At 47.0% G+C, this 1,153,433-nt stretch overlaps 7 protein-coding genes, 3 long non-coding RNA genes, 3 other non-coding genes and 2 pseudogenes across 37 annotated transcripts; 10 read left to right on the top strand and 5 right to left on the bottom strand.

Annotated features, from left to right (window-relative positions):
* Positions 1 to 93,815: 93,815 nt before the first annotated feature.
* LOC129383742 (uncharacterized) lies at positions 93,816 to 97,205 on the bottom strand. Its single transcript, XR_008611606.2, has 2 exons — positions 97,030 to 97,205; positions 93,816 to 93,982 (listed from the first exon to the last, which is right to left on the bottom strand). It is a non-coding gene; the product is annotated as an uncharacterized lncRNA (long non-coding RNA).
* Positions 97,206 to 104,847: 7,642 nt separating this feature from the next.
* On the top strand, positions 104,848 to 373,901 carry LOC126527421 (probable ATP-dependent RNA helicase DDX43). 4 transcript variants are annotated; one of them, XM_050175254.2, is made up of 18 exons: positions 104,851 to 105,017; positions 105,244 to 105,401; positions 115,943 to 116,088; positions 159,980 to 160,168; positions 160,376 to 160,486; positions 162,252 to 162,333; positions 189,422 to 189,531; positions 214,587 to 214,642; positions 234,497 to 234,615; positions 238,831 to 238,941; positions 268,926 to 269,067; positions 309,985 to 310,173; positions 330,822 to 330,881; positions 330,949 to 331,016; positions 337,885 to 337,950; positions 338,032 to 338,139; positions 352,717 to 352,791; positions 373,505 to 373,901. In XM_050175254.2, exons 2-18 carry the CDS (start codon positions 105,250 to 105,252, stop codon positions 373,722 to 373,724), a joined length of 2,004 nt encoding a protein of 667 aa, XP_050031211.1. In that variant the 5' UTR covers positions 104,851 to 105,017; positions 105,244 to 105,249; the 3' UTR covers positions 373,725 to 373,901. The 4 variants fall into 4 exon arrangements, with proteins under 4 accessions (XP_054924416.1, XP_050031211.1, XP_050031212.1 ...); XM_050175255.2 differs by having other exon boundaries at positions 105,234 to 105,401; XM_055068440.1 differs by having other exon boundaries at positions 104,851 to 105,401.
* On the bottom strand, positions 180,860 to 184,376 carry LOC140213159 (uncharacterized; annotated as a pseudogene).
* Positions 285,619 to 288,388, top strand: LOC126527423 (uncharacterized). The gene has a single exon (XM_055068443.1). The coding sequence runs from the start codon at positions 287,033 to 287,035 to the stop codon at positions 288,380 to 288,382; it is 1,350 nt and encodes a 449-aa protein (XP_054924418.1). The 5' UTR covers positions 285,619 to 287,032; the 3' UTR covers positions 288,383 to 288,388.
* Positions 373,902 to 375,233: 1,332 nt separating the features above from the next.
* On the top strand, positions 375,234 to 381,991 carry LOC140213197 (uncharacterized). The gene is made up of 2 exons (XM_072284349.1): positions 375,234 to 375,395; positions 380,750 to 381,991. The coding sequence occupies exons 1-2, from the start codon at positions 375,234 to 375,236 to the stop codon at positions 381,677 to 381,679; spliced, it is 1,092 nt and encodes a 363-aa protein (XP_072140450.1). The 3' UTR covers positions 381,680 to 381,991.
* Positions 381,992 to 384,292: 2,301 nt separating this feature from the next.
* On the top strand, positions 384,293 to 388,782 carry LOC140213141 (uncharacterized). Its single transcript, XR_011890113.1, has 2 exons — positions 384,293 to 384,472; positions 388,067 to 388,782. It is a non-coding gene; the product is annotated as an uncharacterized lncRNA (long non-coding RNA).
* Positions 388,783 to 430,050: 41,268 nt separating this feature from the next.
* On the top strand, positions 430,051 to 906,551 carry LOC126527418 (uncharacterized). 14 transcript variants are annotated; one of them, XM_055068432.2, is made up of 25 exons: positions 430,054 to 430,787; positions 471,313 to 471,955; positions 506,479 to 506,869; positions 529,972 to 530,129; positions 531,562 to 531,650; positions 580,094 to 580,439; positions 599,566 to 599,725; positions 620,712 to 620,854; positions 639,402 to 639,488; positions 659,734 to 660,369; positions 669,314 to 669,414; positions 705,553 to 705,802; positions 742,372 to 742,497; positions 742,563 to 742,700; positions 776,323 to 776,640; positions 803,681 to 803,775; positions 803,854 to 803,968; positions 835,018 to 835,371; positions 859,077 to 859,386; positions 871,864 to 872,339; positions 883,518 to 883,559; positions 886,066 to 886,728; positions 886,933 to 887,033; positions 889,584 to 889,913; positions 905,146 to 906,551. In XM_055068432.2, exons 2-25 carry the CDS (start codon positions 471,389 to 471,391, stop codon positions 905,318 to 905,320), a joined length of 6,171 nt encoding a protein of 2,056 aa, XP_054924407.1. In that variant the 5' UTR covers positions 430,054 to 430,787; positions 471,313 to 471,388; the 3' UTR covers positions 905,321 to 906,551. The 14 variants fall into 14 exon arrangements, with proteins under 14 accessions (XP_050031209.1, XP_054924407.1, XP_054924410.1 ...); XM_055068435.2 differs by having other exon boundaries at positions 639,399 to 639,488; positions 659,740 to 660,369; XM_055068434.2 differs by having other exon boundaries at positions 639,399 to 639,488; positions 803,857 to 803,968.
* LOC126527427 (uncharacterized) lies at positions 463,937 to 465,176 on the top strand (annotated as a pseudogene).
* TRNAS-UGA (transfer RNA serine (anticodon UGA)) lies at positions 510,726 to 510,798 on the top strand. The gene has a single exon. It is a non-coding gene; the product is annotated as a tRNA-Ser (tRNA).
* Positions 844,142 to 844,216, bottom strand: TRNAS-GGA (transfer RNA serine (anticodon GGA)). Its single transcript has one exon. It is a non-coding gene; the product is annotated as a tRNA-Ser (tRNA).
* Positions 906,552 to 930,595: 24,044 nt separating the features above from the next.
* On the top strand, positions 930,596 to 949,838 carry LOC126527432 (EEF1A lysine methyltransferase 2). Of its 7 annotated transcripts, none has more exons than XR_008611602.2 (8): positions 930,598 to 930,713; positions 931,820 to 931,885; positions 932,936 to 933,047; positions 935,742 to 935,846; positions 941,980 to 942,038; positions 942,742 to 942,814; positions 943,265 to 943,420; positions 946,774 to 947,437. XR_008611602.2 is itself a non-coding variant. In XM_055068428.2 (7 exons), the coding sequence occupies exons 1-7, from the start codon at positions 930,649 to 930,651 to the stop codon at positions 946,836 to 946,838; spliced, it is 717 nt and encodes a 238-aa protein (XP_054924403.1). In that variant the 5' UTR covers positions 930,596 to 930,648; the 3' UTR covers positions 946,839 to 947,437. The 7 variants fall into 7 exon arrangements, 3 of the variants coding, with proteins under 3 accessions (XP_054924403.1, XP_054924404.1, XP_050031227.1); XR_008611603.2 differs by having other exon boundaries at positions 946,699 to 946,784; XR_008611601.2 differs by lacking the exon at positions 946,774 to 947,437 and adding an exon at positions 949,682 to 949,838 and having other exon boundaries at positions 930,600 to 930,713.
* A 33,463-nt stretch (positions 949,839 to 983,301) lies between these two features.
* LOC129383740 (uncharacterized) lies at positions 983,302 to 984,125 on the top strand. Its single transcript, XR_008611605.2, has 2 exons — positions 983,302 to 983,390; positions 983,882 to 984,125. It is a non-coding gene; the product is annotated as an uncharacterized lncRNA (long non-coding RNA).
* Positions 984,126 to 988,398: 4,273 nt separating this feature from the next.
* RpL29 (ribosomal protein L29) lies at positions 988,399 to 996,558 on the bottom strand. Its single transcript, XM_050175273.3, has 4 exons — positions 996,453 to 996,558; positions 995,440 to 995,500; positions 995,097 to 995,161; positions 988,399 to 988,549 (listed from the first exon to the last, which is right to left on the bottom strand). The coding sequence occupies exons 2-4, from the start codon at positions 995,474 to 995,476 to the stop codon at positions 988,418 to 988,420; spliced, it is 234 nt and encodes a 77-aa protein (XP_050031230.1). The 5' UTR covers positions 995,477 to 995,500; positions 996,453 to 996,558; the 3' UTR covers positions 988,399 to 988,417.
* Positions 994,160 to 994,232, bottom strand: TRNAS-UGA (transfer RNA serine (anticodon UGA)). The gene has a single exon. It is a non-coding gene; the product is annotated as a tRNA-Ser (tRNA).
* Positions 996,559 to 1,010,836: 14,278 nt separating the features above from the next.
* Positions 1,010,837 to 1,152,850, top strand: LOC126527445 (protein SHQ1 homolog). 3 transcript variants are annotated; one of them, XM_055068425.2, is made up of 15 exons: positions 1,010,837 to 1,011,455; positions 1,011,597 to 1,011,664; positions 1,016,086 to 1,016,160; positions 1,030,409 to 1,030,473; positions 1,043,333 to 1,043,458; positions 1,044,975 to 1,045,135; positions 1,081,042 to 1,081,154; positions 1,092,898 to 1,093,007; positions 1,110,552 to 1,110,607; positions 1,114,945 to 1,115,043; positions 1,126,059 to 1,126,112; positions 1,131,323 to 1,131,446; positions 1,133,517 to 1,133,637; positions 1,140,417 to 1,140,456; positions 1,150,412 to 1,152,850. In XM_055068425.2, the coding sequence occupies exons 1-15, from the start codon at positions 1,011,381 to 1,011,383 to the stop codon at positions 1,150,907 to 1,150,909; spliced, it is 1,785 nt and encodes a 594-aa protein (XP_054924400.1). In that variant the 5' UTR covers positions 1,010,837 to 1,011,380; the 3' UTR covers positions 1,150,910 to 1,152,850. The 3 variants fall into 3 exon arrangements, with proteins under 3 accessions (XP_054924400.1, XP_054924401.1, XP_054924402.1); XM_055068426.2 differs by lacking the exon at positions 1,016,086 to 1,016,160 and having other exon boundaries at positions 1,010,841 to 1,011,455; XM_055068427.1 differs by lacking the exons at positions 1,010,837 to 1,011,455; positions 1,011,597 to 1,011,664; positions 1,016,086 to 1,016,160; positions 1,030,409 to 1,030,473 and adding an exon at positions 1,042,532 to 1,042,550.
* The last annotated feature ends 583 nt before the right edge of the window (positions 1,152,851 to 1,153,433 follow it).

Below are 1,153,433 nucleotides of genomic sequence, written 5' to 3'. Positions count from 1 at the left end.
AAACCACCACACCTTCTTACTTCCCTGTTTACTTCGATATGATCTTGGATTGTAGCGCGAAGAGAAAATCTGGGGGCTTTTGCTTCTTGAATATGTGACTCTACCTAGGTACTACGGAGGAGGCTTCTTAACGCGTGTTGTCGGCTTTTGTCCCTAGAAAGGCTTCGACAGCCTCGAAGCCTTTCTCTCGACTCATTTTCCATGTCGCCTCATTAGCAGCCACTGCGGCTCTTTGTACGTGACTGTCACGAATAGGCACCTCCGGCACCGTGCACACCACGATCTGCACCTGAAGGGATAGCTCGCGCAAGTCGTCCACCCCCTTCGGCAAGCGCTGGGCTAGTCCTGTCCCTTTCTTTTTTAAGACGTCATTTAGCCCACCTGCTACTATGACAAGGTTGAGCACGTGGGCGTTTTCCGCGAGCTTTGCTTTTGCTCGCTCCACGACAGAACCCAGTGTCCGCCCCGGAAATGTCCCTACCACTACTCTTTTACCGCATTTCACCCTCTCCACAATTGCTTTTTAGCCCCTATCTAGGTTTGAGTCACCAGCGATAATCACCATTTCACTCTCTCCTACCTCTCCGTGCTTCCATTTGTCCTTTACCGTGTGATTCGGACTTGACAAGGGGCATTGACCCACGCGCTCCTGCTTTTCCCGCGTGGCGGCCTCAAAGTAGGTGCCGCTCTTTCCTGCTAAACCCTCACCACGTTGCACGCATTCCGCGTACTTTGCTGACACTCCCTCTCATGTGACGTCGGCGGACTGTGTTCCATTGTCACAATTATCGTTCACGATGGCGGTCCTGTCCAGCTTTTCCTCGGCTGCTTCAAGTATTTTTTCCACTACCTTCCGTGTATCACGCCCCCTATATAGCTCATTTTTGAGCTCTTCAGCCTGTTTGACAAGCTCTTCCTGTAAAGCCTCCATTTTCTTCAGCTTAGCGTCGACATCACAGTGTGTGTCAATTGACTAGGTCCCCTCTCCATTCTCATCCGTCCCCTCATCTGCCTTGAGGATGAATGGATGTTAAGAGCGTCCCCTTTGGAACGGGGCGGTGGGTTGAGCCACGAAGCTCTTATTATACTGCCTAATGTCCTACATAGGTTAAATAATACAAAAAACAAAAAAAAACACTATGAACTCCCACAACCAAATTTTCTGATCCCCTATTGCGAACTGTGCTTCCTGAGTAAGGTTGGCAGCGAGCGCCGTCTCTCCGCGACTACCCTGAACTACAGGAACCTCCACTCCAACGGGAAAACTAGCGACGCGGCAGGCATGTACTAAAGGAAGCCTTGCTTTAATTTATTCTCGTGACGAGACGTTCATTTGAGGGATCGCCAGTCTTTTGTGCGCAGGCGCGAGTAAGAGAGGGCGCGAGAGAGAAAATTTGGGGGCTTTTGCTTCTTGAATATATGACTCTGCCAAGGTACTACGGAGGAGACTTAGCACGTGTTGTAGGTTTTTGTCCCTAGGCGCGCCGGCATTGCGGAGTGGGGTCGAGTTTGTTTACGCTCGGACGCTGGCTGCCGGCGCGGTAAAATGGCGGATCGTTGCTTTCTCGCGCCTTACGGCGCGACCTTGTAAATAACATCACAGATGTTACCTTGTAAATAACATCACAGATGTTTCTGTGGGAGCAGTAGCGACTGTAGTAGAGCCTGGGCCGCATATATTGAAAATCTATAAGGCAGAGCAGAGCACCTTAATTAGCAACCGCGGTTGAACGCAAGTGGCTGAAAGGCCGCCGGTGACAATTACTGACCCAGCACCAACGCCGCAGGCGCCAGCAAGTCTGTCCGACGTACCTTCAGAGGCAAAGTTCTGACTGGTGTTGCATAATTAGAGGGGTGCGGTGATGCTGAACTTAGAATCACAAGTTGGCGGCTGGACGAATTTATATTTATTCACTCGTGTTTTTTTACTAATTGTAACAACGTGCCATTATTTCGCATTATTGGCGGCGTCTCCGGGGACACCAAACGACGCCTCCAGGACGCCGCCGACGCCTGCAGCCTGCGCTTGCCAGTTACGGGTGTTTAAGATCGGCAGTCCGCTATCACGGACAGGCCATTTTGTATGCGAACACCCCCTGGCACGCTTCGGCCTCCGCGACCTCAACCCACGGGCCACCCTGCTTCCAGCTTTGATCTCCCCGCTACCCCTTGGGTGCCGTGGAGATCCTGCGCCGCCAGCTTTAGTATAACCTCAGGTGCGCTCCTGAGGACTCCGTTTGCCGGTTACATGTGCCCTCCTGGAGGAGTGCTTGTAAAAGTTCGAGCTATCGTCGCGACAAAAAAAGCGACCAGCGATTTACACAACACCAGTCAAAACATTGCCTCTTCAGAAATAGCGATCACCAAATGGGGCGTCCATGCCCTGCCTCACCGCGCGGGCAGCCAGCAGCGGAGCGTAAACAAACTCGACCGCACTCCGCAATGCCGGCATGTCCGAGATACAAACGCATACAACACGCGCTAAAAAGCCTCCTTCTTAAGTGCCTGGGCAGAGTCATATTCAAGTATCAAAAACACCCACGAGACGTTCATTTGAGGGATCGCCAGCCGTTTGTGCGCAGGCGCGAATAACGGCGGGCGTGAGAGAGAAAATCTGGGGGCTTTTGCTCCTTGAATATATGATTCTGCCTAGGCACTACGGAGGTTTTTAGCGCGTCTTGTATGCGTTTGTCCCTTAGACAAGCCAGCATTGTGGAGTGCGGTCGAGTTTGTTTACGCTACACCGCTGGCTGCCCGTGCGGTGAGGCAGTGGGCACGGACTCCCCATATGATGATCGCTGTGTCTGTAGGGGCAAGGTTCTGACTGGTGTTGTACAAGTAGCGGCCCAAGCAACCCTAGCCGACTGCCAATGATTGGCCGATTGTTGAGAAATAGTCGGAAGCCGGCTTCACTGGCCACCCGTCTTCCGAAAACCCGACGTCTCCCTCCAGATACTTCGGCACGCGGCCGGCTGGGCCTCCGTCCGGGCAAGAGCGCGCCGAACGCTCGTCGGTGCGGCAAGCCGGCAATGCATCGGGCCGGCTTTAGTTCCCGACTGAACTTTCGCTCCACGTATTTTTTGTTAGACAGCATAAAATATATTGCACTAAATACATAACTACGATCATAACAAGCATTTTGCATGCTACCACAGCTTATGCACACTGCAGAAGCCCCAGACTGCAACTCTGCACTTTTAAAAATATTTTTTATGAGTTTGCTCGTACTGCTGCTTGGTTTCAACTCACATTTCGCTAAAAGGCGGCATTTTTTTGTTTGTCCGCATTGGTAAAACGCTTTGCATTGCTGTTAAACTGGTTCGTTCGCAGCTGGTTCGGTTCGACTGGGTAGGAGGTGTCTTTTTCGCATGAACCATGGCAAGCAGAGGTGCTAATTAAACACTCTGTGAAAAATGCAAGACGAGAGAATGCGAACTCATTGCGAAATTTGAGCGCGAACGAGCAACTGACCTGGAGAGGCAGAGCAGAAGGGTGGGACTAAAAATTAATCTCCAGAAAACTAAAGTAATGTTTAACAGTCTCGGAAGGGAACAGCACTTTACGATAGTTAGCGAGGCACTGGAAGTGGTAAGGGAATACATCTACTTAGGACAGGTAGTGACTGCTGATCCGGATCATGAGAGCGAAATAATCAGAAGAATAAGAATGGGCTGGGGTGCGTTTGGCAGGCATTCTCAGATCATGAACAGCAGGTTGCCATTATCCCTCAAGAGAAAAGTGTATAACAGCTGCGTCTCACCAGTACTCACCTACGGGGCAGAAACCTGGAGGCTTACGAAAAGGGTTCTACTTAAATTGAGGACGACGCAACGAGCTATGGAAAGAAGAATGATGGGTGTAGCCTTAAGGGATAAGAAAAGAGCAGATTGGGTGAGGGAACAAACGCGAGTTAATGACATCTTAGTTGAAATCAAGAAAAAGAAATGGGCATGGGCAGGACATGTAATGAGGAGGGAAGATAACGGATGGTCATTAACCCGCCGTGGTTGCTCAGTGGCTATGGTGTTAGGCTGCTGAGCACGAGGTCGCGGGATCGAATCCCGGCCACGGCGGCCGCATTTCGATGGGGGCGAAATGCGAAAACACCCGTGTACTTAGATTTAGGTGCACGTTAAAGAACCCCAGGTGGTCGAAATTTCTGGAGTCCTCCACTACGGCGTGCCTCATAATCAGAAAGTGGTTTTGGCACGTAAAACCCCATAATTTTAAACGGATGGTCATTAAGGGTTACGGACTGGATTCCGAGGGAAGGGAAGCGTAGCAGGGGGCGACAGAAAGTTAGGTGGGCAGATGAGATTAGGAAGTTTGGAGGGTCAACATGGCCACAATTAGTACATGACCGGAGTAGTTGGAGAAGTATGGGAGAGGCCTTTGCCCTGCAGTGGGCGTAACCAGGCTGATGATGATGATGATGATGATGATGAACAAGCAATGTAAACGCGCATGCCCACTTCCAACGACAAGCTGACATAGCCTGATATATCGACTGGAGTTGTGCGCTGCGCTTGCGACCGAGAAGCCAGCGGCGTCTGTCGTCAGTAAATTTTGAATAAACTGTGCGGCGTATCTGAGTCCAGAATGAGAAATTCAGAAACACGCCCAAAGCAGCGCCACAAAATCACTTGCATGAGGAAAAATTAACATGGATGCATGCGCTGTAGTGCGCCGCAACAAATATGCAGACAAATTGGAATATCTTTTTTTAATCAGTATAGATTTTACCTATACAGCTTTACCTTTATAAATTTCTGACTGAAACCATGGAACAGCTTACAATAGGCAATATTATATAGGTTTCTTTTTCCTTGTCCTTCAAAGCCACTGTCAACTTTATATGTTTTACGCATATATATTTCCATATATATTTCACTTTCATATATCGCTCTTGCGCAAGACGATAAGGGCCTTCTGGACAATGACACCACTTCCCAAATGGTTGACTGCGCGCTGCATGCAGGCGCCCACGTGACCTTGCTTCCAGGTAACCTATAGCTCCTACGTAGAAGGAAGCTTCGTCCTTGGAATATCCAACTCATGCGTTTGCACGGCGCGTCGGGACGCGAAATCGTGTCCGTCGGAGTCTGGCTGTGGGCGTATCTTATGTGTGAAAAATGACCTGCACTTCTGGCACATGTATGAAAAAAAAAAGTCGTTTAATGTGATCGAACTTTCGGTTTCCACGTTAGAATATATATGTTTTTTGGTTTCTATGTGGTGCTACGATGTACTACCGCGCTCAATATGAGCTACAACGCGAATGCGCGTGGTAAAATAAGTGGTCCCGCGTTGTAGCTCCTACTGAGCGCGATGGTACGTGTCAAATCGAGACAACCGAACGTCCGAAATGACTTCTAATTCATAAAAACATATACCATAATGCATAAACGGAGATTTACGCCTAAATGAGCATTTGTAATTAATGACATAATCTAGCAATTGGGTACAACCTCACACAGAGACACACGTATATAGCTGGAGTGCCTGCATGGATGCTGGCGTAAGTTGACCATTGTTGGTGTTTACCTTATACAAAACAAAATAATGAAATAATACTATAAAAGGAGGTGTTCTTTGCTTGCTGCTACCAGTGTCACCGGCTATAGCTAGGAGAGGTTATGCAGCGTGAGAGCACGTGAGCCAGAGCAGCGGCGATACACGAGAGATATGCACTTAATATATTTGCACGAATATAGCGCGAGTTTTGTCCCCGAAATTTCCAGCCTGGGAACGCAACTCGAATTATATTCGGGTTCGTGACATGAACATAACGTGTCATATTTTTCTTTTACTTTATCTAGCGCTGACATATCACCGTGCGCGCGAGCTGGGAGTTGCCACTGTGCATTTCGCGCCGCCTTTATTCTCTCCATTTTAAAAGGCTCTTAGTGCCGCATCAATGTGGTTACGGCGTATTAATCGAAACCTTGTGCAAAACTATCGACGGTGATGTGCAGGGGCGCCAAGCGAGCGGCCTTCGTCGCACACTGCGTGATAGGCTTTGCCGTGTTCGATTCTATTCTATAGCACGGTCCGACAGCCGCTGAGCCAATCGTATATTAAAGAAACTGCGCTGATGCAGCTTTGTCTTGCAGGGGCCGACAAATTTAATGTCTTGTCATTGGTCACAAGAAAAGCGAGCATAATAATGTAACGTGGCGCGAAAAGTCTTCACCAGCGGTTCAGCCAGGAATTTTGAAATTGGTCCTTTGGGCCACGCGTTCAAACGCGCCAGTGCGTTCCGACAGGCTGCGCAGTGCTCTGAAGAAGTGAGAGGCGGAAATTATTATTTTTTCTTTTTGCGTAACAAATGTTGACGGGCGAATGATGACGCAATATAGAGCAGCTGTACAAAAGCGATGACGGCGGTTCGTCACAAGGGGGAAAACAGCAACCATCATACAGACGTCAGTGACAGTTCATCTGGCTGTTAGATTAACTTCCGGCTAAAGGATCATTCTGTGTTCTTTTCTTTTGTGGGGTAATCGAAGAGTAGTAATTAGAGTGAACTATAAACTCAGAATCAAATTTATTCTCGCTATATATGCGGGTGCGCATGCAATGACCACTGTTATGAGAATAAGAGTTAGTGGAGACCAATGTGGAATTCGGAGGAAGAAGGCATTTCCTTTACGAAAAATCACAAGATTTCAATACTTCTAAAACGGATATGTTTGTAACACTACTACATCGTTCATTATTGCAGCCTTTTTGTTTTTCTAGGTGTATACCATCGAGAACATAACTATTTAACGGGGAGCAAGAAGAACCTTTAATAAAGAATGGTCCGGCAGTTATTGTTTTGGTGGCCTCAGGTGGCGGCTCGAAGTCCTTGGACTCGGGACAAAATTTAATCAAGTGAATATCACGTTAGGCAGTTCTCGTAATAGTCATCTGAACTGCGGAAAGAGTCAAGCAAAATTGTTCGCTAACGGCGTGTTAATTGTTAACGGCCCTGTCGCATCACAGCAAAAATCGTCAAACGATTTAAGCGCAAGCGACTCGTGGACTGTACAGTTCTAGGAAACCATTTCAGTTGGATGCTTTCACTGGGGAGTGTGGAAGAAGTGATTATACGAAGCCGAATTGTGAAGACGTGTCAAAATCTGCAATTTTTGTAGCTATTGCCGATTCGTCTAAGAATAATTAAGGCTGCATGCCAATCAATGTCAATCATACAAATGGAGCATTTCTGCTGTCGACATGTATTTTATTGGGAAGAATTAGAGTTAGATCAAATTCTTGCAACTTTTGCTCAATGAACTAATGATGGATGGATGGATGGATGGATGGATGGATGGATGGATGGATGGATGGATGGATGGATGGATGGATGGATGGATGGATACAACTTTCTTGTACGTCCGGCAAGGTTTAACGCGACATTCAACACTCAAGCAGCTAAGAATTAATAAATTCATGGTATGTCATGAATGTTTTTTCAAGCGCCGTCTCCTGTGAAGCATATCTACCATTTTCGTGCAAAGCTCCCTTGAAAGCGTATTGACTGTGTATGCATGCATGCACCTATCGAACTTCGTGCACATATAGACGTGATGCTTTGACGATGACGATTTATTAAAATTCAAATGATTTATTTCTGCCTTGTAAAGGTACAGACAGCGGAGGCGCATAAAAAGCTGTCAGATATAGATTGTCAAAGCCGCAGCCCCCTTTCGCTTGGCAGCGCCTTTACAGCTACTTTTAAAACAAAGGTAATTGCACACTGTAATAACAGTTAAACAGTAATGAGCAAGTACAAAAGAAAACAATACAAGATTATACAATATTTAGACAATATTCAGAAATAAGAAAACAGAACATACATGCTAACGTACATAGCAAACAAAGTACTGTTCGACGCATTCAAGAGGTCAAAATTATTGTATACATAAGCTATATACATATTCCTATAGAGCTACCAATGCCTGCAAAATATAGAACACATATTTCCATTACACACACGCACACACGCACGTGCACAACACACACACCAAAAGGTAACAATGGTGTGCTCATAGGCAGCGCCTCAAAAAAAAAAGGAAGAAAAAAGGAAAAGTGTGGGCAACCGCGGTCGTCTTGCGCCGTCGCATCTCCCTCTCCCAGAATGAATGAAACGGTTCTTGGAAAGCAGGGACCGGCGATTCTCTCTGTCCGCATCAGCTCCCACCAGCGAGGACGGGGCGAGAAAGCGAAGCGGGGCTTTCTTTTGTTGCAAATGGGTCGCAAGCCCCATGGGTAGCGTTGGCCTGGCGGCCTGGTGCACAGCTGGAAGCATCCGAAGGTCCTGGCAAAGGATGAGTCGACTGCTAACAGAACAACTTGTTTATTCTAGCATCGCAAAAGAGCGGCCGGTCAGGTCGACCGAAGTGGAGAAACGCGAGACCACGTTACTCGACTGAATAAATCGAAGCTTCTCTCTTGGCGTCCGGGGGCAGCTGCTTTTATACTTTCGGAGTCGAGGGCAAGAAGGAACGGCCCGGAAGAGGCGCACGTGACGGCGGCGCACGGACACGTTGTGACAAGAAGTGACGTATCCGCCGGGCCGGCGCCGGTCAGACCTCCTCGCTCCACAGTTGGGGAGCTCCTCTCCCCGGCTGCCGCGCCTTGACAAGCGTGGGCACCAACATGCACACACACACACGCACACACACGAAGACACGTGGCATTGAAACATGCCTGGACGCGCTTGACAGGAGGCGCTGGGGCAGCGCTGAACTGGCAAAATGTCCGCCGCTGTGAACGAAGCCCCGGCGTCCGTTGCATCCGCGCCGGCTATACCGCACGTCGGAGGCGAAACGTAACAGACCGCCCCGCCGGGAGAAGGAGATCCCGATGGTCAGGGGACTGCATCCGCTGTCCGGAGGGATGTCGCTCGATGATGCTCGTAACCATAGTCGGTCGTCCCTCGGCGTTTCTTGAGCGCAGCACACCGAGAAGGCCTCGTTCTCACGTTCAGGCTCACACAGGATACTGCAAAGTGACTTCGGGAGAGTTGCCTTTCTTTTTGTTCTCGTTCCCAGCAAGCGTTAGCACTACGCCGAAACTCAACCGCTCAGTCAGCAAGTACGACACAATCCTCACTAAGCCATGCCAGGCTCTTTCCCCTTTTATACTACTGCCTAGTTCCTTACAGTAGTCTAGCAGCACTCAGAACGCGTCCACAAATTGGAAAATTGCACTAGAAAGCACGTCATGACTTTGAAACACTAAACAAAAGCAACATCTTAAAAATCCTGCCTCAGGAAGAAAAACATCAGTAACAAACAACTTTGAGGCTGATTCCCACGTTAGGGGCCTCGACTTAAGCCATCGGCGTTACCGTTGAGACTCCCCTTTTTGTAACGCACCTCAAAGGAATATTGTTGCAAAGCGAGGCTCCAGAGCAGGAGGCGGCCATTTTTGGAAGAGATGGTCTGCAGCCATTGGAGAGGGCAGTGATCCGTCTCAATGATAAACCTCGAGCCGGCTAGGTAGCATGACAATTTCTGAACGGCCCACACGAGACACGCACCCTCTTTCTCGGTGGCGCTGTACGCCTGCTCACGACTGGTCAGCTTACGACTAGCATACAGGACGGGGTGTTCCACTTCTCCATTTTCCCGTTGGCACAGTACAACGCCCATGCCTCGCTCACTAGCATCGCACTGAACAACGAACCCTTTTGTGTAGTCGGGCGATCGTAGCACAGGCTGGCTTGTTAGGGCGCTCTTTAGGGCGCTAAAAGCTCTTTCCCTTGTCTCGTCCCAGACGACTGTTTGGGGCTCTGTTTTTCTTAGAGCATCCGTCAGGGGAGCCGCGATATCAGAGTACCTGGGGATGTACCTCTGATAGTAGCCGGCGACACCTAAGAACGACCGAATATCGGTCTTCGTGCGCGGTTGCGGGAAGTCTCGCACAGCGGCCACCTTTATTTCAGAGGGGCGGCGACGACCCCGTCTAATCACGTGACCGAGGTAGACAACCTCGGCCTGTGCTAACTGGCACTTGGGAGCCTTGACTGCCAAGTCCGCTTCGCGCAGGCGGGTTAGCACTACCCGCAAGTGTGCCATATGCTCAGACCAGGATGCGGAGAATATCGCTACGTCGTCTAAATACGGTAAAGCGAATTCTTCCTGTCCCCTCAACACTTTGTCCATGAGGCTTGAAAAGCAGTATGGCGCGTTCTTCAAACCAAAACTCAAAACTTTAGGACGGAATGTTCCCATTGGTGAAATGAACGCCGCATACCTGCTAGCCTCTTCTGTAAGTGGAACCTGCCAATAACCCCTGACAAGATCTAGGGTGGAAATAAACTGAGCGCTACTAACTTTTTCAAGGCGCTCCTCGATGTTAGGGATCGGATAAATTTGATCCTTAGTGATGGAATTAAGCTTGCGGTAGTCGACGCAAGGACGAGGTTCCTTGCCCGGTACCTCAACTAAAATCAAAGGGGAGGTATAATCACTCTCACCCGCCTCAATAACACCGAGCTGTAGCATTTTCTTTACCTCAGCCTCCATAATATCGCGCTGGCGGGGTGGCACCCGGTACGCCTTGGATCGTACTGGCTCTGTGGAGGTAAGTTCTATTTCATGAGTAAGGACAGAAGTCCTACCAGGCCTCTCAGAGAACTGACCTTGAAACTCTTGTAAGAGCTGGTGTAGTTCGGTTTTCTGCTCAGGCGACAGCGGTGCTTTACTGATTAAGTCACTAATGACTTGATCGGTGTCTTCCCTGTTCGTCACTGAGCCTATAGTCCCGGAAGCTCGACCGGAAGCTCTTCGGGAACGTTTACCATCATACCCACCACTGCTTCCCGTTGTCTATAGGGTTTGAGCAGATTACAGTGGTAAACTTGCTGTGCTTTCCATTTTCCTGGCAGACTCGCCACGTAGTTAACGTCCGACAGTTTTTAAACAACCCGTGCTGGGCCCTCCCACTGCACGTCGAGTTTGTTTTTTAGCGATGTGCGCAATATCATTACCTCATCGCCCACCTCAAAACGACGGGCCCTGGCTGTCCGATCATAATAAACCTTGGCCTTCTGCTGGGCCTTTGCCATTGCTTCACCTGACAACTCCTGTGCCCTTCTGAAGCGTTCGAGGAGCCTAAGCACGTACTCCACCACGACTGGGCCGTCGCCCCTGCCTTCCCACAAGTCTCAAAGCATGCGAAGCGGAGACCGCAGCGACCGACCGTACACCAGCTCAGCTGGCGAAAACCCCGTAGCCGCATGCGACGCGGTCCTTAATGCAAACATCACCCCAGGCAGACACAGCTCCCAGTCAGTTTGTTGTTCAAAACACGATGCTCTCAACACGTGCTTCATGACGGAGTGGAGCTTCTCAACGGAATTCGACTGTGGGTGGTACACTGAGCTGTGTAACAGCTTTACCCCACAGCTTTCGAGAAAGGTTGTCGTCAAAGCGCTAGTAAACACTGTGCCCTGATCTGACTGGATTTCCGCAGGAAAACCAACTCGCGCAAATATGGACAGTAGTGCATTGACTATCTCAACTGAGCTGAGTTCTTTAAGCGGCACTGCTTCAGGGAACTTTGTCGCTGGGCAGATCACAGTCAAAATGTGTCTGTACCCCGTGGTTGTTACCGGCAGAGGTCCCACTGTATCAATAACGAGCCGTCTAAAAGGCTCCGTAATGATAGGTACCAACTTCAACGGCGCCCTCGATTTGTCCCCTGGTTTGCCCACCCGCTGACAGGTGTCACATGTCCTCACAAAGTGTTCTGCGTCACGAAAACACCCTGGCCAATAGTACTCTTGCAAGAGACGGTCCTTAGTCTTCTTAACTCCTAGGTGTCCGGACCACGAGCCTCCATGCGACAAGCGCAACAGATCCTGACGGTAGCACTGAGGCACGATCAGCTGATCGAACTCCACTCCCCTGCGGTCTAGATACTTCCGGTACAGGACCCCACTTCTTTCCACAAAACGAGCATTTTTCTTGGCGATACTTTCCTTGACATTGCAGCGCATGTTTTCTAGGCTGCCATCCTTTTTTTGCTCGGATATCAAAGCCGACCGGCTGACTTTTAGCAACCTATTAAGTCCCTCTGACGTAGGCGCGATGAGTAAATCTGCAGATAGGTCTTCTAACTTTCCCGTGTCGGGCATTTCCTCTCCAGTATCTGGTGCCTTCAACGCTACAGGCTCAATTTTATTCAGTTCGGATGTGCTCCGAATATCAGCTTGCTGCGCCTCCGACCCTTTCTCATTGTTCGACAACGTCGGCCCCGCAACTACCACCTTTGCAGCGAGCTCCCGAACTCTCGATCTGGTTAAGGCCTGAACGCTAGCCTCACCAAACAAAAGCCCCTTCTCGCGCAGGAGGTGCTCGGACCTGTTCGGAAATAGGTACGGGTGCTGGGGGGGGGTGGGGGGGGGCAGCATAGATGACACTGCGGCCTCCGTCTCAAGTGCTCCGAAAAGTCCTTCAATAAGCACTTTTGCTACGGGCAGACACACGCTATGAGCTTCCACGGCTTGCTTGATCCATGCGCACTCGCCCGTGAACATATCGGGTTCTACGTAAGAGGGGTGAACTACATCCATTGTAGCTGCGGAATCACGAAGCACTCGGCACTCTTTCCCGTTCACGAGGAGGTCTCGCATGTAAGGCTCGAGAAGCTTCATGTTCTCGTCAGTGCTGCATAATGACAAAAACACGACTTTTGTTTTTGTTTCTGGACACTGCGCCGAAAAGTGACCCGGCTTCTGGCACGTATAACACACGCGCGCTGCCTCGTCTCGAACCGCTTTCTGCGTTCGGCTTCGGCTGCCGCCGTCTCCTTACGTTCGGTCGGACTGCTTTCACTCGCATCCGCACTACGTGTGTCCCCCCTTGCTCTCATGGGCGTGAACTTCGGCCTCTCAAACTTGGAGCCAAATTCACCCTTTTGACCGTCCTTAGCTCCGCGAGCCCGACGCGTCACAAACTCCTCGGCTAGCTCGGCGGCTTTAGCCACCGTACTAACGTCTGGCCTATCCAAGACCCAGTACCGCACGTTCTCAGGTAACCGACTATAAAACTGTTCCAGCCCGAAACACTGCAGAACTTTCTCGTGGTCACCAAACGCTTTCTCTTCTTTGAGCCATTCCTGCATGTTTGACATAAGCCTGTAGGCAAACTCTGTATATCACTCACTTCTGCCTTTCTCATTTTCCCGAAACTTCCGACGGAACGCCTCCGCTGACAGCCTGTACTTTTTTAGCAGACTCGATTTGACTTGATCGAAATCCTCTGCCTCCTCTCTCTTCAAGCGAGCGACTACGGCGGCCGCCTCGCCGGGTAACAAAGTGAGCAAGCGCTGTGGCCACGTTTCCCGAGAGAACCCCTGCTTCTCGCACGTTCGCTCAAAGTTAACCAGGAACAAACCAATGTCCTCTCCAAGCTTAAACGGCCGCATCAGGTCAGTCATTTTGAACGATAGTCGTTCTCCTGCACCGTGTGCCTGACTTCCATTATGAGCGCGTTCCATCTCTACCTCGAGACGCTTCATTTCCAAAACGTGTTGACGGTCGCGCTCCTCTTTTTGCTCTTTACGTTCGCGCTCCTCTTTCTCTTTTTGCTCTTTACGCTCGCGCTCCGCGTTACTCGACTGAATAAATCGAAGCTTCTCGGCGTCCGGGGGCAGCTGCTTTTATACTCTCGGAGTCGAGGGCAAAAAGGAACGGCCCGGAAGAGGCGCACGTGACGGCGGCGCACGGACACGTTGTGACAAGAAGTGACGTATCCGCCGGACCGGCGCCGGTCAGACCTCCTCGCTTCACAGTTGGGGAGCTCCTCTCCCCGGCTGCCGCGCCTTGACAAGCGTGGGCACCAACATGCACACACACACACGCACACACACGAAGACACGTGGCATTGAAACATGCCTGCACGCGCTTGGCAGGAGGTACTGGGGTAGCGCTGAACTGGCCAAAATGTCCGCCGCTGTGAACGAAGCCGCGGCGTCCGTTGCATCCGCGCCAGCTATACCGCACGTCAGAGGCGAAACGTAACACCTTGCTGTCTATTTTTTCTTCGTCAGGCGCAACGCCGCCTGCTGGTAGGGGCGCAGGAGAGTTCCCGCCAAATGGCGCGGGGGCGCCGTCGCATCTCCCTCTCCCAGAATGAATGAAAAGGTTCTTGGAAAGCAGGGACCGGCGATTCTCTCTGTCCACATCAGCTCCCACCAGCGAGGACGGGGCGAGAAAGCGAAGCGGGGCTTTCTTTGCTGTCTATTTTTTCTTCGTCAGGCGCAACGCCGCCTGCTCGTAGGGGCGCAGGCGAGTTCCCGCCAAATGGCGCGGGGGGAGTTGCCGCCAAATGCTAGCTCTGGATGCCAGCTCGTTCCGCGTCTCTTGGTAGACTAGTTGTTGCATTTCTGTTATCATGGACTGCGCATATAAACGCAAACTGCACAAAAGTGGCATGAACAAGAACAGCGGAAGCACTTTCCATGCAGTGGAGCCGCCGTATCTCGCCGTTCAAAATATGCGTACTCGTAAGTGGCATTTTAATTTCACGTTGTGTAATGCATGACCGTATTTTTCAAGTTAACAAAACTCGCTTTGTATAGCGTAAATGGTTTTGCAACGTATGATAAACTCCTTGTTTCTTTTGTGTTTATTTTTTCTGACAGGAAGAAAAAAAAAGAGGCTTTATATGAGAACGGATCAAGCGTTCGAGAGTTGGGACAGGGAAATATGAGACGTACTGTCATGTACATATGTCTAATATTATTTTTTCATCTTGTAAGCGTGACGTATTTTCCTTCATTTTTCTCTTGGAAACACTGGAACGACACTGCTTAAATTGAAGCATAGTGTGCGAATGACCTGCTACGCTAGGAACTGCTTTCACCATTCGGGAAGAAATCAGGTAAGACGCTTGTCTTGTTGTCATTGTGGAAAATTCATAATTCGAAGTCGCTTTTGTTCCCACAGATAAAAAAACAAACAACTGTAAATATCCAGCGCTGTACGATACGTGTGGTGCATTGCAGGTAAGAATGGATTGCGTGGGGCACTTCTCCGCTTGTGGATTGGAGCAGATCTAGGAACATCAAACAAAAAGACACGTACGTGAAACACTGCGGACAGCCGATATGCAAGTTGTTCCTCAATTTTTCTGTAGTCGCATTTTCGTAGTTTACGTGTAATACTTTGTCACCGCAGTCTCGACGTTATGTATACCTATACATGTCTCGAGGCAGTCTGCGTGCTATTTTGTTTGTGCAACCATGTACTGTATTCATTTATCGCACTGCCTGGTTGTTGTTTTTTTTGTGCAATGATTTTCTGAGCCAAGTCAGTAAATCTATCCTTCCTGTCCTCATGTTTTCTTGGGCCGCTCTAAAGCGTGAATCACGTGGCAGAAGTTGAACGCACTAATTTTCACTGAAAGTGCACAGTATGTGTTTGTTACATGCATGTGCAAAGACAAAATAATTGTTTTGTCTGTGACTGTGTCAGCATCGGGATTTCTTGCACACGAATGTGAAAAAAAGTCCACTAAATCATCTGCATGGTTCACAAAGTTATTCATTACTATATTATTTATTTGTTTCAGTTTTTATGAGCACTGTAACTATCCAAGCTTCACTCTCGACGGTGAGAGAGAAATACCGGATGCTATACCGTTCAGAGCCAAGAACATGGGAACGGCTGAAAGAGAGCCTCCAGGGCAGTATGGGAAACTCTCACAGCGGACCAGCGCTGTCCTTTAGCTGTATCGTACAATTTCAGTGAACAAAGACTACTTGCAAACTGTTAACACCGCTGCACGAAAAAATTAATGTATTTTATGATTGCAAAATAAACACCTAAAAAGAGAAAACAATGCGTTCACGTGTTTCTTTTGTTGCGTGCTGCGTATTTTCACTAACGAGTACAGAGAATTAGAGGCGTTTAATTATGTTTCACTTGTGAATTACGCGCGTATCGCGTATATTAATTGTCAGCGCGAGTTAAACGCCTCTAATAAACTGTATATCGTTGACCTGAAAAAGCAACACCCCGCAAAAGAAAAAGAAGACCTGGCGTTTATGTAATAAAAAAAGACAGAAAAGAACGTCCGCACCCGACCGATGGCCAGCGGCAAAGCGGGGCTCGCGAAGTCACGGGAGACCGATCCTCGTTTTCATTGGTCGGTTGAAAGTATCGTCGAAACGCCATTTTCAAGAAAATTCTACGCTTCGAGGAGCAGGGAAAATAGAGCCGCCCTTGGCAATGCCTCCCTAGGGTACCTAGAGCTTCGCATGCTGTCACCCACGTGCACCGCCGTCACTCTTGCCTTGCGCACTATGTGGACAGCTGTGAAAGTGCTACGCCTAAGACCACTTTGTCTACGTCGCGCGATGTGATGCATTGTTGCAAATGTTGCGACAAGACTTTTTCTAATCGCAGTAATTTAAAACAACCCATAAGAAATCTTCACGGAGTAACAGCTTTGCAGAATTTCTTACAGGAGGAGGCAAATATACCCGGTAAGAAACGAACCCTCGCGTGTGATCTGTGTCCCAAGATTTTTGCAACCCTTCGCGACTTGCGGCAGCACCACGAGAGTGAGCATAACTTCCAAGTGGAAGTGGAGACATTGACGTTTGACGCGTATGAAGGTAAGAAACCTCGCTCGATTATACTCACCATAAGGTATAACGTTTGACATGTGGTCCTTTCGCCCCTACACTAACCTGTTTGGCACAATGTGCTATTTCTGTAATGACTCGAGCGTGCACGTACGTCCGTGTCTCTTGTCACAAATACAAAAAAAGTACGTACAGAATTTTACGTAGACGTCGCCAGACTTAAACAGTTAACCATTCCGAAAATGTGTGTGGCTGAAATAAATTGGCATTGCCTCGATGCGCACGCAGCTTTTAGGAAAGCTCACACGTGTGACAGCAATGCTTATTACTGTTTATTTTACGGCCACGTGTTCTAAAGTCTGGTACCAGCGTACGTAATAAGTCGACGTGCGCGAGATCAAATCCTGGGTACGGCGGTTGCATTTCTATGGGGGCCAATGCGAAAACGCCCTTGTACTCAGATTTAGACGCACGTTAAAGAACCCCAGGTGGTCCAAATTATTCCGGAGTCCCCCTCTATGGCGTGCCTCATAATCGGATGGTGGTTTTGGCACGTAAAACCACATAATTTTTTTAATGAGTAATGTGCCAGAGAAAAAAAATCGCTGCAACAAATGTCGGAACATTTATTTGTCTACATTTGATGCCAAACACTGTAAATGTACTAGAAAGGTACTAGCAAAAGGTTTGTATGCACAACATGCTACACTCTACATTTTATGAAGAAGTTTTTTATAGAAAACAAAAAAAAGCATGAGAGCTGTTGTGCGTACAACTTTTAGCAATGCAATGGAACCATACGTTATACCATCAAAGTTGCTGCACTTACTGCAACCTGCTTGTCTGATGCTTGGATCAGAGTCCTTGGAACGTAGGTTTCAGTTTTTATCCTCTGTAACGAATCAGTGGAAGGCAATTACAAGATACATGTGTTGATGTTTCTACTGCCTTTATTTCAGATTTCCTGTCCTAGAAAGATAATGTGGAGAGCGAGACTTGCAACCATTTTGTTGCTTCTACTGGAAGAAAAGAAAATTCGTCAGGAGTGTTCAGGCGGTATCTGAATTGTCATCGCTCCGCGACATATATAGAACTCTCTACAAAGCAGTGCAAACGTCAGAGTAAAGTGCAATGCAGCAGCAAAATAGGCATACATTTCTTTGCAATGCTTGAGGTAACAGAAAGGGATAACAAAGTAATACTTGTTGGGGGGCTAGTTGGTGCATGTTTCCAGAAGAGGGTTGTAGCGCCGAAAGAGACAACACATAGCAAGCGAGCATAGCATAGCGAGCATAGCAAGCATAGCAAGCGCCTGTCCCGTCTCGCTTGCTATGTGTTGTCTTTTTCGGCGCTACAACCTTCTTCTGGAAAGGATAACAAAGTCATTGTAGTATGTCAGAAGAACCACTATGGACACCTGGATGAGATAGCTCATCAGAGGCTCGCTGTGGCTGAGACAGAAGTAATTGCTGGTTAGACTTTATGCATGCCATTTATTTCCAGTGTCACAAGGTCAGAATATAACTGCTGCGTTCTCAATGACAGATCAATATTGTTTTTCAAATGCATTGCATTAACATGCTGCTAGCATTTAGTATATAGCTACATGTACAAGAACAGACCCTAGTAAGGGAAGCTGTTTCTGAACTGAAATAAGAAATAAAAATAAAGGCCATTTACATTCGGATGCTACTTAAAACTGGATGCCTAGTTAACTGGGGAGGCTTATAAATGCGAAACAAATGAAAGGTGATATCTGGGAGACTATTTCATTTATAGTAATGAAGCAAAAGAGCAGCATATCCCCAGAATAAGTTTGTAATATGTACTACAGCTTGGATAGTGTTTTGAACGGATGCAAACATGGTGAAATTGCCCATAGAATAAATAGACTAAATCAAGAAAATAAATTTGTAGGCTGCCTAAAGCAAGGCATCGTTATTTAATGTGTGAATTATTGCTTCATGCATTTTCTGACCAACTGATATCTCTGCGCAACAACTGTGGCTCCCTGCAGCAGAATCCTTCGAAAGAGTCACCATATTTATCTGTCTTCCTGTAGACTGCAATTACTGTTGTTAGCCATTCGATTCATTTTCAACATTCCAATTATTTGCACACCCTTACTTTAATGGCTTTACAAAAACCCTGCAACAAATAACTTTTCAGAATGTCTTGTTGCCAATCACAGAAGCACTACGCAGCGTGTTCTTTCTGGCTCTGTCTATATTGCGTTAAAAGACCATGTGCGATGCCATTTGGGCAACTAGCCAATACCTTCAACATGGTAGTAGACATACTTTCTTTTTATTACTGTTATAAAATAAACACTTATTTGTTAGTCTGTCAGATATGGAAAAACTGAATTGCACGCACTTCAGGTTGAAAACAGGGATCATTTTAATGTTAGCCAAACTGTTCAACGGACAAAAAATATTTCAGAACACTGTGAAAGATGCATTGATAATATTCACCATGTTAAGTCAGAGGTCTGATGACCAAACACCGTAGGTCTTAAAATCGTGTATTATTTTTTAAATTTTTCATTGAATGGCTTGGTTGGTGTTAGCTGGGACGCACAGTATATGCATGTTTAGATTATGACACTAATTTAACAACTCTTCTGTCTGTTCCCCTATGACACAGAATTTGTGTAAATAGCACCCTGTTTAAGGCGTGTGTTGATACTATCCTTTGGTTTTTGTAAAGACATCCCGGTTCAAGGTATATCAAATCTGCCAGCAAATGCATTTTAACAACAAAGTACATGTTCACAGCTCGTATTTGAGGGGTCAGCAGCCTGAATTACTAAGTGATTAGGCAAAAAAGTAGTATTGATGATATTCTGCTGCATAGCAACAAGCAAATACAGTAGAGAGGGAGAGAAATTGTTTTTTAATGATTGGAAGTCCCCGCTGTTAAGAGTTTAGCTGTTAAGAGTTTAGTTACACTATGCCCACCAGCAGTGGGCATAGTGTAAGGTGCAGCTCCTGCCATGAGGCAGTCCATCCCTCCCAGGTGTAGTAAAAAGAGAGTGGGATGTCTGCGTAAATTAAAAAAAAACAGATGTGCAGCCTCTTTGGTTGCTGATGAGTTGTCCTTTACAATTTTCAGGTAGACTAGCAGAAGGAGTGTCACCGAAGACCATTTTGCAAAAAATCAAGGCAGGCGCAAGTGCAGCTAGCAGTCGGATGAAACTTGTCACAAGAGAGGACCTTCCTAGCATCCGCGGTAAGTATAATATTGAAAAAGCAGAGCGGTGACATCCTGATGATCTTACGAGTGTGGAGTTGTGGGTTAAAGAAATGGAAGAAGAGGGAATTTAAACACAGGAAATGAGCTGATGAGCCCGGAAAATGAGCCAAGTAAGGCAGGCAGTGACTCGCATCTTTTGTATTACAGGAATGAGGGTGATCCGAGCAGTCCTGAAGGCAACTTTCAGCTTGCCTTGATGACCTTCCCACAGAGAGAACTACGTTGAAAAGCTAGGAATAGAGAAATTGTGTGTGGTCTCTACACATGGCACAAATGGGTACACGTTTCAGCTGACAACATTGCTAACCATCTCGGAAGATGGCTCTGGTATCCCATGTGCCTATTTGATTTCCAAAAGAGTTAACACTGAAACGATGGTGAGGTTTTTTGAGGCCATCAAGGAAAAGGTAGGCGTGATAGAGTGTAAAGCATTCATGTCCGATGATGCCCCTGTTAATGGCAACACATGGGAGCGAGTGATGTGTCCCTTGAAGAATCAGTGGTTGTGTATCTGGCATGTGATGCGCAGCTGGAACGCACACCTCAATATTGTCACGTGGTAGGGACGTATAAAAAACACAGTAGCAATACTGTGTAAGACAAAACTAACTTTTATATGGCGAACCTGCGCCCACAAAACAGGCTACAATTATAGCACAACGATAGCGGCGGACACGGTCGGCGATCGTCGAAAATCTGGTCAACGGGTCAAGCGCGTCGGCTTTTATACGTCAATTGTCGAATGTTCCAGACTAATCACTGGGACCCGCGTGTCTTCCACAAAGTTCTACATTATTTGCGTCGCGCACACATGCCATCAGTTTTCGCAAGGTTCGATCACAGACAGCGGATGGGACCATCGATAACATTCCAGAAGCTTCCGATATATGCAGGCGCGTCCTGCGCCATGCGATAACATTTGTTAGGCGGTGAAACGTGTCGACCGATAAAGACAAGTACACGTGTCAATACCCCCCTCTTAAAAAGCATCGACCCGATGCTGCAAACAAACGAAAGTAATAAAGAAAAGCACTCGTAGCAAAGAAAACAACAAAATAAGGAAGTTGGTCAGCGTGCGTAAAAGGGCTTCAGACGCACTACGTGGAACACTTCAGATCGTGCCCGGCGCCGCTGTGACTGCGAAATGCCGTCTGGCACGACCTCATAGTCCAGTTCGCCAACACGTCGGATGATCTTGTAAGGTCCGAAATAGCGTCGCAATAGTTTCTCACTGAGTCCTCGTCGACGTATTGGGGTCCAAACCCAAACACCGTCGCCGGGCTGGTACTCGACCAAGCGTCGTCGGAGGTTGTAGTGTCGGCTGTCGGTACGCTGCTGGTTCTTGATCCGTAGGCGGGCGAGCTGTCGGGCTTCTTAGGCGCGCTGGAGATAGGTAGCGACATCAAGATTCTCCTCCTCAGTGACGTGCGGCAGTATGGCGTCGAGCGTCGTCGTCGGATTCCCGCCGTAAACCAGCTTAAACGACGTGATCTGTGTTGTTTCTTGCACCGCCGTGTTGTAAGCGAAGGTTACATACGGCAGGACCACGTCCCACGTCTTGTGCTCGACGTCGACGTACACTGCTAGCATGTCGGCGAGGGTCTTGTTCAGGCGCTCAGTGAGACCATTCGTCTGCGGGTGGTAGGCAGCTGTCCTCCTGTGCCTTGTCTGGCTGTATTGCAGAATGGCTTGGGTGAGCTCTGCTATAAAAGCCGTTCCTCTGTCGGTGATGAGAACTTCTGGGGCACCATGTCGCAGCAGGATGTTCCCGACGAAAAATTTCGCCACTTCGGCTGCGCTGCCCTTTGGTAGAGCTTTAGTTGCAGCGAAGCGGGTGATATAGTCCGTCGCCACGACGATCCACTTATTTCCGGAGGCTGATGTCGGAAACGGTCCCAGCAAGTACATCCCGATCTGCTGAAAAGGTCGGTAAGGAGGCTTGATAGACTGTAGTAATCCCGCTGGTCTTGTCGGTGGTGTCTTGCGTCGCTGACAGTCTCGGCACGTCTTGACGTAACGGGCGACGTCGGCGGTCAGACGCGGCCAGTAATACCTTTTCCTGTATCCTCGACAGCCTCCGGGAGAATCCGAGGTGTCCAGCGGTCGGATCGTCATGTAGAGCGTGCAATACTTCTGGACGCAGTCCTGACGGGACAACAAGAAGGTAGTTGGCGCGCACTGGTGAGAAGTTCTTCTTCACGAGCAGGTTGTTTTGTAGTGTGAACGAAGATAATCCTCGCTTAAATGCCCTAGGGACAACGTCGGTGTGCCCTTCCAAATACTCGATGAGGTTTTTCAACTCCGGGTCTGCTCGCTGCTGTTCAGCGAAGTCTTCTGCACTTAAAATGCCAAGGAAGGCGTCGTCATCTTCGTCATCTTGTGGCAGCGAGTCACTGGGGGCGCGTGATAGGCAATCGGCATCAGAGTGTTTTCGTCCGGACTTATAGGTTAGTGATATCATCTTCTTGCAGTCTTAGGCTCCACCGTACCAGCCGTCCTGAAGGATCCTTTAAATTCGCTAGCCAACACAATGCGTGATGGTCGCTGACGACTTTGAATGGCCTGCCATATAGGTACGGGCGAAATTGCGCTGTAGCCCAAACGATGGCGAGGCATTCCTTTTCGGTTGTAGAATAATTGCCTTCCGCTTTTGACAACGACGGGCTAGCGTAAGCTATCACGTGTTCATGACCATCTTTTCTCCGGACTAGCACGGCACCGAGGCCTAGGCTACTGGCGTCAGTGTGGATTTCGGTATCGGCGTGCTCGTCGAAGTGCGCAAGTACGGGCGGCGACTGCATGCGTTGTTTGAGTTCTTGAAGTGCGTCGGCCTGTGGCGTTTCCCACTTGAACTCGACGTCACATTTAGTTAGCTGTGTCAGCGGCTCAGCGATACGTGAAAAGTCCTTGACAAATCGCCTGTAGTAGGCAGACATGCCAAGAAATCTACGCACTGCCTTTTTGTCGATGGGCTGCGGGAACTTTGCGATGGCAGCTGTCTTCTGCGGGTCGGGGCGGACTCCAGACTTGCTGATGACGTGGCCTAGGAACAGAAGCTCATCGTAAGCGAAGCGGCACTTTTCTGGCTTCAGAGTGAGCCCTGATGACTTGATGGCCTCTAGTACTGTCACAAGCCGCCTAAGGTGATCGTCGAAATTTTCGGCGAAGACGACGACGTCCTCCAAGTAAACAAGACAGGTCTGCCACTTCAATCCTGCTAACACCGTGTCCATGACGCGCTGGAACGTTGCAGGCGCCGAGCAGAGTCCGAATAGCATGACCTTGAACTCGTAGAGGCCGTCTGGCGTGATGAAGGCGGTCTTTTCACGATCTCTCTCGTCGACCTCTATTTGCCAGTAGCCAGACTTGAGATCCATCGACGAGAAGTATTTTGCGTTGCAGAGCCGATCTAATGCGTCGTCTATCCGTGGTAGGGGGTATACGACCTTCTTCGGTGATCTTGTTCAGACGACGATAATCGACGCAGAAACGTAGGGTTCCGTCCTTTTTCTTCCCAAAGACTACAGGCAATGCCCACGGGCTTTTGGGCGGCTGGATGATGTCGTCGCGCAGCATTTCGTCGACTTGGTGCCTTATATCTTCACGTTCTCCCGTCGAAACTCGGCAAGGGCTCTGGCGGAGAGGTCGAGTGCACTCTTCGTTTATTATGCGATGCTTTGCGACTGGGGTTCGTCGAATCCTTGATGACGTCGAAAAGCACTCTTTGTATCGTCGAAGCAGACTTCTGAGCTGTTGCTGCTTAATCAAGCGTAGAATTGGATTTATGTCGTAGTCGGGCTCGGGAACTACGGTCGCGGGGTAGATGCGGCAGAATCCGAGAGGACAAACGCATTGCTGGTTTCCAGAATTTCCTCGGTGTATGCGATCGTTGTGCCCTTGTTGATGTGCTTGAACTCCTGGCTGTCAGCAACACTGTCTGTTTGTCAGCAACACTTTCGTGTTTCCTCCGTGCAGTCGAGCGATCCCTCTTGCGACGCAAATTTCACGGTCGAGCAGTAGACGTTGGTCGCCTTCGATGACGCCTTCTACGTCAGCGGGTGTTTCGGTGCCGACTGAAATCCCAATGCTCGAGTGAGGCGGGATGCTCACTTGATCTTCGAGCACACTCAAGGCGCGGTGACTAGGAAGGCTCTCCGGCGGTATCGCATGATCTTCCGACAGCATTATTGACTTCGACTTCAGGTCGGTGATTGCGCCGTGTTGGTTCAGAAAGTCCATGCCGAGAATGACGTCTCGTGAACACTGTTGGAGGATAACGAAGGTGGCAGGGTAAGTCCGGTCGTGAATGGTAATTCTTGTCGTGCACATTCCAGTCGGCGTTATGAGGTGTCATCCAGCGGTCCGAATTTGAGGGCCTTCCCACGTAGTCTTAACTTTCTTCAAGTGGGCGGCGATGTGTCCTCTCATGACGGAGTAATCAGTCCCTGTGTCGACTAAGGCGGTGGTCGTCGAGAGACTGCGTGGTCGTCGAGAAGCACGTCGAGGTCGGTGGTTCTTTGTTTTGCATTACAGTTCGGTATTGGCGTCGGATCACGGCTGCGTCGCGTTGACCTGTGGCTGGTATGTGACGTCGTCAGCTCGTCTTTCGTCGTCGTATTCTTTGCTTCCGGACTTCTTCGGGACGGCGACGTGTCGTTATGTCGTCGAGGTAGATTCTTCGGCGCCTTCGTCGGCGGCGGAGGATCTTCGTCAGTTCGACGAACAGCAACCGCACCTCCATCGGTTGCTGCTTTTAGTTTTCCGGGTATGGGCTCACGGACCGGCCCCGGCTGGGCCAGTGTATGGACGGCGCTGCGGCGACAGGTAGCGGCCTGGTGACGGCGAAAGAAGGTGCAGCGGTGGCGTAGAGGTAGAACACCCGCCTCGCGTGCAAGAGGTCCGTGGTTCGAATCCCGGTGCCGGCAATTTTCCACCGGATTAAAAAAAAAAAAAATCCGCGTGTTGATAAAATTGCACAAACAGGCCTGGTGTGTGGCCTGATCCCGGTGACCAGAACCGGTAACGCACTCCCTCACCAGAGCAGGATTGGCCACCCTGGTGCAGTACTTGGCCACAACCTCCTATATGAACACAACAATAGAAATAGACTTCATACTCTGCGCTAACCCTGGCATCATACAAGATGTGGACGTGCTCGGCAAGGTGCGCTGCAGTGACCACAGGATGGTAAGAACTCGAATTAGCCTAGACCTGAGGAGGGAACGGAAGAAACTGGTACATAAGAAGCCGATCAATGAGTTAGAGGTAAGAGGGAAAATAGAGGAATTCCAGATCAAGCTACAGAACAGGTATTCGGCTTTAACTCAGGAAGAGGACCTTAGTGTTGAAGCAATGAACGACAATCTTGTGGGCATCATTAAGAAGTGTGCAATGGAAGTCGGTGGTAACTCGATTAGGCAGGATACCAGTAAACTATCGCAGGCGACGAAAGATCTGATCAAGAAACGCCAATGTATGAAAGCCTCTAACCCTACAGCTAGAATAGAACTGGCAGAACTTTCGAAGTTAATCAACAAGCGTAAGACAGCTGACATAAGGAAGTATAATATGGATAGAATTGAACATGCTCTCAGGAACGGCGGAAGCCTAAAAACAGTGAAGAAGAAACTAGGAATTGGCAAGAATCAGATGTATGCGTTAAAAGACAAAGCCGGCAATATCATTACTAATATGGATGAGATAGTTCAAGTGGCTGAGGAGTTCTATAGAGATTTATACAGCACCAGTGCCACCCACGACGATAATGGAAGAGAAAATAGTCTAGAGGAATTCGAAGTCCCAAAGGTAACGCCGGAAGAAGTAAAGAAAGCCTTGGGAGTAATGCAAAGGGGGAAGGCAGCTGGGGAGGATCAGGTAACAGCAGATTTGTTGAAGGATGGTGGGCAGATTGTTCTAGAGAAACTGGCCACCCTGTATACGCAATGCCTCATGACGTCGAGCGTACCGGAATCTTGGAAGAACGCTAACATAATCCTAATCCATAAGAAAGGGGACGCCAAAGACTTGAAAAATTATAGACCGATCAGCTTACTGTCCATTGCCTACAAAATATTTACTAAGGTAATCGCAAATAGAATCAGGAACACCTTAGACTTCTGTCAAGCAAAGGACCAGGCAGGATTCCGTAAAGGCTACTCAACAATAGATCATATTCACACTATCAATCAGGTGATAGAGAAATGTGCGGAATATAACCAACCCTTATATATAGCTTTCATTGATTATGAGAAAGCGTTTGATTCTGTCGAAACCTCAGCAGTCATGGAGGCATTAAGGAATCAGGGTGTAGACGAGCCGTATGTAAAAATACTGAAAAATATCTATAGCGGCTCCACAGCCACCGTAGTCCTCCATAAAGAAAGCAACAAAATCCCAATAAAGAAAGGCGTCAGGCAGGGAGATACGATCTCTCCAATGCTATTCACAGCGTTGGAATGCTATTCACAGCGTTCATAAAAATTAATGGAGAATACCTTAGTAACTTGCGATTCGCTGATGATATTGCCTTGCTTAGTAACTCAGGGGACCAATTGCAATGCATGCTCACTGACCTGGAGAGGCAAAGCAGAAGAGTGGGTCTAAAAATTAATCTGCAGAAAACTAAAGTAATGTTTAACAGTCTCGGAAGAGAACAGCAATTTACAATAGGCAGCGAGGCACTGGAAGTCGTAAGGGAATACATCTACTTAGGGCAGGTAGTGACGGCGGATCCGGATCATGAGACGGAAATAATCAGAAGAATAAGAATGGGCTGGGGTGCGTTTGGCAGGCATTCTCAGATCATGAACAGCAGGTTGCCATTATCCCTCAAGAGAAAAGTGTATAATAGCTGTGTCTTACCAGTACTCACCTACGGGGCAGAAACCTGGAGGCTTACGAAAAGGGTTCTACTCAAATTGAGGACGACGCAACGAGCTATGGAAAGAAGAATGATAGGTGTAACGTTAAGGGATAAGAAAAGAGCAGATTGGGTGAGGGAACAAACGCGAGTTAATGACATCTTAGTTGAAATCAAGAAAAAGAAATGGGCATGGGCAGGACATGTAATGAGGAGGGAAGATAACCGATGGTCATTAAGGGTTACGGACTGGATCCCAAGGGAAGGGAAGCGTAGCAGGGGGCGGCAGAAAGTTAGGTGGGCGGATGAGATTAAGAAGTTTGCAGGGACGGCATGGCCGCAATTAGTACATGACCGGGGTTGTTGGAGAAGTATGGGAGAGGCCTTTGCCCTGCAGTGGGCGTAACCAGGCTGATGATGATGATGATGATGACGGCGAACGGCACGGTCGTCGAGAGCTCCACTGAGTAGCGGCGAGGTAGTCGGTGATATCGCGAGGGCGTTCATCTTGCTGCGGGCGGGGAGCGTTGACGGCGAAGCCTCGCAGTCCCATCTCCCCGTATGGGCATCGTCGGTAGACGTGACCCGCTTCTCCGCAGTGGTAGCAGAGCGGGCGGTGGTCGGGGGCTCGCCAAATGTCCGTCTTCCTCGCGTAGGTGCGCTGGGCGACGGGTAGGCATGCTGGCGGCGGCGGCGGCGGCGGCGGGCGATGGAATTGCGGCGTCACAGGGCCCTGGTGCGGTCGCGGAGGGGGGCCTTGACGGCGTGCGACGGCGGCGTAGGTCATCGCTTCTGGCTGGGGCTGCGATGATTGTGGTTGCACCTCGGGGACTCCGAGCGATCGCTGAACTTCCTCTTTGACAATTTCGGCGATTGAGGTCACTTGAGATTGCGATGAAGGGAAGATCTTCTGAAGCTCCTCTCGTACGACTGCCCTGATGGTCTCGCGCAGGTCGTCGGTGGCCAGTGATTGAACTGCGGCGTAGCTTGTTGGCTTGGTGCGGCGGTCGAATTGGCGGTTCCGCATTTCCAGTGCCTTCTCGTTGCTCGCTGCCTCATGAAGAAAGTCGTCGACGGTCTTCGGTGGGCTTCTTACCATTCCGGCGAAAAGTTCATCCTTTACACCAAGCATCAGTAGGCGGACTTTCTTCTCCTCGGGCATTTCCGGGTCCGCGTGGCGGAACAGACGGCTCATTTCCTCAGTGAAGATCGCGATCGTCTCATTCGGCAGCTGCGCTCTGGTCTCCAGTTGAGCTTGGGCTCGCTCTTTTCGCACGACGCTTGTAAATGTTTGCAGGAAGCCGCTTCGGAACAGGTCCCACGTCGTCATGGTGGTTTCTCGATTCTCGAACCACGTCTTGGCGGCGTCCTCCAATGCGAAATAGACATGTCGCAGCTTGTCGTCGCTCTCCCAGCTGTTAAACGTAGCGATCCTCTCATACGTCTTCAGCCAGCTTTCCGTTGTGGTACATGCGTTGTGTTATAGTGTATTAAGGTACGGCATAACAGTTTATGGTCATTGTGCAATTCGTTGGCAAACTAGGGTCAACTCCATTCTCCGTTCTATACTAAAGAACATCAGCTATGATTTAAATCTTCATGAGAAAAGTGATGTTTTCAAAACCTTATTTATGCCAGACTTTAATCAACTACTGCTGGAAACTGTTGTGCTAAAACATTTCTAGGAAAGTAATTTCAGGGTGAAGTACGTTCCCTCACGTTGTTTGCGGCCTAAGAATCTTTACCTCGAACCCAGGCGTTGTACAAGATATGGCAGGAGAATGCGAGACTACTATGTTCCTGTATATTTTAACAAATTGTCTCAAACCGCCTTGCGCGCTCGAACAAAATACAAGTTAAAAAAGGCACTCAGGCAAATTGACTAGTTCTCTCAGGGAATCATTAGTTTTTTTTTTTTTGCTTCGTAATTTTTTTTTCTTCCTCATATACTACTTTAAATGTGAAAAGTACACGTCAATTGAATAAGTGCTTGTTCCGCTGCCTGCCAGGCACTGCCGCTCAAGCCCTGTGTGGCTTTGGCAGGCCTGTTATGTACGCTGCTTTTTTGTGACTTTGTGGAATAAAGTCTTATTATTAAATGTGGAACCGCGGAACGTCGGTAGTTCCCTGGGCTGCTGAAGAATTATTGGGGCCGCTGCGGCTGCCATTGGGGATGTCTTCTTGATCGTTTCATGACAATCTTCTTAGACTGTCTTCTTGGTCGTATCTGGTAGAAGACCGTGTTCCGGGGGCAGCTGCTGTAGCCTGCGGCTTGCTCGATGTTTCGGGACGACGTTGGTGTTGTCTTTTCGGTCCTGGCTTGGATTACGGCTTGTCGGGGGCGTCCGGTACATGAACGTAAAGCACCTCCACCAGATGTCACGTGGTAGTGACGTATAAAGAACACAGTAGCAATACTGTGAAAGACAACAGGAACTTTTATGGACGAACCTGTGCCCACAAAACAGGCTATAAATATAACGCAACGATAGCGGCGAACACGGTCGGCGATCGTCGAAAATCTGGTCAATGGGTCAAGCGCGTCGGCTTTTATACGTCAATAGTCGCATGTTCCAGACTAATCGCTGTGACCCGCGTGTCTTCCACAAAGTTCTACATTATTCGTGTCGCGCACACATGCAACCAGTTTTCACAAGGTTCGATCACAGACAGCGGACGGAACCATCGATAACATTCCAGAAACTTCCGATACATGCAGGCGCGTCCTGCGCCGTGCGGTAACATTTGTTAGGCGGTGAAACGTGTCGCCCGATAAAGACAAGTACACATGTCAATATGATTAGTAACATCAAGTACAGGAGTGTCACAAGAGAAACCTTGCACGCACTAATCAATGCACACGAAACAGAAATAGATGAGAAAGTAAAAGAATTTCTTAACCTACCTTCCAGGTTGCACACACAGAATAACCCTGCTTCCAAAGATCTAGAGGATCTGGAAAGCTTTACTAAATACTTTGAGAAAACTTATGCTAAGAGAGTACTTCAGTGGGCATATTGCTATAGAAAGCAGGTGGGCTTAACAACAAACAATCACATTGAATCAATGCACAAGACTCTGAAGTACTCCTTCTTTGGTGGCCAAGTAGATGTGCGGCTGGACAAGCTAATCTATGTACTTTTTACCTTGACAGCTGACAAACTTTTCAACATGACTTTTGCACTTATAAAAGGCAAAGTTGACCATTGCAAATCTGCTATCTTCAAAAAGCACAAAGCAGGTGTTGATATTCAGACATCCGATATTGACAGAGTGGGAGATGGTGTACGGCAGGTAAAATCTAGAGCATAGTTAAATTTCATCACATTGTGAAAAAGACTGCCAGGACTTGCACAGGTTGTGAGCTCCATTGCAAGCACTGTGAGGCTTGCCATAACATGTACACATGTACGCCTTGACGACCATGTAACATATGTGCACATGTGCAAGCACATTCATGCTGTTGCTTTGATGGAGTTGCAGTCACGCAAGTTGCCGAACCATGAAGCCAGTTACTCCGGTGTCTCTTTTAATAATAGTTGTCAGAGTTTTTGTGCCATTGATGATCCCAGCTGCTTAATGGCCAGTGCTCAAGGCATCATGCAGAGCACAAACATGACTTAACGAAGTTAGTTAAAAAGCACAAGCTTGCAGACGTGAGACAGTCTGCAGGAAAGCTTAGATTGGTGCCTGCAAACAAAAACCTTCAGAAACAGCAGAGGTATGCAGCACTCAAAAATAGCAAATCTAAAATGGCACTAGGTCATCGGCCAACTATGTTGGAGCAATAAGCAATAAAGCGGGATCTTTTAGGTGGGGAAATGAACAGCAAAACCTTATTTATTCATACTAGGAATGACTATCATTACTGCACGCCAGCAAAGTAAGCTTAGTAGTAGTGTGATAGTAGCTTAGTTGTTTTGTAGAAAGCTAGGGAAAATGCTGTTTTTGTTTAGACAGGCAGAGTATGGTTGTCATAAGCAAGGCATGCTTTGCCTGCACTATGGCATAGACAAGAACGGCACCGCGAGCGGCGCTGCTGCGCCGGCATTGAGAGCGCCGCATGCGGGGCAAAATTCAACTGGCGGGTGGTACGCCTCTCCCATCTCTTGTTCGCACCGTCTTGATTGCCTCTTGCACTGCGCGTGTTTGGGCACGTTTCGTACCGCGCGCGGTCTGTGCCTACGCGCGTGTGCGCGGACGTTTTATTCGAAGGACCACGTACACGCTTCTATTTGCCTTTAAGAAGATCGGTACGCTTGACGATTATTTTTGTGGCTGCAATGCGGCGAAAGGGCAGCGTCTGCTTAGCTATGTAAGCGATGCTGAGCAGGTAATTGGAAACGACATCGTATGTGCCGCCGGAAAAATCGTCTGCATATACGATGCGTGTTAGCTAAACTCATTTTTGCAGTTTCCCACAAAATGTTTGCTGCAAATCCTTGTTGTCTCTGATGGAGACAACGGACTTCCATCGACACTGTGCGTAAATAAACAAAATATATCGCCGCATAGCACAAGTACGACATGCGCACACAACTTTAACTAGTACGTCCCTACAATATAGAATAGAGGCAGCAATGGAAATAGCTTGGCCATTTTTTTAACAGAGCCCAAGAAACGGAAGTTTAAAGTATTAGTAATCATTTCTGCTTCAGCAATGCCAGCGCGACCAAGACGCGGGCGTGTATCATCTATTAACTCGATCGATCGGTGCAGTGGTGATGCAGGAATGAACTCCGGTCGTGTTCAATGCATCGCACACATATTCAATTTCTCGGCACGCGTGAACTTCGGCCACTGCTAGCGCATGCAACAGAAGTGGTCTCCATTCTTGGGCAGCGCACACACATACGAAACACGAGAAAGAAGACAGGACAAGCGCTGGTCGAACAATTGAAAGTTTTTATGTGAATAAAACGATTATATACCGAGTAATCATGAAATTCATGTGGGTTACATATAAAAACCATCATACACTCACGAGTGATCAATGAACGAGCTCGCTTCGTTTGTCAGTTGTTTACTTCATTCGGCGCACCGCAGTAATCCATGTCTGTCGTCTGCTTTTTTCGTACCATTTTCTTGTAAATCGGCAAAATTTCCCTGGTGGCATCAACCCTTTCGTGTTTACATGGCTGTCGAACAACACAATAATAATTTCCAGTCATCGGAAGAGGTGCCATCGCAAAGAAGAGACGTTTCGCGCGCAGCGCGAACTGAACGCGGGCGCGACCGTGAAGGGTATAGGCTGTTTCACATGCTGCGACTGCAACGACGAAAATCGGTGCTGTCGCACACGTCGCAATGCGATTTTTAGAGGGCTCATTTCACATGATTGCGATTTCAACAATGCGACTGGTGCGACGCCCAGGGTTGCTGACTGCCAGGTTTCGTGGCACACGCTGCATAATTCTTTAATTGTAGTGAATAAAACGTTGACACTATAATATTATTGACTTCTCTTGATAAGAAGCAAATAATATGTACGTTTACTAATTTAAAAACGTTAGTTAAGATTTGTTTTGGAATGCGCGACGGCGGTTTCTGTAGTTCAGTGCGACATCGCGCACGTAAACAGCTGTTCGCAGGTGGTTCAGCGCTGTGTGTTGTCTTATCTACCTTCTATGACCGTTTCGTTCTGCCTGCGCTACAACAATCTACAAGATGACCTATCGACAAGTTCATATAGCTACCCTCACCGTATATGCAGTATTCGGAATTCGGCTGCCACGAAGTTCTCTTGTCAGCCCAACAAGATCCTCGCGCTACCCGTGCTCGGCGTCAGCTCCTGGAGAAATGATGCGTGTATATTGCCCGTAATTGCGCTTATGTGGTGCCTGCTCCTAGCCATATTCTTGCGCCAAAAGCAACAAGAAGCACCAACCCGAAAGCCCGCGTGTGCCCCTGAACGAAGCCTCAAATGATCTGTGTGATTACTGGACGTGGAATGAAAATTGTGTTGTGAAATTCAACCTTAGCGCTAGCCTGGTTCATCCATCGCCGTGCTTGCGCTGCGAATATATATATGGGAGCCCTCTCTAAACATTTCTAAAGGCGCAAAAGCCGACGCATCAAATGTTTCGAGCAGTTACCGTCACTTTTGTAGAAACCTGTACGTTGTAACACAGCATTATAAAAGACACGCTTCTCGTCCACTTTGTGTCTCGCGCTGGTAGTATACTCGGAACTTCTAACAAGAAGACCATATCAATACGCGCTATTCATAATGCAGGATCCTAGGCCGACGGTAGGCGCACTTGCCGTAGAATTTTTCGGCTTTCTGCTCAGCCTCGCACGCCGCTCACGGTTAGCCTATCTTGTGGAAATAAATATTATTATTATATTATTAATGTTATAAAACATTATAGTTCCTTCGCTGTAATTTATAGCAATCATCCAGATTCCTTAAGCTAGTCATGCATTTAACATGTATTAGATCAACATTGTTACGACATGCTTATGGGAGTCATTTCAAACTAGGTTGCTCAGCCAGAGAAAGTACAAATGCAAGTCTCAATGTTTATTCCAATTTAATATTCCTAAACAGATTATAGTGGCAGAATTTTATGCCTGCTTGCACTTCCTGCTGTTCAGAGCTGGAAAAACTGATTCCTTTTCTTGCTGTCGAAAGGCTGATTCAATGTCAATAGCAAGCTATAATTATTCAGTTCGAGAGTGTTAAGCAATTACTATATCTCTAAGCTTATCAATGCGTTTTTGTTCCACGAACACATTTAAGTTTTCTCTCTCCCTCTCATTAACAGCCATGGAATGAAACCGTTCACTTTCATAAGTATCAGAATGCAAACATTCTAGAGTTTGTCCTGAGCATTTGTCGGCATCCTATAGTGTGCATGTTTGTATCAAGTTCTGGTGTTACAATCGCAGTGATCTACACATATTGCAACAACAGATTTATTTAACTTTGTTTTCAAATCTGCAATGTGGCCATGCAGTAACGACCACATTAATAAGCAAAAAAAAAAAAAACTGCAGATGCAGTGTACGTGTTGGAATCTATGCGAAGTGAAGTTTTTGTCAAGTGGTCAATTAAATGCTGTTAAAGTAACTGCAATATATACAATTTGTCTTATTTTCAACATCCAACATGTCATCTTTTGCAAGGTTTGCTTATGCACCGCATAGGTCACAACCTTAATGTCATGTAATCTTTATGCATTACACTGTTCACAAACCATACCGAAATGCAAACGGCAGTTGATGTACATGCACGCTGTGAGACATCAACACAGTGACGTTTGTTGAGCAAGGAATGGTGTGAGGTGTATGCAGATGAATGAATGACGTGCTTATGTACTTATTTATTTATTTATATACCTCGCAGGCTGCAAGGTTGGAGTATTATACAAGGGGGAATAAAAAAGTTGTTACAAAAGGAAGAAGGGCACAACATTAAGACAAAAAACAGCAATAAGAGCAGTACCAATACATTGCACCAACTAGCCCAACGTGTTTTACTGGCACAACATTATACAATACTTAACAATCAATAACAGAAAAAGTTACTGCCCATGCACCCTGTACAGACTGTAAGCCAGCGAAGCTGAAATGTGCGGCCCCGGTGTTTATCACTGGGTTAATTCCAATGGTTTATTCAGGTCTTTCTATATTATTGGTTATGTCTGTGTTTCTTAATGAGGTTATGCACATGTTTGGCTTGGGTTTATCACATTGTTTATTTGGAATGCCACACATTGCACTTTGCAAGATCACCATCATGGAAAGTGCAATGAGTGGTTCATTGTGTTAATCCAGCGGGCCCATCAAAGTCTTTCTGAATTATGTTACGCACTTGCGTTTTGTAATGCGTTAATCATAATGTTTATGACTCAGTTATGCACTGTAGTTACCAAGTGACACACCGGGGCTGCACATTTCATTTAATTAAATACAGGGACACATTTTCGAACCTATTGGGAAGTCGGAGAGAGACTGCTGCATGCGCGCTCTGCTGCTAGAGAGAAACGACGTCACTATCGGTCTAGCCAATGGCCCACCACACCTTTGCTGCGAGATAATAATGACATCATGATCTTGTCTTAACCCCATCCCCCTCTGTGTCCCTTCCCTGCAATAATACGCAGATAAATGTATGTTTGAAATGCATAAGCATTTCTATGTCTACCCAACATGAAATTTCTCTGTCCATCATGCAAGGCGAATGCAATGGCTTACACCCCCTTAAACAATGGCTCATACCCCTACAGTAGGGTTTTTGGGATCGGACCACGAGTGTTTCGCCTAGGCATATACAGCTTCACTGTAAAAAGAATGAACACCTTTCTGCTAGAGACCAAGACAATCATGAGGTGTATAAACAAATGAAAGTTTATTGAACATGCCGAGTAAATGCTGGTTGACAAGCAATAAATCGAATTTACACAAAAAGCAGAAGCAAGATCTGATGTGTGTCCATACTGATCCCAACAGGAAACTCATCCATCTCTGAAAGTGTAACAGCGGCCATGCTGACACAAGATTCTCCCAGTGTCTTTGCATCTACAGCTTCCATGATTTCTCTGGGCAGCCGATCTCCACAGAATGCTAGCTTCTTCCTCTACAATGCACTCTCCACATCTGAGCGTGCATTGTAGAGGAAGAAGCTAGCATTCTGTGCAGATCGGCTGCCTCGAGAAATTACGGAAGCTGTAGATCTAAAAATGCTGGGTTAATCTTGTCAGCACGGCCTCCGTTAGAAATGGATGCATTTCCTGTCAGGAAACGCACATGAATTTTTGCTTCTCCTTTTCGTGTATGTTCAGTCTATTGCTTGTCAGCGAGCGTTTACTCGGTGTGTACATTAAACTTTTGGTTGTTAGATCATCTCGATTTTCTTGTTCGTCCTATGTGTTCTCTGGTGCCATTTGCAGCCAGGCTATTCATATTTTTTTTAGACTGCAACAAGTCACTTTAATGGCCCTCATGATACCTTATAAAATCTTTTATTTGGCCAATGTAGCAAGACTGTACAGTGTGAAGCAGTAAGAACAGGGTACGTTAACTTCTAATTAAAAGGTTTATTGTGAAAATGCAGTGATCTATAAAGGTTACCACAAAGTAGTACAGCAATAAAACCTGATAAAGACTAGTGCTTGATGAAACCAAACATAAAAGCAGGAAAGGGAGAAAATACATATAGATATACAAGTCCAGGGAAAAAGAACATTGTGATCACCAAGTGTGCATGTGGCTACCTTCCAGGAAACTCATTTTTTTCCCAATGGCATGGAACTGGAAGAATGTGCTTGCATCAGCAAGCTGTCAGTCTGTCTATTGGAATAACAACAGTGTTTCTTGAAAGGTGCTGGCATGCAGGATTGGCAATTGTAATGATTTTTTCCTGCACTTGGAATTTTTCTCTATTTTCTTTCTGTAGCATTTTTATTTATGTTTGGCTGCATCAAGCACCAATTTTTATCTATCCTTCAAAGATGTATTTCGTTTTCTGGGGAAATCTGTTGCGCTTTAGTTAATAATGAATACACACAAACTCATCTAGTTTTCAGTTATTGTGTCGGGCTTATAAGCCCGCTTGTGTCCTGGAATATCTGCATGGCTATGTATCCTGTAATTTAATTTCTGGCCATGTGCTTGCAAGTCGCGTGTCAATCTCCTGATTTTCCTGACAATCTTGTATGATGTGCTGGCCCAGACAGTTTCTGGTGAATCCATGCAGGGTGTTGTACAGGGTGTAATCTGCACTACAAGTGCTGCTTTGAATGCTTTCATTTCAGTTTTTACAGGTGTAGGATGACCTGGAGTGGTACTCACTTATATGGGGTTTAGTTTTATGTAGTGTCATTCTACTGTTACACTGCTATTGCCAGATCAGTGTACTATATGTGCCTTATGTTTGCTTGCATCTTCATGATTAGCAACCTCCTCTGTGTGTTTGGCAGTTGCATATAGTCTCCTGGCCTAATTTTTGCCCCCATATTTCACGATATGGGCCTGTTGTGTTTCAAGTTCAGGTACTCCCAAGGTTGTGTTTCTGAAGGGAGCGGTAGTCATCTTTGCATCTCATATGCTAGTTGGCATAGTATGTTGGGACGAGGTTCTGAGCTCTTGAGACAAAGAATTTTGCTGCAGGCTGCAACTCTACTCTGTCTAGGTGCTTGTTCGTTAGCTCTTTCTCATAGAGGTCTTCAAGCATGGTAAAGTTGGAAAGACCTATTATTACTACCTGATGCCTGTATTCGATCAGTTGTCTTTTTTGTGTGCTGCTGGTAATTCATACCGTACTATACCTTGGACACAAGCACAGCATCTGTGATTTTCCATAGTATCCACTCGTACACCCCCATTATTTCGAGATTATTCTTTTCACCAGGTGTGGAAGTTGCGTCCAGGCATTGCATAATTGTTTCACCCACGTGCTGGCTCTGCCGTCATGGGCTTACACTAGCTGAGGATTTGTAGATGTTGACTTGCAGGCATATTTGTCCAGCTATGTGGATCACAATGTGTAATCTGGGGCAGTTCTTGATTCTAGTCTTTTTTTTTTCCGCCGTCGATATGAGCTGACTTATCAGAAAGCGAGAGGCCAGACTGGCCAAGAAAGTCTGCAGTGTTTTTGAGGGCTTGTTGCATCATTCTTGATTTCTGTATAAGATAGCTTTCCCACAGACTGTAATACACCATAGGCTGTAGTGTTTCTTGTAGTATGCCCGCGTTGTTGGTGTGTGTGGGCCAAATGTACCTCCAACTCTCACCTGGAATTTTCTGTCTTTCAGAAATTTACTGTTTAAGTGCTCTACCAGAAATGTTTTTGCTCATCGTTCTTATTAGAGTAGCATGAGGTACTGCTGTTAAAAGCCTCTTCACTCTCTTCATTCCTTCATAAGCGGTATTACACAATGTCCTGCAATAAAGTTTCTGCTGCTTATGGCCCACTCATATCTGCCAGAAGGGACAACTCTTGAAAAAGGTTTTCTTTGTGCTATGTGTGCGACGTAGCATGAGCATTCATGCCTTGACATTTATACATCTGTAGAACCAGCTTCCTACTTGCTATACCTGATCATGCTTATTTGTGCAGTGCTGTTGAACAATACATATTGATCCAATGAATATTTACACACTCGAATTATCACGAAAGATGGTTGTTTTACAATTCTGCCCTTTGCTTTCTATTGGTGCATAAGCATGCCCACCTATGCAATAGTATTTTGAAGTGTAAGGGTTCAGTGAAAGGTGATGAACTAAATCTAAGTGCAAGAGCTTTTTTTTTCACCTATGACTCCCATCAAAATACGACTTCCATGGCTGGCAAATCAACCCCTCGTCTTGTGTTAGCAGCAGAATGCTATAGCCACAGTGGCAGGTGAACAAATTGAAGAACGATATGTCTGTCTATAATTTTTTTTCTTGCCTGTATGTAAGTAAAGTTTGGAATAAGTTTGTCACTGCAAACAAGCCCAGTTTGTGGTCTTTTATTGAATAAACCACATGTTGTGTATAGTTGAAATGCAGAAATTTGTTCTAAAATCCTCGGGTGATATATGTTCTTGCAAGTAGCATGGTAGTTCATTACTTATAAAGATAGTAATCCCAGCGGATATCGTTACATGGGTTTACACACCAATATATGTGATCACAAACTTATTAGAAACATGTAAGGCATGAATGTTTCTGCACACTTGATCAGCTGTGAACGTGCAAGAACTGCTTCTACTGGCTGACTTCACTGCACAGTTTTGATTTACTTTTCTTCAGCGTGTCGTTTTATACTGTTTTATCCCCACAAGAACAGGCCGTTTGCCTGGTTTTCGCATTGTTGCACGAGTTCTACATGATTGTGCAGGAGGGTACGTTGTCACTGTGCCACTATAGCAAGCAATTTACTTAATCTACTAGCTGTACAGTTAATTACTTGCAGAGCAAGTGTTCATACAGATGCAGTAAGGATACAAAGTCCGCAACATAGTCAATGTTTATTGGTTTCTGTGCAAGAAAAAAAAATTCTCCAGAGAAGAGGTGCAACTTAACGCGCATGTAATATTTTATTCAAGCCACGGATTTAATGCTATCGTAGCAAATTCATTACGACAGCTTACACTTTTGCTCTGTCAAATTTAATAAGAGGCAAGATAAGCTTTCAAGATGCATCGGGAAATTCATGCTTGAAAACCGACAAGAAAATGCAGCTGAACGGTACCGCGTTCAGCGCAACGTTGAAACTTCGGGTACTTTGCTGTCTTGTCATTTGCCCTTGCCGAGGTTGAAATAATTCAAGCTGCTCCGTAAGCGCGATTTTTGCATGCTACTCAACAAAAGAAAATTGTGACGACCTCGTCGTCTGCTGGGGATCGAACACCTCCTAGCACTGACAACTCACAAAGGCGTACGAAGCAAACGTGAAAATGCACTTTATTTGCTGCGTATCGTGTCGACAAATGTACATAAATGGGAGAATCGAATATGCGGTACAAGTTTTTTATTCTCCCTTCGCGTACGTACCGAATTCGACAATCCACGTCTCCGCGCATTGCACTTGTCGTGCCAGAAGCCATTTTCCAAAACAAACCGGCGAAATAGCTCCGTTGACAGCTCTCCGCGCAATTTCGACGGAAAATCGCAGCGATCGGTGCGACGGTGCGACTGTGCGACCAACCGGTTGGTCGCAGCCGAAAATCGGGGGGTCGGCACTGCGACTGCGATTTTCATCGCAAACGACGGAAATCGCACTTCCGGTGCGACGAAAATCGCATCATGTGAAACAGGCTTATACCGGCGGCGGAAACCTACACCCTTTGGAGGTGAAATCGTTCCGCCAGGGGAGAAACGAGCGCTGGCGTCTATGATGAAACTTGGCGTGCGCACGTCTATAGTTAAGTATTATCAGTGTGGCATGAGAAGCATTTCCAGGCTAGTTGTGTGCAGTGTGGTGTTGCAAATGGATGCACAATATTATGTGCAGCAGTGCGACTGTGAATTGGATGGTGGTGTGCTAGAGCGCGAGAGGCATCTCTGAGCTGGTCACACGTGCTGCTTGTAAGTGTGTGTGTACAGTGTATATAGACATTACATGCAGACGTGATGTCCAATCGGATGGTGTGTACGTTAGAGCGCGAGAGGCACCTCTGAGCTGGTCACACGTGCTGCTTGTAAGTGTATGTGTACAGTACAAATAGCCATTATATGCAGACGTGCTGTTCAATTGGATGGGGCACGCTGCTGGTAGATGTGCAGTGGGTTTCTGCTAAGCTCAATGGATCTGGTTAGCCATATTTATTACACAGTACAAACAAGACACTTAATGCAAGCTGGCTTTGAAGGCTTACACTTGTTTTTCATTAGACCAAACTTAACCAACATGAACAAAAAGCTCTACACAGAGGGAACATGAAGTCATTACAGTTGTCCGAACGGCGCCTGTGTGTTTTTAAGAGTTTAGAAAAATGTAACATTTAAGGGCACGCAAGAGTGAACTCGTTGGAACAGTGGAGAAAGCAACTGCTGAGTTCCTTGAGGCACTACTACAAGGTGCTGCTGCTGAAGATGACAGCAAGCATGCTGATTCTGAGGCATCACCAATAACACACAATAGCAGTTTACTGTATTGTCTGTACAAGTCCTCTGAAGTATTTTGAGCAAGTTTGGAAAGTGTTTTATCCTGACCACTGAATTATGTCGCAGTGAGTGTGCACATTACAGTTATCAATAAGCAAATACAGGCTGTGTATTACCTTCTTCCTGTAAGACTAGTTTGTGTTGACTTCTACAGGTGCACACAACAAAACTGTGCAGCTTTGTTTCTCTTTTAATTTCAGCTTAACAGAGAGTACACTGTACGTGTACGTAATGTGGATGTATTGCAGACTTGTGGCCTGTCACTGCACAGCCTGTGAGTGTTTTCCTTGGGCAATTCGCCTACTGTTTGAATATCGAGATACCAGGGCGGAAGTATTTCAAGCAAATGAAATGCGATGAGATGGTTGAAAACTTGAGATGCAGTTTGCTTGCTTCGCATTCAAACTAAAATTAGCACCAAAAGATTGCACGAGGCATTTTCTTAAGCAAGATTTCTCAGTCAAGCCACAATCATGATGCTGCATTCTGCAATGATCTTACAGGTGCACATTCCGTCATTGGCTGCCCTGGACCACCTCAGCAGGTTGTCATCATGCTGCAAAAACACCAATGTCTTAATGCTAGTAACCATAATGAACATATTGTCTACTGATACTGATAGCCTACTGTTATCGCTGTCTACTGTACAAGAAGGCTGCGCTAAACAATCTGGGAACAACCAGTGAGATTGTGCTTCATAGCTACATTGCAAATATCCACAAACCTCAATTAAGGAACAATAACACAAAGTGAGCTCACTTCACAAGAAACCACACTGCATTGAACAAAGATGGCATCACTGCACATACTAAGTATCATTTGGTTTCAGAGGCCTGCAATTTTGCAAAATCTTAAAATGGTAGGTGTGAAAAAAGTAATTTTTAAAGCTACTTAAAACATCAGTGCATTTTGGTGAGAAATGCTGAAAAAAAATTTTGAAAAGAAGGAATGTTGAAAAAGTTCCATAGCTATGAAACAAGAACACTTCCTGTGGTAAGGGGTGGAAACCAGGTTTATTTTACAGACCATGATACAATACGCTGAATATTCTAGAGGCCAGTCATTGGCACGATAACGCTTTTTTTTAATTCCAAACCCATTTACTTTTGCCAATACATACCTCAATATCTGCACACAAATGCCCAGCCATGTGTTAGTACCGACTCCTTGCAGAAGGAAAGAAATGACCGGAACTGTAATTTAAATAAAGTAATAAGGTATTAAGATATGTAATAGCTTGTCCCCTTTCAAACGACACGCATTTGCGCCTGTACCATGCAAAGCTTTGCATTAGGACAAATTAAGCAATGTACGTTACTGTGATGAATACAACGGAGCAAGGTGAGTAGCTTAAAATACGCTGCACCTTTGCACTTCCAAATATTTAGACGCAACGATAGCAGCATGTTCCAGCAAACATTCGGCAAGTCCTTAAAGAAAAATGAAGCTGTCAGTGTGGAAACACAATCTTGAGATTGCTAGCAGCAATACGCAGAAGGCATCAGTATGTGTTTCTCTAATGAGTGGATAATTGTTTTTTTAAATCTGCACTGGAGTAATAACACTTTCACACAGCCTTTTATATGACTCTTTTATATGACTGTTTTCAAGAAAGCCCAGAACTGGCAAATGCAAAAACATACCACATGCCTGACCCCATGCATTGGTGTTGATGTGTCATTTATTATGGTGAGGCTGTCAAGTGACATTCCAGATTTAAAAAGCCGTCAGCAGAATTTTTAAAGGGAAGCTTTCTTAGGCTCTTCCACCCACTTTTTTGGCTTCTGATTGCCACTGTCTTGCCGATTATACAACTTTGGCCACTAGTTATGTCCCACAGAGTATGTGTCAGATGCTGCCTGCTGTCTTAGACAATTGCTGTCGCGGGTAGAGTGCAGACCAGTACCTGATATAATGCAAACCGAGGTGGCTAGGGATGCCAAATGATTTAAGCAAGCGCAGACATGAACTTCAACACAAATGCACTTTCGACCTACCCTCCCGCATTAATATAAATCAAGTAGCTTGTTGCTTTCAAGCAAGTGTGGGAGATGACGATTTCCCATTTTCTCAAACACTTTGCACAGACAGGTAATAAGCAGAACAAGCATGTAGCTAGCAGCCAAATGGATGAATCCTTTAATATATTTCCTTGAGAACAAGAACTACAATGGCTTCCTTCATGCAGAACCTTAAATGCCAGACTGTTTGTCATAAATGAAAAAAACTATTTGTGTTTCAGGCTGAAGTGTTTTAATATCTCATAAATGTTATTCAATCAGGTGCGAACTGCAGACTTATCACAAAAATTTGAGGCCTTATAAGTACAGCAATGGTAATGGCTCATCAAGGGCTTACTTAAGTTTTCATTCAGCTATTTCATATAAAAATCTTAATAATGTGCGGCTCTAAAGAAATGTTAAAAATCTGCGCCAGGTGCATTCGCCTGATCTTGAGTGTTCACTTGGTTATTGGCCAAGGACAAAGCATAAGTTTGCTTCCGTTTTAGCCTTCCAAGCCTACCAAGTCACCACTTTTTGTCTGCGAGATCGGGTCATTTTACTCTGTGAGATGCACGACAGCCTGCCAAATCTCTGGCACGTGGGCAAAGAAAGCTTCAGCTTACAATTGTGCGCAACAGAGGTAGCTACATCAGTTTCTTCGAGATCTCAGTTGAGAATGTTTGCACGACTCAGCAAGGCTGTGATGGCAACAATATGTACAGCCTTGCAGTAGACATGGTGTCAAGACTGGTCACTGGGTGCTTCGATCTCGCAAATGGCTCACAATGGCATACTTTCATATGGTCGACAGTAACTCACTCAAGGCCTGACCCTACTAATGACAGTGCGAAAATTGCAGTTACACTGATCCATTGTAGTGAATATAAGTCCATACTGCGTCATTCGGTTACTGCTCTCAACACAGCACATGGCGATGTCAACGTGGGCATGCATGCTTGCCACAATTGTCTGTAGAAGAATAGCATACAAAACCAAGCCATGGACAGAGGAGATAGACACACAAGCGCTAACATTCAAAACATTTATTTGAAGCATGATGGAACATATTTGAACACGAGTTCAAAGTAAATGTGCATGTCACACAGCTATGACTTCCATAAATGATCTAAAATTGACCCAAGGAAATGCAGTTTCTTTTCCTAATAATCCCTCAGATGGCAAGCTTAGCATTATTTTTATTAAATTCTATGGTTTTACGGGCCAAAATTAAAATTTGATTATAAGGCACACTGTAGTGGCAAACTCCGGGTTAATGTTGACCACCTGGGGTTATTTAACATGCACCCAATGCACGGCATGCGGGCGTTTTTGCATTTCACCCCATCGGAATGCGGGCGCCGCGGCTGGAAATCGATACTGCACCCTCAAGCTTAGTAGTGAAATGTCATAGGTGCTCGAAGCATTGTCAATCACCGCCTGTCAATCACCATGGCCGCAATAATTAACTAGCTTTTTTTCCTTTGATGTTACACCAGCTTCTTCAAACGGTGGATGATATGCGCACATTCTGTAATGAGTAGGAAGAAGACTGTCCTTCTGCTACGAGACGAAACATCCAAGGATGAAGAAAATTTAGTAAGGCTGACAATTGCGGCCAAAGTGATTAACAGGTTGGGCACACAATGCTTAAGCTCGCCATTTGTAGGATTGTTAGGAAAAGAACTCGAGTTTCTTCGAGCCAATTTTTGTAGTTATGGCAGTTTGACACGCGCACTTGCTTTGACTTCATGCTATATAAGTTGTGTCATGCTTCAAATAAACATTTGTTGAATGTTAGCACTTGCGTGTCTTGCCGCTTCCATCCATGTCTTCGTTTCGAGTTACTCATCTACATTTGTGCACCAAACTGAAATTGCTCTCGTCAATATTATCATCTGCTGGTGGGAGAAGATTGTGTGCGACGACGCCAGAGATGTGCATCTGTACAACATCCCTCAGGCTCCGGGATGCCGCACGGTGCACAAGATGCTGTTAAAAAATTGCTTTTTTGCTCTGCAGGCTGCCATGTAACGTAATATTTCGTACTTCTCAAATATTGAGTGCTAACAACTAATAATAGAAATGCATGGTATTAGAAACTTTTTGTGATGACGTCACTGAAGTGTTTATTGTAATTAATGTTTAAGGCAATGCTATCTTATATTTTTGTAAGGTAACTGCACTTCCTAGGAGAATTTTATATATTTCAAAAAATTTTAACTGCGCTTATTAAGGCACAGGAGATGCACGAGCTGCCACTGTGTGGATTCATCTGGGATCGTTGAGGCGAGTAGTCAAACCTATGGTCTTTTGATTCACAGCTGGGTCTCTAAACTATTTCACCATGAAACATGCGGAGTGATATTTCTTGATGACCAAACATGCACAGCTTCTACAGTGTTACATGCTAAATATGAAAGGGAGTACAGTGGGTATTGTGGTAGCTGATAATAGGCTTATGTCTACTTGGCATGACAGCAACCAGTACATGCGAAGTTTAAAAGACAAAAAATATCACTTCAAAGCAAAAACAAACAAAAAACAAGAAAACATCATGCCCATATACTTTAAATTAGAAGTTTAGGAGAAGCAGGGCACAATTTGCACACACCCAAAAAGTTTTAAATGCACAGCTTAAACATTTTTACTACTAAAGCTGGACTTGTTTCAAGTTCAATTATTTGTGATGCGCTATCCTTATCAATTGACAGTAGTGCAGATGCCCGTATACTGATATCAAATGAGCTCGCAGTTCTAAAAATTCCGTTAAAGAATTTTACAAGCTATGAAGGAAATGCTACGGACATCTTTGATAAGCTTTTCAACTACATAACAAAAATGGTGGTCTTATAAACCATCAGAGGATTTCCCAAGGGTCTGTGCACCACCAGCTAGACTGTGCTTCACCAACAATTCACAGTGGCAATGCGAGTATGCACAACGTGAACATGCTACTAGCGCTGTGCGACTTTTCCGCGTCCTGCATGGGATGTTGGGAGAGCTGGAAATGTTTACCTAAGAACCCAGTGCAGGAATTGCACACTTTGGAAACTTGCGACATTATTTCATCCCTTTCATTCTCTATGTCCTTAAATAATGATAAAAAGGGGATGTGACGTTAACCATCCCGGCACACAGCAAGAGCTCGCCCTCGTACATTAGACAAATTTCATGAGTTTAAGGAACAGAATGTCCCGTTCTTTAATGTCATCTATGCAGATTTGTGCTGTCAAGCACAGTTTTCCCAGTGTGATTACACTCTTGTAAAGGCAACATCACTTCGAAACACGTTTAGTTTGCACCAGGATTTATCGAACTACAAGCTACACGGTAATGAAATACTGAAAAATCTGAAAAACACTGAATGATCTATGACCACGATAACAGTAAACATTAAAATGGACGTGTTAAGAATAGCTCCGCAAATCGTTACAGAAAACTAACAGTCATTCATAAAAACACCCAGATTTATTGTAAAATAGAGCAAATGTATTATGTTCATTTAGAGATCCAGTGCACAAGAGTATATGTATGTTTGAGGACATGCACTAAGCCAACACACAAAGACGTCTACTCATTCGCCTCGATGAAATGACTGCATAATCAAATGCGCAAACCTTAAACACTGCCGCGCTGCGAAGCTCGAACACTTTAACTTGTATCGCAGGGCATTTGCATCAGTAAGTATGAATTTTCACGGCACGTTCGCTAAATCATTGTCAACTCTCCCGGTGTTCGCGTCTTCGAAGACAAATCGTCGTAAGGAAAGAACAGGACTGACTAAAACAGATGGCTCGATTGTTCGCGGGGCAGTTCGACCATTACACAAGCTTTTGAATACTATTTAAACCCGTGTCACACGGGTGTTTGGAAGGCTTTCCAACCGACAGTCAGTTAGTTGACTCAAAGGTCAAGTTTCAGCTTCTACACGGGCGGTTTCGAAGGCCGCCGAGTCAATAGTCTATCGAGTCAACGGAGCACCCTACAACTCTATCGAAATCTCGATAGCCTTTGAGCAACGGAAGCGGAAACAGCGTGAACATGCCCTCTCGCTCACAGTGTGCTCGTACTCACAGTTAGAAAGGACAAATCAAACCAAAATGCTCTAAAAATACTATATATGAGTGTTATTATTTATTCAATAAAGTAGTTTTGCCACTTGATATGTGCGAACTGCACATACTCTCGACAAAAGCGACATGATTGTGTTCATTCCTTCCTTCGTGTTGTCACGAGACGTTCACTTGAGGGATCGCCAGTCGATGGTGCGCAGGCGCGAGTAAGAGCGGGCGCGAGAGAGAAAATCTGGGCTTTCTTAGGAAGTGTCTTAGCGCGTGTTGTAGGCGTGTGTACCCTAGGCGTGCCGGCATTGCGGAGGGGAGTCAAGTTTGTTTACCCTCGGACGCTGGCTGCCGGCGCGATAAAGTAGGTGAAGCAACGGGCTACAATCTTAAAATTTTCACACCCTTATGGATGTAATGCGGGTGTACTTGTCTTTTCACCCTTGTAAACGCCCTTGAAACACCCTTTTTTAACTGAAAAGGTTGTTCAACAAGCAAACACCCTTGGAACACCCCAGTCTTTCTAATTTACACCCTAATTATAAGGGAGTAAGTGAACAAGCTTACAGTATATGATAAATGAACATTGGCAGTTAACGCGTTGATATTGGCTATACATGAAACGCGCGCTACCTGCGCTTGAATCAGGTAGCTGGAATGATTAGATCGGGGCATCTAGGCAGCAGCGCACTGACTCCGAACAGCGGTCAAAAATGAAGTTTCCCACGACTGTTGATATCGAACGGATGACACTAACGCGCCGACTTTGCATAGCCAGATATCTGCAAAAGGCTTCGCATGATCAATGGCAAAATATTTACAATGCTGTCACTGAATACTGTGGGAGATACGGGGTTCTCCTCCTCCGTACTCTTGGGACACAGGAACGACAACACAGTAGTGCAAACCATCACAAGGGCATTTATTGCACCTTTCATAGATCAATGGCTGCTAGCCGAGTGGCTATCCACAAAACATGCCGATGGGCGCGCGACAAATCTAGAAGTCCGACTCACCGCGAGCGAGCGAATATGTTCCTCCATGCTGGATCCCAACGCCTGGTCGTTCGCGTGTTCGGTCACGCCAACGGTCGTGCGTTCGAAGGCGGCCACGCGAGGCGGTCTCGCAGAAGCATGGTCGCAGCGCCGCGCGGGACGTCCACGCTGTCGCCCGACCCGCCGGGAAAAAGGGTCGCTCCACCCGCGGCACGGCACGTCCGTGCTGCTTCCTGTCTCCAACCCAAGAGAGCGCGCCTTGTCTCTCCCGCCGAGGGTAACCCCGCAGCCGCGCAACACTAGCGCCATCTCTCGGACTGCGCCTGTACCACTCGGACCGCCGCGTGTGCGGCGAAGCCGCACTACAGGAGACGCGCTATGCGGGAAAAACATCAGGGGAGGCGCGAGGGTCGCGCAACCCCACATCCCCCCAACCTTAAATCACTTCTTATTCCGGCGAAACATGTCACACGGTCTAACATTAACCCGTGCTTCGCGAACAAGGTGGTACATGAAACAGTGGCCGCGCCGGGGAAATGTCCACACGCTGTCCGTAACATGCGAGCCGACTGTCCTTGGGGTACACCGCTGGCGTCCGCCGGTCACAGCAGCAGCTTTGCAGACTCGACGGCATCATTCCAGGCCAGGACTCCGGAGACGACGACGCAGTAGTCGGTACGAGCAAGCGTCGCTCGCGCCGACGCGCCCTGCTGGCAAGAGCCGCCGTAGCTGTTGGTGACCGCTGGCTCCTTTGTCCGCCGCCGAGGGTTGTGAGCTGGATGCAGGAGGCCGCCGAAGTCGCTGCGCCGAACTGGCCACAGCATCACCATCGCCCGGGGTGACTCGATCGTACTCCGGGCAGCAGCGCAGACCATGTGCAGGTGACAGCAAGCCAGGGGTGACTCCAATCACGCTGCGTAAACTCAACACACTCGGCAAACACTACAGTAGTGCAAGGGAGAGGAATTCTGCATGCGCATCGCCCACGTGGTACGATGTTCAACTCGGCTAGCAAAAGATCGGGCAGCTACTCAGATGCTAAGTTCACGTGAACGAAGCTCGCTTTCTTGAGTCGAACGAGTAATTTCAATTCGTGCGAGGCTAACTAGAATGAGGGAAGCAACTTGCAACACCTCAACGCCACGGTCCACCAGGTTGTGTCCCTCCACGTGCGACAGGCAGCTTCGTAAAGCCTTAGGCCTAAAGCGTCGCTACTCTGACAACAACCGGCATCCAAAAACAACACTCAAAATGAGCGCAAAACAGGCAGCCGCGAGGAGACGTTAGCTCTGTGAGGTGGTCCTACTCCGCTCGGTGCACACAGCATCCGAGTTGACGGCGCCCACCGTCCCAGACGGTGTCGGAGCGCCCGGTGCCAGGCCGCAATACCAGTCAGCCCGTCGTGGCACCCGTGGCCCGCGGCCACCCGGCTCCCTGAGCCGCGACTTCATCCGAGTCAAAGAGATAGAAGAAGCTATTTACATAAGAAATTCGGACCACCCACGAGGCTTCCGTACTCACTCGCTTCAGGCTTGCCACTGCTCCGCGGGCACTCAGCCTCGCTCTCCCAGGATGCAGACCACGTGGCTCTCGTACCGACGAATGTCATTAAAAAAAAACACTTGCGAAAAGGCTTAGCATGCTGATAAGTTCAAACACACTACAGCCACCGTCGCCTCGCTCAAGAAAGCACGCCGCCGACGCTAGCGATCAAAATCCACGCTAGGCCTACGCTTCGGTTCAAACAAAGGTCTTGAACGAAGCAACACTTAAAATTATCGTCCGATGCCCCAAGAGGCCCCACGTTGGGCAGCCAGATTTGGGAGATACGGGGTTCTCCTCCTCCGTACTCTTGGGACACAGGAACGACAACACAGTAGTGCAAACCATCACAAGGGCATTTATTGCACCTTTCATAGATCAATGGCTGCTAGCCGAGTGGCTATCCACAAAACATGCCGATGGGCGCGCGACAAATCTAGAAGTCCGACTCACCGCGAGCGAGCGAATATGTTCCTCCATGCTGGATCCCAACGCCTGGTCGTTCGCGTGTTCGGTCACGCCAACGGTCGTGCGTTCGAAGGCGGCCACGCGAGGCGGTCTCGCAGAAGCATGGTCGCAGCGCCGCGCGGGACGTCCACGCTGTCGCCCGACCCGCCGGGAAAAAGGGTCGCTCCACCCGCGGCACGGCACGTCCGTGCTGCTTCCTGTCTCCAACCCAAGTCTGTCTCCTGTCTGCTTCCTGTCTCCAACCCTGTCTCCAACCCTTGTCTCTCCCGCCGAGGGTAACCCCGCAGCCGCGCAACACTAGCGCCATCTCTCGGACTGCGCCTGTACCACTCGGACCGCCGCGTGTGCGGCGAAGCCGCACTACAGGAGACGCGCTATGCGGGAAAAACACGGAGGAAGGAAACTAAGGAGAGGCCCTGACGTCACTCTTTGTGAAGCAAAAGTGAAGCCGGAAGTTGGCGTTGCTCATGGCGATGCTCCGCCTTTTGTGCCACCCTCTTCTCTTGTTTACATCTTTCGCGAAACCACGCCGCGCTGCGCGTGGTTTCGCACGCGGAGCGCGCGCGCTCGCGCAACATCCGGCAGAGCACGGTGCAGGTCACACAGCGCAACAAGACACGGTGACTAACGCAAACCCGCCCACACAGCGCCTTTGCCACGGCACGAAACCTACCAGAGCAACACGTGTGCGCGCTCAAAAAATCAGAACAACGCCGCCATTGTGGCCCAAAAGGCGTGGCCATGCAGCAAAAAAAATAAAAAAGCAGCAAAAGAAATGAGAACCTATACGTCATTTCCGCCACACTTTTCTCCTAGCGCGCGGAGGGGGTAGGGCCTCTCCTTAGTTTCCTTCCTCCGTGGGGAAAAACATCAGGGGAGGCGCGAGGGTCGCGCAACCCCACAATACTTAAAGGAGTGCAACCAGTTAGACTGGGAATGGTTAGGAGTGAGGGCTAACGGTAAATAGCTCACCAACTTACGGTTTGTAGATGACATTGGCATACTCAGCAACGCTGCAGACTATTTGCAACAAACGTCTGAGGACCTTAGAGCAGAAAGTGTAAAAGTCTGATTGAAAGCTAGTATGCAGAAGAGAAAAGTAATGTTCCACAGCCTGGCGAGAGAACGAAATCTCATGGTCGGCAGTCAGCCTCTAGAACCTGCGCAGAAATACGTTTATTGAGGTTAATTACTCGCAGGGGCATCTGATCAAGGAAAGTAACAAAAATAAAAAATTAGTTGGAGAGCTTACGGCAGGCATTACTAAATCATGACCATGGAGCTTACTGCTAATCATTGCTTTCTACCGTTACAAACGTATGGGGCCAAAACTGGGAAATTACCAAAGAGCTTGGGAAAATGTTGAGGACCGTGCAACGAGCGATGGAATGAAAAATATTAGGCATGACGATAATAGACTGTAAGACAAGCGATGGGGATTAGAGAGCGAACGGGGATAGCTGATATTCTGGTTGACATCAAGAGGAAGAAGTCGTGCTGGGCAGACACTGCAATGCGTAAGGGAGATAACTGCTGGTCTATTGGAGTTGCAGAATGGGTGCTACGGGAAGGGAAGCACAGTCGAGGACGGCAGAGAATAAGGTGGACGTGATGGAATTGGGAAACTTGAAGACACGTGGAACCAGTTAGCACAAGACAGGGGTATTGGAGATCGCTGGAGAAGCTTTCGTCCTGCGATGGACATCAAAATAGGCTTATGATAATGATGTCACGACATCCATGCCAGCTTCGCGGCATGTCATTCATGTTATGTCATGCATGCGCGTCATGCACGTTCTGATAGCTCGATTTGCGTCGATTGCGGAGGGGAGGGGGCGAGTAGCCGCGTAGCCAAAGGGGACACGCCGGGCACTTGTAACGCTCACTAAAAGTAAATTTTTTGTTACTATGGCAATGGCCCCGCTCCTTCTCCCTCCACGGTCAATTGGGACCTCCCCCCCTCACACGAAAAATTTTCTGGCTACGCCACTGTAGGGAGGGAGGTGTAAGATTGCTCTAGACCCCTCCCCCTAACTTGTCAACGGAAACGGGGGAGGGGAGCTGCCGCCAAGCCGCAAACCTTGGGCAGCCCAATTACCGGCTGCATTTCCATTTGGACGTTAATACTGCTCTAATGTCATTACACAGTAGGATTCATGGTGGTTCGAGCGCATGCGACAATAAAAAAAAACCACATACAGCCATCAGCAAGTCTGAGCTTGAGCAGATCTTTGGAAGCTGGGCAAGACTCCCATAAAAAGAAAAGCTTCGCACCCCTCTTACATGCATTGTCAACTGTGTGTCACCGCCGACTGCACATTTCCGGTAAAAAAAACACACAGGGGCTCCTCTGGGATTTGTCTGAGTATGCGTAAGTATTGTAACTCTTCATCATCTACACGCAGTCCATGTCGTTATCAATGTTATGAAACTTGATCCGACGAGTATAAGCGACAGCGCTGCGGCGACACGAGCTGCTAGATCACTTTCAAGATATGTGTACGCGCGTCTGTTCTCAAAGCGAAGTGAACGGTGAGAACACACGGCGTGAAGTTTTCAGCAGTGGGCACACTCTGTCCGCATTGCAGTTCACTTTCAAGATACGGTTCGCGCGGCCGTGCCACAAGCAGCCGCCGCCGGAGAACGGTTAATAATGGTTCGACGCGGATAAGAAGGGCTGAAGAGCGATAACGGCTCAACATGAACGGAATGTCACTAGCGCACCTGGCCCCGCCACCTGCAGTACTTTGCTTGCGCCATTCACTTGGCGCCGCCGACCACAGCAGCTGGTCAATACTTTCCACCGAGGAAGGATGAAGCGAAAGCGAAGCCGGAAGTTGGCGTTGCTCGTGGCGTTGCTCCGCCTATCGGGCCAGCTCTCTCTTGGCATTATGAAACATTTATTCACGGAAAACAGGGCTTTATGTACACCCCTAGGGGGAGGGGGGGCTGCTAGTGCGCAGGACCACCCAAAAATATTTGCTTGGTCTAGGCAACAGTCATCAGAAGTGTCAAACCAAAAGAAGAAAGGAATAAAAGCAAAAAGTAAAAAAAAATTGACGTGACCCGGTACATTGCTGGAACGATGTTTCATAATGCTAATCACAACCAACTAGCCCAGCTGTCCATACTTCTCCTCTCTTGTTCACATTTCTCGCGAAACCACGCCGCGCTGCGCGCAACCGTGCTGCTCGGACCCGCGCGCTCCGCAGCAATAATAAACAATCGTTAGCACGTTAGCATGATTCCGCCAAAGAGGGCAAAATTTCCCGCGGATATTCCTTCGTCCGTTGCAATTGCCGTGGCGCGGTACATTGCGTACAGCGTTGCATGCGCGTTCATTTCACGAACTTTAGTTCCTCCTGTCCCACCTGGCGACAGCAACATCCGGTAGAGCACGATCCAGATAACGCAGCGCAACAAAACACGGAGACCAACGCAAAACGGCCCGCACGGCGCCTTTGCCATGGTGCGAAACCTACGGAGCAACACGTGTGAGCGCACAGGACACGGAGGAAGGAAACAAAGCGGCCATTGTGGCCCGAAAGGCGGGGCCACTACAGCAAAAAAACAAAAAAAAAACAGCAAAACAAAGGAGAACCTTCTACGTCATTTACTCCTCACTTTTCTCCTAGCGCGCGGAGGGGGTAGGGCTTTTCCTCAGTTTCCTTCCTCCATGATACTTGCGCATGTTGCCATAGAGAGTGAGAAACCCTATGGCGGCCCCAGCTCGCGGCATCGATGGTGGCATAGAGTTTCTCACTACATTACCTAGAGAGTAATGTAGTGTACCACAGCGCTGCTGCGCTGTGGTATGCATGGGAATGCCGGTATATTGTGACTTCGGATTGGCATCATTCTCGGAGAGACAGGGGCCGAATTTTATAACGGTTCGGAATACGAACCGTTCGCCTCGCCGCTTACGTCACTAGATGTGCCACTGCCAAGCCGGTGGTGGAAGAAGGGGAGGATGCGACCAATAGATGAGAGGGTGCCACCTCTAAAGTGTACGTCATTATATGACGAGTTAATCGAGAAATTGCAGAATGTTTCTGCTTGTTAAATGAATGTAAAATATAAATTAAATATTATACGCCAAGTTCTGAAGTGTAAATTTGTGGTGCCAGGCGTTTACGCAATGCAGAAGTAATTTATTAATGTCATTCTTTTTCATTCTCAGCCCACAGGCGGTATCACAAGCGTAAATGAGATGGCAGAGCGCAGCGCTATGTCGTCTGCTACCAGGAGCTCGCACGATGCACGCAACAGGAACGCACTGCCAGCACTTCTCAAGTAGCTAGCGCGACTAAACCGTGAACTGGTTCTCAGGGACACCTTTACTAGCCGACTATATCAATTTTCCTTCTTTTTTTGCCCTTCGTCATCGGCTCCGACATGACTCGCTCGCCGACGCGCTTCCGCTATCCGTGCGATCTGCCCCCCGGCGCGTCGCGTGATAGAAGCAATGGAACTTGAAATCGAACATTACGATATACGGGCCCTGCATTGGCTGCGCGAAGTCAAATCGAAGAGTATGGTGCTGACGGTGCGCGCTGTGCCGTGAAATTGAGGAACAAAGTGCGGCACTCCCGAACTAGAGAAAAAAGGGCAGCCAAATAAGAGATCTCCACAATATCTTCCGGTCCTGACTGTATAGTTTTATCAGCCGAACGAAGGAAGCGCTGAGCCAGCCTAGGTTGAACCCTTCGGACTGCTGAACGGCGATCTGCAAGCTATTCACGCTGGCGATAGCACTGGGAATTCGATCTCACCATGCAAATATCTCCTTGGCATTGGCTTTGAAGCTGAGGTCACGGGAAAGCTGACCCAGCCCTTCAACCAGCCAACACAGTAATTGCGAGAGCAACTTTGTGGACAGTGTCGGCAGCAGAGATCTAGGCCATTCCGATGAATGCGTCTTATCCGACTGACCTCTGGGAGCTGCAGGCTGGTGGCGATGAACCGCAGCGCGCAATATTCCTTCCTCTGCGTGGAATGGCCACTCGTACGCTTGCACCCGAGTCTCCTCCATTTGATAGCGTAGCCTGCAAAAGGTCTACTTCGAAAGCCAGCAAGGGCGGTGCAACTCATTATGCGTCACTTCTTCGAACGCGTATCGCACTTCCAGCCGTGGTCGACTTAGAAAGAGCAACGCCAAGCAGACGACGAAGGCAAGTAATAGCCTCCGAAGCAACCCACACACGCGCGTGCGACGCCCGCGTGTCTCCGGGGTCGCGCGACCGGCGCTCGCGGCCAGGGTCACAAGCCAACAGCCAAGCCACAGCAACGGAACCCAAAGCGGACTACCCCTTCGCCGGTTCCTACGACCGGTTCGCTTTGAAGATGATTGACAGGTGCGTGACGTATTCAAAAATTGCGATACCGGCCCGCTGCCTCTGACGACCTGTGACGTAAGCAAAATTTTGGCCAATCAGGTGGGGCCAAAGGAACGGTTCGCCAACCGAACCGTTATAAGATTCGGCCCCTGACACTTTGAAAACGCGCTTGGCAAGCACCGTTCCGTCTGTCACAATGATTCATTTTCTTCTAAAACAGCACGTAAAACGCTGCTTTGGTTTTATTATTGCGCAAAAAACATGTTTTGTTTAACTATAAGAACTTCTTATTGCGTGTACGCATAGAGTTATTATACTGTTAAATAAAAAGTATCAGCGGGCCGCTAAAATTGGAGGACAGACGACAAGGTTCGCGCTCACTTTGAAACAGTTTGTCGTCTGTTCTTGCTTTTCTTCGCTTGGTCATGCATTGTAGGTGAGTATAAGGATGTAATGTGCGTGAATGGAAACATTTTATGAAGATTTTACTTTGAGAACGCGTTATTTGTGTAGTCATATCCACGTTTTAGACGAAGCCTCGTACAACACAAGCCCACACGAGCCTCGCAGACACATATACCGTCATTCCCATGACGGCACGGTGCCCCTTTGAGAAACTCCCATAGACGGTGGCGCCAGATTTCCCTCCAGATCATAGAGTTTCCTACAAAAATTACTGGAGGGAACTCTGGCGCTGCAGTCGTTGTCCTACCATGGGAATGCTGGGAATGATGGGAAGTACATGGATTTGTCTGATTTTCATGCTTGTGGATTCAGACGTTCGTGTGGCTTTGTATATTACGCTATATAAATCTTATTGTCGTATATTTCAGCGCAATCTATATTCTTCGAAATGCAGAAGACGCCGGGAACGCGTACAATCGATATTAATTGCAACGTTGAGCTTGTCTATGCGCCCAAATCGAAACGCGCCAAGCGTCTCAAAGCACTGGCATGCCCGCGATAAATTCATACGTGCGTTTCATTCGCTTGTCGATGCATGCATCCGTGGCTTAATGGTTTCAATATCAGGCTTCTGTACTAGAGTCCCTGTGTTCGAATCCTGCCGTCGGGCAATTTTAATGATGTTTAGTTAATTATTTATTACGCTATACACTGTTGAAAATGACGAGTTTACAAAGTCACACAGCCGTTTGAAGCCAAAAGGACAAAGTTTAGGCAAATCCATGTACTTCCCATAATTCCCATGCTGGGACAACCGCTCCGATTGCAGCTCACGTAAACACTAGCGCCAGAGTTCCCTCTAGTAATTTTGTAGGAAACTCTATGCTATGGATGGTGGAGGCGAAGCCTTGCGCGCCGCTGCTGCGGCGCAACCGAGAGAGGGCGCTCGCTGGTGTGACGTCACGCTAGAAGGATAAATGGGGCTACAGCTCGGCTACTCGCAGTGGTCGGCGCGCTGCCTTGCGCTATGTCGGATGATGTATAGCCATAAGTTCAACAAAGGGCAACCATGTCCACACCATCAGCCGAACCAAGGCGCAGCCAAGGGTATTGCTTTCGCAATCTTCCAGCCTTAACCAAGCTAAGCCTTCAGCCAATTTTATTCTACCTGGCACGCGCAGGCTTCGGCGAGCCCCAACCCACGGACGGGTTCGGGTTCGATCTAGCTTTGGAGTCCCCGTTGCCGCTTTGGTGTCCTGGAGGCGCCGCCAATAATGCGAAATAATGACACGTTGCTACAATTAGTAAAAAAAACACGATTGAATAAATATAGTTACGTCCAGCCGCCAACTTGTGACGATAAGCTCAGCACTACCGCGCTCCGCGACTTCTGTAACACCAGTCAGAACTCTGCCTCTGAATACGTCGGACAGACTTTCTCGCGCCTGCGGCGCTGGTGCTGAGTCAGTCATCGTCACCGGCGGCCTTTCACCAACTTGCGTTCAACTGCGTTTGCTAAGGCGCTCTTAGATTTTCAATATATGCGGCCCGGGCTCCACTACGGTCGCAAGCTATGGTCGCGTGCCTGCTGCTTCACCTATTTTACCGTGGCCGTAGCCAGCGTCCGAGCGTAAACAAACTCGGCCCCACTCCGCAATGCCGGCACGCCTAGGGACAAACGCCTACATAGTGCCTAGGCAATTGGCCTAGGCAGAATCGTATTCAAGGAGTAATAGCCCCAGATTTTAACGCGACAGCGTTAAGGAGCTCGTGTCGCAGAAAAGCCGGTGCCGTCGGCGTCAGCGGCGTTGGCCGTGAGCGATGAATACCAGAAGGCACGTCATAAATAAAAAAAACATTTTGCAAGATGGGCTGGTGGCAACCGAACCAGGGTCTCCGGAGTGCGAAACGGAGATGCTACCACTCAGCCACGAGTTCTTTTTTTTTTCTTTATTACATGGAAAAGAAAACTGAAGGTGTATTACAAAGTGGACATAACTACACACTTAAAACTCAGGCAAGCACACACATGCATCCAACAAGTGCATCCAGTCTGGCGGAGGTTCCTGCGCAGCGTAGACATTTCTTACATAAGCAGCACTTTCGCGAAAGAAGGACTTTGTAGATCGCGGGCTTTCGGCATGGCGGTCACACAGTCTACTTCTCCATAGGCTATGTAAACCAAGTACTATGAACATGTCATAGGGAGGACCACCCGTAACCTTAAACGGTAGAAACCTAATTGTATATGGAGTCATGTCAATGTCCTTTTTAAGCGTCCGTTGGAGAATGTCCCAAAAGAATACAGCGTCCCTACAGTCTATGAAGCAGTGATCTATGGTTTCGGCACGTGGACAGTGCCGACAGTTTGTTGACCACGGCACAAAGCAACCCCTCGAATTCAACCAAGTTTTAACAGGGAGTGTTTCGGAATGTAAATTAAAGAAAAATGTTTTTACTCCAGGAAGTTCACTCCTTCAAAACGGGACAAAATCGCCTCTAGTGAATGCGGTGTTGCCTTAGAAACGCGCCGTAGAAAGTTATACTGCGGTATATATCGGTAATTATGACCATGTAACTTACAGAAGTCGCAGTTTCACGAGTAGCGAAGTACGTTTCCGCTACATTTCTTCTGCGCTCTGCGCACACGCAGAGCCATCTTGCGGCAAATACAGAAGACCCCCTCCTCGCAATGTACGGCGCTGCCCCGACACGTGGCGCGCCACTCGCCCCATGATTAAAACCCCTCAATTTTTCAAAAGTAGCGCCATTCTTAGATCTTTCCGCCACCCCGCTCACCCTGGCGTGGCCTCTTCCTCGCCTCCTGTCGCCCCAGCCTCCTCCGCTCCCCCATTGGCCAATCTGTGTCACGTGGAAGCAGGCGCCGCGCTTTTGTATATTTTTTTCTTTCCAGCTCGCGCCGACCTCCATTGTTGGGCCTGCGCGACGAAAGTACGGCAGGCGGACTGACGGAGTGCGTTAGCGTAATATAATGTGCAGGGCCGAGAACTTAATTGCGATGCCATGCTGCTGCGCCTTCGGTTGCCGCAACAGACACAGCGAGGGCAAAAAGCTTTTTGCTTTGCCGTCCGGCGGGCGCAACGCAAAAAGAAGTGTGGATTCGCAGGATCGGGCGGGCTGACTTCGAGGAAGTGGCAAAGAACTCACGGCTTAGTGAAGTAAGGGCCACAGCTACTCACAACCTCTTATATTGAGCCTAGTTCACGCCTACCGCTTCGAAAAAGTGTGTGTTCATGCTCTGCGTGGTTTTTAGCGCGTTGTTTAACTTTTTTTTTTTCGAATGTGCTCTCTTTGTTTCATGTAGTTTCGTCTTGCGGTGAAATGCACGCATCTGCAGCTGGCTGTGACATAAAAGCGACATAATTCAGGGTGTGTTTTGAGCTCCACCAGAAGTTAGCACATTCTCGACGCTTTTGCAAGGCTCACTATGACTTACGATGCAGTCTTAGCTTCGAATGTACGCCCGCATGTATTGATTTGCTTTCTGGTGATTAACGTTTTTACCGTCCCGAAGCGACTAAAGCTAGGATGGAGGTCGTAGTGGATGGCTCCGGATAACTTTATCTAGCTCGCCTGGGGATGTTTAACGTGCACTTTGATCGTAGAGTCGTACGCGGGCCGGTAAATTCCTCGTTGGCGTTTCGTAATACTCGCGCGCTAGCGCTGCTTTAGAAGTTGGCGCCTCGGCGCGATTGTATTTCTTCAATAAATTTTATTTACTAGTTGTAACAACTTGTCATTATTTCGTATTACTGACGGTGCCTCCAGGGCACCAAAGCGGCAACGGGAACACCAAAGCTAGAACCAGGGCTGCATGGGGCTCGCCGAAGCCTGTGCATGCCAAGGGGGTATAAGATCGCGGACAGCCAATTTTGTATGCGAACACTTCCTGCGACGCCTGCATTAGTGTAATGTTACGTGCTCTTCAGAGGCCTCCGTTAGCCATTACATGTGCCCTCCTGGAGCAGAACTTGTAAAAAAAAAAAAACAATATATCGTCACGCCTACCAAAGCACTCCGCAATGAAAAAAACGGCCCTGTTGCCAGGCATTGCTGACCGCACACAGCCGGAATCTCACACGCGCCGAATGAACAAAAGTGCCCTGCAGGTACGTGAATGAACCTACGAAACCACGTACACATACTTTCACGCTGTCAACACCTGAAACTTTGGTAATTACGCGCGTCTTTGAGTACACCGCGTGCTTGCGTCGTGTTTCAGCAACACGAACTCTCAACGTCGCGCGCTTTACGCCTTAAATACGCCTTGAATAATGGTCATTTTCTCTATTTCTTCCGCAATTCCACCACGAAATTCGAAAGGCCAATTACCGACTGACGAAGAAAGATCTCGATTGAAAAAAATGGCTGTGGCTTAGCTAAGGTTAAGCCCAGGATGCGAAGCATACTAGCCTTTATTTTAGTTGTTGAACCGCTGTTTAGCCTGGTGAACTGCTGTTGCTTGGCTATATTTGGTTCGGCTAGACGAAGAAACAACTCATGCGTTACTCTGCTTCGCCTTCAAGAGTGGTACGCGACAGCGTTCCCGTCGACCCGCCAAGGGGTGTAAGACAATGGGCTACGGCGCAGCGACTACGCGCCCCGCATTGGACGCGGTGAGCGTCGAGCAACGCAGCGTTCGGCGCGGCAACGAAATGTGCGCCTGAGCAAGCGACGCACGCCTGAGCCTTGCTGTTTCTAAGGCAACACCGCATTCACTAGAGGCGCTTTTGTACCGCTTTGAAGCACGTTTCCCCCTCTTGGCCGGCGGAGAAGGGATGCTTCGTTCCGGCCGCGAAGCTCTCCACATCTCTGTAAGGTGCCTTGTGGATGTCTCGCGCTGAAGATGCCCTCTCGGTGAGCGCATATTTCACCCCTCATCTTTTAAGAGGTTCAATACATACGAGCATTTGTCTAGCAAACCAGATTTTTTTTCAAGGGAATTTTCCACGTCTCAGTAATTTCTCTCGTCGTATTCGAGTGCTGATTGCCGTGTTATAGTTTGTTAACGAAGCTTTCCCTCAAGTCTAAATATTTTAAGGCAGTTTTCCTAGCCTCTAAAGCCGCTCGAGTTCGCTCTTCTCCTTGAGCGGCCATTTTTCCTAGAAAGTATGCCTTCCAACTACTCTGCCCTTAAACTGGCTCTCTCTTAAACTGGCTCTCTCAACTACTACACGCAGAGACAAAGAAACAGCGCGCGCATTAGATCCCATAGATGAGATGAATATTTACAATTAGTATTAGGGTTATAATTATATTCGAGTGCTGATTGCCGTGCTATCGTTTGCTAACGAAGCTTTCCCTCAAGTCTAAATATTTTAAGGCAGTTTGTCGTGTGCGTATCGTGGCTACGCACGCTTATATCGCATTCCGTTTCTCTACCACGGGTGCGCTTTAAAACCACGGCGCTGCAGTTTTTGCTTTTCTCTTCTTTCTTCTTCTCCGCCCTTAAACTGGCTCTCTCAACTACTACACGCAGAGACAAAGAAACAGCGCGCGCATTAGATCCCATAGATGAGATGAATATTTACAATTAGTATTAGGGTTATAATTATATTCGAGTGCTGATTGCCGTGCTATCGTTTGCTAACGAAGCTTTCCCTCAAGTCTAAATATTTTAAGGCAGTTTGTCGTGTGCGTATCATGGCTACGCACGCTTATATCGCATTCCGTTTCTCTACCACGGGTGCGCTTTAAAACCACGGCGCTGCAGTTTTTGCTTTTCTCTTCTTTCTTCTTCTCCGCCCTTAAACTGGCTCTCTTAACTGAACTACACGCAGAGACAAAGAAACAGCGCGCGAATGCGATCCCATAGATGAGATGAATATATATATATATAGAAAACTATCAGTCATAGCTCTCGTAGTATAGCCCTCTGGGCCGTTTCCTTTTTTTTTTTTTTTTCGAAAGTAGTCCTATTAGGGTTATTATAATTACACGAAGGTACTTCGCCCTCATCAGCAGCAGTCCTTCGTATAGTTATTCTGGCGGCTAGCTTCCCACGCTATGCGTGCCGCCATCGCACCTGGTTAAGCTTTTCCTAGACGCTAGAGCTATGCGTTGTCCGCGCAACCTTGAGCGATCGGAAAGCACGTTTCCCCCTCTTGGCCGGCGGAGAAGGGATGCTTCGTTCCGGCCGCGAAGCTCTCCACATCTCTGTAAGGTGCCTTGTGGATGTCTCGCGCTGAAGATGCCCTCTCGGTGAGCGCATATTTCACCCCTCATCTTTTAAGAGGTTCAATACATACGAGCATTTGTCTAGCAAACCAGATTTTTTTTCAAGGGAATTTTCCACGTCTCAGTAATTTCTCTCGTCGTATTCGAGTGCTGATTGCCGTGTTATAGTTTGTTAACGAAGCTTTCCCTCAAGTCTAAATATTTTAAGGCAGTTTTCCTAGCCTCTAAAGCCGCTCGAGTTCGCTCTTCTCCTTGAGCGGCCATTTTTCCTAGAAAGTATGCCTTCCAACTACTCTGCCCTTAAACTGGCTCTCTCTTAAACTGGCTCTCTCAACTACTACACGCAGAGACAAAGAAACAGCGCGCGCATTAGATCCCATAGATGAGATGAATATTTACAATTAGTATTAGGGTTATAATTATATTCGAGTGCTGATTGCCGTGCTATCGTTTGCTAACGAAGCTTTCCCTCAAGTCTAAATATTTTAAGGCAGTTTGTCGTGTGCGTATCGTGGCTACGCACGCTTATATCGCATTCCGTTTCTCTACCACGGGTGCGCTTTAAAACCACGGCGCTGCAGTTTTTGCTTTTCTCTTCTTTCTTCTTCTCCGCCCTTAAACTGGCTCTCTCAACTACTACACGCAGAGACAAAGAAACAGCGCGCGCATTAGATCCCATAGATGAGATGAATATTTACAATTAGTATTAGGGTTATAATTATATTCGAGTGCTGATTGCCGTGCTATCGTTTGCTAACGAAGCTTTCCCTCAAGTCTAAATATTTTAAGGCAGTTTGTCGTGTGCGTATCATGGCTACGCACGCTTATATCGCATTCCGTTTCTCTACCACGGGTGCGCTTTAAAACCACGGCGCTGCAGTTTTTGCTTTTCTCTTCTTTCTTCTTCTCCGCCCTTAAACTGGCTCTCTTAACTGAACTACACGCAGAGACAAAGAAACAGCGCGCGAATGCGATCCCATAGATGAGATGAATATATATATATATAGAAAACTATCAGTCATAGCTCTCGTAGTATAGCCCTCTGGGCCGTTTCCTTTTTTTTTTTTTTTTCGAAAGTAGTCCTATTAGGGTTATTATAATTACACGAAGGTACTTCGCCCTCATCAGCAGCAGTCCTTCGTATAGTTATTCTGGCGGCTAGCTTCCCACGCTATGCGTGCCGCCATCGCACCTGGTTAAGCTTTTCCTAGACGCTAGAGCTATGCGTTGTCCGCGCAACCTTGAGCGATCGGAAAGCACGTTTCCCCCTCTTGGCCGGCGGAGAAGGGATGCTTCGTTCCGGCCGCGAAGCTCTCCACATCTCTGTAAGGTGCCTTGTGGATGTCTCGCGCTGAAGATGCCCTCTCGGTGAGCGCATATTTCACCCCTCATCTTTTAAGAGGTTCAATACATACGAGCATTTGTCTAGCAAACCAGATTTTTTTTCAAGGGAATTTTCCACGTCTCAGTAATTTCTCTCGTCGTATTCGAGTGCTGATTGCCGTGTTATAGTTTGTTAACGAAGCTTTCCCTCAAGTCTAAATATTTTAAGGCAGTTTTCCTAGCCTCTAAAGCCGCTCGAGTTCGCTCTTCTCCTTGAGCGGCCATTTTTCCTAGAAAGTATGCCTTCCAACTACTCTGCCCTTAAACTGGCTCTCTCTTAAACTGGCTCTCTCAACTACTACACGCAGAGACAAAGAAACAGCGCGCGCATTAGATCCCATAGATGAGATGAATATTTACAATTAGTATTAGGGTTATAATTATATTCGAGTGCTGATTGCCGTGCTATCGTTTGCTAACGAAGCTTTCCCTCAAGTCTAAATATTTTAAGGCAGTTTGTCGTGTGCGTATCGTGGCTACGCACGCTTATATCGCATTCCGTTTCTCTACCACGGGTGCGCTTTAAAACCACGGCGCTGCAGTTTTTGCTTTTCTCTTCTTTCTTCTTCTCCGCCCTTAAACTGGCTCTCTCAACTACTACACGCAGAGACAAAGAAACAGCGCGCGCATTAGATCCCATAGATGAGATGAATATTTACAATTAGTATTAGGGTTATAATTATATTCGAGTGCTGATTGCCGTGCTATCGTTTGCTAACGAAGCTTTCCCTCAAGTCTAAATATTTTAAGGCAGTTTGTCGTGTGCGTATCATGGCTACGCACGCTTATATCGCATTCCGTTTCTCTACCACGGGTGCGCTTTAAAACCACGGCGCTGCAGTTTTTGCTTTTCTCTTCTTTCTTCTTCTCCGCCCTTAAACTGGCTCTCTTAACTGAACTACACGCAGAGACAAAGAAACAGCGCGCGAATGCGATCCCATAGATGAGATGAATATATATATATATAGAAAACTATCAGTCATAGCTCTCGTAGTATAGCCCTCTGGGCCGTTTCCTTTTTTTTTTTTTTTTCGAAAGTAGTCCTATTAGGGTTATTATAATTACACGAAGGTACTTCGCCCTCATCAGCAGCAGTCCTTCGTATAGTTATTCTGGCGGCTAGCTTCCCACGCTATGCGTGCCGCCATCGCACCTGGTTAAGCTTTTCCTAGACGCTAGAGCTATGCGTTGTCCGCGCAACCTTGAGCGATAGGAAAGCACGTTTCCCCCTCTTGGCCGGCGGAGAAGGGATGCTTCGTTCCGGCCGCGAAGCTCTCCACATCTCTGTAAGGTGCCTTGTGGATGTCTCGCGCTGAAGATGCCCTCTCGGTGAGCGCATATTTCACCCCTCATCTTTTAAGAGGTTCAATACATACGAGCATTTGTCTAGCAAACCAGATTTTTTTTCAAGGGAATTTTCCACGCCTCAGTAATTTCTCTCGTCGTATTCGAATGCTGATTGCCGTGTTATAGTTTGTTAACGAAGCTTTCCCTCAAGTCTAAATATTTTAAGGCAGTTTTCCTAGCCTCTAAAGCCGCTCGAGTTCGCTCTTCTCCTTGAGCGGCCATTTTTCCTAGAAAGTATGCCTTCCAACTATCGCGGACTATCGCGGACAACATGAGTCTCTTTCCACGTAAGTGTGAGGCTCGGAGGAGGAGCTGTGGCGCTTGAAAGTAGCCTGGGGCCTGACGAACCAACCGACTGAGCTATCTTTCCGGGCAACATCGAAGGGTCACGAGTTCAAATCTCCTGTTATGTTCCGGTTTTTTTTTTTTTTTTTTCCGCCCCCTTTTTCTTTCTTTTTTTTCTTTTTTTTTTTTTTTTTTTCTTTCTTTTAATGTCTTTTCCTTTATTTTATCACTGTACGGGAACCCTCCTAAAAAAAAAATAGATATATATCTTCAAATATGTAAGGCCTCACATGTGCAGGTCATAAATACGAGGTTCTCTAGCCGAGTGCCATCCATGCGGTATAATCGAGCTCAGATTGGTCCACCTTGACTGACCAAGTAGGGCACCACTGTAGGTTAAATGAGGCGTACAACTCCTGCGGGACCCGCCGTGGTTGCTCAGTGGTTATGGTGTTAGACTGCTGAGCACGAGGTCGCGGGATCGGACCCCGACCACGGCGGCCGCATTTCGATGGGGGCGAAATGCGAAAACACCCGTGTACTTAGAATTAAGTGCACGTTAAAGAACCCCAGGTGGTCGAAATTTTCGGAGTCCTCCACTACGGCGTGCATAATCAGAAAGTGGTTTTGTCACGTAAAACCCCATAAATTAATTTTTAATTTAACTCCTACGGGGACGGTAGAGTATCCGTCTCCAGTGCAAGAGGACCGTGATTCAAATCCCGGCGCCGCGCTATTCTCCACCGGAAAATACAAAAAAAAACCGTGTGTTGAGAAAATTGCACAAACAGGCCTGGAGTGCGGCCTGATCCCGGTGACCAGAACCGGTAACGCACTCTCTCACCAGAGCAGGATTGGCCACCCTGGTGCAGTACTTGGCCACAACCTCCTATATGAATACAACAATCGAACCCCGGCCCTCAGTCCCCAGCAGCCGCGAAGCAACTGACCACGGCGGCGGTCAGATCTGTGACGCTGCAGAGGGTGCTAAGAATACCTGGCTCCGGACAGGCCGCCATTGGAATCTGAACCTGGCAACGTTTAACGTTAGAACGCTATCTAGTGAGGCGAGTCTAGCAGTGTTATTGGAGGAATTAGAGGGTAGTAAATGGGATATAATAGGACTCAGTGAGGTTAGGAGGACAAAAGAAGCATATACAGTGCTAAAAAGCGGGCATGTACTGTGTTACCGGGGCTTAGCGGAGAGACGAGAACTAGGAGTCGGATTCCTGATTAATAAGGAAATAGCTGGTAACATACAGGAATTCTATAGCATTAACGAGAGGGTGGCATGTCTTGTTGTGAAACTTAATAAGAGGTGCAAAATGAAGGTTGTACAGGTCTACGCTCCTACATCTAGTCATGATGACCAGGAAGTCGAAAGCTTTTATGAAGACGTAGAATCGGCGATGGGTAAAGTCAAAACAAAATACACTATACTGATGGGCGACTTCAATGCCAGGGTAGGCAAGAAGCAGGCTGGAGACAAGTCAGTGGGGGAATATGGCATAGGCTCTAGGAATAACAGAGGAGAATTATTAGTAGAGTTTGCAGAACAGAATAATATGCGTATAATGAATACCTTTTTCCGCAAGCGGGTTAGCCGAAAGTGGACGTGGAGGAGCCCGAATGGTGAGACTAGAAATGAAATCGACTTCATACTCTGCGCGAACCCTGGCATCATTCAAGATGTAGACGTGCTCGGCAAGGTACGCTGCAGTGACCACAGGATGGTAAGAACTCGAATTAGCCTAGACTTGAGGAGGGAACGAAAGAAACTGGTACACAAGAAGCCAATCAATGAGTTAGCGGTAAGAGGGAAACTAGAGGAATTCCGGATCAAACTACAGAACAGGTATTCGGCTTTAACTCAGGAAGAGGACCTTAGTGTTGAAGCAATGAACGACAATCTCATGGGCATCATCAAGGAGTGCGCAATAGAAGTCGGTGGTAACGCCGTTAGACAGGAAACCAGTAAGCTATCGCAGGAGACGAAAGATCTGATCAAGAAACGCCAATGTATGAAAGCCTCTAATCCTACAGCTAGAATAGAACTGGCAGAACTTTCTAAGTTAATCAACAAGCGTAAGACAGCGGACATCAGGAACTATAATATGGATAGAATTGAACAGGCTCTCAGGAAAGGAGGAAGCCTAAAAACAGTGAAGAAGAAACTAGGAATAGGCAAGAATCAGATGTGTGCGTTAAGAGACAAAGCCGGCAATATCGTTACTAATATGGACGAGATAGTTCAAGTGGCTGAGGAGTTCTATAGAGATTTATACAGTACCAGTGGCACCCACGACGATAGTGGAAGAGAGAATAGCCTAGAGGAATTCGAAATCCCACAGGTAACGCCAGAAGAAGTAAAGAAAGCCTTAGGAGCTATGCAAAGGGGGAAGGCAGCTGGGGAGGATCAGGTAACAGCAGATTTGTTGAAGGATGGTGGTCAGATTGTTCTAGAGAAACTGGCCACCCTGTATACGCAATGCCTCATAACCTCGAGCGTACCGGAATCTTGGAAGAACGCTAACATAATCCTAATCCATAAGAAAGGGGACGCCAAAGACTTGAAAAATTATAGACCGATCAGCTTACTGTCCGCTGCCTACAAAGTATTTACTAAGGTAATCGCAAATAGAATCAGGAACACCTTAGACTTCTGTCAACCAAAGGACCAGGCAGGATTCCGTAAAGGCTACTCAACAATAGACCATATTCACACTATCAATCAAGTGATAGAGAAATGTGCAGAATATAACCAACCCTTATATATAGCTTTCATTGATTACGAGAAAGCGTTTGATTCAGTCGAAACCTCAGCAGTCATGGAGGCATTACGGAATCAGGGTGTAGATGAGCCATATGTAAAAATACTGGAAGATATCTATAGCGGCTCCACAGCCACCGTAGTCCTCCACAAAGAAAGCAACAAAATCCCTATAAAGAAAGGCGTCAGACAGGGAGATACGATATCTCCAATGCTATTCACAGCATGTTTACAGGAGGTATTCAGAGGCCTGGAGTGGGAAGAATTGGGGATAAAAGTTGATGGAGAATACCTTAGCAACTTGCGATTCGCTGATGATATTGCCTTGCTTAGTAACTCAGGAGACCAATTGCAATGCATGCTCACTGACCTGGAGAGACAAAGCAGAAGGGTGGGTCTGAAAATTAATCTGCAGAAAACTAAAGTACTGTTTAACAGTCTCGGAAGAGAACAGCAGTTTACGATAGGTAGCGAAACACTGGAAGTGGTAAGGGAATACATCTACTTAGGGCAGGTAGTGACCACGGATCCGGATCATGAGACTGAAATAACCAGAAGAATAAGAATGGGTTGGGGTGCGTTTGGCAGGCATTCTCAAATCATGAACAGTAGGTTGCCACTATCCCTCAAAAGGAAAGTGTACAACAGCTGTGTGTTACCAGTACTCACATATGGGGCAGAAACCTGGAGGCTTACGAAAAGGGTTCTGCTGAAATTGAGAACGACGCAACGAGCTATGGAAAGAAGAATGATGGGAGTAACGTTAAGGGATAAGAAAAGAGCAGATTGGGTGAGGCAACAAACGCGGGTAAACGACATCTTAGTTGAAATCAAGAAAAAGAAATGGGCATGGGCCGGACATGTAATGAGGAGGGAAGATAACCGATGGTCACTAAGAGCTACGGACTGGATTCCAAGAGAAGGGAAGCGTAGCAGGGGGCGGCAGAAAGTTAGGTGGGCAGATGACATTAAGACGTTTGCAGGGACAACATGGCCACAATTAGTACATGACCGGGGCAGTTGGAGAAGTATGGGAGAGGCCTTTGCCCTGCAGTGGGCGTAACTAGGCTGATGATGATGATGATGATGATGACTCGTGGCTCAGTGGTAGCGTCTCCGTCTCACACTCCGGAGACCCTGGTTCGATTCCCACCCAGCCCATCTTGCAAGAGTTGAGCCAAAGCCACCTAGAAACAAGCGCAGCTGCTTATATACCGCCGCGACGCCGCGAGCGACGGCGCGAGTTGGAGCCCCGTTTCTCTTCTGTCGTGACGTCAGTGTGTCACGTGGTCCGCCTTGAAGTCGACGCCGCGAGTTGGAGCCCCGTTTCTCCTCTGGCGTGACGTCACGGTGTCACGTGGTATGGCATGGGGTCACTAAAGGTCATTGCAGGCGACACCGCCGCGCCTGAGGAGCTGGGTTGAGCTCTAGTGATATGCTTCGCATAAAAACTGCTCCGCAGGGCTCGAACGAACTTTTCTGCGGATTTCCTCCCATAGCGTGTCAGCCGTCGTCTGCTACGGCAGGCCCACGACCGGCGGCGCCACCATCGAGGCCGCGCCGAGCGGAGGGAAGCAAATGGCGAGATTGACCTATGATCGCGTCCGCCTGCGTGGCGCGTCGGGGGCCCGGCCACAGAACACCTATACAAATTTAGAGAAGGGAAACTGTACCTTCCACAGTGCTACGGAAATAAGCATAGCGGTGGCGTCGTGAACTAAAGTATGGGACCACAGGTGGCGCTGTGCAACAGGAAACGGACGACGAAATCATGAGTTTTTCTGCATGCTTTGAGCTTGCTTCTGTTTTTTATTTCCTGGTTTTTTGCATTTAAATAGTAATTGGGGGGTTTTCCTTTTCTTTCCCTTTTTTTGTCTCGTATTTCGGGTGCGCGGGTGTGCTTCGTGTAAATTTGTTTTGCAGGATGATTAGAGCGTCCTTTCGTGCCACGTGTTCCAACACGTGTAGCCGGGTGGGACGTTGAGTGTTTGTAGTCTTTAACTAGTAGCTTGGAAGTGGCAAGACAAATAGCTATTAGCGGTTTTACTGTGCGTGTTTGGTAGAAAAGTGAGAGCGTGGCCGCGTGGTTGAGCGCGTGCGAGAGCGTGTCATACCTTCGGTCTCCGCGACATTATTTATTTTTGAAACAGTGGTGACAGTTGCTTTGCGGCATTTTGAGGATTTGGATCCTGTGCGTATCGTTTTTTTCTAAAAGGCACGTGCTCTGCATTGATATAGTATTACAGTATTTGCAAAAAGCCGTGCAATACATGGCGAGAAAGCCGGTAAAGCAGGCAGTACGGGGGGGGGGGGTCCCTCAAGGCAGATGAGGAGACGGGTGAGAATGGAGAGGGCGTCGAAACAACCAGCACACAATGTGATGTCGATACTAGGCTGCAGAAAATGGAGGCTTTCCAGGAAGAGCTTCTCAAACAGGTGCAAGAGCTCAAAAATGAGCTAAACAGTGAGCGTGAGGCACGGAAGGTAGTTGAAAAAAGGCTTGAAGCAGCCGAGGAAAAGCTGAACAGGGCCGCCATTGTGAACGACAATGTGCGTGACAATGGCACACAGACCCCCGACGCGACACGCGAGGGAGGGTCAGAGAAATACATCGAACGCAGGCAGGGTGATGAAGGGTTAGCTGGAAAGAGCAGCACCTACCTTAAAGCCGCTACGCGGAAAAAGCAGGAGACCAGGGGACAATCCCCCTTGTCGAGTCCGAGTCACGCGGAAAATGACAAAGGGAAGCAGGGAGAGGTAGGAGAAAGTGAAATGGTCATTATCGCTGGCGATTCAAACCTGGCTGGGTGCTCAAAAGCAATGGTGGAGAGGGTGAAAGGCGACAGAAGAGTGGCGGTAGGGACATTTCCAGGGCGCACACTTGGTTCTATCATGGAGCGAGCAACAGAAAAGCTCGCGGAAAATGCCCACGTGCGCAACCTCGTCATAGTAGCAGGTGGGCTAAATGACGTCCTAAACAGGAAAGGGCCAGGACTAGCCCAGCGCTTGGCGAAGGGGGTGGACGACTTGCGTGAGCTATCCCCTCAGGTGCAGATCGTGGTGTGCACGGTACCGGAGGTGCCTGTGCGTGTCAGTCACGTACAAAGAGCCGTAGTGGCTGCTAATGAGGCAATCTGGAAAATGAGCCGAGAGAAAGGCTTCGAGGTTGTCGAAGTAAACAGGGAAGTGAGAAGTTGTGGTGGTTTTAAACGAGACGGGATCCACTTCAATTACAGGTTAGCACGAGAAGTGGGCTGGCGACTTGGTAGTCGCGCTGTTGCTTTTTTAGGGGGCCCGCAGGCGCTCAGGAGGTCAGAGTAGATAGTAATGAAGAAGGTCCCCTAGGGCAACATCAGAAGAGCATCGCCGTCGATAATAGAAAAAGGAGGAAAACAAGAAAAAGAGCTCGCCATGCAATAGGCTACATAAACATGCAGGGCGGCAGAAGAAAGGAAAAGTGGGCAGAGATTGAGGAGCAGTTACACAGAGAACAAATAGGGGTGTATGCGGTTACAGAAACGCACCTTAGAGACTCAGAAGAGCCGCCAGTTATTGAGAATTATGTTTGGGAAGGGTGCAACAGAACTAAGTCGGAAAGAAAGGGAGGGGGAGTCGGAACGCTCATCCATCAGGGAGCCAAATGGAAAAGAGTAAATTCACAATGTCAAGAGCATCTTTGGTTATCAGGTACAATGAGTGGGAAAGAAACTTGGCTGGGTGTTACGTATTTGCGGACCGGAAAAAATTGCACAGAGAAGAATAAAGAGTTAGTGGAATGCATAAGCGCTGATATTAAGGGTTTCGGGAGTGGTGCTGAAATTGTCCTATTAGGTGACATGAATGCCCACATACAGGATTTAGATGGCTATACCGACAATAACGGGAAGTCAATGCTGGACCTTTGTGAGCAACATAACCTCGTGATCGTGAATACAGGGCCTAAGTGTGAAGGACAGGTCACGTGGGCAGTGGGAAACCGGCAATCAACCATTGATTACTGTCTGATGACAGAAGGAATTCATGATAAGTTGAGAGAAATGGTCATCGATGAGGAAGGGTTTAACAGCATAGGGAGTGACCATAAACGCATCATATTGAAAATGGGATATGTAGTTGGGAAAGAGAGCAAGGAGAGCAAAATGGCCAGTCCAAATTTGAACGCTGAACAAATAGCAAATACAATCACTAGAGTTCAGGAAGAACTTGGCAAATGGCCAAGTAAAGAGTGGGAATATGGTGAGCTTCTAAGTCTAATAACGACAGAAATACGGAAAGAGAAACAACATGTTTGTTGGAAAGGAAAAAAGAAACCAAAAAGCTGGTGGAACAAGGAGATACGAGAAGCGATCGCTGAACGACAGAAAGGATCTCGAGAGCACAGGCAGGCAAAGAAGGCGCAGTTGTCACAGGATGAAGTAACTAGTAAATGGGAAATATACCGGGAGAAAAAGTCTATGGTTCAAATACTGGTGCAAGCAAAATTAAAAGGTGAAAGTGAACGTTGGTTGTCAGAAATACGTGAGAAAAAGAAGGCCGCACCTAGAATATTTTGGAACCACATAAATTATTAGGCAGGAAGTCAACAACAATACAACAACATATCCTAGACGAAGATGAAAGCAGACTGGAAGGAGAAGCGGCAATAAATTACATCCGAAAAATAACAGCCGAATCTTTCCAAGGCAATGACGAGGTTGTATTTGAGGAAAAAAAAGAGCATGAAAGAGACCCAGGAAAAGGAGCTGGTTCTGACAAATTTAAACTGGAAGAAAGCGGAAGAGAAAATTCCTAAGCGCACAGCCACAGGGCTAGACGAGGTTCCCGTTAAGCTGATAAATGAACTAGGACCAAAAAGTAAGGAAGCTCTGGTGAAAGCAGTGGAAAAAAACTTTAAAAGATAGACGGATACCAGACAGTTGGCGACAAAGTAGAATGAATTTAATTTATAAAGGTAAGGGGGAGAAAGACGGAATTCACTCGTATAGACCGTTGACCATTACATCGCTAATATACAGGCTAGCAATGCAGGCAATCAAATTAAAGCTTCAAGCATGGACAGAGAATAATGGCATTTTGGGAGAGCTTCAGAATGGCTTCAGAATAGGTAGGCGTTTGGACGATAACTTGTTTGTTCTTACTCAGTGTATTGAAATATCAAAAGCAGAAAGCAGACCGTTGTATGTGGCCTTTTTAGACATTACAGGAGCCTACGACAACGTAGACCGCAACATTTTGTGGGATATTCTGGAAGGGGAAGGCTTAGGTAACGATTGTATACAGCTTTTGAGAGAGATTTACCTAGAAAATACCGTTTGCGTTGAATGGGAAGGGATGAGGAGCGCGGAGAAAGTTCATATCAACAAGGGACTGAGGCAAGGGTGCCCTTTATCCCCGCTGCTGTTTATGATGTACATGGTGAGGATGGAGCGGGCGCTGGAAGGAAGTAATATCGGGTTTAATCTCTCATACAAACAGGCAGGTACAGTAATAGAGCAGCAACTCCCAGGTTTATTTTATGCGGACGACATTGTGTTGCTCGCTAACAAGCAAAGCGATTTGCAACGTCTGGCTAATATCTGTGGACAGGAAGGCAACAATTTAGGTTTGAAATTTAGTGTTAGAAAATCAGGTGTTATGGTATTCAATGAAAACAGTGAACAGACAGTGGAGATACAGGGCCAAGAAATACCTCGGGTAACAGAATATAAATACCTTGGTATATGGATAAACGAAGGCAATGGATATATGGAAACACAGGAAAAAACCATAACAGTCAAGGGGAAGAGAAATGCAGCCATAATGAAGCACAGAGCGCTATGGGGATACAATAGGTACGAGGTCCTCCGAGGTATGTGGAAAGGGGTAATGGTTCCAGGACTTACTTTTGGAAATGCGGTTGTTTGCTTTAAATCAGGGGCACAATCAGGACTCGACGGGAACCAAAGATCAGTGGGTCGCCTCGCATTGGGCGCTCACGGGAAGACTACAAATGAAGCTGTGCAGGGGGATATGGGCTGGACTAGTTTTGAAGTGAAAGAAGCTCGCAGTAAAATTGAGTATGAAGAACGGCTGAGGAATATGGAAGAAAGTAAATGGGCTGGGAGAGTGTTCAGGTATCTGTACAGGCAAAACATTGATTCACAGTGGAGGAAAAGAACTAGGAAGCTGACCAGCAAGTATGCGGCCTGTGGGGTGGGCAACGCAGCAACAAGGAAGGTCAAGCGGAAAGTCAGAGAGGCTGAATTAATCTCATGGGTGGCGGCAATGGAAAAGAAACCTGCCATGAGTAACTACTTAAGAGGAAAAAACGAAATCAGGAAAGAAACCATTTATGATAACTCAAAGGGAAGCTCATTACTTTTCGAAGCGAGATCGGGATGCCTTAGAACACGCACCTATAAAGCGAGATATAAGAAGGAAGAAGAAGCATGTGCTTGCTGCGGTAAAGCTAGGGAAACGACGGAGCATATTTTATTAGAATGTGAAGACGTCTACCCAGCGGTCGATTTAGGCACCACTGGCCTCCTTGAAGCCCTTGGGTTCAGCGGGAGCAGTGGTAAAGCAAACAGGTCCGCAATAGACATTAGTAAGAGGCGATTGGAGGATTGGTGGAAGAAAAGTAGGGAAACGACAAAAAAAAAAAGAAAAACGGAGACGTACTACAGCAAAGTTCGCAATAGGGTGTCAGAAAATGTGGTTGTGGGAGTTCATAGTATTTTATTCTTTCTTAACTTGGGACGGACATTAGGTTGTATAATAGCAAGAGCTTGGTGGCGCAACCCACCGCCCCGTTCCAAAGGGGACGCTCATAACATACATACATACATACATACATACATACATACAGCCCTTGGGTTCAGCGGGAGCAGTGGTAAAGCAAACAGGTCCGCAATAGACATTAGTAAGAGGCGATTGGAGGATTGGTGGAAGAAAAGTAGGGAAACGACAAAAGACGGAGACGTACAAAAGCACAATTCGCAATAGGGGATCAGAAAGTTTGGACGCGGTAGTTCATAGTGTTTTTTTTTTCTTTTTTCATTGGTTAACCTAGGTGGGATATTAGGCAGCATAGTAGCAAGAGCTTGGTGGCGCAACCCACCGCCCCGTTCCAAAGGGGACGCTCATAACATCCATCCATCCATCCGGAAACGGGGTTTTGCACAGTACGGCGGCCGCTTTACCAGGTGTTCTGTGGCTTTACTGGGTTTCTGGCAGCTGCGCCTCGATCGTGCTCCCGCCAGTTTAGTTGCTGTGTGGCAAACGTAGCGCCTACATATATGTGTAGGCGCTACGTTTGCCACACAGCAACCAAACTGGCGGGAGCACGATCGAGGCGCAGCAGAATACATGTAGCGCTGAGTAATATCGAGTTAAGGCACACTCTGAACTGACTTTTAAGGGCATCCCGAGCGGTTTTTCGTTTATTACGCCGCCGTTACCCCGAGTAGTGCCGCCGCGCTCCAGCTGTTGCATTTCGTGTAGGGCTACTGACAGAATGCGGTTTCCAGATGGCACGATGGCCTCGACTGGAATAAACGCACAGGACACCAAAGATTGAGTAAGCCTGAAAATATTTTATTTGCATTTTACAAGTACAACAAAAAGCACACGTCTACGCATCCACACAAACGCGGTTACATAGTCAAGAGATGGCTCATTAATAAGGGTAGCACAAACGCACAAGAAAGAAGACCTAAGCTACAAAACGTACGGTCGGCTGCTAAGTATAACAATGTCCCTGTCACCGCGTATCACTTTTATACAGCATCTTTACAGCACTACCAGGCCGGGTAGTTTGGCGGAAAGAACGCAACAGCTTACGGCCGTCAGCTGCCTCTTCCTTACGGGTGTCATAATTATTCTAATCTCCGCATCAACGTCGTGCAAGTCCGCATACAGGTATCTGTATCTGAACCATATGTGCCAGCTGAATACATGTGTAGTGAAATTATGATAACCACTGCGTCTTATCAAACGTATTGGTTTTGCAAATGCGCATCACAGCTGACGGAACGACATACTGTAAGTGAAGCACAAGAGAACAAGGACAAAAGGAGGATACAACACTTGAAGAAGAAATGAAGAATTAGTAGGCGTACAGCAAACAAGCGATGACGGAGAACACACAATGATGCATCGGGTGTTCTGTGACATCGGTTTGCGTACTTACGGTGTTATGGAGATCAACGACATAAAAACGTACCTTCAAGCGTACTCCTTCAACCTCCGCCGCATTCATTATGATAATCAACGCCTAAACAAAATGAGGCACTATTTTTTGCTAAGAGTAGACCTCTTTACAGCAAGTCTATGTAATGACTCGCAGACGAAACCAGCATGCTTTAGAAAATGTTTTACCGCCGTAGTATTCGAACGCCAACGGCCAGGAAACACATCGATACCAATAGGCTGTCGGTGGTTAATCAAGTACAAAAACCTTGACGCTATGACTAAAAAACAGCTTCAACAAAAAATTTTTAAAAAATCAACTGCCTATTTGCCTGAGGTAAAAAAACATGCTTAGACACCTCGATTGTTTATGTCAATGGTTTGTGCAACGTAAAAAATTCAGCATGTTCAGCGCCCCTAGCAGAAAAAGCACCAATTAAAGTATTCGACCAAATTACAGTAGCCCCACTTGCGCGCTTACGCTGAAACACGCCTCGATTGATTTTGGGCCGCCGTTCCTGCGACCCGGTCGACGGAGTGGAAAGGGGGGGGTAAGCGTTATAGTGCCCTGGTCGTTCGAACGCTTAGGGCCCAAAAGCGTTAGGTTCACCCAAATAGACGCTAAATAATGGTTTGGCTTGGCTCCGTATATTATTTTTAAATAGGTGGCGCTAAAGCGATGAACGCTACGAGAGCCCTGAATCGGTGCTTCCGTTCTGCCCGTGCGGTCTTCGCCTGTGTCCGTGGCTGTACAGAAGTGATTGTAGCTGTTTGATGTCGTTAAATGTGAGAGCTTGTGGCGAAGTGATTGAGTATGGCCGTAGTGGTTCTGCCCATGTAGTGTTTTGCGGACTTCACCTGTGCCTGTGACTGATCGTGTTGCCCAATAGCTTTGTGGAAAGCGACGTGGCTTGTGTGGATGTCATCGCAGCTTTTGCCAGCTCCTGGGTGGCCCCTGTGCCATTTATTGATGGCGTTGCCCAGTAGCTTTGTGGAAGTTGATGTACCTTGTGTGGATTTCGTTGCCGCTTATGACTGCCTTAATTATAGGTGGTCACGCTGCCTTTTGAAGCGCGTCCGAGCGCGAGAAACTTCACCGATTTTTTTGTAAACAGCGTGGACGTCTCGAAATGTTAGCTAGAAATCAACTAGCAGCAAGCCAAGTCTGTATTTTGTGGTTTTTCGAGCTTATGCTCATGCGAGCAGCAGAAGAACAAAAGGTCCGTTACATATGTCAGTTCCATAAAATCAGCTTTGCCGCAATACAGTCATGATATGCGGTGAAGCATACGTAATGTATTGCGGTAAAGTATATAAGAAGGTAGACAGGGACCACTGCGTTACCGGGGCGATTTTCTTGTATTATGGTCATGGCCGTGCACGAACAAGGAAAAATCACGGTCGATGCGCATGGCACAAACCTTGCCAAAGCTTCAATTGAAAAAAAAAAAAAGAAAACGAATTGGAGTGGGTGATGCCAAAAACAAAGCCTTGACTTTTGTATTATCAAAGCAGTTCCGAGAATAGTCAATCATATTCCAAGCTCCTGCATTATTTGATTGCTTAAAGTATATGCATATATTGTGCACCAGCCTTAGCACCAATTCTAATGTACTTTAATGATGTAAGTTTAATAACACGTGGCAAATATATAATTTGTGCTGTATGGTGTTGTGCTGTTTATAAGCTGCTGCTTTCATGTGGTAATGTGTACATTGGCTGGAAGAGTTGATGCATCCTCCTTATAGAACTCAGTGAAAGGTGAACCACCTGTCAAGCCATCATTGTTCTTGCGGTTGTACACCAGATTTCACAAACATGGGGATAGTTGTGATATAGAAAGAGTAGCTAAGGTTTAACATATCTACATGCATGCACAGGAGTGCGGGAGTCGACCATCTATCTCTCTAACTCAGGTTGAATGTGCATACTTGAGTAACGTGCAACGCTTGTTTGGTGTCAGGTTTCTTTTATTGTTAGCCTAGTTTGTGTGTTTCTCCCATTTGTAGGTTTTAGTGTGTGTTGCTGTGTATGTATATAATTGCTTCCAGAGTGGCTTTCTTGTTGCTAATAAATTTAGAGAAGGCAGCGTTCTTCATTTTGTGCATCCGACAGCAAGTGAGCATGTTTCAAAGGATGTTGGATTTTGTTGCCGTAAGCAGCAAAAAGGCATAAGCATATAGCCTGCTTGCTGGAGGTACTCTTTATAGCATTAAGGATATTATCATGCTGATAACTCTGTGCACAATAATTAGAAAGATCACATCATGTCTGATATGTCTTCTTGCCACCATGAAATCTTGTCAGATGCATAACACGGGACATACACCACAGATCTTGGCCAACCATTCTAATTTGTGGTCTCTAGCTCCTACCATTGAGCAGACTGGTCCAAGAGACAAAACATGCAACTTTTATCTGATTAAATGTAGTGCATGTTGCACAAAATTAGATGTCAGGTGTTATTGTTGACACAGATACATATCTGTGAGCCTCATAAACTAATGTCAAAAGAAAGAGAGTAATACCCATGAAATGCACTCTTGGTAGGATGGCAGGACCATTCTCTTGCAGAGTTAAATAACAACCATGCAGCAGTATCATGATATCAAGCTGAACAATAATTCACTCCAAAAATAGGTTTCTTCATGCAACATTGAACTGATAGTCTTGAAATATAATACCCATTGCTAACAGAAGGCCTTCCAAATTATGCATGACAGGAGGGCATAATTTAGGAAGCAAGAATGAAAACGGAGCCGGTTAACTATGAAAGTTGTGAATGCAACTCTGGAGAAGTTAGAAAAATGAACCAAATGGAATAGTTTAAAGTAAGTGGTTTAGAGACAAAAGGCCATTTTATTCCCTGCCAGAAAAGCAAGCAGAGGTTGAAATGCTTTCCACATACATACCTTCAAGGTGCATGTACAGGGTCTGTCCTGAGAGTAATGTCAGTAAGGCGATTAAAAATCATTTATTGAACTTGTTGTTACAAAAAGTTTAAAAATCTTCAAATACTCTCCTTTTGCATCAATACATCGGCTTCAGTGAGACTTCCAGCTCTCAAATGCGTTGCGGTAGTACTCCTCCAGAATGGCCTTTAATGCTGTGGTGCTAGCTGCTTTGATCATGTCCACTGTCCCAAAATGATTGCCTTTCAGGGGTGTTTTGAGTCATGGAAACATAAAAAAGTCAGGGGGGGGGGGGGGAGCCAAGCCTGGGCTGTACGGGGGCTGGGGGATCGTTGGCACCCCTGCTTTAACCAGGTGGTCGGTGACGATGAAGGCACTGTGGGCCAGCACATTATCGTGGTGCAACTTCCAGTTGTGTGAAATGTCCAGCCGGATATGTTGAACCCTGCGTTTCAGTCTTTTGAGGACATCCACATAAAATTTGGAGTTCACAGTGGTTCCAGGTTCTTCAAACTCATGATGGACCAGTCCGTGGATGTAAAAAAAAAAAAAACGATGAGCATGATCTCGATCTTTGATTTGCTCATCCTGGCTTTCTTCTGGGGAGGGGACGAGTGTGTGTGCCACTCAGATGATTGCCTTTTGGTCTCCAGGTCATATTCAAATACCCAAGTCTCGTCTTCTGTAATGACGTTGTCCAAAAATTTTCGCTCACGTTTGCGCACATGTTGAGATTTACTTGGCACGTTTCCACGCGGCGTGAGTTTTCGTTGTCAGTGAGCACTTTTGGAACCATTTTTGTGCACGCCTTCAGCATGCCGATATCGTTTGTAATAATTTCATGAACTTGAGTTTTCGGAACGTTTAACATGTCGGCCAGTAAACGAACACTTAATCATTGGTCTGAGTTCAACAGTTCCCTCGCTCGTGTCACATTGTCAGTCGTAGCGGTCGTGGATGGCCATCCAGCGCAGTCCTTCTCGTCGCCCTCTTCCCGGCCTTCCAAAAGGCCTTGTGCCACCGAAACACTTGCCAATCTGACAGGGCATGTTCTTTATAAGCAATGTTGAGCATAGTAACAGTTTCCGCAGCGGTATTGCCAAGTTTCACACAAAACTTGATCGCAAATCTTTGTTCTAATGAGCGCTGCATTTTCACTTGCACAAGAATAAAAAACAGCTCTCACGGACAGGCCCGTCCAACACTCTCCAATGTTCGGAGCACACTGAGTGACGAACCGCTGCTTAGCTGGATTCCGTCACTACTAGTTTCAACCAGTTAGACCGCTCTGACATACAGTCACATCACAATAAATTTACTGACATTACTTTCAGGACAGACCCTTTTTAGATATAAATGTTGGGAACCTGGATGGAGGTGAGGGACATGTACAGTAAAAACAAGATGTATAAGGTAAAAAATTAATTCTTTTAGTCAGAAATTGGTCAGTGGTGTCTGGCTTCTCTTGATCCCTGGCCCTGGATGGTGAATACAAAGTATATATATATATATATATATATATATATATATATATATATATATATATATATAATTGTGTACAATCAAGCATAGAATCATTGCCTTCTACCTGTGCTAACGTATGGGACAGAAACTTGGAGGTTTCTTGGAGACAAAAAAGGACATTGTGTTGTCATGTTGGAAAGCACTTTTCCGGAGTAGGGTGTGTCAGCCACTGACATAAATTTTAATGAAATTTATACCAATATAGCTGACATAAAATGTTGAGCTGTCACGAAGTTGAATCAGTTTGGTTTGACAACAGTCTCAAATGATGTTAAGGTGGAAAAAGGTCTTCTTTTATGCGCCTTCTTCAGTGCAAAACACACAAGCTTAGGGAATCCATTTCAGAACCATTGTGTCGGAATATAAATCATGGCTTCATGTTTCAGAATTTCTGCAGACACACCTTGACAGGCTGGAAATCAACGACCAATTCCTTGCTGCCAGCTCTCAGACTGTTGTACCCTTCCTGCAGGAGCATAATCTGGGAAAATGGGCAGGCTTTAGTATATATGCAGAAGTTCTATACAATTCTTTGCCGCAGATGCGTCTCTTGTAGTTTGTTAAGGACTGCATACACAATCAAACAGGTTTGCTGGAATTTGCTGAAAGGTGTAAAATTCTTGTTGCAAACTTTCTGGAGCTTCTTGATTTCTATTTAAGGTCAATTTTGGTCTAGTGGGAAGGTAAAATATGTGTCCAGAATGCTGGCATCTGCATAGGTTCTGGTGTTGCACCAGTGCTCAGTAATATTTTAAGTTATGTTGACCAGAAAATAATCAAAACCTGAGTGGGCTTGCTCTTAAAATTTTCAGATACGTGGATGACTATTTGTTTTTCATGAGCAAATGATAACTTTCGCAGAGCTGTCATCGAAGTACTGAAGCTATTTAGAGAACAATAGCAAGGTTTCAACTTCACTTTAGAAGTTCCAGAAAAAATATGTGCTGCAACTTCTTATATCAGGCTTACTTTTATGTGGGATCACGTATGCTGGGGATATCAGTCGAGAACTTCTAAGCCCCTTCTTGATTATAGGTCTAGCCATTCAAAACTTATTAAGTACAGTATTGCCACTCACACAATTAGAGATGCCCCAACCAAGAGCTATCCTCACCTTATCCTTGAAAGTGTAAGGAATCTGGTGACAAGGCTTAATGAGGCAGGTTATTCAGTTTCAGTGGCTTTTTTATATTGAAACACGTTAATTAAGGAACTTAAGGTGCAACCAGGGTGGAAGAAGCTTAAGGAGCAAGAGCGGAACAAAGTTGCCATTATCCCCTCTATTAATTGTCGCACAGGCAGAAAAAGGTGGCTTCTAAGTTCCAGGAGAGGATTGGGTTTTCATTTAAATATAAGCTGAAGGGAATATGTGAAGCAATAAACAAGCACATTCTTCACAACAGGTGTCTGAGCAGGGAGGACTGCAAAGTGAAATATAGCATATAATTTGTCTCTTGCACACAAAATGTTTATTTGATTCCTTTTTCTTGAAGCCTACAAAATATATATCAGTCAGACTGGAAGGTGCTTAAACATTCGACTAAGGAAGTACCATAGTTTCTTTAAGGGTTTTTCCGCATCCACACCTTTCTGTGCATTGTTGCAGCATTGGGCGTCATCCAGTTTTTGAAAGTACTATTCTGCTGTTCACACACGTGTGAAAAGCTCTCACATGAATTAATGGAGGCTTATCACATTAGAAAGAAAAGCTCACTAAGTGTTAGCCAGCCATCCATCTCGCTGCAAGATAGCGAGGTTGCCGTGTTAGATCTTAAGTAAAGCCACTGAGTTGCATTGTGCCTTAGTAATTGTTTTTTTACATTGATTAATCAGCCGTGACATGTGTGTTGCCGTCAAAACATGTGCATTCGGTGATGTGAAGGTTGTTTTGGTATGTATCTGCATATGCTAGGTGGCCGGGTGTTGGTCACGTGATGTGTGTTATATATTGGTTGTTTTCTTTCAATAAACTTCATTTGATAGTGCTGTACCCTGTCCCGTTCTATTACTTTTGTCGGCATCTGTCATGCAGTAGCTGCCATGAAGCTTCAACAACTTGCCCAATTTTCTATCGTATTTTCTATCGTATGGAGCATTAGAGTTACGGAATGGGTGCCATGGTATATGTGTGTGTGTGTGTGTGTGTGTGTGTGTGTGTGTGTGTGTGTGTGTGCGTACGTGTGTGTGTGTGTAAAGGTAGAAGGTGGTAAGGTGGGGTGGTAAAAGTAAAATGAAGAGATTTTCACATCATGACTAGTCTTTTTAACACATTTACCTACAAAATTAAACACTCTGTTCTTATTAAGCACCGTGTACTTAGGTATTCATATTACTAATAATCTTCCAATGGAAATGCATATCAACTTTTTGAGTAATGCTAATAACTGAACACATGGCTTTTTCTGCTGCAAGTTTTCTTGGACTCCTGCTTCCCTTAAGCTTATACTGTATAATATGCTTGTAAGATCAAAACTGGAGTATGCTTCATCAATCCGGGATATACCTACAAAAAACACAACTCTCATATTTAGTTGAAGCCATGCAAAACCAACCTGTACATTTTATTGTAGCTGCTTATTCCCATACCGCAAGCATATCAACAATTAAAGGTTGCCTTGATTGGCTAGGCAACAAGAAAACTTACCTGTTTATTTCACAAATTCTCAATTGAAACATGCTTTTATTACCTCCTTGTAGCTCATTGATATATATGTGTGTGCGTGTGTGTGTTCTGAGGCTGCCTTTTACAGGAATAGTAAAGATTGGTTTGGCAAGTTGGCACTTGTACCTTGAGGTTGTAGTTCATTCTCAATGAGATACAAGGAGGTAATAACATATGTTTCAATTGAGAATTTGTGAAATAAATGGGTAAGTTTTTTTGTTGACAAGCCTGGCCAATCAAGGCAAGCTTTAATTGTTGATAAGCTTACGGTTTGGGAATAAGCAGCTGCAATAAAATTTACAGGTTGGTTTTGTATGGCTTCAACTAAATATGAGAGTTGTGTTTTTTGTAGGTATATCCCGGATTGATGAAGCATACTCCAGTTTTTTGATCTTGCAAGCATATTATACAGTATAAGTTTAAGGGAAGCAGGAGTCCAAGAAAAATTGCAGCACAAAAAGCCATGTGTTCAGTTATTAGCATTAGTCAAAAAGTTGATATGCATTTACACTGAAAGATCACTAGAAAACAAATCTGATAGGGCAACCTAATAAAAATTATATCAGTTTTTTTCTATTGCATTATGAAACAATACAACTGATACACTGATAAAATTACTTTTAGTTCTATTCTGGACGTATCTGTGCTATTCTGCTTGTACAAGTCTACTAGTGTATTCTTTTTATTAGTGTAATAGTGTATTCATATTAGTTTGCCAGATCTATAGTCTATCAGTATCTGTGTGTTGTATAGGTGTAATGTGCTTCAAGGAGAAGCAAGCTTCCTCATTTGCCCAAAAAATGAGTCAGAAATAATGCATTTATATTATCACAAAAGACAATACATATAAATCAACTATTAAGCCCAGGATTCAGAAAGGAAAGATTGTTGGAACAAATATACACCATACAACAGCTTAAAAAGAATAAAAATGTGATCATGTTTAAAAGAGAAAAGATGTTTCAATTGGTTCACAACAAAGTTTAGCCTCTTTAAACAGCAGGTTATTGGCAATCAAGCCACCGAATTGGTTCACACGTACACCACAAAGATTATCAGACTTCACAATCTGGAAAGCTAGTGAATGGAAGTGGTGGGTTCTTCATTATTCATTACCATGCCTTCATAGCTTTTTGCCAGATAAGTATGTCAGACATTCCAGTTTGCTTGTGGAGGGTGTCTATATACTTCTACTAGACACCGTCACTTCAGATGACCATAATGAGATCATCTGATCTTCTCTCGGAGTTTGTTGTGAGAGCACAGTCTTTGTATGGATTGGGTGCAATGGCATAGAATGTACACGAAATCCTGCATCTTCCTAAAAGTGCGGCTAAACTAGGACCTCATTGGTGGCATTGTTCATTTATTTGTATTTGAAGGCGGAAATGAACTTCTTGTGAAATTGGTCAGTGGAGCTAATGATGTTCCTTTACAAATATTGGAATGTTATGTACTTGCTCGAAAGTTACAGGCAGCTAAAGCTAGTTTAAATCTTTCACCAGAAGCAGTGAGTTTTTTTGGTGTACAGGAGAGGAGAGCTGGTCAGCAGACAGTTTTGTTAGGCACTGGAAAGCTGTTCTTGAACATGGATGAAAGTGAAAAACAGGCTGTAGTCCACAACCGTGGCTGTGACTCAACAAGTGTCACTGAATATTACCGAATGGTCGTCAACCAACAAACATTCCACTCTCTCCAGTACACTTGAACTATAAAGACTAAAAACAGTGCATTTGTCAGCTTCTCAGGTGCATTTTCTCTCATTTGTAGAATTCTTACTGGAGCGAATTCTTGTATAATTCTGAAATGCAAGAAACTATTTCCTGTTGAAATTCTCCATGCAAAGCACCTTTCAGTCTGCGTCAGGAGAGAGGAGCCACTAGTTTACGTAACACCCAGCGAAGTTATGCGCCTTTATGTGTTTATAGAAATAGACAACAATATTTTTGAATGGACAATACGAAACCTTTAAGAAAGAGACTAATTCCCGTGCTCAAGACATGGCAACGATGAACAGTATGTCTTCAGCCATGGTACATGAATGTCTGGTAATAACAGGTTATAGCTTTAAAAAACAGCAGTTGGTAACAGTGCACCATGCTTTATGGCATTCTGTAATAATCAGCTTTTTGATGTTTGAATATATTAAACAAGCCAGAGCCATCAAAATTCTGGAGTGTTTATTTTTTCTTGCGATAGCTTCCTGTTTTCCTAATGAACCAGCTAGCCCAATTTGCCACTCTTCATTATTGTACGCTTGTTAATTAAGTGCTTGGGGAATTGCATGGTCTGCATGTTGGCAGCAGTGACGCAGCTGCTGATGAACAGTTGCAGTAGCCAAAACATGACAATATTTTACAGGACTTATGCACAGTTTCAGGTCGGTGTCCTTACATGTAGCGAAGGGCCCTACTTAACCACGTGACTGCCTTGAGTGGGTGATCACAGTGAACAAACAGTGCTTCACTAGCAGATGGTGAAGAGGTAAAGCTTCTCAGTCTGTATGCAGAGGCATGGAAAGCAGCTGAATGTTAAGTGAGCAGTTATGCTACTTGATACAACATCATCATTTTCACACTGTGCATCTGTCTTCCTCACTTTATTTTCTCCTTTGACTCAATGTAGCTGGTGCAAGTTTATCCGTTAACTGTGGCGGCATGACTAAGACACTATCTTTTTTCTGAATGAAACAAGCAAACTGTGAAATTTTATTTTAACAGTGTATTACGGCTTGAATCAAAGACTCCAAACACTATACATGAAGCCTGTTCTGATAGTCTTCTTTGCTGTCACGTGCTGAAGGCTACACAGGTTAAACTACTTTTACACATTTCGACGTGCGGTGGTTGAACTAGCACCCAGTGAAGAATTGTGTCTTCTGATTTTGCAATATGTTCACTGATGTTTAGGTGTTTTTGTTCATGAATGTGTGGTTTTAAAAATGGTAAATCCATGCTCTTACTTGAATAAGTTCTCAGATCTGTACTCACTTTTGCTTAAATAATATTGCTGTATTGTCATGTTCTGATATATTGCTGTAGATCTTGTACCAATAGCGATGCTTGTCCTGTTTCCTTGCTTCTTGTCAGTGTGCCATGCCAGTTTGTTCTTTTTGCTCAAGCTCACTTGTGTTCTGTCACATATCACAACACTTTTGGGATGAATGCAAAAGTGCATAGTCTAGAGAAAATAGCTTCATATGAAGTTGTAATATTATAAAAGCATGTGCCAATTAGACCTGGTGTTCTATACAGCATCTGTGAGCACAAATGGGCATGGTGAAGTTGGTACTTCAGTCTGTGTTGTTCCTCTTATGTGTTTGTTTAAATGTGGCTGAAGTTGCTTGCTTATTCTTTAGATAATGGATTGTAACATAAACCCTAGTCATGTTTGTAGTCATGTTGCTTGTGTCTTGTCCTTGTTCCTTTGTGGATGGATGCATTAGCGTTGTCATAATTTTCAAATCAAGTATGCACCAACTAGCCCAGAAAGTAGCTTTAATGAAATCACGTTGCTAGTGTCTAATTTATGGCATTCACAAACTCAGCCTGACATGTTAGAGCTACAGTTAGTATCCACAGTCTTGAAAGTGCTTTGTTTTGCTTTTGTAAATAAACTTTATTACAACAGTAGGAAGATACCTATGAAGAAAGGAGCCAGGCAAGTAGACACAATCTCTGCAATGCTATTCACTGCGTGCTTGGAAGAAGTATTCAAGCTATTAAACTGGGAAGGTTTAGGAGTAGGGATCGACGGCGAACACCTCAGCAACATTCGGTTTGCCGATGACATTATTCTATTCAGCAACACTGCGGACGAGTTACAACAAATGATTGAGGACCTTAACAGGGAGAGTGTAAGAGTGGGGCTGAAGATTAATATGCAGAAGACAAAGATAATGATAAATAACCGGGCAAAGGAACAAGAATTCCAGATCGCTAGTCAGCCTCTAGAGTCTGTGAAGGTGTACGTCTACCCAGGTCAACTAATCACAGGAAACACTGACCATGAGAAGGAAATTCACAGAAGAATAAAAATGGGCTGGATCGCATACGGCAGACATTGTGAGCTCCTGACTGGGAGCTTACCATTATCATTGAAAAGGAAAGTATACAATCAGTGCATTTTACAGGTGCTGACATATGGCGCAGAGATTTGGAGACTGACAAAGAAGCTTGAGAACAAGTTAAGGACCGTGCAAAGAGTGATGGAACGAAGAATGCTAAGTATAACTTTAAGAGACAGAAAGAGAGCAGTTTGGACAAGAGAGCAAACAGGTATAGATGATATTCTAATAGACATTAAGAGAAAAAAATTGCACTGGGCAGGTCATGTAATGCGCAGATTAGATAACAGTTGGACCATTAGGGTGACAGAATGGGTACCAAGAGAAGGGAAGTGCAGTAGAGGATGGCAGAAGTCTAGGTGGTGCGCCAAAATTAGGAAATTTGCGGGTGCTAGTTGGAATCGGTTGGCGCAGGACAGAGCTAATTAGAGATCGAAGGGAGAGGCTTTCGTCCTGCAGTGGACATAAATATGATGATGATGATGATGATGACAGTAATTCTGTTTTGAATATGCATTAAATGTTGCACATCTGTCTCGCAAAATTTGTAAATGTAATTTTGTATTAAAAGAACTGGAGCACGCCTGCTACAAAGATGGACTGATACTTTTCTCATGCAACTTCCCCAATGTAGTTTCACAGGCTAAGTAACGCTGCTGTGCTTTGAAAACGTGTGCTTTAATTTATGTTGAAACATGTTTAGGATAATATATCTGCATACAAGCTGTAAAAAGTTTTGATAATTGCACAGTTTACACACTTCATTTTTATTTGATACTCTAATATCCCAACTGTGTTTGTTAATCTGTTCACATGGCAGGCAATGCATTCAGGGTTGTATATTCAGTTCATTTTAAGAACGTCTCTTCAGGCATGTGGGCACCGGCTTGTGTGCTATTTCTAACATGCTTTATCAGTGCCTCAATCAGATTCCTGTATGTCATATGATGATCTCTACCTGGGTTTAAAAGACTGATACATCATGCTATTTGGTCTTGTAGGCAGCACAGTGAGATCTATCTGCTGCCTGCCAGTCTGGTAAAGAGTTCTATGGGTCAGGTAGGAATATATATCACTCTTAGAAGGACCCATACAACCTATACATATTCCTAAGAGACTTGTAGAAATTTCTATCAGTTTTTTTTGCTAGGGTACTGATATTAGGTTTTAAACTAGTGATGGCACTCCAAAGAGACATTAGTGGAGACATTGCCCCACTGGGCACGTGCAGCAGCTAAGCAAGTGGGGGGGGTGGGGGAGATATGGACTGGACACCGGCTTGCGAGAGCAAGGATGACGTGGCATTGCGGCGGCGCCCTCTCCCCTCACGCAACACCTGGCGCACTAGAGTGATGGCAGACGTACCCTTTCACCCGCTCTGCTCCCTAACGGCACGCTCGCAATGTGGTCACAACCAATGGGATTTGAGGTTCCATTTCGCTGAGACGACAGACGCCGGCTTTTTTGCTCAATGGGCCATTTGACGCTTTCGCATAAATAATCGCTACAGAATAATGACGACGTGGTTATGTTGAGCTCGCGTTCACGCTTCATCTGCACGGACCGCCCTACCTGTGTACTTTTGGTACTGGGGCCAATTCTGTACCATGCAATACACTCAGCCATGGAGCACCCGCAACGATCACACGATAGGCAAAAAACGTTGTGCTTTAAACATGCACCCATAGAGTGCCCCAATATTGCAACAAGCCGATCCGCGCATAGTGAAGCGTCCGCATGGCCGCGTTTGCCACGTGGCCGTGCTATGCGAGTGTGTGGCTGATATATTAATTGAGTAATCGAAAGACTGGTTCCGAATGCATTTACTAACCAATTTGAGTCCACAGCACTTTTATGTGCTGCTTTGAATAACTGTGTGTGGCACCGCGGTTCCCACAGTTGCCCAATGCATGTGGCGCATACTTTAGCAGCAGTGCTCAGCGTGTTTTGACTAAAGCATTTTCATTTCAATTCTGCTCGCCACTCATGGCGGCTGTAGCTGCTTATGGTTATACAGTACTTTGGTTATAAAGTACAGTAAGTCTAGTTAATAAATTCTATTGGGTTGTGAGGTCTTATTTTGTTAAATCGAGAACTTCGTCAAATTGAAACCACTTGATTAGATCACGCAACATGCCATAAAATTGATGCAAGGGCCAAAAATGTCGTTTTTGCCTACGTTCACACTTATTGTAGCAGTTGAGCATGTACTCTGCCTTAACAGAAGAAACGATTAAACATTCCAAAAAGCTATATGTCAGTGATTCTAAAATCCCCAGAACTCAATTAGACCTACTATACCCACATTTTTCTTTTTAATTATGGCAAATCAGGCAAGATATTAGTTGATTCTAGGTTTTCAGTGCTCATGAATGTGACAGTGAAAGTATTGAATGTCATGTAGTGTAATGCAACGAAAACAAGGACACAGGAAAAAGGAAAACACAGACATAATTAGGCGCTTGTGTCTGTGTTTCATTTCTTCTTGTGTTCTTGTTTTTGCTGCGCTACACTACATGCCGTTCCATGATGATCAACGAACAAGCCCACATTGCCACCCCCGTGTAGAGAACAGGAAATTTCTTTATACACTTAAACCTTGATCAGTGGCGTAGCAACAGGGGGGGCCGGGGGGCCGCGGGCCCCGGGTGCAAGGGGCCAGAGGGGGGGGGGGGGTGTCATATACGTCTGAAGACACCAGGAACTTGTTGATGTCCTCGCCTTCCTCGACTACAGCCGGGGGGGGGGGGGGGGTGACAGAAGACCTATGGGCCCCGGGTGCCAGACGACCTATAGCTACGCCACTGACCTTGATATAACAAAGAAGTAAAATCGGCAATTCGCTTCGTTATATAGAAATTTCCTTGTATTGAAATTCGATCTGTTATGCAAATGAGTACAGTCGCCGATCGTTTTTGTTGCACGGAAAGGGGCCATGCAATTTTCCGAATTATTGGGCAATAAAAAAAAGCAAGTTTGAATTAGGAAACATTTTATTTTGACGAATATAGGAGTCAGCGATGAATGATACGGTTTCATATGCCACGTTGATATCTTTACATCAGCGGTACGAATTGAGTGACGCCATGCTTTCGCGTGCACTCCGCCCCCAAAGCGTCGCCCGGTCGCACTGCGACGACGCTATCATGAAAAGCGCCGGCAGCTGGGAGCGAATGCTTCGTCTGCTTCTCGTTCCAACGGATCATCAAAACTCGAGATTGCGCAACCTTCAATACTAAACGTGCGGGAAAACAGCTTACATGGTGCCACGCCTTCATGGCATGCCCGCTCTTTCCACACGCAGCAGATTACCTCTAGAGCAGCGTGCGCGGCTGCGTATGCGCTCAGCCGCGTCTCGGCCAGTCATGGCCGAGACGCGCGCCAACTTACCCCCCCCCCACTCCGCCCCCTCGCGCGCGCTTGATCGCGTTATCGCGAGCTCGCTTTCCTTCCCCACTTTGCCATTGCTCGCGGGGAAGGCCGCACTTATGAAGCCACCATCTTTCTTGTCTCACCCTCGCACACTTTCACTCGCACCTAAAGCACAAGTGCGCGGGGCGCGATAGGATCTGATCGCACTTGGACTTAATTTATACGGAACATGATGCGGCTCCAAGCTATTGTTCTTGTCGCGCTGCACGCAGTTTGAGAGGTGCGTTTGCAAGGAGCCGCTTATAATTCAGTCATTTGACTATCTGCGTCCGCGGAAGTTACCATTGATTGTCTCAAATGGCACTCCTCTGCAGCAGAAGCGAAATTTCGTTATATTGAAATTGCACACAAACACACTTCTTTATATTGAGGCTCTAGATGCATGGTGTTCTATGGAGAAGAGGTTATGAAAAGTTAAATTCTCCGTTATGTCGAGAATTTCGTTATACTGAGGTTTAACTGTATAGAGATTTGAATTTATATACCTTGTTGTGCAGCTCCTTGGGTCATGGTTTCTATGACTATGACTCATATGACTCTGTATCTGTTGTGTAGGAAACCTCTCTCACCCCGTTTCCCTACGGTTCTCCTTTTGGAGGAGGCCCCCTTTTGATGCTATCCTTGTTCCACTCTTGGCCCACATCATTTCATAATCGAGGCATCTAAGGCCACAGTTCCTTATGCTATGCAGCTCTGACATCATGCGTACCATACAGAATTGTACATGAGCCTGAGCCCATGCATAACCATTCTTCTGATCAAATGTTAATTTTTAGACTGACGTCCTTTCCTCTTGCATGACAGTTATCTCTGCTGTATTGTTGCTGCTCTCTCATGTACGTATACCAATAAATTATCTTAGTCAATTTCTTCGTGAACATTGAGTCCAATCTTTGCCAACTTAAGTGTGTGTTGAATGTTAATTTTTTAAGACCTGCCTTCACAATCTGCCTCCACCTCATCCATTTTAGCATCCTCAATTCAGTCACTTCTCCATCCTGAATTCTAGGTGACTTTATTAAACTTGTTTAGGTTCCATACAGTATTGCTGGTCATGTATTGTCTTATAAGTTTATTAGACAGTGAAAATCTTCAACTTGACTGGAACCTGTGTAACATGAATATCATAATGCATCTTTTCAGTTTTTCCAAACTATGTCAATTCTGCTGATTCTGTGGGCTGTCCAAATTTTCCATGTTGGTGTTTTCAGTTATCATTGAACCAAGGTGTCCGTCTTCTCTATGGTTTACCCTCAAGGCTTCCCTTTCATCTACTCTGAGAAATTGGCATGCGGCTACCAGATGTGGGCAGCTTGCCTCACAACACATGCACATGCTCAGCTACTTTCGTCAACCTTTGTGCTAGATGTCAATCAGCATGAGCGAAGCAGTCAGAATGGGGAATTATGAAATTAAGGCAGAGGTTCGAGCATTAAGGGAAGTCATACTTATGAGGTGAGTACATGTGAAGAAAAGTATTCACAAATGTTGGGAATTTGCAGTTTCCTGTTTATTGGTCTATTAAACTCTCCCTAGCTATTTCAGTTATTTCATCATGTGTTGCAATTTTTAGTTGTAATATGTTTTTTTTAAGTGCTGCCACACTTACTACTAGAAGTTTGAGAACCTATATTTCTTATTCACTTGGTTCATTCATACCTACAAGCAGCAGTCTTTTCACTTTACATCAGCTATTGAATGCAATGCCCAGATATGTTCTCAGTCTACTTCAGTGGGAGTCACTAACACAGTGAATGATCATGAAGCATGTGTGTTCTTAGAAAGTGCCCTCACGTGATGCAGCTGTAAGTTAAGGTAGGGGATGCTTTGGAAAGCATGTTATGTGGCTTACATGATAATTATTTTATGCCAGAAAGCACACAAATATTCGTGTTTATTTCTGGTGTTCTTCTTCCTTAATTACCTTCTTGATTCAGCGCATATATATGAAGCAAGAGATCCTGGCTTCTTCTTTCTTTACATTAGCAAATTACATTAATCATATAATAGCACACTTTACATAATTGAGCACACTAAAAGTCACTTGGCGAGCAAAACATGTACTTGTCCTTTTGAATATCCCAGCTTAATGTTTTAGTGTGTGCAGTTTGGACGTGATTCTTCAGAAGCACTACATCTGCTTCAAGTATATGAGGTATAATTACTTTTGCTTAAAAATAATCCTAATCTTCCTTGATAGCTGTCCTTTTTTTACTAGACAATATAAGCATGGTGCTTAATTCCAAGGTAAATATGCCTGCTGTAACTGTATGCATCAGTGTTTGACTATTCGTTACCTACTATTCCTATTAGAAAAATGTATTTGCCAACCTCCAATTATTTGCATTGAAGTAGTGAAGAGTTTGATGGCAGCCTGTCTGGTTTGGTCAAAAGAGGCACGGTAAGTAGCTTAAAATTAGATGCCAGCCATAAAAATGAAAAATAAGAACTGGTTCAACTGGAGCTTTGTTCACAATCTTTGTGAACAAGGCTTTCAAGTGGGAGCTGAAACATCTATCTTGTATGCCCGATCTTCATTTGCTTATTATTATTATTTGAATTCATCTAGCCCTAAAGAGGTGGCAATTTATTTCGAATACTACTCTTTGCATTTTGTTTCCATTGCTGAGTTGTTTTTTTTTAAAGTAACTTCATGCACCACACAAGTACAACTCAAACATTTTCATTCTTTCAAGGACGTCACAACTAGTGGAAGGTATTCTGCACTAACAATTATTTTGAGATTTCCAGTAAATATGTAGTCCTCATAAAAAGTATCTAAATAATTTTGCCCTAAGCGGTTATACATTAACCATGTAGGCTTCATCAACTTCTGATATCACTTGGTCTTGGCAAACTTGTAAGCTGACAAGTTTGAGCATGCAGTCACTTCCCTCCATATTTGTTTCGATGAAGGCTTGCCCTTTGGTGCTACTCTGGATCCACCCCCGTTTCCTGTGATTACCACTACGGGCTTCAAGGCACACACCCTCAGGAAAACTTTTCATGCACAAACCTGGTTCTTTCACACTTTTACTAAGACAGACATTGAAGGCTGTTCTTTAACATGCTCATGAGCCCTTATCATGATCAGTTCCCCATATAAGTGGTTTTGCTGAAGAGAATACAGGAATATGAGCAAAATTGACATGGAACCAACATATAGATAACGTCTGCATGACTGCCTATCAAAAGTTATATTTTCTTAGAAAAAAAAAACTGGAACGTGCATCGCGTAATGTAAAACTTATTGCATACACCGCCTTCATTAGGATGATACTGGAATATTCAGCCGTTGTTTGGAGTCCCCATCAAGTGACGCTTAAGAGGAAGTTGGAAAGAGTCTGGCGGCGCGTTTTATTTGTTCGACATACCGAAGGAAGGAATTGGTCACGCTTATGTTACAGCGTTGCAACTTCGATCTTCTTGAGGTACGTAGGAAAAAATATAGGCTGAAGGTGCTTTATCAAATAATGCAGGATCAACTTAAGATTGATAAGCTCAAATATCTACATGCTCCAGGCAAAAGATACCTGCGAACTAACCACGACTACGTCATAAAGCCGGACCACACCAACAGTGATACATATTGATACTCATTTTTCCTGGATGCGATAGAAATGTGGAACCAATAGCCAAACGCTATTGTTAGCTTAAATGATGTCACCGACTTTGAAAATGCTGCTGAGGCATATTTATGGGAGTTTTCGATTTAGTTTTGAAGTGCCAAGTGATATGTGCGACTTGATACTCATTGTACGTATTTTGATAAATGTCAGAAGTGTGCTGAACAGCATTCAAGTGAACATCTTATTAACTGTGAATTGACAAGTGTTAAGCAACTTTACGTACATTGACATTGTCCATATTTGATTTATGTAATTGTATTGTCCTCTCTGTTATGACCCTCTATGAGGGTTGACAGTATTAATAAATAAATAAATAGACAACGAGGAATGTGGGTAAGAACACTTTATTTTCAGCACACATGTTTTTTTAATGAACTGCTGTTATACTGCTAAAATCTGCACATTTAATAAAAGTACACTGCTTTGCTTCATCACTCCATGCTAAGTGCAAGTATCCTGTACCAGGAAGTCAAACCAAGACGTGGGATGTTCAGTCTGTGAAAATAAAAACGAGTTTGAAACATTAACGTGCAAAAACTAAAGCACACTCAAGAAAATAAACACAGCACAGGAACATATCCAATGAATCAGAATTACCCTTGAGAGCAAACATATAGTTTCTATGGCACAGTGAAGAAACCTTATTCCTCCAGCTTTTTTTGTGCGCGCGAGAAAATATGAAAGTGCATGCGTTCTCTCCATATTGTGTATCTGTCACCTTTTCACACACAACAAAAATGATGTCTCAATGTGCCCAACTGTCTTTGCATATCCATTTCTCTGCTCTCATACCATGATACCTACAGTTAAAGGCTGTAGCAATGCTTAGCTTGAATGAACCAACACAAGCTACATGCACTGCGCTGTTGAACATGGCATTGTAAGTTAGATTCATGCACAGCACATTCATGTGCCATAAACATTTGATTGTGATTGTAGGCGAGATAAATAAAAAGAAGGTATGTAAATAAGAATATTCCCTAATAAGCTGTGCAGAAGTGCTCTCCCGTTTGGACAGAAGCCGAGCACAGCTGCAGTGAACAAGAAGCCAACTTATACAGCATTTAAAATCTAGGTTCTAAATGTGCTACAGATTTTTCTGAATTCATGGTCGAAACTCTAGGTGTTAAAGGTGACAAACATTTAAACAGGTCTCTATTCGGACTGGTAATGCTATGTGTCACCTAGTTTGATAAAATATGCCATATCACTGGTCTCCCAAGCTACGGCTGCTGTCCAGTTGCAAGTGCAAATCACTCAATTATGTCTAGGGCACGTTTGAGCAAAAGGCAGCCAAGATTACTGTGCCAATGAGATCTATTTCCTGACATCTGATTTCTTCTCAGAAAGCTACCTCTAAAAAAAACCTTCACAACAACATAACCCAAACCTTTCTTGAGTAAAGCCATCACACTGGTCCTTGAACACTAATTACACAGTGGCTCTTTGTGATGTAATGTTATGTACGTCAGCACCTAACGAAGTACAGGAAAATTTAATAATGGCAGCGTGACAGGTACACAAAAAAGTAAAGGGATAAAACATCACACAAGCTGCCAACAGTGTTCATATCTCCATTTCAATGTGGATGTTTTTAGCAGTGAATACATGTTCTCATTAAACTGAGTCATATTATTACAAAAGCGAAGGGCAAGGGTCTTTACATTCTAAACTGACAAATGTGCTTTATTACGATTCACCGCAATACAGGAGGTGTTTTGCAGTGAACCATCACATAAGGTTTTGGCTAACTACGGCGGGCGTGTCCTACAGCGGGGCCTCTTGTGTATTGCGGTAAAGCGTATTATTGTGACAAGAGCTAACCTGGCACGTATGGCTTTAGCCAACAAAAGTTCTCAAGACATCATGCATCCTGCCACGAAAATCTGCTTTGATGAGAGTAGAACATTGGGTTCGTCGCTGACAGAAGCCATACATTCCAGATTCACGTAAATCTTTCCCAATATCGGCATGCTTCACCGCAACACACAACTATGTTGCGGTGATAACGGTGGTCGAACAGGCTGGTGCAAATGTTTCGACACGGGAGCATGCCTTCATCAGGACAATTGCTTTCCTTGGCAGTTTTCATATACGTGAGTGCCCCCAACTCCCAACAGGGGAGATTTACCTGGACCTTTGCCAAGAGACGTACCGACCAGCGTTTGGTAGTGGCTGGTAGAGATGCAGGAGTCTAAAAAGCGTTGCGAAATTCGGTTCCGTAAGGTTAGCTTCACCGCAATACAAATATGTTAAGCGGTTAGACATACAAAATATTTTGCGGTGAATCATAGCAAGGGTACCCGGCCTTTGATGCAAAGCAGCTTCCCAAGAGGCACGGTAATGCCGTGGTTAGTTATGCAGTTCCCCGCATGCGAGTGAGTTCCCTGCGTTCGGCGGTTTCCCAGTGACATACAAAATTACATTGATTGACTGTGTTGTAAATGGGCGACGGCACTATATGCTGATGCAAAAGCGTCGTTTCGCTTTCGAAAACTGCGCTCGGCTAAAGAGAACAACCTTGACTCGCATATGACCAAAGCAGTTGAACAGGAAACTACGAAATGACGTAGCTGTTATGGAAGAAATCAACAGCTCAGAAAAAAATGGCCGTGTAAACATTAACTGGCTTACGAGGTCGACAAACCAACGGTTCAAAGCATCACAGCCACGTCCGAAATAGCGCTGAAGGCCGGCCAGTACACTTAGGCGCCTCGGCGCGCGTAATGTAACAGGAGACGACAGGTGCACGCGTACATCATTAAGGAACACATATTATTTATGTCGGTGAAAGCGGTCACTCTTCAGTTCTGACATGCTTCAGCGCGTAACACTAGTCTACTGCGGCGAAGCTGACTTCAGGACCCCGATTTCTTCAACTCATCTAGCGAGGCAGGTCCGTTTATCACGCTTGGCAACGTTTGACATTTTCTGCCTTAATTTCGTTTGTTCTTTTTTAATTTTCTTATCACAGTGACCCTGTATCACGCAGTAGCAGAGCTAGTGCCGCGTCTTAACTGCGTTAGGAAAGGCAAGCGTGTATGCAGCAGGCACGGCGGCATTGGCTCTTGTTTGGAAACTTCAAGAGACGCTCTTCCGCGCAGCGATGTCATTTGTATTATTAAAAGAATGCAGGTGACGATTAAATGAGCCGCAGCAAAGCTGTAAAAAAGCAGTAGTAATGCTGTTCTAAGAACCTCTCGCTCGAGCGAGATGGTCTTAGAAAAAAAGCGCGATGTAACGCGATCTGACGGAACAGCTCGTCATGCCAGTGTTTTCTTACGTCCTCGTTCTTTCGCGCATCCTCCCTGAACCAGACTACTAAATGGTTCTGTGCACGCACTGACGATCCTGACGGAGGCAATACCACTCACATGAGCAGCTCCATATAATATGCCACGGCCCATTCCACATGCCGGCTGCAATTTGACGCGGCCAGGAGGCAAAATATGCGCACAAGGTACTTAATGGTAACGCATCAAACTGCTCACAGCCCCAATCCTTTATTACACGCATATAGCGTGGAAAGATGAATTACTCACGCTCTAAGTGGGCATGGAATACGGACCGTTTCGCAGCGCAGCCGGCTCCGTAAGACGGCCGCCATGGAAATGAGCGGATGTGACATCATGGGTTATAGCGGACGTGACGTCATGGGTGAACGTAGACATTTCGGGCACCTTTCGTTTGCTGTGCCCCGGGCACAGCAGACACGGCCTTGATTCCTCTGTGGCCATACCATGTATGGCCAGGCCCCGCACACTGGCGTCCACCTAGGTAAGTTCCATGCGCTGCCGCTGCTTATTTTCGAACCACTGCGGAAGGTACAGTTTCCCTTCTCTAAAGTTGTTCTTTATTCTATGGCCATACTGTGGCCGCCACGGAGGAAGGAAACTATAGGAGAGGCCCTACCCCCTCCGCGCGCTAGGAGAAAAGTGTGGCGGAAATGACGTAGTAGGTTCCCATTTTTTTGCTGCTTTTTTATTTATTTTTGTTGTATGGCCACGCCTTTTGGGCCACAATGGCGGCGTTGTTATGGTTTTGAGCGCTCACACGTGTTGCTCTGGTAGGTTTCGGGCCGTGGCAAAGGCGCTGAGTGGGCGGGTTTGCGTTAGTCACCGTGTCTTGTTGCGCTGTGTTACCTGCACCGTGCTCTGCCAGATGTTGCGCGAGCGCGCGACACCACGCGCAGCGCGGCGTGGTTTCGCGAAAGATGTAAACAAGAGAGGAGGGTGGCCCAAAAGGCGGAGCATCGCCATGAGCAACGCCAAATTCCGGCTTCACTTTTGCTTCACAAAGAGTGACGTCAGGGCCTCTCCTTAGTTTCCTTCCTCCGTGGTGGCCGCCGTACTGTGCAAAACCCCGTGTCCAGGTGGATGGATGGATGTTATGAGCGTCCCCTTTGGAACGGGGCGGTGGGTTGCGCCACCAAGCTCTTGCTACTATGCTGCCTAATATCCTACCTAGGTTAACCAATGAAAAAAGAAAGAAAAAAAACACTATGAACTACCGCGTCCAAACTTTCTGATCCCCTATTGTGAATTGTGCTTTTGTACGTCTCCGTCTTTTGTCGTTTCCCTACTTTTCTTCCACCAATCCTCCAATCGCCTCTTACTAATGTCTATTGCGGACCTGTTTGCTTTACCACTGCTCCCGCTGAACCCAAGGGCTTCAAGGAGGCCAGTGGTGCCTAAATCGACCGCTGGGTAGACGTCTTCACATTCTAATAAAATATGCTCCGTCGTTTCCCTAGCTTTACCGCAGCAAGCACATGCTTCTTCTTCCTTCTTATATCTCGCTTTATAGGTGCGTGTTCTAAGGCATCCCGATCTCGCTTCGAAAAGTAATGAGCTTCCCTTTGAGTTATCATAAATGGTTTCTTTCCTGATTTCGTTTTTTCCTCTTAAGTAGTTACTCATGGCAGGTTTCTTTTCCATTGCCGCCACCCATGAGATTAATTCAGCCTCTCTGACTTTCCGCTTGACCTTCCTTGTTGCTGCGTTGCCCACCCCACAGGCCGCATACTTGCTGGTCAGCTTCCTAGTTCTTTTCCTCCACTGTGAATCAATGTTTTGCCTGTACAGATACCTGAACACTCTCCCAGCCCATTTACTTTCTTCCATATTCCTCAGCCGTTCTTCATACTCAATTTTACTGCGAGCTTCTTTCACTTCAAAACTAGTCCAGCCCATATCCCCCTGCACAGCTTCATTTGTAGTCTTCCCGTGAGCGCCCAATGCGAGGCGACCCACTGATCTTTGGTTCCCGTCGAGTCCTGATTGTGCCCCTGATTTAAAGCAAACAACCGCATTTCCAAAAGTAAGTCCTGGAACCATTACCCCTTTCCACATACCTCGGAGGACCTCGTACCTATTGTATCCCCATAGCGCTCTGTGCTTCATTATGGCTGCATTTCTCTTCCCCTTGACTGTTATGGTTTTTTCCTGTGTTTCCATATATCCATTGCCTTCGTTTATCCATATACCAAGGTATTTATATTCTGTTACCCGAGGTATTTCTTGGCCCTGTATCTCCACTGTCTGTTCACTGTTTTCATTGAATACCATAACACCTGATTTTCTAACACTAAATTTCAAACCTAAATTGTTGCCTTCCTGTCCACAGATATTAGCCAGACGTTGCAAATCGCTTTGCTTGTTAGCGAGCAACACAATGTCGTCCGCATAAAATAAACCTGGGAGTTGCTGCTCTATTACTGTACCTGCCTGTTTGTATGAGAGATTAAACCCGATATTACTTCCTTCCAGCGCCCGCTCCATCCTCACCATGTACATCATAAACAGCAGCGGGGATAAAGGGCACCCTTGCCTCAGTCCCTTGTTGATATGAACTTTCTCCGCGCTCCTCATCCCTTCCCATTCAACGCAAACGGTATTTTCTAGGTAAATCTCTCTCAAAAGCTGTATACAATCGTTACCTAAGCCTTCCCCTTCCAGAATATCCCACAAAATGTTGCGGTCTACGTTGTCGTAGGCTCCTGTAATGTCTAAAAAGGCCACATACAACGGTCTGCTTTCTGCTTTTGATATTTCAATACACTGAGTAAGAACAAACAAGTTATCGTCCAAACGCCTACCTATTCTGAAGCCATTCTGAAGCTCTCCCAAAATGCCATTATTCTCTGTCCATGCTTGAAGCTTTAATTTGATCGCCTGCATTGCTAGCCTGTATATTACCGATGTAATGGTCAACGGTCTATACGAGTGAATTCTGTCTTTCTCCCCCTTACCTTTATAAATTAAATTCATTCTACTTTGTCGCCAACTGTCTGGTATCCGTCTATCTTTTAAAGTTTTTTCCACTGCTTTCACCAGAGCTTCCTTACTTTTTGGTCCTAGTTCATTTATCAGCTTAACGGGAACCTCGTCTAGCCCTGTGGCTGTGCGCTTAGGAATTTTCTCTTCCGCTTTCTTCCAGTTTAAATTTGTCAGAACCAGCTCCTTTTCCTGGGTCTCTTTCATGCTCTTTTTTTTTCCTCAAATACAACCTCGTCATTGCCTTGGAAAGATTCGGCTGTTATTTTTCGGATGTAATTTATTGCCGCTTCTCCTTCCAGTCTGCTTTCATCTTCGTCTAGGATATGTTGTTGTATTGTTGTTGACTTCCTGCCTAATAATTTTATGTGGTTCCAAAATATTCTAGGTGCGGCCTTCTTTTTCTCACGTATTTCTGACAACCAACGTTCACTTTCACCTTTTAATTTTGCTTGCACCAGTATTTGAACCATAGACTTTTTCTCCCGGTATATTTCCCATTTACTAGTTACTTCATCCTGTGACAACTGCGCCTTCTTTGCCTGCCTGTGCTCTCGAGATCCTTTCTGTCGTTCGGCGATCGCTTCTCGTATCTCCTTGTTCCACCAGCTTTTTGGTTTCTTTTTTCCTTTCCAACAAACATGTTGTTTCTCTTTCCGTATTTCTGTCGTTATTAGACTTAGAAGCTCACCATATTCCCACTCTTTACTTGGCCATTTGCCAAGTTCTTCCTGAACTCTAGTGATTGTATTTGCTATTTGTTCAGCGTTCAAATTTGGACTGGCCATTTTGCTCTCCTTGCTCTCTTTCCCAACTACATATCCCATTTTCAATATGATGCGTTTATGGTCACTCCCTATGCTGTTAAACCCTTCCTCATCGATGACCATTTCTCTCAACTTATCATGAATTCCTTCTGTCATCAGACAGTAATCAATGGTTGATTGCCGGTTTCCCACTGCCCACGTGACCTGTCCTTCACACTTAGGCCCTGTATTCACGATCACGAGGTTATGTTGCTCACAAAGGTCCAGCATTGACTTCCCGTTATTGTCGGTATAGCCATCTAAATCCTGTATGTGGGCATTCATGTCACCTAATAGGACAATTTCAGCACCACTCCCGAAACCCTTAATATCAGCGCTTATGCATTCCACTAACTCTTTATTCTTCTCTGTGCAATTTTTTCCGGTCCGCAAATACGTAACACCCAGCCAAGTTTCTTTCCCACTCATTGTACCTGATAACCAAAGATGCTCTTGACATTGTGAATTTACTCTTTTCCATTTGGCTCCCTGATGGATGAGCGTTCCGACTCCCCCTCCCTTTCTTTCCGACTTAGTTCTGTTGCACCCTTCCCAAACATAATTCTCAATAACTGGCGGCTCTTCTGAGTCTCTAAGGTGCGTTTCTGTAACCGCATACACCCCTATTTGTTCTCTGTGTAACTGCTCCTCAATCTCTGCCCACTTTTCCTTTCTTCTGCCGCCCTGCATGTTTATGTAGCCTATTGCATGGCGAGCTCTTTTTCTTGTTTTCCTCCTTTTTCTATTATCGACGGCGATGCTCTTCTGATGTTGCCCTAGGGGACCTTCTTCATTACTATCTACTCTGACCTCCTGAGCGCCTGCGGGCCCCCTAAAAAAGCAACAGCGCGACTACCAAGTCGCCAGCCCACTTCTCGTGCTAACCTGTAATTGAAGTGGATCCCGTCTCGTTTAAAACCACCACAACTTCTCACTTCCCTGTTTACTTCGACAACCTCGAAGCCTTTCTCTCGGCTCATTTTCCAGATTGCCTCATTAGCAGCCACTACGGCTCTTTGTACGTGACTGACACGCACAGGCACCTCCGGTACCGTGCACACCACGATCTGCACCTGAGGGGATAGCTCACGCAAGTCGTCCACCCCCTTCGCCAAGCGCTGGGCTAGTCCTGGCCCTTTCCTGTTTAGGACGTCATTTAGCCCACCTGCTACTATGACGAGGTTGCGCACGTGGGCATTTTCCGCGAGCTTTTCTTTTGCTCGCTCCATGATAGAACCAAGTGTGCGCCCTGGAAATGTCCCTACCGCCACTCTTCTGTCGCCTTTCACCCTCTCCACCATTGCTTTTGAGCACCCAGCCAGGTTTGAATCGCCAGCGATAATGACCATTTCACTTTCTCCTACCTCTCCCTGCTTCCCTTTGTCATTTTCCGCGTGACTCGGACTCGACAAGGGGGATTGTCCCCTGGTCTCCTGCTTTTTCCGCGTAGCGGCTTTAAGGTAGGTGCTGCTCTTTCCAGCTAACCCTTCATCACCCTGCCTGCGTTCGACGTATTTCTCTGACCCTCCCTCGCGTGTCGCGTCGGGGGTCTGTGTGCCATTGTCACGCACATTGTCGTTCACAATGGCGGCCCTGTTCAGCTTTTCCTCGGCTGCTTCAAGCCTTTTTTCAACTACCTTCCGTGCCTCACGCTCACTGTTTAGCTCATTTTTGAGCTCTTGCACCTGTTTGAGAAGCTCTTCCTGGAAAGCCTCCATTTTCTGCAGCCTAGTATCGACATCACATTGTGTGCTGGTTGTTTCGACGCCCTCTCCATTCTCACCCGTCTCCTCATCTGCCTTGAGGGACCCCCCCCCCCCCCCCCGTACTGCCTGCTTTACCGGCTTTCTCGCCATGTATTGCACGGCTTTTTGCAAATACTATAATACTATATCAATGCAGAGCACGTGCCTTTTAGAAAAAAACGATACGCACAGGATCCAAATCCTCAAAATGCCGCAAAGCAACTGTCACCACTGTTTCAAAAATAAATAATGTCGCGGAGACCGAAGGTATGACACGCTCTCGCACGCGCTCAACCACGCGGCCACGCTCTCACTTTTCTACCAAACACGCACAGTAAAACCGCTAATAGCTATTTGTCTTGCCACTTCCAAGCTACTAGTTAAAGACTACAAACACTCAACGTCCCACCCGGCTACACGTGTTGGAACACGTGGCACGAAAGGACGCTCTAATCATCCTGCAAAACAAATTTACACGAAGCACACCCGCGCACCCGAAATACGAGAGACAAAAAGAAGGGAAAGAAAAGGAAAAGCCCCAATTACTATTTAAATGCAAAAAAACAGCAAATAAAAAGCAGAAGCAAGCTCAAAGCATGCACAAAAACTTATGATTTCGTTGCCGCCACGGAGCCCCGAAAAGCACGTCCATCCGCCACAAATCCAAACGCGACTCCTGCACAGCGCCATCTGTGGTCCCATACTTTAGTTCACGACGCCACCGCTATGCTTATTTCCGTAGCACTGTGGAAGTATGGTGGCTACCACCATAGCCACCATAGTGGAAGGTACAGTGTTCCTTCTCTAAGTTTGTATAGACCGTTTTTTCGTAGGCGCCGCCATATTGTGAACGCAGTGGCGCCGCCTATGAGCAGCGCCATACTGGCTTGGGTGAAAGCGGTCTTTTGCATGGCAGGTATACGCTCGGCGGTAGGTTCTGGCGTTTGTTTTCGCGGTCGTGCGGTCTGTTTAGTATGACGTGCGTCTTCTACGTGGTAAACGGTCCTGTGAGACATGCTGAAGTGGTTTAAGGCGTCATGGCCGGAATTTCTGCTGGCGTTGAGGTGGACGGAACACGCAGCGCGATGTGTGCGCGTATATTTGAGCCTACAATCAGCCTCGGAGATCACTTGTGTATTTCTGAATGTTCCAATCACTAATGTGACCTTATTGCAGTATTATCTTCTATTTCTAGGCTGCGGTTTAGGAGCCACGACACATACGCGACGATCTTAACAGCGTGGGTACCGTTCTGCTACGATAGGAACTGTGCTGTTATACTTTGACAAGCATTCAAACTGTTCGCTGCAGGTTACACTGCGTGACTACTTGGTTCAATGGATGAGGTTTCCACCTTTTCCACCTATGAATAAAAGTTTTGGCTAGTAATAGCTTCATACCTTACAGTCTGAATTAAGCTTGTCCAGCGAAGCGACCGTTTACGAACTGCGCGAGCGTCCTAAGCAGTAGTAGGTGCTGAATTACAGATATCTTTGTTCTATATAGCGCATGGTCCAAGCATAGGGCATCAGCGGTTATATATTTATAAACGTTGTGCGGCGTTAGCCCGTTTTCTCTTGCTTTTTAGAGAAACAGGATGATAACCGAATTTTTTTTTTTGCGGTTGTGTTCGTTCATTTCTCTACGACGCACTCACACGTATTAGGGAAATCTTGCGCTCAAAGATAGCCATCGCATTCTTTTTATGCGAACCCTCTCATATATTATATGGCTGTATACAGGCCAAAAGGGCAATGCCGAAGCACACAGCTTATATATATGTATCGTGCTGACTCATCAACCGCAGTGATCGCTGTGTTGAGCAGCGCCATGGGCCACATGCAGCAAGGCTAGCGTAGACATATGGTAATTTCAAGCATACTAGACTTGAAATGCGTGAGAACGATGCCAGTGTATCACAAATATTTGATAGCGCTTGCCGCTGAGATATTTCGTGGTTGCCTTAGGTTGGCCGTGCACAGCACGCGCTCTTATGTTTTACTCCCTACGCCAATCGACCAGACAGTGAGCTGATTTACCATTTAATGCTGGTAATACAGACACGCCGGTTTCCTTTGTTGATTTAAAATCGATATAATCAAAATAGTAAAGAACACATACACGCACAGCGACTGATAATGCGCGTACACCGCGGCTGATTATGCGCGTCACATTTTTGCGCCCCCAAGACATAATTCCGCCTATAGTAGTTACCGATGCACCGAAAGGCTTCCCTGACGACCTTATATGAACGAACATGGCGTAAATTTCAAAAAGTAAGATCTAAAACATCTCGAAATCGTTCCGCAGCACGCATACTTTCAAGCAGCGCCGCGCCGGATCGCCCAAGCCAGACAGGAGGAAAGGCTCTCCGTTTTTCTCTCTTGCGCCCGCTCTTATTAGCGCCTGCGCAAAAGCGGCTGGCGATCCCTCAAATGAATGTTTTGTAAAACCATTTTCTCTCTCTCGCGCCCCCTCTTAGTCGCGCCTGCGCACAAACAACTGGCGATCCCTCAAATAAACGTCTCGTCGTCTCGTGTACCCGCTCAACCCACTCTCATTTGTACTCGGAGGGTTGTTTCTCGTTTGCGCGACGTCAGCTTGCGCGAATGTTCCATGTTCTCAGCGAAAAATTGCGTTATTGTTCGGCTTGTTCGCCACTAACGGACCGATTACCTTTTCAGTGAAAGATTCCGGCCTGAAGGTAAGGGCATTGTGAGTAAATATTCGCAATTGTATTTTGAACGGCGCCGTTGCTGCAAGGCTGCAGTGTACTATAGAATAGCACGACGTTACATTTTGTTCACTTATGGCTTGCCCTCTGCGAAACAACACGATGCATAAGTATGAGTTCCACAGCATTATCTTATTAAGGTTTTGGGCCGTTACTTTCAAACTAGCATTTTCGTCGTATCTTGAGTTTACTGCAGGTTGTCATGCCTTGGACAGCCGAGAGCCCTCCATCAAAGGATGAAGATGACTTCTGGATTGAAGAAGAATATGTTCCTACGCCTCCACAGCCAACCTATGACTCCAGACACTACATCGGTGGAAAGACGTTCTCTGGTGGTGGCGACAACCGTGACAGGTAATGCAAACAGGGCGGTCCGTGGGTTAGTGCTGCCGAGGCCTGAGCGGGCCATGGGGTGTTCGCCTACAAAATTGGCTGACAGCTATTACAGCCGATCATATACACCCATTGCACGCGCAGGCCTCGGCGAGCCCCAACCCATGGCCCAGTCCGGGTTCCAGGTTTGGTGTCCCCGTTGCCGCTACGGCGTTCTGGAGGCGCCGCCAATAATGCGAAATAACGACACTTTACAACTAGCAAAAAACACGATTAAAAATTACAGCTCTCCGCGATTTCTGCAACACAATACCTTGCCTTGTGCGGCTATGGTGACTGATGGATGGACTGACTATGCTGACTATGGTACCATACGATGGAAGTCACTTCAGGTGTAAGGCCGGTAGCCCGATTGAGTTTACTGTAAGCTCACTGCACCTGCACGACCGCAGTCGTTAAGGCGTGTTCACACGTTCACCTATCGCAGAAACGTGTTCTCGAATGCTGGCATCGTTGTACAGTTGTTTGAACAATCGTAAACCATGCCACCGCAAATTCGTTCTGGCAGTGAAGAGTATGCTCGGAGATCGGTTAATATATTTAGGCCAAGTTCACACCTGCACCACTGAGCACACTATTGCATGTTTGCATAGTGCATCCAGTAAAACATTTAACACCATTTGTTTTGCAGTTGCAGAACCACATGTGAAAATCAATAAACATTGACGGCGCATCCATCATTTGGTGATTGGCGATGGTAATTGTGATTAACAATATTTCTTTTGATGGTTGTGTTACGATAGGTTTTATGCATTGTGATGATTATAATGATGCAAGTAATGGGACAGAAACAGAGTTGTTAGATGCACAAGTGCAGAGTGTTTATTAACCCTTTGCAGTCAAGCACCATTTCGTGCATTTATACATTGCACTGAAAAAGCACTCAGGTAAACAAATGCTTGTTAAGTGATATACTTCAGAAAATTTACTTATCCCTGAGGCTCTCAACAGTACTTGAGCACTGTGTGCTAGTGCTCAAAGCACTCTCCTTTGTAGAGGCGAGGATTTGCACTATAGGTCATAGTTGCTCTCTTCTGAAGTGCTGTCATTCGAGGACTTTGGTTGACCATCTGAAGGCAAAATATATTCATCCACAGCAATAAAATCATGTTCTGATTCACTGAACTTGCATGAATTTCATCCATAAAATGCATGTGCAGAAAGCACCGCCATCCTATCAGCATGTCACGCAACAAATAGTGCGAAAATCCCTTCAAACATGAAGGAAGAAAAAGGAAGTGTTGCCCTTGTCTGGTGACATTGCAAAGTGCACTTATTACTTGAAAAAGTTACCTGAAAGCTTGCGCTATCAACCCAAATGACTGTTGTAGCGCCCGTGCATGTGTTGGGCGCTACTTAACATCCGATGGAACGAATGTTTCCGTGTGTTGGAAGGTGCCTTCCACATGACCAGAAAGTGTTAACCCTTTAACTGCCGGGACAAATTCAACCCCTTAACTGCTGGGACAAATTTTAAAAAAGAAACAAAAATTGGTTGAAGTCATTGTGTATTATTTTCTTGTCAAAACTGAACAGATACGCTTGTGCATAAGTTGCCGAAAATTCAAGACAAATTAACTCGTCATCAGCAGCAGAAAACGCTCGTGATAACGAGTTATCTCGTCATTGGCAGTTAAGGAGTTCCATGGTGTGGCCAAGACCCTCTCTCATGCTTCCCCATTTTTAAATTTTTTTCACATATAGAATGGCACAGATGCATTAGTACGTACCCAGTGACTCAAGCTGGTGTGAGAGAGTGGCACATAATCAGTGGCCCAAGTTGGCTCTCTGGGGTGCCTTCCGTTCAGCCATTGTAAGGCGCAACTGAAGTGTTCTCTCTTCCACATCCAACTGCCGTTGACTTGTCTCCCCACAATTGCCTTCAGCTTATGCGACTGTGAGCCGCAACTGCAGAGCTCTCTCAAGTTCATGGTGCTCCCTTTTCATTTTGTTTGCATTCTAGGAGCCCCATTTTCGCGTCACACTCCCATTCGATCCCCTGTCTTTCCGCCCTTCATGCTGCAGCCTGGTCTTGCGCTCAGGCCTCCTGTTCCTCATACCAGGCCTTCAACTCGATTCGCTCAAGTCCCATTGGCTCTGTCAACGCCATCCACTCTCACGTGCTGGTCATTTTCCGGGCTTTCAGAACAACCGTAGTAACGAATGGTTTTATCCTGTCGCAAATGCGAATTTGCGATGCAAGTTCTTTTTCTAGGGTTTCGAATGGGTCCCTGAGGCAGAACCCCAGATTACCCAATCAAGGACAAAGCTGTTTGTCCTAGGAAACCACATAGTAGTACATTTCATGTACCCAGGATGAAAAAATAGTTACTAAAACTTAATGAAATATTAAGATCAAGATACAATTGCAACACATATCTAAAAACTAACAAACAATCAAAGCAAAGCAAGTTGTGAGAGAGACCGTGCGGTATCGTCAAAGCAAATGAGATCACCGGTGACTGAGGGCAGGCGAGGCAATGAAGTAGACGGTGGAGCTCTCGCCAAGGCAGCAGTGGTGTTGAGTGACGGGTCACGGATGACTGGCTCGAGGCAGTCTCCAGCCGGTGGAGGAGGTGCCGGTACGACATCGAACTCTGGAAGAGGATTCAGCAAGGGTTAGTGACTTCCTGGCCGAGCAGCTGTCGGGTAGCTCGAGCCTGCAGTCTTTTCTGCCCTTGGGCACTGGAGTCCACAGGCCTTGTGATTCACGGTTGGTCGTCCCGATCAGGTGAAGGCTTGATGGCTCGGGCCTTCAACGCAACAGCATGTCTTAAACGCCCGGTCTAGTGGCCGACCTCCTTCCATGGTTTCCCTGCAATTCTCCTTCCAACCCTGCGCTTTGCGTTTTCTTCTGCTCTGGCCCTTGTGTCTTTCCAGGATTGGTGACCTTCGGAGCTCCATGTTTTCCAATGATTGGCTTATTTCCCCCTTTATTTCTTGCTTACGCTTTTTGTTCTCATGCTTGACGCTCTTCTATGTCATCTGCTTTTGCTAGCATGGGATCCATGACCGCGTGCGCACTCTTTGTTGTCCTCTTTTCTCCTTGCCATCCATGGCACTTGCACTGCACTCATCACAGTGATGCAGGTGAAGACATGTTTTTAGGGGCACTCAGCGTTCCTATTGGCTAAGGAGCCCTGCAGCTACCACTGAGAGTATAGGTGGTGCACTGTGCCCAGAGGGAAGTGCTATAGAGGAGCTCGAGTGCATATAGGCCTCATACATGATGTGTTTTGGTGGTGTCAATGCAGTGTGTCACTAGATTGTTTCAGTGCTAATTGCTTCTATGTATGATCTCCTCGCTACGCTCACGGCATGCACGATATCAGAGCGTGCATGCCGGACCACTACCGCGGGTTCGAGCATTCTGAGCTGCCATGCATACAGGGCATCGCGTCTGCGCCTGCTCCCGCTCCCTCCGTGTACCTACGCGTCGCTGCGTGCGCACGCGCCGTTCCCAGCTAGCAGGCGAGACCATGCACGTAACAGGGAGACCCTAGGCGAAGCTCTCTACAAGCAACAAATAGCATTTATTAACCCTTTGAGGGTCGATTTTTTTCGCCATATGCGACCGCCCAGGGTCGATTTTTTTTATTGCAGATTCCGGTTCTTCTTAGGGACTTATTTCGAAAGAAAAAAATTACCGTAATTTTTCTAGGGTGACCGTGAAGTGAGAAAAAATATTTTGCATTGGTATATATGCACTCTTCATTCATGAATAACAACAATAAAAAAGGAAATAAAGATATCAGAATTACAAGTTTTCTGCATTTTTATGGCTTTGAAGGCTTTGAAAATGTGCAGACGAGAATATTTCGCAAGCCTCAAATGTTCCTGCTCTTATACTAATATGTACGTCCATAGCGTAATCTAACTGCGTAGGTGCGCGCACTCAAGAAAACTGGTTGTGTGCCCATCAAAAAAAGCAATATGTGTGAGAAACTTCCGCTAATCTTCATCTTATCGCCAACCAGCTAGGGCAATTAGTTTTCGCGAGTCTTAAAAAAAAAGAAAAACGAAAACGCATGCACAGCAGCATCCTTCCTATGTGCACCCCTGTGAGCACTAAACGAGCAAGAAACAAGCGGTCGCCCTTGGAGCGATTAGGAACGAGATAGCCATCAGTTTCGCAAGCGCAAAAAGCCGAAACCGCCCGTGAAACAAAATCCAAACAGCCGCCTGCTCGCGCGCTGCCAATGTGCGAGCGGTAGTATGTAGACGCGTGGGAGCAAACTAGCGCTCAAACAAACCATGCAATGAAAACCGAGAGACGGAGGTACGCTAAAAAAATCCCCTGTATCCCCACATAGTGGCAGCACACAGAGAAGAAAAAGTTAGAAAATTGGCGCGCTTTTTAAACGTACAGATGGCGCCGTATTTTTACGTCGTTGACCGTCAAAGGGTTAAGCTCTTGTGTTCGATACAAACACAAGTTTAAAGGGACACTAAAGCGAAACAATAAATCAGTTTAGACTAATGAAGCATTGTTTGAGAACCCTGCAGGCAGTCATTTCAGAAAGATAGTTTGATTATTAGATGAGAAAATGAAGGTCCAAGTATCAGTATTTGAGTTTCGTGCCGAAACCCCAGTGCCGATACGTCAGCGTGACGTCAGGGACTCCAAAGTATGTTTTCGCATTTGGGCCGCGTTGGCTGAATAAAGGTTCCCGAAACTTGACATGTTTAATATTTGGTTCCTTTAGAAACCAATGTAGTCAATCTGTACCGCTATATTTAATTAGTAGGCCCTAGAAGATGCCATCAAAATCGAAGTCGTCACAGCCCCCAGGTGCGGGAACCCGTCGCCACCCGTATTTCGTTCTTGCGCTTTTTCTGGCTTACCAAACGTCTTATCGTTGTAAGAGGGGTGTTTTTGCTGTCGTAGAACGGTAATTTACTGACGCAGAAGAAATCATTTTTCACTTTAGTGTCCCTTTAAACAACATGTCCAAATCTAATTCTAATTAAGACACAAAACCTGGCCAACTGGTCGCCGGTGGCCACTAACGGCGTACCGTGACAGAGAGAACAAAGAACAAACAAACGCAGCAGTAAGAGGCTGGCTATCCTTTGGCCAGCGCCTGCCATCATGTGCCCCCACAGCAGTGAAAAATGGAAGCAGACGGGGGCACGATCGCAAGACGCTGTCTCAGGACATTGACACGGTGGAAGAGTGTGCGCCCGTCGAGGCCAGGACCCAGATGAGCTGAAGTAACCACCCGCCGGCGGTGGCAGAGGCACACGTACACACCATCCGACGCCTTGATGTGGGCTCTCCTCGGGCCGCATCTTGCACGCACATACCTGGAGCGCACGCATGCAGGGCCCAAATCCCACCAAAATGTCGGCAAATGGGTGAAGCCCGTTGACCTTCCCGTGGGTGGGATGACAGCCGAGTGACAGTGTTTTATGGCCCATCGCCACCCCATCCAGGCAGGGAGGAGAGGGGCATGGAGCCACTGGAAACGCAATCCATCCAAACACAAACACATCCCTCCCCCCTTATATGCCCCCTACCAATGCAAGGCTGGTGGCTCCAGTGTCGGCCAAGGAAGAAATACAAAGAAAAAGAAATGGTCATTACAATGCGATACCGGAGCTATCCATTGGCACTAGAACCTAAAATCACCAGCCTAAAAAAAATAACATCAAAGAAAGCCATTAGGATAAGTTGAATAGGTAGGTCTGAGGTACACAAAATTAACAAAAAAGTCCACACGAACTCGTGCTTTAATGCTAACATGCACAATAAAAGCATCCACCAAAGAAAAAGTAACAGTAACAGTAAAAGACAAATGCGAACAAAGGAAAATAGCAAAACGTTGGCCTATTCCATCAATCAAAATAAAAGAAACTAACATAAGCTCTTCAGAAGACATACAAGGAATGTCCACACTAAAAATATCCGGGGAGTCTGAACCCCAAGACATGCCAGGCGTGACTTTACGCTACTTCAACAGCGTCCGGCAACGGCCTCTGGTGCCAGTGCTTCTGGCGGTGCCCGCTGCATGGTACGTCCACGATCCGTGCCGAGCGTCGTGACCACACAGCCTGATTCGCAGCCTCGCCTTCGCCATGCCTCCATCCAAGTCGACATCACCCGCTGGCGCAATGCGGGAGTGAAAATGCACACGAAACATTCTCGGAGCGCAAGACACATACATACAAATAAATGACTAACATAAAAGCAAGGCAGAACATACCCAAGGTAAAACACAGAGAAACAATTAGCCTAATTGAGAAATGCTGAACAACGGAAAACAAGGACAGAGAAGGACGGAGAGCAGCCTGCCTGATTTCAGCGAAGTGCATCGCTGAGAGCTTTTTCAAGAGAAATGAATGCCTGATCAAAGCTGTGAATTTACATAGGCAAGTCTTGTCTCAGTATGAATGGCTACTCCATCTGAGTTCAGCCAGACAGAGTAAACGGGGTCTTCACTAGCGTAACGACATAGGGCTTCGTCACTAGCGGAAATTCCTTCCACGGACGCACACTGTTCATCCGCGACACCAAGCAAAATTGATTTCGACGACGCGATGTCTATGTAATGAACAGACACACAAGGTTCAGCCTTAAACGAAAAGTCGCTCCATGCCGGGCCAAGTCGCAGAGCAAATCGATCTTAAAGAAAACCTTGGCACTGATGCCTGTCCAATACTTATTGGAGGGATACTAAATTGCGTTTCTCCAACGCTGGGGGTTACCACCTTAAACATAACTCTTACATTGCAGGGTTAGCGGGTGGCATGTGATCTTCATTGGCCAAGCTCGTGATCCCACAGAGCGAGCCCTTCCGGGGCAACAACAACACATGCTGCGTCCGGCCCTCGCGGCCATTACAATACCAGCAACATTATGGCGCCTGTGCTCGTGCGATACCAGCCACGTTCCGGTGCACCGTCTCCCTGAGGCTGTCGAACAACTATTAACAATTATTTACAAAATGGGTCGCTCTGCAGTCCCCTTGGTGCTGTTCGGGCCGTTTAAAAAAATAATAAGAAAGGGACGATTCCGACACCCCATTGGGGGTGGCTGGTTTCGTTACCCTGGCTGACTCCACCTGGGCTGTCCTCTCCGTCATCGCCGCGGGTTTGTGGGACGCTTGCTTCTTCATGGGGCGGGCTTGTTTTCTGGCCTTTGTCTCAGCTTGGCTATTGCACTGCCAGTTTTGCCCCTCAGTTGATGGTGCAGAAGGCAACACCACCAACCAGTCTGCCTAAATGGAGGCTTTTGGTGACACAGGGCATAGTAATAGGGTGTCAACCATTACAGCTTAAATGTTGCGAGGAAAGGCATGCATCAGCCGAAAACTGCTGGGCTGGCCACTGAACCACGCCAACAATAGGAGAACGCGCATATTTGCCGAAATAGCTGGCCCTAGAGGCACTGTTCCCAAGCAGTCCGCACAATTAGCAGCCGCCAGAATGGTAACGGTGTTAGAGGCTCAAGGAAATCCATCGGACTCACCAAATCGTTGAACACTCTGGAGGACGGAAAAGTCAGCCCTCCCGGTACGGATCAGCAAGACTCCGGCTCTCGCATGATCTCCGCAACCGAGGACAACTCCAGCATCTCGGCCGTCACTTGACGCCTTTTCTTGTCTGCGTTTCGCAGTACAGAACATTGAAGCAGGTGTCCAACATGCTTACCACGCTAGTTTTACTGAGCCAAGGCATGACAGAAAGAGTGAGAGGAAAATAGATGAATTTGGCACACAGTGGATAGACATGGCTTCGTTAACAAAGCGTGTTCATGGCAATCCCTACCATAGCAATGCAGCAGCTTGCATATTAGGCAACCAGAGGCTGATTGGGTCCCTGGCACCACGTTGGGCGCCAATTTATGGCAATTTGTGGTCTCTCACTACGCTCATGGTGCGCGCGCTCTGATGCTGTGCACGCCAGACGACCACCGCAGGTTCAAGGCTCCAAGCCGCCGTGCATGTGGGGCGCTGCATCCGCACCTGCTCGGGCCAGCTCACCGGCCCCAGCTAGGGGAAGACGAGACTGCACTCACAGCAAGGTAAACCCTAGGGGAAGCACTCTGGAAAGAAGAAATAACATTTATTAGGCTCTGGTGTTCGATACAAACATAAGTTTGAACAAAGCGTCCAAATCTAAATCTAATTGCGACACAAAGCATGGTCAAATGGTCAACAGTGGCCGCTAACTGTGCACCGCGACAAAGAGAACAAAGAACCCAGCAATAAGAGGCTGCCCATCCTTTGGCCTGTGCCTGCCATCAAGCGCCCCTACAGCAGAGGAAATGGAAACAAAAAGAAACAAGAACAGATGGGGGCACGATCGAAAGACGCTGCCTCAGGACATCAAGATGACGGGACCCCGCTGAGCCGAAGTAACCATTGGCTGGCGGCTGGCAGAGAGGAACACGTACACATCTTCAGACGCCCCAATGTGATCTCCCTTCAGGCCCCATCTTGCATGTGCGTACCTGGAGCGCAAGCAAGCAGTGCCTGAATGCCACCAAAATGTCGGCCAATGGGTGAAGCCCATTGACCTTCGCATGGGCGGGATGACAGCGAGGGATATTGTTTTTGACCCGCTGCTGCCACGTCCAGGCAGGGAGGAGAGGGACATGGAGCTCCCGGAAACGCAATGCAATGGCTCCAGACAACCACCACGATAGCCCGAAACCCCACAAATGCTGCATTCATTCTGAGATGGGTTCTGCCGGAATCGTATTATTAGGGTGCCGCACTTTTCGGGGTCGGTTTGTCTGACCATTTTTCTGACAACTTCGATTACTGGGTAGTCCATGGTCTAACGGTTGGAGTATCAGGCTGCTGTGATGATAAAGCCAGGTTCGAAAGCATTTGTCACGGCCAAGTTGAGGTACCAGTATGCTATGTGTATGTGCCGCTCATTAGTTAACCTGTTTCACACCAACTTGTGTTACTGGGTATCTGCTGCTCTTCAAGAAACAACTGAAAGCCGCACAATTTTCGGTGCAGTGGTAGCCCCTGAAGCTCAGTTTTGTGCTACGTTTTTTTACAACAGCACGCTAGAAAAGTGCTATTTTCTCAAATTCAATTTCAAGTATTTCCCCATGTGGTAAATAAACACCTGTGAATCGCAAAAAAATAAATAAATAAAAGAAGTAGGAAAACTTGGACTAATCGACCATTTTATAATTGCCACCCCTTAAGGGGTAGGTGGTAAACAGGAGCGGTGGGCAGCATTTCCACCACTGCCTACCATGGGACGAACCCTGGCATACCTGTTTTTCTGACATTTGATATAATGCTTTGTCCACAACTGTAGTTTGAATTCCTGAAGTGCTTATTCCATATAGAGAGTAGCAAAATAGAAGCAATCGCACCGCACAATGTGCCAAGTGAGACTTGCATGACCACACTACTTGTGTAGCTCTGCAGCATTAATTTCCAGGTACTAAATGGAGTGTATGAAAACAATGGTTTGATTTTGATTGAGGTAGGGTGCATCAAGTTCGTTGAGAGATACGTACAGCACCTACCGCGGTAAGCTTAGTGGCTATGGCGTTGCAGCGGGCTCGTTCCTGGCAGTGCCGGCTGCGTCTCATTGGGGTCAAAATTCAAGAATGCTCGTGCACATAGATTTAGGTGCACATTAAAGAACTCCAGGTAGTAAAAATTAATCTGCCACTACAGCGTGTCTTATAATCAGATGGTGCCTTGTGGGGACTGAGGTGCAATTCCACACCTCGTCCCCCAGCTCGCGTGTTGGGCTTAGCCAGCGCCCCCTATAATGCTTAGCTTGATCTTCTTAAACTACTGCTGTAATCTGATCTCCTGGAACTACTGCTGTAGTGCGCCGGAGCTTTAATTTCCTCTGCAAACTGTGCTTCCCCCTCACTGAGTCGAGTTGCCGCACGAGCACACGTTACCAGGGCGCGCCCTGATTGGCCTCCCGAGTGGCAGCCCTTAGGCGCCTTCTCCACCCAAGCTCTCTTCCTCTGAGTGCTTCATAGCTGCGGCAGATGCTCGGTGATCCGCAATGATGTGGTTACGTGAGACCTCTGCTCCCGCGACTTGTTCTCGCTCTTGGTGGACCACTACCCGGTTAGCCCTAACACAGCAGGCACGCATACTCGATCGGTCATGTGTTGAGCCTTTGCCCGTAAGCGCCGTGACTGTCACACTGTGGTGCACCTCCACAGCTTATAGCACATAATACTCCATAATTTAATTTTAATTTTAGAAGTGTACAGAAACTTATTCCCATATTTTTCTGCATATCTGGTCTTGCTGTGCACTGTGAATATTAAAGCAGATCCTTTTATATTCACATGCATGGTTTCTAGTGCATTGTACTCATGCAGCAGATATTAGCACCACAGCTTATATTGGTATGGTTATTTTTATCCTGTCCAACCAGGATCATACAGTCACTGAAAGAGGGCACTGTTAAAGGCATTCTTTCCTCAAAATTTATGCACAAAAGCACAAGAAGTTGACTACCATGAGGGGGAAGCATTATTCTGTCATTTTCTTTCCCAGAAAATCTGTCTGGGGCCAGAGCCGAACTAACCTGGAAGGACGCAGTCAGCGGTCAAGTGGTGTGCACAATTGGAGGCAAGGTCCTGATGGGAGCACAGATACTGAGCTGATGGTTGTGCCTGCAAAAGAAGTTGGCAGGATCATTGGTGAGTCTGTGCTTGTAGCTTATCATTCAATTTGGTTTTAAAGTTAAGCTTTCTTTCTTTGACTGTCCTGCTGCTTCTCGCTGGCTGTGATCTTGCCAAATAGCTCATACACAGGACAGCACTCCTGTCATTACACCCAACTTGTGATCATTTTCGCACTGTCATGTTTTCAGGGTCTATCTATCATCGTCTTTCTGTTGTAGTGTTTCCACTGTCGTTGTCCCATTGTCGTCATGCCCACGGCTTGTACTCTCGGAAGGTGAGCCAGCCACACAAAAATGTGCTGGGCGGTCTTCTGCATTAGCCAGGATTTACATCGTGCCATCATCATGCTGTCATGTCATGCCATTGTTGATATACAGTTGCCGTCATTCTATTGTTTTATGTTCATCATCATGTTGTTGTCGTCATACCATTGTCATCCTTGCTGACTGCTGGCTACAGTCTTGTACAATTAGTCAGTACTGGACATAGTGTAAACAAACAGTGGATATTGTGAATAGTGAGATGGCCTACAGTGGCAGGTGATACACGTAAGAGCAGATGTGAGCTCCAATGCCAACACGCCATCACTGTCATGCCGTTGTCGTCATTACTTCGCCTTCATGCCATCGTGATCGCTCATTTGTTGTGTCATCCAGATAGTTCTGTCGTGTTCACTCTGACTGTGTCATATCGTTGTCCTCATGCCACTATCTTCAAGCTATCCTCGTCATACCGTCATCATCATTCCATCATCGTCAGTCCACCGCCATGCCATTATCATATTTGCGTCATTCTCACAGAGTCGTCGTCATGCTGTCGTTGCAACACACACGAACACGCACGTGTGGCACTGAGCCTCTCTCCCTTCTTTATGATACGACCATTTGAATTGTACATTCACCAATTTAACATTTTGGGTGCATCAATGAAACTAACACAAGCTAGCAACACATTCTACCACGATCACCAAACTTTGCTGGGTCAGAGAAATGCACAACTCGCCGCTGTCAAAATGCGTGCGAAACATGTGCTGGCGATTCAGATCTGCACCAGCCAATAGGAGCGCTTTCTGTGTGTGTGTGACAGCAATAACAAATCACGCCGCTAGTTTTTCCACTTTTGGTTCGCTTCTGTTGCTCTTATTTTAGAGCAACAAAAGCACATGCCCGAGGTGCCATCGCGGTCATTCCCGCACAAAGGCTTCCCCCGCATCGACGAACCCATAACATTCACGGAAAGAAAGAAAAAGGGCCTGTAGTATATCATACTTACTCAAGCTAACTTGCACTTTTTTCCTAATAAGACAGGTCCAAAAATGGTGTGCGCCTTAGAATCGAGTATGACCCTAAATCTGCGTTATCATATCGCCATTGCTATTTCAACATGGCTGCCTCGTACGCGCTTCGAGCCTAGCTGCCGTAGCTTCCTCCATGTGCTGCAGTACGTGTGTTTAGGCCATGCTTCCTTTGGCTTAGGTTAGTGCACCGTCCATCGTCCCTTTTTTTTTGCATTTGCTCTATCAGCATGGAAGTGCCGACTGCAAAGACATGCCGAGTTCATAATGACGCCGCAATTAAAAGGAAAGTGACGATGTGTGCGGAGACGAACGAAAATTGGGCCGCATCACGGGTGTTCGGAGTTCCGGAAACTTGCGTGCGGGACTGGCGCAAACAGGAGGGGCGTTGTACCCCAGCGGCTGCTCGGCGCGGCACCTATCTTGAAAGTGATTTGCAACGGAGACAAGAGTCTACGCATCTAGTTGTACACCGAAACCGAACAAAAAACATTAAGGTCAGTGTCAGTGTTAGCATGAATAATATGATTGTGTACTTTACATATGGGCATCCAGAAGAAGGAAGGCTTCATTTTTTATATTTACGCCTGAAGTTCACGGAAAGCCATGTGTGCTGGGCATATTCCCTGCATGCACAAAAAGAGCTTCTTCCATACAAATAAGCTCACTCTAAGATAATTAAGAAAGGCATTTCAACACTCTGTTTGGAATTCGCACTTTGGAAGTCGTCTATTCACGATGTGCAAGCTAGTTTTGATCAACAATTGGGGAGGCTTTTTTCAGTTGTCTTCCCTGTGTCAGTCGTCGTGTCGGTAGCGGAAATGCTCCTCAAGAAATTGAGGCACTGTGCTGGCACGAATGCCACGGTACCCCTGGTGGGCACTCGGAGGTTGGAAATGGTTCTGTACATGCACAAGGTCACACATTGCCTGAAAAAAGTGGCTACCTGGTTTAATGTACTGATGGTTTAGTCAGCCACCAAGAAGCTTGCTCAGCTGAGCCATTGCATCACTTATGCAGACAAAAATATGGGCTGTAAAAAGAACCATGAAAAGCATCCTGTAGAGTGCGCCAACAAAGTCGTGCACGAGATCCCCCATCCTGCAGAAAAGTATACATTTGCCAGACTGGGCGATGCATCAATGATCGACTCGGGGAGCATGCAAGACATCTAGCTAAAAAAAGAGGACGCAGCTTGCTGACCACTGCAGCAGCTGTTCCACTTGTGGTGCACGTTTCCATAGCATGAAAATCCTAGGAAAGAGCAAGCAAAAAACCGGTCTTGGTACGTTACAGGCATTTCTTTTAATCAGAAAAGCAAGTCAGGAGTGTGTAAGTGAAACATCGATTTCACTGTCCAATGCAGAAATGAAATTCCTTTCACACCCGGTTTATTCACTTCCTGTTCGATGAATTTCAATTTTCCTTGTAATGGTGTGCCTGCACAACTTGTGGTTATGTAATCATTTGTAATCAATGAAATCATTTGTTAGTTTGCACCTGTGTACGTCTTCCTTTCTGTTGTGCCGTCCCATTGCACGCTACTATATTGTCACATGGTGCTGACATTGAATAACACAGTAGCAATACTGTGAACGACAAAACTAACTTTTATTGGGCGAACCTGTGCCCACAAAACCGGCTACACTTATAGCACAACGATAACAGCGAACACGCTCGGCGATCGGCGAAAATCTGATTAGCGGGTCGAGCGTGTCGGCTTTTATACAGCAGTCGTCGAATGTTCCAGACTAATCGCTTGGACCCGCGTGTCTTCCACAAAGTTCTACACCATTCGCGTCAGGCGATGAAATCAGATAGCATAAGGTTCGGCGACAACAGACAGCGAATAGAAGCATCGATAACTATCCAGAAACTTCGCATACATGCAGGCGCGTCCCGCGCTGTGCGATAACATTTGTTAGGCGGCGAAACGTGGTCGCCTGATAAAGATAAGTACACGTGTCAATACCCCCCTCTTAAAAGGTATCGACCCGATGCTGCGAACAAACGAAAGTAATAAATAAGCACTCGTAGCGAAGAAAACAACAAAATAAGGAAAGTTCGTTAGCGTCCGTACAACGGTTTAAGACTCACCACGTGGACCACTTCAGGTCGTGCGTGGCGCCGCTGTGAATGCGAAATGCTGTCTGGCACGACCTCATAGTCCAGTGGGTCAATACGTCGGATGACCTTGTAGGGTCCGAAATAGTGTCGCAATAGTTACTCACTGAGTCCTCGTCGACGTATCGGGGTCCAAACCCAAACACAGTCACCGGGCTGGTACTCGACGAAGCGTCGTCGGAGGTTGTAGTGTCGGCTGTCGGTACGCTGCTGGTTTTTGATCCGTAGGCGGGCGAGCTGTCGGGCTTCTTCGGCGCGCTGGAGATAGGTAGCGACGTCAAGATTCTCTTCGTCAGTGACGTGCGGCATCATGGCGTCTAGCATCGTCGTCGGGTTCCTGCCGTAAACCAACTTGAACGGCGTGATCTGTGTTGTTTCTTGCACTGCCGTGTTGTAAGCGAATGTTACGTACGGCAGGACGGCATCCCAGGTCTTGTGTTCGACGTCGACGTACATTGCTAGCATGTCGGCGAGGGTCTTATTCAGCCACTTCGTAAGACCATTCGTCTGTGGGTGGTAGGCAGTTGTCCTCCTGTGCCTTGTCTGACTGTATTGCAGAATGGCCTGGGTGAGCTCCGCTGTAAAGGCCGTTCCTCTGTCGGTGATGAGGACTTCTGGGGCACCATGTCACAGCAGGATGTTTTCGACAAAGAATTTCGCCACTTCGGCGGCGCTACCTTTCGGCAGTGCTTTAGTTTCAGCGAAGCGGGTGAGGTAGTCCGTCGCCACGACGATCCACTTATTTCCGGTTGTTGACGTCGGAAAGGGTCCCAACAAGTCCATCCCGATCTGCTGGAATGGTCGGTAAGGAGGCTCGATTGGCTGTAGTGATCCGGCTGGCCTTGTCGATGGTGTCTTGCGTTGTTGACAGTCTCGGCATGTTCTGACATAACGGGCGACGTCGGCGGTCAGGCGCGGCCAATAATACCTTTCCTGTATCTTCGATAGTGTCCGGGAAAATCCAAGGTGTCCAGCGGTCGGATTGTCATGTAGGGCGTGCAATACTTCTGGACGCAGTCCTGACGGGACAACAAGAAGGTAGTTGGCGCGCACTGGTGAGAAGTTCTTCTTTACGGGTAGGTTGTGTTGAAGCGAGAACGAAGATAATCCTCACTTAAATGCCCTAGGGACAACGTAGGTGTGCCCTTCCAAATACTCGATGAGGTTTTTCAACTCCGGGTCTGCTCACTGCTGTTCAGCGAAGTCTTCTGCACTTAAAATGCCGAGGAAGGCGTCGTCATCTTCGTCATCTTGTGGCAGCGAGTCACTGGGGGCGCATGATAGGCAATCGGCATCAGAGTGTTTTCGTCCGGACTTATAGGTTACAGTGATATCATATTCTTGCAGTCTTAGGCTCCACCGTGCCAACCGTCCTGAAGGATCCTTTAATTTCACTAGCCAACACAAAGCGTGATGGTCGCTGACGACTTTGAATGGCCTGCCATATAGGTACGGGCGAAATTGCGCTGTAGCCCAAACGATGGCGAGACATTCCTTTTCGGTTGTAGAACAATTGCCTTCCGCTTTTGATAACGACCGGCTAGCGTAAGCTATCACGTGTTCATGACCATCTTTTCTCTGGACTAGCACGGCACCGAGGCCTAGGCTACTGGCGTCAGTGTGGATTTCGGTATCGGTGTGCTCGTCGAAGTGCGCAAGTACGGGCGGCGACTGCATGCGTTGTTTGAGTTCTTGAAATGCGTCAGCCTGCAGCGTTTCCCCACTTGAACTCGACGTCACATTTAGTTAGCTGTGTCAGCGGCTCAGCGATACGTGAAAAGTCCTTGACAAATCGCCTGTAGTAGGCAGACATGCCAAGAAATCTACGCACTGCCTTTTTGTCAATGGGCTGCGGGAACTTTGCGATGGCAGCTGTCTTCTGCGGGTCGGGGCGGACTCCAGACTTGCTGATGACGTGGCCTAGGAACAGAAGCTCATCGTAAGCGAAGCGGCACTTTTCTGGCTTCAGAGTGAGCCCTGATGACTTGATGGCCTCTAGTACTGTCACAAGCCGCCTAAGGTGATCGTCGAAATTTTCGGCGAAGACGACGACGTCCTCCAAGTAAACAAGACAGGTCTGCCACTTCAATCCTGCTAACACCGTGTCCATGACGCGCTGGAACGTTGCAGGCGCCGAGCAGAGTCCGAATAGCATGACCTTGAACTCGTAGAGGCCGTCTGGCGTGATGAAGGCGGTCTTTTCACGATCTCTCTCGTCGACCTCTATTTGCCAGTAGCCAGACTTGAGATCCATCGACGAGAAGTATTTTGCGTTGCAGAGCCGATCTAATGCGTCGTCTATCCGTGGTAGGGGGTGTACATCCTTCTTTGTGATTTTGTTCATTCGACGATAATCGACGCAGAAACGTAAGGTGCCGTCCTTTTTCTTCACCAAGACAACAGGGGATGCCCACGGGCTTTTCGACGGCTGGATGATGTCGTCGCGCAGCATTTCGTCGACTTGTTGTCTTATAGCTTCACATTCTCGCGGCGAAACTCGGTAAGGGCTCTGGCCGAGTGGTCGAGCGCACTCCTCGGTTGTTATGCAATGCTTGGCGACTGGTGTTTGTCGAAACCTCGATGACGTTGAAAAGCAGCCTTTGTATCGTTGGAGCAAACTTCTGAGCTGCTGTTGCTTAATCACGGGGAGACTTGGATTAATGTCGTAGTCTGGTTCGGGAACCATAGTTGTCGGGGTAGATGCGGCGGAATCCGAGAGGACAAACGCATTACTGGTTTTAAGAATTTCCTCGATGTACGCGATCGTCGTGCCCTTGTTGATGTGCTTGAACTCCTGGCTGAAGTTTGTCAGCAGCACTTCAGTTTTCCCTCCATGCAGTCGAGCGATCCCTCTTGCGACGCAAATTTCACGGTCTAGCAGTAGACGTTGGTCACCCTCGATGACGCCTTCTACGTCGGCAGGCGTTTTGGTGCCTATGGAAATGACAATGCTGGAGCGAGGCGGGATGCTGACTTGACTTTCGAGCACGCTTAAGGCACAGTGACTACTAGAGCTCTCCGGCGGTATTGCTCGATCTTCCGACAGGGTTATGGACTTTGACTTCAGGTCGATGATTGCGCCATGTTGGTTCAGGAAGTCCATGCCAAGAGTGACGTCTCGCGAACACTGTTCGAGGTTAACGAAGGTGGCAGGGTAAGTCCGGTCATGAACGGTAATTCTTGCCATGCAGATTCCAGCCGGCGTAATGAGGTGTCCTCCAGCGGTCCGAATTTGGGGACCCTCCCATGCAGTCTTAACCTTCTTCAACTGGGCGGCGATGTGTCCACTCATTACGGAGTAATCGGCCCCTGTGTCGACTAAGGCAGTGACTGCGTGACCGTCGAGAAGCACGTCGAGATCGGTGGTTCTTTGTCTGGCATTGCAGTTGGGTCTTGGCGTCGGATCACGGCTGCGTCATGTTGAACTGAAGCTGGAACGTCAAGTCGTCTTTCGTCGGTGTAGTCTTGGCTTCCTGACTTCGTTGGGACGGCGGCGTGTCGTCATTAGGTCGTCGAGATGGTTTCTTCGTCGTCTTCGGCAGCGGCGGAGGATCTTCGTCAGTTCGACGAACAGCAACCGCACCTCCATCGGTTGCTGCTTTTAGTTTTCCGGATATGGGCTTGCAGAGCGGCCCCGGGCTGGGCCGGTGTATGGTCGGCGCTGCGGCAACAGGTAGCGGCCTGGTGACGGCGAACGGGACGGCCGTCGAAGGCTCCACTGAGTAGCGGTGAGGTAGTCGGCGATGTCACGAGGGTGCTCTCCAAGCTGTGGACGCGGCGCGTTAACGGCGAACCCTCTCAGTCCCAAGTCGCGGTATGGGCATTGGCGATACACATGGCTGGCTTCTCCGCAGTGATAGCAGAGCGGGTGGTGGTCGGGGGCTCGCCGAATGTCCGTCTTCCTCGCGTGGGTGCGCTGGGCGACGGGTGGGCATGCTGGCGGCGGCGGCGGCGGGCGACGGAATTGCGGCGTCACAGGGCCCTGGCGCGGTCGTGGAGGGGGGCCTTGATGGCGTGCGACGGCGGCGTAGGTCAGCGCTTCTGGCTGGGGCTGCGGTAATTGAGGTTGTACCTCAGGAACCCCAAGTGATCGCTGAACCTCATCTTTCACGATGTCGGCGATCGAGGCCACTTGAGGTTGTGACGAAGGCAGGACCTTGCGCAGTTCTTCACGCACAATGGCCCTGATGGTCTCTTGAAGGTCTTCGGAACCAAGTCCTTGGATGGCGTACTGCGGCATGAGCCCCTGGTGCTTATATTGCCGGGTGCGCATCTCCAGAGTTTTCTCGATCGTCGATGCCTCTGCAGAAAACTCAGCTACAGTCTTCGGTGGGTTACGAATAAGTCCGGCGAAAAGTCCTTGCTTGACGCCCCGCATCAGGAAGCGAACTTTTTTCTCCTCTGACATTTCCGGGTCTGCGTGCCGGAAAAGACGGGCCATCTCCTTCGTGAAGATCACGATCGTCTCGTTTGGCAGCTGCACTCTGGTTTCTAGTAGAGCTTGGGCTCGCTCTTTTCGCATGACGCTCGTAAACGTTTGCAAGAAGCCGCTTTGGAACAGGTCCCACGTCGTTAAAGTGGCTTCTCGATTCTCGAACCAGGTCCTGGCGGCGTCTTCCAATGCGAAATAGACATGCCGCAGCTTGTCGTCGCTGTCCCAACTGTTAAACGTAGCGACCCTCTCATACGTCTCCAGCCAGCTTTCCGGGTTCTCAAATGTGGAACCGCGGAACGTCGGTGGCTCCCTGGGCTGCTGCAGAAATATTGGGGCTGCTCCGGCTGCCATTGGGGCTGTCTTCTTGGTCGTCTCTGGACGAACTTCTCTGACGATCTTCTTGGTCGTCTCTGGTAGAATTCCATGTTCCGGGACGGCGCGGTCCGGGCTTGAATTACGGCTTGTCGGGGGCGTCCGGTACATGAACGTAAAGCACCTCCACCAGATGTCACGTGGTGGTGACGTTGAATAACACAGTAGCAATACTGTGAACGACAAAACTAACTTTTATTGGGCGAACCTGTGCCCACAAAACAGGCTACACTTATAGCACAACGATAGTGGCGAACACGCTCGGCGATCGTCGAAAATCTGATCAGCGGGTTGAGCGCGTTGGCTTTTATACAGCAGTCGTCGAATGTTTCAGACTAATCGCTTGGACGTGCGTGTCTTCCACAAAGTTCTACACCATTCGTGTCAGGCGATGAAATCAGATAGCATAAGGTTCGGCAACAACAGACAGCGAATAGAAGCATCGATAACTTTCCAGAAACTTCGCTTACATGCAGGCGCGTCCCGCGCTGTGCGATAACATTTGTTAGGCGGCGAAACGTGGTCGCCTGATAAAGATAAGTACACGTGTCAATATCAAGATAGTCCTCATGTCAGAATACCAACTAGCTCAACATTCAACTCTTTTGACTACGTATGAGGAACCTCAGCAAAGAAATGGCTGTCCCACTTCTTGAAAACCCTCTAATGGCTCTAGCCAAGCCAGTACCACCATGGCTGTGACAGCTGATAGACTGTGGCACGTCTTCTGCAGGAATTACAAAGAATGTTACAGAAATACACAAAAAAATGCACTTCCTAGAACTTTAGTCAAAGTACTTGTGCCCAGAATTCTACTCTGATGCATGTCACATGCCGGTGTTTCTCATGCTGCAGTTGGCAAATCCTTTTTTTTGGAATGTGGCCGTTTGCACCCGGAAACAAGCATCTTAACGGTGGAAGCCTATGCACTATTGTCGGCTGTAAGGTTTCAGTTTCAGTTTATTGATGCGATTGAAATGTTTTACAGAAAAAGTATGAAGTATAAAAAGGTGTATGAAAAAACTAAAACTGCAAAAAGGTATCGTATTTACAGATTCAGTAAGCGTTGTCAAAACCTTAATATCGCTACAAAAGAATAAAAATCCTGTTTTTACATGAACTTCATTCAATCCTATGTGCTTTGTATGCATCTCATCAACATATCATAATGTGCTGGGTACCTGGCCACAGAAGCATCGAGGGCACCATGCTTGCTTCACCAGCTTCATCAGTAACTGCCAAACCAAGAAATTCTTCCATAGTTGTCCCTGCTATAGATTTAAAGCCTTTGCTTCATAGGAAACTGAGAAGCCATGGGCAACGTACGTGAGACACTGAAACACTCCACAAACTTCACATTATTAAGCCAAACGTAGGAAACTGGCCACTGCTTACAAAATTAAGACAAACTGAGGTTATTTCAGCCGTCTAGGATAGACCACACCTATGGCACTCATTCCTACCTGTTGACTGGGGATCAGCCTCCTGTCTGCAACAAATGCAGTGAGCCGCTAACTGTTCTTCGCGTCTTGATGGAGTCTCGGGAAGCAGAAGCTCAAAGAAAAAAGTACTTTGCCCCGGCATACAGACAACACATCCCCCTCCACCCATCAATGTTTCTAAGCATTGAATCACTTTTTCATGTTAAGTTTTAAGGTTTTTACAAGATGTTGGTACATTGCAAGTTATCAGCCCAAGAGATTTGTATTACAACCTCTCACTAGAGGCTGCTGCTGCGATAGCATTTTGTGCAAGGGCTTACTGTTGAGGTACAATTTAATTGTCGATCCGTAAACGACAACTGAGTGTTCTTCAGGGACAAATTAACTGCATTAGCAGACCGTTACATCCCGATAGTCTCCATAACTAACGACAAATCCAGCCCTTGGTTCAACAAGTCTCTTCGCAAACTAAGGAATAAAAAGAAGCGTTCTTATAACAGGGCTAAACGCGTGCGCACTGCTGAGGCTTGGCAGATATACAAAGACACTTTAAACAATTACTCCTCAGCGATATCTTCCGCCAAAGATAAATACTACTCGCAAGACCTACCATCGCTGCCAACTTCCAATCCTAAAAAATTTTGGCAAACCATATCTCCGACAAGAGATACTAACACCATAACTTTGCACAGAACAGAAAACATACCTATTTCTAGTGCCGATTGCCCCACCGTATTCAACACATTTTTTTCATCTGTTTTCACTCAGGAGGACTTTTCCAATGTTCCAACTTTTCCGGAACTTGATGCCGCATACATGGAACCAATCGTTATCAGTGTTGAAGGCATTAAATTACTCATTAGTAACCTCAAAATATCTACTTCCGCCGGTATTGACAACATTAATTCTAAGATTTTAAAGAACACCATCGCTGCCTCAAGCAAGATCTTATGCCATATTTTTCAACAATCCCTAGCACCTGGAAAGTTACCCACCAATTGGTTAATAGGAAAAATAATACCAATTCACAAATCTGGAGATGTTCATACTCCTGACAACTATCGGCCTTTATCTTTAACCTGCATATGTTACAAAATGCTCGAGCACATAATCACTTTCCACATGTACAGCCACCTAGAAGCTCACAATTTCTTCTTTTCTAATCAGCATGGTTTTAGGAAGGGATTTTCTTGTGACACACAATTGTTTGAACTAACAACAGACTTGCTCTTTAACATGGACTGCAACCTTCAAGCTGACTGTATCTTTCTTGACTTTTCTAAAGCTTTTGACCGCGTGCCGCACTGTCGCCTAATTTCTATATTATCTGCCCTACGACTTGACTCTTTAACATTATCCTGGATTCATAATTTTCTTTCTTTTCGAGAACAGTTTACTGTTAACAATTTCTCTTCCCCGCCTTCTTCTGTTAGCTCTGGTGTGCCACAAGGCAGCGGCCTCGGCCCCCTACTCTTCTTAATCTACATTAACGACTTACCCACCCAGATTACTTCCTGCATGCGCCTTTTTGCCGATGACTGCATAATCTACCGTCCTATTCACACGACTGATGATCACTTGACACTTCAAGCAGATCTTAACCTTATCGTTAACTGGTGTAACAAATGGCTCATGACACTAAACTTTACAAAGTGCGAGGTAATGTGCTTCAGCCGAAAATGTGTAAATTCTAAATTTTCGTATCATCTTAATAACACTATGCTTTCCCACACTTCATCATATAAGTACCTTGGTGTTTTTACAGAGAATCTTTCATGGGCCCCACACATCACTTCTACAGGCGCCAAAGCATCATGTTCTCTTGGCTATCTACGACGCAACCTGCGAAATGCCCCGCCAAACATTCAAAAACTCGCTTTCCAAACATTCATTTTGCCACAGTTAGAATTTGCCTCCCCAATTTGGTCCCCTCATCAAACTTACCTAATAAATATGATGGAAATGATACAAAATAGAGCAGCCTGGTTCATATCCCATAACTACGGTATAAACTCCAGCATTACACAAATTAAACTAGACCTACTGTTGCCGCCATTAGATATCCGCCGCAACATCGCTCTTCTGTGCTTACTCCACAAATATATTTACACTAATAAACGAACCCGGTTACAACTGCAAGTACCCCACTCTTTTTCACACAGATTACATAATCAGTTCAGTTTCATGCACATATACGGTAAAACAAATGCATTTAATTCATCTGCACTACCACGTGCCATTCGTCTCTGGAATGACCTCCCTGATAACATAGCCTCCATATCTAATCCCGACACGTTCCGCTCTCAGTTACTCATGCTTTTCCCATTTAATACCGTTCATGAGTGGCCAATCTAGTGTATCTTATCGTGCATTTTTGCCATGATGTATATCATTTTCATAAACGGTATTCCTTTGCTCTGTTAACAGTAAACAAGTGTTCGTGTGCCTTCAGATATTGCTTTGTATTTCTTGTGCCTTCAATATTATGTAACACGGTAATCTTTTTATAGCACTGTTCCTGTTGGAAATTTGTACTTTTTATACCTTTACTGTTTAAATGCCCCCCTTACTTTATGCCCTGCCATAGGGCCTGTAAGGTTCTTCTGAATAAATAAATTCCTACTCTCACTCACATGTTTACTGCGTTATCCCTTTGTAATCGAACTTTTATCTTCATAGCATACATCACTAGTAATTATCCTTTTATTTATTCTATTATTATTATTATTTATTCTATTATTACTCAATTGATTATCCTGCAACATTCATGTTGATAGTATAAATCTTTAGTCATTACCAGAATTTTATTACATGTATAGTTATATACATGTACTTTATAGCACCTCTTACGGCCCTTTTACAGCCACATCTCATCTAGTTCTCGCAATTCATTACTACATTGCCAACTCTAACACCAGGCTGGCGCTTGGCCATGCTTGGCCCTTACGCCATAAAACCTTATATATCATCATCATCAGGAACATATCGGGAATATGAATGTATGCTAGAATCTTCTGATATTCACGTGGATTTCCTGAAGCTAGTGACGGTAATGGGACCTCCTGTACAAAGAATATGTAGAAATGCAAAGCGCAGTTGCAACAATATGAAAAAATAAAAAAGTAGGTCCCACACACATGTGAAATCATAATAAGCTGAAGTTTCTGTGATGCTTACAGAAATGTCAAAGGAGATGTAACTTAATCACAGAAACGATTGCTTAAAGTGACACATATGAAATACAATTTCTTGCAAATGTAACACTAATGATGCAAATGCCGTGCGATGTTTATGCAAATATAAAGTCACACAAATCTAACACAATGACTCAAATTTTTTTATGTGGAGATGGCATGCATGGTAGGGTGTAATGGGATCTTGGTGGCTAAGCTGGTGCGGAGTGTTAAGTCCTTTAATGCCCCTCAACAGAGGTAACACACCGCTTGGGCCACAGCTTCCTGTATGTGGCACCTCCAGACTCGCCCCTTGCGGGGAAATCAGCGGTTGCCTATCCTGTGCCCTATCCAATCATTTGCTTTCCTATCAACTTTTTTTTCTGTCCTGTAACCTCCTGTCTCAAGATTACCTGTCTCCCAGGCGACAGGTTAACCTGGTGCGATATATCCAGGCTTCAGTGTAACGCATTGGCTTATAGCAACAGTGTACTGCTGATATGTACAAGTCGTCAAAGCTTGTGGCATCCCCTTGTTAGGCTCCATGGCAGGTGACTGCAGTCGTTGCCCAAGCGACTGCAGTCGACCTGCGTGGAGAAGCATTTCCTCGATATACGGATTGTGCTGCTTCAAAGTGTTAGGACTTTCAGGCTGACTCCAATCAAATAAGTGAATTTTATTAGCGCGACATTTCGGAGCCTATTCGGCTCCTTCTTCAGGGGTGGTTGTTTGGGGATGGCGGTGTGCAGCTTTTGAAGGGTCTTTTGTGAAAAAGGCGGGGAGAGTACGGAAGGTGAGGCGACACTTCACAGACAGGAAGAAGGGAGAAGCGAAAGGGTGAGATGGCTGAAGTGGTGCTGGTCGGCTGGGATGACCAGTGTTGGGGGAGCTTGATCTGCGAGAGTGCCGTTCACGGGAGGCGGGGGGGTTACGGGGAGTGCGGACATTTTGGTGTTGGTGACCTCGAGCGGGAATCTACCTGGCTGGGCGTCCTTTTCTTTTCGTCATATCGCCAAGGCCATGGATATGAACCGAAGGAAAGTTGCCCTTGACGCGGTTTATGTTACCACCCGTATTCTGAATGTGCCATGACTCTAGTAGTAATTTTTGCGAGTTCGCCTCTGTCTGAAGGATTTGGGTTTCCTAGAAAGCAATTTCGTGGTCGGCGTCTTCAGAGTGTTCGGAGACGGCAGTGCATATACGGTTGAATGTTCAGACGTCGTTCTCGCGTTCTCCGATTCTTTCTTTTAGATTTTTGGTTTCCCTGATGTACAACGCTGGACAGTTGGCACAGCTTTTTTTGTAGACTATGCCTTGAGCTTTTTCTTTTGGTGGACAATCTTTTGGCTTAGAGAGGAAGATATTGAAAATGCTTATCGGTTAATGCACAACTTTGAGGCCTTCTTTTTTCAACATTCGGCTGAGCACTTCGCTGGTACCTCTGATGTATGGGATGGACACTCGTTTCTGGGGTGGGGGTGAAGTCAACAGCTGAAGGTCCCATAATTCGTTTCTTCTTTTTTGTTGTCAGGTTGTTTTTCGAATGAAGTCCTCTGTGTAGCCATTCCTTCTCTTTTCTTTCAATGAGGAAGGAGTTTCGGCTTTCTTGAATAAAGAATTTACAACAGACGCCTTGTGGTTTTTCCGGATGGGGGGCCCGTGTGGGTTGGTTTTTGGTAGACTGAAAATTTTATAATGCCGTCTGTTCGTGTAACTTACACATCTAAGAATGGGAGCAATCCATTCTGTTTGCGCTCATATGTGAACTCTGTATATCTGGATCTATGGAGTTTAAGTGTCTCTGCAGGTTTTCGACTTGCCCCGTCTTCAAGATGCAGAAGCAATCATTTACGTACCTGAGGAAGACTTTTGCTTTCGGGGAAAGAGTATTTGGAGCTCTTTTCTCGGTATTCTCCATTGTCAAGTTAGCCGTGGCAACGGAAATTGAAGCCCCCATAGGAGTTCTTTTAACCTGTCTGTAGTAGCTGCCTCAGAAGGTGAAACAGGTATTGGACATGCACAGCTCGAGAATGTGGCAGATCTCCTCTACACTCAACACTCTACACTCCTCTACACTCTACACTCCTCTAAACTCTTCTCGTTCCAGGGCATCCCTAGTTGCGGAAATAGCTGACTTAATGGGTACTCTGGTGAACAGAGAGATCGCACCAAAATAGACTACGCTTTCATCATCTTCGATACATACTTTTGATTCGAGTTTGATGAAATTCTCAGAGTCGTGCATGTGGGATGCTTTTCCTTCTGGTGAGTGGGGATATAATCTGGTGCAAGTAAATGGATAGTGATCGCAGTGGGGAACACGAAAAGTCTACGATTGGTCGTAAGGTGATTCTGGGTGTATGGAGTTTTGGCAAGCCGTAGAAAGCTGGGGCGGATCTTTCCTACACATTAATTTTAGGTAGAGATTTCGAGAATTTGGGTGACTGCAGAATATTTCAACCAGCGTCTTATTCAGCACTGATTGGGTTCTCGTAGTGGGGTCCTTCTTTAATTTCTCGTAGTCTTGGCTGTCAAGTAGGGCAGACGCCTTTTCGTCGTTGTCCTGTATGTTCAAAACAACGGTTGATTTCCCCTTTGTCCGCCGGTAGGATTACAATGCTTGTATCTTCTTTCAGTGGTCTCAGTGCTCTTTTTTCGTCGGAAGATAAGTTGCGATCTTTTCTGCGGTTGTTATTGGACCTTATGCCGATTGCTTTCAGTCTGATCTGTTCCCATGCTTTGGGGTCCAGTTGCTGGATGCCGCTCTCAAGGGCGGCGATCATCTTGGTGAGGGGTGGGTTATCTGTGGTAACATTGAATTAGTGACCTTTTGCCAGGATTGAAGTTCTTCGGTCATGAGCTTCCTCAATGATAAATTGGTTACTGCATGTTTGTTTAACATTCCCGATTTCTCGGTTTTGTTGATTAGAGAAGAGAGTTTCTTCTCCTGCTTTTCACGGTGTTTCATTTCCTCTGAGGATGCGACAGCCTTTGCAAACCAATCAATTGACGAAAAGAGATAGGGTACCTGGTGTTCGAGCTGCCTTCTGGTCCTAATTAATTTCCAAACCAGACAGGCAATTCTGTCGAAATGTTTAGCTTCATGCTTCAAAGTGTGTACGTACTGGACTCCTCTATATTCTTTGCTCGACATAAAGAATCATTCCTTCATTATTATGTCATCCACAGTGAAAAGCATGAGAAACCTGCAAGAGTAATCTCACCCTGTAGTGAAATGCTTGACCAACACAACTGGACCATGTTATAGGTGGTATGTGCAACCTGTGGAGACTAAAGCCCCTAAATGATTAAAAGTAACGACATCTCCTCTCTCCTCCTCCTATGCCAGCGCTCCTTCTCTCGACACCTCCCGGGCGCCAACGGTGGCAGCATCTCGGCCGGGTACAGCTAGCAGGCGCTCCCAACGTTCGCCCCTTTGGCGCGCAGTGCACTGCGTGCCTGAAGGGTTTGGCTGTTGCGTTTATGACAGGAGATGTTCATAAATTAGTTACTCCAATAATTGCCGGGATCCACGTTGCACTGCTTTATCGAAGCTCCTTCCACTGCGATCATTTCGATTGCAGTGTCAGTGGTAGAGGTGGCGTGCGCAAGCGAGCTAACGGAGTTTTTTTTTTTTTTTTTCTCGAGCAGCACCTTTTGATCAGCTTCATTTGAACTTCCAACGCTGGAACAACATGCGCTTTGTATGTGGATATTTACCTCTCACTTTTTTTTAGAGACAGACGTGTGGTCTATGCTTTATATTAACCCATGGCGGTGTACTACTTCCATAATATGTTCTGTCAAAGGCGCGTTTGCTCGTACTACAAGAAAGCTTGGTAATGCATCTAGCCTTAATTTCTTGATGCCGTAATTCCGAAGGATTTGGCTTTCAAATTGGTCTTCGGTGAAGTGATCTTAAGATGAATAAACTAAGATTTGGTATGGCACAACTTTTTGAATAATGATACAAGGCACGGAAGAAAATGTACACCGCGGAATTTCACAAATAATTTCGATAAGAACTTCTGATATGTCAGCCTGCCATGTGTTTGTCCATAACAATTTTAGCACCATAGAATGTTGAAAATCGTCTGGGTAATTGTGTGCTCCTTCGTTTGAGATTTCTTTTACCCGACCTATCCACATTAAAAATGTTTCAACCAGCTTAGATTTGCACGTAAGATGTCGTGCAATTCTGCCTTAGCACAGTAACTGCCTTGGCACAGTAACTGCCGACTTTGGTAACTACCCCGCAAATACAAATACGTGCACCAATGCGCAATGCATAAAAGCTAGATCTGCACTGCGAGTCGCATGAACAGCGGGGGCTCAAACGATGACAACCGCCGTTTTAGTCTCGAGTTCGTCAGCGGAGTCCAACTCGAAAAAAAAACAAAAAAGTACGTCTAGCAGTGCGCACCACTTCAGTATGCATGTCACAGTCTCAGGGTGGTAAACACGACACAAGGAACGTTTGAGTTAGGAAAGACCTTCATGGGGCATGAGCATCACAAAAATACATATATCCAGAAAGCACGCATTGCCAACCCAATGACAAAACTCTAACATATGACAAACTGTATACAAATCTAGTTAATTGAAAATATTAAGTCCTCGCACGCGACGTGTTATGAAGTTGAAAATATTTACATAATGTCTATCCATGTGGCCACGTCGCCTCGTCATCGCTGCTTCCGACGACACGTTGTTGGGCCCGCCGATGCATCGCAGACTTGCGTCGCTGTGTCTGTTGTGCCTGGTCAGGGGGTCAGGAGGGTGGAGTGACTTAAGTGCCTGGATCGCCCGGTCAACTCTGCAAGCTGTGGATTGTAGCCGCAGGGAGTCCAGGAAGCGGCGCTGTCAGCCTGTAGCAGCAGCTTCCGGTGGGAGGTCCACTCGGCTCGCGGGTCGTGGCCGCAGCATCTAAAGAATTGCTTACACTGGGTTGCCGCCGTTTCCGCGATCCATCCGTCCTGTTTGGCCTCCAGCCCCTTCTGCCGCCTTCGTCCCAGAGCGTAGCTGGGCCGCTCTCTTCAGCTACTTGTCCCTTCTCCCATTGGCCACGTAGCTGCGCATGCACTTTTGCGCTTCTTCTGCTTTCATATTGTATTATTTTTATTCATAGGCTCTTATTTTCTATCTTCTTTTTTCTTTATTTCTGCCATCGACTACTCGTGTCTTCTTGTTTTCTTCTTATCTTCTGCTTTTTCTTCTTTCTTTCTTTCTTCCTTCCTTTATTGGCTCATGACATATTATGCCCACCTTCAAGAGTTTTTCCATATGAAAAACTGCTTCTTTTTCCTTGTATTGGATGTTTCCGTCATCTTCATATGTCAGTCCAACATTAACACTTGATGTCTTCCACCATGTTTGTCATTTTCACCACTGGGTGCCTTCCCCACACATCACTTCACCTCACTTCACTTAACTTATTCACTGCACTGTACACATCATCGAGTTCACTATTGCACACAAAAAGGTCAATTGTCCAATACTTCTAAACCACAACACTTCTACAATAGACTGTTATAACACTTGTCACGCCATGTACTATGAAGTTCTACTCATAAAGTCTTCTCCAACATTTTCTCTTCCCTTGATGTATTCCACATAGAAGCTATATTCTTGAAGTGCAAGGCTCCATCTGATCACTTTGGAATTAGTTAACTTTGCTTTATTTAAGAACTCAAGGAAGGGGTTGGTGATCTGTCTGCACCCTAAAATGTTTTCCATACAGCTATATGTGAAACCGTTTGACTGCCCATATAAGAGCTAAACATTCTTTTTCCACAGTTGAGTAGTGCCTTTTCCTTTTGAGCAGTCGTTTGCTTGCATAGAATATTGGGTGTAATACATTGTCATTTTCTTGTAGCAGGTGTAATACATTGTCATTTTCTTGTAGCAACACCGCTCCAAGTGCTTTCTATTATGCATCTGTGTGCAAAACAAACTCTCTAAGTTGGGCGCCACCAGAACGGGAGGATTGGCCATGTACCGCTTGAGTGTTTCAAATGCGTCCTCTTGCGCTTTTGTCCATTTCACTGTATTGCTTGCACCTTTCTTTGTTAATTCCACCAAAGGATCAGCTATCTCCACATAATGTGGAATGAAGTCCCTGTAGAACCCCGTCAATCCCAGAAAAGGCTGTACTTTTTTATTGTTCTTCGGTGGGTTTGCTTCTTGAATTTTCTCTAGTGTTTCCTCCTTCGTCGAAATGCGTCCCATGCCTAACTTGTGTCCCAGAAATGTCACCGCGTGAAAACCAAATTCACACTTCGTTGACTTGATGGTCAGCTGGGCTTCCTGTAACCTATAAAATAATCCTTCTAATGCTTCCAGGTGCTCTTCCCAAGTGTCTGTTGCCACCAAAATATCGTCAATATAACGTTCCACATTTTCCAGACCGTGAAGTACTCTTCTCATGAGTTTCGTAAATACTGCAGCGCCTGTCTTTAGTCCAAATGGCATGTACTTGAATTGAAATAGCCCATTTGTACTTGAATATGCCGTCTTTTCTTTGGATGTCTTCTCCATGGGTATTTGTCAGTACCCCTTCGCTAAGTCAAGGTTTGAAAAGAAAATTTTTCTTGCCACCTTTGCAAAAACAACGTCCACTCTTGGTATTGGCTTGGAATCAGACAATAATATGCTGTTTAACCTCCTGAAGTCTACACAAAGCTTATTAGAGCCATCTGGTTTCTTTACAACGACCAGAAATGCATTGTAAGCTGATGTAGACCTCTCAATGATGCCTTGACGTAATATCTCGTCAATTTCCTTTTCAATAAACTCTTGTACCACTAGTGGCAATGGGTATTGTTTGACGTACACTGGTGTGTCCGTGGTGCATTCTAATTTGCACTCAATAACATTTCTTCTTCCTGGGAGGTCCGAGAATAATTCATCATACTTGTGTAATAATGATTTTAACTCTGCTGCTTCTTCTCCATCCAGACATGGATTAATGACTGCTTTTTCTAACCCCATGGTTTTCTTGTAGTGGTAGGTGTGGACTTCCAAGTCGTCTTTCTCTTCTGTGACTATGATGTTGACAACTTCAGATCCTTGCGAATTATGCCTCTCCTCATATTTCTTTAACATGTTGATGTGAAATACTTCTTTAGAATCGTCCACCAGGAGCTTGTAATCCATCTCGTATCTTTTCTGGGTTACCTCAAATGGCCCCTTCCACTGCATGAACAGTTTGTTTCTATCACTGCGTAGGAGGATAAGTGCTTTGTCTCCTGGATTGAGGCGTCTTGTCACTGCCTTCTTGTTATAATAGGTTTTATATCGTTCTTTGGCTTCCCCCAAACTCTGATGTGCTAACTTGCACGTTTCTTCCAGCTTCTCTCAAAGTTCCAACACATAGGTGTATGTCGTTTTGACTTCAGTGTCGAGTCCTTCATTTGCCCATACCTCCTTGAGGATAGTTAACGGACCTCTAACCATGCGTCCATATAGCATCTCGAACGGTGAAAAATTTAGGCTTGCTTGTGGCACTTCTCTGTATGCAAACAATAATGCTAGTAGGTAACAGTCCCAATCCATAGGTCTTTCTTGACACATCTTCTTTATCATGTTCTTCAATGTGCCATTAAATCTTTCTACCAGGCCGTTCGCCATAGGATGATACGGCATTGTGAGCAACTGCTTTATCGAGAGCAACCTGTTGAACTCCTTCATGAGGTCAGATGTGAAGTTGGATCCCCGGTCACTAAGAATTTCTCGGGGAAGACCATACCGAGAGAACATCTCTATTAGAGCCTCGGCAACCTGAATTGAATCTATGCCTTTTAAGGCAATGGCTTCTGGATATCTTGTCGCCATATCGACCATCGTGAGAACATAGCGGTTTCCTTTTGCTGATACCGGCTTTATTGGTCCTACGATGTCTACCACTACTCTCTGAAATGGCATGTTCAATGGTTGGCATATTCCCAACTGGAACTCGATTCACTCGTCCCTTTGGTATCGTCCGCTGGCAAATGTCACAGGATTTTATATCTCTCTTTACTTTGCTTTGTAGTCTTGGCCAGAAAAATTGTTCTGTGATCCTAGCCACCGTTCTTTTTATGCCTTGGTGCCCGGCCATGATGCTGTCATGTCCCAAATTCAAGACCGTCCGTTGTAGTGGTTTAGGAACCACCAACTGCATCACTTCTCTGCCCGAGGTAAACTTACACCTCCTGTACAACAATCCATTTTTTCCTCTGGAATTCAAAAATGGTTCTTCCTCTTTTATTTGTCGTTGACTCTCCTTGCTTCTCAAAGCAGGCTTGTAAGAAATCATCCTTCCTTTGCATTTCCACAAATTCTGTTGGTCTCACCGCAAGTACTTCGGTTGTAGGTACCTTTAGTGCCCTCAATGTTCGCTGCATACTTGATCTTGTAGTTACCGCCGACGAAATTGCTGGACTATCCTCCGTAGTCTTAATTTTTTGTGTCGCCATGTTAGGATCGTGCTCTTGTTGTTTTCCTTATGCTTTTCCCGTGTCGGTGGAGCTGCTCTTCCACTTGATATCAGGGTCATCCACGCTTCTTACCCCTGGTAGATTGCCCAATATTAAATCATATAGCGGCTTATCTATGCATTTCACTATCAGCCATCCGAAGTAGTAGGGAGTAGAAACTTGAATTCTGGCCTCAGATAAATGCTTAACCATGCTGTCGACCATGATAACTGCTGCTGTTTCTCCTGTTAGTTCTTGCTCCCGAACCAAACTCGATCTCACCAAGGCCATGTTGGTTCCACTATCTTGAAGAACCGAGACTCGTATTCCGTTGATCTCTCCGTCAAATACAGGAAGACCCAATGATAGTCTCGTCTTCTCGAACGCATCCTTGTTATCCGAGACCATGGTTTTCGACGCATCATGTGTATCCTGGGTATCCTTGGTCGATTCTTGCGATGATGCTACATTTCCACCATTTAGGGAAACCGCGCCAGCTGCCTTTCTTTCTTTCTTTATTCATTTATTCAAGACATTCCTTACAGAAATGCCTTGGGGGACGCGACAAAAGGCACTGAACGTGCCTGACTGGGCCTCGCCACCCTTGGCAACAGCAGTCACACAAGAACATAGATTAATTACCAAAAGTATTGACTTCAATAGGCTCAATTTGGAACACGGTAGAACTGAAACATCAATAAGTGTTCTCTTTTTTTTTTTTTTACATCAATAACATAAATACACATACAATCAGATACATTGTACAGGTATGTCGAAACAATCGTCCGGGTACAGAAAATATATCGGACTTTCACAATGAAAAGCCAAGACACAGATTAAGCGGAAACCAACTGGGATCAGTCCGGCCCGATTTTTAGTCTGTGTTAAGGAAAAAATTTTTGAGCATTTTTCTGAAAATGTGCACTGATGTAGCTGTAACGAGTGCTTCAGCAATTTCCGGATATTCGTTGAGAAGGTCTGGTATCATAAAGCTTAGTTTTTGATCGCCAAATTTTGTACGAGAACGTGGCCTGGGTATTAAATTCTTTCGTAGGCAGTATGGACCAAGTTTCACTTGATATTTGGTTTGGATAGGTGTTGTTTGGTGCTAATGCAATATTTCCAGGGCCAATTTATATTTATACAATTTATGAATAGGCAGTATTTTATTTGATTTAAAAAGGGTGTAGTGTCTTCAGAAAGTTCTAAATTTCCGATTGCACGCACCGCTCGCTTTTGCAAGCAAAAAAGACAGTCTAGGTTGGTCTTAGTCGTTGTTGACCATACTAAGAAACAGTAACATAACCGGGAATGAAATAGCGCGTAGTATATCTGCCTTTTCATCGCTGACGGGATATAATATCTAACTTTAAGATTCCAACCGCTCGCCCTAGCTCACTTCGGAGCTTGTCAACGTGAGGCGTCCATGAGAGGTTTTCTTGAAATGTCACCCCCAAAAATCTAACTGATACAGATTGTTCAATGGTAACGTTCTGAAATTTTAAATCCAAGTTTACAGTCGGGTGGTGTCCTCGCGGCCGGAAGAGTAAGTATTTCGTTTTGCTGATGTTTAATTGAAGTCTGTTAGATTGAAGCCACAAATCCAGATCTGATAGCCATTCGTTAGCTCGATGAAATACCTCTCTTACATGAGCACGTGTGAAGAATACATTCGTATCGTCTGCGTATAAAATTAACTTTGTATTTTTGTTAATGTTTACAATATCGTTAATGTATAATGAAAATAACGTTGGTCCTAGTAATGATCCCTGTGGTACGCCAAATTTTACAAATTTTAAGTCCGAATTTACGCCATTTATGCATGTGAATTGAGCTCTCGAAGTTAAGTAGCTTTTTATCAAAGACCAAGCTTTGCCGCGTATTCCATACGATGGCAATTTCTTTAGGAGCACATCGTGTTGGACACAGTCAAAAGCCTTTCTAAAATCTAGAAATATTCCCAGGGTAACTATTTTCCTTTCGATATTGTCTAGTATGTGCTCCTTTATTTCAAGAAGTGCACTTTCAGACGACTTGTTTTTTCTAAACCCGAATTGTTCGCTTACTAATATATTGTTTGCTGTCAGAAAGCCAGAAAGTCTTTTATGTATTATGTTCTCCGCTATCTTTGCAAAGATAGGAAGCACTGATATTGGTCTGTAATTGTTATTGTCTTTAACCGAATCACCTTTATGTATTACGACCACACGGGCTAGCTTCATTGCGTCTGGGAACACTGCAGTTGAAAGAATAAGGTTGAGAATGTGCATATGCGGGATGCTTACCATCGGCGCGACAGCTTTCAGTGGTCTAGCTTTAATATCGTCAGCTCCAGCGGCGCAATCATTTTTCAAAGCCAATATGACATCAGTTATCTCATATTGATTGGTGGGTGACATAAATATAGTATTTTGACAGTGTGTTTTCACAAAATGTTCACAAGACATTTTGGCGCGGTCATCTGCCGAAGCACCCACATTAATAAAGTGTTTGTTAAACAAGTTAGCGACCTCGATGTCACTCATGGACTCACTTTCATACAAAACACGTTTTGGCGAACTTGTCTTTCCTATAATATCCCGGATCGCTTTCCATACAAGACGAGAATTTCCCACAATTTCAGAAAATTTTCTCATGTAGAATTCTCGTTTTGCTTTTTTGATATCAGCACTTAATTTGTTCCTCATTTTCTTAAATATTTGAAGATCACCTTCACATCTTGTGTCTAAAAACTTCTGGAAAAGTCTCTGCCTTTGTTTAATTCTGGTGTATAATTCATGTGATATCCAAGGTTTTCTTGTTTTTTTGTGTTTTTTAGGAGCTTTTAGCGGAAAGGAGGCATTGTAGGCAGAAGTAAAACACTTCAGAAAGACATTATAAGCAACATTTGGATCGTTTTCTTTTATGACACTATCCCATTTCTGTTGTTCGATGAGTTCATTAAACCTGAACATGTTTTGTTCCGAGTAGTCTCTAACCAGTGTTTCTTTTGCTAATGTACGCTTTTGTTTCGATGGTATTAGACAATAAATTGGTAAATGATCGCTAAGGTCACAAGTGATTACACCTGACTTCACTTCATCAGGGCAAAAGCTTGTAATGCACAGGTCTAATATCGTTTCAGTACTTGAGGTGACACGGGTAGGCTCGTTAATTACATTTGTACAACCATATGATTCGAAAAGTTCTCTGAAATGCAAGAAGGTAGCATTATTTTCAGAAGCATCTATATTAAAGTCGCCGACAAAAACACATTCACGGTTGATTTCAATACTACACACAAATACTCCTTCTGCAAACTGCATAAATTCACTTATACACCCAGATGGCGGTTGGTACACGACAGCAAGAATTATGTTATAGCAGTGAATAAAAACACACTCAAAATTTTCGTTCACAATATTATAATTTGGTGGAATTTGGTACGGCAGATCCGAATGGACATACAGGGCAACGCCACCTGCACGCTTCAATGAACGACAGGCTGACACACATTCATATCCAGGTAGTAAAAAACAGTCATCTGGTGTGAACCATGTCTCACTAAAGCAAATGAAATCAAATTCATGGTTTAGGCTCGATAAAAATAAGGTAACCTCATCAAATTTATTTCGCAAGCTTTGGCAGTTCAAATGAAATAATGAAAGCTTTTGCTCATCCTTCAGCTGCACAGTATGATAAGCGATATTTGACATGAATGGAGTGGCGCTTTTATGCAAGTATAGCGGAGGACTATGCTATCATTTCAGGTTTGCAAGATCGTCCTTATCACGGACAACTGCACATGCGCCGTTCTTTTTTCTTACAAGTACTTTTCCATTCGCGTGCCAAACGAACGCGTAGCCAGATTCCTTCGCCCAGCATTTTGCACTTGCCAGAAGAGTACGAGAGAAACGAGTCAGATTTTCGCAGATAAACATGTTGGTATTAGCGTCTCGTAATGCCTTCCTTTTTTCCAGCCAAGCGTCGCGAATTTCTGATTTTGCGAAGCTAGCGATTACGCCCCATGTTTTACCCGGCTTAGCAGGAAGCCTGTGAATGGCTGTTATGTCGCTCGAGCACAGTGGCTTAAGCTCCAGTGTCGTACCTATATCGTTAACCTTCTTCATCAAATCTTCGTCATCAGACTCCGCGACGCCGTGAAATTCGATGTTCAGACGACGACTGCGCCGCTCTAGATTATGTATATCCAGATTGAGCTGTGCAATTTCGCTGGCCCCTTCCCCCTTCTCTAGCTGTTCAACTCGCTTCGTAACTTCCTTGGTTAACTTTTCTTGGGCAAGAAGACGTGTTTGAAAGTCGTCAAACTTATCAGAGAGTGGTTGGACGGATGATTCAAGAGGCTCAAGCTTGGCAGACAAGGCCAGGAGAGAGTCAATCTTACTTTCCATTGCAAGAAGCCGAGTGATTAGCTCTCGATCGAACGGCTGTTCTTCACATGCAATATGGGATTTGCTGCCACCCTTGCATGACTCACACTTCCAGGATTTATGTGCGTTTCCTCGTTTTGATTTGTGTGTATCCTCCGAAACACCACTACAGGGTCCAAGATGAAAGACAAAATCACACTCAGAGAAGCGTATCGAAGGACAGCCGTCAGCAATAACCTGTCGGCACGCGCAGCAGCGTAACATGATGTATGCGCAATCAACAACAGTTCCCTTGGCAGCAACAAGCATATGCAAAAAAAAAGAACAGAATAACACGGATATTACGAATGCATAGACTAACAAATGCAAGATGGCAGCGGCAGTAGCGAGAGCGCTCTTCAGATAATAGACCTCGGGTTTACGGAATAGGGTTGCGACACCAACCTGCAATCAGTTGAAGGACGAATGTGAGCGACGCTGTAAGTTAGCTGCCGCCGCTGCCAAGTGAAGGATGCCGCCTCTTGTTCCTGTTGATATAGTGATGTCCCCTGGCGGCACAGTTGCTTCTCGGAATGACGTCACAGATGACCGTTGCCGATCACCAGAAGATTGAACGATGGAAGGCGAATTTCTTCACGGGCGTATCGGCGATGTTAGCATCTGCAATCAGTTGAAGGACGAACGTGAGCGACGCTGTAAGTTAGCTGCCGCCGCTATAGTGCCTAGAATATACTGGCTAGTGTGTCGTCCGCGGCCTCCCGGGTGGCACCGGATGCAATGAATGCCGGCGGCTGCCGCTAGGAGCGCTGCAGTGCAGGTGGGTGCCGCGGCACCATCCGGTCTTCGTAGGCCGCCGTGTTTCCACCGCATCGGCAAGTGGGCTGTTGCGCTTTTTGTTTTTATTAAGCTGTAGCAGCAGCACAGTTCAAATGTGGGCAGCTGATTTATAAATCTTGGTTTGTTTTGAGAACAACATGCTTCTCTAGCGCTTGTCGCTTGTGTGAAAAGCGTGTGCTATCTCGGCTCGGCTTCGAGCGGGGAACCTGATGTGTTTCTATGCTGGTGAAGAGAAACCGTAATTTTTAAGGCAAATGCCTTAGATCTCCACGTTCCAAGGCCGTTTTGCGAGGTACAGAACACATCACACGATCCAAGGAAGGCCAGAAACGAACCAAAGCATGTCCAGCCGTGTATAAGAGATGCTAAATGATTAGCAAATTTAATTATTGATTATAGTGATTGGATTAAGGGGTATTTGGTTGAATTAGGGGGATTAAGGTGTATTAAGGAGGATTAGGGTGGATGAAGGAGGATTAGGGTGCATTGAGGTGAATTACAGTAGGCTTTACAAGGCGTTCGCCTTCGTACGTGTCTCTTCGGCGGTAGCTAAGGACACTTGTTTTTTATTCTAGCCATGATGGCAGCGTAATTTTTTTAAGGGTAAGCTTTAGGTTACATTTTTCATTCTAATAAAGTAAGGGAATTCTAAGGTTACGTTACTGTTTTATTGATGTTATGTTAATGCATAACCATTGAAAACCGCTGTAACCGATCCTCCATTGAAATGACTTGAATTTCGCTGTCCTCTCTTTTTATTTGCTGTTATTTCTGCCTATTATCGTATTGTTGTCCTCATAGGTTTGAATGTTTTTTATTGTTTGTAAACCATGTACCCATCTCCTCATAATGCCCATTGGGCCACAAGGATAGGATAATAAGTAAAAAATTTTGCCTGTAAAATGGACTGCATGCGGTGTTCTGTGTACTATACATTTTTTAATACCTGGTAAACACGTGCAGATTTCTTTTTACGTCTGATATAAGTGAACGAAAATGGGAAACAGATCTTTCATTTAAGCGTAACAAATATTTTATTCTCGCGTAACAACAGTCAAACACGGGCATATAAGACAGCCCTAGATGAGATAATGCACACATACCTGAAGTAGATAGATCTAGTGGCAGTGACGCAGTTTAAAGAACTTCTGCCGTTGCCTTTGCGCTTCCCTCTCTTTGTTGATGCCTTTTACAAAAAAACCAAAACCTCAAGAAAACGTAGAACTTCTTGTCAAAGCTGGTTTTTCATGCTCTGGGCACCCTAGTTGGGGAAAGGCCAGTGTCTGCAGCTGACCTGAAAAATCAGCTAGACTCGCTACATGTAACTTGTTTTTGCTAAAGAACACAGTAAAAGCATCTTCCACGGCCTTCACAGCGGTTGACAAGGTCTGACTAAGATAGACAAGGCCTCCATTGTCAAAATGCGTAGTGCAATAGCGAAGCAGCGTCGGCACTAGCTTCAGCTTTACTTACGCAAAGGAAGCCTGCACATTGTGGTCAAGAATTTTGGGCAGTGATCTTTCTTGCAACATAACAGTATAGTAGATCAAAGCACTACTGCTCCTTTTTTCTTGTTTTTTTCCCCCTGGTACTCGCGAAAAGTAAGGTGCATGCTTAGGATACTCGGGAAACATCGTGGGTATAGCGTAGGGTTTCAGGCGTGGTTTATCGCGGAGAATCTCGTGGACAATGCCGTTCACAGTGATATAGAACGCGCGCTCGACTAAGCTGTTTTCGAAATGTTTTTTACAAACCACAGCAGTTGGTGCCGGCCTTCTGTCCGCGCTCCTGATCATTCTTGCCCATTCTGCTGCCGCTTCGTATCAGTGGTGGAGTGAACAAGGATACACGCCCTTTGTTCGAGCGGTAACCGCTTGGACACAACGGCACAAAGCAGGTCCTCTCCTTGCACTGTCTCTTCGGCATTTTTTCATCGCTGCCGCATAGTTCTCGTAATGACAGGCACACAAACACAGCAGCGACGCACTCACTCTTTCACAACACCAAGAACAAACACGCAACGCTGTAATAACACTGAAAACGCCAACATAGAAACCGACGCAACAGCTGCGAAACTGATATGCGAAGCAGACGACACGCGCAGTCTGCACCCACCCGTGTGGCAGCGACCTCTGTCGGCCACCGTGGGCATTCATTGCAGGCGGCGCCACGCTCCTCCATTGAAAAGAGCGGGTGCACGGCACACTAGCAAGTATATTCTAGGCACTATACCGCCGCTGCCAAGTGAAGGATGCCGGCCTCTTGTTCCTGTTGATATAGTGATGTCCCCTGGTGGCACAGTCGCTTCTTGGAATGACGTCACAGATGACCGTTGCCGATCACCAGAAGATTGAACGATGGTTCCACCAAGGCGAATTTCTTCACGGGCGTATCGGCGATGTTAGCATCTGCAATCAGTTGGAGGACGAACGTGAGCGACGCTGTTAAGTTAGCTGCCGCCGCTGCCAAGTCGTTTAGGGAAACCACGCCAGCTGCCTTTTCTTGGTTCTGTAATCTGCAGTCTTCTGTGCGGTGTCCTCGTGTCTTGCAGTGCTGACAAATGATATGCGCCTGTGGTCGGTTCCCTCCTACACGACAATGACAGATGCGGTTGCGCAAGAAACATCCAAGTACCTTAGGTACCACACCTTGCCTAACTTGGATTACATCATAGTCTCTTTTATGAGTTTCTTCTTCGTTTTTGCCTAAATTTCTGAAGCCTTGCGCTTCCAGAAATTGGTCAGCAGATTAGCAAAGTCATCTAGATGTTTTAGTGAACGTTCTTTGAGAAAAACATTGAGTTTTGGGCTACAACGATCTGTCTGCGTCATCTCTTCCGATAGACACATCGGCCAAAAGCACCTTTAACAACAAGATTTCTCTTTCTGCTTCGCGTGCTTCTCAAGCTTCTTCTTGCGCTTGATCAAAAAGGCTAAGCGATTCTTCGCGGCTTAGTCCCAGAGAATTGGCTATCCCCAACAGCTTCTCACAATCCATGTTCCTGCGAAGTGTGAGACCGAACATTCAGAAAATAAATCCTGGCAAGCTCGCCAATATTTTGTCACAGTCTCAGGGTGGTAAACACGATGCAAGGAACGTTTGAGTTAGGAAAGGCCTTTATGGGGCATGAGCATAAGAAAAATATATATATCCAGAAAGCACGCGTTGCCAACCCAGTGGCAAAACCCTAACATACGACAAACTGTGTACAAATCTAGTTAATTGAAAATATTGTCTTCAGTCCTCGCACATGACGTATTATGAAGTTGAAAATATTTACGTAATTCCTATCGACGTGGCGGTCAGGAGGATGGAGTGACCTAAGTGCCTGGATCGCTCAGTCAACTCCGCAAGCTGCGGATTTTAGCCGCAGGGAATCCGGGAAGCGGCGCTGTCAGCCTGTAGCTGCGGCTTCCGGTGGGTGGACCACTCAGCTCGCGGGTCGTGGCCGCGGCAGCTGAAGAACTGCTTCCACTGGGTTGCCGCCGTCTCCGCGATCCACCCGTCCTGTTCGGCCTCCAGCCCCTTCTGCCCGCCTTCGTCCCAGAGCATAGCTGGGCCGCTCTCTTCGGCTACGTGTCCCTTCTCCCATTGGCCACGTAGCTGCGCGTGCACTTTTGCGCTTCTTCTTCTTCTTTCACACTGTATTCTTTTTATTCGTACGCTCTTATTTTCTATTTTCTTTTTTCTTTATTTCTGCCATTGACTCCTCGTGTCTTCGTGTTTTCTTCTTATCTTCTGCTTTTTCTTCTTCTTTCTTTCTTCCTTTATTGGCTCATGACAATGCAATATGCATCACTTAACGGCGGGTCGAACTGCCATATGAAGCACAACTTTCGTGTCTGAGCCCAGCAACGGTTTCAACTACAACGAAACGAGTGCGCCAAGCAATGCGCAACATCACAATGAAGCCTCCCGAACCAGAAGCTTGAACGGCGAGGCTCAGACAACCTGAAGCTTGGTTTTCGTTGCAGCAAGTGAACGTTTCCGACTACAACCATGCCTAATGTTGTTTAATGTGAAGTAAGGCTGCAGACATTCACGCTTCTCACCAAATTGTCCGAAAAAATACGAGTGTCTTCTGATCAACGGCCACTTTCCTCACAAAGGCGTGGGTCCCGCGCATTTTCAAAGTTTGCCTGGCTGATCCTGTGCAGCCAAATCTTTCGGTGAGCCACATTGCTTTTTCCGGATAAAATAACGAAAAGTCCTTTCCCCTAGTCTCCTCTGTTGTTGCATTTATAAGCACAACATACGCTAGGCAGTGCCACAATACGTAAACATTGCCAGAGCTAGCGAAACACTTCCCGCCAAAACTCGGCCACCAGAAGCCAACCGAAACGCGATTTCGATACTTGAGAATGACGCCAGCATCTGCTATGGATGAAAAAACAGGTGACCATGCCGCTTCGACCAATAGGAGGGTCGACTCTCTGGAGGCGTGGCGGGCGAGAGAGGTAGCGGCAAAGTTCAGAGGAAGTTGTTACTTTTTTATTCAGGGGCTTTAGTGGAAACACCACTGAAAGCCACCTAGCAGTGGATTTCGAAATCGCAAAAGGAAGAAGGAGCACGGCTGCCTTGCCTGTGTACCAAGGACGGTAGGGTTGCAATTTTCCAATTGTACGCTTGAAAGTAAATTACAGTCAACGTCCGATTTTTCTGGCTCTCTAGGGCCATGGAAATGTGCGCAATATCTGGTCGTCCAAAACGAATACATTCCTTTTACTGCCCCGAAGGTCTCAAATTGCCACAGGTACTTATGAAATAGCTCTAAGTGCACACCAGTACACCTATTACACCTATCAGTGCTTGTACTGTGATAGGAGATGATGGGTGCACGCATGTATAATTAAAGGAAACATACCATGTCGCGTGCAAGAGGACCGTGGTTCGAATCCTGCTGCTGTGCAATTTTCCACCGGTTAAAAAAAAAATCCGCGTGTTGATAAAATTGCATAAACAGGCCTGGAGTGTGGCCTGATCCCGGTGACGAGAACCGGTAACACACTCATTCACTAGAGCAGGATTGGCCACCCTGGTGCAGTACTTGGCCACAACCTCCTATATGAATACAACAATCAAACCCCGGCCCTCAGTCCCCAGCGGCTGCGAAGCAACTGACCACGGCGGTGGTAAGACCTGTGACACAGCAGAGAGTGCTAAGAATACGTGGGTCCGAACAGGCCGCCATTGGAATCTGAACCTGGCAACGTTTAATGCTAGAACGTTATCTAGTGAGGCGAGTCTAGCAGTGCTATTGGAGGAATTGGAGGGCAGCAAATGGGATATAATAGGGCTCAGTGAAGTTAGGAGGACAAAAGAAGCATATACAGTGCTAAAAAGCGGGCACGTCCTGTGCCACCGAGGCTTAGCGGAGAGATGAGAATAAGGAGTCGGATTCCTGATTTATGAGGACGTAGCTGGTAACATACAGTAATTCTGTAGCATTAACGAGAGGGTGGCAGGTCTTGTTGTGAAACTTAATAAGAGGTACAAATTGAAGGTCGTATAGGTCTACGCCCCTACATCCGGTCATGATGACCAGCAAGACGAAAGCTTCTATGAAGATGTGGAATCGGCGATGGGTAAAGTCAAGACAAAATACACTATACTGATGGGTGACTTCAATGCCAGGGTAGGCAAGAAGTAGGCTGGAGACAAGTCAGTAGGAGAATATGGCATAGGCACTAGGAATAGCAGGGGAGAGTTATTAGTAGACTTTGCAGAACAGAATAATATGCGGATAATGAATACCTTCTTCCGCAAGCGGGATAGCTGAAAGTAGACGTAGAGGAGCCCGAATGGCGAGACTAGAAATGAAATAAACCTTATACTCTGCGCTAACCCTGGAACCCTGGCATCATACAAGATGTGGACATGCTCGGCAAGGTGCGCTGCAGTGACCATAGGATGGTAAGAACTCGAATTAGCCTAGACTTGAGGAGGGAAAGGAAGACACTGGTACATAAAGCCGATCAATGAGTTAGTGGTAAGAGGGCAAATAGAGGAATTTCGGATCAATCTACAGAACAGGTATTCGGCTTTAACTCAGAAAGAGGAGCACAATGCGTTGGCGGGCTAGTTGGTGCGAATCCATGAATACTTTGTTTGTCTCTGTCGTTTTGCGCTAAACAAAGTATTCAGAAAGAGGACCTTAGTGTTGAAGCAATGAACAACAATCTTAAGGAGTGTGCAATGAGCATCATTAAGGAGTGTGCAATAGAAGTCGGTGGTAACTCCGTTAGACAGGATACCAGTAAATTATCGCAGGAGACGAAAGATCTGATCAAGAAACACCAATGTATGAAAGCCTCTAACCCTACAGCTAGAATAGAACTGGCAGAACTTTCAGTTAATGAACAAGCGTAAGACAGCTGACATAAGGAAGTATAATATGAATAGAACATTCTGTCAGGAACGGAGGAAGCCTAAAAGCAGTGAAGAAACTAGGAATAGGCAAGAATCAGATGTATGCGTTAAGAGACAAAGCCGGCAATATCATTACTAATATGGATGAGATAGTTCACGTAGCTGAGGAGTTCTATAGAGATGTGTACAGTACCAGTGGCACCCACGACAATATTGGAAGAGAGAATTGTCTAGAGGTAATTTGAAATCCCACAAGTAATGCCAGAAGAAGTAAAGAAAGCCTTGGGAGCTATGTAAAGGGGGAAGGCAGCCGGGGAAGATCAGGTAACAGCAGATTTGTTGAAGGATGGCGGGCAGATTGTTCTAGAAAAACTGGCCACCCTATATACGCAACGTCTCATGACTTCGAGCGTACCAGAATCTTGGAAGAATGCTAATCTAATTCTAATCCATAAGAAAGGGGACGCCAAAGACTTGAAAAATTATAGACCGATCAGCTAACTGTCCGTTGCCTACAAAGTATTTGCTAAGGTAATTGCAAATAGAACCAGGAACACCTTAGACTTCTGTCAACCAAAGGACCAGGCAGGATTCCGTAAAGGCTACTCAACAATAGACCATATTCACACTATCAGTCAGGTGATAGAAAAATGTGCGAAATATAACCAACCTTTATATATAGCTTTCATTGATTACGAGAAAGCGTTTGATTCAGTTGAAACCTCAGCAGTCATGGAGGCATTGCGTAATCAGGGTGTAGACGAGCCGTATGTAAAAATACTGAAAGATATCTATAGCGGCTCCACAGCCACCGTAGTCCTCCATAAAGAAAGCAACAAAATCCCAATAAAGAAAGTTGTCAGGCAGGGAGATACGATCTCTCCGATGCTATTCACAGCTTGTTTACAGGAGGTATTCAGAGACCTGGATTGGGAAGAATTGGGGATAAGAGTTAATGGACAATACCCTAGTAACTTGCGATTCGCTGATGATATTGCCTTGCTTAGTAACTCAACTCAGGGGACCAACTGCAATGCATGCTCACTGACCTGGAGAGGCAAAGCCGAAGGGTGTGTCTAAAAATTAATCTGCAGAAAACTAAAGTAATGTTTAACAGTCTCGGAAGAGAACAGCAGTTTACGATAGGTAGCGAGGCACTGGAAGTGGTTAAAGAATACATCTACTTAGTGCAGGTAGTGACCGCGGATCCGGATCATGAGACTGAAATAATCAGAAGAATAAGAATGGGCTGGGGTGCGTTTGGCAGGCATTCTCAGATCATGAACAGCAGGTTGCCATTATCCCTCAAGAGAAAAGTGTATAACAGCTGTGTCTTACCAGTACTCACGTACGGGGCAGAAACCTGGAGGCTTACGAAAAGGGTTCTACTTAAATTGAGGACGACGCAACAAGCTATGGAAAGATAAATGATTGGTGTAACGTTAAGGGATAAAAAAAGACGAGTTAATGACATCTTAGTTGAAATCAAGAAAAAGAAGTGGGCATGAGCAGGACATGTAATGAGGAGGGAAGATAACCGATGGTCATTAAGGGTTACGGACTGGATTCCAAGGGGGAAGGGAAGCGTAGCAGGGGGCGGCAGAAAGTTCGGTGGCCGGATGAGATTAAGAAGTTTGCAGGGACAGCATGGCCACCCATAATTAGTACATGACTGGGGTAGTTGGAGAAGTATGGGAGAGGCCCTTGCCCTGCTGTGGGCGTAACCAGGCTGATGATGATGATGATGATGTAGTAGAAGATTGAAAAGGAAATGTATTGTTATAAAATACTGCCAGAGGCTCAATAAAGGTGAATACAGTGCAGCCCACTTAGAATGGTATCAAGAAGAATGAAAAATTTGATCGTTATGACCGGTCATCGCTATATCAAACTGCAGTAAAAAAAGAAACTACCAAACATATCTTTGTAGTTCCAAAACCGAATTTTCTGCTCGCGCTAAATATAGATGTTGTAGAAAGCAGGGACCAAAAAATAATTCATTCATTTTTACCTGTAAACAGCGTGTCAAGCATTAGGCGTGCTGCAATAGTCAGAAGTCTACACTTGCTTTCGCAGGAATATCAGGTTCACAACCACGGTGTGCATCACATTCAGCTGCTGTGCAAACACTGGCGAGAATAATTTTGCTCACATGAAATCAATGAGCGACTCGATTGGAGTCAGTGTCAGACGGGCCATTGTCGATCTCAGTGTCACTGCCGCTGCTGTCGTCACTTCTGTTGCACAACGCCGTCATCTGTTGTGACAACGATCGCTCCACCGAACAGTGTTGTACGGAATGGCATCCCTTGAACTAGTTCCTTTTAGGAGGAAAGGAGGAATGCCACAGTTTCGTTAAGGGTCGGTGGAACTGTAACATTAACTTGTTAGGTTTACATAGGAATGGCAGAGGGAATGGCGTACACCCCTGTAAATGTTCCACGGCATTGAGCAGATGCACGTACGCAGCATGTCATGTACGGCGGACACCCACGTCGAGATGCAACTCTTGCCGAGTTCAAACAAGGGACTTTACTAATAGCGAATTCAGCAAATCGCACTGGCGCACACCGGGGCACTCTGGGGTGACCTTGATTGGATGAAGCGGCGCGTTGGGGAGCCCTGGTGCGCATCAGTGCTATTTGGCAAATTTGCCCTAAGTTGCGAATATGTAGTCTCAACATTTTTTTCACACTCATAGTGCAATATTGAATCAGCATTCATTAAACGCCTATGTATTATTCCGTTCGGTGTAGCTTTCTATTTGCGCATCTTAAGTGCAGTATCTGGATTGCGCATGTGAAGACTGAAGTGGAAAGTGCCACATGTGTTGCACTTGTAATAGGCGAGCACCAAAGTTGCAGTTAGACATGTCTAGGAGTGTTTCTTTAGATTCTTTTATCTCCAGAATCTGCTGCCGGTGATGTTCAAATTCATATAATATACGTAGTTTGATGTGAGTTTTAAATTTGCTCACTTTATTTCGCCTTCAGGATTATCTGAGCCTATATCTTAATTTAAAAAGTAGAATGTAACGTTAATGTAACGACACGCTCCAATGTTCCAAGTGTAACTGGAACGCATTCCTTTCATATTAGAGGAACTTGTAATGGGAACTGATTTCAAAATCGTGAAGGAACAAGGAACGACCTTTCGTTCCTGTTCTAGAGGAAAATGTACAACACTGCCATCGAAGCATCACTTGTTTCATCGTCAGTAGCGACATGCTCCCAGAGCTCAGTGATGTCAGTTGCTTCCACCATGTTGGTTTCAATATCATGGGGGGTTTCACCCTGGCACACAAAGCCAGCCTTTTCCGTTCATCGGTATGGCCCTTGGATGTGGCCGTCATGATTGCGGCGCTCCTTCGCGAGCTTGTACTTTTTCAGTCTAGCAAAATTTGCAGCGTCGTCTCAAGCGACACAGCTCTGCACTTTGTCCGCACTATCTTCTACTCTTCAGCACCATCTTCTTTGGGGCTGCTTCCACGGCGCATTTCAGCGCTCACTGAGAGAGTGTAGAAGGGGCAGGTGCTGCCTTGCTTATTTTTTTTTCTCTCTCTCTCTTCTCTGGATGCATGGAGCCAGCGCCTACCAGATAGCAGTCCTGTGCGCTCTGCTTTATAACGTCTTACTACTTGGACCAAAAACTCATTGCCAAGCCTGGCGTCACGAAAGCGGTGACGTCAAAGTTATCGTGGCTTACTTGGGAGCGTCCCCATTAGATTCTATGGCAGTCCAGCGAGGTAGCATGACGTCACTGATCGAAGTGCGCCAACCTTGTGCTATCTAGGAGGCGTTGGTGGAACACTATCGCAGGCAAAGTAGACGCGAAGCAGACGGCACCATCTAGTGGCGTGCTATGCCAACTTGCGCTGCTTTCCGTGGCTTTTGCAATGGGTGTGCAAGCGGGACGTGCTGCACTGTAATGGTGGCAGATACGGACTCGTGCAGGCAAACTTTTCACCCTGTATCAGCATCGTTCAAAGCGAACTTAGCAGCACAAATGTTACAATTATTTGGCATGGGAAATGCCATCCAGAAGGCAAAATTTTGATTGTTATATCTTATATGCAGTGAATAAAATATTGTTTTACATGCTTTTTTTCTTATAGCCCTAATGCATAAGTTGATATTCTTAAGTTTAAAACTGATAGATTGTTATATGTATTATCATTATGAGTGGACTGCACTGTACCACTAATCCAGGAAAACTCGTGGGATAAGAGAAGACGCAGAAATATGCCGTATGCATAGTTCTTTCCTTGCAAGCAGCCTATAAACAGTGTGGTCCACCCTTTGCTTGCCTTAAAATCTGTGGACACAATGCCATGCTTTCTCGTCGGGGCTCACGCATGCGTCCTGATCATTTTGTACGAAGTGGCACGAAGAGCCTGTCTTTTGCAGGTTCCTGACATATTTGAGGACTTCTTCAACATGAATAAACATTGTGACGTGTCCACTTTGCAAGCAGCTTGTCATGCTGCTTCTGCCAATAATAGTGCACATGGAATTCAACACCAAGATGCCTTCTGGATACACAATTCCCATGCTCCAACACATACTTCACAACCTTTAGCTTAAAACCAGCCATATAACTGGAATTACAGCCCATCACACACAGCAAAAGGCGGAAAAGGCTGAAAAGTGAGCAAAAGACTACTGAATTCAGTACTATGATGTAACCTAAGTAACTATGTAAACAAAGCCATGTTGACCGAGCGCCAGCTGCCCCTTCATTTGAATTTTGCCATTGTTTTGTGTCTCCAATAGTCTCCATCAAGCCACCTGGCCAATGCCGCACCCACCTGTGCATTACTCTTTCTCCTGTTATGTCAGAGTAAAGTTACTGTTGCAGAGAGCAGTTGTGCATTTTTTGCTCTCCTAGTCTGCGAGGTGCCTTCATGCCGGCACTCTTGCTCCGTGGCATGTGCATCTGGTTGATTCGGGCGTACTTATGACCACTGTCACCTGTCTGTTGATATTGCTACGGAACAGTATTTGCGATGACAAAGAGGCGAGCAGGGTAAAGACGACACCGACGATTAGAGGCTAGTGCGGGCTGTTGCCTCTTGGCCAAGTGCGGCGTATTGCCTTGTAAATATACAGTACTTGTGTGTAGCTTTTCGTCGGCATCTTCCTACGTAACATATCTGGTGGAGGTGGACGTTCCCTGTACCTCGTCACGGAGCTTCGCAGCGGACGGTACGTCGAGCCTTCCTTCATAGCTCCCGGCGACGACAACTCGACTCCGCCGGCTCCAACACCTGCTGCCACTTCGACGACCTACATCGCTCTCCCCGCTCCCCGTGATCCTGGCGTATTCTCGGAAAAGATGGGGAATACGTCGAGGACTGGATCAGCCTGTACGAACAGGTCAGCCGCAATAATCGGTGGGACCCTACTATCATGCTCGCCAACGTTGTCTTTTACCTCGGTGGCACACCTTGAGTTTGGTTTTGGACGCACGAAGATGAGCCCACCAGTTGGGATTCGCTTAAGCAAAAGCTCCGAGACTTGTTCGGCAACCCCTACGGTCACCAACTTGCCGCGCAGAAGGCGCTTTCCGGCTGTGTGCAGACGTCAACAGAGCCCTACGTCACGTACATTCAGGACGTCTTGGCTCTGTGCCGCAAAGTTGACGCACGCATGACTGAGTCCAACAAGGTCTCCCACATCCTCAAAGGCATTGCCGATGACGCCTTCAACTTGCTCGTTTTTATAAAACATACACCAATGTGGCGACGGTGGATGCAGTTATAAAAGAATGCCGCCGCCTGGAACTCGCTAAAAGCCGACGTATCGACCAGCAGTTTGCCCGTCTGCCCAACACCCCAGCGACATCTTCCTGTGCCGACGCTCCTCGTCCCAACAACACTGGCGATGTTACCAGAACCGTCTGGCGTGAGATCGAGGCCGCCTATCCGGCTGCCTTCGACTCCAGCCGCTCCAATGCAACTGCAGTCACGGTTTCCCTGATCCAGGCAGTTGTCCGCCAGGAGTTCGCAAACATGGGTCTTCACACCATCTGCTCGGCCCATCGCCCTGATACCCACCCAGCTTCTTCGATTCCGCCCCGTCCCGCATCTTCTTACCCATCACGTTTCCGCAACCCGTCTGAATGGCGCACTGCAGACGACAAGCCCATTTGTTTTCACTGCCATCGAATCGGGCACATTTCTTGGCACTGTCACAGTCACTGGAGTTCCCCAAACCGGTCTACTTATGCTGTCTACTCTCGTCCCCAGGTGGCCCTTCTCGTCCCCATGCTGCCCGCTCCGATAATGCCGCCACAGATTCTCCTGCGCCGAACCGCCCCTATTCTCATTCGCCTTTGCCCCAATGACGACAATCTCGCTCCCCCCAGCCCCGTCGCTCCTATTCGCCGACTCCCTTCGGATGCCGCTCCCAGCCGGAAAACTAGACGATGCAGCGCCTCAAGGTGACGCTGCACTGCTCCCTACACTGCCAAAGCCTCTACTGACGTTGCCCACTCATCTGAACCTTCTTGACGTGCAAGTCGACGGTGTTTCTGTATCTGCTCTCATAGACACTGGAGTGCATTTGTTGGTAATGAGCACTGACCTTCGTAACCGGCTGAGGAAAATAATCACGCCCGTCACGACACCTGTTGTCCATGTCCGCCGATGGCGGAACAGCCCCTGTAATTGGTATGTGTGCCGCTCGCGTCTCCTTCGCCGATCGCTCCACTATCGTGCTATTCACAGTCATCGCCCACTGTCCCCACATCATCCTCGGCTTAGACTTCCTCTCCGCACATTCTGCTCTCATCGATTGTTCCGCCAGTACTCTCTGCCTTGACCTGCCTGTTCTGGATCCCGCTGAACCACACCCCAGTCACCTCAGTTTCGACTTCGTTCGTTTGCCACCTTTGGCACTGACTTACGTTGACTTCGTGTCATTCCCACCAGTCCCCGACGGTCACTACATTGCGGCTCCTATGCAAAACGTCCTCCTTACACACAGGATCACAGTACCTCATAAAGTTTTATCTATTACGGCGAATTGCGTCTGCCTGCCAGTGGTCAATTGTGGCTTGACGACACAAGTGCTGCCACGCGGGATGTCTCTGGCTCAGCTTTGCTCATTCGAAAATCACTCAGTAGCATCTATTGCAGTAGACGACAATTCAGCCGATCCTCCTCTACCATCGCAGTCTGCAACTTGTACCATCGCCGACTTACAGAAAACGATTGCACCCGACATGCCTTCCGAGCACGCTCGTGCGCTCTACCGCGTTCTCATTTCCTACCGAGATATTTTTTACTTTAACGATCGTCCTTTGGCCCAAACAACAGCTGTCAAATATCGCATTAATACCGGCGATGCCCCTCCTATTCATCGCCGCCCGTATCGAGTGTCACCGGCTGAGCGTCAAGTTATTCACGCAGAAGTTCGCAAAATGCTTGCCAAGAACATCATAGAACCGTCATGTAGTCCACGGGTGTCACCTGTTGTACTGGTAAAAAAGAAGGATGGCTCATGGCACTTTTGCGTGGATTATCGGCACCTTAACAGGGTTACCAAAAAGGACGTGTGTCCCCTACTTCGGATTGATGACGCCCTTGACTGCCTCCACGGTGCTCGCTATTTCTCCTCTATTGACCTTCGCTCCGGCTACTGGCAGATTGCCATGGACGATCTCGACCGCGAGAAGACTGCCTTTGCAACACCCGACCGTCTTTATCAATTCAAAGTGATGCCATTCAGTCTATGTAATGCTCCTGCCACTTTTGAACGCATGATGGACTCCCTTTTTCACGGTTTCAAATGGTCCACGTGCCTGTGCTACTTGGACGACATTATAGTATTCTCCCCAACGTTCGCTATGCACCTCGAGCGCCTCTCGGCAGTCCTGGACATTTTTCGTCGAGCCGGTCTGCAACTCAACACATCGAAGTGCCAATTTGGCCATGGCCAGATTACTGTCCTTGGACATCTCATTCACGCGAACGGAGTGCAACCGGACCCAGGCAAGATCCATGCTGTTACGCACTTCCCTGTTCCAAAGTGTGTCAAGGATGTGCTCAGCTTCATCGGCCTTTGCTCGTACTTCCGCTGTTTTGTGAAAAATTTCGCAGCCATAGCACGACCACTAACCGAGCTTTTGAGAAAAGATGCCCCTTTCCAGTGGGGCGATAACGAGGCCTCTGCATTCTCGCTTCTAATCGACCTTCTCACAACGCCTCCCGTTCTGGCCCATTTCTATCCTTCTGCGCCTACCGAAGTCCGTACTGATGCCAGCGGTCACGGAATTGGCGCAGTACTGGCACAACGCCAGCGCGGCCACGACCGTGTTGTCGCTTACGCCAGCAGGCGCCTCTCACCCGCGGAGCGCAACTATTCCATCACTGAGCGTGAGTCTCTGGCCCTAGTTTGGGCGGTTGCGAAGTTCCGCCCATACTTATATGGCTGACCCTTTTCCATTGTCACAGACCGTCACGCGCTTTGCTGGTTATGCTCACTGAAAGATCCTACAAGAAGACTTGGTCGCTGGGCCTTACGCCTCCAAGAATATTCGTACTCTGTCACCTACAAATCTGGCCGACTACACAAGGACGCTGACTGCCTGTCTCGCTACCCGGTAGGCGAGCCTGACGATGCCGACAGTAGTACCGCCAACGGCATTTTCTCTGAGTCTGCCTTCGCTAACATCGCCGATGAGCAGTACCGAGACCTATCGCTGCGAGTGCTCATCGAGCGTCTGCGCTCTACACCTACCAACGCATCCATTTGCCGATATGTCTTCCAGGGTGGCATTCTGTACCGAAGGAACTTCCTCCCTGATGGCTCTGATCTTCTTCTTGTCGTGCCAAAACATCTACAACAGACTGTGCTCTTTGAGATGCATGACGCACCCACTGCTGGACATCTTGGGGTAACCCACACGTACGACCGTGTCCGCTGCCGTTTCTATTGGCCTGGTCTCGCTCGCTCCGTCTGCACTATGTTGCTGCCTGTGATCCCTGCCAGCGTCGGAAAACACCTCAGGTGCTACCTGCCAGTCATCTCCAGCCGGTCACCGCTCCAGCTGTGTCCCTGTGGAATCGTTCTTTCGTGTTGGATTAGACCTCCTCGGTCCCTTTCCCACGTCATCCTCTGGAAACAAATGGGTAGTCGTCGCAACTGATTGCACAACCCGATACGCTATCACGCGGGCTCTCCCTACCAGTTGCGCCACTGACGTCGCGGACTTTCTCTTGTGTGCCATTATCTTACTGTCCGTGGTCGTAACTTCCTCTCGAAAGTTATCGCCGACATTGTGTGTTTCTGCTCCATTCAACACAAGCTGACTACCTCATACCACCCTCAAACCAATGGCCTGACAGGGCGGTTAAACCGTGCTCTTACCGATATGCTGTCCAAGTACGTTTCCAATGACCACCACGACTGGGACATTGCCGACTGGGCAATTGCCGACTGTCGTGCCACGACTGGGCACGACACCGCCGGATTTTCTCTATTTTATCTATTGTACGGTCGCGAACTGACCTTGCCCCCCTAGACACGGCACTTACTCCTGCTGCGATCTCAACAAACGAGTATGCGTGCGAAGCCATCGCCCTCACGGACCATGCCCGCCAGCTTGCCTGTACTCGACTGACGGCCTCGCAAATCACTCAGCAGCGTCAGTACAACGCCCGTCTTCGTGACGTACAGTTTTCGCCTGGTGCGCTCGTGCTCCTGTGGTCGCCCTCTCATCACGTCGGACTTTCAGAGAAGCTCCTTTCGCAATATACAGGGCTCTGCCACGTGCTGTGCCAGGTGACGCCTGTGACATACGAAATTGCTCCTGTGCGTTCAACCTCGTCCTCTACTCTGGCATCTAGTGATGTTGTGCACGTCAGTAGGCTCAAGGCCTACTGCACTGCTTCCGAGTCCGGCGTTTAGTCACTCCGGGACGGCGCTTTTGTCGCCGGGGGTAGTGCTACGGAACAGTATTTGCGATGACAAAGAGGCGAGCAGGGTGAAGACGACGACGACGATTAGAGGCTAGCGCGGGCTGTTGCCTCTTTAGTCAAGTGCGGTGTATTGCCTTGTAAACATACTTGCATATAGCTTTTCATTGGCGTCTTCCTTCATAGCAATATTATAGAGTTTACTGTGTTAATGGCCTGCCTGTTCATTTTGTTTTACCACTAGAATTTTACTCTCGCACATAAGCAAGCACATTTATTTTTGATGCCCCTCAGCATGGAAGAATGAATTAAACCTCTCCTCCACTCCATCAGGCAAGTCGCTGTGTGTTGATGCAACTTATGCAGAGGCTGTGAGCTTGATCCATTCGATGACAGAGCAGCTGACGACAAAGAGATGATGAGGGAACACTGGCAGCAAGCATGCGGTAAGGAGAGCCTAATTGTTATTGCGGTCGCCCCTTTTGCCAGGTCACGCAGCCCCTGGATAACCATGTTTTGAGAGGGACTACTGTGGACCTTGGGCATCATTATGTAAATTTCCACCTAGTCGACATTCCCTTTTGCCTGCTGCTGATTGGCTGGAGCTGTAGGAGCAAAAATGAGACAGGCTTCCCAACCTGTCCCCTCTTCGCTTGTGCAGCCCCAGCTATGCTGACACATAGCGACGAGCATCGAGTAAGTAAGATTGCTCTAAACACGTGTGCGAGAGTGAAATGTTCTAGTCTCCACTAAAAACTACAGGACGGTCATTAAATCGCAGAGCTGCATAGGTCCAAAGCTGGGGGTGTGATAATTACGAGGGTGAGAAAAAAATCGTAATTTCTAAGACCAAAGCTGCATATGCATTTATTATGTGAGTGTGTTCACCACAGGAATATTTAGATATGTACTTGCACCACATTTATGCAGACATGCATTAATCCTTTTCCTTAAAAATGCATTGATATGTTAATCTCTGCCTTTGTAAACTACTGAAACCAGCTTTACATGCATGTTCCCAGGCTCTCAAAATTAGTCCGGAGCCCTCTACTGAAGCATCTTCGTGACACTATATTTTTGGGACATTAAATTGTGCCTGTTATGTTTAACTGCAGGCAAGGGTGGCTCCAAGATCCGTGAGCTTCAGGATGCCAGTGGTGCACGAATCAAAGTTTTGCGAGATGATGAAGAGGAGGCCTACAGTAGTTCTCATGAGGCCAAGATTGAGCTTGCAGGCACTCTCGAAGTACGTCGGAAGGCGCAGCAACTCATCGAGGAGCTCATCTATCCGCCAGGAACGGGAAGTATGGGGCTCTTCTCTCGTTTAAAGCCATTGGTAGCATGCCTGTTCTGAGAGTGCTATGAATCTCACTCGTGCATCTCATAATGAGTGCACAAATGCAACCCTGGTTGCTTCATTTGGCTTCTCTCTGATGGTGCTGTACGTGAAGTGAGAATGCAAGCATGGCGATGCTCATTGAGAGGGCTGATTATGTTCTCTCTTGCCCCAGCACGCTTCAGCAAGAGGGAAGGTGAGCCAAACAAAGAAGAGCCGCTGCCTTTCATTGACTGGGCCAAGTTGATAGCTGAAAGTGATGAACAGCGTGAAAAGCGTTGGGCCTGTGAGTATAATATAGTCACGTGGTGGTGACGTTGAATTGCACAGTAGCAATACTGTGAACCACAAAACTAACTTTTATTGGGCGAGCCTGTGCCCACAAAACGGGCTACACTTATAGCACAACGATAGCGGCGAACACGCTCGGCGATCGTCGAAAATCTGATCAGCGGGTCAAGCGCGTCGGCTTTTATACAGCAGTCATTGAATGTTCCAGACTAATCGTTGGGACCCGCATGCCTTCTACAAAGTTCTACACCATTCGCGTCAAGCGATGAAATCAGATAACATAAGGTTCGGCGACAACAGACAGCGGATAGAAGCATCGATAACTTTCCAGAAACTTCGGATACATGCAGGCGCGTCCCGCTCTGTGCGATAACATTTGTTAGGCGGCAAAACGTGTCGCCCGATAAAGACAAGTACACGTGTCAATATGTTATATGAGCATCCACTGACACATGAGTGGCGTAGCATCAGCATTGCCCCTCATCAATGGGAGAGCCTTGCCTGAAGGACTGTTCAGTCCTACGGTCTGAATCTGAGCCTGTTTATTCTCCGAACAGAACAGCACAGAAGACGGGACAAGGCAAGTGGGAAACATTCAGCGCTGTGTGTTTCTTTGCCACTTGTCTTGTCCTGCTTTTGCACTGTTCTGTTCGAAGATTATAACCTGAACCATCTCCTAATGGCCAACTCTTTGTTCATTTACTATGTACGTTCTTTTGAACAGCCCAATGGCAGCGCCAATTTAAAGTGCTGATGATTTTTTTTCTGCTTTCTTGTTTTAGATTGACGCTGCATCAGTAATCATGGTCTCAGACATGAATTCTTTGAATGCACAACAAATAAATTATACAATATTTTAATTTGGCTATTCAAAACTAGTGCCAGGTGAGGCGCAACTTTTGAGCACGACTATTCTGTATGTCATGGAAATCGAAGCATCAGAAACTGCTGACACATGGGTCGGTAAGCTTTGTCCAGTGGTCACAAGCCGCATCTTCCTGAAGGGAAAAAAAACATACGCATACCGTGACTGTGTTCCCTAATCTGAGGGCAAATATTAAGTCAAGCTAAAGTTATAGATTAGTACTCGAAAATGTCTTAAGGCATCAGTATTATCGCAAGCAGAGCCTTAATAATTGATAAATTGAGGTAAATACAGGACACGATTAGATACTCCCCCAGGACATTGAAGTACTTGCCCGATGACGAAGGCACTCATTTAAATTTTGTCATTAGTACTCAACCACTGATTATAAAAACATCATTGTATTGCATTATAAGACGAAAGAAAATGCTACTTGTCTAGTTCTATTTCATATTTAGAAAAAGTAAGTCTACTGACATAAGTTTTACTCACCGACGGCAGCAAAGGGCAGTGATGGCGTATGCAACATCACCACTCCCCGGTTGGGTGGCGGGAGATTTCAGTTGTGATAAAGGTGTGCTGGCCCTTCAGATGGAATTTTCTTGTAATCTGTCTTTTTTTTTTGCACAAAACAACTGTTGCAAGGTTTTATTATCCTAGAAAAAGAAAATGTGCTGATAATGAAAAGAAAAAGGGGCTATGTGTATTAGTTCCTTGTACACCTGAAAAACAAATAAGAGTACTGGAACAAACCTGGCACCAGTACTCATATAAAGCTTGTTGCAGGGTGCAGATCTTTTGCTTGCAACTCTCCACAGTTATATTGCCTTTGAGGTTGGAAGAACTCAACATTCATAAACATTTCAATGCAATTTTTTTGTCCATGTCTGTGCAGCTCTTCCACCAATTCTTAAGAACTTCTACATTGAAGATCCTGAAGTTGCGTGTATGTCTGCAGAGGATGTTGAAGCCTTCAGGCAAGTTCAGTGCAGTGCAGTTATTGGTGCCGCCGTACATGTAATATTGTAATAGTCGCATATTGTAATAGAACAAAACCCTGTTAACTTAAAGCTGAAAAAACTGAAGAAGACTTTAGGAATTCAATTCAATTATGGGGTTTTACGTGCCAAAACCACTTCTGATTATGAGGCATGCCGTAGTGGAGGACTCCGGAAATTTTGACCACCTGGGGTTCTTTAACGTGCACCTAAATCTAAGTACACGAGTGTTTTCGCATTTCGCCCCCATCGAAATGCGGCCGCCGTGGCCGGGATTCGATCCCGCGACCTCGTGCTCAGCAGCCCAACACCATAGCCACTGAGCAACCACGGCGGGTAGAAGACTTTAGCAGAATTTCAGGTTATGTGAAATCATAAATCCAGTAAAACCTCAATAATTCGTTTTACACGGGACCGAAAAATATGTCCGAATTAATTGAATGTCGAATTGTTGAGGGTATCAAGAAAACAATAAAACAAATGCTTCCTACATCGACACATGTTTATTTACTAAATGAATTGGCAAATCCTGTTCCTATATTGCTCAAAAGCAGTGCGGAAGCTGCAGTTCGCATCATCTCGTGACTGATTAGAGCTTGCAGCGGCGAAGGCCTTGCAATTTCATTCGCAGTGCGGCTACAGCATGGGGCTTCATCTGAGAGACACCTTTCTCTACCGCGCGCACATCCTGATTATTTTTTTGCCAGTGAGCTTGTTGCTGACAGATTGTCCAACGTGATTTAGTCGGTGCTTTTCATCCTCAACATCTTTGCACCGAGTAAAAGTGAAACTACTATTTATCAGGGTGTCTACCGACCGGGAAAACCGGGAAAACCGGGAATTCTCAGGGATTTTGAGTAGTCTGGAAAAACTCAGGGAAAACTCAGGGAATTCGTACCTCTATCAGGGAAAATTGGTAATTTTGTTGAAAGGGTCGAAAGTCGCGGTAATGCTGGCTCAAGTAATAGACAGGAATCGTAATGAATCCTATTTGACGCCCTGTCGAAGGCTGGAGGAGTTTCCAGTGTACAGTCAACGACCGACTTTCGCGATGCCCGATAATTTGGACAGCTCCGCGGCACCACCACGTACCCCATAGAGTCAATCTATCAGAACGTTTGAAATTTCGGACGCGAGAACCCTTTGCCGTCCGATTTTCCGGACTTTTTGCCGTGACCACAGGTCCGAAACGGCATTGATCAAAGCCATCACCACTGCCGTTTTGATTACATCGGCGCCTCGAACCGGCGCTCTCGCACGCAGATCCGCTGGCAGCCGTAGCCACCACTGCGGCAACGCTAGACCTAGCTGCTTCGACTTTCGCTGTTAGCTCCTTGCCGTTAGGTGCCGTGTTTTTCATTGAAAGAATTCGCTGCTGTTGGCAATGATACTGACTGCACCTTTGTGGTTCTCGCGATTGGCTTAGAAGCTTGGAAAGCACGTTGCATTGCATAAAGCCGGTTCCTGAAAGTCAGCTTCGCCTCTATACAGAAATGTTACTTGGTGAAGCATACGGAAATGTGTTACAGTGAAGCATAACAAGAGTGGGAAGGGGCTATTGCCACAGGACACAGTATGTATTCCTTAATTATGCACGCGTGCATCCGGTATCTTCTGTTACAGTACGAGCACCGCTATGCCTAATACGTGTACCGACAGGCCTTCAGAGTGTTTTCGAATGTGCCTGTGGCGGTTTGAGCCCCTTAAGGGCAGTAAATGACATGCATTAATTTTTTCCAGCTGGCTGATTTTTCGGACAATTTCGCGGTCCCTAAGGGGTTCGAAAAATCGAATTTGGACTGTGCAACTGACCAAGAATTAAGATGCTTCAAATGGTCCGTGGGGTGAACGAGTGGCAGAAAGAGGACAAGAACAGAAAGAACCTACATATTGAGGAATGAACAGGAAAGGAAGCGTGCTGCCGCCGTTTTGATGGAGCTTGAGCTAAAGAAAAAAGTGTTGGCTGATGCCGAGATGCAGGTGTCCCTCATCCAAACCAAAATAAACTTTTTAAAGCAGTGAAACACAACACTGAGGCGTTGTATGCGGGCTGACAGTATGTCAGTACAGTTGAGGTTGACTTACGAGCTGTTGGGAAAGAATCTCAATTGTGACAAAGTTCGGGCCTCACATCACTGAGCTTGCTATCAGTTGATAGAAATCGCTCATATTCGAAAGTATTTGATTCTGTATGCATCTCCTTTTTATTCGTATTTGAGGATGTCGGATCCGACTCGATTTGCAACTTTTTTCGAAGACATCTTATTTGCTGTGCATTTTACTAACCCCTCCTTTCTATCCTCTTTTTGAATAAAATAAACACTACTCCTTAGTATTCAAACTGAATTAAGTTTTTTTTTTTAATTTTTTCATATGCTTAGAGAGTGACGGCATCGGGCGACATGGTTTCAGCCCGTCTTGACATAAAATATAGCTCTGCGTCACTCAGGGAATTTTGCAATGGCACTCAGGGAAAACCTGGAAAACTCAGGGAATTTGGAAATGTCAACTTGGTAGACACCCTGTTTATAGGCAATTGTGAAGGTGCGCAGACAATGCAGTCTTATGTGCAGCGGTAAGCTCAAGAATAAAGGCTTTAAAGGCACAAATAGACATGAAGCATTCCCACTTTGCTGCCATTCACTTATGATTCTTCTGATGGCTATGCCAATGTGGACTCTACTACTTCGTTTTGGTTGGCTGCTAGCGCCAATTTTGCTCTTTTGCATCACACATTACGCTCACCAAGCTCTGAGAGTTTTTCTAATTAACGAGATTTTGATTGCCTGTTGGGACCAGAGGGCAAGTCCGAGTTATCTGATTTTCCGAATTAACGAGGTTTTACTGTATAGAAGCCTGCTGGCTGCCAAAATGCCTAGTGATCCTGGTGATATATACTAAAACCTTGACATAATCTCGTGTATGATTTCACAGTGCCAATGCTTGCGATCAAGAACACAAAATATGATCCTATGCAGTTTTATTTATTTTTTTATGTGTAATACATTCCTCGAAAACATGGCCTTTCAGCTACAATGTTCAGTGCATCGCCAAACTGTGATTGTATTATGCATTTCCCAGTTGCTAGGCTCCATTTGAACATGACACATTGTGGGTAATATGTAATCTAGTGGGGTAAGCGCCCGCTATGGCAGTTTCCTCCGCAGTATTCGCCCGCCTGTATCACATGAAAATGGCGGCGTGCACTAGGTTTCTTCCCCTGATAACACCAAATCTCAGGGCAAGTTGTCGTATGTCGCATTCACAGCTATGCTGTAAGCATCTTTACCTATCTGGCGCATGGCGCGTGTGGTGTAGTGCCATCGAGCATGCTTCATGACGAATAACCAAACATGCCGCTGTTCCTTGCTGAAGGCAGTGCAAAGTGAGCATCATGTTTCACTCTAGTGGCATCATACAGTCAAACTTCGTTAATATGTAGCCGGCCGGGAACGATGTTTAGGTATGCACTAAACGTTGTACGAATTAACTGTCAATGCCAGTTTAGAAGCTGCTTTCCGGCCGGAAAATAACTACCATATTTACTTGCATAATGATCGCACTCGTGTAATTATCGCACCCTTAAATTTTGTCGTCATAATTTAATTTTTTTTCTTTCCCACGTAGTGATCGCACCCCGAACTTGCCGCAGTGATATGTCATGTGTCAAGCCTAGCTAATGATGGTCGCGCTTACCATCTGTCGAATGCTGTCGAATGCTGCGCGAACGACTCTTCAAGACATATCAAGTGGTCTGCACGCACCAAATATTCTTAAGCAGATGCACCATTTCATTCCTTTAATCCCTTTCTGCACTTCCATGAAAAAAAGAAAAGAATATCTACAACCAAACTGGCTTTGGCTTTTTTATTTGCAGGCTTTATAATGGTTGTGGTCTATAACAACAACAACAAAAAAGGCGTCTTTCGATTCCTCCTGTCTGCACTCGTGGGCATGCAACAAATTGCAAGTGGCAACGATAATAGCCACATTTACACTGATACGTGAGAAATGTACCCTATTCGTACGCTGACGCTTGTAACACAGCTAAGATGTTCGCCCACCCTTAGCGGAAACGTGCCATATTAAGATAGTAGTGAAGACAAATGTACGTAGTTTTTGCAGCATGCCTGCCAGGTGTTTCTATATCACTGGCAGCTAAGCACGCCCATCTCTGTTTCTGTCCCCTCAACGTGGACATGGCTACGTTATTGCCGCAAACATGCCAGGTATAGAAGAAACTGTTTCGATGCATGTAGTGTATTCACGAGAAGAAAAAAAGTCGCATTCGGCTTGCTCCGCCGACCACCATATTTGCTTTAGTGTCCAGCACTGTTACAGCTGCAGCCGCCTGTTCTTTGACCTGTTGTCATCGCGCAGCAAATGCGGAATCAAAAAAGAAGTTTCCTTTCACGGGAAATTTCCCCCGCGTAATCATTGCACCCCTGAATTTGCGTCACTTTTTTAAAAAAAAATTGCGATCATTATGCGAGTAAATACGGTATACCAAAATGTTCTCAAACACACACACTCAGATACGCTTTACAGTCGAACCCGGCTATATTGAACTTGCAAAAAACGCCTGTCAATTCGCTATAGAGCATAATTCAATGTAAGCCTGCTAAAGAATTGGATGTCATAAAAGCACATGCCATATATAAGATCACTTTATTGATGAAGCAGCTTAGTTTCCCGTGAAATAGTCCTGTATTTTTTTCTGCTTGGGCAGTTTTTCTGCTGCAACGCATGCACTTCTCGGAGTGCGTGTCGGAGCAGGTCGGAGCAGCTCAGGCCGCAACCTTCCACATTTACGCAGAACCACCGCACTAGTGCGAGTGCACCAATCACCTCGGAGTACGTGGGCAAAGGACCGTCGTTGGTTTCCTTATTCTGCCCACTTTCACTTGTGCTCGGTACGATGTTGACAATGTAATCTTCATTTTCGGGCTCTCCCGTGGTCGCACCACAATCACCTGCACTCACAAACTCGTCAACCGTCGATTCGTCAATGGCTTCCCTAAATTCTGACAGCTCAGTCCAAACTTCGACAGCACCAGCAGCAGCTTCATCGTACTCATCAGAATTTACAGTCATCATCGGGCACGTGGGAGCCGGCATGTCTGAAGCAATTTCGGATGAACCACTTGTACACGGCCGTGGGTAAGCGTCGGGCATCACGTGCACCATGTCACGAGTTTGCCCACTTTAGCCCTAATCTCCCCCTTATTCTTCAAAATCGTGCTGAGAGTGCTGCTCGGAATCTTGCATGTTGCGTGGCATCCGACTTCTCACCGCGTTCGACCAGATTGACGAGTTCAAGCTTGTGGGGATCGCACGCGCATCCCGATATCTCCGGAGCGGCCACGCGGTTATCACGCGATAATCACGTGCTCGCTCGCGGAGGGTAGCGGGGAGAGGGCACCTTCGCCGCTCCCGCTGCTCTTCGCGCCTGGCCGCGACGCCGCAGCCCAAGGCACCCCGTTCCCTCCTTTCCCTTTCTTGGAACCGGGGAGACTCCCTCTCCGCCGCTCGGGGAGAAGCGCTATTCCCCCGATGCACCGTTGTCTTTCGGCTGAGGAGCTTGCGACTGGCCACATCTCAATTCAGCCGCTGAGACCGCCGCACGCCGCCCCCCTGTTGCGCCCGGCCTTTCTGTGCGACTGACCGCCCCAGGGCCCGAGCGCGGATCCACTCTGGGTGAGCTGAACTCTTATCAGCCTCTTTTGTGGTTCCCACATTGTGCGGTTATTTCACCCCAGACGTGCGGAATGCTCCGCCGCTGAGGTTTTGTTTTGTGTTGTATTTGTATGTGTTGTGGCTGTTGTTGCCAGTTGGTATATCTGTACTCTAAGGCGAATAAACACCTTAGGTCGAGACTCACCCTGTCCCCCCTGGCCTGAACCCGCCGTGGTCGCAACTCACTGCGAACCGCGGGTTAGGGGTCACAGCTCTGACTGTTAGGGCTGCTGCGAAAGTGCTAGGGAGCGACTGCCGCTCCGCTGGCGCTGTGCGATCCAGAGAAGGGTCAGGTGCGCACGCGCGAACTTGAGTAATACCCCTATATTTGGCGCCCAACGTGGGGCCAGAGGTGTGACAGGTTGAGTCTGTTTGTGTGAGTGATTGCCACCACACGAACGAACCATGGCAGCATACGGGGCTGCCTTACAGCCGTTGTATACGCTGTCGCAGGTTGCTACCAACAGGCAACAATTCGAAGCGGCGGTAACTGCTACCGCTCAGTCATGCCCTGCGGCGAACATTAGCCCTGGGAATTTGATAAGCTTCGAAGAGGGTAGCGCTACACACGAGGCGCTCTCTCCGGCAGGATGTACCCTTGAAGGCGTGAGGCACATTACGCCGAACCCTTCGCCAGAGTTTGCGGAGAGCATGGAGCCACAGCGGCACACTTGCTCAACGCGCCCCGCTCCTGTGCCAGGCATTACTGGCCAGAGCGAGCCTCAGCAGGCACTGTTGCACGATGCGATGCGCTTGATTGAGAGGTTGACAGGTGCCGTGCAGAACACTCTGCTGACATCTGCCGCCGCTGCTAGACCGAGAGTGAGGGTGGACTTACCCACCTACAGCGGGTATCATGATTCAGTTAGCGTCAACGAATACCTCGATCGCGTGCTGACTTACCAGCGCGCAACGGGGCTGTCCGATGGCGAGATACTGGAACGCGTCGCACCAGTGTCGTTAACTGATCACGCTGCCCGCTGGTTCCGGCTTACTGGCAACCGGTATAGCACGCTGGCCGAGTTCCGAGCGACCTTACGCGAGGAATTCCTGCCCGCAGATTACGAGCGTCGTCTGCGGCGCGAGTTAGAGCTACACACTCAGCATCCGGACGAATCCTTGCTCGAGTACGTAAGGGCGATGGACGAACTCTATCGTACCGCTGACCCTTCTGCTCCGAACTGCGATAAGGTGGAGAGAGTCACGCGACAAGCTCATCCCACCTTCGCAGCGTACCTAAGAGGCAGCAAGTTCAGGGATTTGGATGAGCTGGCCTCGGAGGCAAAGCGCATACAGGCAGACATACTCGCCTCGCGCTCATACCGACCTCCACCCCCAGCGTCGAGGGCACTTGAGCCGCGATGCGCGTGGAACGGGGACACTTTTCGCACTCGTTCCGGTGGAGATGGTGCGGTTGCCTTCAGTGACGGGCAACTGAGAAACGGTTGGGACTTATCTGACCGGGCTCTCGACCCGTACACTTATGCCATGCGTGCAGCACGCGCTGCCGATGGCCGAGGTATGCAGAATCGTGGCAGACATGCCGGCTTGAGGATGCCAGAGCAGAGCGTGCCTGCAAGGGAGCAGTCGATAGAGAGGAACAACGGTCAAACGGCGCGAGGCACTGGACGCCAAGCCCGACAAAGGCCGGCTCTCCTCTGTTATCGGTGCAACCAGCCGGGGCACTTCGCCCGGGATTGCAGGCAGCCTGCGAACCGAGAGCACGCGCTTTCGGGAAACGAGCGGGGCCGCCGGTAAGCAATGCTGCATGGCCGGCGGCGGTTACAGCGGTGCGAAGTGAGACACATGAACTCCTTGCCCCGCTGGCTTGTCGTTTTGGATTACCCAGCGACACGCCAGCGCCGCTCATAGAGGTTACAGTCGCCCGGCGCAGGTTTTTTGCGCTGTTAGACACAGGAGCAAGCGCTTCACTATTTGGCGACGAGGTGTGTGAACATCTCCGTCGGAACGCTATCCGACTGAGAGAGAGTAATGTGACCTTCCGACTTGCCAGCGGCACGGCACACACGAGCTGTGCTGCTAGGCTTGTGGTGCGGTGGGAGAAATGGGTGAGGCGACAACGCCTCGCTCACCTTCCCGGCCTGTTGGTTCCTATAATTCTTGGTAGAGACTTCCTCGCCAAGACGGGCATTGTTATTGACGTCTGCAACGGAGGATATAGGGAGCGAGCATGTGGCACCCTGAAACCTTTCGTTTCATTTCAAAAAGCGTCAGAGACAACTTCGTTCGATGATGCTTCGCGCGCAGACCGACCAAACGATTGCCCGAAAAGGTCCCTCAGAACGGTTGCGGCCGGGTCGACATGCCGTCCGGCCAACCGCACTGAGAAAAGAGGCGCGGAGGGGAACTGCTCCCCTCCCGCACAGCCCATAACCCCCGCTGCGGTGGCAGACTGTGCCGCAGTGAGGGGCGAACGATACCACCCGCTGCTGGACGACTCAAGCAGTTTGTCGGGGGAAGAAAAGGCTCTCCTCTCATCGCTTCTGACTGAATATGACGCCGTATTCACAGAGCGGCCTGGTTGCACTACGCTATACAGGCACAAAATTGAGACAGGCGACGCCTCGCCGTGGAAGTGTAATCCTAGGCCGGTGAGTTTGGCTAAGAGGAAAGCACTAGACAGCGCTCTGGACGAACTGCTCGATACAGGCGTTGTTGAAAGGTCGGACAGCCCATGGGGTTTTCCTGTGGTGTTGGTTCCTAAAAAGGATGGGACGCCCCGCCTTGGAACCCCCACATTTGCTCTGCGTGTGGCTAGGGCTGAAGGCGAGCTCCGGATCTAGCCCCACGCAGTCGCTTCGTGGTACTCCCAACCCGTAGCGCGGGAATCGCGACTACATCGGGTTCGAACGAATAAAGCAACCAGCGGCATCAACTGTAATAACGTTTATTGCTATTAGCAATAACGAACACTCGCAGAGGGATGTCCTCTCAGTAATAGTAATAAATAGGCTTGCCTCGTAGCCTGGGTGGGTCAGGCAAATGAGGTCACTCACGGGTTGCGGCAGGTGATTTCGTCCAGGCGGTCCAGGTGTCCGGCGTCCCAAGAGAGAGAGTCTCCTCCGGTGGCGCGCTTTTATACCTTTTTGCGAGGGGAAGTTCCCCTTGCCCGCCGGATATGTCTCCCTTTCCCATGAGCCGCATGGGGGAGAGGGGTACGCGCGTAACAAACAAGAGCGACGGAGAAAGGGAGGGCGCGTAGTGCCTCTCTTCCTTGTCTACGCTGGCTTAACCCGTCCGCCACGTGCAAACGGGACGATGCGAGTACGCGGGAGAGGAAATGGGAGCGGGTGCTCCCCACAATGTAACGGAAGTTTCTGGAATGTTATTGATGGTTCCATCCGCTGTCTGTGACCAAACCTTGTGCAATCTGATCGCATGTATGCGCGACGTAAATAATGTAGAACTTTGTGGAAGACACGCGGGTCCAAGCGATTACTCTGTAACATTCGACAACTGATGCATAAAAGCTGATGCGTTTGACCCGCTGATAAGATTTTCGCCGATCGCCGAGTGTGTGTGCCGATATCGTTGTTCTTTGAGTGTAGCCTGCTTTTGGGAGTCGCTGCTATGTTTGTTCGATGTAACCATAACTTTTGCTGTATATACTTATTGTAACTGTACATGTTCAGAAATTGTTCGATATCAAGAATAATTAGATGTAAGCGGGTTCGATGTAGTCGGGTTCGACTCTGTTTGTCGGTAGGCAGCAAAAAATCTACCGTCTTCACTTGCCGCCATGTCGGCCTTGACGCGACATCGAACTCGGTAAGGCCACGAGCGAGTTTGTCCATGAGGCCCCCCTCCTCTGCGAAAACTGGCCTGACGCTCAAAGCACATGCCGCATCAGGTAATGAAGGGCTGTCGTCCATTTCCACATCGTCGTTTTCGTCATCACTTTAGCTTGGAGATGGGTGAGGTGTGATGACGGGCAACAATGTTGCTCTCTGGGAACTCGGAGGATGTAACAACATCGACTTCTCGATAATAGAAACACAACACGCCGCAGCAAAGACCATTGAACACCATGACAACACCACGACTGCAAACAAACTGACGGAACGAAGAAAAAAAAAATCATGCAGGAACTTCTCTGGGAGTTGTCTAAGTATGCGTAAGCATTGTGCCACCTGCTTATCTCCACGCAGACCGGTGTCATTATCAATGTTATGAAACTTGATCCGGCCAGTAAAAACAAACGACAGCGCTGCGGCGAAACGAACTCGTGTGCACAGCGGCGCAATGTGTGTTGATAACGCAAGCAAAGTACTGCAGGTGGTGGCACCCGGTGCGCTGATGACGTTCCCATCATTATAAGCCATTATAGCTAATTACCGCCATATCCATCGGCGTCAAACCATTATAAACCGTTGTCACGATCCGCCCAGGTTCGTCAAGGGAGGGCTCGAGGCATCCTCCGTTAGACGGATGCTTCGCAGTGTGGTGGTGACAAACGATGACTGACCGCCGAGCAGCTGTGCTCGCCGGAGTTTATTGGTGTGGTGACCAATGTCGCCTACCTGAGCCTGGCAGGCCAATGAGCCTGGCGGGCCAACGAAGATTATGCCCGGGGGGGCGTCACATGCTTGCTACAACCATGATCAAATGTACACCAGCGGCGCCTGCGTGTATGGCATGGCCAACACGGAGCGCATCTTGAAAATGATCTGCGATGCGATAGCTCCACACACGCGGGCCCACATATTGAAAGCGATATGCGAAAGGGGCAGGGTGCGGCTTGTGCCGAGAGCTTCGTGAGCGCTGTGTTCTGGCTGCCTCGTTCACATTGAACCTGCAGGCAGTGTGAAGCTACAGTCACTCACTGCTGCAGCTTTATCTTGAAAGCGGCCGACTTACAGGACGGACAGACTGAGGGACAATGTGCTTCTGCGCGGTTACTATTTGAATTGGATTGGGTTTGACAGTGACAGTGCATTCGCACCCCTACCAGCAGCTTCTTCGCGTTACTGGAAGCTAATCTCGAGGGCCATGCTTTTGTGTGCTGCAATCGGCAACAGCTGTATAGGCAGAAACTACGTCTTGGTGGCCATGTTTAAACGTCACTTTCACTGGTGGCTGTCGTCCAGGTGTCATAACTGAAGAATCGAAGGTCTCCACACATGATATTTTGCCCATTTTGTGCCTGTGCGTGTAGAACAAGAAAGAAAATAGCAGAAATAGCTAACCATTTGGTGGGCACTGAGCAACTACAGCTTAAGCGGTCAGCCAATACATGGGGTTCAATGGAGGCTCGGTGGGGGAATCTTCGTGACTACGTTTAAACCACAATTACACATTAAGTAGGTACATATTAACGAGGTTTGACTGTGTTCCAATGTCACTCACTAACTCAATTTCACTCCGGTTTCTCAAAACACTACACAATAGGAAAATGACGACACGCTCGGCATCTTGTGCCACAACCCTTCTCTCTGACTGGGCACAAAAGGCACAGGAATTACAATGTGCATCTCGGGCTTCTAAGCTTTGCGTGCATCAGTGTATCGTGCTGCAACGGTTTGCATCACGAAGATGTCAACTACAGTCGAGTCTGCAAATTTTTTTTATTTACTTTGGATTGTATGTTTTTCCAGTTCGTACATTTTTTTTTTTTTCCGCAGTATTTTCCAAACCATATGAACTAGGTTCTAGTGTAATCGTTTGATCACTTTCACATGACTCAGCACTGGACATGTCAGCGTCTTGGTGGTGAGCTCCACCACAGGAAAAGCTGGCGCCACCTTTGGCGTGTTGTGGCAGGAGGGATCACATGGACACAGCAGCTGCTTCGGCAGCTTCGGAAGTGCCGAAGCAAGCTGAAAACGAAAGTTTAAAGTCCAACCTGCGCTGCGGTTCTGATTAAGTGGTGAGGCTTTCACACCTTGGGTGTCTGCTTGACAACATTTGAAAGCACGATGATAGGTAGTGTCTGCCTTTGGAGGCGTGCAGCATGGTAGGCTACTGCAGCATGGTACGATGCAGCAGTGCCGGATGTACGCAATGGAGCCCGATGTCAGCCTTATTCACACGTAGCTGCAGGACAAGAAGCTGCGTGGAGCTTGGCTCGCGAAACTTAGAACCGGCAGACAGCCGTCAGCTACAGCTAGAGTGTGCAGCAATCACAGACGTGAGGAAGATTTCTAATATCACGTCGGGGCTGCGATCTTCGCTGAGTAGCACAAAGCGCGCACTGAGACTCTCACCCGCGTGCTGCCCAGCTAATGTCATGAAGTTTTGGTCTACGAACTTCTTGATGCTAGATACTGGCAAGTTCACAGTAATAGAAAGGGTAAAAAGAGGCATGACATATGCTCATGCTTGTGTAGCACCAAACAATGAAATGTACTGGATTAAATAAACGAAGCAGCGGGTAATTGCTCGCTGAGAAGACCGATAAACATATAGTGCGAGGCAACTTGAGAAATAATGGTACTTAAACGTCCAACACCTTAGGAAAAGAAAAGATTCAATCATCGCGACGGGACATCCCAAGTCACCCTGGTAGGTGTCAAAGTTATAATGAAATTACTTTTTAACAGCTCTGATAGTTTCCACGCAACGATAGTTGCTTGTGTGGTGTCAAATGCTCATATGCTGCTGCCTGAAGCTCACAGCACGATGCGAAAACGTGCTCGCAGCAAAAGGAAAACATTGTGCACGTACATGGATGCAGGTGCGCAGTCGGTCACCGCGAATCCGTGCGATCGCTGCATTGAGGCCTCATTCTGTTATACTCTATTTAGTTATACAGACAGTCCACTATAAGAACATATTTCACATGGTTTGCTCACAGCGTTTGCTTATCTTTCACGCAAGATGCTGGTTCGGGAGACTCCATCGCGGCGACCGCACACAGTGGCGTTCACTGTATATATTCGGTAAAGAGATAGCATCTGTAAATGACTTTCCACTTTTGGTTTGCCCAAGATTATTATTTCAACAGTAAAATACTTCCTTCGTTTTGCGAGTACTTACAGAAATGTCTAGGAGGGCTGCTGCGTGGTGTTCTTATTGAGCACGTAAGTGAAACCTGTGAGGCGCGCGCTGAGGGATTCCTCATACTACGCAAGGGAGGTGCTTCCGACAGATGGCGACTCCGTAAGTCCTCGCCCCCAGTACGGGCAATGGCATTGCTGGCTCTGTATCAGAAGAGCATGCTTGGCACTGAGTCATATTCTAATGTGTGGGGATCAAGGTGCCTTCCCGCACGTTGTCCCCCAGCTCGTGCGTTGTGCTTAGCTCCATCTCCGGGAACCGCTGCCCTAATGGCAACATGGTGGACATGGCTGGTAGACTGGAGCTAATTTCCCGTGCGAATTGTGCTTCTCCCTCCCGAGGTCGAATCAACGTGCGAGCAAATGTCACCGGGACGCGCCCTGATAAGCCTCTCAAGTAGCGGTCCTTGAGCGCCCTTGGACGCCCTTTTTCCACCCGAGCTCTAATCCGCTGAGTGCTTTATTACCATAATGGATGCCGACAGGCCCGCAACGAGTTGGTTATATGAGACCTTTGCTCCTGCGACTTCTCGCTCTTGCGCTTGGTGGACCGCTTCCCGGTCAGCCCTAGTGCAGCGGGCACGCATACTCGCATAGGTCTTGCGGTGAGCCTTTGGCCGTAAGCGCCATGACTGTTGCACTGTGCTGTATCTTGGCTGAATAAACCCATGTTTGTTGGCGATCTGACTCTGGAGCCTTCTCTGCACCGTGTCGGTGAGTCGACGAACCCTGCCGTAATACCTTTATGCATTGCGGAGTGGACGAGCGTCATGCCCTTTCCTGACTGTCACCAATCTCCACGTAATTGGCACCCAACTTGGTTTCGGCATGGCGTCAGAGCAGACCCCTTTAAGGCCCTTGTTCCTGCTTGATCCGCTGGCTACGAACTTAATGTCCTTCGACACGGATGACACCGACAGTATGAAGTACATTTGCCTCAACGACCCTCTGCTCTTGGCCACCGGGAGTGATCCTTTCTTTGGACAGCCCTTTGGTGATGTCGACTGTTCGGATGTGTGCCCTAGTCCTAGCCATGTCAGTTGTGGGTTTCCTCAACTGTTTGAGACGCGCGCGGAGCAGGTGCCTACTAGCCCTTCCAACGTGCTGTTCTTGCTCCCTGGCCCTTTTCATCGCGAGTGCAGTTGAGTACCCCATGTGTCCTATCGGAGCCACCCTGCTTAGGTGCTGGCACAAGCTTCCTCACTGGTCTCTCTTTGTCCCGAGTACCTTTCTCAGACGAATTTGCCACAGAGCAGACTTCCCACTCTGTACTGGCCCTTCTTTGTCCCAAGCGCAGTTCGATGTCCGATGCGTAGCAGCGAAACCGCCTTGCCTCGCTGTTGGTGCAAAACCGCTTCCTGGCCTCTCCTTGTCCCGAGCACAGCTGGTAGGCAAGGTCGAGCACGAACCACCCCGCTCGACCGACAACCTCACCGCACTTTCCAACTACCACTTGCCTCATGCACAGTTGAGCAATATTTTGGATGCGCATGAGCCACCCCACTCCACTGTTGATCCGTTAGCCGGTCGTGTGAGGCCTCGTGCACCTGTCGGAATGGCGACCCAGGTCACTTTTATGCTGTTTACTGGCCCCTCAGGATCGGGCATGCATTTGGGAGAACAGGCGCAGGTTGGCCCTTCTAAGATCGCCGTGCCTGGCCCGAAGCAAACGCCACTGCACACCAATGCTGCACAGCCTCTCCGAGTTCTGATGGAAGCAGCGCTCTCGCAGCCTAGTCATAGAGAAAGAAATTCAACAAGAGCAAGAGCAACAAGAGTTGCTGTGCGAAGAGAAGGTCTGAGCTATCCTCGGATACCCAACACCGGCGAACATTCAGGACCTTAGGTGCTTGAGACAGTTCATCCCGAATTGTGCTGCTCTCCAAGCGCCCTTGACCGCACTGCAGAAAAAGTTGGTATGATGAAGCTGGGGTCCTCAGCAGGAGGGTGCCTTTCATGCACTATCCCGAGCTCTAATGGCCACAGCCAAACTGAAGCTGCCCAACTTCAACAGGGAGTTCGTTGTCCAAGCTGACATGAGCAACCTGGGCTTTGGGGCTGTGCTGCTTCAGGAGCACGACGGCGTTCTACAACCAGTCACCTTTGGAAGTTCGACTGCTACGTCGACAGAGTGCTTTTTGTGGTGGAGACGGACCACATGGCACTGACCTGGCTTGAGCGCTTAAGCGAGCCCTGAGGCCACCTTGCATGCTGAACATTGACACTGCAGCGGTACAACTTTGTTGTGCACTACTGGAAAGGGACTTCGAACGTGATGGCTGATGCCTCGTCACGCACCTCCGTTTCAGCATCTGACCCTTTGGTCCGTCACTCCCATGAGCATTCCCACCAAGTAGAGACTGGAGTTTCAGTCTCCCATGACTCGAACGGTGCCAATTCGCACTCAGTAGAGACCGGAGCCTGTGTCTCCAAATGGCTTGAATGATGTGACCCTTGATGTCAAAGCGATCCCTACATTGCCAGCCTTGGGAGAGGGTGTTTATTGGTGGATCCCATTACTTTCTCTGGTATTGTCTTCAGCAGGCAAGAACTACTTAAGGCACAGCAGAGCAATCCATTTTGTCTACAAATTGTTGACGAGCTCACAAAGCCGAGCTTCCAAGAGGAGCGGGGTAGCAAAGCCGTCGAGCACACACGGACAGCTGGTATTGCTGTTGGCGCCGAGTGCAATGCAGCTGGTACTGTTGCGGGTATGTTGGACACGTATCTGCTTGATGCCGATGGAGTTCTCCTTTGCTATATCCCATCTGAGGAGGCTCCCCAGGAGTCTTTCAAGGTGGTGATACCCCGCAGTGTAAGGAAAGCCACCTTGAGCTATTTATTTATTTATTTATTTATTTATTGTCATACTCTCAAGACCCGGGGGCATTACAGAGAGGAGTGGTGATTATTACAAACAAATTCGTTAACAATATTCTTGAAGTTCGTGGCGTCAAAAATGGCAGTGATGGAGGCAGGGAGGCGGTTCCAGTCATCCGTCGTTCTTGGTAAAAACGAATCAAAATAAACGTTGGTGTGACAAGTTGGAACTTCAACCTTAAAACGATGATCCGTGCGTGACGATATGTATGATGGCGGGGAGATTAGTTCATCCTTAAGTGTTTCGTTAGAGTAATAAATCTTGTGAAAAAGGCATAGGCGAAAGTATTTACGACGTAACTCTAGGTTAGGCAAGTCAAGGGTTAGTTTCATTGACGAGACACTTGCATGACGAGAATAATTGGAAAGAATAAAACGAGCAGCTCGGTTTTGAATGGATTCGATGGTGTTTTTTAACTTTAGAGTAGAAGGGTCGAAAATGGAGCATGCATATTCAAGTTTAGGCCTCACTAAGGATTTGTACAGAAATAACTTGACAGCTGCAGTTGCCAATGAAAAATTACGCTTTAAAAACCCAAGCATGCGATTAGCGTTACCGTAAATGTCATTTATATGAATGTTCCATGTAAGATTGTGTGTAATGTAGATACCAAGATATTTGTATGATGATACATTTTCTATAGGTATGTTGTTAATATTGTATGTAGGAAGGGTGGTATTTCTTACAACACGGGACACACGCATCGCCTTACATTTATTAGAATTGAGCTTCATTTGGGATCTAGCACACCATGATGTTACTATGCCAATGTCTGATTGAAGAGTATCGCAGTCGCCAGAGTTAGAAATGACACGATAGAGAACACAGTCATCGGCGAATAACTTAATTGATGATTTAATTTGGTCTGGGAGGTCATTAATATAAATTAAAAATAATAATGGTCCTAGAACCGAGCCTTGCGGTACAAGGCTCGGTTCGGTACAACAAGGCTCGGTACAACACCGGAGGTTACTCGACCAGTGGAAGAGAAGTATTCATTAGCATAAACAAATTGGGAATGGTTAGACAAAAAACGCTTGATCCAAGCAAGCACGTTAGGATCAATGTTGAGGTTACTTAAGTTAGTTAAAAGTAATTCGTGTGAAACGGTATCGAATGCTTTGGCGAAGTCTAAAAAACTGCAGTCAATAATAACGCTAGCATCCATCGCCTGGAATAAATCATTTGTGAATGACAAAAGCTGTGTTTCGCAGGAATAGTGTTTTCTAAATCCGTGTTGGTAAGGGGTGAAAAATAAGTTTGACTCGAGAAATGAAACCAGGTGTGAGTAAATTATGTGCTCCATTAATTTGCAGGGAACGCTGGTTAGGGATATAGGTCTGTAATTAAGTGGGGTGTACCGACTGCCAGACTTATGTACGGGAATCGCCATCCCTGCCTTCCAATCGTTCGGAAGGATGGTGGTTTGAAGTGACTGAGCAAGGATTTCGCTCAGAATTATAGATGAATAAGTAATAGTTCCCTTAAGAAATTTCGTGTTGATACCATCTACTCCACTGCATGCAGAAACTTTTGAGGTCTGTATCAACTTTACAACGCCATCAAGGTCAATGGTAATAGGAAGCATTGGAAAATAATGCACATCAGAAAAAACAGCGCTTGCGCACAGCACAGAATCCGAAAATACAGAGATGAATGCGTCATTCAATACTTCACAACAGACACTGCAATCGACAGGTTCATTGTTAAGATCACACAGTTCAATGGCACTACATTTTTTACCGTTGACCACACTCCAAAATTTCTGTGGGTTGTCTTTCAAGAAAGAAGGCAACGTGTGCTCACAAAATGTTGTTTTGGACTCTGCTACAGCATTCTTGTAGTCGCTCAGTGCTATTGTGTAACCATTCCAACGCTCATGATTGCCAGTTAATTTTGCTCGTCGGAAAAGCCTTTTCTTTTTGTTCAGTAAACGTTTAAGACACGAGTTGAACCAAGGTGCGCGAGAATTAGAATAAATACGTTTTTGCGGGATGTACCGGTTAATTAAGGAGTTGACTTTTTCTTTTAATATTGACCAGTTTTCTTCAACCGATCGAGTGTGGAAACTTGGAATGTAGTCAGTGATGAAAGTTTCTAGTTCGTTATTAATTGCAGCAAAATCAGCATTTCTGTAATCACGTATAACTTTCGACGAGGTAACAGATGGGATGGTTAACTGCAAGTTACACTGGATTATACAATGGTCGCTAATACCCGGTAGGTAAGTTAGGGGCGAAACAAATTCCGGGGATGTAGTAAGGATTAAATCTAGGATATTAGCCGAGTATGCAGAACATCAAGTAGGCTTCAGAACAAGCTGGTGCAGGTTAAAATCGAGGCAAAGGCTGCTGAATTCGGAATATTCAGAACAGCACTCTTGGGTTGAAGGGGGATCAGTATGTCAGTTAATGCCAGGAAAGTTAAAGTCCCCGAGGAGTATTAGTGGCGTGGAAGGGAACCGTAAAATTAGACTATTTAAGGCATCGTGAAGGTCTGAACAAAATGTGTTAGGTGAGGAAGGGGGCCTGTAAACGACGCAAATGATAAAATTTTTGCGTTCGAAGCCTATGAAGAGCACGCTAGCTCTAATGGTGACGCAAGCTCAATTGCAGCAGCGGTAATCGAATCACGAACACCGATAAGTACACCGCCACCACACCGTACATCACGGTCATGTCGATAGAAACGGTAAACACCCTTGCATTCCAAAATTTCATGGTCTTCAATTTTGCTAGAAAGCCATGTCTCTGTCAGGATAACAATATCGGCACTGCACGTGTCGACGACAGAAGATAAAGCATCCCGCTTGTTGCATACGCTGCGAATATTTGAATACAAAAGAGAAATATTTTTTGCCACCGGACCATGACTATGTTTGTGAATTGCTAGGGCCATCAGAAGGTGCATTTGGGACAGAATTTGTTGAACGAAGCTCGTCTGTGAGGATTTCGCAGACTCGATGAGTTACTGGACAGTAAACGTGAGTTTTTTTGTCGATTTGTAGACGGTTAAGCCGTAGCACATATTTCTGTCCGCTGGCCTTTCCGAATTCAATAAATTTTTGATGTGACAAGTGTGTGGCGCGGCAGAAGTCTTCGCTAACAGAAATGCCAGAACCTTTGAATTTTTTTCGCTTAGTGAAAACCTTTTCCTTAAGCTTTGATGACTAGAATTTTACGATTATGGCCCGGTGTTTATTTACTGCATAGGAACCCAGCCTGTGGGCACGGGAAATGGCTTTGTCTATTAAAGTTATCTGTAGTAAACTGGTAAGGCAGTTACGAATTTTAGTTTCAGATTCGGACCAGTTCTCAGCTAGGACATCAGAAATGCCGTAGAATATAAGGTTGTCACGGCGAGAGCGGTCTTCCAGCTCATCCAACCGAGAAGTTATTGCTGCATTTTGGTCTCGCACAGCTTCATCGACTACTCTCGGTTGTGGGAGATACGGGGTTCTCCTCCGTACTCTTGGGACAAAGGAACGACAACACAGTAGTGCAAACAATCACAAGGGCATTTATTGCACCTTTCATACCATGCCTGCTAGCCGAGTTCATATCCCCAAAACATGCCGATAGGCGCGCGACAAATCTAGAAGTCCGACTCACCGCGTCCTCGCGAGCGAATATGTTCGCTCCATGCTGGATCCCAACGCCTGGTCGTTCGCGTGTATAGTCACGCGAATCGTGGCGCGTTCCAAGGCGGCCACGCGAGGCGGTCTCGCAGATGCATCGGTTGCCGCGCGCTCGCGGGAGACGTCCTCCGCCGCGCGCCGACCCGCCGGGAAAGAGCAGCCCCTTGTCCCTCGGCGCCCGAGTAACCCCGCCGCGGCGCGACGGTCGCGACATCTCTCGCACCGCGCTTGTACCACGCCGCGGGCGCCAGGCCACGCGAGCCGTGCGGGAGAACAGCATATCAGGGGATGCGCTATGCGGGAAAACATCAGGGGACGCGCGAGAGTCGCGCATCCCCACATCCCCCCAACCTTAAATCACTACATATTCCGGCGAAACATTTCACACAGTCTAACATCAACACGTGCTTCGCGAACAATGTGGTACATGCAACAGTGGCCGCGCCGGGGAAATGTCCACACGCTGTCCATAACATGCGAGCCGACTGTCCTTGGGGTACACCGCTGGCGTCCGCCGGTCACCGCAGCAGCTTTGCGACTCGACGGCACGATCCCAGGCCAGGACTCCGGAGACGACGACGCAGTAGTCGGTACGAGCAAGCGTCGCTCGCGCCGACGCGCCCTGCTGGCAAGAGCCGCCGTAGCTGTCGGTGACCGCTGGCTCCTTTGTCCGCCGCCGAGGGTTGTGAGCTGGATACAGGAGGCCGCCGAAGTCGCCGCGCCGAACTGGCCACAGCATCACCATCACCCGGGGTGGCTCGATCGTAGTCCGGGGCAGCAGCGCAGACGATGTGCAGGTGACGGCAAAGGGTGACTCCAATCACGCTGCGTAAACTCAACACACTCGGCAAACACTACAGTAGTGCAAGGGAGAGGAATTCTGCATGCGCATCGCCCACGTGGTACGATGTTCAACTCGGCTAGCAAAAGATCGGGCAGCTACTCAGATGCTAAGTTCACGTGAACGAAGCTCGCTTCCTTGAGCCGAACGAGTAATTTCAATTCGTGCGAGGCTAAATAGAATGAGGGAAGCAAATTGCAACGCCTCAACGCCACGGTCCACCAGGTTGTGTCCCTCCACGTGCGACAGGCAGCTTCGTAAAGCCTTAGGCCTAAATCGTCGCTACTCTGACAACAACCGGCATCCAAAAACAACACCCAAAATGGGCGCAAAACAGGCAGCCGCGAGGAGACGTTAGCTCTGTGAGGTGGTCCTACTCCGCTCGGTGCACACAGCATCCGAGTTGACGGCGCCCACCGTCCCAGACGGTGTCGGAGCGCCCGGTGCCAGGCCGCAATACCAGTCAGCCCGTCGTGGCACCCGTGGCCCGCGGCCACCCGGCTCCCAGAGCCGCGACTTCATCCGAGTCAAAGAGATAGAAGAAGCTATTTACATAAGAAATTCGGACCACCCACGAGGCTTCCGTACTCACTCGCTTCAGGCTTGCCACTGCTCCGCGGGCACTCAGCCTCGCTCTCCCAGGATGCAGACCACGTGGCTCTCGTACCGACGAATGTCATTAAAAAAAAAAACACTTGCGAAAAGGCTTAGCATGCTGATAAGTTCAAACACACTACAGCCACCGTCGCCTCGCTCAAGAAAGCACGCCGCCGACGCTAGCGATCAAAATCCACGCTAGGCCTACGCTTCGGTTCAAACAAAGGTCTTGAACGAAGCAACACTTAAAATTATCGTCCGATGCCCCAAGAGCCCCACGTTGGGCGCCAGATGTGGGAGATACGGGTTTCTCCTCCGTACTCTTGGGACGAAGGAACGACAACACAGTAGTGCAAACAATCACAAGGGCATTTATTGCACCTTTCATACCATGCCTGCTAGCCGAGTTCATATCCCCAAAACATGCCGATAGGCGCGCGACAAATCTAGAAGTCCGACTCACCGCGTCCTCGCGAGCGAATATGTTCGCTCCATGCTGGATCCCAACGCCTGGTCGTTCGCGTGTATAGTCACGCGAATCGTGGCGCGTTCCAAGGCGGCCACGCGAGGCGGTCTCGCAGATGCATCGGTCGCCGCGCGCTCGCGGGAGACGTCCTCCGCCGCGCGCCGACCCGCCGGGAAAGAGCAGCCCCTTGTCCCTCGGCGCCCGAGTAACCCCGCCGCGGCGCGACGGTCGCGACATCTCTCGCACCGCGCTTGTACCACGCCGCGGGCGCCAGGCCACGCGAGCCGTGCGGGAGAACAGCATATCAGGGGATGCGCTATGCGGGAAAACATCAGGGGACGCGCGAGAGTCGCGCATCCCCACACGGTAGATCAACACCATTCTGATTTGCTTCATATGATTCCACCAGGGATTCAACTGTTGCGAGCCTACTGGCTAAGCTAGAAACTTTTTCCTCAAGTTTTGCTGATTAGCTCGGACCTCTGATAGCATCCCTATTACCTCGGTATGGCGTGCGTCACTTTTAGCCGACAAGGCGGCAATGGCGTCTGGAATCTCCCTTTGAGGACCAGGGTTCTGTTCCACATCCCCAGCTAAAATAAGCAATTTAACAACATATATACACTCAAAAAAATTGCAAAGAATCACCAGTGGGCCTGGGAAGAGCAGCAGACAGATATTACTGGATCGCTTAGGGTGCAACGACGGGTGTTTACCAACCTGTACAACAAACAAGAACGGGTGTTGAAGCGGCTGCATGGCTGCCGCTCCGTCCAGCCCACTGAAGTGGCCCGATGAAAGCATCGCTCTTAAGTACGTCCGGCTGACTGGTGTCGTAGGCGATGGGAATGCCCAGCCAAATCGGGGCACGATGTACACCGCGTCAAGGTTTGATGATGTGGTGTTTCCGCCATAGTGTTGACCTCTGACGTAACATGGTGATAAAGGCACGACGATAGCTTCGCAAAAGGAATCCAAGGGCTGCCATGTGCCGAGAAATGCCAGAATCTGTACAACAAACAAGAACGGGTTTTGAAGCAGCTGCATGGCTGCCGCTCTGTCCAGCCCACTTTTCCCGAATCGCGGTTGACCAGCCCACATTCCACGAATCGCGGTTGTCCGGACATGTGAGTGACCTTAAGACTTCCCAAAAGTTGTGCCGCTTCGCTACCTGGCCAGGCATGAAACGTGACACTCTTCACTACGCCTGCTCGTGCCGTATGTGCCATCGCGCGACGCCTAACGTGGGCAAACCGCCCAACTTCATGCAGCCAATCGACAGCCAGCTACCCTGGCAAGTCGCGACCTATGACATTATGGAACTCTTTCCCCGAACCCAGTGTGGCTACGTTTTTTTTTCATGTCTGTCAAGATCACTTCACAAAATGGGTTGAACTTTTTCCCCCTTCGGAACTTAATGGCACACGCAATCTGAGACATATTGACGGAGGTCTTTAACCGCTTCGGCTTTCCGGTGGAGCTGGTATCAGACAAGTACTACTTCACAGCCAAGGTGTTCGTGGATGCGTGTGCTGCTGCCTTTGGCATTAAGCACCACAAGACAGCCACCTATCACCCACAGGCCAGCCCAACAGAGCAGATTAAGCGGAACCTCAAGCCTTTGCTCGCGGTTGTTGCCGAGCAACACAGGGATTGGGATATCTGTCTTAATGAGGTAGGCGTCTCCTTGTGGTCCACGGTGAACCGTTCAACTGGGTACACGCCCGCGCTCCTCAACTTCAGGAGAGGGCTGCCAAACCCCATTAACCATGTTCTGCGGACCGGCAGCAGGGCATGCACCACGAAAGCCGGCCTTTCTGGCTACACGGTGGAACTGCGCTCACGGATGGACACGGCCCTTGACCTGGCCTATTCCAACCTGGCAAAAGCGCAGGCTGGACAGAAGGCCCAATGTGAATGGTAACACAGGGACATGCACTATGGCGTCAGCGATCTCGTCCTCAGACACAACCATGTCTTGAGTGATGCTGCCAAAGGCATCTCTGCCTCCCTGTTGGCGAAATAGTTGGGCCCGTACTGTGTGGAGACCAAATGTCCCCTCTGGTTATACAAGTTGACTCCCAAGGGAGAGCAGTCGGTGGTTCAGTTCATGTCTCTAACCTCAAATATTTCGTTGCCAGAAGCACAGACTGGAAAGAGGGAGAACGAACCGCAGGCAAACCGTGACACGGCCGGCACCAGGCCATGCCACCGGTAAATGCTGTGGAAACGCACCTAGGCAGCTTTTCTCCCACCAGCTCGTAGCCGGGCTTCATTCCCTGCTGAGCAGGTGAACGGAGAAATGCAGCCACAGTGCAAGGGCGCACATTGATGCAGTGACAGGCCCTTTTGACCTAATATACCTTCGAGTGCCAACCTGGCCTCGTAGTGACATGACTAAGGAATTTTCCCCTACCAGCAGGTAGGTGGATGTTATTCCCTACCCCCCTGGTAAACTGAGAAAATCAATGGTTGGTTTGCACACGTCGAAGCAGTGATGGGCTCTCGTAGCCCAATATACTTTCTTGTGCAGTCCTGGCCCTCCACTGGTGGACGCGTTTCTGTACAACCCTGAAGTAACGGGTTGTTGGCAGGCTATTCTCCTGCGTAAACACTGCTACAAGCTGGGTAGGTGGGGTATGCGCCATCTCTGCCCATGCTGAACGCCAGCCAGATGGTAGAGGACTTTTCCCCCCTTCGACCACGCTTACTCATCAGGCAGGAGGCTTACCTCTTTAGTACGCCGGAGTGGAAGGAAGCGCGCGCCTTTATTGGCCCAATGCTCATTCCCATCCAACCTCAGGGACTACTCTGAGTCACCTTGGTGGCGCATCAGATGAGGCGTTTTCCTTCGCAGACTGCCTGACCCTCATCCCGTCACTTTCTTTGTTCACTTGTCCGCGTGTGACTTCCATGATGCCCTCACAAAAGTGGCCAGATGCCATGCATTGCCGCTTGAAACTGAAGCCCTGCACGGTGTCTCCTGCTCGTGACATCGAGGCTTCACATTGCCCCTCCAAGCCGGTCCAGAAGTCACCCACGCCAGCACTTGCCCATGCACCCTCTGCTCCTGCTGGCCCCACGAAGCAGCTGTCTTGTAGGAATGTGGTGACGTGGCCCTTCCAGCAAGGTCTGGAGGCTCCCATGGCCTTTGTTTCACTCGGCTTTGGCGGGATCAACGGTAAGTGGAAATCGGAACGGGGGCATGGGACTACCCCCACCCTTTCCGGGGCCACACACTCTTAGACCAGGCCCAGGTGCCTGCTGCCGTGGCAGTGCTGGCGGATCCAGTGGCAACCTTCTGCGACCCATGTGGGGTGCTCGTCGTGCACCCGGCATGCTCGTCGTGCACCCGGCGACACATAACAGGTTGCTGGTGCACAAGGCCAACGCGGAAAACAAGGAAAAAAACGGGTCCAGCAGCCAAACTCAAATCTGGCTCCGCAGCCTGCCTTTGCTCCTGAATCGCTGCACCCGGTTGCTGCAGCCCTCGCGGCTGACCCGAACTTAATGGCGGCCATTGCAGCGGCTATTACTGCGTTGACCCTGTCCGCTCAGGAAGTGGACTCTTGGCTCAAGCGGGCAGTCAACATGGCCGCGGAGAAGGAAGATGTGCTTTCCAGTCCATTGGCTGTGGACTTCAGTGCTCTTGATTAAATGCCGGGAATAAAGGTAGCAGTTGGTCAGACAGACGTCGCAGTTTCTCAGGCTGGCTGCAGTCTTTAGGAGGGGGGGGAATGTGTGGGTTGAGGTGCCTTCCAGCGCCTCGCCCCTCAGCTCATGCATTGTGCTTAGCTTGATCTCCGGGAACTGTGGCCGAAACAGCAACATGGCGGACATGGCTGGCACGCCGCAGCTAATTTCTTGCGCAAACTGTACTTCTCCCTCCCAGGGTCGAATCGCTGCATGAGCAAGTGTCACTGGGACGCACCCTGATTGGCCTCTCGAGTGGTGGCCCCCGGGTGCCCGCTCCACCTGAGCTCTCTTCCGCTGAGAGATTTAGTGCTGCGGCAGATGCTCACAGCCCTGCAACGAGTTGGTTATATGGGACCATTGCTACCGCGACTTCTTGTTCTCGCACTTGGTGGACTACTACCTGGTTATCCCTAGCATAGCTGGCGCGCGTACTCGGTCGGTCTTGCGGTGAGCCTTTGCCCGTAAACGCTGTGACTGTCACACTGTGCTGTATCTTGGGCGAATAAACTCATGTTTGTAGGCGATCTGACTTTGGAGCCTTCTCTGCACAGTGTCGGAGAGTCGACCAACCCTGCCATCGCCTTTGTGCATTGCAGGCAGGAAAAGCGTCATGCCCTTTCCTGACCATCGCTCGTAGGGTCAGCCTTGTGCAAACCTATCTCCCCAAATGCAAGCCCATCATCTGAGGAATTCAGAACTGTTTCCAGATATGCACATACTGCTCACTTCTCCGGTGTAATAAATGCTGGACAATTTCACTCATAAGAACTGAAAATGAACTGTGAAGATGTCTTCACAGGTCACCTGAATCACGTGAGATAAGTCAATTCTTAATGACTTGTCTGCTTGCCACCTCCACTGCCCAGTGGCTCCAACAGCAACTGGAGTGTTGCTTTATCGGATCCAGTCTGTGACATCAGCCACACGTGGTCCCGAAAGTAGGCTGTGTGTCTGTTGATGTGGCAGTCAATCCAGGTGCACACAGCTTGTCATGGCGCAAGTCCTCTGTGCCTGTCTCGGTTGCCAATCTGTAGATGGCAGATGGCTTCAAGGGTCACCCAAATCGAGTGAAACCAGCCGATGCTGAATGACTACTCCCTCTGCCACCTCCTCTGCCAAGTGGCGACAAAGTACTAGGTGCCAAGTGCTTTATCGAGTGCAGCAGTGACGTCACTCACACCTGTTCCCGAAAGTAAGCTGTGCATCTGTCAATGCAGCAGTCGATACGCGTACACTGTAGGGATGCCAGACTCTCACGCGTCCCCTGATATATTGTTTTCTCGCATAGCCCTGTCTCCTGTAATCCGGCTTCGCCGCGTGGCTTTACTGCGCAGTCGGTATGCTTGCAGAGTAGTATGAGAGATGGCGTGAGTTTTACGCTGCTAACGCCACCTAATGCCAAGGTTACTTGGGTGCAAAAAGGAGAAGGCTCTTCCTCTTTGGCTCAGGGTCGGCCGGCGGCGCGCACATTCTGCGTGTGCGCCGATCCATGCTTCTCCGAGACCGTCTCGTGAGGCCTACCCCGGAATGGACGAACACGATCATCCAAACGTGCCACCGTTCGCGTGGCCGTATGCACGAATGGCCAGGTGTTGGTGTCCAGCATGAGGCAAACATATTCGCTCGCTATCCGGTCGCGTTGAGTCGGACTTCTGCGATTTGTTACGCACCCATCGGCATGTTTTGTGGATAACAACTCGGCTAGCAGGCATTAGTCTGTGAAACGTACAATAAATGCCCTTGTGATTGTTTGCACTACCATGTTGTCGTTCCTTTGCTCCAAGAGCACGGTTGAGAAACCCACAGCACTCAGCTTGTCATGGAGCAAGTTCTCAGTGGCTGCCTTGGTTGACAATCTGCAGATGGCTTCAACAACAACCCAAACCTCTGAAGCAGATTGATTTTGATTAACTGCTTTGTTTGTTGCCTCTGTAGCCAAGTCTCAAGAGAGAGCTGTGGCATCTGTGAATTGCTAGCGAGAGTAGGCAAAACTTCTTGCCATATTATCAATCGGCACAGGAACTGAAACACAACAGTGCTCGTGCATTGTCATGTTCCCACGCATGCACAATATAGTGGTGCACCAGATGCACTCGGGCACAATATGGCAGTGCACTGAATAAAAAAGGTCTATAGTGCATATTCTTAAGCTTTGGAACGTAGGGCTTATCTTTTTCTCCTTTTGTTGGGACTGCAGGTTGGCCAACAACAACATAGTTGTCAAATACTTGGGCCCTGAAGAGCAGGCACCTGTTAACATCGCAAGCAACCCCGTAACAACATTCGAACAGGCATTTTCCAACTATCGTAAGTGTGTGCTTTTTCTTCTATTTTGCTTATTAAGGCAAAAGCCATAAATGGCTCATGGGTCGAAAAATTGACCGCGCAGCTTTTTTGAAACATTGACCGTCCAGCGTTATGGCACCAAAATTCAGTGACACCGAAATTTATGGGAGTCGAACCCACAACCTTTATTAGTGTTAATTAAGGCAAAGTTAATTAAATCACAGTCAATTAAGATAGAATTAAGGCACTCGAACAGACAACCTTTGGTGCGAGAAAACAAGTAATAGAAAGTGACAATGCATTCGAGTGAGAATGCCAAGTTATTTGTTGAATGTCTCGGGAGTGTGCAGGCTTTTGCCTTCATCCTTTTTAGTGTATGCTAAAGTGACTCAGCTTGTTTACTGTCAACCACAACAGTTAGCAAAATATGGTGGCAGTGGAAAATAAAGATAAATCTGTCTGTTCCTGTCATTTGGAGAACTAGTTGTAACTTAAATGCTTGATTGCCATCACAGTTTATTCTCCGCCAGCATTTTGGCTGCAGGTGTGCAGCAAGATCTTGATGACTCCTGCTGTTGTAAAGCTTTGTTGCAGGCTAGTTCATAAATTATGATGCCAAGTACAAACTGCTATTTCAACTAAAGTTCCATCAAATCTTCACAAGAGATATGTTTGTGAACTTCTGATATTCAGTGCACTTGTTGTAAACTATTAGGACCTGTCATGTTAACAGATATCACTAACTTTAATGTAGTCAACTTGTATTTCACTGTTACAACAAATGATTGAGTACCTTAGCTGAGAAATAGTAACAATAGGCTTGAAGATTAATGTGCAGAAGACAAAAGTAATGTTCAATAACCTGGCAGAAAACGAGAATTCTTGATTGACCGTCAGCCTCTAGAGTCTGCAAGAGTATGTTTATCTAAGTCAATTACTCATAGAAGTCTCTGAACATGAGATGGAAATTTATAGAAGGATAAAAATGGGTTGGAGCGCATATAGCAGGCATTACCAAATTATGATCGACAGCTTACTGCTATCCTTGAAAAGTGTACAATGACTGCAATCTACCGGTACTAACATGTGGTTCCAAAAGTTGGAGGTTAACATAGAAGCTTGAAAAAGAATTAAGGACAATGCAACGAGTGATAGAAGGAAAAATATGAGGTCTAACATTCAAAGACAGGAAGACAGTGGTGTGGATTGGAGAGCAAACTGGTGTAGCCAGTATTCTAGTGGTTGTTGAGAGGAAAAATTGGAGCTGGGCAGGCCATGTAATGCGTATGGCAGACAACTGATAATCTGTTGGAGTTACAGAATGGATGCCAAGGGAAGGGAAGTGCAATCGAGGACAGCAGAGAATTAAGTAGTGCGACGAGGTATGACTTGGAATTGGCTAATGCAGGGCAGGGGTAATTAAAGATTGCTGGGAAAGGCCTTCGTCTAGCAGTAGACATAAATATGCGATGATGATGATGGTGGTGATGATGATAATGATTTTACAGTTGCACAGGCTGCGCAACACCGTAAATCTTGGACACCGTGGTTGACCGTTCTTAGTATCTGCAGCCATTAATTGGTACCCAGAAATTAAAAATGAAAGTGTAAAGAAATATGGATACTCATTCTCCCTTAGTTTCAGTTTCGCCTGAAAGCTGAATCATTGATAGCAATATTGCCGCAGAGAGCGCTCCACATGCCAGTTACAAGCACTCTCGTGAGGAACCGTTCCAAGCGCCTCATCGCTAAAGCCCCTAGGCATTACTCATAGCATCGCCATTAGAAGAGCGCCAGCAACGCCTCGCGCATGGCAATACAGCGCATGTCTCCCGTGCATGCGCACACGGCAGCGCCCGAGTCTCCCATCCAATGAGAAGTCACGCCGTAGCTCCTGGCCTTCATGGGCACGTGCAGATGTGTTCGGTGTGGAGACGCGGTTGACTGTTGAATAGGCTCCTGTTAACTCTTCTTGTAAATTGTGTGAATGCTTAGTATTGAGTTCCCGGGCACAAGTTCGCCCATAATAAACCAGTTTGTTCAATGTGCTTCATTGAAGAGTGCTACATTTCTGGTGGAGGTGCGGGGTATGATTGGAAGACCCCAGTTCGTAAGAGAATGGAGCCCCGACCCTCAGCGATTGGCACCTAGAGAACTGACTCCAGTACACCAGCACACAAGCCGCGCATCCGAGGAGACCTGCCCGAGTTCAGACCGCTTCCTGTTGCCGCAGCACTGCAAGCAACAGTTACCAGTGACAGTGCAACCATGACCAGTCAAGTGGCATCGTCCCAGCTCACCGTGTGCCCACCACGCATGCCTGAGTCCTTCCACGGCGATACATTTGAAGGTATGGAAGACTGGTTAGGGCACTTTGAGTGAGTAGCAGATTTCAACGGCTGGGACGAGGCACGGAAGCTTTGCAACGTGTACTTCACATTAGAAGAGTCAGCGAGGGCATGGTACGTCAGTCATGAAGCAGTGCTATCTTCATGGGAAGAATTTCGGCGACAGTTGCTTGCCACGCATGCCAGCACCGATTGGCGAGAGAAGGCAGCGCACGCTCTTCTAATGACGATGCTATGAGTAATGCTTAGGGGCTTTAGCGATGAGGCGCTTGGAAAAATACTTCATGAGAGTGCTCATAACTGGTATGTGGAGAGCTCTGTGCAGCAATATTAAAGAGACAACTACATGAAGTCAGGTTCGTAGATATATTGACCATATAAACTGCAGTAAACTAGGTGAGTGGGAAAACAGCGTGCATCAAGGCTACAGCCATCTTGGCTCGACCTTTGCACCCTTTGAAGTTTGGACCTGCCGCAGATTAGCTACAAGATATGTATGGCGCATGATTCAAGCATGCACTTCACTGCGCGAGCAGTCATATGCAGCCAGAGCCAAAGTAGAGGAGGGAACACGCATGCTTGATCACATCACCCCGCAATCATGTTACCGCGGCTACACTGTGACAGTTACTCCAGGTTTCTGTGCACCCTCCAGCCCCTGCAAGTTGTTTACCAACGTAACAGATAGCATGGTAGTGTTTTCTGCGTACCGCGCTCTTGCACATACGCACTTCGAGAACCACGATTATCCCGCTCACACGAAGGCGTTTTTGCCGTTCAAACATTTAATGCGTAAGGATGTGTGCAAATACAGTAGAACCTCATTCATACAATCCCATTACGTACAATTTTCCGGCGCCAACATTTGTGATCGAGAACACAAAATATGACCCAATAGAGCTAAGCTTATTTATACTGGTTGATATGTTCCCGGAAAACACAATTTTTCAGCACCAATGTTCAGTAAATCGCCAAACTGCAATCGTACTATCCGTTTTCCAGCCGCTAGATCCCATGTAAACAAGAAAACGCACGAGGCACGAGCGATCGAGAACAGTATAAGCCGCCCGCCGCGGCAGCTTTACCACAATACTTGCCTGCCCGTCTCACGTGAAAACGTTGGCGCGCACTCAGTTTCCTATTCTGACACCAGCAAATCTTCTGCGGGCTTGTCGCACACTGCATTCACAGCTATTGCAGCCAAACCTATTGCAATAAGCATCTTCACCTATCTGTTTTATAGCGCATGAGGCGTAGTGCCATTGCTGGCATACTGCACACTTTTCGTAGGCGATAATTCAAATACGCCGCCATTCCCTGCTGCATGCGATGCCACGTGAGCATCACATTTCGCTTCGGTGGCATCCGGTGTTGCCCACCAGCTCGATTTCATTTCGGCTTCCCTTCAATTGGTCTTCGGTTAGCGCTGTCAACTTGGACTTCAGGTCGTTGATCACGCCGCGTTAGTTCAGGAACCACCAGCTCAACGGGCATCTCATGCCTCGTGCACAACGATTCGCATCCCGTAGATGTCGACTACAGTTTAGTCTGTCTAATTTTTTAGTCACTTCGGATCATACATTTTCTTAGTTAGTTTGTTCTTTCTTGCGTTTCTTTTTTCCCCGAAATGTATGAACGAGTTTCTACTGTAATGACTTCTGCCTCGGCTGACATTTTTTACAAATCTTCCTGGATTTACTAGCCATAGAGGCTCCAAGTGCATGCCAGAAATGGCTGAAAACTTCATTAAATTGAAACCCTGTCACGAATTTACTTTGTTAAATCATGAAAAAAGATACATGATTTTCAATAGAACTTGGGTCAGGAAATTAATAGTTTATTACATCACGGATTTCGCTAAGTTGAGGTTTGTTATATCAAGGTTTGACTGTAGTTATTAACTTAACTCCCCTCAATAATGCCCCCAGGGCCATGACGGTACTTGAAATAAATAAATAAATAAACTGAGACAAAATAATTGCTTATTTCATCTTTTCAAACTACTATAACTGAACTATGAGTATCAACTGAATGAAAGCTTGCCTAGTCATTGTCCTACTAGCTACACCCCCCCCCCCCCTCCCCTATTGCTATTTCATAAAATTTTCCATCATACCATACTTCACAATGACCTCATCCTTTGGCTGCAGCGTGTTTTAAACTGCATCAGTTACTATCATTAGGTAGAAATTAATTATGCATTGAATAATCATTCACTTCCTTGTGCTCTGTACTTTTCAGGAATGGGATCATTTCTCCCAAAAAGCCATCACAAAAAAATAGCTTTTTTGTATACTGTTGGCTATCATTCTATGCTTAGGAGCATGTTAACCTATTATTGTTGCTCACTGTTGCTTTGTAACCACTCCCCTCTATAGTGCTTTATTCTCTATTACCTTGAGTGTAATATTGTTACGGAAGGATGAAAGAAGAGAGGAAGAAGGGGATCGTGATAGGCTGGCTGCTGCGTGTTGTTGGCGGTCAGCCATCTTAACTACTCTGACTCATCTTGTATATATATTGTAAATACAGTCTTTCTATACTCCCAACGTCCCTGTAACATATTGGTGGGAGGTGCGGGGTACCGCGGCTGAAAACGGAGCTCCGCAGTGGACGTTGCATCACCGTCCGCACCATGAATGACGGTGAGCACATGGGATCAACGTCGTTGCCACCTCCTACGTCACCTTTGCTAGCTACGTCGCTGTCACCTTCGGTTGTGGTTGTGCAACCCAAGGATCCTGGAACTTTCTACGGGACCGATGGTGCCAACATAGAAAAGTGGGTGGCTATATACGAACGCGGGAGTGGAATCAACAGATGGGACCCTACGCTTATGCTGGCTAACCTGTTCTTCAACCTAAGAGGCATGGCAAAGGTGTGGTGCGAAAACCATGAAGAAGAGCTAACCAGCTGGGACCAATGCAAAGAGAAGCTGAGAGAGTTGTTTGGCAAACCGGCCATAAAATTGTCACAAAGCAGGAACTGGCCTCCCTTGCCCAGTCCTCCATGGAGTCCTATGCCTCGTACATCCAGGACGTCCTGGCACTTTGTCGTAAAGCCGATCACGACATTACAGAAGCTGAGAAGGTTTGGCACATGCTCAAGGGAATTGCTGACAACGCCTTTAATCTGCTCATGCGCAAAAGCTGCTCTACAGTTGATGCTGTCATTAAAGAATGCCAACAATTCAAGCAGGCCAAAAGCCAATGCGTGTTGCAACCATTCGCCAGACTTCCCAATACTGCTGCAGCAACGATATGTGAAGATCAACCCGCACAGCAGCATGCGTCGCTATCAGAAGATGTGGTGCGAATTGTTAGACGTGAACTGGATGCTATGGCGCCCGCAGCTTTCTGTTTGCATAGCCCTGATGCTACCACATTTTCAGTTCCTCTCGTACAAGCCATCGTTTGCCAGGAACTTGAAAACATTGTTTTATATTCTGTCTGTACTGTCCCCAATCCCAGAGCTAACGAGCGCCCTTCTACAGTTTTCGCTCCACCCCGACACTTCTCTCCACGTTATCGCAACCTGACTGAGTGGAGAACTGTGGACGACCAGCCGATATGTTTCACCTGTCGCCGCATTGGTCATGTCGCCCGATACTGTCACAACTCGTGGCCCTCAACACCTCGCACGCCGACCAACCTGAGTCGTTTTGATGGAAATGCCCACAATGTTTCGCCCAGCGCCGAGTCTAACAGCGTTGACAACTTTGCTAGGAACACGTGGTACAGTCGCTCACCATTGCCGCATGGACACCAGTCTCGTTCACTGCAAGCATGTCGCCCATCTTCCCGTTCGCCGCGGCCACGTCGCCTTTCGCCCCCAGCAGCTGCCCGAGTGCTTCGTGTGGCCAACGACGGCATGTTGGTTGTTCTTGGAATGTGTACTGCGCGTTTAAGTATAGCCGGCCACCATACTTCTGTTCCCTTTGCTGTGATCGACAACTGCCCTCACGACGTTATCAGTGGATTGGACTTTTTATCCACTCATTCTGCTCTCATTGACTACGCGACTGGCTTTCTTCAGTTAGAACTGCCTCAACTCTCCGATGCTCCGAGTACCACCCCATCGCACTTGTACCATCTTTCTTCTTCACAAGTACGACAGGCGAAGCCCAAGGGCTGGCTGATGGCTCGATGACCCCTTTGCAGAACATTTTGTCCACTTCTGATTGAATGACTCGATGCTCAGCGTGCGATACACAATAGGGATGTCGACGAATAGGATTCGTGTCTTCAGTGTTTATATGGTGGTGAACAACAAATGTTTGGCCCAAGTTGCTGAAATCAAAGTTGTCACTGTACGATTGAAGCAGGAGATGTATGTCTGTGGCCTGGGCAGAGGTGAGGTCAGGTGCAATCATTTTCGCGAAGTCATCCCTTAAGGAACCAGAGCTGTGAGCTGCGATTGGCACTAATAAACCACTCTCAGCATTCAGAGTCTCAGTGTCAAGTTCGGAACCACCAGAAACACTGGCCAAGAACATGCCAGCCGGAATCACTTGAGGGCACAGGCTGAAATTCATAAGCAGTAGAACGACATCATTATCAGTAACCGTGACCAGCTTATGCAGAACAGCAACATTCTGGTTCAAAAGCATGTCTATGATAGGGCGAAGCACATATTCACTGTCGGGAACCTGTGGCTGGGCGGTCGAAGTGACGTAAGTAACTGCCTCGGGTGGCAGACACACATCGTGAAGCAAGCACAAGTGTGGTGTGGCACTGCTTCGTCAGCCTGTGTTCTTACTTTCGCCATTTCATCAAAAACGTTGCCGACGTTGCTCGGCCTTTGACAGATCTTCTAAAGAAGAATACGCCATTCTCTTGGGGCCTGGAGCAGGCTCACGTGTTCGCTGCTCTCATCGGGTTTCTGACCACCCCTCCCATACTTGCCCACTTTGATAATCTGCACCGACCGAAGTCCACACTGATGCAAGCGGCCATGGCATCAGCACTATTCTCGCCTACGAACAGAATGGTAGCGAGTGCGTGATTGCTTACGCCAGCCACCTGCTGTCACCTGCTGAGAGAAATTACTCCATCACCAAGCAGGAGTGCTTGGCTTTCCTCATTCCTTAGTCCCCCTCATTCCTTAGTCGTACAACGATGCGTGGTCACCAGTCCCGTACAACCGTGTAGCAGGACGCTGCGGTTCTAGACGTACTGCGCCCATCGCAGAAGGTTAGAAAAACACCCCCGTTAGCACAGCAGGGATGTGGCTACGTCAGGCAGCTAGATTGATAACTGTAGAAGCGTCATTCGAAACACACGGAATTATTCTCCACTTCCGGCAGCGTTTTCTCTACTTCCTTTTTAAATCAAAAGCTGTTGGTCCATAAATGTTTTGCACAAACAATTTTCGCTTTTCCTCCCTGTTTGGCTGTTGCCTTGGCTTTCTCCCTTAGCAGATCGCTTAATTTCTCATCTCCTTGCGACTCTTGTTTCCAGTTACCAATTTTGCACGAAAATTGCTGTACAATTAGGGAAAAACCAGACGAGGTAACTGGTGACAGTCATGTTGCTTATGGGTTGAACGGTTATTGCAGGGTCTGTTGATGGACGTTGTTTCGCAATATTTTATTTTCCACCTTATCTAACCCATATCGCGGATATATTGTTCCGAGGATCTGACAGCGTAGCTGCGAGCAGTCACTCGAGGAAATAATGAAGCAAACGGAAAAGTTAAATGCAACTGGCGTTTTCTCCAGCCACAACTCTTTCCACGAGCATACAGACCAGCTGACTATGAACCGAATCCCTTTCCTGGCCCCTGGATCAGTCTAAACAAAGAAGGTTGAACTAACGAAGCAACAGCAATTTGCATGATCGTTGAATAGATGGTGACATAAAAATTGTGTTGGGCATTATAAATAAAATAAAATATCATTAAAACAATAAACTACGCCCTGCCTGCTGCAATAGATGGTGACAACTGAATTAATTTTGAGGTAATCGCGTGGGCACCGAATCGATGAGAAAACTGGCCTCCACACCCCAGGAGATGCCGATAACTACATCCATCCAAAAGGAGTGAAAAAATTAACAACCATTCCACTCTGTTAAAATGGAATAGCAGCGAAAGCTGACGACGGTCAAAGCTGTCAAACGAAAAGCAGTGTTTCACCTCCGCTGCGGCTCAGCCCGAAGATATTGCAATACTGGGCCCACCTGCGGCGGAGGTGAAGCAGGCATTAAGCGCTCCCCATATGTAGGCCCATCCCGAAGATTCTGAAGGGTGCATTATAGGTTCCAGAGTCCACAGGGGTATGTGCCATTGATCTTGGACCCTTTTTGCTCTATCACCACGATCGGCCCACATGATGATTTTGTCTGTTAACGGACACTGAAAAAAACTACGGTAGTTAGTCATACACTGCTTTCGCTGGAAAAGGCAGCAAAATGTTGACCACCGAGTAGATTGATTTGGCGACGCTTTAGGAATGTGTGTGAGGAGTGGTGGGGCGTGGGCGGATAGGGGGGAGGGTATGCAGCCTAATTTTGGGGGGGGGGGAGCGCCCCCCCCCCCGGGTATGTGCCTGGGTATGTGCCTTGGATATTGAATGTATCCTCTGTAGATTGAATCTCCTCATAACATCTTTAATGGAAGTGTGGACTGCGCTTGCTACAGCGTTGGGAACTGGATCTTCGCAGCGGACGGCACGTTGCTGCCACCATGATGACCGACCAAGCGACCCAGTGTGAACAAGGCTCCTCATCACTGGTCATTCTCCTGCACCCCGTGATCCCGGGACACTCAACAGCACAAGTGGCGTAGACGTCGATAAGTGGCTGGCTATGTATGAGCGCATCAGCAAGAATAACAAGCAGGACCTGACGATAACACTTGCTATTGTTGTCTTCTATTTGCGGGACACCGGGAGACTCTGGTTCGAGACACATGTGGAAGATTTGACAAGTTGGGACGTTCGTAAGCGGAAATTATGCAATCTATTTGGCAAACCTATTGGACGACCACTAAAAGCCAAGAAAGAACTCACAATTCGTGCCCAGACGTCCTCAGAGCTCTACATCTCATATATACAGGATGTGTTGGCTCTGTGCCACAAGGTCGACAAGGACATGCCTGAAGCGAACTAAGTCGGACACCTACTGAAAGACATAGCCGATGGCACCTTCACTCTGCTACTGTGTGAGAATTGCTCTACAGTGGAGTCGGTCATCACAGAATGTCATCGTTTTGAGCGGGCAAAAAGTCGGCGTATCCCTCACCGTTTCAACTGTCTCATGTCTCTCTTTGACTGTCCATTTCTTCATGCAAAAGTTTGCCTAAGCTACGCCAATCGCCTGCTTCAGAAAACATCACCACCATCGCCTCACGCAATTGGCAGGCTGAGCGCAAGCAGATTGTGCATTTCGAACAACGATCTCCGATCGTCCCCCAGGATCGTCTGTGGCAACAATGTCGCTGTCTGAGGACTCTGCGGATGTAACAACGTCGACATCTCGATAACATAAACACGACACGCCGCAGCAAAGACTGTTGAGCACCACAACAACAGCATGACTGCAAACACTGGCGGAACGAAGCAAAAAAATTCGTGCAGGAACTTCTCTGGGAGTTGTCTAAGTATGCGTAAGCATTGTGCCACTTGTTCATCTCCACGTAGCCTGTTATCATTATCAATGTTATGAAACTTGTTCCGGCCAGTACAAACAAACGACAGCGCTGCGGCGACATGAATTGGTGCGCACGACGGCGCAAGGTGCATTGATAACGCAAGCAAAGTACTGCAGGTGGTGGCACCTGGTGCATGACATTCCAATCATCAAATGTACACTGGTAGCGCCTGTGTATATGGCACGGCCACACGTACAGAGAGTGCCGACTGCTAATAGCTGCATGCGCTGCATTTCCGTCGCTGCGCGCTGAAGAGACGCACGGGCCCACATCTTGAAAACGATCTACGAAAGGGGCAGGGTGCCGCTTGCACTGAGAGCTTCTTGAGCGCTGTGTTCTCCCCGTCTCGCTAGTGTCGAAGCGACAGGCAGCATGAAGGTACAGTCGCTCGCTGCTGCAGGCTTTATCTTGAAAGCGGTCATCTTATGGGACAGACGGGCGGAGGGACATTTTTCTTATTAGGTAACCATAGAAATACCTATGCATTTAAAAAAGATGTGCTTCTGTACAGTTACTACTTGGATTGGATTGGGTTTGACGGAGCGAATTCACACCCCTACTGGCAGCTTCTTTGCGTTACCGGAAGCAAATCTCGAAGGCCATGCTTTTGTGTGCTGCAATTGGCAATAGCTGTATGAGCAGGAACTATGTCGTGGTGGCCATGTTTAAACGTCACTATCGCTGGCAGCTGTCGTCCGGGTGTCGCAACTCGAGAGTTGTACGTTTGCACATGAGGTTTTGCCCATTTTGTGCCTGTGCATGTAGAACAAGAAAGAAAATAGTATGCACTAACCGTTTGGTGGGCACTGAGCGACTGCAGCCTAAGCGGTCAGCCAATACATGAGGTTCAATGGGGGCTGGGTGGGGGCAATCTTTGCGACTACGTTTAAACCGCAATCACACACTAAGCAGGTACGTATTAACATGGTTTGACTGTATTCCAATCTAGGCCGATAGTTCTTTTTCAAATAATCACATTCAGAACTGTAGGGTTGGCGTAGATTCAAGGATTTTAAAAGTTCGTAACTGAATAGAATGAACATGGTGCATAGCTAGCGCCATTTAAAAAATTCAGTATCGCAGCCGGGCCAGTAGTCGGGACTACCGTACTTACTCGCATAATGATCGCACACTCGTAGTGATCGAACCCCTGAATTCTGTCGCCAAAATTCCATTTTTTTTCTTTCCCGTGTAATGATCGCACCCCAAACTTGTCGCAGCGATATGTCGTGGGCCAAGTCTAGCTAATGATGATCGTGCTTACCATCGGTCGAATGCTACAACGTACCAAGCGGCCAGCACACACCCAACATTCTTAAAGGGAAGCTGAAACGGTTTTCAATTTCCATGAATTGCTGGGATTGGGAAGAACAGACCTAATAATTTACGGCTCCATAATTTTTTTCTGCGTTTTATTAATATAAGGGGTGGAAATCGCTTTCTAAATCACCCCCGCAAACACGCCCCCATCGCTTCCCGGAGTGCCAGGTGAGGTGGTTGCCAGAGGAGAGAACCGGCAAGAGTGACGTCACTGGCGGGGACTGAGCTGCCGGACCGGCGTGCTGGCATGCCTCTTTCCGTCCTGCGCTTTACTGAACGACGCTATGAGAGATCTGCCGCCGCCGCCGCTCACGTTTGTTTTCTTTTGCGATTTTCGTAAACTGTTCTTTCCTTCTGTGCTGCGTGAGTGCCTACAGCTAAGGGCGCCCAACATGCCCTCGTTCTGTGCAGCATTCGGCTGCGCGAACACAGGCCGGCGAGACGATGTGGTGTTTCACAGGTTCCCGAAGGACAAGAAGCTTGCAGCACAGTGGGTCCGTGCAGTGAGGAGAGATAAGTTCGTGCTGATGAAATGAACTGTGCTGTGCTCTTCATCTTCCATCAATACGCAGCACATGCAGGTGCACCTAGATTAATGAAAGCCTGATTAGACCCACATTGATGCACTCGAGAAATGCGAACATTCGCAGCCATTAACATCTGGTAACACAGTTTTAGCGTAGCCGGATAGCCTTACGACAAATGCGGAAACGCGTTGTTGCTAGCGTTGCTATACTCCGTTTCATACATCAGGTGCAATGCTGTGGAGGCTTGAGATACTTCTTGCAGTGGCTGCGTTCGCACTTAGAAAAAGTTCGGTGTTGCTTGACCCAATTTTTGAGAAAATTTTCCATATATAAGCTCAGTTCTGAATGAAAATTAAAAAAAGAATTTACCCATAGAAACAATCCGTGTACTTATACGGCTGCTAACACGTTCTTTTAAATAAATTTTCTTTTCGGTATTTTTTAATTGCGGCCCGTCGCGGCAGCTTCACGTGCATGCTCGCGCGAGCAAACGCCGCTGGCACGCTGCGAAGCATAGACGGAAACGCGCGCAGTAATAAATTTTGGTGACCGGACTTCGTGCGTAGCTTCCACAGCGTTGCACCTGAGGTATGAAATGGAGTACAGGCTTGCCTAGTGACATTCGACGTACGGTTGCAGCTATCGTGTTTACCACACGGCGGTGCTAAAACTGCCTAGTATCTTTATGTCAACACTAGCATGGAGCACGCAAATCGAGCCACAATCGCAAAGTCGTCGAACCATAGTATGAATATTGCACATATAATACCTCTGGCCATCTCTGGATTTGTATGATAAGCAACTTCCATGACTGTACCTCGCAGCACTGCATGTGCGCGCTTTGAAACACGGCACTTATGTTCGCGATCGTGTATCAACACTCAAAAAACCACGGGACTACTTTAGACAAGCAGCGGCAAGGTGCTTGTCATCGCGCAATTGCACCCGTGTTTACAATCTAATGAGAAGTTAGTGCTTCGGCATTCTTCCAGCAGCAAGTTCCCAGTGACACTTTAGCGCATTTTTTCTCCCGGCATTGGAACCTGCAGCTACATGAAAAAAAAAAAAACATAAGTACCAGCTAAGATTTCCAACACGCGAGAAGGTGCACACATCGCTCTCGCTATTGGCACACTCTACATCGTCGTTGCTGCCGCTGCCGCCGTTGCTGCCATCGTTTCCTGTATCGGCTGTCGGTTCGAACATGTACGGCGAAAATACAAGCTGTCCGAGGCAGCGAGAACATTCCATAATGCTTACAACTCGGCTATGAAGCCAGAACAGAACAGCGTGCTATGCTCTGAAACGGCGGCGCCGACTGGAGACTGCCGCGAAAGACGTACTGCCACCTGCAGTACTTTGCTTGCGGCCCCGACCAATCACGGGCAACAGCGGCGTTCGCGCGATGCCCTGAGGCGCTGGTGCGCGTTTTCTCAGAAAAACAGCCGCTTGCGTTTGTTTCCGCCCTGTTTGAACCAGATATTCGTGTTCAGGGGACTCAAAACAGTAGAATGCCGCAGAGAACTCATTTTTTTCGAAAAGTGTTTCAGCTTCCCTTTAAGCAGATGCCCCATTGCATTCCTTTCATCACTTTCCACACTTCCATGAAAAAAGAAGCTGCAACCAAACTTACCTCGGCTTTATTATTTGCAGGCTTCATAATGGTTTTGGTCAACAACAACAAGATAAAGGGCGCCTTTCGATTGTTCTCGTCTGCACTCGTGGGCATGCAACAAATCGCGAGTGGCAAGGATAGTGACCACGTTTACACTGATACATTAGAAGTGTACCCTATTCGTACACTGACGCTTGTAACGCAGTTAAGATATTCGCCCACCCTTAGTGGAAACGAGCCGTATTAGGATAGCAGTGAATACAAATGCCACAGTTTCCGTAGCGTGCCCGCCATGCGTTTCTATGTCACTGGTAGCTAAGCACGCCCATCTCTGTTTCTGTCCCCTCAAAGCGGACATGGCTAAGTTATTGTCGCAACATTGCTGATATTAACTATATTATTCATTACTGATACGGAAGAAGCTGTTTCAATGCGCGTAATGTACTCACGAGAAGAAAAATAATCGTGTTCGGCACATTCGGCTTACGGTCGCCATTTCTGTTTTGGTGTCCCGCACTGACAGCAACAGCCGCCTGCTTGTCATCCCACAGCAAATGCGGGATGAAAAAAGGAAGTTTCTTTTCGTGGGAAATTTAACACACATAATGATTGCACCCCTGAATTCGCGTCAATTTTTTTTCTTTACAAAAATGTGCGATCATTATGTGAATAAATACGGTACCAGCCGGGCCAGTAGCCAACTGAAGTAAACGAGTGATGTCATCGCTTTGACCTGTGTCGTATTGAAGCTGGTTCTTTATTATTCTATGGTATTGGCATGGCGTTATCATAATGGCACCAAACAGGTGATGCCACTATAGTGCCACTTTCAAACAAAAAGTTGTGCTAGCCACAGAGGCATAGTAATCTAGGCGGGGCTTCCGCATTGATAAGAAATACGCCTGTCTTTGGAAGGGGCAGTGGGAGATGCTTTTGCATGTGCCGCAACGAGGAGATGACAGCGATAAGGAAAATAAGCACGCAATAACAGAGTGGAGCGGTTCACCGAGATCACACAGCATTTCGACACGTGCGATGCCGCACTGTCTGCACCTGGATAAGTGCGCGGATGCAAGCTTGTGCGCATCTGCAAGCGTACGTATGGTTTGGGCTATAGGGACGAGGCTAGTGGATGTGGCGACGTAGAGTGAGCTTGGCATGTTCATATTAAATAAATGCTGTTATTTTGTGAATGCTCTGCTCACTTTTTTTTGTTCAGCCTACATTCGAGGTACATATTTTTATTTTTTCTGGCTTTGGACGTTCGGCGGTCGGCTTAAAATTGGGGCCGGCCTAGATTCAAGTAAATACGGTAATTGCACACACCTGATAACCGGCTCTGATTCACATGCTCTACGATTACACACATCACCTGCCATAGACCTCGTCATGCTGACCAAGCCATTACAAGCGGTGGCTCCTGGAATGTGTACCATATGCTCTGTCATTTCATTCTGAGACCTCAAGTACTGATCGTTATTCTAGGGAAAACCGGACTAACTGCTCACCATCACCCCAGTGCCGTCAATTCCGCTCACCCCAACCTCGCCGCTCTGTCTCCCTTGACCGCCTTTCGGAAAACTAGCCAGTGTGGCCCCAGAAGTGATGCTGCATTAATGACCCGGCCTGAAAATCCTCTGATTTTTCCTGATACAAGACGCAGCCTTCTTTAAGTGCTGGTTGATAATGTGGCAGTTACTGCTCTTGATGATCTCGTTTCGCAAATCTCTGTAATGAGCTCGATTTTCTGCCGCTGCCTCCAAGATATCCTGACACCTGCGCCTTCACCTCTCGTCTGAGTAGCTGACAGGAATACACCTGCCGTGCTTGGGATGTGTGCTGTAGGCATCACCACTTCTGGTCACCGCACATCTATTCTTTTTGCTGTGCTAAAAGAGTGCCCCATGACTTCATCCTTGGACCTCATCCTTGCAAGTGCTCGACTGCTTGCATGGTGCCAGATACTTCTCTTTAATCGACCTGCGCTAAGGATACTAGCAAATCACTGGGGACAACCAAGACTGAGAGAAGGCTGCCTTCGCTCCTGCTGCTTTCGAGCGCATGATGGACCCTTCTTAGAGTCTTCAAGCAGCCCATATGCCTTTGCTACCTGAATAATGTTATTGTTTTAAAGCGAAGCTTTTTTTGCCTCTTCCTTCGGCTTTCCCACCGCTGCTGCTGTCTGGCACACTGCGTCAGGGGGTGGTTCAGAGTGTGTGTATACATGACAGGAGCAAGGTACCTTTGCACCATGCCGAATGTGCACAATGCCCTCTGGAGCTCCCTGCATGTTGCCACAATAGCCTCTTGACAGCTATAATTATCCATGACCCCCCGCAAAACCATTGCAGAAATTGCAGCTCTTACCTTTCTACTAACGTGAGAGTCCAGAGGAAAGCTAGATAGAATGGTAGAGAGGGGGGGTAGAAGAGGCAGAAAATGGGCAGAACCGATGCAGTCGCAAAACAAGTGAATAATAGCTTTGCAAGTTTTCGCTCATAGTTCCCATACCAGGGGGGGAGGGGATTAGGAGAAGGTGCTGTGAAAAGGCAAGGAAATCTTACTGCTAAAGACACAACAGCGGTTGCAGACAAATGGGATAAATTTAAGTTCAAGGTACAGTACAGTACATTTCTGGTATTCATTAAAAAAAAGTAAGTAACATGCAAATTTGTCAACTGCACAACTTATGCATGGCGTGCAGAAGCAGAGCCGCATTAAAGCGCACCATAGGGTCTAGTCGACACTACAAAAGTGGTCACGCATCAAATGAACACTGCGTGCCGTGGTAGCTTTGCAGCTATGGCATTGCTCGAGGTCAGGAGTTGGATCCTGACCGTGGCAGCCACATTTCGGCGGTGGCGAAATAAAAAAAATGTTCGTGCACTTAGCTTTAGCGACATGTTAAAGAACTCCACGGTGACAAAATTAATCTGGAGTCCGCCACTGCAGCATGCCTCATACTATGTTTGTGGTTTCTGCCACAATGCAATGTGCCATCTGAGGCAATGAATATGCTCAACCCTCTCAGAGGTTACGAAGTAGGGTGCACAACAACGCCTCAAGCAAACACTTCCCCCTGTGTGTTCTGTGTACTACGCAGACAAACAGCTGTCGTGCACGCAAAGTAACGTTTAACATTGTGGGAGATGTCGCGGTTCTCCTCCGTACTCTTGGGACAAAGGAACGACAACACAGTAGTGCAAACAGTCACAAGGGCATTTATTGCACCTTTCATAGATCAATGCCTGCTAGCCGAGTCGCTATCCCCAAAACATGCCGATGGGCGCGCGACAAATCTAGAAGTCCGACTTACCGCGACCGCATTGCGAGCAAATATGTTCGCCCCATGCTGGATCCCAACGCCTGGTCGTGCGCGTGTACAGTCACGCCAACGGTGTCCAAGGCGGCCACGCGAGATGGTCTCGCAGAAGCATGGGTCGGAGCGGTACGGCACGTCCGTCCTGCTTGTTTCCCGAACCCAAAGAGACCAAGCGCCTTCCCTTTTGGCGCCCAAGTAACCCCGCAGCAGGGCGACACTCGCGCCATCTCCCGCACTGCGCTTCAACCACTCCGAGCGCCGCGGGCGAAGCCGCCCTGCAGGAGACACGCTATGCGGGAAAAACATCAGGGGACGCGCGAGAGTCGCGCATCCCCACAACATCAACTTGCCACTCTCGTGTTGGACTATACGTTGCAGAAATTAAACATTCGCCGTCAACATCACCACTAATTATCATTAATCAAAGCAAACACCACAGAAAGCTTCGCCTACATAGATTCCCAGAGTGCATGGGATCCGCATATTTTCTTCAACTAGTTTCAGAAACTACCTCATTTGCCTGTCCACAGTACTTGATGATTTTCACCGTGCTCGCCTTCAGCTTAACTCATTGAAATGTCGCTTTGGGCACCATCAAATCTGCTTACTCGGCCACCTTGTTGAGGCTGCAGGCGTGCAGCCAGACCCTGACAAAGTCCGTACTGTTACCGTAAAAACCCGCTTGTAATACGAACCCGCATGTAGTATGAGGGGAAATTTTTCGGACGCGAAATGGAAAAATAAAAAATGTTTTATCCGCATATAATACAAGTTAGAAAAACTTGAGGAAAGAATTTATTTAAATTGCGCTCTGCACTTCAATCGCTGTCTTCCTCAGCTGCGCTCTTTTCGGATAGTTCCATGTCGGACATATCTTCCCAGAGGTACTCATCCTCTGTGCCATCGAGCGCGTTCGAGGTGCCGCACTTCTTGAATGCGCGACGCACTAGGTCTTCTGGTATGCTGGCCCATGCTCCACAATCCAATTGCATAGTGTGGCTGGCGAAGCCCGCTTCAGCCACCCAGTCGGCATCACTGCAGGCGCACCTGAGCGCATCCAATCTGTGTAACACCGCTTGACCGCCTCCTTGAACAGCTTGTTCACGCCAACATCTCGAGGCTGCAGCTGAGAAGTCAGCCCACCCAGGATAATGACGAGTTCAGTGCCGAATTCGCGCAGCAGCCTCTTCATTGAGTCGGCCAAATGGCAACGAAATGCATCTAGCACGAGGATGGACGGAAAAGACAACAGTACGCCGGGCGGCCTACGCCAGACGGACTTTATGCAGTCGAGCACAAGATTCTCGTTCATCCAGCCTTTCTTATGGCATCTCACGACCACATTTTTTGGCAGTTCCTCACCTTTAGGTACTGTTTTGCGTCCATCTGCCATGCACGACAACATGACGGTAACTCGCGTTTTCTCGTTGCCAGTGGACCGGACATAAACTTGTTTAGAGCCCTTTTCAAGCACGGTGAGAGGTGATGGCATGTCCAGATAAACCGGTCAGCATTGCCGATTTGCCCTAGCTGTAAGTTCTTGGACTTGGCCAGCGAAATAACATTGCGCTGGAAAGCCACTAGCAGCTCTTCGAACGATTCAAGCAGCTTTGGTGAAATCGAAGTTCGGCGGCGTAAGGAAAATTCAGCACAGCACATGTCGCAATAAATCCAGTGCTTACTCACTTTGAAGGCAGAGCTCGGCAGCTCTTTTTCTCTTGCAAGCTCCTTAGCTTTTGCCTGCATAATCTCTGCGCTCACAGCTAGATGCGTGACTCGCTGTTGGCGTACGAATTCCATCAGGGCGAGTTCGATTTCCGGGAATGTCCCACTTTTTGGGCCGTGAAAGCTTCTTCGCGTTCCACTGCACTTGAAAAGGGCTTCCTTCTGTCGACGCCATCCGCGAATGCTTCCCTCGTTGACGCCAAACTGCCTCCCAGCCACACTGTTGCCGATGTCCTGTGCAGCTAAAATAACCTTTCTCTTGAGAGCAGCCGAGTACTGTTTTCGTGGTTCGGACAGCTTGGTCCTTCAATGCGGAATAAAAAAGGTGCACTTTGCGAAGCGTGGTTTGCACATGTGCTGCCCAAGTGTGCACTCAACAATAAAAAAATGATGCTATAGTCACACAGCAATAAAGAAACCAAGTCGTAGCTACGCAGCAATAACGAAGTCAAGCCATAGCCACGCAACAATGACGAAACCAAAACTTCTAGCCCAAATTTCTGACTGAAATTTTCGTTTGAATTCGCATGTAGTACGAGGCAAAAATTTGGGGCCCTAATAATAGAAAAAGAAAAACTCTTATTATATCTGGGTTTTTACAGTAGTCAGTTCCATACCTAGGACATGCGCAGATTTCTTCTGCCGCCTACTTCTGCCGTTTTGACCAGAACTACGTGGAAGTAGCCCATGCTCTCACTGACCTACTCAAGAAGGACGTGATTTTCACTTGGAGTTGGATACAGGCGGACATCTTTTTCATTGCTTGTTGCCATCCTAACCAACCCACCTGCTCTAGCACATACCGAACCGCCAGCCAGCACGGACGTTGAAACCGATGCCAGTGGCCACGGCATAGCTGCTGTCCTCGCACAACATAGCACAGCTTGCACCGTGTGGTTGCCTATGCAAGCCACATTCTGTTGCCATCGAAGCAAAATTGCTCCTTCACAGAATGCGAGTGCTTAGCTCTCGTCTTGGCCATTAGAAAATTCTCAGCTATTACAGACCACCATGCTCTTTGCTGGCTTTCTTTTATCAAGGACTCCAATGTTCGCCTTGGGTGTTCGGCACTACGGTGCTGCTGGTCAGTTAATGAAGGACCACGGCCTGCTGCTTCTTGTCTAAAGTAGTCAACAACATTCTTTGTTCCTGCTCAACCAATCACAACTTCACCAGAACGTACCATCCACAGACAAATAGCCTTACTGAACTCCTCACCTGTACCCTTACAGATAATACTTTCTATGTACTTGTCTGAGAACCACCGAGACTGGGACATCAACCTCCATTTATTGACAGGGTGTCTACCAACCGGGATAACTGAGAATTCTCAGGGATTTTGAATAGTCTAGAAATACTCAGAGAATTTGTACTTCTATCAAGGAAAATTAGCTGTCTCTTTATATAAAGGAAGCGAAAGTCACCCTAATGCTGGCTCGAGTAAAAGAGAGGAATTGCAACGAATTGTCTTTGACACCGTGTCGTCGGCTGGAGGAGTTGCCAGTGTGCAGTCAACGACCCATATTCTGGACACCTGATTTTTGAGACATGCTCGATACTGTGGACGGCTTCGTGGCACCACGTACCCCATAGTCAGTGTATAAAAATGTCTGAAATTTTAGATGCAAGAACTTGTCACCTTCCGATTTTCTGGACTTTTTGCCGCAACCACAGGTTCAAAATGGCATTAATCAAAGCCAACACTACCGTCTCGATTACCTCGCCGCCTCGAACCGGCGTTCTTGCACGCAGATCCACTGGTAGCCATAGCCACCATCGCGGTAACGCGAGGCTTAGCTGCTTCAACGATCGCTATTAAGGTTCTTACTGTTTGGTGCCATGTTTTCCTTGGAAGAATTCACCACTGTCAGCAGTGGCACTGACTCTGCCTCTGTAATCCTCAAGCACAATGCCGGTTCCTGAAAGGCAGCTTCGCCTCAGCAGGGCAATGTTACACAGTGGAGTATATGTGAACTATTGCAGTGAAGCTTAAGCATGGGAAGAGGCAGTTGTCACGGGACACAGTTAATGTTAAGGTGGAAGCCTTTGGTGGCTCATTGTCAAGGTCATCTGCCATTAGCAGCAACTGTCCCAGCTTTCCGGCCTCCTGATTGGGCTCCTTTGTGTCGTGACGCACTGTCGCTAGGCGCAGGTGTGCACCTTTTGATTGGCTCGCGTGCGTGATGTCACTGTCATCAAGTGCGGGTGTCGGGGTGGTTCGGCACTGCATGGTATGACTCATCACATCAGCATGCGTGGCGGCCATGTGTTCGACGGTGCGCCCTGACTTCACTGTCGTCAGGCGCTTGAGGTGGCCTCCCGATTGGGCGCTGTGTGGCCTGACGTCACTGTCACTAGGTGTGCGTGGCGACCGTCTGCTTGGGTGTGGTGTGGCGGCGGCGGTGGTGGTAGTTTACTTTGCGGTATCATGTGGGAAGGATATCTCGTCTCGCCAAACCAGTGTCTCCCAACACGCGACGTGCGGCAGCTGCTTAACGCAAGCGGTGCTCAAGAGGGGCTGAGCGTATACATCGCATGCATCAAGGCGGCGAGGCGCGTTCGACACCACAGAGTCCAGGGACACGATGGGGCAACGCAAGAGAGGCAATGCGCTTGAAGCGACTCGCTGCATCTCCGGGTACCAAGCCAAATGAAGCTCAGAAGTGCCGTGACCGCCGTCTTGCCGCGGCAAGCCGAGCAAGTACAAGTCAATCGAGCAAAGTGGATGATGAGGATGGCCAGCTACACCCCGACACCGCCATAGAAGACGCGTCTCCTCTTGATCCACAAATGGCACTGCAACAGTTCAGCGCTGCAAAGCAGCCAACCTGGATGTGGACCCTCTAACGCACAAGGAGTTCACCGGCCATGAGTTGCAAGCCGACATGCTCCCAGATGACAGCTTTGAAATGATGGGCTCAGAAGACATCGAAACGATAGAAATAGGCGTAAATGACGTTGCAGGCATTTAATAAACAAACATTCACATAACAGGGTACGAGTTGTGTGCCTCCGTGGTGTTTCCGACGCAACAAATAGCCATTGGCAATGGTGTCAGGCTTCCACCATTTCACACTTTAGTCTCGACAAAGTGTCTTTCGCTTTTTCCTAATTCAGGGTGTCTACCAACCGGGAAAACCGGGAATTCTCAGGCATTTTGAGTAGTCTGGAAAAACTCATGGAAAACTCGGGGAATTTGTGCTTCTATCAGGGAAAATTATCTGTAATTTTATTGAAAGGGAACGAAAGTCGCGGTAATACTGGCTCGAGTAACAGAGAGGAATCACAACGAATGGTCTTTGACGCCACGTCGTCGGCTGAAAGAGTTGTCAGAGTGCAGTCAACGAGCGACTTTCCGGACGCCAAATAATTTGGACGGCTTCGCGACCCCGCTACGTAGGGTCAGTGTATAAGAATGTCCACCCCATAGGGTCAATGTATAAGAACTTCTGAAATTTTGGATGCTAGAACCCTTCGCCGTCAGATTTTCCGGACTTTTTGCCGTGACTGCCGGTCAGAATCGGCATTAATAAAAGCCACAACCGCCGCCATTTTGATAACCTCGCCGCCTCGAACTGGCACACTCGCACACAGATCCGCTGGCAGCCGTATAGCCACCACCGCAGCAATGCTAGGCCTAGCTGCTTCGAGGTTCGGTATTAAGCTTCTTGCTGTACTGTGCTGTGTTTTCCATTGAAAGAATTCACCGCTGTCAGCAATGGCACCGACACCGCCTTTGTGGTGATTGCGATTGGCTTCGAAGTTAGGAAGGCACGGCGCATTGCATAATGCCGGTTCCCGAAAGTCAGTTTCGCCTCAATGCAGAAGTGTTATGCTGTGAAGCATACTAAAGTGTGGAAAGGCGCAACTTTTACGGGACACAGTATGTATTCCTTAACTATACACACGTGCACCCGCCATCTCCTGTCACAGTACGAGCACTGATATGCCTAATAAGTGTACTGGCAGGGCTTCAGAGCTTTTTCGGGCGTGTCTGTGGCGATTTGAGCCCTTAAGGGCTGTAAGAGACATGCATTCATTTTTTTTTAGATGTTTTCGCAGCCCCTAGGGAGTCCAAAAAATCATACGCTGACTGTAAAACTGTCCAAGGGGATGCTTCAAATTGTCCGTGTGGCGAACGCGCAGCTGAAGGAGAACAAGAAGACAAAGGACCTATGCATTGAGCAATGAACGGGAAAGGAATCATGCCGCCGCTTTTTTGAAGGAGCTTGTACTCTAAAGGCAAAGTGTTGGCTGACGCCAAAATGCAGGCGTCCCTCATCCAAGCAAAAAAAAACTTTCAAAACAGTGAAACGCAACACTGAGGTGTTGTGCGCGGGCTGAGAGTATGTCAGGACAGTTGAGGTTGACTTACCAGCTGTTGCGAGGGAATCTCACTTGTGATAAAGTTCGGGCCTCATACCAGTTAGCCTGCTATCAGTTGATAGAAACTGCTCATATTTGAGAATATTCTGTACGCATCTCTTTTTTATTCATATTTGAGAATGTTCGACTTGATGTGCAATGGGTTTTACTATTTCTTTCGAAGATATTTTATTTGCTGTGCATTTCACTAACCCCTCGTTTCTGTTTTCTTTTGAATAAAATAAACACACCCCTTACTATTCAAACTGGACTAGGTTTTTTATTTTTTTAACATGCTTGCTAGAGAGTGACACCATTGGGCAACATGATGTCGGGAGCCCGTCTTGACATAAAACAAAGTTCTGTGTCACTCAGGGAATATTGCAAAGGCACTCAAGGAAAACGTGGAAAACTCAGGGAATTTAGAATTGTCAACTTGGTGGACACCCTGCTATTTATACACGCATGCACTCACCATCTCCTGTCACAGTGTGAGCACCAACATGCCTAATAAGTGTACTGGCAGGCCTTCAGAGCTTTTTCGGATGTGCCTGTGGCGATTAGAGCTCTTAAGGGCAGTAAAAGACATGCATTCGTTTTTTCTGGTTGCCCGATTTTTCGGACGTCTTCGCGCCCCCCTAGGGAGTCTGAAAAATCAGGCGTTGACTGTCCAAGAGGATGCTTCATATGGTCCGTGGGGTGAACGCGCGGTGCAAGGAGGGCGAGAATAGAAAGGACCGACACATTGAGGAATGAACGGGAAAGGAAGTGTGCCGCCGCTGCTTAGAAAAAGCTTGACCTCAAAAAACAGTGTTAGCTGACGCCGAGATGCATGTGTCCCTCATCCAAACCAAAATAAACTCTTTAAAGCAGTGAAACGCAACACTAAGGCGTTGTGCACGGGCTGAGAGTATGTCAGGACACCTGAGGTTGACTTTCCAGCTGCTAAGGGAATCTCACTTGTGACAAAGTTCAGGCCTAATACCAAAGACCTTGCTGTCAGTTGATAGAAATAGCTCATAGCTCATTTTCAAAAATATTTGCTTCTGTATGCATCTCTTTTTATTCATATTTGAAAATGTTCGACTTGATTTGCAATGGGCTTTGCCTACTTTTCTTTAAGATACTTTATTCACTGCACATTTTACTAACCCCTCCCTTCTGTTTTCTGTTTTTAATAAAATAAACACTACTACTTGCTATTCAAACTGGATTAAGTCGTTTTTTATTTTTTAACATGCTTACTAGAAAGTGAAAGCCCGTCTTGACATAAAACAAAGTTCTGCGTCACCAGGGAATGTTGCACAGGCACTCGGGGGAAACCTGGAAAACTCAAAGAATTCGAAAATGTCAACTTGGTAGACAATCTGAGTGACCTGCTACAACACTTCCCGTCATGACACAGCTGGCTACTAACCTTTTTATCTACTATTGGGCTACGACCCACCATTGTCCATGGACACCATATGCCATCCTCGCATAGACTCATCCATTTACTATGCTTATTATGCTCCTCCCTCTGCTGACAGGTTGCCCGAGGTGACATATTGGCTTCACAGATTAATCAATAATGTCTCTATGACCGCCGACACGGGGATGTGCATTTCTCTTCTGGATCGCTCGTCTTGCTGTGGTTACCATCATGTTGCATTGGCTTATCCAGAAAATTTCTCGCATTATGTTATGTGTCATACGCAAGCTCACTAACGTGACCTATGAGAAGACCTCTTAGCAAAATCCTAAGTCACTGTCCGCCACAATCACGAATGACATAGCTTGTCTCTTGTGCCTTAAACCATACCACTCTTGAGCCAAGCCCTAATTGAACCAGGACGTGCTTCTGCTGCCAGCAGGTCATGTCATGGGCAGCGATCCTGTGGTCAGTGCTTGGATCATGACGACCATGGTGTGCATGCGGTAGCCCTACCATTGCTGCAGCATTGTGCACCTTGCCTTATAGACATGTCCTCTGTATATAGATTCTCCCTGTAACAGCATAAATATAGAGATTTCCTGTTTTTGGAGCTATAGCTGCAGCTGCTTTTCTTCATGTAAACATATTGTGCCACCCACCTCTCACATAAAATTCATTAGTTTTTGTTTATATTTTAATGTACTTTTTATAAATCTCCTATGCAGATCAAGTGACATTTCATGCATGCCATTATCAGCATACTGAGCACATTTGAAATTCTTATTTGCAGCGGAAATCTTGAATGAAATTTACAAGAACCAGTTTGTGAAGCCATCGCCAATTCAGGTGAGGGCAGGGCTTCTGTTGCACGTTATGAACATGTCCTTGAACTAGGAAGCCTGATGCCTGTGTTCTTAATCTTGTTGGTACTGCGTGAGATATGTACCAGATCCTTTGTGTGCATTTGTCCAGACACAGCTTGATTTTCAAACAATTGCTACAAGCTAAGGAATTAGGTCAATTAGCTGAAAATTCAAGGCATTTTCAAAACTCATTTGGCCACAAAGGATGAATGCTGTTAATAAACTTGCCATTATGCCACATGACATGAATCTTTAGATATGACAGCTGTGCTGCTACATTTACTTAGGCACAAGGTTTGTTCTGGAATGGTTTTTATTCCTTTCAAAATGTGGGGGGCTGCTTGAATGGGGTTCACAACCATGTGTAGACCCCTCAGGCCAAACAATGAAATCTTCCTTACTTCAGCAGGGAAGCCTTCATTGCAGTGAGGCTGCTTTATGTCACTCTGAAAGCTTCCTTACTGAAGGGCCCTCAGTGGAAGCTTCCTTGGTGGTTTCTCAGCATAAGGTAGCTTCGACGCTATCTTCATGCGCTTCACCTCACTGCTTGGCCACGTGGAACTGACCACAACTAAGAACCCGAGCAGCACACCTGGCACCTGTCACCCAGACGTTCTGGCCAGGTTGTAGACATGGTAGTGGTTGAGCACTGTGATGACAGTTGTAGTCTGTGGTCAGGCAGTTTCAAAGTTATATGGTCACAAACTTTTGGCATAGGGGTGCTCAGGCACCGACCCATAAAATGCTGAGCTGGATTGAAGCCTGTTGAGCTGGGAGTGTCTCTGTACTATCGGGGACAAAAGTCACTGGACCGTCCCGTATGGTCGTGGAGCGGCTGGCAGCGCTTCGCTGTGTGCTCTTGCGGTGACGTGCCTGGTCATGAGACCAGCGCAGGGCATGTGTGCGTCCCTCATCTGCAAGCATGTCAATTTTATCGCTCCGAGCCGCCGCTTATTGGTCGCCGGGGCGCGCTGACAGGCGCCTCACGCTCGCTTGCCCTGGGACTTGCACACGACCATGACAACACTCGTAGCTCGACTAGTGGCGCGCCCCGGCGACCGGTTAGCGGCAGCTCGGAGCAATAAAAATCGACATGCTTGCAGGTAAAGAGGAACGCGCACGCGCCCTGCGCCGGTCTCGTGACCAGGCACGTCACTGTGAGAGTGTGCCACGAACTGCCAGCTGCTCCGTGACCGTGTGGGATGGTCCAGTAACGTTTGTCCCCGATAGTACACCAGCAGAGCCATGTGACGTTCGATGATCTTCCTACACAAGTTCATTCACCATTCATACTGTACGTTCCACTTCCCCATTTGACTGGGGAAAAACGGGGCTACTCGTGCAGTGATTAAATCCATACGTCAATGCAAAGTCTGTAAATTCTTTTGACGAAAACTGTGGTCTGTTGTCACTCCGAAGAATTTCTGGCACACTGAATCGAGCCATAATGCTTTTTAATGCAGTAATAACAGATTTGCTTGACGTTCCACGCAGAGTCAGTACTTGTAGTCAGGAGTTCGATGAAAGTTTGTCTGGTCAGGAAACATGATGATGAAAAAATTGCGGTCACTGATTGCTGATCCGGATCATGAGAGTGAAATAATCAGAAGAATAAGAATGGGCTGGGGTGCGTTTGGCACGCATTGGCAGATCATGAACAGCAGGTTGCCATTATCCCTCAAGAGAAAAGTGTATAACAGCTGTGTCTTACCAGTACTCACGTACGGGGCAGAAACCTGGAGGCTTACGAAAAGGGTTCTACTTAAATTGAGGACGACGCAACGAGCTATGGAAAGAAGAATGATAGGTGTAACGTTAAGGGATAAGAAAAGAGTAGAATGGGTGCGGGAACAAACGCACGTTAATGACATCTTAGTTGAAATCAAGAAAAAGAAATGGGCATGGGCAGGACATGTAATGAGGAGGAAAGATAACCGATGGTCATTAAGGGTTACGGACTGGATTCCGAGGGAAGGGAAGCGTAGCAGGGGGCGACAGAAAGTTAGGTGGGCAGATGAGATTAGGAAGTTTGGAGGATCAACATGGCCACAATTAGTACATGACCGGGGTAGTTGGAGAAGTATGGGAGAGGCCTTTGCCATGCAGTGGGTGTAACCAGGCTGATGATGATGACTAAGTCATGGTGAAAATAACACAGACGTTTCGAGTACTTCCGGAAACCTTGAATAGTCGTCACCTACTAATAGGAAGTCCTGACCTTCTAAATGGAAGGTGTTAGCCTCCACATGTTTCCACAGGAGCTCTGGGGTAGCCGTCAGTACCATGGGTTCTGCCTTCAGCATTCTCACACTTGTACATTGTTCGCAGTTTTTGACCACTTCCTCGATTCTGCGGCTTATTCCAGGCCACCATACCGAATCAAGGGCTCTTGCTCTAGACCGAGCCACTCCAAGATTGCCTTCGTGAACCAGTCATAAGACCTCCGCTTGAAGGGCTGCAGGAACAACCAGTCGACCCCCTTTCAGCAGAAGTGAGTCAGCAACCAAAAGTCCAGCACAGTGTTTCCAATACAGTGTCAAGTTTACAGATTCTCTGGACTTAGACGGCAAACCATAGTTGCAGAACTTGTCCAAGGTAGAGCAGACGCAATTAGACGCTTGATGCCTTCTCATTGTTTCCAAGTCAGCTGGTGCGCTCTCACCAATGGTTTCCACAACCACTTGCATGTAGCTTTCAAGGGAAGCAATTGCAGCAATTTCAGTGTCTGAAGAGGGAAGCAGAGCCCTTGACAATGTGTTGGCAGTAGCTAGCAGCTTGCCCAGAACATACAGTTCCTTGAACTGATAGCACATTAACTTGGATTGTAGGCGTCGTATCCTGGGTGGTAACAAATCCACCTCCATGTCACCCAGGAGTGTTGTTAGTGACTGATGGTCTGTTTCAACAACAATTTGGAGGCCTTGAAGAAATTGGTCAAAGTATTATATGGCCCATGTGACAGCTAAGGCCTCCTTTTCTGTCTGGCTGTGTCTCTGCTCAATCTTTGTGAATGAACATGAAGCAAAGGCCACAGCCCCTCTTTCATCCATTGGCTGATCCTGCATCAGGACCACTCTGAGCCCAAAAGAACTTGCATCAGCAGAGACCACAGTTGGGTGAGTTGGGTGATAGCAGGCCATGCAGGTTTCTGAAGACAGCATAGCTTTTACTTTTTCGAAGGCTGCTTGCTGGGGTGGCCCCACAACCAAGCTGTCCGCTTGCACAGAAGTTCCCGAATTGGGGCCAGCGTGTCCGACAGATGTGGCAAGAATCTTGCAACATGATTTACCATTCCCATGAATATTCGAACACCTCCGACAGCCACGGGTGGTTCCATCTTCTGAACAGCTTCAATTTTAGTTGGGTCTGGCGAGATGCCGTCTGTAGAGACCACAATGCCCAGGAATTTGACGCTCAACATGCCGAACTTGCACTTTTCTTTATTTAGGGTGAGCCCTGCCCCGCTTAACCGATCCAACACCTCTGAGTCTTCTGTCGTGGTCTTCTCGATTTTGGCCAAACAACAGAATATTGTCAGTCTTGTTAACCATGCCTTGCTGCCCCTCCAAAATCTGGGCATCTGGCACTGAAAGTACTCTGGTACAGACGGTAATGTTGAAAAGTAGTCATTAAAAACAGTACCTGCCAAAAGGTGTTATCAACGTGGTAAGTTCCTGGCTGCATTCCGCCAGCCTGACCGGATGAAAACTAGATGTCGCATCCAGCTTTGAAAAGACCTTCGCCGCTCCGAGGTGCTTGTTCAGCCATCAGTAGGACATGTCACTCCCGGAGGACGTACTTGTTTGGTCAAGTCCATGCATATGTGGTAGCTACTAGTGTTTCCCCACCACCACCAGGCCAGTACACCATGTTGTCAGCTTTTGTGATCCACCTACAATTGCCTTGTATTCCCAACTTGTTGAGCTCAGATTTTACAACGGGGCACATCATATGGGTATCCTCCTTGGTGTGCTTAAGGAGAACGGAACGGCCCCTGGCTCTGTGAGGATCTTGTACAGTTCCTTCAGCAGCCTGAGACCTACGAACAGCCTTTGAGAGAGGCCTTCAGTGGTGGAACTCTCATCCTGAGTCATGCCTTCTACAAATTTGACGAATTGCAGCTTGCTGTCAAGCAAGCCGACAACAAAACAGTCACATATTAGTCTTTCCTCTACTTCCTTGGAAGGGTAGTTGCACTGTCAGGCCATGCCCCAAATTACAGTAATCCCTCGTTATAACCAAATCTCTTTATTCGAAATTTCTTCTAGTCCCGACCCAAATGCATGCATTTTAAGCCGCATTACTCGAAGTGCACGAAGAGCTTAACCCGCTTAGAGCGAAGTGGCCAGCGGAGGCATCGCCGTTGCCGGGCGACGGCGACCCTTTTGTGCACGCAGTGTCAAATTAATACCGCCGACAAATTAGTCTCATGCAGGCACGGAACAGGCCACAAAAGTACCAAACCCACGACCGTTGACCACCTGGTAACAGGTACCAAGAGATTGTCAAGTGCTCCCAGGTGTTTACGGAAGCTGTCAAATTCCATAATGCAGCGTGCCCGATCCATTGATCTCGGTCACAATTGCATAGCTGGTGTCCCCCATAATAGAATCCGCATGAAAATAGATTTTTCCTGACGCTTTGCGATTCCAGAAAACCACGGTCTCCTGGATTGCAAAAAGTGCCCAAAACACCACGGGCAGACTTGCGCCATAGCATTCCATGGGGTGCGAGCGATGAGCAAAGTTTTACCGCTCTAAAGAGCACTTCTGGCACTGAAAGGTGCCAAGAAGGACAAAAGAAGTGTCCCTCCGATTATAAGTGGCATGTTAAACGCAAGGAGCTACATTAACAAATTGGGAAGACTACTTTGGGGAAGCCGGTCTAGAAATTTGCTCGCCGCTCACCATAATCAGCCTGCATCGCAATAAAATACCACCCCTAGCGTCATAGCACTTTTGACGGTGCAAATCGACTTTTAACTTGCCAAAACACAAAAAATTCTAGCATAACCAGCAGCAAGTCAGGCTGTCAACATGGTGGGTCAATGCAAGCTAGTGTTTCTTGTGATTTTCTTGAGCCGGTCATGCTTGATTTGCGCCATCCGACTTTAGACGAACGGTCTAAATGCGTAGTAGGGTCATTGAATTTTGTTCCTAGAGATTTGTAAATGGCGTGGACGCAATGGTGCACAAACATCGACACTGGAACTGTAGAATTAGCACAATATCATCGACAATGGTGCGCCGAAAAACTCATTTTGCAAACTTCACGGCTGCACACCTCGGGAAAAAATTGCCCACTGATCATTCAAAGCCCCTGCTGCAAAACCGTTTGGTTTTCACGATCGTGCGGCGAGCCTACACTGAGCGGCTCATAGTTTTTTTTGAGCACAACAAACACAACCTCAAACTCGAGCCATGGCATTTGCGGCGCTTTCCAGCGCGATACTCTCGTAGAATTCTGTGACCTCTGCACCCTCTATAAAGCAGCCACTGCCTTCCCCTCCTCATTCTCTGTCCAGTTTACAAGCCGTTTGGATGCCAATCACTCCTCTCACTCGCCTTCATGTCAACTCCTCGCCTCCTTGCTGCTGTTTCAACGTCACTGCTCCTCCAAAGCTGCCCTCTTCCGGCCTGCCCTCTCAAGCACAATCTTTCACCAACGGGTGCCTTTCTGTGGTTCCTGCTTCTTGGTCTCCACAACTCCGATCGCTTTTCTTCCGCTGCATGTGAAGCCAATGCCAAGCCCACCCTTGCAACCGTCCCCATCACCAGAGCGCACTACCTAGAAAAGCGAGATGCCCTAACGATGTTTTGAAGCTTTTGCCTTCTGCGTTGCCCACCGTGTTCAGTCAGTTTGGCCCTTACAGCGCGTACGTTTGGATCCATGCTGCAGGCCATGTGATTGTGTGTTATTCGGAGTGCTTCGTTAGGCACGCCTCGCAAGTGCTGTTGTCATCTACAGTGATAAACGACTCTGTCAGTCTTCGGATGAAAGTGTCTGACATTGGAGCAGGAAGTTCTGCTCATCAAAGAAGGGGGAAAAGGCGGCTGGTGGAAAACTGACATCACGAAGGAATTCAGCGTACTGCTGTCTACTTAATGAACTGTATTGAAAAACAAGGAAGCTGTGCTGGATGGCTTTGGAAAGAGCTTCTTGGTGGAGAGAAAGAGCAATCGCGATTCAAGATACTCTGAAGTGGAAGGTGCACTTCTACAGTGGATGAAGGATGCCGGGAGTGCGAATCTCCCCGTGCATGGACCTGTACTTACTGCAAAAGCCGAAGCTCTCACCCTCCAAATGAGCCATAAAGATTTCAAGTGCAGCAATGACTGGCTTGAGTGGTTCAAGAAATGACACAGCGTGACCTTGAAGTCAATCATTGGCGAAATAGCAGCCATGAACCGTGACACTACAGACGTATGACGTCAACATCAGCTCCAAGCTCTTCTTGCAAAGTATGAAGACAAAGACATCTACAACCTAGACAAGGCTCCATTTTTCTTCAAGATGTTACCGAATCGCATGTTCACTACCACTGGTAGATCCTCATCTGTAGGAAAACAGAGCAAGGAGCGTGTCACGGTGCTGTTTGGTGCCAATGCAACAGGTGAGGACAAGCTTCCTTTGTTGATACTGGGGAAGGCAGAAAAGCAATGGTGCTTCTACAGAAGCAACTACATGTTGCATCTACAGAAGCAACAAGCGAGCATGGTTGACTGCTGCTATTTTTGAAGACTATGGGCGCCGTGTGGATAGACGGTTTGATGCAAAGAATCAGCAAGTGCTTTTCACAATTGACAGTTGTCTGAACCACAGGAAGATCGACAACCTCAAGGCAATCGCTGGGGAATTTTCGCCTGCGAACACAACCGCGGTACTGCAACCAATGGATCAGGGCATCATTGAGACCACTGGGACGCTTTACCGCAATGCTCTTTTGCAGCATATGCTCACAGAATATGGTGCCAGTAAGAGGTACAGCATTGGTTTGCTTGGTGTGATCCATTTGCTGAACTTCTCGTGGAAAGAACTCGCACCTTCAAAGGTTGCCAACTGCTCTGCGCACGCCGGCGTTTCCCGTGCAGTCATCAGCGACCCTGACGATGACCAGCCTGACGACGACCGGACTTGCAGCGATCTGTATGAGGCTGTTCGTAAAACTGCTGGCCAAGAGGTAGAAGGCGACTTCGAGACATTCGCGTTGGCTGACGCTGCTGCTCCCATTGCCGCCCCAGCGACGGATGTGGAGATGCTAATTGACACTGTTTGTGGCCCCGACGAGGACGAAGAGCCAGCAGACGAAAAGCCACGTGAAGTGCTACTACACTTAAATCTCATTATAGCGAAACGGCTTATAACGAAATAATGGATATAACGAAAGAACTGTAATTCCCCTTGAAAGTCCTCATAGAAACCCATGTGTTTAAGATTTTGTTTTAACGAAAAAAGATTAATTGATCAACGGATATAACGAAAAATCTTCCTTCCAAAATCGCACCTAACAAGCCACTTTGTACACAACATATAGATTTCTTAAATTGCGCGACGCGTTGTGGCCCTCCAAAACGGCAGTTCAAATCTTCCATGGTGGCCCCTCATCATCCGGCAACGCTCCAAGCCAAGCCAAGCCAAGCTAGCCAAGCAGCCAAGCCACTCCGTCCGTTGCGTGCAGTGCGCACTGCCAGCGGAGTGCCGCGCGCCTTTGATTGCGTTGTTCCGTACGCTGTCCGTCAGTGCTTTTTCCGCCGTGTCGCCTGTTTTACAACAGAGAAATGAATGGCAGCAGCAGCTTGAAGCTAAAACGGAAAGTTATCGCCTTGGATCAGAAGGCAGCCATAATTAGGGCTGTTGCGTCAGGCACGAAGAAAACTCAAGTAGCCAAGGGGTTCGGCATCGCGCCGACTACCCTTTCCACAATCCTCAGCAGCAAAGAAGTCATCGCTGGCATTGTCGCATGTGGCGCGAAAAGTAGCCAGAAGAAGCTGCGGTCTCCTGCCTTTGAAGCCGTGGAAGAGGCGCTGTACAAGTGATTTTTTAATGCAAGGGCTGCTGATTTGCCCGTGAGTGGGGCACTGCTCCAGAGAAAAGCGAGAGACTTTGCTTGCATTATGGGCTGCAACAGCTTCATTGCAAGCTATGGCTGGCTGCAACGTTTTAAGGAGCGCTGCAATATTGTTGGCAGGGTCGTCACTGGAGAGTCCCAGCTGTTGAAAATTAAACCGCAATGGTGTGGGTGAAAGCTAACGTTGGTCCTCTCCTTGAAAAGTATGAAGAGAAGGATGTGCTCAACTACGAAACAGCTCTCTTTTACCAAATGTTACCCCAGAAGACCCTATCATTAAAAGGTGAGCTCTGTATGGGCGGGAAACATAGTAAGGTCCACATCACTGTGCTCCTTTGTACGAATATGGATAGATTGGAGAAGATGCCACTTTTGGTGATAGGAAAAAGCGCATCGCCACGATGCTTTTAAGGAAAGAGGCGACTTCTACCGCAGTACTTATCAAACCGGAAAGCCTGGATGACAAGGGAAGTTTTTGCGGGATGGCTGCATGACTGGGACAAGAAGTTGAAGAGGCAGAATCGCAAGATATGCCTTTTCTTAAACAGCTGTGCTGCCCACCACACCACTGCTGTGCTGACGAACATCGAACTTTGGTTTGCCCCAGAACTGCACGTCAGTGATACAGCCCCTTGATCAAGGCGTGATAATGTCATTTAAGGCTGGATACCAGAAGCGGGTGATAGAGCAACTTGTGTTAAACATGCAGTTGAACCGCGACACGAAGGTCAATTTGTATATGGCAATAGAGATGCTTAATGCAGCATGGATGGATGTGACAGCCAGCACCATCACCAACTGCTTTCAACATGCATTATTTGCTGCAAACGAAAGCAACTCTGACACTGACGACTGAATGGACTGAATTGAATGGCCTTACCCAGTGGTGCCGCTGTATCAGACAAAGCTTTACCGTCATGGAGGGTGCTCCACAATGCTGGTGTCATGTGTGAAGGTGAAACCTTCTGCAACTATGTGAGTGTGGATGCCGACATTCTGGCAACGGAGGAGCTGACAGACGACGACTTTGTGCTTGCTACCCGGGAGCACGAAGGAAGCGACGATGAAGGTGCCGCAGGGGACAACGACACTCTGCCCTGTGCTTACGACGTACCGACATTGTACCAGGCGCTGGACGCGGTGGACCTACTGTGAAGCTACTTTGGCAGCCACGAAGACGGTGCAGATGGGCTTGAGATAGCTGCTGCTGCCAAGAAGGTCGTTCTTCGGTTAAGGAAGACACAGCAGCAAAACATACCCGATTATTTTTTACTGTCGACATGAAAGGTTTGCGCCATCAACATGGAAGGCAATAAAATTGGTTCTTATGTGTTTGATTCCAGTTTCTTCCTGTGTGCGGTATCGGTAAGAACGATTAGCACTTGCCACGACGGGAGCTGATACCTTGGCGATGGCTTACCTGTAGTAAGTGCACGCTCGTGTGCAATAAATTAGTCTCAAATTATTAGTCAGTGGCTATAATGAACTAACACTTATAACGAACAAAATTTAGCGCCCTTTCGACTTCGTTATAACAAGATTTAAGTGTATGGTGCAGTAGCTGGAGTACGTACGCCTGCTGCGAAATAAGGTTGAATGCATGGGCGGTGACCGTGGCCTCGTGCAGTGCTTGGTCAAATTAGAGCAGTGGTTGCTCGTGCCCGGTAAGAACTTGAAACAGCCAAAGCTCACTGCCTTTTTTACACCTGAATGAAGTTTTGCTTCACTGACTAGATTGTGTTTTGACATCCTCACAGTTGTGGTGCATTAAAGGTCGACTGCTTTAGCTTTACTCAAGTGGTCACTTCTATCGAATTACCACTTACAGCCAAACCTCGCTACAACGAAACTCGCAGGGCGCGCGAAAAATTTCATTGAAGCAAAAATTTCGTTGTGGCGAAATTTGCCCCAAACACTGTCAAATTTGACTACACACTCACAAACATAATTTATTTCCGGAAAAAGTCGGTTACCTTTCGTTGTGACAAAATCTGACCCAAAACACAGCAGTCAGATTTGACTACACATTCAAAAACGTAATTCATTTCCGAAAAAAGTCGGTCATCTTTGTTTGCCTCCGTCCTTTGGTCATCATCGCCGTGGTGCGACGTTTGCACTCGGTCAGCAGCTGCATTGCGACGTCGTCATCGTGGGCGCCAATGAAATTACGAATGACGTCAAAAGCGTCCATTACATCCAGTGCACGAGGCGGGGCCGATGCATCTTGTTCGCCACACAACACTTTCGCAACGATGTCGTGTCGGGCCTTGAAGCGGGTCAGCCAACCTGCGCTTGCCTTAAAATCGTCGATGCCGAGCATGCAAGCATAGTTAAGTGCCTTTTGCTGCAGCACGCTTCCGCTGATTGGCATTTTCTTGGCACGTATGTCGAGGAACCGTGTAAACAACGCCTTTTCAAGATCCTCGTGTGCAGCTTGAATCAACTTCTTCCGTTTAGCGGACGCCCCCGCAGAAAGACACTGGTGATCGCGTCCTTCGACTTCAAAATTGTCGACGGCGTGCTGTTGGAGATGCCGAACTCTGCTGCAACGTCCCCTTTCTTTCTGCCACTCGAAGCCTCACTCATGATGTGCGCCTTCACCTTGTGGGGAGCACCCACCTCCATTTCCTCCCGCGTACCCGCGGCGTCCCGTTCGCACGTGGCAGACGGGTCGGGCTGGCGTAGACAAGGGAGAGAGGCACTACGCGCCCTCACTTTCTCCGTCGCTCTTGTGACGCGCGTACCCCTCTCCCCCCACGCGGCTCACAAGAAAAGGAAACGTATCCGGCGGGCGAGGCGTACTTCCCCTCGCAAAAAGGTAAAAAGGCATAAAAGCGCGCCACCAGGGGAGACTCTCTCTTGGGACACCGACACCTGGACCGCCTGGACGACAGCACCTGCCGCATCCCGTGAGTGATCTTGTTTGTCTGACCCACCCAGACAACGAGGCAAGCCTATTTACTACTATTACTGAGAGGATGTCCCTCTGCGAGTGTTGGCTATTGCTAATAGCAGTAAACGTCATTACCGTTGACACCGCTGGTGAGACGAATTCATCAACACAGGCGTGGTGGAAAGGTCGAACAGCCCATGGGGCTTCCCCGTAGTTCTAGTCCCGAAGAAGGACGATACCTATCGGCTTTGTGTAGACTACCACAGGTTGAATAAGGTTAAGAAGAAGGATGCGTACCCTCTACCCTCCATTTCCTCTTTAGTGTCTAACCTAGGTGGGGCGAAGTACTTTACGATGCTCGATGCTAGTCGTGGATACTTTCAGGTCGAAATGGACGAGCGTGACAAAGAGAAAACGGCTTTCACTTGTCACCAGGGGCTCTTTCAATTTAAGAGAATGTCATTTGGTTTGGTCGGAGCTCCCGCTACTTATCAAAGGTTGATGGACCGAGTGCTAGGAGACGCGAAGTGGCAACATGCCCTCGCATATCTGGACGACATAGTGGTTTATTCGAAAACATTCGAGGAGCACTTGTGCCACTTGAGAGACATCCTAGACAGGCTGAGGTCCGCGGGTATCACGCTGAACCCGAACAAAGCTCAGATAGCTGCGAGCAGAATAGCGCTGTTGGGATTCACGCTGGACAACGGCCGCATCCTGCCGAGTGAGGATAAGCTCAAGGCTATACTGAGGTACCCGTCGCCGAAAGATATCTGTGAACTGAGGCGGTTTCTGGGATTGGTGAACTTTTATCGCCAATTCATTCCAGACTGCGCGGCAGTGCAAGCACCTTTGACGAAGCTCTTGAGGAAAGATGAACGGTGGACTTGGGGTCAGGAGCAGGAGGCGGCACTGCGTGGCCTCACGAAGGTGCTCGCTGACACGGCCGAATTGCAGCTGCCCGATTTGAATAGGGAGTTTGTGATTCAAACAGATGCAAGCGACCTAGGCTTAGGTGCAATTTTGCTTCAGGAGCACGGAGGCACTCTCCGACCGCTTGCGTTCGCGAGTCGTTCGTTGACGCCGGCCGAAAGGAACTACTTGGTGACAGAGAAGGAGTGCCTCGCGATAGTTTTCGCTCTGCGAAAGTTCGACTATTACATCGATGGAGTGGCATTCAAGATTGAGACTGCCCACATGGCTCTCACTTGGTTGAGGCGCTTGAGCGAGCCGAGTGGCCGCCTGGCGCGTTGGGCACTGCTGCTGCAGCGTTACGACTTCACCGTGCGCTACCGCAAAGGAAAAAGCAATGCCGTAGCTGACGCACTATCGCGAGCGCCAGTCCGAGGTGATGGAGAGGCCCAAGTAAGGGACACGGAACAACCGTCGATCCTGGACGAGAGCGTGAACCACGTAGATGTTGTCGGTTCCGCAGGAGTCGTCTTCAGCAGAAGGACCCGTTTTGTTGAAAAGTGCTCGCCGAGCTCCGGGAGCAGGGTGGCGTGGCTGCCGCACACATGGAGGCAGCTGGTATTGCTGTCAGTGCTAAGCGCTCGAGAACAGTTGGTAATGCTGTGAGCGCGCTGGATTCTTATCTGCTGAATTCCGACGGCGTCCTGCTGAGGTATATTCGCACCGAGGACGACACAAGTGAGGCGTTTAAAATGGTGATACCGCGCGCGTTGCGAGGAGCACTGCTACGCTACTTTCATGACTCGTGCATCGCTGGGCACGCGAGCGGCCCCAAGACTTACGTTAAGTTGTGTCGTCTCGCTACCTGGCCAGGCATGAAACGGGACGTGATGCGCTACGCCCGCTCATGTCATGTGTGCCAAAGCGTGAAGCCCCGAGGTGGACGACCACCCGGCCTCATGCAGCCGATCGACAGCCAGACTCCCTGGCAAATCGCGGCATGTGACGTCATGGGACCGTATCCCACCACACCGAGCAGGAACAAATTCTTGCTTGTAGTCACAGATCACTTCAGTAAATGGGTCGAACTTTTCCCCTTGCGAAAACTGACGGCACGAGTGATCATAGATAAGTTGATCGAGGTTTTCACTAGATTTGGCTTTCCGGAGCAGTTCATAACGGACAATGCATCCTACTTCACCGCGAAGGTTTTCGTCGACTCTTGCGCTGCACTTGGCATTAAGCACAAGAAAACTACAACTTACCATGCTCAGTCGAACCCCACTGAACGGGTCAATCGCAACAATAAGCACATGCTTGTCGCGTTCTCTGAAAGACATAAGGACTGGGATACCTACCTTCCAGAGATCGGGTTTGCATTACGATCGACAGTGAACCGCTCGACTGGGTATGCGCCTTCTTCTCTCAACCTGGGGAGAGAGCTGCCGAATCCGATGGATAGAGTTCTCGTGGATCACAGCGGAATATCGGTCGCGCTGGCAGCACAAGCTGAATACGTGACGCACCTATGTGCCAAGATGACAGAAGCTTTACACAAAGCACGCCGTAACCTTCGCACTGCTAGGGCGCAACAGAAGGCGCAGTACGGCCGCTCGCATCAGAACGTCCGCTACGAAGTGGGCGATCTGGTGCTTCGACGCCAGCACATTCTCAGCGATTCTAGCAAACAGTTAGCTCCCTCGCTGGCGCTGAAGTGGACTGGGCCGTATCAAGTGCGAGAGAAGGTTTCCTCGCTTGTTTACCGGCCAGGCGCATACGCTCGTTTACCCGCCAGCCGCATACGTATCCGACCGACCCTGGCACCGGCAGGAGAGGGCCTGAATCGGAACGCCTCTGGAACGGCTGTTCCAGCTCTTTCAGGGCCGGACTCTACGCGATGCCGACCGGAGGGCGGAGGGCACCTGCCTGCCCCTGCCGGCGGGTACAAGACTGTGCGGCTGTGGCGTGGTCCGCATCCACAAGAGCCACGACCGAGGGGCCCTGCACCGGCTCCGGACGAGAGGAACCAGTATGCCACCGCCGCAGCCACGACCACCAAACGGAGCGGTCCTGGCCATGCTGGCCTGATCGGCCCGCGAGACCGAGTTCGCGGAATGGCTGCTCCACGTGGCGACCGGACACCCAGGCACCGCTGCTGGGATGGCAAATCAGCCAGCAGCGGAGCCACCAGCAGCGAAGCAGCCATCGGCGAAACCACCAGCAGCGCAGCAGCCAGCCGCAAAGACGACGGCTGGCACAGCGAGCGAAGATGCTGCAGCAGTGGCCGACAGCGACAACAGGGAGGCGGCGGAGGAGCCCCAGGAGATGGAGACCGGCTTCTGGGCCATTCTTGACGAATAAAGCGGCGTCCGACTCTTTGCGTCCGAGGGCCTTCTTAAGGGGAGGAGGATGTGGGGAGCACCCGCCTCCATTTCCTCCCGCGTACCCACGGCGTCCCGTTCGCACGTGGCGGACGGGTCGGGCCGGCGTAGACAAGGGAGAGAGACACTACGCGCCCTCCCTTTCTCCGTCGCTCTTGTGACGCGCGTACCCCTCTCCCCCACGCGGCTCACAGGAAAGGGAAACATATCCGGGGGGCGAGGAGGACTTCCCCTGGCAAAAAGGTAAAAAGGCATAAAAGCGCGCCACCGGGGGAGACTCTCTCTCTTGGGACGCCGACACCTGGACCGCCTGTACGACAGCACCTGCCGCATCCCGTGAGTGATCTCGTTTGTCTGACCCACCCAGACAACGAGGCAAGCCTATTTACTACTACAGTGGAACCCCGTTCATACGTTTATCATCGGACCGAGGAAAAAAAACGTAACAGCCGGGAAAACGCAACAGTGAGGAAAGCTCCGAAAATGAATGAAAAAAGTGCAGCTTCAACTATAGACTATTTATTTCCACAAAGAAGTCTAGAATGGCGGCTTGCCATTTCTTTCGCTCGCTACAAATCACCACACGTTTCTCAATAGCCTGGAAGGCCGCATTGCTGTCAGTGTCGCTGTGAGGTGCAACGTACCTGCGGAGGAGGTCCAGAGCCGTGACGGCTTCTCCAAAGCTAGGATTTGGCAACTCCCCGGCATCATGCGGCTCGTGCTCCTCGTCGTCACCGCGCCACGGCAATGGCAACGGACGAAGGAATATCCACGGGAAATGTTGCCCTCTTTGGCGTAATCATGCTAACGTGCTAACGATTGTTTAGTATTGCTGCGGAGCGCGCGCGTCCGAGCAGCCCGGTTGCGCGCAGCGCGGCGTGGTTTCGCGAGAAATGTAAACAAGAGAGGAGAGCTGGCCTGATAGGTAGAGCAACGCCATGAGCAACGCCAACTTCCGGCTTCCCTTTAGCTATAGCTTCGCAAAGAGTGACGTCAGGGCCTCTCCCGAGTTTCCTTCCTCCGTGAGTCGACCCGTCCAACAAACCATGCGGTGACCGTAATCACAGTGATGATAGTGAGAGCATTTTTCACGAATGGCCACCTAGTGACGGCCTCTCGAACTGGCGTGCGGCTTTTCGCAGCCAGTTCCATAGCCAAGCCCGGTCAAAACTCGTCAAAAGCCAAAATGGCAGTTGGAGTGCGTTGCCAACTTTAGCCCAGGCAGGTTTGGGTTGCGACGCATCATGCGGGAACGTTTTCACAGCTACTACGTAACAGCGGGGTTCCTTATACATTGGATCCTATGGAAGCTATGCCGGGACCGGATGAAAACGACGTAGCAGCCGGGAAAACGCAGCAGTGAGGAACGTAACAGCGGGGTTCTACTGTATTACTGAGAGGGCGTCCCTCTGCGAGTGTTCGCTATTGCTAATAGCAATAAACGTTATTACCGTTGACACTGCTGGTTGCCTTATTCGTCCGAACCCGGTGTAGCCGCGATTCCCGCGCTACGGTTTGGGAGTACCACGAAGCAACTGCGTGGGGCTAGATCCGGAGCTCGCCTTCAGCCCTAGCCGCACGCAGAGTGTAACCCCCACAACCTCCAAGGCAAGAAACTTCCGCTTTGTTGCCATGCTGGCCGCGCGCACAAGCACAAATTAAAATCTGCGTCGCCAGGTTGCGCCAGCGATCGCGTGACCTAGGATGGATACAGATTAGCTGTGGCTCCTGTTTGGCAAGGTGGGCCTGCACCTTGTCGCAAGGCGGCTAACTCCATCGTCATCACCACCAAACAATGGTGCCCCTTCATGAGTTTGTTTATCGGCGACGGTGTAGTGGGCGCGCGTTTTTGGTGAACGTAAGCAGCGTGGATGTACGAAAAATTGCAGACGATTGGGGTTATGTTTATTTTATCGCAGAACAAATTTTAAAGCCCATTTCAACCGAGCGAAAATTTCGTTGAAGCGAAAACGAGCCCGAAAAATTGTTCGTTGTGGCGAGAACTTTTTTGCATTGACTTCTATGGCTAGCTGACGGGGAATTGGAAATATTTTGTTAAAGCGGCGTTCGTTGTAGCGGGGTTTGACTGTATAAATAATTTTTTTGCCATCTCGTCAACTTCATTTTAACAAGGGATTACTGTAATTACTTGTAATCAATGATTTCTTTAGTGGTTTTGTAAATGGTTGATTACTCTTGCAAATTACTTTCCTTTCCTCTTTCGCTCGTTTTGGTGGTTGGGCTTCTGATACAAAAGCCTCAAGGGAATTGGTGACAAGCTATACAGGTGACGGAGCTTTGAGCTTTTGAATTTGCCAGGATCTACAGCAGGCCTCTTCGATTTGCCACTTCTCGCTACCTGCGGCCTGCCAGAGCCAGCCAGAGTGCCCACCACGTGACACACTTGCGCAGTGCATTCATTTTTCTCATGCTGGACGGTTCTGGCTACCTGCAGTGCTGCCAGAACATGTTCGGTGTGGCAGCTCTCTGGAAGTTCTCTGGCTAGCAGACTACAAAAAGAGGCAATGAGCACTCGCTGACATCTTTTTAGAGGCTCGACGTATTGCAATGCGAGCACTTGAGAACTTTTACCTTGCTTAGCGAAATGCATCTAGCCCGCCTTCGCTACGTCAAAATTCGGTTGTGTGTGTGGTGTTGAAACCGCGGTGTGTTACGGTTGGCACTTGATGAGAATAGAAGGTGCTGATTGACTAATCGCCAACCAGTCTATATAACGGCACATATGTTTAATAATTGCTGTCAATTATGATTGATGCTGTTTTTGCCGACAGCGTGCGAGTGCATTTCCATGTGCAAGTTGCAGACCCAACTCTTTCAGCACACTAGAGGGGTGTGATGTCCCGTTTTGATATCCAGTTTCTGTTTCGAATGGTTATGACCGCTAGCGCCACTCCGCCCCCAACGCTGTAAGTGTACCCTGCCGTGTTTCCTTTCCCCTCACTGGAACAAACTCATTCTTTGTCTGGTCCCCGACTAGAGAAGTCCGACTCTTCTTTTGCAGTGCTTCATGCACCGGCCGTTAGGCCTCGCGCCGTAGGTCTCGCGTCCGGCCACCCCATCGAAGCAATACCACAAACTGGCAATGAGGATGGGATACTTAGCAAGTTTCTATCGTGGTCACGTTGCGTGAGACCCCATACAAGAACATCATCAAGGTAGCACAAGGTTCCTGGACAGTCTTTTAAAACAGATAACATTATCTGCTGAAAAGCGAAAGGCGCAGATGCTGCAGGCACAGATGTCACAAGGGGCTAGAAGAGAGGCATTATCAGCTGAAACAACTTTCCAAAGCAGGTCCAAGCAGTCCAACCAGGCCAGCATGAAAATTTATACATATAAAAGTATCCAGTGTCAGTCCTGCTTTTGCAGTCTTGTCAAGTGACAGAACGCCAGCTTGTCAATGCCGGTGGACGATGTGATAACTGCGAGCAAATAACGAGTGATATTTTGGGAAAACAACAATTTTCGCATGATTTAGAGTTGTGGCAATGGATGTGTCGGACAGCGTTTGTTGCGCTGTTCAAATATAGTGAACGAGGTGCAGCCGCTGACATGTCGCACCAGAGTGAGCTAGGCACAAACGGGTGAGGAACGAGTTGCAGACAGAGGGAACGGGGGTGGTCGCACAGCACTTGCAACTCTGGGTCTTCAATCTGCACCCAAGCTAGACGTTCCCAGTCCACAGCAGACGTAGAAGTGCTGAGGGAGATGATGCATGAAAGTGCATCAGCTGCCTCGTTGCTGATGCCTTTGATGTGCTGGATATCCATTGTGAACTCTGATATATAGGCCATTTGACGAAGTTAACGTGTGACATACTTGGAAGAGTTCGTACAGAAAATAAACACCAAAGGTTTGTGATCAGTTAGAACTTAAAATGGCTGGCCCTCCAAGAAGTGCCAGAAGTGCTGGGTGGTGGAGTAGATGACAAGCAACTCATCGCCGAAAATGCCTTAGCAAGTCTTGGCAGGTTGGAGTTTCCGAAAGAAGAAACCCAGTGGGTGCCAGACAGAGTCAATTTTCTGTTGGAGAACAGTGCCAATGGCCATTCTGGAAGCATCCGCCTTGATGCAAGTAGGCAGGTTAGTTCTTGGCGAAATGAGAAGTACGAAATTGGCGATGGCTTGTTGGCGAGCTCTAAAAGCAGCTTGAACTTCCAGAGACCAGGAAATCACAGTTGAGGAGCTCTTGGTTGTGTGAAGAAGCTCAGTCAAAGGGTGCAGAAGCTCAGTGCAGTGCAGAATAAAGCAGCATGAGGAATTCACTAGGCCCAGGAACTTACACAGCTGGCATAGGGTAATGGGTACTGGGAAGTCTTTGATGGCCTGGACCCAAGAGGGCAATGCGCGAATTCCCAGCTCCAAAATGTGGTGGATGCTGCTGACGATGCATGCTGACAGTGAGGTTCAAATAGGTCGGGAGGTCAGAGCTGCAGATGGGCTGATTGACGTCAGTTATGATGAAGACCCACCAGAATATGCGCCGCAGATCAAGGTCGAGAGTGAGGGGCCACAGATCATACATGGTGATGGAGGTAGAGTTCATCTCATGGAGTGTAGGCCCAGGTGATGTAGAAGTCTGGTCACCCTTCGAAGATGGCAGTACAGTGCCCTCTCCATCTGAGTCTACATATCCACACAATGAAAGATTATTCACTAACCCAAGTTGGTGCGATGGTTGGTTTCGAACCTTTTTACCTCAGCATGGCACCCCGATGCGCTAACCATTCGACCACAGACAACCCAGTGACCCAGGTAGGCAGGGAAACAATTACACACAAACATATATAAATAGATGCATGCATTCAGAGCTCTTGGAAAGTGCATCAAGTACCCTAAGAATTCTAATGCATTAAAAGAGAAAAATACATGTCCAGAGGTTGTTTTCAAACCTGCTTCCCTCAGCACAGCAGCTCGATGCTCTGCCCATTACACCATGGACACGCACCTAGAAACCTCGCATAACACTCTTAGCAGCTTTAATTGTGCAAGTCGGGGCTTTTAGACGCTTAGCATGCAAGTCACTTTGCATGGCAATAATTTACTGATAAAAGTGAGAACGGCCACTTTTATAGCTGACAATGAAAATGAGTTTTACTCCTGAAAAAGCTTATGCAGTCGTGTTGTGGTTAATTGTGGTGCAGTTAATTTGAGGTTGGATATGCTGAACCCCAATTCTACAGTGTCAGCTGGACAACACTGGCTAGGGTTGTTCAGCAGCATTTAGTGAAGCTTTCTTTGTGGTGCCAAAGGTATTGAGCTAGAAGAACGGACCCCTCATATTTGCAGCAGGTAACAAACTTGAAGCAATGGAAGTCGCAGAATGACCGCTACAGATTGTAATTAAAGATGTCTTCAGCAATACGGTGCGTCACTGCATTGCTTGAATGGTAATTGCATTAATGTTGACTGATCAGGAGATGACTTCTGCCAGAAGTTTTGTGTTCACAGGGAGCTCTGATGCTGAGTGAGAGTGGGTGCTTGTGCACAAGCCTCACATTTAACCTCAAATGCTTCAAATGGCCAATCTTAACTGGTCCACTTCTCTTCTACCTGTGTATAGAGTCAAGCCTGGCCCATCCTGCTCCAAGGTCAAGACCTCATTGGTATTGCACAGACAGGCACAGGCAAGACTCTGGCATTTCTCTTGCCAGCCATGATCCACATTGACAGCCAGCCTGTGTGAGTGCAAATCCTCTCATCCTTGGCCCCACTGACCTTTTATTGGGGGCCAAACTGAGTCCCTGTATGCAGTTCTGCTGCAAACAATATTGCTATGGGCCCATTGTGATAAAGATGTGCCGTAATTACTCGAATCTAACCCGCACTTTCTTCCCGATAAAATCCGTCCAAAAATTTCGTGCGTGTTAGAATTGAGTACGACCCTAAATATACGTTACTATATCGCCATTTGCATTCAAAATGGCCGCCTCATACACGCTTCAAGCCTAGCTGCCATAGCTTCCTGCATGTGCTGTAGTAGGTTTTACCATTTTCTGCGTTTGCTCTATTGGAATGGAAGTGCTGACTGCGAAGATATGCTATTGGCATGGTAGTGCTGACTGCGAAGACATGCTGAGTTCGTCACGATGCCGCAATTAAAAGGAAAGTGATCACATATGCGGAGACAGACGGAAATCGGGCTGCATCACAAACGTTTGAAGTTCCCGAAACTTGTGTGAGGGACTGGCACAAACAGGAGAGGCATTGCACTCCAGCGGCTGCTGTGTACGGTGTAGCAGCGCGGGTCCTATTTTGAAAGCGATCTACGATGGAGACGAGAGTCTACGCATCTAGGTGCACCGCGCTGTGTTCTGAGCGCTTAGTTCTGATCGCTTAGTTTACGTTGAAGCGGGCGGCTGCACAAAGGTCAATTAACTCACTCCTGCTTCCACACTCCAGCGTTTTGTTGAAGAGTTTCCCCGGTCATTGAGTGAGACATGTTCATGTTTGCTTGTGTATGCGTGATGCCATGCTTGTTAATTTAGTTAGTAATCGAACGTTTAAAAGTTTATACGGGTGATTAAGTTACTATCCTTACTTTTCGTATAGCTGTCTACAAATTTGCTCTCACAATTAATGCTCGTTCATTATATAATTGCGGCCTCGAATTCGGCAACATGGATGCCTTCAGGTAGCACGTGGGGTTTTATTGACCAGTTGCCTTCACCCAAAAGGATCACGTACTTGTGACGCCTGTGGCAGAAAGGATGTTCCACATCTGCCACCAAGGCTTATGAGTGGTGGCGCTGGCTAACACTCCCACGGTTAGTTGTAGTAGTAACACATAAATACCTCAGAAAGCGGATGGGAAGACGGCGCCACAGTAGCTCAATTGATAGAGCATCGCACACGTAACGCGTAGACGTGGGATCGTTCCCCATCTGCGGCACGTTGTTTTTTCATCCACTTTCATTTCCATTAATTTATAATTTCTTTATTTCAATTAGTAAGTACACATAATTTCCCCTGTGTTGTCCTTGGTGCGTTTGTTTGTTAGCCTCTTAGGATATGATTAATAAAAATCGGGCCGCTCGGTTAACTCCCTTTTTTCTCGTTCTTTTTTGTTATTGTCTTTTAGCAGAACCATGCCAGACTAAGTTCTGTAGTCAAGTGTGCACTTCTTGGGGGTGAGGACAATTGCTCAGCTAAAAAAAATACATTAAAAGAACACCTCCCATGCACCCCGTACAGATAGTAAACCAGTGAAGCTGAAATGTGCGGCCCCAGTGTTTCTCTTGACGTCGACATTGCTGCTCTGCCTCGTGAGCCCGAACTGCCAGATCTTTGGCCCAGCTGCGTGGGCAGCGTAACATTGCCACTTTAGCTCCGCTTCGCGAACTGGCTCAGCCGCATGAGCCGCTGGATCCACCCAACATTGCCACTAGCGCCCCGCATCGCGGTCCCGATCTTCTGCCGAGGCGTTGGCACGATACCGACGAGATCTCTCTTGCTCTTGCTCTCAGCACTGTTGCTCGTAGGCCATCTGCTCCTTTGGAGAACGAATGATGCGGGGCCATCCCATTGCGAAGTCGGTAGAGAGACTGCTACGTGCGTGCGTGTGCTCGGCTGTGAGAGAGAAACATCACTATCGGCTTAGCCAATGGCACACCACACCTTCTGCCGGAGGGTTTCTGTGGTCAGACCGCGAGCGTTTCGCCTAGGCATATGCAGCTTCACTGTAAACATTCTCGGCGCCAACCGTGCAAACGTGCTAGTCTCACTGCTTGCGTGTTTGTCATCGTCTTCCACAGCTGGCTTCATTGTGCAAAAACTATCATCATCAGCAATGGCTAAGGCATTGTCGTATTCCACAGCTCGCTACATTGCCGCTCATCATTCCACTGTAGAATTTCACTTATCTTCTATCGTCGTAATGGGGAGGCCGCGTTTATGTGGGTATGAGCTTAAGGGGGTTCCTGCGGTTGGACTGCGAGCATTTCGCCTAGGCATATACAGCTCGCTGTAAAAAATAATAGGTTGCAGGAAGAGCCTCACATTTTTTTCACATAAGTGCTTTGAAAGCACTTATAATGCGCATTGTCCCTCTGCAAAATTCATTGAACAATTCTTGTTATTCGTGATTTTCATGGAACAGTCAATATGCTGCAGTGCATGGCCAGCAGCACAGTTTGTACAGAGGCAAATGCACAGGTGCATCTGTGCAGAGCAGAGGCAAATGCACACCCGCGTAATTTTCCTGAAGTAGAAAATTATAATGCACAAGTGCATTTGCCCTGACCACTTTAAGGCATTTCATGCTTCATGTGTATATTTAGGCAGTAAGCTTTTGTCACTGGCTTGCCACGTGAAAAGTATGTGTATGTTACCAACTGCAACATACTGAGTAACGCACCGTAATTTCCACTGATGAAAAAGTTCAAGGAAGAAATCGGAGAGACAAGAAAAGCACTGTGAGCCAAACGAGAACAAAATAAAAGTGGGAGCCAATATTTTGACAAGTAGGCTTGTCTTTTTCAAGGCAACCCCCTCTCCTAAAGGGGAGAGGGGGTAAGGTGGGTGGGCAAGGCAGCAAGCGAGGGGGTGGGCAAGGCAGCAAGCGAGGGTGTGTTAGGGGCGAGGGTGTAGAATTGAAAAGAAAGGTGCTATTCAACATCGGTGAGGGAATGTACGGTAGCACCGTGTGTCACCTGACCATGTGTTTTTTCATGGAAGGGACCTGGACGATGGCGGGGAGGGGGAGGGATCATCTGCTCCGCTGGAGGTCAGTGAAAGGTCAGTGGAGGTCAGCTTGAGGGAAGAAAAAACGAAATTTGCTAAAATGGATTCAAAACGTAAAAAAAAAAAGAAACGGAGGAAAGGAAAAAAAAGCACTAAGCAACCCAATGAAAGATAACTCAGTGCTGTTGCCTATTCCTTGACATTAAGCATAGCAATAGATTCTAAAGCTCCCTTTGAAACATTTATACGTGTTGGTTGCAATGTCTTGAACTTATGGATAAGGTATGATTCTCTGTATTTTCTGTCTCATACAGAACGGGAAATTGACTGTAGGATGTAAAGTTTAAGTTCATCAAAGTAATGACCTGGTTGGTTGAAATGCTCAGCGTCGGCTTTGGGAAGCTTTTTAGCTGTGTCCGCGTGATGTCCGTTTAACCTGACGTTCATTGATTGTCCCGTTTCACCAACATATTGTTTCTTACAGAAGGAACATTCAAGCATATAGATCACATCGGAGCTAGTGCAAGTAAAGTTAGTTTTCACTTTGTGTGTATAACTGTTTACGGTGATCTTAATTTTAATGTCACTTTGAAGGTGCCTGCAGGTTTTGCACCTGGGGCGACAACATGCTTTTGTTACGAGGGAATGATGTTGGCTGACTTTTGCGTGCACTAACGTCTTTAAAGTTTCTGTTGTGGCGGTATGTCACACTCGGTACCGCTGGGAACACTTTTCTCAGACGCTCGTTACTTGATAATATTGGGTGGTATTTTCATAGGGTGTTCTTTATCTTTGGGAAGGCATTAGAATATTTTGTTATGAAGGCTGGTGGTCTCTAAGATTCTGGTGTAGGCTGCTTCTTAGCTGATTCCGACTGCGGCCACTGCCTCTCCAATCTTGATGTGGCCTTATAACCTCCGTCAGGAGGAACCTGTATATAGTTTTTTTCTGCTAGCATTGCTTCATTTAGGTGGTGGATATAACCGTTGTCTTCGCTGCAGATTCTTCTTATTCGTTTCGCTTGCCCGACAAAAATTCTTTGCTTGCAGTGTCGCAGGTGATGACTGTGGCAGTCTAAATAGCAGAAAGAATAGAAGTATATCGTGCAGCATATTGGTCTGCTCCATAGCTGTTTGCACATGTAAATATACAAGAGCACAGTGCTAGAATGACATTTTGCTGTTGACAAGATGCTTGTGGTGCTTGTTTGCGCAGCCCAAGAGAGGAGAGGACAGGCCCGTCATGTCTGGTTCTTGCTCCAACACGTGAGCTGGCTCAGCAGATTGAGCGTGAAGCCAAGAAATACAACTATAGAGGCATTAAGTGGTACGTAATTGTCATACTTTAACTTGCACATGTGGTGCATTAAAATGACTGATTTCAGTGCCTGTGTCAACGAGTGAATTGCATGCAGGTTGAGAACTGAAGGACAGTGAGATTGTGCGGTAGCATTTTATCATCACTGAGTTGACAGAAGGTGGGCAGAGCTGTACAGAATGCCTTTTGAGTTGTCACTGAGTTGTGGGGACTGTACAGCAGGCAACCTTTAATTTTTTGTGTTTTATTTTTCATCTGATGCTTGCAGAATTTTGCAGTGCTACTTTCTGATATGTTTGCTCTTGTTGTATTAATATGCGTAATCTGCAACTCTGTATACCTACAATACGACAGTAGCACACTGAGCGTTGCATATTGTCACGGTGAGCAGAGCGATGATGGCGCTCATAAATGTGATGAAAATGACGCAGGTTTCTTTGCTAGTCTGTCTGTCAACTGGGCTGCTCCTTTATACTTCCCGAATAGTCTGTAAATAGATTTTCATTTATCCCGCTATCTGTGACATTTTGTTGGAGGTAGGGGCTTCGGCGCAAGATGGAAGTCTACAACAGACTTCTCCTTGGCTGCCTTGCCATGCCAACAAACAAGGCCACTGATTCAGCTGAGATGCCAGCACCGTGATTATCTCATCCCAGGCACTTTCCCTGGCACCGATGCTGTTGACAAATGGCTTGGCACACATAGTAATCCGTCGTTTCAATGAAGTCAGCGAGATGGCGAAAAAAATTGTTATAAGCAGTAATTCGATATAAGCGACCACTCGAGAAAAGCTAAAGCAGTCGAGCTTTAATTGCACCACAACTGCGAGGAAGTCAAAATACAATCTATTCAGTGAAGCAAAACTTTATTCAGGTGCAAAAAAGGCAGTGAGCTTTGGCTGTAACAAGTTCTTACCGGGTGCGAGCAACCCCTGCTCTAATTTGACCAAGCATTGCACAAGGCCGTGGTCACCGTCCATGCATTCAACCTTAATTCGCAGCAGGCGTAGGTGTTCCCGTGTCTGCACCATAGTTGGCACTTCACGTGGCTCTTTGTCCGCCAGCTCTTCCTCCTCGTCTGGGCCACTAACAGTGTCAATTATCTCCGCATCTGTTGCTGGGGTGACCATGGGAGCAGCAGCATCAACCAACGCGAATGTCTTGAAGTCGCTTTTTACTTATTGGCCAGCAATTTTATGAACAGCCTCGTACAGATCGCTGCAAGCCCGGTGATCGTGAGCACCTTTTTCCACTTCTTTTATCAGAAGGACTTCCTGCTCCAAAGTCACACAATTACGCCTGGAGACTGATGGAGCCATTTATCACTGTAGACCACAAAAGCACATGGGAAACATGCCTAACGAAGCACTCTGAATAAAACACAATCACATGGCCTGCAGCACGGATCCAAATGCACGCGTCGTGAGTACCAAAGTGACTGACCGCGGCGGGCGACACAGAAGGCCGAAGCTTCAAAATGTCGTCAGGGCATCTCGCTTTCCTAGTCAGTGCACGCTCGTGATGGCGACGGTTGCAATGGTGGGCTTGGCATCGGCTTCACATGTAGCGGAAGAAAGGAGATTGGAGTTGTGAAGACCAAGAAGCAGGAACCGCGGAAGGGCATCCGTTGGTGAAAGATTGTGCTCGGGAGGGCAGGCCAGAAGAGGGCAGCTTTGGAAGAGCAGCGACACCGAAACTGGCAGCGAGGAGATGAGGAGTTGTCATGAAGGCGAGTGAGAGGAGTGGCTGGCGTCCAAAGGGCTTGCAGACTGGAGAGTGAATAAGATGGGGAAGGCCGCAGCTGCTTTTATAGGGGGTCTTTCAGAGGTCACAGAAGACTAAGAGGGTATCGCGCTGGAAAGCGCCGTAAATGCCGTGGCTCAAGTCTGAGGTTGTGTTCGTAGTGCTGAAAAAACAATTAGCTCCTCATTGTGGGTACGCAGCACGATCGTGAAAACCAAATTGTTTTGCAGTAGGGGCTTTGAATGATCACTGGGCAATTTTTTCTCGAGGTGTGCAGCCATGAAGTTTGCAAAATGAGAGTTTTTGGGCGCACCATTGTCGATGACACTGTGCTAATTCTACGGTTCTATTGTCGATGTTTGCGCACTATCGCATCTGCGCCATTGTCAAATGTCTAGGAACAAAATTCAGTGACCCTAGCACGCATTTAGGCTGTTCGTGTAAAGTCGGATGGCGCAAAGCATTACTGGCTCGAGAAAATCGCCGGGGAAGCACCAGGTTGCATTGACCCACCATGTTGACAGCCTGACTCGCCGCTGGTGACGCTCAAATTTTTCAGGTTTTCGCAAAGTTATCGGTTGATTTGCACTGTCAAAAGTGCAATGAAGCTAGGGGTAGTGTTTGTTGCGATGCAGGCCGATTATTATTTATTTATTTATTTTATTTATTAATACTGTCAACCCACAATGGGTCATTACAGGAGTGGAACAAGCACAGAAAGAACGTGCAAAGTGTTGATTTTCTAGGTGCAAGAATATTCTGTCAGATGAAAACATAGAGAAAACAGCAGTTACTAGGCACAAGATCAAGAAAGTGTGTTGTACACAAAGGCACTCAAAGTGGCATACAAAGGTGATGCATAGAAAGACATACCCTAGCAAAAGTAACATGCGGCATGGATCGGAACATTGCACTTCTATTACTGTCTTCATAGTTAAGCAAATATTCTAACGAACTAACACTTTCTGGAAACACACTATAGAGGTATACTCATGAACAAATTAAAGTTGCAGGGGACAAATTATGTAAAATATGTAAACAACTTTTTCCTGAAATTCACCTATTGATGATAGTTTCACTGTAGTGTAGTGTCTGGTAGCCCGTTCCATTCATTGATAGCCCTAGGGAAAAAATGAATTTAAAAGAATCAATAAAGACAGAGGGAGGGGAGGGGGAATGTACGTACTGTGTCTGTGCCTAAAATAGGTGTCTGGTTGGATGATAAAGTAATCGTTTTTATTTATGCTAACAAGATCATGAATGACAAAAAAGAGAAATTTGAGTCTTTCGAGGCAAGTTCTAGTTTCTAGAGAGGGTAGATTGGCAATATTGTTAAGTTCTGAGGGGGAGTCATGCCGCCGATACTTATTATAGCAAGGACCGAGCAAATTTCTAGATCGGCTTCCCCAAGGTCGTCTTCCCAGTTTAACATAGCTCCTCAAATCAAACATGACACTTATAATTAGAGGGACACTTTTGTGCTTTTCGACACATTTCAGCAACAGAAGTGCTCTTTAGAGCAGTAAAACACTGCTCATTGAGCACACCCCGTGGAATGCTACAGCGCAAGTCTGCCGATGGTCTTTTGGCACTTTTCAGCATCCGAGAGACCGCGGTTTCCTGGCATCACAGATCGTCAAGAAAACTTTATTTTGTTTGGATTCTATCACTAGGGACACCAGCGATGCGATTGCAATCGAGATCAACAGTTCGGGCGCCCGCTCCATGGAATTTGACAGCTTCCGTAAGCACCTGGGAGCACTTGGCACTCACTTGGTACCCGTTGCTAGGCGGTCATCAGTTGTGGGTTTGGTACTTTTGTGGCCTGTTCGGTGCCTGCATAGACTAATTCATCGGCTGTATTAATTTGACACTGCATGCACAAAAGGGTCGCTGCCGCCCGGCAACGGCGATGCCTCTGCTCGCCACTTCGCTCAAGCTCTTCGTGCGCTTCGAGTAATGCGGTTTAAAATGCATGTGTTTGGGTCGGGACCAGAAGAAATTTTGAATAAAGCAATTTCGTTATAACAAGGGATTATTGTATCAGCTTGTCACTATGCACAATTGATGGGACTCAACAAGGATGCTTGCAAATGTGGTTTTCTACCCCAAGGGGTCAGGTGTTTGGTTTGAAACTTACACAGACCAACTAACCAACTGGCACTTATGGAAGAAAATGCTATGTAACCTCTTCAGCAAGCTCACTGGTTATCATTGCTTAGCTAGAAAAGAACTATCCTGATAGGGCTTGAACAACTACCGAATAGTATGTTGCATCCTTTATGAGCTAGCTGAACTGTCCTGTTTGAGACAACTGCCGAATACAGCCTACGCTTGTTACACCGGACCCACGTAGAACAGACTTTCGGATATAACGGACCATATTGCAGCCTTAGTTTGCTCTACCTGTTTTTTAATGCAACAAAGTTCGCCTTTAATGTACCACGCTACAACGTACTATTGGATACAGCGGACGAAATTGGCACTCTGGTGGCTTGAAAGCGATCACCGATGTGGACAAAGTGCAGCCAGTGCCGGCAGCTTTGTATGTACTGTGCTTTTGACGTTCACGTTAAAGCGGGAGAGAGCACGAAGGTCAATTCGCTCACTAGTGCTGCCGAGCTTATCTTACTTAATTTGCTGTTGCAATCAATGCTTCACTTTTCGGGCAAAACTGTTGATTTTTCGTTTGTTTTTTTACTTTGGACATTCGTCACCCACTCATTGCAATAAAGTTGTTAGACATCGCGACGAAAGTTTTGGAAGTGAGGCGTTTCGGATATTACGGACTTCGTTAAAGCGGACATTTTTTTGTCGGATTATCAGGGTTCATTGTAACGAGAGTCGACTGTAGTAGGTCACATACATCCTTGATGAGCTAGCTCAACTGTCCTGTTAGGCTCGGACAACTACCGAATACTGTCACTCATATCCTTGATGATCAAGCTGAGCTGTCATGTTGTTTTCAAGGAGGTACTGAATAGTGAGTCGCTTCCATCTTTGGTGAGCTAACTGAACTGTTCTTTTGGGCTCGGACAACTACCGCATACAGTAGAACCTCGTACAATTTCCCGGCGCCAACGTTTGCGAACAAGAACACAAGAAACGGTCCAATACAGTTAAGCTTTTTCACTGTTTCATGTGTTCCCCTGGAAAACAAAATTTTTTGGCAACAACGTTCAATACATAGCTGAAATGCAATTGGATAATATTACCACATCCAGTACACGGCACGTAGAGGAAGATGAAGATCTCACGCATTGTGGAAGAGAAGAAGAGGTTCCTGCGCGATCATTGTTCAGTTGGCCTGCAATTAAAGTGTCCTGCCCTTTTTTTTATCGGTTCCTGCTGCTTGTGAATCGTGACACTGGTGGAGGCGTTGGGTAAGTGTATGGAACGCCTGTCAACGGCCCCACATCAAGCCCAGGATGTTTTCCACGTGTCGAAACTGCCGTTCACTGCGCCAGCTGTCGCCTAAGCCCAGAATTTGGTCCCCTACCAGAAAGTCTGCCTGTTACCACGAGTGCCCAGACCATGGCAGACCCAGGCCCTGCACAGGTGACTCTTTTGACTCCTCGATCTCCCGTGAGCTTCCACGGCAATTCCTATGAGGATGCAGAAGACTGGCTTGAGGAATACGAGCGCGTAGCCAAGTATAATAAGTGGCATGCTGGACAGAAGCTATCCCATGTGTATTTCTCTCTTGAAGACAGAGCCCGCACATGATTCGTAAATCGCGAGGGAATCTGGCCAAGCTGGGATGAGTTCCGCCGCCAGTTCCTCCATACGTTCGTGAGCACTGAAAGGCGTGACCGCGTGCAGCGTCTTCTCAAATCGCGGATGCGAAAGCCGAATGAAACTGTTGCCATGTTTGCTGAGGACATGGCTCGTCTTTGTCATTGTGCAGACCCCAATATGTCCGAGGCAAAAATACTTGACCACCTGATGCGCAGCGTAAAGGAGCAGCTGTTTGCCAGTCTTGTGCGGAACCCACTGATGAGTGTCGATAAATTTATTAAAGAATCGACGGCCACAGAGCACGCGTTACACCTATGCAGCTGCCAGTATGAGCACCTGACCAGCACTGGACCGGCAAGCGCCGCAGCAGTGACGGTCACAGATGAGGGTTTCTTGTGCCGGCTGATACGTGAAATTGTTCAGGAAGAAATTAAGAAGCTCACTGCCACGCCAACTGAATGCACAGCTGCATCAGTGGCTGAAGTTGTGCACCAAGAAATAAAGCAAATGTTTGCGGCTCCGAGCCAAATTCCCAGACGTGGCAGCCCAGCTACGCAGATGTTGTCCATCGACCGCCACCTCCGATGCCGACACCACAATCACATTCCCAGATGTGGCAGCCCAGCTACGCAGATGTTGTCCGTCGACCGCCACCTCCAATGCCGACGCCGCAGTATCACCAGCAGTTGGCACCGGCACCACATTCGTACCATAGGAAACAACCAACGTGACTACTGCTTCGCAGAACCGACATTTGGCGCACAGCTGACTACAGGCTCTTGTGCTTCCACTGTAGAGAAGCGGGCCAAATCTGCCATCATTGCCCTTATCGCGTCAAAGGGTACCAAGCGTTTTCATCCACTGTTTCTCGTCGTGCTTTTGACGGCAACTGAGGGAACATCGGCACGAATTCAACGAGCTGACAAGCAGATTCTCCCGGTTACTGGTCGCGCTCCCCTTTTCCAGAACATCGTTTTCCAGCTGCAAGACATAGTTTCACCGACGTGGCCCGAGGGCAATCTCCCAGCCCACGCCGGGGAAACTGAAGGCCGCAACCTCAGGGAAAAGGTTGCCACACGTCGAAGTGTCGAAAATCCCCTATTGCCGTCGAACAAGAAGCCGATACAGCCGGATGATTTGACAACAGATGAGATTGTTAGCGCCGATGTTACTGTATCAATTGACCACCATGACATGATGGCGCTAGTAGACACTGGCGCGGACTTTTCGATCGTAACTGAAAAACTGGCGGACAGACTTCGCAAAGTGAAAATGGAGTGGTCAGGGCCGCACATTAGAGGTGCTGGAAACCAGCTACTGACACCGACTGGCAAGTGTACTGCAAGGGTCAATATAGAGGATTCGTCAATATTAGAAAAGTTTGGTATTCTCCCCGACTGCTGCAAAGATGTAATCTTAGGTATGGACTTCTTATGCGAGTACGGCGTCGTCATCAACATACCAGAAGGTACACTAACCTTTTCTGGGGACGAAAGTGCAGAACTACAATGCAAGTCTTTGCGCATCATAGACGACGTGACCATACCACCGTTATCTTGCCATCTTGTTTCCATCAGGTGCGACACAGAGTACGATGGGGAAGGTACTGACGAGCAGAGAATTCCGCTTTTGCTCACTCAAGGTATTGCCACGCCCAGAAGTCTCGTCAAAGTAATGCATGGGCGAACAGAACTACTGCTGACAAACTTCAGCAAGCAATGACGACACGTTGCAAAAGGTGCAGCAGTTGCTTACCTCAATGAGATTGCGAAATTTGGCAAATGCTTTGCATTACAACAAGGAGAGCAAGACGCTTCGGCACCATTACCTGTTCTTGACGAGCGTGCGTTTATCACCAGCGGAAAGGCAGCGCCTTGTGAACCTGCTTCACCAGTTTCGCGATTGCTTCTCGTTGACGTCCAGAGTTGATCAGACGCCACTAACGAAGCACCGGATTATCACGGAGGAGACAGCGAGGCCAATCTGACAAAACTCGTACTGTGTAGCACCAAAAGAATGCGAAGCGATCTGAGAGCAAGTGAAGAAAATGCTCAATGACAACGTTATCCAACCTTCAAAAAGCCCGTAGGCATCGCCGGTAGTGATGGCCAAAAAGAAAGACGGCAGTCTACGATTTTGTGTCGACTACCATAAGCTCAACCGGGTGACAAAGAAAGACGTATACCTATTATCGTGTATAGACGATTCTCTCGACAGGCTGAGGCATGCGCACTACTTCTCGTCGATGGACCTCAAAAGTGATTATTGGCAAATCGAGGTTGACGAGAGAGACAGAGAAAAGACTGCTTTCGTAATGCCTGATGGGCTTTACAAATTCAAGGTCCTGCCTTTCAGTTTATGCTCAGCTCCAGCAACTTTTCAGTGACTCATGGATGTGATTCTGTCGGGCCTGAAGTGGCAGACATGCCTAGTATACCTCGACGACGTCGTAGTTTTTTCGGTAATGTTCGAGGAACACCTGAGACGGCTGCTGGCAGTTCTACAAACAATCCGGTCTGCCGGCTTAACACTGAAAGCAGAAATGCGTCACTTTGGTTTCGAGGAACTCCAGTTCTTAGGTCATGTTGTGAGTCATCAAGGCGTCCGCCCTGACCCCGACAAGATCACGGCTGTCGCAAAGTTTTCAACGCCAATGGATAAGACGGCAATGAGATGTTTCCTTGGTCTCTGCTCGTATTACCGAAGATATATAGCCAATTTTTCACATATAGCTTCACCGTTAACGTGCCTTCCAAGAGAAGATGTTGCCTTCGTATGGGGCGAAGAAGAACAAGCAGCGTTTAATGATTTCTGACAGCGCCTGCAAACACCTCCTGTACTGGCCCACTTTGACGAGCACGTTCCTATTGTGATTCATACAGACGCTAACAACGTAGGTCTAGGCGCTGTGCTCGTGCAGTGGCAAGACTCGGCCGAGAAAGTCATTGCATATGCAAGTAGGATGCTCTCACATGCTGAGTCTAATTACTCAACCACAGAAAAGGAATGCCTTGCGGTGGTATGGGCAGTTATGAAGTTTCGCCCGTATCTCTATGGCTGTTCCTTCAGTGTTGTCAGCGATCATCACTCACTTTGCTGGCTGACGAACTTGAAGGATCCGTCCGGCCAACTAGTGCGTTGGAGCCTAAGGCTTCAAGAATTCGATATGACAGTGGTGTACAAGCCCGGACGAAAGCACTCAGACGCCGACTGCCTTTCAAGGTCACCAATTGAGCTGGAAGTCACAGAAGATGACAAAGACATGGCTTTTATAGGTGTTCTAGGCACGGCAACGATTGCTCGTCAGCAGTGGTAAAACAGCAAACTGATTCGCTTATTGAATTTTCAAAAGACTGGATTACAAGCGCGCCCAAAACACTTGCACCCCACAGGGTACCGTGTCCGGGGAAAGGGGGATCCTGGGGGTTGAGCCGATGCCGGTTGTTCATACCTTTAAGGCCCCTCAGTGGAGGCAACACACCTCCTCGGCCTCTGCTTCACGTAGATGGCACCCCCAGACTGACCCACCTGGGGGAAATTGGTAGTCGCCTCTTCCTGTCTCTCTCCTCAAACCTTCGTCTTCATCTCTCACTTTTTGATCTTTCTTGTCTTCTCTCTTCCATTGACTCCCTTTCTCCACTGCGGCAAGGGTTAACCTTGTGTGGCTATCCTACCTTGGGTACACTATATTTGGTTATAGTGACGGCGTACGGTTGGCGTCGTGCAGGCTTGAACACAAGCTCTGCTGCGTCCCGTCGTTGGGCTCTGTGGTGGGCGATCGGCGCTGTTGCCGAACATACACATTTTCCTATGGCAGCGCAAGCCTCTGTTGTTTATGATCGGTGTCTGAAGAGATGCCGCACCGAAGTACCATTCCAACGCTCCATCTTTCCCCAAGTACTATGTATTCCACAGCGAAACCAACATGCCAGTAAGAAAGCTATCTCCATTCCTTGTAGCTAAATGCCTGAAAGATAAAATCGGACCGACATACAAAACCTCCAAAATGTCTAGCGGGTACCTCCTCCTAGAACTGAATGATAAAGATCAAGCAGAGAAGCTCTCTGAACTTGCCAGTATTGGCGACGCGACAGTGACACTGTCAAGGCACAGAACACTTAATACAAGCAGGGGAGTAATATCTGAAGAAGACTTTATTGGTTTAAGCGATGAGAAACTGCTGGAATGTTTCCAGGAACAAAATCTTACTAAAGTACAAAGAATAGTTATCTGCATAAACGACCAAGAAATCTCCACCAAACATGTTATACTCACCTTCGGAACAAGCGTAATGCCTACTTCACTCGATGCAGGTTATGTTAAAGTCAATGTGAGACCATATATACCGGACCCCAGACGATGTTTCAAGTGCCAAAGGTTTGGACATGCTTCTCATGCATGCCGAGGACAAACAACTTGTGCTAAATGCAGCTCCAATGATCACCAATCTGAGAATTGCACCTCTTCACCACATTCTGTTAACTGCAAAGGAGATCATCCCGCTTACTCGCGGTCTTGCCCTTGCTGGAAAAAAGAAAAAGAAGTAATTGCACTAACTGTGAAAGAAAAAAATCTTGTTCTTTGAAGCCAGAAAGCGACTGTCGTACCTTTCACGACGTAGTTATGCCGATGTGACGAAGGTGGGCGCATCGTTACAGAGGCCTGAGGAAACCTGCGAGCCCAGGCACAGTGGTCCCATAGTGACGCCTCCTGCCCCCGTGGTGGAAGCAGCCAGTGCTACTCCATCATACTCCAAGGCCCTGCAGACACCAGTCCCGCAGGGCCCTAAGATCTAACAAACCCCAAGGCCCAAGACACGTGTTTCGGCGCCCAACTCTCGGTCCTCCAGCGCTTCGGAGGGAGCGATGGAGATCAACACAAAAACCCCGGTGTCATTGACACCGAAGGACAAGCGCTCTCTCGAGCGCATTAAGAGGGACAAAATTCCAATAACCACTCAAAATAAGAAAGCGATAACCTAAAGGTTATCGCTTATTTGTATTAGCCTTTTTAAATCCATGTCACCCAACATCTCACCTCTTACTTTTTTCGTAGTGCCATTTCTTACCTTTCCTTTTCAAAATGGCTTTTATTATCCAGTGGAATTGTAGAGGGTTCTTACACAACCTGGGTGACATTAAAGACATGTTAAGTAACTTCTCTCCTGTGGCCCTGTGTTGACAGGAAACAAACCTAGGCGAAAAACAGAAAAATATTTAGGTTTCACTGTTGTACGGCGCTACCGTACTCAGGAGGCGAACTGCCCGTCAAGTGGTGAAGCCATTGTTCTGCCAGGCAGTATAGCAGCCAGAGAAGTTCCCATTAACACTCACATAGAAGCCGTTGCTGTCATCATTTTAGCTCACATAACCATCACCATTTGTTCAATGTACATTCCACCACATTCACATTTTAGCGTAAGAGATCTAGAGGTAATTTTAGACCAGCTACCTGAACAATTTTTAATAGGCGGTGATTTTAACGCACATAACACGTTGTGGGGTAGTAAAACAACTGACACCAGGGGTCAAACACTTGATGATTTTATCCTAACAAACGACATATGCCTTTTAAACACTGGTGCGGTGACTTACTACTGCCCAAGCACAGGAGCTATGAGTTGCCTAGACCTGTCACTGTGCTCTCCATCTCTTTATGGCGATTTTCAGTGGAATGTCATTGAGAACCCCTATGGTAGTGACCATATGCCTGCTATCATTAAAAGAACATCTCCTTTTCCTACCATACCATTAAGACCACCCCGTTGGAAACTTAACCTAGCAGACTGGCCTCTCTTTACTGAAAAGGCCACCATGGATAACATATCAGATGAGCTAACAATAGACGAAATGAATGAGAAGATTACCGCCCTGCATACTCACTGCAGCAGAACAGACAATCCCACAATCCTCTGGCTTCTTACGAAAAAACCTGAAACCCTGGTGGACAAAGGAATGTACACAAACAAAAAACTACAAAACAAAGCGTGGAGTATCTTTCAGCGATACCCAACACAAGGTAATCTACTCTCTTTCGAAAAAGCAAAAGCGAAAGCCAGGTACACACGTAGACAAGCCGAAAGACAGTCCTGGAAAGATTATGTCTCGTCTATAAATAGCTCAATAACGTCCAAACGAATGTGGGATCAGGTTCGTAAGTTTAGAGGCGACTACGCTTCTTACACTATCCCCATATTATCACCTCCAGGCACGCAAACAAATATAGAAGAACAAGCAGACATTTTAGGGCAACATTTCCGTGTTACATCAAGCTCAGAGAACTACTCTGCTGCATTTCTAAAATATAAGCAATCAGCGTAAAAACTCAAACTTCCGAGCACTGGAAGTTCAGAGAGATCGTATAATGCCCCCTTAACACTACCGGAAATCAATAGAGTACTCACCACTGACAAAAACAGCACCTGGTCCGGACAGAGTACATTACGCAATGCTCGCTCATCTATCTCCTAATGCAGTTGAAACCTTGCTTCGTTTTTTTTAAATATAATCTGGGAAATGGGGAAAAATGTTGAAAGAGTGGAAGAAAGCCATCATTATTCCTTTCTTGAAAGCTGGAAAACCTGCGACAACAGCAACCAGCTACAGGCCTATAGCACACACAAGTTGTCTGGCAAACTCTTATGAAGCCATTATGAACATGAGATTGACATCCTTCTAACGAAGAACCTGCTAGATAACCATCAGTGTGGGTACAAGAAAGGTTGCTCGACAACGGACCACCTAGTCCAGCTAGAATTTTAGATACGTGAGGCCTTTCTATGCAAGCAATCTTGTCTCACTGTTTTATTTGATTTAGAAAAGGTGTACGACACAACATGGAGGTTTGGTATCTTAAGGGACTTCGCATATTTAGGAATCCGAGGTAGAATAGCTGATTTCATGTCGGACCGAACATTCCAGGTGCATTTAGGAACGGCGCTGTCACATGTATTCATTCAGGAAAATGGCGTGCCACAAGGATGCGTATTAAGCACAACATTCATAAAGAGAAAATGAGACATCCACCCGTTCGTAGCAATTGCTACAAAGGAAATGCATATGGGTTCTTCGAAAGAAAAGCCTCAGAGTTGAAGATAAATTCGCCCTGGTCCGGGACTCAAACCTGGGACCACCTCCTTTCCGGGGCAGCCGCTCCACCATCTGAGCTAACCAGGTGGCTAGCAGATGGCAGGGCGAAGTCGAATTTGTCAACATGAAGCAAAGGCGAGTGATTGACGTAGTAGTTCTGTGGAAACCCACAGAACTACTGGGTGGATGTCTGATTTTCCCTTTATGAATTACTTCTCTCTACCTTGCGGGTTTCCGCAGACCTGCTACGTTAAGCACAACATTGTTTGTGGTGAAAATGAACTCGGTCAATAAGGTAATTTCATCCTCTGTAATGCATTCATTATATGTGGATGATCTACAAATTGCGTGTTGTGCATCGAATCTGACATCCTGCGAATGGCAAATTCAAATTACATTAAACAAACTAACACAGTGTGCGTCTGAAAACGGTTTTCGTTTCTCAAGTGAAAAAACTATTAGTGTTGTCTTTACACAAAAAAGAGGCCTACAACCAGATCCCACCCTTAAGCTACAAGAAGCCACACTACCAGTAAAACAAGAACACAAGTTTCTGGGTGTTCTATTTGATAAAAAGTTTAACTTTCTCGCTCACATAAAGAGCCTTAAAATAAAAGCGAACAATGCACTTAACGTCCTCAAAGTCCTGTCCCGGAAGCGCTGGGGCTCTGACCGTGAATGCCTGCTATGCATCTACCGTACTTTGGTGCGCAGCATATCAGATTATGGTAGCATCATATACGGTTCAGCCAGACAGTCTTACATCCGACGACTTGGTCCAGTTCATAACTTTGGACTACAACTGGCAAGTAGTGTTCACATAACATCACCTGTCCAGAGTTTGTATGTTGACTGTAATGAACCTCCTTTACAGCAGCGCAGAGTGCTACTAACTTTTTCTTACATACTCAGAATTCAGTCCTCACCACAACACATATGCTTCAACATTGTCGCACAGTGTAACTCACGCTTACACTATACAAACAAACCAAACATGATTAAGCCGCTTGTCCTACGATATGAGGAATATATTCGGGATTATGACATTCCTCGTGAAGTCCTTCAGGTTGCGAGAAAGCCACAGCGTTTGCCCTCGTGGCACGATTTCGCACCGTTATGTGATTAGACATTGACTCATTTAAAGAAGAAAGACACCCCACACGAACACATTATACAAGAATTCCGCTTTCTACAGGACAAATATCAAAATTACACGGAATTTTACACTGATGGCTCTAAAACAAAAGAACACGTGGGTGTTGGGGCCGTAACAGAACATTGGGAAAGAAGTATTCGTTTGCCACAGCACGCCTCTGTCTACACAGCTGAAGTCTATGCAATATGGACTGTGGTTAAAAAGATCATCGCTGAAAAACACGAAAACACAATCATATACACTGATTCATTAAGCACGCTGAAGGCTCTTCACATGAAATACGAATGCGAGCCCCTGATAGGGGATATCTTAAACATGATAACAATAAACAAATGCGGCAGGTCAATTAAGTTTTGCTGGGTACCAAGCCATGTTGGTATACCGGGTAACGAAGCAGCGGATAGATGCGCATCGATAACAGCATACAAAGACATAATAAACAAAACACTTCCATGTAAAGATAGTATCCGTGCCATTAGGAAGGCCTTAACGTCAAAGTCGCAACACGAATGGGACCATTGTACAGAAAACAAGCTACATCTTATTAAACCTGTAATTGGCGAGTGGAAATCATGCAGTCACCAGCAACGGTTCTACGAGGTGATCTTGTGTCGACTTCGAATTGGACACACACATCTGACGCACAATTTCCTCCTCCGAAAAGAAAACCCGCCAACCTGCAAAAAATGCCATGAACCTCTTACAGTCATGCACATCCTAATAACATGTCCACACATCGACACACTGAGACTGAGGTTTTTACACAGCCTGTATAATTTGCACACTCCATTTCACCCTGTCCTATTACTAGCAGATGACCCCCTAGTGCCGTTTGCTAACCTGTTCAGCTTTTTAGAAAAAACTGGTGATTTACACCAACTATAATGTAATACAGGTTTACCTGCTGTAACGTTGCATTTCACTTTGTCTTGTGTCTGGTGCAGCATGGCCTTAGTTGCCTTTGTGCCATTAAACCCAAACTAACCAACCAACCAACTAAAACACTTGCAAGAAGCTTGCCATCATTCTGCTTCCATAATGATGTTCTTTACAATAACTTCTCTGCATGCGGAAGCAGCCGCCTACTTGTTGTCCCAACGTGCCTCAGTCATGAGGTCTTGCAAGCCTGCCACAATAAACCGACATCTGGCCAGCTTGGCTACACGCGAACACTGGCACGAGTCAAAGATAAATATTACTGGCCAAGGATTGCCACCTTTGTGAAACACTACGTGTGTACATGCCTCGATTGTCGGCGATGCAAACCACCATATAAGAAACCAGCTGGGCTACTACAACCAGTCCAAGTGCCCACGACCCCATTTGCCCAAATCGGGGTGGACCTTCTCGGACCATTCCCGACTTCCAATACTGGCAATAAGTGGGTAATAGTTGCCACCGATTACCTGACACGCTATGCAGAAACCAAAGCTTTTCCAAGTGGCCCTGCAGTTGAAGCAGCGTGATTCTTTATTGAAAATGTGGTTCTGAGGCACGGTGCACCAGCGGTGATAATAACAAACTGAGAGACTGCTTTCTCGGCTGCACTTCTAAAGACAGTGCTTAGCCTTAGCGGCACCGCCCGCTGAAAGACCACAGCCTATCACCCGCAAACAAACAACCTAACAGAACGCTTGAACAAGACTATCGCCGACATGCTGATTATATACGTAGGCGTGGAGCACAAAAATTGGGATGACATTCTACCATACATCACATTCGCTTACAACACTGCTCAACAGGCTACAACGCCAAAGACACCACTTAGCCTTCTTCGTGGCCGTGAAGCGACTACGATGCTCGATGCGATCTTGCCACATGACTGCTGTGATACACGCATGGACACTGTAGCTTTTGCTCAACGTGCTGAAGAGGCAAGACAACTCGCCCGCGTCAGAATCGCTCTACAACAGGACTACGACGCTCGACGCTACGATCTACGGCGCCGCTACATCACATATCAGCCAGGCGACAAAGTGTGGGTTTGGAGTCCCATCCGTCAGCGAGGGCTTTCAGAAAAGCTACTCAGTTGGTACTTTGGTTCTTACAAGGTTTTACGGCACCTCAGCGACCTGAACCATGAGGTTATCTCTGACAGTCCTGCTTCCTCCAGGGCGAGGCCGCGTCCACCAGAAGTTGTGCACATTGTGCGCATGAAGCCCTACTGTTTGGAATGAAGTGCCCACCACTAGGTGAGCATCGGGACGATGCTCTCTCTGGAGGGAGGGAAATGCCACATCCAGTACGCAGCACATAGAGGAAGACGAAGATCTCGCACATTGTCGAAGAGAAGAAGAGGTCCCTGTGTGATCGTTTTTCAGTTGGCCTGCAATTAAAGTGTCCTGCCCTTTTTTATCAGTTCCTGCTGCTTGTGAATTGTGACAGTATGTTTTCGAGCTGCTAGATCCCATGTAAACAAGGTGTCAGGCACACGTGATCGAGAACGGCAGCTGCCTGGTGCAGCAGATTCCCCACAATAGTACTCCCTGACCGGTCATCACATGAAAACGCCAGCGCACACTTAGTTTCTTGTTCCGTTACCAGCAAATCTCCTCACAGATTGCCGCATGCTGCTTTCACAGCTATCGCTTCCAAGCCTATTGCGATAAGCATCTTCACCTGTCTGTTTCATGGCACATGGGGCATAGGGCTATTGGAAGCATACTGCAAGGTGATAACCCAAACATGCTGCCATTCCCTGCTGCAGGCAGCTCGAATAAGCATCCTGTTTTGCTCTTGCGGCATCATAGGCGTCGTATTCCAGCGTCCTCCACCAGCTCGATTTCATTTCGATTGTGCCGCCGCCATCTTAAAACATTACAATATAGGAAAATGACAGCGTGCATCTCGGGCCGCTCGGGCCTCACCACCTCAAGGCATATTGGCACCTCATGCCACAACCAATTTGTGCTGGGTGGTCATGTCGTAACTTTCCGCTAAAATGGCTTGCTCTAGGAAGCACCTGACCCAGGCTGAATTGGAGCAACTGCGAAAATGACAACATGCATCTTAGGCCGCACAGGTGCCCCCAGCTGAGCGTGCGTTGGCTTCTCATGCTGCAACGATTCGCGCAATGCTTCGAATTACATAGATGTCAACTACAGTTGAGTCTCTCTTTCTTTCTCTCTCTCTCTCTCTCTTGTTTGTTCTTTCTTTTTTCTAGTTTTTTTTTTTTCTAGTTCTTATTTTCCAAAACTTATGAATGAGGTCCTGCTATGTCACGAGTCGGCCGACTCTGAAGTCATCACCAAGCGCCGGGCACAAGCTGAAAAAGTCCGCCAAAAGGTGCAGGCTTGGCATGCCCAGTAGACACCAGAAGAGGAGGAAGGAGAAAATGAATAGTGTGAATAGTACATTACCAAATTGCTTGAAATAATAAAGACTGTGCATTTTCTTATGGTGCCTTAACATCTTTATTAATAGCACTTTACACTTTATAAAAATAGAAAAACAGACAAAACATACAAAATAAAAATGATCCTTGAAAAAAACGCCACATATACACACAATCGAAGCATTTTTAAAATATTCAACACAAAAAAGGGAATAGCACCCATATGCTTGCGTGTAACCCGCGCTCATTAATTTTCTTTTATTTTGAATTGTACAGTTTCCTGGTTAGTACGTTTCTTTTTTTTTTTTCTCAGGGTTTTTTCCAAAACATATGAACAAAGTTCTATTGCAGTATGTTGTTTACATCCTTGATGCGCTAGCTCTTTGCTGCTACTTCCATTTCATTACATCCAAGGCTGACAAAGCAAGCAGCATTCTGAAAGGCATTGCCAATGATGCCTTCAACTTGTTAGTTTTTAGGTCTGCTAAACTGCAAATGAAATTATCCAACATAGTCATGTGTGACACTGGCTTTTTTGGCAACGGTGAAATTATCAGAGTGCTGGCATTTCAAAGACTGGAAGTCCAACCTATCATGTGGCTTCCTGCGCCGCAACTACATTGTCATGTGAAGACTCTTTTTTTGTTCTTCAGCCATCCACTTCTGATAGCCTTGTGCGGATTTTGTGGAAGGCTTTACCTGAGCTGTGCACTGTTGTGTCCAGTACCTGGATGGTGACTATACGTGGTCACTCCCTCGGCTAGTGCATTGCTGTTACACGGCACTATTGTGACTGTCACAGCCAGAACTTCTCTTCCGCTTCTGAATTTCGTACTCATCCTTCAAGTGTGGAGAGGATAAAGGCAGCAGTTACTGCCTGACTGATTACCTCAACTGAGATGTGGACACGACACTTGTCTGGAGAACAGCTGCATCTTTTTTTGGCTTTGTCATGTACAGTGAAACCTATTTTTAACAAAACAGTATATTGCTGAAAATAGTTCATTATTTTGAAAGGTCGTTATAGCGAAAGCCCCAGAATTAACCATTCCGCCCATCAACCCATCAGTTCATAAGTTGTCACCGTTTAAGCTGTCCACAAAAATGTCGCTGTTGGCTCTCGGCACAAGCTGTTTCTATTTTCCAGTGATTCTGCCACCACGCACCATGGAAGCACTGTATAATAAGAGTGATGTGCACAAAGCAGACGCTGAGAAAACTACTGACAAAAAGGAAGCTCTATGTCGCTTCGAAAGCGGAGTGTTGCTTGTTGCTTGTTTGTTTTTCACATTCCTTGCCATGGACAGTGCAACTGTCTCACTCAAGGCGGACACCTGAACTATTCCATAGCGTAAGCGCGTGTAAACGACACCGTCTGGAAAGTGCAAAGTGCAACTGTGTGTCGTTACCACGAGGATAAAGGTTACATTTCTCTGCGCGCCTAGCTAGTGCTGTCACAGAAAGAAACACAAAAGAAGGAAGAGACATACCTCCATTGCTAGGCAACACAGAATGTTGTCTTATTTGTTTTGTAGTGCAGGAATGTGATAAACTTAAAAAGCTTGCCCCAAGTTGTTCAGGAGAATAATCCTAAGCATTCAATTGTTAGTTGCTTACATTGCTTATATTCTTCTTAGTGGAAATGTTGCCTGGGCGGAGCATGCGCTCGCAAAGCCCAATGCATTGATGCCTCCGCAATAGATAAACGATTCTCTCCTGCATATTTTTTATTGAGCGCTGTCTCTGGTTTTCCGAACCCGTGCTCCGCAACATCTGCTTTCTGCAAATTATCGTCTGCTAGCCTACTGTTTTGACTGTCGTGAAGGATACATGGAAGTCTAAGAACCCCCCATTCCAGAGTATTAGTTCGTAATACTGAGGCACTGTTAACATGACACAGAAACTGAATAACGATCATTATTTTGAAAAGCTTGGTATTCTGAAGTTTGTAATACTGAAATATTTTTGCATTGAAACCTTAAGAAGTCAGCAGGGGATTTCTGACAAGTTCGTCAATGTGGTGTTCGTAGTAACGAGGTTTCACTGTAACAAAGTAAGCGAAATTTTCCTTGAAATCCTCATAGAGATTCATATTGCAGTACATGCAATAATGGATATAACGAAGCAAGGGATATAATGGCGTAATTCTGGCTCCCTCTTCAAATTTGTGATGAGATTTTAGTGCATGCGCATAAAAGAATGTCCCTTGTGTCCTCTACATGATTATTTTACACCAAATTATTTAACAAGTTAAGTCTTTTTGTGAGGCTTGGTGTTTCTCGCTGATGGTGCTGCGTGTGAGGAACCAGTGACTATTGCTTCTGCGATTTCATGCTGGTGCGGTAATTGTGACATGTTAACCCATGCTCGGCTATTATTAAAAAGATGCTCCCTGAGTTGGTCACCCGCTGCCTGACACGCCTTTGCCGCATTGCCAGCCTCGCGCAGCTCCCATATACACTGACCAAACAAGAGTCAGAGGGGTGGAAAAAAGAGAAGTGCACAGGGCTCGACCCAATATCTACGCTGTGACATCTCCACTGGCACACAGCGACTTCATCAATATGATTGCTCTGGACCTCCTGGCCTCACAAGTAGTTGTCTGCTTGTCTCTTACTCAGTCATTTGGCTTAGCAGCCGCCTTTGAGCAAAACGTCTCTTCTGAAGCATTGCATAAGTACTGGTGATGCCACACCTATGCACAGGCAGCTCTTCCACATGCCACACGCCACCCGCCGTGGTTGCTCAGTGGCTATGGTGTTAGGCTGCTGAGCACGAGGTCGCGGGATCGAATCCCGGCCACGGCGGCCGCATTTCGATGGGGGCGAAATGCGAAAACACCCGTGTACTTAGATTTAGGTGCACGTTAAAGATCCCCAGGTGGTCGAAATATCTGGAGTCCTCCACTACGGCGTGCCTCATAATCAGAAAGTGGTTTTGGCACGTTAAACCCCATAATTTAAATTTAATGCCACACGCCAAGAGCCAAGTTATAGTACGAGAGGTTGACAAGATGCTTGCTAAAGACATTATTGAACTGTCATTGAGTCTGTGGGCTTCTCAGATTTTCTTGGTTAGAAAAGACAATACTCAGTGATTCTGTGTAATTATCATCATCTAAACAAAATCTCAAAGAAAGGTTTCTGCTCTTGATTTTCCTTTACCAATCTGTGCCATTAATGTCTAAAGGTTTCTGGGCCTGTGCTCCTACTTCCGCTGAAATGTGAAACATTTTTTGTATTAATTTCTCGAGATTCATTCTGGGCAATTGTCTGAAGGGTGCATGAATGTAAGTTGCATGTGGTATCCTATAGTGGCCATAGTAAAGTTGAGCACCTCATACTTGATGCCGGCCAAGTAAGCTTGTCACTTTGTTTTCGGCACAAATGGAGCACCTAACGTGCTGTGGATGGGCTGCATCGTCTGATGCGTTAGTGGACTTAGTCGCTTGCAGCGCTCTGAGACATCAGCCTGATGCTGGAATCGCGCACAGAGCGCCTGAACGCCACAATTTGCACAGTGGCACTGCGTCATCTGGGGTCTCCCCTTTTGATACAAGGTTTGTCGAGGTAGACTGTACCGTTCAAAATGATAATGCATGTGGGGGTCCATTCTGCGTGAGGTTAGTGCGGAAGGCAAGCTCTGGCTCCAGCCACACGCAGTCATTTCATAGTACTCCTGTCACTGATCTCGGGGCTGTGCGGATGTTGGGAGAGATTGTGGGGGTTCCACTCTGCATGCGGCTAGGGCTGAAGGCGAGCTCCGGATCTAGCCCCACGCAGTCGCTTTGTGTTACTCCCCAACCCGTAGTGCGGGAATCGCAGCTACGTCGGGTTCGAACGAATAAGGCAACCAGCGGCGTCAGCTGTAAGAACGTTTATTGCTACCAGCAATAAAGAACGCTGGCAGAGGGATGTCCTCTCTGTAATAGTAATAAATAGGCTGGCCTCGCTGCCCGGGATAGTCAGGCAAACGTGGTCACTCACGGGTTGCGGCAGGTACTCCAGTTCGGCAGGTTAAGGGTCCGGCCTCAGAGAGAGAGGGTCTCCTCCGGTCGCGCTGTTTTGTACCTTTTTATCTGGGCGAGGGGTATGTCCTCCTCGCCCGTCAGCTACCTGCCCGCAAGTCGGGGAGGAAGGGCGCGCGCGCGTCACGAGAGCGAGGGAGAATCGGGAGAGGGCATAGTGCGCCTCTCCCCTGTCTATGCCGGCTCTCGACGTGACGGCACGGGGAAGATGGGCCCGTGTGCTCCCCACAAGATGGAGTCAGGAGACGCAGGCGAGCACAGCAAACAGATTTTAATTTACCCAAACTCGAAATAGAAAAGTCAAAACTCAGTTGGCAAAAAATAAAACTCCACACTTGCATAGGCAAAACAATGACCTTATCCTCACCTACGTGCATCCTTAGCACGTTTTGCGTGAAATTCCAGCAACCCTGGCCTATGGCTGCATGCTAACAAAAAGGAACGCTCTTACAAAGTTCTGTGGTCGCACGTAACTCCAAGTGCGATGTGCGTCGGCTCTTGATCCCAGTCGGTGCTCCTGCCGACTTGCAAGCTTTGTTGCCGTGGCATCGACCGGCCAGCTCCTCCGTCTCGAATGTCGGTGCCCCGAACTATGTCGGTGACGTGGCACTTCGGCCTTCCTGGTTAGGCCTACCGCCAGGCTCCGCCGCTACCTCTCCGAGTGCCAACGAGAAGCCCCGGGGACTACTGTTAGTGCTGGTCTGCCGAAGAAGTGGGATCCAATTCCTGGAGTGCCCGGCAGCACCGTGGGAGGCTGCAGCAGGTCCAGGGAGCCTCGCTCGAACGTCGCCGAGGTCGATGGCCACACCCTGGATAGCCAGCGTCACGAACCAGTCTGAACCTCCATGGCTTCCGTCACCAGTGCGAAGCTGGCGCTCCAACCTTCTTGGCCCAGAGCCACGTCGATAATCCCAGCTTGGCGCCGCTTCTTCCCCGATCACACCTCCGGTCTTGCGCCTCGAGGGCTCTGCCGTTCAGACCGGTCGGCGCACATCGTCCACTTCTTTTGTTTTTGTGCCCCATGCCTCTTACATATGACAACTCCCCAATGCATAGCACGTGTAATTGCAGCTATGTTGGGTTCTGACGAATTTCTGTGAGCAGTAAGTAATACTTGCAGTTGGAAAGTCCACTCTGTAATAGGTAATAAATAGGCTTGCCTCGTTGCTTGTGATATTCGGTCAACGAGGTCACTCGCAAGCTGTGGCAGGTATCCCTTAGGTCATTGGTCCGGTTTAAGGTCGGGGAACCAGGGAGCGAGTGTCTCTCCAGTGATGCCCTTTATACCTTTTTGCCTTCACTGGAGGAATATCCTCCTCATGCTTCAAATACCTGGCCCTTTCCTGCGAGTCTGGCATAGAAGGGCACGCACGTCGCGAGAGCCGATGGAGAACCAGGAGAGGCTGTAGTGTGTCTATCCCATGTCTACTCTGGCTCTCAACACGTCCGCAATGTGCGAACATGAAAACTTGAATATGCAGCAGGAAACAGGCGTATGTGCTCTCCACATGTGACACAGACAGAGGGAATGGCAATATGGCATTGGATATTTCGTAAAGTGCAAAAGCATGTGCCAAGATCGGCTGACGAGCCCCCGAAAGGCGTATGGATGATGTTGAATATGCAGCAACGAAAATCGCACCACTTCAGCAGCCATCTATGTAACCTACACGCGTGATCTCTGGACGGAACACAGCTAATAAGCCACCTGTACGAAAATATTAGCGGCAAGCATTCTGCGACAGCTTGCGGCCTGTTATCACATTGGCCAGTGGTGAATTTGTGGTGAATGCGGTCTCGGCCATTATGCTTAATCGGTGCTGTTTAATCGGGTGTCCGCCACCAAAGTTAGTTTGGTGCCGAATCGACTCGGATGTATTCGTAGCAGCGGCACAACACTGAAAGCTGATAAACCACCTTGCAAACAAAAGAGACTGCACAAAAGGAGCATGGCACGAACTTGCTGTGGCCCCCTAGATTTCAGTATCTTTGACAGGTGGCTAATTGAGCACCGAACCTGGAAATGAAACTGCATCGACGGTGCCTGTTCATTACTGTCGGTGCTGCTTTGTGTGGAGCAGTGATCGAGTCAATTGTTGCATGGTCATTTTGTCTGTCTCATGGACTGGCCATAAACTGGCCACCTGCCGTAAAGTTGGGACAGCCCTTCTGTATTTTGAAGAAATACTTCAAAGAAAAACTTTCTATACAACAAATAAAAGAATGCCACTAAGTTCAGGTCCACTATTAAACTGGTAACCTAATTGATGGTCAATACTAATGTGCAGCACCGTGTTTTCTTGACCACAATTTGGAAACATTAAAATTTGTGAGAAGTTGTCTTATGTTCAATATGGATCGATATCCAGCTTCCTTTTCATGAATTGATTCAATGTTTGATTCGAAATCTACTACAATGCATTCCACTTATAACGATATCGAGAAAGACGAAAAATATGATCGTTGTAACCGATGATCGCTATATCTGGACTGCAATTAAAAAAAAAAATGCGGAACATACCTTTGCAGCTTCGAATTTGCTACTTGCTCTAAAGAATAGATGATGTAGAAAGTAGGCCATGAAAAACAAACTTTATTTCTAGCGCCAATGACCATGTTAAGGGTTAGGCGCGCCGAAATAGTCCGAAATCTGCACTTGCTTTTGCAGCAGCTTCAGCTACACAACCGCGGTGTGCATGGATTCCAGCTGCTGCGCGAACACTGGCAGCAATCCTTTAGCATGTATAAAATCAATTAAGGAGTATATCGACGACAGTGCATTTTGCGTGGACATCGTGGTCGAGGTCAAGGAGCGACTGTCAATCTCTTTGTCACTGTCGCTGCTGCCGTCGCCACCGTCGCACAACTTTGCCGTCTGTCGAGACAGCACACCTTCGGCGATCGCCTCGTCGGTGACCTCATCGCAGAACGAGGCAGCACTGTCTGCAGTCAAAAACTCCTCCTTCGATGCACCACCTGTGTCACCAGTAGGAACGAGCTCCCAGAGCTCGGTTATGTCAGCGGCTTCCACTGTGTTGGTCTCAGGTGTTGGTCTCGGTGGGTTGGGAAAGTTCGTCCTTGCGCACAAAGCCCGACTTTTTGAAGCAATTGTTGATGAACCACTGGTAAAGCGCCTCTTCAACATCGGCATACAAAGAGTCTCTAACCCTTTTCCACTGATCGGCATGGCCGCTGATAGCTCCTGCCTTCACAATCGCGGTGCTCCCTTTTTCAAGATAGTTGATATCGTTAACTGGGAGAGCTCATACTTCTTCACAAGGGCGCTCACCTTGAAACCGCATCGAGAGTCCTGCAAAATATCTATCTTCGTGTCAAGCGACACAGCTTTGCGCTTTGTCGGCACCATCTTCTAACTGGGTTGAACCGTTGGTTGCACGCTGCTTCGGTGGCGTCAGCCTGCTTTCGCGAGAGAGAGATGCGGGATGGGCGCCACCGCGCCACTTTGCTTGTCACTTCTTTTTTTTCTTTCTCTCTCTTTCGGAGCGACTGTGGCCGACGCGCATGAAGCAGCTAGCGCCATCTTGTGGCGCGCTGCGCCTACTCAGCTATTCTTCGGTGCGCGGGCGGGGCGGGACGCGCTGCACGGTAATGGCGGCAGATATGAACTTACGGAGATAAACATCGCCTCGTCTCGACATCCTTCGTTTCAGGGAACTAAGCAACGCAAATGTTACGATTATTTGGCACGGAAAACGCCGTCCAGACGGCAAAATTTTGATTGTTATATCCGATATGCGGTGAATAACCTATCGTTATAAATGTTTTTTTTTTTCCCCCATAGACCTAATGCATAACATGACACTCTCATGTCGACCCATCGTTATAACTGATATATCATTATATGTGGTATCATTATAAGTGGACTGCACTGTATTCGGTATTCGTGTACTCCTGCTAGAAACCATTCTGTGCTGAGCCAGTGACTGAATGTTGGCCCTAATACAAAGCCTTGTGATGCTAGATTGAAGTAAATATTGCTAGTACGGTAGTATGTCGTTGATATGTTTTTCAAGGGACCCTGGAAAAAAACGTAGCAGTAAGGAAAGGTGCAAATCGCCACAGCAGCGTCAGAAGCAGCTCTGAATGACTGCTAGCTGTTGTGTTCCGGTGCTTTTGTGAATGAAGAGGCAGACCATACTCGAAACATGCTTTATTGCATGGCAGGAACTTCACAGGACACAATGACAGCCAAAGGATACAAGGGAAAAATGCCCAGCCCAGCATTGCAGCCAGCACTTATATGCACATAGTGGGCTAGAGTGATGTGATCGCGATATGGGCTGCGTGACAGAAGGGGGAAAACGTTGTCATGCAAGTACACGTGTACAGATATGCGACATCCCCCCACACTTACTTCGGAACCACCGACATAGTCACAACAGTTTATCGCACATAGCAATCAGGTGGGTGGCGACACTGGTCCCATGCGGGCAAGAACTGTTGCACAGAGCCACTTTGGTCTCGGTCGAAACTTGCGCACCCGAACGTCATCACCCACACCAAACACTTTCTCGTCAGCGGTGGCACCTTGTCTGATGAAATTGGCGCTGGGACACTATGTTCTCGACCGAGGGTCGCACCAGGTCTAGTCTGGTCCATAGGCGCCATCCCAGGAGCAGTGGAAGGGGCTTTCCTTGTCATAGCATGAGGCATATTGCAATACATCAGAAGGAAGCCGCACTTGCTATCCTTGGATCGGTCTTGAAGAGCGCTGCCTTCAAGGTTTGGACAAAACGCTCCGCCAGTCTGTTGCTGCTTGGGCGATACAGTGCAGTCCATACATGCCTTATACCCCTTTGCTTGAGGTAGACTTGGAATTGTTCAGAGATGAACTGACTTGCGTTGTCGGACATCAGGGTTTTCGGAAGTCCAAATCTGCAGAAAAGTTTACGAATGCATGTGATGGTTGCTTCTGAAGTAGTAGTGGTCATGGGACATACTTTTGGCCACGTCGAATGAGCGTCAACTACCACCAAGTATGAGACACCTTTTATGGGACCTGCAAAATCCACGTGCAGGCGTTGCCATGGACGCGTCGGCCAGATTGAAGGATGGAGCGGTGCTTTTATTGGCAAACTGCGTGTTATTGGCAAACTGCATGTCTCGGCACATGTTTGGCTAGCCGCAGCACACCTCTTTATGTCATGATTAATATTTGGCCACCACACATAGCTTCTTGCCAACTCCATGCGCAACACTGCTGAATGTCCCTCATGCAATTCATCTCGGACAAATTGACGGAACTTTTGTGGTACCACAACACGAATTCCGAGCATGACACAACCTTGATATAAGGAAAGCTCTAGTTTGCCATAGCAAAATGGTTTCAAGTTTGCAGACACATTAGTCAGCCAGCCTGACTGAATGTGCTGTACCACTTGACGAAAAACTGGATCACGTGCAGTTTCTTCTGTGATTTGTTTACTGCCAACAAGCATGCTGTCCAAATGCAGGAGTAAAAAATTTTCTTTGGCCCTATCCATGCCAGGTTCCCGAAGTGGAAGTCGCGATAAGCAATGAGAGTCCACATCCCGAGCTGAAGGTCGATAACTGCAATTAAAAAGAATACGCAGAAAGTGTGACTGCCCAGCGCTGGAGTCTGGCAGCTGCTATCGTGGGAATGCCTGATTTGTGGCCAAATATTGTCTCAAGTAGCTTATGGTCTGTGATCAAGACGAGAACAAAGTGAAAGCAGGAGCCAGTGTTTTGACAAGTGGACTTGTCTTCTTCAAGGCTACATATGTTTTCCTTGCGACGGCATATGTAGTTGGGGTTCTTCTAAAGGGGAGAGGATGTAAGGCGGGTGGGTGCGGCAATGAGCGAAGTTGTGTTAGCGGCGAGGGTGTCGCTGACACACGCAGCACACGCACTTTGATTAGCAGCTTTGACAGCTATTGTGTGATCGACTGCTGTTTGAAACTTAAGCTGATTGTCTTCTGCAAATAGGTTGCATTGAATGTCAGCTCGAAGCAACCCACAAACAAATTTGTCCCTTAGGGCTTGATCAATAGAAGGTGCTGAACTCGCAAGTTTGTGTGAGCCTCCGTAGCTCTGCGGCATACTGAGTAGTAGTCTCTTACGGCAATTGCGAGCGGTGATAAAATTTGGCTCTTTCTCCAATAACGGACAGTTTTGGGACAAAGTGGCTTCGCAGTAACTCTAGAAATTCTTTAAAGGGCTTCTTAGTGGGAATCTCTGGAGACATGAATGAATTCAAATATGCATATGTCTTCGGTCCTATCATGCTTATCAACGTATCAGCCTTCTGCTCATCCGGGACTTTGTTAGCCTGCAAAATTTCTTGGAGCCATTCCTCGTAACTAGTCCAATCTGCAGAAGATACATTGAATGGTTCTACTTGCCCCAATTGCGACAACATGGCTGCGTTGACTTGCTGTCTTTTTGTGGCTGTATACCAGCATCCCATCCTCGTTGCCAAGACTATGTCATGTTCCGGGGCCTACGTGAACAAAGAGGCACACTGTACTTGAAATGTGCTTTATTGCATAGCAGCAACTTAACATGGCAGAATGACAGCCAAAGGATACAAGGTAAAAATGTACAGCCCATCCTTAATGTACAGCCCAAATAAGCCAGCGCTTATTTGGACGTAGTGGGCGAGAGTGATGTGATCGCGATATGGGCCACGTGACAGAAGGGGGAAAGCACACTCAAGTAAACGTGTACAGACATCTGACACAGTACAGTTATTAGACATCTCGGCACTCCTACTGTGACCAGGGACTGTGTGTGTGTGTGTGTGTGTGTGTGTGTGTGTGTGTGCGTGCGTGCATGTATATAATTAAGATACATGTATGATCTTTTGTGACAGTGGCCCCTTTCCACTCTTGATCTGCTTCACTGCACTATTTTGTATGTTTCACTGCACAGCATGACTCTATTGCAGCAAAGCTGACTAAAGAAAACCGGCAGTTATGCAGCGCAAATAAGGTCCTTGCAGGCCCCAAATTTAGACCTGCACTCGATAAATTTAGTCATGTGTTTGTGGTTCCCTGCAGTTTTTAACCAATGCACACTTTTTTTAATGCTTCTCCAACTGCTCTGTACACGTTTTCTCCCGAGGCTTGTGCAGCACCTGGCTTATGCAAGTTCGGTCACCTGTTACAACGAATCAGTTGCTTGTTTCCATCTGCACCACTAAATTTACATGATTGCTGTGTTCAAACACAACATAAGATGTGGGAACATTACAGAATGGCGACATATCAAATGAGAATATAATGCATGGAAGTCAACATCATTTAGGCCAGGTCCACGAAAATGCGACGTAGCAGCTGGGAAAATGGAACAGTGAGGAATGTATCACCTGGGTACTACTGTATATAAACCTCCGCGCTAAGTCTTGTATGCATTGTACAATGCTGAAATTATATCTGTATTGTAAAATAGGCCTGATGAGTTTCTTCTCAAGAAATGCAGTTTCCTTTGGCCCTAATCACAGATGGTGCAGTGAAACCCTGTTAATGCAAAGCTGTAAAAAAACTGAGAACTTTTCTAGATAAACATAGTTCTGAGATAAGTGAAATCATGAAGATGTACAGATCGTGCACAGCCTACATGGAGACTTTTTAGTATATCAGTAGCCACTGGCTTCCTCACAAAAGCTTAGTAAACCAGGAGCAGTATTTTCAGTCAATCACTTTAGGATATGACACTTTAGACACTTTCACATGACTTGGCACTGGCCAAGTCAGCACCTAAGGGCAACAGGATTCTTGGCACAATGCCAACAGTGTGCGTGACACTGGAAAAGTTGAGCAATTCATCCTAATGCAGGGCTTGAAGCTGTCATCCAAGGAGCTTATGACCAATTCCAGACGTGCAAGAATCTGACTGTGATAATTTCTGCAGTGTAATGAATTCTTGACAATTCCAGTTAGGGAACTGAAACAGAACTGTGGAAGAGTTAATTTGGCATACCTTCAGCAAATGCCCATAGGAGACATGATTGTTCACACCTGTTATTCAGCTTCACGTTAGCAGGTGCACATGTCCTCCAAAGTTACTGAGCACAAGCATCACAGCACACTCCGAAGACACGAAAGAAAGAGAAATTGAAGCTATTACCATGCGGCAGACTGGTCCAGATTTGTGCATCAGTGTGCCATTGATTTCACTCTTTGAGGAAGAGGTAACACATTCTTGGGAATAAAGACGATAGGTGACTTCGCTGACCATAGGTGAGCACTTATACTAAATGGATTCTTTCTTGACTTGGCACTTGAGTGCTCACTATTTTTTGTCTGCTCTTCGTGTTGTTCCACGTGTCTTGTATCGGCATGCTGATATCAGTGCATTATTGTACTTACAGCTGTCAGTTCTCACTTGTCCAAGTGTTGCATGACCTTGTGGCTCTGTAGCACATATCATAAACTTCAACATCTACAACTAACTAGCCTCAACTCTAGAGTGAAACAAGTGCTTGAGTTGTACCTGCACTGTGCTGCTGCATGTATATGCTGCCAATGTATAACCAATGTGATAGGCTCAGCATCATGGCTCATCATTTAATATTAACCATGAACAGCCATTTGCCTTTGCTTATCGTACGTATCCATTCAAGAGATTCAAACCATGCAACAGAGTCTGTTTTGACCGGCCGAGCATGAAAGGGCAAGGCTCACTTGGTGACATTGAGCTGCATTTTTGCTCACTAACGATGAGCAGGTATATTTATTTGTAGCAGAAAGAGTTTGTTTACAGGCATCGCTTTTCTAAGCCGTGTTGTCAGTTGCGCCACCAGTCCCATCAAACTTGGTCAAGTGGATGCCAGTAATACCCACCATCTCCCCGAGCAAGTTTTCAAGCAGATTGCATCGTGAAACATTGCTGAAGTGACAATGTTTGGTGGCATTCCTCCTTGCAGTGTGTGCATCTATGGGGGTGGTAACCGGCGAGAGCAGATCCAGACAGTCAACCTTGGTGTGGAGATAGTCATTGCAACCCCTGGCCGCCTCAATGATCTTGTCATGAACAACATCATCGACCTCAAATACGTCACATTTTTGGTCAGTTGTTTTCTTCTTGCACGTCTTATTTTGATTTAATTAAAGACTATTGTGTGTGGCACTCACTGAGAAGGCAGAACAGAACAAAAGATATGCATGACCAAAAAAATAAATAGAAGTATGTTTCAAATCCATTTATATTTTAGATTATTATTAGGCCTGTGCGAATAAATTTTGTGGTTTGAAGTGGAGTCAATGCAAATGGTAAAATTTAGAAGTGAATAGTTCAAATGGTTTCAAGGCTTGCATAAAACTGTGACACAGGAGGCAGAAGCTCACAGAAAAGAAAAGCATGGTTTACTTGCAAATGTGGCAACATATTGATCTCTGGAATCAGTTTATTGTAAAATTTGTTATTCAGATAATTTCACGCAAAAACGCAAGTTATTCAATACTTCCTGAAATGGCAACAGTATAGAAAACTTGCTGCTCAGGGTTGTTGTTCAGTTTACTGAAAGTTTTGTCATGGTTGAAGTTGTGTGGGAGGAAGGGCATTTAGAGATCATATAGTGCGTGTAACACATCGTCGAATTTTGCGAAGTGTGACCTTAAAGGGTCCCTGAAACAGTTTGAACAGTATTTGTGGATATGTAGGGTGCAGCTACGGCGAAACATTCGCCCCACAATTTAAGTGAAGCCTCTCATATTAAGAGAGCTTCAGATGATTACAAGTTACCCTCCTCCCTAGACATGCTTTTTGTCCTCAACTTGTTCGCCAAACGATTGGGGCTAAGCTCCGCTTTCAGTGGCTGTACGCCATGATGTGACATTGTGTCATCTACTTCCGGAGCCTCTCCAACCTCTTCGCTAGCCAGCTGGCCCCAGCGAAAGCTATCCAAGCAGCCTGGATTGCGAGCATTCTGTTGCAGCACTGAGCGTGTCCGGTATTCCGTTAAACGCAGACGAGCTGGGTGTTTCGACGGATGGGTGGAAATGTAAATTAAGCCCCTCCATACTACTACCACTGTGATGAAGGGTAAACGTGAGCGGCCTGAGTGACCTGCTCAGTGCAGCCACCTGGTGGTGCAAAGCTTAACCAGCCAAACACAGAGCTAATATTGCTGCAATCAAGTCTAAGACATTTTAAACATTTAACCCTTTGAAGGTTTTTGCCGTACATGTACGACGGCGGTTTTCTGTCCCGCAAGGTCTTAGCCGTACGGGTACAGTTCTGACCCTCCGTTTGAAATTTCGCGCCATAATGACGATGCATGCTCACCGGGAGGTGCTGCCACATCTTAGCTCTTACAAGATGCGTTCGAAATTGGTGCTACCTTCTTGGGGAGATAAACACAACTGATTGTTAGCTTCAGCGCATCGCTCAGACTGCGGCAACGCCCCTTTGGCGGTTTTGGTTTCGCCACTTGATCGCAAAGGAGGGGCGCGAAACGTCATTTTTTTCTTTGTCGGCACTCTCTTGCAGGTCGGTGGAAGTTGATTTCTATCTTGATTGCCGCTGCTCTTAGCTTGCTTATCAGCGCCGTTCGCGAGGTATTCTCGCTCTCAGTGGCAACGTGCTTTCGCGGTTTCGGTTCCACCGCGTGATCGCAATGGAGGCGCGCAAAATGGGGTTTTTCTCTTTGTTGGCACGCTCTCGCAGGGGCGGCGGAAGTTGATTTCTATCTTGATTGGCACTGCTCTTAGCTTGTTTATCACCACTGCTCACGAGGTATTCTCGCTCTCTGCGGCAACGCGCTTACGCGAGAGGGTGCCTCAGACCTCTGCCCAAGGCAGCCACACGCAGAGATGTCATGTGTGCGCCAACACAACTCCTCGCTCCAAGAGAACAGACACGCATTTTAGGTGTGCAGACTGCGATAAGGCGCTGTACGTAGACCCGTGTTTCAAGGAGTACCACGCTCGGAAATACTATTGAACATTTTGCAGTTCTGAGTGATGCCGACACCAAAATACTGTTCCTAATTATTTTTTACTAGTTATTCCCGACTTTATACATATTGTACATTCAAGATCCGCCATAAAGTAATTTGACCACCTGGGAAAGTTTTTTTCAAAATAATTCGACCCTCAAAGGGTTAAAAAGACAACGTGTTCACAACCACACTGCAGCCGAAAATTTACAGCAGCAGCAAAGTTGAATACACACAGATACTGCTATATTAGCTCTGTCTTTGTCTGGTTGAGCTGTGGGCCACCGGGTGACTGCACCCTACAGGCCTCTCATGTTTGCACCTCCATTCATCTGGCAAAACACGCAGTCCGCCTGCGCTTACTGGAATACCAGATAAGCTAAAACTCTCTATTATGCTAATAATCCTCCAGCGCAAAGTGACGGCCACAAACATGTAGATCCTGGTGCCGATCGGGTGGTTACAGCCCAATTTGCTGGTGCCACTTTGTTTGCCTGTCACCTTGCAGAGGGCCACTGTATTGCAGCTTGACATGTTGCCAGTCACTAGGTTTGCAGCCCACAAAGCAACAAGGGCGATTCATGGTCCTCGTGAAAAGAAACCGCAAGACCTACACTGACCATGTAGCTCATGTCAACAGGGGGCATCTTGTAACACAAGCCAACAACACTTGCTGTGTGCTGGAAGTGCTTGACTGTGTGACAGATTATTCTTAATATACATCATACACTTTTCAGGGACTGTGTGTGTGTGTGCGCGCGCGTGTGTGGAAACATTTTCCCACATTCCTGGGTCACTGGGTAATCCGTGGTTGAGTGGTTAGTGCATAGGGCTGCTGTACTGAGGTAACAGGGTTTGAAGCTAACCATCAGACCAACTAGGGCTACTCAGTATGTGGCATTGTGTACATATGTGCCACTCTTCAATGAACCCTTCCATGCCGACTCATGTCGGCATGGAAGAGGTTCGATTGTCGATGCGGCGCTGCGTAGGCACCACTGTTCGAAGAAACTGTAGTGCCCCTTGCCTCGGGCCCGGGCCATAGGCCACAACTCGCTCCGCGTGCGGCGCCCGTCAAGGAGGAGGAAGTTAGTTCCCAGCCATGCAGCGTGGGCAGCACGATATAAAGAAATAAAAGGAACAGTTCGAAACCCAACGCTGCCAGAGCTGAGTTTTCCTCGCACTACCTCCAACAGGCGACCCAGTAAAAAACACACCGTCCCAATCCTTCGGCATGAATCCTGCCGGCTCTTCCGCTCTTCCTGCTGGCGACGATGTCCAGGAGGTCGCCCAACCTGGCGGTGCTGCGGTGGCCACGTTCCAACGAAGCAACCTGCTACCATTTTGGCCCAATAGCCCCAGCATCTGGCTTCTGCAGGTCACCGTTCAACAGACCAAGTTCTTACATCTGGTGTCCTCCTTACCTCCGGACATCGCTGATGACTTAGCGAATATTATCACCTCACTGGACCCGACCCATCCCTTCGATACCCCCGCAGGGGCATCTGCGTCAGCAGGTGTTTGGTGCGTTGCGGCACCACGTGCCTGAGCACACGAGGGTTGGACCCTCCCCCGTGTAGCCGTGCGCGGCTTAGCCGTGTTCGGAGAAAGGGGGATCCTGGGGGTTGAGCCGATGCCGGTTGTTCATACCTTTAAGGCCCCTCAGTGGAGGCAACACACCTCCTCGGCCTCTGCTTCACGTAGATGGCACCCCCAGACTGACCCACCTGGGGGAAATTGGCAGTCGCCTCTTCCTGTCTCTCTCTCCTCAAACCTTCGTCTTCATCTCTCACTTTTTGATCTTTCTTGTCTTCTCTCTTCCATTGACTCCCTTTCTCCACTGCGGCAAGGGTTAACCTTGTGTGGCTATCCTACCTTGGGTACACTATATTTGGTTATAGTGACGGCGTACGGTTGGCGTCGTGCAGGCTTGAACACAAGCTTTGCCGCGTCCGCTCGTTGGGCTCCGTGGTGGGCGGTCGGCGCTGTTGCCGAACATACACATTTTCCTATGGCAGCGCAAGCCTCTGTTGTTTATGATCGGCGTCTGAAGAGATGCCGCACCGAAGTACCATTCCATTTCACCTTTCGAAGCAATGCTCCATCTTTCCCCAAGTACTATGTAATCCACAGCGAAACCAACATGCCAGTAAAAAAGTTATCTCCATTCCTTGTAGTGAAATGCCTGAAAAATAAAATCGGACCGACATACAAAGCCTCCAAAATGTCTAGCGGGGACCTCCTCCTAGAACTGAATGATAAAGATCAAGCAGAGAAGCTCTCTGAACTTACCAGTATTGGGGACGCGACAGTGACAGTTCCAGGCCACAGAACACTTAATACAAGCAGGGGAGTAATATCTGAAGAAGACTTTATTGGTTTAAGCGATGCGGAACTGCTAGAAGGTTTCCATGAATAAAATGTTACTAAAGTACAAAGAATAGTTATAGGCAAAAACGACCAAGAAATCCCCACCAAACATGTTATACTCACCTTCGGAACAAGCGTAATGCCTACTTCACTCGATGCAGGTTGTGTTAAAGTCAATGTGAGACCATATATACCAAACCCCAGACGATGTTTCAAGTGCCAAAGGTTTGGATATGCTTCACATGCATGCCGAGGACAAACAACTTGTGCTAAATGCAGCTCCAACGATCACCAATCTGAGAATTGCGCCTCTTCACCATTTTGTGTTAACTGCAAAGGAGACCATCGAGCCTACTCGCGGTCTTGCCCATTCTGGAAAAAGGAAAGGGAGATCATTGCACTAACTGTAAAAGAAAAAATTTCGTTCTTTGAAGGCAGAAAGCGGCTATCGTATCTTCCGCGAAGAAGTTATGCCGATGTGACGCAGGCGGGGGCAGCGTCACAGAGGCCTCCGGACTCCTCCCGCCCCCGTGGTGGAAGCAGTCAGTACTGCTCCACCCTCTTCGACGTCCCTGCAGTCGCGCAGTCGCCCAGTCCCGCAGGGCCCTAAAAATCAAACGACCCCCAAGGCCCGAGGCACGTGTCTCGGCGCCTAACTCTCGGTCCTCCAGCGCCTCAGAGAGAGTGATGGAGGTTGACACAAAAACCCCGGTGTCATTGACACCGAAGGACAAGCGCTCTCTCGAGCGCGGTAAGAGGGACAAAATCCCAATAACCATTCAAAATAACAAAGCGTTAACCTAAAGGTTATCGCTCATTTGTATTAGCCTATTTAAATCCATGTCACCTATACCTCACCTCTTAATTTTTCCGTAGTGCCATTTCTTATCTTTCAATATTAAGATGGCTTTTATTATCCAATGGAATTGTAGAGGGCTCTTACGAAACTTAGGTGACATTAAAGACATATTAATAAACTTCTCTCCTGTGGCCCCCCGCAGGGGCGTCTGCGCGAGCAGGCGTTTGGTGTGTTGCGACACCACGTACCCGAGCACACGAGGGTTGGACCCTCCCACGTGTAGCCGTGCACGGCTTAGCCGTGTCTGGGGAAAGGGGGATCCTGGGGGTTGAGCTGATGCTGGGTGTTTGGACCTTTAAGGCCCCCCAGCGGAGGCAACACACCTCTTCGGCCTCTGCTTCACACAGACGGCACCCCCGGACTGACCCACCAGGGGGAAATCGGTAGTCGCCTCTTCCTGTCTCTCTCTCCTCAAACCTTCGCCTTTATCTCTCACTTTTTTATCTTTCCTGTCTTATTCTCTTTTCCATTTACTTCCTTTCTCCACGGCGGCAAGGGTTAACCTTGTGTATGTTCCCTCCCTTGGGTATAATATATTAGGTTATAGTGGCAATGCACGGTTGGCGCCTGCAGCCTTACGCATTAAGTCCTGCAGCGTCCCCATGTTGGGCTCCGTGGTGGGTGGCCACCATTGCTGCCGAAAAGAAACTGAAATACTATGGGAACACCCGCATTTCCCCGCCTACTTGATCGTCACCCTCTCAAACGAGGGGACGCACCGATGACCTAACCACATGCTTAAACAGAACAAGAGAGACACATCCGAAATACCATGTTGTGCACAGCGAGAACTCCGAAAAACAGGCCAGATTCATTTCCCCTTTCATAGTTGCAAAATCTTTAACCGAAGCCATAGGGTCAGGTTATAAAGTAACGAAAATGGCTAGCGGTGACCTTCTCCTAGAGATCCCTCAGAAACATCAGTACGAAAAGCTTGGCAGTCTTGTAACATTTGGTAACATACCAATTTCTGTTACACAACACCGAACAATGAACAGCTCACGGGGAGTCGTGTCAGAGGCAGACCTCCTAGACTTGACAGAAGCTGAACTCCTGGAAGAATGGAAAGAACAAAATGTCACTGATGTAAAACGTATTATACTTAGACGAGACAACAAGGAAATCCCCACTAAGCATCTTATCCTAACATTTGCATCCAGCGTACTGCCAGAAACCATCGAAACAGGATACATCGGATTAAATGTTCGACCATACATCCCCAACCCTAGAAGGTGTTTTAAATGTCAGAGGTTCGGCCATGGCTCGCAGAGCTGCCGTGGTCAAATAACTTGTGCAAAGTGTAGAGTGCAGGGCCACCCCTCCGACAACTGCAGTGGCACACCTCACTGTGTGAACTGCAGTGGTGACCATCCAGCTTACTCACGCTCCTGTCCGAACTGGAAGAAAGAAAAAGATATAATCACCCTTAAAGTCATGGAAAATATTTCATTTAAGGAAGCCCGTAAACGGTGCCCACCTTTCCACAGCACACCTTATGCTGATGCAGCGCGTCGGGGGGCAGCGTCGCAGGTCGCAGCGGCCATTGCCAAGTGCCGAGCCCGCGTACAGCGAGCAGGTACCTTTGGCTCCTGCCCCCAGGGTGGAAGTAGGCAAGCCTACGCCATCCAACAAGCAAACAGGCCAGGCTGCCTTTGGGTTGCCGGCCCCACAAGAGTTATCTGCGGCAACCTGCGCTACGCGCAGCGATCCCGCAAGACCGATAGCGGCCACGAAGGTAGGCGCAGTCGAGGCTGCCTCAACCTCCCCGGCCCCTCCCAGCGCTGGCAACAGCCGGCGCAGCCAAATTCCACAGGGAGCCCCATCGACCTCCGGGCTGGTGGGCGCAGGGGTCTCGCCTTCCGAGGTGAGACTCTCCCGAAAAACTTCTCGCTCGCAAGAGCGCGTGTCCGGCGCCTCACAAGAGGCAATGGACACAACACCTATCCCCACGGCGCACCAAGCGCCTAAGGAGCGGCGAGGCTCCCTCAAACGCTCCAGAAAAGGCAAAACCCCGGTTACAGGGCCTCGAAAGAGCTCTGTAATCTAATGCATCACTTCCGTTTCCGTATACACGGCACCAATTTACTTTAAATATGGATACACAAATCATACAATGGAACATCAGAGGTCTCCTTAGAAACCTTGATGATTTGCAAGAACTCATCCACAAACACAATCCAAAAGTGCTGTGTTTACAGGAAACACACTTAAAACCAAAATACACAACCATTCTTCGACAGTATGTTACTTTTCGCAAAGATCGCGATGATGCAATCGCATCATCGGGCGGTGTTGCAATTGTAATTCAGAAAAGCATAGCCTGTCAACCTTTACAGCTACGAACGCCCCTTGAAGCAGTGGCGGTGCGAGTTGTTCTGCTAAATAAACTCATCACTATTTGCTCGCTTTATATACCCCCACATTACAAACTAAGCAAACATGAATTTCAGTCCTTTATAGATGAATTGCCAGAACCTTATGTTGTTCTTGGCGACTTCAATGCACACAACTACCTGTGGGGTGACCCTCGTATAGATGCACGAGGACGTCTTGTTGAACAGTTCCTTTTTTCTTCTGGTGCGTGCCTGTTGAATAAGAAGGAACCCACATATTACTCTCTCGCAAACAGAACCTTTTCTTCAATAGATCTTAGCCTAGTCTCCCCGTCACTACTGTCTGAACTTGAATGGGAAGTTACCGACAACCCTTAGGCAGCGACCACTTCCCTATACTTCTAAGATCACCTAAAGAAAACGTATATTCACCACAGGCTCCTAGGTGGAAGATTGACACTGCCGACTGGGACAAATTCCGAACTCTTTCTAGTATTTCATGGGATGACATGTCCTCGCTAGGAATTGATGCTGCTGTCGAGTATTTTACAGCCTTCATAATAGATGCCGCATCTAATTGCATATCACAAGTAAATGGCCTGTCGTGCAAACGGCGTGTCCCGTGGTGGAACGACGATTGTAGGATCGCACGTAAAAAACAGAACAAAGCGTGGGGGTTGCTACGCGCCTCTCCCACTGCGGAGAATCTTGTTAACTTTAAGAAAGTAAAGTCCCAAGGCAGGCGAACCCGCCGACAGGCGAGAAGAGAAAGCTGGCAGAAGTTTTTATCGGGCATCAACTCGTACACAGATGAGGCCAAAGTCTGGAACAGGGTTATAATGATAATAGGGCAACAAGCACAATCACTCCCTCTGGTAAACACACAAGGCGATACCCTGCAAGATCAGGCAGACTCACTTGGGGAGCACTTTGAGAGCGTGTCGAACTCAACCCATTATTCTCAGTCCTTTCTCAAATATAAACAAACAGAAGAATGTAAGCCAATAATTAGAAAATCTAGACAGAATGAACCCTATAACCGGCCTTTCAATATTGTCGAGTTGAGAGCTGCCTTGAACACATGCAAAAGCACTGCCCCGGGACCTGACAGTCATGTATGACATGATCAGAAACTTACATACTGACACACAAATTACACTACTTACACTTTTCAACACTATGTAGGCAGCGGGATACCTCCCATCTACATAGAAAGAGGTGATTGTGGTTCCTGTCCTGAAGCAGGGAAAAAGCCCCTCCTTGGCGGCAAGTTACCGTCCGATAGCTCTAACAAATTGTCTGTGTAAGCTTTATGAAAAAATGATAAATCGCAGACTTATACATTTCCTTGAGCTCATCAATATGCTCGATCCTTATCAGTGTGGCTTCCGAGAAGGGCGGTCGACAACCGATCATCTTGTGCGCATTGAAGGAATTATCCGCGATGCATTTATACATAAACAGTTTTTCCTATCGATATTCCTTGATATGGAGAAGGCATATGACACGGCATGGCGTTACGGGATCTTGCAAGACCTGTCGGAAATTGGCATCCGTGGAAATATGCTGAACACAATTGAAAGCTATTTGTCAAATCGTACTTTCTGAGTAAAAGTCGGTAATGCACTGTCATGCCCTTTTACGCAGGAAACTGGTGTACCTCAGGGAGGCGTGCTCAGCTGCACTCTCTTTATCGTTAAGATGAACACACTACGTGCTTCACTGCCACCGGCCATTTTTTATTCCGTATACGTAGACGATATACAAATAGGCTTCAAATCCTGCAACCTCACAGTATGCGAGAGACAGGTACAGCAGGGCTTGAACAAGGTTTCCAAGTGGGCAGACAAAAACGAATTTAAAATCAACCCCCACAAAAGCTCTTGTGTTCTTTTTACTAGAAAGAGAGGCCTGGTTCCAGATCCTTGTGTTCAAGTCTGTGGACATCAAATACCTATCAACAAAGAACACAAATTTCTAGGTATTATACTAGACTCCAAGCTTACTTTTATACAGCACATTAAATATCTTAAAAAAATGTCTAAGGACAATGAACTTACTTAAAATTCTATCCCACTCAACATGGGGTAGCGACAGGAAGTGTCTGATGAATGTTTATAAGAGCCTAATTCGATCACGATTGGACTATGGTGCCGTCGTGTATAACTCTGCCTCTCCGAGCGCACTAAAGATCCTAGATCCTGTCCACCATCTAGGTATCCGCTTAGCCACTGGCGCTTTCAGAACAAGCCCGATTGAAAGCTTATACGCGGAATCAAATGAATGGTCCCGCCATCTACAGAGAACTTACATCAGCTTTACATATTTTCTGAAAATACATTCCAATCATCAACATCCATGTTTTAACACTATTAACGATATGACGTGTACTACACTTCTTCATAACCGCCCCTCTCGTTAATTAATTAAGCTCATTAATTCACTACTTGTTAATTCGAAATTTCGGATAATTCGAATTAGTTGCCGCGGTCCGTCCCACAATGTATTGAAAGCAATATGTAACACATCCCGCTAATTCACACTGAAATCCACACCACCACCGATAATTCGAACTCCGCATCATCGTGGATGGGGAGAGTGCTTGTGCACGGGAGCATGCTGGCGTCGCCGCGCGGGTCGCGCAGCTTTTGCTTTTTCGATCAGCGGCAAGGACGATAACACCCTCGCCGCGTGCCATGTTCTTTGCGTACGAGCGTGCGAGGGTGAGCCGGCGAACGCAGCTCAATCTCGCGTGCGCAAGAGGGGAAGGTGGGGCGGAGTGCGCCCTCTCTTGTCGCGCGCGAGGCAGGGGGGTGAGGTGAGGGAGGGACCGGGGGACGATCTTCGGCGGCTGAGGCGGCTGCTGCTTACGGCGCGGCCATGCGGTCGCCGCATCTGAAAGCGATCTGCGACGTGGCCAAAGTGCGCGCCCGCGTGGGCCTCGTCTTCAAAGCGATCTGCGATGTTTGCAGAGTGCGCGTATTGCCGGTAGCTTCATATGCGATGTGCTTGCTACGTTTCGTTCGCGTTAAAGCGAGGGCTGTACGAACGTCAATTCGCTCGCTGCTACTGCTGCGTGCCCTCACTCCAGCGTTTTCCAGCGAGTTTCCGCGGTCATCGAGCGAGATGCGCTGAAGCTCACTTGTGCGCGCGTGACACAGTGCTTGTTAATTTAGTTAGTAAGCGAATGCTTACAAGTTTATACGGCCGATAAAACTATTATCCTTACTTTGTATAGCTATCTACGAATTTTCTATCGCAATCGATGCTTCGCTTATCGCGCGAGACGGAGTCTCTTTTTTTCTCCGCCCCAGTCAGCGCGACGAACGTGCGGATGGAGCAAGAGCCATCTCGACGTCGGGCGCGTCGGACCGCGCTGGCCGCGTCCGGTTACATTGGCTGCGCCATAGCTTCGAAGTACAGACGTTGTTCACACCAACGTGACGTAGCGTGTGCGTGCGTGCTCACGCCACGTCAGACTATATATGCGCCTTAACCGAGTGATTTTTTTCTCTGACTTTCATTAGTTCGAATTTTCATAGCATCCCCGCGGAATTCGAATTAACGAGCTTTTACTGTATATGTAACCAGCATGTCATCATATGCTGGGTGCCGGGTCATAGGGGCATCGAAGGTAACGTTCTGGCGGACCACATGGCCACATCAATTGCATCGTATTCGGTTCATCCAACCGCTGCAGTCCCTGTCACAGATCTGAGGCCCTTCTTGTGCAGGAAACTGCGAAACTACTGGCAACGCTTGTGGGGCCTGGAAACAAATAATAAGCTCCACCTGATAAAACCACAGTTAGGATTCTGGCCCTCTACTACAAAATCGCGCCGAACAGATGTTCTATTTTGTCGTCTCAGAATAGGACACACATTTGGCACCCATAATTTTCTACTCACCGGAAGTGAGCCTCCATTGTGTGGTAGACGCGGGGAGAGGATGACCGTGCTCCTCGTCCTTCTGGAGTGTCGGGAAGCCGAATCTGAGAGAATGAGACATTTTTCCTTAGCATACAAGCAGCACATTCCGCTTCATCCTGTAATGTTCCTCGGCCCAGAACCGCTTTTTAATACAGACACAGTTCTAGGTTTCCTCAGAGATGTGGTCTTACATGTTGTTAGTCCCATGCATTCGTAGCGCTTCCTCTCTTTAGAGTATGCCGCTGGGATAGTTGTACTATATAGCACTTGCCTCCAGGCCCTTGTGTTTCAAGGGCTCCAAGGAGGCAGTAGTGCTCTAGCATATCTTATAACCTGATATATTTTTACACATCTTACTATTTTTCTTAAATGCATCTTAATGTTCATAGCACACGTCATACGTCATCGCCATAATCTTATTATTCAGATTCTACGCACTTTAGCGAGACTATTTTTAAGGCCCCTTTACAGCCACGTCACACCAATTTCATAGAATTCATAATCACACTGCGAACACATCACCAAGGACATGCCGCTCTTTGGCCATAGCTGGCCCTTGCGCCATTAAACATTAAACATCAATCAAATCAATCTCCTGTGGCCCTGTGCTTACAGGAAACAAACCTAGGCGAAAAACAAAAACATTTTAAAAGGTTTCACTGTTGTATGGCGCGACCGTACTCAGGCGAACCGGCTGTCAGGTGGGGTAGCCATCGTTCTGCCAGGTGGTATAGCAGCCAGAGAAGTTCCCATTAACACTCACATAGAAGCCGTTGCTGTCACGGTTTTAACTCGCAACACCATCACCTTTTGTTCAGTATACATTCCGCCGCATTCACATTTTACCATAAGAGATCTAGAGTTAAATTTAAACCAGCTACCTGAACCATTTCTAATAGGCGGTGATTTTAATTCACATAACACGTTATGGGGTAGTAAAACTACTGACAGCAGGGGTCAAACGCTTGAAGATTTTATCCTAACAAACAATATATGCCTTTTAAACACCGGTGCGGCGACTTACTACTGCCCAAGCACAAGCGCTATGAGTTGCCTAGATCTGGCACTGTGCTCTCCATCTCTTTATGGTGATTTTCAGTGGAATGTCATTGAGAACCCCTATGGTAGTGACCATCATCATCATCATCATCATCATCAGCCTGGTTACGCCCACTGCAGGGCAAAGGCCTCTCCCATACTTCTCCAACAACCCCGGTCATGTACTAATTGCGGCCATGCCGTCCCTGCAAACTTCTTAATCTCATCCGCCCACCTAACTTTCTGCCGCCCCCTGCTGCGCTTCCCTTCCCTTGGGATCCAGTCCGTAACCCTTAATGACCATCGGTTATCTTCCCTCCTCATTACATGTCCTGCCCATGCCCATTTCTTTTTCTTGATTTCAACTAAGATGTCATTAACTCGCGTTTGTTCCCTCACCCAATCTGCTCTTTTCTTATCCCTTAACGTTACACCTATCATTCTTCTTTCCATAGCTCGTTGCGTCGTCCTCAATTTGAGTAGAACCCTTTTCGTAAGCCTCCAGGTTTCTGCCCCGTAGGTGAGTACTGGTAAGACACAGCTATTATACACTTTTCTCTTGAGGGATAATGGCAACCTGCTGTTCATGATCTGAGAATGCCTGCCAAACGCACCCCAGCCCATTCTTATTCTTCTGATTATTTCCGTCTCATGATCCGGATCCGCCGTCACTACCTGCCCTAAGTAGATGTATTCCCTTACGACTTCCAGTGCCTCGCTGCCTATTGTAAATTGCTGTTCTCTTCCGAGACTGTTAAACATTACTTTAGTTTTCTGCAGATTAATTTTTAGACCCACTCTTCTGCTTTGCCTCTCCAGGTCAGTGAGCATGCATTGCAATTGGTCCCCTGAGTTACTAAGCAAGGCAATATCATCAGCGAATCGCAAGTTACTAAGGTATTCTCCATTAATTTTTATCCCCAATTCTTCCCAATCCAGGTCTCTGAATACCTCCTGTAAACACGCTGTGAATAGCATTGGAGAGATCGTATCTCCCTGCCTGACGCCTTTCTTTATTGGGATTTTGTTGCTTTCTTTATGGAGGACTACGGTGGCTGTGGAGCCGCTATAGATATTTTTCAGTATTTTTACATACGGCTCGTCTACACCCTGATTCCTTAATGCCTCCATGACTGCTGAGGTTTCGACAGAATCAAACGCTTTCTCATAATCAATGAAAGCTATATATAAGGGTTGGTTATATTCCGCACATTTCTCTAGTGACCATATGCCTGCTATTATTAAAAGAACATCTCCTTTTCCTACCATACCATTAAGACCACCCCGTTGGAAACTTCACCTAGCAGACTGGCCTCTCTTTACTGAAAAGGCCACCATGGATAACATATCAGATGAGCTAACAATAGACGAAATGAATGAGAAGATTACCGCCCTGCATACTCGCTGCAGCAGAACAGACAATCCCACAATCCTCTGGCTTCTTACGAAAAAACCTGAAACCCTGGTGGACGAAGGAATGTACTCAAACAAAAAACTACAAAACAAAGCGTGGAGTATCTTTCAGCGATACCCAACACAAGATAATCTACTCTCTTTCAAAAAAGCAAAAGCGAAAGCCAGGTACACACGTAGGCAAGCCGAAAGACAGTCCTGGAAAGATTATGTCTCGTCTATAAATAGCTCAATAACGTCCAAACGAATGTGGGATCAGGTTCGTAAGTTTAGAGGCGACTACGCTTCTTACACTATCCCCATACTATCACCTCCAGGCACGCAAACAAATATAGAAGAACAAGCAGACATTTTAGGGCAACATTTCCGTGTTACATCAAGCTCAGAGAACTACTCTGCTGCATTTCTAAAATATAAGCAATCAGCGTAAAAACTCAAACTTCCGAGCACTGGAAGTTCAGAGAGATCGTATAATGCCCCCTTAACACTACCGGAAATCAATAGAGTACTCACCACTGACAAAAAAAACAGCACCTGGTCCGGACAGAGTACATTACGCAATGCTCACTCATATATCTCCTAATGCAGTTGAAACCTTGCTTCGTTTTTTTAAATATAATCTGGGAAACGGGAAAAATGTTGAAAGAGTGGAAGAAAGCCATCATTATCCCTTTCTTGAAAGCTGGAAAACCTCCCACAACAGCAACCAGCTACAGGCCTATAGCACACACAAGTTGTCTGGCAAACTCTTATGAAGCCATTATGAACATGAGATTGACATCCTTCAAACGGAGAACCTGCTAGATAACCATCAGTGTGGGTACAAGAAAGGTTGCTCGACAACGGACCACCTAGTCCAGCTAGAATTTGAGATACGTGAGGCCTTTCTATACTAGCAATATTGTCTCACTGTTTTATTTGATTTAGAAAAGGTGTACGACACAACATGGAGGTTTGGTGTCTTAAAGGGAAGCTGAAAGGTTTTCCAGAAAAAATGAGTGAACATCTGTACATAATGGTTTTCAACCCTCCGAATTCGAATATCGTATCGAAATTCAGCGAAAGAAAGTGCAAATATATTTTATTTCGACGAAAAGTGCAGCAGTGGACACGCCAAGCTCGCGCGTCTCGTTTCCGCCTGTGATTGGTCGGGCGCCTCGTGACGTCAACTCTAGTAACCGACCGCTGCCGCTACACATGAAGCGCGGTGCCAGGTAGTTTGGTGCTGTTTTTCTGAGACGGTAATGGAAAATTTAGAGAGACTGCGTTTTTCTGAGGAGTTCGGCGTTACTCCCTACATGTACGAGCCGATTGCGAAGAGCCGGCCTCTCGAAGAAGCAAACGATGCTGGTGCGAGCAGTGCTTTCGACGCGAACGAAAGCAAAGTCTTGGGATCTCCTCATGTTGGAAATGCTCTTTGGTGAGTATGTTTTTTGCAAAGCGATCTAGTGATCTCGCCCATCTTTCGCCGATCTAGTGAGCTCGTTTCCGGTCAAACAACTGTAGTGTTGTGTTCCTGCATGCCTCCTCGTGGAACGTAAGCGGGGATGCGATCGTCGGCATTTTTGCGCTGTCCAAAGCTGTCGGCAATCTACAAAGACGGTTTAAACGCGTGAAAAGCTTCCCGGTTCATGCAGTACGTGTAGTGACCTTCATCTGTTGACTACCACGTTGACTACCACTCACGTTGATTACCACTCACGTTGACTACCACGCACGTTGACTACCACTCTACATACATGCAGATGCACCAACAAAGGAATGCAGGGTCGATTAAAGCAGATTACGATGGCACGCACGCAGAAACAAGCGCGGTCAGGCACGGTCGCGGACGCTGCGAAGGAACGAAACACTAGAGTTGACGTCACAACACCGCGGTTTCCGGTCTCCGCTCGCATCGTCAGCGTCAGCAGCAGCGCGCGGCATTCGACGGGGGGCGGAGCTATAGCGCAATTTCAACCGACGATTACGTCGCTCCTAATTAAAAAAAAACCCAAAATTTTACCTACATAGTTTATAAGGTTCCCGCATCCATATATGAGCGTCTTATTGAAGTCGACAGACTCTTCAGCTTCCCTTTAAGGGACTCAGCAGATTTATGAATCCGAGGTAGAATGCTGAAATGTCTAGCCGATTTCATGTCGGACCGAACATTCCAGGTGCGTTTAGGAACGGTGCTGTCACGTGTATTCATTCAGGAAAATGGTGTGCCACAAGGATGCGTACTAAGCACAACACTCTTTATAGTCAAAATGAACTCTGTTACCAAAGTCATTCCCCCCTTTGTTATGCACTCCATATACGTCGATGATCTGCAAATAGCGTGCCGCGCCTCAAACTTACAAACATGTGAAAGGCAGCTCCAGATAACTATTAATAAACTAATGGAGTGGGCTGAGAAAAATGGCTTCCGCTTCTCTACTCAAAAAACCGTTACAGTGCTATTCTCGCAAAAACGAGGATTGTACTTAGACCCGGTTCTAAAATTGAATGACGTCGCACTGCCGATAAAACAAGAATGTAAATTCTTGGGAGTAATCTTTGATAAAACCTAAACTTCCTAGCCCACATTAAAACACTAAAGATTAAGGCAAACAAGCATTAAATATCCTAAAAGTTTTGTCTCATAAGCACTGGGGTTCCGACCGAACCTGTCTTTTACGTATTTACCGGTCTCTTGTGCGTAGCCTGTTAGACTATGGCTCCATGGTTTACGGCTCAGCCAGGCAGTCCTACATCCGACTACTTGATCCAGTACATAACCTTGGATTGCCACTGGCAAGTGGTGCCTACAGAACGTCACCCATTCAAAGTTTATATGTTGAGTGTAATGAACCCTCATTACAGCAGCGCAGAGCATTACTCACATTCTCTTACCTACTCAGAATTCAGTCATCACCGCAACACATATGCTACAACATCCTCACACAGTGCAACTCACGCTTACACTACAGAAATAAACCGAATATGATTAGGCCACTTGTCCTGCGGTACGAACAATACTGTCAGGATTATGACATTCCCCACGAAGTCCTCCAGGTTGCCAAGAAACCACAACGGTTGGCCCCGTGGTACGATTTCACACAGTTGTGCGATTGGACATTAACACATTTAAAGAAAAAAAGACACTCCACACGAACACATCATACAAGAATTCCGTGCTCTTCAGGACAAGTATCAAAATCACATGGAATTCTACACGGATGGCTCCAAAACAAAAGAACACGTGGGTGTAGGGGCCATAACAGAAAATTGGGAAAGAAGTATTCGTCTACCAAAACATGCTTCTGTTGTCACAGCTGAAGGTTATGCTGTATGGGTTGTAGTTAAAAAGATTATCACTGGCAAGCACAAAAACACAGTCATATACACTGATTCCTTAAGTACACTGAAGGCTCTAAATCTGAAATCTGAGTGTGAACCCCTGTTAGGGCACATAGTAAACATGGTCGCGCTTAACAAATATGGGAGGTCAATCCGCTTCTGCTGGGTACCAAGTCATGTTGGGATACCGGGTAACGAAGCAGCCGATAGATGTGCATCAATGGCAGCTTACAAAGACATAATAAACACAACACTTCCATATAAAGATAGTATCCGTGCCGTTAGGAAGGCCTTAACGTCAAAGTGGCAACACGAATGGGACCATTGTAGAGAAAACAAGATATATCTCACTAAACCCGTACTTGGTGAGTGGAAGTCGTGCAACCACCAGGAGCGCTTCTTTGAAGTAGTTCTATGCCGACTACGCGTTGGGCACACACACCTCACACACAATTATCTACTTACAAAAGACAACGTGCCAACATGTGAAAAATGCCAAGAACAACTAACAGTCATGCATATATTACTCACATGCACACACATTGAAGTACATACAAAGACGAAACTTTTTGCACAACCTATATCAAATGCACATACCTTTACATCCTGCTTTAATTTTAGGAGATGATTCGATAATCCCATTACCTGACCTGCGTAAATTCCTAGACGACACTGGCTTTTTAAACAAAATATAGATTAACACGGCCTTTCTCCTCTTAAATAGTATTATGAGACACCTCTTGTTTGGCGCAGCATTTGGCGTGTTTGGCGCAGGGTGGGCTTGGCGGCTTTGCCACTGCGCAGGCCACTAATCCTTTCGTCTTCGTAATGCAGGTGCTCGGACCATTCATCGCGTGTCTTTTCCTTCCTGGACTGGCGACTACGCCACTGACCGCACCTTCATATTTACCAACCCATCTCAGCGTGGATGTATCAGGCGCCCGTCAACGAGCCACTGCCATCGCTTCACCCGTCTTTGGAACGACACACTCGTCCTTGGATTATCTGCCCCTCGCAACAGAATGGGAAGCCCCATCGCATCCAACATCACTGCTAGGGCCAGCTATAAAACAGGAGCAGCCACCAGTGGCACTTTGTGGGCTTGGCGGCTTTGCCGCTGCGCAGGCCACTAATCCTTTCGTCTTCGTAATGCAGGTGCTCGGACCATTCATTGCGTGTCTTTTCCTTCCTGGACTGGCGACTACGCCACTGACCGCACCTTCATATTTACCAACCCATCTCAGCGTGGATGTATCAGGCGCCCGTCAACGAGCCACTGCCATCGCTTCACCCGTCTTTGGAACGACACACTCGTCCTTGGATTATCTGCCCCTCGCAACAGAATGGGAAGCCCCATCGCATCCAAGATCACTGCTAGGGCCAGCTATAAAACAGGAGCAGCCACCAGTGGCACTTTGTGGGCTTGGCGGCTTTGCCACTGCGCAGGCCACTAATCCTTTCGTCTTCGTAATGCAGGTTGGTGAACGTTTCAGCCTCTTTGCCAAAAAGTCTAACAACTACTTCTTAGTACAGCTGCCAAGCCCACAGTGCCTTAATGCTGTTCTTGTTGATTGTTTTCATGTCGTTTTTTCGCTGTTACTCCTACTTTCCGGTGATATAGAAACTAACCCCGGTCCGGATACTGCAGCTATCCTCGCAGAGCTAAAGAAGATATCTACTGGCCAGTCCAAGCTTATTTCTGAAGTTCAAGATCTAAAATCTCAGTTATTAGCGACAGACAGAAATGTATCTGACCTAGGCAAACGTATGACTGAACTTGAGAGCCATTACGAAAGCCTTGTAACACTTAAAACAGACACAGAAGTTCTCCGCACCGACGCAACTAAAGCTACTCGCTTAATTTCAAAACTAGAGGCACGTCTTGATGATGCGGAAAACAGAACGCGACGGAACAACTTGGTATTCTACGGACTCCCTGAAACTACACCTGAATCGTACGCACAATCAGAACAACTTATCATTAAACATTGCCGCAAGCATTTAGATATACACATCGACACAAAAGAGATAGAGCGCGCCCATCATCTCGGACGTCATTCGAACGACAAACCCCGTCCAATAATAACAAAATTCACATTTTTCAAAACAAAAGAAACTGTCCTGTCGAGCGCCCGGAAACTAAAAGGTACCAATTATAGTACAGTAAAAGCTCGTTAATTCGAATTCCGCGGGGATGTTATGAAAATTCGAATTATACAAAATTCGAACTAATGAAAGTCAGAGAAAAAAATCGCTCGGTTAAGGCGCATATATAGTCTGACGTGGCGTGAGCACGCGCGCACACGCTACGTCACGTTGGCGTGAACAACGTCTATACTTCGAAGCTATGGCGCAGCCAACGTAACCGGACGCGGCCAGCGCGGTCCGACGCGCCCGACGTCGAGATGGCTCTTGCTCCATCCGCACGTTCGTCGCGCTGACTGGGGCGGAGAAAAAAAGAGACTCCGTCTCGCGCGATAAGCGAAGCATCGATTGCGATAGAAAATTCGTAGATAGCTATACGAAGTAAGGATAATAGTTTTATCGGCCGTATAAACTTGTAAGCATTCGCTTACTAACTAAATTAACAAGCACTGTGTCACGCGCGCACAAGTGAGCTTCAGCGCATCTCGCTCGATGACCGCGGAAACTCGCTGGAAAACGCTGGAGTGAGGGCACGCAGCAGTAGCAGCGAGCGAATTGACGTTCGTACAGCCCTCGCTTTAACGCGAACGAAACGTAGCAAGCACATCGCATATGAAGCTACCGGCAATACGCGCACTCTGCAAACATCGCAGATCGCTTTGAAGACGAGGCCCACGCGGGCGCGCACTTTGGCCACGTCGCAGATCGCTTTCAGATGCGGCGACCGCATGGCCGCGCCGTAAGCAGCAGCCGCCTCAGCCGCCGAAGATCGTCCCCCGGTCCCTCCCTCACCTCACCCCCCTGCCTCGCGCGCGACAAGAGAGGGCGCACTCCGCCCCACCTTCCCCTCTCGCGCACGCGAGATTGAGCCGCGTTCGCCGGCTCACCCTCGCACGCTCGTACGCAAAGAACATGGCGCGCGGCGAGGGTGTTATCGTCCTTGCCGCTGATCGAAAAAGCAAAAGCTGCGCGACCCGCGCGGCGACGCCAGCGTGCTCCCGTGCACTAGCACTCTCCCCATCCACGATGATGCGGAGTTCGAATTATCGGTGGTGGTGTGGATTTCAGTGTGAATTAGCGGGATGTGTTACATATTGCTTTCAATACATTGTGGGACGGACCGCGGCAACTAATTCGAATTATCCGAAATTTCGACTTAACGAGTAGTGAATTAACGAGCTTTTACTGTATTGGCGAAGATTTTTCTCGTGTGGTTCGAATTGCTCGCAGCCAGCTCGTTGCATTTGCCAGAAAGCAATCTGCCCCATTTAATCTGCGCTACAAAACCCTGCACATCGGACCGAAGCGCTACGTGTTTGATAGCGTATCTGAAACTGTAAGAGAAGTGTTATAGCAATCGTCCACCCGGAAAAATGTGATTACCCGCCTCCAAACCATGCCAAGAAATAATATTTCATTGTCTGTCATATTCACAAATATTCGCAGTTTCCTACCTAAACGTGAACTCGTGTCTAACATCATGATTTCTTCAAACAGCAGCATATTTATACTAACCAAAACGTGGCTTACCCCTGATGTCACTGATACAGAAGTACTTGCCGACTTGGCAGGTTTCCAAGTTTTCAGAAATGACCGCAGATGCACTCGAGGGGGCGGTGTCTTGATTGCTGTGGGCCCTAATTTATCGTGCACACCATTAGACATCGTCTCTGATCTAGAAATGTTATGGTTAATTTTTCGCTCATCGGCGCAATCCGTTTTGCTTGGTGTTTGCTACAGGGCTCCGCATACTTCACCTAACTTTGCAAGTGAGCTGAACAATATTCTGATTGTTCTCGGTACTGCACATCGAAATTCACATATATTGCTATTCGGAGATTTCAATTATCCCGGTATCGACTGGCAGAAACTAGCTCCCTCAGGTGCGAACCACAGAGAATTAAAGGATTTTATAGAAGTATGTCTGAATGCCAATCTCACTCAGTTAGTAAGGGAACCAACGCGTGTTGCTAGCGTCAGTGCTAATATCTTGGATCTTATACTAACTACGAATCCAGAGAGCTTATCACATATAACTTACCTGCAAGAAATTAGTGATCACAAAGTTATCCACGCCGAGTTTTCGTTCTGCCTTGAACGGCGCGAAAAACGTAAGAAAACAATCCTTCTATATGAGAAAGGTAACTATGACGCAATTAACAACGAGCTTAGAAATTTTTTTCCCTTTATTTGAAGCCCAATTTTACAGCATGCCTCTCCAGAAGAGCTGGGAGGTATTCAAATACAAAATACAGGACTTGGCCAACAAATTCATTCCTAAAATTACTTTCCGTGAAAATCGCCAAAAGCCATGGTACACTAAGACACTTAAAACATTAGAAGGCAGAAAAAAGCGCTTCTTTCGTGCTGCTAAGGTAAGAGCCTCGTCTAATGCGTGGCAGCGGTACTTTTCTGCCGAGAATGCCTACCTGATTGCTGTGAGAAATGCTAAGTTCAAATTTTTCAACAACGATTTGACACAATTGTTAAATGATAACGCGAGAAAATTTTGGAAGGTCATCAACCCTATCGAATCTCGCGCTATCACTCTGACCAACGAATTGGGAGAAACCGTCGGGGACCTCGAATGCGCTAACACCTTCAACATTGCTTTTAGCACAGTTTTCACAAAAGAACCTAGCACACCTCTGCTTACGACACCAGCTAAAACTCTGTCTACTATGCCTGCTATCACAATAACTCGTGATGGAATTTTATCATTGTTAGATAACATTAAGCTTTCATCGACAGGCGTCGACGAAATCAATTCCAAGCTATTAAAGAACACCAGACATACCATTACTGCGTATCTGTCATTTGCGTATCTGGCGACTATCATTTTCCTCAAATCAGAGTCTGAGCACAGCAGACTCCAGCAGCTCCTCACATCTGTGGAGCTTGGTGACAGTCACCCTTCACAGCTCCTTCAATGCATGCGCCAGCTTCTTGGCAGAGTCTTCGCCTTTCAACAGGACAAGCTGCTGCGTAAGTTGTCCCTCAAGTGTTTTCCGCAGAACATGGTCCCAGTTCTTGCAGTTGCAGGTGATGCCACCACCATGTGCCATTGGACAAGCTCGCTGAACTGGCTGACCGAGTTGCGGACTACTCGCAGGCCCCTAGCCTCAGCGCCGTTACGACTCTGGCTGCACTCATGAACATAGAGGGCCATCTGGACTACCTTTTCAGACATCTCAATCATCTCGCACCCTTCTCAAGTCGATCTTCATCAAGGTTCCGGTCCCGCAGTCGCTCCCCGGCGCCCCCATCCTCTCCGGAGTTTAAACCATCCGACGTGCAATGCAACAGCTCATCTTCGGCTGTGTGCTGGTACCACTACACATTCGGCACCTCGGCTCGCAAGTGCACCTGTCCATGCTCCTGGTCGGGAAATGCGCCCACCAGCCACTGATGGCGGCAAGTGGTACTGGTCGAAGGACACGCCGCCTATTCTACGTTTCTGACAAGATCGGTGGCGCTCGCTTCCTTGTCAACACAGGAGCCCAGGTTAACATCATACTGACCTCTTGTGCAGATTGCCATCGCAACAAACAGACCTGCCCACTCCAAACGATAAACACCTTCGCCATCCACACACGTGTCCAATGGTCTCTTACCTTTAACCTTGGATTATGCCGTACATTTTGCTAGATTTTCATTCTTGCTGATGTCGTCCCCTAAGCTGTTCTCGGCACTGACTTCCTCAGTTTCTTCAACCTTGCAGTAGACGTGCATGTTGATCGCCTCATCGATTTTAGCACGCGCCCCTCCATCAACGGAGTACTCTGCACCGCTTCGCCGTACGCAAAAATTCTCGCTGATTTTCCCAATCTTACGAAGCCGCGTAACAGAGAGCCACTGGTGAAGCGCTTGATCACTCGCCACATCGTGACCACTGGACCCCCCCCTGCCTTTACTCGGCCGCGCTGACTGTCTGGAGACCGCCTCACCAGCGCCCGCTACGAGTTTGAGCACATGCTTCAACTCGGCAGTGTGCGACCTTCCTCAAGAAACTGGGCATCGCCACTCCACATGGTGCCAAAGAAAGACCCTGGCAACTGGAGACTATAAGGGGATTACCGCGCTCTGAAAGCCCACACCTTACCAGACCGCTATCCACTTCCTCGCATACAAGACTTCACATTGAATTTGGCTGGGTACACGATCTTCTCTAAAATTGACATGGTGAAAGTTTATCATCTAATTCCTGTGGAACCCGCTGAAGTTCCAGAGACAGCCATTACCACCCCTTTCAGCCTCTTCGAGTATGTAAGGATGTCTCACACTTCACAAGTTTCCATAAGACGGGGTTGTCTACTTCACTGCTTGAAGCCTTACCTAAAAACTAAATAACAACATGCAGCATGCCGAGCATGCTCTTATAGCACGCTCATAGCCCGAAAATTCTAGCAACTGGCGTCAGCGCTGAGGAGGGAGTAGGTGCCACAGTGCGCACCAAGTTGCTTCCCCCCCCCCCTGCCTCCTTCAAAGAGCTCGAACCGTCTCTCCACACACGCACTTCATTGTCAAGGTCGCCAGGAGAGGAGGGCACACTGAGACGCACTTGTGGGCGTGCAGGCCTTTGAGTTTGTTTGAGAAAATTTTTATCGTTCTATTTTTCTGATGGCCATGCAGAAAACATTCGGCGTTACCCATAGCAGCCTTAGCAACAACATTGGCATAGCTTTCAGTGAGCAGAGCAGAAGTGACATCGATCATTCACAGAATATGCAACCATCGCTTGTCGAGTCTGTAGTTTTAATGGCCACGTTCATTCCAGATGTCGATGGTGCACTAGACTTTTTGTCCAGCTGTGGTGACGATTCCGATAGTTGATGGCAGATTTCAGTTGCTCTGGTTGACATCCGAAGCGGAAGAAAAATAAGCACCGCAACTTCTGTGTAACAGGCCTTTTCCACACCACAGTGGCAAAGGAGACCCAGGCGAGAAATGACGGCTTCCTGTAGAGACCGTGGGAAAACTCACTGGAATGTATTGGTGATAAGCTGCCAGCACATTCTTCACAGAGCAGTGGGTCCCCCTTTCATAAGAGCTGTCTGTGGGTTAACTGCATGGCCCATTCGCGGATGGCACAAGACCACCTTGTAGAAGCATTCCCAGTGTCTGGCACTCCGCCATACACTCAAGATGGGTTTATGCATGCTGTGTTTTATGGAGCTCAGAGTCCCATTCATTCTGCTATAAACGTTTTATATATATTTGCAAGGATGATGTGTAGTCTCTGCCACTCTTATTTTTAAAGGTAAGTTGATGTTTTGAGTAAAGAGTTGGTTTGTGTGTTCGGGTAGGGTTGGAAGTTTTGGAAGAGAATGTGCACGAAAGAAACGTCTGCACTTATCAAGTGGCCATTCATTTGATTCCACACAGACTTGGAATAGTAGACGTTGGAGAGCTGCCGTTGTCAGACGGAATCCCTGATGGTCAACTGGATCTAAAGCTCTTGGTGTTGTCATCCTTCTCCTTTGTTGGTGCAAGGCAAATCTATATATTGTTACGGTGAAGGGAACGAAGAAGTTGGATTGGACTAGACTTAGACAAAGTCTGGCAGCGGCCTGAACGCCAGATACGTCAGTTGTAAATATACGTTATTTTACACTCGTGGGCCTGCTTTCTTCCTGCAACATTTTGGTGGAGGTGCGGGGTACAATCACGGAACTTCGCGGTGGACGTCATCTACCTGCCGCCACAATGTCAAATCAACCGACACAAGTGACAACGCCTCAGCAGCCCGTGCCAACGGTCATCCTCACTCATCCGCGGGACCCAGGGACATTTTGTGGCATGGACAACGCTGACTTCGAGGACTGGCTTACGATGTACGAACGAGTGTGCGACAACAACAGGTGGGATCCAACAATGATGCTAGCAAACCTGATATTTTACCTAAGAGGAACTGCGAGGCAATGGTACGACACACACGAAGCTGACCTAACGAGCTGGAATGTCTGCAAAGAAAAAATGCGAGACCTGTTTGGCAGACCTGTCGGTCGTCAGCTGGTAGCAAAAAAACTTGCGTGTCGCGCTCAAACGTCCACAGAATCCTATGTCGTCTACATACAGGATGTTCTGGCCCTCTGTCGCAAGGCTGATAACAACATGACCGAGGCAGACAAGATTGGTCACATATTGAAAGGTATTGCAGACGATGCCTTCAATCTCCTGATGTGCAAGGATTGTGCCACTGTGGATACAATTATAAAGGAGTGCCGGCGCTTCGAACAAGCGAAGGGCCGCCGCGTCGCTCAGACTTTCGACCGATTGCCCACTACCGCCGCGACATCTTCTTGCGAAGACCCGCCGCGCTTCGTTCAGCCCACAGGACCGGAAGAAATCACGCGCATCGTTCGCCGTGAGCTTGAGGCCATGGCTCCGGCTCCAGTCCATTCTGACTGTTGGGAAAGCGTGCCCGCTATCTCCCTTATACAAGCGGTCGTTCGGGAGGAAATAGCAAGTTTGGGCATTCCATCTCTCTGCTCGGTCCGCCATACAAACACCTACCAAATTTCTCCGGCCGCTCGCTCCCAGATGCAAAGCTTTCCGCCCCCTCGTCGCAACCCAACTGACTGGCGCACAGCGGATGATAAACCTATCTGTTTTAATTGTTCCAGTATTGGACACATCGCCCGTCATTGCCGCAACCATTGGTCGTCGCCTCCTCGGTGGTCGTCTCCGAGTCACTACCGACAAGTACCAGATAATCGTACTTTCTCGCCCTATACGCCGACTAGGAACTTCAACGCCGATAGTGCTCCACCAAGATCCAGCCGTTCCCCGTCTCCGCAAGGTCGTAGGTCTCGTTCGCCTCTCGTTCACCGCTCTTCGTCCCCTTCGGCAACCAGTCGCTTCGCTTCGGGAAACTAGGCGATGCAGCTCCCGGAGGTGAAGCTGCAACTCCGACCCGGCCCACAAATCCTCTGTTGACCCTACCTACATGTGGAAACCTACTGGACATTGAAGTTGATGGCGTTCCTGTTAGATCTCTCGTTGATACAGGAGCGCAGCTTTCAATTATGAACGCTGCTCTCCGCCGAAGGCTCAAAAAGGTTCTGACACCCGCCGTACCGCGCACTGTGCGAGTCGCCGATGGGAGTACTTCACCTGTCCTTAGAATGTGCTCAGCACGTGTGACCATTGGGGGCCATTATGCCGTTGTTCTATTTATCGTCCTTGAACACTGTCCACACGACCTAATTCTCGGCCTCGACTTCCTTTCGAAACACTCTGCCCAAATTGACTGCTCCGCAGGTGTTGTACAGTTGGATCTGCCGCTTCCTGCCGACGCAACAACTTGTGTTTCTCACCACTTATGTTCTGCTGAGTTTGCAAGGCTGTCTCCACAAGCGGCTACAAATGTCCTCCTAATGTCCTGTCCTACCATACCTGATGGCGAGTACGTCGTGTCGCCGCTTACTGACGTGGTTTTGTCGCGCAATATTGCCCTACCGAGCACCTTAATCCGGATCCGCAAAAACTGCGCTCGCGTGCCCATCCTCAATTTTTGATTTTCGTTGCATGTGCTGCCACACGGTATCGCCATAGCGCATATCACTCCTTTGGAAGAATTTGAGATTTCTTCTTTGACCTCTGAATCCTTCGTCAGTACCAACTGTTGCATCTGGGTCGCAAGCCCCAAGGGTAGCGTTGGCCTGGTGGCCTGGGGCACAACTGGAAGCATCCGAAGGTCCTGGCAAAGCATGAGTCGACTGCTAACAGAACAACTTGTTTATTCTAGCATCACAAAAGAGCGGCCGGTCAGGTCGACCGAAGTGGAGAGACGGGAGAGCACGTTACTCGACGGAAGAAATCGGAGCCTCTCTCGGCGTCCGGGGCAGCTGCTTTTATACTCTCGGAGTCGAGGGTAAGAAGGAACGGCTTGCGAGAGGTGCCCGTGACGGCGGGGCACGGACACGCTGAGAGACACTTTGAGACAAGAAGTGACGCATCCGCCGGGCCGGCGCCAGTCAGACCTCCTTGCTTCACAGTTGGGGAGCTCCTCTCCCCGGCTGCCGCGCTTTGACAAGCGTGGGCACCAACATGCACACACACTCACACACACACACACGAAGACACGTGGCATTGAAACATGCCTGGACGCGCTTGGCAGGAAGCGTTACGGCAGCGCTGAACGGGCCAAAATGTCCGCCGCTTTGAATGAAGCCCCGGCATCCGTTGCATCCGTGCCGGCTATACCGCGCGTTGTAGGCGAAACGTAACAGACCGCTCCGCCGGGAGAAGGAGATCCCGATGGTCAGGGGACTGCATCCGCTGTCCGGAGGGATGTCGCTCGATGATGCTCATAACCGAAGTCGGTCGTCCTTCGGCGTTTCTTGAGCGCAGCGCACAGAGAAGGCCTCGTTCTCACGTTCAGGTTCACACAGGACACTGCAAAGTGACTTCAGGAGAGTTGCCATTTTTGTTCTCGTTCCCAGCAAGCGTTAGAACTACGCCGAAACTCAACCGCTCAGTCAGCAAGCACGACACAACCCTCACTAAGCCCTGCCAGGCTCTTTCCCCTTTTATACTACTGCCTAGTTCCTTACAGTCAGAAAGCGTCCACAAATTGGAAAATTGCACTAGAAAGCACGTCATCACTTTGAAACACTAAACAAAAGCAATATGTTAAAAATCCTGCCTCAGGAAGAAAAACATCAGTAACAAATAACTTTGAGGCTGATTCCTACGTTAGGGGACTCGACTTTAGCCATTGGCGTTACCGTTGAGACTCCCCTTTTTGTAACGCACCTCAAAAGAATATTGTTGCAAAGCGAGGCTCCAGCGCAGGAGGCGGCCATTTTTGGGAGAGATGGTCTGCAGCCATTGGAGAGGGCAGTGATCCGTCTCAATGATAAACCTTGAGCCGGCTAGATAGCGTGACAATTTCTGAACGGCCCATGCGAGACACGCACACTCTTTCTCGGTGGCGCTGTACGCCTGCTCACGACTGGTCAGCTCACGACTAGCATACAGGACGGGGTGTTCCACTTCTCCATTTTCCCGTTGGCACAGTACAACGCCCATGCCTCGCTCACTAGCATCGCACTGAACAACGAACCCTTAGCACAGGCTGGCTTGTTAGGGCGCTCTTTAGGGCGCTAAAAGCTCTTTCCTTTGTCTCGTCCCAGACGACTGTTTGGGGCTCTGTTTTTCTTAGAGCATCCGTCAGGGGAGCTGCGATATCAGAGTACCTGGGGATGTACCTCTGATAGTAGCCGGCGACACCTAAGAACGACTGAATATCGGTCTTCGTGCGCGGTTGCGGGAAGTCTCACACAGCGGCCACCTTTATTTCAGAGGGGCGGCGACGACCCCGACCAATCACGTGACCGAGGTAGACAACCTTGGCCTGTGCTAACTGGCACTTGGGAGCCTTGACTGTCAAGCCCGCTTCGCGCAGGCGGGTTAGCACTACCCGCAAGTGTGCCATATGCTCAGACCAGGATGCGGAGAATATCGCTACGTCGTCTAAATACGGTAAAGCGAATTCTTGCTGTCCCCGCAACACTTTATCCATGAGGCTTGAAAAGCAGTATGGCGCGTTCTTCAAACCAAAACTCAAAACTTTAGGACGGAATGTTCCCATTGGTGAAATGAACGCCGCATACCTGCTAGCCTCTTCTGTAAGTGGAACCTGCCAATAACCCCTGACAAGATCTAGGGTGGAAATAAACTGAGTGCTACTAACTTTCTCAAGGCGCTCCTCGATGTTAGGGATCGGATAAATTTGATCCTTAGTGATGGAATTAAGCCTGCGATAGTCGACGCAAGGACGAGGTTCCTTGCCCGGTACCTCAACTAAATTCAAAGGGGAGGTATAATGACTCTCACCCGCCTCAATAACACCGAGCTGTAGCATTTTCTTTACCTCAGCCTCCATAATATCGCGCTGGCGGGGTGACACCCGGTACGCCTTGGATTGTACTGGCTCTGGGGAGGTAAGTTCTATTTCATGAGTAAGAAAAGTCCTACCAGGCCTCTCAGAGAACTGACCTTGAAACTCTTGTAAGAGCTGGTGTAGTTCGGTTTTCTGCTCAGGCGACAGTGGTGCTTTACTGATAAAGTCACTAATGACTTGATCGGTGTCTTCCCTGTTGGTCACTGAGCCTAGTCCCGGAAGCTCGACCGGAAGCTCTTCGGGAACGTTTACCATCATACACACCACTGCTTCCCGTTGTCTATATTGTTTGAGCAGGTTACAGTGGTACACTTGCTGTGCTTTCCGTTTTCCTGGCAGACTCACCACGTAGTTGACGTCCGGCAGTTTTTGAATAATCCGTGCTGGGCCCTCCCACTGCACGTCGAGTTTGTTCTTTAGTGATGTGCGCGATATCATTACCTCATTGCCCACCTCAAAACGACGGGCCCTGGCTGTCCGATCATAATAAACCTTGGCCCTCTGCTGGGCCTTTGCCATTGCTTCACCTGACAACTTCTGTGCCCTTCTTAAGCGTTCGAGGAGCCTAAGCACGTACTCCACCACGACTGGGTCATCGCCCCTGCCTTCCCACGATTCTCGAAGCATGCAAAGCGGAGACCGCAGCGAGCGACCGTACACCAGCTCAGCTGGCGAAAACCCCGTAGCCGCATGCGGCGCGGTCCTTAATGCAAATATCACCCCAGGCAGACACAGCTCCCAGTCAGTTTGTTGTTCAAAACACAATGCTCTCAACACGCGCTTCATGACGGAGTGGAGCTTCTCAACGGAATTCGACTGTGGGTGGTACACTGAGCTGTGTAACAGCTTTACCCCACACCTTTCGAGAAAGGCTGTCGTCAAATCGCTAGTAAACACTGTGCCCTGATCTGACTGGATTTCCGCAGGAAAACCCACTCGCGCAAATATGGACAGTAGTGCATTGACTATCTCAACTGAGCTGAGTTCTTTAAGCGGCACTGCTTCAGGGAACTTTGTCGCTGGGCAGATCACAGTCAAAATGTGTCTGTACCCCGTGGCTGTTACCGGCAGAGGTCCCACTGTATCAACAACGAGCCGTCTAAAAGGCTCCGTAATGATAGGTACCAACTTCAACGGCGCCCTCGATTTGTCCCCTGGTTTGCCCACCCGCTGACAGGTGTCACATGTCCTCACAAAGTGGTCTGCGTCCCGAAAACACCCTGGCCAATAGTACTCTTGCAAGAGACGGTCCTTAGTTTTCTTAACTCCTAGGTGTCCGGACCACGAACCCCCATGCGACAAGCGCAACAGATCCTGACGGTAGCACTGAGGCACGATCAGCTGATCGAACTCCACTCCCCTGTGGTCTAGATACTTCCAGTACAGGACCTCACCTCTTTCCACAAAACGAGCATTTTTCTTGGCGATACCTTCCTTGACATTGCAGCGTATGTTTTCTAGGCTGCCATCCTTTTTTTGCTCGGCTATCAAAGCCGACCGGCTGACTTTTAGCAACCTATTAAGTCCGTCTGACGTAGGCGCGATGAGCAAATCTGCAGATAGCTCTTCTAACTTTCCCGTGTTGGGCATTTCCTCTCCAGTATCTGGTGCCTTCAACACTACAGGCTTAATTTTATTCAGTCCGGACGTGCTCTGAATATCAGCTTGCTGTGCCTCTGACCCTTTCTCATTGTTCGACAACGTGGGCCCCGCAACTACCACCTTTGCAGCGAGCTCCCGAACTCTCGATCTGTTTAAGGCCAGAACGCTAGCCTCACCAAACAAAAGCCCCTTCTCGCGCAGGAGGTGATCGGACCTGTTCGAAAATAGGTACGGGTACTGGGGGGGCAGCATAGATGACACTGCGGCCTCTGTCTCAAGTGCTCCGAAAGGTCCTTCAATAAGCACTTTTGCTACGGGCAGACACACGCTATGAGCTTCCACGGCTTGCTTGATCCATGCGCACTCGCCCGTGAACATATCGGGTTCTACGTAAGAGGGGTGAACTACATCCATTGTAGCTGCGGAATCGCAAAGCACTCGGCACTCTTTCCCGTTCACGAGGAGGTCTCGCATGTAAGGCTCGAGAAGCTTCATGTTCTCGTCAGTGCTGCATAATGACAAAAACACGACTTATGTTTTTGTTTCTGGACACTGCACCGAAAAGTGACCCGGCTTCTGGCACGTATAACACACGCGCGCTTGCCTCGTCTCGAACCGCTTTCTGCGTTCGGCTTCGGCTGCCGCCGTCTCCTTACGTTCGGTCGGACTGCTTTCACTCGCATCTGCACTACGTGTGTCCCCCCTTGCTCTCATGGGCGTGAACTTCGGCCTCTCAAACTTGGAGGCAAATTCACCCTTTTGACCGTCCTTAGCTCCGCGAGCCCGACGCGTCACAAACTCCTCGGCTAGCTCGGCGGCTTTAGCCACCGTACTAACTTCTGGCCTATCCAAGACCCAGTACCGCACGTTCTCAGGTAACCGACTATAAAACTGTTCCAGCCCGAAACATTGCAGAACTTTCTCATGGTCACCAAACGCTTTCTCTTCTTTGAGTCACTCCTGCATATTTGACATAAGCCTGTACGCAAACTCTGTATATGACTCGCTTCTGCCTTTCTCATTTTCCCGAAACTTCCGACGGAACGCCTCCGTTGACAGCCTGTACTTTTTTAGCAGACTCGATTTCACTTTGTCGAAATCCTCTGCCTTTTCTCTATTCAAGCGAGCGACTACGTCGGCCGCCTCGCTGGGTAACAAAGTTAGCAAGCGCTGTGGCCACGTTTCCCGAGAGAACCCCTGCTTCTCGCACGTTCGCTCAAAGTTAACCAGGAACAAACCAATGTCCTCTCCAAGCTTAAACGGCCGCATCAGGTCAGTCATTTTGAACGATACTTGTTCTCCTGCACCGTGTGCCTGACTTCCATTACGAGCGCGTTCCATCTCTACCTCGAGACGCTTCATTTCCAAAGCGTGTTGACGGTCGCGCTCTTTTTCTTGTTGCTCTCGCTCTTTCTGTTCTTTACGTTCACGCTCCTGTCTTTTTGCCCTCTCCTCAATGGTCTCAAGGCATTCCGACAGCTCGTCATCCTCAGCCTCTAACTCAAGAATAGCCCTTAGCAGTTTTGGTTTTCTGAGTTTGTCTGAGACATCCAGACCCAACTCTTTTGCAAGCTCCAGCAATTACGGTTTGCGCAACGACTTCCAATCCATGGCTGCTCTGAATGCTGCTTTCTCTACTGCCTAGTATTGTCTTGCCGCAAACTAACCCGGCAGCAACGACAACGACAATTACCAGCTTTGTTTCTGACACTAACAAAAGCCTGGCAGAACTCAGAAGAAGAAAGTCCCGCACTCACTAAACCTCGCAGCCAAGAATTCAGCGCAGTCGTTCCGCTGCTGGCAACCAGTCATCACACAGGGCTCGTTGCACTGCTCCCGGATGGTCGTTGTGCTGCTCAGCATACAGTCAACCGCATATCTTTGCTGCTGGCCTCCGTTGTCGCGATCTCACCGCTGGCAAACAGTTGTTGCATCTGGGTCGCAAGCCCCAAGGGTAGCGTTGGCCTGGCGGCCTGGGGCACAACTGGAAGCATCCGAAGGTCCTGGCAAAGCATGAGTCGACTGCTAACAGAAAAACTTGTTTATTCTAGCATCGCAAAAGAGCGGTCGGTCAGGTCGACCGAAGTGGAGAGACGGGAGAGCACGTTACTCGACGGAAGAAATCTGAGCCTCTCTCGGCGTCCGGGGCAGCTTCTTTTATACTCTCGGAGTCGAGGGTAAGAAGGAACGACTTGCGAGAGGCGCCCGTGACGGCGGGGCACGGACGCACTGAGAGACACGTTAAGACAAGAAGTGACGCATCCGCCGGGCCGGCGCCGGTCAGACCTCCTCGCTTCACAGTTGGGGAGCTCCTCTCCTCGGCTGCCGCGCTTTGACAAGCATGGGCACCAACATGCACACACACTCACACACACACACGAAGACACGTGGCATTGAAACATGCCTGGATGCGCTTGGCAGGAAGCGTTACAGCAGCGCTGAACGGGCCAAAATGTCCGCCGCTTTGAATGAAGCCCCGGCGTCCGTTGCATCCGCGCCGGCTATACCGCGCGTCGTAGGCGAAACGTAACACAACGAACCTTTGTCACCCACTCCTTCGTACTCGATCATGTTTCTATGATCGCCCCTGACCTTCCTTCCGAGCAAACAACAGCTCTTCGTCACCTCCTGTCATCTTTTCAGGACATCTTTGATTTGGACGACCGTCCACTTGGCCAGACATCTGTTGTCACACATCCCATCAACACCGGTGACGCCAGCCCCATTCATAGGCGGCCATATCGTGTCTCCGCAACAGAAAGGGCCATCATACAGAAAGAAGTAGACAGGATGATGGACAAGGACATCATTGAACCTTCCAGTAGCCCGTTGGCATCACCGGTTGTCTTAGTAAAGAAAAAAGACAACTCGTGGCGATTCTGCGTTGACTACCGTCACCTCAACAGGATAACAAAGAAGGATGTTTATCTCCTGCCGCGCATTGATGATGCTCTTGACTGCCTTCATGGATCCCAATACTTTTCATGAATTGACCTCTGCTCCGGCTATTGGCAGATTAGCGTCGATGCGATGGACCGCAAGAAAACAGCCTTCGTCACACCGGATGGTCTGTACCAATTTAAAGTCATGCCGTTTGGATTATGCAATGCGCCAGCTACATTCGAGCGCATGATGGACTCTCTCGCACGGCTTGAAGTGGTCCACATGCCTCTGTTACCTCGACGATGTGATTGTGTTTTCGCCGAACTTTGAGAGCCACCTGCGGCGCCTCACTACCATACTCTCCGTGTTTCGCAGGGCTGGCCTTCAGCTAAACTCCTCCAAGTGCCATTTCGGTCGCCGTGAAATTAACATGCTTGACCATCTCGTAAACGCCGGCGGAATCCAACCTGATCCACAGAAAGTTCACGCCGTGCTAAATTTTCCTGTACCTCGTTCAACAAACAATGTCCGTAGTTTTCAGGGCTTATGCTTTTATTTCCGGCGATTTGTGAAAAATTTTGCCGACATCGCTCACCCTCTCACTGACCTTCTTAAAAAAGACGTCTCTTTCTCTTGGGGACCTCTGCAGGAGAAAGCCTTTTCTACCCTGATTGAGCGGCTTACAACTTCCCCAGTTCTGTCACACTTTGACCCTTCTGCGCCCACTGAAGTACGAACTGACGCGAGTGCTCATGGCATTGGCGCTGTCCTCGCTCAGCGTCAACAGGGCCAAGACCGTGTCATCGCTTACGCTAGCCGCCTTCTTTCCATGCCCGAGCGAAATTACTTCATTACCGAGAGAGAATGTCTCGCGCTCGTATGGGCGGTCGCGAAATTCCAGCTGTACCTTTTCAGTCGGAGCTTCTCCGTCGTAACCGATCATCACGCCCTCTGCTGGCTCTCCTCTTTGAAGGACCCAACTGGACGACTTGCACGTTGGGCATTGCGTCTACAAGAATATACATTTTCTATTATGTATAAGTCAGGGCACCTGCATAAAGACGCTGACTGCCTGTCCCGCAATCCTGTGGATCAACCGGACGATACTGATGCAGACTCTGACATCAGTGTTCTATCCATCTCAGACTTCCTCCATATTGGCGAAGAGCAGTGCAAAGATTCTGTTATTCGAACACTTATGGAACGCCTAAGCTCCTCGCCCAATGACCCGTCCCTCCGCATGTTCACCTTGCGCGATGGAACTATACCGTCGGAGCGTTCATCCTGACGGCCCGGAGCTCCTCCTAGTCGTTCCCAAGCACCTTCGACTAGCCGTGCTCCAGCAACTTCACGACGCTCCTACTGCTGGACATCTGGGCATCACTCGTACATACGACTGCCTGCGGTGCCGCTTCTTCTGGCCCGGCATTTATCGCTCTGTGCGCCGTTATGTCACTTCTTGCGACCCGTGTCAGCGCCGGAAGACGCCTGCTACGCCTCCTGCTGGTTTGCTTCACCCCACAGAACCTTTCTTTCGTGTGGGCCTAGACCTCCTTGGCCCCTTTCCAATTTCTATCAAAGGCAACAAATGGATTGCTGTAGCAACCGATTATGCAACGAGATATGCCATCGTGCAAGCGCTACCAACCAGCTGCGCTGCAGATGTCGCAGACTTCTTACTATACGACGTCATCCTGCACCACGGCGCCCCTTGCCAGTTGCTGACGGATCGCGGCCGCTACTTTTTATCGAAGGTCGTCGATGACCTGCTCCACCCTCAAACAAACGGCCTCACCGAGCGACTCAACCGCACGCTAACTGAAATGCTGGCCATGTACGTTTCCGACGATCACCGTGACTGGGACGTCGCTTTACCGTACATCACTTTCGTATACAACTCGTCCCATCACGACACTGCCGGATTTTCGCCATTTTACCTTTTGTATGGCCGCGACCCCACCTTGCCCTTTGACACGTTGCTACCTTCCGCAGTACAATCACCCAGCACTGGTTACGCTCACGATGCTATTGACTTAGCCGCCCAGGCCCCAGATGTCGCCCGTCATCGCCTCACAGTCTCACAAGCTTCTCAAAAGCGACGCTACGACCTTCGGCACCGAGACTACCATTTTTCACCTGGTTCCCTTGTCCTTCTCTGGACGCCTTCACGTCGCGTCGGCTTGTCGGAAAAACTACTTTCCCGGTATTCTGGTCCGTACCAGATCTTACGCCAACTGTCCCACGTCACATACGAGATCGCCCCAGTCAGCCTTCAGTGCATCGCAACGTCACCAGCGATGTTGTTCACATCGCCAGGCTTAACCCCTATGTCCCCCCATTAAGTGAGGCTCTATAATTTGCACCGGGACGGAGCTACTCCACCGGGAGGGTGATGTTACGGTGAAGGGAACGAAGAAGTTGGATTGGACTAGACAAAGACGAAGTGTGGCAGTTGCCTGAACACCAGATACGCCAGTTGTAAATATACGTTATTTTACACTTGTGGGCCTGCTTTTAAGGCAATTTAAGACTGTGCTGTTCTTTCAACTTTTAGGCAACTGTAGTTCTTCAGTAGATTTGTCCAAAACCATACAAAAGAAGACATGATGCCCCCTGACCCCGTCGCTAATCTTGGAGGGGGGGGTTCAAGCCCTCCAACCCCTCCATAGTCGGCGCCTATGTTGGCCGCTATAAAGGATGCCTCCGAGCACAAGTCAGGCTCCAGGGCATGCAGAGAAATGTGCTGATGGGACCCCTTGAAGTAATACGAAATGTGCCTACAAGGTGAAACAGTGAGCATGTCTAGGTTCCTTGAGCTTCAGACTGTCACCTCTGCTGAACTTTCTTAACCAGACAGTGTACAAATATCTGCAGAACCAAAGCTAATAATTGGCCTGGTCAACATACTCCGATTCAGCAAGCAACTGCAGTACTCTCTGCGACCATGCACCCAGCCCTTATTAATAATTCCCCTGCACTGGAGTCATGCTGAAAAAGTATGCTGCAGAATGAACAGACAAAGCCTTTGTGTTATGCCTTCTCCAAAGTCTGAAGACCTAGTTTGTGGATCTAAAGATGACTCCGTTATCTTTACGCTTACACTAGTTTAACCCCTCTCAGGAGTGGATAAAATGTGACCTGAAGCACCAAAAGCTGACGATACCAGTGCGGCATGCAGCACAGCTGAGACAAGCTCTGTGTGGTCTGCATTTTTCAAAGTTGCTTCCGATAAATCTAAGGCAATACTCTTTTGTCCCAAAAATAAGAAATGCAGTGAACTTGGTTCTTTATAATTAAAAAAAATATTAAATGCATAAAATCGTTTAAATCACTCAGGGTAATATTCTCAAAATATATGCAATGGAACGAGCACATAAACTATATAGCATTGAAATCTTCTAAGGCCTGTTATATGGCCCATTATAGAGGTGTTTCATCATAAAAAACAAAGTTGTACTGCATCGTGCTTTAGTCTGCTCACTTATGAATTACAGTACACTGGCCTGGGGGTCTACTAACCTTCAAAAACTGGCCATCCTTGATAAACTTGCTCTTCCCATTGTTTTTAATTCACCCTAGGGACATTTCACAAAACAAATAATTAAAGACTAAGGAATTTTAACTGTATTTAACTTGCGTACAGGGTTTGTTCTAAATGTAGTAGGACTCATCTTTCTTTTAAATTTATTCATGAGATTAGTACAAACAATTAACATTTTTCAAAGTAGCACCCTTCCGCATCTATGCACTGCTGCCAACGAGTTTTCCAGTTTTCTTGCGCCTCCAGGAATGCCTGGACTGGAATGCTGTTTAGCTCCCTCGTCACGGCCTGTTGAACCGCCTCTACTGATCCATGATGCTTCCCCTTGAACGTCGATTTTATCCTCGGGAATAGAAAAAAATCTGGCAGTGCCGAGTCGGGGCTGCAGGGGGGCTGAGGCAGCGTTGGCACCTTGTGCTGGGAAGGATACTCCACTACGTGGAATGCTGTGTGGCTCGCCGCGTTGTCATGGTGCAGCTGCCAATTGTTGGCGATGGCTGGGGGGACACGAACAATGCGTCTTCGCAGTCTTTTGAGAACTTCCACCGAAGAAACTGCAATAATTGTTTGTTCGGGTGGTACGAACTCTTTGTGGATGACTCCATGTCGGTCAATAAAGCAAATGAGCATGGACTTTTGCTTGGATTTGCTCATTCATGCTTTCTTGGGGTGTGGGGAAGAAGGGCTGTGCCATTCTGAGTCCTGCCGCTTGCTCTCCGGGTCATAATCAAACACCCACGTCTTGTAACTGGTAACTACATTGTACAAAAAGTCGGGGTTGTCATTCACATGAAGAAGAAGACCCTGGCAGATCGCTTTCCGGTTGGCCTTTTGCTCCTCTGACAACACTTACGGCACGAACTTCGCGCACACTTTGCTCATGGCTAAGTTTTCGGTCATGATCTCAAAAACTTGGGTTTGAGGAATGCTCAGGTCATCAGCAATCATTCTTATACTCATCCTATGATTACTGTTCAGTAAATTTTTCACTCGCAACACATTTTCGTTGGTCTTGCTGGTCGAAGGCCGTCCGGAGCGGTTGTCGTCTTTCATTTTTTTCCTATCTTCTCGGAACAGCTTGTGCCACTTAAAAACACCTGATCTGCCCATTGCAGCATCACCGTACGCCTGCTTAATCATGTCGTGAGTCTCTTTGCCCGTTTTACCAAACTTTACACAAAATTTGATCGCGTATCGCTGATCCAGTAAACGGTCCATGATTCTCCGTGATGAGGCATTTCGACAGGGGTTCACAGTACAAGTGACCTGCTCTCTCCAACGGCCGAGAGCCGACTGCCGATTTTTCCCAGCGTTCCCAATATCCCCCTTCACCGATCTTGCGTGCGCAGACTGCCTCTTGTCCGCCCGTTCGTCCAGAAAAAAACCAGTCCTACTACTTTCAGAACAGATCTTGTACGTATGAACTATTACGCATGTATGAAATGAACAAAAGACTCACTTGAAAAATATTTCTTGCTTAGCTCCACGGTGTACCCGCACTGCTACAGACAACACTGGTTGTTGCCAGCAATCAGCACAAACTATGGATGCCAACCATTACGATATCAGTTATTACTGGCATTAAACAAATTATATGACGCACCCATAAATATAGACACTGTCATTAAATTGGCCCTCCATGAATTTATTTTATAAGGTTAGCCACCTCAGTGCCACTTTCTTAAATGTAATCAGTCTAAAATGTGATTAATCTCTATTTTAAACAGTATACTTATCACTGCTTTGTCTGTAAACTAGAAACTAGCCATATGTCTTCCTCGTCTTCTCTTTTTCTTTTTGTCAACCGCACAAACTCTGATACGCAGTTTTTTTATTCATTATTATTGTATACTGTGTGAGTTCAACTGCATTTCCTTTGTTATTCACAGCAAGAATGTCAATTGTCTGCTGCCTGCTGTGAAGAAGGTGGGAACCTCGTCAAGTGCTTTCGCTTTCTTTCCCACCTCCTCCATCTCAATGTATTGGTGGAAATCAATTGCATCGTATTTGGAGCAGTGAAGTGGCACATCCGAGCACCAAGAACAGGTCAGCGTGCAGTGCGAACATGCAGTGTGGCATTCTCATCCGTGCTCTTGGCACAAAGGAACAACAACACAGTAGTGCAAACAATCACAAGGGCATTTATTGCACCTTTCATAGATAAATGCCTGCTAGCCGAGTTGCTATCCACAAAACATGCCGATGGGCGCGCGACAAATCTAGGAAGTCGACTCACCGCAACCGGATAGCGAGCGAATATGTTCGCCCCATGCTGGATCCCAATGCCTGGTCGTTCGCACGTACGGTCACACGAACGGTGGCGCATTCGAAGGAGGCCACGCGAGACGGTCTCACAGAAGCATGGATCGGCGCACGCGCGGAAGGTCCGCGGCACTTGCCGACCCGAGCCAAAGAGGAAGAGCCTTCTCCTTTCAGCGTCCAAGTAACCCCGCCATGAGGCGGCGTTAGCAGCGCAACACTCGTGCCATCTCTCCTACTGCGCTTCAACCACACCGACCACCGCGGGCCCCAGGCCACGCGGCGAAACCGGAATACAGGAGGTGGGAGCTATGCGGGAAAACAACGTATCAGGGGACGCGTGAGAGTCGCGCATCCCCACAGCAGAAACCCCCTTGCTTGCTCTTTCACAGCATCCCCTACAGTGGTTGCCAAGCTTTGGCATTCAACTCCACCTTGCCATACTAGGGTCTTTCTGGCTATCTAGCTGTCCCACCAAAAATATGTGCCAATCTAAATATCTGTGCCGTTTGCACGGGTATGTGTTGCTCTTTAACGAACCTCTGTGACGCCAACTTGGATCCCTCTGTATGCGTGCCACTGGGTATGCACATACTGCACGGCACCACCGCCAGGAGGCACAGTATGTCCAGAGGGAACTACGAGAGAGGCGTCTGGCTGCAGTGTACACCTCGTACATGACCTGTGTCGGCTATTCATACACTCGGGTAGTCAGCGCAGATGGGTTCAGCCCAAATATTTTTTCAACTGCTGGAAATATTGTGTCGAGCAGGTAGAACAGTTCTTCTTTATATGTGAGAACTGATTGAACTAGCCTATGTTTCGAAGTGTAGTCTTTCAGAATAAAAGCATTGGTATTTGCACTATCTTCTTTTTACATTTTCTCTAGTCATTGCAATTTTATTTTTAATTTGTGCATTGTTTTACTTATTCTTTGCGTTCCTCTCATTAACCTCCTACATGCCTAAAGGCAGTTGCAGCATGCTTTGCTATTCATAGTGAAAAGATTTTGCGCCAAAAAACAACACACACAAGAAAGACGACGACACCACGGGCGCCCGTGGTGTCGTCGTCTTTCTTGTGTGTGTTGTTTTTTGGCGCAAAATCTTTTCACTATGCAAGATCACCAACTAGCCCAGCACTTAACTCTTCTAAAGCTTTGCTATTCATTTACCTCATTGTATCTTTCACTTTTAATTAATAAGTTCTACTGCATTGAACGTTGATCTTTCTTCCACAAAACAAGTCGTTAATATAAATATGCAGTAGTTATGCAGTTTGCAGCCACTTTTTTTCACAACAGCTGTGTGCTATTTGATTTGTCTCAAATCAATATTTGCTTAAAATTCAAAATCTACTATTTGCACATGCCTTCCAATGAATGATTTATTTTTCATTTGTAACATTTCTGCCTCGTAAATCTTTTGCTTGCTGTGTCAGATCTTGGATGAAGCAGACCGCATGCTGGACATGGGCTTTGAGCCACAGATCAAGAAGGTGCTGCTGGACATTCGGCCGGACCGACAGACGGTCATGACCAGTGCCACCTGGCCTGAGGGAGTGCGCCGCCTTGGGCAGCAATACATGAACGACCCTTTCCAGGTGTTTGTTGGCTCCCTCGATCTGGCGGTGAGTATGCTGCGCTGATATTCATTGGAACCTGCAGAACAGTTCTTCTGTGGATTTTCTTTTGATATTGCAGTGATGCTATTAAGGGGAGTTAGACTGAAATTTTCATGCAACAAAAGCCGTTGATTCGTGTAGCAAAAGCGGTGGTCAGTGAAGGCCAGTATGCCATGGTGTGGTCAATAGGAAATGTTAACGAAAGAGCAGCCAGCAGTGCTACCTTTGTCTGAAGTCCCAAACTTTTGAACTTTGAAACATAATTATTAATGATTACAAAATAAAATTTACCTTGCATTTAGCTCACTCGAATACAACTTCATGAATTTTTTTTATCCGGTATTGTAACTTTTGTTTTTTGCATTCCGTTTTACCAGCTCTATGTTGGAGGTCTGCTAGAAGCTTTGTCGGCATGATCCCACAACATGTGGGAGCCCTGAAGTGGCCATATAACCAGGGTGTCAATAAGAAATTGTCACTAAGAGCAGTTAGCAAACAGTACTGCCAAAGGTGTGAGAGCTCATTTATACAGCTTGTGGTCTGCCCGCGACGCTCACTGCGCAGACGCTCCGATCCCGTGCGCGCCGCACGACCACCGCGGGTTCGAGCACTCCGAGCTGCCACACATGCAGGGCACCGCGTTTGCGCCTGCCCCGGTCCGCTCCGTGAACCGACGCGCAGCTGCGCGCGTACGCGCCCCGCTGGCCCCAGCTTAGGGGAAGGCGAGACCGTGCGCGCAGCAAGGGAGACCCTAGGCAAATCTCTCTAGAAGTCACAAAGAACATTTATTGAGCTTGTTGAGCCAACAATAGCAAAGGCGCGTATATTTGCAGAATTAGCCGGCGTTAGAGGCACTGTCCCCAAGCAGTCCGCGCAATTAGCAGCCGCCAGAATGGTAATGATGCTAGAGACCCACGGAAATCCGTCGGACTCACCGAATCGTTGAGCAGGTGGATGGAAGAACGGAAAAGTCAGCCCTCCCGGTACGGATCGACGAGACCTCCGGCCCCGCATGGTCTCCACAATAGAGGACGACTGCAGCATCTCGGCGGCCACTTGACTCCTTTCCTCGTCCACGCTTCACAGCACGGAACTTCGAAGCGGTTGTCCGATACGCTTACCACGCTACATTTACTGAGGCAAGGTATGACAGAAATAGTGAGAAGAAAATAGACAAATTCGGCACACAGATGAGAGGCATGGCTCGGTTGACAAAGCGCGTTCGCAACGCAGCCTCTGCAACGCAGCAGCCGGACACTCGGCGGCCAGAGGCTGATTAGGCCCCTAGCCCCACGTTGGGCGCCAATTTGTGGTCTCACGGCGCGCACGCTCCGATTCCGCGCGCGCCGGACGACCACCGCGGGTTCGAGCACTCCGAGCCGCCACGCGTGCAGGGCACCGCGTCCGCGCCTGCCCCGGTCCGCTCCGTGAACCGACGCGCAGCTGCTTGCGTACGCGCCCCGCCGGCCCCAGCTTAGGGGAAGGCGAGACCGTGCGCGCAGCAAGGGAGACCCTAGGCAAATCTCTCTAGAAGTCACAAAGAACATTTATTGAGCTGGGACTCAATACAAACATCAGTTTTAACGTCACGTCCGAATCTGAAGCTAGTTACACAAAACATGGCCGAATGGTCGCCGGTGGCCACTAACGGCGCACCGCGACAGAGAGAGAACAAGGAAACAAAGAACAAAGAACCCCAGCAGTAAGAAGTTGCCTATCCTTCGGTCAGCGCCTGCCATTGCGCACCCCACAGCAAAGAAAAGGGAAATAGAAAAAAACGACAGACGAACAGACGGGGGCACGATCGGCAGACGCTGCCTCAGGACATCGAGACGACGGAAGAGTGCGCGCACCCGCCAAGGCCGGGACCCCAACGAGCCGAAGTAACCATCGGCCGGCGGCGGACAAAGGGGGCCACCGCCGACAGAGAGGAACACGTACGCACCTTCAGACACCCCGATGTGGTCTCTTCGGGCCCCCGTCTTGCACGCGCTTACCCGGAGTGCACGCAAGCAGGGCCCAAATCCCGCCAAAATGTCAGCCAATGGGGAAAGCCTGTTGACCTTCACGTAGGCGGGATGACAGCAGAGCGACAGTGTTTTATGACCCGCTGCCACCCCGTCCAGGCAAGGAGGAAAGGGACACAGAGCCCCCCGGCAACACAACGCAATGGCCTCCACACAACCACCGCGAGAGCCCGAAACCCCACAAGCTTTCCTATCTTTGATGTAGCACTTGCTTAGATTGGCATAAATCTGCGAAGGTTTTTTAATAACTGCTTGAGTACTTTCACTTTCCCCTGCACATTGAAAGCAGCTCAAGTGCTTCCTGTATGCCTGTAAATCTGATGTCCCAAATTATCTTCCAGTTTCTCATCTGTGCCAAAAGTTTTCTGTGCTTGCTCTTTTTGGCTAAAGATTTTAACAAGCGTATTTTGTTGGAGCCCACAGAATGGTTGTCTGTTGATGCTCCTGTGTACCTTTGTTTTTATCAATATTTCTCTTCTTCAGACATGAAAAAGATTTGATAGTTTAAGTGAGGTGCAAAATACTGAGCTTGTAGCATAAGATTGCTGACATGCTGCATACATTTGCACAGCTGCTTCATACAAAATTCAGTACAAATGGGCCTCCCTGTTTAAATTAATTATAACTGCTTTTGCCAGCGGCTGTGTTGTATTGTCAACAAGGAACCGTCGTATGGCGCTTGCAACGGTGCATGGAGAGCGTCATGCCAACTAAATATGTTGAGGTGTGGAGTAAAGATGGGCTCGTGTGCTACACTTGCCACAAGACAACCTCACCGTATCAACACACAACAGAAACGAAAATAAACATTTGCGAAGGTTGTCTGAATCAAATGTATTCAAATAGTGAACTGTCGAACCTCCAAAAAAATTAGCATAAGCCTTTGGCCAAGCAGCTGCTAACAGAAGGTTCCACAAAGCTATACACTTGAACTAAATAAGTATAGCTTATTCAGACTTGGGGGAGTGTGTCAGTGCTAAATTCTGTGTGCACATATTCCGTATTTTACGAAATGTAGGACTATGAAGTTGCGTACGTCACGAAGAACATAGTCTGAACGTATTTATTCTAAAAACAATTTTCGTTTTCTAATAAAAGGTCATTTATGGTTATCGTTCAAATGCTAGTACAGTGGAATCGCAATAATTTGAATTGATGGATAACTTGAAGTGCCCCTTTGGTCCCAGCAAAGTCCTATGTATTTGAGTAGAGAAAAAATAATAATCACAGTTACGCCATAAGGCCGAAGCAATGAATGCGATAGCAACACGTTAGAATATTGCACGAAGGGTAAGGCTCGTAGTTGTAGTGGCAGTATGAATTGCAGTAAACCTAAGGTGACAAGTAAACGCGCATGGTGTGGTGTATGTAGACACATGAACAGAGAAAACTTGATAACCACAAGCAGTGTCATTTAGAACTACAAGGTCTTGCCACCTTGTGTTGACCTCACATTCCCGTACTGCGGCAGGGTCACGAGGGGCACAATGTGTGCATCCACTTGGCACATTTGAACTGCAGGGTTTTGTTGGCGTTGTCGCTTAGCCTCGGCCTCCTGTTCCTGCAGCACCCTGTCTGGGCACCTCTTCCATTGTGCTGCAGTGTGCACCACATGCGCAACAGAACACTGTTCCTGTATCTGACGGGGTGGTCTTTGCATGTGTGCAAGCCTGCCTTGCATTGTTGCAGTTAGCGTTTCTTGGGAGCTTCTCAGCCGACATTCTGACAACATGTGGGGGCATGTTTGCGCTCTGTGAGGGATGATCTTTGCTGCAGAAACCACTTACCAATAGGCACTATTCTAGTTACCGTATGTTGGGCACTACATGTGAGGAAACGATGTCACAAGCCGACAGGGTCTGCATAGTCTGTATAGGCTGTTTTACAATTTCCAGCAAGCAAAGTTTGCACAAGCCGACAGGGTCTGCATAGTCTGTATAGGCTGTTTTACAAGTTCCAGCAAGCAAAGTTGTCTAACCCGAGGTTTTAGAATACAGCTTCTTCTGTGCAGCAGTCTCTGTGATTAAAATATGAACACACCTAGACATCTTTCGTCACCTAGCATTAAAATTCTGATGCAAAGGGAAACTGTACAGTTAATGTGAGTAATGTTCTTCCGAAAGTATACTAAAACTAAAGGAATCACTAATTTTATGAATAATTATTGATGACGGAAAAAAATTGCATTGAGTGTTCATAAAATGTGCCAAGCATCTCATCGCGCTGGCTTCCACACTGAAAATACCTACGGATGTTGTATTCCTTTTACTGAGGCATGCGCCCGCAGCCTAATGTTTAGAGGATCGAGCTATTGTGCTAGGGGAATCCTGCTGTTGGACAATTTCATTTAAGTTTATTAATTGTAGACAATGTCTTTCTTAGTGGAAAAGGAAGTCCGTACAAAATCCCCATTTGTTCTCGCAAAATTTCTGACAGAAGCAATTGGCTCTGGTTACAAAGTAACTAAGATGGGAACCAGCGTCCTTCTTCTAGAAGTGTGCGGCAAGCTTCAGTACAACAAACTTGCGAAACTTGTTGCATTTGGTGACATTCCTGTCTGTCTCTGTGGGCCCCTACAGGTCAATGAACACTGTGTGTGGTGTCATTTCCGATGACAACCTCCTTGAACTCAGTGAAAGCAAGCTGTCGGATAAATGGCAAGACCAGAATGTGGTAAAGGTGCAACAAATTAAGTTAAGGCGTGATGACAAGGAAATTTCAACAAAGAATGTAATAATTGCATTTGGAACAAGCGAACTCCCTGATTCAATAGAGACCGGATATGGTCAACTTTGCAAGCATCCCAATCCAAGCCGATGCTTCAAGTGTCAGCGTTTTGGGCAGGGGTCTCAGAGCTGTCGAGGGCATGCTACTTGTGCAAAATGTGCATCTAAAGACCACACCTCTGACATCTGTGCTTCTGCAACCCACTGTGCTAACTGTGACGGAGACCACCCCGCCTATTCATTATCGTTCCCGTCATGGAAGAAAGAAAAAGAAATACTTGAACTCAAGGTCGAACTAAACATTACTTCCCAGATGAGCACAAGCGTTTTTCTGTTCACAATCAGTCGAATCCATCCTACAGTGATGTGACGCGGCAGTTTGTCCAGCGGCCGCCCGAGTCGCACGGAATGTGACGGCGGTTACGCCACCAGGCCGCCTGGCAGGAGCAGCCATTGCTGTTCTGCCCCCTACCACGAAGGGCCAGCAGACCTCTGGGCCTGCCGGTGCCAGGGCCACTGCTCGTGCAAAGAGGCCCAAAAAAACCCAGAGCGTGCCTGCAGAGCGGGCGTTATCCAACGTCTCTGGAACGGTGTCACTTCATTGAGTGCACCTGGAAAAAAGAAAAATCCTGTTCCACAGAGCCTGTAAGGGTCTCGTGAGCTAACCTAAGTTAATTTAATCTAAAACTAATTTCTAGTAAAGAGATTTGTACAGTACCAGTGGCACCCATGATGATAATGGAAGAGAGAATGGTCTAGACGAATTTGAAATCCCACAAGTAACGCCAGAAGAAGTAAAGAAAGCCTTGGGAGCTGTGCAAAGGGGGAAGGCAGCTGGGGAAGAATCAGGTAACAGCAGATTTGTTGAAGGATGGTGGGCAGATTGTTCTAGAAAAACTGGCCACCCCGTATACGCGTCTCATGACTTCGAGCGTACCAGAATCTTGGAAGAACGCTAACATAATCCTAATCCATAAGAAAGGGGACGCCAAAGACTTGAAAAATTATAGACCGATCAGCTTGCTGTCCGTTGCCTACAAAGTATTTACTAAGGTAATCGCAAATAGAATCAGGAACATCTTAGACTCCTGTCAACCAAAGGACCAGGCAGGATTTCGTAAAGGCTACTCAGCAATAGACCATATTCACACTATCAATCAGGTGATAAAGAAACGTGTGGAATATAACCAACCCTTATATATAGCTTTCATTGATTACGAGAAAGCGTTTGATTCAGTCGAAACCTCAGCAGTCATGGAGGCATTACGGAATCAGGGTGTAGATGAGCCGTTATGTAAAAATACTGAAAGATATCTATAGCGGCTCCACAGTCACCGTAGTCCTCCATAAAGAAAGCAACAAAATCCCAGTAAAGAAAGGCGTCAGGCAGGGAGATACGATCTCTCCAATGCTATTCACAGCGTGTTTACAGGAGGTATTCAGAGACCTGGATTGGGAAGAATTGAGGATAAGGGTTAATGGAGAATACCTTAGTAACTTGTGATTCGCTGATGATAATGCCTTGCTTAGTAACTCAGGGGACCAATTGCAATGCATGCTCACTGACCTGGAGAGGTAAAGCAGACGAGTGGGTCTAAAAATTAATCTGCAGAAAACTAAAGTAATGTTTAACAGTCTCGGATGAGAACAGCAGTTTACGATAGGTAGCGAGGCACTGGAAGTGGTTAGGGAATACATTTACTTGGGACAGGTAGTGACCGCGAATCCGGATCATGAGACGGAAATAATCAGAAGAATAAGAATGGGCTGGGATGCATTTGGTAGGCATTCTCAGATCATGAACAGCAGGTTGCCATTATCCCTCAAGAGAAAAGTGAATAACAGCTGTGTCATACCAGTACTCACGTACGGGGCAGAAACCTGGAGGCTTACGAAAAGGGTTCTACTCAAATTGAGGACGACACAACGAGCTATGGAAAGAAGAGTGATGGATGTAACATTAAGGGATAAGAAATGAGCAGATTGGAGGAGGGAACAAACGGGAGTTAACGACATCTTAGTTGAAATCAAGAAATAGAAATGGGCATGGGCAGGACATGTAATGAGGAGGGAAGATAACCAATGGTCATTAAGGGTTACGGACTGGATTCCAAGGGAAGGGAAGCGTAGCAGGGGGCGGCAGAAAGGGAGTGGAGGAGATTAAGAAGTTTGTAGCGACAACATGGCCACAATTATTACATGACCGGGGTAGTTGAAGTATGGGAGAGGCCTTTGCCCTGCAGTGGGCGTAACCAGGCGGCGGCGGCTGTGCTGCCGCCGCCGCTGCTGCTGTTGCTGCTGCACAATGAGCAGAATGGCGAGAGGATCCCATGTATGGGGTTGCCGGTATGTGACTTAACAATTGCTAGTAAGCACAGTGGGACGTGGCATTTCCGGAGGCTGCGAACATTTGTGCGCATGCACGAGTTAGAGGGGATGCGAGACAGAAAATGTGGGGGCTTCTGCTCTTTTAATATCTGACTCTGCCTAGGCACTTCTGAGGAGAAGTTTCTTTGCGCATGTAGTATGTATTTGTCTCTAGGCATGCCGGCATTCCAGAGTGGGGTCGAGTTTGGTTACGCTCGAACGCTGGCTGATGGTGTGGTGAAACAGGTGAAGCAGGGAGCACTGACGGTCCATTTGGCGATCGCTGTGTTGGACAGACTCTTTCGCATCTGCGGCACTCGTGCTAAGTCAGTTGTGCCGGATTGTACCTTTCTCGCGCCTTACTGCGAACTGCCTTCAAAATAACATCACGGATGTTGTGGGACCAGTAGAGACCATAGTAGAGGTCGGGCTTCATATATTGAAAATCTAGAAGGCAGAAGGCCTTGCCAGTCTCGGTTGAAAGGTGACTGGCTGAAAAGCTGCCGGTGATGCTCGACTGCCCTGCAGCCACTATGAGAACACGATACACCACCCAAACGCCTAGTACACTAACCTAACCTGACGTTAACCTAAAGTGCACCCGCCGTGGTGGCTCAGTGGCTATGGTGTTAGGCTGCTGAGCACAAGGTCGCGGGATCGAATCCCGGCCACGGTGGCCGCGTTTCAATGGGGGCGAAATGCAAAAACACCCGTGTACTTAGATTTAGGTGCACGTTAAAAAACCCCAGGTGGTCGAAATTTCCGGAGTCCTCCACTACGGCGTGTCTCATAATCAGAAAGTGGTTTTGGCATGTAAAACCCCATAATTTAATTTTAACCTTAAGTGACCTAAACTAATGTGGCCGAGACGCAAAGACAATAATCTTCACATCGTAGCCGCTGTTAGAATTCACCGTGCCACCCCAACACCTTTTACACTAACCTAACCTTGCCTAAACCTAAGCTAACCTAACCTAACGTGGTAAACAAGAAAAGAGGGGGTTAACAGAGGGCCCCGATTTTTATTAGTCATATCATCAGAAGCCAACAAACAACTGACACCAGGGACAACGTAGGGGAAATTACTTGTGCTTAATAAATGAAATAAAGAAGCGCTAAACTAATGGAAATACAAGTGGATGAAAAAACAACTTGCCACAGGTGGGAAACGATCCTACAACCTTCGCAACCCTGGGAGTGTACATACATTCCCAGGGTTCTACTAGGAAAAAAAGTGGATGGGGAAACAGCGCCGCAGTAGCTCAATTGGTAGAGCATCGCACGCGAAATGCGAAGGTTGTGGGATCGTTCCCCACCTGCAGTAAGTTGCTTTGCGTCTTGTGGGCGTGACACAAAGCCAATAATTCTCACGGCGTGACATAAGGCATCGCCTGCGGCGTTTCAGGCAATTGCATTCAACCGTCGTTGCTAAGGCACTGTGTGTTTATTTAACACAAAGGGGACCACTCAAAAATGCTCCTGAAAAGTTGCGAAGAGCAACATACAAAAAGCCTGCCACGCGTGAAGGTACTGCTCCAGGAGAGCAGGCTCAGCCTCTACTATGGCCCCTGCTGCTCCCCCAAGAAAATCAGTGATGTTTTTTGAAGGTAAAGCACCTGAAGAAGTTATAATCTGCCATGACTGACTCAGCACCAGTGGCACAGGTGCGAGAAAGTCTGTCCTACGTGCCTTTAGACACAGTGATCACCAAACACAGCATCCGTGCCCACTGCTTCACCTGCTTCACCATGCTAGCAGCTAGCATTGGTGCGTAAACAGTCAACCCCACTCTGCAATGGCAGCACTCCTAGGCGACAAACGCATACAACACGAGCTAAGAAACTTCTCCTCCGTAGTGCCTAGGCAAACTCAGATATTCAAGGAGAAAAAACTCCCACATTTTCTTTCTCGCACCCGCTCTTATTCACACCTTTGCAGAAACATCGGGCGCCTCGGGAAATGACATACCCTGCTGTACTTACTAGCCATTGTAAAAATGCTGCCCAAATAGGATGTGATAATCGCGATGTTAATGCGACCTATAATTCAGGCAAAGCCCCCAAGATTGTCATTTGCAGTGAAATCTCTGAGGCATAGTGCTGCAACCAAGGCAAGGCCTCGGAGATTACCATCTAACGTGTAATCCCTGAGGCCATACATGATGCCTTGTCGAGGTTGCCAGAAGAGATAATGTTGACAGAGTCAGTGTACACTACAGCCTTGCATGGAGTCTGGATAATGGAATGTAGAGCTGGTGGCTGTCCGAAATATCGGTCATCTTTACACATTAAGTCTGTGGGGCCATGGCAGTGCTGCAAAGCTGTCTGAATTACGGAGACTGTCCAGATTACCGGTGTCTGATTTATCGGTCACCGCCTGTATTTGATAGCCTGAGAAGATTTAAGATAAAAGCCATGTGTTTTGTGGCGTTCTCACTCGTGCTCTTGGAACAAAGGAATGACAACACAGTAGCGCAAACAGTCACAAGGGAATTTATTTCACCTTTCACACACTAATGTTTGCTAGCCGAATTCCTATCCACGAAACTTGCTGATGGGCGCGCAACCAATCGAAGAAGTCTCACTCACCACGACTGGATAGCGAGCGAATATGTTCGCCCCATGCTGGACACTAACGCCTGGTCGTTCGCGTGTACGGTCATGTGGATGGTGGCGCAATCGAATGATCATGTTCGTTCATTCTGGTGTAGGCCTCGCGAGACGGTCTCGCAGTAGCATGGATTGACGCATGCGCGTAACGTCCGCGCCCCTTGCCGACCCGAAGCCAAAGAGAAAGAGCCTATTCCCTGTCACGTGCAGCTAACCCTGTCGTTAGGTGGCGCTAGCAACGCCACACCCGTGCCATCTTTCATGATGCACTGCAGCCAAACTGACCGCCACTAACCCCAAGCCAAGCGGAGAAGCCGGATTACAGGAAACGTGAGACATGCGGGCAAAACAGCATATTAGGGGCCGCGTGAGAGTTGAGCATCCCCACAGTTTTCAGTGGCAGCTCACAAACGACATCTGTTTGTGTGCTGCCATTCTCAAAATTCTGAGGAATAATTTTGTTCAGGATGTAAGACCTTGTATGAGCAACTTTGCTCATCTTGCTTGTATGAGCAACTATGATAGTGGCAATATAACTCACATATACAGCATCTCATATGGGATGATATGGCATATAGTATACCATACCTAAGTACATGCAAAGCCTAAGGCAATGCCAATAAAAATTCGCTGGGAGTGTCTGTTTATTGCTTTCGCAATAAAGCTCTCGCGAATTTGAACTTCAAAAACAGCGCAATGGCTATTTCAAACAAAATTTCCCATTCCCATTAACCACTTTTTTGGACAAACCCGAGCCAAAGGTGAAGGTTTGTTGTGACTCTAGCTACCATAATGTTGCGTGCCATAAAATAAATATGCGCAAGGAGTTGAGGCCAATCTGGCTTTAACAGGAGCAGGAAGGAGCCCCATAGCGTGCACACAATCACATCATCTCCAACACTGGACACGTAGGACGACGCGCATCAAGCCACCATTCGTCTAGGCTGACCCTCGCACCCACAAAAAAAGGGCGCACGAGGCGCGATCTTATCGCCCTTGGACCTTATACGGAACTTAGACTTCCTCGGGCACGTGAGGAAAGATCAGACTGCAAGCCGAGTTACGGTTTCAGTTTTGAACGCTGTACCGTACCTTATACACCGTTTTGTTCAAATAAATTTCCAGTAACCTTGAAGTTTGATTGAGCCCCTTAAAGGGCCCCCTCACCAGGCCTCATAGCAAATTTTGGTTATACACTTGAAGTTTTTACATGTCCTCTCGGGAGTATACTGCTGCAAACATTTTTCAAATCGGTTCATTAATAGCAGAGATAGAAATATTTCAGTGCTGCGAACCCATGATTTCAGCAGGTGGGCTCCACTTTCAAGCAAGACGCTCTCTTCACTCGCCCCGTCTGGCCTACGCAAGCGAAATTCCGTCCCTGCATTCTCCCATACCAGACCTCGAGGATCGTGTGACACATACGTCAACTTAACTTTTTAACTTAACAAACGTCAGCCTTAACTTTTTTTCTCCTATTTTTTTTTTTTTTTCGGCACTGCGCATTTCCATTGACAGCGTCACGCACGAACTGTTGTCTTGTTTGTGTAGTGCACGATTTTGCGCGCTGTGCATAAGAAAACATGACTAGCAGTATAATTCATTGCTACATGAATACTGAGGCAGGGCAAGCAGATCGCAGAGCATGATCACGTGCTGGAACACGGTAGAAAATGGCGTAGTTTCGGTACCTGCGCACGTGACTGCATGACCATAGGAACAGGCAGACGAAGTGGAAGTACATCTCTCTTGCTTCAGTGCAAAGTAAAAGAAAAACACGCAGACATTCCATTTGTGTGTTTTATTATTCCTCTAAACGTCAATTCGTCAATTTAAGCTACAGATCACACAGATAACAGATGTCTTGAATAACTCTCAAAGTCACGTGTCACCATGAACGACATCACACTGGACACAACTACGTAGGTGCAGGGGCATGACTACGTCACCGTCCGGCTTGGAGTGCAGCGGCCATGAGGAGAAGGAAAAACTGCGATCAGTTTGAAATTTCAGATCTTTCCGCCGCGCGTAGCGATGTAATACTTTGCAGACACGATCGTTATTGTGCATTGTATGCTCTTCGCTTGTTATCTCAAGATGGCCTGACCTGGTGAGGGGCCCTTTAACTTTTGTGACAGACTCAGATAAAAGTTTTAGAAATGCAATAAAAATTACCTAAAGATATTTCCTTGCCAAGGTCACAAGAAACTGAACACACATGTGCAGAAATTGCCAAAAATTCACGACGAGTTTATTTATTTATAGTACACTCTGCAGCGCCGAAGCATTATAGCGGGGGAGTGGGTACAAGATGAAGTGACTAGCACGAGAATATAGTCACAAAAGGGAGGGATGACAAAGGAGCAATGCATCAAGATAAAAAAAGAAAAGTACATGAAAAAAGTACATGAAAAAAAGTACATGAAAAAAAGTACATGAATAACAGTACAAGAAAAAAAGTTCATTTAGCCTGCAGTCATTGGTTTGGAAGAAGATTGCAATTACAAATCATTGATTAGTCTTAAATATGCATCCCGAGGAGTACTCACAACTTCAACTGGCAAATTATTCCATTCAGAAATAGTGCGGGCAAAAAAATAAAACTTCATATAGTTCGTCTTGCAGGAAATTTCCCGTATGTTGAAACTGTGGTCTCTTCTGTTTGAGATATAGTGGGGTGCTTTAAGGTATTTTAGCTTGTCAATGCCTGTCGCGTCAGTCTATACTGCGTGCAGAAGTTTCAGTCGGTGCTTCTGGCGTCTTATCTGTAGCGGCTCTAGTCCGATGTGTTTCTTTATTGCTGTTATGCTTGCGTGTCTGGAGTACTGCCATGATATAAACCTGGCAGCATGGTTTTGTATGCCTTCTAGCTTATCAATCAGGTACCGCTGGTGGGGATCCCACAAGGCGGTGGCATATTCTAATTGCAGCCTTACCAGCGTCTTATTTGCTATGGTTTTAAAAATCCGAGGGGCAGTTCTAAGAGTTCGTATAAGTAGGCTAAGCATTTTCCCAGCTTTCCTGGCAGTCGTATCAATATGGCTGAAAAAGGACAGATCAGCAGTTAGAGGAACACCTAAGTACTTAATTTCGTTAACCTTCCTGAGTATGGAATCTCCCAGTTTGTAAGTAGGTTCATTAGGGATTTTACATTTAGTGAATGTTACCTGGTAACATTTATCAGTATTCAGGCTAAGTTCCCAGTTTTGACACCAGGAGGCTATGCTCTTGAGGTCCTGCTGGAGTACGTCTTTATCATGTTGATTGCGAGTTATCTTGTCTTCGGCAGTTAAGGGGTTAATATTCTGCTGTATAATAAATATCTTTTTTTTTTTCACATTCTTCTTACATTAAGTTACTACCGCACCCACTTTGACCAATTAGCTTCTCGTCCATTGTTCTGTAATGGGTGAGCACAATTATTTGAGGGAAAACCAGGCAAGCAAAAATAAGATGGTGGTCTTCACTGTGGAAGAATGCTGCTGTTGCAGTGAATGAGTTCAGAGCTGAAGGAATCACTTAGTGTGCTGTCCTTTTCCTTCTCTTTTTAATAGCAGTTGGAGCTATATGGAGGCCTGTGAATGTGCAATACACTTCAACCCCGTTATAACGAAACAAGATATACCACATTTATTTGAGCCTAATGTGCACATTTTTCCCGATAAAATGGGTCCGAAAATTGCATGCGCGTGAGGATCTAGTAAGAGCCTAAATCTGCGTTACCATATCACCATTGGCATTTCAAAATGGCCGCCTCATACGCGCTTCGAGCCTAGCTGCCATAGCTTCCTCCATGTGCTGTAGTACATGTGCTTAGGTTAGTCCACAGTCTGTCTTCCCATTTTCTGTGTGTGCTCTATCAGCATGGAAGACCCGACTGCAAAGATACTCAGAGTTCATCACAATGCTGCAATTAAAAGGAAAGTAATCGCGTGTGTCGAAACGGACAGAAATCGGGTCCTATCACGGGCGTTCAGAGTTCCCGAAACTTGCATGCGGGACTGGTGCAAACAGGAGAGGCGTTCTACTCTGGCGGCTGCTGCTACGTATGGCACGGCCATGTGGCCCTTATCTTGAAAGTGATCTGCAGTGGAGGCTGTCTACACATCTAGGCACAACGCACTGTGTTGTTGCTTAGGTCGCATTGAAGCGAGAGGCTGCAAAAAGGTCAATTCACTCATTCCTGCTACCACACTCCCTCACTCCAGCGTTTTGATAGTTTCCACGGTCATTAAGGTATACGTGTTCATGTTTTCTTGTGCACCTGTGACACCATGCTCATTAACTTAGTAAGTGAATGTTTAAAAGGTTATACAGCTGATAAAACTACTATCCTTACTTTTCATATAACTGTCTACTAATTTGCTATCGCAATCGATGCTTCGGCTTTGGGGCAAAACTGCAACTTTTTTTATTTATCGCAACTTTAGTGCATTAGGAGTAAATCTTTGTTTTTCCAAATGAGAGAAAGGTGTATTTTTGTATGAAATAATGAGGTGCACGATATTGTAAAGGACTGTTCTTCTTTTAGGTCACGCAAACGGGTGCGCGTTACAAACAAGGGTGCGTTAAAATCAAGTAAATACGGTAATGAAGTAACAGATATAACTAAATAAAATTCCCCTTGAAATCTCCATAGAGGTTCCTGTACTTAAAGCCTCATTTTAAAAAAGTGAAATTGCCCTGCCAATGGATACAATGAACTACGTTCGTCTCAGAAACCAAAAAATACCAACAGTTGCGGCATTGATTGCATTGCTTTCCACAGGGTTCGGCACTCGTTTGCTGCAGCAGTTCAAAACTCCCGCGTCGAATACGTCATCGAGCAACACTGGTCTTCTTCACCGCTGCGCATAGCTGCACACTTGTACATAAGCATCAGCTCACTATCTCACTTCTCCACTGATCTCTCTCTCCTGCTCATACCTGGCTGTGCAAGCCACGCTACGCACGGCGGTGTGAAAGATTAGTGCATTCACTTCTGCGTGCCGCACAGGCAGGTACAGAAAGGCGGGTCCTCCGAGATCTCCCCAGTGCAATCTCCGAGGTCGTGCGCAAGTCACACTATGCTGCGCAGCTACGATCAGTGTGGTGAAGAGTTAGTGCATTCACTTCTCTATTCCTACAGCACGCCGCGCATGCAGCTGCAGCAGGGCCTGGCCTCGAAGACCTCCAGGCACCATCTTGGGGGTCATGCCCAGGACGTGCATTAACTTTTCTCTCACCCTACGACGCACCACGCGGGCTGGCGGCTGGGCATGGCCTCAGAGATTGCACGGGCATCAGTGCAATCTCTGAGGCCACAAGCCGGCTGAGCCAAGCTCATACGCCGAAGTTCGCTTGCCTCCTTGATCGCACATTGAAGCGTTGTGTTGTGTGCTATGTGCTGCATGACCGTGCCAAGGCAAGTGGAAAGCAAGTGCAAAAGACCATCACAATAGAACAGAAGGCAGCTATGTAAAGGCTGTCATGTCAGGTGCTAAGTTGTGTGTTGCACATGTCGCAGATTCTTTTGTTCTTTTATTCAAGTTTCATCTTATGCATGGCTGTGTAGCAGTACCAAGGGCTGCAAAGTCTTCTTATTTCCGGGTTTGCAAATGTGCACACCATTGGGCATATATTGCAATAAAGGGTAATAATGCTGTGAGCATTATATTACCCCTTCATCTTCATCTGTATATATTCATCATCATGGCCAGCGTCATCGTCTTCAGCGCGCGACCAGCGCAATAAACTGTTGAGGCTTAATAGCTGTCTCGCAGTGGATATTATTACGATATCATTGAGCGATGCTCAAGAGACGAGCCGCCGCGAGAATGACGAAGAAGTTGGTCGGTGCCCTTGGCACGAGCGAGTGTCAGCCTGGCTGCCTGGCTTCAGTGTAAATAGCATCTTTCGTCTGTGTCTTTCCACACGTAACATTTCTGGTGGAGGTCAGCGATCCCCGTCCTCACCACGGAACTCCGAAGTGGTCGGCACACCAAGCTTGTCACCATGCCTCTCGGTTTCGGCTTGTCCGACTGCTCCAATCGTCACGGTTGCCCCACATCGTGATCCAGGTGTGTTCTCTGGCCTGGAGGGACAGGATGTCGACGACTGGATCAAGCTCTATGAACATGCCAGCGCTACTAACAGGTGGGACCCAACGATTATGCTCGCCAATGTCATCTTTTATCTCGACGGAACCCCACGCGTGTGGCACCAAGCGCATGATGACGAAATAACCATTTGGGACAGTTTCAAAGAAAAGCTACGGGAACTGTCCTCGGTGACCCCATTGGGCGCAAGGCTGCCGCGAGAAAGGCTACAGAGCCATACAGAGCCATCTACAGAGCCATACGTTTCCTACATCCTCGACGTCTTGGCTCTATGCCTTAAAGCTGACGATAATATGTCCGAAGCAGATAAAGTGGCACATGTGCTAAAAGGCATCGCCGACGACGCTTTCAATTTGCTTGTTTTCGGCAACGTCTCGACTATCGACACCATTATAAAGGAATGCCGTCGCCTTGAACAGGCTAACAGCCGCCGTATCTCGCACCACATTGCGCGGCTACCCAACACTGCTGTTACGTCGACATGTGATGGTCGACCGCATCAGACCGCCATTTGTGACGACATCACCCGTATTGTTCGCCGCGAACTTGAGGCCGCCTGTTCGCCAGCCTTCTAACCACGACGCCTCCCGATCCGGCAGCAACCACCATTGCGATGATTCAGGCCATCGTCAGACAGGAATTTGAAAACAAGGGTCTGAACACCGTGTGTTCCACGTCTCGACCCAGCGTTCCTCAGTTATCTAGCGGCCCTCCTCGTCCCCGGCAGTCCTTTTCTGCCACATCTCGCTGCAACCCGTCCGAATGGCGTACCCCTGATGACAGGCCGATCTGCTTCCACTGCTGTCGCATCAGCCACATCGCCCGTCACTGCCGCAACCGATGGCCACCACCTCCTCGGACTTACGCCGCCACTTATTCCCGCACCTTTGGATCTTCTGTACCCTATGCCACCCGCCATGAACCCACTACCGCTGATGCCCCTGCTCCGAACCTTCGCTACAGCCGCTCGCCCTCACCTCGACGCCACCAGTCTCGTTCGCTCCAACCCCTCCGTTTTTCTTCGCCGCTTATCGCTTCCCGGACCCAGCCGGAAAACTAGGCACTGCAGCTTCTGGAGGTGAAGCTGCATTGTCGACCCTGCCCTCAAATCCTCTGCTCACGTTACCTATTAACCGAAACCTTCTTGACGTTGACATTGACGGCTATCCTGTCACGGCACTCATCGATACAGGAGCACATCTTTCTATTATGTGTGCTACCTTCCGACGACGACTGAACAAGCTCCTCACCCCAGTGTCGGCACACGTCGTCCGCGTTGCGGATGGTGGTACTGTGCCTATCATCGGCATGTGTACGGCACGTGCCAGCATCGCCGGCCACCATACTCTTGTCCTCTTCACCGTAATTGCTCATTGCCCCCACGACCTTATTCTCGGCCTCGATTTTCTCTCCACCCATTCTGCTCTTATTGACTGCTCTTCCAGTACCCTTCGCCTTGAGTTGCCAATGCTCGCAGAACCTTCTGATGCACCCCACTGCAGCTTACGCTCCACCGGCTTTCTTCGCCTGCCACCAAAGTTCATAGCCTACATTGATGGTGGAAAAGACCATCAGGAACTGGTGGTCTTTCCCACCAGTTCCTGATGGCGAGTACCTCGTCGCTCCTCTGCCCGACATCCCAATACAGTATGACGTCACCGTGCCTCACAGTATAATTACTATTACCGGGAACCACACTCGCATGCCTGTCTGTAACTTTGGATTGGCAAAGCAAATTCTACCGCAAGGTATTTGCCTTGCCACCATTGATTGTCTCGGCGACCAATACGTGGCAGCGTTATTGACCGATGGTTCTCGCGAGCTTAGCGTGCCCCTCGCGCCAGCCTCGAGCGTCGATCCCAACATAAAGAAAATGGTTGCGACGGACGTGTCCTCTACACAGGCTGAAGACCTTTGCGAAGTATTATCGTCCTATTGCGATATTTTTTACTTCGACGATTGCCCTTAGGCCAGACGCTCGCGGTCAAGCATTGCATTCTTACTGGCGATGCTGCGCCTATTCACCGACGACCGTATCAAGTTTCTGTGTCGGAACACCGAGTAATTCAAGATGAAGTGAACAAAATGCTCGATAAAAACATCATTGAGCCTTCATCGAGTCCCTGGGCGTCACCTGTAGTGTTGGTTAAGAAAAAGGACGGCACTTGGCGCTTCTGTGTAGACTACCGTCACCTGAACAGCATTACAAAAAAGGACGTCTACCCACTCCCACATATAGACGACGCCCTTGACTGCCTGCACGGTTCCAGCTATTTCTCGTCTATTGATCTTCGTTCGGGATATTGGCAGATTGCTGTTGACAATATGGACAGAGAAAAAACCGTTTTCATCACACCTGATGGCCTGTACCAATTTAAAGTAATGCCGTTTAAATTATGCAATGCCCCTGCCACCTTTGAGCGTATGATGGACTCCTTGCTCCAAGGTTTCAAATGGTTCACATGCCTCTGCTACCTCGACGACGACTTGATGTATTTCGAAAGGCAAAGCTGCAACTTAACTCGTCCAAATGTCATTTTGGCCACCGACAAATTACTCTTCTGGGCCATCTCGTTGACGCTCCCGGAGTACAGCCTGATCCCAACAAAACTCGCGCTGTCCGAGAGTTTCTGGTTCCGAAGACAGCCGCAGACGTTCGAAGTTTTATAGGGCTGTGCTCGTACTTTCGTCATTTTGTTCCAGATTTTGCGACAATTGCTAGGTCCCTAACTAATCTTTTGAAGAAAGGCGTACAATTCTCGTAGGGTACTGCAGAAGCCGCCGCCTTCTCTCGTCTCGTCACTCTTCTAACCTCACCACCCATTCTTGCCCACTTCGACCCTGATGCCCCTACAAAATTACGTACAGATGCCAGCGGTCATAGTGTAGGTGCCGTCTTAGCCTAGCGTCAGCGGAGCAAGGATCGCGTTATTGCTTATGCGAGCCGTGTCCTAGCACCATCGGAGCGCAACTATTTCATTACGGAATGCGAATGCCTTGCTGTTGTGTGGGCGGTTGCGAAGTTCCGTCCTTACCTTTACGGTCGCCCTTTTTTCGTAGTCACTGACCATCATGCTCTCTGCTGGCTCTCATCGCTAAAAGATCCTACAGGCCGGCTTGGTCGATGGGCTTTGAGGCTACAGGAATTTTCATATTTCGTGGTGTACAAGTCTGGCCGCCTGCACCAAGACGCTGACAGTTTGTCGCGTTACCCTGTTGACGACTCTGACTCCTCCAATATTGCCAGTGCTTCTTGCGTATTCTCTGTATTCCAGCTGCTTCATTTCGCTGACGAGCAACGCCGTGACGCCTACATCAGAGCACTCATCGACCATTTTGAACACTCTCCGGCCGATGCTGCTCTACTCCTGTTCATCCTCCGCGACGGTACTCTGTACCATCGTAACCTTCATCCGGACGGCTCTGAGTTCCTGCTTGTAGTACCTAAACACCTCCGCTCCACCGTTCTAGAAGAGCTTCATGATGCACCAACGGCAGGACACCTCGGCGTATCTCGAACCTATGACCGTGTACGTCGCCGTTTCTTCTGGCCGGGCCTTGCCCGTTTCGTACGACGTTCCGTCGCTGCTTGTGAACTTTGCCAACGATGCAAGAAGCCTTCCCAGCTCCCCGCTGGTTACCTGCAGCCGCTCGACATCCCTGCCGAGCCCTTCCATCGTGTCGGCTTGGACCTTCTCGGCCCATTTCCGGAATCTACATCAGGAAAAAAGTGGGTTGCAGTCGTGGCGGACTACGCAACCCGCTACGCCGTAACCCGTGCTCTTCCGACCAGTTGTGCAACTGATATTGCGGACTTCCTCCTACATGATATAATTTTGATGCATGGTGCTCCGCGTCAATTGCTCACAGACCGCAGCCACACCTTTTTGGCCAAAGTCATTCACGACATCATGTGTGCCTGCTCAATACAGCATAAATTTACCACCTCTTACCACCCCCAAACGAACGGCCTCACTGAGCATTTGAACCGCACCCTTACAAACATGCTATCCAAATACGTTTCAGACGACCACTGTGACTGGAACCTGGCTTTATCTTACATTATGTTTGCATACAACTCTTCCCGTCTCAAAACTGCTGGCTTTTCCCCGTTTTACCTCTTGTATGGCCGCGAACCGACGCTACCACTGGACACTGTGCTTCCATCCGCCACAGCTTCAACTAGCGATTATGCCCACGATGCAATTGCCCATGCTGACCATGCTCGTCAACTTGCGCGCACTCGTCTACAAGTGTCTCAAGACAAGCAGAAACAATGCTACGACCTCCGTCACCGTGATGTCCATTTTGTGCCCGGCGCCCTCGTGTTGCTTTGGTCACCATCGCGTAAAGTCGGCCTTTGTGAAAAACTGCTTTCCTGTTACACAGGCCCATATCGCGTGACACGCAAAGTGACCGATGTCACCTATGAAATCGTTCTAGCCACGCCCACTACGTCCTCCCCTATGACAACCAGTGACATTGTCCACATTGCCCAACTCAAGCCCTACAACGCTCCATGCACCTTGGATATTTAACAGCACAGTGACGGTGCTTTTGCCGTCGGGGGGTAATATTACGATATCATTGAGCGATGCTCAAGAGACGAGCCGCCGCGAGAACGACGAAGAAGTTGGTCGGTGCCCTTGGCACGAGTGAGTGTCAGCCTGGCTGCCTGGCTCCAGTGTAAATAGCGTGTAAATAGCATCTTTTGTCTTTGTCTTTCCACACGTAACAATATAATGAAGTAATTTCGGCTGCCCCTTTGAACTTCGTTATAATGAAGTTCGAGTGTACCTCTCACTGAGTCTTTCTCTATCCCTACAGGCTGTGCACACAGTGACCCAGACTATCATCCTCTGTGATGAAAATGAAAAGCGGCAAGAGGTGAGCTCTCAAGCAGTATTGTTTGCCAAAGACTTGATGAGATTTTTTTTTCTTTTGACTTCCACAGCTTCTTGCTTTTCTAGAGTCCATGCAGCCCGATGACAAAGTGATTGTTTTTTTAGACAAAAAAGTCATGTAAGTATGATCTTAAAAGGTTCTTTTTTAACCATTATGCTCCACTGTGGCTCCAGATTGGTACATTTTTAATAGAATTAGCATTTTTAGGATACTCTCACGCATCTTGCAGTACCTATCTATCCATCTCTATAATGTCTCTGCATCGTCTTCCCGCCAGCTTGGGTCACTGGGTATATGACACTGTGCTTGCGCTGTGCATCAGTGAACCTCTTTGACGCCAACTTGGCTCACTGAGTATGTGCTACTTTTCAACGGATGGATGCAAAACTTTAATGAAGGTCCTGAGGTACGCGACTCAGCGCGATGCAACCCTTAATGGACCGTAAGATTTGATCAAATTAAAAAGCGACAGCGAAATAAGCAAATTCTAATCCTTTTTATTGCTTGAAACAGTCTGTAATGTCTTTGTGCTTCTTGGGAGGCATACCGTACGGAGCTTCCCTGGCCTTGCAACCTGCAGGGGCGTCTGCATCAGCTGGCGTTTGGTTTGTTGCGACACCACAGACGCGAGCACATGGGGGTTGGACCCTCCCACGCCTAGCTGTTTCTGGGTGAAAAGGGTATCATGGGGTTCTAGCCAATGCCAAGTGTTCAGATCTTTATGGCCTCTAGGTGAAGGCAACACACCTCTTTGGCCTCCGCTTCACGTTGGTGGCACCCCAGGACTGACCCACCCGGGGGAAATAAATAGTTGCCTTTTCCTGTCCTCTCCAATCTTCACCTTTCTCTTTCACTTTCAATCTTTCCTGTCCTCTGTTTATTTTCCTTTCAGTTCTGACTTCGCAGACAGCAAGGGTTAACCTTGTGCACTATATCCTGCCCTGGGTATATGTATTTGGTCATAGTGGGAATGTACCGTTGGCGTGTACAGAACTGAATAGTTTCCATCTTCTGTCATCCCCTGGTGGGGCTCCATAGTGGGCGGCAGCTATCCCTGCCAAATATAGTAATGTTATTTATCGCACCCAATTTCCCTTCACTCCCTGGTCACTCCCTCAAGAGGGGGCACACTGATCAAACGTTAAATTTCTTCATGCAGCCGAGAAAAACTGTCCTAAAGTACCGCGTACTAGGTGTCTACCAACCGGGAAAGCTGGGAAAACTGGGAATTCTCAAGGATTTTGAATAGTCTGGAAATACTCAGTGAATTTGTGCTTCTATCAGCGAAAATTAGCTGTAATTTTATTGAAAGGGAACGAAAGGCACTCTAATGCTGGCCTTGAATAACAGAGAGGGATCGTAATGCATTGCCTTTGACACCATGTCGTTGGCTGGAGGAGTTGCTAGTGTACAGTCAGCGACAGATTTTCCGGATGCCCGATTTTTGGGGACAAGTGCGATAATCCGCCTCTTTCGTGGCACGACGGTGCATGCGCCCTGCCCTAGCGGATTAGTCTCAAAACGTTTTGGAAGGGTCGCGTTAGTGGCCGCGCACCGGCAAGTCCCCCGAAAAAAAAAAAAAAAGCTCTTGGACGCACGCTGCTAGAAACACTCGTGCCGTGTACCGCGTTGAAACTCTACTGGTAGCTCGACGTGGGTGCGGTGCCGAAAACGTGCGTAGCGTAAGACCGCAACGCCACTTTAAAAGAGGAAGCGGCCAAGGCATCGTCCGAGTTGTCTGGACTGCACCATGAGCCAGGTAGTTGCCCCCTTTCTTTGATGGCTCGCTATTTAACAAAAAAAACCGTGCGTTACACTTGGGCAACACTTAAGTACATCACGTTGCTGATGAAGTCTTTTTGCAGCGTCTGTCCTCACTTGCTGGTGGCGGCAGCGCGTTCCTGACTGCACATACTCATAAGGCGCGGCAACACTGGGTCGATACGAAACCGACAAGATGCTCACTTCAATGATTGATCGACTATTGTGCGTCACTGAAACCTTTTTATCATACCAGGTCGACAACAACGCAACGAATGAGCGCGAGTTGTACTGCGACAGGCTTTCTTGTCAAAGGAACCGGCAAAATCAGCGTGCCGACCATCGTTCGACCGAACCCCACGCTATCGGCCGTCAAACAGACAACACAACAGGGACAGCGTCTTTGCTTGTATATATAATTAATCGTGCTCAAAATGAATCAAGCACGCCTACCAAGTTGAAATACACAAGCTTAACCATCTCAAGCCATGCCCACGAAGTTTGAGCCAATGTCGATCCTCTTCAGCGAAGGTTAACCTGGTGCCGTCGAGTTCGTGCACTCGCTACTGGCGGACCTGAACTGAAATGTAAGCAGTTAGGGTGAACGAAACTGCTTTTATAATTCAATTCTGGCCTTAGGGATTTGAAATCAGCTACACTTCACTTTGCACGGCGCATACTCAATACGCAGTAAGCGGCGACACAGCTCTGTGCACTGTGTCGTACGTCACCATACCTGTAGGCTGTTGGCCGCATTCGCTACGTATATGAGTGGGCGTGTACGTGTTGCTTTGCCGACACATTTGTCAATTTGTGAGATGCACTGTTTGCCTCTGCACAAAGTGGCGAACAAGAAACTGTGTATTCGGTATACAGCAGCATAAACAGCCACCTCGCTCTTTTCTACCAACGCCGTGTGAGCAATGGCATCCACGCATTTTCGTGAGAGAACCACATGGCCTACATATGAGCACTTATGCGAGTACACTTTCCTCTAATAATGCTCTATGGCACGCTAAAACTGTAAGTATAATGGAGTTAAAGAAAAGCGAGAATGAGTTAATTAACAGCCCGTAATATATGTATCTGGGTCACAGTTGCCATTGTTTAAGTGGTTCGGCCGCTCATATTGACTCGTCTCAGGATGTAACAACATGGCACAAATGCGCAGATATGCATGTTTTGTTGCATTTTGACACTATTTCATATCAGCGATGGACCATTTCTACAATATTTGATGCTAACAACAACCTGCGGCTGTAGATGTCGATGTAAACAAGTGCACTGCTTTAATAAATCCGACGCAGAAGGCTGCGCTCAGTCTTTTTGCCAAACGAAGACTTTTCCGCCAAACGGAACTCAGCGTGCCTTTATCGGCCACACTCTTTGCAGAACAGCGCACTCGGGCCTGCTCACCCAGTAGTCATTGAGTGCTACATGACTTCAGGAACGACATGCTGTCCCGAAGGAGCCAATAATAATGATTCGCGATACACTAAACGCACAACTGACGTGCATTCAACGTGGGCGCAGGTACACAAATCAACCGGCAAAAGTCCTGGGACCCTTCCAAAACGTTTTCAGCGGCGTGCGGCAGAAGGCAGTATAGGAAAATGAAAGAGGCGGATTCAGACGGCTTTGCGGCACCACCACGTAACCCATAGAGTCAACGTATAGAAACTTCTGAAATTTCGGACGTAAGAATCCTTCGCCGTCCGATTATCCGGATTTTTTTTCGTCACCGCAAGTTCAAAAAGGCATTAATTAAAGCCACCGCCGCCGCCATTATGATTATCTCGCCGCCTCGAACCGGTGCTCTCGCAAGCAGATCCGCTGCCAGCCGTAGCCACCACCGCGACAACGCTAGGCCTAGCTGCTTCAACGTTCGCTATTAAGTTTCTTGCTGTTCGGTGCTGTGGCTGTCATTGAAAGAAGTCGCCGCTGTCATCAATGTCACCGACCCCGCCTTTGTTAGCCTCACGATTGGCTTTGGAGCTCTGAAAGCACGGCATGTTGCGTAATGCCGGTTCCCGAAAGTCAGCTTCACCTCAATATAGAAATGTTACGCAAGGAAGCACACGCAAAGTATTGCGGTGAAGGTTAACAAGCGTGGGAAGGGGCAATTGTCACTGCACACAGTATGCATTCCTGAATTATAAACGTGTGCACACGCCATCTCCTGTCACATTACGAGGACCAGTATGCCTAATAAGCGCACTGGCAGGCCTTCAGAGCTTTTTTCGGACACGCATGTGGCGATTTGAGCCCCTTGGGGACAGTAAAAGGCTTGCGTTCATTTTTTCTGACTGCCCGATTTTTGGGACGTCACGGCTCCTTGGGAGTAAAAAAAACGGGCGTTGGCTGTACAACTGTCTAAGAGAATGCCACATATCGTCCGTGGGGTGAACGCACGGTGGAAGCAGGGTGAAAATAGAAAGGATTGACACATTGAGGAATGAACGAGAAAGGAAGTGTGCTGCCGCTTCTTTGAAGAAGCTTTAGCTCAAAAAGCAAAGTGTTGGCTGGCGCCGAGATGCATGTGTCCCTCATCCAAACCAAAATAAACTCAAAGTAATGAAACGCAACACTGAGGCGTTGTGCGCGAGCTGAGAGTATGTCGAGACAGTTGAAGTTGACTATCCAGCTGCTGAGAAAGAATCTCACTTGTGACAAAGTTTGGGCCCCATACCGACGAGCTTGCTATCAGTTGACAGAAATAGCTCATATTCGAAAATATTTGCTTCTGTATGCATCTCTTGTGTTAGCCAATCTTGACATAAAGAAAAATTCTGTGTTACTCAGGAAATTTTGCGAAGGCACTTAGAGAAAACTTGGGAAAACTCGGGGCATTTGAAAATGTTAGCTTGGTAGACACCCTACATGTAATTCACAGTCAGCACGATGCCAAGACAGTCCGCACACTATCTTCTTTTGTTGTGGCAAAATCTTCGACAGAATCACTCAGTCCAGGCTACAAAGTAACTAAGATGGGAACCCATGATAGAGTGTATAAGCGCGACTGAACGAGGACGTAGAAAGAAACAGATACACAGAGACAGCGCTTCACTTTCAACTATAGATTTTATTTTTGCACGCATCGATGTATGTATACCGTCGAGCAGAAACAAACGTGACAGGAAAAAAGCATTCAGTGGTGCGTATCGATGAACCTTACACGTGTCAAAGGCATGGTGAGAACACATTCTGCAATGGTTACAAGGATAAACCAAGGAACCGTATCTCCTTTTCAAATAGTGGCACTGATGGCTTGCTCACACACCTTTCCTGTAATTTTGCAGTTTCGTAGGCTTCCACAATCTCCCTTGTCATCCTGCTTTGAGCCCTACACAGAATGGAAGTACTCTCAAACATGGGTTTGATGGAACAATCTCGTCAATGAATGCTCAAATGACCCGAGATTACCCTAGTGACGTTATATCGATGCTCTTTTAGTCTCTCATTGATGCATCTACTGGTTTGACCAACATCGCAAACAATTCGTAACCTGCACTCATAATGTTGTCTATGCCATTTCACTTTCGTGCGGAAGAATGTATGTTTGTCAAACCGGTAGATGCATCAATGAGAGATTAAAAGAGCAATGATATAACGTCACTCAGGTCGTTTGGGCATTCACTGCTGAGATTGTTCCTCCAAACCCATGTTTGAAAGTACTTCCATTCTGTATAGGGCTCAAAGCAGGATGACAAGGGAGATTGTGGAAGCCTACGAAACTGCAAAATTACAGGAAACGTGTGTGAGCAAGCCATAAGTGTCGCTATCTGAAAAGGAGATACGGTTCCTTGGTTTATCCTTGTAACCATTGCAGAATGTGTTTTCACCATGCCTTGCACACGTGTATGGTTCATCGATATGCACCACTGAATGTTGTGTTTTTCCTGTCACATTTGTCTCAGCTCGTACGGTATATATACATCGATGTGTGCGAAAATAAAATTATAGTTGAAAGTGAAGTGCTTTCCCTGTGTATCTGTTTATTTCTATGTCCTCATTCAGTCGCGCTTATACACTCTCACATGGATTCTAACCGACTAGCCCGCCAATGTGCTTTAACATGTTAAGTTTTAACATGTTTAACTAAGATGGGGAACGGCGACCTCCTTCTTAAAGTTCGTGACAAGACCCAGTACATAAAATTGTCAAAAGTCATTGCTTTTGGAGAGATTGCTGTCTCAGGATCCTTGAACACTGTCTGCAGTGTCATCTCTGAAGATGACCTACTCGATCTTGGCAAAAGCGAGCTACTCGAGGGATGGCAAGGTCAGAATGTAGTAAAGTCCAAAGAATAACCGTTGGGCATGACAACAAGGAAATCTACACACATGTAATCATAACCTTTGGAACAAGTAACCCACCAGACTCAATAGAAACTGGATGCTGCAAACTCCGTGTACGGCCATCCATTCCAAATCCACACCAATGCTTCAAGTGTCAGCGGTTTGGGCATGGTTTGCAAAGCTGCCAAGGGCATACTTGTGCAAAATGTGCATCCAATGAGCACTGGTCTGACGCCTGCACTTTCGCCACCCACAGTGCTAACTGTAACAGAGATCACTCCACGTACTCCCGTTCGTGCCCATCGTGGAAAAAAGAAAAGCAAATCATTGCACTCAAAATCAAACTTAACCCATCATTCCAAGATGCACACAAACATTTCTCTATGAACAACCAGTTTAGTCCATCCTACACCGATGTGACATGCCGGAGGGCAGCGCCACATCATTCAGCACACTGAGTGTGGCGGTAGTCATGCCATCAGCCCCCCCCCCCCTCGACTGTAGCAGCCAGCGCTGTTCTACCCCCCGCCAGGCCCAGGATCACTGCCTGTGCAGATAGGCTCGAAGCCCCTGTGAGCATGCTGGGCACTGTCGACCGTTTCGGATGAAGTCGTGGATACAAGCACGACACCAGAGTCTCAGACAGCCAAAGAATGGCGCAGCCCCCTCGAGCATGCCAGGAAGAAAGGGAAATCCCACATCATGGTGCCTAGAAAGGCCTCGTGAGCCTTGAGACCTAGAGGCCTCTTTTATTTACATTGTTTTTTATTATTATTATTAACTTTATTTTACATTATTATTCTGTTTGGCCGTTCTGAAGTACGAAGACAGCCTCTATAATACTCATGCCGTAAGTTTGCTTCCTGCTGCGCATGTGCCACCTAACACTGTTGGTATAAGGCTAGCTCTGCTTTTTTTATGTGCAGGGTGGACCTCCTGTCAAGTGATTTTGTCTTGTCCGGCATCAACTGCCAATCCATTCACGGTGACAGGTGAGTCATGAACAGCATCTCTCCCCTTCTCTGATTTCATGAATTGCTGCTGCAAGAGGTTTGTGCGTTGTCACCCTAAAGGGAGCAGTGTGACCGGGAGCAAGCACTTGAAGACCTTCGAAGTGGGACAGTGCGAATTCTCATTGCCACTGATGTTGCAGCCCGAGGTTTGGACATCAAGGATGTAACGTGAGTCAAACTGTTCTAATCCATAATTGCACTTAAACAGACTCACAACTGGCCAGAATGCGTTGATTGAAATATTGATAGAATCCAGCACGCCGTTCGCAATTTAAATAGGAATTATAATTTTAAATTGGCAAAGAAAGTCTCAAAAACAGTAAGTGGAGAGGCCTGGTGGTGAAATCTTGGTTCTTCGAATGTATACTATGAGACTACTGTCAACTGTTCTGAAGTACAGCATAATTATTGCTTAATATTGCAGTTGATATGTTATTAGACAATTGCACTTTATTCTGTGCTTCGGAAATCAAAAGCGCATGCATGGCTACGGCAACACACTGAACTAGGTATCATGTGTGAAAGTGTCATTTCATTTTCGATCCGATTGGTTTCCTTATGACTGGTTAAATACCAAAGCAGTTAGACAGGAAACCACAAAAAGACGTAGCTATTATCACAGAAATACTTTTAACACTTCGGAAACTGGAATTGAAGGAACATCGACTTGATAAACAAAGTAATATTTCTCAAAGCTACGGCCACACTTTTCATCTGCCTCCCAATAACGCCAGCTAATAATCACTATCCCGCTCACCTATCACCATTTTCAGCATGCTCCCAGTGAACGACTACATCCTCACTGCAGGTCGAAAAATTCTGATAAAATATGTTCCACGGCATTTTCCACGTTTCCATTTCATGATTAGACATGCTCACCGGTAAGCTTTCCATTGTACTAAAAGAATTGAATGTTCGCAATTGAGAACAAAAAATGACCCTACAGAGTTACGCTCATTTTTATCCTGTTCATACGTTCTCGGAAAATGCAATTTTTCGGTACCAACGTTCTGTATGTTGCCAAACTGTGATTGTATGATGCGTTTTCTGGCCGCTAGTTTCAATGTAAACAAGAAAATGTGCGAGGCACGCGCGATCGGCAACAGTGCATAGCTGCCCACTGCGGCAGCTTCACTGCAAAACTCGCCCACCCATTGCGCATGAAAACGCCGGCTCACACTCAGTTTGTAATTTCGGTACCAGTAAATCCTCTCCGGTGTTGCCGCACGTGGCATTCACAGAGCATGGTGCCCTCGGAAGCGTAGCGCACGCTTTCAATAGGCGATAACTGAAATGCACCGCTATTCCCAGCTGCAGACTGCGATCGTATATGTTTTCCAGTCACTAGCTTCCATGCGAACAAGAAAAGGCACGAGGCATGTGCGATCGACAGCTATAGCCGCCTGTCTCACGTGAAAACGACAACAAGCTATTGCGATAAGCATCTTCACCTATCTGTTTTGCAGCGCATGGTGCGTAATGCCTTTAGTAGCGCACTGCATGCTTTTAGTAGGCGGTAGTCCACATGTGCCGGCATTCCCTGCTGCAGGCGTCGCCATGTGAGCATCACGTTTCGCTTCGGTGGCATCCGGCGTCGCCTTCTAGCTTGATTTCGTTTCGGCTTCCTGTCGCCCTCTTAACTCTTTCGTTACCACGCCTATTCAAATCGATCACCGCTGAGTGATGCTTTAGGTTGGCGATTTCAGCATGTTGGAGCCATTTAGTAGTTAATACAGGCACTGCACTTTCAGAATCAGTTTAAATTTTTATGCTCTGGAGATGTTGTGATTTTTGATAGACCTTTTTGCAAACTAATGTGTGTAGTATAGTGTCGCCCCCTGTCAGATCTGTGTTATCGTACATCTATGTTTTGTAGTTGTTTAGCTAGATGGCGCACCCCCTTCTGTCATGTGACGAGCTTGGACCAATGAGGAGGTGTCATCTGGCATGTGAAGTCCTTTTTAGAAATAAACGACCGCGGGTCGGCTGAGTCTTCGTTCCGGTTTTCATCGGGAGCAGTTGGCTCCGTGTCCTCCTTCACTGCGTCGGCGCTCGACGCGCGTTCGCTGGCTGGGGCCCCCACTTGCCTGCCGCTGCCGACACAACATCTTTTGGCGACGAGGGTGGGACTCCCGCAGCGGTTCCGACCGAAGCCCCGGGAAACCAACGAGCTTCGTAAGTGAAGCGACCCTTCCCGTGTCCGCACGGCAAGCAAACGCCGCCGACGCACTTGGCGTTGCGAGGCTTCCGAGCCTAGGCCTTCTCGCCCCTTTGTTCTTCCTTGCCCCGTTCCTGCTGCGAGCTTCGGCTTGTTTTCTGCACTGTCTCCTCCACGCTACCGGGCATGGCGTCTTTTACGGCGAACCTTCCCGTTTTTCTGGAATTGCCCGCGCCACCGTTAATTCCATGGTATCGTTGGAAAAAAATTTTTCAGGCCCACCTCGAAGCGGCCGGCGGTGGCGACTGGACGGACGCGCGACGAGCGTCCGCGCTCGTCAGCGCTCTCGGGCATGAGGGACAACGGAAGTACTTTGCAGACGAGGAGCAGGAAGCAGCAAGGCAGTTAACCAGCGCAGCGTCAGCTTCAAGCGAAGCAGCAAGGCAGTCGACCGGCACAGCGTCAACGTCAAGTGATGCGGTCCCGCCAGCGTCAGAGTTCCAGAAACTCTTGCAGCGGCTTGACCGGCTGTTCGCCGCGTCAACAAATGTTCTGGCAGAGAGGCACGAATTCACCAGTCGAAGGCAGTTCGAGGGAGAAGGATTCCTGGAATTCGTGACCGCATTGAAGGAGAAGGCGGTACAGTGCAACTTCGCCGCAACCTACGACGAGCGCGTCCGAGACCAAATAATACACGGGGTAGCGAACGTCAGCGTTCGCGAAAAGTTGCTGGCCCATGGCGAAACCTTGTCCCTGGACAAGGCAGAAGAAATTGGACGCGCTCTAGAAGCCCTGCATCGAGCGAACCGCGCGTTCGACTCCGCAAAAATACAAAGAATCAAGGCAGCTCAACTTGGCGCTCCGTCGACGAGCCAAGATGGCCGACTTCTTCCGGGGAGCCGCCAAGATGGCCGACGTAGTCCGGGAGGCCATGAAGATGGCCGACTCCTTCCGAGGAGCTGCCAAGATGGCCGACGTCTTCCGGGAGGCCGCCCAGATGATCGACATTTTCCGCGAGGCTCCTCCGGGACCCGCAATGAAGCACAGGATGCGAAGGACCCTAATTTCGAGCGTAGTTCATGCGACCGGTGTGGCAGCACGAAGCATATTGCAACGTACAGGAATTGTCCAGCAAGGAACCGGCGGTGCAACGCCTGCCACACGTTGGGCCATTTTGCATCAGTATGCCGAAAAACCCGTACTGTTCAGCACGTCTCTTCCGCAGAGACACGGTCTTCAACTTCCGCAGGACAGCCGTCTGCGTCTGTCTTGACGGTGAGCACTTTGGAAGCTAAAAGGGATTTACAAGTCCCGGTCGTGGTTAACGACGTCGCCATGCGGCTGCTCGTGGACACAGGAGCGTCTGTCTCATTGATGACGGCCGAGGATTTTGGAAAGCACTTTGGTCGACAGCACAGACTGTCAAAAGCAGCAGTGGACTTGAGGAATTTCTCCAAGCAACGCATCGACATTCAAGGCCTTTTCCAAGCCACTGTCCAGTTTCTTCAAAGGTCGTGCTCAGTCACGTTCCATGTAACGTCTACAGGAACATCACTGCTGGGTCTTGACGCCATCCAGCGCTTGGGGATACAAATCGACGGTACGTCGCTGACATGCTGCCTGGCTACGCTTCCTCCAGTACAGAGCCCCACAGGTGTGCCTCCGGGTTTTGATCACCTCTTCAGTGGCGAGTTGGGACTCATCAAAAACTTCGTGCACCGAATACATCGGCGGCAAGGTATGAAACCAGTATCTTCAAAGTTGCGCAGACTACCCCTGGCTCTCCGTGACCAGGTGACAAATGAACTGCGACGTCTCGAGGACTGCGACGTCATCGAGCGCGTCGAGGCTTCTGAATGGGTGTCTCCACTCGTCGTGGTGCGCAAAAAGGATGGAGCCATCCGGCTCTGTGTAGACCTACGGGAACCGAATAAGGCAATTGTCATTGATGGGTATCCTTTGCCGCACGTAGAAGAGTTATTGCAAATGTTTCATGGTGCCACATATTTTTCTAAGCTGGATCTAGCATCTGCTTACCACCAGCTGTTACTGGAAGAAGGTAGTAGAGATCTCACTACATTCATAACTCATGAAGGCTTATTCAGGTTCAAGCGTGTCTGTTGTGGCTTGGCATCCGCGCCAGCAGTGTTTCAGAAAATGATGTCACAAATCTTGCAGAGTTGTAAGAATGTTGTCTGTTACCTTGATGACATTTTGGTTGGGGTCGGACAAAACCTGAGCATGATGCTAACTTAAGAGAAGTCTTGCTTTGCATTTCAAACAGTGGTATGAAACTGAATGAAAAATGTGTCTTCTCTGTGAGAGAACTGACCTTTCTGGGCCATAGAATTTCAGCTGAAGGCATTTCACCTACAGAGAGCAAGGTAAAAGCAATCCTGAATGCGCCTGCTCCTACAGATATTAAGTCATTGCAATCCTTCTTAAGATTAGCTGGTTACTATGCCAAGTTCATTGATCATTATGCAGAACTTGTAGAACCGCTTCGCCTCATGCTCAGGCAAGGGCAAAATTTTGCTTGGTCTGATGATGCACAACGTAGCTTCAATCAGTTGAAAGCTCGTCTTACATGTTCCCCTGTCATTAAGATTTTCAACCCTGAATTGCCTGTGGTAGTCACGACTGATGCATCTGATGTTGGTGTTGGTGCTGTGTTACAGCAACCATATGGTTCCAAGCTAGAAACTGTAGCTTTTGCATCTAGAACTTTGTCTGTAGCTGAACGAAAGTATTCTGTAGGTGAGCGTGAAGCACTAGCATGTCTGTTCGCATGTGAAAAATGGCATGTTTACCTCTGGGGTAGACAGTTCACTCTTCGAACTGACCATCAAGCAGTAGTTTCATTACTGTCCGCTGGCGACTCAGGTCATCGACCTCTTCGCATTTCAAGATGGTCAGCCAGGCTCCTGTATTACAACTTTCAGATTGAATATTGCAAAGGATCAGAAAACCTAGTAGCTGATACCTTGTCTAGACTTCCAGTAAAGGATTCGCAGAAGGTAGTTCAGGAGGAAGAAATAGTATCCTTAGTCATATCGGTCGTTGACAAGGAAACAGTGCAACTTGCAGCGAGTACAGATGAGACACTTCAGAAGGTCAGTAAATGCCTAGCAGAAGGTTGGCTTTCTAAGAAAAACATAGACAATGCTTTAATAGCTTACTTTCATGTAAATGAAGAATTGTCCTTTGTAGATGGATTACTCATGCGTGGTGATCGTGTCGTAATACCCAGTGTTCTAATACCGACATTTCTCCAGCTTGCACATGAAAATCATCAGGGCATAGTACGTACTAAGCAGCTTCTTTGTGAACGCTATTGGTGGCCCCAGATGGATAGCACTGTTGAACAGTATGTAAAGCATTGTCATGTATGTAAGCTGGCAGACAAGTCTGCAAAGCCTCATGTAGCTCCATTGCAGCCAGTGGAATGGCCAAACGGGCCTTGGCAGAAATTGGGAATGGACATCATTGGCCCACTAAACACATCCTACCCTAGGTATCTAGTCACTCTAGTTGACTACTACTCAAAGTGGCCAGAAGTACTTGGTACTAATTCCATCTCCACAGATGATGTCATTAAGCTTCTTGACTGGGCTTTGAGCCGTGAAGGGTTGGCAGACTCTATAGTTACAGACAATGGTCCGCAGTTTGTCTCAAAACAATTCCAAGATTACCTAAAGGAAAAGGGAATCGCTCATTTTTTCTCCTCCAACTATTATCCTCAGGGAAATGGTCAAATAGAAAGGTTCAACAGAGTCATTAAGGAACACCTGCAGGTAGCAAGGCTTGAAGGTCGAGATGCTTCGAAAAGCATTTCAGAAATCTTGGGTTGTTATAGGATTACGCCACATGCTACAACGGGTCTCTCCCCAGCTTTCCTACTTCATGGTCGTCAACCCCGTTCAAAGATAGATATTAGTAACTTCAGGTTGCATAAGCACACAGCGGTTCAGAACAGTAAAGTTCGCGAGAGAGTCTCGCAGAAACAGCGGCAAACTAAACAGTATGTAGACAAACGGAGAGGTGCTCAGGCAACTCGTATCAAGGTGGGAGACACCGTCAAAGTAAAACTTGCCAAGAAAGGATTTTTTAAGTACAGTAAACCTCGTACAGTTAAGGCCCAGGTAGGACCATCCACTTTTGTACTCAGTGATGGGAAGACGTGGAATGCGTCTAAGTTAACCACAGTAGTAGATAATTCAAAACATAGTACATTGTCCACAACGGATAACGCTGCCGACACAACAATGTGCATATGTTGTAGTGAAAAGAGGTGTAACTGTCATACTCTGCCATGCTCGAGAAAAAAAGCATGCCGCTCATGATTACACTGCACTAGCATCAAAATTTTGTAATGAAATGACTCCAAACAAGTAAAGAAAGTATATTGTCAGCTTTGCCGTTCTACAGCGCTGAGCGGTGATAATTAACCGAAAATGACGCCAGCTGTTCACTAGTGACCTTTGGTTTGGAGTCCGTGTCGTTTTATTCCACCAAAGTATGTTTCTGAAAGCCCGCCGCATCACCAAGAGTTTCGGTTTCGCTTCTCGTAAAATCCTGACAAGGGGCGGCAAAAAGGCCTGCTGGTGTCACTGCAGTGCCACAAGGTTCACAATAGGGAGTCAGAAAATTTGGTTATGAGAATTCATCATGGGGGTTTTTCTCCTTTTTCTTTTTTCTTTTTTGGCCTAGGTAGGACATTAGGCATTATAATAGCAAGAGCTTGGCCCCGTTCCAAAGGGGACACTCATAACATCCATCCATCCATCTGCAGTTACAGTGTACTAGAAGGGGCAGTGGAGCGGGCCACACTCCCTGCGTGGCTCCGGCGGCATCGCCAGTAGTGGTGGCACTGCAGTCGACCAATCCTGAAAAAGCAGCAGAAGAAACGCTCGCATACTCTGCCACGTACCTATAGTGCAGGAGGTTTTGTATAAATTTTTGTCCGAAGCACTTCGTTTATTTGGTCTTTATTCTTTGCATACGATCAGACAATGAAATGCGTGTTGTTTTTTCCACAGATGCTAAAGCGTTTTCTGAAGTTACTACAGCGCATCTGTCCTCTGTCATCTGTCCTAGCCACGCTGTCAAGAACATGGTCACTTTCAGATCGAGTCCTGTCCAGATGAACTTTTTCAACACGATATAAAACTATCACTGCTATACGTTCAGCAACCAGGATCGAGTTTGTATAGCTTACAGAGCTTGAGGGTGCAGACGACGTCTATACGAACTCAAGTGAGCATAATCAGATAGTACATAATCAGAATTGAGTGACCGCATAATAGGGAAATTATGCGTAACTAGTCCCCACAACATAGAAAGTAAGTGTAAATTAAGCTCTTACATTGTACCTTCATTCTCTCCTTGGCACACCTTTCAACAGTACATCATAGACGACAGAATGCCTTAGATGAAAACTGTAACTGTGCTAATGAATAACGTCCAACAGCTGGACTTGTTGCTTGTTAGGCAAACAGAAATGCTGACGAATTGAAAATCGCCAGAGAAAACTTGCATGCACAGATTGAAGTCACATACGCCCACAGAAGCCACTTATTCTAAAAAGGTCAGTGAAATTCATCTGTAGAAATCATGTCACACCCGCTCAGTAAACACGAATAAACAGAAGGAGAGGACTAGCACAACAATGATGGCGGAAGCCAAGTGATAGCTTCGTGGAAACGGAAAAGCAGCTAGTTTTTGTATTTATGAAGACCATGCTTTGGCAAGCAGTTTAATGATCCTGTGAAAACACTTCGTCCATAGAACATCTTAATCATGTCCCAATGTCCATGTACCATTTCAGGTACAAATAGGGCATCTGCTGGACTCTAGTCTCAGATATTCTGTTAGGTATATCCCAAGGTTATCCCACATGGATCTTTTTTTTTTGACGTGCATGTGAATAGTTGTCATCCAATTGAAGCTATGTCTCGTGAGTTTTCTTGTAAGAGAATTATGTTTTCTCGCATGTTCAAATTACAATCCGAAGCTATCGTGTATGCAGCTTGTGTTTACGTTGTACTACCAATTTTCTGGCGCAATTTACTTTGAAAACTTCAATAAGTTTAATAAGGCGATTGCGCTTGGCACAAGGCCTAGAAGAATGAGGAGTATGCTGCACTTCCACACATGTGCGCACACGTATTGTGTGCTCACTGTCTATCTATTCTTCATGTGTGGGTGCTCTGCCCGTTGCATCTATCGCCGTGCGCTGCGACCGTAATTTGCATTCTGGCAAATAGTGTGCAAAAGGCCCTGGCATATGTCCATAAAATGTACGCAGCATATCCGCATAATGTCCCTCGCCAACATGCAACGAATGTCTTCAGGACATGGAAGGATGTTCGCAGGATGTATGCAACACATCCCTAGGATATCGAAGTCCTAGCAGTGGATGTCGATAGGATATCCATAGGACACAATTCTTGTCGCGAGGGATGTGGGTACAGCATTTCACAAATGGTGCACAATTCAATGGTCTGTGTAATCTGTAACTGAATGCTCGCTATACAGGCATCACAGAGTATGGAGAAACACACAAGAGCCAATAGGGCACTGAAGAATGATATCTGGAATAGTGTTCCACATTAGTGCAATGAGAGCATTAATTGGTATGGTAATGGGCACAAGAACATATAACCTGCGTTACAAGAGTCCTGCTGCTTCCTTTGCTTCAGTAAGTCCTAATCCCGATAACAACGAAAGCAAGTTTAAATTAAGCAGTTACATTATACAATTGTTCTCTCCTTGGCACACATTTCAACAGCACATTGAGTGAGACCCTGAAAAATAATAATGGCGAAGCGCCGTCTCGGCGCATGGCAGGCGAAGAATTGCGAGCGAAGTATGGCTTCAGCCGTGAAACATGCACGACATTGTCAGGCCTCTGACTTGAGGATGTATCAAAGTGTAGCGGCAAAATCTCTTAGTTGACGTCGTTAACTTGACGTAAGGCTTCATAAGGCCCTGTGCAGCGAGAGAGAAGCTTCTGGGAGAGGCCAACCCGACGATATGGTGACCAGAGGAGCACCCAAGCACCTGGTGCGAACTTAGCATTGCGATGGCAGCGGTCGTAACGCCTTTTCTGTATATGCTGTGAGGCTAATAAACGAGATTGGGCGGCTTGACAGGCCATGCGAGCGTGATCGATGACTTCGAGAGCTTACTCAGTTGCAACACGTGGCACAGAAGGGAGGATGGTGTCAAACGGCAGTGTGGGGTCGCAACCATACAAGAGATAAAAGGGTGAATATCCTGCGGTGTCATGTCAGGACGAGTTATACGCGAACGTCGCGTAAGCCAGCACGGCATCCTAGTCACGGTGATCATTGGAGACGTACATTGACAGCATCTCTGTGATTGTTTGATTCACACGTTCCATAAGACCGTTCGTTTGTGGGTGGTAGGCTGTGGACAGGTTGTGCTCACTATTTAGCTCCGTGCAAGCAGTGCAAGGCGTCATCGATGCGTGGTAGTGGGCAGACGTCTTTTTGCGTGATCTTGTTTAAGTGGCAATAATCAACGCAAGAACGCCAGGCACCATCTTTCTTTTTCACAAGGACAACAGGCGAAGCCCAAGGGCTCTCTGATGGCTCGTTGACCCCTTTGCGGAGCATTTTGTCCACTTCTGATTGGATGACTCGACGTTCAGCATGCGATACATGATAGGGATGCCGACGAATAGGATTCGTATCTCCAGTGTTTATACAGTGGTGAATGACAGATGTTTGGCCTAATGGCCTGTCGCCGAAGTCAAAGATGTCACTGTACGATTCAAGCAGTTGTCGTGTGTCCATGGCCTGTGCAGAGGTGAGGTCAGGTGCAATCACTTCCGCGAAGTCATCCGTTAAGGAACCAGAGCTGTCAGCAGCAATTGGCACTAATAAGCCACTCTCGGCATTCAGACTTTCAGACTCGGCATTCAGAATTTGCAACCACTAGAAACGCTGGCTAAGAACATGCCGGCCGGAAGCACTTGAGGGCACAGGCTGAAATTAAGAAACGGTAGAACGACGTCGTTGTTACTAACCGTGACCAACATATGTGGAACAGCAACATCCTGGTTCAAAAGCACGTCGATGATGGGGCAGAGCACATATTCACCGTCAGGAACCTGTGGCTGGGCGGTCAAAGTGACATAAGTAACTGCCTCGTGTGATGAGACGCACATTGTGAAGCGAGCACAAGCACAGTGGGGCGGTGCTCGGAGCATCGGCGAGTTGAGGCAGTTCCAACTGAAGAATGCCGGTCGTGCAGTTCATGAGGGCAGAATGAATGGATAAAAAGTCCAATCCGAGGATAACGTCCTGAAGGCACAGCAAAGAGAACAGAAGTAGGGTGGCCGGCTATAATTAAGCGCACAGTGCACATTCCAAGAACAACCAGCACGTCGCCACCGTCGGCCACACGAAGCACTCGGGCAGCTGCTGGTGTGAGGACCTTTTTTAAACGTCTACGTAGGCTAGCACTCATCACAGATACGTGGGCTCCAGTGTCGATGAGTGCTTAGACAGGTATGCCGTCTAATTTGATGTTAATTACACTTCTCCTTGTGGGAACAGACAGAATATTTGCTGCAGTAGTCAGCAATGCAGCACCATCTTCGAGGGCTGCATTTCCTAGTTTTCCGAAAGGGTGCGGCCAAAAGCCATAGGTGACAAAAGGCAACGTGGCTGCGGCGAACGGGAAAATGGGCCATGTGTTTGCGGTGAACGAGACTGGTGTCCGCGAGGCGTTAGTGAGCAGCTGTACCACATGTTCCGAGCAGAGTTGGTGGCGCTGTTAGTCTCGGCGGTGGGTGAAACATAGCGGGTATTTCCATCAAAAACGGCTCAGGGTGGTCAGTGTGCGAGGTGTTGAGGGCCACGAGTTGTGACAGTATCGAGCGACATGACCTATGGGGCGACAGGTGAAACATATCGGCTGGTTGTCCGCAGTTCTCCACTCAGTCGGGTTGCGATAACGCGGACAGAAGATTCGGAGTGGAGTGAAAATAGTAGAAGGCCGTTCGTTAGCTCTGGGATTCGTGACAGTACAGACAGAATATAAAACAATGTTTTCAAGTTCCTGGCAAACGATGGCTTGTATGAGAGGAACTGAAAATGTGGTAGCATCAGGGCTACGCAAACAGAAAGCTGCGGGCGCCATAGCATCCATTTCACATCTAACAATTCGCACCATGTCTTCTGATAGCGACGCATGCTGCTGTGCGGGTTGATCTTCACACGTCGACGTTGCGGCAGTATTGGGAAGTCTGGCGAATGGTTGCAAGATGCATCGGCTTTTGGCCTGCTCGAATTGTCGGCACTCTTTAATGATTGCATCAACTGTAAGCAGCTTTTGCACATGAGCAGATTAAACGCATCATCAGCAATGCCCTTAAGCACATGCCCGACCTTCTCAGCTTCTGTCATGTCGTGATCGGCTTTACGACAAAGTGCCAGCACGTCCTGGATGTACGAGACATATGACTTCACGAGGGATTGGGCACGGGAGGCCAGTTCCTGCTTTGTGGCAATTTTACGGCTGGCTGGTTTGCCAAACAACTCTGTCAATTTATCTTTGCATTGATCCCAGCTGGTTAGCTCCTCTTCCTGGTTTTCGTACCACACCTTCACCGTGCCTCTTAGGTTGAACAACAGGTTAGCTAGCATAAGCGTAGGGTCCCATCTGTTGATTCCACTCATGCGTTCGTACATGGCCACCCACTCTTCAACGTCAGCACTATTGGTCCCACAGAAAGTTCCAGGATCCTTGGGTTGCACAACGACAACCGAAGGTGACAGCGACGTAGCATGCGATGGTGACGTAGGAAGCGGCAACGACATTGATCCCGACTGCTCACCGTCCTTCATGGTGCAGACAGTGATGTGACGTCCACTGCGGAGCTCCGTTTCCAGCCGTGGTACCCCGCACCTCTCACCAATATGTTACAGGAATGTTGGGAGTATAGAAGATTATATTTACAATATATATACAAAATGAGTCTGAGTAGTTAAGATGGCTGACCACTGTAATAGTTGTAGGACGATCTCACCGCTGGCATCCAGTCGTAAGGTTTGTAGTCTGGCATGAACTATGTGGTAGTGAGCTCATGCCATCGTCCAACTCACTCACGCTTGGAACATTGTTGTAGGGAGGAACTTGCTCTCATCAAACTAGGAGTACAGGATTTATTTACCTATTTACATTAAAACAAGAGACACATTTGACAGTCTAGCGTGACTCCCCAATGGAACACGCAAGACTAAGCATACAGCACACCAGCGCACTGCTCCAAGCACGAGCACGAGCACACACTAGCAGCCGACAAACTGCTGCTTAAGAATCCTCTGTCCTCCCTAGATCCCTAGGGGAGGGAAAACTGCTGTCCAATCTTCGTCCAATCGGACCGTCCACAGTCATTGGGGCGTAGTCAAAACCCGCCTTTGAGGGGGGGGGCTCACACACACACATACGCACTTTGGATTCCCGGAATCCAAGTTGAGCGGGTCCTCGTAGCCAGGTCGTCACGCCTGACCCCAGCCAGCGCCTCTTAATTCCAGAGCTGACTTTCTCTGGTAGTCGCCACAAGTGTCAGCAGACTGTGACAAATCCTGGGGCCAGAGGAAAAACGTACCGCACAGCACCCTTTTGTTAGAGTAGCTCTTCTTGCTGAAAAAAGACCATGAAGGCCACGGCAAATTAACCAACAATACACGGTCCGCCAAATGTGGCCAGCCCTGCTGCCGTCGCCAACTCTGCGAAGAAGGCACATGGTGGATTAACGCTGCCGTGGTTTCCAATTCTCCGAAGAAAGTTCATGGTCGGTTAGCACTGTCGTCTTTGCCGGTTCTCTGAAGGGCGCCACCACTGCAAGTCGATCGAAGCACCTGCAGCGGGCTGAGATAGCTTTGCAGAGCAGTACCTCTGCAGGCTGATCGTAACACCACCAACAACCAGCAGCCGCCAGCTTCTCGCGATCTTCTTCTTCTCTTCGTTCATACTTCCGTAACAATATCATGTTTTTTATTGTTTTATCAGCTGGCAGCGGTGCGAGTGTCGTCCTACGACTAGTGGATTAGACCGGCAACAGGCTCGATGGATTCCGACAGGGTCATTCTGGACTCGCTCTTGGCTTTCGCCAAGGACGCACAGCTTCTAGGACGGCTCTTAATACGCCTCCCCCCTCTTCTTCCTATTCCCCATTATAGGTCTTCGAGCCATCCCTCAATAAATACATTTGTCCTCATCATCAACTGGCAGCAATAATGGCGCTTCCTGGAATTTTTGTTTTACCTAATAAATGTTTTTGTTTGGTAACGTATGTTTTAGAAAGAGCATTTCATTATGCATAAGATGCTATGCTGCAATGTGTGCTGGAATATTATTTGCAGTGGTGAATATTTTTTTTCCAACACCTATAAAAAATGATAATTTTCTCGCGGTAACGAAAGAGTTGAAACGCCACACAATAGGAAAACAACAAAACCAGTCTTGGGCCACTGGAGCACCACCAGCTGGGCGCACGTCGCACGTCTAGTGCCACAACGATCCACGCAATGCTTTGCATTACGTAGATGGAACCAATAGTTGAATCTGTCATTTTTTTTTAGTTCCTTCAGATGGTACGTTTTCCCAGTTAAATCGTTTTTCTCACATTCTTTTTTTTTTTTCTAAATGTATGAACGAGGTTCTACTGTATTTGCACTGTGCAGTTGAGTCTACAATCTCAAACCACTTTTGCTAGGACTAGCAGTTAAGTGCTGAAAATCAAGTTTGCCTTGTCTGGCTGTTTATTCCATTACACTGATGGCAACCTCTGTGGCCATCGATGATACACGTTGACAGTTTTTATCATCATCGTCAGGCCACCTAGTCATTCCCAGCTTCACCATTGCCTGAGCGTGAAGAAAATGATAACTTCTCCACATCCGCCTCCACTAGAATTTGAGCTCTTTGTCTATAAAGCAATGTGCATTTTGGAGTCAAACATGCTAACCACTGACGTGCAATTGCAGTGCTGGGCAATTAGTGCAAGGCATTGTGTTCCACACAGACACTGAGAGCAGTGGCATCCGTGCATTTATTTCGAAGGCCAGACTGAGCAATACTGTATTGGACGAGGATGACATTATGTGTATTGCATAGAAATTATTCTTGGCACGATAATGGTGTGAGCAATTCTTCATTGTCATGTTCATACAACAGTGTCGGCGGCACAAAGGAGGCATACGTGACAATGATGGTAAGCATTAAACATGGCACATACTCATAATAGAGAATGCACCGAAAATAAAGTGGGAAATAATGTCGAAAGCATCGCCAGTGTACATGCCAACAGTGACACCGCAATGGCAGCACCACTTAGTTTATGCAGTAGCTCGTATGATTGAAAGCGGCCAAGCGCCCTATGTAGCAGCACTGCAAATTTACAGAGGAAAAAAATTAGCTCAAATCTCGTTATACCAACACAACACTGCTTGTAGTTTTGTTCACCTGACGATGTTCAGCAAGACTGTGCATATTTATGGCTGGTTCTCTTGGTTGCAGTTGTGCTGAGACATTTTTCTTCTTTTTTTCAGGCACATCTTTAATTATGATTTCCCTAGAAATATAGAAGAGTACGTCCACCGAGTGGGCCGCACAGGTCGAGCCGGGTAAGCTCTTCTCCGAATAAGCTCCAACTGCTTCTTATTTGCTTTTTAAAGTAAAAAAATGTGTGTTAATTTTCTTGGCAAACAATCTTTTACTTTGATGTCAGTCTTTTTTCAAACAAGGGTTTTTACTTGCCCCGCACTCACGGCTGAAGTGCTCTTGGTTGGGTTTGTATGACGGTGGCATACGCACAGAATGAACACCGCTAGCAGGTTGCTGTAGGTGCCCACGGTGCGCCACAAAGAGGCTCCCCGCAAGAATGGTGCCTTCTCTTGTGGTGACCAAAGGGTGTGGTCGCGAGGCGGGCCTCCTACAAGTGTTGTGGCTTGTGTGTACTACAGTGGAGCACCAGTCTTTGGCTTAGCATTCAGAAAGAGCCAGCACAAGCACTGGTGGATCCTGCGGGACTCCTGACATGCCAAGCTTTGTTGGTCTTGGTAAATATGTCACACAGAGAAGTCATGCAGTGACAAATCCGCATCCGCGCCTTAACACAACTTGCAAGGCACCGTAGCCGAGATTAAGTCCCAGCTTGTTCTCAAACGGGCCGCTGAAAGAGAGATTTGGGTTTGGAACTTTGGATCCAGGCAGCACCAAGCTGTCTATTCTTTTCTCTTTTCATTATTATTTCTCCATTTCAATTTAAAAACCACATTTAGTTTCCCCTACGCTTTCCATGTGATCATTTTTCATTGGCTTCATATTTTGTTCCTTGTTAACAAAACACTGTGCACTATGTTTTGCCCTAGAAAAAGACCAATAAGGAATTTTTACGGCAATTGTTTTCTTTAGTGCAATGGAAAGCTTAACATTTAGAGTGCCCAGTCATATAGTGGTTATGCAGTAAATGTGGAATATTTCTATGAGAATTTTTTTAACCTCAGTCGTGATCCTGTTTATGTAACTCTATGCTGGATAAATGGGGACGATAGTGATTGTACGCTGGCATCATGCACAGACGTAGTGCAAGAAGTGTGGGAACATAGAGGGATACAGAAACTTAACAGCAAAATGTTTGTTCTGGAAATAACCAACACCTGTCATATTTATTGCAATATAAGGTGGTCATGATTATAAGGTGAAGGTGTAGTTTGGGGACCAAAGAAAAAGAAAAAATATGCAGAGTAATATAGGGCAATATACAGCAGTTGACAGATTATTCATGTTCAGCAAAATACAGATTAAGAAATCAAAAAGAAGGGGGGAGAGGGAGGGTTTACTATGGCAAAAAAGAAAGTGCTGACTCAGCACACTGATGTGATGACAGGGGATCTTCAGTTGAGAAAAGTGCCTCCCCCCACCTTTCGCTAGCAACGAGTGCTGCCTGGTGCACCATTGTTGTTTTGTTGCTGTGTGCAGCATCGATAGGAACACAATTTCATGGCCGATTCCTTCTCACTATGAAGAGTACTGCAGGTTGCCTCCACAACCCCAGCCTATTGGTGTCTGTATTGTAGTCAAAGTAGCATGAGGGAACACAGCACAAAAGAAAAGTACCTTCATCTGTCCACCCAGAGTGCCTTCATGACCATCAGACATGTCCAGAGAAGACCACTGTGTTGCTCTCGTGTGTCATTTTTCTGCTATCCCTGTGTCTGGGTCACCTTAATGACAGTCCCAACGCACCTCCAGCGAGAAAACGACAGGATTGGTAATCTGCAAAATGTCACATATGATCTGTTGGTTTGAACAGTGGTGCATCAAAGGGGCGTTGTTTCAGGTTGGGGGCACCAACGAGCAGAGCTAGGTGGAGGCTGCAAGGATTGCTACCGGAGTACAGGCTTCTACCCGAGAAGACCAGGAAGATTATGGCCAAATCAGCATCTACAGTGACAGCCCTAGTGTCGCCCGTCATACTGCAACAACTCGGGGAGCCATCGATCTTCCGCGGATCATCATTCGAAGACCCGGAAAGGGTCGGAACATGCGAAAGGGTCGCAACATTTAATAATTGGAATTGCGACAACAAGCTACGACATGTATATTTTTTGTTGGAAGAAGCCATCACCACAGCGCTCATCCTGTTGTGTTTCTTTTCTATTTCGTCTTCTTCACACTGCTTCAAGTTTTACTCAAGCCACCAGGGCTTGGTTCGAAAACTGAAAGTCCACCCTGACAGTGGGGCACCTGTTTCGCAGCACCTTCCTGGACACCTTCACAGACGTCATGTGCAGTGAAAGGGAAGAAGCTCTGCTAGATGCCCATGTGCAACTACCTAATGAGAACACAACAATCTTCACGGAGGAAATGACTCTCCTCTTTCGACACGCTGACTCCTGACATGTCGGAAGAGAAGAAAGTTCAGTTTCTGATGCGATGTGTGAAACAAGACCCCTTTGCTGGATTAATTCGCAGCCCACACCCAAAACCATCACAGAATATTTAACAGAAGTCACAGTCATTGTGAAGATGTTGGAAATACACACTAAGCGATATAACCACCAAGTGCTCAGACCAAAGTGCAAAGTCTAAGCACTAGGCCCCAATGAGCTCCAGGAAACCATCAAGGATATTGTGCGGGAATAACTGACTTTTTCCCCAAGCCATGTAACGCCCCTCGATATCAGGCCAATGAGAGCACCTAGCAATGGGTTTTGCAATGCCTAGAAGAGGCTACTATTAGTACGCACTTGTGCTGAAAAGAAAACTTTCAAGCCAACGCAATCTTATTTCCGCTAGTGTTTTCAATTTTATGAATATCGGAGGCGTTCTCATAACAATAACCTTCCTAAAGGATTCTAATCAGGTTATACATCAATAGAACTGGAAATATACATGGCAGCATATTTACAGTATCAGGAGATACAAAGGCTCCAGTAGTTCCTTCATTCATAGAAAGATATTTTGCATAATAACGAGTCGTCCAAGCATAAACGCAGTTATTAAGCAAGGTGCAAACGATAACATCTACTTCTCTTTAATTTTTAAATTGTCGGGTGCAGAAGTAATAAATTTAATATATAAATACAGGACTTTTCCAGGTACTGGGTCTTACAGAATTATTGTCAAAGGGAAACTTGCATACATACGACGTGTGCAAATAATTGAGATGTGCAGGCTTTGTCAAAACAAACGAATCTGCTAGAAGCAAGAATGTTGCTAAGGCCTGTGGGGATCGAGGTGCACCACGGAGCACTTTTGTGGGCATTCATCTGTTCTGTCGTCCCTAGGCCTCTCCCTATCCACTCACACGGTTGTTGAGGGTCACCTTTGCCACAGAGCGGTTTGCAGCCGACCGCGGCTGCTTCTGGGCAACTGAGCGCATTTGACAAAGCGAACACTGCAGAGACCTCTCCAGGATAGCACTGCGTACGTACACATTTTCCTCTCGTCCGCCGGCCCCTTTGTTAGGGTCTCAGACTAGAGCTCGCCTACGGCGACCGCATACCTGGTGTTGCTCGTTATCCGCATGCTAAGCAAAGGAGTAGTGCCATGTGCTTGCGCATGGTTATATGACACTGAGCCGCACTTATCTGAGGCCCGAGCTGACGGAGATTGCCCGAGCTCTCGTGATTGGGCCCTTTCGTTATCGCAAGAGCTAGCAGCATAGTCGTGGGGAGCCATCCTCCCACAGCAACATGCTAGCAGCACCCGCCCTTGGCGCGGGAGCCCTTTGATTCCCCCGCCGGCCCAGGGCTGGGCATTTGTGCAGTGTTGGGTGTCGCCAGAGACAAATAAACAGTTTACGCTAACTTACGGTAATACTTTCTTGCGTGCATAGTGCTTGGGGCCCCCCTCCCTTCTGCAGCTTGAGCCCACGCACAGCGGCATGCTAGACTACAAGAGGCGACAGCTGACACGGCCTGGTAACTCACTAAACTTGAACCCATGGTGGTCGGTACTCCTGTGAAATACCAGACCCCCACAGGACTGACAGCGTCATGTCGCACTCGCCTGGCACGAGTAAACTGGATCACGAGTGCAAATTTTTAATTCCAGTCTCCAGTGATCTTGAGCCCTGCGGCTACAAAAGGAGGCTGATGAGACATCTTCAGAGTCAGCTGTGGTCTTTCACATAGTAGCTCTGACTTATGAACAACAAAGATGCACATCAGAGTGATAAGTTCATGAGACGTTCTCAGCATAAAAAAAATTTACATCCCACGAGCTCTGGGAATCAGTTTATGTGAAGCTTGCATTTGTGTTTCTGAAGAACACTTGCTGCTTAGCGATCATCCACAAGTAGAGACTGTGGGGATGTGCAACTATCACGCGTCTCCTGATATGTTGTTTTTCCCGCATAGCTCCCTTCTCCTGCACTGCGGCTTCACCGCGTGGCCTGGGGCCCGCGGTGGTCGGTGTGGTTGAAGCGCAGTACGAGAGATGGCGCGAGTGTTGCACTGCTAACCCCGCCTACCGGCGGGGTTACTTGGGCGCGAAGAGGAGAAGGCTCTTCCTCTTGGGTTACGGGTCGGCGAGCACCGCGGACGTCCCGCGCGTGCGCCGATCCATGCTTCTGCAAGACTGTATCGCGTGGCCTCCTTTAAACGCGCCTCCATTTCGCGTGACGGTACATGCGAACGACCAGGCGTTGGGATCCAGCATGGGGCAAACATATTCGCTCGCTATCCGGTCGCGGTGAGTCGGACTTGCTAGCTTTGTCGCGCGCCCATTGACATGGTTTGTGGAAAGCAACTCGGCTAGCAGGCATTGATCTATGAAAGGTGCAATAAATGCCCCTGTGATTGTTTCCACTACTGTGTTGTCGTTCCTTTGTCCCAAGAGCACAGGGGATGAGAATCCCACAAGACCACACGACCCAGATGGACATTTTCACTGGGAGCTGCCTTGCTCAATTACATAATTGTGTTCTACTCGATCATGCACACATGAATGTGAAGGTATGATGACGACACAATGACAACGAAGGCATGGCGACAACGACATGATGACACTAGAATCACTACAACAACAGAACCACAATGTAACCGATGGCTGCATGACAACCATATGACGACGCTGGAGTGACAGTGGGGTAACGACGACTCGATGATGACCATGGGATGACACACTGAGGTGATGACGATGGCATGATGACAATGGGATGCCGAGGCTAAAATGATGGCGATGGTACAGCGACGATGGCATCACAATAATGAGTTGACGAGAGTCCAGTACCTTTGGCCGCCTTATTTCACACTTTTTTCGGCATTTGTTTGCACTATCTCCGCTACCAGCCAATTGGTCTGCCCTGATTCACACTATATCTGGTGCTTTCTTGCACTGTGTCCGGTACCATGGGCCACCTTAACCTGCACTATATTCGGCGTCTATTTGCACTATGTTTGCACCGGCCCACCAGGCCGCCTTTATTGACACTGTATGTGGTGTTTGTACCATGTCCAGTACCATGGACCCCTTTATTTCGCATCATAGACCCTTTTCATGGTGATCCCATGGCCAGTGCCTACATGGTGATACATTCATTGCGTGCCTCAACTTCCTCCATTGCCGCCATGTTTACAATGGTTGTGCATGACATATATTGTGGCTCAGCAAACATGTTTCTACAGTTACTGTAGGCAGTGGCTAAGTGGATGATACAAAGCTTTGGCCACAGCTTCAAAGGACGTGTAAGTGCTTTTAGAGTTCCTTATGCCTTCTCAAGATGGTGCAAGTAGCATATACTGTGCTATTACTGTAGAAGCGGGGCTAGAAATATGTTGCCAGCTGTCCAAACTTTCCACTTGTGACTTAATCAGGATTAATGTCCTTTACTCTTCGTTTTTTATTTGTCAATCACACAAAACAGTGGAGGGTCATGTTTCTGACTGAATAACATTCTTCAGTGCTATCATAAGAAGCCAACAAACACTGACACCAAGGACAACATAGGGGAAATTACTTGTGCTTAATAAATGAAATAAAGAAACGATGAATTAATGGAAATGAAAGTGGATAAAAGTTGCAAGTTTTCTTTCATTCACTTTCATTTCCATTAATTTATCGTTTCTTTACTTCATTTATTAAGCACAAGTAATTTCCCCTATGTTGTCCTTGGTGTCAGCGTTTTTTGGCTTCTTATGAAGTGACTAATAAAAACGGGCCCCTTGGTTAACCCCCTTTCTTCTCGTTTATTAGATAACGAAGGTCTCTAATCCGGCAACATTGATGTCTTCAAGTAGCATGTGTGGGTTCTGCAGGTTTGTTGACCAGTTGCCTTCACCCAAAAAGATCACATTCTCATGACGCCTGCAGCAGAAAGGATGTTCCACGTCCACCGCTAAGGTCTTTGAGTGGTGGTGCTGGCTAACACTCCCAGGGTTCTACTAGAAAACATAAATACCCAAGAAAGTGGATGGGGAAACGGCGCCGCGGTAGCTCAATTGGTAGAGCATCGCACGCGAAATGCGAAGGTTGTGGGACCGTTCCTCACCTGCAGCAAGTTGTTTTTTTCATCCACTTTCATTTCCATTAATTTATTGTTACTTTATTTCATTTATTCAGCACAAGTAATTTCTCCTATGTTGTCCTTGGTGTCAGTGTTTGTTGGCTTCTTGTGATACGACTGTAAAAACGGGCCCCTTGGTTAACCCCCTTTCTTCTCATTTATAAGATAACGAGGGTCTCGAATCCGGCAACATTGATGCCTTTAGGTAGCATGTGTGGGTTTACTGACCGGTTGCCTTCACCACCTTCTTCTCGTTTATTCTTCAGTGCAATCACTATCTGATTGTTTTTATGCCTAATCACTCATGGGGGTATAAACTTGTTCTTGCCCCGCACCAGGGACTTGGAACATAGATCTTCTGCTCTTTGTAATAACTTGTAGCAAAGACATATCGCTAGTCACTCACTTTGTGGACCATCACGAAACATTAAGCTTCAAACATTTGTGTGCTTTCAGTGTAGTCCGTCACCCGTGCTTCGGCCCATTGATTCGAGAGTGTGCCCACTCACTTATTCTTGACACATGGGCAATAGAGTGGGTGTAACCTTGAGTGTGAGTTAGGGCGCATGTGCATAGATAACATGTGAGATACTTACTCTACCAGGAAGCAGCACTTGTCTTTTTGTCACCATGTAACGAGCGCTACTCACTAGTGCTGATGTTCCAGGGTTGACATCTTTTCTTAATAGGTTAGCAATACAATGCTGAAGAATGAGTTTTTTTTTTTATCCTCGAGGAAAGCCATGCATTGCGAAGGGCCAGCCACCAAGTTCATAAACTGCTGCTGCACCAGGAGCGGCGGTCCATGAACTTAGCCACACAGATTCATTCAATTCCCTAATATGTCAGTCATTATTTTTGCAGTCAACTACTGCAAGTCCTCCCTTTACTGTTCCACATTTTGCAGCATGAATTCAGCACAGTATGTTAGCAATCACCCAGCTGCATTTCTTACAGCTGATTGCACTGGAGCAGGGTACAAGCGATAATAGTTTCACATTTGTGCGCTTTCAGCTTGGGCAACATGCAATGATGATCATGTGGTTTATTGGCATCTCCTTTGAAACATGCCGGGGACAAATAGTCACCTAGCCTGCTTGATTTGATCGGATTTTACTGCATCTACCGCTATCTAGCCTTTTGCCTATCTGATCTCGATCTTCCATATTTAAAACATCTCTCACTACCTATATTGCACAATTACTCATGCTTGCAATGACTCCAGTGCTGCTGACCAGTTAATCCTCCCACCTTCTTTGAATGCCAACGCTTCTGGAAGGTGGACACTCCCTACGGGTCTCGTTGGGAGAATGTCTCCTGGCATTTCATTGTGATGTGCAGGGCCATTTCCAGGCTTTTTTTGCAGCACACACATGCCTCAAAGCCGGCAATATCATTGCTAATATGGATGAGATCGTTCAAGTGGCTGAGGAGTTCTATAGAGATTTATATAGTACTAGTGGCACCCACGACGATAATGGAAGAGAGAATAGTCCAGAGAAATTTGAAGTCCCACAAGTAACGCTGGAAGAAGTAAAGAAAGCCTTGGAAGCTATGCAAAGGGGGAAGGCCGCTGGGGAGGATCAGGTAACAGCAGATTTGTTGAAGGATGGTGGGCAGATTGCTCTAGAAAAACTGGCCACCCTGTATATGCAATACCTCATTACTTCGAGCGTACCGGAATCTTGGAAAAACGCTAACATAATCCTAATCCATAAGAAAGGGGACACCAAAGACTTGAAAAATTAGACCGATCAGCTTACTGTCTGTTGCCTACAAAGTATTTACTAAGGTAATTGCAAATAGAATCAGGAACACCTTAAACTTCCATCAACCAAAGGACCAGGCAGGATTCCGTAAGGGCTACTCAACAATAGACCATATTCACACTATCAATCAGGTGATAGAGAAATGTGCGGAATATAACCAACCCTTATATATAGCTTTCATTGATTACGAGAAAGCGTTTGATTCTGTCGAAACCTCAGCAGTCATGGCGGCATTACGGAATCAGGGTGTAGACGAGCCGTATGTAAAAATACTGAAAGATATCTACAGCGGCTCCACAGCAACTGTAGTCCTCCATAAGGAAAGCAACAAAATCCCAATAAAGAAAGGCGTCAGGCAGGGAGATACGATCTCTCCAATGCTATTCACAGCATGTTTACAGGAAGTATTCAGAGACTTGGATTGGGAAGAATTGGGGATAAGAGTTAATGGAGAATACCTTAGTAACTTGCGTTTCGCTGATGATATTGCCTTACTTAGTAACTCAGGGGACCAACTGCAATGCATGCTCACTGACCTGGAGAGGCAAAGCCGAAGGGTGGGTCTAAAAATTAATCTGCAAAAAACTAAAGTAATGTTTAACAGTCTCGGAAGAGAACAGCAGTTTACGATAGGTAGTGAGGCACTGGAAGTGGTAAGGGAATACATCTATTTAGGACAGGTAGTGACTGCGGATCCGGATCATGAGACTGAAATAATCAGAAGAATAAGAATGGGCTGGGGTGCGTTTGGCAGGAATTCTCAGATCATGAACAGCAGATTGCCATTATCCCTCAAGAGAAAAGTATATAACAGCTGTGTCTTACCAGTACTCACGTACTGGGGAGAAACCTGGAGGCTTACGAAAAGGGTTCTACTTAAATTGAGGACAACGCAACGAGCTATGGAAAGAAGAATGATAGGTGTGACGTTAAGGGATAAGAAAAGAGCAGATTGGGTGAGGGAACATACGCGAGTTAATGATATCTTAGTTGAGATCAAGAAAAATAAATGGGCATGGGCAGGACATGTAATGAGGAGGGAAGATAACCGATGGTCATTAAGGGTTACGGACTAAATTCCAAGGGAAGGGAAGCGTAGCAGAGGGCGGCAGAAAGTTAGGTGGGCAGATGAGATTAAGAAGTTTGCAGGGACAACATGGCCACAATTAGTACATGACCGGGGTAGTTGGAGAAGTATGGAAGAGGCCTTTGCCCTGCAGTGGGCGTAACCAGGCTGATGATGATGATGATGATGACATGCCTCATCTTGTGGCGCATATTTACTCTGGTATGTTTTTGTCCTCTGGCAGCGAGCTTGGGCCTCAAAAAGCAAGGCGCTCTCCTTTGCGTTATAATACAGATTTTCCCTTCTGATGTCTATCTTGCCTTTGTTGTGATCTCTATTATCTTTTTTGTTTCCATCCTTTGTATGCAATTTGCCGGCTCTGTTTTTCTCACTTTCTTTTTATGACTCCTGGCTGCCTATTTACTTTCAGTTACCGTGTACTTGGTTGCCAACTTTCTTGAACTCTTCCTTCCTTCCGTGTCCACGCTTTTGAAGTGCCGATATTTGTGCACTTTAGCTAGTCATTTCTTTTCATCCATGTTCCTTTTTCTATCTTCAAAACTAATCTTGCTCTGCACTCCTCTGACTTCAAAAGAAGTGCAACTCATGTCATCTTACACTGCCTCATTTGTGGCTTTACAATGAGCTCCTAAAGCCAGTCGCCCACTACCCTCTGGTTAATCTTCAACCCTGACAAGTTATCCAATTTTTAGTACAAAATTGCATTTGTGAGCATTACTGCTGGCACCATTACTCCTTTCCGTATTCCTCACACTACCTCATATTTATTGTAGCCCCCAAAGTGCTCGATGTTTCATTATTGCTGCATTCTGTTTCCCAATTACTCTTAGATTATCTTGGTGGACGCTTGAGTAGGTCTTTCCTTCATTTGTGTTTACAATTAAGTATTAATATTGCTTGACTGTGAGTATGAGATGCTGTGTAATTGATACGTCATTACTCGTCTCTTCATTAAAGATCATAATTACCGATTTTTCTGTGCGAAACTTAGGGCCTAGATTCGTCACTGCATTTCCACTCATATTCGCAAGCCTCTGTAGATCTCTTGCATTGCCGCTAGTAGCACTATCTCATTGGCATATGTCAGCCCAGTGACTTTCTGTTGCACCTTTTGCTCATTACCGATGTAAGATAGATCAAAGCCTAATTCACCACTTTGCTTTCCACTCATCTTTCTATGCCCTTATCATAATGCATGAACAGCAATGGAAAGAGAGGGCATGCCAGCTGCAATCCTCGGTGAATTTCCACAACTTCATTGCATTTCTTGCATTCCCATACTCAGGGTGTCTACCCACCGGGAAAACCGGGAATTCTCAGGGATATTGAGTAGTCTCGAAAAACTCGGGGAAAACTCAGGGAATTTGTGGCTCTATCAGGGAAAATTAGCGGTAATCTTGTTGAAAGGGTCGAAAGTCGCGGTAATGCTGGCTCGAGTAATAGACAGGAATCGTAATGAATCGTCTTTGACGCCCTGTCGTCGGCTGGAGAAGTTTCCAGTGTACAGTCAACGACGGACTTTCCGGATTCTCGATAATTTGGACGGCTTCGTGACACCACCAAGTACCCCATATAGTCAATGTATCGGAACGTATGAAATTTCTGACGCAAGAACCCTTCGCCGTCCGATTTTCCGGACTTTCTACTGTGACCGCAGGTCTGAAACGTCATTTATCAAAGTCAGCACCGCTGCCGTTTTGATTACCTCGAGCCGGCTCTCTAGCACGCAGTTCCGCTGGCAGCCGTAGCCACCACTGCGGCAACGCTAGGCCTAGCTGCTTCGACGTTAGCTATTAAGCTTCTTGAAGTTGGGTGCTGTGTTTTTCATTGAAAGAATTCGCTGCTGTCAGCAATGGCCCCGAGTGCGCCTTTGTGGTCCTCGCAATTGGCTTCGAAGCTCGGAAAGCATAATGCGTTAGATAACACCGGTTTCTGAAAGTCAGCTTCGCCTCAGTACATAAATGTTTCGTGGTGAAGCATACGCAAACGTATTGCGGTGAAGCATTACAAACGTTGGAAGGGGTAATTGTCACGGGTCACATTACGAATTCCTTAAAGGGACACTAAAGCGAAACAATAAATCAGTTTAGACTAATGAAGCATTGTTTGAGAAACCTGCAGGCAGTCATTTAAAAAAATAGTTTGAGTATTAGATGAGAAAATGAAGGTACAAGTATCAGTGTTTGAATTTCGTGCCGAAACCCCAGCGCCGGTACGTCAGCGTGACGTCAGGGATTCCAAAGTATGTTTTCGCATTTGGGCAGCGTTGGATGAATAAAGGTTTTCGAAACTTGCCCTGTTTAATATTTGGTTCCTTTAGAACACAATGTAGTCCATCTGTACCGCTATATATAATTAGTAGGCCCTAGAAGATGCCATCAAAATTCAAGACGTCACAGCCCCCAGGTGCGGGAACTTGAGTAGGCGTCGCCACCCGTATTTCGTTCTTGCGCTTTTTCTGGCTTACTAAACGTCTTATCGTTGTAAGAGTGGTGTTTTTGGTGTTGTAGAACGGTAATTTACTGATGCAGAAGAAATCCTTTTTCACTTTAGTGTCCCTTTAATTATACACGCGTGCATCCGGGATCTCCTGTTGCAGTATGAGCACTGATATGCCTAATACGTGTACCGACAGGCCACTATGGACAGGCCTTCAGAGCGTTCTCGAATGTGCCTGTGGCAGTTTCAGCCCTAAGGGCAGTAAATGACATGCATTTATTTTTTCCAACTGGCCGCTTTTTCGGACGTTTTCGCGGCCCCTAGGGAGTAAGAAAAATCGTACGTGGACTGTGCAACGGATCAAGAAGATGCTTCAAATGATCCGTGGGGCGAACGAGTGACGGAAGGAGGACAAGAACAGAAAGAACCTATGCATTGAGGAATTAACAGGAAAGGAAGCGTGTTGCCACCCTTTTGAAGGAGCTTAGGCTAAAATAAAAGTGTTGGCTGATGCCAGGACGCAGGTGTCCATCATTCACACCAAAATAAACTTTTTAAAGCAGTGAAACACAACACAGGCGTCGTGCGCGGGCTGAGAGTATGTCAGGACAGCTGAGGTTGACTTCCGAGCTCTTGAGAGAATCTCAATTGTGACAAAGTTTGGGCCTCATACCACTGAGCTTGCTATCAGTTGATAAAAATAGCTCATATTCGAAAATATTTGCTTCTGTATGCATCTCCTATTTATTCGTATTTGAGGATGTCCGACTCGATTTGCAATTTTTTTGAAGGCATTCTATTTGCTGTGCATTTTACTAACCCCTCCTTTCTATTCTCTTTTTGAATAACATAAACACTACTCCTTAGTATTCAAACTGGATTAAGTCGTCTTTTTTTAAATTTTTTCATATGTTTGTTAGAGAGTGACAGCATCAAGCGACGTGGTTTCAGTCCGTCTTGACCTAAAACATAGTTCTGTGTCACTCAGAGAATTTTGCAAAGTCACTCAGGGAAAACCTGGAAAACTTGGGGAATTTAGCAATGTCAACTTGGTAGACACCCTGTGTTTAGCTCCACCCACTATGACAACTAATTTTATTGCTTGTACTGCCATTCCACATATTACCGCCATTACTGTAACTAGCCTGTATGAGCTTGTCTTATCCTTACATTTTTGTGGGGATGAAGGTGCGTCCCGGCGCCTTTGTGCGGGCATTCGCCTGTTCTGTCATCCCTATGCCTCTCTCCCTTTCCACTCGGGACGTTGTCGGGGACGGCCTTTGCCACAGACCGGTCTGTGGCGGTGGCGCTTGGTACGGCCGACAACGGCGGTGCAACTGGTATGATCGGCAGAGCAAGCATGAGAAGAACCTTACCAGGACATCACTCAGTACATACACGTTTCCCATCTCATCCTCCAGCCCCTTTGTTTGGGCATCGGACTTGAGCTCATCTGCAGTGCCTTAAGCCTACGGCAAGCGCATTCTTTTGCTGCTCCTTTTCCAAACGCTAAGCCGAAGAGCGGTGCCTAGTGTACACATGTGGTCATACTACATGGAGCCACACTTATCAGAAGCCCAAGCCAATGGAGATTGCCCTAGCTCTCGCGAGTGAGCCTATTGGTTATCGCAAGAGCAGGCAGCATAGCCGCACTTTTCCCTAGCAGCATGTCACGGGGAGCTATTCACCTGCAGTTCTGTGTTAGCAGCACCCCTTTCTGTAAAAAAAGGGGGCTCCCCTGCGCGGGAGCCCCTTTGATTCCCGTGAAATGTTTCGGCTAACTTTGGACAGTACTGTGTTTTCTTGCGTGCGCAGCACTCGATGCCCCCATTTTCGCGGCCTGAGTGCACACACAGTGGCACACTAGAGTGCGCGAGGTGGTGGCTAGCACAGACCTGTGGCTCGCAGAGCCTGAACCCATGGTCGTCAGTACTCCTGTGAGATACAAGTCCCCCACACCTTTGCCCTTATAGATAAGGTTCATCCTGCTTGCACTCCACCCAAAAGAAGTTTTCTTCATTTTAATAACTTGCTCTAGGGCATTACTCAGCAGTGCCTGGCTTTCGAACCCAGCTGTTTAATTGGCTGATTTTGAATCGCATCAGGTCCTGCAACCATATTGTTAGGGACATTTTCTTCTGCTTTAGGCAACAGCACCTATTTATTTTTCATTGTCTTGCATAGTGCTTTTTTTCATTTCTTTGTTCCCTCTCTTTTGTTCTTTTATTTATATATTTATTCCATTTTATAATTTTTTTTACATGAACACCATTTGCTGCTGCATCTTTTATACTCTAGACAGTAGTTCACTGACAACTCCAGTGGAGCAGATAATTCCTCCCCCCCCCCCCCCCCTTCGTCGTCCAGGCCCCTTCTACGAAAAAACGAACCTACCATGACAGGCCAATTGGTTGACACACGGCACTACCTCACATTCCTCCACTGACGTTGAATAGCGCACCTTTCTTTTCATTTCTATACCCTCGCCACTAACGCACCCTTGGTCGTTGCCTTGCCCACCCTCCTTACCTCCTCTTCCTTTTAGAAGAACCCTACCTATATATATTGTGCCAAGGAAAGCATATGTCGCCCTAAAAAAGACAAATTCACTTGTCGAGACGTAGGCTCCCACTTTTACTTTGTTCTCATAGTCATTTGGTCTAGTCACTTATAAACAGGTTCTAAGACAAAAACGCAGTCGATTCATGACTGCTGATTTCTGCATTGCCACAATACCTGTCCATGACATTAATTTTTCCTGTTAACTACTACAATGTTCTGTTGCTTGCACAGAATCAGCACTAAAGAACCACTGTAATCAGTAAATCCATATAGATGTTCCATGTGTGCATCCATATCTCCTACTAATATTGCTTGGCCTGTATTTCAGAACTCATTAATATTGTTTCTAGTACACTCAATCAATTATCTATGTTGATATCACTACCTGTCCATAGATAAGCTACTCCCAGCCATGTCTTTTTTCCTTCCCATGTGCAGCTAATCATTAAGTGTTCCTTACCTGTCTCTTTTACCCTTTGCCACTTCATAACTCGCCTTATTAGCATGCCTACCCCCTTTGCTTTTCCTTGACCCAGTCATTCTGGTGCACCCTTCCCATACAATATTGTTGGTAACAGGCGGCTGCTCCAAATCTTTAGATGCATTTCAGTCAAGGCGTACACCATAAGAGCTTCGTCATTCAGCTATCAGCAGTGCACCATCAATAGCGCCATCTCGTTTCTCTAGGGGAAACTACTCCGCAATAATAATATCCGGTATTTGTTTGTTTGCACTTGCTAATCAGGCCACCGTAATTCACACTATATCTGGTGTTTATTTGCAACTTTATCCGGTAATAACTAATTGTGCAAGATTGAAGCCAACAACCAGCAAGGATAACAATGGCACAATGATGACAGCGTGGTGATGACATTACTTTTAATGTTCCTCACGCATTCAGTAAGAGCTGTTCGGATAGACCGCAGCCAGCAGCAGCAGGAAAGTTGATGTAAGAGACAAAGAAAGCTTTGCCCTAAAAAAAGAACGCAAAAGAACATGCTAATTGCACTAACAATGTCCAGGTCTCTGACGTTGGTTTAGATAGAGGTATTTATCACTTTCATGGTTCTTAGCTTCTTTGCAGTTGTCTTCTTTATAAAAATGCAAACATTCAAGTCATGTAGAAGGCTATCATTTCAGCAGTAAGTGACGGCAAGTAAATGAAGTACATGACTAACCTCCTGCATTCTCCTGATGATCACAATTTAATACATAAAACTTTCACGATGAAGCTCTGCAGTACGGAAGCAGCTTGTTAACAGATTTGTAAAATCTTGAGTAAACCTGAATACTAGATGGCCTTGATGGGTCCCGCGGCAATCCTTTTTTATCCAGCAGCTGCATGCAATCAGCTGCCGTTACGCTACTGAAGGCCCTTAGCCACTGTACCATATTACCCTCCAAAGAAATTTCTCGCTGCATTGTCACAGAAGAAAAAGGATAAATGCCTGCAATTGTCAATTTTAGAAAACTGCCAAAACTAGTAAAGCTTAAACATTTCTGTACACTTACATATCTATAGAGTAGAGAAGAAATATTGAAGCTGCGTAATCAAATTACTGCTGGGTCATATAACGGGAAACAATGACGTGCTGAACAAAGAAATGTAAGTGTAAATTGCCAGCAAGTCTATTTATTTTGCACTAACCCTCTAACATACACAAATCCATTGTAAAAATTTATAACATCATTGTTAAAAAGACAAGAGGGTAAAATTCAGTGGAAGGCACTGAAAAGTGAAGCTTTGCAAGAAAGCAAGAAAATCTGAAGTATCTGTGATAAGTAACCACATCACTGTATGCATGATGGCGTGACCGTTGCTTCACGTAATAAGCAGGTGCACTGTTGTTCACACCCCCCACTATGATGTACATGTTCCTCGTTTCGTCCTGCTGTGCACACAAGCATGGGGCTGGTTGTCAAAAGCGGTAACAAGGATGAATTGTGTCAATGTCAGCGGCTATGCCAGCCATCTGGTGAATTGGAAGCTCTTGAAGTGGTGACCCCAGGTTGGATGGAGTACCGTGAGCAAATGGCGCTTTACTTTGCGGTCAACAATGTTTTTGACACTAAGAAGACAGCTGTGTTCCTGAGGTGCTGTGGAACGGAAAAGTACTCGCTGCTGCGGAACCTGGTCGCACTAAGCAAGCCAGCCGACAAGAGTTTGGACACAATGCTCAAGGTACTCGGCGAACACTATGTATCGGAAGTGCCTGAAGTTATGGCAATTTTCAGATTTTTTTTCACAACACTGGCATACTGGTGAGGCCATAAGCAATTTCATTGCAGCATTGAAGAATCTAGTCGACAACTCCAGCTTCACTACTTTTTGTGACTAAATGCTTCGTGACCAGATTAACCTGTCTCTGGTATTAGCGACATTCCTATGCAGACCCGGTTGTTGGAAAAACTGTCGATTTAAACTTTACTGCGAAGAATACAGTCGTCGTTATGGGGGCAGCAAAAAATGACGCCCACGCATTATGTATGCAAGAGTCAGCCTCAGTGGCTACATCTACCAAACTGAGCCAAGCAACTGCAAATGTTCTAATGTAAAGACAGCAAAATGGCTGTTTCTGTTGTGGAAAGATCAGACTGCCTACCGCTGCAGATTCAGCAGCAGTGTATGCTACAAATGCAGGCAAAAGGGACACCTGGCCAGAGTCTGCAAAGCAAGCAACGTACTGGAAGAAACAGTGCATCGGTATGGGACTTGTCAAGTGCACAATGTAGATGAGCTTCAAAGATGTCAAGGACAGCCGGTGGAAAAACAAGAGGTGTATGATCTGTGGCCACTTCAAGAGCCAGAATCGGTGTCACTGGCATCATGATAGAAATAGAATTGGACACAGAAGTTATGGTCTCAACGATTAGCAAAGAAAAGTTTAAAGGCAACTATTTCCTACAAAGCACTACAGCCCTCGGAAGTAAAGCTCTGGAGTTCCTTTTGTGACATAAAGCCCATCAAGGGGAAGTGTACAGCAACTGTGAGGCCAGGCAGTTGGGGGGCGGGGAGCATTCTGCCATTGTTCTTTAAGGAGCCGTGCCCAACACTTTTTGGTCAAAGCTGGATGCGAGAGCTTCAGCTGAGTATCGCCAAACCAAAGGATATCTACACGGTAGCAGCAGTGGAAGATGCGGTAAGCCAATCTAACAAATGTTTTGCCTACGACTAGGTACCTTGCGTGGTGTTGCAGCACAGATTACTGTTTAGGAAAATACAAAGCTGGGATTTCTGAAGCCCCAAGTGATCCTGTTTGCGATTTGGTATAAAGTATTTGAAAAACTACAGAAAATGGAACGTAAAGGGATCATCCAGCCGATTAAGTCATCACAATCTGCCCTATATTCCCTGTATTGAAATGGAATGGTCTAGTATGATAGTGCGGCGATATTAAAGCAACAATAAATCAAGTCACGTTACTAGAAACATAGCCGATTCCTCCTATGAAAGAGCTGTTCACCAGACTAATGGGAGGCGTCAAATTCACGAAGCTTGGTCTCTAAGATGCATACCAGCAAGTCAACCTGCACCCCAGCTCTCTCAAGTACGTCACAATCAACACCTCCAAGAGCTTGTACCAAGTTTGCAACACCACCTTTCAGAGTGTCATCAGCACCGGCAATATTTCATAGAGACATGAAAAGCCTCCTGCACGTCCGCGACCCTGTAACTGGGTGCTCTGATAACTGGTGTTGATTATGGGCGAACGTGGGCCGATTTCTTGAATGGCTCAGAGATGCAGGGCTGCGACTGAAGCTGTCTCAGTGCAGGTTTTTGGTTCCAGAAGTGGATTACCTGGGCCACAGCATCAGTGCAGAGAACCTTTGCCCAAACCCATCCAAGACAAAGACTGTACTAGCAGCCCCAGCTTCCCAGAACGTTAAGAAGCTACAGAGCTATCTAGGCTTGATCAACTACTACAGAAGGTTTATGCTTACCAGCAACTTGTTCTACATTCTTTACAGAGGTTGCTGGTAGCTGGGTCCCGCTGGGGCTGGACAATTGTAGAAGAGTTAGCATTTCGAAGAAGCAAGGAACTGCTAGCTTCAGACACAGTCTTTGCACATTTCGATCCAGCTAAGCTGTCTGTCCTGATTTGTGATGCATCGCCATATGTTCTTGGCACACTCCTGGCACAGCCGGAACACTCTGAGGAAGACTGTCTTGTTGCCTTCACATAATGTAGTTTAGTTGCTGCTGAAAGGAATTAGTCAACTGCACAAAGAGGCCCTCGGCCTAGTACTTGGCATCACCAAGTTTAGACAATATTTGTGGAGTCAGCATTTCAGAGCCGTCACAGACCATGCACCATTGTAGGGCTTAGTAGGAGAAAACATGCCTTCGTAAATGTTGCTCTTCAAGAGTGCTATGGTGGTCTCAACTCCTTTTTGGGTATCACTATACGCTCTATTATTGCACACGCTGATGGATTGAGCCGTCTACCACTGCAGACTGAAGAATTTACTGGACAATGTCCAGCTGAGGTGTTAATGCTTGAAGGGTTGTAGCCCCAAACGCTGTTGTCCAACGTCATTACTGGGACCACTGCCAGAGATCCAATGTTGTCAAACTGAAGGCTGCTATAAACCTTCTGCGACCTGACTTGCAGTCAGCAGCTTTACAGAAGCAGTTGAAACAGAAAATCAGATGTGACCATAAAGTGAAATCTCAAAACCACAATCAACCTGGCAATCAGGTGTATGCCAAATATTTCTGCCTAGGCTCTACGTGGGTACCTGCAGTAGTCACGAGGCAGCATAATTCTTCAGTAGACCTGCAGCTTGAAGATTGGCGTTAATGGAACCACCATCAGGATCACATCTGACCTGCAGATCAAGTGCCTGGCCAAGGGAGCAGCACCCAGTTATTAAACGGTAACTCGGGCTCCAGCACTGAGTCAAACTCCAAATTGACTCCGAAGCCCAGCGATGTTATTCAACAGCGGGTACCTGATGCGAGCGTTCGGGAAGAATCCCAACCACAGAGCATGCAAAGTGCACCGCAGTACCAGAAAGGGATGCAGGTGACTAAGTTGCCCTGCCAGGGTAACAGAATACATAGACCAGTGCAATGTTTTTCTCTGTAAAATTGCGTGCACATTTTTTATTGAACTGATGTTCTCTGCTCGTTTTGTTAATGGAGGGGGAGACGTGATCAGTAACCACATCACTGTATACATGTACTTAAGAGCACGCAGCTGTCACTTCCCATAATAGACAGGTGCACATGACTCGAGCCAGTCAGCACAGTTCATGCACCCCTCTACAATGTACGTGTTCCTTGTCTGGCCAGTTGTGCACACAAGTGCAGAGGCTGACTGTCATAGTATCAGAAGAGACAAGAGGCACAGCGTCATCATGATGGGTGGTCATGTACTACATGTCTGCTATATTTTCTTGCCCACCTGCCTTTTCTTGCTCTTTCTGTGGTAGAATATCTGTAACATGTAGTGCAAGGGCCCAACCATAAAGAAGAGATGCACAGAACACGTCACCGGCACATGCCATCACAAGCGCCTGTGACCTTTTCTGCATATATCTTCTATGTGGTTGGTGCCTTGCACTACATCATGCCATTAAGTAAGCACAGACTAGCCCAGCAACATGTTCTGTAGAGTATGTGTATCATTTTCTGTGCTTGTCTTGATACACCTTGCCTCTTATAACATCCCGCACATGCAGAACTGCGCAAACAAATAGCTGCTGCAACAGCCGCTTTTGTATAGACCATCGCGCTTGTCCTGTGATTCTGTGTCTTTCTGTCCTGTCTTAGAATTGTGCTTACCAGTATTCAATTGTTAAGCATGAACCAAATAGCCCAGCAACAAATTTTGTTAACATACAAAGGCTTACTTTGTGCAGCTATGTGTAGCAGAATCAGTATCATTTCCTACTGGTTAACAACTCTACATGGCATGCATTATGCGAGTAGCCCACCACTACCCGAGCAGCCCATGTGAATTAACAGAAATGTAACAGCAGCGCCAACTGCAGCTTTCCACTGCAGAGCTTCACACTCTCCCATGTCGAAGCACACCCTACCAATGTATATATTCGCTTGGAGAGTGAGCTACTCTTCCAGTATTCTAGGCCACTGTAGTACTTCTGCTAGAGTTGCCTTTACATAGAGAAAAGAACTTCGTCACAGACCTAGAATAATTCTAGGACAGTGCCTCTGCTAGTCACCCTATCTCAGCATAGCAGAGTGAAATGGAGAGCCACATAAAATTGTTCGGGGCAGCTGTGCACTTGCTTGTATTTTGAGCATTCCATATTTATTTTTGTTTCTGCCTTTGTGACATGCAGAGATACTAAAGTGAAAAAATGGTGGCCTTATAAAAGCGTTGCAGGGACCTTTGTGCCATTTTCTTTGCACGCTGATTTGCTGTCTGCTGAAACAATCATGTTTAGTAAACATGATTGTACCTCTCTTACTCAATTGAACATTCTTTATTTCCTGGCAGGCGTCGCGGTGAGTCAATCACATTAGTAACCCGTGAGAACTGGAGACAAGCTCGTGAGCTGATCAGTATCCTGGAAGAGGCTAACCAAGATGTTCCTCAAGCTCTGTACACAATGGCTGACCGTTTTGATGCCTGGAAAAAGCGACGTGACGAGGAGAACCGTGCTTTTGGAATGGACAGAGGTGGCAGACGAGGTCGATATAATCGCTCTCGGTGGTAAGAGGACACTTGGGGTCAACTCCTGAACTGCTTACAAACACATGGTGTGTTCAACATCATCCACAGCTGTTTCTTGGACTCTGTACTAACAGTTTGTTGAAGACTGCATTACAACTTGCATTGTCTACATCCCTTAAATATGTTGCCTCTGGGTGCATTAAAGACATTGTAACATTAACGACGTCATGTGGTGTGAGCTGATTTTATAGGACTCTGCCATGATCATGTATGCAGTATATGCTATTCTATATGAAGGAAGGTTAAAACTGCATGAAAAAAAACAAGGGCAAGCGCAAGGAGCACACAACACACCACGAGCGCATGCTGCAGATTGTTTATTCGTGAAAATCAAAGCGCAGGCTATTTCAAGCAAGATCCCAGGCCCGTGACCCCATCATCACTCACACTTGTGCCGATAACATAAGAGAATTCTGCAGACTGTGTAACACTGCTTGTACCGAATAAGCATAGGGAGAAAAAGATGGGAACCAGTCTATGCTACACACAAACATTGAGCGGTCAAAAGAAACGAAGACAGCACATATCTTAGTAGTCACCGAAGTGTAGGCGATAAGTGAGGTAATGAAAAAGCGCAATGGTACGTATATAACTTGGTTAAAGCAAGGTCATCATGAGTGACATAAGAAGGGACAAAAGACAATGACAATAACAGAATGAAAAAGACAATAAACTAAAGTAAAGGTTAAGGTGACACTACTGTATTTACACTATTCTAAGTCGATCTATTCTTTTTTTTAATTTGAAAATCTGAAGTGGGGCCCTCGACTTACAATCAAAACCAAAACATGGCACCACCAAAAAAGCGAGACCAACAAGATATCAGGGGAGCTAAAACATAGTTCCAATTTTATGTTTGCTCTATGGTCTTACCTGTAGCTTTTCGCTATCCGACGCGTTGTTCGCTTTTTGGAAGGATTTTTAAACATTCTTTAGAGTTTTACAGTGCACACAACATTCATGGGGGGGTGCCGGTAGTTGATGAAAGTGTCGCTCTTCCATTCACAGCGGCACCCTCAGAACGGCGGCGCTTGCAGCGAGTATTGATAGTTCATGGAAGAGCAGACGCCAGTCACATGCTTCTCTTTACCTGTAGCTCTTAGTTTGACGCGTTCAACTTGACTGCCGGCTGCGTGCTACTTCCATGCTTCCTCGGTCAGTGCTTTCACCGCTTCTTTTCAACATCGCAATGCATGATCTCGCAAACAAACTCTCGAAAGTCCCGGGGGTAGGGCACGCGATTTACGCCGACATCACCATTTGGTCCACGAGCGGCTCGCTAGGCACTCTGGAGCAGAACCTACAGCAAGCGCTGGACACCACGGAAGCTTTTCTTGCAAACACGAGACTGAAGCTCTCCCCCAGCAAATCGGAGCTGCTTCTGTGCAAACAAGGCCCCAGGCTGAGACAGCCCCTTAGCTCCCTCCCCGTTCACCTACACACCAGGGACGGAGGAAACATCCCCAGGTGTAACACAATCTATGTCCTGGGCATGGTCATTGGGGCTTACAGCAATGACAACTTGGAGGCACTAAAACGCATCACAAAGAGCACCCTCAACTTCACCAGGGTCATATCACGGGTCGCCAGCAAAAGGGACGGACTGAACGAGGACAACCTCATGAAAGCATTTCACGCCTTCCTCATCAGCCACGTAACCTATGCCGCCCCCTTCCTCAACTAGAAGAAGGCAGAGCTGAATAAAATTGATACACTAATCAGAACGCGATTAAAAAAGGTCCTAAGCCTCCCTAAAAACACTAGCACAGAACGACTCCTCCGATTGGGGCTACACAACACGGCAACCGAACTCTTTGAGGCACAGCGAAACTCCCAAATTAGTCGGCTCTCACTCACAAGGGCGGGCACCAAGATCTTACTAGAAGCAGGCATACAGCCCCTCTTCATGCCACCAGAGAAGTCGCAACTATGCACAAACGCCAAGAGATCAATAACCGTTGACGAGTGCGTGAGGTTGGGTGCATTCACCATGGGCTGCTGTTCCACAATATGTCATGGTGCAGTCATTTGCCAAGTGTGGAATTCCGCTGCACGACAACGCTTGTTGGACCTTAGCAGCGATGGCAATAACAGCACTAGTGAGGACGATGGCACAAGTGAAGATGAGTAGCCCAGTGACCGTGCCAGCTACTGATAAAGTTTCATTATATAATGTGCCCTCGGGTATGCTCTTTTTTTTTTTTCCCTGTCACACGCAATATGGGGGGTCGACTTACAATCGTGTAAATACAGTATTATAAACCTGAATATTTATGAAAATAGTGTGAGGGAAGAGTAATAAAACACGGTAAAATATGGTAAAATATGGTGAAGCTCAGCCTGAACTCATGAGCGATTACATACATGGAAAAACCAAACAAACTGTGTGCAAAGGTTCCTTTTTTTTTTACAATTGGCTTTTCAGAAAAGCAATTTCTTGATGTAAAAACGAAACAGATGGCGTGTTCAAACTTTTGTCGCCAAATTTTATGAAGTGGAATGCTTCGACAATCTCTCTTTCGGTCTGGTCTCTCGATCTACACTAAAAGGCTGTGTTTTCCATGGTCTGTTTGCAAAGAGTCTTTTGCTTACCCTCACCCTTTACCTTTGAATCCTTTGCAATATTGGGCTAATATGCCTTCTGTGTTATTCTTTACATGCCAGTTATGTTCATGTGCCCTTTCATTGAAACACCTACCCGTTTATCCGGTATAGCACCTGTCACAGGTAAGTGGAATGAGATAAACACCACAAATACACTCGGAGAAATTCTTATCGTGCTTCGTTGTGCACTGAGGCCTACTCTCATTTTCTGGTGTCACCGAAGGGCACACTCTACAGAGTTTACAAAGTGCCGAGAAGACGACCTTGGCTTCATGATGGATCACCACATTTTTAATGTTGAGCGAAAGGCAATGAATGTGGAGCATAACCTGCAGTTCATCTTTCTTGAAAGTCTCTTTCTGTTTTTTGCAACCTTTAAGTTTCTGCAAGAGACTTTCACACATGCCGGTGATTAACTTCTCCAGGTATCCAACCGAAAGGAAGTGCTGCACTTGCTGATTGAAGCTAATTTCTATTTTAACCTCGCAGGATTTTTCCAGGGCGGACTTACAGGCTAGGGTAATAGTAACACGCTTAACAAGCTTGGAATGTGCACTTTCAAGCAGCAGTGGAGTCTTCTTTGTCCTCGCATTGTAAGAACAACAGATGTGTTTAGCGGTAAAGGGAAGCTTTAGGACCGGGAACTGTAAGCAGTGACTACTGGCCAACTCATGGGTAAAGGTGAGGCCTCCAGATGTGGATTCAAATATTTTTGAAACAGAATTAGCGGCATCACCAAGGTAATCTTGTGCAGACAGATGAAGTATGACTAGGTAATTGTCTACATATCTGAAAATGCACGACACTTGTTGACCAGAAATTCGTTGTTCAACCCGCTGATCGAACGCTGATAAAGATATGTTCCAGAGAATAGGTACAACTGAAGAACCAATACAAATCCCAGCCTTCCGCACATAATATTTTCCATTAATTTCGATGGCAGTGGAGCTCAGATAGAAGTTTAACAGTTCAAGAAAGTTCTCTGTGCTCACCCCTGCCATATTCTGAAAGCCGACTTCACCCGTTTCTTGTATTTGCTGCCTTATTGCAGCAAGCAAACCTACATGAGGTATAGAGTAGAAGAGATCTTCAATGTTGATGGAAAATCCTGTGGTGGCCGTCAGAAGGCCTTCATTCAGGTACTTGATAACTTCATTGGAACTATGCAGTGTTGCACAGTCTGCAGAATTCTCTTGTGTAGTCTGCACAAGTGTGAGTGACGATGTGGTCACGGGCCTGGGATCTTGCTTGAAATTGCCTATGCTTTGATTTTGAAAAATAAGTTGGCACTCTGCACTCGTGGTGCGTTATGTGTTCCTTCCACTTGTGCTTGTTCTTTTTCTGCGCAGTTTTAACCTTCCTTCAAGTATGAACCAACTAGCCCTCAAGAATGCCCTACTAAAGTATTATTCTATTTGCATGCCATGCTTTAGGTTCATAGTGGAATGTACAGTTTCCAATATTGTTCAGGAGTTAAATCTTGCTAGGAAATACTTTGATAGTGCTGGTTTCTTCCTTTCGATAGGGTGGGGAGCATCCTGGTTTTAGCAAATAAATTCCTTACACATGCTGATTTCAGAATACCTCGTTGGTATGGCGTATGAGCATTGTGCGTTTGACGACAGTGAATTATAGTGCAACAAATTTTATTGGGATAGCGATTATATGAACACATCAGGCAAATTTTCACCATCGCCACAATGTTCCATATTAAGTTCAAGTGCAATAGGATGTGGCTTGCACACCATATGCTGTGATGTCAATATCTGGCATGTAAGGTACATACAAATGTGGGCGCTACTCATTGCTGAATGGACACATTTCAGAAGAGAAAGCCACATCAAAAGGTGATGGGCGCACATGAATGACCCCTCTGCTCCGCAGTTGTAAAGCTGCATCTTGCTTTTGTTTCACGTGGCGGCTTCCTTTGTCACTGGGCCGTGCTCCTACCAGGGATGCAGAAAATAAATCCACTCTTTCCCCCACCAAGCATCTCTTGCTCTCTTCCTCGTGAAGTGATGAACAGCAGTCGAACAAGGGACGTCTCTCGAGCCAGCGTTCTGACAGGACTTCATAAAAGGCAACAACTGTTTTCTTTCAAAGTTCTTCCCCACCCCAAGAGTGTAGGATACACTCTCAAGCAAAATTACACCATTTTGCCGCAACGGTAATCGTCATCTGTCTTGTCCGCATTTCCTTTCTTTAACGCGGCGAGCCCTATGCTTCCAAGTCACAAACGGCATGCCCGTTATCAGCATGATAGAGCATTATCGACAGGAAAGTAGCGAGCGCAACGTTTTCAAGGAAGGAAACGCAAGCAAGACAAATGACGATTATTGTTGTGTGGCAAATATGCCACACAACATTGTGTGGCCAAAGGGCGTATACATTTGCTTAAGAGTGTACTTATGGACTATCGTACGTATCGCATCAGGTTTCATGAGCAATTCATCGCGCCGAAGACCGTTGACAATGCTGTTCACGATGATTGTGAACACGCGTTCTACCAAACACCCGTAGAATAAAGACAAATGCCTCCTTTTGAAATGATTTTGAGAATAGAGTTTTATACAGTATCTATATTGTAGGAAACGCTGTGCTTTTGAGACGGTGGATAGATGGATGAATCTTATGAGCGTCTCTTTTAAAACGGGGCAGTTGGTTGCGCCACCACGCCCTTGCTATCCTAATGTCCTACCAAGGTTAAAAAAGAAAGGAAAAAGAAAACCACGATGAATTCCCATAACCAAATTTTTTTACCTACTATTGTGAACTTTGTTTTTGTACGTCTCCGTTTTTTTTGTCATTTCACTACTTTTTTTGCAAAATAGTGAGCTCTACCTGACGCACAATTTTTTTTTAGTAACTCTATGTCGCACAATTCAGGCGAAGCTGCAGCGCTCTGCGTGTGAGAGTATGTGTGGTTAGAAAGCGAGTTTCGTGGTTTCGTTTCTCGGCTTCTGCCTGGCCCCTGCCGCAGCAACCGCGTATGTTCACTGCGGCAAAAATAATTGAAGACGCTGTCACTCCATTCCAGTTTTCGTACATGACATGGACTGCAGACTTCTCGAAGCGCACCATTCAAAGTGATCGCGCGTGGCTGTATCTGCTTTCTAAAACTGCCACTATTCGCCAGGCTCATTGAGGCTTGGCACTGAAGGAAGAAGATTACGTTAAAAATATCGTATATTTGAAGGCTGCTGATACCATCATGGCACTGATGCGAGTGACGTACATGCACTCCTTCAACAAAGAGCGGAGTGCATGCCGTCGAAACACACTGCTGATGCGTCGCCGAATGTCCACACTTGGTTTCGCAGAGTGGTGGCGCGCAGCGACCACCATGGCGGCTTGCCTTATTTGCTCTTCGCTGCCGAGAGAGTATAGAGAGAACCAACTCTGTGTTCATTAAACCGCGACATAACTGTCCAGACGCTAAGATGCTCACGAAAAACGCTTTGACTCCCGGCGTTTTCATTGCAAGCGCCGTCGGCTGCTGCTTCGTCAACCGGGAGCTAGGCCTATACCGGCTTGAGCGATGGGCTGCTGCCCGCCGAGCGTGATGCTCCGCTTAGGAGATGTTACCGTACTGATATGACCCATCTGCAACAAAGCCAAGTTTCACGGAGCTGTTTGTCTTATTACGACGGTCCTTTCTCACGTACGGTAAATACGGGAAAGTCTCAAACGGCACGCCCTTCTCTCGACTGTATGCACTAACCGCCATCGATGAAGACGGTAGGTCTTGCTCGTTGGCTGTGGGTGTCGCCGGTTACGTAGAAGCTTCTGCTAACTGTAGTGGCTGCACGTCTACCGATAACCAACACGTGCACTACTGCGACACGCCCCTTAGATAAGGGCTTATATACCACAGCGCCGAGCATAGCCCGTGCACTTCTTCCCAGCTTATCACAGACGGTGGCCCAGCTGTGCTGGTGCTCGCCAGTCACCTTGGCCATGGAATAAAGAATTTCCTTTTGCGTACATTCTCTGCAACTGCTTAGTTCCTGCCTGCCTGGAAGAACACCACAGAGTGGGCACGGGATAGCGGCCACCATGCAGTCGCCGCTAAACCCTTTTTGCTTCTTCATGCAGTTCATCGTGCTCCTTGGAGTATGGCTGTATCCCTCGACCTGCGCATGTGCAGTTTCACCAGTGCTCATCTATAATGACTCACCGACACCGTTGCCAGTCCTGCTATCTGACGCAAGTCAAGATCTTTGGTGCCAGCAAGTAATCCAGGGCGCCATCTTCATACCTTTGCACACGGATTCACAGCCGCCAGGAGCGACATCTCCCTTCTGGCTCTACTTAAGCAGCTGCCTTCGTCCGGCCACTTTTAGTGGGCACGGGATAGCGGCAACCATGCAGTTGCCACTAAACCCTTTTTGCTTCTTCATGCAGGTCTGTGAAGCTCAGTCTCTTTACTCTAAACGTACGAGTAACGTCTGTCTGCTGCTTTTCCCGTGCCCAAGTGTATTTTTTGCCTCACTGTGTGAATGTGCATTTGTTGCAAGGCTACTCATCCTATCTGGTGACGTTGAACTTAATCCGGGACCCGCAACTGACGCGCAGTACAAAGAACTTCTTGCAGCCATTTCTGCCCTTTCAGCAAAAATAGATTCACGACACACAGAGGTAATGAGTGGTCTCGCCGAATTAAAGGAAAAGCAAGCTCAATTAACTAATCAAGTGTCCGATTTAACCACTAGATTAACGACAGTTGAATCGCTTGTTGAATCACTTGAGCTTAACCCATCGTCAGCTGACATACCTGCAGTTGTAGCTCACGCCGTTAAAACTGAAAATGCCTCCCTCCTGACATGTCTCGATGATCTAGAAGATCGCTCCCGCCGGGATAACTTAATATTTTATGGTATTTCTGACACTCCGTCAGAAACATGGGCGCAGTCCGAAAAATTGGTGTGCGAATTTTTATCTCATCATCTTAAGTTTGAGGTCCCCGAGAATATGGTATGTAGAGCCCACCGACTTGGCTCATATACTGCTAATAAGACTCGCCCGATTATAATGAAATTTTCTTGCTCAAAACTAAAGGATAAAATTCTGGCACTAAAATCTAATCTGAAATCCACCGGGGTATCTGTGGGCGAAGATTTCTGCCGAGCAACGCGCCAGTCTAGGAAAAAGCTGCTTGATTTTGCTAAGGCATCAGGACAGACATACTCAATACGGCTAAATAAGTTATTTTTGAACAAGAAGTGCTACATTTACTGTTCTACCACTGACAATGTATGCGAAGTCAACATGCCACGTGCAGCACGCTCTTCTGTTCGGTCGCGTCAAGCTATCGAAGGAAATGGTTCGACATAGCTAGCACATGCGCAATCTAATAACACCATATCTGTTTTTTTCACTAACGTGCGAAGTCTGCTAAATAAACGTGCTGCGGTGTCCTCACTGATTGATTCATGCGCTGCTGACATAGTATGTCTCACTGAAACATGGCTCTCTGCTCGGATAAAAAATAGCGAAATTTTTGATTGTGAAAAACTGTATTCATGTTATCGCTGCGATCGTGGTGTGCGATCAGGTGGAGGTGTCTTGATTGCAGTTACTGAAACGCTCACTTCAAGCTCAGTTTCCATAGAAACACCACTCGAACTTGTTTGTGTGCGCGTTGTACTCGACAACAGAGATGTTATATTTTGCACATGCTATCGCCCTCCTACTGCTTCGACATCATTTTGCGATGACCTTCACGACGCATTGAACAAATTAGTTGTCAGATACCCTAACGCTCCCCTTTTTCTTCTTGGTGACTTCAACTTTCCCGATATCATTTGGCGTAACGACACGGCAACGTCCCAGTCTTCTCAGAGTACCCAGTTCATAAACACTTGTTTGGATTTCCACTTAACCCATCTTGTACTGAAACCAACGCGCGTGTCTGCCTCTTCATCTAACATACTAGATCTGATTCTCACTACGAACCCTGACACAGTTTCCCCAATTATTTACATAAAAGGCTTAAGTCATCACCTTGCACTCACTTTTCATATCAACACACGGGCTCCTGTTAAGAAAACTACGAAGGTGATCCGCGATTACAGCAAAGCCGACTTGGCTTCCATTATCGCTCAAATGGAAAATTTCGCAGCTTCTTACATCGCTAATTGCGATCAGCGCTGTGTTGAAGAAAACTGGTGCATTTTCAAAAATAAACTGTTGTCATTAATCGAACGTTTCGTACCGCAAAGAACAGTCGCTTGCAAGCCACGGTCCCCTTGGTTCAACCCCTTTTTGAAGCGACTACGTAACAAAAAAAAGCGGTTGTTTCGTCGCGCAAAAGCTTCATGCAGTGACGTTGCTTGGTCCGCTTACTACCTCACTGAAAGTGACTACAACACAGCGTCCGCTAGTGCGAAACAGCATTTTTATTCTGTTACCCTTCCGTCCATCTTGCAAACTAATCCTCGTAAATTCTGGACCATAGTTAACGGTACTCCAAGCAAAATAATCCAATTAACATACCCAAATGATCAACCTGTTGCTCCTGAAGAATGCTGTAATGTATTTAATGATGTGTTCTCTTCACATGTTACCACAATGCCACGTGGATTACCGCTTGTATCCAATTCTGGTTTTTCGCCCATGGATCCAATCTCTATTGACTGGGTTGGTGTTAGCTGCCTAATTAACAATCAAAAAACGTCCTCCTCTGCCGGCCCAGACTGCCTGAACTCAAAAATTTTGAAGTGTACTAATGTATTTTCTGCTGTTATTTTGTCGCACATTTTCACTCAGTCATTACAGCAGTCTGTTCTTCCACACGACTGGTGCGTGGGAAAGGTGATTCCAGTTCATAAATCAGGTAACACACACTTACCCAGCAATTACAGGCCTATCTCACTAACAAGCATTTCATGTAAAATTCTTGAGCATATAATATATTCACATTTGGCTGAGTTTTTAGAATCAAACTCCTTTTTCAACCCCTGTCAACATGGTTTCCGTAAGTTCTTTTCCTGTGAAACATAGCTCTTAACATTTACTAACGATCTCTTTGCAATTTCTGATCTAGGTACCGACATTGACTGCATATTTCTTGATTTTGCCAAAGCCTTTGACTCTGTGACCCATGATTTACTTCTGCTTAAGCTGTCTCAACTTAACTTGGACGCTAATGTACTCGAATGGATAAAAAACTTTCTTTCTAACAGGACGCAGTTTGTAAACACTAATAACTATAATTCTCGGTTTTCTAACGTACCAGCAGGTGTTCCTCAAGGGTCAGTCCTGGGTCCACTTCTCTTTCTAATCTATATTAACGATCTTCCGAACTGCGTTCTTTACTCTTCCATAAAGCTTTTCGCGGATGACTGTGTTCTTTACCGTAAATTACTAATCCTTCAGATTCCCAAGAGCTGCAGGACGACCTTAACCGCGTAATTGAGTGGTGTTCTAATTGGTGCATGCAACTAAATTCAAATAAATGCAAGGCCATGCATATATCTCGTAACACTGCCACACACACCTACTTTATTAATGGTGCACCTGTGACGTCAGTTAGCTCTTACAAGTATCTCGGCCTTCACATATCAAATAACCTTTCTTGGCACTCGCATATTGACTATGTTACTAAAAACGCTAATAGCATGCTTGGTTACTTACGCCATAATTTTAGCTCTGCCCCTTCTTCCCTGAAGCTAACTCTTTATAAAACTTTAGTTCGCTCCAAATTGGAGTATGCTTCAGCCATTTGGGATCCGACTCAGTCTTCATTAGTTTCTACTCTTGTAAGTATTCAAAACCGCAGTGCACGCTTTGTATTATCTAATTATTCTCGCTATGCAAGTATTTCTTCAATGAAACAAACTCTTAACTTACCTGATCTTTCGTCACGCCGCAAATCTTCCCTTCTCTCCCTTTTTCACAAAGTTTTTCACTCGAACCCCCTTTTAAAAGAGACCCTTCTTGCCCCTCTGTCTTATATTTCTGCCCGCACTGACCACAGCCTTAAAATCGGGGTGCCATTGTGCCGTACTAACCGGTACAGTGACTCATTCATCCCCAGGACAAGCACGGACTGGAATCGCCTTCCCGCCTCAATCGCACTCATCACCGACCCTACTAACTTCAAGACCGCCGTTCAGAATGCCTTTTGTTAGTATTTTTTTGTTAATACTTTTTGTTTGTATTTTTTACTGCATTACTTCTTGTTTTGACTCCACTCCTTTCTGTAACGCCTTCGGGCCTTGAAAGTACGTGAAATAAATAAATAAATAAATAAATAATGGCGACGAGGATCAACGCATCGACAGCGGGACCCTGCAGCTAAGTTGGCAGTCTCTTCTTCACTTTGGAACCGACAATACTGCGAGGTGGCCTCGCAGCTGGGACAAATGGAACCTTTTGACGACTCGACCAGTGACTGGGCGTCGTACGACGAGCGACTCTCATCGTACCTGAGGGCAAACAAGGTTCCAGCCGACCTTCAAGTCGACGTTTTTGTGAGTCTCATCGGTCCGAAAACCTACCAACTGTTAAAGTCTTTAACTGCTCCCGATACGCCTACTTCGAAGTCGTTAAGCGCATTAAGGGAAGTTTTGAGCAAACACCTGTCGCCAAAGCCATCCGTTATTGCCGAGAGAGCCAAGTTTTACCGCGCTGTTCAGGGCGAAATGCAGACGATAGCTCAGTTTGTAGAAGAGATATGCAGGCTGGCTCAAACCTGCGATTTCGGTTCTTTTCTCGACGATGCGCTTTGCGACAAGTTTGTGTGTGGCATGTGGCGAATAGACATCCAGAGACAGCTGTTCGTGAGGACAAGCACTTAACTTTCCAGAAGGCAGTTGACCAGGCTCTGGCGTCCGAGGCCGCAATGAACAATGCAGTGACAGCCCATGATTTATCAGAAAGCGGTAGCCTAGTTCACCGAATGCAGAGCGGAAAGAAGAAGAATAAGTACGCAAGTAAACGTGGGAAACCCCAGTAGTGCTATCACTGTGGTTCTTTCAAGCACGATGCGCAAGCGTGTCCACACGTACGAGCTACTTGCTTCAAATGTAACCGGCAGGGGCACATATGCAGAATGTGCAGAGCAAGAGTAGAACCAAAAAACCAGAAGCAGTGCATGCCCACGCTTCAGTGCAAGACCCAGCACGACTTCACTAAGCTCAACAGTGTCGACGTGTCACGAACGGCACCCATAATGGTAGGCGTAAATGTAGAAGGAACTACCGCAAACATGGAGCTCGACACTGGAGCAGCAGTATCGGTCATGTCGCACCATCAGGCTAAAGTGTACTTTCCTGGTGTTCGTTTGCAACCAACAAAGATGGAACTGAAGACGTACACAGGGGAAGCCGTAAAGCCTGTAGGAGTAATGGATGTGCTGGTCCGCCACAATAACCAAGAGGCACGATTGCCGCTTTACATTGTTCCGCAAGGCGGCATCCCACTCTTAGGTCGCAACTGGCTAAAGCATATCAGGCTAGATTGGGGTAGTATTCGAGGTCTTTGCAAGGTGTCCGCTGCATCAGGCAGTCCACCCGCAGCACTGGAAACGCTGCTACAGATAAACGAAGACCTGTTTAAGGATGAGTTAGGGACCATACAAGGAGAGCAGGCAAGCCTCCAGTTTAAGGATGACCATGTGCCTCGTTTTCTAAAAGCACGGACTGTGCCTTTCGCTCTTGTGAAAAGGGTAGAGGCTGAATTGGAAAAGCTCGAGAAGTTGAGAATCATTTCTCGTGTCGCCAGTAGCAAGTATGCTACACCAATTGTTCCCGTAGTAAAGCGCGACGGGTCAATTAGAATCTGTGGAGATTACAAACTCACGCTGAACCCGATCCTAGATGTCGAGACGTACCCGCTTCCAAAGCTGGATGAGCTTTTGGCAGCGTTAGCGGGCGGTCAGAAATTCTCCAAAATTGATTTAAGTCGGGCTTATCAGCAAGTCGAGATGGACGAGAAATCCAAAGCCTACCTGACCTTGACCACGCCCAGGGGCTTATATGTTGTTAACCGCTTGCCTTTTGGCATCGCCTCAGCACCGGCGAGCTTTCAGAAGATCATAGATAATATCCTGAAGGGCCTTGACGGAGTTATTTGTTACAGCGATGACATCATGGTCAACGGAAAGACTGAACAGGAGCACCTGAAAAATTTGGAGGCGGTATTGAGACGGTTATTAGACAGAGGCATCAGGGTAAAGAAAGAAAAATGCGAGTTTTTCAATGAAAAGTTGCAGTACTTGGGACATGTCATTAGCGCGCACGGAATTGAACCGGCAACTGACAAGCTAGAAGCCATCGCAAAGGCTCCGCATCCCATGGACAAGCAGCAATTACATTCACTGTGGGGCTTGATAAACTACTATGGCAAGTTTGTTCCTAACCTGTCAAATGTTGTTTTACCCCTAAACAGATTGCTGCGGCTCGATGTTCCCTGGGCCTGGAGTGATGAGTGCGAAGCAGCCTTCTCGGATATCAAGCACCTGCTGTCACAGCCACTGATTCTCGCTCACTACGACTCCAGCGCGCCCCTGCAACTGTCGTGTGATGCATCGGCATACGGTATAGGAGCTGTCATCTCTCGTGGAGCCAAATGGTCATTGCCATCCGGTTACGTACGCATCAGGTACTTTATCTTCAGCGGAGGTCAATTATAGTCAGCTGGAAAAAGAGGCGCTCGCTCTAGTTTTCGGCGTCAAACGCTTCCACTACTATCTTTTTGGGCGTCCATTTGTTCTCGTTACTGACCACAAACCCTTGCAGAAAATTTTCGGTCCCAAGACGGGAATACCAACTGTTGCCGCAGCTAGACTGCAATGCTGGGCTTTAGTTCTGTCTGCTTACAATTTTACTTTGAAGTATAAGCCATCGAGTCAAAACGCCGAAGCAGATTGCTTATCTCAATTGCCTCTACCAAGTAAAAGTGAAGAATGCTCGGATGACCAGTTTTATCTCCTACGCATGCAGTCCTTGCCAATCAACCGCCGTGATGCAGCACGCGAAATGGCCCGAGATCCGATTCTAAAGATGGTCATGCAGCACGTAACGAATGGTTGGCCTGAGAATGTTGTGAGTGAAGAAATGAAGCCATTTTTTCACGGACACTGTGAACTTTCTGCACAGCTAGGATGTCTTCTTCTTGGAATGCGTGTTGTTATTCCTCCAAAACACCCGTCGCAGATGCTCGAAGAATTGCACCAGGGACATCCTGGAATTGTTCGGATGAAAGAATTAGCACGCAGTTACGTGTGGTGGCCAGGCATCGATTGCGACATTGAGACCCAAGTGCGTTCTTGCAACCCCCGTTTAACTCAATGCGCGATGCCTTGCTTGGCTCCTTTGCACCCGTGGGCATGGCCAACCAGACCATGGGAATGTCTGCATACCGATTTTGCAGGACCTTTCAAGGGTGCCATGTTCCTGGTTGTTGTCGACGCTCACTCCAAGTGGCCGGAGGTGTGCCAAATGCGAGACACGTCCACGGAAAACAAAAACCGTCTCCACGAAATCTTCTGCAGGTTTGGTTACCCAGAAGTGGTATCTGACAATGGGCCGCATTTCATCTCGGCTGTGTTTTCAAACTACCTTAAGAGCATTGGCACGTGCCATGTAAGAACGTCAGCCTACCATCCGAGCAGTAATGGACAGGCTGAACGATTTGTCCAAACTTTGAAAGCGGCGCTGCGGAAAAGTACTGCCGCGAGCTTAAGCAGAACGTTGGGAGAGTTTTTTTGTCTTACAGGAACAAGCCACATGCGACCACGGCGAGGTGCCAGCCACTCTCCTGCTACAGCGTCAACTCCGCACCTGTCTAGATGCAGTCAAGCCGTCGCTGCAGCAGAAGGCTTTGACGAGGCAGTTCGTCCAGACAGTGCGTCGCAAGCAGCGCGCACATGGATTCGTTGTGGGTGAAAGTGTTCTTGTGCGAAATTTCAGACGCGGTGCAAAGTGGTTGCCTGGGGTTGTGTTAGGGCGGACTGGACCTGTTTCATACAGTTCGTGTGGAAACCGGTCGAGGTGTGTTTGCCTGGAAGCACCACCAGAACCACATAATTCAAGCCAGGGATATCGACTTTTCTTCCATTCCTGAACAGCGAGACGACCCTGAGCAGCCACGACCCGAGATGACGCCGGTGCAGCAGGCTTCGTCTTCTCTTCCAGCCATTGCAGAGCAGCGTTATCCTGCAAGGCAGCCCTCCGAACCGCTATGTGCCATGAACTACTTTTTGTTTCGATGAATGCGCCCGAACTACAATAAGAACGGGGGAGTGTAGTGGCTGCACGTCTACCGATAACAGACACGTGCGCTACTGCGACACGCCCCTTTGATAAGGGCTTATATACCGTGGCGCCGAGCGTAGCCCGCGCACTTCTTCCCAGCTTATCACAGACGGCGGCCCAGCTGTGCTGGCGCTCGCCAGTCACCTTGGCCATGGAATAAAGAAATTCTTTTGCGTACATTCTCTGCAACTGCCTGGTTCCTGCCTGCCTGGAAGAACACCACACGAACAATTGAACGCATAGTTTTCTGCGAACTCTTTAACGCATGCATGAATATTAAGAGGCTAAATGAAAAATACATTTAGATATCTGTACACCGTCGGCAGACACGCGAACTCCGTCGCACAGTGGTCGCTCCGCGCTGCCCGTCGTCAACACGTATCACTTCGGTCGGGGCGCAGCAAATAAGGCACTAGTAGGATTCCTAGAATATTGATAGCACTAGCTCGACCGTGATGTTTTCTATTTCCTTTATTTAGTTCTGGATAACTCAGAGGAAGCCTGTTCGAGGGCGCTGCTTTATGATCCGGGTGAACTCTAGGCCGGATGGGGCTCTTGCATTGCCCAGGGGGCGCTGTGAAAATGGTGCCAAAAAACGCCCTCTGTCCTGAACTGGGTAGTACCAAGCTCGGTCATCTGCTTCGGAAAGCACGTTTACAATATGGACCCGCCACTTACGGTTTTGTTGTACCACAGCTTCCAGCGAATATCGGGCACTGAAGATTTTTACACTAGTGGCACGCTGCGTAAAGGCAATAAATTATGCAACGCCGAATACGTGTACGCCGTTTTAGCGCGGTGTCAATCACAAGTAAAGCGAGTTGCGTACGAAGTTGAACTTCAGGTAACGTTTACACGCTGCTAGATTCAGGCGCACAAACACGAGGAAATGCTTGTTGTAAATGAATTCACAGCAGCGAAAAGCAGACGTGTATGGAACTGCTCGAGCACACGACGGTATGCGCCGTGACGGCAGCGGTCTTTCAGCATGCCGCGATGTACGAACTGCTCGAGCGCACGATCGTACACGCTGCAATGGCAGCGGTCTTTCAACATGCCGCTAAACGGCAAGCCTCCTGCAATCTTTGTTGACTGCATGCCACTAGACAAGTAGTTATGCCTGCACTGTGGTAGCGGTCATCTCTCTCTTTGGTAACTGATGAATAACTGATGCAATGCATATGAGCTCGCAATAACGTACGTGCGAATCGCGCTGCAGCGCGAGCTCATGTGCTGCTCGCTTAATTTTCATTTTTCATTATTTGATACTGTCAGCCCTCATCGGGTTATTACAGGAATGGAGAATAAAAACAACAAAAAGATACATAGAATGCGACCGAGCCACAAGCTTTGGCTCACAAAGCTTGTCTTAAAATTGAAAAGTATGAACTACAACATACAAAGGAAAGTAATAAAGAACCATTCACAATTTGGCACCGCATCGTCGTGGACACAATGGGAGTCACACATGCAAAAGTAAATGCATACATATTGGTTAATTCACTATGTGTTATTACAAAAAATTGTGCTTTTAAGACTTTCCAAAAAGGTAGTTAAGGACATCGAGGTTACAAGAGAGTCTGGTAACAAATTCCAGTCTCTTATCGCCCTAGGAAAGAAACTGAACTTGAAACAATCATTGCGGGCGAGTGGAGGAGGAATGTACATACTATGACGATGCCTTGTTGACGCGTTCATAGGAAGCTCAAAATAATCATCTGGTTTAATGTCTACTTGATTGTGAATAACTTCGAAGAGGAATTCGCGAATTCAATGTAGCTGTTAATGACAGCGCTCGAACACCGATGTGCTGCAATCAATACTAACTTGCTGCGCTGCCTCAATGCGCTGGCTTGAGGTCAAGAATGAGCACATTTAACCCTCTAACCTGTGCTGCACGTAGTGGGATAGTGAATTTTCACCGAATCAGCCCGACCATTTGTGGCCATTGCACACACCTAGTCACTTCACCACTTCACACCAGTTGAATTGTTAATTGTCGCTGTGACCGGGTATCGAATCGTGAATCACCAGCCATGTCTACTGCTTTGTCGGTCTGCCGTCGGTACTGTAGGTGCAAAAGACCGAATTTTAGAACGCAGATAATCAAGCAAGCTTCAATACAGGCGAAGCAATCAGCATGGCGCGAAGTTTCCGTTACCCAGCGCGACGAACTGCAGCTATCCAGCGCGCCCAACGCTCCGCTTCGTGAGGCCTTGAAGGAAAACGGTAGAATCTGATGTTGGGATTCAGGCCTTCTTGTTCATGGCAGCCCACGATGCTGAAGTAACGACGGTGACACTTTTTCGAGGCTGAGCTAGGTCCCTCCGGATCGGCATCGCCGATTACTTATGCTTCCAGCATTACCTCTCACGGAGAGGCCGTTTTCGTTAAACTATAGGCTGCGGCTAGCTCGCAGCGTGGTCGGCGTGGTCTGTGAGAAGTGACGAGCCTTTTCGCACTCGCAAGAGGGCAGAAAAAAGTGCGAATCAATTCAAAACTCGGGCTGGAAACATGCTTCGCCACAACCAGGGTTCAATACTACCCAAGCCGGTACTACCCAGATAACGTTTCGTGCGCCGCCGCCAGGCCCCACTACTATAATTCAAACTCCAGCGCAAGATGCGCATAGGAGCGCAGTCACGTGGTATTCTCCATATTTCTCCAGTCGGATTGGATTCATAAAACATTTATTTCAGCCTGCAGTAAAACAGTTGGAAAAAAATCTAGGCTAAGATCTACGCTAAGACAACAGCTATCACAGCTTGTTTCCAACTAACACCAAACGCGATGTGTTACTTCGGCCGGGGCATGGCTGGGGCACGGCAAACAAGGCATTAGCTCGATCACAATGTTTTTCTTTATTTCCTTTATTTCGTCCTGGATAACTGAGAAGGAGCATGTCCAAGAGCGCTACTTTATGATACGGGTGAGTTACAGTATATGCTACCGCAGGTAGCAGAGTTGCGCGTAGGTCCGCCACCTTGCCTGGGCAGCAACCAAATCTATGCCGCGAAGCCGCACTTCGTTTTTGCAAGCGACATGCCTAGCGTATTGTCGATAGACCGTGGGCGCTTTTGCATCGCTTGTGGACTGCTTTCCCGCCTAATTGCAAAGCGCACCGAAACAGCTGACTGGATAAGATCGTCCAGATAAGAAAAAGGCGCTAGCCTTTCCTAGCATGTGGCGTAAGATGCAGTGCGAATATTGGTTGTTTTTTGGACTTGCATTCACCTGCGCATCTTCTCGGAACTTTCGACCTAATAACGTATGGACACTGGCGTATCTAGAATAGGGTGGTTGCTTGGGCTAGTTGGTAATTCATGATAAAAAATAACCCACAGCGCAAGGACAAGGATGCGAAAGACGACATACAGCGCTGTGTATGTCGTCTCTCGCAGTCCTTGCCCTTTGCACTGTACATTTTTTTTTTTTGTATTAGAATACATTGTGTATTCTATATACGCCGATCAGATGCAGCATTCATGAACCTCGACGGTAACAATTAGATCGCACTGAATAGTCTTAGGAAAGATGTTGATGTTATTCTATAGATTCTGAAAATTCTACAAAAAGTTTCGTGTGAAAAAGTTGCTTTACAAGGTAGTATAAGGTTCTGAATAACATATAGTGTAATAAAAACTGGACAAACGCTAGCAATTGAGGTAAACAATCAGATGCTTTAATATTTTTCCTTCGCTTAAATATTGCTTGGCACTCAGGTTTTGTTTTAACAGAGATGAATATGCTAGCTACTAAGAGCATTGCAGTGCTCTTTTAGCATGTAAACAGTAAGGAAAAGCGCCAAGCCGCAACTATAGTATACCTCTTTTTGGCAATAAAACCACAATGCGAACTTCAGGAAATAAGAAACACTAGTGAATGTGCGTGCAAATATTTTGATATATATATATATATATAGTGAGCTTTATCAAGTGGTGCTATCTTATAAAGGGAGCTGTACTAAATATATTGGGGCACATATTTGTTTATGCGCCAAAGCCCTCAACGTGTAAGCAGTCTAAAATATTACTGGTGAATCAATGACCAACCATTAGTATTTCGACTCTGGTACCCCATTAGATTTTCTGTAGAAACATATCCATCTACCAGCAGGCACTCACTGGATATTAGCCGCACCTGCAAGTGTCATTTCATTATGTGCCTTAATTTTCACTGCAGGGACTCCAAAAGAGTGTAGCGAAAGTTTTTCCCTTACAGGATTAACATAGCTACATTATAGGTAATAATGCAAGGCACAGTTAGGCCCTTACCATATGTTAAATGGCGACATTCATTCCTCTTGCCTCCTGCTGCAATGATATTGCTATGCAACAACTGTGAGATGCGCTGCGCACGTGGCGTTGTGCCCCCCAGCTAGCCCGCACGTGAACCATGGGATAAAGAGCGTGAACAGCGAACACCAAGATCGGCCGGATTCGCTCTGAATTTGACTGGCGATAACTTGTGTCAATCCAGTTCGCTGCAGCGGCGGTGTTGGGAAATACAAAAATTGGCCCGAACTTCTGCTTCTCTGCATTGCACGGTTGCTTGACTCCCACGTGATGACTTTCTGCCAGTAGAGGCACTAGCGGCGTGGTAAAACAGACGCGCAACTCTGCTACCTTTGGTGGCATATACAGTAACTCTAATAAGGCGGGAGCGCAGTCACATGGTATTCTCCACATTTCGCGGGATTTATTTGTTTATCAGTCGCAAAAAATTAGTGCGCGATTAGTACGTCGCTGAAAATACCGCAGTTAGATTTCCCTTGGCTGTGCCTCCAAATGGCTCATTGACATTTGAAAATTAGGATAGTACGTCTCGAGTTAGATAATTAGTTACAATGACCTAATTAAATATCAGCAACAAAGATACTGGCAGCTACTCCACTGTACTGGAAATAATATGCACTAGGTGTTCTTGGAGAAACACATTGCTCTTTTCTAAATCTTGGTGCATGATCATTAATTGGGACACCCTTCCTATATTTAGACCTTTGCATGCAATTGACGATGTTTCTACCTCTAATAAATGTTGTAAATTATTAGAAATTTTTTTTTTTCATGGTCAAAAAAGCGCGCAAAGCAATTTGAAGCATGGTGAACGTACAGCAACATGTTCGTTTTCTAGGCATAGGCTATCCATACCTTTACAAATAATTTTTAATTTGCTACCTCTATCTTCCAGAAATATAATAAACCTTGTCCTGTGTGCATATTTAAATATATTGTGTATGTGCATGGTGTTTACAGTCAAAATTTAAAACAATGTTGAAGGGAGAAAATACGGATTTGGCAGCCACCGTTAGTGCTTCTAATGTGCGTGTCCTTCTATTGTCAGGATTTGCAGAAATAAAGCGAAAGTATGAATTAAGAGCTGTGCACGTCCGTGCGAACAATGATGCGGTAAGCTATAGCCCCAGTAAAATTTCAAGTGAAAAGGTCCAGGCAAGTCAAAAGAACCCACAAATGGTGTGGGTGACAAAACTCTGGTAATGGTACTTTAGGTGTGTGTGGGGTAGGTGCTTCGGAATTGCCCCGGGGGCGGGCTCGGGCCCCGGAGCCCCCCCCACTCCTCGTTGTCGGCACCTATTGGTCGCGAGCATTCTGTCGCAGCGCAGAACGTGTCTGGTATTCGGTAACCACAGGCACGCTGGGTGTTTCGACGGATAGGTGGAGGCTAGTGTAGGCATAAACTCAAGCTGATGAAGAAACTTCAGCGTGAGAGGCCTGATCGGTCTGCACGGCCCATCCACCTGGGGGTGCAGAACTTAACCAGTGTTATGATCGGCCTGTGGGGGTTGGCGATCTTCGAAGAAGCGACCTCCGAAACCTTCCCAACCCGCTGAGACGACTCGCTTTGTAAGGACAACAATGCGTCGCCTTAACAGCCCCAACGGCGCCGGCATGTCTAGTGACGGTCGGCGAACCGAGTATTGTTAGTTGATTCGCCGTCGCCTTGACGGTTTGCTTGGAGCAAGAGAACTCCTGGAGCAGGGTGTTTTGCGGTGCGATCTCACGGACCCTAGAAGTCATCACAGTCAATGGACAGACGCTGCGGCCACTAACTGCGGGGTCAGCTCTGGGATCAAGAGGCGCCTGCCCGGGTCAAGACCTGTCTACAAGAATCCTTTCACCTTTGTGTGGTCAGTGAAACCAAAGTGCAGAAGTGAGTGTGTGAACCCTCCCCCTCAAAGGCGGGTCGACTACGATGACTCTCCCATTGGACGAAGGCTGAACGGCAGTTTTCCCTCCTACGAATCTAGGGAGGACAGAGTGTTCTTAAGCAGCCGTTGGCAGCTGCTCAGTGTGCATTCTCTTTCAGTCATGCTAGACTGATTTACTGTAATGTTCTCCACCCTTCATGTAGATATCGTAAATAAATCCCATATTCCTCGTTCTCGATGAGAACAAGTGCCTCCCTTCAATGTCCTCAGCGTGGATGAGTCGGACGACGGCATGGGCCAGCTACCATCTTTTACATGCCCGACCCCAACCCTCACACCAGCCAAAGAAAGAGCTAATATTGCTCTAACCAAGTGTGAAACATTTTAAACATTTTAAAAAACAATGTGTTAACGATTACGCTCCTGCGAAAAGTTTACGCCAGCAGCAAAGAAGAATACACTTCGTTACTGCTACTGTGTATCGTTGAGCTCTGTGCCACCAGGTGGCTGCACCGTGCAGACCAATCTAAAACCCCTTAAATTTCATGTTTGTTCGATTCAGAAAAAGGTGCACGGCACCACAAACGAAAAGGTGCAGGGGTGCCAGTTATGGTGCGCCGGGCTGCACCCACTCGCTGCAAGGTTCAAGGGTACACTGCACCACGGCGGCACCTTGCCTTGCACCCCGTTCAATCGTGCATGGGGGTGCAGGGTGCACCGCTGCACCTCGGTGAATCGAAGGCCTAGGTGCAGCGCACTGTGAATAGGTGCAGAGAAACTTGGCTGAATCGAATATACCTTTCGTAAAGTAGTGACACTCTCCTCCTCCGACTTCACTTTTCCTTGTTTCCCCTCTCTTTCACGCTCCCTCCTCGACCGTGGTGCCGCCTACACCGCTCGAGCGCAGCAGACGACATTTCGCAGACTGAATGCAAGCATGGCAAGGCTGTGCACTTTAAGCGTTAGCGCTGGCTTTCTAGCTGCGAGTAACTTTGTGTACAGCATAGAATTTCTATACAGATGATTATACAAATTCAGTGACGGCAGCGTTTTTTTTTCCTGCTTTGATAACTATTTTTTTAAAGTATCTGAATGAGCGCAAACGCTGTGCCATAGCGACTCCGAATGTATCACACGCGCTACAATTAGGTACGCAACATTTGTCAAGTGCGTTCTAATGCCAACATCCTGACCTCCAGCAAGTCCTCAGTAGCCTAAGTAATCCGCGTCATCCTTACCATGTGAATTCGCTACGACGTACAAAGGCCGACAGAGGGCACGAACGATGGCTGCTCTGAATTTCCTAGGTATACGTTGTGGCACAAAATAGATTTCTTGAAAACGGACAGAAGAAAGGAAGACAGTGAAGCGCTATGAACGGCAGTGAAGGTTCTAAAAAGTATTACAAGCTATAGTGCCGCCAAGATGCGTGCTTGCCAATCTTGTAAGCATGCGCAAAGGCTCGGAGGTGGGCGCTGGTGCTATTATGTTTCGTGTGCGTCAAAGTCGACAGAAATATGCGCGGCCGATCATAGAGTCATAGAGTCAGAATTCTGCGTAATAGAAATTTTTTAGTATTCGTTCACGAAGCGGGAATGCGGTAACAGAGCTTCATTCAGGCTCAAACAAGTGCATTATTTTTCAGGTTAGTGACTCGTCACGAATAACATTTCATCATGTGTTAGCTCATCCGTTTACGAAGTGACGTACTTGTCGCGATATACGAGTTGCACTAAAGTGCATGCATTGAGGACAGTTGCGCTCGCTCTGAAACAACATTTGCGAGATATGACTTTAGTGAAGTGATATCCGCGAAAAAAATTGATGCGCTATGACGCGGACGAAATTGCGGTAAGGGAAATGATGCAGTCATTCATATTGAGGCACCATTTGTTGCTTCATTACGTGCGTCTCAGAGACGTAGTGGTCGAACGGGCTAATAGTTGAACAAACGAGTAAGCGAACGACTAAACGAACAAGCGAACGACGACTAAACTAGCCAGTCAACGAGCGGACGGCTGCATGTTGCGAGCGCTCCACCGCCGCAAGTTAATGCATACCCACACTTTAAAGCTGACACGAATTAACATGTGCGTCTCAAAGACTTATGATGCTATCGTTCGGCGACGAACGCGGTTTTGGGAGAGCACGCACACTTTTCCTTTGTATTGTAAATGCACTGGGCGACGGCCAATGACGAACACGAACAAAAGAGGCAAACAAAGCCATTATTTCTAAACAAGGCTAGTTAGCAACCATAAAATGCAGAGTTGCTTTCTGAAGATGAGTTTTCACGCCCAAGCCTCAAATTTTGTGAAAAGGAATACGCTGAATCCTAAAGGTTTTGTAACGACATCTTCGCACGCAGCCTTGCGTGCCCGCGAATTCAAGCCTGTTGGCTTACAATACGATTAAGCGCACCAAATACGACCATGTACTGCTTATATAAGCAAAGTACATGTTGTGTAGGACTATATTATGATAGACTCGCAACTCCCTCGTACAGTCGTGTCAAGAGTGTTGGTCTGAAGTTCTCCCCCCTCCCCCCCCCCCCCCCAATTCAATGAATCCATGTCTTTCTTAACCCGTAGCGCTTACCGGGCGGTATCGAGACGAGCTCCTCGCCTTTGCTAAAGCTACTCTGGCATCCGAAGGCACAGCAGGTCATGGTCACAGAAAATGCCACGAAGCGGCGTCACACTTTCCACAAAACTTACTTGAAGGCGTTCGCAAATCAAAACGATACAGATAAGCAACGGCGCCAACATGTACTCCTCGCCACTCGGCAGACGCTTCTCAAGCAAGAATGGTGCTGAAGCACGACTGTAAATAAACGAAGCTGGCGCGAGGGCCCGCGTGATGCCATTATATAGGCCAATAGCGACGAGACCTCGGCCAGGGCACTCGAGGAGGAGGCGGCATTCTTCAAAGCGTGGCGCTACTTTACGAAGTTTAAGGGGTTTAATTTAGACCAATCATGTTTGCGCTTCTGCTCATCTCATGAAACGGCATGGTCAAACGGCCAGGCTCAGTCACCTTGCACTTGCGTTTACCCGAATACCGGACTTGCAAAACACTATATGATATGGTATAGTAATTGATCCTCGGGTGTAAAGTGACGGCCGTGAACGTGCAAATCCTGGCGCCGATCGGATAGTGACAGTCCGATGCTCTGCAGCCATTCCTCTCGTCTGCTGCCTTGCAGAGGGACACGATGTCACAGCTTGACATGTTGCCAGTCGCTATGTTTGCAGCCCAGAAGGCGACAAAGGCGAATCACGGTGCTGCAAAAAGACTGAGACCAACACAGACCGCGGAACTCTTGTGAAAACGGAGCATGTTGTAACACAAGCAGACACTTGCTGTGTGCCGGAAGTGCTTAAATGTATACAGTGAAAAATTGTTCTTGTGCACTCTTTTTCTGCTACATTCCTTCTATATAAACAAATTAACTAACACTCCAACTATTATGAACAACATCATTTGTTCACTATAAAGTTGCAAAAATTATTGATGACGCATCCTGGGCAGCTAAACCGACAGCTCGCCCTACTAACGTCATTAGGGCCATAGAGTTTCATATATGATTAGGGAAACGCCAAATGGCTAGGGGCGGCTAAAAATTCAGATGAGCGATGTGCTGCAATCCCCAGCGATGTACATTTTTAAAACTATAATAAATTACATGTTTTACGCGGAGTGCTTAGATGCGTCAAATAATGATCAGAACAACCTACTCTAATGACTCAGTTTGTTTAAAATCGTTTCAGGGTCCCTTTAAACAAAATAAGAACAAGGGCTTGGTGGCACTATGGTGCACTGGAATATGGTAGTGCATAGAGTTTCTCACTATAACACCTAGAAGGAAATCTGGCGCACCATCTACGGTAGTTTCCTAAGTGGTGCTGTGCTGTCATGGGAACAATTTATGATAACTCAAAGGGAAGCTCATTACTTTTCTAAGCGAGGTCGGGATGCCTTAGAACACACACCTATAAAGCGAGATATAAGAAGGAAGAAGAAGCGTGTGCTTGCTGCGGTAAAGCTAGGGAAACTACGGAGCATGTTTTATTAGAATGTGAAGACGTCTACCTGGCGGTCAATTTAGGCACCACTGGCCTCCTTGAAGCCCTTGGGTTCAGTGGGAGCAGTGGTAAGCATGTTCGCAATAGGCATTAGTAAGAGGCGATTGGAGGATTGGTGGAAGAAAAGTAGGGAAACGACAAAAGACGGAGACGTACAAAAGCACAGTTTGCAACAGGGGATCAGAAAATTTGGGTGTGGTAGTTCATAATATTTTTCTTCTTTTTTTATTGTTTAACCTAGGTAGGACATTAGGCAGTATAATAGCAAGAGCTTGGTGGCGCAACCCACTGCCCCGTTCCAAAGGGGACGCTCATAACATCCATCCATCCATCCAATGACGGTAATGAGACGAGACGTTTATTTGAGGGATCGTTAGTCGTTTGTGTGCAGGCGCGAGCGAGTAAATCTGGGGACTTTTGCTTGACTCTGCCTAGGCACATAAAGGGACACTAAAGCGAAACAATAAATCAGTTTAGACTAATGAAGCATTGTTTGAAAACCCTGCAGGCAGTCATTTCAAAAGAATACTTTGATTATTAGATGAGAAAATGAAGGTCCAAGTATCAGTATTTGAATTTCACACCGAAACCCAAATGCCAGTACGTCAGCGTGACGTCGAGGATTCCAAAGTATGTTTTCGCATTTGGGTCGCGTTGGCTGAATAAAGGTTCCCGAAACTTGCCATGTTTAATATTTAGTTCCTTTAGAACACAATGTAGTCAATCTAATTAGTAGGACCTAGAAGATGCCATCAGAATTCAAGACGTTACAGCCCCCACGTGCGGGAACTTAAGTAGGAGTCGCCACCCGTATTTCGTTCTTGCGCTTTTTCTGGCTTACCAAACGTCTTATCGTTGTAAGAGTGGTGTTTTTGGTGTTGTAGAACGGTAATTTTACTGATGCAGAAGAAATCATTTTTCCCTTTAGTGTCCCTTTAAGGAGGAGGTTTCTTAGCACGTGTTGTATGCATTTGTTCTTACTCACGGGTTGCAGAATCAAGCGTCCTTCCTTTCTTTAGATCACTATCATCCCCTAGACATGCCGGCATTGCGAAGTGCGGTTGAGTTTGTTTACGCTCCGCCGCTGGCTGCCCACGCGGTGAGGCAGGGCACGGACGCCCCATTTGGTGATCGCTGTGTGTGAAGGGGCAATGTTCTGACTGGTGTTGTATAAATCGCGGGTCGCTTTTTTCTTTTTCGTCGTGACGATAGCTTGGACTTTACAAGCACTGCTCAAGGAGGGCACATGTAATCGACAAACGGAAGTCTTAGGCACCTGAGGTTATACTAAAGCAGGTGGCGCAGGATCTTCAGGCCACCCAAGGGGTAGCGGGGGGATCAAAGCTGGAAGCAGGGCGGCCCGTGGTTTGTGGCCCCGAAGGCCGAAGCGTGCCAGGGGTGTTCGCATAAAAAATTACCTGTCCGCGATAGCAGACAACCTATACACCCCTGGCAAGCGCAAGCGTCGTCCTGGAGGCGTCGTTTGGTGTCCCGGAGGTGCCGCCAATAATGCGAAATAATGACGCGTTAAAATTCGTAAAAAACATGATTGAATAAATATAATTACGTCCAGCCGCCAAATTGTGATGCTATAGGTTCAGCACTACCACGCCCCGTGACTTCTACAACACCAGTGAGAACTTTGCCTCTGAAGGTACGTCGGACAGACTTTCTGGCGCCTGCAGCACTGGTGCTGGGTCAGTCATCGTCACCGGCGGCCCAGGCGGCCTTTCAGCCACTTGCGTTCAATCGCGGTTGCTAAGGCACTGTACTCTGCCTTCTAGATTTTCAATATATGCGGCTCATGGCTCTACTACAGTCGCTACTGCTCCCACAGAAACATCTCCACCAATCCACCATTCCACCACCAACTGCACGCCAGAGTTAGATGAATGCGCCATATTGTACAGGTATAAGAATGAAGATGCTCATCTTATGGTAGAGGCATGGCATATCTATAATGGTGGAAGTGCATGCGTGAGTCAGCCTTCGCTTTCTTTACGTAAGGAAGAGATTAAGTGCCTTAATAGTTATCTCTCACGTAGACCGGCACATGTACCCGACTGACACATGGTGATACCATTCCTGAGCTTGCGCAGATGAGTTTTGTGTCTCCTTTCTTTTTTTGCCTCAGTGCTCCCTTCAGTTGATAGTCGGCGTTCGTGTTGTCCACTTCTCTACTCTTGTGTCCTGTCTGCACGCCTCACCTCTTTTTTGCATAATGAATCCAGCCCTGACAAGCACCTGCTGCAACCTTGGGGTGAGCAAGCCAAGCTGCATACTGCATACTTAAATTGAGCCGCATGCAACAAACCCTGATCAATATTGTTCACAAGACTGAGCAGGCAAGATGTCATGCTAAGAAACTTGCCAGAGACTAGTGAATGGATCACTGTGCGTCATTTGAATGTATAGGTCTCAGTAAGATGCGACACATTCTCGACTATAACAGGATGAACCAAATACTGTAATACTATTGAAAACATGCTGCTCGATCTTCAGTGCACATCTGAGTAACTTGAGGAACAAGCTGCAGATGCTTTCCCTGACCGCCTCACGGTGACTGACCGTCACCAGAGTTGTACGCACCTTAATGACCACTTGCCAAGAAGGAATGGAAAGCCTCTTTACGATGGCAGAACCTGTTGTTGCTCTCGAGCATGTCAACACTTAATGTGCACGTGGCAAAGATGGAGTCATTTTACAGATCTTGAGGAACACGGCGGCTGCATTTCGATGGGGGCGAAATGCGAAAACACCCATGTACTTAGATTTAGGTGCACGTTAAAGAACCCCAGGTGGTCTAAATTTCCGGAGTCCTCCACTACGGCGTGCCTCATAATCAGAAAGTGGTTTTGGCACGTAAAACCCCATAATGAATGATGATGATAATCTTGAGGAATCTTGCCGAAATGAAGAGGCAAGCACTATTGCTTGTAATCAATGAAATCTGGAATATTGTAATTCCCCACAGAGTGGAAACACTTGGTCATGATGCCACTACCGAAAGCAGGCAAGAAACCTGACAACATAGACAAACTTTGATCAGTCTCACTCACATTGACAGTGTGAAAATTGACTGAAGGAATGTGCCTCGCGAGGCTGAACCACCATATGGGAAAGACAAGACTATTTCCACCTGTGCCAGATTAGCTTCTGGCCTAAGGTTGACACGTGCGACAATAGCCTCTTTCTGCATCAAAGCATCGCCAAACCAGCCACTTCGGAGGAAAGATATATGGGTTCATAGTCACAGTCGAACCAAGAAGGATGTTGAGCACAGTCTGCAATGAGGAGGAACTGGTGGCCTTTCCTGAAGCCTGCCCAGGCATTAGTGTTGCCAGTGTTACCAAAGCCTCTTATGCAACCAAATGTTTAAATATGAAGTTACAGTAAACAGCCAGACTTTTACCAACTACACAGGTGGAAATGCAGGTAAAACCCGGACCAGCACACTTGGTTGTAGGAGTGATTCGCTGATGTGGTAAGAAGGTGAATTAACAGTTGGTGATAAGGTATACTGAATGCAAGTATGTGCAGTATGTACATGTACTGTTAGGCCGAAACGGATGAATTTTATCCAAAGCAACATCAAAAGCTCATTTTTTTCAGGATGCCATTCGTGCTTTAGGCAAGTGTGGACAGGGTTATATAAAGCTGCATAGGCAAAATGATACAACTAGATACAGCTGTTAAGCGTAATATTATTTCTGGGCTAAATTCTTGCTCCTTGAACTCATTCAAGATCATTAACTGTAGCACCAAAGTAGTGGACCACTACTAGAACAAAGGCATGTAGTGTGCCTATCTCAATTCTTGTGCTTATGCCAGTCTTCTTTACAGCAATAGCTGCTATGGGCTAACTCCCCTGGTTGTTCTGATGTCTACTAGTGTTGTCACTGGAATTCCCAAATTTATTGCTAGAATATTGCAGATAAAGCTCTCATATTGTGATGTGAGGATTCAAACATATGATCAAAAGATTGGCAGTCCACAATTCTACATTTCAGCCGCTCTGCTGAAGGTACAGTCATGACGAATACTTTTCTTGGAGAGTGCGATCTAGCCAACAGGTGCCATGATTGGCTAACACCTGTTCAATGTCTGCGTACTATATGTAGAGCTGGCATCCATACCTTCAAGTTCTTTCTCATCACTTTCCCCACTTGTGAAGGCAGTCCTATGTTAATTTTTCTTCTTACATGTAATGACACTGATTGGGTGCATCTGCTTCATTAATCTTCTAGTGCTTGGCTTCTCAGATTTAGTGGCTGGGGCTGTTGGTGTCTTGTTTTCCTCAAGCATTGCGCAAGACCTAGCAATGGGTAGCCCAAATATAGATTTGAGAAAACCAAAACAAATTCAGCAGTAAGGAGCTAAAGGGTTGTTTTGGTGGAGACCAGTGGCCAAGTCCAGATATGAAAGAGGAGGGAGAAAAGTCGAGTCTTTCCACTGCAACACTGGGAGGCACAACTCCCACAAATAAATACGACTCGTACTTATTTTACTTCTTTAAAGAAGATTACTGACTTGCATTGGCAAGTGTTCACTTCAACAAACACAGCATTAAGCAAGCTTCCTATGCATATTTCACCAGCTACTGCATCATTGTTTCGCATTACGAGTGAAACTGCAATTTTCTTTGTCACAACTTGCCCAATTTTGTGTTTTGCAGTAGGATGTTAGCAGTGCTATTAAGGCACTTAAATGCTCATTAATAGTAGTAGAGAAAAAGAAAGTAAGAAAGCAGTGGCTTTTTGTGCATCGACTATGCATACACCTGGTGCTCTCATGGCCATTTTTTCCGCTATCTGCTAAACCATTCTAAACAAGAAAAGCTTCTACACAATTATAGTGCAATGTCAGACCATAACTAAACCAGAGGCATCCTTGGTAAGCAAAGTATATTTATTTGGTGACATTTTCTGCGGCCCTGCCATTGGGTTTTCTTTCCTTCCTTTTCAGCTGTGCAAGTTCATTAAGAAGTGATGAGACAGTTTGACAATTTAAATAATTTAAAGACCTAGCGAAACCTTTTCCGGGTTGTTTTTTCTTGGTTTCAGACTCTGCACATTGCATTTTAAGGCACGTTTTCCATGTTTTTTTTTTATGTGTAGGGCATGTTAACACTTTTTACACCATGTCACCATGTCAAGTATGTGGTGCAATAGAGTTCTTGGATGAAGTCTTGCCCTTTCATTCTGTACAATATCATGTCAGTTTTTTGTCCACGGCTGTTTTACATTTGAGTGTGAGTGTAGCATTTTGCTAAGTTTAGCCTCTGTCACCCAAGCTTGAAAGCTTGCTACCCACTTCTGACATTTTTTTCAATAAAAGGAAGTCTGTCACTTATCCTGTGCACTGGTTGTCTTTTTGAATTACAATTTGTTGCCTATATTTGCTCTGTTGTTGCATTTCAGATTAGGAATGGCTATCATAGTTGACATCATTTAACCATATTGCACACAATGTGGATGATATGTACTAGGAATATATGGCCACCATAAACATAATAAATAGAAGTAAATAATTCAAGAATAGTGCCTTTGCATGGTGGTGCAGCCATGAATTGTGGCTATAAGGTACCAGCGCTGCAGATAGCACTGCTTGTGCAGAATATAGTGCAGCTCTACTACTTTCAAACATCATTGTTTTTATCTGCATTTGTATAGCTCCAGTTCCTGTAAACAACACACATCTGGTGGAAGAGTGGCTTGCACCTGCAGTTTGGGCCAATGAATAGCCAATATTCTGCCCATTTTCATGTTATTAGCATATTAGTAAAGGCAGTCGTTTTTATAGTAGCCTGTCTGCCCAGTGTAGAAGTCGAGAATCTCGTACACATCTTCAGCTCTGAGGGGGACACATCATCTGACACATAGTTTGTCACAGGCCATGTCTTCAGGGATGGTGAGTTTACTCACTTGCAAAGGGAGAACCAAGCTTGTTGAAATTAAAGTAAACTGCCTGTACACTCAGTGGCCTTCTTCATTTTGTGCAACATGTGGTTTAGTGACCCTTGCTTTATGCACTTCTTGTCCGGCAGCAGTCTTTTGCTCTTGAAACACTCGGGATAGCTTTCAGCAAGCTGGACAGGAATAACAGTGGAAAACCAGCAGGTGTTAATTGAAAACCAGCAGGTGTTAATTGTCGAACTTATCATGCAAAGCTTCATACAGTATGATGAGGGCATAAATAAATGAGGGTGTTCAAGGCCTCCAGCACATGTTATGAGTTTGGAGCAACATGACGTATAGCACTTTTTTTATTGCATGCTATAGGTTCAGCAGGTGTGACTATGGTTGAAGTGCAGTGAAAGGTCAGGATATCTATGAGTAGCACCCTGGTAAAGAAGACGCTGGGAAAACTAGTGGGAAGCCTGTTGAACATCTGGTTGACCCAGCTGCTGGCTTCATCAGGCAATGTGTGATAAAGAGAAGGAAGTCATCAACAAATCAGAAGGTTTTTACATATAAACACTGTGCTAAGGTTCTCAGGCAGGTATCTGTGATAACACGCCAACAAGCCTTAGTGTGCAAGCTATGCACGACCAACTACATATGCCTTCTGCTCGGACAAAGAACTGCTCATTGTAACTAACGAGAATGGAGTGGACAAAAAAAGCAGCAGCTCCATTAATTTGGTCTCACTCGTATCAACAGTGTTTTGCAAGTGTGCATCGCCGTACTCCCCAATGCCTTCTTGGGTGCCATCAGCAAGGACCAGTTTGCGGCAAGGGGTAATAGACATCTTTACAAGCTAAACATGCATGCATGCATGGAGAGCACATTGCATCCAAAAAGTTGGCACTTCACAGGGGCACTGGAGAAGGAATAGATTATTGACAGTGGGCAAAGACAAGCTTCTCTGCTACTAAACACCCAGCACTGTTGCCATGTAACGACCTCTGAAACAATCCCCCTCAAAGAGAAATCATCTTTGTGTATCCATAAAGAGGGCAGGCAGGCAAAGCCCCTTCAGCAATGCTGCCAGCTTCAAAAGGCGCACTTCGCACATCCTGAATGCTTCCTTCTTTAACATTGCTGGGTGCAAGCATTCTAGTGTCCAAAAGTTGTCACTGAGAGCACTGTTGGTTTGGTGGCAATACAGTTCAGAAGGGATTGCAACAAACCTCCCTTCCTAGTTTGTCTGGAGGCTCGCAGTGCTCATGAACACCATGAGACAAGCAAGGTGACTGGATGCCTCCAAGCCCTTGTTCGTTTATCACACTCTTCTGTTAGTAACAACCAAGAGATCTGAAAGCAACAAGCTCAAGTTCGGAACTCATGTGGTTACTGTAGAGAACCCATAATAAAAAGCACCAAAAACAGAAAACTCAAGGGAAAAGACAAAGCACCATTCAACACTTAGTATTGCTGAAGCCCACCCCCTTCCTTTATTTTGTCTGGTCGTGCTAAATTTTTTACAATAGATGGGCATGAACTTCTCCTGTGCACAGCTTACTGCAGAGAGCATAGGTGATGTTCCCAATCAGTGTCCGATTTTTATATACACTATGTGCTGGCTTAAAGAGGCTTGAAACACTGCAATGGAAGCTTCTAGTGGAAAAGGTGCCTGAAAGAAAAAAAAAGGAATCTGTGCTGCAACCATCTTGGCAACATCTTCTCCCCTTAATAAAAATTGTGCTTCCATATCAACTACAGCCCTCCAGTTTAAAGTACCAGCACACTTATGAACAACGAATCAATTCCCAAAGAGCATGTGCAGTCCAGCCAAAAGCATAGGCATGAATCCGCATTGTGCTCCTGCATTGAAGGTGAATAATGCGTTCCATAACGCCAAATGTGCTTTAGTGGGTTTCCCTGCAATATGAATTTGTAATGTACAAAGAATCGTCAATGAAGCTTACTACGAGCACAGATGCACTTGCAAATTATATCACAATTGAATATAATGAGCACAGTGTAAACCTATGTGCTCTTTCCACTCTTAGTATGCTTTACTGCATGATGCTTATTTCCACCCATGTATAGCGGTGTAGCAAGCTACAAAAGAAACGTTGCATAATTGGGCTTTTTAAGATTACCTTTCTCGCAACACACCAATGTTTCGCGGTGATGCATAAGCAACGTACTGCGGCGAAGCACACTAAAAGTGGAATGGGACCACTGTCACTGGAGATAGGAGTTCTTTAATTATACACTCGCGCCCCGCCGCTTCTCAGGTCGCCTAAGTGGTCATACTATGTTGGGTGATAGCGGCTCCCTCCCACTTTTAGTATGCTTCACCGTGTAACTAAAATGTACTGCGGCGAAGAAGCAGGGCATTTGTATTCAGTGAATAAACAAATGATTTTTACAACAGTAAAGAAATAAACGCACACCATGCATCAGACTATCACACGGAAGAGCGTCGCAACAAACGGTAGCTGATTCACACAGGCCGTGTAGCCTACTTATTAGTCATAAAGGATATTATGTGCAACTCAAAATTTCAGACACATAGAAATATGTTTACGTTCATACTCCTTGCATAATAAGACTGCCAGAACTTCCACAATAGAAAGTAGTCTACAATACACTAACGTAAAGAGCATAGACATATGCCTCGTTTTCAACTCGGTCGTCATGCAAATGACATCTAGCACGGAAAAACGTGACCAAGCTGTGTGTTAGCATCGTAAACTTCATACTAAGCAAGGAGCACACTACAATCCCGCGACAGCCCCTAATGAGACCAAAACGGAAGCACATGTCTGTGAACGCGCAAATGGAGCCCTAAGACACTCTGCTCCACCACCACTTTCACTGCACGGCTGCACAACTCGTTACAAGCACAGCACACTAACCAAACATTCAGCACTGAACAGTGGGCGTTCGACGCAGTCGCATTTACATGACTTGTAGCTAGCAGTACATCCCTCGATGTCCGTTAAGCAAAGGCGGACTCGGCGACGCCACATCGCGGTTCGCTGAGCTGCGCTGCCGATGCGCTAGACCACTTCGACATTTCAATTGTCACCACCGCCGGGTTCTCAAGGAAGCACGGGTCACACAACGCAGATTCTGTACTGCCAGAGCTCACGGAGGCCAAAGCCGCACTGCCGCACTACCACTACTCACGGCTTTCCGCCGAGTAACACAGAACCTACAACCAACACACAAGCAACGCAAGCACAATCACATGGGGATGTTGAACAACGCGCGTTCAAGCCGAGAACGAACACGTCACGGCGTCATTCAGCGGCACCATCATTGGCACCATCGCGCCTTCTCAAAAATCCCTAAACGATCCTGTCTTTAGGTACCTAAAATCAGGTCACGTGAGGGATTTTTGTACGACATTTAGACGCACGCGCGGACGAAGCTGAAACGGTTTTCAATTTCCATGAATTGCTGGGATTGGGAAGAACAGGCCTAATAATTTACGGCTCCGTAATGTTTTTCTTCGTTTTATTAATATAAGGGGCGGAAATCGCTTTCTAAATCACCCCCGCGGACACGCCCCCATCGCTTCCCGGAGCGCCGGGTGAGATGGTTGCCAGAGGAGAGAACCGGCGAGAGTGACGTCACTGGCGGGGACCGAGCTGCCGGACCGGCGTGCTGGCATGTGCTGGCATGCCTCTTTCCGTCCTGCGCTTTACTGAACGACGCTATGAGAGATCTGCCGCCGCCGCCGCTCACGTTTGTTTTCTTTTGCGATTTTCGTAAACTGTTCTTTCCTTCTGTGCTGCGTGAGTGCCTACAGCCAAGGGCGCCCAACATGCCCTCGTTCTGTGCAGCATTCGGCTGCGCGAACACAGGCGGGCGAGACGATGTGGTGTTTCACAGGTTCCCGAAGGACAAGAAGCTTGCAGCGCAGTGGGTCCGTGCGGTGAGGAGAGATAAGTTCGTGCCGATGAAATCAACTGTGCTGTGCTCTTCATCTTCCATCAATACGCAGCACATGCAGGTGCACCTAGTTTAATGAAAACCTGATTAGACCCACATTGATGCACTCGAGAAATGCGAACATTCGCAGCCATTAACGTCTGGTAACACAGTTTTAGCGTAGCCGGATAGCCTTACGACAAATGCGGAAACGCGTTGTTGCTAGCGTTGCTATACTCCGTTTCATACATCAGGTGCAACGCTGTGGAGGCTTGAGATACTTCTTGCAGTGGCTGCGTTCGCACTTGGAAAAAGTTCGGTGTTGCTTGACCCAATTTTTGAGAAGATTTTCCATATATAAGCTCAGTTCTGAATGAAAAAAAGAAAGAATTTACCCATAGAAACAATCCGTGTACTTATACGGCTGCTAACACGTTCTTTTAAATCAATTTTGTTTTCGGTATTTTTTAATTGCGGCCCGTCGCGGCAGCTTCACGTGCATGCTCGCGCGAGCAAACGCCGCTGGCACGCTGCGAAGCATAGACGGAAACGCGCGCAGTAATAAATTTTGGTGACCGGACTTCGTGCGTAGCTTCCACAGCGTTGCACCTGAGGTATGAAATGGAGTATAGGCTTGCCTAACGACATTCGACGTACGGTTGCAGTTATCGTGTTTACCACACGGCGGTGCTAAAACTGCCTAATATCTTTATGTCAACACTAGCATGGAGCACGCATACCGATTCTTGATCGAGCCACAATCGCAAAGTCGTCGAACCATAGTATGAATATTGCACATATAATACCTCTGGCCATCTCTGGATTTGTATGATAAGCAACTTCCATGACTGTACCCTGCAGCACTGCATGTGCGCGCTTTGAAACGCGGCACTTATGTTCGCGATCGTGTATCAACACTCAAAAAACCACGGGACTACTTTAGACAAGTAGCGGCAAGGTGCTTGTCATCGCGGAATTGCACCCGTGTTTACAATCTAATGAGAAGTTAGTGCTTCGGCATTCTTCCAGCAGCAAGTTCCCAGTGACACTTCAGCGCATTTTTTCTCCCGGCATTGGAACCTGAGCTCTAGTAATATGCTTCGCATAAAAAAAAAAAAAAACATAAGTACCAGCTAAGATTTCCAACGCGCGAGAAGGTGCACACATCGCTCTCGCTGTTGGCACACTCTACATCGTCGTTGCCGCCGTTGCCGCCATCGTTTTCCGTATCGGCTGTCGGTTCGAACATGTACGGCGAAAATACAAGCTGTCCGAGACAGCGAGAACGTTCCATAATGCTTACAACTCAGCCATAACTCAGCTATGAAGCCAGAACAGAACAGCGTGCTACGCTCTGAAACGGCGGCGCCGACCGGAGACTGCCGCGAAAGACGTCACAGCGGCCCCGACCAATCACGGGCAACAGCGGCGGCGTTCGCGCGATGCCCTGAGGCGCTGGTGCGCGTTTTCTTGGAAAAACAGCCGCTTGCGTTTGTTTCCACCCTTTTTGAACCAGATATTCGTGTTCAGGGGACTCAAAACTGTAGAATGCCGCAGAGAACTCATTTTTTTCGAAAAGTGTTTCAGCTTCCCTTTAAACTTCGTAATGTAGTGACACTCTCCTCCTCCGCCTTCCCTCCTCCTCGTTTCTCCTCTCTTTCACATTACCTCATCGAACGTGGCGCCGCCTACACTGCTCGAGCGTAGCAACGGCGCCAACAAATGTGCTCCTCGCCACTCCGTATATATAGACGCATGTAGACGCTTCTCGTTAGGCCAATAGCGACGCGGCGTCTGCCTCTGCGCTGCCGTTCTGATCAAGTGTTGAGGCTTTTCTGCCTTGGGTGTCTGCTTGACAACATTTGAAATCACTATAATAGGTAGTGGCTGCCTTTGGAGGCGTGCAGCATGGTAGGCTACTGCTCGGTGCCGCAGTGCCGGACGTACGCAACGGAGCCCGGTGTCAGCCTTATTGACACGTAGCCGCAGGACAAGAAGCTGCGTGAAGCTTGGCTCGCGAAACTTAGAACCGGCAAACAGTCATTGGCTAGAACTCGGGTATGCAGCAAGCACAGACTCAAGGAAGATTTCTGCTACGGCGCCGGGACTGCGCGATGTTCGGTGAGTAGCAGAAAATGCGCACTGAGACGTTCGCCCGCACTCGCTGCCCGGCTAATGTCACGACTGTTTGGCCCATGAACTTGATGATTGTGGTATAGTGTCTCCCCCTGCCAGATCTCCGTGTTATCATACATTCATGTTTCGTAGTAGTCTAGTTAGACGCACGGAGGAAGGAAACTAAGGAGAGGCCCTACCCCCTCCGCGCGCTAGGAGAAAAGTGTGGCGGAAATGACGTAGTAGGTTCTCAGTTTTTTTGCTGCTTTTTTATTTTATTTTTTGTTGTATGGCCACGCCTTTTGGGCCACAATGGCGGCGTTGTTATGGTTTTGAGCGCTCACACGTGTTGCTCTGGTAGGTTTCGGGCCGTGGCAAAGGCGCTGAGTGGGCGGGTTTGCGTTAGTCACCGTGTCTTGTTGCGCTGTGTTACCTGCACCGTGCTCTGCCAGATGTTGCGCGAGCGCGCGACACCAAACGCAGCGCGGCGTGGTTTCGCGAAAGATGTAAACAAGAGAGGAGGGTGGCCCAAAAGGCGGAGCATCGCCATGAGCAACGCCAAATTCCGGCTTCACTTTTGCTTCACAAAGAGTGACGTCAGGGCCTCTCCTTAGTTTCCTTCCTCCGTGAGTTAGACGGCACACCCCCTTCTGTCATGTGACGAGCTTGGACCAATCAGGAGGTGTCATCTGGCGTGTGAAGTCCTTTTTAGTAATAAACGGCCGCGAGCCGGCCCAGCAGTGATGCCACGGCTGCTGATTTATCAGTAGATCTACTGATTTTTAAAATTTTCTGCTGATTCAGTGATAAAGCGCTTGAATCTACTGATTTTCTTGCTTTTCTACTGAAACAAAAGTGAAATCTGCAACTTTTTCAGTACAGAGGTTATATTATAATGTGATGCCACATAGCGAGAGAAAAAAAAAACGTGGTTGGCTCCAAGGTTAACATACATTCTTGCGTTTCCAGACTCTCAAACGTGGCGCTACCTCTGTCTTTGAGCAAAGTGGTGAAAAGGCGTAGAGTTTCTATGCTCTGTGGGAAAAGGCATAGAGTTTCTCACTATATGTAGTGAGAAACTCTATGGGAAAAGGTGAGGCGGTGAATTTGTGAAAGTGGGTGCACTACCGAAACCCACAACTATGAAACCACCATTGTCATCATGACCAACCTATTTTTACGTGCACTGCAGCACGGAGGCCTCTATGGAGGCCTCTCCCAGCGATCTCCAATTACCCCTGTATGGAAGATACTATACTCTAAAGCTTTCAGGTACTAACTACTATCTGACGCCTTTGAATAGGCCATCGGAGGGCTTCACTGTTTTTAAATTTGTGTTTGACAATGGCTCTCTGGGTTTTTCAAAAGTATCGCTAAGAATCTCGGGGTCAATTTTTGTACGATTTCCTAGAAGCTACAATACTTCAACATAGTACTAATATAAGCGCTTAATTCCTGGGCTCATAAACTGAGTGCAAAAGCTTCAATTGAAAATCTACTGATTTCTACTGATTTTTCGCGAGAAAATCTACTACTATTTTTTAATGTGTCGTGGCAACACTGCGGCTCAGTCCTTGTCCGGTTTTCATCAGGAGCAGTTGGCTCCGCGTCTCCCTCTCTGCGCCGGGCGCTCGCCGCGCGTTCGCTGGGCGCGGGCCCCCGCTTGCATTGCGCTGCCGACACAACAATGATGCTAGACACTCGCAAGTTTACTGGAATGGAAAGGGAGTGGTAAGAAGCACATTAAACAAAGGCATGGTATATGGTCATGTTGATGTTATGAAGTAAGGCACTGGATTACGAAAAAGCAGCGCGAGATCGCCCGCTGAGAGCATACAGTGCCACGCAACTTTAGAAATAATATTGAAACTGTAAGAGAGATAACGAACGTGCGCACATCGGCAGCATCAAGCGCGCAGCAGAGGCTCGAGCTCGGGAACTGCTCGGTGCATCCTAGAACCGGCGGTCGCTACGAACCCCAATAAATCTCCTTTATAAGTGGTGGAGCCGTGCGGGGTAACGTTCCATTCTACCATCCTGGAACTCCGTTCTCGGACGCTACCCTCCGCCATGCCGGACGCCGACCAGCAGACTCTTCCATCGCCACCCGTCCCTTGCGCTGTAACAGTTCGGGGAGCCTCCTATCTTCAGCGGAACCGACGACAACGACGTTGAAGAGTGGCTGTCATCCTACGAATGGGTAAGCGTTCACAACAAATGGGAGTGACTCGGACAAGCTGGCTTACATATCATTCTACCTCGCGGACGTGGCCATTCCCTGGTTCAGAAATCATGAGAGGGATATCCGGACGTTGTCGGCGTTCAAGACGTCGATTACAGAAGTATTTGACTGACGCGCCGTCAGGAAACTCTGAGCCGAGCAGCGTTTGCGTACACGTGCACGGGACACGGGTGAGGCATTCACCAACTATGTAGAAGACGTTCTTGATTTGTGCAGGCGCGTGAATGCAGCCATGACCGAAGCGGAAAAGATCAAGCACGTCATGGAGGGAATCGATGACGCGTTCCAGATGCTTCTGGCCAAGGACCCGCGCACTGTTGGCGACGTCATCAGCTTGTGCCAGAGTTATGATGAATTACGTAAGCAGCGAGCTCTGACAAGGCGACATCCCACACCGAATGCGGCATCACTCTGCAGCCTGACCACCGGCCCACAACAAGCCTCCCTGATGACCCAAATCAAGGATTTCGTCCGCGAAGAAGTCGCACGGCAGCACCGTCACTCAGGAGTCTGCCAGCACTTTGCCGTCTCATCTCCGTAACGTGATCCATGAAGAGGTCGCGGATGCGCTGCCGGTTGTTCACCAGCAGGATGTCGTGACTACACCAGTCACTTATGCTACGGTTGCTGCAATGGCCCCTCGCACTATGCCCGTGCGTCGCTTCCAGCAGCATGTGCACCGCCCTCCCCCTCCCGTCCCCTGGACCACCACTGCCGTCGCTAACCCGTGGCGTACGCCGGACAATCGCCCTATATGCTTTGCATGTAGGCATCCCGGTAATGTCGCAATTGGTTCTGCCGCCGCCGATCGCAGGCGTTCGATGACGATCGCCGAGCGCCCTATGTGCCGCCTGATTCAAATGCGCCTTACGGACCCTTCGACCCATCACCAGCTCGCTCCCAGACTGATCGCCGTCCTCGCTTCGAACGCCTCCGATCACACTCCCCACTTCGCCCATCGCTTTCCCCTATGCGCGCTGACGACCCGTCTCTAACGAAGAGGGAAACTAGACGACGCCGTTCCTGAGGCAAGAACTGCGCAAGTGTCGACATGCCGAAGTCCTCCTCCTTTACGATGTGTTTATCGAAGATGTCGCTACAGTCGCCTTCGTCGATACCGGTGCCGCTATTTCAGTTATGGATGCCAGGTTTTGCCGTTCGCTTCGTAAAGTGACGACGTCTCTGTCTGGATTGTCGCTTCGAACAGCGAGTGCTCAACCCATTTGCCCTACCGCTGCTTGTACTCCCCGTGTGACCATACAGGACGTTCTGTACACAATTGAATTCATGGTTCTTTCATCGTGCTCCCACGCCGTTATTCTGGGATGGGATTTTCTCTCACGCCACAATGCCATCATCAATTGCGCTCGGGCTGAGATTGAACTTTTCCACCTTGGTGACCTGGCCTCCGTCGATGCTCATCCTGCCGCTAAAATTGTCGTGAAAGAAGAGACCTGTATTCCCCCGTGCTCTTCAGCATTCGTACCAGTCTTCTGTAGTACCATATCCGACGGGACGGTCTTCTTCATGCTCTCTCATCACTTTGTTACCCAAAAAGCGCTTCCTTTGCCCTTTGCAGCTCTTGACCATGCCGCCGGTGTCAGCACGATGCCCATTTACAATCATCTTTCATCGCCGCTATCACTGCTCCGCCGCGAATGCCTTGGTTACGTCGAGTCGGTCTATTTAACACGAATTGTCTCCGTCCTCGACGAAGTACCTTCTACTGCCGTCCATGAACTGAGTGCCCTCTCCGTACCCGACTCAACATGGACTGGTGTGCTCAGCCCATTCATCGCCGAAGATCTGGCGCATTCGCAGCGATCTCAACTTCTCGCAGTCCTTCAGCACTTCCGCCGTTCTTTCGACGTTGCGCAAACATCTCTTGACCGTGCATAGACGGTCGAGCATTACATCGACACTGGCTCTCACTCACCGCTGCGACAAAGACCATATCACGTGTCCGATACGGAATGTCGCGTCATTGCAGACCAGGTCGATGACATGCTCCGCCGAGGCGTCATTCAACCTTCCCAAAGCCCATGAATCTCTCCCGTGGTCCTCGTCACAAAGAAAGACGGTTCCATCCGCTTCTATGTTGATTTTCGACGGTTGAACAAAATCACACTGAAGGACGTCTACCCATTACCACACATCGATGATGCCCTGGACTGTTTGCAGGGAGCCGAGTTCTTTTCTTTCGCTGGATTTGCGGTCAGGCTACTGGCAGGTTTCGATGGCAGAGGCTGATCGCCCGAAAACTGCCTTTGTTACACCAGACGGCTTGTATGAATTCACCGTCATGCCTTTCGGACTTTGCAATGCACCTGCTACGTTCGAAAGAATGATGGACAATGTTCTGCGTGGCCTCAAATGGAAAATCTGTCTTTGCTATCTTGACGACATTGCGGTGTTCGCCCCTGATTTCGCAACGCACCTGCTCTGCCTCCAGCACGTACTCACTTGCTTGACCTCCGCCGGGTTGCAACTTAACCTGAACAAGTGTCGATTTGCTGTTCGTCAGCTCGCAATTTTAGGCCATGTCGTGTCAAAGGAGGGCATTCGCCCGAATCCCGAGAAGCTACATGCTGTTACTGCGTTCCCAAAACCTACCACTATGAAAGAGCTCCGCAGTTTTATCGGCCTCTGCTCTTACTTCCGGCGATTCGTTCGAAACATTGCGTCAATTATATCGCCTCTCACGCAGCTCCTTGGTGGCGCTAGAGATCTCTCATCATGGTCTCCAGCGTGTGACGACGCCTTCACAACCTTGCGCCGTCTTCTCACCAATTACACTGCAGCGTTACAGAAAAGGAGTGTTTGGCCATTGTGTGGGCGCTTGGCAAGTTTCGCCCATATTTATACGGCCGATCGTTTGACGTAGTGACCGACCACCACGCACTATGTTGGCTGTCGACGCTGAAAGATCCGTCGGGCCGCCTTGTCCGCTGGGCATTGCGAATCCAAGAATATGACATCCGCGTGGTTTACCGTTCCGGGCGAAAGCACTCCGACGCTGACGCGCTATCCCGATCGCCGCTTCCCCCGAAGGCCAGTCACGACTCCTCCTGCGAGGGCACATTATCCTCTCTGGACGTTAACACTATCGCTGCTGCACAGCGTAATGATCCCTGGACTGCATCTCTGCTCGACCTTCCCACGGATACGTCGAAAGTTCCGGCGTCGCGTACGCTTCGGCGCCAAGTTCCTCATTTTGCGATTCGAGACCAGCTACTATATCGACGCAACTATGCCCCAGAGGGACGCACCTGGTTACTCGTCATTTCGAGAATCTTGTGATCAGAGCTCTGCTCCTCGTTCCACGTCGACCCTCAGTGTGGCCACGCGGGAGTCTTCAAAACCTACGAAAGACTTCGACACCGCTATTACTGGCGGGGAATGTACAATTTCGTACGAAAGTTCGTCCGCTCTTGTCATGAGTGCCAACGCCGCAAAGCACCACCGCACAACTCCGCCGGTGAACTCCAGCCTTTACAATGCCCATCCCGACCCTTTGATCGCGTGGGCATAGACCTCTACGGGCCACTTCCGTTTACTCCTACCGGCAACAGGTGGATAATAGTTGCGGTAGACCACTTAACCCGTTATACGGAGACTGCTGCTCTACCAAATGCTACAGCGCAGGAGGTCGCCAATTTCATACTTCACCGTTTTCTCCTTCGTCATGGAGGTCCACGTGAACTTTTAAGCGACAGAGGCCGCGCCTTCTTATCTGAAGTCATCGAACAACTGCTTGCTGAATGCGCTATTGTTCATCGTAAATGCACTGCTTATCACCTACAGACTAACGGTACCACGGAACGCTTTAATCGAACTCTTGGTGACATGCTTGCCATGTATGTCTCGCCTAGTGGGACCTAGTTCTTCCGTTTGTCACCTACGCCTACAGCACCGCGACTCAGGCCACTACCGGATTCTCACCCTTTTACCTTCTTTACGGCCGTCATCCTTCGCACACAATTGACACCATTCTGCCCTACCGGCCGGACCCATCCGAATGCCTGCCGATCTCGGAAGCTGCCAGACACGCCGAGGAATGTCGCCAGCTGGCCCGCCGATTCACCTCGGACGACCAGAACCGTCAAAAAGCCGTTCACGATGCCCAGAACTCGACTCCCACTTTTCTCCCGGGCGCTCTCGTCTGGCTATTAGTGCCACACCGCACGCCTGGACTCTCTCTAAAACTCCTTCCGAAGTACGACGGGCCATACCGCGTTCTCGAGCGAACATCACCCGTTAATTACCTGGTTGAGCGCTATAACGCCGCCGTCCGAGATGCGACGTCGTAACCGCGAAGTCGTTCACGCTCAGCGTCTCAAGCCGTACCACCATTCCACCGTCCGTCCAGAAAACTAACTCGCCAGGATGGCTCCTTTATTTCTGCGGGGCCATTGTAAGGAAGATAACGAACGTGCGCTCAGAGTCAGCAGCATCGGCAGCATCAAGCGCGCAGCAGAGGCTTGAGCTCGGGAACTGCTCGGTGCATCCTTCAACCGGCGGTCGCTACGAACCCCAATAAATATCCTTTATAAGACGTCCAGGAATTTAGAAGAAAAAAAAAATATTGAATCATCGCGACGGTACATCACAGTCGCCGTAGGCGTCGAAGTCCCTTGGTAAAACGAAATTGTTTTTGAACAGCTCTGATAACGTCCACGCAACAATGGTTGCTTGTGAACTGTCAAATGCTCATATTCTGCGGCCTAAAGCTCACGGCACAGTGCGAAAATGTTCTCAGTGAAAGCGAAACATTGTGCGCGGACATGCATGCATGCAGACGCGCAGTCGGTCACCGCGAACCCGTGCGATCGCTGCATGCATTGAGGCTTCATTCTGTTATGCGCCATTTGGTTATACAGACCACCCACTATAAGAATATATTTCACATAGTTTGGGCTCAGCGGTTGCCGACCTTGCACGCTAGCTGGTTCGGGAGACTCCATCGCGGCGATCGCGCGTAGTGGCCTTCACTGTACGTATTCAGTAAAGAGATAGCGTTTGTAAACGATTCTGTGCTTTCAGTTCGCCCAAGATTATTATATCGACAGTCACAAACATCCCTCGTTTTGAGAGTACCTACATAAATGTCCAGGAGGGCTGCCGCGTGGTGTTTTTATTGAGCACCGTAAGCGAAACCTACGGGGAGCGCGCCCCGTGATCCCTCATACTACGCAAGGGAGGCGCTTCCGACCGATGGCGACTCCGTAACTCCTCGTCGCCAATACTGCTTAATGTCCTACTTAGGCTAAAAAGAAAAAAAGAAAAAAAAAACACTATGAACTTACACAACCACATTTTCTGATCCCCTGTTGCGAACTTGCTGTGGATCGCAGCACGCCGGTCTACTGCAGCGCCATCTGTCGCTGCAGCCTGGAGTCATTGCTGGCAAGAGGAAAAATGATGGTGCAACACAGGGCCTCCGGGATTGGCAGTTATGGTTGTCGCGGAGGTCTTGCATGTACGTTTGGAGCTCGCCGATTGCTTGCTGGTTTTTCCTGCCGCGTTCGCACATCCTTTATGTGCACGGCAAGCGCTGGTTTTGCTAATGTACTTTGTGTGTTTGTGTGTGTGTGTCCGCGCGCGTACATTGAGGTTCCTGCATAACGATCACAACTCCGGGCTGCTTCAGTGTGTGTGTGTGTGTGTGTGTGTGTGTGCATGAGTGATTTTTTAGGAAGAGTGAAGAGATAATTGCAGCGCCGTAACTGACTCTCAGGCGAGGTCACCTCAACATCACTGCACGGGGAAGGGGGTGTGGGGAGAAAAAGATGAAGGAGAAAGAGACCAGAAGAAGGTGGCAAAAAAAAAAACACGAATAAAGCAGAAGAAGCGAATGCAGGGCACAGAGCCGCGCTCAAGTTATTTTTTTTTTTTTTATGGTACCCTAAGGGCCAAAGGCATAGCACAGGGGAGTGATGTTAATATACAAGCGAAACGTAAAAGAAAAATACCATATTCGCTCATAATACAATGTTAGCTATATCATTGGAAAAAATATACATAAGATATTAGATATTAGCACAATAACATGAAAAACCAACATTACAAAGAGTCAAAGACCCTGTTTATGCATTGTTAGCTAGAAAATTCCGGAAGTGTTGGTTATCACTGATAGATACAGCATCAGAAGGAAGGTGATCCCAATGGCGACTAGTCCTGGGCAAAAAAGAGTGAAAGAAATGCTTAGTGTTGCAAATGTAATTCCAACTTTGTGGCTGTGGTCGATGCCATGGGATCGCTAATGTGGCCTAGAGATAAATTGGTCGCGCAGAACAGGATGATAATACAACTTTTGAAAAAGAGTTTGTCGGGAAATTTGCGGCGCGCAGACAGGGTTGGGAGAGCAAGATTAAGACTTCGTGGCAGTAACAGTATAGCGGTTCGATTGTAGTTACACAGAATAAACCTAACGGAGTTATTTTGAACCAGTTCTAGTGCCGTTACAAAAAGTTTATCCTGACTTGGATCCCATATTGAGCATGCGTATTATAGCTTGGAACGTATTAGTGTTTTATACAGCAATAACACAGCTGCATAGGCGACGGCCTGTGTGGGACTCAAGCCGCACTTGTGTTGAAGCAGAGCTTCCTGTGCGGCGATAGCCGCGACCATTCCCACGACACACATTTGGCGCACATTGCACTCGATGTTTTGGCATTGGTCCAGCAGGGCGCGAAGAGCAGCAGCGAGTGCGGCTATGAGCGCGTCCTTTGGGTCGCTGCATGCTTGGTGCTGTTTCAGGGCCGTGAGGTGGCTCAGCTGCAGCTGGTTGGTTGCTGTGGCCACGCAGGGCGTCGCTGTAAGATCGGCTACGTTGGATGCCCGTAGCCTGAGTAGGAGCGGCTGTGTGCGGTTTGGTTGATCCGGCCAGCTCAAGCTCTTTTTTTGCGTGAAAGGGGTCGCTCTGAGGACGACAGCAGCACGGCCGCCTTTCTCTCGAGCTGCCACTCGGGACAACGCGGCCCAGTAGACAAGTGACGGCCGCCGCAATTGACGCAGCCTGGTATCTCTGCAGGGCAGCCTTTCGTTGCATGCGACTCGATCACCAAAGCGGAGGCATGCGCGCGTCACGCGAGCAGGTGGCGCCGGCGTGGCCGAACACGCCGCAGCGGTCGCATTGATGTAGCCGGGGCAGTCGAGCACGAAAGGGGCGCGGTTGCTTGAAGAGCCGCACGTTTGTAGGCACGACGCTGCCGGCGAAGGTAATGCTGACGTTCGCGCCACTTCGCGAGCAGGAAAGCACAGCGACGGGGCCGGGCTTCTATGTTCTCACTGACTTTGTGCTGGGGATCAAAGGAAGGGTCGACTCCATAGATAATGCCTATATACACGTACAGGAATTGTTGTTGAGGGCTTTCGAGCGCACTGCTACATTGCCGATGACACGTACACCCTTCAAGGAGAGGCGTCAAATAATTTCCGCGCGCCGCATCCACAGCCACTACATTTCGGCGGAAGTTGACGCGAACGCGTCTCACGCCTAGTATGCAGGACAGCTGGGTGGCGATGGCATCTCTAGAAAGAGCAAGGAAGGTGGTCATGCCACCTTCCTCCATGAAGGTGGCTTTTCGACCGATGGGTCGGTACAGCACCGTAACGGCAGGGTCGTCATCGGAGGAAGTTTGGGGGCAGTCCACCAATAGTCGGAAGCGGCGTCTCCATTTTTCAGATCGGGCACATTGATAACATTGGTTGTATTCTTGCCCTTCGGCGCCCTTTTACGGAGCGAAATATCTAAACGTTAGCGGCTGCATTCGTCACAGAGCACTGCAGTATTTTTTTTCTCTTCAGTGAAACCTGGCGACAGCTTCTCTGGCTGATACAAAATGAAACGAATCCTGTGCAACCGACCAGGCACAGTGCAGGTGCTCTTTCTGGGCTTTTCATCATCGTGTCTTTCGAAATACTAAAAACATATGCGTTCTTACCGAGCCGAACGAGCAGACGAGAAGGCTACTGGATTGAGTCAGCGTCTGTGATCCGGACTGAGTGACCGAACGATATACCCAGTAGACTTTCTCTTCTTCTTTTAATCTTTCCGTCCCCTTTTCCCTTTCCCCAGTGTAGGGTAGCCAACCGGGCTCAGTCCTGGTCAACCTCCCTACCTTTCCTTTACCATTTGCTTTCTCTCTCTCTCTCTCTTAACAGTTTGTTATTTATTGTTTGCAAATTATCAAAATATCAGTTGTGTTTTGAGAGCGTTTTAGTTTATAAATGCAGAAAGTTTTGCACAACATGTCTACATTTCGCGCGCTAGGCACGGATGAATGGATGGATGTTATGAGCGTCCCCTTTGGAACGGGGCGGTGGGTTGCGTCACCAAGCCCTTGCTATTATACAGGTGTTCTGTGATTATCATAGAGTTTCTCACTACATTATCTAGAGGGAAATCTGGCGCTGCTGCGCTGTGGTATGCATGGGAATGCCGGTATATTGTGGATTCGGATTGGCATCGTTCTCGTAGAGACAGGACACCTTGAAGACGCGCTTGGCAAGTACCGTTCCGTCTGTCACAATGATTCATCTTCTACTAGAACAGCACGTAAAAAGCTGTTTTAGCTTTATTATTACTCGAAAACATGTTTTGTTTAACTATGAGAACTTGTTATGTGTACGACTACATGTTACGTAAAAAGTATCAGCGGGCCGCTAAAGTTGGAGGACAGACGACAAGGTTCGCGCTCGCTTTGAAACAGTTGGTCGTCTGTTCTTGCTTTTCTTCGCTTGGTCATGCATCGTGGGTGAGTAAAGATGTAATATGCATGAATGGAAACATTTTATGAAGATTTTTCTTTGAGAACGCGTTATTTGCGTAGCCATATCCACGTTTTAGCCGAATCCTCTTACAACACCAGCCAACACGAGCGTCGCAGACACATATCATTCCCATGACGGCACGGTACCCCCTTAAGAAAAACTCTATGGAAACTCCCATAGACGGTGGCGCCAGATTACCCTCTAGGTGTTATAGTGCGAACTCTATGGTGATTATCATAGAGTTTCTCACTATAACACCTAGAGGGAAACCTGGCGCCACCGTCTATGGGAGTTCCTTAAGGGGGCACCGTGCCGTCATGGGAATGACGGTATATGCGGTATATGTGTCTGCGAGGCTCGTGTTGGCTGGTGTTGCAAAAGGCTTCGTCTAAACGTGGACATGGCTACACAAATAACGCGTTCTCAAACCAAAATCTTCATAAAATGTTTCCATTCACGCATAATACATCTTTACTTACCTACGATGCATGACCAAGCGAAGAAGAACAGACGACCAACTGTTTCAAAGCGAGCGCGAACCTTGTCGTCTGTTCTCCAACTTTAGCGGCTTGCTGATACTTCTTACGTAACATATAGTCGTACACGCAATAACAAGTTTTCATAGGTAAACAAAACATGTTTTTGCCTAATAATAAAGCTAAAACAGCTTTTCACATGCTGTTTTAGTAGAAAATGAATCATTGTGACAGACGGAACGGTACTTGCCAAGCGCGTCTTCAAGGTGTCCTGTCTCTACGAGAACGATGCCAATCCGAACCCACAATATACCGGCATTCCCATGCATACCACAGCGCAGCAGCGCCAGATTTCCCTCTAGGTAATGTAGTGAGAAACTCTATGGTGATTATACTGCCTAATCATAGAGTCACACAACACCTATACCACGGAGGAAAGAAACTAAGGAGAGGCCCTGACGTCACTCTTTGTGAAGCTAAAGTGAAGCCGGAAGTTCGCGTTGCTCCGCCTATCGGGCCAACTCTCCTCTCTTGTTTACATTTCTCGCGAAACCACGCCGCGCTGCGTGCTACCGTGCTGCTCGGACGCGCGCGCTCCACAGCAATACTAAGCAATCGTTAGCACGTTAGCATGATTCCGAGAAAGAGGGCTAAATTTCCCGCGGGTATTCCTTCGTCCGTAGCCATTGCCGTGGCGCGGTACATTGCGTACAGCGTTGCATGCGCGTTCATTTTACGAACTTTAGTTCCTCTTGTCCCACCTGGCCACAGCAACATGCGGGAGAGCACGGTCCAGATAACGCAGCGCAACAAAACACGGAGACCAACGCAAACCTGCCCGCACGGCGCCTTTGCCACGGTACGAAACCTACGGAGCAACACGTGTGAGCGCACAGAGCCAAAACAAAGCCGCCATTGTGGCCCGAAAGGCGTTGCCGCCACGGAGGAAGGAAACTAAGGAGAGGCCCTACCCCCTCCGCGCGCTAGGAGAAAAGTGTGGCAAAAATGACGTAGTAGGTTCTCATTTTTTTGCTGCTTTTTTATTTTTTCTGTTGTATGGCCACGCCTTTTGGGCCACAATGGCGGCGTTGTTATGGTTTTGAGCGCTCACACGTGTTGCTCTGGTAGGTTTCGGGCCGCGGCAAAGGCGCTGAGTGGGCGGGTTTGCGTTAGTCACCGTGTCTTGTTGCGCTGTGTTACCTGCACCGTGCTCTGCCAGATGTTGCGCGAGCGCGCGCGCTCCGCGCGCGACACCACGCGCAGCGCGGCGTGGTTTCGCGAAAGATGTAAACAAGCGAGGAGGGTGGCCCAAAAGGCGGAGCATCGCCATGAGCAACGCCAAATTCCGGCTTCACTTTTGCTTCACAAAGAGTGACGTCAGGGCCTCTCCTTAGTTTCCTTCCTCCGTGCGTTGCCGCTATCATGTGGCCGCTATGCCAAAGAAATAAAAGATCCGCAAAAAAGAGAACTTACTACGTCACTTCCTTCACACTTTTCTCCTAGCGCGCGAAGGGGGTAGGGCCTCTCCTCAGTTTCCTTCCTCTTCGAGAAGGGAAACTGTGCCTTCCACAGTGCAACGGAAATAAGCATAGCGGTGGCGTCATAAACTGAAATATGCGACCACAGATGACGCTGTACAACAGAACAATGCCTCCTTTACTAGATGCCTGCCGCGTTGTCCGGTAGCTCGGTTCCGGGCCCTCTCCCTTTTCTCTCCTCCGCGAAAAGGCAACGAGCGCCTCTCACGGCGAACGCCTGCAACTTGCAATCACGTGCTGCGGCCTCTGAGATTAACACGGCATCTGTCACAATCTCGGAGGCCTGCGATAACGCTCGCTAACAGACGCCCGCGCATATAACGCGCCGGCGGATGCATTCAGCCGCCGCTGCCACATCCGCCGGAAGTTGAAAAGGCAACGAGCGCCGCCTCGCGGAATTTGTGCTGAACTAACTTCAACTAAGGGAAACGCCGCTACAATGGGAAAGCGAGCAACGCGGCGGGCATCTAGTAAAGGAGGCATTGAATAGAACAACAGGAACATCCATCAGGGAGCCAAATGGAAAAGAGTAAATTCACAATGTCAAGCAACGTTCTTAGACATACTTTAGTTTCGCAGCTCCGCTCGGGAAATGGCCGAAGTGGTGATCACGCGAACTAGCGGCGCTGCGATCGCGTCTTTCGTCACTTTTTGTTTCGTTTCTGATAGAAGTTGCTTAATTTCTGGTAGATTTCCGTTTTATATTTTGAGAAGTGGTTATTTCACAGTTCTTAATTTTGAGCCTCTTTGTGAAATATTGTGATATCTGAGCTATCTATTGTAAATGCGTTTCTGGTAAGGAACTTGAAACCTTACTTCTGCTTTCACTTCTGGTTTCATGTTGGTTGCGCTGCACCGTCAGTCGCTATCCTTCTCCGTTTTGTAGGTGTTGTGTGATGTGTCGCGATTTGCTCTCTTGAAAAGCTCCCTGAAGAAGCGTTTCCGCATCTCATGACAGCAAAAGCTTCCCTATGCCGTGCTGTTTTGCCCCCGGCTGCACAAGCGGCCTTAGACACGATGCCGCTGGTCACCATTTTTTCGCACCGCCGCAAGACGCTGGAGAGTTTAAAAGTTGGGAGCGCATGCTACACCGAGAAGAAAAACGCCTCACAAACAAATCAAAAGTGTGTGAACGCCACTTTGAGGACGACGACATTTTGAAATACTACAAGCATGTTGTGGGCAACAAAGAAATATTGATTCCTCGCGGGAAACTTCCTCGGCTCTTTCCTGGGCTGCCTGAGCACATCTCAAAGCCAAAAAAATGTGAAGCGAAAGCGACGTCCACCAAAAGAACGAGCGCAAGTGCCGGCAAGTACATCGGGTGAAGACAGCGCTTCAACTTCAAACCTGCTGTTGGGCTTGGAAGAAGGAACTTCAGAAATATGCGCTACACACTTTGCGCTCAACGAGCTCACGAACGTGACACTGCCTTCTGCGCTCTGGAAGTTCGAAATTGTTGAGGACGACGCAACACAGAAGCGATGTGGAGTATTTTATATGAGGCAACGGGTAGCCGGGCATCTGCGAGTAATGAAAACTGTTGTGCTTGAAGAGGATGGTACTTGCTGCATAAACGGCTACAGCAAAATTCACAAGAGGCTATTTCGAGCTGCGACTAGCATTGCAAGTGTGGAAAGAATCCTGAGAGAAGCAGACAGCTTGAACATATGTGCGGGTGTGAAAGCAGGCCAGCGTGACTCGGCGACATCAGATAATATGCATCACAAGCAGTGCAATGTACTTACAAAGCAACTAGTCTGCGCGCGTTGTCTACGCGTCTACAGAGGAAACTTCGACTGAGCATTAAGGCTCCGAGCGCAACGCTCAAGCGATATCAGAATACGCAATGTGAAGAAGAGGCTGCTTTGGGCGGCTGCTGCGCATCAAAAGCAAAAGAAGGAAATTTTGGCTCTGAAGAAAAGGCTATCTGAAATGCCCGATAACAGAATCGAGAAAGCGTTGGCCGAACTTCCACCTTTGCAGCGACTTGCATTTATGACATCGTTTAAACAGTTGAAAGCAAAGTCTCCGTGTGGCGCGCGGTACAATGCGGACTGGCTTCTGAATTGTTTAATGCTGAGGATAGCGAGCCCTCGAGCATATAAGCTTCTGTCTGACATGAACATGCTGCCCTTGCCCTCCCTGAGCCGTCTCACACAAATACTGAAAGGAATACCATGCAAGTATGGTTTCAATCCTCTCTGTATGGAAGCTATTGGAAAACAGCTGGGCAACAGAGCAGATGGGAAGAAATTCGGCACACTGATTTTGGATAAAATTAAGTTACGCCAGGCGTACGATTTCAACAAGTCAACCTTCAAACTTGATGGTTTTGTGGACTACGGCGGTAGTTCAAATGAAGGAACTGACCAACTTGCAGATCATGCGCTCGTGCTGATGTTCGTACCACTTCTGGAGAGCTGGGTGCAACCGATTGCCACCTTTGCCACGAAAGGTGCTGCGCCTGGCAAGATTTTAGAAGAGCTGGTGTTGCAAGCAGTAATGCAATTGCATAAACATGGTGCTATGGTGATCGCCGTAGTCAGTGACGGGGCTGGGAACAATCGCTCGATGTGGCAGCAGATGGGAATCAGCGGCAGCGTAACCTCACCTTCGCACAAGATTCCACATCCATGCCTGCCTGAGAGCGCGTACCTTTATTTCCTGTGTGATGTGCCACATGCCCTGAAGTGTGTACGCAACCATTTGCTCAAGCACAAATATGGACAGGTGAGCTAGCGTAGTTTATTTCATATATAACTTGTGCTGATTGGCGTCGATAACTGTTTTTCAGGCTGGAGATTACCGCATAAACTTTGCCCACTATCAACTCCTCTATGAGTGCGAAAGAAAGCATCATCTCAAAGTCGTCCCCAAGCTCTCAGCAGCGCACGTAAACCCCACAAACTTGCAGAGAATGAACGTGCGACTCGCTGCACAGGTGAGCGATTAAAAACAGTAATATGCCAAAATATAGAAGGTGGCTCTTTGTTGCTTTGTGTAAGTTTTTTCAACTACAACTGTTACACTTTGTTTGCCTTCCACAGCTGTTCAGCCGCAGTACTGCTATTGGATTGCAGTTATACAGGGCAGAAAGCGTTGAAGGCCTCCAAGACTCGGAGGGAACAGAAGCGTTTACAATGACAATGAATGACGTCTTTGATGCACTCAACACAAAGCATCCTGCAGAAGGAATACGAAAGGGCTCACCGAAGATTGAGGTACGCTTTAAGCCAGTGTACATGACGTTTTAATGGAAGCCCTACAGTTAGTGCAAACTATAAATTCATTTATTTGCGCAGATAATCAAGAAGTTTCTCGACCTGCTCAACATCACGGAACACAACTACCAGCACCGAAACATGCGTATGTTTGCCTCGCGACAGAGAACCGAAGCTTTGCGTGTTACGCTGATGTCGGTACTCGACATAATTGATGAGCTCCACGAAGCTGGTGTCCCCTACATACTGACAGTGAAGCTCAACCAGATCCCCTAGAGGTAATGCGCAAATGCTTGTTGAAAATGTGGAGAGCTGTTGAATTTTTAATGCATGCACAAACCGCAAATGCAAAGTTTGTTTTATCGTGATTACTTTTATTACTCCACCATTAAATTAAAAAGTGCGCAGGCAAAATCACTCACAGAATGCTTTCTTTATTCATTTCAGAAATTTTTCGGAGTTGTCCGTTCATTTCATGGCGACGATGACCACCCATCCGTAGTTCAATTCAGCCAGATTTATAGATTGTTGTCTTTGTTCACACCTGTGAAAAATGCAGTGAGAGGAAATTGCTCTGGCGCTCCCGATGGTGTACTGGTGTCTCTTCACGACAGCTTGGGGCAAAAGTCGAAGGCTGCTGCTGAGCTGAAAGGTGCAGTTGAAGCAAAGCTATACAAGAAGCTCTGTGGGATGAGTCTTTCAGTAGGCCACATGGATGACTTGGGCGACCACGGGTACCAGAAAGCAGAAACACAAGAAATGGTTGTCTACTACCTGGCTAGATATACATTGAAGAAAGTTACGAAATCCATGTCTTGCGAACGGTGTGTTGAATCACTGGAAAGTGCTTCTGTGCCACCAAGTGCGGGTGACCCACGACCCTCGCATAGCCTTTTGACAGAGCTGAGGTCATTCAAGCCAGGGTGCTTACGTGAACCTTCTTTCAGAATGTTCACCGTCATCAAACACATAGAAGAAATAATTCGTCACACACTCGACAGTAACGCAGTTTTTGGTGACTTATTTTGGAGCATCCTGGACGGGCTAGACAAAGCATCTGTGCCGGCTCTAGGATGTGACAATCATTATGTGGAGGTGACTGCTAATGTCATCAAGTTCTATCTTGTCATGAGCATGCACTTCTTTTCCAAAAACAATGAACGGTGAGGCATCGCTGACAGAACAGGTGCAAGCAGCCAGAAAGAGAGCAAAATTGCTTTGAGCAAAAGTAGCTCAAAATTACCTTTTTTGCACAAAGTAAATAAAAAGTGTCACTGTGTTTGTTGTTTGTTTTGTTCGTTAAAAAGAAAATGAATTAAGCTTTGTCCTAAATAAATATATGTTGATAGTATTTAACTTCGTCCTTGTCACTGCTCACAGATCACTTTCAACTCATTTGCACGTCCCATAATATCCGCGGACAACTATAAAAAATACATGTGTCAATTAAATTTATTAGGCGAAGAAGCGTTGACGGTGTTGGATCAATTCACCACAGCGTTGTCTCAAGCGACTGCTGGGCGTGATGCGTTAATGTCCCTACGTCTGCACAGGCGCTCGCCGTCTTTAATTAATACACATCTTAAGAATAAGCAGCAAAAAACAACGCCCCCGCTGAAGGGAGCGCCGTAGCTCTTTTATAGGGAAAAAGTTGGTTGAAAAGCGGAATCGTAGTGCACGACCGCTCATTTGCGGTGTAGTTGCAGCCTCTAAAGACTAGCTAGACATGTCATTCAAAGGTACTTGGCATAAAATATTGTTCAGCAGCCAAAACACAGTCGTCAAAGAGCGAACGGCACAGGCCAGTTGGGGAAAACGACCCACCGCAGAGATGACATCGCAGGAGTAGACGATGCGCGCTGCGTGAGAGATGCGTCACTGCAGCGCCGATAGTGCATAGACACCGTGAAGTCCCCGGCAGGTTTTTCACAAAACTCAGACTGTGTATCTAAACTACATTTACCGTCGGATAAGCGCCTGCAGGCCTGTTGGTGCAAACGACGCGTCGCAGCAGGAGCAGACGACGCGCGGCGCATGACGAAAGACGCGACTGCAGCGCCGGTAGTTTCAGTGACACCCGTTGCGGCCACGTCGGCCAATGGGCTCGCATAGGGAGCTTCGAAACTGAAGTATGTCAAGAACGTTGGTCGCGCATCTTTGTGGATGCAAACCGCCATTACTCGCGAGGCGCGGCAGGCGCTAGGCGCGCGGACGCGAGCTTACGCGCGTCCGCAAGCGTACGTGTGGTCTCGGCTTTACAGTTGGTTGGTTATATTAAGTCTATGCTTCCACTGTTTTTCCGTACAGACCATAGAGTTTCATTTTTTGTAGGAAACTCTATGGTACAGACGACACACTGCCCTATTCCATACACCATAGCGGCGCTTTCCACAACCCTGTTTCAAAAGAAAACGCTCATAGCACCCATCCCTTGTGTCCTTCAGTTCTTCAGGAACGAGAAAAATTTATAAAAACCATAGAGTTTCTAAATAAATACATAGTTACATGAAACTCTATGATAAAAACTATGAGAATGTGCCTAAAGATTCCGGCCGCGGTGCCAGCCGGGGAACAGCAACTGCAATGCCGAGACCGGTCGGGACCGCAGGGAGTGCCAGGCGTCGAAATCACGACCTAGTTCCAGTAGGTCGTGGTCGAAATGACGCGTAGAGAGAAGCCTTATTTTGGGAGAAAGCGGCGCGGAAACAAAGAAACAGCACGCACGACAGAAGGTTTGGTTTCAAATCTCTGAGGCAATCACCGTTTTTTTGGGTTGCCTGGCGCGCTAGCAAACCGTTTTTTCTGTAAATGATGGAAAAGCATATCTGAGTAACTCAAGCAGCAGGATAGGGTCACCGCCCGTTTCAATGATGATGCCAATAAATTATCATCATCATCCTACTAGAGAACTGCGGAAGGTGCACGAACGATTGTAGCGCCAATTTTCACTCTCTGGCGTCAGTTTCGTTCATGGTTTCGATGGTTTCATCAGTGGTTTCATCCAAGGTGGCATGGAAGAGGCTATGTACTGTACTTGTTTCGTCGGTTCTGTGCTGTAACGTGGTCGGTAAGAGAGTTGGCACGGCCTCAGTTCCTGTCGTTCATGTGTGTGGTTCCTGGAAGTTCGGGTTACGGCCGCTTGTAGCGCTACAGCATACTGGCTCGCAGCAGTCCCGAAGCCCTCTGTTCCTTCCCTCACGTTGCGCATCCGCGGCACAACGTAGTACGTAAACTACGCAACTGTTTTGGCCGTGCCATGGCCGTGCTGTGAAACTGCGTGAAGCGCCGGCGGCCATTGGCTATGTCCGCAGTCGAGGTGCCGACGTCCTTGCCTGGGGCCGCCATCCCGACTATCTGAGAGTTGCGGGACATTGCCAATTGAGGTACCTAGCGCGTACTCAACAGCATTGGTGCACCATCAGATGAGGTGAAGAAAAAAAAAAATCCGCGCCAGTGTGTGCCTGTGTGTGTGGTGCGCCGTCCGAGTGCCTGCGGCGGCTAGGCGGCCGCAGCGCAGGATGGCTCTGAGTTCATCGCTGTCCGCAGCTCCCTGTACTAATCGGGACTCGCATCGGTGATTGTACGGCAACATCACTGACGTGTGCCTAAGCCTAAGTGTGCCTGTGTGTGGTTTCGGCTCCGGCCGCGCACGTTGCTCGGCTGTCGCGCAATCGGGAGTCCAGGCTCCCTAGCCCGAAGAAGGATGGATTCCGCGAGACATCCAGGTAAGCGACGCGTTTCGTAGTCAGTGGTGCTTCATTTTTCTTTTTTTACCCCGCCTTTTGCACGACGTTTTCGTTGTGACAGCGCCCGCCTTGACCAGGTTTGCATAGTGTCAGCATAAGCTAGCTGCTGCCTTTCTTTGGGACGACTAGTGTCACCCCTGCGCAGTCTTCCTAGCTGAGCGTACTCATATCTCATTCTTTATGCCGGCGCTCATAGCACAGTCGTTTCTGTTTTATACGCGCTTTCGCCTCTTCACAGATGACGCTCTGTGCCGTCACCGACGACAATGTCGGTTAGCTGACTGGTTTCATCTCCGACTGTCCGATATCTTGCGTAGTCTCTCGTGCAGCCAGCCAAGCAGTGCTGACATCGAAGACTGCATATCTGATGCTCGTTTGCCGAGCAGCATGAGTGATACTCCTCCGAGAATTCCAACTTCTCTCCAACCAATTCCGCAAGTCGTGCAAAAATGAGAAAACCCGCTCGATTCTGATGTCGGTGTACATGTTTGTCTCATATTTTTTTTTGTTCACGAGTGACTCATCGTATTGTAAGGTTGGGCGCGTTCAATTTTTCTGACAGCTTTGGATGTAAGTTGAATAAACGCACGCCTAGATTTAGGAGACCTCGTTTGGATTTTTGTGTTCAATTACGTAAACTGCCAGTGTTTTCGTTCCCAACTTCTGGTTGCAGCGAACCACTGGCGAATCGCACGGCTATCGTTGACTTCGGCTCAAACGCCATGTCAAAGAAGTTTCTAGGTGTTGTCGCGTTTTGTTGATGGCGTTGAATTTTGTCGCAACCACGGTGTCTGAGGTTTTGGCGTGTCGCGCGGGTTGATGCCTTACGGAGGCTATTTTTTTCTAGGGTCTTTTCTCTTTCTTTTTAAGTTATATAGACACTTAAAGTAATGTGCTGTAACAGATGTGTGGATAATTTTTATGAGAGTTTTCTTTTTCATTTTATTTCAACGTTTTTGAAAGTGCTTTCAGCAACCAGCTCTTGCGTCGCGAAGAGGCTTTTCAGTATGCCGCCTTGCAAGGCGGTTTGCTGCTTTCAGATTAAGAAAATTAACTGCGGAAGTACTCAGAGGGGGAGAATTCCTATCAAATTTGCCATTGGAGAAAACTTTATGACGCAGTCGAACGCCGCCCCTTTTCTTTCTGGTCTGTGGTGCCGGCTATGTTCGCTTTTCGTGCCGACATGCGTATATATATATATATATATATATATATATATATATATATATATATATATATATAAGAAGAGAGAGCGAGCGAAAAAAAAAAAAAGCAAGATTGTTCGCAGTCCTTCGGCGCGTTCCCTGATACTGCAAACGCAGCAGCCCCGAATTTGATGGTAATAGCCCGGGCGTCGTGTGCTGCACCAGTTTCCTGCCCAAGGCTGTGGTGCGTCACGTTTGCTGCACGGACGGCTGGTATGCGCGCGTCTGTTGACCCGTTTCGGAAGGCTACGGTGTAATAAGCGCTTCTCGCCAGCACAAGCAAAAGTAACGGGAAGTCCAGTCTAGACGGCGGTGGCAAAAAGAACAGCTTTCCCGGGCTGCACGTTCTTGACAATGACCTGGTTCGGTCCAGACGCGCCGTGTTTTCGAACACGGCACCGTACACAGTCGACCGATCCAGCCTTGACGGACCTCCCGTGGGTTCCTTCGTGGCCAAGCAGTTCACGTGAGCACTGTGTCTCTTTGCGTAGTGTTTCGATCCCCTTTCAGCAGTAGTGTTCAGTGGACAAAAGAAAGATAGTTTCTTAAGGGCTCTGCTGTTGCTGAGCTCACCATACTTTCGAAACATAGCTTTGCCAGAAAAAAAGAAGAAAGGAATAAAAAAAAACGGGCATTAACAAGATAGGCCGAAAAGCGTGCATGTTCGTAAAGTAGTTTTGAAAGTTTATTGAACATAAATAAGTTATACTAAAGTACACACTTTTGGACCCCCTAAATTTGCTAAAGGGTCCCTACCGATTGTTATTAAGGAAAAACACTGCAATGGCAGCTGTTATTTTATACTGCGTGATAACATAAAACAAAAGTAGCTGAAATAAGTAAAACAAGAAATACAGTTGTAGAGAAAATTTTACACACATTATACATTTTCTAGCAATTTTATTTTTACATCAACATCTACAGAGGAAAAGAAAAAGTGAGGATGTGTGAATGCATGATCAATGCTATGCATTGTTATTAAATGTTGCTTTAACCTTTTTAAGAAATGTCTGCAATGTTCTTAGGATGGTACGGTTACTATCAAGCCTATTTCAAAGTGAAGTAATCTGCAATGTGTTATTAAGGGAAAATAAGACATCCACCCAATTGTAGCAATTGCTACAAAGGAAACCTTATACGGATTTCCTCGAAAGAAAAGCCTCGCAGCTGAAGAAAAATTGGTCCTGGTCTGGGATTCGAACCCGGGACCACCGCCTTTCCACCAGGCGGCTAGCAGATGGCAGGATGAAGTCAAATTTGTCAACAGCTTGAAGCAGAGGCAAGTGTTTGACGTTCTTTCTAGCAAGCCGTATGGGGAGTTTCCTTTGTAGCAATTGCTGCGATTGGGTGGGCGTCTCATTTTCCCTTAATTATCTCCACCTTGCGGGTTCCCGCAGAACTGTTAGGTCAAAATCTGCAATGTAGAGTGACTTTAATTAGTATTTACCCTAGGCAATGAAAAACGACTGTGCTCAGTGAGGGGCAGAGCAAGACTGTTGTCAGGGCGAGTTTTTAATTTGATGCATGAGGGAGGTGATGTTGTACATTGTCAGATAGTAAACGTTAAGGATGTTTGGGGACCCGCCATGGTGGTTTAGCAGCTATGGTGTTGCGATGCTAAGCACGAGATTGTGGGATTGAATCCCAGCCATGGTGGCCACAGTTTGATGGGGGCAAAATGCCAAAATGCCCATGTTCCGTGCCTTGGGGGCATGTTAAAGATCCTCTGGTGATCGAAATTAATGCGGACCGCACTATGGCGAGCATCATAAACAAATTGTGGTTTTGGCACAATTAAATTCATGTTCATGGTACTAAACAAATATTTTTTCCTAATGTGCTTATTGTGGGGTGCTATGATGCGAAAAGCTCATTTTTGAAGTGTGAACACTGGTGACAAATGAGTGTTGTATGTGCAACCCCAGATCGCTATGCAGTAATTAATGTGAGAGCCAAGGAATGTGTAGTAAAGGTTGATAAGTGTGTCCGAGGGAGGAAAGGGGGGGGGGGGCTCAACCCTCACGAAGGTGCCTTCAGAGCTTGCCAAACTGGCTTAGAGAGAGTTTAGCTGAGTATGCAAGGCACAGTGTCTGGCTTGATTGTGGGCATTCACATGGAAATGCAGTGTGCTAGCCATGGTTGGATGTTGAAGCTAGCTGTCATTCACACAACACTCAAAACCGGTCTTCTCTTGTGTATCATTATCAACACTATCACAGAGGACAATAAACTTTCCTTAGTAAAGGTGTGTAAAATTTATAGTGATAATCACATTTTAATGTTTGCTCATGGGAGCAATAATATATCTTGCAGTGAATTGGGCTGGTGACACGTGAGGAATAGCTGGGCTGAATCCAAACTGACAGATATTTTAACAATATCAATTTCAAATCTGTCCCTTATGACTTAGGATTGTGCAACATTCTCTTGGACGCTGTTGTTGCCATTCTACGCACCTAAAATGCGGGCCACATTCTCTTGGACCCTGTTTTTGCCATTCTACGAACCTATAATGCGGGAAACTAATTGAATTTCGCAAGGCCATTGGAAAACACTTTTCGCTCTGCCTTAACAAACTACATGTAGATAACAAGTCCTATATCTGCCGTGCAATAACCCACCAAGTTTGTGAAGTCGGCAGTTCCATAATGCACACCACTGAGACCCCAAGCACGTCCACTGTGGGTGCCAGTAACTTGCAAACCAACTCACCATAGCAATCTAATGCGTCTAATGTACATTGTGTCTGCAGATTCCAATCGGGACATCCTCCATTTTGTCACGAACACTTATAACACTGCCACTCAGGCTACCACAGGCTTCTTGCCATTTTTTCTTCTTTAAGGACGTGAACTGTCTTCTACTCTCGACACCGTACTTCTGTATTACCCAGATGCCTCTGAATTCACCCCTCTTTCAGAAGTTGCCCGGCATGCTGAAGAGTGCCACCAGCCAGCTTGCTCATTCTGGTCCGATATCCAAGGCATCCAAAAAGATAACCACAACCACGATCAGCCTGCACCATGCTTTGCTGTTGGCTTTGGCTGCCATTCCACTGTCTAGGCCTTAGCTCAAAGCTTGCTCGAAAATATCAGGGTCCGTACCAGATCGTTGAGTGTACATTGCCTGTGTGAACTATGTGGTCGAACCGGTGATGCCATCATCAGACAGGTGCCGCTGTGGCTGCTAGACAGTTCACATCAGCTGCCTAAAGCATTACCTTGACATCCTCATTGTGTCAACACCTTAGGTGTCCAGGATGGCTCATCTTTGCCGCCGAGGCAGTTGTGGAGAATATGCATGTAGCGCTGTAGGCACTGCCATCGCATTGGTGCAAAACACGAGCTCGTGTTGTTGATGCCAAGAGCTAGGACTTTTCGTACAGAGCCTCTTTTGATCCATTGGACAAGTTTTAATAAATCCCACTTTCACTAAAAATAAATTCGATTCTGTTCATTTTATTAATGTGCACTGCATAAGTAACTAATACAATTCCCTGTCTGCAACTGTTAACACATGCTCAGCCGATATTGTGGTACTGAAACGCAGCTTTCAAGTAATGTAATCATCATCATCATCATTATTTATTGGACCCTTAAAGGACTCTTTACAGGGTATTATATAAGGGGGAGGAGCCATCATAGACATACACAAGTCAAAGATGTTACAACAAGAATGAATTGAAATAACGCAGGTTAAGTAATGTGAAAGCAACCGCTCTTTAAGTTCTTCAGGATCATGCTCCATGGCAATTGCATCTGAGAGTTCATTCCATTGCTGGATTTCTATGGGTAAAAATGATTTATTTAAGGTAGAAGTTGATCCATACAGGCACTGTAAACTGAGTGAATTGAACAGGCGTCGAGACGAATGTGCTGGTCATGAAATTCTTAAATGAGAAATGGGCTACAAGTTCATTCGATTTGTCCATGAACGCTGCATTTAAGGGGAGGTGTGCTTATTGCCGTCCGAGGTTCGATAACCTGTACTGACATACGTCTTGCCATAAATTTAGAGGTCATATGTGCTCGTTCATATCAATCATGAAGACTTCATCATTTGTGTCGGTTGTCGTCCACCATCCTTAGAACATTTTGCTCCGATCAGCATGATGTACTGAGTACACTAATCATGTGTAGTTATTTTTGTCCCTGGTTTCTTCTCGGTACTGTTATTCTTTCTTGGAAAAATTGGCATGAATATCTATCTGCATGCAACAGGTCGTCATCTGAAAAATCAGCTTTTTGCACACACTGTTTCTTCCTTAAAGGCCAGACCCACATGTATGCTTGCGGCCAAGCTCGAGGTTACGTCTGCATGCTTATGTATGCACAGACGGTGCAGGACAGCTCAAGTGCGTCAAAGCACACGCAGCGCAAGTGTGGAGATTGTTCCAGACAGATATCAGTGCTTGAGCTGCCTTGCTACTCTGCTACGGCGTAATACAATAAATTCTTGGTGAGGCTGACTTATCTCATGTGAGAAGGTTCATTTTCTTTACTCTTGGTGCTGATTTAAGCACTCTAAAAATAAAACATTTACATTAATAAATATTTATGCATCTTGAGGCGCTGTCAATAACGAAGTATGAAAATATGCCTACCAAGGGGTGTCTATGAGTGAGCCAAGCGAGCATGTGCTGGTGCACGTCTCTTGTAGACGCAAACTACCATTCCTCATGACGTGCGATTGGTGCAGGGCGGGGTGCTACAAGCTTGTGCACTGTGGCAAGCCTATGTGGGGTCTAGCCTTTACCTAACACAGGTTGTCTTAACACTTACTCGATGTACTCCTCAATCATCCAGTACATGAGACCTTATCCTCACATCGCCCACCCTAGTACCCCTTTTTTATTTATTTATTTATACTGTCCACCCCCATTGAGGGTCATAACAGAGGACAATGCAGTTACATACATGAAATATGTACAATGTATGTAAAGTTGCTTAACACTTGTTACTTCACAATGAAAGAAGATATTCGCTTAAATGCTGTTCAGCACACTTCCAAATTCACTGACATTTATAAAAATAAGTTATTGCTGGTTGCAAGGGATCGTGGTTTAATTCAGTTTAGTTTGTTGGTATCTATCCCTCATTTAAAAGTGGCAGAAGTCATTTGTGATTATAAAAAAATGCTCTATTTGATGCTGTTAACTCAGATTGTCAAGCCTTCATCACTGACTATTTCCTATTTTCTACTCCCAAAAATTTGCAGAACACCAGTTAAGTTTTAAACAAGAAGCAATGTATTTAATCAACCACTACATCTCACAAAGGTGCCTTTCTACCCATCCACATGCTCCTTGGTTAAGCTCATGCCTGAAGCACCTTCTGAACAAGGAAGAAAAAAAAAAAAAAAGGAAACCTTTTTCGAAGAAGTGCCACATACACAAATGTTAAAGGGCATTGTATCGCATATTTTACTATGGCCCAAGGTTACAAACAAGCAGCAGTGAACAGGGCGAGGCAGTATCGAAGATAGATGTATCTTAGATACTATCTTAAGGTACTCTTTGGATATCTTGTATCTGCATCAGAGTACATTTGGCAAGATGTGTATCAATGTCTGTATTTTCGATACATCATGCAAAGTATTGTGCATCTTTAGATACAATATACACTTATTGCAAAATCCACAAAGTAACTCAAAGTCACTGAGGTAAGCAATTGACAGTAGTTGAAGGTTACTTTAAGAAGGACACTTTATGCTAACAAACTTTTAAAAATTACCAATCGCAATTGATATAATTGATTGTTATGCGGCTCTATAGCATCAACAATTAATAAAATTTTACTATCTTCTTAATTATAGTCACTATGAAAAATGTTGCAATCGGAGAACCTAAGTCAAACCAGTGCTGATAGCATACCGTATCGCTAGAAACATTATGCTTAGAACCATTTTTGAGAAATCTGTTCTGAACATGTCGGGTGAAATGTGTTGCTGTTCATGCTAGCAGTCAACGTACATTTGGCACAGTGCAGAAACATATAATCTGGAACAGCAATACACATCACTTCAGATGTTGAGTGCTTTGATTGCACTTTGCAAGTGCTGACCCAGTCATTAGTAAGCACAGATGTTCCGTAATGGAATTCAAGGCCACAAAAGTGGGTGCTAAACAAGAGAGAAACCAGAAGTGCTGGTTGTTCATGACTGTAGGTAGTATAGCGTGAAGTAGACAGAAAACAGTGCTGTGTAGGTCTACTTCTTCCTGTTGGTCCTGTATACTTCGTACCGACAGTCAAGAAAGGACAGTTTTATTGTACTTATTTTGCTATCTGCGGTCACCTGGTCACTGCTGTCTCATATCAACCTTTGTGCCACCGCCCTGTTTGGATTGAGTTGACTTAAAAGGCACCATTTCCCATTCCCAAATTATTCTATGGCTGCTGCACCGAATTCAGTCCGCAGTTGACCATTAGAAATTATATGGATAACACGAGACAGAACAACATGGCTCCTATCACAATTAGCGAGCACTGGAATAAGTTGTATACAAGGGAAAGCAGAGCCCACAATATTTGGTCTTCCCTTGTCACTCCACCTAGTTTTTACTATTTCACATGCAATCCGCTGCGGTAGCCTAGTGGCTATGGCATTGGGCTGCTGAGCTCAAGGTCAGCATGTGACCCCACCGCTGGGTCAATTCCGGCCGCATTCTGACGGGGGCAGAATACGAAAACGCCTGTGCAACGTGCACGTTAAAGAACCCCACGTGGTCAAAATTATTCCAGAGCCTCACAAACTACAATGTACCTCATAATCAAATCGTGGATTTGGCATGTGACACTCCAGAATTTAATTTCACTTTATTTCAAATGCATGCTTACTTACAAATCTCCAACTATATCTATAAAGGGGCCCTCAAAGACTTTTCAAGCCACCGTCTTTCGGTCGTTGGTTGTGTAGATTGACGTTTGGAGAGGTAAATAAGTGTATGCTGTCCAAAGTTATCGAAAGATAACCAAGAAATTTCGAAACTCAAGAAAAAGAATGCATACCCTCAAGTCTACTCCTCGCTGCCGATGGTAACAGCCTGAAGCGCCTACACAAGGAAAGTTTGCACTCCATCGTTGCCTACATGTTATATGTTCATGGACTCCAATGTGCTGATGAGGCTGTTACCATGGCAAAAAAAGTGCCTATGCACATCCTAGTACATTTCATGTTTGCCACTACTGGTCGAGCAACCTAGGACTGTGCAATGTCCGTTTTCTTCAGTTCACCTATAGTTCAGTACAGCACTGCGAACAACAAAAAGGGTGCTGCAACTACAATGCACTGAGGGGAGAAACCTGTACTGCATTAACAAGGCTAGCGGCCCTAACAAGGCAGCGAGGTGACAAGGCTGCTTACGAGTGTACACAAGCAAGAAGAGAAACTTTTGGGCACAGAGGCCGGAGGTATGCTGCGATACCAGAGGCGAAAGAACAGCCAGCACTCCTGTGTTTTGTGGTAGTAGCGACCTTTTATTGCGATTGCAATTATAGGAATACTCTAGGTGCATTTTTGTAGTCGTCGCCATGATGTTCTGTATAAGGTCCAGGTGCACTAACATCGTGGCTGCATGCTGTATGCTGTGTGTGCGAGTGAAAGCGTGTGAGGGTGCACTGAGAATGGTGGCTCGATCTTGCATGCGCAAGGAAGGAAGGAAGGCAGGGAGGAAGTGCGCCATCTTCTTTTATCTTGCGCAAAGTACCAGGGGAGCATTAAGCTCTGGTGGCGGCTGCGTATGGCACAGCCGCGCGAGTCTTATGTTGAAAGTGATCTGCCATGGGGACAGAGTCAAGGTGCGCTGAGTGCTGCTAGCTTTGTGAGCGCTGTGTTCTTGACGCTTAGTTCGTGCTAAAGTGATACGCAGCATGGAGGTCAATTTGCTTGCTACTGTTGCTGCGACCCCTCACGCCAGGGTTTTGATAGCGAGTTTGCGTGGTCGTTGAGTGGGATGTGTTTATGTTTGCTTGTGCACACATAGCAACATGCTTGTTAATTTACTTAGTAAGCGAATGTTTACAAACTTGTACGGCTGATAAAACTACTATCCTTACTTCATACAACTGTAATAATTTTCTATTGCAATTGATGCATTGCTTTTTGGGTGAAAGTTCTGCCATAACTGTGACTTTTTTATAAATGCCTCTGTTTGTGTTCATATAAAAAGTACAGCAAAAAAAATAAATAAAAAAAAATAAAATAAAAGCTTAATTTATCAAGCTTTTGTTGGAGTGCAGTGGTTATCTGCAACCTTGTTTTGAGCCAATCATGGAGCAGCCAGTCTTGATGTTGATGATGCTTCTGGTGAGCACCACCGGGTGATGATGCAGTTGGAAGTGACGTAGTGATTTGTTTGCGTGATTAAAGAAACCAATATGGACGCTTTGACCTATGCTAAAGACATCTTCAACTGTCAGTCTATGCAGTCCGCAATAGAAAGATGGTGGCTTCAAAAGTGTTTGAAGGCCCCTTTTTAACTTGTGGCACTCTACAGAGTAACCACCTTCTTGTTTACCTCTATATGGATACTTTGACAGAACAAAACATGCTGAATAGTTTCTGCACTGTGGATACTTAAACATGATAACAAGACATGCTGAATAATTTCTGCACTATTTTCAGTCGTTACAGGCAAATATATTCGTCATCAGTAGATTTTCCCACATAATGCTGCGTACCCTTCTCAGGGTTTGAGCAATAGTGCTTCGATGTATCATGACTTTGACTTTGCTTTGAAAAATAGTTCCATAGCAAGTTTTCTCTCCATCATCCCTATTCACTATGCTGTTCCCCCACCTCAGCTTAACACCCTTTTCTCTACCACTGTCCATATGTACGCAAACGTAATATTTACTGGTTAGCTCCATGCACATTTGCACATTTCCTCCACTGCGAGACATTTTTGAAAAGTTGCCAACATTTTTACATGTTTTTCTAATGTACTGTGTAAGAATGTGAAAGACGAGTTTGTTGTCATATGCAGGTGATTGCCGAGATCTTCCACGCTGTTTATGAGCATATTTTTTTTCCCTGCTTTCTACCAAAGTGTTGAGCATGACCAATGACAGTTGGCATGCTTTCTTAGATAGAACATTATATGCTATGTCCCATCTCTTTTCTTGTTTCTGTGTGTGTTCGCGTCTAGTACCCAAGATGGATTATATGCTGTTACATCATGATCTGTCATTTCCTCGTCTGACAGGTGCAAACTTAAATCAAGATGCGCATTTTGCAAGACCATGATCAGCGATGCATATTGCTCCACATTGAGTCCTGACATTTACTTATATTTACGTGAACATTGAACATTAAAGGGCCCCTCACCAGGTCCAGCCATTTTGAGCTGACAAGCTCAGAGCATACAGTGCGCGCTAACTATCGTGTTTGCAAAGTATTGCATCGCTACGCAGCGTGGAAAGGTCTGAAATTTCAATCCAAATGCTGATTTTCCTTTCCCTCGTGGTGTCCCTGCTCCAAGCCGTACTGTGCCATACACGTGTCCCTGCACCTACATACTCGTGTCTGCAGTGGGACGTCAACCATCGAGGCACGTGACTTGAGAATTATTCAAGGCAACATTGGTTATTTGTGTGATCTGTTGCTCAAATTGATGAATTGAAGTCCATAGAAGTAATAAAACACGCAAACGGAATGTCTGCATGTTTTATGTTTTACTTGGTACTGAAGCAAGAGAGATGGTACATCCGCTTCATCTGCTTGTTCCCATGGTCGTGCAGTCACGTGTGCAGGTGCGGAAACTATGCCATTTTTTGCCGTGTTCCAGCGCATGATCATGCTCTGCGATCTGCTTGTGTCTTCTCAATATTTGTGTAGCACTGAATTATACCGCTAGTCAGGTGTCCTCGTGCACAGCGCTCAAAATCGTGCGCTGCATGAAACGAGACAATCACAACAGGTCGCGTGCGACGCCGTCAGCGGAAGTGCGCAGCGCCACACACACAAAAAAAAAACGAGGAGAAAAAAATTAAGGCAGGGCCTGTGACGTGTGCGTCACGCAATCCTTGAGGTCCGGTATGCGAGAATGCAGGGAAGGAATTTCGCTTGCGGAGGCTAGACAGGGCGAGTGGAGAGTGTCTCGCTTGGCAGTGGAGCTCGCCTGCTGAAATCATGGGTTTGGGCACTGAATTATTTCTATCTCGGCTATTAATGAGCCGATTTGAATAATTTTTGCAGCAGAACACTCCCTAGAGGACATGCAACAACTTCCAGCGTATAACCAAAATTTGCTATGGGGCCTGGTGAGGGGCCCTTTGAAACAGACTTATCTGGTCGTGATAAAGACAGTGAAAGTATTTGCATCTCATTTAAAATGGGATGGTGGTATGTGTATGTTACCAAGTTAGTTCTTTCAACTTTCCAGTTTTTCGATGTCTTTAAGTAGCTTGATACACTATGCTGCATTAAATATCATTTACTGATGCATAAAAACGAGTAGTGCATTGCATGATGTATGTTTTACAAACAAGCCTATGTCCAGTAAAATGCACACAACCTATTCATTTTGTAATATGCAGGTTTTGAACTGAAGCTTAGTGTGGGACAATTAAGAACATGTGCAAATGCGATTAAGCTGTAAGATAAGTTGCTGGCCTGCTTTATGATTGGACCATAAAGCAGTGCATTTTACCGAGTGTAAAGGCGGCATGGAAACGTCACTGATTGTGCAGTGTAGCTGCGCTGGTCTGATGCAAGTTCGGCCAGCCCCATTAGACCATTGCGGAATGGCAACAATACCAGATTATGTGGTCAGAAAATGAATGTTGCTTGTTGATAATGGAAATTCGAAAGGAGCTGCTGGCAGGAGAAATGTACGAGTAAACACCTGTAAAGTGGCCCTATAGCAGAGCCATAATGAGGAATTAACTGATTGACTTGAATTGAAAGCTGCCTTTATTTTTCTCATAAAGCAATATTCTGGAACCAGTCACAAACTGTATCAAAGTATATTAAGATACAGTGGCAAGTAACATATTGGAAAGAATGGATCTGCCAGTATCTTGTGTCTGTGTCTACCTTCTATCTGTATCATGCTACCTTTGGAAAGCGCCTTTGCCCAGCCGTGTATATGAAAAGTGTGCTTTATCTGTACACTTTCCATCGTTGTATGACAGTTCACGAAAATTTTGGAACATGGTCAGTAGCAACAAGTCCCTTCTCATCCAACTCTGTGATGCCATTGGTGATGCTGTGAAGGTTTCTGCAAGATTTGGAATAATGCTTTTGTGTCATTCTACTCCATGTGACCGCTTGACCTGATCAAAACATTGGTTTGAGATAGTTCGCGGGTCATAATTAAAAGGCGTTCACGGCCCAAACTAGATGGGGGACAAAGAATGCAATGACAATTGTGTTCCTCATTATTGGTGCCTGTCCTGTTGTTGCTTTCTTTGTCCTCATCTAGTTTACACCGTAAATTTCTTTGAATTATCCTGATGTTCCCAATTTAAGATTATTCCAATGTCACTTATTCCATTTTTTTTCATGGCATCACTGGTTTGATCTAAAAACTAAAATTATTTGCTTCTGCTTAGACAAAGGGCATGAATTCCAGGTTCCTAAACAGTACATCAGCACACACCACACTGCCTGCGGTGTGTTTCTTCTTCAGTGCGTCGTCGTTGTGCTGTTTTCACCCTTTTAGATACATTTCCATACTCGTCTATTTTTTATGTGAATTTTTTGCACAATGTTTGCAGTGTTGCACCATGTGGAGTGATTGGAAGGTAGTCCCCATATTTAAATTTTGTGACATACACTCTTCCTCAAATTATAGACCAATATTGTTGACTGTTCCATGAGCAGCTCAATGTACCGTGCAAGCTCTTGGAACATGTCATTTATTCACACGTCAGTTTTCTTGAGTTTAACTCGCTTTTTACGGAAAACCAACGCTGTTCTGAAAAGCTTTTTCTTGCAAAACACAAGTTTTGTCATATACTAATAACCTGTGCTGTGCTATTGATAATGCCTTAAACGGAGGTTGTTTATTTATTGACTTTGAAAAAAGCCTTTGACTCTGTATTGCATCTGCTGTTATTTAAACTTTCTAAGCTTAACATTGATCCCAATTAGGCTGGTTAAAATCCTTCCTAACAAACAGATCCCAGTATGTTTCCACTAACAGGCGTGATTCTTCTACTGTCTCAGTGACACTTAAGATTGTCTTAGGACTGCTACTTTTTCTAATACATAGTAACGACCTCCCTTTCAACACATCTTTTATCAGATGTTATTTGCTGATGACTATGTCGTGTATTAAGCTATCACTAGCCCTTCTGATCACTTTTTGTTAGTCCACCATTAACCCTATTTCTTCATGGTGTCTTCGTTGTGGCTAATGAAGCTAAAGGTTAACAAATATACATGCATGAGTTATTTGCCTTTCTCGTTGCACTGTTCCTTTCACATATAATCTTAGCAGTAACCCGCCTTCTGTCATAATAGATTATAAATACTTTGGCGCTCATATTACTCACAATCTCTCCTGGACCATGTATGTCAACTATATTACTGAGAATGTCATTCACATGCTTGGTATTCTATGCTCTAATTTCTATTCTGCCGCTGTTACCGTTAAGCTTCAACATTATAAAACATTAGTCAGGTTGAAACTTGAGTATGCCTACTCAATTTGGGACCAAAGCCTGGCAATGCTTCAATATTGTTAAGGCTACTCAAAATAGAGCAGCTTGTGTCATATTTTCTAATTACTCTCATCACTCTGGTGTATAAAGAATGAAAGAAAAGTTTGGCTTCTTAGAATTGGCTTCTCTCCGTAAACTACTAACACTGTGCCTTCTCAAGCACGAGGTATATTACACTAACCCCATCCTTGGACACCACATGTCCATCCTGCATGTCACCCTGCACCGATCACTGTTAAGTCTCATCGAGCTGCATCAGTGTCTATTTTAACTCATTTATTACAAGAAAATAAATAAAATAAATGTTGCATCCACTGTGTATGGGGCAGCACGTGGGCTGGTATAATGTAAAACTAGTACGATCTGCTTTTATTCCAAATCTGCCATAAGCCCTCCGTGGTGGCTTGGTCTCTGTCCAGATGGGCAGGGCCCAAGCCATGCTGACCTATCTCGAAGGGCTAATGGCAGATTTAGGATAAAAATAAATTGGAGTAGTTCTTTCATCCACATGAAGTGACCACTCTAAAACAAATAAGATACCATACCTTTCGCCCTTTATAATTTGGGAGAACTTCTTTTGTGGCACTTTGCACCCCTGGGAGTGCAGTGCAGTGCACCCCTGGGAGTGCCAGGTGGAATGGGTCCTACTTCTGCATATGGTTGAATTTGTCCAAAATACAAAGTGAGGAACGAAATTCCTATTATTTCTCCAAACAAAAATGTTGTTTACTGGTCCGTTGCTTCAGCAAAACTTTCTCGCCCACAGCACACCGGCACACGTACTGCAGCCACTGTCTGCTGCATTTTCTCGCTCTTCAGAGAGACAATACGTCACGTCGACAGCAGACAGCTCGGCGGCAGTCGCTACTGTGTCATAGCAAAGCTGGCACCAGTAACCATGGTAACACAAAGGAAATTCAAACTCGGTGCCTGCCTGTACAGGTGGGGACCGAGCCATTCTGACCTATCATGGATTCTAATGGTGGATGTGGAAAAAAAGCATATAATAGTTTGAGGTTATCCTCACTCAGGTCTTAATTGAGGCTGAAGGCCTTTGGGTTGTTCTCCTGCAACTATAGAGAAGTCGTTGGTGACTCTAAATTGGTTTTCAACCTCAGTGGAAAATACATAGCTGTCAAACTCAAAACAAAAATTGTGCTTTAGCTGTTCACCTATTTTCATAGCGCAGACAAGTATGCGAGCACAGAGGGGGCAGATGCAGTATGGCTTTTCTCTTGGTCTGAGCTTTTACTGAATGGTTGGGTGTTCACCTAGTATAGATCCTTCCACAATTAATGTGCTGCAATTTTTGTATACCTCTTAGCTTTTATTTATTACTTTTTTTTCACTGTAGAAATAATAATTACCAGTAGTATGACTCGCAATAATGCTTGTAACCAGTGGGATAGATTATGAGAATTTTAAGCTTCATTATCTTCTGGTTGTATGACTGGAAAAATAATGCAGATCCAACACATGCTGAAATGTATGTGGAGCTAATCTTTCATGAAGCAGTTAATGAGGTGCTGGGCAACTAAATGCATCACATACAAGCAAAATGCAATGTCATGCAATGTTATTTTCATACACTGAAAGGGTGACAACATTGATCTTGTGCAATGTTTGTTTATGCACTACACCATTCACCAGCTATGTTGAAATGCAAACATCGTGTCAGGTGGATGCACAGTGTAAGCCGTTGAGGCAGTGATGTGCAAGGACAAAGGCAACATATGGTGCTTTTCGAAAGAAGAATGGCAATGAGGAGTGCGTGCAAAGAGAAGTACGACATTTAAGCTTTCTGTACCTCTTGTGTCAGAGTGGCACGTACCCATTCATGAGGATTGGTCAAGAATGGGCAGATGGCAAGTGGCGCTAGAATGGAGTAGTCCAGGTATAACAAAAAATCAGAGAGGCTGTTGAATATCATGCACCATTCCATTATGACGTCTGTGTGCTTCAGAGATAGCTGACGTTATGTGCAGGTTTTATGTCGTGATTTATTGTTTGATTGCAGAGAACAGAGGTGCGCTCACTGGCATTGCAATGTTCACATATCATCTACTTGGCAAAAACAACTTGCACGAAAATATGCTTTAAAAGTGCATTTGCATGTAATTTAGATTTTGAAAAATTGACAAAGGGCATTGACTAAAAGAAAAAAAAAGTATGGCAGATGAAATGCGTTTGCTGATGCTTTTGTTGTGTAGAGTTGGCATGTGTAGCAACACACTGTTTGATCGAAAGAATGTCAAGGCCCTTTGTGGGTGACGTGACGCAGTTAGGGAGAGGCCAGCATTATGTGTGCTGCCACCATTGTTCTCGTTAGTGACAGACAGCCTTTGTGAGTTGTGTTTACTAGAGTGTCTGAACATCAAGTCTTTGTTGAGAGGCACTTGCTGACAGCTCAGTTTTTCTGCGACAGAACCACTGCTTATGAGCGCTGTCAGGAAAGTGGGTGAGCAAAGGTTTTTGGCTGCAGGCACATCAGAAGCCACCTGTCAGTGCAGTTTCTAACCTGAGGGACAGTTGCCTTGCAGACTCTATTACCGATTTTCTTGACTTTAGAGGAATTAAAACACTAGAACAGAACATGCAAAGTTTTTGCAACATGACTAGCAGTTGTCATGGACTCGATAGTGATTTAGCTATGTCAGATCTTATTGGCCTGCGGTAGGTTTGCACTGCTTTGTACTGCAGTAAAATTTCAGCCTTTTGCTTTTGCCTTCCAAGCAAAAATTTGAATGTAATTAGGTTCAAACATTCATCAATGCCGAAAAGCATTCCACGCACACACAAACTGGTTGCTCTTATCTTGCTGACAGACCATCTTGCATTATTTAGATTCTTTCTCATCTAGGATCCCTCTCTCCAACTGAGCCAAAAGTAATTTTGAAAATCCTTAAAAGTAATCAGCAGGTATACAAGATGCCATGCTTCATAAACAACTTACATTGATAACAATGATAGAATTGCTGCGCCAAACTGCCCTTTATCGCAGTTATTGCGCCATGCCTGCGCCCGCATGCACCTTATCTGAATATTTGAGCAGACAAACAGAAATGGAAAAATGGGGCGATAAAAATGAATGTCGTTGCTTTTGACAATGCTGATCGTATGAATAAAACGCCTTATTTTGCACTGTGTTGTGTTTCGCGAAAATAGTCTGTATTCAAAATAACGGGATGGTCGTGGCTGCAGGGGCACTCCGTGTTTTCCCGTCTCTGGCCCGTCGTGCAGCCTGGTGTGCATTGCACGTCATCGTGAAGTGCGTGATGGGCACAATTTTGTTAGTTTGCAGCTTTCTGCTTTCACCGTTTTGTTTAGTAATCGCACAATCATAGTAGAGGCGAGCTTGTGGTAGGTTCTGGCAGATTCCCAGTGGACCTGGTCTTCACTATTGCAGCTGGAAGTTGAGCATGTGCGCATGATGTCACGTCTAGTTGGCAAAGAGGTCTCTGTCATGAACATGAACAGATGAAGTGTTGTGTGACAGCTTGCCGCCCACCATTTCATTAGCTGTCTGGTGCTTATTTTTGTGACGGCCATGTGCTGCTTGACCTAACCAGTGCTGCTTTCTCAGGATCCTGAGCTGAACTTTTGGTGTTTTGTGTAATTCTTGAAAATCCCTTAGTAGTGCCTATATGGCATTCTGAAAGTCGAGAAATCGCTTAAACAAAAGTGAGGGTTAGGGTGACAGCATTAATGGCAGCAACTTTGTTCGTAACTGCCCTGTTTGTGTCATTGTGTGAGTGGATCTTGTCCATGCCATTAATATATAGCGTGTGCCAGCTAACATTAGCCAAGCTGGTCAAAGAAACAATACATTAACTAGTTGCAGTGCAAATTACGATTATGACACCTACAATGTTTGGTTGTCAGAGGTCTGATGATCATGAGGGAGACAATAAAACCAGCGTCTTTCTTTCTGTTCTATCTTGCTTTGCTCTGGTTAGTCATGCTTCTGATCAGCTACCAAGTCACTCAGCTAGTAATTTCATTTGTAATTATAATGTCGATATAACAAGATAACTTCTTCTTGGGCAAGTTGGCTTTTACTGTAAGACACGATTTTTGTAGAGCAAAGTTCAGAAAAAAAGTGTGAAAAGAAAAAGCAGACAGAAAGAGTAGCGCCTGTATTCATGTCTGCTCTTTCCTTTCATTGATTTTTTTCTTTCCTGAATTTTTGTGCTACAAAAATCATGTCTTATAGTGTTGGAGAAAGTACAGCTGCCCATTTCTTTAAGCAAATTGTGTAAGTGCCAACCAGAAAGTGCATCAATGCATAGCCGTGGGACAGACATATCATTCTGGATAGAACAGCATAGCAGATGGGAGCATAGCGCTGTGGCTACCATGCGCTTTAAGCCCATGAGCTTACTGTGATGCATTATTATGTGTGAGGATATTGCACTCAGGCTGTGTTGTTAAACAACCGTGTGTCTGTACGTGTCAGCTTTAGTTTGGCAGATGGAAACGCTTCAACAGATGAAACATTCAGCAGATGAAACAGACAACGAAGCCAAGGACAGCTTGGAGGAAAATAACGCTTTATTAAAGGGAAGAATTAACTGTAAAGTCAGGTTAAATTAGCATTTATCCTTGTTTTTTTATAATAAAAAATACAGTAAGTTGAAGAAAATAAACTTGCATCTTACTATAATACATAATAAATACAACTTTTCGGAAAGTAACAAACTTTTTCATTAAATGCACGTGGAGCTTCCTTTTTTTCACCAGTGCAATAAGTTACTGCTCCAAAGTATTTCTCTCTCACAGCAAATGTTTTTGTTCCGAAAGCTATATTCCTGCTCCAAATTGTGATTTTTCCTGTTTGTCTAAAAAGGAAAACCTGTTTGGTTGTTCAGAAGTTGGTCTTGACAGAAGTGATTCACGAAACTAAAAATTTGCTATTCTTTGTGCACCCAAATATTCACTACGCAATGAAGCAGCATTATCAATAGGCATGCATAAGAAAGGCGTTTATTTCATTTGCATAATGCAAGCTGTTGCTTTATATATTCTTACCTGGCACAAAATTTCAAACTTGAGATGTTTGTACATAGGTACCCTCGGCTGAGTATTATTGGCAAAGCTATTAGAAGAGGGGCGCACGCCAGAACTATAGACAAGATAGGCGTTTGTCTTTTCTAGACTTCTCTGTATATGCGGGTTAACTTGGGCCCCTCTTGTAAAAGCAGTGTTTCACCAACTAGCCCAAGGAGTACTCCTATCAATAGTAAATGTTGCCATGAGCATATTTTACTATGATTTTAAAGTTATTGCAAGTGGCTTGTCTGCAGCACCTTGCGACGATGCCATCTGTATGATTTCTTCTGTAGCTCCTCGGCCTCTGTGTGATGTTCAGCTGGCTCGACGAATATTCGTCACAAATAGGGATAACACGGCGAGGTAGATACTCATTCCCTGTCATACTGATTGTGTCTGAAGACTTGTTCCTCTTTGCACTAGCAGTAATCGGAATGCATAGTCATGATGGGGCATTTACTCGCTTCATATTGTGCTGCAGTGGCATTTTTGAAAATTGAGGCATCAGTGTTTCAGTGAGTGCATGGGATGCGCCTTTGCTTCTTTTGTAGGGTGGAATCACATAAACACTGGCTTTATACTCGCTGTTTCATCACTAGTAGAACATGGAAGTAAGACCATGGCGTACTGTTGCGCATGAGTCGAATGCATTTATAACGATGTACTTGGGGCCTACGAAATAATTCGTTATGCAGGTCACTTTGTTGTAAACGCTGTGCACTGCACACCTCACAATAGAACTGGGACAGAATTATTCCTTCGTTATACAGGTCATTTCATTGTAGAGCCGTTTGTTTTAGAGGCACTTGAGTGTATACTTTGGAAGAGGACATGCTTACAACTAAAAAGGATAAGAGAAATGAACAACACATGTGGCACAAAGTAGAATGATTTGCTTGCTTCTGCATTTAGCGCATGATAACAGCAGGCACTACCAAGACAGAACACAAGTTGTGAGGCTAAAGATTACATTTTGAAGAGAAGTGTTTCGAAGACTGTGGCCAACATGTATGTTTTCATGTGTGCCTTCAGTGCTTCTTCCTGTGTTGTCGATTTGCAACCCACCAGTCTGTCGAGGTCAAACTAAATATGGCTTGCTACATCCATGATGACAGCGATTTTGACTTGTGCAATATTGTCGGCCTCACTTGATAACGAGATGACCACGAGTCTGGCAGCGATGACAAAGTGCATCGTGTGTCCTAATGCCACTGGTTTGCAAGTCCTCCATGTGATCTCATTTCCGATCAGTTGCTACCGTTGTGACATGGCATTTGACTAGCTACACAGAGTAATTTTAGTAAATTTAGGAACATTAATAAATTTGTAGTAACTTGTAAATAGCTGCAGTTTTAGTAAGTTGTAAAATTAGTAAATTAGATTTTCATTTATCTTATGTTCTTAACGAGCAAATGGTACAACGAAGGGTCCTTGGGCTAATCCTTTAGAGAGACTTGTGAATATGTGTAGCAGTGAAGAGATTTATGTAGGCCTTAATATTAGCGTGGAAAAATCTGCGATTATGATCCTTAGTGAAGAGATCAGTAACAACATATTATTGATTCAAGAAGTCATACCCACATAGTCAAGCAGTATAAATACCTGGGTCTATTCATAAAAGAAGGAAAACCTTCAACATCTACCAAGGAAATCTGATAATGAAGTAAAAGTGGAACACCACTATAATGAAACATATACATAGCACTTTGTGTGTACAATAAATGTGAGTTGCCACAAGGAATTTGGAAAGGAGCAATAATACCAGTATTAATGTTTGCAAACAATGAACAACTACGATTCTGTGCATAAAGATCTGGTTGGAGTTGGAAATCAACCACTGGTCTATTGGTTGGTTAGCATCGAGGGTCCACAGTAGAACCACAAATGAGGCAGTTCAGGGTGACATGGGTTGAGCATCTCTAGAAGTCAGAACTAGTTCTGAAGAAAGATTCAGGAGTGTGGATGAAAAGAGATCGGTGGCTAAAGTGCACAAATATCTTTACGTCAGAAATGTGGACATGGAAGAGGGGAAAAAAGTTGTCAACTAAGTACAGGGTAGTTGGAGGAGGGAAATACACAATGGATATGAGTACAGCCTGCCACCGCTGCAATGCCGCTGAAGAGTCCACTTCCCACATCGTCCTGGGATGCACGAATCTCCAGCTCAAGGACACTACAGACAGGGGAAAGTACCAGGAAGGGCCGCACTTTTTCTAACAATTTTGACGAGGTGTGGCCCTTACATGGGACCGAACCATTTGGTTCGGCCCTGTCTAAGGGTAGCTAATAGATGGCTCTAGATACTATATGCTGCTACTAGATGGCTCTCGCCATATGCTAGTGGCACGTGGAATTACACAGTGCGCGAAAATTTGCTGATGCACACGCGTGCCATCAGGGCACTGAACGCGAATACTTCTCAGCTTCTCAAACTTCTCAGAATACTTCTCAAACAAAAACACAACAGAAGACTGAACTAACTGACTTGCAGCCATATAGTTTGGCACAAATAATCGGAATGCAAAAGAGAACATGTATGCAAAATTTTATTATCAGTGGACATTGAAAAATTACCAAAGTTGCCCTTTAACAAAAAAGGCACATTTGATAAAAGAAATACTAAAAATTTTTAAAATCTTGAGCTTTGTAGACAGCTCAACTCTAGCTCATACTGCATAAAGATTCAGAAAGCACAACTATGTTCATGACCTCTCTTATTGCAATTCATCCATACCATCTTTCAAAGTCTCACCCCACCCAAGGCGTCACCAGCCGCCGTCGTTGCTTAGTGGCTATGGTTTTGCGCTGCTAAGCACAAGGTCCTGGGATCAAATCCTGGCCATGGCGGCCCACATTTCGATAGGGGTGAAATGCAAAGATGCTGGTGTAAATTCATTTAGGTTGTGGGGATCGAGGTGTCTTCCCGCGCCTTGTCGCCTAGCATGTGCATTGTGCTTAGCTCAATCTCTGGTAACCGCCGCCGTAACGGCAACATGGCGGACACGGCTAGCGTGCCAGAGCTAATTTCTCACGTAAACCGTAGTTCTCCCGCCCGGGTTTGAATCACCGCACGAGCGTCACCGGGACGCGCCCTGATTGGCCTCTTGAGTGGCAGCCCCCGGGCGCCCTCTCCACCCGAGCTCTCTTCCGCTGAGCACTTTGTTGCCGCGACAGCAGGGTTGCCAGAATGGGCTGTAAATAGCCAAATTGGGCCTCTTTTTATGCTGGTTGGCATTGAAAATTCCGAGTTGGCTACATGGCTATATCTATGCTATTTCTGTCTTGAGGAGTTCCGAGTACCTGGTCAACACTGACAAAATTCGGGAACGCTGGTTTATGAACACCGAAAGTGCATTGCTGCTTGAAAGATATGTAGACAGTCTCGAAGGTTGTGTTTTGTGGGATTCTCACCCGTGCTTTTTGGACAAAGGAATGACAACACAGTAGTGCAAACAATCACAAGGGCATTTATTGCACCTTTAATAGATCATTGCCTGCTAGCCGAGTTGCTATCCACAAAACATGCCGATGGGCGCGCGACAAATCGCGAAAGTCCGACTCACCGCGACCGGACAGCGAGCGAATATGTTCGCCCCATGCTGGGCACCAACGCCTGGTCGATCACGTGTACGGTCACGAGCGGTGGCGCGTTCGAACGAGGCCTCACGAGACGGTCTCGCTGAAGCATGGATCAGCGCACGCGCGGAACGTCCGGGCCACTTTCCGACCCGCAACCAAAGAGGAAGCGCCTCCTTTCCGCGCCCAAGTAACCCCGCCGTGAGGCGGCGTTAGCAGCGCAACACTCGCGCTATCTCTCGTACTGCGCTTCAACCACACCGACCGCCGTGGGCCCCAGGCCACGCGGCGAAGCCGGAGTACAGGAGCTATACGGGGAAAACAACGTATCAGGGGACGCGTGAGAGTCGCGCATGCCCACATCCTTCCAACCTTGAACCACTACATATTCTGGCGAAACATGTCACACGGTCTAACATCAATGCGTGCTTCTCGAACAAGGTAGTACTGTACATGCAACAGTGGCCGCGCCGAGGAAATGTCCCCACGCTGTTCATAACATGCGAGCCGACATTGTCCTTGGGGTACACCGCTGGCGTCCACTGGTCACGGCAGCAGCTCTGCAGACTCGACGGCATGATTCCAGGCCAGGACTCCGGAAACGGCGACGCAGTAGTCGGCACGAGCAAGCGTCGCTCGCGCCGACTCGCCCTACTCGCGAGAGCCGCAGTAGCTGTCGGTGACCGCCAGCTCTTTTTTTCCGCTACCGAGGGTTGCGAGCTGGATACAGGCGGCCGCCGAAGTCTCTGCGCTGAACCGGCCACAGCATCACCATTGCCCGGGGTGGCTCGATCGTAGTCCGGGGCAGCAGCGCAGATGATGTGCAGGTGACAGCGAACCAGGGGTGACTCCAATCACGCTGCGTACACTCAACACACTCGGCAAACACTACAGTAGTGCAAGTGAGGGAAATTCTGCATGCGCATCGCCCACGTGGTACGATGTCCAACTCGGCTAGCCAAAGATCGGGCAGCTACTCAGATGATAAGTTCACGTGAACGAAGCTCGCTTCCTTGAGTCGAACGAGTAATTTCAATTCGTGCGAGGCTAACTAGAATGAGGGAAGCAAAGCGCAACACCTCAACGCCACGGTCCACCAAATTGTGTCCTTCCACGTGCGACAGGCAGCTTCGAAAAGCCTTAGGCCTAAAGCGTCGCTACCCTGACAACAACCGGCATCCAAAAACAACACCCAAAATGGGCGCAAGACAGGCAGCCGCGGGGAGACGTCAGCTCTGTTAGGTGGTCCTACCCCGCTCGGTGCACGCAGCATCCGCGTTGACGGCGCCCGCCGTCACAGATGGTGTCGGAGCGCCCGGTGCCAGGCCGCAATACCAGTCAGCCCGTAGCGGCACCCGTGGCCCGCGGCCACCTAGCTTCCAGAGCCGCGACTTTATTAGAGTCAAAGAGATAGAAGAAGCTATTTACATAAGAAATTCGGACCACCCACGAGGCTTCCGTACTCACTCGCTTCAGGCTTGCCACTGCTCCGCGGGCGCTAAGCCTCGCTCTCCCAGGATGTAGACCACGTGACTCTTGTACCGACAAATGTCATTAAAAAAAGAACACTTGCGAAAAGGCTTAGCATGTTGACATGTTCAAACACACTACAGCCACCGTCACCTCGCTCAAGAAAGCACGCCGCTAACGCTAGCGATCAAAATCCACGCTAGCCCTATGCTTTGGTTCAAACAAAGGTCTCGAACAAAGCAAAACTGTTAAAACTATCGTCTGATACCCCAAGAGCCCCACGTTGGTCAGGAACGACAGCAAAGTAGTGCTAACAATCACAAGGGCATTTATTGCACCTTTCATAGATCAATGCCTGCTAGCCAAATTGCTATCCACAAAACATAGTGATGGGCGCGTGACAAATCGCGAAAGTCCGACTCACCGTGACCGAATAGCGAGCGAATATGTTCGCCCCATGCTGGGCACCAACGCCTGGTCGTTTGCGTGTACGGTCACGTGAACGGTGGCTTGTTCGAACGAGGCCTCAGGAGATGGTCGCGCAGAAGCATGGATCGGCGCACGTGCGGAACGTCTGCGCCACTCTCCGACCCGCCGACAAAGAGGAAGCGCCTTCCCCTTTCCGCGCCCAAGTAATCCCGTCGTTAGGTGGCATTAGCAGCGCAACACTCGCGCTATCTCTCGTACTGCGCTTCAACCACACCGACCGCTGCGGGCCCCAGGCCAGGCGGCGAAGCCGGATTACAGGAAACGGGAGCTATGCAGGGAAAACAACGTATCAGGGGACGTGTGAAAGTCGCGCATCCCCACAGTTTTTAGGCAGTGCTGGTACTTGGAGGATGGCGTTCAGTCATGGCTGCCATGTTTATATGTTATTCAAGCACTAAGCTCTCTTGTTTTTTGTTTTGGTTTCGGTGCCATCTGCTGCCAGTTCACGCATGGTTCAGGAAGAAAAACGGTGGGGCTGACAGCTGTCGAGTACGCGTTCCATGCCAGTTGTCATATAGCAAACTATTGTGGACTTGCGCAATAGCTGAAGTATGCGCACACATGCAGTGGCGTGTCATTTCGCCCATGATCCTTTCAACGTTTATCAAGGGTTTCTCAAAGCCTATTGCCTAGTTTTTCTGCGAATCACTGCATCATTTATTTACCCAGTAACTTCATGAAAAAAAATTCGCAAGTCGCCTTAAATGAGAAATGACCCCCCCACTGTCTGAGCTTGCTTTGTCCCTACTTGTGCTACCTCTTTTGAACGCAGCTGTCAAACACTTGTCCAGCCAGGTTTCGTTGACAAAGAATGACTTGAGAAACTGCAAGATCTCCTTCACATTAAGTTTGGTCTGGCAGAGAGTGGGGACTGCTGCAAAGTTTTTGAGCCAGGTGAACAGTTTCTGTTGCGTTTCAACTCTGCAATTCTATATGTTACAAGTGGCAGTGGAAGTTAATTCAAATGGGGCTACATTATATATTTAATCCATTTGCTTAAAACCCCCGTGCAAGAAGTATCAACTGGAACTCTATGCAATGTCTTTTTTCATTCTTTGTTTTAGTCAAGCAGCTTTGTATTATGTGAAAGTTACGATTGTTTCATAGTACTTCTTGAACGTTGATTATTATTACAATGATAAGCTCTGTAAATATATGAAAAATGATGTCGTCCACAGTAACAATGGCAAGGCAGTGGTTCACCAAAGGTCGGTGAGTGGGTGCCTTGCCAACGTCAGGATGATAACTTGTCTGTTTTGATACCATACTCCTGCAACAATTTTTTTCCCTTTGAACTATGTGCATACGAGTAATTGCAATTATGGCATACTTTTCATATGCATGCACTTTATGATCATTGTGATTCCTCTTTGTTCGTCTTACTAGTCATTGCATTGCATTTCATCACGCATATTTTCCAGCTGAGAAACTATGAAAAAAGAAACGTTCTTTGATGTACATAATAGGTGTTTGTGGTACTGTTAATACGTAAATATTTTATTATTTTTGCACACATTGCAGTGGTGGTTGGGCAAAGAGTTCTTACCAATTTGTAAAAGCACATATAGTGTTCTACTAACTTCCTATTCTGGTGTATAGTGCTTGAATTCCTTAGACAAAGGGCTTCACTTTGTACTTCATGACAGCCGTACACGACCCATAAAATCCATTTTGTGTGTTCCCTAGGAAAGATGGTATGGATGATCATAGTTTGTCACAGGCCATGTCTTCAGGGCAAGTTGAGTTTACTCACTTGCAAAGGGGGAACCAAGCTTGTTGGATATGAAGTAAACTGCCTGTACACTCGGTGGCCTTCTTCATTTTGTGTGACATAGACGGTTATAGCGAGCCTTGCTTTATACACTTCTTGTCTGGCAGCGGTCTTTTGCTCCTGAAGCTCACCAGGATAGCTTTCAGCAAGCTGGACAAGAATAACTCTGAAGAACCAGCAGATGTTAATTGTTGCACTTATGATGAGAAGTTTCTTACGGTATGATGAGGGCATAAATAAATGAGGGTGTTCCTCAAGGCCTTATAGCACATGTCATTAGTTGGGAGCAACATGATGTATGGCACTTTTTTGATCTCATGCTATAGGTTCAGAAGGTGTGGCCATGGTTGAAGTGCAGCATGAGGTCAAGAAAATGTAGACATCTGTGAGCAGTGCCATGGTAAAGGAAAGGCTGGGAAAGCTAATGGGAAACCTGTTGAGCATTTGGTTGACCCTGGCGCTGGCTTCATCAGGCAAAGTGTTTCTGAAACAAGAGAAGGAAGTCATCAACGCATCAGAAAGTTTTGACATATAGATGCCATGCTAAGGTTCTTGGGCAGGTCTCTGTCATAACAGACTAACAGGTCTTAGTATGCAGGCTGCGCGCCAAGAAATACATATGCCTTCTGTTTGGACAAAGAACTGCTTATTGTAACTGACGAGGATGGAGTGTACGAAAAAGAAAACCCAGTAGCTTCATTAATTTCTTTCACTGGTGTCAACAGTGTTTCGTAAGTGTGCATGGCCATGCTCCCCGATGCCTTCTTGGGTGACATCAGCAAGGACCAGCTTGAGGCAAGGCATAATAGACGTCCTTACGAGCTAAAAATGCGTGCATGGAGAGTCCATTGCGTCCAAAAAGTGGGTACTTCACGGGGTCCTGGTGAAAGAACAGATTATTGACAGTGGGCAAAGACAAGCTTCTCTGCCACTAAACACCAAACACTATAGATAAGCATGAACTCTTGTGAACAACTTACTGCAGAAGCACAGGTGATATCCCAAGTTCAGCCAGTGTCTGTCTGCCTTTTACATACACTATGTGCTGGCCTAAAGAGGATCGAAACATTGTAGTGGAAGCTTCTAGCAGAACACGTGCCTGGAAGAAAAAAAAGCTGTGCTGCAAGAATATTGACACTCTCTTGTACCCTTGATAAAAATTGTGCTTCCATATCAACTTCAGCCCTCCAGTTTAAAGTACTGGTGCACTTATGAACATGAATCAATTCTTAAACAGCATTGCAGTCCAGCAATTAAACAGCATGTCCAGTCCAGTCAGAAGCATGGGCATCAATTGGCATTGTGCTTCTGCATTGCAGGTGAATAATGTGTCCCATAATGGCAAATTTTCGTTAGCAAGCGACGCCACGATACGAATTTGTAATGTGGTGAAACATAGTACTACTAACGGCCATGCAGTGAAGCTTACCACGAGTGCAGATACACTTGCATATTATACAATTGAAAATAATGAGCACAGTGTAACCCTATGCACCCTTTCCATTCTTAGCATGCTTTACTGCACTATGTTTAGTTCTGCCCTCCCACCTACAATCAATGCGCTTAACCGCATCACACACCTGTATTGCGGTGTAGCAAGCTACAAAAGTAAAAAAAAGAAAGGTTGCAACAGTGGGCATTCTAAAATTAGCTTTCTCGCTATACATTGATGTTATGTGGTGAAGCATACTAAAAGTGGAAAGAGGGGCCACTGTCACTGGACATAATGCGTTCTTTATACACTTGCGCACTTGCCGTCTTCTACCACATTGTGCATACTGGGACACCTAACAAGTGGGCATACTACGCCGTGTGATAGCAGCCCCCTCCCACATTTAGTGTGCTTTAGTATGCTAAATATAACAAATTGCTTTTACAACTGTACAGAAGCAAATGTGCACCATGCGTCAGTCTACCACATGGAAGAGTGTTGCAAAAAAAATTAGCCGATTCACACAGGCTGCATAGCCCACTTATCAGTCGTAAGAGGACCCATATTATGTGTAATCCAAATTTGAGATATACACAGAAATATGTTTATATATTTGCGTTTGTACTCCCTTTGTAATAACACTGCCAGAACTTCCACAATAGAAAGTAACTTAGAACACACAAACATAAAGAACACAGACATATGTATTGTTTCAAAACTCGATCGTCATGTGAATCACATCTAGCATGAAAGAACGTGAAGAAGCTGTGTGGTAACATTGGAAACTTCATACTAGGCAAGGAACACACCACAGTCCTGCAACAGCCGCTAATAGGACCAAAATGGGAGCACGTGTCTGTGAATGCGCAACTGGAGCCCCAAATCTATTCTTCCTCGACCACCCCCGTTGCACGGCTGCATCACTCGTTTCAAGCACAGTACAAACGCCACACATTCAGTGCTGAACAGTGGGCGATCGACGCAGTCACATTTACGTGACTTGTAGAGAGCAGAACTTAGATGTCCATTAAGCAAAGGAGGACACGGCGATGCCACATCACGGTTCGCTGAACTGCGCTGCTGAGGCGCTAGGCCACTTGGATATTTCATTCATCACCATAATCTGATTCTCAAGGAACACGGGTCACACAGTGCAGATGCTGTACTGCCACACCACCACTACTTGCGGATTTACGCCAAGTAACACAGAACCTACAACCACCACACAACCAACGCAAGCACAATCACACAAGCAATGTTGACCAACGCATGGTTGGGGCGAGGCACAGGCCAGAGAGCTATGTCGGAGTGGGATCACACCTAAAACGAATTCACCATGGCGTCAACGGCGTCGCTTGGTGCCATTATCACGCCTTCTCAAAAGTCCCTAAACGATCCTGTTTCTAGGCACCTAGGATAATGCCACGTAAGGGATTTTCGTACAACATAGACGCACACGATGCTCACAGGCCCATAACGAGTTGGTTTCATGGGACCTTTGCTTCTGCGACTTCTCATTCTCGCACTTGATGGACCACTTCCTGGTTAGCTCTACCGTAGTGGACACGCATACTTGATTGGTCTTGTGGTGAGCCTTTGCCCATAAGTGCCATGACTGTCGTACTGTGCTGTATCTTGGGTGAATAAACCCGTGTTTATTGGCGATCTGATGCTGGGGCCTTCTCTGCACCATGTCGGAGAGTCAACGAACCTTGCCATAGCGCCTTTGTGTGTTGTGGAGTGGAGGAACGTCGTTGCCTTTCTTGACCATCGCTCATAGGGGAGCCTTATGCAAAGCCATCTCCACATAACTGGCAGCCAATGTGGGGTACGAACCTGAGATTAATTAGTCTCATGCTCTGCCGACTGAGTTAGCCTTGCTGTGCTGCTTCTAGAGCACAGTGGCATTCTCTGACCAGTCGCCTTTGCCAGCTGGTCACTTAACGCCATCTAGCGCAACTACAGGGTGACAAAAAGGGAGTGTCTCAGCATTGTTTTTGCTCTCCTTAAGTTCAGCTGGTGTGGTAATGGAGTGCCGTTTGGGGTGGAGACGGACCACATGGCAGTCACTTGGCTTAAGTGTACAGTGCTCACGGATTGAAATAGGACACGGAGCATTTAGTACAACCCTACATATGTGCAAAGTACACGAGAGCACAATGTCATGTCGCTAGGAATTTGGTCACCAAAGGTGACGAGGGCTCCGATGTAAGTGTACGCGCCAGATATACGTCGATGTGACACGAACTGCAGCCGGTTGAAGCGAAAGTATGCGCATTACTTAGCGCTAAATTGACGTGTTTCATTCCGTGAGCACTGTACTTGCATGAGCCCTCAAGTCACCTCGCACGCTGGTTGTTGACACTGAAGCGGTACTACTTTGTTGTGCACTCCTGGAAAGGGAGTTCAAACGTGGTTGCTGACACCCTGTCGCATGTCTCCGTTTTGGCATCTGACCCTTTGGGTTGTCACTCCCATGAGCATTCCCACCAAGAGGCCGGAGCCTCAGTCTCCCATGACTCGAACGGTGCCAATTTGCACTCAGTAGAAACCAGAGCCTGTGTCTCCAATGGCTCAAACGGCGCTACCCCCGATGGAGAAGCGATCTCCACATTGCCAGCTTTGGGAGAGGAAGTTTACCTGGTTGACTCCATTACTTCCTCCTATATCATCTTCAGCAGGCAAGAACTACTAAAGGCACAGCAGAGCAATCCATTTTGTCGACAAATTCTTGATGGGCTCACAACAAACTGCAGGCAAAGTGTAACACAGCTGGCCCCTGGCCACGCCACCGGTACAACCTGCGAAAATGCACCTAGGCAGCTTTTCTGCCACCAGTTCGTAGCCAGACTTCAATCCATATCGGGCAGGTGAACAGAGAAATGCAGCTACAGTGCAAGGGTGCACATCGAAGCGGTGACTGGCCCTTTATTTATTTATTTATTTCAACATACTGCAGCCCGAGTGGGGAAATACAATACGAAAAAGCATAAAAAGAGCGCTGAACATCAATGATTAGTAATATACCGTAGAAATTCATCGATTGGTAAAGATCTTGCGTAACCAGGGAGAACATTCCACAATTCAATAGAACGTGCAAAAAAACTGTATTTAAACGCATCAGTATGATGGTGAAAAGTGGACATATTCACCTCATGGTGATGTCTGGTGGTTGTGGGTCTAGCAGCTGCAATGTATTTGCTAAGTAGGGAAAATCGTGGCGGGTTAAGAGTATAAAGAAATTTCAAAGATTCTATGTGACTATGAGGAGAGAGACTGGTAAGTTGAAGACTAAGATGGGAACTGGCTGAAAGATACCTGTAAAAGCAACGCTAAATGAAGTGTACAGCTTTCTTCTGGACAGCTTTCTTTTGACCTAATATACCCTCGAGTGCCAACCTGGCGTCGTAGTTATGCGACTAAGGACTTTTCCCCTATCAGCAGGTAGATGAAAATTATTCCCTACCAGCCTGGTAAATGGAGAAAATAAACTGTTGGTGGGTGCATGTCGAAGCAGTGATGGGCTCTCTTATCCCAAGATAACCTTTTGTGCAGTCCCGACCCTCTTCTGGCTTGTGCATTTCTTTACAACCCTGAAGTAACGGGTCGTTGGCGAGCTATTCTTCCGCGTAAACGCCGCTAAAAGCTGGTAAGTGGGGTTTGTGCCCTGTCTGCCCGTGCTGAATGCCGGCCAGAAGGGAGAGGACTTCCCCTTCTCGAACGCGCTTACTCACCAGGCTTGGGGGCTTATCTCTCCGGTAAGGTGGAGCGGAACGAAGCATGTACCCTTATTAGCCCAATCATAGCCTCCTCTATTTTTCTGTGCCTGCTCAAAGGCTGCTGAAGCGCCGTCTGAAGGCAACGCCCCTTTGCCGAATTTTTCCGTGGGGCAGCGCTGCCAGCCCTGGGGAAGGCACGTGCGGGTGTGCGGGCTGCGGCGATCAGTCGGCGCATTGTTTGCATTGTGTTTACGCAGCGTTTTGCGTGTGCCAAGAGCTATGGCATACTGCTGTGTGCCGGGATGCAAATCAGACGCGAAGCGGAAAGTGCCAGGAATTTCATTCCATGAAATTCCTAGTGACAACGACTTAAGAGTGAAGTGGCTGCAAGTGATATCCAGAAAGGACTGGGTGCCGAATACCACATCACGCTATTCGGTTGTTTGCAGCAAACATTTCCTCCCCGACGACTACAAGGAAGGATGCGAGACTAGGAAGCTTAAAAGAGGTGCGGCACCGAGCGTGTTTCCAGACTATCCAGAGTATATGCAACCACCTGCGAAGAAGTCCCGGAGCGATGCTGTTTTGAGAAAACGGGAGGCTGCCGTTTTGCATTCCACGTTCCTTGTCCGTGCTACTGCAAGTTGCCTGCCTTGCGATGTCACTGCCGACTCTCCGCTACCCACTGCATCGTCCCCCGTGCTTGACTCCTCGAACATGGATGTTGCAAGTGGCGACGATCGGCTCCACGTCGAGCCCTGCTGCAGTTCGAAAGATGAAGCGACCCAGGTAGATGTTCGCAGCTCGATGTCTGTCGTGGAACGTCAGAAGTGGCGACGAAAAGAGCGCGACATGAAAACTCAAATAGAGCGACTCAAACGAACTGTAGACAAGTATAAGGAGGAGCTCAGGCGACTGAAAGAGGACTGCAATATCGCTGCGTTTGCTGGTGTTGTCAAAGCGGCGGGCGAGAAGCACTTGGGTGCAAGCATTCTCGTCGATCAAATCAAGAATTTCAGTAAGACCAGACCTACCTGGTCTGAGCTAGTAGTGCGCCACTGCATTATTCTCGGAAATCTATCAACCCGCGCCTATGAGCATATCCGCAAAGAAGGCATCCTGAAGCTGCCAAGCCGGTCAACCCTACAGAGATACCTAGGAGTAAATTCTGGCGAGGTAGGGTTCACCTCCCTTGTGAAACAACGTCTTCAGGCAGAGGTAAGCAACCTAAAAGCTGAGCAAGCTAAAGTGGGCTCCTTAGTTGTGGACGAGATGCGGATTCAACAGAGACTGCAGTACAACAAACAAAGAGACGTGTTTGTGGGAGAAGTTGATCTGGGAAATAGAGTTCAAGAAACAACTACTGGTGAACCTGTTTTGGCCAACTCACTTCTTTGTTTTGTGCTAACAGGGTTGTCGGTGCATGTTCGAATACCTGTTGGGTATTTCCTTACAAGGAATCGCACTGGACAGGATCTCTTTCCATTGATAAAGCTTGTGATAAAGGAAGTTGAAGTAATAGGCTTTAAGATTGTGCGCATTGTGTCTGACAATCACAAGATCAATGTCCTTGCATTTCAACTTCGTGGAAGCTTGAGTCATTGCACACAGCACCATGAGGATCCAAGACGAAAATTGTTCCTCGCATTCAACCAGTGCCACATTATCAAGAATGTGCGGTCCCAATTCCTTGCCAGGGACCTTGGAAAAGATGGCGAAGTGTCTTCCTCACACCTGAAAGAACTGTACCGGATGCAGCAAGACAGCATTGTTAAACCGGTTTGCTTTTTAACAAGGAAGCATGTTTTCCCATCTAATATAGAAAAAATGAATGTGTCAAGAGCTGTGCAGGTTTTATCACCGCTGGTCACTGCTGCACTTAAGCTTCTGAAAGAACAAGCTGGACACACATGCGACATGAGTTTTGCTGCTGTGGGGCCTACAGTGGAGTTTATGGATATGATGCACAGTTGGTTCCTGCTGATGGATGTGAGCAATTGTGCACAACACATTCATCAAAAACTGCCAGATAGCAGGCAGTATGACAGTGCTGTAGATGCAAGTCTAAACTGGCTAATGACGTCGTTGTTAAGTTACCTTGAAAACATGCGACGTCATTGCCAAGCAAAACAGTTCCTTAGCAAGGAAACTTATCAAGCTCTTGTTATGACAACAACATCAAATGTGGAGTGCGTCAAGCACCTCCTTGCTGTTGAAGGCTTCAAGTTCGTTCTGACAAGAAAATTCTCATCGGACCCAATTGAATCGTTCTTTGGATGGTTAAGGCGATCTGCTGGGAGCAACGATCAGACAGATGCTCGAGCAGTCCTCTCTGGTGTGGAGAAGGTCTTGAAGACTGGCTTAGTTTCAGCTTCGCTAAACAGCAATGTTGTTGACACTTCAAACCATTCACTTGGACCACTGAGTAGCGAGCCTGCAGTGACCCAGCATGTGGATTTATTTCCACAAGAGATAAGAAGGCTTCTTGGTGATCTCCTCAAGAACCCAAAAAGCTTGCTGCCTACACCAGACACTGCGGCACTCCATGTTAGGAGGCTACTTGGCCCGTGTTGTGCAAGAGAAGTTGGACTGCAGCTCCTGCAGTGCTCTTCTCACACAAGCTGCCTCATCTGCGCCCAGCGACAGCCTGATACGACATCAGGACAGGGGAGGACTTTTTTATCCATCTGCCGAGTTCGTCTATGTGCTTTACACACTGCGAAAGTACATTGAAGTGATGCTAGACAAAAGGAGGTTTCTGGCAAAGCCCCTTCAAGCTGCAGTCTCAACTGCCGTGGATGTCCTTGCAGAACACGGGGCATTAAAATGTGCATGTGCACGCAGTGACCACCACAAAGAACTTTTGAAACTTGTTTGTGCAAAGTTCTTCAGACCAGTATTCACGAACTATGCCTTGTCTGTGACAGACAGGAGGGACATAGTCAAGCCACTTACATCCAAGCCGCTTTCTAGGAAGTTGCTGAAGCTGTGACATGTGTTTGCCCTTATGACTTTTCTTGCTTATGACAGTAAAGTTCTTGCATGTCGACTAGATGTGCCTTGCCTTTTGGTTCCGTTGCATCATTACCAGGCAAAAGTCGGTAGTAAACACACAGATAAGGAACGCTTTCAGAGTAGCCTGCAAAAAACATCTTCGGAACATGAGATGGTGTTCACAGGCAGACTCTTGTGCCATTGAGAAATACTCTCATATAATGTTTGTTTGCTCTCATATAATGTTTGTTAATGAGGAAACCTAAGGTTTCTAATGTTAGTGTGTTTTTATAGGGAACTAGCGAAGTGAATAGCATCGCCGGTGATGAAGTCGACAAACTAAATGTTCACCTTGGAATCGCTGCTCACAATTTCCTTGGTAATCCAACTCCCCATTTACGTATACAAATTCAGTCGCGATCCTTCATGTCCCAACTGCCCTGCCCTTTATGCCAACCTATTCTGCCCTGTTGCTCTGTAATGGGGTTTCTTTCCCACCTCCTCCCGTACTGGCTGGACTGGCTTGGAGCTGAAAGTGAACGGCGCCTGCTCGTGCAGAAGGCCATCGACATTCTAGGCGCCTAATGTTTCGTGCCTGAATAAGGTCTTATACTACTACTACTCATTTACGTACGCTTGCATATGTATGAAAACAATATATGGGTAGCCAACATCGTGACCATTTTCCCAAATTATGCATGTTCTGAGAAAAATGGAAGCTGCGCTGTAACAAAGCGCAACGTTCTCTACGCTACGTATTACTGCTGCGTCGTCTGCTCAACCCAGGGCTGCGGGCGCCACCTGGGAGCGGCTTCGCGTACTTTCGCGAACGGCGCTTGGCAACGGCCCCAGCTGCCATTGACCAGGCACAGAAAAATAAAGGAGGCTGTGGCCCAATGCTCCTTCTCATCCAGCCCCAGGGATTACTCTGATTGGGTCACATTGGTGGCACATCAGAGGCCACACTTTCCTACACGCACTGCCTGACCCTCATCCCGTCCCTTTCTTTGTTCGCCTGTCCGCAAGTGACTTCCGTGATGCCCTCACAAAAGTGGCCGGACGCTGCGCATTGCCGCTCGATGACGAAGGCCTGCGCGGCGGCTCCTGCTCGTGACATTGAGGCTTCACATCGCCCCTCCAAGCCAGCCCAGAAGTCACCCAGGCCAGCACCTGCCCATGCATCCGCTGCCCCTGCAGGCCCCCAAAAGCAGCTATCTTATCGGAATGTAGTGACGTGGGCTTTCCAGCAAGGTCGGGAGGCTCCCGTGGCCTTTGTCTCTATTTGGCATTGGTGGGATCAATGGCAAGTGGAAATCTGAATGGTGGCATGGGACTACCCGCACCCTTTCCGGGGCCGCACCCTCTCGGATCATGCCCAGGCGACTAGCGGTGCGGCAATGTTGACGGATCCATCAGCAACCTTCTGCGACACATGTGGGGTGCTTGTGCACCTAGTGACGTATAAACGATTGCCGGTGCACAAGGCCAAGGCAGAAAATGAGGAAAAAAAGTTATGCAAATCTCACGCACTGTGGGAATCGATGTAAGCGAGGCTTTTTGTGCTGGTTGCTTTGATTGACGATGATTAGCGGTGATGTTGATGGCGAAAGCTTAATTTCTTCGATGATTTGTCTAATTCGAGAGTAGTGAGTTGATGTTAAATGTTGCCTTGCGTACACCACTGTGATTTGTCTGTGTACACAGAACACACAGGGAGAGGTGTTTGGTTGAGGCATTGTTGTGTGCGATATTTCATAACCTCTGAGAGGGTTGAGCAATGTCATTGCCTCACATGGCACATCTCATCGTCGCAGAAGTATTAAACTTGAATTGGACTATGGGGTTGTACGAGCCAAAACCACAATCAGATTATGAGGCACGCCGTAGTCGTGAACTCCAAATTAATTTTGGCACTGTGATGTTCTTCAATGTGTCCCAAAATCTAAGTGCATCTGTGTTTTTTATTTCGCCCTCGTCGAAATGCGGCTGCCGCGGTCAGGATGAAATTCGTGGCCTCTAGCAGTGCCATAGCCACAAAGTTGCTGTGGCGTGCACAGAAGTGTTGATTTGGCGGTCGACTGCTTCCTTAGTGTCACCTGGACTCCGCGGTGTGCTTTAATTAATGCTGCTCTGCTTCTGCACTCCCTGTGTAATTTGTCCGCTTGACATTTTGCATGGTGTTTATTTTTCAGAAATAGCAGGAATGTATTGTACCATACCTTGAACTTAAGCCTATCCAGTTTCCCTGCAACCGCTGTCGTATATTAGTAGGGTTTCCTTGCCTTCTCACGTCCCCTCTGGACTCGTATGTTAGTAGAAAGGGAAGCGTTGTAGTTTCTGCAATGCTTTTGAGGGTGGTCACGGATAATTACAGCTGTCAGGCTAATGTGGCAACGCCGAGAGAGCTCCAAAGGGCATTGTGCACATTCGATGCAGCATGGTCCAAACGAGTTTCTCGGCTTGCCTTTCCTCTCCGACTAGCTCCTTTCATGTATACACATGCTCTGAACCAGCCCCCGACATGGTGTGCCAGAAAACAGCAGCCACAGCAGCAGCAGCAGTGGTGAAGTTGATGGAAGAGATACAGAAAGCTTCGCTTTAAAAGGGTCCAGCATCCAAACTCAAGTCCGGCTGCGCAGCCTGCCTTTGCCCCTGAATCGTTGCACTTGGTTGCTGCAGCCCTCGCGGCTGACCCAAACTTAACGGCCGCCATTGCGGCAGCTATTACTGCATTGACTCCATCTGCAAAGGAGGTGGATTCTTGGCGCAAGTGGGCAATCGACATTGCCGCTGAGGAGGAAGATGTGCTTTCCACTCCATTGGCTATGGACTTCACTTTTCTGGATTAAATGCAGGGAATAAAGACAGCGATTGGTCAGATGGACGTCGCGGTTTCCTAGGCTGGCTGCAGTTTTTAGGAGAGGCGAATGTGGGGATCGAGGTGCCTTCCCGCACCTTGTCCCTCAGCTCGCGCATTGTGCTTAGCTCGATCTCCGGGAACCGCCGCCCTAACAGGAACATCTCGGACACGGCTTGTGCACCGGATCTAATTTCCCACACAAACTACTTCTCCATCCCATGGTCGAATCGCCGCATGAGCAAGTGTCACCGGGACGTGCCCTGATTGGGCTCTCGAGTGGCCTCTCTGGCCACGGCAGATGATCACCACGGCAGATGCTCACAGGCCAGCAACAAGTTTGTTATGTGGGACCTTTACTCCCACGACTTCTCATTCTTGCACTTGGTGGACCACTTCCCGTTAGCCTTAGCGCAGCGGGCACGCATACCCAATTGGTCTTGTGGGGAGCCTTTGCCCGTAAGCGCCGCGACTGTCGCACTGTGCTGTAACTTGGGTGAATGAACCCATGTTCTTTGGCAATCTAACTCTGCAGCCTTCTCTGCGCTGTGTCGGAGAGTCGACAAACCCTGCCATAGCGCCTTGTGCGTTGCGGAGTGGAGGAGAGTCGTGCCCCTTCCTGACCATTGCTCGTGTGAGCCTTGTGCAAACCCACCTCCACAAGGTGCATGCACCCCAGGTAGTCATAATTTGGGAGTCCCCCTCGATGGCATGCCTCATAATCAGATTGTGGTTTTGTTGCGTAAAACCCCATAATTTAGCTTTTTAACCTAAGGCTTCACCAGATGTTGGCTGACAATCTGAACTGGCGCTGCTCTGGCTCGATAACGATTGCCACTTCAGATGTTGATGCCAGGAAATCGTGGACTATTTTTCAGCTTTTCATTGGCCCTAAACGAGATGCCAGCAAGTATAGAAATGAAGGTAAAAATACTGTCATCCACCTGAGAGCACCCTGATGCTACACAGGAAACCAATAAAGGCTTCTCATAAAGTTTTATCCTGGTTTCGGGGGATATTCTTGGGCTAACAAGTGACATTCTGCAGACTGATGTTGCCAACCATGGTGTAATTTTCTGACATGCCGAATTCTTTAAGCATTTTTGCTGCTTGGTAGAACTGTCCGAGAATTCTTAGATGAAAATTCCTAAATAAAATAAAGTGAATGCAGAATTTTTCCCCCCATCGCTGGGAATTTTTCAAAGACCTTGGGTGTAAGCTGTCGGTGCAATTAACCTGGCTACTGCTCTTGGGCCTTCCATTCTTACTTTTTATTCCTGTGAAATGTTAGTGCTACATGAAAGGCTTGTGAAGGAAAAAAAAATTGTCTGGTGTGCTGTGAATTAAACCTTTTTAATGTGGCCTAGGCCAGGAATTGAACCTGCAACCTTGTGCTTAGCAGTGCAATGCCATGGCTGCTAAGTTACTGTGGCAGATCGCAGTCACGAAAGACAAAAGCGTTGATGATCGAAAGGAGAAGTAAAAGCAAAATTGCATTTATTGCTCGATGCCAGATGCATATACATAGCCTAAGCATAAAGAGAAATGTGGGAAAGAAAATTACAAGCAAGGTCAATTTTGCGTATGTGCACTGAGAACACATGCATGGCACAGCAGGTTGACACCACATTTCCATACATTCATTTTCTTTCCTCCTGAAAATGCTGTACCGGCTTGCATGACCTCACTCCCTTCTGCGAGCTCCATCAAAATCCAAGTGCTGCGCTTCGTGTGGTGTACAAAGACATCTCCCAAAGCAAAATAACTTACTGAAGTTGTGTGAAAAGCCTTTAGATGTTTAAGCAACCACTGACTTAGCTTTAAAATTTGAATGTATGCATACCAAATGTATACACGCAAAGATGCTTTTGGTGTTTGTATTGCATATTACTGCTGCTAAATTATTGAAGTCACTGTTTACCAGTCTTGCCACTTTTTTTCTTGCGAAAGGGCTCGATATTCATTTTACGTGAGCACCATTGATTTAGAAATGTGAAGGAAACCACAATGCACACTACCACCCACAAATGAAATAATCTGAAATGGGTCTTATTTATTGCGCTATATTATCCACACTTAAAGCTTTTTAAAAACAGTATACTATTCCAATAATTGATATTGCGTATCCCATATTAGTTTTAGTGATAGTTTCACTTAGTTTCAATGGGGGCATGTTGAAAGAAATAAAAGAAAAGGGGGGGGGGGTATTTTTGTACAGTCTTTTGAAATCTCTAAACCCGCCGTGGTTGCTCAGTGGCTATGGTGTTGGGCTGCTGAGCACGAGGTCGCGGGATCGAATCCCGGCCACGGCGGCCGCATTTGGATGGGGGCGAAATTGCGAAAACACCCGTGTACTTAGATTTAGGTGCACATTAAAGAACCCCAGGTGGTCGAAATTTCCGGAGTCCGCCACTACGGCATTACGAAATCCAAGAAAAAACTGCGCAAAAAAAGGGACAAGACGAAGAAAGAACCACACGACACGGGCGCAGACTAACAACTGGTTTAATGCACCATCGCCTCTTGTCCCTTTTTTTGCGCAGTTTTTTCTTGGATTTCGTAATGCTATACCAACTAGCCCCTCACCGTACGCTTCTACACTACGGCATGCCTCATAATCAGAAAGTGGTTTTGGCATGTAAAACCCCATAATTTAATTAATTTAATTTGAAATCTCTAATTAGTGAAAAACATGGTACATGGGGTGCCTGTTTTGTACATGAAAGAGAAAGGATAGCAGGATAAACTGTCATAAATTAGGACAATGATCCATTTGATGTGTGTAAAAGATTTCAGCCTCCTGGGTATGACATTTGATGTAAACGAAAGGGTGGAAATGTGAGCCAAACTGAAGTTTGTTATCTATTTGTAATTGTTCTCTATCTGAAACTCCCGACAAGATATTTATTCTGGTCAGGAGATATTTAAGTACATGTCCTTTGAAAAATATTTTGTTTACAATGTGAAATCTATTTCTTTAATTTGGGAACGTGCCAATAGTGCACAGTTGGTGAACGGTGGCTTGAGGCATAAAGAATATTGGGATTTATCTTCAGTTGAAATGATTTTTGCGTTGAGAAACTAGGCTCCGATTCACTTTCACCACCACGAAAGCTATATTTGAAATGCTTATATGTATATTGTATTATAAAACCTGAAATGCTTGTGGTATGGTTCTTAGGAGTCACATGGAGTCATGGAAGATTATTCAGGAGTTGTAAAAGGAAGCAGAATAAAGGAAGAGGAAAGTGTGCATAACATGCTACTGTGTGTGCAGTGGGGCCCATCGACCGGCCGCGGTGAAGCCGGTGGCCCATGCCAGGGGCACGTTGTCGTCGCTGCGGCCGCCGGACATGCTGAGGGGCAGCAGGCAGCCCAAGGAGCAGCCCGACGAGTGTGGTGAGCCAAGCCGGAGGCCGTGCAAGGCCAGGCAGCAGCAGCAGCCACCGCTGCCCTTGGCGCGACAGCCGGCCGCTCGTCGCCGCACGCCGCCTGATGGCGGTCCTAGCCGGCGGCCAGCGGCCGGCGCAGCTCGTGCTCGACCTGAGCCGGCGGTGGCGGCGCGAGGCTTCCGCTACGTGACGGTGCAGCAGCAGCGCCGCGTGGCGCCCCGGCGGGCCGGCGAGCTGGAGGACTCCACAGTGGCAGATGACGAGCGGCGCGATGTTGCGCCGCTGGTGATGGTGCGCGATGGTGATGATGCACTCTTGCTTGACAGCAGGCCTGAGGATGGCGCTGCCGCGGAGAAGGCCACGTCGGCCATTGCAGTCAGCGCCGATGAGGACGTCCAGGCCAGGGACACATCGCCTGATGGTCGCTTTCTCAAGTTCGAGGAGGAAATTGGTCGCGGGTCCTTCAAAACTGTATACAAGGGGTTGGACACTGCCACGGGGGTGGCTGTCGCCTGGTGCGAGCTCCAGGTCAGTCCCTTTTGAGAATGCATTCTACTCCTAGAAAAGTGCTACATTCCAGAAAAAGGGTAGTACACTTCTTCGTATGATGTAGCTGCCAGGCTTCAGGCATAGTCTTAAAAAGATGCCAAGGACTGTTAGGCCACTGTTGCCAAAGGTATGAGATAGTTACTTTCTGTGAAACACTTCGGACAAAATGTGAATGATAACAAAGCCATGCAAGCTGCAATTAAGTACAAAAAAAAAAAGTTGGCAATGTATAATAATATCTGACTGACACCACACAGTTACTTCAAGGGTCATTATACTACCTCTCAAAGAAGACTAATTACTTAGTAAAAACCACTGAAGGTGCACTTATGTGCTTGTGTATACCAAAATGATATGGCTACTTCCAATATTTCTAGTCTTTCATTAGCACAGTGCAGTAATACATAACTCTTGTGAAAATTGTGGATTGCATGCTTTGCAATGCTTGGACATGGTCACGCGTGTTGCGGAGTTTATGGTAATAGTGTTGTTCAGACAGCGGCCTGTTTGACCAATACAACAAGGAATGACTTTTCACAACAAACCTAATGCATCAGATAACAAACAAGCGCCAGGAATGTTCACTGGCGCAAAGCTATGCAGTGAGGAAGATGCTGCCGCATGTGGAGTGACGAGACAATATAAAAAGCCAACAAATGCTGACACCAAGGACAACATAGGGAAAATTACTTCTGCTTAATAAATGAAATAAAAAGACGATAAATTAACAGAAAATGAAAGTGGATGAAAAAACAACTTGCTGCAGGTGGGGAACGATCCCTCAAGCTTTGCCAAGGTCCGCCGCCAAGGTCTGTGAGTGGTGGCGTGGCGCTGGCTAACACTCCCAGGATTCTTGACCAGTTGCCTTCACCCAAAAAAGATCACGTTCTCGTGACGCCTGTGGCAGAAAGGATATTCCACATCCGCCACCAAGGTCTGTGAGTGGTGGCGTTGGCTAACACTCCCAGGGTTCTTGACTGGTTGACTTCACTCAAAAAAGATCACGTTCTCGTGACGCCTGCGGCAGAAAGGATTTCCACATTCGCCGCCAAGGTCTGCGAGTGGTGGCGCTGGCTAACACTCCCAGGATTCTTGACCGGTTGCCTTCACCCAAAAAAGATCATGTTCTCGTGACGCCTGTGGCAGAAAGGATATTCCACATCCGCCACCAAGGTCTGTGAGTGGTGGCACTGGCTAACACTCCCAGGTTTCTTGACCGGTTGCCTTCACCCAAAAAAGATCATGTTCTCGTGACGCCTGTGGCAGAAAGGATTTCCACATCCGCCGCCAAGGTCTGTGAGTGGTGGCGCTGGCTAACACTCCCAGATCTCTACTAGGAAACATGAATACCTAAGAAAGCGGATGGGGAAATGGCACCACGGTAGCTCAATTGGTAGAGCATCGTACCTGAAATGCGAAGGTTGTGGGATAGTTCTTCATCTGCAGCAAGTTGTTTTTTCATGCACTTTCATTTTCCATTAATTTATCGTTTCTTTATTTCATTTATTAAGCACAACCAATTTACCCTATGTTGTCCTTGGTGTCAATGATTGTTGGCTTCTTGTGATAAGACTAATAAAAATCGGGCCCTTCAGTTAACCCTTTTTCTTCTCGTTTATTACATAATGAGGGTCTCGAATCCAGCAACATTGATGCCTTCAGGTAGCATGTGTGAGTTTATTGACCAGTTGTCTTCACCGAAAAAAGATCACATTCTCGTGACACCTGCGGCAGAAAGAATGTTCCATATCCGCTACCAAGGTCTGTGAGTGGTGGCACTGGCTAACACTCCCAGCGTTCTGCTAGGAAACATGAATACCCAAGAAAGTGGACGGGGAAACGGCGCCGCGGTAGCTGAATTGGTAGAGCATCACACGTGAAATGCGAAGGTTGTGCGATTGTTCCCCACCTGCGGCAAGTTATTTTTTCATCCACTTTCATTTTTCAATAATTTATTGTTTCTTTATTTCATTCGTTAAGTACAAGTAATTTCTCCTATGTTGTCCTTGGTGTCAGTGTTTGTTGGCTTCTTGTGATATGACTAATAAAAATCGGGCCCCTCGGTTAACCCCTTTCTTCTCATTTACAGACAACAGAAAAGGCATTTTAGGGGGTATGCAATGGACCAACTAGCTGTTCATCAGCAGAAGCAGAAGCATTTGGGCTGGTTGGTTCATGACATGAGAGGAAACAGCACACTATAACAGGGCGTAAGAAAGGGACAGACAACAGGTATCCAATGGACAAACTAGCTATTCATCAGTAGAAGCGTAAGCATTTGGGCTGGTTGGTTTGTGACTTGAGCAGGAACAGTGCAAAATAACAGGACGTGAGAAAGGGACAGGCAACAGGTATGCAATGGAGAAACTAGCTGTTCATTAGCAGAAGTGTAAGCATTTGTGCTGGTTGGTTCATGACTTCAGAGGAAACCGCAGAATAACAGGATGCAAGAAAGGGACGGACAACAGAGCTTTTTCTGTGCCTTTCTCACATCCTGTTATTTTGTGCTGTTTCTGCTTTAGCTCTAACTGTTCATGATATTATCTTTTGATAATGGCCAAATAATTTTGAAATGTTTGATGGATAAGATTGTCCCTGTTCTTTCCTAGGGATTTTAATGTTCAGAGTGATTTATCTACTATTACATTTACAAACCTAGAAGATACCTGGTTCGATAAATCTGACCTGCAAGCTCAGCCAAGGTCAAACTGGAACTTAGCGTGCCACTACAGTTGGCTGCTGTGTACGCCACGTGCGCGCCCATATCTTGAAAGTGATCTGCGATGCAGACAAAGTGCGCAGTTGTGTGGGCCTCATCTTCAAAGTGATCTGTGATGTGAACAAAGTGCACAGAGTGTCGGTAGCTTCGTATGCGCTGCGCTTTCGACGCTTAGTTCGCATTGAAACGAGAAGCAGCAGGAATGTCAATTCGCTCACTGGTGCTGCCACGCCGAGCAGCGTTTGTGTGTTGTCTTGTGGTGCAATTGTAGATGCGGTAGTTGCTGATGGCACTGAGCAGCATCTGTGTCCTTTCCCAAAGCAAGCAAAACCGTGCTATCACTCGACAAACTTGGTTTAACCATGTTCAACCCTGGCAATTTTTTGGTGCAAGTGGGCAGCTGAAAGAAACCAAGTGCTGCCACTGGCACATCCAGGTCGGAGCTACTACTATCTTTTAGTGCATCTACGTGAATGAAAATGATGAAATAGACTCCTTATAACGTTTTCTCAACTTTAGCATTAAAAATAAAATAAAATATTGATGACAATTGAATGTATCCTTTCTATGTGGGAGGTGGAGACTGTATATATACAATTGCAAAGGGATGGCTTCTATGGGGAGAACTTATTACTTTGTCAGACATCTTCCAACACTTCTTTGCAACACTGTGCCAGATTGTGGCTTGTTAGATGTCTTTTTGCTGTCATTTCAAGCGCACAATGTGCAAAGCTCAGCTCTCAGACGTAACTGGAACGTGCTCTTGCTGCTAAAGGCACCCTTCTCTGCTAAACTGCAGGGAATCGGGGTGTAGTTGACATAAAAATAACATCCCATAAGTGCTTGTTTCAGGACTCAGCTACAGTTAAACCTTGATATAGCTAAGTCGATAAAATCGACAATTTGCTTTGTTATATATTGAAATTTAGTTGTATTTTAAATTCAACATTTATGCAAATTACAGTTGCCAATCAATGTTTTTTTTTACACGAAAGGGTTGCAAAATATTCTGGATTATCAGGCAATTGAAAAATATGTTCTTGAATGTGAAAAAAAAATCATTGTTGGATTCAAGAGTGGTGACAAAATATGCAGTTTCATGCTGTGTCGATGATATTGCCGCTAGGTGTAACGCGCCAGCGCTGAGAAAGAAGTGACTGGAATGCGCGCTCGGCAAGTGGTGGGTGCTGGTTTGTAGAAGTAGTAGAGGCTGAGGACGCCGGTTTGAGTTTTGTTTACGCCATCTTGTACAGCTGTCTGTCTCGCCGACGCTGGGTGCATCTTCATTTGTCTTTTCGTGACAAAACTGGTGGAGGTGCTGGGTACAGTTCATCTGATGCCACAAACCCCTCCAGGGCCGGTATTTTGTAGCGATGCCTTTTTCGATTCTATGCCTTTTCAGGCTTTTCGCGCTTGGCTAGTGGTCAGAGCGACGGTCTGCCCACATTATCAACGGGATCAGGCGGCCGTGTGTGGTGGATGATAAGAATAGCATAGAATAAGGCATAAGGCATCGCTACAAAATAGCGGCCCAGGTAGCAGGAGTACCAGCCCTATACTAGTGGACAGCCCTGTTCCCCGGGCCAGCAGGAGAATCCGAGGATTGCCTCCGGAGCTTGATCATCGCTCCGCAACAACATCGACGCCCCCACGGACCAGTATGGAAGGAATATCGACATTTCTATCGACCATTACGCAAGGTACGGCCACAACAGCAACTCAGTACCTGTTGCAGAATCTCCGAGGGCCGAAAGTCTTCCACGGGGATATCTTCGAGGATGTAGAAGACTGGCTAGCCCAATTTGAGCGCGTTGCTGAGATAAGCGAATGGAGTGACACGGCGAAGCTGAGAAATGTCTACTTCAGCTTGGAGGACGGTGCTCGCACTTGGTACCAGAACGGAGAAGGGCTCCTCAAATCGTGGCTCGAGTTCCGCCGTGCCTTGCTGGAGACATACACCAATGCTGATCGCCGCGAACGAGCCGAATGGGTGCTCCAATCCCGCATTCATCTGCCGAATGAAAGCGTGACGTCGTACGTAGAGGATATGACGTGCCTCTTTCGTCGGGTGGACCCTACTATGTCAGAGGAAAAGAAGCTGCGCCATCTAATGCGGGGAGTTAAAGAAAAGCTATTTGCTGGCCTGGTTCGAAGCCCGCCGAAGACCGTGGCTGAATTCTTAACCGAAGCCACCACGATGGAAAAGATGCTACACCAGCGCTCAGCTTTCTATGAAAGGCAAATGAACGCTACTTCACCTTCGGACCAGCGCTCCACTACGTATGACAGACAGCTGTACAAGATGGCGTACACCAAACTCAAACCGGCGTCCTCAGCCTCTACTACTTCTTCTTCAGCGCCCACCTCTTGCCGAGCACGCATTCCAGTCACTTCTTTCTCAGCGCTGGCACGTTACACCGAGCGGCATTATTCCCCGCTGATAATCGCCCTTCCGAAGACCTCCAATCGACGCGAGCACGATCTATTCAGAACGATTCAACGACGACAGCAGCTGAACTCAGCGACAGACTCTCGCTAGACATAGCTGTTGTGCTCGATGGCCGCCACGTTAGTGCGTTATTGGACACGAGTGCCGACTACTCAATCTTGTGCGGAAAACTAGCGACGGAACTCAGAAAAGTTATCACGCCTTGGTCTGGAACGCAAGTTTCGTACTGCTGGTGGGCATATCGTAACACCGTTGGGCATATGCACGGTCAGAGTAGAAATTCGTGGGTATACGTTTCCAGCCAGCTGCCTTATACTTCGCGATTGTGCTCGGGACCTCATCTTGGGCGTCGACTTTCTGCGAGAGTATGGTGCCGTTATAGACCTCCGGGAGCGCACAGTTACTTTTTTGACAGAGAGAGCAGCGAACAGTTGCAACAATTGCCGACGTAACATGCTTCGGGTTTACACTGACAGTGTAACTTTACCACCACACGCGAGTGTCCTGGTAGCGGTCGTATGCGACGATCTGCGCGACGGCGAAGCGGTTGCAGAGGGCAATTCCTCCCTTATGCTGACTCATGGTGTATGTGCAGCCCGCAGTCTCATTATGCTTCGAGGTGGACATTCTGCGTTCCTCGTGACGAACTTCAGCCAGGAACATAGGCACCTGTTTCGTCGTACTACTATCGCTTTTGCTGAGCCCATAACGGACGTTGCTGAATGCTTTGCGTCTATGACAAAGGACAACCCATCTCAGACACTCAGCAATATCGACATCAATTCAGGCCTTTCGGAGGAAAAGTAAAAATCGCTGCGCGAGTTGCTACTTCGGTTCAAGGAGTGCTTCGCATCTTCTTCTAAGGTACGCCAGACGCCCATCACGAGACACCGAATAATCACGTATGACGATTCTCGTCCCATACGACAACTGCCTTATCAGGTATCGGCGAAAGAGTGCAACGTGATTAATGCACAACTGAAAGAAATGCTGGACGATGACGTCGTACAATCATCCCAAAGCCCTTGGTCGTCGCCGGTGGTCCTTGTCAAAAAGAAAGACGGAACTATTCGGTTCTGTGTTGACTATAGAAAGCTAAATAACGTCACAAAAAATTATGTTTATCTGCTTCCGCAGATCGATAATTCGTTAGATCAGCTGCGGCGAACCAGGTATTTTTCATCCATAGATTTGAAGAGTGGATATTGGCAAATCGAAGTTGACGAACGAGATCGCCAAAAAACGGCCTTTGTTACCCCGGATGGATTGTACGAATTTAAAGTACTTCCATTTGGCCTGTGTTCTGCACCGGCCACATTCCAGAGAATGACGGACACTGTTCTGACGGGTCTGAAGTGGCACAGTTGTTTAGTTTACTTAGATGTCGTCGTGTTAGCTGCGACCTTCAAAGAACATCTGAAGCGTTTAGAGGCGGTACTTGAGGCGCTCCACTCCGCTAATCTCGCACTAAAGCCAGAAAAGTGTCACTTCGGTTACGAAGAATTGAAGTTTCTCGGGTATGTCGTGAACGCTGACGGTGTCCAGCCTGACCCAGACAAAACATCTGCTGTTGCTGCTTTTCCGACTCCTCGTGACAAGAAAGCAGTACACCGCTCTCTTGGTCTGTGTGCCTACTATCATCGCTTCATTGCTAATTTCTCCCGGATCACCGAACCACTCATATACCTCACGCAAGAAGACACACCCTTCGTTTAGACAGATGAGCAGGATGCAGCTTTCACCGAGTTACGGCAGTGCCTGCAGGAATCACCCGTTCTTGCTCACCTTGACGAGGACGCTGACACCGAGGTGCATACCGACACAAGCAACATCGATCTTGGCGCTGTTCTCGTTCAACACCAGGAAGGCGTCAAGCGAGTGATCGCTTACGCCAATCGCACCCTTTCACGCGCCGAAATCAACTACTCCACTTCCGAGAAAGAGTGTCTAGTGTTTGTGTGGGCCATCATGAAATTTCGGCCTTATCTCTACGGTCGCCCTTTCAAGGTGGTGACAGACCACCATTCCTTGTGTTGGTTAGCCAACTTACGAGACACGTCCGGGCGGCTTGCTCGATGGAGTCTCCGTCTGCAGGAGTTCGATGTTACCATCGTCTACAAATCGGGCCGCAAACACGAAGATGCGGACACGTTGTCGCGCGCTCCCGTCAGAACTTGCGATTAGGACATGGACGAAGACGGCGCATTCCTTGGGGCCCTCACCGCATCTGTCCTGACCACACAGCAGCGCGAGGACGGTGAAATACGCCCTCTCATCGATCACCTAGAAGGCAAGAATATTACAATCCCACGACACTTTTCTCGCAGTCTCTCGACATTCTGCCTCCGAAAGGGTGTCCTCTACAAGAAAAACTCGAGTGTCAGCGACAAAGAGTATCTATTGGTCGTACCTGCCACCCTCCGTGATGACATTCTCCTAGCCTGCCATGATGAGCCCACGTCTGGACACTTGGGATTTTCACGTACTCTTGCAACAGTACGCCAGTCGTACTACTGGCCCACACGTTCTACCACGGTGAGGCGTTACGTGCAAAGATGCCGTGAGTGTCAACGCAGGAAATCGCCGTCTTTGAAACCCGGGGGGTTACTCCAACCCATCGCACCACCTAGCGCACCGTTTGATCAAATTGGCATGAATCTTCTGGGACCCTTTCCCTTGTTAGCCAGCGGAAACAAGTGGATTATAGTCGCCACAGACTTCACGCTACGCCGAGACGAAAGCTGTACAATGTGCCACGGCCTACGAAGTTGCCCAGTTCTTCATAGATCAGATAGTCCTCAGACATGGTGCCCCATCATACGTCATCACCGACAGAAGAACTGCCTTTACAGCCCAACTGATAGAGGACATATTTGAGTTGAGCTGCACGCAGCATCGCAACGCCACTGCCTATCATCCGCAGACCAACGGACTGACGGAATGGCTAAACAAAACCATTGCTGACATGCTGTCTATGTATGTAGATGTCCAGCATAAAACATGGGATCAAGTCCTGCCGTACGTTACATTCGCGTACAACACCGCCATTCAGGAAACAACACAATTCACACCGTTCCGTTTTGTCTACGGGCGCGAGGTCCAGACAACGTTAGACACAATGCTCCCGCACGACACCGACGCATCACTTACTTTCGACGCCGAGCAACTTACTCAACACGCAGAGGAAGCTCGTCAACTCGCGCGCATACACATCACTGAAGTAACGGAACGTAGCCGGCGGGTAGTGGCAGATCAAAGAACGCTTTATTGCTCGGTGTTGCTAGTTTTATAACGAAACAGAAAAGGGTCACATGACTGGACATGATAGCAAGAGTGCGGCACGTGTAATCTGTCTTGCTCATGCTATACATCAGCACGCGGGCTTGATAACGTTACATCACGCGTGCTTGATAACACTACATCCCTTCGCCCTAAGCTGGAGTAAGTGAGACGATCTGGGGGCTTCCGTAGGCAAGTCGAACGACGTGGTGGCTGTTGGTCTTCGGCTTGAGAACTGACAACCCGTGCGTCCGAACCTTCATGATCTACGGCCTGCCCGGCGCTACACTTAGCTTCGTCGCCGGTCTGGACTTCGCTCGGCTTGCTAGGTGACGACCCTGTGCCGAGTTGTGGCCGGAGTTGGTCTACGTGGCGCCGCTGCGGTCCCTCCGGTGTTTCCAATGTAACCATGCGTGCACCCGTCGTGGACACTACTGTCGCCGGCATCCACTTCCGAGCAGACTGAAACTGGCGTGACCATACTTGCCTGCCATGTTGATACCGTGTTGGTGCTGTTGCTGCTCCTAGAACAGGTTCGCCGGAACAATCATTTTCTGTCACCTTTTTGTCTGTCAGTGAAGCTGTCAGCCTGGTTCGGGGACGGAAGCCCAACAGCAGTTCGGCGGGTGATTTTCCTCCTTCCAATGGTGTCGTTCTATAACGAAATAAAAACTTGATTAGTCGCTCCTGCAATGTACCTGTCGGATTCTTTCGAAGCCCTTTCTTTACTGTCCGAACAGCCCGTTCCGCCAACCCATTTGACTGAGGATGGTATGGGGCTGTTCTGATGTGTTTCACTTGGCTTTCCTTCAAGAAACTGGACAGAGTGGCACTTGAAAACTGTGGTCCGTTATCAGATACTAAGCAGTAGGGCAGGCCAAAACGTGCGAAAATACCTTGAAGTACTTGAATGGTCGTCTCCGCTGTGGCGGTCTTCAAAGGTATGGCCTCAATTCACTTCGTCTCGACATCCACCAACACAAAAACTTGGAAGCCACTGATGGGGCCCGCGAAGTCCATATGCAGCCTGTACCATGGTTTGTTGCTCGCCGGCCATGGAGACGGAACTTCAGCAGCCGGCATTGGCCAACATTGTATACACTGAGGGCAGCTTTTAACCAACACTTCGATGTCCCTATCTAGTCCAGGATACCAAAAAAAGCGCTCGCGCTGTGCGCTTCATGGCACTGATACCGGGGTGACTTTCGTGCAGTTCCTTTAGCATGCATCGTCGCGCCGCCTCTGGCAGCACTACTCGATGGCCCCAGTAAAGCAGATCGTGACAGGCCGTGAGCTCGTTACAGCGAGAGAAGTACGGCATCAGGTGTTGCTGTGCCACCGATAACTGCCGCGGCCAGCCATGTGTGATCCACCCCCTGATCTGATGCAGTGTATCGTCCGATCGGCTCAGTTCTGCTAAGTGCTGAGCGGAAAGGGTCATGGAATTTAGGCTCCGCGTATAAAGCACGTATTCCATGGGTTCCTGCCCTCCTCGGTCACCTAAGCATGGCAGTGGAAGGCGACTGAGAGCGTCTGCGTTAGCATTTAGCTGTCCTTGGCGGTACACGAGGTCATAATGGTAAGCCGACAGTAGCAATGCCCATCGTTGAATTCTCACTGCTGCCATGTGCGGTATCGGCCTCTCCGGGTGAAACAGTCCTGTCAGTGGTTTGTGATCCGTCACCAGAGTAAAATGATTCGCCAATAAGTAATCTCTAAACTTAGTAACGCCTAACACCAAGGCCAATGCTTCTTTCTCCAATTGCGAGTAATTCCACTAAGCAGGTGTCAATGCCCTCGAACGGAACGATATGGGCTAGTCTGTGTTCCCAATTCGGTGTGACAGCACCGCGCCAACTCCAACTGGTGAGGCATCGCATTCAAGCCGCAATGGCTTTTCGGGGTCGTAGTGCACGAGTAGTTCCGCTGCCACCATAGCGCGCTTGGCTGCCTGGAAGGCTTTCTCGTGTTCGGCTTTCCATTGCCATCGAACTCCTTGAGCCAGCAGCCTATAGGGTGGGACTAAGGTGGTTGCAAGGTCAGGCAAAAACTTGGCGTAATAAGTGAGCAATCCCAAAAAGGATTTCAGCTGGATCACCGTCTCCGGTCTTGGTGCGTCGGTGATGTGTTCCATATTCTCAGGAGGGTGCAGGCCAGTTGCGTCGATCTTGTGGCCCAAAAACGAAACTTGCTTCTCGCGGAACCTGCATTTGTCACGGTTCAACTTGAGTCCATTGTCGCGCAGCCGCTCGAGGACTTGCCGGAGAGTTGAGTTGTCGTTCTGCTTTTCGGCTATAATGATGTCATCCAAGTACACCTTGACGCACGGGAGGCCTTGCAGAACGGACTCGAGGCGGCACTGGAACAAAGCTGGAGCCGATGCAATTCTGAACGCGAGGCGGTTGTATACAAATAACCCTTTGTGTGTATTCAACACGGCCATTTCTCGTGCCTCGTCGTCCAGTGGAAGTTGATTATACGCATGCCGCAAATCCAAAGTGGTGAATGACTCCCCCCCGTACAAAGATGCGAAGATGTCCTCAATTTTCGGTAACGGGTACTGTTCCAGATGTGCCGCCTGATTAACGGTTAGCTTGAAGTCGCCGCACAGTCTAATATCACTGTTTCGCTTCACTACGGGCACGACGGGTGTAGCCCACTCGGAAACTCTCACTGGTGAAAGCACTCCCTCCTGTACTTGGCGGTCAATTTCGGCAGACACCTTTTCCCGAAGCGCGTACGGCACTGGTCGAGCCTTGAGAAAGCGTGGTACAGCGGCCTCCTTTTTGTGTAGTTTCACGGGCGGCCCCTTGCAACACCCCAACTTCTCCTCGAAAATTTCTGGAAATTTAGCCAAAAGTTTCGCTGTCGCTGCGTCACAGTGAACCACATTTACGCTCTGCGGCACGCATTCTTCCAGTAGCGCTATGCCAGCACTCCGAAAGGCTTGGATGGTGTTCCGGCCGCACAACAGAGGCCCGTCGCAATCCACTACCACCAGCGAGCCGTCTACTTGCGTATTATCGCATTCGACTTTCATGGCCACTCGGCCAAGGACCGGTAGAGGCCCCAGGAAGCATGTCAGCCGCAGTGAAGTTTTCTCCAGTGTCGGCCACCATTCGCGATGGTTTTCGAATGCCGTCCTTGGAATTACGCTGATAGTGGATCCTGTATCCACCAACATGCGCAGTTTTCGGCCTTCCCAGATGAAATCCCTTTCGAATGACCATGCGGACTTGTTACTACTGTAGCTGTGAGCCACCAAAGCGTAGAGCATTTCTTCTCCGCTTTCGTCACTGCCGTCTAGCTCTTTCACAGCGTACGTTCCTGAGGGGTTAGCGTGACCACTAGAGCACATCCTTGCCAGGTGTCCCTTCCTGCCGCACTTGTAGCACGTCGCTTTGTTGTGTCCGCACACTTCCGAAACACGATTCGAGCCACATCTCGGGCATTGCGTAGCCTCGGTCATGGATCCATGCCCACGCCCGGACTTCTGCGGATTTATCCTGTGCTTCTGTATGAAGTTCGCAGCACCGTTGTCGTTGAACCTCCTCTCTTGCATAGCCCGGACATTTGTTTCTGTGGTTTCCGCTGCTAGAGCGAAAGCTTCGGCCTCCGCCAAGGTCAACTTCTTCTGAGACAACATGTGTCATCGAGCTTGTTCATCACGGATTCCGCAGACAATCCGATCCCTCAGCATGCGATCCAAAAACTTATCGAAACTGCAATCTTTTGCAAGACGTCTCAGGTCGGTTATATAGTCCCCTACCTTTTCGCCTTCCGCTTGCTTCCGCATGTAAAAAGCATAGCTCGCTGCTATCTCGTTGACTTGGGGATCGAAGTGGTTGTCCAGGTGCTGTACGACGGCCTCATAGCTCAGGAGGTTCACTGATTCTGACTGGCACTGGCCTTGAAGTACGCGAACCACATTGTCACTTAGTGCTGACACAAGAGGCGCACGCTGTTTCCCTGGATCTGTGATGCTGTGGCCCTCAATAAAGGCTTCCAAACAGACCTGGTAAGTGTTCCAGCTACTGGTGGTGTCGTCGAACTCAGGTGGCCTGGCTGTCATCGTGCAGCCGGTCCTATCCCATCCTCGTCGCCACTGAAGTAACGGAACGTAGCCGGCGGGTAGTGGCAGATCAAAGAACGCTTATTGCTTGGTGTTGCTAGTTTTATAACGAAACAGAAAAGGGTCACATGACTGGACATGATAGCAAGAGTGCGACACGTTTAATCTGTCTTGCTTATGCTATACACAGCACGCGGGCTTGATAACGTTACATCACACGTGCTTGATAACACTACAATCACGAAGCAGCAGAGTACAGACGCACGACGCTACAACCTTCGACATCGGCAAGTTGAGTACCAGCCAGGTGACCAAGTCTGGGTGTGGACTCCAATCCGTCGCCAAGGCTTATCTGAGAAGCTGCTTAGTAGATACTTTGGACCCTACAAAGTGATACGCCACGTTAGTGAAGTGAACTATGAGGTCATTCCCGACGGTGCCGCGTCGCCTCGGCGTCGACAGCACCACTCGGAGATAGTGCATGTTATTCGCCTCAAACTGTATTTCGCGCGTTAAAGCGGCACCAACCCGATGTTATACGACTTCCACACTTCCACTTTTTTTTTAGTAAGCATCGTAGTTTAGTAAGCATCGGGGTCGATGCTTTTCTTTTGGCGGGGGAATAATGCCGCTAGGTGTAACGCGCCAGCACTGAGAAAGAAGTGACTGGAACGTGCGCTCAGCAAGAGGTAGGCGCTGAAGAAGAAGTAGTAGTAGAGGCTGAGGACGCCGGTTTGAGTTTTGTGTACGCCATCCTGTACAGCTGTCTGTCTCGCCAACGCTGGGTGCATCTTCATTTGTCTTTCCGTGACAATATCTTCGCATCCGCAGTACGAATCAAGTGAAGCCAGCCATGCTTTCACGTTCACTCCACATTCGCAGCTGATGGGGTAGTCCACAGTGGCACGATGCTATCATGAAAAGTTCTGACAGCTGGGAGTGAATGCTTTGTCTGCCTCGTTTCAACGAGTCTCCGAAATTCGAGATTACGCAACCTCATGCACTAAATGCGCAGGAAGACAATGCACATCATGCCACACAATCTCAGCATGCCCACTCTTTACATGCGTAACAGATTACCTTTAAAACTGGGCACGCAGTCTGCGTCTGCACTAAGTTGCGCTGACAGCCATGCGCAGCCACGGCCACTCTATAAAAAGAGATGCGCATCAGCCTGCCCCCCACTGCCATCCCCCCCCCCCCCACCTCACACACGCTTGAACACATTGCTTCAAGCTCGCTCCCTTTGCCCCCTTCCTTGTGCGGGAAGACTGTGCTCATCAAGCCACCATCCTTCTCGGCTCACCCTCGCGCACTTCCACTCGTACCCAAAGCATACAGTCTCTGTGACACGATAGGATCTTATTGCACTTGGACTTTCTACGGAACATGACACTGCTCTGCTTGGGGGGTCGCTATTGGTTACACGATTTGAGAGATGTATTTGGAAACAGTCGCTTGTAATTCAACCATTTGACCATCTGCACCCGTGGATGTCCCTACTTATTGTCTCAGTATTCCTTTCCGGCAGCAGTGAAATCGTGTATTAACACAATTCGTTATGTTGAGGTTCTAAATACGCGGTATTCTGTGGATATAAAGTTTGTGGTCTCCGTCTATAGCGGTGCTTCGCCGGGAGTCACCTAGATCACCGCGCGGGTCCGAGGATCCGAGCCCCTCAGGGGGACGATCAGCTTAGCCGCGTGTGTAGCGTGTGCCTGAAGCAGACGCTTGTTCAGTCTCCTCTGGGAGTGAAACAGAGCACCGCAAGGAGAAGGCGCAGAGTAAAAGGAAGGCGTTTATTAAACGACCACTTTGGTGTTCAGGATAGCTGTTACACCCGTATCAGCGCGGGTTCCATGAGCCGAAGCTCCCGCAAGTTAAGGGTGACACTCAGTATCTCAAAACGCGGTCACACGCCACTATACGGGAGGATGGCTCCCAACGACCGTGCTACCAGGGCAACGTTCCTTCAGCTCGGAGTAGCCTCTGAGAGCGACTCGGCGCAGTACGACCGCGCACGTCATGTGAGCCACGTCTCTTTGGCGTAGCCTTCAGAACAGGAGCAGCAAATAGGTACGCAGCCGCCTCAGGTCGAGGACCTTCGACAAAACCGGCCAACCAAAGGGGTGACCGGGAGAATGGGAAGTAGCCCACAAATGCCTAATTCTAAAATTTTAACTTGCACCTAGATGTACTAAATTGGATAAAAAAAATTATTTACTATCCGTTCACAGCTAGTGTTTACAAATAACAAATTGTCCAGCCAACTCCCACTGTTGTCAGGTGTGCCTCAAGTCTTGGTCCTCGGTCCTCTTCTATACCTAATACACATTAACGGCCTACCTTTCCATGTATGTTCTAATATCTGCATCTTTGCTGATGACTGAATTATTTGCCGAATCGTTACTAGACCATCTGGCCATATGATTCTACAACAAAACCTTGATCACATCCTACAATAGTGTGATGACTGACTGATGTCCTTAAGCCCTACTAAATGCAAACTCATTTCCTTCACTCGTCATCAAAATCTGCTTGACTTCACTTATAGCACAGCTTACATCTGCGTTGAATCAGCAAATACTTAAAAGTACCTTAAAAATCCTGGTATGCGCACATTGCTGAAGTCACGTCATCAGTTAACAGAAAGTGTGGGTTTCTTAAAATGTCAATTATGTCACGCTCTGAGACCCCTGACACACGGGCAAAACTAAAGTACTTTGCAGCAAACCCCTTTTGCTACTCTGAAGGACCCTTTGCAGAAAGGAGTTGTGTTGATGACACATGGCACCGCACTAACTTCCTTAGGTGCTTCCTCAGATGAATGCGGCAAAAAAAATAGCGCTGCTTGTAGCGCTAATAGCGAAAGAGAAAAAAATTTTAAAAAGCTGCTATTTAGATTGCATTCAGCTACTGTAGAACCCAAAAACATTTGTTTTTCATTGTTGATGGCTTATAATGCGCATGTTACTTTATTTTATTCGTGTTTTAGTGCTCTTGGCAGCAGATTAAATTGGCCTAGCAACTATGTACAATCTGTGTTTTGCTATGCTACAGTGTACTAGAATAGATGTGCATGCTGTTTTCGCCAGGTGCTGGCCACGTTTTGTTGCCCTTTTTAACGTCTTTCTTGTCCCTTCCTTCGTTATTCGTATAATTGTGATTGCGTGACAGAACTGCACATTTGCATCATGGCTCAGCGAAACACTAGCGAGGAAGCAAGGGTTGAGATCGCTCTGATGCTTGTCGCTCTCGGATCTCTTGAATATGATATAAACGCAGCCAAGGCGAAAGTGGAAAACATCAAACGTTCAATCATCATGAGCATGCTTCGTATTGACTGCATTAGCAATGTCCCCTTGAGCCGCCAACTGCGGAAGGTGGGGCCTACGTGTGCAACGAACAATGGTTTCACATTGCTAACACACCAAGGATGACGCAGGAAATGACACTGCCGGAATTCAACATGGTGGCACGCGTGACGTGATTCGAGCGTTTGAGTAAATCTTCACTGTTCGACAACTCGCATTACTGCTAAAAATTAAAGCATTTTTGCAAGGAAAAAAATACTTATAGGGCACCGTAGTTGCGTGGCAGGTTTCCTTCTATTGATGAGTTGTGCACGCTGTGTGCGAGAGTAACTCCTTTTCCGCTCGAAAAGTAGATGCGCCATCTCCTTTCCTACAAAGGAACTTTGCCTTAAGGGAGGTGCTCGTTTATCGTGTGTCACTGTGCGTGTGTCAACGCTTCTCCGGTAGATGTCCCCTTACCTAAAAGACTTTAGAGTGTCCCTATGTCAGGGGTATGAGACATGTAGAACTACTTGCTTACAAATCTTTTGCCAGGGCTGAGTTAGAGTATGGATCTCCCATCCAGAACCCACCCGAAGTAGGTCTTATACCCCTGACACACGGGCACTCTAAAGTCCTTTAGGTAAGGGGACATCTACCGGAAAGGCGTTCAAGTGTAGTGACACACGACAAAGGAATATCTCCTTTACGGCAAAGTTCCTTTTCGGGAAAGGAGATCGCGCAACTACTTTTTGAGCGGAAAAGGAGTTACTCTCGCACACAACGTGCACAACTCGTCAATAGAAGGAAACCTGCCACACAACTACGGTGCCCATAGGTATCTTTTTTTTTTACCTTGCGAAAATGTTTTAATTGTTAGCGGTGATACAATTTGTCGAATAGTGAAGATTTCCTCTAGCTATACTCTCAAACGCTTGCAGCTCACATATCTCATTGCATTGGTCATGCACTACAGGTTTCTCGCCCATGTGCCCATACTAAAACATTTTCTGCTTCATTTTTTCCGAGAGCAGCAAAAGACTGGAACTGCCTTTCACACAACATAGCCACTATCACTTGTGCATCTAGCTTCATGCATAGCATATCAAATGTAAAAGAAGTTGGAATATGCTTATTCACAGATATTTAACTTCTTTAATATGTAAAGATATTGGTTTTAGTGGGAAGCGATTAAAAAAGAAATGAAACCATGTAAACTTCATTTCACATTCGTTTTTGTTCATGGTAGCGTCAATTGGCGATAGTTGTTAGAACTAGGCTGTAACTTGTTTCCTGATGCAAGTTTTTGCCGTGTTCTCCCATATATATTTTTTTGTTTCCCTATGGGCCACCTATCTTTCATCTGGTGCCTGCCATTGCGCATCCCACCGCAGAGGAAATAGATAAGAAAACGGCGTAGTGGAACAAAGAGGGGGCATGATCGGAAAGTGTCCCCTTAGGACATTGAGACAACAGAAGAATGTGTGCCCCTCTGCTGGCAAGATGACAGCCAGGTGACAGTGTTTTTTGACCCTCTGCAAAGCAGGGAGTTAAGTGACATGGAGTTCTCGCAAACACAGTGTCATTGTGCAACTGTTAGGCGAAGACCGAAACTCTCACAATGCTGACGTCACTTTGTGGGAAATTCTAAGTCTATCCACACGGCGGAGAAGGTCGTGGTTGCAGTTCAGGCACGACTGAACCTCTTTTGCAATGTGGGGTACACGAGGCTTAAATTTTCCTCACTAAATCTCAGTTCAAACTTAAGAAAGGTTGGTCAAATGAGAGAGGGACTAAGTTTGCCTCAGGCCAGGTGACACAGATATAGAAAGGCAAGAGTCTACCTTTTCCACATCCTAGGCATTCCTTTCGATGAGAAAGGAAACATCAAAATATGTTTCAACATCCTAATATGCACGTAGGTGAATGAGCTGCACGTCAATAATCGGATTGGCTCATACTTCGGAGGAACTTAAACTCTGCTCAAGGCTTGGTCACACTAAGACGACAACCGGTCGATTTCTGTCTGGTGACCTCACAGTGTTGATGCTCTAGTGACACTTTGTCAACGGGCAGTGTCAGTGGTCCAGATGAAGCACTGACAGCTGCACCAATTGGAGTGAAGTTGTTGGCAGTCAGATGATTTTGTTTTCTCACTACAATGACATGGCCACAGTAGACACGGCCTTTGCGCTGAGATGACCTTGTGGGAAAGCATCTTTAAACCCTTCACAATGTTTGCCCTTCCCCTGCGTGCATCTAGTGTCCAATCTGGGATTTTGCCAGGTTTGAGGAGAAAGGCAGATAGGAGGCTCATACTCTTTTCTTTACATTATTTAATATTAAAAGCAAGGGAATGACTGGCAGCAGCAGCAGCGCTTTTTCAAAACCGATCAGGGCTCCAGAAGTGCGAGCTCTGTTACCAGCGGAGAGATGGCGGTGTGGATACAGTGCATGGCCTTTGTCTTCACTACAATCACTCCCTATGGAAAAGGAGCCATCCTGGCGACTCAAGGAAAAGATAGACTGAGAGGGTCATAATGGGGTTTCAGGCACTGCATGCGGATGATTTCACAGCCACGACGGCATTGGCCTTAGGTGGCGTGAATGGCTTGAGGACATAATTCACAGCCAATCTCTGCACAACTACATGGTAGGGTCCTTCGTATTTAGACACAAGTTTGGATGAAAGGCCAGCTGGAACAGGCGGAACCCAAAGCCACACAAGAGAATCTGGTAGAAAGCAGCAAGGTGAGCGGTCATTGTCCCATTTAGATTTTTGCTGTCATAGGTCGGTGGTTGTTAAGGAACGGGCAGGTTTGTGGCATTCTTCCATGTGGAGGGCAGCTTGAGAAAGAGGTGTACATTCAGATGTGTTGGTGCAGTACGGAGGAATGGCGTCCAGTGTGGTTGAAGGTTTGCGGCCATACAAGAGGAGGAATGGCGAAAAGCCTGTAGTCTCCTGCAATGCAGTGTTGTAGACATGCATCATGAAAGACAGAATGAGGTCTCAGTTGGTGTAGCCAGAAGCAGGGTATCTGGAGAGCATGTTGCCAGGCGTTCAGTTGAATCTTTCCACCAAGCCATTAGTTTGAGGATGGTAGGCAGTGGTTGTGCGATGGACAATGTGACATTCAGCGAGGAGTTCGTTCAAGACTTCAGAAAGGAACACACGTCCTCTGTCGCTGAGAAGTTCTCTAGGTGCACCGTGATGAATGAATTGTCACGAGGAAGGACGCAACATCACCGGCTACGGTGGCTGGTAGAGTGGTCGTTTCCACATACTGAATCAAGTGGCTGATGGCAAGAATTATTCAGCGTTTACCAGAAGCCTTGCATGAAAGGGGCCCATAAAAATCAATGCCAATGCAATCGAAGGGCCTGGCAGAGCAAGGTTTTCACCGGAGCAGACCAGAAGCATGCTGAGCAGGAGCCTTGCTGTGTTGGCATTGCGGTTGTGATTGGTTATACTTGCGGACGAAGGTGTACATGTTATGGCAATAAAACCTAGAGTGAAGCTGGTTGTACATTTTGAAGATGGCCTTGTGTGCGCTTTGTGGATCAGCATGGAAGGCGGAACAAATTTCTGTACGCAGATGTCGAGGTATAACAAGTAACCACTTGCACCTGTTGGACAAGTAGCCGTAGCGATACAGAAGGCCACCTGGGATCTTAAAGTGAAAAGCTTGACGGCGCAGGGCTTAAGGAATAGGAAGAAGAGTCCATGGGTTAGAAAGGATGTGAAGGAGAGTGCTGATTCAGGCATCCTTGCACTACTCCGAAGTCATGTCGTACCCCACTGGGGCCGAAAGTACTTTGTCAAAAGACAGAGGGGCAGGCAGTGCTGTCAACTGACACAGGTGAAAAGGAAAAGGCGTTGGCATTAGTGTGGCAGTGACCAGACTGGTAAACAATGCACATGTTAAAATGTTGCAACTACAGAGCCCAGTGAGCTGCCGGAGGAGTCCTTCAGTATTGACAGCCAGCAAAGTGCATGGTGATTTTGCATTAACAATGGAGGAGCCCACCAATTACCACTTTAAGTTTTCTACGCACTGAAATTGTTTTTAAGCCTCATCAGGTGTGCTGGAGCTACTCGCCTCGCTAAAAAAAGGTCTTTTCCCATTTTCGTCCGCACACTCCGAACTCGTAAAACGAAGCATAGCTAAGGCATGTTTTTGAGCTGCTCTCAAGCATTTGTGCGAGCACTCTGTTGAACAGAGCTTTTTAGCACAAGTTAACCGACTAACATCAGCAGGCTACCTGACCAGCATGTTGTGCAGCGTTGCTGGTGACCTGGTAAAAGAGTTAAAGAATGCAGGAAAACAAACTATGCAGTCACAGCCTTCGAAATCTAGACTTACCATCATTCCTTATGTGCACTGTGTTTCCCATAACGTTATGATAATTGCGGCTAAGGCAGGAGTGAGGGTTGTGCGAAATGCCCCCAATAAACTGAGTGGTTTGTGGCAAATAGTCAACAGAGCGGATACTGTTACGCGAAAAGTTGCTATAAGAATCATGTTCATGGCTTCATTGACTGTACAACGCAGGTCCTCTATAAAATCCTGCTCGATTGTAAACGTTGCCACATCGAGCAAACGGGGAGCTGCATTAATGATTACCTGTGCGAGCATGCTGCTTCACTAAAAGGAAACTCGTACGGTCACCTGGCTACCAACTGTAACACGTGTTGTTGCACCCCAATCTTTAAGAAGTGCGAAATGATTGGAAGATATAGTGAAAAGCGTCACGGGAAATCTTTGAGGCATTTTGCATATTCACAAGTGGCGATGCATGCATCAGTTCTGCGTCTTTCAACAGTTCTGCAACAAAAAAACTGGATTATGTCCATGGCTAATGCTTATCCTTCTTTTTCTCTTCTTTATGTCACCTTTAATGATGTCTTTATATGCTGCTTCTGCAAATAAAGCATTTGGTTGCTAGTCAGCACTCTATCCTGTGCTCTTTACTCGCTCTTCCTGTGTCTCACTGTTTTTTTTTTCCAAAGGTGAACCAACCAGCCCCTTTGAACACACTGCTAATGTATTCCCTAATTATGCACGCATGCATCTGCCGTCTCCTGTCACAGCATATGCACCAATATGCCTAATAAATGTATTGGTAGACCTCCAGAGCTTTTTCAGACGTGCCTGTGGCGATCAGAGCCCTTAAGGGCAGTAAAAGACAGGCATTCATTCCTTCAGACTGCCTGATTTTTTGGACATTTTCGTGGCCCTTAGGAAGTCCGAAAAATCGGACATTGACTGTACAACTGACCAAGAGGATGCTTCAAATGGTCCAGGAGCCGAACGTGTGGCGGAATGTGGATGAGAACAGAAAGGACTGTCGCATTGAGGAATGATTGGGAAAGGAACTGTGCTGCCTCTTCTTGGAGGGAGCTTGAGCTCAAAAAGCAAAGTGTTGGCTGATGCCAAAATTCAGGTGACCCTCATCCAAACCAAAATAAACTCTTTCAAGCAGTGAAACGCAACACTGAAGCATTGTGCGTGGGCTGAGAGTACGTCAGGACAGTTGAGGTTGACTTTCCAGCTGCTGAGAGAATCTCACTTGCGACAAAATTCAGGCCTAATACCAAAGAGCTTCCTATGAGGGGATAGAAATAGCTCATAGCTCATTAAAAAAATATTTGCTTCTGTATGCATCTCTTTTAATTAGTGTTTGAAAATGCTTGACTCTACTTGCAATTATCTATAACATACTTTTTGAAGATATTGTCCCGTAGTAGCAACGGTGAAGAAAGCAGCTAAACTGTGATTGACGAAACTAGCGCTTTATTAGGCGAACTTGTGCCCTCAATAGCAGGCTACACTCAAAGAACAACAATAGCAGCGAACACGGTCGGCGAAACTGATCAGCGGGTCAAGCGCGTCGGCTTTGTGGGAGATACGGGGTTCTCCTCCGTATCTCTTGGGACAAAGGAACGACACACAGTAGTGCAAACAATCACAAGGGCATTTATTGCACCTTTCATAGATCAATGCCTGCTAGCCGAGTTGCTATCCACAAAACATGCCGATGGGCGCGCGACAAATCTAGAAGTCCGACTTACCGCGACCGATAGCGAGCGAATATGTTCGCCCCATGCTGGATCCCAAGGCCTGGTCGCTCGCGCGTACTGTCACGCGAACGGTGTCCAAGGCGGCCACGCGAGACGGTCTCGCAGAAGCATGGGTCGGCGCGGCCCGGCACGTCCGTCCCGCTCGCTTCCCGAACCCAAAGAGAGCCAGCGCCTTTCTTTCCCGCGCCTAAGTAACCCCGCCGCAGCGCAACACTAGCGCCATCTCTCGCACTGCGCTTCAACCACTCGGACCGCCGCGGGCGCCAGGCCACGCGGCGGGCGAAAGCCGCCCTGCAGGAGACGACCTATGCGGGAAAACTAGACCTCAGGGGAGGCGTGAGAGTCACGCATCCCCACATCCCGCCAACCTTAAATCACTACATATTCCGGCGAAACATTTCACACAGTCTAACATCAACACGTGCTTCGCGAACAAGGTGGTACATGCAACAGTGGCCGCGCCGGGGAAATGTCCACACGCTGTCCATAACATGCGAGCCGACTGTCCTTGGGGTACACCGCTGGCGTCCGCCGGTCACAGCAGCAGCTTTGCAGAATCGACGGCACGATTCCAGGCCAGGACTCCGGAAACGACGACGCAGAAGTCGGTACGAGCAAGCGTCGCTCGCGCCGACGCGCCCTGCTGGCAAGAGCCGCCGTAGCTGTCGGTGACAGCTACGGTCCGCCGCCGAAGTCGCCGCGCCGAACTGGCCACAGCATCACCATCGCCCGGGTTGGCATGATCGTAGTCCGGGGCAGCAGCGCAGACGATGTGCAGGTGACGGCAAACCAGGGGTGACTCCAATCATGCTGCGTAAACTCAACCCACTCGGCAAACACTACAGTAGTGCAAGGGAGAGGAATTCTGCATGCGCATCGCCCACGTGGTACGATGTTCAACTCGGCTAGCAAAAGATCGGGCAGCTACTCAGATGCTAAGTTCACGTGAACGAAGCTCGCTTCCTTGAGCCGAACGAGTAATTTCAATTCGTGCGAGGCTAAATAGAATGAGGGAAGCAAATTGCAACGCCTCAACGCCACGGTCCATCAGGTTGTGTCCCTCCACGTGCGACAGGCAGCTTCGTAAAGCCTTAGGCCTAAATCGTCGCTACCCTGACAACAACCGGCATCCAAAAACAACACCCAAAATGGGCGCAAAACAGGCAGCCGCGAGGAGACGTTAGCTCAGTGAGGTGGTCCTACTCCGCTCGGTGCACACAGCATCCGAGTTGACGGCGCCCACCGTCCCAGACGGTGTCGGAGAGCCCGGTGCCAGGCCGCAATACCAGTCAGCCCGTCGTGGCACCCGTGGCCCGCGGCCACCCGGCTCCCAGAGCCGCGACTTCATCCGAGTCAAAGAGATAGAAGAAGCTATTTACATAAGAAATTCAGACCACCCACGAGGCTTCCGTACTCACTCGCTTCAGGCTTGCCACTGCTCCGCGGGCGCTCAGCCTTGCTCTCCCAGGATGCAGACCACGTGGCTCTCGTACTGAAGAATGTCATTAAAAAAAACACTTGCGAAAAGGCTTAGCATGTTGATAAGTTCAAACACACTACAGCCACTGTCGCCTCGCTCAAGAAAGCACGCCGCCGACGCTAGCGATCAAAATCCACGCTAGGCCTACGCTTCGGTTCAAACAAAGGTCTCGAACGAAGCAAAACTGTTAAATCTATCGTCCGATGCCCCAAGAGGTCCACGTTGGGCAGCCAGATGTGGGAGATACGCGGTTCTCCTCCGTACTCTTGGGGACAAAGGAACGACAACACAGTAGTGCAAACAGTCACAAGGGCATTTATTGCACCTTTCATAGATCAATGCCTGCTAGCCGAGTTGCTATCCCCAAAACATGCCGATGGGCGCGCGACAAATATAGAAGTCCGACTTACCGCGACCGCATTGCGAGCGAATATGTTCGCCCTATGCTGGATCCCAACGCCTGGTCGCTCGCGCGTACTGTCACGCGAACGGTGTCAAGGCGGCCACGCGAGACGGTCTCGCAGAAGCATGGTCGGCGCACGCGCGGGCGGCACGTCCGTCCCGCTCGCTTCCCGAACCCAAAGTGAGCCAGCGCCTTTCTTTCCCGCGCCTAAGTAACCCCGCCGCAGCGCAACACTAGCGCCATCTCTCGCACTGCGCTTCAACCACTCGGACCGCCGCGGGCGCCAGGCCACGCGGCGGGCGAAGCCGCCCTGCAGGAGACGAGCTATGCGGGAAAACTAGATCTCAGGGGAGGCGTGAGAGTCACGCATCCCCACAGCTTTTATACACGAGCCATCAAAGGTTCCTGAGTAATCGCTGGTGCCTGCGTGCCTTCCAGAAAGTTCCACACAATTTGTGTCGCACATGCAATCAGATTACACAAGTTTTGGCGACAACAGATAACAGCAAGAACCATCTATAATATTAGAGAAACTTCGATAAATGCGGGCGTGTCCCGTGCTGAGCGATATCATTTTTTAGACTGTGAAGAGCGGTCACCCGAAAATGATATACAATACACGTGTCAGTATCTTATTCGATGTGTGTTTTGCTAACCCCTCCCTTCAGTTTTCTATGTTGAATAAAATAAAATCTTCTTACTATTCAAACTCCTTTAAGTCGTTTTTTTTTATTTTTTTAACATGCTTACTAGAGAGTGACAGCATCGAGTGACATGTCAGCCCACCGCGACATAAAGCAAAGTTCTGTGTATTTCAGGGAATTGCAAAGGCACTGAGGGAAAACCTGGAAAACTCTGGGAATTTGAAAATGTCAACTTGGTAGACACGCTGCATCCCCATCTGAGGCTCTGAATTGCAATACAAAGGGGCTCCTGTGCACTTGTCTCTCCTTCTTTGATCACTTCAGACATGGTCTCAACCCTCTCCCACTGCAGATCAAAACGTCGTTTTTCTTCTCGCTTTTCTTCTTGCTTGACCACTTCAAAGTGGTGATTGGCTGTTTTCAGCATCCCTTCATAAGGAGAGGGCACGTTGCCGCCAGCTCGTTTTCAGCCATCCACACATTCGACCATGAGTCTCCATGTTTCCCTATTAGAAGCAGCACATCGGAGCTCCGTTGTTTCTACCGCGGCCAGTACGGCCAGGTTGGAATGCTTGGAGTGCTGGGACAACGTTGAAGGCACGAGAAATGCAAGCGTGGGGTGTGAATTCATCGGCGAGTAGTTTTTTGCTGCACCTTACTACGTACGTGCAGTGTGTGCGGCAGTGCACCAGGCGACTAAGGAGATGTTAAACCCAAAACATCTGGGATTTGCTTGTACATAGACTCATTCTGTGTCCGGCCCCTCCCGAGGGTGTTCACAATGCCAATGAGGCTGCCACGGAATTCTTGATGCTGATTTCTACAGCTACACTGCTCACTTTAGCTGTTTTATTCTATTCATTCTTGAAAATATATTTAGCTTATTTGCCACACAAAATCTTGGAACACAACTTTCTATGTCATCATCATCATCATCATGATTAGCCTGTTTTATGTCCACTGCAGGATGAAGGCCTCTCCCCGCGATCTCCAATTACCCCTGTCCTGCGCCAACCGATTCCAACTAGCGCCTGCGAATTTCCTAATTTCATCGCTCCATCTAGTCTTCTGTCGTCCTCGATTGCATTTCCCTTCTCTTGGTACCCATTCTGTAACCCTAATGGTCCAACGGTTACCTAACCGGCGCATTACATGACCTGCCCAGCTCCATTTTTTTCTCTTGATGTCAATTAGAATATCGTCTATACCCGTTTGCTCTCTCATCCAAACGGCTCTCTTTCTGTCTCTTAATGTTATGCCTAGCAATCTTCGTTCCATCGCGCTTTGCGCGGTCCTTAACTTGTTCTCAAGCTTCTTTGTCAGTCTCCAAGTCTCTGCCTCATATGTCAGCACTGGTAAAATGCACTGATTGTACACCTTCCTTTTCAATGATAATGGTAAGCTTCCAGTCAGGAGCTGACAATGTCTGCCGTATGTGATCCAACCCATTTTTAATCTTCTGTGAATTTCCTTGTCATGATCAGGGTTCCCTGTGATTAATTGACCTAGGTAAACGTACTCCTTCACAGACTCTAGAGGGCGACTGGCGATCCTGAACTCTCGTTCCTTTGCCCGGCTATTTATCATTATCTTTGTCTTCTGCATATTAATCTTCAATCCCACTCTTACACTCTCTCTGTTAAGGTCCCCAATCATTTGTTGTAACTTGTCTGCATTGTTGCTGAATGGAACAATGTCATCGGCAAACCGAACATTGCCGAGATATTCGCCGTCAATCTTTACTCCTAAGCCTCTCCAGTTTAATAGCTTGAATACTTCTTCCAAGCACGCAGTGAATAGCATTGGATAGATTGTGTCTCCCTGTCTGACCCCTTTCTTTATAGGTATCTTCCTGCTTTTCTTGTGTAGAATCAAGGTAGCTGTAGAACCTCTGTAGATATTTTCCAAGGAATTTACGTAAGCGTTCTGTAATCCTTGATTACGTAATGCCTCTATGACAGCTGGTATCTCTACTGAATCAAATGCCTTTTTGTAATCTATGAAAGCCATATAGAGAGGCTGATTGTACTCTGCGGATTTCTCGATAACCTGATTAATGACATGGATGTGATCCATTGTAGAGTATCCCTTCCTGAAGCCAGCCTGTTCCCTTGGCTGACTAAAGTCCAATGTTGCCCTTATTCTATTAGAGATTATTTTGGTAAATATTTTATATAATACTGGGAGTAAGCTAATGGGCCTATAATTTTTTAATTCTCTACCATCTCCTTTTTCGTGGATTAGTATAATATTTGCATTCTTCCAATTTTCTCGCACCCTTGCAGTCGATAGACACTTCGCATAAAGAGCCGCCAGTTTTCCAAGCACAATGTCTCCTCCATCTTTGATGAAACTGACTGTTATTCCATCTTCTCCTGTCTCTCTTCCTCGTTTCGTATCTTGTAAGGCCCTTCTGACCTCATCGCTAGTTAGTTATAGGAGAGGAGGAGTTTCTGTATCCTGTTCATTACTGTTTCTAATGGAGGTATCCCGACTCCTCTGGGTATTGTACAGGTCAGTATAGAATTCTTCCGCTTCTTTTGCTATATCTTCGAGATTGCTGATGATATTACCCGGCTTATCTTTCAGCGCATACATCTTGGTTTGTCCTATGCCAAGTTTTTTTCCCTCTGTTTTCAGGCTGCATCCATTTTTTACAGCTTGTTCAGTCTTTCTCACGTTATAGTTTCGAATATCACCTATTTCCGCCTTGTTGATCAGTTTTGACACTTTGGTGAATTCTATGTTGTCTCTTGAGTTGGACACTTTCATTTTTAGTCGTTTCTTTATTAGGTCCTTTGTTACTTGGGAGAGCTTGCCTACTGGTTGCCTTGGTGCCTTGCCTCCCACTTCAATTGCTGCCTCTGAAGCCAACCTAGTAACGGTTTCATTCATAAGCTCTATGTCATTATCTTTCTGTTCTAAGGCTGCATATTTGTTTGCAAGTACCAGCCTGAATTTGTCTTCTTTTACCCTTACTGCCAAATTATCACTTACCACTGTTGGCCAAATTACCACTGTATCGCATTTGTTTACATTGGTACATGCGGCCTCCCGCTTGTCATTCGCTTCAAATAGTGTCAGCCATAGAGTTTCATATTAGTATAACTAGAGGGAAATCTGGCACTGTGATCGTTTAACCATCATGGGAATGATAGGAAGTACAGGCTACTTATTGGCATTCTGTTGACTGGCGAACTAGTCTACAAGTCTTTTTTGGCAGTTTTGGTTTCGCTCCAAGTGCAATTGCTATAAGCTGCAGTGGGACAGTGCAATGCAAAGCTCTCTGCCTTTGTTCTGTTGCTCGAAGCTGCTATAGCGCGCTGGGCCAGCGGCTGGGACGATGTTTGTGTCGCGGTGTGGTGTCGAAGCCCTGACGAGAAAGCGACGGTATCATAAGCGTTGAAAGAACATGTTTTGACCGTTTGGACCTTGGTTTGTTAAGTTGGCGCTGTAGCGTTACGTGCTTTATGAAACTTCATAATAGCAAAAAGAAGGCACTGCTGATACAAGACATAGACAGTTGTACTTCTAGTGGCTTGACAGTCATATTTTTTTAGGGCTTCATTATGCATTGCTCATTTATGTGCTCATTGAAGTGCGTGTTGTAGGACTTTGAGAACACAAACTTACTTGTGATAGGAAAGGTTGCTTCTTCCTGGCTGTAGTCTAGGGTCGTAAAATGGATAAGTGCATGCAAAGCCACGCCATAACACTTCAGAAGCGATACGTCAGCACATAATATACTGAAGCATACTTGTAGGAGGCCACAAGCGTCCTAGCTGGCACTGCAGCAGATGTGCTTAAAAGCACTTGAAGATGTTCAGCAATCGTGACAGCCGACGCAGCCTTTCGAAAGAGCGAGAGAGATCGCAAGTGCCTGTCGTTTGCGAGAAAAGTCTTGCGTATGCAGCGAGCAGGCGTCGTAGCAGACGACACTTGTAGCATTCCTCTCAAGGGCGCAAAACTTTCTCACAATACAAAATTTTTATTTCCATAAATACTTGATGAGTATTTTTATATAAGTACATGCACAGTTGTTATTGCTGTTGTAAAAATAAATAAATAATAATTCTCTGGCGTTAAATCGGGAACAGAATTGCACAAGAATGCATACCCTGGTGTGCCCTGTTGATAAACCATAGTAGACCGTCCTTCAATCTCAGTCATACAAAGTTTATGTAACGTGTTGTACATTATATAAGATACTACAGAAATAAAATTAGATTTTATGCGATAATATTTAAGTAAAGCTTCGTTTATGGTGCCGCCAGCAAATGCCACTAGTCTAAAGATCGAAGTCAATCCAAAGCCTGTGCTTCCCATCATTCCCATGTAGGTTCAGGCAACGCTCATGAGAGCCCCGGTAGATGCTAGCTCCACATTTCCCTCTAGGGCATTTATTTAGAAACTCTATGGTGTCAGCCATGCATTGCTGACATGAAATGTTATGGGCTATGGGGGCATAGCCTAGAAACAGCAGCAACTATCCTGCAGCTGCGACAGCTGCATGCAATCGACGGCAACAAATGATGAGCACATACGGCAGCGTGCAACAAACTGACTTTATTCAGTACACCAACATTGCCTACCAAAGCAGTGCTTAGGGGGTTCTAGTAACTGGTTACACTCCTACCTCCTTAACAGTGAGGAGGCTTCTTGACTTGAGCTTCTCACGGTGATGGGTGTTATCTGAGTAGCTGCCAAGTCTGCAGGAGTGCTTGTGTCATTACTTCCGACAGAGACCTGTTCTTTGGACGGCGGTGGAAGTTCTTGAGAAATGCCCTCTTGCTCCAGTTAATGTTGTGCAGGTGGTGTCATCCATGGTGCCTGGGGAATGTTCTGCATGAGTGATGATGGCTCAAGTCAGGGCTGCAGGTGATCGCATTGCCTGTGCCATATTGCTCCATTTTACAGGACAACACCAGGAGATGATGCATTTAGAGACATTTTAACAGAACCTGGTACCTAAGGCATGCCAGGCCTGAAATATTTTGCAAAGACTGATTTTCCAGTTTGCATTGGTGCAGCAGGACAACAACTTCAGTCGGCATACTGTTTTTGCTTCAGCGGTTTTGTTTGGAGAGGAGTTCGTAGACTTCGTCTTAACACATCGACAGGTGTCTTCATTTTCCTGCCAAAAAGCAATTCACACGGTTCTCATCCTGTTACATTGTGTGGAGTGGTTCTATATGGGAACAACAATCTTGCATATTGGGTTTTGAAGTCATTCAGTGCACTTTTCTTGAGTTTGTCCTTAATAACTTCCACTATTTTGAAGTCATTCAGTGCACTTTTCTTGAGTTTGTCCTTAATAACTTCCACTACACACTCTGCTGCTCCATTAGAAGCAGAATGGTATGGAGGCACCAGCAAGCGACATATACTGTGTTGCTGCAAGAAGTTATCATACTATGCGCTTGTAAGTGCTGGTCCATTGCCCGGGTCTGCAATGTCAGGAGAACACAACTGTAATGTTGGGAGAAGACTGTGCTGAATGCAGAGATGGTAGCATCTGCTGATGGGGTAAAAGTGGGTGTACTTTTACCTGCTTGGAAACAGCCTCAACCACTGTGAGGAAAAAAAAAAAAATCTCCAAAATCAAGACGAAGCATGGACCAGGGTTTGTCTGACAAGGGCCATGGTGTGATAGGTGTGGCGCTTGAAGACCTTTGATGGGCTTGGCACACAGCAAAGTCTTGAACTTGGTTCGGGGTGGCATTATCAATGCCCAACCACCATACATGGGGACCTTTGCAATTGTCTTTCTTTTTTCTACACCAGGATGCCCCACATGTAGAAACTGAAGTACTTGATGCTGTAATGCCTTTAGAATGACTGCACGAGATACTCACAAAAGACAGCCTTCGTGCAAGCTAAGTTCACCAAATTGTGAAGTGAACTCAGTCTCCTCTAATGGGTAAAGAGCTACTAGGAGAACCGCATGAGCCGCATGCGAGAGCAAGAAATCTCTTCCTGTCACATGAGCAATAGTCACTGACTATAGGACATCAGAATAGGCTTGTTCCAGCATATGTGCATCTGCAGGCGTGTTGTGGCAAGCAGTAGTTGTAAGTAGAAGAAATCTAGCAAGACAATCAGCGTGTCCCAGCGAGCTTCCTGGATGCCTGAAAAGGCACGCCTTGACTGGAGCTGAACAGTCCAACCAGTACTTTGTGGTCCGTAACTGCAGTGAATGGTCTTCCTCACAAATACTGGTGAAACTTGCTTATTTCAATGATTAGAGTCAAGGCCTGTCTGTCTACTTATTTGTTTATTTATTTATTTTGCTATTCATTATTTATTTATTCAATACTGCCAGCAGCCTTTTGGCAGCCAAGGCAGGAGCGGTACAATAAGAAATGCAATAACAAATTCAACGGTTACAAAAATCGTCAGAACATAGAAGCAACACAGGTGCTTATGTATTATCAAAACAAAAACAAACAAAAAGAGCACTAAGTCACCGCATGTAGCGTGAACAAACAGGAGTGGGTAAACCAAAAAGATGTTTCTGCTTTTTCCCCATATTTTTCTTCTATTTTCGCATCAAATAATGAGCAAGGAACCTTATTAAACCATGGTGGACACGACCGATAAAACTGATGCTGGTGACGTCACTTGGGTCACCTCGTGTGGCAATGAATTTCATTTTGATATCGTTCGCAGAAAGAAAAAGTAGAGATAGGCCTTGGTTCTCGTTTGGGGCATTAATAATGTTTTCTTGTTTGCCTCGAGTCTGTCGGGTGTTATTAAGCTGCATATATGAATGAAAGTCTAGTTTTGTTTGGCTGGTGACAATAGTGAGCAGCAGCTGTAGTCTATGATGTTTCCGATGTGATTCAAGTAGTGGCATTTCGGATTGCATGTGCAAGTTGGTCACGGATGCCTTTCTACCACCGGCATTGTAGACAAGTCTGAGTGCTTTGTATCGCATCTTTTCTGTGAGAATAGTATCTTTCTTCGTATGTGGGTCCCACACGGCAACAGCATATTCAAGCACCAGTCATATGATGGCTGTGTAGGCGACTAATTCTGTTTTACTCGTGGTGTGCATCAGTCGGTGCTTCAGCAGCCGCAATTTTTTTTATGTAGCCGACACCTTGTGGTCCACGTGAAAGCTCCAACTTAAGTTTGAACTGATGTGCATGCCTAAGTGCTTGAAATCACTGACTGATCCATTTGGTCAGTTATTGATTGTGTATTCGCGATGCACTGGATGTGTCTTTCGCATCGTAGTCATGTGGGTGCATTTAGCACCATTAAGATGCATATCCCAAGTGGAACATCAGTCAGCAATCGCTGCCAAATGTCTGTTGACAATATCCTCTTCTTTCTCAGATTTTATGTCAAAGTACAGAACGCAGTCATCTGCGAAAGAGTGGCTGTTTATGCTTGGTCAAGTCCAGTGATAAATCATTAATGAAGAAGAAAAAGAAGTGGCCCTATAGCTGAGCCCTGTGGGACTCCGGACAAAACCGGTAAAAGGGCCAATTTAGATTTTTCTATCGGAACATATTGCCGTCTCTCGGAAAGGTAGCAGCCAATTTACCGCATGATCTTATCGTTCTTTAGAATGTTTCGTAACTTTAACATGAGCTTAGAATGTCATATTCTGTTGAAAACGCTTTTGAAATCAAGAAAAACAATGTCTACTTAACTTCATTTGTTAAGAGGAACCAGAAAGTCATTGATGGTATGAATAAGCTGTGTGACTATCGATAGGCCTCGGCAAAACACGTGTTGGCCAGATTGTAAAAAGTGTGGGGAAGCGCAACTCTCGCGTATCTCCTGATATGTTGTTTTCTTGCATAGCTCCCATCTCCTGTAATCCGGCTTCTCAGCGTTGCTCTATTGCGGCAGTTGGTATGCTTGCAGGGTAGTACGAGAGATGGCGCGAGTGTTGCTCTGCTAACGCCACCTAACGGTGGGGTTACTTAGGCGCAAAAAGGAGATGGCTCATCCTCTTTGGCTCAGCGTCGGAAAGCGGTGCGGACGTTCTGCACGTGCGTCGATCCATGCTTCTGCAAAACCGTCTCGCGAGGCCTATCCCGGAATGGACGAACATGATCGTTTGAACGCGCCACAGTTCGCGTGACCATATGCGTGAACGACCAGGCGTTGGTGTCCAGCATGGGGTGAACATGTTTGCTCATTATCAGGTCGTGGTGAGTTGGACTTCCCCGATTTGTCACGCACCCATTGGCATGTTTTGTGGATAGCAACTCGGCTAGCCGGCATTAGTCTATGAAAGGTGCAATAAATGCCCTTCTGATTGTTTACACTACTGTGTTGTCGTTCCTTTCTCCCAAGAGCATGGGTGAGAACCCCACAAAAGTTGTTCACCTCCAAGTGAAAACATAGGTGTTTGAAAGCTAAGTGCTCTAATACTTTGGTACAAGTGCACAGCTACAAAATTGGTCTGTAATGCTTTACACAGAGTTTATCACCTGACCTGTGGACCGGTACAACGTTAGCTGATTTCAAATGATGCGGAATTAGGCCTTTCTCTATACAAGTAAATATAGTATAAAAATATTTAGATCACCATTGAGTGAATCTAAACAAGAAAACATTTAGTATGCCACCGAGCCCGCACGACTTGTTTGTGTCCAAGTTGAGTAGGGCTTCGAAAATTCCTTGCTAATTAGAACATCAGGTATATCCAAGCTGGAACACCTAAATGCTGCTACTGAAAGACTGCTGCATAAAAAAATGGAACCAAAGTAATAATTGAACCATGATACCATACCCAAAGCATCCGTCAGGTAGGTACTTGGTGGAATTGAACCCATGTCACCAGGGTTCCTCAAGGACTGTAACGCAACACATTAGCAAGCTGCATCAAGAATGCACTGGGTATGTGCCAAAAATGCAATGTATGCGCCTACGCTTTAGCAAGCTGCCCCATCAATTCACTGGGTATGTTTCACTCTTCAAAGAACCTCTCACCAACTTGAGCCACAAAGTATGTGCCAATGAATGTACATCAATCAAGGGAACAATTCTCAGCGTTCACAGGCACCGGTGCACCACGCTTCTCATCTTAGAGACTATGCGTGGGTTTCTCGGCTGCGCCACAAGATGACGCAATGTGTCCAGAAAGAACTGCGAGAGCGGAGCCTAGTTGCCACACGATGCGTTTTCCAGCATTCGCACCCACTGTTGCGCCATGCATTTCGGAGGCCACGTGCAGGCTTTGCAGCAGCAGCACTACATGCCGCCTATTGTTCTTAGGGGAATGTGAAAGAGCAGTCCTGCTGCAGTACACGCCTCATACATAATTCATTTCGATGGTGGCAATACATTGTGTGTATATTGATTCAATGCTAACGCATTACCATCTACAGTCATTGTGAGATAAGTTCTGCCGAATTTTTTACTTTGCAAGTGCAAGTTGTCATCAAAAAGTAATGAACTTCAGGTATTAGCTACTGACCCACGGATGTAATTGCAAGGTAGAGTAATTAAGTTAGAATAATTTTAGTAGTTATGTGCAACCCTTTGACTTGGGGACACATTAGGTTGTGTGGTATTGCATCTACAGCAGCCTTTCCTGCTGTGTGTGAGTGCACACATAAGGGAACTTTTTTGGATAGGAGCTCTGTATAGGCCCTACAAATGTGCCCCAGCCAAGTTTTTAGAGCAAACAACATTATTTTGTCAGGCTATCACTTGATGTACTGTGGCTCAGAATAATTTATTTCCAGACTAAACAAACTAATTTTAAATGTACAGTATCTTGTCTTCATTTTCATTTCAGGCTCAGTTTCTTAGTTATGTAATTGGATGGTGGTTTTATCCGACATTTCCTAATATGTTAAGGCATTAATTCAGCCGAGTTGGTCTGTCATATTGGGAATCTCAGTTGCAGTAAAAAGACAAGGACAGACATGTATATGTATATGTTATACAGACATGTTGTCTGTGTCCCTCTCCTTGTCCTCTTGTTTAGCGCTGTTTACTGCTCGTAATGTATATGTTTCTATGTCTGTCTTTGTCCTTTTAGCACTATTGCAGTTCCCAGTTCTTAATATGTATTACCAAGTAGCTGTGATAAGGCTGCCATGTTTGTGCACAGGAGCGACTGAACAAGAGTGAACGGCAGCGCTTCCGTGAAGAGGCCGAGATGCTGAAGGGCCTTCAGCACCCCAACATTGTGCGCTTCTTTGACTACTGGGAGGTGAACACAGCGAAGCGCAAGTTCCTGGTGCTTATCACGGAGCTCATGACATCAGGCACACTCAAGACGTACCTGCGCCGCTTCAAGAAGATCAACATGAAAGTGCTCAAGTCGTGGTGCCGCCAAATTCTCAAGGGCCTGCATTTCCTGCATTCGCGGCCGCCACCTATCATCCACCGTGACCTCAAGTGTGACAACATCTTCATCACGGGCACCACAGGCTCGGTCAAGATTGGAGACCTGGGCCTGGCCACCCTCAAGAACCGCTCTTTTGCTAAGAGTGTCATTGGTGAGTCCGATCAAAACCTTTGTTATTCTCAGTTGAGCACATCTACAAAGTGGTTGTGTGCTCGTGCCTCTCTGACAGCCTAGCTTGACTTGCCTTAGGCAAGCTTTTACAACAGGAGGGATTTTACAGAATTTACTTTTTTTTTAATGCCTTCCAGGCATACAAGGGGGCTTCAAACAAAAATGTGTGACCGTGATGAAACTATTAGACTATAAGGATCTACAGTCGAAGTACAACTTGTCAAGCTCCCTAGGGACTGAAAAAACGTCCAAAAACTTCGGCAGTTGAATGGCAAAATGGCAAAACTTCGGCAAAATGAATGCATGCCTTTAACTGCCCCCTGGGAGTAAACAGAAGCATCCTGTATTTAGTGAGCTCTCTTCTGTTCTGTTCACAGTGTGTATGTCTAACTGTTCAATGTCAATATATACTGGGTGCCTGGCCATAGAGCCATTGAGGGTAATATGCTAGCAGACTAAATTGCCACAACCATTGCATTGCAAGCTACTAATTGGGGGCGTGCGAATATTTGAGCTTTCGAATATTTTTCGAATAGTGTTTGCTATTGCTCGAGAATTCGGACGCCTTCAAAGCCACACAGAGTCAATGTATAGGAATGTCTAAAATTTTGGACGCGAATATCCTTTGCTGTCCGGTTGTCCGTACTTTTTGCCAAGACCGCAGGTCGGAAATGGCATTAATCGTATCCACCACCACCGCCATTTTGACTATCTCGCTTCCTCTAGCTGGCGCTCTGGCGTGCAGATCTTCGGACAGCCATAGCCACTACTGCAGCAATGCTAGGCCTAGCTGCTTCGATGTTCGCTACCAAGCCTATTTCTGTTCGGTGCCGTGTTTTCCATTGAAGCGGTGACTCTGCCTTTGTAATCCTCGTCAATGTCTTGGAAAGCATGCATGTTGCATTATGCCAGTTCCCGAAAGTCAGTTTTGCAGTTACGCAGTGAAGCATACCAAAAGTGGGAAGGGGCAATTGTTACTGGACACTGTATGTATTCCTTAATTGTAAAGGCGTGCACCCGCCATCTCCTATCACAGTTTGAGCACCAATACGCCTAATAAGTGTACTGGAAGGCCTTCAGACCTATTTTGAACAGGCGTGTGGCGATTTGATTCCTTGGGAGCAGTGAAAAGCATGTACTATTTGTTTCTTTCGGACTAAAATCATATGTTATCGCGGCCCCTAGGGAGTCCGAAAAATCCGACAGCGACTGTATAAAGGCCCATCCACGTTACTGGCACGGCAACTCGCCGCACGCCGCAGATGGATGGATGTTATGAGCGTCTCCTTTGTCCCCTTGGTGGGTTGCGCCACCAAGCTCTTGTTATTTTATTGCCTAATGTCCTACCTATGTTAAAAAAAGGAAAAAAAAAAGGAAAAAAAAGAGCCCACAATGAATTGCCATAACCAAAGTTTCTGAACACCTATTAAGAACTTTGTTTTTGTACGCCTCCATTGTTTGTTGTTCCCCTACTGTTCTTCTAACAATCTTCCAGTCGCCTCTTACTAATCTCTATTGTGGACATGTTTACCTTCCCCATGCTCTCGATGAACCTAAGAGCTTCAAAGAGGCCAGTGGTGCCTAAATCGACCGCTGGGCAGATATCTTCACATTCTAATGAAACATGCTCCATCCTTTCCCTAGCTTTACTTCAGCAAGCACATGCTTCTTCTTCCTTCTTATATCTTGCTTTATAGGTGCATGTTTTAAGGCATCCTGATCTCGCTTCGAAAAGTAATGAGCTTCCCTTTGAGTTATCGTAAATTGTTTCTTTCCTGATTCCGTTTTTCCTCTTAAGTAGTTACTCACGGCAGGCTTCTTTTCCATTGCCGCCACCCATGAGATTATTTCAGCCTCTCTGACTTTGTGCTTGACATTCTTTTTTGCTGTGTTGCCCACTCTACAGGCCGCATACTTGCTGGTAAACTTCCTAGTTCTTTTCCTCCACTGTGAATCAATGTTTTTCCTGTAGAGATACCTCAACACTCTCCCAGCCCATGTTCCATATTCCTCAGTCATTCTTCATAATCAATTTTACTGCGAACTTCCCTCACTTCAAAACTAGTCTAGCCCATATCGCTTTGCCCAGCTTCATTTGTAGTCTTCCCGTGAGCACCCAATGCGAGGCGTCCCACTGACCTTTGGTCCCATCGAGTCCTGATTGTACCCCTGATTTAAAGCAAACAACCGCATTTCCATAAGTGAGTCCTGGAACCATTACACCTTTCCATGTACCCCAGTACATCATCAGCGCACGGCACATCATCATCATCTGAGTTAGAGTCGCTGTTTGACGGCGGGTGAACTGGCTCAATTATTTCGTCATCGTTCAGTTCAGCACATGACAACACCGCGCCTTCAACATCTGCAAAGTCTTCAAATGTAATGCTGGCAGAAATTGGCACACGGTTGGTGCCATTTGACATGGTCTGTTGGTCAGTTCACGAGAAAGACTCCTTAGAGCCAGCAGAGCGCTGTCTGGAATGCAAACTAAACAAACAAGCACTGAATAGCGGAATAGTGTCTGAAAGGCAAACTCAACAAACAGAATGGCGAGAGCAGGTCATGTGCTGGGTCGCTGGAATAGGATGTGATGATTGCGATGTTGATGCGATCTATAATTTAGACAAAGCCTCCAAGCTTATCATCATTAGCAGCAGCCTATTTTATGCCCACTGCAGGATGAAGGTCTCCCCCTGCGATCTCCAATTAAGCCTGTACTGCGCCAACCGATTCCAACTGGCGCCTGAAAGTTTCTTAATTTCATCACCCCACTTAGTCTTCTGCTGCCCTCGACTGCATTTCCCTTCTCTTGGTACCCATCCTGTAACCCTAATGGTCCGCCGGGACAAAGGAACGACAACACAGTAGTGCAAACAATCACAAGGGCATTTATTGCACCTTTCAAACGCTAATGCCTACTAGCTGAATTGCTATCCACAAACATTACACTGTTACACTGCTAACCCCGCCATTAGGCGGCGTTAGCAGTGTAACACTCGCGCCGTCTCTAGTAATGCGCTGCAACCAAACTAACCGCCGCCGGCACTAAGCTACGCGGGGAAGCCGGATTACAGGGGACGTGAGACGTGTGAGGAAAACAACCTATCAGGGGACGTGAAGAAAGGGGGTTAACCGAGGGGCCCGATTGTTATTAGTGACATCATAAGAAGCCAACAAACACTGACACCAAGGCCAACATAGGGGAAATTACTTGTGCTTAATGAAATAAAGAAACAATAAATTAATGGAAATTAAAATGTATGAAAAAACAACTTGCTGCAGGTGGGAACCGAACACACAACCTTCGCATATCGTGTGCGATGCTCTACCAATTGAGCTACCGCGACGCCGTTTCCCCATCCACTTTCTTGGGTATTTATGTGTCCTAGTAGAACCCTGGGAGTGTTACCCAGCGCCACCACACACAGACCTTGGCGGCGGACGTGGAATGTCCTTTTTGCCGCAGGCGTCACGAGAACGTGATCTTTTTGGGTGAAGGGAAGGGGTGAAGGGATTTTTATGTTGTCCATGGTGTCAGTGTTTGTTGGCTTCTTATGATGTCACTAATAAAAATTGGGCCCCTTGGTTAACCCCTTTCTTCTCGTTTATTACGTAACGAGGCTCTCGAATCCGGCAACATTGATGCCTTCAGGTTGAATGTGTGGGTTTATTGACCAGTTCCCTTCACCCAAAAAGATCATGTTCTCGTGATGCCTGCGGCAAAAAGGACGTTCCATGTACGCTGCCAAGGTCTGTGTGTGGTGGTGCTGACTAACACTCCCAGGGTTCTACTAGGACACATAAATACCCAAGAAAGTGGATGGGGAAACGGCGCCACGGTAGCTCAATTGGTAGAGCATCGCACGTGAAATGCGAAGGTTGTGGGTTCGGTTCCCACCTGCGGCAAGTTGTTTTTTCATTCACTTTAATTTCCATTATCGTTTCTTTATTTCATTAAGCACAAGTAATTTTCCCTCTGTTGTCCTTGGTGTCAGTGTTTGTTGGCTTCTTATGCTATCAGGGGACGTGTAAGAGTTGCACATCCCCACGCACTTCAGATTTTCCAAGCAGTGAAGGTTAGCCTTGTGTAGCATAAGCAACCTAGCTTAATCATATTTTGTCATAGGAGGCATGTACTGCTGGTGGCATCAGAACTGAATACTTCAAGTCCTGTTGCGTCCCATAGTTGGGCTCTGTAGTGGCTGGCATGCCTGCCGAATATTATGGTTTCAGCATGGCTTCCAATTTTGCTGCACTTCCTGATGGTTCCGTCGAGAGGGGGTGCACTCAACTTGTTCATACAACAGAAAGAAACATTCCCTAGTTACCACATTAGACATAGTGAGCATGAAACAAAGACTGTCCAAGTGATATCCCCCATTTCTAGTGGCCAAATGTTTGACAGATACCACAGGCCTTGGCTATAAAGTAACGAAAATGGCAAGCGACGACCTCCTTCTGGAAGTTCATGACAAGCTGCAACACAGCAAACTGACAAGCCTTGTTGACATTCCATTTCTGTAAGTTCGCACAGATGAATGAACACTGCGCCGTGTCATTTCGAAAAAACTATTTGCTAAACATCAGTGAAAGTGAACTGCTCGAAGGGTGGCAAGACCAGAAAGTAGTTGATGTGCAAAGAATTAAAATAAGGTGCAATAACAAGGAAATCCCAACCAAGCACTTTATTATCACATTTAGAACCGGCAACCTGCCTAAATCCATCGAGACTGGATACCGTAAGATTCACATATGACTGTCGTAATGGAACATTAGAGGTTTGGGCTCAGGACCACTTACCAAAGGACGCAGTCGACACCCGAGTGCACACACAATACAGATTCTACATTAACAGGACAAAATACAACCTTGACGCGAGACTTATGCTTAATGGCATTCTAACACATGCAGTCCTGCAGCTGCTAACTACAATCATCATCATCATCAGCCTATTTTATGTCCACTGCAGGACGAATGCCTCTCCCTGTGATCTCCAATTACCCCTGTCCTGCACCAACCGGTTCCAACTAGCGCCTGCGAATTCCTTAATTTCATCACCTCACCTAGTCTTCTGCCGTCCTCGACTGTGTTTCCCTTCTCTTGGTACCTGTTCTGCAACCCTAACGGACCAACGGTTATGTAACCTACGCATTACATGACCTGCCCAGCTCCATTTTCTTTCTCGTAATGTCAATTAGAATATCGTCTATCCCCATTTGCTCTCTGATCCATACTATTCTCTTCCTTTCTCTTAACATTATGCCTAGCATTCTCTGTTACATCGCTCTTTGCGTGGTCCTTAACTTGTTCTCCAAGTTTCCGACCCATATGTTAGCACTGGTGGTAGGCACTGATTTTACATTGTTCTTTTCAATGATAATGGTAAGCTTCCAGTCAGGATTGGACAATGTCTGGCTCCAACCCATTTTTATTCTACCGTAATTTTCTTCTCATGATCAGAGTCCCCTGTGAGCAGTTGACCTAGGTAAATATATTCCTTCACACACTCTAAAGGCTGACTGACGATCCGGAACTCTTGTTCCCTTGCCAGGCAATTGATCATTATCTTTGTCTTCTGCATATTAATCTTCAACCCCACTCTATACCCTTGTCAAGTGGGCAAGTTAAGTGCACTTACGGGGAGTGCACTTCGGGACCTTGAGTGACACTTTAGGCTATGCGGTGCTAAACAGACAAACTAAGAGTGCGTTTTTTGAAGATGTAGATTTAAAAGAAAAACTTCTAAAAAGTGATTGTTTTACGTTGTATTATAAATAAACTTAATCTATTTTTCTCAACAAAACACGAAAATATTTTTTATTATGAGAGTGTTGCAAGTCAATGCCATCCAAGATGAATGCCTAGCCAATCCAGAACAACATGGCGGCATGTGACGAGGCAGAATTTGATCCTGCTAGAACAGAATATGAGCGAGTTCTGTTCTGATTATATTGTTAAAAGCTGTTCAGCAACTAAAATGAGCTTCTGTATCCTTTTTTTAATGCATTATATTTTGTACCATTTAAAGCGCTGGCGGCGAGACTATGCACTTGACCAGCAAAGTGCGTTCCATGAACACACTCCTACTGGAGTGCACTCTTCTGTGAGTGTACTATACTTGCAACGTTTAGATTTGGGAAAGTGCACTTAAACCGAGTGATACTCTCCGTAAGTGCATTTATCTTGACTGCTTGACAGGGGTATTACAATATTTCTGTTACTACAATGTCTGTCTTAAAATATGTCTGTCTTAAAAGTCTCTCGCCATGCGTTCCTTTATGTGGTGCCTATTGAGGCGTCGAGGCCAATGTCGGTCCTGAAGGGTCGGCTGGCATTTGGACGACGTCACCATAGGCCTCCCCACGGCATCACGGAATGTGCAGTTGCAGCCGCGACTGTGATGACAGCCACAGTAGCCAACGTAGCCATGGTAGCTGCGCGCTCCAGTGACTGCTCTTGCCTCTGGCAGCAAGGCTGGTTGTTGCAGTGGCCTGGGAAAGAGGCCAACTCACCTGGCTCCCCGGATTGGTTGCCCAGGAGTAACACCAGCCCTTGGCATCCGAGAATGGCGTAGTGGCTGTTGTGGGTTCTCAGGGGGCATATTGGGGGAGAGCTCCACCACTGGAAAAGATGGCGCCACCGTCGGCGTGATGTGGCATGAGGGATCACATGGACACGGCGGCCGCGTCGGCTGCTTCGGAAGCGCCGAAGGGGGCTGAAAACGAAAGTTTAAAGTACCAGCTGCACTGTGGTTCTGATTAAGTGGTGAGGCATTACCGCCTTGCGTGTGTGCTTGACAACGTTTGAAAGTACTATAATAGGTAGTGGTTACTACTATTACTACTGGTTACTACTGATTTAACATACTTATAATAGGTAGACCCTGCAGACACCAGTCCCGCAGGGCCCTAAGATCAAGCGTACTCCAAGGCCCGAGACACGTGTCTCGGCGCCAAATTCTCGGTTCTCCAGCACCTGAGAGAGAGCGATAGAGGTCGACACAAAAACCCCGGTGTCATTGACACCGAAGGACAAGCGCTCTCTCGAGCGCGGTAAGAGGGACAAGATCCCAATAACCACTCAAAATAAGAAAGCGATAACCTAAAGGTTATCGCTCATTAGTATTAGCCTTTTTAAATCCATGTCACCTAACATCTCACCTCTTATTCTTTCCGTAGTGCCATTTCTTACCTTTCAATTTCAAAATGGCTTTTATTATCCATTGGAATTGTAGAGGTCTCATACACAATCTAGGTGACATCAAAGACATCATCAACAGTTTTTCACCAGTTGCAGTATGTCTCCAGGAAACAAATCTCGGTCCAAAAAATAGTCAAATTCTTAAAGGTTTCACCGTTGTCTGAAGGGACCGCAAAGGCTCCAGCTGTTTGTCAGGTGGAGTTGCTATAGTCGTGCAGGGCGGCACTCCTACCTGAAATGTCCAATTAAATACATCTTTGGAGGCTGTAGCTGTCACCAGTCTATCCTACAAAACCATCACCATTTGCTCACTATATATTCCACCCCACACACATTTTACAATTAAAGACTTAGAAAATCTAACAGGTCAGTTACCGGAGCCATTTGTTTTAGTAGGAGATTTTAATGCTCATTGTACTCTTTGGGGCAGTGCAAAAACTGACCAATGAGGGCAACTCGTTGAAGATTTTATTCTGTCAAATGACATCTGTCTTTTAAACTCAGGTGCGCCAACATATTTCTCACCGACTTCCCGCGCTTTTAGTTGTTTAGATTTAGCTTTTTGTTCGCCCTCTCTTTTTACTGATCCTAAATGGGAAGCTCTCGACACGTCATATGGTAGCGATCACTTACCCGCACTCATCAAACTCCTATCATCACCACAAATCCTAGTAACTAGACCACGCCGATGGAAATTACAGCTCGCTGACTGGCAAGTTTTTATGGAGAACGCGAAACTGGAAAATGTATTTTCGCCAGAGCTTAGTATTGATGAACTTAATAAAAAAAATCACTGAAGTTTTAATCTCAGCGGCAGAAAAGACAATACCACCAACGTCTAGCCTTCTGCGAAAAACATCTACCCCTGGTGGACTCCTGAGTGCACAGAAGCAAAAAAGCTGCAAAATAGGGCCTGGGGCATGTTACGAAGACACCCCACCTATACCAACCTTTAATTTTAATTTAGAAAAAGCCTATGATACCACATGGAGATATGGAATTTTAAGAGACCTGGCTGACCTCGGCATCCGGAGTAAAATGCTGAACTGCCTAGCTGATTTTATGTCTAATAGAACATTTCAGGTATGTCTGGGCTCAGTACTATCTCATACATTTAAACAGGAAAATGGTGTTCCACAGGGCTGTGTTCTCAGCACGACACTCTTTATAGTAAAAATGAACTCGGTTAACAAGATTATACCATCATCTCTCATGCACTCTGTTTACGTAGACGATCTCAAAGTGGCTTGCCGCGCCTCAAATTTGCCAACCTGTGAGAGGCAGCTTCAAATGATAATAAATAAACTTACAAAATAGCTAACAAAAATGGTTTCCGTTTCTTCACACAGAAAACGGTTACTGTTTTGTTCTCTCAGAAACGAGGGCTACACAGTGATCCAGTCCTAAAATTGAACGACACCATACTGCCGGTGAAACAAGACCATAATTTTTTAGGAGTAACCTTTGATGCCAAACTTAACTTCCTAACTCACATAAAAGCACTAAAGATTAAAGCAAATAAAGCTCTAAATATCCTTCAAATATTGTCTCATAAGCACTGGGGTTCCGACCAAACGTGCCTTTTACGTGTTTACCAGTCTCTTGTGCGTAGCCTTTTACACTATGGCTCTGTGGTTTACGGCTCAGCCTGACAGTCCTACATCCAACGACTTGATCCAGTACATAACCTTGGACTGCGACTGGCAAGTGGTGCCTACAGAACCTCACCTATTCAAAGTTTATACGTCGAGTGTAATGAACCCTCGTTACAGTAGCGCAGAGCATTACTCACTTTTTCTTACGTTCTCAGAATTCAGTCATCACTGCAACACAGATGCTACAACATCCTCACACAATGCAACTCACGCTTACACTATACAAATGAACTGAACATGACTAGGCCATTTGTCCTGCGGTATGAGCAATACTGTCGGGGTTATAACATTCACCACGAAGTCCTCCAGGTTGCCAAAAAACCACAACGGCTGGCCCCGTGGTACGATTTCACACACTTATGTGATTGGACGTTAACACTTCTAAAGAAAAGAGACATCCCACACGAACACATTATACAAGAATTCCGTGCACTTCAGGACAAATATCAAAATAACAGGCAATATTACACTGATGGCTCTAAAACAAATGATCACGTGGGTGTGGGGGCCATAACGGAAAATTGGGAAACAAGTATTCGATTGCCACAACATGCCTCTGTTTTCACGGCTGAAGTTTATGCTGTCTGGGTTGTTAAAAAGATTATCACTGATAAACACAAACATGCACTCATATACACTGACTCTTTAAGCACACTGAAGGCTCTACAGCTGAAATCTGATTGTGAACCTTTCGTAGGAAACATTTTAATCATGTTGGCGCTTAACAAATACGGGAGGTCAATTCGTTTCTGCTGGGTACCAAGCCACGTTGGGATACCGGGTAACAAAGCAGCTGATAGATGTGCATCGATAGCAGCATAGAAAGAGATAACAAACACAACACTTCCATACAAAGCTAGCATCCGTGTGATTAGAAAGCCTTAACGGCAAAATGGCAACGCGAATGGGACCGTTGTGCTGACAACAAGCTACATCTCACTAAACCCATAGTTGGCAAGTGGAAGTCATGTTATCATCAGGAGCGGTTCATCAAAGTAGTTTTATGCCGACTACGCATTGGGCACACACACCTCACACACAATTATTTACTTACGAAAGAAGACACACCAACCTGCGAAAAATGTCAGGAGCCATTAACAGTTATGCACATATTACTGACATGTACACATACTGAAACATACAGACGAGCATTTTTGCACAAATTATATCAACTACACATACCTTTACACCCTGCTCTAATTTTAGGTGATGATCCGCTAGTACCATTATGTGACGTCCATAAATTTCTAGGTGACACTAGTTTTTTACACAAAATATAGATTATTAACACAGCCTTTTCCTTCATAAACTGGATTTTAAAATACCTCGTGTTTGGTGCAGCATAGCCTTAGCTGCTTTTGCGCCATTAAACCCCATTTAACTAACTAACTGAAGAAACCCATAGGTCTTTTTCCACCAATCACAGTCCATCCAATAAATCCTACGTTGATGTGATACACTGGGTGACAGCATATTCTTCGGCTGCCGTTCGAGTCACATAGTCCAGCCTCCTCAAGGTAAGCAGCTCGTGCTGTTCCGCCTTCTGCCAAGAAGGACCAGCACATCTCCGGGCACGCCAGACCTAAGGTAACTGCCGGTGCCGATAGGCCCGAAACACATGCAAAATGTGCCCGTTAAGCAGACATCATCCAGCGTCTCAGTAGAGGCGATGATTGCCACCCCCAGCACCTCAGCGCCTCAGGTGCGAACAAATGCCATAGCTCACTGGAGCGTGAGAAAAAAGAAAAACCCCGTAATTCAAGTCCTGGAAAGGGCTCTGTGAGCTAAGTTAATCTCTATTTCCTAGGCACCCAGCAATGACTACTTACAATATAGATACACAACTATTACAGTGGAATGTTAGGGGTCTTCTCCACAATCCTGAGGATGGTAAAAAAGTCCTTTGTAAATTCAGCCTGAAGGATGCTGTCTGTTCAAGAGACACATTAAATCTAGACACATAAGCTTTCTCTGTCAATACACCATTTTCCACAAAGACTGCGATGACGCTTTTGCCTCATCAGGTGTTGTGGCCATAAGAATCTATAAGGGTGTAGTCAGCCAAGGAATTATCGCCCCGAATGCCTCTTGAGGCAGTTCTTGACCAAGCAGTGTTGTTCAATAAGCTAGTCACCATTAGCATGTTATACATCTCCCTGGACTACCGACCCCATAAAACAATTTTACAGCTTCATAGATGAGCTTCCTGATCTCTATATAACTGGTGGGGATGTTAACGCACATAGTACTTTGTGGGGAGACTTATTGGAATGTAAGAGAGTGCATAATAGAAGATTTCTTGTTTTCAAGAGCCAATCTACTGTAGTGTTGTACATAACACATGCTCCTCGACAGACTTAAGCATAGTCTTCAGTACACTCATCCCATACCAGGGATGGTCTGTTCTTTAGAACCCCTTTGGAAGCAACTGCTTGCCAATTATTTTAACCTTAAAGGGAAGCTGAAGGGTTTTCCAGAAAAAATGAGTGAAGAGCTGTACGTAATGGTTTTCAACCCTCCGAATTCGAATATCGCATCTAAACTGAGTGAAAAAAAGCGTAACAGACGTTATTTCGACGAAAAGTGTAGCAGCAGACTTGGGGCAGCTCGCCCGCCTCGTTTGCGCCTGTGATTGGTCGGGCGCCTCGTGACGTCAGCAGTGGTGTTTGTTCGGACCGACCCCTGCTGCTACACATGAAGCACAGTGCAAGGTGGTGTATGGTGCTGTTGTTTTGCTGAGATGGTAATGGTAAATTTTGAGAGCTTGCGTTTCTCTGAGGAGTTCGGCGTTGCTCCGTACATGTACGAGCCAACTGCGATGAGCCGACCTCTCGAAGAAGCAAAAGATGCTGGTAGCAAGCAGTGGTTTTAACGGCAACGAAAGCGAAGTGTTAGCATCTCCTCGTGTTATAAATTTTCTTTGGTGAGTACGTTTTTTGCAAAGCTGCATTCAGCGATCCAGTGAGCTTGTCTCCGGGCAAACAACTGTACTGTTATGTTCCTGCATGCCTCCTCGTGGAACGTAAGCAGGGATGCGATCGTCGGCATTTGTGCGCTGCCCCTAAGTGGTCGGCAATCTACATGGACAGTTTACATGCGGGAAAATTTTCTGGCTCTTGCAGCACGTGTAGTGACCTTCATCAGCGCGCCATCCGCACACTGCTTGTAATCGGAGCCGTGAAGGCGTCGAATTCCACGGGCTCCACCACCACTCCGAGCATCCACGACCACTCCGAGCATCGACGCTCGCTTGCTCCACATGTGGGAAGCCCGGCGTAGCCTGCTGAAGCGTTGGAAAAGGCAAAGATTAAATCGCAGGCTCAAGAGGCGAATAGCACTACTCACACAAGAGGCTGCGGAATACGCTACCATGCTATGCCGAGAGAATTGGCTATCCCTCTGGGACAGCTTGAGAGAAAGACAGTACTTCCAAGACGTGGAAGTTATTGAGGTATTTAATCAACCCGGCCAGCAGCAAAACAGAATCCCACCACAATATCGCCCGAGTAATTCACCAATTTCCTGGAAACGAGGCGGACCTCCTTTTGACTCTCAAAGCCCAGTACTTCCCCACACAGCCATCGGAGCCTCTGCCACCCTACACCAGCACCCCTAACGAGCTCCTAGATGAGGACATTCATCTACATGAAGTAACAGCGGCGATAATGGGCTTGAGACGCCACACAGCCCCGGGAATGGACCAAATTACCAATAAGGTACTTGTAAATCTTGACAGCCCCTCGTTACTAGAGCTTACCGCTCATCTTAACGAAGTATGGAGGATAGGAAACCTTCCTGAGGACTGGAAAATAGCCGAGGTTCGTCTGATATCGAAGCCAGGCAAGCCACCAGCCATTGAGAAGCTACGACCGATCTCCCTCATTCGTGGGTAGGAAAGCTCCTAGAGCACATCGTTCTCAACCGGCTACAACCATTCCTGGAGGACTCAGGGAAACTTCCAACAACGATGATAGGATTCCGTCCACACCTCTCAACTCAAGACATCCTACTTCAGCCGGAAGTAAAATATTTCTATCTCAGCTATTAATGAACCAGTTTGAAAAATGGTTCAGCAGTATGCTTCCTAGAGGGCACATAACAACTTCCAGCATACAATAGAAATTTGATGTGTAGCCTGGTGAAGGGCCCTTCAAGGGCAGTAAAAAGACATGCATTCATTTTTTCTAACTGCCTCATTTTTCGGATGTTTTCGTGGCTCCTAGGGAGTCCAAAAAATTGGATGTTGACTGTACAACTGACCAAGAGGAAGCTTCAAATGGTCCATGGGGCGAACGTGCAGTGGAAGGAGGATGATAACAGAAATGCCCTACGCATTGAGGAATGAACGGGAAAGGAAGTGTGCCATGGCTTCTTTAAAGGAGCTTGAGCTCGAAAAACAAAAGAACACCTGTATCTCGGCGTCAGCCGTGATGCAGGTGTTTAAGATAAACTCTTTAAAGCAGTGAAACACAACACTGAGGTGTTGTGCCTGGGCTGAGAGTATGTCAGGACAGTTGAGGTTTACTTACCAACTGTTGAGAGAGAATCTCTTTTGTGACAAAGTTTAGGCCTCATACCAATGAGCTTGCTGTGAGTTTATAGAAATTGCTCATATTCGAAAATATTTTCTTTTGTATGCATTTCCTTTTTATTCGTATTTGAGGATGTAAGACACAATTTGCAATGCTTTTTACCATTTTTTTTAAAGAATATATTTTTCGGTGAGCATTTTACTAACTCTACCTTTCCGTTTTCTGTTTGAATAAAATAAACATTAGTCCTTACTATTCAAACTGTATTAAATTATTCTTTATTTTTTAACATGCTTACTAGAGAGTGGCAGCATCGGGTGACATGGTGTCAACCCGTCTTGACATCAAATGAAGTTCTGTGTCACTCGGAGAATTTTGCAAAGGCACTCAGGGAAAACCTGATAAATTCAGGGATTTGGAAATGTCAACTTGGTAGGCACCCTACATTATAATATGTTGGCTGTCTGGGCATGAAGGCATCGAAGGCAACTTGCTGGCAAATTAAATTGCCGCACGAAATCTAGCAACACTCCATAGCTGTTCTTGCCATGGACCTTGAGTCATTTTTGTGCAAAAGCTAAGAAGCTATTGGCAATGAATCTGGCACACTGAAACACCCGCCGTGGTTGCTTAGGAACTCTGGCATTGCGCTGCTAAGCATGAGGTTTACAGAATCGGTTCAAATCCCAGTTGTGGCAGGTGCATTTCGATGAGGGCAAAATACAAAAATGCCTGTGTGGCGTGCATTGGGTGCATGTCAAAGAATTCGAGGTAGTCGAAATTAACTGGAGTCCCCCACTACAGCGTGCCTCATGATCAGATCCTGGTTTTGGCATGTAAAACCCCAAATTTAATTAATTTTGGGACACTGAAACGTCAAACAAGCTGCATGTAATGATGCCGTGTTTGGGAAATTGGCCCCCAATAAAGAAAATGTGGTGAACAGAGGTACTTCTCTGCCAACTACACATATGACACACACTCTTACCTGCTAACTGGTGATGTGCCCCCTATCCGTGGCAAATGTGGTTAGACACTGACCATCCTTCATGCTTGGTTTGAGTGTGAGACACTGCAAGAAAAAAAGCACTTTCCTTTAGCCTACCGGCAGTAAATCCCACTACATAGACAATGCTTCTTAGCAAAGAACCATTTTTTGACAGTGATGCCATTTTGAACTTTTTACACGATGTTGACACCTTGCTAGTCTTGAAGCCACGAGTTTCATAGCATGTCCTCTCACTGGAGGCCACTGCTATGATAAGACGCTTTTGTAGAGCACATATTTCTAGGCCCTTGTGTTCGAGGGTCCTGCTTAGGCATTTGTGCTACTGACACCCATAGCTTTTAGCATATCACCCCCTCGCTGCATATCTTTAATGTCTGTAGCGCATTTCATACCTCACTTGTGATTATCATAGTTTTGACACATATATCTTTCACGCACTTTACAGCGAATGTTTTTAGGCTGCTGTGCAGCCATATTACATATATCCTTCGTTATTGACCATACATTCAATATATTATGCCACTGTCTGGCGCTCTTAGGCCATCCCTGGCCCTCGCGCCGAAAAATCCCCATTAATCAAAATGAAATGGAATGTTTGAAAATAGGGGCCTTACCTGTACCAAATATAAAACATAAAGATAGGTTCTGTTGCGTAAATTTTACTACATTTGCACAATATTATACTATAGTAGGGTACAACTTTAGAAAAAAGGGGCGTTTACTCCTCCAAGGGGGATGCACATGAGCCTCCACTAATGGGCGTGCACTCTAGACTGAAATCACGAGCCGGACAGCGGGCGACCCCTCACTTCGTGGGTAGGAAAGCTCCTAGAGCACATTGTTCTCAACCGGCTACAACCATTCCTGGAGGACTCCGGAAACTTCCAACAACGATGATACGATTCCGTCCACACCTCTCAACTCAAGACATCCTACTTCAGCCGGAAGAGGAGGCGATTGTACCAGCGACACGCAACTCCCCCACGGCTATCCTAGCCTTAGATCTTAAAGGGGTGTTCGATAACGTCAAGCATACAGCAATCTTACAGAGGCTAAACGCGCTGGGCTGTGGGGCCAGGACATACTCCTATATCAGAGATTTCCTCTCAGATAGAAAAGCCATCCTAAAAGTCGGGGACAAAGCCACAAACCCCTTCCTACTGGGCGGGCGCGGCACACCACAGGGCGCAGTGTTATCCCCTCTCCTTTTCAATATCGCCCTAATAGGCCTACTGCCGCTACTCGATAACATCCTAGGGATCCGGCATGGCCTATATGCCGGCGACATTACCATCTGGTCGTCCACAGGGTCCATCGGGGAAATGGAGAACCACTTGCAGGAAGCTGCAGACGTGGTGAGCGACTTTGCTACGTCATGCGGGCTCAGCTGCGCCCCCCAAAAGTCGGAGCTACTCCTGGTCTCACCGCAAAAGAAGCACACATCTGACTCGCCCACTATCAACATACAACTGGAGGGACACACCATCGTTCCGTCTCAGAGCGTAAAGATATTGGGAATGGTTTTCCAGTCGGATCGCACCAATACAATATTAATTCAAAAGCTTAAGAATACAACAGCCCAAGTTACGCATATGACCCGGCGAATAACAACCAAGACAATAGGCATGGGGGAGGCGGACACGCTTTGGCTTGTCCAAGCCTTCATCGTGTCTCGAATAACTTACGCTATTCCATACGCACTACCCAATGCGACGGAACTCAAGAAAATCAACACAATGATGAGAAAGGCATATAAGCAGGCGATTGGCCTGCCAATCAGTACGTCCACAGAACGCCTACTATGACTAGGTGTGCACAACACGGCCGAGGAGCTGATCAAGGCACATTTATCCAGTCAGCGAACAAGGCTGGCGGTTACGGAAGCAGGGAGGTCTATTCTCTTACGCCTGGGGCTCTCTGCCCCTCTGAGCCATCCGCCGCCTCAGACTGTGAGCTTACCCCATGCCATCCGGAGCAACATCACCGTACGCCCTCTACCTCGCAATATGCACCCAGTGCACCACACAGAGTGAAGGGAGGCCCGCGCCCTGGCAATACACAAGCGATACGGGACCTTACCCTCTACAGCCTACACGGACGCGGCTTCTTACTGCAGACGCGCAGCCACAACAGCCACCGTAGTCATCAATAAAGAACATCGGAGCAGCATTTCGCTCACACGAAACAATGCCCTCCAAGCCGAGGAAGCGGCCATAGCCCTCGCGCTCTCCCAAACAGAGGTTGAAGTCATAGTGACCGACTCCCAACAGGCGAGCCGCAACTTTGCTAGCGGCAGAATTCATACCACTACGCTCCGGATCATCAATCAAAAGCCGCCAACGAGATCAGTCATGATCATCTGGGCGCCAGCTCATCACGGCATTCCTGGCAATGAGGTCGCCAACCACGTGGCTCGAGATTTGACCCACCGAGCCGACGCCATGGAATCTGAACCCGAGCGGCATGCACCCTCTAGTCTCGTACCAAGACATCACACAACACTACAAGCTAACCCGCAGAACATACGCACCCCCACACAAGTCACTACCTAGAGAGCAGGAGCGATTCCTCCGAGCTCTACAGGTTAATACATTCCCACACCCAACCAGAAATCACCTCATAGACGCTACACAATTCTCTCCGCAATGCCGCTTCTGTGCAGAGCCTGGGTCCCTCAGGCACATAGTAGGGGGTTGCAGAGCGGCACCATTAAATCCTGCGAACCCTTACCCCACTAATGAGCTTTGGGAGAGAGCCTTGGCCAGCTCCGACCTCGAGGATCAGCAGCGGCTGATTGCGAGGGCCCAGGACGCGGCCCGAGCTAAAGGCAATCTGGAATGAGGACGCCTCTCCAAAGCTGCATTCACCCAATAAAAATGTTTATTCTCTCTCTCCATGGGCTACGTGAGACGGCCGGTTTCTCTCTGTGTGCGAGAGAAGGGGGAGCGCAGCGTCCTGGTGTGCGCTGGCTTTCAAACACATGCAAATTTTACACTTGCACTGGGTTATGGTAGCTGCATGTAGGCTGTTTCACAACAGACGTGCTGATAGAAAACGGCAGTTTGCGACGAAACCTGCATCAAGGCTGGGAGATAAACATGCACCTTCCATTCAGCGTGCTAACACGAAGGAGCTAGCGAGCAGTTTGAGCTGCTGCTTAACGGGGTGGTCGCAGGGGTAGCCAGCACGTTGACCGCTGTAGCAGTGCAATGCTCGTGAGAAAGCGGTTCGCACCGACCGTTTTCCGTTGTGCTGGCCAAGGGGCCAGTATTTGCGACAGAGTGAGGGACACGAGCCAAGGGGGCTGCGCTAAGTCTCTGCTCCTCCTGCTCTCGCGTGGCATCCGGCGTCTGAAGGGCCGCCACGGCCAGCGGGAGTTTAGCAAAGGGTTGCAGAGAGTCAGAAGGGCCTGCCCTGTAGCCTCCGTTTGCTACAGCTTCAGGACCCTGCAGCACCACCTGTCGGTGATCGGCTCCGCGACAGCCACAAGCGTCATGCGGTCCCCACTTAGCTGCCTCCAGGACGTTCATTAATAAAACGGAGGCAGCCTTACCCTTCCCCTTTTGCAATAACACCCCTCCTCTTTCCACCGCAGCGTCTTCGGTGCATTTTAATGTGGAATAAACGTGGTTTCATTCCTTCATTCCGTGCGTACGAGGCGGTCGTGTCTGAGAATCATGGGCACGGAAAGACCCGGGAGATGCACAAAACGCTGATGGTGTACGCGATTCTCCCTGCGCACAACCAACCGCACAGAGCCGCACGAGGTAGCTGTGCCGCTTATAAGGTGGGAGGCGGTGTCGCAGGCTCTAATGTTGACAGAACACCGGTGCAAACGAGCCATAACCTCCTCGCCGAACAGTGACACCGAAGCCCCGCTATCCAGCAGCATCACAAACTGTTGACCAGCGATCGTAAGGGTGATAAAAGGTGCCGGCGTGGGGAAGAGTCAGTTCGAGCGCGACACGCCATTGGAGCCAGAGGTTACGTACCACCACCATGCACTCCTGCTGTCGCCGCCAGTGAGGGGGAACTCAGCGGCGGCTCACGGCGTTTCCCGACGGGCGAGGAGGCTCTTGCATAGGGCGGCGTGCTTTGCATGTTCGGGCAATAATGGCCGCATTCATGACATAGGTAGCAGACGCCGCCTCGGTCTGACTGAGGGAGCCTGAGTGCGTCTCGAGCGCTAGGTGGCTTCCGTTCGCTAGCCAAAGGGGCACTGCAATCGGATTTCCCCTCGTGCGCAAGGGCACAGGGTTCGCGTTCTCGCTGGCTGTGCAGGGCAGAACAGCGCGCCTGGGCGTGCAAGTTCGAATCGAGAGCACGGTCAGAAAGGTCACGCATATCTAGGTGTTCTCTTGTGGCCAAGGCCGCCTCATATTTGGGTGAACTACGGGGTGACGTGTCACCACCAGCCCACGCACAACAAGGTTTGAGAGAGACAGACAGCGGTAGAGGTGGGCGGTAGGCTCGCCTCCAATATGTCGCCATGAATCCGCTTTGCATCAGAGGCCAACTCGTTTAAGTCACGATAACGGGCGCTCTGAAGGTAAGTCGTGAAGATTGGATGGGCTTGACGAATGGCCTGCTCCACCTTCTCGGCGTCAGATGCCAAAAGGTCAGCATGAAGATAGAGCTTCTGCATAGTTCTTACATACTCGAGCAGAGGTTCGTCGGGATGTTGGGTGTGAAGCTCTAGCTCGTGACGCATGCGGCGCTCATAGTCGGGAGTGATGAATTCCGAGAAAGGCGCTCGGGACAAAGAGGCCGGCGAGCGAGTTTGTGCCAGCACTTAAGCAGGGTGGCTCCGATGTGGCACGTGGGTTGCTCAACTGCACTCAGGACAAAAAGGGGCCAGTGAGTGGGAACAGCACATCGGAGGGGCTAGTATGCACCTGTTCTGTGCACGTCTGAAACAGTTGAGGAAACCCAAAACTAGCATGCGTAGGACTAGGGTACACATCCGAGCGGTTGACGTCGCCAAAGGCTGTCCAAAGAAAGGATTGCTTCCGGTGGCCGAAAGCAGAGGGTCGCCGAGGTGAACGTACCTTATGTTGTCGGTATCGTCCGTGTCGAAGGACATTAAGTCCGTATTGAGGGTATCAAGCAGGAACGAGGGCCATGAAGGGGCCTGCTCTGATGCCATGCTGAAACCGAGTTGGGCGCCAGTTATGTGGAGATGGGTTTGCACAAGGCTCATATGAGTGACGGTCAGGAAAGGGCACGACACTCCTCCACTCCGCAATGCACAAAGGCGCTGCGGTAGGGTTCGTCGACTTCCCGACATGGCTTAGAGGAGGCTCCAGAGTCAGATCGCCAACAAATGCAGGTTTATTCACCAAGATACAGCACAGTGCGACAGTCACGGCACTTGCCGGCAAAGGCTCACCACAAGACCGATGGAGTATGCGTGCCCGCTGCACTAGGACTAACCGGTGAGGGGTCCAGCAAGTGCGAGAACAAAGAGTCGCGAGAGCAAAGGTCCCATGTAGCGAACTCGTTGTGGGCCTGTGAGCATCTGCCGCGGCCATGGCCACGGCAAATAAGCACTCAACGGAAGAGAGCTCAAGTGGTGAGGGCGCGCGGGGACCGCCACTCGGGAGGCCAATTAGGGCGCGTCCCAGTGACACTTGCTCATGCGATGATTCGAGGCGGGGAGAGAGAAGCATGGTTTGCACGAAAATTTGGCTCCGGCATGCGTTCGCCATGTTGCCATTACGGTGGTGGTTCCCGGAGATTGAGCCAAGCACAACGCACGAGCTGGGGGACGAGGTGCGGGAAGACAGCTCGATCCTCACACACATCAGATAACAATATGTACAAAACATTTGGGTTTTATAAGAGCACTCAGAACTGGCAAGAATGCATGAAAACTGCAAAGCCATCAAGCACATCCTCTCCAACTCCTTCATCTTCTGTGTGCAGGATTTCTAAACCACGTGGCATTACCACTCTCCTTCAAGCAGCATAGACTCTATGCTTGTAAAAAGTACACCTATTCACATGGAGTAAGCCACACTGAAGCGTTAAAAGTTCCCAGAGGATAACAAGGATCAAGAAGCAGCAGTAAGGCATGAGCACTACTAATTATAAAATATGAAGACTCCAAATAAACGGACACACACAAGAGAAGAGAACGGGGCCGTGTGTGTCCGTTTATTTGGCATCTTCATATTTTATAATGAACAGCTACCAACTAGCCCAACAAGAAGTGCTTTTATGAGCACTACTGTGTGAAGCATGGCATGAGGGATACATGTGCAGTTTCGGGCCGAGGCTATCGATATGAAGAAAATGCGACAGCGTTGGGCGGAGCCCATTATGTAACATCAATGATGTATCTCGGGATCTGTACGTGGGCCCGTTGACAGGCTTCTTCAGCATATTGTCTGGAGCAAGGCTGAGCTCTGTTGTGCTGCTGGGCTGGACGTCGAGGGTTTGATCGCAGCTGCAGCAGCTGCATTTCGATGGAGGCGGAATGCTAAAATTCTCCTGTTCCTGATAATTAGACCATCTAGGTTTTGGCACATGAAACTTCACAATTGAATTCTTTTGTTTTTGACGCATCAGAATTTCACATCGAATTGATGAACTGGTCAAGTGGTTGGTCTGTGCATGGCCATATTTTTCACGATGGGCGTACAGTTCAAGAAATCCTGGATAAGAAACAACACAGTGGACCGGACTGAGGGCAACATGGGGTTCACGGTAATGACCTAGCAGAACATGCTTAGTGCCCGAGGGAGTATACTCCAGCAATGCTTAATAAGCATGGGGGATCATGACTGAGTGTTATACAATGAAATACTGTTTTCAGCAGGAGCAGTCATACATTGTCTGCTCACACCAGCATATGGTGTGTTGACAGAGGGCGATGTCGTGGAAGGTTACCTGTGGCTGTGTGTTCACTGCCCTGATTGGCTGACAATCCAGGAAGCAAACAAGATTTGCTGTCCTTGGCTGTACTGTGTGGAGTCAGCGAAATGGGTGTGTAGCTGCTTGTTTGATGTGTAAGGGGCATCTTAAAATAATTAAAGATTTTTCTCTCTCACATGAATGTAACTTTCTTAAACACACATGTGAAGGTTTTCCACATTGCGCCAGAACACTGTAGCCCAAAGTTGTTCAGCTATTGTTTCTGATATGAACTGTTAAGAACGGCCCGCTGAGGTGCAAGTTTTGCCAGCCAGTTGCGACAGCGGCGTCAACTTTTCTTGGAAAGTCACCATTACGCTGCAGCCAAACGGCGTCACTATATCTACTGTGTGGTAGGACAACGCCGCGTCCTCGCCTCTCCGTCGCGGGAGCCGAGATGAGTTCAACGAACCAGGCTTTATGACTGAACCCGCCACCGCCGACCTGGTCTGCTGTGAACAAAGGAGTCCCCGAGGGAACGTAGTTCGAGGCCCCTTCCCACGCGCCGTTCAAGACGCAAGACTATGGGCAACCGGCGGCCGCGCTGCGGGGGTCAGCTCGGGGAATAAAATGTGCCTTTCCTGACGTAAGCCCCGAGTTCTGCGAAGACCGTCTGACGTCGGTTGAGGACCGTGAACCTGTGCGGATGTGTGTGTGTGTAATCCCTCGCGCAGAGAGGCGACTCGCTTACGATGACTGGTCGAACGTTTCCCTCACCTTGGGATCGAGGGAGGACCGAGTGTTTATAAACCGCTGTTGTGTGGCTGCTCAGTGTACTTTCTCTCGCAGTTATGCTAGACTGATGAACTGCAACGTCCTGATGTAGATACTGTAAATAAACCAATATTCCTCGTTCTCGATGAGAAGCAGTCCTTCCCTTCAACAACGTCCTCAGCGTGGATAAGTTGGACGACGGCATAGGCCAGCTACCATCTAATTCATGCCAGACTCCAATCTGGACAACTGATTACGAGCGATGGGATTGACCTCCCAATCCTCGCAGTACCCATTAAATTTTTGGCAATTTTTATTCAGTGACCACAGTGAGTAGAGAGAGCGCATGAAATTGTCTTCGTACATTGCCTTGTTCCTGACTTTGTTTAGAGATTTTTCTTTTTGAAAAATTTTCAACATGTTCTGATGATGTTATACAATGATAATAACGTGATTGACTGCGTGAATACACCTAAAACAAAAAGAGACGTGGACAGGATGAGTGCAAAATGTCCTAATGTAATAATAATGGCAATACACTGATGGGCGCTATTTTTCTGACCTGGCAGGTGTCTATGAAATAGCCAATTTCTTTTGCTAGTGCACTAGCTGAGTGTGGCTTACATGCTTTGACTAAATCTATAATGATAAATGACCAGTTTATGTATTGCTGTCACACTGATGTCGACACTAGTCAATGATCAAGGAAAAAAATATATGAAAGGGCTATTTCTGGATACCCTCTTGTATGCTAGTGAACTTTTAACAAAGGAAAAGAGGCTGGTGAGTTTGTATGGTGCTGAAATGTGTGCACCATGTTAGGTTATAATTGTGGGACACATGGGCTGCAACATAAGTATTTGTTTTGCAAGAAGGTTTCCGACGTTACTTGGAGGACCTATTACGGATGGTAGCCGGCAACGAGCCTTGCTTCTCAAGGCTACCTTGCATCCAGTGTAGTTCAGGCTTTCTCTTGGCTGGTTTTCTTTCTGTTGTTCTGTGGTGTCTTGTTTACATCAAATGCCACGACAGCTGAGGATGGCTTCTCGTACAGGTACTCCCGAGTTCATGGCCCCTGAGATGTATGAAGAGCACTATGACGAATCGGTGGATGTGTATGCCTTTGGCATGTGCATGCTGGAGATGGCCACATCCGAATACCCCTACTCGGAGTGCAGCGGGCCAGCCCAAATTTACAAGAAGGTCACCACGGTATGTTCCGAGTTGAATTTGTCTCATCTCGGGGTTTTTGTTCAGCAACCGCAGTAGTGAATTAAGAGCGCATGTATGCTTGCTTGTTGGCAGCAATATTGTGTTGCATTTAAAGTCTTGTACTTGCCAACCTGTCCTTGATGAGCATAGAATCATGAGGTGTGATATGTGGATGAGTTGTGAGATTTTCAGATTGTATGTTCTTTACCAGCAAGACACACACTTTAAATTGCACTGCTTAGAAAAATTTGCTTAGAGAGCTGTTCATACCATACTCTTTCTTTTCTTTTGTATTTTTGTGATGTTGCAATGAAATCTTTCCATTGTTAATGAGCACTTCAATTTGTAGTTTTGTGTTTCCACGCTATTATTCCTGTCTCAAATTTCAACCCAATTAACCCTAGTTTCTGCTTTGCTTTGCTGAAATTGCATATGTATCTAATTTTCTAACACATTTTGTAGTTTTCAATGTGAAACATTTGAGTTGCTTGATGGTATCTCAGTTATAAAACTGTAAATGGAATTAAAAATGTTGACATACCAAAGTCATGTAGAATCACACATGAACAAGCAAGCAAGCAAGCAAGCAAGCAAAATGATTTCAGTTAAAGATGCAGTAGAACTGAGGTTCCAAAATTAGGATGCTGTCAGCCTTGGTTTTGAGAAAATGGTGCAATACTTTCACAGTATGGTTGCTAGAAGTGATAACATTGCCATAGCAGAATAGTGTGTGTCAGTGAGCATAACAAAGTAAAAGACATTTGGTAATCTGTTAAGATTTCTCCTATGGGGGCATGACTTTTCAAGTGGACTCGGTGATATTGCAGGTGCTTGATAATAAAGGCACACACCTGCAATCATGGAGAGGCGAGAGCAGCTTTTCTTGTGCCGCTGCAACATATGCTTGATATGTGGAATTGCTTTACAGCCTTAGGAGCCCTGCCTCTCTGAAAAGTGATAGTTTTGTTTTAGCTTGCAGCCTGTTTCACCACTGGTAATAACCGAGCTGGAGAGGATTTGTTCGCTGAGCACATTGGGCATGGTGGGTGGTGTGTCTGAGCACCACTTTGAGAGCAGCGAGAATGAACAGGTGGTAATCACCTTCACTGAGGCATCAAAGTGTTCAGGTGTGCTCTGGTTCCCAATCATTCAATCACTGAATGTTCCAAGCACTTGAATTATTTTCAAGTCTCCAGACCAGAATGTCAGAGTGAGATGCTTGTGGGAAACGGTGAAGAGCCAGTAATTAGAGGCATATCGTACGCTGTAGTTAAAGTAAAGCAGCCTTGCATGCAGAAACCAGTGAAACAAATAGTAGTGGATGCCTCAGTTGCTTTCTTCAGCAAACTTTATGCAGTTTGAATGAGTGGTTGACAACTTGATTAGGTTTACCGATCAGACTAGTAAGCCAGCCCTGCTCTTTCTTGTTTAGGGTGTGCGGCCCCAGTGCTTTGACAAGGTGGAGAGTGCAGAGCTACGAGACATCATTGGCCAATGCATACGGCTCAAGAAAGAGGAAAGGTGAGGGTTTTTTTTTTGTCTGTGAAGGGTCCTCTGTCCTGCAACCTCATAGCCAACCCTTGGAGCCAGGAATGCCTAGTCACAGGGCCAAATGCGCTGTGTTCATAATGCAGAAATCAGTTTGCTTGAACCGTCATTGTTTCTCCTCAAGAATACTTTGAAAAGAATGCCAATTTTTAAATTTTGGCATGTAGGAGTTTTTCTGTTTCTAGTTTCTATTACCATGTGTGCCTTTGCAGTAGCGAGCAAACCTATGTGAATTGTCATTGCATGATTGAGCTGACCTATACCCAGCATCACCATACCATATGCAAGAGGTTTGAGTACCAGCTGGGTGCCCAACTCTTGCGTAACCTGCTCACACTAGATTCTCTTGAAAGTCTTTGGCACATCTCAGGCAGCAGAGTAGAGACCACAAAGCGACAATTGATTTTTTAGTCGCTTTACCCACAGTGCCACGAATGGCGTTACAAGTGGGGGGGGGGATATAGTACAGTGAAGGGGAAACTAGGGAAAAATACAGGTGAATTGTCTTGTGCATAAAACGTTGTGACAACACACACACACACAAAAACAAACACTGTACGATTGAACCACTAAAATAAAAAGCAATAATGTTAGCATAAACATAAAAATATCTCACAATGCATAGCAATTATGAGAATACATTCTTTGAATTTGGTAAAATTCATTTTTGCATTAAGGTGAAGGTATAACGGCTGCTATCTTGCATGTAGTTCAGATTCTCTCACCAGGTGACACCACCGAGTCATGTTTGGAAAGAGGGAAAAAAATCTGCTCTTCGCCATCGCAGCAAGCTTCGGTCTCTCCCTGTTGCGATGCTGCGACAGGTGATCTGCTGTAGTTGAGGTAAATGTCCCCTCCGCCATTCTGTTCAGGATGAGTTGTGCCTAGCACCATTGTTGTTTTGTTGCTGCGGGTGGTGGCCTTCTCCCTGCTGAGACTTTCAGTAATGGCTTGGTCAAACCTTTTCTATATAAAATGGTCAGTGCTGCTGATGGTGGCTTTAGGCGCAGTAAGTAGTTTGTCACTGCCACTTTTGACGTGGCTGTCGTGTAAGTTGTGGGGATGCGCGACTCATACGCGTCCCCTGATATGTTGTTTTCCTGCACGGCTTGCGTGGCCTGGCGCCCGCGGCGGTCGGAGTGGTTGAGGCGCAGTGCGATAGATGGCGCGAGTGTTGCGCTCCTAACGCCGCCGACAGGCGGGGTTACTTGGGCGCCGAAAGACAAGGGGCTTCTCTCTTTGGTTCGAGATCGTCGAGCGGCGCGGACGTCCCGCGCAGGCGCCGATCCATGCTTCTGCGAGACTGTCTCGCGTGGCCGCCTTCGAACGCGGCACCATTCGCGTGACTGTACACGTGAACGACCAGGCGTTGGGATCCAGCATGGGGCGCACATATTCGCTCGCTATCTGGTCGCGGTGAGTCGGACTTCTAGATTTGTCGCGCGCCCATCGGCATGTTTTGCGTATAGCAACTCGGCTAGCAGGCATTGATCTATGAAAGGTGCAATAAATGCCCTTGTGATTGTTTGCACTACTGTGTTGTCGTTCCTTTGTCCCAAGAGTATGGGAAGAGAAACCCACATCTGGCGCCCAATGTGGGGCTCTTGGGGCATCGGACGATAGATTTAACAGTTTTGCTTTGTTCGAGACCTTTGTTTGAACCGAAGCGTAGGGCTAGTGCGGATTTTGATCGCTAGCGTTGGCGGCGTGCTTTCTTGAGCGAGGTGACGGTGGCTGTAGTGTGTTTGAACATGCCAACATGCTAAGCCTTTTCGCAAGTGTTTTTTAATGGCATTCGTCGGTACGAAAGCCACGTGGTCTGCATTCTGGGAGAGCGAGGCTTAGCGCCCACGGAGCATTGCCAAGCCTGAAGTGAGTGAGTACGGAAGCCTCGTGGGTGGTCCGAATTTCTTATGTAAATAGCTTCTTCTATCCCTTTGACTCGGATGAAGTTGCGGCTCTGGGGGCCGGGTGGCTGCGGGCCACGGGTGCCACTACGGGCTGACTGGTATTGCGGCCTGGCACCGGGCGCTCCGACACCGTCTAGGACAGTGGGCGCCGTCAACTCGGATGCTGTGTGCACCGAGCGGAGTAGGACCACCTCACAGAGCTGACGTCTCCTCGCGGCTGCCTGTTTTGCGGTCATTTTGGGTGTTCTTTTTGGATGTCGGTTGTTGTCAGGGTAGCGATGCTTTAGGCCTAAGGCTTTACGAAGCTGCCTGTCGCACGTGGAGGGACACAGCCTGGTGGACCGTGGCGTTGAGGTGTTGCAATTTGCTTCCCTCATTCTGTTTAGCCTCGCATAAATTGAAATTACTCGTTTGACTCAAGGAAGCGAGCTTCGTTCACATGAACTTAGCATCTGAGTAGCTGCCAGATATTTTGCTAGCCGAGTTGAACATCGTACCACGTGGGCGATGCGCATGCAGAATTCCTCTCCCTTGCACTACTTTAGTGTTTGCCGAGTGTGTTGAGTGTACGCCGCGTGATTGGAGTCACCCCTGGCTTGCTGTCACCTGCACATCGTCTGCGCTGCTGCCCCGGACTACGATCGAGTCACCCCGGGCGATGGTGATGCTGTGGCCAGTTCGGCGCAGCGACTTCGGCGGCCTCCTGCATCCAGCTCACAACCCTCGGCGGCGGAGAAAAGAGCCGGCGGTCACCGACAGCTACTGCGGCTCTCGCCAGCAGCGCGCGAGCGACGCTTGCTCGTTCCGACTACTGTGTCGCCGTTTCCGGAGTCCTGGCCTGGAATCGTGCCGTCGAGTCTGCAAAGCTTCTGCTGTGACCGGCGAACGCCAGCGGTCTACCCAAGGACAATGTCGGCTCGCATGCTATGGACAGCGTGTGGACATTTCCTCAGCGCGGCCACTGTTGCATGTACTATCTTGTTCGCGAAGCACGGGTTGATGTTAGAGCGTGGGACATGTTTCGCCGGAATATGTAGTGATTTAAGGTTGGGGGGATGTGGGGATGCGCGACTCTCATGCGTCCCCTGATATGTTGTTTTCCTGCATCGCTCGCGTGGCCTGGCGCCCGCGGCGGTCGGAGTGGTTGAGGCGCAGTACGAGAGATGGCGTGAGTGTTGCGCTGCTAACGCCGCCGACAGGCGGGGTTACTTGGGCGCCGAAAGACAAGGTGTTTCTCTCTGGTTCGAGATCGTCGAGCGGCGCGGACGTCCCGCGCGGGCGCCGATCCATGCTTCTGCGAGACTGTCTCGTGTGGCCGCCTTCGAACGCGCCACCGTTCGCGTGACCGTACACGTGAACGACCAGGCGTTGGGATCCAGCATGGGGCGCACATATTCGCTCGCTATCTGGTCGCGGTGAGTCGGACTTCTAGATTTGTCGCGCGCCCATCGGCATGTTTTGTGTATAGCAACTCGGCTAGCAGGCATTGATCTATGAAAGGTGCAATAAATGCCCTTGTGATTGTTTGCACTACTGTGTTGTCGTTCCTTTGTCCCAAGAGTACGGGAGGAGAACCCCACGAAGTGCGAGCCGCCTTCTTGAAAACCATCTCGGTAGATAGTGCTCACTACCTCGGTGGAACACAATACTTGCAATAATAGGTTGTGACTGAAATGGATGGAATCTTGAGCGACATTGATCGTCAACTACAGTCAAACCCGAGTATATCGAACCCGTTTGCATCGAATTATTCTGTATATCAAAGAATTTCTTAACGCAGTATAGTTACAATGAGTATATATAGCAAAAATTACGCTTACATCGAACAAAATAGCAGCGAATCTCGATAAATCGAACAACAAGCGGCGCAAAAGTGCCCCCAGAAGTTGGCTTTCCCTCACGGCAGTGCGGCTCCATTCAACCACTCTCCCTACCGTGACTGTACTGCATCGGGCGAGCTGTCGACACCCCCCTGCAAAAAATTTGCCTGGCCCGCCCGCAGCGCTTGCTTAGACAGCCAATCAGAGGCTCTTGTGCCCTCGTCGTGCTAGATGGCCTTTCGTCGTGACGCTCGAAATCATAAATCAGGTTGAATGTGGTGAGAAGTCCGATGTCCCTGCAGCGTGCAAGATTCCAAGGGGCACTAGCTCTCAGCATGATATCGAAGAATAAGGGGAGATTAGTGCTTAAGAGGCCAAACTCGCGAACAGGTGCCTGTGGCGCCCGTTGCTTATGCAAGGCTGTGTTCAAGGGCGTCATCCGAAATTTCTTCAGACGTGCCGGCTTCCGCATGCTCGGTGATGACTGTAAATTCCGTGAATGCGACGAAGCCATTGTTGGTGTACTGAAGTTTGGAGGGAGCTGTCAGAATTTCCAGAAGCTTTTGACGAATCAACTGTCGACGAGCTTTTGAGTGCAGATGATGGTGTCACGCCCACAGGAGAGCCCGAAAACAAAGAACACATTGCCGACATCGTTCCGAGCACAAGTGAAAGTGGGCACAATGAGGAAAGCAACGATGGTCCTTTGCCTACATCTTCCGAGGTGATTGGCGCACTCACACTAGTCCGGTGCTTCTGCGTGAATGTGGAAGGTTGCGGCCTCAACCTCTCCGACTCCTTAGACAAGGTGGAGAAGTGCATGTGTCGCAGGCAGCGAAATTGCCCAAGCAGAATACAGGACTATTTCATGGGAAACTAGGCTAGTTTCATCAATAAATTGATTTTATAAATGGTATGTGCTTTTATGACATACAATTCTTTAGCAGGCTTATATCGAATTATGTTCTATATCGAACTGATAGGTGTTTTTTTGTGAGTTCAATATAGCTGGGTTCGCCTGCATTTATGTTTCTTCTTTTTTTTTCCTAGTGCCTACTTCTTTTCTTTTTTCTTAACATTCTCCGAAGTACGGGCCTGCTAAATGAAGGTTCGTGGCTTGAAATGGTAAATATAGCTTTGTGCCTGTAAACAGATAGATAAGTAAATAAAGGAAAGGGAAGGAAATTACTACTGACTGCTGTAACTATAGCGCAGTCTGCTGACACCCAATAGTGGTCAGTAGTGGAGGAGGGTTGGCGGTAAAAGAGTAGGGTAAAGGTTAGTATGGAAGTAAAAACAGAATATTTACAACAGAGCGACTAAGTAAAAAAAGAGAGAGAGAAAAAAAAAAGACATTTTGTTTGTGGAGTGACTTCGTCCAGAAAGTTTATATCACCGGCACTGTTAGGTTGCGGGGAATACTGGGGAGGCGAGGCCAGACTGCCCAAAGCAGTTGCAGAGTTTTTAAGTTACCCCGGACCACGTGCATGTGCATATAAATTAAAGTTGTATACACTGCTGACATCAGTTGTGTTTCGATGGCATGTGCAGCGTGACCTGATGCCCATTTCCCTACGTACGAAAGACCTCCCCCACCATTGCAAGCTCGTTTCCATTACTTCGGTGCTAAAAATATGCTGAGCCCCTTTTGCATGCCTTGCAGTGCACCAAAAAGGGTACTTTTTATATGATGCATGCATGATGAGAAGGCTTTGCGTGTAGCCAACTAAAGCACTGTTATCCACATGCATCCCAAAACAGATGTCATTGATGTAAGGGGTGCCACTTCTCTTTTCACCGCTGTTTGCAAATTGCGTGATCATTAATGGGGATTAGGATGGCAAACAAATGTTCATAGGCCATCAGCCATGTTTGGGTGCAAGAGCGCTGGCTCCTGCAATCACCGAAGCTAAGCAGTGTTGATCTGAGCTACCGTAAAAACCCGTGTATAATGCGAGTTTTTTTTCCTATTATTAGCATCCCAGATTTTTGCCTTGTACTACAGTGCAGTCCACTTATAACGATACCACATATAACGATATATCGGTTATAACGATGGGTCGACATGAGAGTGTCATTTAATGCATTAGGTCTATGGGGAAAAAAACCATTTATAACGATAGGTTATACACCGCATATCGGATATAACGATCAAAATTTTGCAGTCTGGACGGCGTTTTCCGTGCCAAATAATCGTAACGTTTGCGTTGCTTAGTTCCCTGAAACGAACGATGTCGAGACGAGGCGATGTTTACCTCCGTAAGTTCGTATCTGCCGCCATTACCGCGCAGCGCGTCTCGCCCCGCCCGCACACGAGTAGGCGCAGCCAACGTTGGCGCAGCGCGCCACAAGATGGTGCTAGCTGCTTCATGCGCGTCGGCCACAGTCGCTCCGAAAGAGAGAGAAAGAAAAAAAGAAGCGACAAGCAAAGCGGCGCGGTGGCGCCCGTCCCGCGTCTCTCTCGCGATAGCAGGCTGACGCCACCGAAGCAGCGTGCAACCAACGGTTCAACCCAGTTCGAAGATGGCGCCGACAAAGCGCAAAGCTGTGTCGCTTGACACGAAGATGGATATTTTGCAGGACTCTCGATGCGGCTTCAAGGTGAGCGCCCTCGTGAAGATGTATGAGCTCGTCCAGTTAACGATATCAACCATCTTGAAAACCGGGAGCACCGCGATTGTGAAGGCAGGAGCTATCAGCGGCCATTCCGATCAGCGGAAAAGGGGTTAGAGACCCCTTGTACGCCGATGTTGAAGAGGCGCTTTACCAGTGGTTCATCACCAATGGCTTAAAGAAGGCGGGCTTTGTGCGTAAGGACGAACTTCCCCAACCCGCTGAGACCGACCCGGTGGAAGTCGCTGACATAACCGAGCTCTGGAAGCTCGTTCCTACTGGTGACACAGGTGGTGTGTCGAAGGAGGAGTTTTTGACTGCAGACAGTGCTGCCTCGTTCTGCGATGAGGTCACCGACGAGGCGATCGCCGAAAATGTGCTGTCTCGACAGACGCAAAGTTGTGCGACGGTGGCGACGGCATCAGCGACAGTGACAACGAGATCGACAGTGGCTCCTTGACCTCGACCACGATGTCCACGCAAAGTGCACTGTCGTCGATCGACTCCTTAATTGATTTTATGCATGCTAAAGGATTGCCGCCAGTGTTCGCGCAGCAGCTGGAATCCATGCACACCGCGGTTGTGAAGCTGAAGCTGCCGCAAAAGCAAGTGCAGATTTCGGACTACTTCGGCGCGCCTAATCCTTGACACGGTCATTGGCGCTAGAAATAAAGTTTGTTTTTCATGGCCTACTGTATACATCATCTATTCTTTAGAGCAAGTAGCGAATTCGAGTTCAGAGCTGCAAAGGTAAAGAGCGCAAACGCGTTTTAAATTTTTTTTTTTTTTTGATAACTGCAGTCCAGATATAGCTATCATCCGTTATAACGATCATATTTTTCGTCTTTATCGATATCGTTATAAGTGGACTGCACTGTATATGCGGATCCGAACAAAAATTTCAGTTAGAAATCTGGGCCAGAAGTTTTGGTTTCGTAATTGCTGCGTGGCTATGTCTTTTCTTTATTGCTGCGTGGCTACGGCTTGGTTTCATTCTTGCTGCATGACTGCAGCATTGTTTCTTTGTTGTTGAGTGCGCACCTTGGCAGCACACGTGCAAAACAAGCTTCGCGATGTGCATCTTTTTTATTTCCCATCGAAGGGCCAAGAAATCCAGACCACGAGAACAGTACTCTGCTGCTTTCAAGAGAAAGGTTATTTTAGCCGCACAGGACATCGGCAACAGTGTGGCCGGGAGGCAGTTTGGCGTCAACGAGGGAAGCATTCGCGGGTGGCTTCGACAGAAGGAAGCCCTTTTCGCGTGCAGCGAAACGCGAAGAAGCTTTCGCCGCCCGAAGAGTGGGATATTCCCGGAAATCGAACTCGCCCTGACGGAGTTAGTACACCAACAGCAAGCTGCGCATCTAGCTGTGAGCATGGAGCTTATGCAGGCAAAAGCTAAGAAGCTTGCAACAGAAAAAGGGCTACCACCTCACCACCTCCACCAAGACCAAGCTCCACCTTCAAAGCGAGCAAGCACTGGATGTATCGCTACATGTGCCATGCTGGATTTTCCTTACGCCACTGAACTTCGATTTCGCAAAAGCTGCCCGAATCATTCGAAGAGCTGCTTGTGGCTTTCCAGCGCCATGTTATTTCGCTGCACAAGTCTAAAAACTTACAGCTAGGGCAAATTGGCAATGCTGACCAAACGCCGGTTTATCTGGACATGCCATCACCCCTCATCGCGCTTGAAAAGGGCTCTAAACAAGTTTATGTTCGGTCCACTGGCAACGAGAAAACGCGAGTTACCGTCATGTCGTGCACGGTAGATGGATGCAAGCTCTCCCGCCCTATGTCGTCTTCAAGCGCAAGGCAGTGCCTAAAGGTGAGGAGCTGCCAAAAAATGTGGTCGTGAGATGCCATGAGAAAGGCTGGATGAATGAGAATCTTGTGCTCGACTGGATAAAGTCCGTCTGGTGTAGGCGGCCCGGCGCACTGTTGTTGTTCCCGTCCATCCTTGTGCTGGACACGTTTCGTTGCCATTTGGCCGACTGAGGCTGTTGCACGAATCCGGCACTGAACTCGTCGTTATCCTAGGTGGGATGACGTTTCAGCTGCAGCCTTTAGATGTTTGCGTGAACAAGCCGTTCAAGGACGCGGTCAAGCTGTGTTACGCTGATTGGATGTGCTCAGGTGAGCCTGCAGTGACGCCAACCGGGTGGCTGAAGCAGGCTTCGCTTATGCAAGTTAATTGTGTGTCACGCATTCAATAAGTGCGGCATCTCGAACGCGCTCGATGGCACAGAGGATGAGTACCTCTGGGAAGATATGCCCGACAAGGAACTATCCGTAGAGAGCGCAGCTGAGGAAGACAGTGATTGAAGTGCGGAGTGCAATTTCGTTCGCCGTTCCACAAGCTGTCAAATTTTCTTCACAGAATCATTTCGCCACTCGTTGGAAAACGTGCCACGCACATATGCAACACGTACGACTTCATTGAAAAGGTTAAAGGGACAAGCATCCACCCCGACGAAGTCTTAGTTTCTTTTGACGTGGTCTCACTGTTTACAAGCGTACCAATAGATATGGCCGTGGAAGTTTGCGTCGCCGCCCTTGACGAAGACCCGACGTTGCCTGACAGATCCCCCATCGATGTGCCTGACCTAGGTAGGCTACTAAAATTTTGCCTATCAAATACGTATTTCACGTTCCAGAAGAAATTTTATCGGCAAGTACACGGAGCAGCAATGGGTGTGTCGATTTCGGTCACAGTAGCTAACCTAACAATGGAGGCTATCGAAGCTCAAGCGTTGTCATCGTTTACACCGGCACCTAAAGTCTTCCTCAGATATGTCGACGACTGTTTCAGCATTTTGCAAAGGAAAAACCTTGGCCCTTTCACGGCTCACCTAAACAATATACAAGCAGCAATCAAGTTCACCGTTGAAGTGGAATCTGAAGGGCAACTGCCGTTCCTGGACACCCTTGTGCAGCGAGATGGGCCAAACCTGTTATTCAAGGTGTTTAGGAAGCACACTCACACGGGCCGCTACCTAAACTACAGATCGGTGCACCCTGCTTCGCAAAAGAGGTCTGTTGTCGGCTCTTTTCTTCGTTGGGCAAAAAACGTGTGCACAACAGCCGAAGACCACATAGCGGACAATGCACTTCTGCGGAGGGAATTAATGGCTTGTGGATACCCTGAGTACGTCATTGACTCAGTAGGGCGCCAGCTGGCTCGCACAGCACCCACCCAGCCTGGACCCCCTAAAAGACCGGCTTCGATTTCGTATGTCCCCGGCATAAGCGAGACTCTTGCACGCGTCCTGCGGTCATATGACGTGCAGGTTGCGCACGTGCCCTCCCGGAAACTTAGACACGAGCTCGTGCATGTGAAAGACCCTTTGGAAAAGGACAAGTTCCCAGGCGTGGTGTATGTCATTCCGTGTGCGGATTGTCGGTATGTCTACGTCGGTGAAACCGGCAACTTCAAAACAAGACTTAAGCAACACATGAATGACGTCCAGAAACGACACGTTGCATCAAATGCCTTGGCCGAACACTGCGCAGCCACATCACATAAGATTAACTGGGAGAAATGTTGTGTGATTGCCAAGGAGCGAAATCATTCTTCGCGTCTTTATCTTGAGTCCCTAATCATCCAAACCACGGCGCACACTCTTAATCGCAACGAAGGCAATCTGCCGCCCATGTATGCCAGGTGCCTTAATCATGTTTTGAGATGCACATAAAAAGGGGCGCCAGCTCTGCCGCTTCTTTCATTGTGAACAAGGCTCCCGTGGGGGAGCCGAAACGTAAATAACTCTTTTAAACCATTTTTGGTCGGTGTCCAGACCTTTTCCTTTTAAGTATGCATCATCCCGACCAGACGGGCTTCCGTCATACTCTCAGATTCATTTATGTAGCGAGACTTAGCAACAAGCAGAAGCTCATTAATGATTAAATAGAAAAGGCTGAGTCGTTTTTCCTTCCTTCTGAGAGTAAGTAGGGGCAGGTTTGCTCTCGCGTAACGTGGTGTTACGGCGTCTTGCCGGCGGTATCGGGAATAAATAAACCGCAATGCACGTCTTTGAACTTGCTCCAATTTTGCCAGTGAATCTTTCAAATACGGATCCCACACCTCACATGCATATTCTAATATTGGGCGCACGAGCCCTTTATAAGCAGTCAGTTTCGTGGCTGGAGATGCCAGCTTAAGGACACGTCGAATATAACCTAATCTCTGGTTGGCTTTCCCTACTACTTTTTTAATGTGTGGTGTCCAACTAAGGTCAGAAGTTATTAAAATTCCGAGATATTTGTACTCGGTTACGCGACGAAGTGGTTCACCTTGTAGAGTTTGATGTGAATGACAGAGGTTCATGTTTGTGTGTGATGGTCATACATACAGTCTTTGCTGGGTTAAGAGACATCTGCCACGTGTCGCACCATTGGTGCACTTTTCCTAAGAAGTTATTTAAAAGTATCTGGTCGCTAATAGATTTCACTTCTGTATATATGACACAGTCATCTGCGAATAACCTCGCTGTAACTGTGGCCGATTCTTCGATAAGGTCGTTTATATATACCAGAAACAGCACAGGCCCAAGAACTGAACCTTGAGGCACGCCTGATTCAACCTCACAGACCTCGGACCTATTTTCATCAATACTGACGAACTGTCAGCGATCAGTAAGAAAGTCCTCCACCCATTTGACTACACCTGTATCTCCTAAAATAGCCTTTAGTTTAATTAACAGTTTTCTATGATTAACCTTATCAAATGCCTTTTTGAAGTCGAGAAAGATCAGATCTATTTGTCCCTTGCCATCGATAACTTTGCTGAAATCGTGAACACTTTCTAGTAATTGCGTTATGGTTGACAAGCCCTCGCGAAACCCATGTTGATAGTTACTAAGAATTTTGTTCTGTGACAAAAACAGCCGAATGTACTTAGAAACAATATGTTCTAACACTTTAGAACAGCCAGACATTAGTGCAATGGGCCTGTAATTGGCAGTAGGCGTGGTGTCACCGTCTTTAAATACGGGTATAACTTTACTAATTTTCCATTCTGCCGGAAGTGTGCCTGACCGTAGTGACTTCGTGAAGATAATGAAGAGGTACTTTGCAGTCCACTCAGTATACCTCTTTAAGAACAGGAATGTGCGCTTGAAGGAATGTGGGGTAGGTACAGCGACTAGATAGACTGAGCCATACACTCAAATCTGGAGAAATAAGCCAACTGCGTTTGGCCCGCTGTGTAATATTTAGTCGCACCACATTTGACAAATGTTGGAACTGATGTGAAACAGTTTGATATAGATGGCGCTACCAGCAAAATACGCCTGTGAGATTTATTATTTATTGGACGTCTTTTGTTTCAAGCGCTGCTTAGTAAAACTCGTGAGTGCTAGTAATTACAAGACACTGTGTGACTCTACCAATGTGCAACACTGATTGTGTCAACACTGATTGTTTCAACACTCGATGTCAATTTGCATGAACGTGACCAGCAGTAAAATTAGCTGAATTCACTGCTCTCTTATAGATTCCTTAATAAACATAAGACAATTTTCTCTTCATAGAATTGGAGAGAAGGGCTTGCTGCTTGCTTATGGAAAATTTTGGAATTGCAGCTTGAATTGCTTTGCGCCTTCTTTGGTAATGCGTGACCAAGTATAGCCATAAATTGCCAATTCGAAGTAATTATAACTCATTAACTGTTCATCAAAACACAAAACAGCTTTGCATAGATGATAAGGGCACTGTAGCCTAGAAAACCATTACATATTGTTGTTCTGCGTTGATAACATTCATAAACTTTTATTGTCTTGCCAATTTTTATTGGAGCCTGTATAAATTTCTAATTACACGCAATATCTCTTTATTTGTATAACATTTTATTTAAAGGCACAGCAAACTTAATTTTATGTTCAACAGTTTTGCCAGAAATGCAGTACAATGGAGGCTATTACAGCAAAAATAGTTTTTTGCTCACACTGTTTTTATTGCCATAAGGTAACACTTCAGGTTAGGCGATAATACTAGGTGTCACTGGAAAGTGCAGAAAGTAAGCTTTCTAATGCAATATAATTCACACCCGTCCAATAAACACAAAAAGCACAGTGCGTCTGCAAACAGTGACTAAAACGTGGAGCATGTGCTGCCGTAGTGGGGACCGCCACCTTAATTACATTGCCTACGTAAGCGCACTACTGGAGCAACGAAAAAAAGTTCTCATTTCCGGTGGTGGTGGCAACTTCTCGTGGTAGGTGGTTTGAATCTGAAATTGTCTGGGGAAAAAGATGACATGTTAAATCCTTGTACCTTATTTTTTCAATATTGTTGATATGGTCTTATTCTAAAATATAATCAGGAGGAAGTAAGTACCTTTCATGCCGTATACCTGTTTGAGAAAGAAAATGTTATGAAGAAATTTCAGTGAGTATTTTCCTATGTTTCCCTAAGGAGATACAGCCAAGCTTCTCCTTGGCACGTGTTACTCTGAAATGTCTTGTGAAATTTCCGAAGACATATTGAACCCCTAAATTTTGACCTCTTTCTATTCATTGAATATCATTTTTGAGCCAGGGATCCCACACAGTACAGGCATATTCAAGTGTGGACCTCATATATGCTGTGTACAATAGCTGTTTAATTTCTGAAGGAAACTGCTTGGTATTTTGACGCAGGAAACCTAATGCCTGGCATGCTTTGGCTGTAATTTTTTCAATGTAGCGGTGCCATGATAAGTCGGGGGGTAAATATAACGCCAAGGTATCTGCACTCGCACAGGGAAATTACCTCAGTAGTGTTTATGAAGTACGCGTATTGTGGGTGGATGACTTTTTTGTAAATGATATGCACACTGTTTCTTGCAAATTCATTTGCATAGCACTGCACCACTCAACTACACTGTTGCTACACTCAACACCCTTGTGAGATCTTTTTCTAATAATAACCGCACACTGACGTTTAGTACTTAAGTATTTTTCAGTCCAGGAAATGACGAAGTGATTAATATTATACCGTGAACATTTTTCAAGCAATAAGTGATGAAGTACAACATCGAAAGCTTTCTGGAAATGCAAGAAAATGACATCGACGGAGTAACCCGTATCTAATGCACTTGCTGAATGGTGTTAATTCACTGTGTTGGGTGATGGATGAATAGCCACGAAAAACTATCTTGAGTAGGGCTTAGCAATGCATAGTTGTTGTCGAGGTGGTTCAGGTGGTCGATAATTCGGTACAGTATTATGTGATCTCGTTTTGTGCATAGCTTGTGGGAGATACGGGGTTCTCCTCCGTACTCTTGGGACAAAGGAACGACAACACAGTAGTACAAACAATCACAAGGGCATTTATTGCACCTTTCATAGATCAATGCCTGCTAGCCGAGTTGCTATCCCCAAAATATGCCGATGGGCGCGCGACAAATCTAGAAGTCCGACTTACCGCGACCGCATTGCAAGCGAATATGTTCGCCCCATGCTGGATCCCAACATCTGGTCGTTCGCGTGTTCGGTCACGCCAACGGTCGTGCGTTCGAAGGCGGCCACGCGAGGCGGTCTCGCAGAAGCATGGTCGCAGCGCGCGCGGAATGTCCACGCTGTTCGCCGGCCCGCCGGGAAAAGAGAGGCAGCGCCTTATCCCTCGGCGCCCGAGTAACCCTGCCGCGGTGTGACGGTCGCGCCATCTCTCGCACCGCGCTTGTACCACTCCGAGCGCCGCGGGCGCCAGGCCACGCGAGCCGTGCGGGAAAACAGCATATCAGGGGATGCGTGAGAGTCGCGCATCCCCACATCCCCCCAACCTTAAATCACTACATATTCCGGCAAGAAAGGGGGTTAACCGAGGGTCCCGATTTTATTAGTCATATCATAAGATGTTTGTTGGCTTCTTATGATATACATATTCCGGCGCAACATTTCACACAGTCTAACATCAACACGTGCTTCGCGAACAATGTGGTACATGCAACAGTGGCCGCGCCGGGGAAATGTCCACACGCTGTCCATAACATGCGAGCCGATTGTCCTTGGGGTACACCGCTGGCGTCCGCCGGTCACCGCAGCAGCTTTGCGACTTGACGGCACGATCCCAGGCCAGGACTCCGGAGACGACGACGCAGTAGTCGGTACGAGCAAGCGTCGCTCGCGCCGACGCGCCCAGCTGGCAAGAGCCGCCGTAGCTGTCGGTGACCGCTGGCTCCTTTGTCCGCCGCCGAGGGTTGTGAGCTGGATGCAGGAGGCCGCCGAAGTCGCTGCGCCGAACTGGCCACCGCATCACCATCGCCCGGGGTGACTCGATCGTAGTCCGGGGCAGCAGCGCAGACGATGTGCAGGTGGCAGCAAGCCAGGGGTGACTCCAATCACGCTGCGTACACTCAAAACACTCGGCAAACACTAAAGTAGTGCAAGGGAGAGGAATTCTGCATGCGCATCGCCCACGTGGTACGATGTTCAACTCGGCTAGCAAAAGATCGGGCAGCTACTCAGATGCTAAGTTCACGTGAACGAAGCTCGCTTTCTTGAGTCGAACGGGTAATTTCAATTCGTGCGAGGCTAACTCGAATGAGGGAAGCAACTTGCAACACCTCAATGCCACGGTCCACCAGGTTGTGTCCCTCCACGTGCGACAGGCAGCTTCGTAAAGCCTTAGGCCTAAAGCGTCGCTACTCTGACAACCGGCATCCAAAAACAACACTCAAAATGAGCGCAAGACAGGCAGCCGCGAGGAGACGTTAGCTCTGTGAGGTGGTCCTATTCCACTCGGTGCACACAGCATCCGAGTGGACGGCGCCCACCGTCACAGATGGTGTCGGAGCGCCCGGTGCCAGGCCGCAATACCAGTCAGCCCGTAGCGGCACCCGTGGCCCGCGGCCACCTAGCTTCCAGAGCCGCGACTTTATTAGAGTCAAAGAGATAGAAGAAGCTATTTACATAAGAAATTCGGACCACCCACGAGGCTTCCGTACTCACTCGCTTCAGGCTTGCCACTGCTCCGCGGGCGCTAAGCCTCGCTCTCCCAGGATGTAGACCACGTGACTCTTGTACCGACAAATGTCATTAAAAAAAGAACACTTGCGAAAAGGCTTAGCATGTTGACGTGTTCAAACACACTACAGCCACCGCCGCCTCGCTCAAGAAAGCACGCCGCCAACGCTAGCGATCAAAATCCACGCTAGCCCTACGCTTCGGTTCAAACAAAGGTCTCGAACGAAGCAAAACTTAAATCTATCGTCCGATGCCCCAAGAGGTCCATGTTGGGCAGCCAGATGTGGGAGATACGGGGTTCTCCTCCGTACTCTTGGGACAAAGGAACGACAACACAGTAGTGCAAACAATCACAAGGGCATTTATTGCACCTTTCATAGATCAATGCCTGCTAGCCGATTTGCTATCCCCAAAATATGCCGATGGGCGCGCGACAAATCTAGAAGTCCGACTTACCGCGACCGCATTGCGAGCGAATATGTTCGCCCCATGCTGGATCCCAACGCCTGGTTGTTCGCGTGTTCGGTCACGCCAACGGTCGTGCGTTCGAAGGCGGCCACGCGAGGCGGTCTCGCAGAAGCATGGTCGCAGCGCGCGCGGAATGTCCACGCTGTTCGCCGGCCCGCCGGGAAAAAAGAGGCAGCGCCTTGTCTCTCGGCGCCCGAGTAACCCCGCCGCGGTGCGACGGTCGCGCCATCTCTCGCACCGCGCTTGTACCACTCCGAGCGCCGCGGGCGCCAGGCCACGCGAGCCGTGCGGGAAAACAGCATATCAGGGGATGCGTGAGAGTCGCGCATCCCCACAAGCTACAACATTGGCTATATTCCAGTCGTCAGGCAGGCTGCTTAGTTCTAAAGATTTAGTAGAAAGTGACATGTAGATATCGAGCCACAGAAGGAGCGCATAAAGAGAGAAAGACAGGAGGCAAATCTTCAGGCCCAGCCGCCTTAGATTTATCAAGGTGCTTGAATAACAATTCCCCTTGAGTCAATGACATTATCCATGCGTTCAGTACATTTTCTGTCATAGTTTAGAAATGTTTCACTGTCATGAGAGCACCTCACAAATACGAACTCAAAGAAGGAATTAAAGCAGTCGGCTTTAGCCGTGCTATCGTGAACAACTGTGCTCTCATGGTCAAACAAGGATACTGAAATTTGGTTATTGCAGTTCGTTTTAATAAAATTCCAATATTCTTTAGGCCGCTCTTTCATTCGCAAATTTAGACAGTCAAAATATGCGTCTTTTGTTTGTTTTGTAGCACTCTAATTCGTTTGTTGCTCATTTTAGTTTTTTCTTGCAAGATGACGGATTTTTTTATAATCTTCATAAGCATGCTTTCTTTCTCTGAGCATTTCTGCGGACTTCTTTCGTGAACCCCAGCTTGCTTTTACTACGCCTTGATGTCAGCCACCATGATGGTGCATGTTGCTCACACAATGCAAACATTTTGTTCTTCAATATGCACTAGAGTTCATTGACACCTTCTGACTCCAAAATCGTTACAAATGTGTCAAACTATGTGTCCAGTGCAGATGATATCTCGTTTACGCGCGCTTTTTTATAGCTGTAAATATGCTGGCATCCGCTACTGATTATCTTTGCATATCTGAACTTCAGCTCACACAGAACACTGTGATCAGCTATGTTCGGTAATACATGTATGGATTACTGCTGAGGGCAAGTTGGTAAAGAGATCTAACACATTCCGGTCACTAGTGGGCTGTGTGACTAGTTGTGATAAAGCAAAGGAAGTGCATATATTTATCATCTCTTTGCTCGTCATAAACCCTGCACTAGATGCAATGCCTTGGTTGAACTACTCAATCCCGGGTAGGTTAAAATCACTACTGGCAACAAGACACTCAGCTACCGCACCGCGGTAGCTCGATTGGTTAAAGCATCGCACGCGTAATGTGATGATGTGGGATTGTTCCCCACCTGCGGCAAGTTGTTTTTTCATCCACTTCCATTGCCATTAATTTATCATTTCTTTAATTCAGTTAGTAATTGCAAGTAATTTCTTCTATGTTTTCCTTGGTGTCTTTGTTGGCTTCTCTTGATATGATTAAGAAAAATCGGGCCCCTCGGTTTACCCTCTTTCTTCTCGTTATTACGGGGACTTGTAGCTCACTTTTGGCTCAGTGCACAGGCGTCACCTCACACAGCACATGTGCACTGAGCTAACACGTGGGTGACGATTGTAAACACACGCAGCACTGCACATAAGTCTTCCTTTCAGTGAGCTTCCTCTAATTTGAACTCCATCAAAATCTAATAAATTTTCAGGCCCCTTCGAGATCAAATTATGGAGATTCGACTGCATTTCCATAAGTGACATAGTAAATGTAAAATTGTCATGAATTTGTATTTTGCCTGACAAGAGGTAGTCTTGCTGGAATTGCACTTAACAAGTTGTAGTTTGCAATTAGTTCTAGACTGGCTTTCAGCCTTCCCTACGCAAACCTTTGTGACGCAACCCTGCTATATTGCGATAATTTTGCGTATCAATACACATACCTCCATACATAGTCTGTACTCCGCTCAATATACTCAATATAGATGGTGTCCAAAATCCACGCCCCAGTGACGACGCCCCTCTGAGTAACAAATTCAGATCTCGAAGACCATGCCCCTCTGGTGGCTGCATGCAGCAGAACCGATAGTGGGAGCTGGAAACACGTGGACATCATGTCTTGTGGTGTACAAAATCGTTTTCCTTCTTTGTATATTTTTATTTGATGCTATGATAATTTTAATATCTTAAAAGGTAGCCCAGTCATCAGTCTTGGTCTGTTTGGCACAGCTAGATGCCACATCTGTCAGCGGCAACCTGTGGACGTGTAAGGCTGGCGTTGACAGTGAATGTAAACACTTCACTGTGTTGGCACTTGCCATTGAAGCAGAGCACACAGAGTTGGGTACTAGCCACAGCCAGCACTGGCAAATGTGAGGAAATAAATACATACCCCCCCCCTCTCTGCCCCCCCAAAAAGAAAACGCCCAAAGGAATAAATTTCAAAATTTCTCTATGGAAGAAGACTGAGCCTCTGAATGAACTGCTCCTTTATTTTAGTGCAACAAAACAAAAGCTGGGCTGCATTGAAAATGTGCGTACCATTGCCTGCAGACAGCGCATATCCAGGCTTTTTGCTGTTCCAGTTGGTGAGGCCGCGATGAAAACCAGTGGATTTGAATGGCCTCACCAGCTACAGTCATGTCTTGAGTAAGTGTTCACGTGCCCAAGAAATCAGGTGCGTAGCCAGGATTCTTTTTTAGGGGAGGGCTGAGGTTGCATGTCGGAGCATGGGTTAAGGTTCCGTTATTCTTTAAGTTTCCCATGCTTGATGCATAATAATACAGCTATTACCTTGAGCAGGCCCCTGGTCTACCTGAAGGCGTGTACCATCCTGTACTTGTCTGGGGCAGGTGTTCAAAGGATATTGCCACGTAGTAGGGACGGTGAAGAAAGCAGCAAAACTTGGGAATGTTAGGCAAACTTGTGCCCTCAAAACAGGCTACACTCAAAGAATGGCGACAGTGGCAAACACAGTCGTCGATCGTCGAAAATCTGATCAGCGGGCCAAGCGCATCGGCTTCTGTACATTAGTCATTGAAGGTTCCAGAGTAATCGCTGGTGCCCGCATGTCTTCCAGAAAGTTCTACACCATTTGCGTTGTGCAATGAAATCAGATTACTCAAGGTTCAGTGACAACACACAGTGGATAGAATGCCTCGCCATTGTTTGGGATACAGCAAAATTCTGCCCTTACCTATATGACAGGCCATTCAAAGTCATCAGCAACCATCACGTGTTATGTTGGCTTGTGAACTTAAAGGACCCTTCAGGACGGCTGGCGCGGTGGAGCCTCAGACTGCAAGAATATGACATCACTGTAATCGACAAGTCCAGACGAAAACACTCTGATGCTGATTGCCTATCACGTGCCCCTATTGAAACTTCTAATACATGCAGGTGCGTCCTGGGCTGTGCGATAACATTTGTCATGCGCTGAAATGTGGTCACCCAATAAACAAGTGCACGTGTCAATGCTCCCCTCTTAAAGAGCATCGTCTGGATGCTACAAACATAAAAGAGCAAAACACAAATGGACACCTATTAAACAAAAGTAACAAACCAACAAAGAAACAAAGTCCAAAGTAACACAGTCCATAAAAAGAAGGTCCAGAGTTCAGCTATGCAACGTCCAAAGTTCATTAGCGCTGATAGAACGGCTTAAGTCGCACAACATGGACTATTTCAGGCCGTGAGCGGCGCCGCTGTGATAGCGAAATGCCATCTGGTATGACCTCATAGTCAAGTGTACCAATGTGTCTGATGATCTTGTAGGGTCCAAAATAGCAGCGTAAAAGCTTCTCGCTATGTACTCGGCATATTGGGGTCCAAAACCAAACACTGTCGCCGGGCCGGTACTCCACGTAGCCTTGTCGAAGGTTGTACTGTTGGCTGTCGGTCCTCTGCTGGTTCTTGATCTGCAGGCGGGCGAGCGTTCGGGCTTCTTCGGCGCGATGGAGATAGTTGGCGACGTCAAGATTGTCTTCGTAGGTGACGTGGGGCAACATGGCGTCGAGAGTTGTAGTCGGGTTCCTGCCGTGAACAAGCTTGAAGGGTGGGATCTGTGTTGTTTCTTGCACCGCTGCGTTGTAAGTGAAGGTTACGTACGGCAGGACCGTGTCCCAGGTCTTGTGTTCGATGTTGATGTACATTGCTAGCATGTCGGCGAGGGTCTTATTCAGGCGCTGCTCTGTAAGACCATTCGTCTGCGGGTGGTAAGCAGTTGTCCTCCTGTGGCTTGTCTGGCTGTATTGCAGAATGGCTTGGGTGAGCTCCACTGTAAAGACCGTTCCTCTGCTGGTGATGACTTCTGGGGCACCATGTCACAGCAGGATGTTCTCGACAAAGAATTTCACCACTTTGGCTGCGCTACCTTTCGGTAGAGTTTTCGTTTCAGCGAAGTGAGTGAGGTAGTCTGTCACTGCGACGATCCACTTATTTCCAGATGTTGACGTTGGAAAGGGTCCCAGCAAGTCTATCCTGATCTGCTGAAGTGGTCGGCAAGGAGGCTCGATCGGCTGTAGTTATCCCTCCGGCTTTGTCGGTGGTGTCTTGCGTCGCTGACAGTTTCGGCAAGTCCTGACATAACGGGCGACATCGGCGGTCAGGCGCGGCCAGTAATACTTTCCCTTTAATCTCAATAGCGTCCGGGAGAACCTGAGGTGCTCAGCGGTCAGATCGTCATGTACGGCATGCAGTACTTTTGGACCAGGCACCGAGGGAACAAGAAGGTAGTTGGTGCAGACTGGTGAGAAATTCTATACAAGTAGGTTGATTTGAAGCGAGAATGAAGACAATCCTTGCTTAAATGCCCTAGGGACAATGTCGGTGTTTCTTTCCAAATACTGGATGAGGCATTTTAGCTCCAGGCTGCTCATTGCTCTTCAGCGAAGTCTTCCGCTTTTAGTATTCCAAGGAAGGCGTCCTCATCTTCGTCATCTTGCGGCGGCGGGTCAATAGGGGCACGTGATAGGCAATCAGCATCAGAGTGTTTTCGTCTGGACTTGTCGATTACAGTGATGTCATATTCTTGCAGTCTGAGGCTCCACCGCGCCAGCCGTCCTGAAGGGTCCTTTAAGTTCACAAGCCAACATAACACGTGATGGTTGCTGATGACTTTGAATGGCCTGTCATATAGGTAAGGGCAGAATTTTGCTGTATCCCAAACAATGGCGAGGCATTCCTTTTCGGTCGAAGAATAATTGCCTTCTGCTTTTGACAGCACAAGCTATCACCCATTCAAGTCTGTCTTTCTTCTGGACTAGGACGGCACCGAGGCCTAGGCTACTGGCGTCAGTGTGGATTTTGGTATTGGCGTCCTTGTCGAAGTGCGCAAGTACCAGCGGTGACTGCATGCGTCGTTTGAGTTCTTGAAATTCGTCAGCTTGCGGCGTTTCCCACTTGAACTCAACATCACATTTAGTTAGATGTGTCAGCGGCTCAGCGATGCGTGATAAGTCCTTGACAAAGCGCTGTAAGAGTTGTAGGATGATCTCACCGCTGGCATCCAGTTGTAAGGGTTGTAGTCGGGCATGAACTATGTGGTAGCTGGCCCATGCCGTCGTCCAACTCACCCATGCTTGGAATGTGGTTGTAGGGAGGAACTTGCTCTCATCGAGAACTAGGAGTACAAGATTTATTTACATATTTACATTAAAACATGAGATACTCTAGCATGACTCCCAAATGGAGCACGCAAGACGAAGCACACAGCACATGAGCTCCAAGCACCAAGCACCCTCCTAGCAGCCGACTAACTGCTGCTTAAAAAACCTCTGTCCTCCCTAGATCCCTAGGGGAGAGAAAACTGCTGTCCAACCTTCGTCCAATCGAACCGTCCACAGTCGTTGGGGCATAGTCGACCTGCCTTTAAGGGGGAAGGCTCACACACTCACATACGTACTTTGGATTCCCAGAACCTACCGAGTTGAGTGGGTCCTCGTAGCCAGGTTGTCACGCTTGACCCCAGCCGGCGCCTCTTAATTCCAGAGCTGACTTCTCCGGTAGCCACCATGAGTGTCAACAGACTGTGACGAATCCTGGGGCCCGAGGAAACGCACCGCAAAACACCCTTTGTTAGAGAAGCTCTCTTGCTGCAAATAGACCATGAAGGCCACAGCAAATGAACCAACAATACACGGTCCGCCAAACGTGGCCAGCCCTGCTGCTGTCGCCAACTCTCCGAAGGAGGCGCATGGTGGGTTAACGCTGCCGTGGTCTCCACTTCTCTGAAGGAAGTGCATGTTCGGTATGCGCTGTCATCGTCGCCGGTTCTCTGAAGGACGCCACTCCCGCGGGTTGATCGAAACAACTGCATCGGGCCGAGAAAGGTTTGCAGGCCAATCGTAACAGCGCTTGTAGTAGGCACACATGCCAAGGAATCTATGTACTGCCTTCTTGTCGATGGTCTGTGGGAGCTTTGCGATGGCAGCTGTCTTCTGTGGCTCGGGGCAGACTCCAGATTTGCTGATAATGTGGCCTAGAAACAGAAGCTCATCATAAGCGAAGCGGCACTTTTTCATCTTCAGAGTGAGCCCTGATGACCTGGTGGCCTCTAGTACTGTTGCAAGCCACCAAAGGTGATTGTCGAAATTTCTGGCGAAGATTACAGAAGTAACCATCTCTAAGTAAACATTATCTAAGTAAACAAAACAGGTCTGCCACTTCAATCTTGCTAAAACAGTGTCCATCACAGGCTGGAACCTTGCAGGCGCCGAGCATAGTCCAAATGGCAGAACCTTGAACTCATAGGGGACCGTCTGGCGTGATGAAGGCGGTCTTTTCGCTATCTCTCTCGTCAACTTCTATTTACCAGTAGCCAGACTTGAGGTCCATCGACGAGAAGTATTTAGCGTTGCAGAGTCGATCCAATGCGTTGTCTGTCCAGGGGAAGGGGTATACGTCCTTGTTTGTGATCTTGTTCAGTCGACAATAATCGATGCAGAAACGTAGGGTTCCATCCTTTTTCTTCACCAAGACTACAGGAGATTCCCACGGGCTTTTCGACGGCTGGGTGATGTCGTCGTGCAGCATTTCTTCGACTTGTTGCCTATTAGCTTCACGTTCTCACGTCGAAACTCGATAAGGGCTCTGGTAGAGTGGTCAAGCGCACTCTTTGTTTATTATGCGATGCTTTGCGACTGGCGTTTGTCGAATCCTCGATGACGTCGAAAAGCAGTCTTTGTATTGTCGGAGCAGGCTTGTGAGCTGTTGCTGTTTACTCAGGGGGAGACTTGGATTTATGTTGAAGTTTGGTTCAAGAACTATGGTCATCGGGGTAGATGCGCAGAATCCGAGAGGACAAACGCATTGCTGGTTTCCCTAATTTCCTAGATGTATGCCATCGTTGTGCCTTTGTTGATGTGCTTGAACGCCTGGACGACGTTTTTCAGCATCACTTTCGCTTTCCCTTCGTGCAGTCAAGCAATCCCTCTTCGACGCAAATTTCACATTGAGCAGTCATGGTTGGACGCCTTTTTCACTGCGGAAGGAAATGACAATGCTGGAGTGAAGCGGGATGCTGATTTGGTCCTCAAGTACACTCAAGGCACGCTGACTGGAAGGCCTCTCCTTTGGTATCGCCTGGTCTGTATATAGCATTATCGACTTCGAACTCAGGTCGATGATGGTGCCGTGTTGGTTCAGGAAGTCCATGCCAAGAATTACGTCTTGCGAGCATTGTTGGAGTACAGCGAGCATTGCAGGGTAGGTCCGGCCATGAACAGTAATTTTTGCCCTGCAGATTCTTGTCGGCGTTATGAGGTGTCCTCCAGCTGTCCGAATTTGGGGGCCATCCCATGGAGTCTTGACCTTCGTCACCTTGGCGGCAAATAATTCACTGGTGACGGAGTAGTCGGCTGCTTTGCCCACTAAGGCAGTGACTTTGTGGCCGTCGAGAAGCACGTCGAGGTCGTTTGTTCTTTGTCTTGCGTTGCAGTTAGGTCTCGGCGTTGGATCATGGCTGTGCTGTTTTGGCGTGTGGCTGGTACGTCGCATCATCAGGTCCTTGGCTGGTGCATTCTTTGCCTCCAAACTTCGTCGGGATGGTGGTGTGTCATTGTTATGTCGTCGAGATAGTTTCTTCGGCGGCGGAGGATCTTCGTCAGTTCGACGAACAGCAACCGCACCTCCATTGGTTGCTGTTTTTGTTTTCCTGATATGGGCTTGCAGACCGACCCCAGGCTGGGCCAGTGTACAGTTGGTGTTGCGGGGACAGGTAGTGGGATGGTGACTGCGAATGGGATGGTCGTCGAGGGCTCCACTGACTGCTGGCGAGGTAGCCAGTGATGTCGCATGGGCGTACACCTTGCTGTGGTTGCGGTGTGTTGACGGCGAACCCTTGCAGTATCATCTCGCGGTATAGACTTAAGTGGTAGATGTGGCCGGTTTCTCCACGATGATAGCAAAGCGGATGACGGTCAAGGGTGTGCCAAACGTCAGTCTTCCTTGGAATGCTGCGTGACGTGATGGGTTGGCGTGCTGGTGGCGGCGGTGGTGGATGATGTAACTGTGGCGTTACCGAGCCCTGAGGCAGGCGCAGAGGGGGAACATGACGGCAGGCTACTGCGGTGTATGTCGTTGCTTCCGACTGAGGCTGCAATGTTTGAGGTACTCCGAGTGATTGTTGGAGCTCCTCGTGTACGACACGTTGGCAATCGAAGCCACTTAAAACTGTGATGAACTGAACAGCTTCTGAAGCTCCTCCTGCACGACCGCTGTGATAGTCTCGCGCAGGTTGTCGGTGGCCAGTGACTGAACTCCGGCATAGTTGGTTGAGTTCGTGTGGCGGTTGAATTGCCGGTTCCCCATTTCCAGTGTCTTCTCAATGCTGGTGACCTCACGAAGAAACTCATTGACGGTCATCAGTAGGCTTCGTACCATTTTGGCGAAAAGTTCCTCCTTCACACCACGCATGAGTAGGCAGTCTTTCTTCTCCTCAGACATTTTCGGGTTGGCGTTGGAGAATAGATGGTTCATCTCCTCTGTGAAGATCGCAATGGTCTCATTGGGCAGCTTGACTTGAGTTTCTAATAGAGCTTGGGCTTGTTCTCTGTGTATGACAGTTATGAATGTCTGTAGGAAGCCGCTTCGGAACAGATCCTACGTCGTTAAGGCGGCTTCTCTATTCTCGATGACCTGGTGGCGTCTTCCAATGCAAAAAAGACATGTCGCAGCTTGTCGTCAGAGTCCCAGTTGTTGAAGGTCGCGGTTTGTCCATAGGTCTCCAGCCAGGTTTCTAAGTCTTCAGACGATGATCCATGGACGGTAGATGGATCCCGAGGTTGTTGCGGCAGAATGGGGGATCTGGGGCAGCCATTGAGGTTGCTGACTTGGTCTCGGTCCCTCTGGTCTTCTTGGGAAGAGGTCCGTATTCCAGTAGCAGTCCTTGCTGTCTACGGATAGCTCGCTGGTCCTTGGCGACGTTGCTGTTGTCCTCGGGCTTTGAGCTTGGATCGTGGTTTGATGGTGGCATTCTGTACATAAACGCACTAGCACCTCCACCAGATGTCACGTAGCAGTGATGGTGAAGTAAGCAGCAGAACTTGGAATGACGAAACTAGCGTTTTATTGGGCGAACTTGTGCCCTCCATACAGGCTACACTCAAAGAACGGCGACAGTAGCTGACGCAGTCGGCGATCTATGAAGGTCTGATCAGCGGGCCAAGCGGGTACATCAGTAATCTTCAGTAATCACTAATCAGGCTTCTATACATCAGTAATCAAAGGTTCCAGAGTAATCATTCGTGCCTGTGGGTCTTCCAGAAAGTTCTACACCATTCGCATTGCGCAATGAAATCAGATTACACAAGGTTCAGTGACAACACACAGCGGATAGAACCATAGATAACTTTCGAGAAACTTCCGATACATGCAGGCGCGTCCTGCGCTGTGCGATAACATTTGTTAAATGGCGAAATGTGGCCACCTGATAATCAAGTACACATGTAAATATGCCCCTTTGTTCTTATGCGATGTGCCTGGTGTAAAAGGAAGCAGGATGCCGGCTGGAAAAAATTCGGGGGGTGAGGGTCTGAAGCCGGTTGGCCCTTCTAGCTACGCCACTGCAAGAAATGCTGCGACATATTTGTTTGGATTTGGTTTGACGTATTTGGCAACACAATACAGAAGAAATGATGCAACACAACCTATCAACATAGCCAGCTGATGGCTGCACCTTCTGCACCCAGCCTGACCATCACATGCCAGTAAATTCATAGTGCCATCGCACGAAGACGTCACACGTGCTAACTCCTCCATGCCCAGTGCTTATTGGTGTTCACAGCTCTGTAGTGGACATGTTCTACATTACCTAGTCATAATACATCGTTGCATGTTCTACTACTCGTTCTGTGTGCTGTCTCTTTGCCAATACCCAAAGAAGCATTGTAGGTGTGTAAATGCACCCAAGGAACAAGCAAGAAAGAAAGGACAAGGCGCACGTAGTGCATACTTTCAATTGATTTATTTGAACCCCTGTCATCTTATACCTATGCTCACAAATGCAACACTTGAGCATGCTCACTGCACTCATGTGGCATCCAAAAAGTGTGTCAATGTTATGGAAGCTACACTGATGCTTTTTTCTTTTTCGTTGCATATAATTTTTGGTTTGATAATAATCCTTGGCCATAGATTGCGATTACGAGTGAGAGCAGTACAGCCATCAAATTTGGGAGTCGTCGTCGTTGTCGTCATCATCATCATCATCAGCCTGTTTTATGTCCACTGCAGGACGAAGGCCTCTCCCTGCGATCTCCGATTACCCCTGTCCTGTGCCAACCGATTCCAACTAGCGCCCGTTAATTTCCTAATTTCATCGCTCCACCTAGTCTTCTGTCGTCCTTGATTGCATTTCCCTTCTCTCGGTACCCATTCTGTAACCCTAATGGTCCAACAGTTATCTAACCTGCGCATTACATGACCTGCCCAGGTCAATTTTTTTCTCTTGATGTCAATTAGAATATTGTCTATACCCGTTTGCTCTCTCATCCAAACGGCTCTCTTTCTGTCTCTGAACGTTATACCTAGCAATCTTCATTCCATCACTCATTGTGTGGTCCTTAACTTGTTGGCAAGCTTTTTTGTCAATCTCCAAGTCCCTGCCCTATATGTCAGCACTGTTAAAATGCACTGATTGTACAGCACTGTGCGTTGCATAAAGGCGGTTCCCGAAAGTCAGCTTCGCGTCAATACAGACATGTTATGCGGTGAAGCACACGCAATAGTATTGCGGTGAGGCTTAACAAGTGTGTGAAGGGGCAATTGTCATGGGACACAGTATCTATTGACACGTGTACTTATATTTATCGGGCGACCACGTTTCGCCGCCTAACAAATGTTATCGCACAGCGCTTGACGCGCCTGCATGTGTCCGAAGTTTCTGGAAAGTTATCGATGCTTCTATCCGCTATCTGTTGTCGCCGAACCTTGTGTTATCTGATTTCGAGTGACTCGAATGGTGTAGAACTCTGTGGAAGGCATGCGGTTCCCAACGATTAGTCTCGAACATTTGATGACTGCTGTATAAAAGCCGACGCGCTTGACCCGCTGATCAGATTTTCGACGATCGCCGACCGTGTTCGCCGCTATCGTTGTGCTATAAGTGTAGCAGCCTGTTTTTGTGGGCACAGGTTCACCCAATAAAAGTTAGTTTTGTCTTTCACAGTATTGCTACTGTGTTCTTCAACGTCACCACCACGTGACACTATTCCTTAATTATACACTCATCCATCCGCCATCTCCTGTCACAGTGCGGGCACCAGCATACCTAATAAGTTTACTGGTAGGCCTTTAAGGATGTGCCTGTGGTGATTTGAGCCCTTAAGTAAAGACATGCATTCATTTTTTCGAACTGCCTGATCTTCTGGACGTTTTCGTGGCCCCTAGGGAGTCTGCAAAAGTGGACATTGACTGTGCAATTGACGAAGAGGATGCTTCAAATGGTCCGTGGGATAAAAGCGTGGTGGAAGGAGGATGAGAGCAGAAAAGACCTGTGCATTGAGGAATGAACAGAAAAGGAAGCCTGCCGCCACTTCTTTCAAGGAGCATGAGCTCAAAAAACAAAGCGTTGGCTGACGCCGAGATGGCCGGTGTTTCTCATGCAAACCAAAATAAACTCTTTAATGCAGTGAAACACAACACTGAGGTGTTGTGACTGGGCTGAGAGTATGTCAGGACAGCTGAGGTTGACACACCAGCTGTTGGGAATCTCGCTTGTGACAGAGTTTAGGCCTCATACCAATGAGCTCCCTGTCAGTTGATAAATATAGCTCATATCCCCTTTAGTCACGGCGCCCACATTTTTGGACGCGACCTATTTCAGCCATTTATGTGCAGTGGTAGCGAGGAATAGAGCACAAACATTACGCTTAGGGCAAATTGAACATTCTGATAACATAAGTTACTTCCATTTTGCTTCTTAGTGATATGCATCATTACAGAGTGTCACTTTGGTGAAAGCACTCCCATGTTTTACATGTTTGATGTGGGGCATGCTAGTAGCAACCTTGAAATATATATATTTATTATTTCTTGAAATGCTTAAGGCCAGTGAATACCTTGTGCATGTAATTCAAGCAGGGAATTTAATCTTTTTTATGAAGAAACGTAGCATGACTGACATTACAATATTCAAATATTTAGTTACTCTGTAATTATCATGACTCATAAAATGCTCAGAGTCATTCTATCACCTTGATTTGCTTTCAGTGGAGTCTCAAGCACCACCTATGTTTCACACATATGTATCAGCAGTCGAACATAATTCGTGACTAAGTGGATATTCTAAAACATTTGTTTCTGTGTGCATCTCCTTTTTATTCTTATTTGAGAATGTTTGAGTCGATTTGCAATGAGTTTTACAATTTTCTTCAAAGATATTTTATTCGCTGTGCATTTGATTCACCCCTCCCTTCTGATTTGTTTTTGAATAAAATAAATGATACTCCTTACTATTTGAACTGGATGAAGTCGTTTTTAGTATGCTTATTAGTGAGTGACAGCATCGGGCGACATGTTGTCAGCCTGTCCTGACGTAAAACAAAGTTCTGTTTCACTCAGGGAATTTTCCAAAGGCACTCGGGGAAAACCTGGAAAACTGAGGGTCTTTGAAAATGTCAACTTGGTTGACAACCTGAACATATTTAACGCAAGTACACCCACCAGCAACTACAAATTCTATATACAAAACCCATGAAAACTCCATTCTCTTGCCAAGATTGAAGACTGGGTGTGTTGGTATAGCTTATTAGAGGTTGGATTCCAAGCGCTCTGTGGTGTGTGTCTGTCTTCTGTGTGTCTCAAGAAAGTGTTGTGCAATCCAACTTCTAATATCTATTCTCTTCCTACAATAAAATTACCTCTACAAAATGTTCGAAACAACATCGACTATACGAGAAGAAAAAAGAACAACTAATAGAGTTGTAACACATAGTCGGCGTAACATTACGGAAGTTGTCTTGCCCGTGGTGATTGGACGCGAACAGGAGCCGAACCCAGTTGTGGTTCAGCCAGGTCGGGAGTAGCCTGGTTGGCCACAACAACAGGAAGAGGTGCGCCCGGTTTGGCTCAGGCATGTCTGGGTTGAAAGCAGCACCGGTGGCCACAGCAGAAGGCAGAGATGCAACCGCTGCTTGAGATGGCTCGTGAGCAGCTGGTAGCCCAGGGTTCCCCGGTGACGGGAACCTCAGTGTGCTAGCCTCTTGTGCATTCCAGGCCTCCTCTGGATGCAGAGTTAATGGGCCCAAAGACACTTTGGCAAGCTTGGATGCATTCCAGGTCCTGCCATCATTGAGGCCTAAAAAGGCCTCTCCAGCACTTTGCGGGGACTGCCAAACGAGGAGTCTCTCTTGAAGGTGACAGAGGGTTTCCTCACCCGGACGAAGTCACCAACTGCGATGTTGGTCTTTTCACGGCTCAACGAAAATCTGTCCGCTTCTCGCTGCTCTCTTGCTTATGCTTTACCCGACGACGCAGCTGATGGAGCTCTGTAGTTGGGTCCTTGAAGAAGGAAGACTACGGGTGCCCGACGACGTCCAGGTGTGCTATCGGCATCATTCTATGCAGCAACAGAACTGGGGCAACTCCCGTGGTCGCATGTGGTGTGCATCGGTAGATGCCAAGGTATTCAATAACCACTGGGTGGGTGGTCGATGTTCTAGCAAAGCTGTCTGCATGAAGTTCTTGAAAACGCAGTTGAATTGTTTTAGAAGTTCATTTGCCTGGGGGTAGTACACCGAAGAGTGCGAGAGGCGAATGGCATGATCCATCAAGAACTGGTTGAATTCTCAGGAACGAAACTGAGGCCCGTTGTTGCACACAATCTCATTGGGGTAGCCCTCTCGAGAAAATACTGAGAGCAGAAAAATTGTCACTGTGCGCGTCGCCACCTCTCTGCAAAACTGTACTTCAGGCCACTTGGAAAAGTAGTCTACAAGGATGATAGTAAACCTGTAATCGGGTTGCGCTCTCTCCATGGGACCGACGATGTCAATTGTGACCTTCTGCCATGGACGCTCTGGCAAGGGCACAGGTTTCAGCAGAGTTACTGCAGTCTTGGCACTCCAGTCTGTACCCTGGCAGACTACGCAGTTGTGAATGGCAATTTCCGCTTGTTTGTCCATGCCAGGCCACCAAAAGCGCTTTCATAGTTGTGCCTTGGTGCGAACTATCCTAGGGTGGGCTTTGTGCATGGTGAAAATGACCTGTGGGGTAAGGGAAGGACGAACTACGAGCCGTTCCCCATGCAAAAACAGGTCATCGACCACAGACAGTTCTTCGCGCATGGCGAAGAATGGCTGAAGTTCACCTGGGGTGGACTTCTGGGGAGGCCAAGATGATGCGACGTAAGGCTTGACTTGCTCCAAGGTAGCATCTTCACGCAGGGATTGCCGGAATTGTTCTTTGGTGAGGCAGAGTGGAGCAATGAGAGACACGACCTCTTCCTTGAACGAAGCATCTTCCTGTGAAACAGACACTTGAAAGCAGGACAATGCATCCACAACTTGATTCTCTGACCCCTTACGGTATTCCACCATATAGTTGTAGTGGAGAAGACCCTCTGACCAGCATGTGATGCGAAGGAGGTGTCTCCCTGAGCATTGAGATGACGGAAGGGACACAAAGCTTGGTGGTCCAAACGAAGTGTGAAGCGCCATCGCCAGAGATTTGTGTGCCAACACTCACAGGCCCAGACGCACGCAAGTGCTTTTCATTTGCCAACTGCATACTTCCTCTCTGCTAGGGAGAGTGTGCGAGATGCGAAGGCAACTGTGTGTAGCAGGCGCCCATCCCTTTGTTGGAGAACGGCACCAGGGCCGCAGTCAAAAGCGTTTCTGGAGACAACCACTGCAAGAGTGGGATGAAACATCTGATGTACTTTGCTGGTTGACAGCAGGAACTTGACCTTCCGAAAACTAGAGTCAATGGCATCACTCCAGATGAAGGGTTGATTCTTGCAGAGCAGGGCTTGCATTGGATCCGCAGCTGCAGCAAGGCAGGGAACAAACTTGGCATAATACTTATACGGGTATTACCGTATTTACTTGCATAATGATTGCACTCGCGTAATGATCGCACCTATGAATTTTGTCGTCAAAATTTGATTTTCTTTTTCTTTCCCGTGTAATGATCGCACCCTGAACTTGTCGCAGCGCTATGCCATGTGCCAAGTCTAGCTAATGATGATCATGCTTACCATCTGTCGAATGCTACACGAATGACTCTTGACATACCAAGCGGTCTGCACGCACCCAACACCCAACTAAACAGATGCCCCATTTATTCCTTTCACCGCTTTTCGCACTTCCACGAAAAAAAAAAAGCTACAGTCAAACTTGCCTTGGCTTTATTATTTGTAGGCTTCATAATGGTTTTGGTCAAGAAGAACAACATAAAGGGTGCCTTTTGATTCTTCTCGTCTGCACTCGTGGGCACGCAACAAATCGTGAGCAGTAACGATAGTGGCCACGTTTACACTGATAGGATAGAAGTGTACCCTATTTATACACGGATGCTTGGTAACGCAGCTAAGATATTCGCCCACCCTTATGGAAACGTGCCGTATTAGGATAGCAGTGAAGACAAACGCCGCAGTTTCCGCACAATGCCCGCTATGTGTTTCTATGTCACTGGCGGCTAAGCGCACCCATCTCTGTTTCTGTCCCTTCAAAGTGGACATGGCTGCGTTATTGTTGCAAACTTCCCGATATTAACAATATTATTCATTGCTTATATGGAAGAAACTGTTTCAATGCACGTAATGATCTCACGAGAAGAAAAATAATCACATTCGGCGCGTTCGGCTTGCTCCGCCGGCCGCCATTTTTGTTTTCGTGTCCCGCACTGACAGCGGCAGCCACCTGCTTGTCATGGTGAAAAAAGAAAATTTTTCTTTTTGTGGGAAATTTAATCCACGTAATGATCGCACCCCTGAATTTGCGTCAATTCTTTTGACAAAAAAGTGCAATCATTATGCGAGTAAATACGGTACTCAAAATCGCGCGTGCACACCTGACCCTTCTCTGGATCACACCGCACCGGCAGAGCGGCAGTCGCTCGCTAGCACTTTCGCAGCAACCCTAACAGTCAGAGATGTGACCCCTAGCCCGCGGTTCACAGTGAGTTGCGACCACGGCGAGTTCAGGCCAGGGGGATAGGGTGAGTCTCGGACTTAATGTGTTTATTCACCTTATAGTAACAATACGAACAGAGCAACAACAACAACCACAAATACAAAACAAAACCGCACAATGTTGGAAACCACAAAAGAGGCTGATAAGGGTTCAGCTCAACCAGGGTCCATCCGCGCTTGGGCTCTGGAGCGGTCAGCTGCTCACGAAGGCCAAGCGCTGCAGGGGGACGGCGTGCTGCGGTCTCAGTGGCTGAATTGAGAAGTGGCCAGTCGCAAGCTCCTCAGCCAAAAGACAAAAACGGATTTTAGGAATAACACTTCTCCCCGAACGGCGGAAAGGGAGTCTCCCCGGTTTCAAGAAAGGGGAAAGGAGGGAACGGGTGTCCTGGCTGCGGCGTCGAGGCCAGGCGTGAAAAGCAGTGGGAGTGGCGAACGTGCCCTTTCCCCGTTACCCTCCGTGAGTGAGCACGTGGTTATCGTGTGATAGCCACGTGGCCGCTCCGGAGGTACCGGGATGTGCGTGCAATCCCACATCCCCGCTCCTTTAAATCACCCTTAAGCCGCGAAGAGGCCACCGTCACCTGAGGCTTTCCTGAGAAGGGCCAGCTACTCTGCCATCAATGCTGCGCCGTCCATGTCGATGAGGGAGCAGCCTCTGCTGTCCGCTGTCAGTGTCGTCGGACTGCCGGCCTCCATAGGCCAGGTCGAGGTGCTGGGCGATGGTGTTTGATCCAGTGAGCATGATGTTGGTGATGGTGCCGCAGGGACCTTCAGCATGGTCCCGGCAGCTGCCTCTAGCAACCACTGTGCAAACTGCGGGTCAGTCCTTGCCCACCGAATTACGTCCTCGGGGGCCGCGTTTATCTGCGGCTCGGGGGCATTGCCTGAAGGCACTCAGTCTTCCATGCCCGCGATCCACTTTTGATGCAGACGAGATCTCTCATGGCTCTCGTGAACGACAAGCCCGCTGCAATCACAGAACATGGAGGCCGGACCCGGGAAAAGGCAGGCTGTGTTCGACTGGCGATGCAATTTCGATATTGTACGGCCCTAGAAGGGTGCGAAGAGCCGGTCATTCCTCTTCGATATGCATGCCCGCTCCTGCTTCTTCCACGGTGCCGCCGAAAAGTAGGATACGGACGGCTCCGTGCCAGTCTGGTATGTCCATGTAGCCACAGAGCGTTTTTCTCGTTTAGCACCCGGTGTGGCCTAGTGATGTTGGCCAGTGGGTCCAGCGTTGTAGGGGGTATCGGGGTGGTTTTTCGTCACACCCTCGCTGTCCTGGCCACTGGGCACGGAAATCACAGGAGCAGCCGGAGCCAGCTGATGTTGTTTCGGCCGCTTGTTTCCAGGAGTGGTCGGGCCCTCCGGAGCGGTTATGTGGGTCTCACCAGCGCTTCTTCTCGTTGTTGTAGCAGGAATCGCCGTGGTGGGACATTTTCGATGAGCACGGAAGATGCACATTTGCCTTCGTCTTGTCTTGTCAAGACAATACGAAGGCAAATGTGCCACTGGTTTGTTTGGGTATCGTCAGACCCACTCGCCGTCATCGCCCCACCTTTCTGATGTACAGCACCTCGGAGGGTGCAGAGTCAAATGATTGCTGAGCCATTACGAACAGAAGAACGACACAGATGTTAACCCATACCACACAAGACGCAAGACCCTTTCCCGCGAGCACTGATATATATACGGGCAACAGTGGTGCCATCTCTTTATGGCTTTGTTAATTACGCAACTTAGGGCACCTAGTGTCATGCGACTCGTGGCGCAGTGGGAGGCCACTCTCGTCTTGATGGTGAGGCCCGCTGTTCGGTTGCGGGGCCTGCTACTAGGTCGCGGAGTTGTGCGGTGCGCTTCGGCGAACTGTGCGCCATTGCGACCATTTTGGAGCAGAAGTCGCTCGCTGTGCTTCTCACGTCGTAGTTGTCTCCCGGAGGATCTGCTTTTCTCGCTATCTGTTGCATGGACTGCTTTGCTGACTGTTTAGGACCTGCGCGCACCTAACCCTTCTCTGAATTGCACCGCGCCGGCGGAGTGGCAGTCGCTCGCTAGCACTTTTGCAGCAGCCCTAACAGTCAGAGCTGTGACCCGTAACCTGCAGTTCGCTGTAAGTTGCGACGATGGCGAATTCAGGCCAGGGAGGGCAAGGTGAGTCTTGAACTTAAGGTGTTTATTCACTTTATAGTAACAACACCAACAAAACAACAACAGCAACCACAAACACAAATACAACACCACAGCGCCGGAGCGTTCTGCATGTCTGAGGCAACAAAATCCGCACAATGTGGGAAACCACAAAAGAGGCTGATATCGGTTCAGCTCACCTAGAGGGGATCTGCGCTTGGGCATTGGGGCGGTCAGTCACTCACGAAGACCGAGCGCTGCAGGGAGACGGTGTGCGGCGGTCTCAGCGGCTGAATTGAGATGCGGCCAGTCACAAGTTTCTCAGCCGAAAGACAAAAACGTATCGGGGAATAGCGCTTCTCCCCAAGCAGCGAAGTGGGAGTCTCCATGGTTCCAAGAAAGGGGAAAGGATGGACCGGGTGTCCTGGCTGCAGCATCGCGGCCACGCGGGAAGAGCAGTGGGAACGGCGAACGTCTCCTCTCCCTGCTACCCTCTGCGAGCGAGCACGTGATTATCGCATGATTGACGCTATGGAGATATCGGGATGTGCGTGCAATCCCACATACTCGACTAGGCTGATAAATGAATGCAAACCAGTGGTGTCAGGGGAAGCGGTAGTGTTCAAAATAGAATAGAACACATTTTACCGGGAGTTTAGAAAAACTTGGCTTACAGTGGCTGAGGACATTAACACTGTCTGCTATGCATTGCCCGTGCTCTTGCTCAGAAGCACGCTGGGAAACATGCCTGCCGGCAGCCAGGAGGTCTGGTGGGGAACGCTCCGGCTCAACTGCGAAATTAGGTCCCAGTGAAAGCACTTTGGTGATATGCTGGGGCAAGTCCCATGTTTTCCGGGTTGTGAAGCAGGCACTTGGGCGAATGCTGTCTCATAGGCACAACGGTACCAAGCTGAAGAAGTTGGGTCTTCCAGAGAAACTCGGTAGATTGTGAAATAGTTTGACGAAGTTCTCGAAGCTTTCTTCTCACACACCAGAATGATTTCATAGATTGCACAAACAGCATGGTCTATCTGATCCCCCTGTCCTGTGGTAAATATTACATCGGACAGATGGGTGGATGCGTTAATGAAAGACTGAAAGAGCAGAAGTACAATGTTCACCGTGCTAAACAGGGTTGGCTTTCTGCCCATTGCTGCATGTGTCGATGTAAGCCAAGATACAAAAAATCTAGCATCATTGCAAAACAAAGTGATCATGTCATGCATGAAATAAACAAAGTGGAAAAAATTCTGCGTGTAAAGGATAGGTGCATCAGCACTCCCTCTGTCGCACTAACTGACAAGGAGGTCAGCTACCTCGGGCTGTCGATGCCACGTTAAATTTTCCAAGGCGGCGTTGCGGCGTTCTGCACATGGTTGGTAAGCTAGTGTGTGCCTATATAACTTGCTATTCTTTCTGAAAAGTAAATGAACTGTTGGATGTTAGCACTCTGTTCTCTCTTCTCTTCCCTCTGCTGTCCTTGTGCTGTTATTCAAACTCTAGAGCATGCTTCAACAACAAGCCCAATCTTACACCCTTCTTCGGAAGAGAGTTGGTTGGTGAAACTTAGCGCGGGCCTGAGAGCTGAGCCATGTTGAATATTGCTGGCGTGGTCTATGTCTCAAAGCAATGCAGAGATGACCCTTCAATGCGCTGGTCCAAAGCCTTAATCGCATCAACTCCAAGGATGGATGTGCCTTTCAGCACAACGTAGAACAATGTATGTGGCTGCTTCTTCACGTCCGTGAAGAAGCAACCACGTACAGGAACGGAGCATTTAGAGTAAATCAGAAGCTTCACTTGTGGAGCGGAAAGAAGTGACTTGTCAACAAAGTACTGCTGGAAAAGGTTCTCTTGTAGGATGGAAACAGGCGATCCAAAGTCAAGAAAAAACTTGACTTGCTGGCGACGAAAATGTTGGCGAAAATGCCGGCTCAAGCAGGACTGATCATGGTAAGAACGCTTAAGCTTTCAGCATCATCGGGCGAGTCCTGGCGGTTGATTTCATAAACAGCAACAGTGGAATGACTCTATTCCTTGTTACAGACTGAGCGGAAGTGCCCAAGGCGACCGCAATGAAAACAGCACTGACCTTGTGTTGGACAGGAGGATGACGAGGCACAGTGCTAACGGGAACCGCAATGAAAATAGTGCGGTGATGCTTCGTTCAAGTCGCGAGAGTGCTCAGGGGAAGCAAACTGATGGGGAGACGAGCACAGCTGCGTTGTATCCCCTGAACGTTGACCGCTTGGTGAAGTTACCTGCTGAGTGAGCCCGGGAGCAAGCTGGCAAACTTGCTGAGCTGCCTGCTGCATTTGCTGTGTGAGAAGCATGGCACACGTAAAGGAGAGTGATGAGCCTTCTAGAAGCAACTGTTCATGAAGGTGTTGCGACATGATGCCTTGTAAGAGCTGGTCGTGGAGGGAGTCAAAGGCGACAAAAGAACACAAAGCAGCAAGCTCTTGTAAAGTGGCGATGTACTCTTGTATGCACTCGCCTGGTTGCTGGGTATGGCGTGGAAGCAGTGGCGTTCCATGACAACATTGCTTGCCGAGGCAAAATGCTACATTAACGCAGCAACAGCTTGGTCATATGATGATAGGCAGTGGGCGAGTTTTTGGCCTCATCAGAAGATGTTGCTGTGGAAGCTGGTGGGGCATGTTTGGAGATGTGGAATGCCACTAGTGAATCAGGTATTTAGCACTATTATGAACCTTAGAAATAGTAAAGCTCTTGACATTGATGACATTCAAATAAAGTATGTTTTAGAATACATCACTCCAGCATTAACGCATATCTTTAATCTAGCTTTACAGTCTGGGGTGTTTCCAGAAAAGATGAAAATGAGTAGGGTAACTGTACTTTTTAAAGGAGGCAGCAGAAATGACGTGTCAAATTACAGACCCATCTCAATAATTCCAGTATTTTCCAAAGGATTAGAAAAGATTATTTTTTCTCGCTTGTCAAACTTTTCCGACAGACAAAACATTCTAGTGCTCTGTTCGGCTTTCGTAAAGGCAGGTTAACAGAAACTGCTTATGCTTAGGTCCTATGCTTTTTAACTTCTACATAAACGACATTACTAATATTGATACAACTAAAATTTATCGTGTATGCTGATGACACTAATCCTATTTCTGGCCCGAATTCACAAGAATTAATGGAAAAATGTAATTATCTACTCACTAAGCCATCTGAATGGCCAGACGCTAATTGCCTAAAAATAAATCCTATGAAAACTAAAGTAATGTTATTTCGTGCAAAAAATAAAATTCTCACTAGTAATCTAACTTTAGTGTGTTCTGGTAAAGAACGGCAAATTGTTGATGAACATAAAATATTAGGCATCACTTTTTCTTTGCACCTTACTTGGGATAAACATATCAATATTTGCACAAAAATGTCTACTATTACAGGTGTTCTGTCTGAATGTCGGCGTCTTCTTCCAGCCAACGCAAAACTGAACATTTATTACGCCTTATTTTCTTCCCATTCAAATTACTGTAGCTTAGTGTGGGCGACTACAGGAAAGACGAATATTATGAAAATTCTTTCTTTGCAAAAGAAAATGATTCGGCACATTGACAACATGGGTTATCTGGAGACAATGCGGCCAGCGTTCTTAAAGCATAAAATTATAAAAATATAATATTTCTACACTTTTTGCCTTCTAAATTCATTTTATTTCTCAAACACTGCCTTCAAAAATTTCCTAGTGTCTAGTGCATCTTTGACACCAAAATTCAATTCTTCCAATACAAGAAATAGGGATACGTGGTATGTTCCGTGGTTTCGTAATAAATATAGCCTATAGTCATTACAACATAATATACCATACATGTTAAATAAATATCAAGGTACATATACTTCTTCATCCAAGGAACTGCGAATGCATTTTGTAAACATGTGATCAGTGATGGTTTATCATTTTTCAGAGCCAACTGTGTTACTAATCTTGTAACCCATACACATATATTTCTATCTTCTGGTGTATCGAATATGTTTTTTTTTTTTTTTAGTCTGTATTGTCTAGCCTCTATATCAGAGTGAATTGTGTTAGCTTTTTAATAACCCTTACACACATACTTACTTCCTTTTTTCTGATGTATCAAATATGTTTTTTCTCTTAGTCTCTATATTATTTTTTCGGTCTTGTTACTGTGCATTTATGTAATTAATTTATTCTGCGTGTCTAACAATGTTACGATTTTTGATGCAACCACCATGTATGCCTTGTAACAGACCATCGGCCTAGTCAAGCTCTTTCTCCAACAGCTTTTAGCATTTGGTATCCACCAGAACACTTGTAATTCTGGAAATAAATAACCTACTCTATTACAAGTACGCTGACTTTCAATCCCCAGGCTGTGTAACAGGAAGGCTTTGCGTCATTTGGTTGGGAAGTCAGATGCTCTGGATGCCAAAAAAAAGGTCTCAAACATGCGATACCATTGCGGCCATGAAACCGGTGGGTGGCTCTGCGCAGGCAGAAACGGTGGTGGTGGAGCGACGTTGGAGAAACTCATGACGTGGCCAGCATGGCTACAAGGGGAGATAACGCCTTCAGAAAAAAATTAGAGCAATCTAGAACCTTCGTCGCCAATGTTCTTTTGTGACCTACAGGCCGACGCAGAAGAGGGCCAACCAGCCATAACCCAACGAATGATCGGCCTTTATTTTATGACACCTAATTATATACATGGGGACAACAGTGCCAGGATCGTTCACAGGGTTTCCAGACGGGATATCGAAACCAAAACTAACAACACAACAGAACCCACTGGTACAAAGAGCTCTATTGTAAGCACTTTTTTTTCACTTCAGGCTCAGTTTAAAACACTGCCAAGTAAGAAAAGGTGCGTTCTTGACCATCATTGTGTGCAATAAGGTTTTCGTAGCCTATAGGACAATTCTGGGCAAGGGTGATGCTTTAGGATCACATTTCGTTTTTACAAAGTTATTTTGGCTAAATTGTATATTTCAGGGGGGACAGCATTCCTCCTCAACCACATTCACCTCAATTTAAACCTTTTATTAAGTCTATGATAACTAAAAAAGAGAAAAATAATACCGTATTTTCGCAATTCTAAGCACCCCCCCCCCCCTCTATTTCCGCGAAAAAATTGGGAAAGAAGTTTGCATGCGAATCTAAGCACCCTCCCCCCCCCCCCTTATTTGTTAGGAAGAGTGTGTAGCCAAGGCCGCCAAGCGCGCTTGCTCACTCTGTCATTGAGCCAGAGCCGTCGAAGTCTCGAGGTGGCACGGCGTCCGCGGTGCGAGTATGCCGTACAGCGGGACTGCAGAGGCGCCCAAGCTCTTGACGCCCGCGTGCCTCTGCGTTTCAGTCAACAAGCCCTTCAAAGCAAATCTCCAACGGGAGTACGAAGAGTGGGTGCGAAACCCTGAACAAAAGAAGACGCCGACGGGAAAGCTGCAGAAAGCGTCCCCATCAACCATTGCAAAGTGGATTTTGGACGCGTGGAAGCGGGTCCAAGCGGAGGTTGTGGTCAAATCATTTAAGAAGTGCTCGATCACAAACCACTTGGACGGAATGGAAAACGACCTGCTGTGCGATACCGAGAGCGGCGGTTCAAGTGGTGCGACGAACTCGAGTGGCAGTGTTAGTGACTGAGCATCTGACACAAGCTGTGGGTTCACTGTCTGCACCGACTTTTGTTTTGAATATTTGCAAAATAAAATGTTATTTCTTGCACCCATCTCGTCGTGATGTCGTGGCGAAAAGAGGGAGGGAGGGTCATTCTAGATTTTTCAAATCTAAGCACCCCCCTCACTTTGGGCATCGCGATCGTGAAAAAAAAAAAGGGGTGCTTAGAATCGAGTAAATATGCTAATAATAATAAAGAAAGGAAAACAGTAACACTGAATACATCACAACATGGAAGTAAAGGCAGATTTAGCAACGGCCCATACATGAGTGAGGCGCTCTAGTTCTCACATTCTCTTATTGGCCAGTTCAGCTCAAGTACTGAAAGCACATGGCTAGCATAGGCTGTGACGCAGTCTTAGCTGTGCTGCCACTGGGCAAGAACCACTTGCGTCAGTTGCATCATCCTGTGACCACTTGCGCCATTTCAGACCCATCCATTGAACTGGTGCCGAACTCTACCACTTGGCTGGGACCAAGTGGTAGACCTGGCTTAATGGCTCGATGACATCAGGAATACTACAACTGTAGAAAATGCGTCCGCTTGCCGTGAATCCCATGAAAAAGGAGTGTCCTTCTTGATGAGCTCAGTCAGTGAACAAGCAATCACGGCAATGTTGCAGACAAAATGCCGAAAATATGAATATAGTCCAACAAAGCTGCGAATGTGATTGGTTGAGCATGGCACAGGAAATTGTTTCGCAGCATGAACATTTGCTGGATCAGATTGAATAGCCATTGCATTAACAAGGTGAGCAAGCACTGCGACTTCATGGCATTCGAAACAGCAGCTGGATGAATTTAGTTAAGGGCCAGTTGTACGAAAAATGGCCAGTATTGCATACAGCTGCTGAAGATTGCTCTCAAAGGTTGGTGAAAACACTGACATCATTAAAATAACATAACATATAGGCATTTTGACCGTTTTAGTTCCCCCATAGATAAGAGTCCATCCCGCAATTGAATGTCGCTGGAATGTTGCGTAGGTTGTAAGGCATGACCTTAAACTGGTGCAGGCCATCTCGCATCACAAAAGCAGTCTTCTCACAGCCCATGTCGTCAACAGCTATCTGCCAGTATCCCGAGTGCAGGTCAATGAATGAAAAATATGTGGCACCATGAAGCCAATTGAGTGCATCGTTGTTGCAATTGAAGGGGTATATGTCTTTTTTCATTATTATTTTTTTAGGTGACAATTGACACAAAACTTCCCCCTTGCTGTCGTTTTTTTCTTTATAATATGACTGCAAATGCCCAGGGACTCGAAGACTGCTCATTAATGTCCTTGGCTAGCACCTTGTCTGAGACGAAATATGGGCAGCGACAAAGGGGATTCTCATCGCCTTTATTTATACAATGCTTCACTGCAGATTTCTGGCCTAAGTGATGATTGTGAAATCAAAAACGTTGTTCGATTAAGAGGTGGAAGTGTGAAATTAGGGGGCCAGTTAGTTGAGTTGTCCCGTGGCATTATAAGTAAAGAAGGAATTTTATATCTTTATGGTAACTTTAATGTGACCAGTTAAAAGCATTTTGTAAAGTGCAGCAAGAAATGAAGCCAAATTTTTTTTTCTTTGCAGGATGAGAAAAAATTATGATGAGTGTTGGTTGCTTAATCGCTCTTGAGCACTTAATTTCTACCATGAAAGAAGGACTTTTAGCTTTTCAGATACTGTCTTTAGGTGACTCATTAAAACGTGGTGAACGCCGATAGAAAGCCCAGAACCCTTCGCTGTCCGATTTTCCGGACATTTTGCCATGGCCGCAGGTCCGAAATGGCATTAATCAAACAGAGCCACCACTGCCGCCATTTTGATTACCTTGCCGTCGCGAACGGCACTCTTGCAGGCAGATCTTATTGCAGCCGTATCCACCACCCGCGGCATCGAAAGGCCTAGCTGCTTCGATGTTCGCTGTTAAGCTTTTTTGCTGTCCGGTGCCGTGTTTTTCATTTAAAGAATTCGCCACCATCAGCAATGCGACTCCGCCTTTGTGGTCCTCGCTATTAGCTTGGAACCTTGGAAAGCACGGCGCGTTGCATAATGCCGGTTTCTGAAAGTTATCTTCGCCTTATTACAGTAGTGCTACGTGGTGAAGCATTCGCGAAAGTATTGCGGTGAAGCATAACAAGCATGGGAAGGGGCAATTGTCACGGGATGTAGTACGTATTCCTAAATTATACACGAGTGCATTTGCCATCTCTAGTGGCAGTATGAGCACCGATGTGCCTAATAAGCGTACTAGCAGGTATTCAGAGCTTTTTCAGATGGGCTAGTGGCGACTTGAAGCCTTTAAGGGCAGTAAAAGACATGCATTCATTTTGTTGAACTGCCAGATTTTTCGGACATTTTCGCGTCCCCTACAGAGTACGAAAAATTAGACGTTGTCTGTACAACTGACGATGTAGATGCTTTAAATGGTCCGTGGGACGAACGCACTGTGTATGGAGGGCGATAACAGAAAGGACCTACGCATTGAGCAATGAATGGGAAAGGAAGTGTGCCGCTGCTTCTTTCAAGGAGCTTAAGCTCAGAAAACAGTGTTGGCTAATGCCAAGATGCAGGTATCCCTCATACAAACCAAAATAAACTCATTTGAGCAGCAAAACGCAATACTGAGGCATTGTGCGTGGGCTGAGAGTACGTCTGGACAATTGAGGGTGACATTACAGCTGTTGAGAGACAGTCTCACTTGTGAGAGTTCAGGCACCATACCATTGAGCTCATAATCAATTGATAGAAATTGCTCATATTCGAAAATATTTTCTTCTGTATGCATCTCCTTTTTATTCGTGTTTGGGAATGTTCTACTCTATTCACAATAGGTTTTACCATTCTGTTTTTCACAGGTATTTTATTTGCTGAGCATTTCACTAGCCCCCCCCCCTCCTTTCTGTTTTCCTATTGAATAAAATAAGCACTACTCCTACTTAGAAGAACTGGATTAAGTCGTATTTTATTTTTTAACATGCTTACTAGGGAGTGACAGCATCGGGCGACATGGTGTCAGCCCGCCTTTACATAAAACAAAGTTCTGTGTCACTCGGGAAATTTTGCAAAGGCACTTGGCGAAAACCTGGAAAACTCGGAATTTGGGAATGTCAACTTGGTAGACACTCTGTATGGAGCAGCAGGCTTCGCAGGGACTGTAACTTGGAAGTGTGGGTGGACCTGGTACTGAGGCACGCAGGTGCGGCATTGGTAACAAGGCCGTATGTGTACTGACAAGCAAGAATGAGGTAATGCACAGCACCCTCTCAGCGCTTTCTGTTCTAACAGCACTGAACAACTCAGACTTGGGGTCAAGTGCGTGAGCTTGGCCAAACAGAAAAGGAGGTTTGCTCCGAAGGTGCAAACTCTGACGAATGGTCATCCACTGCCGCCAAACCTACTGGCCAAGTGGCATCTTTACAGGGATGGCTTGTGCCATAACACCTCAGACTACAATAGCAAGGAGCTGGACTTCTCCATCATGGAGGTCGTCGAAGTTGAGAACTAGCCAGACCGTGACGTTAATGTACCTTGTGGAAATGGGCTTGCACGAGGCTTACCCTACGGAAAAGGCATGATGCTTCTCCTCTCTGCAATGCACAAAGGCACTATGGCTAGGTTTGTTGACTCTCTGGCACAGGGCAGAGAAAGCTGCGGAATCACTAACAAACATGCATTCATAACCCTAGAGACACCACAGTGCAACAATCACAGCACTTACGGGTGAAGGCTCCCCATAAGAGTGCTCCAGTTGTGGGCCTTTGAACACCTGCCGCGGGACTAAGCGCTCAGTGGAAGAGAGCTCATGTGGAGAAGCTGCCCTGGGGTTGACATTGGGAGGCCAGTCAGGGCACATTCCCATTACGTGTGTTCGTGCAGTGACTGACCCCAAGAGGGAGAAGCAGAGTTTGCGCGGGAAAGCAGCTATGGTGTGATAGCCTTGTCTGCCATGTTGCCATTGGGGTGGCGGTTCCTGGAGATCGAGCTTGGCACCACGTGTGAGCTAGGAGTTGAGGTGCACGAAGGCACCTTGATTCCCACATTCCCTTTTCCTGAAGACCAATGCCAGCCTGCAAAGGAGGTGGACTGAGCCCAAGTGGGAAGGCTCACTCAACCAAAGCGGGCTAAGCAATGGGGCAATGCCCGGGAGGGCATTGGGGTCTTTGTTAGGGCCTGGTCAGGGAGGAGGAGCCACAGCAGTCAGAAGAGGTGAGGGCGTTGCTTTTCTTGATGCGAGTTTGTGGTCCTGCCTTGATCACCAAAGTCCCGTTAACCAGGAAGGGTCCGCTTCGAGGAGGAAGGTACTGCAGCCCAGGTAGTGCAGGGCATAACTGCACCATGGTGCAGCCGGCAACAATTGAAATCCACTGGATAGGCAGGTTGGGCTGCCAGGAACACGTCAGGTGAGGCTGCCATTTACCTGCAGTAGCCCACTGCCAGAGTCGCCAGGCTCCCTTGCTTACAGGGTGACAGGAGCAGCTGGCCAGGACTGCCAGCTAGGTAAGCTGTGGTAGCCAGGGTGACCATACTCGGGCAGGGGCCAGAGCTTGATTGGGCGGACTGGCCGCTGTGACTGGCAACTGTGGCAGCAGGGGGAAAGGCTAGCGTGAGGTGCTTGTGGCCCCCATGCCAGAAACTGGCCACTGTAGGTAGGACCCAGGGACATCAGTTCCCTTGGTCACCAGCAGACTGGTGACACAGAAGGACCAGGCGCAGGGGGAAGACTGAATGATGCAGGGGTATGGACAGGAAAGGCTCCCTGCATAGCAGGCTTGCCAAGAAAAGGTGCCTGCTTGGTGGGTCTAAGGCTTGGGTAACACATAATAGGATATTAGGCCTCAAAGGCCTGTCACCACTTTGATGTGCATCCTTGCACCATAGCTGCATTTCTCCGTTAATTTAAGCCCCTTTCTCATTCTCTCTCTGAGAGAGAGAGAGAGAAAAAGAGATCAGTGGCAAAGGCTGGACCCTGGCTGAAACATTGAAAGAAACATTTTGCACATTTGGACATTCTTTTGTATGCTCTTAAAGCAACTGGACCATACAGAGAAACCTTCACTTGATCTACATATATAGGATATTTGCGGATTACCACTGCATCAAAAGTGGCTTAAAAATGTCTCGGTAAGAGTTCTTTGTCATTGGTAGATCTGATTATCAATCACACACGAACTATAATTACAAACAGTGTTGCCAAAATCATTCAAAGCATTTCACTGAAGTGAGAAAAAAAGTCACCGAAATTCTCTCTATAACTGTGAAGTCAATTTTAAATACCTTAGGTGTTTTGCAACACTATAATATAAGCTAGAGTGAGGTAAATCGTTTACCTATCTAATGTCCTGTGCCTATGACTGATAAATGGTGAATTTACCAGCAAGAGGTAGGGGCCTCTTACTAATATATTTAAATAATGGATATATTGATATAATGGATATTGTAGGTTTACAAATAGAACACACTATAAAAGGACACAAATAACTTAGCTTTCCTAGCACAAAAAGGCGCTTGGTCTTTCCATACTCTACAACAGCGGTCACCTGCTCAGTGTGCAGCACAGGCACTCAATCGATGAAAAAACATGTGGGAATGCCCTTGCTGCAAAGACATCCAGCAGAAATACCCCAAGCTGCACAATAGGACCTTAAAGAGGCACTGAACCATTTTTAATCAAAGGCTTTAATCAAAGAAATGCAGTTGAAGTTAAATTACACTATTTTAGAAATACTTTACCGCAAAAAGTACTTCAGTGCCTTCAGCAGAAGTGGAGTTATTGACACTCAAACATTGCCTTTGGCCCCTTCACAGTGCTCCAACTCTTCCTTCAATGCCTTGCACTATGAAGGCTGTGGTGGAGCAGGATGTGCCCACAATGCCTTCTGAACGTCACTGGTGGCACGCAGTTTACCTATGAACTAGGATATTCACGTAAATGCCACTTTCTACAATTTTGCCGCCTACAGCATGCTAAAGTTGGCCAAATGCGGTTCTCCTCCGTGACCTACAGTAAGCTCAGTGAGCGGGCTTGTTGCGGCACCCCATGGCAGCTGCGGTATCTACATTACACAGCAGGCGAAGCTAGATGCAACTGTAGTGTGTATGCACAATGTTTGCTATGTGCACGACAGTACTAGAGTGCGTGCTCGTGGTAATGCGCTCCAATCTAGCCGTGCTACGAGGTGTGGATCGGCTTTGGCCTGCACCAACTTGACCGAAAGGTAGTAGCCACATCCAACTTGCGCATTTTGAAGCACTGTCAGTAGCTCAACACGAATCGATGTCTGCCAAGGCATCTAGCCAGGAGTGGCCAGCAGTGAAGTGCGCCTTGGCAAGCCGACGTGTGGTCTGACCTTAAGTTTCATGTAGTTAGTTCAAGGCTAGTTGAGTGTTCAAAACCAATTGAAATTAGAGACCCAACTGTTTCATTACTGATAAGCAATGTGGCCAAAGTTTAGTTCTTACATGGGGGCTGCGGCCGAGTGTGAGCAGGTGATAGTCGGCTTCTTTCGGAAGTATGTAATTCTTATCAAAATTTGAAATGCTGATTTTTGCTTAGTTCAGCCTGTTTATTAAACTGCATCAATAAATAGACAGAGTAATACTAGGAGGAAGTGCACTGATCCAAACACCATTCTAGATTGATGTCAGCTATCAGCCAGTAGCAGCCATATATGGGAATATTGCATATGATGACATATGCAAGCCGCCAGCAGCTTCGAAATGAGTGAGGAGAAGGCCTCATTTGAAAGAAGACCATTTTAGAAAAAGGTTACTTCTTGCTAGGCTTTTAGGCTCCATGTGCCACGCACGGCTGCAAAATTTGGCTGAGATGTTCAGAGCAGCTTATGCTATTCGCGGACACTGCTTTTTCACCAAGCTCGAGGCGTGGTCCAGACCATAGAGTTTCATACAATATTAATAGAGGGAACTCTGGCACTGCAGTCGTTGTACCACCATGGGAATGATGGGAAGTACATGGATTTGTCTGATCTTTGTGCATATGCATTCAGACGTTCTTATGGCCTTGTATATTACGCTCCATAAATCTTATTGTCGCAAGTTTCAGCGCAATCTATACTCTTGAAGTGCAGAAGATGCCGTGAACATGCACAATTTGCTATTAATTGCAACAATTGCGCTTGTCCAGGTGGCCAAATCGAAACGTGCCAAGCGTCTCAAGGCACTGGCATGCCCACGATAAATTCATAAGGGCGTTTCATTCGCTTGTCGATACATGCATCCGTGGCTTAATGGTTTCAATATCAGGCTTCTGTGCTAGAGTTCTTGTGTTCAAATCCTGCCGTCGGACAATTTTAATGATGTTTATTTAATTATTTATTACACAGTACATTGTTGAAAATGAAGAGCTTACAAAGTCACAAAGCCATTTGAAGCCAAAAGGACGAAGTTTAGGCAAATCCACGTACTTCCCATAATTCCCATGCTGGTACAACCGTTCTCATTGCAGCTCCTGTAGACACTAGCGCCAGAGTTACCTCTAGCAATTATTGTATGAAACTCTATGGTTCGGACTGTTCTAATGCTAAAGAATGGTAATGTTAACAACCCAAGATGGTGGCACTTGAGTACTTCTGCGTAACAGTGTGAGGGAAACTGCACCGCCCGCTTAGCACAAGTCACCATGTGCCAGAAACATATTGCCTGGAGCAAGTTTATTGAGACAAGTTTCAGAAGCAGCCGATATCGGCAACAGCAAAGTCGCTAAAAAGGTCGCTGTGATCTAATAACAATGTGTTGCTTGTCAGTCCTTGCTGTTTAAAGTTTGCCAATGCTTCTGTGCTGCATCTAAAGGTAAACTTGCAAGACACTCTACTCTAGCAGGACTTGTTTTGGAGTCGTAATTATGGTGCTTATAAATTCACTGTTCGATATGCACGGAGTAGCTCAATGGCTTGTACTAGAGCGCTCGTCCTGTCTTAATGTCTTTCCTTTAGTGTGATCCTGTTTTTCGGACTAAAATATTTACAGTTCGACTTGCAAAACAATGCGGGCTGCATAGATGCTGCGCTGTAGTAAGGCAGTAAGGCAGTGCATGTTCCACCAACTCACAGGGCCTGCAGAACGTGCTTGACACTGTGCAACCATGCAAGTGGTATCATATGTGTTGCTTGTATGCAGGCCAACCGTGAAGGAGCTTCTGCAGCTGGATTTCTTCCAGGAGGACATGGGCCTCAAGGTTGAGTTTGTCAACCGTGAGGAGAGCCTGGCGGGCGGTGCTGACAAGGTGGAGCTGCGGCTGCGCGTGCTGGATCCCAAGAAACGCAAGGACAAGCACCGTGAGAACGAGGCCATCCAGTTTGAGTTCCACGTAGAGAATGACAACCCCGACGAGATAGCCAAGGCTATGGCCCTGACGGGTATCATAATGGAAGAGGATGCCCGCATTGTGGCCATGCTCATCCGAAACCAGATCGCTGCCCTGGTGCGTGACCGGCAGCACCTGCAGATGCAGGCAGCTACCACGGTATGTTTGGCTTGGATAATATCGGGTAGGCCTGAGACATTTTGCTTGTAATGCTCAGACGAAACATGATGGTAGGCATATCCATTTGTGACAAGCATGGGCGATGATTCTAAATTCACGAAAGATTCATGCTTTCTTGCAAAGTGCGAGTGTGTGATGCTTGCAAAACCCTTTTTCTCTGCTGTAGGTAGGAGGCAGAGGATTAAATTGTTTGCAGTTCCTTTTTGGATGTTTTCATCGTCTCAACGCTGAATGCCATCATAAAGGAAGCAAATGAAAAAAGTGGGCCTCACTAAGATACCTTTCTTTGATTACACATGAAGAAAAGCAGTGTTGCTTACTTTTTTCGAGCGTGTCACGAAACTCAGACCAACAACTCGCAAAATTTTATCTGCTGCCATGTCATGTTATCTTGCTGCCATGTCACTGAAATAGTCAATAAAACTCTCAAGTGAATTTTCAGTAATGTAGGTGGTTGCCTAAATATTGTCACGGGAATTCACAAGTACACGGGGAAGAGACGAAACCGTATATTACAATATTTACAGGCTGCTGCTACCGCAGAATTCCTGACATCATGCGGCATGTCCCGTCTGCTTTCTCTTCACAGAGTGAAGTGGTCCTTTAATGGCAAGCTCATACGCGATGCCTTGTAACATCACTCCCGGCAGACTGAGTGTCATCACGGCACCTTCTCAAATCAGTCAGCACTGCTGGTGAAGTAGGGTTTTAGCTGCGACACATGGATAACATCAATAGTAGATGTAAAAGAAGGCAGGCGATGTAGGAGTGGAGTGACGTGGTAGTCAACGTCGTGGAGCTTATGGAAAACTTTGTAGGGTACGGTATAGCGAGGGAGGAGCTTCTCGCACAGTCCTTGGCATCGAGACTGCGCCCAGAGTAGGACCAGAGATTCAGGAGGGTACTCGACTTCGCAGTGGCAGTTATCGTAGCGCTCTTTTTGGGAGGCCTGTGACGCACATTGCCTAGTATTAGCAACATGGTGAGCTATTCTGGCTTGAGAGATGATGTCCTGAGCATGTGCGGTGGGTACGGGGGGATCAGCAGGAATGAGCATCTCGAAGGGCCACGCATGGTTGCGGCTGTACAGGAAAAGGAAGGGTGAATAACCAGTGGTGTCATATCGGAACAAGTTGTAAGCAAAATTAATGTGGGGTAGCGTGGTGTCACAATCGCAGTGATCAGTAGGGACGTACATAGACAGCATAATGAGAGTTTGGTTGACGCGCTCGGTAAGACCGTTAGTCTGTGGATGGTGGACTGTCTTAAGGCGGTGTTCAGTAAAGCAGCTATGAACAATTTCGTCAGTGGCCTTTGCTAGGAAACAGTGGCCACGATTCGTAAGAAGCTGGGGCAGATCCTCGTGTCGAAAAATGACGTCACTGAGCAGAAAGTCTGCAACGTCTGTAGGGCAGCTACTGGGCATGGTGCGCGTTATGGCATATCAGGTCATATCGAAAGTTGCGATGGCAATTCATTTGTCGCCGGATACGGACGTAGGGAAAGGTCCGAGCAAGTCAAGGTTGACGCGAAAGAAGGGCTCCGATGGAATTTTGACCGGTTGAAGCAGGCCAGCGTGTGGAAGAACAGAACGTTTGTGACGTTGACAGTGCTCGCAGGCAGCAACGTATCGGCACACAGAACAATACAAGCCAGGCCAAAAAAACCGCTATCACACGCGGCCGAGGTGTCCCACAGTTGGAGCAGCGCATAGATGTTGAAGAATGGTGGCACGCAGGTGTGGAGGAATAACTAGCAAAACTTTCGGCCCATCAGGTGTCATGTTGCGACGGTATAGAAATTCATTGCCTTGGACATACGGACGTAGAGAAGGCTCGGAACGTGCGAAGAGAATTGCTGAATGGCGAGCTTTAGGGATTCATCCCGACGCTGTTCGGTGCCGATGTTGCGTAAATCAGATATGGCGAGCACACGGGAATCATTGTCATGATCCTAGCAGGGTCCACTGGATGGCGTGAAAGACAGTCGACATCGTGATGTAGCCTGCCAGATTTATAAATTACCTCAAATGTTCAGTGGAACCCCGTTCATACGTTTTTCACCGGACCGAGAAAAAAAAAAACGTAACAGCCGGGAAAACGCAACAGTGAGGAAAGCTCCGAAAATGAATGAAAAAAGTGCAGCTTCAACTATAGACAATTTATTTCCACAGAGTGCGCTTAGAACTTCAAAAGGCTAGAATGCTGGCTTGCCGTTTCTTTCGCTCGCTAGAAATCACCACACGTTTCTCAATAGCCTGGAAGGCCGCATTGCTGTCAGCGTCGTTGAGAGGTGCGACGTACCTGCGGAGGAGGTCCAGAGCCGCGACGGCTTCTCCAAAGCTTGGATTTGGCAACTCCCCAGCATCATGCGGCTCGTGCTCCTCGTTGTCACCGCGCTACGGCAATGGCAACGGATGAAGGAATATCCGCGGGAAATTTTGCCCTCTTTGGCGTAATCATGCTAACGTGCTAACGATTGTTTAGTATTGCTGTGGAGTGCACGCGTCCGAGCAGCCCGGTTGCGCGCAGCGCGGCGTGGTTTCGCGAGAAATGTAAACAAGAGAGGAGAGCTGGCCCGATAGGCGGAGCAATGCCATGAGCGACGCCAACTTCCGGCTTCCCTTTAGCTATAGCTTCACAAAGAATGACGTCAGGGCCTCTCCTGAGTTTCCTTCCTCCGTGAGTCGACCCGTCCAACAAACCATGCGGGGACCGTAATCGCAGCGATGATAGTGAGAGCATTTTTCACGAATGGCCACCTAGTGGCGGCCTTTCGAACTACCGTGCGGCTTCTTGCAGTCAGTTCCATAGCCAAGCGAGTCAAAACTCGTCAAAAGTCAAAATGGCGGTTAAAGCGCGTTGCCTACTTTAGCCCAGGCGGGTTCGGGTTGCGACGCATCATGCGGGAACGTTTTCACAGATACTACGTAACAGCGGGGTTCCTTATACATTGAATCCTATGGAAGCTATGCCGGGACCGGATGAAAACGACGTAGCAGCCGGGAAAACGCAGCAGTGAGGAACGTAACAGCGGGGTCCTACTGTATATTCCTGTAGTCTGAGAGCCCCAACGAACAAGGCGACCAGTTGGGTCCTTGAGCAAGGGCGGCCAACAAAGAGCGTGGTGGTCAGTGAGAACCGAGAATGCGTGGCCGTGCAAATACGGGCGAAATTTTGTGACAGCCCAAATCAATGCAAGGCACTCGCTTTCTGTGATCGAATAGTTCCGTTTAGACATGGAGAGAAAGCGGCTAGCATTTGCAATAACACATGTTTGGCCATGCTGGTGCTGAGTGAGGACAGCGCTGAATCTATGCCCACTAGCGTCTGTTCGAAATTCAGTAGTCGCGGATGGGTCAAAGTGAGCCATTATAGGCGAAGTGAGCAAGTTGATCAGTGCCGAGAATGCAGCCGCTTCGTTGTGGCCTCACGAGAAGGGGGTGACCTTCTTTAGAAGGTCAGTTAGGGGCCAGGCTATGATGACGAAATTGTGTGTAAAATGGCGGAAGTACGAACATAATCCCACAAAACTCTGAACATTTTTAGTAGACGAGGGCACCGGAAAGTTCGACAGCACTAATCTTGTCAGGCCAGGTTGGACACCTGTAGCACTTGCTGTATTTACACGATTATAAGTCGACCTATTTTTTTAAATTTGGAAATCTGAAGTGGGGAGGGGGGCTTGACTTACAATCGAAACTAAAACATGGCACCGCAAAAAAAGCAAGACCAACGAGATATCAGGGAAGCTACAACGTAGTTACAATTTTATGTTTGCTCTACGGCCCTACCCATAGCTTTCTGCCATCCTGCACGTTTGTTCACTTTTTGGAAGGTTTTTCAACATTTTTTAGAGTTTTACAGTGCACACAGCACTTATGGGGAGGGGGGGGGGGAGTGTCGATACTTCATGGAAGTGCCGCTGTTCCATTTGCGGCAGCACCCTCAGAACAGCGGCGCTTGCGGGGAGTATCGATAGTTCATGGAAGAGCAGACACTGCTCATGTGTTTCTGTTTTCCTGTAGCTCTTTAGTTTCATGCGTTTGATTTGACTGCCGGCCACGTGCTACTTCCGTGCTTCCTCAGTCGTCATGAGTGCTCCGAGTACACTAAACATTCAGCGCTCGTTCACAGAAGCGTTCAAGAGGGCTGCCATCCTTTATGCTGAAGAAACAATTAACTGCGCAGTGGGCCATAAGTTTGGTGTTTCTTAATGGGTGGTACGAGAGTGGCGACTGCGGCTAAGCAAAATTTTCACCTGTGGCGGCAAGTGAAGAGTGGCTGGTGGCAGAAGGCTCCAAACTTACGCCAACAATCAGCTTGCGAGCTCCACGCACCAGGTAGGACAGCAAAACTTACCTGAAATGTTCACCGCCAGCATATGCTACCCGCGGACTTTTTCACCAAGCCCAAGGTGTGGTTCAGAGCCCGTTTAAAGACTTCGCCCAGCTTGCTTATCTACTAACAGACCTGTTTCGCAAGGACACTCCCTTCATTTGGTCTACTCAGTATGAGACTACTTTTGAGCACCTAAAGTTTTTGCTCACCTCTGGGCCATTTCTCCGCCATTTTGATCCGGAGGTGTTCCCGGAACTGCATTGTGATGCAAGTGGTGTGGGCATTGGTGCTGTGCTCGTCCAGTTTCACGACCGACACCAACACATTGTTGCCTGTGCATGTCATGCTCTCACAAAAGCAGAGAGCAATTATGCAGTCACAGAACTGGAATGTCTTGCTGTTGTTCTCGCCATCCATAAGTTCACACCATATTTGTACGGCTGCCATTTCAAGATTGTTACTGACCATCATTCTCTCTGCTGGCTCATTAGACTGCATGACCTAGCTGTGTGGTTGGCTCGGTGGGCCTTGTGGCTTCAAGAATATGACTTTTCTGTTGCTTACAAGAGTGGTCGGTGTCGCACAGATGCCGACTGCTTATCTCATCTTCTCTCTCTGAGCAAGAGCACTGATGATGATCCTTTCGATGACTACTTAACTACTGTCTCATCGGACTTTCCTGGCTTTGCTGCCTTCAAGAAAAAACAACACCATGACCCTTCACTAAAGCCGATTATTGATGTGACCCACAGATCTGTACGAACTACACCATTTGTGATGTGTGAGTGACGGTCTGCTGTACCACAAGAATTATTACAACGGTGCTCCACCACTCGTCGTTCCAGAATCCCTGTGCCTTGCAGTACCTTGGTCCATGCATGACAACCTTATATCCAGAAACCTTGGGTTTGCTCGAACGCTCCACTGCCTCCGACAACATTTCTATTGGCCTCAATCGGGGATGACAATGAAGCAATATGTTGTCAGCTATTATGTCTGCCAACACCACAACCAACGGATTACGGCTCCTGCAGGAACTTGGCAACCAGTTCGACTTCCAACTTCACCTTTTAAGAAAGCGGGTATAGATTTACCTGGTCCCTTCACCAAATCTTCCACTGACTGCCGCTGGATAATTGTATACGTGGATTATTTAATGCGTTATGTTGAAACAATGGCGCCTGTCTCACTTACAGCAACCAATGTTTCGTGGTTTCTTCTGCATTCGATTATCCTCTACCACAGAGCTCCTCGGGTGGTGATAAGTGATCGCGGCCAGCAGTTCACCGCTGATGTTGTGGAAGAGTTTCTATGCCTTTGTGGAACTCAATACAGTGAACTCTCACTTGAGTGAACTTCAAGGGACCGAAGGAAATAGTTCACTTAACTGAAAGTTCACTGAACTGAATATTCTCTAGACCAACATAAGACATGACATACAGAGTCAAAAGTTTGAATTGCAATTCATGGAGAAAAAGACATGGCATCCATAGTGTTACAAATGTGGGAAATGGAATTTGTACATATCAATAAGTGCAAGGTTCATAACAGTTATAATGCTGCCTTTCTCACTTAGAAAAAAAATCTGTAATCTTCTACTGCACTTGTACTATTAAAGCACAGGAAGTAACAAAACTGTCCAATGTTTTTGTACACTTCTTCTGGCACAGCTTGCTGTTGAGACACAAAGTCTCTCAACTTTCCAATGTACCCTACAACCTCAGCTAGAGTTATAGGGCTTGAAACTGGCTCGGCGATGTTACTTTGTTCATGGCTTCCGAGATTACATGTTTGCTCGTTTTGTGCGGGCGATCTCGGAGGCCATGCCTCATTGCCGTTCGTTTTCCGCGCCGCCGCTCTGCCCCTGGGGCGCTGTAGCGCCAGCGACGTTACATTGCCGATCGTAAAAATAATGTAAAAATAAGCCTTGGTCCTCTGAGCAAGTTCGTTAAACTGAAATATTGACTGTTCCAAAATTTGTTTAAGTGAAACATTTTTGCACAGAATCTATAATGGTGTATCCACACGACGGACGGCTCCGCGCAAATCTGTGCCGCGGACGCTTATTCCGCCGCCCGTCCGGCTGCGAAGCTCATCCAGACGACGGACGGGCTGAGCAGTGACCACGCCGGAAAAATAAAGATGGCGGCACCACCCGAAGCGAGTGCCGTCCACCTCGAACCTGTTAAGTCGTTGTCGTCCACTGTGTGGCCCGTAACTTTCAAACGGAGGCTTGTATTTTGTTTAAATTTGTGTCCAGAAGCTTCGACAGCAATGTATTCGGGATGAGTGTGCACCGTTTCCGAAAGCGATACTCAGAATCTCGGCATGTAGGCTTAGAGTGGCTGTATTGGCTGAACATGACCTCGAAGATGTTGCAGCGGCCTGGGCGGATCTCAGTGGCCGTAAGTTAAAGTGATTGCTTGTTTCTACTCACTCTAGATGGCGCCATCGGTGTAACAAAGACTTTGTCATACGTGTTTTTCATTCTGAATGAAAACGGAGATCGAAAGGAAACGACGGTTGGCCGCAATGGCTGTTGTTTTGTCCGAATTGGATGACGACGTGTACTTGTTTCATCGAAAGAGGTCTTCTTACGCTCTCGTGTCTGCGTAATCGGTGAGAGTCATGTCCCACAACGTGGGGGACTGCTCCACGACATGTAAGAACAAAGTTGCCTCGTCGCTCAGGTTCATTTCAGTCGCTCTTGTGCGAGTCGCGCGTGCGCGAACAGACACGAATGGTGTCGGCAGCGATGAAGCTGTTTCAGAAAGATCCCAAAGGCACGCTTGTTGCCAGACTGTAGAACATGCTAGGCTAAATCCGTAGCATTCGACCCCCAAAATCCAGATGCGAAAAATAACACGGCATTTTCCGTCCGTGGGGGTCGTGGACGACGCGCGGACGGCACAAATCCGTGACGCGTAGTCACGTGATGCGCCGTCCGTCGCGAAAAAGACGGATTTCGTCCGTTGTGTGGATCCACCATAAGAAAACTGCCGAGGATTTTTAAAAAGTTCGTTATTCTGAAATATTCGATAAACCGACGTTCGTACAACTGAGAGTTTACTGTACCGCTATTCCACACCTTACCATCCGCAAACCACCAGTCTAACCAAGCGCACCAATTGTACCCTCGTCATCATGCTTTCAATGTAGGCTTCAGTGGATCATATGAACTGGGATGCTGTATTACCGTTCATCACGTATGCCTTCAACACAGCCAAACATAAAGTCACAGGATACGGACTTCTTTTTCTCCTCTGCGCTCGCCATCCCAAGTTTTCTCGGCACTATACTTCCTTCTTCTGTTGTGCAGATATTTTGTCGTGCCAAAGAAGGACGTCGACATGCCCGGCTCAGAACCCTGTTGTCACATGCTCATGCTAAGGCACGCTACGACATGCAACATTTGCCCGTCAGATTTTCCACAGGTGACTTTGTGTGGCTGTGGGCACTGGTTCGGAAAAGGGGACTTTTCCAAAAGCTTCTTTCCAAATATTTGGGCCCGTTCATCATTCTCAAATGCTTGAGTGAAGTGTCATATATCATCGCTAAAGTGACGGCTGCTAACTGCTATTTACGTAAGACGCAAGTTCAACACGTTGCAAGATTAAACCCTACCATCAACACACACACTCTGGCTTGCTCGGTGAGCTTCATCTGCCCCGGAAAAAAATGTAACGCTGCACCGGAGGAGCATACAAAAGAAAGAAGAAGCAGTGTGAGGTTTTGGTGATTGGCTGTTTCAGACCGTCTCATGTCTTCTCTACCCTTTTCACTGTAAATAAATTTATAACAGTATTCTGCATTTCTTGAACGAATTTGCAATGCCAAGAACATCTGATGAAACTTCTTGCGCTGTAATAAGATCAGTTGAAGGTGCTTTCATTACAATACTAAAACCGGCGCATCATTGTTGTCGTGCTGAGTGACAATTCATTCTGTCACCATTTATGGTTGCCATCTTTTGATGCTAATGGCGATGACTGACTAGGGTGGCTCTGACAGTAGGCTTATGCAAACATTGCAAATGCAGTTTTGATTTTGTATTAGATTGCACTGCGCAAGGCAATTTTTGGACCAATCTTTGGGAAAAGTGGCACGCATTAAAATTGGATAAATACTGTAATAACTCACAATTGGCTACCGTTGTTGCTTTAAAATATTTCTGGGGCAGTTTTGAAGGGAGGCGACACATTTCGTGCAGTCACTGTACTGAAGATACACCAAGACACGCACTGCCACTATCGTAGTCACCACGGGGGTTGCCATTGGGTTCAGGCGCGTGCTGACCTGCCAAGTTCGATTTATCTAGTGATGGCCAATTTCATTATTGAAATAACGAAAGTATGGGCAAATAGAAATGTATGAATACTAGCCAGGATCTTTGGTTAGGATTGAATTAACTGGAGTCGAATTAACTTGTCTACTGCACACCTTTGTAACTAGCACTTTTGCAGAACTTAGGTAAATAGCGTGGTTATTTCACCTAAGCTGTAAGCTACAGCAGTAAATGTTTGCTGACCTAACTCCAGTTAATTCAATTTTTAGGTTAATTCGATCTCAACCAAAGATCCCGGCCAGTGCTTGTACATTGCTATGGACTAAACTTATATTATTTTGGTCCTAGATGTTAGACTTGCTAGATAATTTGGTCTTTACTGGCCAGAATGCACATGCCTGACCCTAATAGTGGTCCTGATCATAACTTCAATTGCTGCAGTGTCTATATTGGTGGCACTAGGAGACAGTGGATGCATCCAAGTGCTTATTTCCGAACCATTATTATAGCAAATGTTTTTGCCTTCTGTTCCTGGTGGGTTGCGATATTTATTTGTTAAATGGTGCTGCTTTTACACAAGAAGGTGCTGTACTTCAGTGACCTGTAGAATCTCGATATGAATGTCACAGGATGATGAGAAAATTTGTGTCACCCTAATGTTTTATTATCCGAAATTTGTATCACTCGAAAACAATAAAAAATTGGGAAATTAACCATTTAAGTGCCGTGGATGAGTCTTACTCGGGTGCACTTTTTATGCAATTAGTGCCAAGGACGAGTCTGTCTCATCCACACGTTTGGTTGCTCTTTCCAAGTGCCTGTAGAGGGGCGGGCTGGTCCAGCCCATTTTGACATCCTGGCGAGTTCCCTGTTTGGCTGTGTGATGCAGATTCTTTTTCTTTGATTGTTGCAGACTGTTCCTTGAGGTGGAGCCTCCGAAAACTCACTTGAGGACAAAGCTGTTTCTTCCAAAACCCACACAAAACATTTAATGTAACTCATGTAGAAAGATGTGAAGGTTGTTGGATCGTTCCCCACCTGTGGCAAGTTGTTTTTTCATCCACTCTCATTTCCATTAATTTATCGTTTCTTTATTTCATTTGTTAAGCACAACTAATTTCCCCTATGTTGTCCTTGGTGTCAGTGTTTGTTGGCTTCTTATGATATGACTAATAAAGATAGGGCCCCTCGGTTAACCCTCTTTCTTCTCGTTCATGTAGAAAGGAGCACATAAAATAAACACACAACAAAACATTCACAACAAGAAGTAACATACACTAAAACACGTTGTGGGGCTAGTTGGTGCATAGCTTTCAATAGATGAAGCGCTAGCAGTGACTGCACACTAGGAAGGAACAAAGACAGGACAAGGCGCTGTCCTGTCTTTGGCGCCTTGTGTTGTCTTTGTTCCTTCCTAGTGTGCCGTCACTGTTGGCGCTTCATCTATTGATAACATACACTCGGAGCTAAGAAATTACAGACAACACTTGAGTTAGGGGCAGACTATGACTGTAAGTGCAACAGTTCAACATGGAGGGGTGGAGAAGAGGTGGCGAAAGAAGTGGCGTTGGTCTCACTACAGTATCGATATAGTTGACCAATGAGCCAATGGCCAGAGTGCAGCTCCAGCTTGGAGAGGGGACGCAGGTGGCTTGGTGGCAGGGACAGATGGAGGCGGTGTCTCGGCCAGGCAGCTGAATGCAAAATCGGGCCCGTAGCCTGACTGCTAGCACTTTGCCTGCGGGCTCAGAAGTTTGCTGGCTGGGCTCGGGAAGGGTAGTGATGCTTGGGAACAGCATGGCAGGAGGCCTCGGTTGGGTGAAGCCCTGGTGGTTTGGGTCCGAAACCCGATGGCCCATCTTCAACTCCCGGTCTGGTGGCCGATCTTCACTCTTGCATCACTTCTTAGAACTCTCCCCATCTTCCGCCAGCGCACTTCGTTTTTCTGCCACTCTGGCCGATTTGCCTTTTCCTGATTGGCCCCTTTGAACTCCGCGCACTTTCCCGATTGGGCCATGTTCCTTTTTGTTTTGTCTTGTTGTGCTGCGCGTGCTTGACGTTCCTTGACGCTTCCATTCAACACTGAATTGCCTCCGTACAAGCAATCTGTTGTTCTCTTCTTTGTCTTGTTCCACCGCTGCACTGTTTCGCGCACTTCACACATTACAAAAGCCCCTTTTTGAAGAAGTTCTTCTCATGGAAAAACTGCCGCTAGTGCGCGCCCAATTTAAACACATCGCACGTATGTTCAATACAATGTCCGCTTTGTGTTGATCACGTGACACTGAAAAGTCCAAAATAAAGTTCAGTTAGCACACGCAACACAACACTCATGAGGTTCATGAGAAGTCCTCTATTCACAACAAATAGATTTTCTAGTCCAGGGTCAGTTCTCTCGCAATGACAACCAGCTGTTCATCAACTGCTCAGGTTATTCCAACCCAGATGAGATGAACAGTGGGTATCTTTTGTGTTTTAGACGACCACCGCGGAGCCACTTTGTTGCGACTTGAAGGCGGAAACCTCTGTAACTTCACATGATAGGGTTTAGGAACCGTTTAGCCACCTCTACTTTATTGGAACAAAATGCAGTAGGCAAGTTCTTAGCCTCACGATTTAGTTTCACAGAAAACGAGATGTATTCAGCATGACATCTCAATGATTCGGCAGTACCCGCAACGGATAACTCGGAAAAATTTGTTCCATTCACAACTGGTGCTTCAGAATGCGCATTGGCTACGTCGCTATTTAAAGCGGAACGCTTAGCCGATCTGGTACCATTTAGGCAATCACTGGCCGAGATGGGAACATTGTGTTCATCAGTAGAACCAGATTGCGATGAATCAACCTTTCTTATTATGCATTTACACAGACCTAGCAAGCGCCCATCATCACTTAGCACTGATTTGCAGTGTGACTCGCATTGTAAGTCACAGGCCTCTTCCTTTGATTTTATCCTAGTCTGTATACTGAGTACATATGTACTCATCCTACCATCTTGGTCTATCTGGCCTTCATGGATGCGGGCAGGCAAACTCACCCTCTCTTGAGCTGAGCCACCTGAGTGGTCCTCAAACCTCATGAGGCCACTTGTCTCCACTGCAAGGGGTACACTAGAAGAATGGGCGACCTTCTTGCTTGCCTCGCATTCTTCGAGGCCATTGGCTATGTGAACCATTTACCAGTTCGTCGCGCTTTCTAGATGCATCTGGGCCTCTTTATCCGATGTGCTTTTATCTGCACTGGTTCGCATGCGTACTTCCTTGTCGGTCAAACTGTCTTCAAGCTCACTGCTCATGCATACCGTTGCCAATTCCATCCGGTTTTCTGAAGGCATCTATGCCTCTTTATGCAATGTGCTTTTACAAGCACAGGTGCACATGCGTGCCTCGATTTCAGTGGCAGTTGCCTGTTCCCTGTTTTCCTAAATGCCTACGTTTCTAGAAGCTGCATTTTAACGTCTCGTTCAAGTTCGGTCAGCTGCTTTTTAGCTTCTCGTTCTTGCTTCTTAGCCTCTTTTTCCGCAGCCCTTTCCTCGTGCACTCGTGCCTCCTGTTTGTCTTCGACTCAGCTTCCTTGAGCCCCATGTGTTCTAAGGCCAATGAACAACTCTTGCGTGCCAGTCATGGTTTCAAGATTTTAAAGTAACCATGTGAAAAGAACAAACTGCTTTGTCCTGTCGCTGCGGTCGCCAATTTGTGGTGCAGGTTCTTTTTCTTTGTTGCAGACTGTGTCCGGAGGCAGGGCCTCCGAGAACTCAACTGAGGACAAAGCCCGTTTCTTCCAAAACACACACAAAACTTCGAATATAACTTGTGTTGAGAGAAACACGTAAAATAAACACACCACAAAATATTCATAACAAGAAGTAGCATACACTCAGTGCTAAGAAATTACTGACAGCACTTGAGTTAGGAGCAGACTATGAGTCTCAGCACAACAGTTCAGTGTGGAGGGCGGAGACGAGGTGGCAAAAGAAGCGGCGTTGGTCTCACCACAGTGTCAATGTAGTTGACATTGTAGCTTGGTGGCACAGGCAGATGGAGGTGGCGTCTCGGCCAGGCAGCTGAGTGCAAACTCGGGCCTGCAGCACGACTGCTTGCGCTCTGCCTGTGGGCTCAGAAGTTCGCCGGCCTTGGGTACAGCAGTTCACCGGCCGTGCTCGGGAAGGATAGTGTTGTTTGGGAACAGGATAGCAGGATGCCCCGGTTGGGTGGAGCCCTGGTGGTTCAGGTCTAGAACCTGACGGCCCGTCTTGAACTCTCGGTCTTGTGGCTGATCTTCACGCGTCGATTCCTCGAACTCTCCCCATCCTCCACCAGTGCACTTCGTTTTTCTGACACTCTGGTCAATTTGTCTTTTCTTGATTGGCCCCTGGGAACTACATGCACTTTCCTGATTGGGTCATTTTCCTTTTTGTTTTCTCATATTGCTCTACTTGTGCTTGACGCTCCTTGACGATGTCGTCTTCCATTCAGGACTGAATTCACCTTCGTGCCAGTAATCTGTTGTCCTGTTCTTTCTCTTGTTCCACCATAGCACTGTTTTGCGCACTTCACACATCACATGCTGCTATGGGGTCTGCTGACTTCATTCGGCGATGTTTGTCCATTAGAGATTTTAGTAAAGGTGGCTGCCAGTCGCGTGTTGCTGTGCCCATCACGAAAGTACGGCTTTTATTTGATTGAGTCATCTAGCTTGGAAGATGACTTGCTTCTGCATGAAAACATGAACAGTGATGGCAGTGTTTTCTATGTTGTAAACACATCAAATGACTCTGATGTTGCTGAGAATGACGATAGTTTTGATATGGCACTGCAGTGAACAAAGTTAGATAAATGGAACCTTCTGCTAGCATGTAAATTTGTGCATTTTCAGACACAAGTTGTTAATTTGCTGCCCCGATGTTATATATATTTTGAATCTGCAAGAAATATGCTATGCAGAGGTGCGATAAAGAGAATGTCATTTTATGAATGCATTTTTAGATTTTTTGCTGGCACTATAAAGGATTAAGGTGGGATGGAGCAATAAAATTGCTGATTTAGTGAATATTTTACATTTATAATTTTTTTCTTTGGAATTCTAAGATCTTTCATTATTCGTGGCAATATATTACTTGGAAATACACAGCTTAATTTGACAAAATGGCTTTTTTAATATGTTGTCTTCGAAATTGGGAGGTAAATCTGGCTGCGGGAAGTGCTTTCATTCATCTGATGGTGCGACTTTCCGGTGATACGACACCGCCATCATGGCAATGCCATAAACACGAGAATGGAGCATCAGATAGTGGCAGTGCCATATTTCTCTACGCAATAAATAAAAATATTACATATTCGAGGGTACCTAAGCACTTAGGAGAGTTGTAAATGCAAAAGTAGTTTTATCCAATTGAATGCCGCTGAGCGGTCCTGAGAGTTTTGCACTGCAATTACCATAGTAGTATGTGCTGCCCGAGCCAGCAAGCAGCAGCAGCAGCAGCAGCCTGCGTACCACTGCTGCATGCCACCAACGTCCTGCGCGATGACAGACTGAGGAAGCAGCAGTCTCTCTATTGCCCACTAGGGGCAAGAGAGAGATAGGAACCGCACACAAGCTTCCGAGAGCGAGGGTGTGACGTGGCGTCGTGGCAATGCCCTCTCCCCTCACGCAATAGCTGATGTGCTACCACAGCAGTAGGTGCACCTTTTCACCTGCTCTGCTCTATCGAGGCGTGCTCTTGACATGGAGCGTTGCAGCTAATGGGAACATCGTCCAGGTGCACTCATGACGTGGCGCCGCAGCCAGTTGGACTTTAGGTGCCGTTTCGCTGCTGCAGACTCGCCGGCTTTTTCACTCAATGAGCCATTTGGCGCTTTCACATCAATAAAGCAATCAAGAAAAGAGAAAATTTGAGTGTCACGCTTTGTTATTGCAGTCGCATCACGTGCAGGACGTACTTCTAGTGGCTTGTGCAGATTTGAATGACTGGCAGGCTTGTTTCACACACATTTTTGCGGCAGCAAGCATGACACTTTGCATGTTCTGAAGCCGACATTTCAATGTCTGCCTGGTTATCCCTGGTTTCTTTCGTTGCTGCATTCTAGCGACATCCTGATGATGATAAGGGCATGATTTGTGGAAGATGAAGGAATCTGTGCAATCTGCTGGGGGCAAAAGTAAAAAAGTTTCGAATTGACCTTGGGTGCTTTTGATGATGGAAGGCACGGAATAGAGAGATAAGGCTACCCATGAAAGCTAATGCTGCCAATCTTGCTGATTGCAGAAAGACAGTCACGTCTTTAAAAAGTTGCAAGGCATATGAAGATAGCCAACAAGCTGCACGATACTGCTAAATAAATGTCAAGGACAGCACAGAAATGTGAAGAAAACATGACCTCACTGGCAACGAACTACTGTCCCGGCAGGCTTTAGGTGCCCAAAGGCTTTCTTGAAATGATTTTGACAAGCAAAACTCAAGGCAACATTTTCTCAGCTTTTAATTTTTGGGCAGTAGCTATAACTCATTTCTTTACCATTTCGCATTTAGTAAAGGTAGTATCGTTCTGTTTTTTTGTAAGGACATTAGGCAAAGTTTTCTCAGATAATAATTTTCATGCAGTTGTCACGCATCCCTTTGCCATTCACAATTAATAAAGATAGTATCATTCCGTATTTTGCACATAAGTCCTGAACCATTGAGCAGTAAACTAAATCTGTCTGTTATTGTCCGCATGCCGTAAATATTTCTATAATACACCTTTTGCAAATGCCATTTGTAAGACATTGTGCATGTAGAGTATAAAATTTTTTTCTTATGCTTACTGTGCAAGCAAAATAAATCAATAGGTTTATAGCACAAAGTACGGTTTTATGAACATTAGAAGGGATGGGGAGAGCAAGTGTGCGCAACTGCTTGCTCGCCGACAGGTGTGCATACACGCACGCACACACCGGTCGGTCGGTCGGTCGGTCGGTCGGTCGGTCGGTCGGTCGGTCGGTCGGTCGGTCGGTCGGTCGGTCGGGTCGGTCGGTCGGTCGGTCGGTCGGTCGGTCGGTCGGTCGGTCGGTCGGTCGGTCGGTCGGTCGGTCGGTCGGTCGGTCGGTCGGTCGGTCGGTCGGTCGGTCGGTCGGTCGGTCGGCTCGGTCGGTCGGTCGGGTCGGTCGGTCGGTCGGTCGGTCGGTCGGTCGGTCGGTCGGTCGGTCGGCTCGGTCGGTCGGTCGGTCGGTCGGTCGGGTCGGTCGGTCGGTCGGTCGGTCGGTCGGTCGGTCGGTCGGTCGGTCGGTCGGTCGGTCGGTCGGTCGGGTCGGTCGGTCGGTCGGTCGGTCGGTCGGTCGGTCGGTCGGTCGGTCGGTGTCGGTCGGTCGGTCGGTCGGTCGGTCGGTTCGGTCGGTCGGTCGGTCGGGTCGGTCGGTCGGTCGGTCGGTCGGTCGGTCGGTCGGTCGGTCGGTCGGTCGGTCGGTCGGTCGGTCGGTCGGTCGGTCGGTCGGTCGGTCGGTCGGTCGGTCGGTCGGTCGGTCGGTCGGTCGGTCGGTCGGTCGGTCGGTCGGTCGGTCGGTCGGTCGGTCGGTCGGTCGGTCGGTCGGTCGGTCGGTCGGTCGGTCGGTCGGTCGGTCGGTCGGTCGGTCGGTCGGTCGGTCGGTCGGTCGGTCGGTCGGTCGGTCGGTCGGTCGGTCGGTCGGTCGGTCGGTCGGTCGGTCGGTCGGTCGGTCGGTCGGTCGGTCGGTCGGTCGGTCGGTCGGGTCGGTCGGTCGGTCGGTCGGTCGGTCGGTCGGTCGGTCGGTCGGTCGGTCGGTCGGGTCGGTCGGTCGGTCGGTCGGTCGGTCGGTCGGTCGGTCGGTCGGTCGGTCGGTCGGTCGGTCGGTCGGTCGGTCGGTCGGTCGGTCGGTCGGTCGGTCGGTCGGTCGGTCGGTCGGTCGGTCGGTCGGTCGGTCGGTCGGTCGGTCGGTCGGTCGGTCGGTCGGTCGGTCGGTCGGTCGGTCGGTCGGTCGGTCGGTCGGTCGGTCGGTCGGTCGGTCGGTCGGTCGGTCGGTCGGTCGGTCGGTCGGTCGGTCTATTTCCGCAACTGGTGTTGCGAGGACAGCCAGGGAAAAAGCTGTATAGACAGCTTGAGAGGTCCTGGCTTCCTCTTACAGTGCAGCATTGACGGCGGCGGAGTACAACAACAAACAAAACGTGAGGAGAAAAACAAAAAGAACAAAAGAAAACACGTACGTTCGGTACAGAGAATGAGACATGCACGTTCAGTACGCAGTACATTGTACTTGTACAGTACAAAACTACACGAACATTTGGGGCAATTCTTTCAGAGAAATATTAGATAAATCAATATTCTCGTAGCAGTACAAATGGTTCAGAAGTGTCGGTAAGGTATGCTGCAACATTTGTTTGCCATAGTTTGTGCGGCATTTCTTAACATTCCAAGGTTCTGTTGTGCGGGTATCATACACAGTTCTGCTCTGCTCTAACCCAGCAAGTCTAAGCAAGGAGTCATCATTTTTCATCATGGCGAGTTTATATTTATAGCACAGTCTGTAGTTATACATGGACTTCATCTGTATAATGTTGTGTTGATGGAAAAGGCCTGCAGTGTGGAAGAAATACGGCACTTTACATGCAATGCGTATAATACGTTTTTGTAAGACAGTGAGTTTGTTAATGTTTCCAGCTGTTGTTGCCCACACCATACATCCGTAGTTGGCTATGGAAGAGAACAAAGAGTGGTAAAGTAACAAGTTAACTGATGTAGGAAAATTAAAGCAATTGCGGCGCATGATACCAACTGTTCTGGAAAGTTTCTGAACTACGTAATTAATATGATCATTCCACGACATATCTGCTGCAAAGTAAACGCCCAGAGTTTTCACAGACTGCACAAATTCTATTCTGATATTGTTTAATTCAATTAGAGGAGGTTCAAAGTGTTTGTGACGTGGGTGAAACATGACTGCTGCAGTTTTGCTAACGTTAATTCTTAAGTGATTATCAGCCGCCCAAGTATTTATTTCTTTTAAGGTTTTATTAGCTCGATTTGCGAGATCAGCAGTTGAAGTACCCGAAAAAAACAAGCTGGTGTCATCTGCGTAAATTATGTACTTAGCAGTGCTGTCGATGTGGACAATATCATTGACATAAAGAACGAAAAGAAACGGACCCAAAATGCTCCCTTGCGGAACGCCGGAAGCTACCGCTTTCAACTGGGAGCATTCACCGGCAATACTAACAAACTGAGACCTATGTCGCAAGTATGAGGCAATCAGCATATGGGCTATGCCTCTAATACCGTAATGATCCAATTTTTTAAGCAGCACAGAGTGATTAACAAGGTCGAACGCCTTTGAAAAATCTAGAAATAATCCTAGTACCATGTTTTTTGATTCAAAATTTTTTAGTATGAATTCTTTTTGAGCAAGGAGAGCTAACTCAGTAGATCTGTTTTTACGAAAGCCATATTGAGCTGTAGTGATAATGTTGTATCTTTCACTAAAACAAGATAGCCGTTTAAGAACAACTTTTTCGAGGCCTTTAGAAAACACAGGTAAGATGGATATCGGGCGATAGTTTCCCACTACATTTTTGTTCCCTTTTTTATGTATTACTATAACTTTTGCCCTTTGCATAAGACGCGGGAAAACGCCGGAAACTAAAGATAAGTTGAAGATGTGGGCAAGGCAAGGTGCAAGAATGTCGATAGTAAATTTTATGGGCTGTATCTGGAAACCTGACGCATCTGTAGCTTTACTATTATTGAGTGATAAAAATTCTGTAATTACTTCATTTACTGTAACCGGCATTAGAAATATTGTTTCGCTATTTCGGGCACTCATATTAGACAGATTTACATCGCTGTTTGATGTGTCCGCAAAAGAAAGAAAGTAGTCATTAAATGCATCTGCTAGGTCAACACCTTTTAATTCAATCCCTTCATGAATAATTTTTGTGGTCGGTTCGGAAGAATTACCAAAGATAGATTTTAAAACCTTCCAAACTTTTTCGGACTGTCCACCAGTTGAATTGAATCGGTTATAAATATATTGCTTTTTAGCGATGCGAAGTTGCTTTGTAACGAAGTTCCTAAATTTTTTGAACGTTTTCAGCGCTTCAGGACACCTACTTTTTAAAAACAGTCTGTAAAGTTTATCTCGTTTTCTTATCAATTGCAACATATCTTTGTCGACCCATGGTTTTCTACTTTTCTTTGATTGGGAGAATTTCTTCAGTCGAAAGGAAGCATTATAAATGTCAGTAAATATCCCTAAAAATTTTTCGTATGCTTCATCAGGGTCGGTTTCCTCAAAAACATGTTCCCAGTTAAGAATAGATAAGCGTTCCTTGAACTCGCATAACGTCTGATCATTTATAACTCGATAAAATGATAACTCGATAACTCGGTCGGTCGGTCGGTCGGTCGGATCATTAAGTTGGCTGATTTGCTTAGTTGGCCACTGAGTCTGTAGCAGTACTCTTACCAGCTAGCTGCTGCTGTTGGCATTGCAGCTGGTGACACAAGCAGCACAGCAGGCTGCCACTGCGCCGCCACTGCAACAGCCAGTGGCCGCCGATGGTCATATCGAGGCAACCGATGCAAGTGAGCAGGCAGTGCAGCAGCCCCCCGCCCACAGTGTGCCTTCAAGCATGGCCGAGAGCGCCTTGTCTGGTGAGTATATTTGACTTCTTGTTTTGACAATGTTCTCAGCAATAGATGTAACGAGCTTTTTATTTCATAATACAGATTTCCTGAATATGTTGTGCTCATGAGGCCGAAACCTGGCACATCGCAACATTGAGCTCCTTGTATGCATTAGTTTAAAAGCTGTTGGGCCGCCTGGCAACATGTAAAAGCTGCCAAATTAGTGGACGCTCTTCTTACTTCCATAGTGCCTTGGTTTGAGTGTATGGGTGTCTTTATTAGGGTGTCACGGGAGTAATGAGCTTAGCGAGCCACAGGGCCGTGTCGGACATCACCAACTGCACCGTTAAGTGTGTGCTGAGGCCACGAAGGGGCTACCGAGTGCTGTGCATACAGGAAAACACAGTATTGCCCTGAGTTGGTGAAAACCGTTTGTCTCTGGCGGCACCGAATGCTCCACAAACTACGTGAGCCCCAGTCCTGGGGCTCACGGGAACCAAAGGGCTCCCGCGCTAAGGGCAAAATTACACACAGGGGCACCTATAGGATGTCGCTACGAGAGCAAAGGCTCCAGCCACAGGCCACTGGGAAAGTCCCTGTGGCCATGTGCTTGCTCTTGCAATAACCAGTTGGCCAACTAGCGAGAGCTTGAGCAATCTCCTTCGGTTTGGACCACTGATGAGTGTGGCTCGGTGCAGCTCGACCACGCGGGAGCACTAGGCATCGCTCTTTGGCTTAGCATCTGGACAGGATCAACACAAGGTATGCGCTAGCTGTATGGGCAGAGGCACAGTACGGGAGCTCAAGTCTGAGACACAAAGGGGCCGGCGGATGAGAGGAAAGCGGGTATGACCTAGTGCAGTCCCAGGAGAGAAGACCCGCGCTCCCATCGGGAGGAGCCAAAGCAGCTACCCCTGTGATGTGAGCGCCGCCACCGCAAACCATTGCGAGTGGAGTGCCACTGCTGACAACCGTCGCGAGTGGAAAGTGGGAGAGGCGTAGGGACAACGCGTTGCTGTGACCTAGAGAAAGGAAAAGTCCTTTACAGTACCATGCACCTCATTCTTTAATACAGAAATACAGCTTTCTCTTATTTGGAAAAACAAAGATTTACTCTGAATGCACTGAAGTTGGAATTAGTAAAAAAAGTGACTGTTTCCCCAGAAAGGCGAAGCACCAATTGCAATAGCAAATTAGTAGACAACTATACAAAGTAAGGATAGTAGTTTTATCGGCCGTATAAACTTGGTAAACATTCGCCTACTAACTAAATTAATGAGCATGGTGTCACGCACGCACAAGCAAACGTACCTCACTCGAGGATCACGGAAACTTGCTATCAAAATGCTGGTCTGAGGAAGTGCGATAGCAGGGGCGAGTGAATTGACCTTTGTGCTGTCTCTTGTTTCACTGTGAACTAAGCGACAAGAACATAGCGTAGTGGGCCTAGACACATAGACTCTGTCCCCATCACAGATTGCTGTCAAGATACGCCTGCGCAGTCGCGCACGGTGTACGCAACAGCTCCCGGAGTAGAACGCCTCTCTTTCTAGTTGGGCCAGTTCCGCATGCAAGTTTCGGGAACACCAAACGCCCGTGTTGCGGCTCGATTTCCAGATGAAGTCGATGTGTTTTTGCAGGCAGCACTTCTATGCATGCTTCCATGCTTTTAGAGCAAACGCAGAGAACGGGAAGACAGACGGGAACCATGGAGGAAGGGAAAAGTTAGGAGGGAGCATCACACTATACGATTGAAGCCAGCCGTGTCACCCCAACACGTGATAGTCACGTCAGAAAGCGTGGGAAATTTTAGGGCTCTTGTTCTGCCAGCAGCGCTGTGGCAGGGCCCCCGAACAAGTTCCCCATTGATTAAATACCGCTGGGCACCAAACGACTTGGCAAATCTCAATTCTTGCTCCGTGATTTTGACGCAAGAGGTCATGCGATGGGCTGACACAGAGCAAAGGGACTGGTGTCGCAGAGCCTTCGCTTGCCAAGGCTGGCTGCGTGATGTAATGCTCTCTCCTAACTTTTTCCTTCCTCCATGCGGTGTTTTAGCTCTTTATAGGGGACAGCTTAAAAGCTTGCCAAGTACACGCACACAGAATTAGCCATATGGAAGCAAAGGAATGGGTTGATTCGTATTTCTGTGATTTTGGCCTGAAGCATGGGCACGTCTCCCGACATCTCTTGTTTTCGAATGCCGCCAGGCGTCCAGGCGCCGTCTTGGCCACCGGATGCAAGAGGCCAATGTATGGGTTCAAAGAAGCTCGCATCCCATTTCGCCTCTAGGCATTTGAGTGGAAAGGCAGTGGCCCTTGTAGAGCTCGGAGTATGTGACCTTTTAACTGAAGAAACAAGACCAAACAAAACTACGAACCTGCTATTTCGGAGTTAAGAAGAAGGACCCATATGGGGTCACCATTGCAGAAAAAAAGAAGGCAAAAAGAAGAAAACAGCATGTGTGGATAATTTGGCTCCATAGAATGGAACTTGAAAGTGACATGGAAACAACCAACAACGGACATGGCCAATTCACGCGACACCGACTTTTACTTTATGGAAGTATGTGTCACTTGCGACAATGAGTACCTTCCGCTTCAGTGTGTAATTTCTTCCCAAAGAATCCTCCTCTTATCTTTGTTGCAAAAAAATCCTTCATTTTAGCATTCTAAACAAGTGGACACTGCACAATTTGGGTGATGAACAGCTCATTGATGATTGCGGGAGACATTAAAAACTGGCAGCAGACGTCGTTTGCTAAACCGTCTGCTCAAGTAGGCGAATTCCCCGCGGCACCTGTGTTTGGCCTACACCTCCATCATGTGATCATAACGTCACTTTTCAAGGGCGCTCGACCATTGGTTTTCGCTTTTGCCGCTTGCAAATTTTTCCAAATGTCTCCATTGTGATTGCAGCAGCGTGCGCCACTCGGAAAACTGGTTTTGGGAAAGGAGGTTTGCTCACACGATGGCCGCCGTGCCGTTTCTGCCCAAAATTTATTGCTTGTGAAACAGGCTTTAGACTTGCTTCATGTGTGCGGTGTTTTGGTTAAGCCTGCCTGAAATTTTGTATCCACCCATAGCACAGTCCAACGTGTGCCGCATGTCGTTGCAATGTCGTGAAGTGCAACCTTGACTGCGTGACGCTGGCAGTTTAGGCTATATTTCCATTCAGTAGGTGCATAGACGGACTTGGCAGGAACGTTTGCTGTAATTGTATGCAGTGTGGAGAGGAGGTGGGCAGCGACTGCTGCTTGAGTGCTTATTTTGACAGAGATGTGAGCATGAACCTCAGTTGACAGGAGCTGAGCACACCTTTATTTGCTTTGTCTTTTATATACAGTTAAACCTCAATATAACGAAGTTGATAAAATGTGCAATTCACTTGTTTATATTGAAATTTTGTTATATTGAAATTGAACCTTTTTGCAGGTAAGCACAGTCACCGATGTATTTTTTTCTGAACAGAAGGGGCCGCAAAATTTTCTGGATTATTGGGCAGTTCGAAAAAGCAAATTTAAATGACAAAGAAAAGTGTTTTTTTTTTATTTATTTAAGAGTCGGCGACGAAAGTTAAGTGTTCATGCCATGTCGACGGTATCTTCACATTGATGGTATGAAGCAAAGCTTGCTACGCTTTCACGTCCACTCCACCTCCGCGCCTGATAGCATGCTGATTGTGTCGCCCGTAGTGAGACGACGCTATCATGAAAACTGCCAGCAGTGGGGAGCGAATGCTTTGTCTGTGTTTTGCTTCAATGTGGGCCTGAAACTGTACGCAACCTTCTCTACTAAATGCGTGGGAAGTCTGCGTACATGATTCCAAGCCATTTCGGCACGCTCACTCTTTGCACACGGGACAGATTATCTCTCTAAAACAGAGCGTGCATGGTCTTAATGTGCTAAAATACACGCTCTAACCTCCAGTATCTTTTTGTCCTGAAGCAACCAGCTCGAGCCTTAAATAGCAATGCCGTTTGTGTTGTCATACAGATTTTCCTTTGTAATTCTTTTCTCTCTGTTCTTGTAAACCTCCATGATCTTTCTTGTTTCTATACTTTGCATAAAATTTGCTGTCTGTCTCTTTTACTTTCTCTTTGATGGCTCCTGCTTGTCTATTTACACTTTCAATTACCCTGTACTTGGCTGCCTATTTTCTTGACCTCTTCTTCCATTCTTTGTCCACGCTTTTGAGTTACAGATGCTTGTCCGCTTTAGCTGCCTATTTGTTTTGATCCAGGTTGCCGAGTCTTTCTTCATAACTAATTTTGCTCTGACTTCAAAAGAGGCCAAACCCATGCCACCCTGCACTGCCTCATTTGTGGTTTTACCGTGCGCTCCCAATGCCAACTAGCTTACCGATCTCTGCTTAACTTCGAACCTTGACAAAATATCCGATTTGAAGCACAGAATGGCATTTGTAAACGTTAGCACTGGCAGCATTACTCCTCTCCAGATTCCATGCACCACCCCATATTTATTGTGGCCCCAAAGTGCTCTTCTATGTTTCATTATTGTTGCATTCCACTTCCCCTTTATATTCAGATTATCTTGGTGGGTGCTTGAGTAAGTCTTTCCTTTGTTTATGTATACGCCGAGGTATTTATGTTGCTTGGCTATGGGTATGACTTGCTGTTCAATTGACACCACGTGTCAATTGAACAGCAATTGAACCAAGGGTGCTCCTAACGCCCTCAACAGGCTGGTTGCCGATGAAGCCAAACGGCGCTTCTGCAGCGTTTTTGTGTGTGATCCGAGGCCTGATCACCGAGGAGCAGCAAACATTGTCATGGCAACACTGCATTAGCTGTTAGGCCTAATCAGCATTGCATCACTGGGTGTCGAGTTCGCGACTAAAGTTACAGTTTGGTGCTGAGCCGACACAAATTCTTCGCTCTCAAAAAGCGGAGAAACCATCTTGCCAACAGAAGCAAGTGTACAGGGGCACCGACTTTCTTCACAACTGCTATTTTTGTGACATCTTGTGCGCCGATAATGTCCAGAAAGTCCAGCGAGATGTATATAGTGCTTAAGACTTTGTTAGTCATTATACATTAGCTCAATCGGGAAAGTGTCGGTGCCGCAGGGATATTAGAATAATCGAACAGGGCAGGAATAACGTAAAACTATCCCCATCTGTTTTTATTCCAAATGCGCTATTATCCCTTCGGGATAAGTCAAGATGGCTGGGGCTCAGCCCGTATTGCGGGGGACCTAAGCCATTTTTACCTATCACGAAGGGCTCACGGCGCATTTGGAATAAAAACAGATTGGAATAGTATTACGTTACACTGGCCCATATCTGAAAAATTGCTCATTGCATGTTTTAAAATTTAGATTCGTTAATTTCAAATACCATGGACTCCAAACGAAACCTCAAGGGACCAGGGAAATTGGTTCCAGTTGTCAGGAGTTCTATTTACTGAGAGACAAAGCTGAGTACGATTGCATGGTTACAAAACCAACCAGCCATAAGGATGGTATTTCATTTAAGAGCCAGTTCCGTTCAAGCGATTTCTGTTTATCGAGATTCCACTGTACTTCAAAAATTCAGAGCATTGAACTACAAGCTGAAGTGAATATCAAAAAGCTTAATATTCAATCAAATATTAGAATCATATATCGAATATTTGCACCAGTCATGTTCATATAAGAACGCGCACACTACCTTTCGAGTTCAACAAAATTTTTATGCAACAAAGGAAAGTCACTGCATACTTTGGAACCAAGCTTGTATTTCCAGCGCACACTTCTTTTTTTTCAGCATAAATATCTTTGTAGCACTTCATATGCCTCTGCCCTACAGAGCGCATGAGTGTGCAGATATAGAAATGCCCGATACTGCCAAATAATGCCAGAGCCTCGGGTAAAGCCAAGCATCCCATCTTTCTTCCCATTGCAATATTATTTCTTGATAAAACACTTCCAGAACACAAAAGCTATCGCAGCACTCGGGATTGTTGACAATGTTTTTATATACTGTAGAACCTCGTTGATATAATAGCGTTTCATATGATTTCCTGGTGTTAGCGTTCGCGATCAAGAAAGCAGAAATGGTCCACTGCAGTTATTCTTTTCTTACGGGTAGTACATTCAAGAAAAACATGATTTTTGTTCACCAATGCTCATTGTATCACCAAACTGCGATCGTATATGTTTTCCATCCACTACATTCTCTGTGAACAGCAAAAGGTACAAGGCCTTCGCAATTGAGAGCAGTAGGAGTTCGCAATGTTAGCTTCTTCATAGTACTTGCTCGCCCAGGCCCCTTGAATATGCCGCCATGCACTCGGTTTCGGGTACATCATCAACAAAAATTTCGACAAGGTTCGGTTGAGCAGCAGGGGTTCAGCAGAGGTTGTGCAGTCCGAGTGGTCAATGCAGCCTCACCTTCGGGGACTACATTGCTTAGTTTCCCGAGAAGCGGCCCGCATAGGGCGGGGACGAGGGACGTCGAGGTGTAGGCGAACGGGACTGACGACGTTGCGGCGAAGGCGAATGGCTAGTGGTTTTTCCCTAAGAGGGAAGGCCGGCATGGTATGATTCAGAGAGGGGTGGCAGAGGTCTAGGGTCTCGATTGAAGCGGCGATCAGCATATGGTCGAGGCGAGGAGTACCAGCGGCTACTACAGCAGTGGCAGGAGATGTGACCGACCCGAGGGCAAGCAAAGCAAATTGGCCTCTCATCCGGTGTTCGCCACTCAGTGGGGTTCCGATATTGATTTGGGAACGACTGTCGAGGTTCAGCAGAGGCAATGACAAGAGCGGTAGGGTTGGGACATAGGCGGACGGCAGACTGGATGTCCATGTTTGCAATTTCTTGGCGGACAACAGCTTGAATGAGCGAGATGGTCATGTTGTGAAGCATATGGGGACAGTGAGAACTTGGAGCCATAGCCTCAAGTTCGCAACAAAGGACGTGTGTCGAGCTTGGCGTTGTAGGCGGATGTGATGCCGGAGGGTCATAATGTGACACCGGAGGGTCGTTGCAGGAGAAAGTGGCAGCCGTATTCGGAAGTCCGTCGAAGCATTGTGGGATGCGTTTGCTCTTCGCTTGTTCAAAATTCCGGCATTCCTTGATGATGGACTCAACCGTTGAGCAGTTCCTGCGAAGCAGGAGGTTATATGCATCGTCCGCGATGCCCTTCAAGATGTGTCCAACCTTATCGGCCTCCAGCATGTCCGCGTCCGCTTTACAGCAGAGAGCCAGAACGTCTTGAATATATGTGACGTACGATTTGGTCGATGTCTGGGCACGAGATGCTGGCTCATGCTTGGCCTCCATTTGACGTCCCACAGGTCTTACGAAAAGATCACGTAGCTTTTTCTTGCAGGAGTCCCAGCTTCTAATGTTGGCTTCATGCATCTCTAACCATACCTTCGCGGTTCCTCCCAAGTAAAAGATCACGTTGGCCAGCAAAAGTGTGGCATCCCACTTGTTGTGCTTACCGATGCGTTCATACGACGTCAGCCAGTCTTCGACGTCGACCTTGCCAGTGCTGATGAAGGTTCCCGGATGACGTAGCTGGGTTAGCAATACTTCCGTTGGTGTCTGAGCAGCGGAGGCAGCGTCAGTAGCCATAACAGCAAAACCGATGTGACGCCCGCTGCTAAAATCCAGGGCCGGCTTGTGGCGAGAGTACCCCACACGTCCACCAAAATGTTACGGGGAGAAAATATATGTATTTACAATATATACGGTTACAATGTTGCAGCTCACTAGCCGGGGTAACACCATCTACCGATCGTCGAGACACTTCAACCTCCTCTTTACCTCCCAACGTGCTTTTGTCCACAGCGGCACAAACTCGTACGTGACAATATGCTGGGTTCCTGGCCATAGAGGAATCTAGGGTAATGTGCATGCTGACGAGATCGCCAGATCAGTAGCATTGCAGGGTATTTGTTATGCTGCTGTCCCTGCCACAGACATGAAGCCTTTCCTACGAAACAAACTGCGAAACCACGGGCAACGCTTGTGGGACGCTGAAACGAGTAATAATCTTCATGTAATTAAACCAAAGTTAGGTTTCTGGCACCTAACTACGAAAACACGAAGAACAGATGCCCTATTCACTAGACTAAGAATAGGACACACATTTGGCACTCATAACTTTCTCTTCACTGGTAACGAGTCTCCAACCTGTGGTAGATGTGGTGACAGGCTGACCGTCCTCCACGTCTTCCTGGAGTATTGGGAAGCCAAAAAAGACCGGAGGAAACATTTTCCTTTTGCAGACTGCTATTGCGTCCCTCTACATCCGGCTATGTTTTTTGATGAAGAACCGCTTTTTAAGACCCAATGTAGTCCTCACTTTCTTGAATTATATTGTGCTACATGTTACAAGGCCATTAAATTCGTAGCGCATCCTCTTTCCAGAGGATGCCGCTATGATAGTTTTCTTTGTATAGTACATGCCTCTAGGCCCTCGTATTTCAAGGGCTCTGGTGAGACAGTGGTGCTCTAGCCAATTTTAGCATCTCACATATTTTGTATATTGCATCATTCTTTCGCAATGCATTTTCATTAGTCATTGCCATAATTTTATTACACGTAGATTTTATGCAATTTACAATTACCCTTTTAAGCCCCTTTACAGGCACGTCACATTAACTTCACAGAACCCATCAGTCCACTGCGAACTCATTAACACTAGCATGGTGCTCTTTGGCCATACCTGGCCCTTGCACCATTAAACATCAAACATTCATTCAAAAAGAAATGAGCACTACAATGATCAGACGCAATTCATATTGTTGAACTTCTCCAGCAGGCCATGACGAGTGAGTACCCTGAAAGGCAATTATCGGCATGGCCAAGAAGCTTCAAGCGGCAGAATCAACAGCGAATCTTTCTGTGCTTATCACATCACAAGCCACTACTAGGTAACGGATTTGCTTGCTCCTACAGGGCTTTTGTGGTCCAAGGGTAGCTGGCTGTCAACATCTGCAGCCAAGTCACCCTCAATGACCCTAGTTTCCAACACAAACCTGTTACACTGCTTTATGGGCGATGTTATTGAGGGGGAAACTAACAAGCAGCCACCCAGTGTTAAAAACTCTAAAGAGACTGCTATTGTGGAAGCACTTCCCTTCAGTAAACGAACCATGTGATCCAAACATGCAGCCATTATAGGAGTTGAATTCAGTCACTAATTGAAGGCAAAGCCTAATGACATCAAGTCTGCCAGATTTGAGACCCTCGCAATGAATAAACGAGAGAAGATGGGGAACCGAGGGTTCCCATTTTATTAATCATGGCCACATAAGTATGCACATAAGTATGGCAGTATGCGAGGGTTTATCAGCCATGTGTCTGCTCTACTAAGATCACGTATTATGTGATGCCATCTAAAAAGGATGTTTTACATCCACCCACCATGGTTCTGAGTGGCGCTGGCTAATGCTCCTAGGGCTAGATCTAGTAAACATAAGTACCCAAGTTAGTGGACGAATTGATAACTGTCGCTGTAGCAGAAGTGGTAGTGCAACGCATGCATGATGCGGAGGTTGTGGGTTCAGCTCCCACCGGTGACAAGTTATCGTTTCATTCATTTTCATTTCCCTTTCCTTCATTATTTTCTGCATTCCAATTTTAACCCCACTTACTTTCCCCGATGCTTCCCTTGACTTCATTATCCGTTGGCTTTATGTAGTCATGATTAATAAATTTGAGCCCCTTGGTTCCCCTCCTTCTCTCGTTTACACCAGCTTGTGATTTTAGATGCAGCAGCACCATAAGTACACTCTTCAACCTATCGCATTAGGGGGCAGACATATGTTAGTAATACACTCGTAAATTGACCTATATCTATGACCATTAAAATAAATATGTGCTTCTTAGCTGAGCAGTGGCCTTTAATCGCACAAGTTGAGGTAGGTGCAATAGAAATGACACATGGCTTCTGACATATGCGTCGAGAATGTGACAATTAAATCAAAGCTTTCTTTGGCTACTATCCCGGGTTGTTGCAGTTCTTTTGTTTTTAATACACAGGTATGACCCGCCGTCTTGGTGCTGACACTCCAGGGAGAAATAGGAGAGAAAATGGGAAATAGCATAGGGCAGGTTAAAGTAGTGTGGACAAAGTCATCTTGCAGAAAGATTCTACGACAGTCTAGGATACTCTTTCTGTGCTGTGGCTCCCCTCTTGATGTCTTTCATTGCTGAAAACTTGTGGGGTGGAGGGCAGCAGGTGGACTTATTATAATCTTGCATCATTGCAAGGTAAAGGCTGCACTCACTCATACGAAGTAGAAGACGTGGGCTCACTTTCCGATATTGCACCTCAGAACAGCTATCTGAAGATGTCTCATCCACCATAGCATGAAGACTCCCCTTTAGAAAAGAGTTTCATTTTAGAGCACTGCACAGGCTCGTGCTGGCCCGAAAGCCCTGGGCCCACCCTAGCCTGTGGCAGGGCTCTGGCTTATGAGTTTCGGGCTCGTGTCAAGCTTGGGCCTTGGTCAGGCCCGTAATAGGCCCAGCATGCTATTTGCAACTAAGCAAAACAGAATACTAAACACTGCAACCCTATGAAAGCATTAAGCCAGTACTATCCAGTGTATTGGAACACTACAAAAACAAACAATGGACGAAGAAAAACCAAAATGTAAACATAGTTTTGGCCAGATGTAAATTAGCGCATATCTTAGGGGTCCGCATAAGTGCATATCTCGGGCAAGGATAGTGTGAGCGATAGCAGGTCGAGCGCTCCACTAATCTAAGCCTGCCACTCAGTGCACTAGCAGATCAGCAATGGAGCAAAACCCAGGGCTTGCGCGCTGAAAAGCTTGTCACGATCGACGACACGCCACACGTGGTCCCGAACTACCGCTTTATTTCCCGAATGCCAACCTTCCGCATCGCACAACCACACTCCGAGTTCTCTCGTTCGCCACTCTCCACTCGCACACTCGCCCGCTCGCGCCGCTGTCCTCTCCGCACTCACGCCACCTGTTCACCGCTCAGTCAACTACCGTCGATCCCGCGCCTGGCCTCCGAGAACCGTGGCTCCTCGTCGCGGGTCTTGGGCTCGCTTGTCCCGGCCCTTGCGCGTCACAAGCTTATCGTTTCCTTTTCTACGGGTATACAATGCTTTGTAACCAAAGTTTTATTGTTCCTTTATATTAGTTCAAGTTGGTTTTATCGGAACAGCAGTCTTGCATTTCAGCGAGTACACTCGATGACGTGCTGCTTCTAAAATCATGCTCAGTGCCTCGTCTCAGGCACTGAGCATGATCTCATATTTCATAATTCACTTGTTGAGAAAAAGAAATACTATATTTTTATCTAGGCTTTGTTTCGAAATTGTTTTCATGGGAATTAAAACCATTATGAACCCCAAGGCTGACTCTTGGGCTAGTTGCTACGCTTTATTGATAATGGCAAAGCCTTTAGTGCAATTCAAAAAGACAGAGACGTGACAGAGACACAGAGCACTGTCCTGTGTCTCTGTCACGTCCCTGTCTTTTTGAATTGTGCTAAAGGCTTTGCCATATGAGCATTATGAACTGTTATGAATCATTTTTTTTTCTGAGACCTCAGATTGGTAGAGGTGATTGCACTCTGGCAAAAAAGATGGACCACCCAACGTTTCAATAGAGGTGGGGCAGTGAGTGTCACAGCAGCCCCACCTGTCAACAAGGAGAAGTGGGTTAGTGGGCTTTGGAGTAGTGGTGGAGAATGAATTTCAAGAGTAGCAAGGTGACGCAGAGTTGGGTCTGAATGACGAAGGGTTAGACAGCTACTTACATTGCAGTGGCATTGAAAGATTGAAAGTGAATGGTGAGAGACTCGCTGGAAAGATATTCTATAGAAAATCTTTTGTTGTAGCTGCTATACGAAGGATATTGGGGGCAGGGACTTAGGGAGTCGCCATCTGTCGAAAGCGCCTCCCTTGCGTAGATCACGCGGCGCACTCCTCATAGGTTTCACTTACGGCGTTCAATAAGAACACCACGCGGTAGCCCTCCTGGACATTTATGTAAGTACTCTCAAAACGAGGGAAGTTTTTGACTGTCAATATAATAATCTTGGGCAAACTGAAAGCACAGAATTGTTTACAGACGCGATCTCTTTACCGAATACGTACAGTGAACGCCACTGAACTTATGTGGACCCCATCGCGGTCGCTGCGATGGAGTCTCCCGAACCGGCTTCTTGCGTGAAAGGTAGGCAAACACTGAGACTAAACTATGTGAAATATGCTCTTATAGTGGGCTGTCTGTATAATCAAATGGAGCTTAACAGAAAGAAGCCTAAATGCAGCGATCGCACGGGTTCACAGTGACCGACTGCGCATCTGCATGCATGTCCGCGCACAATCTTTTGCTTTCGCTGTGAGCGCGTTTTTGTGCCGTGAGCTTTAGGCCGCAGCATATGAGCATATGACAGTACACAAGTAACCATTGTTGCATGGACGCTATCAGAACTGTTCAAAAATAATTTTGTTATAGAGACATTGACGCCTACGGTGACTGTGATGTGCCGTCGCGACGATTATCTTTTTTTGTCTTCTAAATTCTTGGACATTTCATGATTATTTCTCAAGTTGCGTCGCACTGTATGTTTATCGGTCTTGACAGTGTGCGATTTCCCTCTGCTTCTTTTTCGTAATCCAGTGCATAATTCATGACACAAACATGACCATATGCCATGCTTTCTCTTTAATGTGCATCCTACTGCTCCCTTTCCGTTCCAGTGAACTTGCCGGTATCTAGCATCAACAAGTTCGTAGACCAAACCGCCATGACATTAGCCGCGCATCGGGCGCGGGCTAGCGTCTCAGTGCACGTTTTCTGCTATTCACCGAACGTCGCAGTCCCAACGCCGTAGCAGAAATCTTCCTCGCGTCTGTGCTTGCTGCATACCCGAGTTGTAGTCGATGGCTGTCTGCTGGTTCTAAGCTTTGCGAGCCAAGCTTCTTGCAGCTCCTTGTCCTGTGGCTACGTGGGAATAAACCTGACACCGGGTTCCGTTGCGTACGTCCGGCACTGCGGCACCGAGCAGTAGCCTACCATGCTGCACTCCTTCAAAGGCAGCCACTACCTATTATAGTGATTTCAAATGTTGCCAAGCAGACACCCAAGGCGGTAAAGCCCCACCACTAAATCAAAACCGCAGCGCGAGTGGGATTTCCTACTTTCGTTTTCAGCTCGCTTCGGCGCTTCCGAAGGAGCCGACGCGGCCGCTGTGTCCTCATGGCACGTCACGCCGACGGTGGCACCAGCTTTTCCAGTGGTGGAGCTCGCCCCCAATACTGAACAACAGAAATCAATGAAAAAACATATGATGCAGCTGGTTACATTTTCCAGAGTAGAAGGCATGCCTAAAGGCAGAGTTGTTAATAATATTTTGTTGCACAAAGATATGTAGATTTTTGGCATTAGATATTGATGTGCTTCTTTGCATTGCCTTGTACATGATCATATTAATAGAAAATCAAGAATGAAACAAATTTTAGCAGTATATTTAAATATGCATTCACACCAAGTTTATTTGCTTGAGCTCCAATATTTCACCTTACAATGAGTACAGAAGTGCTCACCTATACAGTCACTATATTACTGCTCAACTATTTGGAAAGTGTAGCATGGTCGTTCATGTCGCACCTCAATGCAGCATAGTAAATAGAGGATGTAATTTTCTTTAGCTTTTTTTCTCTTTTTCAATTTCCTTTAACAGCAATTTCAGCAGAAAGCCTGACGCTGTGAATTCTGCCTCTTGCAAATAATCTTTAACATATTCTTTTTTTATTCCCACCTTCTTAAAGAGTATAGGCAGGTGCTGTGCCCCTCTCTCTGGAAGTTGCCAGCTGGCTCTCTCCCAATTTCCTTCTTGGTTGATTGTATGCGTGTGTTTTTGTACCGAATAATTAAAAAATTAAGTAGCAATTTCAGGGCAAATGTGAGAGAAATGCATAAGCATTATGTATTGCCTTTTTGAAGTCTCGGATCCAGGATTTAAATTGCATTAACCACATTGCAAAGCGTTGTTCAGTAGCTCACTCGACACACGTCTGCCCTTTTCAAGAAGTGAAGTGCAACTGATGGAGGTGCACTCGCGCACACACGCATGCGCGCGCCTGCGCGCACACACACACACGCACGCACGCATGCACACTCACTCACTCATTCACTCACTCACTCATTCACTCACTCACTCACTCACTCACTCACTCACTCACTCACTCACTCACGCACGCACGCACGCACGCACACATACATACTGATATATTGCCAGAAAATGACAATGATGTCAATTCACCGTTGTACAGGGAATCGCGTATTGAAGAAGGCAGATTACCCACTTCCCACAACAGATGAGGTCCCCAGCTACTTGAGGGGCGGCAAGGTGTTCAGCACCCTGGATTTAGCACAGGCTTACCAGCAACTTCACGTGACACCGCAGACAGCAGAGATATTGACCCTCAACACGCTGAAAGGGCTCTACAAAGTCAAACGGTTACCTTTTGGAATCTCTGCAGCACTACCCATTTTTCAACGCTTCATGGAAATTATGCTGTCTGGCATCACAGGCACTCTGAAGTCTCTTTGCTACCTTCGGCATGCCCCGAAAAATTATCTCTGACAACGGAAGAGTGTTTATTTTTAGCGAGATTAAGCAGTTCTATGCATCAAATGGCAAACAGGCCACCACATCATCAGCGTATCACCCTGCAACAAACGGCCAGGCATAATGCTATGTGGCAGAACTGTAGAGAGTGCTCCTGATGGATACAACGTAGTCCATACAGTGTTGACTTGCGAGGTTCCTGTATCATCAACAAATGGTGGTTCACACAGTTACAGGAATGGCACCTGCGAGAGCAATGTTTGGATTTGAACTCTTGTGTCTCCGTGGCCTACTCAAGCCAGAGACAGAAACACAGATCCATGAGCGCCAGAAGACACTGAACCAGTCACGTTGCTTCCCACTAGGGGAAAAAGTGCTTATCCAGCAGTGTTTAAAAAAAGCCAGACTGGATTGCAGGTGAACTACTGCACCGCATCGGACCATGATCTTGGCTTACAAAAAGCATCCTCGGGAATGTTCAGCATCACCTCAACCACATAAAAAAAGTAGGGACAAGGACTTCCTTATCCACCCTCGTGAAATGTCCTTTTAGCCAAAGATGTCGTATAACACATCAGCTTAGGAGCAGGCAATTCAAACGAAATCAGAAAATTACATGAAATTTAAACAGCACACCAGAACGTGCCTCGTGATCAATGACCATGAGAGACGAGGACAAACACTACAGGACACTGACTAACATCTGCTTCAGTTTTCTTTGCTTTATTATGATCTAAAATATGCTTGGAACTTAAGACATTCATTGTGATCTTTAAGTACATTTCGCCATGTAGTATACATGTACTGTAGCACATACCATAGCCTCCCTTTACTTTTAATTTTTTTCGTTTTCAGTACTTTGGGATTTATGTAATCACCAATGTTAATAATTTTCAATTTCCTCAAATTTATTGTCGGCATGTGTGACCAAAATAATTAACATGGTGTCATGGCAGAAGGAAGTTAGGCATCACTGTAGTGCTAGAGCTTTGCCCTAAGTTCTTCCGTGTATGCTGAACGTCATGTGGTCATCCTCATCATGTGGTCAGGGTCACTAATAATCAATCACGAAACCTGCTATGCTGCTTTATGTGACACTTATCATTATTTATGGCCATTGGTAAAGTTATTTGTTGCTCAGTTCACCAAGAGTTGCACAGAGGAACTCTGGGTGGGTTTTGAATGATTATTTCTGCTATCTATTTGTTGAGGGCAGGTTGATTGCTGCTGAAGTGTGAATGAGAGAAATCGCAAGGTAGTCACACTCAGTGAAATGGTTGACGAGGTTGTTGCATGTTGTTTCTTGTTTTCTAATTTAGATCCTTTCCTTACACCAGCAATACATCACTGTGCACATGTGGCAATGAAGCAGCCCTTTGTACAGATTGCATGCTAGTCTAGGACTGCAGGTCAGGATATGCAGTAGTATGGAGGAGGCGAGGCGTAATCAGCTGATACCAACTATGGGTGTGCTTTCTGATGCAAGGCGTTGTTGCCTGGCCACGCACATAACCTAAGAAAAGAAAGACATAGCATCTTGACCTTGAATATGCTGTACTTTGGTGCGTCTAACACTCAAATCTGTTTGTGTGGGTCCCTCATTTTTTTTTTTCCTTTTGCGGCCTTGTTGGATGTTTTAAACTGGAGGAGGAAATTTGCTTGCGCTATGAAGAGACACTGGAGAGGTGGCCTAGATAACAAGGCGGCACTCCTCCTTTTGCATGCATGGTAAAACTTAGCATCTTGGCTGCGTTTTGACGCGCAACACTTCTATGGCAGCCTGGGTTTGGACCCTTAACCCACAATGTGCAGGGCAACGCCTATGCCCCATTTCATGGAGGTCCCGTGAGTCTTACTTTGAATATATGGCAGGAAAAACATTTTTCACTCTTGTAAGCCATCTGCACTGCTGCTGCATGGCACGGGCACTGGAGTGTTTCTTGCTTCCAAAGTCTAAATTGGGAGTTAGTCTTGGAAAGAGCATAAGGACTCCAGCTGCACAGGCTAAGATAGGTCAAGATAGCATGTTACAACTGTACAGGCCTGTCACAAACATGCCCCTAAATTTTATGGGCGTGGTAGAGAAGAAAGACTTATTAGTCATGATTTTTAACTGTTCCAATGGCAGACCTCGCTGCGATTCTTTCAATTTGTTGCCAATAAAATTATCGCTGTGCAATTGTCACCTGATGCATGTAATGCAAGTGGATGAATAGCCTGGCCCATCTTCAGCTCAGGGGAATGGAGTTTCATGTTGTCCCACTTAGCTCATCCTGCTATTTGGATAGAGCAAAGCTTGAGCTCTTTACGGCGAAGTTTTATGTGACAGAGATGATACCCCAATTGCACCAAAGTGCTACATTTGTGACTTGCTGTGCCAATCGGTGCCAAAACTGTAAAAATGCCTTGAATTGCACCCAAGCTGCTCCAAAACACTGAGCGTGACCACGAAGGTTTCATGTTCAGGCCAGTTTCAGAGAAAAGTGGTAGCTAGGTAAATATCCTGGGTTTTGTTAACTTCATTAGGATATCAGGAGTCGGTATTGCTGCGACGTCTGGTGCCATTCCAGCCTGTGTACCACTTGCACATAAGTGTGATAATGTGCAACCATATTAGTGTGTCTATGAACCAGTGTTCTTGTTTTCTCGAGAACCTAATTAAGAGTTTACCTTTGTACTTATTCCATGAGACAACGATGCACATATACTAGTAGGTTCACAAGCATTCCTTGCCAGTGAGGCTACTAGAACAATCGAGTTTTGCTGGCTTCGTCACTTGGCATCACGGGGCACTTAGGTTAGCTTTAGTGACTCTCCACATGGCATCTGTTAATGCTCTTTGAAATCATTCTACCTGTTTATTTTAATTGTGTGTGGTTGTTTCACTTACAGCAGCATGAGGACATGTTGTAAAATGTAAATTCAAAGTTTTGAAGGGACTGCGTGTTGCTTACTAGGACCACTGTGGCAGCGTACAGTTGTGTTTAAGTCTGAAGACATTGATTCAAAGTCACTCGAAGTCCACATGCGGCAAAAATGTTACTGCTTTTGTTGAATAATTTTTTTTTTTCTCGCTTGGTGCTACCGGTACTAGCACTAAGTAAAAGTATAGCTTTGGCTAATGGGATACAAAGAGTTGCAGCAATCCACTACAAACGCACTTCAAGCATGCTAGTAGAGGTCTTGCCACAAATTCCTTGGCCTCGCGGTGGCCATGTCACCTGTATCATTAAGCCACAAAAGTAAAAAATTCTTGCAGAACCCATCTCATGATGAATGTAGATTTGGCTATGATTAGCACAGAAGTAATGTATTGCCAAACCTTATTCTCACCACTGAAACAAGTCATGCAGGAGGCATATACACGCAATGGGGCTTCTCTTTCACACATTCTCACGAACAAGCTGCACTATCTTGTGGCACCGCTGCAAAGTCTGCGCATGGGTTGTGTCTGAATATATATTCAGGAAATATTGTCTGCGTATATATGACGTGGATTTGATTCTGCCCAGAACTGAAGAAATTTTAAAGGATTTTTTTTATGTCATTGAAGAGCGGCACCTACCCAGTGATTCAAGTTGGCATCAAAGCGGTTCATCGAAATGTGGCACATATCCTGTGACCCAAGTTGGGGGCTGGCCTCCCTGCCTTTCCCATCCTCTCTCTCTCTCTCTCTCTCAAGTTGGGAGGAAAATGGTTTGAGTCATAGAAACAAAAACATCTCGTAAAGTGCTTAAATTATCCCAATAATGCTAACAGTATTACAATGTTTAATCAAAATGCAAATGGAAAGGAGTGAAGTGCATGGGCACGTTTGTGCTGACTGAGGCTGTTAGGTGTGAAAGAAGTTGCACTGGAAGCCTAATTTAGTTATAGTGTGCCACATCAGTTAATGTCCGCAATTAGTAATGTGTGTGCCAGCAATGTCAATAAGAGGATTCACTGCGAGCATGACCAAATAGCAAGCACGAATGCCAAAGTGCTCGAGCACTTCACGGAGCCGCATCCATGGGATAATAGCACACTTTTTAAGTTAACAACATCATTAGTAACAGTTGAAAACACATTTGTTTAAGAAGTATTTTTATACAAATTGTGGTTTGAAGTATTAGAGCAATGTCTGCGACATGCAAAAGAACCATCTGTAACCTAACCTGAATGGAGTTGCACTCCCGCTATTGTACTAGCGTCACATGGTTCCCGTTGTCATGTGGTACATAGAAATTTCTTAGCATGCACTAGAGTAGCCTGAGCACTGTATGGAAAAAGAAAAAAAGTAAAGAAAAGAAAACAATGTATGCCTTAGTGTTCGACTGGAATTTTAGTTTCTGTTTGGGCATCATATTTCCACTATAAGTAGTAGGCCAGAGTGGGAACTTTGCTTGGAATAACCGTCTCGCACCTTTATATGTTTCAACACCTAAGCTACAGTAGAGTTGGCGAAGAAAAAGGTGTATGGTCACGGACACTGCAACTGCTTTGCTGCCTTTTGGACGCCTGAACTATTCTATGGTAAAAAGAATGAGTAAGAGGTGGGGAATGGGAGTGCAGGTGATACGAAAGAAAGCGTGGAAGGTAGGCAGGAAAATGTAGGGGGAGTTGTGGTGACCTGCTGGCCCTGCTTCCTTTGTGGGCATCCCATACTGTTGTGCAGCCAGGCACCGTAGAATGCGAGGCACTAGGTGATCTCAGTGGGGTGAAAAAATGTCACTAGAATTTCATGTATGCAAACCTGGCATTTGGCTGTGCCTGCACGGAAGAGGAGAGCTGCCTTTGTGTCAGCCCAAAGCCCCAGATTGCAGGAAGTTGTCAGAACTCCTCTGCGCCGTGTTGTGATGCGCATGCACCTGAGGAGGAGATGATCTAAGTTCTCCTCCTAGCCATATCCAGGACACTTGCCCGTGAAGGCAACAAGCCATTGTTTGTCCATGTGTTTGGCGACAAGCCATTGTTTGTGTGCAACTCATGCGAGAGCTCAGTAGCGTCGTGCACTGCAGCTGTGTGAGCCCTCGAGCAGTGATGGACAGCAGTGGGCTCCAAGCGGCAACACAAGCGTTTTGGTGGAGGCTGGTCAGGAATGCTCAAATGGTGGCTCGCACATCATAAGCTGGATAAACATATTTGAAAGTTGCAAAATCGTGTGCAGCCAGCAACTGGCCTCCTCGTTGCCCGCAATGCCGCAGTGCCCTTGCAGCCACTGCAAATTTAGGCTGACACCCCTGCTGTAAGCGCCAACGTTGCGTAGCCTTACTGAATGTATTACATCATTGAGAACATTAAACCTGGTAAGTCCAGGTGGGGTGAATGTGGTGGCAAAGCAATACTTGCACACACACTTCGTTTTTATGAATGTTATAGGGGTTGGAGGACGGACTTCGGGATGAAGCAAACTTGGGAAGGTTTATTTTACATTATATACAGAGAGGTGAGAGTCAAGTAACAGTCGTACAGTCATTACAGGCCGGCAGCAACTCGGACGCTGCGGCCCGCGGCAAGAAGTTCGAGAGAGGTGAATCAGGGAATGCTCTGGAATCTCTGGAATGCTTCTTTTAAACCCTTCGAGGACTGGAAGTCGCGTCATGTTCGGCCAATGGGAGAGCCCGCTCCGATGACGCCATTTTCGGCCAATGGTAGGCGCCCGGGCAGTGGTGTCACACCCGGCGAAGAGAGTCGCCGTGGTCCCCCCCCCACCGCGGTCTTCCCTTGCGGACTTCCGCACCGTCTGGTTGTCACGGCGAATTACCGCCGTCAGGCCGACCCGGTACAATAGCGCCGTCTTGGTCCGGTACCCACTTCCAACAGTGCCGGGCTATCCCCTCGCTTTTCTGGAAGAGTCAAGCAGTGAATAGCGACCGCGGAGCACACGAAGTGGGGGCCGCCAACTTGTTTGCACGTGTCTTGCCTCAGGAATGTGTCATCCGTGTTTCTGCATCCCTTACTTAGAAGTGGCGCGATTCGAAGCGGTCTGGGGAATTTGAAGTAGGCTCAGGAAACAGCCCCATATCTAATAATGTATACAGTTTTGCCCGAGCAAAATGTATGCAGGCTCTGTGAGAGGCACTCTGTGCACCTCTTGCAATAGCTGGCGTCGAAGAGGAGCTAAAATACAAAAGCAAAAAAGTTTTAATATAAGATACAAGAATTTCTCTTTAATTGGTGCTGTCCAGCCTAGCGATACTAGTAATGCACCAAGAGTTTCGTGCAGCATTCAAGATGATCTTGGCACAGCATGCCACAGAGGCTTATCTCGTAGGTCAAGGCATTGACACGTTCTGGCAATGAAAACACTTTGTGCAGGGCCTGAAATGCATAGGGAAAGTCCAGTCTTAACAAAATTTGGAAGAGCCTGGCTGGTCAGCAGCTGATCCCAAAGTACATCGATCTCTTTATAATGTGGGTCTGATGTGTGCACCTGATGTGTGTCGTGTGTGCAGCCGAAGGCTCTCCAGAGGACACACTCCATGCGCCTCCGGTGGACTCGGCCCACCGGACTGTGCCCCTGCAGAGTGCCTTCATTCCCCCAATTGTGCCCTCAACAGCTGGACAGCAACCGGCCAGTCGGCAGCCTCCCATGCAGGTATGCTGTGTCAGAGCCAGAAGATAATAAATAATGACAACTGGCTAAACTAATTCTAAGTCTATTCTTTGCATAGCTGCCCTCGACATAGCCAAATAATCTCTCGACTGCTGTAATTATCCATGACCCCCCTCAAAAGCATTGCAGAAACTGGAGCGCTTGCCTTCCTACTAACGTGCAACTGTCCGGAGAGGAGGCCGATAGAATGGTAGAGATGAAGTAGGGAGAGCAGGTAGAGATTGGGTAACATCGATGCAGTCACGAAACAAGTGAATAACAGCCTTGCACCGTCACATCTCTCAAATTAGCTGTGTATTGTAAGTATTGTAAGTATTTTGACCCTTTTCTATGGCTGTAAAGCTGAAAAATATATTTAGAAATGTCAAACTTTCCAGCCCTTGCATGCAAAGGCTACCATATGTCTGGCCATATTCAAGTGAAGCTAATCAGTGTAGCTGAAGCATGTTCATGTCATTGTCATAATCAAAATTCAGTTGATAGCACTGCCATTTCGTCCAAAATGCTGGACCTGTGGTACAGCATGCAGCCACTGTGGAATTGGTTGCTGCACTTCCTGCCAATAAGTGGCCAATCATGTGGCTACTGAGATGGTTGGCACAGCATGGGATGATCCTGGTGGCCATGCCAAACTCGGTCAGCTTGCATTCCTTGATAGACTTGACAGATTTGTTCAGTTAACCGAAACAAAAGAAGAGGCAGAAAGAAATGCCCAAAGGCACCACTGCTTGATTTGGCAGTAGTATTTACCTATTTCTAACAAGCACCCAGTTTTTTATGGGTTCATAGCAGAAAACAACTTTAGAGCTTTCGCATAGCATAAAGCAGGACATCCAAGAATTTAGCACTGCATGATGCACACCGTGCATGCCCAGAACATAAATGATACTGGAGTTCTTGTGGGCATACATTATCTTCGAGATTTAGCATTCAGAGCTTATGTTTAAGGGAAGCCCTGCATGGGGGAACACGGCAAGGCTTCCCTTGGAACATATAAAACAAGGAACATGTAGAAAGTGGGTGCAATCTACTTCTCACATGATCGGGTCGTTGTCCTACAATGTGGCCCATTTGTTCATAACTGATGCTTGTACTTGCTTTAGATTTGTGTGATGTTTCAGCAGCAAAGTATTAGGGATGATTGGACATTGTTTCGGAGATTCATTCTTGATTTTTTTGGTCCTTTAAGATTAACAAGAGAGGCTGTACTAGTTGTACATGATCTTTTAAATTTGGCAATGCACATGGCAAGCCACACATGTCCTCATGTCGAGGCCATACACTACAAATGTTTGCTTGTACTTTTTATCTTGTGTATGTTGCTTCACAACCAAATTTTATGATGATCATCATCATCTTTTACAGAAATGCAATGTGCAGTAAACTCCCCATTAAGGCCAGGCTACATGAGGCAGACTTTCATGGCGAACTTTGCTCGGTAGAAATAGATGCAGCGACACAATGACAATTGCTCGCTGGCTTGGCTACACGGAGCATAAAAGAGGCATGCACCACTGTGCATTCACTGTCTCGTTGTTAAGGTTGCCAGACTCGATAAAAGTGTAAAAAAAAATTGTAAAAATTGTTTTCGTTCTGTTATCTGTTGTCAATGGCTAAGCAATTAAGAAGTAAAAGTTTCATAGATGTATTTACAAACGATTTCTACACATTCTATTGAGCTGTAAGCACTTCAGCCAGCTGGCGTTGCTCCGTCTGACTACGTTGTGCTGAGGCCCGAGCGTGATGCGTGTACAGTGTACTGTAGTGTGCATATAGCCTGTACAGTGCATGTGTGCACTGTGTGCCTCCTGTTCCCCGTGATAGCCCACAAGCAACTGTGCCGCGGCAGTCACGACATCTAGTACTGCAGCCAGAGAGGATAGCATTATTGAAATTTAGCATGAAATGGCGCTGTAAGCAGCTCTCAGTCTCGATGCCACGAACCATACCGTGTGCCGTCTGGGCCACACGGATGCAAACAACCTGGAAACTAAGCACATTTGACTTCTACCAATTATCTCTCGTCCCCCTTTTCCCTAAAGGTACTCAAGCAGTCGAGACACTCAGCAGCGCGACGGATGCTCCAATGGAGGCACTAGAACAAAAAAACAAAAACAGACGCTTGCAGTGGCTCACAAACACCCGCTGGAAGTTGGAGAAGATTGCTTGTCATGACGCCTGGCGAGTATGCAAGGCATGCTTGCCACTTTTGGCAGCGAACTTCGCTGGGCAAAGCTTTTCTGATCGAGCCAGGCCAGCGACAGGCATAAAATTTTTGGAAGCCAAGGATTGAGCATTCGTCGCCGGGCGAAGTTCATCGATTTGACACCAGTTTTCCACTCCATGTAGCCCAGCCTTAAGACGAACTCGATTAAGCCAACATCTAGGACATACCGAACAATGCGGGAACACTTGGTTGGTTTTCCATGGGCCTACTGTAAAAAAAATTGGACTGATAAGAACCCTTTTGCATTACTCTACGGTTAAGACAAACTTTCACAGTGACCTCCAACACTGGCGGTCACTCAATACTGAATACTGAATTTCCACGCAGTAGAAATTTCAGTATTGGCGGGCCATCAACGGTACTCCTTGGTGCAAAGCCAATCTGCTCTGTGGAGGGCGGGAGCAAGAGAAGTGAGAAAGGAAAATAAAAAAAATATTTCTCGTGTGTCTCAATGAGTCGAGCAGAAATAGCGATATTTTCATTATGATACATCATCATTGGTCATTGGCCATGTTTTCGGCATCTCCTCAAAATAAAAAAAATAGCAAAGTTTACTTGGATCTAGTAATACTCACCGGCTGTGCACAAACTGCAAGAAAACCCAAGTCAAACCACTGAGCCACAAAGGCTGCTATTTGCCATGCGAGTTACTACGTTCGCTCTTATTCATTGTTCATGGCCAGCTGATCTCATCGATAATGCAGGTGCAGTATCGTTCTGACCACTAACAAAGCGCGGAAGGTGTGAAAAGCAATAACATAAAAGGCATTGCTGAAAAATCTCAGCCACAGACTGTCTAAGCCAAAGGCAAGCATATGTGCACGTAGCAAGGCGTTAGCAAACTTGGGCCACTTTCTTTGACTGTCACTTTCAAAAATATTGTTACGGGGATGTTAGGAGTATATAAAGACTGTATTTACAATATATATGTACAGGATGAGTCAGTGTAGAGAAGATGGCTGACCACCAACAACACGCAGCAGCCAGCGTCTCGCAATCTTCCTCTGTCTTCTTTCATCCTTCCGTCACAACATGTTCACTTTCGCGATAGCGTCACCCATCCCAGTACTTTCACTCCCCTTCCCTCTTCCCCAGTGTAGAGTAGTAGACTACAGTGCATTAGCTCAGGTCGACCTCTGTCTTTCCTGTGGATAAATTCTATTCTATATATATTGACTTTCACAATATTTCGCGTGACTATCCCCAAAACGTGTCAACTAGCAGCATTGCTTCTGCACTTTAGAAGATAAAGTACTTGGCTCTGCAAAAAGAATGCCGTCATTCGTATACACCAATGCGTCTTACACTGGTCATGTGAAATTGAAGGTATCCCTGACAGTGATGATCCGAGAATACAGCGCATCTTCTTTTGATCACTTGTGGAACAAAGTCACTTATTTCCTGGTGAACCCAGTGTTTCAGATGAATATTTAGAAGGTCGGTGCCACTGTGGTCGATGCTGTATGGATAATATGGACAGAGTGTCGGATTAGGTTGATATTTTGTGTCCATTTAGTTTCCTTGTATCCTGTTGAACTTTTGTACCGTTAAACGCCTATATAATGAAGTGCTTGGGACCTTCGAAATCATTCGTCATGCAGGTCACTTCGTTGTAAAGGCCGCACACCGCACAACCCACAATAGAGCCGATACAAAAATATTCCTTCTTTGTACCGATTCGTTCTAGAGATGCTTGACTGTATCGAGATGGTGCCAAAGCTGTCTATATTGTTGTTCCTCATGGTCCCACTATTCTAAAGGACCTACCATATTTACTCGAAAATAGGTTAACACGAACGTTGGTCAACCCTATGTATTGAACTAGCTGAGAAAGAAAAAGTAAACCTGAATATAGGTCAACCCTTGCCTTTTTAGACAAACTAAAAATTTTGATTATGACGGATGTTTATTTACTGTAAGCTTGGCTACTAAATCTCGTTACTTGATGCCACAAGAGGCATCCTTGCCGAAACTGCTAGAGAAATCGTCCTTGTCAGATGCTTTGCAGGCATCCTAAGCACCCTAAACGACCTCATCCTCAGTGCTGTTGAGTGCGATGGATATTCAGAATTTCTTAAAGCCAGCCTCGATAATCTCCATACTGGCTTTATGGCAGGCGCGAATGAGGAACTCCGTTATCTTGGCACTTTTGATAGCTTTGCTCACAAATATAATTCGAGGTCGTCTGGCCACGAATATAGGTTGATAGGCCTTGGTGATAGACGGGCCTTGACGGGCCCAAGGTGATAGACCTGGGCCTTGAGCAATACCATTATTGATATTGCCGCTAGAGGAATGAAATTTGTAGGTAATATGTAATTTAATGTGCTTGATGCAAATATGTAATTAGTTTTTCTCTATATAACGAACAAAATATGTTATACAATTTTTTCTGTTCTCATGTTTCGGGATGACTGGCAGAAATTTTTTTGCAGTAGGAAATGTAAAAGTTATGTGAAAGTATTCCTGAATGTTCAAGGAGTGCAGTATGCATTGTCTCATGTTTCTACCTCTGTTCTATCCAAAGTTACAAAAGTTTTAAAGTTGTAACTTCACATGCGATATATATATATTTTTTTACCTTCCTCAAAATGTCAATATGTTTCATAGTGCAGAAATGTGGTATTATACACTTACTGCACTCCCTGAGAGCCTAGCTATCAGTTAAAGAAAAATGATTCAAATTGGATGATTAGGCAAGTAACTATGCCTCCCGGAAAATTGCTTATTACCAAAAAAAGTGTGTTGAGAAAAGTGGAAAAGACTAGCCACCATGTGAAAAAAGTATTTTATTATCCTGGATGCATGAAATTGCCATAGCCAATGGCTCAGAAGGCTCTAAGGGAATAATCTGGATAGGTATTTCCTCGCTGCCTCCGCTTTGCAGCTGCTTGAAAAGCTGCCGAGGACATTCGCTTTCTCTCCACACTAACAATGCGACAACAGTCCTTTTCAGGGGGGACACTGCTATTGATATAATATTCATTTTTTCATCAATATTAATGAAACTTTGGCACCTTGTTAGGATTCTTGTGATGATTTCAAATATGTAATTATTTTTCCAATAGGCCATTTACTACTCAAGATAAATGAGATTCATTGTTCATCATTTGCAGAAACAAGAGAATAATACCCGCGCTACAATAATTCATATTGCCACATGCCTAGTACTAGAAAACATAGGGAACACAATGGTAGGAATACCTTTTTGATATAACTAATATTAGTAACTCTATAGCAATTCAATATCCACTGTTCCAAGTGTGAGTTCCCTACTGTCTGATCTAAAGCAGAACTGAAATATTTTAAAGCATAAATTACAATATCTGTTCCTACCATTGTGTACTTTGCACACTCAGCTACAAATAAGCCGCAACAAAAACTATGGCTCTACCTGCCTTGAAGGCACAGATATCGCTGATACAAATCAGCACAAATCAGCAAGTAAAAAATCTGTGTTTTGAGAAAATGAGAAAAAAATAAATACATTCACGTTTAACCAAAAGTGCAGAAATAATTTTGCACTATTTTGCAGTGAAAGTGGCTAATAGCCACCAGGAATGTAGTCACTCTGACCACGGCCACCCAAATGTGCCAAAGACATAGTTTAGTGCCGTTCGCCGATTCTCGGTGGCTTGCATCGAGCGCGCGGCAAGGTCGCTGTTCACGCGGGTCGAGCTCCACGCCAACGCGATATCGCCGAAGCACGCGCACGTGATAACGATCTTTATGGCAATTCCATATTCTTGTTCTCTTTTGCCCACTGCGATGTTACCGCCGCACACCTTGCGCTTGAGAAACGATTAGTGCGTTCACGGAGTCCTACTTAAGATAGCATCGACTGGTGCGGCTGCAGTGCCGTCAGCGCAAGTGAGCAAATCCAACTTCCGCTTTGCCGCTGGTGTTGACGCAAAAGCTTGGAAGTTTTTTTGAGCATTCATCTCCCTCTGCAGCAAATCCGCACGCTGCAACATTGCAGTGTTACGCCGAACGCGGCCGCTGTCCGGAACACACTCACTCGTAGGCGAGCTGGCTAGGCCTACTTCGGCATCGTTCACGGCTTCGGCATCACTTGCGGTTGCGGGGGACAGTGCGGACGATTATCGATGTTCTCCAAAGGAATGGAACGCATTTGAAAGTTATAAGCTGATTGCTTCTTCTTTTTGCCGTAGTTGTGCCTCCTGACGAACTTTTCCGGTGGATCGGTCATCGTTGCGCATTCGTCACAAACCTACTAGACACGCCGTCGCGTCGCCTGTAGAATGGAGCAGACGACAGGAACCTCGCACAGCCAACCACAGCACACGTTTCTGATCACACGCGCTAGTCGACGAATGGGATCACGCGTTCGGACTATTTTCTTCGCGGATTTTAATGTCACCGGCGAGCCGACGGAGTCACTTCTGGCGGGAAATTGAAGAAGAAAGGCTCCTCGTTCCAACGAGACCAAGATGACTGCGATCGCGCTCGTAGGAAAAGAGCTACGCGCTGCGATAAAAAGGGTTGTTTTCGTGCGGAATTCAGCTCACAGTGATGTTATAAATTGATATTGCGGGCAAAATACTCTTCTGCGAGATGTGAAACTTGGTGAATTAAAGGAACAGTAGTTGTAGGTACTGAAAATGTTATTTTCAAAAAATTCATTTTTTTCGCGATTTTTTCGCCTCAGGAACTGTGTCCCCCCTTAACTTGGGTAACATTTAAAAAAAAAGTAAAAACAAGGAAAAATTGACTTTTAATTGAATACAGAAGAACCTTGTTGATGCGATCCTGTTAAGTATGATTTCACAGGGCCAACATATGTGACCAAAAAAGACCCAATAGTGTTAGGCTTATTTTTTACCTGTTCATACTGTCATACTGTTACAAAGCACTGCCAGAGACAAAGCTGAGGACCGTTTGATGCATATTTGTGGGAATAACCAAGAGCAGTTCAGGACCGCCAGGGTGCATGTTGCAACAGTATAAGATTCCATCCTGCTGCACAAACATAAGCAGAGAAGGGGAAGGTGTCTCGGAAGTCAGCCGGAGAATGACGTCTTGCAAGTAAGGGTCACGGAGTTTCTCATCCCCAATGTTCTCAAACGCAGTAAGTGACAGCACACAGGTATACTTGCAGCTGTCGGGAAGCTCCGGTGGGTCTACTGGATGGCACGACAAGCAGTCAGCATCTTCATGCAGTCGGCCACTCTTACGCACAACTGTGTGAGTACTCCTGGAGTCATAGAGCACACCAAACAAGAAGTCCAGTAGGTCTTTTTAGGAATGAAAGCCGGCACAAGGCATGATTGTCGGTAATATATGTGAGTGGCCGGCCATACAAGTATGGGTGAAATTTACGTACTGCACAAATGAGGGCAAGGTACTTGCGTTCAGTAATGGAGTAATTGCACTTCACTTGGGACACAGTATGTCTAGCGTACGCTATAACACGGTCGCAGCCTTGCTGTCGCTGAGCCAAACAGGGCAGATACCATGACCACTGACATTGGTTCGAACTTCCATTGGAGCGGTCACGTCAAAATAGGCGAGAACTGGTGGTGAAGTGGGAGCCGCATACTAGTAAGCTCAGCAAATGCATTACAGTAATGCATTACAGGCTTGGCACATATACAAAGACTGTTTAAACAATTACTGCTCAGCGATATCTTCCGCTAAAGATAAATACTACTCGCAAGACCTACCATCACTGCTCACTTCCAATCCCAAAAAATTTTGGAAAACCATATGTCCGACAAGAGATACTAACACCATAACTTTACATGGAACAGAAAACATACCTATTTCTAGCGCCGATCGCCCCACCGTATTCGACACGTTTTTTTCATCTGTTTTCACTCGGGAGGACTTTTCCAATGTTCGAACTTTTCCCAAACATGACGCCGCATACATGGAACCAATTGTGATCACTGTTGAAGGCGTTAAATTACTCATTAGTAACCTCAAGATATCCACTTCAGCCGGTATTGAGAACATTAATTCCAAGATATTAAAGAACACCGTCGCTGCCTCAAGCAAGATCTTATGCCATATTTTTCAACAATCTCTAGCATCTGGAAGGTTACCCACCGATTGGTTAATAGGAAAAATAATACCATTTCACAAATCTGGAGATGTTCACTCGCCTGACAACTATCGGATCTTTAACCTGCATATGTTGCAAAATGCTTGAGCGCATAGTCACTTCACACGTGTACAGCCACCTAGAAGCTCGCAATTTCTTTTTTTCTAATCAGCATGGTTTTAGGAAGGAATTTTTTGGTGACACACAATTATTTGAACTAACGACTGACTTGCACTTTAACATGGACAGCAGTCCTCAAACTGACTGTGTCTATCTTGACTTTTCTAAAGCTTTTGACCGCATGCCCCACTGCCGCCTAATTTCTAAATTATCTGCCCTACGACTTGACTCTTTAACATTATCCTGGATTCGTAACTTTCTTTCTTTTCGAGAACAGTTTACTGTTGTTAACAATTTCTCTTCCCTGCCTAATTCTGCTAGCTCTGGTGTGCCACAAGGCAGCGTCCTCGGCCCCTTACTCTTCTTAATCCACATTAACGACTTACCCACCCAGATTACTTCCTGCATGCGCCTTTTTGCCGATGACTGCATAATCTACCGTCCTATTCACACGACTGACGACCACTTGGCACTTCAAGCAGATCTTAACCTTATTGCTAACTGGTGTAACAAATGGCTACATGACACTAAACTTTACAAAGTGCGAGGTGATGTGCTTCAGCCGAAAATGTGTAAATTCTAAATTTTTGTATCACCTTAATAACACTATGCTCTCCCACACTTCATCATACAAGTACCTTGGTGTTCTTCTTACAGAGAGAGAGAGAGGGCTCTTTATTAGAAAAACAGAGAATTTTGCCGGCGCGTATATAACCGCTGGCATGCTACTCTGTATAGGGATGGGGAATGGGATTAAAAGATTCCAGAAGAGAGTGGGAGAAAAAGAGGATAAAAATAAATATGAAATGTCCGAGTGGACCCGATACTAATATTTACAGGTGACATGGCGGGTAAATTTAGGCTTTTGTATATGAAGGGTGCAATTTTTAAAGCTTTCCTATTAGACCAATTTCTGATAGGTATTTTAACAATAAATCCAAAACCCGTCGCTGTTTTGAAGGGCCGGGCATTGGACCTAAGATGCTTGGTAACGTTAATGGTTCGTGGCAAATCATGTCCATTTGTTGCTCAAAAAATTGTCTCTCGTCGCGGTATGCGGGGCATTCTAGTAATATGTGCTCAATTGTCTCTAAGTTGCGACAGTTATCACAGTATGGGTTAGTGGTAAGCCCTATGCGGTACAGATAATTGTTTGTGTATGCCACGTTCAGCGAAGACGATGGTACAACGTCTCTAAGTGTCGAGGAAGTGGTCGGGGAATTTTCGGTCTCATTTCTGGGTCAGTGTAACGCAGGAAGTCATCTTGGTGAAGCGGCAGATTCCAGATGTGGTCTTTTTCTTGATAGGCACATTTTTCTGCCATGTTTGAAGCGTCGGCTTTTGTAAAAAATTTTCTTTTGAACTTGCGGTATTGGAGTCCATTTCTGGCAGCTTCATCCGCTCTTTCATTTCCTGAAATGCCGGCATGGCCAGGTATCCACTGGAACATTATGCAATGCCCAGCAATCTTAGCCCTGTGGTGAAGATAAGCAATGTCAAATGCTGCAGGTTGATTATTGCAACGCTTGTGCCTGTTCCACATACTTTGTAGGGCTGCTTCTGAATCTGTGAAAATCACCCATGTCTTTGGTGGCTGCTGTCGAAGTACATACACAAGGGCCTCCTTAATGCCATATAGCTCCGCTGAAGTAGATGATGTCGCTCGCTCAAGACGAAACGAGAATCGTTGCCCTGTAGATGAATCGTTGCCCTGTAGTCCGCATGATGAACGATGTGGAGTTGTAGAGCCATCTGTGAAAATGTGCGTTGCGGCTGCGTATAGGTCGACCTATACGATGTGGGAGATATGGGGTTCTCCTCCGTACTCTTGGGACAAAGGAACGACAACACAGTAGTGCAAACAGTCACAAGGGCATTTATTGCAACTTTCATAGATCAATGCCTGCTAGCCAAGTTGCTATCCGCAAAACATGCCGATGGGCGCGCGACAAATCTAGAAGTCCGGCTCACCGAGCGACCGGATAGCGAGCGAATATGTTCGCCCCATGCTGGATCTCAACGCCTGGTCGTTCGCGTGTATGGTCACGCGAATGGTGGCACGTTCGAAGGCGGCCACGCGAGACAGTCCCGCAGAAGCATGGTCGCAGCGCGCGCGGAATGTCCACGCTGTTCGCCGACCCGCCGGGAAAGAGGCAGCGCCTTGTCTTCTGGCGCCCAAGTAACCTCGCCGCAGCGCAACACTAGCGCCATCTCTCGCACTGCGCTTTAACCACTCCGACCGCCGCGGGCGCCAGGCCACGCGACAGGCGAAGCCGCCCTGCAGGAGACGAGCTATGCGGGAAAACGATCTCAGGGGAGGCGTGAGAGTCACGCATCCCCACATCCCCCCAACCTTAAATCACTACATATTCCGGCGAAACATTTCACACAGTCTAACATCAACACGTGCTTCGCGAACAAGGTGGTACACATGCAACAGTGGCCGTGCCGGGGAAATGTCCACACGCTGTCCATAACATGCGAGCCGACTGTCTTTGGGTTACACCGCTGGCGTCCGCCGGTCACAGCAGCAGCTTTGCAGAATCGACGGCACGATTCCAGGCCAGGACTCCGGAAACGACGACGCAGAAGTCGGTACGAGCAAGCGTCGCTCGCGCCGACACGCCCTGCTGGCAAGAGCCGCCGCAGCTGTCGGTGACCGCCGGCTCTTTTGTCCGCCACCGAGGGTTGTGAGCTGGATGCAGGAGGCCGCCGAAGTCGCTGCGCCGAACTGGCCACAGCATCACCATCGCCCGGGGTGACTCCAATGACGCTGCGTAGACTCAACACACTCGGCAAACACTACAGTAGTGCAAGGGAGAGGAATTCTGCATGCGCTTCGCCCACGTGGTACGATGTTCAACTCGGCTAGCAAAAGATCGGGCAGCTACTCAGATGCTAAGTTCACGTGAACAAAGCTCGCTTCCTTGAGCCGAACGAGTAATTTCAATTCGTGCGAGGCTAAATAGAATGAGGGAAGCAAATTGCAACGCCTCAACGCCACGGTCCACCAGGTTGTGTCCCTCCACGTGCGACAGGCAGCTTCGTAAAGCCTTAGGCCTAAATCGTCGCTACCCTGACAACAACCGGCATCCAAAAACAACACCCAAAATGGGCGCAAAACAGGCAGCCGCGAGGAGACGTTAGCTCTGTGAGGTGGTCCTACTCGACTCGGTGCACACAGCATCCGAGTTGACGGCGCCCACCGTCCCAGACGGTGTCGGAGCGCCCGGTGCCAGGCCGCAATACCAGTCAGCCCGTCGTGGCACCCGTGGCCCGCGGCCACCCGGCTCCCAGAGCCGCGACTTCATCCGAGTCAAAGAGATAGAAGAAGCTATTTACATAAGAAATTCGGACCACCCACGAGGCTTCCGTACTCACTCGCTTCAGGCTTGCCACTGCTCCGCGGGCGCTCAAAATCCACGCTAGGCCTACGCTTCGGTTCAAAGAAAGGTCTCGAACGAAGCAAAACTGTTAAATCTATCGTCCGATGCCCCAAGAGCCCCACGTCGGGCGCCAGATGTGGGAGATATGGGGTTCTCCTCCGTACTCTTGGGACAAAGGAACGACAACACAGTAGTGCAAACAGTCACAAGGGCATTTATTGCACCTTTCATAGATCAATGCCTGCTAGCCGAGTTGCTATCCGCAAAACATGCCGATGGGCGCGCAACAAATCTAGAAGTCCGACTCACCGAGCGACCGGATAGCGAGCGAATATGAAAAGTTGGCGTCCTTGAAGATAGTCTTCAATCCATGCGTAAAGCCGTCCTCCAAGACCAAGGGTTTCCAAAGCGTCGAGTATTGCTTCATCAAAGACCGAATCATATGCTGCCTTAACCCTTTCGCTGTCGGACCTTTCTGGCCGTCACGCACCCCCAGTGTCGGCTTGGTTTCAGGGAACGAGCATAACAGGGAATGAACATAGCAATTTATTTTTGACTATGATTGGTATACAAATAACATAGTCAATGCAATATGCACATTTCAATGTTCTGCAGCTGTTATTAGTAAACATCATCATCATCATCAGCCTGACTATAACATCCGTTCAACATCCGAATCTGACGACGCGGAACTCATCTCTTCGTCGCGTCAGACTCTGTCCGAGTCCAAATCCGAGCTCGGCTCGTATTCTGAATTGTAAGAGCCACCGCTCCAATGAACAGACGGTCTCGCGCCGCTCAGCTATCCGAAAGTAACCGCGCGCAGGGAGGATGCGCTTTCCGTCGCCCGCGCAACGGAGATAAATGGGACGTTGCGTGATCAAGAAGAGGGAGATGGAAAAAGGCTAAAACAAAGTTCGAAGGGCTTTACGTTTACTGCTGCAAGTCGGAAGCGAGGGTGCGGCGAGAGAGCGAAAGCAGCAATCGAGTCACCCTTTTTGGAGAGGCAACGGCGACGCATGCGCCTGAACTTGACGCGTCGTAGCAGACGCACCAACAGAAGAAAAATAAAAACCTTCAAACCGGCGGAGATGGCAGAACAACCCTTGAACCCATAACCCCACGCGCGCGACGCATGATCCAGCAAACGCGGAGCCACCGCGCCACTCAGCAAAAAGAGAGGGGGGCGTGGCAGTCGCACCGTACTCTTCAATACATGTACTAACACAGGTCGGGGCGAAAATACGAACTTGTAGGAAGAGTCGACAGATGGCGTGGCCAAGTCCGGGAGCGCCAGCTTTGCGCTCAGGCGCGAAATTTTGAACGCGCGATAGAGAACGTACCGGTACGTCAGTGACACTGTGGGGGGGAAGCGCGATGACGTACCGGTACGTCGGTGACAGCGAAAGGGTTAATGTCTAAAAATAACACAGTAGGTATGTTTCCAGAGACCAATTCCTCTTCAGTTGAAGAGACCAAGGCAATGACATTATCAATTGCGGACCTATTTTGCTGGAAGCCAATCATTTCCTCCGGGTAAACTTTTGTAGTTCCCAGGAACCAATTTAGTTGTTCGTAGATCATTTTTTCTAATAGCTTCCCTACGCAGCTAAGCAGAGATATGGGTCTGAAGGAGGCGTAATTTGTTGGCTGCTTCCCTGGCTTCAATATAGGAATAACTTTCGCAAGCTTCCATTCCGTTGGAACCTCCCCAGTTATCCATGAGGCGTTGTAGTACTCCAGAAGGCATAGGCGAGATGTGTGGCGTAGATTTGCGAGCGCTTCATAACTTACACTGTCATGGCCAGGTGATGATCTCTTGTTTACGTCGCCGATTGCTGCCGTGAGCTCTTCGATGGTGAATGGTAGTTCTAAGTCAGGAAGGGTAGCTCGAGGTGGACTAGGCTGATGACTTGCAATTTGCCGGTAAGGTTGTGCCCCGTTGGAAAGGAGCCTGCAGTACTGCTCTGCCGCCTCTTTCAGGGACGCGCGCTCATGTAATGAGAGGGCGATAAAAGGATAAAGCTGTTGTGGCTCTTTGCGAATGCCTCTGACGACTCGCCAGATGTTGCTCAGCGGTTGTCGTATGTCCATTGTCCCACAAAAGTCCCTCCACCTTTCTCGGTCCAGTTTGGTGAGGTAACGTCGTATATGCCTTTGTGCCCGTCGACAATTTCTGAGGTCTTCGATATTTTTAGTACGTAGAGCCTTCCTTTCGGCACACCTTCGAATGGCACATAACCTTTCAAATTCCTCGTCGTTAGTTGGTACATTACAATGCTTAGTGGCAGAGCGGGTTTAAGGCAATAAGCTATTGTCGGTATTAATTCTGCATTCGTAGTCGAGGCTGTGATTCCTTTGTCTACGGCTGCTGTGTAAGCTTCCCAGTCTACCGACTTGTTTCACTTTTCTGGGCGATGTCCGAAAATGAAGGGCAGAGATCAGGATCGGGTCACAGGTCAAAATATCGATGTCGCTCAAGTACTTCCGTTGGCTACTGGCACAGCTAATAGCAGCTGCGATACTGACTTCTAGATGGCGCTAGCTATGCACCATATTTATCATTTTAAATTACAGCCTGGCGTGTTCTTTAAAATCCTTGAACCTAAGCTGACCCTAAAGTTTGGCATATGATTATTTGAAAAGAAAAGAAGACTATTGGCCTAGTTTCTAATAAATACGGTAAGTGGATAGCAGTCGCTGCCGACTACATGACCAGGTACTCGATCACGCGGGCTCTCCCAACCAGCTGTGTTGCCGATGTCGCCGGCTTCCTCCTCAAAGACTTCATACTTCACCACGGCGCTCCTCGGCAGCTCCTCGCAGACTGGGACCACTATTTCATATCAAAGGTTGTCCAAGACTTCTTGCACTCCTGCGCTACAAAACAAGTTGACAATGGCGTACCACCCTCAGACCACAGTTTCACAGAGTGTCTTAATAGAACTATCAAAGACATGCTTGCTATGTATGTTTCTGCCGACCATCATGCCTGGAACACCGTTCTGCTTTTCGTAACATTTGCCTATAATTCCTCCTGACATGATTCTGTGAATTTATCTCCGTACAGAAGAAAGCCCACGCTGCCATTTGACATGCTCCTTCCCACCATTCTTGCGATGTCGTCAGAATACGCCCACGACTCCATCTTCAGAGCTGTAAAGGCGCGCCAGGTTGCACGCCTGAGGCTTACCACTTTGTATGAAAGGCAATGACACTTCTATGATGCTTGCCACCGCGATGCCCACTTGAACCCTAGTGATATGGTCCTTTTTTGGGCACTGTCATGGCAAGTTGGCCTTTGCATAAATTTGATTTCACCTTACTCTTGGCTGTACCGTGTCTTGCACCAAGTGACCGACGTCACATATGAAGTCACGCCTCTCAATTACACCTTGTCTTGACATTCCACTGATGTCATCTATGTCACCTGCCTCAAGTGATATTGCTTAGACGACCTAGCAAGCACCAGGATGGCGCCTTCGCCACCGAGAGGCATGTTACCAAGCACTGCCAGAGATCGAGCTGAGGACAGTGCAGAAGATGATAACGCTCGCTGATGTTGCATAAACTGTCTTCCATCTTGTATGCCTTGTATGCCAGTGGACGCATTGTAAATACCCTGTAAGTATATCTTAAACCTCCCTTCTCCCTGCAAATATATATTCAAGTATAAAAAGTGCAAATACAGGGACACAGGACATGGGGGCAAGTGAGACATATATCTAAGTGTGCCTACAAAGCATTCCAACCGAATAACACAGCGTGCTCACAGTTTGGCTGGCATCTCGCGAAGCTGGTATAGTGCGTTGCTCAATGAATTGCAAAAGAGCAGATGGCAGGTGAGCTCTTGCAGGCTCTTGCTTGTCGGCTTGGTGACAGGAGAAGACGTGTCGTTTAGAGGGCCTCTCATTTTTCGGGCACTTGACCGGTACCCTCTGACAGCTGTTCGCTTCCCAAACATTGTTGTCCGACTCGGGCCAACAGGTCTTTCTTGCTCCCCTTCTCAGCACCGTTTGCCTCTGCTCCATTTTTCTTGGTGTTCAGGTCAGCTGTGCCACTTGTGGAAGGCAATTGCAAGGAACGGAGCGAAGTTTAGGAACTTCTGTATTGTACAGAGAACAAGAGAATGGGAAGCAAAAAAGAACTAGCTGCGAGGAGCAACAGACTTGAAGGCAAGCGATGTGAAGTGACGACTGCACGCACAAATACACTGGGACTGTTGGCAGATATGGAAACAAGTTTCAAAATAGTGATTGGAAGTTGGCCTGTTGATTCCAGATAGCTTTTTCTTCTTTTCCTTCGCCAGAGGGTCCCGTTGCAGTCATTGACTTTGGGACCCTCGTCTGCATACTATTTGTTGTTTACTCATTGTTTTTGGAATGATGAATAAACTGAAACTGAACTGAAAGCGTGTTCCACGCAGGCTGTCTTGTGCTTCCACAGTTTAGCATGTGCACACTACCACGTGAAAGGTTCTCTCCTACGAGTACAGTGGTGAAGGGGTCCATTTCTTGCCGTCGAGTCGGTGCTAACGCAACATGGGAGAATCCATGCCATCAAAGCCGTGTGGTTCTCTTACAAAAACACAGATGCCATCGCTGACATCATTGGTAACTCAGCGAGGCAGTTATTTATGCTGCTCTACCGAATGCACCTTTTCTTTTTTCCCTTTTGGTGCAGAGGTAAACCATGCATCTCTGCAATTAAGAAATGTGGCAGTATAACAACATTCAAGGACCCACTCATCTACGTAGCAAATGCAATAGGCAGCTTTCAGAGACGGTTACATATATAGAGGTTGGCACAGTGATGTGTCGCCGCTTGCCGCTTATGCTGTACGTGTCATGCCAAGTAAGGAGTAGTTGATTTCACATTGCTAAGGCCATAACTGAAATATATAAGCAGTTTCCTTCGTCCTAACAGCTTACTTTTTAGAAGCTCAGGTGTGCTGGTAGCTGGAGGACGAACTTGGCGGCTCTGCTAGGCCTAACATTCGCTGAGCAGGATGAACATTAGCTCAAACCTCATGTGCATGGCTTGAGAGAGCTGAAACTTGTGCAATTAAACTTCAAAGGCATGTTTCAAGTTATTTTTAGTGCGAATAATCAGATATACAAGTGCAGGTGCTGCGGATCGGCGCAACAGCCAAGCACGTGATGTTCGGTTGAACGATGGTCGGCATGCTAATTTTGTTGGTGCTGTCGACAAGAAAGCCTGTTGCACTACAACAACTCACGCCATCGGTTGCATTGTTGTCGGCTTGGTATGATAAAATAACCTTGGCTACACACTGTGCTGTATAGTGGGCCAATCGCTGGCATCAGTGTCTTGTCGGTCCCATATCAACCCAATGTTACCGCACTTTATATTAATGTCATATGGCCAATTTCACTTGTGATCAAGCCCGATCCAGATTAAAATTTTCAACAGCAGTTGGCTCCCTCTTGTAGCTTGCGTGAGGGAGCCAATTGTGACTAAGAAATTTGATGCTGTTCTGAATTCATCCCGATCGAAAGTGTGCTGTGGGACACCTGTATTAAACGAGTACAAGAAGTCAGTCATGCGATGCTACCACCAGAAAGTGAGGGCTGACGCTACCAGAAGGCATAAAAAAGACAATAACAACCTTTTAAAAAGGATGTTTATAAGCTAGAAATGGCTCAAAGGAGAGCAGTAAGATTCATCTGTGACGCCTTATCACAATCTGGATTCGCCTTCATCACTAATGGCTAGTACTGACATCCCACTTTTGGAACCATGCAGAGCTATCGCCAGGCTCCAGTTTATTTTCTTGCTCCACACTCAGCAGTATAATATCAATCCTATTACATACCTTTCTCCTATTTCCTCCCAACACACAGACATGGTCACACACATGACCTGACACCATACTTCATGTGTACTAACCTTTTCACACGTTAGTTTTTTTAAGGGACCCATCAGCGAGTGGAATGCACTGCCTTCAAATGTTTTTTCAGAGCGTGGCTTTCCTTACTTTGAAAAAGACATGTATAATTTCACGTAAACTTCATTGTTGATAACACCATACTTTTTTCTATATTTTGACAACTCGTGAACTAATGAGTGCTTGCTTTTGCTTTGAGCTCATAAAAGCGATTTTACAGGGTTGTGTAGTTTTTGTCTTCTACGTATTTTAATCATGTTTGTTGGTCGGTGCTTGTCTTTGAGTGGTAATGCTTGCTATATTCTGTTGTACAGCTTGTACAGTTACGATCACTATGTTAATTTTTTTACCTGTCTTTCAACTGCAGTATGTACTAAATACATAAATAAATAAAAGACTTCGTCAGCAACGTGATATTTCTGGAGCGTCACCCAAGTGTAAAGCAGGGGTGTTTCGATAAGTTTTCTAGCCATCAGTGAAAGGCAGCAACTACAAGGTTCACGGTGCAGTCCAGATGAAACCCTGGCCTTTTTGTGTTTTATAGCGCAGTTGCAGTCTTGCACTGCACCTATTTTTGGCACCGCATCGATACAGAGCTGCCAGTGGAATTGAAATGTGGGACACAGCATGAGTGTTTGCAGTGGAGTTTGTGTGCTTTTCTTTTTTTCTGGGGACACTCTCCTGAGGTTGGGCCGTGCATGCAACCCTTCTGAAATGTTTTACGACTATAATCGCACAGTGAAAAAAGGTTGGCTGAAGTCGTCGTCAGTGGTGGGGCTCTAGAGGTGCACCTGTTCCACAAGAGAGTGCTTCTCTTTCAGCAGGTTGTCGCACAGCAGCCACAGTATGCGAGCGTTATGGCCGTTTCGGCAGCGCCAGTCAGCCCCCACACGAGTCCAGCCCCCCACACGGTAAGTCAACCTACTGTATATTTTGATTGCAGTTTCCCCAATTCTATTCAATATTACCTTTGTGAATTCTATATTGTACAGTACTGGAAGCAAGCTAATGGGCCTGCAATTCTTTAGTTACTTATTGCCTCCCTTCATAGGGATTAATATAGCGTTCCAAGTCTCTATTACACTTTGAGTCATGAGGGCAAAAAAAGGGTTGCAAGCTTTACTACAACAGTATGCCCTCCATGTTTTCAGCAGATTGACTTGTTCCACATTGATTTTGTTTCCTGTTTGTTGGTACTTCTAACCACTGTTATATTGCTGCTCTGGGTACTACAGAGCTCTGTATAGAATTCCTCTGCTGCCTTTATTATGCCGTCAAAATCACCTATCTCTGACTACATAAACCTTGTTTTTTCCAGAGCCTCATATTTATTTGCAAGCACAAATGCGAGGCTCTGGAACAGGAGGATTGAGATATGGTATTATGTGTTTTTTTTTCAGAATTACTAGGGCTAGAGGACACCAATAAATATCATAATCACAAATAAAATTTAGTTTAGCTTGCTATTCATCCTTTTAAGTAATTGTAGAATTGAAGGTGGCCAGGGTTCCAGGCATGTGCACTTGTCCAGAGACCAATTTCGAGATGTCCCTCCTGATTCTGTCAGGTAAGTGTAGTGGTGTTCCATTGGTGTTTTCCAAGGAAGTCTACCCTCACCCATTGAATACAGCATTCAGAGAACACAGTTGTATTTTAGTACAAAAATAACATCCAACTGCTGTTGGCCCCAGGATTCTTACTATGTGCATGTCTTGAACAATAATGCATTCATTTTTGCTAGTAAGACATGTGCCATACTTAAAAACCTAATGAAAAAGATTGGCCTAATAAATAGTCGCTGATCATGATACATTTTGCTGTCATTTGTGACCAGGAATTTGTTGCCACAACAAAGTCGGCACTCTCTCCACTGCACTGTCATAAACATTTTGGCTCTTTATACCAAAACTGTGTAAGTATGTCCTAAGAACTTAATCTCTGTTGGAAGGCACCAGGTTTGATGTTTTGTGACATTTTTGTTTTTACACCAAATTTCAAGTTTACCAAACCTGTGGCCCCTTTCTTCATAAGATCAACTTGCATTTAGGCTGTTCTAAATAAGAAATGTTGTGGAGGGTGTGTTCAGATAAGGACAAACTGAGACAGGTCTGACTATTTTTAGCTTACAGAAAAATTTTATATATGAGCTGGGGAAAATGCCTCTGTAGAAAGGAATCAACCTTTGTTTGGCAACATTTAGCACAAATATCTTGAAAAAAATTCTTATTTCACTAAAGGTGGAAAAGAGCATTTTAACCCTTTCAGACGCTGTGTACACAATTGTGTGCAGCAAAATAGTGCATCAACAGCAAAAGCACTGATGAAATTAATGCTATTTAAAATGTGTCGCATACATCTTTAAACGCTTATGATTGGAATTGTCCTGCAATTTTGTATGACTGGGAGAATGTTTTAGCAAAATAAATGGGAAGGTAGATGGTTGGGTGTTTTCCCCCGCTGTCAGCATGTTGTATGCAGCGGATTCCTTCCTTTCATTGTTTTTCACAATGTCATGTACCAGGCATAGTTTTCAAGTGGCTGGATAAGGGCTGTTGAAGCTTTTCAAAACATGAAATAGATTATTTTGTCATATTTGATGTCCCTGTAGTGAATTCTTGCATGGAGTTCACATTCTGTAAACTTGACAGAACTCACTAAACAATTGAAAATTCTTATTCTTTTCTGCAGCTGTACACTTTCTGTGATACTGAAGAAGCAAGAATGTGGTAAAAGCAAGTTTTCAGCCAAAGGGATAAAGTGACGTTTGAAAGGATTAAGGACTTGCAGGTTTTATAAATTTGAAGGCCCATCACTCTAAAATTAATGCATTGTGCCTTGCCAAAAAAAAAAAATTTGTTTGTAGATCTACACAACTGGCACCATTGGTGAACAGAAAGTTAAATTTGTGTCACCCACAATATATTTTGAAAAATTGCTAAACTTCGATTTTCGTGCAACTGCTTCTGACCGACACCAAGGCTCTAGGTTTTTTTTTTGGCCATTTTAGCTAAGGTAACGAAGCTGAAAAATATTTCTGACAAACCTTCAAAAGGTTTCTCGTAAACTAAACGAAAATATGCAACTACACCACGTATTTATTTCGTTGTAAGATCCCAGAACTGCCAAAATTGCCAACATTTTGAGAATTGGAACATCTTAGAGACATTTTAAGTAATAATTATGGCCGATATTCATTAAAATTTTATAGAATGCCCATCCAGGACTGGTATATAAGTTTTGGAATATTGAGCCTATATTAAGGCCCATGTATGGTCATTGTTTATTACTGTTTACCGTTGTTTATTTGTTTACATCAGGAAGATGCGGGATGGCCCAAACAATAAGCGACAAAGTTGCTTGAAGGAAACCTGAGCTCCCTTTGTACATAACATACAGCAAACGCAAACGCTCAAATATGTCTGCATAACAAAATGCATACAGAACTAAGCATGCAAAAGAAGTAAAAAAAAAAAACATTCTTGCAACACTGATCCTACAGTATTCATCAATAGTTCAATACATATTCCGTATGAAATACACACAATATATATATATATATATATATATACGAGGTGTGACACAAAAGAAACGAGACTAAGTGTGTGGCTTGAAAGAAAGAGTGGAGTTGGCAACAACTGTTTTGCTGACGTGATCCCACACACCTCCTCTACTCATGCGTCCAGTTTCGACGGAACCGGCCACGCCAGTTGGGAGTGTTGCATCATTGAGTGAACACGTGCAACTGCATGCTGCCGGAAAAATGCCTGATGTAAAAACTGAACAGCGAATCAACATCAAGTGTCTTGTGAAACTTAAGAAATCAGCCACGGAAACATTTCGAATGTTAACCGAGGCTTATGGAGATGAAACTTTGTCTCGTACACATGTGTTTGAATGGCATAAGCGGTTTTCAGGGGGAAGCGACAGTGTGGAAGATGATGAACGTGCTGGGCTCCCAAGGTCAGCGATTACAGACCAAAACATTGCCAAAGTTCATGATGTGATCCGTGGGGACCGAAGATTAAGTGTTTGTACAGTGGCGGAGTTGGTTAACTTGGATAGGGAAGCTGTTCGATGCATTTTAACAGACGAATTACACATGAGGAAGATTTGCGCAAAGGTTGTCCCAAAAGTTCTGTCCGATGACAAAAAACAGTGCCATAAAGATGCGTGTGTGGACATGTTAGAACGCATTGCAAACGAGCCAAATTTGTTATCTGTTGTAACATGTGATGAGACATGGATTTTTACCTATGACCCAGAAACTTAGCGCCAGTCAATGCAATGGAAGTCTCCAGGATCCCCAAGACCCAAAAAAGCATGCATGTCAAAATCAAAATTCAAGGCAGTGTTAATTGTCTTCTTCGACATTAATGGAATTGTAATGATTGAGTGGGTTCCCAGTGGTCAGACTGTTAATCAACACTACTACTACATTGAAGTACTAAAACGACTTCGTGAAAAAAATTATGGAAAACAGGTCACAGTTGTGGAGTGATGGATGGCCGTTGCACCAGGACAATGCACACACTCACACGGCCCTATCTGTCAAGCAGTTTCTGACCAGCAAAAACATTACTGTGATTGGGCATCCTCCTTAGCCACCTGATTTGACTCCATGCTTTTTTTATTTCCTAAAGTTAAATCTTGCTTAAAGGGAACCCATTTTACCTCAGTTGAAGAGGTTCAATCAAAAACGGAGAATCTCCTGAAAGTCCTTCCAGAAACCTTGTTCCAGAACTGTTACCAGCAATCGCAGCACCGAATGCAGAAGTGTGTGAATGCTTAAGGGGACTACTTTGAAGGTGATAATGTCACAGGGAACTGATTCTGTAAGTACAATAATTTATTGGACCAGCCTCGTTTCTTTTCATTTTAATTTTTTTTTTTTTTTTGGTGTCACACCTCGTGTATATATTGTACACAAATATTTGTAGACTGAAATTTGAAAATCACAAAAATAATAAATGGTGTTTAATCTCGTATGCTGCAATATTCTACAACAGTGTTGTCGGCTCTTAGTGCTTCAGAAGTAGTGTTGGAGTATAGCGGATCATTTGTATACCAATTTCAGTGATGCCACCGCTGTGTCAATTGCGTCAAACAGCATTGAGAGACGATCTCTGCTAGATCCTGCTACATTTCAGCAAAATATGAGAAATCTGCGTCCTTACTGTGCCGAAAGGTTGCTCGGGCTTTCAAACACGGAACTAAGTTCTCAAGCGCTGTTTCTCTGCACCATCGAAAGCGGCACCAGTGGCTGCGCTACGTAGCACCAAGCCATATCTCTCTCTCCACTTAAGCATGGATCGTACCGCTGTTTTTTTCCGTGGACTGTTGTCTACTTTCAATACCTTCCGCGCTGCTGCTGCCCCGTTGCGTAGGCAACCGAACAGCATCGTTTTTCAGGTGGCAGCGAATGATTGTGGTGGTGCCGAGCCAGACCCCATGCTCGCTCCTCTGCTGAATGGCCAGTGTTTATAAAACGGTGGCCAAAGTTTTAGACGCCGTACTGTGTTTTGCCCAATTTTTCTAACATAGCATGCACGATTTCGCATACATGGGGAACAAGGTTGTCGCCATTCAATTTGTTGCCTATCCTCCACTTTCATTGTTGAGGCGATTTCATATCTATGAAAATGCTGCACGGCTGCTACTAATCTTTGGTTGACTATGTACCAAACAGCAACTTTCGCCACTGGATACTGATTAAGTGGCGCTGGTTAGGCCTAGCTGCATCATACAAGCATGACAAAAATTCCCTGCAGGCCGAAGTTTGCGTAGTCAAAAGCTGTGCTCGGGTATCTGCACTTCGTAACGGCGCGTGATGCGCATCGAGCGAAAGCAAAACGACCCCTCACCTGCCATTGTTGTTTAGTGGCTGTGGCGTTACGCTGTTAAGTTTGAGGTCGCTGGATCGAATCCTGGCCGCAGCACCTGCGTTTCAATAGAGACGAAATGCAGTGACGGCCGTGCATCGTACTTGGGGTGCACATTGAGAAACCCCAGGCGGTCAGAATTAATCCGATGCTGTGGCGTGCCTCATAATCAATGTCATGGTTTTGGCACGTAAATCACTAGAATTTATTTAATTAAATGGCCCCTCGGGGCCTAATGTCGCGGTTCTTTAAGTTGATGGTATAGGTATATCAGTCAAGTACAGCAAATGGCAAAATGAGATAAGTACTTCTGGTGTTGTAAAAAGCAACAAAATTAATTCTACTGCTAGAAGTTCATGATATTGTGCTGCCTGATTATGCGGACTATTTGAATTGAGGTAACGAACCAGCGACAATATATATATATTTTTTTTTGCTTTCACATGGCTTGCCCACAGTAAAAGCTTCATATACATAGTTTGCAATCGCTTTCGTAAATCTGCGCTGAAAATCAATTTTACTGCTCTAAAGTGCATTTTTGGCTTCTCCAAAAGTTGCTGTGAAATGGCGTGGGCCAGTAGCATCATTGCAATTTCCATCCCTCAATATGGTATACACCAAAATCCTTGGTTTCTCGAAGTGTAACTGCCTACGTTAGCCTTTAGGTTAGCAAGACCTATTAATGTGTGTCGTTTCTGATGCACATACCTTTTGTATTTAACAAGTAATACCAAAGAGCACAGTTTAAATGCTGGTATGATGTTAAAACTTGTGAACAGCTTTTGCATGTGAGCATGGTAATCTAGATTTGCAATGTATTGAAGTGCTTTTTTTTTGTAACAGATATATCTTGATAATGTTCCTATTTGTAGATGTCCCCAAATAGGACAAAAAGAGTTATAAATAATTAGCTTGAATGGTTCAGGTAAAGTGTCACAAAATTTTGCAAGTGTGCCGACTCATTTGGTTACTTGTGACTGAACATAATCAAACTGAGAATACCAGATAATGTTTTTATGAAAAATAAGACCAAGAATTTTTATTGTGTCAACAAACTCGACAGCAAAACAACCAAGGCACAACTTCAAATTTGTTGTGACTTCATTTTTATGAGAATGAAAGAGAACGGCTTTTGTTTTCGCTGAATTTATCGTTAATGAATTTGACTTGCTCCATGTGTGCAATTTCTGCAATGTTTTATTAACTTGAGCTGTCACTCTGTAGGTTAGTGCTCGTAAAGAAGACTGGTGCCATTGGCATAGATCATGTAAGTGGGCATATCACTGATTGAGGTAACATCATTGATACATAAAATGAATAAATGTGGCCCAGAATACTACAAGAACTCCTGTTTGTTCACACTGATAGCAGTACAAGAGAAGTAAATTGATGAAAGCTAGTGGCTGTGTTAGTTAGCCATCTGTAGCCTTATCTTCCAAAGAATTGGTCTTGTTGAATATGGCTGAACAACGGAGATAATAATATGTGCAACCACGAGGAGCCTCGCTCAAACGTCGCCGAGGTCGATGGCCACACTCTGGATCACCAGCGCCACGGACTTGACCGAACCTCCATGGCTCCCTTCGCCAGTGCGACGCTGACGCTACAACCTTCTTGGCCCAGAGCCACATCGATAATGCCAGCTCAGCGCTGTTTCTCCCTCGATCACAGCTCAGGTCACGCGCCTCGAAGGCTCGTGCCGTTCGGGCCGATACATGCACATCGTCCTCTTCTTCCTTTCTGCGCCGCATGCCTCTTACGTATAACAACGAGGCAACAGTTATGAATGACAAGTGCTCTTTATTGATAATGAGCTTCCACGATGTGTGGCTCCAAAAGCAAACATGTTTTTCCAATAAATGCAGTTGCAAGTTCAGTGCTGCGTGCGTCCCCATTCTCCTTCTGTGTCTTGTGTTGGTAGCACTGTTCTTAAGTAGTACATACAGCGTATTTACTCGATTCTAACGTGCTCTCAATTGTAATGCTCACCCCTTTTGCATGACCAAAAGAACCGCCCTTGATTGTAACATGCGACCGCTTGCCGTGGCCTAAACCAAGAAAAGTTCTTTACTGTACCGTGCACCTCATTATTTGATACAGAGATGCAACTTTCTCTCATTTGGAAATGTAAAGCTTTACTCCCCAATACGCTAAAGTTGCTATAAATGGAAAAAGTTGCAGTTTCGCACAGAAGGCAAAGCATGGATTGCGATAACAAATTAGTCGAAAGGTATACTAAAAGTAAGGATAGTAGTTTAACGGCTTTAAACATTCGCTTACTAACTAAATGAATAAGCATGGCATCACGCGGCCACAAGCAAACATAAACACATCTCACTCAATGACTGCAGAAACTCTTTATCAAAAGGCTGGAGTGAGCAAGTGTGGTAGCAGGAGCGAGTGCATTGACCTTTGTGCAGCCACTTGCTTCAGTGCAAACTAAGCGACGAGAAAACAGCGTGGTGCGCCTAGATGCGTAGACTGTCTCCATTACAGATCGCTTTCAAGATAGAGGCCACGCCGTATGCAGCAGCTACCAGAGTAGAATGCCTCTCCTGTTTGCGCCACCCATGCATGCAAGTTTTGGGAACCTCGAAGGCCCAAGATGCGGCCCGATTTCAATCCGTCTCTGTACACATGATCACTTTTCTTTTAATTGCAGCATCGCGCAGCTTCGCAGTCGGCACTTTCATGCTGATAGAACAAACACGAAAAATGGGAAGACGGACGGTGTGCTACCACAGAACACCTATATAATGGTACTACAGGAGCACATGGAGGAAGGTATGGCAGCTAGGCTCGAAGCATGTGCAAGGCAGCCATTTTGAAATGCCCATGGCGATACGGTAATGCAGATTTAGGATCATACTCAATTCTAACCTTCACGCAATTTTTAAATCCGCTTTATCAGAAAAAAAGTGTGCATTAGATTCGAGTAAATACGGAATGTGTAAGCAGAGGAGACATTATGTTAAGCACTGTGATGCAGGTTGTTTTTCTTTAATTGTTGCAGACAGTTCCTTGAGGCGGAGCCTCCAAGAATTCAATTGAGGACAAAGCCATTTCTTCCAAAACGCTCAGCACTTTTAATCTAACTAGCGAAAATGGAAACATAATATAACCACTAATATAACCGCTTCGCAGTCGGCACTTTCATGCTGATAGAACAAACACGAAAAATGGGAAGACGGACGGTGTGCTACCACAGAACACCTATATAATGGTACTACAGGAGCACATGGAGGAAGGTATGGCAGCTAGGCTCGAAGCATGTGCAAGGCAGCCATTTTGAAATGCCCATGGCGATACGGTAATGCAGATTTAGGATCATACTCAATTCTAACCTTCACGCAATTTTTAAATCCGTTTTATCAGAAAAAAAGTGTGCATTAGATTCGAGTAAATACGGAATGTGTAAGCAGAGGAGACATTATGTTAAGCACTGTGATGCAGGTTGTTTTTCTTTAATTGTTGCAGACAGTTCCTTGAGGCGGAGCCTCCAAGAATTCAATTGAGGACAAAGCCATTTCTTCCAAAACGCTCAGCACTTTTAATCTAACTAGCGAAAATGGAAACATAATATAACCACTCAATGAAAAACTCATAACCAGAAAAAAAATACAGTAAAAACTATAACAGTATCCACAGCACTCGAGTTAGGAGCAAATTATGAGTGATTGTGCGTGCAACAGTTTGACGCAGAGGGACTGAAATAAGACAGCGAAAGAAGTGGGGTTGGTCTGACCACAGTGCCGATACAGTTGAAGGATGAGCCAACGACCAGAGCAGAGCAGCTGCGGCTTAGAGAGGGGACGCAGGCAGCTTGGTGGCATGTGTAGATGGAGGTGGCGTCTTGGCCAGGCAGCTGGGTGCAAACTTGTCGTTTCCTTGAACTCTCCCCCTCCTCTGCCAGTGCGCCTTGTTTTCCTGTCACTCTGGTTGATTTGTCTTGTCCTGATTGGCCCCTGGGAACTTCGTGCACTTTCCCGATTGGGTCATTTTCCTTTTTGTTTTAATCTTCTTGTGCCACGGGTTCGCATGCTTGAAGCTCCTCGACCTCGTCGCTTCCATTCAGTACTGGATTCACCTCCACATGTGCACTCTTTGTTATCCTCTTCCTTTCTTCTCCTTCCACGACACTATATTTGCGCACTTCACACATCGCAAGCACATACTTTACTTGTTCAGTTTGTAGATTATCAATGTCACATGCCCTTCTGTTCAGTGAAGTGTAAATGTCCCATATTTTAGTTTGAGTAAAAAAGCACTGACAACTCATCTGCTTTGTGTCCGGTTGAATGAATGTTTGAATGGGAGCAAGTTAGAAGATTGTTTTGGTGGCTATTATGTAAATAATTTTTGCACCGAAGGAACCACAAACGCACGTGCAAATGGTAACAATCCCTATTTTATCAACGTCCTGCGCAGTACATGTGCGTACTATGGATGAAGAGTCATCCTTTCGAAGCAAGACCCTTTCTGCCGCTCGTCCAGACAAAACATCAGTTCTTGGCTTTCTTTTTTGCAGTTGCCTTGCTGAGTAGTTGCTTAATGGCTGGGCTTAAAAGCTCATTTATAAAAGCTGGCTTTCCTGGTTAGCGACTAAAATCTTGCGTTGTTATACACATTCTTCTTGCTTTCTGTAGCAGAGCGCCTTGATTCGCACAGCTCTTAAAGGGGCCGCCGGTACCGTAAATCTTGCATCTGTTGTTGTATTGCGTTTTCTTTGCGCTTGGGGCTGTGAAACACTTTTTGTCGAAGTGGATAAGGGCATTTGAAGCGAGAATAGGCTATTTCAGAAATACTTTACACAAATAGTACTTCAATGCATTCAGCAGAAGGGGGGGTTAGTGGCAATCAAACACGGCCTCTGCTGTGCTCCCGTTTCTTCTTCAATGCCTTGGACTGCAAAGGCTACGGCACAGTAGGGCGTGCCTACAACACTCCACCGTCTAAATGTCACCGTGGTGCACAGTTCAAATTTAATTTTGGTTGTTAACATAGACATCATGACTGCCGCCTTTGATCCCTATGACACCTTAAACATACCGTATTTACTCGATCCTAACGCCCCCTTGATTGTAACGCGCACCCATTTGCTGTGACCTAAAAAAAGAAAAGTCCTTTACAGTATGTGCACCTCTTTCCTTCATACAGAAATACAACTTTCTCTAATTTGGAAAAACAAAGATTTACTCCCAATACACCAAAGTTGCGATAAATAAAGGAAGTTGCAGTTTCACCTGAAAGACAACGCATCAATTGCAATAGCATAGTAGACAGCTACACGAAAAGTAAGGATAGTTGTTTTATAGGCCATATAAACTTTCAAACATTCGCTTGCTAACTAAATTAACAAGCATGGTGTCACGCACGCGCAAGCAAACATGACCACGTCTCACGCAATGACCGCGGAAACTCTTTATCAGCGTTATCAGGAGCGAGTTAATGATGGAACAAATTTACCTTTGTGCGACCTCTCGCTTCAACGCGAGCTAATCGACAGGAGGACAGCGCAGTGTGCCTAGATGCATAGACACTCCATCGCAGATCGCTTTCAAGATAGGTGCCGTGCGGCCGCGCCGTACTTAGCAGCCGCTGCAGTAGAATGCATCTCCTGTTTGCATAAGTCCCACACGCAAGTGTTGGGAACTTCGAACGCCTGTGATGTGGCCCGGTGTCCGTTCGTCTCTGCACTTGTGATCACTTTCCTTTTAATTACGACATTGTGATGAAGTCTGCATGTTTTTGCAGTCAGCACTTCCATGCTGATAGTGCAAATGCAGAAAACGGGAAGACAGACGGTGCAACACATGCCACAGCACATGGAGGAAGCTACAGCAACTAAGCTCGAAGTGCATACGAGGCATCCATTTTGAAATGCCGATGGCGATATGGTAACGCACATTTAGGGTCGTACTCGATTCTAATGTACACGCAATTTTCGGACCCGTATTATTGGAAAAGAAGTGCGCGTTAGATTCGAGTAAATACGGTAAGCTAAGCACGGTTGTCCTCAGTGAGCTGCAGTGCACTTAGCCAGAGGACTCGTGGCGGTACAGATACCAGTAGCAGTTTCGTAGGGGAATCCACTTTATTACAAAGTACAGCATAAGCCTTCCTCCTTAAGAGAGTAAGGAGGCAGGCTTCTGTTGAAAAGAGAGTATTTGAAAGAAAGGTGACTTTGCAATCCTCTACGCACCGCATACGACAGCGAAAATTGGCTGAAATATTCACAGCAGTGTATGCTACCAATGGACTATGTTATTTCACCAAGCCCAAGGGGTGGCTCAGGGCCCCTTCGAACTGCACGACGATGCTGGGAAGCTCGTTCGAATGCTTTGTAGCAACTCCGCGGCGTACTTATACATCATTTTCTAAAATTGATTCTCAGAAGACGAATCTTTGTAGGCTTTCGTCCTTTGTCTGAGGTAGCCCCTACTTTCAAGGTTATATGAGTATTGCTCTGCAGCTGTGATTCTCTGTTCATGTTAACTGTGCTGCTTTTTGAGAAATGCCACCTTTTGAACCAGCCTTGCATTACGTTCTTTGAGCTTCGTGATTTCCTTCTCCAGCTCTTTCTACTGCGGTTCTCAAGCTCCGTATTCATCAAGTCCAAGCTTTTCTGGTGAGATCTCCGATTTCTTTCCTTAGTTTGCATTCCATTTTTGTCTTTAACTCGCAGAATTCCTTCCTTAGCTCATCTCCAATGTCATCAGTTAGAGACATAGTTTCAATCAAAATGATAAAAAAAAAAGCAAAGTGACCGTTTATAGTTTTAAACAAGTTTGGCAGCAACATAGGCAATGGATAAAATATAAATAAAAATAAAAAATGCGGTGAACACAACATAAGTGCCAACCTGAAATTATACACAGCTTGCTTGCACTGCCCTTGCTATTGCCAAATAAAGATCCAGCTGTGTCGTGGGTGTTTTTGTAGAGATGGCCGGGTGGCATCTCCTAGCGAGTGCTTCGTCATCAGCGGTGCCTTTCCAGTCATCCCGACCACGTGTCAACTGGAACCTGCAATTGTACACAGCCTGCTTAGGACAACTTGCTTGCACTGCCCTCGCTGCTGCCAACATGTTTCTCGTTCTAATAACAAAATAAAAATCACTCATTTAATTCCGAACTCGTTTTCGTTGCAGTAAAGAAAGAGTGACACAGATTGTCTCTTTTTTGCCTCGTTTTAGCCATGAAATGAGTTGAGCTTGAGTTTTGAGGGCTGCTTCGTTTGTATTCTTACTAGGGTACCATGAAGTAGCAAGCACGCGAAAGCACATACAGGAAGTTTTTTAAGACTCGTCCTATTTCTGGCATTGATCTCTAATTACGTCTTATGGCTGCCACCAGTTGTTACGAGTTGGTACCAGTTACGGGGACAGGGTTTTGGCAACCTTCAACAGCGTCTGCTTGGAGCTCGAACCAGATTGGCCATCGGAGAGGGTTCGGCAGGAAGAGGAGATGACGTAAAAACAAATAACAGAAGTTTAATACATTGTTACGTGTGAGCGATGCACTCCAAGACAAAAAATACAAAAATGTTCGGCGTGCGTACTCCTGCATGCAAGGGCAGAGAAGGTGTCCGTAGCGTCTCACAGGCCTTCTTTAGCCCTACACCATCTGGGCAACGGCATTCTCGTTCTTCCTGGTAGAGGGCCTTGTCAGTACACTGGTCAGTTCACACATAGTAATACAGAGAAAGACTACTCTCTGGCAATCCACACAGAGGAATTTGGAGAAAACCCACTCACTGGTATAGAGGTGGAGAGCATAGGTAACGTCTGGTCAGCACACTGATCAATCCACACACAGGAATTTGGAGAGAAATTTGGGAGAAACCACAGAGTCGTGCAGTACGCGACATGGTTTCCCGTTTACCTCCACGTCGTGCATGTACGGTTCGAGCAGCTTCATGTTCTCGTCATTGCAACCGACCGATAAAAATACTACCTTTGCCTTGTTACATTGCCAGTGTGCCCTGGTTTTTGACAGTTGTAGCAAAGAAAGTATTTCCTCACTTTCAATTTCTTTGCTGCTCTGCCTTAACTTCAGGGGCCCCTTCCGACCAGGAAGTGTTGCATTTATAGTTATCCTCAATCATAGGCTTGTGCTTTCTTTTTTTCGGCCTGGCCTTCAGCCCGCCAAGCCTGAAATTAGGATAGCCTTTTCGACTGTCGCTGACTTCGTTAGCCCAACGCGTCAAAAATTCGTCGGCTAGTTGAGTGGCTCTGGCTGTCGTGCTAACTTCTGGCCTACCTTGAACCCAGTACCTCACATATTCAGGTAACCGATTGTAACATTGTTCAAGTGCAAAGCACTGAACAACCTTTGCGTGATCACTATGGACTTTTTGTTCCTTGAGCTATTCCTCCATGTTTGACATAAGCTTATGTGCAAACTCTGTATAGGACTCATTCCTAGCCTTTTCTGTTTTGCGGAACTGCCGCTGGAATACTTCCACTAACAGCCTATACTTCCTCAGCAAACGGGACTTCGCCTTATCATAATCCACAGCTTCCTCTCTGGTTAAGCGAGCTATTACATGCATTGCCTCGCCCGGTAACATTGTGGGCAGATTCTGCGGCCATGATTCCTGGAAGAACCCTTGCTTCTTGCATGTCTGCTTTAGTGCCGCATTAGCTCTGCCATCTTTAATGATATATGCTCTCCTGCACTGTTTCCTTCGCTCCTCTTACCTGCTATTCAAGCGCATTCCATTTCCAGCTCAAGTCGCTTCATTTCAAGTGCGTGTTTCCTTTGCCCACTCTCTTTCTGTTCTTCGCGTTTCCGTTCTTTACGTTCCTCTGCCTGACTTTTTGCAGTCTCCCTCTCTCTAATGATCTCCAGGCATTCCATAAGGTCATGATTCTCGGCCTCTAGAGCAAAAATAGCCTCAATCAACTGTGGTTTTCCGAGTGCGTCAGTGACATCCAATTGCAACTCCTTTGATAGCTCCAATAACTCTGGTTTACCAACTGTGGTTTACTTTACTTCAAATTCATGGCTGTTTTCACTGCTGCTCTACTGTACACAGCTATCTTGCCGCAACTTAACTAGGCAACAACAATAATTCCAATTACCCGTGCTGTTCTCTTCAACAGAACCTGGCAAAACTCAGCAGAGAAAGTCCCACACTCACTACCTTGCAGCCAAAAATCCGGCATAGACAATTGCAAATGTTGCATTCATTTGTGACTTGGTTGACGAGGCTCATAGATCCATATCCCTCTGCTGCTTGCCACTTGTTACGACTGCTACCAATTGTTACGAGCTGGTACCAGTTGTTATGAGGACAGGGTTTCAGCGACCTTCAACAGCATCTGCTTGGAGCTCGAACCAGATTGGCCATCGGAGAGGGTTCGGCAGGGAAGACGAGATAATGTAAAAACAAATAACAGAAGTTTAATACATTGTTACGTGTGAGCAGTGCACTCCAAGACAAAAAATACAAAAATGTTCGGCGTGCGTACTCCTGCACGCAAGGGCAGAGAAGGTGTCCGTAGCATCTCGCTGGCCTTCTTATGCCCTACACCATCTGGGCAACGGCATTCTCTCGTGCTTCCTGGTAGAGGGCCTTGTCAGTACACTGGTCAGTTGACACATAGTAATACAGAGAAAGACTACTCTCTGGCAATCCACACAGAGGAATTTGGAGAAAACCCACTCACTAGTGTAGAGGTGGAGAGCATAGGTAACGTCTGGTCAACACACTGATCAATCCACACACAGGAATTTGGAGAGAAACTACTCCCTGGTTTAAAGGCGGTGAACTTAGGATAAGTAGGATTTTCACTGGCGCATAATGTCGTGGCACACACGCGATGGACAAGTATTTGCCTGTCGACAAGCATAACGATTAGGCACGTCGTGTCTGAGGCGCTTTGCATCCGTTTCCTTCATCACTGCACGCAGTGAACTGTAACAGTCTGCTGTCTGAAATGCTCCCTATGTACATGAACAATGCACCAGCCTAGTGGGAAAGCCCGATGACACCACTACGGTGGATGAGCCAGCTGGGTAGGTTCAGATGAGGACTGTTGCTAAAGGGGCCCCAAATATTTTTAATTATCACTTAAATTTTTATATCGGGCATAAAAAAACCTTTTACACTGTGGAACTGTGACTACTTTTCTAACTCACATTTTTTTTTCCATATACACAAAATCTTAACTGAGACAACGTGCAAACATCTCCTTATTAAGTTGCAAAATGTTGCACACTTTAAAAGCACATGGTATAGAGAACACAGTTTTCTACATGTTAACCCATCTATGCGAGCGGGGACCCGCGCCGAGTAACGGCGACTTCGTAGATGATGTAGGCCCTCGTCTGGGTGCGTGAGTGCCCAAGTGCAGGCATAAATAAAGTTGGCTCCAATCCAATCCACATCTATACCACGTGCGGTGGTATAGATTCCATCTTGCATGGAATTAAGGCAATATGAATTTAATTAGTTTGAGCATGGTGGCAGTAGCACCGTGCTAAAAAAGCAGCTCTCAATGCAAATCTAAAATGCAACTTTAAGTATTTCACGTACTTGTGTGGAATGCAGCTCACAATATGGCTTCTTTTGGACACGGCTGCAATATTCAGGAGCATAGCCTTTGGTGCTTCCGGATAGGCTTAGCGATGTTATGAACATTATAGCTGGTAAACTCAAAAATGTTTTTTATTGCACCTGAAGAAAAATGAGATAGAAGCCTTCAGAGAATGGAAGAAAGAAGAATGGAAAGGTGTCAGGCATGTGCAAGGAATCCAGACAACCCATGTGTAGAAAAATGAGAAATCTGACCAAGGAAATTTCTTGTACGTTTTTTGTGCGTAAACACAGAAATGGAAGGATCTGTGAATCTGCAGTTTGCAAAACTTGCTTGCTCAACTGATTTTTACTGGCTGTAGATAACACAAATAACTTATTTCAGATATCCTGAACCTGAAGCTGTGGTTCTTGCACTTTCATATGACTTCTTCACATCCTCCCTTTCAACCCACATTGCGAATGATAAACTAGTCCGGAATGATAAGTTAGTCAACCTCTACTAGCCTTGTGATAGCTTATAAATAACCCCGCATTTCAATAATGCTCGGGCTGCCTGTGCATTATTGAAATTAAGTCCAGCCACCGTGAAGTTCATCGCTTTATAAACCAAATCAGGTTGAGTGCGCCATTGACCTTCTAATTACCTACTCCATTGAACACCGAAGTGGATCAAGATTCCTATTTTAATTTCAGTACTTTTAGACTATAGAGTGTAACAGAGTATAGCAGCACATTTTTGCAAGGTCCTCAGGTAATTTTACAAAAGTTGGAAATTTGTTTTATTTCAAGAAAAAGATTTGGTGCCAACCTTACTTTTCATGCCCTCTTTTTCTAATTTGCCATCCAGTTTCAAGCAATTGGCGCATTATTTTGTAAATTGTATCGCACTTAACAAACAACAGAATAAAAAAAAAAGTTGATGTTGAACCTTTAATCCAAAGCACCTTAAAAAATGTCCAAATTTACTCTTTGTCACCCATTGTCGAGCAAAGATTAAATAAGTTCAGATTGCCCTAATTTCGGGTGAGAAGTGGTATAGATGCAGAGTAAAAGGGTTAACATCTATAACACTGTGTTCTCTTTACAATGCGCTTTTAAAATTTGCAACGTTTTGTGACTCGATAACGAGATTTCTGCACCTTGCCTCAGTTAAGATTTGTTGTGTATGACAAAAAATCTCTATTAGAAAAGTAGTTGCAGTAACGCGGCATAGAAGGATTTTTGTCTAGTATGAAAATTTAAGTGAAAATTAAAATATTCGGGACCTATTTTGCAGTGGTGTGATTGCACTTCCCACTAGGCTGATGCACTTTCATGTACACAGGGAGTGTTTCAGATAACAGATGTAACTAGAGATCGATGCGAGAAATAGGATACGCCAACTAGTCTAAAAAAACTTGCTGTACACACTTTCGCCTGTTTGCTACCTCAGCGTACCCTAGTAGGAATACAGATGCAGCGGCCCTGAGAACTCGTTTCATGGCTAAAAAAAAACAAAAAAAAAACATGCATCTGAGTCACTCTTATTTACTACAACAAAAATGAGTGCAATTTTTATTTTATTATTAGAACAAAACACATTGTTTAGGTGACCATGGGTTTTGCTGATCATCATAGGTTGCACGCTATAGTGTCAATTCTCCATGGGCCTAACTTTTTTTTTCCCGAATCGCACGCATGCACGCGGTCTTGAAAGCGCCTAGGTACACAATATATTTTGGCTGAATTTGAACAGCACTTAACACTTGTGTGTAAAAATAAAAAAGGGAAAAGTTTTCAGCGTTCACCTAGATGCCCAGATTCGCGTATCATTCGCTCGTCGTGTCTGCTTGTCCTTTGGCATCCGACAACTAGCGCTCCCAAGTAGCTATTCAAATTGGTTAGTTGCGCCGCCGCATCAATACCACTCTGAGCCGTGCACAAAGCAGGTGAACTTGACAGCTACCAGTGGTGTCTTCAGCTTTTCTGCAGCTTTGAACAGCAGTTCTACTAGCGCTTATGAGAAGGAGGAAATGGGGGGGGGGGGTAACAAACCCCCATAGTTTTTCTAGGAACGCTGCGTGCCTAAGCGCTTGGGAGTTGGGAGTTGCATGCCTCATTTAACCTACAGTGGTGCCTTCTTCAATCAGTAAGACATGGTTTGAACATTTTCCGCTTGTAAGAAATTGACTGCTTTGCTACTGCCGCAGTCGCAATACAATTCTCGGGAATACAAACAAAAGCATGAGTCTTAAATGAAAACATGAGTCTTAAAATAGGTTCAATTTTCTTACTTAAAATAATGCAACTTGTATGTTTTGCAGTACTAGATTTACCAGTCCTGGGTGGATATTCTATAAAATTTTAATAAATACAGGCCATAATTATTATTTAAGATGTCTCTAAAATGTTCCAACTCTCACAATTCTTGCAATTTTGGCATTTCTGGGATTTTACAATGAAATATGTTGTGTAGTTGCACATTTTCTTTTAGTTTGCTAGAAACCTTTTAAAAATAGCCAGAAATATTTTTCAACTTCATCTCCTTAGCCAAGATGGCCCCAAATGACCCTGAACTTTGGTGTCAGAGACAGTTGGTCAAAAACCAAAGTTTGGACATATTTTTAAGAACGTACTGTGGGTGACCTAAATTTAACTTCCTGTTGGTCAATAGTGCTAGTTGTGTCAATTTACCAAACAACTTTTGGCACGGTACAATGCATTCATTCTAGAGTGATAGGGCTTTGAAGATGTAAAATCTGGAACTCGTTCAAATGCTTTTTTTCCACCTTTAGTTAAGTGTGACTCTTTTTCAAAATTTTGTGCTAAGTTTTGCAAAACAAAGGCTGAGCCTTTTCCACAGAGACATTTTCACACCTCATATAAATATTTGTATGAAAACTAAGAATTGTCGAGACCCCCCTGAGTCTATCCTTATCTGAACACGACCTATACATAGTTGGATTGATGCATTTCACGCATTTTTCTTAACAATGTCCTTAACAAGCGCTCGTCCGTGTCTCTTCTTCTTGTGTTGTCTGTTTGGCGCTATAGTACTTCAGTAAATATGCACCAACTAGCCCAACAAAAAGTTCTGCTGGAATGTCCATCCTCTGTCATGCCAATCTGGGTCACTAGGCATGTGCCTGAGTAGGCTGTTTGGGAAGGGACAACTTCGGTCCTTTGGATGTGTGTAACTGGGCCATTGGAAAGGGGCTCGAGCAGGCAACTTGGGCGCAACTGGGCGCGTAGCACTACTGCATATGTGAACATTATTCGCTAATCTTCCAGACTGGGCATGTGCCACTGGATAGGCACCCAGATAGGCAAGGGGAGCAAGAGGCACGAAGAAGTTAATAAGAGAAAATTGAACAAGTCTGCTACAAAGAAGTGAAAAAAATCAGCATTGGAAGCAGCCAAGTAAGGAGAAAGAAGTGACGTGAAGTGAACGGGACCAGAGCGGTCATTGAGCAGGTAGTGTTGAGCTACAGAGAAGTGAAGATGTCGGATAATTGAAAAATTGAACAAGTCTGCTATATAGAAGTGAAGAGTTTGTCAATATGGTGTTGCTATACTTTTGCAATGCCAATCACATTAACAGCATTCAGTTTGAAATGGGTTTGGCCACAATTTTTTATTACATTATGCCTTAGAAATATAAAGTCGGAAGGCTTATGTGAATTCCCGAAGTTGGTGACATCATACGGAGGTCGTTTTTTTTTCTTGGAGAAGTATAGCTCAGCAGTAATATGTTAGATGGACCTTACTAATACAGTGTATTGTGTAAGAATGTGGGACTTAGTTGAACTTGAAAGCCGTATTCTTTCCCAAGCAGTCAACCACTTATGAGCCTTAAGAATCCGTACATTCTAGAAAAAGAAGTTACACAGAAACTCCTTTTGAAGTTGTCTTAGTATGTGTACGCATTGTGCCACTTGCTCACCTCCATGCAGCCCGGTGTCATTATCGAGGTTATGAAACTTGATCTGATCAGCATAAACGACAGTGTTGCGGCGACACGAACTGCTGCGAACGGCGGCTCAAGGTGAAGTCATGAGGCAAGCAAACTACTGCAGGTGGTGGTGCCAGGTGTGCTGATGAAGTTCTGATCATTATAAGCCATTATCACTCTTCAGTGCTTTATCCATCCGCATCGAACCATTCTCAACCTTGGCCCAACCATACTCTGGCGGCTGCTGCATATGGCGCGGCTGCGCGGGCCCCTATCTTGAAAGCGATCTGCGATGGGGACACAGTGTGGGTAGTACCAATAGCTTCATGCATGCTGTGTTCTCACCGCTTAGTTTTGTTGAAGCAAGAGGCAGCATCAAGGTCCATTCGCTCACTGCTGCATGCCCTATCTTGAAAGCAATCGTCTTATGGAACAGACAGATGGACGGATGTTTCTTGCTCATTGGGTAGCCATAGAAATGCTTATGCATATAAAAATTGGCATGTTCAACTAGAGACCTTTGTAATGAAGGGACACTTAAGAGCAGCTATAAATGAGTGGTAAGGTTTTCTTTCAAAATTTCATTTGAAAGAAAAGCCGTTGATTATCTCTGGAGAAAGGATTTTCTCTGGCTGTTTTGACATGATTTCCTTTAGAATGCCCTTATTGTCGGATGTCCTTTCTGGCTTAACACCCATGATAAGCGTTTTGCTATTCCACAAGCATAATCTGCTAATACGGCTTATGTTGAAGGCTTTGGTACACCACAAAAGTGCAGCAGCGAAGACATCTCTGTTGAAGGCGCAGGTTTCAGCACCACCCCCCCAGCCGGCACCCAGTGGAGCAGCATCGACGGACGCTCAGCTGCCGCCGCAGGTAGGAGGTCATGTGCACCCCCCACCGCTGAACGAGCTTCCTCGATTGGTGCAGCTGGTCAGGGGCAGCCCCCAGAGCCCCACCATCCTTGTGTCCCCTCCGCGATCATTTACGCCGATCCCAGCGTGCGTTGCCAATGGTGACGTGTTTGCACCAAGTGCGTTTGAGCTGCTGCCGCCACCTGCGCGCCGCAACTCGCGCCAGCTGGTGGCGTCTGCACGTTCGTTGTCAGCTGGTGACCTCAGCATCATCAGTGTGGTCTCTGCTGCACTGGAACCTCGTGGGAAAGTCGGGGCATCACTGGACACTGAACGCCTTGAAGCGGCGCTGCTGGGGCGTGAAATGGAGCAGTCATTTCGTGCATCAGGCCGCCGAATCATGGCACAGGGCGTGACAACCATTGCCAGCGTGCGTGGCGGCAGTCTTGTGCGGAGCACCTTTTCGGCAGAGGCGGCGAGCCGCAAGCTTTCAGTGCCGGATCCTCCGCCAGCATCGGCAGTGCCCCTGGCCCGTCCTGCCTCATGCCACCAGCTGAGCTCCGTCCTGGCAGGCAGTGCCAAGGTAGTGGCGGGGATGCGGCGCGCCGGTGGCGGCTTATTTTCTCCCATGGCTGTCGCTGCACGGCTTTGTGTCCAAGGATGAGCATGTCCCGCTTTCTTTGTCCTCTGTCTGGGAAGCTTCACTGCAGCATGCGACTGGACTCTCTCGCTCTCTCTCTCTGTCTGTCTCCCTCAAACACTGGCCGTCCAGACTCCGCACACGCCCATGTTGATCATAGTTGCATACACTTCGAATCCATGCAGCAGCCCACGTATTACAGTACACTGGCTAGGGCTTGGCAAGCACCCCATAAAACCGATAAATATACTGTCCAGATTGTTCAGAACTCCCACGGGTTGCCACGTGCTTATGATAACTGGTGGTAACCGATGAAAAACAGAGGGCTGTGTAGAAAGGCAACAGTGAGGTGCCTTGCAGATGCGCCATAATCAACATCACCATGGAAACAATCATCGAAGGCAATGTTGGAGTGGCAAAGCCTAGACGCGTGCCGAGTAGAAACCAACGAAAGGATGTCCTCACAGCCCCTTTGTTCATTTACTGCGCATGGAAATTTGCTCTCAGTGTGGCTGGTCTTTCTGGTACCAGTGCTGTGAAAAGTGATCAAAAGATTGCTTTCGTGCATGTAGCATTTTTTGTCCGTTCAGCTTGTTTGAGCGGTGATCAGTGGCATTAGCTGAGATGCCAAACTCTTGAGCTAAGAATGTGATGCATCGCTGGACATAGCATTATGGATGGTGTACCACAAAGCGTATGTGTGTTGCAGTTTTGGGAGGCCTAATGCAAGTGCATGTTGCAACAGGTGCCCCCTGAATGCACATCCCAAGTATGTGCTGGTGCTTTAGACCAGCACACACTTTCAACTATGTGTTCGGTTTGACTACTGCTCTGGTGCTGTAAATGAACAAAAAATAATAGAAGTTTCATTGATGATATAGTTAATTTTTTTATTTCTTAGAATTCTACACCTTTGGGGTAGATCATAATTGAATGCTTTGCATTTTATGTAGCTGGTTGTGATGAATTCAATAGCACACTCAGTATGCAATGTTCTCATGCTGATTTTAATGTGCTACACACCCTGGTGGATGGGGCAAGCTTGACAAGATCGTGTAGAAGCATTGTTTGAAAGATAAGGGCACAAAAAGAGGACATAATATGGAACTTGTGCCTTGCATCATTCTATGTCGGCACTCTTCTTTACCAACATACTAAGCCACCTAGTAGCAGGAGACTCCTGCATAAGTAAACCACTAGTGTTGCTTTGAAAAAAAGAGCATGGTTGCTAGGCAACCTTGTGTACTTCGATTTTTTGAGTGTGCCCTATCTGGCATTTCTCATTCTGCGTCTGTGCTGCTTTGTTTTTCTTACCTTATATATTTTAGCCAATGTGAATAGATCCACAGCTGCTATTCAGTGCTTATATTGTGTCTTTTACTTGTGTCCTATCCAAAAACTGCTTACTATAAACAACAAGATTGCATTGTATATAGTGTAATGTGAGCACAGGAGGACAGCAGAAGTATACACGCAGCCAGTGGTCATATATAAGCCAATTTGGCAGCTGAAGGTGTCTGGCGAGATGGAAAGAAACATAGGGCACACATCATGAAATTAACTTAGCCAGCAGTTGATTGTTGGTAAACATTGATAATGCAGCTGCCTTCCTATCTCTATTCATACATGCCTGTTTGTGCAACTTGTTGTGAGCTACATTGCTTTGATATGAAGTGATTTGTTTCAACTGCTAACGAGCGAACTGTCTAGTGCAAGGGCCATCACCTTGCGACCCAGAGTAATGAACATCTATGGGAGCTTTTGAGGAAGATGTTTGAGGATTTCATTTTCTTGCTTGATTGATGTTCATCCGCATTGATTATATGGCCTTTGATGGCCAAAAGGTTAGATGCCCAGGCTGGGGTTGTACATATTTATCAACCACCTACTGCAAAATGTCAGGTGTTAGTAGCACAGTGTTATCCCTGTTGTCTTGCCTGCTGTATATATTTGTGCTCCACTACATATTGCTCTGCTGTGGCTACAAGTTGCAGAACCAATACTTTAAACAAACAAATGTGTGACGGTGCTTTCTATTCTATATAATCAAGTATGCTTTTCTAGAGACTTAAGTGCATGTAGCACTTTTTAAATGCTTTATTGATTTGATACACATATAGGTAAATGCTAAAAATATTGCATACAATTCAGACAAGGGTCTCGTAGTCATGCATGGTACTGGCATGTTACAGGTATAAATGTAGGTGCACTGTGGTCCTCATCCCTTTAGTTGCATGTAGTACCAGGCCATAGATGACCAGAGGTTTTTTCACCTTTTGCTGTGAATGTCCATCACATGCAGCACTCTTCCTTGACACTGCACAAATTTCATTGGGAAGAACATTCATGGTTTGATGGCCTTCGAATGGTTTAATTACACTAAAGTTGAGGTTAGATAGCAGTATGGCCTAATGAACTGATAAGCAGTACAGTTTCTTGCCTTCCGCAACAAAGTGAATCATTTGTCCTCAGTGCAAAATCCGAAAATGGCTGTGACATCTCTCAGAACCTGTTCTATAATACTCTGCCAAATTCCTAGCAGTTCTATGCAGAGGCTTTCAAAGCCTTATGTTGTAACTTATAATAACTTGTAAAATTGCCTTAATCAGTTTGCAAAGTCAAGGAGTTAGATCAGAAATATTGGTAAATCAAGGTTTGCACAATAAAGCCATGCAAATAGTTTTTTTTACAGAACCACTAGCTAATGTCCTGAATAATCACCCTTAATTAAGGCTGCTATGAAAATTTTGTTGATAGTTGTGTTATTAGCATACTTATGCAGTAATTTCTTATAGCTGCAAGAGCAATGTTGATTGAAGGACAGGTGCCATCATTTGAGCAAGTGAACGATTGGCAAAGCGCCAGTGCAGCCTTTGATGTTTTGGATCCAGCAAGGCGTCTGGGACTTGCTTTCTTCTGCCAGAGCAAGCCATGATGAAATGGCTATGTAGGAAGTTTTCACGTCTTGTGCATTGACATGGCGTGGCCTGGAGTAAACGTCACAATACTAATGTGCTAACCACCTAAATGGGACCTTTCTGTAGATTGTGGTGCATGCCATTGGGAGAAGTCCTCACCACAGCCCTATGGTGGGCATTTTAATTGTGCTGGTCCTCATGTAATGGGCAAAGGCATGAAAGCACCTTAGCCAGCCTGCAGTATACTAATGCATGCAAACCACCAGTGCCTTGGCTGCTATGCTAAACTTGTCATGGAGCGATTAATCTTTGAAATTAACCCTGGTATGGAGGTGACGGTGTTCTGCTGCTGAGCTCGTGTGTCCACAGCATTCTGATAGCCTCAATGTTGCTTTGATTCCCATCAATCGCTAAGCTTACTAACAAGCCAGGAGCAGTGTTTGGCATGTTGCCTTCTTTGCTGCAGTATGGTTGAAACATAAATCCTTCAACGTCAGTATACTTTAGGAACCCCCTGCATATCCAGTGCATTGTGCTACTCTGGGCCAACAGCTACAGGCTGTTCAACATGGAACATTGCTTTAACAGAAAATTTATGGTGCAAACTAAGTGACAGGAAACACAAAAAAGACAGGATAGGACTTGTGTGTTTCCTGTCACTTATTTTGGGCTACAACTCTTTCATTAAAGCTATGCACCAACTTGCCCAACATTATATTCTGCTTGAACACTGCTTGCTTATGACTACTGCGCCGCAGTGATGAGGCCTTTGTTAACTGGGCTTTCAAAGCTATCACTGCACTATCACGAGGTGGCAGGAAGCATGTACTGCTGCCCTTTGAAACACACTGTTAGGCGTGCACCAGATAGAAGGGCACATGCAATCAACTCAGTCAAACCAGCACTTCTCAAAAAGGAACTTTGTCCCCTCCAAATTCAAAAATCCTATCCTAACACACTACAAGCCAGTCAAAATAGCTTTTATTATGGAAAAATTAGCAACAGTGGCTGCAGAGCATGCCACAAATCGGAGAGCTTGCTCTGATTCATGAAGGCAGCTAGAATCGAGTGGGCTGGGACACGCTGCTTATTCTAGAAAGTCTTCTTACAGTAAGAGTTCCTCCAGAGCCTGCCTGTCTACTCGGAAATCCTGCACATGGCTATGCATAAGTGGCCACTGAGGTAAGGCGCAACTACAGGAGAGAAGCTCTCTGTGATAGCTGCTTGATTGTACAGTCAAACCCACTTTTGAGGATGCCAGTTTTAACAATATCGTTACGGGGATGTTGGGAGTGTAGACAGACTGTATTTACAATATATATACAACCAGAGTCAATGTGGTAAAGATAGCTGACCAGCAACAACATGTAGCAGCCAGTGTCTCACAATCTTCTTTCTTTCTGTTCTTTTATCCTTCCATAACAATATTATCGGTTATAACAATGAGAAGCTGCTATGCCACCAACTTTCGTATGTTTTCTGTGGTGAAATAGCCCACTTACTGCAACCTCCTTGCCTCATTATTGGTTATAACAATGAAGTCTGGCTACTGGACCTCTGTACCAAATGGTAATGGAATACGAAATGCTTGAAAAGAAAAACAAAGAAAGAAATTCAATTCACTGCACCCTCACCCGCTGCTCCAATGGCCGCCGCATGCTCATACAGTAGAACATGTTTTCCAGCCTTCACCGCATTGCCAGCCTCTCGCGCCTCTCCCATCACCCTTCCATGCTGCGCCACCCTCCGAAACGCGAATTGTCCACGCCACCTGCACTGACAGCGCTGCTCCCAGATTGCTTGCTTGCCCCTCATTCCGTGCAGTTCTGCCAACGGATTAAGCTGCTCCTCATGCACATCTTTGTTAGTTGCATCGTTCCTGGCCACATAGTTTCTCCGCTTCATTTGACTCGCCACCGAAACGAAAGTTGGCCTGTGCACCTGCTGATCATTGGCAATGCACGACATTGCCGTTGAAAAGAAAGCACACTGTTATAGATTTGGAAACGGAGTACAGTGTCGTGAAGGACTACAAAGACGGTAAAATAGTGTGTGACTTGGTGAAGAAATACAGACTATCGCAACTGACATTTGCTCGGCAGAGAAGTTCAACAAATGAAACTGCTCGGTATACAACGGGCACAAACACGTTCGACAAGGTGTCTGTAAGGAAGTGGAAGAGGCCCTCTATGAGTGGTTTCTCAGTGTCCATGCCATGAACCTGCCTATCAGCGAACCAATTCTGGCCACGAAGGCAAAGCAGTTTGCCCTACTCACCAACAATGTGGACTTGCAGCAAGGTGGCAGTTGGATACGTTGCTTCAAAGAAAGGCACGTCATTGTTTACAAGCCGTCGCCGGCGAGGGAGCTTCGCTTGATGTGGAGGTGAAGCAGAAGTGGATGGAGGAAATGCTACCCGCATCCTCGACAACTATGTTGACACTGACATAGATAATGGCAACGAAACAGGACTGTTGTTCCAAATGTTGCCTTCAAAACGCATGCACTCACAAGAGACATTTTTGACGGCGGCAAAAACAGCGAGCTGCGCCTCACTTTGTTTTTGTGTGCCAACATGGATAAGAACGACAAGTGCCTCACATTTGTCATTGAGAAATAAAAAAATTCCTGCTGCTTCCACAGTGCTGCCAGGATCCCGGTATTCCTCCTTCACAACTCCCAAGGCGTGGATGATGCGAGAACTTTTTCGGGAATGGCTCTTGGATTTCAACCAACGTATCAAGCGATCTAAGAGGAAGGCTCATCCTAAATAATTGTACTGCCCACAAGTCCATACCTAAGCTTTTAAGTGTGGAAGTGTTTTCCTACTGCCGAACACAATGGCAGGCTTGTAGCCCATGGACGCTGGTGTGATCACCAATTTCAAGGTCACATATCGTCGCTGCATTCTCAACAAGTTAGTCTTGTTGGCAGACGTGGCCACACAGACAAGCAGGGAGCAACCAGACTTGTGAAGATCAATCTATTGATGGCCATGGTGCATGGTTCGAAGTAAGTGCTTCTACAGTGAGGAACTGCTTTAGGAAAGCGTGCTTTGTCTGAGACAGCAGTGACTTGTACAAAGCCTTCAGAGCTCCACTAATAAAGTGATGCCTTAACTTATGTCCACAGTTGACAAGGATGCTTCAGGTCTCTTAAGTGTTTCTACATGCAGACGATAGATTGGAAACATCAGAACTTGCAACTGATTAGGTGATCTTCGTGAATGCACTTGCATTGGATATTGACAGTGACAGCGACGGCTGCAGCAATGGCACAATAGGGCAGGCTGCGTCACTATTGTACTCACAGGAGGCCCTGCAGTTGATTCAGTCCCTCAGGCGCTTCGTTATTGCTAGGGACCTTCTGCAGCCCTACATGGAGCACCTGGATGCTTTAGAGAAGGATGTCAGCAAGCTTTGCGTAAAACAAGCAAAGCTGACGAACATGCGGTTTTCTCAGGCAATCCAGTAAGAAGTATGTGGCTAGATGCTTGTGGTGATTTTGCCCCAGCATTTCTTTTGGATTTCTCAAGCTGACAGGCTGCTGTGGCAACCTTCTCGCATCTTTAAGGCCTCTTTTGTAGCCACCAAAGTGATGCCTCAGTGGAACTTGCATGTCACTTGCCACCCATGACCCTTCCTTGAAGTTATAGCAATCCATTCTGGAATGGCAATAGCCGTGGCTTTTTACATGTGATCAGAGTACGCAGGAAGCTCAGTTGAACAGTGAAACGAGTCAACACAATCAGCAGGCGGATGAACGAAGACAGTGGGGAGGAGCACTTGCCTCCCCCCACCATTATAGTTTTCTCACAGCACTTTTGCCATCCCCCTATTTTGCTCTTTTCATGTAACCTGGTTATAACAATGATTGGTTATAACAATGGAATTTTCGGGGCACTTGAATATTGTTATAAGTAGGTTCAACTGTATGTGCAATAATTGAGTTACCACAAACATTTCTTGAAAAATGACACCTGCTACTTGGGCTCAGTGGGCAGGTTTATTTCCTAGCACCTACATTCCAACGAGAGTAGACGCCTGCTAAACACTGCAGGCTGCCACAATTACTAGTGTACATCTGCTGTTGCATTGGGATGTTCATTCCTGTTAATCAACGTGATCACCTTCAAGGAAGCAACTATGGCATCCATGTTGACTACCAGCGTGAGTTGCAGCCCACACAGATAGTGTGGCAGTGTGGTAGTTCTGTATTTATTTGAATCAAAGTGCTCCTTCTTCATGACTTTCAAAGTGATGAAGATTCGAAGCAAGCAAAAACAAGACAGATGAGCACGAGTGCACCATCAGTACTTGCCCTTGTGTTGAGGTACCTGCTCCTCACGATATCAAATAGGAAGGGGGGACGGGGGCAATTTTCGTTGTTGCTGTGATGTTCTGTGTAAAATCAAAGTGTGGTATGAATGAGTAGCCCATGTGCCGTGTGCTGCAGGTGCGAGGATTGAAAGTGTGCGAGGGTGAGTTGAGTAGTGGCTTGATGTGCGCCCCATATTGGAGGTCACGTGACCAAGCACACACTAAAGGAAGATGAGCATGCGGCTGCTCAAGCTCGGCCATGGTGGTGCATGGCATCCGTTCGCATGGCTAAACGCATTTACAGCCTGCGTGCTGTATTTTGGAGGTTATCTGCTGCAGGTTCAAAAGGCGAGTCAAGATGACTGGTTTCTTCCTATGCTCCTAGTGTTGCAGGTTGCGTAATCTAAGTTTTGGGGATGTGGTGAAGTGAATGGCAGCACGAAGCCTTCGCTCCCCAGTGCCGCTGTTCATCTCACCAGTGGTGTGACAGTGAGTGCTCACTGTCATACAATGAGATCTGATCATTTAGTGTGTGCGCGACACCAGCTCAAGTTCATATACTTTACAAATTTGGGCTCCTTTCATTGTTTTATGAATGTTGCATCAAGTTTTACAGAAAATTATTATTTCCGCAAAATTTTCTCCTTTTGTTGCTCTCCACACCTTCCATTGGAAGATAGCGAAAAGGCACTGGAGAAGTACTTGCTTCAGACCAATTCCTGAAACAGGTGAAATCAGCAGCAGCAATATCGCTGAAAAAGTAACTGTGATCTTAAAAACGTTATGTTGCTTGTTAGTCTTTGTAGTTTCAACTTTGGTGCTGCTTGTGTGATGCATCTAAAGGTAAGTCATCGTTAATAAGGGGTGTTTGTATCCCACAAAAGGCGTGTGCACAAAGCAAGGTAAAAAAAAGAAATGTGTGCTATTCTCCACCTCCCCCCTCTGAATCATGTTCATAAGATTTTTGTGAAATTTGAAGTTCACAGATTGGTAGGGATGCAAACTAACCATTCCAACTGCCAAGCCGCTTCTTGGGGACAACCCTGATAGGAACACAGATGATTTCCCACATTATCGTTTCCCTGCCTTAGCCACTGTTTCGAAGAAGCACAAGTGTGACTTGATTGGTCCCGATCACATTTTATGAGTGCATTTGACTTTCACTACTGCTGCAAGCATTGCAGTAACATTAGAGTTAATGCTGCGCCCAAAGTACTCGATGCACTATTTTTACAACAGGACTAATTACTGTTGGAGCTTGTGACCAGCATGACCTTTTCTAGTGCACAGCATACTATTTTGTTCCCTTGCAAATATGAAATTAGGCCTTTGAAAGTCGCAGAAATGATTTCTGGCAATGTTGAAGTAGATGCAGCCAGTTGTATGGTTCTGATGAATAATGTGAAAGGTGTTCTTGCTTATGTGTGTACCAATTTTCAAAGCCTGATTGTTGTCAAAAAATCTTGATTTTGTTCATAGACTGTATTTAGCCAGCTGGAACATTTGTAAAAATTTGTTACTCGCTTTGTTGGGCCTCTTTGTGGTGGAAAACCTTTGTAGTGCCAGTGCGGAGCCAGACTGGTAGCATGAGCCAAAGTTCAATTCATGTTTCTCTGTAATAACGCACATGCATTGTTGATTGACCTGCAGGATGAACTCCTGCCTTTGGCCCATGACACGGAAACCGTGCAGCCCTTCTGTCAACCCACACTCATTTCTTCTCAGCTCTATGATGACCTGCGTGGCGACAGGTAGGGGCACTTTGACAGTGCACTATGTAGGATTAGCTCCTTTTGCATTTGCTTTTTAAAATGGGAATAGCTGAACGTGGCTAGTCGGTGCACTGAGATGATCTTGCATTTCCTTTCAGGCTTGGTCCCGTATTACATTCAGAGAAAAATTGATGTGCCAAGGTTGTCCAGAGCTTATGAACTTGGGGCAGAAGTGCCAATGAAGGGCACACCTGGCTCATAAGTAAGGGAAGATTTTAGGAATTTTCAAGAACTATATTTAGTGGGGGTGTGCAAATATCAAAATTTTCTAACTTGAATTAAATACAAATACTTAGCATCAAAATCGGATCGAATATTGTGCATGCATTTATTAGCAAGTTTATTTATTTTAACATTTTGGAACACAGCAGTTAATATTGTCATTGGTAAAAAAATTAATAGAAAGCCATTATACAAAAAGATTGTGTATTTAGCTTATGTTAGCTTTGAAAAGTTGAGTAATTTCCGCTAGTTGTCCGTTCTCACCAACCTGTGGCTTATTGTACTGCATCAATTTCTTGTAAACTCAAAGCCATTTGACCCTGTACAAGCTGTCACTTGTCACAGTTGCTTTTAAGCAGGATTGAGGGTGGAATCTGTAAAGGAGTGCACCTTTGCTGTTTGCAAACCGGTGCCTCTTGCTACACAGAGGCTGGCTTTCCTGCGAAGCTTAGACATCCAGTGGCTAAGCGGGTTCTACAGGTGAAATTTTGCCAGCAGCGTGAAATTATCGCAAAATTCAACACAATATCAAACACACTTTCTTAGATTAGACAGAAATAAATGCTAAGAACCATGTTTGTTCATGCACAGCCAGCAATATATTCGATTTGTTTAGACTATTCGTATCCAATCGAATATTCGAAAATTTTCGAATACCTATTTTCGAATTGAACATGAATACTAAAAATATAATGTTCGACATTATATTATTATTATTCAACATTTTTGGATATTCGCACCCCCTAGTATTTACGCTTCAAATTAAAGCATTTGTTTAGTGTTTTAAACTTAAGGTTTCATAATTTTTTCAGTGAAATCTACCATGAATCCTTGTAAGCTCATATTTACTTAATCCAACTATTTTGGTACAGTGGATGCTTAGTGTATTGTAAAACCACTCAGGAATGGATGCACTTGTGTTGTCTGTTTATGCAGCACAAATGCAGCTTTTCACAAATGTCCACCAACACTTGCTGGTTGGTTTGGCATGATTGCATATTGCCGCTAGGTGTAACATGCCAGCGCTGAGCAAGAAGTGACGCGCGCTCGGCAAGAGGTGGGTGCTGAAGAAGAAGCAGAGGCTAAGGGCGCCGGCTTGAGTTTTGTGTACGCCATCTTGTACAACTGTCTGTCTCGCCGACGCCGGGTAGATCTTCAACTGTCTTTTCGTGACAAAACTGGCTGAGGTGTGGGGTACAGTTCATCCGATGCCACAAACCCCTCCTGGTAGCAGGAGTACCAGCCCTGTACTAGTGGACACCCCTGTTCACCAGGCCAGCAGGAGAATCCGAGGATTACCTCTGGAGCTTGATCACCTCTCCGCAACAACATCGACGCCCCCACGGACCAGTATGGAAGGAACATCGACGTCTCTATCGACCATTATGCAAGGTACAGCCACAACGGCAACTCAGAGTGCCGAAAGTGTTCCACGAGGATGTCTTTGAGGATGTAGAAGACTGGTTAACCCAGTTTGAGCACGTTGCTGAGATAAACAAATGGAGCGACGCAGCGAAGTTGAGAAATGTCCACTTCAGCTTGGAGGACGGTGCTCGCACTTGGTACAAAAACCGAGAAGGGCTCCTCAAATCGTGGCTTGAGTTCTGCCGTGCCTTGCTGGAGACATACACCAATGCTGATTGTCGCGAACGAGCCAAACGGACGCTCCAATCCCACATTCATCTGCCGAATGAGAGCGTGACGTCGTACATAAAGAATATGATGCGCCTCTTCCGTCAGGTGGACCCTACCATGCCAGAGGAAAAGGAGCTGCGCCTTCTTATGCGGGGAGTTAAAGAACAGCTATTTGCTGACCTGGTTCGAAGCCCGCCGAAGACTGTGGGTGAATTCTTAACCAAAGCCACCACAATGGAAAAGATGCTACACCATCGCTCAGTTTTCTATGTAAGGCAAATGCACGTTACTTCACCTTCGGACCAGCGCTCAGCTACGTATGACAGGCACGTGAATGCTGCTTCACTGTGTGGGGGTTCCACTCTGCGTGCGGCTAGGGCTGAAGGCGAGCTCCGGATCTAGCCCCACGCAGTAGCTTCGTGGTACTCCCAACCCGTAGCGCGGGAATCGCGGCTACGCCGGGTTCGGACGAATAAGGCAACCAGCGGTGTCAACGGTAACAACGTTTATTGCTATTAGCAATAGCGAACACTCGCAGAGGGACGTCCTCTCCGTAATAGTAATAAATAGTCTGGCCTCGTTGCCCGGGATAGTCAGGCAACGTGGTCACTCACGGGTAGCAGCAGGTACTCCAGTCCGGCAGGTTATGGGTCCGGCCTCAGAGAGAGAGGGTCTCCCCCGGTCGCGCTGTTTTGTACCTTTCTAGCTGGGCGAGGGGAATGTCCTCCTCGCCTGTCAGCTGCCTGCCCGCGAGTCGCGGAGGAAGGGCGCGTGCGCGTCGCGAGAGCGAGGGAGAATCGGGAGAGGGCATAGTGCGCCTCTCCCCCGTCTATGCCGGCTCTCGACGCGACGGCGCGGGGGAAGATGGGCGCGTGTGCTCCCCACAACTGATGGACGCGGTTGCCTTTGGAAACCTGGACGTTCTCTGAGACCTTATCCGCCCTGTCGTTCGTGATGAGCTTCAACGGTTCAGCTGCCTGCCTCAGCGCATGCTGGGTTCCATTTCTGCCCTCATGAGAAGTGAAGGGCAGTAAGTGATCCAAGGTCCCGTCCCAAGCAGCAATGCGCCGCCTGTGACAGCACAGTTGCAGCGACCGTCGTATGCGGATGTTTTGGGGCGAATCCCTGTCTGCGCTCTGACCCATTTGATCCCCGCCACGTCTTACACCGCGTCATACGTACCGCCGCTCCCATCAGTGAAACCGATCCAACGTATGGAGGATCGGCACCCGCTCGAAAGGAAATCTGACGTTTGGCGTACCCTGGACAGAAGGCCTCTGTGCTATCACTCTGGAGAAGCCGGTCACGTATACCGCGAGTGCCCATACCGCCGCCTCGGACTGCAAGGTTTTGCCGCGGATTCACCAAGGCCCAGATATGGCGAAAGGCCTACGACGATTGAACAGTACCTGAGCCAGCAGGGTATGCCACTGTTCCCATGGCGGCAGTCGCGCTTGCCGTCCCCCAGGCGATCTTCCCCAGCTCCTAGAAGCCCTCCAATGGCAGCGCAGGGACGATCGCCAAGCCCTTGCCGGGAAAACTAAGAACAGCGACCTCTGGGGGCGAGGCCGCTGATAATCGCCCTTCCGAAGACCTCCCATCGACGCAAGCACGATCTATTCAGCACAATTCAACAACGACAGCAGCCGAACTCAGCGACACACTCTCGCTAGACATACCGGTTGTGCTCAACGGCCGCCACGTTAGTGCGTTATTGGACACGCGTGCCGACTACTCAATCAAGGTATCACGCCTTGGTCTGGAACGCAAATTCGTACTGCTGGCGGGCATGTCGTAACACCATTGGGCATGTGCACAGTCAGAGTAGAAATTTGTAGGTGTGTGTTTCCAGCCAGCTGCCTTATACTCCGCGATTGTTCTCGGGACCTCATCTTGGGCGTCGACTTTCTGCGAGAGTATGGTACCGTTATAGACCTCCGGGAGCACACAGTAACTTTTTCGACAGATCGAGCAGCGAACAGTTGCAACAATTGCCGACGTAACATGCTTCGGGTTTACACTGACAGTGTAACTTTACCACCACACGCAAGTGTCCTGGTAGCGGTCGTATGCGACGATCTGCGTGACGGCGAAGCCGTTGCAGAGGGTAATTCCTCCCTTATGCTGACTCATGGTGTATGTGCAGCCCGCAGTCTCATTATGCTTCGAGATGGACATTCTGCACTCCTCGTGACAAACTTCAGCCAGGAACATCGGCACCTGTTTCGTCGTACTACTATCGCTTTTGCTGAGCCCATAGCAGCATTGCTGAATGCTTTGCGTCTGTGACAAAGGACAACCCAGCTCAGACACTCAGCAATATCGACATCAATTCAGACCTTTCGGAGGAAAAGCAAAAAGCGCTGCGCGAGTTGCTACTTCGGTTCAAGGAGTGCTTCGCATCTACTTTTAAGATACACCAGATGCCCATCACGAGACACCGAATAATCACGTATGGCGAGTCTCGTCCCATACGACAACTGCCTTATCGCATATCGGCAAAAGAGTGCAACATGATTAATGCACAAGTGAAAGAAATGCTTGACGATGACGTCATACAAACATCCCAAAGCCCTTGGTCGTTGCCGGTGGTCCTTGTCAAAAAGAAAGACGGAACGCTTCGGTTCTGTGTTGACTATAGAAAGTTGAATAACGTCACAAAGAAAGATGTTTATCCGCTTCCACAGATCGATGATTCGTTAGATCAGCTGCGGCGAACCAGGTATTTTTCATCCATAGATTTGAAGAGTGGATATTGGCAAATCGAAGTTGACTAACGAGATTGCCAAAAAACGGCCTTTGTTACCCCGGATGGATTGTACGAATTTAAAGTACTTCCATTTGGCCTGTGTTCTGCACCAGCCAGATTCCAGAGAATGACGGACACTGTTCTGACGGGTCTGAAGTGGCACAGTTGTTTAGTTTACTTAGATGTTGTCGTGTTATCTGCGACCTTCAAAGAACATCTGAAGCGTTTAGAGGCGGTGCTTGAGGCGCTCCGCTCCACTAATCTCGCACTAAAGCCAGAAAAGTGTCACTTCGGTTACGAAGAATTGAAGTTTCTCGGGTATGTCGTGAACGCTGACGGTGTCCAGCCTGACCCAGACAAAACATCTGCTGTTGCTGCTTTTCCGACTCCTCGTGACAAGAAAGCAGTACGCCGTTTTCTTGGTCTGTGTGCCTACTATCATCGCTTCATTGCTAATTTCTCCCGGATCGCCGAACCACTCATACACCTCACGCGAGAAGACACACCCTTCGTTTGGACGGATGAGCAGGATGCAGCTTTCACCGAGTTACGGCAGTGCCTGCAGAAATCACCCGTTCTTGCTCACCTTGACGAGGACGCTGACACTGAGGTGCATACCGACACAAGCAACATCGGTCTTGGCGCTGTTCTCGTTCAACACCAGGAAGGCGTCAAGCGAGTGATCGCTTACGCCAATCGCACCCTTTCACGCGCCGAAATCAACTACTCCACTTCCGAGAAAGAGTGTCTAGCGGTTGTGTGGGCCATCATGAAATTTCGGCCTTATCTCTACGGTCGCCCTTTCAAGGTGGTGACAGACCACCATTCCTTGTGTTGGTTAGCCAACTTACGAGACCCGTCCGGGCGACTTGCTCGATGGAGTCTCCGTCTGCAGGAGTTCAATGTTACCATCGTCTACAAATCGGGCCGCAAACACGAAGATGCGGACACGTTGTCGCGCGCTCCCGTCAAAACTTGCGATAAGGACATGGACGAAGACGGCGCATTCCTTGGGGCCCTCACCGCATCTGACCTGACCACACGGCACCGCGAGGACGCCGAAATACGCCCTCTCATCGATCACCTAGAAGGCAAGAATATTACAATCCCACGACACTTTTCTCGCAGTCTCTCGACATTCTGCCTCCGAAAGGGTGTCCTCTACAAGAAAAACTCGAGTGCCAGCGATCTATTGGTCGTACCTGCCACCCTCCGTGATGACATTCTCCTAGCCTGCCATGATGAGCCCACGTCTGGACACTTGGGATTTTCACATACTCTTGCAACAGTGCGCCAGACGTACTACTGGCCCAGACTTTCTACCACGGTGAAGCGTTACGTGCAAAGCTGCCGTGAGTGTCAACGCAGGAAATCACCGTCTGTGAATCCCGGGGGGTTACTCCAACCCATCACACCACCTAGCGCGCTGTTTGATCAAATCGGCATAGATCTTCTGGGACCCTTTCCCTTGTCAGCCAGTGGAAACAAGTGGATTATAGTCGCCACAGACTTCACGCTACGCCGAGACGAAAGCTGTACAACGTGCCACGGCCTACGAAGTTGCCCAGTTCTTTATCGATCAGATAGTCCTAAGACATGGTGCCCCATCACGTCATCACCGACAGAGGAACTGCCTTTACCGCGCAACTGATAGAGGACATATTCGAGCTGAGCTGCACGTAGCACTGCAAGGCCACTGCCTATCATCCGCAGACCAACGGACTGACGGAACGGCTAAACAGAACCATTGCTGACATGCTGTCTATGTATGTAGACGTCCAGCATAAAACATGGGATCAAGTCCTATCGTACGTTACATTCGCGTACAACACCGCCATTCAGGAAACAACACGATTCACACCGTTCCGTCTTGTCAACGGGCGTGAGGTCCAGACCACGCTAGACACAATGCTCCCGAACGACACCGACGCATCACTTACTTCCAACACCAAGCAACTTACTCAACACGCAGAGGAAGCTCATCAACTCGCGCGCGTACACATCACGACGCAGCAGAGTACAGACGCATGACACTACAACCTTCGACATCGGCAAGTCGAGCACCAGACAGGTGACCAAGTCTGGGTGTGAACTCCAATCCGTCGCCAGAGGTTGTCTGAGAAGCTGCTTAGTAGATACTTTGGACCCTACAAAGTGATACGCCGCGTTAGTGAACTATGAGGTCATTCCCGACGATGCCGCATCGCCTCGGCGTCGACAGCACCACTCTGAGATAGTGCATGTTATTCGCCTCAAACCGTATTTCATGCGTTAAGGCGGCGCCAACCCGATCTCATACGATTTCCACACTTCCACTTTCTTTTAGTAAGCATCGTAGTCGATGCTTTTCTTTTGGCGGGGGGATAATGCCGCTAGGTGTCACGTGCCAGCGCTGAGAAAGAAGTGACTGGAACGCGCGCTCGGCAAGAGGTGGGCGCTGAAGAAAAAGAAGCAGAGGCTGAGGGCGCCGGCTTGAGTTTTGTGTACGCCATCTTGTACAACTGTCTGTCTCACCGACGCCGGGTAGATCTTCAACTGTCTTTTCGTGACAAAATCTTATACAGCACGTACAAACAATGGATGGAGGACATTAAAGGACAAGGGCTTGGGTTTCGATTGAGGGTCGACAGGACAATGCATTACATGGGCTGTTAAAAACACTGTTTTCACTGTGATATTGAAATGACGACAAGAACTTCGGCGTGGCCAGGTGAGGGGCAACCGTCGGGCTGCCCGAGCAAATAAAAGCCCAAGGTGTGGAGCACTGGGCAAAAGGAACGAACTGGATGCTTCCGAAGTTTGTAGCAAGACTCTTGGCCAGCCGCGTGATCCTTTATTGTATCTATTTATTTATTTTATTAATACTGTCGACCTTAAATTGAGAGTCGTAACAGTGAAGAGAAAATAGTCACGCACATAAAATTATGTGCAATGTATATCCGATCACATACATAGATTGGCACACCAAAATGAGATTGGTGATTCATGTATATACGCATGCAAAAGATGTTTAAATTTACTGACATCTTTCAGTACAGTAGCGCTTGGAAGATTATTCCACATTTCAATCACATCTGGGAAAAGTGAGTACCGAAATTTATCACTATGAGCTCCGTACGGTTGGATAATGTAATCGTGATTGGTTCATGGATTTCTTTTGACAGGAGCATGTAGATGACAGGTGCAAGTAGATCAATTTTGATTTGATGTGTACTATATGAAAGAGCACCTTTATTCTGTACTTCTTTAGTAACTAAAGAAGATCTAAGTTACAAGACCATAACATCAGCGTCACTGAGTCCGTCCTCAGGTGGCTCGAATAAATAAAACGTGCCGCCAATCTTTGAAGTTTTTCCAACTTACTTTTTAAGTGTCACTTCATGGGGACTCCAAATAACCAATGAATATTCAAGTACCAGTTTAATGAGAGCTTTATAGCAATGGTTTTTATATGACTAGATTCATGCTTTTGCTTTCTTCTCAAAAAGTATAACTTTTGATAGGCAGCCACACGAACATTATCTATTTACTGGTTCCATGCCAATTTTTACATTATTGTGAATCCTAACTAGTTAAAATGACACGCTTTCACTAACAGGTATGTGCCAATACTATAAGAGTATAGACAGTTTTCCTTTTACAGATATGTCTATATCTAGATTTTGAGTAATTTATTTCCATATTTCATTTCCACACCAGTCATCTAAATTCTGCAAACATTTGTTGATTTTTGCAACTGGCCATATTGGTTAGTAATTGTTGTATACATTAAACAGTTGCAGCAAGAAGCTTAAACTGAACATTTTTGTCTGTCAGGCTGCTGATGTCATTGATAGAGAGTAGAAGTAACAGTGGCCCCAATACTGAGCCCTGAGGCACTCCTGAAAGTATGGCTAGTGGACTAGATGTATAACCATCTAATTTTACTACCTGCATGCAATTTGCCAAGTGTGCCTCAGTCCACTTCAATATAAGTTCATGGATCCCTGCATTGCATAACTTGAAGATTAATTTGGTATCTAAAACAGTGAGGTCGCGGTGACATAGGAGTTACACAAGGTGGTCAGTCAGACGAAAGTGCTGGCACAAACAGAAGTGAAACCAAAACTGGTATGTACATTGTTACACAATACAGAACTCTCTCTTCCCACTGATGGCCGGCTGCTCCTTTTCACCACTTCCCCAATTAAAATGAAAGGTTTCTCGGCCCTGCTTTGCTCTTTTCCCCATCCCGCCCATATGAGGCACTACGGAATGGCCATTAAAGCATTGTAAATCAAACATGACCCACGATCATGCTGTTAACTTTACAGTCTACTTGGCTTCGAAGTTTAGATTATCAATGTTTTATTAAAAATTGGCAAAAATTGAAAATTTTAAGAAAACGAGACTATCAAGTTTACAACTCTGTCTTTCGGCAACGAGAAATGATATCACAATTCTGTGAATTGCACCTAAAGTACACCTAAAGCATACAAAATTGATATGTTACACATGAGTCTAAAAAAAAATTTAGTAATATGGAAATACAGCTTTTGCCGAACCCTTGTAAATAATTTAAAAACTTCACATAAAATGTAAAATGACATATAAGTTTGTCCGCTTTAATGGTCTAATGGTTGCCTTTTACAGAAGTGCGATATATGTTCTTGATGCAGAGCTATGGATTTGTAAACGTCGTGCTTCTATTTTTTTTTCAAACTGTCGAATATTTGAAAATCTTCTTAACGAAATTCAGGCCCTAAATCGAAATTCCGCTTCCAACAGTCAGTATAATTTAACTGTTTCTCTCAAATGCAACAAACTTCATTAAAATTGGTCCAGGGGTTATCTCAGAAAAACGTTTTTGCGTTTTACATGTATTTGAATAGGCCACGTCGAAGTGGGGCCCAAACTACAGCTTCCTCTTAAATTGTATCCGACTATAGTAGAGTTTTTTTAATTAGCTCTGAAAGAAATATACTGAAATATATATTGGCGGAACAATCACAGTTGTTTTGGATCCCTCGTTTACTGCTCTAACAAGTGCCACAACCGACTCGTATTGTTATTTGGGAAGTTACGTAACAATGCGTGCCTGCCAGTCACGTACAACTGCGTATGGCGCAGGAATCTACCATTCTACACGTACTGCGCCCACCGCTGAAGGTTAGAAAAACATCTACACAAGCACGGCAGAGAAGTGGCAACGTTAAGCGGCTCGAATGATAACTGTAGAAGCTGTAACTGGTAACTGTAGAAGCGTCATTCAGAACACACGGAATTGTCCTCCACTTCCGGCGGCGTTTTCTCTACTTCCTTTTTAAACAAAAAGATGTTGATCCGTAAATATTTTCATAAACAACGGTTACATTTGTTAATTTTCGCTTTTCCTTCCTGTTTGGCTGCTGCCTTGGCTCTCTTCCTTAGTAGATCGCTTAATTTCTCAAATCCTTGCGACTATTGTTTCCAGTTGGCAATTTTGCACGAAAAAAGCTGTAGAATTAGGGAAAAACCAGACGAGTTAACGGGTGACAGTCATATTGCCTATGAGTTTAAGGGTTATTGCAGGGATTGATGATGGATGCTGTCTCGCATCATTTTATTTTCCACCTTATCGAACCCATATCACGGGTATATGGTTCCGAGGATCTGTCAGCATCGCGCGTGCTGTCACTTGAGGAAGTAATGAAACAAAAAGAAAAGTTAAAGGCAATTGGCATTTTCTCTGGCCGCAACTCATTCCACTTGCATACAGACCAGCTGACCACGAACTGAATCCGTTTCCTGGTCCCTGGATCAGTCTAAATGCAGAAGGTTGAATTTACAAAGCAACAACGACGGGCATGACCTTTGAATAGACGGTGACAACTAAATGCATCTCGTGTTAATCGCGCGGGCACCGAATTGATGAGGAAACTGGCTATCACATCCCAGGAGACGCCGATAACTGCCGCCATCCAAAAGGAGTGAGAAAGGCAGCAAAATGTTGACCGCCGAATAGTTGTCAAGCCTCAACATTGATTTGGCGGCGCTTTAAGAATATGTGTGAGAAATGGTGGTGTGGGTGGCAGGGGGGGGGGCAGGCCCCCCTGGGCCCCCCCTTGGGTACATGCCTGGTGTGTGCAATCCCCACATCGGCCCGACGGGACAAGGTCTGCAATGTGACAAAGTGCTCACTTTGTCACATTGGTTACTGTGTTAGCCAGGGCAGATTGTTTGCAGCGTGCTCAATGCTCATTTTGCACTGAAAATGAAGTGAAAAGCTTGCTTAGGGAGCATCGAGCATGAGGGGCTTCGAACTAAATGCAGTGAGACCTCAATATAATGAAGTAAGTAAAATCGGCAATTTGCTTCGCTATATCGAAATTTTGTTGTATTTAAATTCAACCTTTTATGCAAATAAGTATGATTGCTGATCAATTTTTCTTGCATGGAAAGGGGCCGCAGAGTTTTTCAAATTATTAGGCAGTCAAAAAAAGCAAATAAATGAGAAAACAATTCATTTTGATGAATTTGGGAGTCGGCGACAAATGATATGGTTCAATGCCACATCGGCGGTATCTTCACATAGGTGGTATGAATTAAGGGAAGCCAGCCATGCTTTCGGGTGCCCTCTTTCCCCCGGGGCTGATAGCGTTGCCCGCACTGGGACGAAGCTATCATGAAAAGCGCCAGCTGCGGGGAGCGAATGCTTGGTCTGTCTCTCGCTCCTAGTGGATCACCGAAATTTCGAGATTACGCAACCTGCAATATTAAATGCACGGTAAGGCAGCTTACATGGTGCCACGCTGTCTTGGCATGCCCACTTTTTGCACACGTGGCAGATTACCTCTAAAGCAGGGTGCGCAGCTGTGTATGCACTCAGTCACGCTTACAGCTATGCATAGCCACGGCCGAGATGTGTGCCAGATATCGAGACGTGTGCCAACTTAGCCCCCCCCCTCCCCCCCGCGCGAGCTTGAGCGCATTACTACGAGCTCGTTCCCCTCTTTCTCCTTCCCTTTGCTTGCATGGGAAAGCATCACTCGTGAAGCCACCATCTTCCTTATCTCACCCTAGCATGTTTTCACTCGCACCTAAAGCACACAGTACGCAGGGCACAATAAGATCTTCTCGCACTTGGACTTTATACGGAACATGATGTGGCTCCATTTCGGCGGTTGCTCTTGTTGCACCGCACGTGATTTGAGAGGTGCGTTTGCAAGCAGCCACTTGTAGTTCAATCATTTGATCATCTGCGTTCACAGAAGTTTCCATTTAGTATTGTCTTGGCATGCCTTTGCTGCGGAAGCAAAATTTCGTTATATTGAAATCGCACACAAACACACTTTGTTATATTGCGGTTCTAAATACATGGTGTTCTACAGCCAAGAAGTTATGAAAAGTTAAGCACTTTGTTATATGGAGAATCTCGTTATATTGAAGTTTGTTATATCAAGGTTTAAGTGTATTGCCACGCCCCTGTCTACATTGAGCCATGGAGGTGACGACAGAGACAATCTGCTCGAGAGTACGCGCAGGCTCAATATAAGAACACTGCATTCCCTATTCTCGGGTGTGCCTAGTAGAGACTGATAGGACAACCTGTGACAAATAACCTGTCACAATTAAAGTTCCCATTCCCAGTGAACCGCGTCACTGATGGAGGTGCTGGGTACTGCATTCATTGCGTGAACATCAGGACTCCTTTGAGCAGCCCTACATCCAGCCCAGTGAAACATCCCCACTTTGAGAGGCCTGTACACTGCGCAAGATGCCACCTGCAAGGTCTGAAGCCAAAATTCGGTATCCGTCAAGAGCGAGCACTGTCAACGACCACCTCTGGTGAAGGATGCATTGGCAAGCCCGACGCAGGTGACAGTTCCAAACCTTGGAATCCCCATGAGCTTTCACTGTGGCGCGCATGAAGATGTTGAAGATTGGCTGAACCAGTATGAATGCATTGCCAACTCCAATCACTGGTGTCCCGACCAGAAGCTCTCGAACATGTACTTCACCCTCAAAGGGAGCTCAAGAACATGGTTCATGAACCATGAGGGAAACATGACAAACTGGGACGAGTTTTGCTGTTGGTTACATGACGTCTTTGGAAGTACAAATCGACAGGATAACGCTCAACGCCTCCTTGAGTCGCATCGAAATGCCAAATGAGAGTGTCGCGATGTTTGCCACATTTGCTTTGCAGCGCAGATCCCAACGAGACCGAGCCAAAGAAGCTGAGTCATCTCGTGTGTGGCCTCAAGCTCCTTGCTCCTTGCTGGCCTTGCATGCAGCCCAACAACAACAGTGGACAAATTTGTTAGGGAGGCCACAGCAACCGAATGGGCGCTGCAGCAGCGTCACCAGCAATATGACCGGCACACTGACGAAGCATGTGCAAGAGCCACAGTACAGCCACTGACGTAAATTTTCTGTGCCAGTCGACAAGGGAGATTGTGTGCGAGGAGATTGCAGATGGAAAGCAAACCATGACGCCTAAAGATTTCACATTCACCTCCGTGGCTAAAGTTGTGCACCAGGAACTCTGACAACGCTTTGGATCTCCCAAACTGGAACTTAAACCATGCTTCGAGCAACGCTCATACAGCTGTGCTGACGTCCGTCGTCCACTGTCTGCTATACCGACGCAACCGTACCACCAGCACTCACCTGTCATAGCTTGGGCGTAGCGAGAGCCTTTTCGGCAACCTCGTAGGTTCGCAGGACCAATATAGGGTGCACCACCAATAGCCGACCATTGTGCTACAATTGTGGAGAACCACGGCACATCTTCCACTTCTGCCCTGATCGTCAGGCTGGCTACCAGGGAAATTAACCTGCTGCTATGCGCCATCAGCTTGATGAAAGCCATGGCTCCTTTGACGACAGCTTTACGGGACTACAAGTGAGCTCCTCTAATATCCAGTCACGGTCGCGTTCTCCAACTAGTTTTTCATCACTGAACAGCCGCAGTTTTGCTGACATATTGAAATTGAGATCTCCCAGCTCACAGCAGGAAAACTGAAAGCAGTGACCTTCGGGGGGAAGGTTGCATGCAATCGAATTGCTGAAAAGCCCCCAGTATTGCCAAGAATGCAGCATATCGACGACCTATCAGAGCAGAACGCTGCCATAATTGCTAGTGCCGGCCTCCCTGTAATCGTTGATGGACACGAAGTAATGGCTTTAGTTGACACTGGCGCTCACTTTTCTGCAATGAGTGAGTCCTTGGCAGACAAATTTAAGAAATTAAAACGCAATGTACGGGCCCTTCCATTTCAAATGCCAGAGGTCAGCTAATGACGCTTACAGGCAAATGTATGGCAAAACCCGAGATAAGGAATATAGCTTTTGTCACTACCTTCACCATTTTACCATAGTGTTGCAAACATCTCATACTAGGCACGTGCTGTGGTTAACATACATGACGGTACGGTCACTTTTTTCCACTAGTAAGGACGTGACGACCCATAGTGCAGGACCACAATGCAGATCTTTACGTGTCACCAATGATGCTTTCTTTAACGGCCCCTATCATGCAGTCTTGTTCCGATTTCTTGCGAAGCACAGTACAACGAAGACGAAGGAGCCGAACAAATAATGGCACTTCTGCTGCGTCAAGGTATTGCCATCGCTTATTGGCATTGTCAGCTTAACAGAAAGGTGTGCTGATGTGCTGCTGACAAATTTCACGAATGTTGGCATATCAGCAAAGGCAGCGTGGTAGCGTACTTTGACACAATTGTCCATGCTCAGCACTGTTTTGCTACTCAAGAGGAAGCAATGGCTGATATGGCACGACATCTACCCATCATTGATGTTGGTCCAAGTTTAACGCCGAAACATGGTCAGAAGCTTCTCAAACTGCTTGACCAATTCAAGGATTTTTTCTCCTCCACGTCTCGAGTTGGCCAAACGCCGCTGACTAAGCACCGCATAATCACTGAGGTGATTGCAACACCCATTCGACAAAATCCGTACCATGTGGCTATACAACAGCAGGTCCAGAAAATGCTAGAGGATGATATAATCCAGCCGTCAAAAAGCCCTTGGGCAGCACCGGTGATGCCTCATAAATAAGGATGGTAGCTTACAGTTTTGTATTGCTTATTGCAAGCTAAACCGTGTTACAAAGACGTTTATCCGCTGCCATGCATAGATGATTCTCTCGGCAGGCTACAGCATGCATGTTTCTTCTCATCAATTGATCTAAACAGTGGGTACCGGCAAATCGAAGTCAATGAGCATAATCGAGAGACTACTGCTTTTGTGACGCCAGATGGGCTATACAATGAAGGTTCTCCTCTTCGGTTTGAGCTTGGCCCTAGCCTCAAATGGAAGACTTGGCTGGTATACTTGGACAATGTAATTGTTTTTTCAGCCACATTCCAGGAACGTCTTAAATGGCCCCTCTCTGTTCTTCAAGCGATGTGGTTCACTGGACTCACTTTGAAAGCAGAGAAATGCCACTTCGACGTTGAAGAACTTCAGTTTTTGGGTCGTGTGATCAGTCACGCAATTTTGCAAGGCCCAAGGTTAAGAAGGCCGTCCAACGCTTCCCGGGCCACTGCGCCTATTACCGGAATTTTATCAATGGTTTTGCGTGCATTGCCTCTGCTCAACAGCCTAACAAGAGAAGACATCGCATTTATATGGGGAGAGAAGCAGGAAGCGGAATTGAACGAGTTACGGCAGCGCCTACAAACTTTGTCTGTACTTGCTCACTTCGATGAGGATGCACCTACATCAATCTACACACATGTTAGCAACATGGACCTTGGCACCGTACTCATTCAGTGGCAACACAAACACAAAAGACCCCTCTGGACGTTGCATGCTGTAGCCTACTACTTCAAGAGTATGACATGACAGTGGTCCATAAATCTAGAAAGTAACATTTAGATGCCGACTGCCTCTCAAGATCACCAATTGGATCACCAGGTGCAGATGATGATAAATTTTCAGGTCTTTTAGGAGTTGTTGATGCTGCCACAATCTCTCGTCAATGAAAAGACAATCAAGAGCTCCATTCACTCATTGATATTTTGGAAGGCCAAACTACAAATGAGCCGAAAGTGTTCTTAAAGGGACTATCATCGTCCTGCTTCCGCAGCAGCATCCTCTGTAAAAAGAACTATTCTTCGTCAGGGCACAGCTACCTGTTACTCGTCCTAAATACTCTCTGCAAAGAAATCCTGCAGGCATGTCATGGTGAAGCCACTTCAGGCCACCTTGACATGATACTCACCAAGGTACGTGCATAACCATGGTGTCCAGAAGATGGTTCGTCATTGTATGTGCCCAAAATATCATCATGGAGTGCAGCCATTATCAAATTCCTTTAATTGAAGGTTCCATCTTGCAAGACAGCTGGAAGGATCCTTGAGATTCACCAGCCAGCACAGAGTGCCGCACACTGATGACTTGGAAAGGGGGTCTGGTACAAGTGTGGCTGGCATTTCGTGATGGCCCACACAAATGCCAGAGTCTCTTTTTCAGTTGTCGAGTAGTTTTTCTCAGAGGAGGACAAAGTGCAGCTAGTGTAGGCAGTAAGATGCTCTACACCAGCTTGTAGTGGTGGTCCAACTGTGCCATTTGCGCCATTTTGCTACAATTTGACTTGCCTGCTTCTGGCTGCGCCCACTCAAGTGCCGTGTGCGCCAACTCCGCAAAAGTGTGGTATTTTCGCCTTTTCAAAGCAGTGCAATACGTTCAGTAGGGTTCAACGACCGATTTTCCGGACACCTGATAATTCGGACGCCTTCATGGCATCGCCACGGTACCACATAAATTTTGGACGCAAAAGCCCTTCGCCGTCCAATTTTACGGTCTTTTTGCCATGACCGCAGGTCCGAAACGGCATTGATCCAACCCACAACCCATCATCATTTTGTTTATCTCACCGCCTCGAAGAGGCGCTCTCGCATGCAGATTCGCTGGCAGCCGTCGCCACCACCGCGGCAACGCTAGGCCTAGCTACTGCGATGTTTGCTACCAAGCTTTTTGCTGTTCGGTGCCGTGTTTTTCATTAAAACAATTCACCGCTGTTAGCAATGACGCAGACTCCGCCTTTGTAATCCACTCCAAAGGCTTCGAAGCTCAGGAAGCACGACGCGTTGCTTGCGAAGGGGCAATTGTCACGGGCCACAGTATGTATTCCTTAATTGTACACGCGCGCACCCGTCGTCTCCTTTTACAGAGGGAGCACCAATACGCCTATTAAGTGTACTGGCAGGCCTTCAGAACTATTTCGGACGTGCCTGAGGTGATTTGAGCCCTTGGAGACAGTAAAAGACATGCATTCGCATTTTTTTTGTTTTGTTTTGTTTTTTTGCTTTTTGACGTTTTCGCGGCTCCTAGGAAGTTCGAAAAATCGGACGTTGTGTGCACTCAACTATATGAATCAATTTGTAAACATCCAAATAATGCAGTTCGCGACTCGATTATCTATACTATATTCTTAGCATATTTGGGGATATACTCGACTGAGGTCGATGCATTGCACACAGCCTTACCAGGGTGCTCAGTTGGTTTCGGGACAAAAAAATTCTGGAGTTTTTACGTGGCAAAACCACAACCTGATTATGACGCATGCCTGTCTTCGTACAAGGGTCGTCTGGGTCATCAACTCAAATCGAAGCAATTCTTATACCCGATGCCAACAAAGGGAATGGCAATGAAAGCAGCGCCTATGTTAGAAAATATAGGACCGATTAGCCACTGAAAAGCATGGAGATCATATTGCATACACATGTTCACACACGTAGATTCATGCATTTGCACATGCAGTGGGTAACTTTCTGTCAGTCTGCAAACTACTATGCGCAATTGAAGTAGTTGCCAGCTTCAATGGTTGTCAAAAACACGTGTATGCGTGACCTCGGGACGGATCACAAGTTAGCCACTCATACAAATATATTAGCCGCAAGCTTTATGCGAAAGCTTGTCGAAAGCTCTACAATCAGTATGTGCTGCTCAACAGTGAAGCAAGACAAAGCCAAGAGCGACCATTTAAGCTTGCCTTCCGACGGACGGTATACCATGCACGATATGTTTGAAGTGCAGCTAAGGCATATTTTGTCTAGCACGGTAAAGCATATCAAAGCACATCTGTCATGTGGCCTGCACATAGAACATTTGCCATCACTTCTTGTCTTGTGCCTGATGGCGTAAATTGTGCTAGCACATTTGTGATATTGTCTGTCTTGCCCCCAGGCGCATATCTTTGTTCTCATTAGCCTACAAAACTTTATTTCATTGTTTACAAAATTAAGTTTCTTGCCTACCCAAATAAAATTGTTTGCCACATATCGTGCATGGTATACCATCCATGGGAAGGCAAGCTTAAATGGTCGCTCTTGGCTTTGTCTTGCTTCACTGTTGAGCAGCACATACTGATTGTGACTCGTGAGCAAAAGTAGACAAATTAGGGATTGTGCTATAAATCTGATTTTCCCCTCTGCCTGTGAATGTAAATTGAAATTAAAGAATCCAATTCAAAATTGCCATTGCAAAATTTCCAGTACACTCGTCAATTTCAGTTTATGCATGTTAATGACAAATTCAATTTTTTTGGTGACCCTCTGGTTCGTATACTTTTTCTCACGGGTGTACAGTAATAACAAGCTTCGCCAAATGGCTACAGATTGCTTCTGTACTACTCCAAGTGTTCCAAAAAGATAAATTTTTCTGCTCCCTAAAATACTCCAGAATGCTGGTGTGGCTTCTCCTAAACTGCTCCAGAACGATGTTTCTCCTGCTCCTAAAATTGCTCCAAATCTTAGGCTGGACCACCACTGAGCTTGGAATCGCATGAGGATATTTCAGTTTATGCATGTTAATGACAAATTCAATTTTTTGGTGACCCTCTGGTTCGTATACTTTTTCTCACGGGTGTACAGTAATAACAAGCTTCGCCAAATGGCTACAGATTGCTTCTGTACTACTCCAAGTGTTCCAAAAAGATAAATTTTTCTGCTCCCTAAAATACTCCAAAATGCTGGTGTGGCTTCTCCTAAACTGCTCCAGAACGATGTTTCTCCTGCTCCTAAAATTGCTCCAAATCTTACACTGGCTGGACCACCACTGAGCTTGGAATCGCATGAGGATGTTGCTCCAAATGGTACTTGTGTCATTCTCCACACTTGAGTCTCCTCTTCAGAAAAACGCAGTGCTTTTTTTTCTCCAAACCAGAAGAATTGAAAGGCATCTCAACCTTTTTCTGTGATTGGGAGAGTTGAAGTAACGCTTTCTCAATGTCAGCTAGCAGAACTGTACTGTGCACTCTGAAGCGTAATAGTACCTTCGCCAGATCCTGGTACAGTCTTTCACCCTTTCCGAGGCATTCATTTAATGAGAAGCACCCTTTGGCATGCGAAGAAGCATTGAAAACGATTCTGACCTATGTGGTTAGTGCGTGCTCTCTGATCACTTCCCTGTACGGCATATAATAAACGTTTGTCGAATCCAGGGGTGGCGCTTCAACAATCTCCGCATGTCCAGCTCGCGTGTGCTCCCATATGGTGTTGCTAAAACCTTTTCACCAGGTGAGGAGGAAAGGGCACGCGGTGAGCCTTTCCTCCTCTCTGGCTTGTGCAATCCGGCGCGGCGCTGCTTGAAAGTATTGCTGTTGAATGCTGTAGAACGATTTCAAGATGTTTTCGATCATACTTTGGGAAAGTTACGCAAAGCCTTTTGGTGCATTGGTAACTACAGTGCGCGGAAATATCTCTTAGAGGCGTGAACATGCGACGCGCATTATCAGCCGCGGTATGTGTGTGTGTTGTGAACTATTTTGCGTATATCAGTTTTAATTCAACGAAAAAAAACGCTGTCTCTGTATTACCAGCGTGAAATGGTAAATCTTCTCACTATCTGATCACTTGGCGTAGGGACTAAAACATAAAACATAAGAGCGCATGCTCGTGTACTGCCAACCTAAGGCAACCACAAAACATCTAAGCGGCAGGCGCTGTCAAATGATTGTGATACACCGGCATCGTTCTCACGCATTTCAAGTCTATAGGGCTTGAAATTGCTATATGTCTACGCTAGCCTTCCTGCAGAAGGCTGATGGCGCTGCTCGACGTAGCGATATACTGCGGTTGGGTAACCAGCATGATACATATATAAGCTATGTGCATTGGCATTGCCTTTTTGCCCTGTAAAGCCATAATATATGAGAGGGATTGCATAATAAGAATGTGATGGCTATTTTTGAGGACAACATTTCCGCAATACACGTGAGTGCGTCGTAGAGAACGGAACGAACATAAAAAAAAAAAATCTGTTGTCCTCGTTTTCGAAAAAGAAAGAGAAAACGGGAATACTACCTCACATAGTTTATAGATCACAACGTTTATAGATCTATAAACGTTGATGCCGTATGCTTGGACCATGCGTTATATAGAACAAAGATATCTATAATCCAGCACCTACCACTGCTTAGGACGCTCGCACAGTTCGTAAACGGTCACTTTGCTGGACAACCTTAATTCACACTCTAAGCTATGCTGTTATTACTAACCAAAACTATTTTATTCATGGGTTGAAACCTCATCCACCGAGCCTAGTAATCACGTAATGTAATCTGCAGCTAACAGTTCAAACGCTTGTTTAAGTATACAGTGCAGTCCACTTATAACGATATCGATAAAGACGAAAAATATGATCGTTATAACCGATGATCGCTATATCTGGACTGCAGTTATCAAAAAAAAAAAAAAATTTTTTTTAAACGCGTTTGCGCTCTTTACCTTTGCAGCTCTGAACTCGAATTCGCTACTTGCTCTAAAGAATAGATGATGTATACAGTAAGCCATGAAAAACAAACTTTATTTCTAGCGCCAATGACCGTGTCAAGGATTAGGCGCGCCGAAATAGTCCGAAATCTGCACTTGCTTTTGCGGCAGCTTCAGCTTCACAACCGCGGTGTGCATGGATTCCAGCTGCTGCGCGAACACTGGCGGCAATCCTTTAGCATGCATAAAATCAATTAAGGAGTCGATCGACGACAGTGCACTTTGCGTGGACATCGTGGTCGAGGTCAAGGAGCCACTGTCGATCTCGTCACTGTCGCTGATGCCGTCGCCACCGTCGCACAACTTTGCGTCTGTCGAGACAGCACATCTTCGGCGATCGCCTCGTCGGTGACCTCATCGCAGAACGAGGCAGCACTGTCTGCAGTCAAAAACTCCTCCTTCGACACACACCTGTGTCACCAGTAGGAACGAGCTCCTAGAGCTCGGTTATGTCAGCGACTTCCACCGGGTCGGTCTCAGCGGGTTGGGGAAGTTCGTCCTTACGCACAAAGCCCGCCTTCTTTAAGCCATTGGTGATGAACCACTGGTAAAGCGCCTCTTCAACATCGGCGTACAAGGGGTCTCAACCCTTTTCCGCTGATCGGAATGGCCGCTGATAGCTCCTGCCTTCACAATCGCGGTGCTCCCGGTTTTCAAGATGGTTGATATCGTTAACTGGACGAGCTCATACTTCTTCACGAGGGCACTCACCTTGAAGCCGCATCGAGAGTCCTGCAAAATATCCATCTTCGTGTCAAGCGACACAGCTTTGCGCTTTGTCGGCGCTATCTTCGAACTGGGTTGAACCGTTGCACGCTGCTTCGGTGGCGTCAGCCTGCTATCGCGAGAGAGACGCGGGACGGGCGCCACCGCGCCGCTTTGCTTGTCGCTTCTTTTTTTCTTTCTCTCTCTTTCGGAGCGACTGTGGCCGACGCGCATGTAGGGTGTCTCGAAGCGCACGCGCCCTCGCGCGCGCGCATCGAGGCACCCTACGCGCATGAAGCAGCTAGCGCCATCTTGTGGCGCGCTGCGCCAACGTTGGCTGCGCCTACTCGTGCGCGGGCGGGGCGAGACGCGCTGCGCGGTAATGGCGGCAGATACGAACTTACGGAGGTAAACATCGCCTCGTCTCGACATCGTTCGTTTCAGGGAACTAAGCAACGCAAACGTTACGATTATTTGGCAAGGAAAACGCCGTCCAGACTGCAACATTTTGATCGTTATATCCGATATGCGGTGAATAACCTATCGTTATAAATGTTTTTTTTCCCCATAGACCTAATGCATAAAATGACACTCTCATGTCGACCCATCGTTATAACCGATATATCGTTATATGTGGTATCGTTATAAGTGGACTGCACTGTAACAGCCCAGCTCCTGTCATGGCAGAAGGGCACGCACGCTGTTACAACCATCACATATGTTTCATTGCTCCTAAACCGCAGCTTAGAACTAGAGGATAATCCTGCAGTAAGGTCACATTGGTGAATGGAAGATTCAGAAATAAACAATTCATCTCCGAGGCTGACTGTAGGCTCAAACACTCATCCACATATCGCGATTCATGCTCCATCTACTTAATGGCAGCAGAAAGTACGGCCATACCGACTTTAACCACTTCAGTACATCTCACAGAACAGTTTACAACGTAGAAGACGCCTCGTCATACTAAACAGACCGCACGAGTATGAAAACAAACTCCACAAACTACCGCTGAGCGTATACCTGCTATGCAAGACGGAGCGCTCACCCAAGCCAGCATGCTGACTGCCCATAGATGGCGCCACTGCATAGCAATATGGTGTCGAGAGACAGTTGGGAGAGTAGTTTCCAAAGTCTTGTTATTGCGAATTGCTTGTTGTCTGAGAGCTTGACATCTTCCTTCCCGGGCAATGTCACTTCGCTTCTTCCGTCCTAAAGACTGATGATTCTTTCAAATTGCTTCAATACTGGACTGCGCTACCGCAATTATTCTATCCGATACAATACTTTCCATTTGCATCTTGCGATACTTTAGTACATTCGCAAATTTTTCTTGTGATTGCGAGCAACACTCACGTTCACAAAATAGCCACCTTATGCACAAGTGTCCCAGAAACAGCGCCATCCACGCTTTGGTTCACAAAAGTCAAACTTCGTCTAGAAATGGCTCATTTGTGAAAAACTAAACGCAAGGCAACCCCATTCTTGCATTCTCCTGACTTTGTAACAAAGCTCCGCACAAGAGAAACTTCAATAATGACACAATAGCGGCATCAGAATTTGCGCGAAAAACACCGCATGTATTGGCATATGCAGCACAGTATGGCAGCATATGCCGTATGCCGTATGTAAATATACTGAAAGATATCTATCGCAAGAGACGAAAGATCTGATCAAGAAACGCCAATGTATGAAAGCCTCTAACCCTACAGCTAGAATAGAACTGGCAGAACTTTCTAAGTTAATCAACAAGCGTAAGACAGCGGACATAAGGAACTATAATATGGAAAGAATTGAACAGGCTCTCAGGAACGGAGGAAGCCTAAAAGCAGTGAAGAAGAAACTAGGAATAGGCAAAAATCAGATGTGTGCGTTAAGAGACAAAGCTGGCAATATCGTTACTAATATGGATGAGATAGTTCAAGTGGCTGAAGAGTTTTATAGAGATTTATACAGTACCAGTAACATCCACGACGATAAGGTGAGAGAGAATAAACTAGAGGAACTTGAAATCCCACAGGTAACACCGGAAGAGGTAAAGAACGCCTTGGGAGCTGTGCAAAGGGGGAAGGCAGCTGGGGAGGATCAGGTAACAGCAGATTTGTTGAAGGATGGTGGGAACGTTGTCCTAGAAAGATTGGCTGCCCTATATACACAATGTCTCATGACCTCGAACGTACCGGAATCTTGGAAGAACGCTAACATAATCCTAATCCATAAGAAAGGGGACGCCAAAGACTTGAAAACTTATAGACCGATCAGCTTACTGTCCGTTACCTACAAAGTATTTACTAAGGTAATCGCAAATAGAATCAGGAATACCTTAGACTTCTGTCAACCAAAGGACCAGGCAGGATTCCGTAAAGGCTACTCAACAATAGACCATATTCACACTATCAATCAGGTGATAGAGAAATGTGCGGAATATAACCAACCCTTATATATAGCCTTCATTGATTACGAAAAAGCATTTGATTCAGTCGAAACCTCAGCAGTCATGAAGGCACTACGGAATCAGGGTGAATATGAGCCATATGTAAGGATACTGGAAGATATCTATAGCGGTTCCACAGCCACCGTAATCCTCCACAAAGAGAGCAACAATATCCCAATAAAGAAAGGCGTCAGACAGGGAGATACGATATCTCCAATGCTATTCACAGCATGTTTACAGGAGGTATTCAGAGACCTTGAGTGGGAAGAATTGGGGATAAAAGTTGATGGAGAATACCTTAGTAACATGCGATTCGCTGATGATACTGCCTTGCTTAGTAACTCAGGAGACCAATTGCAATTCATGCTCACTGACCTGGAGAGGCAAAGCAGAAGGGTGGGTCTGAAATTTAATCTACAGAAAACTAAAGTAATGTTTAACAGTCTTGGAAGAGAACAGCAGTTTACGATAGGTAACGAGGCACTGGAAGTGGCAAGGGAATACATCTACTTAGGGCAGGTAGTGACCACGGATCCGGATCATGAGACTGAAATAACCAGAAGAATAAGAATGGGCTGGGGTGCGTTTGGCAGGCATTCTCAAATCATGAACAGCAGGTTGCCACTATCCCTCAAGAGGAAAGTGTATAACAGCTGTGTCTTACCAGTACTCACGTACGGGGCAGAAACCTGGAGGCTTACGAAAAGGGTTCTACTTAAATTGAGGACGACGCAACGAGCTATGGAAAGAAGAATGATTGGTATAACGTTAAGGGATAAGAAAAGAGCAGATTGGGTGAGGGAACAAACGCGAGTTAATGATATCTTAGTTGAAATCAAGAAAAAGAAATGGGCATGGGCAGGACACGTAATGAGGAGGGAAGATAACCGATGCTCATTAAGAGTTACGGAATGGATTCCAAGGGAAGGAAAGCGTCGCAGAGGGCGGCAGAAAGTTAGGTGGGCGGATGAGATTAAGAAGTTTACAGGGACAACATGGCCACAATTAGTACATGACCTGGGTAGTTGGAGAAGTATTGGAGAGGCCTTTGCCCTGCAGTGGGCATAACCAGGCTGATGATGATGATGGCAGCATATGCCAATCAAGGAAATTTTTAGGCACGGAAGATTCACGAAATAAGCAGCAGAAACTCCCGAAACGTGCCGCTGAGGTGTGCCAACTGAGATACATGCGCCACTTTTGTGGTCAAAGCGAGCACGTAGTGGACATTATTTCTGTTATTATCATTTTTAAATGCGAGTAGCGCATTATGAGCTCCATGCTGTAGAAAAATCCAGTGTCGCAGTCTTCCGATTTGCCTGTGAGCGAAAGTTTTCGTATATATATATATATATATACACATACACGTGTGTGTATACGACTGAGCAACCTATCCATTCTCCTCGACTCAGCCTTCAAAAGCACAAGATGGAGGTGCCCAGTGTCTAGTCGCCTTTCTAGTGAGAGAAGAGACCAGTTTTCCACCATTATCTTACCCCTCCACATTCTAAGCGCTGTCAAAGGTGGCCGAAACGCCTTATACATAGCCGGGTTGACGACCAAGTGTGCACGTGCGATTCCAGAACTACGAGGCCAGAACCATTTAGAAATCGTTCTATATTGAGTTACCCATCGCGATCAGCTAAAGGCATCTATCACAGACAAATCAAGGAAATTTTTAGGCACGTAGAACCCTCAGGGCTATGTCGAATGCTCGGTTGCCATAGTCGGAAGTTCGAATCCCGCTATAAGAGGGTTTTTTTTTTCCTTTCTTTTTTACGATGGTGAGCTTGAAATTCACCTCCTCCAGTGCACAACATCTGCAGGCAGGCTTGGAGTGTCACCGGCAAAAAATGCAGAGAGTGAGTGGGGCTATGCTAACCCAGGTACAACCAAATTAGGAAGGCCCACTAAGCTTAAACAAGACACTCCCTCACCAGAACAGGAATTGGCCTCCCTGGTGCAGTATTCGGCCACCCCCTCCCACATGGCTCACTCAATTACCCAATAGCCCTCAGTCCCCAGCAGCTGTGGAGCACCTGACCAAGGCGGAGGTCAGACCTGTAATGTAGCGGAGGGTGCTAAGAATCTCTGGGTCCGGACAGGCCGCCAATGGAAACTGACCCTTGCAACGTTTAACACGGGAACCCTCTCGAGTGAGGCTAGCTTAGCAGGACTCTTTGAGGAACTATCAGACATTGTTTGGGATATCATCGGCCTTAGTGAGATTAGAAGAACTGGTGAGCCTTATATATTGCTGGATAACGGACATGTCCTCTGCTATAGAGGTCTCCTAGATAAAAAGCAATACGGGGTAGGATTCTTAATCCTAATGACATAACAGGCAACATTGATGAATTCTACAGCATTAATGAAAGGGTAGCTGTATTCATAATCAAACTTCATAAGAGATATAGATTAAAGGTACAGTAAAAGCTTGTTAAACCATACCCGCTTAAACAGTATTTTTGTTTTAAATGTAGTAAAGTCAAATCCCCGATTCAGTGGCCATTGAACATAATGTATTTTGTATCCGTATAAACCGTACCAGCTTGTCACATACGTATCGGTTAACATGTAGTGTTTCCATTTTTCGTCGCGCAAACACGGCGATGCCTTGTCTGCATCGGGCAGCCCGGCCAAACAATAAGCCTCGGAGATCAGCACAACGGCCTCCAAGCGCCCTGTGCGCTTGCGCGTCAAGCCACATCAACATCCACATCATTTCGGCGCCGTGCCAGAGAGCATTGTGGCGTCATGCAAGCGGGAGCTCGCGTTATGCCGAAACTCTGATAAAAAAGATGCCGGGTGCTTAGCATAGAAGAAAAATTAGACATGCGAAGAAGTTGCTCGGCAGCGCTGCTGCGATCGCAAAGAGATGTCAGCTACGAGGTCAGACTTTTCTCCATCATTGCCTCTGTTATTGCCAAAGTGCCGCCTAGTGACAGTGATAAGGACAACACGAAAAGCGACAGCACGGGTGATTCAAGCCCGACAGTGGCAGAAGCTGCGCATTACGTTAGCCTCATCAATGCAGTAGTCATGACGAGAGCACCACCCCACAATGAAAAGATGCCCCGCAACTTTTGCAATGCTGCCGCGCCTGTGCACTGAGAATATGCAACGCCAACAAGGAATCTGCCATGCGAGTGTTTGCCGAGAAAAGGGGTCTGGCTGAAAAGCTGGCTCGCAGCTTCAGTAAGTTTGAGGCTGCTGTCGTCGCTACTAGGCCGCGGGGGCATCAAACGAAAATAACACTTGTACTGTGAAGTGAATAAATACTCCGTCTTTTTCCCCTTTCATTGCACTCTCTCTAAGTTCTGTTTGTGACAGGTAAAAGAGGTCGATCTTATGCTATTCCGGTTAAGCAGTACTACCGTTTAGTACATGCTTTTTCTGCGCTCCGACCAACTATGGTTTAACAAGGTTTCACTGTAGTACAAGCCTATGCTCCAACATCCAGTCACGATGATGAGGAAATAGATCAGTTTTATGAAGATGTTGAATTAGCGATGAGAACAGTGCAAACTCAGTATACTGTAGTAATGGGCGACTTCCATGCAAAACTAGGGGAAAAGCAGGCTGGTGAACAAGCCATTGGCAACTTTGGCATCGATTCTAGGAACACTAGAGGAGAGATGCTGGTAGAATTCGCAGAAAGGAATAACCTTCGAGTAATGAACACCTTCTTCAGGAAGTGGACCTGGAAAAGGACGCAACAGAAAGCGGACCTGGAAAAGCCCTAATGGTGAAACAAGAAATGAAATTGACTTCATACTTTCTGGTGATCCCAGCATAGTGCTGGATGTAGAAGTGATAGGTAGGGTAAAGTGCAGTGACCATAGGTTACTGAGCGCTAGGATTCACCTCAATTTGAAAAGAGAAAGAGCAAAATTGGTCAAGAAGAAACAGGTCAACCTAGAGGCAGTACGGGTAAAAGCTGACAAATTCAGGTTGCTACTTGCAAGCAAATATGCTGACATCAACAGAGAGACGATGATGACATAGAGCTAATGAATGAAACCGTAACTAGGTTGGCTTCAGAGGCAGCAGTTGAAGTGGGAGGCAAGGTACCAAGGCAACCAGTAGGCAAGCTCTCTCCCAAGTAACTGAGGACCTAATAAGGAAACGACAAAAAATGAAAGTGTGCAACTCAAGAGATAAGATAGAATTTGCAGAACTGTCAAAACTGATTAACAAGGCAAAAATAAGTGATATTCGAAGCTATAATGTGAGAAAGACTGAAGAAGCCGTAAAAAATGGACACAGCCTGAAATGAGCAAGGAAGAAACTTGGCATAGGACCAACCAAGATGCATGCACTAAAAGAGAAGCATGGTAATATCATCAGCAATCTCGAAGGTATAGTAAAAGCAGCGGAAGAATTCTATACTGACCAGTACAGTACCCAGAGGAGTCAGGATACCTCAATTGGAAACAGTAATGAACAGGATACAGAAACTCCTCCTGTAACTAGCGATGAGGTCAGAAAGGCCTTGCAAGACATGAAACGAGGAAGAGCGGCAGGAGATGATGGAATAACAGTCAATTTAATCGAAAATGGAGGGGACATAATGCATGGAAAACTGGCGGCTCTTTATACAAAGTGTCTATCGACTGCAAGGGTCCCAGAAAATTGGAAGAATGCAAACATTATACTAATCCACCAAAAAGGATATGTTACGGAACTAAAAAATTATAAGCCTATTAGCTAACTCCCAGTATTGTATAAGATATTTACCAAAATAATCTCCACTAAAATAAGGGCAACACTGGACTTTAGTCAACCAAGGGAACAGGCTAGCTTCAGGAAGGGATACTCTGCAATTGATCACATCCATGTCATCAATCAGGTAATCGAGAAATCCGCAGAGTACAATCAGCCTCTCTATATGGCTTTAATAGATAACGAAAAGGCGTTTGATTCAGCAGAGATACCAGCTGTCATAGAGGCATTACGTAATCAAGAATTACAGAACGCTTACGTAAATTCCTTGGAAAATATCTACAGAGGTTCTGCAGCTACCTTGATTCTACACAAGAAAAGCAGGAAGATACCTATAAAGAAAGGGGTCAGACAGGGAGACACAATCTCTCCAATGCTATTCACTGCGTGCTTGGAAGAAGTATTCAATCTATTAAACTGGGAAGGCTTAGGAGTAAAGATTGATGGCGAATATCTCGGCAACCTTCGTTTTGCCGATGACGTCCTTTCAGCAACAATCCAGACGAGTTATCACAAATGATTGAGGACCTTAACAGAGAGAGTGTAAGGGTGGGATTGAAGATCAATATGCAGAAGACAAAAATAATGATAAATAGCCGTGCAAAGGAACAAGAGTTCAGGATCGCCAGTCTGCCTCTAGAGCCTGTGAAGGAGTACATTTACCGAGGTCAATTAATCACAGGGAACCCTGATCATGAGAAGGAAATTCACAGAAGAATAAAAATGAGTCGGATCACATACGGCACACATTGCCAGCTCCTGACTGGAAGCTTACTATTATAATTGAAAAGGAAGGTGTACGATCAGTGCATTTTACCAGTGCTGACATATGGGGCAGAGACTTGGAGACTGACAAAAAAGCTTGAAAACAAGTTAAGGACTGCGCAAAGAGCGATGGAACGAAGATTGCTAGGCATAACGTTAAGAGACAGAAAGAGAGCAGTTTGGATCAGAGAGCAGACGGGTATAGACGATATTCTAATTGACATCAAGAGAAAAATATTCGAGCTGGGCAGGTCATGTAATGCGCAGATTAGATAACAGTTGGACCATTAGGGTTACAGAATGGGTACCAAGAGAAGGGAAATGCAATCGAGGATGACAGAAGACTAGGTGGAGCGATGAAATTAGGAAATTTGCGGGCACTAATTGGAATCGGTTGGTGCAGGACAGGGGTAATTGGGTAATTGGGTAGAGGCGTTCGTCCTGCGGTGGACATAAAACAGGCTGCTGGTGCTGCTGCTGATGATGATGATGATGGCAGCTATGAGCAAGTGTCATGGCACTGAAGCAACCAAATACGAAAAATCAAGAAAAAGTACGGCTGCATGCAGATGCTTGTGCGCTTGTTTTTGTCAAGTCGGCGCGAGTGCCACCATGTGACTCTGCACCAATAGGGATGCACAGACCTCACCCCCTGCCCTCACTAGAGGGCTCTGGCAGAAAGATAAAAATAATCTCTCTGCCTTTAGTTTTATTCACGTGGCTTAGTGGCCGCAGTATCAGCTTAAAAGCGGAGTTCAGCCAACATCTATAGTTTCATATGGTAACCTTGCAATAGCAGTATCTTGTACCTTAAGATGCACTGTACATTCTTTCATGTATTGGAAATAGAGATATTGATCTGTGTCTTGCTAGACTTATCATGATACAGATACACAATACCCAAAGAGTATCTAAGGTACATGTGTCTTCAATACTGCTCAGCACTACTTGCAAGGCACCTTTTGTGTCTGGGAACTTGCTCTGCAGGCAGAGCTACACAGCACGCCACTTCTGTACTGCCCGACTCAACTTGCTTGCAAACGTGTTGAGCACAATTATGGTAGAGCCCACACTGCCACATCAGCTGTCGTTACAACCGGTGACTGCCGTCATCTATGACACCTCTGATATATTGACATGTGACATCTGTTACTGCCTAAGCATGGAACGTCTGCAGGAGGGCGTTCATGGAATAATCCTCGATGGTGCACCAATTATTCCCAAGAGATGTGGACACAGTCATGTTTGTGCTTGGATTCCTTGCTGGTATTCTGGCATTTGTTGTGCTGGTTTTGCAGATCACACACATTCATCACATGACATCCTTGGCAATAGAGCATGTAACCTTGCATCTGTAATCACACGCCCTGTGATCTTTAGTCATGCATCGAAGGCACCTCATGTCTCCAAATAAAATTTGCTTCTTTTGCAATAGCGGGAAATCAAGCAAGCAGTCTTCCATAGTATCTTGACTCGATTTTCAAAACACACAGTTCTCAGGTACTTTCATAGTGTTGTTGTGGAGAACTAAAGACGTGGGATTAGAGCCACGAAAATGGTGACATTTGTTCAGCGCATTCTCATTATAGCTGTCTCTTCCTCGATAGTTTGTGAACTTGCTTTCCTCTAAGCTCTCCAACTCAATGGACAGGAATCTAATAGGCATTACAGCTTCGTGATAGACGTTGCATTATTGCTATCACTTGTCGCCCATATGGCGTGTCTTGTGCCACACGGTGGTACTGTTCCGCTAGGTCATGTGGTAAAGCCCAAAGCAATAAATCGCATAGCGTAGTGGAAAAGGACATCTTGCTCACCCTAAGTGTCTCCAGTCCTTGGACGTTGATGACAACTTGGTCATACAATTTGCGAAGAGCTGTCGGCTCGCTTGAATGGACCAAAAGCAGCATACGAAGCTTGGAGAAGCACACCTGTTTGAGTATCATTTTATCACCGAAGCGATGTCAACGGCATGCTTGTAGCAAGCTGCCATGGTTGGCAGGCCCACAATAGCTGAGGCTCCGTCGCCTCTTAAAAAGAACCTCAAATAGTTGAACTTGTCTGTCACTGTGAGGCTTCCGTTAAGGTGAATCATCTGGTCAATTGGAATAAAACAAACAGTGTGACACAGGACGAGCGAGTAAAGAGCACAGGACAGCGCTCTGCCCTGTGCTCTTTCCTCACTCGTCCTGTGTTGCACTGTTTCTTTTTTATTCCAATCATGAACCAACCAGGCCCTTTAAACATACTGCTAACATCCGGTAAAATTGTTCCCAGAACTCGTTCCATCGACACAGATCACCAGTAAATGGGGTGATGGTAAGCTTAGGTAGCTTGGTTCCAGAGTCTTCTGGGGCACTGGCCACCAATGAAGTCCGAAGCTTCGGTGTTGAAAACATGAACTGAAAATTTGGTCTTGCTTGCTAAGCAGCTCACTCCTGATGCTGGTAGCGTTTTGCTCATATTCCACAGCGGGGCTGTATTCTCGCTCTAATTCTTCATCAGCTATGTGGCTCTCTAGCACCTCGTTTATATTGTTTAGCTCATTGTCGTTCGCCTTGAGACGTCCATAAATAGCATAAAAACAAGAACAGCGCAACACAGGATGAGCGAGTAAAGAGGATAAGACATAGCGCTGTCCTATGATCTTTACTCGCTCATCCTGTGTTGCACTGTTCCTGTTTTTATTCTAAAGATGAACCAACCACCTTTGAACACACCATCAATAGCATTGAGCTTATCTAAGGTGCTGATTCATCACCAAGTAGAGCTCTTGCCTCATTGATAACCCTGTGCAAGGATCGTCTTGATCACCACTTCAGTCTCAGCCTCTCCATGGTGGTCCGTTCACTCAGCTTTCCGTGATCTCTGGTAGTAGTTCCCGGGTCTTTGGCACCAAATAATTAAGATGCCATACGGTTCACTCGCAAGAAGCGAGGCTTATTGCATCAGAAACAATATTTATCTTTAGCCGTTCTGGTAGATGCTGGTTGCGTGTTCTTGTGAGCACGGGCTCTTTCATGAAAGGAGATGCTTCTTTAATCCGAGACAGTGCCGAGCTTAATTCAACAAGGGTTCTCACAACCACTGCATGCTCTCTCTGGTGCAGTCACTGAAGATGGTGGCAACAGTGTGACGCAGCACTTTCTGCTGGCTTGCCCATTGGAATGAAAGATTTATTAAGAATTCAAGGATGAATTTGCTTCACATTGTAGAGTTCATATTGTAGATTGTTGCTCTACATATTGGTTTATTTTGTGGGGATGCGCGACTCTCGCGCATCCCCAGATATGTTCGTTTTCCTGCACGGCTTGCGTGGCCTGGCGCCCGCGGCGGTCGGAGTGGTTGAGGCGCAGTACGAGAGATGGCGCGAGTGTTCCGCTGCTAATGCCGCCGACAGGCAGGATTACTTGGGCGCTGAAAGCCAAGGAGCTTCCTCTTGGGTTCGGGACAGCAAGCAGTGCGGACGTGCCGTGCCGCGCGTGCGCCGACCCATGCTTCTGCGAGACCGTCTCACGTGGCCGCCTTCGAACGCGCCACCGTTGGCGTGACCGTACACGCGAACGACCAGGCGTTGGGATCCAGCATGGGGCAAACATATTCGCTCGCTATCCGGTCGCGGTGAGTCGGACCTCTAGATTTGTCGCGCGCCCATCGTCATGTTTTGTGGATAGCAACTCGGCCAGCAGGCATTGATCTATGAAAGGTGCGATAAATGCCCTTGTGATCGTTTGCACTACTGTGTTGTCGTTCCTTTGTCCCAAGAGCATGGGTGTGAGAGACCCGACATCTGGCGCCCAACGTGGGGCTCTTGGGGCATCGGACGATAGATTTTACAGTTTTGCTCCGTTCGAGACCTTTGTTTGAATCGAAGCATAGGCCTAGCGTGGATTTTGATCGCTAGCGTTGGCCTTGTGCTTTCTTGAGAGAGGCGACGGTAGCTGTAGTGTGTTTGAACTTGTCAACATGCTAAGCCTTCTCGCAAGTGTTTTTTTTTAATGACATTCGTTGGTACGAGAGCCACGTGGTCTGCATCCTGGGAGCGCAAGACTTAGCGCCCGCGGAGCATTGGCAAGCCTGAAGCGAGTTAGTACGGAAGCCTCGTATGTGGTCCGAATTTCTCATGTAAATAGCTTCTCCTATCTCTTTGACTCTGATGAAGTCGCGGCTCTGGGAGCCGGGTGGCCGCGTGCCACGGGTGCCACTACGGGCTGACTGGTATGGCGGCCTGGCACCGGGCGCTCCGGCACCGTCTGGGATGGTGGGCGCCGTCAACTCGGATGTTGTGTGCACCGAGCGGAGTAGGACCACCTCACAGAGCTGATGTATCCTCGCAGCTACCTGTTTTGCGCTCATTTTGGGTGTTGTTTGTTGTCAGGGTAGCGACGCTTTAGGCCTAAGGCTTTACGAAGCTGCCTGTCGCACGTGGAGGGACACAACCTGGTGGACCGTGGCGTTGAGGCGTTGCAATTTGCTTCCCTCATTCTAGTTAGCCTCGCACGAATTGAAATTACTGGTTCGGCTCAAGGAAGCGAGCTTCGTTCACATGAACTTAGCATCTGAGTAGCTGCCCGATCTCTTGCTAGCCGAGTTGAACATCGTACCACGTGGGCGATGCGCATGCAGAATTCATCTCCCTTGCACTACTGTAGTGTTTGCCGAGTGTGTTGAGTCTACGCAGCGTCATTGGAGTCACCCCTGGTTTGCCGTCACCTGCACATCGTCTGAGCTGCTGCCCCGGACTAGGATCGAGCCACCCCAGGCAATGGTGATGCTGTGGCCGGTGCGGCGCAGCGACTTCGGCGGCCTCCTGTATCCAGCTCACAACCCTCGGCGGCAGACAAAAGAGCCGGCGGTCACATCTCCCGCTCCTGAGTACAGGGACCAACTGTTAACCTACAACGAAATCACCAAGCACTATTACTTAGGGCGCAGGGCATTCCCGCTGCCACATCCTAAATTAAATAGGTTGCAGGCAGTTACGTTAAGGCTTCTGCAGACACGAACGTACCCTAACCCGGCCATCATGAATAAAATTAATCCGGACTGCGGGGTTTCAGTCTATTGTAGTAAGTGTGGGGGTTTGCTCGATTTACAACACATGCTGTGGCGCTGCTTGGCGTTGGCCGGTGATGGTTCTCGAGGTGAACAGTGGTGGCAGCGGATGCTGCACAGTGAAGTGCTGGCGGACCAACTCAGGGCTGTCCAGAGGGCCCGTGTGATGGCAGAGGGGCTCGGCCTCTCTGTACCGACGTGGGAGCGGCCCGCATCAGTCCCAGACTGATCCCTCAGGACCTAAATAACGTTTTTCATACCATACCATACCGACAGCTACGGCGGCCCTTGCCAGCAGGGCGCGTCGGCGCGAGCGACGCTCGCTCGTACTGACTACTGCGTCGCCGTTTCCGGAGTCCTGGCCTGGAATCGTGCCGTCGAGTCTGCAAAGCTGCTGCTGTGACCGGCGGACGCCAGCGGTGTACCCAGGGACAATGTTGGCTCGCATGTTATGGACAGCATGTGGACATTTCCTCAGCGTGGCCACTGTTGCATGTACTATCTTGTTCGCGAAGCACGGGTTGATGTTAGACCGTGTCACATGTCTCGCCGGAATATGTAGTGATTTAAGGTTGGGGGGACATGGGGATGCGCGACTCTCACGCGTCCCCTGATATGTTGGTTTTCCCACACGGCTCGCGTGGCCTGGCGCCCGCGGCGGTCGGAGTGGTTGAGGCGCAGTACGAGAGATGGCGCGGGTGTTGCGCTGCTAATGCCGCTGACAGGCGGGGTTACTTGGGCGCCGAAAGACAAGGCGCTTCCTCTTGGGTTCGGGACAGCAAGCAGTGCGGACGTGCCGTGCCGCGCGTGCGCCGACCCATGCTTCTGCGAGACCGTCTCGCGTGGCCGCCTTCGAACGCGCCACCGTTGGCGTGATCGTACACGCGAACGACCAGGCGTTGGGATCAAGCATGGGGCGAACATATTCGCTCTCAATGCGGTCGCGGTAAGTCGGACTTCTAGATTTGTCGCGTGCCCATCGGCATGTTTTGTGGATAGCAACTCGGCTAGCAGGCATTGATCTATGAAAGGTGCAATAAATGCCCTTGTGATTGTTTGCACAACTGTGTTGTCGTTCCTTTGTCCCAAGAGCATGGGTGTGAGAGACCCCACAATTTGAATGGTTAAATGACCCCCTTCCTCATTGCTGGGTGGGTGCAAACAAGGACAGACTTGGGAGGGTCCTTTCTACAGAGACATTTTCCCATCTCATGTAAAATTTTCACTCACAACACGAATTAGTAGAGACCTCCCAAGTCTGTCGTTATTTGAACACACTAACAAGACTTGTTCCACCTTAGATCCTGTTGTGTCCTGCATTGCACTGATCATTGTTTTCTGCTTTATATATATATATATAGATTCCCATGCATTCAAAACAGTAAGAAGTTCAGCCTGTGTAACCAGCCAAGCCTTGTTTCTTGAGCATCATGTTTACAGGATAGGCAACTTTGTGTTTTACTGTCATATCGACCGCATTATTTGTGTGGCCTTAGTGGTGAGTGTGACCAAAAGTTGTGGTTAGTTGAGTGCCAAGCCATGTGACCAAGATTTCTCAAACACTAGGCTTAGTTGCCAGTTGGCAAGGTTAGAGAACGCCTCACCTGTGAAGGCAGTAATGGCAGTTCTTATGACTGCAGTATCAGCAATACACATGCCAGTCGTGTCTATAAAGTTAAGTGAGGTACAGAAATGCTTCACTAACATACTAAAAGTGAAATCTAGTGCTAGTGTCTATGCACATCACAACTACATCCAGCATGGATATGACTTCCGGCACATGAATTTTTCCGAACATCAGGCTCATGGTTTCATTTATTAGCCTACACTTAGCCCCAAAATTGGTTGTGTATCAGTGATGAGACTCATTTTGTCGTTAATTTCTATCATTGTACTTTTTTCAGAACATGACAACTAAAAAGCACTGCTTAAAATATAAAAAGTAAGACTTTGTGCTGAATGCTAATGTACAGATGTCCAGCTCTCACAAATTAGTGCTCTAAACAAATGTTGTGCTGCACGGCTCAAGGAAGGTTGCTGCACTGACAGTCCTTATTATTGTGCAGTGCCTCTGCTCTGGACTCTGCAAGCGAGGCAAGTGACCTGACAGACTCGAGTGCACGAGAGAAAGCACGAAAAAAGGTGCCCAAGCGGCGACGAGGGGCCCAGTTGGAGCAGCGCTGGCCTCGTCTGCTAGTTCTCTCTGTCGAAGGGGGCTCAGTGGTTGAGTGCCAGCTCGAGTCGTCCAAGGGCAAGACAGTCACCTTCAAGTTCGACATACACGACATGTTTCCCCGAGACATTGCCAACAATCTGGTACGTGAAGCTTTTCTGCTTGCACACTGTGCACTGTACATTGAGTGATTGGCTGCCACACCCCAGGCTTGCACCCACCTGATCAAGAGACAAAGTTCAAGTCCTTCAAGAAATGCACAACTTTAGTGAATGGAATGGACATTAAGGGCACCCTTCTGCAACTGGCATCCTTGCCGTTCTTTATCAATGTCTTTGAATGCACATTGTATGGACAGAGTTGCCTGTTGAATGCTTGCACACCTTCTCTTCTATACTTTACTCAGAGCTGTATGCAATGTGGAACAAATCCAACAATCGCGTCAAGCTTTTTCAAACAAGACCAAGATGGCTGAGTTTGAAAATGCAAAACAGCAGCTACACATAGCCGCAAAATGCAATTTTTTGTGTGCATTCATCAGTAAAAATTCAGCTTCGATGCGATATAAAATGCTATTACAGCTAAAACATTTCTTCAGGATTCAGGATCAGTCACTGTATAATACCATTGTGGGAGGCGGTGCGGAGAGGTAGCCGCTGTAGCCATGGTTTGTTTACGCCAGCCAGCCAGGGTGCAGCAAGATCTTGGGAGCGGCCGACACCGCAGCTGCTCAAGTCGAGCATGCTAGGGTGTTCTATTCTCGCGCTACCTGCACGGGAGCCCATCTTCTTTGCCTGCTTCGGAGGCGATAGTTGTGCCGCTACAGGGCTCCCCTCCTAGTGTGAAGTGTGATTGAAATAAAGTCCAATGTTAAAGTCCAGGTAAAGTGTGCAGATGGTTTCGGCATTGGTAGTGTCGGGTTCACGCAATCTGAGGGAGGCAGCACTGGCAGCGTAGGTTGTAAGCAAGGCGTAGCCACAGGATACCGTGGTGTAAAATTTCGACCTGCCACAGGTTCTCGTAGATGCCCAGGTCTGTAGAAGCGGGAGCTCCAAAAGTACCGTATTTACTCGCATAATGATCGCACTCGCGTAATGATCGCATCCATGAATTTTGTCGTCAAAATTTGATTTTCTTTTTCTTTCCCGTGTAATGATTGCACCCTGAACTTGTTGCATTGATATGTCATTTGCCAAGCCTAGCTAATTATGATCGCGCTTACCATCTGTCGAATGCTATGTGAACAACTCTTGAGGGCATACCAAGCGGTCTGCACAAACCCAACATTCTTAAGCAGATGCCCCATTTCATTCCTTTCATCACTTTCCGCACTTCCATGAAAAAATAAAACTATAACCAAACTCGCCTCAGCTTTATTATTTGTAAGCTTCATAAGGGTTTCGGTCAACAACAACATGAAAGGCGCCTTTCTATTCTTCTCGTCTGCACTCGTGGGCATACAACAAATCATGAGCGGCAACGATAGTGGCCACGTTTACACATATACGTTAGAAGTGTACCCTGTTCATACGCCGACGCTTGTAACACTGCTAAGATATTCACCCAACCATAGCGGAAATGTGCCATATTGGGATAGCAGTGAAGACAAATGTCGCAGTTTCCGCAGCATGCCCTTTATGTGTTTCTATGTCACTGGCAGCTAAGCGCACCCATCTCTGTTTCTGTCCCCTCAAAGTGGACATGGCTACATTATTGTCGCAAACTTGCCGATATTACCGATATTATTCATTACTGATATGGAAGAAACTGTTTCAATGCACGTAATGTATTTACAAGAAGAAAAATATTCATGTTGGCGTGTTCGGCTTGCTCCGACAGCTGCCATTTTTGTTTTGGTGTCCTGCACTGAGCAGCAGCCGCCTGCTTGTTGACTTGTTGTCATCCTGGAGCAAATGCGGGATGAAAAAAAAACATTTTTCTTTTCGTGGGAAATTTAACCCGCGTAATAATCACACCCCTGAATTTACGTTAATATTTTTGACAAAAAAGTGCGATCATTGTGAGTAAATACGGCAGACCATCTGGCAGCTCAGGACTTGCATGGAGACAATGCAAGTGTTGGTCACTCATGTTGTTGATGTAGAAGTGACTCTCAAGCTGAAGAAACAGATGGCAGAGCTGCTCTTGCAAAACTTCAGTAGGCCATGCATCCACGGGAGGTGTGAGCACAGAGCATCGGAAGGCTCGCCTGCTTCTGCTGCTTGCGGTGAGATCTCGAATGCCGATAGTATGAGGGCTGCAGTGGTCGCCGAATGCATTGCAAAGGTTGTGATTGTGTCATCGCCGTACCTGCGAGAGTGAAATTTGCGCCTAGTGAAGCCGGTGGAAAAGCCTCTGTATCAGTGATGAGTGAGGTGATCCCAAACAGAAAGCATACAGTTCGCGGAAACATCCAAGAAATGAGACCGACGGGCCGTAGAGTAGCTGAAAGCACTCACATTTGGCGCAGTGAATTTCTTGGAAAGAGTCATCGCGCCGCTGCCTTTTAGCTGGGGAGGAGGCTCACGGACCGAGTAGGGGTTTGATCCTGGGAGCGGCATGGGTGGACGCAGGCGATGTGGGATGGGGAGAGCTGTTGCAACGGAGCGCCAGCTTGAGGAGGCTGAGCACTCAAAGTGACGTAGTGAGCAAGGACAGCTGCCTGCAAGCATGCCACTGGGCATGTCCCCGAATATAAAACTTGGATACGTGCAACTGAGCATATGGCACTTGGTATGTGAACATTCTGGGTGTGTGCCACTGGGTGAAGAAGCCGGCATCAAAAGCAGCCGACTACGTATAAAGAAGGGACCTGAAGCGAATGGGACCAGAGTGTGCATTGAGTGAAGAGTGTTCAATAGAAGTTAGTGGCTCTAAAACCATAGTAACTGTCTCACACACACAGATAAATGAAGAAGTCTGTAACACAACATTGAACAAGTCAGCTACACGCTTCTGAAGAAAAAGTTTGCAATAGAAGCAGACGAGTGTGGAGAAAAAAATTAGTTCAACAAAATGGAACTGAAGCATGGATTGAACGAGGAGTGTTGAGCTACACAGAAGTGAAGGAGAAATGAGGAAATTCCAGTAAACATAACGAAAGCTTCGCTTATAATCGATTCCACATATTGTAACGTAGATTGGCATAGAGTGTTACAAAATAGACGCTTCTCTTTAATGGCGGGCCAGAAGAAGAATGTGCAGCTTACGCACTTCATCGTCTTTCATGGCGCCGACCTTAGCGTGCGCCGTCCTGCGGTGCGGGAGCCCCACATTCTTGTGTCAGTTGCCCCCCATGCGAAAAGCGACTGTCTCGGTCGCGTCACAAAGTTCTTTCAGCGACATAAGAAATTGAGCTCCTCAGGTGCATCTCGGCGTTCACGTACGCGCATAGTATGGTTTCATGCGCACAACATGAACAACTTCAGCGCGAGGACGACGACAGAGCGAACCAGGGTCAGAACTGCAGGGGACGCCTTCGTAGGTCACGTCACTGAGGCGGTGTGTAACCTTGTAGGGACCAAAATACCTGCGGATCAACTTTTCCGAGTGTCCACGGCGACGGACGGGCGTCCAGACCCACACGCAGGCGCTGGTATTGTAATGGACGTTGCGTTGACCCTCATAGTATCGAAGGGTGTTGGTATGCTGTTGGCTCCACGTGTTTGCTGGTCGGGCTATTATCAGCCAGAGGTGGCATGGTGTCAAGCGTTAATGGGACATGACGCCCGTATACAAGTTCAAACAGCGTAAACTGTGTAGTCTCCTGTACAGCAGTGTTATACGCGAAAGTCACATAGGGTAAAATCTCGTCCCACGTCTTGTGCTCTACGTCGACGTACATGGAGAGCATATCAGCCAGCGTTCTGTTCAGACGTTCCGTTAGTCCATTGGTTTGAGGGTGATACGCTGTGCTCTTGCGGTGAGAGCTATGCGTCAGCTGGAGAACGTCCTGCATAAGTTCCGCTGTAAATGCTGTACCGCGGTTGGTGATGAGAACAGACGGTGCACCATGTCGTAAGATGATGTAGCATACAAAGAACTTGGCCACTTCATACGAGTTTGCTTAAGGGATAGCTTCGGTTTTGCCGTACCGGGTTAAGTAGTCGGTAGCGCCGGCTATCCATCTGTTGTGCAAAGAGGTCAGTGGGAATGGCCCAAGTAGATCCATTCCTATGTATTGGAATGGTGCTTGAGGAGGGTCCATAGGATAGAGAAATCCGGCCGGTTTGACTGGGGGTTTCTTGCGGCGCTGACAGTCGCGGCAGGCCTTCGCGTATCATTGCACAGAAGAATAAAGCCGGGACTAGTAATACTTCTGTCGTATCCTTGCTAATGTCTTAGTGAATCCCAGGTGTCCCGCGCATGGCTCTTCATGGCAGGCTTGCAAAATGCCTTGGCGCAGCGCCGACGGCACGACAAGGAGGTACGTATTGGGACCGCTTCTGCAGTTTTTCCTGTAAAGGACGTTGTTGTGCAAGTAGTATGAGGATAAGCCACACACAAGAGAGTGGGGTAAAACACCTTTAACTCCTTGAAAGTGTTCAATCAGCGGCAGCAGCTCAGGGTCAGCGTGCTGGAGCTCAGCCATCTTTATGGCATCGATAATGCCGACAAATGGCAAATCATGGTCAGGGTCTGATGACATTGTAGGGAGTGGTGCGCGTGACAAACAGTCAGCGTCACTGTGCTTCCTTCCAAATCGGTAGACAACTGTAATCTCGTACTCTTGTAGGTTATAGGGGTATTACTCAGGCTCGCGCGTGCGCACCTGACCCTTCTCTGGATCGCACAGCGCCGATGGAGCGGCAGTCGCTCGCTAGCACTTTCGCAGCAGCCCTAGCAGTCAGAGCTGTGACCCCTAACCCGCGGTTCGCAGTGAGTTGCGACCACGGCGGGTTCAGGCCAGGGGGGACAGGGTGAGTCTCGGCCTCAGGTGTTTATTCACCTTAGAGTACAAGGATACCAACTGACAACAACAGCAACAACACATACAAATACAACACAACAACCACAGCGGCGGAGCATTCCGCACGTCTGGGGTGAAACAAACCGCACAATGTGGGAACCACAAAAGAGGCTGATAAGGGTTCAGCTCACCCAGAGTGGATCCGCGCTCGGGCCCTGGGGCGGTCAGTCGCACACAAAGGCCGGGCGCAACAGGGGGACGGCGTGCAGCGGTCTCAGCGGCTGAGTTGAGATGCGGCCTGTCGCAAGCTCTTCAGCCGAAAGACAACGGTGCATCGGGGGAATAGCGCTTTTCCCCGAGCGGCGGAGAGGGAGTCTCCCCGGTTTCAAGAAAGGGAAAGGAGGGAACGGGGTGCCTTGGCTGCAGCGTCGCGGCCAGGCGCGAAGAGCAGCGGGAGCGGCGAAGGTGCCCTCTCCCCGCTACCCTCCGCGAGCGAGCACGTGATTATCGCGTGATAACCGCGTGGCCGCTCCGGAGATATCGGGATGCGCGTGCAATCCCCACATCCCCCCCTCCTTAAAATAACCCTTTAGCCGCTAAGAGGCCGCCGTCACCTGAGGCTTTTCCGAGAGGGACGTGCTACTCCGACAGCAACACGGTTTGAGTCCATGTTGGTGAGGGAGCAGCTCTAGCTGCAGACCGTCATTGTCGCCGTGTAGGTAGTCGCGAGCCAGGCCGGAACATTGAATAATGCCACGGAGCAGCTTGACGGCAACGGGATGTAGTAGGAGGCAAAAAGGCCGCTGGGTCCGGGTCACCTTGCGTCTCGGAGGCGTCACACGCCTAGTCAGACGTGCCGGGTCCGTGTTGGCGAAAGGGTCCCTGGATTTCTCTTGGCTGTTTCGATTATGCTGACGCGATCCCCGAACCAGCTTCGATATGGCGCAGGACAGCTGTCTTTTGGTGTTCCCGGGGTTCGTTGTCCTCTGGTCTTGGCGAACGCGTTTCTTTCTGTTCGTTCCGACACAGCTCTCTCTGTCGTTGCGCACCCTCGCGGGTGTCGGCACGCAAGATCGGCAAAGGCGCGCCGACACACCCCTGACGCTGGCTTGCACCTCGCTGCGCAGCAGGGGTCCACTCTGTCCTTGCGGGCGAAGTCTTTCGCTCGGCCTTGAGGCTGGATGCTTGGTTGCGGGGCTCGCAACTCGGTCGCGGAGCTGTGCGGTGCGGTTCGGCGAATTCTGCGCCGCCGGGACCATTCCGGACCGGAAGTCGCCAGCTGCACCTCTCACCTCGCTGTTAGCCGCTGGAGGATCTTTTCTCACCGCCTGTTGCCTGCACTGCGCTGCTGACTGCTTACGGCCTGCTCGTTTGTGCCAACAGTGAAGACGGTCTTTTCTTCTTGCTTGAAGGTTGTTGCACGGCTCCCGACGGGCGTTCTGCTGCTGCGACAATTCTGTTAGCCCCTCTCGCTTCTTCCGAAGAGAAAGCGCGTGCTCGCTCTGGAAGCCTGCATGCTAGACATCGGAGGAGCATTCCGTCCAATATCGCGCACTATAAAATAGCCTCAGCGAACTGGACAGAGTTAGTTCTGCCGAGATCGCAAGTTATAACACCGCACTAGGCTCGAACGTCGAGCTGTGCCACCCGATGCCGCTGCCTGCGGGCGCGGGAGAGCGTTCTCCTCGGGCCACTCGTTCCCTCTGTTGTAGTAGGGTTTGAGATCGCAGACATGCACCGGTCGGCTGATCGGTCTTAGCTTCAAGTCCACCAGCCTGTACACGAGCGAAGAGACAGTCTCTCGCACCCGGTACGGTCCTGTCCATTTCGGCGCCAGAGAAGCTGAGAATTTCTTACTGGCGTCGCTCAGGACGTGATTCCGTCTCAACACCAGGTCGCCCACTTTGTAGTGAACTTCCTGATGAGAGCGGTCGTACTGCGCTTTCTGCTCGGCACGTGCAGTGCTCAGGTTCCGTCGCGCTTTTCGTAAAGCCTCCGTTACCTTCGCGCACAGCCCAGTCGCATAATCGGCGCGTGCCGACGAAACAACCAGTTCCGTGCTGCTTCGTTCCTGTAGAGTAAGTTCTACCGGATTCAACAGCTCCCTCCCAAGGTTGAGGGTGGCGGGTGTATACCCAGTCGATCGATTCACTGTCGACCTGATAGCAAATCCAATTTCAGGAAGACAAGCGTCCCACTCATTGTGCGTCCCCGCAAATGCAACTAGCATGTGCTTGATGTTGCGGTTCACACGCTCAGTGGGATTCGCTTGGGCATGGTACGTGGTTGTTCTCCTGTGCTTAATGCCGAGAGCTGCACAAGAGTCCACGAAGAGTTTGGCAGTGAAGTAGGACGCATTGTCCGTTATCAGCTGCTCAGGATAGCCGAATCGTGTAAACACCTCGATCAGCTTTCCCATGATCACGCGTGCTGTCAGCTTCCGTAGGGGGAACAGTTCCACCCACTTGCTGAAATGGTCTGTGACTACGAGAAGGAATCGGTTCCCGCTCGGTGTCCTGGGGTAAGGTCCCATGACGTCACATGCCGCAATTTGCCACGGTGTTCGGCTTTTGATCGGCTGCATGAGCCCGGGTGGGCGTCCACCACGCGGCTTCACGCGTTGGCACACGTTGCAAGAGCGGGCGTAGCGCATCACATCCCGCTTCATTCCAGCCAAGGTAGCAAAGCGGCACAACTTCAGATAAGTCTTAGGGCCACTTGCATGCCCGGCGATGCACGTATCGTGAAAGTAGCGTAAAAGTGCTCCTCTCAGCGTGCGTGGAATCACCGCTTTGAAGGACTCGTGTGTATCCTTCTCCACGGGAATGTATCTCAGCAGGACGCCGTCAGAGTCTAGCAGGTAGGAATCCAACGCGCTCACAGCATTACCAGCTGTTTCGGAGCGCCGCGCACCCACAGCAATACCAGCTGCGTCCATGTGCGCCGCGGCCGCGCCGCCGGGCTCCCGGAGCCCCTCAAACACTTTCTTACAACACGGATCCTCCCGCTGTGCCTCTAACAGCTCCTTTCTGCCGAACACGCTCCCCACTGAACTGACGCAGTCCAAGTGGTTCACGCTTTCGTCCTGCGAAGGGGGTTCGTCTGCCCTTCCTTCGGGACCAGCGCCGTCGAGCATTGTAGCAGTTACTCTGCTCTTAGGCTGAGTCACTGAGGAGTCACGATGGGTATTAATGTTACCCCTCCTGACGACCTCAATCGTCGCAGCGGTTAGTCCGCTCTCAAGCTCAGTTTCGGGCGAGGTGAGTTGAGTAGTAATGTTACTCTTCTCACAGTCAACGGGCGCGCGCGAGAGTGCGTCCGCCACAACGTTGTTCTTTCCTCTCCTGTAGCGAACGGTAAAATCGTATCGCTGCAGGAGAAGTGCCCATCGCGCGAGCCGGCCGCTCGGCTCTCCTAAGCGCCTAAGCCAAGTTAGTGCCATATGATCGGTCTCAATTATGAATGGGACTCCATCAACATAGTAGTCAAACTTTTTGAGAGCGAAAATGATCGCCAGACATTCCTTTTCGGTCACGGAGTAATTTTTCTCTGCGGGAGTCAAAGAGCGGCTGGCAAAAGCTACCGGGCGCAAGCTACCTTCGTGCTGTTGGAGCAAAACCGCTCCTAGGCCAAGGTCGCTGGCGTCCGTATGAATGACAAATTCTTTGTTCAAATCTGGTAGCCTTAACTCGGTGGTTTCCACGAGCGCGTTTACGAGGTTGCGCAGTGCCTCCTCTTGCTCGGGACCCCACCTCCACTGCTCACCTTTCCTCAACAGCATTGTCAAGGGGGCTTGCAGTGCAGCGCAGTTTGGGATGAACTGTCGATAGAAGTTCGCCAGCCCCAAAAAGCGTCTCAGTCCGCCTATGTCTGCCGGTGACTGGAAGTTCAATAATGCCTGAACCTTGTCATCACACGGCAGAAGGCGTCCGTTATCAAGTTTAAAACCCAGTAGCGTTACTCGGGTTGCTGCGATCTGGGTCTTGGTCGGGTTTAGCGTTATCCCCGCAGACCTCAGACGCTCCAACACGTCCCTGAGATGGCGTAAGTGCCCATCAAAGGTACGCGAGTATACCACAACATCGTCCAGGTAAGCAAGAGCGTGGTGCCACCTTGCGTCACCCAAGACACAGTCCATCAGGCGCTGGTAAGTCGCAGGCGCACCGACAAGTCCGAATGGCATACGGGTAAACTGGAAAAGTCCCCTGTGACAAGTGAAGGCAGTCTTCTCTCGGTCACAGGGATCTACCTCCACCTGAAAGTATCCTCTGCTTGCATCGAGCGTAGTGAAGTACTTCGCTCCGCCAACGTTGGATACGATCGAGGGAATGCTAGGAAGCGGATATGCGTCCTTGCATGTCACCTCGTTCAGGCGGCGGTAGTCAACACAAAGGCGGGGCGTCCCATCCTTTTTAGGAACCAACACCACAGGAAAACCCCATGGGCTGTCCGACCTTTCAACAACGCCTGTATCGAGCAGTTCGTCCAGAGCGCTGTCTAGTGCTTTCCTCTTAGCCAAACTCACCGGCCGAGGATTACACTTCCACGGAGAAGCGTCGCCTGTCTCAATTTTGTGCCTGTATAGCGTAGTGCAACCAGGCCGCTCTGTGAATACGGCGTCATATTCAGTCAGAAGCGATGAGAGGCGAGCCTTTTCTTCCCCCGACAAACTGCTTGAGAGGGAGTCTCCGCCGCTCAGGGAGAAGCGCTATTCCCCCGATGCACCGTTGTCTTTCGGCTGAAGAGCTTGCGACAGGCCGCATCTCAACTCAGCCGCTGAGACCGCCGCACGCCGTCCCCCTGTTGCGCCCGGCCTTTGTGAGCGACTGACCGCCCCAGGGCCCGAGCGCGGATCCACTCTGGGTGAGCTGAACTCTTATCAGCCTCTTTTGTGGTTCCCACATTGTGCGGTTTGTTTCACCCCAGGCGTGCGGAATGCTCCGCCGCTGTGGTTTTGTTTTGTGTTGTATTTGTATGTGTTGTGGCTGTTGTTGCCAGTTGGTATCCTTGTACTCTAAGGTGAATAAACACCTTAGGTCGAGACTCACCCTGTCCCCCCTGGCCTGAACCCGCCGTGGTCGCAACTCACTGCGAACCGCGGGTTAGGGGTCACAGCTCTGACTGCTAGGGCTGCTGCGAAAGTGCTAGCGAGCGACTGCCGCTCCATCGGCGCTGTGCGATCCAGAGAAGGGTCAGGTGCGCACGCGCGAGCCTGAGTAATACCCCTATAAGGTGCAGGCTCCATTGTGCTAGTCTGCCTGAAAGATCCTTGAGGTTGGCAAGCCAGCACAGCGCGTGGTTGATCACTGACTGCCTTAAAGGGTCTACTGTACAAGTAGGGTCGGAATTTACTAATTGCCCACACAACTGCTAAGCATTCTTTTTCATTAGTTGAGTAGTTTTTCTCAGCCTTGGTGAGACTGCAGCTTGCATAAGCAATGGCACGTTCCGCATCAGCTTGCCACTGCACAAGAACTGCGCCGAGACAAGAATTGCTGGCGTCAGTATGAATTTCAGTGTCAGCGTCTTCGTCGAAATGAGCAAGTATTGGGGCCTCTTGCAAACGCTTGCGCAGTTCATTAAATGACTGCTGCTGCTCGTCCGCCCAAATGAAAGGCACATCGTCGCGTGTAAGCCGTGTCAGAGGCTCAGCAATTCTCGAGAATCCCTCAACGAAGCGCCTATAATATGCGCACAAACGAAGGAAGCGTTGGACAGTCTTCTTGTCTGTGGGCAGTGAAAACTCGGCGACAGCAGCTAACTTGTCGGGGTCTGGTCGGACGCCTTGAGGACCAACGACATGGCCAAGAAATTTGAGCTCTTGGAACCCCAAGTAGCATTTGTCAGGCTTGATGGTGAGGTCGGCAGTATGGATCACAGTGAGGACACTCTCAAGTCGTGTGAGATGTTCGTCAAAGGTGCTCGAGAACTCGACGACGTCGTCCAAGTATACGAGGCAGGTTTGCCATTTCAGTTCAGCAAGCACTGTATCCATCATCCGCTGAAAGGTGGCAGGTGCGGAACAGAGACCGAAGGGGTGAACCTTGAACTCATAAAGCCCATCAGGTGTCACAAACGCTGTTTTTTCACGATCCTGTTCATCAACTTCGATTTGCCAATACCCTGACTTAAGATCCAACGAATAAAAAAACTTGGCATGTTGTAGACGATCCAGTGCGTCGCCGATGCGTGGCAATGGATAAACATCGCACTTGGTGACACGGTTCAACTTTCTGTAATCTACACAGAAGCGTAGTGTGTTGTCTTTCTTTCTGACTAACACTACAGGGGAGGCCCACGGGCTGGTGGACGGCTGGATCACTTCGTCTTGGAGCATCTCTTTCACCTTATGCTTTATCGCTTCCCTTTCCACTGGAGACACTCTGTAGGGATGCTGACGAACAGGACGTGCGGACTCGTCCGTGATGATGCGGTGCTTTGTGATGGACGTGCGCCACACTTTGGATGACGTTGAAAAACAGTCCGCAAATTAATTCACGAGACTCAGTAGACGATCTTTCTGGTGGTCTGGCAGAGCGGAGTTAACCTGAATCCGTTCTTTTAGGCTGGGTAACCCAGATTGCTGAGACGATGCGCTTTCCAATGCAGCAATGTCAGTAACATCAGTGATTTCGTCAAGGAATGCGATTGTCGTTCCTCGCGGTACATGCCGATATTCATTGCTAAAGTTTTTTAGCAAAACGACTGAACATTTGTTTCGCACCTGAAGAAGCCCTCTGGCTATACAAATGTGGCGCTCAAGAAGCAGGGCATGTTCGCCTACGCCATTCCTTCGGCGGCGTCCTCCATGTCGCATCGGACAAGGGTAAGCACGCTGCTCTTGGGTGGCAACGTGACATGATCATCAGCTATGCGAAGCGCGACGTCATGGTCGTTGTCATTACTGTTCGTTATGCCTTGCGTAGTAGCGAAGTTGACTCTAGACTCTTGCAGGTCAATGATGGCACCATTCACCTGAAGGAAATCCATGCCGAGTATAAGGTCCTTTGAACATTCAGGAAGAATGACGAAGTCGCCGATGTACGTGAAGCCCCGAATGTTGACTCGCGCAGTGCACTGGCCCATTGGAGTTATGAGATGCCCTCCTGCAGTACGAATCTGAGTTTCGGTCCTTTGCGTCGAACCTTTGTTCAGTATACACGCGAGATTCTGGCTCATAACAGACGTGTCGGCACCCATTATGATTAACGCCGTGACTTCGTGGTTATCTATGGTAACTGGTACGTCGCAGGATACTGACACGGAACTACACTGCTTTCTCTGAGTCTCAATTGCGTTATATCGCGGTCGTCGTAGTGGAGGATCTTCAGCGTTCGCAACATCAGCGACCTCACCTCCGCAGGTCGCTGGACTCGGTTTTCCCGGAAGGCAGGGCTGGGTGAGCGACGCCTCGTTGCTTTCGGCTTGAAGAAGGGGCTGGAAGACCTGTTCCGGGCGGGTGACGGTGACCGGGGTTCATGGAATCGGGGGGAAACGAGGTCCTAAGTCCGCGAGGTATGCTTCAATCTCCAGGGGCCGTTCACCATTGCGCTGGCATGGCGCGTTCAGTGAAAATCCACAGAGCCCAGCTCAGTGGTAAGGACACGCTCTGTAGTGGCGATCGGCTTCACCGCAATGAAAACACAAGGGCCTCCGGTCTGCGGTCCGCCATACGTCGCTCTTGAGGGGGGGTCTTGTTTCAGCCATGAATGACATGCGGCAAGGCCTGAAGTCGCCAGTTGCTTGTTCAAGGGCGCGCACGCCATGAAAGTCCGGGACGTCGCTCACATCGCGAAAACTCGGGGGACAACGAACTTCACGCTGCTTCCACATACGACATGCGAGGTTGCGGCTGCCGTACCTCGTGCTGGGGTGTCTCGCTTCGCTCTGGGACGTGGACTGCCTGTCTGATTTCCTCCCAGACGACCTCAGCCAGCGTGAGTCACTGTGCCGATGCTGGAGCCACCTGAAGCTTTTGGAGCTCTTCTCAAACAACAAGCCTAATCAGCTCCCGCAAGGTTTCGATATTGTCCAAGGGTATGGTGAGAGGGTCATGCAATAGGGTCAACACGTCGCGGTTGTACTGCCGTGTTGACTGCTGCAGTGCTTTTTCCATTGATATGGCTTCCGCGAGAAACTCTGCAACGGTCTTTGGTGGGTTGCGTATTAGGCCACCGAATAACTCTTGCTTGACACCGCGCATCAAGTTCCTGAGCTTCTTTTCTTCCAGCATGAACGGATCCGCGCGTCGGAGAAGTCGGCACATATCTTCGACAAACATTGCGACGCTTTCGTTCGGCCTCTGTACTCTCGCCTGAATTGCAGATTCAGCTCGCTCCTTGCGATCAAGGCTGCCGTCGGAATTCGTCCAGTGTTGATAGGGCCGCCTCACGGTTCTCAAGCCATGTCCGCGCATAGTCATCGAGGACAAAGTAGGCATTCCGTAGCTTGTGCTCTGGAGTCCAGCCGTTGAATTCTGCGACACGCTCGAAGTGATCGAGCCAGTCCTCTACATCCTCGAAGGTGTCCCCATGGAAGGACGTGGGGATTCGCGGCTGGTTGAGGATGACCTCGGTCAGCGCGGTCGAGGAAGAAGGTGGAACCGACGTACTCATCCTTCTGACTTGGTTGGGTAGGGCTCGTGCTCAGGGGGCAGTCCATGAAGTCGGCGGCTTGTCCGTATGTGTACAGGAGTCAGCTCGACCGGACTTTGTACTCGGCTTGTAGACGGTGTTCGATCTGGGAGTGGTAGCATGTACCCCACACCTCCACCAGAAAAATGTAACATAGATTGGAGACGCTTCTCTTTAATGGCGGGCCAGAAGAAGAAAGAGCAGCTTACGCATTTCATCGTCTTTCATGGCGCCGACCTCTGCGTGCGCCGTCCTGCGGTGCGGGAGCCCCACATCTTTTTGTCAATATGCTTGCAATTCGCCTATTTTTTCTCATGCGACTTGTCATAATCTTGACTAAAAATTTTCTTTGTCTCAAGTTTAGTAAACTTCTCAAGTCGTGAATTCCACAAAGTTAGGTGGTTGTAAAAACTAAAAAAAGTCGATGTTTTGCCAGAAAGGCTAACCATCGATTGCGATAGCAAACTGGTGAACAGCTATATGAAGTAAGGATAGTAGTCTTATCATCTGTATAAACTTGTAAACATAGGTACACTAACTAAATTAACAAGCATGGTGCCATACATGCACAAGCAAACATGAACGCACTGACTCCATGACCGTCGACTTTTGCTGTCAAAATGCTAGCGTGAGGAAACGTGGCAGTGCCAGCGAGCGAAGTGACATTTGTGTCTATTGCTTCAACGAAAAGCGAGTCCGGGAACACACAGCGCATTCATAGCTACAAACCGCCAATGCACTTAGACTCTGCCGCCAACGCATATCGCTCTCAATATACGGGTGGGCGACCGCGTGCAGCTGGCACATGCACAGTTGCAGCCAGAGTAGAATGTCGCCCCGCCCCCTCTCTCCTTTCTTCACGGTGCCTCACAATGTTGGGTGCCTCGTACACGACAGGTGACTGTGCGCTTCCTGCCCACTTTCCTCTTGTTTGTGCGACCAAGATAGAGCCACAATTGTCGGCTCCCTTGCATGCCTTCACTTGCACATGCAGTGTACGGTGTGCGGCGACAGTGTTATCGGCATTGGACTTAATACGGAACCTTATGGCAACAGTGACGGCGGAAATTCACTTGGAGTGTCCATATAATTGCTATTGCAGTGAAACGATTTTTCAGTACAACTTAACCCTTTGAGGGTCGAATTACTTTGAAAAAAACTTTCCCAGGTGGTCAAATTACTTTATTGCGGATCTTGAATGTACAAAATGTATTAAGTCGGGAATAAATAGTCAAAAATAATTGGGAACAGTATTTTGGTGTCGGCATCACTCAAGACTGTAAAATGTTCAATAGTATTTCCGAGCGTGGTACTCCTTGTAACACGGGTCTACACACAGCGCCTTATCGCAGTCTGCACACCTAAAATGCGTGTCTGTTCTCTTGAAGCGAGGAGTTGTGTTGGCGCTCACATTCCAGCTCACACGCCATCTCTGCGTGCAGCTGCCTTGGGCAGAGGTCTGAGGCACCCTCTCGCGTAAGCGCGGTGCCGTGGAGGGCGAGAATACCTCGCAAACGGCGCTGATAAGCAAGTGGTGATAAACAAGCTAAGAGCAGTGCCAATCAAGATAGAAATCAACTTCCGCCGCCCCTGCGAGAGCGTGCCGACAAAGAGAAAAACCACGTTCCGCGCGCCTCCGTTGCGATCACGCGGCGGAACCGAAACCGCGTTGCCACTGAGAGCGAGAATACCTCGCGAACGGCGCTGGTAAGCAAGCTAAGAGCAGCGCCAATCAAGATAGAAATCAACTTCCACCGCCCTGCAAGAGAGTGCCGACAAAGAAAAAAATAACGTTTCGCGCGTCTCCGTTGCGATCACGCGGCGAAACCGAAACCGCCAACGGGGCGTTGCCGCAGTCTGAGCGACGCGCTGAAGCTAGCAATCAGCTCTGTTTATCTCCCCAAGAAGGTAGCACCAATTTCAAACGCATCTTGTAAGTGCTAAGAGGTGACAGCACCTCCCGATGAGCGCTCATCGTCATTATGGCGCGAAATTTCAAACGGAGGGTCAGAACCGTACCCGTACGGCAAAGACCTTGCGGGACAGAAAACCGCCGCCGTACATGTACGGCTAAAACCTTCAAAGGGTTAACGACAGTGCTTAAAGGGTAATGCAGTTTCATTGTATTGCACTATTGCAGCTAAGCTGCTCCGCTTTGGTGGCCACTGTCTGTCGCGCGATTTGAGATGTGTAAGTAGCTGTATATAATTGAATCATTTGACCATCTACGTTTGCACGGGTTTGCATTTATTGCCTCGGTGTACCTTTGTGGCTGCAGTGAAGTTTTGGTGTATAAACACACTTCATTAGACAGTGTGGGGTTCTCACCCATGCTCTTGGGACAAAGGAATGACAACACAGTAGTGAAAAGCATTTATTGTGCGTTTTATGCACTAATGCTTGCTAGCCAAATTGCTATCCACAAAACATGCCGATTAGTGCAAAGCAAATTGAGGAAGTTTGACTCACCACGACCGGGTAGTGAGCGAATATGTTCACTCCATGCTGGACACCTACGCCTGGTCGTTCGTGTGTACAGTCACACGAACGGTGGCACGTTCAAACGAGGCCTTGCTAGACGGTGTTGCAGAAGCATGGATCGGTGCACGCGCAGAACGTCTGCGCCGCTTGCCAACCCCGAGCCAAAGATGGAAGAGCTTGCTCTCCGTTGCGCCCGACCAACCCCACCATTAGGTGTCAAAATCTGCTGCAACCCGTTCGACTACCGGTGGCACTAAGCTACGTGGAGAATCCAGATTACAGCAAACGCAAGACATGTGAGGAAAACAACATATCAGGGGGCGCGAGAGTTGCACATCCCCACAACAGTGAAATCCCTAAATTCGGAATCTCTTACTTCAAATTGACTGATAATTCAAACTACTCTGCTGGTCCCAGGAAAGTCGTATGTACAGTAGAACCTCATTCATACCTTTGGGAAACAAAGTAACTAAAAAAATTTGACAGACTCAACTATTGTTGACATCTCTATAATGCGAAGCCTCGCGCGGATTGTTGCGGCAGGAGACGCTGACCCACGTCGAGCTGGTGGTGGTCCAGCTCGAGACGCTTTCTCCCCTCACCCCCCGTGCTGTTTTAAGAGGACAACGAGAAACCGAAATGAAATTGAGCTGGAGGGCGACGGCAGATTCCCCCGAAGCAAAACGTGATGCCCACATCCCACCGCCTGCAGCAGGGAGCAGCGTGGCACGTTTGGTTTATCACCTACTAAAAGCGTGCAGTATGCTACCAATGGCACTCTATGCCACACGCTGTAAAACTGGTAGGTGAAGCTGCTTATCGCAACAGGTTTGGCGGAGATAGCTGTGAATGCAGTGCGCCACGACCTGGGTGGAGATTTGCTGGTACCGGAATAAGAAACTGTGCACGCTGTCGTTTTCACGATAGATGGGCGGCTGTATATGCTATGCGCAGCGTCTATAGGGGTGCCACTGAAAGCCACATAAGGGCGGCCGTTGGAACCGCAGGCAGGCCTCGCACTGGTGACACCTGCTTCCACTGCAGGCATGACTGGAGTGTGTGTGTGCGATTTGCTGCTTGTGCGTGTCCCAGACAGTCACTTCTGCAGTGTCGGTGTGCGCAAGGAAATCGCACTGTACAATAGTGGGCGTGTGTCCGACTTCAAGGCTGTCTGGGATGATATTCTCTCCTTACGCCCCAAGTGTTTACCGCAGATGAGCATCAGCAAGCTTGCCTAGAAGTGGTGCTCATCGCTAGTATACCACTTTCATTTTAATGCCCGGCCACTAATGGTTTCAACTGTTGGCCCATGAACCTACCTTCTTTATGCAGACACTTGATAGTCACTTCTGCGGTGTCAGTGTGCACAAAGAAATCGCACTGTACAATAGTGGGCATGTGTCCGACTTGAAGGCTGTCTGGGATGATATTTTATCCTTACGTGCCAAGTGTTTGCTGCAGATGAGCATCAACAAGCTTGCTTAGAAGCGGAGCTCATCGCCAGTGTGCCACTTTCATTATAATGCCCCGGCCGCTAATGGATTCAACTGTTCACCCGTGAACTGAGGTTCTTTATGCAGACACTTCCTTCGTTTACATGCCATCTTTTTTTATAGTAGGTTGAGGAAGCGCCATCACGCCTGTGAATGGTTCGAACAGGTGTGGCCGCGTGAGAGGCCAGCAACACTAAAGCTTGCAAACCAGCACGATAAGCTTGAGAAAAATAGCACATATAGGACTGCGGCAGTAATTAAAGGTTGATAGCTTTTATGCCTGCGTCTTACCACTAGTATTTGCACAGCATGGATTTCACATTTTCCATCGTTCAAAAAGCAGAGCGTTTTGATGGTTTCACGGAAGCACGCCAGTGAGATATCGGAAGACGCCGTAGCTAAAAATTTGCCTGCCTGTTCAGTCAAGAGCATGTTGCTTTAATATATTATGTTATTTTTTTAGTGTCACCACCTTTTATTCTAGTATCATCCTCGCACCCTAATGCAGAATTAAACTGCATGTTGTATTGCTTGTTGCAGTGCCCCGAGCCTGAATAGCCAACACAGCGCTTTTTGCTTAGTTAAAAGAGTATGTTGATACAATATTAACAGTTTGAAAGCAAATACAAAGCATGGCATTAAATAATTCTTGTAAGGCACATGCTACATTGAAATCATTTTCAAAGCAGAGACAACTACAGTGAAGCAACAAGAACATATTGACATGTCAACTCGTTTATCTTTTATGGGTGAGCGCTTTTACCATCCACGAAATGTTATCGCTCAGCGCAGGACGCGTCTACATGTGTCGGAAGTTTCTAGAATGTTATCGATGCTTTTATCCGCTGTCTGTTGTCGCCGAACCTTGTGTAATCTGATTGCATGTATGCGCGACGTGAATGGCGTAGAACTTTGTGGAAGGCATGCGGGTCCCAGCGATTACTCTGGAACATTCGACGACTGATCTATAAAAGCCGACGCGCTTGACCCGCTGATCAGATTTTTGACGATCACCCACTGTGTTCGCCGCTCTCGTTGTGCTTTAAGTGTAGCTTGTTTTGTGGGCACAGGTTCGCCCAATAAAAGCGTTTTGTCTTTCACAGTATTGCTACTGTGTTCTTTAACGTCACGACCACGTGACAATATACTGGTGACCTATTTCATGCAAAAGAAGAAAAAGAGAACAAGCACTCGTTACCGCCACTAGTAAAAAAAAAAAAAAGTCATGATGCTTTCATAATTGACCACAATGCATGACACAGCTTGGGTGAATTGAATATCCATTAGTTGGACACATCAGTGCTTCGAAGTTCACGCGTTTCCCATTACTGCGGAGTGATATTAAGAGGCATCCAAAAGGAGGTTGAATGCCCTGTCAAAAGCATTCAATGCTCGTAGGTGCCAGGTTGTGCAGTCAACATGCAGATAGCTGAGGCGAGCGTACACCGAACGTTATACGCAGCAGGTCGCATTTCAGTTCCATCGATAGGTAGAGCAACAGCCGATTCCGTGCAACGCATATGGGTGATTTCATGACATTTTTTTGAAGGCGCCGTCACCTGCTTTTTAAGGGGGGAGGCTACCCTCAGATACCAACTTTTTTGTTTATTGAGATATCATAATGAAATTTTCAGGGTAGACTCGTAGCAAAAGCATTAGTAGAGCTACAAAATTTCATGCAGTTATATTCACTGGTTCTCAAGCTACAGCAATATGTCAGAAAGGTGTACATGGTTTTCTCATTCCAGGCCTGGAGAATTTTCAAAAGGTGCTGCAACTGTGAATTCACTATGGTGATTCCCAGATGGATACCTCAGGACAAGACAAAGCCCTTTTTTTAATTTCCTTGCTGAAAAATTTTAGCAGACCACCGAATTTAGTGTTGGTGATTAAGATGTTATCAATCAAATTTTGATTAAATATCACAAATCGCAGACACATATATATTAAAAAAATGGGCCTGTCTTGCCCTTAGAAATTTATTAAGATACACAATTAAAAGAAACTTCTGGAAATCTGTTGAGCGGTTACAGAGATATGGCTGGAACAAGAAGCCTCAACAGCCAAAAAAGTCATGTTGAAAAATGAGCTTTGAAAATTTTGAGCACATATATTGGTCTAAAATGACCCTGCAGCGTAACTGGAGATGTCCTTAGGCACTCTCTTCTTTTGCTGCCCTTCCACCTTCTCTTGCGATCGCTTCTTGGCCTTTTTCAAGCACAGAGAATCTTTCTCGGCTGCCCGTTGAATGGCCAGGTGGCCAGGTGTTAGCCCCACTGATGAACATAGTTCTTGGGTGGCCCTGTGGCAGTCAGCATTATATTTTAAAACTGCCTCATGCAGTGCTGTCTCCACAGCGATCAGCGACGCATGCTGCTCTTTGGGCATCAGGAACCATCAGTGCGATCATAGTCGGCGCACGGGCGAGCGGCAAGCTTCATAGAACGCTTTCTTGCACCGAACGTGTGTAGCGTCTTGAGTTTTTTTGGGCGCATTGTCGCTGACCGCACAACAATCTGCAGGCTAAACGCTTTGGGATTCTCACACCCGTGCTCTTGGGACAAAGGAACGACAACACAGTAGTGCAAACAATCACAAGGGCAGTTATTGCACCTTTCATAGACTAATGCCTGCGAGCCGAGTTACTATCCACAAAACATGCTGATGGGCCCGCGACAAATCTAGAAGGCCGACTCACTGCGACCGGATAACGAGCGAATATGTTCGCCCCATGCTGGATCCCAACGCCTGGTCATTCGTGCGTACGGTCATGCAAACGGTGCCGCGTTCGCACGAGGCCTCACGAGACGGTCTCGCAGAAGCCTGGATCGGCGCACGGGCGGCACGTCTGCGCTGCTTGCCGTCCCCGAACCAAAGAGGAAGAGCCTCCCTTTTCCACGCCCAAGTAACCCCGCCGTGAGGCGGCGCTAGCAGCGCAACACTCGCGCCATCTCTCGTACTGCGCTTAAACCACACCGACCGCCTCAGGCACCAGGCCCCGCGGCGAAGCCGGTTCGCAGGAGAGGGGAGTTCTGCGGGAAAACAACATATCAGGGGATGCGTGAGAGTCGCGCATCCCCACAACGCAACAACGGTCTCGTAAAGACGGTTGAAAATTGTCCCGTAAAGAGGCTAGAAACTTGGAGAATATGCAAACGGCTGCAAAGATAGACGATGGCAAGCGGAACACACAAAGGGCGCCGGCGATTGAAGAGCCAAAGCATACGATGGCCGGACGTATTATGCAGGAGACCACTACGTCAGCACACGCAGCAGCCAGTGAGAGTCGCAAGCTCCCTCGCGTCCTTGAGGAGCGGCCGCTTCGTCCGAAACTTGAAAGCTCTCGCGAGCCCTCCAATGATGACCGATAAGCGCCTCTCCCGTGCTGCTGCCGCCACGGGTGGTGGGGAAAAAAAGCACGAGAATGCATGAACAAAACGACACCAAAATGGCAGCTGTCGGGGGAGTGGTGGAGAAATGGCATTCGCGCCAAGTAGAGGTATTTGGAGCGCATGCTCGCCGCTCGAAGGCTGCCATGGCTCATTATAAACTTTATTTGAAATAGTTTTGTGATGATTTAGACATCAATATTTACAAAAATGGTAGTTTATAAGACGTACTGCCCGAATATGTGGTTTTCCACAAAATTGACTTTTTCGCAATTTTTCGATTTTCAATGGCCACGTCCCGCTTTAACACGGAGCCCTTTGTTCAAAGCATCTAAACACAATGAGCGCTTCACAGCTTAGCTCCGCGTTCTCTGGCTTAGCCTTACGCATCTTTTTTCTTTTTTGAAAGGGGGGGGCATCTAGTCTCATCAGTAACAACAACCTAATATTTATCGCATCTTCTGAACTCGAAATCACGAAAAAGTATGTTTTTGCAAAACAATACTTTTGTGTTGTATGTCTCATAACTACCTGTTCTGTAATTCTCGGCACCTAATTCAACCGCAAAGTACCAAAAGAAATGCTACTTTTGAGGCCACCGCGACCCACAAAACATGCGCAAATGCCGAAATGAAGTCAAACTTCGTGTGCGCGCCATTCTCAGCCCTTGCAGCCTGCCTAAGCCATCTTGGTGTCATTTTGACTGTGAATTCTTTGTCTCTGTTTTGCCGCCTTGCAAAATGGCATCGTCAGCGTGGTTGAGGCGCTATTGGCGTTTTCCTCCGACGCCATGCGGAGCGCTGATTGGCCGGAGCAGCGCGTTCAAATCCCGCGGGCTAAAGCGCACCTGCCATTGGATGCTGTGCGGGCTGCTCCCTTCGATGCTACACCCGCCACACTCGCATCGTTGTTGCCCCTTGCCCCATCTGCCTCAACAGACGTTTGCTTGCGAGCTGCTCATCGCCTAGTGCTATCTTCTAAATTATTTTCTCGGCTTTTTTTTTTCTCCTGCTGGTTCTTTGCTGCATGCAATGCCGGCAATGAAGCCCAAGACAGTGCAGATGTTCGGTGCGTGGAAGCGCGATGTGGAACTTGTACGAGCATCGAACTTCGGATCTTCCGCTGCGAGTACCAACTGCGTAGACACTTGCAGAGGTGGAACTGTGCTGTCGGCAGTCGCCAGTCAAGAATCTGACAGATTGAGTGTACCTGGAGTCGCAAGAGCTAATTAGAAGTTCCGCAGGAGCTTTCTAATAAAAACACGTTTTCAACTTTAAGGCCTGTTTTTCGCAATGGATTTTTTCACCAGTAGTGGTGCTGGGGAAGGCGATATCTCAAGAACTGCTCTTCAGATTTGTGTGCCGTTCTTTTTATTCTGCTCCTGAATGACTTTGCCAGGATGTAACAAGCTTCTTTCTTTGAAAGCTGGTGCAGTTAACTTATAATAAGCAATTAATGTTTTATGAATGAGGTCATTACTGACTACATCAAATTCAAAGTTGTGTTAAAATTTTTTATAGGGGAAATGAAAGAAAAGGGCTATCGATCAAGGAATCATCACAGGGAATTTCAGCTTCCTATGATGTCCTGTCATTTCTCCAGGCTCTTCCTCAGGCATATACATGAACCACCTAGTTGGACTTCAATAACTCTGAAACTAATAAACAAATCTTCATAAAACTTTGCAGGTCCTCATAGTTCGACAGTGTGAAGTACCCTGAAATTTCATCCGGATATCTTAAGAAATAAAAAAGTTCGGTCTCCAGGGTAGCCTCCCCGCTTAAACAACCTGCCGTGGTTGCTTAATGCCTATGGTGTTGGGCTGCTAAGCACGAGGTCGTGCGATCGAATCCCGGCCACGGCGGCCCCATTTCGAGGGGGCGAAATGCAAAGACACCTGTCTACCTAGGTTTAGGTGCATGTTAAAGAACCCCAGGTAGTCTTAAGTTTCCAGAGTCTTTTGTGTTCATTGTGTAAATCCAAAGCAAAGCTGTTCTTGTGAAGGGAGACCGAAAAGACTGATGTGTGTCTACTTACAGCATCGGGAACAAAAGAACGGTGTGTTGCAAAGATGGCAGCAGTGAGCAACTTTGTTGCCATCCTGTACACTAACTTTAGTTTGGGAGTCGGTTTCTCAGCTTTCTGAGTGTCATGCAGTGGCTACAAATAAATACGCATAGATTTGGCACCAAATCGTAAATTGAGTCGCTGACGCCTGATGAAGCAGCACCAATTAGGCCTAATTGCCTACGCAGTGTGGCAGTGACAAATTTTCCACTGGGCGACGTGGTAACAAGCAGTTGCAGAATATTTGCCACTAATATGTTCGTACGGTTGGCTCATCAATGATAGGCCCAAGATCATGCTGTAACAAGCATGCGACGCCCCCTCGGGCATAATCTTCGTTGTCCCGCCAGGCTCGGTGGCCAGCCTGGCTCAGTAGGCAACATTGGTCACCGCACCGCAATAAACACCGACGAGCACAGCTTTTCGTTGGTCAGTCATCATTCATCACCACCACGCTGCGGAGCGTCAGTCTAACGGAGGGTGCCTCGAGCCCTCCCTCGTTCACGAACCCGGGCGGATCATGACACTGGCGACGAGTACCCACAGATCGTCCCACACCGCCGTTGCCGCCGCCATGCCGCTGTACGGAAGGCTCGAGCCATTCAAGGCAGATGGGTCCGCCTGGCCAATTTACGAGGAACAAGTCCACGTGTTCATCCAGGCAAACAACACACCCAAGGCCAAACAGCGGGACATTTTCCTGGCCAGCTGCGGGACCCGCATCTTCAGTCTCCTGCTCAACCTTCTCAAGCCAGCCACGCCGCATGTTAAGACACTGGGTGAACTGCTCGCCATACTGTGCTCGCATTTCAACCCAGCACCGTCCACACTAATGAAGCATTTCCGCTTCAACAACTAGAGCCACTGGGAAGGAGAGATCCTCAGGCAGTTTGTTGCTGCGCTACAAGGGTTAGTAAGTGCCTGTGTTTATGGGGACCAGCTGGACTGGCTGCTCTGGGACCGTTTCGTCTGCGGCATCAACAACCCCGCAATGCAGACACGACTCCTGGAGCTTCCCGACCTCTCGCTGGACGATGCCGTGAAGGCTGGCAATGCAAGCTGCTGCGAAGGACGACGGCGTGATTGTCCGTGCGACTGGCTCACCGTCGACGAAAGCGACGGTCAACAAGTTGGCGACAAAGGGCAGTACCTGCAGTCGCTGTGGTGGTGCCCACTTCCCCTCACATTGCCAGTTCTCGGAGGCACAATGCTTCACGTGCGGGAAAGCTGAGCACCTGGCACAGGTATGCTGAAGGGGGAGGATGAACAGCAAACAGCAGCAGCAGCTTGGTTCAAGCCCAGGTTCAAGCCCGCAGCCAGGGTAGCTCTCACAAGGGTACACGGCGGGGGCGTGCGGTAGCAGAGTCAATTTCTACGGCCAGACTCTACGTCGTGGCCGAGGACCCGCTGATTTTCGACATGTGGCACACAGGCCTTGTACCGTCGTTTGTGCCGCCATACGTGCTGACCGTCGAAATCTGTGGGCACCCCATTTCCATAGAGCTAGACACAGGGGCCAGTGTGTCTGTCATGGCCGAAAAACGGTTCAAGCATACCTTCTCTAGCGTGTCCGTCGAGGTTTCGGACGTAATGCTGCACAGCTACTCCTGGCAGCTCTCCCAGGTCCAGGGTCAGGCACAGGTCAGCGTTCGCTTTGGCAACAGGGATGCAACCCTTCCCCTTTACTTAACCAAGGGGTCATCGCCGATGCTGCTGGGCCGAAACTGGATTCATGCACTGGGCATTCACCTGCCAGAGTACCAGGAAGCCATCCTGCATGTGGTGAAAGACGTCCCCAGCCTCCTGACTAAGTTCAAGTCCCTGTTCCAGCCTGGGGTAGGCACATTTGCCATCGCGACAGCTGGCATCTATGTACCTGAGGGAGCCCAGCCTCATTTTTTCAAGCCTCTCCCCGTGCCGTTCGCCTTGAAGGACGGTGTCACCCAGGAGCTGCAACGGTTACAGCGTGAGATCATCCTGATTCCCATCAACATGTCTGAATGGGCCGCTCCCATCGTACCAGTCCTCAAGCAAAACGGCACTGTCAGGATCAGCGGGATTTCAAGGTTACCATCAACCCCATCGCTACCGTCGAGAAGTACCCGCTGCCCCGGATTGAAAATCTCTGGTCAGCATTGTCCAGTGGACAGAAGTTTACCAAACTTGACCTCAGAGATGCTTACCAGCAGCTGGTGCTCCAGGATGCCTCCCAGAAGTATGCCATAATATCGACAACTTTGGGCTCTTCCAGTACACGAGCTTACTGTTTGGCATGGCCTCAGCCCCGGCCATATTTCAGAGGGAGATGGACAACCTCTTCAGGGGCATGTAGGCACGTGGTGGTGTATTTGGATGACATCCTGGTTACTGGCAGCGACGACGGGGACCATCTGCAGAACCTACACAACGTCCTGGCATGACTGCAGAACGCCGGTTTTAAGCTCAAGCTGGAAAAGTACATCTTCCTGACCCCCAGTGTTCAGTATTTGGGACATGTCATTTCCCAGGCTGGCCTAGCCCCAGCTCCTCGCAAAGTTGATGCTGTGCTCAAGGCGCCTAAGCCCCAGAACAAGAAGGAGCTTCAGAGCTACCTCAGCCTCATCAACTTCTACTGGAGTTTTCTGCCGAACCTGTCAGAGTATCTGCAGCCACTCCATCTTCTGCTTCGAGATGGTCAGCAATGGGTCTGGAAGAAGCAGCAGGACCTGGCCTTCCAGCGCAGCAAGGAGCTAATCACCAAGGCTCCAGTGCTAGTACACTTTGATCCTGCCAAGCCTATCGTCGTGACCGTGGATGCGTCGCCGTATGGCGTGGGAGCCATCCTGGCACACCAGGACAAGGATGGCCAGGAACACCTTGTGTCATTTGCTTGTCGTCAGCTTCATGCTGCAGAGCAACGCTACAGCCAGCCAGACAAAGAAGGCCTTGCCCTCATGTTGGGTGTTGAACACTTCCACTAGTATCTGTGGGGCTGGAAGTTCGAGGCGGTCACGGACCACAAGCCGCTGTTGGGGCTGCTGTGGCCTGACAAGGCAGTTTCCGTGCAGGCATCACCTCGAGTGGTTTGCTGGGCCTTGAGGTTGGCAGCTTACAGTTACCAGCTGGTTTAGCATCCGGTAAAGGACCCTGGACCTGCTTATGCCCTGAGCTGCCTGCCCCTGCCTGAGGTGCCTGATGCCGTTCCAGAACCTGCAAAAGTGTTCATGCTGAAGCACGTGTGCTCGGAGGTACTCTCCAGATCTGCGGTATCGCAAGCGACCAGCCGGGATCCATTCCAGTCTCAGGTGGTCAAGGCGGTGTCCCGTGGGGATGAATCGGTTCAGCAGGCATATAGCCACAAGGCCGCCGAGCTGAGCTTGCAGCAGGGCTGCCTACTGTCGGGTTGCAGGGTGGTGATCCACAAAGTCTCCGCTCCAGGGTCCTGCAGTTTCTGCATGCGGGTCAACCTGGCGTGGAAAAGACCAAGATGGTGGCCCGATTCCATGTTTGGTGGCCTGGCCTGGACCAGGACATTGTTCACATGGTGCAGAGCTGTTCAATCTGCCAGGAGCATCAGCAGGCCTCACGTCATGTGGAAATCACCCCCTGGCCGTTCCCAGAGAGAACCTGGTCCCGCCTACATGTGGATATTGGGGGGCCTTTAAAGGGCCATTACTTCCTGGTGGTGGTGGACACCTTTTCAGAGTAAGTGGAGGTCCTACCTTTCACCACTCCATCAGCAGGCGCGACCATTGCAGCGCTACGACAGGTCTTCGCCGCCCAGGGGTTGCTGGACACCATCGTGTCCGACAATAGTCCAGCTTTCGCCAGCACAGAGTACCTAGCCTGGCTGATGAAGAACGGAATCCGCCGGATGATGGTTCCCCCGTACCACCCTGCTTCAAACGGTGCAGCCGAGCGGGTGGTGCAAACCATCAAGGACAAGCTCAAGAAGAGCCAGACTGGGGATTTCCAGACGCAGATTGCCCGGATACTGTTCCAGTACCAGACCACACTCCACGATATCACTGGCCGGGCCCCCTGTGAGCTCCTGCTGGGCCGGATGGTCAAGACACCCTTGGACGTCTTGGCACCGACCGAACCTCTGAACCACAGTGCTCCTGAAGCAACTGAAGCAGAAGCTGGCTGCTGACCGAGGGTGCCGTCCTGGTCCTTTGCCGGAGTTGGGAGCTACAGTTTTCGTCAGAAACTTCCGTCCTGGCCCAGCCTGGTCCGCCGGACAGGTGGCTTCTCCTGCCAGCGCCTCATCGCTGCTCGTCCACATGCCAGATGGGGCCACGTAGCACAGACACGCCGACAGTGTTAGTCCTCGCCTCGGGACCTGGCCAGCACCCTCGACTGCCACTTCAGAGTTCCAGCCCGCAGGAGGACTAGCGGCAACACCAGTCGCTTACAGCGGAGCATCACCCACCTCGGAGGCAGCAAGCGTTGCCAGTGGTGCGGTGCTCGTTGGGCCTGTGTCAAGTCCGACACCACTCACAAGGCCGACCACTGCGAACCCTCCGGACGGAGTGAGGCTGGCTCAGGCATTGCCCAGCATTGCCACTCCCAGCCCGTCAACACCAGTGCCCAGGCGGAGTACTCAACAGTGGAGGCCACCAGACCGTTACTCACCTGGGCAGCAGGCACCGTCAACCCGGCTAGGGTGGATACAGAGCTTCGTACATTGAACTTGGAAGTTTTTTTTTTTTTTTTTTTTTGTCGACAAACAAACTGGGAGTAAGGGGGTGTAACAAGCATGTGACGCCTCCCTCAGGCATGATCTTCGTTGGCACACCAGGCTCGGTGGCCTGCCAGGCTCAGTAGGCAACATTGGTTACCACACCGTAATAAACACTGACGAGCACAGTTGCTCGGCGGTCTGTCATTGTTCGTCACCACCATGCTGTGGGGCATCAGTCTAACAGAGACTGCCTCGAGCCCTCCCTCGTTCGCGAACCCAGGTGGATTGTGACACAAGCATGCGGTAGATTGACGGCTGTCATGCGAGCTTTCCATGGATGGATGAATAACTTTATTGAGGTTCCTTGATGCGCACGATTAGGGCACAGCAGGCCGCTACCACGACTCTTCAGATTTCAGAATCTTTGACCGGTTGCAAATCGCACCGAAACTGACAGCGAAACATTGTGGACGACAGCTGCTCTTCACCATCTGCGTTGCCTATGCACGGAGCAGGGATCAAGTCACGTCATACGTGGTCCTTCTGTCTGTCCTTCAGATTTGCCTTAGAATAACCCGCCTGCCATTACGTTGGGATAGCCCTTTTGTATTTCAGCGAATAACTGGAAAGCAACACTTTCTATACAATAAATAAAATATTGTCGCAAAGCACAGGTCCGCTATTAAACTGATAAGCTCGTTTGTATTCAGTACAACAGAATGTCATTAGTTTGAGAGGAAAAATTATAGCACTTGATTTTACTTACAGAAATTCTATTGCTAAATAAAAATCTTCCAGACCTTTGTATACTACAACAGAGCTGTAATCAGTGCTGGCTGACGAATTTGGTGTTCCCTCTATTAACTTGCACACACTTTATTAGACCACATTGTACATACTCATTCCTAGGTGCCTAAGTTACTGATTTCATTTCATTTCATTTATTTACTCTCAAGGCCATACAGGCATTATAGAGAGTAGTGACTATAAAAAAAGAAGAAAAAACGGCTAATAAGGCAGCACAAGGTCACAGATAGCCGATTTGAACACATCATGATCTGTTATAGTGACTGATATCTTGGTGCATTCTTGTTATGCTATGCCAGGGGACTCGTAAGCACGTACAGCACTGTATTTGCTTGCCCGAAGTTTTTAAGGATTAAATTTTGTGAAAGATTTCCTAATGTTCGATTTGATATTCGACTTTTTTCTTGATTCGATTCAGTATTCAATTCAAAATCTACTATTCAGTATTTGCACACCTCTACTAAATATGTCTGAGATGTGACGAGATGCAGGGCAGCACTTTGCTGCTAAGATCAGAGTTGAATAAAAACAAGCTGCAATCTTGTCTTGTAAGAAAGATGGGTGATCAATCGATGCCACAGTAACAGGATAAGGGGTTTGCTTTTCTAGATAACAGATGCTCAAGCTTTTAGTCAGTGGTATATGACCTGTGTGAGGATTTTAGCTTGCATAAATGGTAATACAGTTAAACCTCGATATAACGAAATATTTAACATTTATTAAGCTCTTGTCCATAGAACACCATGCATTTAGAAGCTCAGTATAACGAAGTGTGTGTGTATGTGATTTCAATATAACGAAATTTCGCTTCTTCCATAAAGGAATGTCAAGGAAATAAATGGAAACTTCCACGTACGCAGATGGTCAAATAATTGAATTACAAGCGGCTGCTTGCAAATGCATCTCTTGAATCGCACGCGGCACTACAAAAACCACCGCCCGAGTGGAGCCGCATCATGTTCCATTTAAAGTTCAAGGGCGATAAATCCTATCGCGCCCGTGCACTTTGTGCTTTAGGTGCAAGTGAAAGTGTATGAGGGTGACACAAGAAAGATGGTGGCTTCACAAGTGCCGCCTTCCTGCATGAGCAAAGGAAAAGAGGGGGAGGTGAGTGAGCTGCGGGGTAACGTGTTCAAGCGCATGCGAGGGGCAATGGGAGGGGGTAAGTAAGCGCATCGGGATTTCTGGCACGTGTCTCAGTCATGGTTGTGCAAAGCTGTATGCGTGGCAGAGCGCATACGCAGCCGCACACGCTGCTTTAGAGGTAATCTGCCGCTTGTGCAAAGAGTGGGCTTGCCGAGACGACATGACATCATGTAAGCTGTCTTTCCACGCATTCAATACTGGAGGTTGCGTAATCTCTGGTTTCGGTGAGCCGTTGGAGCGAGAGGCAGATGAAGCATTCACTCCCCGCTGCCTGTGCTTTTCATTATAGCACCGTCCCAGTGCAGGCAACGCTATCAACCGTAGGGGCGGAGTGCACGCCAAAGCGTGGCTGGCTCCACTTAATTCGTACCGTCGATGTCAAGATATTGTCGACATGGCATGAAGCCATTTCATTCGTCGGCGACTCCCACATTCGTCAAACTGAATTGCTTTCTCATTCAAATATGCTTTTTTCGATTGCCCGATCATTCTGAAAATTCTGCGGTCCCTTTCTATGTAAGAAAAATCGATTGGTGACTGTACTTATTTGCATAAAAGGTTCAATTTCAATACAAGGAAATAAAGAAGCAAATTGGCAATTTTACCTACTGTAGTATAGTGTCGCCCCCTGTCAGATCTCTGTGTCATCGTACATGTACGTTTTGTAGTTGTTTAGCTAGATGGCGCACCCCCCTTCTGTCATGTGACGAGCTTGTACCAATCGGGAGGTGTCATCTAGCGTGTGAAGCCTTTATAAGTAATAAACAGCCGCGGGTCGGCGGAGTCTTCGTTCCGGTTTTCATCGGGAGCAGTTAGCTCCGTGTCTCCTTCACTGCGCCGGCGCTAGCCGCGCGTTCGCCCGTCGGGGCCCCCCGCTTGCCTGCCGCTGCCGACACAACATCTTTTGGCGACGAGGGTGGGACTCCCGCAGCGGTTCCGACCGAAGCCCCGGGACACCAACGAGCTTCGTAAGTGAAGCGACCCTTCCCGTGTCCGCACGGCAGGCAAACGCCGCCGACGCACTTGGCGTCGCGAGGCTTCCGAGCCTAGGCCTTCTCGCCCCTTTGTTCTTGCCCCATTCCTGCGGCGAGCTCCGGCTTGCCTCCTGCACGCTACCGGGCATGGCGTCTTTCACGGCGAACCTTCCCGTTTTTCTGGAATTGCCCGGGCCACCGTTAATTCCATGGCATCGATGGAAAAAAATTTTTCAGGCCCACCTCGAAGCGGCCGGCGGTGGCGACTGGACAGACGCGCGACGAGCGTCCGCGCTCGTCAGCGCTCTCGGGCGTGAGGGACAACGGAAGTACTTTGCAGACGAGGAGCAGGAAGCAGCAAGGCAGTTAACCAGCGCAGCGTCAGCTTCAAGCGAAGCAGCAAGGCAGTCAACCGGCGCAGCGTCAACGTACGTCAACGTCAAGTGATGCGGTCCCGCCAGCGTCAGAGTTTCCGAGACTCTTGGAGCGGCTTGACCGGCTGTTCGCCGCGTCAACAAATGTCCTGGCGGAACGGCACGAATTCACCAGTCGAAAGCAGTTCGAGGGAGAGGGATTCCTGGAATTCGTGACCGCATTGAAGGAGAAGGCGGTACAGTGCAACTTCGGCACAGCCTACAACGAGCGCGTCCGAGACCAGATAATGCATGGCGTAGCGAACGTCAGCGTTCGCGAAAAGTTGCTGGCTCATGGCGAAACCCTGTCCCTGGACAAGGCAGAAGAAATTGGACGCTCGTTGGAAGCCTTGCATCGAGCGAACCGCGCGTTCGGCTCCGAAAATGTTCGAAGAATTGAAGCATCCCAGCTTGGCGTTCCGTCGACGGGTCAAGATGGCCGACTTCTTCCGGGGAGCCGCCAAGATGGCCGACGTAGTCCGGGAGGCCATGAAGATGGCCGACTTCTTCCGGGAAGCCGCCAAGAGGGCCGACTTCTTCCGGGGAGCCGCCAAGATGGCCGACGTAGTCCGGGAGGCCATCAAGACGATCGACTTCTTCCGAGAGGCCGCCGAGACCACGGCCTTCTTCCGAGAGGCCGCCGAGACCACGGCCTTCTTCCGAGAGGCCGCCGAGACCACGGCCTTCTTCCGAGAGGCCGCCGAGACGACGGACATTTCGCACATGGCTCCTCCGGGAACCGTGGTGCATGCGACCGGTGTGGCAGCACGAAGCATATTGCAACGTACAGGAATTGCCCCGCAAGGAACCGGCGGTGCAACGCCTGCCACACGTTGGGCCATTTTGCATCAGTATGCCGAAAAACCCGTACTGTCCAGCACGTCTCTTCCGCAGAGACGCGGTCTTTGTCAACTTCCGCAGGACAGCCGTCCGTGTCTGTCTTGACGGTGAGCACCTTGGAAACTAAAAAAGATTTGGAAGTTCCAGTCGTAGTGAACGGCGTCTCCATGCGACTGCCGGTGGATACGGGAGCGTCTGTCTCAATGATGACGGCCGAAGATTTTGGAAAGCACTTTGGGCGACAGCACAGACTGTCAAAAAGAGCAGTGGACTTGAGGAATTTCTCCAGGCAACGCATCGACATTCAAGGCCTGTTTCAAGCCACTGTCCAGTTTTTCCAAAGGTCATGCTCCGTCACGTTCCACGTAACGACTACAGGAACATCACTGCTGGGTTTAGATGCCATCCAACGCTTGGGCATACAGATCGACGGCACGTCGCTGACATGTCTACCATCGCTTCCTTCAGTACAGAGCCACACAGGTGTGCCTCCGGGTCTTGATCACCTTTCCAGTGACGAGTTGGGCCTCGTCAACAACTTTGTACACCGAATTCATCGGCAGCAAGATGCGAAACCAGTATCTTCAAAGTTGCGCCGACTACCCCTGGCTCTCCGTGACCAGGGCACACATGAATTGCGACGTCTCGAGGACTGCGACGTCATCGAGCGCGTCGAGGCTACTGAGTGGGTGTCTCCACTCGTGGTGGTGCGCAAGAAGGATGGAACCATGCGGCTCTGTGTAGATCTTCGGGAACAGGACAGTCTTGTGTCTCAAGTTCAAGAAAGGGTCTTGCAGAAACAGTGGCAGACTAAACAGTACGTAGACAAACGTAGAGGTGCTCAGGCAACTCGTATCAAGGTGGGAGACACCGTCAGAATCAGATTTAACAGGAAAGGAATTTTTAAGTACAGTAAACCTCGTAAAGTCAAGGCCCAGATAGGACCATCCTCTTTTGTACTCAGTGATGGGAAGACGTGGAATGCGTCTAAGTTAACCACAGTAGTAGATAATTCAAAACATAGTACATTGTCCACAACGGATAAAGATTTTTTGTACTCGTATTCAAACCTGGATAGTCATTCCGATGACTCGTCTGTAGTGACATCGTCCTTTCATAGGCATCAGTTAAGTAGTTCGTCTGGCTGTATCACTTCAGAGTCTGCACAGTCAGCAGTCGTCTCTGATTCCGTGGAGGAATCAGTAGCCTCCCAGAACTTGTTGGGACTTCGAGAGGAGCTTCCTGGGCAACCCTCTCCAGCTTTGAGCGATAACCACATTCACTTTTCCAACCAGGGGGAGGGAAATAATAGTGGGACGACTGGGTCTTTAAAGTCGACCGATACGCGTCGCAACCCCCAAAGTTCTTCTGAGGTACGCACGCGTCCTCATCGTGACAGAAAACTGCCTCCGTGGCTCGATGATTTTGTTTATGTAGTGTAGAACGTATTTCCGTCTTCAAAATGCCACGGCTAGGGGCCTTGTTGAGACAGTCCACATGTTTCATTAACACAGGTATAAAATGTGTTCCTTGTTGCGGTGCAGTGAGTTTTGTGCCCTGTTTCTTGTTGGACTTTGTTTGAGTGACTGCCCGTATTTTGGTGCCCAAGACTGGTGCGCGTGTATGTGAACTTGGGCGGGGATGGATTGAAATTGTTGTGGACTTAAGTGCGTGCTTTGTGTGCGACCGGTGCGCGTGTGTGAACGTGGGGGGGAATGAACTGAAATTGCCTTTGGACTTAAGTGCGCGTCTTGTGTGCGCGTTTCACTGTATGCTCGCTTTGTTTCCAGGGGGGGATGATGTAGTATAGTGTCGCCCCCTGTCAGATCTCTGTGTCATCGTACATGTACGTTTTGTAGTTGTTTAGCTAGATGGCGCACCCCCCTTCTGTCATGTGACGAGCTTGTACCAATCGGGAGGTGTCATCTAGCGTGTGAAGCCTTTATAAGTAATAAACAGCCGCGGGTCGGCGGAGTCTTCGTTCCGGTTTTCATCGGGAGCAGTTAGCTCCGTGTCTCCTTCACTGCGCCGGCGCTAGCCGCGCGTTCGCCCGTCGGGGCCCCCCGCTTGCCTGCCGCTGCCGACACAACACCTACTTTGTTAGATCGAGGTTTAACTAACTTTTAATGCATTAGCATTCTTAGGGCACTTTACATGCTTTCTAGGGGCTGGGTATTTATCTATGTATGTTTGTATCTAATCGTTTTCCTGGGTCACTTGGTAGTCAGTGGTTAAATGGGCAGCACATCAGGCTGCTGTGCTGAGGGAACAGGGTTTGCAACCAACCGTCGGACGAACTTGAGTCACTGAGTGCGTGGTGATGTGTACACTCGTTCCACTCTTCAGCAAACCTCTATCACGCCGACATGGGTCACTGTAGACGCGAGATTAGACCGGTATCACTGTTTGAAGAAAGTCTGTGCATCAAGTTGGAGCACTCGGTATGTGCCACTCAGTTGCTGGTCCTCAAGGAACCTCTTCAATGCCATCTTGGCTCATTGGGTGCCACTCTTCAGTGACGAAAAAGTTCCCTTAAATTTCTCCTATGCTGAGCAGAATGGAAATCGTGCCACAAGGGTTCATTAACGACAGCAACCCGATGAATTAGCAGGCTATGCCATAAATGCACTGGGTATGTGCCACTTTTCAGTGAACACCTTTCACGCCAACACTTTAGCAAGCTGTGCCATGAATGTACTCAATGAACTTCTCACCAACTTGGGTCACTGAGTACGTGCCACTGAGTGTGCAGCAAGTGAGGGAACAATGATCAGTGTTTGCATGCACCGGTGCACCATGCGTTTCGGAGCTGGCACAGAGGCCTCGTACCATTGGCACTAGATGGCATCGAGTGTTCATAGGGAAGCACGAGAGAGGAGTCTCGCTGCAGTACACGCCCGATATATAACTCATTTCAAAGGGGGCAATATGCATCGGGCGAGGAGGATAGGGCGCGCGCAGAGCCTTTCCTCCTCTCTGGCTTGGGCGATCCGGCGCGGCGCTGCTTGACAGTATTGCTGTCGCGTGGTGCGGAACGATTTCGAGATGTTTTAGATGGTACTTCGTGAAATTTACGCCATGTCCATTCGTATAAGGTCGTCAGGGAAGCTTTTCGGTGCATCGGTATCTATAGTAGGCGGAAATATCTCTTCGGGTGCACAAAAATGTGACGCGCTTTATCAGCCGCGGTGTACGCACATTATCAGTTGCAGTGTGTGTATGTGTTGTGAACTATTTTGTTTATATCGGTTTTAATTCAACAAAGAAAACCGGTGTCTTTGTAATACCAGCATGAAATGGTAAATCTGCTCACTATCTGATCGCATGGCATAGGGAGTAAAACATAAAGCGTAAGAGTGCATGCTCGTGCATGGCCAACCTAAGGCAACCACGAAAGATCTAAGCGGCAGGCGCTATCAAATATTTGTGATACACCGGCATCGTTCTCGCGCATTTCAAGTCTAGTAGGCTTCAAATCACCATATGTCTACGCTAGCCTTCCTGCATGAGGCCGATGGTGCTGCTCAACACAGCGATCACTGCGGTTGGTGAGCCAGCACGATACATATGTAAGCTGTGCGCTTCGGCATTGCCTTTTTGGCCTGTATACAGCCATAATATATGAGAGGGATCGCATAAAAAGAATGCGATGCCTATTTTTGAGGACAAAATTTTCGTAATACGTGTGAGTGCGTCGTAGAGAACGGAACGAACACAACCTAAAAAAAAAAAAATTCACTTATCATCCTCTTTCTCGGAAAAGCAAAAGAAAACAGGCTAACGCCGCAATACGACCTCGCATAGTCACGCCGCACAATGTTTATAAATACATAACTGCTGATGCCGTATGCTTGGACTATGCGGTATATAGAACGAAGATATCTGTAATCCAGCGCCTACCACTGCTTAGGACGCTCGCACAGTTCGTAAGGAGTCCCTTGGCTGGACAAGCTCAATTCAGATTGTAAGGTATGCTACTATTGCTTGCCAAAACTATTTTATTCAGGGGCGGAAACCTCATTCATCGAACCAAGTAGTCACGCAATGTAACCTGCAGTGAACAGTTTGAACGCTTGTCAAAGTATAAGATCACAGCTCCTATCGTAGCAGAACGGTACCCACGCTGTTACGATCGTCGCGTATGTTTCATGACTCCTAAACCGCAGCTTAGAAATAGAGGATAATACTGCAATAAGGTCACGTTAGTGATTCGAACATTCAGAAATACACAATTGATCTCCGAGGCTGTTTGTAGGCTCAAATATGCATGCACACATCGCGCTGCGTGTTCCGTCCACCTCACCGCCAGCAGAAATTCCGGCTATGGCGTAATAAACCAATTCAGCTCGTCTCGCAGAACCGTTTACCACGTAGAAGACGCACGTCATACTAAACAGACTGCACGACCGCGAACACAAACGCCAGAACCTACCTCCGAGCTTATACCTGCCATGCAAGAGACCGCTTTCACCCAAGCCACTATGGCACTGCTCATAGGCGGCGCCACTGCGTTCACAATATGGCGGCGCCTACGAAAAAACGGTCTATATTGATTCAATGCTAATGCAATGCCGTCGACAGTCATTGTGAGTTGGGTTCTGCCGCAATTCTTTAGTCTGCTTTCCTATTTCTACTTGTTAGTGGCTGTAATAAAATTGCACTTGTGAATCAAGTGCTATCCTGACAGCACTTCACTTTTATGTCCTCATTGTTATATACCTGAATGTTGTTGCATCCTCTGTACACCTACAGAACTTTAGGCCACATGCTATGGAAGGTTGTGTGGGCTCATGACGATTGATGACGGCATGCGCTGCATGTTGGGTCCTCTAGTGTTTGACTTGTTGCAGTGCAGTGTGTTGAGCAAAATACACATTGTTTCGAATGCCCTCGGCAGGTGGTGACGAACCTGCTCGCCGAGCAGCACGCAGACATGTTTGTGGAGCAGGTACAGGACATTGTGCAGCAGCTAAAGGAGCACCCGGAGCGACTGCCCATTGTGTCCAGCCAACCCACAGACGGGGTGAGCTACTCAGCCGAATGTTGCCAAAGTTGTGACGTTGCCTAAGCTTGGTTTCCGTTTGTTAGCGGCTGAGCTTTGAGAACATGGAGAACAGCATCGTGCCAGCCACCCGTCCCCCCGAGAAGGAACCGAGCGAGCCACCTGGGTCGTGTCAAGGCTCACCAGTGCGCCAGCTCAAGCCCCTGACAGCTCCATTTCAGCAGGTAAGCTCTTGCTCTCAAGTGCCAAAGATTTTCCAGTGTGTGTGGCGAACACCATGCTTTCATGAATGCTTATTCACAAACGAGGCCAGTGATGCAGTGCTTTGCTTGCTGCCACGACTAGTGCTTGCTACAAGTTTGTGTGCACAACCGAAGAAATATTAAAGAGAGAGCACTGATGAATTTCCACAACATTCAAATCAGCATGGTGAATAAGCTCTGAAGTGCAAGGTTCCTGCCGTGCCCGCAGGTAGAGCCACAGGCTCTGGACTCTAAATGTAGTGGTGAATAGTGACAAAAGACATCGGGGCAGCCTGTCGACGGAGTGTTTGGCGCTCCATTTTCGACAGAAACAGCGAACTGATGTGCTCGCCTGCGCGGCTTCGAGCTACAGGGGCTTCACAACACGCACAATATGCGGCACTACCGAGTACAGTAAAACATTACCGAATACAGTAAAACATTGTTTATTTGAAACTGGTTAATTCAGAAAAATATTATAATTTGGACTCGCTGTCTGGTCCCAGCAGGAGTATGCATTATTTAATACAATCAAACTCTCGTTAATTGGGACATATTTGACAGCACATCAGTTAACTTTGTTGGAGGTACGGGTTCTCCTCCGTACTCTTGGGACAAAGGAACGACAACACAGTAGTGCAAACAATCACAAGGGCATTTATTGCACCTTTCGTAGATCAATGCCTGCTAGCCGAGTTGCTATCCCCCAAAACATGCCGATGGGCGCGCGACAAATCTAGAAGTCCGACTTACCGCGACCGCATTGCGAGCGAATATGTTCGCCCCATGCTGGATCCCAACGCCTGGTCGTGCGCGTGTACAGTCACGCCAACGGTGTCCAAGGCGGCCACGCGAGATGGTCTCGCAGAAGCGTGGGTCGGAGCGGTACGGCACGTCCGTCCCGCTTGCTTCCCGAACCCAAAGAGCGCAAGCGCCTTCCTTTCGGCGCCCAAGTAACCTCGCCTGTCGGCGGCGTTAACTGCGCAACACTAGCGCCATCTCTCGCACTGTGCTTCAACCACTCCGAGCGCCAGGCCACGCGGCGGGCGAAGCCGCCCTGCAGGAGACGCGCTATGCGGGAAAAACATCAGGGGACGCGCGAGAGTCGCGCATCCCCACAACTTGGACAACTCTCTGAGTTTGGAGAGTGCAGAGGGCTGCAAATGTACGACACAAAAGAGCAAAAACGGCACTAGCGTTCAGCCAAAACAAAGCAGCAGAGTTCACGTTGCCATAGTCATGAGCAAAAATTGAACATGAATGACAGCAATGCCAGAAAACTTGTGTATAATTTTGCCTTAAAACCTTTAATCTTTTGTTTACCATCCCGCATAACGTCGCGTTAGCTGCGTGTCTTCAGAACTGCATGATCACTGGCCATGATTGCATTGATAGCGGCTGCGGTATCGCCGGCATTGGTTACGGGAAGCAGTCACTTCGTTTTGACTCGGTACCCACGTCAGCCGCATGCTGTCAGCACTGTGTAGTCAACATCTATGATCCTATCGATGGCGACTGTGGTTTCATCCGCAGTGGTTTTAGAGAATGGTTGGGTGGTGGTTCAGCGTGTGCGTATACATGACTGGAGTGCCGCAGAGAGGAAAGGTGCCGCAAGAAATTTGTTTTGGCCTTTGCACCGCGTCGAATGTGCACAATGCTCTCCCGAGCTCCCTGGGTATTGCTACATTAGCCCCCGTAAAAACATTGCAGAAATTGCAGCGCCTACCTTCTACTAATGTGCAAGTCCAGAGGGAAACTAGATAGTATGGTAGAGAGGATGCACAGAGTGGCTAGATATGACGCAGTTGCGAAACAAGTAATGAGCCTTGCCACTCTTCTCTCATAGTTACCATATAAAGGGGGAAGGTAAAGAGAAAGGATGACATGAGGACGCGACAGCAGTTATGGGCAATATGGATAAATTTTAAATTGAAGGTACAGTACGGTTTGTTTTTGCTATTCCTGAAAAAATAAACACTATGAAAATTTGTCAAACAGACATTTTACACAGGGCGTGCAAAAGCAGAGCCGCATTAAAGTGCACTGTAAGGCCTAGGTGACAATACGGAAGCAGTCGCACATCAAATCAACACTTTTGTGCCTGCCGTGGTAGCTTTGCAGCTACGACATCGTGGGTTTGATCCAGACCGCAGCAACTGCATTTCGACAGGGGCGAAATAAAAAAGAAAACGCCCGTGTACATAGATTTATGGACGCGTTAAAGAACACCACAGTGCCAAAATTAATCCGGAAGCTGCCACGAGGGCGTACCTCATTATCCAAGTCCATGCAGAAACAGAAATATAAAAATGTTAGGGGCTGCCGCTCCGTTCAACTGGTGAATGTTGAAGAGTGTGACAATGAATAATTAAAAAGAATTTTAAGAAGGGGAGTGGGGTGGTAGATACGAGAGTGGGGACACACACATAAAAGGCGTAAAGAACAAAGTTCGCGGATATTTATGGACATAGCGAGAGCATCTTGTCACTACCCGAACGCTGCACACCTAACGGCCGTGGCCAGTCACCAACCTGAGACTCGGCTACCTTATCATAACACATGCTGCTTGGTGCGGAGAGCCCATCCTAACTAAACGTCTTGGAAATCTTCAGAATAGACAGGTGTCAGACGCGGCACATTCAAATCTCTTGTAGCTACTGGCCCTTAGTTGTCTGTGAACTACGGATGCCGTAATTTTAACAGTCTTCTTAACAGGAAGCAGCCTTGCTTCAGACTGTCTGCTTCATCAATTCCCGAATGTGATCAAATAACAATATGCGTTGCGTGATGACCACAATACCATCATTTCAAGTTACTTCCAAATATCTCTTCAAACAAGTCCGACAGCGGGTCACTGAAAGTGAGTGAAACTTGCATCATATGATATTATCAAAGTTCAAGTGCAAAGCTTCATTCCTGTATATTTAAATTTAGAATAATATAGCATGCCCACAATGCCAAAAGCACGATTCAGTGATAGGCAACTTGCAAAATAGTGCCTGCCCTCTTCTGTACATACCCATGACCGTACCAGGCACTAGAAGATCTGGCTGAACTGCAGTCATTGTCTCTAGTGTTACCTGGGCTGCATGAAGTCTGGCCTGTAAACAAAAAGGCACACGATAGTGCACTGTCTTGTTTTTGTTTGGCCCCATTTTTAGCGCTGTTTGATTTTCCAAGTCATGTACTAGCTAGGTCATCGACATAGATTATGTAAGTGGACCAATTCGTCAGCAAAATTTTACTATATATTTACATAAACAAATATAAATGCAGCCCCTTGGTTTTCCTTTCTTCTTATTGTACACACACGCACGCACGCACACACACACACACACACACACACACACACACACACACACACACACACACACACACACACACACACACACACACAAAGTCAAATCTAGGGGCCCGCAAATTTGTTCGAATTAACTCTTTCCCTACCACAGGAAAAATGGGTGTTGTTTGTACGTTACGCCAGATTTCCTGAAGGAAATGCTGCACTCAATATTTTATGTAATTCATAAACAAAAAGCAGAATAAATGAATGTTTCATGCATAAATCTTTTATTAGTGAGATGTATGTCATAAAAAATATAAAGTGCCAGAATCGTGATTGTGGGATAAAATTGATTAATGTTTGTAAAGCCATGCTTATACCTACTAAGAAGAAAATATAACGAAAGTTATGAGAAGTAGTACAAAATGTATTTCCATCTAATAGGCACTACTTCTGAAAAATCAAATACAGTTTGGCTTGCCGGGCTGCGGCCACCGATGTTCCGGGCTGCCTTACGTCGTCATCGCTCTCAAACTCACAGTCCAACGAAAAGGCAGCATCCTCAGACTCGCTGCTGCTCGATCCATTGATAAAATGAGCCCCAGATGCAGCGGAATCACGAGACCTGCGATATTTCGAAGCGCGCTCACTGCTCCCAGAGGCGACCATTTTTGCTTTCTACTTTGACGATCGGAAAACATTGGAGTGCGTTCAGAAATTAATGCCTGGCGGGGAAAAAGCGAACTGCTCAGAAAACAAAAACATAGTTTTCCTCCTTCACATCATATGAGGAAGAGTGTCTGTGAGCAGCACGGAACGTCTTGAAAGCAGCGTTTCCAACCATCGATAGCGGGCTAACGATGCCCAATGGGTGCGGTACAGGAAGAGTTAAGATGGTGACAGGAAACCAAAATGAATTCAACTGGTGGACATTGCCAGAATAGTATGGCGCCAGGGCGAGAATGACGCTCACTTCTCATTTCCTGCAGCAGGGAATGGCGGTGCGTTTGGGTTATCGCCTATTAAAAACATGCAGTACGCTTCCAACAGAGCTACAGCACATGTGCTGGGAAACAAATAGGTGAAGACGCTTATCGTAATAGGGTTGGCGGCGATAGCTCTAAATCTGACAGCCCCACACCTGCAAGGAGATTTGCTGATACCGGAAATGGAAACTCAGAGCATGGCATCATTTCTGTGTGACACAGGCAGGCAAGTACTACAAGAAAGCTGCTGTGGTAGTGGCCACCCACTACGCTCGAGCACGCATACGTTGCACCTTTATTTTTCGACCTGCGATCTAGTGGCCAAAAAACATATCGTACGGATGCAGTTTGGCAATGTACTGAACTGCCAAAAGATTGTGTTTTCTGGAAACGTATCAACCAGTTAAAAGGAAGTGTAACTGCATGGGGTCATATTTTGTATTCTCTATTGAAAATATTGGCACCAGAAGGTTGTATGAAATGGGATCTTATTAACGAGATTCTGCTGTATTATAAAAACCACCGTTTTAAGACCCTTCAAGCATGGCAGTCACTGCAGGTGGACCGCCACCTTCAGTGACATAGCAAACTGTAATAATGTAGTGTAGCACTTAATTTCTCACACAATATGAAATCTCCATCCATAAAATATGTTATTCAATGCTTGAAACCTAGTGAGGACAGAACTTAAGTTCCTTTCCATAGAACACTTTTGCGTTCAGCGTGAATTACGCCATGGCGGTCATGTTGCCACATGTGATGCTGGAGTCCAAAGGTCACATGCGACTGCTCTTAAAGTAGCGGAAGCTTGAAAGAGCGTGCCATTGAGAGTCGGCACGCGAGACTTCAAGAGGAAAAACATCCAAAGGAGGCAGCCACCCTGGTGACCACCATGCCAGAAAGAGTTAAACTCCAGGCTTCCATGAAGCACCGACTTACACCGCAAATTCTGTAAAAATACAGGACTGGATAAATGCAGTCTTTTCTGACTCCTATTTATCTTCCCATAGAACTCAATGAATATGTGTACCACCGCACGAGATGAAATAGTACTGACTATAATGATGTAGGGCAGCAGCATGCTGGCTCAGCGAGCATGCGGGGGTTGCCTAGGCTAGCCTAGGAGATCAAGAAACCTGCTCCATCTGTGTTCAAGAAAGCCTAAAGGGTCAAAAAAGGTCATTGAAAGGGCCATTGAAATACTAGCTCTGCGACGAATATCGTAAGATCCCACATCCTTCGCATTTCGCGTGCAATGCTCTACCAATCGAGCTACCGTGGCGGCGTTTTTCCATCCACTTTCTTGGGTATTTATGTTTCTTAGTAGAACCCTGGGAGTGTTAGCCAGTGCCCCCACTCGCAGACCTTGGCGGCGGATGTGGAACATCCTTTCTGCCGCAGGCGTCACGAGAACGTGACGAAGCCAACATGAAGAAGCCAACAAACATTGACACCAAGGGCAACATAGGGGAAATTACGCGACCTTCATGAAATGCAAAGTTTGTGAGATCGTTCCCCACCTTCGGCAAGTTGTTTCTTTATTTTATTTATTAAGCACAAGTAAAATCCCCTATGTTGTCCTTGGTGTCAGTGTTTGTTGGATTCATACGATATGACTAATAAAAATTGGGTCCTTCGGCTAACCCCATTTCTTCTCCTTTATTACATAACTAGGGTCTCGAATCCGGCAAATTGATGCCTTCAGGTAGCATGTGTGGGTTTATTGACCGGTCACCTTCACCCAAAAAGGTCACGTTCTCATGACGCCTGCGGCAGAAAGGATGTTCCACATTCGCCGCCAAGGTCTGCGAGTGGGGGTGCTGGCTAACACTCCCAGGGTTCTACTAGGAAACACAAATACCCAAGAAAGTGGATGGGGAAGCGGCGCCACGGTAGCTGCGGCAAGTTGTTTTTTCATCCACTTTCATTTCCTTTAATTTATCGTTGCTTTATTTCATTTAATAAGCACAAGTAATTTCCTCTATGTTGTTCTTCGAGTCAGTGTTTGTTGGCTTCTTACAATATGACTAATAAAAATCGGGCCCTTTGGTTAACCTTCTTTCTTCTCGTTTATTAGCTATATGACGAAGGCACTCCTCGTGATAGTTACATCACTAGTACTCAGTCACGCATAGTGTGAAGATCATTGTGTTAACATGATAACATTAAGGGCCCTGTGTCGCAGAAAATACGACATTGGCGTCTTTGCGTTGTGGAGATGGGTTTGCACAAGGCTCCCCCTACGACCGACGGTCAGGAAAAGGGCACAATGCTCCTCCACTCCGCAACGTACAAAGACGCTGCGGCAGGGTTCGTCGACTCTCCGACACGGCGCAGAGAAAGCTCCAGAGTCAGATCGCCACTAAACGCGAGTTTGTTCACCGCAAGACCGATCAAGTATGCGTGCCCGCTGCGCTAGGGCTAACCGGTAAGCGGTCCACCAAGCGTGAGAACGAGGAGTCTCGGGAGCAAAGGTCCCACGTAGCAAATTCATTGCGGACCTGCCTGTGAGCATCTGCCGCGGCAATGAAGCGCTCAACAGAAGAGAGCTTGGGTGGAGAGGGCGCCCTGGGGCTGCCACTCTGAAGGCCAATCGGGGCACGTCCTGGTGACACTCTCTCGTGCGGTGATTCGAACCGGGACGAGAGAAGCAAGCTTGTGCTGGAAATTAGCTCTGGCGCGCTAGCCGCATCTGCCATATTGCCATTACGGCGGCAGTTCCCGGAGATCGAGCTAAGCACAATGCGCAAGCTCGATGACGAGGTGCAGGAAGGCACCTCGATCCCCATATTCCCCTCTCCTAACGACCGAGGCCCGCTTGCAAAGGAGGCTGACAGAGGCCAAGTGGCAAGGTTGACTCAGCCAAAGTAGTCTGAGCCAACAGGGCAATGTCCAAGAGCCAGGAGGAAGGGTTGCCAGCCTAGGAGGGACGGGATGGGGCAGCATTGTGGGTCAGCCACGCTGCAATTTTAGTGCAGCGGTAACCACGAACGTCGCTGGGCTCCCCGGATTGCATGCTGCCAGGGACGGCAGACCGGGATGACTGGCAGCCAGGCACTGGCTGCCAGTCAGGGTGACTGGCAGCATTAGCTGCAGTAACCACCCTGGGCCAGGGGCTAGCGCTTGACTGGGTGCACCAGCCGCAGTGAGCAATGGCCTAGGCAGCAGGAGGCAAGGCTTCAACAAGTTTTGGCCCTCCAAGGTAGGAGTCCATCACAGCTGCAGGACCAGGGACAGCAGCCTTGTGGTCCGCAAAACTGTTGGTACAGGGGGACCAGGCGCAGGAGGAAGACTCAATGACACTGGGGAAACGACAGGAAAGCCCTCTGGCATAGCCGACTTGCCAAAAAAGGTGCCCACCTGGCTGATTGCCCAAGAAGGGGCGTTTGCCGGGTTGAGGCTTAGGCAAGATATAAGAGGGAATACTAGGTCACAAGGGTCTGTCACCGCTTCGATGTGTGCCCCCGCACTTTAGCTGCATTTCTTTGTTCAGCTGTCTGGTAGGGAATGAAGTCCGGCTACGAGCTGGTGGAAGAAAAGTTGTCTATAGTCGGATACAACTTTAGAAAAAAAGGGGGCGTTTACTCCTCCGAGGCGGATGCACACGAACCTCCACCAATGGGCGCGCACTCTGGACCTACGTCATGCGCCGGACGGCCGGTGACCCCACCGTCAGAGAAGATGGCCGCCCGCGCTTCGAACTGGGCCAAGTCGCGTCAGCTGTGCGCGTCAACGCCTCGTCACAGTGAATTCCCAAACTGTTTGTGATTGTCTATCATGCCGGAAATATTACTGCGAGCTTACGATGCAGCATTTGTGCAGCGTGCATTTATTCCAAGCCGTAATCCGGCGAAGAAACATGGCAGCGAGCATTGCTGACGCTGCACTACGCTTTGCCTGAAAACAGTATCCCACGGCGACCGCTGCAAACACACATCCTACCTGTTTGTTCCATGTCTGTTTTATTTCGCTCCCGAGTGAAGTTACGACGAGAAAAGTTTGTCAAAGTCTGGTGCCTACTATCAGCCGTGGGTGTGTTCGTGTACTGTGTCGCTGCGTTTCTCGTCGGACGGGGTGAAGTGATGGAGCAAAACCATTCTCAGGAGAAATGGGAAAAACGTGCGCGCGTGAAACAAACCTACGAGCGTCTCAACAGAAAATATTTGCAAAAGAAGCCTCCAACGCAAAGATTTGTCGCCGTCAACTTAGCATGAACGATCGTTTTCAGCAGCAAGATGGCCGAGCGTCTAACGGCGGTGCTCGTGCGTTGTGTGGCACCGTCGATTGATTGCTTTCCACCAGTGCTCACCGCGCGCGCAAGCTGTAGAATGCGTGATGTGGCACAGTCACGCATAAGTTATGGTGCCAGCGCTCGATATGGTTTTCCACAACATAGCTTCGCACTGCTTTTCGATTCTTGTGATATGTTGCAATTAAAAATTCCCAAGACAGTGTTAAGAGAACGGTTAAAAAAAAAAAGACATACGAGAAGGTAGGCACAGCAGCTTGTGAACCCGCTCCTATAATACCTCTACCCAGGTCTGTTTGTAAATGTGTGTATGTTTTCTTGCGTTTGTCAATTCTTTTTATTTCCCACATTTCTTTATATTTGAGTTTTTCTTAGTTTTCGTGCTTGTGTGCCTGATTCCATGCATGTTTACGCATACTCTTATTTCTGTCCTATTATTTTATATTAGCATTTGTTTTGCTAGTTTTCTTTCAGCAATGTCTTTACACATTTTCATTAACGAATCTCATTCAAAGCACTAACTCCTGTACACTGCAGGGCTGGCTTCTTCCATCTCATTAAAACCTTTCTCACTGGTCTACCTCGTCTTCTCAATCTGCCTACTCGCTGTGTTTTCTGTCCTTGCTTCTTGTGTTGTTGCTTCAATGTGATTAACCAACTTGCTCAAAACAAATTTTGATCGCCTATGAAAACAGAAAGGTTTAGAGATACATTGTCTTAAAAGCGTCATGTGGGTTGGTTGCACAGCAACTTGGCCTCTTACCTCTGTTCATGTTATGCATCAGTACATGTGGCAGCTCGCCAGAAGTGCACATGAAAGGCTGCATATTGCGAAGCAACACCTTTCTATTCTGTTGCATTTTTCATGCATTCAGTCTCAGTAAACAGACGGTTTCACTGCCCATCACATATGATGGTAAAAGGTTTCAACACGAATAACGTTTTGCAGTGGGGAATCGTTTCCTGCCTGACGCTTTCACCGTTGCAAAGACATTTTTTAGTGAATGGAGCCCAGCGAAGCAGTGCACTGAGAGCTTTTGCAACTTTCACCATTTATTACTTCACAAATGTCATTGTCTGAACCTGGCTGTCCATCACTATGCCGATGGCTTGTGAATTAAATAATTGCCTCAATAAAACACATTCAACTTCACTCAGCATTTTTTAGTACAAACAATGCTAGCAGAGCTATTCAGGTTGAATAATTGTGCTTACATTGGTGTTACTTGCCCGGTCAGATAAACAAATACAACAATGGCTGTGGCATGCCTGTGATTTGATGTGCAGACTGCGAACGGTGCCTTTCAAGCGTGCCCTTGACTACTGCTATTAATAGTTACCCGAATGAGTATTTTGGGCCTAACTAAGCTAATGATGTTTTGTTCTTATTCGCAAAACTTGCCTGGGCCAGGTAACCAAAATAAGCAATGCCACCACATGAATGTGTTTTTGCATGCAAGCTGCCAACAGTGGCTGTCATTTTCGCGTCGATTGCTGCTGTTTCACCAACAGTGGCGACAGCTTGACTGCACTTTGACGCGCAGACTGCTAATGGCGCCTTTTAAGCGTGCCCTCGACTACTGCTATTAATAGCTACCCAACTTAGTTTTCTGGGCCTAACTAAGCTAATGATATTTGATAATTGTTCTTATTCGCAAAACTTGCCTGGGCCAGGTAACCAAAATGAATGCAACCACATGAATGTGCTTTTGCATGCAAACTGATAAAAGTGGCAGTCAATTTCGCATTGACTACTGCTGTTCCACCTACAATGGCTACGACATGGCTGCGCTTTGAAGTGCAGATACTAAAGGTGCCTTTCAAGCATGCCCCGACGACTGTTATTTCATCACAGGGCCCATCATGCTCGTAGGTGGCTACCCAATAGAGTATTTTGGGCCTTCTGACATTGGTATTATTCATCTCAACTGGCTGGAAAAAACAATAGGGGCAGCACAACTGCACGCAAAGCACAATATGCTTTGGCGTGCAGGCTGCTAAGAGTGGCTGTCACTTTCACGTTGACTACTGCTTTTTCGTGTGAAGCTGGACAGTGGCTGCCTGAATGAGCATTTTGGGCCCCACATAGTTATTCAGGGTTAATAACTGTACTTGCATACAGATTTTCCAGCATTTCAGCACGTTTCCATGCCAAATCTTATATTGAGCACGATCTGTGCAGGGCGATGCTTTTTCAGAATTGGGCTTCCATTAAAAGAAATATGTCACCAAATGAACTGCTTATTTATTTGAGAGGTCCCGGGAGAATGCTTGGCTGCTGCGAACCCTCTGGCAAAATTTTGGTAGCCCTAATAAGGGCTGTTCTATTGTTAATAAGAAGCTGTTATGCTTCATCGAGTGGCTCAATGCCGGACAGCTCGCAGTCGGAGTCGCTTTCTTCACTGTCATCTTCACCCACTTGGATGATGATGAGTTGGATACGGTCACTTCTAGACGTATCAAGCCTGAACTTTACCTCCAGGTCCATCACGTGGTGAATGTTCTTCCTCCAGTCTTCTGCCGTTACGTGCTTGATTTTTTCTCTCAAGACGTCTTCGACTGTGGACAGCTTGAAGTCTCCGTTGTCCGCAGCGATGCCATTTTTCACCTTTGCCCACATGAGCTCGATAGGATTAAATTCGCAGTGGTACGGTGGCAGCCTCAGTACAATGCATCCAGCCCTTTCAGCAGCATTGTCTACGATGTAGCTCAGAAAGCGTGGCCAACTCATGCAGCTGCTTTCTAACCATCCTTTCGCTGTAGGTGATGGTTATGCTTTTGAGCCACTCCTGTATTTTTTCCTTCTTCCAAGCTGTCATCGGTAATTTCTCTTCTCTCCGGGAATGGTAAGGTGCATTGTCCAAAACAGTGACGCTACCAGCAGGCAACTTCTGCAGAACGTTATTAAACCATCCCTCGAAGTGATTGCCGTCCATTTCATTGTGGTAGTTGCCTGTTTTTTGGCCACGGAATCTATCTAAGCAGCCGTCGATGAAGCCATCCTCGCTGCCTATGTGCGTCACAATCAGGCGCTGGCCTTTTCCAGAAGGTTGTTTCAGACCCGTCGACAGGCCATTTGCTCGAGCGCATAGCCGTCCGCGCTTCTGCACCACGATGTCTGTCCACACAATCGACCCTATGTGTCCCGCCGTCAACCATGTCTCGTCCAGGAAAAAGATCTTTCAGCCTTCTGCCTGTAGCGCTCCACGTCAAGAAGGTAGCGATTCCACCATTCAGCGATGTCATCCCAGTCGATAAGCAGCGAATTGCGGCTCCTCTTCTCATGCTTGAATCAGATCTCAACAAGCAGTCGACGCACAGTTCACCGCGTCAGTGATGGGAGATCCATTTTTGCGTGTGCCGAGGTATGTGTGGCCGGCAGGAGGTCTGGACCCCACTTCACGCAGAGTCAGAGACGAGGAGAGCTTTCTCGGCGAAGAATTTTTTAAACAATGTTTACATGTTGTGGTCGTTATCAGGAGAGAGACCAACAGAGCAGCTGCAAGCTGCTTAAATAACACCTCTCAGTCCCCAGATTCCCCAGACAGCCCCCTAAGGACGAAACAAGGTCAAGAGAGAGGGTCCGGGCAGCCTCCGTGGTCCTAACGCCGCTCTCGGTAGCCGGTGCTTCCTCGAACCGCGCTGCGCCGTTGGGCCGATCTGGCGGTCGGTCAGAATGGTGCGCCGGGGAAGTTTTATAGCCCGCATAGAACAAAGGGAACCAACTTCAAGGCACAACCAAACACAGCCGTCCTTTGGAAACCGTCCCAAACACAGCGGGAGTCGTTCATGGTGCGGGCGCCGCCGGACAAAGGAGGGGGGGGTTGCATTGCTGCCGGCACAGGAAGGGGCCGAATAGCACTCCGTGACCCGGTGGCCGCTTCAGTCGTGGACGCCGCGCAGCCGCAAGGAAACCCGAGCCGTGCACGTAGTCGTGTGCCCGAAGCAGGCACCATGCGGAGATGAATGCTGCCTCCACGGTAGACACACCATGGCACTGGCTTTCCGTCAGGCAAATCCCAGGGCACAAACGTAACACCATATACGCTTCGAGAACTCGTTAGTGATCTTCACGACCGTCGGTATCTCGTTGCGGCAAAAGAAAACGTGCACACGACCTCGGCGCGCACAACGTGTAATGCTTCGTGCTGCGTCTTCTTTTCTCCGCATCTCGTGGGAGCTTTCGCGACGGCGTCGACAGTTTGCCACCCGAAATATGCAAAGCTTTGACCTCCCTCCTCACCTTGAACACTGTGCTTTCGCTGACACTGAGCATCTTGAGTTTGTAATGGTTGTGATAAATGCATTGTTTTATATAAGTACTTGTTCAATATCAACTGATTCATTTGAAGTTCGGAACAGGTGTATTATATTTGCCGTGTACATGTAAACCAGCGCAAAAGCCATGCAGAGCTTCTCTTCCTACTTTCGTCACTTGCAGTGAAGCTAAAGAGCAGACGACGGGCAGCGTTGTGGAAAGCACGGGGTTATTTTTCTGTCGCGATCCGGCATGTGCTGTAGCACATGAGAGCTCTACTAAACCAGTCATCAAAATACAAGTCTTTATTTATACCGAGAATCGCGCGTTTCAGAAGCACGATTTTTTTAAAAGGTATATTTTAGCCGCGGGGGCAAACAGACGTAGCGCTTCGGTCATCTGGGCGGGGCCTCGGCGGGGCCTCCCCTTTTTTCTAAAGTTGTATCCGACTATAGGTGCGTTTCCGCAGGTTGTACCGGTGGTGTTCCTTCAGGCCAGCCATGTCACGGTTTTCCTGCGGTTCGTTGACCGCCTCCCCCTCTCCCCAGTTGCTGCTTCTGGCAATGACTGGTTTGAAGTCGGAGACGTAAACTGGACCACCGACTGGTCTCCCTTGGGAGTCAGCCAGCTTGTATACCAGAGGGGACATTTTGGTCTCCATTCTGTACGGGCCCGACCATTTGGCCGACAGGGAGGCAGAGATGCCTTTGGCAACGTCACTCAAGACATGGTTGCATCTGAGGACGAGGTTGCCAACACCGTAGTGCACGTCCCTATGTGACCAGTCGTATTGGGCCTTCTGTCCAGCTCGCGCTTTTGTCATGTTGGAACGGGCCAGGTCAAGGGCCGCGTCCATCCATGAGCCCAGTTCCGCGGCGTAGCCGGAAAGGCCGGCTTTCATGGTGTATGCCCTGCTGCCAGTCCGCAAAACGCGATCCATGGGGTTTGGCAGCTCTCTCTTGAAGTTGAGAAAAGTGGGCGTGTACTGTCGAACAGTTCACCGTGGACCAGAAGGAGAAGCCTATCTCGTTATGAAAGACATCCCAATCCCTGTGTTGCTGGGCAAAGGCCACGAGCAAGGACTTGAGGTTTCGGTTAATCCACTCTGTCGCTTTGGCCCAGGGTGATACGTGGTTGTCTTGCGGTGCTTAATGCCAAAGGCAGCACACGCATCCACGAACACCTCCTTCTTCCGGGACCTCCTTCTGTATACCACCATCTGTATATTATTTTTATGTAAAATAAAAATTGATTGATTGATCGATCGATTGACCTTGGCCGTGAAGTAAGACGCATTATCCGGTATCAGCTCTGCCGGAAAGCCGAACCGGCTGAAGACGTCGGTCAACTTGTCCCAGATTGTGCGTGCCGTTAACTTCTGAAGGGGAAAGGGTTCAACCCATTTCGTTAAGTGATCTGTGACAGCCAGGAGAAAAAGGTAGCCTCACCGGCTTCTCGGAAAGGGTCTCAACGTCACAGGCCGCAACTTGCCAGGGTAGCTGGCTGTCGATTGGCTGCATGAGCCCGGGGGTTTGTCCGCGCGAGGCTTCATGCATGCGCATAAGCGGGCATAGTGAATAGCATCACACTACCTGCCTGGCCAGGTAGCAGAGCAGCACAACTTTTGGAAAGTCTCGCATGTCCGGTCAACCGCAAGTCGTGGAAATAGCTCAAGGTGGCTTTCCTTAGGCTGCGGGGTATCAGCGCCTTAAAGGACTCCTGGCGACCCTCCGCAGATGGGATACAGCGCAGAAGAACTCCATCAGCTCCATCAGTGCCCACAACAGTACCAGCTGCGTCGCACTCGGCGCCAATAGCAATACCAGCTGTCCATGTGTGCCCGACGGCTTTGCCACCCCGCTCCTCTTGGAAGCTTGGCTCTTTGAACCCATCAACGATTTGTCAACAAAATGGATCGCTCTTCTGTGCCTTAAGTAGTTCTTGCCTGTTGAGGACGATACCCGAAGAGTGATGGGGTCCACCAGGTAAACGTCCTCTCCTAAGGCTGGCTGGCAATCTGAGGATCAATCACTTCGCCATCAGGGGTTCGAGCCATTGGAGACACAGGCTCAAGTCTCTACTGAGTGTGAATTGGCGCCGTTTGAGTCATGGGAGACTCTAGCTACAGTCTCTACTTCGTGCGAATGCTCATGGGAGTGACGGACCAAAGGGTCAGACACCGAAACGGGGGCACGCGATAGGCCATCAACCACCACGGTCGAACTCCCTTTCCGGTAGCGCACAACAAAGTTGTACCACAGCAGTGTCAATGCCCAGCGTGCAAGGTGGCCTGAGGGCTCGCGCAAATGCTTAAGCCAGGTAAGTACCATGTGGTCCATCTCCACCACAAACGACACTCTGTCGACGTAGCAGTCAAATTTCAGGAGAGCAAAAACTATAGCAAGAGACTGCCTTTCGGTCATGCTGTAGTTGTGCTCCGCGGTGTTAAGTGAATGGCTGGCAAAATCGACTGGTTGGAGTACGCTGTCGCGCTCCTGAAGCAGCACAGCACCAGGACCCAGGTCACTCGCATGAACTTGGACAACGAACTCCCTGTTGAGGTCGGGCAGTTTCAGTTCGGCTCTGTACACTAGAGCTCGGGATAGTGCACAAGAGGCACCCTCCTGCTTAGGACCCCAGCTCCACCGTGCCAGCCTTTTCAACAGTGCAGTCAAGGGCGCTTGAGAGCGGCACAATTCGGGATGAACTGTCTGTAGTACCGTATTTACTCCATTCTAACATGCACCCGTCTTCGGTGACCAAAAAAAAGAAAATGAGAACCTCGATTGTAACGCGCACCCATTTTCCATGACCGAATAAAAATAAGAGTACAATACCGAGCATCTCGTGCTTTCATATAGAAATACTATCTTCTCTAATAAGGAAAAAACAGATTTATTCCCAATACACTAAAGTTGCGATGAATAAAAACACAAATGGAAGCAGCGTACCTTGCCGCCAAGATATTCACTGCGCCGGTACGACTCGCGTGGCACAATAGGTATCACTCGTCGTCGCTGTCAGACTACTCCTCATTGCTATCAACAGACCAAAGCATTTCATCCTCGGTGCCATCCATGGCATTCGAAATCTCACACTTTTTAAAGGCCTTGTTAACCATGGCAGACAGGATCGTGCACCATGCATCTTTCACCCATCCAGCAATGTCCTGCAGCGAGGCACGCTTCATTTTATTGGCGGGCGTGAATTCGTGGCAGCCACTGACAAGCCATTTGGTGTAGAGTGCCGGAATTCTATCTTTCACTGGCTTGTTCAAACAAACATCAAGCGGCTAGAGCTGCAATGTCATGCCACCAGGTATCACAACAAGGTAGGTGTTGCATGCAGCCAGCTTGTCCTTGATGCGCTGTGCAAGGTGGCACATGAACGTGTCGAGCACAAGCATCCCACGCAGACCCAAACTGCTGCCGGGTCTCTTCCGCCAAACATTATCAATCCAGTCAGTGGCCAAGTCCGTGGTCATCCAACCTTTTTCATTTGCACGCACAATCACGCCACTCGGAAACACAATTCCTTTCGGGAGCATCTTCTGTCTGAAGACAAGATACGGGGACAGCTTTTGCCCATCCGCAGCGCAACAAAGCATTGCGGTGACTTTAGCTTTTTTGTGGCCGGAAGACAAAATGCGCACTTGCTTCGCCCCCTCCCTTTCAATGGTTGGGGTGGCAGGCATGTCAAAGTAGAGCGGCGTCTCATCGGCATTTCCAATCTGTCCGAAGTGGTAGTCGTTTCTATGGCGCAACTTCAAAAAGTACCTCTGAAAACAATTCCTCTTCATTTTCTTCTGGCAATTTTTGCCATATGCCTGTCCGCCTTCGAAGAGAAAAGCCTTTTCTTTTCATAAAATTTGATAGCCAGCACCTGCTCGCTTTGAAGTCACTCCGCATTAGCCCTTTCTGTAGGGCTAACTGCATCGCCCATACTTTGAGCAGATCAGTCGTCACGGGCCGCTGTGCTGCTCGCAGCTCTTCTATTTCGGCGAAGTGGCCCTGCTTCAGTCCACTGAAAGCCTTCCTTGTTGCTTTGCTGGCGAAAGTATTCTCCTTCTGTTTGCGCCATTCCCACACGCAAATTTCAGGAACTCCAAACGCCTGTGATGCAGCCCGATTTCTGTCCGTCTCCACACACATTATAACTTTCCTTTTAAATGCAGCAGCATGGTGTTATCGGCGTGTGTTTGCAGTTGGCGCTTCCATGCTCATTGAATTAATGCAGAAAACGGGAAGACAGGTTACACCAGTGCCTGGTTACACATGCAACATGCAGGTATGTGCATGGAGAAAGCTACAGCAGCCAGGTTAGAAGCGCGTACGAGGCGGCCATTACGAGGCGGTAACGCTTATCTGGGGTCGTACTCAATTCTAACGCGCATGCAATTTTTGGACCTGTGTTATCAGAAAAAAGGCGCGCATTATATTCGAGTAAATATGGTAGTTCACCATTCCCAAAAAGCGCCTAAGGCCCTGAATGTTCACCGGCGTTGGGTATTCGAGGATAGCTCGTACCTTCTCTTCGCACGGCAAAACTTGACCCCTGCGATGGTAAAGCCCGATAGGGAAACACGAGTCTAAACTATTTGGGCTTTCTTTGGTTTTAGAGTCAAGCCGGTTGCACGCAACCTTTCGAGGACGTCCTCCAGGTGGCAGAGATGTTCCTCGAACGGTCAAGGTAAGATGAAAACGTCATCGAGGTACGCCAGCGCATAGCGCTACTTAGCATCCCATAGAATGCAGTCAACCAATCTCTAGAACGTTGCTGCAGCTACAGAGCAGACAAATGGCATACGGTTAAACTGGTAAAGGCCTCGGTGAGAGGTGAATGCAGTTTTCTCCGCATCAGCTGGCTCCATCTGAACCTGCAGATAGCCGCGGCTATCATCCAGGGTGGTGAAGTAGCACATATCGCCTAGACTAGCCACGATTGGGTCCACGTTAGGCACAGGATAAACTTCCTTCCTTGTGACCTCGTTTAGCCGGCGGTAGTCCACACAGAGTCGATAAGAGCTGTCTCTTTTGGGGACCATTACCACCGGTGAACCCCAGGGACTGTTTGAGTGTCGGGCAATACCAGTCTCAATCAGCTCATCCACTGCCTTGTCAATTCCCTTCCTCTTGGCCACAACGAGGCGAGGATTGCATTTCCGTGGCAGTGCGTCGCCTGTGTCGATCCGATGTCGCCCAAGAGAGGTGCAACCTGGTCGTTCAGTGAACATTGCGCTGAAACAAGTCAGCAGCGATGACAGGCGTGTCTTCTCGTTCACCGAAAAGCTGTCAGACAAAGGCGGCAGCGAGCAGCCCGAGCTGCTGCTTAACGGGGTGGTCACCGAGGTAGCGAGCACCTTGACCGCCGTGGCAGCGCAATGCTCGTGAGAAAGCCATTTGCACCAACCATTTTCTGCTGTGGCCAAGGGGCAACTTTTCTGGTGGCAGAGTGAGGGACACGAGCCAAGGGGGCTGTGCCAGAACTCCTTTCCTCCTGCTCTCCCGTGGCATCCGGCGTCTGAGGGGCCACCGCGGCCAGCGGGAGTGTAGCAGAGGGTTGCAGGGGGTCAGAAGGGCCTGCCCTGTAGTCTCCGCTTGCGACGTCACTCACGACACCCGTGCGTGCGAGGAAGTTACATCCGAGAATCACGGGCCCAGACAGACCTGGAAGATGCACAAAGCGCTGACGGCGCACACAATTCTCCCAGCGCACAACCAACTGCACAGAGCCGCACGAGGTAGCCGTGCAGCTCGCGAGGTGGAAGGTGGTGTTGCAGGCTCTAATGCAGACAGAACGGCAGCGCGAATGAGCCATAACCTCCTCGCCAAACAGTGAGACCAAAGGCCCCGCCAGCTGGGGAGCTAGCGTGGGGAACAGCCAGTTCCAGTGCGACACGCCATTGGAGCCAGAGGTTGTGTTTCACCACCATGCGATCCTGTTGTTGCCGCCGGTGCGGGGTAACTCACCGGTGGCTCATGCCGTTTCCCGACGAGCAAGGAGGTTCTTGCATCAGGCAGCACGCTTTGCATGTTTGGGCAATATGGCTACGTTCATGACAATGGTAGCAGACGTCTCTGAGGGGGCCTGGGGACGTCTCAGGCTTCATGTAGCTTCCGTTCACTAGCCAAAGGGGCACTGCAATCAGATTTACCCTCGTGCGCAAGGACACAGGGTTCTAGTTTTCGTTGGCCGTGTGGGGCAGAACAGCATGCCCGGGTGTGCAAGTACGGATCGGGAGCGCAGTCAGAAGGGTCACGCACATCTCGGGAGTTCTCTCGTGGCTGAGGCCGCCTTGCATTTCGGGGAATTACCGGGTGACGTGTGACCACCAGCCCACGCACAACGAGGTTCGAGAGAGGCAGACAGCGGTGGCGGCGGGCAGTAGACTCTCGCTGCCAGTATGTCACCCTGAATCTGCTTCGCATCGGAGGTCAACTTGTTTAGGTCACGATAACTGGCGCTTCGAAGGCAAGCGGCGAAGGTTCAATTGGCTTGACTGTGATAGCGCCGACAGGTGTCATTCAGTGTCCGTTATCGGAAGTGTTTAAGCAACTGCCAGCGTGTGTAAGAGGCACGTGCTGTTCCGAATAAAGCATTCTCTGTTCCGGAGCTCGTTGGTCTACTTGCTCGTCACGCTGCGCGCCTGCGCGCGTCACCGTCCGCGCAGTACACAACACATGGCGACGTGGGTGGGACCGACGCAAGTGGCTTCCCGGGACCATGGTGGCTGCTGACAACAAGCGGGGCAGGCAACCAGGCCAGGGCGGCGGAACTTCGAGGAAACGGCCAACGTGTCAAAGGTGGGAAGAATCTATTGTTTCGACGAGAAGGCCGATAGTTTTGACTCGTACATGGAACGGTTCAAGTTGTATGTGGAGGCAAATAATGTAGCTGACAGCAAGAAATTAGCCGTATTCTTGACGCTCGTAGGACCGAAATCGTACGAAATACTGAAAAACCTGCTCGTACCCCATGCACCGTCCAGTAAAACGTACGATGAGGCAAAAGCGGTTCTGAAGAACCATTACAGCCCCCGGAAAGCCATTGTAGCGGAAAGGTGCAGATTCAACCGCCGCATACAGTTTGAACAAGAAAGCGTTGCAGAATTCATACTCCAGCTGAAGAATTTAGCCAGAAGTTGCGCATTCGCTGACTTTCTTGACCAAGCCTTGAGGTACAGGCTCATATTGGGGCCGCAATGCATAGACACCCTGCGGGAGCTGTGCGCGGCAAACGCCCGGGTTCTGACCTTTGAAGGGGCTTGCAAAATTGCTCTGAACCGCAAAATGGCATCAAAGCAGTCGCAACAGATTAAATCTGATGAAGCAGGTCGTCGGGCGGACCTGACAGCTGAAAGCAGGCAAATAGGCAAGCTCTCTGGCCAACAACGCCCCCTCAGAGAGAACCGCAGGCGAGGAGTCAGGACAGAACCGATAGAATGTTTCTGATGTGGAAAACACCACTCGGAAAGAACGTTTCGATACCGCAGGTACAAGTGCCACAACTGTGGCACGCAAGGTCATCTCAGGACGATGCGCAGGCTGGGAACCGAACCATGCAAAGAACTAAATTGGGTGGACGACTCCACGAAAGAATCGGAGAATGATTTCCAGATTTGTAGTACCACCAGCAACAAGTCCGCTTATTATGTTACCGTGGATGTAGAGGGCCGCAATGTGACCATGCAAATAGACACGGGTGCCTCAGTGACATTGATGCCAAAGGCAATCTATCAGCAGAACTGGGTGCACGTGCCCCTGGGGGGGGGGGGGGTCCCAGTTCTTGGTTCGGTCAACGTTGTGGGATTCTCATCCGTGCTCTTGGTACAAAGGAACGACAACACAGTAGTGCAAACAATCACAAGGGCATTTATTGCACCTTTCATAGATCAATGCCTGCTAGCCGAGTTGCTATACACAAAACATGCCGATGGGCATGTGGCAAATCTAGAAGTCCGACTCACCGCGGCCGGATAACGAGCAAATATGTTCGCCCCATGCTGGATCCCAATGCCTGGTCGTTCGCGCGTACAGTCACGCGAACGGTGGCGCGTTCGAAGGAGGCCACGCGAGAGGGTCTCGCGGAAGCATGGATCGGTGCACGTCCACGGCGCTCGCCGACCCGCAGCCAAAGAGGAAGCGCCTTCTCCTTTTCGCGCCCAAGTAACCCCACCGTGAGGCAGCGTTGGCAGCGCAACACTCGCTCCATCTCTTGTACTGCACTTCAACCACACCGACCGCTGCGTGCCCCAGGCCACGTGGCGAAGCCTGATTACGGGAGACAGGAGCTATGTGGGAGAACAACGTATCAGGGGACGCGTGAGAGTTGCACATCCCCACATCCCCCCAACCTTAAATCACTACAAATTCCGGCAAAACATGTCACACGGTCTAACATCAATGCGTGCTTCGCAAACAAGGTAGTACATGCAACAGTGGCCGTGCCAAGGAAATGTCCACATGCTGTCCATAACATGCTAGCCGACATTGCCCTTGGGTACACCACTAGTCCACTGGCCACAGCTGCAGCTCTGCAGACTCGACGGCACGATTCCAGGCCAGAACTCCGAAAACGGCGACGCAGTAGTCGGCACGAGCAAGCGCCGCTCGTACCGACGCGCCCTGCTGGTGAGTGCTACAGTAGCTGTCTGTGACCGCCGGCTCTTTTCTCCGCCGCCGAGGGTTGCGAGCTGGATACAGGCGGCCGCCGAAGTCATTGCGCCAAACCGGCCACAGCATCACCATTGTCCGGGGTGGCTCGATCGTAGTTCGGGGCAGCAGTGCAGACGATGTGCAGGTGACGGCAAACCAGGGATGACTCAGCTCACGCTGCGCACACTCAATGCACTCGGCAAACACTAAAGTAGTGCAAGGGAGAGGAATTCTGCATGTGCATCGCCCACGTGGTACGATGTTCACCTCGGCTAGCAAAAGCTCGGGCAGCTACTCAGATGCTAAGTTCATGTGAACGAAGCTCGCTTCCTGGAGTCAAACGAGTAATTTCAATTCGTGCGAGGCTAACTAGAATGAGGGAAGCAAATTGCAATGCCTCAACGCCACGGTCCACCAGGTTGTGTCCCTCCACGTGCGACAGGCAGCTTCGTAAAGCCTTAGGCCTAATGCGTCGCTACCCTGACGACAACTGGCATCCAAAAAAACAACACCCAATATGGGCGCAAAACAGGCAGCTGCGAGGAGACGTCAGCTCTGTTAGGTGGTCCTACCCCGCTTGGTGCGCACAGCATCCGAGTTGATGGCGCCCGCCGTCCCAGGCGGTGTTGGGGCGCCCAGTGCCAGGTCACATTACCAGTCAGCCCGTAGTGGCACCCGTGGCCCGCGGCCACCCTGCTCCCAGAGCCGCGACTTTATGAGAGTCAAAGAAATAGAAGAAGCTATTTACACAAGAAATTCGAACCACCCATGAGGCTTCCGTACTCACTCGCTTCAGGCTTGCCAATGGCCCGCGGGCGCTAAGCCTCGCTCTCCCAGGATGTAGACCACGTGGCTCTCGTTACCGACAAATGTCATTAAAAAAGAACACTTGCGAAAAGGCTTAGCATGTTGACAAGTTCAAACACACTACAGCCACCGTCACCTCGCTCAAGAAAGCACACTGCCAACGCTAGCGATCAAAATCCACGCTAGTGCTACGCTTCGGTTCAAACGTCTCAAACGAAACAAATCTGTTAAAAGCATCGTCCGATGCCCCAAGAGCCCCACGTTGGACGCCAGATGTGGGATTCTCATCCATGCTCTTGGGACAAAGGAATGACAACACAGTAGTGCAAACAATCACAAGGGCATTTATTGCACCTTTCATAGATCAATGCCTGCTAGCCGAGTTGCTCTCCACAAAACATGCCGATGGGCACGCGGCAAATCTAAAAGTCCGACTCACCGCGACCAGATAACGAGCGAATATGTTCGCCCCATGCTGGATCCCAACGCCTGGTTGTTCGCGCGTACGGTCACACGAACGGTGGCGCATTCAAGCAAGCCCTCGCGAGAGGGTCTCGCAATAGCATGGATCGGTGCACGCGCAGGACGTCCGCGGCGCTTGCCGACCCGCAGCCAAAGAGGAAGCGCTTTCTCCTTTTCGCGCCCAAGTAACCCCGCCGTGAGGTGGCGTTAGCAGCGCAACACTCGTGCCCTCTCTCGTACTGCACTTCAACCACCCTGACCGCTGCGGGCCCCAGGCCACGCAGCGAAGCCGGATTACAAGAGACGGGAGCTATGCGGGAGAACAACGTATCAGGGGATGCGCGAGAGTTGCGCATCCTCACAACGTGCAAGTAAAATACAACAAGCAGACTTGCATCCTTCCCCTGATAATAGTCGATGATGCAGGAAAGCAATGGTCATGCCTACTGGGAAGAAACTGTCTGAGCCGACAAAGAGTAAATTGGAATGAAGTCGCTGTCATAGGGGAAGTAGACATGGTAACTGACCTGAAACAAATTTGCGTGTGTTTTTTCAAAGCAGTTAGGACCAATTTCCAGGTTCAAAGCGCAAATACTAATAAAACCAGACAGAAAACCCGTGTTCTGCAGAGCACGTAAGGTACCTTTGACTCTTGTTGAACCAGTGGGAAATAAGCTGGATACTTGGGAGGAAGCGGGCGTCGTGAAGCGGGTAACACGGAGCGAGTGGGCAACACCCTTGGTCACTGTGCCAAAAGACAGAGGGGCAGATGTCCAGTTGTGTGGTGACTATAAGCTCACTGTGAACCCTGTGCTGAAAACGGAGAATTACCCGCATCCTCTACCAGAAGACTTGTTCATCCATAAAGTTAATGTCTGCCTAACTACTATGCATGTCAACAGCTTAAGTATTATTAAGATCACAAAGGAGAACATTTGTGCGCTCATTTATGCACTAGAAGAGATCAAGCTGCTGGTTCCACAAGTAACACATGGAAGTCATGAAGCTATTAGAACTGATGCATTCTTATTCTACACAAACGGGATGCACCGCTTCACTACTACAAAAATAAATGCCCAAAGGTAAACCAAACTGAACAGCAAGAACATTTGGAACCAACAAGTACGAAATATAGGTGAATTATTATGCTTGCAACTGTTCTTAACCTTATTTTGTTATAGCGCAAGCTTGACACGGACAACAGAAGGCACGTCTGACACACACAGCGCTACTTTCAACAACAGATTTATTTCTCGTTCTCGTCGCTATATATACACCCTCGACCCGTCATACAGTACGCCAAACTTGACAGAGACCTGTCACAGCGCCTTCACGAATCTAAGGTTGTAAAGGTTTTTAGATACGTTGATGACTTTTAGTTCTTACTGACTGTTCATCCGCTTGTTTTACTAATGAATGTGTTCCTGTTTTCACCACTATTCGTGACTGTCTAAATCCACTAGAAGTGACCTTTGAAATGCCATGTGACGGGAGGATTAGATTCCTTGACATCAAGTTTGTGCTCACCGATAACGAAACCTGCTGGTGTTACGAACCTAGGGCAAGTAAGCCACTTTTACCATTTCATTCCGCGCATACAAAGCTTGTGAAGAGGGGAATCTCGAAGATGGGTTTCAGCGAAGCACTCAAAAAATCATGCCAACACCTAATGCACGATAGCTTCGAACGGAAAGCCTCGCATTTAAGCTGCGCTGGTTACCCGAGCCACGTGCTTGTGTCAGTCGCAGAAGGACTGCCTAAGAAGGCGCAGCAAAGCGGTTCGGAGCATGTGCATGTGTCGAGCACTTACATAAACAAAAGAAAGGTTGCCGTCATCCCTTACATACACCGGTTCTCCCATAGAATAAAGAAGATTGCTGGAAGGAGCGGCATCAACGTTGTATTTTCGGCGCCTAATAAATTGGTCAGCCTCTGTAAAAACACAAGGCCAGAAAGAATCCCACGTAGTGCATGCGATAAAAAACATAAAAACAAATTCATTGATTGCATCGCCGGTGTGGTATACCGCATTCCTCTCGGGTGTGGACAATCCTACATCGGTCAAACAGGCAGATGCATAAATGACAGGCTACGAGAACACAGTAACAAAGTCAACAACTTGGCCGCTGACGGCTTTCTAGCCACCCATTGCCAGAGATGCAAGTGGAAACCAAGATTTTAAAGAAACAGTCATCATGAGTAGAAGCAGCTGTGAAATGACGCGCTTGATAATAGAAGCCAGACACATATCAACATTAGGCGACGCATGCGTCGGTAAACCTTCCATTTCATTATCTTCAAAAGAGCTGAATTATCTTTGTTCGCGCTGAACCTGTACATGTCTGTGAATATGTGAGTCAAGAAATTGCCTAAATGTGGTTCCCAGTTTATATTTATTTTTTCCAAAAAAATGTACACTTGCTGTATGACGGGTCGAGGGTGTATATATAGCGACGAGAACGAGAAATAAATCTGTTGTTGAAAGTAGCACTGTGTTTGTCAGATGTGCCTTCTGTTGTCCGTGTCAAGCTTGTACTATAACAAAATAAGATATGCCGTACCAACAAGCCCCTATTGCTATCCTCATCGTGTTAACCCTTTGAGGGTTGATTTTTTTCGCCATATGCGACCGCCCATGCTTGATTTTTTTTATTGCACATTTAAATTCTTCAGAGGGACCTATTTCGAAAAACGTTTACCGTAATTTTTCTAGGGTGATCATAAAGCGAGAAAAACATGTTTTGCGTTGGTATATATGTACTGTTTATTCATAAAAAAACGATTAAAAATAGGAAATAAAGTCATAAGAATTTTTAAGAAATTTGATGCATTGTTATACACAATGTGGCCATGAGAAAAATACACAGGAAGAATGCGCACATGAGAATTTTTCTCATGTCTCAAATGTTCCTCTTACACTAATATTTCTTCAGCGTGTGGTAGTCCTTGAAGCATGGCTCCACGCAGAGCACTTAGTTGCACTCAACGCACATGTACCTTGTGTCCTTGCAACGTTTTTGCTGCCGAGTGGTGTTGGCGCAGACATGGCATCTCCTCTGGGTACTGCTTCCCTGAGCAGCGATGGGAGGCAACTTCTGGATGAAGTGTCGCGCTTTCAACCTCAGAGAATTTTCTCCAGTTGGCCTTCCCAGTTTTGCTTTTCTCAGAGTGATGTTCTTCAATGAGTTGGCTCACTACTAGCTGTTTTAACTCTGCATATTTTGTTGTTGACCCGGTGTTCTCACGAAACAGAATAAATGCGTGTAGCAGCGACATGTCAAGAAAGCGAAAAAAACATTTCTTGTTTCACTTCATTGTCTTCCTAATACTTTCAGAAAAGCCCAGCTGCTAGTTCCTTTTCTTTTTTTTTTTTTTTGTGTGTGTGTGTTCTAACATGCATTCCGGCTTCTTCTTTTCACCTGTCCTCCAGTCCACCTTCTCTGTTTCGACAAGCTCCGCTCCATGTATATTCGACAGCATGTGCACATCTCTTCTATCATGCCACTTGAGGGCCAGCATGGTGTTCGTGTGAAAGCTATCAATTTGTCCTTGCTGAAGCTTCTTTGGGAACTTTGGAAGCCCCCTCCTATTTGCTCACACCGTCCCACAAGCACTCGTCTGCCTGCTGTGGAGAAACTCGAACAGGGCTGGGCTGGTATGCCAATTATCAATGAACAGGGAATGTCCCCTCCCAAGAAAGTCTCCAAGCAGCTACACCATAACAGACCCTGTAAATCCCAGATCTTTCAATATGGTCACAGCTGTAGTAGCTCCTGTGTACACGATAAACCGCAAGATGTAGCCTGTGTTGACATCATAAAGCACAAACAGCTTTACACCAAACCGATGCCACTTAGAAGGAATATACTGTCGAAAAGTAAAGCGTCCTCTCCTAGGCATCAGAGACTCGTCTATGCACAATGTGCAAGCCTTGAAAAGGAACAAAAAGTGCAGCAAATCTTTCTTGTATTGCTTCCATCACCGGTCTGATTGCCCTTAGGCGGTCTTTTCCATCTGTGATTGAACTGAAGTGCAGCACTCGCGTCAATGGGGAGAAGCGGTTGGTGGAAAAGACTGACCGGGAAAACAGAGTTTCCAGCATGGTATCTTTAGACCAGCATTCCCTGAGAGTATTTTTCCGCACCAGGCCCATCAATAGCACAACCACTAGAAAGCAGTAAAGTTCAGAGACGTCGGTCTCCTGCCACCACCTGAGTCGCGACTTTTGGGGCAGACTACGCTCGTGAACCTTCTGTTTTGCGTACTTGTTTGTTTCAGTTACGATCTGCGAAACCACACCTCTGTCAAAAAAAAGTTTGAAGTAGTCGACTTCTTTTGCGTCTAGGGGCAACATAGAGCTGGACACTTGTCCAGAATGTGTGGCATCAAATGTAAACAACGAGGGAGAAAAGTCACCTTTGACCCAGTCAGCATCGTCATGCCGTGAACGCTTTTGCGATGTTGCTCCTTCGTCAGATTCCGAGTCTCAACTGGTGAGTAACACCTCATCTGATGGGCTCATATCCAATGAATCTGACTACGACCCGGTACTTGGGCAGTAGTCCGCATCGGAGGAATTGCCGCTCGACTCGCTGCAGAGCAGCCAGCGCACATGTCCATAGCGTAATCAAACTGTGAGGTGAGCAAACTAAAAAAAAACTATGTGGTTGTGCGCTTGTCAGAAAAGTAAAACGTGCGACAAACTTCTGCTTATCCTTCAATCTTATCGTCAACCAGAGGCAACTAGTTCTTGTGAGTCTCCAAAAAAAAAAGGAACGCATGCACGGCGGCATCCTTCGTATGCGCAGCCCTGTGAGCAACAAACGAGCGAATAACAGGCGGTCACCCTTGCTCGCAAAAAACTAACCATCACACGCCCGCGCGGGTACCCATGTGCGAGTGGTAGCAGACACACTGGTGCAAACAAACCATACAGCGAAAACCGAAAGAGAGATGCTGGAAAAAAATTCCCTGTATTCCCACATAGTGGCAGCACATGCCAGGCAAGAAGAAGTTTGGAAATTGGCACGCATTTTAAACGTACAGACGGCACCGTAGATATACGGCATCAACTATTTTTGGACTTGTTGCTGGCACCACATATTTACGTCATTGACCCTCAGAAGGTTAACCCTTTGAGGGTCGATTTTTTTCGCCATATGCGACCGCGCAGGGCCATTTTTTTTTTTTTTTTTTTTTTTATTGCAGATTCCGATTCTTCTTAGGGACTTATTTCGAAAAAAATTGCTGTTATTTTTCTAGGGTGACCGTTAAGTGAGAAAAAAATCTTTTGCGTTGTTATAAATGTGCTCTTCATTCATGAATAACAATAAAAAAAGAAATAAACTTAGCAGAATTAAAAATTTGATGCATTCTCATGCACATAGTTCAAGGCTTTGAAAATCCGCACATGAGAATATTTCGCAAACCTCAAATGTTCTTGCTCTTACACTAATACGTACGTCCATAGCATAATCGAACTGCGTAGGTGCGCACACTCAAGAAAACTGTTTGGTTGTGTGCCCATCAATAAAAGCAACACATGTGACAAACTTCTGCCAGTCTTCATCTTATCGCCAACCAGCTAGAGCAATTAGTTCTCGTGAGTCTTAAAAAAAAAGAAAAGAAACGGAAACGCATGCATGGCGGCATCCTTCCTATGCGCACCCCTGTGAGCACTAAACGAGCGAGAAACAAGCGGTCGCCCTTTGAGCAATTAGGAAGGAGATAGCCATCAGTTTCGCAAGTGCAAAAAGCCGAAACCACCCGCGAAACAAATTCCAAACAGCCGCCCGCCCGCGCGCACGCCAATGCGCGAGCAGTGGCATATAGACGCGCGGGAGCAAACTAGCGCTAAAACAAACCATGCAACGAAAACCGAGACAGAAAGGTGCGCGAAAAAAATTCCCTGTATCCCCACATAGTGGCAGCACATGACAGAAAAGAAAAAGTTAGGAAATTGGCGCGCTTTTTAAACTTACAGACGGCGCCGTAAATATACGGCATCGACCATTTTCAGACTTGTTCGCAGTGCCATATATTTACGTCATTGACCGTCAAAGGGTTAATGCATTAAATTCTGTACTTTCACTTAATTTTACCAAAGGGTTATTCGGTTTCAGGGATGAAAGAAGTTGCCGGCGGACTCAAAAAAGGAAAAAAAAAAAAAAGAAGCATTATTTATATATCGATAAGGCTGCTCAGTGGCCTATGGCTGCGGCTATAATCAGATGAAAAATGGTACGCGCATTCCCATATCTCTTTATTTCGTGATTGTGTGTGTTTAACGGCAGCGTCGCAACTAAATGTTTATTTAGGAAACAGCAACGAAGGGTCCTGACTGCCCATATGTAATGCAGGATCTAGTTCGTTAACTTGTCTCCACCTGTAAGCTAACAAGACGAATATGACATAACGATTCAAGCAGCGATGTTAAACGACTCACCGTTATTACCATAGTCGCAGCAGAATCCGGCTCCCATTTCGATGCAGACGTGTTCCACATGGTTCACGACCGAAACCTAGCTTTCAGGCTTACATGTCCCCTCGCAAACCCATCACTGCACCCCAAGTTAAATAATGCATGATATCGAAGCTCAATAAACTGGTTTTAGCACAAAATAAGCAACCAGTGTAAGTGTGCGAACAAATTAATCAGTGCGTGCCATGCACGTGACCATACCGGTAAAAATTTTAAATCTAGGCCGTGGGAGGCCGATGATCCTGAATGCTATTTTGCATTTATACTGGCAAAAGGCAACACAGTTATTAATAAAGAGTACAATGTATAATTAGGAATTATAATTTTGTACTCTCTGTCATATAATAAAAACTCTTCGATTATTGCTGAAAAAAAGTTTGTAGGTTAGAATTCTGCTTAATACGGCACCTCTAGCGGGAGATATTACGCTCACGGGGGAACCTTCTTAAATGGTGTAACTTGCCTGTTTTTTAGCAGCGCTGCGCGGTCTATTTTTTTCGCCCTCTGTGGCCATTTGTTGAACTTGAGAGTGTGTGGGGCCTGACTGAACTGAACGGAAATGAAGCCGGCGCAGCGCTCACGATACCCTTTCCTGCCCTTTCTCTTCCCAGTGGAAGCAAGACGGCGTGTGTATGTGTTTTCTTGTGACCACGTCAACGTCATTTGTAAGCCAATACAAGCTTCGCTTGAAAAAATGCCTCACTAATTCCACTGGAGACTGCTATCAATTACACAGTGTGCAGGTACAACACTGGAACTATATTCATGCCCACACAGAGTTCTGCAGTTCACTTGGTTTGAAACCCAGGCACCATGCTCTTTGTATTGCTGCAGCGAAGAATGCCATACAAAAAAAGGGGGAGGGGGGCAAGGCACACTAGACTAGAGGTCACATGTCCAAGAAGCCCCCACATCACAAAACACACTAAAGACTACAAATTTGGCCCCTTTTAGAGAACTGAAGAGAAGGTGAAACTTCTGGAGCCGCCTTCTCAAAACTGGACTTTGCCTTTCTGCTCAGTTCCTGGGGCTGATTTCTTTATTACCATTTAGCCTATTTGGATCTTCATTCTCTCTCTCCCTCTTTTCGGTAGCGTTCCTTCGGCTACAATGCAGATCGTGACAGTTGTGCTGACTTTTTATAAATTTATGATGTGGCTATTGGTTCACTTCGAGAGTGTGCTTTATGCGAAGGCAACAAAAAATTACACTCCAAGAAATTTGTGGTATGAAAAAAAATATTCATGACAGTCAGAAACTTTAGCATGCATTTAGCAATGCAGTCAATACTTAACAAGCCTTCCATCCCATTTTTTATGCTCTCCGGGCCCTCGAGAAAGTTCATGGGAGAAAAATTCTGCTCAATAAAATGTTCTCAAGATATCCACCTGAAACTTTTATGGAAGCGTCAGGGAGACATCCTAAACATTTGTGCCAATTTTCACCCAAATCCATGAATCCATGAAGTTATAAATAAGTAAGTTGATTTTCAAAGCCGTGTCCTATCTTAATAAGGCCACCACCAGTAGCGCGTCCGTCGGCACACACCGCTTATGATGTGGAAATTCGTGCCTCCAGTGACCTACGTTATGAGTGATCTGTGATGTAGCACCCGACTCGCAAACTGAAAGTCGAACCCAACAAGAGTTCTTTTCTGCTCAAGGAACCTCATGAATGACTAAATATTTCAATAGTTACAGTATAGGTTAAAGGCACACTAAAGCGAAGCAACAAATCAGCTTACGAATGAAGCATCTTTTGAGAATTCTACAGGCAGTCATTTAAAAAAAATAGTTTGATTATTAGATGAGAAAATGAAAGTCCAAGTATCAGTATATGAATTTCGCGCCGAAACGTCAGCATGACGTCAGGGATTCCGAAGTATGTTTTCGCATTTGGGTCGCGTTGGCTGAATAAACGTTCCCGAAACTTGCCATGTTTAATATTTGGTTCCTTTAGAACACAATGTAGTCAATCTACCACTATATATAAATAGTAGGCCCTAGAAGACGCCATCAAAATCCACGACGTCACTGCCCCCAGTTGAGGGAACTTAAGTAGGCGTCGCCACCCGTATTTCGTTCTTGTGCTTTTTCTGGCTTACCAAACGTCTTATCGTTGAAAGAGTGGTGTTTTTGGTGTTGTAGAACGGTAATTTACTGATGTAGAAGAAATCATTTTTCACTTTAGTGTCCCTTTAAAGTTAAAAAAGGGATAAAACACGGCTTTGTAATAGAAGGCAAAATTATGAAAATTCTAGTTTGCAACATTTTACTTCCTCTTCAACTCTGTGTAAATACCACCATGTGCTCATCAAAACAGGACCTGCCAGCAATTTTTAAGCTGCAGTGGTAGATACAGCAAATGACAACTGGTCTCTGTTTTGGTTTACTTGTGTGACACAGCCGATAAAGAGCCAAGTGCCTATGAAATAAAGGCAATAAGCATGCAAATTAAACACATTCACTTGTCAAATTTTTTACATAGCCTTATGTGGCTTATCTGTGATGCATGATATCGACAGTACTCACCTACGGGGCAGAAACCTGGAGGCTTACGAAGAGGGTTCTACTTAAATTGAGGACGATGCAATGAGCTATGGAAAGAAGAATGATGGGTGTAACGTTAAGGGATAAGAAAAGAGCAGATTGGGTGAGGGAACAAACGCGAGTTAATGACATCTTAGTTGAAATCAAGAAAAAGAAATGGGCATGGGCAGGCCATGTAATGAGGAGGGAAGATAACCGATGGTCATTAAGGGTTATGGACTGGATTCCAAGGGAAGGGAAGCGTAGCAGGGGGCGGCAGAAAGTTAGGTGGGTGGATGAGATTAAGAAGTTTGCAGGGACGACATAGCCACAATTAGTACATGACCAGGGTTGTTGGAGAAGTATGGGAGAGGCCTTTGCCCTGCAGTGGGCGTAACCAGGCTGATGATGATGATGATGATGTGGCTTATACTACGGGTGATACGGTAAACTTCCATTAATTTGATTTTGGGGTGAATGCAATACTGACCAGAGGTCCCGGCCGGCGCCTGTGCATTTTTATGGGCCCAAAGGTTCATTATTTTCGATTGTAAAATTTCCATTCACCGGATACAGTCAGCATGCACGTGCTTCAACTCTATGGTGACTCCAATGTCTCAGCAGAGCTTAGAGGGCAGTGAATGCACTGAACACGCACATGTCATCTCCTGACGAAAACACTTATTTTAGGCCTGCCCTAAGAAGTACTTTAACAATTTACAGTAGCTTGTAATGTCTAATTACAGTATTTACCTGATTCCAAAGCGTGGCTTTTTATTGGGGACATGTTAGAATCGGGCAGATACTGCCAAATGAATCGGCAGTGTGCTGCCATTTTTTTTTGTTCTGCAATCTAGTATAATTAAACCCACCAGATAATTTGATTCATTTCATCAGTCCTGTCAAATTCAAATTAAAGGAAGTCGACTGTATCTGAAAATTCTTCATCATCATCAGTCTTTTTTATGTCCACTGCAGGACGAAGGCCTCTCCCAGCGACCTCCAATTATCCCTGTCTTGCACTAGCTGATTCCAACCTGCACCTGTAAACTTCCTGATTTCATCACCCGACCTAATTTTCTGCCATTCTCAATTGTGCTTCCCTTCCCTTGGCACCCATGCTGTAACTATAATGGTCCACCGGTTATCTGCCCAATGCATTACATGACCTGCCCAGCTCCATTTTTTTCTCTTAATGTCAATTAGAATATCAGCTATCGCCATATGCTCTGTGATCCACACTGCTCTCTTCCTCTCTCTTAACATTCTGTGTAACTTCATATTGGGGTTCAAATTGGAAAGTCCGAAAATGAAAATGCCTATACGAGAGTGCTCTTAAAATCCATGCAATGTGCTGTGCATACGATCTAGTGTCTTCAAAGACCATTTCTGTTTGTGAGTTAAACCTTTATGTATGACTATGCATAATAGTTAATAAGAGTGACTTGTTAGCTGTGTTGGTACGTTGTATTTTGTAAGGGTATACCAGCAAAGAGAAAGGCCACAAGAAAAGATTGTGACGCAGAGAAAGGAACAGGAACGGTGTTTGGTGGATATCGTTTCTAAGAAATAAAATCAGGTTTAGTCCAGCATTCTTATCAGTGTCATGCCTCACGATTTTTTCTTATATTCTTTTTAGTTTGCTGGCATACCTTTGCAATGCCTAGCAGGTTATTGGCCCGCCTACAATGCCTTTTTTATTGTCTGGGCATTTGTCACTTACAAGATGTACCAGGACACCAGTGCCAGATGCTGTGGTACGCACTCCTGTCCAATGATAGTGCACTGCCCAGGTGCCTGCTACCTCTCATTCGTGCTCTCTTACTGTGTAGGTAGGGCTGCACTTGTTTCCAGTTGCTTGTAAGTCAGGGTTGGTGAGCATTGTGCCTATTTCAGGCTGTCACTACTGGCCACTTGGCTCCCAGTCCTGTGGAGGAGCAGGCACCCCCATTCCCACCCTTGACACAGCCAGTCATCAGCACCAGCCCGCCAGTTCCCATGGTGCAGCCTCCGACACCGGTCACCAAGGTGGTTCCTGCTCAGGTGATTCCAGAAGGGGATTCCAGCTCACGGCTACCCTCACCGTGTGGGGACGACAAGCAGGCAGCACTGAGCTGCCCTCCGGTGCCTTCCTCCACTGCTGTCGCTGCTAACGCTACTACCGCCGCTGCCACACCCCCCTCCTCTTCTGTCGCTAGCGCTCTTCCTACGCATGTGAGTAGAGGTGATGCAGACCAGGGTGGTTGGTCCCTGCCACAACCGTTACAAAGTTGTTCTAGGAATGTGCAAACATTTATAAGGGATACTGTCAAGGTGCGAAATAACTACCGTATTTTCCGGATTGTAAGTCACATCTTTGTATAAGTCAAACCCCTAGTTTTTGCGAGCTTTGAAGAAAAATTTGTATGTAAGTTGCACCAGTATACAAGATGTACTTATTTCAAGTCAGTCGGCATAATGAAATGATACACACATGTAAACTCATTGTGAAATGCCAAACAGAGCCATTTCTGCAAACAAAAATTTTTGCGAGCCACTAACTCTAATAAAAAAAAGATCTTCAACCAACACCCCTTTTATGCACAGTAAACCAATATTTATTGCAGTTCACTCACATCAATTAAAGCTTTGCCCTCCGACACACTGTCAAAAACTTTATCCACTTCTGCCGGCAGCATCCCTGGGTACCCGTCGTTGGCCTCTGAATAACCTTTACGCGATGTTAACACATCGCTGGCATTGCCTCTGCAGCACAGCATGCTCGGGATCAACACGAAAACGAGAACAATATGCGTAAAACAGCCTGAACACAAGCATACAAAAAGCAAAATCGCAACTGAAAGCCAGAAGCATTGCAACTTGCTCCTGCAGCTGATGATGATGATAACCGAATGGTGCTTTTTGTAACAGGTGTATCACGGGTGCTACACTATACGCGGCGTGCACGCCGATGGCCGCGCCACTGGTGGCGGCCTTGCGCAGAACGCATGGGAGAGGAGCGAGCCGCGCGCCGTAGCACGCCGTAGTTTGTTGCGTCGCTGATAGTGCTTCTCTGTCTTATTTGTGTTTTCAGAGCAAAATAAGCAACACCCTTCGCATGTGTGGGATGGCCAAAGCTTCCAAAGAATGTCGAAGAAGAATTGTTGCAGGGTGGGGGGGCTCAAATACCGGCGAAAACGTGCCGGTGATACGGTTCTAATTATTCCCCGCAAAGCCTCATCAGCAGGAGCAATGGTGGCAATGGATCGTAGCTTCGGCGCGAAATTTCTTGTTCTCATCCTTTCCTTTGTCGCTTCGGTGTTTTTTCTTTTTTATTATTATTTTTTTACTCAATTGTAGTTAGACGGGTAAGCGACGAAGTTCGTCTGCAGTGCAACATGCGGTTGAAAGGCATTTCGCTAAAGTTCGGAATGCCGTTTGCCGCTTATATTGTTTTCCGCTTCTTTACCGCGTTGGGCTAGCTAGGCAGCACGACTGCATGAGCGCATTGTTTTGCATGTTAAAGCTACAGAAGTTTGCAAGAACTGAAATTGTTAGTTTTATGTGGCCCGGTAAATCCTCGCACCAGCTGTCGCGCACTTCATGTTTTTACATTTATTTTACGCGTGGCTTCGCCCATGTTTAACTGTTGCTAGTTGCTTCATGCATAACTCTTGATTCTTTTGAGCTGCGAGGTTTTCACCCTGCCTCGTTTGTAAAGGGTATAAATCACGCTGTGTCTTATCGGAATGACACCAAGCAAGTGCTTCTTTAACAGCTTTATTCATTTCGCCCGAGGGCACCTTAGATATTGTGGTTTTTTGGGAAATGTGTTTAGAAAATAGGTAGCTCAGGGCGAGAATTGCTAATAGTTACTGCATATGGTATTTTTGTTCTATTTTTCGCTGATCCATTTTTCGCTGAGTAGTTCGCGTCACATCATCATACCTTGATGCTGTCTGAGCAGACTTAACACGCCGAGTGATTTGTTTGTTTCACAACGTAGTCGCTTCTTGCAAGTGAATTTTGCACTCAGCTGAATTATTTCTTATTATGATTACGCTGCATAGGACTAAACCCGGCCTTGCCGCCAGCGCTGTATCTAATTTGACTGGCGCTGCTCTGCCTTTAAATATATCATGTGGCCATTCTCTCTAGTAACATTTAAAAAAAGTACTGCAATGTTAGTCACACTATAGCTTTGTACGTTTCCAAGCAGTTCCCTTAGGGAATTTAAAATTGCAAAAACTGCAGCGCGAACGGCAGTTCATCGGCGGTACAGCGCTAACACGCGCTTTTATTAACCCGTGCGTTTGGTGGCTTCGTTGACTATAGTGTGCGCGTTTCTATCAATAAATTCGCAATTATTCTACTTCAGGCGACTTTCACTACACTTATTCGGCGGCGTCACATGTATTCATCGGCAGAAAAATCACAACGGTATATGCAGACATCGCACCGTGCAGATTTGTTATTTAAGTCTGCACTAACGACGGGTGCTTATTAGTGAGGTACAGAAGCAGCATTACGGCAAGGGTAGAATTAAAGAAGAAAAAAACGGTCGAGACATCGCATTAGTCAACAAAATTTGTCGGCTAGATTACATGAGCTCCACTTCATGTAAATGGTCTTCATGGAGTTTGTCTGCGGGACGCACCTGGCGCATATGTGGACCATGTTGCCCCAAACACCGGTAACACCTTGTTCATACCCGCTCCCACAGAGGTCTGCGTCTTCCCTACAGCTGTCACCGCAGAAGAAGCAGTCTGGCGCCCGAACCAAGGACAAATCGCAGCCGCGAACTTCAGTCACCCTTGCTGCAAAGCGTTGTCGTCTGCTACTGCTCCCACGCGTATTGTTGGAAGCGCCCGCTAGGTGGCTATCAGTGGCGCCTCTATAGGCGGTGCACGCGGCCTATAACAGTAAAAAATTGTTTCGGCCTTTTGGTATTTATTGCGTCAGTTCTATGGGTTCAACCTTTTCTTCAAGAAAAACTTAACTATAGCAGGTAACAGGAATATGACCTCTCGCTGGAACCTATATCACGAAGGCCACACTCGCAACCTTCACTGCTGCTACCCTGTGGCTGCCACCACGCAGCCTACACGGCGAATCCTAGGAGCTAACATCTGTACCCATGGTCGCTTCACTGTTAATACATTAGATTTCTTTCAGAATGTTGCTGCACATTGCGTCTTGTACAAAAAAAGAAAAAGACGCACATATTTGTCGTGCCTGTGTGCATGTTTTTATGCACAACAGAGAAATCCCCAATAATTCGAAACATTTAATTTGAATTGACACATAATTCGAACTGCTCTGTTGATCCCAGCATAGTCCTTGTAATGACGAAGATCGCACGAACGTTACTGCGACTGCATGGCTCCTGAAGTGAAGAAGATAAAGACAAAAGGATCGGTGTCGCTACTTTAGCTCACACTGTCATTTGGCCGGGACTGCTCAGCTGCTCTCTGCGCTGGACCCGCTAACCCATTAACTGTCAATAAACCTTGTAGCATTTGGTGGAGGTGCGGAGTATCCTAACGCCTCGTCCTTGAACTCCGGAGCCGCACTCTGCCCACCGCTACTGCCAAGACCATGCCAGACGACGCCGGTGAGTGACCCACTTCAACTGGACCAGTCACCTACGGTACCGTTCGTCAACGAAACCCAGCTACATTCAGTCGCACTACTGATGCTGACGTCAACGACTGGCTTTCGTCGTACACGGTTGAGCTTCACAACAAATGGGACGATTTGACAAAGCTCACCGACATTATTTTTTATCTTGCGGATGTTCGCCAACCTCTAGTTCTGAAACCATGAGGCCACTATTGCGACATGGAATGACTTTAAAACTGCTTTCGTGGAGGTATTTAGCCGTCCAGCCGTGCGAAAGCTTTGCGTCGAACAGCACCTCTGCCAACGAGCGCAACAGCTGGGCGAGAATTTCACTAGATATATCAAGGACGTCATCGATCTCTGCAACCAAGTAAGCCGCACGATGATTGAGGAAGAGAAGATTAAACAAATCCTCAAAGGTATTGAAAACGACGCTTTTCAAATGCTCCTGGCTAAGAATCCTACTACCATTTTAGCCATAGTCACCTACTACCAAAGCTTCGACGAATTACGCCGGCAACGAGCGCTCATCACGTGGGCCCCCTTTCCAGTTTGGCAACTGCTCCCAGACAGACTGATGACGGGTCTCTGCTACCTCAAATCAAAGCCTTCATTAGTGAAGAGGTGGCCCATCAGCTCTCACTGCTCCCTCTCACCCATGAGCCTGTCCAACCTTTGTCCTCAGCCGTGCAGCAGGCCATCCCCGACCAAGTTAGAGGCTTTTCCACCAGCATACCAGCACGCTTCGGTTGCTGCACCGCTGACGTCCGCTGAAGTCATGTTGAGTCCTAAACCAACAACCCTTCCCTACCTGACGCCACCACCGTGTCCAGCACTTCTCCCTGGGCCTCAAATGCCCCCTCAGTACTTACGGCCACAAGATCCATGGCACACACGGGACAATAGGCCGATATGTTTCTCCTGTGGTCTCACGGGGCATGTGGCACACTTTTGTCGCCGCCGCCTGCCACGTCCGGACGTCATCGTTGATCGACACATACCTTCAGCCCACCAGGATGCTGATTCTAACCCGTCGCCGAACTTCTGGACCAGTCGCCAGAACTTTAGCAGCCGTCATTCATTATCACCGTGTCGCTGTTTCATGTCACCGATGCGTCGTCACCCGCCTTCCAACGAGGGAAACCAAGTGCTGTAGCTTCGGAGGCAAGAGCTGCACAATTGTCGAAATGCCCAAGACCTCCGCTATCGCCGCAAAACATTATAGAAATACAAGTTGAAGGAGCCGCTACATTCGCACTTGTCGACACGGGCGCTGCCATTTTCGTCATACGTGAGGCTCTTTGCCGTAAGATCAGAAAGGTTACCACATCACTTTCTGGCCTTGTACTTCGTACTGCCACCACAGAGCTTGTCAAACTTCCAGCCGCATGCACCGCTATTATCGTTATTCAGGACGTACTTTACACGATTGAGTTCCTTTTGCTGCCTTCCTGCTCTCATGATGTCATCCTGGGATGGGACTTTCTCTCGTGCCACAGAGCCGTCATCGACTGCGCCCGTGCTGAAATTGCTGTCTGTCCTTAACAACACTCTGCTGGCTGCCTATCCCGCCCTTGTAAAGATTATTATCACACTGATACTGATCTGTCGCAAAGTGCCTCAACACCAATCCCTTTGTTTTGTCCATCTGCGCCCGACACCCAGGTACTGTTCACAAGGGTGTCTACCAACCGGGAAAACCGGGAATTCTCAGGGATTTTGAATAGTGTGGAAATCATCATCATCATCATCAGCCTAGTTACGCCCACTGCAGGGCAAAGGCCTCTCCCATACTTCTCCAACTACCCCGGTCATGTACTAATTGTGGCCATGTTGTCCCTGCAAACGTCTTAATGTCATCTGCCCACCTAACTTTCTGCCGCCCCCTACTACGCTTCCTTTCCCTTGGAATCCAGTCCGTAACCCTTAATGACCATCGGTTATCTTCCCTCCTCATTACATGTCCGGCCCATGCCCATTTCTTTTTCTTGATTTCAACTAAGATGTCATTTACCCGCGTTTGTTCCCTCACCCAAACTGCTCTTTTCTTATCCCTTAACGTTACACCTTTCATTCTTCTTTCCATAGCTCGTTGCGTCGTCCTCAATTTCAGCAGAACCCTTTTCGTAAGCCTCCAGGTTTCTGCCCCGTAGGTGAGTACTGGTAAGACACAGCTGTTATACACTTTCCTCTTGAGGGATAGTGGCAACCTGCTGTTCATGATTTGAGAATGCCTGCCAAACGCACCCCAGCCCATTCTTATTCTTCTGGTTATTTCAGTCTCATGATCCGGATCCGTGGTCACTACCTGCCCTAAGTAGATGTGTTCCCTTACCACTTCCAGTGCCTCGCTACCTATCGTAAACTGCTGTTCTCTTCCGAGACTGTTAAACATTACTTTAGTTTTCTGTAGATTAATTTTCAGACCCACCCTTCTGCTTTGCCTCTTCAGGTCAGTGAGCATGCATTGCAATTGGTCTCTTGAGTTACTAAGCAAGGCAATATCATCAGCGAATCGCAAGTTGCTAAGGTATTCTCCATCAACTTTTATCCCCAATTCTTCCCACTCCAGGTCTCTGAATACCTCCTGTAAACATGCTGTGAATAGCATTGGAGATATCGTATCTCCCTGTCTGACGCCTTTCTTTATTGGGATTTTGTTGCTTTCTTTGTGGAGGATTACGGTGGCTGTGGAACCGCTATAGATATCTTCCAGTATCTTTACATATGGCTCATCTACACCCTGATTCCGTAGTGCCTTCATGACTGCTGAGGTTTCGACTGAATCAAATGCTTTTTCGTAATCAATGAAGGCTATATATAAGGGTTGGTTATATTCCGCACATTTCTCTATCACCTGATTGATAGTGTGAATATGGTCTATTGTTGAGTAGCCTTTACGGAATCCTGCCTGGTCCTTTGATTGACAGAAGTCTAAGGTATTCCTGATTCTATTTGCAATTACCTTAGTAAATACTTTGTAGGCAACGGACAGTAAGCTGATCGGTCTATAATTTTTCAAGTCTTTGGCGTCCCCTTTCTTATGGATTAGGATTATGTTAGTGTTCTTCCAAGATTCCGGTACGTTCGAGGTCATGAGGCATTGTGTATATAGGGCGGCCAATCTTTCTAGGACAGTGTTCCCACCTTCCTTCAACAAATCTGCTGTTACCTGATCCTCCCCAGCTGCCTTCCCCCTTTGCATAGCTCCCAAGGCGTTCTTTACCTCTTCCGGTGTTACTTGTGGGATTTCAAGTTCCTCTAGACTATTCTCTCTCACCTTATCGTCGTGGGTGTTACTGGTACTGTATAAATCTCTATAAAACTCTTCAGCCACTTGAACTATCTCATCCATATTAGTAACGATATTGCCGGCTTTGTCTCTTAACGCACACATCCGATTCTTGCCTATTCCTAGTTTCTTCTTTACTGCTTTTAGGCTTCCTCCGTTCCTGAGAGCCTGTTCAATTCTATCCATGTTATAGTACCTTATGTCCGCTGTCTTACGCTTGTTGATTAACTTAGAAAGTTCTGCCAGTTCTATTCTAGCTGTAGGGTTAGAGGCTTTCATACATTGGCGTTTCTTGATCAGGTCTTTCGTCTCCTGCAATAGCTTACTGGTTTCCTGTTTAACCGCGTTACCACCGACTTCTTTTGCCATTCCTTAATGATGCCCATAAGATTGTCGTTCATTGCTTCAACAGTATGGTCCTCTTCCTGGGTTAAAGCCGAATAGCTGTTCTGTAGCTTGATCCGGAATTCCTCTACTTTCCCTCTTACCGCTAACTCATTGATTGGCTTCTTATGTACCAGTTTCTTCCGTTCCCTCCTCAAGTCAAGGCTAATTCGAGTTCTTACCATCCTATGGTCACTGCAGCGAACCTTGCCGAGCACGTCTACATCTTGTATGATGCCAGGGTTCGCGCAGAGTATGAAGTCGATTTCATTTCTAGTCTCACCATTCGGGCTCCTCCACATCCACTTTCGGCTAACCCGCTTGCGGAAAAAGGTATTCATTATCCGCATATTATTCTGTTCTGCAAACTCTACTAATAACTCTCCTCTGCTATTCCTAGAGCCTATGCCATATTCCCCCACTGACTTGTCTCCGGCCTGCTTCTTGCCTACCCTGGCATTGAAATCACCCATCAGTATACTGTATTTTGTTTTGACTTTACCCATCGCCGATTCCACGTCTTCATAGAAGCTTTCGACTTCCTGGTCATCATGACTAGATGTAGGGGCGTAGACCTGTACAACCTTCATTTTGTACCTCTTATTAAGTTTCACAACAAGACATGCCACCCTCTCGTTAATGCTATAGAATTCCTGTATGTTACCAGCTATGTTCTTATTAATCAGGAATCCGACTCCTAGTTCTCGTCTCTCTGCTAAGCCCCGGTAGCACAGGACGTGCCCACTTTTCAGCACTGTATATGCTTCTTTTGGCCTCCTAACTTCACTGAGCCCTATTATATCCCATTTACTGCCCTCTAATTCCTCCAATAGCACTGCTAGACTCGCCTCACTAGATAACGTTCTAGCGTTAAACGTTGCCAGGTTCATATTCCAATGGCGGCCTGTCCGGGCCTGTCCGGGAAATACTCAGGGAGAATTCAGGGAATTTGTGCTTCTATCAGGGAAAATTAGCTGTAATTTTATTGAAAGGGAATTAAAGTCGCAGTAATGCTGGCTCACATAACAGAGAGGGATCGTAACGAATCGTCTTTTCATGCTGTGTCGTCGGCTGGAGGAGTTGCCAGTGTAGAGTCAATGGCTGACTTTCCGGACGCCCGACGGCTCCACGACACCATCACATACACCATAGAATCAATGTCTAAGAACGTCTGAAATTTCAGACGCAAAAGCCCTTCACCGTCCGATTTTCCGGACTTCTTGCTGTGATTGCAGGTCTGAAATGGCAACAATCAAAGCCACCACTGCCGCCGTTTGGTTACCTCGCCGCCGTCGTAAACACTAGGCCTAGCTGCTTCAGCGTTCATTATTAAGCTTCTTGCTGTTCGGCGCCGTGTTTTTCATTGAAAGAATTCGCCGCTGCAAGCTATGGCACCGACTCCGTCTTTGTGGTCCTCGCGATTGGCTTTGAAGCTCGGAAAGTACGGCGCGTTGCATAATGCCAGTTCCCAAAGGTCAGCTTTGCCTCAATACAGAAGTGCTACGCGGTGAAGCATAACAAGCGTGGGAAGGGGCAATTGTCACGGGACCCAGTATCTATTCCTTAGTTATACACGCGTCCATCCGCCAGCCCCTGTCACAGTACAGGCACCGATACGCCTAATAAGCGTGCTGGCAGGCCTTTTCGGATGTGCCTGTGGCGATTTCAGCCTTTAATGGCAGTAAAAGACATGCATTCATTTTTTCCGACTGTCCGATTTTACGGACGTTTTCGCGGCTCTTAGGGAGTCCAAAAAATTGTACATTGACTGTATAGCTGACAAAGAAAATGCTTGAAATCGTCTGTGGGGCAAACAACGGTGGAAGGAGGGCGAGAACAGAAAGGACCTGTGCATTGAGGAATGAACAGGAAAGGAAGCCTGCTGCCGCGAGCTTGAGCTCAAAAAACAAAGTGTTGGCTAATGCCGGGATGCAGGTGTCCCTCATCTAAACCGAAATAAACTCTTTAAAGCAGTGAAACGCAACACTGAGGCATTGTGCGCAGGCTGAGAGTATGTCAGGAGAGTTGAAGTCGACGCACCAGCTGTTGAGAATCTCATTTGTGTCAAAGTGCGGGCCTCACACCAATGAGCTTGCTATAAATTGATGAAAGTAGCTCGTATCACCTTCAGTTACGGCGTCCACATTTGTAGACGCGACCTGTTTTTGCCATTTCTGTGCAATGATAGCAAGGAATAGAGCATGAACATTATGCTTACGGCAAATTGAAGATTCCGATAACCTAAATTACTTCCATTTTGCTTCTTAGTGATATCGTTACAGAGTATCGCTTTGGTGAAGGCACTGCCATGTTTTACATGACGCTTCATGTGGAGCATGTCGGTAGCAACCTTGAAACATATATATATATTTTCTTTCTTGAAATGCTTGAGGTTAATGAATAACTTGTACATCTAATTTGAGCGGGGGATTTAATCCTTTTTATGAAAAAACGTAGCATGACTTACTTTACAATATTCAAATATTTAGTTACTCTGTAATTATAATGGCTCATCATAAAATGCTCAAAGAGTCATTCTATCACGTTGATTTGCTTTGAGTGCAGTCTCAAGCACCACCTATGTTTCACACATACGAATCGACAGTCGAGCATAATTTGTGACTGAAATAGATTATTCAAAAACATTTGTTTATGTATGCATCTCATTTTATTCGTATTTGAGAATGTTCCACCTGATTTGCAATGAGTTACCATTTTTTTCAAAGATATTTTATTCGCTGTTCATTTTACTAATCCTTTGCTTCAGATTTTTGTTTTTTTTAGTAATATAAATGATACTCCCTACTATTCAAACTGGATTAAGTCGTTTTTTAACAAAGTTTAACAAAGTTTAACAAAACAAAGTTCTGTGTCACTCAGGGAATTTGGGAATGTCAGCTTGGTAGACACCCTGGTTCATGCCCTCATCTACTTTTCTTCACCTCAAATCTCTACCACTTCTATTTGTCGTTCTTGACGTAACCGCTAACAAAACAATTATGCTAGTACACAACCATTCACATACCCGCTCACTCTCCTTCGCAACGAGTCCCTCGGCTCTGTCGAGCCGATTGACATATCTGAGTGCTTGGACGTGCCGGGCCCCTCCTCTGGACTTTTGCTCGATGCCATGACACCATTTCCGAAGAGCTCCCAATTGGCTACCGAGGTCCTTGATTTATGCGTTGACGCCAACCTTTCGATTGAAAACCGTGAGCAGCTCATGTCTCTTCTGGGTAGTTTCTGCTCTTCCTTCGTCTGTACAAAACACGTCTTTGGTCTTACGGACAGTGTTTCCCACCTCATCAACACCGGGTCCCATCCTCCCCTCAGACAACGACCAAGGGAATGACATGCTCGAGCGTGGCGTCATTAAACCATTCCAGAGCCTGTGGTCTTCTCCAGTTGTGCAAGTGCGTAAAGAGAATGGTTCTATTCGATTCTGTGCAATTACCGCCGTGTCAAAAAAGTAACATGGAACGGCGTCTACCGCTTACCCCAAATTGACGATGCACTTGATTGTTTACAAGGCGCCGAGTACTTCTTGTCATTGGACCTGCGATCTGGTTACTGGCAAGTTCCCATGGCCACATGTGATCGTCCTAAGACAATGTTTGTCACCCCTGATGGGCTATATGAATTTAACGTCATGCCATTCAGACTCTGCAATGCACCTCAACTTTCGTGCACATGATGGATAACATACTCTATAGTCTCAAACAGAACATCTGTCTGTGCTACCTTGACGACATTGTCGTGTTTTCTTCCGATTTCCTGATGCACCTCTCTCGTCTCCACCAGGCTTTCACATGTCTTAAGAACGCTGGTCTTCAGTTGAATATCAAAAAGTGTCACTTTGGCGCTCGCAACTTGACAATCTTGGACCACGTTGTTTCCAAAGATGGCATCCTCCCTGATCCTGTGAAACTTCGAGCTGTCGCTGAATTCCCTAAACTGATGTCACTGAAGAACCTCCGAAGCTTCATTGGCCTTTGTTCTTATTTTCGTTGATTTGTGCGCAATTTCGCGATCATTATCGCTCCTTTGACGCACCTTCTCACCGTTGGCACAGACATGTCTAACTGGTCTCCTGAATGTGATAACGCATTCCAGACACTGCGCCAACTGCTCCCTTCTCCTCCGATACTCTGTCACTACAATCCATGGGCACCTACAGAGGTACACACGGATGCAAGCGGCATGGGCCTTGGTGCAGTGCTCGCGCAACGCAAGCCTGGCTATAGCGAGGATGTTGTTGCTACGTGAGCCGAGCCCTCACAAAGGCCAACACCAACTATTCAACCACTGAGAAAGAGTGCCTGGCTATAGTCTGGATTCTTGGCAAGTTCCGACCCTACTTTTATGAATGACCCTTTTACGACGTCACAGACCACCACGCTCTTTGCTGGTTGTCAACATTGAAAGACCCATCGGGCCGCCTTGGTCGCTGGGCCCTGCGGCTACAAGCAGATGATATCCAAATGGTGTACGGGTGAGGCTACAAGCACTCCAACGCGGACGCCCTTTGTTGTTCTCCTCTACTCCATGATGCAGCGTCTCTCTTGGCACAGTCGAGTCGTCGATGTTGAGTCCATGCATTCGGAGCAACGAAAGGACCCGTGGATTGTTACCCTGCTCGACCATTTGTCGGATTCTACTGCTATCACGCCCTCCCGCACGCTCCGCCGTCAAGTCTCTCATTTGTGGAGATCAAGGTGTCTCCCCGTGCCTCGTCCCCCAGCTTGCGCATTGTGCTCTGCTTGATGTCCGGGAACTGCCGCCGGAACGACAACATGGTGGACGCGGCTAGCGCGTCGGAGTTAATTTTCCGAGCAAACCGTGCTTCTCTCTACCCGGCTCGAATCACTGCACGAGCAAGTGTCACTGGAACACACCCCGATTGGCCTCCCGAGTGGTGGCCCTCAGGCACCCTCTCCACCCGAGCTCTCTTCCACTGAGCGCTTCGTTGCCGCAGCCATGGCTGCGGCAGATGCTCACAGGCCTGCAGCGAGTTCGCTACATGAGACCTTTGCTCCCCCGAGTCCTCGTTCTCACGCTTGGTGGACCACTTACCGGTTAGCCTTAGCGCAGTGGGCACGCATACTCGATCGGTCTTGCAGTGAGCCTTTGCCCATAAGCGCCGTGACTGTCGCACTGTGCTGTATCTTGGGTGAATAAACCCGTGTTTGTTGGTGATCTGACTCTGGAGCCTTCTCTCTGCCGTCAGAGAGTTGACCAACCCTGCTGTAGCGCCTTTGTGCATTGCAGAGTGGAGGTGTGTCGTGCCCTTTTCTGACCATCACTCGTAGGGGTGAGCCATGTGCAAACCCACCTCCACACATTTTACCGTGCGAGACAACCTGCTCTATCATCCCAATTATATACCAGGTGGTCGCAAGTGGCTTCTCGTAATACCATGTCGCATACGCTCCGACATCAGCACTGCTTTTCATGCCGACCCACAGAGTGCTCACGCAGGCGTGCTGAAAACTTGCGCAATGTTGCGCGAACGCTTCTACTGGCGCAGTATGTACAGCTTTGTACTGAAGCGTATCCATGCTATATCCGGACAGGCCGCTATTGTAATCTGAACCTGGCATCGTTTAACGCTAGAACGTTATCTAGTGAGGCGAGTCTAGCGGTGCTATTGGAGGAATTAGAGGGCAGTAAATGGGATATAATAGGGCCAAGTGACGTAGGAGGACGAAAGAAGCATATATAGTGCTGAAAAGCGGGCACATCATGTGCTACCAAGGCTTAGCAGAGAGATGAGAACTAGGAATCGTATTCCTGATTAATAAGGATATAGCTGGTAACATACAGGAATTCTACAGCATTAACGAGAGGGGGGAAGGTCATGTTGTGAAACTTAATGACAGGTACAAATTGAAGGTAGTACAGGTCTACGCCCCTACATCCAGTCATGATGACCAGGAAGTCGAAAGCTTCTATGAAGACGTGGAATCAGCAATGGATAAAGTCAAAACAAAATACACTATACTGATGGGCGACTTCAATGCCAGGGTAGGCAAGAGGCAGGCTGGAGACAAGTCAGTGGGGTAATATGGCATAGGCTCTAAGAATAGCAGGGGAGAGTTATTAATAGGGTTTGCAGAACAGAATAATATTCAGGTAATGAATACCTTCTTCCGCAAGCGGGATAGCCGAAAGTGGACGTGGAGGAGCCCAAATGGCGAGACTAGAAATGAAATAGACTTTATACTCTGCGCTAACCCTGGCATCATACAAGATGTGGACATGCTCGGCAAGGTGTGCTGCAGTGACCATAGGATGGTAAGAACTCGAATTAGCCTAGACTTGAGGAGGGAACGGAAGAAACTGGTACATCAGAAGCCAATCAATGAGTTAGCGGTAAGAAGGAAACTAGAGAAATTCCGGATCAAGCTACAGAACAGGTATTCGGCTTTAACTCAGGAAGAGGACCTTAGTATTGAAGCAATGAACGACAATCTTACGGGCATCATTAAGGAGTGTGCAATAGAAGTCGGTGGTAACTCCGTTAAACAGGATACCAGTAAGCTATCGCAGGAGACGAAAGATCTGATCAAAAAACACCAATGTATGGAAGCCTCTAACCCTACAGCTATAATAGAACTGGCAGAACTTTCTAAGTTAATCAACAAGCATAAGACAGCTGACATAAAGAACTATAATATGGATAGAATTGAACATGCTCTCAGGAACGGAGGAAGCCTAAAAGCAGTGAAGAAGAAACTAGGAATAGGCAAAAATCAGATGTATGCGTTAAGAGACAAAGCCGGCAATATCGTTACTAATATGGATGAGATAGTTCAAGTGGCTGAGGAGTTCTATAGAGATTTATACAGTACCAGTAGCACCCACGACGATAATGGGAGAGAGAATAGTCTAGAGAAATTCGAAATCCCACAAGTAACGCCGGAAGAAGTAAAGAACGCCTTGGGAGCTATGCAAAGGGGGAAGGCAGCTGGGGAGTATCAGGTAACAGCAGATTTGTTGAAGGATGGTGGGCAGATTGTTCTAGAAGAACTGGCCACCCTGTATACGCAATGCCTCATGACTTCGAGCGTACTGGAATCTTGGAAGAACACTAACATAATTCAATCCATAAGAAAGGGGACACCAATGACTTGAAAATTTATAGACCGATCAGCTTACTGTCCGTTGCCTACAAAGTATTTACTAAGGTAATTGCAAATAGAACCAGGAACACCTTAGACTTCCGTCAACCAAAGGACCAGGCAGGATTACTTTAAGGCTACTGAACTATAGACCATATTCACGCTATCAATCAGGTGATAGAGAAATGTGTGGAATGTAACCAACCCTTATATATAGCTTTCATTAATTACGAGAAAGCGTTTGATTCAGTCGAAATCTCAGCAGTCATGGAGGCATTACGGAATCAGGGTGTAGACGAGCCCTATTTAAAAATACTGAAAGGTATCTATAGCGGCTCCACAGCCACCGTAGTCCTCCATAAAGAAAGCAACAAAATCCCAATAAAGAATGGCGTCAGGCAGGCAGATACGATCTCTCCAATGTTGTGGACAGCGTGTTTAGAGGAGGTATTCAGAGACCTGGATTGGGAAGAATTGGGGGTAAGAGTTAATGGAGAGTACCTTAGTAACTTGCGATTCGCCGATGATATTGCCTTGCTTAGTAACTCAGGGGACCAATTGCAATGCATGCTCACTGACCTGGAGAGGCAAGGCAGAAGGGTGGGTCTGAAAATTAATCTACAGAAAACTAAAGTAATGTTTAACAGTCTCGGAAGAGAACAGCAGTTTACGATAGGTAGCGAGGCACTGGGAGCGGTAAGGGAATACATCTACTTAGGACAGGTAGTGACTGCGGATCCGGATCATGAAACTGAAATAATCAGAAGAATAAGAATGGGCTGGGGTGTGTTTGGCAGGCATTCTCAGATCATGAACGGCAAGTTGCCATTATCCCTCAAGGGAAAAGTGTATAACAGCTGTGTCTTACCAGTACTCACGTACGGGGCAGTAACCTGGAGGACTACGAAAAGGGTTCTACTTAAATTGAAGACGATGCAGCGAGCTATGGAAAGAAGAATGATAGGTGTAATGTTAAGGGATAAGAAAAGAGCAGATTGGGGGAGGGAACAAACGCGAGTTAGTTACATCTTAGTTGAAATCAAGAAAAAGAAATGGGCATGGGCAGGACATCTAATGAGGAGGGAAGATAACCGATGGTCATTAAGGGTTACGGACTGGATTCGAATGGAAGGGAAGCGTAGCAGGGACGGCAGAAAGTTACTTGGGCGGATGAGATTAAGAAGTTTGCAGGGACAACAACATGGCCACAATTAGTACATGACCGGGGTAGTTGGAGAAATATGGGAGATGCCTTTGCCCTGCAGTGGGCGTAACCAGGCTGCTGCTGCTGCTGATGATGATTATGATTTATGATGATGATGTCCATGTTTGCGAAGCCTGCCAACAATGTAGGGTTGCTCCTCGATGCTCAACTAGCCCTCTTCAGCCCCTGCCTTGCCCTGTGCAGCCTTTCGATTGCGTCGGCATTGACCTTTACGGCCCACTCCCGAGTACTACATCTGGAAACCGATGGATAATCATTGGTGTTGACCATCTCACCCGATATGCTGAGACAGCCGCCCTTCCTGCCGCTACAGCACACGAGGTTGCTTTCTTCATCTCGCACAATTTCGTGCTTCGACAATGCGCACCTCGTTAACTCCTCGGTGTGACAGAGGGCGTGTTTTTCTTTTCGAAGTGGTTGAAGCTCTGCTTGCCGAGTGCCTCGTCATCCACTGCACATCTACTGCTTACCATCCTTTCACCAATGGATTAACTGAGCACTTCAATCGCACTCTTGGTGACATGCTCACTGAATATGTCGCGTCAGACCAGTCCAACTGGGACATGGTTCTCCCCTTTGTAACGTACGCTTACAATACTGTGACTCAAGCGACCACAGGTTTTTTCCGTTCTTTTTGTTGTTTTGACAAGAACCCTTATGCACGCTCAATACAGTATTGCCTTACCAACCCGACGCCTCCGAATTTAGGCCAATATCAGAAGTAGCCAAGTACACACAAGAATGCCGCCAACTTGCCCGCACCTTCACGACGGAGGGTCGAGCTCACCAGCGGAATCGGCATGACAACGGCCTTAGCACTACCACTTTCCGTGTCAGCTCCCTCGTTTGGTTATGGATTCCGCCTCACATTACCTGTCTTTCATCTAAGCTGCTGGCTCAATACCGTGGACCCCATCGGATTATCATCTCTACATCTGCTGTAAAACTATGTGGCCAAACCTCTAACCCCATCTGAACCTGTGGCATCGCGGTCGTGAGACAGTGCACGTCAGCCAGCTTAAACCGTATTATCATCCCCTTATCATGTCGTCGCCATGAGTCGCCAGGATGGCTACTCTTCTCTCGTGGGGCCATTGTAGTGACAAAGATCACATAAACATTACTGCGACCGCATGGCTCCTGAAGTGAGGAAGATAAAGACAAAAGGGTCGGTGTCGCTGCTTTGGCTCGCGCTTTTGTTTGGCTGGGACTGCTCGGCTGCTCTTTACACTAGACCCACTAACCCTGTGACCATCAACAAACCCCGTAGCATTCTATTTAATCGAATAGAGGAAAACTTCCATGAATTTGAACTCCAAAATCCATGCCTTTCGAACAAACCTGAGCCAAAGGCATAAATTCGATGTGTTGCTAACTACTGTAATGTAATGTCAGATGCTATAAAAATTACGAGGAAGGACGTGCGGGGAGCCGATACTTAAGTGGAGCAAGCAGAGTGGTGCGCATCCTCCTTTCTTATTTGGCTTAAAAGGAGCAGGATGCAGCCCTCTAGCGCATGCTTGGTTATGTTACCATAGCCGGGGCACCCCCCCCCCCCCCCTCAACCAAGTGCATCCTTTATTACTTTATCGCATGCTCACCTTCGCCCCCCTCATAGTGCGTCCTCGAATGTGTCATATACAACATTGGGCGCGGGGGAGTACGGTGCACTTCAAACCACCATCGTTTTTGGCTCACCCTTGCACATTTCCTCGCACCCACAGCAAAAGAGGTGTGAGGCGCCATCTTCTTGCACTTGAACTTTATGCGGAACCTAGGCTTCTTCTGGCACATGTCGTGGTGCGCTGATGGTCAAAAGACAAGACTTTTTCTATTAGAGCCCAATGACAGTTTTGGTTTTGCGCACTGTACCGCACAATAAATTGGGTGCAATATTTAAATGGGCTCTCTTTTGTTTGTACTCCATTTTATTTCAATATTCTGTCCCCTTGGAGTTCAAAATTTTTCTATATAAGTTGTATCATTGTGTGAGATGCTCCAGTGAAATTTAGAGGGGAAAGATTCGACTAATACACTGGAAAATACGGTGCACAAAAGATTACCAAGTTGAGCCCTAAATATCCAAATTTAAAAAATATTTCTGGTAGAGTATAACATGACGACAGAAGTGTGTAATATACCAGCACTCAGGAGCTGCACATAACATATGCCATATTGCTGGATCTAACTTTATTCCCTTTTCCTCCAGCCCTTTCTTCTCTTCATTCATCACCTTCTTCTTTAACTGTGGGCCACATGTCAGGATTCATTCCCCTCAGCATAGTTTGCATCCCTCCTGGGATGATACTTGAAAACATTTCACTAAAGGCCGATTCCCTGATTTTGCTGGGGCTTATGTGCCACATGGTCTTGAGGTGCCTTGCCATCTTCATCACATGAAATGGCCCCTTGTATGCGGCATTCTGACTTGTTGGTCCATGTTAACCAGCACAAAGTCGCCATTGTTGAGTTCTGGTAACGCTGTATATTGCCGCTTGTCGAAATTTCTCTTCATTCTTTCACAATAGTTTTATACATTAGACTTCCGCTAACTCGACTCTGGTTACATCGATTTTTCGGTTAATTCCGTCCCGACTGAAGGTCCCAGTTGGTACCTATGCATTTCTCTGGGCCCAAACTTTCATTCTTTCGATCCTAAAATTGACCTTTGCCGAATAATTTGAATTTGACCTGTGAACATGCATGCTTCTGACTCCTAGGGTGATCCCAGTAGCGCGACCCTTTAGTGGCAGTGTCTGTCTCGATGAAGCTTATGGGGCAGTGAATGTGTTGAGCACACGTCATCTACCCGCCGTGGTGGCACGTTGGCTTTGGCATTGTGCTGCTTAGGCCCGATGGTGCGAGATCAAATACTGATTGTGGCAGCCGCACTTCAATGGGGGTGAAATGCAAGAACGCCAGTGTACCATGCATTAAGTGCACAATAAAGAACTCCAGGTGTTCAAAGTTAATCTGGATTACCCCACTGCACCATGCCTCATAATTAGATCACGGTTGTGGCACATAAAATGTGCCAGAACGTCATCGTCACGTCATCTCCTGTCAAAAACACCTATGTTCAGCTTGCCCTAGGAGGATTTTCAAGCAGTAACCATAGCTCACAATGTGTGACTATGGTATTTATTCGATTGTAATGCACATCCTTTTCGTTCAAGAAAATTAGACCGCAAGTTGCCTACACAATGCAATAAGCCATGAAACCAAAACAACCTTTGCGTCGTTCCTATGTTTTATCGCATAACACGGATGTACTGTGGCGAAGCTGACTTTAGAAATTCGACCACCAATGTGCAACACATGTTAGACCCTTGCCCATTTTAGAGCGCAGCTCTTGGCGGCCGTTCCTGCGGTGAGCATTGGTGTAACTGAGCGAACGAGAACAGCGACAGATGGAAGAGTAAATGTGGAGCGCACTGAGGGATGAAAGACGCAAGGAGAAAAGCAGAGGAGGAGCGTGCAGCGGAACCATCATGCGGTGGAAATTAGACGAGGAGGGTATGGCGAAAGATTGAGAAGAAAAGCGCAGTGCAGCGATGATGGCTACGAGATGGCGCCAGAGTTGTGCATGTTATCTGGTAGGTCTGTTTGTGGTGGCTGTGTGAATAGCACCGACGAGTCATCCACACACTGCTTCTCGTGATCTGTAGATTAGCAAGGCAGTAGCGCCATACTTTGCTTCGTTTTCAACGTGTCACACGAGACAGACTGTCCATGCCGGCCAATATATCACGAAACAAAAACATGTATAGAGCTGTGCTTAGATTTCGCATTAGGGAGTATCATAATTGTCGGTGAATTTTTTCTGGCTAAGTTGGGAGTGTGTTAAACTCCTACTTTGTTTAGGAGCTTTAATGTCATTTCTACATTAGTTTTCTACTTTGTGCATGTAGAAAAACGGCATGGATTTGATTTGAGGTTGTATTAGAATGGGGCAAATACTGCCAGGTGAATTGGTGCGTTGACATTTTTTTTCTGCATCTTGTTTTATACAACCCGCCATATAATTTGATCTATTCCATTGGTCCTGTCATGGTCAAATTAAAGGAAGTTGACTGTATACTGTCTACAGTTCTTGCTGCTTCTGTAAGCTTTACAGTCTCATCAATGCCAAGGCTTATGTCTGCAGGCATATAGGTTACTTTTCCCAGTTGCAGCAGATAGAGAAGTGCATCCTAGGGCCAGTAACGGTGAGCTACCACCGCTCGGAGGCTACATTTCTTGGCACCTGGGAGTGCTGTATATATGCTCATATATTGCTTTATATCTCTGATAGCCTGTTCAGCTAATCCATTTGCTGTGGGATAATAGGATGCAGTGAACTGTAACACAATGTTATGCTTTTCCTCCCATTCCTACAGGATATCACCTTTACATTGTCAAACATTTTTCCATTTGAAAAAGACATCACACTGCTGTTATCTTCCTTAACCGATCTTGCTGCGATCATTCTAGTGGACTCGTCAATTATCAGCAGGAAGACTTGAATCTTCTTAACTCCTTCAGACTTTTTCCATAGTTCTGGGAAGTCTAAATGAATGACCTCAAACAAAGTGTTAGAATACCACCTTAGAAGCCATCTTTCATGTTGGTTGTTTGCATTTGAATTTCTTATATTTCTGATATGATAATGCAGTCAAATCTCAATAATTCAGACTCGAAAGGCTCCAAACATTTTTTTTGCAATAAATGGAGTTAAATGGCGCTCCCACAGCGTTGAAAAAGTGGCATGGTTTCACGGAGCCAAGTGGCACAGCCGGCAGCGGGCAGGCAACCGCATGAAAAAGTGGCTCACACCCAGGGCTTTTCAGGCCACCGTGAGATATTGATGCAGCTTCTTCCCCAATGCTAGATGTGTCTGTTTGGCAAGCTCTGATGTTTCAAACAGCTGCAGTCCTGGTAGTTGTAACATTAAACGCTGGACAAGAATGATTGAGAAAATACTTTAAAAGTTGGGCTCTGTTTGTGGCATGCACGTGATGTATATGCCATTTGGAAAAGAGCTTCAAAGAATGCTGGGTGACAGGAAGTGCAGCAGGGTGTGCAAAGGTGGCCAAAAAGAAGCGGGTGGTCAAAGTCACTCCTAAGATGCATAAAGAATATCCCACATACATTCAAGGGAGGCCACATGTAAAGCACAAATTAAATTCCACAATTCCAGATCCGTGAAGGCATTTTCATCATTTTGCATTTTTTACCAATGCGTGAGCTTTGAACAACTATTTTTTCTGCATTGCATTACACAAACCTATGACGCATTCTACTGGTCACTTTCAAGGACTCAAGAGCACTCTCACGGTGCGGTTTACTATCGTCCAGTTGAAATCAAGCGCTTGGAGCACATTTGCCTGGTTCATTCAGAGCACCACACTCCAGCTTGGAGTGCTTGGAAGTGCTCTCATCCTCAACCTGGGAGCACAACTGAGATTTGACAGAAACTCAATTATGCGGCTACTCCCATTGCTCTGGGAGCAGCTGGTACATTCAGCTGGGGCAGGCTTTATCTGGCTCAAACTTCTAGAGGATTCCACATTGCTGCAAACCAAGTTGGAGCATAGTAAGAACCAGTCCAATGTACCTTTAGTTCCAGAGCTTTCTTGGGTTAAATTTTATATAGAATGCTACTGCAGACTCAGATATTTAAGTACTGCCTTCATTCATGTAGAAAAATTCTAACTTAGAACCCAAGGTGAAAGTGGAATGTAACGGTACCGATTATATAATTTTTTTAATGCATTAGCATTCCTAAGGTACTTCATGCATTTTCGGGGACTGTGAATGTTAGTATCTATGTACGTTTGTATCTGACCATTTTCCCACCTACCTATGTCACTGGGTAGTTCGTGGTCGAATGGTTAGCATATGGGGCCGCTGTGCTGTGGTAACAAGGTTCAATACCAACCATTGGACCAGCTTGGGTCACTGAGTGTAGACATGGGCCACTCTCCAATGAACCTCTTTCATGCCGACATGGGTCACTGTAGACACGGTACTAAGTAGGTATCACTGCTCGAAGAAACTTGTTGCCAACTTGGAGTACTCAGTATGTGCCACTAGGTGTGTGCCGCTCTTCAATGAACTTCTTTGACGCCAACTTGTGTAACTATGGTCGGGTACAACTTTAGAAGACAGAAGAGGCCCCGTCCAAATGACCAAAACGCGGCAGCCAAGCCTCCGCGACTAAAAAAAAATAGTCCCGCTCAAAAAGTTCTGCTTCTAAAACTTGTATTTCTTGGTATAAATTAGACTTGTTTCTTGATGACTGGTTTGGTAGAGCTCTGGTGATGGGAATGCAACAGCACATGCCGTATTGCGAGAGAAAAATAACCCTGTGCCTTCTACAACGCTGCGCGGCGCCTGCTATTGTGCAAGATCCACGGCTGCAGGCATGTGTTTATAAAATGCAGTCGCTGGTTTAATCCACTGATGCCTCTCAGGCGTACTGTTCTACAAATATGAAATTGAAATGGTTGCTTTCCTCGCAAGCTGAGCTTAAGATCGCGGTTTCAAAACCCGGTTACAGCGGCCTCATTTCGGTGGAGCAAAATGCAATGTTGCCGAAGGAACCTTGTGTCGCCTCGATGGCCATGCCAAGGAGCCTCGGCAAGAAAAACAAGAGCAGCCGCGTTCTGAACAGCAGTTTACGCAACATGATCTTCCACTGCTACAAGTATTGGCGTAACAGCTAGGCAACCTGAACGCAGCATGTAGAACACAAGCATGTTTGTCGCCGAGATGCTCGGTGTTAGTGAAAGCACAGTGTTCAATGTGAGGGGGAGGTCAAAGTTTCGCCTTTTTTTGGGTAGCAAACTGTCGACACCTTCGCAAGAGCGCCCAAGAAATGTGGAGAAGACAAGACACAGCATGAAGTATGACAGCGTGACGTTGTACACGCTGAGGTCATGTGCGCACAATTTCTTTGGCTGCAACAAGATACCGATGGTCAAGATGACAACTAAGAAGTTCTCAAAGCGTATGGATCTCTCATCACTGAAGTGGCGTATTGTGCATCACCTGCTTGCCGAGATCGGCTTCAAGCACGATAAGAGGAGCAGCAACTCGCTGCTTATGCTAACCGGGATGGCATCGCCGAATGGTGGAATCGCTACCTTCATGACGTGGGGCGCTACTGGGTGGAAGGCCAAAAGATCTTCCTGGACAAGACATGGATGACGAGGGGACACATATGGTCGATCGTGTGGACAGAAACTGTGGTGCGGAAGCGCGGATGCCTGTTCACTTGAGCAGATGGCCGGTGTCACGGGTCTGAAACAACCTTCTGGGAAAGGCCAGCACCTGATCATGATGCACATCGGCAGCGAGAATGGCTTCGTCACTCGCTTCGACTGCTTGGATTTGTTCTGAGACCAAAAAACAGGCAACTACAATGAAGAAATGGATGGCAATCGATTCGAGGTAGGTTCAGTGTCGTTCTGCAGAAGTTGCCAGCTGGTAGCGTCATTGTTATGAACAATGCACTTTACCATACCCAGCGAGAAGAGTAATTGCCAACGACGGCCTTGAAGAAGGAAAAGTATACAGGGGTGGATCAAAAGCACGACCAACGCCTACAATGAAAGGATGTTGAAGCTTTGCTTGGGTTGCTGGAATCTCTAAAATCACACTTTCTCAGCTACGTCGTAGACAACGCAGCTGAAAGAGCTGGTTGCATTGTACTCGGGCTCCTCCTGTACCAGTGCGAATTTAATCCCATTAAGCTGTTGTGGGCAAAGGTAAACAATGTCATCGCTGTGGACAACATAGACTTCAAGTTGTCCACGGTCGGAAACATTGTGAGGAAGAAAATCAAGAACATAATGGTGGAAGTCTGGAGGAAGAACATTCAGATTGTGATGGACCTGAAGGCAAAGTTCAGACGACACGTTTGGGAATTACCATGTCCAACCCGTCGTCACCAAACTGTATGAAGATGAAGATGACTGTGAAGAAAATGACTCCGACTGCGAGCTGTCAGGCATTGAGCCACTCAATGAAGCATAACTGTTTTCTATTACTAAAAGAGCAGCCCTTATTAGGGCTACCAAATTTTGCTTGTGGGGATGCTATAGCCAAGCATCCACTCTGTGACCTCCCGAATGAATAGGCAGTTCATTTGATGGCATATTCCTTTTAATGGAAGCTCAGTTTTGAAAAGACAACATCCTGCACACATTGTGGCATGGAAACATGCATAAATGTTGGCAAATTCGATTGCAAACACAACTATAAGACATCATTAGCTTAGTGAGTCCTAAAATACTCATTCGGGCAGCCACCGTTGAGCTTGAAGGGCCCCACGTTGAAATAGCAGTAGTCTGGGCACGCTTGAAAGGCACCGTTAGCTGTGTGCACTTCAGAGCGCAGTCATGTTGTATCCATTGTTGGTGAAATAGCAGTAATTGTGAAATCGATAGCCACTGTTAGCAACTTGCATTGTCTGTTTTGGCTCTCTGGGTCAGGCAAGTAATGCGAATAAGAGAACAATTACAAAACATCATACTGAGACTGGAAGTGTGAAAAATGCAACTGCGTAGCAAGCTGCTGTTTCACAGTGTGGCACTCTTTCATGTGCACTTCTGGCAAGCTTGCTGCATGTACTGATGCATAAACACATGAACAGGCTTAAGAGGCAAAGTTACTATGCAAACCATGGGATGCTTTTAACACAGTGTACCGGTAAACTTTTCTGTTGTCATAGCTGATATAAATTTTTTTTGTGCAACTTAATCACATTGTGGCAACAACACAAGAAGCAAGGACAGAATGGAAAGCACAACGACAAGGTAGACAAGAGAGAAAGGCTTTATTGAGATAGAATAGGCTACCGCTGCTATTCACATGACTTGGTGCTTTGAATGAGACGAGTTAATGAAATCGTGAAAGAAGGCGTAGCTGGAACGAAACTTACAAAAACAAATTCAAATATAAAAGGAGAGAAATAATAAACACAAACATGCCTGAAGCACGCACATATTCATACACATGCACACAAACGCGAGTGCGAAAACTAAAATCTCAAATATGAAGAAAAGGGGGAAATAAAGAATATACACAAACACGCACAACATTTACACGCTGACACGGGTAGAGATACTAGAAGTCAGTTCACAAGCTGCTGTGCCTACCTTGTCGTATGTTTTAAGGCGAAAGCCTTAACCCTTCCACGGTCAAATTTTTTTATCGCGGATTCCAATTCTTCTGAGGGACCTATTTCGAAAAAAATTTACCGTAACTTTTCTAGGGTGACCGTAAAGTGAGAAAAATATATTTTGCATTGGTATATATGTGCTGTTTATTCGTGAATAACAGCAATAAAAGATGGAAATAAACATATAAGAATTAAAAATTTGATGCATTGTTTACACATAGTTCAAGGCTTAGAAAATGTGCACACGAGAATATTTCGCAAGTCTCAAATGGTCCTGCTCTTACCCTAATATTTACGTCAATAGCATAATCGAACTGCGTGGGTGAGCTCACTCAAGAAAACTGTGTGGTTATTTGCCCGTCAAAAAAGCAGAAATTGTGACAAACTTCCGCTAATCTTCATCTTATCGCCAACCAGAGGCAATTAGTGTGGCAAGTCTCCAAAAAGAAAAAAAAAAAGGGTAACGCATGCACGGTGGCATCCTTTCTATGCGCATCCCTGTGAGCACTAAACAAGCGAGAAACAGGCGGTCGCCCTTTGAGCGATTAGTAACGAGATAGCTATCAGTTTTGTGAGCACAAGAAGTCAAAACCCCCCGCGGAACAAAACTTAAACTGCCCCGGCCCACCCGCGCGGGTGGGCCGGTGGGGTTATCCCATTTGCGGGGCCATCCCATTTGTTCTGGGCACTTACCCCCTCATGTGCCGTCAGCCAGTCCTCGACATCGGTGTCGTCCGCGCCGCTGAAATTGGCAGTACCCCTGTGGCAAAGCACACCAGAGCACACGATGGACGGCGGAGGCACTTGCTGGGAAGGAGGGGTTTGCTGGAATGCGTCTTCAGGCATGGTTGAGCGTAGGGTACGAAATCAAAGCTCCAGGATGGACGTTGTAGGCCAAAGCACTCTCCACCACTTGTAAAGATGTTTATTAGTCATCGGCGTTTGAGACCGACCATAAGAGCAGGGCTCGGACTCTCAGCAGGAGCGGTATTCACGAGCAAGAGCGCTGAAGAGGACGGCGCACTATATCGTTCCAATCCTTCTCTACAAATTATACATACATACATACATACATACATACATACATACATACATACATGTACGTACAACTTGCATAATATATCTGTTCGTAAAGGCATACAAATATAGATAACACAATAAAGAGATGCCCCACCACAATGTGGAGTGTTTTTCAAATTCACTCGAAATTACTGATCAGAGACAAAATCTAATTTTGTTGTGAGCAATAAATTTTCTGTTTAATTGAGCCCGGCGCTATCTTATCACGGCACAGCAGCGCTGCCTCGTGTTGACTCATCTGGGGATAGTCATGCGAAATATCAGGCTGGTTAATGTATCTTCGAAAGTGATTGTCCGAGAATATGGCCCAAGTTTGCCAATGCCTTGCTACGCGCGCATATGTTTGCCTTTGGTCTAGACAGTCTGTGGCTAAGATTTTTTTGCGATGCCTTTTATGGCATTCCTTTAGACACTTTTCACGCGTCGTCAGTGGTCAGAGCAATGCTCCACCCGCCTTATCAATGGCATCAGCTGGCAATGAACGGTGAGTGATAAGAGCGAACGGAACTCGCACAACAGTGGCGCAATTCGCAAATGCAGCCCTTAAGGCTTAGTGGCCTGGCTTGGCTTTCCTTGCGGTTTGGGCACAGCCAGCGAGTACTGTTGACTTGACTTCACCAGTTTCGCTTTTGAGGAGGCTCTCGGCAATGTATACAAATGAAAATATTGCTATCTCTGCTCGACTGAAAAACTGATTAGGATGCACAACACATTTTTTTATTTCTTCCACTTTCTTTCTCAGTTTTCTCCCTTCTCTCCTTATGTGGAGTGGATTCAGTTTGTGGCTTTGTGCCAGGAAGTAGCTTTTTCTCTTTTCCTATTCCTGTGGTGTTTTGCGAATGCCTCACCAGGACTGCAATCCTCATTGTGTGGAATCGCCAGTATTGGCAGTCACTACGAATGTTCGTCTTAACCGAAGAGTATATGTGAAGGATATCTTAAGTGGACTTTTTTTCAGTGATTCTGTGGAAAACCAACCAAACAATCCCACATTGTTCTGTATATCCAAGAATTCAGCTTAGCGGAGTTCATCTTAACAGGAGTTTACTGTATATGTACTTGTAACCTATCACATTTACCTTAAATTACAAATATTTACTAGCTTCGTACTTTTGAGCAAATACTGAATGAGTCCATTGTGAAGCTTATACAAGCTTAAACAAGCTGGCAATGCAAGTCTTGAGACATAGTCAGTACTTTTCAAACGTGGTTGTTCTCTTTAGCTGTAACCTTGGTGTGTGTGGTTACAAACATGGCAACTGAAGGATATGTGGAGCACTTGACTCAGTGCATTGAGTGTGCTGACAAATGCAGTCAGGTAGCAGAGCTCATCTTTCCTGTAAATTTTCATGGAACTGATACAAGCTGGGCTATATTCCTTATAGGTCGAAGTGCGGCCACCAGCCGATGCAGCCACGCCCCACAGTGCCACTCCGCATGCACTGAGCAGTGAGAACAGCTTTTCAGAGTCGGAGCCTGGGTGAGTGATGTTCCCAGCAACAGTGAGCATTGCTCCATGGTGACTGTGCTTGCACCCCCCCACTCTCCTACTTCACAGAAGCACGCTGCCCCAACAAGCATACACCGTTGTCACAGACCTCGGCCACCTGCAGCAGAGGCTGGTGGAGTTGACGACCCCAAGCAGCCACCCTGCAACAGACTCTGCTCTTGTGGTAAGTTGCCATTCCTGACTCTACAGTAGGTTGCACTGGAGCTCTTCATTTCACATCAAAGTAGTGCTCATTGGCGTAGCCAGGGGGGGAGGATTTGAGGGTTCGACCCCCCCCCCCCCCACTTCCCCTATTTGCCATGGAACAGAAAGCTTCAGGAGGTGAGCTCCAAAAGAGAGAGATGGATGAAAGGAAAAGCTGGGATGTGAACGCAGGGTGAAGACTAGTGGCAGTCCAAAGGGGGGGGGGGGGGGGGGAGCGGGAGGGGAGAGAAGGGGAGGTGTCGTGAAGGCGATCCCTTTTTCCATGCACAGAGAACATTGAGGCGCCACTCATGGAGCACCACTGCCTCGTTCCGGATCGTGTAAACCATAACTGATGAGGGGGGGTCAGCGCTAGAAATTCCACACATAGATATAGGACAAGCACATGCATAAAACTTGGAGGCATTGTTGCTCCCCACCAGGCCTTCGTGACGTCGAAGAGCTTCTCATTTTTGGTATTTGACCAAATCGTCGACCACACTGCACGGAAGAATGGCATTCCAAAAATATTGTGACTTGCTTGCCTAGGAAAAGCTTATAAACGCCCCCCCCCCCTTTTTTTTTTATGCGAAGCTTTCTTTGTCTCTTCCTTTGACTTTCCCACTGCTGCTGCGGCTGTTGCTGCTGTCTGGAACACCACGTTGGGGGTGGTTCAGTGTGGGTGTGCACATGACAGGAGCATGGCAGAGAGGAAAGGCGATGCAAGAAACTTGTTTGTGCCTTTGCAGTGTGTCGAATGTACACAATGCTCTCTGGAGCTCCCTGGGCATTGTCACATTAACCACTTGACAGCTGTAATTATCCGTGACCCCCACAAAAGCATTGCAGAAATTCTACTATCGTGCAAGTCCGGAGGGAAACTAGATAGAATGGTAGAGAGGATGCAGAGAGTGGGTAGAATTGACACAGTCGGGAAACGAGTGAATAAGCCTTGCCACTCTTCCCTCACAGTCCCCTTAAAGGGGGAAGGTTGAGCTAAAGAGAAATGATGACGTGAAGACACAACAGTGGTTACGGGCAATCTGGATAAATTTAACAGTACGGTACGTTTCTGCTATTTCTGAAAAAAGAACCTCTATGAAAAATTGTCAAGTGGGCAGCTTATGCAGGGCATGCAGAAGCAGAGCCACCATTAAAGTGCACCGTAGGGTCTAGGTGACAGGAAGCAGTCGCACGTCAAATCAACACGCTTGTGCCTGCCGCAGTAGCTTTGTGGCTGCGGCATTGTGGGTTTGATCCCGACCGCGGCAGCTGCATTTTGTCGGGGGCGAAATAAAAAGAAAATGCCCGTGCACTTAGATTTAGGGGCACATTAAAGGACACCACGGTGCCAAAATTAATCTGGAAGCTGCCACTATGGCGAACCTCATTATCCAAGTCCATGCTGAAACTCAAATATAGGAATGTTAGGAGCCACTGCGCCATTGAACCGGTGAATGTTTAAGAGTGTGACAGCGTATAACGGAAAAGAATTTTAAGAAGGGGAGTGGGGTGGTGGAGACGAGAGTTGGGACACACACACATAAAAGGCTTGAAGAATGAAGTCTGCTGATATTTACGGACATATAGAGAGCATCTTGTCACTGCCCGAACACTCAGCACATAACGGCCATGGCCGGTCACCTAGCTGAGACTCAGCTACCCTGTTTTAACACATGCTGCTTGGTGCGAAGAGCCCATCCTAACTAAATTTCTTGGCCATTTTCAGAATAGACTGATCTCAGACATGACATTTTCAAACCTCTCGTAGCTACTGGCTCTTATTTTACTGCGAACTACAGATGCTGTAATTTTCACAAAGGTTTCTTAACAGGAAGCAGCCTTACTTCGGACTGTCTGCCTCATCAATTCCTGAGTGTGATCAAATAGCAATATGCGTCGTGTGATGACTACAATACCATGATTGCAAGTTACTTCCAAAAATCTCTTCAAACAAGTTGGACAGCGGGTCACAGAAAGTGAGTGAAGCTTGCATCATATGATATTATCAAAGTTCTAGTGCAATGCTTCGTTCATGTATTTCTATATTTAGAATAATATAGCATGCCCACAATGCCGAAAGCACGATTGAATGATAGGCAACTTGCAAAATAGTGCCCGCCCTCTTTTGTACATACTCGTGGCCGTACCACTCAATAGAAGATCTGGCTGAAATACAGTGATTATCTCCACTGTTACCTGGGGTGCAAGAAGTCTGGCCTGCAAACAAGAAGACACACGATAGTGCACTGTCTTGTTTTTGTTTGGCCCCGTTTTTAGCGCTGTTTCTTTTTCCAAGTCATGTACCAGCTAGGTCATCGACATAGATTATATAAATGCGCCATAAAAGGAAAATCAAACGTCCATGTGTTCGTAGCAATTGCTACAAAGGAAACCCATACGAGTTCCTCGAAAGAAAAACCTCGCAGTTGAAGAAAAATTTGTCCTGGTCCGGGAGTCGAACCCAGGACCTCCACTTTTCCAGAGCAGCCACTCTACCATCTGAGCTAACCAGGCGACTAGCAGATGGCAGGGCAAAGTCAAATTTGTCTACAACTTGATGCAAAGGCAAGAGTTTGATGTAATAGTTCTGCAGTAACCCGCAAGGTGGAGAGAAGTAATTAATAAAGGGTAAATCGGACATCCATGCGTTCATAGCAATTGCTACAAAGGGAGGAAAGCCTCAAGAGGAAAGCCTCGCAGTTGAAGAAAAATTCAAATGCGTGGATATCTGGTTTTCCCTTTATTAATTACTTCTCTCCACCTTGCAGGTTTCCCCAGAACTATAACATAAATGCACCTATCCTTAAGGGAAATTTTACTATATATCTATACATAAAGTAATAAAAACTCTGCCCCCATTTGCCAGGTGCCCATTTGCCTAAGTTCCCGCCAAGGTTGGCGATCAAGGAAGAGTTGCAAACGCTGGCTTGAGCATTGGCCTGGCAGTGCTGTAGCTCTCAGTTGGTGAACAGTTGATGCCGACTCGAAGGTGGCTACTCAGCTGTACTTCTCGGGCTTGCGAGGCGTGATCATTGTCTGGGCTCGAAGATGGCTTTCAGTGCCTCGCCCCAGTTGTCAACTTTGCAAAATGGGAGGTAGGCTGCTGGGCACTAGCTAACATTTCATGTGGCTGCAAGGCCAGCGCTGTCGGCGCTACAGGTGATTCACTTGTACCCACAAGCACTGCAAGCAGTTCGCACGGCCATGTCTCGTTTTGTTCTGTGCTTGGAAACTGCACTAATCCACTGAACACAGCAACACTGTGATAAGCAGCATAATTAGCTTGATCCGGGTAACACAGCTGATGCCTGTTACAAGGCGAACAGCCTCATGCATCATCATCATCAACAATTCACGGCACATGATAATCACCCCACTGGCCCTCACAACAGTCTTTGGCCAGTTCACACACCACGTGCCCATGCGTTGAACATTCGCACCATATGACACCACAGTATTGACGACAATGAGGCTTCGTCAATACTGGGCTCTTTGCTGTCACTGGATGTTCACTTTACCGCAGGAACTACAAAGCTGCTGGCACAGTGTGACACAGTATGTTGCACATACGCAGTATGTGCAACACCTGGACTTAGAATGTTCCTCGCAGTCGTTGAGCTACGCAACTAGCAGTGAGATCACTTCTGCCTGCTAAGCAAGTTATTATGCTGCTGCGGGCTCACCGTTCAGTTTTGACTGCTTTCTCTCGGTGACCATTATTGAGGGAGGGTCTGATCTTCATTCCAGTGCTCATCACAAGGCACATAGCGTTTCAGGTCGCACAGGTGTGCCGGTGTACCAGTCGGCTTTCCTTTCTTGTTCTCGAGCTGGTAAACAAGAGAAGAGCCCTTCTTTAGCACTTAATACACCATGGTCCACTTCGGCACCACTGAGCCAGCAAACTGTTTCCTAGAATTGTTGAGGACATGCTGGCTGGTCTGGCTGTCATAGGGGAACAGTTCGCCTGTCAATAGGCTGCATGAAGCCGGGCAGTCATCTACCTCGGGGTTTCACGCTTTGGCACGCATGACAGGAGCGGGCACAGCTAATCATGTCCCGCTTCAAGCCTGGCCAAGTAACGAAGGGACACAACTTGGCATGTCTTGGGGCCGCTCACGTGCCCAGCAATACATAACTCATGAAAGTAGCGTTGCAATGCTCCTCTTAACATGTATGGTATCACCACCTTAAACGCCTTACTTGTGTCATCCTCAGTGGGAATATACCTTGTGAGGTCTTACCCATGCTCTTGGGACAAAGGAATGACAACACAGTAGTGCAAACAATCACAAAGGCATTTATTGTGCCTTTTATGCACTAATTTATAGCCAGCTGAATTATTACCGATAGAACATTCCGATGGGTGCGCGACAAATCAAGGAAGTCTGACTCACCGTGACGGGATAATGAGCGAATATGTTTGCCCCGTGCTGGACACCAACACCTGGTCATTCACTTGTACCATCATGGGAATGGTGACACGTTTGCACAATTGTGTTGGTCCATTCCGGTGTCCCACTCCTAGGCCACGCGAGACTGTCTTGCAGAAGCATTGATCGGCGCAAGCATGGAACATCAGCACCACTTTCCAACCCTGAGCCAAAGAGGAAGAGCCTACTCCCTGTTGTGCTTGACTAACCCCACCGTTAGCTGGTGTTAGCAGCACAACACTCTCGCCATCTCTTGTAATGCGCTGCAACCATACCGACTGCCGCCAGCACTAAGCTACGCGAAGAAGCCGGATCACAGGAGACACGAGACATGCAAGGAAAACAACATATCAGTGGACATGCAAGAGTCACGCATCCCCACATCCTCCCAACCGTAAATAACTAGATATTCTGGCAAAACATGTCACACGATCTAACCTTAACACGTGCTTAGCGAACAAGGGGTACATGTGTCAGTAGCCATGCCAAGGAAATGTTCGTGCACTCTGACATTTCTGGAGTACACTGCTAGCATCCATTGATCACAGCAGCAGCTCTGCAGACTCGACAGCACGACACCAGGCCAGGACTTCGGAAATGGTGGCCCTGTAGTCGGCACAAGCAAGCGTCGCTCGCATCTATGCGCCCTGCTGGCAAAAGCCGCAGTAGCCGTTGGTGACTGCCGGCTCTTTTCCCAGCCGCTGAGTGCTGCGAGCCGGAAACAGGTGGCCGCCACAGTTGCTGTGTTGAACTGGCCACAGGCATCTCCATTGCCCGGAGCTGCTCAATCGTAGTCCAGGGCAACAGCGCTGACGATGTGCAGGGGACAGCAAACCAGGAGTGAATCCACTCATGCTGCGTACTTTCAATGCACTCAGTGAACACTAAAGTAGTGCAAGGGAGAGGAATTCTGCATGCGCATTGCCCATGTGGTACAATGTTCAATTCGGCTAGCAAAATTTCAGGTGGCTATTCAGATGTGAAGTTCACCTGAACCCTTTCTTCAGTCGCAGAATAATTTCATTTCGTGCGAGGCTAACTAGAAGGAGGGAAGCAAAGTGCGACATCTCAACGCCACAGTCTTCCAGGTTGTGTCCCTCCACGTGCGACAGGCAGCTTCGTAAAGCCTTAGGCCTAATGCGTCGCTACTCTGACAACAATCAGCATCCAAAAACAACACCCAAAATGGGTGCAAAACAGGCAGCCACGAAATGTCAGCACTGTCAGGTGGTCCTACCCACTCAGTGCACACAGCATCCGAGTTGAGTGTGCTGTTACGGTTGGCGTGTAGCACCCCGGGCAAAAAGGATGCTCAACCACCATGCCTCATCGAAACGAAGGGTGAATTCCCAATTTGTTGTGGTTGTCTTGAGTGGTTACCGTTCTAGCAGGTGCCCTGCAGTACTTACAGGCCCCTTCGTGTGTGTGCATGCCTAAGCGAAACGAAGAATGGATTCCTAATTTGCTATGGTTGTCTCGAGGGGTTGTTGGTCTGGCTGGCGCCCCGCAGTGCTTACAGGCCCCTTTGTGTGTGTGCGACTTTAGAAGAGCCCTTTCCTGAACTGTCAAGCTCTACAGGAGAACTTCTGTGCACCAATGTCGCCTAGAAGAATGGATCAGTCGCCCATCCACAACCAGATGCCAACACCTGGTCGTTCACTTGTACCGTCATGGGAATGGTGACACGTTTGCTCAATTGTGTTGGTCCATTCCGGTGTCCAACTCCTAGGCCACGCGAGACTGTCTTGCAGAAGCATTGATCGGCGCAAGCATGGAATGTCAGCACCACTTTTCGTGAACCAACGTCACCTACAAGAAAGGATAAGCGCCTACGATCCCGGACCTGTGGGTTGATAGCTGCGGAGACGGGCATGTCCAGGCTCACCTGAGAATGCGGGAGCAGTCGAAAATCAACAATGGGGACGTGCAACCTCACCCAGGAGAGAAGGAGCAGCCGAAAAGCACCAGCGGGGACTCCGTGCCTGTCACGTGATGTTGACGTGAGCAAGATCTTGCCTACGACTTTAGTGGGCCTATTTAAATGGCCCAGCAATGTAGTTTTACACTTCATTCTCTTCTCATCTTTCACCAACCACTGAATAAGTGGTGCAAGTTTCACACTAGAAATTGTCTCGTCCTTGCCTGGTCGCCATGGTCTACCAGATGCCTGCAGCCCGATGACAACACCACGCTACCCAATAGCAACGTCGGTCGAGCTTCGATAAACAAGCGTCGTAACAACTGGTCGGCAGCGGTGAAGTATGCAAGCATGGAGAACGCAAGAGCGCCTACCGTCCCAGACGGCGTCGGAGCGCCCAGTGCCAGGCCTCAATACAGTCAGCCCGTAGCGGCACCCGTGGCTCGTGGCCACCCGGCTCTCAGAGCTGCGACTTCATCAGAGTCATAGAGATAAAAGAAGCTATTTACATAAGAAATTCCGACCGCTCACGAGGCTTTCGTACTCACTCGCTTCAGGCTTGCGTATGCTCCTCAGGCGCTAAGGATCACTGAGGATGCAGATCACGTTGCTCTTATACCGATGAATGTCATTTAAAAAAAAAAAAAACACTTGCGAAAAGGCTTAGCATGTTGAAAAGTTCAAACAAGCTACAGCAACCATCGCCTCGCTCAAGAAAGCATGCTGCCAATGCTAGCGATCAAATTCCACGTAAGCCCTACGCTTCGGTTCAGACAAAGGTCTCGAACGAAGCAATTAAAGCTATCGTCCGATGCCCCAAAAGGCACGTGGGGAGCCAGGTGTGGGGTCTTACCTGTGCTCTTGGGACAAAGGAATGACAACACAGTAGTGCAAACAATCACTAGGGCACTTATTGTGCCTTTTATACAATAATCTATAGCCAGCCAAATTATTACCAATAGAACATGCCGATGGGCACATGACAAATCAAGGTAGTCCGATATGTTCGCCCCACGCTGGACACCAATGCCTGGTCGTTCGCATGTACGGTCACACGAACGGTGGCGCGTTCGAACGATCATGTTTGTCCATTCCAGTGTCCCGCTCCTAGGCCACACGAGACTGTCTTGCAGAAACATTGATCGCCGCATGCATGGAACGTCAGCACCACTTTCCGACCCCGAGCCAAAGAGGAAGAGCCTACTCCCTGTCGCGCCCGACTTAACCCGCCGTTAGCTGGCATTAGCATTGAGCACTCACGCCATCTCTTGTAATGCGCTGCAACCATACCGACCGCTGCCGACACTAAGCTACGCGAAGAAGGCGGATCGCTACGCGAAGAAGGCGGATCACAGGAGACGCGAGACATCATATCATAAGACGCGTAGGAGTCGCACATCCCCTCAACTTCTGCAGGATGCTGTCGTAATCCAGCAGTTAAAATACAGCGTGCTCACAGCATTACAAGCTTTTCGTGAGCACTCTGCAGCAACAGCAATACCAGCTGCCTTTATGTGCACAGCAGCCGCGCCACCTGACTCCCAGAGCCCGTCGAGCCCATTTCGATAAAACTAATATTTCTTCTGAGCCTCGAACAGCTCCTTTCTGCTGAAGATGATTCTTCTGGAACCAGGTCTATGCTCTCGCCCAGAATCTATGGTTGTTCTGCATTCCTTTCACATGCTACGGCTAGGGTTTCTCCCTCGCCTTGGACTGGCACTCAGACAAGTGCGTCAGCTGTGGCATTGCTTTTTCCCTTCCGGTAGGGTATGCTGAAGTTGTAACACTGCAGCAGCAGTGCCCAATGCACCAGGCCGTCACTTTGCTCGCTCAAATGCCTCAACCAAGTGAGAGCCATGTGGTCAATCTCAGTCATGAATGTCACTCCATCAACGTCGTGGTCAATCTCAGTCATGAATGCCACTCCATCAATGTCATAGTCCAACTTTCGCAGAGTAAAAACTTTCGTGAGACGCTCCTCTGTCACAGAGTAGTTCCTCTATGCTGGCATCAACGAACGGCTCGCAAACGCAACCGGTCGGAGAATGCCTTCGTGCTCCTGAAGCAAAATTGCACCTAAACCAAGGTCGCTTGCATTAAAAATGCAAGAGACATGACTCGAACACCGAAGGCCTGCTCGAACGTCATCCTCCTTCTCTTTTCACTACGAATGCCCATTCTTTATTATAGCACTTCTTTTTCTACGTTCTCCCCGCCCGAAGAAGCAGATTTTATCTCTAGTGGGTACTGCTTTGCACAGGCCTTGTTACCTTCCCATACTGAATTTGATCTTGGCAGGTTCATACCAATTCGTTGCATCCAGGATACACTTCAGTTATTCTTCCAAGTGGCCAAACGCATCGTGAGGCATTGGGTTCCCCAATGATCACTATGTTGTCAACCTTTATTTGCCGCTGTTGGGTAGTGATGAAGTGAACGAAGTTTGAGTAGGTACTCTTCCTTCCAACGAAGCCACAGATGTTTGAGAAGCTTGTTCCAATATCGGAGTCTTTTAATGAGGTCTTCTTGGCTTGTCTGCAAAATTCGTCTCTGGTATTCACCGCCGCGGTACTCTGGTTCAGCAAACAAAGATTTTCCGACAAAAAAATTGGCTGGACAGATCGAAGCAAGTTCTCTTGCATCCTTGTACGTATAGGTCAGTGGTCTGAAAATAATTATGGCTTCCACTTCCGCCAGTAATTTTGTTAGCTCTTCATTATTGAGCGTGTGTTTTCCAAGTATCTTGCATGATGTCGACTTCATTGATCATATCAGTCTCACACACCAACCTCGCCACTATGGTGCACTCGGTATGCAATGGGAAGCAAGGAAAGTGGCAAAAGGTGAGCCATTCATAATGCTCCAGAAGTCTTGCAAGTCCCGTGATGCTCTTTTGAATGCTAGGGCATTGTCAGAATATATAGTTAGAGGAACTCCTCTATGCAAAGAAATCTGCGAAACGCAAGGAGCGAGACTATTGTTGACAGGCCACTAGTCAGTTCAAGGTTCACCACTGTGGTACTCACACAAGTGAAAAGCAAAACGAATGGCTTAGTGGTGCTCGGCTCAAGCTTTCTTTGTTTGATGTAAAGCGGGCCTGCAAAATCTTTTCTCGCAACTTCAAAGGGTCGAGACATTCTGATGCTGTCTACGAGTATAGGAGATACTTCACATCTGTTGGCTTTGTATTGCATCGCTTGCACGCAAAAAAAAAAGAAGACGATTACTTTTGTGGCCTCTTGCTTAGCCTGTATAACCAAAAATCTTTGTTGCACTTGAATCATTGTGCTTCACACATTACCATGTAAAACACAGCAGTGCGCATCTCTCAGAATCAGTCTTGTAATGTGTGGGGATGCGTGACTCTCACGCCTCCCCTGAGATCTAGTTTTCCCGCATAGCTCGTCTCCTGCAGAGCGGCTTTGCCCGCCGCGTGGCCTGGCGCCCACGGCGGTCGGAGTGGTTGAAGCGCAGTGCGAGAGATGGCGCTAGTGTTGCGCTGCGGCGGGGTTACTTAGGCGCGGGAAAGAAAGCCTCTTGCTTTTGAGCGGCGGACTGGCGAACACGCCGGACGTCCCGCGCGCGCTCGCCAATCCATGCTTCTGCGAGACCGTCTCGCGTGGCCGCCTTCGAGCGCGCCACCGTTCGTGTGACCGTACGCGCGAACGACCAGGTGTTGGAATCCAGCATGGGGCGAACATATTCGCTCGCTATCCGGTCGTGGTGAGTCGGACTTCTAGATTTGTCGCGCGCCCATCGGCATGTTTTGTGGATAGCAACTCGGCTAGCTGGCATTGATCTATGAAAGGTGCAATAAATGCCCTTGTGATTGTTTGCACTACTGTACTGTCGTTCCTTTGTCCCAAGAGTACGGGAGGAGAACCCCACATCTGGCGCCCAACGTGGGGCGGAGAACCCGACAAATGCCACAGTAATGCCATTCTTCGGGGATCGTTACACATTAATTTTTTTTTATGTTCTTAGTGAACTGGTTTGGTTTATCCCCACTTCCTTGGATCCAGCTGAGAATACTATGGTTAGATCACATAATACAAGGAAAATGTCAGAAATCTCATGCAGATTGGATGTACTTCAACAACCTTGCTCCGATAACTGTGCCCATTAGCTGCAACTTCAGCAACGTGAGCGTTTTCATCGGTGAAACTCGACATTTTGCTGCTGTGAGCGTAGTAATGGACTCGCCTTGGAGGTTTGTTGCCTTAAAGGGAAGCTGAAACACTTTTAGAAAAAAAATGAGTTCTCTGCGGCATGCTACAGTTTTGAGTCCCCTGAACACGAATATCTGGTTCAAAAAGGGCGGAAACAAATGCAAGCGGCTGTTTTTCCCAGAAAACGCGCACCAGCACCTCAGGGCATCGCGCGAACGCCGCTGTTGCCCGTGATTGGTCGGGGCCGCTGTGACGTCTTTCGCGGCAGTCTCCGGTCCGCGCCGCCGTTTCAGAGCGTAGCACGCTGTTCTGTTCTGGCTTCATAGCTGAGTTGTAAGCATTATGGAACGTTCTCGCTGTCTCGGACAGCTTGTATTTTCGCCGTACATGTTTTGAACCGACAGCCGATACGGAAAACGATGGCAGCAACGGCGGCAGCGGCGGCAACGACGATGTAGAGTGTGCCAACAGCGAGAGCGATGTGTGCACCTTCTCGAGCGTTGGAAATTTTTGCTGGTACTTATGTTTTTTTTTTTTTCATGTAGCTGCAGGTTCCAATGCCGGTAGAAAAAATGCGCTAAAGTGTCACTGGGAACTTGCTGCTGGAAGAATGCCGAAGCACTAACTTCTCATTAGATTGTAAACACGGGTGCAATTCCGCGATGACAAGCACCTTGCCGCTGCTTGTCTAAAGTAGTCCCGTGGTTTTTTGAGTGTTGATACACGATCGCGAACATAAGTGCCGCGTTTCAAAGCGCGCACATGCAGTGCTGCGGGGTACAGTCATGGAAGTTGCTTATCATACAAATCCAGAGATGGCCAGAGGTATTATATGTGCAATATTCATACTATGGTTCGATGACTTTGCGATTGTGGCTCGATCAAGAATCGGTATGCGTGCTCCATGCTAGTGTTGACATTAAAATATTAGGCAGTTTTAGCACCGCCGTGTGGTAAACACGATAACTGCAACCGTACGTTGAATGTCACTAGGCAAGCCTATACTCCATTTCATACCTCAGGTGCAACGCTGTGGAAGCTACGCACGAAGTCCGGTCAGCAAAATTTATTACTGTGCGCGTTTCCGTCTATGCTTCGCAGCGTGCCAGCGGCGTTTGCTCGCGCAAGCATGCACGTGAAGCTGCCGCGACGGGCTGCAATTACAAAATACCGAAAAGAAAATTGATTTAAAAGAACGTGTTAGCAGCCGTATAAGTACACGGATTGTTTCTATGGGTAAATTTTTTCCTTTTTTCATTCAGAACTGAGCTTATATATGGAAAATTTTCTCAAAAATCGGGTCAAGCAACACCGAACTTTTTCAAAGTGCGAACGCAGCCACTGCAAGAAGTATCTCAAGCCTCCACAGCGTTGCACCTGATGTATGAAACTGAGTATAGCAACGCTAGCAGCAACGCGTTTCCGCATTTGTCGTAAGGCTATCCGGCTACGCTAAAACCGTGTTACCAGACGTTAATGGCTGCGAATGTTCGCATTTCTCGAGTGCATCAATGTGGGTCTAATCAGGCTTTCATTAAACTAGGTGCACCTGCATGTGCTGCGTATTGATGGAAGATGAAGAGCACAGCACAGTTGATTTCATCGGCACGAACTTATCTCTCCTCACCGCACGGACCCACTGCGCTGCAAGCTTTTTGTCCTTCGCGAACCTGTGAAACACCACATCGTCTCGCCCGCCTGTGTTCGCGCAGCCGAATGCTGCACAGAACGAGGGCATCTTGGGCGCCCTTGGCTGTAGACACTCACACAGCACAGAAGGAAAGAACAGTTTACGAAAATCGCAAAAGAAAACAAACGTGAGCGGCGGCGGCGGCAGATCTCTCATAGCGTCGTTCAGTAAAGCACAGGACGGAAAGAGGCATGCCAGCACATGCCTGCACGCCGGTCCGGCAGCTCGGTCCCCGCCAGTGACGTCACTCTCGCCGGTTCTCTTCTCTGGCAACCACCTCACCCGGCGCTCCGGGAAGCGATGGGGGCGTGTCCGCGGGGCTGATTTAGAAAGCGATTTCCGCCCCTTATATTAATAAAACGAAGAAAAATTTTACGGAGCCGTAAATTATTAGGTCTGTTCTTCCCAATCCCAGCAATTCATGGAAATTGAAAACCGTTTCAGCTTTCCCTTTAATATATGCGCATGCACCAGACGCTCTCAAGCTAGGATCTAGAAAAATGTGGACATCATTCGTATCCGTGATTTCTTGGAGACTGCTTCTTACACAGTGCGAATGTTTAATCAAGCCAACCTGTAGGATGTCCGTGCACCATTCACTCCAAGGCATACTAATTTCCTTGGGTAACTCTTCGTCCCGTGAAATGTTCTGAACCCACAATTGTTGAAATAGAAGTTTTGCTGTCACTGTGAAGGATGAAAGAGCTCCAAGAGGATCAAAGATCCTGGGTGCCGTCTTTAGTAAATACTGTTTTGCATTTGTCTTTGTTGACGTTAAGCGATTACTGACTTCAGAGTGAACTCAAAATTACTGGAATTTGTATCCCACTGCATGCCTAATACAACCATAACATTACTAGTGCCTCCATCTATCAGCTTTTCCTTTGTTAGGAAAGCTTCTTGCAGTGTCTTGTTATTGGTTCTCCACTTTCAGAGGTTCGTTCTGGCGTCATTCATGATTGTCTTCATCGTTTCGTAAACATCAAGGCCTTCTTTGTATGTATCTACTCCAGTAAGCAAGTCGTCAACGTAACGTGACTTGTTCAGACTCACCTTCAGGTTCTCGTCTTCAATACCGATGTTGTCTAGATAGTTATGAATAATAGCCATCAACAGAATAGGCTATCAGCCTATTCAGAATAATAATCTATATGGTGATTGTGAACATTCTTGAACACAACTTTTGTGTGACCATGCAACATATTGTACATAGTAGTGACGGTGAATAATATAGCGGCAAATCTGTGAATGATGGAACTAATTTTTATTGGGCGAACTTGTGCCCACAAAACCAAGTTAGACTCGAAACGCAGCTATAGCGGCGAACACGGTGTGATCTCCCGGCCAAGTGCGTCGGCTTTTATACATGATTAATTGAAAGTTCCTGAGTAATTGCTGGTGCCCGCATGTCTTCCAGAAAGTTCTACGCAATTCGCGTTGCACATGCAATCAGATTACATGAGCTTCGGTGACAACAGACAGCAGGTAGAATCCTCAATAACGTTAGAAAAATTTTCTATACATGTGGCCGTGTCCCACACTGAGCGATAACATTTGTTAGATGGTGAAAAGCGGTCACCTGAAAAAGATAGACAAGTACACGTGTCAATATACTGTTATATGACTGTATCGTAGCGTTCTAGTAATCCTTCGTGTTGTGATAGTGTACTCACCAACTTCTGTAGACGGTTGACAGCAATGTCATGATTGTCACGGATGAGGTATTTGTGATCTCCCTTCCACAGCATTGTGACAGCATACCTGCCATTGGACTTTCGGCTGGTTTTTCTAAAGTGATGCAGGAGCTCGGTTGAAGCTGATTCATAGATGTCCTCAATGTCCATTTCTTCCAGTTTCCAGAAAAACTGCAACATCTGCGAAGTCCTTTGAACTTCAATTTCGGTGATGTCCACCTGCAAAACATAAGCCATCAAGTTAGTGCTGGGATCTAGAAAGCCTCTCTGATGAACCAGTCCTTGTAGCATCCATCCGAAACAAGTGTTCACTGCAGTCAGCCCTGGAACTTCTGTGCTGTGAATAACTCTGTGGTGGAACAGCTGCACCAATGGCACCAAAGTGCGCCAAGAGTGGACCTTTCTGCCATCCTGCGTGAAAATTGCATTTTGCAGAAAATTGCGCCAAGCCTGCACCAAAGCCAGCATACGAGCGAAACCCTCCTTCCATCGATGCTTCGCAACGAGCAAAACTGAAATCAAGCCCAACAGCACACTATCATTATTTCGTAGATAGAAGCAGAGGCTCGTCGAAGTCATTTAGTTCATCATTCCCTCATTTTTCTCTGATAGACGTACAATGTTATGCCGCTATACCATCTTGCTGGCACTTTATTTCAGTGCTCGTCTACCCCACATGGTACCGCAAGGTTTACTAAAGGAGGATGGTACTGTCTAGGATTAAAGGTTAGCATTTTGGATGTTTATGGGTCACAGCATGGTTTTGTAGAAGAGCCGCTATGATCAGAATCGCACATGGTGCATAGTTTAGAATGGTATTAGCAAGCACATGTTGACTTCCACATGTCTGAGTTAGTGAATAGATTCTGATTGAACCCTTTCAGGGTCAATGACGTAAATATACGGCGCCGCGAACGAGTCCAAATTGGTCGATGGCGTATATTTACGGCGCCGTCTGTACGTTTAAATAGCTCGCCAATTTTGTTACTTTTTCTTTTCTGGCATGTGCTGCCACTATGTGGGAATACATGGAATTCTTTTCTCGTAGCTCCCTCTCTCGGTTTTCGTTTCATAGTTTGTTTTAGAGTTAGTTTGCTCCGGAGCATCTATATACTACCGCTCGTGCATTGGTGCACGTGTGGGCAGGCAACGCTTAGTTTGAGTTTTGTTCCATGGGGGCTTCTTGCACTCTCAAAACTGATGGCTATCTCGTTGCTAATCGCTCAAAGGGCGATCACCTGTTACTCGCTCGTTTATTGCTCACAGGGGTGCGCATACAAAGGATGACGCCGTGCATACGTTTTTTTTTTTTCCTCATGTGTGTGTGTGTTTTTTTTTTTTTTTTTTTTTTTTTTTTTTTTTTTTTTTTTTTTTTTTAGATTCGTGAAAGCTAATTGCCTCTGGTTGGTGACAAGATGGAGATTAGCGGAAGTTTGTCACACATTTTGCTGTTTTGATGGGCACACAAACATACAATTTTCTTGAGTGCGCTCACCTACGTAGATCAATTATGCTATGAACGTAGTGGTCTCCTCGCTACGCTCACAGCGCACACGCTCTGAGATCGCGCGCCTGCTCCAGCCCGCTCCGTGGGCCGACGCACAGCTGCACGTGTACGCGCCCCGCTGGCCCCAGCTTAGGGGAAGGGGAGACCACGCACAGCAAGGGAGACCCTAGGCAAAGCTCTCTAGAAGCCACAAAGAACATTTATTAAGCTGAGACTCAATATAAACACACGTTTAACATCTAATTAAGACACAAAACATGGCCAGGTGGTTGCCGGTGGCCGCTAACGGCGCACCGCGACAGAGAGAACAAAAAACCCTATCCTTCGGTCAGCGCCTAGCATCACGTGTCCACAGCAGAGAAAATGGAAATAGAAAGAAATGACAGACGAACAAATGGGAGCACGATCGAAAAACGCTGCCTCAGGACATCGAGACGACGGAAGAGTGCGTGCGCACGCCGAGGCCGGGACCCCGCCGAGTCGAAGTAACCATCGGCCGGCGGCGGACAAAGGGGGCCGCCGCCGGCAGAGAGGAACACGTACGCACCTTCAGACGCCCCGATGGGGTTTCCCCGAAGTGCAGGCAAGCATGGCCCGAATCCCGCCAAAATGTCGGCCAATGGGAAGAGCCTGTTGACCTTCCTGTGGGTGGGATGACAGCAGAGCAACAGTGTTTCATGACCCACTGTCACCCCGTCCAGGTAAGGAGGAGAAGGACACAGAGCCCCCGGGAACACAGCGCAATGGCTCCACAGAACCACCGCGAGAGCCCGAAACCCCACAACATAAATATTGGTGTAAGAGCACAAACATTTGCGACTTACAAAATATTCTCGTGTACGCATTTTCTAAGCCTTCAACTATGTGTATAACAATGCATCAAATATTTTATTCTTATAAGTTTATTTCCTTTTTTTATTGTTGTTATTCATGAATAAACAGTACATATGTACCAACGCAAAATATTTTTTTCTCACTTTACGGTCACCCTAGAAAAATTACGGTAACTTTTTTTTCGAAATAGGGCCCTTTGAAGAATTTAGATCTGCAATAAAAAATCGACCCTGGGCGGTTGCATATGGCGAAAAATATCAACCCTGAAAGGGTTAGAATAGTGCCACCAGTTTTACTGGTCGCGAGGATATGGGCCAGGTTAATTTTGGCATTATGTATAAGCGCTCAGCTTGAACACATAGGGGCTGGTGAGGAAGAAAACAGAAAACTGTCCAAGTATTCATCGTGGGCCTAAGTGCATTCTAGTCACGTTTTATGTGCATTCTTGAACTTATTTCCCATAACCGGATATTGCAATCGATTTTCGCAACATCATTTCGCACTTGCGACTTAGCTATCGGTGCACGCCGAAGTTTATGACCTGTTGGGGTAGCCTTTACAATGGCTATGGCATTGCACTGCTGAACTCGAGATAGCTGGTGTTTTCCTTGCAGCTGCGGCAGCCACATATTGATGATGGAGAGATGCAAGAATGCTTTTAATGCAGAAATTGTAAAGGTGCAAAAATAAAATTTATTTGCACAACTTTTTTATGTTGTGCCATGCTTTAATGAATCAAATGAAAGAAAGCGAGAACCTACAACACCATTATTACTTTTGATTGCCGCAGATTTACAAAGACTAAGGTTGAATGTTGTACACTGCAACAGCTGCCACTTCGATGGGGGCCGCGGCCGCCACGTTTGTTGACGCAAAACTATTGCATCGAGTTTGAGTTGCTGCGCTATGTCAGCAAGATAGTGTTGCCAACACAAATGCAAAACCCTCTTTGGGTCTCGTGCATGTGCAGTGGCACTGACACTATTTCTTTGATTGAAAACTCCCTAATGTTCATGTCATGATCTCAGTGTATTGCATGATGTCGTGTTTACTGCAGGTACAAGTACGCGATCGGTCTTGCGGTGAGCCTTTGCCCGCAAACCGTGACTGTCGCACTGTGTTGCAGCCTCAGTTAATAAACCCGCATTTGTTGATGACCTGTCTGTGGTGCCTTCTCTGCGCCATATAGGAGAGTCGATGAATGTAGCTGCAGTACCCTTTGTGCGTCGCGGTGTGAAGGAGCATTGTGTCCTTTCATGACCGCGCTCGCAAGGAAACCTCGCGCAAACCCGTCTCCACAACACATTGCCTATATCAGTTAAAATTTGCATAGTATATGATGAGCATACGTGCATTTGGCCCTGCGCCAAAAGTGCTTGCTGCTACATCAAATTGGTTTTTTACCTTTGCCAGGACTTGCGTTGAAAGGTGAAATGGCTGTTCCACCAGTGATAACTGCACCCGTCAAAATGGTCCATGAATAGCCAGATCATCCTATCAGCACACTAAGTCCTGGCTCCTCATCAACTTGCATCTACATTTGGTCGTTAGCCAAGAACTTGTTTTCCAGTTGGGACGCTTTAACAATTTTGTTTGGTCCTGAAAGTCATGGGAGATACAGGGTTCTCCTCCGTACTCTTGGGACAAAGGAACGACAACACAGTAGTGCAAACAGTCACAAGGGCATTTATTGCACCTTTCATAGATCAATGCCTGCTAGCCGAGTTGCTATCCACAAAACATGCCGATGGGCGCGCGACAAATCTAGAAGTCCGACTCACCGCGACCGGAAAACGAGCGAATATGTTTGCCCCATACTGGATCCCAACGCCTGGTCGTTCGCGTGTTCGGTCACGCCAACGGTGGCGCGTTTGAAGGCGGCCATGCGAGACGGTCTCGCAGAAGCGTGGGTCGGCGCACGCGCGGGCACAGCACGTCCGTCCCGCTTGCTGTCCCAAATCCCAGAGAGAGCGCCTTGTCTTCCCCACACCCAAGTTACCCCGCAGCGGCGCGACACTCGCGCCATCTCTCGCACCGCGCTTGTACCACTCCGACTACCGCGGGCGCCAGGCCACACGAGCCGTGCGGGAAAACCAACGTATCAGGGGATGCGTGAGAGTCGCGCATCCCCACATCCCCCCAACCTTAAATCACTTCTTATTCCGGCGAAACATGTGACACGGTCTAACATGAACACGTGCTTCGCGAACAAGATACTACATGCAACAGTGGCCGTGCCAAAGAAATGTCCACACGCTGTCCATAGCATGCGAGCCGACTGTCCTTGGGTACACCGCTGGCGTCCGCCGGTCACGGCAGCAGCTTTGCAGACTCGACGGCACGATTCCAGGCCAGGACTCCGGAAACGACGACACAGTAGTCGGTACGAGCAAGCGTCGCTCACGCCGACGCGCCCTGCTGGGAAGAGCCGCTGTAGCTGTCGGTGACTGCCGGCTCTTTTGTCCGCCGCCGAGGGTTGTGAGCTGGATACAGGAGGCCGCCGAAGTCGCTGCGCCGAACTGGCCACAGCATCACCATCGCCCGGGGTGGCTCGATCGTAGTCCGGGGCAGCAGCTCAGACGATGTGCAGGTGACGGCAAACCAGGGGTGACTCCAATGACGCTGCGTAGACTCAACACACTCGGCAAACACTACAGTAGTGCAAGGGAGATGAATTCTGCATGCGCATCGCCCACGTGGTACGATGTTCAACTCGGCTAGCAAGAGATCGGGCAGCTACTCAGATGCTAAGTTCATGTGAACGAAGCTCGCTTGCTTGAGCCGAACCAGTAATTTCAATTCGTGCGAGGCTAACTAGAATGAGGGAAGCAAATTGCAACGCCTCAACGCCACGGTCCACCAGGTTGTGTCCCTCCACGTGCGACAGGCAGCTTCGTAAAGCCTTAGGCCTAAATCGTCGCTACCCTGACAACAACCGGCATCCAAAAACAACGCCCAAAATGGGCGCAAAACAGGCAGCCGCGAGGAGACGTTAGCTCTGTGAGGTGGTCCTACTCCGCTCGGTGCACACAGATTCCGAGTTGACGGCGCCCACCGTCCCAGACGGTGTCGGAGCGCCCGGTGCCAGGCCGCAATACCAGTCAGCCCATAGTGGCACCCGTGGCCCGCGGCCACCCGGCTCCCAGAGCCGCGACTTCATCCGAGTCAAAGAGATAGAAGAAGCTATTTACATAAGAAATTCGGACCACCCACGAGGCTTCCGTACTCACTCGCTTCAGGCTTGCCACTGCTCCGCGGGCGCTGAGCCTCGCTCTCGCAGGATGCAGACCACGTGGCTCTCGTACCAACGAATGCCATTAAAAAACTTGCGAAAAGGCTTAGCATGTTGACAAGTTCAAACACTACAGCCACCGTTCGCCTCTCTCAAGAAAGCACGCCGCCGACGCTAGCGATCAAAATCCACGCTAGCCCTACGCTTCGGTTCAAACAAAGGTCTCGAACGAAGCAAAACTGTTAACTCTATCGTCCGATGCCCCAAGAGGTCCACGTTGGGCAGCCAGATGTGGGAGATACGGGGTTCTCCTCCGTACTCTTGGGACAAAGGAACGACAACACAGTAGTGCAAACAGTCACAAGGGCATTTATTGCACCTTTCATAGATCAATGCCTGCTAGCCAAGTTGCTATCCACAAAACATGCCGATGGGCGCGCGTCAAATCTAGAAGTCCGACTCACCGCGACCGGAAAACGAGTGAATATGTTCGCCCCATGCTGGATCCCAACGCCTGGTCGTTCGCGTGTTCGGTCACGCCAACGGTGGCGCGTTCGAAGGCGGCCACGCGAGACGGTCTCGCAGAAGCATGGGTTGGCGCGCACGCGGGACGTCCACGCTGTCCCCCGACCCGCCGGGAAAGAGACCGCCTGACCTCCCCTGCGCCCCCCAAGTAACCCTGCCGTGAGGCGGCGTTAGCAGCGCAACACTAGCGCCATCTCTCGCATTGCGCCCCAACCACATCGACCGCCGCGGGCATCACGCAGGCCACGCGGCGAAGCCGGATTACAGGAGACGCGCTATGCGGGAAAAACATCAGGGGACGCGCGAGAGTTGCGCATCCCCACAAAGTGTCAAAATGCAATGTACTCTAAATATACTATGGTAAACTTCAACTTAAAAAGAAAAAATTGTAGCTGTTGCCCAAAACGGCTGTGAGTTGACAGTGCAGCGATGTCGTGGCAGATCACCGGATGGACACTTGCTTGTACAAGGTGAAGACTTGTGTCGTGTGGACTATGTAACGGCACTTCAACTACTTTGCAGCTTTCAATTCAAGAAGGAGATGCACCACCAATTGTGTTAAACCTTATGCTTGTCTCTCCTACTACCCTGAGGCTCATCTCATTGCTACACCTTCTTTGAGGAAGGAGCTCTGGCTACCACCATCTAAAATGCCTCTGACAGAGCGGTGCTTGTTGTTGTGGATGACCAAACCACAAAAAGACTGCAACTGCAGATATACTTTGTTGTCCTTGCCGTTCACTCTCTGCCCCCTACTCGAAAACATTCTAGAGTGTGATACAGTGAAACCTCGTTAAACTGTAGTTGGCCAGATCTCAGAAGAAGTACGTACTAAACGGTAGTACTGCTTAACCAAAATAGCATGACATCGTCCACTTACCTGTCAAAAACGGAAGAGAGAGTGTGATGAAAGGGGAAAAAACATGCAGTATTTATTTACTTCGCGCGACAAAAGTGTTATTTTCGTTTGATGCCGTGGCGGCCTAGCAGCGATGACAGCGGCCTCAAACTTGCTGGAGCTGTGAGCCAGCTTCTCAGCCAGCCCTCTCTCCTCGGCAAAAAATTGCACGGCAGATTCCTCGTTGGCGTTGCATATTCCACGTGCACAGGCGCGGTAGCATTGCAGAAGTCGCGGGACACCTTTTCATTGTGGGGTGCTGTGCTCATTCTGCATTCGTAAGGCTGACATAACGCGCAGCTTCTGCCACTGTCGGGCCTGAATTGCCCATGCTGTCACTTTCCGTGTCATCCTTATCACTGTCGCTAGGTGACACTTCGGCAAAACAGAGGCAACGATGGTGAAAAGTCGAACCTCGCAGCCGACATATCTTCGTCGTCACAGCAGCGCTGCCGAGCAACTTCTTCACATTACAAATGCCACACATCATAGTCTACAGTAGACCCATGTCGTGTTCGAGCGCCGACTTCTTCTTGTCACATTCGACAGCATGAACTATGTCTAATTTTTCTTCTATGCTGAGCACCCGGTGTCTTTTTTATCCGAGCTTCGGCATGACGCTACTCATCGCTTACAGGACGCTTAAATGATGTTGATGTTGATGTGGCTTCACGCACAAACGCACAGGGCACTTGGAGGCCGTTGTTCATATCTCTAAGGCTTGTTGTTCTGCCAGGCTTCCCGATGGAGACGAAGCACTGCCGTGTTTGCGTGACGAAAAGCGGAAACACTACGTATTAACCGATACGTATACAATAAGCTAGTGCGGTTTATGCGGATACAAAACACATTATGTTCAATGGCCACTGAGTCGGGTATTTCACTTTACTACTTTTAAAACGAAACTACTGTTTAAGCGGGTATGGTTTGACGAGGTTTTACTGTATTGATGTTCCTGGCGAAACGAATACTGCTGTGCGTCTTCCTGATGCCTCTGGACGCGTTTTCTTGTATGAGGGATCGCACATGCTTATTGCATGCCTTCCATGATAAGACGAGCACATCGGCTTAACTTGGCAGGTTCGCGCCTGATGACCTCTGTACGTGCAGTGAAGACATCTGTTGTCTTTGGAGAGTTTATCCTTCCTTGCAGCCAGTGAGAGGTTGCTGTCACACACATGCGTACCATGCTTCTTTGAGTGGCAGAAGAAACAGTCCGCTTTCTTTTCAAATGCATTATGTAAAACAGAAGCTGTGGCACCTCTTACTGTTGTTTCAGCTTGTTCCCTGTGTTTTTCACATGGCATCATGCACTGCTCATGACTTGCCAATCTACATGAATGAATGCCAGTAGTTCCTTCAGCTTGGCATCTGGGGAAGGCGCTGCTGAAGCTGATTCCAATACAAGTTGAGCGTCATCTGAAGCATACCTCCTCAATGCTTTAGTTTGCTGCTCAAGTAAACACAAGAATGATATTGTATGGTAGAGCCCTTTGCAGTATGTCAATAAGCGTTGCAGATAAACTTAACGTAGGCACGTTGAGAGAATTCAGACAACGAATATGCAGGTGCGTAGCATCATACAGTCATCTGAGGCCTCACATGACAGTTCCTAGTTTAATATGGCCAGTGTTCCTTAGAGCGGCTAAGTGATGCTGCTCTTCTGTTTCTGTCACCAAAGCACTCCTTAAGTATATTGACAGCATCATCATAACACGACGCAGATGTTGGAAATCCCGGAATTGCTGCTGCGGCTTTTCCAGCGAGATACTATCAAAAGTAAAAAAAAACTTTGTTGTTGATGAGAGGGCGTTAGTTAAATGAACTGTCTGCTCGAACTGCTCCCAGAATCCAGGCCACTGATTAATGTCTCCCTTAAATGTTGGCATATCGAGCTTCGGAAGGCTCAGTCGACCAAAACTGTATGCTAAGGCAGTGTTATCCCTTACGTTAAGCTGAACAGATGGTGATTGTGGAGGGATACCTTGGGCTCGTTCCAATGCCTCAATCCAACAAGTTTTTTTCGGCAAGCATGCTGATTGCTTGGTCGTTGTACTCAGCAGTAGTCACATATTCCACTTCTAACTCATCATCCGGTATGTGATCCTCGATCTCCTCATCAATTTATGCGAGCATGTCGTTGCTTGAAGAAAGATAGTCATGCATGGTTAGGGATATCAACATTGGGCGCATTCTGAAGAGACTTGGCTCTCTGAATTACCTGTATGTTTTGCACTCGTCGGGCCACTCTCTCAGTGTTTAAATGATCCATTAGTCAAAGTTGCGTGCAGTCTTGCAGCTGACTGGCACGGGATTTAATCTTCATGTCTCCGTTTATCATTCCTCACCACTTGTGGCAGAGTAGAGAGCCCTTCAACGCATGTAATGAGAACAAGGCATGTCTGCACTGGGTTTTTGGCACCAAAATAATATTGAAAATGCGAGAGACTGACTTGAACACCAAGGGCCCGCTCGAACCTGATCCTTCTTCTCTTTTCTCTATGAGCACCCATTCTTCATTGTAGCACTTCTAATTCTACAGCTTGTGTATGTTTGACTTGCAAACTTCCTGTTTAAGTCTAGCAGCTGCAACTCGGCCATGTAAATGAGCACCTTTATGAGGCTGCGCAGTGCCGCCTCCTGCTCTTGACCCCAAGTCCAATGCTCGTCTTTTCTCAAGAGCTCCATAAAATGCGCTTGCACTGCCATGCAGTCTAGAATGAATTGGCAATAAATGTTCACCACTCCCAGAAAGCGTCTTAATTTCGCCAATATCTTTCGGTGTCGGGTGTCTCAGTATAAAAATGTCTTTTCCATTCATTGTCAGGATTTGAGACATTTTGTACGCCTTTCACATTTCCTATGACAATATTACATAAAGGATTGTCCATGCATAAGACCCGAGTCTTGCCTGCGAAGAACAGTGACGCAATCTCCACGTTTGCTTCAGGTAGCTTCAACAATCTTCTGTCCAGAAGACAGACCGAGGAAATTTTTCCTGTCAGCTACTGGCACGAGGGACCTTTTGACAATAATAGAGTCGCATCCCGTATCTCGCAAGACAGTAGCGGGATGTCCTTCAAGCACACCTTCGGCAGTAGACACAGACTTTTCGTCTCGTGTATGCGTTTGCGTTCTTCCGCGTTCTGAACTTCCGGGAGCTCGACGCCAGGTCTGCACCTCTTCGTTAACTGCCTTGGACCCATCTACTTGCTGCATCGAGCTCGAAGCCTTCTCGGTACTGTTGGCTTTTTTTTGGGCAGTCAGCTGTCTTATGCCCAGGGTGGCGGCACTTTCCACAGAAAGATGTATTTGTATTTGGACCCTTCATATTGGTCCAGCAATCAGCAGCTCTATGACCGCGTTTACCACAAAGATAGCAGCGTGGTCTTTTCTTCTCTTCTTGTCGCTCAAGAGTTCAAGCTTTACCTGGTGGCTTGTTAGGTGCTCTCTCGATTTTACCTTTGCCAAGGTTCACTAACCCCTGCGCCTCCTGGTAATGATCAGTAGCTTCCACTAGCTTGTCAAGTCCCTGACAATTCCTTTCTCTCAAAAAGACTGCCAGTTTCTCATAGCAAGTCATCAGGAACTGTTCTGAGACAATCTTGTCCCGCAGAGCATCATATGTCCGGTCCGTATTGGCCATTTCTTGCCAGTGATCAAAATATCCCAATAGATGACCGGCAAACTGTCCACCAGTTGCGGAATTATCGGGTTTCGCCGACTGAAATTTGTTTTGGTAGCCTTCCTCTGTGAACCTGAAGCGTTGCAAAAGCGTCTTTTTTAGTGTCACATAGTCCATGGCATGATCAGGTGCCATTCTGCCGACAACACTTAGAGCTACACCTGTCAAACAGAGGCTTAGCGATAGGGCCCATTTGTCTTGTGGCCAGTCTTGGCTCGTTGCGACGCGCTCAAATCGTTGAATGTATGCATCCAACTCATTGCGTTCTTTGTTAAATGCTGGGATTAGTTTGTGCGGACTTTGGTAGCTCTCGGTAGCACCTGCATGCACACTCTCTGTAAGCTGCCCAGTAGTCATGCTACCCGTTGTCACATCTAACTCCCTCAACTTTAACTTTAGCTCAAGCACTTCCCTTTCTGCTTTTAATTTAGCTAGCGCTTCGGCATGAGCTTTTTTTGCTGTATTGCGTTCAGCCAGACGTGCTTCACGCGCTTCTCTTTCGCGTGCGCATTCTTCATCTACCCATTGTTTCAGTGCCGGGCCAGTCAACCTCAGTTCTTTTCCAATTGCCGTAAGCTTGTCAGTCTCCATCCTCACCCGTCAGACACGCATATGCAATGTGATGCTCTTCTCGATAGCATAAGAGCAGTCCTGTCTGCGGACGCCAGATATGTGATGGTTAGTATCGTCACGTCGCAAGGCATGTAACGTGAGGAAGATGGAGGAGACGGGGCATGATTAGCAAACACACAACAATTATATTAGACGGCACGTAAACATGAAGAATATCTTCAACTACGACCACACATGCAAGGTTGTTCATAAATAGGAAAAAATATGTAGTCTCACTAGGTTGCGGTTGAAGACCGGAGCGTGGTGAGACTCGTAGAGTCTTTGAGGTGAAATGCTTCCTGGTAGAGTGATGACCGGCGTGGAAGAGCAGACGCAGCAGCACGGGGCAGGAAAAGGTGGACGGCCCACAGCTCCATAGACTGGAACAGGCCACTCCGAAGTCTTGAGCAAGAACACGGCCCAAGGCACTCGTTTCGATGACGGACGCCCGGTCACCCAAACCTCGCGCGTAGAAGCGGGTTCCGAGATGTCAGCAGGCCGACCTGAGGCCTTGTGCAAGGCGACCCGAGGCGCTCCTCGTATCGATGACGGACGCTTGCTCTCACTCTCCCGAACCTCGCGTGTAGATGCGGGTTCGAGGCTGAAGCAGGCTGTTCCGAGGTCGCGTGCCGTGCAGCAACCCGAGGCGTTCTCTGTCCCGAAGACGGACGCCCAGTCAAGTGAACCTCACTCGTAGATGTGGGTTCCGTAGGCCCTGCGGCCCTAGTCGTGCCGGCGTTGCAACGATCTCCTCTGTGCGAGCCCCTTTTTCATTCGCTGCACGAGCCTCCCTTGTCTTTCTTTTCCTCTTGTTGAGGACAGCCGCAATGTCGTCTGCTCTTGCGTTCGGTACTTTGTGAGTACTTCTTCACACTCAGTATAGCCTCGAGCTTATCCTCACGTGGCAGAATGCAGCCATTCTGAAATGTGAGTTCCAACAGCGTTACTCTGGTCACAGCCGTCTGAGCTTTGTTTGGGTTCCGCGTGATATCCGCATACCTCAACCTGCCTAGAACGTCTCTCAAGTGGCGCAAGTTCTCCTCGAACGTTTTCAAGTAAACCGTTATGTCATCTAGATTTACAAGAACATGTTGCCATTTTGAATCTCCTAGAACTCGGTCGATTAATCTTTGATAAGTAATGGGAGCTCCGACCAAGCCAAAAGATGTTCTCTTGTATTGAAAGAGCTCTCGGTGACAAGTGAAAGCCATTTTCTCTACATCATGCTTGTCTATTTCAACCTGAAAGTATGCACAACTAGCTTCGAGTGTCGCAAAGTACTCTGTCCCGCCTAGCTTAGACACTAAAAAGGCAATGGAGGTTAGAGGATACGCATCCTTCTTCGCAACCTCATTCAGCCTGTGGTAGTCTACACAAAGGCGATAAGTATCGTCCTTCAGGACTTGAACTATCGGGAAGCCCCATGGGCTGTTCGACCTTTCCACAACGCCTGTGTCGGCGAGTTCATCTAAATCGCTGTCAAGTGCCCTCTGCTTAGTCAAGTTTATCGGCCAAAGATTACATTTCCATAGTGCAACATCACCCGTGTCTAATCTGTGCCTGACCAGCACAGTGCGGTGCAGTTGGTCTGTGAAAATCGTGTCATATTTGTACAACAGCGAAGACAGTCATGCCCTTTCTCTCTCCGGCATGCTGTCGACCTCTGATGAAACCGGGTGTTCTGCCCGCATCATTCTGTTTCTATCCTCGCTCTGCTGTGGCTGGGTGTGGCCCACTTACGCCACGCCCATAGACTAGCGTGTCTCGGCTACCATGGGCACTTTTGCAAAAAGCTTCAAAGCACGTATCCCAATGTCTTAGTAACCTCCGCTGCCGATGTCTTATCACAATACCTGACTTGGCCAGAAAGTATCTGTAGCAAGTATGTGGTGCCCCTTCAGGCATAATCTTGGTTCGCCGGCCAAGCACGGTGGCCTGCTAAAGCTCGGCAGGCAACATTGGTCACCGCACCACAATAAACACCGACGAGCACGGCTGCTCGCCGGTCAGTCATCATTCAGCACCACCACGCTGCGGAGCGTCCGTCTATCGGAGGGTGCCACAAGCCCTCCCTTGTTCACGACCCGGGGTGGATCGTGACACTGGCGACGAAGATGGGATCCTCGTGACACTGGCAACGAGGATGGCGACGAGTACCTACGGAGTATCCCGAAAAAAATTGCGATGTACGGTGTGACGCGTCTCTCCCAATGGATCACTAGCCTAGCAGCACCACTTGATTGTGCTGTGCCGGAAGCAAGGTGGAAAGTGGTGTCATTATCTCTCAAGCAGATATTGTTCTTGCAGCGATGATGCAACACCTCATCACCAAATAAAGTGCTTGCCCCAGTATCCAAGAATGCAGCAAACTTCTTTCCGCTGTTGTTAGCTTGATGAATGGCACTGGCAAGTCTGCAACATCTCCTATGCAACAAGCCAAAGGTGCAAGTTACCTGATAGCACCGGTTGTGTTCAAGATCGCTGTCGAAGGTAGATTACCAGCAGCTTCATTAATTTCCCAAACCTCCCATTCACCCTCAGCCTGGAGTTCGGCAGCAGTCACGGGCGATTTGCCCCGGTCTACCACACTGGTAGCAACTGCCACTGATGCCTCAGTGTACGTTTCAGCGATAGTTCTACAGTCAGCACTTAGGCATACAGGTCAGAAGGCATGGTCTGATAATTGCTAACCATGTTGGATTTGCTTGTCAGCAAACGATGCCAACGCATCAAGCCCCTGATGAATATAAAGTGTATTCCTGGCCATGGGCAGCCGTATTTCGATGGGGGTAAAATGAGAAAACACCCATGTACTTGATTTAGGTGCACGTTAAAGAACTCCAGATGGTTCAAATTTCCCAAGTCCTCCACTACTGTGTGCCTCATAATCTGATTGTGGTTTTGGCATGTAAAACCCCATAATTTAATTTTTTAATGTGAAGCGACCATGCACAGCTAGCTGGAGTGTGTGGGGCTTCCACTCTACGTGCGGCTTGGGCTGAAGGCGAGCTCCGGATCTAGCCCCAGCCACACGTAGAGTGGAAGCCCCACAAGTGACAGCACCACGTGTGGAGGTAGACGGTACACTTGCGCTGCGAGGATGTCCCCCTGGATGCGCTTCGCCTCGGCAACAAGTTCGTCTAGGTCTCTGAACCTACATCCCTTCAAATAAGCCTCAAACGCCACTCGTTGGCTGGCAGAAATTAATTGGGGAAGTTCGCGCAGGACTCTTTCTTCCATGTGGGCTCATTGTCTGGCCAGTTGGAACCATCGAGCCGCTTGCTCTGTCTGTGAAACAGGGACAACATGCGTGATAAATTCAGCATCAGAAAGCCCTGTTGCTTGCTGGTTACAGCAGACGGTCGAGGTACTCATTTACACTCATTCAATTAGGGTAGCAACTGAAGGTAGGCATGATTATCTTAACCCATGGTCGCTCACTCTGCAATGAAGCCTGAATTTTGTTCTTCAGGGCACCCACTAAACTCTGCATGAATTGCAGCACTTTCTGCAACATTATCTCTCTTTATGACAGACTATGGCCTGAAAGTTTGGACACATACGAAGCTTGCGTTAAACGATGTAGTGGCACGTGTGCCTGTCTTTCCATGTCATGCAGTGACCAAGATGGTGTGCCCCATCTTAGGCCTAACCCCTGGAAACGGGGCATTTGCAAAATCCTGACTGTTCTGTGTGAAACACTCAAAATCAAAGCTTCTGGCTTGTCTTGAAGTTGCTGTCACATTAGCGATAGGTTTCTGATTTTGTGCCGCTACATCTGACAACATTAACAAATATGGGAAGTCAGACAAGCCTGTTGCCATTGTTTGCTGAAATGTTGGTAGTCCTTGGGCCAACAACAACAAAAAATTAGCCGTGTTTCTCAATTCAATCCACGTTGGTAGTGCCAAATGTGGGGGTATGCTCTGCATGAGGCTAGGGCTGAAGGCAAACTCCGGATCTAGCCACACACAGTTGCTAAGTAGTGCTCCCCAACCTGTAGCTCTTGTAATTGCAGCTACATTGGGTTCAGGCAAATCAGGCAACCAGCAGCATCAACTCTGACATTTTTTATTGCTGCGAGCAATAGGGAACTCTTGAAAAGGGGAAGTCCATTCTGTAATAGGTAATAAATAGGCTTGCTTCGTTGTGCATGATAGTCAGGCAGTGAGGTGAGTCACAGGTTGTGGCAGGTATTCGTGTGTTCATTGGTCAGGTTTGTGGGAGATATGGGGTTCTCCTCCGTACTCTTGGGACAAAGGAACGACAACACAGTAGTGCAAACAATCACAAGGGCATTTATTGCACCTTTCATAGATCAATGCCTGCTAGCCGAGTTGCTATCCCCAAAACATGCCGATGGGCGCGCGACAAATCTAGAAGTCCGACTTACCGCGACCGCATTGCAAGCGAATATGTTCGCCCCATGCTGGATCCCAACGCCTGGTCGTTCGCGTGTATGGTCACGCCAACGGTGTCCAAGGCGGCCACGCGAGACGGTCTCGCAGAAGCATGGTCGGCGCACGCGCGGGCGGCACGTCTGTCCCGCTCGCTTCCCGAACCCAAAGAGGCCAAGCGCCTTCCCTTTCGGCGCCCAAGTAACCCCGCAGCAGCGCGACACTCGCGCCATCTCCCGCACTGCGCCTCAACCACATCGACCGCCGCGGGCGAAGCCACCCTGCAGGAGATGAGCTATGCGGGAAAACTAGATCTCAGGGGAGGCGTGAGAGTCACGCATCCCCACAGGTTCCAGGTTGGGGGTGCCAGAGAGAGCATCTCCTCCGGTGACGCTCTTTTATACCATTTTACTATTGCGAGAGGAATGTCCCCCTCGCGCATTGGATACTGTTTCCTTTCCCGCGAGTGTGTTGGGGAAGGGCTTAGTGCACCTTTCCCGAGCCTGTGCTCTGGCTCTCGACACAGCCGTGACATGCGATCGCGCAGACGTGAGTGCACAGGAGGAAATGGGTGCATGTCCTCCCCACAATGGTTACCACAGCTTCCACAAGGTGGCCATTGGTGCGCCATGTGCTCGGCATGTTGATGCGTCTTTCCCATTTTTACAACACCTCTCCTGTGGCTGTGTGATAACCAGGTGATAATTAAAATGGTTGTAAAATGTAATGTCGTAATTTCTTTTTGTAGTACTCATAATATCATGCAAATGCAAGTCGCTCATTATGTTTTCGGCTATTGATCACAGTGTCACTCAGTGACATCATGTCCATTGAACAAAATCACAAAATTGCCACATTGTGATGCTGCTATCAGTGATGCTGCACAGCAAGCTTTCTCAGGAGAATTGCAGGACCCCTTTAAAGGAGATGGGCAGTTGCCATGTTGTAGCATAGGCCATCGTGCTCCATCATGGGAATTGTACTAATGTGGTATTTCCAACTTCGTCGCACCATGTGGCGTAGTTAATTTCTTGTACGCAATTTGAATGCTGTACTGAAGTCTACTTGCGTGAGTGAGTAGTGGGTATTGACTACTCCGTGATAAGTTGCATTCCTTATGCACATTACGGAAAATGTTTACAGCCCAACGTGTTCCTTCAGCAACACTTTCCCATCATGCATGAATGTGTAAGCAGCACTAATCGCCCCTGTAGCCTCACTTAATTCTTGAAGGAAAAGCTGCAGTATCCCAATTGCCACCAGAAGTGCTTGTCCTCGTTTTTCTGTGTCCCTTGTCCCACTTTGTGCTGCCTCATTTAAAATGAACATTCACTGCTGGCTTGGCCTTTTTCTTTTGGTACCATCTGCGAACACATGTCTTGGGTCTGCTATGCCTGTGAAATTATAGTGACGCAAATGTTCTTTGTGACTACAGCCAGCCGAGACCCCTTCAGCCAGCATAGCCCCTGTCGAGCCAGGAGCTGCAGCCCCTGCTTCACCCAAGCACGTGCCGGCGCACAGTGTGGCAGCATCCGTGGCTGCTGTGTCCGCTGCCCCCCCTGCTGTGGTGACTGTGGCACCGTCCAGCTCGCGGCCTTCGTCAGTACCACCTGAGCGCAAGCCTGCCGTAGCAACCAACCTGGAGGACTTGAAGCTGGAGCTGCAGAAACTGCACGGCAACACCATGAAGAGTAACATTGAGCAAGGGCTGCAGGCCATATTCTCACAGAACACTGTGGCCCCAGTTCTGACACCTGCGCACTCGCAGCCACAGGTGCCTCCACTTTCTGTAAGTGCTTCTCCTCTGCTGGGGAAGACTCAGAATCATATGAAGTTATGCAGTCAGAGTGCATTCTTTAGTGTAGAAAATTTTAGGTGCTATTCTCTACCCTTATTGCTTGCTTGATACACAAGCTGGCAGTAACATAGCCAAGATAGGTGACAGGTAAGTTCCTTTGTGAAGCCAACCAGTCAGCAAGGTTTGTCCTTTTAATGCGTTAGCATTAGGAGTGTCAAAGTGAAATAAAGTGTGTGTGTGTGTGAAGTGTGGGAAGCCACTTGCATGTTAAGAGGTATATATACAGTTGAGCCCACTTATAACGAACTCGATAGTTCTGTGAAAAGTGGTTGTTATATCAGTAGTTTGCTATATGTGGACTCTACCTTAGAAACGCTCAAAAATTAATTGCGCTGAAGCTTGTGTGTGTCAGCAGTTACAATTCGTCAACCCTGCCTGTGCCCAGTTTGGTTGCGCTTCCATGCTTTGGTACTTTGCGTGCGCCCTTTTTACCATGACTGGGTTGGAACCATTCATTGTAACAGTGCAGTGTTTACAAAACATTTGTGATATCTGGAAGCAGTTTCAACAGGCAGGGTTAGAAAATCGTAAATGTACTTAAATGTCATTAAAACCGATAGATTGTTATATCTGGGATCAATATAAGTGAGTTCGACTGTTATGCGGTGAAACCTTAATATAACGAATTCAGTAAAATTTGCAGTGTGTCTGGAATAAATATGTGATTGGTGTTGTCACAGCCGTCAGTCATTCGCATCATTGCAGCCATCGCCAGCCATTTCAGTTGAAGGAAAAGAAACAGTGTAGGTGAGGTTTCCCCCCACAGCACAGGCGAAAGCCACAGTCAAGGAATGCTTCCATGCGCTTCCTTGACCGCGGTCAAAACTCCCGAAGTGGTGGCATGTATGGATGGCACCCTCATCGCAATCGTCTGTCCTAAAATGCTTAGCCCTAGTGAAACGAAATCCTATTGTTAGATGCAGCCTACACCCAAAGAGAACGGCCTCGTTTGCTTAGCGTATGGCACACCACCTAGTGACAAAAAAAATCAAACTCAGTATAAAATTAAATCACCAGAGGCCATCTGCGTTGCAAGCTCACAGCCATTACTATAAATTCGCCGTGCAGGTATTTTATACAAACCAATATTTATTCATCAGATTAGCAACATCCATCATTTACTATATCATCCCCAAAGCACAAACAAAAATGATGTTTACTACCGACAGATCGCTGCTCGTTGATTGGTCTCCCTCGTGCCAAGATGTTCCACTGTTTGTCTGAGTGATGTAACAGGCAGGATGAACCATCACAGAATACAGCCCCAGGGCATGGTAGGATCTTATCACGCTTAACTTTATACGCTGTGGGGATCAAACCCCCACAACACAACATGAAGCTGCTCCGCTTTGGCGGTCGCTCTTGGTCATGCATTTAGTTGGGTCAGTGAACGGTTGCGACGTGCACTCATGCGATTTGAGAGGGGTGTCTGGAAGCAGCTGCCTGAACTTCAGCCACTTCACCATCTCCATCCATTAAAGTTTCCATTTATTGTCTCTGTATTTCTTCGAGGTAACAGCGGAACTTCGTTATATTGAAATTGTGTATAAACACACGTCGTTATATTGAAGTTCTAAATACACAGTGTTCTATAGAGCATAAGTTACAAAAATTGCAATACTTTATGTGAAGAATTTCATCCTCATATTGGAGTTTGTTATATCGACGTTTAATTCTGTGTTGTATATATTGTCGCGTGCGTATACCCTGCTGGAGTATACAAGCTGAATGAAGATACAGGCTGTTGCACTTTACGAAAGCGTAAGCGGCGACGCGCAATGCCGAGACGAACTTCGTTCTCCTCTTCTTCAGTCCCTTGCTCCGCCACATCATGTGGCATTACCCCCTCTTCAAAAAAAAAAAAAGAAGGAAAGCATACATAGGCTTGACCTGAGAGCGTTGAGATGCTCTAGGGCGAACACATAGGCTATAGTCACAATCACTGTGGTGTTCGATATAGTCACAAGGCACTGATGGACGAGCAACAACAAAAACTAACTGAAGCGGCTGAAAACATTGAATATTAGGGGCTATAGTACGGTTTCAACCGCACAACGTGCACAATCTCAGATTGCGGTTGTCGGCGTCGGGGAGGCTGGCTTCCGTCAAGAAGGATTTCATAATTCACGTCACTAATTCGCTGCGACACTCTGTAAGGTCCGAAGTAGCGACTCAAAAGCTTCTCGGATAGTCCTTTTCGGCGCACGGGAGTCCAGACCAAAACTTGATCACCAGGTTGGAACTCGACATATCGATGGCGGAGATTGTAACGGTGCACATCAATGCCCTGTTGTTGCTTTATGTGCACTCGGGCAAGCTGACGGGCTTCTTCCATGCATTGCATGAAAAGTTCGGCATCTTGGGCGAGGTCGAGATGATCGATATTGTCGCACGGGAGCATTGCTTCTAACATAGTCACGGCCGTAAACGAGGTAAAACGGCGTGAAGCGTGTTGTTTCCTGCGTAGCAGTATTATAGGCAAACGTTACGTAAGGGAGTATCTCGTCCCACGTCTTGTGCTGTACGTCTACGTACATAGACAGCATGTCAGTCATCATTTTGTTCAGTCGTTCGGTCAAGCCGTTTGTCTGCGGATGATAGGCAGTTGTCCTTCGATGGGTCGTGCGGCTGAGTTTAAAAATGTTTTCAATGAGCTGTGCTGTAAAGGCTTTGCCTCGGTCTGTGATGACGTGCGATGGGGCACCATGCCGGAGGACGATGCTCTGTATGAAAAACTGGGCAACCTCGGAAGCTGTGCCTCGAGGCAGTGCCTTTGTCTCAGCATACCGCGTTAAATAGTCCGTGGCGGCGATTATCCACCTGTTGCCAGAAGATGACAGTGGAAACGGGCCCAGAAGATCTATGCCGACCTGGTCGAAAGGTTTGGCAGGTGGGTCAATCGGATTTAGCAATCCCGCAGGCTTCACAGCTGGCGACTTTCAGTGCTGGCATTCACGGCAGGCTTGGACGTACTGCTTAACACACTCGGCGAGTTTCAGCCAGTAGTAGGATTTGCGCACTCTATCAAGCGTTCGCGTAAAACCCAAATGGCCAGACGGAGGTCTGCTGGAACGACCAAAAGGTAGGTCTTGTTGGTGGCAGTGGAGTTCTTCTTGTACAAGACGCCATGTCGTAAACAAAAAGACAACAATCCTAGAGCGATATGCCGGGGTGTTGATGCGTTTCGTCCTTCTAGATGTTCGAATATAGGCCGTAGTGCATCGTCTGCACGCTGCCGTATGGACAAATCAGTACCGCTTACGGCCCCAAGGAAAGCGCCGTCGTCCTCAATGTAGTGGTCGGTAGTGTCGATAGGGGAGCGCGAGAGTGCATCAGCGTCTTCGTGTATGCGGCCCGACTTGTACACGATGGTCTCGTCGTACTCCTGCAAACGTAGACTCCACCGTGCCAGTCGTCCAGAAGGGTCCCGGAGATTTGCAAGCCAGCATAACGAGTGATGATCAGTTACAACTTTGGATGGGCGGCCGTAAAGGTACGGTCGAAATTTGGCCAGTGCCCATACGACAGCAAGACACTCTTTCTCCGTGGTGGTGTAGTTGGTCTCTGCATGCAATAGTGTGCGACTTGCATAGGCGATCACTCTTTCAATACCTTCCTGCCGTTGTACAAGCACCGCACCAAGACCAACGTTACTGGCATCTGTACGAACTTCAGTGTCCGCCTCCTCGTCAAAGTGGGCCAAAACTGGTGCTGACACCATACGTTGTCGAAGCTCGGTGAAAGCAGTCTCTTGCTCTGAGGACCAGACGAATGATACATCATCCCTCGTGAGGCGAGTCAGCGGCTCCGCCATCTTAGAAAAATTTTCTGTGAAACGCCAGTAGTATGCGCAAAGGCCCAGGAAGCGTCGAACACCTTTCTTGTCAGTCGGTGTTGGAAACGAGGCTACAGCGGCAGTTTTCGCGGGATCGGGGCTAACGCCTTCCGCGCTGACTACGTGTCCGAGAAACATCAGCTCCTTGTAGCCAAAATGACACCTCCGAGGCTTAAGGGTGAGGTTAGCCGATCGGATGGCTTCGAGAACTTGCTGCAGTCGTTTCAGGTGGTCGTCAAATGTCGTCGAAAAAACAACTACGTCGTCGAGATAGACGAGGCAGCTTTGCCACTTGAGACCAGCGAGAACGGTGTCCATCATTCGCTGGAAAGTTGCTGGTGCCGAACAGAGACCGAAAGGAAGTACTCTGTATTCGTAAAGGCCATCTGGAGTGACGAAAGCACTTTTTTCGCGGTCTCTTTCATCGACCTCAATTTGCCAGTAACCGCTCTTTAGATCGAGAGACGAAAAATACTTAGCTCGCCGCAACCTGCCTAAGGAGTCATCGATACGTAGTAGTGGGTACACGTCCTTCTTGGCAACATCATTGAGGCCTCGATAATCAACACAGAAACGACTAGAACGACCGGGGAGGACCACGGACTGTGCAAAGGCTGAATGACACCATCATCTGGCATCTCCTTGACTTGGGCTTGAATTGCCTCACATTCTTTCGGCGAGACACGATAAGGCTGTTTGATGGGACGTGCGTCGGCGGATGTCGTTATTCGGTGCTTCGTGATTGGTGTTTGGCCCACCTTAGTAGCCCGAGCGAAGCACATGCGGAATTCGTTCAAGAGTTCCTGCAGTGCGCTCTTTTGGTCGTCCGTAAGCTCGGAGTTTACATCGATGCCTCTGAGCGAACCGTCGTCTGTGTCCACTTCAGAAGCAAAGCACTCGGCGATGTCCGTTGATGGTTCGGTGTAGGCGATGGCAGTGCCACGAAAAATGTGCTGATGCTCAAAGGTAAAGTTGGTAACGAGGACCGTTGTCTGGCTATCACGAAGTTCCACAAGGCTTCGCGCTACACAAATACCTTGTGCCAGCAACATAGAAATGTTGCCTTCTACAATGGCTTCACCGTCTTGTAGCTCGTCGGACTTTACCAGAACCATAACACTCGCATGCGGCGGTATCGTGATGCTCTCATCCGAAACGTGAAGTGAGGATCTGTGTCCAATGGCGTCGGTCTGTGTTGCCCTTTGTGCTGAGGAAGTGATGCAGCGCTCGCAGAAGTCAATAATGGCGCCATATTCCCGGAGAAAGTCCATCCCAAGAATTATATCGCGGGAACACTCGCGTAGAACTAGACAAGTGGCGAGAAAAGCAGCCCCGCGAATTTCTACTCTGGTCGTGCATAGGCCAAGCGGTGTGACGACGTGGCCACCTCCTGTACGAACTGGTGCCCCGTTCCAGGGCAACGTAACTTTTTTCAGAACACTCGCCAGTTTTCCACTAATAATAGAGTAATCGGCACCAGTATCTACAAGTGCACTCATTTTTCTGCCGTCGATCAACACAGGTATGTCCAGTGAAATCTTGTTCGCGGGAACTGGTTCTGGCGTCATCGTGTTTTCGTTGTTCTGCGGTCGGCACGATACGAGGGCTTGAGCGCGTCAAGTATCAGCGGCCCCGCCTCGGAAGGTTGCTGACGTCAGTTTTCCCGGCGTGGACTTGGGGATCGTCCTTGCGTCGTCCTCGAGGTGGTATCGCGAGCAGGGAAATATCGTAGCGGTAAGGGTGAGCGTGACTGCCGCTGCAATGGGCCTGGCCTGCGCTGCTGTTCGAGGAATTCTGCGATGTCGGGTGGCCTTTGGCCGAACCTAGGTCGAGGTGAATCGACAGAAAAACCTCACAGTCCGAGTCGTCGGTAGGGGCACTCCCGATACACATGACGAGCTTCGCCGCAGTGGTAGCACAGCAGTTGTCGATCGGGTGCTCGTCAAACTTTTGATTTCCTCGCGGGTGTTCGGCGATCGTCGAAGTACGGTAGTGGAGTTGTCGGAGTGGCTTGCGCCGATTGCAACACGACTGGCGGCGCCACATAAGTAGGTGCGAAAGCTTGGACGGGGCTCATTAAAGTTTCTGCGTAAGTCTTGCGCCGGGATTCGCTTGGCAGAGGTGGTGCTTCACTGCTGGAAAGAGATGCCTGCAGTGCCTGCTGTACTTCTTTGCGTACGACGCTGGCGAGGGAACTGACTGGAGGTGGCGACGTACCATGGTGCTTCTGCAGCTCGTCGCAAACCACTGAGCAAATCAGCTCGCAAAGCAAGGCGACGTCGCACCCGAAGCCTACCGGCGTATCCGGAGTGCAAGCAGCATTTACTTGTTGGTTGTACAAGTTCAACCGTTGCTGAATGGTTTTCTCCATCGTGGTGGCTTCGGTGAGGAACTCCGCAACAGTCTTGGGCGTATTCCGAACAAGACCGCCAAAGAGCTGCTCCTTTACGCCTCTCATCAGATGACGCACCTTCTTCTCTTCCGACATGCTCGGATCGGCACACTGAAAGAGACACGTCATGTCCTCCACGTACATCATGACGCTCTCATTGGGCTTTTGAACACGTGACTGAAGGGCCCGCTCTGCTTTTTTCCGGCGATCGGGGCTGGAGTAAGTCTCTAGTAGCTTGTACTGGAACTCAGGCCAGGATGACAGGGCACTTTCACGGTTCATAAACCACGTGCGAGCACCATCCTGGAGGCTGAAGTAGACGTTCCTGAGTTTGGCGTTGTTGTCCCACTCGTTAAACGCAGCCACGCGCTCGAACTCCACCAGCCAGTCTTCAATGTCTTCAAATGTGTCGCCATGAAAGGCCGTCGGCACTTGGGGGTTCAGCAGCGTTAGGTAAGTCGGTGTCACCCGTTCCGTAGAAGTCGCAGTGGTCGCAGTCATCACTTTTTCCTGGAGGTTTCCAAATTCTGGGGTGAGGCCTTGGATTCGCCGGCTTGTGCGGTGAACTGGAGTCAACTCCAACTGTGGGGCGGGGTTCTTGCTGCCCAGTGGGGTCTCCTGCATAAGTTGAGCATACCCAGCAAGCTCCACCAAATTGTCGCGTATACCCTGCTGGAGTATACAAGCTGAATGAAGATACAGGCGGTTGCACTTTACGAAAGCGTAAGCGGCGACGCGCGATGCCGAGACAAACTTCGTTCTCCTCTTCTTCAGGCCCTTGCTCCGCCACACCATGTGGCAATATTGTCAGGCATAGCACAACAGTACAGGAATGGTGGCAGTCGTCGAGAATCCTTTAAGAGATGTTTTATTAAGGCGAATTCGTACCCTATAAAGAAACTGGTGTGGTGGGCTGCCACTGTCCATGAATGGTGCACAAATGCCCCTTGCCAGTTTTGAGGCAAGTATTTATTCCTGTACACACACATTCAAAAGCCAGCAGCATGGGCTTAGTGTTGCCCCATGGTAACTATCAAATTGCAAAAGATGAGGAGCTCGCCGATCCGGCAAAGAAACAAAACACAATAACTTGCTTATGAAGGCCCCCCAACCAGCAATAAATAAGAATGCTATGCGGCGTTACTCCTTCCTCTAAAGAGCATCGACCCGATGCTTGGGAAATCAATAAACAGCTAACAACAACATCAAAATTAAATCATTAATGACAGGAAAACAAGGAAAGAAAATGCAGTTCATGAACATTCCTAATATGGCTTCAAGTGAGCTATGTGCACGACTTCAAGATGGGCACGACGATGCTGCGAGGCCATGTTTCCATCAGACACCACCTCATAGTCCAGTTCACTTCTTTGGTGCACAATCCTGTAATGTCTGAAATAGCGCCGAAGTAGCTTCTCGTTTAAGTCGCGATGGCGAATGGGTGTCCAAATCTATATTCAGTCGCCGGGTTTGTAGTGAACGTTGCGATGATGCAGTGTAGCAGCATCATCAAGTCGTTGTGGACTATATACAGTCGCCAACGGATTTTCCAGACCTGGTTGGGACCGAAAAATAGTCTGCAAAATTGAATAGTCCGAAAAATGTTTTCAACCAAGGAAGAAAAATTTATTGGGCTTTTTAGAGCAGCTTTAAAGCACATAGTCAGAAGCGTTTGCTTCGGGAGGTTATATTCTTTTGCAACATCAACCTAAGAACGTTCACTCTTTATTAGCTTAATAATAAGTGCATTTTTTCCAACTTCAGGGTCACATGCTTTCCACATTTCTTCACACCACTTGGTTCTCGCGAAGGCACAGGAAGTGGCGTCATGGCACCGACCATACAAATGCAAAGCTGCACAAACACACACAAAGATGCACACATCATCTCCGAGACACACTTGTTGAATGGATGCAGCACGTGCAAAATGGTGACCGAAAAATAAAAGAAAAAGCATCTGGCATCCCCAGGAGTGTTTTGTCAGCAAAGGAAGAGCAGGCATGGCCTCCGGGACTAGAGGATGGCACACACTTCCTATCGATGTCTGACATAGTAGTTCTCCGGAAACCCGCAAGGTGGAGAGAAGTAAATGAATAAAGGGAAAATCAGACATCCACCCGTTCGTAGCAATTGCTACAAAGGAAACCCATACGGGTTCCTCGAAAGAAAAGCTTCATAGTTGAAGGAAAATTCATCCTGGTCCGGGACTCGAACCCTGGACCACCACCTTTCCGGAGCAGCCGCTGTACCATCTGAGCTAACCAGGCGGCTAGCAGATGGCAGGGCGAAGTTGAATTTGTCGACAACACGAAGCAAAGGCAAGTATTTGACGTAGTAGTTCTGTGGAAACCCGCAAGGTGGAGAGGAGTAAATGAACAAAGGGAAAATCAGACATCCACCCGTTCGTAGCAATTGCTACAAAGGAAACCCATACGGGTTCCTCGAAAGAAAAGCTTCATAGTTGAAGAAAAATTCGTCCTGGTCCGGGACTCGAACCCGGGACCACCGCCTTTCCGGGGCAGCCGCTCTACCATCTGAGCTAACCAGGCGGCTAGCAGATGGCAGGGCGAAGTCGAATTTGTCGACAACACGAAGCAAAGGCAAGTGTTTGACGTGGTAGTTCTGCGGAAACCCGCAAGGTGGAGAGAAGTAAATGAGACTTCCTATCGATAGCTGCGCCTTCCAATCTTGGAGGCTATCGAGCGAGCCACTGGAGGTCAAGCCAATGGAAAGTACAATATGGCGATCTCCAAGATTGGGTAGCATGACTCGGAAGAAGCGATTTAGTCCGGAAGAATCAACCCTTGATGCCTAAATTTGTCAGAAAAATCAGTCTCGAAAATGTGTTAGCGCTATGGAAAGTTTGCGTGGAAGCTTGGGCTTGTTGGTGATTCATTGAAGAAAGGACACAGCGCAAGAAAGACAGGGACACAAGAGACCGACATGCACACAGCGCTCTTACCAACACCAACAAGCCAGCAATCACTATCAAGCCCAAGCCTCCATGCTATGTCACTTCATTTCTAGTACAACGGGCCCGTTTCTATGTTCTGTGCCGCCCTGGAGTGACAGTGCTGTGTGCATGTCGCTCTCTCGTGTCCCTGTGTTTTTTCCTCTACGGGAACCCTGATGGGTTCCCGTAGAGGAACCCATCAGGAACCCGTAGAATCCATCTAGCCCAAATTTTCTGAAAAATTCATCGCTGACTGTATACGGAGCCTTGCAAGTTTGCAGGCATCCTCGGTGCACTGTAAAAACCTGGAGACATCGAGACCGAGGGCATTGTCTTCGATCAGAGGCAGCACTGCGTCGATGTCATAGTTGTCTGTTTGCCGTACACGAGACTAAACGGAGTGCCTCCTGTAGTCTGCTGGATGGTGGTGTTGTACGCAAACATCATGTACGGAGCAGATCGTCCCATGTTTTGTGCTCAGCATCCGCGTACAATTATAACATGTCCGCCAGTGTCCTTAAAGCATATTTCAGATGATGCAATATTCATCGCATTGCTAGTGTGATTTCAGTTGAATGCAATGGAAATTGCAATCGTAGGCACCTACCTCTCCCCCTCTGGGACTGCGACCAACCCGTTGGTCGCATGTCGCAGCAATTGCTGCAATTTTTTATTGTAATTGCACCAAAAATCACGAGAGCTATTTCGCGGTTTGTTTTGGAAAATTGCGTCTGGTCGCTCGACAAGCCCTGAACTTTGCAACTAATAGTGTGGATCCATTGATTGTCCAAACGGTACGTACTGTCAGCACCAACATGGAAACAAGGCAGATGAAATCTCGTAGGTCAGATTTGGTTCTGTAATTTTGATGCGTTTGTACTTTTGTATGCCTTTCAATTATTCACTCACACTACTAGTTGCAAATGCTACGAGATGCCCCTCACGAGAAAACATGGCCTTCGGATGTCATTACAATATTCTGGTTTGTTGCGTACAAGCTACTCACGATATACAGAAATATCACAGTTGTAACATAGTATGTTTTTATGGACGGAGCAATTTAAAGAGTGTGCAATTACGCGCAAATGCTGTGTTGAAGGGATATGACATGACAGCATAGTACTCGATGTTGCTGTGCGTGCTCCCATTTCATTGCAGTCTGTTCGTGTCGGCTTTCACACATATTTTTCCCCATGAATTACGTGTCTCATTTCAAAGTACTGTTACTTCTGCTGCAAGACGCAATTGTTTATCAAGCTCACAAAGTGAACATGCAAACTATATGTTGTAATGAATTTTCTACAGTAACATATTCAACATTTTGACTATATATAGACAGCATCGTCAACTTGTTCTCAAAGTATTAATGCTCAATAAGCATCATTTAAACAGTTTTATCTGTTTATTTTATGTATCTTTTTTTTTTTCCTTCATGTAAACCGATAAACCAGTATGTGCAGTATGTGCAGACTTTGTATCCTTACTGCACCTGTATTAACCGTGACTGTACGAAGTAATTGCATATTGCACTTACTTTTATGCATTTAATTCTTTTGTTTATGCTGGTCGTAATATTTCACAGTATTCTAAGAAACTGCTTTGCCATAAACATCCCTGCCTTTTCTTGGTTCTCTCTCTCTCTCTACCTCCTGTAAAACACATGCAACAGTAAGCAGGCAAACACCTCATTTTTATAGAAGTAGATAACACATTAAACAAAAGCAGATCAAAATTGTGCAAGGAAGTCGGCCAGTTGCATCCATTCCTGCGAAGGATAGTGTCACGTAGGAGTGGTGGTAAAGAACACAGTAGCAAAACTGTGAATGATTAAACTAAGTTTTATTGGGAGAACCTGTGCCCACAAGAACAGGCTACAATCAAGAAGCCCAACGATAGCGGTGAACACAGTCGGTGATCATCGAAATCTGATCTGCTGGTCAAGCGCGCTGGCTTTTATACAGGAAACGTGGAAGTTTCCAGAGTACTAATTGCTGGTGCCTGCATGTCTTCCAGAAAGTACTACACAATCCACGTCGTATATACAGTCAGATTAAACAAGCTTCGGTGACAACAGACAATACGTAAAACCATCGATAACATTCCAGTAAGTTCCAGTCATGTGAGCGCATCTTGCGCTGAGTGATAACTTCAAGTTGCTAGTGTGGGAAATGCAGTCCCCCAGAAAAGGATAAATATAAGTACACATGTCAATGCTCCCCTTTTAAAAAGCATCATTGCGATGCTACAAACAGATACGAAAGTGAAAACAAAATCACTCACAATAAAAAAAAAAAGGCAACAAAGAAACGAAGTTCCTAAGTTCGGCAGCGGGCGTAGAAAGGCTTAAGATGCACCACATGGACGACTTCAGGTCGTGCGCGGCGTGATTACGAAATACCGTCTGGCACGACCTCATAGTCCAGTGCACCAATGCGTTGGATGATTTTGTAAGGTCCGAAATAGCGTCATAACAGTTTCTCACTCAGTTTTTGTTGGCATATTGGAGTCGAGACCCAAAGATGGTCACCAGGCTGGTATTATACATAGCGTCATCGAAGATTGTAGTGCCGGCTGTCGGTCCTCTGCTGGTTCTTGATGCACAGGCAGGCAAGCTGTCTGGCTTCTTCGTCACACTAAAATTAGGCGGCGACTAGATTCTCTTCATTCGTGACATGCAGTAGCATGGCATCGAAAGTCATCGTTGGGTTCCTGCCGTAAACCTACTTGAACAGCGGGATCTGTGTTGTTTGCACTGCCGTGTTATAAGAAAAGGTCACGTAAGGCAGGATGGCATCCCACGCCTTGTGCTCGACATCGACATGCATTGCTAGCATGTCAGCGAGGGTCTTGTTCAGCTGCTCCGTAAGACCATTCATCTGCAGATGGTAAGCAGTTGTCCTCCTGTGGCTTGTCTGGCTGCATTGCAGAATGGCTTGGGTGAGATCTGCTGTAAAGACCGTTTCTCTGTCAGTGATGAGGATTTCTGAAGCACCGTGTCACAGCAGGATGTTCTCAACAAAGAATTTCACCACTTTGGCTGCTCTACCTTTCGGTAGAGCTTTCATTTCAGCGAAGCGGGTGAGGTAGTCCGTCGTCACAACGATTCACTTATTTCCGGCTCTTGAAGTCTGAAAGGGACCCAACAAATTCATTCCGATCTGCTGAAACGGTCGGCAAGGAGGCTTGATCGGCTGTAGTAATCCCGCTGGTTTTGTCTGCAGTGTCTTGCATCGTTGGCAGTCACGGCATGTCTTGACGTAACGGGTGACGTCGGTGGTCAGGCACGGCCAATAGTACTTCTTTTGTATTCTTGCTAGCATATGGGAAAACCCGAGGTGCCCAGCTGTCTGATCGTCGAGCAGGGTGTGCAGGACTTCTGGACGGGAGGGCTGCGGGCACAACAAGAAGGTAGTTTGTGGGGACTGGGGAAAAGTTCTTTTTTATAAGGACGCCGTTGGGTAAAGAAAACTAAGATAGTCCACTCCGAAATACCTTAGAAACAATGTTGGTCTTGCCTTCTAAGTACTCCACAAATCTTCGTAACTCCGGGTCTGCTCGCTCTGCTTGGCGAAGTCGTCTGCAGTTATTGTTCCTAGGAAGGCGTTGTCCGGTTCGCCTTGTGGTGGCAGGTGCATAGGCACACGCGACAGGCAGTCGGTATCAGAATGCTTCCTCCTGGACTTATACAATACAGTGATGTCGAATTCTTGGAGTCTGAGACTCCATCGTGCTAGACGACCTGAAGGATCCTTTAAGTTTGCCAGCCAGCACAAGGCGGGGTCAGGTCAAAATTTCACCATAGCCCAAACAATAGCAAGGCACTCTTTCTCCGTCGTAGAGTAATTCGCTTCCGCTTTTGACAGTGACCGGCTAGCTTAAGCTATTATGCTTTTTAAGTCCATCCTTTCTTTTGAACTAGCACAGCATCAAGGCCTACGCTGCTTGCGTCAGTGTGGGTTTCGATCTCAGCATCTTTGTCGAAGTGTGAAAGCACCGGTTGTGACTGCAGCCATCGTTTTAGCTCCTGAAATGTGTCTCCTTGCCGTGTTTCCCATTTAAAGTTGACGTTATAATTAGTGAGATGGTGTAATGGCTCCACAATTCTTGAAAAGTTTCTTACAAAGCGCCTGTAATAGGCACACAGGCCAAGAAGTATGCGTACTGCCTTCTTCTCGACAGGCCGCAGGAACTTAGCAATGGCAGTTGTCTTCTGTGGGTCAGGACGGACTCCTGGCTTGCTTATGACGTGCCCTAGGAAAAGAAGTTTTTTGCAAGCGAAATGGCACTTTTCTGGCTTGAGGGTAAGTCTGGATGACTTCGTTGCCTGCAATACTGTCTCAAGCCACCTAAGGTGGTCATCGAAATTCTCAGTGAAGACGACGACGTCATCCAAGTAGACAAGACAGGTCTGCCACTTCTACCCTGCTAACCCTGTGTCCATCACGCGCTGGAATGTTGCAGGCGCCGAGCACAGTCCAAATGGCATGACCTTAAACTCATAGAGGCCGTCTGGCATGATGAAGGCGGTCTTTTCGCAATCTCTCTCTTCGACTGCTATTTGCCAGTAGCCAGACTTAAGATCCATCGACAAGAAGTATTTGGCGTTGCAGAGCCAATCCAATGCATGATCTCTCCGTGAGAAGGGGTATACATCCTTCTTTGTGATCTTGTTCAGTAGAGGATAATCGACACAGAAACGTAGCGTTCCGTCCTTTTTCTTCACTAAGACTACAGTCGATGCCCACAGGCTTTTCGACGGCTGGATGATGTCATCGCGCAGAATTTTGTCGACTTGTTGTCTTATAGCTTGTGGTCTCCTCCCTATGCTCATGGCGCACATGCTCTGATATCGCGCGCCGGACGACCACCGCTGGTTCGAGCACTCTGTGCCGCTATGCATGCAGAGTAGGTCCGCACCAGCTCGGGCCCGCTCCGTGTGCCAAAGCGTCACTGTGCGCGTATGCGCCCCGACGATCCCAGCTAGGGGAAGGCAAGATTGCACGCGCAGCAAAGGAGACCCTAGGCAAAGCTCTCTAGGAACAACAAAGAACATTTATTAAGCTCTGGTGTTCGATACAAACAGAAGTTTAAACAAGACATCCGAATCGAAATCTAATCACGACACAAACATGGTCAAATGGTCGCCAGTGGCAGCTAATGGCGCACTGCGACAGAGAGAACAAAGAATCCAGTAGTAAGAGGCTGCCCATCCTTTGGCCAGCGCCTGCCATTGTGCACCCGCACAGCAGAGGAAATGGAAACAAAGAGAAACAAAAGAACAGACGGGGGAACAATTGGAAGACGCTGCCTCAGCACATCGAGACAACGAAAGAGTGTGCGTGCTCGCCAAGCCTGGGACCCCGCCGAGTCGAAGTAACCATCAGCTGGCAGCGGGCAAAGGGGGCCATCACCAGCAGAGAGGAACACGCACACACCATCAGATGCCCCGATGTGGTCTCTTCAGGCCCCGTCTTGCGCGCACGTACCCGGAGCACACGCAAGCAGCGCCCGAATCCCACCAGAATGTCGGCCAATGGGTGAAGCCCGTTGACCTTCCCATGGGGAGGGATGATAGCCAAGTGATAGTGTTTTATGACCCGCTGCCACCCTGTCCAGGCAGAGAGGAGAGGGACACGGAGCCCCCGGAAAGGCAACATAACGCCTCCACACAACCACCGCAAGCGCCCAAAACCCCACAAGCTTCATGCTCTCACGTCAAAACTCGGTAAAGGTTCTGGCCTTCAGCGCACTGTTCGGTTATTATGCAATGCTTTGCAACTGGTGTTTGTCGAATCCTTGATGATGTCGAAAAGCAGTCTTTGTATCGTAGGAGAAGGCTTCTGAGCTGTTGCTGCTTACTCAGGGGGAGACTTGGATTTATGTCAGTCTGGTTTGGGAACTATGGTCGTTGCAGTATATGCGGCAAAATCCAAGAGGACAAACACGTTGCTGGTTTCCACTATTTCCTCGATGTATGCGATTGTTGTGCCCTTGTTGATGTGCTTGACCTCCTGGCTGAAGTTTGTCAGCATCACCATCGCTTTCCCTCCATGCAGTCAAGTGATCCCCCTTGCGACGCAGATTTCACGGTCGAGCAGTAGACGTTGGTTGCCCTCAATGACACCTTCTACATGTGCGGGTGTTTCACTGCCGACAGCAATGACAATGCTGGAGTGAGGCAGGATGCTGGCTTGGTCCTCAAGTGCACTCAAGGCATGGTGACTACAGAGCTCTCTGGTACTATAGCGTGATTTTCGGATAGCATTACCGACTTTGACTTCAGGTCGATGATTGTGCCATGTTGGTCCAGGAAGGCCATGCCAAGAATGACATCTCGTAAGCACTGTTGGAGGATAACAAGGTGGCAGGGTAGGCCCGGTCATGAACTGTAATTCTTGCGTGCAGATTCCAGTTGGCACTATCAGGTGTCCTCCAACTGCCCGAATTTGAGGGCCATCCCATGGAGTCTTCACTTTCTTCAACTTGGCATTCAATTCATATGCACGCGCCTTCGGACACCCCAATGTGGTCTCCCTGGGCCCCACCTTGCGCGTGCGCACCCGGAGCGCACGCAAGCAGGGCCGAATCCCGCCAAAATGTAGGCCAATGGGGAAAACCTCTTGACCTTCTCGTGGGTGGGATGACAGCCGAGTGACAGTGTTTTACGACCCGCTGCCACCCCGTCCGGGCAGGGAAGAGAGGGACACGGAGCCCCCGGAAACACAACGCAATGGCTCCACACAATCACCGTTAGAGCCCAAAACCCCACATCCCTACCCCCTTAAGTGCCCCCTACCAATGCAAGGCTGGTGGCTGCACTGCTAGCAAAAAAAAAAAAAAAAAAAAAAGCAGCAAACAAAGAACAAAGAAATAGTTATTACAATGCAATACCGGAGCGGTCCATTGGCAGCTGAAACCTAAAATCACCATACTCGAAAAACATTAAATTAAAGAAGACACCAAAGACAAAAATTCATTAGGATAAATTAAATATTTAGGTGTGAGGTACGCAACAGCAACAAAAAAAGTCCACACGAACCCATGCAATGTAAACGTGTGCAATAAAAGCATCCACCGAAGAAAAAAATCACGTTCACATCAATCAATCACATCAATTCAATCACATAACCCAAAAAGACCACGTTCTCGTGACGCCTGTGGCAAAGAGTACGTTCCACATCCGCTGCCAAGGTCTGTGAGTGGTGGCGCTGGCTAACACTCCCAGGGTTCTACTAGGACACATAAATACCCAAGAAAGTGGATGGGAAAACGGCGGCGTGGTAGCTCAATTGGTAGAGCATCGCACACGAAATGCGAAGGTTGTGGGTTCGGTTCCCACCTGTGTGCGGCAAGTTGTTTTTTCATCCACTTTAATTTCCATTAATTTATCGTTTCTTTGTTTCAATTATTAAGCACAAGTAATTACCCCTATGTTGTCCTTGGTGTCAGTGTCTGTTGACTTCTTATGATATGACTAATAAAAATAGGGCCCCTCGGTTAACCCCCTTTCTTCTCGTTTATTACATAACGAGGGTCTCGAATCCGGCAACATTGATGCCTTCAGGTAACATATGTGGGTTTATTGACCAGTTGCCTTCACCCAAAAAGATCACATTTTCTCGACGCCTGCAGCAAAAAGGACATTCCACGTCCGCCGCCAAGGTCTGAGTGGTGGCGCTAGCTAACACTCCCAGGGTTCTACTAGGACACATAAATACCCAAGAAAGTGGATGGGAAAACGGCGCCGCATTAGCTCAATTGGTAGAGCATCGCACGCGAAATGTGAAGGTTGTGGGTTCGGTTCCCACCTGCGGCAAGTTGTTTTTTTATCCACTTTAATTTCCGTTAATTTATTGTTTCTTTGTTTCATTTATTAAGAACAACTAATTTCCCCTATGTTGTCCTTGGTGTCAGTGTTTGTTGGCTTCTTATGATATAACTCTGAAAGTTATCGCCTGAGAATACTGCCCCTGGTTCACCTGTGCCACGTGCATTATTCGGTGACTAATAGCACAGCTGAAATGCAAATTAATGACCCAAAAAGATGAAGAAAATGGGCGACCATGAAATGGGCCGCAGGAAGCTTCAACACGCAGGTGTGGGGTTCCCTGGGAGGTAACCAAAGTTTGGATGGCGGAGAAACGTTTGCCAAAGGTGTGGCTTCATGGCAGTGCAGATTGCACTGCCATGAAATTGCTGCTCAAGGCAAAAATCACATATAACTCGGGCCTTGATTTCACTGTTGAAACTTTTCAAATTTTGGCTCGAGCTTTCTCCCAAAAATATGTAAGTTTTGAAACATGCATGTTGCATTCCTAATTAGAACTGCTATAGAAAAGACATAATCTTAGCGAGACTAGTGTCATGTACCATTTAATCTCACTTCTTCGTCCTCACTTCTCCCCCTAGCCCACTGCTTCGTCTTCTTTCATACATCCAGTTGCGACTGCTTTACTCTTCCGGACTTACTTTGATTAATCTCCTGGTGTAATATGTCAATACGTTGCCAATAGAGGTGCACTCCGTTTGACCCAAGGCTTTGGTGTACCGGATGTTCTTCAAGATTCCATGCTGGGATGAGGTCATAACCACATGAAATGGTCCGTAAAATTTTGAATTTTGAGGTACAATTCCTTTCCTTACAAGGACATAGGCTCCACGTAGTACGTACAGTATCTTGCTGCTGTGCCTTTTATCAAAGTTTCTCTTCCTGCGCTGCTTGTAGACCTCTTGTGCTTTGACAGTTTTCTTGACTTCAGTGAGTTCGAAGTTTTCTAGGAGGCCTAGCTGAGGATCAGCAGGAAGAATTGGCGCTGTCCTCGAAGTGGAAAAATGAGAACTGTAGTCTAAACCAGTGGTGTGCAATGTGTTGTGATGTTTCACAGCGGCCTCGAGGCAGCACCTCCAGCCGCCTGCAAAGTCTGTATACATCTTAAGATACTGTTTGATGTCCCATATGGCACGTTCCACTAGGCTGTTTGCTGCCAGGTGATATGGAGAAGAATACCTGATTATTATGCCATGTTCCTGTGCCCACTTTGATAACTTGGCACTCCGGAAAGCCCGATCGAAGAAACGGAGGCATTGTTAAAGGCACAGAGCCTGGAAGATCACTGAAGTCTGGTGGACTGGGCCCGGGCTGCGGCATTAGCCAACGGCTTTCTGGACTAAGAGAGCCGCCCACCTAGGGTGAAGAAAGAACACTTTCTCGCTGTTTCTCACAATAAACGTTTATTCCTCCTCCTTCTCTGGAAAGCCGGTCTGTTGTCGCAGAGTACCGTCTTTGTGTGTTTAAAACATTGAGGGTATTGATAACACCATTTGCTTCTTCCTTTCAACTTTAGCCACAATTGTCCTTGTGCACTCATCTGTGGAAAGCAGGAAAGCTTGTGTTCGTTTGACTCCTTCACCCTTCTTTTTGAGCTCTGCGAAGTCCAAATGAATTACTTCGAATGGGATGCTGAAATATTGAGGGTTTGTCGTAACATCTGCCAATTGCTTGAATTCGGCTTAGTTCTCTTGGCAGACGTAGCATGTGCGGATGGGAATGCTGATGTCGTTTTTCATGTGAATCCATGTGGCCATGTGAATCTCATAACCAATTTCTCATATTTGTGCCTGAAGCCATCATGTCCGCCTTATCCAGGAGTGTTGTGGTACAGATGAAGACTCCTTTGAACCATCGTTTGTGGTACATGATGCTTTTCATTGATAAACTGGAGATCTTCTGTACCTTCCCACAGCTCAATATTGCAGGCATCTTAGATGCGAGTTTGTCCATGACGTCAGATTTGTAGGGGTCATTGCACTGCTCAGTGGCAAGGTCAGCGAAAGCAGAAAGCAAGAGAACAAGAACAGAAGAATTGGTCACAAAAATATCTAGAGGGATGTCAGGATGGCGTGACAGACAGTTGGCATTTTGTTGTAAACAACCATACCTGTAGGCCATGGTGTATGGGTATTCCTGAAGTCGCAGCGCTCAGCGACCTAGGCATCCTGTTGGGTCCTTTAGGGAAGAAAGCCGGCAGAGCACGTGGTTGTCTGTAGGGACTGCAAATGGCTGATTGTACAAATAAGAGTGAAATTTTGCGACTGCCCAGACAAGTGCAAGGCACTCTCGCCCGGTGATAGAATAGTTTCGTTCGGCTGCAGAAAGCAAATGACTTGCGTATGCAATCACATGGTCGCACCCTCGCAGACACTGAGACAAAGTGGCACCGATTTCACTGGTGTCAGTGCTCACTGGCGTCAGTGCAGGCTTCAGTCGGAGCAGACAGGTTGAAGTGCACCAAGATAGGTGGAGATGTTGTGGGGGTTCCACTCTGCATGCGGCTAGGGCTGAAGGCGAGCTCCGGATCTAGCCCCACACAGTCGCTTCATGGTACTCCCAACCCGTAGCGCGGGAATCGCGGCTACGCCGGGTTCGAACGAATAACGCAACCAGCAGTGTCAACATTAATAACGTTTATTGCTATTAGCAATAGCGAACACTCGCAGAGGGACGTCCTCTCAGTAATAGTAGTAAATAGGCTTGCCTCGTTGTCTGGGTGGGTCAGACAAACGAGATCACTCACGGGATGCGGCAGGTGCTTTCGTCCAGGCGGTCCAGGTGTCTGCGTCCCAAGAGAGAGAGTCTCCCCCGGTGGTGCGCTTTTATGCCTTTTTACCTTTTTGTGAGGGGAAGTGCTCCTCGCCCGCCGGATACGTTTCCCTTTCCCGTGAGCCGCGTGGGGGGGAGAGGGGTACGCGCGTCACAAGAGCGACGGAGAAAGGGAAGGCGCGTATGGCCTCTCTCCCTTGTCTACGCCGGCTCGACCCGTCCGCCATGTGCGAACGGTACAACGCGGGAGGAAATGGAGGCGGGTGCTCCCCACAATGTCAACAGAGAGATAAGCTTCAAGAAGGCAATTGCTTGTTATGAGCCCCAGGAAAATGAAGCATCAGCTTTTAAAAGGGCAAAAAGAGGTCGGAGGACTTCTGCAAAGTTGTGCATGAAGTGGTGAAAATACGAAATAAGGTCTACATAGCTCTGCACCTCCTTGGCGCTTGTCGGCATGGAAAAATTCTGCACAGCCCGAACTTTGTCATTGTGTCACGGAGGCAATGAAGTTGGAGCAGGATCATCTTGAACATGCGTCGGCACGCAAAAACTGTCAGACAGACGTCAAAAAAGTAAAAAAGTTGAGTACATCTGGCAAGGTTGTGAGTTCCACGGAGTGCATCAATGGCGAGAAATATATCCTACTTGTCCACAGCAGAAGCAGATAAACTTATCATCTAAGGTGCGCCATGCTGCCAAGTTGGTGTAACAAGGACGAGCGTATGAGCATCAGTATGAATCAGGTGACACAGGTGGCCGGTAGTCCGGTGTTTTGACTGGGAAAAGCGACTGCAGTTCCAAGTTGGCTAGTTCTTGCCATACAATGGATTGGATGAGAGAAATTGTTGTTTGAGAAATGGCAGGGGCATGCACTTGGGGCGAAACAGGTGAAGCAGCTTCAGTCTCCCGTCAGACAATACACGCTATATTCTCTGGTGCAACAGGAATGGGTGGTAGGTGGATGTCTTCGCACGTAGATGTCGAAGGCGTGTTGGAGAGGCATGAAAACTGGTGTGCAATACAGTGACTTTTTGCTTCTTCAAAGCGCCAGAATTCAGTCATGACGTCCCAAACTGGGGAGGAGTTTTTGAAAATCATTAGGATAAACACGTCGTACACTATATGTTTGAGGATGTGGGCGACCTTTTCAGCTTCCAGCGTATTTTTATTGATTTTGCGGCAGAGCGCTATAACGTCTTGAATATGTCTAGTACGACTCGGTGCAGGTCTTAACCTGGCATGCAAGTTTTTTCTGAGCATCATGACGGCATCCAATTGGCTTGCCAAGCAAATTGGTGAGCTTTTGCTTACACACGTCCAAAGTCGTGATTTCTTGTTTGTAGTTTGTAAACCAAACTTGTGCCGTTCACACAAGGTTGGTTATGGTACTATGTTGGCTAGCATGAGTGCATGGTCCTAGTTGTTGAGTCCACTTACCTGTTTGTACATTTCCAGCTAGTCTTCGACATCAGTGTTGTCGTCGCCGGAAAATATGCAGGGGTCATGCGGTTGTATTAGAAAAGGATGGCGGTTGATGGTAGTCGGTTGAGGCACGGTCGGTGAAGTGCCTGAAGTACTGTCATCATCATCTTGAGTAGGCATGGCAGATGGAGCTAAGGAGCGTCCACTGCATAGATCCGTCTGGATTCTTGCTTGATTAGTGTACAAGTAATCTAGATAGTGTGTCGGCACCGCTGAGGAGTTTTTGAGGACGGTGCGAAATTATGAAGTCAAACTGTTGCAGATGATTGACCCATCTGGCAATGCTCAGAAGTTCAGTCAGTGCTTGATGATAAATGAAAAGCATGAATTTGGCGCCTTCCATGTAAGCTGGAAAATATCGAACAGCTTTTAAGATGTCCAGAGCTTCCTTTTCTGTGTTATAGTGATACATTTCAGCGGGTTTCAGCATATTGCTATAGTACCCCACCACGTGGTGTTTCGTTTGATCAGCTTGCTTGGTTGTTTCTTGTATAGAACTGCACCGATTGCATACTGTGATGCGTCCGTGTTCAGCACGAAAGGCAGAGAAAATTCCGGTATTTGCGAGATGAGAGACGAGCGTCGTCCTTCGTTTATTCTCACTTCTTTGTCCTTGCTTCTTTGTCCTCACTTCTCCCCCTAGCCCACATCTTCATCTTCTTTCATATGTCCAGCGCAAACCGCTTCAATGTATAACCACCAGTTTCGGTTTCTGTGAGCAAGTTGCATCACATGGTTTATAGCCAAGAAATTCGTTTACAATTGCCTACTGATTTTTGCACCTGCTCGATTATTCAAACATTGATCCTGTGGTGCCACCACCTTATTTATTGAAGCATTGTATAACAGTAACCAAAGTTTTAGGTGCTGTAGGATGTCTGGCTGGTTTTTTTCAGACATAATCTACATGATCTTCGTGAAATATCCTTAAAAATGGTGGCCGTGTAGATAGTGCCATTCAGGTTGTACGCCATATTCTCTTATGCTGAGGAGGTGGTTTTTCAATTTCCCGATAGCTGTATGGCCACTGCAAATATATTTGTGTTGACACAGCACTAAACGGTGACGTTGGTCACCAAAGTGCTGGTTATACCTGACAGTCAAGGCAGGGGCAGCAGTGGGCCGCAAATCGTCAGGGAAAGTTTGCCTTTCATTGGTGATCAGGTCAGAGATCATGCACATGGGCTAGACTGAGGACCTCAAACGCGGTGAGTGTGCTTACCAAGTTTGGTTAAGGGCTTAGAGAATGGAACGGGTTAAGCCTACTTGTAGATGGAAAGCATCAAGCCAAATTTGTGCAACACAGCATAAAGTGCCAGCATCACGCAGTTTAGGTCATACTTCACACCATCTCGACTATGCATGACAAGAGAACACGAAACGCACCTGCAGCCTCAACCACCACATAATTTTAAGTAGACTGAAGCACGAAGCACAACAGTGAGCAAGAGCCTGTAAAAAAGTGTTCTGTGCTGCTGGAGTTGTAATAAATGTTCCACTTGTATATTTGCATTAAAATAACTGAATAGTGGCACTTCAAAAATAAGCTGACTCTAGCGATAAACCTGGTTTCTTTTTGGCAAGTAAAGAACCAACTTTTTTAGATTTGTCAACGTCTGGCTCTTCTGTCAACGTTTTATGCAAATCTGACAACTATTCTAACTATTCACCTCAAAATTATTACTATTCACTTCGACTTCACTTTGAACCAAAACATTGATATTCACACAAGCCTAATAATTACCTTGGCATTGCGGCATGCAGCACTGGTTTGGTATGTCACCATCAGCCTTGTAAGTACACAGTGAACATGTGACATGCCTGTACTAAAAGTGTCGGGAACATATTGCTGTTTGAACTTGGAGGTAGAGTGACAAGCATCACGCACACTTTCCTGTGCAGCTGTATGTTTTTTTGCAAATGTGATGATGGCACAAAAGCGCTCAGCAAGTCGTGGCCAAGCACATGTCATGTGCCCTGAACCACCGAGAGCTTCCTTGCAGTGGCAAATTCTCCACGAACAAGTCAAAATTGTGCTTGCCGCTTCTCGATGAACCCAGCCAGTATAGCGCAGCAGCCACACATACTACTTAATCGGCCTTGCAAAGAGCTTTGATAATAAACCAACTTTTGTTGGAAACCAGACTTTGGTGCCTTATCTGCACCATGTCAGCAATCCTTCGTATGTGAATGTGGATTGCATCCTGTCCTGACTTTCTGCACGAGACTCGCACAAGCCTATATATTACTCAAAAAGTTCTGATAACATATTCTTGAACTTTCCATTGCAATTTAAGATAAATGTTAATACCTTAGTGGGCAAGCAAATGCTGCTTGCAAGATATTCTGTAATGCACAGACTGATTTGCAGTAGGCTTTTGTGCAGGTGTTTGCTGAGCACCCGGCCACTGTCTCGCACTCTGTGGGAACTGTAATGCCACAGGCAACTTCAGCAGCAGCAGTCTTGTCAACGACATTGGTTCCCGCGTGCACCCACTCGGTGGGCCAGATTTCTACTGATACTGGCAGCAACATTCCAGTTCCACTGGTGACACTCGCAGACAATGTGGGTAGCACAGCAGCCACTGAAGCCACTGCATCACCTGTGTCAGCACCCTGCACCTTGCTGGAGCCTGCTGTAATTCGGCCACAAGGCATACTCCTTGCACAGCCTGCATCCAGTGGTGAGTGTATGAGATAACTGCTTAAGACGAGTTTTATTCATGTATGTCCTTTACATTTAAGGCAGAAAGCTGGGCTAGTTGGTAGTTATTCGTATAAGGAGACATTGCACTAGCGCGTAAAAAAGGACACGGACAGGAACATGAAAAAGACACACCGAGCGCTGTACATCAACTGGTTTTATTCTCAGGAGGACACAAATACAGGGGCAAAAAGGACGCCTGCTACCTGATCAACCTCTGAAGCACATGTGCAGTGGCACCCTGTTGTGCAAGAATTTTAGTTCCTTTGCTGTCAAAGATAAGTTAAGTTTGCTGACGCAGGCCTGCTTTCCCAGTGAATAAGGAAGGCCTCAAGTTGTGGGATTCTCATCCGTACTCTTGGGACAAAGGAACGGCAACACAGTAGTGCAAACAATCACAAGGGCATTTATTGCACCTTTCATAGATCAATGCCTGCTAGCCGAGTTGCTATCCACAAAACATGCCGATGGGCGCGCGACAAATCTAGAGGTCCGACTCACCGCGACCGGATAGTGAGCGAATATGTTCGCCCCATGCTGGATCCCAATGTCTGGTCGTTCGCGCGTACGGTCACGCGAACGGTGGCGCGTTCGAAGGAGGCCACACAAGACGGTCTCGCAGAAGCATGGATCGGCGCACGTGTGGCACGGCACGTCCGCGCCTTGTCTTTCGGCGCCTTGTCTTTCGGCGCCCAAGTAACCACGCCTGTCGGCGGCATTAGCAGCGCGACACTCGCGCCATCTCTCGTACTGCGCCTCAACCACTCCGACCGCCGCGGGCGCCAGGCCACGCGAGCCGTGCGGGAAAACAACATATCAGGGGACGCATGAGAGTCGCGCATCCCCACAAAGTATATCGCACTCTCTCTGATCTGTGCTAGAAATAATCACTTTAGTCTTATCAAAGAGTGGCATGCATTCAATCTCAGCGCTTGCAATTTGCCGCTAAGTGGCCAGGTCCCGATGGTGCCTCGGTGTGTCTTTTTCGTGTTCCTGTTCGTGTCCTTTTTTACGCACTAGTGCAATGCCCCCTTATACGTCCTTTACATTTTGAAATATCTGCTAGCCTTTTGTTGTTACCGCAATACAGTGCACATACTTCTAAGTTTTCATGGGTGTCTGGCAGCATGTGCTGATTGCAGTACAATTGGGTCATATAACTTTTTGTTTTGAATGGCTTTGAATAAGTGTTGCATTTGATTTGTTTAAATAAGTAACCCTCAGGGCTATATGGCATAGTGGTAGCACAAGATATCCTACTAAAAAAATGTTGTGGTGATCTTTCACTTCGTGAACGTGGGTTACCGTATATAACTATATAGACACTCCAGGTGCACTTCTGCTGTTGTCGTTTCCTCAATGTTCTGTACAAAGTCCAAGGGCGATAACATCGTCCCTGTGCTCCGTATGCTGTATGTCCGAGTGAAAACGTGCAACACCTACACTCTGCTGATCGCTCTCAAGATAACGCGCGCACAGCCCCATAATATGCAGTGTCTGGTGGACTACAACGCCACCCTGCCCCCCCCCCTCCCTCTCCTCCCCCCGGGACCATGCACGCTATGGAAGACAGCGCACTGCATCCTTGCTTTCCTCTTTGGCGCACGTGAGATGGAGCTGCAATTGTCGGCTCACCGTCCCACCAGTTGCACGTTTTCACTCTTTTTTTTAGTGAATGAATGCGAAATAAGGATTGATTGATTGATTGATTGATTGATTGATTGATTGATTGATTGATTGATTGATTGATATGCAACCACCAAGTTGGTTGCATTACAGCTCATTCTCATTAATTACAAGCCCAGAGGGCTTGTAATGACTGAGATTTCTATCGCATGTGATGAAAATCGCGCCATGTGAAATGATTGTGAGGACTGTCATCCCTTACATTATTCAGGATGACATATGTCAGGCTGCCTTGGTTTTGTTTGGACGCTGAACTGTGTCACCATTTCTATTGGTCCACACTATGGGAGGCTGTGGAGAACTACACAGCCAGGTGTGCCAACCATACAACTCAAATTATTCTTTTTCAGTTTTTTATTTCACACACATTCGTGGTTTATAACCAACTTCCTGTATAAATTGTCACCACCTCTACAAATATTTTCGTGATATTTTAGCCAACATTGTACAACGAGGAGCAATTTTAGACTGACTGTATTCTGGTTTTATTTAATTTTTACGTGCAAGCATAACTGGCCAGCTGGTGAAATTGGCGAATATATGTTTGAAGTTGGAAAGAAGGAAGGCACGTGGAGGTGAAGAGAATCACGCACCGGGGAAAATAAGAACGAGCGTGCTTAGCATGCGGCAAAATAACGCCACCTAGAGAAAAGTGTAGGTAACGTTGAGTGAAGGGACGATGGAGAAATGAGGAAAAGTGTCGCGGAGGTGGAAGGTAGGCGGAGGCGTGCTGCATTGACCTTCTCTGGCAGTTGCGATAGGTGTGTGAGCGCTATGAAGGTGCCGGGTTCGTCCCGTGATCAAGTGGCCGACCGCCAAGCAAGAAGGATGGAAAAGCAACGCAAGTGGAGGCAGGCTGACCGCAAGTCGACCGGCCCCGAAGTCATCAAAACAATTCCGGCAGAACAAGTCTGTCAAAAGGCGCTGGCTTCGCGTGCCCAGGAGACTCCCGAGGAACGTGCTAGGTGACTTGCGACAAAGTGGGTGTATCAGGAAAGATGCCGTAGCTTAGAACTCCTCACCAGCGTGAAGCCCGTTTGGAAGCCCAGCGCATGCAGTGTCTTGCACGAAGCCTGGATGCGCAACCCCGAACAGAATGTATCGATTGCGATAGCAAATTAGTTGACAGCGATACAAATTAGGATAGTAGTTTTATCCACTGTATAAACTTCCAAACATTCGCTTACTAATTAAATTAACAAGCACGCTGTCAGCGCACGCAGGCAAACATGAAGACGTCACACTCGATGACCGCGGACACTCGCTGTCAAAATGCTGCCATGAAGGAGCGCAGCAGCAGCAGCAAGCAAAGTGGCATTTGTGCTGTCTATCACTTCAATGCAAACTCATGGGCGAGAACACAGCACCCATGCAGCTATGAGCCATCAGCGCCACCGCTACACCTACACTCTGCTGATCGCTTTCAAGATAATGCACGCGCAGCCCCTGAATACGCAGTATCTGGCGGACTACAACGCCACCCTGCCCCCCCTCCCTCGCCTACCCCCGGGACAGTGCACACTATGGAAGACAGCGCACTGCATCCTTGCTTTCCTCTTTGGCGCACGTGAGATGGAGCTGCAATTGTCGGCTCACTGTCGCACCAGTTGCACGTTCTTACTGTTTATTCTTTTTTTGTAAATGAATGAATGCGAAATAAAGATTGATTTATTGATTGATTGACATGCAACCACCAAGTTGGTCATGTATCACAGCAGTCGGTGCGATTTTTGGTCGCCGTTACTAAGAAGGAGAAAAGGATGGGAGAGAATCTGTTAAAATTGCGTCAGAAGCTACTTTGCAGTTTGTTTTGGTTATGGTTGATGTTGAGAAATAGTCATTGACCATTCCACAGATGCAGAAAATTTCAATTGTAGGGAGTCACAGATTGTCAAATCTGCCATGTGCTGTCAGCACTGGCATGCAAATAGGGTAAATAAAAGCTTTTTCTTCAGGTTCCATTCTCTTGTGGAGGCACTGCTGCGCTAACAAGGAAGAGGACGGTATGCTGCAAACAACAAATCTGTTCTTGCCTAGTGTCCCACGAGCCACGTCGTTTTCTTCGTATTAGTGACCTGGAATGGAACACCAGGATATTCCTGATGCAAATTCCGGGCCTCCTCAATGACAACTTGTAGATGCTATAGGGTGCCCCTAGACAGCTGCTGTGAAAAAGAGGATTGCAGTGTGGCAAGAGAATTAGAGAATCCACCACGTACCGGGAATGCCAATCTGACAGAACAAATCTGGCTGTGGTGAAGAATAAAGAATGTCTCTGCTCCTGCTCTCAATGTCGTTCATGGGGGAGTCTGAGAACCCGTGTTTCCACAATGCTTGCACTGTCTGCCTACCTCCTTTTTACACACAAAACCCTGACCTCTGGTTCCTGCAGGCTGAGGGGAGCTTCGAGATTGACTATCTCTGGTCATTGCTGCCACCCGAGTTTGTCACAGAAGTTCAAGATGTCTTCACCAAACCCCCTGCTACCAACTCATACGATGTCCTTCAGAGCGCCATTCTGGGTTGCACAAGGCCATCCGAGCGCCAGCAACTCCAGCAGCTCCTTGGCATAGACGAGTTGGGCAATCATCGCCCAACACAGCTGCTTCGTCAGTTGCAGAGCCTGCTTGACAATCTGGCAGCCCCCTTCGACGAGCACCTTTTGAAGTAGCTTTTCCTGCTGTAGCTTCCAAAGTTTGAGTTTGAGTTTATTCAACCACATAGCAGGTACATAAGAGTGCACATAGACGTGGTTAGGTGTGATGAGAAGAAAGCTGCATTTCACAGCTTGACTGGCCCCATCACCCAGAAAACTAAATTTAAAAATTGCAGGCAGCGGAAAGTGACAATACAAAAGCACGCATGTGGCCTGTCACAGCAAAGCGTAAAATAAAACTCTGATAGATAAAAGAACATTAAACAACAAAGCAATAGATAATTGCATGACATTAATTAACTATCACAAAAATGGCCTAATATTAGATGAATAGCACATTCAGAACATCCTATGTAGTATATCAGTTTTAGACAAGATACGTAAACTTTCAATTGTTAATCTCCATTTGTTCAGTAAGCTCGGAAGACAGAAATGTGATGTTTGCAGTCCATAATTAGTACGAGGACATGGCACATAACCAATTCCCTGTATGTCAAGTGAGGTGACTGCCTGGATTTGGTTACAAATCGGTCAATATATGTAAGAGGGTACTTCCTCTGCGTATGTCTGATTTAAAAGTTGACAAAAGTTGACAAATTATGAACTTTGGCAGATGACGCCAACACCATAAGGAAAGTCGCAAGTCAATACCCAGCGGCTTCTAACGTATCCTTCGCCCAGTCATTTGGTTGTGCCTCACATGAATTGACCCATCCCCCTGTGTTGAATCCCCATAAGGACACCGAGCTTCGTCATGACCTTTATAATCTTCGTGATCTTGTCGCCACCACATTGCATACCGGCCGGCAGTGTGCTCGGGACCATTTCCTTCATAACTGTCCTCATGAGTTTCAACCAAGACAAAACGCCTGCCACTTTCCTTCACCACAGCCTTTCTACCAGACCAAGCTTCAGAAGTGTGCTTCGTACTGCTAATACCATTGTTGTTTTGGGGCATCCACGGAACACTGCACCAGGCCCTGCAGCTGGTTGGGAAACTAAACAAGGGATCGATAGTTGAAACGGGAGGTTCCAGGTGCAGTGACGGTCTCTTTTCTACATCGCAGACTTTACAAACAGCCTCAGGTTTTCCAAGCTTGATTCCGGTCACTTTAAAGGACATCCAAAAAACAGCTATTGTGAAGCCCTTTGGCCTGTTTGAATTTAGTCATATGCTTTTTGACTTGCATATTGCTGTGCAAAGGTTTCAGCGCTTTGTTGATGTGATCCTCGTTGCTAGCCTTAAACTGAGCATCTCCATCATCTACGTCTCGTCTTGGAGCGTTTTGCCATACATGAGTGTGAGTTTGTTTTTGCTTCTCTGGTGTTCTTGGGCCACCTTGCTGACAGCAGTGACATCAGTCTTCTTCTAGGAAAAGTGAAAGCTATCATGGACTTGTCCATGTTTATACACGATTTCTGTCGTGTCCACTGCCGGAGCGGTGATGCGAGCAAAAGACTGACGCCACTCCGATGTAGCCACAAACCCAAAAAGCCCCCGTGTTTAATAGCCAGCCGCTTTTTATCCCTTTTCCTCAATGACGTCACAGCCTGTGCACACGAGTGCTTGGTCAGATCAGAGATAACCGATAACACTACATTTCCCCCCCTTTTTTTTTCAACACAGAAAACAGATGAACCACAATACAACCAAACAATATGAAACATACAACTAGGATGAGTATACAGCACCAAATCGCAGTATGCAGCTCTCGAGTGTAGCCATATCGCTGTGGCGGCCTTATTTCTTGACCGTAGCGTGTCATATAACCACCACCGGGTCTCCCGTCCTCATATGAGGCAGCAGCCGGCGTTGAATTAAGCGCAGAAGGCTCTGCCGAGGCCTTGTGTTCCTCGGATGCAGCGTCCGGAGTCACTGGAAAGTCATAGGACGGGTCATGCGCGCCGGTTCACTCGCTATACCGGACCAACGCGCGTCTGTTTCTCTGAAGTTCAACCCCGTTGTCTGTCCGCACCCAATAAGACCGAGGCCGCATGGCTGGACTCAACACTTTTGCTGGAATTTCGCTGGAATTTTGCTGCCTTTTATCCATACCCGGTTCCCTGGGGCGAGTAGTGGTAGCTGCGTTACCGCATGGCGATGGTCGTAGTCGAGTTTTTGCTTAATTCGCACCGTCTTGTCTTTGTATCGGAGGCTCCTGAGACCACTCAGCACTGACGATACGGGAAGCGTAGAGCGCAACCATCGGCCCATCAATAGCTGGGCTGGGCTTGTACCCAAAGGACCTGGGGAGTCCCTATAAGCTAGGAGGGCCAGGTAAGGGTCAACTGATTTTTCCAACACCCGTTTTACCGTCTGCACTGTACGTTTGGCCGCTCCATTTAACCGTGGGTACCTGGGGCTGGACGTGACGTGTTGGAAGCCATAACTTGTCGTAAACAATGCAAATTCTGCAGAAGCAAATTGCAGACCATTGTCTGTTACGACAATCCCGTGCCTAGCAAATATACTCTTGATTTGCTCAATAACCGCCGCCGAGCTCGTGGAAGATAAAAGGGCAAGCTCTGGATAGCGTGAAAAATAGACTGAAAAGCGATATCGCATGAGCCTCAATCAGAATCTTTGTATTCTAGGGGAAAGCACATCAAGGGGTGACTGACCGAGTAGCGATACGAGTGGTTTGTGGTCGGTCTCAAATTGAGATTCCAGCCTTATCAAAAACCCTTCCAACCTTTCTGCCGCCTACGTCGACGCAAGCGCTTCCTTTTCTATCTGCGCGCATCGTTGTTCTGTAGGTGTTAATGAACGAGAGTGATATGCAACCAGCCACCTTTCCCCATCTAATTCCAGTTGCATGAGCACACAGCCGAGACCGAATGACGACGCGTCGGCAGACACAATAGTGCGCAGCTTGGGGTCAAATTTTGTGACGCATTCCGCCGAGGTGATCAATTCTTTCAGAGACTCGAATGATATTTGCTGGGGCAGGCCCCAGTGCCACTCACGGCCTGTGCCCACGTGTCACAGCCTGTGCACACGAGTGCTTGGTCAGATCAGAGATAACTGATAACACTACAATTTCAAGATAAAGAAATTTCACTGCCGCTGTGAAGGGATACTGAGACAATAAATGGAAACTTCTGCGGACACAGATGGTCAAATGGTTGACTTACATGCGGCGGCTTGCGAACGCACCTCTCAAATTGTGCTGCTAGACGACCCGCCGAAGTAGAGCAGTGTGACATTCCGTATAAAGTCCAAGAGCGATAAGACCTTATAGCACCTTGCATGCTGAATGCTTTAGGTCGAGTAAAAGTGCACGAAAGTGAGCAGAGAAGAATGATGCCTTGATGAGCGCCGTCTTCCCGCACCTGCACATTGGAGGAGGGGGGGGGGGGGGGGGGCAGTGAGCTAGCAGTAACGCAGTCAAGCACATGTGAGGGCGGGGGTAGAAGGGTTGAGGGCTTGCTTTGGTGCATGCCTCCTTTTCTAGGGCAGCTGTGGCTGTGCATGGCTGAGCACATACACAGGTTACATGCACTGTTTTAGAAGCAATATGGCGCATTTTCCAAGACTGGGCAAGCTGAGATAGCGTGGCATTGTGTGTTGTCTTCCCGCACATTTAGTACTAGAGGTTGTGTAATCTTGATTTTCGGAGACGAGTTGAAGTGAAAGGCAGATGAAGCACTTGCTCCCTGCTGTTTGCGCTTTTCGTGATAGCATCTTCCCACTGTAGGCAACACTATCAGCCGCAGGGGTAGAGTAGATTCGAAAACATGGCTGGCTTTTCTTCGTACTGCCGAGTTGAAGATATCGCCCACACGGCATGAAACAGTATCTTTCGTTGCCAACTTTCAAATTCAACAAAATTAAGCTTTTTGTGCTTAAATTTTCTTTTTCAGATGTCCTGATAATTAAAAAAACCTTGCGGCTCCTTACATGTAAGAAAAATCTATCGGCGACCAAACTTATTTGCATAAATGATTTCAATATAACGAAGCCCACTGTCTATTTTACCAACTTTGTTATACTGAAGTTTAAATGTATTACCATAGGTTACTACCAGGTTGTGTTGTTTCCATATAACCTTAGGAAGACCTCTGCTATATATGCACCAACACGCCCACCCTTGCTTGGACTGATAAAGCCAATACTGCCTTCATGGTTAGTAATCAACGTCCTCTCTGCTGCTGATCTCCTGGTTCATATAAAGAGTTGATGCCCCTACGAGTGTCATGGTTGATGCTTCAGGTTCTGCAGTCGGCAGTGTATTGCCGCAGCTGATTGATAGGCACTGGAAAACCTCCTGGTTTACTTTTTAAAACAATAACACCAATGGAGGAGCAGTAAAGTGCTTTTGGCCGAGAGCTTCTTGTGGCCTCATCATCAACAGCAGCAGCAGCCTATTTTTATCTCCACTACAGGACGAAGGGCTCTCCCACCAATCTCCAACCATCCCCACTTTGCCCTAGCTGATTCCAAATAATGCCTGCAAATTTCCTAATTTCATCATGCCACCTGATTCTCTGCTGTCCTCTACCGTATTTTTCTTCCCTTGCGGCATACTTTACGGTCAAGTATTTCTGTTACTTCTTAGGAAGAACGCCCATTTGTCATTTTTACAGACCACAAGCAATTGACAAATGCCTTCACCTCATCTAAAGCTGCATGCTCCGGCATGCAGCATACAACGATTCGGGCTACATAGTACGTGCATCCGAACGAGTGAGCGGCGTGTAAGTTCCACCTAGATCCAGCGCCCCAGCTTGTACGCTCAGAAGACTTCATATCCACGTCGAGAAACGCAATATAAACAACTCTGCACAACACTGCTTCGCTTTACCCGAGCACAGTCAATAAAATGATGCCCCTGTGAGTGACAGAACACTTCACCACGACGCGTTGTCCACCGGCGGCTCCGCTGATCGCCAGCGATGGGGCCGATAAGCCCACCTAGGTGGACGCCACGACCGAGGGCACTTGCGATCCAGCCCAAGCTCGTCGAAGAGCGCTTATTTTTGCCAAAACGATTAACACTGTACACTTATGTCGCCCGTAATTAAATACAATTGGTTTACTCAATGCAGTTGTTGTGAAAGACAAACATGCAAGCGAAGCGAGCAGCTCGCTCAGACAGTCGCCCGGTGTGTGCTGTCTGCCTGCGAAATGCCCTTGCATTGCGGCACCCGATCTCGCCAGTAGCTTAGTACTAGTGTACTAGGCGCTGCTTTACAGAACAGGCACACATTCGAGATAATGTTACTGAACTGGTAACTATTTCGTGCCGGAAACAAACTGCAGCCGGCAAGAAAAAAAAACAAGATGGCGAGAAACTGGCCCACCGGCCCGCCTCTGTGGAGGGAACATCAGAGGACGTCACATGCCAGCCGTACTGTCATTGGCTGTGGCCAAACAACGGTGCGGTTATCGGACTCGTCAAACAATGAAAATCTGGCCGGTTTGTCGCATGCTGGACATCTGATCTGGCGCTTCGACATGGTAAAACACCTTGATTTCGGCGCATCGGACGCCGGATCGGACGCCGAATCGGACAGTGTGTCTCGCACTTTACGCCAGCCACCTGCTGTCACCTGCTGAGAGAAATTACTCCATTACCGAGCTGGAGTGCTTGGCCTTAGTTTGGGCTGTCGCCAAGTTCCGGCCCTATTTGTATGGCCGCAAGTTTTCGGTAATTACAGACCACCACGCACTCTGCTGGCTGTCTTCCCTCCGGGACCCGACAGGACGGCTTGGTCGCTGGGCTTTGCGGCTCCAGGAATTTTTGTTTGTTGTCAACTGTAAGTCTGGACGTCTCCACAAGGACGCTGACTGCCTCTCTTGCCACCCCGTGGATCCCCCTGAGCCTGCTGTGCATGATCTGGTGACCTGCATGATGGCTTTTACTGACATGACCAACATGCGCACTGAACAACAACGCGACGAATCCTTACAGTCCATCATCGCCGGAGTGCAATCTGGCAGCATTGACGCCGTGTGCCGCATGTTCGTTCTGTACGATGGCGTCCTCTACTGCCGCAATATCTACCCTGAAGGCCCTGAGTTGCTCCTTGTCCTTCCTCGTCCGTCGCTCTCGAACAACTTCACGATGCACTGATGGCGGGACACCTTGGCGTTTTGCGTACATACGACCACATATGACGCCTGTTCTCTTGGCCGGGTCTCCACCGCTCCGTGCGTCGTTATGTCACAACTTGCGAATTGTGTCAGCACTGTAAGAAACCTCCCCTGCCACCTGTCGGACGACTCCATCCAATTGAAGTTCCCTCTGAACCGTTCTTTCACGTAGGCCTTGACCTGCTTGGCCCTTTTCCGACGGTGACTAGAGGGAATAAGTGGATCGCCGTCGCTACTGATTACGCCACATGCTACGCGATAACAGAGGCGTTGCCGACTAATTCTTCGCCTACCGTGCACCGAGACTGTGCTTCACCACCCAGGGGTCCTGTTACGGAAGGATGAAAGAAAAGAGCAAGAAGAAGATCGCGGGACGCTGGCTGCCGCGTGTTGTTGGTGGTCAGCCATCTTATCTACTCTGACTCATTTTGTATATGTTTACACGTGCACTTGCCTATCTTTATCAGGCAACCACGATTCACCACCTAACAAATGTTATCGCACAGCGCGTGGCGCGCCTGCATGTATCAGAAGTTTCTTGAATGTTGTCGATGATTCTATCCACTCTCTGTTGTTGCCGAACCCTGTGTTATCTGATTTCATTGCGTGACGCAAATGGTGTAGAACTTTATGGAAGACACGCGGGTCCCAGCAATTAGTCCAGAACGTTCGATGACTGCTGTATAAAAGCCGATGCGCTGTATAAAAGCCGATCGCCGACTGTATTCGTCGTTGTCGCCGTTCTTTAAGTGTAGCCTGTTTTTGTGGACACAGATTTGCCCAATAAAAGTTAGTTTCATCTTTCACAGTATTGCTGCTGTGTTCTTCATACATCACTCCACGTGACAGTATATATATATATATATATATATATATATATATATACATTGTGAATACAATCTCCTATACTCCCAACATCCCCATACCAATATTAAGACCGTTTAATGCATAGACATACATTCGACACTGTGCCACTCAGCTTTTCGCTTGCACTAAGACTTTCCCCGAAAGGTGAAATAAGCATTCCACCACTGGCAATGCATAAAAAGGCACTTTGTAAAAAGAAGTAAGTGGAACAACAGTCCACTTTTACTGCAAGTTTGACAGCCCATACTTAAAAAATGGTGCTAGTTTCAAAATTTGTTGCAAGTGGATGTGCCTTGTGAAATCGCTGATTTCCATTTGTATATTACAATATGTGTGCTAAACTAATAAGGTAAGAAGTTTATTAGTAAGCTTTTGTTAAGCCACCAATTATGCATTTCGATTTCTAGTGTATGTAACGTCTGCCTTTTCAAGTAAACCAGCTTAATGAGGAGATTTGTGCGATGGCCACAGGGTATTTTAGAAAATTTTGTTGGTAAGGAAAACACCGGGAATGATGCTTGGCCTCACTCCAAATCGTTGACACAAGAGGCCCATTTCTTTTCAGAAGGCAAGCTACGGTGTGGGAGCTCTCTGTTTGATGCTACACAAAGAGTATCTTGTAAAGGTTCTCAGTCTAGAGGGGCTTACTACTATAAGATTTCAAAAGTATGTTATCACAATCCACAGATTGATTTGCCAGAGCTCCATTGTGTGGTTTTACCCTTGTTGGCATGTGTTGAACAATGTGTCGTTTAGATCGTCACAATTTCTCTATTGCTTGATGCTTTTCTTTAGGATGGTGCTGTGTCAGAGCTCCTTTATGTGCTTTACACATGTTTTTTTTTTTCTTCTGAATTGTCTAAATATGTTATCGTGTTGCCCACGCATGACATTTCAGTTGCGCAATTTACACTGTCCAGATCTGTTTTTGTAAGTTGTTTCTTTTGTTATTCAAATACACTGTATTGCATTCTGTAAAACCTGCTCCTGCTTAAAGCCTGGAGTACAGCCTAGCAGTACCCAATAAAAAAGATTCATAAAGGAGGCCTAATTAAGATCGTTTGTGGTATTGTTTGATTCATCACGTGCATCTGGCTTTAACGACAGAACCTTTAGGTGCCATTAGCAACAGGGTGTGTGTCTTCTTGCAGCAGTTGGGCCATCTACGGCAGGTCGCTTTTCCCGCTTCCATGTGACCCCTGTTCGCGATGACCCTCTCCTTGGGAGTTCCACCAGCCTGCCATCAACGCCATCATCATCCTTTACAAGCACTCTGGCCCCAACACCATCCATGACCACTGCTGCTACGGTTACTGCAACGGAGGCACCAACGGTTGCCACCACGGCCACCTCGCCCATTCCACCACTGCCTCTAGCATCGACTACCACATACCCCCATGAAACAGCAGTTCACAACTATGACGATGGGGAAGTGACTCGTGGTGGCTACGTGGTGAGCACGGCCACGCAGACCAGCACCACGGAGATGAAAGCAGCAGCGACTCAGCCACCTGTGCCAGTGAGCTGTGGTCGCTTCCAAGTGACCACCGTGGTGGACGATATTGCAGCTACTGGTCTGCTAGCCAAGCAAAAGCCACCAGCCGTAGACCTTGACGAGCACACCAAGGTGAGCAGGTCCCACTGCTCTAGCGTTATTCAACACAAACCACTTCCTGCGCTCTTACCATTTGGAACACAATGGCTTTTCTAAGTGGCACAAGCCCTAGAATGCTCTATTTATTTCAATATACTGCTAGGCATGGTCACTGGTCCAAGCAGGAAGCACATAGTATGACCACTGTAGGGGAGAGGTGAAAGGAAGAGGACAGTTTTATCGTTTTACTCAACTGCTTGGTTCATTTGTCTCACCGGTACAGTTAAACTTCTATATTACGAAGTTGCTGAAATCAGCACTTTACTTAGTCACCGACAGATGTTTTACACGAGAAGGGCCGTAAATAATGTTCAAATGATCAGGTCATCCAAAAAGAAAATTGCAATGAAAAAAATATATACATGCAAATCCCACGCACAGCGGAAATCAATGTAAGTGAAGCTTTGTGTGAGCTTGCCTGCCGTGAGCTCTCGACCACCCCACAACATGGCATGCAAGGCAGCAGCAGCAGCAGCAGTGAAAAAGTCAGAGGCAAAGGAAACTTCATTTTCAAATTATGCGGATCCCACGCACTGAGGGTATCGATGTAAGCGAAGCTTTCTGTGCTGTTCACTTTGATTGATGATAATTAGCAGTGATGTTGACAGCAAATGTTTAATTTCTTTAATGTTTAGTCCAATACAAGAGTGGTGAGCTCATGGTAAATGTTACCTTACGTGCACCACTGCTGTTTGTCTGCGTAGTACACAAAACAGACAGGGGGAGGTGTTTGCTTGAGGCATTGTTGTGCTCCATACTTTATAACCTCTGAGAGGGTTGAGCATATTCATTGCCTCACATGGCACATCACATCATGGCAGAAGCATTAAGCTTGAATGGAATTATGGGGCAGTACATGTTAAAACCACAATCAGATTATGAGGCATGCCGTAGTGGCGGAATCCAGATTAATTTCAACACTGTGATGTTCTTTAATGTGTTCTTAAATCTAAGTGCAGAAGCATCTTTTTTATTTCGGCCCCCATTGAAATGCGGCTGCCGCAGTCAGGATCAAACCCGCGACCTTGAGCAATGCCATAGCCGCAAAGCTGCTGTGGCAGGCACAAAAATGTTGATTTGATGTGTGAGCGTATTCGTAGTATCGCCTAGACCTAACGGTGTGCTTTAATGCAGCTCTGCTTCTGCACACCCATACGTTAAGTTGTCCGCTTGACAAATCGGCATGGTGTTTATTCTTCAGAAATAACAGAAACGTACCATACCTTGAAATTAAATTTATCCCATTTGCCAGCAAGCACTGTCATGTCTATAGTAGTAGCGTTTCCTTGTTTTCTCACATCGCCTTTTCCCTATCCCCTAACCCCCCTTGTACAGGAACTGCAAGCAAAGAGTGGAAAGACTGTTATTCACTCATCTTGCGACTGTGTCGGTTCTATCCATTCTCTGCCTTCTCTTCCTGCTCCTCTCTACCATTCTATCTAGCTTCCCTCTCCACTTGCACGTTAGTAGAAAAGCCAGCGCTGCAGTTTTTGCAATGCTTTTGCGGGGAGTTGCAGATAATTACAGCACAAAAGCAGCAGCCGCAGCAGTGGGAAAGTCGAAGGAAGAGGCTAAGAAAGCTTCGCTTTAAAATATATCAGTTTCGTTCACTTTGAGAATCTGCAACTGAACTAATCATTTGATGTTGGTTCGACGAATATCTCTTCACAAACTTTGTGCGCCACTAAGAAAGCCCAAAAAATGCAGGTTCAGTGCACTGTTGTGGTCGTTGCAAGAGTAGCTTTCGTGCCCGCTCCACCACCGCAGCTTGCCAACATAACCTCTGTTGCCGCCAGAGTTGGATGGCACCTAGTGCCATGTTGTTTGCCAACCACCTTCCACACACACTGACTGACGCAGCATCAAAACCCCTTGGATGCTACAAAGAAAGCTTCACCATAAACTGTATAGAAGGGGGACGAGAGGCTCAGTTTGCAATTTTATAGGTGCGTTCACAAATGACCACTGGAACTTGCAGTAGTTTTCATTTATTGCCCCAATCTTCCTCTGCGGCAGGAGGGAAATTTCGTTATGCTGTCCATGCCTGCAACTTGTCGATTCATGGCTAACAACTAACGAGCTGGTAAACAAGGTTCGTGGCTGAACTTCGGTCCCTTTTGCAAGATTCTCGAGGTGTTCTCTAGGACACTATTTTCCATCATGACGAGACCATTCTGTGCCGTGTGTGCATCCATCTTGGTGGTGAGGTGCTGGGTGTCACGTGGTTCCGCTTAGCTTCAGTAATGTGGGCACTTCAGCATGTAGCAGTGTAGTACTTTTCCAGAGTCAGCCACGGAGGGTCCAAGCTGAAGAACAGTGCACTAAGTAGGTCATAAAATGAGCACACCTGCCACCACAGTTCCAATATTAAAATCATGCACACTTAGACACACTTGACATGTCCAAACGAAGGCGTGTTACGACTGGAGAGAGCCCTTACATCTTCAGGAATTTGGCCTTTTCGCAGACAGAAGGTGACAAGTCTTGTTCCACAGGAAGAGTCAACAGTATGGCTTATTAGAGTGCTGACGTCTGAAGGGGAGTTGTAAACATTCTGAAAGAGTCCACTGTAGAACTGCAACTCAGCAGTATGTGTTGCTGGGCTAGCCAGTTAATACTGAACAATTTTCTACCATAAGCCTTATGGCTACTTAGCGTAAAATGTAAATAAAAATGGAGGAGTGGACAAGGTGAACGCTAACTTTTGACTGTTTATTCTGCAATCATGGCCAACATATAGCAACAGACACTGCGCAGCATACTGAAAAACTTCAAATGCATACATACATACATACAATGCTACATAAGGCTATTGATAACGTCTCTCCGAAGGGAAGAAGGCACACAACATACTTTGCTTCTTCATATGAAAGGCCTCTAATAATACACATGCTGGTGCTTTCCCACTTTTACCCAAATCCTTATCTTGTCTAGTTGTGGCTCTCACTGGTGCGTATTGCAGTGCGAAGGCAAATATCTTTGCCTTTTAGAGACAGTTCATGTTCCCGTGCACATTCATTCACGCAGTGCCCAATCTGGCCCACATATATCTTGCCACAAGATAACAGAATGTCGTGGATGACTCCGGTGGCATATTCTAGATACGGCCTGGCGTGTTTCTTAGTGCATCCATGCTTCTTGCTACTATCAGATAGTATATATGGGTACAGCTGGGCGAGCTTGCATGGTGCAGAGAACAAGATGGGCACTCCATGTCTTTTTGCGGCCTTCTTTAGGTTGTGGGATACATGGTGCATATAAGGCCTTACCTTCAGGCCTTACCATTCTCTGTGCTAGCTCTGTCATTTTCCTTGGTTTGCCCCTCGTGAATTTTTGGAGGAGTGACTCAGCAAGGGCAGTAAAGACCATGCGGGGAAGCCCAGCCGTTGGCTTTTAAAGCTTGCCAGCACAATGTTGAGCACAAAACCTTCCAAGAGCGAACTCTAGACAGTGACTGGCTATAGCCCTCTTTGCAGTCTTGGAATGCACCAACTCTTATCGCAGTAATTCCTTCTAGGCCCGTGGTGAGTACTGCTAGTAAGTGTAGCCCATCTGCTAGGCGATGTTGACATCTAAAAACTGCTAAAAATTTGGAGACGGCAGCTTTTGCTGTGGCAGCAAAAGGTCGCTAAAACATTGCTCTTGTGTTGTCTAGTCACATGGCTAAAGGACAGTATTTGGCACATATATATGCCTTGAATGACATCTTTATTGTATGTTATAGGCACCTAAACCATTGTTTAGTGCCTAAGCATCCAGTCTCTAAATATAACAAATTAATGAGTATAACCAAGTAATTTCGACTACTCCTTTAATTTTGTTGTAGCGATGTTTTACTGTATGTGTACTCAAGTTAAATTGTTTTCAAAATTGATGAAATTAAAAATTAAATTAGTTAGATATCTTCAAAATTGAATCTTGGAGGATGCAATATCTAAATGGGACTTGCGGGAGCCATCACAGGGTGGGGAGTTGTAGTTTTGTCATGTGGCAAGCAGATAACCACTGCATCGTTTTTCTATTGATGTGCCATCTTTTGGGAACGCAAGTTATCTTGCATCGTTCCCCAAGAGCCTTGTTTGTTTATATATAGGCGATCGTATTTAAGTAAGATAATGGTTCAATGACCTATAACAAGGTTGCAAATCAAAACTGGAGAAGGAAGCCATCCACAGCATTTGGCTAAGGTCAGGTCTTTTCCAAGTAGCTCCTTGCAGGTATGTTCAGACATCTCTTAATAGAGGAGCTTGCATTGAAGCTTTTTCCATTTCAGATGTGCCATTTGCCCTTCTCATATCTCTCACATTTATGCCGTGGTAATCTCCTTTCTGTGCAGTTAGCAAAGGTGGTCACAGCTAGCCAGCGTTCAGGCTCCGTCAAATGTTTGGGTGCACGAACAGCATTGAAACCAATGTATTTCAACTATAGGCCATTGGTGTTAATGGAATGCACTGATTGAGTAATGGCCAGCCGGTATATATAAGCACCGGTGTGTGCTCTATTGTTCTCATCACCAATACTGTTTCTTGTGTGAAGCTTCTCACTTGTTCGCAGACAGTACGTGAGTACATTTCCATTCACCAGCTGCAGTCCAGCTGGTGCATCTGGAGCTGCACAAATAGACAACTTGCTGCTGTAGGGGTTTTGGGTCGCACTGGAGTACCGACCACCGCAGGTTCGAACTCAGCAAGCCACAAGGCCGCATCAGCCGTCGCCTGCTCATGCTCAGGCCGCAGAGGAGCTATCAAATGCTATGCACGCAAGAGAACACAGTATTGCCCTAAGTTAGCGGAAACCGTATATTGTCTCCGGCGGCACCCAACACTGCACAAACGCCCAGTCCCAGGTCGGCATGGGAATCAAAGGGCTCCCGTACCAAGGGCAAAAATACAGACAGGCGCCGCTAGCACGTCGCTGCGGTAGGATGGCTGTGCTGCTTGCTCTCGTGATAAGCAATATGCCCTCTCGCGAAAGCTCAGGCAATCTCCATGATCTTGGGCCTCCGATAAGTGCAGCTCACCGCAGTACAACCACATGTGAACACTAGGCACCGCTCTTCGGCTTGGCGACTGGAAAGGAGTAACACGAGCTATGTGCTCACCGTACGTGCAAAGGCACTGTACCCGAGCTCAAGTCCCATACAAAAACATGCCAGCAGACGAGAGGAAAGCATGTATGTACGTAGGGCTGTCTTAGAGGGAATCTTCCTCGCTCATATCGCGGCAGCTGCCAGCGGCGACTGCAAACGAGCTCCCATACTACAAACCATCGCGAGGGGAGCGCCACCATCGACAACCGTCACGAGTGGAAAGACGGGATGCGTAGGGACAACAGAACAGGTGAATGCCTGTGCAAAGGCACCTGGGCATACCTCAATCCCCACACCGCTGGCTGCTGTCTGGCCTAGTAGACAACATGAGTGACTATGTATATACAACTGGGCACGTGCCCATTCTTGGATGATCCCCCAGGATGGATGCATGACTGTAACACAAGGGGTATGTAGCCTTAAATGTATTTAGATGTCTCGCACTTCTCTGTACTTACACCTCTCGTCAACGCACTTCCCTCTACAAGCATTGTAGTCACTTTAGTCCTCATTACGCAGACAGCTAACAGATACAGACAAAGCTGGGCTTGTGTCATCCATAACTGCTGCAACTTCGCAAACTCAAACAGGCTTCACATTGTTTAGACCTGAACATTGCATTGGATTTGCATGTTTTTTTACTTTCCTACAAAGCCAAGCTGATTTATTGAGAGCACAAGCCTCACATTTGACATCTGTACTTTTAGAAATTATTTGGATAAAATGAACACTGATTTTCTGTGGCTATCTTGCCATGCTTGTTCACATGAAACGAGGATTCAAGCTTCAGGGCCTCGTAAAAGTCTTTGTCAGTTGATGCTGCAAGAAAAGTGCAAACACGGTATACAGTAGTAATGGGGGACTTCAATGCAAAAGTGGGGGAAAAGTAGGCGGGTGAACAGGCAATTGGCAACTACGGTGTTGATTCCAGAAACGCTAGAGGTGACATGCTGGTAGAATTCGCAGTAAGGAATAAGCTGAGAGTAATGAACACTTTTTTCAGGAAACGCAGCAACAGAAAAAGGACCTGGAAAAGCCCTAATGGTGAAACAAGAAATGAAATTGATTTCATAGTTTCTGCCGATCCCAGCATAGTGCAGGATGCAGAAATAATAGGTAGGGTAAAGTGTAGTGATCATAGGTTAGTGAGGGCCAGGATTTGCCTCAATTTGAACAGAGAAAGAGTAAAATTGGTCAAGAAGAAACAGGTCAACTTAGAGGTAGTAAGGGTAAAAGTAGGCCAATTTAGGCTGGTACTTGCAAACAAATATGCAGCCTTAGAACAGAGAGATGATGATGATGACATAGAGGTAATGAATGAAACCGTAACGAGGCTGGCTTCAGAGGCAGCAATTGAAGTGGGAGGCAAGGCACCAAAGCAACCAGTAGGCAAGCTCTCCCAAGTAACAAAGGACCTAATAAAGAAATGACAAAGAATGAAAGTGTCCAACTCAAGAGATAAGATAGAATTCGCGGAGCTGTCAAAACTGATCAACAAAGCAAAAATAAGCGATATTAGAAATTATAACGTGAAATATACTAAAGAAGCTGTAAAATATGGACGCAGCCTGAAATCAGTGAGAAGGAAACTCGGCATTAGACAAACCAAGATGTATGCACTGAAAGATAAGCAGGGTAACACCATCAGCAATCTCGAAGGTATGATAAAAGGAGCGGAAGAATTCTATACTGACCTTTACAGTACCCAGAGGACTCAAGGAGCACTCTATTCGAAACAATAATGAACAATATACAGAAAATCCTCCTATAACTAGAGATAAGGTCAGAAAGGCCTTGCAAGGCATGAAACAGGGAAAAGCGGCAGGAGAGGATGGAATAACAGTTAATTTAATCAAAGATGGAGGAGACATAATGCTAGGAAAACTGGCGCCTCTCTATACGAAGTGTCTATCGACTGCAAGGGCCCCAGAAAACTGGAAGAATGCAAACATTATACTAATCTACAAAAAGGGCGACTTTAAAGAACTAAAAAATTATAGGCCCGTTAGCTTACTCCCAGTATTATATAAAATATTTAGCAAAATAATCTCCAATAGAATAAGGACGACACTGGACTTTAGTCAACCAAGGGAGCAGGCTGGCTTCAGGAAAGGTTACTATACAATGGATAACAGCCATGTCATTAACCAGGTTATCGAGAAATCCGCAGAGTACAATAAGCGTCTCTGTATGGCTTCCATAGATTACGAAAAAGCATTTGATTCAGTAGAGATACCGGCAGTCATAGAGGCATTGCATAATCAAGGAGTGCAGACCGCTTACGTAAATACTGTGGAAAATATCAACTGAGATTCCACAGCCACCTTAATTCTACACAAGAAAAGTAGAAAGATACCTATAAAGAAAGGGGTCAGATAAGGAGACACAATCTCTCCAATGCTATTCACTGCGTGCTTAGAAGTATTCAAGCTATTAAACTGGGAGGGCTTAGGAGTAAAGATCGACGGCGAATACCTCAACAACCTTCGATTTGCCGATGACATTGTTCTATTCAGCAACAATGCAGACGAGTTACAGTAAATGATTGAGGACCTTAACAGGGAGAGTGTAAGAGTAGGGCTGAAGATTAATATGTAGAAGACAAAGATAATTATAAATAACCTGGCAAGGTAACAAGAGTTCAAAATCGTAAGTCAGCCTGTAGAGTCTGTGGAGGAATACGTTTACCTAGGTCAACTAATCACAGGGGACCTGGACCATGAGAAGGAAATTCACAGAAAAATAAAAATGGGTTGGATCGCATACAGCAGACGTCGTGAGTTCCTGAATGGGAGCTTACTGTTATCATTGAAAAGGAAAGTATACAATAAGTGCATTTTACTGGTGCTGACAAATGGCGCAGAGACTTGGAGGCTGAAAAAGAAGCTTGAGAACAAGTTAAGGACCATGCAAAGAGCGATGGAATGAAGAATGCTAGGCGTAACTTTAAGAGACAGAAAGAGAGCAGTTTGGATCAGAGAGCAAACAGGTATAGACAATAATCTAATAGACATCAAGAGTAAAAAATGGCGCTGGGCAGGTCATGTAATGGGCAGACTAGATAACCGTTGGACCATTAGGGTAGCAGAATGGGTACCAAGAGAAGGCAAGCGCAGTAGAGGACGGCAGAAGACTAGATGGTGCGACGAAATTAGGAAATTTGTGGTTGCTAGTTGGAATCGGTTGGCGCAGGACAGGGGTAATTGGAGATCGGGCTTCGTCCTGCAGTGGACATGAATAGGCTGATTATTATTATTATTATTATTATTATTATTATTATTATTATTATTATTATTATTTGCAACATGTGCTTGCAAAATCTCAACAATGTGGCAGTCAGAAAATCTTTCGCTAGCCCTTTCTTTACGATTTGAAAGTGAGCAGAAGTGAGCACTATTACAAGAACATGGAGAGGTCCCATGTTAATAGGGAATTAGTTAAGTTCATGGTCCAGTCACTTGAGATGTCAGTTGCTGTCTTGGGTATGCAAGCCTAAAATCTTGTCAAGCAGGAGATGCCCTTTGTAGTGGTCACTCCTGAAAAAACACTGAAGAATTCTCGTCAGAGCTGCAGACTTTTGTCACTGTCAAATTACAAATGCTAAGCTACCTTTGCATGTCTCTAAGCAGAGCAGCTATGCACGAATGTCAATTATGGGTGTGAGGTGCAAACCATCAGGAGTTGTGGATGTCACACTCGAGGCAGGCAACTCGCACATGCCTTAACGGTGAAGCACTTCATGTTATGATGGGTGTAAAACTGAATATTTTATTTTAGAGTTAAATTCAACAGCATTCTGCTCTGTAATTTGCTGCTGGGTTTCCCATGCGTTCATATATACATTTGCACTCCTTGTCTCACTCTGCAAGCAAGTTTAAGGATCCGTATTAAAGAGGCTAAAGTTTGGTGTTTGTGGAAGGCTGTCAGCTTCAGTACTCCTTCAGCTCTGCCAGTGAGACATTGTAACTAGACTTGTGTGAATATTTGAATATTTTGCATACCATCGAATATTTGGGCTGCTGAGCACGAGGTCGCGGGATCGAATCTCGGCCACGGGGGCCGCATTTCGATGGGGGCGAAATGCGAAAACACCCGTGTACTTAGATTTAGGTGCACGTTAAAGAACCCCAGGTGGTCCAAATTTCCAGAGTCCTCCACTATGGCGTGCCTCATAATCAGAAAGTGGTTTTGGCACGTAAAACCCCATAATTTTTTTAACCATCGAATATTATATATGTAATATTTGTATTTGATTAGAAATCTAGGTATTCACAAGTTTTTGAATATTCAAATCAGATATATTGCTGGTCACAAAGGAGCAGGCACAGTTTTTTGCATTTGTTTTTATCTAATCTTAGTATGTGTCCAATTTCGAGCTGATACTGTGATGACTTTGTGCTGCTGTCGGAACTTGGCATGTAAAGTATGCTCAGCCACTAGACGGCAAAGCTCTGCAGAAAAGCCAACCTCTTGGTGGCAAGGGGCACGAGTTTGCGAACAGCGAGGGTGCACTTAGACTGCAACGTACAGGGATGGAGGGGATTTCGCAAATGGGTCCAAGTGCAGTAAGAATTACCTTTCTCACAACAGTACCCATCTGCGCAGTACCTGTACCCGTCCACTACGCAAACATGCCAGCTGCCCGCCACACAACCATGTCACGGCTCAGTGCAGTGTATTGCATGTCTGTTACAACATTGTAGCATTGAGTGATGGGTGATATATCACCTCAATACACACTCGAGCAGGACTTCAGGCTTGTACAAATCTCGAGGATGATAGTGCCTTTTAGCATGCCATTCTGCCTGCACACATCACGGTGTGCTTGTCATTGCATCTAGATGGAATGCACAATGCAGAAACACTCTGGATAATAACAGCCTTTATCTAACAAGGCTCAAAACAGGCTCAAGTTAACTCACTAGGAATGTCCCCTAAATACACTTAACGAAGCTCAAACACTTTGAAGTACAAGCTACACAATACAATTTACAGCAACATAGAATAAGAATAAGAAAGCTTTATGGTATGTACTATGAGTTGGTCGAAGCCGTAGCATTGAGCATATGCCACTGGCTCCGACGTCACATAGCACGGCTCAACATTGTGGCGAGGAATCTGGTGTTGCTGGTTCCGACATCAGGGTGGCTGGCCTGGCCTGAAGGTGGCGTTGATGGCTGCACCGCTCAGACTGCTCTGCTAGGCCTGCAATTCATAGCTGCAAGAGCTCAGGCACATCATCGTTGTGAAGGCAGCTCATTGCTGTAGTTCTCAGTTGTGCCTGCTAAACATACTGATCGTAGTTGCAGAAGCGGGGATCGCCTACACCAGACTGCTGCTGGCTGTCGCCATGAACCACCAGGCTGCTCTGGACTGCAGGTCGCTTTCCTCTTCACCATCTCAGATTGTAGCTGGGTCTCATTCCTTCTGCTCCTGCTTATGTGTCCTGGCACCATTGTCCTATAAGTTCTTCTTAGTGCATTTTCAGTGATTGGCATGTCCAGCTCTGTGTGGCCTTCCTCCTTTTGCCACTTAATACCATATGTCTTGACTCGTGTCTTCTTTTGCCTCACACTGTCTTCTTTCTTCTCTTCTTCCACTTTTATTTCTTGAATCACGACAGTGCTAATAGGAAATATTGCAAACAAGGACAGGTGTAGTACACATGCTTACTTGGGGATATAATCAAAACACTTTTTGTTTGATGCAATCAAAGGTTCCCACTCCCTTCTTCACACCCCGCATTATATTTGGTACAGTACTTGGACAACAGTGAGCAAGCCAGGGGTCTTGCTTTGAAAAAAAGAAACAGAAGGGCTTGCCAATCAAGCTGTGTGGCAGATCCTACTTTGCATGCAGCTGAAAACGTATGTTCTTGCTGTTCTTTTCTAAGTAAAGGGGCTCTGAAGCACTTTATAAACTAATCGTAGAATGACATCACTATTAAATTATGTTGCCTCACAAATCTCGTCGCAAAAATTTCTCTAATCCTTCAAGCATAAGCAAAACTAGACATAGTTATCGGACCGATCAGCGACTTTGTCTCTTTTCATTTCCACTAGCACACTGGAAGCTACACAGCGGAGAGAGCAAGCAAGCACGAGGTAGGAATTACCAACAGGCCCCGCCTAAAGGTTGAACACGAGACAGCTCGTGGTGGCGCCCCACGGTGGCCTCAATATCTCCACTACACTTGAAGGCCACGCACATCACATGCAGCAACGCACAACTGTCATGTTTACACTGGCACTGTAAAGATGAAATGCTTTTCCTGTCTTTGTGAGATCGCAAACATATATATTTTTCATTTATGCTGTTATGGGTTATGGGGTCGTCAAGTCTTACAGGGGTACCAACCACTGCGGGTTGGAGCTTAGTGAGCCATAGAGCCATGTCAGCCATCGCCTCCAGCGCGCTGCTGCACATGATCTCAGGCCACAAAGAAGCTACCAAGCGCTATGCACACGGGAACACAGTATTGCCCCCGAGTTTATGGAAACTGTTTGTTGTCTCCAGTGGCACCTAACACTACACAAGCAGCCGGTCCCAGGGCAGCGCGGGAACCAAAGGGGTCCTGGAATGCACCCAAGGGGGCGAAAATACAGACAGGAGCACCCATAGCACATTGCTGCAAAAGCATAGGCTCAAGCTGGGACACGCCGTTAGGAAAAGTCCCGGCGGCTATCCTACTTGCTCTCGCGATAATCAGTGGGTCAACTCGCGAGAGCTCTGGCAATTTGCTTCAACTTGGGCCTCCGATAAGTGCGGCTCGGCGTGGTGCAACCTCATGCAAGCACTAGGCACCCATTCTTCGGCTTAGCTTTTGGAAAGGATCCACACAAAGTATGCGCTCCCCGCATGGGCAAAGGCACTGTGCATAAGTTAGAGTCCTAGTCACAAAGAGGTATCGGCGGACAAGAGAAAGCATGTACATACCTAGCGCTGTCCCGGAGGTACGAGACCTGTGCTCCTGCCAAGCCAGCCAGCAGTGGCTGCACCATGACGTCCGCGCCCTGCCCCCTGCGCAAAGCATCGTGAGTGGAGCACCACCGCTGAAACCCGTTGCGAGTGGAATGGGGAGAGGCATAGAGACAGAACAAGTGAATGCCCACTTAATGGCGCCGGCATGTTTCTCAATCCCCACAGGGCCTAGCAGCTTGTGATGATGCTGTATAATAACATTGCTGAAGCAACAGAAAGCGATTTTTACTGCTTTTGACACGAGATTGTAAATTCCCTGCTGCAGGCAGTGCAATAATATTTAGATCACATGTTCACAGGAGCCTCGTTAACATATCAGCATTGTTTGCCTACTAGTATGTTCAAAAAGTGTTTTAGGACCCCTTAACGGTTATAGCAAACAGTACAGCATCGTTTCTGGTGCAAGTTTTGCCTCGCTCATTTGTTATTACTTTTTTTCAGTGCCATCCACAATCCTGAGCTTACTACTTGACAGCAAATGCAAAGAGCGGCAACCGACACAGGGCCAAATTCCTCTGGCTTTATGAGCACTTGAGGCCGTATAATTATTTGTTTATCAACAATAATGCACTGGTTGCTGAGACCAGCCAGTATGAATGACTCAGTTTTTGAAATTAACATGAGCCAAATAAACATTGTTTTACTGTAAAGACTCACCGTAGACATCATTGCAACGCATGTGCATATTATTATTCGATATTCATGGTTAAGTCTCCGATGTCATTTTGAAAATTTTGATAATCACACACTCCTAATTGTAACTCGTGCCATCAATTGTGGTAACACTGTCTGCGTTTTGCTTGGCAAGCATTTGGCCCATATTTATGGGTTACAACGGGTGGGTGTGTCATTTCACCAGCTCATAATGCTGCTCCTAGCTAGTCTGTATGTGTTCCTCTTGTGGTTGGTGCAGCACTCACCAGGAATGATGACTTGTGCATGTCTCATGTATTTCTTCTCTGTTGTCCTCATTCTTGGCGAGCACTATAAGAACCACAAGATGAGCGACTCCTGATGGTATCATTTGTTTTTTTATAAGATATTTACATAAGCAGTGCTCGTAAACTCAAGAATGTGTACTTTGAGTGAACAAAACATTTATTCTATAATCATATTTTTCTAATTTGCAACGACCTAAAAAAATTTTATGGCTTCTAGCAAGTGTATGTTCAATAATTAGTGATGCCTAGAAGAGACATGACAATTTATCACCATTGTTTCTAGTGCCCAATGTCTCCTGTCAGTACCCGCGTAATGGGTATTTACTATCATGGGCATTTTTACTATCATGCCTTTCACATTCACGATTCAGCTCAGTGGAATGAACACAGCTTTTTTTTTTTTCACACATTTAGGTTTGTGAAAAGAATGTTTCGCTTATCTGAGGATGAATACTGGCATTACAATAAGCCAAAAGCACACCCTTCCAGATTATGGCATGCCACGCTGTTGCAACAGCACAAATCTGTCACTAGTGGTCATTGCCAATACAGGAGTCCCCATGTGCTGGTAGCGTTTTTCAGATGCCTTGCTTAGAGGACGGGTTTTTCATTGACTGTGTGGTGGAAGAGCCAAGGTTAAGCATTTTGTCGATATGCCCACAAACCTGAGCTTGTGTCGCACCTCTAGTGGCAGCCCTGTGGTTCACCTCCTCCTCCACTCTCCCGTCACACACTGCACCCTGAGCGGCCGTCTGCCCGGGGCCGCCTTGCTGCCCATCTCTTCAGCCATGACTCATCATGCCAAACATTGGACGACTGCCCTGACCCGTACGCCACATTCCCATATGGTGCAGACAGGCATCTTGACCCCCCAACCTCTCTCGAACTTGCCCTGGCCAAGATTATGCGTGGCTACCTGCGTTCCTCTGACTCTGGTGGTGACCTTTCCTCGCTGTCACAAGCCTCCTTGGAATCGCTGGCACCAGCCAGTGAGGCTTGGAAAGTCCGTGTGCATGTGCGCGACGCTGAGGTGCAGACGGAGCGGCCACTGCAGAAGAATGCCTGTGTCGGCACCATGTCTCCCCAGTTGACACCACGACGCTTCTTGCTCTCCCTGGAGCCCCCGACACTGGCCAAGGCACGCAGCCTGTCATCCCTGAGCCCCAAGGAAGGCTGTGAACGCTGTGCAGGCCTGAGCCCCGCGGTGTCCCCACCCTGGAGCTCGCCCTGCAGCTCGCCACCGCTGCAGCGCCGCAGTGCCCCACGCGCAATTCCAGTGGGCAGTGCTGAGAGGGTGCGCGGCGCAAGCCTGGTTGACTGTGGGCGCAGCCTCTCCCTGAGCCAGTTTTTGGTAAGGGCGGAGCCTGCTTGGCAGCTTGGGCTACGCTTCTCTCTGCAAGCTTGGGTGCCTCTGGCAGCAATCCTCGGGGCTCTTAGCTTTGCGACACGGTTTTCTGTTTTGCTTCTCGCCTGGTTTGGTGGAGGCTTTCAGCGCAATGGGGTGGGGGGTGCACTGCTCATGTTGGGGACACTCTCCTTGCACCACTTTGTGCAGTTGGCCTCTTCTGTGCTGCAGGCGGCTCTCACCTCCGACCAGACACAGGAGCCCGAAGAGCCAGACGACCCAGAGGAATTTCTCAAGCAGCTACTAGCACGGTAAGCAGCAGCTGCAACTGGATACAGTTGTAGAGCAATATTTTCTCAACATGTGAAATTCCACACTAAATGTTTTGTGACATGACATGCACAGCATGGTGTCACCTGTGTATTTGCACTGAAATTTAGCAGTAAGCCACGGAGGAAATCTGAGCCCAACACCAGGGCCTTTCTGGAATAGTGGTCTTTCTGAGGGATCAGGGTGGGTTTTTTGTGTGGCCCCTTCATCAGCTGGATGCCAATTTTTTTCTTTCAAAAAACTTAATGTGCCCTGAGAATGTTGATAGAGCTTAATTGGTTAGTACCCAAGTATGATGTCAAATGTCAATGTAACAATGTTGTACATGCAGTGAAAAACACCGTTAAATCACAAATTTTGTTTGTTTGAGGTTTCTGTGTTTCAGCAGTAGAAATTGCTCTGTAATATTTTATAATACTCCCGTTGGATAGTACCTTGTCAGTAAGCATGTATTAATAAAATGACAGAAGAAACTCACTAAATAATTATGGGATTAAAAGCCGGTTATTGGGCTTGCCACTTTAAAAATTGCAATGATAAAATTTTTTCATTTACTTTTCTTTTTCTTTTTTTTTTCTACATGTTGGTTTGGCAGATGCCACACAGCTGCTGGTTATTTGTGAATGCTTTTTCCCAATTTAAACATTTTATAACAATTCATAAATTCCTTAATCTGTCAAAGCTGCAGCTGGATATGTCCCACTGGTTCACCATGGCTGTCCTGCCGAGACAGGGTGACATGTGCGCTACCTGCTGTCAGAAGCTTAAATTACAAGTGTTGTGTGTTTAGGTGACTTCTTCATATATAGCACATGTATTCAGTGTTCTTTTTTGTACGAGTTGCTTTGCGAGAGGCAGGGACTGTGCTGAAAACATAAGCACACACCATATTCAATTCGACTATATACCATGTGGAATAGAGAATATTGGCCACGAGATCAAGTAGAGTCACCACCTGGCAGACACTGACTGAACCACGCATTGTGTAGATGGAGCTTTGTGTCGTCTGCTAGCCACTACGTGCTTACATGTACTTGTATGATTATATCTTCTAAAAACTTCGTTTACTGGTTGTATTGCAGCCGTTATGCATTTTTGACGAATAGTTGACAATATAGGGAGGCATTTGGTCTTTTGCTGTAGACTTAGTGCTGTATTAAAATCAGTGACTGCATGTGTAGCGAGCATGATAGTCTCACACTACGTTCGCCAAAATATTTCAGTTTTGTTGCCACTTTGTGGTTCAAGCACATCACAAAAAGCATTTGACATTGTTTTATATGAAGTCCTCACAGTGAGACATCAATGCAGTGCTTTAACGGCTCCTTGTCGTGATGTGTTCGTCATGCTGCAGTCATTGTAATCCCATGAAACATAAACTAGGTGCCGTGAAGTTCACCAGCAAAAAAGAAAGAGAGAGAGAGAACGTAAGCTCTCATATCATGACGTCCACATAGTGGGGAGGCGACCAGCCTTAGCTGTGCCTGAGGTTTCCTTTCATTATGTGGTTCTTATTGCACCATACAAAAATCTTTTTGCCTCAAAAGTGAGTGGTTGAACTTTGGTACTTTGATGGTTTATAACAAAACGAAGTTAAAAATAGAGTATTACGTGATGATTATGTGTGACAGGACAGTTGCGAGATGCAGGACGTCATGATGTTGAGCCACCGCCAGACATTATAATTTGCATATTAGTTTGGTGTTATTAGATTTATGGAAGGAAGCGCCCACTATTTGATTAAGTAAAGTAAGCAATGTAATAATTGTAATAATAACCGAGCAATTACAGTTTGTACTTAAAGGCTATACTGTTACTCTTACTTCGATAAAAGTAATGTGTGCAGCAACATGGTGATCCTGCCAACACTTGGTCACTCAAAGTGACATAGCTTGTATGGTAGGCAGAACGCAAGCCACACACATTAAAAGCACAAGGAAGTGCCAAAATACAGGCTGTGTGGCTGAGTGCCAGTCCCTTGTTGAAGAAGAGTACATGCTTCTTTCAGGTATAATAGGAACATTCTATGGGCTTCATGCTAAAATTTGACATTGAGCATGAATGTATTATCAGTTCACAGCAGTTAGCTCATTTGATTAGCAGACAATCAACCCAAATTGCTCACAGCAAAGCACTGCAATGCACATTTCAGCAGGTGTCATCAACCGCCTATCCAGGTGGCGATGATGTCGCCAGTTAGACTCGATCTCGCAGACGATAACAAAAAGCAAATCGATAAAATTTTATCGAAGAACACTTACTATAGTGATTAGTGATGCTGCTACAAGTTTTGGTGAGCATTTTATTTTGAATCTCTTGTCTTTACTGAAACAACTGGTACATGCTCTCAAAAGAAGGTGACAGATACACATGCCAGCAGGTACAGTCATGTGCAACATGAGAGGGAGTACTGGAATATTTTTTAGGCAGTGATCACATGTGACATGTGAATTGGATTCATCAAATGTCTCGTCAAATATTCGATCTTGTTGTGGCATGTACGTTGAAAGCAGTTTGTGTGTCTCATGTAGGCAGCAGCGGGAGCGAGAGGACTTGGAGAATCGGCACCGTCGTGAACTGGAGTGGTTACGGCAGTGCCTCCGAGGCACAGCATGGCCCTTGTGTGAGGCACCCAATGGGGCGGGGCCCCCCGCACCACGCCTGCTGCCCCACTCGCAGTCAGCACCGCACTTCCCTCGCCACATTCCGCCTCTGTCAGCATCACCTGAGTGGCACAGCCCTCCGCTGGCCTCCTTGGAACGAGGGGCTCTGCATCGTTCCAACTCTGAAGGTCTGCCGCCCGAGCCCCTTGGTGCTAGACCTGTGGGCCGCACTCGAACCCTCACCGATGACCTTCTGAGGTTCGTGTGGATGTCTTCCTCGGAGTGGCCACTCTTACTATGATCGGAAGCTCAAAATACAGAAATGGTGCTCTGCCCCAGCTCACTATAGATCTACATCATGGCACTACGTCACGATGATGCAGTGGTGCCGCTGTTGTCGGGAGTGACTTTCATACTGTAGGCACTCCGCCGCCGAGCCACCGCGCCTGCCTCCATAGCTGCTGGGTTTCGCGAGTGCGTGCACGGTTCTCTGTGTGCATTTCTTATGGTTTTACAACGAAGGGAACACAGTGTGCCAACAAGCCGCATTGTGCTGAAAGATGGCTCAAGTTTTCATGGGTTTCCTGTTAATGAAAACCATCTCAAGCAATAGGCTGCCATGGCAAAAGGCAAAAGTTTTATTCCAGTACCAGCTCATCCATTACGTGCCAACATTTCGCAGCAGTTAAGCTTCTGTTTTATTCTGCATGGCATGCATTAGCCAACAAAGGTGCTTAGGATCGTTAATTATGGGTCGTTACAATTTCTTACTGCACTTTAAGAAAGCTAGATTAGGATTAGCCTTGAATGTAAGTTGAGCAAGTAAATGCACCTCAAAGCGTGTCTTATTACCAGTGCAGATAGCCTAACCCACATTCACACATGGAGGCTGCACGGTCATAGCTGCATTAATTTCAGTGTGGACATCATAAACACGCCTAAACGTGTTAATGAATTCCCATGTGCAAATTAAAATGTGCAGAGTTAGTCGTGCACGCAAGCTCGATTTGGTGATGCTTTACCCATAGGAGCAGAAGACGCGGTATGATCCGTCATCCAAATTGTCGTCCCAACAACTGCCCAAACAATTTTCTAAACAGTTCTAATAAAATGTGGCCTCGCATTGGGTGCCGAACAAACGGCCAATTCTTAAGGTGTCATTGTGCAATGGCTGGAGCAATCGGGCAGTTGCAGCCGACAGTGCAGATGGCTCCGACTGTTCGGTTTGTGTCGTGGTCTCTGGGTTCTGGCATAACACTAATGGTCACTCTCTAGCCTACACTGCCGTTGGGCCTTGAAACGTGTAGCTGGCCTCCATTACCAAGGCATCACACGGAGGCTAAGCGGGGCCCCGCCATCATCCGAACTTTAACAACAAGAGTTGCTAACCTTTTGATGAGTATGAGGTCAGAAGTTTGGAGGAATAGAATGGGGTGTTTATTCACATGGGAGGAAAAGGCAAACTTACTTACAGGAAAAGGCATAAGATACTCACACTGCCAGGAGCATCAAGTGCAGTACATGTAGCATGCAGCTACAGGCTACATGTCGTAGCGGACTACGCCGTTCTGGGAGGGCATACTCCACACACTCAGGATTTCTCTTAAAAACCGTCCGTCTTCCCTAGATCACGCGCTAGGGAAACGGGTAATGTTCTAGACAGCCAGTCCAGTAGTTCGTATCGGCACAGCACGCCATCTCTGAGGGGGAGAAAGTTGACACAAAGCCCACAGGCAGCCCCATGCTGATCCTGGAAAGAGGGAAGCACGTGTACCAGACCCAGTGTTTTGCTGACAACCAGGGAGATGTCAATGTCCCAATCTCAACAGAAAGGAAAGTTTCTCCGGATCCTAGCATGTTTCGCTGAAGTTTTGGGAAACCCTCCGCCATCTCGTTCCTACACCGAAGTCTACCAATTTGCTGTCACTGAAAGAAGCACCTTCTGGTAGGAATGCCTAATTTGTCAGCATCTTAGTGTCCATATTGACTCTGTGGAATGTTGTCTGACGCCTATACCATAATGACCCCGGCCTCCGCTCTTCAGCGAAGACGCCTAATGTGACAGGGCCTACACAACCGGCGTCGCCGTAGGGCCAGTGCCTCGCCGAGCCCATCACCCAACCGAGGTGATCGCTTCTATCATTGCTCACGGCAACATAAAAATCAGCTACAGTTCGTTTTTCACATAAGTGGTAATTAATAGAACAAAATTATGTTGAATCTGCACCTGCTCCTTAAAGCAGTGCCCAGCACTAAAACCACTTGCACGATTGCGAGCAAATATTTATTGACATTTCATCTCGCAGAGTAAAGCAAACAACTGTCCTTGCAAGGTGGCTCGGCTGGCCTGCAAGTAGCGCATTTCATTTGCTATTCGCACTAACAACGGCAAAAAGACCAATTTACTTAAGCCCACATTATCATGTTGTCAGAAATAAGTGCACCATGATGAGCTGCAGCCAGATCACAAGTGGCATTGGCTGTGATTGCAGCAGCCAGCAAGCTAGGCCTACCGTCTCATTCAGCCTTATTTTGATGGGGGTGAAATGCAAAAAGTGCATTGTATGCACGTCAAAAAACCCCAGGTAGTCAAAATTATTCGCGAGTCCCCCACTAGCACGTGCCTCATAATAAAATCATGATTTTGGCATGTAATGCTCCTCTCCCCCCCCCCCCTCCCCCCCACAAGAAAGGTGCCTTTTGAGCAGGCAAGTGGGGCAGTGAATGTGAGCGGAGCCTACACGACGGTGCTATAGTGCCTTGAATATATCGGTGACGCCTACTTCTGCTTGCAAACATGGTGTAGGTCTATAAAGTCATGGTTTTTTACAGCTATTACTCAGATCTAGTTAATTATAACTAATGACATTGCATTCTAAAAGAAGACTCGCAAAGTGCACAGTGTACATGTGCATTGCTTGAGTCCCAACTATGTCCTTGTGTCTGCAAGCACAGTGTCGTGTATTCCCACAGGGTGGAAGAGAAATAATGGAAGATGCAGGAGCTACGAGCAAGACATGCAGAAAAATAAGAGAACAGAGAAGTAGCATGGGAATGCAAAACAAAAGAATGGGATGAGGTGGCAAGCCTGTGTGCGACGTGGCCACTGGTTTCCGTGACGTGATAATTAGTAATTGCAGATTCTGGCAAACGAGAGACAGACAGGGGCAGTGATACACAAAAACATCTATTATAAAGTTAAACCTTAATATACCGTACCAACCGTACCCAACCGTACCCGCCTAAACAGCAGTTCCATTTTAAAAGTAGTAAAATCAGATCCCCGACTCAACGGTCATTGAACATAATGCGTTTTGTATCCGTATAAACCGTACCAATTTATTGCGTCTGCATCGATTAACACATACTGTTCGCACTTTTTGTAGAACAATCACGGTGCTAGGTGGACCAGGCAGAAGAACGAGCCTCAGAGATCAGAACAGCCTCCAAGCGAAAACTCGGAGGGCACTTGAAAGGGTGAAGCCACTTTAACATCAACCTCATTTCGGCACCAAGCTAGAGAGTGTTGTGGCTGGCTAGTGGTGGCCTGTGTTTAGGTCTCTTGTCATGCCGAAGCTCGGACAAAGACAGCGTGCTCAGCATAAAAGAAAAATTGGACATCGTTTGTGCTATGAAACGTGGTACAGAGTCAGCACTGGCATGCGAGAGGGGGATCTACCATTGACTACGGTGCGTGGCATTTGGAATGCAAAGGAGAAGATGCCTGGCACTGCTGCTGAAACCGTGAAAAGATGTCGGCTACGAGGTTAAACTTTTCGAGATTCGACTTTTCGCCATCGTTACCTCTGTTATTGCTGAAGTGCCGCCTAACGACAGTTATGAGGACGACATGGAAAGCAACAGCATGGGCGATTCACGCCTGACAGTGGCAGAAGCTGCGCGGTAAGTCAGCCTCATGCGGGTTTTTGCTGAGAAAGGGGGCTGGCGAAAAAGCTGGCTCACAGCTTAAGGGAGTTTGAGGCTGCTGTCATTGCTGCTAGGCCGCTGCAGCATCAAACGAGAATATGAGATTTTTGTCGCACAAAATGAACAAATATTGCATGTTTTTTTGCCCTTTCATCGCACTATCTCCGAGTTCTGTTTTTGACTGGTAAGCAGGCAATCTCACGCTGTTTCGTTTAAGCAGTACTGCCGTTTAGTACATGCTTTTCCTGAGCTCTGGTCAACTACGGTTTAACGAGGTTTCACTGTATTCTTGATATAACGAAGTACTGGACTTCATAACTTCTTGTCTATGGAACACCATGTATCTAGAACCTCAATATAAGAAAATGTGTTTGTACACAATTTCGATGTAACGAAGTATTACAGCCACCGCGAAGGAATACTGAGACAATAAACGAAAACTTCCGCGAATGACGATGGTCAAGTGGTCAAATTACAAGCCGCTGCTGGTGAATGCACCTCTAATCATGCACCTCATAAATCACAACCAAAAGAGACCACCTAAGCCGAGCAGAATCGTGTGTTATATAAAGTCCAAGTGTGATAAGATCCTATTGCCCCTTGTGCACTGCATGCTTTAGGTGAAAGTGAAAGTGTACGAAAGTGAGCCAAGAAAGATGGTGGCTTGATAAGCGAGCTCGCGGTAATGCACTCAAGGACACATGAGAGTAGGTGTCAGGTTGGTGTGCGCTTTCTTGTGTAGTGCAGCCGTGTTTGCGAATGGTTGCCAGCGCAGCAGAGTGCATATGCAGCCTGTGCGCCCTGTTTCAGAGGTAATCTGCAATGTGTGCAACGAGTGGGCTGGCAGAGATGGCGTGCCATCATGTGCTCTGGCTTCCCGCACATTTAGTACTGGAAGTTTCATAATCTCAAGTTTCAGAGACATGCATTGAAGCAAGAGATGGACAAAGCATTCACTTCCCCCCTGCTGACACTTTTCATGATAGCGTCATCCCACTGTGGGTGACACTATCAACTGCAGAGCCAGAGTGGACGCGAAATTGGGGCTGGCTTCACTTCATGCCACCATGAAGATCTAGTTGACACAGCATGAAACCATACCTTTCGGCACCGACTCTCAAATTCAACAAAATTATTTTTTCTCATTTGTTTGCTTCTTCTGATTGCCTGGTAATCGATTTTAAGAAAATCCATTGGCAACTCTAGTTATTTGCATAAAAGGTCGAATTTCAGTATCACAGAATTGTGATATAATGAAGCAAATGGTCGATTTTACCGACTTTGTTATATTGAGGTTTAACTGTAATTGAACTACTAAAGCTTGGTACAGTCGAACCCGGCTATATCGAACTCGCAAAAATACGCCTATCAGTTCAATATAGAGCATAATTCGATATAATCTTGCTAAATAATTGGATGTCATAAAAGCACATACCATTTATAAAATCACTTTATTGATGAAACTAGCTTAGTTTCGCATGAAATAGTCCTGCATTTTCTTTCTGCTTGGGCAATTTCGCTGCCTGCAACATACGCATTTCCCCACATTGTCTAAGGAGTCAGAGCAGCTGAGGCCGCAACCTTCCGCATTTGCACAGAAGCACCGGACTAGTGTGAGTGCACGAATCACTTTGGAGGATGTGGGCAAAGGAGCGTCGTTGCTTTTCTCATTGTGCCCCCTTTCACTTGTGCTTGGTATGATGTCGGCAATGTAGTCTTCGTTTTCGGGCTCTCCCGTGGTCGCGACACATCATTTGCACTCACAAACTCGTCTACCGTTGATTTGTCAACAGCTTCCAGAAATTCTAACAGCTCACTCTAAACTTCGGCAGCACCAGCAACGGCTGCGTCGCATTCATCAGAATTTACAGTCATCACCGAGCATGCGGAAGCCATGCCGGCTTCCGAAGCAATTTCGGATGAACCACTCATACACGGCCATGCGTGTACGTACGCGTCGGGCGCCACGGGCACCGGGTCGCGAGTTCGGCCGCTTTAGCCCTAATCTCCCCCTTATTCTTCAAGATCATGCTGAGAATGCTCCTCGGAATCTTGCACGCTACGGGGACATCCGACTTCTCACCGCGTTCGACCTGATTTATGATTTCGAGCTTCACGATGAAAGGCGAATTCTGCCGCTTCATCACGGCAACACTGCGGGAGAAGGCCCACAAGGCGCGCACGCAGCGAACCAGAAATGAAGCGCGACAACTTGTATTTTCGCCATCTTGCACGACGAGGGCACAAGAGCCTCTGATTGGCTGTCTGAGCAAGCGCTGCGGGCAGGCCAGGATAATTTTTTGCAGGGGGGTGTCAAAGGCTCGTCCGAGGCAATGCGGTCCCGGTAGTGAGAGCGGGGTTGGATGGAGCTGCGCCACCAAGATTCTCCGCACGCGAGGGAAAGCCAACTTCTGGGGGCACTTTTCCGCCACTTGACGTTCGATATATCGGGAGTCGCTGTTATTTCTGTTCGATGTAAGCATAATTTTTGCTATATATACTCATTGTGACTATACCGCTTCCAGAAATTGTTCGATATATAGAATAATTCAATGTAAATGGGTTCGATATAGTCGGGTTCGACTGTGCGGGATAGCCCTCGAAAACCAGCACTACACACATTTTACAAGCACTTATACCTACCCAATATGTAGATCATCCTCGCATAGTACTTACTGTTCAGGCATTGTGGCTGAGGTGTTGCAGTAGGAAAATGGCTGTGGCATTGGCAGGTCTGGTCGTCGGGTGGCTGCCGTAGTAGATATAGGGTGGCGATCAGCAACGGCGCAAAGTACTGATGAGTATGTGGTGCCGTGGCACAAGATTGTGCCAAGTGGCTCCTGTTGCAGAAGGTAAGGCCCACTAAGTGGGGAATGGGTTGAAGCCCTGGCTGGCCTCCATGGCGAAGAAAGGGGCCGGGCCTGGCATTAGGAACCAGCCCAGGTACTGCGATGCTTGGCCGCAGTGCTCCAGAAAGATGGAGGACTTGTACGTGGCCCGTGGGTCCCCTATCCAGGCCAGGTCTTTCTCGCCACCCACTACTGTCTCCAGGACACAACTGGAAACATGTCTGCTATCGCCAAAGTCGCTGTCATGCACTGATTTGCCACTTCACCACATGGTCTTCTTCTTTTTTCTTTGTAGTGTTGCCTTACTTCTCTGTTCCCTTATTTTTCTGTATGGTATTTTGCTGGTCGCTCCTGCCTTTTCTCTGTCTCTACTTTCATTATTTTTCTTCCGCTGTGCAGGAATATGATACACAGCAAGATTTCCTATGAAGAGAAAACAGTGCATTCTGAAATTTATGCTTCGTGTCGTAGTCTGGTTCAGCTGATCATGCAATACTTCTTGTCATTGTGACGGGTGTGACGGGAGGGCCCCCGTACCCTTCGTTCCACTTTTGAGCCACCTCTGCTAGTACGAGTTTACAGGCCCACACGCTGCAATGTTAGTTAGCCACGCCATGTGCATACGAATTGCCAAAAGCCTAGATGGAGGGGAAACTAATTTATCATCGCATCTTAAACAAGGTTTCACAAATCACTCAGCCCAATGTACAGTTAAACCTTGATATAACGAAGTTGGTAAAATTGACAATTTGCTTCGTTATATCGAAATTTCATTGGGTTGAATTTCAATCTTTTATGCAAATGAGTAGAGTCGCTAATTGATTTTTTATTTATTTTTTTGCGTGGGAGGGGTTGAAAAATTTTCCGAATTATCGGGCAATCGGAAAAAGTAAATCTGAATGAGAAAAAAACATTTTTTTAAATTTGAGAGTTGGTGAAAGATACGGTTTTATGCCATGTCAACAATATCCTCACATCGGTGGTACGAAGCGAAGCCAGCCACACTTTCATCCACTTCTGCCCCGCTGCTGATAGTGCCACGTGCAGTGGGACATAATGAAAAGCTCTGGCATCGAGGAGCCTGTGCTTTGTCTGCTTCTAGCTTCAACGAATCTCCGCAACTCGAGATTACACTACCTCTAGCACTAAACGTGCGGAAAGACAGCGCACGATGCCATAACATCTCGGTGCACCCAGTCATTGCACAGGCAGCAGATTACTTCTAAAGCAAGGCGCACAGGCTGTGTATGCGCCCAGCCCCGCTGACAGCCAGGCGCAGCCACAGCTGCACTTCTAGAAAAGAACCCACCTGCCCCCCACGACCCCTTGCGCGCGCTTGATCGCACTATTGCGAGCAAGCTCCTCTCCCCCCTTTCCTCAAGCGGGAAGACCACGCTCATCACGTAAGCATCCTTCTCGATTCACTCTACCACATTTTCCCTCGCACCCAATGCATACATAGCATGTGGCACAACAGGATCTTATTGCACTTGGACTTTATATGGAATGTGATGCTGCTTTCCTTCGGCAGTCGCAGCACAGTGCACAATTTGAGAAATTTGAGAGGTGCAATCGCAAGCAGCCGCATGTAATTCAGCCATTTTACCATCTGCATTCACGGCAGCTTCAATTTATTTTCTCGATATTCCTTCGAAGCAGTGGTGAAATTTCATTATATAGAAATTATGTATAAACACATTTCGTTAAACTGAGATTCAAAATACACGGTGTTCCATGGACAAGAATTTATAAAATGTAAAATACTTTGTTATACAAAAATTCATTGTATCGAAGTTTGTGATGCCGAGGTTCAACTATACAGTAGACCCCCATTCACAATGTTTAGAAAAAAACGCAAGAAAAAAACGTAACTGAGAAAGCATACAATCCAAAGTCCCAAAAGAACTTGCCAGGCTCAAACATCTGCATAGTGCTAAGTGTTGCATGAATCATTATAAAACGAGACGCTGACACATGCCAAGCTGATGGGGCCTGAGCTGCCTGAGAGGCGTGTTGGCATTTTTGCAGCTTTGGCAGACTTAAGTTTGCGCTACTCGAAGTTGACCAGTGTGAGAAGCTTCTTTGAATGGGGCATTTCGGCAGGAAGTTTCGACATGCCCACTTGGCACAAATCATTGGGGCACGAGATGCCGACGCATGTTGTCATTTTCCTATTGCATATTATTGCGAAACCAAATTTACCTGGTTGACAACACTGAAATACGATGCCTACGTTTCCACCAGATTGAAGCATGACGCTCACTTCGTGCCACCTACAGCAGGGAACAGCAGTGCATTTGGGTTATCGCCTATTAAAAGCATGCAGCACCCTCCCAGTGGCACTATGCCCCATGCACTGTAGATGCTTTTTGCAATAGGGTTGATGGTGATAGCTGTGAGTGCAGCATGCGATAACCCAGGAGGAGATTTTCTTGTACTAGAATAAGAAACTGAGTGCACAGTGGCATTTTCACCTGAGACGGGCAGGCAAGTATTGCAGGAAAGCTATGGCAGCTAGCAGCTACAATTCTTGTCGTGCGTGCCTCGTACCTTCTTTTGTTTATCCAAGATCTACCAGCTGGAAAACATATGCGATCACAGTTTGGCAATGTACCAAACGTTCGTGCAAAAAAATTGTGTTTTTTGGGAATGTGTGAACCGGTAAAAAAGAACCAAAACTGTATTGGGTAATTTTTTGGGTTCTCAGTAGCGAAAGTTGCCACCAGGAAATTGTAATGACGGGATCATATCAACGAGGTTCTGCTGTATAGAGAACCTGTGAACACTTTGACCCGTGAGCTGCTTTGGCAGTGTCACAGGCCTGCCGATATAAGAATAACACTAAAGGACTCAAGGTTCTTGGAGTTTCAGGATTAACTCACGCGACCATGCTGTGCAAAATGTTGATGAATGCCATTCTGCAGGATGTCATCGTAGGCTACCGTAGAGGCAGGAGCCTTAACTGGTGCAGTGACAGAAATCAACTGCACAAAAACTTAATGACTTGCTTAACTACCTTCAAGTTGAGGTTGAATCAAGTGAGTGTTTTTCCTGTGACAAACCATTGGTCAAGGTTACCAGATCGCTCCAACCGCACATTGTCAAATTGGCCTCTGTAGTAGCCCAACAATAGCCAAAAGTGAAAATCTTAAGTAGCTCGTGATTTCAGGCATACATGATTCCAGGCAGTATTAAAATAATTCCAACAAAGAAATCTACATACCGTAATCCCACGTTGTAACAAAGTCAGCAGGATGGCGAAAAAATTTGTTCTAAGCGGTAATTGGATAAAAGCAACCACTTGAGAAAAGCTAAAGCAGTCGAGCTTTAATTGCACCACAACTGCGAGGAAGTCAAAATACAATGTATTCAGTGAAGCAAAACTTTATTCAAGTGTAAAAAAGGCAGTGAGCTTTGGCTGTTTCAATTTCTTACCAGGCACGAGCAACCCCTGCTCTACTTTTCACCAAGCATTGCACGAGGTTGCCGCCCATGCATGCAACCTTATTTCGCAGCAGGCCTAGGTACTTCTGCATCTGCACCATAGTTGGCACTTCACGTGCCTCTTCATCCTCGTCGGGGCCACCAACAGTGTCAATTAGTATCTCCGCATTCGTCACTGGGGTGACCACGGGTGCAGCTGCATTAGCCAATGCGAATGTCCCGAAGTCGCTTTCTTCCTCTTGGCCAGCAATCTTATGAACAGCCTCATGCAGAACACTGCAAGTTCGGTCATCGTCAGGGTCACTGACAACGGCACAGGAAAAGCCGTCATATGCAAAGCAGTTGGCGACCTCCAAAGGTGCGAGTTCTTTCCATGAAAAGTTCAGCAAACGGATTGCGCCAAACAAATCAATGTTGTACCTCTTGCTGGCATCATATGCCGTGAGCATGCGCTGCAAAAGAGCCTTGCAGTACAGCTTCCAGGTGGTGGCCTCAATGATGCCCTGATCCATCGGTAGCAGTACTGCGGTTGTGATTGCAGGCAGAAATTCCACAGCGATCATCTTGAGGTTGTCGATTTTCCCATAGTTCGGACAATTGTTAATTATAAAAAGCACTTGCCAATTTTTTTCGGTGAACCTTTCTATCCAGAAGGCAGTATCAAAAATAGCAGTAATCATCCATGCTCACTTGTTACTTCTGTAGATGCATTCCTTGGGAATAGTTGCATTTCGGAAGCACCGTGGCTTCTCTACCTTTCCCAGTATCAACAAGAAAAGCTTGTCCTTGCCTGTTGCATTGGCAACAAACAGCACTGTGACGTGCTCCTTGCTCTGTTTTCCTCCAGATGAGGCTCCGCCAGCAGTAGTGAACATGCAATTCGGTAGTATCTTGTAGAAAAATGCAGCCTCATCTAGGTTGTAGATGTCCTTCTCTTCATACTTTCAAGTAGAGCTTGGAGCCGATGTTGGCATCATATGTCTGCAGTGTCACGGTTCACGGCTGCGCTTTGGCCAATGATCGACTTTGAGGTCACGCCGTGTCGTTTCTTAACCCTTTGACGGTCAATAACGTAAATATACGGCGCCGTCTGTACGTTTAAAAAGTGCACCAATTTCCTAATTTTTTCTTTTCTGTCATGTGCTGCCACTATGTGGGAATGCAGGGAATTTCTTTCTTTTTTTTTTTTTTTTTTTTGCTCACCTCCCTCTCTCGGTTTTCGTTGCATGATTTGTTTTAGCACTAGTTTGCTCCTGTGCGTCTATATACCACTGCTCGTGCATTGGCGTGCGCGCAGGCGGGCGGCCATTTGGATTTTGTTTCGCGGGTGGTTTTGGCTTCTTGCACTTGCGAAACTGATGGCTATCTCCTTCCTAATTGCTCAAAGGGCGACCGCTTGTTTCTCGCACGTTTTGGTGCTCACAGGGGTGCGCGTAGGAAGGATGCCGCCGTGCATGCGTTCTCATTTCCTTTCTTTTTTTTTTTTTTAGGACTCGCGAAAACTAATTGCCCTAGCTGGTTGGCGATAAGATGAATATTAGCGGAAGTTTGTCACAGGTGTTGCTTTTATTGATGGGCACACAACCAAACAGTTTTCTTGAGTGCGCGCACCTACGCAGTTCGATTACGCTATGGATGTACATATTAGTGTAAAAGCAGGAACATTTGAGACTTGCGAAATATTCTCGTGTGCGGATTTTCAAAGCCTTAAACTATGTGCACAAAAATGCATCAAATTTTTAATTCTGCTAAGTTTATTTCCTTTTTTTATTGTTGTTATTCATGAATGAAGAGTGCATATATACCAACGCAAAAGATTTTTTTCTCACTTTACGGTCACCCTAGAAAAATTACGGTAAATTTTTTTCGAAATAAGTCCCTAAGAAGAATTGGAATCTGCAATTAAAAATATCGACCCTTGGCGGTCGCATATGGTGAAAAAAATCGACCCTCAAAGGGTTAAATCGCTCAAGCCAGCCATTGCTGCGCTTGAAATCTTTATGGACCATTTGGAGGGCGAGAGCTTAGCGACGTCGAAGGTGCCACAGTAGTATTTCGAGGTATTTCGAATCGCGATTAGTCTTTCTCTTCGCTGAGAAGCTCTTTTCAAAGCCATCCAGCACAGCTTTCTTGTTTTTCAATACAGTTGATAATTTAGATGGCGGTATGCCGAATTCGTTTACAATGTCAGTTTTCTGCCGGCCGCCTTTTTCCACTTCTTTTATCAGCAGAACTTTCTATTCTAAAGTCAAAACACTTTTGCCCGGTGACTGACAGAGCCGTTTATATATAGACCACAAGAGCACTCGCAAGGCATGCCTAACGAAGCACATCGAATAACACGCAATCATATGGCCTGCAGCACGGATCCAAATGCACGCACCATCAGCGCCAAAGTGACTGAATGCGGCAGGCGATGCAGAAGGCAGAAGCTTCAAAATGTTGTCAGGGCATCTCGCTTCCCTCATCAGTGCGTGCTGGTGATGGCGACGGTTGCAATGGTGGGCTTGGCATTGGCTTCTCGTGTAGTGGAGGAAAGACGATCGAAATTGAGGAGACCAAAAAGCAGGAACCGCAGAAAGGCACCCGTTGGTGGAAGATTGTGCTTGGGAGGGCAGGCCGGAAGAGGTCAGCTTTGGAGGAGCAGTGACGTCGAAACTGGCAGCGAGGAGGCAAGGAGTTGACATGAAGGCGAGTGAGAGTGACTGGCATCCAAACTGCTCGTAGACTGGAGAGCGAATGAGGAGGGGAAAGCAGTGGCCACTTTTATAAGGGAGGTTGTGGAGGTCATGGAAGACTACGAGGGTATCACGTTGGAAAGCACCGCAAATGCCATGGTTCGAGTCTGTGGTTGTGTTTGTTGTGCTCAAAAAACGATTAGTCGCCCATTGTAGGTACGCAGCGTGGTCATGAAAACTGAACGATTTTTCAGTAGGGGCTTTGCATGATCACTGGGCAATTTTTTCCCGAGGTGTGCAGCTGTGAAGTTTGCAAAACAAGCGTTTCTCGGCGCACCGTTGTCAACGACACTGTGCTAATTCTGCGGTTGGAGTGTCAGCGTTCGCGCACCGTGTCGCGTCTGCGCCATTGACAAATGTCTAGGAACAAAATTCAATGATCCTACCACGCATTTAGATTATTTGTCTAAAGTCCGATGGCGCAAATCAACCATAACCGGCCCGAGAAGATCGCCGGGAAAACACCAGCTTTCATTGACCCACCATGTTGACAGCCTGACTTGCCCCTGGTGACGCTCGAATTTTTCGTGTTTTCAGCAAGTTATCGGTCGATTTGCGCCATCAAAAGTGCAACAAAGCTAGGGGCGGTGTTTTAATACGATGCAGGCCAATTATGGGGAGCGGCGAGCAAATTTCTAGACCGGCTTCCTCAAAGTCATCTTCCCGATTTGTTAACATAGCTCCTCACGTCGAACATGGCACTTATAAACGGCGATTTTCGGTACGTTTCAGTGCCAGAAGTGCTCTTTAGACCGGTAAAACTTTGCTCATTGAGCGCACCCCATAGAATGCTACAGCATAAGTCTGCCCATGGTCTGTGGGCACTTTTCGGCATCCAAGAGACTGCAACATTCTGGTATCGGAAAGCACCAGGAAAACTTAATTTTTTTTTTGCATTCTATCAGGGGGGACACCAGCGATGCGATTGCGACCGAGATCAACGGTTCGGCCGCGCTGCATCATGGAATTTGACAGCTTCCATTCGCTCCGCAGTAAACAGCTGGGAGCACTCGGCGCTCGCTTGGTACCCATTACTAGGCAATTATGTGTTCGGTACTTTTGTGGCCTGTTCTGTGCCTGCATAAGACTAATTCGTTGGCGGTATTAATTTGACACTGCGTGCGCAAAAGGGTCACCGCCGCTTGGCAGCGGCGATGCTTCCTCTCGCCGCTTCACTCTGAGCGGCTCAAGCTCTTTGTGTGCTTCAAGTAATGCGGTTAAAATGCATGCATTTGGGTCAGGACCGGAAGAAATTTCAAATGAAGCGATTTCGTTATAATGAGGGATTACTGTATATTAATTTCTTCGACAAAAAGCACACGGCAGGGATTTCACCTAAGGCTTGCACTAATGCCACTGAATAAGTCACTAGAAAGGCATAGATAAAAAATCAAGGTTATCAGCCCCAATGTTCTATTGTGGCTTTGTCTGGAGAACTAATTATTTTGAAAAAGTAAATTCTGGGGTTTTACATGCCAAAACCACAATATGATTTTGAGGAAGATCATAGTGAGGGACTCTGAATTCATTTTTAAGCGCCTGGAGCTTTTTTGATGTGCACCCAATCCACAGTACCACTGGCATTTTTATATTTCACCACCATCGAAAGGCGGTTGCCATGGCCAGGATTTAATTCCATGCGCTCGAGCTTGGCAGCGCACTGCCAAAGCCACTACACCACCACAGAAAGTCGAGTCAGGAGTAAGCAGTTTAAGTACTAAATACACACATAGGTGGCCACAAGATGTCAGGTTTCACTCTTTCCCTTTTTCCCAACCCAAAAGATATGACTAAAGGAACATTCAAATAGCGTGTGTGACCGTGAGCAAAGTGGCCATCACTGATATTGTCGCTCTACTTCTGTGCAATTGAAAGTAAAGCTTTATTTGCAGCATTTAAAGGGTTTTGTTACTGCATTGGTCGGAGCGGGTGCAGCGAAGTTCGCTGAGGTGAACATACATATGGTGTTGTCCTACTCTGGGCTTCAATGGAGGTTATTGGCAAGTCACCCTGCGGAGTGGCCTGAAAGATTCGCTTGCACTGATCACCACAGTGCATCTTTTGGGGGAGCTTTCTGAATGTCGTCGCATGGCCGCTGTGAAGAGATCTTCGTCAAGACAGCATCAAACCATGACTTTAGTCGCAAACTTCTCAAATTCATCAAACAATTATTTTTTCACAAACTTTTTTTTTTTCAGGCTGCCTAATTATCCGACATTTTTAATGGCGCCTTTGCTGTAAGAAAAACGGTCCGGCTGCTGTACTTTGAATGTGAGGTCAAACTTCAACATTGTGAAATTTTTATATAACGAATTGGCGATTTTTACCGACCTTGTAATGTAGAGGTTTAACTGCATTATGCCACGGATTCTTGAATAAGATCATCTGCAGCTTGATGGCTGTTGTGTGGCTTGCTTTTGTATTACTACCTGCTGTCATTTGCAAAATGTTGCTGCTGCTGCCAGACCACATGTAGTGGTAAATGTGTGTAGAGTGAATGAAAGCGCACTCAAAATTTCCTTGGCCTTGCAGGTTGGTGCAGCTGAATGGCGCAGCAGCACGGGCATGCCCCACATCCCTGAGCCCAGAGCCTAAGCCCACACTTCACCAGCTGATGCAGCAGAGGCACAGCACAGTGGCCCTGAAGGAAGGACCCCCCGTATATCCACCCCTGCAGTTTGGACGAGGCATGCACCGTCACCAGTGATGACTCTTCAAAGTGGACGCACTTTGAGCACCACTGTGCAAGAATATCAGCTCTTCAAATGCCCCGGAGCTTTCCCTGCATGGCAGCCAAGAGAAAAATAGAATTTCCATGCTTCACTGCTTTCATATGCACTTTTTGTGCAGGAACCTGCCACACCATGTTTGCGGCAGAGCCTTGGGCAGTTTTACATCTAAGGGAAAATGAATTCCTCTACCACCATTCCCACACTTCGCAGGAGCAAGCATTACACTCGCTGCTTTTAGGTGCAGTTATTCACTCCGTCAGGGTTGCATCATTTATAGTTGCTCAGCATTGTAGATCAACTCTTGTTGAATATGCTGGTCTCCTGCAGTGGCTAATCACTCACTTTTTATGGGGTGATCTTTTTTCCTCATTCTCAAAGGAGCCTAAGCCTGACAAGGAATGTGCTCTTGGTTCTGTGCTGTCGTCTGCTTTGAAGGAGAGGACCAGCTCTGGCCTGTCCTTGAGCTTCAAAGTGCAGAGCCGGATGTTGAGGCTCTTTGAGTCAACTGTTGATGCACACATGCATAACAGTGCACCCCCCCCCCCTTCTTGTTCTCCTCTGTGACCAATGCTGAGAATTTAGCATGTCATCTCTTGAAGGAGGTAGGCATCCATTTTTGTGGCCTCTCTTTCTTTGCTCTGTTTTATTGGCAAGTTCGGTGCACATGGTGAAGGGGCCAGCATCTGAACAGATATGCACAGTGACCAGCAGTCCTCTGCTTTGATGACTTACAGCCTTGTCGTTCCCTGTTGTCGATTAGCTGAGGCGTAGATGAACCACATTTCTTTCAACTGATGGAATCCTCCTCGCACAAGGGAGAGGAGCACAGTCTTCCGTGAAGGTGGTGATTTTTAGGTGTCCCATTTTTTATCTGTGTCTCTTTCTTCATGGCACGTGACAGTGATGTTGGAGCAAGTGCAAGTGTTGACTGTCATGTGAGTGAATGGCCGCCTATGTGAGAGGAGGAAGACTTTTCGAGTGAGTGATGACCACAGGTGTAGAGACATCATGGCACCTGCCCCCCCCCCCCCTCATTTTGTTTACCTATCTCGTTTCTTTTATTGCTGCAAGCAATTTTTCTGGTGCTGGGTGGCAGCAGCAACTGGACATTTATTAGAATGCTTGCTTAATGATGTAGAGAAAAAAAATGCAAGTTTCTAGGTAATATTCGTACATATTTAATAATAAAAATGATGCTGTATACAATTTCTATGTGCCATGGTTTCTCTGTAGTCTAGCTCATTTGCAGTTGAAGCAGGAGCTGGAGAGGCCTTTCTTAGGCCACTCATTTTATCAGTGCACAACAGCAGTGCTCCATGCAATTGAAAGCCAAATCAGCTGCTAACAAATAGCCTGTCTAAAAAAGGTGATAATATGCTGCACAAACACCTAATTGAGTTTATAAATGCATTGCTGAGTGCATGAACAAAACATGAAGTATGTGTTGGGACCATAGTGCTTTATCAACTTGGAGACAAGACGAGGACAGTGTACTTACATTCAACAAAATTCTAAATGTGAAAAGTGATAAGCTTACAGCCACAGAAACAGCGCAAGGCAAATTACTGCACATGCTGTTCTGCAGAGTCCAGATAAGCCATTTCAATTTTACTCAGTTCTACATACAGGACAGGGCGCTGATGCATGTGGCGCCCACTTTTGCAATCAAGCTCGCTTACAGAATTTACCACACATCTTTTCTTTATGCTTTCTTAACCTATCATTTAGGCAACTTATGTTTTGCCCTATGCCTGCTTATAATGCGTGTATAGAATGGGATGCTATAAACCACACCCCATTTGTATGACATAAAAGGAAACGGACGCTTCTCACAGTCACAATGCACCATTACGAACAGCTTATTACGTAGCCTCATTATACTACGTAGCCCTACAAATTCTTGAAAGTCTCTGGGGGTGTAGAAAATACTGTCCACTTTAATCTTGCGGGCCACTTTCTTCGAAACCATTGGATGTATATCCAGCACAACTACCTTTCTTTTTTGTCTTTGTTAGGGCACTAGCACCCGCCTCTCAGTTTTCTGAGCTTTCCCAACACACTTTGTGCCACTGAAACAAGAAGGTAGTTAGAGTAATCTGCATTCAACAGACGCTCTTTTTGCCTTTTGAAGCTTCCAAACATAAAGTAAGAGCAAGGTTTGTGCAGCGTGTTAGCAAGACAACTATTTGTGATAGCTTGCTTCACCAGCTTTGAGTGAGACAAAGCATCCGCAACAAAGTCTTTTGGTTTTGAAGACAGGTCGGGGAGGGGGGAGGACCCCCCTCAAAATTTTCTGACGAACCCCTCCTCCCTTTCCCACAGAACAGAAAGTTTCAGGAGGTGGGCTGAGAAAGAGCGAAATGGGGATGAAAGGGAAAGCTTGAATGTGAAAGCAAAGTGAGGGCTAGTGGCGATCCGAAGGGAAGGAGGTGGTGGGGGACGTGTCATGGGGGCGATCCCCTCTCCCGTACACAGAACATTGAAGCCTCACTCATGGCACGCCTCTTCCTCATTCTGGATCATATTATTCATAACTAGCGAAGGGGATCAGCGCATGCATAAAACTTGGAGGCATTGTTCCTCCCCACCAGGCTTTCATGTAGTCGAAGAGCTTCTCATTCGTGGTACTAGACCGAATCTTTGACCACGCTGTGTAGAAGAAAAGCATTCCGAAAATATTGCGAGTTGCATGTCTAGGAAATGCATAATGAGCACCACCACCCCCTTTTCTTTCTCTTCTTTTCCTTTCCCTTGTCTTTGAATTTCATTATGTTAATAAATTTGAGAAGAGCTTGCTGTTAGGCTAGTTTGTACACGCTGTTAAGAATGAAAACAGGGCATAAAACAGCACAAGAAAGAACGACCTACAGAATGATGATTTGGGCACAGCAAAATATATAAAGGATGATGGTGCTGGGCCAGGGAAGCTAGGAAATTGCCACAACAAACACATGGGAGGGCAAGTGGGTGAATGGCCTTGAAGTCTATGCAGAAACAGAAACATAGGAATGTTAGGGGCTGCTGCGCCATTCAACAACCCAGTGAATGTTGAAGAGGGCCTGTCACTAACGGAAAATAATTTTAAGAAGGGGAGTGGGTGAGGGATGTGAGAAGGACGGGGAGATGCGCTTAAAAGGCGTCAAGAATGAAGTTGGCGGAATGCGGATAATTATGGACATAGGGAGAGCGTCTCATCACTGCCCAATCGCTCAGCACCAGACGGCCGTGGCCAGTCACCTAGCTGAGGCTCACCTACTCTGTCATAGCACGTGCTGCTCTCTCTGCCATCAAGGTCATGCTGCATCAAGGCACGACCTTGACGCAGCCCAATCTACTTCGATTGCAGCGCTGTCACAGTACTTTTCGCCGCTGGACACCTCACTGCAAAGCATGCCCTGCTCTGGCTACTCATCCCACTCAACCGTATTCTAGTACACTCTAGTCAGCTGGTTCTTTAGTCTATGTTATAGTTGCGCCGTTGGAAACTGCTGTTTACAATCAGACCACTAATATTGTGTTCCTAATTACATACGACGTCTATTTATATCTTAAGAGTAAGTTCTTTTCTGTGGTTTTATGCCGCGCAATGATTGCGCGTTCATTCAAGGGAAGCTGAAAGCTTTTCCAGAAAAAATGAATGAAGAGCAGTACGTCGTGGTTTTCAACACTCTGAATTCGAATATCGCATCGAAATTGAGCGAAAGAAAGCGCAAACATATTTTATTTTGACGAAAAATGCAGCAGCAGGCACACCCAGCTTGCGCGCCTCGTTTCCGCCTGTGATTGGTCGGGCGCCTCGTGACGTCAACAATGGTGTTCGTCCGGACCAACTGCTGCCGCTACACACGAAGCACGGTGCAAGGTAGTTTGGTGCTGTTTTGCTGAGACGGTCATGGAAAATTTCGAGAGCTTGCATTTCTATGAGGAGTTCAGCGTTAAGTACAAACTCCACAAGAGCGATTTTGCTCGCTATGGTGACGGGCGACACCTTCGAGCGACAAAAGGGGCCGTCGCTTGAACAGATCGCTCGGTGTTGTCGCTCATTCGCTCGTTTCTAGAAATCTAGAACTCGTCGCTCGTCGCCCGGAAGTGCTATGAGCGACTAGCCAATAGTGCGAAGCCGGAACTGGATATACATAACTCAAATACTACTGTTTGTCGCACGGAACAAGCAAACTATTGAATTTTACACGTGCAAGAATAAGAACCTAGTGCAAGACCTTCAGAAATATTTTATGCTCCTTCTTCAGTAAAATACATAAACTTAAATTGATAAAGCATGCGTCCCGCTAGTTTCGGCACGCATATTGCTGCCCTCATACCGGGAAGTCGTCGCTCAAAGCCGTTGCTCGCGTGGAGTTCAGCTTGCAGGCGACGAGTGAACGCGACAGCCATCGCCTCGCGTGTCACGCTGTCGCTGTCGTGTGCAAGATCACTTGTACGGGGTTTATACTTTACTCCCTACATGTACGAGCCGATTGCGAAGAGCCGGCCTTTCCAAGAAGCAAAGAATGCTGGTGCAAGCACTGCTTTCCACACGAACGAAGGCGAAGTATTAGCATCTTCTTGTGTTGGAAATGTTCTTTGGCGAGTATGTTTTTTGCTAAGCTGCATTCAACGTTCCAGTGAGTATGTTTCCGGGCAAACAACTGTAGTGTTATGTTCCTGCATGCCTCCTCGTAGAATGCAAGCGGTGTGGGGATGCGTGACTCTCGCGCGTCCCCTGATGTTTTTCCCGCATAGCGCGTCTCCTGCAGGGCGGCTTCGCCCGCCGCGTGGCCTGGCGCCCGCGGCGCTCGGAGTGGTTGAAGCGCAGTGCGAGAGATGGCGCTAGTGTTGCGCTGCTAACGCCGCCGACAGGCGAGGTTACTTGGGTGCCGAAAGGAAGGCGCTTGCCCTCTTTGGGTTCAGGAAGCGAGCGGGAGCGGACGTGCCGCCCGCGCGTGCGCCGACCATGCTTCTGGGAGACTGTCTCGCGTGGCCGCCTTCGAACGTGCCACCATTCGCGTGACTGTACACGCGAACGACCAGGCGTTGGGATCCAGCATGGGGCGAACATATTCGCTCGCAATGCGGTCGCGGTAAGTCGGACTTCGAGATTTGTCGCGCGCCCATCGGCATGTTTTGGGGATAGCAACTCGGCTAGCTGGCATTGATCTATGAAAGGTGCAATAAATGCCCTTGTGATTGTTTGCACTACTGTGTTGTCGTTCCTTTGTCCCCAAGAGTACGGAGGAGAACACCCCGTATCTCCGACAGCGGTGATGCGATCTTCGGCATTTGTGCGCTGCCCCAAAGCTGTCGGCACTCTACACAAACGGTTTAAACGCGGGAAAAGTTTACCGGCTGTTGTAGCACGTGTAGTTTAGAACCTTCATCAGCGCGCCATCCGCACACTACTCGTAACCGGCGAATTCCGTCTGCTACGCGAGATGGTCGGTTTCTCTATGTGTGCGAGAGAAGGGGGAGCGCAGCATCCTGGCGTGAGCAGGCTTTGCAACACATGCAAACTTTACGCTTGCACTGCGTTATGGTAATTGCATGCAGGCTGTTTCACATCACACGTGCGAATAGAAAATGTGCGGCGCTTTGCGATGAAACCTGTGTCAAGGGTGGGAGATAAACATGCACCTTCCGTTCAGCGTGCAATCTTTTTTTTTTTTTTAAGGAGTACCCAAAGCACACATTATTGGTAAACTCCGGTAGTAATCGTCACGGAAGTGGTTAGAGCACAACACTGTTGTCCTTGAGCGCTTGAAGTTGTTTCGCTTCACAGCAGCCTCCCACTTGCTGAAAGCTTCTTGTCTTGCAGGAACTAATGGAACATCGGAACGTTGTCGCAGTCGCATGGTGTTCGTGCAAGTGTAGGCTGCACAGAACGCCGTCATGATCGGCCTACAAGTTCAATTGATGCTGCACACGTCAACTACCACTCCTATATACTCACAAACAAAGGAATGTAGGGTCGAGCGAAGCAGATTAGGACAGCACGCACGCAGAAATAAGCCGGGTCAGGCACGGTCGCGGAGACTGCAAAGGAACGGAACACCAGTGCTGACGTCACTACGCCGCGGTTTCCGGTCTCCGCTCGCATCGTCAGCAGCAGCGCGCGGCACTCGATGGGGGGCAGAGCTACAGAGCAATTTTAACTGACGATTGCATCACTCCTAAGTGAAAAATCCCCCCAAAAAATTTTAACTGCATGGCTTATAAGGTTCCTGCATGCGTATATGAGTGTCTTATTGAATTCGACAGACTCTTCAGCTTCCCTTTAATTGCAGTCGCAGTGTCTACTTTCATTCTGCTATGTTATTGTAGTTGCCTTGGAAGACAGTTATTTTGCTTGTTCTAGAAGCAGCATGTGTCTCTCGTGTGTATACTTGCGCATATAGCTTTTCATCAGTAGCGTTTGCGAAACGCATACGAAAAAAAAACTAAGTTTGATGATCGCTGCTAAAACAAATAAAACATCTGCTTCATCGAGCGGCCTATTGCACTGTTCTCAGATTTATCGTATTTACTCAATTCTAACGTGCCCTAAATTGTAACGCGCACCCGTTTTCTGTGACCAAAAAAATAAAAGGGGTACAATACCACGCACCTCGTGCTTTCATATAGAAATACTATTTTCTCTCATTTGGAAAAAACAGATTTATTCCCAATACACTAAAGTTGTGATGAATATAAACACAAATGGAAGTGGTGTGCCTTGCCACCAAGATTTTCACTGCGCCAGTACGAGTCGCGTGGGGCAATAGATATCACTCGTCGTCACTATCAGACAACTCCTTATCGCTATGAACAGACCAAAGCATTTCATCCTCGGTGGAGTCTATGGTATTCGAAAACCCACACTTCTTAAAGGCCTTGTTGACCATGGCAGACGAGATCGTGCACCATACATCTTTCACCCATCCAGCAAAGTCCTGCAGCGAGGCATGCTTCATTTTATCGGCGGGCGTGAATTCGTGGCAGCCATTGACAAGCCATTCGATGTAGAGTGCCCGAATTCTATCTTACACTGGCTTGTTCAAACAAATATCGAGCGGCTGGAGCTGCGATGTCATGCCACCGGGTATCACAACAAGGTCGGTGTTGCATGCAGCCAGCTTGTCCTTGATGCGCTGGTCAAGGTGGCACCTGAACGCGTCGAGCACAAGCATCCCACGCAGACGCAAACTGCCGCCGGGTCTCTTCTGCCAAACATTATCAATCTAGTCAGTGACCAAGTCCTCCGTGGTCATCCAACCTTCTTCATTTGTGTGCGCAATCATGCCACTCGGAAACATGGTTCCTTTCAGGAGCGTCTTCCGTCTGAAGATAAGATACAGGGGCAGCTTGTGCCCATCCGCAGTGCAACAAAGCATGAAGTCTATAAGCGTACGTTGAGGGGCTAGTTGGTATGACATTATGAGAACAAAGAAAAAAGAAAAACTGCGCAAAAAAGAACAAGACAGTGAAAGAACCACACGACACAAGCGTTGGCGCTTGTGTCGTGTGGTTCTTTCTCTGTCTTGTTCTTTTTTGCATAGTTTTTCTTTTCCAACAAAGCGTTGCGGTGACTCTAGTTTTTTCATAGCCGGAACACAAAATGTGCACTTGCTTCGCCCCCTTCTTTTCAGCGGTTGTGGTGGCAGGCATGTCATAGCAGAGCAGCATCTGTGCCTGTCCGCCTTTGAAGAGAAAAGCCTTTCTTTTCATAAAATTTGATAGCCAGCACCTTCTCGCTTTGAAGTCACTCTGCATTGCCCGTACTTTGAGCAGATTGGTCGTCACAGGCCACTGTGCCGCTCGCTGCTCTTGCACCTATTCCGAGAGCAGCTCTTCTATTTCGGCAAAGAGGCCCTGCTTCAGTCCACTGAAACCCTTCCTTGTTGCTTTGCTGGCGAAAATATTCTCCTTCTGTTTGCGCCAGTCCTGCACGCAAGTTTCGGGAACTTCGAACGCCTGTGATGCGGCCTGATTTCCATCTGTCTCCGCACATATGATAACTCTCCTTTTAAATGCGGCATCATGGTGGACTCGGCGTGTCTTCGCAGTTGGTGCTTCCATGCTGATTGAAAACGCATAAAACGGGAAGACAGGCGGTAGACTATGTTACACCAGTGCCTGGTTACACGCACAACATGGAGGTATGCACATGGAGGAAGCTACAGTAGCTAGGCTAGAAGCGCGTATGAAGCGCCCATTTTTCAAATGCCGATGGCGATATGGTAATGCGAATTCAGGGTCATAGTCGATTCTAACGCACATTCAATTTTTGGACCTGTTTTATTGGAAAAAAGGTGCGTGCTAGATTCGAGTAAATACGGTATGTGAAGTATACTGAGAGAAAAGAAAAAAAACTCCTCTGGGAGTTGTCTAAGTAGGCGTAAGCATTAGTGCCACTTGCTCATCTCCACGCTGGTGTCATTGTCTATGTTATGAAACTTCATCTTGATCAGGCTTGTACAAACGACAACGTTGTGGCGACACGAACTGGGCAGACAGCAGCGCAAGGAGCATTGATGAAGCAAGCAAAGTACTGTAGGTGGCGGCGCCAGGTGCGCTGATGAAATTCTGATCCTTATAAGGTGTTATCACTCTTTAGCACGTTCTCCATGCGTGTCAAACCATTATGAACCATGACCAAACGTAGTCAGGTGGCGGCTTCGTATGGCACCGCCGCGCGGGCCACACCTTGAAAGCAATCTGCCATGCCAACAAAGAGTGCTGACTGCTGATATCTTGACACACTGTGTTCTCGCCACTTACTTAGTGTTGAATAGAGATGCGCAGGCCCGCATCTTGAAATCGATCTGCGAAAGTGGCAGAGTGAGGCATGTACCAAGAGGTCCGTGAGTGCCATGTTCCTGCCGCTTCGTTGGCATTGAAGCGAGAGGCAGCACAAAGGTGAATTCGCTCGATGCTGCGGGCACTATCTCGAAAACGTTCGTCTTACGGGATAGATGGACAGAAGGACGAACGGTTTTCTCATTGGGTAGGCATAGAAATGCTTACACATTTAAAAATCCAACGCAGTGTTCTGTTCATGTTTGTGTCTTCCCCGCGTAACAGAATGCAGAGTAATTGGTAAGGGATATTTTATTGGATCGGACCTTGAGTGCCGAAAACAGCTTTATTTAACCCTTTATTGATGAGTGTTGCCTACAGGCAAAATACCAAACATTTTTTTTTTTTTTTTTTTTTGCAGAGTTTCAGTATTGATTATGACGTTTGTGGCTAAATGTTTTCGGCCAACACTGGTCATATGACAGGCAGCAGGAGCCATTTGCTGGTTTAGGTCAGGAACACTGGATGAGGAAGAAGTTTGGCAGGTGACGCACTGTCTTGTGAATGCAAGGTCAGAGAAGACAGGCTCTCCAGGTGCAGTGCTGTCACACGTGTGATGTAAATTAATTGTACACCTGTGGTTCACATATGATGAGAGTTGCCTATGCAAATTGAAAACGAAGCATTAGGTGGCTTGGGGTGAAGTCCACTTCCAGTTTCCTGCCTGGGGTTTTCCCCTTATCGCCAAAAAAATTTCTGCAAAATATTTTTTTTTTTGTTGATTATGCTTATTCTTGATGTGTCTTGCATATTTAGATAGAACACAAACATTTTTTCAGGGTATTTATGTGTCTCGTCATTAAAGGAGTTAACTATTCTATATATACTAATTTTGGCCTGTAAGCCGCATTCCATTCTTTTGCCAGTTCATGTTTGTTTTTTTAAAGGAAAGAAGAAAAAGCTGATGCAGTAACTTAATTAGTGGCAATAATGGCATTCGGCTTTTAAATTGGAGCTCACAGGTTCAATCTAGGCTGCAGAATTCGACGGGGACAAAATTGAAAAATACTCATGTACTTATATTTCAGTGCATTTAAAAAACCCGAGGTAATAAAAACTCCAATGCTGGGGGTGCCTCTATTCGTATATCATTATTTTGCCACGTGAAACCCCAGAACTTGTTTATTTAGGAAAAAGAAGGTAGCTGTCTCCTTCGGTTCTTTTCAAGAGGTTTAAACAAAATGAAGTTATCTTCGAGTCTGATTTCTCAGGAAAACAAGTTATGCTTATATTTCAAACTTGCATGTAATGCCATTCCCAACTGCACATCAGCTCAACTGAGCAGCTTGTATATATAAACGGCGGCTGCTATCAAAATGATAATAATGAAGGAGTTAGAGAAATGGCACGCCTTAAAGACACGTAGAGATATAAGCAGATTTGCTTTGTTCGCTGAAGGAGATAAATGTGCTACAACATGCACCACGCAGCTTTAATGGGATGAAAACATGGTGAGACTGTCCAAAAAAACTTTCTTTGCCCGAATCAAATGGGCAGATTTACAGGCTGCCCCGAAATGGGGCATTTATATGACTGACAGCTAGGGGCGTGTTAGGCAGAAGTTATCAAGCCCTGTGCATTGATTCGCTCAGGAACTGGTGGGTCCCTGCGCAACAGCGGCCACTCACCAGCAGCAGAATATTTTGGAACAGTCCTCGCTTGCATCTGACACGCCCTCAAATATTCCAAGTGCTGTTATGTGTTACATTCAAACAGAAACGACTATTCGATCAAATCTAATAGTCAGGAATCGCATATATACGAGCTGAATAGGAAATATCATTCAATGAGACTTGTGTATGTTTCTACTTCATTTAATATGCTGTCACATTGAAGAAGATTGCCATACCAGCCATAGAGATTACATTGGTTTTACTTCCCAGTCGCCTCGATTCAGTCTGAGTAGACGTAGGAAATATCCTTTCTGTTAACACTGTTGTTCACAATAGCGTCAAATCATTGATGTGACTCCTTTCAGAAACCCATTGTTACACTTGGGGTCAGAGTGTACTAGAATTGTTGTACACTCTACAGGTCTTTCCACTCAGTTTAATCCAAGCGCCATTTCTATTAACACTGCTGTTCACAGTAGCATCAAATCATTGACATAATTCCTTCTCTCAGAAAGCCCATTGGTACACTTGGGGTCAGAGTACTAGAATTGTACACTCTACAGGTTTTCTCGCTCAGTTTAAAGGGACACTAAAGGCAAGTACTAAGTCGACGTGGACTCTTTAAATACCATTCCAGAAACCTCGCAATACTTGTTTCAGGCCAAGAAAAGACTTAGTTTACGAGAAAATTGTATCTGAAGGGTCCGAATACCTTTTTCGAAATTCAAATCTCCCGCCACCCATCCGGGGGACCAGTGACGTTGCATACGCCATCACCGCCATTAGCTGCCGTCAGTGAGTAAAACGGCTCCCGACAGACGGCGGCACCGAGCCAAGACAGAGCGGTGGATTCGCCGCTGCAAGTGCTTTTTGGTCAAGTGGCGTAGACCGTTTGGGTATCCCACGACATCACATAAAAGTTGAATTCTCTGCTACTTGTATAGTTTGAGCGAGTTTCGCGAGCCAGCAAAACTAGCGCAGCACTACATGATCAGGAAAGTATTGAAACGCAAAAGCATGGGCGGCGCAGAGACGAGTGAAAACGAAGCCTTTCGACCGCTAGCATCATTGCCAACGGTAATTTCAACGAGTTCTTTTTTCAATACATGAAATGGATCTGGACAAGTAGCATTTTATTTCATCTATTTCATAATACGAGGATGTTTTTTGCAATGAGTGGCTGAGTACTGGTGGCACGATTTAACTGAGGAGTGCTTTCGTCATCGGGCTAGTGTTTGAATTTCCCGGGGGAGTCTCTAATCATGTACTGCATTTAGCTCGCTTTCTCTATTATTAAGGCTCGGTTCACGATAATATTGACGCCTTAGAGATTCTCGAGCACTCATCTATCACTTTAGCTTGACTTCGTATTTGTCTTTAGTGTCCCTTTAATCCAAGCGCCATTGAACATAATCCAGGTGTCAGCCAACTTAATCTGAGTGCCACTATTTTTATTTCAAGTGCCAATAATTTAATCCCAGTGCTATCTGAATTAATCCGCGTGCCAACTGATTTAATCCTTGCACAAGCCATTTTAATCCCAGCACAATTCAATTTAATCCTGTTGGAAATTGATTTAGGAACGAATAATTCTTGCAGAAGAGGTCGTAACAGGCATCATGAATGCCGTCTATTCATTGATGTGATCACTGTTTTGGTGTCAGCACTATAGGAGCAGTTTCCACGCTACCAGTGTCGTCTTGGCTGCTTCAGAAATGCTTCCGTATGGTATGTCACTAATTTTCCCCTTTTTGACTCTTGTTTTAGAGTGACAAGAGTGATTCACATAAGTGTGTCACAACGATGATGCATATTATGTGGCTTGGGTTGCAATCATGACATGCGATTTCCTTCCCTATCATCATGCATATCGATCGACATGGTTCGCAAGGGTAAAAACTTGCTCACCAGTACTCAAGGACTTGACATAATCACTAAGCTACTCATTATAGCTCACTAAGCTTGTATCTTGCATGCACTCATATGCTTCCAACATGCATATCAAACGAAATGGTTCTGAGAGTGTAACAGCTTATTCTTGAGTGACATGATTAGGTTACCAGTGACTCACTCGACGTCACTGTTGTCGCATCTCTCCTAACCTGCTTACTAGCATATCGAATGAAATGATTTTCAAAGCTTAAAAACCTGCTCACTATCACTCACTCAAATGATATAACCACTAGTGACTCTCGTGACGTCACCACACTTCTCACACATGCAGTCTCCTAACCTGCCAACATGCACATCAAACAAAGTGGCTTACAAAGGGTAACAACGGGCTCACTATCACTCAAATCAAATGAGGGGATCACTAGTGACTCGCGTAACATCATCAGGGTTCTTGCCCAATGATGCACTCGTACTAACCTGCCAACATGCATATCGAACAAAATGGCTTTCAAAGAGTAACAACCTGCTCATTATCAGTCAAATGAAGTGATCACTAGTGACTCGCGTGACGTCACCATGGTTCTCGCCCAACCATGCACTCTGCTAAACGGCTGTCATACATATCAAACAAAACGGCTTTGAAAGAGTAACAACCTGCTCACTGTCACAAGGTCAAATGAGGTGATCACTCGTGACTCACGCAGGGTGTCTACCAATCGGGAAAACTGGGAATTCTCAAGGATTTTCAGTAGTCTGGAAATACTCAGGTAAAACTCGGGGAATTTGTGCTCCTGTCAGGGAAAAATAGCTTTAATTTTATTGAAAGGGAACGAAAGTCGCGGTAATGCTGGCTCGAGTAACAAAGAAAAATCACAACGAATTGTCTTTGACGCCGTGTCGTTGGCTGGAGGAATTGCCAGGGTACAGACAACGGCCGACTTTCTGGATGCCCGATAATTCGGACGGATTTAAAAACTTATCTGAAATTTTGGATGCAAGAAACCTTTGTCGTCCAATTTTCCGGACTTTTCACCATGACCACAGGTCCGAAAGGGCATTAATCAAAGCACCCGCCGTGGTTGCTCAGTGGCTATGGTGTTGGGCTGCTGAGCACGAGGTCGCGGGATCAAATCCCGGCCACGGCGGCCGCATTTCGTTGTGGGCGAAATGCGAGAACACCCGTGTACTTAGATTTATGTGCACGTTAAAGAACACCAGATGGTCGAAATTTCCAGAGTCCTCCACTACGGCGTCCCTCATAATCAAAAAGTGGTTTTAGCATGTAAAACCCCATAATTTTAAGGATTAAGGAGCATTAAGGATGATTATGGGGGATCAAAGTGAATGAAGGAGGATTAGGGTGGATTAAGGTCAATGAAGGTGGATTAAGGTGGACAAAAGTATGGATTAAGGTTTATTGCATACAATAGGCTTTACAACTTTAAGCCTCCTTCATCCACCCTAATCCTCCTTAATACTTGTTCATGCACCTCATTCCTCCTTAATACACCCTAATCCATCCTAATCGGTCTTAATCCTTCTTTATCAACCTTAATTCACCCTAATCTAGCGTAATCATCCGTAATACTCATTCATTCCCCTTAATCCTCCCTAATCCTTGTTCATGCATGAACCCAAATCCACCTTAATCGGTCTTAATATACTCCTTCATCAACCCAGCTAATTCACCTTACCACCCTAATACACCTTAATTCAATCCCTAATGAATTACCAATTGGCTAATCATTCCCTTATGCAGGGGTGGACATGCTTTGGGTCGCATCTGGCCTACCTTGAGTCACGTGATATTTTCTGTTCACAACGTGATCTTGAAACATCGATATAAGGGCTTTCGCTTTAAAACTTCAAAAAACGCAATGTGGACTAGTTAGCGCTACTCAATTGCCGCTAATTTTTTCAGGGCTTGCATTCATTCTGTCTGACTGACGCACAGATTGACGTAAGCTAGAAATAATAGCTCCTCTACAAGTCGCTATTTCAATTTTCAGTAAAACAGGCAGCAGATCCTAACAATCGTGAAAAGTGCGATCGAGAGGCTGTATCTTCGCACATGATTGTTCACAGCGGAAAGCAGAATCTATAGTGCTGCATTTCCGACTGAATAACAGCAGGTGGCAACGTGCGAGGTGATGGGGCCGCCACAGAACAACCGCAATTTTATGCAACTATAAATTGGCGCGACAAAAATGCTGGTGAGCAGATCGGAAGAACGAAGAAAATGCAGCATTACGAGATGTTTTGCTACGAGCAATAAGAAAGACGCCTGACCTCGCAAACAACGCTGTTCTTTGTCGAAACAAAATTCTTTCGGCCAATTAATGTTATGCAGCCACTGCTTCCTGCGCAATTCGTCACGCTTTCCTTGTGATATAAAAACGGCATAACCATATTCAGGCTTCTTGCTGCAGTTAGGTGCGCAACAGCACGGCGCTAGTGCATAGAGCAGAAAACACAGCGTACAACGTTCGCTACGCCGAGCTAAAGCGTCGAGCCAGCCGAGCTGAGGAGTGAGTGAGTGAGTGAGTGAAAACTTTTATTGCATCTTTTAAGAGTTTCGCGGTTACGAGGGCTCCGTCGTCTTCATCTCCTTCGCGCTGGCGACTTGAGACTTCTCTTCAGCAAGGGCGGGCCCCTATTCCAAGGCTCCACTGAGTCGTGCTGCATTTCTCGCGTGCTGCACTAGGGCCCTTTGGGCCGTGAGCTCGCTGCTGATGAGCCGACTCTCCCATTGCTCCGCACTCGGGTGTTCGTGTTTGTGGAATGCTTTGTTGCGTTCGCACTCCCAGGTGATGTGGTAGAGTGTAGGTGTGGCACCGCACCAAGGGCAGGTGGCCCTGTATTGTGTCGGAAACATCTTATTGAGCACGTGTAAGTTGGGGAAGGAGTTTGTAATCTGCGCCAGCTGGTCGCTTCCTCCTTTGTGAGGGCTTTGTGTGGTGGCGGATATCTAATTCTAGTTCCTCTATATAAGTTCAGGGTCTCTGCGTATCCCCTCTCGCAAGCCTGTAGGTGGGTCTCCGGGGCATTAGACCGTCCTGATCGGAACGCTTCGCCTCGAGCTAGGCTGTCTGCCCTTTCGTTCCCCCCTATGCCTACGTGACCCGGGATCCAGATTAGTTTGTGCCTGGGGTTTTCCTTCTCGGCGGAGGAGAAAAATGGCGCGAACGAAAAACACAAGCAAAACGCAAGATGCGCGCGTTTCCGTTTCCAAGGGCAACGGCAGGGAGACCAATCGTCGTGCAGAAAAACGGGGGCAAAATTGGTTGCCGCGGGGGGGACACGTAAGGGGCGAGGAGGAGGCGAGGAGGTCGCCTTTTCTCCTAGCGCGCGGAGGGGGTGGGGTCCCTCCCATGGAGGAAGGAAACTGAGGAGAGGCCCTACCCCCTCCGAGCGCTAGGAGAAAAGTGTGGAGGAAATGACGTAGTAGGTTCTCCTTTCTTTTGCTGTTTTTTTATTTCTTTGTTGTAGCGGCCACGCCTTTCGGGCCACAATGGCGGCTTTGTTTTGGTTCTGTGCGCTCGCACGTGTTGCTCCGTAGGTTTCGTACCGTGGCAAAGGCGCCGTGCGGGCAGGTTTGCGTTAGTCTCCGTGTTTTGTTGCGCTGCGTTATCTGGACCGTGCTTTACCGGATGTTGCTGTGGCCAGGGGCCGAATCTTATAACGGTTCGGAATACGAACCGTTCGCTTCGCCGCTTACGTCACTAGATGTGCCACTCCCAAGCCGGTGGTGGAAGAAGGGGAGGGCGCGACCAATAGATGAGAGGGTGCCACCTCTGAAGTGTACGTCATTATATGACGAGTTAATCGAGGAATTGCAGAATGTTTCTGCTTGTTAAATAAATGTAAAATATAAATTAAATATTATACGCCAAATTCTGAAGTACAAACTTGTGGTGCCGGGCGTTTACGCAATGCAGAAGTAATTTATTAATGTCATTCTTTTTCATTCTCAGCCCACAGGCGGTATCGCAAGCGTAAATGAGTTGGCAGAGCGCAGCGCTATGTCGTCTGCTACCAGGAGCTCGCACGATGCACGCAACAGGAACGCACTGCCAGCACTTCTCAAGTAGCTAGCACGACAAAACCATGAACTGGTTCTTAGGGACACATTTACTAGCCGACTATATCAATTTTCCTTCTTTTTTCGCCCTTCGTCATTGGTTCGGACATGACTCGCTCGCCGCCGCGCTGCCGCTATCCCTGCGATCTGCCCCACGGTGCGTGGCGTCATAGAAGCAATGGAACTTGAAATCGAACATTACAGTATACGGGCCCTGCATTGCCTGCGCGAAGTCAAATCGAAGAGTGTGGTGCGCGCTGTGCCGTGAAATTGAGGAACAGAGTGCGGCACTCCCGAACTACAGAAAAAAAAAGGGCATGCAGCCAAATAAGAGATCTCCACGTACAATATCTTCCCGTCCTGAGTGCATAGTTTTATCAGCCGAACGAAGGAAGCGCTGAGCCAGCCTAGGTTGAACCCTTCTGACTGCTGAACGGCGATCTGCAAGCTATTCACTCTGGTGATAGCACTAGGAATTCGATCTCACCATGCAAATATCTCCTTGGCATTGGCTTTGAAGCTGAGGTCACGGGAAAGTTGACCCAGCCCTTCTACCGGCCAACACAGTAACTGCGAGAGCAACTTTGTGGACAGTGTCGGCAGCAGAGATCTAGGCCATTCCGATGAATGCTTCACGTCTGACCGACCTCTGGGAGCTGCAGGCCGGTGGCGATTAACCGCAGCGCGCAATGTTCCTTCCTCTGCGTGGAATGGCCACTCGTACGTACGCTTGTACCCGAGTCTCCTCCATATGATAGCGTAGCCTGCAAAAGGTCTACTTAGAAAGCCAGCAAGGGTGGTGCAAACTCATTATCCGTCACTTCTTCGAACGCGTATCGCACTTCCAGCCGTGGTCGACACCGAAAGAGCAACGCCAAGCAGACGACGAAGGCAAGTAATAGCCTCCGAAACAACCAAAGCACGCGCGCGCGACGCCCGCGTGTCTCCGGGGTCGCGCGACCGGCGCGCGCGGCCAGAGTCGCAAGCCCACAGCCAAGCCACAGCAACGGAACCCAAAGCGCACTACCCCTTCGCCGGTTCCTACGACTGGTTCGCTTTGAAGATGATTGACAGATGCGTGACGTATTCAAAAATTGCGATACCGCCCCGCTGCCTCTGACTACCTGTGACGTAATCAAAATTTTGGCCAATCAGGTGAGGCCAAAGGAACGGTTCCCCAACCGAACCGTTATAAGATTCGGCCCCAGGTGGGACAGGAGGAACTAAAGTTTGTGAAATGAACGCGCATGCAACGCTGTACGCAATGTAACGCGTCATGGCAATGGCAACGGACGAAGGAATATCCGCGGGAAATTTTGCCCTCTTTGGCGGAATCATGCTACCGTGCTAACGATTGCTTCCTCGATCACCTTGCCCCGGGGTTGCCCCGAAACCGGAATGGTGCGCTTTGCACCGCGGTGGTGGCGCACTGCGGAGGGTTAACATCGAGGACAAAACTGTACCCCGTGCAGGTTGCTTGCAAGCAGCGCTTCTTTGCCCCTGGCGCACAAAACGTGCGCAAACACGCGCGCGCGCACATTTTATTGCTTAAAGGTGCTGAGCATCCGCGGCAAGCGCTCGAACCTTGTCAAACTGCGTGCTCCGACATACCTGGTTGCAAGCAAACACCAATGGATTTTATAATTAATCCTGACGACCCGTTCAACGAACCTGTCCACTTTCGGCTGCTATTCACCACATTGTTATTGGACGAGGTCGATCAGCATGTCGTCTTCGCTCTCAGACGAACTTGACAAAAGCTCATCGATTGCGGCAGCTAGCAGCGCTTCCTTTCTCATTGCCGACATCTCCACTAGCTAACTCCGTCAACTCCGTTACAACCGCAGCTATCGGGCCAGAGCGTCCGCGATTCTGCAGTCCTGCAGTCGGCAGTGCACGCGCGCGTGGCGCGTCCCGCAGTGCTTGCTGGGATTGCACCCCGGCGCACCGCCGATTTCCTCGGTGCGAGACGGGGCAACAGAAAACCGCTCCAACAGGGTGCGCTTCCGGTAATCGAGGATGGTCGGTGCGCACCGGTGCGGTTCATTGAGGATGAAAGTGCGCACCAAGGCGCACCGGTGCGGGTTATCGAGGACAGCGCGCGGGTCCGAGCAGCACGGTTGCGCGGAGCGCGGCGTGGTTTCGCGAGAAATGTAAACAAGAGAGGAGAGCTGGCGCGATAGGCGGAGCAACGTCATGAGCAACGCCAACTTCCGGCTTCACAAAGAGTGACGTCAGGGCCTCTCGTTATAGCGTCCTCGATCACCCGCACCGGTGCGCCTTGGTGCGCACTTTCATCCTCGATCAACCGCACCGGTGCGCACCGACCATCCTCGATCACCGGAAGCGCACCCAGTTGGAGCGGTTTTCCATTGCCCCGTCTCGCACCGAGAAAATCGGCGGTGCGCCAGGGTGCAATCCCAGCAAGCATTGCGGGACGCGCGCGCGCACTGCCGACTGCAGAACCGCGGATGCTCTGGCCCGATAGCTGCGGTTGCAACGGAGTTGACGGTCCCCCGCGCCGGCCTCTCCCACTGGGATCGCTCCTTTCTCCTGCGGCTGCGCGTCGGCTGCTTACAGCACGGCCGCCCGATTGCACAGACTGCACGGAACAGGCAGCCCCGCGTGTACGGAATGCGGCGAGGATGAGACACTGGAACACCTTCTCCTGCGTTGCCCATCCTTCGACGTTGAGCGCACCGCGCTCTGTGCTTCATATCGCCGAGTCGGACTACCGTGCAGCACGGAGGGTGATCTATTTCCCGCAGCCCCCGCCTCCATCGCCAAGAGAGCGCTTGCTGCCCTCCTTGGCTTTTGTGACGAGACTCAGCTGAGAGCGCGGCTGTAAGAGCCCCCCTTTGCTTCTTCTTTAACCTGCTTGTTTTTTTTTTCCGCTCTCTTTCTTTCTCTCTCTAATCTTTTTCTCCCACTCCCCTTACCCCGTGCAGTGCTGTTGAGGTGCCCTCCCTTGAGAGACAGTTACGGCACTGCACTTTTCTCTTCCTTTCATCTTAAAATCACTACTACTAGTTGACGGAGTTAGCCAGTGGAGATGTCGGCAATGAGAAAGGAAGCGCTGCTCATTGCCGCAATCGATGAGCTTTTTTCAAGTTCGTCTGACAGCGAAGACGGCATGCTGATCGACCTCGTCCAAAAACAATGGTGAAGAGCGGCCGAAAGTGGACAGGTTCGTTGAACGGGCCGTCAGGATTAATTATAAAATCCATTGGTGTTTGCTTGCAACCAGGTATGTCGGAGCACGCAGTTTGACAATGTTCGAGCGCTTGCCGCAGATGCTCAGCACCTGCAAACAATATAACATGTGCGCGCGCGCGTGTTCGCGCACGTCTTGCGCGCCAGGGGCAAAGTAGCGCTGCATGCAAGCACCCTGCACGGGGTGCAGTTTTGTCCTCGACGTTGACCCTCCGCTTAGTTTCCTTCCTCCGTGGCCCCTCATAGAATAAAGAACCAGCCCCTCCTCAGTTTCCTTCCTCCATGCATCATGGGAATGATGGGAAGTACAGACATCGTATTGGCATTTTGTTGACTGGCGAACCAGTCTACAAATATCCTTTTTTTTCAGTTTTGGTTTCGCTCCAAGCGCAATTGCTATAACCTGCAGTGCAACGCAAAGCTCTCTGCCTTTGTTATGTTGCTCGGAGTGGCGGTAGTGCGCTGGGCCAGTGACTGGGACGATGTTTGTGTCGCGGTGTGGCGTCGAAGCCCTTAAGAGAAAGCGACGGCATCGTAAACGTTGAAAGAACATGTTTTGAGCGTTTGGACCTTGGTTTGTTAAGTGTGTTAGGTTGGCACTGTAGCGCTACGTGCTTTATGAAACTTCAGAATAGGAAAAAGAAGGTACTTCTGATACAAGACACATACAGTTGTACTTCTAGTGGCTTGACAATCAAATTTTATTGAGGGCTTCATTATGCATTGCTCGTTTATGTGCTCATTGCAATGCGTCTTTTAGGACTTTGAGAACACAACCTTACTTGTGGTAGGAAAGATTGCTGCTTCCTGGCTGTAGTCTAGTGTCGCAAAATGGGTACGCGCAAAGCCACGCTGTAACGCTTCGGAAGCGGGTGGTCAATATAAAATACGATGAAGCACACTCGTAGGAGGCCACTAGCGTCCTAGCTAGCACTGCAGCAGATGTGTTTAAAGTACTTGACGTTCAGCAATCGTGATAGCCGACGCAGCCTTTCGAAAGAGCGAGAGAGTTCGCAAGTGCCTGTTGTCTGCGAGAAAAGTCTCGCGTTTGCAGCGAGCAGGCGTCGTAGCAGACGACACTTGTAGCATTTCGCTCAAGGGCGCAACACTTTCTCAAAATACAACATTTTTATTTCCATAAATACTTGAGTATTTTTATATAAGTACATTCACGGTTGTTATTGCTGTTGCAAAAATAATTAATCTCTGGCGTTGAATTAGGAGCAGAATCGCACAAGAATGCATACCCTGGTGTGTCCTGGTGACAAACTATAGTAAACCATGCTTCCATCTCAAAGTCATACAAAGTTTATGTAGCGTGTTGTACATTATATAACATACTGCAGAAATAAAATTTGATTTTACGCGATAATATTTGAGTATAGCTTTGTTTACTGCGCCACAAGCAAACGCCACTAGTTTAAAGACCGAAGTCAATCCGAAGCCTGTACTTCCCACACGGTTAGGGTGGCTAGAAGGGGAGGTGTGAATACCGGCGGCGCAAACGTGACCCCACAGCGCACCGATGCCGCGGGGCGGCGCTGTTGACCAAGGCGGGGTAAGCACGCAGCCGAAATGAGCGCCTCGCCAGCCTCGCGTCGGCTGCATCTCTACCACCGAAGTGAAAATGAGCCCGTTTCGGGTATCCCGCGCTTTCTGCGAGCGTCAAAGAATGAACCTTTATCATGAAAACAATGTTATGTCAGCCCAACTCATTACTCCTGTGAGATTTTACGGGCCCAGTTCGCACTGTATCGAGATTCAAACGCGTTTTGTCTGTGCGCATTTCGTGAGCTGGCTTTGGGTGTTAGGAGCTAGTGGGGGCTTCGAAATAATTTCGACCACTTCGGGTTCTTTAACGCGCACTGACATCATACGGCACACGGGCGCCTTGCATATCGCCTCCCTGAAAATGCGACCGCCGTCCTCGAGATCAGCAGTCAATCACCCTATGCGTGCCGTAAGACCTGTAAACTGCAGACATTACCTGATAAAGTCTGGACGTATTTACAAACCACTTTTTGTCTGCGCTTGCAGACCTGTAGCATGTCATTTTGACGCTCATATAAGGAATTTACTATGATTGAAGACAGTGAAGCAACAGATGTGGTCATGAAATCGTTTATTTACAAGTGAGCAAAAATATTTACAACACACAAGGTTTCAGTGTTTTCCGTTTCTTCACACTGCTCTGCTGATTGAAACTTTTAAGCAAAAAGTGAATCCTTGTGAGGCAATAAAAACGTATAACTGAGGCTGTCAGGGTAGCAGAATGGTCTAGGCAACCAATCTTTGACATTTAACCAATTGACTGCAAAATCTCGGCCACAGCTTTGGCATGCTAGCGTGTTACACTGAATTAAAAATAATGGGGTTCTACGTGCCAATACCACTTTCTCATTATGAGGCACGCCGTAGTGGAGAGCTCCGGAAATTTTGACCACCTGGGGTTCTTTAACGTGCAGCTAAGTACACGGGTATTTTCACATTTCGCCCCCATCGAAATGCGGCCGCCGTGGCCGGGATTCGATCCGACGACCTCGTGCTCAGCAGCCCAACACCATCGCCAACAACACCATAGCCACTGAGCAACCACGGCGAGTGTTACACTGAATAAACGAGTGAGTTTGTTTTCAAGGGCATGGGAGTCTTGCGCTGGAGTTTGAGGTATAGTAGCGGCGCCTGGTGGCGGCGCGGGAAACGACATCTGGGTCGTACCAGCTTGGGTCGTATTGAGCCCTGGCTGTGGCGAGGCACGTTTCTAGGCCGAGTTTTGCGTCGATTCGCATTTTTTTCTGCCCTGTTGCGAGTGCGAAAAGGCTCGTCATTTCTCACAGACCACGTCGACCACGCTGCGAGCTGGTCGCAGCCTATAGTTTAACGAAAACGGACTCTCCGTGTGCCGTGGGACGTAATGCTGGAAGCAGAAGGAATCGGCGACGCCGATCCGGAGGGACCTAGCTCAGCATCGAAAAAGCGTCACCGTCGATACTGCTGCGTCGTGGGCTCCCATGAACAAGAAGGCCTGAATCCCAACATCCGATTCTATCGTTTCCCTTCAAGGCCTCACGAAGCGGAGCGTCGGGCGCGCTGTATAACTGCAGTTCGTCGCGCTGGGTAAGCGAAACTTCGCGCCATGCTGACTGCTTCACCTCCTGAAGCTTGCTTGATTATAGATCTGCGTTCTAAAATTCGGTCTTTTGCACACAGTCCCGACGGCAGACCGACATAGCAGCAGGCATGACTGGTGATTCACGATTCGAAACCCGGCCACAGTGACAATTAACCACGACCTACGTGCAATTAACGATTCGACCGGTGCGAAGTGGTGAAGTGCCCAGGTGTGTGCAAATGACCACAAATGGCCGGGTTGATTCGGTGATAATTCACTACCCCACTACGAGCAGCACAGGTTAGAGAGTTATATGTGCTCATACTTGACCTCAAGCCAGCATGTTGAGGCAGCGCAGCAAGATAGTATTGATTACAGCAGATCGATTTTCGAGCGTTGTCATTAAAAGCTACATCAAGCGAGCAGCCCACGAGCTCGCGCTGCGCGATTCGCACGTACGTGCGAGCTCATATGCATTGCATCAGTTATTACCAGTTACTAAAAGGGACAGATATGACCGCTACTACAACGCAGGCCTAACCACTTGTTTAGCGGCATGCAGTCAACAAAGATTGCAGGAGACCCGCCGTTTCGCGGCATGTCGAAAGACCGCTGCCGTCGCGGCGCGTACGATCGTGCGCTCGAGCAGTTCGTACATCGCGGCATGCTGAAAGACCGCTGCCGTCGCGGCGCGTACCGTCGTGTGTTCGAGCAGTTCCGTACACATGATGTCTGCTTATCGCTGCTGTGGATTCATTTATAGCAAGCATTTCCTCGCGTTTGTGCGCCTGAATCTAGCAGCGTGCAAACCTTACCTGAAGTTCCACTTCGTACGCGACTCGCTTCACTTGCGATTGACACCGCGCTAAAACTTCGCCGCTTAATTCTTGAACGGCATGCACGTATTCGGCACTGCATAATTTCTTGCCTTTACGCAGCGTGCCACTCCTGAAAAAATCTTCGGCGCCCGATATTCGCTGCAGGCCGTGATACAACACAACCGAAAGTGGCGGGTCCATATTGTAAACGTGCTTTCCGAAGCAGACGCCCGAGCTTGGTACGACCCATTTTAGGACAGAGGGCGCTTTTTAGCACCTTTTTTCGCAGCGCCCCCTGGGCAATGCAAGAGCCCCATTGTCCAGCTTATAGAACGATTCTGAGGGATATAAAAGGCCCTGAAGGTTCCACTCTTTGGATGCCTCTGGTGGAAGCTCTCTGGGGATATTGCCTTTATGGTGCTTCGTAGTCTTCACAATATGTGGGCAAAACACGCCTTCTCGCCACATAACCTGCAATGTAATAAACTAGCCGTGCGTCGCTGCGGTGCTCAAAATAACTTTGGTGGTCCACAGCATCTCGCCCTCGAATGACGGAATGGCGGGAGGAACACTCCAAAACAGGCGACGAGACCAACTGACAGCGGAGGGCGCAGGCCAGCGCGGGAGTACCACGCCGTAATACCACGCCGCGAGCAGCAGCGCCACGTTCCCCCTGGTGGCATCGGTGCGCAAGGGGGTCACGCGCGCCCGAAGGAAAGCGCCGCCGGTATTCACACCTCCCCTTCTAGCCACCCTAACACGGTGACTTCCCATCATTCCCATGTAGGTTGAGGCACAAAACGATCATGAGAACCCCCGTAGACACTAGCGGCACATTTCCCTCTAGGGTATTTACTTAGAAACTCTATGCATTTGCCTTAAAAATTACGTTTTCTCGTCGCCAGCATAGAAGCACATGAGCTTTCCCGCTTGAAACCGAGCTGAGCTAGTGAAAGCTTTTTACGCAAGCGACAATATATGCGCTAAAGAAGCTTGTTGTAATCACAACAAACCATAATCAGTAATCAGCTGCCCACAATTTAACTGTGCTGCTGCTACGACTTAATAAAAACAAAAAGCGCAGCAGCCCGCTTGCCGATGATGTGGAAACACGGCGGGCTACGAAGACCGGATGGTGCCGCGGCACCCACCTGCACTGCAGCGCTCCTAGCAGCAGCCGTCGGCATTCATTGCATCCGGTGCCATAGAGTTTTCTACAAGAATTTTTTGTAGGAAACTCTATGTCCGGTGCCACTCGGAAGGCCGCGGACGGCACACTAGCCAGTATACTCTAGGTTCTAGGCACTATACTATGACTGTGCTTTCAAAACATGACCATGGCCAATGCCTCCTTTACTAGATGCCCGCCGCGTTGCTCGCTTTCCCATTGTAACGGCGGTTCCCTTAGTTGAAGTTAGTTTAGCATAAATTCAGTGAGGCGGCGCTCGTTGCCTTTTCAACTTCCGGCGGATGTGGCAGCGGCGGCTGAATGCATCCGCCGGCACGTTATATGCGCGGGCGTCTGTTAGTGGGCGTTATTGCGCGCCTCCGAGACGGTGACAGATGCCATGTTAGTCTCAGAGGCCACAGCACGTGATTGAAAGTTGCAGGCGTTCGCCATGAGAGGCGCTCGTTGCCTTTTCGCGGAGGAGAGAAAAGGGAGAGGGTCCGGAACCGAGCTACCGGACAACGCGGCAGGCATCTAAAGGAGGCATTGCCATGGCCTTCTTTATTCTATGATATGGCGCTCTCTTCGGAGGTTGCGTGTGGCGAGCTTAATCCGTCGGAACTTGGGACGAAAACTTAGTAACGTCACAGCTATTGTTTTACTTCATGTAGCCCTTGTTCCGCAATTCTCCTTGCTAGTTATACGTTATCTTGTTCTTGATTGCATCGAAGATATTGACTTAAAAGCCTTCGCATGTGTAATGCGAATACGAGCAACTCGTGAATAGCGCGTACTTCGGAAGTTCTAGGGGTCTGTTTTGACATTGCCCGAAATCTAGGACTTTTCAAACGTTTCACTTATTACGACTCTATCGACGCCGGCATGTGGCTGCGCTTTACTGCCGATGCCCTTACAAATTAAGAGGTTCTCAACAGAAGCAAATCACTGAATGTAGTCACGGATGGACTCGGAAGGCAGGCTACATTGAGAAGCTCTTTTTTCAAGCAAAGGCATTTGTCCAGAATTGGGGCGGATCCAGGGTAAAATAAGAAAAAGAGGGGGGAGTTTGGGGAAATGGCAAAAAGGGGGCGTCTAAGGAGTAGGTGGCGGGCCCCCAGGGCCACCTCTCTAGATCTGCCAGTAGTCCAGACTGACGCAAAGTGCCTAGTGTTTATTCGCCACGATGAAGCAGTTGAGAAAACGCGAGCTTAAAAACACTATTAGCACCCTTTCTTTTCCGAGTACTAATCCGGAAATGGGTCTTCTTGTTCTAATTATTCTACACTAGTCCTTCAGAACGACATGGGCTTCCCTCATTATTAAAAGGAGATCCCTGGCCATGTGGCCCCAGAGACAGGCAATGACTTTCCAAAGAATGAAGATAAAGCAGTCCATTAAGGACAGATTCTCTGTTTGCTTGGAAAAATAAGTGCCCAACTCATTCTGTGAATGAGAGCCCTTGGTTGAACGAGAGCTTTCCAAGACAGTCGACTAATGAAAGTTTTGAAATGCCACATTAGTTATGCTTCTAGGGCTAGCCTATATTTGCATGTATATGGTCACGTAAACTGTCTTTTCTTCCTGCTTAAGCAGTTTTTTTCATTCTTTCACGCAATCACTGCCACAGCTCTTACTACAAGCAGTGTAGCCCACAGCTTTTGCATAGTTGCTCTATTCTGTGAACGCATACACTGTCACAGCAGATCAGGTAGTAACGTACATAAAACCTTTACATATATTTCAGCTGGGAAGAGGCGTATCAGAATGAGCTGAATAACTTCACAAACCACGGTGATGTGGGTGAAGTTTGGTAAGTATTACCTCTCTAGTCAGCTCCTCGTGCAAATGTTGCACCTTTTAAGGTGTAACTAATTCCACAGCAATAATTATAGCTGTTCATTATGGTGCATCGTGTCTCAAATGTGTGCCTGGTGATTTTCTGTCGGGAAGCAGATTCATTTAAGAAACTATTGAGCTCATACTCTTAGAGAAAGGAAATGCCTGTGAGGATGATGATTGTTGACAGTGTTTGTGGTGCAAAAGATTAAGAGCAGAAAGCAGAAACGTAGAGGAAGAGCACTCTCTCTGTCTTTTTTTTAATCTTTCCGAGCCTTTTGCGCCACACAACATCGTACTTTGCAGAGGATGGTGATGCTAATTGTGTGATAGAATTTCACCCCAGAGTGTGCGAATTTCCAGTCCTATGCACATGACTTTAAGAACACTTCATTAGGGAGGTTTGGACTAGGGGATGCAAGCAGCCTGGGCAGAGTTTGGGATCTTGCGCATGTAAGCTGCTTGCATCCCCTAATCTAAAACTCTCTACATTTGAAAGCAAGGACTTCAAATTATTTACTGACCTCTTTACGCACGAACTAGGTCCTGTGTACTAGCACTTTGTGGCATTGTGACTGTAGCAAAATGGCTGTTTGGCCCAGTTCGTTCATATTCTAACTTGTGAGCAGCACTAAAGAGTCTAGGCGCATACAATACATGGCACTGTTGCATGCACCTTTCATTGTAGCTTGTTTCTTTGATGCCGTAACTACTTAACTATAGTCACTCATGTGCTCTAATCTATTTTATTGCGGCGGCAATCTTCAGCTTAAGTCGGAAGTTTCCAGCTTTTGCCAGCCAATGCAGGTCCCACATAGTTAACACCCAAATAGCTTCACTCATGCAATGTGCATGTAGTGACTTGCAAGAAATTACCAATCACATTGATATCGCCATAAAGCAATTCCAAGTATTGATATCTTTGACAGCAGCCCATGCATTTTGGTCAAATTCCAAACTTGCTGCTTCTGTCCACATGGTGTCATTTATGTTTCCTTAGAAGATTTCTGAATGCTTTCTTTAGGTTTGGCAGCAAGAATGAATGTCGTGTTGTCAGGTGGTTGCTGCAGCATGCTGAGAAAACGAGCCATATTCTGGACATCGGTTGTGGAAATGGGCACCTTCTTGTACACTTGGTTTGTTACTCTTCGTTTATAGTTGACCACATAATCACTTGAGGACATCATGAGCAGTGGCATGGTTGAGCTGTGGTGTAAATAGGCTTGCATTAGTAATTTATTTGGGGCCACACATTTTTACTGTAATGTTTAAAAAGTTATTTAATACAAGGCAAAAGAATAATTTAATAAGTACATATTTACACAAAGTGCTTTCTGTAGCCCTCATCTTGTAAACTCAGTTGCAACTAGGTAAGCAAAAATAATTGCACCTGGTTCTGCTCGTTTGTTTTAATATCTGTAACTTTGACCTATGGTTTATCTTGGCATAAGCTTTATGGCATGCAGGCTAACTTGTTGTTGAGCTATCATTTGGTTGTCATTTGGTACATAAACAACAACATTAAAACAGCGCAAAACATCAATCGCACAAATGAGACAAGCAAGTGAAAGAACGAAGCTCCAAATCGGTGCTTCATCTCTCTTTCTTGTCTCAATTGTGTGTGTGTGCCGTTCTCCATTTTAAAGTTACACCATGGAGTCAAACGCTAAAATTGAGTCCTGAACTGTGAATTTATTGGAAACATCAAGTCAACATAAATTCCTACCGGCCTTCTATAGGATAAACCAAACTCTGTGAAATGAGCTCGATTGACAGTTAATTGTGCAGCTGGCCACAATAATACAATAGGTACTCTTACAGAAGCAAAGGTCTTTGGAGCCTGGCCTCACAGTTTATCAGTCCAGAAAGCCATTTGCGTGCTTCAGTACCTGAAGGCAACAGACTTGAGTGCCCGACTGTAGACATGTTGCACCTAGTTTAGTGCATGTGAAAGTGCGATGTAGACTCATGTCTTCTCTCTCTCTCTTTCACTCCTCCCCACATGTAGGGTAGCAAACTGACTTAATCTGGCTAAACTCCCTGCCTTTCCTTCCTCCCTTCTCTCTCTCTATTCACTTTCTCCATGCAGTTACTTACAGACTGCACGGCCTAGTTAGGCCACACCAGAAATTGCTACAAACATCATGTATAAGCTTCTGGATGTTGCCTTGCTAGTGGAGTAGCAAAAGGATGCATTTTCTTCAAGTAGCAGCAGCACGTCACAGTGGCACACCACGTTACTAAAGCATTTGGTTCATTGCACATTTCGGCTGACTGCACTGCAGCTTGTGCCCCAGGTGGCTCCCTCACACTGTACTTGAAGGACAATGTGGCATAATTGCATAGATACCATATGAAGCTTTGAGTGCCATGTTGCTGGAGCACATGAGAGGAGCACAATAATTTGTGCGCATGCTGATGAGTGTATGTCAAGCCTCCAATGCCTGCACGGTCCAGAATAATATGTGCTTTGCTGTGTCATTCAGTCCTTTTCCTTGTCAGTGTGACTAGAAAGAAGGCAGTGCTGCACTGTAAAGGTGGAGAGGTGCCCTCAGGAGAAAACCATCACCAAAAATATCCTATGGCACAGCCATGCTGCATGGAATTCAAACGTGGGCTCTCCACTTCATTTTAAGCTCCTAAATTTTTTTTTCGCAACTCTAGTTTTCATACTTATGACTGCACATAACAGAAAGCAGAACCAAAAATAAAAATTCAGCAGACACACTTAAGACTGCTTACGTGTAGGAATGCGAAAGTATTATACCGTTTATAGACCTCGGAACGCCATGAATGCGCTAGTGTTATACACTCATGATGCAGCACCACGTCCTCCTCATTGGCTGCACCGCCTTGTGCCCTGTAGCACACACACTAGGCTTCTGATTTAGTTAGCCACAAGTGTGGGGCCGCCGTGGCATCGGGGAAGCGTGCTTATCTCGCACCCCGGAGGCCCGGGTTCGACACCCACCCAGACCGAAATTTACAATATTTTCTTTTCAAAGCCATTAATTTACTTTGTTTACAGGAACCTCCCTGAGAAATTTGACATCAAACCGAGCATTTTTTTAATGTGTTTTTACTCTTTGTGCCATTGGCCATTTTTGGTACCATCTTTCAGTCACGCTGAATACGATGGATTTTCACTCAATGGGGCATATAATGCTTTCACATTAAAATCGTTTTCTGTCAGACCAACTAAATGGTGCAAAATAAAAATCTTATGCTTGTCACTTAAGCTTGTCAGGCCTGAAAGCACTTGGCATGTTAAATGGAGCGTTCTCTTTTCCGGGCTTTGTGTATTTTCATATTTCATCATGTGCCGAGTGGGCAATAAAAAGGGTTATAATTTTGGATAGAATTCTAATGGTACCTATAATTAGTATAATAATACATCGATATTTTTCTAAGATTAATTAATGATACTGATAATGTTAATGAAAGTGGTAAATGTTTTGTGTACAGAGGACTTGGCACATGTGCCAGGTGTGACATAACAGAAGATATACAAGGCATGCAGAATTGAGTGCATGATTTATTCCTGCACATGGCCCTTCCCAGAAGTAAGGCTTGGTGTGCAAACTGAGATTGTATGCAGTGGTTGCTTTGCGCCGGAGATCTGGAATTTCAGAGGCAGAGAGGAGCCGAGAGGACCGAAGGAGAAAGAGTGCGTATACTGTTGTCACAGTTGACTGTTCCCTGGGACATTACGGGCCTACGAAGGTTGGGTTTTGCCTGAGTTTTCTGTAATGGATGAATTAATGAACAAATTTTTTCTACTGCCATTCAATGTTTGTAGCATGCACCTCATAAAACTGGACCTTTCTTAGGCCAAAGAAGGCTTCACCAACCTGACAGGAGTTGACTACGTTGAGAATGCGGTGATCCTTGCAAAGGAATTAGCAGCCAAGGAAGCAGTTTCTGTCCTTTTTGAGGTGAGCCCATTTTGAGTTTATTGCATGTGGAGAAACACTTTTTCACAAAGGTTGCGCTCCTTGCTTGTCAAGGTCAGATGTGCAGCAGAAGTGAAATACGAGAGCATTTCTGGAGCACACTTTTTTGAAAGTTGATGCAGTGATTACATGAGCCTACACAGTGATAAATTCAACAGGAATCAGTTTGACCATTTATAGCTGTTCTAAAAAATTTACACTCACAAACCAATCGCTTCACCTGCTGCAGTCGACGTGTCGTTCTGCTGAACATTGGCGGGTTCGATTCTCAGCCAGGGTGACTTTCAGTAGACACAAAATCCAAGAACACTCATGTGCGTAGATATACACATGGCCAGAACTAATTGAGAGCATTCCACTTATATCATGCCATGTGTTGTATTGGCACATTAAGCCCAATAATCTGGTTTGAAACTAATTGCTTCTCTGAACAAAAGGACACTATAGTAAATATGGGCTCCAATCTTGTGTGTACTGTTTCCTGTGCTTCCGATGAAATCCCTGAAATCAATAAGTTGCATTATAAATATTGTTTTGCCCACAGCTATGGGCAAGTTCTCTACATATAGGGCAATTGTTTATGAAAAACCTTGCTCATATTTGGAAAAAGGATCTCCTTCTGAAGTGTGCAAACTTCTAAAGGGCACTTGTGTTACAAGGCGACCGACTGCCTGTTAGGGTTATGCACTTCTCTCTAATTGGAGAACAGACAGGACACGGAGTCACCACCCAAAGTTACCCTGTGAGGGTCTGCAGTGAGCCCATCAGATGACCCCTGTGCGCAGGCATGGTAACGTGCATGTGGGCCTGTCAGTGGAGTGGGCACCTGTAAGCAGCAACATACAAAATGGGCGTATACAGGCATTATCGAGGCACACTTAAATTATTTATTATCTCCTATAGAGGTTCAATTTTGATGCTGTGACATTACTGTAGATTTATAGCATGACATCTCGCTAATTGGCTGGTTTTTATGGAGAACTCGAAACTGGAAGATGTCTTTTTGTCAGACCTAAGTGTTCATGAACTTAAAAAAATTCACTGTGGTCATTATCTCAGCTGCAGAAGAGGTGATACCCCAGTCATCTGGTATTGTGCGCAAAAAGCTAAATCCCTGGTGGACGAAAGAGTGTACCGACGCTAAAAAAGAACAAAATAATGCCGGGGGAATCCTATGGAGGTACCCCACCTATAGCAACCTCTCAAACTTCAAACAGGCCAAAGCCAAAGCACGATTTATTCGAAGACAGGCGGAAAAATCATCATGGCAAGAATACATATCTTCAATTATTAGTACGGTCACATCAAAACGAACGTGGGACAAGGTGAGGAAATTTAGAGGAGAGCACTCGTTATACACAATACCACTACTTACATGTCCAGGCACACAAACAACACTACAGGACCAGGCCAACTTATCAGGTGAACACATTTACAACATCTCCAGCTCAGCAAACTATTCAAATACATTCTTAAAATATAAAGAGTCGGTGGAAAAGCAGAGACTGCCCACCACTGGGGCTTCAGCTAAAATGTATAATAACCCCACCACAATACATGAATTGAACAGAGTTCTTTCTGCTGGTAAAAAAATGGCAACAGGTCTTGACCGTGTCCACTACACAATGCTGGCTCACTTATCTCAAGCATCGGTAGGGGCACTTCTGAAATTTTTCAACAAGATATGGGAGTCTGGAGTAATGCCTGCAGATTGGAAAAATGCAGTAGTAGTGCCTTTTCTAAAACCTGGTAAACCTGCAACATCCCTTAGCAGCTATAGGCCCATTGCACTAACAATGTCTAGCCAAATCCTATGAGAGCATTATAAACATAAGTCACATTCATCCTTGAAACAAGAAGCCTAATAGACAAGCACCAGTGGGGATACATAAAGGGATGCTCCACCATTGACCATCTCGTGCGACTAAAGCATGAAATACATGAGCGGTGGCGTAGAGGTAGAACACCCGCCTCGCGTGCAAGAGGTCCGTGGTTCGAATCCCGGTGCCGCGCAATTTTCCACCGGATTAAAAAAAAAAAAAATCCGCGTGTTGATAAAATTGCATAAACAGGCCTGGAGTGTGGCCTGATGCCGGTGACCAGAACCGGTAACACACTCCCTCACCAGAGCAGGATTGGCCACCCTGGTGCAGTACTTGGCCACAACCTCCTATATGAACACAACAATCAAACCCCGGCCCTCAGTCCCCAGCAGCTGCGAAGCAACTGACCACGGCGGCGGTCAGACCTGCGACGCTGCAGAGGGTGCTAAGAATCCCTGGCTCCGGACAGGCCGCCATTGGAATATGAACCTGGCAACGTTTAACGCAAGAACATTATCTAGTGAGGCGAGTCTAGCAGTGCTATTGGAAGAATTAGAGGGCAGTAAATGGGATATAATAGGGCTCAGTGAAGTTAGGAGGCCAAAAGAAGCATATACAGTGTTAAGGAGCGGGCACGTCCTGTGCTACCGGGGCTTAGCGGAGAGACGAGAACTAGGAGTCGGATTCCTGATTAATAAGAATATAGCTGGTAACATACAGGAACTCTATAGCATTAACGAGAGGGTGGCATGTCTTGTTGTGAAACTTAATAAGAGGTACAAAATGAAGGTTGTACAGGTCTACGCCCCTACATCCAGTCATGATGACCAGGAAGTCGAAAGCTTCTACGAAGACGTGGAATCGGCGATGGGTAGAGTGAAAACAAAATACACTATACTGATGGGCGATTTCAATGCCAAGGTAGGCAAGAAGCATGCTGGAGACAAGGCAGTGGGGGAATATGGCATAGGCACTAGGAATAGCAGGGGGGAGGTATTAGTAGAGTTTGCAGAACAGAATAATATGAGGATAATGAATACCTTCTTCCGCAAGCGGAATAACCGAAAGTGGACATGGAGGAGCCCGAACGGCGAGACTAGAAATGAAATAGATTTCATACTCTGCGCTAACCCTGGCATCATACAAGATGTGGACGTGCTCGGTAAGGTGCGCTGCAGTGACCACAGGATGGTAAGAACTCGAATTAGCCTAGACCTGAGGAGGGAACGGAGGAAACTGGTACATAAGAAGCCGATCAATGAGTTAGCGCTAAGAGGGAAAATAGAGGAATTCCAGATCAAGCTACAGAACAGGTATTCGGCTTTAAGTCACGAAGAGGACCTTAGTGTTGAAGCAATGAACGACAATCTTGTGGGCATCATTAAGGAGTGTGCAATAGAAGTCGGTGGTAACTCCGTTAGACAGGATACCAGTAAGCTATCGCAGGAGACGAAAGATCTGATCAAGAAACGCCAATGTATGAAAGCCTCTAACCCTACAGCTAGAATAGAACTGGCAGAACTTTCGAAGTTAATCAACAAGCGTAAGACAGCTGACATAAGGAAGTATAACATGGATAGAATTGAACAAGCTCTCAGGAACGGAGGAAGCCTAAAAGCAGTGAAGAAGAAACTAGGAATTGGCAAGAATCAGATGTATGCGCTAAGAGACAAAGCCGGCAATATCATTACTAATATGGATGAGATAGTTTAAGTGGCTGAGGAGTTCTATAGAGATTTATACAGTACGAGTGGCACCCACGATGATAATGGAAGAGAGAATAATCTAGAGGAATTCGATATGCCAGAAGTAACGCCGGAAGAAGTAAAGAAAGCCTTGGGAGCTATACAAAGGGGGAAGGCAGCTGGGGAGGATCAGGTAACAGCAGATTTGCTGAAGCATGGTGGGCAGATTGTTCTAGAAAAACTGGCCACCCTGTATACACAATGCCTCAAGACCTCGAGCGTACCGGAATCTTGGAAGAACGCTAACATAATCCTAATCCATAAGAAAGGCGACGCCAAAGACTTGAAAAATTATAGACCGATCAGCTTACTGTCCGTTGCCTACAAAGTATTTACTAAGGTAATTGCAAATAGAATCCGGAACACCTTAGACTTCCGTCAACCAAAGGACCAGGCAGGATTCCGTAAAGGCTACTCAACAATAGATCATATTCACACTATCAGTCAGGTGATAGAGAAATGTGCGGAATATAACCAACCATTATATATAGCTTTCATTGATTACGAGAAAGCGTTTGATTCAGTCGAAACCTCAGCAGTCATGGAGGCATTGCGGAATCAGGGTGTAGACGAGCCGTATGTAAAAATACTGAAAGATATCTATAGCGGCTCCACAGCCACTGTACTCCTCCATAAAGAAAGCAACAAAATCCCAATAAAGAAAGGCGTCAGGCAGGGAGATACGATCTCTCCAATGCTATTCACAGTGTGTTTACAGGAGGTATTCAGAGACCTGGATTGGGAAGAATTGGGGATAAGAGTAAATGGAGAATACCTTAGTAACTTGCGCTTCGCTGATGATATTGCCTTGCTTAGTAACTCAGGGGACCAACTGCAATGCATGCTCACTGATCTGGAGAGGCAGAGCAGAAGGGTGGGACTAAATATGAATCTGCAGAAAACTAAAGTAATGTTTAACAGTCTCGGAAGGGAACAGCAGTTTACGATAGGTAGCGAGGCACTGGAAGTGGTAAGAGAATACATCTACTTAGGACAGGTAGTGACTGCTGATCCAGATCATGAGAGTGAAATAATCAGAAGAATAAGAATGGGCTGGGGTGCGTTTGGCAGGCATTCGCAGATCATGAACAGCAGGTTGCCATTATCCCTCAAGAGAAAAGTGTATAACAGCTGTGTCTTACCAGTACTCACGTACGGGGCAGAAACCTGGAGGCTTACGAAAAGGGTTCTACTTAAATTGAGGACGACGCAACGAGCTATGGAAAGAAGAATTATAGGTGTAACGTTAAGGGATAAGAAAAGAGCAGATTGGGTGAGGGAACAAACGCGCGTTAATGACATCTTAGTTGAAATCTGTGGGAGATAAGTGGTTCTCTCCTCCGTACTCTTGGGACAAAGGAACGACAACACAGTAGTGCAAACAGTCACAAGGGCATTTATTGCACCTTTCATAGATCAATGCCTGCTAGCCGAGTTCATATCCCCAAAACATGCCGATGGGCGCGCGACAAATCTAGAAGTCCGACTCACCGCGAGCGAGCGAATATGTTCGCCCCATGCTGGATCCCAACGCCTGGTCGTTCGCGTGTTCGGTCACGCCAACGGAGGCGCGCTCGAAGGCCGCCACGCGAGGCGGTCTCGCAGAAGCATGGGTCGCCGCGCGCGCGTGGGACGTCCACGCCGTGCGCCCGACCCGCCGGGAAAAAGGGTCGCTCCACCCGCGGCACGGCACGTCCGTGCTGCTTGCTGTCTCCAACCCAAGAGCCCAAGCGCCTTCCCTTTCGGCGCCCGAGTAACCCCGCCGCGACAGTCGCGCCATCTCTCGCACCGCGCTTGTACCACGCCGCGGGCGCCAGGCCACGCGAGCCGTGCGGGAAAACAGCATATCAGGAGATGCGCTATGCGGGAAAAACATCAGGGGACGCGCGAGAGTCACGCATCCCCACAAATCAAGAAAAAGAAATGGGCATGGGCAGGACATGTAATGAGGAGGGAAGATAACCGATGGTCATTAAGGGTTACGGACTGGATTCCGAGGGAAGGGAAGCGCAGCAGGGGGCGACAGAAAGTTAGGTGGGCAGATGAGATTAGGAAGTTTGGAGGGTCAACATGGCCACAATTAGTACATGACCGGGGTAGTTGGAGAAGTATGGGAGAGGCCTTTGCCCTGCAGTGGGCGTAATCAGGCTGATGATGATGATGACCTATTGGTTTTGGTTTTGTGCTACATAAACCTACGAAAATGTCCTAATTTGTTCTTTGAGTCAAATTGGCACTATATAGGGCACACAAAAACAAATAAGCATTTGCTTAGACTCTAGTCATTGTTGATTTACAAGTTTGGAAAAGTAAGAAGCATATTGAATTTTCTAAGAAACAATGTGGTGGTGTAGTGCAAGTTGTACATCAGAATGCTTGTCTGGCACTAATTTCTGTTGTTTTATAAGTAGCACAGCTGTAATAGCAATTGTGTAAAGCATTTTCTATCTGCGCTTCCTCTTACGTTTGAAGCACTGATGACGCGTGTTGGTAATCATACTCTTTACTGCATGTCCTCCATGTTGCTCTGCTGCACTCATTGGCAAGAGCAATCTGCAGCAAGTGTCATCGGAAGCTCCCATCTGCCGTTCCGTGAATGACACTGGGTAGTACCTACAAGTGGCATCGGTGCTGTTCTCATGTTGGCGCAAGTATAATAGCAATTCAGGATTGACAACACACTTTTCTTGGTAGCAGCCATGTGGAGCTTGATAAAGGCACTCACAAACTTGCTGTGGAAGCAGGAAGAAGTCTCACTTCCATGTGTTACAGACATGATCACGTAATGTGAAGCTGAATTTCAATTATAGTACTATGAAGCTTCTATTTAATTTGGCTGCACACCATGATTTGCAAGACACAGTGAATACCTACCTGTAGTGGAGTGCTGTTGACATGTTGGTTATTAAAGGTGAAATAAATGGCACATTTCCAGCACAGTTCTTGAGATTGTGCCTCAGGGATGCATTCCTTGTGTGCAAGATGCAAAGGGCTGCTGTTAGTATTGCCAACTGTTGCAGAAAATCTATTTGCTATTGGTGGTGCAGTTGATGTGTATGTGTTACATACACATCATGTATTACAAGTTGGCATGTATTACATATTGGCAAGATTGTTTAATAATTTGATTTTGTCAGTTCCCATGCATTTTTCTTCCAAAGCTTCAGTAGTAATATATGCCTCAATTAGCAATGGTATAATGAGGACAAGTTGTCCCCATTATACTTATTACAACTTCATCGCACATCAGCACATTTGCGTGAGAGGGAGCACCTGATTTATGAACTCTTCTCATGGTGGTTTTCCAAGGTGGGCGACATTCTTGAACAGGACCTGCCATGTCCCAGTTTCTCAAGGAAATACGACTTCGTCTTGGACAAAGGTGAGCATTTTTCGTATGCTGTGTGAAGGATTTGCACCTGCAGAAAGCAACCTAGCTCTCTTGTTCTTATGAAATTGTGTCAAAAGGCGAACAAAGTACACATGTCAGTATAGCAATTTAGTTTTCACATGGCAGTGTGCATTTGAACTTGGCTTCATGTGAAGGCTTCACACATTAGGATTGAAAAAGGTTCCTCATTGCATACTTTTTAGATGATATAAATGTGAACAGTGCACATATTTTTGTCCATTCATTGCAGGGGTCATATCTGCAGTGCTAAATTGTTGGGCTAAATTAAAGGCAATAAACGTGCTCACATATGCTTGTTTTATACATAAGAAAATGTTTCACAAAGTGGATGAGCTCGTTATCAAGATGTACTAGTCATCTGTCTGCCCTGTCAGTAACCCGTGCAGTAAGTGGTGTAATGGTTTGACGCTTGTCTTGCAGGAACGTATGATGCCATCAGCCTCTGTCCAGACAATCCGCAAAAAAAACGCAGGTGCTACCTTGAAGTTCTGTCACAAATCCTTGCAACTGGAGGCCATTTTGTGATTGTGTCATGCAACTGGACACAGCAGGAACTGACAGCACACTTTAAGAGAGGTTGGTCTATCACATGAACTCTTAAGATGTATAAGCAAGTACACTATACTGTTCTAGTAAGACTGATTGGCATTCTGGCAAAGACAGCTGCATGTGGTTCTTGGCCATCACCTGCTTACTCTTTAGCTTTTTTTTTTTTAGTTATTCTTTTTACAGTTTGACTTCCATTAATTTGATCTTGATAGGACCAACAATATTGATGAAATCATACGGTGGCTCGAATTAAGCAAGACGCAGAAAGACTGCCAAACACATTACTGGTTTCATTGCCAGCGTTTTCCCGATTCTAATACGCCCTCGAATCAAATGTGTGCCCACTTTCCATGTGACCAACATTTGTGTCTTGCCGTATAACATACAAACAAAGCAAAGGTGGTTTAGGTTTCGTATCCTATTATACTTTGCCTAAAGGTGGTTGAGCGAAGGGGAAGCGTGATGACAAAAGAAGGCACATTAGATGCACAAGCGATCTCGTTGTCCAGTAACCGTTATTATGTTGGGCAAACAGGACAGCATATAAATAGAAAGCTTTAGCGTGCCCGGTATTCCACTAAACAGGTGGAGCACCGCATGAGCGAGGGTAAATGCAAGCAGCCAGAGCCATGCCACCACCTTGTGGTGCAGAGCTCGACCAGACAAACACAAGCGTATATTGCAGTAAACAAGTAGTGTGTTCTACTTTGCTGCTGGTGTAAATTTTAAGCAGTGGTGTATTTGTAAACACATGTTCATGCCCCCGCTCACCTGGTATCCTGCCTGTTTAGCAGAATACCGGATGCGCTAAAGCTCTATAATGGACGGCTAAGAGAGCATGGCAACAAGGCTAATAAAATGCTACCTCACAGTTTTTCTGGCACTGAATTGCCAGAGATGTGAGTATGAACCCCTTTTCAATAAAATAGTTATTGTTGGGAGAAAAAGATGTTTGACGATTACGATACTCCTTAATGCGAAATTTGAGTGCAGCTCAATACGTTTCCATTTTGCGATGTATTGAGGCAAAGAATTTGAGACCGAAATCACGACATCAACTGGCAGTGGGCCAGTACCATCAGCGCCTTCGCAGAGGGAGCAGCAGTTTGGGAATGCTGGGACGATGCGTGGTATCGGAGCCAGCTGTGGGGGAAGATGACGACGAACGCATGAGCGGTGGCACAAGCACAGTTGCGCCATGGGATGCCGACGAGTTGGCTGTGGAAGAAGACGATGAATGCACGAGCAGGGGCAAGGGCATGTTTGCGCGGTTAAGCAGACGCTCAACCTAGGAATGGGCACCTAGGAGTCACTCTGAAGAATGTGGAGTCACTTGACTAATAATTGAAGCCTAGCAAGTTCACTATTTCTGTGATGCATGTGTCAGTAAAACTTTCTTAACCTTGACTGAAAAAGAACTGAATTTTCAGCACATATTCCTGGTTTTTAGCATGAAGTGACACAGAGAAAGACTAGAAGAAGACAGAACAAGCACTTTTGTTTGTCTTTTCTCAATTCTTTTGGGTGCTCTGCTTGGTTCCTTCCAGGTTTATTATTATTATTATTATTATTATTATTATTATTGTTGTTGTTGTTGTTGTTGTTGTTGTTGTTGTTGTTATTATTATTATTATTGTAATGTGACTCACATGACCTGTGATATCGTTCACTGAAGGTACTTTTGTTCGGCTCGGCAAAGGAATTAAACATCACTGCCTGCCTATGCGTCCAATGTGTTGTCTTTCGTCTTTGTGTTTCCCTGCGCTCAACCACCAGCTCTACCAATAAACCACACCGCCACCCTTGCTGATTATAATGTGCAGGCAATATTCAGTCCAATTTTCATTTTACGAGAAGGTGCACGTTAGAATTGGGTAAATACCGTAATCGGACATTGGTGAGCTATAATTATTGCTTGAATATCTTCGTATGCAAATGGGCATTTTCGACAGGAGATGACATGCGTTCAACGCATTCACTGTCCCCTAATCTCCGCCGAGACAGACGCTGCCACTGAAGGGGTCACTATTGGGGTCACCATAGGTGTCGGGCATGTGCGTGCTGACTGGTCAGGTTCTAATTAACCGGCGAAGGCCCATTTCAGGATTAAAATATCAGAAGTTTGGGCCCATAGAAACACATGGGCACTAGCCGGGACCTTTGGGCGTGATTGAATTAACTGAAAAATTGAATTAATCGTATTCGAATTAACGAAAGTCTGCTATACAAAGTAAATTTGGGCCTGTCTTTCTAGCCAAATCACTCGCAGGATTCTCAAGCTGTTTGTCATGTTTTATTGGGCTTGGACTTCTTACTCTTTTTTCTTACTTTTTCTGAAAATGATGACCTGGAATATACTTCGGCCTTCATGAGTCTTTCCAATCAGAATGACGCACTAAGTTAAAGTGTACCCCTGATTAGAAATGCTGAGACTGAGGTTATCATCACTGATTAGCTTCAATGCTTTGGAGAAGTCGTATTCGAAAGAAGAAAGGTTATTTTCTATGCTGAACACATTATGTTGATGGAGTCAAATTATTGAAAGCAGCAAAACAGCGCTAAACAACAGGATGAGGAGAGGGACACCAGCGCTGACTAACAACCAAGTGTCCTTATTCTTTCAGTCAGCATATATATATATACTCTGCCGCTATATATGCTGACTGAAAGAATAAAGACACTTGGTTGTTAGTCAGCGCTGGTGTCCCTCTCCTCGTCCTGTTGTTTAGCGCTGTTTTACTGCTCGTAATCATGAACCAACTAGCCCAAATGCGTACTCTTCTGTATTGAAAGGAGCTGCGACAATAATTAACATTTTTATTTGTTTAGATTTAGGTTGTGCTACTTATTAGTATTTGTTTTGAAATGACTGTTTGTTAGCTCTGTTTTGTATGGCCTCCATGGTGCTAGAAAATGCACGTGGTGGCTGCTGAAATGCTAGCTGTGACCTATGTGAACTGCTTGAGCACTGCCCGAGACATCAAATACATTGGGTTGCATATCTGGCTGCCGCATCAAGATTGGGATCTGAAGAAAATTCAACACCAGCGATGTTTTCTGGGGGTCTTCAGGATGTAGCACATTGATTTGGGTATCATTTTTTTCATTGTGTTGTGATTATTGGTTTGTTGTCTATTTTATTTTCTCACAATCATTCTGTTCGAATAGCACTTTATGGTATGCTTTCCATCAAATATTTATAGAGGAACATCCTTTCAGTTAGCCCTTGTGATTTTTTGTTAGTCCTTTCTTCTCGTGTGGACCTTAGTTATGCACCCTGAAATGATTGAGCCAATATGTTGCAGGAATTGAAGTTTTGAGACAGTGGAGTTGTCACTTAATTTGTCTCCACCGGGCACTGCCATTCTGTGGCATGTTAGATACGGGACCGTTTCCTGAGCCCACTTCGAGTTCCCCAGACCACATCGAATCGCACCACAGCTAATTAAGGAGCGCAGAAACACGGATACCACATTCCTGAGGCACGGCACGTGCAAACAAATTGGCGGACCCCACTTCGTGTGCAGCCGGTGGAGCTATTCACTGCTTGGCTCTTCCCGAAAGTGAAGCGAGAGCCTGGCACTGTGGCGGGTAAAGTGGGTCCCGAAGCAAGACGGCTGTAATGCGCCGTGACAACCTGGTGGCGTCGCCCCCATCCATGTATTGTGACGGCGCATTGCAAGTCAGCAAGGCAAGACCGCAGGAAGAAGAAAGCCCTCGGACAAACACACGAGCAGCGACTCTCTTCGCCGGGTGTGACTCCATCGCACGGGCGCCTACCATTGGCCGAAAATGGCGTCACCTGAGCGGGCTCTCCCATTGGCCGAACGTGACTTGTCTTCGAGACACCAAAGGGCTTAAAAGACGCAGACCGGAAGCAGCAGAAGAGGATTCCTAGAGCATTCCTAGAGCATTACTTGATTCATCTCTTTTGAACTTCTTGCCACGGGCCGCAGCGTCCGAGTTGCTGCCGGCCCGTAATGACTCTACGACTGTTAATTGACTCTCACTGTAAATAATGTAAATAAACCTCCCAAGTTTTCATCCCGACATCCTCCTCAACTCCTACAGGCAATAGCGGTGGTCCCATTTTCTTTTCCCACTGTGCGCACACTCGGCTTGTTTCCTTTGCGTTCTGCTCTGTTGGTGAAGCAGACTTCAAGAAAAGGCAACCTGTAAGCTGCACTGCTAAGGCTCATTTCTTTCTAAAATGGAGCCCTAAAAGATATATTGAAAAGTCATCACCTCTTAGTGCAAAATGTTATGCAACATGTTTCCGAACGTGTTGGTACCAGTTTTGGCTTGACTGAGACTAGTCAAATTCGTAACCTCAATACAAGTGCTTAGGAATTTACTAAAACTGTGGGCAGCAGTGTCTCAGGCATTTGAAGTGATGGATGTGATAAAAGGTCACAACTTTTAAATCCAGCAAATACAAACCTCATTATAGTGAAGTCATATCCAATGCAAAAATTGACTTCGTTATATCCAATATTCGTTATAAGCATGCGTTTGTTGCACACTCATGTCACTGAGATTTTACACTTACTTCGTTATATCCGTGTTCATTATATTAACATATGACTGTACATTCATTTGCTAATGGATTTAGACAATCTTATAGAAACGGGAACAGGGAATAATAACTGAAAGAACAGGAAGCAGAATATTGTTCATATTTTAGCTGCCTTTTCCTGCAACATGTTTTGTTCAAACCTGAAAAACACACTGGAATAAGTGCAGTGCACTTCACTGAGTATATTCCTGATGAAATTATTTAAAAATTAACTAGTGATGACAAAGCTAGCTCAGTGTTTGCTTTCCTCCTCAACACAATGTTTGCTCTCATTCATTCCAAGTGGATATGCTAGCAAACTGACCAGCTACAATTTGTAAATTGCGACATGTGCCAAAATGAATTACTTAAGAATCTAATTAGTGAATTTATGCTTATTAGTTGATTGTACATTTCAGTTTATTCTGAAAGTAATGTCCACCTAGACTAGAATTATGCTATTGCCACAGGCAATATTTAATAATTCTGTATAGTCTAAAAAGAAGATTAGAAAAAAAATACAGCCAATATACTGCGTGTGCAAGCCTTCATTATATAGTATATGAAAATGTGGGATCTAGAAATGGGTCATAATTATAGCGAAATATGTTTTGTTGAACTTCACCCGAATAAATTATTCAATGTATCCCTGAACAATTTAAAGGTTTACACACTTGTAAAAAGCAATTATTCGCATTCACTCAAATGAATCTCTACAGGAACGACTACTTTCTTGACATACTGTACATTGAAGTCTTTTCAAGTGATGTTATTGCTTTGGTAGGGCTTCATGCAGTCGCAAATTTTCAAAGATGTGGCGCCCAGCTCAATTGGCGCCCGTTGGTGGAAGCTTCTCATCCTTGGGGCACACAAAATTGGCCACTGACGTGTGCACTGAGTAGTCTTTTTTTTTTTTTTTCCCTAATACGACTGTGGTAAATGCCAACCCTGCTGCTATCTTCGACACTGAATTGAAAATTCACATCAAGTGCTTAGCTTTGTAGGACTGAAAGGGACAAGCGTTCATTGGCTTCGGGTCTCCCATCCACGGATACCAGGTGTGACAGTGGGTCATGATGCTTTAGAATGCTGCACCGCAAGACAGTGGGAGAGCTGCTTGAGCATACTGTCATGCATTTCATGGGTTGAGGTCTGGTGCTATTTCTTGCACCATTGCACGAGCCAGTCCTTGACCCATGCAGCCCACATACCATCCTCTGAAGATGCACCTTATTCTGCCGTGATTTTCAGCAGGCCTGCGCTTTCAAGGCCATTGCGGCATTAAGTTTCCAGCAACAGTTACGAGCCCTGGTGCTGTAATTGTTCAGCTACCATGAGAATGATGGGCTTGTCTTACCTTCGTGCTTGGCGCATTAAACATTCTTGTGGCATTACTTACTATGCTTTAAAACTTCCAAGAAAGCATATTTTTCTAAATGTATGAAGGCTTCTATGCACATGCATAATCATTGCAAATTGGTGCACTAATAATGTGCTGTTCTCTTGATAGCCATCGATTTGCCAAGTCACAAAACCATTTCAAGTCGGAATGATCAAGTTGAGTAGGATGCCCAGTCATTGCCATGCTCGCTGCGCCACCACATTTGCCGTTCACTAGCACCAGAGTTCCCTCCAGTAAATTTTTGGAGGAAGCTGTATGCATTGCGAGACCTTTTGCCGTTTTTGCATACACGTGTGCCTCACTTTCTGTCTTCGCCGATTTTCTTTTGCAGACCTTGTGCTCTTGGATACCATACCAACGCCCACATTTTCATTTGGTGGCAGCCAAGGGAAATCTGTGACTGCACTGGTTTTTGTGTGCAAGTCTCCCATGGAAAAACCTTGACAGCACACATCTGTCTGCTTTTCGTTAAAGGCGTTTTTGCTAAATGTGTGAGACCCACTTTCTCAATGGGCAGTGTAAGATTCGTCGGTCGATCTCGCCACTGCCACCATTTGTTAGAGTTGTCGGACGATCTACGAGCTGTAGGCCGATCTCACCGCTGCCATTCAGATGTAAGATTTGGCAGTCGTAGCTGTAGGAAGGAGCTTGACTCTTCGTCGGGACTTAGGAAGGATTTATTTACATGTTATTTACAGTTGAACATGAGATACATCGACAGTCTAGCGTGACTCCCAAATGGAGCCCGCAAGACGAGCATACAGCAAACAGCTTACGAGCACACAGCTCACGAGTACATTTCGAGCACGACAACGAGCACACTCTAGCAGCCGACAATCGCTGCTTATGAGCACTCCGCTCGACGTCATAGTTTGACGTCATTGTAGATGACCCGCCCTTTTGGAGGAGGCGGGCTCTCGACTTGGAGGAGGAGGGGGACTCACACACACGCGCACACACACACACACACACACACACACACATAGGTGCAATGGTCCGGAGCCGACATCAGAGGGGCTTCGTAGAACTCTGAGCCCTCCCCGGTAGCGCCCCGGGTAGCACATTGCCTTGCGTCTTGGTCGGCGCGTGGGAAGGAGCCCTCGTCAGCGTTCCCGCGGCAACTCCCCCACTCATAGCAGAACAGGGCGGCATTGTCGTGTTGCGCACAAAGCCTGCTTCGTCGAACTCGGAGCCGACCCAGGTGGCGCGCCCTGGTAGCACATTGTCTGGTGTCTCGAAAAGCGCATGGGGAGCTTCCACCAATTACCTCCCCTCGAGAACTCCCCTGAGCTGACCCCTCGCCACATAACTGCCGGTTATCCGCAGTTCTCTGAAGTGCGCCACCGTCCCGGTAGGATCGGAACACGTGCAGTGGGCTGAAATAGCTGCAGGCCGATCCCAACAGCAGCCAAGCCAGCTTTGGAGCGTATGCCCGAGCTGCTCTGTAATAAGCGTGTAATCATGCAATGCTCAATTTGGCAAATCATTTCTGCAGAAGCCTGCAAGTCGGAAGAAAGTTCACGAAAGGGAAAAACTGTCATCCACGTGACTGTAGCACAGAGCTACAAAGGAAACCCATACAAGTGCATCCCGGACCAGGACAAATTTTTCTTCAACCACAAAGCTTATTTTCTGAAAAACCCACACGGATGTCCTTTGTAGCTTTGTGCTACAAGACGGGCAGATGTGAAGTTTTTTTTCTCCCCATTTCAAAAGCTCAATTTTGGTGCACCTGTGGAGTGCGTACAAACAAATCTGTGTTCGCTTCACCATGTGGCAGCGACCCAGAAACAAAGAATTCAACCGCAAAAACCTTTCCATCATGCTTGCCTTGTTTTGCTTTAACCCACCTTTGCCACTTTCATTGGCTGTGTCATGTCTGCACCATTTCGTGTGTGCCAACCTTGGATGGCTCTGATGTGACAAGCCCTCCATTCATCATTTAACCCTCTGAGGGTCGATTTTTTTTCGCCATATGCAACCGCTCAGGGTCGATTTTTTTATTGCAGATTCCAATATTCTTAGGGACTTTTTTCGAACAAAAAATTGCCGTAATTTTTCTAGGGTGACCGTAAAGTGAGAAAAAAATATTTTGCATTGGTATATATGTACTCTTCATGAATAGCAACAATAAAGAAGGGAATAAACTTATAAAAATAAAAAAAAATATGCATTTTTATACATATAGTTCAAGGCATTGAAAATGCACACACGAGAATATTTCGCAATGTACATCGCAATATTTCGCAATGTGCATATTTCGCAATATGTACATCCATAGCGTAATCGAACAGCATAGGGGCACACACTCGAGAAAAGTGTGGTTGTGCGCCCGTCAAAAAAGCGAAACGTGTGGCAAACTTCCGCTAATCTTCATCTTATTACCAACCAGAGTCAAATAGTTCTTGCGAGTCTAAAAAAAAAGAAAAGCAACGGAAAGCATGCACGGCGGCATCCTTCCTATGCACACCCCTGTGAGCACTAAACGAGCGAGAAACAAGCAGTCGCCCTTTGAGTGATTAGTAACAAGATAGCCATCAGTTTTGCAAGCGCAAAAGGAAGAAACCGCCCGCGGAACAAAACCCAAACCGCTGCCCGCGCACGCGCCAATGCGCAATCTGTAGTATATAGACGCGCAGGAGCAAACTAGCTCTAAAACAAACCATGCAACAAAAAATGAGAGAGGGAGGTGCGCCAAAAAAAATTCCCTGTATTCCCACATAGTGGCAGCACATGACAGAAATGAAAAAAGTTAGGAAATTGGTGCACTTTTTAAACATACAGACGGCGCCGTAAATATACAGCATTGACCATTTTGAACTTGTTCTCAGCGTCGTATATTTACGTCATTCACCCTAAAAGGGTTAACTACTGTAGACATGAACGCTACATTCCGCACAGTCAGCCATTTATATTGGAGTGCTTCTCAAGTAAATTGTTAAACTGTGTGCTGAATCTCTGGATGTCCAGAACATGGAAATCACACTGTGCTTTCAGTTAGGTCGGAGCTACTTTGAAGCATTCTTTGCAAAGCAACATTTCATGAAGTTTCCAATCCACTTCTTTCACAGAGTATGATGTAGTCAGCTGTGGATGACAGACAATCTTGCAGGTATCTTGCAAGTATATCTTATCGTATTATAGTATTGCAAATATCAAGTATAACTTAAAACATCACTAATTAACTTAGTTACTTACTTTACGGCATATATTGAAATTTACAAATTGTAGCCGGTGAGTTGGCAAGGCACTTGGTATGAATTTGCAGAATGGGTTTTCAGGGTGCAGTGCTCTAGTACCTATATATATGTGTGACCAGATATGTTACAGACTCTGAACAAGAGCCACATTCTGTCCTAAATGGCGAATGTGACATTACTAGGACAATATAGTCTAGTGTTCGACAAAAACTCATCTGGCAAGGAAACATACTGGTGCCAAAAAACATGCACTCGCCAAAGATAAAAATAAAAAACAAAGTTTCAGACCCTATACAGGTCCCTTGATCATGATGAAAATGTAAGCATGGGCGCGCGACTATTTATGGGTGAGGTGGTGCAGCATGTGGGCATATATCTCGGGAAGATTACACCAGTGTCCTGTTTATCGTGCATTTAGTTGATTGAATGTAGTACTATTCTAAAAGCAGACTGGCAGATGATGGTTTCTCGGTTGCGATGATGGCTGCCAAGTCCTAGTCAAATAGGTTTTAAAAAAAAAACTTTTTTCAAACCTCCTTGGTTCCAATCAATGCTGTGTCCGGTTAGTTCGTGATGTTCCGCTATGGCGTTCGCAACTGTGTGACCTTTGGCGACGTCATTCATGTGTTGCTTCAAGCGCTGTTTAAAATTTCCGCTCTCGCCAATGTGCAACACGTCACACCCCTTGCATGGTATCTTGTAGATCACTTCCGGGTAGCCTGTGTGCTTCAAAAGGTGTTTTGCACAAACCAACTGTTGGTTAAGTCTATGGGAAGGCATGTGGGCGATTTGCACACCGTAGGCCTTAAAAATTCTTGCAAGGGCTTTGCTTGTTCCCACAGTGTAAGGTACTGATGTGTGCTACACTCTCTTTCGCTGTCTCACAGCAGGGCTTCGCTGATTTGCGCTCCTGTGTTCTGAGCAGTTGCACAGAGTAACCATTGTTGAACAGGTCCCTTTTCACAACCTGCAGCTCATGCCTACATTTCGTGGGGCTGGAGCAGACACGGAGCACCCGGAAAAATAGTACTGCTGTGAAAGGTCGCTTTTGCCCAATTGGGTGCATTGAGTCGAAGCTCAGGTACATTCCCGTGTGCATTGGCTTTCTGTACACACTGGTCCTAAAGCCGCTGGACATTCTCTCTACAAGGACGTCCAGGAAGGGAATGTGCATATTCTTTTCCTCTTCAGCCGTGAACTGTATGCTCAGCTTGAATGAATACAGGTGCTCGGGGAAATGTGTTGAATGCTGGCGACGCATAATACAGAAGCAGTTGTCCATGTATCTTAGAAAGAGCTTTGGTCACGTCCCGAATGAAGACAAGGCAGCACCTTCCAGATCCTCCAGAGCAACGTTGGCGCAAACAACAAACACAGATGCACCCATCACTGTGCTGAATACCTGCTTGTAATACTCCTTGTTAAAGGACCCCTCACCAGGCCACATAGGAAATTTCAATTATACGCTGGAAGTTGTTACGTGCTCTCTAGGGAACGTTCTGTTGTAAGAATTTTTCAAATTGCTTTTTTAATATTCGAGGCAGAAATATTTCAGTGCCACGAACATATGATTTCGGGAGGCGAGCGTCACTACTAAAAGAGACTCTCTCCACTTGCCCCATCTAGCCTCTGCAAAACGAAATTCCTTCCCTGTGTTCTCCCGTACTGGAGCTCAAGAATTGCGTGACGCATACGTCATGAGCGTTGCTTTCATTTTTTTTCCTTGCTTTTTATGCTGTGTGGCACACTTCCGCTGACGGCGTCACATGTGAGCTGTTGTGTTTGTCTCGTTTCGCACAGCGCACGATTTTGCACGCTGTGCACAACAACACCTGACTAGCAGTATAAGTCAGTGCTACACAAATACTGAGGCAGACACAAACGGATCAGAAAGCATGATCGTGCACTGGAACCCGGTAGAAAACCCGCGTCAAGACTGCACAACATGGGAACAAGCAGACGAAATGGAAGTACATCTTTCTTGCCGCAGTGCAAAGTAAAACAGAAAGAGGCAGACATTCGGTTAGTGTGTTTTATTATTTCTCTAAACTTTAATTCATCTGTTGAAGCAACAGATTACACAAATAACAGATGTTGCCATGAATAATTCTCGAAATCACATGCCGCTATGAGCAACGTCACAGTACTGCAATGTACATAGCGCACTTTTGCGATATGTGTCGGCTCTCCGGCTGGGAGCACGGCGCCTGCGACGAGAAATGCTAATGGCATTCCATTTGAAAGTTCAGCTCTTTCCATGGCACGTAGCAATGTAATACTTAGCAGACATGATAGTTAGCACGTATTGCATGCACGGCGCTTCTCAGCCCAAATGGCCAAACTTGGTGAGGGGCCCTTTAAACATGAAGTACATATCTCGAGGCAAAATTTCAGAAGGTGCATACGTCATGGGTTTCCGATGGTGTTTGTTCGGCCAAAGAGGAGTCAGCCTCGAGAAGTTGAAGTTTCCTGCAGCACTCGACCATATAGTCGATAGGCACACACGTAAACATTGACTTTACGTCAAAGCATGACTATTTTCTATGCAGGCACTGTTTAGTTGCTCAATGAAATGAGCAGAGTCCTTGACGAAATTGTGCCCCAGTCCTGCAAGAGGCCGGGGAAGGTGGTGCAGGTAGCCGGACAGCTCGTACAGCAACAAGTGTCTGTAGTTCACGATTGGTCATACCGGATTGTCGGACTTGTGAATTGTCGACAGTCCGTAGAGAGCAGGAGCTGATCCGTTGAGGCAGAGCAACCTGTAGTAGAGATTGTTTCTTTTAGGAGGGACAAACTCGAAAACTTCAGTGAACAGATTTGTAGCTCCGATTCCAACTTCTTGATTGGATCCCTAGCCAGCTTGGCATAGGTCAACGTGTCCTGGAGAAGTCCATTTATCTTGATGATGTCTACACGATCCAAAACTACAGCAGCATTTTCCTTGTTCGCAGGGAGGATGACTATTTCCTCATTTCCTTTTAGCCGCTTCAACATGCTTCTTTCTGCAGCTGGCAGCATCGTAGTGTTTGACCTCACAACCTTCATCTGCCCATTTGCTTTTAGAATCTTACTACATTCCATCAACTGATCGCATGATAAACAGGGTGTGGGGCAATCTTCCTGAGATATACAACTGCATGCTGCGCCACCTCACCCATAAATAGTTGCGTGCCCATGCTTGCATCTTCATTGTGATCAAGGCACCCGTGCGGGGCTCGAAATGTCATGTTTTTTATTTTTATTTTATCCTTGGCAACTGCATGTTGTTTGGCAGCCACATTACTAGGCATGCTGAGAACAGCAACAAGTGGAATGACTGCTTTTCCAGAAGCAAGAGGTGCTGTGTTCTCCATGCCCATAGGAGCTGGTTGTGCAGTTTAAAGGGGGCACTGTTGAAGCCCATGTGTTCAAGGTGCTGGTGAGAGAAGCAGTTTTGGGTCATGAGCACTTGCATGATGACACGGTACTGAAAGTGCAAGTTGAGCTCTTTAACAGCATGTGGTGGGATGGGAAACTGATTCCATTCACTATGCACAGTTTCCTACATGACAGGCAATGCTGTGGTGATTAGAGCGACTTCGCACAACCTGCATTTGCAACTAAAGAGCAATGCGTATGAAAGACAGAAATTGGAATGTGTTAATTTGGCACGACATTGCCTTTGTAGGCAACATGTATCTATAACATAATACATAAGTGGAAAGTTTTCATTCTTCCGGGGGAGGAGTGACCAGCTTTTCGGGCACCACTCATAATATACACACATATATATATATATATATATAATAAATGAGAAGAAAGGAAACTGAAGGGTTGATTTTTATTAGTTGTATCGTAAGCCAACAAATGAACACATCGAGGACAGCATAGAGAAAATTGCATCTATTCATTAACTGAAATTAAAACATGATATATTAATGGAAATAAAAGTGGACGCAAAAAGCAACTCGGCGCGTGTGGGGCTCGAATCCGCATCTTCACTTACGCTTGCGATACTGCCCTTAGTGTCCTTGTTCGTTGGCTTTTTGTGATATGACTATATACAAGGTGTTTCACGTAACTTGAACCTAAGATTTTTAAAAAGTGGTTAGCCTCAGCTGAATGAAATTAGCGGCATATGGTTTGTCGTCATCTGGCGCTCCTTAGAGAAATATGTATATTGCGCCCAATTAATTAACATAAGTTATGCAAAATTTTTAATATTCGCTTTAGGACCAAGTCTGTTGCGTTGTAGAGGGTGTTCAAAAACGACTGATACAATTTTTTATGGCAACGTATATGCTGCGTGGTGATTTTCTTCCGTGTTTAAAGAAGGCCCATGAAATATGAAATAAAACCAGCATCTTGGCAAAAAATGATGTAAATTTAACACATTTATCAACGGTCAATCTTAATTCGTGACTGAAGGGGCTGATACTGCTTCACCTTTCTGGCGAAACTGCAGCCTTCATTTTTCCAGTGAAGGTGTTAGTTGCTCGTTGGTCGGCATTTTTCATGTCTGCGTCCGTGGGCAAAAATGTGGGCAGATCCCGGAAGTAGTGCAATAAAAGTGAACCGAAAAGTGTATACATTCTTTGAAATCACAGATGCAACATACAGAACAGCATTTGTTTCAATAAGAACAAGCACAAAACCAGCGTCTGAAAATTGATGATAAAGCACTCCTGGTAACAATGCGAAGCACGTAGTGCTCCCCGCATTCCCTGTGAAGATTACTGTTGCACAAGCTGCCTCTGGACTCGTATATAAGAGAACCAGCCTAGCAAGTGATTTCAATGTTGCAGCATCGCACTACAGGTAGGCAACGCATAGTTAGAACTGCAGAGGAGCAGTGTGAATATGAGGAGTGGCAAGCGGGAAAAGAAACAACAATATTACCAGCGGCGGCGTGCTGTCAAAATTACCATTACTCCCATTACTCTAATGCAATGAGCCATTGCAAACCCCCCTCGGCAGTTGTAGTGGTTGTTTTCAGCACCTTCACTGGACATCCACTTTTGCAGGCCCGGGCTGGGGAGTCCGAGTACAAGTGCTGCTGAGCATGACTGCTATTGATATTGAGTTCAAGTGGATCTGGCTTGGCCTCATTTCGATTACCGAGTGAACTATACATAGTATTTATGTCCTATGCATGCAAGGGCCAATGTTCCCATCCGTAATAAATGTTGTAAGTTATGAGTTTTTTCTTAAGTCGTTATCGTTGCCTACTGGAAAGAGAAGCAGTACTGAGACACATATCTTTCTCATGCATTTCACACACCGTTGATGAAAGACTGCAGGAGGGGTCACTGAAGTCTCCCCGTTTTTTTCAGGGTCAACAAAGCATGCTTTGTTGACCCTGCAAATTGCTTTGCACGCATGCAAAGCAATCTGAAGTGAGGTGAACATACAGCAACATATTCATTCTCTAGGCACAGGCTATCCATACCATTAGGAATAATTGTTAGTTGGCTAGCTCCTTCACTTAGAAAAAATATAATAAACTTTGTCCTGTGTATGCAGGGTGTCCCAACTATCATGCACTAAGATGTGAAAGTATGCAAATTCCACGTAACTGGACAGAACCACGGCAATGTTGTTTGCCGTCACTTGGGAATACTCAGATTATGTTTTGCATTCTGCCTAATTACATAATTATTCTTAATTAGTTAATAAACTTCTCAGGTATTATAATTGGATGAAACGTGTCAATGAGAAAATTGTAGAGCAACATGAAAAACTCCCTATGCAGCTTTCTGTTCTCAATATGTGCTACATAAAAGTGTTTTTCCAAGTGTGAAAGAAGCCCACAAATACACGCAAAATGGCTGCGCAACTGGTCACTCAAGGCACTTCAGACCACACTCTTTGCACGCACAGCTTCTGCAGTGCACATTCAAGACCAAAACAGGGAGCCACATACTGGAAGCAAGAGATGTACACAAGCTGTTTACAGTCAAGGCTTTGAATCTCAATCGACATTAACATCCCTAGGCCCTTCAGTAACCAAATGGGTCATTTCAGGGCTGCAGCCAGCCTGACAAAAGCCACACGCAGTCCTAATCAATCGTCTGACAAGAGCAACTTGGAGATTACCACTTTCTAGAATGTGGCAAATTCCTTAGTTTCTTTGAGTGCAATAAGAACTTATGGTTAATTGTCATCTGTTACAAAGAGAAATGGGTTCTTCCAGTCGTCATTTGGGTGGTGAGTTTCTCCAGCAGGTGGAGGTCATTATGAGTGAAGACTCTGAAAAACCAGTGATGGCTAACGCCAAGCAGCTTCAGGTGACAAAAGTCAACAGTTGGGCTTTCTGTGTACAAGGTCATTAGGTGCTACTGCTAAGTAACAGATTTGCTTCCTCTCACAATGCCTGTGTGAACCATGGGTGGGTGGCGGTGAAATTCTGTGGCCATGTCAGCCCTACTCCAATATTTATACTTGGAGAGACTAACAGCCACACAATGCTAAAAACTCGCCAAAAGCTGTTATCTGGATATGCTGGCCAACATCAACATGCATCTGATCTGAGCATAAAGCCAATATTGCAGCAGAATTAGTCAATAATTGGCTGAAGATGTTTACCTTATGGAATCTTGCCTGAAATATTGTTGCTATTCGTAGCACCTGGTACACAAACAACACTCGATTTTACACATTAGTTAAATCCTTTGCACTCCTATATAAAGTGCTTTCTTGTTTGTTTTTTTTGGCTACACAGAATTTTTAAAAGTAGCCTGTGGCAAATAAATCTATTCCTTGAGCTGGATTACTTGAACAAGCAGACATAACTATTACGACTGCTTTACAGCGCTTGAAATTCACGAGTTGTAACTGGCAAGTTTGAAAGGCGTTGTAACCACTTGGACTGAATTATCTTGGCAGCACCAGCTTCAAGATATTTATTTTCAAAGAGTGACAAAATACATTGGTGTTCAAGTTATTTACATGCTTTGATGCATAAAACAGATTTTTGTTTAAAAAGTTTTACGTCAGTTCATTTTTGCCGCAAGTTTGATGGTGCATATGTCTAAACTGGTGTCATCCTAAGAATTCGCTCCAAGTAGATATGCCTTGCAAACTCGCTGTCCGGAAGGGCCATAAAATAGTTAAACATTTCTTGATATATTAAGCAAGTAATACCCACCTATTCATGCAAAGCACTCCATGGATTAGAATTGTGCTCTTTTTTACAATTCTGTATGGAGTTGCTCAGAATTCAGAAAAGCCAATTCACTATGAAATGTGCGAAGTGGTGCAGTTCTTTAGCCGCACTGCATGAGTAGCTTCAGTGATTCAACGCTGTGATGAAATAGAAGAGTATAGCGATATGCAAAACCAAAACTGCCTGCTCGTCCTTTCGTCCCAATAGTGTCAACCAATTTTCCTTGGCCAGCATTGCCATTTTCTTGGAACAGCATAGAATGTGCATGCCTAGAAAGTTATACTGTGCTGAAGCAGCATTGCCTTCACTGGAAGGTGGTTGATGCAGTATTGACTGCAAGATCGAGCAGAGCTGCTGCCTGGTGGGCACTGGCTGAAACATGGGTAGTGTGGGTTGTGCCGCTCGTCATCTGCTAGGTGCTGTGTGTTAACGCGTGTGTGTATGGTATGCATATTCTTAAAGACAATTTCTTCCGTGGTTGCAGCACAACCGCAAATGCTGGTCTTCATTTTCTGACAATGTACAGAAGTTTTGATTAAAAAAATTAAATTATGGGGCTTTACGTGCCAAAACAACTTTCTGATTATGAGGCACGCCGTAGTGGAGGGCTCCGGAAATTTCTACCGCATGGGGTTCTTTAACGTGCCCCTAAGTCTTAAGTAAACGGGTGTTTTCGCATTTTGCCCACATCGAAATGCGGCCGCTGTGGCCCAGAAGTTTTGTGCTGCCATCTTTGCAGTGTAGTAACATCCGTGACTGCCTATGCCCAGTGCACGGTGCGGGACCATCGCACCCTCCCTTCGCGAATACTAAATGTCACTTTGTGTTTGCAGTACACTACAGAAAGCATTTTACCTTGTTTGAAGCAAATCAAGTGGTTGCAGCTGTACATTGAATGCTGCACTTAAGCGACTTGTCGCAATGTATTGGTCACTCTGCCGTCTCTGTGATACCAAGCAACATGAATGATGCGGTGTGAATATCACTCAGCAGTGATACGTTTTTCACTTTATATTACAATAGCTGTATCATAATAATTGCTATAAATGCAACTTTCACTTATGGTTACGTGCCAGCTGGAGGTGTTCCTTGGAGCAGTTTTGGGGCAGGAAAATTTGTCTTTTTGGAACACTTGGAGTAGTACAGCATGCAGTAATCTGTAGCCATTTGGTGAAGCTCATTAATTATTATTGTGCAATCAGTAAGTGCTGCTCAACAGTGAAGCAAGACACAAAGCCAATAGCAACCAAATAATCTTGCCTTCCCACGGACGGTGTACCATGCACGGTGTTGCAAACATTTTTATTTCAGTAGGCAAGGAACTTAATTTTGTAAACAATTAAATAAAGTTTTATAGGCTAACAAGAAAAAAATATGTGCCTGGGCGCAAGACAGACATAAAATTACAAATGAGCTGGAACTATTTGTGCCATCAGGCACAAGACAAACATTGATGGCCAATATCTTATATGCATTCCAAATGACAGATGCGCTTTGATATGCTTTACTGCACTAGACAAAATCTGTATTATGCCTAATAACAATGCTAGAAACTCTACAAGAGGCTATGCGTCTATGAACGGCGCCAAGATGAGATGCATCCGTATGGTGTGTCACAAAGATGGTGATGGAGAACGACGACGTTTTTACCATCCCGTACACTTGCTTTCATTGTGAGGTGGTTTGTAGGCTTTGCGTGTGTCGTGTACCCTCTGCGAATAAATGCGAGCCGATTCGGCGTAAAACCGTAACTTTTGTTGCCCAAGCAACCTTTCGAAGAACTACCACTTAGACCTAATGGCCAAGCTTGCCGAAAGCTTGCTGCTAATACGTTCATATGAGTGGCCCGTTCCGAGGTCATGCATGCGTGTTTTTGACAACCGTCGAAGCCGGCAACTATACAGTACTGCAATTGCGCATAGAAGTTTGCAGATTGGCAGAAAGTTCTGAACTGCATGCGCAAAAGTGGGAATGTGCGTACATGAGCACGTACGCGATATGATATGCGTGCCTTCCAGTAGCTAATAGGTCATATATCTTTGCACATAGACCTCAGACTCTGCCCAGGCGGCGCTGCGGAAAAACCCGTCACCAGCGCCCCCATCGCAGCCTTGGCGCTAACTGGGTAGTGCAAGAAAAGCTGTCCGCAAGCGAAGGTGCATAGACCACAATGGACCCTTCTCTTTCGTTTGTGTTGAGGCACGGTTTCCTAAAAATCAAGGACCTGGAAAACTTCTTCCGCCTATCCACGCTTCGGAAAGGAAGCTCAGCAGGGCGAAGTACGTGTACAATATAAAATAAAGTCTCAAGTGTTATTTCGGCGTGCTGCAACTCGCAAGTACGGAGAGCATCAGGTTTGTCTATAGGCATATCAGCATAAAAATCTAATGATTTCAAATTGGTTCATGTTGAATATGTCCTGAACACAAGACTTAAGTATCTCCTATATTTTTATGTATTTTATTGTAATGTTTTGTCTCGCAATTATTTACAGAGAGTAAATCTTTTAATAGCCTTTTCCAGGGCAGCAGACAGAAAACGGTTTCCAAGGCAGCGAACAGCTCTCATAACGAAAGTAAGCTTCCTACAGTGCCTACGCGCTGCATCTTTCTTTCTCGCAGGAGCTACAGCATCGCTCAGTACCTTAATTTGAACTTTTCGCAGACGCTTCGAGCAACAAGCGCGCACAAATAAATGTAAATAAACGCGACATTTTTTTTTTTCTTTACACACATGCGTTACCTCGCAATTACTCATCCAGTGCTCCTATACAGCAACTTTATTGCTCACATTTGAAAAACGCAGTCGAGCAGGCTCAGTACATTGCGAAGCATTGCTTGTTGTATCGGCGCAGGACATGCAAAATACCGAAAGTAGAAATGTGCTCGCGATACGACGATGCTCTAGAACAGGATTTTGAATTCATAAACGAACCAAAATGTTTGGTTACGCTGACCTGCCAAATCTCCCCGTTCCACTTGTTGAGTCAAGCGGACGCGGACGTCTGTTAAAAGGTGGAGATATCGATGGTACAGTACATAAGCAGGATGGTTCGCAACGTTGTTTTTCTGTTACTAACGAAGTGGCGGCTGCAGATGCTTGAGTTTTCGCATGGTTACCACGGTCCTCCGTCAGGGCCACGCAACACAATTACAGAATAACAAAATTGTCGCACTTTCTCATGCGAGCCGCTGTGTTGTGGGGAATGCAAGTAATCCGATTAACCAACAGGTTGAACGGCCCGTATCCAGCGCTCTCGCCTTTCCCCTTCATACGATCGCAATGGAAATCGGTAAAACTGAACGTTGTTATCCTGCCCTTCACGTTCATGGCGATTTACAACACAACAGTAGCGTTGATTGCGGCGTTTCTTCGTAGCGCGCGGAGCTATCGTGGTTGCCGTCGCTTCCGCCATCAGTTTGAAGAGTGAGCCAGCAAGCGCTTTATGGCACTTCGGCGGCGCGTCCGACTAGCGTAGAAATTCATAGCTCTCTGTCTGGGTGTTAAATGCGCAAAACACTCGCAATATGGACCAAAATGTAGTTAAATCGTTGTTTCGCAGTTGCTATCTGCATAGGCAACTTAGCAAGGGAGTCGGGCTTCGCACTACTCAATTACTGCCTCTTCGCAACGGCAGGTGGCGCTACGTGTCTTGCAAAACTCCAGAGTCTGACCACAGAACACCTATACAAACTTGGTCTGACGTCCATAGGTGCTGCTTTCGTCGCCATCGTGGACGACCCTTAGCTTTAGCTCGGGTGCTCCTATCTAAATACATGTAAAAGGAGAATTCGTTTTTCTCGGCAACCAGTGCACCAAATTTGACGGGGTTTGCTGCATTTAAAAGAAAAGTTTAAAATCTAGTGACTGTTGGTCTCGAATTTTCGATTTAGGTCGTCAAATTTTTATAAAAATTGGGCGAAAATCGCAAATTTTCAGAAAACGAAACTATCAAGTTTACAACTCCGTAACTCAGCAAGAAAAAATGATATCGCAATTCTGTGAATTGTACCTGATAGCACATCTAAAGCGGACAAAACTGATATGTTACACATGAACCTCAAAAAATGCAGTAATGTGTAATTACAACTTTTGCAGAACCTTCGTAAACAACGTAACAAATTCACGTAAGATGCAAACTGACACATCAAATTTGTCCGCTTTGAATGGTCTAATGGATGCCGTTTACAGAATCGCGATATCTGTTCTTGATGCAGAGCTGTTAGCTTGTAAACTTCATGCTTCTATTTTTTTCAAACGTCTGAATTTTTGAAAATCCTCTTAACAAAATTAAAGCCCTAAATCAAAATTCCGCTTCCAACAGTCACTAGAATTTAACTTTCTCTCTCAAATGCAACAAATTTCATTACAATCAGTCCAGGGGGTATCTCAGAAAAACGTTTTTGCGTTTTTACATGTATTTGAATAGGCCGCGTCGGAGTTGGGCCCGAGCTAAAGCTTCCTCTTAATTGTACCATGACAGGCGTGCCTCGTATAATCAGATTGTGGTTTAGCCACGAAAAAACTCCTGAATTAAATTTTCTTTTGTCCCAAAAAGTGCCGTGGTAAGGCTGCGTGCAATGCATCAACCTCAGCTGAGTATTTCACCACATATGCGAAAAATAGAGTAAGTAGATGATCGAGTTGCAAACTCAATCATTTTAATGTTCACAAATTGATTCGCGTATACTTGAGTACAGTTGCATAACTCTACTGAAAACAATTAAATACCGCACTTTTTCACACTTGGCGCAAATGGCAATAGAGCGAGCTGCAGCCAGGAGCAGGCAAGTCGAATTTTAGCAAAATGGCACAGTTGGACTACCACTGAGTATCCGTGAATATTGTGTGACAGCAGGACATCATAACACGGAGCTGAACGGCGGTTACTATAATTTACTTTCTTCAGTGCATGGTTGGCTTGACGTAAAACAGCAGCAATTCTTAGTTGAAATAAAACCTAATGATTTTAGTCTCTCAAATAATTACAACCTTGTGCGTAATCAAGGAAGGGCAGCTTTATGCTTAAATGACGCATTTTTGGGTGCTGTTGCAATAAAAATAATCTCATCTGAAGAAGAACCTGGTGATCCTGCTGATGTACCATCACTCAATAAAAGTCAATAAAAGTGGCCTAGCTTCTTTAATTGAACTCATTAACTATTTGCATTTTGAAGCAAATTAAAGAAAAACGGATGTGTAAGTCTGCAATTGGTGATGTAAATTGCACATTAACTTGCTATTTAGCTTTATTGTACATTTCTATAGCAAGTACGAGATTTGCAAATAATGCTATAATAATTAAGTTCCGCACCAATTTTAGTGGAACGCTTGTGAAAGAATCACAAGAAGCCCCAAGGATGTGCCGAAATACACATTGTTTGGCCGAGTGCTAATCCACCCGTTGAATAATAGTTTCTTCCAACTAAAAAACTTTCGGCGCATTTTGTACAAAAATTCGGCATTGGAGGGCAATATATGACTATGTCACTGTGGTCAGCACGTTTCAATACCATAAAATCGGGCCAAACCATTCACAGCAAAGTGCCATCCTGTGCACTTCTATGCATGCCGCCGACCACCTATCCACCGATCCACACTAATGCGGCAATGGCGCTGCCACCTGTCGCACAATCTCGCGGGGAATAGAATCCCATTCGTTTTCTTTTTAAGTCGCATTCGAAAATTTTCACTGTTTAGTACTCGTAGTTTATGTCTTAACACATTATGTACCACATGAGGACTTAAAATCCTCCCTGCTTTGAAAGGCACTTTGTGGTGACTCAAAAAGAGTTTTGCCATTGAAAGAGTAACCGTATCCAAAGCAAGTCTATCAAATAAAGTTTTCATGTCTGGTAACTTATCAGGCATGAAAAATGTGCCATAAATACAGTATGCAATAATGAAGTAGAAATGTTCAACTAATTTGAACCAAAATTGTAAGACAAACTTTAGAGAGAATTTCTTCCAGGCATTCCAGAAAAAATTTTGAAAACATTTTGTACTAATAATTGCCAACATTTCTCATTGCATTCTCCAAAAGCTTACAAAAATATAGAAGACAGCAGCATCTAAACTATTGTTCTTCCAAATCGCAGAACCTATCCTGTCAAACTAAATATTTGCACCATGCAGTGCAAATGGAGCAGGACTTCACCCTAAGCAAACTGAGGTGTATGCTTGCCTCCAAGTGGAGCAAACCAATTACTCAGTGTATCACATTCAATTCCCATAAACAGGGATGGAAGTGGCCAAGGAAGTTTTGGAGCAGCAAATTTGGCAACGTGGAGCAGGTTTGCAGCATGCATTGCATGTTTTGGAGCAGCTTGGTAAACACCAATACGAGAGAAATGTAGGCATATGAAGAAAACATGTTCCTTCTTTGATTTTCCACAACACTATTAAGTTATGGCAGATCAGTTCTGTGAGAAGCCTGCAAAGTGAGCAAAATTTATGACATGGAAAAATTTTCACCCACCCAACTGTAGCACGAAGCTGCAAAGTAAGCCCATGCAGGTTTCTCAGAAACCAGCATTAAATTACATACCGGATGTGCCGACTAAATGTGGCCAAGAAAAAATAACCTAGGGCTTTCCATGAACAGCATCCACTCTATGTTGACGGGCTTGTTTTAATGCTAGTCGAGTTCTTTTTCTTATTGTGAACAAGCAACTAATATTTAATTTTAAGGAACTAACATTTATTACCTTATTACCTTAGTGACCATTTTTGAAATGCTCAGTGTGTCACTTATGCTATCCGGGGACGTTGAAACCAATCCGGGTCCAACAACAGAGGCACTATTGCAGTAAATCCTGGACAAGCAGACACAGATGGAAGCTAGACTAGCTGGCATTGAACTAAAACTAGAATCTTTCTCCGAGCTGTGCGGTAAGTTAACTACCCTTGAAAGCACTGTTCAACATCTTCATCGCACAGTCGACCAACACCAACAAAGACTGATTGAATTGGAAGACAGAGTGCGAAGAAATAATCTGATTGTTTTCGGTGCTCCGGAGAGCATTAACGAAACAAGACAGGATATTGAAGAAAAAGTGTTGAAGGGAATATTTTCTGATACTCTTGGTGTCACTATTTCATTGGTGGAGCGCATTCACAGGATTGGTCATAGGAAAAAAGAGGGACACATATTATGAAGTTATATGACTATAATGATAAAGCAGCCATATTCAAACAATACAGCAAACTGAAAGGGACCAATTACAGTGTCTCTGACGACTACTCTCAGGAAACGGCGCAAAAAAGGACATTGCTTTGGCGATCAGCGCAAGAAGAAAAGCGCAATGGGGCAAAGATTAAGCTGGTCCGCGATAAACTTTTTATCGATCGTGCCGCTTATACGTGGGATTCGCAGTCTAACATGCGTGTGAGGCTTGCGAACAACCAAGATGGTGAATCGCTCCACCGGGACTGACGTGACGAGTGTGAGACCAGATTACTGAACGAAAATGCTCGAAGTAAAATACCTTGCCTCACGCTTTTAAATGTGAATTCTCGCAGTTTACTCAAAGAAATTGTTAATTTTAACTGGCTTATAGAAACTCACCACCGTTCTACAATTTGTGTGACCGAAACTTGGCTCAATAACTCAATCTTAGATGAAGAATTTGTACCACCAGGTTATTGCGTCTTGAGAAAAGATAGATCGTCCGGTCACGGTGGCGGTGTGGCCTTATTTATTAAAGACTGCATCGACTTTTCTTTGCTACTTGAGCTTCCAGAAACTGAGTTAATATTTCCTTCTCAACATTATTTATAAGTGTTATATATCGTCCTCCAAATGCCGATTACAATGTGTTTCCTGCTCTGAATAATTATATCGCAGCACATAGATTAGATAACTACAAAATGGTCTTGTGTCGGGACTTCAATTTGCCATGCATAAATTGGGCTTCCCTCGTATCGACTGGTTGCAACAAGGTACAGTGTGACTTGCTCATTGACATAGTAGTTTCTTTTGATTTCTCACAAGTTGTCCACTCTCCTACGCGTGGTGACTCTTTGCTGGATCTTGTGCTTTTGAATGAACAGTTGGTTAAATGTGGGTTCAAATGTGAAGTCGGTGATGGTCTGTCTGATCACAAAGCAGGCGTTCTTAAATTGAGTATTGCACCTGAACGCAAAAGACCAGAATACAGGATGATTACTGACTTCACTCGTGCTGATGATGTCATGATACTTGGTGCTTTGGCGTCACATGTTGATGATTTTTTTATTTAGTAGTAAACACTAATATTGACATGTTGGTCGAGCAATTTTATAAAGTTGTGCATGACTGTCTGTGTGTTAAAAAGAAATCCCAAACATATCTGGTACAGCAGGGAAATTATCCATCTTATTCGTCGCATAAAGAGACTTCGCAAGCGATGTAAGTCACAACATATAAGTGATGGTGCGCTTCTAGTTTCCTTGAAAACGGCTCTACGAACCAAAATGCATGATACTAGGAAATTTTATTATGAGAACACACTGACAACATTCATGAAAACCAACCCACACAAATTCTGGAAAACATTTACTCCATCTGGTCGCTGTTCTTCATCCTTTGTTGTTAATGGTAAACCATGTTCTAACCCTCCTGTTATCTCTGAAGCTTTTAATAAATATTTTAAATTGGTATTTGACAGCGACAATGACACTAGGCCGATGTTTAGTCTAGTTACTGAATTGCCATCCTTCCCGAAGTTGGATATAAGTTATAATGGAGTTCTGAATCTTTTGTTGCAAACTGACACAACCAAAAGTCCTGGAGCTGATAATATACTTCACATGTTCCTAAAAAAGTATTCTGAGTGGTGTGCCCGGTACTTGACTGTTATTTTCCAAAAATCCCTCCAAACTGAAACCGTTCCACAAACCTGGAAAATAGCTAATGTAGTACCAGTGTTTAAGTCTGGTAACAAACAAAGCCTCTCCAATTACAGACCAATTTCGTTAATATGCACTTGCTTCAAGGTATTGGAACACATTATTCATAAACATATTGTCTTGTACTTGTCTAACAATAATCTTCTGTCTAATAATCAGCACGGTTTTCGGGCTGGGTTTTCTACTCTCACGCAGTTCATTGAATTCACACACGACATTGCATCATGCCTAAATCATCGCGGTCAGATGGATGCCATTTGTATCGACTACTCAAAAGCATTCGATTTGGTTTGTCATAGTAAGCTCATTACTAAACTTGGCTCCTTTTTCAAGAGAACTCACGGTGTCCGACTACTAGGCTGGATTAAGGACTACTTGCGACTAAGATCACAGTTTGTCACGCTTAATCACTCTCAATCAACGTCTGTCTATATAACATCTGGCATCCTGCAGGGATCAGTTCTAGGGCCACTTTTATTTCTCATTTACATTAATGACGTCGTCCAGATAACTAATAACACGTTAGTTAAAATCCGTTTATATGCAGATGACTGCATTCTGTATTCAAATATAAATAATGCATGCGACCAGCTTATTCTAAATAATGTGTTTTCTTCTTTCTGTGATTGGAGCAACACATGGCAGATGAGGTTAAATTTTAGCAAAACTGTATCGATGACATTCACTAACAAGAAAAATCCTTTTCGTTTTTCGTACACTAACAACACACATCAACTAATGCATGTGAACGAGTTTAAGTACCTAGGTGTAACGTTCTGTTCAAACTTGAATTGGTCTAAGCATGTAGATTTAACTTGCTCCAAGGCACTCAGGAAACTCGGGTTCTTAAAACGTACATTAAAAGATGCAACCAAAAACTGTAAGCTGACAGCGTACAAATCTTTAGTAAGGCCTGTACTTGAATATGCGTCGGCGGTCTGGTCGCCACACTTCGCCAAAGACATCATTAAACTTGAAAATGTGCAGAAAAAAGCAATAAGATTTATATATAAGTGTTATGACCGTCACTTCTCTCCCACAGTTCACGCCCGCACGTTATCACTTGACACACTTGAACACAGACGCATATGTGATCGCATTATCCTACTTCACAAGATTATCAACAAGCGTATTCATGTTAACGCCCCCTTTTCTTTCGCCAGTTCTTCAGCACGTGTCACGCGCCGTTCCAACCCGCTTAACATCGTGCCGTTTATGCCGTTTTTAGACAGCTTCAAATTTTCATTTTTTCCTTTCACAATCGAACTGGAACGATTTAGATGGCACATTACGTGAAATGTCTGTTGATCATTTTGTGCGAGAATTGCCAAATCATGTGTTTTCTTCATGATACTGTACTGTTTTCTCTGTAAATCTTTGCACTCACATTTGTAATCATGCACTTTCCTAATATTGTTTATGTATAATCTTCTGTACCACTCCTGCAATGTCCCAATTCATGGGATAGCAGTATTTGTAAATAAATTGTAAATATTCAATAAGGTGACGGTGCAAAGGTTTATTTATTTATTTATTTATTTATTGTACCCTCAAGGCATACAAGCATTATAGAGGGGAGGGGTCAATCATTCAACATAAATACAGTTATTTGCACATACACAATTGAAAATTTCAAAAATGGGAACAAATGTAATTTCTAATAATGAAAATTCACACTGTCATGCAAGGCTTGTACAATAATTATGGCAAGAAAATACTATTGCAGCCAATTAAGACACTAAAAGATGAAGTTTCCAACTGACATAGGGAACATTTACAGAAAAAAAAATGTTGGAATGCGTTAAATTGCGCTGGCAAGAGTTTCACGAAAATGGTCACAGTTGGTAATACTAACTAATGAGGCAGGAAGATGGCTCCAGTCAAGGCTGGTTTTGGGCAGGAAAGAGTGCGAGTATGTTATAGTGTTTTGGTGAGGGACATTGACTTTGTGGCGGTGATCAAGTCGAGATGAAACAAAATTAGGCGGTTTAATTAGTCGGGTCCTAAGAACATGATTATGATGATAGATCTTATGAAACAAGGCAAGTCGAGATAGTTTCCGTCTATTTGTAAGCAGGGGCAGATTAAGTATCAATTTCATGTTAGTCACGCTGAAAATTCGATGGTAGTTACTTAGGATAAAACGTGTTGAACGATTCTGCATTGCCTCTAAGTTATTGGTAAGAGTTGCAAGGCCAGGGTCCCAGAGTGACGAGGCATATTTGAGATTAGATCGGGAGATTAGATCGGACATAAGTGATATATAACTGTCGCTTGAGTGATGAAGGTGTGAGAGAGAAGTTTCTTTTCAGGTAACCAAGCAAGCGATTGGCCTTTGATGTTACGTGCTTGATGTGGTACTTCCATGAAATGTCATTAGTAATATGTACACCGAGGTATTTATATGTAGTTACGGATTCAAGCGCCATGCTGTGAAGAAGGTAGTTGGGGCAAGGCATGTTATTACGCGATACTCTCATTGATTTAGATTAAGGTTGTGGAATACACTGAGAAGTGACCGATAACAGCGTATAAGCGACCTAGGTCTTCTGGGGTCTTTTTTTTTTTACAGAAAAAGAAGAAAGAAAAAAGAACAAGAACCCTGCAAATTTTTAAAGTCCACATGACAATGTGTCCCCACACCAGTACTATAAGCAATCTTATATGTAAATGTCGTCATCAGTGCATTACGTATATTATGAACACACAAACCTGGGCCATGGTCTCGTAACGGTTTGCTTTCCGAACTGTTGCAAGATCTCGCTACTTCATATTTGATAGGGACCAAAGATGCATGCTAAGAAATTGCTGACGCAGTCACAAAAAAGCATGGCTGCACGTTCCCAGTGCCCATTTGTGACGAGGTCACAGACAAAATTTGCATAAACAATGGTGCAATCTTTAGTATGCAGAATTAAGTGTTGTCACGATCACAACATTTTTAAAATTATTATTATTATTTTATGGGCTTTCTTTCTAGCCTAAAAAAGTCTTCACGAATCCTAGGTTGTTTTAAATGCTGTTGTCCGTCATTTGTCAATGTCACCCACAATGTTTTCATTGACATCTCATTGATTAGGAAATTTATAAATCTAGCTAACACATTCGTACACAATAAATGAGAAATCTTCACAGTGGCCACCATGAACAACGCTCATCAAGGCACATTGAATGCTGTTCGCGTAGTGCTCTCAGATAATTTTTAATTCTTAGCGACCTTCAGTCAAGATAGCAGAATACCACAGAACAAATGCGAAGTGACGTACTGGTCATTGCATGTCTGCCAATATTTAAGAAACAGAAAAAGAAGGAAATAGAAATAGAAAAAGCTCCAAGATATCTTTGAAAACAGTAAAGGGATAAGAATGTTCACTGGCTTTCCGGTCTGCGCCGTCGACCAATATTTTGAATAAACTCGATTGTATTGCTTATTCGTGGTTCTGCCACAGGCGCCATAAAGCCAATGTAAAAAGGCAACAGATATTTCGTGCACCAAACGATGGTTAATTAAAATTTTCGGACTGGATCTGTGCTAGTTGCGTCGTGAACACCATTGCTGCAATTGCAATTTTGGAGGTTTGCAGTTCGGCCAAATGTTTAAAGGAGTACTGACACAAAATTTCGAAGTCAAGTTAACATGTAATATCAATTTATGTGGGCACACATTCATCATCTGCAAAATATTGCTACGGGATAGTATTTCCAATGACGAAGAGCCGAGCAGTAAGAAGACGACGACGACGATTGGAAGCTAGCGCGGGCTGTTGCCTCTTAGCCAACTGCGGCGTATTGCCTTGTAAATATACTTGTAAATAGCTTTTCGTCGGTGTCTTCCCGTAACATATCTGGTGGAGGTGGACGTTCCCTGTACCTCGTCACGGAGCTTCGCAGTGGACGGTACATTGAGCCTTCCTTCATGGCTCCCGGCGACGACAACTCGACTCCGCCGGCTCCGACACCTGCTGCCACTTCGACGACCTACATCACTCTCCCCGCTCCCTGTGATCCTGGCGTATTCTCGGCAAAAGATGGGGAAGACGTCGAGGACTGGATCAGCCTGTACGAACACGTCAGCCGCAATAACCGGTGGGACCCTACTATCATGCTCGCCAACGTAGTCTTTTACCTCGGTGGCACACCTCGAGTTTGGCATCGGACGCACGAAGATGAGCTCACCAGTGGGGATTCGCTTAAGCAAAAGCTCCGAGACTTGTTCGGCAACCCCTACGGTCACCAATTTGCCGCGCAGAAGGCGCTTTCCGGTCGTGTGCAGACGTCAACGGAGCCCTACGTCACGTACATTCAGGACGTCTTGGCTCTGTGCCGCAAAGTTGACGCACACATGACTGAGTCCGACAAGGTCTCCCACATCCTCAAAGGCATTGCCGATGACGCCTTCAACTTGCTCGTATTTAACAACGTGGCGACGGTGGATGCAGTTATAAAAGAGTGCCGCCGTCTGGAACTCGCTAAAAGCCGACGTATCGACCAACAGTTTGCCCGTCTGCCCAACACCCCAGCGATATCTTCCTGTGCCGACGCTCCTCGTCCCAACAACACTGGCGTTGTTACCAGGATTGTACGGCGTGAGATCGAGGCCGCCTATCCGGCTGCCTTCGACTCCAGTCCCAGCAACACATCTGCAGTCACGGTCTCACTGATCCAGGCAGTTGTCCGCCAAGAGTTCGAAAACATGGGTCTTCACACCATCTGCTCGGCCCATCGTCCTGATACCCGCCCGGCTTCTTCGATTCCGTCCCGTCCCGCATCTTCTTACCCACCACGTTTCCTCAACCCATCTGAATGGCGCACTGCTGACGACAAGCCCATTTGTTTCCACTGCCATCGAATCGGGCACATCTCTCGGCACTGTCGCAGTCGCTGGAGTTCCCCGAGCCGGTCTACTTATGCTGCCTACTCTCGCCCCCCAGGTGGCCTTTCTCATCCCTATGCTGCACGCTCCGATAACGTCGCCGCTGATTCTCCTGCACCGAACCGCTCCTATTCTCGTTCACCTTCGCCCCAACGACGACTATCTTGCTCTCCCCAGCCCCGTCGCTCCTATTCGCCGACTCCCTTCGGACGCCGCTCCCAGCCGGAAAACTAGACGATGCAGCGCCTCGAGGTGACGCTGCATTGCTCCCTACGCCGCCAAATCCTCTCCTGACGTTGCCCACTCATCTGAACCTTCTTGACGTGCAAGTTGACGGTGTTCCTGTATCTGTAAAGCAGTGATTTGGGCTTGTTGGTAAGACATCGTGAGGCTTATAGCGCGTTAAAAAGACAAGGACGAAAGTGAGACGTGACACACACAGGCGCTATTCTGTATCTGCTCTCATAGACACTGGGGCGCATTTGTCGGTAATGAGCGCTGACCTTCGTAACCGGCTGAGAAAAAAAAATGGCCAGGCCTAGCTTGGTTAAGCCAAGAATGCGTTGCATATTGCGCGGTCTTTTTTTTTTTTTTGAGGCGAGCGCAGCGCCCCTAGCGGGAGGAGCGGGAGTCAGGTGGTGGCTGCGGCCGCGCGCGACCGCGCGAGTTGGGGCCCAGCACGGAGGAAGGAAACTAAGGAGAGGCCCTGACGTCACTCTTTGTGAAGCAAAAGTGAAGCCGGAATTTGGCGGTGCTCATGGCGATGCTCCGCCTTTTGGGCCACCCTCCTCTCTTGTTTACATCTTTCGCGAAACCACGCCGCGCTGCGCGTGGTGTCGCGCGCGGAGCGCGCGCGCTCGCGCAACATCTGGCAGAGCACGGTGCAGGTAACACAGCGCAACAAGACACGGTGACTAACGCAAACCCGCCCATTCAGCGCCTTTGCCACGGCCCGAAACCTACCAGAGCAACACGTGTGAGCGCTCAAAACCATAACAACGCCGCCATTGTGGCCCAAAAGGCGTGGCCATATAACAAAAAAAAAATAAAAAAGCAGCAAGAAAAATGAGGACCTAGTACGTCATTTCCGCCACACTTTTCTCCTAGCGCGCGGAGGTGGTAGGGCCTCTCCTTAGTTTCCTTCCTCCGTGGGGCCCAGCTTTTCCTCCGTGACATCACGCGCCGGCGCAGCGCCCCTAGCGGGAGGAGCGGGAGTCCGGTGGTGGCTGCGGCCGCGCGCGACCGCGCGAGTTGGGGCCCAGCTTTTCCTCCGGCTGTCATGACGTCACGACACGTGGTTGCGCTAAAGGTCAATGGTGGCTGCCCGGCCGCGCCCAAGGGCTGAACTGAGTGATTGCAATATTGCAACGCATAATAATCACGCCCGCCACGACGCCCGTTGTCCGTGTCACCGATGGCGGAACAGCCCCTGTAATTGGTATGTGTGCCGCCCGCGTCTCCTTCGCCGATCGCTCCACTACCGTGCTATTCACAGTCATCGCTCACTGTCCCCACTACATCATCCTCGGCTTGGACTTCCTCTCCGCACATTCTGCTCTCATCGATTGCTCCTCCAGTACTCTCCGCCTCGACCTGCCTGTCCTGGATCCCGCTGAACAACACCCTACTCACATCAGTTCCGTCGACTTCGTTCGCTTGCCACCTTCGTCACTGACTTACGTTGACTTCGTGTCATCCCCACCAGTCCCCGACGGTCACTACATCGCGGCTCCTATGCAAGACGTCCTCCTTACACACGGAATCACAGTACCTCATACAATTTTATCTATTACGGCGAATTGCGTCTGCCTGCCAGTGGTCAATTTTGGCTTGACGATACAAGTGCTGCCACGCGGGATGTCTCTGGCCCAACTTTGCTCATTCGAGGATCACTGTGTAGCATCGATTTCAGTAGACGACAATTCAGCCGATCCTCCTCTACCATCGCAGTCGGCAACTTGTACCATCGCCAACTTACAGAAAATGATTGCACCCGACATGCCGTCCGAGCACGCTCGTGCGCTCTACCGCGTTCTCATTTCCTACCAAGATATTTTTTACTTTAACGATCGTCCTTTGGCCCAAACAACAGCTGTTAAACATCGCATTAATACCGGCGATGCCCCTCCTATTCATCGCCGCCCGTATCGAGTATCACCGGCTGAGCGTCAAGTTATTCACACCGAAGTTCGCAAAATGCTTGTAGTCCATGGGCGTCACCTGTTGTGCTGGTAAAAAAGAAGGATGGCTCATGGCGCTTTTGCGTGGATTATCGGCACCTTAACAGGGTTACCAAAAAGGACGTGTATCCCCTACCTCGGATTGATGACGCACTTGACTGCCCCCACGGTGCTCGCTATTTCTCCTCTATTGACCTTCGCTCCGGCTATTGGCAGATTGCCGTGGACGATCTCGACTGCGAGAAGACTGCCTTTGTAACACCCGACGGTCTTTATCAATTCAAAGTGATGCCGTTCGGTCTATGTAACGCTCCTGCCACTTTTGAACGCATGATGGACTCCCTTCTTCACGGTTTCAAATGGTCCACGTGCCTGTGCTACTTAGACGACGTTATAGTATTCTCCCCAACGTTCGCTACGCACCTCGAGCGCCTCTCAGCAGTCCTGGACGTTTTTCGGCGAGCCGGTCTGCAACTCAACGCATCGAAGTGCCAATTCGGCCGTCGCCAGATTACCGTCCTTGGACATCTCGTTGACGCGAACGGAGTGCAACCGGACCCAGGCAAGATCCATGCTGTTACGCACTTCCCTGTTCCAAAGTGTGTCAAGGATGTGCGAAGCTTCATCGGCCCTTTGCTCGTACTTCCGCCGTTTCGTGAAAAATTTCGCGGCCATAGCACGACCACTAACCGAGCTTTTGAAAAAAGACGCCCCTTTCCAGTGGAGCGATAACGAGGCCTCTGCATTCTCGCTTCTAATCGACCTTCTCACAACGCCTCCCGTTCTGGCCCATTTCGATCCTTCTGCGCCTACCGAAGTCCGTACTGATGCCAGCGGTCACGGAATTGGCGCAGTACTGGCACAACGCCAGCGTGGCCACGACCGCGTTATCGCTTACGCCAGCAGGCTCCTCTCGCCCGCGGAGCGCAACTATTCCATCACTGAGCGTGAGTGTCTGGCCCTAGTTTGGGCGGTTGCGAAGTTCCGCCCCTACTTATATGGCCGACCCTTTTCCGTTGTCACAGACCATCACGCGCTTTGCTGGTTATGCTCATTGAAAGACCCTACAGGAAGACTTGGTCGCTGGGCCTTACGCCTCCAAGAATATTCGTTCTCTGTCACCTACAAATCTGGCCAACTACACAAAGACGCTGACTGCCTGTCTCGCTACCCGGTAGATGGGTTTGACGACGCCGACAGTAGTACCGCCGACGGTATTTTCTCTGTGTCTGCCTCGGCTAACATCGCCGATGAGCAGTACCGAGACTTATCGCTGCGAGTACTCATCGAGCGTCTGCGCTCTACACCTACCGACGCATCCGTTCGCCGATATGTCCTCCAGGGCGGCATTCTGTACCGAAGGAACTTCCTCCCTGATGGCCCTGATCTTCTTCTTGTTGTGCCAAAACATCTACGACAGACTGTGCTCTTTGAGATGCATGACGCACCCACTGCAGGACATCTTGGAGTAACCCGCACGTACGACCGCGTCCGCCGCCGCTTCTATTGGCCTGGTCTCGCTCGCTCCGTCCGACGCTATATTGCTGCCTGTGATCCCTGCCAGCGTCGGAAAACACCTCAGGTGCTACCTTCCGGTCATCTCCCGCCGATCACCGTCCCTGTGGAACCGTTCTTTCGTGTTGGATTAGACCTCCTCTGTCCCTTTCCCACGTTATCCTCCGGGAACAAATGGGTAGCCGTCGCAACTGATTACGCCACCCGATACGCTATCACGCGGGCTCTCCCTACCAGTTGCGCCACTGACGTCGCGGACTTTCTCTTGCGTGACATTATCTTGCTTCATGGCGCCCCGCAACAGCTGCTTACTGACCGTGGTCGTAACTTCCTCTCGAAAGTTATCGCCGACATTGTGCGTTCCTGCTCTATTCAACACAAGCTGACTACCTCATACCATCCTCAAACCAATGGCCTGACAGAGCGGTTAAACCGTACTCTTACCGACATGCTGTCCAAGTACGTTTCGAAGGATCACCACGACTGGGACGTTGCCCTTCCTTACGTCACATTTGCTTATAATTCTTCCCGGCGCGACACTCCTGGATTTTCTCCATTTTATCTACTCTACGGTCACGAACCGACCTTGCCCCTTGACACGGTACTTCGTCCTGCTGCGACCTCAACAACCGAGTATGCCCGCGACGCCATCACCCTCGCCGACCATGCACGCCAGCTTGCCCGTGCTCGACTGACGGACTCGCAAACCACGCAGCAGTGTCAGTACAACACCCGCCACCGTGACGTACAGTTTTTGCCTGGTGCACTCGTGCTCCTGTGGTCGCCCTCTCGTCACGTCAGACTTTCAGAAAAGCTCCTTTCGCGATACACAGGGCCCTACTGCGTGCTGCGCCAGGTGACGCCTGTGACGTACGAAATTGCTTTTGTGAGCTCAACCTCATCATCTACTCTGGCATCTAGTGATGTCGTACACGTCAGTAGGCTCAAGACCTACTACACTGCTTCAGAGTCAGGCCTTTAGTCGCTCCGGGACGGCGCTTTTGCCGCCGGGCGTAGTGCTACGGGTTAGTATTTCCAATGACGAAGAGCTGAGCAGTAAGAAGACAACGACGACGATTGGAAGCTAGCACGGGCTGTTGCCTCTTAGCCAACTGCGGCGTATTGCCTTGTAAATATACTTGTAAATAGCTTTTCGTCGGTGTCTTCCTACGTAACAATATCAATGGTGAATATAGATTAGAACATATTTAAGATAAACTTCAAAGTATGTTCGCGCAGCCAACTGCAAAACGCGGCACCTTGCGGCATCGACATCAAGGAAGGATTGTAAACAAGAAAACGCTGCATCACGAGTTTGCGCTGCCGTCAGGATGGGTTCAGCGAGCAAGAAATTTCCGCATTTCTCGCCGCTCCGATTGTCCCAGTTTCTTTTTGGAATGACATGGACAGTCGGATAGGAATGGCAAAAACGTGGAACATCCTTCGATATTTGTTAGACCCGGACGGGACCAAGTCGGCACATAGGCAAAATATAAATCGGCCAATACAAGCGTACCGAGTGACAGAGCAGGACTTCCTCAAGGAAATCGAGAAAAGATACATCTCGCAAGCGATGCCCGCCATACACCCTGACTACACAGGACAGGTAAATGACGAATTAGACAACAAAATTGGTGAGTCAGAGGTCAGGGCAGCCCTACAGAAACTCAATACCAAGTCATCACCTGGACTAGACAGGGTAACGAATAAAACGCTAAGGAACTTGGACGATGACTCTATAACTAAGTTACCAGATTATATTCACGAATGCTGGGAGGCAGGGCAGATTCCGCTGCAATGGAAGACGGCACAAATCATGTTAATACCTAAACCGGGCAAGCGACTGCAGATTGAGAACGTGAGACCCATATCTATCACTTGTTGTGTGGGGAAACTCATTGAGCACGTGGTTCTAGTGAAAATAACCCGCTATCTAAAGGACTGGGACGCGCTCCTACCCACGATGATGGGATTCAGGAGAAACATTTCAGTGCAGGACACTCTGTTACAACTAAAACATCAGATCATAGAAGATTCGGGCAGAACGACAAAGGCGATTCTCGGGTTGCACCTAAAAAAGGCCTTCGAGAACGTAACACATGCAACGATACTAGATAGAGTAGGAGAACTAGGACTGGGAAAACGGATGTATGATTACGTACGCAATTTCCTAAGGGGCAGAAAGGCAAAGATCACGATAGCGGACCTAGTTTCGGAGGAGATAGAGATAGACAGCGCAGGTACGCCACAGGGCTTGGTCTTATCACCGGTGCTATTCAATCTGGCGCTAATCGGGCTGCCAGCCAAGCTACAAGAAATCAAGGGACTCAATCATACCTTATACGCTGACCATATCACCCTATGCGTGAGAAACAGAAGTGACGGGCAAACAGAACAAACGCTTCAAACAGCGGTCAAAACAATCAAACAGTATCTAGAGGGGGCAGGGCTAACCTGCTCGGCAGAGAAATCAGAGCTGTTGCTGTACAGACCTACTCGCAGAAGTCGCAAACCGGGCAACTACATGGAAAATTTCATCCATAGAGAGGAAACACAGTTAAAGACGGCCAATGGGAAACCCATACCCAAGGTCGACAGGATCAGGGTATTGGGGCTCCTCATCACAGCCAAGGGCAACAACGGAAAAACCCTCAGAAGACTGGAGGGAAATGCAGCGCAAATCATGAGGCTAATCAGAAGGATAGCAAACAAACATAGCAGGATGAGAGAGGGAAACACGATCAGGTTAATACAGGCCTTCGTAATTAGTAGAACAGTAATAACATAGCGCCGTACTTGAAATGGCAGGTCGTGGAAAAGATCAAACTAGAATGCCTCGTTCTGAAAATATGCAAACTAGCCATAAGGCTACCGATCAGCACCAGCACGGACAAGTTGCTACAATTAGGCCTACACAACACGATAGACGAGATCATCGAAGCGCAATGTACGACACAATACGAATGCCTCTCTAAGACTAGAGCAGACAGACACATCCTAGAGAGTGCGCATAATGGCCTTAGTTGCCTATGTGCCATAAAACACCACCACACACATCCTAGAGAGACTAGACATAGGTTACAACACACAGCAAGGTGTCAAGGTGGACATCCTGAGAGAGAGGAAGGAAACAATGGTAATAACTCCCATACCAAAGAACATGCACCCAGAACACAATAAGGACAGACGAGAGAACAGAGCGAAGCAGATACAGAAGAAATTTGGCAGCGACCAGGACGCAGTCTTCATAGATGCGGCTCGATACAGTCGCAGGCGAGGGTTTACGGCAGCCGTAATCGATAGCGAGAAACAGTGCAAGACGTGCGTAACGATACGCACCACAAGTAACGAGACAGCGGAAGAAGTAGCCATAGCGCTCGCAGTAGCTCAGACTAACGCAGCCATTATAGTGAGCAACTCTCAGACAGCAATAAGAAATTTTGCCAATGCCCAAATCTCCCCGGAGGCACTACGCATTCTTCTTGCAGGAGGCCAAAATTGCAAAAGAAAGATATACATCACATGGACACCCGCCCACACCCTCATGGAGGATGGCAACAACGAGGCGGGACATGACGTGGCTCGAGGCCTTACGGACCGAGCCGCAGTCACAAGTGATGCCCCGGCACCCTCCGAACGTGACAGTGCGGTAAATGAGTAGGAGTGGGAGGACAGAATGACCACATATAATGACATCACAAAACACCATAGGTTACAGAGGGGCATATTCCCGTGACCTCACGCAAAATTTACAAAAAGCAGTCTGTCGCATGGCGGCAGTTACAAACTAGGACGTATCCAAACCCTGCGCTCTCACACATCATATATCCGGATGTATATCAAATGAACAAATGCAACACATGTGAATTCAGAGCCATTCTGGAGCATATATTGTGGGAATGCTGAGGGATATATAACAATAACAGGAATGCGGCCTCTAGCAACAGCCTTCGCATGGGCTGGGAAGCCGCGCTGCTCAGCCCCGCCCTCGAGGATCAACTATGGGCTGTCCAGCGGGCCGAGGATGCCGCCGGGACCCACGAACTCCTGGCTGTCACCTAGGCGGAGCCTCTGGCCCTCCCCACCAACTCGCAGGGCATGCAATAAAGTTATTTCCTCCTCCTCCTCCCTGGTTGTGACGCGCGACACTGACCTCTTTCGCCGCTGAAGGCGGCACAAAAATTGGCTTAAATTTGTTTCCAACACGAAATAATTCGTAAAGTGACCTCAAAAGTGCACATGTTATAAAAATGTCACAGCTTCGCCCAAAAGGCAAAGCACCGATTGCGATGGCAAATTAGTGGATAGTAGCTGTACGAAGTAAAGATAGTAGTTTTAGCGGCCGTATCAACTTGTGAAGATTCGCTGACTATCTAAATTAACAATGATAGAATCTCTAAGTGTGACTGAATGAGGATGTAGGAATAGAAACACAGAGAGACACACAGAGACAGCGCTGTCTTTGTGTGTCTGCTTCTTTCTACGTCCTTGTTCAGTCACGCTTACACATTCTATCATGGATTCAGACCAATTTAGTTAAAACTCCTAGCTCACCAGCGTGTTTTAACTAGAACTTTTTGTTGGGCTAGTTGGTGCATGTTACTGAAGTACTAAAGCGCCAAACAGACGACACAAGAAGAGACGCGGACGAGCTCTTACTAACAAAGATCAGTTGTTAGTAAGCGCTCGTCCGTGTCTCTTCTTGTGTAATCTGTTTGGCACTTTAGTACTTCAGTGTTTTAACTAAATTAACCAGCACGGTATCACACGCACACAGGTAAACATGAACACCTCGTTCGATGAGTGCAGAAACTTGCTGTCAAAGTTCTGTAGTGAGAAATTGCAGGAGCAGAAAGTGAATTGACCTTCATGCATATCTCGCTTCAGCGCGAACAAAACATCGAAGGCACAGCGCATACAGGCCTAATTGTAAGATTCGGTCGGTAGGTGTATTTATGGGAAGGTGGAGGGCGACTTTGTATGCCCGGTGAATAAGAGCGTCCATGGCGTCAGTTTCACGGCGAGAGAGCTTGAGATAGGGGGTGGGGTAGAGTACACGGCTGAGTTCCAAGGCGTGAACACGGCATAGATCACGCTCCTTCATGCCTCTGTGGTGGCCCGAGACCCGGCAGATGAGGTGCGAGATCGCCCCTACTACCTGCTCTCACTCGACTACACACGACTATACTCCGACTCCGGAGTGTAGTCGTGTGCTTCCCATCACTCTGGATATGCATACCAAGTATTCTGAGGGTTTCGACCTCTTGTATTGGTCTACTGTCCAGCTCGATGACGATGGGGGAGCAGGGCGAGTTGCAGTTCTTGGGACGAATGCACAGCAGCTCGGACTTCTCTGGGGAACAAGGAAGTCCTAAGCTAACTGCATAGTTTTGGGTCAGATTGGTGGCTGCTTGGATGGTGTCCTGTATGGCGCCATCATTGCGATGGGTAGTCCATAGCGTAATGTCGTCAGTGTAGAGAGTATCTTTCACGTGAGGAACGGTTGCCAATTGTCGTGCTAGGGGGATGAGAGCGATATTAAATAAGAAAGGTGAGAGGACGGAGCCTTGCGGGGTGCTTACGCTTTTTAGAGAGTATGTGGGGTAGGTGAGCGGGCCGAAGTGAAGCTGTGAGGAATGCCTGAATGTAGGTGTACGTATGTGCGTCCACATTTAGTGGAGAGAGTGCAGTCATGATCGCGTGATGTTTGACGCGATCAAAGGCTTTGGATAAATCCAAAGCCAGGACTGCCTTGGTGTGGCTTGGAATGAGTGGATCGAAGATGTCATGCGTGATTTGCAACATGGCGTCTTGTGTGGACAAATGGGGGCGGAATCCCACCATGCTGTGAGGGTATAAGTCGTGGTCTGTCATGTGCTGTACGAGCCTTGCTGATACCACATGCTCGAAAAGCTTTCCGAGACACGAGGTTAGCGAGATCGGGCGAAGGTTTTGGAGTGTAAGTGGTTTGTTGGGCTTCGGAATGAAGATTACCTTTGCGTGTCGCCAGGACTGGGGGAGGGTGCCCTCTTTCCAGCACTGGTTGAAGTACTCCATGATGCAAGTAATCGATTCATTGTCCAGATTACGAAGCGTTGTGTTGGTGACCTGGTCAGGGCTGGGCGCGGAATTGGTGCGGAGAGTAATGAGGGCTGCTCTGACCTCCGCCTCTGCTATGTCGGTGTCGAGTTCGGGGTTCGGCTGTCCTGTGTATGAGGGGAGAGGAGATGGTATGCCAGGTGAGGTGCATGTGTCGCGGAGTGTACCCAAGAGAGCATCGGGGTTGTCTATGTGTGTGTGTATGAGCCGCTCGTGCACGCGAGATTTAACTGTGTTTGCCAGCTCGCGTATAAACCCTCACACTGCTCACACGCTTTCACTCGCACATACAACATGCGGCGCGCAGCGACAGTTTTATCGCCCTTGGACTTAATAGGAAACCTCATGTCGGCAGCGACGGCACAAATACGCCTGGAGTGTCCATATAGTTGCTGTTGCAACAAAATGTTGCGCGGTATAGTAAATTGTTGGCGTGATTTTGACTCGCAAGCGGTCAGCGCAGCCGCCGCAGCAATTGTCTCTGTAAAGCGGCTCGCCTGGCTAATGTGTTATCTCGTCACTACCAACGGCGTCGGGCAAACTAATTGTATTATCATTTATGAGCAACATAATGTGCAGACGAATATAGGTGCTAATATAGAATATATATATATTGTGTTGACAAATACAGGTGCTTTATTACGAGCTGTGCCAGATGGATCGCAAGGGCTGTCGGCCTCGGATCCGACAGCCATTTTCCAGCAATCGCCAGCTTGCCTGGCTTGCTCGTTCGCAATGGTCGGCACCGATAAGCAGCACAAGTGGTCCGAGTTCGTGTGCACCACTGGACGCTTAAATGGACATAGTTAAAGAGCAGCCAGATTTGCTCGTTTCATTTCGAGCGTGCCTGGTATAAATAAACCCTGCCAAGCTTAGAGCAGTCTAATGATCTTCTACCAAGACTACATGCCCCCAAGCCTGATGCTGTGCCAACTTTTACCCCATCTTGTGTCCTGCTCCGGAATATGCTTCATTCCCAAAGCGCCCTCGACGAAATTCGTCGAGGGCACAGCTATCAATATGCATACGCATATACCGATAGCTGTCGCTAGCCGTACTTTCAGAGTCGCTGCTTTGTAGTGGATCCACACAAAAGCGGTTGGCCACATGTAACACGGCGGCGACTTCCGCCTGCAGGAAACAGTCGCCAATGGACAAGTAAACGAGGAACAGCGCTTGTCACACTGAGTGAGACAAGCGCTGACTGCCAACAGAAAGTTTATTTGAAGTTCACCGGACATTTATACCTTTTTCAGCGTAGGCATGCGCACACCAGTCGCAAAAACGTCTGTAAATCAGTGACATTATACTCTTTCTTCCAAAAATGTTATTTCCCTTCCCGACAAGGCAAGAGAGGGAGTGCTTACACATATATCTCTTCCTTTCTAATGCGAAAAGCCTCTACCATTTCCCTTTCCCTCTTACCTTTTCCTTTCCCTATGAATTTTGTCTTTTCAAATATGGTGGTGCAGTGACACTTGTTACAGTGTCCGGCTAAACAACTTCCATAGCCATAGCTTCAGGTTACTGCTGTGCTGACGAGCTCTTTCATTGAAGCACTGTCCAGTTTGACCTATACAAGATTTTCCACAGCTGATGAAAACGAGGACAACAATGGCCAGGACATCGTAAAGCGCATGCAGGCGTAGCAGACAACTATCAACACGAAGCTCGCATGCTGGCGAGCACGCGTCACAATTTTGTGGGATCACGTGCCTAGCTGTGTTTACTTCATCAGTCGGCGTTGCATCAGTTTACCTTCCTTCGTGGTTTACATTCCGTCTTTGGCCGATCTCATTTCTCTCTGAAACCGAAATAGGGATTGATCGCTACAAACAAGACTCCAAATAATTACCTGTCACACTCTGAAGCCAATGATGTTTCGTGCAGTGATTATTAGGTTATTAGCTACTTATTGCAGCAGAAAAAACAAGATCGAAAATTTGTGTTAGTACTCCTTTAATTACGATCACAATTTGGCCGCTAAGGCTGACTAAATATGAAACTTTATATCCTTGGCATACGTGCTGCGGCAGCAAGAACGATTTTGCGAGGTGTGGTCTGGCAGAAAATAGCGTAGCCTGCATGCAAATTTGAGTGACGATTGCAGTTGCCATTGGATATTTGTGACCGCAAAGTTTCATGGACGCAAGCATGTCGTTTGTCAGCCTGCTGCACTATCATTCCGGTGAAGTGCGAAATAGATTTAGAACTTCACACGCACAGTGTTTGCCCATTAATCAATGCAGATGTACCAATAGGGGTGCAAAATGTATAAAGAAACCGATGAGCCACACACTGAGCAGACTGTATTACCTTAATCATTCAGTGCGATTTTCCTTCCCGATAGCCCCATAACCAGTTCAAAACGCCTTTAGGTGGCCCACATATACGCAACCACATAACACCTTAATAAAACATTCGTAATGCATTGTATAGCACAAAACGGTTTTTCACTTTCTTGATGCCTCGATAGAATGCCACCAAACCAAGCACATCCACACTCCAATTATGCCAATGCTGAAAGAGATTGTTTAGGCTTGGGTTGTAGGACTAAGTGCTAGCCAACGCAAGTCTGTGGCTATGTGGTTGCCACTGAACACGCACATACTGCTAAATTTTGCAACTTCATTCGAAATTAGTGTTTTGGTGCAGCTCGATGGTTTCACGCAGCACTGCCGCCCCTGCATAAATGTGGACATTTCAGCCAAACAAATTTGTATGCTAAATTACGGAGACATGTACCTCTTGTTCGCATTCGCGGTGATTTAGGAAAACCCTGGTTTTCCAACACACTTCGGAGGCTGTCGGGAAGGAAAAACGTCTGTTTCGTGATGCGAAACGCTCTAAATCTTGTTCAAAGTGGGACAAGTACTTGAAATGCCTGCGCAAATACACTAGCTCTTTGAGACAATCCAAAAAGAAGTTCTTCCACCACGATTTGCCTAACATCATATGTGTCAACCCAAAAAAATTTTGGAATATTCTGAAACCAAACAATAGCTCCAATAACATTTCCTTGACTTATCCTGACAGTTCAAACGTGCCGTTTGATCAGCGGTTAGACGTAATGAACTCATATTTGTCTTCTGTTTTCACTCGTGAGCCTGCACTGAAGGACTTTGATTTGCCCATCCACAGTTTTCCCCTCATGTTTCCCATTACAATTACTTCTCAAGGCATTATGAAACTTATTGATAACCTAAAGATTTCTAGTGCCCCCGGGCCAGATAACATCACTGCTAAGGTACTAAAAGGTACGAAAGCAATTTCCAGTCTAATATTACAAATAATTTTTACCCAGTCCATTACTAATAGTTCACTTCCAAATGACTGGAAGATTAGTAAAGTGGTACCGGTATATAAGTCAGGCAGCCACTCTGATCCATCCAACTATCGCCCCATTTCCCTAACGAGTATTCCCTGTAAACTCCTAGAACATATAATATATTCGCAAATAGCATGTCATCTCGGTGATCATTCCTTTTTTCACAATCAGCATGGTTTCCGGCCTGGTTTGTCATGCGATACACAGCTTTTTGAATTTATTACTGAACTTCACCTGAATTTAGACTCATCACTTCAAACTGACGTCGTATATCTAGACTGCCAAAGCATTTGACTGTGTTCCCCATCAGCGGCTTTTGGCCAAACTTTCATGCCTCGGTCTCGACCCTCTCGCACTCTCATGGATCCGTTGCTTTCTTACTAATCGATTCCAGTACACAGCTATCGGAAATCATTGCTCAACCACTGCTAGCGTCATCTCCGGAGTACCACAGGGGTCCGTCCTCGGTCCCCTTCTCTTTCTCATCTTCATAAACGACCTTCCCAACGGCATATCATCCAATATCTCACTTTTTGCAGATGACTGCGTAATCTACCGTCGCATTACAGACCCAGCCGACCATGCAACGCTCCAAAAAGACTTACATTCATTAGAAACCTGGTGTTCCAACTCTTTAATGAAACTTAACATCTCCAAATGTAAAGTTATGCAGGTATCCCGTAAACACTCTAACAAGAATCACTCATACTTTTTAAACTCTACAGCCCTATCCACCATTGAGTCGTATCGTTATCTCGGTATTACTATTAATAGCAAGTTGACCTGGTCCGACCATATAACAAAATTGGCTACCGACACTAATAAATCACTTGGTTACGTCAGACGTACCCTTGCGCTGTGCCCCTCATCCACAAGAAAACTAGCTTATGAAACTTTTATTCGAAGTAAACTTGACTACGCCTCAGCTATTTGGAGCCCACACCAAGCTTACTTAATATGTTAGAATCAATACAAAATCGTGCCGCTAGATTCATCACTTCCAGATACAGCCGTGAAGAAAGTGTCAGTGTGATTAAATCATCTCTAGGACTCGAACCATTGGTGTTGCGTCGGAAAATTGCGAAACTGTGCCTTTTCCAGCGACTTTATTATAACTTCCCCGAACTGCATGGAAGGCTTCTAATCCCACCAACCCGTACATCTCGTCGCCTTTTTAACTCTTGCAGCATCCAGCGCTTGCATGGTTCAACACTTTCCTTTAATCAATTGTTTTTGCCTAGCGCCATTATAGAGTGGAACAATTTACCAGATAGAGTTGTCAATGAGCGCAACCCCATTATCTTCAAGCAGCTGCTTACTGATCACCTTAAACCCTAACCTTATAATGACTGTACTGTGCCTTCATTCTTTTGTGATTGCTGTCTCACATTGTGACTGTTCTGCTGATTTGCTTTTGCATTCTATTCAGTGTGCCTCTTGGCCTTTTTTTGTTTGTTTGTTTTAATGCGAATCCACAGGCTGAGTCTTGTAAGAAATTGTAACCATATCTTTGTTTCTATCCTTATCTTCTGTAACCCCCCCTTATGTAATACCCCGACAGGGGTCCTTAAGGAAAAATAAATTATGATGATGATGACATTCAATTTTTTATCATGGAAAGCAAGTAGTATATAGCAATATTTTTATTTCTTGTGACACATGTCCCTTATTTTTTCTCACTGCAGATGTGATACGGTTCAATGTGGTAGAGGTATCAAACGTGATACCTGCAGTCACATGAAATAGCCTACTGACAGATTCCAAATGCAGTGCACAAGTTGGCGTCAAATGAGCATGCATGAAGCAAGGAGGAGTCAAAATTACTGTACAGTCGGCATTTTATTGCATGCTAGCCTTCTTGGCAGCCAGTGCAGCCTCCTTCTGCAGGGCTTCATTGGCACGCATCTTTTTCAGGCCTTTCTTGTTGTGCCTCTTGGCAAACCGCATGTTCCGCACAAACTTGGCATCCACCTGCACATGAGTGAGGCCGGCTTAAATGTAGATGCAAACACAGTTACCACGCTTTCACATGCACCATGCAACACTCAAAACAGGAGGTTGGCACAGCATTCTTATAGCCTCATTAAATAGTGATTTCAATTATGTGGTAGAAGACCACATCGGGAACACCAAAAATTGATCTCCACACATCAGGCAACTATGATGTCACCTGAGCAAATGCTGGGAGCACCTTCAGAGCATCCAGTTTCAGCATGGTACCTGACCGATTAGCTCAGCGCTACAATTAACCCTTTGAGGGTCAATGACGTAAATATATGGCGCCGCGAACAAGCCCAAAAGTGGTCAATGCCATATATTTACGGAGGCGTCTGTGCGTTTAAAAAAGCGTGCCACTTCCCTAACGTTTTCTTTTCTGTCATGTGCTGCCACTATGTGGGAATGCAGGGAATTTTTCTCGCACGCCTCCCTCTCTTGGTTTTCGTTGCATGGTTTGTTTTAGCGCTAGTTCTCTCCAGTGCGTCTATATTTACCGCTCGCGCATTGGTGCGCATGCGGGCGGGTGGCGGTTTGGGTTTTGTTTTCGCAGGCGGTTTCGGCTTGTTGCGCTTGCAAAACTGATGGCTACCTCGTTACCAATCGCTCAAAGGGCGGCCGCTTGTTCCTCGCTCGTTTAGTGCTCAGAGGAAGGATGCTGCTGTGCATGTGTTTCTGTTGCTTTTCTTTTTTTGACTCGCGAAAACTAATTGCATCTGTGCGATAAGATGAAGATTGGCGGAAGTTTGTAGCACATTTTGCTTTTTTTGACGGGCACACAACCGCAGTTTTCTTGAGTGCACGCACCTGCGTAGTTCGATGACGGTATGGTGGTACATATTAGTGTGAGAGCAGGAACATTTGAGTCTTGCAAAATATTCTCGTGTGTGCATTTTCAAAGCTTTGAACTATATTAATGCGTCAAACTTTTTATTCTTATCAGTTTTTTTCCTTTTCTACTGTTATTCATCAATGAAGAGTACATATATACCAATGCAAAATATTTTTTTCTCGCTTCACGGTCACCCTAGAAAAATTCAGGTAAATTTTTTTCGAAATAGGTCCCTCAGACGAATTGGAATCTGCAATAAAAAGAAATCGACCCTGGGCAGTCGCATATGGTGAAAAAAAATCGACTCTCAAAGGGTTAAGCCTAATGACTAGCTCAAGGTGCTGAAGCATTCCTGAATTTTGTGCTTCACCTCACTGGAAAAAACACCTTACGGTCCTTTCAATGTAAGCGATGCACCTGTGTGTTGATGAGCTTGGAATAGGCAAGCAACCGACAGGAAAAATGCAGACAGTTTGGTGGCACTCTGAACACAATTTTACACAAATAAATGAAGACTTCACATGCACATGGAACTAACCATGAAGCTACGGGAGCTCATGCAGGTTAAAGAAAACTTACCCCCGTATTCAGAAATGCAACTTAAGTCGAAGCCCATGCTTGACTTGATTTAGATGACGCCTGGCGTTAACATGCCCAAAGATGCTCACTGCGTTTCCTTTGGCGCATTCACGATAGGCGTCACTTAGATCAAGTGAAGCATGGGCTTCAAATTAAGTTGCATTTCTGAATATGGGGGATATTTTAGTCTAGGCCCCAAACCCCATACCAATGCAAATCACTGTAATGGTGACTAATCAAGTGAAAATCCACAAGGGGGAGAAGGATTCAGCAAAAGGAAAGCCAAGTTTGCTCTCATGCGGCCACCAGCAAGCCAGTTAAGCTCAGTTGGTGGCTGAACTAAGACAACCAGCGGGGCCAGGGTTGATCCTTTGACAAGCACAGAATATCCCACTGCGAGGCTTTCTGGCTGATAAACTCCTTTGTAGCTTTGATTATTGCACATTGATATTTGTGCACCTAGAACAAAATTTTGATTAGATAAGGTACCTGCATTACCCTGTGCCAACTGCTAGTCCTACTGCGAGCTCTTGATATCACTGCGACAGTTGAATACGCAAAGAAAAATGCCATAGGCGACCAGTCCCTTGTTGCTTAACCTGAGTGCCTAAATGTTCTTTGAGCTACCATAAGAGTAGCTTGTCATGTTCTGGCCCACAAGGTATTGCGAAGTAGTTTGGCATGTCACTTAAAGCCATTTCAAAATTGTCATGTTCATTCTTAGTGTAGTAGCTTCCACCATGACTGATTTAACACACCCTAGTGAATGCTAAAACAAGTGCATTCAGAAATACAATTTTGCATTTTAAGAAAAGTTTACTGTTTCAGAACTCCAACTAGGGTTTTTATTACATTATTATTTTTTATTATTTATTAAACTATTGATTTATGTGGTTTTACATGCCAAAACCATGACCTGATTATGAGGCCCGCCATAGTGGGGGACTCCAGAAATTTGGACCACCTGGGGTTCTTTAATGTGCACCTAAATCTAGGTACACGGGTGTCTTTGCATTTTGCCCCCATCTAAACGTGGTCGCCATCTCCAGGATTCGATTCCGCGGCCTAGTGCTTAGCAGCCCATAAAAATTTCACATTTTTTATCCACATACACAAGGACAATTTTACATGCAACAATAACTAGCCAGCTAGAATATTCGGGATAGCTTGTCCACACAATAAATGTGTTAATCCTGTTGCCTGCACTCTTCGTTACCATTAGAAAAAATGGAAACATTACCAGCACTATACTAAGGCGTGTGCAAGTATATATTTTTCGGCTCTAAGTGAATAATTAGTGCCTAATAATTTCAAAGCACATAGATTGAATAGTTGTGGCATTTGCATAAAACCTTGGCACAAGATAAAAATGTTTACACATAAAAAAAATAAGTATTACTTGCCAAAAAGGAAACGGGTTCATCTTCAGAGCCAGTTCCTTTTTCAACAGTGCCATTACTCAGACATAAGCAAAAAAGCAATTTCAACATTTCTTACACCTCCAGAAGCAGAGATAATTTGTTTACAGGCTCTTGTTCACTTTTGTGTTTCAGACTACTGAACATATTGTGGTGGTCGAGGCCGTGGGAGCATTTTGCGTTTGCCTGCCGTAATGCTATGTTGCACTAATTCAGTTAGATGCTTTCTATCTACACACGAGCTTAACACGTTCCGTTTTGCATGTGCACAGACGAAAGTTATTTTTTATTATTTATTTGACAGTTCAATCGGGGCGACGGTTTTCTCTGAATTTCAACTTCAGGTGTGGCTTCACAGAAACGTGGCCCATGTCAGGACTTAACCACCTTTAGTGAAAAGTTCACCATCATAATCGCTGAAGAGGTGCAGGGCAATTTGCCCAAAGAGAATGACGTGGCCGATCCGTGCAGTTATTTCTGCACGTTATATGAGGATTGTTTTTTTCTTTTCAGAGTAAGGCGCAGCGACTTATATGTGGAAAAATAGCTATATTCATTCTTTTCAAATGCTAAAATTTGAGCTGAAGCGAATATCGAATAGCCTAATATCTGATCGAAATTTTAAAATATTGAGCATTCACACAAGCCTACGGGCAGTGCCTACTATCATGGCAGCCGAGAGCTCCTGTACCAAGAGAGAGAGAGAATGAAGAGGAAAGACAGGGAGGTTAACCAGATATGAGTCTCCGGTTTGCTACCCTACACTGGGGATGGGGGATAGGGGTTAGAAAGATGACAGAGAGGAAAACACTAAAGAAGAAAAGGGGGAAAAAAACGCGCACACATGGAGACACACACACAAAAGGCGTTCCAGTTAAAGTCGTTCACACAGGCCGGTAGATCGCAAGAAGCGCAATAGCGCTTGCAAAGCCTTCTTCTGTGACAGTAGGTCCTTTTGATGTTGTAGAATTCTTTCTTTCCGATAGCGGTTGGTCGTCCAGTTGGTCAAGTTCGTGGCGAAGGCATGCCCTCTGTGGACTGTACTGCGGGCGGGCGCACAAAATATGGCCAATTGATTCTTCATGGCCGCAGTGGTCACAGGTTGAGGTGCCGGTCATCCCTATGCGGAATGCATAGGCTTTGGTAAAGGCAACGCCCAACCAAAGTCGATATAAAAGCGTGGCGTCTCTACGGCGAAGCTGTGATGGCGCTCAAAGACTTAGTGTGGGATCAAGTGAGTACAGTTGCGTATTTCTTAAATGTGGCTCATTCCATTGCGACACGGTTCACTGCCGAGCAAGTAGGCGGAGCTTCCGTGCCGCGTCAGTTCTAGAAAGAGGAATTGCGACGTGGCGCTCCTCGGTATGGGCTGATCGGGCAGCGTGATCCGCCCGTTCATTGCCGATAATCCCGCAGTGACTTGGAAGCCACTGGAAGGTTATTTCATGGCCTGCATCACTTATATGGTGTAACGTCTCTGTAATATGGAATATTAGTTGTTCGTGCAGTCCGCGTCATAAAGGTAACAGTAGAGACTGCAGTGCCGCCTTCGAATCGCAGAATATTGTCCACTTGTGTGGCGGTTCATCACCAATGTGACGAAGGGCGGTAAAGAGCGCTGCGAGCTCTGCTGCCGTCGATGTTGTCGCGTGGGTGTCTATTTGATTGAATTTGATTGTTGTAGCTTTCGCCGGTATGACGATTGCCGCCGCGGAGCTGCTTGGAAGGACAGATCCATCAGTGTAAATATGCGTAGAGTCACGGTAGTTCTCGTACAAATATAGTAGCGTGAGCTGTCTAAAGGCTGGTGATGACAGATCAGCTTTTTTCGAGATACCAGGTATTGCAACATTGATCTTTGGCTGAGCGAGGCACCATGGAGGGATCGAAGGTCTCGCAGCCGGAGTGAAACAAGCTGGCAATGATTCACCATATGCAGTTATCGTTTGGCTGAAAGATGTGTGTGGTCTGTCCGATGGTAGAGAGGCTAAATGGTGACGAGGAGTCCTGGCTAGATGTCTTATATGGGTCCCAAGTACTTCAATTTCAATGTGGGTCTTGACAAGGTGGTCTCTAGCGATTGCTATCGTAGCCACTGTTGAAGCACTCTGAGGCAGGCCTAGACAGATCCTGAGCACTTGATCCTGTACCAAATTTCTCATGACAGTTGCCTCCTATTGGCTGCCTAAAATGACGCCGTTAACTGTCGGCAGAATACCCTTTTTCCGCTCTTGCAGCAGCCGTGGGAATTTTCACTCCTAACTTATCCACAGCAGTCAGCAATGTCCCGACTGCCATGTGCTTCCAATCACCATACCACAGTTTATGCAAAGTGCCAATAGTGAGACGAATTCAATTCTGAGCCCGCGATCATACATTCCCTGTGTGACCCCAGTATTCTATTGAATTCATCACGACAGTTAATGTGGCTGGCTGCTAGTAGTCAGCTACGTATGTGCGTCTCAATCCGCCCAATTGCAGTGAAGATTATTCTGATGAATTTATCACTGCAGTCACCAACTGCTCGTACAAACTGCCATTTTTGAGTGCATTTGGGATCTAATTTCTTAACCATGATATGAAGCGCTAATATTGATCGAGATATACAATGCAGAGTCCGCAATAAAAAAAGCCATGTGTGACCATAAGCCAACAAACATTGAAACCAAGGATGACATAGGGGAAATTACTTGTACTTACTAAATGAATTAAAGAAACAATAAATTAATGGAAATGAAAGTGGATGAAACAACAACTTCCCGCAGGTGGGGACCGAACCCACAACCTTCGCATTTCACGTGCGATGCTCTACCAATTGAGCTACTGCGGCGCCGTTTTCCCATCCACTTTCTTGGGTATTTATGTTTCCTACTAGAACCCTGGGAGCGTTATCCAGCGCCACCACTCACAAACCTTGGCGGCAGATATGGAACATCCTTTCTGTTGCACGCGTCACGAGTAAGTGATCTTTTTGGGTGTAGGCAACTGGTCAATAAACCCACACGTGCTACCTGAAGGCATCAATGTTGCCGGATTCGAGACCCTCGTTATGCAATGAACAAGAAAGGCATTTAACCGAGGGGCCCGATTTTTATTAAGCGTATCACAAGTCAACAAACATTGACACCAAGGACAACATAGGGGAAATTACTTGTACTTCCTAAATGAATTAAAGAAACGATAAATTAATGGAAATGAAAGTGGATGAAAAAACAACTTGCCGCAGGTGGAGAAAGATTCTTCGCACTGCGCTCATGTGCGACACCAGTATTATTCCACTGAAATTATCAGGACTTTGGCTAACTGCCGACGCCAATTGTCAGAGTCAGCTACGTGCCGATTCTTCTGGTTGCAGCGAGAATCATTGTTTCTTGCGACTTGCTTGGTCTGACATAGCACAGTCAGTGATGTTTGGCCCATCTGCATGGCATGCCATCGTTTCTTGTAACAGTGTAGCATGACAAGCTTGGTCCGAAGTAGAGCGGTTGTCGCAGTTGGGTAGAGCAAATTGGTGAACTACGTAGCGAATTGAGCCTCTTGGCCAGAGAGAGGGTAGAAAAACTGTGCACCCCATGTCACCACAAAAGAGCACCTGTTAAAAAATTTTTCTCCACCTAGTCGACACAGCTCTCCGGTAACGTCATTTAGGGTAGCCAATGGGAGGCGACTTCCGTGAGAATACACACAGACTTACCCCTCGCATAGAAGGCTTGTTTCCCTTCTTGGGCCTCTTGATGCCGTTCCTGTGGTCCTTACGATCTGAAATGCAAGTTCCTTCATTCACAAACAGCACATCCCTTTTGTGTGCCACGAAGAGGAGTCACTGCTGTTCAATTTTCAACAGTGCAAGATGTCCAAAACTACTTACATGGCAACTGCTGCCTCTATACCATTATTAGTTGAATTCTACACTGAACCAGCATGCATGGGCGCTTCGGTACTTTAGTATGTTACGCTGCTCCGTTAACCAACAGCAAACCAGTTGTATGTGTGCTCCTCAATCAACAGTGCAGGCTCCATAGGAAAAATGTACTTACTCTGATTGTGATTGGTGTGGTTCTTGGTCTTTGCCATGGCGGTGCTTCTTCAGTACGGCAACTGCAAAGGAGGCGGGTAAATTCGTCAACGATGCCGTGCTAACCTTCATTTCAATTCCTTCATTTCCACAAGAAGCGGCGACTGGAACTACCGTCTCGCTTTCATTGTTTCAATCGTCAATAGCCACAATTCACAAAAGCCCTTGCTAACTTGCAACCTTACTACGCTGTTAAAATGTGTATTGTTTTTTGTTTTGATACCACCCACTCCTCTCTCTAATGCCTCGGCCATGAGAGAAAAAATTGGAATGAATGAAACAGCTTGCGAGAGCCAAGACCACAACCGCAAGTCGAGTAAACTGTAGTTGTTGAATTACTATTGCTATCGTTTTTGGCACTGCATGGGCCTCAGCTGTACGCCCGCAAGTATGTCCTGTCACACGACTTATGCGCACACTCACTGTACTTAAACGGTCAACCAAATGCGCACAATACCCAGCAGCCACATGGGCAAGCCGGCGATACCTCGATAGCAGTCGCCTGAGCTAAGTGCAGTATGCACGCACGTGGTTGCTAGTTTATGCTGTTATTTCACCGATTTAACGAGCACGCTGACATGTAGGCACGTCATGACCCCACAAGCACGTTCTAACAGTGCGCTTGGGGAACGCCGAGAAGTGCACGTCACTTTAGCACCCGTACCGATTCGCACGCTTCCAGGAAATGGGAAAGCGACGAGGACACTTTTAGGTGCACGAAATAGTGCCAGCAGCCTTCATCGCCAAGTATTTCGGCATCTACTAAATGTACCCGCATATTATCACGCACATAACCACGTATCGGCAGCCGAGACCGCAATCAAAGGTGGTAGCGGATTTATTGTTAAAGTGACATCACGACAGAATGTAACATATGAAAGCCTGATAAATGCTGCAACCAGTGCTTTTTAGGTTACCGGCGGTAAACGAAGGGAACAAGTGGATTAAACTTGATTTCGAATCAAGGTAACATACCTTCGAACGCCGCATGCAAAGCCCACAAACGAAAGGAAAAGACAGTAGCCCTTCTCCTGTAGCTTCGTCTAGACCACGACCTACTCCAGACCTGCACAGATCTCCCTCCTCCAGCACGCCTGGTCTAATTTGCCCCTTTTGCCGCTAGGGAAGGAACGTACGAGCAGAGTGACGCTAGTTATAACCTGTTCGCTGTCGCCTGCTTCTGCGATTTGTTCAGCGTTTGTCTTGCCATTTCGGCAGGCACAAAGCGCTTGCATTGGCGGTAAATGAATAAATTCACAAATATACAAAAAAAGACATATTTGCGAATGCTTTGCGTTTGAATAGTGAAACTAGAAGAGAAGGAGCGGTGCAAGAAATGTAAACAACGAACATATGTGGCCGCTGCAATGCTAGATCGCCGGCATAAATTTGCCTTTCCTAGCCTCCTTAATTAAGAGACTGGAAAAATTGTTTTAAAAAATTCATAGGATAATCTAGCTTTTTTTAGTTTATTACAGACAGCCTAATGTCGTAAATGACATTAGGATTTACTGCTGTGTGCCGTAGTGAAAGGCAGATGATGTGGTAAAAGTATAGTAAAACTATTCACGAGTAAGTCCTCCGCCCGATATGTGCAATAGGCTGATCGATTCTGTTTCAAGGGAAGGTGAGCATATCTTCTTTTTAATATCGTTGCATGTCTAGCTCAGTAGAAAGCTTGCAAAAAATTAAGCGATCCCAGTGCTTTAAAACGTGCTGCACTGCAGGCCTTAAATCGTGTCACGGAACTCTTTTCAAACGGTAAAGATAGCTTTTCTGCGTGGTACGGCGGCAGCATAACGGTGGTGCTTGAGTACGCAGTGAAGCTGTGTGCATAATTCACTTTTTGAACTCGCGACGCATTCACGGAGAACTTTAAAGAGTTAAAATGAGTGGTAATCGTTCTGTCGTCGAACATTACGGTGGCTTCAAGTTTCTAAAGAGCGCAGAAGCGAATTTTACAACGTGTACAATGAAACTGTTGCGTATGTTGCGAACTCTATGCACAATGTTATTTACAATAATCTGCTTGAAAAAGGCAATAAGAGCGGCTATTTGACGCTATTTTAGAGAGCAGCGGACTACACGCTCCGACATATTTTAGGTACGGGCAGTCAACTTTTGGAGCCAAGTGACCGATCAAAGCCTTGTGACATCACTGTCACTGTGTTAGCAAAAATCATCAACTAGAGAAGCAGTTCGTCACAACACAACAGCTGCCGTACTAATTACAATGCCGCACAGCCGCCCACCGCGTAGCAGACGATAGATGGATGGATGGATGTTATGAGCGTCCCCTTTGGAACGGGGCGGTGGGTTGCGACATCAAGCTCTTGCTACTATGCTGCCTAATATCCTGCCTAGGTTAACCAATGAAAAAAGAAAAAAAAAACAAAACACTATGAACTACCACGTCCAAACTTTCTGATCCCCTATTGCGACCTGTGCTTTTGTACGTCTCCGTCTTTTGTCGTTTCCCTACTTTTCTTCCACCAGTCCTCGAATCGCCTCTTACTAATGTCTATTGCGGACCTGTTTGCTTTACCACTGCTCCCGCTGAACCCAAGGGCTTCAAGGAGGCCCGTCGAGTCCTGATTGTACCCCTGATTTAATGCAAACAACCGCATTCCCAAAAGTAACTCCTGGAACCATTACCCCTTTCCACATACCTCGGAGGACCTCGTACCCATTGTATCCCCATAGCACTCTGTGCTTCATTATGGCTGCATTTCTCTTCCCCTTGACTGTTATGGTTTTTTCCTGTGTTTCCATATATCCATTATTGCCTTCGTTTATCCATATACCAAGGTATTTATATTCTGTTACCCGAGGTATTTCTTGGCCCTGTATCTCCACTGTCTGTTCACTGTTTTCATTGAATACCATAACACCTGATTTTCTAACACTAAATTTCAAACCTAAATTGTTGCCTTCCTGTCCACAGATATTAGCCAGACGTTGCAAATCACTTTGCTTGTTAGCGAGCAACACAATATTGTCGTCCGCATAAAATAAACCTGGGAGTTGCTGCTCTATTACTGTACCTGCCTGTTTGTATGAGAGATTAAACCCGATATTACTTCCTTCTAGCGCCCTCTCCATCCTCACCATGTACATCATAAACAGCAGCGGGGATAAACGGCAGCCCTGCCTCATTCCCTTGTTGATATGAACTTTCTCCGCGCTCCTCTTCCCTTCCCATTCAACGCAAACGGTATTTTCTAGGTAAATCTCTCTCAAAAGCTGTAGACAATCGTTACCTAAGCCTTCCGCTTCCAGAATATCCCACAAAATGTTGCGGTCTACGTTGTCGTAGGCTCCTGTAATGTCCAAAAAGGCCACATACAACGGTCTGCTTTCTGCTTTTGATATTTCAATACACTGAGTAAGAACAAACAAGTTATCACCCAAACGCCTACCTATTCTAAAGCCATTCTGAAGCTCTCCCAAAATGCCATTATTCTCTCCCCATGCTTGAAGCTTTAATTTGATTGCAGTGCATTGCTAGCCTGTATATTACCGATGTAATGGTCAACGGTCTATACGAGTGAATTCTGTCTTTCTCCCCCTTACCTAGTATAAATTAAATTCATTCTACTTTGTCGCCAACTGTCTGGTATTCGTCTATCTTTTAAAGTTTTTTCCACTGCTTTCACCAGAGCTTCCTTACTTTTTGGTCCCAGCTCATTTATCAGCCTAACGGGAACCTCGTCTAGCCCTGTGGCTGTGCGCTTAGGAATTTTCTCTTCCGCTTTCTTCCAGTCTAAATTTGTCAGCACCAGCTCCTTTTCCACTTGGGTCTCTTTCATGCTCTTTTTTTTCTTCAAGTACAACCTCGTCCTTGCCTTGGAAAGATTCGACTGTTACTTTTTGGATGTAATTTATTGTCGCTTCTCCTTCCAGTCTGTTTTCATCGTCGTCTAGGATATGTTGTTGTATTGTTGTTGACTTCCTGCCTAATAATTTTATGTGATTCCAAATTATTCTAGGCGCGGCCTTCTTTTTCTCACGTATTTCTGACAACCAACGTTCACTTTCACCTTTTAATTTTGCTTGCACCAGTATTTGAACCATAGACTTTTTCTCCCGGTATATTTCCCATTTACTGGTTACTTCATGCATCCTGTGGCAACTGCGCCTTCTTTGCCTGCCTGTGCTAGGGTGGCTAGAAGGGGAAGTGTGAATACCGGCGGCGCTTTCCTTCGGGCGCGCGTGACCCCCTTGCGCACCGATGCCACCAGGGGGAACGTGGCGCTGCTGCTCGCGGCGTGGTATTACGGCGTGGTACTCCCGCACTGGCCTGCGCCCTCCGCTGTCAGTTGGTCAATGAGTTGGTCTCGTCGCCTGCTTTGGAGTGTTCCTCCCGATATTCCGTCATTCGAGAACGAGATGCTGTGGACCACCAAAGTTATGTTGAGCACCGCAGCGACGCACGGCTAGTTTATTACATTGCAGGTTATGTGGCGAGAAGACTTGTTTTGCCCACACATTGTGAAGACTGCGAAGCACCATAAAGGCAATATCCCCAGAGAGCTTCCACCAGAGGCAACGAAAGAGTGGGACCTTGAGGGCCTTTTATATCCGTCAGAATCGTTCTATAAGCTGGACAATGCCCTTGAAAACAAACTCACTCGTTTATTCAGTGTAACACCCGCCGTGGTTGCTCAGTGGCTATGGTGTTGGGCTGCTGAGCACGAGGTCGTGGGATCGAATCCAGGCCACGGCGGCCGCATCTCCATGGGGGCGAAATGTGAAAACACCCGTGTACTTAGATCTAGGTGCACGTTAAAGAAGCCCAGGTGGTCAAAATTTCCGGAGCCCTCCACTACGGCGTGCCTCATAATCAGAAAGTGGTTTTGGCACGTAGAACCCCATAATTTTTAATTCAGTGTAACACGCTAGCATGCCAAAGCTGTGGCCGAGATTTTGCAGTCAATTGGTTAAATGTTAAAGATTGGTTGCCTAGACCATTCTGCTACCCTGACAGCCTCAGTTATACGTTTTTATTGCCTCACAAGGATTCACTTTGTGCTTAAAGGTGTCAATCAGCAGAGCAGTGAGAAGAAACGGAAAACACTGAAACAATGTGTGTTGTATATTTTTTTGCTCACTTGTTAATAAACGATTTCATGACCAGATCTGTTGCTTCACTGTCTGCAATCATAGTAAGTTCCTTATATGAGCATCAAAATGACATGCTACGGGTCTGCAAGCGCAGACAAAAAGTGGTTTGTAAGTACGTCCAGACTTTATCAGGTAATGTCTGCAGTTTACAGGTCTTACGGCACGCAAAGGGTGATTGACTGCTGATCTCGAGGACGACGACCGCATTTTCAGGGAGGCGATATGCAAGGCGCCCGTGTGCCGTATGATGTCAGTGCGCGTTAAAGAACCCGAAGTGGTCGAAATTATTTCGAAGCCCCCACTAGCTCTTAACACCCAAAGCCAGCTCACGAAATGCGCACAGACAAAACGCGTTTTAATCGCGATACAGTGCGAACTGGGCCCGTAAAATTTCACAGGAGTAATGATTTGGGCTGACATAACATTGTTTTCATGATAAAGATTCATTCTATGACGCTCGCAGAAAGCGCGCGATACCCGAAACGGGCTCACTTTCACTTCGCTGGTAGAGATGCAGCCGACGCGAGGCTGGCGAGGCGCTCATTTCGGCTGTGTGCTTACCCCGCCTTTTACCCCGCCTTGGTCAACAGCGCCGCCCCGCGGCATCGGTGCGCTGTGGGGTCACGTTTGCGCCGCCGGTACTCACACCTCCCCTTCTTCTAGCCACCCTACCTGTGCTCTCGAGATGCTTTCAGCTGTCGTTCGGCGATCGCTTCTCGTATCTCCTTGTTCCACCAGCTTTTCGGTTTCTTTTTTCCTTTCCAATCAACATGTTGTTTCTCTTTCCGTATTTCTGTCGTTATTACACTTAGAAGCTCACCATATTCCCACTCCTTACTCGGCCACTTGCCAAGTTCTTCCTCCACTCTAGTGACCATATTTGCTATTTGTTCAGCGTTCAAATTTGGACTGGCCATTTTGCTCTCCTTGCTCCCTTTCCCAACTACATATCCCATTTTCAATATGATGCGTTTATGGTCACTCCCAAAGCTGTTAAACCCTTCCTCATCGATGACCATTTCTCTCAACTTATCATGAATTCCTTCTGTCATCAGACACTAATCAATGGTCGATTGCCGGTTTCCCACTTCCCACGTGATCTGTTCTTCACACTTAGGCCCTGTATTCACGATCACGAGGTTCTGTTGCTCACAAAGGTCCAGCATTGACTTCCCGTTATTGTCGGTATAGCCATCTAAATCCTGTATGTGGGCATTCATGTCACCTAATAGGACAACCTCAGCACCATTCCCGAAACCCGTAATATCAGCGCTTATGCATTCCACTAACTCTTTATTCTTCTCTGTGCAATTTTTTCCGGTCCACAAATACGTTACTCCCAGCCAAGTTTCTTTCCCACTCATTGTACCTGATAACCAAAGATGCTCTTGACATTGTGAATTTACTCTTTTCCATTTGGCTCCCTGATGAATGAGCATTCCAAACGATGGATGGATGGATGGATGTTATGAGCGTCCCCTTTGGAACGGGGCGGTGGCTTGCGCCACCAAGCTCTTGCTACTATGCTGCTTAATATCCTACCTATAATAATATACTACCCTAATATCCTACCCTAATAATATCCTACCTAAAAAACCCCACTATGAACTACCACGTCCAAATTTTCTGATACCCTATTGCGAACTGTGCTTTTGTACGTCTCCGTCTTTTGTCGTTTCCCTACTTTTCTTCCACCAATCCTCCAATCGCCTCTTACTGATGTCTATTGCGGACCTGTTTGCTTTACCACTGCTCCCGCTGAACCCAAGGGCTTCAAGGAGGCCAGTGCCTAAATCGACCGCTGGATAGACTGGATTGTACCCCTGATTTAAAGCAAACAACCGCATTTCCAAAAGTAAGTCCTGGAACCATTACCCCTTTCCACATACCTCGGAGGACCTCGTACCTATTGTATCCCCATAGCGCTCTGTGCTTCATTATGGCTGCATTTCTCTTCCCCTTGACTGTTATGGTTTTTTCCTGTGTTTCCATATATCCGTTGCCTTCGTTTATCCATATACCAAGGTATTTATATTCTGTTACCCGAGGTATTTCTTGGCCCTGTATCTCCACTGTCTGTTCACTGTTTTCATTGAATACAATAACACCTGATTTTCTAACACTAAATTTCAAACCTAACTTGTTGCCTTCCTGTCCACAGATAATAGCCAGACGTTGCAAATCACTTTGCTTGTTTGCGAGCAACACAATGTCGTCCGCATAAAATAAACCTGGGAGTTGCTGCTCTATTACTGTACCTGCCTGTTTGTATGAGAGATTAAACCCGATATTACTTCCTTCTAGCGCCCTCTCCATCCTCACCATGTACACGGTCGTCCACTTCCAATTTGAACACGGCTCCGGGCGGCCGGCGAGGCCTGCGCTCCGCGGAACGCCGCTCGTGGGCGCCGGGGTAACTAACGCGCCGGCGCACTGGCAGCCACAGGCGTGGCCTCAGCCGCGTCGTCTAGTGTGTGCTGGCGCGCTGTAGCAGACGACACAGCTGAGGCCACACCTGTGGCTGCCAGTGCGCCGACGCGTTAGTTACCCCGGCGCCCACGAGCGGCGCTCCGCGGAGCGCCGGCCTCGCCGGCCGCCCGGAGCCATGTTCAAATTGGAAGTGGACGACCGTGTACATCATAAACAGCAGCGGGGATAAAGGGCACCCCTGCATGCCTCAGTCCCTTGTTGATATGAACTTTCTCCGCGCTCCTCATCCCTTCCCATTCAACGCAAACAGTATTTTCTAGGTAAATCTCTCTCAAAAGCTGTATACAATCGTTACCTAAGCCTTCCCCTTCCAGAATATCCCACAAAATGCTGCGGTCTACGTTGTCGTATGCTCCTGTAATGTCCAAAAAGGCCACATACAACGGTCTGCTTTCTGCTTTTGATATTTCAATACACTGTGTAAGAACAAACAAGTTATCATCCAAACGCCTACCTATTCTAAAGCCATTCTGAAGCTCTCCCAAAATGCCATTATTTTCTGCCCATGCTTGAAGCTTTAATTTGATTGCCTGCATTGCTAGCCTGTATATTACCGATGTAATGGCCAACGGTCTATACGAGTGAATTCTGTCTTTCTCCCCCTTACCTTTATAAATTAAATTCATTCTACTTTGTCGCCAACTGTCTGGTATTCGTCTATCTTTTAAAGTTTTTTCAACTGCTTTCACGAGAGCTACCTTACTTTTTGGTCCCAGTTCATTTATCAGCCTAACGGGAACCTCGTCTAGCCACAGAACACCTATACAAACTTAGAGAAGGGAAACTGTACCTTCCACAGTGCTACGGAAATAAGCGTAGCGGTGGCGTAGTGAACTAAAGTATGTGACCACAGGTGGCGCTGTACAAAAGGAAACGGAAACGGGGTTTTGCACACGCTTCACCAGGTTTGCACACGCCACGGAGGAAGGAAACTAAGGAGAGGCCCTGACGTCACTCTTTGTGAAGCAAAAGTGAAGCCGGAAGTTGGCGTTGCTCATGGCGATGCCCCGCCTTTTGTGCCACCCTCCTCTCTTGTTTACATCTTTCGCGAAACCACGCCGCGCTGCGCGTGGTTTCGCACGCGGAGCGCGCGCGCTCGCGCAACATCCGGCAGAGCACGGTGCAGGTAACACAGCGCAACAAGACACGGTGACTAACGCAAACCCGTCCACACAGCGCCTTTGCCACGGCACGAAACCTACCAGAGCAACACGTGTGCGCGCTCAAAAAAATCAGAACAACGCCGCCATTGTGGCCCAAAAGGCGTGGCCATGCAGCAAAAAAAATAAAAAAGCAGCAAAAGAAACGAGAACCTATACGTCATTTCCGCCACACTTTTCTCCTAGCGCGCGGAGGGGGTAGGGCCTCTCGTTAGTTTCCTTCCTCCGTGGCACACGCTTTACCAGGTGTTCTGTGGCTTTACTGGGTTTCTGGCTACTGCGCCTCGATCGTGCTCCCGCCAGTTTAGTTGCTGTGTAGCAAACGTAGCGCCTACATATTTATGTAGGCGCTACGTTTGCCACACAGCAACCAAACTGGCAGGAGCACGATCGAGGCGCAGCAGAATACATGTAGCGCTGAGTCATATCGAGTTAAGGCACACTCTGAACTGACTTTTAAGGGCATCCCGAGCGGTTTTTCGTTTATTACGCCGCCGTTACCCTGAGTTAAATTGTGCCGCCGCGCTCCAGCTGTTGCATTTCGTGTAGGGCTACTGACAGAATGCGGTTTCCAGGTGGCACGATGGCCTCAACTGGAATAAACGCACACGACACCAAAGATTGAGTAAGCCTGAAAATATTTTATTTGCATTTTACAAGTACAACAAAAAGCACACGTCTACGCATCCACACAAACGCGGATACATAGTCAAGAACATAGTCAAGAAATGGCTCATTAATAAGGATAGCACAAACGCACAAGAAAGAAGACCTAAGCTACAAAACGTACGGTCGGCTGCTAAGTATAATAATTTCCCTGTCACCGCGCGTCACTTTTATACAGCATCTTTACAGCACTACCAGGCCGGGTAGTTTGGCGGAAAGAACGCAACAGCTTATACGGCCGTCAGCTGCCTCTTCCTTACGGGTGTCATAATTATCCTAATCTCCGCATCAACGTCGTGCAAGTTCGCATACAGGTATCTGTATCTGAACCATATGTGCCAGCTTAATACACGTGTAGTAAAATTATGATAACCACTGCGTCTTATCAAACGTATTGGTTTTGCAAATGCGCATTACAGCTGACGGAACGACATACTGTAAGTGAAGCACAAGAGAACAAGGACAAAAGGAGGATACAACACTTGAAGAAATGAAGAATTAGTAGGCATACAGCAAACAAGCGATGACGGAGAACACACAATGATGCATCGGGTGTTCTGCGACATCGGTTTGCGTACTTACGGTGTTATGGAGATCAACGGCATAAAAACGTACCTTCAAGCGTACTCCCTCAACCTCCGCCGCATTCATTATGATAGTCAACGCCTAAACAAAATGAGGCACTATTCTTTGCCAAGAGTAGACCTTCTTACAGCAAGTCTATGTAATGACTCGCAGACGAAACCAGCATGCTTTCGAAAATGTTTTACCGCCGTAGTATTCGAACGCCAACGGCCAGGAAACACATCGATACCAATAGGCTGTCGGCTGTCGGTGGTTAATCGAGCACAAAAACCTTGACGCTATGACTAAAAAGCAGCTTCAACAATCAAATTAAAAGAAAATCAACTGCCTATTTGCCTGAGGTAAAAAAAGCATCCTTAGACACCTCGATTGTTCATGTCAATGGTTTGTGCAAATTAAAAAATTCAGCATGTTCAGCGCCCCTAGCAGAGAAAGCACAAATCAAACTATTCGACCAAATTACAGTAGCTCCACTTGCGCGCTTACGCTGAAACGCGCCTCGATTGATTTTTCGCCCTCTGTGGCCATTTGTTGAACTTGAGAGTGTGCGGGGCCTGGTCTAGCCCTGTGGCTGTGCGCTTAGGAATTTTCTCTTCCGCTTTCTTCCAGTTTCAAACTCTATGGTCTAAACCATACAGTTTCTAAATAAATACCCTAGAGGGAAACGTGGCGCTAGTGTCTACGGGAGTTCTCATAAGCGTTGCCTCAACCTACATGGGAATGATCATGGGAATGATGGGAAGTACAGGCTTCGGATTGACTCCAATCTTTAGACTAGTGGCGTTTGCTTGCGGCGCGGTAAACGAAACTATACTCAAATATTATCGCTCAAAATATAATTTTATTTTGTAATATGTGATATAATTTACAACATGTTACATAAACTTTGTATGACTTTGAGATGGAAGCACGGTTTACTATGGTTTATCACCTGGACGCACCAGGGTATGCATTCTTGTGCGATTCAGTTCCTGATTTAACGCCAAAAAATAATCATTTATTTATTTTTGCAACAGCAATAACAACCGCGCATGTACTCATATAAAAATACTCATCAAATATTTATGGAAATAAAAATGTTGTATTGCGAGAAGGTGTTGCGCTCTTGAGAGGAATGCTACAAGTGTCGTCTGCTACGACGCCTGCTCGCTGCAAACGCGAGACTTTTCTCACAGACGACAGGCACTTGCGAACTCTCTCGCTCTTTCGAAAGGCTGCGTCGGCTGTCACGATTGCTGAACGTCTTCAAGTACTTTTAAGCACTTCTGCTGCAGTGCTATCTAGAATGTTAGTGGCCTCCTACGAGTATGCTTCATCATATTTTATATTGACGTACCGCTTCCCAAGCGTTATGGCGTGACTTTGCACTTACACATCTTGCGACACTAGACTACAGCCAGGAAGCAGCAACCTTTTCTACCACAAGTAAGTTTGTGTTCTCAAAGTCCTAAAAAACGCATTTCAATGACTACATAAACGAGCAATGCATACTGAAGCCTTGAATAAAGTTTGATTGTCAAGCCACTAGAAGTACAACTGTCTGTGTTTTGTATCAGTAGTGCCTTCTTTTTCCTATTCTGAAGTTTCATAAAGCATGTAACGCTACAGCGCCAAAACAAACCCAGGTCCAAACGCTCACAGCATGTTCTTTCAACATTTACGATGCCGTCGCTTTCTCGTCAGGGCTTCGACACCACACCGCGACAAAAACATCATCTCAGCCGCTGGCCCAGCGCGCTATCACCACTTCTAGCAACATAACAAAAGCAGAGAGCTTTGCGTTGCACTGTCGCATTAGGCAATTGCGCTTGGAGCGAAACCAAAACTGCCAAAAATGCTTGTAGACTAGTTCGCCAGTCAACAGAATGCCAATCCGAAGCCTGTACTTCCCGTCGGAAAGGTATTAAAGGCATAGAGTTTCTCACTACATTACCTAGAGGGAAATCTGGCGCTGCTGCGCTGTGTTTTAGCACAACGCCCCCTTTAAAAAGATGCCTGCCGCGTGCGCCGAAAACCTGCTGCCCTTACCTTTCCTCTTTTCCTACTTTCCACTCGAGGCGGTATATAGCTAGCGATCGTTGCGGTGGTCGCTTGCAACACATGCGCGCATGCGCACATCACCGCATGGCAGCGCAGCCGGCGCGGCCGCCGCTACCGCCGCGACACCACACCGCCCCAATGCCGCCCCAGTCCAAAGCCACCTAGAATTCTAGGTGGCTTTGCCCAGTTCCCTTGGCGGAGATAGGGACGTAAGTGGCGCCATCTCTTGACAACTGACCGCAACTCAAGGCGCGACGGCCACAGTGGGTAAGCGAGCGACGCCGCAGGCATCTTTCTAGAGGAGGCGTTGTTTATTATTAGCAGCATAGGGAGTGACCATAAACGCATCATTTTGAAATTGGGATATGTAGTTGGGAAAGAGAACAAGGAAAGCACGATGGCCAGTCCAAATTTGAACGCTGAACAAATAGCAAATATAGTCACCAGAGTTGAGGAAGAACTTGGCAAGTGGCCAAGTAAGGAGTGGGAATATGGTGAGCTTCTAAGTGTAATAACGACAGAAATACGGAAAGAGAAACAACATGTTCGTTGGAAAGGAAAAAAAGAAACCGAAAAGCTGGTGGAACAAGGAGATACGAGAAGCGATCGCCGAACGACAGAAAGCATCTCGAGAGCACAGGCAGGCAAAGAAGGCGCAGTTGCCACAGGATGAAGTAACTAGTAAATGGGAAATATACCGGGAGAAAAAGTCTGTGGTTCAAATACTGGTGCAAGCAAAATTAAAAGGGGAAAGTGAACGTTGGTTGTCTTGCGTTGCTGTGTTGCTCGCTAACAAGCAAAGTGATTTGCAACGTCTGGCTAATATCTGTGGACAGGAAGGCAACAATTTAGGTTTGAAATTTAGTGTTAGAAAATCAGGTGTTATGGTATTCAATGAAAACAGTGGACAGTGGCAAGAAATACGATCGGGTAACAGAATATAAATACCTTGGTATATGGATAAACGAAGGCAATAATGGATATATGGAAATCACAGGAAAAAACCATAACAGTCAAGGGGAAGAGAAATGCAGCCATAATGAAGCACAGAGTGCTATGGGGATACAATGGGTACGAGGTCCTCCGAGGTATGTGGAAAGGGGTAATGGTTCCAGGACTTACTTTTGGGAATGTGGTTGTTTGCTTTAAATCAGGGGTACAATCAGGACTCGACGGGAACCAAAGGTCAGTGGGTCGCCTCGCATTGCGCGCTCACGGGAAGACCACAAATGAAGCTGTGCGGGGGGGCTGGACTAGTTTTGAAGTGAGGGAAGCTCGCAGTAAAATTGAGTATGAAGAATGGCTGAGGAATATGGAGGAAAGTAAATGGGCTGGGAGAGTGTTCAGGTATCTGTACAGGCAAAACATTGATTCACAGTGGAGGAAAAGAACTAGGAAGCTTACGAGCAAGTATGTAGACTGTAGGGTGGGCAACACAGCAACAAAGACGGTCAAGCGGAAAGTCAGAGAGGCTGAAATAATCTCATGGGTGGCGGCAATGGAAAGGAAACCTGCCATGAGTAACTACTTAAGAGGAAAAAACGAAATCAGGAAAGAAACCATTTATGATAACTCAAAGGGAAGCTCATTACTTTTCGAAGCGAGATCGGTATGCCTTAGAACACGCACCTATAAAGCGAGATATAAGAAGGAAGAAGAAGCATGTGCTTGCTGCGGTAAAGCTAGGGAAACGACGGAGCATATTAGAATGTGAATACGTCTACCCAGCGGCCGGTCGATTTAGGCACCACTAGCCTCCTTGAAGCCCTTGGGTTCAGCGGGAGCAGTGGTAAAGCAACCAGGTCCGCAATAGACCTCAGACTCTGCCCAGGCGGCGCTGCGGAAAAGCCCGTCACCAGCGCCCCCATCGCAGCCTTGGCGCAAACTGAATAGTGCAAGGAGAGCTGTCCGCAAGGGAAGGCGCATAGGCCACAATGGACCTTTCTCTTTCGCTTGTGTTGAGGCACGGCTTCCTAAAAATCAAGTACCTGGAAAGCTTCTTCCGCCCATTCACGCGTCGGAAAGGAAGCTCAGCAGGGCGAAGTACGTGTACAATATAAAATGAAGTCTCAAGTGTTATTTCGGCATGCTACAACTCGCAAGTACAGCGAGCATCAGGTTTGTCTACAGGCATATCAGCATAAAAATCTAAGCATTTCAAATTGGTTCATATTGAATATGTCCTGAACATAATTATTAAGACTTAAGTATCTCCTATATTTTTATGTATTTTATCGTAATGATTTGTCTCGAAATTATTTACAGAGAGTAAATCCTTTCATAGCCTTTTCCAGGGCAGCAAACAGAAAACGTTTTCGAAGGCAGCAAACAGCGTGCGATTATAACGAAAGTAAGCTTCCTACAGTGCCTACGCGCTCCATCTTTCTTTCTCGCAGGAGCTACAGCATCGCTCAGTACCTTAATTTGAACTTTTCGCAGACGCTTCGAGCAACAAGCGCGCACAAATAAATGTAAATAAACGCGACATTTTTTTCTTTACACACGTGCGTTACTTCGCAATTACTCATCCAGTGCTTCTACAGCAACTTTATTGCTCACATTTGAAAAACGCAGTCGAGCAGGCTCAGCACATTGCAAAGCGTGCTTGTTGTATCGGCCCAGGATCGACATACAAAATATCGAAAGTGGAAATGAGCTCGCGATACAACGATGCTATAGAAAAGGATTTTGAATTCATAAAAGAACCAAAATGTTTGGTTAAGCTGACCTGCCAAATCTCTCCGTTCCACTTGTTGAGTCAAGCGGAGGCGGACGTCTGTTAAAAGCTGGAGATATCGATGGCACATAAAAGCAGCATGGTTCGCAACGTTGTTTTTTTCTGTTACCAACGAAGTGGCGGCTGCAGATTCTTGAGTTTTCGCTTGGTTACCACGGTCCTCTGTCAGAGCTACACAACAAAATTACAGAAGAACAAAATTGTCGCACTTTCTCATGCGAGCCGCTGTGTTGTGGGGAATGCAAGTAACCCGATTACCCAACAGGTTGAACGGCCCGTATCCAGCGCTCTCGCCTTTCCCCTTCATACGATCGCGATGGAAATCGGTAAAACTCAACGTTGTTATTCCGTCCTTCACGTTCATGGCAATTTACAACACAACAGTAGCGTCGATTGCGGCGTTTCTTCGTAGCGCGCGGAGCTATCGCGGTTGCCGTCGTTTCCGCCATCAGTCTGAAGAGTGCAAGCGCTTTATGGCAGTTCGGCGGCGCGTCCGACTAGCGTAGAAATTCATAGCTCTCTGTCTGGGTGCTAAATGCGCAAAACACTCGCAATATGGACCAAAATCTAGTTAAATCGTTCTTTCGCAGTCGCTATCTGCATAGGCAACTTAGCAAGGGAGTCGGGCTTCGCACTACTCAATTACTGCCTCTTCGCACCGGCAGGTGTCGCTACGCGTCTTGCAAAACTCCAGAGTCTGAGGTCCATAGACATATTAGTAGGAGGCGACTGGAGGATTGGTGGAAGAAAAGTAGGGAAACGACAAAAGACGGAGACGTACAAAAGCTCAGTTCGCAATAGGGGATCAGAGAATTTGGACGTGGCAGTTCATAGTGTTTTTTTTTCTTCTTTTTTCATTGGTTAGCCTAGGTAGGATATTAGGCAGCATAGTAGCAAGAGCTTGGTGGCGCAACCCACCGCCCCGTTCCAAAGGGGACGCTCATAACATCCATCCATGCACTTCGGATTGGCGTCGTTCTCGGGGAGACAGGTTTTCACATCCCGAAACTTGGCTACGCTTCGCCATCCCTTTAGCTGATCGTAGCTGATCTTTATTTGAATGAGTTTTGCAAAGAGGCGAACTCACGAGTACAAAGAGAAATGTTGACACCGGCGTTCGAGCTAAAACAAGATGACGACTTCTTAATAATTGAGATCAAGGCACCGTACTCTAAGGTAAACGACGTATAATTCCAGCCTTTCGTGGATCTGTGCTCGAACCGTGCAAAGCGTTCGCGTTGTTGCTGATGAAACTGCCCGTAAATGACATCCATGTCTGTTTTTCATTCCATTTCTCACCTCGTGCCGCTTCAAAAGATTTCGGAGGCGGAGATCTACTTCTACGAAGAGGAGTTCAAGTTTTACTCCAAGCCGTACTACTTAAGGTGACGTTCTCCAAGCCTGAGCGAAGGTGTCCGTGTCTGGCAGTGTGGATAGATGCAAGTTGATAATGGGCAGCGAACAAGAGACCAAACTATGGGCGCACAGTAGCGGCAGTACCCCCCGATCGGCTTCCAGCGTACAGTGCTGGATGCTCTAATGTTGCACGATGAACGAAAAGAAGGGCAACCGAGGGGTCCAATTTTTGCTAGTCACAACCATATAGAGCCAAGGAAAGCACAAGGGTAGTTATTTGTAGTTTTGATTGAAGTGCAAAAATAAGAGAATGGTAAAGTAATGTGGACCAAAAAACAATATGCCACGAGAATGCGTTTCAGGCACCAGACAAACATGCAAAATTTGTATTTAGTAATATTCTCATTTTTGTATCGAAAATACTTGGGCATATTCTTCTAAATCCCACAGAGGCTATGGGGTACAGACAGATACTAGGTACCTTTACCATTAGCTGGCATGTTTTGAGTGTAGTGTATTGTACAACATTGCTTCAATCCTTTTCCCAGCAACAGTGAAATCCTGAGGTCTCTGAAACAAAATGCCCTGCTTTGCCTGGTCTTAACAAGTTCCACTGGGTTACTCTGTGCAGACGTGTGGTCTGCCTTGCTTTGAGTATACCATCCTGCTCAACCTTGTACGAGGAACAACTATGGTGTACAGGCAATATTGCACACTTATGGGCCAGCTGCAACAGAATTTCGGACCGTGTAATAGGTCTAGTTTTTGATAGTGTAGACATAGAAGAGCCTTTGTGCATAATTTTACTTTTGATATATAAGTGGATGCACTGCAAAATGCTTGCAAAAATGAACGTTTATGCAGGAACTGAAAAAGACACTGTCGTTACCGCACTCTGAAAATTAGACAGGGCTCGGAACGTTCAGAAGCAGCACAAGCCCTCCGTGCCATGATCTTCAAGATCAGGCAGTGCTTGTGGTGCTGAAAATCTTAAAGGCAATGTACCCAAATTTGTCATATCCATTTACCACTAGGTGCATGTGTCATCTGCTATGATGCTAGTTTAAGGCTGTTAATAAGAAAATTGTGTGCTACCAGCCCTGCAGCGTTGCCAAGGTTGCATAAATTGTATGTACTACTCATTTATAACCAATTTAGCCAAAGTGAAATTTTGTTTTTTGGCCTTTTTAAGCACGTATAGCATAATGGCCTTGACAGCTTGGTGTGATGTTTATGTGACAATTTTTGCAGTGAAGTGTGATGCAATCATAAAATTCTATTTGCACTGTTCAAGATACAGACTGCTTCTCTAGTTTTTACATCATTGACCGTTGTCACTAGTTATTTCAAATACACTTTACGTCGATACACGCTACCACTTAGAGACTGAAAGAACACTATGTAAGTGGTCCTACATAGAATCAATATGAATATGTATAAGCAAAGGAGATTTGTTTTTGTTAATATTTTGGCTTGTTGGTAATGCAAAGTAGACTGGAAAACCACAAGTTCATATGGAGGGACACTCGTGGTGCTAACTTCCAACACTCTTATCTTGAAGAGAATACACTTATGTGCTAGAGGATTTAAACGAAAGCATTCAAGTAAGGTACTCAATGTTGATTCACAGATGCACCATCTAAGCCAGGGAAATATTTCTGTTTATTTGGGGGTGATGGCATGCCTATTCGTCGGTCAAGCTGGTGAAGGACAAAAAGCAGGTCCGCACCACGTAGCCCGGTCAGACTGGAGCATATGAGTGCCAGCACACTGTCCAGCACAGAGCAGACGCTGTGCACATGCACTACACTTGCAGTGTAGCTGCAGTCTGCTATGTAGGCTAGATACCAGGGCCACCGCGGGGTGCCGCGACGAGTCCACTGGCTAAGCGTACTGTGGCTCGCTGAGGACAAGCGCGTTTGGACTTGCGAATGGCGGCATGGGCTAACGTTTGGTGCGTCATAGGCGCCAAAATTGGAAGTAGTGGTGTCTGCATTGACATCCAAAATAATATTTGAACTGCGCGCCACGGTGACGTTCAGTAGGCGAAGCATTAAAAGTCCACCACAATCCGCCGTAGCCTTCGCAGTGCAAGGCGTTGAAGAAGGAGCGGAAGCACCGGGAAGGGTGTATTTGATTGCCAATAACTCCACTTCTGCTGAACGCATTGAAGTACCTATTGCGGCAAAGTATTTCTGAAAGAGCCTATTCTGACTTCAAATGCATTTCTCAACTTCGATAAAAAGTGGCTCAAAGCCCCTTTCACCCCACAAAGTCTAGCATATTATTTTTGTGATATGATTATGGATACCTGAAAAGTCTGATTTAAGTGCGGAAAACTTAATGCAAAGCCCATAGCAGCATTTTTTATGTGCTGTAGTGAACTTACAGCTGTAGATAGTTCATCAAACTAACTTTTAATTAATTCATTACTATAGGAATTATTTGTACTTAAGAGCTCTTTGTTTTTTTTTTAACATGGAAGTGTTTTTTGCTGGACTCCACTGAAAATTTGTCCCATGTATGTGCGTCACGTAATCATCATGCCAGTTTCTTGGCATATGCACGAGGATGGCACTACTGTGTGATTTTGTGCTAGTTTTGTGAGCTGAAAGTACGACGGTTTGAGAACACCACCAGATGGTGTTGCCATCCATGAATCATATCAACATAACACTTTGATGGCCTGTCTGGCTGGTGCGCCCTTTCTAGTGTGACCATAAAAAATTGTGGGTGGTTTAGCTCTGGTTAACCCTAGTTTAATTGCGAAAGCAAGAGCTGCATGGCTATGCTTATGGTCTCAAGTCTTGCACGTCTCTCCTCCATTTCCTCGGCACGTCGTCTACGCAGCGTCTCATTCCGAGACTCTCGCATCTTCATTACGACGCGTCTCGAGTCGTACGGCGCGTTCTTCTGGCATCTCTTGAGCGCGTTGTCTCTTCCTCGCTTCATTCTGTTATTCTTGCGTCTCTTTTGCGCTCTCCATAACGACTGAATACACTGAGGCGAAGTGCATATATATATATATATATATATACACACACTACCTCCGCGAGGCGACACCTCCTCTCCCTCTACCCTAACAGAGCACATCTGGTGGAGCGAGCGGTGTCGATGGCGGCACCATCTGTTGGAGCGCGGCTGCGTATATATATATCTATATATACACACCCTCCGCGAGGCGACACCTCCTCTCCCTTTACCCCAGCAGAGCATATCTGGTGGAGCGAGCGGTGTCATGGCGGCGCCATCTGTTGGAGCGCGGCTGCGGCGTTGCTAGGCAACGGGTCGTTCGTGGCCATGGCATACGGGATACGGCGTGACGAGTCGATGGCGCGCTGGCTGGTGTAGTAAAGCTTTCGCTTTAGAACAATCAAAAGTGCAGTCAGGCATGATGAAGATATACAACGAGTCTGCACCACATTCTCATTTCCTTAGTGCAAGTGCTTTCACGTCCACAGCAGTGCGAGTGTTTGATGTGTGTCGCGTTTTTGCTCGCTAAAAACACACCATGTGGCAATAACACAGTTTCACCACATGCGGACTCACCATCATGTCTGATATACTTGTGATGCCTGGTAGCCTCAGAAGTGCTGCTCACGCCCACTGCCCTCGTGTGCTGCCCTCGTGTGCTTGCTATAGTTGTTATTGCTTCAGCTTTTGAGTGACTGTACATTTATGAACGTCTATTTGTGAATGTGCAACGAAGTTGCCACTTCTTAGAATACATGTTTCACTTTCGTGTAATGACCAGTTCTTTGAAAGAGGGAGAAAATTTTTGTATGAGTCTACTCTCCATTGCCAGAAATAAGGGTGAACAAGCTATCGAGGGCCTGAGTATTACTTTCCCCCTTGGGTGTCCGACACGCACTGCCAAAGATGATCTATGCAATACTGCCACTAAGGTTTGCGGCGATGAGTTTGTGGGAGGTTTCGGATAGAAAGACGCAGATGAAGCTTGAAGACAATTTGTATTTAAAAGGGCATTTTACAAGGAATAACATATTATGCAAGGTGGAACTGGAACACCTATAAGGCAACCTTATCTCGACTGAACCAACGATGGGCAGCCCTTCAAGTTTGGTCCAGAACCATTGGTTAGGGTAGTGGGGCCATGTTTTCTATCCCGCGGTACCCTTCCTCAAACATTTACAGTCCAGTTTATCACTGAGTGATCTCGAGGATGGTCCGCTGACTATTGAATCATTGAGGCTCGTATATGCCCACTTTTCTTTTAAATTTAATGTGTGCTCCTCTCCCTGAATAAACATGTAAAAATGCAGCAGTGGAGAGGGCCACCAACGCTAAGCAATCATACATTCCACAAAAGGCCATACGAACACAGCCTAAAGCAACAGAGCCCAAACAGAGTGGGCGCAATAAAACGCTAACAAGCAGGAAGCACTTGTAATCTGAGGTGGCAGGATAAAGGACTTGAACTTGTACCCAGGGGAGACCTTCAGAACATCAGGCAGTGTGGCAAGAGCTGGTCCTGCGTCACCAAAATCCCGTCTGTGAATATCAAGTAAGCACTGCCACATCTGCTCAGTGCCGAACCCATCCGCTCCCTCTCTTAGTCTCCAAAGAGGTTCCCGTGTTGGTCTTGCGCGCATAGTGAACATTGACTACGACGTAAATGTGTTCAGTGCTGATGAGATGCATTGCCCATGTGCTTCTGGAGCAGAAGGTAGACAAACTTCTTAGCCTTCACCATTAAAACTGCTGAACCAAAAAAGCACATGACGTGGCGCCGATTGTCACCCCTCTTGGGGAGAGCTTTGTTCCCTAATGGAAACAGCCCCACATTTTAAGGCAGTTCGTGCTGCCATGCGCTCCCCGTGCATGCCGTGCAGCCAGTTTGACGGTGTGTCTGCTTATCAGTAATAGCATTCTCCCTGCTTGACCCTTCATGAAAGGACGCTGCCAAAAAAAGCTTCAAAATGTGTTGCTAACGGCTGAGGTTGTAGACGGGGCACAGTTGGCCCTGATCGCAGCTCTTTGTGGTGCATAGAATCGGCCAGTGTCATGAGCCACGCGCCTGTCTCATCTTGGCGTTGTACACTGCGATAGGCACCTGCCACCGAAAGCCCATTATCCTGATGTGTTTATTCTGTGCTCACTCATCAATGACCAGAAGAATTTCAGTTTGGCCTAGTTGGTGTTTACTGCATATCATACTGACTGCAAATAAAGACAGGGACAGAGGAACAGAACACAAGAACGACACGGGTGGTAACATTAAACTAGTTTATTCACGGCAACTCGTGGCAATATATAGACAAATAGAACATGTGCAGAACGTAGCAAACAAGAACACTCATCAGCCTAGCGGGGCAACCAATTATAAAAAAAATCTATCTCCGATTGAAACAACCTAATGGAAGTGTCACTAATGGTCTTAGCCTTTCTTTTTTGTGTGATATGCCTCCATCAGTTTGCATGCAGTCTGGTCCTGGCTTCTCCCCAAAATCTTTACCTCCTTGAAAAGTGGTGCACCATTTCATTAACTTTCGTTAACTTTTGTTCATGTTCCCTGGCCTGATCATTCAGGCACCGTCTCGTCTGCCCTATGTAGGACTTGCCACATGCCAGGGGGATCAAGGTCCCTCAATCACATACTGCCAGCCATCTTCAAAGGCCCTTTCGTTACAGCCATTTCATTCGGCCAGACTAAAAGGAAGGAAAATAGAAGATCTCAAGCTCCTCAAGCTAAAATTAAAGAAATAAATAAAGCTTTTCTAGCAGTAGGCCTACAGTGCTCAGTGCTACAGTGGTGTTTGGGTTTTGTGGCGTTAGACAATCAGAGATGTAACGTTTTGTGAACAACGTCCCTATGTCGTGTGCTAAGCTTCACATTATCCAAATGGCACTGTATTAATTAATTGCTTGTCGCAGTACCTTGGTGCGTATTTTCTTCCACTAATGGTGTGTTCCGCTAACCTGTGTATCTATTTCCCATGATAGTGTGGCTGGAAATTTCTTGCAGTTTAAAAGCATACAATAAACATAAAGCCTGAGCTGTCACCATCATTGCATAGAACAGGGTGGTGTATGTCAAGGTTCGATTAATGAAAGCGACCTCAAACAATTTCCATATTCGAGTTTTCTACTCAAATGAAGGATGAAAGCGTGTGAGTTCATTAGTGCAGGAAGAATGTATATTTGCATACAGAAAGTGGAAAGAAAACTTCCACATAAACAAAGGGAAAAGAACACACTGCACTCCTTATAATAAATACAGTTTCGTTAACTAAAGCAAGACATCGAATAATCAAGTCAAATGGTGACTGCAATTCAAACTCTATAGTTGCTAGGAATGTCTGACTACATAAGGACAGTGGAATGAGCGGGGTGCGGCTCACCAGCAGTTCAAGCACATGGTCACGCAGGTGAAGAATGTCGAGCTGTTGTTGACGGAAGGTACTGGTTGCACCTTGAGTGAATTCCAGGTAGTTACAAGGTGGGACGTTGTATTGGGCTCAGGTGGTTGAGCAGTCCAGTTTCTGCCGGTAGGAGTCTGGAAGCTCAGACCCACGGCCCGACGACTCATTCCCGCTCCCAGTGGACGCTGACTTCTCTGGTTCGCTCTTGCATCTGGGCACCACCACGTCGTTCCAGGGTCTCTCTCTCACTTCTTTTTCCTTTCTTTTCTCCTACGTCAACCATCGTGTATGGACCTTAATGGTCGCTTCCTTTGTATTTTGTTCCGACGGTGTGCAAGATTTCACGCGCGTCATTTCTTCATCATTGTCTTCTTGCACTCGTCCATTCGTTCTTGATGTTAAGTTGTCCTTGTCGCACCGCTCCTTTTATGTACACCACTGACTTTGTGCACTGTCACTCCCCGAGAACTTAACACACAACAAAGAGTCCCCTTTCAAAAAAGTTTGTTTTTCGGAGGAAAATGAACTGCTGTTCAGTGCGCGGCAAGACACTTAAGCCAGTGTTGGCCATGAACATTGTTACTGACACACACACACATGCACGCACACACACACACGCAAAAAGAAAGCTCCACAGTCAAGTTGTTACAAGGCAACTACTATAGATTGCATGTTTAAAACTGACTCATATAATCTGCACCAACATTTTCTGAGCCTTTAATGTGCTCTACCCTAACGAATATTCTTGTAATGCAGGGCTCCACCGCAGCATTCTGCTGTTCAAGTGTTTTGCTTTTAAGAGATACTGTGATGGCTGGTGATTCGTTTGTACCACGAATGAGGTGACATAAGGGAAGACGTGAAATTTCTCAATCGCCCAAACTAATGTCAGACATTCTCACTCGATTGCGGAGTCTCTTTTCACGGGGATGCATGTCACGGGGATGTGTCATATGCCAGCTGGCAGCTGGCATATGACACAGGGTGGTGGACACCATCATGGTCTTGCATGAGAATAGCTCCTACACAGGAGTCTGAGGCGTTGGACTGGAGCACAAATTATTTTTTGAAGTCAGGTGCTTTTAGAATTGGTCCAGAGAATAATGCCTTCTTGAGCGAATCAAATGCTTCTTTTTTCCCGCTACATGTCATTTTATTCTTCTCCGTCTTCTTCGTCATCTCAGTAAAGGGCTGGGCTTTTTTGGCGTAGTGGAGTATTAGGTCACGGTGCTAACCACCCAACCCAAGGAATGAGCGAAGTTGTTTCTTTGTCTTGGGCTTAAAGGCGCCAGAATTTTCTTTATTTTGTTTTCGACTGGCCAGACGTTGCCATCTCTCAAAAACATGATTTTGGTCATGGCCACTTCTCATTTCTGTGGTTTGATCTTGAGTCCTGCTTGTCACACTCTGGAAAACAATTGTTTCAGTGTTGCTAGATGCTCGTTCTATGTTGTGGTAGCGACTAGCACGTCGTCTATGTAGTGAACCACGTTTGGGATTCTGAGGAGCAGCCTTCTCGTCAGATGAGTAAATACAGTGAATGCGGTCTTGATGCCGAAAGGCATATAGAGGAAAGGATAATGCGCAGACTGGGTTGAAAAAGGAGTCTTTTGCTGCAGCTCTTCTTCAAGTGGTACCTACCAATATCTTTTGGTTAAATCAAACTTGGAGAACCGTCTCTCTGTTCCCACTTCAGCGAACAAGTGATTGGTTCTGGGCATAGGTTCTGTGCCAGAGACCAGAACATCATTTATGCACCGAAAATTGATGCATGCTCTATAGCTATTCTCAGGCTTTTTAACTAGAACATGAGGGGAATTATATGACAACTCGCAATGCTCTATAACCCCAAGCTTCAACATGTCCTTGACCTTCTTTTCAATGACTCCTTTCATGGCAAATGGTAGTGAGTATTGTGAAGTGTGAATTAGTTCTGGGGCGGTCATTTGTAACTGGCATTCCACCAGGTTTGTTTTACCCAGAATCGCCGAGAATATGTCTTTATATGTATTTAATACATCAGGTATTTTGGTGCGCTGAATCTCCTCAATACCATCTCCAGTTGTTGCGGAGTGAATGCCACAGCTATCATGGACCTTGAAGGTAGGTAATGGCTTCTCAGACTCCTCTTCTTCGATCACTACAAAAGATGATGTCTGAGGAAGCTCTTCCTACTGATCTTCATACTTCTCCAGCATGTTGATATTGTTATGGTGCAATCAAGAGTGGCGCCAGTCAGAAGACAATTTGATATTTGGAGGTGGAATCGCTCTCGACTGCCATCTTGTTTATGCATTGTCTCTCGTGTAAATATTGTAAATACATGTTAATATGTGACTTCTGCAACGTAACAAATTGGTGAGAGGTGCAGGTTACCCAGGAGAAACAACAATGGAGCTCCACAGTGGTCGTCACCTTGGACAGGACCACATGACAGACGAAACAGCACCCGACATGGCGCGGCCTACATCAATGCCTACAACCCTGTCGGTTGTGCTGGCTCAGCTGTGGGATCTAGAAACTTTCTGCGGCACTGACCACCTCGACGTGGAAGACTGGATCGCCACGTATGAGCGTATAAGTGCCCACAAAAAATGAGATCCGACGATTATGTTGGCTTACTTGGTCTTCTATGTACAAGGCATGGCAAAGGTCTGGTATGACAACCACGAGGAAAAGCTTAACGACTGGGACGCATGCAAACAGAAGCTGAGGGACTTGTTCGGCCGTCCTGCCAGGTGGAAGAGCACCGCTAAGAAAGAACTAGCGACCCACTCCTGGAGGTCCACAGAATCACACGTCTCTTGCCTCCAGGACTTGCTGTTCCGTAAGGCCGACAGCGATATGGCTGAGTCGGACAAGTTTGGGCATACACTAAAGGGGGATCGCTGACGATGCTTTCAACCTGCTCATGTGCAAAAATTGTGAAACAGTACAGGACATCATAAAAGAGTGTCAGTGCTTTGAGAAGGCCAAGAGCCGCCGCATTGCAACGCTGTTCGCATGTCTGCCGAACACAGCTGCGACATCCTCTTGTGATGACAGGCTAGGAGGGCAGCGACCATCACCATCAAATGACCTGACGCGGATAGTGCGTCGAGAGCTTAAAGGCGTGGCACTTGCGGCCTTTTTTTCCCATCCCAGTGAGCCAAACAACTTGCCTACAGCACCATTTGTGCAGGCAATAGTCTGCGAAGAACTGGCTAATCTTGGAGTTCATTCTGTATGTGCCGTTGTCACTTCACAGCTGTCTCATGCTTCAGGTCTATCGACTGGTCCGCAGTATCCTGCACGCTACTGAAATCCAGCCGAGTGGTGAACCGCAGACGATCGGCCAATCTGTTTTGCCTGCTGGCACATCGGGCACATCGGTCACATTGCTCACCATTGCAACAACCGTACTGTCTCCTCCCCTCTGCGACCGCCATTCACCAGTTATTATCGCCCCGAACAGGGTCGATGCCAGCCTCCATTGGCACCGCAACAGCCAAACAATGACGCTTGTGCTCCTTGGAACAGTCCCTCGTCATCATTCCAACTTCACTAGTTCCGTTTGCCACCAGCTCGTCGACCATCGTCCCTATCACTGCAGGCTCGTCGCCCATCATTCCTGATGCTGCCCCGGCGCTTGTCTCCTGAAAACTAAGTGATGCAGCTGCCAGAGGGGATGCATTGACGACTAGATCGCAAAACCCTCTGGGCACTTTGCCGACCAAACAGAACTTGATGGATGTTTTAGTCGATGGCGTCAGTGTCCCAGCACTCATTGACACTGGCGCGCACATGTCTCTGACGAGTGCCCAATTGTGCTATTGCCTGAACAAAGTTCTCACACCCGCTGCATCATGCACCCTCCACGTCGCCAACGGAGGAACGCCTACCATGCTTGGTATGCGCACCGCTTGCATTGGCATCATGGGGTGCCTAACGACTGTTTTGTTTGCCGTTTTGGAACAATGCCCTTGTGACGTTATACTTGGCTTACACTTTTATCGTCCCATTCAGTCCTCTTTGATTGTGTGTCTAGTGCAATTCAGCTTGAACTACACTACGGCTGCTATAGTCCACCAGTCATACAACCATGGTTATGCTGTCCCGAAGACATCTGCCTGTCGCCTCACGCCACTATGTATGTGACTGTACTGTACACTCCCATCTGTTCCTGATGGCGTCTTATGTACTACATCCCACCGCTGACATACTGCTTGAAAGAAATTTGGCTGTTCTTCATACTGTGCTTGCTGTTACAGGCAATCAGACTTTGCTCCCTCTCCTTAATTTTAACTGCTTGACTCAAATTTTTCCCTGAGGCATGCCTTTTGGCGACATCTTGCCTGTGAATGATTGCGAGATATCGGATCTTGACGCCGAAATTCCATCGCCCTCTACAGGAACCTCCAATTAACCAACTCTCACAGACGAAGTTAGCAAGATTGCACCCGATCTTCCTACACAAGTTGCTGACCTCCGCCATTTCTTGGAAACTTACCGTGACTGACATTTTTTACCTTGAAAGCCGCCCTTTAGCCCAGACATCGGTGGTCACCCATCATATTTACACCGGAGATGCCAATCCGGTCCGCCACCGACCGTACTGTGTTTCACCCGCTGAACGACAAGTGATACAATGAGAAGTCGATAAGGTGTTGACTAAAGGTGGTATCGAGCCATCTTGCAGTCCATGGGCATCCCCTGTTGTCCTTGTCAATAAGGATGGCAGTTGGCACTCTTGTGTGGATTACAGACTCCTCAGCAAAATCACATTGCAAGGATGTCTGCCCCTTGCCGCATATTCATGACGCCTTAAACTGCTTGTACGGAGCCAAGCACTTTTCATCGATAGACCTCTGATCAGGCTATCGGCAAATCTTGCTACATGACATGAACCGTGAGAAAACAGCCTTCATAACACTTGACGACCTCTACCAATTCAAGATTATGCCGTTCGGCCTTTGTAACGCCCCGGCAACCTTCGAAAGGATGATAGACTCGTTACTTTGTGGCTATAACTGGTCCATATGTCTGTGTTATCTAGACGATGTCATAGTCTTTGCACCAACTTTCATGAGTCATTTAACGTGTCTATTGGCTATTCTTGCTGTTTTCCGACGTGCCAGCCTGCAATTGAACTCCTCCAAGTGCCACTTTGGGTGTTGTCAAATTACTGTTCTTGGCTATCTCGTCAATGCCGCTGGCATTCAACCTAACCCTGACAAGATTCACGCTGTCCAAAACTTTCCTGTTCAGTCTTCCACCGCAGCAGTAAGAAGCTTTGTTGGGCTATGCTCGTATTTCTCAAACCAAAGCCTTTTCTGCCCTCGTACACTTGCTCACAGCTCTGCCATTGCTGGCTCATTATGCTCCATCTACCGTCACTGAACTTCATATGGATGCCAGTGGCCATGGAATTGGGGCCGTACTTGTTCAATGGCACGTAACCCAGAGCGCGTAATTGCGCATATCAGCAGCCTTCCTTCACCCACTGAGAGGAATTTTTCAATTACCAAACGGGAGTGCCTGGTGTTAGTTTGGGCAGTTGGCAAATTCCGCACCTACTTGTATGGCTGCACATTTTTCGTGGTTGCCGATCACCACGTCTTGTGCTGGCTCTCCTCAATTAAAGACCCCACTGGACGATTGGGTAGGTGGTGTTACGAACGGCCTGCAGAGGTACCGACCTACAAAATTCTCCCAGCCCACCGCAGCTGTGGGGCTGGCGATCTACAGAGAAGCAACCACTGAGTCAACAGTCGTTGGCGCCGGCACGTCTGCTGTGGTGACTCGCTTTGTAAGGACGACAATACGCCGCTATGTCTAGACGCGGTCGGTGGACCAAATATTGTTAATGGATTCGCCGTCACCGTCACATCTTGTTTGAAGTGGTGGAATTCCTGGAAGAAGTTTTGTGGCGCCGTCTCATGGGTCTTAGAAGTCATCAGTCAATGGACAGACGCGGCGGCCACTGTCTGTCTGCGGAGTCAACACTGGGATCAAGAAGCGCCTACTTGGGGCAGGACCCTTGTCTGCAAGAACCCTCTCACCTCGGCGTGATCAGGGAAACCTGTGCAGGAATGAGTGTGTAAACCCTTCCCCCTCAAAGGCGGGTCGGCGACGATGACTTTGGACGCACCCATCAGTCGAGGGTTGAACGGCCGTTTTTCCTCACCTAGGGATCTAGGGAGGACAGTGTATTTAAGCAGCCGTCGTCGGATGTTCAGTGTGCATTCCTCTTTCAGTCATGTTAGACTGATAAAGTGTAACGTTCTCATGTAGATACTGTAAATAAATCCCATATTCCTCGTTCTCACTGAGAACAAGTCTCTCCCTTCAGCAACGTCCTCAGCGTGGATGAGTTGAACGACAGCATGGGCCAGCTACCATCTATTTCATGCCCGACCCCAACCATTACAGTGGGCACTACGGCTTCAAGAATATTCGTTTACTGTTTTATACAAGTCACGCTGTTCGCACAAGGATGCTGACTGCCTCTCCCGTAATCCTGTTAACCGCCCTGAGTATGATGTGCATGACACTGAGTCTTGCGTCCTGGCCATTTCTGGTTTACACGACATCCGCACTGACAATGGTGTGATGACTGCTTACATGTTCTCATCAGTCGCCTCAATTCTGGACATTCGGAGCCCATGCTGCGCATGTTCATGCTCCGCGACGACATTCTCTACCGTCGCAGCTTACGCTCTGAAGAACCAGAATTTTTGCTCATGGTACCACGCCATTTTCGTACATCAGTTCTTGAGCAGTTGCCTGACGCCCCTACTGCAGGCCATCTTGGCGTTTCATGTGCTTACAACCGCGTATGGTGCCACTTCTACAGGCCACGCCTGTACCGCTTTGTGCACATCTACATTGCAGCCTTTGCGCTCTGTCAGGGCTGCAAAAGACCTGCTGTGCTGCCCGCTGGACGGCTGCGCACCATTGATGTGCCCTCAGAACCATTCTTTCGCGTTGATCTCGATCTTCTCTTTTCCGACGTCGAGACCTGGCAATAAGTGGGTCGTTATCGCTGCTGATTATGCGACCCGTTATGCGATCAGGCGAGCTTTGTGCGCAAGCTGTGCAACTGAGGTGGCAGATTTCCTTTTACATGACGTCATCCTACATCACGGCGCACCCCGGCAGCTCCTCACTGATTGCGGCCGCACCTTCTTGTGCTGAGTAGTTGAAGACCTGCTTCGCTCCTGTTCTGTCGAGCACAAGCTTTCCACCGCCTACCACCCGCAGACAGACGGACTGACAGAGCGGCTCAATTGCACGTTAACAGAAATGCTGTCTATGTATGTTTCTGATGACCACAGTGATTGGAACAGCATGTTACCCTTCGTGACCTTTGCCTATAATTCATCCCATCATGAGACCGCTGGCTTTTCTTTCTTTCTTTCTTTATTGATTTATTTAAGACAATACACAGATTGTCTTAGGGGACACGGCTAAAGGCAAACATTTGCCTGACTAGGCCGTGCCACCCGTGCATTGGCAGCAAAATGGCAGTGGCAGGCTTTAAGGAGTTCACACATGAAATTAAAGTAGCACACATTTTGCAACACTTGAGTACACAATTGCTGTAAAAAGAGAGAAAAAAGGATAAGGTTTACACAGTTTTCTAAGCACTGGAAGCACAACAACAAAAAAGCTTGTACGAAAAATGTTTTATGCCTGTAGTTGAACATTTCTATTATAATCGGATAGTAACAATTCTTTTACCTTTTTCTTAAAGCTTTGCTTTGAAATTCCAGAATTTAGCTGGTCCAATACCAAGGGGCAGTTGTTTAGAATGTTAGGAAGTTGAACTGCTAGTTTTTGATCTCTGTATTTTGTTTTGCAACATGGTTTTTCTATCAAGAGTTTTTCTGAGGTTATAGCTTGTCATTCTGCCATGGTATTTGCTTTGGAAGGAACATTTGTCTTCCCAGAATTGCCATGAAATTTCGAGGAATAATTTTCGAGGAATAACCCTTTTATCGTCTGTTCGGCCGCCATCCGTCTTTGCCCTTTGACACACTGCTTCCTTCCTCGACGAGCACTCCCACTGAATATGCTCACTTCGCCAGGGCTCGCATGGCATGCCAGATTGCCGGCTGCCAGCTCACTGAGTCTCAGCCCGCGTAGAAGACCCGGTGCGACAGTTGACATCAGAACGTCTGATTTCCTCCTGGCTCCGTTGTCCTCCTGTAGACACCATGCTGCTGCATCGGCTTGTCTGAAAAGCTGCTGCCGCGCTACACAGGGCCCTACACGATATTGCATCAGCTTGGTGATGTGAACTATGAGATTGATTTGCTGGACGCGTGTCCCCACGGATGTTGTGCATGTGATCTAGCTGAAGCCTTACTTTGCTGCGAGTTCACCTCCCTTATAGTTAGCGCCGAGACGATGCCTCTGCAGGCGGGGTTTATGTTATGGCGCAACCAAGAGTAGCGCCAGTCAGAAGAAGACAATTTGACATGTAGAGATGGAATCGCTCTCGACAGCCATCTTGTTTGTGCATCGTTGTCTCTCATGTAAATATTGTAAATACATCTTTATATGTGACTTCTGCAATGTAACAATATGAAAAAGCTTTTTGCTGGGTCCCAGGTATAGCCAATTCTTTTTTCCTGAGATAAGAAACGGCCCTTTCCAGTGCATCAGTAATTTGTTGTTACCTGTGGGAAGCAAAATCGGGGCACGATTGCCAACTTGAGTTCTTGTTGTTTGCTGCGGTGATCGTAATACTTCTTTTGCAACTTCTTTGCTTGGCTCAAGTTTTGTTGTGCCAGCTCCAATGTGTTCTTGAGGTGTTCTCTTAAATCCAAGATATATCTGCACACCGTCTTAATTTCCTCATTTTCTTGATCCTCAGTCGAGAGCTCCTTCAGTATGCTCAGAGGTCCTCGGATATGTCGGCCATAAATCAGTTCAAAAGACGAAAACCCCAAGTTTGCTTGCAGGGCTTCACAATATGCAAACAAAGTAGGTGCTAGCAAGTGATCCCAAGGTTTTGGCTGTTCTTGAACAAGCTTCCGCAACATCAGTTTCAAGGTTCCATTAAACCTCTCGACCATCCCGTTACCCATAGGATGATACGGAGTGCAACTAAGATGCTTGATTTTCAATAATTAATTGACTTCCTTCATGCGGTCCAATGTAAAACGTGAAGCTTGATCGCACAGAACTTCGGGTGGGAAGCCAATGCAAGAAAATATCTTGAGAAGTCTTTCTGCAACTGTAGCGGAGTTGATTGCTGTTAAAGGTACAGCATCTGGGTAGCAAGTCGCAAGATCCACAAAAGTGGGGATATATTGATGACCTCTTTCGAAAGTGGGAGTTGGAGGTACAATGATGACAATGGCCACACGTTCAAAAGGGGTTTCAATAAACGGAATCCGTCCTAAAGGCACCTTGCCCACTTTGCCTTTAGGTAAAGTCCTTCGATAGGTGTCACAGGATCTGACATATCTGCATTCTTCTTGAAGATCAGGCTAGTAATATGCCTCAAGAGTGCGATCCATCATCCTTTTGATACTCTCATGTCCAGACATTACATTCTCATGAGCCAAATGTAACACTTGGCCTGGTGCAGAACTTGTAAGGATGCCTAACTTGAAGTGAAACAGTTGTGTTGAACTATCCAAAACCTTCATGAAAGTATGAAGCATATGAGACCAGCATTGCCGGACATGAGTTTAGTGAATTTTGTTCAACAAAATGTGACTAACAGTGTTGCGCATATACTTTTAGCTTTAAAAAAAGAGCTCTAGATATCTCCACATTTAAGTAGCCGTGAGATGCTCTTGTTAGACAACTGCCGCGCCTATTACATTAAAATTTATTGCTTTTAAGAGAGAAACCTAAATTATAATGTTGGAAACAAAGTTTAGCTTATGACCTGAAATTTTTTAGCAGAATTTGTTAAGAATGTGTAAATTTCAACAAAATTAAGGTATCAAGTTAACAATGCCACAATTTCCCACCAAGAACAGACATCACAGTTTTGTGAACTGCATCTGTTATGTCATCTAAAAGAGACAAACATGATAGTTCACAGCCGATATAAAATTGTTAAACTTGTAAACCCGAGTTCTACAAAGGCCTGCTCACGATGAATGATGTGCTACCCACCACTGCGCTACCCGCCACTGCGCTACCCACCATGGTGTAGCGCAGTGGCTGTGGCACTGCACTTAAGCGTGATGTCGCAGGTTTGATCCTGGCTGCATTCTGATGGGGGCGAAATGTGTAACACTTGTGTGTCGGGTGCGCAATAAAGAACCTTATGGGGTCAAAATTAATCCCAGAGTCCCTCACCACAGCGTGCCTCATAATCAGATTGTGGTTTCGGCATGTCAGACCCTGGAATGCAATTTCATTTTAATTTTATTTCAGAGCTTTGTGTGTAATACTGTCGACTCTTGTTACAATGGACCCTGATAATCCGACAAAAGATGTACATTTTATCCGAAATCCATAATATCCGAAACGCCTCACTTCCGAAACTTTCGTCCCGATGTCTAACATCTTCATTGCAAAGAGTGAGTGACAAACTTACAAAGTAGAAAAAAAAAAGTTGCAGTTTTGCCCGAAAGGCGAAGCATCGATTGCAATAGCAAATTAAGCAAGATAAATGCGGCAGCAGTAGCGAGCGAATTGACCTTCATGCTGTTTCTCTTTTCATCACGAACTAAATGTCGGAAGCACAGCACATACGAAGCTACCGGCACTGGGTGCATTTTGTCCACCTCGCAGATCGCTTTCAAGATATGGTGCCCACACGGGCGAGCACTTTGTCCATGTTGCAGATCGCTTGCAAAATATAGCGGCCGAGTTTCCGCCCCACCTTCCTCCCTCGCACTTGCGATATTGAGCCGCAATCGTCGGCTGACCCTTGCAAGTCAGTTGTCAGCTTGTGTCGATATGGCAGAAGTACAAATTATACACCCGATTTTGAAAAATGTTGCTGCTAATTTTGTCGACTGTAGCCGATAGTCCGTTGTAGCACAGTGCATTAAAAGCAAACTTTGTTGCATTAATAAAATAGGTAGCACAAACTAAGGCTGAAATATTGTCCGTTATATCTGAAAGTCTGTTGTACGTGGGTCCATTGTAACAAGCTTAGACTGTATATCCATTTTGTTTGACTTAGATGTCCCAGTAGATGGAAAAAGGATTTGAAATTTTGTTGCCAGGTTACATGTGCTAAGCTTCACTTATTTACAATATTTAAATTTTTGGAAATCTCTGTAAAGAAAAAAAATTGATGGCTAATAAAAGATCTTCCAGCTGTCGGCAGAGTAATTTCTTCTCTTAAGTGCAACCAGCCTAGCCAAAATTGGTTTAGTGCCTATTAAAAAGAACAATTTCTCTGTTTTAATCTTATTAGGATAGGAAGCCAGCTTTTTTATTTATTTAAAGTAAGCTTTTGAAACTTGTTGGTATGATAATGACCAATTGAAAGATACTGACTTTGCCTAGCCTCCAACGCCAGCATAAAATTGAGCATCAGGTGGCATTGGCCTTCTGAGGCAACTTATTTCTTGCTATGCTGAGACCAAGAATTTACTGAATTCACTTGAAGTCTGCAATAATTCATGCTGTGCAAGCCCATGCCAACAATAGCTGCATTCTACCTGTTCTATAATATATTTTGTTTCCTCCCAATTTATGAGTGCTGTCCGGTTTAATAAAATAATTCTCAGCATCCATGAGCACTAAACTGGAGGTTACCTGCATTCATCTGAAAGTACGGGTAGATTACATTGGCACCTCTTGCTTTCATTAATGAACGGATAAATATTTATGCGATCACTTGCTGCAGCACATTGCAATTATGTAAGCATGGTCACAGAACCTCTGTTGATGGCAGACAGAAGCAGCAGTGAATCCAGTGCAACATGTTATAAAGTTTACATCTGTATTTTGGCAAACATTGTAATTAAGCAACTTGGAAAATATCGAATCAGTTTCACATTTTAAATTGGGAAGTGTGAGAGTTATACTATACTCTGCAGTGCTCATTGCAACATGACACCTTGCATAGAAAAATGTGATGGTTTTGTTATGTTATACGTAGTATTCATATTTCAGTGCTCCCACAGGTGCTGGGGCTGTGATACGTCCTGTAAGTCAAGCAGTAAGCACACGCCTAATAAGCTATGCTAGGCTCGTTTAAGATCCAAGTATCCTAAATATAGGTAGTACTACTCTTATACACCACCTGTATGTCACGCATGCAAATACTGGATACACAAAAGGTTTCTTAAAAAAGTACCCAGTTCAAATTCTTGGTTCCTGTGTGCATACTTGTTGTGGGCCTATTGGTGACCTTAATGTGTTTTTGCACTGTCACATAGTGTGCTATTGATGGACAAAACATTTGTTTTCTCTCCCTGGCAGACTGCACTTGCCTGGAAAAGTGGTTGAAAATGGTCGCGAGATGGCAAAATATATCTCTGACAATGGTGAGAATTAGGTTACCCTGGGTGGTACCTTACTTTTTGTCCTTCTCTTGTGAAAGCTGCATGTCTTGTATGCGCTAGCAGCACCGCCATTCTGTGGCATTGTGGTGTCAGCATGAAACTCAACTATCACATTATTTTACAGTGAATCTGTATATGGCTAGCCGATTCGTCCGGTTGTCCATCCATCTGTCGGTCGCCTGCACACCAAAAACTCCTCCGGTGCAGCCCCATACGTATGCGCATAAGAAAAAAAAAAAAAAAGAGAGGTGCAAGATTAGCCAACACCACCTAGATAGAACAAGGCCTGTTTATTCCGATCCATGACGTCGCACTACCTGGCCCGAAATTTCATTTGACAAGGCTGGCGTGATGAACTTGGTTACGTCAAAATCACTCTTGCCTACTCAGGAGCATCTCCATTAGATTCTGTGGCAGTCGGGCCTGGTAACATGATGTCATGGATCGGAGTGAAAAGGCCTTGTGGCGGTAGTGTTGGATTAGCTGCACCAGTAGCGACGTCATTGCTCTCTGTTGCAGCCAACCGTACGCGCTGCAGTTTTTCTCTGGCTTTGACATGCGTAGGCCACACGTCATCCATACTCCTTAGGAGGGGGCAGCTTTCAAGCAGAACCAGAAACGAGCTCGTTAACGCCATGCCGATTCTGCAGCCCGGGCACAAGAACAGGCTTATGCAGCTGAGCACAAGCAGCAACTGCGTACCGAGGATCTGGCAGCCTACCAAGCTGTCGTTTAATGAACCGTCAGGATTAACCCAGTCGTAAATACCGGGGCCACACGTTTCAGCTTCGCTGGCTAACCATCTGTGCAGAGTGCTTGGGTGGTGATCTTTAAAAGGGTCACTTTATCCGTGTCACGTAGTAGTGACAGTGAAAAAACACAGCAGCAACACTGTCGGTAGCTTAACTAACTTCTTATTGGGTGAACCTGCGCCCACAAAAGCAAGTTACACTCAAAGCACAATGATAGCGCCTAACACAGTCGACGATCAGCAAAAATATGATCTATCGGTAAGCGTGTCGGCTTTTACAGTGCACTCCACTTATAGCAATACCACATATAACAATATATTGATTATAATGATGAGCAAACTTAAGAGTGTCAACTAATACATTAGGGCTGTGAGAAAAAAACCTTATATAATGACGTCCAAAAACAAGAAAGGGGCTGACAGATGGAATAGCACACTGTGGTATAAAGTTTGTAAACAGGGATGAAGTGCCTCAGACAGGCTGGCCAACGTTTCGATAGGAGGACCTATCTTCGTCAAAGGCGGCCTCGTCATCCTCAGCGTGTTAGTTTTAAAGGGTTAGTGCAGTGACGTCACGTGCGGGTGTTGTCGCTGGCGGCTGGTTTTAAAGAGAGAGATTACAAGAGGAAACAAGCGCTGTCGTCCGACGCCTGTGAGCTTCATTCTCAAGACGAGGGGACAAGAGTGTGAGAGTGGGCACGCGGGAGAAAAGAAAAGAAATGGAAACAGAAAAAAAGGAGAAAAAAGAAAAAAAAAAAAGAAGGGGGGGTTGGGGAAAACCAGGGCGGCACCAAGACAGACAAAAAAGGGGGGAGTGAAAGAAAAAGAAAGAGAAAAGTGAAATCCTTAAGAAATACGGGGGCTTGGGAGCGTGTTGGGGATGCGAAAGGTTAGGAGGTATACAGGGGGAGTCGTTGGCGGCATGTTTTTGAGACATTAAAACGGCCGGTGAAGCGGTCAGCGCGCGAGTAACACAAAAGACAAAAAAAAAAAAAGGAGAAAGGAGAAAACCCAGACAAAAAAAAAAAAAAAAACATGAGTTGAAAGTGACTTGAGTAGCATAGTAGTAATACGTCGAGTAATTTTGAAATAGTTAAGGTGGCGACGAGGAGTCTGCGGTGCAATGTATGGGGTGACTGAAAGGCAGCGGCATGGTCTTTCAAGGGGCACTGCCCCACGCGCTTAACGTAGGTGTCGTTACGGCGGCATCCAGAGATGGCGATACTCTGGGTTGAGGCGCCGAAAAAGGCATATTGACTTCGGAATGTGTTGTCGAGGGGATTTCAAGAAAAAAAAAAGACTAAAAAAAAGGGGGGGAGGGAAGGGAGAGGGGGGCCGAAACCGGTATAACAAACAGGAGGGTGACGCGCGCAGAAGGGGGCAAGTGTACATGGAAGAAGGGGATCGTACAGTTGGTATAGACGTAAAAACCTGAAAGAGTACATTAAATTGAGTAGTAGGCAGGAAAAAATTTTTTAGAAATGGAAGAGTAGGTGAGGTTAAGAATTAAAGTTGGCTGGTGGCCTAATGTGTTTTGTGTATTGGTTGATGATATGAAAGTTTCAGATTTAAGTTACAGCTTTTAAAGATTCTAAGTTGCCGCGTGCCAAATTAATTCCTGTCGGGTGTAGGCAATTAAACTTGTGTATGAGGTATGATTCCGTATACTTCCTTTCGCGAGGGGAACGGAAATTTGTTTGTAGTATATAGAGCCTTGCTTTGTCAAACATATGTCCATGTTCATTAAAGTGGCTGGCTACTGCTTTGGGTAAATTGTGTTTTGTGTCCGCGCGGTGACCATTGAGTCTTGTATTAATTTGTTGTCCAGTCTCACCTATGTATTGTTTGCTACAAGCGGCGCATTCTAGACAGTAGACTACGTTGCTTGATGTGCAGGTGAAAGCCGAAGTTACCTTGTGTGTGTAATTCGATGCTGTACTATTTACTGTAGTAGTAGAACACACACAAGGTAACTTCGGCTTTCACCTGCACATCAAGCAACGTAGTCTACTGTCTAGAATGCGCCGCTTGTAGCAAACAATACATAGGTGAGACTGGACAACAAATTAATACAAGACTCAATGGTCACCGCGCGGACACAAAACACAATTTACCCAAAGCAGTAGCCAGCCACTTTAATGAACATGGACATATGTTTGACAAAGCAAGGCTCTATATACTACAAACAAATTTCCGTTCCCCTCGCGAAAGGAAGTATACGGAATCATACCTCATACACAAGTTTAATTGCCTACACCCGACAGGAATTAATTTGGCACGCGGCAACTTAGAATCTTTAAAAGCTGTAACTTAACTCTGAAACTTTCATATCATCAACCAATACACAAAACACATTAGGCCACCAGCCAACTTTAATTCTTAACCTCACCTACTCTTCCATTTCTAAAAAATTTTTTCCTGCCTACTACTCAATTTAATGTACTCTTTCAGGTTTTTACGTCTATACCAACTGTACGATCCCCTTCTTCCATGTACACTTGCCCCCTTCTGCGCGCGTCACCCTCCTGTTTGTTATACCGGTTTCGGCCCCCCTCTCCCTTCCCTCCCCCCCCTTTTTTTAGTCTTTTTTTTTTCTTGAAATCCCCTCGACAACACATTCCGAAGTCAATATGCCTTTTTCGGCGCCTCAACCCAGAGTATCGCCATCTCTGGATGCCGCCGTAACGACACCTACGTTAAGCGCGTGGGGCAGTGCCCCTTGAAAGACCATGCCGCTGCCTTTCAGTCACCCCATACATTGCACCGCAGACTCCTCGTCGCCACCTTAACTATTTCAAAATTACTCGACGTATTACTACTATGCTACTCAAGTCACTTTCAACTCATGTTTTTTTTTTTTTTTGTCTGGGTTTTCTCCTTTCTCCTTTTTTTTTTTTGTCTTTTGTGTTACTCGCGCGCTGACCGCTTCACCGGCCGTTTTAATGTCTCAAAAACATGCCGCCAACGACTCCCCCTGTATACCTCCTAACCTTTCGCATCCCCAACACGCTCCCAAGCCCCCGTATTTCTTAAAGGGCCCCTGAAACGGTTCGGACAAATTTTGTAGACGCGTAGGGTACAGCTTAAGTAGAACATACACACCACAATTTAAGTGAAGCGTTACGTATTAATGGAGCTACAAGCGATTAGAAGTTACCCTCCTCCCTAGTCATGCTTTTCCTCCTCAACTCGTTCGCCGAGCGATCGGGGCTAAGCTCCGCCTTCACTGGTTTCGCGTCACGATGCGACGTCACATCGTCCACTTCCGGTTGTTTTGGAGCCCGCCCCCGCCCGCGTGAAACCTCTCCGCTAGCCGCTTGGCCGTCGACCCCAAGCGAGAGCTATCGAAGCAGCGTGCGTTGCGAGCATTCTGTCGTAGCGCCGAACGTGTCTGGTATTCCGGTAACCACAGGCAAGCTGGTCATTCCGGCAAATGACTGGAGGCATAAACTCAAGCTGATGAAGGAACTTTAGCGTAGACGTACGTGCGGCCTGATCGGTCTGCACGGTCCAGCCACTTGTTGGCGCAGCTCTTAACCAGCCAAACAAAGCGCTAATATGGCTCTAACCAAGTGTAAAACATTTTAAACATTTATGAAAACAAAGTGTTGATGATTACACTCCTGCGAAAAATACACACCAGCAGCCAAAGAAGAATACACTTCGTTACTGCTACTGTGTATGGTTGAGCTCTGTGCCACCAGGTGGCTGCACCGTGCAGACCATTCGCATTTGCGATTCTGCTCATCCCATGGCTCATCGCGTTACGGCACAGTCAAGCGGCCAGACCCTGTCCCCTTGCGCTTGCATTTGCCCTAATACCGGACTCGCGAAACGCTATTGCGTTAGTAATTTTCCGGTGTAAAGTGACGGCCACAAACGCGCAAACCCTGGCGCTGATCGGATAGCGGCAGTCCGATGCGCAGCAGGCAGCTCGCTCGTATGCTGCCTTGCAGAGGGACATGATGTCGCAGCTTGACATATTGCCAGTCGCTACGTTTGCAGTCCACAAAGCAACAAAGTCGAATCATAGTGCTCGCGAAAAGACCGAGACCGACTCTGACCGCGGAGCTCTCGTCAAAATGGAGTACGTTGTAACACAAGCAGACGACACTTGCTGTGTGCCGGAAGTGCTTAATTGTATTGAAAAGTCGTTCTTGTGCATTCTCTTTATGTTACTTTCTGTTTATAAAAACAAATGAACTAACATTCCAACTATTACGAAGATCATTTGTTTACCATAAAGTTGAAAAAATTATTGATCACGCGCCCTGGTCAGCCAATCGGATAGCTCGCCCCACTGACGTCATATGGGTGATTTTCGTCATATGGGTAGGGGCGGCTTAAAATTCCGCCGAGCAGCGTGCTCCGATCGGCAGCGATGTGCATTTTTAAAACCTTATAATAAATTACACGCTTTACGCGGAGCACTTAGATGTGTCAATTAATGATCAGAAGGACCTACTCTAACGACTCAGTACGTTTGTAGAAAATCGTCAAAATCGTTTCAGGGTCCCTTTAAAGATTTCACTTTTCTCTTTCTTTTTCTTTCACTCCCCCCTTTTTTGTCTGTCTTGGTGCCGCCCTGGTTTTCCCCAACCCCCCCTTCTTTTTTTTTTTCTTTTTTCTCCTTTTTTTCTGCTTCCATTTCTTTTCTTTTCTCCCGCGTGCCCACTCTCACGCTCTTGTCCCCTTGTCTTGAGAAGGAAGCTCACAGACGTCGGACGACAGCGCTTGTTTCCTCTTGTAATCTCTCTCTTTAAAACCAGCCGCCAGCGACAACACCCGCACGTGACGTCACTGCACTAACCCTTTAAAACTAACACGCCGAGGATGACGAGGCCGCCTTTGACGAAAATAGGTCCTCCTATCGAAACGTTGGCCAGCCTGTCTGAGGCACTTCATCCCTGTTTACAAACTTTATACCATTATATAATGACGTGTTATGCACCACATATTGGATAAAACAATCAAGATTTTGCCTTCTGGACGGTGTTTTTCATGCAGAATAATAGTAAAATTTTCACTCCTATGCGACTTCCTACGCGAGTTCATGTCTGCCGTCATTAGCTGCACAGTGTGTCCCGCCTGCGTGCTGATTGCGAAAACCACGGAGAGCATCACTAGTTCATGCAGCACTCCTCAAGATGGCACCAGCCGCGTCGCGTCGCCCATGATCGAGATACGTGTGTGGAGAGGGGAAAAAAATGCGAGAAGCGAAACAGCACCTGCCCTTTGCCCCCTTCTCAGCAAGCGCAGAAATATGTGTCACGGAAGCAGCAGCAAGCAGTCCGGTTGATGGAAGACGGCGCAGACAAAGTGCAATGTTGTATTGCTTGAGATGAAGCTGCAGATTTTGCAAGGCTCAATGAAGTACAAGCTCGCGCAGGAGTGCCGTGAACATGTCGCTGCAACCAGGTACCATGCCGATCAAGGTAAAAGGTGGGCTTTGTGCTCCAGAACGAACCCCCCCCCCCATGATAGTGAAACCAATGTGGTGGAAAGCCACTGACATTACCAAGCTCTGGGAGCATGTCGCTGCTGACAATGAAACAGGTCGTGCTTTGATGGAGGAGTTTCTGAGTGCAGATAGTGCTGCCTCGTTATGTGTAGAGATCTCCAACGTGGCGATCGTTGTCACGACAGGTGACAGCGACGTGTGACGCGGGCGACGAGATTCACAATGACCTGTCTTTGACACCGACCCCGATGTTCATGCGAAGTGCACTGTCGTCAATCGATTCGCTCACTGATTTCGTGCACGCTAAATTATTCCCGCTAGTGGTCGCACAGCAGCTGACTGCCACTGCTGTGAACCTGAAACTCCCATGAAAGCAAGTGTGGATTTCGGACTATTTCAGCGTGCCTAATGCTTGATATGCTGTTTAGAGGTATAAATAAACATTTTATTTTTGACAGTCTACAGTTATAGTGACAGTTATACGTCTATTCTTTAGCGCAAGAGGCAAATTTGTTTGCGGTGCTACAAAGGTATGCTCGGCAGCTTTTTTTACGCAAATCCAGATATAGCTATGATCTATTATAAAGATTGGATTTTTCATTCTTGATATCGTTATAAGTGGACTGCGTTGTATCATCTACACTGCACCTGCAGCACAACATCTGCAGCACATCTGCAGGCTTGGAGTGACGCCTGTCACCGACAAAAGATGCTGAGAGCGAGTGGGGCTATACTAAGGCAGGTGCAACCAAATTAGGAAGGCCCAATAAGCTTCACCAAGACACTCCCTCACAGGACACTCCCTCACAGGTGCAGTATTTGGCCACTCCCTCCCAAATGACTCACTCACCAATGGCCCCCAGTCCCCAGCAGCTGCGGAGCAGCTGCGGAGCACCTGACCAAGGTGGCGGTCAGACCTGTAACGCAGCAAAGGGTGCTAAGAATCTCTGGGTCCGGATAGGCCACCAATTAAAACTGACCCTTGCAACGTTTAACAGCCAAACCCTCTCGATGAGGCTAGCTCAGCAGGACTCCTTGAGGAACAATCAGACATTGTTTGGGATATCATCGGCCTTAGTGAGATTAGAAGAATGGGTAAGGCTTATACATTGCTAAATAACGCACATGTCCTCTGCTATAGAGGTCTCCTAGACATGAAGCAATACGGGGTAGGATTCCTAATCCATAAGAACATAGCGGGCAACATTTATGAATTCTACAGCAATAATGAGAGGGTAACTGTAGTCATAATCAAACGTAATAAGAGGTATAGATTAAAGGTAGTACAAGCCTACGCTGCAACATCCAGTCACGATGATGAAGAAGTAGATCAGTTTTATGAAGATGTTGAATTAGCGATGAGAAAAGTGCAAACTCGGTATACTGTAGTAACGGGCGACTTCAATGCAGAAGTGGGGAAAAGGCAGGCTGGTGAACAAGCAATTGGCAACTACAACGTTGATTCTAGGAACACTAGAGGAGAGATGCTGGTAGAATTCGCAGAACTGAATAAGCTTCGAATAATGAATCCCTTTTTCAAGAAGCGTAGCAACAGAAAGTGGACCTGGAAAAGCCCTAATGGTTAAACAATAAATGAAATTGACTTCATACTTTCTGCTGATCCCAGTATAGTGCAGGATGTAGAAGTGATAGGTAGGGTAAAGTGCAGTCATTATAGGTTAGTTAGGGCTAGGATTCACCTCAATTTGAAGAGCAAAAGAGCAAAATTGGTCAAGAAGAAACAGGTCAGCCTAGAGGCAGTAAGGGTAAAAGCAGACAAATTCATGCTGGTACTTGCAAACAAATATGCAGCCTTAGAGAAGAGAGATGATGACATAGAGCAAATGAATGAAACTGTAACTAGGTTGGCTTCAGAGGAAGCAATTGAAGTGAGAGGCAAGGCACCAAGGAAACCAGTAGGCAAGCTCTCCCAAGTAACAAAGGACCTAATAAAGAAACGACAAAGTATGAAACTGCCCAGCTCGAGAGATAAGATAGAATTTGTGGAACTGTCAAAACTGATCAACAAGGCAAAAATAAGTGATATTCGAAAATATAACGCGAGAAAGACTGAAGAAGCTGTAAAAAATGGACGCAGCCTGAAATCAGTGAGAAGGAAACTTGGCATAGGATAAACCAAGATGTATGCACTGAAAGATAAGCAGGGTAACATCATTGGCAATCTCGAAGGTATAATAAAAGCAGCGGAAGAATTCTATACTGACCTTTACAGTACCCAGAGGACTCGGGAGCACTGCATTCGAAACAATAATGAACAGTATACAGAAATTCCTCCTGTAACTAGCAATGAGGTCAGAAGGGCCTTGCAAGATATGAAATGAGGAAAAGCGGCAGGAGAAGAATAACAGTCGATTTAATCACAGATGGAGGAGACACAATGCTTGGAAAACTGGCAGCTCTTTATACGAAGTGTCTATCGACTGCAAGGGTCCCAGAAAACTGGAAGATTGCTAACATTATACTAATCCACAAAAAGAGAGACGTTAAAGAATTGAAAAATTATAGGCCCATTAGCTTACTCCCAGTATTATATAAAATATTTAGCAAAATAATCTCCAATAGAATAAGGACGACACTGGACTTTAGTCAACCAAGGGAGCAGGCTGGCTTCAGGAAAGGTTACTCTACAATGGATAACATCCATGTCATTAACCAGGTTATCGAGAAATCCGCAAAGTACAATCAGCCTCTATATATGGCTTTCATAGATTACGAAAAAGCATTTGATTCAGTGGAGATACCAGCAGTCATAGAGGCATTACATAATCAAGGAGTACAGAACGCTTGCAGGAATACCTTGGAAAATATCTACAATAGTTCTGCAGGTACCTTAATTCTACACAAGAAAAGCAGCAAGATACTTATAAAGAAAAGGGTCAGACAGGAAGACACTATCACTCCAGTGCTATTCCCTGCGTACTTGGAAGAAGTATTCAAACTATTAAACGGGGAAGGCTTAGGAGTAAGGATCGACGGCGAATAGCTCGGCAACCTTCGGTTTGCCGATGACATTGTTTTATTCAGCAACAATGCAGACGAGCTACAACAAATGATTGAGGACCTTAACAGGGAGAGTGTAAGAGTGGGGCTGAAGATTAATATGCAGAAGACAAAGATAATGATGAATAGCCGTGCAAAGGAGCAAGAGTGCAGGATCGCCAGTCGGCCTTTAGAGTCTGTAAATGAGTATGTTTACCTAGGTCAATTAATCACAGGGAACCCTGATCATGAGAAGGAAATTCATAGAAGAATAAAAATGGGTTGGATCGCATATGGCAGACATTGTCAGCTCCTGACTGGAAGCTTACCATTATCATTGAAAAGGAAGGTGTACAATCAATGCATTTCACCAGTGCTGACATATGGGGCAGAGACTTGGAGACTGACAAAGAAGCTTGAGAACAAGTTAAGGGCCGTGTAAAGAGCGATGGAACAAAGATTGCTAGGCATAACTTTAAGAGACAGAAAAAGAGCGGTTTGGATTAGAGAGCAAATGGGTGTAGACGATATTCTAATCGACATCAAGAGACAAAAAAAATGGCACCGGGCAGGTCATGTAATGCACCGGTTAGATAACCGTAGGACCATTAGAGTTACAGAATGGGTACCAAGAGAAGGGAAATGCAGTCGAGAACGGCAAAGACTAGGTGGAGCGATGAAATTAGGAAATTCGCGGGCGCTAGTTGGAATCGGTTGGCGCTGGACAGGGGTAATTGGAGATCGCAGGGAGAGGCCCTCGTCCTGCAGTGGACATAAAACAGACTGATTATGATAATGATGATAATGATGATGATAATGATGATGGACTGCACTGTATACATGAGTCATTGAAGTTTCCAGAGTAATCTCTGGTGCCCGCGTGTCTTCCAAAAAGTACTACACAATTTGCGTCGTGCATGCAATCAGATTACACAAGCTTTAATGAATACATTGCTGTGCCAAAAAAGGAAAATAAGCACTTGGGAGGGAGAGTACGAAATGACAGATCGAGCACTGTCGTTTAGTCTTTATTTTTCTTTTTTGGCGCAGTGATGTATTCATTAGATCCCATCCAACTCGCCCAGCAACAAGTTCTACTTACACAAGCTTTGTTGACAACAGACAACGCATAGGACCATTGGTAACATTCCTGTAAGTTCCAATCATGCAGGTGCATCTTGCACTGAGTGATAACATTAAGTTGTTAGTGGGTGAAATGCAGTCCCAGGGAAAAGGATAACTAAGCACATATGTCAATAGATAATTTGTTTACATATAACTGTCACATAAATTGAAGAAGGAACACCATGTTTCATGTTGTTTCTTGCTTCATAGAAGGGAAATGACGAGGATCTTCAGTGGTGTAATATATACACTGTTGTTATATGCATTGTTTGCCTTTTGTCACCCTTTAAGATAAAAGATATTTAGCCACATTAATATGCATCCAGGATGTAGAAGTGTTAGGTAGGGTAAAGTGCAGTGATCATAGGTTAGTGAGGTCTAGGATTCACCTCACTATGAAGAGGAAAAGAGTAAAATTGGTCAAGATGAAACAGGCCAACCTAGACGCAGTAAGGGCAAAAGTAGGCGCAATTCAGGCAAATGCCATGCGAAAGGTTTTCATCTGCTACGTAGACAACTGCTTCTGCATTGTGCGAAGGCAGGACGCTTCACGCCTCCTGCATCTTCTCAACTCAGCAGACGCAGCCATACAATTTACTACAGAATACTAGTGTGACGACAGCCTCCCCTTCCTTGACGTCCTCGTGCGGCGAAGTGGAACGAGACTCTCATTTGCCGTGTATAGGAAGGCGACTCATACTGGTTGGTACTTAAACTTCAATCCATGTCATCCGGCTTTCCACAAGCAATCCGTCGTCTCATCTCTCGTGACGCGGGCCGCACGCATCTGCTCAAGTGACGATGAAATGCAGAAATGTAGTAAAAGGAGCAGAAGAATTCTGCACTGACCTGTACAGTACCCAGAGCAGCCATGATACCTCCATTCGAAGTAGTAATGAACAGGTTACAGAGGCTCCTTCTATTATTAGCAATGAAGTTAGGTGGGCCTTGCAAGACTTGAAATGGGAAAAAGTGGCAGGAGAAGATGGAATAATGGTCCATTTAATCAAAGATGGAGGAGATATCATGCTGGAAAAGCTTGCGGCCTTTTATATGAAATGTCTCATGACTTCAGTGGTTCCAGAGAACTGAAAGAATGCCAACATTATACTAATCCACAAGAAAGGAGTCGTTAAGAATAGAAAAATTATGGGCCCATTATCTTACTTCTAGTATTGTATAAAATATTCACCAAGATAATTTGTAATAGAATAAGGGCAACACTTGACTTCAGTCAACCAAGAGAACAGGCTGGCTTCAGGAAGGGATACTCTACAGTGGGTTGCATCCGTGTCATTAATCAGGTAATCGAGAAATCTGCAGAGCACAATCAACCTCTCTATATTGCTTTCATAGGGTATGAAAAGGCATTTGATTCAGTAGAGATACCAGCAGTCATAGAGGCATTGCAGAATCAAGGAGTAAAGGAGGCTTACATGAATATCTTGGAAAATATTCACAAATATTCCTCAGCTACCTTGATTCTCCATAAGAAAAGTAGAAAGATACCTATAAAGAAAGGGACCAGGCAAGGAGTCGAATATCTAAAATGCTATTCACTGCAGTCTTAGAAGAAGTATTCAAGCTAATAAAGTGGAAAGGCTTGGAGTGAGGATAAACAGCAAATATCTCAACAATCTTCAGTTTTCAGATGACATTGTCCTGATCAGCAACACTGAGGACGAGTTACAACAAATGATTGAGGACCTTAACAGAGAAAGTGTAAGAATTGATTTGAAGATTAATATGCAGAAGACAAAGATAATGATCATTAGCCTGGCAAGGGAACAAGAGTTCAAGATCGCCAGTTAGCCTCTAGAGTCTGTGAAGGAATATGTTTACCTAGGTAAATTACTCACAGGGGACCTTGATCGTAAGAAGGAAATTTACAGAAGAATAAAAATGGGTTGGAGCGGCATACTGTAGACAATCACATCCCGACTGGAAACTAACCACTATCATTGAAAATAAAGGTGTATAATCAATGCTAACATATGGGGCAAAAACTTGTAGACTTAAAAAGACGCTCAAGAACAAGTTAAGAAAGAACGATGGAACGAAGAATTTTAGGCGTAATGCTGAGAAGCAGAAAGAGAACAGTGTGGATCATAGAGCAAACGGGGACAGCCAATATTCTAAATGACATTAAGAGGAAAGAATTGAGCTAAGCAGGCTATGTAATGCGTAGGTTAGGTAACCAGTGGACCATTAGGGTTACAGAATGGATGCCAAGAAAAGGAAAGCACAGTAAAGGATGGCAGAAGACTAGGTGAGGTGATGAAATTAAAAATTTGCGGGCACAAGTTGGGATTGGTTAGTGCAGGACAGGGGTAATTGGAGATCACAGGGAGAGATCTTCGTCCTGCAGTGGACATAAAATAGGCTGATGATGATGATGATACGCATCCATTAAGAATATTTCTAGTTCACGTGACAGTTAGACTATGTTGCCTTTATTTTTGTTGGAGTTCACTCTATTCATCATGGATGCACCTATTTTTCAGGCACATATGTGGTTCACATGCCAAAGCAGAGTCCAGGGCAGGTTTTCACTGACCTGGATCTTTTGACCAAGCTCTTAGCACCAAGTCCGAGGGCAGCATCTGCAAGACCGGTGATAGAAGTTCTTGGTATGTTAAACAAGAGCCCAGTAAATGGCTTGTGCGGGCACGGGCTTGCTACTCGCATGCCATACTCGGCGGAGCCATGTGATTGATCTAAAGAGACCTGATTATGGATTTGACAAAGTGTGCCAGCATTGAGCAGAAATAGTTTTATACAGTCGACTTCCAATAATTCGACCCTGATGGGACTGGCGAAATCGACCGAGTTATCTAGTAGGTCGAATTAAATATGATGCAAAAAGAAAAAGCCAGGGAACACCACTGATTAATTTGGCAGTATTTTCACGATTGTAACATGCCCCGAATCAAATGTGGGCCCACTTTCTATCTCTCCAAAGTAGAAAACTAACATGGAAATGACACTTAAGCTCTTAAACAAAGTATAAATCTAACGTGCACCCGATTTTTGAACAATAATGGGCAGGGGTCTAATATGTGTTGCACAATGACGACTGCTTTTCTAAAGTCAGGTTCACCACAATGCACTAATGTTATGCAGTAAAGCATACAAACCCCCGTGAAGGTGGGTTTGATTTCGTATCCGACTGCACTGTGCAGGCAATTATGAGCCCAATTTCCCTGAAGAAAAGAAAGGCATGCAATATCTTCCTAGAGTAGGCTGAAAATACCGTATTTATTCAAATATGGGTCGACTTTTTTTTTTTCCGATAATGTTACTCAAATATTAGCTATAGACCTATGTTCGTGACCAAAGAGTCTTGACATACACTTAGGAGCAAGCTAGCAAAAGCATGGAGCTGACGGAGTTCCGCCATTACACCAACCATAAAGCCAGCCTGGAATTTCATTGTATTTACTTAACTGTATGTTCAGACTAGCTTTAGGGAACACTGCATATCCAGTGCACTCGGCGGCACTGGAGACAACATTGTTTATGGTGCCGAGGGTGCCTGTGAATCATCTGATGAGGATGACTTCTCTGGTAGTTTCCATAATTGAGAGCTTGTGGCATCGACTAGTGAGATTAAGTAGCCGAGCTTACAGTGAATAAAAATGTGCGATGTTTTGAGTTTCTCGTCTTTTTAAAAAAATATGGGTCGACGTATATTTGTGCTCAATCTATAGTCGAGTAAATATGGTAGGCATTTCCAACAAGAGGTGATGGGTATTCAACGCATTCACCCAAGCTGTGCTGAGACTGCCACCAAAAGGGCCACTGTGGGGGTGGCCATAGAAGTAGGGCACGTGTGAACTGACTGGTCGAGTTTGAATTACTGGGTGAGGGCCAATTTTAGGATCGGAAGAACTAAAGTTTGGATCTTTGATCAGGATCAAATTAACCAAAACATCGAATTAACAGAAGTCTACTGTGTTTGCTCAAAGAACACTCGAGGCCGTAAATATGGCTCTTGAAGGGCGGGCATCAGTAATACACTAATCGAGAAGTGCAGTGTGGGATTATACCAATGCACCAACCAAAGCACTAATATTTGAAGGCAAAATAAAAATTGGAGCCCTGCATAGCAGCGACTCCCGGCATTCAGTGATTTCCTGTTTGCAGAGAACCGGTCTGCCACTGACGAGGAGCCACCTGAAGTGGAAGAGGACTGGCACGTGGAACAAATGCCATGGACGCCTCAGGATGAAGTCTCTCTGCTAGAGGGCAGTGTCCGGAAGTATGGTTTTGACAGGCAAAGGACAGGTGTCATCGCACGTTTCAAGGTCTTGATTTTCATCCCTTTTATTGCTGCATCCCCTTATGATTCATTTTCATTGTTTCTGCCTGTAATAGCAGGGTGAATGAGAAGAAAGTTATGCAGATCCCATGCATTTGTGGGAATCTGCCAAAGCGAAGATGTCATGAGTTGGCAAGGCATAGTGGCGCATTACGATAAGAGACGTGCTGCAGATTTCAGTAACAAATGCATTTTTCTGTCACCATGGTAGACCCTGCAGAGAAAGAGGAAATTTTATTCAGCATTAAATAGTGTTGAATCACTAGACACAGCATGTTCAACCATGTAGGAAAGTGTCATGGCACCGTAATATGGTGAGAGACGCACAGCAAATTTGGTTGGCAAAAGTGTCTTGTAACTTCTCACTTCCTAGTTTCCTAGAAGACTGGCATCCTCACTAAGTTGCTGCTGTGTGACATAGCTAACACACCATGTGTCTCAAAGTGCTTACAAGCATGAGGGACACTGGTAAGGTTGTTTCATTCCATCTTTTTAAGCATGTGTCCATGCCTAAGGCTTCTGTACTGGGGGAACTGGATTTGAAACGAACAACTGGCAAAGTAATTTCATTATATATGTGTGCGTATACGTGTTATGTAAAAAAAATTTGTTAATGAAAACTTCACTGAGGCTTAAAGTTAATTGTTTTGGCTATATCAACAGTATGGCTAAGAAAATGGATACAGGTATGTTTGGACGCATATTGGCAAGATTTTGGTTAGGAAATGTGAAGGCACGTCAGTAATTAGGGTGACTAGGGCTGATAATTTGGCTAAAATAGCATAAATTGCTCATTTGAATAATTTAATGAATGGAATACTCATTTAAACACGACTGCAAAGGATGAACAGCTCATTCCAGAGATAAGTGTAATCCGTGTAAATACTGTCACGTGGTGGTGACGTTGAAGAACACAGTAGTAATACTGTGAAAGACAAAACTAACTTTTATTGGGCGAACCTGTGCCCACAAAACGAGGCTACACTTATAGCACAACGATAGCGGCGAACATGGTCGGCGATCGTTGAAAATCTGATCAACGGGTCATGCGCGTCGGCTTTTATACATCAATCGTCGAATGTTGCAGACTAATTGCTGGGACCCGCGTGTCTTCCACAAAATTCTACATTATTCGCGTCGCGCACGCATGCAATCAGTTTTCACAAGGTTCGGTCACAGACAGCGGATGGAACCACTGATAACATTCCAGAAACTACCGATACATGCAGGCGCGTCCTGCGCCGTGCGATAACATTTGTTAGGTGGTGAAACATGTTGCCTGATAAAGAGAAGTACACGTGTCAATACCCCCTCTTAACCCTTTCGCTGTCACGGACGTACCGGTACGTCATCGCGCTTCCCCCCCACGGTGTCACTGACGTACCAGTACGTTTTCTATCGTGCGTTCAAAATTTCGCGCCTAAGCGCAAAGCTGGCGCTCCTGAATTGGCCACGCCATCTGTTGACTCTTTCTACAAGTTCGTATATTCTCCCCGACCTGTGTTAACCCATGTATTGAAGAGTACGGTGCGACTGCCACTCCCCACTTTCTCTTTGCTGAGTGGCGCGGTGGCTCCGCGTTCGCTGGATCATGCGTCACGCGCGTGTGGTTATGGGTTCAAGGGTTGTTCTGCCATCTCCAATGGTTTGAAGGTTTTTATTTTTCTTCTGTAGGTGTGTCTGCTACGCCGCGTCAAGTTCAGGCGCACGTGCCGTTGCCTCTCCGAAAAGAGTGACTCGATTGCTGCTTTCGCTCTCTCGCCGAACCCTCGCTTCCGACTTGCAGCAGTAAACGTAAAGCCCTTCGAACTTTGTTTAGCCTTTTTCCATCTCCCTCTGTCTTCTTGATCACGCAACGTCCCATTTCTCTCCGTTGTGCGGGCGACTGAAAGCGCATCCTCCCAGCGCGCGGTTCCTTTCGGATGGCTGAGCGCGCGGGACCTTCGTCTGCTCATTGGTGCGGTGGCTCAATTCCAATTTAGAATACGAGTCGAGCTCGGATTCGGACTCGGACAGAGTCGCATGCGAGGAAGAGGGTTCCGCATCGTCAGATTCGGATGTTGAACGGATTTTATAATCAGGCTGATGATGATGATGATGTTTACTAACAACAGCTGCAGAACACTGAAATGTGCATATAGCATTAACTACGTTATTTGTATACCAATCATAATCAAAAATAAATTGCTATGTTCATTCCCTGTTATGCTCGTTCCCTGAAACCAAGCCGACACTGGGCGTGCGTCACGGCCAGAAAGGTCCGACAGCGAAAGGGTTAAAAAGCATCGACCCGATGCTGCAAACAAACGAAAGTATTAAAGAAAAGTACTCGTAGCAAAGAAAACAACAAAATGAGGAAGTTCGTCAGCGTGCGTAAAAGGGCTTCAGACGCACTATGTGGACCACTTCAGATCGTGCCCGGCGCCGCTGTGAATGCGAAGTGCCATCTGGCACGACCTCATAGTCCAGTTCGCCAAAACGTCGGATGATCTTGTAGGGTCCGAAATAACGTCGCAATAGTTTCTCATTGAGTCCTCGTTGACGTATTGGGGTCCAAACCCAAACACGGTCACCGGGCTGGTACTCAACGAAGCGTCGTCGGAGGTTGTAGTGTCGGCAGTTGGTACGCTGCTGGTTCTTGATCCGTAGGCAGGCGAGCTGTCAGGCTTCTTCGGCACGCTGGAATTAGGTAGTGACGTCAAGATTCTCCTCCTCAGTGACGTGCGGCAGCATGGCGTCGAGCGTCGTCGTCGGGTTCCTGCCGTAAACCAGCTTAAACGGCGTGATCTGTGTTGTTTCTTGCACCGCCGTGTTGTAAGCGAAAGTTACGTACGGCAGGACGGCATCCCAGGTCTTGTGTTCGACATGTACGTACATTGCTAGCATGTTGGCGGGGGTTTTATTCAGGCGCTCCGTAAGACCATTCGTCTGTGGGTGGTAGGCAGTTGTCCTCCTGTGCCTTGTCTGACTCTACTGAAGAATGGCTTGGGTGAGCTCCGCTGTAAAGGCCGTTCCTCTGTTGGTGATGAGGACTTCTGGGGCGCCATGTCGCAGCAGAATGCTTCCGACGAAAAATTTTGCCACTTCGGCTGCGCTGCCTTTCCGCGGAACTTTAGTTTCAGTGAAGCGGGTGAGGTAGTCCGTCGCCACGATGATCCACTTATTTCGAGACGTTGACGTCGGAAACGGTCCCAACAAGTCCATCCCAATCTGCTGAAAAGGTCGGCAAGGAGGCTTGATCGGCTGTAGTAATCTGGCTGGCCTTGTGGGTGGTGTCTTGTGTCGCTGACAGTCTTGGCATGTCCTGACGTAACGGGCAACCTCGGCGGTTAGGTGCGGCCAGTAATACCTTTCTTGTATCCTCGATAGTGTTCGGGAGAAGCCGAGGTGCCCGGTGGTCGGATCGTCATGTAGGGCGCGCAGTACTTCTGGACGCAGCGCCGACGGAACAACAAGGAGGTAGTTGGCGCGGTCTGGTGAGAAGTTCTTCTTCACGAGTAGATTGTTTTGAAGCGTGAAGGAAGATAATCCGCGCTTAAATGCTCTGGGGACAACGTCGGTGTGCCCTGCCAAATATTCGACGAGGCCTTTTAGCTTCGGGTCTGCCCGTTGCTGTACAGCGAAGTCTTCCGCGCTTATCATCCCAAGGAAGGCGTCGTTCTCGTCATCTTGCAGCGGCGGGTCAGTGGGGGCACGTGAAAGGCAATCGGCATCGGAGTGTTTTCGTCCGGACTTGTAGGTTAGAGTGATGTCGTATTCTTGTAGTCTGAGGCTCCACCGCGCCAGTCGTCCTGAAGGATCCTTTATATTCGCTAGCCAACACAACGCGTGATGGTTACTGACGACTTTGAATGGCCTGCCATAAAGATAAGGGCGAAATTTAGCTGTAGCCCAAACGATGGCGAGGCATTACTTTTCGGTCGTAGAATAGTTGCCTTCCGCTTTTGACAGCGACCGGCTAGCGTAAGCTATCACTTGTTCGACTCCGTTTCTCCTCTGGACTAGAACGGCACCGAGGCCTAGGCTACTGGCGTCAGTATGGATTTCTGTATTGGCGTACTCGTCGAAGTGCGCAAGTACCGGCGGCGACTGCATGCGTCGTTGGAGTTCTTCAAATGTGTCGGCCTGCGGCGTTTCCCACTTGAACTCAACATCACATTTAGTTAGACGTGTCAACACTCGGCGATGCGTGAAAAGTCCTTGACAAAGCGGCAGAATCCGAGAGGACAAAGGCATTGCTGGTTTCCACAATTTCCTCGATGTACACGATTGTCGTGCCCTTGTTGATGTGCTGGAACTCTTGGCTGAAGTTTGTCAGCAACACTTTCGTGTTTCCTCCGTGCAGTCGAGCAATTCCTCTAGCGATGCAAATTTCACGGTCGAGCAGTAGACGTTGGCCGCCTTCGATGACACCTTCTACGTCAGCGGGTATTTCGGTGCCGACCGAAATAACAATGCTCCAGCGAGGCGGGATGTTCACTTGATTTTCGAGAACACTCAAGGCGTGGTGACTACAAGAGCTCTCCGGCGGTATCGCTTGATCTTCCGACAGCATTATCGATTTTTACTTCAGGTCTATGATTGCGTCGTGTTGGTTCAGGAAGTCCATGCCGAGAATGACGTCTCGTGAACACTGTTGGAGGATAATGAAGGTGGCAGGATAAGTCCGATCATGAACGGTTATTCTTGCTGTGCAGATTCCAGTCGGCGTAATGAGGTGTCCTCCAGCGGTTCGAATTTGAGGGCCTTCCCATGCAGTTTTAACTTTCTTCAACTGGGCAGCGATGTGTAGACTCATTACGGAGTAATCGGCCCCTGTGTCCACTAAGGCGGTGACTGCGTGGCCGTCTAGAAGCACGTCGAGGTCGGTGGTTCTTTGTCTGGCGTTGCAGTTAGGTCTTGGCGTCGGATCACGGCTGCGTCGTGTTGAGCTGGAACGTCGCGTCATGAGGTTGTCTTTCGTCGTCGTATTCTTTGCTTCCAGACTTCGTCGGGACGGCGGCGTGTCGTTATGTCGTTGAGGTAGTTTCTTCGGCGTCTTCGTCGGCGGCGGAGGATCTTCGTCAGTTCGCCAAACAGCAACCGCACCTCCATCGGTTGCTGCTTTTAGTTTTGCGGATATGGGCTCGCTGATCGGCCCCGGGCTGGGCCAGTGTATGGTCGGCGCTGCGGCGACAGGTAGCGGCCTCGTGATGGCGAACGCGACGATCGTCGAGAGCTCCACTGAGTAGCGGCGAGGTAGTCGGCGATATCGCGAGGACGTTCACCTTGCTGCGGGCGCGGAGCGTTGACGGCGAAACCTCGCAGTCCCATCTCCAGGTATGGGCATCGTTGGTAGACGTGACCCGCTTCTCCGCAGTGGTAGCAGAGGGGGCAGTGGTCAGGAGCCCGCCTCGGGTAGCTGCTCTGGGCGACGGGTGGGCGTGCTGGTGGCGGCGGTGGTGGTCGACGGAATTGCGGCGTTACGGGGCCCTGGCGCAGTCGTGGAGGGGGACCTTGATGGCGGGCGACGGCGGCGTAGGTCATCGCTTGCGGCTGAGGCTGCGGCGATTCAGGGGCTACTCCGAGTTGTTGTTGAAGCTTATACGTACGGCGTTGGCAATCGAAGCCACTTGAGGCTGTGATGATGGGAACAGCTTCTGTAGCTCCTCCCGCATGACCGCTCGCATAGTCTCGCGCAGGTCGTCGGTGGCCAGTGATTGAACTCCAGGCTAGTTTGTCGAGTTCGTGCGGCGGTCGAATTGTCGGTTTCGCATCTCAAGTGTCTTCTCGATGCTGGTGGCCTCGCGAAGAAACTCGTCAACGGTCTTCGGTGGGCTTTGTACCATTCCGGCAAAAAGTTGCTCCTTCACACCACGCATGAGTAGGCGGACTTTCTTCTCCTCAGGCATTTCAGGGTCGGCGTGGCGAAACAGACGACTCATTTCTTCCGTAAAGATGGCAATGTTCTCGTTAGGTAGCTGCACTCGGGCGTCCAGCATAGCTTCGGCCCTTTCCTTGTGCACGATGCTCGTAAAGGTGCGCAGGAAGCCGCTGCGGAACTGTTCCCATGTTGTCATGGTCGACTCCCGGTTCTCAAACCACATTCTGGCGGCGCCTTCCAATGCGAAGTATACATGCCGCAGCTTGTCGTCGGAGTCCCAGTTGTTGAAAGTCACGATTCGTTCATAGTTCTCAAGCCAGGATTTTGGGTCTTCAGTAGCTGCTCCATGAAAGGTCGGTGGGTCCTGAGGTTGCTGCAGGATAACGGGGGACACTGAGGCAGCCATTGGGGTTTCTAACTGCGTGACACCGTTTTCAGTCTTTGAGAGAGAGTGCCATAATTTGCTTGGTTCATGTGTCATGAAAGTTGCAAGTGTGGTAGAGAAAAAGTGATTACGCGCTGAGCTAATTTCCTCGTTTAGCTCAAGTGTTAATCTTCAGAATTCATCTGAGTTGCCTTTTCTTTTGTGCATGTTCTGTATTTTTCTATTCTTGTAAATGATGTTATGCAATATCCATGGTGATCTGCGCTTTGTACGTTTTATCTTTGTAGGGGCAAAATTTTCTTCACAGTACGCAGTCGCTTCTTTTAACTTTTGCCACAAATTTTCTACTGTGTTGTATTTTTCAAGACAAAAGTTGTCTGGTAATGTTTCTAGATGACCAATAACACCAACATTATCAGCTGTGTCATAAACTTTAACAGGAACTCGGGACCCAGGAAGAACCCTCATTTCTGCACCCGACGTTCAGTGTCAGTATTAATAACCTATGATTGGATATTCCGTCCTCTACTGTTACTTCAGATGACAAATATTTGACACAAATGCAAGATCTAGTACTCAACTGGTTTGGTGTTGGATGCATGTTGGTTGCATCACAAGCTCATTTAAAGAAAAACTACAGCCTGTTATCAGCAGCAGCTCACAGCTGGAGGCTTCCTTGCTAGTTATCGACAATGTGTTCCAATGAATGTAAGGAAGATTTAGATCACCACTAGAGACTATTTTGCTTTTGTTGTTAACCCTTTCGGAAAGGTGGTCGTTGACCCGCCGTGGTTGCTCAGTGGCTATGGTGTTAGGCTGATGAGCACGAGGTCGCGGGATCGAATCCTGGCCACGGCGGCCGCATTTCGATGGGGGCGAAATGCGAAAACACCCGTGTACTTAGATTTAGGTGCACGCTAAAGAACCCCAGGTGGTCGAAATTTCCGGAGTCCCCCACTACGGCGTGCCTCATAATCAGAAAGTGGTTTTGGCACGTAAAACCCATAATTTAATTTAATTTTAAGGTGGTTGTGAATTTGTGTCAGACATTTGTCAAGAGCATTCAGTTTTTGATAAATTGCACTAATTAATATGAAAGCATCATGTCCTTTTATAGTGCACCAAGCACTTTTGTAGTTTGGAATGCCTTGTTCTGCATGATAGGATACTCCATGTTTTACAGCAGTAGCAACACTGTCCCCACAACCATCACGATCAAAACGAATGAGAGAGTAACAAGGTGGAACAATTTTGGAGTCATGTATACCAGAATGTAGCTAGGTTTCAGTTATCACAAAGTTAGGAGAGTACAGGATCAACAGTTCAAGTTTTTCTATTTTATTTACTATGCTTTGTGCTTAAGAGGAAGCTTTAGCTCGGGCCCAACTCCGACGCGGCCTATTTACATGTAAAAACGCAAAAACGTTTTTCTGACATAACCCCTGAACCGATTTTAATGAAATTTGTTGCATTTGAGAGGGAAAGTTAAATTCTAGTGACTATAGGAAGTGGAATTTTGATTTAGGGCTTGAATTTTGTTAGGATTTTCAAAAATTCAAACGTATGAAAAAAATAGAAGCACGAAGTTTCCAAACTAATAGCTCTGCATCAAGAACAGATATCGCGATTCTGTAAACGGCATCCATTAGACCATTCAAAGCGGACAAATTTGATATGTCAGTTTACATCTTACGTGAATTTGTTACGTTGTTTACGAGGGTTCTGCAAAAGCTTTAATTACACATTACTCCATTTTTTTAGGTTCATGTGTAACATGTCAATTTTGTCCGCTTTAAATGTGCTATCAGGTACAATTCACAGAATTGCGATATCATTTTTTTTTGCTGAGTTACGGAGTTGTAAACTTGATAGTGTCGTTTTCTGAAAATTTGCGATTTTTGCCAAATTTTTATAAAAGATTGACGACCTAAATCGAAAATTAGAAACCAACAGTCACTAGATTTTAAGTTTTTCTTTTAAATGCAGCAAACCCCGTCAAACTTGGTGCAGTGGTTGCCGAGAAAAACGAATTCTTCTTTTGCACGTATTTAGATAGGAGCACCCGAGCTAAAGCTTCCTCTTAATGTTTAATGTTAGACTTCCTGGCACCTTTATCACGAGTTCCATCCAGCAATACCCCTAAATTTTCCACATCATTCTAAACATATAGCTGATCTTTTACTTTTAGCTTGTCAAAGACAAGGGTATCTTTATCACCCCTTTCCCATTCGGCTTTGGATGAATGCCAGAGCTTACTACGTAAGGCATGAACAGATGTCGAGAAGTCCTCAGAAATAGATAAATGACTGCGTTTTAGTTTTAGCCATCTTTTCACCGAAGTTAAACAATCGTAAAATAACAGGACAAACACGGTTTTTTGTTTTCTTTCCGATTCAGTGAAGACGCTCAACCGATTGAACATCTATTTTAAGCATGTCTTTGATTATGTCTCTAACGGCCTGTTTTAGGTTAGCCACAGTTTTACAATCTGCTTATGGCAGCCCATAAATAACAATATTGTTATGGTTGCTTTTATTTTCCAGTTCGTCAAGTTTGTCACTCAATTTTTGGCTTGTTTACTGACAGGGTTCAGTTTCTGCTCCCACTGCTCTGTTTTTTCACTAAAATGTTTAAATGATGCCAGACAAACCTTAATTTACGTAAGTTGAGTTTGTATACTCTGTACTCCTGCTTTTGAGGTTTGCTGTGAATTTTTAATATCCTTGACATTTTCTAATATTTCAACAAGCACGTTAGACCTGGATTTTCCCCAATATCACCGTCGAGCAGCAACATAATATGGATCATTTGTACAGCACAACACAAGTCAAAATACACTGAGGACTTGGTAGCACCACTAAACAAGCACAGTCACTTCTCATACATTTAACAAACGACCATTTCTTACTCGCCTGTACAGCAAACAAGAGGTGGTTATACATGATACCTGCGATGGTGTCACCAAGGGACCTTCCTGTTGCTGGGTCCTTTTATAGATTTCGCCGGATGTCACTGCCGTCAGCAGTCAACCAAAAGGCTAATTCAGTTTAGCCGTTGCTGTCATGTTTGACACGTTGCCCTCGTGTGCGTAGATTTCAGTGGTAGAGTTGAGTGATAACACGGCGATGCGCTGCACGCTGGTCTGCTGTATTGACAACGTCATCCAGGTATGTTACTGATTAGTTGTTGCCAATCCAAAGCCGTCGGCGATCCCGCTGAGTCCAAGCAGCACCTGTACTGCAAACAAGAGGTGGTTACACATGACGCCTGCAACGGTGCCACTATGTCCACTCATGTGAGTGAAATAGTATGGTAATTATTTGCAAGTATGGGATCACCACATGTGAATACCGGTATAAGAACATCGCTGTGTCAGTCCTGTGGCAAAGAATGCGTATGCACTGACTTTTCGAAGATTATCTTTAGATAATAGGATATCCATTTGGCATAGCACTTCAAAAATACAGGACAAATCTCGTCGGGCCCACTCGACTTCTTTTCATCTAAATTCAGGAGTAATTTAAATGCTCCCCCTCGAGTGATTACCATTTCTTCCATTGGATCATTTACTCTAGGTGTTTGCCTAGCTTCGTGTTTGTATCACTAGAAAACACAGATAAAGAAAAGACAGTTGGGATGTTCAGCAGCATCTGCTGTCCTTGTCAAAGTTTCAGTCCTGGTTACTATTTCCTCAATTTTATCTTTTCTGTTGCTAAATTACCTCCAGAACATCGGAGGCCTCTTTGTTTTTGCTCAGGCACTTTAGCTTTCTCTTCATATGAATAATGCCATGGTTAATCCAATGTTGCTGTTCTGATTTTTTTCTACATGATGGCACAAAGATATAGATATTGTAAGGAAAATAACGAACATGAGTGTGATAATATACGGTGCACGGGAGTGGAAGCATGAAGATATGAAGACAGTGCGCCGTGCGGTGGCGAAGAGGACCATCATCATCATTGACACCAATTTGGGAGCGTCGGCAGTGGCGCCTCAAAAAGCGTGCTGCGAGAGTGTGGCCCGTGGCCCGTGGCATGAGCAGTGCGCGAGGTTTGGCGTTGGACGAAAAAGAGCTTTCTCGCTGGGCGTCTGGCCCATAGGAGCTATCGCTGCCCGCGCCACTACGCCACACCCGAGTCAACGCTGTCGCCCGCTGAGAGGTTACCGCGCCCCGCTCTTCCGCTGGGCAAGTGGCCCTGGAGGGCTAGCGCTCCTGAACCGGACGATCGAGCATTCGGGTGAGCGGCCACAAGGCTACCCCGCCAGCTGTGGACGCGACCCGGTGACTGTGGCCGTGGGCTCCCGAGCGCAAACCCCGCCGGAGGGGAACCAGGCACGCAGAGGCTCCCGTATATGGACTGTTGCCCAGGGCCACCTGAGCCCCGCGAGGCGGTCCGACCCAACTGTCCGACCCGGCCGTCCGACCCGGCCGTCCGACCCGGCCGTCCGACCCGGCCGTCCGACCCGGCCGTCCGACGCGGCTGTCCGACCCAGCTGGCCGACACTGCTGTCCGACCCCACTGGCCGACATCGGTTCCACGAGGTCTCCGCCACGGCGACACGCGCTTCCGCCTGAACTGTAGGCCGATTCTAATTGACTGATACATGTACATAGCTGCATGTCGTCTGAGGTATTTTGGGGAACTGTCGCGTGTGTGTGCCGTTTTCTATATGTTATGTACGTCAATACATGTCTGATGTGTGTTTGTGCTTCTGCGTGCTGCTTCTGCCTTTTGCTGGAGTGATCCTGCATCCAATAACATCACAAACTGGCGAGCCTGCCAGGATTCACTCGTAAATACAGTGAAAGGCAGTTTCGCTTGAGCGCAGACACACATTAGTAGACGGCACCATGGATTTAGAGAAAATCACGGCTATAGGACTCCAAATAGGATTGTCAGGCGCAGAACTTCGCAGATGGATTGAGGCCGAACAGGCAAAACAAAGGACCGAGAGAGCTGCAGAGCGAGAGGCAACCAAGGAAGCTGCTGAATTAGCGCGCTTAGCTAACGAGAGGCAGCGGGAGATCCTCCAGCTAAAGCTGCAGCTTCAGGAAGGAGCTCGGAATGTGCCGGTAGCGGCTTCTGAAATTTTGACTGCGCCCAGCACCTCCTCGTCATCCCTCAATCTACAGAAGTTACTTCCTTTGTTCGACGAGAAACGCGATGACTTAACGCGTATTTACAGCGATTTGAGCGCGTAGCAACAGGGCAGGACTGGCCACAAGAAAAATGGGCTCTTGCTGTGAGCATGCGTCTAACTGCTGAAGCGTTAACTGTGATTGGTTGGATGACTGCCGCCGATTCATTAGATTACCTGAAGGTAAAGAAAGCTTTGCTACAAAGGTTTCAATTCACGGCTCAAGGCAACCAAGAGAAGTTTCGGAAAGCACGAGCAGTAGAGGGCGAAACTGGAAGACAGTTAGCAGCAAGAATTTCAGCCTATTTTGATCACTGGATTGAGATGGCTAACATGCCTAAAACATATGAAGGTCTACGAGATCACATGATCTCTGAACAGTTTCTGCACTGTTGTGAGCCAAAGCTAGTCATTTTCTTGAAGGAGCGAGAGTGCAAATCCCTTGACGAACTTACTAGCTTGACGGATCGCTTTCTTGAAGCGCAGAACTGGACAAACCTAGGAAAGGGTCCAGATAACACAAAGGATTCTAGTGTGAAAAACATTGAAGCTCCCAGGAAACCGCAACTTATGTGCACCCTCTGTCACTTGTTTGGACACTTGGCTCCTAACTGCCGTACCCCACCTAAGCGTATGCTGAAGTGTGAGTTGTGCGACAGAACGGGACATACAGCTGAAAATTGCTGAACTCGGTACGGGGACAACAAACCGAGTTCCTCGTGTACACTCACCGAATCTCAACCAGTTCGGACTCACCCAGTGAAAGAATCAAAGCGTCCAGGAAAGAAGACTTGCCGATCAAGTGACAGCGACGACAAGAACCCTGGGAGTGCTGTAACTTTCCTCATCGACGGGATGCCAGTGGTTGAAGGCCGGCTGCTAGGAAGAAGTGTTCGTGTATTACGAGACACCGGTTGTAATACCGCAATTGTCAGACGAGAACTCGTTCCAGAGGTGTATATGACGGGAAGAACAAGCAACATTGTTCTACTGAACGGATCAACAAGCTACCTACCTGAAGCTGTCGTACAAATGAACACGCCATACTTTACAGGCAAATTAACAGTGGCATGTATGGACGAGCCCCTCTATGACGTAATTCTGGGAAATCTTCCAGGCGTCAGAAGACCATACGATCCGGACTCTGACTGGAAGCACCCCGCTGCTCCTAACGCGGAGTCGTCGTCGATAGAAAGGAAGCTGACTAAGGCGCCTAGGAAGCCTCAGCATGTATCAAGTGTGGCTGAAGCCAAAACTGAAGTACAAGGACAAGGCAAGATTCGTCCCTTGTGCGTTCCGACACTTGTATTTCGTGACGTAACTAAAGGACAACTTATTGAAGAACAGCGGAAACACCCGACGCTGAAACATATTTTTGCTAAAGTAAGCAAGTCGTTTAACTCGGAAGAGGGTCACAGCTACGAATTCGTCGAAGAAAAAGGATTGTTGTATCGCCTTTACCACTGGGCCACTGGCAGAACCTTTAAGCAGGTGGTCATACCAAAAACATTTAGACATGGCGTATTACAAGTGGCATATGAAAACGTCATGGCAGGACATAAAGGTATCAGGAGAACAACCGATCGTGTCCTACAAGAATTTTATTGGCCAGGTGTACACGGAGACGTAAAACGCTTTGTGAAGTCGTGCGACAAGTGCCAAAAGACAACCGCTAAAGGGAAAGTACAGGCCGCTCCTCTTCCTCGTCAGTGTGTGCTTGTGTGTGCGTGCAAGAATATGACAAGTTCGTTCGGTCCTGAAGTTTTAGAAGCGCCGGCACAAACCCCGCCGAAGTCGAAAAAGCGCTGGGGACCAGGCCAGCGAAACCAAGCCCCCAGAGGAGGACGCCAAGCATGTGAACAGCAGTGTTGCGTTGGAGTCTCCTTTTTCAGGAGTATTCTTCTACTGTTCACAACATAAATGTGAAAATGTCGGAGATGAGTGCTTGAGTCGCGCGTAATCACATGTTCATATACCAAAATGCGATTGGACAATGTGACAACTCAAGTGCTTAGTCTTATTTGAAGAAGAACAGACTTTTGCGTTCGTACTTTAACTGGGCGCAATGCCCTGGGAACAATATGTGTCGTGTGCTCATATGAACAATTTGACAAACGTACATAACAATTTTCCTTTTTCTATTTCTGTTCCCGTGTCCTTGTGTTAGAATAGTTGCGAACAACTTTCTCGAAAAGGGGGGTATTGTGATAATATACGGTACGCGGGAGTGGAAGCATAAAGATATGAAGAGAGTGCGCCGTGCGGTGGCGAAGAGGACCATCATCATCATCGACACCAATTTGGGAGCGTCGGCAGTGGCGCCTCAAAAAGCGTGGTGCGAGAGTGTGGCCTGTGGCCCGTGGCGTGAGCAGTGCGCGAGGTTCGGCGTTGGACGAAAAAGAGCTTCCTCGCTGGGCGTCTGGCCCAAAGGAGCTATCACCGCCTGCGCCACTACGCCACACCCGAGTCAACGCTGTCGCCCGCTGAGAGGTTACCGCGCCCCGCTCTTCCGCTGGGCAAGTGGCCCTGGAGGGCTGGCGGTCCTGAACCGGGCGATCGAGCATTCAGGTGAGCGGCCACAGGGCTACCCTGCCAGCTGTGGACGCGACCCGGTGTCTGCGGTGGGGGCTCCCGAGCGCAAACCCCGCCGGAGGGGAACCGGGCACGCGGAGACTCCCTTATATCGACTGTTGCGCAGGGCCACCTGAGCCCCGCTAGGCAGTCCGACCCAACTGTCCGACGCGGCTATCCGACCCGGCTGGCGGACACTGCTGTCTGACCCCACTGGCCGACATCGGTTCCACGGAGGTCTCCACCACGGCGACACGCGCTTCCACCTGAACTCTAGGCCGATTATAACTGACTGATACATGTATATAGCTGCATGTCGTCTGAGGTATTTTGGGGAACTGTCGCATGTGTGTGCCGTTTTCTATATGTTATGTACGTCAATACATGTCTGATGTGTGTTTGTGCTTCTGCGTGCTGCTTCTGCCTTTTGCTGGAGTGATCCTGCACCCAATAACATCACAGTGAGCGCAGAGTCGGCAGCATCAAGCGTGTGGCAGAGGCTCGAGCTAGGGGACTGTGCTCGGTGCATCCTAGAACCGGCTGTCGTTACAAACCTCAATAAATCCCCCTTTTAAGTGGTGAAGCCATGGGGGGTAACATTCTACTCTACCGTCCTGGAACTCCGTTCTCGGATGCTACCCTCTGCCATGCCGAACGCCGACCAGCAGACTCTTCCATCGCCATCCGTCCCTTGCGCTGGCACCGTTTGCCAGCGGAAGCCTCCTATCTTCATCAGAACTGACGACAACGACGTTGAATAGTGGCTGTCGTCCTACGAACGGGTGAGCGTTCACAACAAATGGAGTGACTCGGACAAGCTGGCTTACATATCATTCTACCTCGCGGACGTGGCCATTCTCTGGTTCATAAATCATGAGACGGATATCCGAACGTTGTCGGCGTTCAAGATGTCGATTACAGAAGTATTTGACCGACCCGCCGTCAGGAAACTGAACCGAGCAGCGTTTGCGTACACGTGCACAGGACACGGGTAAGACATTCACCAGCTATGTATAAGACGTTCTTGATTTGTGCAGCTGTGTGAATGCTGCCATGACGGAAGCGGAAGAAATCAAGCACGTCATGAAGGGAATCGGTGATGATGCATTCCAGATGCTTCTGGCCAAGGACCTGTGCACTGTTGGCGATGTTATCAGCTTGTGCCAGAGTTATGATGAATTACACAAGCAGCGAGCTCTGACAAGGCGACATCCCACACCAAATGTGGCATCACTCTGCAGCCTGACCACCGGCCCTGAACAAGCCTCCCTGATAACCCAGTTCAAGGATTTTGTCTGCGAAGAAGTCGCACGACAGCTATCTCTGGTGTCCGTCACTCAGGAGTCTGCCAGCACTTTGCCGTCTCATCTCCGTAACGTGGTCCATGAAGAGGTCACGGAAGCACTTCCGGCTGTTCACCAGCAGGATGCCGTGGCTACACCGGTCACTTATGCTACGGTTGCTGCCATGGCCCCTCGCAGCGTGCCCATATGTAGCTTCCAGCAGCTTGTGCACTGCCCTCCCTCTCCCGTCCGCCGAGCCACCACTGCTGTCGCTAACCTGTGGCGTATGCCAGACAATCACCCTATATGCTTTGCATGTAGGTATCCCGGTCATGTCGCATGGTTCTGCCGCCACCGATCGCAGGCGTTCGATGACGATTGACAAGCGCCCTATGTGCTGCCGGATCCAAATGCGCCTTATGGACCCTTCTACCCATCACCAGCTTGCTCCCAGACTTATCGCCGTCATTGCTTCGAACGCCTCCGGTCACCCTCCCCACGTCGCCTATCGCTTTCCCCTATGCGTCAACGACCTGTCTCTAACGAACAGAGAAACTAGACGCAGTTTCCAAGGCAAGAACTGTGCAAGTGTCGACATGCCAAAGTTTTGCTCCTTTACCTGCCAATGTCATTGATGTGTTTATTGAAGATGTCGTAACAGTCGCCCTCGTCGATACCAGTGCCGCTATTTCAGTTACGGATGCCAGGTTTTGCTGCTCGCTTCGTAAAGTGACGATGTCTCTGTCTGGATTGCCGCTTTGAACAGCAAGTGCTCAACCTATTCGCCCTATTACTGCTTGTACAGCCCGTGTGACCATACAGGACATTTTATACACAATTTAGTTCATAGTTTTTTCATCGTGCTCCCACGCCGTTGTTCTAGGATGGGATTTTCTCTCACGCCACAATGCCATCATCAGTTGTGCTCGGGCTGAGATTGAACTTTCCCACCTTGGTGACCTGGCCTTGGTCGATGCTCATCCTGCCGCTAAAATTGCCGGGAAAGAAGACACCTGTATTCCCCCGTGCTCTTCAGCATTCATACCAGTCTTGTGTAATACTATATCCGACAGGACGGTCTTCTTTATGCCCTCTCATCACTTTGTTACCCAAAAAGTGCTTCCTTTGCCCTTTGCAGCTCTTGACCTTGCCGCTGGTGTCAGCACGATGCCCATTTACAATCACCTTTCATCGCCGGTATCACTGCTCCGCCGCGAATGCCTTGGTTACGTTGAGTCGGTCGACTCAACGCGAATTGTCTCCTTCCTCGACGGAGCGCCTTCTTCTGTCGTCCGTGAACTGAGTGCCCTCTCCGTCCCCGACTCAACATGGACTGGTGTGTTCAGCCCATTCATTGCCGAGGAGCTGATACATTCGCAGCAATCTCAACTTCTCACAATCCTTCAGCACTTCCGCTGTTCTTTCGACGTTGCGCAAACATCTCTTGGCTGTGCATCGACAGTCGAGCATCACATCGACACTGGCTCTCACTCACCGCTGCGACAAAGACCGTATCGTGTGTCTGCTACGGAATGTCGCGTCATTGCAGACCAGGTCGATGACATGCTCCGCCGAGGCGTCATTCAACCTTCCCAAAGCCCATGAATCTCTCCCGTGGTCCTCGTCACAAAGAAAGACGGTTCCATCCGCTTCTATGTTGATTTTCGACGGTTGAACAAAATCACGCTGAAGGACGTCTACCCATTACCACACATCGATGATGCCCTGGACTGTTTGCAGGGAGCCGAGTTCTTTTCTTTCGCTGGATTTGCGGTCAGGCTACTGGCAGGTTTCGATGGCAGAGGCCGATCGCCCGAAAACTGCCTTTGTCACACTTGACAGCTTGTATGAATTCACCGTCATGCCTTTTGGACTTTGCAACGCACCTGCTACGTTCGAAAGAATGATGGATACTGTTCTGCGTGGCCTCAAATGGAAAATCTGTCTTTGCTATCTTGACGACATTGTGGTGTTCGTTCCTGATTTCACAACACACCTGCTCCGCCTCCAGCACGTATTCACTTGCTTGACCAATGCTGGCTTGCAACTTAACCTGAAGAAGTGTCGATTTGCTGTTCGTCAGCTCGCAATTTCAGGCCATGTCGTGTCAAAGGAGGGCATTCGCCCAGATCCCGAGAAGCTACGTGCTGTTACTGCATTCCCAAAACTTACCACTATGAAAGCGTTGTGCAGTTTCATCGGCCTCTGCTCTTCAGATGATTAGTTTGAAAGTTTGTGTCAATTATATCGCCTCTCACGCAGCCCCTTGGAGGCGCTAGAGATCTCTCATCCTGGTCTCCAGAGTGTGACGCCGCCTTCACAACCTTGCGCAGTTTTCTCCGACGCCACCCATTCTTCGCCATTTTGACCCTCAGGCCCCAACCGAAATACCACACCGATGCAAGCGATTTAGGCCTTGGCACTGGGTTGGCACAGCGTCAACCTGGCCACACAGAATACGTCGTCGCATATGTGAGTCGCACGTTAACCAAGGCGGAGACAAATTACAGCGTATCAGAATAGAAGTGTTTAGTCAATGTGTAGGTGCTTGACCAGTTTCGCCCATATTTATTCGGCCGATCGTTGGACGTAGTGACCGACAACCAGACACTATGTTGGCTGTCAACGCTCAAAGATCCATCGGGCCACCTTGCCCGCTGGGCATTGCGAATCCAAGAATATGACATCCACGTGGTTTACCGTGCCGGGCGAAAGCACTCCGATGCTGACGCGCTATCCCGATCACTGCTTCCCCCGAATGCCAGTCACAACTCCTCTTGCGAGTGCACATTATCCTCTCTGGACGTTGACACTAATGCTGCTGCACAGTGTAATGATCCCTGGACTGCATCTCTGTTCGACATTCCCTTGGATATGTCGAAAGTTCCAGCATCACAAACATTTCGGCGCCAAGTTCCCCATTTTGCGATTCAAGACCAGCTGCTGTATCGACGCAACTATGTTCCAAAGGGACGCACCTGGTTACTCGTCATTCTGAGAATCTTGTTATCAGAGCTCTAGTCCTCGTTCCACATCGACCCTCGCTCAGTGTGGCCACGCGGGAGTCTTCAAGACCTACGAAAGACTTCGACACCACTATTACTGGCGGGCAATGTACAAGTTCGTTCGAAACTTCGTCCGCTCTTGTCATGAGTGCCAACGCCACAAAGTGCCACTACAAAACTCCGCCAGTGAACTCCAGCCTTTACATTCCCATCCCGACCCTTTGATCGCGTGGGCATAGATCTCTACGAGCCACTTCCATTGACTCCTACTGGCAACAGGTAGATAATCATTGCGGTAGACCACTTAACATGTTATGCGAAGACCAAATGCTCTACCAAATGCTACAGCACAGGAGGTCGCCAATTTAATATTAAGCCGTTTTCTCCTTCGTCATGGAGGTCTGTGTGAACTTTTAAGCGACAGAGGCCGCGCCTTCTTATCTGAAGTCATCGAACAACTGCTTGCTGAATGCGCTATTGTTCATCATAAATGCACTGCTTATCACCCCACAGACTAACGGCACCATGGAACTCTTTAACCCTTTCGCTGTCGGACCTTTCTGGCCGTGACGCACCCCCAGTGTCGGCTTGGTTTCAGGGAACGAGCATAACAGGGAATGAACATAGCAATTTATTTTTGATTATGATTGGTATACAAATAACATAGTCAATGCAATATGCACATTTCAATGTTCTGCAGCTGTTATTACTAAACATCATCATCATCATCAGCCTGACTATAACATCCGTTCAACGTCCGAATCTGACGATGCGGAACTCATCTCTTCGTCGCGTTAGACGCTGTCCGAGTCCAAATCCGAGCTCGGCTCGTATTCTGAATCGTAAGAGCCACCGCTCCAATGAACAGACGAAGGTCTCGCGCCGCTCAGCTATCCGAAAGTAACCTCGCTCAGGGAGGATGCGCTTTCAGTCGCCCGCGCAACGGAGATAAATGGGACGTTGTGTGATCAAGAAGAGGGAGATGGAAAAAGACTAAAACAAAATTCGAAGGGCTTTACGTTTACTGCTGCAAGTCGGAAGCGAGGGTGCGGCGAGAGAGCGAAAGCAGCAATCGAGTCACTCTTTTCGGAAAGGCAACGGCGACGCGTGCGCCTGAACTTGACGCGCCGTAGCAGAGGCACCAACAGAAAAAAAATAAGAACCTTCAAACCGGCGGAGATGGCAGAACAACCCTTGAACCCATAACCACACGCGCGCGACGCATGATCCAGCAAACGCGGAGCCACCGCGCCACTCAGCAAAAAGAGAGGGGGGCGTGGCAGTCGCACCATACTCTTCAATACATGTACTAACACAGGTCGGGGCGAAAATACGAACTTGTAGGAAGAGTCAACAGATGGCGTGGCCACGTCCAGGAGCGCCAGCTTTGCGCTCAGGCGCGAAATTTTGAACGCGCGATAGAGAATGTACCGGTACGTCAGTGACACTGTGGGGGGGAAGCGCGATGACGTACCGGTACGTCCGTGACAGCGAAAGGGTTAATCGACCTCTTGGTGACATGCTCGCCATGTATGTCTCACCTGATCACTCTTACCGGGACCTAGTTCTGCCGTTTGTCACCTACGCCTACAACACCGCGACTCAGGCCACTACCAGATTCTCACCCTTTTACCTTCTTTTCGGCCGTCATCCTTCGCACACAATCGACACCATTCTGCCCTACCGGCTGGACCCATTCGAATGCCTGCCGATCTCGGAAGCCACCATACATGCCGAAGAATGTCGCCAGCTGACCCGCCGATTCACCTCGGACAACCAGAACCATCAAAAAGCTGTTCACGACGCCCAGAACTCTACTCCCACTTTTCTCCTAGGCGCCCTCGTCTGGTTGTTAGTGCCACACCACACGCCTGGGCTCGCTCTAAACTCCTTCCGAAGTATGACGACCCATACCGTGTTCTCGAGAGAACATCACCCGTTAATTACCTTATTGAGCAGCTAATGCTGCCGTCCAACATGCGACATCATACCTGCGAAGTCGTTCGTGTTCAGCGTCTCAAGCCATATCACCATTCTACCGTCCTTCCAGAAAACTAAGTTGCCAGGATGGCTCCTTTATTTCTGTGGGGCCATTGTTAGGAAAATAACGAATGTGAGCGCAGAGTCAGCCGCATCGGCTGCATCAAGCGGGCGGCAGAGGCTCGAGCTGGGGGACTGTGCTCGGTGCATCCTAGAACTGGCTGTCACTACGAACCTCAATAAATCTCCTTTATAATATTGACATAATTGATCTATTGAAGAGGGTGGTAACTGACCACCTGAAGTAACTTGCTGAAGATGGCTTGTATAATGCAATTAACGAGTACACTAGAAAGGAGAACTTCGGCTCGGTGGTTGCAAAATTCATGCGTATATCATTTTGTTGTGCATTTGCTTTAGCAGTACTACACATCTGGTGTAAATAAGCAAATCAGCTGATGATTATTTCGTGGCACTAGTCATGGCGGTTGGCAATAACAAGTTGCAGAACTCTCTCATTAGGAGAATTATTCACTACACACATGCTGATAAACTACTTAAAAATATAAACTGGAATGAGCTTTTGGATTTTGACTACCTATGCTTGTACAACAAGTTTATAGAAAGTATGCAAGAGATATATCAACGATCAAAGACGAATGTGAAAATAAGACAAATAAACCCTTATAACAAATGGATCAGAAGGGAAATACTACGATTGTGTCACGTAAGAGACAAAGCATGGCAAAGATGCAGGGAATAACCTGAAGACACAGCTAATAATATTGGTCTCACAGAAATTTGGAGACTGCCAAATAGAAAGTAGGCGATACTTATCATGCCAGTTCTCAATAAATAAAGATGACATAAGGAAAAAGTAATTTAATGGGTTAGCCGAAGCGTGCGGCCATCAAAGATACAAAAAGAAAGCATTTCCCAACTGCACAGTCGCTGTGCGATAAGTTTAACGACACATTTTTTAATGGTGCTGTGATACCCAAGGGAACAAAACAGCGGTAAGTATAGGAAATGTGAACCTAAGTATACATGCGCAAACTCTGCCTATCTATTGGACATATCAGAAAAAGAGTGATGGAATATAATCAGCACCATTAAACTATGGAAGCCTAATAGCTGTGGCAGAGTTCCTATTTGCGATCTTTAGTACAATGTTAATGACCTGAACTCTTAAGAAGACTGAATGGGACAATTCAGGCAGGAGAGATATGAAAAGAAATGAAAATTTAGTTCGTTAGAGCAGTCTACAAAAGCGGCAAGCAGAGTGAATGTGGGAGTTATAGACCAATAGCAATAATATCAACACTTGCTCACATCATGGTAAAGCGCGTAGGATCAACTGTACAATCCTTCTGTGAAAAATACTCGTTAAATAGTAGACCACGTTGTGGGGCTAGTTGGTTCATAGCTTTCAAAAGGTGAAGCGCCAACAGAAACAGCACACCAATGAAGAAACGAACAATAACAGGACAAAGCGCCTTGTCTTTTTATTATTTGTTTCTTCATCGAAGTGCTGCTTCTGTTGGCGCTTCATCTTTTGAAATCTCATTAAATAGGTCTGCTTAATTTGGGTTTACAAAAGAGTAAGAATGCTATTTCTCTTATGGAGGAATTTTCAGGTTTTGTCAGCCTGTTTGAGGGCAATCATGTCAAGAGCCTTCGACACAATTTATCACAAATTAATGTTTAAAAAATTCTATGCATTGCGTTTTTGAGAGCAGTTCAAGTTCCTTGTGCATTATTTTTATGACCGGACACAATTCGTCATGTTAGAAGATAACTATAGCTATTTAAAGATAATAAAATATGGGATACCTCAGGGAGGTATGCTAGTGTCTATTTTGTTGAACATATATGTCCCAGATCTTGCTCTTGTGCAGCTAACACCAAGGATGTTTCAGTACACAGATGATACTGTGATCGCACTTGACATTGGTGAGCAGGAAATGGGATTCAGCGCTTTTCAAACAGATGTATCTAAGGTTGTGGAATGGTTTGAACAAAACCATATTTCTTTTAATCAGACAAGATTAAATTATTGTGTTTTAAGATTGGCCACAGGGTAATAACTGTGAGTTGGCCAATTTTTTTGTATAGTTCTTGTAATCGTTGCAGTTGCTGGGCTTTAACTCCTGAGGCCACTGTAAAATACTTAGCTTTAGTTTTTGACCAACACCTTACCTGGAATGAGCATATTCATTACACTTGTAAAAAACTGAGGGCTGTAGCAGCTTTATCGTATAATAGCAAACATGTTTATAACTGCACAAACAAACGATTACAGTGAGAGAGCACACAAGGACAGGTGCAGTCCTTGTGCCTGTCTCTGTGTGCTCTCTCTCTGTGGTCGTTTGTTTGTGCAGTTATAAAATTGTTTACTAATATGCACCAACTCGCCCAACAAGAAGTTCTTCTAAGCTACATCTATTGTATAACCTGATAGGTAAGGCTCCACTGATTGTAAAACTATCGATATATAAGGCATTGGCGGAATCATTATTAACATATGACATCACTCTGTACGGCACTTGTTCTGAAAACAAAAAAAAACACAAGATCAGCGTGTAATTAAAAGAATAGTAACTAACAGAATAGTAATAGTAAAAAGCATAACTTCCGGTGCAGCATTGCATGAAACCAGTATCGAACAGAGATATGAAGCACTACGTATACTGCAAGTCAATGGGCTTTTTAATTATAGTGTGCCCACAAATCACTACCTTAGCCATGAGTATAAGGTAACTGTTAATAAGAATGTTATACGTTGAGCCACAAGTGTTTACCAGCTATCATAAAAACCTCATAATTACTAGGTGTCAAAATTATTTAATGACCTGAGTGTCAACTTGTATAACATAATCATGAAATGAAAAATAATGAAAGAAATTAGGAAGTGTTGTGCACATTCAGCCAACAATCAGTGAACTGTGCTTTTCATTCGTTCACTTCCTTTGCGTTGTAAATAATGTTAATGTGTTATTTTATTACTGTAGCATTTTAAGACACTACACATTTACGATACTTTTTAATTGCTTGTCTCTCTTTTTTATTTTTCTAAATAATGACATTGCATTATTGGGATGTTACAATATGCTATACAATTGTTTGTTTAATTGTTTTGAAAATGCAAATAATGTCAATGTGTTTATTGTGGTGTTATAAAGCTCTACACATTTACAATGCACCGATTGAGTTTGTAAGCAAGGTAACAAGCTTACTGTTGTAAAATCAAGTCAAATTTTATTTACAATATGCACAAAGTGCAGTGTTGAAGGCCACTCTGACAAGAAAGCTGTAAGCACACAGGTTGAAGAGGCCAGGTGGCCACCACCAGGCAGCAACGGCAGTGCGCACATCCGCAATGCAAACAATGAGCTTTTTGTATTGGTAGCTCCGTTAATACCACACGTAATATATAGGCATTTCCCTGGGCATAAATACATCTACATACATGTATACGCATTACATGTGTACGTACAGGTATGGACACAAACAAAACTTACAAGTTTCGAACATGCAAGTGAAATTTATCAAATACAAGGATGTTGCTTAATTGTGTGTACAATAGAACCGTATCTCTGTTTACATACTTCTGCAGTTGATATAGTTGTGCGGGTACATTGTAGCTCAAGATTTGCATAAAGTAATTTGTTCAGTGGTGCTTTATCATCCATCTTTACGATCCTCGTGTTACATGGGTGCTGGGTCGTGTTACGAGAGCTGGCACATTTCTTAAGAACTGTGCGTTTTTTTATCCACAAAATGTAATTCGTGTAGGAGGCGGTATGCGTAACGAGCTTTGATGTTAATTATTCTGTTTTCTTGAAATAACGGTTTTGTAGAATGTAAATAGTGAACATTGTTAATAAAATGAATAGGTTTCTTTTTTAATAGCAACAGCCTGTTAAGGTTACATTTTGTAGTTGTAGCCCATAGTAAGGTGCAATAGCGTATATGCATCTGAAAAAGAGAATGATATAGCTGGAACATTGCATGAGGTGGGAACATGACTGCATCTAAGTAGCACAGAAAGTGCAGCAGACAGTTTTTTTACCACAAGGTCTGTGTGTGAGTTCCACATCATGTGACTAGAAAATACAACTCCCAAAATATTGTGTTTCTGTACTACGCCAAGCAAGTGGGAACCTGTTTAAATCGACGCATGACACAGATTTGTTTTTTGCAACAAAAACTACTTTGATTTTTTTACATTGATTTTACATTGATGATGCCGTTTCATTTTATGTGGTGATGTAAAAACTAACCCTGGCCCCACACAGAAAGAACTCTATAAAGAAATGCTAAAGAGCCAAGCTAAGCTTCATGATGACGTTCAAAAATACTGAATTCAAAAATATGGTGCAGGACTTCATTGCGGCATAAAAAGGATTCCCAAGAATGATGTGCTCCTGTTCACAATGACAGGAAAATGTGTTGTATTCACTAGAATGCCTTGTGAACTTTCAAACCAAAAAACTTGTCGACCACGAAGAGCGCAGCAGACGGTCAAATTTGATTATTCACAGGATTTCCAAATGCCTCAATAAAATTGATGCAACCCTGAAGGAAAAAGTACTGAAAGGATTATTTACAGACGCTTGGCATGAAATGCGATTCCATCAGACGCATTCACCAACTAGGAAAGCAGTCCTAAAAGAGGCCCATCATCATACACATTGAAAATTTCAGTGAAAAGAAAGTAATACAGTCTAGCCCGGTTATAATGAAGTCGGCGGGAATCGGAAATCACTTCGCTATATCCGCTATTTCGTAATATGTGGACTATGAAAAAAAAAAGCAAACATGGGCATACCGATTTATTGCCGCTGAAAGAAGTGGTTCAGCGTTCCCTGAACACGTTTCGCGAGTGCGGACTTCAGGATAGCGGCTTCCATACCATCCAACTGCAAATCAAAGATCTGGTCGAACTCCGGACTCCCGAGGTACATCCGTAGCGTGTCAACAGCTGTGATGGCCGCTGCGGAGGTGACCGGCTTAGGGGCACAATTAGCATCGTCGCATTTGGTGTCGGAGGCGCTGTCCGCCAAGGTCTCTTCCATGACACTCCCGGCAACTTCTTCAGTCGTGAAGTCCTCGGTGGCAACAAGGTCTTCGTCGGCGAAAACGAAGTCCGTGTGGCTTAGACCCGCAGGCACAAGGTACAAGTCACTAGCGGAATCCCAAAGCTGCTCCAAGCAGGCCGTCGCGGCGGCAGCATCAGCGACGCCACTAAAGGACGCCGTCAGCCGAATTTTGCTCTTATTTTCGCGGAAAAAATCTCCTCAAGGACGCAAAAATGTGTTGATTGGCAGATTATTTTTCGGTTGGTATTATATCTCTTCGTTAAATCCGCTGACGCGCTCTTATTTACTTCGTTAAAACCCGGCACCAAATGTATTGAAAATGCAAAAATGGAAATGGGACATTGAAATCCCTTCGTTATAACCGCTATTTCGTTATAAGTGGCTTCGTTATAACCGGGCTAGGCTGTATTACAAAATGCCAAAAAGCTCAAGGAATCAAAAGTGTCTATTCAGAATGACTATTCACAGTTGACGCTGAAGAAATGGAAGTTGCTGTGGGATAGCGCTAAGAACGAAAAGGAGCAAGGAAGAAAAGTAATCTTAGTTCATGACAGGCTTATAGTTGATAAAGAAACATTTTATTGGGATGAATTGCAAAGCAGGCGAGTAAAGACAGGAGAGTGTTATTCGACCAAGCCGCACACATGACCTGACCTAATGCCTTGTAACAAGCATTTAAGGCTACTAATTATTAATACTCGAAGCATTGTGAATAAAACTGAAGCTTTCGAGATACTTCTGCTACAACATGATCCACACATCACTGTTGTTACTGAGACTTGGTTGCACAATCAACTGCCCGATGATGATGTCTTACCCCCATCCTACAATGTCTTTCGTAAAGACAGGTGTACTTGGGGAGGAGGTGTAGCAGTGTTAGTTAAAAGCTGTATTGAAGCTCTTTTAATGGAAGATGTTGACTAAATAGAATGCATATGTATTAAGGTGACTTGCTGAGTTCACAGTCTAATTGTATTTGGGCTGTACAGGCCACCAGATGTCACCCCAGAATACTTTAGCACAGTGAAAAATTACATGGCCAAATTTGAAAATAAGGTCTTACTAATTGGTGACTTTAACTTACCTGGAGTAGACTGGGAGCGCCTTGATGCTGGCATTAAGACCTCAGAACATGTTAACATAGTTTTTGACATTATGCTTATGCATGACCTGTTACAAGTAGTTCACGTACCAACATGAGTGCAGGGTGATTCCACCTCAATATTGGATCTTGTGCTGATTAACCACAATTTCTCTCAACACACTGTGGAAGTAGGACAAGGTTTCTCTGATCACAACTTCGTATTCATTATCTTTGCTCTTGTTCCAGTAACCAGCCATAAAAATCCATTACTTCGTCACTTTAAAGACTACTCTAGGGCTAACGATGTACGCATAATTGAACATATGGAAACATGTTTTACCGATTTTGATGATGCAGATGTTGGCGTACTCTGGACACGGTTCAAAGAAATATGTTGTTTTTGCTTAGATAACTTTGTCCCAAGCAAGTTCAGAAAGATTAGCAAGAAAACACCTTGGATAACACGCGCCATTATTCAGATGAAACGAAAAGTTAAGTGATTCAAAAAACAACAGGCAGCAGCAGATTTGATATATGATACGCAGAACAATCTCGCTCAAGCTGTATGCTTGAGAGAGTATTACTTCAGAACTTCCTTGCCTAACATTATCAAAAGTGACCCCAGTATATTCTGGAATTATGTCAGTGAAGAGAAAAAAAAAACGTTATCACATATATCAGTTGACGAAATCAACGTAACGGATCAGAGAACCATTGCCGAGCATTTCAATGAATATTTGCAGAGCATGTTTAACACTTCTGTTTCAAACTACGCATGTAACATGACAGTCTTTTCATGTGCAGATGCACCTTTCATTTCTTATCCTGGTGTGGTATCTATGTTACTAAAGTTGAAAACCAAAACTTCGTGCGGTACTGACAATATCCTTAATGTATCCCTATGACAATATGCTTTATCTCTTGCTAAATTTTTGTGTATTATTTTTCGCACTTCTTTGCTGACTTCACAACTACCTAGTGATTGGAGGACAGCCCGAATTGTACCCATCTTTAAAAAGGGGGACCAGCTGACACTAGGAAATTACCGCCCTATTTCACTAACTTCGCAATGCTGTAAAATTATTTAACATATCATAGCTACTAGTATAACAAGCTTCCTAGAGGAACGCTGCATATTGACCAAATATCAGCATGGATTTTGGAAAGGATTATCAACCGTAACTTGACTCGTCACATTATTTCATTCTCTGGCACTGACCCTCGGTGGACACAGTAGGATAGATATGCTTTTCTTGAATTTTTGCAAAGCCTTCAATAAAGTTCCTCATACTAAACTCATTTTCAAACTTGAAACAATAGGCATTCCGCAAATACTTGTTTGGATTTCAGCCTACTTGAATAATTGCAAACAATACATTGATATAGCGGGTCAGCACTCGGGCTGTCTTCTGGTCACATCCGGTGTACCTCAGGGCAGCGTGTTAGGCCCTTTGCTCTTTGTATTGTATGCTAATGATATTGTTGCAGGAAGAAAGCAGGCCCACGAGTGTAAAATAATGTGTATTTACAACTGAGGTATATGGCGGTCAGGCAACTGCCAGACTTTGTCTTCCTCTCGTCTAATTCAACTTCTTCCTTCTCTTCACCGTAACATCACCCTCCCGGCGGAGTAGCTCCATCCCGGTGCAAGTTATAGAGCCTCACTTAATGGGGGGACATAGGGCTTGAGCCTGACGACGTGAACAACATCGCTGGTGACGTTGGGAGGCGCTGAAGGCTGACCGACTGGGGCGATCTCGTATGCCACGTCAGACAGTTGGCGTAAGATCTTGTACAGACCAGAATAACGGGAAAGTAGTTTTTCCGACAAGCCGACGCGACGTGAAGGCGTCCAGAGAAGGGCAAGGGAACCAGGTGAAAAATGGGAGTCTCGGTGTCGAAGGTCGTAGCGTTGCTTTTGAGAAGCTTGCGAGACTGTGAGGCGATGACGGGCGACTTCTCGGGCCTGGGCGGCTAAGTCAATAGCATCGCGAGCATAACCAGTGCTGGGTGATTGTACTGCGGAAGGTAGCAACGTGTAAAAGGGCAAGGTGGGGTCGCGGCCATACAACTGGTAAAATCGTGAAATCCTGCAGTGTCGTGACGGGACGAGTTGTATGCGAAAGTGATGTATGGTAAAGCGACGTCCCAGTCGCGGTGATCGTCGGAAACGTACATGGCCAGCATTTCAGTTTGCGTGCGGTTGGGTTGCTCGGTGAGGCCGTTCGTTTGAGGGTGGTACGCGGTAGCAATCTGGTGTTCTGTAGAACAGGAGCAGAGCAGATCATCGACGACCTTCGATAGAAAGTAGCGGCCGCAATCCGTCAGCAGCTGCCGAAGGGTGCTGTGGTGCAGGATGACGTCGTATAGTAAGAAGTCGGCGACATCTGTAGCGCAGCTGGTTGGTAGCGCTCGTGCGTTGGCATATCTCGTGGCATAATCGGTTGCTACAGCAATCCATTTGTTTCCTTTGATGGAAATTGGAAAGGGGCCAAGGAGGTCTAGGCCCACACGGAAGAAGGGCTCTGTAGGGATATCAACTGATTGCAGCAAACCAGCGGGAGGCATAGCAGGCGTCTTCCGGCGCTGACACAGGTCACAAGAAGCGACATAACGGCGCACAGAGCGATAAATGCCGGGCCAGAAGAAGAGGCGCCGCAGGTGGTCGTATGTACGAGTGATGCCCAGATGGCCGGCAGTAGGAGCGTCGTGAAGTTGTTGGAGCACGGCGAGTCAAAGGTGCTTGGGAATGACTAGGAGGAGCTCCGGGCCGTCAGGACGAACGCTACGACAGTATAAAGTTCCATCGCGCAAGGTGAACATCCGGAGGGACGGGTCATTGGGCGAGGAGCTTAGGCGTTCCATAAGTGTTCGAAGAACAGGATCTTTGCGCTGCTCATCGCAAATATGGAGGAAGCCGGAGAGGGATAGAACACTGATGTCCGAGTCTGCATCGGTATCGTCCGGTTGATCCACGGGATTGCGGGACAGGCAGTCAGCGTCTTTATGCAGGCGCCCTGACTTTTACATAATAGAAAATGAATGTTCTTGTAGACGCAATGCCCAACGTGCAAGTCGTCCAGTTGGGTCCTTCAAAGAGGAGAGCCAGCAGAGGGTGTGATGATCGGTTACGACGCAGAAGCTCCGACCGAAAAGGTACGGCGGAAATTTCGCGACCGCCATACGAGCGTGAGACATTCTCTCTCAGTAATGGAGTAATTTCGCTCAGGCGTGGAAAGAAGGCGGCTAGCGTAAGCGATGACACGGTCTTGGCCCTGTTGACGCTGAGCGAGGACAGCGCCGATGCCATGAGCACTCGCGTCAGTTCGTACTTCAGTAGGCGCAGAAGGGTCGAAGTGTGACAGAATTGGGGAAGTTGTAAGCCGCTCAATCATGGTAGAGAAGGCTTTCTCCTGCAGTGGTCCCCAAGAGAAAGAGACGTATTTCTTAAGGTCAGTGAGAGGGTGTGCGATGTCGACAAAATTTTTCACAAATCGCCGCAAATAAGAGCATAAACCCAGAAAACTACGGACATCGTTTGTTGAACAAGGTACAGGAAAATTTTGCACGGCATGAACTTTCTGTGGATCAGGTTGGATTCCGGGGGCATTTACGAGATGGCCGAGCATGTTAATTTCACGGCGACCGAAATAGCACTTGCAGGAGTTTAGCTGAAGGCCAGCCCTGCGAAACACGGAGAGTATGGTTGTGAGGCGCCGTAGGCAGCTCTCAAAGTTTGGCGAAAACACAATCACATCGTCGAGGTAACAGAGGCATGTAGACCACTTAGACCGCACAAGAGAGAGTCCATCATGCGCTTGAATGTAGCTGGCGCATTGCATAATCCAAAGGGCATGACTTTAAATTGGTACAGACCGTCCGGTGTGACGTAGGCAGTTTTCTCGCGGTCCATCTCATTGACGCTAATCTGCCAATAGCCGGAGCGGAGGTCAATTGATGAAAAGTATTGGGGTCCGCGAAGGCAGTCAAGAGCGTCATCAATGCGAGGCAGGGGATAAACATCCTTCTTTGTTATCCTGTTGAGGTGGCGGTAGTCAACGCAGAAGCACCACGAGTTGTCTTTTTTCTTTACTAAGACAACCAGTGATGCCCACGGGCTACTGGAAGGTTCAGTGATGTCCTTGTCCATCATCCTGTCTACCTCTTTCTGTATGATGGCCCTTTCTGTTGCGGAGACACGATATGGCCGCCTATGAATGGGGCTGGCGTCACCGTTGTTGATGGAATGCGTGACAACAGATGTCTGGCCAAGTGGACGGTCGTCCAAATTGAAGATGTCCCGAAAAGATGACAGGAGGTGACGAAGAGCTGCTGCTTGCTCGGATGGAAGGTCGGAGGCGATCATCTTAGAAACATCGTCCGCAGGCATCGAGTACGGAGGAGTGGGTGACAAAGGTCCATTGGTACTGAGGAAGGACTCAGAGGTCAAAGAAGAAACCTCAAATTCTTCCAAAGGAGTGATATGCGCTATGGCGATACCGTGTGGCAGCACATGCGACGAAAATCCAAAATTGAGGATGGGCATGCGAGTGCAGTTTTCGCGGATCCGGATTAAGGTGCTCGGCAGGGCAACATTTCGCGACAAAACAACGTCAGTAAGCGGCGACACGACGTACTCGCCATCAGGTACGGGAGGACAGGGCGTCGGGAGTACATTTGTAGCCGCTTGTGGAGACAGCCTTGCAAACTCAGCAGAGCATAAGCGGTGTGAAGCACAAGTTGTTGCGTCGGCAGGAAGCCGCAGATCCAACTGTACAACACCTGCGGAGCAGTCAATTTGGGCAGAGTGTTTCGAAAGGAAGTCGAGGCTGAGAATTAGGTCGTGCGGACAGTGTTCAAGGATGATAAAGAGAACAACGGTATAATGGCCCCCAATGGTCACACGTGCTGTGCACATTCCACGGACAGGTGAAGTACTCCTATCGGCGACTCGCACAGTGCCCGGTACGGTGGGTGTCAGAACCTTTTTGAGCCTTTGGCTGAGAGCAGCGCTCATAACTGAAAGCTGCGCTCCTGTATCAACGAGAGATCTAACAGGAACGCCATCAACTTTGTGGGGATGCGTGACTCTCACGTCTCCCCTGAGATCGTTTTCCCGCATAGCTCGTCTCCTGCAGGGCGGCTTCGCCCGTCGCGTAGCCTGGCGCCCGCGGCGGTCGGAGTGGTTGAAGCGCAGTGCGAGAGATGGCGCTAGTGTTGCGCTGCGGCGAGGTTACTTGGGCGCCGGGAGACAAGGCGCTGCCTCTTTCCCGGCCGGTCGGCGAACAGCGTGGACATTCCGCGCGCGCTGCGACCATGCTTCTGCGAGACTGTCTCGCGTGGCCGCCTTCGAACGTGCCACCATTCGCGTGACCGTACACGCGAACGACCAGGCATTGGGATCCAGCATGGGGCGAACATATTCGCTCGCTATCTGGTCGCTCGGTGAGTCGGACTTCTAGATTTGTCGCGCGCCCATCGGCATGTTTTGTGGATAGCAACTCCGCTAGCAGGCATTGATCTATGAAAGGTGCAATAAATGCCCTTGTGACTGTTTGCACTACTGTGTTGTCGTTCCTTTGTCCCAAGAGTACGGAGGAGAACCCCATATCTCCCACAACTTCAATGTCCAGTAGGTGTCCACATGTAGGTAGGGTCACCAGAGGATTTGTGGGCCGGGTCGGAGTTGCAGCTTCACCTCCGGGAGCTGCACCACCTAGTTTCCTGAAGTGAAGCGACCGGTTGCAAAAGGGGACGAAGAGCGGTGAACGGGAGGCAAATGGGACCTACGACCTTGCGGAGACGGGGAGCGGCTGGATTTTGGTGGAGCACTGTTGGCGTTGATGTTCCTAGTTGGCGTATAGGGCGAGAAAGTACGATTGTCTGGTAGTTGGCGGTAGTGACTCGGAGAGGACCATCGAGGAGGCGACGACGAGTGGTTGCGGCAATGACGGGCGATGTGTCCAATACCGGAGCAAATAAAACAGATGGGTTTATCATCCGCTGTGCGCCAGTCAGCTGGGTTGCGACGGATTGGTGGAAAGCTTTGCGTCTGGGAGCAAGCGGCAGGAGAAATTTGGTAAGTGTTTGTATGGCGGACCGAGCAGAGAGACGGAATGCCCAAACTTGGTATTTCCTCCTGAATGACCGCTTGTATAAGGGAGATAGCAAGCACACTTTCCCGACAGTCGGAACGAACTGGAGCCGGAGCCATGGCCTGAAGCTCACGGCAAACGATGCGCGTGATATCTTCCGGGCCTGTGGGCTGAACGAACCACGGCGGGTCTTCGCAAGAAGATGTCACGGCGGTATTGGGCAATCGGTCGAAAGTTTGAGCGACACGGCAGCCCTTCGCTTGTTCGAAGCGCCGGCACTCCTTTATAGTTGCATCCACAGTAGCACAATTCTTACACATCAGTAGATTGAAGGCATCGTCTGCAATACCTTTCAGTATGTGACCAATCTTGTCTGCCTTGGTCATGTTGTTACCAGCCTTGCGACAGAGGGCCAGCACATCCTATATGTACATGACATAGGATTCTGTGGATGTCTGAGCGCGACACGCAAGTTCATTTTTTGCTGCCAGCTGACGACCGACAGGGCTGCCAAACAGGTCTCGCATTTTTTCTTTGCATACATCCCAGTTCGTTAGGTCAGCTTCGTGTGTGTCGTACCATTGCTTCGCAGTTCTTCTTAGATAGAATATCACGTTTGCTAGCATCATTGTTGGATCCCACCTGTTGTTGTCGCACACTTGCTCGTACATCGTAAGCCAGTCCTTGACGTCGGCGTTGTCTGTGCCACAAAATGTCCCTGGGTCCCGCGGGTGAGAGGATGACCGTCGGCACGGGCTGCTGAGGTGTTGTCGCGTGCGTCAGTTAATTTGCCATTGTGGCGGCAGGTAGATGACGTCCGCTGCGAAGTTCCGTGATTGTACCCCGCACCTCCACCAAAATGTTGCAGGAAGAAAGCAGGCCCACGAATGTAAAACAATGTATATTTACAACTGAGGTATATGGTGGTCAGGCAACTGCCAGACTTCGTCATCCTCTCGTCTAATTCAACTTCTTCCTTCTCTTCACCGTAACAATATTGTTGATGTTGTTTGCCTTTGTGTAGAAATAAGATTGTTTGCTGATGATTGTGCTTTGTTTAAAGAAATTAGTTCCACTAACGATTACAACAATCTCAACACTAGTCTGGGCAATATACATCAATGGTGTGTAAAATGGGGAATGACCCTTAACACAAGCAAATGTGTCTGCTTCCAGTAACTTGCCAAAAAACTCTACTGTCATATACCTACATATTAGGGTCTTCACCATTACAAGAAGTAAGTTGCTATAAATATCTGTGTCACACTCACATCAAACCTATCTTGGAATCTTCATATTGATAATGTTTGTTCATCTGCCTTCTGCAAGCTTTGTGTCCTTAAACATAAACTTAAAACTGCTCCCACAAATATTACGCTGCTCTGCTATACTGCTCTTGGGTGGCCAAGACAGGAATATGCGTGCATTATATGGGATCCTCGTACTAAGCGCAGCATTGATTATTCTCTTGAACGTTTTCAGAGGAAGGCCGTAAGGGTTATCTTTAATAAATTTTCAGCATTAGACTCGCCTTCTGATTTAGTGCAAGCAAATAGCATTCCCCTATTACAGGCATGAAGGCAAAAATTTAGATTAGAATTTCTTTCCCAACTCTTGGAAAACAAGCTAGCACTAGATGCATCAACATATTTGTCATCCTTAACTAACAGGCCCACCCGACACCACAATGAAAATGCCCTAACCCCCATATTTTGCTCGCACAGACCTATTTAAGTTTTCTTATTTCTCGAGAACCATTATTGAACGGAACTGCCTTATCAAAGCAAGTGATAAAATTGTGAAGTAACATTTCTGAGTCTGTAATATTGTTGCTTTTTTTTTTCATTGCTGTTTCTTTCGTATTTCTTTTGTATTTTTATCGACCACCCTGCTTTGACCATGAGTCCGCAGTATTGTATAAATAAATAAATAAAATAAATTCGTAGACTGTTACATAAGGGCCACTCGAACACCTTGGACAGCACATTATTGGCTTGTAAAAACAATCAGAAGAAACAAAGAGGCTCATGTCGTCTGTGTATAAAACAAAATCTGTACACTTGTCAATAAGAGGTAAGTCATTCACATATACGTTAAATAAAAGGGGGCCCAGAATGCTTCCCTGGGGCACACCACTCAGTAATGGGCGAAAGGATGATGTAGAACCATTTATAACTATGGACTGCTGTCGATCAGAGAGATACGAGTGCAAAAGTGAATGAACAACACCTCGTATGCCATGTCGTTCTAGTTTTAGTAAATGTATGTCATGATGCTTTTTATGTATGAAGATGTTCCACCATTGCCTGGTCACCTAACAAGCACTGTGTGCTTAAGGTTACCACAGGATTCACTATGTGATAAAGAAAGCAAATAAAAGTGTATTGTATTCCAACTGGGATGATTGGAGCAGTCGGACAAGCCGAAGCCGTTGCAGAGGTGGGCTCATCACCGGAAGGCGTGGTGACAAGCTCGATGTGCCGACCACTTCGCAGTTCTATGGCGAGGACGGGGATTTCTAACCTCCACCAGAATGTTACGTGTGAAAAGACACAGACGAGAGAGGCTATTTACAGGTTATTTACACTCGAGCCAGACAGCTAGGCCGACCCTTGCTCGCACTAAGGGCAGCGACCAACTTTGCCGTCGTTCTCGCGGCAGCCCATCTCTTCAGCATCGCTCGATAATATCGTAATAATATCATGGCACGATTTTCATGAGTTGCGAGAGTGCAGTGTTTTGAGGTCAGTGTGAATCTGTGCAGTTGGTAGTGACTAGGTTAACTTGACAAGGTGCAGGAAGAGGCTAACAGAGCTTTGCTTTAACAGGTCATGCACTTCATTGGCACCCTCTGCTGATGAAAAGTGGGGCACTGAACCATGTGGACTCCAGTGTCACCAGCTTCAAAGCAACAATCGAGCAACTGCATAACAATTAACACTTGTGTAACAGCAAGGGCGGATGAACGGGCATGTTGGTAATGTTGCATCTTTGGTTAGCAGTGTGGCAGTCTACTTCATAAGTAAGAGAAGTGGCAGGAAACAGTACTCTTTCCTGCCACCTTTCACATTGCTAAGCAAAGCTACTGTGATAGCCCACTCCTCATGTAAAACGCATTTATTGGGGTCTCTGAGGTATTGTAAATATATAAATAAATAAATGAATAAATAAATAAATAAATAAATAAATAAATAAATAGAACAAGTATCTTCACATAAATGTCAGCAAAATGTTGCAGGCTTTTAAGGGAATCATGTTTCCAAGTTGCTAAGTGGACTGTGAAGCAAGAGGGACACATGGGGACATGTCAAAGTCATGTTGTGCCTTAAGTTTATAAAGTTCCCATCTCTGATTTCTCTGTTGGTGACCTTCTGCTATGTAGGAGGAGATGTCTGACCTGGTGGACATTGCTGATCCTGAACGCAAGAGTGTCCAGGAAGCCCGGAAGGAGCGTCTGGAGGCAGAAGAGGGCCACTTCAGTGCAGAACACTACCTGTAATTGCACTGCTCTCTGTCCTTGGGTGTGGTCAGTGAGGCACATTTTGTGTGCTCGAAAGCATTGCACAAGCCCAGCCCTGGTGCTGCTCATAGATTTGCATTTTTTGGTCAGTGGCAGTCTCACTCCTTTTCTTACCTCTGCTATGAAGCAGTAACAGGCCATAGTCCCAGAGCCATATTTTTAACAAGTCACTGCCAGGGTATCTACCAACCGGGAATTCTCAGGAATTCTCAGTAGTCTGGAAGAACTCGGGGAAAACTCAGGGAAATTGTGCGTCAACAGAGAAAATTAGCTGTAATTTTATTGAAAGGGTCGAAAGTTGCGGTAATGCTGGCCCGAGTAACAGACAGGAACCGTAATGAATCGTCTTTGACACCCTGTAGTCGGCTGGAGGAGTTGCCAGTGTACAGTCAATGACTGACTTTCCGGATGCCCGATAATTTGGACTTCTTTGCGGCACCACCACGTACCCCATAGAGTCAATCTATCAGAATGTCTGAAATTTCGTACGCAAGAACCCTTCGCTGTCCGATTTTCCAAACTTTTTGCCGTGACCATAGGTCTGAAATGGCATTAATCAAAGCCACCACCGCTGCCATTTTGATTACCTCGTCGCCTCGAACTGGTGCTCTCGCACGCAGATCCGCTGGCAGCCGTCGCCACCACTGCAGCAGCGCTAGACCTAGCTGCTTCGACATTTATTGTTAAGCTTCTTGGCGTTAGATGCCTTGTTTTTTAATGAAAGAATTCGCTGCTGTCAGCAAAAGCACTGACTCCGTCTTTGTGGTCCTCACGATTGGCTTAGAAGCTTGGAAAGCACGGTGCGTTGCATAATGCCGGTTCCGGAAAGTCAGCTTCGCCTCTGTACAGAAATGTTACTTAGTGAAGCATACGCAAAAGTATTGCAGTAAAGCATAACAAACGTGGGAAGGGCCTATTGCCAAGGGAGACAGTATGTCATCATACGTTGCTGGTGAAGCAGCGCACTGACACGAACACAGTGAAGACACACAAGAAAAGACTACACTCGCTGCACTCGCAACTATTTTATTTTAGAACACATACTTCATATTTATATACCTGCGCACCCTCAGGCGTCAAAGATCATCAAGGCAAGATTAAAGGCATTTTTTAAAAATCATTTGCCCGCGCATACTCGGGCTGTCAAAGAAATGGCACCTATCTATCATGGTGTGCAATCCTATCGTAAATTGTTGCAACCCTAACAACCATTTTTATTGCACAATTTTTTTCTTCCTTTTTAGTGTGCTTCCAAAAAGGCAACCTCACCATGGCTTAGATGTACAGATGGCTGACTGATACAACCCTCTCCCCTCTTGTGAATATGAAAGGCTTCGATTATTTCCCTGGTTAGCTGATCCTTATGGTGCGATAAAACTGTGGTATCATTGTAAAGCGGCCAGCACCCATGTTGTGAGCAGTGCCCCTTAATGTGGGAATGAATGTTTCCCCCCAGTGACCTTTTGTGCTCCAAAAGTCTTGTGTTTACACACCGACCCGTTTGGCCGATGTATACTTTTCCACACGATATGGGCAAACAGTAGACTACGGATGACCTGCACTCGACAAGTTTTTCTTTATGCTTGACCGTGGACTTGCGACCATTTACTTTTACTTTTCTTGAAACTCTACGATCCAGTCCGGCACATATTTTTCCGAGTTTGTTCGGCGCTGAAAAAACTACTCGTAGACCATATCTGCCACCTACATTTTTTTAAGTTATGCGCAATTTTGTGTGCATGTGGTAGCGACACAATTTTTTTGCTGTCAATCTCTTTTCTGTTGTGCGCTATCTGATGGCCATTGCACACATAACGAATCAACTTATAAGCTGATGCGCAGAGTACATGTTTTTCATATCCTGCATTCTTTAGTCTGATAACCTGTTGGCTGAAAGTCTCTTATTTTTTCCGGGCAAGACTTAGTTAAGGCCGCCCTCAGGCACGAGAAAGCTATGCCACTTTTTACAATTTGAGAGTGTCCCGAATTATAGCTAAGCAAGGGTTTTTCTGATCGTGGATTGTATGACCAGCAAACGTGGTCCGGTGTGGAAGTTAACGCCAAATCTAAAGACTAGCTTGCCATTTTTCGGCAACTCTACAGTGAAAGCCAGTCCTTGGCTGTTGTCCTTGAACACTTTTAAGACTTCATTCACTCTTACGTCCAAAACACCTTGTTCGACTAAAACCAAAAAATCGTTCACAAAGCGAAACACTTTTACCGCTAGGCCTTTAATGTTTGCATCTATCGCTTTGTCTATGCTACCTAAAAAAATTGTGCTAAGTACCGGAGCTATTTTTGAGCCTATACATATACCGGACTTTTGTCTGTACATAACATTATTCCACATTACAAAGGTGGACTCAAGGTAAAAGGTTAATAGTTCAAGAAATGTATTAACTGATACGCCACATTTGCTGACAAAATCCATCTCATCGTTGTCTTCCGGTATACAATGCCTAACACTCGATAATAAGGGACCATGCGGAATATTGTAATACAGATCCTGTACATCTATGCTGAAGAATTCACATCTTCCAGGGTTAGACGTGCTTAAGTACGTTACTAACGTTTCAGAGTTTGGTAAAACGAACAGATCGGTAACTATCAAGCCATTAAGGTGGTTTTGAAGAAATGAAGAGACAACCAATTGCCACGAGTCCCTTTCTGATACTATGACTCCGAACGGAACGCCAACCTTATGTGTTTTTGCCACGAAAAACAATTCGAGGTGTAGGTTGCACGAGCGCTTAGCTGCTGAAGCAAGTCGCTCAAAATTGTTGCTTGCCAGTAATGTGACTGCTTTATTCCTCACCTTTTTAGCTTTTACGTCGACACGTACGAAATTCTTTCTGACCGCTGTCATCGCCTTCTTTTGGAAGAGACCTTCAGGCACGACTACAAAACAACCTTCCTTATCAGAAGTCAGAAACCGTAAATCGTTCTTCACGCCAAAGTTCACTAGATTTCTTACGTGTTGCTCTTTTCTGTCGGCGGTCATTGTCCTGGAAAGCACATCCATACACTCTGTGATGAAACGTGGACGATTCACCAACTAGCCCAACTTTCCACTTTACTGAGACAGTATGTATTCCTTAATTATACATGCATGCACCCGGTATCTCCTGTCACAGTACGAGAACCGGTATGCCTAATATGTGTACCGACAGGCCTCCTTCAGAGCGTTTTCAAATGTGCCTGTGGCAGTTTGAGCCCTTAAGGGCAGTAAATGACATGCATTTATTTTTTCCAACTGGTTGATTTTTCGGACGTCTTCCCGACCCCTAGGGAGTTCGAAAAATCAGACGTGGACTGTGCAACTGACCAAGAAGATGCTTCAAATGGTCCGTGGGGCAAATGAGTGGCGGGAGGAGGACAAGAACAGAAAGGACCCACGCATTGAGGAATGAACGGGAAAAGAAGTGTGCTGCCGGCGTTTTGAAGGAGCTTGAGCTGAAAAAAACAAAGTTTGGCTGATGCCGAGATGCAGGTGTCTCCCTTCATCCAAAATAAAATAAATTCTTTAAAGCAGTGAAACACAACACTGAGGTGTCATGCACGGGCTGAGGGTATAGTATGTCAGGACAGTTGAGGTTGACTTACGAGCTCTTAAGAGAGAATCTCAATTGTGACGAAGTTCAGGTCTCATACCACTGAGCTTGCTATCAGTTAATGATGATGATGATGATGATCATCATCATCATCCTATTAATGTACACTGCAGGACGAAGGCCTCACCCTGCGATCTCCAATTACCCCTGTCCTGCGCCAATTGATTCCAAGCAGCACCCGCAAATTTGCTAATTTTGTCTCACCACCTAGTCTTCTGGTGTCCTCTTCTGCACTTCCCTTCTCTTGGTACCCATTCTGTTATCCTAATGATCCAACGGTTATCTAGTCTGCGGATTACATGACCTGCCCAGTGCCATTTTTTCTTCTTAATGTCTATTAGAATATTGTCTATACCCGTTTGCTCTCTGATCTATACTGCTCTCTTTCTGTCTCTTAAGGTTATGCCTAGCATTCTTCGTTCCATCGCTCTTTGCGCGGTCCTTAACTTGTTCTCAAGCTTCTTTGTACTGATTGCACTGATTGCAACTGATTGAAAATGCACTGATTGTATACTTTCCTTTTCAATGATAACAGTAAGCTCCCATTCAGGAACTCACGATGTCTGCCATATGCGATCCAACCCATTTTTATTTTTCTGTGAATTTCCTTCTCATGGTCCGGGTCCCCTGTGATTAGTTGATTTAGGTAAACATACTCCTCCACAGATTTTAAAGGCTGACTTGTGATCTTGGAACTCTTGTTCCCTTGCCAGGTTATTTGTCATTATCTTTGTCTTCTACATATTAATCTTCAGCCCCACTCTTACACTCTCCCTGTGAAGGTCCTCAATCATTTGTTGTAACTCATCTGCAGTGTTCCTGAATAGAACAATGTCATCGCAAACCGAAGGTTGTTGGGGTATTCGCCGTTGATCTTTACTCCTAAGCCCTCCTAGTTTAATAGCTTGAATACTTCTTCTAAGCACGCAGTGAATAGCATTGGAGAGATTGTGTCTCCTTGTCTGACCCCTTTCTTTATAGGTATCTTTCCTATTTTTCTTGTGTAGAATTAAGGTGGCTGTGGAATCTCTGTAGATATTTTCCACGGTATTTACGTAAGCGGTCTGTACTAATTTATTGCGCAATGCCTCTATGACTGCTGGTATCTCTACTGAATCAAATGCTTTTTCGTAATCTGTGAAAGCCATATAGAGAGGTTTATTGTACTGTATGGATTTCTCGATAACCTGATTAATGACATGGATGTGATCCATTGTAGAGTATGCCTTCTTGAAGCCAGCCTGTTCCCTTGGTTGACTAAAGTCCAGTGTTGCCCTTATTCTATTGGAGATTATTTTGGTAAATATTTTATATAATACTGGGAGTAAGCTAATGGACCTATAATTTTTTAGTTTTTTAACGTCTTCCTTTTTGTAAATTAGTATAATGTTTGCATTCTCCCAGTTTTCTGGGACCCTTGCAGTCAATAGACACATCGTATGGAGAGCCACCAGTTTTCCAAGCATTGTGTCCTCCATCTGTGATTAAATTGACTGTTATTCCATCTTCTCCTGCCACTTTTCCCCGTTTCATGCCTTGCAAGGCCTTTCTGACCTCATCTCTAGCTATAGGAGGAGTTTCTGTATACTGCTCATTATTGTTTTGAATGGAATGCTCCTGAGTCGTCTAGGTATTGTAAAGTTCAGTATAGAATTCTTCCGCTGCTTTTACTATATCTTCGAGATTGCTGATGATATTACCCTGCTTATCATTTAGTGCATACATCTTGGTTTGTCCTATGCCAAGTTTCTTTCTCGCTTATTTCAGGCTGCATCTATTTCTTACAGCTTCTTCAGTCTTTCTCACGTTATAATTTCTAATATCACTTATTTTCGCTTTGTTGATCAGTTTTGACAGTTTTGCGAATTCTATCTTATCTCTTGAGTTGGACACTTTCATGCTTTGTCGTTTCTTTATTAGGTCCTTTGTTACTTGGAAGAGCTTGCCTACTGGTTGCCTTGGTGCCTTGCCTCCCTCTTCAATTGCTACCTCTGAAGCCAGCCTCGTTACGGTTTCATTCATTACCTCTATGTCATCATCATCATCTCTCTGTTCTAAGGCTGCATATTTGTTTGCAAGTACCAGCCTAAATTGGTCTGCTTTTACCCTTACTGCCTCTAAGCTGACCTGTTTTTTCTTGACCAATTTTACTCTTTCTCTGTTCAAATTGAGGTGAATCCTGGCCTTCACTAACCTATGATCACTACATTTTACCCTACCTATTACTTCGAGATTCTGCACTATGCTGGGATCGGCAGAAAGTATGAAATCAATTTCATTTCTTGTTTTATCATTTGGGCTTTTCCAGGCCCATTTTCTGTTGCTACGTTTCCTGAAAAAAAGTGTTAATTATTCTCAGCTTATTCCTTTCTGCGAATTCTACCAGCATCTCACCTCTAGCATTTCTAGAATCGACACCGTAGTTGCCAATTGCCTGTTCACCCGCCTGCTTTTTCCCCACTTTTGTTGATAGAAATGGCTAATATTCGAAAATATTTCCTTCTGCATGCATCTCCTTTTTATTCGTATTTGAGAATGTCCGACTCCATTTACAACTTTTTTCGAAGACATTTCATTTGCTGTGATTTTACTAACCCCTCCCTTCTATTCTCTTTTTGAATAACGTAAACACTACTCCTTAGTATTCAAATTGGAATAAGTCATTCTTTTTTAAAATTTTTTTCATATGCTTACTAGAGAGTGATAGCATCGGGCAATATGGTCTCAGCCCGTCTTGATATAAAACATAGTTTTGCATCACTCAGGGAATTTTGCAAAGGCACTCAGGGAAAACCTGGAAAACTCAGGGAATTTGGAAATGTCAACTTGGTAGACACCCTGCATTGACCATTTTGTCGATGAGTGGCTTAGGCAAAGGATAGATCTTGAGGATCTAAACTTCCCATGCTGCCATGTGCATGTGTGTGTTTTGTAAATGGCATGCTGTGCCGGAATCCCCACTACAGTAGAAAGTACTGCTACTCTACTGCTTTAGCATGCTCGACATTTATATAATGCGAGAGTATTTAGAGCTGATGCAAAGCGTGCCTACCTACAAGATTTTGCAGCACAACTACTGTCACAAATTTCAGCGCTCTAGAAATGTATAGAGTGTGGGGTTCTCCTCCCGTGCTCTTGGGGCAAAGGAACGACAACACAGTAGTGCAAACAATCACAAGGGCATTTATTGCACCTTTAATAGATCAATGCCTGCTAGCCGAGTTGCTATCCACAAAACATGCCGATGGGCGCGCGACAAATCTAGAAGTCCGACTCACCGCGACCGGATAACGAGCGAATATGTTCGCCCCATGCTGGATCTCAACGCCTGGTCGTTCGCATGTACGGTCACGCGAACGGTGGCGCATTCCAAGGCGGCCACGCGAGACGGTCTCGCAGAAGCATGGGTTGGCGCACGCGCGGCAGAGCACGTCCGTCCCGCTCGATGTCCTGAATCCAAGAGAGCGCCTTGTCTTACCCGCACCCAAGTAACCCCGCAGCGGCGCGACACTCGCGCCGCGCTTGTACCACTCCGACTGCTGCGGGCGCCAGGCCACGCGAGCCGTGCGGGAAAACAAGATATCAGGGGATGCGTGAGAGTCGCGCATCCCCACATCCCCCCAACCTTAAATCACTTCTTATTCCGGCGAAACATGTGACACGGTCTAACATTAACCCGTGCTTCGCGAACAAGATAGTACATGCAACAGTGGCCGCGCTGAGGAAATGTCCACACGCTGTCCATAACATATGCGAGCCGACTGTCCTTGGGGTACACCGCTGGCGTCCGCCGGTCACAGCAGCAGCTTTGCGACTCGACGGCACGATCCCAGGCCAGGACTCCGGAGACGACGACGCCGTAGTCGGTACGAGCAAGCGTCGCTCGCGCCGACACGCCCTGCTGGCAAGAGCCGCCGCAGCTGTTGGTGACCGCCGGCTCTTTTGTCCGCCGCCGAGGGTTGTGAGCTGGATGCAGGAGGCCGCCGAAGTCGCTGCACCGAACTGGCCACAGCATCACCATCGCCCGGGGTGACTCCAATGACGCTGCGTAGACTCAACACACTCGGCAAACATTACAGTAGTGCAAGGGAGAGGAATTCTGCATGCGCACCGCCCACGTGGTACGACGTTCAACTCGGCTAGCAAAAGATCGGGCAGCTACTCAGATGCTAAGTTCACGTGAACGAAGCTCACTTCCTTGAGCCGAACGAGTAATTTCAATTCGTGCGCGGCTAAATAGAATGAGGGAAGCAAATTGCAACGCCTCAACGCCACGGTCCACCAGGTTGTGTCTCTCCACGTGTGACAGGCAGCTTCGTAAAGCCTTAGGCCTAAATCATCGCTACCCTGACAACAACCGGCATCCAAAAACAACACCCAAAATGGGCGCAACACAGGCAGCCGCGAGGAGACGTCAGCTCTGTGAGGTGGTCCTACTCCGCTCGGTGCACACAGCATCCGAGTTGACGGCGCCCACCGTCCCAGACGGTGTCGGAGCGCACGGTGCCAGGCCGCAATACCAGTCAGCCCGTCGTGGCACCCGTGGCCCGCGGCCACCCGGCTCCCAGAGCCGCGACTTCATCCGAGTCAAAGAGATAGAAGAAGCTATTTACATAAGAAATTCGGACCACCCACGAGGCTTCCGTACTCACTCGCTTTAGGCTTGCCACTGCTCCGCGGGCGCTCAGCCTCGCTCTCCCAGGATGCAGACCACGTGGCTCTCGTACCAACGAATGTCAATAAAAAAACACTTGTGAAAAGCCTTAGCATGTTGACAAGTTCAAACACACTACAGCCACCGTCGCCTCTCTCAAAAAAGCACGCCGCCAACGCTAGCGATCAAAATCCACGCTAGCCCTACGCTTCGATTGAAACAAAGGTCTCGAACGAAGCAAAACTGTTAAATCTGTCGTCCGATGCCCCAAGAGGTCCACGTTGGGCAGCCAGATGTGGGGTTCTCCTCCCGTGCTCTTGGGGCAAAGGAACGACAACACAGTAGTGCAAACAATCACAAGGGCATTTATTGCATCTTTCATAGATCAATGCCTGCTAGCCGAGTTGCTATCCACAAAACATGCCGATGGGCGCGCGACAAATCTAGGAGTCCGACTCACCGCGACCGGATAGCGAGCGAATATGTTCGCCCCATGCTGGATCTCGACGCCTGGTCGTTCGCATGTACGGTCACGCGAACGGTGGCGCATTCCAAGGCGGCCACGCGAGACGGTCTCGCAGAAGCATGGGTCGGCGCACGCGTGGCACAGCACGTCCGTCCCGCTCGCTGTCCCGAATCCAAGAGAGTGCCTTGTCTTACCCGCACCCAAGTAACCCCGCAGCGGCGCGACACTCGCGCCGCGCTTGTACCACTCCGACCGCCGCGGGCGCCAGGCCACGCGAGCCGTGCGGGAAAACAACATATCAGGGAATGCGTGAGAGTCGTGCATCCCCACAAGAGACACAGTTCAAGTATGTTAAAGAACATTCATCTCGAAGAAAAAAATGACGAAATAAAAAAGAAACAGCAAACTACCCTGACACACTCTAAACACTATGCACAGACGAGACACTCCAAAAACTTGCTATGCACATAAAAGACAAACAAGCCCTCAACTACTTATTGTTCCTCCGTTCGACTAACCAACACGACGTCACGAGCAAACGAACGTTCTGACCGTCACCAGTCGTGTCGGACTCCGGCCCAGCATGGCAATGAACGTTGGCCTGCGTGGTTCCAATGCAGCATGGGTGTTGACCTCTGACAAGAGCGATGAGATTGTAGTCTTCCGCAGAGACCCGCATGGCACCGGACGCGGTCTGAGCTAGTCGGCCGTTGTGCCGCTGACCTGGCCAGGCGATTGCCTTCGTGGCACGGTACAGCAACCAGTTACAGCAGCGTGGGGTTGGACCGGGGCTGCGGAACACAGCCACGGCGACGCAGTCGAGGCTCAGGAGCTGGAATCGTCGCTGGCCAGCTCACGAACGCCCCCTCTCTGGTTTGTGGTCCCCGAAGCTGCGGCCTCCCGTCTCCAGAGCACAGCTGGAGATGCCACTGTCTTCCTTCTTGACCACTTCAGCAATGCCAGCTCATCCCCGCCTGTGTCTTCTTTTTCTTAATTTCTTTTTCCTTCGCGCTTCACGTGCTTCTGCCCTGTGGGTACCTTCTCTGTTTCGTCGACTGGCATCTTCGTCTTTTCCACATTGTCATACAGGTCTTGCCGGTGACTCATGACAACTACAGCTGCAGGTTTAGCCAGTTGGTGTACGCTGAAAGTGATATTCGTAGAGGTGGTTTGTCAAGAACAGAAAGCCTTCAGATCTTTCTACGTACAATCTCACAGGGAAGGTGAAAAACTATGTCCTCTGACATCTTGCTCTTTGTGGAGTTTGAAGTATGGAGGTCTCCCCAACTCTGCTATTTCTCAGAGATGGCTTTAAGAAGGGGGGTTCTGTATTTCACAGTATCGTGTACACAGAACAACCATTTAGCCAGAACATTTTATTTAATTTGGAAGTCTCAGCTCAGGAACCAACTGAAGCACTGACTTTAACAGCATCAGTTGACATTCAGCGTGCAAACACAGAAAGTATAGGGCAGTGTGTTTCCATTATCATGCGTTCGCACATCAGCTTGTGCATCATTGATGAGCCCTCCTTTCCGCTCCCTTGGATGGCCAGAACAAGATTGTGCACCAATATGAAAAAGTGTGCACCAAAAATTCAATGTTCTGCTTTTGCCTCAAGGTGCTGTAACATCAGATGTGATTATTATGGGTACACAGTAGTTGTGCATGGCCATTGTTCCTATGCAAAAGCATAGTTCTGTACCACTGCACTCGATGGCACTCCAGCAATTAAGTAAAACTACACACAACACTTGACAAAGGACATTTATTGACACTAATTCAAAATCCAAGCCAATCCTATGAAAGCCACAGCGTGCATCCACCATGGCTGGTTCAAACTGCAGCAGAAGACTGAAGATGTTGGCATGCAAAAGTGTCAAGTGAGTCTCTTTGCCACCATGGAAGATATTGCGTGCAGTGCGTAAAGCTGTATCTCTGCCAGTGCTGCCACTCTTTGCAGCCTGACCAATCAGCACAGCACTCTGCAATTGCATAGAAGTTGTCCTTATTGCAATTGTGCGTAGGAAGAAGGTAGCTGGTGTTGGCAGTGTTCATTTTGACCATTTTTGTGGGACCGGTGGTAAAACAGATTAACAAAGGTGACTATCAGCGATAATGCCCTCACGGGCTCACTAATAGAGTAAGTTGGCCCAAAAGACAGGAGGACAAAGTTTTTGAAAGGAGCTTCAGTCCTTGTGCTTCGCTTAGTACCATGCTTGCAAGGGAGCTTGTCTGAACCCCATCAACTGGTCACATTACCTTAATACTGGCCACAATAGTAGATGGTAAATTGAAATGGATATCTGCTAAGGTGCTGTTATGCATCTGAAATGCCTTTCTGCTTCTCACTGTAATATGCACAAAATCACAAACAGTATATTTTTGGAGATAAACGAAAAAATGGGCTGTCACAAAATGTGGTATCAAATGAGACTAATAAGTGGTCTTCATTCATACCATTTGCGAAGCTCCCCATAGGGCCCACATTTTTAAACCCAGACACAGTGCTCTGCAAACAGCATAGGGTTCTAATGACTGCTGTGCCACTAATGGACATCAACAGAAGTAATTGTAAAACACCCAAGCTCCACAAAGTAAGACCTATGCATGCAGTGTAAGCAAATTCAGATATACAGTCTTTCCAATCAGCATCATTGTTTTGAACCATATTGACCACTTTGAGCACTTTTTTTATCAGGCAGTGGGTGATGACTCATTTCATTTTGTTTGTTGCTCACATTTGGCTTGTGAGTCAGTTACCCTGTACCACGTAGGAAGAGTACCGGAACACGCCCGGAGTTTGGAGTTTCAGTGAAGAACTCTGGACTGTAGTGTGAAGTTTGTAGGTGGCATTAGAGTATAGAAGGCCCAACAAACCTCTGCTGCACTAAAGTTGGCTGTTTATGGTCAGCTTTGTATAGATGGGCAATGCTGTTTGTTGTGCCTATAGCACAAGGTCATCTGCATGCTCTTTCTTAACTCAGAGCTGACCGTTATGAACCTGCTGGCGTGGAGCAAATCTTGGGCTATGAGGCCCCCTGGTGGAACCTGGCAGCGTGCTTGGATGGCAGCGGTGATACAACTGAGGACCTCTGTGAGTACCTTGAGCAATCTGTGGCGCCTCTTTGGTTGCACATGCAAGCGTCTTGCTTAGTAGCTTTCTTTTTCAATCTTTTTTCCATTGTGGCGGTGAGCAAAGCTCTTGATCCACTCCCCAGCCTTACAGAGGCCACTGATGCAGTGCATGTCACTCTTAGGGGCAATGCTTAGTTAAGGGGACCCTGAAATGATTTTTGCGATTTTGTACAAATGTATTGAGTTATGGTAGGCCCTTCTGATCATTAAGCAACACATTTAAGCGTGTTGTGTAAAGTGTGTAATTTATTATAAGGTTTTAATAATGTGCATCACTGCCGATAGCAGTGGCGCTGCACCCCTGAACTGTCAGTTGCCCAGTTAAAATAATGATCTATGTAGCTAGGGAAAGTGCTGGGTATGTGGGAGATGGAAATTCAAGACGGTGAGCAAACCGAGAACAAGATGAAAGCAGGAGCCAACGTTTCGACAAGTGGACTTGTCTTTTTCAGGGTGACATATGCTCTCCTCAGCACAGCGTATAGCAGGCACGTACCCAAGGGGGGGCCCGGGGGGGGGTCCGGGCCCTCCCCCCCCCCCCCCCCCCGAAATTAAGTGGCATACACCCCCCCCCCCCCCCCTATCTGCCCACGCCACCACTCCTCACACACATTCCTAAAGCGCCGACAAATCAATCTACTCGGCAGTCAACATTTTGCTGCCTTTTACAACTAAAACAGTGTATGACTAACTTCCGTAGTTTTTTTTCGACGTCAGTTAACAGAAAAAATATCCATGTGAGCCATCCTGGTCATAGTGCAAAAAGGCTCCAAAATCAATGGCACATACCCCTGTGGAATCGGGAACCTATAACGCGCCCTTCAGATTCTTTGGGATGGGCCCACTTATGGGGAGTGCTTAACGCCTGCTTCACCTCCACCGCGGCTCGCCCCGGCATTGCACTACCTTCGGGATGGATCCACGTATGGCGAGCGCTTAACGCCTGCTTCACCTCCGCCGTGGGTGGGCCCGGTATTGCAATATATTCAGCATCGGCCTACGTGTGGGGAGTTCTTAATGCCTGCTTCACCTCCGCCGGGGGTTGGCCCAATATTGCACTATCTTCGCGATCAGCCTACGTATGGCGAGTGCTTAACGTGTGTTTCACTTTTGCCGCACGTCGGCCCGGTGTTGCAGTACTTACGGGATTGGCCCACGTATGCGGGGTGCTTAACGCCTGCTTCACCTCCGCCGTGGCTGGGCCCGGTGTTGCACTACTTTCGGAATTGGCCCACGTATGCGGGGTGCTTAACGCTTGCTTCACCTCTGCCGAGGGTCGGCCCGGTGTTGCACTACTTTCGGGAATGGCCCAAGTATGCGGGGTGCTTAACGTCTGCTTTACCTCCGCGGCTGTTCGGCCCGATATTGCACTATATTCAGTCCGACCCGCAGCGGAGGTGAAACACTTTGCTTTTCGTTTGAGAGCTTTGACTGTCGTCAGCTTTCGCTGCCATTCCATCTCCACAGAGTGGAAAGGTTGTCAAGTTTTTCACTCCTTTTGGATGGCGGTAGTTATCGGCATCTCCTGGGGTGTAGGGGCCAGTTTTCTCAGCGATTCGGTGCCCACGCTATAAACTCAAGATGAATTCAGTTGTCACCATCTATTGCAGCAGGCAGGGCATAGTTTATTGTTTTAATCATAATATTTTATTTTATTTATGATGCCCAACACAATTTTTATGTCACCCTCTATTCGACGATCACGCGCATCGCTGTTGCTATGTTAGTTCAACCTTCTTTGTTTATACTGCTCCAGGGGCCAGGAAAGGGACTCTGTTCATAGCCACCTGGTCTGTATGCTCATGGAATGAGTTGTGGCCGGAGAAAACGCGAGTTGCATTTAACTTTTCATTTTGCTTCATTATTTCCTCGAGTGACGGCTCGCCGCGACGCTGGCAGATCCTCGGAACCATATATCCACGATATGGTTTAGGTAAGGTGGCAAATAAAATATTGCGAAACAGCGTCCATCATAAAATCCTGCATTGACCGTTCAACCCATAAGCAATATGACTGTCACCCCTTACCTCGTCTGGTTTTTCCCTAACTGTACAGCACTTTTCGTGCAAAATTGGCAACTGGAAATAAGAGTCGCAAGGAGATGAGAAATTAAGCGATCTACTAAGGGAGAAAGCTCAGGCAACAGCCAAACAGGGAGGACAAGCGAAAATGGTTTGTGAAAATACTTATGGATAAACATCTTTTTATTTAAAAAGGAAGTAGAGAAAACGCCGCCGGAAGTGGAGAATAATTCCGTGTGCTTTGAATGACTCTTCTACCTTCCTCGGTGGGCGCAGTACGTCTAGAACCGCAGCGTCCTGCACTCTACGCCGTTGTACGGGACTGGTGACCACGCATCGTTACGCAACTTCCAAAATAACGACACGAGTCGGTTTTGGCACTTGGTAGAGCTGAATAGGAGAGATCCAAAAGAACTGTGATTGTTCCGCAAATATACATTTCCCTATAATTTATAGAAATCATATTAGGCCCCTTGCTATTTAACCTGTACATAAATGACATTGTTAACATTAATCAAAACGCCAAATTTATTATATATGCAGATGATACCAGCATACTTTTTTCTGGTAATAACATCGATAAACTTATCACTGATTGCAACGATACCATAGTCAAACTGCAGCAATGGTCCTTATCCAATTACATGAAAATTAACGAAAATAAAAGAAAAGCAGTTGTCTTCCGGCCGAAAAATAAACCTGTTCCTCCTCATGCCAATATTGTTTTAAACTCTCACCCTGTTGACATTGTTGACCAGTTTAAATGTCTAGGTGTGATATTCACTACCAATCTGTCCTGGGAACCGCATGTGAATTTTGTATTAGCCAAACTTGCTCGAATAACCGGTGTAGTCGGTCGTCTCCGGTACATGCTTTCTACTAAAACGAAAATATTGATCTACAATTCTCTTTTCTATCCACACGTCAACTATTGCCAACTTGTCTGGGGCACAACTACTTTCTCTAACACACAAAAAATATTCCTTATGCAAAAACGGTATCTACGCCACGTATACAATGCTCGTCATAATGCAACCACTGCAAAATTCTTTCACAGGGCACATGTTATTACAGCTCACAAGCTATACCGCTACCGTTTGAGTGCTCGGTTTAAAGGGATACAGAATAATCGAAGAATATAGAGAAAGCCCCACAATTGCATTCCTAAGACACGATTGCTATAGTATATAGTCATTATTCGGGTTACTTTTGAGCGGATAGCTTTATTTTTGACTCTCTATGAGCGGCCACCGCGTCACTCGCAAAGCGCTCCCGACAACAAGCCGGCGGATCTGACGTCACACCTACCCCCAGCAACCGCGGAGCGAGTTGGCCGGCTGCGCAGTTTTGTTTTCCTCGCGCTGCGCAGTGCAAAATGCAAAGTTCTAGTGAGAGCGATAGCATGAGCGGAACTTATGACTCCGACTTGGATGAGCGGCCTACTGAACGACCACGAACGATAAAGGCAAACGATACGATCCGTCCGCGTCGTCAAGCGAAATTGACGACCCGCCGCAGCAGTGCCCCTCCGCGGTGCCGAGAGAGCCTGGACCAGCAAAGTGGCGTTTACACTGTGCATTCCAAGTACACGCGTTCGCCTCGAGAGATCAGGGGCGGCATCATAGGTGGAAACCAGATATAAACGCGGTTCCGGCGGCTCGGATCGCAAGCTCGCACCTGTCACGAATGAGTTAGCTAGACCAGAGGCGCACGCCTCATTGACAGTTTTGCATGTGTGGCGGTGCGCCCAGCGTGATTCACTCACGCAAACGCTTTGCCATGTTTGGCTTCAACAGAGCGAGGACGCTTATGCCTCAGGCTATGCAATGTCAGGCGACGTAAGGAATTTACTCTGCGTTCCGCGCAAAGCGGCTTGCTCCGCCCGCTTGGATGGATAGCTGCTAGCGCGTAAAACATGAAAGCCACCAATGCACAATACAGGTGTCGTGAGTACACACTGTACAAAAAAAAAGTAGAAATCGTTGAAGATATTGACGCGTGTAGACCTCCCTGTCCCTACGCCCTCGGAGCAGGTGTGGCCGGCGGCGTGAGCATAACAGTCGGCTGCCGACTCTCGCGCGGCAGGTGCTTGATGCGCGCAAGTAGCTGTTTTGAGAATAGATGTGATGAAGCAACGGGTGAGGATTGAAGCCAGGCATGTGCAGTGACTGAAATGCGCCTCTGGAAGCAGGCAACGTCTTGTTATTCACGGAGTGAACGAGTACATGCGCAGCGGTTTCAGCGTCCCGTTGTTTCATCGCAGCCGAGCACTCCTTCCCTTGGTGCACACGAGATGGCGCCACCAGTCTCATGTCGGCGAATTTTTTTTTCGTCAGCCGTCGCTTCAGACTATCTTCAGACGATGCGGATTTCGATTCATTCTGGCAGAATTGGCCAAACATCTGGCTCAGAACGTCGTACAAACGACAAATTACGGTCAAACGGCACCTGTGCGCAAAACTACAGCGTGAACAAGTACGCGAGAAAAAGACTACCGCTGCCTGCCGTTTTCACATGCGCACAGCAGACCCACGGCATTTTGCGGCATTGACACGGCTGCTCCACACATCGAACCACAAATCCACGAGATGAAAGACGAGGTTTTCGAACAGCTCACACGACGAAGCGGTACGAATAGGACGGTCGAACAAAGAAAGCGCGTTGCTGCAAACGTCAACTCGCCCCTTTGCGCGCTCAGTGTGGACGATCACTCGCAATGGGCCTCGAGGTGGGTAAGCGTGACGTGATATCCGGTTTTGCCAGAGCTTTCGGAGGAGGCCGGTAGGTGCTGTGATTTGAGAAATATTCACTAAAATAATTACTTTTCGCTCACTTCTCCTCAGAAAGAGTGCTGTTTTGGTCGCTCTCGGTGCAACAGCTATCACTGGAGACAGAAATCTCGGCGACAAATTTTTTATTCACTATCCCTTTAAATATGAGGTGAAAAAAAATATTCATAGCCTCGATGCCTTGGCACATTTAGAAACAAATGAGAAATATTACAATACTAGACGTGGAGAAAACTGGAAGGTTGCTGTACCACGCTTGAATTCTGGTATGGAACGTTTGTGTTTCTCTCTCCCATCTCTTTTAAACTATTATCAGTCACTAAATTTTGATTTATTTAGTTGCTCCACTGTTACACTTAGAGACCTGTTTGCTTATTGACTAACCTGATTTCAGCTATTCTGGTGTTTGTTTTTATCTAGCTCAAAACTTTTTCTTTTCTTCTGCATTTATCAAGTGCCTTGATACGCTTATTGCCTGTTCATTCTTTTGTGTTGACTGTGTTTGATTGATCTGGCTCAGGACTTTTTATTTTATTTATTGGCTTTGATCAAGTGTCTCGATTTGTTTATTGCTTGTTTATGCTCTGGTGCTGTCTAGACGCTGCCTTATATATGGGTCTGCGGACTCGTCAAGCCGCCAAGTGGCAGCTTTTTTTCCGTAGCCCCTCCATCTGTAGCACCTGATGGAAAATAAAGATTTGATTTGATTTGATTTGATTCTTCCAGAGCTAATTAAAGAAACGCTACTAGAAATCATTATTTTGCACTTTCGCTGCTTAACTTGTTCTTGGCAAGGTCCTTCCTGCACATCATTCATGTGCGAGTCCATTTGATGGGGTTCTTCTTTTGCCAAGTAAAGAAGAGGTGTATCTCACAGGCGTACCTGTGAGATACACGTTATTTCAATTCTCTTTTGCGGGTTTACGTTGCTTTTTGGCGAATGGTAGGCATTTTTCACATTTGTATGAGTAAAAGTACCCTCCCCCTCATTTGCATAGAAAAGTTACCTTGGGTTGGGGCCCCCCCCCCGAAAAAAAATCCTGCGTACGTGCCTGGCGTATAGTATAGCTATGGTTCTTCTAAACGGAGGAGGGTAAGGCAGGTGGGCAAGGCAATGACCGAGGGTGTGTTAGCGGCGAGGATGTAGAATTGAAAAGAAAGGTGTGCTACTGAACGTCGGTGGAGGTATGTGAGGTAGCATCGTGGGCCAGCCAGTTGACATGTCACTGTAGGTTCCTGTTTGCCCCCTTCCACGGAAAAAAGAACCGACAGTGACACGTCAACCAGCTGATGCACGGCGTTACCTCACATTCCTTCACTGACGTTCCACACCTTTCTTTTCAGTTCTGCACCCTCGGTCATTGTCTCAACCACAAACTTTAACCCCCCCGCCCTCCATGTAGAAGAACTGTAGCCTAGTTGTAAAGTGCCCGCTTTGGCTGCGGGAGGTTGAGGGTTCGATTTTCACCGCCACCGGGCACCAACTGCTTCTTAAATGGGCACAAGTGTACCCATATGCTGTTTGGCTTTCTTCAGGGGTGATATCCTTGGGTAAGGAGCCTGCACCCTAAATTCCCGTTGAAACCGTCATGAGCAGAAAAAAAAACGTATCTGTCTATACTGTGGCGAGGAGAGAATATGTCGCCTTGAAAAAGACAAGTCCACTGATCAAGACATTGGCTCCTGCTTTCACCTTGTTCTTATTTTGCTCATAACTTACGTAGTTGGTGTTATATTCTTTATAAATAAGTTCGACTGTCATCATCATCATCATCATCAGCAGCAGCAGCAGCAGCCTGGTTATGCCCACTGCAGGGCGAAGGCCTCTCCCATATTTCTCCAACTACCCCGGTCATGTACTAATTGTGGCCATGTTGTCCCTGCAAACTTCTTAATCTCATCCACCCACCTAACTTTCTGCCGCCCTCTGCTACGCTTTCCTTCCCTTGGAATCCATTCTGTAACTCTTAATGACCATCGGTTATCTTCCCTCCTCATTACGTGTCCTGCCCATGCCCATTTCTTTTTCTTGATTTCAACTAAGATATCATTAACTCGCATTTGTTCCTTCACCCAATCTGCTCTTTTCTTGTCCCTTAACGTATCTGTATCTAACTTTATCTAACTGTATCTAACTTTTTATAACTTCTTGTCCACAGAACACTATGTATTTTGTACCTCAATTTGACGAAGCAAAATTTCACTGCCACCATGTAGGAATACTGAGACAATAAATGGAAACTTCTGGGGCCGTATTCTGTTGCGGTTCCTTTTGGAACCGGTTCGCTTTGGCTGTTATGTCTGGATTATGCCACTCGGAGAAAGAGTGGAACGGGGCGGCGTGAGGGGAACCAACAACGAGCGGCTGTCTGCCGGAAGATCACGTCATCATTTTTGTTTGTACTTGGGGGACGGTATAGCAATTGAAGGATGTTGCTGGTTTGATAAAAAAACATTGGTTTGTATAGAACACTTGCAAATATATTTTCAGTAATAAATGTGAGCTTGCGGCGCAGACGGCTACTGGGAGTTGTAATTTTATTTGTGTTGTTTTCTTATTTAGTCGCTAGGTGGTGTGCCATACGTTATGCAAACAAGTTGCCTCGCTTTGTTTACGTTTTGGACTTGCCAGTTTGCGCGCCGAATCCGAAACTGGGTCCTCATGTTTCAGCGAGGCAGCGCGACATACTCGTGTCATTTGTTGAAGAGCACCCCTACCTTGCGAAGGCGTCGTGTGTGCTGGGTCAACAGCTGACGGCGGCGCGCAAGGAGGAGCTCTGGCAGCAAGTGACTGCCTTGCTGAACGCTGAGGGCCCGGCAGTGAAAACTGCAGCCCAATGGCGCGGCGTGTGGAAGAAAGATGTGTATAACGCCCGCCGTGATGCAGCCGCCTTGCACGCCGAAAGCAGGTAAGCACACTCGTTGACGGAGCTTTTGCGCACCATATTCTAACAAACGTGTTAATCACAGAGGAACCGGAGGAGGCAGCCTGCCCGGACCGCGAGGGCGCATCCTCTCCCTAGTTGGAAGGGCGGGCGCCATCGGAGTCTGCCCGCCGTTCTTCGAGCCCGACGAAGAGGTGAACATCAGCGCATGGGTTTCAATAGGTCAACGCCAAGTCGACGCGCTGTCGCGATTTGTGGCAACACACACGCTTTTAATTTTTCAACTTTGCCCCGTGCGGTCCGTTTATGGAACGCACTACCAGATACCATTGCATGCCAATCTAAACACACTGCATTTCGCAATCTGCTAAATGATCAATATGCCGTTTCAACCGTCTAAACACATCATGTCTTTTGTAATTTTCTTGCATTTTTTCTACAAGTTAAAGAATTTCAGTGGTCCCAATTTCTTTACAATACTTACTACTGTATAACATGCAAAAACGTTTACAATGTTATTATGCTATTATGTCGTTGTTTACCATTTATTGTTATTGCTCTACATATAGTATTTGCTAATGTAATAATTTTCCATGTTCTGTGCGTACTCCTTTCATTATGCTGATGTTTATTTCTTTCCCGATTCCATGCTAATATGTTACCGTATTTCCCCCCTTACACTATACCTTCTCGAAGGCCTGTAAGGTACATGTAAATAAATAAATAAATATTTAAAATGTTTGCAGATGACTGTATAGTATATAGGGTCATCAACAGCGAAGCACTACAACACGATTTGGATTTGATTGCCACATGGTGTGAAAAATGGAAAATGTCACTGAATGAGAAAAAGAGTGTCCACGTCACCTTTACCGGGAAGAGCTCATACGACAGCAATCGTAACACTATAAATAATGCTACTCTTGAACAAGTGTCAGAATATAAATACTTAGGTGTATTTTTTTCTGCTGATCTAAGGTGGAACAGACACGTTACTCATGTTAGGAACAAGGCTGTCGGAGCATTAGGTTTTTTGAAACGTAACTTTAGTAGCTTGCCACAGAAACTTGGGGAGCAACTGTATTTCACACATGTGCGCAGTACACTGGAGTATGCGTGTGTTTGCTGGGATCCATATGCTACAGAACTTGTAGATAAACTAGAAAAAGTGCAGAACAGGGCCGTTCGGTTTGTCCTTGGCAATTATGACAGGATGCTTAGCATGACAGAAAGCAAAAAAGCATTAAATTGGCATCTTCTTGAACACCGTCGCCGAAATCTCAGATTAAAATTTCTTCATAACATATACCGCTCTAATACGGGGATAGCCAGGTAATTGTATTTTCAGCCGCCCACATGTTTCTAAAAGGCGAGATCACAAATGAAAAATATGTGAGATTCCTTTTGACCCTCTATTGCATGAATTATGAAAGTCATTTTTTCAGCTTTCATTATTGATTGAATGAACAAACACGACTGTAATAATAAAGATAAAGCTTTGTGCCAAATATGGCACACCATGAAGATGGCTGAGCGCTCTGGCTGCCATGGGCGGAAAACAAAGCTTCACGGACGGTGGTCTTTTTAGTGCGATGTGGGGAATGAAATGAAACAGTTGTTTGCTGCGTTCAGGCACAGATGAATGTTTCACTTCCTCTATCTTACCAATGACTTGTTTGTGCAAGGTGGCCGCTTACATCTTTGTTTCTTCTCGTCAAATTCTGGCCAGTGGCCGACTTGGTCAGATCGGTCGTCTTTGGGTGGCATTGCGGCCACTGGTCCCTGTGCTTTTTTGACTTGAACATGGAATTCGATGTCCTGACTAGAAGTCCTTCCTGGTCGCTAGTTGGGTAGGCACTTGTTATGCGAGGTAAGGCATTCTGCAATTTCTGCTTTTAATTGAGCCAGCGGTAGTACTTGTCTCCTCCTAAGCTGCTCCTGCACCCTCCTGTACAATACCCATGCTGTTACTACCGATAAGTCTAGCATAGGCGTAAAAATTCGAAAGTGCCATTTCTTCGAACTCTGATGTGTATGCAGTAAAGTCCAAACAGAGAGTCCAGCAGGTCGACACCACCCATGTGCCTGTTATGGACCTTTACTACGCTGGGGCAATCAATTTCGCGAAACACCTTGGCGGAGGTAAACCAGCGCTTAAGTCTTTTGGACTGGATCTCTCCCAACAAAGCTCGACAGAAATGTCACGGTGCGGTTATCGTATCAACGCACACACGATAACTCTACGTCATCTATCGCGCTTGTGAGTGCCTCTGAAGCACCACGTCCTTTACATTTCAGTTCCTTTTCGCTTTTTAGGCGGCTGTTTGGTAGACAATTCGCCCTCACCGTACCGATCGTCAAAATTACATCTTGTGATAGAGTGACCTGCAGCTTCGGGCTATTGAACAGATGGCAGCACGTTACCATATTTTGTATTTCAAGTTCATACTGTGCCAAATATGGCACACATCGATTTCGGTTTCTCTGCTGTAGTTGCAGGCAAAATTGAGAAAACTAGTAACTGCCTTGAATTGGTGAGGCCAAAAAATATGCCGAAATAATTTTTCTATGTTTCTGCGGTCGAACTTTTCAGAGAAAAAAAAAGACAATTGCTCGTGTTTGCCCCCTCCGAGTTTCACGTCGCATCCCAAAATCTACTTCACCTCTGTTTTGCGTATCACTCAAGAGATGGCAGCACTTGCCCATGATAAGTGCGCATAACTACGAGATTTACTCCGACGGTATCACATTCTCAACTGGGGATCTCGCACACGCGAAAAAGAATGGTAACCGGTATGTGCCAAATATGGGACGCCATGCAATAGAGGGTTAAAAGCGATGCTTTCCGCTACTCTTTCTATGTTCGTACTATAAGAGACTGGAATACTCTACCACCTGACACTGTCTGTATTTGTTCAAATGATGATTTCTTCCATGCTTTATGAATGTAATTTTGAGTGTTCATTTATATGAGTTGTACCCTCCCTGCTGTAATGCCGGAATGGCGAAGCAGGTACCCAATGAATAAAATGAATAAATAAAGAAATGTTTCATTGTCATGATTTTGTTTATATTGTTGCACCTTGTTAAGCAGCAATTACGAGCAATATGTGAAATCATGCGTGCAAGAAATGCAATGTTGAAGCAACTCTTGAGTTTAAACAAAGCAGTAGTAAGCATGAGTGTCTGCTATTTAAAGAAATCCTGCTCCAAAAAGTGCTTGGCATGTCTCGTTTGTTGCTATACGTTTCAATATGTGCTATACAGATTGCTCTGAACGACATTTCAGTTACTGTGTAACACTCGTGCTATGCTTGCGTGTCACACATGAACAGACATCTCCAGCTTTGGAACAATGCATACTGCACAGTAGAATAGGCATCGCAAAGCAATATTCAACAATCAAGATTGGTTGCCATTCACCTTGGAAATAACCTTTATTTAAAGAAAATTCCCTGGCGAGACAATATTCAAAAGCACAGTGAACAAAGCAAAGGAGTAACATAATGGCACATGGTTATTTGTCACTGCATGTGTATCTGTCATGCTCAACATAGACAAATCATGTGCTTTTCACTACCACAGTATGCAGCATACTACGATTAGCCGCATGTGAGCACACGCAATGTGTTATGTTGAAGTGCACGGCCTATTTACTTCATAAAAATAAAAATAAAACATGTTACACCAGCACATGTCTCCACCTCATTTGCCAGCGAATGCGCCGGCGCACACTTTGCAGGTAGGCAATGTGCAAATTTCTGGGCAGCCAAAACACACCAACTATGGATTCGCGCACCGCACGGCCTCTTTGAAACAAAGCTCGAGAAGGCTGTACAGGGTGCGCCTGCGGTGGCACCTGTACTTGAAGCGGCACTTGTGCCTGGGCTGGCCCCTGTGCGCTGTCGTCATGTGCACCGTCGTCATCTGGGTCGTCTGGCAGAGGCACGCCTGCTGCAAGGCAGAGGTTATGCAGCGCTGCACAAGCTGCAACAATAGTGGCTGCTTTCTGAGGCGAGTAGTGGAGCACCCGATACCTCTGCAGGCATCGGAAGCGGCTCTTGACGACTCCTATGCACCGCTCAACGGCATTTCGCATTGATGCGTGTGCCTCATTATAGCGCCCCTCTGCCGTGAGGCGATTCGGGTGACCAGGCACAGGAGTCATGATCCATGGCTCTAGCGGGTACCCATAGTCCCCTGTAAAGTGTTGCATGTCAGTGAACGAAATGGATACATTAAGGCACAATGCAAGAGCACAGTCTACGCCAGGGCCCTTTTACAACAGGAGCGGGTCTTGGATTTATTGTTGCAATATCTATCAAACATTGACCTTCCCGGAAAGTTGTAAAGAAAGTTCGACTCATTTTAAAGAAAAGCCCAATTTCACCTGTTGTCTTGGCTGCAAATCTGATTCTCAGGTTAAGTTGGACATGTAATATTTATTTCATACTCGTGGTTTTCTGCTCCGTTCATCCCATTTGCCCCTCCCTAAATGTACATCCTCCACTAAAACTTATTAGCTCTTCTCTCTTCAGAAGTGTTATTTTATAAAACACTTCTAAGGTCTACTCTCGAATATGCTGCCAGTATCTGGGATCCTTGCTCTACCTTTCGTACCTCTTCTCATGAAGGTACCCAAAATCGAGCTACCCGTTTGATCCTTTCTAATCACTCCAGCACCACATGTCGCTGCAACAAAAAAAATCACACACATTGCGACACAAAGAAAAATAGCGCAACTTGCACCATTCTACAATATATACTACACCGATCACTAATGTCGATGCCGAAAGTTTCACGCACACGCTTATTCCTTTGTTCCAAGGACAGTGACCAGGGACCAGGTCCCCGAGTCCATTGTCACCAACCCTTTTCCACCATACTTGAAAACTGCCATTTCGACGTGTTCTGTAGAATTCCACTCCTGCCTGTAACGCTCCACGTGGCATTCAGTGTATTGAAATTAATAAACAGCATAACATGTCAGCTGTTGTATACATGCTGGTACAAATATCTGCCTTTTAAGAAAGACTTGTTTCTCTCGATAGTCGCTGCAGGTTCATTAGGTACTGCTGCATTCACAACACATTTCTAGCAAATCACGCTTTCTTAAAGCTTGCTAGGATGCTAAACTATTTGACTGTGTATGTTTTACATGTGGAAGAAGCACTGCTACTTTAGGTGCACTTACCAAGCAAGACTTCTCCATGAAGTAACAGGCCACGAGTGAGGTGGCGGCGAAATGCAGAATGCCTCCAGACGAAAGAATCGTGGCACAATCCCGGAAACCGTGGGTCAATTGCCAGGATATTCAGCTTCGCGTCGCACACCTCATAAGGGAAAGCAAAGAAGGTGTCAGTGCCACTGCAGCAAATATCTGGCACAACCTTTTGCTTACTACACTACTTGCCAATCAGTTACTGTTCAGTCAGCGAACACAATTACAGAAAAGGAGATATCAACATACGCAGTAGGCAGTTGAACTAATGATCAGCATGATAACAATGTCATCTTAACCTACAAATGCAATGTTGGCATGTGTACACATGCTCATGTATGGCGTGCGGTCACAACACAGTGTGCAAAATAATTCCTTTGGTTTCTTCCGTCCATATTGTATAAGATTCTGCTAAAGAGTGCCACCTGTGTTTTTTTTTTTTTTTTTCAGACAAAGTGCCTATTACAAGCGAAAGAACGCGGAAACAGCATGTGCCGTATTAACAGCTAGAGCAAATGGGTGTCCACACATTCTCATTCTCCCTCACACCATTTTCATTGATGAGATGCTCCTTCTCACGTTTACAGTCTGTTGGCCACAATGCTTTAGTTTTACGTCGCATAAGAATCACAAGGGCTCGTCTTCAGTTAGGATCGCTCGCAGACGAAGACTCCCTTCACTGCTACGGCGTCTATTCCGGTTTAAGTCGCGCGTAATGTGTTTACATTGTAGCATCGAAAAGGCTATTCAACTGTGATTGGAGAGCACTGAAAAAGTGCGGCCGTGTTCTATGCAAAGATCAAAGTCGTCATTACACATACAACACAAACGCTACTTTCTCTAATAGGAACGCAAGTATTACCGGCAATTGATGAAAAATAACGAAACGAAGTTTTTTACAACGTGCACTCGCGCAATCACATATCGAAAATATTTGTCAATGAACAATACTCACGACCATGCAGTTGAGGGCGTAATACCCTTTACGGCTCCAGTACGATTCTGTTTCGCCGGGGCCGAGCTTCTTAGGGCAAATGATGGCTATCAGACTCCCGTCCACACATCCTAGAACTCCTGGAATTTTTCCACGGCTAAGAAAGCCTTCCTTGATGGCGGCTTTCTGTTGCGCCGTGGATGGGAATCTAACCCATCCTTTTTCTTTGCCCACAACCGTAATGGCCTTGGCGACGGCTGGAATGATCCGGCTGACCGAAGGCTGCGACAGTGCAATCGCTTCTTCATTCCCGACGCACTGTTGAAAGCTCCCAGTGGCAAAAAACCGCAGCGCGCGCAGCACTTTCATCGTAGTGTCGACACCACGAAATCTTTGAGGTCCGAGATGTCCTTCCAGCTCATCGCAAAGACGTCGCACTGTGTCTTTGGAGAGGTTAAAATGCCTTCGAAACTCTTCTTCGGCCATGCCGAACGCGTCGCGTCGTCTTTCGGCACTCGCCAGCAACACAACCAAAGGAGCCTCCATTGCTGTCTCTGTCTCGTCTCGTCTAGGTGCCGGCTCGTCAGCTGGCGCGAGATTAGCCGGCAGCCACGGTTGCCCGAGCAACCCTCGACATCATGCTCGCCCCCGCGCGCGACCCTCGAGTGAACCACTTCTCCGCGGTTCCTCTCCTAGCAGGGAACCGGTTCCTTTCCAGAAGATTGGCAACCTGTGTGACGTCATCAAAATTTGTCGTCCCGCCCACCAGGGATGACGACAACGAAGCGCCGACCAATGGCAACAGCCAAAAGGAACCGGTTCCAAAAGGAACCGCAACAGAATACGGCCCCTGTAGATCCAGATGGCCAAATGGTTGCAGGTGCTTGCAAATGCACCTTATAAATTGCATGCCGTGTGCCCCATCGAGAGGACTGCTGAAGCGCAGCAGCATCAGGTTCCGTATTAAGTCCAACTGCAGGAACATCTCATTGTGCCCTGTGCGCCATTCGCTTTAGGTGCGAGCGAAAGCGTTTCGAGGTTGAGCCAAGTAGGATGTTGACTTGGTGAGCGCCATCTTCCTGCATGAACATGGGAAACGGGGAAAGGGGAACGGGCTTGCAGTAATGCGATCATGTGTGTGTGAGGGTGAAGAGGGGAGGGGGTGTGTGATTAGAAGGCTAGTGGTGGGCAGGTTGGCATGCGTCTCCTTTTCTTATGCGGCCATGGCTGTCAGCATGGCTGAACACATAGGCCCATGCACCATGTTATAAAGGTAATCTGCCGTGTGTGCAAAGACCAGGTGAGCTGTGATGGTGAGCCATCATACACTGTCTTCCTGCACATTTAGTGCTCGAGGTTGTGTAATCTTGAGTTTTGTAAACGTGTTTAAGTGGAAGACAGATGAAGCATTTGTTCCCCGCTGCCGGCGCCTTTCATGATAGTGTTGTCCCACTGCGGGCAACACCATCGGCCGCAGGGGTGGAGTGGATGCGTAAGCACAACTGGCTTCACTTCATACCACCAATGTGATGATATTGTCAACATGGCATGAAACCGTATCTTTCGTCGCTGACTCTGAAATTCAACAAAATGAATCTTTCTCATTCTAATTTGCTTTTTGTCAATTGTCAATTTTCCGATTGCCTGATAATCCTGAATATATTTTGGCCCCTTCCGCACAAGAAAAATCATCGGCAAATGTGCTTACTTGCATAAAAGCTTGCATTTCCATATAACAAAGCAAATTGCCAATTTTAATGACTTCTTTATATCGAGGTTTAACTGTATAGCATTAATGAAGGATTGGCCTGCAGGTTTTCGCCTAGAATCTGAGCTGCAATCATTAGCTGCAATCATTGCTGGGATATTAATCAGGCATTCTTTCCGTGGGTGGTCTGTGCAGAACACGACCGGCATGCTGTGGCGGTGAAGCGAGACTGGAGAGCTCACTGTTTAGCAACACATTTTGTAAATAGAGGATGGGACGAATATGCCCATGTATGACGGCATTGGTGGCACAAGCAGGGTAATGCCACTTGCTCTTGAATAAATATTCATACAGATTATAGGACAGGGAACTTACAAACTGCACTTGGGTATTCAAAGTGAAATTACCGTGAGGCATCGCCAAAAATGGCAGACTGTTGCACGTGCAGAAGCTGGTGTAAGCATGAAATGCTTTCTGATGTGAACATCAGCATAATATGTCATGATTGCCACAGTGCTATTTGGCAAGGTGTCTGCAACATTTGGTTTCATGGGATACAGCTGAGTCTGTGGCTGTAAATGCCCTGCATTCCATAGCCTGTAGCGGTTTAGGCAACTTTCGCAATCACTGAAATCCATCTCTACTGAAGCTTTTGTGATGTCCTGGTGGTGGTTTCATTTCAGGAACCTTTCGTAGAATCTTTCAATGTTTTCACCTCTGGTAACTACTGCATGTCAACCTTCTTGTGCTCCTCATGGATAATTATGTAGACGCCAGCCATTCTGGTTTTGCAAACATTGGAAAGCACCAGTAAGGTGTGCGAGTTGTGGCTGCCTCTAGATGATAAGCATGAGCGATGTCTCTTAGACGCTGTGTTATGTATGCTCCACACAAATCACCACACATGCAACTTGAGCAGTGGTTGGTTCATCCAGCTGCACTTGGCAACAGTGCAATAAGCACTGCTTTTTAAGCAATTTAACATTACCACTGGCCTGGCAGTGGTGTGTACATTGTAAGTATGTTGGGCAAAATTAGAATGTTAGCTCTGCTGTAGGCAGGCAGTGATTATTAAAATCAGCCTGGCTCTCTAATGGGAGAGGCATAGTGATGCAGGGGATGAGCTGTCACGGCATTGTTATGAAGCCGTCTTTATAGCTCCGTCATATACACAGTGTTGGTGCCGAAGCAATGTAAGTACACCTGAGGAGCAGGTTTGGTTTCTGATGACCACACTTGTGTGGTTGTTTGGTGGGATTATTTTGCCAGCATGCCTAGCCCATTCATTGGAATCCTTTCGAAAGTGTGTTCTGCTGGAACGCTGTGCACATCTATCTTTTGCAACTGTAAACCTAGCTAAAAATATGCACCATAATTGAAAAATCTCTAGGGAGGGAAGACAACCCCCATGCTTCGCTTGTCTTATTAAGAAGAGGACTTGGCCTTGCCAGAAGGTGTCGAAGATATTTGACTGCTTAGCATGCCAAACTGTCACAAGTTCTGTGCCTTGTATGTGACAGTTATTATTTCTCTGTCTTTAAGCTTGCATTAGCTAGAATTTTAGGCACTCTGAAAACTTTCACTTGACCACTAACATTGGATTTAGGTTAGAGTCAGGGATGTGCGCTAAGTGGAGAAGCGATGCCACCGAGGCAAGGAGGCATTGTTTTGACACAAGTTGTGCCTTAGGTTTGGTTTCACTGTAAAAGCGGACATAAATTGGCCTGTTGTATACTGGGGAGTAGATAATTCGGGTGGGCCACATCAAAGGGGGCTTTGCATAATGTAGCTCTGGCTCCCCTTTGGCAATCGTGTGTTTGATAAAAATGAAAAGAAATATCCTTGCGCTTCTCTTCATATAGAAGCCTGCATATTGTGCTGCCAACATTATTCCCTTTTTTTGCTTTGAGGTAATGCTGTCTCTGTGCTGTTTCATTTTTTGCAGTTAGTTTCACAGAAGAAGAAAAGACCAAGATGCGTACTCTTCCCCACAAGGAATATATCCTCTACTTTGCTTCTTTTATTTCTCTTGTTATGCTGTTGCACGAGACTGGATATTTATCAATATTAGAAGAATTGTTTTGCTGCATGAGCTCTCTTGAAGTGGTGCAAACTGATGCTCGTAATCGAAATGAGCAGGCCAAGTTAGCATGCTGGCTTGAAGTGGTGCAGTAGGCATTGAAAACAACTGAAATCAGCCACTCAGGCTGGTGGTGTGCAGGTGCAGTGGTGCCACTACTGTTTCACACAGACTCATTATGTGGTCACTGTGAAGCCACCAGAGGCAGTGTTGTTAATGAGGTTGTGATATGGTTGATTGATATATGGAGCAGAAGTGGGAGGTATAGCAGCTCACTCACCTAGTCCAGAAGTTTATTTTAATTGAAAGAACTGCAGTGTGAAAATGTTGTCTAGTGGCCCAGTATTAACCCCTTCACTGGGGAATTGTTTGCTCAAGAACGACTGTGACTTGGGGAGCTTTTCATTCTTCAAAATAGTGTTTTAGACAAGAAAAATGCTTTTTAAGTGGCTTTGATATTAACAAGTAATTACAGTTATTTAACACAGTGACAGGCTCCTTTTCACTTCATAAACTCATTTTCGAGTGAAAAACTTTAAAGCACCATGCAGCACCCAGGCATCATTACAGTAAAGCCCAGGACTTCAACAAACAAGCCGAGTACTTGCAGCTCGACTGCCATGATATTCTTTGGAATTCACAGGTGTTGTGAATGGCTCTTTCAAGTCGTTCTCATCTTGTACGTCACTATTAGAGTCACCGTTGAGCTCTAACACATATTCATTGTCAGAGTCATAATTCTTCTCCAACAATGCCGCTATTTTGAAGTTTCTCAAAGGTTTTCGCCTCTTTGTGGATATTATGTTTGGGAGCTTGGCATAATTTGCGCCAATATCAAGAGTTCTTACGCCCATAAAGTTGTGCATCTGTAGACACGCTCCTCACCATGTGCTCCCTACTGTGGTGTCTGATGCAGTGGTGGCCACAGTCTACAAAAGCAGAGTGGCCCAATCTGGAATAGAAACATCTCACCACCACGCACTACATTTTTCCGAGACATGGCCGAACGTATCTTCCTTAATGAAAAATGAGTTTCGTTTGAATCGCACTTTTCTATGGGGAGGGGGACTAGTGTGTTTCTAGGCACACTCCCCACTTTACAGTCAACTAAATCTAAGTGGCACCATCTAGAAAACAAGCATATTACCACCAGTCATTACTTTTTCTGAGAGGTGGTAGCATGTGTTCTGCTGTAATAAAAATATGTTCGCTTTGAATCCCGCATTTTAATGTGGTGGGAGAGGCGCCACTTATGACATCGCCAACTCGAAGGCACGTCTGCAGATGCGCTGCCAAGTTAAGGGGTTAAAACTTCGCTTTAGAACAATGTGCATCCCTTATTTCATATCAGCTGGTCATGCAAACTCTCAATGGAAAAGGAGTGCCTCACTTGCATGTGACAGTCTTGAAGACGTGTGCCTCTGGGATTGAAATGTTCAGTTCTTTTATCCTGGACACTGCAGCAGTCCCAGTACAAACGCTCAATGGTTCGGCTGATGCCAGCAATGTACACAGGACTGGCGCTTGCCCAATGTAGGAGAAATATGGCTTAGTAAAAATTTTCTTGGGCGAGTTGGTTCATAACTGAGAAAGAAAATGGTAGTGTAAAAGAAACGAGGACGAAACATGTACGCAGGATGGGCACTTGCCCAGTGTAGGAGAAATATGGCTTAGTAAAACATTTTCTTAAGCGAGTTGGTTCATAACTGAGAAAGAAAACGGTAGTGTGAAAGAAACAAGGACGAAACATGTACACAGGACGAGCACTTGCCCAATGTAGGAGAAATATGGCTTAGTAAAACATTTTCTTGGGCGAGTTGGTTCATAACTGAGAAAGAAAACGGTAGTGCGAAAGAAACAAGGACGAAACATGTACACAGTATGGGCACTTGCCCAGTGTAAAAGAAATATGGCTTAGGAAAACATTTTCTTGGGCGAGTTGGTTCATAACTGAGAAAGAAAACGGTAGTGCGAAAGAAACAAGGACGAAACATGTACACAGGATGGGCACTTGCCCAGTGTAGGAGAAATATGGCTTAGTAAAATATTTTCTTGGGCGATTTGGTACATAACTGAGAAAGAAAACGGTAGTGCGAAGGAAACAAGGACGAAACGTACACAGGATGGGCACTTGCCCAGTGTAGGAGAAATATGGCTTAGTAAAACATTTTCTTGGGCGAGTTGGTTCATAACTGAGAAAGAAAACGGTAGTGCGAAAGAAACAAGGACGAAACGTGTACACAGGATGGGCACTTGCCCAGTGTAGGAGAAATATGGCTTAGTAAAACATTTTCTTGGGCGAGTTGGTTCATAACTGAGAAAGAAAACGGTAGTGCGAAAGAAACAAGGACGAAACATGTACACAGGATGGGCACTTGCCCAGTGTAGGAGAAATATGGCTTAGTAAAACTTTCTTAAGCGAGTTGGTTCATAACTGAGACACAAAACGGTAGTGCGAAAGAAACAAGGACGAAACGTGTACACAGGACGGGCACTTGCCGAATGAAGGAGAAATATGGCTTAGTAAAACATTTTCTTGGGCGAGTAGGTTCATAACTGAGAAAGAAAACGGTAGTGCGAAAGAAACAAGGACGAAACGTGTACACAGGACGGGCACTTGCCGAATGTAGGAGAAATATGGCTTAGTAAAACATTTTCTTGGGCGAGTAGGTTCATAACTGAGAAAGAAAACGGTCGTGCGAAAGAAACAAGGACGAAACGTTTACACAGGACGAGCACTTGCCCAATGTAGGAGAAATATGGCTAAGTGAAACATTTTCTTGGGCAAGTTAGTTCGTAATTAATACGAAAAACACTAGTGTAAACAATACCGGGGCGAGATGTGTACACAAGATTGGTGCTCGCCCAAGAAAATGTTTTACTGAGCCATATTTCTTCTATATTAGGTACGCACCAGTGCTGTGTTCCCTGTACAGCGGAATCTAGTTGATGCGATTCTGCATAATACATTTTTCATGACAGTACCTATCTTTTTTTTTTTTTTCCGGCCAACGTCCCCTTCGAGCAATGTATTTTCATTTGGTTATTGCGATTGAGTTTCCAGCTGAAATTGGATAATACAACTGCAGTAGTGTGCTCTTGCTGGTATTTTTAAAACTCATGGCTTTGTATTCGAGTGTACCAGCCTAAATAACAATCGAACAGCCCATGAACAACGTGTTAAGCCCCAGCCACACTGGAGGAAAAACACACATGGCATGCCAGTGCAAGTAAAACTGCTGCGGCAGTGCAGCGACACAGACTGGCGGTGCGCAGCTGCTCAGTTGCGTGAGGAAATGGCGGCTTCTTTATTTTTTTAACTTCCAGAAAGCTTTTTTATCGGCATTGAAAGAAAAGAAAGTTCAGTACAAACTGAAGAGCTATTTCAAAGTTGCTGAATAAAAGTGTGTTGGCACTTCAGTGCGTAGAACGCCACACGAACTTTGTAGTGTTCAGCGCACTGAAGTGCCAACAGCTGGCTCCGCACCCTACGCCACACAAACCTTCGCTATTCAGTTTGTCACCGAGTACACCTATTTTCACACTTTTTGGAGCTCGCTTTGGATAATACAATTTTCAGATTGTACATTTTATTTTCCGGTTCTCGTGATGAACGTACCAACGAGATTCCACTGTATTGTGTAATATGCAGTGTGGCATTATGATTAGTACAAAATCATAAGAGGTGCTTTTGGCCTGAGTATGTCTAATGCACATGTAAAGAATGGCACAGGTCCTGTTTCTTAAAATATAGTTAACAAATTTGACATGGATGACAGTAATGCTAATAGCATCTAGTGGTCATATCACTGTTGTGTTATCGCATTGCTGTAACCGTCACTCTATATCTGTGCATCATGCAAATTTCTTCTAGTAGACTGAAGAATCGCTAGAAAAAGTATTGGGGATATCTGCAAGTGTATTCTCAGTTTTGGTACTAAAGTGTTGAGGTCCTTTGCTAATATTTTATGTGATACTGGTCCATAACAATCCAAGTGTACATTCAATAGACTCAATTTAAGGTGCACATATTTTTGGAAATTTGTGTTACCACAATTCCAGCTTGGAAAACATTCACTGCATCTAGACGAAACCAAGCAAAGGTTTCCTAGCTGTGCAGTTCAGCAGAGAAACAGAGTACAGGCTGCTTACTTAAAGGCAGCAACCCTGTGGGGGCCTTCGAGCTCTTTCTTTTGCCAACTGAGTGTGCTGGCGTCATTTTACCACTCCACACACATCCTTGACTTGCCTTGTACATCTGCTGGACAAGCAGCTGGAGCTGTCCCTGCAGCTTGGCCTGGTGGATATCCTGTTCGCTTATGCCTACAACAAGCGGGTCACTGAGGGCGAAGATACGGTCAGTTTGCTACCTGTCACTCCCTCTGAACAGTACAGCGGCTCTCGCAAAATTTGCAGTAGTGAACAAAGGCCAGCACTTCCTCAGGCAGGACAGGATGGCAGGGGAATGAAATACAGTAGACTTTTATTAATTCAATGCTAACAGGATCGACGAAATTGATGGAATTGTCCGGTAGGTCGAATTAAACAAGATGCATAAAAAACGGCGAAACACTATACCTATTTGGCAGTATTTGCCATATTCTAATATGCTCCCGAATCAAACGCGTGCCCGCTTTTTATGTATCCGAAATGGAGATGTAATGCAGGAATGACAATAAAGCACCTAAACAAAGCAGAAATCTAATGCGCACCCTATTATTTAGTTACAAAAATGGGCAACGGTCTAATATGTGTTGCAATATGGTGGCTGGTTTTTTTAAGTCAGCTTCGCCGCTACACAGCTGTGTTATGCGGTAAAGCATACAAACACTGCAAAGGTGGTTTTGGTTTCGTCACCAGTTGCACTGCGCAGACCATTCTCGACCCAATTTTTTCGGGGGAAAAAAGGTGCACATTAGAGTCAGATAAATACTGTAATCGGACGTTGTGAGTTGCGCTATTGCCTGAAAATTTGTGTCTTCCATGCATTCACTGTCCGTGCTAAGCTCCACCAGGACAGATGGTGACATTAATGGTGACATTAATGGGGTCACTATTGGGGTCACCATAGGTTCAGGTGCATGCATATTGACTAGTCAAGTTCGAATTATCTGGTGAAGGGTAATTTTGGGATCGAAATAACAAAAGCTTGCGCCCATAGAAACGCATGGGCACTGGTTGGGACCTTCAGTTGGGATGAAATCGACCAAAAAGTTGAATTAACTGGAGTTGAATTAACGGAAGTCTACTGTATTTTTTTTCTTAGTGATGGGAATGCTGTGCCGATTGTGCCAATCTGTGCTGACTGGAATTTCTTGCTCTATACTGCTCCAAAGGGGCCTCTCTTTTCTACCTAAATTGTGCCGCTGCGGCACCACAACATAGTTTCGGTGGTGTGAAAATCGGGACGCTGCCATGCAATACAGCACAAAGTGTGGCACCACTGCATTCGTTGGCTGCATTCGTTCATGGCATTACAGCCAGCAAGACTATCATTGTGGCGGCTGACAGAATGGAATTAATTTCTATTTTGATGTGCCAACCATGAGGCGTGCATCAGGTTACGAGTTGGGTTGCCATGCTGGCTCTGCGACTGCATGATCAACACAGTAGTTTTATGCATCAAGAACAGGCGCATGATGGCACTCTGTCATATTGTCACGTGGTGGTGACGTTGAAGAACACAGTAGCAATACTGTGAAAGACAAAACTAACTCTTATTGGGCGAACCTGTGCCCACAAAAACAGGCTACACTTATAGCACAACAATAGCGGCGAATACGGTCGGCGATCGGCAAAAATGTGATCAGCGGGTCAAGCGCGTCGGCTTTTATACAACAGTCCTCGAATGTTCCAGACTAATCGTTCGGACCCGCGTGCCTTCCACAAAGTTCTACACCATTCGCGTCACGCGATGAAATCAGATAACACAAGGTTTGGCGACAACAGACAGCTGGATTGAAGCATCGATAACTTTCCAGAAACTACGGATACATCCAGGCGGGTCCCACGCTGTGCGATTACATTTGTTTTAGGCAGCGAAACGTGGTCACCCGATAAAGATAAGTACACGTGTCAATACCCCCCTCTTAAAAAGCATCGTCCCGATGCTGCAAATATAAGAGAGCGAAACACAAAAGGACACTTATTAAACATAAGTAACAAAACAACAAAAAGAAACAAAGTCCAAAGGTCAGTTACGCGAAGCCCCAAAGTTCATTAACGCTGGTAGCACGGCTTGAGTTGCACAACGTGGACTATTTCAGGTCGTGAGCGGCGCCGCTGTGATAGCGAAATGCCGTCTGGCACGACCTCATAGTCCAGTGCGCCAATACGTCGGATGATCTTGTGCGGTCCGAAATAGCGACGCAAAAGCTTCTCGCTCAGTCCTCGTCGGCGTATAGGGGTCCAAACCCAAACACGGTCACCGGGCTGGTAGGTGGTGGTGGTGGTGGTGTTGAAGCAGGCGGAGTTAGCATGGCATACATAGCTGGCGATTGTTCCGCCTGATCCTCCTTCGAGTTGAGATCAGGGGTGTGTCACCAGGTGTCGATGAGCCCCGTGTCTCGCAGGAAGGCTATCAGCAGTCGTTGCGCTCTCTTTCTGAATGCCGCGGGCCCTCCAAGGAAAACGTCTTCTTCAAAGGTCCTGTACGTGAGACCGCTTTTTTGTAGGTTGTCGACCATCGCTTTTCTTTCTGTGTTAAACTGCGGGCATAGCCAAATGAAATGTTCGATGTCGCCAATGTCACCACAGAAAACACAGAGTGGGGAAGCGCGAAGCCCAGTCTTGAATAACCAAGCTGGGGTGTACGCGGAGTCGGTCCTGATGCGGTATAAAAGCGTTGCTTGTTCGTGTGTAAAACCATGAGTCACACAGGATTCGTGTGGATTCTTGTGCATCTCTTTAAAGTGAAGGCGGATTGCACCCTTAGGGTTTAAAAAAGCTTTTAGAACTTTTACTTTTGGGACACCTGTCAGTGCTAGGCGTGCAAGGGTGTCAGCTTCCTCGTTTCCATCAATTCCTACGTGTGATGGAATCCACTGAAACCTTATGTTAAATCCTTTGCTCGTTAGGTCGTCAATCAGTGCCAGAGACTGGCTTGTAAATTTCTCTAGAGGTAGGCCCCGATGTAATCTGTGTAATGCTGACTTGGAATCCGTCAGCACCACGACATCTCGTGCAGAAAAGGCCCGTAGTTTCCGCAAAGCCGCGGTGATTGCGGCGCTTTCTACTGTTGTAGAGGAAACTACGTGATCCAGTCAGCCAGACCATGACACATCAAGGGATGGTATGCAGAATGCCGCTGCACAGCTATCTGTTTGTGCGCACACCGAACCGTCTGTGTACACTTGTAGATGGCTTTGAAACACAGTGCTTAAGTGGTCCAGCAGAATAAACTTTGCTTCGACAGTTGAAATGGTGCGTTTCGTCGGTAGGTGGGGTACATTGAGGCTGCAGGTAACGTCCGGAAAATACCATGGCGGGTCAAGGCGACTTCGTTTAGGCCATTCCAATCCTAAAAATCGGAAGGTGTTCAGCGCCGCATGGAAATGTGAGCGAGTTCTTGCTCTTAGCCGCCAGAGAAGCGCCGTGCCTGCGCGTGACTCGCCCAGCCTTAATAGCTGCGTCAGCAAGGCCTGAGATGCCAAGAGGCGGAGTGGAAGAGACTCTGCCTCATTAGTGACTTTCTTGTTTGAAGCCGCCATTGAAACTCCCATCGCCAAGCGAAGTCCCTTTCTGTGCACTGCCTCCAAGCGCTCGAATTGACTCGATGACGGTGATATCAGAGGGAGCTGATAGAGAATGCGGCTTGTTATCAGTGCAGTGTTCAGTTTAAGCATGGATATAGGATTGTTTCCCCAACATACACCTGCCAATCGACGAAGTGCGTTGATTCTTTGCACTGATGCAGCCACAACACTTTCGACCGCACCACGCCATAGTAGTTTGTCGATGGTGACGCCCAGGAATCGAACATGAGTTGCATGAAGAATTGAATGCCCTCTGATATTCAGCGTCAGACGTGTTGACTTCTGTCTCACTCCCGGGAAAAGCATGAAGGCAGATTTTTCTGCTGATAAAGATAGGCCAAGCGTCGATAAGTGGCGATCGATAGTGGAGATTCCGGCCTGGGCTATCCGGGCCAAACGTTTGTGTTGGTACCCCGAGATCCAAATGCAGATGTTATCTGCGTAGATGGACATTTTAACTGCCGTCCGACCTACTTTCAGGGCATCTGGAAGGCTGGCCATGGCAGCGTTAAAAAACAAGGGAGATAGGACACTTCCTTGTGGCATGCCGAGGGAAATTCGTCGCTTGTCACTCATTATACTTCCGAGCTTAACTTGGACACATCGATCACTGAGAAATTCATGGACGAATCGAAGAGCATTTCCCGAGACGCCCATGGCTCGGAGTCCGTTGATGATGCCTGTATGAAGGACACAGTCGTATGCCTTGGCAACGTCCATAAAGATGGCGAGTGTGGAAAGGCTGTCTACGCGATGGTGCTCGATATGGCTCAGTAGATCCAAGACACTGTCCTGGGCACTCAACCGTGGACGAAATCCGGTCATACATGATGGCAGTCTATTTCCTTGCTCAAGATATGATGTTAACCTCGTACATATTAGTCTTTCCATCAACTTTGATACGCATGATGTTAGCGATACTGGCCGATATGAGGTGAGGTTTGCAAGATCCTTTCCGGACTTGAGCACTGGCACCACCCATGCTGTCTTCCACGCTTCTGGCATCTCTCCTGTGCTCCAGACGTGATTAAATATGTCCAGAAGGGCTCGTTCTCGTTCATATGGCAGATTTGTCAGCATCTGATTGCTGATTGAATCGGGACCCACAGCACAGCGTCTTCTTAATTTGCTAAGCGCCAAATCCAACTCACGAAAGGTGAACAGCGTATCCATGGCATGGAATGCTTCAGACAACAGAGGGTTCGATACTCCTGCTGATCTGCCAGATGTGTATACGTCTGCAAAGTCTTCTGCAAGGGTTTGCAAATCTTTTCCTTGCTTTAAAGCAAGTGCTTCGAATGGCCTGTGTAGGCGAATCTTTCCGGATAGGCTGTTCATTACTCCCCATATCCTTGTCATGGGAGTAAATGCCGATAAACTCTCACAGAAAGCAGCCCATTGAACTCGTCTTAACCTTTTTGTGTGACGACGGATGACAGCGTTTATCCTGTTGTATTCAGTTTTCGCAGATGGATTTTCCGTTTTTCTCATTAGTTTTCGCTCCGCTCTCCTATGCGCCGCGCAGAGGTTCTTTAGTTTCAAATCAGGAGTAGGGAAATGATCTGGCAGTTTCAACATTGAGGTAGCCACTCTTTTGCTCCGCAGCACATCTGCGAACAGCTCACCAGGGGATTCATCCAACGCTTCTCTGTATGTGTCCCAGCGGGTCACAGCACAGAATTGTCGCCCAGCAGTGTGAAATCCGGTGATGTTGGTGAAGATCAGAAAGTGGTCACTGCCCATCCTGTCTGGGGCCGTTGTTTACGATACGACAAGGTCTGTAGAATGGATGACGAGGTCTATGGCACTCTATGAATCTGGTGGTCTGAAGAAAGTCGGTTTGCCATCGTTCGCAATACATAAGTCAGCAGCATCCATGGCTGCGACAAGTTCCTTGCCTCGGGAATCTGCAGTCTTATCTCCCCAAAGCGAATGATGTGCGTTAAAGTCGCCACAGATTATTATAGGAGAGGGGCAACGAATACAAAGGTCCTTTATGATGAACACCTCCATGGAGACCTTCCTGCACGGACTTATATACACCGACACCACACTGAGTTTTCGTTTTCCTAGGCACACTTGCACAGCGGCGACTTCCAAGAAGGTAGAACAACGGTCTTGCACTGGTAAGGTGACGTGAGGTATTTCTCACCTGATGTATATCATCGCACTTCCATTTGCAAATGATGGTATACTCGGATTTCCATGTCTGATGTACCCTGGGATCGTCCTTGCATTTGGGAGACCGGCCTCCGAGAGGGCTAGAATTGGTATAGGTATGTCTCGAAGGAAAAGGCTGAGTTCAGAAAGACTCTGTAGAATACCGGCACAGTTCCATTAAGGGCACTTTTGGACGACAGAATGGACCAAGTGGGCGAGAAATCGGCATTATGCTACTGAGGGTATGTGGAAGTAGAGCAGAGTATTACTGACTCAAGAGCCAGCACTGCTTCCAGCATATCCTTCGTTCAACTAGCAGGTATCTTCGCGACGTGGGAACGTAGTGCCGTGAACAAAGCGCGTATCACATGCTGGCAGTTTTCCTGCTGACTGTTGCCAAGTGGTACTTGAGGTCGGTTTACTGCGGTCGCATAGGTGTGTTTTTCGGACTCTTTTCAAACAGGTTTCTCAGCTGCTGTAACCATTTGCGTTGCCTCAATAACTTCGTTTATTGGTGTGAGACGCGAGAAATGAGATGCGTACTCTGTTTCCAAACCAGTTAGTTGTGGCGCTCTGGACGTCTTCTTCGTGTTCGATGGTGCGCTTGCACACTTTGGACCCAGAACAAACAACTTATTTCTTCACTGAGCAGCTGTCCGCGCAGGACATCGACCGTAGCTAGCAGGATGGTCACCGCCGTAATTTGCGCACACGAAGTTGTCTTTACTTGCACACGTCTTAAAGTCATGAGGTCCCCCACAGCGCTTGCACATCTGTTCCCCACGACAGTACTTAGCGATATGTCCGAAGCGCTGACGCTTAAAACAGCGCGGCGGTGTCTCCACGTAGTCGACAAGCTTGTGTCTGGTGAAACCAAGGTTGATCTTCTCCGGGCGTTCAGAATTTGGAGCAAATGTGAGAACCACCGAGTTAGTGCGCCTTGATACCCATTCAGGTGACGAGGTTTGGACCCGACGGATGATTCTTCTTGCATGGAATACTCCCTGAGGTCTCAGGTAGGTGAGCAGCTCTTCATCCGAGTACCATTTAGGGACTCCTCTAACAATGCACGTGTTTTTCATATAACTGTGTGGGACACGGGCAGATATGACTATGCCGCCGATATTCTTGGTCTCTAGAAGGACGTTGGCTTGTCCTTCTGTCTCTACATCTAAGAGCAATGCTCCCTGTGCTTTGAAGTGGCTCTTCACTGGTGCTCCACCGAGAATCGTTTCAAGCTCAGAATACAGGACAATAGGGTTTACTTGTCTTAAATCATCTCTTTCGGATGCTGCAGTGATTAACACTGGAATGCCCTCCGCCCTGTCTTTACAATGGCGCACAATTCGGAAACCACCCTCGTCCATGTCTAGGTCTGAAGGGTTCGCCACGTTGTCCTCCTCGATGATAGTGGACTCGTCTGCAGATCAGCAGTGTCTTGTCGCTTGCAGTCAGGCTGGCTTGTACAAACCAGCTGGCGTTTCTGACCCGGTGTCAGCCCTTGGGAGGTCATGGCGGGGTGCTTGTCGGTGCCAGCTTGGTTCCTTCTAGCACCTTGTGAGGTGGCGGGTGGCGCAGCACCCGTTGGTCTTCGATAGGGAAGGTACCTTTTCGAGTCGACAGACGTCTTGAACCGTTCTGACCAGTAATATTACCAGAAAATAACGAAAATAATGATAGATGTAGGCAGAGCTACTCAGACAGGCTAGCAGCAGGTTCGTCGAGTACCGGGCTGGTACTCGACGAAGCGTCGTCGGAGGTTGTAGTGTTGGCTGTCGGTACGCTGCTGGTTTCTTGATCCGTAGGCGGGCCAGTTGTCGGGCTTCTTCGGCGCGCTGGAGAAAGGTCGCGACGTCAAGATTCTCTTCGTCGGTGACGTGTGGCACCATGGCGTCGAGCGTCATCGTCGGGTTCCTGCCGTAAACCAGCTTAAACGGCGTGATCTGTCTTGTTTCTTGCACCGCCGTGTTGTAAGCAAAGGTTACGTACGGCAGGACCGCGTCCCACGTGTTGTGCTCGACGTCGACGTACATTGCTAGCATGTTGGCGAGGGTCTTGTTCAGGCGCTCCGTGAGACCATTCGTCTGCGGGTGATAGGCAGCTGTCCTCCTGTGGCTTGTATAGGATGTTGTCAGGTCGTCTTTCGTCGTTGTATTCTTTGCTGTCACACTTCGCCGGGACGGCGGCATGTCGTTATGTCGTTGAGGTAGTTTCTTCGGCGTCTTTGGCAGCGGCGGAGGATCTTCGTCAGTTCGACGAACAGCAACCGCACCTCCATCGGTTGCCGCTTTTAGTTTTCCGGATATGGGCTCGCTGACCGGCCCCAGGCTGGGCCAGTGTATGGAAGGCGCTGCGGCGACAGGTAGCGGCCTGGTGACAGCGAACGGGACGATCGTCTAGAGTTGCACTGAGTGGCGGCTAGGTAATCGGCGATGTCACGTGGGTGCTCCCCAAGCTGCGGGCGCGGCGCGTTGACAGCGAACCCTCTCAGTCCCAAGTCGCGGTATGGGCATCGGCGGTACACATGGCCGGCTTCTCCGCAGTGATAGCAGACCGGGCGGTGGTCGGGGGCTCGCCAAATGTCCGTCTTCCTCGCGTAGGTGCGCTGGGCGACGGGTGGGCGTGCTGGCGGCGGACGATGGAATTGCGGCGTTACAGGGCCCTGGCGCGGTCGCGGAGGGGGGCCTTGACGGCGTGCGACGGCGGCGTAGGTCATCGCTTCTGGCTGGGGCTGCGGTAATTGAGGTTGCACCTCAGGAACCCCAAGCGATCGCTGAACCTCATCTTTCACGATGTCAGCGATCGAAGCTACTTGAGGCTGCGACGAAGGCAGGACCTTGCGCAGTTCTTCGCGCACAATGGCTCTGATGGTCTCTTGAAGGTCGTCCGAACCCAGTCCTTGGATGGCGTACTGCGGCGTGAGCCCCTGGCGGTTATATTGCCGGGTGCGCCTCTCCAGAGTTTTCTCGATCATCGATGCCTCTGCAGAAAACTCAGCCACAGTCTTCGGTGGGTTACGAATAAGTCCGGCGAAAAGTTCTTGCTTGACGCCCCACATTAGGAAGCGGACTTTTTTCTCCTCTGACATTTCCGGGTCGGCGTGCCGGAAAATACGGGCCATCTCCTCCGTGAAGATCGCGATCGTCTCATTTGGCAGCTGCACTCTGGTTTCTAGTAGAGCTTGGGCTCGCTCTTTTCGCATCACGCTTGTAAATGTTTGCAAGAAGCCGCTTCGGAACAGGTCCCACGTCGTGAAGGTGGCTTCTCGATTCTCGAACCACGTCCTGGCAGCGTCTTCCAATGCGAAGAAGACATGTCGCAGTTTGTCGTCGCTGTTCCAGCTGTTAAATGCAGCGACCCTCTCATACGTCTCGAGCCAGGTTTCCGGGTCCTCGAATGTTGAACCGCGGAACGTCGGAGGTTCCCTGGGCTGCTGCAGCACGATGGGGGACGCTGGGGCTGCCATTGGGGTTGCCTTGGCCACAATCTTCCTGGTCTTCTCAGGTAGAAGTCTGTGCTCCGGGGGCAGCTGTTGGAGACGGCGACTTGCTCGATGCTCCGGGACTACGTTGGTGTTCTCTTTGCGGTTCGGGCTTGGATCACGGCTTGTCGGGGGCGTCCGGTACATGAACGAAAAGCACCTCCACCAGATGTCACGTGGTGGTGACATTGAAGAACACAGTAGCAATACTGTGAAAGACATAACTAACTTTTATTTGGCGAACCTGTGCCCACGAAAACAGGCTACACTTATAGCATGGTAGCGGCGAACATGGTCGGCGATCGTCGAAAATCTGATCAGCGGGTCAAGCGCGTCGGCTTTTATACAGCAGTCGTCGAATGTTCCAGACTAATTGTTTGGACCCGCGTGCCTTCCACAAAGTTCTACACCATTCGCGTCACGCGATGAAATCAGATAACACAAGGTTCGTCGACAACAGACAGCCGGATAGAAGCATCGATAACTTTCCAGAAACTTCGGATACATGCAGACGTGTCCCACGCTGTGTGATTACATTTGTTAGGCGGCGAAACGTGGTCGCCCGATAAAGATAAGTACATGTGTCAATATGTAAGAGGCATGTGGCGCAGAAAGGAAAAAGAGGACGATGCGCACGTAACGGTCCGAACGGCACGAGCACTCGATGCGCGTGCCCTGAGCTGTGATCGAGAAAGAAGCAGCACCGAGCTGGGATTATCGACATGTCTCTGGGCCAAGAAGGTTGTAGTGTCAGCATCGCACTGGTGACAAGAGCCATGGAGGTTCGGTCAAGTCCGTGACGTTGAGGGTCCAGTGTGTGGCTGTCGACCTTGGCGACGTCTCGTCGGCACTCGAAGAAGTAGCGGTGGAAGCCAGAGTTAGGCCTAACTGCTGAGGCCGGGGTACCGCGTCAACAACGGAGCTTGGGACACTGGCATCAGAGACGGATGAGTTGACTGGCCAACACCAAGGCAGCAATGTTTACGGAGTTGGCGAGAACACCGACTATGATGAAGATCCAGTACGCTTCGGACTCTGAAGATACGTGCGACGACAAAAGTCGGTAAGAACGGTCCTTTCTAGTAGCATAGCAGCCATAGGCTAGGGTGGCCTGACTTGTGCGTAGCAAACACAAAGGACTAACGTAGCCAGTAATAAGGACATGTTTAGTGATTGTCAAGTAGGTTGCATAAGTGGTTGCATAAGTTGCAAAAAATTGCATTTCTTCATTGTGTTTTAGTTTAAATGCGCTTTATTTTGAGTTTGTAGAGTGTAATTAAAATCTGTTTGCGGTGCTGCTCTGCGTCTCCCAACCTCATCTCTCGTAACATCTGCACGCCCCCGAGATTGGTGACACACGACACACTCTGTAGACAAAAATGTAATGAGAGTCCCCCATACCTATTCCTGTTGCTTGCTTGCAATTCACTGTACCTTATTCCATATTCTTCAAGAGCACTTTACATTGTTGAATTCAGCATGGGGCATTATAAGCACACACATCGTGATCAGGTTTTGGACTTCAGTTTATGCTCTCTGTCATGTACATCTTTTGTAACTAATACATGTATGTTTGGTAAAGCTCGTGGTAAAAAAGTTTGATGGAAACGAGCAAGTTTCTACTCTCGCACAGGATTTGTTCATGGTGTGGGTTTCTCCTTCATAATGGCACTTGCAGTGTGCTCAAAAACTGTTTGAGCTGTTTCTCACTAAGCCAGAATGGGTGGTGACTTTTGTAAATTAGGTCTGCATACAGCATTCAGCATTTGATTGGGTGGCCTTTAACTGTGCATGTTCCATTTTTTTGCCATTGGCTTTGTCCTTTGGTCAGTGGGCATTTGACTAAACAGTCATATTCTGATACTGCACCTGGTCACTACAATGTGGCAATATTCACTCTCTGCAAAGACAGCATGGTTTTTGTTTGAGAGAAGAAATAAGTCTCCTGGAATTTTCTCTTTGGCTTCTCTCATCCAGGTGGAGTCTGGTTGGAACATAAGCAAGATCAGTGCAACGCTGTCATGGTTTGAGGTAAGCATTTAATATTGCTCTCTTGCTTTGCACACACACGTACGTGGCATCTGAAGTGGTTGTGCGGGAACACTTAAGCTGTAGCTGTTGCACCCATTTTCTTGAATGTTGCACAGAAATAATGTTTGTAACCACTGGAGAACTGAGTCAGGTGAGAAAAGAGAAAGGTTAAGATTTTCTGTGTTTGCCTGACTTATGTTTAACAGTGAAAACCACCTTCTGACACAGCTGCAGTGATCCGAACAGACACATCAGCATTCCTCAAAATGTTCACTGAACACAAGTTTCGAGGTTTGTTGCAAGTATGTGATATGTGCTGGGATATGCTTACATGTAGATTGGGAGTGCTACAGTGGTCATGGCCATCAGCAGGCCGTTATCTTGGCAAAGATGACATTGCTAGTTCCGGACAAGTTTCCCAGACATGTGCAGGCTCTTAGCAAGCTTTATCTTTAGGACAGACAGCAAATAGCTTTTGTCATTTCTACCATAGTGCGGTGGATTCTTCCGCACCCAATATTTTCTAAAAGCTGTCAATAAAATTGAAGTAGATTAACGCTTAAAACCATGTTGCGTGTAGTGTCCCTGTAATACAGTAGAATCTCATTGATGTTTTTTCAAAAACATGAGAAAAAGTGTACGAACTGAGAAAACGTGATACAAGCTCATTAAAAATTTTGGTGCACTCAACTGTAGTTGACATCTACATAATTAGAGGCATCGCAATTGTTGCAGCACATGATGCCGACGGGCGCTGAGCTGGTGGGGCCTGAGCAGGCCAAGATATGCATTGTCATTGTTGCGGCTTCGGCAAGTGTACGTTTATGCTCCTTAAATTCGGCCTGGGTCAGCAGCTTCTTTGAGCAGGGAATTGCGGCTGGAAGTTTTGACATGCCCATTCGGTGCAAATTATTGTGGCACGAGATGCCAACACATGTTGAGCTCCTAGGATCTGAGCAACCCAAGACACACATTGTCATGTTCCTATTGCATGGTGTTTTAAAACGGCAATGGAAAATCGAAACAAAATCAAGCTGCTTGGCAATAGATGGATGGATGGAAAAACTTTAATAAGGTCAATCAGGACGTGCACTAGCGGGCTGCTCCCACGTCGATACAGAAACACCTAGCCTCTCTGCCACATCGCGGGCCCGTTGGACTGCCCATAGTTGGGATTCAAAATCGGGACTGTGTAGGGCAGCCTCCCAATTGGATGACGTAACATCTTCGTCGCTCCGTAACGCAAGGCACCGCTAGAGCATATGGTCTAAGTTGGCAAAGTATGAGCAAAGGGTGCAAGTGTTTGACGTTTGAATTTCAGGACACATAAGTCATAAGTCAGGACACATAACCGGTCTTGTGAATCCTGTGGGATTCACAAGACCGGTTTCTAGACGGTGCCCTTGGCAAATACTTGGACTGTCGAAGTCACTGTATATCGTCATTCTCTCGTCGTGCAGCAAAGCCAGTGCTATTGAGGCCTGTTCCACAACCTTGGCCGCCGCCGTCCGGACCGTTGAGGAGTTTATTATTTGCCCTTCTTGGTCGACGCTGACTGTAGCAAACGCCTTTCTGTCAGGGTACAGGGCTGCATCGTCAAAACAGCAACTCCGGGCGCATGTGCCAGCCTCTTCCAGGAGGGCTTTAGCGCTAGCCCTTCGTCTGCTCACATTGTACTCAGGGTGTACATTCTGAGGAATGGGGGCAACGGTAATGCGCTCTCTCTGGTCTCGAGGTATGCTGCAGAAACTGGTCTTAATCTCCATTGGGGGAACTCCAAGCTCTCTCTGGATGTTTCTCCCGGCTCTGGTCGTAGACAGTCTGGTAAACTGCGCCCTCTCCTGTGACTCCGTTATCTCTTCTAGCATGTTGTCATGCCGAGGTGGAGCAGTCGCTCCTAGCTCGTGTACATGGGAAGCCCGAGGGCTCTCTTTACAGCCTTTCTTATCAACGCGTTCAGCTTGTTTATGTCCGACCTCTGCCAGTTGTGGATGGCCGCGACGTAGGTAAAGTGACACATCACGAAAGCATGAACCAGCTGGATGAGGTTGTCTTTGCTCAGTCCTTGCTGCCGGTTGGTAACCCTTCTTATCAACTTGATGGCATTGTCCGCTTTCTTGGTGAGCTTCAATACCATCTGGTTATTGGAGCCGTTCGATTCGATCATCATACCCAGAACCCAGAGAGAGTCCACCCTGGGGATGAGACAGCCCTCACTTGTTCTAGAGTAATGCCGATGTCCTCTACAGGCATCCAACCTTTCGGTTTGGGGCCCCTGCGCTTGGGCCTGTATAGTAGTAGCACTGATTTCCATGGTGAGCATCGGAGGCCAGTCAATCTCAGGTAGTCTTCTGTGACCTGGATATGATGGATGGCAATTCAATCTAAATCTGACAAGGTCATGGCAGAGAACAATACAACTTAGTCCGCACTACTAAAGCAACAGCCAAAGCCAGAACAACAGCGGAAGTCACAACCAAAGCTGCAGCCAATGCCACAGCCGAAGCCACAGCCAGAGCTGGAACAACGTCAAGTGATACAGCTGTGCACCTCTGTAGAGTGCACAGCATGTGGTGGGCGATGTTAGCATACAATGCTGGTGATGCCGCCAGTGTGAAACATGACACTAACGTCGCGCCGCCTGCAGGAGGGAACGGCGGCGCATTTGGGTTATCGCCAATTAAAATCATGCAGCACGTTTCCAATGGCACTACACTCCACGTGCTGTCAAACAGATAGGTGGAGATGCTTATTGTAATAGGGTTGGTGGCAACAGCTGTGAATGTGGCATGCAACCACCTGGGAGGAGATTTGCTAGTACTTAAATATGAACTACATGAGAAATGAGTAAAGCTTGAGCCCTGGCCTTGGCTTTGGCTAAACTGGGCAAAGCACAAGCCCTGACCAACCCGGGCTGAACATGCCATCAGTGGCGAGAGCGACCTACCAAGCCAATGATGCCTGCTTTATCCATGCTGCCATGGCTCTGGTCTGATGGTGATGCTCCCGATGCTGTCGGACTTCAAAGAACACTGATGCCTCTGTGAGGAGTACGCCCCATCCGACAACACCTTCTCCTCTGCCCCACAGGCCTGGCATAATTCAATCTAAATCTGACAAGTTCATGGCGGAGAACAATACAACTTGGTCTGCACTATTAAAGCAACAGCCAAAACGAAAACAACAGGGGAAGCCACAACCAAAGCCACAGCCGATCCCACAGACGGAGCCGTAACCAAGTCAAGTGATACAGCTGCACACCGCTGTAGAGTGCACAGCGCGGGTTCCTGACAAATTGCCCGAAGAAGACCGGCAAGTGGTTATGATACTTTGATCTCTCATGAATACTTTTCGAATTCTCTTGAATAATCTGCACACTCCGTCAGTGCAAAGTGCAATGCAAGTGCTGGATGCTCTCAAATCAGTACTTGCAAGTCTTGAGTAAGCATCATGGCTCACTCACAGCATTATATTCGCACTGAAGTAAGAAAAGCTTGCAGTTTACCTTAACAATATACCTCCACGTACTGCAGCGTACAGCTGACGCCCACCGGCTCCTTGGTCTTCACAGGTGACTTCAACATGCATCACCAGCTATGGGCAAGCACCAACATTAGCTCCAGACAGCACAATGACGGCAGCCTAACGTATCGGCAGGGCACTTGCTTGGACTTGACTGATTTCCAGGCACTTTGCTGCGTGCACACACAGTGTTTCCTCTATCCCGCTTTCCTCTTTCTGTTCTCCCTTTCCCTTCCCCCAGTTTAGGGTTGCAAACCAGACGCTTGTCTGGTTGACCTCCCTGCAAAAGGATAGACAGTTGGGCGAGTTGGTATGGTAACATGGTCTTGGCTTGTAGCGCGAAGTGAACACGGACACAGAAAGGAGCAGACAGGACGAGCGCTAACTCTCAACTAAATATTTATTAAAACAAAGAACATATATATAGGTGATTGCAAAAACGGTAGCATAAGAACATGACACGGTAAAAAACATCAGTTTAACATATCAGGAGGTATGGAAGTCAAAGAAGGAAACAAAAAAAAAGATTACTTCAGATTAGTACACGTATTGCGAAGGTACTGAAATTCGCAATCTAACAGAGACAATGATACATGGCTAACGCAAATGTCTCCTAATCTTTTTATGTGGAATGCCTTGATAATTTCCCGTGTGGTTTGGCATTTGTGTCTGGAAAAAAATTTTGTGTCTTCAAAGAAAGGTTTACAACCACAATTTAAACAATGTTACGCTAAATGTGATGCATTAGGGTTGTTTAGTGAATGTTTGTGTTCTTTTAGTCTAATTTTAATGCACCTGCCACTCTGTCCAATGTAAGCTTTCCCGCACTCGAGTGGAATCTGATAAACTATACCGGTGTTGCAAGGCACTAAAGGGGACACATGTTTAACGCCGCAGTCATCTTTTCTTTTTTTGCCACCCTGTTCAAGTTTCCTATTTATCATAGGGCACATGTTAGACAATTTGCGAGGGGCCGAGAAAACTGTATTGAAGTCATACCTATTCATACCCCTCGCAAGTTGTCTAACATGTGCCCTATGATAAATAGGAAACTTGAACAGGGTGGCAAAAAAAGACAGATGACTGAAAAGATGACCAAGAAGAAAAGAAAGGTGACAGGATCGTATCGACAAGGTTCTGCATTTAGAGAGAGCAGTGCTACTCGCGCACAAGTAGGCATGGGTGCCCAAACAACATTGCTGCAACATCCAGCGAGCACTGCACAAGACGAACCCAAATGCCATTATGTTGTAGAGCAATCAAGGAGGTTGTGCAGCTTTACAAACTGTATTGTATTGTGCATAACACCTTGCCTTAACAATTGAAACAAAGGAAGGAACTTTACTTTGTTCCAATTTCCCCACTTAAATACATGTGAAATGCAGGACTAACGCTGCACTGATTTGAATGAAAGTTGCTGCATTTTAAAAGAGAAGGCTAAATTTTACCCACTGTAGGAAGCAAAATTTTCTTTTATGACCTCATTTTTTTTTACTAGAATTGCCAAAAATCAGCAACTAAGAAAAAAAACTGAAACAATAAATTTGCAAATTCAGAACTCAGTAGCGAAACCATATATTGCAGAAAACTGCTGTGTCTTCTTCAACAGCTAAGGAATGCTGTAGTTTAGGTACTACTATCCCAGGGTGTTACATTGTTAAGCTTCCTAAAATCTTCACTGCACTCAGGAGTTCTGGTCCTTGGAGCAGACGGTCAGGAGCTGTTTTCGGCGGTGCCTCACCTACCCACTGTACCGTCACTGGGGTCTCACTTATGCTGTGCTCCGGGATGTCATTAAAATCCTGCAGCTGGGTAAGTATTGCGGTGCCTGATACACTCTGGGTGTTCTAATCCTTTTATGTGCCTTTGGGGCTCAGTTTACATGAACAGGGTGTCTACCACCCGGGAAAACGGGGAATTCTCAGGGATTTTGAGTAGTCTGGAAGAAATCAGGGTGCCTTGTTTTTCATTGAAAGAATTCGCTGCTGTCAGCAATGGCACAAACCCCGCCTTTGTGGTCCTCGCGATTGGCTTAGAAACTTGGAAAGCACTGTGCGTTGCACAATTCCGGATCCAGAAAGTCAGCTTCACCTTTGTACAGAAATGTTACTTGGTGAAGCATATGCAAACGTATTGCAGTGAAGCATAACAAGCATGGGAAGGGGCTATTGCGATGGGACACAGTATGTGTTCCTTAATGATACATGTGTGCACCCGGTATTTCCTGTCGCAGTACGAGCAACGATATGCCTAATACATGTACCGACAGGCCTTCAGGGCGTTTTTGAATGTGCCTGTGGCTGTTTGAGCCCTGAAGGGCAGTAAATGACATGCATTTATTTTTTCCAACTAGCCGATATTTTGGACGTTTTTGCGGCCCCTAGGGAGTTCAAAAAATTGGACGTGGACTGCGCAACTTGCCAAGAAGATGCTTCAAATGGTCCGTAAGGCGAACTAATGGTGGAAGGAGGACAAGAACAGAAAGGACCTATGCATTGAGGAATGAACGGGAAAGGAAGCGTGCTGCCTACGTTTTCAAGGAGCTTGAGCTGAAAAAACAGTGTTGGCTGATGCCGAGATGCAGGTGTCCCTCATCCAAACCAAAATAAACTCTTTAAAGCAGTGAAACACAACAGTGACACGTCCTGCGTGGGCTGAGAGTATGTCAGGACAGTTGAGGTTGACTTACGAGCTGTTGAGAGAGAATCTCAATTGCTCCAGAGTTCGGGCCTCATACCACTGAGCTTGCTATCAGTTGATAGAAAGAGCTCATATTCAAAAATATTTTCTTCTGTATTCATCTCCCTTTTATTTGTATTTGAGAATGTCCAACTCGATTTGCAATTTTTTTCGAAGACATTTTATTTGGTGTGCATTTTACTAACCCCTCCCTTCTATTCTTTTTTTGAATAGCATAAACACTACTCCATTGCATTGTCATTTAAAAAAATTTTTTTTCATATGCTTACTAGGGAGTGACAGCATCGGGCAATATTGTTTTAGCCCGTCTTGACATAAAACATAGTTCTGCATCACTCGGGGAATTTTGCGAAGGCACTCGGGGAAAACCTGGAAAACTCAGGGAATTTGGAAATGTCAACTTTGTAGATACCCTGATGAAACATGCAGGGTTGTATTCGCAGTATGGTTGTTAGTTTTCTCATAGGTGTGTTAGCCAGTATGAGTCTCCAAAGGTAATACTGCTTACACCATTCATTGCAGCTTTGATGTGGGGCTAGAAACATCTTTGTGTTGATTGTTCATAGTGCTGCAGAGGATTAAGTGCCTCATCGTAGCACCAATAATGGTTTCCGTGACTTTGGGTGATTATGGTGCACCCATGGTACTTGTGAGTGCACTCTGACAGACTTGGCCTTGGTTGCAAGTTTTCGTTACATACTTCCAAGGCTTGGCTTGTGCTTTAGCAAAAGGATCATGGCCTGTACATTATTTTCTGACCAATTTTTGTATGTTGGGATGACATTAAGCTGATAAAATCAATGATGAAAATGTTACCTTGAAGGGAAAAGTGACAGTACATATTGAAAAAAAAAAAAATGTTCCTCCTCAAATTCTGTATTATTACAATAACCATAGAATAATGGTAGTTTCTCACTTTTCAGAAATTCTTTTTTTTTTTTAAAGCAATGTTTGCATTGGTACAATGTGAAGCAAAGGTCATACATTTTTTTTTTAACAGAGGCATTGTTGCCTAATATGAGATAGATATGCCAGCTGTCACTTGAGAGTAGCTGCAGGCGGCGACAAATTGGTTGTGTGGGCTCCATTGCCTTTGTCTTTGTGCATTTTTCTTCTGAGTACTAGGGAAGTTCAGCGACCATTTTCTAAGACTCAGTTTTTGTGTGATCTTGCTCCTTCAAGGTCCCCGGTATGTTCTCAGATGCCTTCTTGAAATCCATGACATATTCAGCCATCATGACTCCAGGTACATCCTTAATGATCTATATATCACAGATTATGCAGTGTGGATACAGTCCATTAGGTGAGCCATACCTTTTTTTTTCTCGTAGTTTGCATGCTTTCTTGCCCTAGTGCCATGAAGTGATTTCTGCTCAATCATTTTGTAGAGCTTATGGCTGCTTTTCAGTTTATGTAAAGTTGAACTCTGTAGTCAAGTGTGAGCGCACGAGGGAGCTTGTAATGACTCTTCTTGCATGCGTAGAATATCTTGAAGAGCATCAGGCTGTGAATCTTTTCCAACACAAACTTTTATAGTGCACCTTGTATAAGCATGGTTATTGTCAATCAAATACTGCCCTTGCCTCGCCTTTGAAGTGTATGCTCCCTCTTAATTGCAGTAGTCAATATGCAGATCACAAGCAGGTCTTTGCATAGTGCCTTCTTTCACTTGGCCTGTCATCACAAACTGTCACTGAGCAGCAAAAAGTAATGCTTGTCTCTGAGTAAGGGTCAAGCCAGCTGTTCTGACTACTGCGCGCACAAAGTGGTAAATCTAATTGTTTTGTTGCATGTGCTTCAAGCAGCTTAACACGTTACTGCTATATTCTTTCACTTCACTGCCAAGGGGCAGTGCTTGCAGCCAAAGATTCAGGAGCCTGAACCTTGTCCGGAGAGAAAGAGTAGCATGTTTTTCTTCTCATTGGCATTTCGTCATGCCAGACCAACTGAGAAGTAGCACTATGCAAAGACCCGTTTGTGATCTGCATCATGACTGTTTCCGATAATAGGAAAGTGGGCAAGAAAGACTGCATGTAGATTTGTTTGCATGATGCATAATAAACCTGCAGCACTTTTCTGGGGAAATGTCAGTGAATGAGCAGTCTCCACGCATTGTAATATGGTGCCAACACATTGTGAGGTGCATAAATTATGCTGTGGTCAAGTGCTTGTGTAATGGCTTTCAAGTGTTGCAAGGAAACATGGACAGCAAGTTGATCAGAGGGGTCTGCTCTGTCATATGTGTTCTCCATTTGCATGCCATGACATCACAGCCAAGAAGATGGATATGGAGTATCCTTTTATCTGTAGGCTTTACATAGTACATGAGCTTAGGAGCAGGCAACGGGCCAATAAGCCCTTGTGTGCCACCTTGTGGTGGAAAGGCCACCAAGTAGACTTTTCTTAGAGGCCAATCCCACAGTGCACCGCGGGTGTGCGGTGCATCATGGACAAAGAGTGTGCATCAAACGAGCAGACTGGCATGGGGGGAGTATGAAACGAAGAAGGTGCTGCTTCTTTTCTGATGCTCCTCATGACATAATTACACGTCTGCAATTGTCTACATTTGTATTTGTATGCAAGAAATGTGAAAAGAAATAACAAATTCACTGTGGATATCACCAAACAGCTGCCCTTTTGTGTAAAGCTAAACTTCGCCATTAACTTATTGCCTCTGTCGTTTAAAAATTTGTTTACGAAATGCAGCATTGTTGGACAGCACGTAGACGGCCAAAGAGACTGTGGCTTGCTGTAAAAAAGGGTGTATTGCTGTTCTAATGCCACAGTGTTCTAATAAAAGAAGTGCATACAATGTGCCGTTTTAGAAACAGCCGGGGTTCTTCCTGCTCACAGGTAGAGCGCTACATGTATTCTTATTTCTAATTAAAAAGAAAATATTGAAGTTGTGTATGCTTTTGTCTCTTTCATGAGAAAACATCTTTCATGGAAAAACATTGTACTAGGATCGATTTTTTAGCCTGAGCACTTCCAAAATTGTTTTCATGGGCTGTGATCCACCCAAATCGGGCAGTAGCTTGCAATATGGTCATTGGTCACAATTAAGTGCATGTGTTGTTGCTTCAACATGCAAAAATTTTTTAAAGTGATTTTAATCAGTTGTAATGCATCAAAAGTTAATAGGGCCTTTTCCTTACGTGTTTGGGTACATGTTCTATGCAGCATGGTTCAGATATTAGTAGACTGCCGATCGCAGCTAGGCAGTATGCTTTATCAGAGCACTTAGCTAATATTTTGAAACACATTGAAAAATTTTGTTTTCACGCTTGGACATGATACTGGATATAATTATGAAATGCAGCGCTTTAAACTTCCGAACAAATACAGAGCACAATTATTTGTTGCTATTCAGCTTTAAGGGGGGACGCGGGTTTTACAACGCGAGAAATGGCCAAAAAATCGATTTTTTGAAAATAACATTTTCAGTTTCTATAACCCTTTTTCTATCTGATACCCAAATACAATCACTGTAAACCACTTAGAAGTGTTCTAAAAAATTCGTTTTATCAGCCAAGGTGGCGAAAAATCTCGCGTAAATCAAGAAAGAACAGCGTTTTTCACGCCACAATATCTCCGGAACGGCGCGACCGAGCGCCGCCGTCTTGGTCTCGTTGGAAAGCGCATTTCTCCGTCTTCAAATTTGCCGCTTCAGCGATATCCTTCATACAGAAACAAGCGCACAAAAAGCAAATGATTGAAGGTCGTGCCGTAGTCTGCGATTGGCCGCGCCTGCCACGTGACTCCAGCGCGGTTCGCCATTGGTCCGGCGCTCGCGTCGTCTGCTCGGCTCTTTGCACCTCGCGAGTTTGATGTCTCCACTCGCCGTAATCTCGACGTGTCAAAACGGGCGCTACGCGGACATCGCAGTAGCGTGGCCGATCCCTACGCTTGTGGACGTTTCAGACTCGCGGCTAAGCATTCCGGGCATCGGCGACGCGGACTTCGCGACCGAGATTCACGCGCGGAACCCTCGGACATGCGGCTAAGCCTTTCAGCACTCGGTGTTTCGAATTCGTGACAAATTCGTATCGCGCACGCAATCTTCGGAAACGCGGCTGAACATATCGCGCATAGTCTCCGACTCTGCGATCATGCACATCGCGCGCGGACTTCTCGGACCGTCACGTAATCATTTTGTGCATCGGCGCCTCCGACTGCGCGAATAAGCGCATCGAGTGTCGACTCCTCGAGCCCGCGGCTAGGAATTTCGCGCGTCGGCACGTAGGACTGCGCGAATGAGCGTGTCGAGTGTCGACTCCTCGAGCCCGCGACTAGGCATTTCGCGCGTCGGCACCTTGAACTGCGCGACTAAGCACATCGCGCGTCGGCTCCTTGTATCTGCGGCTATGCATTTCGCACATCGGCACTTCGGACTCGCAACCAAGCACATTGCGCGTTCACTCTATTATCATATTGTCATGATAGCTCCTAACAATATCTATCATACCACCCCTTCATAAAGAGAACCTCATCATGAGCTCTGTTCACTAGGCCCCTTGGGCTGGCACACACCTGGCTGCAGAAGTGATCGAGGCATCATACAAAAGTAAAATTCTGGAAAGCACCTAGCAGCTGCATATCTATCACTGGCTCTCTGATCCTAAGTTCCACAGCCACTGTCAGGTGAAGATGACTTGGAAGGCTACTTACACTCAGAGCCTTCATTCAGTAAGATGGTCAATTATACCAAATGAAAAAATGCATTACTGAGTGTAATGGAGACTGCTATCAATCAGGCAGCCTGCATGTACAACACTGGAACTATATTCATGCCCACACAGAGTTCTACCCTTCGGTTTGAAACCCAGGCACCATGCTCTTTGTAGAGCATGGTGCCTAATAAAGTTGCTTGTGCTAGTTCAGTGGCCAGTGTGCTATTATTTTGAGAGTGTGCAGTCACACATTTAGTATGGCCATTCTTACAAAACATAGAGCTTCAAAACGGTGCCATTTGTATTGCTGTAGATTCACTTCAGCAAAAGCTACATTTGTTTGCAACTTCAAATGCGTTTATTTCAGTTCGATGTTTTTGCACACTGTACTCCGCCTTACGGGTGTTTTTTGCCCAAAAATGACAAGGGTGGTATCATTTTATTCGTATTGAAATGATCTGGGGGGTGATGCTATTTTTATTACTCTTGCACCGTCATGAAAATTACATTCAGGTATAGTAATCGCTGCTAATTAGAAAAAAATGTTCATAATAAATGCAAGATTGTTTTCTTGTCCGCAAAATGCTTCCAAATGAATAAAATAGCATCACCCCCTACAGTAGGTCTTTAGCAATGGTGTCATGCATTTAGTTTTTGGTTTAGCAAGACAGAATCATCACAAAGCCCCGTAACGAGTTTGAAATTAATTTGACTTCAGACCTCAATATTTTTGAAGTGCTACAGCTATCAGAAATCTAATTACAGATCTGAAATCAGCACGAAAAATTACTCCAGACAGTGGAGTTTATTAAAGATTCACCCAAAAACAAGAAACAAATTTTTAGGACCCACCGATCCCCCCTTAAAACATTGTCTGACAAAAATTATTGCACCTGTTCTTGTTTGCTGTGCAGGTCAATTGTGGCCACCACTCAGGATTCTCCAGGGTCAAAGGGTGTGTGGACTAAATAGAGGAAGGGGGTTCCGAGCTCAGCTAGCGTGACAGCAGTGGTGCGCCGAGACACTCGACAGATTGGAATCACAGAGAGGCTAGAGGCTGTCGCAGCTAGACAAACGAGAAGTTCTTGTTTTAATTAGGCAGTTGCATGTGCCACCTTGCCAAATTTGCTCGAATTAATTCTGCTGGCAGTTGCTTGTACGGCGCAGGAGGAAAGCTGGAAGTGATGCCTGCCTCTGCAACACACAAGCATTTCCCATAAGAGCTTGCACAGCCATTGTAGGCGTTCGCATGCCAGAAAGAGGTTTATTCGAGTCCCTTCACTATGCACTGAAACAGAAGAAATAGAAGATCCAAGTGGCAAATTTCTTAAATTTATGCTACCATATAAAGAGAACAGATAAGCACTATATTAAATTATTGGTCTTGCGTAATACAGAATATGCAGGTTTGGTTATCAGCCTGTGGCAAGTTGTTGCTTCACCAACTTTCATATCCCTTTTTTTTTAAATATTTCTATGTTCCAATTAAAAGTAACAATTCATTTCCCCTTTGCTGTCTCTGGCTTCCTTCTCCGTTATCTCCGTATGGCTTTACTATCAGTGTTGTTTCTCTGTTCTGTTTTGGCGGGCTTCAATGTAGCTGTCAGCTTATTTTAGGTCATCTTGATTGAATCACATGGTTATTGTCACTTGACTCTTGCAGGCACAGATGAATTATGTCCAGTAAAAATTTAGATTTGCGGCACTTTTTGTATCTTTAGAATCATGAAAAGCATATTGCTGCAGTAAGGTCTAAAAATTTTCAGTTCTTCATTGAGTTTCGTGAAGTTTACAGAGTGTGGACTCAATGCAAGCATTCTCTATAGGATCGTAAGATATGAGAACATCCATGATTTTATGTCTAGCATAGTTGGAAAGCACCTGTCCAGCCTCTTGAAATGTATGCTGAATGTAAAACATTGTGAAAAGCAATGAAAAAAAGAACCCGCTGCATATGACGACCTACTGACACAGAGCTCAAACACCCAGCTGTCTACTTTCCAATTTGTTTTGCTAATAATGAATTTTGCAGCGCAGGTACAATCAGAAGTGTTTTAAGATGTTTGCTAAACATTTTAAATATGATTATTTTCCTCAGTGCCTTTGCTTTTGATGCGCTATCTTGGCATACATGTATATACAGTGCCTCAAGGGTAGCCAACACCCCGCATACCCAGCCAACCATGAGCAACCCCTACAGAAATTATTCCATAGTGGCTGCGCACAACTCACAGGTACTGAAGGAGGCAAGCACGCAGGTTAAAGAAGGATTTAATGTTGGCAGTGCCTTGGGAAAGGTATCACCATTTGAGCAGAGGAATCCTTGCTCATGACTGGAAAGGCAAAGCCCAGATCCTTCACTAAACTTCTCAAGCACCTATATTTTTATTGCGGTAGCAATTATATGGACACTCCAGGCGCATTCCTGCCGTCGGCGTCGCGGTGAGGTTCCATATGAGTGAAAGCGTGGGAGGTTGAGCCTCGCGTGCATGAGCGAGAAACAGGCCCGAGTGGGCATGCCCTCTCCTGTGGCGCACGAGGCAGGGGGGCAGGTGAGGGAGGAGGAGGGAGGTTCTTCTCCGGCGGCCGCTAGGGTGTCTCGATGTCCTCCTCGATGTCCTTCCCACCCGCCGCTTCGTACTGAGTGGAGACAACCGCAGACTCTACTGCGGTGTTGGCCACGTAAATCGCAGACGCCGTAGTAGACGCCTTTGTCAGACTCCGTAGGGACGCGGTTCCAGCGCTCGTGTGCCTTGAAAGTGATCTGCGATGTGGCCAAAGTGCGCACCTGCGTGGGCCTCATCTTCAAAGCAATCTGCAATGCTTGCAGAGTGCGCCTATTGCCGGTAGCTTTGTATGCACTGTGCTTTCGACATTTCGTTCTCATTGAAGTGACAGATGCACGGAGGTCAATTGGCTCACGGATTCTGCTGTTATTCGTAACTCCGGTGTTCTCACAGACAGTTTACGCTGTAATCGAGTAAAATGTGTTCATGTTTACCTGTGCGCATGTGACACCGTGCTGGTTAATTTAGTTAAAACACGTTGATGCGCTAGTTGGTTTGAAACCATGATAGAATGTGTAAGCATGACTGAACAAGGATGTAGAAAGAAGCGAACACACAAAGACAGTGCTGTCTCTATGTGTCTGTTTCTTCCTACGTCCTCGTTGAGTGACGCTTACACATTCTATAATAGTTAAGTTAGTTAGTAAGCGAATGTTTACAAGTTCATATGGCCAGTAAAACTACTATCCTTACTTCGTACAGCTATCTACTAATTTGCTATCGCAATCGGTGCTTCGCCTTTTGAGCGGAACTACGAATTTTTTTTGTTTAGAAATGTGGCAGGGCTTCTTTAATGTTCTTGTCCTGACTTAGGTGTTCCTGGTTTTTCTTGCTTGCTTTTTCAGTCCAAAGCGCCTGCAGTCTTTAGCAAATGCTCTGAAACAGGTAAGTTACCTATCTTTCGACAGTGAAAGTAGCCAACACTGTTTGCAAGAATTTTTCACTCATAGAAAAAAAGTTTTAAACGTACCTAAAGGTATGTTTATGTAAGGTCCTGACAGCTAAAAATTATTTTGCACCTAAAGGTATGTTTATTTGAGGTCCTGACAGCCAAAAGTAGTTTTGCACTATTTGTGTGAGCTTGTTATGAAAAACTGCTCTAGTGTCTAACACAGTGTAGATTAAACTGTTTGCACATGATTGTACTACAGTTAAACCTTGATATAACAAAGTTGGTAAAATTGTCAATTTGCTTCGTTATATCGAAATTTCGTATTGAACTTAGACCTTGTATGCAAATAAGTACAGTCGTTGAATTATCTGGTAATTGAAGAATACTAATTTTAATGAGAAAACAATTCATTTTGACAAATTTGGGAGTCGGCGACGAATGATACAGTTTCATGCCACATACATTGACATCTTCACATCAGCGGTACGAATTATGTGACGCCAGTCAAGATTTCACGTGCACTCCACCCCCGCTGCTGATAACGTCACCCGCACTGTCAGGAAAAGTGCCAGCAGCGAGGAGCGAATGCTCCGTCTGCCTCTCGCTCCAACAGGTCACCAAAACTCGAGATTATGCAACCTCCAATACTAAATGCGCGGAAAGACAGCTTACATCATGCTACGCCTTCTTGGCAAGCCCACTCTTTGCAGACGCGGCAGATTACCTCTAAAGCAGCATGTGCGGCTGCGCTCGGCTGCGCTTGCAGCCGTGCGCAGCCACAACTGAGATGCGCGCCAGCCCCTGCTTCTGCGCGAGCTTGATCAGGTTACCACAAGCTCATTCTCCTCCCTCTCTTTCCCTTTGCTTGTGCGGGAAAGCATCACTTGTGAAGCCACCATCTTTCTTGTCACATTCTCACACACTTTCACTCGCACCTAAAGCACACAGTGCATGGGGTGCGATAGGATCTTGTCACACTTGGACTTTATACGGAACAAGATGCGGCTCCACTTCAGCTGTCGCTTTGGGAGGTGCACTTGCAGGAGCTTGTAATTCAATCATTTCACCATTTGAGTGTACAGAAGTTTCCGTTTTTTGTGGTGGCAGGGAAATTTCATTATATTGAAATCACATACAAACACACTTTCTTATACTGAGGTTCTAAATACATTGTGTTCTATGGACAAGAGGTAATGAAAAGTTAAATACTTTGCTATATCGAGAATATCGTTATATTGCAGTTCATTATATAGAGGTTTTACTGTATTCACAGGGAAGCGTCATGTGATGAAGATCATAAAGTATTGTTGAATTCCTTGTTAGCAGTTGAGCAGTGGTGCTGAGAATGGCACGTGGAGACTAACGTTGACAAAAGCATGCTTTTAAGGATTACACACAAAAAGCAACCTTGACTTTTACGTATAACTTTAATATTTATCAAATCACTCAGACAAGCAAGTGCAAATATTTAGTGTTACTCTCAATATATAGTAGCCTATCCTGGCCTACACATGTTAAAGAAGTTTGTTCTACAGTTGTGAAGCTGTGTTTTTTTAGTAGGAAACTAAGCAAGGCATCAAGTAAGCCTAGGTTTAAGTATTCCAAAGAACTGGAAAATGCCAACATTATACTAAACTACAACAAGGGAGACGTTAAAGAATTGAAAAATTATAGGCCCATTAGCTTACTTTCAGGATTGTATAAAATATTCACCAAGATCATTTTCAATAGAATAAGGTCAACACTTGACTTTAGTCAACCAAGAGAACAGGCTAACTTCAGGAAGGGATACTCTGTGATGGATCACATCCATGTCATCAATCAGGTAATTAAGAAATCTGCAATGTACAATCAACCAGGGGCGTAGCCAGGGGGGGGGGGGGGGCTTATGGGGCTTCAGCCCCCCCCCCCCCGAAATATTTTCGTGCTGTCCATGCACCGCCGACCAAAGCAACCCCGGCGCTGGAAATCATTCTGGATTTTGTCTAGAACGTCTTTCTCGCGCTCGAAAAGCCATTTCACCGCAAAAATTGCGAGCTCGGGCTGGATTTCGCGGCCATGCCCATGCACCGGGAGTCACATAACGCAAGCAGCCCCATCCGAGCACAAAGTTTCAAGGAAGTTTTGATGGCGAACGGGCTCTCCGCGGCATCTCGAGGAGGCCGCGGTATCTACACTCTATCATGGAATCTACGGAGCACGTGGATATCAATTTCGAAACTTTATGGGTGTAAAGTTCTCATAAACTTTTGATGTGAAAGGTGCATTGATATTTCCAAACGTGTTCTTTAGATTTTCAATTGCGGAACTTTGTAAGTTTGATGTTCCCATAAATATTTGACGCCAAAGGTTCATTAACTCTTCCAAAGTCGTACATCGGGCCATACAAGGAGACAAGCCAAATCATCACACTATCAGACAAGTTGACAAAGCCCGCAGCGACGCCAGATGAGACGAAGCGTTGTGGTGGTTCATTCGTTCCGTCATATGTCACATAAAAAAATCAATTTTTTTTTCACCTGCGCCAAAGCATCCAGTGAAGACACTAAAGCCAGCCAAGGTAACTACGTTCTTATTTATTTTTTTCTACTTTGACTTTCAATCGGGAGGACACATTGAGCCTCTTCAATTTTTTTTTTTTATCGCTCTCCTACCCGCGGGCTGCCAGAGCCAGTCAGAGCGAATGCGTTTTTCTCGTGATGCGCCGACCACCGCGCGGCGCACTTCGGTGCGCGTTCGGTTTTCTCTGGCCGAGTACATTCTCTCATGGCAGAGTTTTGGACGCTTTCTAGCTAGCAGACGAGAAAAAGAAACAATGGTCGCTCGCCGCCATCACTGTGGGGACTCGACGGATTGCACCGCGTTCGCTTGAGCGCAGCCTCTCCAGAAAGTCTTGTCTCGCCAGAGTAGGATACCGAACAGTATGCGCATGGTTCTTGGTGGACCAAGCGTCTCGTGTTTTCTTTGATATTCCTTTAATAGCCACATTAGTGGCCCAAAGTAGGCATTCGATTGTGACCAACATACTTTCCTTTGCATTTTATTTTATTTATTTTTTTCATTACGGTGCCCCTCCCCACGAAAGGAAAAAAAGAAGACGTTGTGGCGCAGCGAATTGTCGCATGGTGAAAGTTCTATTTTGTTACTTCTTTTGCGGAAAGTAATGGGCCATGGGACGCTTCAGCTGACGGATACTCTTATTATATTATTGCGATAGCAATTATATGGACACTCTAGGCGCATTTTTGCCGTCGCCGTGGCCCTCATGTTCCGCATAAAGTCCAAGGGCGATAACGTCGCGACCGCGTGCCGCATGCCGTATGTGCTAGTGAAAGCGTAAGGAGGCATGGGTGAGCCGACGATGGTGGCTCAGTCTTGCGTGCGCAAGGGAGAAAAGTGGGGAGGAAGCGCGCCGCCTTCCGTCGCGCGCGATACTTCGGGGGAATGGATGGAATGGGGGAGGGATCTAGGATTCTGTGAATCTGTGGTTGCGCAACATGTTTATTTGCCTTGTTTGACCCATTATATACTGTGACTTTTTCTTAGATACGTAGATTTATTGGAGACTTATAGGTATGTTTAGATATCTTGTTGCGAGGTTTTGTGCATACGTGCAGTGAACTTTGTTCCAGTGGCACTTTTTTACCCTTTATCAAGCTGTATCTTCGCATTTGTATATTGCATTGGTATCTTCGCATTTCTAATGTACCAGGGTGAGTTAAATAAAAGTGAGCCTATCCACCCTGCGCAATTATGGTTCTGTTCATTGTCTGCAAGGCCTACACGTAGCAGACAGGCATCTCTCATTTACTAAAGTGACACGCAGGTGTGAGGATAAATGTTCTTTAATGCTCTCATACACTGGGTTGAACATGGTTGTGTGACGTAATGTATGCTCCAGCAGTTAAGCAGCGTGGTGCCGTGAGGTTTTTGACAGCTGAAAGTGTTTCCCAAAAATAAATTAGTCACCGTATGGCTGCCGTTTACATTGAACATTGCATTTCATTGGCCACTGTGAAGCGTCAGAACAAACGTTTCAAAGAAGGTCGTGAAAGTTGCAAAGACGATCCCAGACCGGACCAAAGCCGTCGTGCAATCACCCCTAACAAAAGTGCAAAGGTTGATGAGCTGATGACACAAGAACGGAGGATAGGCATCGATGAACTGGCAGAGCGTGGGAACATCAGTCACGGTTCGGTTCACCATCACCATTCATGCCATAATTCATGAACATCTCTGTTATCGGCTCTTGTGTGCGCAATGGATGCTCAAGATTTTGAACCACCGCCAGAATGTGGAGAAGTTCGGCGCTGCCTTTACTCATCTTATCCGGTATCACAATAAGGGTGACGATTTCTTGTCAGCAATTGTGATCGGAGACGAACCATCATGCCACTACTACGAGCCTGAAACACGACGGCAAAGCTTACAATGGAAACATTCGAATTTACCAGCCCCAAAGAAAGCAAAGGCCGCCATTTCCACCGGAAAGGTGTTGTTGACTTATTTTTTGATCGTCGGGGTCCATTACTGATAGAATTTGCTAAATCTTGAGAGACTATCAATTGCTTCGGATATTGTGAAACGCCGGATCGGCCGCGTGTCACAATCAAGAACAAACTACGTGAAAAATTGACGAATGGGGTCATCTTGTTCCACGACAATGTCCGTCCCCACATCGCTGATGTGGTTAATACAAAACTGGCAAAGTTCAAGCGGGAAACGCTGCAACATCCGCCATACAGCTCAGACCTGTCACCTTGCGACTTCCACACTTTGGGGCAACCGAAAAAACAGCTCAAGGGAACCAGATTCGTCTCGGACGATGACGTGAAAGTCAGTTGCAGACGTTTTGAAGCAACAACCCCAGGAGCTTTATGAGACGGGAATCACGCGACTCGTTAGTCAATGGGACAAACGTCTAAATGCTCATGGAGGCTACTTTTAAATAAAGTACTCCGTTTGTCATATATTCGCATTGGCTCACTTTCATTTGACTCGCCCTCGTATATTCTGCAGAACTCCTGCTTTTTATACGTGCTCTCTGCTGCGACTATAATTTCGGTGCAATTACTCACGATGCACGACCTGTGACAACTGCTCCTGCGTAAAGCCCAGACCACACGTACGCTTGCGGACGCGCGCAAGCTCGCGTTCACGTGCCCACGCATGCGCAGACGGTGCGGCATGGCTCGTACGCGTCGAAACGCGGCGTGATCTCGGGGAACAGCTCCTCTCTGTTATCGCGCGCTTCGGTTGACTCGCGTCGGCGCGCCTAGCTACGCAGCTACGACGCGAAACGTTCAACTCTTGGTGAAGCAGGTTTATATCATGCAAGAAAGTGGTTCTTCTTTTTTTTTTACGCTGCTCTAACAGCTATAAAAATATTACAATTACGTTTATGTAAATTGAAGCATTTTGAAACACTGTAGATAACAAAGTACGAAGCAGTGCCTACCAAGGCGTCTGTGACTGAGCCCAGTGAGCGCGCGCTGTCGCGCGTCTTTGTGGATGCAAACCGCCATTACTCGCGAGGCGCGGCAGGCGCTAGGCGCGCGGACGCGAGCTTACGCGCGTCCGCAAGCGTACCTGTGGTCTCAGCTTTATACATTCGAACAAATGAGAGCGTCATTGAGATTTTTCACTGGCCGTTGCATATGTACAAAAATGTAAACAAGGATGTTGAATGACAAAGTTTCATTAACATTTTTGTCCTCAACTTGTTCATTCTATGGCCTTTACATTTTTCATATCAGCAGCATGCACTGCTTTGCTGGTTTCGAACTGATGTAGTTCTAAAGTTCGTGCAATATTTTCTTTAGTTACTAAATAGACAAAAAACATGGAAGCATTGACATCAGTTATGTTGGGCACAATTTTTGGCACATACGAGTATAATATTTTACAAAAAAATACATATTTTACTTGTATTGACAGTGCGTAGCGTTCAAGAATTCGTTTGCAGCATCTTTGGCAATGGTAATGCAGTTATTATTCATGTATTTGATCCCTAGGCAAATTGTTTAAGAGGAAGCTTTAGCTCGGGCTCAACTCTGACGTGGCCTATTCAGATACATGTAAAACGCAGAAACGCTTTTCTAAGGTAACTGCTGAATCACTTTTAATTAAATTTGTTGCATTTGAGAGAGTAAGCTAAGTTCTAGTGTCTGTTGGAAGCGGAATTTCGATTTAGGGCCCGAACTTTGTTTAAAACATTTTGAAAAATTCGAAACTTAGAAAAGTTAGAAGCACGAAGTTTACAAATAATAGCTCTGCATCAAGAATAGATATCGCGGTTCTGTAAACGGCATCCATTACACCATTCAAAGCGGACAAATTCAATATGTCTATTTGTATCTTATGTGAATTGGTTATGTTATGTACAAAGGTTCTGCAAAAGCCACATTTCCATAATACTTAATTTTTTGAGACTCATGTTTAACATCAATTTTGTCCGCTGTACATGTACTATTATGTGCAATTCACAGAATTGTGATATCAATTTTCATTGCTGATTTACAGAGTTGTAAACTTCATTTTTTCGTTCTCAGAAAATTTTCGATTTTTTTCACTTTTCAATAAAATATTGACGACCTAAATCGAAAATTCGAAACAGACAATCACTAGAACTCAAGTTTTTTCTTTTTCTAGATGCAACAAACCTCATCAAATTTGGTGAAGTGGTTGCCGAGAAAAACGAATTCTCCTTCTACATGTATTTGGATAGGAGCATCCGACCTAATGTTTCCTCTTAGGAGGAGGACGAGCTGCATTGTGAGCCCCCCCCCCTAACGAAATTTCTGGCTACGCCACTGCAATCAACCTATTTATATCGCTTTCATAGATTATGAAAAGGCATTTGATTCGGTAGAGATATCAGCAGTCATAGAGGCATTATGTAATCAAGGAGTGCAGGAAGCATACGTGAATATCTTGGAAAATATCTACAAAGATTCCACAGCTACCCTGGTTCTCGACAAGAAAAGTAGAAAGATACCTATAAAGAAAGGGGTCAAACAAGGAAAGACAATCTCTCCAATGCTATTCACTGCATGCTCGGAAGAAATGTTCAAGCTAATAAACTGGGAAGGCTTAGGAGTGAGGAGCAACGGTGAATATCTCAGCAACCTTCAGTTTGCAGATGACATTGTCCTGTTCAGCAACACTGGGCACGAATTACAACAAATGAATAAGGTCCTTAAAAAGAAAGTGTAAGAGTGGGGTTGAAGATTAATATACCAAAGACAAAGATAATGATCAATAGTGTGGCAAGGGAACAAGAGTTCAGGATTGCCAGTCAACCTCTAGAGTCCATGAAGGAGTATGTTTACCTAGGTAAATTACTCACAGGGGAGCCTGATCATGAGAAGGAAATTTACAGAATAATAAAAATGGGTTGAAGTGCGTATGGCAGACAGTCAGATCCTAACTGGAAGCTTATCTTTGAAAAGAAAGGTGTACAATCAGTGCATCCTACCGGTGCTAACACATGAGGCAGAAACTGGGAGGTTCACAAAGAAGCCTGAGAACAAGTTAAGGACCGTGCAAACAGCGATGGATTGAAAAGTATTAGGCATAGTGTTAAGATACAGGAAGAGAGAAGTGTGGATCAGAGAGCAAACGGAGATAGCTGATATCCTAATTGACATTAAGAGAAAAGGAAATGGAGTTGGGCGGGCCATGTAATGCATAGGATAGATAACCGATAGACAGAATGGGTGCCAAGAGAAGGGAAGCACAGTCGAGGATGGCATAAGATTAGGTGGGCTGATGAAATTGGGAGATTTGTAGGCACAAGTTGGAATCGTTTGGTGCAGGATAGAGGTAATTCGAGATCGCAAGAAGAGGCCTTCGTCCTGCAGTGGACATAAAATAGGCTGCTTATTATTATTATTATTATTATTATTATTATTATTATTATTATTATTATTATTATTATTATTGTTGTTGTTGTTGTTGTTGTTGTTGTTGTTATTGGGATTTCACTGGGCCCTGCAGCCGTGTTATTTGGGAGATCTTTTCTCTGTTTTTTTTTCCAGTAAAGGATTTCTACACTAAATTTTGGTCTCTCAGGCCTCTCTTGTTGCTGGATCTGTTTGAGTCTTAACTACGCTTTCTTTCATGACGAAGTTATCACTAATATGTAACATCTCTGATGTACCGCAGCCCATCGTCTCCTTCAATGTTACCATCTTAATCTCTTACAGCTGCATACAGCTTCATCTCTTACTTATATTTTCTCATTCTTGTGATTTTTTACTAGAGTTATCTAGCACTCACGGAGATAGTCATGGATGGCAGCAAGCCAGTGTAACCTTCCAGGCCTGCATGAAAAAAATTTTGGCAAAAGCAAATTTGTTGAAAAACAGCTTCTTTCCACTTAGTATTTCCAATTGGAATGCACTTCCTCAAACTATTTTTCATGCCACTCACTTTAACAAAGAACTTGAAAAATAATTATTGCAATAGTCTGCAATTGTATTGTTTAGCATATGTCACCTATTGTCATTCTCTCTCTCCCTCTTTTTTCTTCTTCTAGACCGATCATAATGTTGTGGAACTTTCTTTGTACAATGTATACAGCATATTGTATGTTTTCCTTGTAATTTTAATTTTAATCTTTTCTTTTACACCTTGCATTATTCTTATATTGACCTCATTCTGTTCAGTCTAATATCTTATTTTGGCATTGTTATTGTGCGGTTTTGGTTAAGGAACATACTCCTACTACATTGTGCACTTTATGGTACAGGTACCCCAGTTTTTTCTTTATTCATTCACTCCTGCTTGGGCCTGCTGTATTATGTATTTATGTCTAGCAGGGGTGTCTGCGTCAGCAGGCATTTTGTGTGTTGCGACACCACAAACCCGAGCACACGAGGGTTGGACCCTCCCGCGTGTAGCCCTGTCTGGGGAAAGGGGGATCCTGGGGATTGAGCAGATGCTGGGCGTTTGGACCTTTAAGGCCCCTCGGAGGAGGAAAGACACCTCGTCGGCGTCTGCCTCACATAGACGGCACCTCCAGACTGACCCACCTGGAGGAAATTGGCATTCGCCTTTTCCTCTCCCCTTCTTCAATCTTTTTGCTTTCTCTCTCACTGTTCCTTCTTTCCTTTCTTCTTATCACATCCTCTCACTTTAATAATTAAGACCTATGGTTGTGGGTTCGATTGCCTTAACACCGAAGGTCGTGTATTTGATGCCTACCAAAGGTTATGGATTCAAGTGCCTTAATTGCCGCTATCCTAATAAAATGTGCCTTTATTAACACCAAAGTTTGAGGGTTCGACTCCCACCAAAGTTCATAGGTTTGAGTACCTTAACTAACTCTATCTTAATTAACTGTGCCTTAATTAACTTTGCCTAAATTAACACCAAGTATTGTGGGTTCGACTCCCATCAATTTTGGTGCCATAGCGCCGAACAGTCAATTTTTCGACCCATGAGCTATTTAAGGCTTTTGTCCTAATAAAAAACTGGAATGGGCATGCAGTAGTGTGACAGAATTCCTTTATATGCAAGTCCTTCAGACTTGGAAGGTTACCTGTCTTGCATCTTATAGCAAGTACATGGCCGCATAGTGCAAACGTAGGTCAGCCACTGTTGTAGCAGCAGCGGGGCATGGCTTGGCAGCTCTGCTCCTTGTGCACTCATTACTATCTGGCACATCAACTTGTTGAATTATTACAAATGCCGTCAGTAGCAGTACTATTCTTAAGGTATAAAGATAGGTATGGAGTATACTCGGAAAGTGCCACAAGTTTCCCATTATGCTTACAACTTCCATGGCCCGTTGAGGGTTGTCGGGTGTATGTATGTCACCATTTTCACCACAATTTGAATGATGGTTTATAAATGTTGAAGCATAGGGAACAAGCCAGTGTACAACGGATTCTTCTGCCTTCTCTAGATGCTGTGTAACAGGGACTATATAAACATTTCGTGCAGGTTAAGGTTCGGAAAGCTGACCTAGGCCTGGACATTCCTGAGCTTGAGCGTGGAGCGAAGCTCGCCATTGCAGAAGCAGCTGTCGAGGAGGCCACAGCTTCCAACAGCATCAGAGCAGCCATGCAGGCACTGTGCATCTCCAATCCTCTGGCTTCAACATGTGAAGGCACTGCTTCAAGTGCCAATAACATCATTGCTGAACCGGAGAGTCGGCATAAAGATGATGATAATGATAGCACAAGCAGTGACAACAGCTCATGGAGTGACAGTGAAAGTGACTCATCGGACTCAACAAGTGATTCGAGCTCAGATTCGGAACTGGATTCGGATGATGACAAAATTGCTGCAGCTGGCATGAGTCATCGTGGTGACAGTGTGTCTGTGACCTCCAACAGTGATTCTGACAGTGATGACTCTGATGGGAGCAGCTCAGGAGCAGAAGGTGTTGACCAGTGCCTGCTGTTTGTCAAAGATGCTGAACCTGAGAAACGCCGCTAATGATTTCCACCTGAGAAACACTGAGTGCCTAATTCAGATGTCTGCCTGTGAATTTGCGAAGCCTCTCGCTGATTGCCCTGTGGCTCTTTCTCTCCTCAGGACAGTGCTTTGCATGTTGAGGGGGGCGGTGGGGTGTGGTGCTGAGGAGCTTGGGTACAGCCACATTAAGGACTACTTACTGCACTCTGTCGGCCTGCATAAGCATGTAGTGATATCCTCAGCCACCTGACACTTGGAAGCACACTAGTTGTTAAACTGCAGGCTGTGGTGTCTTGTAGAGAATCTACTGTGTGAGAAAATATTGTGTTGGCCCTGCGCCCACTTGGAGTACCAGAAGGCTCAGTGGCATGCATCAGTGCAGTGGGTTGCCCTAGAATGTTGCTCTTCACAGAGCATTTAGACTGACGGCCGCCCTTTTTTCTGCTTAAGCTGCTGAATAGCCACTGTGCAGCCAGATGATGGCAGGAAATGAGTACCCGCACTGTGAAGATGGTCGAGAGAAGTAGAAGCACAACTTATTGGGCAATAGGGTGTGCACTGTGCTTGCATACACAGAAGCATGGAAGTAGTTTGTTTTCTGTAAACTTAAAAGGAAACAGCGCATAACAGTTCAGACTAAGCACTGATCATGAACAGAATATGTGAGGGCATTGAATATGCCATGGTTAGGTAAGACTGCAACACAGGGAGGAGCTGGATGGAGTGGTGACAGAATTCATTGTGCCCTAGCCAGCCAGTATTCACTTATGATCCTGTTTTGCTGACCCAAGCAATTTCTACTCTCAAACATAGCTTGGATGAAGTAGACTGCATGTTAACACACTTGCCAGTAATTGAAAAACCCTAATCTTTACATTAGCGAATATCTAAGCATTGTTAAGGAGCTGTGCAAGCCCAGTCTTGTGTTTCTTTGCACTGGAGCATTACTTTACATCAGTCCTGCTGAATGTAGCTTGGCACACAATGAGGTTCAAGCTAGCAGCAGCATTTGCGAGATGCAAAGGTTCGCGTGAGAATGCTTAATAAAAAATATAATAATAATTTTAAAAAAGTGCACTTGTACTGTGCATGTCATGCCTGAGAATAAGGAGCAGGGTGTGTGCCAAGGACTATGTGGTTACATATTTCAGCTGAGGTGAGCTGTTTGTGCAACATAGATCACCCTGTGCCCTCACTCCCGTGCCTATGTTTGAGCAAAAGCATCTGTCATGTTGTCTTTTTGAAACCTTTGTGCCATTGCAGGGCTTTCCTCATTCAAGGCACCTGCTCGTCTGCCCTGAATTTTAATCTGTGACTAGATGTTAAAACAAGCTTTCTGAATGCCTCAAAACAGGCATTCATAACCATAGATGATCTGTGCATGACAGGGTCACTTGTTTTACGGTGTATTTGTCAAATGTGCATTTTGATGTGTGTATTTTAACTGAGAATTCAACATGCATGTCTGCAATGCCCTCATACCTTACTTAATGAAGTTGTATCCACCACAAAAATACCTTCAATATATTTGTTATTACAAGCATACTCAGTGATACCAGCAAAAAAAAAAAGAAAAAAAAAAGTATTACGATCGGGTCGATGCAGAGCGGGAGGAGGAGGAGGAGGAGGAGGAACTTTATTATTGCAGAAACCGTTGCGCGGTTTATTCCTGGGTGGTTCCCTCTGACAGGGCTCCACTGGCGATCGCGGCTCGCCGTGCCTGGTCGAGGGTCGCCACTTGGCTTCCCACGTCCAGTTTGGAGAGTCTCGCCTCCCAAGACCACGTAGTGAGTGTGTGTGTTGTGACTCGTGGCGAAATTGCCTTGCCCAGACGGTCGGTACATTCGTGTGTTATGTGCGTGAGTGTCGCTGTGTGGTTGCTACACCAGGGACATGTCCGGGACATATAACGTAAATGTAAACATGATGCCTATAAAAACTCTGCAAATAGTCTCCTGTGAATTGGTCTCCTGGCATCTTCTCAAGATATGTGGCACACGAACAATGCTAAATTACAAATTCACTTTGTACCATCATTAATATGCAACTGTGGGATGGTTGTGATCACATGGGATTAGAACATTGGCTTTCTGGCTCTTGGCCAGCCATGCAATTGGCTAGAACATGTGTGCACATCTAGAATATGCCACCTCAAGTTGCTCTTACTGAGTGTTTAACATTTTTGCTGCCAGAATACATTTTCTGATTACGAGCAGTAAAACAGCGCTAAACAACAGGATGAAGAGAGAGACACAGACAACAACGCTGACTAACAGCCAAGTGTCTTTATTCTTTCAGTCAGCATATGCCTAATGGCTAGAACGTGTTCATACAGTCCGCCTAGAATGCTTAAACGAACTCTTTGAAAGCAAGACTGTATTTTTGGTGCTTCCCAAAGGAAGGGCAGCATGAATGATTGCTGAAGACCCAAATGCATGGCCCTCTTGTGCTGCAAGCATTTAGCCTCTAGGCAGCTGAAGAGTTGAATGACTCGGCCTTCTCCTTTGTCATAGATGACTCGGCGTAACTCGTAGGGCACTTTTCA

Source organism: Dermacentor andersoni, chromosome 9, assembly GCF_023375885.2.
Source record: "Dermacentor andersoni chromosome 9, qqDerAnde1_hic_scaffold, whole genome shotgun sequence".
Taxonomy (NCBI): Eukaryota; Metazoa; Arthropoda; class Arachnida; order Ixodida; family Ixodidae; genus Dermacentor; species Dermacentor andersoni.
This window is presented reverse-complemented; position numbering and strand designations above follow the sequence as displayed.

What these genes read in the sequence shown, in the direction of transcription:
- LOC126527432 (XM_055068428.2), top strand. Translation starts at nt 930,649, where the DNA reads ATGGCGCTCTCTTCGGAGGTTGCGTGTGGCGAGCTTAATCCGTCGGAA. An exon ending in CAGTTTCTGTCCTTTTTGAG is followed by an intron (nt 935,847 to 942,741) that starts GTGAGCCCATTT and finishes TGGTTTTCCAAG; the next exon opens with GTGGGCGACATTCTTGAACA. An exon ending in GACAGCACACTTTAAGAGAG is followed by an intron (nt 943,421 to 946,698) that starts GTTGGTCTATCA and finishes AATATGTTGCAG; the next exon opens with GAATTGAAGTTTTGAGACAG.
- LOC126527423 (XM_055068443.1), top strand. Translation starts at nt 287,033, where the DNA reads ATGCAGGTGCTCGGACCATTCATCGCGTGTCTTTTCCTTCCTGGACTG.
- LOC126527418 (XM_055068430.2), top strand. Translation starts at nt 471,389, where the DNA reads ATGCTGAGGGGCAGCAGGCAGCCCAAGGAGCAGCCCGACGAGTGTGGT. An exon ending in GAGACATTGCCAACAATCTG is followed by an intron (nt 705,803 to 742,371) that starts GTACGTGAAGCT and finishes TGCCCTCGGCAG; the next exon opens with GTGGTGACGAACCTGCTCGC. An exon ending in ACCTTGACGAGCACACCAAG is followed by an intron (nt 872,340 to 883,517) that starts GTGAGCAGGTCC and finishes CATTTCCACTAG; the next exon opens with CACACTGGAAGCTACACAGC.
- RpL29 (XM_050175273.3), bottom strand. Translation starts at nt 995,476, where the DNA reads ATGGCAAAGACCAAGAACCACACCAATCACAATCAGA. An exon ending in CCACACCAATCACAATCAGA is followed by an intron (nt 995,162 to 995,439) that starts GTAAGTACATTT and finishes CTTGCATTTCAG; the next exon opens with ATCGTAAGGACCACAGGAAC. An exon ending in ACAAGCCTTCTATGCGAGGG is followed by an intron (nt 988,550 to 995,096) that starts GTAAGTCTGTGT and finishes ACTCATGTGCAG; the next exon opens with GTGGATGCCAAGTTTGTGCG.
- LOC140213197 (XM_072284349.1), top strand. Translation starts at nt 375,234, where the DNA reads ATGGTCATTGGGGCTTACAGCAATGACAACTTGGAGGCACTAAAACGC. An exon ending in ACGCCTTCCTCATCAGCCAC is followed by an intron (nt 375,396 to 380,749) that starts GTAACCTATGCC and finishes TTCTTCATGCAG; the next exon opens with GTCTGTGAAGCTCAGTCTCT.
- LOC126527445 (XM_055068425.2), top strand. Translation starts at nt 1,011,381, where the DNA reads ATGTTGACACCGGCGTTCGAGCTAAAACAAGATGACGACTTCTTAATA. An exon ending in TCAAGGCACCGTACTCTAAG is followed by an intron (nt 1,011,456 to 1,011,596) that starts GTAAACGACGTA and finishes CCGCTTCAAAAG; the next exon opens with ATTTCGGAGGCGGAGATCTA. An exon ending in TTCAGTGCAGAACACTACCT is followed by an intron (nt 1,081,155 to 1,092,897) that starts GTAATTGCACTG and finishes TTCTTAACTCAG; the next exon opens with AGCTGACCGTTATGAACCTG.
- LOC126527421 (XM_050175254.2), top strand. Translation starts at nt 105,250, where the DNA reads ATGCCTTGGACAGCCGAGAGCCCTCCATCAAAGGATGAAGATGACTTC. An exon ending in TGAAGCCATCGCCAATTCAG is followed by an intron (nt 214,643 to 234,496) that starts GTGAGGGCAGGG and finishes ACCTGTGTATAG; the next exon opens with AGTCAAGCCTGGCCCATCCT. An exon ending in TTGGACATCAAGGATGTAAC is followed by an intron (nt 338,140 to 352,716) that starts GTGAGTCAAACT and finishes TCTTTTTTTCAG; the next exon opens with GCACATCTTTAATTATGATT.